The sequence below is a fragment of the Musca autumnalis genome, unplaced genomic scaffold (assembly GCF_047663935.1).
Source record: "Musca autumnalis isolate F117 unplaced genomic scaffold, ASM4766393v1 scaffold_1, whole genome shotgun sequence".
NCBI lineage: Eukaryota > Metazoa > Arthropoda > Insecta > Diptera > Muscidae > Musca > Musca autumnalis.
This window is the reverse complement of record NW_027411644.1, coordinates 172,539,782-173,693,214: the sequence shown is the minus strand read 5'-3', so window position 1 is coordinate 173,693,214 and position 1,153,433 is coordinate 172,539,782. Positions and strand designations below refer to the sequence as shown.

The window sequence follows — 1,153,433 nt, the reverse complement described above, 5'->3', positions numbered from 1 at the left end:
TGCAGATAGTCTGTTATAAGTCGCACCGCTATTTTCATCCCTAACTTATCAAGTGAGAGGAGGGACGCCGTTCTTCGACGAGAGACCACAGGTCAATTGCCATCTTTGATGTGCCCTCTCATTGAAAATCTCCCGAAGTTTGCCGATGTAGTAGACATCGGTGGCCGGACGGTTTCATCAACTGATAAGTCGATAGGCTTAGGCCACTTCGAGCTAGTTCATCTCCTACCTCGTTTGCCATAATGTTGCTGTGACCCGGAACCCAATATAGCTTTACGATATCGTGTATATCCTGCAGAGCTTTCCTGCCATCAAGAATAGCTCTTGAATTTATGGTCCATGACTTGAGAGCCTTGAGGGCCGCCTGACTATCGTCTTATATAGTCAACGGTCCTGTAAGACTGCCTTCAAGCCCTTTCACCAGTTCAGCTTCTCTCCTGATAGCAAGAATCTCCGCCTGAAAACCACTACAATTATCGTTGAGCTTGTATGAGTTTTTAATTAGTGGATTCTCGCAGTAGACGCCAGCGCTAGTACCTTCTTCCATCTTGGACCTGAATATATTGTCAGACCGTCCAGAGGAGATATGCACTCAGCCCATGCGTCCCTACTTGGGAAGATAACGGTTAAGGAGTCATTTAGATGACGTTTAAAGCAGCCTGAGGAGAGCTTGATCCGGTAATCAGCAATGACGCAGTTCTCTGTACACTTGATAGTCTGGAGAGTAACGCTTTGTTCCCAAGAGCTTGCCACCAAACCAGCCCACCATAGGTAAGTATGGGCAGGACCACGGTTACATACAGCCAGTGTATGATTTTCGGTCTCAATTCCCAGCTTTTCCCAATGGAGTTCTTATAGGAGTAGAGTGCAATGAGTCCTTTCTCCGTTCGCTTCTCGATATTCCTTTTTCATGACAAGCGATGGTCCAGAATATTGCAGAGGTATTATGCTTCCGTAGAAAGTTCCAGGGCCATTCCGTCCAGGACTGGAGGCTCGAAATCGGGAATTTTGCGTTTTGAGTGAATAGTACAAGCTCTGTTTTTTTCTGGGTTTACTCCCAGACCATTGATCTGGGCCCAGCTTGCATGTTGTACCAAAGTTCTTTGCATGAGCTCAGACAGGGTTGGTAAGAATTTGCCACTTATCAGCACAACCACATCATTAGCATATGCAACCATATTGGTCTTCAGCCGGTCGAAGCACACAAGTATTTCATTTATTACCAGAATTTGCCGGTGTTGTGATTTGCTGATGTTATTGTGATTTACTTGTGTTCGAATTTCCAGTAACCTTTCCAACGTTTTTAAAAGAAAGGAAGAAAGACTAATTGGTCTGTAGTCCTTGGGTAGTGTGTGACTTGGCTTCCCCGTTTTGGAGATGTATGTCACCTTTACCTCCTTCCACAGACCATGGTTTATGCGATAACAGCAGGCAAGGCCTTAAAAATGTCTACTAGGATAGATATTGCTGGCTCAGCCACATTCTTTCTGTAGCATTGCCGGTATTATACCATCCACTCCCGGTGATTTATAAGGCTGGAAACTGTTGATCAACCACCGAATTCTTGTGTGGTTAGCTATTCTGTCAATCAGCTGTTCATCCTCGACAGTTCGGACTCGACTGTGACTTACTGTTGGCAAGACTCCGTCGAAGTCATGCCAACCGGGAAAATGAACCCCTGAGTCTCTAGTCCGGAGTTGGTCCACGAACCATCGCTCCGTTTGATACTACTTATGGATTTGGGGTCCATATATAGTATCTTACGAAACCTGGCAGCTTCACTAACTCCCTCTATTGACTCACTGAAACTAACCCAAGAATTTCGCTTAGCTTTCTTGATTTCACTCTTGTACTTATTGACCTTATAAGCATCCCAATCCGTACCGAGTTTCGTCTTACTGCCTTTATTGTAGGATTTCCTTGCTGATTTACGCAGATTGGCTAATTGTTTGGTCCACCACACCGGTTGGGATTTCTTCCTCGGAAAGGTGATTGGACAGGAGTCCTCATAGCACGGGTTTTGGTGGAGTAAGTGGTTCACATTCAATTGGATTTGGTTCTGAGTATCTTTAAAAGCTTGATAAAGTAATCCTTCCGGGTTCTTAGTACCCTATGTATCAGTCCCTCAGTCTAGTGTTTTTCACTCTGGTACTTTAGTCTGGCTCATGTACACTAGAGTTGGTCAATCTAGCTCCTAATTCACTGTCCTAGCTCCAAAACGTATGGGTAACGTCACACAAACTAACGTGTGAAATTGCGTATACGCAATGTTTTTCATACAAACGATGTGGACGATTGGAACTACGTAGCGAACTAGATGGTTCCATCTAGTTCATTTGGCACAACTCTCCTGTCCACCTCAAACTGTTATTTATTTAGGTTTTGCAACTGAATGCAGGGCTTTCCTGAATGTCGACTTCTTCTGTTCGGTAGCCTTACGACACTTCTGGGCATACCATGGATTTTTGGGTAGTGGTTTTTGGTAATTCACGAAACGGAAATTCTGGAGTCCCTTGTGATGGGAAATTTAATGGAGACTTTTTTATCATTTGTGTTAATGTACTTAATCTCTTAATATTTTTGTTTTACACAAAAAAATATTATATTTATTCTGGGACATTTTCCAATGGCTTGAATTTTTATTGCATCTTAGACTGATTAAACCACTTTCCGAAGAATGTCTTTAAATTCAATTCAAAGCACTGCATCAAAAGTCGTGATTTGGATTCAAAATAAAGTTCATTGAAGAATTCATAAAAAAACCAACAAAAACACAGGACCATGTCAACTACAAATTTCAGCGTCAAACTATTTACCGGCATATACATATGTACATACATATGGGGAATTCCAAGTGAAATCGGACAGTTCGGAGAAAAGTAATTTTTGATTTCAATTGTTTTTGGTTCAATTTATGCTCCTAGCCAACAGAACATTTTAGTATATTTTAAAATTATTTTTTGACCAACGGTACAGAGATATCGCCTATTGAAATTATCGCATTTTTAAAGAACTATGTTCAAATAAATACTCATAACTTCTTTAATATTGGTCCAAATGGGACCATCTTTTTTTTGATTTGTTTATTTTTTTATCAGCTATCGAAGGAAATATTTAAAAGAAAAATGCACAGTGGGCTTCAATGCAATTTTCGGGATTTAATATTTAAAATCGATTTTTAAACATGATTGCACCCTTCGATTTTTTCAAAAAAATTGTATGTTAAACTACGTTCAATTACAAAAATTTTAAGCCCCATGTGGTAATGGGATTCGGAAGATTACTATTTTTTCTGAATTTTTTAAAATTTTTCAATACAATTTTTCCTTTATACCTTTGTCCAAAATATGTATTTCCTGTATTTTTGAAGCTAATAGTACATATTTATCATTATATATTATATATTTATCATTAAAAATAGAAAATAATCCACAGTGGACTTTAATGGAATTTTCGCTGATGCATTTTCAAAATCGAAAAATGACGCAGTTTTTAAAGATGTTTGAGATAAATTCATAAATATAAAATCAAAACAAATATTTATAAATGAAACTTTTATTTTTTTAATAAAATAATAAATTTTGGACAAAGGTATAAAGGAAAAATTGTATTGACAAATTTTAAAAAATTCAGAAAAAATAGTAATCTTCCGAATCCCATTACCACATAGGGCTTAAAATTTTTGTAATTGAACGTAGTTTAACATACAATTTTTTTGAAAAAATCGAAGGGTGCAATCATGTTTAAAAATCGATTTTAAATATTAAATCCCGAAAATTGCATTGAAGCCCACTGTGCATTTTTCTTTTAAATGTTTCTTTCGATAGCTAATAAAAAAACAAACAAATCAAAATAAAGATGGTCCCATTTGGACCAATATTAAAGATGTTATGAGTATTTCTTTGCATGTAGTTTTTACAGAATTTGACTTTTTCAAGGCGCGATATCTCTGGAACCGTTAGTAAAAAAATATTTGAAAATATACTAAAATGTTTTGTTAATCAGCAGCATCGCCACAGCAAAAATAAAGGAAATCAAAAACCTCATCTTGAAAAAGTGTCCGATTTCACTCAGAAATCCCCATATGTATTTTAAATGAATTTGAAATTCATTTTTTTTTTTCAAAAAAATGTTCATTTGTGTAAAAAACCTATAATCCATATGGGTAAACGGTATGCCAATGCTACCGTATTGTTACGGAATTAGATTTAACTAATGTCCGTGTAGACGTTGTTTTATTCCCCGATACGATTTGTACCAAATAAAACAGGGTTCGTTTTAGATTACGTTTCTACAATGCTTTATTTACTTTATTACACTTATTCAGAACCGACTTTAATTACAAAGCACACAGCAAGTCTCTAGTTAGCACGCAGCTCTTATTTAACCGATCTGTTCAGTTCAACGCTTAAAACACAACTCAACTCAATGTTGCCATTCGTAACTCTATTTATACCCAAAATCTCCTTGGTCTAGAAATATCTAGAGCATATGGCAACACCTCGAATCTGTACAACGAACACACAGACGCACATTCGCACTAAGCGAACAACCATACTCACATACATACATGGGGGATGATCAATGACGTAATTACAACAACAAATGAATGTAAGAAAAGAAGTGACAAACTAAACAATAATTACATGACTATGGCAAACAAAATAAAAGCACATTAATGAAAGGTAAAGAACATCTAGAATAATGAAGATAATTCTACATGATAATTGTTGTTGCTAAAATAAAGTAACTGCGTAATAAAAACTTTACGTTACAATTCAAATTTTTAAATTAACGGAAATTAAACTAAACTAACTTAAACCTATCAGTTACATTCGTAACATTGCCTCCCGCTTAAGCCTGTTCGTCCCGAATAGGCACAGTTCCCTCTCGGTGGTATGGGCATTGGTAACACTGCCTCCCGCTTAAGCCTGTTCCTCTTGACTAGATGCAGTTCTCGTTCTGTAGTGGTGGCAACTGATTTAGATGTACCCTCTACTGCGTCAGCTTTGGACTCTTGCTCTTCTGGACGACGTTGCTTTCTCTCCAGGAATCGCGATGCTATACCTTCTTTCTTCGTGGTCACCTTCCTAAGTGCCACCTGGTCTTCCTCGGACTTGCCCTTCCTTGTTGTACGGCCGCTTTTCGATAGACCTTTCCTCGACGTACATCTTCTCTTTTTCCTCCTCGTCGCGAGATTTTTCCACTTTCCTACGGGCCAATTGTCAGCGGCTTCCACCTTCAGCGTACGGACATCTACAGCGATCTCGTCGGATTCTGCCCTTTGGCGATGCTTGCGTTTCTCGTTGTAGCCCACATTTATCGGTATTTCCACATTGGACCAAGTCATCACACGGTGCTTTATGTCCAGGTTGATGTCGAAGGCAATCATAAAGTCCACGCCAAGTATAACTTCGTCCACAATATCGGCCACTATAAAATCGAAATTTACCGATTTCCTACCCATACTTAGCCTTTGGTAGGCCTTTCCATGCACCGTTGTAGTCTCGCCTGTGACCGTCCGCAATTTGACTCCATTTAACGGCAATACCTTCCCTTTTACCAAATCCGGTCTAATAATGGACTTTGTTGCACCCGTGTCCAATGTCAAGGTACGCAATACACCATTGACGAAGCCTTTAACCGTTAAGTTGTGATTCTTCTGCTGGACTATGGCTATAGAGATTGTGGGACCATCATTTTCATCCTCTGCCAGCAGCGTCTCGTGATTGACGGAATTCCCTTTATTTGATTCACCTGATGTCACCCTTTCCAGATTCTTGGCCACCGGTTGGTCGTCGCTTTTTGAAGGCGGTGAGGTGGATCTGGGCCTTGCTTGTCTCAATCTGCATTCTCGGGCCAAGTGTCCAGTTTTCCGACAGTTATAACAAGTTTTTCTCGTTTTTCCAGCCCCTCGTTTCACACGCATTAGTGCATCTTTCAGATGATCGACCACGGTCTGGGAATTGTTGTCCTCAACTTCCAGCCTCCTCACGTTGTAAGCTTTAGTTTCACCAGCATCATCGCGGTTTCTTGGGCCAGGGCAAAGGACACGGTTTCTGCAAATGTTCCTATCGGTGCCGCATACGTCGCAAATTTTATCTCTGGATCATGAATACCACTTGCAAATGTCTCAATCTTTATGCGGTCCACCAATGGATGTGTCTCTCCTGGATATGCCAACTGCGCCAACCGCTCTATATCAGCCGCAAAGTCTTGTAAAGTCTCATTTGGCTTCTGGACTCTTCCCCTCAGTTCCATTCGGTAGATCTCTTGCTTGTGTTCACTACCGTACCTACGTTCAAGAGCAGCCATTATATCTCCATAGTTGTTCCTAGAAGCGGCGGGAATACTCTGTAATACGTCAGCAGCATCACCCTTCAATGCCATCAGGAGTGATACCGCCTTGTCGTTGTCGTTCCAAGAATCTCTAGTAGCCACGGTCTCGAACTGTAATTTGAATACATTGAAAGAGGTAGAGCCATCGAACACTGGGGGCTTAATTTTTAATGCGTTATGGATAGCTCTCACTGGACCGCCTTTAATTTCCAGTTCCGACATTTTCTTTTCTATGCCCAGAATCTTCTCATCTTGAGCCAGAAATTTCTCGTCAACAGACAAAATCTTTTTATCCAACTCTTTAATTTGTACCTCCATGTTTTCTACTCTCTTTTCAATCACCATCGTGATGTTTTCGAGTTTCTCGTTAATTGTTCTAGAATTTACCTCTAGTTTCTCTTCCATGCCCTTAGAGATTTTTCTAGAGTTCTCTTCTAATTTTTCCTCTAATTTTCTGGAATTTTCTTCGGTCTTTCTGGATATCTCTTCCAACATTTTACTGGAATTTTCTTCCATCATTCTACAATTTTCTGCCTTCATTTCCATCATAAGTCTGGAAGTTTCTTCGCTCTTTCTGGAATTTTCTTCCATTTTAGCATCTAATTTCTCCATCATTTTACTGTTGTCAGATTTCATTTCCAGCATCATCATAGCCAGCATTGATTTCAAATCGTCACCCCTGGCAGCTACCGACGAAACTTCCTCAACGCTGGATTCGCCCTTTGCCGATAACTCGACTTCCTCCTTACCGTCGAACTCATATTCATCGATGTTCATTCCACGGCGCTCGAACTCTTCCAACAAGCGTTTTTGTAGTTCGGCCTTGTTGCCAGTAGAACACAACTCCCACTTACTTAGCTCCTTCTTCAAGTCTTCCACTCGTAGATCCTTAAACTTCATTGTAGGATGATCGTAATCTCACTGCTGACACCAATTGTTACGGAATTAGATTTAACTAATGTCCGTGTAGACGTTGTTTTATTCCCCGATACGATTTGTACCAAATAAAACAGGGTTCGTTTTAGATTACGTTTCTACAATGCTTTATTTACTTTATTACACTTATTCAGAACCGACTTTAATTACAAAGCACACAGCAAGTCTCTAGTTAGCACGCAGCTCTTATTTAACCGATCTGTTCAGTTCAACGCTTAAAACACAACTCAACTCAATGTTGCCATTCGTAACTCTATTTATACCCAAAATCTCCTTGGTCTAGAAATATCTAGAGCATATGGCAACACCTCGAATCTGTACAACGAACACACAGACGCACATTCGCACTAAGCGAACAACCATACTCACATACATACAGTGTTGGTCACAGAATTAGCACACCCCTTTGGTTCAAAATGATTTCAGTCAGCTAAGAGTTTTGATAGGGTAAATTGAAATATTTTCGTAAACAAAATCCTTTTCTATAATGTATTTAACAGATTTAAAGATATAAGTGAATAGTATTATCAGTGGTTTTTTGAAAATAAAAGTTTTGTGAAGACGACCAAATTATGAAGGGGACATATAATTAGCACACCCTAAGATTTTTTAATTTAATTCAATTAATATACAAAAATTAATTTATATTGAAGTTAATTCATATTCAAAACGTATTGAACAAATCATTTTTTGAAAGAAAAAATAATTTATCACCCCGGAATCTCAAAATATATCCCAATAGCGGACCATTTTTCGTAATGTACACTTAAACCTCAGAAAGTCGCCATAACTTTAAGAAAAATGTACAATTTGATCTGAAATTATTGGAATTGTTAACCGATTACCGAAATTTAATTATAAAGTGCAAAAACTTTTCATAAAGTGTTTAAGGTCGATGATTCATTCAAGAAAATTTGCGATTTGGAATAGGTTTATAGAAAGAAGATCAATAAAATGCACCCTTATTTGAAGAAGGATCAACTTATAACACCATTTGTTATTCAAAATTACACGTCTGAATAACACCAAAGACCTATCACTACAAAACTGCCAACAAAGCACTAGGTGAACACGTAGCACATGAGTATGTTTAAAGGTATAACCCCTTTCTAACAATAAAGGATTTTGAGGTTTGCTGAAATTGGTTAAAATCCATGAAAGTAAGCATATACGGTTCAAGATAAATGTTTTCTGGATTATTGATTTTAAATTTAATCGTTTTAAGCTCCGGGAAACATATTATCTTGCGGTCTCACAAGACTATCTCCCATTTGCCTTATGTTTAGATAATTATTGAAATTTGCATAGGTCCCATAGAGATGAACATAGGTTTATCGTGGCATACATCACGAAATATCGGTAAAACTCAGTCCAGATGGATAAGTATTTATAAAATCAGTAGCTCGAAGCATCATATTACAGTTTTTTACTGAACATTTTTGTGCCAAACGGACTTTACAGATGCACACTGCTGGTGGGTATATCCCACTATTCGCAAATTTACAAAGATTAACAAGAATATGATGTTTTATTTGATGTTTTTATGAACTACTTGCCTCAAGGAATTTGTTTACATGTGAAAAAATCGATAAAAACACTAAAAAAAACTGAAATTTCCATCAGGCCTTGGGACCCAAGGTGTACCCCATATAACTCCCTTTTGACACTGAAATTTCGGAGACTGGTGGAGAGTATAAGTAGCAGATTAGAACTTATTCCCAAACGAAAGGGATTTAAAACTGAATATGGACGAAAATATTGAAACTATTCACAATATTAGTGATTCTTTTAAGGTGTGCTAATTACGTGTCCAGTGAATTTAGGACATTTTTTATATTTTTGGAGGTTATTCAAATTGACAGTTATGTTTCAGTTTCTGTATTGCGTTGTATTCTTTAAGCATACTACTGAGAATATATTAGTACAAATACTTTATTAAATACAACTACTTGTGAAGGTCTTTTTAGACAAAATAAATGTTGATAGTGGGGTGTGCTAATTGTGTGACCAACACTGTACATGGGGGATGATCAATGACGTAATTACAACAACAAATGAATGTAAGAAAAGAAGTGACAAACTAAACAATAATTACATGACTATGGCAAACAAAATAAAAGCACATTAATGAAAGGTAAAGAACATCTAGAATAATGAAGATAATTCTACATGATAATTGTTGTTGCTAAAATAAAGTAACTGCGTAATAAAAACTTTACGTTACAATTCAAATTTTTAAATTAACGGAAATTAAACTAAACTAACTTAAACCTATCAGTTACATTCGTAACAGTATTATTAACTTTGTATTTACTTCTAGTTAATACAATAAATAAATAAAATAAATATGTATGTATGTATGTAAATAAAAACTGTCATGTGTCATGAAAAACACACAACAATGAAAAATTTGGTCTGTCTCGCTCCTTTCTCAGCTAGAATTGTCCAGCAAATACTTTGAAAGAGAGTAAGGAGTTTTTATTTGCTTTTGCAAGAAAATTGTAAAATGTAAACAGACACCTTCCCTACAAAAACCAGCAAGCAATCAGCTGACTTGCCAAAACAGAACAATTTGTCCGCCAATAAAGGAACCAATAGAAGCAAAAAAGTTGTATTTTATTAAAAACTAGCCGGCTAGGTCCACGTTGCTGGCCCTTGAAACACTTTTATGTTACCTTTTCTTAAGTAAATTATATTTTTCTTGCGTCGCAAAATAGTCGGGAACTGCAAGTGACTATAAATAAAACATCTTCAGAAATGGTGGTTCATGAAATTTTGGCGGTATGTTAACTGATGACTTGAGGCATGCATTTATTTCATCCGCTGGAATAGTATAATATAATAATAGTATAACTGGCAGTGTTTGTCTGAAATCTAAACGTGAATTGCTCTTATAGTACGTTTATATATGACCGGATTTAACAAACCCACTGGGTTTCAAATGTCATTTCCCTTGCCTATACGTCAAATAAATCCTCATAAAGAAGGTTAACCCTGCAAAAACCTATAATATAAACAGCATATTAAATCCTTTAAGAATCGTTCTAAAGCTTCTTGAGAATTTTTATGTGCCATCGTACATTCGTTCCAGATGACAACTACTATTTAATATTGCATGTGTGCAATTCAATCAAAAGAATGTCCAGTGACAACTTACGGGTCGACTGTGTCGTCCTTGCACCTTCTTATAATGTATACCTGATGAAGCTATAGCTATCGATAAGTTGCCTTCTAATCTAAAGACTTGCTTTCCAATAAGACCAAAGCTTCGTTATGAATAACATCTGGTATTTCCATTGATTTGTAACATATTTCAGAAATTGGGAGTGGTCGGGTCTTACGGCTAAAATATGTACCCAGGGTTGGGGAAACGGACACGTTCGTAAGTTTATATAGCCTATTTCCACCAGGGGCCTTTCCTGTACATCATCTGGAAATGACATGGAAATCGGTTCAGAAGTTTTGGAGATATAACGTATTTAAAAATGGGCGTGCTAAAAGGGTTTTAAAATAGGGAGGGCTGCAACCAACGGGTGTTCATGGTGGGTCATCGCTGTACATTCTCTGAAATTTTAAAGAAAATCGGCCCAGTAAAGCAAAGACAGAGTTTTAATAAAATAGGGCAAAGGGGAGGTTCCCTGCCCCCTTAGAAATAAAAATATATATATAGCGTATTTTCACCAGGGGTCACCCCTATCAAAATTTTTAAGAAAATCGGTTTAGTAGTTTTGGATATATAAGATATTTAAAAGTGGGCGTAGTCTGGTCCCAAATGAGTACATAGGGTCGGAGACACAACCACCACTGTCCCCAAATTATTTTTCTCTAAGACACGTTCTTCAGTTTTGTTAAAATGTTGTTTTCAAGAAAAATAGGGCATTGGGGAGGTTTCCAGCCCCCTCCGAAATTCAACAAAATATATAACCTATTTTCACCACGGGTACTCCCAGTAGATTCTCTGAAATTTTCAAGAAAATCGGTTACGCAGTTTTTGATATAAAAGCTATTTGAAAAAGTGGGCGTGTCGGGTCTTTAGGCCCCAAATCAGTACCTAGGGTCGGAGACACAACAACCATTGTCTCGCAAATTAATTTTCTTTTCGATACGTTCGTCAATTTTGTTAAAATAGCGTTTTTAAAAAATAGGGCATGGGGGAGGTTCCCGCCCCCTCCGAAATTCAACAAAATATATACCCTATTTTCACCACGGATCCTCTCAGTAGATTCTCTGGAATTTTCAAGAAAATCGGTTAAGCATATGTATAAGCTATTTAAAAATGTGAGCGTGGTCGGGTCTTTAGGCCCCAAATTAGTACCTAGGATCGTAGACCCAACAACCATTGTCTCGCAAATTAATTTTCTCTCCGATACGTTCGTCAGTTTTGCTAAAATAGCGTTTTTAAAAAAATTGGACAAAATATATATCCTATTTTCACCAATGGTGTTCCCTGTACATTCTCTGAAATTTTCAAGAAAATCGGTTGAGCCGTTTTTGAGTCTATACGGAACATACACACATTGCCTTTTATATATAAGAAAGATAAAAAAGAAAATGACCCAAAAAAGGAAATGTTTCCACTTTGCAACTTTGTTCTACAAAAAACAATACAATTAGGCTTGCTATTTTCACAATAAAATTGTTTTTAAAAGTAAATAACAAGAAATAATTTCATGAATTTAGTCGTTCTTAGATCGAGTTCCCCACTACAGCAATAATATAAAATTATTTTAGTTTCGAACTCGACCTAAGAACACCTTATGTCATGACATTTTTTCGATGAAATCACTCTTGGTCCGTCTTTAGACACACAAATTTCTCGGGAAAGTAAATTGAGTTTTAAGGCAATAGGGGGTAGAAAATAGTATTGAGGAGCTCTTTCCTCTCCGCTGTCTCCCAAAAAACTCAATTTACTTTCCCGAGAAATTTGCGTGTCTAAACACAGACTAGAGTGTGGAACGGCACTAACAGACGACTTCCAGCAACAATTGGTACAAATTGTTATTGTGAATTGTGAAGTGAACGTTTTTCATTTTGGTTGTACCGTTAATTTAAAGTCTTTCGTATGAAGCTTTTTATAACTACAAAAGGACCTTCTCACACACACACACTCACACTAGAATCAGAACTCAAAGTAATTGGCAACACTCTCTCTCGCAGGACATTTTCGTTTTTCCACGTTTGTATTCTCTTTTTTCTTTGCACTTTGTCAGTTAGTATCGAGTATCCTCGTTGCCGTCGTCGTCATCGAGCTTTGTAGAAATTGTAAGCGCGTGCAACAAAAGTGAAAGAAATTCGCAACAAATCCTCAAGTGAAAAAAGAAATAAAAAATAGCAAAAAATATAATCTATTCCTAATAAAAAATATTCCAAAAGGAAGTGAGAATATCCTTTGAAAAGAAAATATTTAAAAATTTTAATAGAGAAGCGACAAAATGATTGCGAAAAATGGTGAATAAAAATGAAAAAAAAAACCAACAAAAAGAAAATTGTATGTTGCAAAGAGAAGCCAATACTAAAGCAAGTGAAAAAAGGATATCCTTTGTGGTCTTTACATAATGACTACTACATACACACACAATTACACATACATACAAAAATGCAATGCATACACACATGTGTGTGTGAGTGTATATGTTCGTGTGTGCACGACGAAATGATGATTTTTGCTGTTGCTCGATTTGTAGTACGTTCTGCGTGTGGATATTTTGTTGTTTTTTTTCCTTCTTATTTCCTGCAAAAGCGTCTGAGTTAAATTTTTAAGAGTGTGTGTGTTTGTGTGTTCTGCTGTGAAATAAGCAAGCAAAAGCGCCAGACAGACAGATAACTAAACAGGCACAATTTTAGTAAATTGGTTGTCGGAATACTTGTTATTAGCAGTAGCAACAACAGAACAGAAATAGTAGTAGTCGTAGCCGTAGTAGAGTAGAGTAGCAGCATTGGGGTAGACTTGAAAGACAATTGTATGCTGTTTTGTCAACTAGAGTAAGCCAGCCACACACAAATGTACATAAATGTTATATGTATGAGAGTGTGTGTGTGCATGTTCGAATGTATGAACGTGGTGACTTTTCTCGTGCTCCTTATTTAAGGAATATGGTTCTTGGCCACTGTCAGTGTCATCGTAATTATTACTTTTTGTCTATTCTTGTTCATCCTTTTGTCTGTTTTGCGAAACAATGTCATATGAATTGGTGTCATAATGATAAATTGAAAATAATATTTTATTCTCTTCCTTTCATTTCGAACTGCAACACTCTTACTCTCTCTTACTCACTGTCTCCTTCTGGACTCGGCGAGCCTATAGCGGTAATCCAAATGTGTTGTGCCAATTAAAAACTAAATTGTTGCCTACTTTTATGCGTTTCGTCCTAGAAAATTTTTTCGTGTGTTATACTTGTGAAGTTGGTCACGCTTGTGTATGTACATATGTATGTGTGTACATACAAACATCATGTGTATATAAATGACTTCATACTCTACAAAAAGAACAATGCATTCTCTGAGAATTTCACAAATTTAGAATATTAACTTTAAAATTACACGATTAAATACAGTTTCTATTTATAAAACATTGACATAACCTTTACGCCGGATCCGTTACTTTTAATCATTTTATACCCTCAGCCTTTAGGCTAAAGAGGGAATATACATTTTGATACGACCAGAATTGTGTCTCATCGAAATAATGGTATTAGACCCCAAGTATGTTTGGACGAAATCCGTTTCAGACAATTTGAGTAGATTTAACAATGTCCGTCCGTCTGACTGGTGTGCACGATAACTCTCGAACGGATCAACCGATTTGGTTCCAATTTTTGGGTATTTTGTCAAATTTAGTTAAAGTTTAAAGATAGGCCATGTTAGTCCAAACCTTTCGGTACCTCTCCCACAATGGTTCAAAAATTGTCTTTAAAATTGTGCGCACGAAAACTCTCGAAGGAAGCAACCGAATTGTCATAACTTGGCATATAGCAATATTACTTCCAGACATAGATCAGGTCTGAATATAAACTAAATCGTTATACTCCTTCGTGTACCTCCAACACAAAATTTGGAAAAAGTACGGCTCATTTAATCTTCTGGGATCGTTTTGAATTTTATTGCAACAATTTCTTGCGGGCCTGTTACGACGGCGCAATTTTTTTGAGGGGAAGTCCATACTTCCTGAGAAATTGGCCCAAAAACTTAAAAACCCCTTTGGACGTCAGAAGTTTTTGTGTTTACTTCTTTTCTGAGACTGAAGATATACACTCCACGTCAGTAGAATAGAACACCTACATTTTTGTTAATGTTACCTTATTTACCCCAAAACGAATGAATCTGCGTTTTTAATCTTATGGGGATTTAAAGTCAATGATCTGATCATTTTTCCGATAGTAATATGAAAAATAGGCATTTATTTTTGGTCATCAGGATAGAACATTCATTTTATTTTCCCGAATTTTTGAGATATTAACGCCGAATTTCCTTTCATTCGATAAAGCAAGGCTTTCTAACCATTTTTTATCAAAGAAAGCCTATAAATAATTCCGCGAACACCGAAATAACAGCGTTAAGGGGTTTAAATTGACAGATATTTGAAACATCTCGGAATACCAATAAGAGTAGCGCAGTTATGACATATTTCTTCACAATAAGATAGAATATGACATAGACAACCTCGACGGATACAATCGAGTGCTTCGGATGCTGATAAGAATAATTATGAAAAACGTCAAAATTTCTTATAAAACCCATGATGTTTTGTTCAATAAAATGGTTTTTCCGCGAACAAGTCTGCCGTTTAAAGGTTTGGAAATATGCTCCACATTTAGGAAAAATAATATGATATTAAAACAACCGCTATTTTAATACACTGAGGGAAATTTTAGCACATTTTCAAATTGAACACACCCTTTAGACTTTGAATTTTATATGTGTTCTTATTTCGGTGTCCGCGACTGTTCTCAACAGTGTTATGCTCCAATATAAATGGATCAGGTTATGCTCTCCATACCGGATTTTACGAATTAGTGGTTTTTTTACCTGAACTTGCAAATGTAAAAGCCCCGTTTTCGCGGAAAAACACAGTCATAGAAATTGAGGTTTTAGGTTTCGTATGTTATTTTAAAAAGTACTAAAATTTCTCTCACTGTATTAAAATAACGGTTGTTCTCGTATCAGATTATCTTCCTCCAAATCTGGAGCATATTTCCAAACCGTTGAACGACAGACTTGTTCGCGGAAAACCCGTTTTATTGAACAAGACATCAGGGTTTTTACAAGAAATTTTGACGTTTTTCATAATTATTTTGAAAATGTTCCATCTTATCAGCATCCGAAGCACTCGATTGTATCCGTCGGGGTTGTCTGTGTCATATTCTATCTTATTGTGAAGAAATATTACATAGCTGCGCGACTCTTATTGATATTCCGAGATGTTTCTATTATCTGTCAATTTAAACCCGTTTACGCTGTTATGATGGCGTCCGCGGAATTATTTATAGGTTTTCTTTGATGAAAAATGATTAGAAAGCCTTGTTTTATCGACTGAAAGGAAATTCGGCGTTAATATCTCAAAAATTCGGGAAAATAAAATGAATGTTCTATCCTGATGACCAAAAATAAATGCCTATTTTTCATAGTACTATCGGAAAAATGATCAGAAAATTATTTCGCGAAGAACTAGAAACTTAACTTTTTCTGTGTTTGATACGGAACATCATTGACTTTAAATCCCCATAAGATTAAAAACGCAGATTCATTCGTTTTGGGATAAATAAGCTAACATTAACAAAAATGTAGGTGTTCTATTCTACTGACGTGGAGAGTATGTATCTCTGTCGGCACAGCTGACTGATACTTTCTTACTTGTTCGTGTGTCTATTGGTTAGAAAAAAAAAACAAAGTAAAAATCTTTATGTTCGACCGGGCCGAACTTTATTTACACTCCATCATAATATAATCTGAACTAAAATGAAAAAATTAGTTTCCTTTCCTGTCCACAATTTTAGGTGTCTAGGCGAATGCCCCGACAAACGGCTAAATTAGGTAAAAATGTATCCAAAATGTTTTCAATCGGTTGGTACCTTTATATACTGGGAACCTCAGGTGTCAAATAACAGGTAGTTCGAACAAAAATGTAGCCAAAATTCTCAAAATACCGAAAATCGGTAGGTACCTTTATATGGGGGCTATACCAAAACAAAGACCTAGGTTGAAAATTGTTGATGGAGAGATTTTGCGACCACTAGCAATCAAGTGTAAAATTACGGGTAGATCGTTAAGAAAATGTAGGTAAAACGCTACAGATATCGAAAATCGCAAGGTACTCACTCTTATTTGGGGGTCATGCCAAAACATTGACCTATGTCGACAATTTTTGGTGGAAAAGTTTCCTGAGAGTAGAGGAACCTAAAATGTCAAATTTCGAGTAGTTCCGTCAAAAAAACGTATATAAATCCCTCAATATCGAGAGGTACCGTTATATGGGGGCTTTACCAAAACATGGACCTATGTTGACAATTTTTGGTGGAGAAGTTTCGTGAACACAGGGAACCTCAAGTATCAAATAACAGGCAGGCAGGCAATCGGAAGGTACTGTTATGTGGGAGCTATAGCAAATCATGAACCTATTTTGACATTTTTTAATGGAGGAGTTTTGTGACCACTGGAAACTTCAAATGTCTAATTATGGATAGTTCCGTCAAAAAAGTAGCTAAAATTCTCAAAATATCGAAAATAGGGAGGTACCGTTATATGTTTCGATTTTCCACTCTTCATTGTTCTTGTTGTTGTAACAGGATATGATATGTTTGCATGTTATTTTTCTGCTTAATCTGGATCTAGGTCTATCTCCAGTTCTAGGAATGTAACTGCTTCTATGAGTTCTAATCACAAAGCTACTAGATTTAGGTAAGTTTGAAAGGCAGGCAGATGACAAGTTGCAGTGTGTCATGAGGGTATGTGCCGGGAAGATGTTTTGTACGGTGTCGCCAATCTTTGCCCTGTAGGAATTTAGATGGTTGCACAATTCCGATCGTTGTTGCGCCAAGACGACTATGTTTTACAACGGGAGCGCTTCTAAGCTGCGATAAATGAGGGATGTTCTTCGAGGACCGCATTCACACGATATTTGTTTATATAATCTGCGACTGCATATGTGTATTCATACATTCAAATCTGCTTAATAGACTTGTTGAACAAGGGGTTCTCTCTTTTAACGTTGGAGTTCTCTTTCTAGATCATGAAGATTCCTCTTGACATGCCTGGGGTCCCATACACCATATGGTGATTATGATAACTCTCTCGGTAACAAACGAGCAAGTACTGCAAAGAAGGGAGCATGCCATTGTGTTGCTGTACTGGAAGAATTTTTGACTCTTCATGCAAATGGTCCACTGAAGACTAGAGTTGGGCAATCTCGTTCAATTGAACGATCCGGATCACTGTCCTAATTCAAAGACGAATGAGTAACATAATAAAAACCAACGTGTGAAATTAAGTATACGCAGTTTTGTGAAAGAAATTACCGGTGTCCACTGAACGAGATAGTGATCCGGATCGTTCAATTGAACGAGATTGCCCAACTCTACTGAAGACATTGGCAGGCACTCTGTTGCAGTTCTCAAGGCGGCATTGTGACAGATTTGAATATTTTTCCTTCGCGTTACACTTATATTAGGGGAACACAGTGGTGTCGCATACCTTAACACGGACGACTTATTGCGTTATATGTGGTCAACAAGGTTTCTTTATCTGCATCCCAAGTGCTGCCGGCTAGGGATTTGATGATATTGTTCCTACATATAGCTGTGGCATGCGCGGACAATGTGAACATGTTAGTGGTCGGGATTCTGCAACCATCGACCATGACATTTAACTCTGTTCCCACATCTGCCGTCCATGTGGCAAACAGAGTGACCGTAAATTTGGCGGATATTTGCATATTCCTAGCGTGGGAAAGGGTGGCAAGATCAGTCAAGTAGGAGTTCAGTCTTTCACAAATGACATCAGAAAGGTATGTGCTGTTTACTGTTTGCGATACCCATCATGATGGGCAACTAGATAAATATTTTTGAAGCTTAAAAGGGCATTTGGTACGGGCGACAAAAGCTAGGTCGGTCTGGACAATTCACCGTTGTTGACATCTTTGTCTAGCTTCTGTAGAGGGATCACCCTGTCCATTTTTCAGACTTCGGAAACGACGTGTGTGGCTAGCGACAAGTTGAGAACTTTGGTGAGACACTCTACTCCCGGCTTATCAAGCTGTTGCAGTATTACAATAGAGGTCCCGTTAGGGCCCAACACATAGGATGATTTAACGTTCCTGATAGCATTAGCAACATTATCCATTGTAAATTGTGCTGGTTCCACCTCGGCAGGAAGAGATGTAATGCGACGTACAAATTGAGCTCAACCAATTGTCAATTAAAATAACCTCCGATCAGCTAGAGTAAGGTCGCCAAACGTGATTGAGATACTATCTTCCTTCTTTCCAGGGTTCGAGAGTAACTTAACCATTGCCCACAATTCACTTATTACGAAGCTCGTCGCATTTGATGGGAAATTTGGTTTCACTTCGGGTATTCGACCAACAGCTATTTGGGGAGTGGCTGCAGCAGTGATGATGTCTCGATATGTCCTCTCTGCTACCGAACATCAGAATTGTTGTACAGATCTCTAAATCGGTGATTAGTGAACTCTCTGAAACTGTGCCAATTAGCTTTCCCTTGATTGATGAAACTGCGGGTGAGTCTCGTATTCTGATGACGGCGACAAGCAGGATACAACAACATAGTGCCTGTCGAAGTCCCCCACATGGACTAGTCAAGAGCAAACCCTGAGATGCACCCACTCACGGCATCTATTGCATCTCACCGAAGTTTGAGTGTGGTGGAATGGGACGTGACAAACCGAGGACATCCATATTGGTCCTAGGGTTTCATTCGTACTGTCAAAGATACTAATACAAACATTGCCAGAACACATGAGTTGTGTGTTTCCGAGTCAATCCGGTATTGAAGAACCCGCCGCCGTGGGTGGTCGTTGTCTTCTTGGTTGACACAAGTGGCACCTACAAATTAGATGTTCGAAAGTCTCTATCTCTTCTGCATCTAAACATATCGTACAGTTATCAATGCCACCGTCATCCTATTTTGAAGGTAGAGATCTCAGTCTATTTTGACCCGTAATAAGTCTCCACCCTAACTTGTCGCATGAGAGGAGGGAGATCTGCTTTGGTTGTCTTGAATCAAGGTTCCAAGAGCCATCTGCTATGTGCTTTGTCGAGGTAGATCTCACGAAGTATGCCGATGTAGTAACACATTGGTGGCAGATTCATCAATTGGCAGAGCGATAAACTTTGAGTCACCTCGAGCTAGTTCATCTGCTAGTTAGTTTCCCATTATATTACTACGACGTGGAATATAGCAACGTTTAATGACAATGCGTTTCTCGTGCTGGGGCTGGATTCTTGTTCCATTAAAATTTGAAATGAAAAATATTTCCTTTATAATTTTTTTCATTTGACAGTTTTTTCCTTTATAAACTTTTTCATTTCATTTCACTCTCCTACAATCAAGGAAAATTCGAGAATATATGGTCTAGAACTTAAGAGCCTTGAAGGCCGCTGACTGCCGACATATGTATATAGTCACCGGTGCCGTAAGGTTGCTTTCACGTCCTTTCGCCAATTCGGCTGCTTTCCTGATAGCATGTATCTCAGCCTGAAAGACGCTCCAGCTACCATTAAGCTTAAATGAGTGTTTAATTAATGGGTTCTGTTAAACGCCAGAGCCTTCCTCAATCTTGGACCCATATGTAAATGCCAAACCATTCAGAAGAGAGTCACCTTCAGCCCAAGTGTCTGCACTTGGAAAAATTAAGGATAGTGAGTCAAACCTGAAGGACTTAAGGAATTAAGTTTAACACTTTCACATGTCCGAAGTGTGAAGTCCGTCACGATCCTGTCTCTCAGAGCCTAAAGCAGTTCTCGCATCCTGAAATTGGATCAGGATATCCCGAGGTTGGAGATCACGTCTAAGTTGGCCTGAGAAGTGCTTCTGATTGAGCCGGTTATCAGAATTGCCGCAATCCTTTGAACGCTTAATTTCCAAATCCTTGCCACCACCTTGGTGGTGATCCTACTTTTCAACATATCATCAATCCACTCCACTAGGATTAAAGCTTCACATTATTGAAGGCAATTCAATATCGGAAAAGATCGCCATGGTGAAGCTTGAATTCTCCAAGCATCTTATTTGTGGCGTTTTCTACTGATTTGGCCTTAATGTAGACGTGCTGAGATCTACTGATCTGTTTGGTTTCTAATTATGACCTAATTTCCAGATCCAGCGACCTTTTCATTGTATTTAATATAAATTTATAAAGACTAAAGGCCTCGTCACATAAGAGGATTTCTGGCTTAATGCATTAAGTTGCATGTTCTTCCGGCTTTAAGTCAAAAGTCAAAGCATACGAAAATCGTGTTTCAGCACACATTCAGTCGCGTAGAGTTGCTGAAACGATTTTCGTATGCTTTGATTTTTGATTTAAAGCCGGAAGAACATGCAACTTAATGCATTAAGCCAGAAATCCTCTTATGTGACGAGGCCTTAATTGCTATAGCTTTTGTAATGTGTGACTCAGTTTCCCCGCTTTGGGGATTTAGGTCATCTTTATCTCCTTCCATAGACCGGGTATGTGGGAGAAACGCAGGCAGGCCTTATAAATCTTGACTGTTTGGGAATGATAGGTGATTGGACAGAAGTCTTCATAACAAGTCAGGAGAGTATATTACTCCAAGTATAGAGATTTGGAAGAGTATTATTCTGTGATCCGAGATGGAACACTTTTCAAATACCCTCCAATTCTAAAGGTCAGAGTCGTCCATGTTGATGAGGATTATATCGATCACTTCCCCCTTAATCCGTTTTGAAAATTTTACGTGTTACACTTTTAACATATTTTCAAGGTTAACTCTCCTCTGGCATTAGTCCTACTGCTTCCCCAGCACCTAGTCCGAAGTCAGTGGCAAACATAATGGGAAGTCCGTCGTTCTTCTAAAAGAAGCTAAGAATTCTCCATTTTTTTTCCTTTGGAGATCGACATTCTGTTTCTCGACTAATTTCAGTATTCTTTCCAACTTCATTGAAGGAGGAACCCATAGTGAAGTTATCATCCCAACTGGTATCTCCGTGCCTCCCCATAGCGCGGCAATGTCCTTAATTGTCGGCATAAAAATCTGTCATTCCTTAGTTTCTCAGCTAATTACTGTGATTCCCTTTTATAGAGCTACCTGGCCGAACCGTATGTTGCTCTAGTTAACCAATTTCGAGACGAGAATGCCCTTACACCAGTAAACAATGACAATCGCTGATGCACCAATTGAGATCAGGCTTGTCGATTACACTGTACAACACAAAAAATAATTACAAGATAATTCGGCCAGATTATGAAAGAGGACCAAAAAAAAGAAGACACGTGTATCGGCGTTTTGAAAGTTTACGTCGGGAAGTAATCTAAATGGGCGTGGCAAGTTCCGCCCATTTATACAGGTTTTGAAATATTCCTTGGAATCCTTGCATTTTAGGTATAAAGTGTCTTTGGCAATATTACTGACAACAATGCGGGGTATCTTTTAATGAAAAAAATTAACCCTCATGTGAGTCACTAAACGGGTCTTTTTGGCCTCTTTTTTCAAAAACGTTTAAAAACTCCTTTAAAATGTGTTCGTATCCGATCAAAATATTCTACAAAATTATTGGTCATAAAATGTTACTATAGTTTGTTCTGGGACTTATAGTGAAATTTTGTGTTGAATATTTCATCTTTTAACACCTTTCGTCTAAAACCGATACACGTGTCTTCTTTTTTTTCGGTCCTCTTACATTCGTCCTTGGACTACCTCAACCTCTTCACAATTACTGGTTGTGATTTTGGGTTGGTCGTTTGACGACGGGTGACTTTTGAAATAGCACATAAGTCGGTTGGTTTCCCCTTGTTTATCAGCTGACTCACTTTCATCATCCTTTTGCGTGGTTTAAAACAGATGAGGAGCAAAGTGAAACTCTTCCGGAGGATTTAGATATCTTCTTAAACTTTTCATACCCTCAGTCTTTAGGCTAACGAGGGTTAAACACTTTCATACGACCAAAATGTACCTCATCGAAATAATGGTTTTAATGTATGTCGGTGTAAATCTTGAACGGATCAACCGATTCGGTCTAAAATTTGGCTTTCGTAATATTTTTTCCAAATATTGTTTAAGTTCGAAGATGGACCATATCGATCCACTCCTTCGGGTACCTTCCACACAAAATTTCGGAAAAGTTGGCTTAAAGCCGGCTTTCGAATCGCTTTGATTTGTTTCAACAACATGTATTTCCTTCCCCAATATGACCGTACAAGTTTTTTAAGTCCGAGAAAAAGGCCCGAAGTCTTAAAGAACACCTACGATGCGCGCTATAACTTTTGAACTGGATACTGGGTTGTTCCAAATGTTTCATATCGTAATATTTCTGCAAATTTTAGCCAAAGTTGGTAGATACGGTACCTCCACCACTAAAGCTCAACAATATCCGCTAACATGATACGCGCGATATGTCTTGATCCAAACATTGGATCTCGTAATATTTTGTCCAATCTTAGTTTAAGCTCGATTGGCGCCCTTAGGGTACCTCCCTCACAAAATTCAACATTTTTGTTCAAGTTCAGTTTAAGGTCTGTTCGAGGATCCTTTGGAAATTTTTACCGAATTACTTCTGGTGTAAATAAAAATGTTCCCCACCATTTTCGTCCTTCCGTCCGTCCTTCTGAACAGCCGACCAAACCAAAAGCACGTAGGCCCTCATATGGAAAATGTTTTTATGTGGAAGTTTGCCAAAAGATATTTTGTTTTTGTTTACCTACTAAAAATGAAAGAAAACAATCCCCTTGGAAAATTATTTTTCACAGCAATCCTCGAAGTGTTATATAAAAAAACACTTCACCATCTCCCGAAATAAAAACCGCATAAAAAATTCACTGGCCCATCGTCACTTCTTCATATTCATACATTTGTATCTTTTGTTGTTGTTGGGATTGGATTTGTAGTCCATTTAAACATTAATTTACTCATGTTTATTGGTAACACTCACACGGTCGTTGCGTTGTATCTCTACTATATCCTCTGAGATCTTATGATTTAGTGAATGTGTTGTCGTTTGCCTGCGAGTGTATGTATGGGCTTTGGACCATGGAGAGTGATGGCATTGACATCAATTATTCAGTCATATTGCTGCGTAAAAATATTAAAACACATCGCCAAAAACATCTTAGCTAGCTTTTTATTGGCGTTGTTACTGTTGTTGTTGTTGCCGTTTTCACAACATTGGCCACCATACTCTGTTTGCCCATGTTATTTGTTACTGGTATGTACTATAAGCCACATACGCTTTGCTTCTAGTATCAAAATTGTATGCAGATACCGTATTGCCCGTATTGCCACTGCTACAAACAAATTAAATTTAAAACTTTGAACAATAATTTACTTTGTTAAAGAAGATGATGCGGAACAAAAACAACAAATGAAATAAAACGAATTCGCACAGAGACAACTCCATTCCAAGAACAAAGGAAAATTCAATTATTGATACACCGTTTCTAAATTGAATTGTTTGGTGTTCTTTTTGGAAATTATTTCACAGTTTTCAAAAGGTAGATAATTTTATAAATTTCCTAGAAATTCCGATACACCGTCAGGTTGTGTATTTGTTTTGCAATTTGTCATGTCATGCTATACCCAAAGACTAGTCTAAAATTAGTCTTTCTTTTTATTAAAGACGATTGAAAGGTTATTTCCTGAATGTAGAAATTAGGGCACAATTAGATCCAAACAGATCAGTAGAACTCAACATGCCTATACCAAGGGGAACTCAGTGGAAATTGCCCTACTAGAGGTGGCTGGACACGTTGAGAAGAATATGCAGAATTCAAACTTTACCTTGGCGACCTTTGTCGATATGGAGCGGGTCTTCAATACTGTGAAGCTTTAATTCATCCATATCGCTTTCAGCATTATAGGAATTTCCTCTATCTCAGGTGAATGGATTGATGAGATTTTTAAAGGTGGATCATCAATTCGTGCATAGAAGAGAGTTCCGTGAGGAACATTATTAACAGAGGCATGCCGCAAGGGAGTTCCTACGTCTCTGTTCGGCCTTCTGGTGATAAATGCCATACTTGTGTGTTTTGATCGGCTGAAAACTAAGGTGGTGGCCGGTGTTGTGGTAGTGCTGATAAGTGGCAATTTTTTAACAGCCCTATCTGACCTTATGCTAAGTGATCTCGTACAACTGGCAAGCTGCACCATGACAATGGTCCTGCAATTGACCCAGAAAACACGGAACTAGTACTATTCTTTAAGTTTTCTTGACAATTTCTCCCGAAGCAAAAAACCTTGATACAATTCTTTACCAGTTAAGGAAATTGGCTGACATTGGTAAGCAGCAAACTGACAGTCAGATAACGTGTGGTATGGTAACTTCAGTATGGATTCCTCCTTCAATGGAGTTTGGAAGAATACTGAAGTTAATGAAGAAACATAATGTCAGACTTCAGAAGGGAAAGTGGAGAATTCGTACCTCCTTTCAGAAGAACGGGGGACTTCTCATTAAGTTTGCCGCCGACAAGTCAGGAGATGACAACGTAAGAAATGAAATGGTGAAGGGGTGGGGGTGGGTGCTGAGCTTCAAGCTGGAAAGGTTATGCATTCGAATCCCTGCAATGCAACCATAGGATACGAGCAGCAAGAGCTTAGGATTCTGCAGATAAATCTGCATAATTGCAAAGCTGCTGATGCACTCCTGAAAACCCTTTCTACATTATACACCGACATTGTCACATAACTGGAACTTTATTTCTTTAAAAATAAGGTGTGTGGACTAAGAGACAAAACTTATACTGTGTTCTTTGCCTCGAATAGGGACAATGTGAGAACCTTTATTGTTGCTAAGAAGAACCTCCATTAAATTATTCTCTCTAATTACAGTAGAGGTGGCATCAGAACGGTACAGATGGGAGGAGGGCGAATCAGCCCCTTGATACTGTCTATGATATAAAGAATTGTAGGGTATCTGAAATTTGTTCCTTCTTGGATCACAAAATTATACTATTAGATAAAATCTCCATACTTGGAGTAATTCAGAGTCTCAATAGGAATTCCAGGAAAACGGACTGGGGTAAAAGTTTTCACACACAATCAAGGAAGTCAAGGGACTTGTGAATTGCCTAACCAATATTCTCATGTCTTGCTATGAAGATTCCTGTTCAATCACCTACCCTATGAAGAAATCCCAACTAGTTTGGTAGAATTAGGAGTTAAGCAATCTTCGTAATGTAACTAGGAGATCCTACAATAAGGCCAGTAAGACGTAAGAACGCCTGTCTATAGAGCATCGATGCACAATGTGCGCTTACTGAGAGCACGTGAGCATAAATTTCAATGTAAAATGCTTTAAAATGTACGCTCACTTGCGCACATTGTGCATTGATGCTATAGAGGGAGTTAATGAAACGGCTAGGATCCCAAATCCATAGGTAGTATTAAGCGGATCGACGGTCCCTGGACTAACATCGGATTAGAGACTCTCAATCTGCTATCAGGGGCTCACTTCCGCATTGTGCGGACTTTAATGGTGACCTGCCTACAACAAGTCACAATCAAAACTGAACTGAAGAGGATGAACAACTGATGGACATATTAACTAATCTGTCAAGGCTTCAATGAAAGATTACAGCTTTCAGCCTTACAAATCACCGGGACCGAATGATTAATACCGGCTATGCTTTATTACAGCAATTTCATCTATCCTAGTGGAATGGATTGATGAGATGTTGAAAAGTAGGATAATCAATTCGTGCACAGGAGAGAGTTCCGTACGGAAAATTAAAGGGAACAGAGCCGCGCCGCAGGGCAGCTTTCCCGCCTCTGCTCGGGTTTCTAATCATAAATGCAATACGGCGTGTTTTGATCGGCTGAAAACTAAGGTGGTTGCCTATGCCGGTGATGCGGTAGTGCTGATAAGTGGAATTTTTTACCAGCCCTAGCTGGCCTTATGCAATGTGCTCCGCTGCAACTGGCAAACTGGTCCTGGGGTTAAACCAGAGAAGACTGAACTTGTACTATTCTTTAAGAAACCCAAAATTGACGATATCCAGCCTTCAGTTTTGTACGGAGTGGCATTGGTACTTTCTCCAGAAGCGAAATATCTCGGTATAATCCTGGACCACCGTTAGGAATGGAAAAGGAATTTCGAGGAGCGGCCGAAGAAAGAACTATTGTACTAGAGTTGTGCCAAAGGAACTATATGGAACTATCTCGTTCACTTCGCAGTTCCAATGGCCCACAGTTTTTCTTTGAACAAACTGCGTATACTTAATATTACACGTTACATTTCATGATGTTGGGTAATCTAGTTCCTAGTTCCTTGTACTAGTTCCAAAACGTATGAGTAACATCATGAAATATAACGTGTGATAGTAAGTATACGCAGTTTGTTCAAAGAAAAAATGTGGGCCATTGGAACTGCGAAGTGAACTATATAGTTCCATATAGTTCCTTTGGCACAACTCTAGTACCAGGAACTAGGAACTAAATTACCCAACTCTATATTGTACTCTACTCCTGCAATAACTCTATTGGGACTCCAAACCTTGTCTGGTGGCAACCACTTGGGAATAAAGCATTACATACATACATATGTTCCCACAACAACCCAAAGGGACAAGCAATACTTCTCTCATATGAAAGAGTACACCCCGATTCATATTGGCTTAATGATATTGTAGAGAACTTTTTCATGGCTAAAATACTCAGGAGAAACTTAAGAGATTTGTCACAGTCGACAATATGATGTTCTGGTCCGGGATTGTACCGCAGACCTTCTCAGTGCAAGGCCGTCCAGATTATCAAGTGTGCAAGGGACTGCGTCTTCCTTGAAAGTGATCCTAGATCTCAAACCTCTGGATATCCTGATCCAGTTTCAGGCTGCAAGGACGGCTTTTGGGCTCCGCGGGTCAGTATCGTGACAGACTTTACATTTCGGACATGCGAAGGCCTTAAACATAATTTATAGTCAATTTAAACTAATGACAGGAGTTGCGTAAACGATTGTATGTCCATCTCCTTCAGTTTGGCTCATTATCCGTAGTTTTTCCAAGTAGGGAGACGTAGGCTGAGGGTAATCTCTTTTGGACGGTCTGGTAATTTATACAGACGTTGGAGGAAGGCAGTGACGTTGGCGATTATTGTAAGAAACCATTAATTTAACACTCATATTAGCTTAATGATAGCTGCAGCGTCTTTCGGGCAGAGATTCTTGCTATCAGCAGAATTGTTAAAAGGACTTGAAAGCTACCTTTCAGGACCGATGGTTTCATATGTCGACAATCAAGCGTCCCTTAAGGCTCTTAAAACTTGGACCATAAATTCTGTAGCTATTTTTTAGTGCAGAAAAGCTCTGCACTCCTCAGAAATATTATAAAGTCGTTTGCGTAGCCTGGACTCATTCAAAAAGGTCCCTGAACATCAAAAATTTCGTTCTCAGTATTTGAGCCACGAGAACCTTCTCTACATTTGGTATCGGCACGAGAGATGTTATAAGATCGCTACGTCCCTCGACTAATTTTGTCTTTTATGGTTACGTTATGTAGCACGCAGTTTATTCACCTATCCCTTAGCATATGGTTTATCCTCAGGGACTGTTCAATCTGAAGCTTGTCTAAGCATTGGATCAGCATTGGTTTATCCTCAGGGACTGTTCAATCTGAAGCTTGTCTAAGCATTGGATCAGCGTTCCAGCGTGACGCGTCGCTGAAAGCGCTTTCGATGTCGATGCAGAACACGAGCACGTCGTTTGTCCCGGTATCGACCTTGTGTTCCATTATTCTGAGTTCTGTAATTAAAGAAGGCTCCAAGATGGAAACGGGAACAGCGATACCCTCAATTTACGGCTCTCATACATGTTGAGCGAAAATTGTAGAGTCGTCCAAGTTGAAATCGTTGCAATAAAAATCCTACTCTATCTAGTCTGCACGGTTTGGGATTGTAGGAAGCGCTAAAATCAATCGATATTCTTGGGTTGGGTCCCGGGTCAATGCAAGGAAATTGCGTTCGGAGTCAACTATTGAAGTCGGAAACTCGAATAAGCTAACCTTGTGCCATTTCATGCGGCAGTTGGAACTAAGATATCGAGACAATGCTAGCCAGAATTGACACAACGCACCTAGCTGTAAGGCATCGAAGCGTTTGATACCTTGCATTCAATATATCCCTCAAATCTCTGTTATACATTTTTTCCTTCCTTCCGCAACCCCTATCTTTCTCTGTAACTAGGGTGTGCAAAACCGAAACCGGTTAACCGGTTACAAAACCGAAACCGGTTTTCGCCAAAAACTTCATTTTTGGTCATGGTAGAACAAATACAAGGTAAAGTTAATACTACAACAAATACAACTCGAACAACAACCACCCCAGATAGCATTTAGAAGACTGTTTTTTCAAAAATCACATTGACGAGTCTTTTTAGAGTCCTTTTGGTGATCAAAAATTGATTAAGTCGCTTGTGTGATCAGAAAGGGACTCGAAAGTGACTCCCTGTAATGATTAAAAAGAGTTCAATTTATAATACAACAACAAATGTGTAGCAATCACAAATAAATCATTGAGGTGTTTAAAATGTGACAATTTTTTGTTATTTATTGTCACATTTTGATCATCTGGAAGATTGAAAAATGCTTAATCAAAAAAGGGTCATACAGGTGTTTGAAAAGTGATTATAATTATGTATACTCTGATCATATTTTGAACAGTTAGGTGATTAAAAACTGATTGTTTTGTTTTATTTTTATTTGGTTGTAAATAAAAAAATAAAATTCTCATATACACTTTCTACAAAATTTTGATATAAATGTAACGTATAATATTAAAGGTACAGACAAACACAACACAACAGGTTTTGCCAAGTGAAATGAAGCAGCAGTATACTAACCACCAAGCAACATAAAGGATAATTAAAAGACATAACAAAGCAGAAAAGACTATAAAACAAAGGAAAGAAACAAAGAAGAATAAAAAGAAAAAGTTTTTAATTTATTTCGTCTAACAAAAAGACTCATAAATGACTCCCTAAAGACTCATAAATGATTATAAACATGACTCTAAAAAGACTCGAAAAAGGGTCCGAAATTAATCAACAAAACACCAATAAATGATTGAAATACGACTCGAAAAAGACTCATTTGTGATTTGTTTAGAAGAGTCGCCTGAGGTTATGTTTTCCTACCGACAAAGGAGTCATTTATGATCAGAAAATGAGCTCATATTCTAGCTTTTTAGTCGTACAGTCGGATCAAAAAAGACTCGAATTTGATTAAAATTTTCAAAAAATGCTGACTGGGACAAAGGAATTTGTTTGTAACGTTACTGTCAGTTGTATTTGTAAACAAAACAAGGAAATGTCTATAAATTATTGGAATTTAAAAAACTAATAATTTTTCACATTTGGTTGAATATTTTGGAAAACATGAATGAAATTTCGTTACATTTTCAATTTTTATGGTTCCACATCATTCCACTAAATGTAAAAATTCTCGCAGAAAGTAGAATTCTTGCAGAAAAGTTTGGGGTCGCTGGAAATTATAGAAAAAGGAGAAGCTGTTTCAATGTTTTGTTTTAGAAATCAAAGAAGCACATGTTTATTAGGGCTTCTTTTTTTTTAAATTTTAACAAATTACCTCACATATTAACAAACGTTGTATCGCCTCTACAAGCGGTGATTTACTGCGCGGCTTATCGTTCGAACTTGGAGGAGGTTACATATCATTGATATGAAGAAGTCTTTCTGGGAAATGGTTTTTTCCGAATGATATATTTTTTTTCTCAAAAAATATATGTCCCTAATGTACATCGAAATAGAAATGAATGTATAAAATGTCATATGAAATTTGACACTAACACTACAACCCAGTTCATTCAGCTGGGTATTGCTGCTACCTTTTCTTGTTCTACCATGATTTTTGGTTAATCGAAAACCGGTTATTTGTGCCAGTTAACCGGTTTAAAAAAGGAGTAATATTTTTAAAATTTCATTACAATTGTATTCTTGAAAGTAAACTAAACTTAACTAACAAAAGGTACGGCTAAATTCATTCGTTTTTCATACGTTTTTGAATTATTACAGTAAACTAAGAACTTGTCGAATTTAAGGCTGTAAAGGGTAACGATAACAAAGTACATTTTGATTCCGGCACGATAATTTGAGGTTCTCAACGCAAGAAGGAGAATCCAGACTTAATAAAATGTTAATTTAATTCCTTTGGTACACAATCGTATATTTGTAAGGGCTTTTACTACTCTTAGAACACAATTTCTGACTTATGTTTGCTGTCTCCACTTTAAGGTTGAATGTTAAATAACAAGGATATTATCAGATAATTATATAATAACGAATTAGTTATACTTAATTTTATTGGAAGTATTTTTGGTTTTACGCAATATAACCACCAGGAATAAAACACTTTAGTTCTCGAGGGGATGTTAACACCAACATTGACTTTATTAAACTGGCAACTTATGCCTCTTTACAGGCGCTTATATTACAAAACGTTCTCAATCTAGAACTTTCTATCGATACTTCGATAATTACTTTATTACATTATCGATATAAAACTATCCATATAGTTTCATATGAGTTAAACAGATGGCGCTAATATATGTGTTGCTCATTGTGCATGGTTGCATTTCATGCACAATCTCCAACAAATTTACCCCTTGCCGCACATTTTTAATCAAATATTTATCAATTATGGGCAATTTCGTACCTATTTTACAAAACCGGTTAACCCGTTTTGAATATTTTTGAAAACCGGTTTTTGAAAAAACTGAAAATTTCGGTTAACCGAAAACCTTTTTGTTCTGTAACTTTATTTTTCAGCACTTTATCAGGATGAACACAATGGACTACAGGTTCTACGAGTGAAGTAGCTGTGAACCAGCATTAAGTGAACCTAATCTACGATAAGATTTTGGTACTGCGTACCTTGCCATGCCCCTGTCAGGCTCTAGGAGTGTACGCGAAAGTTAAACAAGCATTGTAGATTCCGACCTGCTTAGACGAAATGTTCAGTCTTATATACATACATAGAAAATCTAGAAAAGGTCTTCTTAAAATGGACGATTTATTCTATCGGTCTTTTCAAGAAGAAAGCCAATCAAACGATTGTCTATAGACAGAAGATAATCAGACGGGTTTCAAGATCTTCAAATACACAATGGACTTTGATAGGACCTTCTTTTACAGACATCCTCAAATGGTCTTCTAAAGATGGAATATCTCCCAACGGGTTTCTAAAGATAGAAGATCATCGAACGGTCTTCTAAATATATATAGACGGTCTTCTACTATCATTTATGTATGTTTCCCTTGGTTTTTTTTTCGTAGTAAGGTATTTATCAGACGGTTTGGTTGCTATTCCCATACCTCAAACCAATTGTTATTGTTCTTAGAGGGAAGGTGTTGCGTAGCACTTGTTACTCACTGTCATTAGTGAGTTTAGAGAAAGACCCAGTAGAGCTGGCAAACCATCGATGGAAATATCGATTGTATCGATACTTAATCTTTTTCGCCAATATCGATGAATGGTTTTTTATATCGATACTATCGAAAACCCTGGCATCACTAAAGAACACCCGTAAAAACAATATCCAGCAAATTGTTAACAGACGCGATTGATTGTACCTGTAACCTTTTTGTATAAGCGAATAAAAAGATTTCATAAAGCTTTTTAAAAGCTTAAAGCAAACGGCATGGATGGGATCGGTTAAGATGCGGCCAATATTAGCCCAAACACATAGGATATTGATAAAGAAGTTACCTTGGAATTTAACGGCCAACATTTGTGCAAGATTATGGAAATGTTTGAGGTGTAGAACAATTTGATGGGGCAGCTGCTGTATTGACCGCAAATACGGTCAGATTTGATGAGTAAACCAACAGGGACCCTTGGAAGACAAAGTCGAGAACGGTTGCCAACATGTTCATCATCACGCAAAACACTAACCTTTTCGTTACGTGTGGCCTAGGCAATAACGGCACCTTTCTGTACATAGCCTAGTTGTAACGGTGGTGGGTGAGAGGGCCTTCCACAGAAAGGTTTCGCAAATGTTGGTGGCGATGAAGAGAGAAATACTGGAACCTAAGAAATACTAACCCATTTGCATCAATTCATCCAAAAACAGCACAATCAAACCGGTGGCAAATGATTGGATGACGATCAACAAACAAACAACAACACCTATTTCAGATGGATCACCATACATGCCAGTCATGACATAAACCAGCATCCGGCAAAAAGGGGCACACGTGCCCTTGATGAGAATAACAGCAGAACAACCACCACTCAGTCTTCGTTCAGAAGTCAATGAAGAAGGTTCTGCTGTCGCTTGTTTCAATGATTTTTAATTTTAGCAATGCATTAACGCACACGCTGTTTATGGAGAGAGCGAGAGAGAGTCGTATGCGTGAGGCCGCAAACAATGAATTTGTATTGGTGCCGATACCTGACATAAACAATGGCTTGACCAATGGTAATAATCATACCAAAGAGTTTTTGGGCACCATTAAACAAAGCAACCAACTTCAATGATTTTGGCACCAGCCAATTGTATGATCAACCAGACGTACAGAGGTATTTGACAGCATACCAAGATGCACTTTCTCTCTGCATTGGATCTTGCGTTCGGGTTTGGCAATTTCTGGCATACTGCAGAAGGGCTTTATGACTTAAAAGAATTTAATTCAAATGATTATTGTTTTTTTTTTCGTATTAAAACACTTTCTCTATTTTTATACCCTCCACCATAATATGGTGGTATTTATTGTTAAACTCAATAATAATATGGTGGTATTTATTGTCAAACAATTCAATTTATTGTTAAACTCATCTCGACACTCCACCGACCAGTCAGTAACAAAATGATTTCGTCAAATTGGACTGGAACAATTCTCTTCAAACTCCACCTCGAGAGCACACAAACTTAAAGTACCGACGTTTAAAATTGAGTTTTAGAACGATACTTCAATGACATACGAAATGTTAACAAAACATGTTTGTTGGCCATTTTGGATTATAAATAAATAGAGGTGGAAATTCCACGATAGTATCGATTTTATCAATATTTTGAAACGGAAATATCGAAAAAATCGAATGGGGCCGATATCGATAGTTTGCCAGCTCTAAGACCCAGGCGACGCCACAGGGAGGTGAGAGTACAGTTACGATGTTTAAACCGATCAGGACCGACTTTCCCATCCGACTTTCACCCCCTGCATTACATTGCATTATTCACTTCGCAGTTGTGCAGTGCAGTAAGTTTCTTATCCTCTTAAATACAATTTATATTTTCCGCACATGATGTCCTTATAAATAATCTCTTCTGAATATGTAGACTATTTCTCTTAAGGATTATCATAATATCCGTTTTATTTTAATCCTTAGATATAATATTTAGCTTCATCAAGAGAGAGGGGTTTTTGTTCACATTTCCTTATTAAAATATCAAATAGTCAGTCACACACAGTATAGTCCGAAAGTGAGTTTTTGTATTCTCTATTACTCCTGCTATCCTTTGATATATTTATATAGATTGCAAGGTGCATGCATATGTGTACATATTCATATACATAGCTAGACGACACACAGCATGCTTGTCCACACTCGCACACACACTTACAGATTTATTTATGCTACAAACAAAGATGTTTGCAAGTGACGTAAAATGCTGTCGTATTTATAGATGTGACCATGTATTCTATAGAAGGAGAGGATATAGTGTGCAAAGACTGCAGGATATAAATGGAGAAATGCATAAACTACATTCACATGCATAACTATTTATGTGTTTGCGTATTATACCGGTAATTAGCTATAAATTATGCAGAGGGTTATGTTTGTTGCTATGTTTTTTAAGGTTAAGGATTTAGAAAGTCAAAGAGGGATTCAGGGCTAGTCATTAAGTTAAGGAACATTTTGACACATGTTTAAATGTTTAGTGGATGCGAGTATGTTGCAACGGCCAGTGGTTAAATTCCGTACAATAACATACATTTTTGGTGATTGTTTAGCCCCTCAGCCAATTTTCGGCTATATTTTTTGAGTATTTTAGTCATATATGTACCCATTCCAAGTTCTTATGCTTTCCAATGTGTGTCCGTCCGTGCGTTTGTCCATTTAGTTTTTTTAGTCACCTACAGGCCGCAACTTTGATCAAATAGTCACAATTTTGTAAGGTCTGAGTGCCGAAGAAGCATATTAATTTTGATGATGGTCGGAAAAGTTCTATGGGGCGAAATCGGTAGAAAATTTTGGTGGGCAAATATGCAAAATTTTATTCTTTTACTTTTAAAAGAGGAAGAAGAGCTTCCCACTTTCAAATGTCCCGAGCAAATCTATTCAAGACTCTCGCAGAGGAGACTGTCAAGAGCACGACAAAATTAAATCGGATATGAAGACGGTGAGCTGTACCACAGAATCTTCTGGAAGTACTGAAGACTCTGAAAAGAAATCCTGGACCTTCCAGAAGAGAAAGTTGGCCGTGGAGATAGGAACAGAGCCGTCATATTCTTATGCTATGATAGCCACAAAAGCATTACAGAGACGAGCTTTGTTATGGGGTGATCGACATCAGCAGAGGTTCTGGTAGGCTCTACTAAGACTACCAGAAAGCCATCGAGAAGATGGTAGCGCCTGGAAATGCATCATTACATCAATTCAGTTGTAACGGCATCCGCATCAAAGTCAGCGAAATCGTAAACTTCATGAGTCGGAAGAACATCATGGTCACCGCGATCCAGGAAACAAAGCTCACCATCGCCTGTAGCTTGTAACGTTGCGATGCTTACAATGTTTTGCGAAAGGATCGTACAAGAAGCAGAGGACTTGCATTCCTTATACACCCGTCTGTCCACTACAGACCTATCTCGCTTGAGTTTGATTCTAGTGACCCATACATGGAATGTTTGAGGAAGCAGTAAAGTGTGGTGCAGCCGAGGTATAGCTTCTTAATGTGTATAGCTGTGTCATGCGTTATGTGCCCGATATTAGTTCGCTTAGGCAATAACCATCTAGTGCTAGGAGGCTTCAATGCTCATCATTACCTTTGGCATTCCGTCCTGGGCAATGCCCAGAGGGGTACAGCGCTGGCCGATCAAATTGAAAGTTTCATCCGGTCTGATAAATGACCCGTCGGTAAATAACCTGGCAACCCGACATTTCCCTTGGCACAGACCACCTTCCTATCATCGTATCCGTAAATAGACCACCCGTCTCTATAATCTCTGAACGCAGTACTTTTCTGAACCATCGGAAAGCCGATTTGCAAGGGATTAGAGAATTTATCATTCAATGGTTCAGAGAGCTATCCATTCAGCCCCTCATTCTCTGAGAGAATTTTCCGGGATTGTCTTCTCGCTACATACCTGCTGGTCGAATACACGAAATCAGACAAAATTTCACAGCAGAGTGGACGGGACTTTAGAGCATCCAAAGATTGATAGGACGAAGAGGAGTGTGCTAAGTCGTATAAGAGCCCTCCCAACCGAAGGAGGATGAGCGATGGTATTTACGATGAGCGTTGTTGAAGACGTCATCCGAAACGCAAAATCATACAAAGTGCTAGCAGAGGCGAATAGTACAGGCCGATATCCCCCTTGTCGCCTATAGCAAAAGATTCTAGAGGCAATACTCCTCCCTTGGATGAGAAGCAGTTTCACTGTTGCCCAACATCAGCATGGATTCCGGAAAATGCACAATACCGCAACGGTTTTACTCGCCATATCCACGCATCTCAGTTGAGGACTGAAGCAGAAAAGACCGTGTAACCGAACAGTTATGGTGGCTATTGACCTATCAAAGGCCTTCGATAACGTCAGGACCTATCGTAGATGACATATGTGATGTATGCTTTCCAATGCCAATGACATTTACATAGTCTCGACTTAGTGCAGTTTTTCCATCTGAGAAATATGAAATCCACTGCCACACTATTCACCACCTAGATGGCTGAAATGAGGCTCCCCTGTATTTATTGGTCGATGATGTCCAGACTCCGACCACTAACTATCCCAAAGTATTGGGTGTAACGTTCGACAGCATGTTTATGTCGTCCGCGAGAGCCACAGCTATTTGCAATAAGATCAGTAGTAGGAACAAGGTCGTCAAGTCACTGGCCGGCTACGGTTTTAGCCCAGTTAAGATCCGGACAATGCACCCGCCTCAATCATATGCCACGATACCCAACACTTGCCCGGCATGTGGATTGTGACTGCACGACACTCTGCATTTGTTTAGGTGCCCAGTTAAACCCACTCACCTGTATCCTGACTAAAGACTTAGAGAATTTATTCTTGAAGTCAAGAGGCAAGTAGGCGAGCATAAGCGGAAAACAGTCGCTAGACCACCTGAAACAATGCAACATTGATACATACATTGATAAACGCAATAAAAAATGGTTGCAAAAATTGAGGTAAAACTCGAGTATTTTCACATATCGACCTTTTTATAAATTTTGACTTTTGGTGAAAAATTTAAATATGCCATATACATTTAATCATAAATTTTACATCCATATAATTTCGGTGATTTGTTAGGAATGTATTAATAGTATTTTCTCAATCAAAAACCAGTGCATTGGCATTTTTAAAAGAAGACCCGACTCCTGGAAGACTATACGTTTTAGAGAAAAAAGGTATTTTACAACAAATGCTTAAAAAGTCTCCAAAATATCATTTTCATATAAAATTTTCTCGCTAAGTGGGTTAAGTAAATTGTGGTCAACGATTAAATCGCAGTCGAATCCGGGAAATAAGGATGATAGTAACAGATCCGAAGTAGTGCGCATGTTATTTTAACAGGTTTACAGAGCACCCCGAGAGTGATAGATCGAAGAGGAGGTGGTACCATCACAATTTAAGACGATCGATATTGCAGACGTCATAAGAAACGTAAAATGCTCTAAAGCACTGGGTCCACACGGAAATTTGGTATTTAGTCTTCTTTGGAGCTACAACACTTTTCTCCAGAAATTTGTCAGTATAGGCAAACGTTTTGATTTAGGCCCCATAAAACCATAACTCCCGATTTTCGGTATATTAAAGATTTTAGCGAGACTATCTCACCGAAATCTGTGAATTTTGGATATTTTGGGGTTACAAAACTTTTTCCAAGAAATTTGTCAGTATAGGTCAACGTTTTGATATAGGCCCCATAGAACGCTAACTTCCAATTTTCGGTATTTTTAGTCATATTAGTCTTATGCCAGACTATGAAAATTTTCAATAACATAAAAATGAGTTTATAGGCAAGAGGTGTGAAGGGGGTGAAACTCTGTACACAAGGTTCTGTAATCTGAAATTATTCTTTGTGTTTATATTCGTAACACTCAAACCAATGCAAAGCAATGAAAATATCAAAATTTTCAAATGATTTCAAATATGTGTGAACGTCAATGAAAATTTGGAAGAAAATGGAAAAACGTTTTCAATGATAATTTTCATAGTCTGACATAAGACTTATTCTACAGGAATGGGTATACAGAAAAAAATGACTGCATTTTAGGAATAGTGTTCATAAAGTCTTGCCAAGGTTCAAATATCTGTTTTTCATGAACGCCTTTCATAAAGCAAAAAAATAATGATTTTTTCTGAGAGATTGAAAAAAACAATTTTGGCGAGTTGTTTTGTTTTTATTGGCTAACAAACCACCACGCACCACCCACCAACCAAACCAGAGACAAATTTTGCTGCTTTTTATTAATGCTTTTATTTTGTATTATTGTAATTTACCGTTTCTTCTAATGATTTTCACTGTAGTTGTTATCGTCTTGTGAGCATAGCAGGACAATATGAACCATATGTACATACATGTTGAGTCTATCAGCACTGGTTGAAATATTAGATATTGCCTTTATATTAAAGAAATTAAAAAAATTGTAGATGCGAATTATATCATACAACCAATCACATTGTTTTTTCAACACCAAACGCACTGTATTTGTTTGGTTTGTCCATTCCATTTTTGACTTTTTGAGATATAGGTTGTTTCCTATCTGCTCTAGTTTCCGAGATATCTAATATATTAATAACCTACAAGTTTAAGAACATATCTAGAAAATCAGAATTTTAATACTCGATTTATATATTTTGAATTTATTGAGACAAAGATGGGACATTTCACATTTGTGTCATAAGTGTGGATATGGAACAAAGCGGCAAAATTCTATTTTTAAAAAATCTTTTGTTATTCGAATGTAATATTTGAATTTTTGTAGTTTTCCCTGAAGATGATTGACTATGTCAATCGAAATATCGGAATAAAGAACAAACCTAAGCAAGAAAAATAAACACCGCTTTTTACTGACCTCAAGTCGAAAAATACATATCATCACATAAAAATCTTCTATAACTTTTCCTCACAGTATAGTCAGTATAGTCTCGATAATCCGGACACCACATGTTTCGGCAATGTCCGGATTATCGAAGTGTCTGGATTACCGAGTAGTAACAAAAATATAATTTTGTAACTTAAAATCATTACTAACGGACGTTTACTACATAATAACCTGACATCTAAGGTAATCTAATATATATTAGGGAAATATCACACCTACATATATTGATTTTCAGTGTCCATGGGATATCAGCCTCTTGAGATATAACATCAGAATTAAAATGCACTCATCTCATTTCAGTGAATATATTTCAGCCATTTCTGTGAAAATCAGCAACTGTCTTCATCTCGCCTTTGAAACCAAAAAGAGATGTTGTATTATATAAATGTTATAGCCTTCGACTAAGACAATATGGGATTTTAAACTGTAGTTACCGATGACTTTGTATATCAAAGAACGATTTTTTTTTAATAATTTATTGAAATTTCTATACAAATAGTGGATTAATTTTTTGCTCTTTTTTGCGTTACCGATAAATATAGGTGAAATTAAAATGCTTATAATTTCGGTAATTAAGTTTGCGAACAAAAACGTAGTGGTTAAGTTCTGTCGATAGCAAGAACGCTGTCAACTTTTATTTAAACTTTTCATTCATAATTTCGTGTTTTAATTTTACCGAGTTAGAGAATCTAAAAATTTAAACTAAGCTATTAATCCCAATTCTTTAAATGGTTTAAACATTTCTTGGTAAAATATCCATGGAATATAGTACATGCTCCCAAGGGACTTTCTCACTAATCGGAAGGCTAATGAAATAATTCCTTTAGAGGGAAAGAACACCCAGTATCGATTTTTAGGGAAACAGGCTAGCCAACACTCGGTTTGCATATCATAGTCAGCCATCAATATTTGAACAGTAGAAAACTAATTTGACAGATTAAGATAGTTAATTCAATATTGTCTGTATAACTGAGTCAACAGTGGCTAGACAGACAGACGAGATGTGGACCGAAAACTTTGAAAAACTTATTTGTTCTTATTGATGTGTTAATTGCTATTGCTAAGAACGAAAACTTCAAAGGAATAAATAAAAATCTAATGCTCAAGATTGGAAAAAATGTTGATGTCCGGATTATCGAGGTACGAAAAATATGAGATGTCCGGATTAGTCTATTAGTCTACAATGTAAACAAGGAACAACGGAGTTAAGTTCGGCCGAGCCGAACTTGTTATACCCTTCACCACTAGTTGTATTGAAGTAAAATGGAACAACAGTTTCCATTTGTTTATGAGGAAGACTAAATACCGAATTTCAGATATTTCGGTAAAACAATGTTTCTAACCTTCAAAATACCGAAATTCGGAAGGTACCGTTCTATGGGGGCTATATGAAGGCGTCGACCTGTACAGACAAATTTCAGATGGAATGTTTAATACCACCAACGAAGACTAAATACCAAATTTCAGCCATTTCTGTGGAATATTGAGACCACAAACTTCAAAATACCAAAAATTAGGATGGACCGTTCTATGGGAGCTATGTATATGAAGGCGAGGATCTATACCGACAAATTTAGAGGGGACTATATTAAGGTGTGGACCGGGGGAAAGTTATGTACCCCTCACGAAGACAAAATGCCAAATTTCAGCCATTTCGGAGCAATATTGAAGCCATAACCTTAAAAATACCGAAAATCGGAAGGTACCTTCCTACATTAAGGAATGGACCTATACCGACAAATTTTACATGGAATGTTTAGTTCCTCAAGTGAAGACTAAATACCCACTTTCAGCCATTTCGGTGAAATGTTGTACCCCAAATGAAGACTAAATACCAACTTTCTGTCATTTCGGTGGAATATTGAGGCCACAACTATCGAAATACTGGAAATCGGGAGGTGCTGTTCTATGGGAGCTATATGAAGGCGTGGACCTATACAAACAAAATTCTGGGGGAACGTTTTATACCCCCCAACGAAGTCTAACTACCAACTTTCAGCCATTTCGATATGATAATTAAGCTAAAACCTTCAAAAAACCGAAAATCGGGTGGTACCGTTCTATGGGGGCTATATCAAAACGTAGACCGATATAGCCCATTTGCAATATCAAACATCCTAGGAGTAATATAAACATCTATACCAAATTACAAAGCTCTATCATAAAAATTGCGAGCTGTATCTTGATTTCAACAGACGGACGGACATGGTTATATCGACTTAGTATTTCGCTCAAGAGTATATCCTTCTCTCCCATCTCTGATGAATATTTCGATGTGTTACAAACGGAATGACAAATTTAATTATACCCTCCATAAACACCTTTTATATATATGAGTGAATATCAAAAAAAATGTAGTTTCCATGAAGCCAAGGTTTGCACTATTATAATACGCGAACTATTGCAATTTACCAGTAACTATGACCATGGCTAGATCAATTCAAGTGTTTTTGAACAAAGCTCAAAAAATTGCCAAAATAATTTGCGTGGAAGTTATGACCGCGTAAATGAATAAAAATAGGAAAAAAACGTTGAAGCTAACGAGGTTTTTTCGTTACTATTTGATTGCTGATTAAAACGTTCAAATGACGGATATATGTATGTCCAAAGTAAAAGTAGAAGAATACAAAATGAAGATTAACTTTCTAATGTATCACTTTTCAAAATTTCCACTGCATCCTCCTTTTATGGATGCTGACATTTTGAAGCCGGATTTTAGGTGTTTTTCGTATTTTTAATTTAACTGGAACGCGCATTCGAGTATTTCAAAAAACAAACAAAAGCATTAATGTACTCGCGATTACGCATAATTTGATATGTATATTGGCTATGTAGCCCACACAGCAGCAGAGTAATCTACTGCCAAAGGCCAAAATTTAGTACGATATTTTTTCTAAAAAACCTATTTTTTGGGTACAGTATTTACAATATCCTTTTGAGTGTGCTGGTACCCCGCGATATTTTAGTTTTTCGGCGGTCCGGATCACATAAATCATAGATCGTGAAAATCCATCCACTAGAACGGCGAAAACAGCAACTGCAAAAAACGAAAAATGTGCGAAAAGTGTTTTTGAAAATATCGCGGATTTAGTCGCATTTTCTTTGGATCTGACACATCACTCGCGTTTGTGCAAAAACAGCGGTTTAAAAAATTTAGTGGCAAGGGAGCTGTATCCGATTTAACCCAAAAATAGTGTGTGATGCTACATCCACGGTTCTTGATGGATTTGATCGAAATAGGATTAGATCGATGTATTTTTCCACGGTTGGTAGTGAAATCGGATGCGCATAAAAAGGGTATGCACTTTGTGCAAATTATAAGCGTTATACAGATTGTTGCACACTAAACTGCAGACGACGCTACATCTTAGCGGCCAAAGTAAATCCTGGCAAATGTGTACAAATTAAAAGAGAAGAATTCGCCGTATTGATAAACCGCATGCGCATCAAGCGATTTTGAGGATTTCGCGATTTACACGCATTTCAAATGATACAGTTTTATTTGAAGATTATACCCCATTCAAAGGAACCCAATATTAATTTACTCGAGAAGTGATTAGAATAAAAAACGTGATTTTTTGCGTGAAATTTATTAACTCCGACCTAATTTTCTTACATCTTCTTCAACTAACTCACAAAAAAAATTTGAAAAATATTTTCTCATACAAAAATTTTATAACTTCCCTCAATATAATTATTTTTGTTTTGCTAAAATGTGCAAACCGCTAAACCGATTTCTATATTTTTGGTTCCATTTGAATCGTCGCGATGTTTAGATTACGTACATATTTTTCAAATATTTGTCCGATGCATAAACAGCTTAAATTTTATTAAAACAAGTTGCAAGCTTTGATTTTTTTTATTCTTTCATTATTTCCGCGAAAATTTAAAACTTTTTCACTAATGTTATGGGACCTCAGTAAGTACGTAGGAAGCCCTTAATTAACAATGTTTCGCAATATAATGAGTAGCGTTGTTTTAAGATTTATTTCTTATTATAAGAATTAAAACCGCCATAACTTTTGCGCGCAATAACCAAAATTAGTATCTCGAACAGATTTGATAATCGGAATTTTTTCCCAATCTATGTACTAAAAATCTTTCGTGTAGCTTAAAATTTTTTTTAATTTTTTTTTATGGAAAACTAAAACATTTTGATTTTTCCTCATATATATGTATACTTTTTTGATATTTCCTCATAACCCCCGTAAAAGAGTTATTGTGGGTTTCTCAGATTAGAAGGTACTACCATACCGCTCGATGTAAAGTCTTTTAAAGAACTATTCTACTGTAGTGACTGGAACTTGGTATTTATATCTACATATATTACGTATTTTGAAGGTTATATTTTGGTTTCTGATTGGGTCGAAAACATGGAAGTCTCATTGGTATTTATTTATTTATTTCAGTCTATGGAATTACAATCCTTACAGACTAGCTTATATTATTAGAAAAAAATATAAATCCAATATTTCTTTAAATTTATCAATGGGGTATGTAAAATCAATATTAACTTGCATATTTACAGTATTGGACAATTGGTTCATTAAATCCATAATTGGTTCTATGGCTTGAAATATTAAAATATTCAATATATCTAAGAGATCTTGTCGGCGCTTTGAATCCAATTAAGCTAAGTAAATCGGGGCAATCCATAATCCCACAAACTAGTTTATATAGAAAGATAATAGATTTTTTGGATCTACGAACACTTAATGAATTAAATTACACCTTGCTTCATATGAAGGCAGAGGATTAGAAAAATTTATGGAAAACAACGCAAAATTTATGAATTTCTTTTGAAGGCGCCCAATTCGATTAACTTTATCAGTATAATAAGGATTCCATATAATAGATGCGTAATCCAGTTTTGATCTAACAAATGTTGTATACAATAGTTTGCGAGTATAGGGATCCGTGAATTCCTTACAATTACGTTTAATAAAAGCTAGAGCTGTGTACGCACTAGGTAAAATGTAATCAATGTGATATTTAAAAGAAAGCTCAGTGTCAAAGACGACACCTAAATCAACTTTGGTGCTTACTTTTAAAAGCATTTGGGTACCAAAAAAATAATGACTATCAATAAATCTTGTTATTCTTCCGAAGGGAAGATGAACACATTTGGAAAATTGAAATTCAGTTTGTTTAATTCACACCAGGAAATTAAATTATTTAAATCAGCCCGCAATAGTTTAACATCTCGCAGATTAGATATCTTCGAGAATAACTTAATATCATCTGCAAAAAGAAGAACCTTACCAAAACGTATAGAGGAATCAATATCATTTATAAAAAGTATAAAAAATAATGGCCCTAAAATGCTGCCCTGAGGAATGCCAGAGGTAGCAAAGAAAACATCTGATCTGAAATTTTCAGGGTTTAAAAGCCAGCATCTAAAACCATTAGCATTAGCGGTACACTTCAACTGCTACACAATATTGACACACACGGCTAAATAAGCAACCGAACGCATATTTATTTTTGTGCATTTTTGCTTATTTCGTTTTCGACACCTAATCTTTTTTTCGTTAGGCATAATCGACAACAACGCTACAAACTTAGCAGTCGGCTGACCATACGTCGCAGGAAAATAGCAACAGAGTGTGTTTTTCTGATTAGAGTTGCCAACGCAGTAATAAACAAGTAAGAAAAGCGTTAAGTTCGGTCGGGCCGAACTTTTTATACCCTCCACCACAAATTTCAGCCATTTCGGTGGATTAATGGGGGCTATATCAACACGTGGACCTATATAAACATTTTATGGTAGAAATGTTTCTTAGCCTCTGGAAACACAAAATACAAAGTTACAACCGATTCTTTGGTCAAATGGGTCTAATACATTCAAAATATATTAAAATGACGCGTACTTTATAAGGGGTCTTATGTGGGGACTATACCAAAACGTGGACCTACATATATAACCCAACTTTGGTAGGAATGTTTTCTGGCCTCTGAAGACACAAAATACCAAATTACAACCAATTCTGTGGTCAAATGGGTCTAATACATTCAAAATATATTAAAATGACGCGTACTTTATATGGGGCCTTATATGGGGGCTATACCAAAACGTGGACCTATATAACCCAACTTTGGTAGGAATATTTTTTGGCCTCTGTAGACACAAAGTACCAAATTACAACCAATTCGGTAGTAAAATGGGCCAAATATCTTAAAAATTCCTTAAAACGACGACGCGTCACGCGTCATTTTGTATGGGGGCTATACGAAAGCGTGGACCTACATAGCCCGCTTTCAATACCAAAAGTCCTACGTAAATATAACATATTTTCCCAAAATTTCATCAACCTACGTCAATCCGTTCGGACGCTAGAGTGATTTCCACAGACGGACAGACGGACAGACGGACGGACATGGCTATATCGATGTAGAATTGCACGCTGATCAAGAATATATATACTTTGTGGGGTCTACAATGATTATTTCGAGTAGTTACAAACGTAGTGACAAACTTAATATACCCCCATCCTATGGTGGAGGGTATAAAAATGTAGCATTTAATGTCAAAATGTCTCCATCATATGGTAGAACCTAAAGAATACTAATAATTATTGTTTAAAAATAAAAAATAAATATATTGAACGGCTTCATTAACAATTCACATGACCTTTGAACGAAAAATTGGAATTAATTATATCGTGATTTTTAATGCATTACACTGGTAACCCTGATCTCAAAAACCATTTTTTGCTGAAAATCTGGCTAAGCCTTTGAAACTTTGTTGCTTATTGTCTTTTCTGATATGTGTTGATCTTGTGTGCTGCAAAATATGAGTATGCGTGTATGATACTATTTTATGACAGCGGCGATATCAAATAGCATCAGCATCGCTAGCAATATTTTTGTGAAATTTGTTGCTACATGTTGCCGTTGTTCATTGTTGCTAAACATATTTCGAAGAAATTTTAGCAGGCAAAGCTGCAAAAATTCGGTGCTTTTGCTAATATGGCGTTAGCATTTTAAACCCTGGAAATTTTCAATATTAACAAAGCATATTCTGCTCGAAAAATATGACTTTACCCAATTAAGAAAAGAAGAGTGCAGACCAATTTTCAACAATTTAGCCAAAAGCACGTTATGTGAAACTCTGTCAAAAGCTTCGGATAGGTTAAAATAAATGCAATCAACTTGGTAGCCCTTTTCAAACATTGACATGCAATAATTCGTAAAGAGCATCAAGTTAGTCACTGTTGATCGGTTTCTGATGAAACCATGCTGTGACGTTATCAGAAACTGTTGAACTGAAGAATAAAGCTTCTCATATATAATATGTTCAAATAATTTTGAAATACTAGATAATTTTGAGATAGGGCGGTAATTTGAAATATCTTTTATATACCTAGTTTAATAGAAAGCGATATTCTTCAGATAACATGGCGCAAGAGCCTAGTACTTTCATAAACAAAAGTAAAGTAATAATTCATTTTTACTTTAATACAAATCGTGGTGGAGGACATAAAAGTTCGGTCCAGTCAAACTTAACGGCGTTTTCACTTGATTTTCTACTTTCATTTTTTTACTTTATGTGCTATACTGCAAGGAGAGCCTCTTATATAAACACCGATACTGTTTAGTATCCCGTCGACTTAAGACATCGGTACATAAGAAGGATGACATTCTTTCTTAAGTCATTTCTGATAAAACAATAAAGAACGGCCGAGCTAAATTCGAACTAGGTTGCCCTTTGCATTTTAGTTTTTGACAATAAATAATGTACGTAAAAAAGCCATGCACTTAGTCCCAATTTACATTGGGCTAGTTTACTTGCGGCAATTGTCATTTTGTAGGAGAGAGAGGTGAGGCATATGGTAACTCTTTGCCTCTCAGCACCCTCTCTCACCTACAAACTGACAGTTGCCGCAAGTAAACTCGGATGTTTCTTCCGATTTTGGTTTGTTGGGTAGGTATAATATGTAGTTGCGGTAGAACATTACCCAGCTAACAATTTTTTGCGAGGGCCCTGTTTTCCGTTATTTTTTCAAGATTTTCTGAATATTTTTAGATATTTTTCTAGAAATTGTACCGATTTTCTTAAACTTTTTTTAAGAATCTCTGAACATTTTCTGAAGAAACTTAAGAATCTCGTTCCGAATTCGTTCCGATTTCTAATCGATTTGCTAAGGGATTTTTTTTTGTTCGATTGTTGTCGAAAATCAAAGTGTTTTTTTTTTATAAATTTGCATATACAATTTTTGAATTGTTTTAATATAAATGCAACATATAATAGTTCAAGTTAGAGTTGATAGATTCAACATACTCGTGCACAGGGAAAATCATTACGACGTTTGAAATTAGAATTATCTATAAATAGCGCATTAAAAGAAAAATTTTTTTAAGTGGGGATTAGTTCTGTATTGTGTGTCAATATCAAGGCGTCAGCGCCCAAGAATTTCTTTTGGATTTTTTTTTCAGAAAATCTAAACTTTTCTTCGAATTTTTCCAGAATTTCTTTCCGAATTCGGACCGATTTTCTTCAAAAAATCTAAATTTTCCACCGAATTTTCCAGAATTTTTTTCCGAATTCGGACCGAATTATTTGCGAAGCTCTAATATTTTGTTAGAATTTTCTTAGAAAATTCTTTCCGAATTAGGTGGACACGTCCATACAACTTTTGTACCGAATTCGGAAAAAATGTTAGCTGGGTAGTTTCAAGTGTTGTATGCATTTGCTGACATGTATGTATGTGTGTGTGCCAACAAAAACAAATATTTATGAAATCAACAAAATTCTATTGGAAATGTATAATATTTATTTATTTATTCCCCCAATTTAAAATACAGATAATACCACCAAACCCATAGAGCTTTTCAAATTCTAAAATAATAATAATAATAAAAATGTATAACAAACATAAAAATACTTACAGATATACGAGTATCTCACAAAATAATAACCATAAAATGGTGGTATAGATTTAAGATGTGATGTAATATTTATACAACAACAACAGCAACAAAACTCCCAAATTAAGCCAAAATATGTCGGTGCATACTAGACCAGGTATATTATGCCCACACCATCTATACAATTCTTCCAATCTAAAACCAATATCATCGCCAACATTTCTTCCCGAAATATCAATTAAATAAATAAATGTCCTCCATACATCCGCAACAACTTCCGCGCAGCTATAAAAGAGGAAAATAATAAAATATTTATATGCGGAAACCCAACAAATATGACAAACCATAAACCGCGCAAACACATCTTCCTATTGTCCTGAAACTGTGCCAAAACCAAAAAATACAAAGAAAAAGCGAAACGAATCCTAACCGCCAAATAGAAATAATCCCAAACTGTGCCATCGACAAAAAAAGATAAATTGATTAGAATGCTGCTGATGATGATTATGTGTGAATGAGTGTATGTGTGTACATATTGTGATAAAAGCTAAGCATATGATGGTTCCAAAAAAACATAAAATAGAAAGTCAAAATAAAAAACACAAAACCCATTTATAAGTCAACATTGCCAATAAGAATAGAGAAGGAAAACCCACGAAGTTATGCAACATTTAAATTGTCGCCACTGTCGTCGTCGTCAAACCACCCCATTGTGTTTGAAACAGACCACAACACAATCTGCCAAAGTTCTCACAGGACACTCTGTTCAACAACAACAACAACAACAAATCAAATTGAGAGTAGTTGCAAACATTGACAAGTACTTTTTGATCCCATACCGAGAGCATATTGAAAATCTTCTTCTCAATGAAGAATGAAGAAACAAAATGTTCGCACGATATCTTTGATCGTGTGCACATTTACCTATTTACTAGTCGGAGCTGCTGTATTTGATGCCCTTGAATCGGAAACGGAAACTTTACGTTGTGAAGCCCTACAAGGTAAGTAATTGGATACAGCAATAGGTCAGTACGATAACTTTCCCAGCAAGTTCCAGCAACTTTTCTCAGTGAATGTTCCTCTCTCAAGCTAGAAAAATTGCAGAAAGTTATCGAACAACATTTTGCAAGAACTTGCAAAAAAGTCAGCTGTTTCCGAAATGTATGAAAATTGTTTTTGTTTCTTTTGATATTTTAAACCAAATGGAACAAAAACGTACATTTTAAAATTGCATTTTACTTATTTATAGCAATAATCCTATCCACAATACTTTAGAATCTAAAAAATGTGAAATTTTCTTGGTCAAAAATGCCAACATTTCAAGTTGTTTGCATTGAACAGCTGAATAAAGGTCTAACTTCTAAATTTTTTTCGGGACAAATTTTCCCAGCAAAAATTTGCAAGTTCTCAGTCACAGAACTGTCATGAAATCTCTCTCAAATCGCTCTCTTTTACTGAACAGTTTCTTCGGTATCGAACAGCATTCAGTAAAAAAATTTACGCATTTGTACACATTTTTGGGTTATCGCACAGACCTAATAATTTGAACATTTATTTTCAACGTAGGATTTAAAAAAGTACATGAAAAAAGAGCGCAAACTTAGAATGAGAACATAAATGTCTGAGAGAAGTTGGGGTAAACGTGAAGATTTTTTAAATATTAAAACTATTGCACTCGTAAAAGAGACCATCGCCTATTTTTCGAAATTGTTTACTTACTTAGCTGGCCTTTTACAGAACATTTGTTCCATAAGCCGAACTAAGAAAAAATCTCCAATCCTCTCTGTTTGCTGCTGTATTTTCCCAATCTGGAATATGTAGCTTTCTGATATCTCGTTTCACTTGTTCGCTCTAACGAAGCTTTGGCCTTCCAGAGAGAACCCCCATGCGGCCCGTATTTATACGCCTTTTTAGCGGGTTCATCATCACTCATTCTTATAACATGGCCTAGCCATCGCAATCGTTGTATCACGATTCGTTCAACTACATTGATGTCATTGTATAGTTGATACAGCTCGTTGTTCATACGACGCCGATATTCGCCGTCAACACAGATTGGCCCGTAGATCTTTCGAAGAATTTTTCTCTCGAACACACCAAGCACTGCCTTATCTGCTTGAGTATCAGTGTTTTGTAAAGTGTTATTTTTGTTTGACGAGAGGTGGCTTTATTCCTATACTGCTTACTCAGCCCAAAGTAGCATCTGTTAGCCAACAATATTCTTCTCGTATTTCACAACTGATGTTATTTGTTGTGTTTATGGCGGTGCCGAGGTAGACGAAGTCCTTTACTACCTCAAAATTGTAGGTACCAACATTCACAGATAGTGCGGGGTTTGTGGACATATTGGACTTGGTTTTTTTGCCGTTTACTGCCAGACCAACTTTAGCAGATTCTCTTTCGACTTTTGCAAAGGTGTCAGTTACTTCTCAGTTAATTTCATTCTACAGAGCCGAATGAGCTTTGCAGGAATACCAAAATCAGACATGGCTTGGAACACCTTTGAACGTATAGGGCTGTCGAATGCTGCTTTATAATCGACGAAAAGGTGGAAGGTGTCGATCTGCATTTCTTGGGTCTTTTCCAGGATTTGTCTCAAGGTAAATATCTGGTCAATGGTGGATTTGCCAGGTCTAAAGCCGCACTGATAGGGTCCAATAATTTCATTGACCATAGGCTTTAGTCTCTCACACAATATGCCAGATACTATCTTATATGCAATAGGGAGCAGACTTATGACCTGTAATTGGAGCACACAGTCTGGATGCTCACGTTCCAATCGTCGGGTACGCGTTCTTCCTGCCAGATGGTGCTAACTAGCTGATGCAAACACCTTATCAGCGTGTCGCCTCCGGTTTTGAACAGCTCGGCTGGTAGGCCATCTGCTCCTGCCGCCTTATTATTCTTCTGCCGGTTTATTGCTGTCCTTACCTCATCTTGGCTGGGCGGTATACATTCAATACCATCTTCTGGGATTGGATCTGTGGTATCTTCGCCGTCTTCACTGCTATCGGATACCAACAGTTTGGAAAAATGTTCTTTCCATATCCTGAGCACACTATCTGTATTAGTTACCAAATTACCTTGTTGGTCTCTACAGGAGGATATGCCTGTACCAAAGCCATCAGTTTGATGCTTCACTCTTTGGTAGAATTTTCGGACTTCGTTCTGTCTCCTGTACATCTCTATTTGTTCACACTGCCTCTTTTCCATCTCTCCCTTTTTCCTGCGGAAAAAACGTTTCTCCTCTCTCCTTTTCTCACGATACCTCTCTCGTGTGCTACGCTTTGCTACTGATTGTAAAGTAGCCCTATATGCCGCATTTTTTTTCTTCGGTAGCAGCACGGCACTCCTGGTCATACCATGGATTCTTTGGTGGAGGTCTCTGGTATCCAAGTATGGATTTTGCGACTGTTTGCATGGAGTGGGCAATATTTTGCCATTGTGTTGTTATGTTATCGGGACAAGGAGTGCTCTCATTAAGCAATTGGGCTAGCTGAGTGAAATATGTTGTGGCTATCTGTTGTGTTTGCAGCCTATCGATATCCAACTTCCGCGTTGTGTCTGTTCGTGCTTTATTTGCAACGTTTAGACGGGTACGTACCTTTGCTGCAACAAGGTAGTGGTCCGAATCAATGTTTGCGCCTCGGAACGATCGTACATCCAACACGCTCGATGAATGTCTTCCATCTATCACAACATGATCAATTTGATTACTTGTTCTTTGATCTGGAGACAGCCAGGTGCCCTTATGAATATCGAGATGATTAAATCTGGTACTGCTAACTACCATGTTTTTTGCAGCTGCAAAGTCTATCAGCCTCATACCATTGTCAGATGTTTCACTGTGGAGACTGACTGACTGTTGGGCCAAAGATATTCTCCTTTCCAGTTTTGGCATTAAAATCGCCTAGAATAATTTTAATGTCATGGACAGGGCAACGGTCATATGTTTCTTCTAAGAGCTCGTTTTTTTAGCTTTTATTCGAATTGCAGCAAGTCTTTCATTCACTGGGATGAAGCTGGATACCAGATGTTTTAGTCTCCGACTAACTACAAATCCGCAACCAAACTCATGCTTTACGTCATGGCAGCTATAATACAGTGCGTCACCTTTAGGTGCTATTGTGACGCCTTTCCTAATCCATCCTATTTCCTGTATGACAGTAATGTCGGCCTTGTACTTTACAAGTACGTCTGCCAATGTGAAGACTGCACCTTCTCTATAAAGAGTGCGAACATTCCAGGTGCAGATTCGCAGATCATGGTCCTTAAAACGTTTGCGGGGATCGTTTGTTTTTCTTTTCCTTTGTTTTTTTCATAGTAGGCTATTTTTTCTAGGGGAGGGTTACTAACCCGACGCCCAAACCCAAATTTTTAACGTTCTTATGGGTCAACGCGCGGCACATGTTAGCTCACTACCTTTAACGGGTGTTAAAGGCAGTTCCCCAGGTGATACCACGGGGAGGTCAGTGTCCACTTGAGATGAAAGAGGGACCAAGATAAATCCTTGGCTTTGCCATGTTAAAACCGGTCAGGACCGTTCCTTGGTATCCTTCATCCCCTACGTCACCCAAAAAAAGTATAAAGTTCCGAAAATCCTGGAGGACCTCATTCTCTATATTGGCGTATAATCAGAATTTATGAATCTCGGCCAATAAATTTAGAGCAGCGCTAGGCAAACTGCGGAGAGCAAAAATCGTAGCCCAGATTTAGAGTTACTACTCTAGTGTTGGCCCACGATTCATCAACCGGCATGGTATGCGGCCCTCCAACATTAATTTTTGAAATCATAAAGCTCCGTTAAGTTATTTTATAGACTAGCTGAAGGTTACCTAACACCCGTAAACAACCATGGTGGCGATAGAACTAAGAGCGTTATTCAAGACTTGCTAGGTTTAAATAGGATGGTGCAGTATTAGTCTTGAAGCCATTTCACTCAGATTTCGCTCCACTTAGGTTAGATTAGGTTTAAGGATGCGCAGCCATCTAATAGTATAGGTGACGGCTTGACTCGGATACCGTTAGTCCATTGTTTTCATCTTGGGTAGGTTATGGGTGGTGAAGATGGTGTAGTAAGATGATAATGGGATTGATGAAGTAAAGATGAAGATGAGGTAAAGATGATAAGAGTTATTGCTCAAAGAGTTGAAGATGAAGTGGAGAGGATGATGAGGTTTGTGGTTATTGCTCGTTGGGTTGGAGATGAAGGAGAGTAGATTACTGAATTGTAGCAGTATAGTTGATCGATTGCTTTGCTGGATGTAGATAGAAGGGAAACATTTTGATTGATTTGCTGGATGTAGATAGAAGGGAAACATTTTAGTAGTTATGGGGTTTTGACAACCCAGAATAAATGCTTGGCAAATAGGATCTATGTTGTATAGGAAGGTCAGAGTATATTTTTTTATACCACAAACATCCCGGAAAGGACAAGGGAGACTTCTCTCATATCAATGAGTGCACCCCGATTCATATTAGCTCAATGATATGGGACCTACTGTCTATCGCCGAGTCCGAACGGCGTGTCTAAGACACCACTTGTAGAGAAATACTCAGGAAATGTCCCAACAAGTAGATTTTCGACAGTCTCTATCTCCCCTGCATCTTCACATAGCCTACAGTAGTCAATGCCCCTTTCATCAAATTTTGATGTTAGAGATCTCAATCTAAGTCCCACCGTGATTTTTATCCCTAACTTGTCGAGTGAGTGTGGGAATGCCGGTCTACGAAGTGAGAACTCAGGGCAGATTGCTTGGATGTTCTGTTAGCAGGTTCCAAGATCCATTTTTGACGTGTTTCATCAATTAGTAGGTCGATAGACTTCGAGCCGTCTCGAGCTAGTTCACCTGCACTTCCTTTCCCATTATATTACCACGAGCCGGAACCCAACATAGTTTAACGATATTGTGTATGTCATGCAGAGCTTTACTGCTTTAATTCAAGCTGACTATCAATTAGTTTTAAGACTTTCACATGTCCGAAGTGTGAACTTCGCCACGATCCTGACTGTCGGAGTCTAAAAACAGTTTTTGCCGTTTTAACTGGATTATGATATATAGAGGTTGGAGAGCCAGAATAACGTTTAACGCGGAGGAGAAGTGCTTTCAATTGAGCAGGTAATTAGTAATGGCACAGTCATTTCTACACTTGATAGTTTGGACAGTGTTCTCAAGAAGTCTCCTGTTGTTAAGGATGGGCAGGAAAACCCCTCTACCTTTCAGCGTCTTTGCAATCCCGTTTCGTCTTTGTATAGGACCCAGCAGTTTGTTTATATTTTTCAGAAAACGTCGGAGACCAGTAGTGGAATTCTATGATTTATTCGTTGGAGTTAAGCTTAATGATCGAAGTGTCATTTAATGCTATTCTGCATAATTTTTCAGTAAGTTAACAACTAAGATGTCGCTAAGTTCTACCGATAGCAGCAGTGGTGTCAACTTTTATTGGCACTTTTCATTCATAATTTTTATGCAGTCATATGACATATTTAACTTGTACAACTGTCCGTGATTGCGTAATTAATTATTAGCTATTCAGTATATCCTGGGATTCTACCATCCGCAACCTGTGAATGTGTTCGGTAGCACTCGGCTATGCTACATTGAATATATGTATGTACATACATATTTGTATTCAGGGGATCGGTAATTTTTTTACGAATTAGCAGTGTTAAAATCCGAAAAAGCGTCTTCAAAGGACCCGCAGTTTATTCAGAATCATTGATATTTCCATTTTTTTTTTTGTTTTGGGGTACGAAGTATCGCAATTCTTCTGTATATGTACTATCCAACACTGAATGATCGTTGCAGAAAAAGTCATGGTGGCGAATGATAAACAAATGGTATTTTTAATCATAATACGCACTGATAACAATAGCTTAGTATCCCAGCAAAATGTTTGATGCCAAAGATGCTATTCAAGAATGGGTGCAAGTGAAATGGAATGTCATTTTTTCAGCATCTTCACTCATTCTTTTTACAAGAGCGTGACTCCCAAAAGATGCAATTCATTTTCAGATCCTAAGCATGCCATCTTTACTAACTCGATGGAATGGCATCTTGAACAATTCTTTGGCATGGCATCTTAACCAATTCCCAAGAATAGCATTTTCACTAATCTTTGGCATGTCATTTTCACCAACCCTTTGGCATGTAATTTTCACGTCTTGTTCGGAAAATGGAAAATGCTCTATTGAAAAATGATTTTCATTCTTTTTGTATTTTATTAATTCAAAGGAATTAATGAAATAACTATAATTTATTTATCATCATAAAGTTTACATCTATAATTGCAGTTTGTTCTCGATGTTGTAACAGTAGTTAATATGTTTGTTTCCTCATTTTTCTGCTTCATCTGACTCTGGGTCTATCAGTCGTAAGAATGTGGCTATTTCGCTATTTGTATGGTTTGTAACCTCAAAGCTGCAAACTTAAGTTTCTTAGCAGGATTGGTAGGACAATTGAAAAGGAGCAGTGTGTCGTGTCATCAGTACTTGCCCTATAGGAATTTTGACGGCTGCACCATACCGAGCGTATTGACGCAAAACTACTCTGGTTTGTCCTAACAGCTGGCGCTTCTCAGCTGCGATAGATGGTGGATGTTCTCCAAGGAACGCATTCACACGATAACTGTTTACTGCATCTATGACTGCATTCGTGTGAATGCTACTTAAACCTGGTTGAAAGGCTTGTTGATCTAGAGGTTCTCTCTTGTAACGTTAGACTTCTCTTTCTAGATTATGAGCACGACTTGCTCTGAGTGAGTCCTCTGCTAATACGGAGATGGCCTTCAGCGCAGTTGTTGTGCTGCTTACAAATCCTGGAAAGTTATTTCTGATGCTGGAAGAACTATAGCCACAAGGGTCCTTGCTACGGGCGACAAAAGCGAAATCGGTTTGTAAGATTCACCTTTGCTGGCATCCTTTTCGGGCTTCAGTAGCTGGCCTATTTTCCAGACTTCGGGAACGATGTGTTTGGCAAGCAACAGGTTGTAAATTTAAGTGAGAAACTTGACTTCCGGCCGTCCCAGCTGTTGCAGTCTAAACAACGCCGCTGCACGCAACAGAGTTTACTTCCTCCGCAACAGGTTTTGATTCATCTTACAAAAGGATTTTACTTCCCATCAGTGCAGTGCAGATTTCGACATTGACTCCAACTGCAGATTACTATTTCGTGAATTTTATTTTACAACGTTTTGGAAATGTTTGTTGTTTTGTAGGGATCTACAAATCGACTTGTTGAGCAGGGTTCTCTAGAGCAGGCAAGGAAACTTTTATAATTGGCCTGTTCCTTTACTTTAAAAATGGTAATTATTGCAAAAATGATAAAAGTGGTGAACTGTTCTCATATAAATTGTATGCTTTTAAAAGTAAGGAAACACTTTGCGGGTAAAAAATTGGTAACCTCAGGCACGTAAAGGAACACAACTAATACCAAAGAGTGCAGTCCGAGTCTACTTTTAGCTCAATGGTTGGGACTTCCTAGCATAATAAATCTTACATTGCTTTAAACGTACATATTTAGATAAATAAAAGAATATATACATATGTTAATATAAAAACACAAAATTCATCTCTATTGGATCGATGGAATGGGTTCAAATGCTAAGGAAAAGATCGGATCTATCACGACTTCCTTTGAATTGGTTCAAATGCTGATTAAACGATCGGATCTTTCACGACTTCCTTCGAATGGGTCCAAATGCTGATGAAAAGATCGGATCTTTCACGACTTCATTTGAACCAATGCAAAAGATCCAGTGAAATCATGGCATCTCATGAAACCACTTCCATAAAATTTTGCTGGGATTGATTGTCCGTTTCACTTTTCTAAACCATTTACATGTAAACACAAATATAACAACCCTTTAATAAAAAAAGTAAAAACATTCATTTTTCATTCCACGTTTTTTTATCATTTCCTTTTTAGCTGTCGAAAATATGATTATCGAAAAATACAATATATCTGAGGAGGATTTTAAGGTAATGGAAACGGTTGTATTAAAATCTGAACCACACAAAGCCGGAAAACAGTGGAAGTTTACAGGTGCATTCTACTATGCGACCACAGTATTGACCACAATTGGTTACGGTCATTCGACCCCAAGCACAATTGGTGGCAAATTATTTACCATGTGTTATGCAATTGTAGGCATACCACTGGGTCTGGTTATGTTTCAAAGTATTGGAGAAAGAGTTAATAGACTGAGCAGGTAAGTGTTCAAATACACGTGCTCACGCACGTATGTAAATGTCACTAAATTTAAAAGTGTTATGTTTTTATTGTGTATATGTGTGTGAAATGTAGTCATTGTTGGTTATATAAAAGGATTTTACTGCGGAATAGTAATAAATAGAATAACCATTGCATATTTATTGTTTTTAAATATGGAAGAGTATTTACACTAGTGCTTATTATAATAAACTACTCTATCTTTATTTATTTTACGTAAAATGTATGTATGAATTTATATGTGTACAATGTACATACATGTGCAAATTAAATAAATCAAGATACAGACATTATCATGAGATAATGAGCGCCATTGTAGCTTTAAGGCCTCGACACATAAGCGGCTGGCTTTCTGGCTGAAGTCATTTCAGGGAAAGGAATAAAGAAATGTCAGAACCTCATTTGAATTAGTTCGAACTTGGTCTTTAGTCTTTTATCAGATATGACTTAAGCAAGAATGTGTCGAGGCCTTTAGAAATTAAAATTATGGGAAAAATTATGTACACTAGGGTTATGACTTTTTTACAACCACGTATTCCTGTAACACATTTTGATGAGTTTTTACCTATGATTAGATAAAATCATAATTATAAGGTGATTCGATAAAAAAGTTCACGCACAAAGTCATTTAAAAAATTTTCTATATGCATTTTCTTACAAACTTTTGAAGTCACTGTAAGCAGATATATCACTGAAAACAAACTTAAGGGCCACACGACTTAACCAAAATGACATAATCGATTGTTTATCACTAATTTTGTCATCATATCATTACATATATATCATTTTATCTATATATAAATGAGCTTGGTGATAATTGATTGACTGACTGACTGACTCATCATCAACGCCCAGCCAAAACGGCTAAAGCTAGGAGCTTGAAATTTTACCAGTGGGTCACTGTTGATGCAAATGTGCGAGATAAGGCCGGGTTTTAGAAAATTCGTCCTGGAACCACAAAAAATAACAACAACAATAATCCTTATTTTTCATTATCTTATCACTTAGTTGGCCCTCTGCAAGACATGTGTCAAATTAACAATGCTATTACTTCATGATACCGTAAACGATCACACATAATTTCAAATTTTGTAGTTTACTTCTAGGCGCACTTATTTTATCGTAAACCACTAAATAATAGAAAGACAAGACATTTGTTATCTTCCATTGCAACAGATGTCGCAGTTGGTGATAATGATATAAACATCAATTACGCGAAAAAACAAACCGATCCTGATTTAGTTTTCACATAACAGGTGTCGCACAAAAGATTTTCATTCGTTAAAATCGAGTTAGAAAAAATGATTACAAACGATGCATTTGTAAAAATTTTGATTTTCAATTTAAAATTAAAACAAAAATTCTTTCAATAAATGATGTTGGGTTTGTTGAACAAATGAGTTGCTGTTGAAGACAACATTAGGGGAATAAATTCAGAAATCGGCCAGAAATAACAACAACTAAAAACTGTATGGACCTCACTTTTTGGTAATAACTAAATGTTTGCAAATCAATGAAAGTGCAATCAAATTGTGCATATTATCACGATTTATTTGCAATTAAGAATTTTATCGTACATGGAGATGTACAGTTATAACTATTCAATTTCAAAATCTGTAATTTGAAGAAATCGCTAAATAATTAATGAAATCAATAATAGGCCCCAGGTATATAGGAATATAGGAATTTGGTATGGAAATCAAGGTTGGGAAGTGGTGCTTCTAAAAGGAAATGGTTTGCAAAATTACCAATCATGTGTACGAAAAGTACTAAATGGTACTAAATTTAGTACAATTTAGATTTGGGTGAACGTAAAGAGCTGGAAACCTGAAATTTGGAATTAAGGTTACTGTTGTAGTGTAGGATTGAGATATGAGGGTAGTTTTGGAAATTCGTGCTTATGTGTACGAAAAGTACTAAATAGTACTAAATTTGGTACAATAGGAATTTGGGTGAACGGATAGAGCTGGAATCCTGATATTTGGAATTGAGATTACTGTTGGAGTGTAGGATTGAAGAACTTTTGGAAATTCGTACTTATGTGTATGAAAAGTACTAAATGGTACTAAATTTGATACAATGGGCATTTGGGTGAACGGATAATAGCTGGAATCTCGAAATTTGGAATTGAGATTACTGGTGGGGTGTAGGATTGAGGTAGTTTTGAAAATTCGTACTTATGGGTACGGAAAGTACTAAATGGTACTAAATTTAGTACAATTTGGATTTGAATGAACGGATAGAGCTGGAAGAACAAGAAGTGTAGGATTGAGATATGACGGTGGTTTTGGAAATTAGTACTTATGTGTACGGAAAGTACTAAATGGAACTAAATTTTGTATAATGGGGATTTGGGTGAACGGATAGAGCTGGAATCCTGATATTTGGAATTGAGATTACTGTTGGAGTGTAGGATTGAAGAACTTTTGGAAATTCGTACTTATGTGTATGAAAAGTACTAAATGGTACTAAATTTGATACAATGGGCATTTGGGTGAACGGATAATAGCTGGAATCTCGAAATTTGGAACTGAGATTACTGGTGGAGTTTAGTATTGTGGAAGTTTTGGAAATTAGTACATAGGGTACGAAAAATACTAAATAGCACTAAATTTGGTACAGTTTCGATTTGGGTCAACGGATAGAGCTTGATTCCTCAAATTTGGACTAAGGATCACTGATGAAGAGTAAGAAAGATGCACCAAAGGGTTTTTGGAAACTTGAGTGTACGAAAAGTACTAAATGGTACTAAATTTAGTACAATTTGGATTTGGGTGAACGGATAGAGCTGGATTCCTGAAATTTGGAATTGATATTACTGTTGGAGTGTAGGACTGGGGAAGTTTTGGAAATTCTTACTTATGTGAATGAAAAGTACTAAATGGTACTAAATTTGGGACAATGGGGATATGGGTGAACGGATATAGTTGGAATCTCGAAATTTGGAATTGAGATTACTGGTGGGGTGTAGAATTGAGGTAGTTTTGAAAATTCGTACTTATGGGTACGAAAAGTACTAAATGGTACTAAATTTAGTACAATTTGGATTTGGGTGAACGTATGTATGTAGCTGGAAACCTGAAATTTGAAATTAAGATTACTGTGAAGTGTAGGACTGAGATATGAGGGTGGTTTTGGAAATTCGTACTTATGTGTTCGAAAAGTACTAAATTTGGTACAATAGGGATTCGAGTGAACGGACAGAGCTGGAATCCTGAAATTTGAAATTGAGATTACTGTTGGAGCATAGGATTGGGGAAATTTTGGAAATTCGTATTTATGTGTACGAAAAGTACTAAATTTATTACAATTTGGATTTGGGTGAACGGATAGAACTGGAATCCTGAATTTTAAGTATTTTAATTTTATTTATTTTAATTTTAAGTATGAATTTTTGTAAACGGAAAGAGTTAGAATTTGAAACCCGTTCGCGGTAGGCTATAGAGGTAGAATTTGGATTTGGGTGACGGATAGTGTTTGAGTCCTGAAATTTGAAATTAGGATTACTATTGGAGTGTAGGACTGAGGTAGTAAGGGTACGAAAAGTACTAAGTGGTACTACCTGTGGTACAATTTGGATTTGGGGGAACGGATAGAGCTGGAATCCTGGAATTTGGTCAGACTGCTGCTGGAGTATAGGATTGAGATGGAAGTAGTTTTTGAAATTCGTACTTATGGGTACGAAATGTACCAAGTGGTACAACTTGGATTTGAGTGCACGGATAGCGCTGGAATCCTGTTATTTGGAATTATGGTTACTGTTGAAGTGAAGGATTAAGGTTGTTTTGGAAAATCGAATTGTACAGAATTTGGTATAATTTGTTTTTGTGTAAAGGGGTTTTTGGAAATTCGTCGTAGAAAGGTATGAAAAGTGCTAAAGTGTACTAAATATGGAATCCATTGTATTAGGCAAACGCGAAGAGCTAGAAATCTGAAATTTTGAACGAATGGTCATTGATGGAGAGTTAGGAAGATGTACCAAAGGGTATTTAGAAACTCCACCTATAAGTGTACGAAAAGTACTAAAAGTTTCTAAATTTGGTACCAATTGCATATTTTTAATGGATAAAGCTAGAATCTTCAAATTTGGTATGGGAATCAAGGTTGGGAAATGGCGTTGAAATATGGAAATGGTTTTGGAAGTTCGTATTTATGATTACGAGCAGTACTAAATTTGGATTTGGGTGAACGGATACAGCTGGAATCTTGAGATCTGTAATTATTATGGAATTTACTGTAATTATTTTATATTAATGTCCGTGTATGGCTGAGATATGTCGTCGAAATACGTACCATAAGTATACGAAAATTACTTAATGGTACTCAATTTGTTTTTGGGTGTAGGGACAGTGCTGGAATTTTTATTTTTTGGAGTTAGGGTGTGTATTGGTGTGCAACGTCGATCTCGCTGTTAATGTGTAAGGGTGAGATACGGCTGATCTTTTTGAAAATCGAACTTAAGGGGTACGTACAGTACTAAGATAAAAATAAATATTTATTAAAATTGGTATTAGTGCGACCAAATTTTCAGTGTTTGTCATTTCCATATTATATATTGTTTATTTGTTTTTTATATCCTTTCCGCATACGAAGTAGCGGGCATTTTGCTAGTATCATATATAATTTTATTTATATGATATATGACGTAGGGGATGAAAGATACCAAGGAACGGTCCTGACCGGCAAGGCAAAGTCCAGGATTTAACTTGGTCCCTCTCTCATCTCAAGTGGACACTAACCTCCCCGTGGTGTAACCTGGGGTAGTTGCCTTTAACATCCGTTAAAGGTAGTGAGCTAAAAAAGTGCCGCGCATTCACCCATAACAACGTTAAAAACTTGTGTTTGGGCGCCGGTAACCCTCCCCTAGAAAAAAGCTGCCTACTATGAAAAAACGAAAGAAAAGAAAAACAAAAGTTGACGAATCCCGCAAAACGTTTTAAGGGCCATGATCTGCGAATCTGCACCTGGAATGTTCGCACTCTTTATAGGGACAACATCTAAAGGTGACGCACTGTATTATAGCTGCCATGACACAAAGCATGAGTTTGGTTGCGGATTTGTAGTTGGTCGGAGGTTAAAACATCTGGTCTCCAGATTCACCCCAGTGAATGAGACTCGATGCAATTCGATTAAAAGCAAAATTCTTCAACATCAGATTTATTTGCGCTCATGCTCCCACTGAAGACAAGGACGAACAGACCAAAGATATATTTTACGAGCGCTTAAAGAAACTTATGACCGTTGCCCTGCCCATGACATTAAAATTATACTAGGCGATTTTAATGCCAAAATTGGAAAGGAGATTATCTTTGGCCCAACAGTCGGGAAATTCAGTCTCCAGAGCGAAACATCTGACAATTATATGAGGCTGATAGACTTTGCAGCTGCAAAAAAACATGGTGATCAGCAGTACCAGATTTAAGCATCTCAATATTCAGAAGGGTACCTGGCAGTCGCCAGATCAAAAAACAAGAAATCAAATTGATCACGTTGTGATAGATGGAAGACATGCATCGAGCGTGTTGGATATACGATCGTTTCGAGGTGCAAACATAGAATCGGACCACTACCTTGTTGCAGCAAGGGTAAGTACCAGATTAAATGTAGCAAACAAAGTGCGAACAGACACAACACGGAAGTTGGACATCGGTAAACTGCAATCACAACAGATAGCCACAGCATATTCTGCAACTGCCCAATTGCTTAATCAAAGAACTCCTCGTCCCGATAACATATCAGGACAATGGCAAAACATGGTCCACTCCATGCAACAGCCGCAAAATCAGCACTTGGATACCAGACACCTCCACCAAGGAATCCATGGTAGGACCAGGAGTGTCGTGCTGCTACCGAAGAGAAAAATGCGGCATATAGGGCTTCTTTACAATCAGTAGCAATGCGTAGCACACGTGAGAGGTATCGGGAGAAAAGGAGAGAGGAGAAACGTCTTTTCCGCAGGAAAAAGAGAGAGATGGAAAAACGGGAGTGTGAACAAATCGAAATGTACAGGAGACAGAATGAAGTCCGAAAATTGTACCAAACTGATGGCTTTGGCACTGGCACATCCTCCTGTAGAGACCAGCAAGGTAATTTGATAACTGATACAGATAGTGTGCTCAGGTTATGGAAAGAACATTTTTCCAAACTGTTGGTATCAAATAGTAGCGAAGTCGATGAAGATACACAGATCCAATCCCAGAAGATGGTATTGAATATATACCACCCGGCCAAGATGAGGTAAAGACAGCAATAAACCGGCTGAAGAATAATAAGGCAGCAGGAGCAGATGACCTGTTTAAAACCGGAGGCGACACGCTGATAAGGTGTATGCATCAGCTAGTTAGCTCCATCTACAGGAAGAACGCGTACCCGACGATTGGAACCTGAGCATCCTGTGTCCCGTCCATAAGAAAGGAGATAAGACTTTATGCTCCAACTATACGGGTATAAGTCTTCTCCCTATCGCCTACAAGATAGTGTCAGGGGTATTGTGCGAACGACTAAAGCCCATGGTCAACGAAATAATTGGACCTTACCAATGCGGCTTTAGACCTGGCAAGTCCACCATCGACCAAATATTTACCCTGCGGCAAATCCTGGAGAGGACCGAAGAGATGCAGATCGACACCTACCACCTTTTTGTCGATTATAAAACAGCCTTCGACAGTCCGCTACGTTCAAAGGTATTCCAAGCCATGTCTGAATTTGGTATACCCGCAAAGCTCATTCGGCTTTGTAAAATGACTCTAACTGACACAAGATCTTCAGTTGAAATAGGAAAGAACCTCTCCGAAGAGTTTGGTAGCAAAAGAGGTTTCAGGCAAGGAGAAAGCATTTCCTGTGATCTTTTCAATATCCTGCTAGAAAAGGTTATACGAGAGGCAATCGTCAAAAGAAGTGGCACAATCTACACCAATAGCCACATGTTACTTGCTTATGCTGATGATATAGACATCATGGGACTATCAGTAAAAGAAGTAACAGATATCTTTATGAAGTTCGAAGGAGAATCTGCAAAAGTAGGTCTGGCGGTAAATGGCGGGAAGGCCAAGATGATAGTGTAGACGCGCAATGCGTCCATTGAGCTCGGACCAACTGTTGAAGCTGGTTCCTATATTTTTGAGGTAGTAAAAGACTTCGTATACCTCGGCTCCGCCGTAAACACAACAAACGACATCATTTGTGAAATAAAAAGAAGAATTGTATTGGTCAACAGATGCTAATATGGCTTAAGTAAGCACTTTAAAAACAATGCCACAACTTGTGAAACAAAGGAGGTGCACACAGAATTGGCAGGCCAAAGAATAGATGGCACAAACAATAGATGGCGGTAGTCCAGAAAGCGAAGCACTAAACAGAGAGAATTGGAGATCTTTTCTTAGTTCGGTCTATGGAACAAATGTTCTGTAATGGGTCAGCTAAGTAAGTAAGTATGATATCAATTAAAAGTGGTTTGCGCGGGACCTTTTTCAAAATGCATATGGAATAAAAGTTATCATAGTCAATAATAGGCAAAAGGTCATTCATTCGTGCAACAGGAAATATTTTTTGAGAAAACAATTTTTTTTTCAATTCATAGTATTTTTCTTAAAAAAATCAAAGTGGCTTGTGCATGACCTTTTTAATACTTAAATGGAATAAACATTATTTTAATCATTAATAAGAAAAAATTCATTCATTCTTGCTACAGGAAATCATTTTTGGAAAAAGGTCAAAAAGTCATAACCCAAATGTACACACCTATGTAGGCATATTTAACATCTTATTTATTTAATATACTTATTAAAATATTAATATTATTAAAACACATATCTAATCATTTTTCCCTCTCCTCCTTCTTCTTTGTTTTTTTTTTCACTTTTATTTTTCCAGTTTTGTTATACAAGCTGTGAGAAAATCATTGCATTGCAAACGAACTGCCGCCTCTGAAGTAGATTTAATATGCGTTGTTACAACGCTTAGCTCCCTAACGATAGCTGGTGGTGCAGCGGCATTTTCCAAATTTGAAGGTTGGAGCTATTTTGATTCAGTATATTACTGTTTTATTACTTTAACTACAATAGGTGAGAGAAACAACACAATACACATATAAATATGCACTTACATACATATGTGCATATATTTTGGTACCTTGAAATTCTGTTCTGGTTTTCCATTGAAAATGTCTTTCGATTTTCTTTTCAACTTTTTTTTTGTTTCCTTTTCAGGTTTTGGAGATATGGTAGCTTTACAAAAAGATAATGCTCTTAATACTAAACCCGAATATGTTATGTTTGCTTTAATATTCATATTGTTTGGTTTGGCCATTGTGGCTGCTTCTTTAAATCTTTTAGTCCTTAGATTTGTTACCATGAATACGGAGGATGAACGACGAGACGAGGCCCAAGCTATGCAGGTAAAATACAACAGCTAGATATTTATTTTATTAAAATGATTGTGCTTGTGTTGTTTCTGTTGTTTTTGGTTTGGCAATTGTAGTCATTGGTTGGTATACGTATGTATGTAAGGATATGAATGAATGAATGCGGTCCGAGTGATTTGTCCTGCATGTTTGTGTGAATGTATGTATTTGAGAGTGTGTATTTTTGTGTAATATAAATATAGTTTGACTACAAATATATTTTAGTTTTTTTTCTATGCATTTTCATACACCTAATTATACAAGTTGTTTTGTTGTACTGAATGATTAGTTTAAATAAGTCCCTGTTGATTTTAATTTATTTGTTTTTCAAATCGGTTCACATAAAATCGTTCTATTTTAAGTCTTGTGCCAGTATATGAACATTTTCATGAAAATATTTTGAGTTTAAGGGTAAGAAGGGAGAAAGGGAGATACATCACTTCCGCTCTCTCTTAAAAGCTAAAAAATGCTCATGTAATATTTTCAATGTCTGTCACAAAAGTAATTTTGAAAATCACTTAACTTATATAGTTTGTCACCATTTGTATTTTTTATTATTTCTATTTATATCAACTGTTTGTTTACATGTCGGTGGCACCATATGATTTTGCATTGGAAGTTTATTTGCATTTATTTTAATGATAAAATACAAAGTTAAATAAATACCTAAAACAATTTTTTATCCCATAATATAAACTATCTTTATGAAATCAGAAAGCTTTTTTAATACGACAACTCGAATCTAGAATAAATATCTGTGTTTCGAAATAGACACTTCTAAAATCTTCAAGGGAAATTTGTTGACCCAATACGCTTCAGAATTTCGACTTTTAGTGTCTAAAAGGCTGAAACTGTTGGACTGATAGATATTTTTCATATTTTTTTATTGACATGTAATGTCTCAGCATCCAATTCTTTCAAATTGCTTGAAAATTTGTTACTGAAGAATTTGAGACCAAAGCAAAAACTTATTTTTATACCTTATGCCTCAACCTTTAGGCTAACGATATCCATATACACTTACATACACAAAAACTGTGTCTCATCCAAATAATGGGTTGGGTCCCAAGTTTGTTTGGAAAACCGTTTCAGACAATTTGTCCGTATGTCTGTATGGCTAGTGCGTGAGAACGGAGTAACCGATTTGGTCAAAGCTATGTACTTACTTACTTACTTAGCTGGCCTTTTACAGAACATTTGTTCCATAAACCGAACTAAGAAAAAATCTCCAATCCTCTCTGTTTGCTGCTGTATTTTCCCAATCTGGGATATGTAGCTTTGTGATATCTCGTTTCACTTGTTCGCTCCAACGAAGCTTTGGCCTTCCAGATCTGCGAGAACCTCCATGCGGCCCGTATTTATACGCCTTTTTAGCGGGTTCATCATCACTCATCCTTATAACATGGCCTAGCCATCGCAATCGTTGTATCTCGATTCGTTCAACTACATTGATGTCATTGTATAGTTGATACAGCTCGATGTTCATACGACCCCGATATTCGCCGTCAACACAGATTGGCCCGTAGATCTTTCGAAGAATTTTTCTCTCAAACACACAAAGCACTGCCTTATCTGCTTGAGCAAGTACCCATGCTTCGGAACCATACATTAGCACGGGTAGTATCAGTGTTTTGTACAGTGTTATTTTTGTTTGACGAGAGGTGGCTTTATTCCTAAACTGCTTACTCAGCCCAAAGTAGCATCTGTTAGGCAACACTATTCTTCTTCGTATTTCACAACTGATGTTATTTGTTGTGTTTACGGCGGTGCCGAGGTAGACGAAGTCCTTTACTACCTCAAAATTATAGGTACCAACATTCACAGATGGTGCGGTGTTTATGGACATATTACGCGTCGATACCATCAACTTGGTTTTTACGCCGTTTACTGCCAGACCAACTTTAGCAGATTCTCTTTCGACTTTTGCAAAGGTGTCAGTTACTTCCTTTACCGATCGACCCATGATGTCAATGTCGTCGGCATAAGCCAGTAACATATGGCTGTTCGTGTATATCGTTCCATTTCTTTTGACCTTCGCGTCTCGTATGACCTTTTCCAGCAGGATGTTGAATAGATCACACGACAGGCCGTCTCCTTGTCTGAAACCTCTTTTGGTAGTAAACTCTTCGGAGAGGTTCTTTCCAATTTTAACTGAGGATCTCGTCTCAGTTAATGTCATTCTACAAAGTCGAATGAGCTTTGCAGGAATACCAAAATCAGACATGGCTTGGAACACCTTTGAACGTATAGGGCTGTCGAATGCTGCTTTATAATCGACGAAAAGATGGAAGGTGTCGATCTGCATTTCTTGGGTCTTTTCCAGGATTTGTCTCAAGGTAAATATCTGGTCAATGGTGGATTTGCCAGGTCTAAAGCCGCACTGATAGGGTCCAATAATTTCATTGACCATAGGCTTTAGTCTCTCACACAATATGCCAGATACTATCTTATATGCAATAGGGAGCAGACTTATGCCCCTATAATTGGAGCACACAGTCTTATCACCATTCTCACGTTCCAATCGTCGGGTACGCGTTCTTCCTGCCAGATGGTGCTAACTAGCTGATGCATACACCTTATCAGCGTGTCGCCTCCGGTTTTGAACAGCTCGGCTGGTAGGCCATCTGCTCCTGCCGCCTTATTATTCTTCAGCCGGTTTATTGCTGTCCTTACCTCATCTTGGCTGGGCGGTATACATTCAATACCATCATCTGGGATTGGATCTGTGGTATCTTCGCCGTCTTCACTGCTATCGGATACCAACAGTTTGGAAAAATGTTCTTTCCATATCCTGAGCACACTATCTGTATCAGTTACCAAATTACCTTGTTGATCTCTACAGGAGGATATTCCTGTACCAAAGCCATCAGTTTGATGCTTCACTCTTTGGTAGAATTTTCGGACTTCGTTCTATCTCCTGTACATCTCCATTTCTTCACACTCCCTCTTTTCCATTTCTCTCTTTTTCCTGCGGAAAAGACGTTTCTCCTCTCTCCTTTTCTCACGATACCTCTCTCGTGCGCTACGCGTTGCTACTGATTGTAAAGTAGCCCTATATGCCGCATTTTTTTCTTCGGTAGCAGCACGGCACTCCTGGTCATACCACGGATTCTTTGGTGGAGGTCTCTGGTATCCAAGTACTGATTTTGCGGCTGTTTGCATGGAGTGGGCAATATTTTGCCATTGTGCTGATATGTTATCGGGACGAGAAGCGCTATCATTAAGCAATTGGGTCAGTTGAGTGGAATATGCTGTGGCTATCTGTTGTGTTTGCAGCTTGGCGATGTCCAACTTTCGTGTTGTGTCTGTCCGTGCTTTATTTGCAACGTTTAGACGGGTACGTACCTTTGCTGCAACGAGGTAATGGTCCGAATCTATGTTTGCTACTCGGAACGATCGTACATCCAACACGCTCGATGAATGTCTTCCATCTATCACAACGTGATCAATTTGATTTATTGTTCTTTGGTCTGGAGACAGCCAAGTGCCCTTATGAATATCGAGATGCTTAAATCTGGTACTGCTAACTACCATGTTTTTTGCCGCTGCGAAGTCTATCAGCCTCATTCCATTGTCTGATGTTTCACTATGTAGACTGAATTTCCCAACTGTTTGTCCAAAGAAATTCTCCTTTCCAATTTTGGCATTAAAATCGCCTAGAACAATTTTAATGTCATGGGCAGGACAACGGTCATATGTTTCTTCTAAGCTCTCGTAGAATATATCTTTGGTCTGTTCGTCCTTGTCTTCGGTTGGGGCATGAGCGCAGATAAAGCTGATGTTGAAGAATTTTGCTTTAAATCGAATTGTAGCAAGTCTTTCATTCACTGGGGTGAAGCTGGAGACCAGATGTTTTAACCTCCGACCAACTACAAAACCGCAACCAAACTCATGCTTTGTGTCATGGCAGCTATAATACAGTGCGTCACCTTTAGGTGTTGTTGTGACATCTTTCCCAGTCCATCGTATTTCCTGTATGGCAGTAATATCGGCTTTGTACTTTCCAAGTACGTCTGCCAATGCGAAGACTGCACCTTCTCTATAAAGAGTGCGAACACTCCAGGTGCAGATTCGCAGATCATGGTCCTTAAAACGTTTGCGGGGTTCGTCAACTTTAGAGGGGTTTGTTTTTCTTTTCTTTCGTTTTTTCATAGTAGGCTGTTTTTTTTTTCTAGGGGAGGGTTACTAACCTGACGCCCAAACCCAAGTTTTTAACGTTCTTATGGGTGAACGCGCGGCACATGTTAGCTCACTACCTTAAACGGGTGTTAAAGGCAGTTCCCCAGGTGACACCATGGGGAGGTCAGTGTCCACTTGAGATGAAAGAGGGACCAAGATAAATCCTGGGTTTTGCCATGTTAAAACCGGTCAGGACCGTTCCTTGGTATCTTCCATCCCCTACGTCACCCAAAGCTATGTGCTTCGTAATATTTCTTCCAGAAAAGATCAGGCTCGAATGTGGTCTTTATCAGCCCACTTACTCTGGAACTTCCCACACAAAATTTCAAAAATGTTGGCTAGTCACCAAATTAAAATGACTGGAATATAACACTCGTAATAGTTCTTCCAAACATAAATCATTTTAAAGAGGTTCCCTAGTAAATTGTCCTGTGTGACACAACAAATATTAAGCGTGATATAAGAACAAATAAGTACAAAAGTATCAGTCGGATTTGGCGACAGAGATATACATACCCTGAGCCTGTGTGAATTGAAAAACTTTTTTCTCAAAAAAAAAAAAAAAAAACGTATATATTTAGGGAGTTTTCAAAATTGTGGGAGTATGAACCGACAAAAATATGGATTTGCATTAAAGCAGAAAAGTTTTACGGGGGAGGTACCTAAAGGAATGGACCGACACCAAATTATTTAGAGCTCTTGGACCATTACATCAGGAAACATGTGCTTCGAAATCCGAAATTTGGACCAAGTCGGTTGCTCCGCTTATGAGATATCGCGCGTACCGGAAGGAGTGGACCTATAGGCACCACCTTCGAATTTAATTTGATATTCGAAGAAATATTACGATATGAAATGTGTGGACCAACGCAGTATTCGGTTCGAGAGTTTTCATGCACACCAGCCACTACACATGCTGGTCGTAGGGAGTTTTTACACTGTTAAACTGTTCTTTTCCGAAATTTTGTCTGAGTGATACCCAAAGAAGTCGACATAAATAGTCCATATTCTAAATGGATCTATGTCACGTAGAAATATTACGATGTGCAAAGTATGGATCAAATCGGTTACTGCCTTCGAAAGTTATCATGCACACCATTTTAGAGAAAAGTTTTAAACTTTTGTGGGGAGGTACCCGAAGGAGTGGATCAATATGGCCCATCTTAGAACCTGTTTTAATTTTGGGCAAAATATTATGACTGCCAAATTTGGAACCTAATCGGTTTATCGAAAGTTATTGTGCGCTCCACCCACTACACATGGTGCCATAGCGGTTTTTTTACAGCTTTCGGGTCATTTTCTCTGGGCCATACAAATTGTGGCAAATAGAGAGGTGGTCTTAAACTGCACATCTTCGAAATTTTGTGTGGGGGTACCCGATGGAGTGGACCGATATAATTCATATTCGAACTTGATATATTTCTGGTACAAATATTGCGGTGTTCAAAGTATAGGTTAAATCGGTAAGTCCCTTCGTGCTCATAATTTTTGCGAAAATTTTTGAACTTTTATGGGGGAGGTACCCGAGGGAGTGGACCGATATGGCCCATCCTCGAACTTAACTAAATTTGGACAAAATATTAAGAAAGCCAAATTTTGGATTCAATCGGTTAATCCGTTCGAGAGTTATCTTGCGCTCCGGTGATCGGAAAAGGAGCACACATCGGATATTGGGATAATGAGGGATTCATCTTTGTTAATGAGTGTTATATCAATAACCTCTCCTCCCTGGTTCTATTTTTAAAGGTGTTCTTATTACCCCTGTATCTCCTCCGCAGAAATTAGATATATTTATTTAAGTTTTTTTTTGCAATTATACAAGTCCTTGCCTTATCTCCGTTGGGTGTTGCGAATTTCTCATCTCTTATCCCAGCAAACTTTTTTTATAAATGAGTCTCCAGGATCTTAAGGGCTATCAGATGCTTAACAGCAGTCGTTTTGTTGTAATTCAGTTTGATCTCCACTATGCGAAGCAGTTGCTGCTTCCGTTCTTCCACTACCTTATCCATCATAGTCCAATATCTAGCTTTCCCTCACGAGTCCTTAGGTATTGTAGTCCTATTCTCCCACACTCAAAACTTCCGGAATATTGAGTGAAGGAAATTGTGACTTTAAAAAACGGCTAGGTATTTGGCGTGATCTGATAGGAGTAGTTTTTTACCTCGTTGTTGTGGTAGATTTGGGGATTGCCTATTTGGTTTCTGTAGTGAATATCACCATTTCAGTTTTCCCTGGATTCACCTCCAAGCCACATCTTGTATAAGCTTAGGATTCGTTAATGACAAGGAGCGAAAGCAGTGGTGAGATACCACCTAACACATATAGTTTTGTATTCTCTGTTATTCAGATCCTTTACCTCGTTTTCGTAAACGTAGGGCCCTTGCATGATTCTTATGTCTAGATCCTCAATCAGAAGGATCTGCCGGTTAGCTGATGCGACTCGAAAGTCCTTCAGATTTAACTGCACGACCTTAAGCATCGTTTTGTTGAACGATGATGTGAATGGTCCCTCTAACTGTATTTTTTTCTTAATGATTTCGCTGAGAACGAACTTTGCCTTTTTGGTACAGGGCTTTCCGAACGTCGCACGAACTTTACTATTTTTTGGGTTGGGTGCTTCAGATTGAATTGCACGACCTTAAGCATCGTTTTGTTGAACGATGATGTGAATGGCCCCTCTAGCTGCATGTTGTTCTTAATGATTTCGCTGAGAACGAACTTTGCTATTTGGTACAGGGCCGTCCGAACGTCGCACGAACTTTCCTATTTTTTGGGGTTTATTTTGGGGTTTGGTTTTTTGCCGTAGTGGACCATAGTACAAAGTGACGGCAGAGTAGTCTACTAATTTGTACCACCAACCCATGCCCTGGAGTGGAGGGGGAGCTCCTTGCGACCAGACTTCCTAAGACTCTTGTAGGCCATTCAGATCCTCGGTACAACTCCTTCACCACCTTGATATTAAAAGTGTATACATTTATGTCGCACGTACAAATGTGTACTGTGGTATTGTTAGTATCCCTCCTTGGTTTACAACAAAAACCTCCTCCTTTCTCAATCGGTCTCAGGGATAAAATACGTAAGTAAGCATAAAGAAGTGGAGTCAAAAATTTTGGACAAGATACAGATACTGGCAACACTACTGTGGTCGGGAGTAGTTAATTTCGAATTTAACACTTTCTTCCAAGCGATAAATATGCAAATATTCTCCGCTGAGCTGCTCGATTCATTCGACTACATGTGTAGGTAGCCCGCTACAGCTCTCTGCACAGCAGCACATAGATCAGTTCTAAATATGGCCTATATCGGTCTACTACTTGGAGTACCTCCCACAAGGGACTCTTGTCGAATCGGCATAAAGTTTTTTACAAATTTCTTGGAAAGGTACAACTAGTTCTAAGAAGGGTCTATATTGGAACATATCTTCGGGTACCTCCCTCACAAAAGTTCATGCAGAGTAAGGGCGGTTCGATAATCGTTTGTAAAATTTTTACCGAAAGTACTCCTTGAACAAGTCTATTTTCGTGAGATAATGGTCCAAAAGCTCTAAATAATCCTACGAAGACTAACCAAAATGTCTGATGGACACTATCGAAGGGAATGATTGGCCTTGGCCCAAATGCGAATATCGGTCCAAATCATTCGGGTACCCCTACCCAACATTTTTACAACCGGTCCTTGTGGCTCACAGTATGACAGTACTACCTTTATTGGGGGTAAGTCCATACTGACTGAGATAATTGCCCTATAGCTGTAAAAATCCTATGGCCACCAAGTATGAGAGTCCTCGATTTGCTCCTTTCAAACTTACGTTAAATTCGTAGATGGTAAAACTAGCAAAATCACCAACTCAGCAAAAAAAAATTGTCGATTATCCTTTTCGGGAAAAAAGTTTCAAAAAGAGAACGCTTTTCTGCGCCATTTTAGCTTAAAGAGAAGGTCAAGTTTTTCTAGTTTTGGAGTATGGGAACGAATTTTCCCAAAAAGTTGCAAAAATTGTAAAAATAGTAGACATCTTTTGATTCTGGGACAAAGCTATTGTCGGTTTAAGGAATTTGCATTTATGATCTATCCCCGTAACATAATTTAAGCTCAATTTGTTTTTAGCTTGCTCGTGTACGTGCGCTTATTCATTTTTCTGTTTTGAAACTTTGGACAGCAAATTTTATGCACACTTTTTTTCTTTGTAAAAAGCACATCATTTTTTGTACACTTTTAAATAAAATAGAACAAATTTTAAAGAACATTTTAATACCGTTATGATAAAGTGAAAAAAAAAAACAAAAACTTAACACAAAGCATTCTTTAAAATGATAATATGTTGTTTTTTCTTATTTTTTTCCTCTCATTAACAAATGTTGGTTGGTTGTAATGTATTAAAAATCGGACCCCCAAAACAAACAAAAAATACAAAAATATAACAAACCTTAAACTAGTTTATGACCAAGTCCAATTTTTGGACAAACGAGGTAGAGTTATCATTAAACATTTCAAAGATTTTTTTATTACTTCTAGCAAAAGAAACATCAACTACTTTAGACTCTTACCAAATTTGTTTTCTAATTCTATTCCAAATAAACTAAACAAAAACAACACTAAATCAACACTTTCTAAACCAAAATACCTTACCTACCTATTAACTTGACCATTTTCTTTAGAAAGACCTTTAAATTCCCAAAAAAAAACTACAACAACAAGAAATAAAACAGATCACAAATTTATAAAAAACAATTTATCTGTCTCTCTTTTGCTCCTCTCTGTTATCGGTTGAACATCTATCTATCGCAACTACATACTTATATTTTTTTATAAATTTCCGTTTCCTGTTTTAACCAACTATTTTGACTATGAAATAAATTACGGCCAAATTCATGTTGTATTTGTGTTTAACCTAAAAAGAAAATATTTTATTATTTTACAAAATATATCTAAATGTGCATGCTTGAAATTAAATAACACATATATTAAAAAAATAATCTCCTTTTTGTGAATTCTTCAAACAAATTAGGCTCTCCAAGGTTCTGTTAAGCTGGAAGGCGATGTTATCACTGCAAATGGTTCCATATTGAGCGGTTATGAGGGTCATGACGGTCAATCGTTCAGTGGTTCCAATATATCATCAATGTGTTCATGTCGTTGTGCATGTTTTAGTGCAAAACGACATAAAAGGTAAGATTTTTATATAGACATGTATGAAGATTTTATAAAATATTTTTTAGTTTAATGACAGCACATCTTCACGTTCCGTTGAGTTTGATTTACTCCCATACATTTATCTGAGATATGCTATGGCACATGTGCTGAAAAGTCTTATATAACCCGTCCACAACATACAGGAGAAACATTTATTCAGTGCAATCATGTATATTTCCTTCGGAATTTTCCGCACGGAAAAAAATTTTAAAAAGTGAAACTCTTTTTAAATCAATATTTTCGAATCGACAAAAATATTTAATTTTTGGATATAAATATGGAAATAAAAAAATTGTGAAATTGGGAAAGGAACAAATTCCGCACGCAATTTTTATTCATGATTACCCTGATTATATATTTTTGCTAGTAAAGTGTTCCCGTACTCCAAAAACTAGCAAAACTTGCACTTCCTTTTGAACAAAATTGGCGCTGAATGAAGATCTCCTATTTTCTGTCGGTAGAAAGTAGCACCATGTCTGCTGGCATCAGATAGGCTGATACGTTAATTTTGAAATATCTGCTAGAGTTTTTGTAATTTTGCGTTTCCGTACTTTTCGAACCACAGTGCAATCAACTGTAAACTTTTACAATGAGATGTCCGCGAAAGTAACCAATTGACTCTCTATGCTTTACCCGTAGATGGTACTGTACTAGTTCCAAGTTTACAGTCATATACCAGTTCTTCTGTAGTTGTTTAAAAAAGGGGTGTATTTAATTTAATGGATGCTGCATTTATATTTAAGTTATTAAGAAAATGCAAATGTGAATTATTTATACAACTCGTCGTTTAAGTTTACAAGTAAAAAAGTATCTGTCGGTTTTGCCGACAGAGATATACCCTGAGCCTGTATGGATCGATATACATTTTTCCCAAAAAAAAAACGTATGTATTTAGGGGGGTTTTCAAAATTTTGGGCTTATGAACCGACAAAAGTATGGATAGGATTAAAGCTCGAAAATTTGCGAGGATATCGATAGATAGAGCTTTTTTTATCGCACTAGCCTACTAAAAACGTAATATCGCTGTAAACAGGGCTACTAGGAAAACCTTCGGTAAAAATTTCCAAAGGATCCTCCAACAGACCCTTAACCACACAAAAATGTTGAACATTTGTGTGGGTGGTACCACAAGGATTGGACTGATAGTATCCAAATTTGAACATAAACTTAGTTTCGACAATATTTAGAGATCCAAAGTTTGGGCCAAATCGGTTGCTACGTCTATGAGAAATCGCGCGTACCACTTTAGCGAATATTTTCGAACTTTTGTGGGGGAGGTTCCGGAAGGAGTGGACCTATAAGCAGCAGCTTCGAATTTCATGTAATATTCGAAGAAATATTACAGTATTTGAAGAAATATTACAATATCCAAAGTGTGGGCGAACGCATTATTCGGTTCGAGCTCTCCAGCTACTACATATGGTGCCATAGCGGTTTTTTACAACTTTCGGGCTGTTTTCTCAAGAAGAATGGACTTGCCCCTGAAAAAAATTTTACTGTCGTAATTGAGGCAGCGAATGCAAGTTGCTTTAACAAAAATCAAAGTGATTCGAGAGCTGGTCTTAAAGTGAATTTATCAAAAATTTTGTGTGGTAGATACCCGAAGGAGTGGACAAATATAGTCCATATTCGAACCTGATCTATATCTGGTAGATATATTAGGATGTGTAAAGTATGGACCAAATCGGTCACTCCCATCAAGAGTTCTCGTGCGCACAATTTTTCCGAACATTTTTGAACTTTTGTGGGGGAGGTACCTGAAGGAGTGGACCGATATGGCTTATCTTCGAACTTAAACTAAGTTTGCACAAAATATTACGAAGGCCACATTTTTCACCGAATAGGCAGATCCGTTCGAGAGTTATCTTGCGCTCCAACCACTACACACGGTGTCATAGGGTTTTTTTGTACCTGTCAGGCTATTTTCTCAGGAAGTATGGACTTGTCCCCAGATGAAACTTATACCGTCGTATGGGGGCAGTGAATAAAAGTTGCTACAACAAAAATCAAAGCGATTCGAGAGCAGGTCCTAAACTGAACTTTTCCCACTTTGTGTGGGAGGTACCCGAAGGAGTGAACCGATTGAGTCCATATTGGAACATCATCTAAGTCTGGTAGAAATTTCACGATGTGCATGGACCAAATCGCTTAATTCCTTCAAGAGTTATTGTGCGCACAAATTTTCCGAACATTTCCGAAGTTTTGTAGGGGAGGTACCGGAAGGAGTGGACCGATATAACCCATCTTCGAACTTAAACTAAGTTTGGAAAAAATATTACGAAAAACAAATTTTGGACCGAATCGCTTGATCCGTTCGAGAGTTATCGTGCGCTCCAACCAGCCAGACAGACAGACGGACATGGCTAAATCAACTCCAAATTGTCTGAAACACATTTCGTCCAAACATACTTGGGGTCTAACACCATTATTTCGATGAGGAACATTTTGCCCGTATGAAAGTGTATATACCCTCGGTATCATAAATGCTGAGGGTATAAAAAATGGTGGATTTAATTTAAGAGTAAATATATGCGACAATAGTCGCAACTGCCGCCTCGTCATTTACTTGGGGATAAAAAGGTGTCAATTGGTTCCCTTCGCATTACTTAGGGGTTTAAATTGCGACAATTGGGATTTTCAGCGCTAGCGGGCCTGGTCGCAAAAAAGTTTAGTTCTCGTTTGATCTCTCACAGTTTCACAATCGCTCAAAAAAGGATCATGGCGATTGGTGCAAAGAAATTTTGCCTTATTGCGTTCAAACTGGTCGGGATCTTCAACGCTTGCTTAAAATTTGCTTATACTCCTATAGCCTGGCAGGAGGCAAGGGTAGTCTTTATCCCTAAACCTGGTAAAGCAAGTTATGCAATACCAAAATCTTATTCGCCCGATAAGTTTAACTTCATTCTTACTCAAGACAATGGAACGGGCAGTCGACACCATGTGATAAAGAGTAACATCTCCATCGATATGCCTAAATACAAACAACACACATACGTTAAAGGCAGATCAGTGGAAACCGCATTACATGAGGTAGTACTCCACATAGAAAGAACTTTCGACATGAAGATGTATACACTCGCCGTATGCATCGACATCCAAGTCGCTTTCATAACGTCAGCACCGAGACGTTTATGCACTCCTTGGACGACTTTTAGGTAGACAGGACCCTAAGAAACTGGATTAACCACATGCTAAGCAACAGATGGATAAGCGCGGGCTATATGACGTTAAAATAAGAGATAAAGTTGGACAAGGAACGCCACAGGGAGGGATCCTATCACCTCTGTTGTGGGTTACTACCATAAATAGATTCTTAAGAACCATAACTGAAGAAGGATTCGACCCAGCCTGCTATGCAGACGACGTTATACTACTTCTAAGTGGAAAGAATCCGAATCTACTTTGTCGAAGAGCAGAAAGGGCTCTTAAAATCGCATACAACTGGGCCAGACCGAGAGGTCTGAACGTCAACCCGGAAAAACGGAATTATGTCTATTCACTAGGAAACCGAATGTGAGAAACTTCGAGGAACCAGGTTTTCTAAATAAGAAAATAAATATTTCTCATACAGGTAAATATCTAGGAGTAATCCTGGATAGGAAACTTAAATGGAAAGACCACATTCAAGAAAGGGCCAACAAGGCCCAAATATGTTGCTCAATTTGCAGAAGGGCGATAGACTCAAAATAGGGGTTTAATCCTAGGATGATACACTGGCTATACAGAAGCGTAATTGGACCGAACGTACGCGTCTGTGGTATGGTGGACAGCTATGGACAAAAAAATATAATGTGAAAATATTGCAAAAGGTCCAAAGAACATGCTGCCTAAGCATTAGCGGGGCATCGAGGACCACACCGACTAGGGCTTTAGAAACAATTTTGTTTGTACATCGCAGCTAAAAGGCTAAAGTCGATGAGCGAGTGTATTGGAAAAGACCACCAAAACATAGTAAATGTCACAACGGTTGAATCTGTAAATCAAATACTATCGGACCGTATACCCGAAAATAGTGAAGTAGCCCTGTGTGGAGTATTAATACCTGACAGAGATATGTACATCGGTGGAGCTCTGCCACAGATCCCGCTGGAAGCTGCGGGTTTACGGATGGGGCTGTGCTAGGGGGGAGAACCGGACTGGGTCTCTATGTCATGGAACCGGAAACGGAAATCTCCCTCCGTCTACCGGATCATAAAACGATCATGCAGGCGGAAATTCGAGCGATAAAAGAGTGTCTGAATTGTTTTGATACTCACACAAGGCCTACCACTGCAAACATCCTTACGGACAGCAAAGCATCCATTAGAGCTATAACAACCAAGACAGTGAAATCTAGAACTGTCTCGGAATGTATAAAGTCTATAAACAATTACTCCAAACGGTAAACATTCTATGGGTATCAGGGCATACCGGGATTAGAAGTAATGAAATAGCAAACTCCTTGGCAAAACAAGCCAGGGAGCAACCTACAGTAAGTCTAGATAACGTCAAGCCCTTTAAAGCTACGCGTCTAGGGCTAAAGGCATGGGCAAAACATGCACATATGTATATCCCTCTGGAGTAAGGAAGAGAAGGGAAAAAACACAAAAATCCTATGGGGAAACCCAGACGAGGACCTAGCAAAGGAACTACTCTTACTAAGTAAAAAATATATCAGTATACTGACAGGCATCATTACAGGACAATTTGGAAACAGTACAGTCTCGGATCGTTTTGAGTTTTTTTGCAACAAGTTCTTCTTGTGGGCCCTGTTAGGAAGGTTAAATTTTTTTCGGTGACAAGTGCATACTTCCTGAGATAATGGCTCAAAAGCTCCAAAAACGCCGGTCGACACCAACTAAACTGGGTAGTACGTAAGATGATCCTCTAAGGCAGAAACCGATCTAGCCCAAACGTTGTACATCGTATTATTGCATACAGACTCGGGTTATGTCCGAATATTGAACATCGGAACACTCTTTCGGTTAACTTCCACACAAATTTTTGGCAACATGTTGTGTATTCAGTGGCAAGTCCATTCTTCCGGAGAAATTGGGCCAAAAAGTCAGATGTATTGTGGTTATTTATTTTCTTTTATTTCTTCACCGATTTTTGTCGGTATCCAAAAAAATTAGTTACAAAGTCCCCCCTCAGATATTGTCGCAAATAGCTGTGGCTTGCGCGTACAACTTAAACATGCTGCCGAACATTATGCGAAATATCTTGGTGTAGTTAGTGGTCGGAATCAGGACACCATCGATAAATACGTTCAGAGGGAGCCTCAGCTATGTAGACTTTTAACCTTTTATATACATATGTCATCGATCATGGGCGCCGACGCTAAGATGTCGTCTGGAGTCTTGGAGTTCTTAGTTCTGAATTCTACACACATTCTACGCATCATTTCAGACACGACTGGAAGAAAGTCTATGTCCTCGAACAGCTTGGCATGGTGTAGTCTATATCGTCAAGCCTTTGATAGGTCAAGAGCCACCATAATTGGTCGGTCGAACGGCCTGCTCTGGTTCAGTCCTCGACTGATATGTGTGGATATGGCGCGTAATGCTGTTGTGGTGCTGTGCATTTCCAGGAATCCATGCTGATGTTGGGCTACTGGAAAACTGTTTCTTATCATGGGAAGGAAAGTGTCTATGGAATCTTTGCTACTGGCGACAAGAGGGAACCCCCGCCTGTACGATTCACCTCTTCTGGCATTCTTGCCTGTCTTAAGTAGCAGGACCACCCTGTCAACCTTCGAGACTTCTGGTACAATGTGGGTGCCCTAACGATTATAATCATCCATTTGTTTAAGCATTGCCATTGAGATTCCGTGTGGGTCCAATGCTACGTCTGCGAATTCGCTCACCGTAAATTGTAATGGTACCTCCTCGGCCGGGAGAGCTTTTATACGGAGTAGCATACTCCTCTTTGCCCTATCACTCTCGGCACCTCTTCTGATTTGTCAAGGATACGCCGTTGAAAATAACATCTGTTCTATCATTCGTATTTCCCGGATTCGAGAGTGATTTAACCGCTGCCCACAATTTACTTAATTGCTTCAGGTGGTCTAGCTACTTTATGTTTGCCCACTAGACTGTTGACTTCAAGAGTAAATTCCCTTGCCTCAGAACAGAACAGGTTACCAGGACAGGTCATTTATCACAAAAGGTGCCACAATGCTGTCTAGCGAGCCGTTGGACTCTCTTCTTATCCTCGTAAGAGCGTCTTCGTTCACCGTGCAAAATTTGGAGCTATCAATTTGCTCGGCCCGCGATCATTCCCGCTCATTGCATAGGATGGAATGACAAAGCTTATGATGTGAATTGAAGTCCCTTGGCACCAGACGGTCACTGTCCTCCAAACGCGAACTAATGTCAGACATATTACGCAGGGCAACTCTATTCATCGGCGGTATGTACACATAAGGCAACTCTTCTGACGTACCTGGACGGGGGAAGTCTGTTCACTAGATCGTGGCATGGATGCTTACGGCAGGAACACCAAAGCAGTCACTGCATCGACAACATCTTGTTGTGTTGATGTACCGATAAAATCTTCGTCTCCTCATGAAAATGATTAATTGGTGTCATGAGGAGGCACCCTGTGGCAGTCCTCAGGCCGCCATTCTGGCCAGTTTGAATATTCTTCCACTTCGTAGCGCTAACATTTGCATAGCACGCTAGGGCCGCATAGTTTACCACAGTCCTATTGCTTTATAAGAAGTAAGCAAGGTTTCCTTGATAGTAACATAAGTGCTGACGGCCAGCGATTTGAGAGCCTTGTTTCTACTTCTGTAGTGGGATTCTGTAACTCTTTTTGGTACCGGCAAAAAACGATAAAATTTAAACGCAAAATTATGAACGAAAAGTACCAATAATAGCTGACAACACTGATGCTATTGGTAGGATAGTGACAAACGTAGAATATTGGACCGAACTAATGTCTGGCATATAACGCAGGGCAAATCTATGTAAACATAAAGCAACTCTATCCCGGCAGTCCCACACTTTACTGCTACCCCCATACATTCCATGTATAGTTCACCAGAGTCAAGTTCAAGTGAAATAGGTGTGTACTGACTGGTGTATAAGGAAGGCAATTCCTACTCCTCCCTTTCATGCACGACCCTTCCGCAAAACGTTGTGACCATCGAAACGTTGCAAGCTATAGGTGATCGTGAACATTGTTTCCATGATCGCGGCGACCATGATGTTCCTGCGACTATTAAAGCTGACTTTGTTGCGGAGACCGTTACAATTGAATTACAGGAATAATGCATTTTCGGGGCGCTGAACAATAACATGTGGTTTTAGATGATGCGTTTGTTGACAGCGGGGATGTTTCGTATTCCGACGACGAAGTTGGAGACACGCTGGGAAATGTGACACAGCAAGCAGCAACAAAACTTCTATCGCTGTAATTCTGTAGGCGACTAAGACTAGAGCAGCCTAGCCTCGAAAGTGCATTACATTCACCGAAGTTATAATACGGAACAGATCCGTGAGCCAGGGTTCTTCTCTATCCCGTCACGGACTGAGAGAGCTCGGAGCAAGCATTCCTCGATACATTGCCGTTCTCATGGTGAAAAATATATATTGGTTTGGATGATCTTAGGAATTCTTGGGCCTAATTACGTGTTTCGATTCGATCGAGAATTTGCTCGTGAATAAGTTTTCGACACGATAAAAAAACCGAATGACAAGACTCGATCGAAAACGTTCAAGCAATGTTATCGATTTTTTCGATAGTAACCGGTAATCGATCAGCTAATCTTTAGGGAATATTATAAAGGTAGACGCCAAAACATGTATTTATTTTAAAACAAAAACTAAAAACCAAAATTATGAATGAAAAAATGTAAATATTTGTGGAATTTGTTGAACAATACATTGAATAATAATTTCGGAATGAAGTTGTGCTAAGAAAATAAGGAAATTATTTATGTTTTCAAAACCTTTTTGACATTGTTGTAACAGATTGCTAATACATCTACCTTAATAGTTCTCTCTCAAAATAAATGAGAGAGAATTTTGGGTGGGTTTTTTGCTTAGCTTCTCTGAGAGAGTCTTTCCTTATGGTAAACAACGGCGGGTGTATTCTATTAAATGTTGTTCACCTATAAAGAAAGGCTATTAATATTAAATATTTTTTGCGGGAATGCTTACTTTTTCGAATTATTTTTAAAGACTGCAATCAGTAAATTTTGGCTAATGAATGCATAAATTTGTATATATTTTTATACCCTCCACCATAGGATGGGGGTATATTAAGTTTGTCACTACGTTTGTAACTACTCGAAATAATCATTGTAGACCCCACAAAGTATATATATTCTTGATCAGCGTGCAATTCTACATCGATATAGCCATGTCCGTCCGTCTGTCCGTCTGTCCGTCTGTCCGTCTGTCTGTCTGTCCGTCTGTCCGTCTGTGGAAATCACTCTAGCGTCCGAACGGATTGACGTAGGTTGATGAAATTTTGGGAAAATATGTTATATTTACGTAGGACTTTTGGTATTGAAAGCGGGCTATGTAGATCCACGCTTTCGTATAGCCCCCATACAAAATGACGCGTGACGCGTCGTCGTTTTAAGGAATTTTTAAGATATTTGGCCCATTTTACCACCGAATTGGTTGTAATTTGGTACTTTGTATCTCCAGAGGCCAAAAAATATTCCTACCAAAGTTGGGTTATATAGGTCCACGTTTTGGTATAGCCCCCATATAAGGCCCCATATAAAGTACGCGTCATTGTAATATATTTTGAATGTATTAGACCCATTTGACCACAGAATTGGTTGTAATTTGGTATTTTGTGTCTCCAGAGGCCAGAAAACATTCCTACCAAAGTTGGGTTATATAGGTCCACGTTTTGGTATAGTCCCCACATAAGACCCCTTATAAAGTACGCGTCATTTTAATAGATTTTGAATGTATTAGACCCATTTGACCAAAGAATCGGTTGTAACTTTGTATTTTGTGTTTCCAGAGGCTAAGAAACATTTCTAGCATAAAATGTTTATATAGGTCCACGTGTTGATATAGTCCCCATAATACAATATCTCCCGATTTTCGATATTTTGAACGTTTTACCCTCATTATCACGCCGGTATGGCTGAAATTTGGTATTTAGTCTTCTTTAGGCGTATAAAACTTTCCCCCAGAAATTTGTAGGTATAGGTCCACGCCATCATATAGCCCCCATAGAACGGTACCTTCTGAATTTCGGTATTTTGAAGGTTGTGGTCACATTAATCCACCGAAATTGCTGAAATTTGTGGTGGAGGGTATAAAAAGTTCGGCCCGACCGAACTTAACGCTTTTCTTACTTGTTTAATTCTAATTTTATTGCCATTTCTCAAACGAGTGAAAAGGACTTTTCCCAATTTTTCTTGTTATTTTGTGTTAAAAAAATCTTGAGATTTTTTAACTAATTTTATTTTTCTTCTACAAACCGACAACAAACAACAATTTTTACATTTATACAAAAATACATTAAGAAGTCTTTCATGTTGTTGGTTTACGATAGGCTATTTAGCTACGAGTAATTTCTCGCAAATTTATGCTCAATAACTCGATAATTTTACTCGATAACGAATGTTGTCATCCCAACTTTGAGTACTCGATTCGAAACAAATCGATATCGAATCACATAATTAGGCCCCTTATTTATTGTAACTGTACTTAAGTACTTTCCGACATATTTTAACAGTACCAGTACAGTTTTTGGCATCAGCTCTGAAAATGACACAGGTGGTCTCTACATAACCTGTACAAATCTACTATTTTTGCCAGTTTTACCATAATTTTTTTAGTTTTACAAGTAATTGTGTACGGGAACACACACAGTGTTATGTCTTTTCAGCTCATGTGCTAGTTCTGTTATTATTAATTATTTCAATATAAATCATTTTTATTATTACACATAATTAATTATTTCTCTCTATGTTTGTTGTTTCCTTTTAATGTTAATTTAATTTGACAACCTAGTCGACAGTCTTCTTTAAATTCCTTTCAAGACAATACGTAAGTTTCCTTACCGTTATTTTTAACAATCAAAACTGTAACAGCTAATATTTCTGTTTTACACTAATTATTTTTTCCGCTCTCTTTTCTCCCTAATTTAGACATCAAATGAAAGGTCGACGCTCTCCATCATCCCATATGCGACACCTGTTACCCGAAGTTGTTCCAATGCAAGATTTAGGCTATGATTCGCATAGCCTTAATCATCCTTTAGACGGCGTTGATGTCGTCGATACGAGTTCGTGTTCTCAGCCGCAACTACTTAAGCGAAATGTATCGTTATTATCATTTCAATATAATATTTAAGTTTAGTTTTTTCTTTATTTTTCTTAGCGTCTAATTAGCCATAAGTTTTGCAAAAATTACAGTTCAATTCAATTGTAGCTATTTAATTTAATTAATCATTAAGTTTCTCAATAGTTTTTTTCACTTTATTAATAATTAATTGCGTTCCAAGGAAATTTTTAATCATAGCCTATTTATTAATCTACCAAAAAAAACATGAACAAAAAAAGAAATCCAAATGAAACTGTATACAAGGGAACAAAACAAAAGAAAATGAGAAACCATTCGAAAAAAATATTCTAAAACATAATTGCAAAATTACTTTACTTTATTTTCTATACTTAATAATTAAAACAAAAGAACACAAAAACTAAACAAAAGAAAAACATACTTATGCTGAATGTTTAACTGCTTTTTTTTCTTAATAGTCTTACAACAAATGAAAAACTAAGCAATGTTGAATTTAAAACATATGTATCTGCTATAATTTCAAATTAGTATTTATTTGTGAATGAATTTCGGTTATTGTCAGATAAATGAAAACCACTGCCATTCCCCTTTTTAAATACACAGGTTCTGATATAAAATTACAGCAAGTACTAGGACATACATACATTGATATACAAGGACATACACATGTGTAGTAGTACATAGTAATCTAACCAAAATAGTTCTTACATATGTAGGTGATCCAATACAATAATTTTATTTCATTGTGGTCCGTTATCTATACAAAGGAAATATTCCAAAATTCCATCCCTGATGGAAGATGCAAAATTTCTAACTTCCAAACACATGGGTCTAAAAACTCGATATGAAAAAATTATCTTTAAAAAAAGTGATCTCCACATATAGTTAGTTGAGTGTAGCTAGCTATTCTAAACCGCCATTTGAAGCCTGGAAACGTGCGTTTTTAAAGTCTGTACCCCTCTTTTACTCCGCTCTGTATTTAAGAATCTTACTTAAGGGAAGTGAGCTATGAAGAACGTAACCTACTTTCTTTGCCAAATGTCACCAAATAGCTTACATACATACATTAACGCTCGTGGTAATGGAATCGCAAGTTGATATGTTTGTAACTTCATTTTTCTGTTTAATATGACTCAGGGTGCCAGTTCCAGGAATGTGATTTGGTGGGTTGTTGGCACAAAGTTATTGGAGTTAGTTGGTTTATTGGTGGCTGACTTCCGTATCGTCAGATTCCTTGTAGTTTTTAAACTTCGTCAAAATATTTCAGTGGCACCCTCATGCATTGTTCCTCGAATATGCAACTAAATGCATCAGAAAAAAAAATTGATAAATGTTTGCTTTGTACCTGCGTTAAAAATTCGCAATTGTGACATTTTGGAATACATAGCTTCGGATTTGTTAAGTATAACGGCGTTATGAAATACAATACTTCAGACATTTGCAGTCATTTGTCAAGCATCTGACGCTTCGTACCTTGGACTTCTTCTTCGTGAATTTCACGTACTACTGGCGTCCACACATATAATTGATTATCCAACTGGCATCCTTGCCTAGCTTCAGTAGCGGAACCACCCTGACCATTTTCCGAAGTGGAAACGATGTGGGTGGCTAGCGACAAGTTGAGAACTTTAGTAAGCCCGGCTCATTCAGCTGCTTCAGCATTACCCTGGAGTTTCAAGGCCCAATGCTTTGGATGATTTAGCGTTCCTGATGACATTCGCAACATCATCCATTGTAAATTGTGGTGCTTCTTCCTCCGCAGGAACATATCTAATGCGACGTAATACTTGTATCTTCGCCGTGTCACCCCCGGCGTGTTCGACAAACTCTTCACTAAAATAACTAGTGCACCTCTTCGGATCAGTCAGCGTAACATCGCCAAACGTGACTGAGGTCCTATCTTCCTTCTTTCCAGGGAAAGAATGACTTAACCATTGACTACAATTTACTTATTCCGGTTCCAATGTTGCAACCCTTTAGATGATTTAGCCACTTGTTCCACTTATGCTTCCCGATCAAACTGTTAACTTTCAGTGTTAGCTCCCTTACTCTGGGGTAACTGGAGTTGGCTAGACGAAGTTCATCACGCTCATTTACTAATTCCCTCGCCTATGCTGGCAAGTTTGGTCTCACTTCGGGTATTCGACCAGCAGGTATATGGCGTTCGGCTGCAGCAGTAATGATGTCTCGGAACGTCCTCTCTGCTACCCGAAGATCAGAAAGAATGGGCAGATTTCTGAAGCGGTGCTTAGTAAACTCTATGGAACTCGGGCAATTGGCTTTACCATGATTGATGAAAGTGTGGCGGCCTGCTGATGGAGACAATTATGGGGAGATGGTCTGATCCAAAAGAAACGACTTATTGCCTGGTGACGTCATTTGTCAGACCAGGTGACACGATGGTTATGTCTGGCGAACTGTGACACTTTCCTATAATTCTGGTATTGACTCTGCAAAACTTAGAGCTATCAATTTGCTTAGCCAGTACTATACCCCTCTCGTCGTCTCCGAGGACCGAATTCCACAACTCATGATGAGCACTAAAGTCCCTCAAGACCAGACATTATGACCTTCCAAAAGCGGTCTAATGTTGGGCCTTTAACCTGGAGTTCGACTATTTATCGGCGGGATGAATACGTTAAGCAACGCTACTTCGGCAGTTCCGCATACATTTCATGCACGAGTCATTTGTGCCAGGCTCAAGCGAGATAGGTCTGTATTGAATAGAATTGTGCAATAGGAAAGCTAGTCCCCCACCTCCGATCCTTTCTCAGTATAATGTTACCATCACAACGCTGTTAGCTGTTGGAGGGACTGCGTGGAAGTCGCGTAATCACATGACAACACTCACTGGGGGGTGTGTTCACACAGCATGCAGCAACATAGTCCAGAACAAACCCTGAAATGCATCCACTCCCGACAGTTGAGTTGGATAATGGGATCTATGTTAGATAGGAAGATCAAAGTTCCTATCTAGATCTCACTCTACTGTGACCCGTTGTAAGTCCCACCATGATGTTCTTCCCTAACATATCGAGTGAGAGGTGGGAGGTCGTTCTACGACGAGAGGCCTCAGGCCAGATTGCGTTGGATGTCCTGCAACGTGGTTCCAAGAGCCATCTTTGATGTGCCCTCTCGTTGTAGATGTCACGAAGTTTGCCGACGTAGTAGCACACTCATCAACTGGTAGATCGATAGACTTAGAGCCATCCCAAGCTAGTTCATATACAAATTCGTTTCCCATTATATTACAATGACCTGAACCCAGCAAAGTTTAACGATATTGCGTAACTTATGCAGATCTTTCCTGCAATCAAGGATAGCTCGAGAATTTATGGTCCGAGTTTGAGAGCCTTGATGATCGCTTGACTTCGACATATATAGTTATCGGTAAGGTTGCATTGAAGCCCTTTCACCAATTCTGCTGGTTTCCTGTAGTGGAATTCTGTAATACAATTTTTGAGTTACCGACAAAAATCGGTAAAATAAAAACGCCAAATTATGAATGAAAAGTATCAACAAAAAATAAGAACACTGTTGATATCGGTAGGACATAGCGACAGGTTACAGAAATTATAAGAAATTTAATTTTACCGATTTTTGTCGGTAAGTCAAAAAAAATAGTTACAGAATTCCACTACTGATAGCAAAAGTCTCTGCCTAAAAGACGCTGCAGCTATTATTAAGTTTAAATGAACGTTATATTAATGGGCTCTCGCAGTAAACTCCGGCGTCAGTGCGTTCCTCCATCTTGGATCTATCTGTTTATATAGCCAGATCGTTCAGAGGAGAATTACCCTCAACCTATGTGTCCCAACTAAAAAAAATAACGGACAAAGATACAAACCTGAAGCAGGTGGACATGCAATCTCTTACGTAATGTTTATGTTTAAGACCTTCGCACGTCTGAAGTCTAAAGCCGTTGACTGTTGAAGTCTAAAAGCCGTCCTCACTGGATTAGTATATTCAGAGGATGGAGATCTAGGATCACCTTTAAGGCGGCCTGAGGAGTGCTTTTGATTGAGAAGATAATCAGCACTGACGCAGTCCTTTGTACACTGGATAGTTTCTACAGCGGCGCTTTATTAACAAGTGCTGGCCGCCTAACAAGTAGGTTAAGATGGGCAGGGCAATGGTTACATACGGCCAGTGTCTCATGTATCATGGATCCAGTCCTCATATTTTCCCAATAGAGTTCTAGCAGGAGTAGAGTGCAATAAGTAATTTCTTCGTCCGTTCCTTGGTATTAATTTTCCTTGCCAAAAGGTGGTCCAGAATTTTACCGAAGTTTTTTGCTTCCGGAGAAAGTGAGAGAATTTTGAGTTTTCCAGTGAATAGTTTAAATCCCGTATTATCTGGGCCCAGCTTGCCTGTTGTACCAGAGCACCCTGCATAAGGTTAAACAAGGTTGGTAAAAAGTACAGGCTACCACCTTGGTTTTCGGCTGGTCGAAACACACAAGAATTTCATTTATCACTAGAAGCCATGGCTGAGGTGTGTGAGACAGAGAGAGTAAGATCTTTGGGTAAAATGTGACTTGACATCCCCTATGTGGGAAGGTAAATCACCTTTAGCTCTATCCAAAGGCCGGGCATACGTGCCAAGAACGCAGACAGACCTTAAAACCACCATTATCGTTAGTAATTCTTCCGCTATATTCTGAATCATTACCTGGGGCCTGTGATTTATAAGGCTGAAAACCGTTAATCGCCCATTCAAGTCTTGAGAGACTAGTTAATCTGTCTATCTGGCATTAATCCTCTACAGTTCGGGTGTGATTGTAACTTTTTGTAGGCAAAATACTATCAAAGTCAGCGTGAGCGTTGATGTCAACCCCTGATAGCAGATCGGGAGTCTCTAGTCCAGAGTCAGTCCAGGAACCATCGCTCCCCTTAACACTACCTGAGGATTTTTAGGATCTTTAGATAGTATCTTGCAATATTTAGCCGCTCAAGACCTAAGTTTAGCTTTCATGATTTATCTCTTGCAATTATTGAAATTAGTCTTGTAGGCTCCCAATCCGTAATGAGTTTTGTTTTACTGGCTTTATTGTAGGATCACCTAACTGCCTTACCAAGGTTGGGTAACTGTTTATTCCACCAAACCTGTTGGGATTCTTTTCAGGACAGGAGCCCTCATTGCAAGCTGGAGAGTATTGGTAACAGAATCCACAGCTCCCTCAACTTCCTCGACTGTGTGAAAGCTATTGCATCCGCACAATTTTGAAGTGGACAGGGCTCTGAATTTATCTCCAGTCCGTTTTCCTGGGATTTTGTATTACTCCAAGTATAGAGATTTGGCAAAGTATCATCCAGAGATCCAAAAAAAGCACTTTTCAGATACCTCATTATAGTTTTTTTACTATAACGCGTTACACAAATGTTCTATGTTCTACCCGAGAACAAGAGGATATCAGACGAAGTTCGTTTTAGCTTCGAAACAGGGAGAAGTGGACTAATATATCAAGTATAATGGTTTGAGTTCTGAAAAAGGATTGTATATTTCTTAATTATGTTCCCAATTAAGAGTTTTTCTCACACTAATTAAAACCTGTTTTACATTTCATACACCAACAAAACCTTATTTAGGTTAACCTTAAGCCAAAAAATGCCAAATTTTATTTCAAACCCTCATTTCAAAACGAAATGTTGCATAGTGTAATTAAAAAAATAGATGAGCTTTGCACAATACTTCCATTATTAAGTAGAAAATCCAGCATTTATATAAGAAATTCTAAATACACAAAAACTTCCTACCCAAAAAAATCATAAACCAAAAACGTTCCAAATACAAAACACAATTTAACTTAAATGACATTTTTTGGTTACTATCAAAAACCTTTCCAAAAAACATAACCAAAGAGTGTACTATTGTAGAACAGTCGTCATATCTTTATGAGAAAACAAAAACGAAACACACATTAAAAAATACAAATTATTTTAATTAGTCAAAGTGAAACCAAGAACAAGAAACAATTAATAAAAACAAAATAAAACACAACTGAATGTAAGACGAAATTCTTCCGTTAAAACTTAAAAACTCGCAGCGAACGAAAAATTTATTTTTTTTCTAATTTTTTTTAAGTATTTTTTTTATTATTAATATTGTGTTATTATTCATCAAGAAAACAACAACAATAAATGATATGTAAATATAATTAAGTAATGCTTTTTCTTCTTCTTCGTAATTGTAGTTATTATAAAGAAATTTCAATTTATAATTAGTTTAAGCAAAAAGAAACAAAACTAAAAACAATGACAAATGTGAAGTTATTTATTTAAATTGTTAACACGTGGACTGAAAATTTATTAATTGGTATTTGACTACGCTAAATTTTGTTATTTTGAATGTACGCTAATCACTATTCCAATGCCACTCATGTCCGTATAATGATTTGTATTTTGTATTTTTTTAACCAATTCACTTAAACCAAATTTACATTGGCAGCTACATCAACTATTTTGGGAAAATGTGTCGTTTATTTTATGACGATGATGATGATGATTATTTCGATTTATCAGGCATGTCACAGATTGTTTCAATTTCGTAATTTCAATAGGTCTGTTCGATAACACAAAAGTTTGCACAAATTTGTACAAACTTTTACAAAATGCTGTTCGATAACAAACTTGTTAAGTGAAAGAGAAATGAGAAGTAGTTGCAAGTACTTATCAATACTTTTTACTTGCAAAGTTATCGAACAGGCCTAATCTTCTTCAGATTTCGATCGATTTGGTGAATTTCGAAAATTGTATTATTGAATATAAATATGGCAACATCAGAGGAATCAAATCAAAACCTGCAAAAAGCTACTACTTTTTACTACGATAAATTTGTTCCTTTATGTTATCGAAATAATAGTAAAAATTAGTAGATTCTTGCAGTTCTGGTACAGACCAATTATTAGAAAACAATGAAGAAGTGGGAATTGTGAAAATATTCTGTTAAAAAAAGTTTGTTTGTGCGAAAAGAAAGTTAATTTTTATTGAAATTTCAAGTTTTTTATTTGGTCTGTTCCTGAACTGCACGAATCTACTAATTTTTACTATTTTTTCCGATAACATAAAGGAAAAAATGTTATCGTAGTAAAAAATAGTAGCTTCTTGCAGGTATGTCACAGATTGTTTCAATTTCGTAATTTCAATAGGTCTGTTCGATAACACAAAAGTTTGCACAAATTTGTACAAACTTTTACAAAATGCTGTTCGATAACAAACTTGTTAAGTGAAAGAGAAATGAGAAGTAGTTGCAAGTACTTATCAATACTTTTTACTTGCAAAGTTATCGAACAGGCCTAATCTTCTTCAGATTTCGATCGATTTGGTGAATTTCGAAAATTGTATTATTGAATATAAATATGGCAACATCAGAGGAATCAAATCAAAACCTGCAAAAAGCTACTACTTTTTACTACGATAAATTTGTTCCTTTATGTTATCGAAATAATAGTAAAAATTAGTAGATTCTTGCAGTTCTGGTACAGACCAATTATTAGAAAACAATGAAGAAGTGGGAATTGTGAAAATATTCTGTTAAAAAAAGTTTGTTTGTGCGAAAAGAAAGTTAATTTTAATTGAAATTTCAAGTTTTTTATTTGGTCTGTTCCTGAACTGCACGAATCTACTAATTTTTACTATTTTTTCCGATAACATAAAGGAAAAAATGTTATCGTAGTAAAAAATAGTAGCTTCTTGCAGGTATGTCACAGATTGTTTCAATTTCGTAATTTCAATAGGTCTGTTCGATAACACAAAAGTTTGCACAAATTTGTACAAACTTTTACAAAATGCTGTTCGATAACAAACTTGTTAAGTGAAAGAGAAATGAGAAGTAGTTGCAAGTACTTATCAATACTTTTTACTTGCAAAGTTATCGAACAGGCCTAATCTTCTTCAGATTTCGATCGATTTGGTGAATTTCGAAAATTGTATTATTGAATATAAATATGGCAACATCAGAGGAATCAAATCAAAACCTGCAAAAAGCTACTACTTTTTACTACGATAAATTTGTTCCTTTATGTTATCGAAATAATAGTAAAAATTAGTAGATTCTTGCAGTTCTGGTACAGACCAATTATTAGAAAACAATGAAGAAGTGGGAATTGTGAAAATATTCTGTTAAAAAAAGTTTGTTTGTGCGAAAAGAAAGTTAATTTTTATTGAAATTTCAAGTTTTTTATTTGGTCTGTTCCTGAACTGCACGAATCTACTAATTTTTACTATTTTTTCCGATAACATAAAGGAAAAAATGTTATCGTAGTAAAAAATAGTAGCTTCTTGCAGGTTCTGGAACAGAGCAATTGTTTCGAGGCGCAAAGTAATCAAAATATATAAGGGAGCTAAATCAAAATCTGAACAGAATAATTTGGCACATTTATTTCTAGACCAAATTCCGTCATATATTCCAAATTTCCTCAAAATTAAACATATATATTCTCTGTTCCAGAACCTGCAAGAAGTTACTATTTTTTACTACGATAACATTTTTTCCTTTATGTTATCGGGAAAAATAGTAAAAATTAGTAGATTCTTGCAGTACTGGAACAGACCAATAGTGTGTTTGATTCATCAAATACCTCAAATCGGCCGAAAATATATATGGGAGCTATATCCAATCTGAACCGATTTCAATAAAATTGGACACTCTTACTTTTAGACCCCATTCCGTCACATACACAAAGACGTATAGCAATAAAGACCTGAACAAATGCATTTTCCAAAAACATATGCTAATAGTTCCACATTTTGGTTACAGATGGCTACACAACACACTGGAATTGATAACAGCAATGTCAATCGTTTTTGATTCCCATATCTCGCGGCAGAAAACATTAACGTCGTGTTTTGTGGCTGAAATTTATTTCTTCACTATTTCTTATTTTTTATTTAATAAAAAAACAAAAGTCAACGCCGTAAAATTTGAGTTTTAATGTTTTTCTTGTCAATATTCCAATGAATAACAGTTTTCGTTTAACAGAATGTTGCTATGACGTCGTAGCAACAGAGGTTAACTCCACCTACAGTTAATTTTTCACAATTGACTTTTCCTATCTTATAATATTGACATCTTTGACATACATATTCCAAATGTCATTGAAATTGTCAAATACCTAAAATCGGCCGAAAGTATATATGACAGCTGAACCGATTTCGATATACTTTGACACACTTATTTCTAAGCCAAATCCAGTCACACATTCTAAATTTCATTGAGATCGGTCATATATAGCGTGTTTCGTGCACCAAAATTATATTCCCCAATTTTCAGCTGAATCGGATAATAAATGCGACCTGTACGTTGCGAACGGAGGGACGGACATGCATAAATCGACTCAGAAAGTGATTCTATGTATATGCCTAGAAGGAACTATGGGTCTACCATGGTACAATAAAGTAGAGGTAGGCCAGGTTTGAAAATCACCCTGCAGACATGGCTTTAAACGTCAAATGGCATGATGCAATAATAAAGGTAGATAGTTACGGCCAGAACAAAATCAATCTTCTCTTGCTTCACCAAATGTCAAATTATAAAGGAATGTCAGAGCCTCTTTGCAAATCCGCCTGCGTTCTCCTTTAAGAGTCTCTGGCTTTCCTTTATAATTTGACAGTTGGGAAGCAAGCAAAGCAAGCGACGATTGATTCTGTTCTGGGCTTTAGAAATTTAGAACTTCACTGTTTATGTTAAAAGTACTAAATAGAGTAAAGTATAAAAATCACTTCAGCTATGCTCCAGAATATTATTGCTAGAAAGGTGTTCCAAAAATAGCAAAAGTTGTACCCCAACTTAAGACAGTGAAAACAAAAATGCCATTTTCTCATCTTCTACTTGAAAATTTTGGCTGATCTAACATCGTGGCTGCTGGCATCCTATTTCCAGATACGTCGATATTTCAACTAAAATGTTTACAATATTTGTATTTTTTCGTTCTTTCGCAAGTATTTCTACGTATTCAAAAATCGACCATTTAATTTAGACACGCGAACACAATTTATTGTCCCTGTTTTCAATTTTAAGATAGTGTTGAAGCAGTTTTTTGTTTTGACAATTCACCGATGCATCTACCTTTATAATTCCCTAAATTGTAATCAGCTGCATGGTACAAATACACAGGTAGCCGCATCGGCAATTGTTGGTAACATAAGATGTCAAAATTTGACATCAATTCAAGGCAATTGACACATTATGTTACCATCAGCTGGCTTGATAATGTTACCTGTATTATTGTACCATGATCAGCTGTTAGTTGTGGCCATGGCAGAACTACCAGGTAGTGGTATCACACCAGCTGATCGAATATGAAAAGTCGAATCCCTTTATAAAAAATATTTTTGTTGTAATTTTCCCAACAACATAAATAAAGTTTTGACATAACATATTCAAAATTTTACGATGCCACTACCTTGGTAATTGTGCCATGGCTGTGGCATACCCATGGTGGAATAATAAGGTGTAACGCCATGACATGATTTGATGTGTAACACCTTCTTATTCCATGGGCCTTATACATTAGCTCTGTTCCAGAACTAAAAAGTTTTTACAATTTTTACCACTTTTACACATTTTGCGTTCCCGTACACAAAATTTATATGAAAATCGTTTACGACTTTTACAACTTTTACGGGAACAAGTCAATTATTATACCATGGGGTCTACCTCGTTTCTTTTTGCATGTATATTGTTTTTGTATTTTTGAACGCACACGCAACACGCAGAGCTATAGGTTTGGCCCTTACACACAAACGCACAAAGACATAAGGTCTGTCTGGTTACCCTAAAACTTGTAACAATTTGTACCAATTGTTGCTGGAAGTCGCCTGTTAACACAAAAAGCCGGCAAAACAGAGAGAGACATTATGACAGTTCTTTTACTGAGAGTTTGCAAATTCTTGCTGGACAAATTTCTTCTAGCAAGCAACTCTTCTCCTTCTTCCCGAAAACAATCAATCAGCTCTTTTTTATTAATCGGTGATTTATGTTTGTGAAAATTAAAAACAATTTTATTGTGGAAATAGAAAGCCTAATTATTGGTCTGTTCCAGAACTGCAAGAATCTACTATCTTTTACTATTTTTTCCGATAACATACAGGAAAAACTGTTATCATAGTAAAAAATCGTAGCTTCTTGCAGGTTCTGGAACAGAACAATACTTTGTTAATAATTGGTTTGGTTGATTGAGAAATAATGGAAATTTTGGGAATTTTTTAAATAAGATTATAAAAATATGAAATTAAATGAGATTTTTTTTTTAATAAAACAATATTTTTTATTTTTGAGTGTTTTATAGTGACATGTTTCCAAAAAATACAATTCCACTTGCGAAACAAAAAAGTGGTTTCATTCCGAAAAATGTTTCGTTTTTCAGTTTCTGAAGAAGCTAAATACGGAATCAATTCCACTTTCGATCGGAATTCGTTTCTGTGACATGCCTGTATATGACGTAAAATATAGTAAAACATATTTCGAATAAATATAAGTATATAAAACAGGTATTGGCATTTCCTTTCAAAATGTTTTTTTCTAATTTCCCGTTTTACTTTTTACCAATATAAATTATATTTCCATACCAATCCGAATGCACAGATACAGGTAGATCTTGATCATTTTACCATTAATATGTTTTCAGTCCATTAGTTAAGTCCCAAATTACATCAAATAGGAAACCATTTTTTTAATTTCGAAAATAAAATTAAAAACAATAAAACCCAAAGCAAACAACAACAAAAATGTTTGGAAAGAATTTCAAATATATAGATACGTTTTAAATAAATTACAATAACAAAACACAAGAACTTTCAAAAAAAAAACTTTATTATAGATTTTTTTCAAAATATAAAACAAAAACAAACCAAATTTTAAAAATTTAAATAAACAAGAATTTAAATAAGACTTTGTAATATATTAACAATGAAATAAAAAACATTAAATAAAATGAAAAAATTTATATGATAAATAAAAAATACATTGTTTAATTTTATATTAAAAGGATACGATTAAAAATCTTGAGAAACAATGAACAATTATTAATAAATACTAAAGCTGAATAAAAAAAAATTAAAAATTATTATGTTACAGTGTTTTATTTATAAATGCACTTAAAACTAGAAAATATTTTTTCATTATGGAATCTCTCAAAAACAAAAAAAAAAACGCTTGTCGTTTAATATTGTCACCATTTTAAGCAAGCGTTTTATTTGAGAGATTCCATCATCAACAAATATTTTCTAGTTTTTTGGGCATTTATAAATATAAATAGCTACAGTGTTAGCTTAATTTTTTAATTATTTTTAATTTTTGGGAATTTAATTTGTTGACCACTGAGAACCTCATAACCATATTACAGCCAATTGAGGCCGAAAATGTAGATAAAAACTTTAAAACGTCTGAAATCGTGTGGTACCGTCATATAGGAATATACCAAAACCTGGACTTATGTCCACAATTTTTAGTGCGTAAGTTTATGTACCATTGGGAACTCCAAATTTCAAGTTTCAGCCAATTCGGGCTGAAATCGAAAAAAAAATCCTTAAAATACCTGAAATCGCTAAATGAAGGCTATACTAAAACCTTGACCCATGGTAGAATAAAGTAAAGGTAGGCCACAGCTAACAGCTGATTACAATTTTTTTTCTTTTTATGGCCTAATCTGTCAAAAGCAGGGTTGACATTTTGTACTGTTTTTGACATTATGCAATCATAAAGGTAGATGTATCGCTGAATTGTTCCAACAAAAAACTTCTGCTGTAACACTATATCTTAAAATTGAAAACAAGGACAAGTGGCAAAATAAAATTGTTGATTTTTTTAGCAAAACTTACGAATGAACGATTTATCAAATATTGATATTAATTTAAATTTGTTCCAAAAGTACGGGAATGTAAAAATTACAATTTTTGTAAAAATTCTGCTGACATTTATCTGCTAATCGGATGCCAGCAATCACGATGTCAGATTAGCCAAACGTGCCAAGTAGAAAATAAGTGAATGACATTTTTTAGCTAAAGAAATGTTTTTACACTATATGGCACTTTTAACATATAAAAAGTGAAGCTCTAAAGGCCTGCGTACATAAGCTGCCTCGCCTGGTTGCCTTGCTTGCTTCTGATAAAAGAATAAAAAAGAAAAGGGCAACCCAGTTCGAAATTGGCTCGGCCTCCCTTATTCTTTTATTTTTATTATGTCAAAAATGAAGCAGGAAAGCAAGGCAATCAGGCAGAGCAGCTTATGTATGCAGGCCTTAAGTTCCATATGTTTTTGTAATACGGGATAGCTATGCAGGTACATCTACCATTATTATTGTACCATGCCATTTGACGTTTTAAGCCATGGCTGCAGGGTGACATTTCTCAGTGATTTTCATACCTGGCCTACCTCCACTTTATTGTACCATGCCTTGACCTATGTCCAACAACAATGTACCATTGGGAGCTCCAATTGCCAAGTTTCAGCCAATTCGTGCTGAAAATGAAGATAAAATCCTCAAAATACCTGAAATCGGTTGCTACCGCTATATGGGGGCTATAAGAAAAAATGCCACCCATATTTGTTTTGGTTTCATATTCACAGTTTTATTTCGATTCTGCAACTGTGTGGAAAATGAGTTACTAGAATTGAACTAAACAGGCAAGTTAAATAAAACACTGTAAAACGCATTTTACACTTGCACTTAAAACATGTGTTTTGGGAGTTTACGTCATTTATTTGACAGATATTAGTTGTGTCTTTTTACTTTTACAGTAATAATTATTCAGTAAGTTCTTTTCAGAGAGTAAGAGAGATTTTACTCTTTGATACGAAAATAGAGAAGAAAGTAAAAATACAGCATTTAGTAAACTTTGCAAGATAACAGTTGATAACCAAAACAAAAACATTGGCGCCAATGCTTGAAAGAAAAACTAACTCCAAAGCAATGAAAAAGTTCTTCAATTTTAAGCAAAATAAATAAAAAAACATATTAATATATTAATAAAATAATCAATAAATATAACTGAATCGTAATAGGTCTGTACGATAACCCAAAAGTTTGTACAAATTTGTAAAAACTTTTACAAAATGCTGTTCGATAACAAACTTGTAAAGTAAAAGAGAGCGAATTTGGAGACAATAGTGAGAGAATTTTGGAGAGCATTGGAGAGTTTTGTTTACAAGTTTTTGCAAGGAAAATTGTTCTTGTAAGAACTTGCAAGTTTGATCAGCTGATTTAAATTCGAATATTTTGTGGCGGACTTCTTGTCAAAAACATAAACAAATAAAAATAAATAGAAATAAAAAAGGGAAAAATTATTAAATAAATTATGGAAAACGATAATGTAAATAAAATAACTTATTTTGCAGTTTGTGGCGACTACTTTTTTATTTTATTATGTACATATTTATTTAATCCTTTCCGCCAACATCTTCTTCTTCAAATCACCTGATTTCTTGCAAGTTTTTACAAATTGCTGTTCGATAACAATCTGCAAATTTTTAGCTTCGAGAGAGTAAAATTTGTGGAGAGACGTTACTGAGAACTTGCTGAGTACTTGCAAGTACTTTTCACTTGCGAAGTTATCGTACAGACCTAATATTTATAGTATTTTTTCCACAAAAATAAGGTAAACATTGAGCAGCTGACCATTACCAGATGATTAAAAACAACTGATTGAACTTGCTAAATGTTGCTGAAAAATTCTTTCAGCAACTTTTAGCAATTTCTCAGCAAACAGCTGTCAAAATTGTTCTCTCACTTCGCTCTCTTTTACTGAACTTGTGTGTAAAAAGACAGAATTTAGTAACATTTCGTAAGTCCCGGGCCACACTAGAATAATTTCACTGAAATTTTAACATGAAATTATGAGTCTCTAGATAGCTGTGGAGTGCACGGACGGCGTAAACATGTTGTCAAATGTGAGCCCTAGAATCTTGGAGCAGTTAGTGGTCGGAATTTTGGTACTATCAACCATGATATTGAACGCAGTGCTCAACTCCACAGCCCATGTGGTGAACAGGAAAATCGTGAGGAAAAATGCCAAATTGGAGTTCAGACATTCACAAATGACATTGGGGATGGTACCGGACGCCAAAATCGTACAATCATCCGTATACGTTACGATCTCAATGCCATCTGGAAGGGGCAGAATACAGGAGAGGTAGAGGTTAAACAGTTCCGGAGATATCACCCCACCTTGGGGAACTTCCTGTTTCACTCTACGGGGATTGGAGTTCTTGTCCCTGAAATCGATAGTCGTCCAATTGATTATCCAATGTTTCAAACTTGTCAGGAGGGTTGTTTGTTCGGTGTCCTTAAACAGCGGGAAGTGTTTGACAATATCAAAGGTTATCGCAAGGTTGTTCTGGCTAAATCCTTGACTAATATGTGTGGAGATGGTGTGCAGCGCTATTGTAGTGCTGTGCTGCTTACGGAATTCAGTATGGATGTTATATAATTAGATAGTTATTTCTCACGATGCGGAGGAGTAAAGACTCAAGAGATTTTACTACGGGTGACAAAAGCGAAATCGGCTTGTACGATTCACCTTTGCTGGCGTCCTTGCCCGGCATCAATTGCGGGACCACGCTGACCATTTTCCCGACTTCGGAAACTATGCGGCTGGCTTTGGACGATATAGCGTTCCTGATGTTATTCAACACACCACATCATCCATTGTAAATTGTGGTGGTTCCTCCTCGGCGAGAAGAGATCTTATGCGACGTAGTACTCTTCGCACTGTCACTCCCGCGGTGCTCGACAAAATGTCTATCAAAATAACTTGCTGTGCACCTTTTCGGATCATTCAACGTAATGTCGCTAAACGTGACAGAAGTCCCATATTCCTTGTGCCCAGGATTCGAGAGTGACATAACCGTTGCTTACAATTTACTTATTCCGTCTCCAGTGTTGTAAAGCTTCAGATGATTTAACCATGTGTTCCGCCTATGTTCATGTTAACTTCCAGTGTCAGCTCACTGATTCTGGGTTTAGTGGGGTTGGCACGATGACGCTCATTTGCTAATCCCGTCGCCTCTGCTGGGAAGTTTTGTCTCGATTCGTGTATTTGACAAGCAGGTATAGCGGCTGCAGCAGTGATGATGTCTCGGAACATCCTTTCTGCTACCCGAACATCAAAAGGGTTGGGCAAATCTCTGGAACTATGCCAATTAGCTTTTCCATGATTGATGAAAGTGCTGCGTTCAGATGTGATCAAATCGGAGGGTCTGCTGATGTGGAGATTTTCGCATGTAAGAGAAACGACGGATTGCAGGGTTACGTCATTTATCAGACAAGTAGTGCGATTCTCTAACTCATTTTTTGAGTTACCAACAAAAATCGGTAAAATGAATATACTTATAAATTCGGTAATAACCGATATTTTTCTGTCAGTTTGCGACGAATAAAAAGTAGTCGTAAAGTTATACTGATAGTAACAGTGTTGTCAACTTTTGTTAAACTTTTCATTAATAATTTGGTGTTTTAATGTTAACGATTTTTGTCGGTAACCATGGTAGAACAAGAAAAGGTAGCAGCAATACCCAGCTGACTGAACTGGGTTGTAGTGTTAGTGTCAAATTCCATTCGACATTTTATGTATTTATTTCTATGTTCGATGTATATTAGGGATATATATTTTTGAAGAACAAATTTATTCATCAGAAAAAAAAACTATTTCCCTTAAAGACGGCTTCATATCATTGACATGTAACCTCCTCCAGGTCCGAACGACATGCCGCACACTAAAGCACAGCTTATAGAGGCGGTACAATATTTGTTAATATGTGTGGAATTTTGTTAAACTTGAAAAGAATAAAGCCCTAATAAACATGTGCTTTTTTGTTTTCAAAAGCAAATGATTGAAACAGCTTCTCTTTTTTCAATGAATTACCAGCGACCCGAAACATTTTTGCAAGTATTCTACTTTCTGCGAGAAATTATGCATTTAGTGGAATGATATGGAAACATTCAAATTGAAAATCTAACGAGTTTTCATTCATGTTTTCCAAAATATTCAATCAAATGTGAAAAATTATTAGTTTTTTAAATTCCAATAATTTATAGACATTTCCTTGTTTTGTTTACATTTACGTTGACACTAAGGTTTACAAACAAAAACAAATTCCTTTGTGGTTGTTGTTCGAGTTGTATTTGTTGTAGTATTAACTTTACCTTGTATTTGTTCTACCATGGTCGGTAACTCAAAAAATGAGTTAGAGAATCGCACTATTGGGGCTGGATTCTTGTTCTATGAAAATTTGAAATGGAAAATATTTCCTTTATATTTTTTCATTTGACAGCTTTCTCCTTTATAAAAGTTTTCATTTCACATTTTCATAGAAACAGAATTGAGCCCCTGGTCTGATAAATGACCTAAGACCACTCGGTTATTACCTTCCAAAAACGTGATAATGTTGAGTCTGTAACCTGAAGAACAGCTGTTTATCGTCGGGATGTTTGCGATAAACAATTCTACCACGGCGGTTCCGCACTTTACAGCTTCCCCCATAAATTCCATGTACGGGTTACACTGTGCAACATTTTTAAGGTGATCTTGTGCAAACAATTCGAACTGTGGATTTTTTGAAAGTACAGACCCAAACGACAAGAAACCCTAGTTGGGTTTTGTTCTGTCAGATCCAGCTCGGATTTTATGGCCCCATCTAAACATGGTTAAATATTGAGTTTTTAAAGAAATTCGGGGCTATATCTCTAAAACCAATGCGAATCTTCTTCTGACCTCTGAAGCAAATTTGTAGATAAGGACAAGAATAAAATACTTGGAGAAATAATGAACTCGAAAAACTACATGTATTGCCTCAAATTTCAAATTCCACAATTTTTACACATTTCGCACCGTATCTCCAAAACCGTTAATTTTTTCTGAATATTTTCTTTTGGAAAAATATTCCCTGGAATGTAATACACAACTCTTCAGAACATGTCATTGTTGTAAAATGCCTCTATCCCGTTGTTTTCAGTACATTTTTCAACGACGATTTAATAAACATGTCAATAATGTAGTGAAATCCGAAATGCGAGAATAAACTGTTGGTGTGAACTGTGTTTGAAATACGTGTTGTAAAAGGTATGATGCAAAATACTGCTGAAACAACATGAAGTAAGCATTTTAGAGTTTCAGAATGTTCTAAAGAATTGTTGAAAACTTTATTTGGAAGATTTTTGCAAAAGGTTACTTGGTTCAACTCCCAATAGTTTAGCCGATACTGACCAGAATTTCAGCAATTATGTAAAATTTTGTATATTTTATAGATTTTGATGCCCTAGATGGAGTTTTTCTTATGTGGTTTCTTCAAAAGATAAGTTCTACTAGTTTAGGGCTACAATATTGCTAAAGACAGCAAGGCCAAATTCCTATTCGTTTCTGAGATAAAGGCCTGATAAATGCAAAAAAGTGTAGATTTAGCCCAGTTTAGATGAGGCCATAAAATCCGAACTGGATCTGACAGGACAAAACCCAACTAGGGTTTTTGTAGTCTAAATATGTACTTTCAAAAAATCCATACTAGAAGTTGTTTGCATTTTCAGTGTTGCACAGTGTTATTAGACTGGGCTAAAGCGAGATAGATCTGTATTGGAAAGACTTGTGCAATAGAACAGCTAGTCCCCCACCTACACCTCTAGTGCGAACCTTCCTTACAGCCTGTTTCTGTATGTCGAAACGAACATGTGTGCGAATGAAATACACCCAAACTTTAGCTGTCGAAATGTTATTACCTTTGCTTTTGCTTAAAAACAAATTTGAAAACACACATACGATTTTGGTAGTGATTCATTCGCACACATTTTCGTTTCGACATACAGAAACAGCCTGTTATTCATGGCAATAATGGATAAAAAAATCCGTGCGGAATTTTTTTCCTTTCCCCATTTTCACAATTTTTTATTTCCATATTTATGTTCAAAAAGGGAATATTTTTGTTGATTCGGCGAAAATATCTCATAATTAAGTGATTCTAAAATATTGATTTCACTTTTTAAAATTATTTATCGTGCGAAAAATTCCGAGGGAAATGTTCATGATTGACCTGAATATGTTGTAAACATCACAACGCTGAAATATGCATTGTTGTTTAACTTGGCATCCTGCAACGCCGCGACCATAAAATTCTTTCGACTCATAAAGTCCACTATTTCCTCGATCTTACCTCGGAGACTATTGATTGTCCAGTACAGAGATTTAACCGTAATTGGAACAGCAACGACTGGTGTTAAGAGCTGCATTTACGGTTGCTTTTGGGGTTACTACTGGGGAGTCTCGTATTCTGATGACGATGACATAATGTGGCCGTGTTTTCGCAACATGCAGTGACATAAACCCTGTCGTAGTCTCTCACCTGGATCAACTCCTGAAATGCACCCATTCCAGACAGATATTTAAGAAAAAAGTCGAAAACTCTTCACCCTAATGTTACATTTTATTAGCCTGAAAATATGATCGACTTCCGTTTTAGTTTCTTTAGGTTGTTATTACATATTGGGCGCCACCGTCACGCCATGTTCAGCATATCAGCATGCATCAACTTTAAAACGTTTCTTCGTTTAAGCGAAAGAATTGAATGGTAACTGAAAAGTGTTTCTTCTCGAATTACAAGATGATACCTTTCCAAATCTCTATACTTGGACTAATACAGAGGCCCCGTAGAAATCCCAGGAAATTGGACTGGGTTAAATTCAGAGCCTGACGGCTTCAAAATTGTGCGGAGATAATAGCTTTCACACAATCGAGGAAGTCGAGTGAGCTGTGGATTCCCTAACCAATTCTCTGCTGACTTGCTATGAGGACTCCTGTCCAATAACCTACCCTGGAAAGAAATCCTAACCGGTTTGGTGGCCAATCTTCGTGTAGCAGTTAAGAGATCCTACAATAAAGCCAGTAAGATGAAAATCAGTATTAATTGAGATTTAACTCCTGTACTTATTTAAATTAAACTTGTAGACCACCCAAGTTTAATTTAAATAAGTACAGGAGTTAAATCTGGAACGCTAAGCGTAGGTCTGGTTCAATTTAAGTGAGTCTATAGCGGGAGTTAATAAAGCGGCTAGGTTTTGCTAGATACTATCTAAGGAACCAAAATGCATAGGTTGCATTAAGCCTTGCAATGGCTCCTAGACTAACTCTGGAGTATGTAGAACTGGTTCACACTCACCGGTGAGCCGGCTTTGATTGTTTTCTGCCCACAACAAGTCTCAACCAAACACGAACTGTAGAGGATGAACAAACATACAGATTAACAGTTAGACAGATTAACTAGTCTCTAAAGAATTCAGCCTACAAATCACGGGACAGGATGGTATAATACCGGCAATGCTTCAGTATAGCCCTGTTCCTTTACGTGCAAGAATCTTCAAGTTTTGCCACTTTTTATTCGAAAAGCGTTCCTTTACTTCAGACACCATACAATTCATATGGGGGTAGTTTGCAACTTTCACTACTTTTGCCGGTTTTACTATTTTCAAAAGTAAAGGAACAGACCATATGTAACCGAGTTGGTACTAACAATCCTTGTGGAGGTTTTAAGGCCTGACTGCGTTTCTCGCACATACCCGGCCTGCAAAGAGGTAAAGGTGATCTACATTTCCAAAACCGGGAAGCCATGTCACACTTTCCCCACAGACTATAGATCAATTAGCCTTTCTTCCTTTCTATTAAAGACGATGGAAAGGATAAATCAGTAGAAATCACATTAAAAGATGTGGTTGGACATTTTGAGAAGAATATGAAGAATTCAAACTTCACATTGGCGGCCTTTCTCAATTTATAGAAGGCCTTCAATAATTTGAAGCTTGAATCCATCCATATTGCTCTAAGCAACACAGGTATTTCCTGTAAGATCATCAATTCGTGCATAGGAAAGAGTTCCGTGAGGAAAACTGTTAACAGTGGCACACCGCAGGGAGGGGGTTTCTCTCATTTCTGCTTTGGTTATTAATGAAATTCTTGTGTGTTTCGACCAGCTGAAAAGTAAGGGGTGACCTGTGCAGATGATATGTTAGTATTGACAAGTGGCAAAGTTGCCCAACCCTGTTTGGCCTTTTGCAAAGTACAACTGACAAGCTGGGTCCATAACAATTGTCATGAAGTTAACACAGAGAAGACGGAACTTTTATTATTCATGCAGCTTCGTACCAAAACAACAATCCTGGACCACTTGTTCAAATAGAAAAGAAATATCGAGGAGCGTACTTATTGCGCTCTACTCCTCGAAGCTAAATTCCTCGGCACAATTCTGCACCAATACGGGAAAAAGAATATCGAGGAGCGGACAGAAACAGATCTAATTGCACTCTGAAACCACTTCTTGGCCAAAAGTTGGTGACTCAAATCACAATTATGTATCCATCTTAACCTATGGAGGACTAGCTTGGATATAGGTCGACTCTGAACGAGGTCCTGGATCTACAACTTTTGGATATACTGGTCCAGTTTTAGGCTGCAAGGGTGGCTTTTAGACTTCGAGAACTAGGGACGTGGCGATTTTCACAGTTTGGACATGCGAAGGTCTTAAAGGTCAACTTGGATCTGGCGATAGTAATCTCCCACCTTTTTCAGGTTTGATTAACCTTCAGTATTTATTTCAAGTGGAGACGTTTGGGCTGAAGTAAACTCTCCTCCGGGCGTTTCTGGCAACATATACAGATGAATCCAAAATGGAGGAAGGCACTGGCGGCGGTGTCTACTGCGAAAATCCACACATGTAAGCTTAACGATAGCTGTAACGTCTTTCAAGCAGAGATTGTTGATGCCAGGAAAGCAGAAGAGTTGGTTAGATAACTTTAAACCATATATGTACGTTCACGCTTGGCACGGCGGTTCGATGATTTTCGGCATTTTAAACACATACGACATGATTGCCAAGAAAGAGCGTAAGGCCATGTTTATATTATAGCCATTTGCAGGGTTATCCTTCTTTATGAGGATTTATTTGAAATATAAGCAATGGAATTGAGATTTGAAACCCAGTGGGTTTGTTAAATCCGGTTATATGTATATAAACATAGTACGTTTACGTTTAACAAAGAGAACAAATGTTTTCATTCGTTGTTGTTCAACATCTTCTTTGACCTAATAGTGCGGTCAAAATAGACATGCGTATAAGGGGGAAATAGCAAAAATTCCCACAAAGCTGAATTTTGGTGGAGAGCTAGGGTTGGTCATTACAAGCAACGGCCTAAAAGTCCCCATCGATCCCATGTGTGCAAAACAAGTTATTTGGGGTCAAAGGTCATTTTTGGAGGCATTATTCAGTTTTTTTTTAAATTTTTCTCGAAACGGTAAGACTTAGCAAAAGCCGGCTAAAGTAAAAGTTGTAGATTCAATAATTGTCTACAAGAGTGGTCTTTATGATTCTTAAAAAAGACTTACCATATTCGAGATATCGCGATCTAAAGGTCAAATAAAAAATTAGCCGCGTAAGTACATTGTGAGGCGAACCGGTTAAAGTAACGACACTATGTGTTAGATACTTCCGTAAGCTTTCAAACGATATCCACTTTGCAGTAATCGGTTCAGTAGAACCGGGTCTAACCCGGTTTTTAAATTTGGCCTTTCTGGTCGAATAACCGGCGAACCGGATCCGCAACCGTTGAAAATTATACATTTCCGTAATCAGCGCAACAAACCCTACCTTCGGACAAAACTTAAAAAAAAATCGGAGAGTTTTCGTTGGGGTCGTTCCCGTTGGGCTTTTGATTATACATGTGGGTTATATGGGCTATTTTTGCATAAAATGACTCTAACATTGAATAACTCTACTAAACACGCTCCGATTTTGTTGGAATTTTTTTAGAAGATAGCTATAATTTCGCTCTTCAAGAAAATATATATTTTTTGGGGGACAGACCCGATTACTTCGCTTATTTTAGCCGGTTCGTCTGAATATGTGCATATTTCCCTTATAAGTGCCTAAAAATCATGTGTTTTGTAGAACAGCTATATCTCAAGAATGATTCCTTCTAGGAAAAAAATTATAAAGGTCTAACTTGTAGATAATTTTTCTGTCTACAATATTTACTTTAGTCACTTTTTGATTAGGTCAACCGTTTTCAAAAAATAAATCCGAAAACCTAAAAACCCTTAAAATTTGACCTTTGACCCCGTATAATTTTTTTTGCACACATGGGATCGATGGGGACTTTTAGGACATTGCTTCTAATGACAAACCCTAGCTCTCCACCAAAATTCAGCTCTGTGGGAATTTTTGCTATTTCAATGTCTATTTTGACCGGACTATAATACATTTGCTATAATTGCGTTTTCTACGATACATTCTCATTTTATTCGTTCTTTTCTTGGTCGCCTATGACTTAAACCCAGTATCACAAGAACCGTGATTCTATTTCGATAGTCAGACGGCCCTCTCAAATGCCTATAAACTCACGAGCTATCTGAAAATTGTGCCTATTAGGGCGAAGATAATTTTATATATTAATTTTAATTAATTTCTCGTTAGAATCGAGCTTAATGACCAATGATTTTTGCAAGTGGAAAAGGAAAGCCGAAGATTCGAACCCACACAATACGACCTCTTTCAAATGCAATTTTTTTTCTGATATAGGAACATAATGGGACACGGATTAACAAACCAACGCTGAGTGACTCAAAGTCGATCGCTCTACCAACTAATAAATCTTTTAGGCCACCGATCGATACATGGTCATGTTTTGTAAGATCTACCTTGAGGAGGCGCACAGAAGATGGTTTGTTGTACCTGGATGTTGAGTATCCAAAGCAATCTGCTCTTCTCACTCCATTAGGGATGAAGATTACTAAGGGACCAAATAGGTTTAGATCTCTCTAGCAGAGGCATCGACTACTGTATATTATGTTGATATGCAGAAGATATTGGTGGAACATCTGTCTGTCTGCTTCTGGCCGTCTGTCTGCTTTTGTAGTATCTGCGCAGCCTTAAACCTAAGCTATCCTTTATTCACATTTAGCTCTTGCTTTATTATACTATGTTTACATTTACGAAATCCACCCGATTTCAACTGTCAATTCCTTTGCCTATACGTCAAATGAAAACTCATCTGAAATCGACTGGAATTCATTTGACGTTTGAGCAATGGAATTGACAGTTGAAATCGAGTGGGTTTCGTAAATGTAAACATACAGCCCTATTCTGAACGCATGGGAGTTGGGAATTTTTTCCCATTCCCACATTTTCGTATTCTGAATAAAATTTTGTGGGAGTTTTTTCCCATTTCCCATCTCCCTCATTCTGTATGAAGTTCGAATTGGGAATTTGTTCCCATGGGAAAAAAGTATACATTCTCTATCTTGAATTGTGGGAGAATTTTGTGTCTTTTTGTGGGAAAAATCTCCCCAGCAAACAGTGTGGGAGTTTGAAAAAAAATTTTCAAGAAATTTCATATTTTTATGAAATTTCATACTTTAAAGGTGGAGTTACATTAGGCAAATATTTGCTCCAGCGACCGGCATTGTGCGCTTACTGAGATCAAGTGGGTTTTAGTAATACATTGAATTTATGCTCACTTGCTCTCAGTAAGCGCACAATGCCGGTCGCTGGAGCAAATATTTGCCTAATGTGACCTTACCTTTAGACATCTACACGACAAAATTATTGCAAATATTTATAATCGCCATGTGTTTGCTTAATAAAAGCATACAAAACGTAATGTAAAATATGTCATTAGTAGACGTCGGATTTTGCATATATGATACAAAAACCTGCAAGAATCTAACATGTTTCACACCGATAAAACATTTTCCTTTATCTTATTAAACAAAACAAACAAAAAGTAGTAAAAATTAGTAGATTTTTGCAGTTCTGAAAAAGAGTCATGGTTGATTCTATTAACGCAGCACAGCAAGTAAAAACAAATCAATTTCAAAAGAATTTTTGGCAATAATTATTAAAATATATTGGAAAATAACCATAATATATACAATCTTTACAACTTTTATCCATTTTCGTAATATAACCTTCGGATTTTTTAAATCAGACGACTAACATTCTATTGAAAACGTGTTAGTCTCCTCAACGACACGACAAAGATCACACAAACGTACATACATATATGCCAAATTATTGCAATGCAATTCCATTTTCCGAAATGCCTTTTCTTGAATAGGATCGTTATTTTTGAACGTAGAAGCTTGAAATTTTGCAAGGGCATATGTTTTAGTTTTAGATTCAATCAAAAACGTATTTTATTTATTTATTTATTTTTTTTTTTTAGATACGTCTTCTGAAATATGTAATAATCGAGATAAATATCCGAATTTATCTTTTTGAATTTTTTTAAAAATATGCAAAATACGAGTTCTAGCGATCATTAGGAATAAGTAAAACTAGCGATATACGCGTAAAACCCCTAACTAAAATTATTCCGAATCAACATACAATTTTTAAATTCGTTGCAAACTTAAAAAGTTCCTATTACTTTATACACAAAACTTATTTTTGCCTACTAACTAAAAAGTGCTTACACCAATTCGCAAATTCTGAAGAAAATGTGCGTATTAGAACAATACTACATACACATCGTTGACTCCATTCACTTAAAAAATCCATAAATTAATGCACGGTTGTTGAATTAAGTGAGTTGTGATTTTCTAATCTAATTCAAAAACCGCGAATTCAATGCAAATAGGCATTTTGTATTACAAAACAAAATTACAGCCCCCAAAAGTATTCTATAATAATTTGGTGTAACTGATTTCGAATTTCGAAATTTCAGCTCCCATCTTTTGCCGTTCCCACGTCGCACAGTGGCCAATTTCCCAAAAAACCTGGCCAAAAATCGAAAAAACCATTGCATCAATTTACCCTAAATAGTGTCAAATATTGTTTACAGGAGTCCACTGCGTGTAGTTGTGCAAAAATATATACGTTTATTGTTTAGTAAGTGGGTATAAAAGGGGGCCAAAGTGACCCCATTTAGAAAAAAAAAATTTTCTCAATATTAAAGTTGTTTATTAAAATCTTATAATATCCAAAATAAACAGCGGTTTGTTTTATTTTTTTTTTTTTTTTTTGTAATTGTAATTAAAGGTATGCGAAACGTATTCAAAACGTTCAGTGTCGCGAATGAAGTGCGCGTTTTCAATAATTGATATTTGTACTTGTTCATTTTTTTTAAGATAAATTTTCACAAAAAGCGATGAAAATAGTTATGAGTAAGATCGAGTTGGGCTATGTAACTTATCATTTCATAAAAAGGGAAGAGTTTTTTACAAAATTACATCGAAACATCCTGCCCATATTTGCCCTTCTCGTTTTTATGCCACATTTTATCTTGCAGGTATATACATGTATCAGTCTGTTCAGGAGTATATGACAAAAGTTCTTGATATTCCTATATAGCATTACTATTAACCCACTTAAAGCCACTGGTCGTTTAAACGCCAGCAAAAAATGTGCACAAAAATGCAGGTAAAAAAAGTTAGATACGTGTTTTATCGCGGGGTTTTTTGTATTTTCTAATTATTTACTCATATGTCTGTCCTTCCCCGTTCATAAATTGACATTTGACCTGCGTAGTTTTTCGCGGTTCGGTCACAAAAATAACCCTTTTCGTGAAGTGATTTTTTGATTTTCTTACAATGGTAAAAAACACATAATTAGATAAGTTACACTTATACAACGCAAAGATTATTTAGAAAAGATGTGAAAGTATTATTCTAAAAACATAAATTGTGAATACAAAGCAAGAATTCTTCTGTATTACACTGCAAAGTTAGCTGTCCGTTTAAACGGACAGTGGCAAAATCCACTACCGTACATTTGTATGGGAAATTGATGTTTTTTACAATTACGGATAAAGTAAACATGCCGTTCTTTAGGGCGTACGATGGAAAATATTTTATAAAATGAAGAAGATAGAGAATATCTTTAAAAATATAAAACAGTTGGCTTTGTGCGTACGACTAAAAATGAAGTTTACTTTATACATATTTGTAAAAAACACCAATTTCCCATACAAATTTACGGTAGTGGATTTTGCCACTGTCCGTTTTAACGGACACCCGATTCCGGAAAAACTATAAGTTTTAAGAAAAAAAGTTACTTCTTAAAAAATGCTTAAAAATAAAAATAAAACTGAATTCAATAAGAAAATTTAAAATTTTCCAAAAAAAAAATTTCTGGCGCTAAGTGGGTTAATTATAACACGTATTGCAAAGTATACATTCTAGAAAGTGCAATACCAGAGCATACTATGGTCAGCATTGTTAAATATGTCAATTTTTGAGATATATAAATTAGTTTTGAAAATATTTCTCGAAAGTAACAGATGTGTTTCAAGTATTACTGACTATATACATCTTTTCGTAATTCAAAATGGCAGAAAATAGTATAGAGTGCACTCGTCATGAAGTTTTCAATGCATTGTGTCAGCAATTTCATTTACCACTAAATGAGAAAATCAGACTTTTGGAAAAGCACCTATCCAACAAAGGAAAACGACCAGTTACAATACATTCAGATCAAAAAAAATGAAATCAAAGTCCTACTGCACACCCATGGTAGAACAAGAAAAGGTAGCAGCAATACCCAGCTGACTGAACTGGGTTGTAGTGTTAGTGTCAAATTCCATTCGACATTTTATGTATTTATTTCTATGTTCGATGTATATTAGGGATATATATTTTTCAAGAACAAATTTATTCATCAGAAAAAAAACTATTTCCCATAAAGACGGCTTCATATCATTGACATGTAACCTCCTCCAGGTCCGAACGACATGCCGCACACTAAAACACCGCTTATAGAGGCGGTACAATATTTGTTAATATGTGTGGTATTTTGTTAAACTTGAAAAGAATAAAGCCCTAATAAACATGTGCTTTTTTGTTTTCAAAAGCAAATGATTGAAACATCTTCTCTTTTTTCAATGAATTACCAGCGACCCGAAACATTTTTGCAAGTATTCCACTTTCTGCGAGAAATTATGCATTTAGTGGAATGATATGGAAACATTCAAATTGAAAATCTAACGAGTTTTCATTCATGTTTTCCAAAATATTCAATCAAATGTGAAAAATTATTAGTTTTTTCAATTCCAATAATTTATAGACATTTCCTTGTTTTGTTTACATTTACGTTGACACTAAGGTTTACAAACAAAAACAAATTCCTTTGTGGTTGTTGTTCGAGTTGTATTTGTTGTAGTATTAACTTTACCTTGTATTTGTTCTACCATGCTGCACACCATAGGAAAAAAATTGAATGAATGCCATCGAACGACTGAACGTTTTCTTATCTTCAATGAAAAATGGTTGCAAAAAGTAATAAAATTTCAGGTATGCCTCAACTAATCGTTTAAGTGTTTAGCATTTGACTGTGTTTATTAAAACGACTATAGGTTCAGGCACTGTTTGAGTTAGATATGATGAGTTCAAAGCCAGAAGATGTGTCCGAATCTTCACGAAAAAGGGGTCGACCTTCTAAAGAATTTGAAGAAGCGAGTGAAAGAACGAAACGTAGAAACACAAAAGATTTACGGGAATCACATAGTGTATCTGAACTAGTGTTTGCAACGCAAATGACATTACGCGCAACTGGAGCCTCAAAGCTGCAAATGTTCTAAAGGACATCACTAATGCATCACCTAATCGAGCTTCCAAATATCAGTCTGCTTTCAAATCAGCATCTCTACCGCAGCCAACAGAAATTTCTGGTGATCTTGCACTTTCCGATATTATTCAAGGTAAAATGACGAAACATACATATCGTATTATACGAAAACGGGAATTGCAAAATAGGGCACATGCTTATCCGCCGTACCCAAAAGTATTGGAAGCAAAAACTCGTTGTTATCCACCGGGAATCATAGTAAGTGAAACCAAAGCAGAAGTGCCTTTACAGTCTCTATTGAATCATATTTCAAGTAGACTTTTAATTGTGCAAAATGATGTTATTAATACATTCTCAAATGGAAAAGTGCATAAGTTATTATTAACTGTCAAATACGGCTTTGACGGTTCTTCCGGACAAAGTCAATACAAGCAAAAATTCGAAGACGAAAATGCTTCGGATGCCAGTATGCTTTTGTCATCCCTTGTGCCCTTGCGATTGTCTAAAAATGATAACCAAAATTCAATAATTTGGCAAAATCCAAAACCATCGTCTCCTCGATTCTGCAGTCCAATAAAGGTGGAATATGTTCGTGAAAACCAAAATTCGATTATTCAGGAGCAAGAGTATATTGATCAACAAATAGAAGCTCTTGTTCCATATTCTACCCACATAAACGGAAAAGATATAATAATAGTATACAAATTACTTTTTACGATGATTGATGGCAAAATTCGTAATAATGTTACCCTAACAAAGTCAAATATGCGTTGCTATCTATGTAACGCTACGTCGAAGCAGTTTAATAATTTAGACGAAGTTTTAGCTTTACCAGTTGAGGAATCAAATTTGCGGTACGGTTTAGCGACATTACATGCCTGGATCCACTTTATGGAATATTTCTTGCATGTAGGATATAAATTAGAAAACAAAAAGTGGCAAGCGCGATCAAAAGAAGATAAAAGTAGATTGGAAGAAAGAAAACGGGAAATACAGAAGAGTTTCAAGCAGCAATTGGGGCTTATTATTGACGCGCCAAAAGTTGGAGGGTTCGGAAACAGCAATGATGGTAACACGGCGCGAAGGTTTTTTACCGATTCGACGAAATCCGCCGAAATTTTAGGTTTAGATGCCGAATGCCTTAACCGGGCTCACGTTATAATGCAAGTTTTATCTTGTGGTTTCGCAGTAGATATTAATCTTTTTAAGCAATACTGCTTGGATACTGCAAAATGACATATAGTGGAATTTAACGAAGAACATTATTGTCTTTGACGCCATTATTCCAAAATGATGTTTTGTATCACAATTTTATCTAAATTCACAAGAAGTACGACCTTAACCCTAATTTTTTTCAATTTTGCATATTTCTGGAATTTATAGGCCGTTTACATATAACCGGGTTAACCCAGTGGGTCTGGGTTTCAAATGTCATTTCCATTGTGTATACTTCAAATAAATCCTCATAAAGAAGGTTAACCCTGCAAAAAACTATAATATAAACGCCGTATTAGGTAAGATATAGAGTTTTAGTGTATTCCGGGACCTATAGTAAAATTTGATGGCGAACAAATTTGTAGAATATTTTGATCCGATACGAACTCATTTAATAGGAGAAGGGACCAGAAAGACCTCCTCAATGACCGTCTAAGGGTTAAAAAATACGAAAAATGAAATCAGCGACCCGAAAAACATAAGAAACCAAGGTTAGGCTTAAATCCATTCATTTTTAGAGTTTTGGCCAGGTTTTTTGTAAAATTGCCCACTGTGCGTCGTTGAGAATATGGAAAACGTGGGAATGGGAAATTTCGCTCCCATGGGAAACAGTTCCCGTGGGAATGTTCAGAATCATGATAGAACAAATACAAGGTAAAGTTAATACTACAACAAATACAACTCGAACAACAACCACAAAGGAATTTGTTTTTGTTTGTAACGTTACTGCCAGTTGTATTTGTAAACAAAACAAGGAAATGTCTATAAATTATTGGAATTTAAAAACTAATAATTTTTCACATTTGGTTGAATATTTTGGAAAACATGAATGAAAATTCGTTACATTTTCAATTTTTATGGTTCCACATCATTCCACTAAATGCATAAATTCTCGCAGAAAGTAGAATTCTTGCAGAAAAGTTTGGGGTCGTTGGAAATTCATAGAAAAAGGAGAAGCTGTTTCAATGTTTTGTTTTAGAAATCAAAGAAGCACAAGTTTATTAGGGCTTTATTTTTTTAAATTTTAACAAAATACCTCACATATTAACAAACGTTGTATCGCCTCTACAAGCGGGGATTTACTGCGCGGCTTATCGTTCGAACTTGGAGGAGGCTACATATCATTGATATGAAGAAGTATTTCTGGGAAATGGTTTTTTCCGAATGATATATTTTTTTCTCAAAAAATATATGTCCCTAATGTACATCGAAATAGAAATGAATATACAGTCAGGGACAAAAGTTTACATACACCCCATAAATCTAGGGTTTTAGGATAAGTAATGATTTTCATGAAATTCCAAGTATGCAGTTTTATTTATTCTCACTAATAAACAATACTTGAAAAAGCAAAAGTATAATCCATAACACAAATAACGGTAAATTTTACAAAAACCAAAAAATGATGGGGACAAAAGTTTTCATACACCCCAAGGAATTATGTGTATTACTGTAGAATTGATGGAATTAGCAGCAAAATGTATACATTTTATTGTTTCCGCGAACGTCTCTGGGTGTCCAAGATATATTTTAGTGAAACAAAAATAATTCTTGGGGGTTAAATGCCGTTATTTAAGGTCAGAATTCTTGTATTCCTCATCAAAGCTGACTCTTGCTTAATTCTTTGCGTTTTTAGGTATTGTACTTTATAAAAAGCACAAAATTAGTTTCAGATGGCAAATCTTGAGACCCTAGAAACCTTTTAAGTTGATCTTGTACATAATATACCATCCTGGACGTCGATAATGCACGTTTTTCCTCAGATTTCGCTTGAAGTTAATAGATTCAGCAGAATTCTTTGCGCAAATTACATCCAGAAGGCCTTGAATTGCCTTGCAATATGTTCTGATACAATCCTTGGACATCAGTTGAACCAGAAATGTGAAATATTCTGTTACAAACCTGTTCCCGAAGCTTCCAAAGCATCAAAATATAAACACTACCAAAAAAGCATGAAATTTGTACCGCGAACAATGTCGTTTTTGTATTATGATCATTACCGTCACTATAGGGGCGAAAAGTTTCGGATAATTGTACATTTCTAAGTCAGTTGATGTCCAAGGATTGTATCAGACCATATTGCAAGGCAATTCAAGGCCTTCTGGATGTAATTTGCGCAAAGAATTCTGCTGAATCTATTAACTTCCAGCGAAATCTGAGGAAAAACGTGCATTATCGACGTCCAGGATGATATATTATGTACAAGATCAACTTAAAAGGTTTCTAGGGTCTCAAGATTTGTCATCTGAAACTAATTTTGTACTTTTTATAAAGTACAATACCTAAAAACGCAAAGCATTAAGCAAGAGTCAGCATTGATGAGGAATACAAGAATTCTGACCTTAAATAACGGCATAAAATCCCAAAAATTATTTTTGTTTCTCTAAAATATATCTTGGACACCCAGAGACGTTCGCAGAAACAATAAAATGTATACATTTTGCTGCTAATTCCATCAATTCTACGGTAATACGCATAATTCCTTGGGGTGTATGTAAACTTTTGTCCCCATCATTTTTTGGTTTTTGTAAAATTTACCGTTATTTGTGTTATGGATTCTACTTTTGCTTTTTCAAGTATTGTTTATTAGTGAGAATAAATAAAACTGCATACTTGGAATTTCATGAAAATCATTACTTATCCTAAAACCCGAGATTTATGGGGTGTATGTAAACTTTTGTCCCTGACTGTATAAAATGTCATATGAAATTTGACACTAACACTACAACCCAGTTCAGTCAGCTGGGTATTGCTGCTACCTTTTCTTGTTCTACCATGGTTCAGAATAGGGCTGATAGTGTTAGTGTTAATTTACATTAAGCCATTTTAGTGCGACAATTCACAGTTTGTTGGTGCGGTCCATAGCATAGACTAAGGGGTAGTTTACACTATATGTAAATGTCATATGACATGACATTTTCCATCATTATACCCAGCAAAATGTTCGATGCCAAAGATGACATTCAATCATGGGTGCAAGTGATCTAGCATGTCATCTTTTTAGCATCTTCATCGATGAATTTTATATGAGCGTGGACCCCAAAAGATGACGTTCTTTTCTGGATCCTAAGCATGTCATTTTAACCAATGCTTTGGAATGTCATTTCACCAACCCCTTGGCATGAAATTTTCATGTCTTGTTTGGAAAATGGAAATGCTGTATTGAAATATGGTTTTCATGAAAAACAAAACTCTTTATTAATTCAAACGAATTCATGAAATAGCTACAATTAATTTATCAGTTTAGTTTTTCAAAAGTTTACATCCAAAATTGCAATGTAATCACCACCGCTGCAACGCAAAAGATTACTTCCTCCGTTCTCCGCAACTGATATTCTTTCATCTTACAAAAGGTTTTTTCAATTATCTTCCCATCACCAGTTCAGATTTCAACATGGACTCCAAATGCACTCCTTTAAGTATTTTTATTTCGTAAATTACTTTTATTTTATAATTTTGTTATTTTATAACAACATTTTGGTAATTTATACTCTTTTGTTTAGTGACGGAAATATGTAGGGATCTACAACCCGGCTTGCTTTAGGGATCTCTAAGAACAAAATGTAACGAACGGGGAGGAGAGACTTTTTATGGAAAATACCATTTATGCTAAATTAATTTATTTTTAATTGTTTCTTTCCAAAAGTAGTTTCTTCTTTATTTGAAAATGTTTGCCTTTTTAGGCGAAGATCATTTTTTTAAGATTAATTTTTTAATCGAGCTTTATGATCTATTATGCAAGTGAAAAAGGAAAGCCGGCTATTCGAACCCACACACCCACCACTATGTGACATGCATGTTTCGTCTTCGGTAAAGACTCTTCAGACATATCGGATGTGGAGCGGCTTCGATGTCCTCGAACTTTTCTTCTTTCAAATGCATTTTTGTTTTCTATTTTACAACAACAATGAGGATTTTCCCATTTAGTTGTGCTTTCATGACAAACGCATAGCGCTGCCTTTGAAAGTTATGAGTTTGGCTCTGAACGCTAACACGCCGTGACAACACTTTTTTCCTGTGTTTTTCAAGGACGTGGGTTCAAACCCCAGCCTGGCTCAGCTGATTTTATTTATTTGAAAATGTTTGCCTTTTTTATTTTCAGATTCCTGTTCCTTTTCGTTTCGGACTTTTTTTCAAATTCCAAGAAGCGAGATTTGATTGATTTCATTCTATGTCAGATTTAGAACAGACAAGGGAACTTTTAGCATAGTACACACGGTCCAACAAAACTGACAGTCATCGAGGTCTATTTCGTTAATATCAAAGTCTAGCTGAATAATTACTTTCCTAATCACTAAATTATACCTTAAATGTTGTATTTCAATCATTTTTAGCTAACAAAAAGTTTTTATTTGCCAGAAAATTGCCGTAAAAGTACGTTGACTGTCAGTTTTGTTGGACCGTGTGTACTATGCTTTTAGAATAGCAATGTGTGCAGTCCGATTCTAATTTTAGCTCATATAATCCCAGCAAAATGTTCGATACCAAAGATGACATTCAATCATGCGTGCAAGTGATCTAGCATGTCATCTTTTTAGCATCTTCATCGATGAATTTTATATGAGCGTGGACCCCAAAAGATGACGTTTTTTTCTGGATCCTAAGCATGTCATTTTAACCAATGCGTTGACATGTCATTTCCACCAATGCTTTAGCATGTCATTTCCACCAATGATTTGACATGTCATTTTCACCAATGCTTTGACACTTCATTTTCACCCATGCTTTGACATGTCATTTTAACCAATGCTTTGGCATGTCATTTTCACCAACCCCTTGGCATGAAATTTTCATATTGTTTGGAAAATGGAAATGCTGTATTGAAATATGGTTTTCATGAAAAACAAAACTCTTTATTAATTCAAACGAATTCATGAAATATCTACAATTAATTTATCACTTTAGTTTTTCAAAAGTTTACATCCAAAATTGCAATGTAATCACCACCGCTGCAACGCAAAAGATTACTTCCTCCGTTCTCCGCAACTGATATTCTTTCATCTTACAAAAGATTTTTTCAATTATCTTCCCATCACCAGTTCAGATTTCGACATGGACTCCAAATGCACTCCTTTAAGTATTTTTATTTCGTAAATTACTTTTATTTTATAATTTTGTTATTTTATAACAACATTTTGGTAATTTATACTCTTTTGTTTAGTGACGGAAATATGTAGGGATCTACAACCCGGCTTGCTTTAGGGATCTCTAAGAACAAAATGTAACGAACGGGGAGGAGAGACTTTTTATGGAAAATACCATTTATGCTAAATTAATTTATTTTTAATTGTTTCTTTCCAAAAGTAGTTTCTTCTTTATTTTCAGATTCTTGTTCCTTTTCGTTTGGGACTTTTTTTCAAATTCCAAGAAGCGAGATTTGATTGATTTCATTCTATGTCAGATTTAGAACAGACAAGGGAACTTTTAGAATAGCAATGTGTGCAGTCCGATTCTATTTTTAGCTCATATAATACCAATTGTTTAGAAGTTTTAGTTGTTTGATATGCAGGAAATGTAAGACAACATCACGACGACAGTTCTAACAACTTTGGTCTGTTCCAGAAACTGCAAGAATCTACTTATTTTTACTACGATAACAATTTTTCCTTTATGTTATCTGAAAAAATAGTAAAAATTAGTAGATTTTTGCAGTACTGGAACATACCAAAATGAAAATAAACAGGTGTGTAAATAAAAACACAAACATCATCTCTATTGGATCGATGGAATGGGTACAAATGCTGATGAAAAGATCGGATCTTTCACGACTTCCTTTGCATTGGTTCAAATCCTAATGAAAAGATCGGATCTTCCACGACTTCCTTTGAACCAATGCAAAAGACGACATGAAATCACGTCATCGCAAAGAACCCCTTCCGTCAAATTTTGCTGGGATACCAATTGTTTAGAAGTTTTAGTTGTTTGATATGCAGGAAATGTAAGACAACATCACGACGACAGTTCTAACAACTTTGGTCTGTTCCAGAAACTGCAAGAATCTACTTATTTTTACTACGATAACAATTTTTCCTTTATGTTATCGGAAAAAATAGTAAAAATTAGTAGATTTTTGCAGTACTGGAACATACCAAAATGAAAATAAACAGGTGTGTAAATAAAAACACAAACATCATCTCTATTGGATGGATGGAATGGGTACAAATGCTGATGAAAAGATCGGATCTTTCACGACTTCCTTTGCATTGGTTCAAATCCTAATGAAAAGATCGGATCTTCCACGACTTCCTTTGAACAAATGCAAAAGATGACATGAAATCACGTCATCGCAAAGAACCCCTTCCGTCAAATTTTGCTGGGATATAGTCGCTAATATGTGCAATATTGGGGATTTTCCTTACGCCATTTACTTTGTGCGTCCACACCAGCAAAAATGTAATAAAATTACGTCTCCACATTGCCTGCGTGGGTAGATATGGAATGTTTTTATTTCGTGTCATATGACATTGATAGATAGTGTAAACTACCTCTAATGAATGTATAGACCATGGCACAATTATAAGGTACAGCGCCAAAAACAGCTGGTTATCACACTAGTTGTCAAAATGCATTATTGTGAATAAAAACACATACAAAATGTAAACAAGCAATTCACAGTAATGCATTATTGTGATCAAATTTGGCGTTTGGTATGATTTGATGTAACACCTTCTTATACCACCATGGTATAGACAAAGAAATCCTCTCGGTAAAATTCTCTCACTCAATGAGAATTGAGTCAGTTTAGGAGCTACTCAATTTTTAAAATGGCAATTACTAAACATTCTTAAACTATTTATGATGGTAAAAGACAATATGTGCGTAATCTTCGCCGGATCTACATCCTCATATAAAAAAAATGCAATTTACCCCAAACCAAAACGCATGAGAGAATACACAGCATATTGAGTGTAAGGGCGACCCCTACAAAAAACAAACACGGGGATACAACTAGAGTTCCTCGATCGATCGAATGCTAGTCGTAATACGAAAGAAGTAAATAATTTTAACTTTCTCCAATATTCTCTAAAATCAAAAACAATATCTTCGATAACTTGCTTTATTTACACAATACTTAGAACTAAAATTTGATTTCATTCACAAAGTAAAGAAATTACAGTTGTTTAGAGCTAAGCCATATTTCTCTGTAGGTTTCATTAGTATACTATTTTTTGTTTGTATAAAAAAAACCAATTCGGTATATAATAATAATTAAAAAAATGTGAGTAAATTTCCACAGAATTAAGGAGACGAACGAACGAATTGAATTATAATGTTCTACAGATATTTATAATCGAGATGATGAAAGGCTACAAAAATCTTTAATCAGAAAATCGAATAAAAAAGGATGTATGGAAGATGTTGTGGAAATTTTCAAGATTTCAACATTTAATTAATATTTTTTTAAAATATATTTTTTATATAAAAACACATAGAAATTATTAATGCAGCAATATTTAATAGAGGTGATTTTTAATGCTTTTTTTTCTATTTTTTATTTATACAAAAGATTATAAAACTAATCTCTTGTACGTAGACCCCAAATAGAAGTTCGTCGGGTACCGACAGTGGGACGTGCCACCGAACTGTGAATAAATTTATTAATGCCAATTTTGGAAAATGTATGTTCGAGCATTTCCAGTGCTGAATCTGTTAGCATTCCAAAAATATCTAAATATGTTAGTGTGGGCATGTTGCGTAATTCTCTGTAATTGAAAAAAGGAAAAAATATGTCATCAGATTGGAAATTTAGTTGAAAATATGGTAGAGTTACTTACATATAAGCTGTGGCAGGTATTAAATAACACCTTGATAATGATAAGTATTCGAGCATTTTAAATTTACATATAATACTTATGGCATTGCCGGTTAAACCAGTACAGTCGGATAAATCCAATTCCAGTAGCTGGGTACAACGTTTTGCTAAACTGGCTAAATCTGTAAATATATAAAGACCAATGTGTTATTGCGGCTATATGGGCATACATACGTATTGTAATAACTTACGTGAATCAAACATGGTTTTTCGACACCCAGCCACATTGAGCCGCATTAAATTTGGTGTTACATTTGTTACCAGAGATGTAACCGCATCAACGGATAAATTTGTCCACGATATATTTAAACTATTCAATTGTTTCAAAGATTCCATAATTTTTCTTACACTCCAGGCTTCCAAACCAGAACACATGGCTAAATTCAAGGCTTCTAGACCAGTATTTTTGGCAATTTCATTACATATTTCATCATTGAGGGCAACATGTTCCAGACTTAGTTTCTTCAATTGACGACAACGTGCCAGTAACATCTTGAGTGAAGGCTTTGTTATGGTAACCATGCTAAGATCTAAATACTGTAATTTCGATTCAAAATTGGGTTCAGCTTCTAGGAATCGTGGTTCAAAAATCGGATGATTGAGCTACAAAACAAAATTGACTTTTAATTAATGATTCAATTCCATTATTACGGGATACCAACCTCTGTTTGAGCCAAACGCAATATAACTACACCTCGTTTTAAAATATTTTCCATTGCACCTGCTTTAATTGAACGACCACCTAAATCCAAACGTGTCCATAGAGATTCATCGCTGGCACAACGATTAAAACGGCGACTCACATAGCCACAACGTAGCAAAGTCTTCTTGGGCAACCATTTGAATATTTGCAAAATGATTTCATCTGAGAGGGTATTGAAGTGATCCTTGCCATCGGGATTGCGTTCGCGCATTGTTTGATTACGAAATAAAAAGAACGTGTCTGAGGGTGCGAAACGCGGTGTCTGTGCCACAATATGGGCAGTCTGTTGTTGCAGTTGTTGCTGCTGTTGTTGTTGAAAGTACTGTTTTTGTAATTGTTGATGTTGCTGCTGCTGTTGTTGCTGTTTTAATATAGCTGCCTGTTGACTAGTTGAGGGCATCATCGATGGAGATTGGGCTCTTTGTGGCAAGGAATTGTTAAAAGTATTCTAAAAGAAGAAAATCCAAATTTATAATATAAGCTGTTTTTCAAAAAAAATATTACTTTTTTAGATTGAGATGATGGTTTATGGAACCTGGATGTAGAGTATCTAAAGCAACCAGAGACACCAGATCGGTAATATCACAACTCCGATCTGGTATTTTGGAAGATAATGACCGACTGATCTTAAAGACGTTAATGCTCATTACGAGTTGTGGCATTCTCTTACTGCCGAGGAAGAACCACCGCTATTTACAATGGCCTTTCTCTTCTAGACATTCACATCCGATATGCCTGATGGGCTGAATTAAACCACCAGCGAAACGATTGTAGCATATTGGTTGGGTGTGTCGGACTTGGCTAGAATTCACTTTTTCAATAGGGTCGTGTTAGCTCGATTAGTTCAATTAATTAAAAACTTGCATAAATAATGCCCTTCGTCCTATCAAGACATTAAATAATAATAGATGATGTTGCGAATGCCATCATGGTAATGCTGAAACCGCTCCAGAAGTCGGGAGTTGAGTATCTCACTAAAGTTCACAACTTGGCGTGCTTGAAGTCTGGAAAATGGGCAGATGGTTCCGCTACTGAAGCCAGCAAGAATGCCAGCAAAAGTGAGTCGTACATACCGATACAGCGTCCAAAACACAATGGTTTCGGCCCAATCCGATACGAAAGAAACCGCTGCCGTGGGATTTCATTGAGATCGGATTGATGACGCCGTGCAAAACATCTGTCCTGCTAGCTTTGTGGTTACAACCATAATAAAATCGCCATTTTCCCGAATCCAATGTAGTGTTATGTTCCGCGCCTGTTATTGGCGCAACAGTCCCATATTCCGACAACGATGATGACTTACTGGGGACTACGTTGTCGCAACATAATGCAATATATTTCCTTCCTATCGCCAATATTTCGAAAGGGGGTCGGTCTAAGTAAATAACTTTATCGAAATTTAAATACTTGCTTTTATCTATGGACACTTCAAAACGATCCTGTATTAGCCCATTAAGCAGTAAAAAATAATAAAACACTCACTTGTTGTAATTGCAATTGTTGCTGCTGCTGTTGTTGTTGTTGCAATAATAGTTGTTGCTGTAGTTGAGCATTCCTGAGAAAACTATTACATGCCACTGTAGCCAAAGGACTTCTAGCATTTTTTCCAGCTGATGATGGTGAATTGCTATTACCAGATACAACAGATCCTCCCACAGTCGCCGCTCCCATTCCCAATATGGCAATTTTCTTTTGTTGACTCGAAACAACATTTGGCATGGGAAACTTGTCATTAATTTTTGTCTTCTGTATAGTTGTTGTTGGTTGTCCTTGGTCATCTGTATAAATGTCAAATGATGATGAAGAATTTGAATTGTTATTTATATTCATTGGATGCGGTTTTAATGGTTGCTGCTGCTGATGATATTGTCCATTTATGGATTTTCCACTTTGTATAGATGCTGTTGTATCATTGGGATCTAAAAAGCTGTGATTACTGGCATTATCATTAGTTGCATCTAGCAACGATGTATCCATATTACGATAGATTTGCCTTTGTTGATGTAAAAATTTTGGTGCATCCAAATTTGGTGTAGCCTCATTGGAATTTTCATCTGCACTCGCTACAGCTAGTGCTATGGCCGAGGCGGCAGACGAGGAACTCTCCTCAGAATCTAACATGCCAATACCCATTTCTTCTAAGTATTCGTTTGTAAGTGCTGAAGGTGATGAAGTACTTTCAAGTTTTGCTAATTTCCACGATGGAGTTTGTGTCGCACTTTTGCTTGGTAAACGTTTTCTGTAAAAAAATTAAAGAGAATAGAGTTTATTCATAATTAGGTTAATTGTGTAATATATCAGTAATAAGGCTGACTGTATGCTAAAATAATCAAAGGCACAAGTGCGGAAATAGGTATGAAAAGACTTTCACCAATTTAAAAAATATATATTGAAGAATGCTGATTGCCGGAGAGACTTAAAATTGCAACGAAAATTGTAAAGTAACTATCGGAGCAAAAAGTTAATTTGCTGATTTTACGTGGATATTTGTATTACAGCCAAAATTTTAGATATTCGCCTACGAGCAGGTTCAGCATCTCTACGGTTTCTATTAATTAATTTGCAAGAAGGTCGAGAGATGTAAATAACGAAAATTTGGTTAGCTGATAGCCTTTCCTGCTATGCTATGTCTTTCCATATTATTTATCTTATATTAATTATAAGATAAATATCAATAAATAAATTAAAACTCATAACTGGAAAAGTGATTTTTCATGGGAAAATGTATTCAATTGTAAACATGACTCTAGCTATGGTAAGACTTTCTGAATGATTCCAGATCGCAGCTACATTTTTTATTATTAACCATTAAAAACTAACATTACCTATGTAGGCTCCCAAACTGTTGTAACAGAGATTTAGTTAAAGGAGAGATACATAATTGCCCAGCAAACCAATCGTACCGACATCGTAACGAAATCGGACGATACGTCCGATATCTGATCCGAAATCGTAACGATATCTTAACGAAAGTTGTATGAAGTGGTTGACATAATTTCGGAACGAAATGTCTTAGCGACATCGGATCGATTTCGGTCCGATTTCGTAACGAAATCTGAAGAAAATCTTTGGGAAATTCGGACAGGAAATTTCTTTCCGACATTCGTTCCGAAATCGGAACGAAATCGGTACAAAATCTGAACTATTTCCTCTCCGAAAAATCGTTTAGAAATCGGAACGAAATCTGAACGACTTTGCTTACAAAATTGTTCAGACGTGTCGGACATCAGACATTTGGTTTGCTGGGTGCATGCATCGTTCACTTGACAATGTGTATGTTTGTTTCATTTATTAACCAGCATCAATTTATTAAAAATTTTAAATCTGTAATTTTTTGTTGTTTTTAGGTTATAAAATTGTTTACCTTATTCAAGTATGCATGTGTGAGTGAGAAAGTATTTATTCATCGAAAGATAACAAAGATGTTTACTTTTCCTTAAAATATACATATATGGAATACATAAATAAGGCAATGACCCAAGATTATTGTCAAAACCAATAAATAAACATAAAACCCTAGAAACCCCTAAATCCACGCCCAACATAATACATATGCCGAAGCCGCTAACAATGGATATGTACCTCTTAATATGACCCCATATGATGAAGCCAACTAAACACTTTTTAGTTCAATATAGATGCCACACACAAAACAACGATTTTCAACAAATAATGGACAAATGACTGACTACATAAATGGAAAACAAAACTTTTGAGAATATACATTTTTAAAAACACCAAGATATGTAAATACATACGTGCAACAGCAAAGAAAAAGGAGGGGAGTTTATTTCACCACAAATATACACTACACTCTTCAGTCAGCATTTATTAGTCTTCAATTTTCCTAAATATTTTTGTCTACGGCACATTAATTCATGATTTCATTTAATTCACGTAGTTGACTTTTGGCACTTGTCACTTAACTATTGCTTTTGTGCAAAAAATCTATTTGTTTTGTTAATAAATAATTTTTTTTTTTCACAAACACTGGTTGCAATCGAAACCTTAAAAATTGACATTGCATTTTTTTGTTTGTTTGCTACTCTCATTCGTTGTATACATTTTTCTCACACAATCTCGATACGGGGGTTCACTGTTTCTCGCTCTCTAATGTGACACGTTTTCAAGAGAAGAGAAGAACTGCAGTTCTTCACTGCTTTTTATTGCGACTTTATTTTTAATTCTTTCTTACCTTGTTGGACACAAATTTTCGTTGTTTTCCTTGGCTTTTGTTAGTTTATTATTCATTTTTTTTAATTATTAATTTTATTTGTTTGAAGGAACTTTTATACAAAGCACCACACGAGGTTTTTTTTATTAAATAATTCAACAAGTATAATTTCGCTCTGGACTCCACGATATTTTTTAATGTGAATAGAACGAAGTGCGCGGGAACATGTAATTGACAACTTGACGTAACTAATCGATTACAGCCAATTTACTAGAGGTGGCAAATATGGCACTATCGATAATATCGATTATTTTTAAAAAAATTCAATATCGATAGATAGTTTCGTCTATCGATATTATCGAACTGAAAATCCCTAACCTAAGTCTGTGTTTAGGCACACAAATTTTTCGGAAAAGTAAATTGAGTTTTTTGGGAGAGAGCGGAGAGGAAAGAGCTCCTCAATACTCTTTCCTACCCCCGATTGCCTAAAAACTGAATTTACTTTCCCGAGAAATTTGTGTGTCTAAACACGGACTAAAGTGGGGCACACACTAGAGCTGGCAAACCATCGATATTCCCAACATTAGATATTTTCGATATAATGTTTTAAAATATCGATTGCTATCGATACTATCGTTAAGTTGTCATCGCCATTAATTTGGAGATGAAAATGGCGGAAATGTCAATGATTTTCTTGAAATTATGCAAAAATAGTTCACAGAAATGTAAAGGAGAATAAACAAATGCTTTTACATCTTTGTGTTTATTTCAGCTTGAGTCCATATTTTGTTGTAATTTAATTGTTTGAATAACAACAAAATATTTTAAAGTGGATATGGAATTGATTAGTTGCGGGCGAAGGGTAGGGAATACTATAAGAGCAGTACACATTGTCAGTTTTGAATGTCGATATTTCGCAGTTATCGATAACTGTCCAACCGTCCAGCAAACACAAAACATTTTTGGTCTGTTCCAGTACTGCAAGAATCTACTAATTTTTACTATTTTTTTCGATAATATAAAGGAAAAAATTTTATTGTAGTAAAAAATAGTAGATTCTTGCAGGTTCAGGAACAGAGCATTTGTGGTTGCATGATGAATGACAAAAATGAACGGCCACACTAGCAAGCACCAACAAAGCTGTCATTTAAAACTGGCAATGTGTGCTCAGCTTTAGTTTCAATTGTCACCAAACAACTTCATCAGTTCCCTTTTTTCGCCGACTCTGTATCGATAAACAGGTCAATAAAGCCATCTAGCAAATTAAATAAAATGAGAAATTTGCTGTATGGCCCTAAAGCTGTTTACCCTACAATTTGAGTCGAACTAAAGAATTTCATATCCACCACTGTTTTTTATGTCGTCTTTGCTTCGCAAAGAATACGAACATAGGAATGTTGCTTCAATAAGCGGGGGTAAAAACAATAAGAAAGTTGTTTTTGCATTACGCATTGGTCAACAAGGCCGCAGAATTTTACATCTTTGTGTTTATTTCAGCTTGAGTCCATATTTTGTTGTAATTCAACTAATCAATTTCATATTTACTTTAAAATATTTTGTTGTTATTCAAACAATTGAATTACAACAAAATATGGACTCAAGCTGAAATAAACACAAAGATGTTGTTACGAGACCCTATATTGGTGCTAGGACGGCTTCCGGCAGCTCATATCCTCAGGAGGTTCCAACCCTTCCAATCCTAGACCAGGGAATGAACATTAAATTGAGACAGTATTAAAGAAATCACAACAAAGAAACTAATAAAACACACCACGCATCATTCTTTTAGGCGGCTTGTTGAAGATGCCCCCACACTTGCCCTCCCAGCCATGATCCTTATTGTCCAAAAAAAAAAACTAATATTTTCAAGGACCCCATATCGACCACACTTATAGTACTTACCAACCTATGTCATTATTTTTGCTCCCTCCCTCTAGATAATTTCCATTCAGTGCATCATAACGTGTTTAATTAATAAAATATGGAGATTTATTAAGTTTAATTATTAGAGTATTTAAATATTTCTTCTGGTATATTATCCTTACTAGCTAATTAACAATTTATATTGAAAAATAAAATAGACTAATAAAACCAGACGATGCTTAGATTCGAGCCATTTGTTCAGGTCTACCGACTCGAAAAACCCTAGACTATCTTCTCTCCGCTTTTGACGGGGTTTATACTACGCTACTTCACCTAACTGAAAGAGCTCTCTAAGTTGGGTTCTACTATCTGCCACTACACAGATTCAAAGTTCTCTAATAGGTTCTAGGCCTTAACGAAGGGTAAATCCTGCGCTCACCGTGATTTACTAAGCTGGTATTATTAACCTTTACAAAGCAAAGTTTAAACGTTCCCTCAACTCACATACAATTAAACGACACAAAAAACGACACAAACACACAAATTTAAAATATCGGTTTTTCTTTTTGTATCTGGCAAGACGTTTTGCCCATATGTAGTTTTTTCCTCCACTTTCTATTGAAGTCTTATCACTGAATTCTTGTTTCTTATTTCTTTTTTAGATGGTAATGCCGAGGGTAGCCACTTGCTTCTGTTTGGCAGTTACAGGAAGTTTTAATAGAAGCGACACAAATCAGCAGCTCCCACTTGGTAAATATTATCAATAAGCTTGAGTTACCTTGAGTTTATCACTTGCTAACGAATGGGTTTTCAAATTTTGTTTTCCTCACAGGTACCTTGGTATCGGTGTCGAGGCCGTCAATGTGGCAGTGGTTCCTTTGATGTTAGTTTCCTGCCAGGCCCACTCACGGAGATTCACACGACTTCTCGGAAAAAAATATTGCTGACCTCCCCGTTCCAAATTGTTGAGGAGATCAGTGGAATTATTTGGCAGTTGGACGACTTAGCTTTAGTAAACAAATAAAAACGAAACAAACCGTTCTAAATGTTTGTTAATAACGTCACAATAGAACACACTTACATATCTTATAATTCACGCCAAACATACGTTTAATAGGCAAAATAAAACACAAGTTCTCAAATAAATATTTTAAAAGTTACTAAACTTGTATTATTCAATTGAGTTTTTGACCGTGTTCTCTATCTTCGACACCAATAATTATTACCCGCGTTTGCGTTGGGCAGTAGCTTTATATATGGTTGTAGGCCACGCCATCCGATAGTTTTCCCTCCTTTGAAGCATTTTCCCACAATTTTCCGACATTTATTATTACCCCTTTGTTTATTTTTCTACATTCTCCCCTCAGTACGATACGTAATCTTAGGTACGTCTTTATCGCGTGTCGACTAACTAGAGAAAGGTAGAGCTTATAGTGGCAACACCATCACTAAGTGGCAACACTGTCCTGAAGGGATAACCTTGTCTCGACGTGGCATCACTGTCCCAACATTTCCGTTTAATTTTTTCCCTACGCTGTACAAGTTCGCTGCCGGTAAATTTATAAAAAATTTCTTGAACAATTTTGCCCGTACCGACCCACGCAACAAAACTTCAACACTTCGCCGGCATCCGAGAGAAGTGGTGATGTGCGGGTGTGTTACAATGTTGCGGAATCGTTTTTACAATGGATTCAGTGATATGCCACAAGATATTCACCTAACATATACCACGTGGAGCGGCTCACTTGCCTTGGAAACCCCAGCTAAAGGTATGAAATATCCTTCTCATCAATCATGGCCTTATCTTAACGCCAATTGATTAGCATGCGTTTTCTATTCTAGATACACATATTTGTAAATGACAAAAAATGTTGGAATACAAAAACGCATTTTTTTCAAAGGCCTCAGTAGCCATTCGTACAGGCCTGTGTGTTTGGTTACGCACAAATCGTCATTCATACATATGTACCGTTTCAAGAATGAATTTGGTGTCTCATGTTTGATATGTAAACGTATACGAAATCACACTACCCCCCTTAATGACACACATGTATACACACATACATGATATGAACATATGTGTTTAATGACAAAGCCAGTGCATTTTCAATATCGGCGTTCATAGTCTCGAACACGGTAAGGCAATTATGTAATGAAAACATTGCAACCCTAAACTACATTTTCTGCCAAATTCGTTCTAATTTCTATGTCTTCATTTTTGTTCCAGATAATTTCTTCTCCAGTTTTTAATTACGTGTTATTCGATGGGAACCCTACGTTATGACACTTTCGTTCGCACCAGTCTGTAAGATATATAGGCTTTGAGCAAGTGCCAATGTTTACGTTTAAGAATGAACTGGTTTCTGTGTTCACATATAAGAATCGTATTCACAAGCGCTCAATGGTATGAATACTTATTATGTTGCATGACTAAGGCTGAGACTCAAAAAATGTAAACAGTCACTGAGTTCCTTTCGATGTCGATGGCGAAAACCAGTGGATATACATACGGATTTCGGGGAGGATGCTGTTGGAGACTGAGGATACATAGGGTAAGTTGTTACTTCGTGGTGATGATACTACCGCAATTCTTAAAGTGTGTCAAGCCGTGTGCTATTCTTCATGGCCTTAGAAGGAGAAAGTGTTTTATCTGTTTATGTACGACGTACAAATACATCCAATCAGTGCAAACGGCAACATGGATATTTTGTTTTTATTATTTGTGTAGATTGCTCGAGTAGAAAATAATTAGGCAGAAATGTTCTACGTGGCTAAATATCAATTACAGTTGTAAACACATACGTGAAGGAACCATTGTTACAAAAAACTCGCTATTTTGTGAACATGACGTGGCCATGAAATTTTGCTGTTCCTATTTTAAGGGATTATTTCAGTGCTCTAATTGTGACCTACGTGTCTAATCTGACAGAAAACACGAGTGTTAGAGGACTAATCATATTTTTATTTCTTTTCTAGTGATTTAATGGAAATTGTGTGTGCTTGGTATGCGGAGTACAATTTGAAACCACTCAATGATATCCCATGCAAACGACGGAGAGGTGGACAATTATTTTTTTTGTCATTTCTACGCAGACTCATACCCCCTAATACTCCGGACGAACTCAGGGATAAGCAGAACTCCTTTGTATTCAGAGAATATGGACACTTTATGGTAAGTCATCAATTTTCTTAGTATCTTCATATTAAAAAAATCAATGTTTGCGAGACTATCACGGGAAGATAGATCTGTCTATGTCATTAATTTATCCCCGTTGCATGTCGGAGAGAAAGGTAATATCGGACATTAATGCGTTTAATTACATTCATTATACCATCCCCATGATATTATTCGCGGACTTTACTACAAGTGTACTTTTCTACCAATGGTGCGCCGTAATGATTAATTGGAACTGCCTGCGATGGTGTCGATTTGACATTTGTATGGCATGTGATATGTTTTCCTTTTTTTATATATATATTTTCAAACTATGCAAACAGTGGATGACTTATTTATGTTACTATTCAGCTGAAGCTGATTAGACGTGCCTACATTGCGGTTTTATTTAAGTCGCACTATTTTAGCCATATCTAGCTGGGAATTTGTATATTGATTTCAAGGTATGATATGAAGACAACGTAATTTGTTTGAAGAGTAAAATACTGTGGTTATTATGATGGGTTAAAAAAAATATAAACACATTATAGGATAAGAGGTTTATATCATTGAATATGGAATAATGCGATCTCAGGAATCCTGTTTCGATAGTGATGTGTGGTTGTTGGGTGGTTGCTGTTTGAGGAGTATTGTTTGCCCCCGTAGTTCTTAAGGATGCTTTCTACAAGCTGCTGTTGGGTGTTTTTAAGTACGAGTGAACTAGACTTCGTTCTCATTCAACCTTTCCACTAACTGACTTATTCATAGTGATGTTTGCGAAAAAAGTGCGAGTGTATGTATACGCTGTTTCCTACTAGTACCTAATTCGGGGTTTTTAGGACATACCTTATAGGCGTGTGTGAATATAAAGCTGATTCTTAAGCCTTTCTATGATGAACGTTTTAGGGATTCTCCGTTTAATTTTGCCCCCCGTTCTGTGGATTTAGTATATTTATACAGCCGTCATTTCCCAACGTGGGGAACTCCCACACCCTGAGTTTTTACAAAGCCGGGCATTCGAGAATAATTCTTAGTCCAATAAGGTGTATGTACTGAGGTACTTTAACATGTGCAAAGTATTGCAACATGCTCATGAACATGCGAAAGGATCTCGGACTGCAAATGTGGCGAAGACAAGAAATAACGTGGTTGTTTTTTTTTTATGCCAAGGTTATTATGGTTTGTATGGCCGACCTGCAGGCTGAATCGATGACTTCTTTTACAAAAGTAAAATTGTACGACTCTACTGTAGGTTGTATATGGTAGCTGAGAATTTCGGTTAATTGGTATTGAGTTTTAGATCTGCGGATCGTAAATTGGTATGGAAAATGGTAAATGGTATGGAATCAATGGTACTGTAGGATTTTCCATTCTTCTTCAGTATAAATGGTAGCTGTCTTCACGTTACGAATAAAAACGCGTATATGGGACAATTCACACGCATGAATTTATCCTATATTGCACTTAATTCATTCGTATCTCCGACGTATTGCCCATTCGTTTAGAACTTAATATCCTTTGCATGGTAATGACCTAATGGTTTACCTTGCAAATTCTCAAGTTCATACATATTATTTCCGACTGGTTTTACAATCCTACATTTTATAAATTTTTTTGAAAATTTGGAATTTACATTATTTTTAAAATCGGATAGTACATGATTGCGGCGGTATACCTCTTGGCCGGGTTGGAATCTAATCACTCTGGCCCTGGCGTTGTATCTTTTTGAACTCACTTCGTAGGCCCTATGCATATTTTCTTTGATCTTTTCTCTCATTATGGCCATTTTATCTCCTTTGCTCAGTCCTATAATTTGATGGTCGGTTAATGACTTTAGCTGACGGGCTAATTTGTAGTCCGCTCCACTTGTGTACATATTGTAGCCGAACAAAGCAAAAAATGGGTTTACACCTGTAGCCGAATGTACAGCTGTTCGGAGGGAGCATTCAATCTCCGATAAGTACAAGTCCCAGTCACGATGGTCATTTTCTACGTAAGTCCGTATTGCTGCTAATACGGACTGATTGACTCTTTCTGCCGCGTTAGACTGGGGAGAGTAGAAAGCTGTTTTTATGTGATTTATTCGATACGTTTTTATCATTTCTTCGAATGATTTTGAGACAAATTGTTTCCCATTATCACTATGAATTGTCTCGGGCACGCCGAACTTATGAAATATTTCGCGTGTTAAGAATTCAATAACTTTTTGCGAGGTGGCTTCTTTCATAGCATGGAGAAAAATAAACTTGGTAAAATGGTCCAAGACTATGAATATGTACGAGTTCCCTTTCTTGGATCTGGGGTATTTACCCAGGAAATCAATATAGAGTTTTTGGAATGGCCTCTCTGTAACAACTTCATTTCCTATAGTTGGTTGTAAGTGTTGATTTGAGGGCTTGGATTCTTTGCAGACTTGGCAGTTACGTACGTATTGCCGAACTTGACTTGCCATTTTTGGCCAATAATAAAAATTCTTTAATCGATTTAAGGTTTTTGCTATACCACCATGTCCAGTTATTAGTTCATTGTGGGCCTTTTCTATTAAGACGTGTGTGATATCCTCAGGGATCCACAGCTTCCATTCCGCCTCTTCCAAACCATCATCAACTACCTTAGGGCGAATAAAAATTTTCTCCCCTTGTACTTTCAGGTCGGGAAGCCTCTCCTTATTTTTTAAAATATTATTTCTAAGGTCACTGTACTCCTCACTTTCAAAGGCGTTTGTTTGGAAATCAAATATGTCATCTTCGTTGACTTCCTCAACTTCGAAAGTCCCTTCTATGGGCATTCTCGACAGTGTATCCGCAACTATATTTTCCGCCCCTTTTCGGTGTACTATCGAAAAGTCGTAGGCTTGAAGCTGTAGCGACCATCTTGCCAGACGGCCACTAAGGTCTTTCAGTGACATCAGCCACTTCAAGCTGGCATGGTCTGTGATCACGGTAAATCGCATCATTTCCACGTACGGGCGAAATCTTTTGATAGCCAATACAGCTGATAGGCACTCTTTCTCAGTCACTGAATAATTACGTTGACATGCATTCAGTTTCTGAGAATAGAACGCTATCGGGTTCTCTTCCTCGTTTGAATTCTTTTGAAATAATACGGCCCCCACTCCATAATCCGATGCATCGCATTGGATAAAGAATTCTTTGCTAAAGTCGGGGTGACGTAAGACGGGGGCCGATATTAATGAGTGTTTAAGCTTTTCAAAAGCTTCAATGGCTTGTGGTGTTAAGGTGAACTTCTGCCCTTTCTTGAGAGTATCCGTGAGGGGTGCTGATATAGAAGCAAAGTCCTTAATAAATCTCCTATACCAGCCGGCCGTCCCAAGGAAGCTTCTGACCTCTCTTGGGGATTTTGGCAATTTTATTCTCGATATAGCTGAAACCTTTTCTGGGTCGGTTTTCAGCGTTCCCCCTCCAATAATAAACCCCAAATATTTCAACTCCTTGAAACAGAAAAGGGACTTTTTCAGACCTATTGTTAGGTTGGCTTTGTTAAGACAATCAGCAACTTCGCTCAGGATTTTTAAATGGTGATCGAAATCATCAGCAATGATCAGCAGGTCATCTAAATATATGAAGACGTTAGATTTTAGTCTCGATGGTATGACTTTATCCATCAATCTACACAATCTCTGGGCCGCATTACATAGCCCGAAAGGCATTACTCTGAATTGGTAGAGGGGCCTTCCGGGTACAGTGAATGCGGTATATGGTTTTGCCTCCTCCTCCAATTCAATTTGCCAAAAGGCGTATTTTAAATCAACACTGCTGATATAATATGTCTGGTCAATCCTACTTAGGATGCCATCAATGTTTTGGAGTGGATAGGCGTCTTTTATTGTGAGTGCATTTAATTTTCTGGCGTCAAGGCAGAATCTATTTTTGCCAGGTTTTCTCACAACTGTTGTTCTGTTACTCCACGGTCCATTGCTCTCTTCTATTACATTTAATGCTAACATATTGTCGATTTCCTTGTACACGATTTCCTGTACCGCTGGAGAAAGGGGGTAGTGTTTATCTTTAACGGGCACAGCCCCCTCGATCAATTTTATTTCATGTTTTTCTAAAGATGTACAACCTAACCCTTTTTCTTCGAACGTAGGGAATTTAGCAATTATTTGTTCCAATCGTTTCTTTTGCTCAGCCGTTAATTCATGCATTTCCGATTTTTCTGTTTTTTGTTCTCCTCTCATCTTTTCTTGGAGTTCAATACTTATTTCCGCTATTGGAATCAAATCTGGGGCTATCCCAAAAGACCTCCAAAAATCAACACCTAAGTATAGTTGTTGTTCCAAATCCGGACAGAGATACAGGGTAATCTCTGATTCTTTATTTTTGTACTTTATTGCGGTTCGCACTTTTCCTAATATTCTGTGGGCTTGGCCGGTAGCAGTCTTAACGTTTGAAAAGTATGTTTCCACTTTCAATTGCAAACTCTCCACTACCTCACGACACCCTTTCCCTAAGAGACTAACTGAGGCCCCGGAATCTAATAAACCTGAAATTTCGATCCCGCCAAGTTCCACGGTGGCGTATGGCCTTTGGTCTTTAGACCATATACATCGCTCCATAGCTTCACAAATTAGTTTCCTGGTAGCTTTGTTTTGTTTTTGTCGCATTCTCATTTTGTTTATCCTCTCTTTTGTTTTATTATTTTTGGGATTTGTTGATTCTGTTGTTTCCACAAACTGACTTAAATCAGCACGATTGAGATTATGGCTATTTTCACTAAAAATTCTTTTTCTGATTATTTGATAGTTCTTTTGCCTTTCCTGTAGAGGAAGGTAATGCCTAATTGCTGGATAAATATCTATGGTGGATCCACTATTTACTTCTGTTGATTCTGGTTTGCGGGTTGTTCCTTGGAACGATGGTTCCCCGCGGCAACCATGTTCTTGCGTGTGTTTTCCGAGGCACAATCTGTGCATCTCGGACTAATTGTGTTCGCCTTTCCGCACTTAAAGCAGAACTTATTTCTGAAGGGAGCTGGGCAGTCACGGAACATATGTCCGGGCTTCCTGCAGTTCCAACAGATTATTGTTTCTCCTACTGCTGCCACCTCCACCTCTTCTTCTATCCCGAAGGGTTCGGTTATCTCTTCTCTTTCTTCTTCGCGGATTGCATTGACGCGCATAGCTCGGTTTTGTGCTGGTTGCGGTGCAAATACATGGTCTTTCTTGAAAAAAGTTTTCTCAATTTCTATGCACTCAACCCTGAGTTGTTCTAACGATGAAACTTTTAATGCATATGCTATGCTTGCCAGAGGCTTTCTTAAATTTCTTTTAGCGAGACCTATCATCTCATATTCGCTCACTGAGCGCTGCAGCCTAGACCTCATCAGGTTCAGGTCGTCGAAAAATGAGTCTATGGTCTCTCCTGGCATTTGCTTCCTTTCTAAGAGATCCCTCATTTCTTCAAAACATGATCTCCTCGTTTGGTAACGTTCAGTTAGAGCATGCTTTAGGGCTGGCCAGACATCTATGTTGCCATTTCTCTGCTGTAACCAGTACCACTCTAAAGCTGAACCTGACATCAGAATATGAAATTCGTCTAGAATATCTTCCCACTGCAATTTGTAATGCTTCTGGAAATATTCTAGACGATAGATAAAATCGTCAACGGACATTCCATTCGGATTCCCGTTAAAATTTAAACCGAACCTTTCTATTTTTATACCCCTATTGTTGCCACTCGGTGTTATACTGGGTATGACACAACTTCCTCTACTTTCGCTCTCTCCGCTATGACAGGAAGGTGGGGCCGTATTGCCACTGGTAACAGAACTAGCTGATTCGGTATTTGGGTTTTCTCTGATACGATTATTTGCCAAAACATTTACGGTTTCTTGTAGTTTTCCTATGGCGGCATAGATTAACTCCATTTCTTTATTGACACTTGTCTGTACCATCGATCTTACACTTGACTGTATATAATTGATGCTGTCATTACTCATCCCACCAAAGGCATTTTCTAACTCAATAGGCGGCGGAATGTTACCTAATATATCTCTGGCATTGCTTGCCTCTTGGCTAGTAGACGCCTGCATGTCTTGGTTAGATCTTGGTGCAGACATACCTGATGCGGATAGGTCTAACTGATTCACTTGTGGATTTTTAGTTTTCTTTTTCTTCGTTTTTGGCTGCAGATGGTAGGAATAACGGCTTAGGTCAAAAGCTGATACCCTATTTCGTTTACTTCTTCTTCTACCTTCTTCCAATACACTCATTGAATATAAATAATCAGATATAGCAGGTCGAATTAAAAACAGTGTGCCGAAAAAACATTTAACTTTTCTACCAAATGTTGGAAAATTGCGGGTTTAGTAAATAATTACAAGGAAATGCTGTTCATAAGCTTTAATTTGCCAATTAAAATAATTATTAGCGGTGTTTTTTTTTTATGTTATAAAATAAGTAAACAAATTAAACAGATAAATAATACTAATTAGTTAACTACTTATATGCGAACAAACTTTAGTAAATTAAGTTACAAATACAACTTCTTTTGATTAAGTTCGAGGGAGTTTGCAAAGGCATGACTTATTTTCAAGGTCGATTTATACAAGTGTGTCGATTCTTTTTTTTTTTTGTAAGTGTCCCCTTGGGGTTAATAAAAATGATGCGTTGATAGACTGATAATCTACACTATACATATTACCCACTGAATGCCAAGGCAATTTCCTAAATCACTTAGACAAAAAGATCTCTTGGACGTCAAATATATCAATCCAGATACTTTCTTCTTCATAAAAAAAGATCTTGTACATTTAACATAGACATTCTGTCGCTATTGAAACTACTCTACGATTGTTGAAGACACTTCTTCAATGTTACAATTCCTACACAATACAATTATTTCATCCACACACACAAAATAAAGCTATTGCGCTGGAAAAAAAATGAATTTGGAGAAATAACCCTTATTTTCAATATGCCTGTCCTACCCTGCACTTTAGAACAATTCCATTTAGAATTGTGGTTACAATCTCAGGAAAACAATGAAAATGTGGTTACCTCTTTTATATTATTGAATTAACTGAATCGGATCTATTGTTATCTGCGCGTAGGTCTTAATGCGCATTTTCACTATGCGTCGCGCCTGTGTTGCCGCTAATTGATGCAGCTTAGTTGTTGTTGTTTTACGGCGGGATACCTTTTCATTTGCATCAACAAAATTTTGGGCGCGAAGCGTCATTTGCTTGGGCGCCATTACTTTTACGAGACCCTATATTGGTGCTAGGACGGCTTCCGGCAGCTCATATCCTCAGGAGGTTCCAACCCTTCCAATCCTAGACCAGGGAATGAACATTAAATTGAGACAGTATTAAAGAAATCACAACAAAGAAACTAATAAAACACACCACGCATCATTCTTTTAGGCGGCTTGTTGAAGATGCCCCCACACTTGCCCTCCCAGCCATGATCCTTATTGTCCAAAAAAAAAAACTAATATTTTCAAGGACCCCATATCGACCACACTTATAGTACTTACCAACCTATGTCATTATTTTTGCTCCCTCCCTCTAGATAATTTCCATTCAGTGCATCATAACGTGTTTAATTAATAAAATATGGAGATTTATTAAGTTTAATTATTAGAGTATTTAAATATTTCTTCTGGTATATTATCCTTACTAGCTAATTAACAATTTATATTGAAAAATAAAATAGACTAATAAAACCAGACGATGCTTAGATTCGAGCCATTTGTTCAGGTCTACCGACTCGAAAAACCCTAGACTATCTTCTCTCCGCTTTTGACGGGGTTTATACTACGCTACTTCACCTAACTGAAAGAGCTCTCTAAGTTGGGTTCTACTATCTGCCACTACACAGATTCAAAGTTCTCTAATAGGTTCTAGGCCTTAACGAAGGGTAAATCCTGCGCTCACCGTGATTTACTAAGCTGGTATTATTAACCTTTACAAAGCAAAGTTTAAACGTTCCCTCAACTCACATACAATTAAACGACACAAAAAACGACACAAACACACAAATTTAAAATATCGGTTTTTCTTTTTGTATCTGGCAAGACGTTTTGCCCATATGTAGTTTTTTCCTCCACTTTCTATTGAAGTCTTATCACTGAATTCTTGTTTCTTATTTCTTTTTTAGATGGTAATGCCGAGGGTAGCCACTTGCTTCTGTTTGGCAGTTACAGGAAGTTTTAATAGAAGCGACACAAATCAGCAGCTCCCACTTGGTAAATATTATCAATAAGCTTGAGTTACCTTGAGTTTATCACTTGCTAACGAATGGGTTTTCAAATTTTGTTTTCCTCACAGGTACCTTGGTATCGGTGTCGAGGCCGTCAATGTGGCAGTGGTTCCTTTGATGTTAGTTTCCTGCCAGGCCCACTCACGGAGATTCACACGACTTCTCGGAAAAAAATATTGCTGACCTCCCCGTTCCAAATTGTTGAGGAGATCAGTGGAATTATTTGGCAGTTGGACGACTTAGCTTTAGTAAACAAATAAAAACGAAACAAACCGTTCTAAATGTTTGTTAATAACGTCACAATAGAACACACTTACATATCTTATAATTCACGCCAAACATACGTTTAATAGGCAAAATAAAACACAAGTTCTCAAATAAATATTTTAAAAGTTACTAAACTTGTATTATTCAATTGAGTTTTTGACCGTGTTCTCTATCTTCGACACCAATAATTATTACCCGCGTTTGCGTTGGGCAGTAGCTTTATATATGGTTGTAGGCCACGCCATCCGATAGTTTTCCCTCCTTTGAAGCATTTTCCCACAATTTTCCGACATTTATTATTACCCCTTTGTTTATTTTTCTACATTCTCCCCTCAGTACGATACGTAATCTTAGGTACGTCTTTATCGCGTGTCGACTAACTAGAGAAAGGTAGAGCTTATAGTGGCAACACCATCACTAAGTGGCAACACTGTCCTGAAGGGATAACCTTGTCTCGACGTGGCATCACTGTCCCAACATTTCCGTTTAATTTTTTCCCTACGCTGTACAAGTTCGCTGCCGGTAAATTTATAAAAAATTTCTTGAACAATTTTGCCCGTACCGACCCACGCAACAATGTAAAATTCTGCAGTCCAACAGTAAAAAAACACCAACAACAATAATAGGCATCAGCACGGCCTTGTTGACCAATGCGTAATGCAAAAACAACTTTCTTATTGTTTTTACCCCCGCTTATTGAAGCAACATTCCTATGTTCGTATTCTTTGCGAAGCAAAGACGACATAAAAAACAGTGGTGGATATGAAATTCTTTAGTTCGACTCAAATTGTAGGGTAAACAGCTTTAGGGCCATACAGCAAATTTCTCATTTTATTTAATTTGCTAGATGGCTTTATTGACCTGTTTATCGATACAGAGTCGGCGAAAAAAGGGAACTGATGAAGTTGTTTGGTGACAATTGAAACTAAAGCTGAGTACACATTGCCAGTTTTAAATGACAGCTTTGTTGGTGCTTGCTAGTGTGGCCGTTCATTTTTGTCATTCATCATGCAACCACAAATGCTCTGTTCCTGAACCTGCAAGAATCTACTATTTTTTACTACAATAAAATTTTTTCCTTTATATTATCGAAAAAAATAGTAAAAATTAGTAGATTCTTGCAGTACTGGAACAGACCAAAAATGTTTTGTGTTTGCTGGACGGTTGGACAGTTATCGATAACTGCGAAATATCGACATTCAAAACTGACAATTGGTCTGTTCCTTTACATTAAAAAATGGTAACAGTGGCAAAAAATGGTAAAAGTAGTGAACTGCTCCCATATAAATTGCGTGTTTTTTAAAGTAAAGGAACGCTTTGCAGGTTAAAAATGGTAAGAAATGGTAACCTCAGGTACGTAAAGGAACATAGCAAATGTGTACTGCTCTTAATGTTGGGAATATGGATGGTTTGCCAGCTCGAGTCCATACTATGGAACTATTGATAATATCGATTATTTTTTAAAAATTCAATGTCGATAGATATCTCTATCGATATTATCGGATAAAAAACCCCGAACCTAAAATTAATTGAAATAAATAAAAATTTCGCAGCTTTTCAGTTTTGTGGATGTGAGAAAAAAGACCGTAATCAAACGTACAAATTTTTGAAAAAGTAAAATATATTTTTTGTTTATTTTTATTAAATGAAAGCAGTTGTTTTTTTTTTCTCTATATTTCTGTGAACTATTTGTGCAAAATGTCAAGAAAAGCATTGACATTTCCGCCATATTCATCTCCAAAGAAATGGTGTTGACAACTTAACGATAATATCGATAGCAACCGATATATTAAAATATTATATCGAAAATATCTAAAGTGGGGTTCAGACGATCAGTTTTGCTCAACTAATCGGTTGCTTGACAGTGTGGTCGTTCATTTTTGTCAGTCATCAGGCAACCACAAAATTTTTGTGGATGTTGGACAGTAAGCTGTTGGTTGTTTGTTTGTTTGACCGTGTGAACGAAACAACGACAGTCAAGGAATAAATTAGCAGAGTAAATATCAAATAAAAGTTAAAAAAGTCGTGTGTTTTTATTAAATTGATTGTTATTGCAAATAAGAGATAAAAATAGCAGACAAAAATCTTTTCCTTCATTTTAATATCGGCCAAGCAAAAAATTGCAAACAAAACGACAAACATGGACAACGAAAATGAATTTTTATGTTGCTACGAAGTGCAAAGATGCCTCTGGGACATAACCAGTCAAGAATATATGATGCGCGGCATTAAAACAAAAGCATATGGAGAACTACTAAATGTTATGAAGAAATACAAGAAGGATTGTTCTATTGACGACGTCAAGAAGAAAATAAACGTAATCCGCTCATCGTACAGAAGGGAATTGAAAAAAAATAAAGCAATCCGAATCTTCTGGAGCTGGAGTGGACAGCGTTTGGCTCAGAATCTCGAATTTCTTTTAAAATATTCACATGTGAATATTGTTTTCGGGAGGCTAGCCATTTTTTACACATTTCCTTCTTCTTGTCAGTTTATTTTCTTCCTCTAAAAGCGAAATGATCAAAAATGCACATCCAATCTTTTTGTCATCCATATTTATTAATAAAAGTTGTTATTTATATGATTTTATAGATATGTGAACACAGTAATTTTTCAACTTGACTGTTGACTGTTGGTTTGTCATCCAACTTGAATGACTGTTTGGCCGCTACGAACAGCACAACAAAACTGAAGCAATCGATATTTGACCAAAAGCTGTCAGTCAAAACTGATCGTCTGAACCTCACTTAAAGCTGAGTACACATTGCCAGTTTTGAATGACAGCTTTGTTGGAGCTTGCTAGTGTGGCCGTTCATTTTTGTCATTCATCATGCAACCACAAAATGTTTTGTGGTTGTTGGACGGTTGGACAGTTATCGATAAGTGCGAAATATCGACATTCAAAACTGACAATGTGTACTGCTCTTAAAGTGGGGTTCAGACGATCAGTTTTGACTAACAGCTTTTGGTCAAATATCGATTGCTTCAGTTTTGTTGTGCTGTTCGTAGCGGCCAAACAGTCATTCAAGTTGGATGACAAACCAACAGTCAACAGTCAAGTTGAAAAATTACTGTGTTCACATATCTATAAAATCATATAAATAACAACTTTTATTAATAAATATGGATGACAAAAAGATTGGATGTGCATTTTTGATCATTTCGCTTTTAGAGGAAGAAAATAAAGTGACAAGAAGAAGGAAATGGGTAAAAAAATGGATAGCCTCCCGAAAACAATATTCACATGTGAATATTTTAAAAGAAATTCGAGATTCTGAGCCAAACGCTGTCCACTCCAGCTCCAGAAGATTCAGATTGCTTTATTTTTTTTTCAATTCCCTTCTGTACGATGAGCGGATTACGTTTATTTTCTTCTTGACGTCGTCAATAGAACAATCCTTCTTGTATTTCTTCATAACATTTAGTAGTTCTCCATATGCTTTTGTTTTAATGTCGCGCATCATATATTCTTGACTGGTTATGTCCCAGAGGCATCTTTGCATTTCGTAGCAACATAAAAATTCATTTTCGTTGTCCATGTCTGTCGTTTTGTTTGCAATTTTTTGCTTGGCCGATATTAAAATGAAGGAAAAGATTTTTGTCTGCTATTTTTATCTCTTATTTGCAATAATAATCAATCAAATTAATAAAAACACACGACTTTTTTAACTTTTATTTGATATTTACTCTGCTAATTTATTCCTTGACTGTCGTTGTTTCGTTCACACGGTCAAACAAACAAACAACCAACAGCTGACTGTCCAACATCCACAAAAAATTTTGTGGTTGCCTGATGACTGACAAAAATGAACGACCACACTGGCAAGCAACCGATTATTTGAGCAAAGCTGTCAGTCAAAACTGATCGTCTGAACCCCACTTAATGTCTGTGCGCCCCGATAACACGACACACAGTTCAAATAAATCAATGGTCGATGTAAGCAATAATCGATTCCCACTTTGACCATTTTCGAATTACAAATCCCTAAGTGTTTACAAAAAATATATACGTTTCTGGAGATTTCACGCGGCAACAGAAATACTAAAAACTATGCCCAAGGAAAAGAAACACAAGAAAGAAAGCCATGGAGATCGTCATCGCCACCACAAGCATAAATCAAAACATAAATCCAAGTCAAAGAAAAAATACCGTTCATCTTCTTCGTCATCATCATCCTCCTCTTCGTCATCTGAGGATGAAACTATGCCGAAAAATATCCAACTAATAAAGGCACTGGAGGAGAGACGCTTAATGGAAGAGCGAGAAAAGAAACGCCTAAAGGAAGAAATGAAAGCAAAGGAAACTCCTGAACAAAAACGTGAACGGCGCTTGAGGGAGAAGGAAGCTAAGGAGTTGAGGCGCAAACAACGTATGGGTTGGGACAATGAATATCAGACTTACACCGATCAAGACAATCCTTTTGGTGATTCAAATCTAACATCTACATTTGTTTGGTCGAAAAAGTTACAAAAACAGGGCTTGAAAGATGCAGATTTACAAACCGTTGAAGCCATCAACAGGCAAAAACAGTTGGAAAATAAAATAGAATTGGAAAAGGTAAAGAAAAGGCGTCTGGAAAGAGAACGGGAGCGTCAAGAAAGAGAAGAAGAAATGATTTTGCAGCAAAGAGAGAAGGAGGCTGCCCAATTCAATGAATGGGAAAAGCAAGAAGATCAATTTCATCTGGAACAGGCACGTTTAAGAAGTGAAATACGTATCCAAGATGGTCGGGCGAAACCTATAGATCTTTTGGCTCAATACATTAATGATTCCAAATTAGAAGATGCCATTGAAATGCAAATGCACGAACCCTATTTTATTCTCAATGGATTGCATATAAAGGATCTTGAGGATCTTCTGGTCGACATCAAAGTTTATATAGAGCTGGAGAAAGGAGAACATATTGATTTTTGGAATGACATGACAATTATTGTTGAAGATGAGTTACAAAAACAGAGGAAACAAGCAGAACATGATGAAGCCATTAGTTCTCGACGTGAAGGAATACATGAAAGTGTTGTTAAAGATGTCTCTGCCACGTTTCGAAATAAAACCATAACGCAACTTGATGAGCTTAGAGCTAAAATTGAGGGTAAAATAGAGGCCCGTACCGAGGGTGTTGATATAAGTTATTGGGAGAATATACTCTCTCAGCTAAAGGCTCATATGGCCAGAGCAAGATTAAGGGATCATCACCAAAAGAAATTAAGGGAGAAATTAGACTTACTGAAAACATCCTCTATAAAGGAAGAATCTAAGGAACATAGTTCAACAGAGTCACCTCACAATGCGGACAATAGAGAAGAAGAAAGCAATGAAGCTGCGCCAGAGAACTTCGAAAGTGATTGTTTCGCACTCTATGATGAGGGAGGATATAGTCCAACATATATACCCTTTGAATCCCAGGGATCTCTTAATGTCATCGATGAAGAAGATGATGAAATCAATTTGAAGACTTTAAGACAACAGCTGCTGGAAATGAACCAGGAATCTAGCATGTCACAAGATCTGGTGAAAATGCGACAAGAAGCCCGCAAGGGCATGTCTAGTGATGAAGTCGAATTCTCTGTTGAAATGCCCTGTGATAACTCTCTGGCCATACAATTGGCCACCGATAAATATAGGCCACGTAAACCACGCTATTTCAATCGTGTTCACACCGGTTTCGAGTGGAATAAATACAATCAAACGCATTACGATATGGATAATCCGCCACCGAAAATTGTACAAGGCTACAAATTCAATATATTCTATCCTGACTTAATTGATAAATCCAAAACTCCACAATATTTCCTCACACAATGCGAAGATAATCCTGATTTTGCCATTTTACGCTTTCGGGCGGGGCCACCCTATGAAGATATTGCCTTTAAAATTGTCCATCGCGAATGGGAATTCAGTTATAAAAGAGGATTTCGTTGTCAATTTCACAACAACATTTTCCAGCTGTGGTTCCATTTCAAACGTTACAGATATCGAAGATAATTTGGGAATATTTTACAATGTTTTTTTCTGTATATCTAAAGTTAATTGTGTTTAAATGTAGTATATTAAATTATATAAAAAAATTAAAATATAATTTTTAATAGTTTTTGGGCCTCTGAATGCAATTTTATGGCAATGAAAAATGGGTAGTGTAGCTTGGTATCAGTATAAAATACGTGGCGCTATTCTACGATCGCCAACAAAAACATACGGACCAATTGACTCTTGGGGTCGATTATGGATAGCAACTCAACTGTAGTTACGTTGCCACCAGAGAAAGTCATACAATTATTATCAGCCCTATTCTGAACATTCCCATGGGAGCGAAATTTCCCATTCCCACGTTTTCCATATTCTCAACGACGTGGGAACATCAAATCATGGGAATTGAATTTTCGAAATTAGTTACACCAAATTATGATAGCATACTTTTAGGGGGCTGTAATTTTGTTTTGTAATACAAAATGCCTATTTGCATTGAATTCGCGGTTTTTGAATTAGATTAGCAAAAGCACAACTTACTTAATTCAACAACCGTGCATTGATTTATGGATTTTTTAAGTGAATGGAGTCAACGATGTGTGATGTTGTTCTAATAAGCACATTTTCTTCAGATTGTGCGAATTGGTGTAAGCATTTTTTAATTAGTAGGCAAACATAATTTTTATGTAAAAAGTAATAGGAACTTTTGTAACGGATTTAAAAATTGTATGTTGATACCGAGTAATTTTAGTTAGGGGTTTAACGAGTATATCGCTAGTTTTACTTATTCCTAATGATCGCTAGAACTCGTATTTTGCATATTTTTAAAAAAATTCAAAAAGATAAGTTCGGATATTTTTCTCGATTATTACATATTTTTGCTTGTTATTACATATCGTCACCATAAAAATCCGAAGACGTATCTCAAAAAAAAAAAAAAAATAATAATAATAATAAAATACGTTTGTGATTGAATCTAAAACTAAAACACATGCCCTTGCAAAATTTCAAGCTTCTACGTTCAAAAATAACGATCCTATTCAAGAAAAGGCATTTCGGAAAATGGTATAGCATTGCAATAATTTGGCATATATGTATTAGAGTTGTATAGTTCATGAACGAACTAGTTCAATTGAACGATTCATTGAAAAGAGCGTATGAACTAGATCAGTCGATATAGTTCATTATAGTTCAATAGCTCACTGAGCGCCGACCGAAAGATCCACAAAGAACGATCAACGAACGAACGATTCACAATCTAGTTCAGCATGTAATTCACATAAAGTGACGCCGTCCTCTGTGCTAAGTGACGCCTTTGCAATGTAATAAGTTTTGTTTATGTTTTGGATCAATGTGAAGTGTCATCCCCCATTGTAATAAAAATAAATTTTAAGAGCATTTTAAACACATCGTATCCCAATATATCCATTACCTATTCAATGTGCCTTGTTTTGGATAGAAAAAAAGGAAAAAATAAAAAGAAACATACATACAGTGATAATTTCTACAAACACACAACGTAAGATTTTTTTGCCAGCCACTTAAATGAAATTGTAATTACATTTTCTTCGAAGGATGTTTTTTTCTAAACTTAATCTTTCTTTATGAATGGAATAAAAATATCTAAATGTAATATTTTTGTAGTTTAATTATACTATTCTAATGTTTGTTCATATTTGATATATGTATGTATGTGTTTTCATCAAGAGAACGATTAAGAGCTCGTGAACGATTCTGATCCGAATGATTGAACTGGATAGTGAACTATGAACTAGATTACTGAACTAGTTCAGTTAAAAGAGCTGAGCTATTGAACTAGATCTTTCAAATGAACTAGATTGTACAACTCTAATATGTATGTACGCCTGTGATCTTTGTCGTGTCGTTGAGGAGACTAACACGTTTTCAATAGAACGTTGGTCGTCTGATTTAAAAAACCCGAAAGTTATATTACGAAAATGAATAAAAGTTGTAAAGATTGTATATATTATGGTTATTTTCCAATATATTTTAATAATTATTGCCAAAAATTCTTTTGAAATTGATTTGTTTTTACTTGTTGTTCTGCTCTTTTTCTCGTATTTCAATACATATGGTCTGTTCCAGAACTGCAAAAATCTACTAACTTTTACTACTTTTTTTGTTTTGTTCGATAACATAAAGGAAAATTTTTTATCGGTGTAAAACATGTTAGATTCTTGCAGGTTTTTGTATCATATAAGAATATGCAAAATCCGAAGTCTACTAATGACATATTTTACAGTACATTTTGTATGCTCTTATTAAGCAAACACTTGGCGATTATAAATATTTGCAATAATTTTGTCGTGTAGATGTCTTAAAATATGAAATTTCATAAAAATATGAAATTTCTTGAATTTTTTTTTCAAACTCCCACACTGTTTGCTGGGGAGATTTTTCCCACAAAAAGACACAAAATTCTCCCACAATTCAAGATAGAGAATGTATACTTTTTTCCCATGGGAACAAATTCCCAATTCGAACTTCATTCAGAATGAGGGGAGATGGGAAATGGGAAAAAAAACTCCCACAAAATTTTGTTCAGAATACGAAAATGTGGGAATGGGAAAAAATTCCCAACTCCCATGCGTTCAGAATAGGGCTGTATAAGTAAAACGACAGCAATTTTTGTCAAATGCATTCACAGCCTGTTTATGTATGTCGAAACGGAAATAGCTGTGTCTTTTTACTATTTTAGTAAGATTTGCTCAGTGACATTTTTTCTGAGATTAAGAAAGATTTTTCTCTTTCACACCGAAATAGAGAAAAAAGTAGAAAGACAGCATTTAGTAAACTTTAGCAAGGTAATGCCAAGTTTATACTTGCGCTCCAAAATCCAATGGATTTCACGAAATCCTGAAATACACCCCGGTGTTTACACTTATTTTTTGTTGATTTCAAACATATCACAATGATCAAGGTAGATGCATATGCGCAGCGGATCGAACATGAATGTTCAAAACAAGTTGTTGTAAATTGAATTAATCATCAAATATATACGACAATATAGAACTTTAAAACTTTATTTGGAAAATTATCGTAAAATTATCTATATATCGTATTAATTGTGTATAGTACTAACAAATGAAAAAATAAAAAAATGATTTTATCTTTGAGACATCGTTATAATAAATTTTAGCTCTGTTCCACAATTTTTTACCACTTTTACACATTTTTCGTTCCCTTACACAAAAAAAATCTAGCAAGACTTGCACTTCTCTTTAAACAAAAATAGCTCCGAATAACACCCTCTTCTCCTGTTTTCTGCCACACAATTTTGGTCTATTAGAAATTAGCAGCAATCATGTTCATTGGCATCTAATATGATAGCCGATACGTTGATTTTGATATTTATGCTGGAGTTTTTGCAACTTCCGTCATTTTTCCGTTCCCGTATTTTTTAAGAAATTTGTATGGGGAAGCAAGTTTTGACAATTCGCTCTTTTTTCTAACATTACCATTAAAAAGTACGGGAACACAATAAAAAATATCATTGTAACAAAGTAATTTAATATTTTTTCACATTGTTTACAAATTTTGATACTAAAATTTTTTGTTGCAGCAATTGACCATCTACCTTGTTTATTCTGATACGTGAAAAGTGTTGCAATTTTTGGTACTTTTTTAGGCAAAAGCAGGGTTGTATATCATGTGTACTGTGATTTCGATGTTGATTTCGCTGAAATCACGAAATGAGAGGATTTCATTTTTGTATGCGAAATCAAGATAAATTTTGCTTGATTCCGCGCGAAATCACGAAACGCCTTCGAAATCACGAAACGACGCCAAATGTAAACTAAACATAACAGTTGATTACCAAAACAAAAAAATTAGCGCCAATGTGTGAAAGAAAAACTAACTCCAAAGCAATGAAAAAGTTGTTCAATTTTAAGCAAAATAAATAAAAAATAATTAATATGTATATAAATAAAGTAGTCAATAAATATAGCTGAATCGTAATATTTGAAGTATTTTTACACAAAAATCAGATAAACATACAGTAACTGACCATTAGCAGATGATTAAAAACAGCTGATCGAACTTGCTAAATGTTGCTGGGAATAATTCTTTTAGGCCGCCATCAGACTATCTGTTTTTTCACATGTATGACATCAGCTGTTCTGTATATTAGTATACCCAAAGTGACAACATTTGTACATGTGAAAAAGCAGATGGTCTGATGGCGGCCTTAGCAAGTTCTCAGCAAACAACTGTCAAAATTTTTCTCCCATTTCGCTCATTCGTAATAATTATTAAAAATTATCATGGTACAATAATTTGGAAGGTAGGTCAGGTTCGAACAAATTGTAAAAAACAAGGTCTGGGTGCATTTGCTTATTCTGTCAGAATTACCATGACTGAATATGCACAACAGGTTGTACTGTTTATTTGATATTTTTTGATCATTAACTAAAAACGCGAAAAATGAATGGGAGGCTAAAGGCCTCGGCACATACGGCGCGTTGAGCGTTGTGTTACAACAACCACATGAAAACTTCAAGAACAAACTTGGCATCACTTACACATTTTTCATATGGTTGTTGTTTTCAACGCGCAACGCGTCGCACAACGTACCGTATGTGCCGGGGGCTTAAGTTTTCTTAACAGAGTCAGCTTCTGTATAGCTTTGTTCCTTTACTTTTTTAATGGTATGGGTGGTAAAAGAGAAAAGTGTCAAAGTTGCTCAAAATTGCTCTCTCATGAACATTTTTACCAGAGAAGTAAAGGAACGGAAAAATGGTATATCTGGCAGCAATGTCAAAAAGAAACACAAAAAATCAATTTTCGTCTTTTATTTCACAGTTTTTAGGTGTGTCTTTTTACGTGATAATTTGTAATAATTATTACGAAATGTTACTAAATGCTGTCTTTTTACACAAAAGTTCAGTAAAAGAGAGCGAAGTGAGAGAACAATTTTGACAGTTGTTTGCTGAGAAATTGCTAAAAGTTGCTGAAAGAATTTTTCCCAGCAACATTTAGCAAGTTCGATCAGCTGTTTTTTAATCATCTGCTAATGGTCAGCTGTTTATCTGATTTTTGTGGAAAAATACTATAAATCCAGGTCAGGCAATGTGCGCTTACTGAGAGCAAGTGAGCGAAAACTTCAATGTAAAATACATTGAAATGTATGCTCACTTGCTCTCAGCAAGCGCACATTGCCTATCCATGCTATAAATATTACGATTCAGCTATAGGTATTTATTGATTATTTTATTAATATATTAATTATTTTTTATTTATTTTGCTTAAAATTGAAGAACTTTTTCATTGCTTTGGAGTTAGTTTTCCTTTCATGCATTATCGCCAATGTTTTTGTTTTGGTTATTAACTGTTATCTTACTAAAGTTTACTAAATGCTGTCTTTTTACTTTTTTCTCTATTTTCGTATCAAAGAGTAAAATCTCTCTTACTCTCTGAAAAGAAGTTACTGAATAATTATTACTGAAAAAGTAAAAAGACACAACTTTTAATTTAGTTCTCGACTTTTTCTTCTGTTTATCGTCTATTTGTGAAATAATCGTCAAACAAAAGTCGAAAAATCAGTTCTGCCATTTTTTACCTGCAGAAATTTTGCTGGTAGCCTGTGGTAGAAGAGAAAGCCATTTTCGATCTCACCACTCTGACTCTCTTAAAAATTGCTTCCAGTTTTGCCACTTTTCGGGGTTAAGGAACGCTTTGCATGTTAAAAATGGTAACAAATGGGAAAAATGGTAACCCCAGGTAAGTAAAGGAACACAGCTATAAGCTATATATGTTCAAAAGTTTGTTTCATTACAATTGCTCTGTTCCAGAACCTGCAAGAAGCTACTATTTTTTACTACGATAACATTTATTCCTTTATGCTATCGGAAAAAATATTAAAAATTAGTAGATTCTTGCAGTACTGGAACATACCAAATGTTGCATGGTAGAACAAATATAAGGTAAAGTTAATACTACAACAAATACAACTCAACAACAACCACATTGAAATTTGTTTTTGTTTGTAAACCTCCCAGCAAAATTTGACGGAAGGGGTTCTTTGCGATGACGTGATTTCATGTCATCTTTTGCATTGGTTCAAAGGAAGTCGTGAAAGATCCGATCTTTTCATTGGGATTTGAACCAATGCAAAGGAAGTCGTGAAAGATCCGATCTTTTCATCATCATTTGTACCCATTCCATCGATCCAATAGAGATGATGTTTGTGTTTTTATTTACACACCTGTTTATTTTCATTTTTGTATGTTCCAGTACTGCAAAAATCTACTAATGTTTACTATTTTTTCCGATAACATAAAGGAAAAATTGTTATCGTAGTAAAAATAAGTAGATTCTTGCAGATTCTGGAACAGACCAAAGTTGTTACAACTGTCGTCGTGATGTTGTCTTACATTTCCTGCATATCAAACAACTAAAACTTCTAAACAATTGGTATTATATGAAGTCCCAACCATCGAGCTAAAAATAGAATCGGACTGCTATGTTCGATGCCAAAGATGACATTCAATCATGGGTGCAAGTGATCTAGCATGTCATCTTTTTAGCATCTTCATCGATGAATTTTATATGAGCGTGGACCCCAAAAGATTACGTTCTTTTCTGGATCCTAAGCATGTAATTTTAACCAATGCTTTGACATGTTATTTCCACCAATGCTTTGGCATGTCATTTCCACCAATGATTTAACATGTCATTTTCAGCAATGCTTTGACACGTCATTTTCACCCATGCTTTGACATGTCCTTTTAACCAATGCTTTGGCATGTCATTTTCACCAACCCCTTGGCATGAAATTTTCATGTCTTGTTTGGAAAATGGAAATGCTGTATTGAAATATGGTTTTCATGAAAAACAAAACTCTTTATTAATTCAAACGAATTCATGAAATAACTACATTTAATTTATCAGTTTAGTTTTTCAAAAGTTTACATCCAAAATTGCAATGTAATCACCACCGCTGCAACGCAAAAGATTACTTTCTTCGTTCTCCGCAACTGATATTCTTTCATCTTACAAAAGGTTTTTTCAATTATCTTCCCATCACCAGTTCAGATTTCGACATGGACTCCAAATGCACTCCTTTAAGTATTTTTATTTCGTAAATTACTTTTATTTTATAATTTTGTTATTTTATAACATTTTGGTAATTTATACTCTTTTGTTTAGTGACGGAAATATGTAGGGATCTACAACCCGGCTTGCTTTAGGGATCTCTAAGAACAAAATGTAACGAACGAAGTCCGATTCTATTTTTAGCTCGATGGTTGGGACTTCATATAATACCAATTGTTTAGAAGTTTTAGTTGTTTGATATGCAGGAAATGTAAGACAACATCACGACGACAGTTGTAACAACTTTGGTCTGTTCCAGAATCTGCAAGAATCTACTTATTTTTACTACGATAACAATTTTTCCTTTATGTTATCGGAAAAAATAGTAAACATTAGTAGATTTTTGCAGTACTGGAACATACAAAAATGAAAATAAACAGGTGTGTAAATAAAAACACAAACATCATCTCTATTGGATCGATGGAATGGGTACAAATGATGATGAAAAGATCGGATCTTTCACGACTTCCTTTGCATTGGTTCAAATCCCAATGAAAAGATCGGATCTTTCACGACTTCCTTTGAACCAATGCAAAAGATGACATGAAATCACGTCATCGCAAAGAACCCCTTCCGTCAAATTTTGCTGGGTGGTAATTCATTGAAAAAAGAGAAATTGTTTCAATCATTTGCTTTTGAAAACAAAAAAGCACATGTTTATTAGGGCTTTATTCTTTTCAAGTTTAACAAAATACCACACATATTAACAAATATTGTACCGCCTCTATAAGCGGTGTTTTAGTGTGTGTCGTTCGGACCTGGAGGAGGTTACATGTCAATGATATGAAGCCGTCTTTATGGGAAATATTTTTTTTCTGATGAATAAATTTGTTCTTCAAAAATATATATCCCTAATATACATCGAACATAGAAATAAATACATAAATGGTATGTTCCAGTACTGCAAGAATCTACTAATTTTTACTATTTTTTCCGATAACATAAAGGAAAAAATGTTATCGTAGTAAAATATAGTAGCTTCTTGCAGGTTCTGGAACAGAGCAAAAATGTCGTATGGAATTTGACACTAACACTACAACCCAGTTCAGTCAGCTGGGTATTGCTGCTACCTTTTCTTGTTCTACCATGACAATGTTGCAGTAAATATATGGTCTGTTCCAGAACTGCAAGAATCTACTAATTTTTACTATTATTTCCGATAACATAAAGGAAAAAATGCTATCGTAGAAAAAAATAGTAGCTTCTTGCAGGTTCTGGAACAGAACAAAATATAATAAATGTTGTAATAACAATTTTCATTTCGACTGAATTTTAATATGTATAGCTCTGTTCCAGAACTAAAAAGTTTTTACAATTTTTACCACTTTTACACATTTTGCGTTCCCGTACACAAAATTTATATGAAAATCGTTTACGACTTTTACAACTTTTACGACTTTTACCACTTTATAAAGTACGGGAACAGGCCATATAACATATTTTGTCATATCCCCCCATACCATTGCTATCGCAAACGATATCGTTTTCGAATGTTTTGCGATAGTTTTGCGGATATTTTGTTCGAGAACGACACACGAAAACGAATCAAAAACGATTCACTGGTCGCTCAGTTTGTGGCAGTAAAACTTTCGTTTTCGAAGTATCGATAATAATATTATTTTCGAATCAAAAACAATACGGAAACATATAATTTAGCGATACTTTAACGATTCATTTTAGATATCGCTAGAAGCTCTTTAATGTTATTATTATCGATAGTTTTGGTGTTTCATTTTCCATTCGTTCCCCAATAATTAAAGGGTATTTTAGGTAAATTTTAATACATATATTTTTATTGAGTTAGGAAAGTGTATTGCAAAAACTAAAAATAATATAATTCAATGCAAGAATTGCAAAATAAACAGAAAACATAACAATTAATTCAGAGTATTAAATAGCGGGAAAACTAAGACTATATAGATATAAATTTCTTCATTTTCTTTTTTAGATTCATCGAACTTTTGCTTTTCATATGTCATTTCGATTACAGGTTTCACAAAAATATTTTCAACTTTTCTTTTATATAAAACATATAACACAATAAAATTTCGCGATTGTTATTTACACAACTTATAAATAAACCAAATTCTTTTAATTCAACTAAATAAACGAATTCACATGAAACTTTTTACAAACTGATTTTAATTTGAAAAAATAAAATTTGACAACAATTCCAAATATTTTATTTTTGGCCTACACTATCGAAAAAACCCTTGTATTCTGCTCGAAAATAATATCACTTTCGAAGTTTTGTGGCGAACTTTCGAATAATATCCGCACTTGGTATGGGGGGATTTTTCAAAACCATACACATACATATACAATCCTCGTGAGTGTGTTTTCAAATTTGTTTTTGTTTTGAAGAAACAGCAAAGCATGGTACAAATACACAGGTAGCCGCATCGGCAATTGTTGGTAACATAAGATGTCAAAATTTGACATCAATTCAATGCAATTGACACATTATAGGTGTGTCTTTTTACGTGATAATTTATAATAATTATTACGAAATGTTACTAAATGCTGTCTTTTTACACAAAAGTTCAGTAAAAGAGAGCGAAGTGAGAGAACAATTTTGACAGTTGTTTGCTGAGAAATTGCTAAAAGTTGCTGAAAGAATTTTTCCCAGCAACATTTAGCAAGTTCGATCAGCTGTTTTTTAATCATCTGCTAATGGTCAGCTGCTCAATGTTTATCTTATTTTTGTGGAAAAATACTATAAATATTACAAATCAGCTATATTTATTGATTGTTTTATTAATATATTCATTATTTTTTATTTATTTTGCTTAAAATTTAAGAACTTTTTCATTGCTTTGGAGTTAGTTTTTCTTTCATGCATTGGCGGCAATGTTTTTGTTTTGGTTATCAACTGTTATCTTGCTAAAGTTTACTAAATGCTGTCTTTTTACTTTTTCTCTATTTTCGTATCAAAGAGTAAAATCTCTCTTACTCTCTTAAAAGAAGTTACTGAATAATTATTACTGAAAAAGTAAAAAGACACAACTTATGTTACCATCAGCTGGCTTGATAATGCTACCTGTATGATTGTACCATGCAGCAAAGGCATGGTAGAACAAATACAAGGTAAAGTTAATACTACAACAAATACAACTCGAACAACAACCACAAAGGAATTTGTTTTTGTTTGTAACGTTACTGCCAGTTGTATTTGTAAACAAAACAAGGAAATGTCTATAAATTATTGGAATTTAAAAAACTAATAATTTTTCACATTTGGTTGAATATTTTGGAAAACATGAATGAAAATTCGTTACATTTTCAATTTTTATGTTTCCACATCATTCCACTAAACGCATAAATTCTCGCAGATAGTAGAATTCTTGCAGAAAAGTTTGGGGTCGCTGGAAATTCATAGAAAAAGGAGAAGCTGTTTCAATGTTTTGTTTTAGAAATCAAAGAAGCACATGTTTATTAGGGCTTTATTTTTTTAAATTTTAACAAAATACCTCACATATTAAGAAACGTTGTATCGCCTCTACAAGCGGGGATTTACTGCGCGGCTTATCGTTCGAACTTGGAGGAGGTTACATATCATTGATATGAAGAAGTCTTTCTGGGAAATGTTTTTTCCGATGTTTTTTCCCAATGTACATCGAAATAGAAATAAATGTATAAAATGTCATATGAAATTTGACACTAACGTTACAACCCAGTTCAGTCAGCTGTGTATTGCTGCTACCTTTTCTTATTCTACCATGCAGCAAAGGTAATAATCATGGTACAATTAGAAAGGTAGATGCCTCAGCCCAGCTAATCGAATCTAAAATGTCAAAATACTATGAATTAGCCATGAAAAAATCAAAACAAAAAACCATATGATTCGGTAAGTAAGAGATAGCATGTCTACACTTTATAGACAAACACAAGCGATAAAAAGAGACAACAAGATACCATTTGGCGAAAATTTTGACTGTTTACATTACAAAAAAAGTTGCTTTGTTGTAGCAATTCGCCGATACATCTACCTTTCTTATTGTACCATGGTAATAATTGCTCTGTTCCAGAACCTGCAAGAAGCTACTATTTTTTACTACGATAACATTTTTTCCTTTATGTTATCGGAAAAAATAGTCAAAAATAGTAGATTCTTGCAGTACTGGAACAGACCAAATCATAGCATGGTACAATAAGAAAGGTAGATGCATCGGCGAATTGCTACAACAAAGCAACTTTTTTTGTAATGTAAACTGTCAAAATTTTCGCCAAATGGTCTCTTGTTGTCTCTATTTATCGCTTGTGTTTGTCTTTTAAGTGTAGACATGCTATCTCTTACTTACCGAATCATATGGTTTTTTGTTTTGATTTTTCATGGCGAATTCATAGTTTTTTGACGTTTTAGATTCGATCAGCTGGGCTGAGGCATCTACCTTTCTAATTGTACCATGAATCATAGCGATCATGAATACTCACGTAGGGAGCTTCTCACGAGAGAGTTGCAGCTCACTTCTCGACCTATCACAAATGACAAGGGTGGTGCCATGGTACAATAAGAAAGGTAGATGCATCGGCGAATTGCTACAACAAAGCAACTTTTTTTGTAATGTAAACTGTCAAAATTTTCGCCAAATGGTCTCTTGTTGTCTCTTTTTATCGCTTGTGTTTGTCTATAAAGTGTAGACATGCTATCTCTTACTTACCGAATCATATGGTTTTTTGTTTTGATTTTTCATGGCGAATTCCTAGTTTTTTGACGTTTTAGATTCGATCAGCTGGTTTGAGGCATCTACCTTTCTAATTGTACCATGGGTGGTGCGAAAAAAGTGAAGAACCCTTGAAAATATAATAGCTGTGTCTGGTTACCCTAAAATTTGTAACAATTTGTACCAATTGTTTCTGGAAGCCGTCTGTTAACACAAAAAAAACAGCAAAAGAGAGCGATTCGAGAGAGACATTTTGACAGTGCTTTTACTGAGAGCTTGCAAATTCTTGCTGGACAAATTTCTTCTAGCAAGCACTTGCAAGCTCTTCTTCTTCCTAAAAACAATCAATCAGCTGTTTTTAGTTTTTTATTGATTTATATTTGTGAACATTAAAAACAATTTTATTGTGGAAATAACATAGTCTAATTGTATTGTTTTATGGAGAACAAATTTGTAAAGTGGAAAAATACTTTTTTGTTTCATTTTCTTTTTTATTTTTAATAAAATACAACGTGTTTGCTTCCTTTGTTGGCGGACAAATTGTTCTGTTTTGGCAAGTCAGCTGATTGCTTGCTGGTTTTTGCTGGGAAGGTGTCTGTTTACTTTTTAAAATTTTCTAGCAAAAGAGAATAAAAACCCCTTACTCTCTGAGAAAGTTCTTGCTGGACAATTCTTGCTGGGAAAGTAACCAGACAGACTTAATGTGTGTTGCATTACCGTTATTTTATTTACAAATAATTTTGCAATAATTAAATTCAAAATTTTTTTTTATAAAACCCTACTTTATTTTAAATTAAATAAATATTTCTGAAATGCAAAATATTTGTTATCAAAAATCCACTTTAAAAATACTTGGTAATTGATAAAAAATTAATAAATGTTTGATATGTGGCAACATATGTAACAGCTGTTTTTTGTTTTGACAGATATGTGAAAATTGTTTATTTAAGGGGTGTTTACACTATCTATCACTGTCATATGAGATGTCACTTCTTTTTTCCATTTGACATCCTTTATGTTTGTCAAAGTCCATACCACTTTTAGTTTTTGCTTTCACACTAGCATACAATTTCATATGACCACAAAATATAAATCACGCAAATAACACAATTTATTAGTTAAAAACTTTAATCGCAAACACATTTTCGTTTTCTTTACCTATTTCCTTCATTTTTTGCTACAATTGTTTTCTTCTAACAATTTCAACTGCATACGAAAATACATGGCCGAAAAGAGCGCTTCCCAGCAAAAATTTGCAAGTTCTCAGTCACAAAACTCTCCAAAAATCTCTCCAAACTCGCTCTCTTTTGCTGGATAATTTTGTTATCGAACAGCATTCAGTAAAAATTTTTACACATTTTTGGGTTATCGTACAGACCTTATGTGTACAACAACAGGTAGCAAATTTGACATCTCATATGACATTCATAGATAGTGTAAACACCCCTTTAGTCTTATGAAAATGATGTTTATAGGCATGAGGTGTGAAGTGGGTGTAACTATGTACACAAGGTTCTGTAATCTGAAATTATTCTTTGTGTTTAAATTCGTAACTCTCAAACCAATGCAAAGCAATGAAAATATCAAAATGTTCATATGATTTCATATATGTGTGTAGACGTCAATGAAAATTTGGAAGAAAATGGCAAACGTTTACAATGAAAATTTGCATAGTCTGGCATAAGACTTACAACCGAAGAATTTCTGCAATTTGCAAAAAAGTGAACAAATATCGTCTAAAGGTCATTAAATGGCAAAAAGAAATGAAAATGTTTAATATTGAATTTTAGATGATGGCCGAAACGAAAAACTCTGAGGAATACAAAGAAAAAAAAGCAAAATTTTGTGAAGTTGTTCCATGCGATGCCAATATTTCACTGGATATTTTGCATTGGTTCAAATGAAGTTGTGGAAGATCCCATCTTCAGCATTTGATGGAATTTCAAGAATTGTAAATACAATACATGAAACATCCGTTTATTTCACTAGCTTTAGGACCAATTCCTATTCCTTTCTTCAATATTTGAACCAATTTCATGAATTTTAAATACAAAATACAAATGGTTTGTTCCAGTACTGCACATTTCTACACACTTTTACTATTTTTTTCGATAACATAAAGGAAAAATCGGTTATCGGAGTAAAAATGTGTAGAAATGTGTAGTACTGGAACAAACCAAATTTCAATAAGAATAATATAATGTTATCTTTTTTTGTTATGTTTTTTATTTATAACACTGTGCCACAAATTGGAACTCAAGGTCTGTGCGGTGGAAAATTCCTTTTGGAGATGAAAGCCCTTAGTGAGTATATTAAGAACCCAAAAGGAATTTTTCCCACATAGGTCAAGTTTCTGAGATATCGCGCGATGAATTTTTTGAATTTTCGCCTATGGAGCTTGAGAAAATAGCTTTATATCTATGTTTGCCGTTATTGTAGCTTCGTTTTGAGATTACATGTCTTCAGTCAAATCGAATGGCGAATCTTTTTGTAGAACATTGCATTCTTCTAACTCAATTCCTTTCATGCCCTTTTCGTCCTTTCTGTATTGAACCGTAGTAAAAGTACCACAAGATGAGATTTTACAGCATCCAAATATTCCACAAAAATGTTGCTCAGAGAATTTTAGGTACGGTTTTCATTGACAACTAATCGATATTGTCACGTTTTCATTGTCTTTTTTGACATTTACCCGGTTTTTGTTCAGAAAAAACTAATGTTTTGTTTTTCTGTATATTCGTTATTTGTTATGTATTGGTAAGTAGACATACCCATTAGTTATCGCTTATATTGACATCTAATGGGTACTTTACACGATATGTATTTTACATATGGGTTGTCACTTTGCGTATACATTTTGTATATAAAAAGTGACAACCCATATGTAAAATACATATCGTGTAAAGTACCCATAAGATTTATCTGAAATATTTACCATATATAGCTCCTGATATGCTGAACACGTTAATGACAAATTTTCTTGGAAAATAGATCCGGTTATCTAATATTTTGAACCGGATATAGCGATGTAAAACCCGGATTTTGTACCGATTTTTAGTAACCGATTAAGCTTATATGTATACCATTAGAAAGCTAATAAAATTGCCAATCAGGGAAAACAAATTTTTTGACAGCATCTTACCTGAGTTCGGTTCTAAAACAAAAAACCCGTATTCTTGAACCGTTTTTAAGGAAAAATATCACTGCGCGTAAATATGAAGCTTGGTGGGTGAAATATTCTTTTTGCCGATGAAGTTAATATTATGAACCCGGAAGGACAGTTATGCCATAGGTCAAACTTCTGAGTTATGGCGTGATGCATACATTCTTGACGAACTTTAAGAGCACGACTATAAACCCGTAACATAAATTCCATTTCGCTATAACTCAGAAGTTTGACCTATGGCATAACTGTCCCTCCGGGTTCATAATATTATCTTCATCGACTTTCATCGGCAAAAAGAATATTTCACCCACCAAGCTTTTATCTTCATATTTACGCGCAGTGATATTTTTCCTTAAAAACGGTTCAAGAATACGGGTTTTTTGTTTTAGCACCGAACTCAGGTAAGATACTGTCAAAAAATGTGTTTTCCCTGATTGGCAATTTTATTAGCTTTCTAATGGTATACATATAAGCTTAATCGGTTACTTAAAATCGGTACAAAATCCGGGTTTTATATCGCTATATCCGGTTCAAAATATTAGATAACCGGATATATTTTCCAAGAAAATTTGTCATTAACGTGTTCAGCATATCGGGAGCTATATATGGTAAATATTTCAGATAAATCCCAGATGTCAATATAAGCGATAACTAATGGGTATGTCTACTTACCAATACATAACAAATAACGAATATACAGAAAAACAAAACATTAGTTTTTTCTGAACAAAAACCGGGTAAATGTCAAAAAAGTCAATTAAAACGTGACAATATCGATTAGTTGTCAATGAGAACCGTACCTAAATTTCTCTGAGCAACATTTTTGTGGAATATTTGGATGCTGTAAAATCTCATCTTGTGGTACTTTTACTACGGTTCAATACAGAAAGGACGAAAAGGCCATGAAAGGAATTGAGTTAGAAGAATGCAATGTTCTACAAAAAGATTCGCCATTCGATTTGACTGAAGACATATAATCTCAAAACGAAGCTACAATAACGGCAAACATAGATATAAAGCTATTTTCTCAAGCACCATAGGCGAAAATTCATCGCGCGATATCTCAGAAACTTGACCTATGGGGAAAAATTCCTTTTGGGTTCTTAATATACTCACTAAGGGCTTTCATCTCCAAAAGGAATTTTCCACCGCACAGAAACCTTGTTGCACAGTGTAATTGATCTGTTCCTTTACTTTTGAAAATGGTAAAACCGGCAAAAGTAGTAAACGTTGTAAACTGCTCCCATATGAATTGTATTGTGTCTGAAGTAAAGGAACGCTTTTCGAGTAAAATGTGGTAAAACTTGAAGATTCTTGCACGTAAAGGAACGGAGCTAATATGTGTGTTCGTTTACAAACAATTTAGGGCTATAACCAAAATATATATTATATAACCAAAATACCACGCCAGTACCATGTGCGGAATATTGCCCTGATAACGAAAACGCGTGTTTTAGTTCGATTCGGGGAAAAAAGTTTCCGCACCGACTGCGATTACTAAAGACCATTTGATATTTTCCTATTTAAAAATTTAAATTAGCTTTGTTTGAATAAATATTTATAGAAAACACAATTCTCACAGGCAAAGTCATTGAAAACAGTCCGTAAGTCCCGGTCCACACTAGAGTGATTTCATTGAAAAAATTGCATGAAATTATGCGTCTCTAGATCGACCTCCATGGTAGAGAAAAATCATAAAATTGCTGCAGTGGGGAATTCGATTTAAGAACACCTAATTTCATGAAATTTTTAATGAAATTCACGCTTTTGTGGACCTGGACCAAATTTCGCGAATTCATTGTAAATTACCACATACATATTCTCTTGTCCGATACGCACACTAACAGCCAGTTTCTGTATGTCGAAAGAAGAATGTGTGCGAATGAAACACGCCCGAACTTTAGTTTTCAAAATAATTTTACCTTTGCTTTTGCTTCAAACAAAGACCAAATTTGAAAAACACACAAGAGTTTGGACGTGTTTCTTTCGCACACATTCTTCTTTCGACATACAGAAACAGGCAGTAAATATAAACATAAACAGCCAGTTTCTGTATGTCGAAAGAAGAATGTGTGCGAATGAAACACGTCCAAACTCTTGTGTGTTTTTCAAATTTGATTTTTGTTTTGAAGTAAAAGCAAAGGTAAAATTATTTCGAAAACTAAAGTTTGGGCGTGTTTCATTCGCACAAATTCTTCTTTCGACATACAGAAACAGGCTGAAAATTTGCGAGTTTATAAAGAAAAACAAAAAATTGAAATATTGTGCATTAAATGTTCTGAAATATCGCGATTTGATAACAAAATGATTCAGAATGGTTTTATATTGATTTAAAATTAGATTAAAACTATTAATAAGTTATTACGGAAAGCGTATATGTCATTATAACAAATAAAATTAAAAAAATGCATTACTGAACTTCAATACATTTGGTGCGGAAACATTTTTCGCGATAGAGAAAAAATGACACCGTATTTCACAGTAGTTTTTCATGCTCTACACGGTTATGCGGTGGAATTTTTGATATTTACAAAAATTGTAAAAAAGTTATAACCCTAATGAACATGTCGACGCCTCCAAACAATAGTATGCTAAGTCGAATTAGCATGTTTTCAAGTTCTTTACATTATAGAACGTCCTTTAACTTAAATTCTGTCAAATTTTGGTAATGATTGGTCAATCCGAACAGAAGTTATAAACAAATATTGACTTAGCATAGTACTGAAGTTCAAAAAAATTTGCACAATTTGAGAGCTTCTCCTGCATAGGGATACGTAAAATCGATTTCGGTTAATCGATTAATCGATTATTAGCCGCAAAATTTCTAAAAGTCGTAGTCGAATATTGACTGTGCGAAAACCGGATAATCGATTTTTCTTAATCGACTTTGGAAAAACGGAGTCAATTATTATTCGTAGTCGACCATTAGTTGTTGTTGTAACAGTGTTTTTGTTATGTTTATTTGTTCGTTCCTCTGTTCAATCTGGCTCTGGGTCTATCTCCAGTTCCAGAAAAGTGGCTGCTTCGATGGGATGTAGCCACAGATCCACTGGAGTTAGATGGGTAGGTTTAGCGGGGCAGTTAAAAAGGTGTTGTGTCGTGCGGGCCCATGCCGCATACTTGGCGATCGATTTCCGCCCAATAAGAATTTAGGCGACTGCAATATCCCGAGCGTAGTTGAGCCAAAACTACTCTAGTTTGTCGTGGCAGCTGACGCTCCTCAGCTGCGATAGATGGAGGATGTACTCCGAGTACTTTATTCACACTATAGTTGCTTAAGGCCTTGGCAACTGCGTCCGTGTGAATGCTATTCAATCCTGCTTGATATGCTTGTTGATCTAGGGGTTCTCTCCTGTATCGTTGGACCTCTCCCTCTAGAGCATGGATATCCTTCCTGATCTCCCTGAATGGGCCGGGCCTAACCACAAGATGGTGATTGGGATGGCTCACACGATAACATCCAAGCAGGTACTGCAACGAAAGCATCTCATTGTGTTGCTTCACAGAAAGAATTTTTGCCTCCTCATGTAGATGGTCCACTGAAGATTTGAGAAGGCACCCTGTCGCTGTTCTCAGGGCGGCATTCTGGCAAGTTTGAATCTTTTTCCAGTTCGAATCACACAATCTCGGGGACCAGACTGGAGCCGCATAGCTTACCACAGATCGACCTATCGCGTAAATGTGGTCAACAAGGTTTCTTTATCTGCACCCCAAGTGCTGCCGGCCAGGGACTTGAGGACCTTGTTCCTACTTTTCAACTTGTCGCAGATAGCTGTGGCGTGTGCGCACGACGTGAATGTAGTGTCGAATGTGACCCCTAAAATTTTAGGGCAGTTTGTGGTCGGAATTCTGCTACCGTCGACCACGACATTCAACTCACGTCCAAACTGCGCTGTCCATGTGGTGAACAGAGTGGCTGTAGATTTTGTGGGGGAAATCTGCATATTCCTCGAATGGAAAAAGGTGGTAAGATCAGTTGAATAGTTGTTCAGCCTCTCACAGATGTCATCAGGATAGGTACCCGACGCCAAGATCGTGCAATCATCCGCATACGTCACGATCCCAATGCCGTCTGGAGGGGGTGGAATACCGGAGAGGTAGAGGTTAAACAGTTCCGGAGATATCACCCCACCTTGGGGAACTCCCTGTTTCACTCTACGGGGTTTGGACTTCTTATTCCTGAATTCCACGTACGACTGGCGTCCACACATATAGTTGACTATCCAACGTTTCAAGCTTGGCCGGAGGGTTGTCTGCTCAATGTCCTCAAACAGCGTGGAGTGCCTGACTGTATCAAAGGCTTTTGATAAGTCAAGAGCCACCATCACTGTTCTATCGCACGGCCGTCTCTGGTTGAGTCCTTTACAGATATATGTGGTAATGGAGTGCAGCGCTGTTGTCGTGCTGTGCTGCTTAAGGAATCCATGTTGATGATCGGCAACTTGATAGCTATTTCAAATACTGAGGAGGATCAAGGCCTCAAGTGTCTTTGCTACGGGCGACAAAAGCGAAATCGGTCTGTACGATTCACTTTTGCTGGCATCCTTGCCTGGCTTCCGTAGTGGGACCACCCTGTCCATTTTCCAGACTTCGGGAACAACGAGGGTGGCTAGCGACAAGTTGAAGACTCGACTCCCGGCTCATCCAGCTGCTTCAACATTACCATGGAGATTCCATCAGGGCCCAACGCTTTGGATGATTTAGCGTTCCTGATGGCATTGGCAACATCATCCATTGTAAATTGTGGTGGTTCATCCTCGGCAGGAAGAGATCTGATGCGACGTAATACTCTTCTCTTCGCCCTGTCACTCTCGGGATGCTCGACAAACTGTCGATTGAAATTACTTGAGCACCTCTTCGGGTCAGTCAACGTAATCGAACATGTGTGTACATGTTCGACCATTAAGCTGTAAACAGATACAACGTTTGGGTAAAGTTTTGTGTCGTTTTGGCCGTTTTTACACTGTTGGGCATGATGCCGAAAAATTCAAATTCATTTGAAATATATGCCGGCAAACAGATAAACGCTGGACTTTGGTATCGTCGTCGCCCTGTTGTTGTTGTTTTTTTCTCGACGCCCAACGCAAAACTTTAATCAAACGTTGTATCTGTTTTCAGCTTTAGTCGTAGTCTATTATTATTCATAGTCGATTAATCGTGGACGACTATAAAGCTGAAAACAGATACAACGTTTGATTAAAGTTTTGTGTCGTTTTGGCCGTTTTTACACTGTTGGGCATGATGCCGAAAAATTCAAATTCATTTGAAATATATGCCGACAAACAGATAAACGCTGGACTTTGGTATCGTCGTCGCCCTGTTGTTGTTGTTTTTTTCTCGACGCCCAACGCAAAACTTTAATCAAACGTTGTATCTGTTTTCAGCTTTAGTCGTAGTTGACTATTGGGTGTACTAAAACCGCTTAGTGGGCGGCACTTTTTTATACATATATACATCATGGATCGCATCAACGAAAATGGTCGATTATATTCGATTATAATCGGTTTTCGGCGGTTAACGAATAATCGAAAGTCGACTTTTAGTACGCTCTCAAATAATCGACTAACCGAAAATCGAGTTTTAAGTTTTTCACGAAAACCGTATAATCGAAAAACCGATTATTGCATTCCACTGCGTATCCCTACTCCTGCAAAACTCACTTTTTAGACTTAGGGCCATTATTACATGTGTTCTTTTACTATCTGATGGATTTGAAAACGCAAAATAAACAAATTTGGTGGCATTAACAATATAATTTTTACATTGAAAGTTCGTGCAAAGAAGCTCCTCCTTGAAATTCAATCATCACTTTTAACTTTAAGTTGAGAGGAACGCTCTAAATCTGTTCGGTAAACCCAAAATATAACAAAAGAAGACTTGTAATAATGGGGGTTAGCATACTATTATTTGGAGGTGTCGATGTATAGTTGCCAAAAGAATTTCTAATTTGAGCTCTGTTCCAGAACTAAAAAGTTTTTACAATTTTTACCACTTTTACACATTTTGCGTTCCCGTACGCAAAATTTATACGAAAATCGTTTACGACTTTTACCACTTTATAAAGTACGGGAACAGGTCATTGGTCTGTTCCAGAACTGCAAGAATCTACTATTTTTTTTTACTATTTTCTCCGATAACAAAGGAAAAAATGTTATCGTAGTAAAAAATAATAGCTTTTTGCAGGTTCTGGAACATAGCAATTGTTTTTTATTTGTTACTTTCAACGTGAAACACAAATAAATACAAATGATTATCATTACAAATGCAAAATATTCGTTTTTGTCGATTTTTTCTATAAAAAACGTGCATAATTAAATTTTTTTGTTCAACTCACCTTGATTTCTGTAGTGAGAGAAAATTGCCTCACATTCTCACTTTCTTACATTTATGATAGCTACTTTTCTCACGAACGTGAGTTTTGTTCTCCCTTATGATGTTTATAATAAGGGAGGAGGCGAGAGTGAGAAAACTCACGGTGAGATGATGTTCATGATTGGGCTGAATATTTCGAACACTAAAGTTTGGGTGTGTTTCATTCGCACACATTTCCTTTTCGCTATTTAGCTATTAATTTAATTGTAAAATTATATGAATTTCCATGCGGAAATGGAAATTTCTATCATTACCTCTGTAAGAATCCTCAAGTTTTACCACATTTTACTCGAAAAGCGTTCCTTTACTTTTTGACACCATACAATTCATATGGGAGCAGTTTACAACTGCCGGTTTTACAATTTTCAAAAGTAAAGGAACAGACCAATTAAATTTGTTGTCGGCAACGCAACTGGAGTTGGAGCTATCCCCCTTACTAAAATCGATGCATGTTTGTATAATATTATTAAATATGAATTACCCTGTTAATATTACTTACCACTGTGTATCATATTAGTTGTAACTATTGTATAGTACATGAAATAGAATAAATGAATTCATCCCGATAAACTACTTGGTGTCAGGTGGACGAACCATGAGAGAGACAATAAGACAAAAAGTGTAAATTGTGAAATTATTAAAATGGAATCATCAACAATAAATAAAATTAACTTCAAAGCAAAAAATATGGCTGAAGAATGGAAGAAATGGAAACCTGTGTTCAGAATGTTTTTAAGAGCCACAGGCTTGGAAGAGAAAGAAGACAAAAGAAAAGTGGCATTGTTATTGCATCACATGGGACCGGATGCATTGCAAATTACCAGCTCGTTTGATGTGAATCTAGATGAAGTAAAGTACAATGATTTGATCACCAAATTTGACACATTTTTCGTACCAAAGGTTAATTTGGCTATGGAGCGGCACAAATTCTTCACAAGGAAGCAAAGAGAGGATGAGAATTTGGAAAGTTTTGTGACAGATTTAAAGAATCTGAGTCTATCTTGTGATTTTGGAAATTTGAGAGACAGTTTGGTAAACGGTATATTCATATGTGGAATGCCCGTTAGTTTTCAGCATATAAAAGAACGATTATTGAGTGAAGGTGAAATAACACTCGAAAAAGCTATTGATATTGCTAGAAATATAGAAGCAGCACCCGAAAATGCATCACAGCTGTCACAAAACAGCAACAACAACACTTACGATATGAGTGTAGATTTATTAAAGAGAAATGATGCTCAAAAGAAGCTCTGTCGCAAATGTGGGCTCTCTCATCAAAATATCTGTCCAGCCGAAAACAGAATTTGCTATAACTGCAAAAGAAGAGGCCACTATGCAAGATTGTGTTATAGCAAACAACAAAATCAAAAACAACGTACGGCAAGATATGTAAAAAATTTACATCAGCCAAATGATGACGAAGAGGGCAGTGAAGGAAATGATTTCGTGGTTGGAATTTTAACATGTGTGCGAAAGACGAAAGAAGGTACAATAAACAAATTAAAAATATCTAGTATGGAGACTAATGCGTGGATTGTGGAAGTGATAATAAATAACAACAAAGTGAAATGTCAAGTGGATACTGGAGCTGATGCCAATATTTTGTCTGAGAAAATCGCAAAGAAGATGGGTTATGAAATTCAAGCAACGAAGACGAAGATATACACATTCAGTGGTGAAGCCTTGCTGAAAACTGGTAAAGTTAGAATATGTTTTGGTGTTGAGAGTAAAATCTATAGTAGTATATTTTATATTGTAAACCTATGATGTAAAAATATTATGTGTGTTCGTTTACTCAAAATTTGTACAAATTGTTACTGGATGTTGTTCGTTTACTTTACCGTACAATGCAAAAGACCTTAGCCGATTACAAGAAGTTACTGAACTTGTACAAATTTGTACAAATTGTTGAGTAAACGAACGCACCTATTATAGGATTAAATCTTGCAAAACTGATGAATTTGGTTAGAATCGTAAACAAATTGAGTCAAGAAGTAAATTAATGTTAAATCCTGAAATAGAGCCTATAGCGGATCCCCCAAGAAAAATTCAATTTTCGTTACACGGTGTTCTTAAATTGGAACTGGATAGGATGGTCAAATTGAATGTAATATCTAAAGTTGAAAAACCAACACCTAGGGTTAGTTCCATGGTGATAGTACCCAAACCTAATGGTAAAATTAGTCTTTGTCGTTACCCAAGAAATTTAAACAAGGCGATACTTAGACCACACTTTCCATTTCCTAATATAGCAAAATTGGCTGGATCTAAATTTTTCAGTAGCATTGATGCCAAAAGCGTGTTTTGGATGGTTCCACTAGAGAAAGATTCTACCGATTTATGTACATTTAATACGGCATTTGGGCGATACAAATTTTTACGTTTGCCGTTTGGAATAAACGCAGCATCGGAAATATTTCACGCAGAGATGATGAAATTGTTTGGGGATATTGAAGGGTTATTGATTTATATTGACGATTTTTTAATATATTCGAAAACTTTAGAAGAACATGAACAAATATTGAAAAAGGTCCTAGAAATGGCGAGACAGGTGTGTTGCAAATTTAACAGGGAAAAGTCTAAATTTTTTATGAAGGAAATTAAGTTCATTGGACATGTTTTTAATAGTGAGGGAGTTAAAGTTGATACCAGCAAAATTTAATCAATAATGGAGATGTGTAGGCCAACAAATATTACTGAGCTACAGATATTCTTAGGAATGATAAATTATGTTGGATCATTCATTGAGAATTTGTCCCTAAAAAATCAAAACTTAAGACAGCTTTTGAGAAAGGATATTGTGTGGCATTGGAACGAAAAGTTAGAAAAAGAATTTAATAGTTTAAAAATAGAAATGACTAAAACACCAGTCTTAACATATTTTGACCCAAAAAAAGCAATTGATCCTCACTGTTGATGCATCACAACACGCTGTAGGAGCTGCAATTCTGCATGAAAAAAATCCAATTGCATACAGCTCAGCATCACTCACAGATGCCCAGATAAATTATGCTCAAATAGAGAAGGAATTATTTGCGATACTGTTTGGATGTACAAAATTCCATCAGTATACATATGGCTGTATGGTGCTTGTTGAGGCAGATCATAAACCGTTAGTGTCTTTGTTTAAAAAGCCTCTCTATAAAATTCCTCCAAGATTGCAAAGATTTATGATAAAATTACAATGCTACGGTGTGAATGTGGTATACAAACCAGGGAAGTACATGTACATTGCTGACACTTTATCTAGATGTCCTTGCAAGAAAAAGCATTAGTTAATTTTGATGACTATGTAGCTCTTCATTGTAATTTTTTAAGATCCCATATGGAAATTCCGTTTTCAAATGTGGATGAAATAAAAGAACATATTAAATCAGATTCAGTGATTCAAAAAATCAAATATTACATTATGAATGGATGGCCAAAGTTTAAAGATTGTCTAAACTCAGATATTTGTCCGTATTTCAAAATTAAGGATGAACTCACAATTCTAGGTGATTTAGTTTTAGAAGGTATACAAATTTTAATTCCAAAATCTTTACGTTCAAAAATATTGAAAGGTATACATACACGAGGGACATATGGAAATGTAAAGATGTCAAAGTTTAGCACGAAAATCCATATTTTGGCCGAATATGTATAATGACATTACAAATATGGTCTCAACGTATGAAATTTGTTTAAAGTATAGTAATTCCAAGCCAAAGCAAGAGATGATTTCTCATGAAATTTATGATGTGCCGTGGTTCAAAGTTGGATATGACATTTTTGAATATAAAAGAAAGTCTTACCTTATTGTGGTAGATTATTATTCAAAATATATTAAAATTGCGCCTTTGACAAATGATTATTCTAGCGCATACAGTGACACAGAAAAGTATACATACACCCTACAAAAATGTAGTTTAGGCTAAATCGTTGGGTTTTTTACAGCAACAACTGCACTGTGTGGCCCCTTGGTGACAAAATAACCATAATTACACAAATTTATTTTAATCTAATACGTATATTTAATACAATTAAAGAAATTCAATTTTCACAACACAGAAAAGTATACATACACCCCAAGGAAATACGAGCATTATCGTAAAATTTATGGAATTAGTAGCAAAATTTATAATTTTTTTAGTTTTGGCGAATGTCTCAGGGTGTCTCAGATATATTTTAGAGAAAACAAATCATTTTTGCCGGTTTTATGCCGTTATTTAAGGTCGGACTTCTTGTATATCACATTAAAGCTGACCCTTGCTTAACTCTCTGCGTTTTTAGGTATTGTACTTTATAAAAAGCACAAAATTAGTTTCATATTGCAAATCTTGAGACCCAAGAAAGCTTTGGAGTTCTTATTGAGCAAAATATTCCTTCCTGCCCCCCTATTCAGTAACTTTTTAACAACTTCACTCATTGTTTATTTTACAACAATTTCATTTGTTTGTTTTGTAGTTGTTACAAAAACAAAAGAAATTTTAACAACATTTCAATCGATAAAAGTTACAGAATAGGCCTACTGGACGTCGATTAATGCACGTTTTTTCTCAAATTTCTCAGGAAGTTAATATTTTCCGCGGAATTCCTGGCGCAAATTACATACAAAATGCATTGAATTGCATTGTAGTATGGTCCGATACAATCCTTGGGCATTAATTGAATCAGAAATGTGATATATTTTGTTACAAACCTGTTCCCAAAGCTTTTAAAGCAACAAAATATAAGCACTACCAAAAAAGCATGAAATTTGTACTGTGAACAACGTCGTTTTCGTATTATGATCATTACCGTTACAATAGGCCCGAAACGTTTCGTATAATTGTACATTTCTGAGTCAATTGATGCCCAAGGATTGTATCCGACAATATTACAAGGCAATTCAAGGCCATCTATATGTAATTTGCACCAAGATTTCCGCGGAATCTATTCACTTCCTGAGAAATCTGAGGGAAAACTTGCATTTATCTACGTTAAGGAAGGTATACTATGCACAAAAACAACTTCAAAGCTTTCTAGGGTCCCAAAATTTGCCATCTGATACGAATTTTGTGCTTTTTTATAAAGTACAATACCTAAAAACGCAAAAAATTAAGCAAGGGTCAGCTTTAACGAGGTATATAAGAAATTTGACCCTAAAGAACGGCATTTGACCCCCAAAAATTATTTTCTTTTCTCTAAAATATATCTCAGACACCCATAGACATTCGCCAAAACTAAAAAATGTATAAATTTTGCTACTAATTCCATAAATTTTACGATAATACTCGTATTTCCTTGGGGTGTATGTATACTTTTCTGTGTTGCGAAAATTGAATTTCTTTAATTGTATTAAATATACGTATTAGATTAAAATAAATTTGTGTAATTATGGTTATTTTGTCACCATGGAGCCACACAGTGCAGTTGTTGCTGTAAAAAACCCAACGATTTAGCCAAAACTGCATTTTTGTAGGGTGTATGTATACTTTTCTGTGTCACTGTATGTTATAATTAAACTTAAAGCTATATTTGCCAGACATGGCGTACCACAAATATTTGTTTCGGACAATGGTCCACCTTTCAACTCCAAAGATTTTTCAATATTCTGTTCTGATTGGGGTATTCATAACATAACGTCAAGTCCTTATCTTCCTAGGTCTAATGGTCTTGCCGAAAGATCTATACAAACCATCAAGAAAATGTTTCAAGAATGCGAGGAAAGCGGATCTGATCCACATATAGCCCTTTTACATTATAGAACAACTCCGAAAGGGAATCTACCTAGCCCAGCAGAATAATTCCATATTTACATTAGGCAATTTTTCTTGTGGCAATTGTCAGTTTGTCGGTGAGAGAAGGTGTTCAGAGGCCAAGGGTTACCATATGCCTCACCTCTCTCTCTCCATCAAACTGACAATTGCCGCGAGGAAAATTGCCTAATATAAATATGGACTTATTAATGTCAAGGAACTTAAGGACACAGTTGCCATCAGTACTTAGTAATTTTAAGCCCCGACTTGTGGACGAAAAAATTATAAGAAAACAGTAAATAAAAAAATTACAAAATCAGCTAATTCTTCTTCTTTATTTGCCAACCCGTATTCGGGTGTTAGCGATCATACAATTATGTTTTACATTATTAACAATTTAATTATATTTTTTATTCCATTATAGATAGGTTTCTTGGCTTTCTTTTCTGCCTCTTGTCCTTCTTCCATCTATTGTGGTTTGGATAATGGCTTGGCTTATATTTTTCATTGCGTACTATATGACCCAGATAAGATGTTTTTCGGCTTTTTACATCGCGTGTTATTTGTCGTTCCACATTCATCCGTCGTAGTACTTCTTCATTTGAAATGTGGTCAGTCCAGCGAATTTTTAGAATACGACGACAAATCAACATTTCAAAAGAATTTAGTCGTTTTTCGTCGGCTAATTTTATCGTCCAAGTTTCTGCAGAGTATAATAATACTGACCATATGTAGCATCTGACAAAACGTATTTTCGTTGAAAGGCTTATGTCATGGCTGGTTAGCGTTTTCTTATATTTGGAAAATGAATTTTTTGCCATTTCGATTCGGCACTTAATTTCACTTGACATATCCCATCGGTCATTTATCTGGACTCCTAGATATTTATATGTTCTTACACGTTCTATTTCTATGTTATTAATTATCATAGGTACATTATTTTCCACCTGTTTTCTGCTGACAATCATATATTTAGTTTTTCTTATGGTATAATAGAAATTTAAAAAAAAGTCAAAGTCAGATAAAAGACCCTGTGACAATGTTTTCTTTAAAAGAACCCCATATGCTTTATAGTCGAGTGGGCAAAATTGTCATCAGTAGTTAGTAATTTTAAGCCCCGACTTGTGGACGAAAAAATTATAAGAAAACAGTAAATAAAAAAATTACAAAATCAGCTAATTGGTATAATACAAATTCAAAAAAGTCAAAGTCAGATAAAAGTCCCGGTGACAATGTTTTCTTTAAAAGAACCCCAGATGCTTTATAGTCGAGTGGGCAAATTATTCGAAATTGTGAAGAGCCAAGATCTTTTCTCGTAAGGGATAGTGATGAAGTAGTATACAGGAGAAATGAACAACATATATTATCTAGACCGGAACCAATCGATAGTACACCCGAAAATGAAAATTTGGAAGCTGAAACTGAAACAGTCAATGAGCAAAATGTTAATATGAAATTGGTGTAGTAAATGAATCATTGAGTGATGAAAATGGAAGTTTTAATGGTGGATCCCAACATGTATTCAAAGAATATGAAACAAGAAGTGGAAGAAAAATAGTCAAGCCAAAAAGGTTCAATGATTGAAATAATTAAAGAATTAATATTGTAATTTTGTTTATTATAAAACACCTTATATTCTTTTTTCATATGCCAATTTTTTTATTTATTTATTTATTTCAAAATTCATATATGATACAAAGCCTCAATGGCCAATTAAACGTATCTCAAGACAAAAAACCTGAGTTATAAAATAATAAATTCAATTTAATTTACTTAAATACATTAATATATAACAAATAATTATTATTTAAATGCAGATATATTTCTTCGGCTCCCCAGCCATAAAAACAGTTAAAGAAAAAAAAAAAAAAAAACAATAAAAAAGTCCAAAGAGTAGTAACTCAACATATGCTGATTATTCAAAGAGTGACTTATTATACATGACTTTAAATATATATGGATTGCTGTTCACGTAGCCTTTGCATGTATCTAAGGATTTTCAAACGAAAAGAGTTATTGGTGTGAGAAAAAATACGTAGTTCTATTGGTAAAAAATTCCAAAACCGAGCGACTCTGACTAAGAAAGACTTAGAATACACATCTTTCCAAATCAAAGGAATAAAAATCTGAGGATTTCGAATAGTGTTTAAAAAAGTAAATGTCCTACTAAGAGCAAAAGGCATGCCATTTTTAATAAGATTGTAAAAAAGCAACACACAACGATAATTGACAAACATATCAAATGAGCACCCTAGAAAACGAATGACATGTTCAGATACATGACTTCTTCGTCGAAGATTAAATAAAAAACGTGTAATAGTATTCACAATACGGTTCACTTTGTCAATATTTCCGCCAATAGTGCCAGAATATACCTCAAACCCATACAAGACTTGAGATAACAATAGAGAATTCGCCAGCATTAACTTAATTCTGTAAGGGAGATATAAATTTGATCCATAAACTCTACGCAACATACCCCAAACTCTCCCAGACAAAGCATCAATATGACTCTCAAATGAAAGATCACAATCAATAATTACACCCAAACACTTGTGCTGCTGTACGAAGTCGATTTTAGTGCGATCCAAGAAGATGTCAATATTAGGCAAAAGGTTATTACTACCAAAAAATAACGCCTTGGTCTTAGAAGGGTTGACTTTTAATGAATTCATAGTCGCCCAACGAAGAAAATAATTTAGATTTGAATTTATATTACTTTCAAGAATGTTGATAGTATCACGTCTACTATTAAAGAGCAAGAATATATCGTCTGCAAATATAAAAGTAGAGCAAAAAACAGAATTCGTGCAACGAGGAAGGTCATTCACATATAGGATAAATAGAAGGGGACCAAGTACAGATCCTTGTGGAACACCAGAGAACAAGGGTAGGCAATTAGATTGACAACCATTTAGAACAACAAACTGGCTCCTATCACACAAGTAGGAAAAAATTAGTTTACAAGCAGATTTAGAGAAGTTAAACTCATCTCTCAATTTTAAAATAAGTGAGGTATAATTAATAGAATTGAAGGCTTTGGACAAATCTAAGGATATAAGAACACTAACCATATCATCGTTGATGGCTTCACGAACTGATTCAGTTAGTTGAAGCAATAAATGAGTAGTGTTATGTCCCTTGCGAAAAGCAAATTGACAATCATTAATCCGACTTTCACAAATCTGAAGCATTTGATTCTTAATGACATGCTCCATAATCTTTGATACAGCAGGCAAAATAGAAATTGGCCTCAAGTCATCAGATTCCCTAACAGACCGCGATTTTGGAATTGGCACTACTCGAGCTGTCTTCCACGCAGATGGGAAAACTGACGTAGTTAAAATAGATTCCACCATGTTTGATGTATAATATTATTAAATATGAATTACCCTGTTAATATTACTTACCACTCTATATCATATTAGTTGTAACTATTGTATAGTACATGAAATAGAATAAATGAATTCATCCCGATAAACTACAGCTTTCATAAATTTGTTCTTAAAATCCACTTTTATATATCAGATAGTCCATTTAAAATGTTTTTAAAATCCATGTTCCATCCATGTTTATAAATTATCAGCCTCTTATATGTTGTTTGTAACGTACATTGCCGTTACGGCTACATTACGTTACATTTCTATAATTAAGCAATAGAGTCAGCTGGTAAAAAACGTTTTCATCCACCCCCTTTCGTCCCTGTGTTTTTTCAACCCCCTTTGCAAATACACAAATTAGTATGACGATCCAAGAGATAATGGTAGGTGAGGTGGTTACATTTTACTCTCCCCTTTCCTTCTATTTGTGGGGCTGTTAATTTGAAAAGAGAGTAACAAAAATAGTCGTAGTTTATTAATCGTGCTTTAACTTTCAACTTATAATTTCTTTATCAATCGTAAATCGGCAATAGCAACTTCTTAAGATAATCACAAATTCTAAAAGAAATTGTCCAAAAAAACCCTAGTCCCAAACAAAAAAGCTTTTCCATTTATATTAGCGAATATATTTTCTGCTTTAATCTTAGCAATAATTCTCAGTTGTTCTCTGAAAGCCAAGTGGGACGGTTGGATTCGTGCTGCTGTCTTCGTCGTTTCCATTAACAAAAGTAAACATTTACTTTATTTAGTAGTGTGTTTAATCATAGTATAAAGGTAAAGAAAGTAAGTTAAAGTGAATGAGGGAAAATAACAAAATGTGAAATATAATAGGTACAAAGAAAAAATATAAAAAATTAATGTTTTAAGCTAAACTAAGAAACGGAAAGTGAAATTGAGCTCTGATTTATTCTTCAAAGAACAATACTATTGTGAGCTTAAAAGCAAAAACATACTTATAAAATTCAACTAAGAAATGTTATTAAGTGATCAATAAAATTTGAACTTTGAACCGGTCTATTTTATTTACTTTCGTATATACTTCGAGGTGATACGAGGTGAAGTCCCCTGTTGAAAAATGAATAATTTGCACGGTGCTCTTGAATTAAATTTAAATGGAAGGTGCTTACACCTGGAAAGTTTTTGCGGATTCTGAATCTACAATGTTCATAGATGAGAAAAATCGACGGAGCGCTTTTTAAACAAATCGCGATTCAAGTTGACATTTTTAAGGGTTTTTTAGGTTTTCACGATTTTGCTTGCAAACCGCAAGTCCTATTGAAATGGGACTTAAGAAAATGTTTTAGCAGCGAAAATTCTGTAGAAGATTGGCTGACTGATATTTTCCTGAGTTTTACCATTTTTGAGATGTAGAGGTTCAGATCAAACTTTCAGATTTTGTTCTTAGGTCTTTAGGATTCAGCTTGAAAACTGCAAATCCTTTAGAAACGGGACCAAAGAATATGTTGTAGTTGTGAAAATTCTCTACAATATTGACTCTCGTAATTTTTTCCTAGGCTGTACCATTTTTAAGATATATAAGTTAAAGTTGGGAAATTGCAGTCATGACATTGTTTTATAAGGAGGCGATACAGTCAATCCATTGTCCTAATTTGAGCGTCTATATCTCTATAACGGTAAAAACTACGAAGATATCATAAAAATCAATCTTGTAGAGAATTTTCATAGCTACAACATTTTCTTTAGTTCCATTTCGTAAGGACTTGCGGTTTCCAAGCAAAATCGTGAAAACCTAAAAAACCATTAAAAATGTCAACTTGAATCGCGATTTTTTTAGTTTTTCGATTTTTCTCATCTATGGACATTGTAGTTTCAGAATCCGCAAAAACTTCCCAGGTGTAAGCACCTTCCACTTAAATTTGATTCAAGAGCACCGTGTTTGTTAAATGAAAGTTTGCTGATATATTGCATTTATTGCAACACTCCTATGTAATTTGCATGTTAAAATTCGTTTTTCAAATTGATTTATTAATGCAGCCAAGGTCCGCATTGGGTTGACGTACTATGGAGGGACAAAACCAATGTAACCTGCGGATACATTTCTTGCTCCTAAATCAGGGAAAATGTCAGGAATTTGTAATACCTATAGCTATTCTAAAAATTAGAATCATTAATACGTCATATGCAATGGTAATTACAATCCATTATTTTATAACGACACCCATTACAAATTAAAGTTACTTAAAAAGTTAATTAAAAATTAAGAGTATCTGCAATGGACTACAACAGCGAAATCGCCCTGTAGGATTCACTTTTACTGACATCCTTCCCTGGCTTCAGTTGCGGAACCACCCTGCTCATTTTCCAGACTTCGAGAACGACGTGAGTGGCAAGCGACAGGTCGAGAATTTTCCTATGATACTCAACTCCCCGGCCCATCCAATTGTTTCACCGATATCATGGAGATACCTTCAGGGCTTAACGCTTTGGATGATTTAACGTTCTTGACAGCATTTACAACATCATCCATAGTAAATTGTGGTGGTTCCTCCTCGACAGGAAGATATATAATGCGGCGTAGCTCGAGAAATTGTAGATCAAAATAACTTGTGCATCTCTTCGCATCCGTCAGCTTAACGTCGACAAACGTGACTGAGGTCCTATCATCATTCTTTCCAGGGTAGAAAGTGACTTACCCATTGCTCCGATGTTGCAAATCTTCAGATGGTTTAGCCACTAGTTCCGTTTATGCTCACCGACCAACCTGTGAACTTCCACTGTCAGCTCCCTAGGGTTTGCTCGACGAAGCTCCTTAAGCGGAAAATTTAGTCTCAGTTCGGATATTCGACCATCAGGTATATAGCGAGCGGCTACATCAGTGATGATGTCTCGGAACGTTCTCTGTGGTACCCGATCATCAGAAGGGTTGGGCAGATCTCTGAAGCAGTTATTAGTGATTCGGGCGGTCTGCTGATGGAGACCATTATGGGGAGATGGTCTGACCCAATAGAAACTATTGCGTGCCAAGTGACGTCATTTGTCCCACAAGGTGACATGATGGTTTATCTGGCGCACTGTAACACTATCCACAAATTATTGTAGGCCTAATGTTGGGCTTATAACCTGTAGTACAGCTAATTATCGGCATGATGTACAAGGGGAACTAGAAAAGCTTGTGTCCTAGGCAACACGCAATGTCGCCAGGCGTCATTTGGCATTTTTTGGAAAGTTTGGCAGTTTTTAGCTTAAGCGTACTCAGGACAGTTTGACATACGACCATGTGTTGTATTGTTTACAGTGACTTGAAAAAATCACTTTGCAAAAAAATGGAATTTACTTGTGAACATTTTCGTCTGATAATTTTTCACAATTTTCGACGTGGATAATCAGGGCAAGAGTGCATCAATCAAATTAAATGTTGGTATGTCGATGAAGGACCATCCTAAAGCACTATGAAAAACTGGTTTAATCAATTCATTTGTGTCCAACACCCGCCAATAAACGAAGCTCGTGAGGGTCGTCCGAAAACGGTCGTTGTGCCAGAAAAAATTAAGCCGTGTGTGAACGGATAATGCAAGGTCGCCATGTTATGTACCGCGATATAGAGGCATCTTTGGGCATTTATTCCACAAACTAACATTTGATATTGCCTGAACACTTGGGACCAAAAATGGGAGTTTCTCGTCGGATCCCGTGTGGTTCGGTGCTTCAAAAGACGTTTATAAGATGGATCCATGTGACGAATCATGGAACTATGCGTAAGAGCCCTAAAAATCGCAGCGATCCCAAAAGATGCTGTAAAAGCGTTCAAAACCCCTGTTTTGGAGGTGTCTCAGCAAGCCACTGTAAACAATCCAACAGATGGTCGTTTGTAAAACTGTCCGGAGTGCGCTTAGGCTAAAAACTGTCAAACTTTCCAAAAAAATGTCAAATGACGCCTGGCGACACAGCGTGTTGCCTAGGCCGCAAACTTTTCTAGTTCCCCTTGTATATGTGCAGCAATTCTACCTCCGCAGTTCCACACCTGACTGCTATCCCCATACATTCTATGTACGGGTCATTAGAGACAGGCAATAGGAAAGCTCATCCGCCACCTCAACTTCTGGTGCGATCCTTTCTGTAACCATCATAACGTTGTAAGCTGCAGTTGTTGTTGTAGCCCCTGCAGGTTCGGTATGTAACTAACTAACCTAACCCGTGTATGATGAGGTGTAATTTTGTACCACCTCTGTGTGAGCCTGCTTAATGTTCAATGTCAAGGGGTATAAGAGGATTATTGTTGAAGTCTAACCTACTTTTATGCACATATCAAAAACTATCCTTCCTATTTATTTAAGATTATCAAAAATTGCATGTTTATCTTAGACTTTACTCAGCTTTGCTTCGCTCCTTTTTAAATTTGTGTTAAATTATTGTTTTTCATTTCAGACCACAGAATGGCAACTCTATTACCTGGAAATATTCTTTACGGCGGACCCGTTGTCGGTACCGAAACAAAACAGTACAAATCCTTGGGTCACTATGCAATGGAAAAATATAAAAGTTTAGGAACACAAACTGTTATGGTAAATATATAAAACTAGAGTATGTACATATATATAAACAAAAATTGCACATTAGATTATGGACAATATAACGGTAAACTCTTACCTTATAATATTTGTATGTGTTCATAGCAAAACATTTGCAGTTTGTACCTGATAATAATAAGTATAAATTTTCTAACACAGCGATATGATAACCAACGATGATAAGTTTGAAATGTAGCAAAGAGCAATAATGTGGACGACAAGTACTTAAACTCTTTACTTGGGAATCCGATAATTCTAAAATAAAAAAATCATGGGGGTTTGGGAGGGTATTGTAATTAATACATACCCATGTATGTTTGTTAAAAAAATAAATTTTTGACGTTAACCGTTATAACTGTTATGTCAATGATATGTATGTCCATTTCATTTGAATATATGAATTATATATGTACAAGTTTATGCAGGCATAAACCTAGATTATCGTGTAATAAAAAATTAAGCTATTGATCATAGTTTTAAATTCAAAGGTATATTATTTTATATTTTTACATACGTATTACGAAATATTACAATTATGCCTACATAGGTATATAGAGAAATAATGAAATATATAGAAGGCTAACAAAGTTCAACTACCTTCCAAATTCCAGCAAAACAAATTTTGTGTTTAGCTAAACCGATGCTTAATTTCCTGCCTAAAAATACCCAATATATTGATTAAGGAATTTAACATCTTTTATATGTTTTGTATGTTTGTATTACAAACTCAAAGTTTAATTTTTTGCACCAGAAATTTGTTATCTTAAAGTAACTTTTATTTATTACAATCTTTGCTTAGAAAAATATTAATTTTTATAATTACCTTGTTCCTCCCCAGATTGATGCAGTTTCTGGCCAAGAATATTCCGCTGAATTTATGTACAAATCTATTGTACGCTTAGCACATGTTCTTAAACATCTTGGTGTAAAGAGCAATGACGTGATCGGCCTGTCCAGTGAAAATCGTGTAGAATTCGCCATTGCATTATTTGCATCTTTTGTTGTCAATGCTACTGTGGCTCCATTGAATGTTACTTATTCTGAGCGTATGTATTAACTCTTGTTTATTTCTTTTGTATATTTTAACTAATTCAATTATTTTTCATATTCAATTACAGGTGAGGTAGATCATGCCATGAACTTGTCCAAACCTAAAGTAATGTTTGCTTCAAAAATGACCATCGATCGCATTACAAAAGTATCCAAAAATAATTCTTTTGTTAAGAAAATTATTGTCTTCGCTAATGATACTCCCAACTCACATATCCTGTCATTCAATGAATTGATGAAAAGCGATAAAATTCCATCGCAAGATACCTACGAGTGTGTAATTGCCAATAAAGACGATGATGTAGCGCTGATTGTGTGCTCGTCCGGTACTACGGGTATGCCTAAGGGTGTCCAGTTGACGCAATCGAATATTTTGAGCACAATCGATTCTCAGTTGTAAGTACAAAGATTTGATTAATAATGCTATAAGGAGTATAAGGAATCGCAGCTTGTCGCAGATAGCTGTGGCATGCGCGGACGACATAAGCATGATTTCGAATGGGGTAGTTGGTGGTCGGAATTCTGCTAGCGTCGAACATGACATTCAACTCACCTCTGTAGTACATGTGGTGAACAGAATGCCCGTAAATTTAGTGGTGGAGTTTTGCATATACCTCGCGTGAATAAGGTGGTGAGATCAGTCAAATAGGAGTTCAGCCATTCGCAAGAGACATCAGGGAAGATACCCGACGCCAAGAACGTACAATCATCCGCATACGTTACGCCATTTTCCAGACTTCGGGGACGACGTGGGTGGCTAGCGGCAGGTTGAAGATCTTTGGTGAGATATTCAACTCCCAGCTCATCCAGATGTTTCAGCATTACAGTGGAGATTTCATTCATTCAACGCTTTTTATGATTTAGCGTTCTTGATGGCATTCGCAACATCATTCATTGTAAATTCGTGGTGGTTCCTCTTCGACAGGAAGAGATTTTATACGATGTTGTACTATTCTTTTCGACCTGTCACTTCCAGGGGTGTTGGACAAGCTGTTGTGTCAGCCCTCTGACTCTGGGGTCACTGGCCCATGTCCTGTCGGTATATGGCGAGCGGTTGATGATGTCTCGGCACGTACTTTCTGCTACCCGAACATCAGAAGGGATGGGCAGATCTCTGTAGCGATGATTAGTGATCTCTCTGAAACTAGGCAAATTAGCTTTCCCATGATTGATGAAAGTGCGGCGTTCAGAGGTTATAAAATCTGCTGATAGATACAATTATGGCGAGTTTGTCTGACCAATGAGAAACGACGAGTTGCAGGCTTACGTCGTTGGTCAGGTTGGGCGTTGGGCGTCCTCATTGACGGGGCTCGATGGAGATGGTCTGACCCAAGAAGAATTATGGGTTGCCAGGTGGCGTCATTTGTCAGACCAGGTGAAATGATGGTTATATCAGGCGAACTGTGACACTCTCCGCTAATTTTTCCCTGCCTAATTGACCGTGCAAAACGTTGGGTCATCTCCAAGACCAGTAGGTTATGACCTTCCAAAAGCGCGCATGTTAGGCGTATAAGTACAGCGATTAATCGACGGGATGTATACGTTTAGGAACTCTAGTTCAGCAGTTCCACATCTAACTGCTACCCCCACATAATTAGAGGCAGGCTCAAGCGAGATAATCCAACACCACTACTTTCGATGAGATCCTTCCTCAGTACGTTGTAACCATCGCAACACTGTAAGCTGCAGTTGTTGTTGAGTCTGAGTTTAAAGTGCAAGAAGGATGCATTTTCAGGGATTCGATCTGCAACGACTGGTGTTAAGTGCTGTGTGTGCGGCTGCTGATGGTGAACTGCGGGGAATCTCGTATTTTGATGACGAAGAATCACTGGGGGCTGAGTTCACGCAACATGCAACAACATAGTCCCTGTTGAAGTCCCTCCCATGGACAAGCCCAGAACAACTCCCGAAATGCAGCCACCCTCGGCGTACATATATTTCATCCCACTAAAGTTTGAGTGTTGTTGAAGGGGATGTAAAAAATGGTGCATATCCATACTGGTCCTGGGTTTTCCTCCGTTCCGGTATGGAACAATAGAATCCGCAGCAGGCATTCCGGGATATGCTGCTCCAAACCCAGAAAAACGGTACAAATACATACATATGAATACTGAGCTGGCAGCTTCTCGCGGATCTTGAGTGGTAACCCGGTATCGAACAATTCGCTGCCATGGGTTTAGAGTGTGACTGGCTTCTCTATCGCCTTTCGGACTCGGCGATAAAAAGGAAACCCCATATCATGTAACTAAACATAAAATCGGGCTGGGAGACTCATAAATTTTACTTGCAGATATCTCAACCAAATATTTGAAATATTTTTTTTTTTTCAAAAGTCTGGCTTATTCCCATTGTTGTTGTTTTATTATTTTAAAACAACTATATAAATATTTATAAAATAATAATTTCAACATATTTTTCTTTACAGGGAACCAACTGCTATTCCATTGGGTGAGGTTAAAATGTTAACCGTCATTCCATGGTTCCATGCTTTCGGTTGCTTGACTTTAATTACCACCGGTTGTATGGGTGCTTGCTTGGTTTACTTGCCCAAATTCGAAGATCACCTCTTCTTGAGTGCCATAGAGAAATATCGTATCATGATGGCCTTTATGGTGCCACCACTGATGGTATTCCTTGCCAAACATCCCATTGTTGAGAAATATGATCTATCATCACTGATGGTATTGTTGTGTGGTGCTGCTCCTCTCAGCAAAGAAACTGAAGATCAAATAAAAGAACGCATTGGTGTGCCAATTATTCGTCAAGGCTATGGCCTCAGTGAGTCCACCTTGAGTTTGATTGTACAAAATGACAATGCCTGCAAACCGGGTAGTGTTGGCGCTCTAAAAACTGGCCTCTATGCCAAGGTTATTGATACCGAAACAGGCAAGGTGTTGGGACCTAATCAACGTGGTGAATTGTGCTTCAAGGGTGATTGTATTATGAAGGGTTATATTGGTGATCCAAAATCAACTCAAAGTGCCATTATCGATGGTTGGCTACATACCGGTGATATTGGTTATTTCGATGATGATTTCGAATTCTTTATTGTTGATCGCATTAAGGAATTGATTAAATACAAAGGTTTCCAAGTACCACCTGCCGAAATTGAAGCTTTATTGTTGACGAATCCCAAGATTAAAGATGCTGCTGTTATTGGTAAGCCCGATGAAGAGGCTGGTGAATTACCATTGGCTTTTGTTGTTAAGCAGGCCAATGTTGATTTAAGCGAAAAAGAAGTCATCGATTTTGTGGCAGCGCATGCCTCGCCAGCTAAGAAATTGCGTGGTGGTGTCATTTTTGTCGATGAAATCCCCAAGAATCCCAGTGGCAAGATTTTGAGACGTGTTCTTCGTGAAATGCTCAAGAAGAAACACAAGTCAAAGTTGTAAATTTGATATTATTAGAAAAAAATGTGTACATATGTATGTATTTTCGAAACAAACAAACAAACAAAACAAAATAACCAAAGTAAACGGAATGTTCAATCAAATATACCTGACTAGCTAAATAATAAGGTGCAATTTATACATAAATATAAATAAAACAAATACAAACATTAAGTTGATAATGTGGATGAGTGTTAATGGTAAATTTTCTATTTTTTTTTAATTTGAATTTCTATTTTTTGAAATAAAGTTTGGAACTTTTTGAAAAGTTAAAAAATATTTATGAATATTTATGAATGTGTTTTAATGGGGGTTAATTAAAGAATATCTAACAAAATCATTTATTAAATGATTTTAATAAAACAACAAATAGAAATATTTTTTAAATTTTCTTTTTCTTTCTTTTTATTTTCTTCATTGGTAGATTTCTTTCTATTTTCCGTTTTATCGTCACTCTTCGTTAATACATAAAATCTAATCCATTTTTTTCATTTATTATTAAACTATGAAGATAATGTTAACGTGAGTTTGTATGTATAAATATCCATACAAACATATATAGTTAGTATATATGTGTGTGTTTCTGATTTGTGAATTATAAAGAATTTCTATTTGCTTTTTGTTTCTAGTTGCAATTGTTTTCTTTTAACTTTTAACCAATATATATATATAATAATATTTTTAATTAGCACTAAATATTTAATCTAAAATTTCTTTCGCTAAATAGTTACAACAGAATTTTCCTACAGGAAATAATTTTATATAGTTTTCTTTATTTTTTTTTTATTAAGTTTTTTTTGTTTATCATAAAAATCAAATTAATTTATATCGCTCTATGATCGATTTGGAATAAGATTGGAGCAACTGTTCACGTTTGTTTTTATAACATTTCTCACGACGATTGCTGCAATTGTGTGACATGGAAAAATATAAATTTTATTTAATGAGAGTAAAGAAAGTGGTAATTGAACTTTAATCTTTTAAACATTCATCATTTATCTCTACAACCCCTTTTTAAAACTGGTAAGATATGCAATTTAAAGTCGCATTTACATCTAAGAGGTTTTAAAATACCATGCGCCATTTAAATAAATAATGTGTTTGTCCCAAATGCTTGTTTTAGGTGCAAGTGTAAAGTGAGTTTAAAAAGGTAGATTAAAAGTGTATCTATTTCATGGCATACTTTTAGGCGAAAATAAATTTATAAACAATCTTCATCACAATTGTTCTGAATATTAAAAAAAGGAAGTCAAATAATCGAATAATACATTAGAATGTCATAATTATGCTATCCTAATATATTTGACGTATATTTTTATATACAGTCGGACCTCGATTATCCGTAATGGTCGGGACCGGAGGCATTACGGATAATCGATTTTCCCGGATAATGGAGTAACACTGTTTCTCATGTAATTTAAATAAAAAATATGCATTCTTGCAAATATTTATAAAAAAGAGCAATTATGAATTTACTATAAAGTTTAAAAGATTAAAACTGTTCTAAAATTATTCATTTGTGCATTGTTTTTGTCCATTGAAATTTGGTCGAATAACTTTTAATCTGTGTTGTCCTCTCCCGGATAATGGAGGCTTACGGATAATCGAGGTTCGGCTGTATTATACATGGGCCAGTATCTCATCTCCGACATTCGGGAATGTATTGCAACCAACATCTGACGAAATCAATAATACCATCCACAACGGATAATGATAAATTAGAACAGGTAGTCGAAGAAAATATAAGCACTCCTAGTGTACAAGGGCATAATTAGTCTTTGACACCCTTGAAAATTGATGCAAGGCAAATCCGGTCTTTCTGTCATTCGCGACCATTCACCCAGGTCTAGATAGTTCATGTGGCTTCTCAGCGGAAGGTTTTGTCCTGGGCTACCTTAGCAGTCCTTCCCAGATTGGACTTATTTAACTATCTGTCGTGCGGCCACCTTCGTTCGGGCCACTATCCTATTGTTAAGCTAATGGAGACCATCAGTAGTGTCAGCCACATGACATCCCTCAGCACCATCCGACCTACTTCTTTGTTGCCACCAATATGTCAAATTCATTGTTTTTGTTACTTAATTTTATGAAAACGCAAACATTATTAACTACATCATTGTGATGTGGGAGAATGGTCCATCTCTTCATCCACATTAAATATAGTTTGCTTTTGGAATGCTATAACCGTCTTCTACAAGGGGCATCAATACACATCGCGAGTTGTCGTTTTTTTAGACTTGGAAAGCGATCAAGGGTTGCACAATCTCCCCATAATCGTCTGCATCAACAGATTGCCCGACATCTGAATATCGTACTTCAGCGACCATGGTTAACAAACTGACCTATTTTCAAAGTGTGTACCGATCACCGCTTCAAAGCTCGTAACGGAAGTCCATGAGCATAACTGGAAATTGGGTCTTGAAAAAGTTATAGGTCACTTTGACTGACTGAAGAGATGCGCAAAAAATTTTAGACGACGCCGCGGGAGTGACTGTTAGAAGAAAAATAGCAAAAGAAAGGACCAAAACATTTAAAATGGATGATTTTCAAATGTCATAAAATCATTCAGCCGTAGGATATCTCTCCAAGTCCAGGTAATAACAATACACAGGTAGGTGGTTCCAATTCTGAAGACATGCAAAGATTCATGTCGCGGTAGGAAAGAGCCTTGGGGCATACATACATATCAGTCAATCCCACGGCAGAAAATTCTTTGTACAGAATTGTCCCGAAAACAAAGGCGTTTCGTCCAGCGGCTACCAACCCAGCATCAAACCTATGCTGCTACCACAACAACTACGCATACCAGTCGAACATCTCGTGTCACAAATAATCTTGGAGGCGCTAGACCTATCACCGACTTTAATTGAATTGATGTTTGAAATCTAGGCGTAGTATTATTGCTTTATTCGAGTATTTTTGAGAAAATATGTACATGTTTTGAGATTTTACAAATAGTTGTATTACAGCAGATGAATTCAAATTGGTTTAACCATATTATCTATATATAATATCACAGTTAAGGAGGAACAATTAGGAATGAAAAAACCTTTGATAGATATTAAAAATTTTGAGAAATTTGGTAAAAATTAGGCATATATTTTCTTTTGAGATAAAAGTAGTTATACATAATTTTAAAGTAAATTTCTTATAAAAGCGTAGTTATATCCTCTGCATCGATCCTCTAATGTCAGAGTCAGTAGCCGTATAACCGTTTCAATTGTATTATGTCCATAATGAGAATGTAGATGGGATGTGGAGTGACGCCAACTAAGATGATGTATGATTTTTAATTTCTTATTTTGTATTACTTGGAGTTTCTTAATAAGATAGGCAGCAGTTTTTTTATACCAGGTTTGGCAAGCATATGTCATGATCGGTCTGATGCACATTCTGTATAGCATAAGTTTGTTTCTCAGATTCAGCTTAGATTTCCTATTGAGCAAAGGGTAAAGTGACCTTCCACAATTCACAGATTTTTCTAAAGTTTGGAGTATGTGATCTTTAAAAGTTAATTTCCAATCCAATGTAATACCTAAATACTTAATCGATTTTTTTATCTCAATATTGCTTCCTTGTATTTGGAGCGGAATGTTCGGAATACGATTTGGCGACTTATTAAATGGAAAAATTATTGCCTGTGTTTTTTGTCTATTTATTTTGATCTTCCATTTGTTGAAATATTTTTCCACATGTTGTAAAGATAATGCAAGTTGTTTTACAATAGCGTTTGAGAGTTTACCAGTGCATAAAATGGCACTGTCATCAGCATAAAAAGCGGCATCGTGATTCCTTTTGATTGTAATATCCGAAGTAAAAAATGGAATATAGAATTGGAGAAAGGACGGATCCTTGGGGAAGACCTGCTGGAATATTTCTAGTGGATGAAGTGTGGCTTTCTATATCAACAAAAAATTACCGATTTTTTAAAAAATGTGTATAATTTTTTGTAGATACAATGGATAATTGAGCTTGTGAAGTTTGAAAACTATACCATCGTGCCATATGGAATCGAACGCTTTTTCGATGTCAAGTAGAGCAACTCCAGTGCTTTTACGAGCAGCTTTATTTCGATCAACAATATTAATAACTCTTTTAATCTGGTGAACTGTTGAATGTTCTTTCCGAAATCCGAACTGTTTGCAATTAATAATATTATTGCATTCGGAATAATCAGCAATTCGACTATAAATTACTTTTTCAAAAAGTGTTGATACTGAACTTAACAGGCTAATCGGTCTGTAGCTGCTTGGAACTTTCGGATCTTTGCCATTTTTGGGAATCGGTATGAACTTTGCCTTCTTGAAGCTGGTTGGAAATCTTCCGTTTCTTAGGAAAGAGTTAAATATTGAGGCAAGAGTTTCATAAAAAGTCGTTGACATGTTTTTCAATATTATATTGTGAATTCCGTCGGCGCCCGGAGCCTTTTTATTCTTCAATTTTCGAACAATTTCGAGAAGTTCTTGAGCATTAGTAAGTTGTTCCGAATTTAATTGAACGACGCTGGCGTTCTCTACATCTTTAGCAATTTTAGAAACCTTTGCGTTCATCGAAGATTGGTAGTTTATTGTAATGTTATGTGAACTTTGAAAAACATTTGCGATTAGGTTCGCTTTTGAATCCTGTGATGATATTTCAACTCCATTGACCTTTAACGGTGGAATTGATGTCTGTTTTCCTTTAATATTTTTTGTTATTTTCCAGAACTTTTTACTACCTGTTGGAAGATTGAATAAAAACTTAGACCATGCAACATTTCTATCCTGGTCTAGGTGATAATCTATAAGCCTATTAAGCTGTTTTAAAATTGCTTTTAATGTAATTTTGCGTATTGGATCAGAACTCCTTTGATATTTACGCATAACTGTTTTCCGTTTTCTGATTAGACTCAAAGATAAATCAGATATCTTATTTATGTAAGGTTTAGGGATTTCATGCGGAACTAGGCCACTGGCAGATTTTAGTGTATCTATTATCTTACCCAAGGAAACTTCACAGTTATTTTCTGTGGTATGTAGGGAACTAATTTCGTTATCCACCCACCTTCTTATTGAGGTCCAATCCGCTAAATGATACAACGGAAATTTATTTTGGACAGATGAGACCGAACCGAATATATGACAAGTTATGGGAACATGATCAGAGATTAGGGTGTCTGGATGAGTCTCAAGATCTGATATTGGCAAAGAAGAGTTAGATATTAAAATATCGAATCGAGTTGGTTTGGGAGGATAGTGAACATAACAACTGGACTGGTTTTGGTAGTTGAAAAGCACATTTCCAGCGGTATTATTATTTAAGCAGTTCCAGCTTGTATGTTGTGCATTAAGATCACCAAAAATGAAAACATCATAATTTTTGTTAGTTAACGCCATCAAATCTACTATGAATTGTGGTTTGTATCGTGGAATATATGCTGATGTAATTATTGCATATCGGCCGTCCAATTGAAGGGAAAGACTTATACTTTCGGAGGTATACAATTTGTCTTTCGCTAAATGTTCATGTTTGATGGTTTCTCTGATACCAATCATAATTAGAAAAGAAATTAATTGACCGAACAATAGAGGTTTTGGTGCAGATATAAGCTTTCAAATTCCGCCATTACAGGCATGACTCAGTTATTTCTGACATCCGAACTTATGGCTGTATTACACCATATTTTTTCATATGTAAGTGACAACATGCATGTAAACAAGTAAGAAAAGCGTTAAGTTCGGTCGGGCCGAACTTTTTATACCCTCCACCACAAATTTCCGCCATTTGGGTGGATTAATGTGGCCACAACCTTCAAAATACCGAAATTCGGAAGGTACCGTTCTATGGGGGCTATATGATGGCGTGAACCTATACCTACAAATTGCTGGGGCAAAGTTTTATACGCCTAAAGAAGACTAAATACCAAATTTCAGCCATATCGGTGTGATAATGAGGCTAAAACGTTCAAAATATCGAAAATCGGGAGATATTGTATTATGGGGCCTATATCAACACGTGGACCTATATAAACATTTTATGGTAGAAATGTTTTTAGCCTCTGGAAACACAAAATACAAAGTTACAACCGATTCTTTATTCAAATGGGTCTAATACATTCAAAATATATTAAAATGACGTGTACTTTATAAGGGGCCTTATGGGGGGGCTATACCAAAACGTGGACCTATATAACCCAACTTTGGTAGGAATGTTTTCTGGCCTCTGAAGACACAAAATACCAAATTACAACCAATTCTGTGGTCAAATGGGTCTAATACATTCAAAATATATTAAAATGACGCGTACTTTATATGGGGCCTTATATGGGGGCTATACCAAAACGTGGACCTATATAACCCAACTTTGGTAGGAATATTTGTTGGCCTCTGGAGACACAAAGTACCAAATTACAACCAATTCGGTGGTAAAATGGGCCAAATATCTTAAAAATTCTTTAAAACGACGACGCGTCACGCGTCATTTTGTATGGGGGCTATACGAAAGCGTGGACCTACATAGCCCGCTTTCAATACCAAAAGTCCTACGTAAATATAACATATTTTCCCAAAATTTCATCAACCTACGTCAATCCGTTCGGACGCTAGAGTGATTTCCACAGACGGACAGACGGACAGACGGACGGACATGGCTATATCGATGTAGAATTGCACGCTGATCAATAATATATATACTTTGTGGGGTCTACAATGATTATTTCGAGTAGTTACAAACGTAGTGACAAACTTAATATACCCCCATCCTATGGTGGAGGGTATAAAAAGCAATACATATATCCATTAAAAACATTCAAATCGAAATACAGGAAATTAAATAAATAAATTATTTTTTAAAAATCATAACAATTTTATTTATGAAAAGCCTTTAGCCGAACAATACCTCAAGCACCGATTAATTTAAAAAGTCTTATTACAACATTTTTTCCATTTCACACAATTTAATCATTAACACCTTCGCTATGATTTCACTAAGATTATTATGGTGTAATAACTTCATTCTGAGAAGTCTCCCTTGTCCCATCTGGGATGTTTGTGGAACAATTATATTATAACTTCATTCTTAATTTTCTATATAAATATATTTCCTTTCATTTTTGTGAATATTTCAACTTTTTATAAATAGAGATTCATTTTTTGTTCTTTTATTTAGTTTTTGTAAGGTAAATTATTTAACAGTTTTGTATATAATTTTGAAATTTGTTTAATGTATTGTTCCGTTTACAATTATTGTAATTTTGTTATTTCGATATAAGAGACTGTACACGTCACTAGTAAAAGGAGGAGAGCCTGTAGAAAAAACTTTTAATGGTTTAAGGTTTGTTTTGTTTGTCCGTTGAAGCCAAGATTACACAATGCTACAAATTGGAATGTATTCGGTAATCTACATGATTCCAGAACTGATTAATTTTTATTGTAGATTTTTGGAATCTGAGATTTATATACATCCTCTATGTAGCATTATGTTATTGATATTTTATTGATTCTGTTATTGTATTGAAACCGATCGAAGGAAGAAAAATAATAAAAATTTCATTTGATATACTGAAGCATAATCTATCATAATAAATGCTTCTCATTTAATACATAAGTTGGTATGTATGAATGTATCTATGTAAATAAATCATTAAACTTAGTTTCTTATATTATAACTTATAAAAATTTGTTTATAATAAATGAGTGTGTGTCTATATTGTAAAATCCTAATTTTGTATTATACAATATGTATAAATTTGCTCTTCTTTTGTTATGACAAACTATTATTGGTGTTGTCAATTTGCAAAAATTAACTTGTTTTCTTTATTATATTATAAGGTGTATAAATATAGAGGGTACGCATATTTACATAATATAATTCGAATAAAGTCATTGAAACAAAAATATTAAATGTAATAATTTCACTGTGGAACCAAATTAAATGAATTTGAATTACAAGAGATTAAAAGCGTTTGTCATGAAAGTTATATGGCATTATTGGTCTCTTAATCAGGGCAATCATGAATAAAAATTCCTTTCCCCAATTTCACAATTTTTTATTTTCGTATTTAAGTACAAAAATGTAATATTTTTGTCTATTAGGCGAGAATATTGCATAATTAGGTGTTTCTAGTAGTTTTTCGCGTTTTAAAATATTGAGTGTTAAAGAATTTTCCCTTCTTAAATTATTTTCCGTGCGGAAAAATTCCGAGGGAAATATTCATGATTGCCCTTATGACAATAACTTTGGTATAAGTCTAAGATTCGAAGCATTGCCAAGAGAAGCCACTACATACCACAACCAACAACCACACATACGGTCCGTTGTAAATCGCGTCACGCGTTAAAAACAACAACCACACGAAAATAGTGTAAGTGATGCCAAGTTTGTTCTTGAAGTTTTCATGTTGTTGTTGTAAGGCGACGCTCAACGGACCGTATCACAGTGAAAAAAAATACCGATCTAGCGCGCCAAAAGTCAAAAAAATCACATACGCCAATTTAAAAATTATTATTGCAGTATTAATCTAAGGTGTCCACAGAATGCAACGGCATTTAAAATAATTTATTTTGCATCAGTCTAAGAGGAATAACGGTCCATTTTTGGTTGACATTTTTTGAACTAGTTTTCATAATATAGTTTAGTAGTAAATTTATGATCGTCGCATGCACTCTTCCTACAAAGTAATTTTAAATGTTATTTATTGTAACTCGGATTTTACACTTAAAACATGTGACATCCGATTTTTTTTCCAAATTGTGCACTTTGTTAAAGCTATTACTAAGGAGTGTCGAGGGATGGCGCGTATATTTTTTATTTTATTTTTAGTACACATAGTTCTTAACCAATTTGTAAAATTTTAGCTGCAACAAACTGCAACATTTTATTTTATTACTATTTTTATTAATAGTATTTTTTATGTAAAAATGCTGAAATTAGGGCGGTACCTTTCTATGGGGGCCATATCAATGCGTGTACCTGTGCCGAAAATTCTCCGTCGGAATATTTTATACCACCAACGAAGACTGAATGTCAACTTTCACCTATTTCGGTTGGATAATGTGGCTAAAACCTCAAAAATTACCGAAATCGGTGGAACCGGCCTATGGGGGCTATATGAAAACGTGTACCTATACCGAAAATGTTTATAGGAGTGTATGCATAACCACCACGGAGACTAAATACCAAATCCTAGCCGTTTCGATTGGATAATGTGGTAGAAATCTTTAAAATATCGAAAATCGATAGGTACCATTCTACGGTAAAAATACAAATTTACCAAATATATTAATAAATGAAGTAAAATTGTCAATTTATAGCTGTTCATATCGAATTTATGGGCAAACATGCAATAAAACATAGATTTGTACTTTTGGCGTGCTAAATCGGTACTTTTTTCCACTGTGCGTATGTGCTACGGCCTTAATTGTATCACAGGTTAATTTATATTGCACTTCGATTTTGATATCCTTAACGTGATAAATATCAATTGGGCTACCGTTCAGATTTTCTAGTTCATACATATTATCCCCAATGGGCTTTACAATGCGTTCAGAAATTTTCTTCGCATTTATATTATTTGAAAAGTCCAACTGTACCACAGTTCTACGGTATAACTCCCTGTCCAGGACGACATTTCTCCACACGATACCTTTCATTGTACCTTTCTGATTTTTTTTCGTAAGATTTGTATAGAACTGCTGTTATTTGTTTTCTGGTCTCTGCGATTCGATTACCTCGTGGTCTGCCATCGACAGAAGTTTCCTGGCTAGATAACATTCCCGGCCACTAGAGAACATGATTGGAGAAATCAGAGTTCCGTAATACGGGGGCTGAGGTCAGGACCATTTTGGGGAGTTTTTTTAACATCATTTATGCCGCTTCACCGATTTAAAATTTCTTGAACTTTTTTGAAGTATCTGTTAACGGGGCAGATATCGTCGGAAAACCTTCTACGATGTTACTGATGTAATGTGTTTCTTTTATCATACTTAGAATACCGTCGATATTCTGAAGATAAACCTATTTGACTCTTATCTATTTAATGTCCCAGCGTCAAGTCAGAACCCGTTCTTTTCGGACTTCCTGACTACCGCCATCCTGTTACTTCAAGAACATTCGCTTGCTTCAATAACTTGGAGTCGGATCTTTATTTCCAATGAAGGCTAGTGGCGATCTTTTACGGGTTTAGTAACTGTCGACACACGTATTTTTTCGTGTTCCACAGTGTAATTTTCAAAAAGTATTGGATATTTATTGAATGGAAAAAATAATTGTCGACACAAGTATTTGTTTCGTGTTCCACAGTGCAATTTTCGAGATGTATTGATAACCCAAACCCTTGATTATAATTAAATTTCCGACTTTTGAGATTAGCGAAAAACCAAAGTCTCAAATGAAATTTGAAATTTTTGTTTTCGTTCCCACACTTCCAAACAGTCAAGCAAACACCTTTCGCTACATTGAATGACAAAAAATAGAAACAACTAAATATTAAGTTAGTCTTAAGGCCAACGTTAGAAGTAAAGCACTTAAAACTTTAAACCGTGTTTTTCTAGTTCTAATTATTACTCGCGCTACCCTTAATATGACACACCTTGTTTGTAATACTTAAATTAGAGAGAATATTTGAAGCAATATGTTTCAATATAGAGATATTCAAAGGAGAAATGAACAAATGAAAACTGTATGATTGTCAGGTTCTTTGTGTGTTTCCAAGTAATGGTGATGATATTTTAGTTTTTTTTTTTCTTTTGATGTCGCGGAAAAAATTTATTTTAGGAGGTGATTTCGAGGAAACGTTTTCTATTCTACTTTGCTCTTGCATCTAGTTCATAGGCATTTAAAAATGTCAGCGATGTCCAACGATAGCTTTTTGTTGCGGATCATACAATAATTTCCATACGATTAGCTTTTCTAGTAACCTTTGGTGGTCCTTGTGCAAGGTCCGACATACCGCCATATTTAAAATTAAATATAACTGTTTGTTGGCCAAAATTCGCTTCAAAACTGTGCAAGTTGTAAGTAAAAAACAGTAGTAATTTATGACAATCTCTGTACTTACTCGGTACTAATATGTATTTCAGGTGGTTTCCCCGTAGCATTTTGTATAACCAAAAACATTTTCGTAACAATTTCTATAATATGCGCCGCTTGAACAACAATATCACCTTTCTTGCGACCAAATTCTGACTGTAAATGAGAAGATAAATGATTTTAGAAATCCAAGTGTAGGTGTGTTTTTGAAAAGTCAACTTGTTACTTACAGCTTTCACATGAAAAACAGCAATATCATCCATATATGGACTAAGTGACATACGATAAATTTCGGCAGCAGGCACGCGATATTTTATTTGTAATGTTCTTTGATCCAGTAACAACAATGATGAAGTGGATATAACCAACAATATAGGCACAATCTAAGGGAAACATAAAAAAATGCATTAATTATATTTTCTTGGCTAAAAATGGAAATTCTTTTTTTAAAATCTATTTCCCACGAACATCCTCAAAGGAACAAGCAGACTCATCACATGTCAAGTAGTAGAGCAGATGTCGTAGTACTACTGATTACAGGCAAATGATAGATCTGTCCGAAAGTAAAGTCAGTTTAAAACTGCTTTTGAATACTTAATCTGCATCTAGTTAAAATTGTATCTATGTAAATTACTTTAGTCTGCAAGGATATTTATATTAATCAAAGTAGTCTCGATGGACTAAATCACTCGACATTGAAGTAAATCCAACGAAGACAGAACTGGTATTGTTCCGAAGAACAAAGGATTAATCGGACTCTATTCGTGCAAGTATTTGATCGGAAACTGCTGGATATTGAACCCATCGATTATACTCTGGGTATATAACACTATGGTAAGGCCTATCCTTTGAATCTCTTCTATGGTGAACTCTCCACGCCAGAAATCGACATCCAGCACAGCGTGACCGCTGGAAATTTTCAAAAAGTGTCACAAAAAGTATCATTTCTGTAAAAAGTGACTCAAGTCTTTTCTTTGGCTAATAACCCAAAAATAATATTGAATCACAATTATTTATTAAATAATTACTTTCAAAATGTTGGTTTCTTTCCTTCTAATAAGGAAGCCACACAACTACTTTTTTCAACTATACTAAGGCCCGTTATTATATCTTTTCTGTAGTTAGGAGTTGGTCGGTATCGGACAGATAACCCGTTTTTATTCTTACAATTTTGCTTTAATAATAACTGTCAAATTAATTAAAGGAAACTTTGTGTTCCTTTTAAAATTGAAAGTGCCCCCGAGAGTATGCTGCACCAAAAACAAGTAAAAATTTCAGCAAATTCAAATCAATCAATCAGATTTGAGAAAACATGATGTATACTGATTGATGGTACCATATTTTTACAAAATATATAATTTATTTTAAATGGAAGATGTAACAAATCCCTGGTAATGCGAACTTTATTTCTTACTTTTCTTAAGGTAAGGTATAACAAAAATGGACTTTAAAGACACGATGTAAGAATGGCCCTAAATGAATTATCCGTAGAAATTCCCACACAATTATCCACGGTTCTAATGTAGATAGGATAACATTGCAAATATCTGCACTTGATAAGAAAGAAACTTGAGTGTAGCTGTTATGCAGACCAAACTTTCTGACTATCACTGTCAAACATTTTCGCTCATTTCAAGAAACCGAAAAAATGCTTTACCAGATGTAAATATCATATAACAACAACCTAATACAACAACATGCTGCACGCTACTTCAACACCCTATTTCAAAATCGTGTAGTTCGTTCTACCCCTCTTTGGGTTTTATGTAGAGAGTTTATATTACAATATATTTAATTTAAAAATAGTGGCACAAGGTATAAAAAAGTGGCACAAAATTTCAAAAAGTGGCACATTTGGTATCAAAATAAAAAAGTGGCACTTCTGGCACTTAAAGCCGAAAAAGTGTCAAAATTGATACTTTAGTGGCACAACGGTCACACTGATCCAGCAAATTAGATACAAAGATAAGCCTCGATTATAATAACAGCAGGCTTCAGACAAGCAGCTCTGAATGCATTGTTGAACCTTCGAACTTTGGTACTCAACATTAAATGTCAGGCAGCAAGTTTTGCTGGAAAGCTGCATGAACTGAATTTTTGGCGCAACAGAACCTATGGAAATGGATGTTCTCTAAAGGAATTATGAGCAGAATTTAAAGTGGTCCATCGTGGGAAATTTAGCGATTATATACACCAGTGTGGAGTTTGAAGATGTAGACATCGTTATCCCAAGTATAGATGACTGGAACCGAAATAACCATCCTCTGGGCGCCCTGGTCTTCTATACAAACGGTTCCAAGATGAAAGAATGCACCGGAGCTGGCGTCTGTGAAAGGCTAGGTCTTCAATACTCATACAAGTTCGACAATGACTGTAGTGCAGTCCAAGCTGAAATCTTCGCGATCTGGAAGGCAGCAAAATTGTTAAAAAAGTCTGAATGCTGAGATCTTTGAACCGGTGACTATCTTTGTAGATATTCAAGCGGCTCTTAAAGCCATTAAATCCTTTAGCATCAAATCTGAACATTGGAAAACCTACCAAATGGTTTTCGATTATGCTGGGTAAAAGGACACTGTGAAATTATGAGAAACGAGAAGGTAGATGAACTAGCTAGGCTAGGCATCAACAAATCTAGCAACAACTGACTCTGTGAAAACACCCACCATTTTTTAGAAAGTTGAAACGTTCATTGATGAAATGGAGTGATAATGATGCAAGGTGTTAAGAGCCATTTGGCCAACTCTATCAACCAATAGAACAAATTCATTCTTAAAACTGAAATCATTACCAGGCACTGCAATATTAGAGTCTTTACCAGCGAATGTAAAGATGGCAATATAGTAATCAGTAGGCAGGCTGTGAGAAGATTAAGAAGAGAGGGAGACCATATCTTTTATATGTTGCTGCCCAATTCTAGCTCGCAAGCGGCATGGTTTGATAGGTGTACTTTTTCCACCAAGTCTAACCTTATGTTCAAGAATCTTAAAAATGGCTGGGAAGGCGCAACCTGAATACGTAAACTGCATCTTCAACGGATTCCCAACCACCACTACTCTAAAGTTCCTACTTACACATACTCTTCTCCAATCCCTACTTCATTTCCTATACCTTTTGGATGATCACAATGGACCAACAATTGTCTTCAATTGTCACTGGTTTTTGCAAATGTTTTTGGCGACATCATGAAGCAAGTATGTATGTGCCATAAAAGCTAACCTTACAGTGGCTGGCATAAAAACGATATTAACTAGTGCAGACACAATCGCTTAATGTGAGCAAGCATCATTTAGCAGAGACACAAGTATTTCTGTGAAGCATTTTTTCTATATAACAGTTTTTCTCTATATATTTGAAGCTAAAAAGGATACTATGCAATACCATGAAACTTAAGATGCCGATAAAAGCGTTTATCAAGTGATTTTAAAATTGATTGTTCTAAAAGAGTTGATCCCTTACCTTACCGCTCGATCTTGTAATTTTATTTATAATATCGGCAAACACAACATACTGATCATTTGTTTCTGTACACATTCTTTTCCACATGGCATTTGGTCGTAATCTCACATAATCACCAATGAAAGGATGCCCCACACTGTAAATGTAAATGGCTGAAATAATTTATCCCAACACAACAAAAATATCAAATGCCTACCTTCGGGGATATGATGCTTTTCGATCTTTGAATATAATACTGGCAGTAACCTTTTCACGCATGCGATTTCTCGATGTCTGATCGAATGAACTTCGATACAAATAGCATTTCCAACGATGATAGATAGCCCGCAACAAACGTGAAGTTTCTTCCAGAAATGAAGGTGCCGCTGGCCAATCCATTGAAAGTGGACTTAAAGTATTTGGTGGCAATTTTTGCGGTATAGTCAAAAGATATTGGCGAGTTTTGTATTGAATATAAGCTCTGGTTATAATTTCCACTGCCCAATTGCCTCTTTGTTTGTATTTCTGATATTGCTCTTGGTTCTGGAAGTGGGTAAACTATATAATATTTTATTAGCAATGGTTAGATAATTTGCTACGTTTCTTTCATTCTTACCCTCCATGCTCTCCATGTCCGTGAGATGACAATCTGACTCGATCGCAACCTTAGAAATTTACTCCTTTCCCGATACATACGAAAGGTCTTTTGTATTAACGTAGCCAAATCGTGCATACGACCCTTACGAAATTGTTCCAACTCGTAAACTGTACGTGGACTACGTATAAATACATTTTTTGTGCCGATTGTAAATTCAGCTGATGGCAATGGAAGATTACGTATTATAAGGGCAATACCCTCAACACATTTGCCGCCACGATAGTGGGGCCATGTTTTGGCACTTAAAAGTTTGTAACGTAAAAAAAATTTCGCATGTAACATATGAAAGCAGTGGCCCTGGCGACACAAATACACCAACGGCATCAGCGACATATAACGAACCTGATGCTGCACCAGCGACATATCAAACGTTCTCGATTGACGACATTCATTTGGTTTTATGCAAAATATATAACGTGAACAACGTGGCTTAATTATGGCTAATAAAGTATTTAATTGAGTGCGTATATTGGAACTTAAAGAGGTGGGCTTTTTATTGGCTTGTCTCCGAGGATTGCCCTCGGGAAAGAGACTTTGTACGAGTGGCAGTTTACTTTGATATAAACCTGAACTTAAGTACTTTGGCAGCATATCGGAATTCTTTTCTAAAAATCTATGAACAGAATATTGCACCACATTGGCATAATGGCGTATACGAAACGTCATTGAGTTCGGCTGAGCAATCATAAAACATGGATGCCCGGCGCAACATTGCTGTATGCGTGTCAATAGCGCTTCATTGGTGGTCAAATGGGGTTCATTGATTAAACTCAATATGCCATAGTTGGGTTTATCAATAAGTTCACATATCGACTCGTTGTCAAAGTAATCAATTCGTGACCATTCCAGACCCTCACGAATATATAGCTCCTGTTCTACTCTCAGCACATTGTGAACGAAGTTTTGATGAATTTTCTCGGAACTATAATTTATGGCAAACTGTTCAAATGAATTGCTTTCCATTGATTCAAAACCGTAAAAGTCGAGCAGGGCTAAATTCTTTTCACGTTGCGTTGATTTTAGACTATCGTTGATTTTATTCACCAACCATGTGAATAGTCGGGAGTATAGAGTGCGGCAGAGTGTGTTTCGTATCATTGATGCTTGGCGGGCATCCAAATCGCAACCTTAGGGAAGGTCAAAACAACAAAATATATATTTAAATAATTATATGTAGATATGGTGGGATACTTACCGACATCTTCCAAACTGCTATTTGAGCTGCATGCTCTTGTAAGGCAATTTATTAAAATTTGAGCTTCCAAATTAAGTAGGTGAGCTGTTTCTTGCACTTCTGCAATTTACAAATAAAATCATTTATTGTTATTTCTAAGAAAAAATGTTTCATACTCGAGTCTATGGTCGAAATACAAAAATTCGAAATTTTTAAAAGATGTTCTTATTTTTTAAAAGAAATACTCCTACCACGAAGTTTAATCTGAATTTGAAAATCCATTATTATGTTTTGAATATTATTATATTATAGTTGTGGATTCCTGTTTTTTTTAATACTGTAAGGAATACATAATTTTAAAGAAATAAGTAAAGTAAGTTAAAATAAAGCGCAGCAATCAACAACAGATCATCCATTAAAAATTGTTAATTGTTAATAAAGTTGAAAAAACCAAATAAATGCGGCCTTCAGATTGTTAAACAGTTTAACATCTTCGAACATTGGAGAAACCATGCTCGAGATCAACTTAATTTCTATTTTCGTTTACTTTTTAACTATACTATACTTATACTTATATATACTATACTTTATACTATTACTTACCGTAAACATTTGATATTTGACAACCCTCAGTGCCATCAATATTTGTAATTGGTACAAATATAAAATTACCTAATTTCAATACAACAGCTATTATACGAAAAATTGCATTTATTTCATCACATGATAAACCAAGGACATCTAAGGATTTCTATTGAAATATAAAAATATAATTAATAAGGCAATATAAACATACAACTAACTACCGTTACTTACCTTTGTATAATGAAAATTAGTTCGATCTTCTTCCAGGGCAGTTGTATTTTTTAAAATTTCATATTTTTCAACATTCCGATAAAGCTTTAAGGATTCTAAAAGAAAAACGAAAAATTTAAAAGCATGTTCTTTTATATAAGATGTGAACTTTTACTTAATAACTGCAGATCACCACCAGATAACAATTGATAAAATATATGAAAATTCCGTTCACCCGAAGGAATATCTGTAACACGTGTCTGTAATAATAATAACAAGAAATTATTTTTTTTTAAATTTACAATTATTTACAAACTGTTTATGTATGTCGATACGAAAATTTATTTGCATGAAATACACCCAAACTTTAGTTTTCGAAATATTATTTCCTAGCATTTGGCTTCAAAACAATAAAAAAACAAATTTGAAAAATACATACGAGTTTGGCAATATTTCTGACGAGTTATTCTTCTTATCGACAAATATAAACAGGCTGTAAATATTTGGTTCAACATACAGTGAAGAGCCCCGGTAGAAGAATGTTTCCAACATTTGAGTTTTTGAAGCTGTAAAATCCTTAAAATAATGACCACTCGCTTTCAAATTTTACCATTTGTAAGAGTCAAATGTTTATAACATTCTTCTAAGAGTGCTCGTACAGTAATGTCCTTCAAAAGTGAAAAAAGTTTTATTTGCAGTATAAATATTAAAAAAAAAACATTTCCAAACCTTTTCCAACATATCTTCAAATGTTAAGCATGAGGAGAAAAAAGTAAATAATTTATATGTATATTAATTATAAATTTAAAACAAAAAGGTTTTAACACGAAGATTTAGTAAAGACAGAATTTACAATTTCATGGCATTAATTCACTTTCTGATTGATGTAAGTGAACGAGATTGTTCAAAACGCTCCACTTCTGCGAGTTGGAATTTTCAATAAATTGGCTACAATTTTCAAATCGATACTTTGGTACAAATATTATTGTCACACCTTTCTTGACAAAATTAAGAATATAATTTAAAAAGTAAACTACTGTTACTGCCAAATCTGACAGTGAGAACAGTGTTTATGTTTCGCCCAATTTCTGTTACAAAATACAATTATAGCTCTGTTCCTTTATGTGCAAGAATCTTAAAGTTTTACCACTTTTTACTCGAAAAGCGTTCCTTTACTTCAGACACCATACAATTCATATGGGAGTAGTTTACAACTTTTACTATTTTTGCCCGTTTTACTATTTTCAAAAGTAAAGGAACAGACCGTATGTATTACCATATTTTGTTTGGCATACTTTAGGGAGCTACTTTTCTATTAGAGATATGTATTTTATGTGGGCGAAAGACGGTGAAACGTTCCTACAAAATTATTGTAGCATATTTTTAGGGGTATAAAAATGTGTTTAATGTAAAAAGTTTCCAATAGATGAACGAAAACATATAAAACCCCGAATGTATCACACGAAGTCACAAACTTGCCATTTTTTCTAAATCGTTTTCAAAATGAAGAACCGCACAAACCTTAGGATTGCTTTAATGTACGAATAATTGCCTGAATATGACTTAATAAAATGACGTATGATAATATCCTTAGATACATTTTTTATTAATTGAGGTTGCAAGCAAATAAACGCTTATCTGATAAATGTATAGATGAACTGCAAAATTGTCGTTTTCGAAGTTTATAACAGATGTTCCACAATGTAATTCAACAATAATGTAAATAATATATTCTACTTACAATGAGTTATGTGAACACCAATTGGATCACCTTTAAAATCAATTTCAATATCAAAGAGTTTACCCTGAAATTAAAAAAAAGAAATACAATTAAACAATTTAAATAATTAAGTAATTTAAAAATGCAACACACTTACATAACGACTAGAATTATTGTTTTTTAGTGTAACCGCATTTCCCATTGCCTCAAGAAAAACATCAGCAAACGATACACATTCCCGTAGGCGTTTTAAAGGATTTTTATATTTTCTTGGTGTAGCAGGAGAAGATTGCCATAGCTTGAGGGCATTTATGGCCGATTGATTTATTTTGTGAGCATCATATAAGGAAATACGTTGCATAGACCCTGATAGCTGTGATGAAATGTCATCCCGATTACAACATTCCGTTAAATTTTGCCTTGTCAGATTCGAACAACTACCGCGTTGTAAATGTGCCGATGGCGTTGTTGATAGATTATAACTTCCTGTTTGTGAAGATACACTTAAATCGCCATCATCCTTATCAAAACTTTGAGCTCTGGTACATTTACTATGACCACATTGACGACAACCGCCGACACCACCACTAATGGGGACCGTAGATTGCAAATATTTCGGTGAAGTGCTACGGGGCAAGTAAATTGTTGAGGAAGATTTTGATGTGGAAGCTGATTTATGAGGAATTTGTGTAGATTGATTATGTTTGAAACAGGATTTTGGCGGATGGGGTGATAATGTTATACCAAAAGCTGTTGATAACTGTTGGCCACAGTGGGATGACATTGCCGTTGTATATATCGAACTATCTAAAGTTGAAATATTTTCGGTGCTTTTGTGATGTGAAAAATCAAAATCAACCATTTTCTCTTTCATACTACGTTTCCCATGTCTATCGGAGCTTTCGGCACGAGATCTATGCTGTACAGCTGCATCACAGTATTTTGTAGTTGGTCCGGGAGATGGTGACTGTCTACGTTGTTGCATTGCCAGACATGAATTAGAACTGGCAGCAGTTATTGTTTGTTTATTTGACAAATAGCTTAATGTCGGTCCCATTGAACAAGAACTTGATGTGCGCCGATGCCTGTGAGACGATGAACAGCTGCTACCCGTTCCTGCTGTTACACCTCCAGAGCCTACAGATGACTGTTTGCTTAGTGAGGATGATGATCTTTTAGATTTTTCTTGAATATGTGTTAGGAAATTGACAATCATCTTAAAAGATTCAGTTTTTCCGGATCCACTTTCACCTGTAAAAATGTTCTGTCACAATATGATTTAAAATAGTTCGAAATCGCGGTTATAACGACGAAATCCAAAAGTCCCAAATTTCTGGACCCTATATAACCCACACACAAAAATATCGCTTATAGCGACCAATTCCGTCGGTTCCTTGGTCATCGTTATAAGCGATTTCGAGTGTATACACAATTATTTACCCGTCATAATTATACACTGATCCTCATTTCTATCCTTAAGTGATTGAAATGATAAATTTGCAAGGCCATAACTGAAAAGTGAAAATAAAACAAATTATTAGATTAAACCGAGTTTTAAAAATGTTTCTTTTTAGTCTTACATGTGTGGAGGCAATTGAAATATGCCTTTACTACCATAATTATGTATTAGGTCCAACGAATTTTCTGATATGTGATGATATGGATTAACAGCCACCACTGAAGTGCCTATATAAGTCTGTCAAAGAAATTCAATAATAAAAATGTTTTAAAAAATATACGAAGTAATGAAAAACGGACCAACTTACATATATGAGATCACGTTTGTAACGTTGGTGTATGTTATTAATGAAACTATCTTCCGAAAGATTTTCCAATAATACAGAATCCCAAGTACCAATTTCTTGTTCCATAGTAGAAAAATAACAAAAAGTATTGGCAATAATATAAGGCTATTGTGTTACAAAAATGGAATCGATAGTTGTATAATATTGTTATTATTTATTTGAAAGACCTGTAACATAGAAGAGAAGAATAAGAGATAAATTAAAATGTTACAAAATAATACTGATAAAATTATTTAAGAGTTGTATTTTAGTTTTATTTTTCAGTTTAGATCCAAACGAAAAAGCGATTTAGGTTATAGAAACGCACAAAGGGCATCATTGTCACAAGCCCACCCCACTAAATTTTTCATTTCATAAAATAGCACAAAATTTGGCTTGATTTATTTCACGTAATTGGCATTGTAACACTACTGAGTAGCTCTTTTTAAAATGTATTATTCTTAGAAATCTTTTTAATGTTTTTTTTTTTCATTTTGAATTGTTCACAACTGTGATAAAAAATCGCGTAAATAGCAACATTGATCACTGCAACAAGATATAACAGCAACAATAACGTGTGTGACAGTGAATGTTTTTAACACACTCTTAAGATTTTATTTCTTTTCATTGAAAATTTATCGATTTTCTTTCGTTGGAAAAGTAATATTTCACTTAAATATGAAATAGATATTGATTGCCACAAGTTATATTCTTAATTTATACACTCAAAAACATTATTAACTAACATATTTTGAAGGAAAATGTAATTTTTTCGCCCATCACTTATTTTTGTTTCTAATTTTTATTCACATATTATTACTTCTTGATATATACTACATGGTTCGTGTGAGGTGAATGTTAAGTACGAAGAAGAAGAATTGACATAAAACATAGTCAGTTGAATGTTGTTTGTAACGGCGTTGAAAGTTACCGTTATTTTTCTACCATGATTAGCACTCTTTTTAACAATTTTTTCAATATAAAAATGTTATTGGTTTGGTATAAAATGAGTTCTTACAATTACTTAATTAATAAAAGTAAAATATAGTTTTATAATTATAAGGTAGGTATTTTAATTTTCATTAAAAAGTAGGTACACGAAGATGCAAGAGCTTTCATTGTGTGCATACGCAGTTCCTTGACTGAACACACCGTTTTGTGTTTTTGTGTGTTATGTCATTAACAGCTGTTTGTTCTTGTTATATTCTTGAAACAGCGATGTTAGCCTTACAAAAAGTTTGTAGAATTTTTTAAAGAAATTGTGTGTTAAATATTCAATTTAAATGTTTTATTACAGTTAACAACATCCCTATTAAGGGACTCAATTACAAATGCAAAATGTGCTGCTGCTCTCATTCACACAACCGCTGTTTGTGAAAAAACTCAGTCGGGTCGCTACCGCATAACCACAAAACGTAACAAGCCACTTACCTATGAAATGGCCAATCCTCCGCATTACATTGCCCATAGGAAATCTTGGAATTCCTGGAATACTTGTAAGCCACATAAAATTACTAATTTTATTTGCAAACTTCATTCATTGTGTTTTGTTTACTCTCAGCCACAATGTTGGATGGTCTGCGTCCATCTCAAACGGCCATTGAAGATTTATTCATTCGAAAATTCATGAATGGTACTTGGCATTCATTGATATGCTCTGAAGTTATTATTAAGCGCCAACACAACATGATTCGGATTGCTGGTATTGTAAGGCAGGCAATTAGTGCACGTAAAATGTATTTCCTCATTGGTTATACTGAAGAACTTCTCTCCTATTGGATGCAGTGTCCGGTCACATTGGAATTGCAAACAGTACAAGACAAAAACGATGTTGTTTTCAAATATATTTAAGATTAAATTTTGTTTCTAGTAAAACTTGGCTTATTTATAAATATAAAAAAGTTTTTTTTTAATCCTAATGAACTGTTATTTTTTCGCTATGTTGATTACTGTTTTGCCATGTTTTTATGGCTTTATTAACAATTAAAGCATCGGGATCTTTGACCTGAAAATAAAATAAATAAAGGTTGAGTAAGCGTTGGAAAATCTTCGCTGGAAGTGTTAGAATTAGTAAATCAATTAAATCGTGCCCACACAGAGGGACCTTTCATAGCATTCTGAATGAAGTTGTAACGAATTAAAGGGTATTAAGGTAGCTGTTACATACCGCAAATTAAATCTTGCAATTGGTATATGAGGATTGAAGCCAGTTTACCGAATGTACTCTAACAAAGTCTCACTGATACACGGACGACTAACTTGGACTTTGAAATCATTTTTCTATGCTAAAGAAACTTCTTAACAAATCCCTATGGTAACCTTAGTAAAACAAACTGCTGTTGATTAAACGAATTCTTCAATATAGCAGCAATTGGTGGATTGTTGGTCAAAATGAAGTCTAAACAGCCATAGGGATTCAGGGAAGCCTATTTTGGGTAACATTAGCCAAAATCATTTAGACTTCTAATTTGGGGGGTCATCAAAGCAAAACAGCCACCTAACAGACAAAAAATGTTCTTATTCAGTTGTCAAGGCACTGTTATTGACAGGTCTGATCCTTAGGGGAAATCAGAGATATTTAATGATTGCTATCTGAGAGATGATTGGAACATCTGAGAGAAAAGGCGGCAGTATTCGGCAAGACCACATATTCAGTATTGGTGTATAATTCCTTAGAAAAAGAGTCAAAGTATTATCAAGAAGTTCTTAAACTTTTTTGTGATCTCTGTAGCCATCGGAATGCTTGCATGCTATTGTTTCTGTAAAAAGGAACGAGATTCCCAGAAAACAATCTCCAACCTCTTTTGATTTCAGTAACAAGACAAAATAACGTCATGTTTACATTACAACTTTTGAAATCCAATGGATTAATTAAATACGGTTATGTGTAAATGTATTTTAACTTACCTGTTCTATTAAATTTTTAAACTCCTGGCTGGTTTTACATTTCATAGCCTTATCGCTTAGAGCCTTTGTCATTTCCAAGAATATGAAAACTACGATTTTTTTGGATCCACCACAAACTTTATCCCATACTCTAACCAAAGTAGATTCATTGATGACACCTGCGAAACAGGTTATGTACCATCTATCCAATAACTGATCTGATTTGAAAACATCCAGACTTTCCAAGTGGCTGAAACGAAAGTACATCTTTTTCAGTATTTGTAAGTTTTACATTCAATCTTAGTTAAAAACATTACCTATGTAACTGAATATCTTCCTTTTTAAGTAATGTCTGTGTCAACTCCTTGAGTCTGGGACATTCTTGTTGTATTTCCAGAGTACACGCGTAAAATTCCTTTGCCAACCAATATGTTTCAACATCATCTTCGAATATTTGCAGTAATACCTTAACAATTTCCATAAACACTTGATCAGCTACATCATCAGGTCCGGAGTGTAGCAATCGATTATGTTCCAATTGCCACATACTTAGCAATATTTTTGATTTTGGTGTTGTTGTATTAACATATTGCATTATAGTAACAGCCCTCAGGAGATCATCATAGACAGCCTTACGTTGATCCATAATAAATTCGGTGGAATTTTTATGTAATGGCATCACACCCAAAATAATGTTCCACAAAAGGCTACGGTGTGTCGTGGGAACTGTATAACTCAGACAAAATTGTTTAAGCTTGACATGATTCCGTATGTTGTCCTGCAACAGCTTGTTGAGTGATTTCTTTTCCTCGACACTATGACAGCCGACTTTTTCATAATAACTTGATCGGAAATTGCGCTCATCGGCAGTCATGTTTAATTTGATATACTTGGCTTTTCTTTAATTCAGAAATCGGCACACAGAGTGCAAGGTTTTTCAATGCGTTAATGGAGAGAGGAGAAGCTCTCTTCACTTGCTCGCGAGTAAAGAGTAAAGGGCTGCGGAAGGCTGATTTTTTTTGTTAAGTTAAATTTTATTGAGACTTCTTCTTATATCGATAACATTGTGTAATGTAAAATGAACTGATGACATGAACACTTAGAACTGTAATCGTTTTGTTCTAAATACAATCAGATGTTTTGTTATGCTACATGCTTAGTTAACATTGAAAGATAATAACAAAGTATAAAAGTGAATTGAGAATTAATAAAAACAAGGCTTGCTCCCGGCCTTATCAGATGTCGAACAGAGCGAAATTGTCTGCAAATAAAAATAAATTACTTAAAAACTAAATAACAATAAAAATAATTTAACAAAGCTGTAGTAAACATTAACGAACAGCGAATGTAATGTAAACAATTGATTTTTTACGAGGTGGGTATGAAAAATATATCACAGATGTGTTGTTCAGTAGAAACTTTTTTTTACAGGATCACATACATGCAAGATATACATAAAACGAAAGGGCAAAGCCCATTTATATACATAAAAATATATTAATAAAGGTGAATTTAATGTCGAGGACTACGGGAAAATAAAAACTAGCCTCTGTGAGTGCCTTGTAGTGTCTTTTTAAAGAACTCGGGTACATTTGCAATGCCCGTATCATTGGCGATGTTTTCGTTTCTAACCCCAATAGGGGAGAAATATACGGAATTTTCCCAGGAAGTAAATTTCTCGTCCTCGTATAAAGATTTTATCACGTCATTCTCATGCGTGGCAAGGCTCTCAACAAATCGCCTCAAATGGTCAAGGGCGTATCTGCAGAACGGCTGGACGGTTGCTGTATTGTAAACGTAGGTATTTGAGAATTTCTTTGTCTGCGTCTCGTAATGCTTGTTTATACATTTTCTCAGAATTTTTCGCTCGAAGACCTCCAACTCCTTGGCCACTATCGGGGAGATAGCGAACCAGATTGAGAAGCCATAGAGCAGGATGGACCTTATAGCTACTTTATAGAGCAAGATTTTTGTGTTTAGAGGTAAGTATTTGTTACCAAACAGCGAGGCGAATCTTCCAGCAACTCGTTTAGCTTTTTGAAGTGTGGCACGACAGTGTGGATTAAACTTAAACAAGTTATTAAAGTTGACTCCCAAATACTTGATGCTGGAAGTAAATGGAATATCAGCTCCATTAAGCGTTAGCTGCAGCACTTTACTCTGCGGGACTACATTTCTGGGGCACTTTCCTGACGCATTTCTTATGCAGATGGCAGTACTTTTTGCTGGGTTTATTTTAATTCCCCATGTTTTATAGTAAATGTCGATGTTTTGAAGGTGGACAGCAGCCTTGTTCAAAGCGGAGATTGGAGACGAATCGTGGGCATATATTAAACAATCGTCGGCATAGAGGATAGCTTGAGAGTCCTGTATAAGGTGTGGAAAATCGTGGAGAAACAAGTTGAATAAAAGAGGTGCCAGGACACTTCCCTGGGGAACACCGCTGTTTATCAAACCAATGGATGACGTGGAGTCTTGGATTTGGACTGAGAAACTTCGATCATCAAAGAAACTTCGCATAATTCTGACTAGGAAAGGATCTATGCTCAGACCAATCAGTTTGTATAGAATTCCATTGTGTGAGACTGCATCAAATGCCTTTTCAATATCTAGAGAAATGGCGACCGTACATATTTGGTTTCGAAGATTTCTTGTGATGTCACTATGAAACTTTAAGAGTGCATGTTGTGTGGAGTGAAGCTTTTTGAACCCAAACTGCAAATCTGACGTTGGCTCAACAAAGAATTCATTTTCAATTTTTTCTTTCAGGATATGTTCGTATAACTTTCCAATGTTGGACAATAAGGAAATAGGACGAAAATCGGATACCAATTCGCTGTTTGGTTTCTTTTTGATGGGTATTATTTTTGCCAACTTCCACTCCAAAGGGAAATAACCGTTGTTAATACAGTGATTGAACAAACATGTAAGTAGTTTTATGGTTGAATCGGGGAATCTTCTTATAATAAAGTTAGAAACTCCGTCTAGACCGCATGATTTCTTGTTATTGATCGAATTGATTATCCTTTTGACCCTTTCAGAGTCCGTAAAGTGAAACCTGTCGCTGTTGACTACCGCATTGAAATTATCATCAAATGAATAAATGTGTCTTGGTACCGAAGCCAAAAAATTTGAGACCCTCGACGTAAAATCGGCCACAGGACGCTCGGGGGTTCTTTGTGTAAACGATGAAGAATAATATTCATGAAAATGATTGGCTACATCCGTAGCATTTGTAACGATGATATCATCATGGACAATCCGATTACAAAACGGCATTTTGTCTTTTCCCACGATTCTATAAACTTCCTTAAATGCCGTAGGGCCAGGTTTAATTTTTTCCAATTTACTGCTAAATTTTTGTGCTTGTTCAATATTTACTGCCTCTTTTATTATAGTTTTCAACAGTTGAATTTGCTTTGATAAAATGTTATACTCACTGCTGTTTCTATTTCCCGTGCGGTGATAAATGACTTTCAGCTCTTTCTGCCAACGGTGTTTTATTTTATACATTTTTTTGGTTCTCTCAGACAGAGGAAGTTTGTCGTCCTTGATGGTGATTTTTTTAGAATGAAGTTCATGAATTGACGTGAAAGCATTATTGAAATCTCTAATAGTATTATCGATTTCCTGATTTTCCAGATTTCTATTGGAAGGAGGCATAATGAGCCGTGATGCAGTATCCATGTCATGGCGAAATCTAGCCCAATCTGTGTTTTTATAGGATGTGAAGAATTTGGGTGGTTTTACTATGAAATCCGTACGCTCAAGTTGCAAGGATATTTTTACAGGATAATGATCGGAAAATGATGGTAAGGTATTCAGATCATAGTTTGGATGATTTCTGTTAATGACGTTTGTACTTATTAGGAAATGATCAAGAAAAGATGGACCATTGGGATAGGAAGGCGATGAGTCACACAGTCGAACCACTTCCAATGCATTGTCATCAAGCCACGAGGAGAGAACTCTGCCGTTGCAGTTTTCATTACTATCACCCCATGTTGTACTTTTAGAATTAAGATCGCCACCAAGAATAAAAGCGTCAAAATTGCTGGAATACTGAAGCAGTTTGTCTAAGTCATTTCTCAGTTGCTGAGCAGGATAATTGCATGGAATATAAATGGACCCAATTAACCATTTTTTGTGGATACCATTTGATGTAGAGTCTATTTGAAGAAGAACAGTGCAGATTCCAATATCGTTGATTATTAGTTTGTTACATTGTATGGAGCTTTTTATTGCCACTGCAACACCTACCGATGAATTATTTGGGATGAAGTTGTAGCCAGGAAGCTTAATGTATCTACGCAAATGAGTTTCTTGTATGAAACCGATGTCTATATTGTTAGCCAGAAGGATATTATGAAGATCGATTTGTCGACTTGTATCAACAAGCGATCGGACATTAAACGTTAATATATTTAACGATCTATGGTCCATATTTGGCTTTAACCTTATTTAATAGACGCAAGAATTCAGTTTTTGCGTCAGCTTTTGACATTGTTACGTATTTTTTGAGAAATATATCGATTTCTTGTTCTAAAGTAAGCTCTTCTGGTTCCATGAAAAAGTTGGCTAGCTTCAAGAACTCCTCAATCATTGTAGGCTTAGGACTTTGACTTTTTTTGCTGTTATTTTGGGTTTGCAAGCAACTTGCAAAGGATTTCCCATGTGAAACCAATGACAATGACATATTAAGAGCTTTATTTACATTATTTCTTACAATGTTTTTCTCTTCAATTGCTTTGGTGATTTGCCTCCGCCGTGCTGCTACGTATTTCTTGTAAGTAGGACATCCCTTCCAATTCGCCGGATGCCCAGATTCACCACAATTGGCGCAAAAAGGATCAACTGTTTCGGATCGGGTACGCTGACATTCGCCAGGTTCGTGTTTTTGGTCACACTTCACGCATTTGAATGCCGAGTTGCAATTACGTGAAAGGTGACCCCATTTTTGACACCTGTGACACTGTATATCATGTTCTTTCCGTTTGGGTTTTTCCCAAGAGACGGTTTGGTTTTGTAAGAGAGTAATGTGGTTTACATCCCCAATTTTCTTTCCTGGAAGGAGGACTACAGCATAGAGGCCGTTGTCTATGTTTTTCTTTAAAGAAGTCGGGGTATTAAATTTAGTCACGTTGGAAACAGTATCAGGAACCAGTTCGTCAAGTTCCAGTTTAATATCATCGGCAACGGAATCGCCAAATATTCCCCTAACTATTACGGAGACCTTTTTTTGATCCTTAGGAGTAAAGGAGTAAGAATGTATATTCTTTTCCTTAAGTATGGCCATCATGGATGAATGTACTGCAGGATCAGCAAAGTATAATTTGCTCTTGTTTTTGTTAATATTCCTAATTTCAAAAGAAGACTTAGGAATAGCTGCTCTTAACGAGTCAACCAAAGATTTAATGTTTACATTGTAAACAAATATTGGCGGGCACCATGACTTTTTATTTGGGTTTGTTGTCTTTGTTGTAGTCGTTGTTGTATCCTCTACATTTGCAGAGCGAGGCTCAGTGACAGGACGATTGCAATTAAGCTCGACATCAGCAAGGACTCCAAGGATGCCAAATCTGTTTTGATTATTGGTATTATAGTTTTTCAACTTCGATGACAGATCAGAAATGTTTATCGGTGCAACAGTCGTTTCCAGCCGTTGCCGTTTGCGGTCGTTGTAATTTTCCTTGTCAATGTTCATACGAACATCACCATTGACTTGAGGTGTTGTTGTCACTTCCTCTTCTGTTACATCAAAATTGATGTCGTCTAGCAATGGACCAGACATCTTAAATGCAAAAAATTGCAATTAGGATGCCGGTGAGAGAGGAATTTGTATAAAAACAAAAGGCTGATTTAATTGAACTGTGATCCTGTCCGCAATCATAATCCAGATATATGAATGAAACACAATTTTTTGTTTAGAATGGGACATCAAAGAAAAACGAAGAACAGCTGATTTATAAAAACATTCAAATTTCGATGGCGATGTGTTTGTCAGCTTCATGGTACAATAATACAGGTAGCATTATCATGACAGCTGATGGTAACATAATGTGTCAACTGCATTGAATGATGTCAAATTTTGACACCTTATGTTACCAACAATTGCCGATGCGGCTACCTGTGTATTTGTACCATGGTCAGCTTCAAAACGAGTAGGCAATCAATCATACGACGTAGACGTTACTGCCATGGCCATGGTACAATTAGAAAGGTAGATGCCTCAGCCCAGCTGATCGAATCTAAAACGTCAAAAAACTATGAATTCGCCATGAAAAATCAAAACAAAAAACCATATGATTCGGTTAGCATGTCTACACTTTATATACAAATACAAGCGATAAAAAGAGACAACAAGAGACCATTTGGCGAAAATTTTGACAGTTTACATTACAAAAAAATTGCTTTGTTGTAGCAATTCGCCGATGCATCTACCTTTCTTATAGGTCCTAAGGGGTAGTTTACACTATTGGCCTGTTCCTTTACTTTTTAAAATGGTAAAACCGGCAAAAGTAGCACAAGTTGTAAACTGCTACCATATGAATTGTATGGTGTCTGAAGTAAAGGAACGCTTTTCGAGTAAAAAGTGGTAAAACTTGAAGATTCTTGCACGTAAAGGAACAGGGCTTATATGTAAATGTCATATGACATGAAATTTTCCATCATTATATAGTCACTAATATGTGCAATATTGGGGATTTTCCTTATGTCATTTACATTGTGCGTCCACACAAGCAAAAATGTAATAAAATTAATATGCCATTTAGATATGACACCATTAGCCGGATTTAGCACATTATCAGGATTTATTTGCTAAATCCAGCCAAAATCTACCAGATTTCCCATACAAAAATAAATCCTCCTATTGAGTGGATTTGTTTTAAATCTGGCATAAATCCTCGTATACAACTCTGTTTTTTGCAACATGTTGCTAGAAAAAACAAAAAGTTGCAAGCTGGCACAAGAAACAAGGTAGATGCATCGGTGAATTGCTACACTAAAAATAATTTCAAATGTAAAAAATTTGTAGACAAGGCGGAAAAATTAAATTTGTTTTGATGTACAAAGTTGATTTTAATCAACAAAGACTAATATTTACGATGTCTAAACGATAAAATAATTCGTTTATTTATTTTAGATGGGCAAACTGCGATAAAATAATTCTTTATATGCTCTTTATTTAGCATTAGTAGCATAATGTGCTAACATTTTCAGTATTAAACAATAAATTTTGCAATTTGACGTATGTTTTTTGAGACGAATTCAATTTACAAAAAATTCTTTTGACGTTTCAAATTCGATCAAATAGGCTGAAGCATCTACCTTGGTAATTGTGCTATGAACAAAAATCAGCTGACTGCCATTTAAATCCTCCAAAATGTATATCTAAATGCAATGAGATTTGTTCTGGATTTATTAAATCCAGTCGAGGATTTATGGCTAGTCTAAATGAGCTATAAGTCTCCACATTGCCTGCGTGGGTAGATATGGAATGTTTTTATTTCGTGTCGTATGACATTGATAGATAGTGTAAACTACCTCTAAGGCAAAATCAGATGATTTCGATTTGAGCTGTCAAAATTCATATTTGCCATTTGAATTCGCTGTGAGGTATTGAAATGTCGAACTGTATAGAAACAGGTAGATGTATCTCGAAAAAAGAAAACAAATAAACTTAATGTTGTACACGTAAAATGTCAACATTTGTTGTGTTTGTATGAGAATTTAATTTACAATAACTTATTTTAGTAGTTCATGTTCGATCAACTGGTATTTTCTGTTTCGGAACAACTTTTTCTCGGAAAATGTTTTGAATGTTCGAAGAAATTCGACTCAAAAATTTTTTCGCCTCTGTTTATGACTTTTGACATTTAAAATCTTCATTTTTCTTTGAATTCGCTTGATGGAGGACCTATTATTGGGCCATGGCTTTCCCGAACTTTTTGAAAAAACTTTTGTGTGACAACAATTTTGCTCTCTTTTTCTCTTTTACGAGTTTTACTATTAAAAAGTACGAGAACAAAGCTATGATGTTGCTTGGCCTGGGAATCGGGTGTGCATATTATTGCACCACGGTGGCACCCAAATGCACACATTTTCCATTAATTTCACGTTCACTGCAAGCTATGTTTCGATAACAACCAATTAATAGCCTGTGACGGCCTCGGTTAAGCTTTTTTATGGAGACATAATTTACTTCTGAATAAATCGAACACAAAACTGCAATATTTCCATTTCTTATCAAATTATTTAAATAACTGACAGACGACGACTTGCGGTCAATAGTGCAACAACAAGATTCGACTAGTTTCATGTTCCTTCCTTCGACCCATTTCGTTGAATTTCTCTTTTTATCTCATATTCGTAAGAGTTGTATTTCTTCAAAGCCATACATGAGGTAAATCGACCTTTATCGTCACCTTGAGAACTTTAGCTAGATGGCGGGATAAGAATAAAGTTGCGGTACAGTCTTAAAAGAACTTACCTCGTGTCAAAATCAATAAGAGTTGCAGAACAAAGTGTACAGTTACAATAATGAAAATTAATGTAATTATCGACTTTAAGTGTAATATCAATTAACGTCAATAATAATCTTGTATGTTGTTAAATATGCAATATAATAAAATTATAAGCATAAACTTTTAATTCAGAAGTATTTAAAATAATGATCCCGGGTGAGTTTAAAAAAACCTAAAAAACGACGTAAAATTGTGAATGGTAGCTAATAATTTGTTTCAATAGGGTATACGATTAATTTAAAGCCTAAAAGTATATGAAGGATAAATTCCATAAAATTGCACCAAAAGAGGAGAAAAGCTCAGATAATATTGGTGATTGACCAGACCAGGCTTGTTGCCCCGGGATTTAGGTAAATTTCAACTTTACCAATTTGCTTAAGTGAGTACACAAACCGCACTATGATAATTTGATTTACCATAACCATAAGGAGCTTTGATGCCATAAATGCTTTGTAAATTATTCACCTTGCGGGAAACAGTGGAATGCGTGTCTCAAAAATACAACAGAAGAGTTTAAGTGTTATACGCACATTATGTGTCGTATATGTAGTCCAATAAATATTGAAAAATCAAAATAGTCGCCTCTTTATATATGTGTATGCAGGTTAGAATAAGCACGCTGTGAAAACCATAAATGTAAAATAACGGCATAATCATTATCTTATATCCAAAAATAGTGAACATGTAAATTACAAGATTCATTAACAATTACAAATTCCATAATAAGAGTAAACACAAAAAAAGAGTCAAAACTGTCTAAAAAAATATTCTGCATGCGAAAGAAAATTATTTTCTTATCTCTTTATTGTTATTTGTGAACTACTAAAGTCCCTAGAATTATATGTATAAATCCCAATTATTGTTACATTTAGGATTGTAAGAATTATATACATCTCATCATATAATTTATAAATGTCAAATTACAATTTTCATTAAATATTAAAATTAAAAATAAGAATGTTACAGATTTCGATATAATATGAAAACTAAAATGTTTTGAATTGCTCTTTCTAAGGCCATGTAAGTAACTTAAAAAGGAAACATTTGTGAGTACAAGGGAGATTCTTTAACAATAAATTACAGGGCAAAGGGAATCTCGAAGGATGATCTTTCAGGGATCATGTCGAGGGAGGGCAGCCTAAGAAATCACTCTACCAGATTTCTTCTCATCAAGTCCACATAGCTAAGTCGAATTATTATTCACTGTTGTTTGAAAACTTTAGAAATTCGATCTTGCCTAAATTTTACTTATTTTGAAACATCTATATCAGAGTGTATATCTCTCACACAGAAAACAATCAAATTCCATCTGGCACTACAAATAGATTTTGTAAATGGATTTATAGCGGACAGAACCCCCATTTCCGGCGAGCTCAAGCCGAAGCCACAGCAAAGAGTGCCACCGCTCCATATTATCCAACCTTGATCCATTACAAATGGCGCCCAACGTGGGGCATTTAAAAAAAAAAAATTAAGTCGTATACTCCCCTTACATAACCCATCGTTGAAGGTCTATGATGTTTTGTAAGTCCCGGTAAGAAGTGTGTTAGTTCTATGCTTGTGTTGCTACAATACTTCATAGGTCAGCAGACTTTGGGCAGAACATGTTTTTTTATCTTCTTGTCTAAATATAGGGAAAGTCTTATTTCATTGAATTTACATCGCCTAGGAATAATCGCTTCTTTTTATTCTTGAGGATGATTGATATTATGTTCATCATGTCAGGTTTCTATATGACAATTAAATCAACAATTTTCAAACATCGGTAGTAATTCACTTAGCTGAAATTTGTTTGTTTTTCTTTATAAAACAATAATATAATTTCTTAAAGGAAATAATTGTATTATATAGATATAGTCAACTAATCAAAAAGTTAGTGAAAATGTATATATATGATCTATTAAATTATTGTTCCTAGATTTGATGAGACCCAAATGTTTCCATTTTAAGGTTACAAATACAAAGGCCAAACGTATAATTGAAATTCAAAAAATTTTTTTCAAAAATTAAAAAAAAAAAAAAAAAAAAAACGCAAAAAAGTAAGATTTTGCTGCACATACATTATTAATAACTGCAAACAAAATATTACTATAAATTGATATCATATGCCAAATATTACAAAATTCAAATACCATTCCACTGTATTACAACAACAAAATATCAATAACGTAATATCCATACATGTAATTATTCATTTGATACATATGTTCATTAAAGCAGCCACATCTCCCGATATAACTATTTATTGCTGGGTCAATGTGCTACTATTTCTGATAAACCTTTAAAAATATATTGTCTTGAATAACAAAAATTATCCTTATGTCGTTTTGGAACATGAAATTACGTTCAATGTCGTCCAATAAATCAGCTAATCCCGCGGCAACCACCGCTGATGATACGATCACCGCTGGTACAATTGGTGTTACCACCACTACTAATACCGCCACAACTTCTTCCGCTATTCCAAACACAGTGCCTACAGCATCTGTAGCAACCACAACAATATCTGCTACTACATCTTCCAATTCATCTCCAATGGATTCAGGTCTAAATATATCTTTAGGTCGTCAAAATTCATCAACATCTACCATTAATAATTCTATCCCTTCACCAGAATACAGCAGCACCACTGCTATAGGTATTAGGCAACAATTCCAATCTCAAAGAGATAACCACCAACCCAGACTCAACAATCCCACCGTAAATGAAAATGGTTTGTCCTTACGTGACTATGTTGCAGCATCAGTCGGTGCAGCAAATGCCAGGTCAATGCGAGAAGTAAATGAAAATTTACAAAGGATTATTCCACAAATTGTTAGGGAAAGTATTCGGTCTGAAAGGGAAACATCTTTCTCCAGTCGGAATAACGAATATCTAGGATCTGTTCAAAATGCTCTACCTCATCAGCACGTAGCCAATATGAATCGTATACCAAGGCAACGTATGTCAAATATCCAGCAACAACAATTCCCAAGTCAGTACAACATAGGTCGTAATCAATCCATACCTTACATAAACTCACGTCCACAATTTATTCCAGGGACTGAACAACCCAACACACAACGTCAGCCATATGCAACCAACTTTCAAGTACCTCCACCTATTTTCCATGTACCACCAACCCACTTTCCAATACCACCTCAACAAAATTATGCAACAGCCACATCTCTGAATATGGCACCTAGAATTCCAAACCATTGGGATTTAGAAAAGTGGGGAATACAATTTGATGGTGGTAATAAATCGGTTAGCGTAGAAGACTTTATATTTAGAGTGGAGACAATTAGGGAAGATACAAATTGTCCATTTCCACTTCTCCTAAAAGGTTTCCATCACCTACTTGCGGGTAATGCTTATGAATGGTTTTGGTCTTTTAGGCGACAGAACCCAACATGTGAGTGGGAATGTTTAAAATATAATCTGAAAAGAAAGTTCCAAAAATTCGAAAGTGACTACGAAATACAACGTCGAATTATGGAACGTAGGCAACAATACAATGAAAATTCAGACATATATTTGCAGGAGATTATAAATCTAAATAACCAGATGCGTTCTCCGATTCCGGAAATAGAATTGGTTCGTCTCATAAAAGATAATTTGAAAGATGGTCTCAATCAGCTCATCTTTCCAATGCATATTTTCAATATAGATCAGCTTATTGAAGAATGCAGGAGAGCCGAGAGAAACCTGTCAAAGCGATCTAGTTACTATAGGCAACCAGTACCAAATCGCAGGGTAAATGAACTCGATCATGCACTTGAATGGTGCAATGAGTTCGATGAAATAAATACTACCCCCGAACATCAATTGGAAGCATTGAATCTCAATTCAACGCCCAGATCCATAGTATGCTGGAACTGCAAAGTTCCAGGACATACATTCGTTGAATGTGAATCTGCACAACGAGCAATATTTTGCTATAGGTGTGGGTTCGAGAACGTGACGACACCCAAATGTCCTAGATGCAAGGAAAACCATTCCAAGAGCATGATGAGAACGGGGCCATCATGTTCGAACCCCAAAACGCCCCAATAATTTCAATACGCAGTAAGGAATTTCCTTCTGTAAATGTCCAAAAATGTTCAAAACCATATCGTAAACCTACCTCAATCATTCCATACGAAACTAGATTACAAAATTATACCCGAATTCGAGACCAAATTTTTAAGGACTTTGAGCCCAAACCATCAAATAAGATTGTAAAAGCCCGACAAAGGTACAAAAATCGCAAAGCCGAACGCAATTCCATTGCTATCTCAAGTCTCTGCTCAGATAATGACATTAGACCCTACTTAGAGGTTCAACTGAACAACATGACACTTAAAGGGTTAATGGACAGTGGAGCCTCTGTGTCGTGTCTTGGCAGAAATTGTATAGAAAACGTTAAACAAATGAACGTCGAGATCTTTGATTTCTATTCCACTATTCGTACTGCAGATGGGCGTAAGCAAAATATAGTCGGCAAAGTCAGAGTCAACCTAACTTGTAACAACAGAACAGAAGTTATGACATTCTATATGGTTCCGTCCTTGTCTCAAGAACTCATATTAGGATATGATTTCTGGGAAAAGTTCGACATTAAGATATCCTTTAACAATATTGGCATTAATGAATTGAGTTTGATTAACAATGATGACGCAAAGATACATGATTTAACCTTCGATCAACACATAAAATTAGAAAATGCCAAAATGAAATTCAAATGTTTTTCTAAATATGGTCTCGGGAAAACCTATTTAGAAGAACATACTATTGATACGGGGAACTCTGAGCCTAGAAAAATGAGGTATTTTCCAGTTTCGCCGGCGGTTCAAAAGTTGGTATATGAGGAAATAGACAGAATGCTGTCACTTAATGTAATTGAACCTGCAACTAACGCGGCCTGGAACAACCGAGTGACTCTTGTTGTAAAACCCAACAAAAATAGACTCTGTCTTGATGCCAGGGAACTCAACAAGGTCACTAAAAAGGACGCTTACCCACTCCCCAATATCGATGGTCTTCTAAGTAGGTTAGGTGACACTTATTACATCTCTGCAATAGACCTGAAAGACGCGTTTTGGCAGATTCCTCTCGAGGAATCAAGCCGGCCAAAGACGGCGTTCACAGTCCAAGGTAGGCCACATTACCAATTTAGAGTAATGCCCTTTGGACTGTGCAACGCCGCACAACGCCTTTGCAGATTGATGGATAAGGTGGTCCCTTCCGAACTTAGAGACAGGGTGTTCGTATATCTAGACGACCTCTTAATAGTGTCATCAGATTTCGAAACCCACATCGATATGATAGAAACCGTTGGGATGAGGCTATCCGAAGCTGGTCTTACTATCAATATGCAAAAGTCCAAGTTCTGCTACAGAGAACTCAAATATCTGGGATACATAGTAGGAGATGGAAAGCTTAAAACTGACCCCAGTAAAGTAGAGGCCATCACCAAAATAAATCCACCTAAGACCCCTAAGGACGTCCGAAAATTTCTGGGAACCGTAGGATGGTATCGGAGATTTATTCCCGACTTCTCCACCTTGACTGCTCCTATTACAGATACCCTAAAAAAGTCATCCAGATTTCAATTTACTCCCGAAGCAAAGGCATCTTTTGAACAGCTTAAACATCTATTAGTGTCTAGTCCCGTTCTTATAAGCCCTAATTTTGACAAGCCATTCTTCGTGCAATGCGATGCATCGAATGTGGGCGTAGGAGCAGTGCTCTTTCAAAAAGACTCTGATGGTAATGAAAACCCCATTGAGTACTTTTCAAAAAAGCTAAATCCTGCTCAAAAAAATTATACCACCACTGAAAAGGAATGTCTTGCTGTGGTATTGGCTATCGAAAAGTTCAGACCGTATATAGAACTGATGGATTTCACGGTCATTACAGACCACTCAAGTCTGAAATGGCTGATGAAACATCAGGATCTAAATGGCAGACTTGCTCGATGGAGTCTTAAACTCCAAGGGTACAAATTTTGTATTGAGCATCGCAAAGGCTCCAAAAATGTCGTTCCTGACATGCTCTCGCGCCTCGATATGGAGGAAGTAACACTAGAGTGCCCAACTATAGATTTTGACTCTGAAGAATTTCGAAGCCCAGAGTATATGTTGATAAAAGAAACGGTAGAACGGAATAGAGATCGATTACCAGATCTTAAAATCGTAGATGGAATCGTATACAAGAGGACAAACTTTATCCGTGGCGACATTGATGAACAGACTGATTGTTGGAAGATATGGGTCCCTTCAAAACTCACTCATGACGTTATCGTAAAAGCCCACGAAAGCAGTACTTGCCATGGTGGAGTAGCCAAAACCATCTATAATATCCGTCAATATTTCTATTGGCCAACTCTGACCACGGATGTGCGATCTTTTATTCGAGACTGCCATATCTGCAAGGAATGCAAACACCCAAAACAGACCTTACGTCCAACCATAGGTCAAGAAACCATCACAGTACGTCCATTTCAAAAAATATATGTTGACTTTCTTGGTCCATATCCAAGGACAAAATGTGGAAACACCCATATATTTGTTGTGTTGGATCATAGGACCAAGTTTGTGCTCCTGAAGGCTTTGCCCAAGGCTACAACTAAGGCAATAATGAAATTTCTCATTAATGAGGTATTTCATAAGTTTGGAGTCCCCGAAACACTGCATTCCGACAACGGAAAACAATTCGTTAGTGACGTGTTTCGGGAACTCCTAAAAATGTATGGAATACGTCATATGCGCACCGCGATGCATGCGCCACAGTCCAACGCAAGCGAAAGAGTCAATCAGTCGATCTTGGTAGCCATAAGGACTTTCCTCAACGGTGACCAGAGTACCTGGGATGAAAACCTGTCCACGATAGAAGCCGCCCTCAGGTCAACCGTACACGCATCCACAGGTATTACACCTTATTACGGTCTTTTTGGGTACAACATGGTAACACATGCTGATGCGTATCAAATTCTAAAAAAACTCGGTGCATTGTGTGATGGCGATGTTCAGGTATTGCCAAAGGCTGCCAAAATGCAACTGATTCAACAACGCATATCAGAAAAACTGCACGAAGCTTACCAGAAAAATAGCCAAAGTTACAATAAGAGGTCTCGCATCACACAATTTCAAGAAGGACAGGAAGTGTACCGTAAAAACTTTGTACAAAGTAACTTTTCTAAAGGCATTAATGCAAAGCTCTGCAAGCCCTGGCTTAAATGCCGTATACGGAAATTAGTTGGCAAAAACCTTTATGAGATCGAAAATCTGAGAGGCCAGTTTATAGGCACTATCCATGGACAACATTTAAAATATTGAATCAAGCCTTTGTTATACTTACACCCGTCTATACGGACAGAAAACGAAACACGATGACGTTATTCAACCTCTTTTTTATTTACACTATTCATAATCATAACTAAAGCCCTCGGCACATACGGTCCGTCAGCGTTATTTCATGTCACGCGTTAACGCACGGCATTTTAAACAATATGGAAATCCATATGGTTGCACTGATCAACGCAATTTGAAACGCACGGAAGTTAAAATTTTTTTAACTCCATGCGTTACGACGCGCGTTCGCTTTTGACATTTGTTTGTTTACATTTTGTGATCATATGTTACAAATCAAAATGGCGTAAATTGGAAATTGTTGTAGTTATTGTTCATTTCATTTTCTGCGTTTCGCTTGCATTTTTAAGGAAAAATAAAAAATAATATAATTGAAAATGGAAGAAGCCCTGATAAATGCCGTCCAGCAACACCCATGCATATACGACAAATCCTCAAAGGCGTATAGAAATAAATTCTCGAAGGAAAAGGCATGGGACGCTGTGGCAAATGCTGTCGGTAAACCAGGTAAGGAGAAACCAAAATTTATTAAAATTTGTTCTATTATTTTTGTTTATTTTCACAGTAAAACAGTGCCAGACAAGGTGGAAGAGTCTGAGGGACCGGTTTGTGAAGGAAGAGTTGAAGCTGGCTTCGGGGAGTGAAGCTCCCGAATATATGGATTGGAAGTTTTCCGCCTCGATGTCCTTCCTACGCGATCATCTGCAGCCGAGACCGTAAGTTAATTTTATTAATAATAATCCTACTCCTCAATAGAAATTGTAATATATGTATGTGAGTTTGTTTTGCCGATGTACGTGACAGCGCGAAATATTCGCCCTAGGCCCACTTTCTAAAAGAAAGGGTGCTACTAAAGAACCTTTGGCATAAATAGAATACTCTACCATCTGGAGGAAAAATCTAAAATTTTTACCACAGTTAGATCTTTACGTCCTGATTACAAAAATGTAAAGTATGTTTGTCCATACTTCCCGAGATATGGGCCCGTGAAGTTCCGAAAATTCCCTTGTTAGTGTTAGTTTTCGTGCCCTAAATTGGCTCCTGTCCATAGGAGAAAGGAATCCCCGACCGAAGGCCGGCTACTAAGAAAAAACTTGCAATTAAAAAAAATTTCAGATTTTTTCCGTCAGCTGGTAGAGTATTCAATTTGTTCCGAACCTTTCTCAAATAATGAGTGCTTTTATAGAAGATATATAGAACAAAGTAATATTGTTTTCTGTCCAACTTATTGCTGTCACTTGAATTACATTCCACTGTCCTAGAATTACGCAGATTCTTGGCCATTTATTTTGGATCACTTGGCATAGTGAGTGAGTGATACCTCACTAGACCTTGAAAAGATGAACCGATTGGTTTCACACGATGACTTGGCAGACAATAGGTGTGTCGTTTAATCAATAATTTGTACATGTCCAGTAGCTTCTTGTAAATGTTACCGATTTTTGTCGGAAACTCAAGAATTAAGTTAAAGATTCGACTAAATGTGGGTGCGCCATTGTACAGGCCTTGGTTCCGAGATTGAAGGAACTAGATGAACGAATGAGCCAAATGTAGTTCCAATAATTTTTTCTTGGGAATAATTAATTTGAACTGTTCGTTCCGAAATTACGCAGATGTTTACAAATTTTTTGTAATAGGAAAATATGTCAAATGTTACGTTAAAGAAATCGAAAGAATTTGTAATCTTTCATATCAGGGTTTCATCGATTCCATAGAAGACCAGTTGCAGGTGAGAACAGAAGTCTATATGCTGGCCGTGGAGGAGCAAACGTGGATAAATCATTACAACAGATCATACAACAAGGCAATGGATTTGTTAAGGCAAGACAAGTTGAGTCAAATCTGGCCTCGGCCATAGATGCTCTCCAATAATGTCTGCTCCCTTAGAATGCAAAATAATTCTTTTCCAGCAGGCTTCCAAAAAGCAGTATTATCAATATCTGCGTGCACTGAAAACTTTGGAAATGCCACATTTACCTAAATTGCAAAATTACAAATTTGCTTCATGCTATAACGGTGATTGAGGACAATATAAGTGATTCATCGGAAGCTGATTTTAGAGAGCTTCTGGAAAGAAGCAATCGAACATACCAAAAAGTTGTGATATCAATACCATAATCGAAGATCCCAAGAACTCGACGAAGAAAAGTGCTGCGGACACTGCGACAACAGATGAGGAAAATTTAAGTACCCAAGATTGAATTGATTTTTCACTAATATAACAGCGAAGTTATCAAGCAAAGCTAGTATTGCAGCCACCTCCAGGAATGCATGATAATTTGGATGCCTATAAATTGTACATTTGTTCCATTGCGGGTTTCTTTGTGCTCGAATATTATGTAAAGCTGGTGATGTTGTGACCACTAGCTATTTGGAGGATTTGTGGTCAACATCGCTGACAAAATTTGTCGATGAAATAGGTATGAGCTCGTCGTCATGGACCGATCCAAACATTTTGCTGAGAATTATGAAGTGCATTACGCTTTCAATTAGCACATTTAGTGCTATGGTTATTTTAATTCCTTGCGGCAATTGTCAGTTTGAAGGAGAAAGGTGTGTGGCATATTGTAACCCTTTGCCTCTCAACACCCTCTCACGCCGACAAAATGACAATTGCCGCAAGGAAATTGGCCTAATGTAAATATGGACTTGGATGTATATTTAAAAAATGTTGGAATGTTACCAATTCTACAACGTTGGGTCCATGTTTTCCGTGGCATGCTCGACAAGGAACAACTCTGCTCATGGTTGTAGAAAACATTTAAGAATTTGAAGCAATAATTGAACGTTTTCTCTTCCATTCAGAACAATTGGAAAACGCCCCCTTTCCCAAAAAGTTCACATTTTCCAGCATGGTACCAGACGATGATACACGTCAAACCAAAGAGTTTATGTATGCCTTAATGAAATTTGTTGATGATCTAACGCTTTCACCCACTGAAGTTGCTACCATTGTGAGAAAAGGTGCAGCTTTAGCAGTTACCTGTGGGTGATATTTCGGATCTTATACAAATTGTAACTGATACACAATATTTGGAAAAGATACGTCAATTTTTTGCCCTGTACCTGTACTATTTATTTATTTGTTCAATTTAACATGTATAACAAAGCCAATAGGCCAATTATTGAAATACAATATGGAAGAATGTGTCACATATTTACATGATTATTATACCAAAGAGGATCGTTACAATTTATTATATTCACAATCGATTATCATATTGGAGAAAAACTGCTGGAAACAGTTTTAAAACAATTGGAGAATTTATCTGATGGGCAAAATTGAATACATGTGTATGTAGGTTTTTGAATCCATTTCCCAACATTCCTCAGATGTGAAATTTTGAAAACAACGATGAATTGTGACTCAATTCGACAGGAGATAGTTGAGTAGGTTTGGTAAGGCAGTTGAAAAGGTGGAGAGTAACGCGTGGGCATCTTCCGCATGCTGAGCAGATGTTTTGTACGGTGTCAGCAATCCAATACTAAGACGTCTGCACCATCCAGATCGTAATTGAGCCAAACGTAGCGTGTTTTCACGGTAACGCCCGACCATCACAATGGTATGCTTTCGTTGTATACAGGAAGAATCTTTGTCTCCCTATGTAGATGGTCCAGGGCAGACATGAGGAGGCACCCTGTTGTAGTTGTGACAGCTTTGAATATTTTTCCATTGTGATCTAGGGATTCTCTCTTGTATCGTTGGCTTGTCACAGATAGTCGTGTTATGCACGGACGACGGGAACATGCTGTCGGATGTGACCCCTAGAATATTGGGATAGTTTGTGGTCGGAATTCTGCTATCATCGACCGTGACATTCAACTCTGTTCTCACCTCTGTCGTCCATGTGGTTAGTGGTGGGTATTTGCATATTCCGCGCGTGGAAAAAGATGGTAAGATCAGTCAAATAGGAATTCAGCATTTCACAAATGATATCAAGATCGTACCATCGTACGTACGCATACGTTACGATCTCAATTCTGGAGGGGGGTTGAACACAGGAGAGGTAAAGGTTACAATTTTGAATGTTTGCATTTGAACCATGGCACAATTACCCAGGTATGGCATCGTAAAATTTTGAATATGTTATGTCAAAACTTTCTTTATGTTGTTGGGGAAATTACAACAAAAATATTTTTTTATAAAGGGATTTGACTTTTCATATTCGATCAGCTGGTGTAATGCACTACCTAGTAGTTCTGCCATGATTTGAACCTAACCTGAATTGAAATAAATTAAATAATGGATATGTTAACTTCAGTTCAATGTCAACGTAGTCGGCATCGTCGACTATATCCTTCCCAAATCCTTTGTATATGAATTATTAAATGATTTTTTACTACCTAAATGCAAGTATTTACAATGTTTTCTATATTTTTGAAATGTAATATTTTTATATGTATTTCTAGAACAACAAGCAATTTCGATTCCTATCAAGGAGAAGAGTATTTAACAGAGGACTTTGAAAGTTCTTATGAAACTTCATTTGAAGTGTTGCCGCAGGCAACTCCAGAAACCTCTCCTACTGATCTTCCAAAAAATAAGAAGCGTAAAACCGATGAAGCCCACGAGAAATTTTGCGAAGTAATGGGAAACCTTAATAGTGCAGTCAAAGTGAGCATGGAAGGAGAATTAACAAATAATGGATTTTATAAGTATATTGATTCCATGTTAAAAACGATGGATGACAAATCTAGAAGGCTAATAGAAGTTGAAATAATAAATCTTGTTGCAGAAAGAGTAAATATTTTATATATTTAATAGACTTAGTATAAAACATATCATTTGAATTGAACTTGTACCTTTTATATACTTATGGACTGACTATATATAATGTTTTTTTAAGTTACTTTTTATATCTTTTAAGTAAATATTTATTGCCTAGATGACTGTTTCTCTAAAACCTAAGTAAACCAATAAAACATTATTCCAATTGTCAGTTTTTAGGACACCATCATCCCCTCCTAAAAACAGACAAATTTGAGCAATGATTTTTTTTTACTAGAATTGGTCGATTTTCTGTCTGTTTTACCTTTTATTTAAATACATATCATGTATTGAACTTTATAAAAAATGTATATCGTCATAAGTGTTCCTAGTCTTACCTACCCCCATTACTATATGTCTTCTTTTGTTAACGTTTGGATTTTCCGAACAGATTTATAGAGTTCCGGTTATTTAAAGGTAAATGTGATCGTTAAATTTCATGGAGGACATTCTTGTCATTAACTTTAATGTGTAAAATATATTTGTGATGACTGCAAATTGGTTCATTTTGCGTTTTAAAATCCATCCAAAAGTAAAAGAAGACATAATAGTGGCCCTTAGAGTAAATAATTTTTCCATTTTATTTGAAATAAATATTTTGAATTCATATTAAAATTGTTTCATTTCGATTAAAAGAAATCTATATACATACATATATTGTATACAAGAAGGACCTAAGTCAAACAGAATGAAATTTGGTACTTATTGCTTGGCATATTTAAAGAATGTTTTACTTTACTTTTTTACTGTGATATTAAATAAATAAAATAAAAAGTAGAGATCATAGGTTTGTGAATATCCCGTATTACGGATACGTATTCCTAGATATGTAGCCTTTCAGTATATCTCTTATTTCAAATGCTCTTTTCGAAGCATTATTAGAATTATTTTTTTTAAGTTTTGTTAGATTTTTCTGGTTTTTTATCTCGTCTCTCCACAAACCCTTTCTACCGTCCTTATCGCCCGCAAAGTTCTTAGGGCAGTACTTCTCATCATTATCCTTCAGAAAGTTGTGAAGGACAATAGTTGCTTTCACAATATTTTCAGCAACATGTGGGCTAACATATAGTGGACCAAGTAATATCCTCCACCTAGCCGTTAATATCCCAAAGGCATTCTCGATAGTCCTCCTTGCTCTGGAAAGTCTCATATTGTACATTTCTCTGTCTGCAGGGAGAAGTATTCCTGGATAGGGACGCATTAGATTGTTTCTTAGCGGAAAAGCTGCATCTCCCACGAGAAAATAGGGCACATTTTCCCCACCGACTTCTATTGGAGCATCTGGAGGTAGATTTAGCTCGTTGTTTAGAAGACTTTTTCCAAACTCAGAGTTTCTTAGCACGCCACCATCACTTTGTGATCCATATGCCCCTATATCCACAACTGTAAACCTGTAGTCTGCGTCGCAAACCGCCATTAAAACTATGGAATATGTACCTTAACAAAAAAATAAAAGTTAGTTCCTTCTTCCAAGTTTGGATTTAGGCAAATACCTTTATAATTGTAGTACATTGATCCTGAATTGTGTGGGGATTTTATATATACATGTTTTCCATCAATGGCTCCTACACAATGTGGAAAATTCCATACTTCTTCAAACCTTTCCGCCATTTTCGACCAGTCTGCTGTCAATGGAGTTTCTAGGTACTGAGTCGAGAGTTTTTCCCAAATCTTTTGGCACGTATCTTTTATAATATATCTCACTGTTGAGGCTCCAATCTTGAATGTCACGGATAAATAGCTTACACTATCCCCATTTGCCAGATATCTGGAAAAGTAAGTACATATAGTTATCCTAAAAACACTAAAATTATTTTACTAACTTACATTAGCGTTAAAAACAAACGACACTTTGCAGAAATTGTGGGTCTATTTGAATTTTTGGTTAATTCAGATTCCAATATATGGAAGAGGACATCAAATACTGCGGGCGTCATTCTTACCAAAAGTTGGAATTGTTCCAAGTCAGTATTATATAGTCTTTCGAAGTCCAGAGCAAAGAAGCCGTCCTCATCCCTACGTTCAAAGAGAGGCCTCACCCAAAACCTTCTTGGTCTTGGTAAACATTTCAAAGCCTCATATAACCCGTAGGCAATATTTGCATAATAGCGTATTGTTAAAATATCCATCAAGATAAATAATTTTCCAGATTTTGTTTTCAAACAAATTTCTAATTGTGAGCGCGTCACACATACACATACTATTGCATTCAGAAAACATATGTTTTTTAGTGGTGTGTTGGTGGCGCGTCTCATGTGCGTTAGCAAAATCTAACGCGTGTGACATATCAGCGCGTAACGCATCGCAAAACTCAACGCGCCGTATGTGCCGAGGCCTTAAGACTTTATTTCGCTACAAATACATCATATAGTTACGTATTATTACAGCTTGGATTTAAACATTCTTTAAAAAATCAAGTAACAGCTTGTTATCTTTATTTCCAATGAGTCTATATAAACTGTCTTCAACCATAACGCTGGAAAGGAAAACAACAACAATGACAATAATGATTCCACATACCCTCTTAATATATTCACCTTTGGTTGGCTGGTGCAAACAGAACTAATATGCTCTACTTCTGATCATAGATTGCCACAGTATACCACAATGAATATGATATATAGATGATCCATAAACTGCTAATCAACCCACAGAATATAATACACCAGACATCAATTTCTGCCCATGGAGAGCACTGAAGGTCAATTACTGTATTCGTAAAAAAACGCTAGAGTTTATCCACTTTTTGTTTTCCAAAAAAAAATCCCATCTTAGTAGATCCTGTAATTTGGATTTGACAAAATTCAAAAGATTAACTCGTCATGTCACAAACTTAGATGAGAGTAAGTTACTTCGTATCCGTGCTTTTGGTGGCAAAGACAAATTGAATTTTCTTTGTCTGTTAATTTGCCTGATACTTCAATATCTATTTCCGATTTCCTCTGACCAAAATCAGAGGTGGCTAGAGTTTGTTTCATGTTTACAGAGGTTAAATAAACCAAATTACGCCAAAAGACCATTATACCATACAACAGTTACATCCTTCATCAAATAATTAAATATCATTCGATAACAAAATACTGCGATGAGTTCCTCTTTCGTTGTAGAAATGTCTAGGCCACACAGCTTCTGAAAGTGATAACATCGAATTTAAAATAGTAAGCCAAAAACTTTCTTCAACACTAAAAGCCTACCTGTACAAAAAACCTCTACCCGGTGTTTCAATAGCAAATTCACAACAGCTTCCAATCTAAATATTTACACTTCTTCATTGTAACTTAAGCAAAATCACAGCAAATATTAAACTCACGCAACGTAAACAAATAAACATAGTATAATACTACTTTCTCATGTTTATAGTAATCTCCTCTGCACCCGAATGAGTGATCAAAACAAACACCGAAATTGACAGAAGTTTGTTTACTATTAGGTTTTAGACCACTATAAATAATTAGAATCCTCATTGGGAAAGAAAAAGTAAAAAAATGGCCGATGATTGTCCCAAATTTAATTTCTCCATCGCTGTCGGCATAAAATTTGGCTTTGTGACGGCCTCGGTTAAGCTTTTTTATGGAGACATAATTTACTTCTGAATAAATCGAACACAAAACTGCAATATTTCCATTTCTTATCAAATTATTTAAATAACTGACAGACGACGACTTGCGGTCAATAGTGCAACAACAAGATTCGACTAGTTTCATGTTCCTTCCTTCGACCCATTTCGTTGAATTTCTCTTTTTATCTCATATTCGTAAGAGTTGTATTTCTTCAAAGCCATACATGAGGTAAATCGACCTTTATCGTCACCTTGAGAACTTTAGCTAGATGGCGGGATAAGAATAAAGTTGCGGTACAGTCTTAAAAGAACTTACCTCGTGTCAAAATCAATAAGAGTTGCAGAACAAAGTGTACAGTTACAATAATGAAAATTAATGTAATTATCGACTTTAAGTGTAATATCAATTAACGTCAATAATAATCTTGTATGTTGTTAAATATGCAATATAATAAAATTATAAGCATAAACTTTTAATTCAGAAGTATTTAAAATAATGATCCCGGGTGAGTTTAAAAAAACCTAAAAAACGACGTAAAATTGTGAATGGTAGCTAATAATTTGTTTCAATAGGGTATACGATTAATTTAAAGCCTAAAAGTATATGAAGGATAAATTCCATAAAATTGCACCAAAAGAGGAGAAAAGCTCAGATAATATTGGTGATTGACCAGACCAGGCTTGTTGCCCCGGGATTTAGGTAAATTTCAACTTTACCAATTTGCTTAAGTGAGTACACAAACCGCACTATGATAATTTGATTTACCATAACCATAAGGAGCTTTGATGCCATAAATGCTTTGTAAATTATTCACCTTGCGGGAAACAGTGGAATGCGTGTCTCAAAAATACAACAGAAGAGTTTAAGTGTTATACGCACATTATGTGTCGTATATGTAGTCCAATAAATATTGAAAAATCAAAATAGTCGCCTCTTTATATATGTGTATGCAGGTTAGAATAAGCACGCTGTGAAAACCATAAATGTAAAATAACGGCATAATCATTATCTTATATCCAAAAATAGTGAACATGTAAATTACAAGATTCATTAACAATTACAAATTCCATAATAAGAGTAAACACAAAAAAAGAGTCAAAACTGTCTAAAAAAAATATTCTGCATGCGAAAGAAAATTATTTTCTTATCTCTTTATTGTTATTTGTGAACTACTAAAGTCCCTAGAATTATATGTATAAATCCCAATTATTGTTACATTTAGGATTGTAAGAATTATATACATCTCATCATATAATTTATAAATGTCAAATTACAATTTTCATTAAATATTAAAATTAAAAATAAGAATGTTACAGATTTCGATATAATATGAAAACTAAAATGTTTTGAATTGCTCTTTCTAAGGCCATGTAAGTAACTTAAAAAGGAAACATTTGTGAGTACAAGGGAGATTCTTTAACAATAAATTACAGGGCAAAGGGAATCTCGAAGGATGATCTTTCAGGGATCATGTCGAGGGAGGGCAGCCTAAGAAATCACTCTACCAGATTTCTTCTCATCAAGTCCACATAGCTAAGTCGAATTATTATTCACTGTTGTTTGAAAACTTTAGAAATTCGATCTTGCCTAAATTTTACTTATTTTGAAACATCTATATCAGAGTGTATATCTCTCACACAGAAAACAATCAAATTCCATCTGGCACTACAAATAGATTTTGTAAATGGATTTATAGCGGACAGAACCCCCATTTCCGGCGAGCTCAAGCCGAAGCCACAGCAAAGAGTGCCACCGCTCCATATTATCCAACCTTGATCCATTACAAGCCCGTTTCCACGGTACGTCGTTCGTTCTCTATTCGTTGTTCGACCCTCAAATACGAATAAATTACTTGATTCCCCATACAAAATTCTGAGAACGAACGACGATTTTTCTACGTTGTTCAAGTAGAAATACTCTCCGAACAACGATAAAATATGTCCCATCTCTAACAAATGAGAGCATTTATCGAAATAAATTAATTATGACATGTCTAAATTCAAAATTAAAAAATTTGTTGAAAACACAAAAATTTTTAGAAAAAGGAAAAAGATAAATGAAAATTAATGAACTAAACATTTTATATAGATGTAGAAGGAAGATGGTTGTGTTTCCTTCTTAATTCCACACACATTTCTTTTCCATTAGTTCAAAATCGCGTAAAAAGTCATAAACAAAAAGGAAACAAATAACTGAAAGTCTGTATACACAAACATTGTTTTGACATGTCTCTCTCTTCAATTTTGAAAAGAGAAACATATCAAAATATATTGAAAATGTAAAATTATTCGGAATTTATGGAAAAAATGAATGAATTGTGTGTAGTTAAATATAGAAGATACATTTGAAGGAAAGTCTATTGCTTTTCCTGTTCATTTAATGTATATTTTATGTGTTTTCGGTTCAAATTTTCGTGAAAACAAGGAAACAAAAATGAAGGAAATTTTGTTTATGTTTCTGTTAATTACGAATAGTGTCGTGGAAACGGGTTAATTCGTGTACGTCGTTCGACAGGCGAACAACGTAATTGAAACGCTCGTGTGAACATGACATAAAAAAAATAGTTTTGAAATGTTTGTTTTTGGCGATTTTAAAGTTATTTTGAAACATATTAGGTGTGTTCGTTTACTCAATAATTTGTACAAGTCCAGTAACTTCTTGTAACCCTGCGTTTACAAATGACAGGACAGTTGACTTCATGTATTGATTGTCAAAATCCCACAACTTGCCTGTGTGACGTAGGCGTCCCGACAACTGCAAAAAGCAGTTGTAAAATTTTGAATGAAAATCATCGATATCTTTTTGTTTTCCATTCACATATTTTGTTTTTGTTCATGTTCTTCTGGTTTCAACACATTTCAATTATTATCTCACTTATTTTTACAAAAATGCCAAAAATTTGTCTTCCTTACTGTCTGTGAAAAAATGATGGACAACTGGGAGACAAACGATAAATGTATGTATGTGTTAGTAAATCAGAGTTGTATTTGAAGACAAACTGTCTGGTGTAAACGCCTAGTAAACGACTAAGGTCTGCATTGTACTGTAGAGTAAACGAACAACATCCAGTAACAATTCGTACAAATTTTGAGTAAACGAACACACATATTAGAAATATTGCCGATGTTATACAAACAATTGCTTTGTTCCAGAACCTGCAAGAAGCTACTATTTTTTACTACGATAACAATTTTTCCTTTATGTTATCGAAGAAAATAGTAACAAATAGTAGATTCTTGTAGTTCTGGAACAGACCAAATAATTTTTAGAAATAAATTGGCAATTTAACTTTTATTTTTTTTTTTTTTTTGAAATTGTGGGGAGCGACTGCTAAAAAGCAGTTGCCATAAAATGCTTTATCCGGCAACTGAAATCTTCGACGTCAGTTGCCGATTGCCATCTGTAATGCAATTTTGACAACTGCCAACGCAACTTAATGATAGTTGCTTTCCATAATAGAGGCATTAATACAAGTTATTCTGAACAATAATTCCCTGTGAGTTTTCTCACCCCCCTCTAAGTTGAAACGGCAAAAAACAAAGCTCAACTCATTCATTATAACTCCCATAGTTGTGTTGCAAAAAGGAAGATAGTACTATTTTTTCAATTTTGTGGTAGAAATTGCTATAGTTTTTGCAAACTTTGCCATTTTTCCGTTCAGTTTTGAGCAAATTTGAATTGGAAAACAATTCTGACATTTTATACTCTTATTGTATCGGACCGGATACCAGAATCAAGTGAAGTAGCTCTGTGTGAAGTTCTAATACCGGAGAGAGATATGTATGTGGATCGATGGAACCCTAGCACAGATTCCCGCTGGAAGCTGCGGGTTTACGGACGGGGCTGTGTTAGGGGGGAGAACGGGACTAGGTCTTTATATCGTAGACACGGAAACGAGGATCTCCCTTCGGCTTCCGGATCACAACACGATCCTCCAGGCCGAAATCCGAGCGATCACAGAATGTCTGAACTGGTTTAAAACAAATACAAGGCCACTCACAGTTAACATCCTTACGGATAGTAAAGCAGCAATTAGAGCTATAACAAGTAAGGCAACTACATATATCGAAAACTGTCTTAGAGTGTAAAAATTCAATTAACGACTATTTCCATTACGGCTCGGTAAACATTATGTGGGTACCATATAATGGTACCAGGATAGGCTGTGCAGAGAATAGTGAATGCAGGGCATGTGGCGAGGACAACGAAACGTTGAAACACTATCTCTGCCACTGCCAGGCTTTCACAAACTTGAGAACTCAACTAATGGAAGACGATATAACTACAGGACTCGACCATATCAAGGACATCGGTTCAAAAACTTGAGGGACTACGTCAATGGGACGGACCTCCTAAACTAACAACATAGTTACCTATAGTTACCTAGTTTGGAGTTGTACTCTGGTACAACCCAAGGTAATGTAGATGTACTGAGGCTTGCTGTAAACAGAGTAGTTCGTTACGTATATCGGCGTGTTCATATTTCACCTTATGTGGTAAAGTTTTTAGGTTCAAGATTTCCAAATTTTATAAAAGTACGTCTGCTTTTATTTTTTTACAAATTGGTTAGGAACCAATGTCCCCGATTCTTGGTATCTTCCTTTAATTTTTCTATCTTTACAAGGCGTAATCAATTAAATATTTTGAATGCTGTTCATCTTATTGATACGTCATTTGAAGTTAGAGTAGCTCGAATTTTTAACATCTTGCCCAACGATATGAAAGTTTTCAATGTTTCCCCGACAACTTATGCAAAACGTCTTATATGCCACTTAACTTAATCACCCTTATTACGGTTGGCGTTGTCGTAGGCGTTCAAGTGTCGTAGACGTAGTCGTAGGCGTTGTCGTAGTCAATAATTTTTGGTATTATGTAAAATTTTCGACTACGTCTGTTTTGTAATAGATTGCAAAAATACAGGGTGTTGAAGATTATTAACATTTTCGACTATTACACGCCACCCTGTTATAAAAAAAGAAAACAAAAAAATAGAGTCAGTTAAAATAAAAAACAATTAGGTATTTATTAATAAACCATAAAAATGTTAAGTGTGGGTTATTTTATATCTGACGATGAGGATGAATATACTCCGAACGATTTAAACTGACTGATACTCAGTTGCTGAAATCCATTTCTGTGAGGGGAATTTGTGACTTGTGTGCAGGGATCCTGGTTCACTTGGACCTGTTGCTCATTTTCATGAGTGATTCCTATGCTTACAGGGGTTATTGTGCGGGGATCCTGATTCACTACGACCTGCGGCTCTTTTGCATGAGGCCTGCTTACGCTTTGGGGAGTAACTGTGCAGGGATCGTGGTTTTCTAAATCTTCATGGATTATACATGCTTCAAACAGTTCTTCCTCAGTGGTTGTTTCTCGAAGCGTTGAAGGCTGCTGGATTCCAATTGACTGATTGCCCGCGTTTACAATTGTATCCAATTGTAACAAGCTGGATGCTGCTTCTTCCGTGTCTGTTAGTATGTACTGTTTGAAGGATCCTCCACCTGTAGCACGACATTCCGCCTTATTGTGAACTAACTTCTTCCTTAACTTGAATTTGTAGTCCGCCCAGACTTTCATCCAACCCTCACCTGTTCGTACGTTCGTACTGGCGGTCCTAAAATGTTGAGTTTCGTACTAATTTTATTCCACTCTTCTTTCACGCTAATTTTTTTTATTCCATTGCTGTAACCTCTGGCCAAATTTGGATTGTTCTGCAAAATCTGGACCATTGTGTCAAACTGCTTTTTTGTGGTGACTTTTGTTCTAAACATGTGCAATATTATAAAATTTATACGAATATATAATCTTTTTGTTATATAGACACATACCTTTTGTTTAAATCCATTTTATTTGTTCGTTTTTATTAACGTTTTAAGAAATTTGTCTGTTGTCGTCAACAAAATCTCTAACGACTAATTTCACAGCGTTTCTCGTAATAAAACGCCTCTCGTGGTAGCAAAATTGTAAAAGAATGGCATACAGAGTTGTAATATCTCGTATACGACATACATAATACCAATTAGTCGTTGCGAAAATGTCGTGTACGACATACATAATACCAATTAGACGTTACGACACGTCAATTTGCAATTTTGGATACGACTACGCCAACCGTAATAAGGCTGAATTTTTTTTCTCCTACTTTTAATGAGTTTTTATGTGATCGTTAAAAGGTTTTGTCATTTTTACCCCAGATCTCACATTCTACATACATAGATAAATTTATTATATTCCTCATCGTAGTGTAATACAAAGCCATCCAGGCCAAAAAACATATTACATAGCTTAAAAAATCCTGAGTAATATATTATATTTACAGTCTGTTTCTGTATGTCGAAAGAAGAATGTGTGCGAAAGAAACACGTCCAAACTCTTGTGTGTTTTTCAAATTTGTTTTTTGTTTTGAAGCAAAAGCAAAGGTAAAATAATTTCGAAAACTAAAGTTCGGGCGTGTTTCATTCGCACACATTCTTCTTTCGACATACAGAAACTGGCTGTTAATATCCCTAACACATGGCTCCCCAGCCGCAAGAAAAAAAAGAGTAATAATAAAAAAATTGAATCCGGTTTAAAACATAATAACAACTCCGAGATGAGATTAACTTGTTATACACTCAAGCATAAAAATATGGTATTCTAAGTAGATCTCCTACCCGAGTAGTATAGCATTAGCTTCAAACGAAAAACATTATTCGAATGAGAAAAAATGCGCAGGTTATAGGGCAACACATTACTCTGAATTTTAATCATACAATTGTCAAATTATTTTTTGTGAGTATTGATAACATACAATGAATTGTTATAATTTAATTCATCTTTTTTTGGCCCGATGGCTTTGAATTAATGTTCGGTTGTTAAATAAATAAAACAACAACTTCCAGGACACATAAAATTAGAGCGCACAACAGGCCTCTTCTGGCTTAAGTGTATGCCCTTTCTTTTTAAGGACATGTGGTGATCTCGAATCACCCCTCTTCTCACCTAACCCTACTCTTATTGCCAGTTTCACTAAGACGATTCGCATACAAAGACGCGCGAACTACTACTAAACTTTTGTTTTTTGAAAAATATTTGACTCACTTTTGTTTTTAAACAATTTCTACAGCAACAGAAGTAATTCGAAGGAATTTGAACTCGAATACTCTTAGAGAAGCCGGCCATTAAAATAGTACTGGTATGGAGCTTATATTGAAACATCTTTCAGGCTTTCGTTCGTTAATCACAATTACTCAATTAATTCGCAGTCACAATTAGTAGTTGGTTTAGTTAATTCCCATCTTCGATCATTCAACTCCAAAAAAATACACAAATAAAATCAGTTTTATAATTAAACTATTTATTTACAATATTCCCACAATATTTGTTGTTGTAATTTACATTTTACTATATGCTTTACCGAACCGCCGCATAGCTTACGTGCAAGATTGTTTGTAATATATTTTTTCTTTAATTGCGCTCTTTTAACATTTAGCTATACAAATTTTATGTGATGTCTTATCACACCGGAAAAATTGCAAATACATAATTTCTTAACTAAACATAGGAAATTGAAAATAAGGAGGTATTGTATAGTATATGTACGAATCGAATGTATACATAATTAATAAATTTGAAAATACTAATTTTTGAATTAATAATAAATGAAATCAACTAAAAAATTCGTTTATAAAAATACATTATTGAAAAAGAAATCTTTTAAATAGAAAATGACTGATATTAAAAACTATAAAACCTTAATTTGTTTCTATTTATATTTAAAAATATTCATGTCTTTTACTCTCAAAAAGATGTCGTGTTTTTTGGTGGAGAAGGTCGAGTGGCCGAGAAGACTTCAATATCTAAAGTTTTTGTTGTTGTTGTTTTATTTATTAACTAATAAAAACGTTTACGTGAATTTTTTTCCTTGAAATAGGAGATGGCGAAGATTGCCACTGCTACTGCTGCCAACATTCCGAAGAGTAAAATGAAAAAGATTTTAGTATTTGACATGCTAGGTTTGGGATCATCTTTGTGTTCACGTGGTGGCTCGAATGTCTTGGCATTTGGTATGATGTTGGCACGTGCTATAATTTGATCAGGCTGTGGGGAAGAGGAAAAGGTAATTTCAAAATTATATAAAAACAATAAAATGATTATAAAAAATTAATTTCAACTTACCGTAACATCTGTGTCCAAATCGTAGAATTTGAAACTCAAAATGTCATGGTTGTCTGACAAATCGCCTGTTGTTGCCGAAAGACCAAAGAAGTAGCCCGTTGGTAATTCAACATTATTTACAACAAAACAATTCTTCCATTCATTACGGTTCTCGAGATCTGTTGACACCGATAAAATGTCGTTTTCGTAACGTATTGCCACATGTGTATCGAAATTGACATTACGGAAACGTACTTCACATCCAGCCAATTGGGTGTGTGTTCCATCACGATCGTGATCATAACTCCAGGTGCCGTTGTTGACCATTGCACTCAAGTAAGGATGTTGATGCTGTAATAGGAATAAAAAGCAAACTTTAATAAAGGCTTTCAGAATAAGAAAATATTTTAAATGTGAAAAAAAAGCTGCAAAGGAGAAATAAAAATTATTCTAATAAATACAACAAATATTGCGGCTTATTACATCAACTTTGACTTCGTGGCTCAACCTGTACAGGATATAGAGGCCACATTTGAAAAAGAAATAAAAACTATTTACAGGAACAACCTTGTACAAAAATTATCAGATATTGTGTCATGACTACACTAAGGCAAAGGTTAGAACCCACGTTCTACAGTATGCGATCATGGGGAGGGGGGGGTGCACTTTTTATTGCCGAGTGCGAACGGCGTGCCTGTCTTACGACACCACTTGTTTGAAGTTTCAATGGCATGGATTTGCCAACGCTGAAAATTTTGATATTCTGATCAGGAATTGAAGCGCTGACCTTCTGGGTGCAGGCGGACGTGCTTACGACTGCACCACGGAGGCTCCCAGTAAACTAGTCACGATCATTAAATCGATCCGTGACCAGGCTTTAGACTGGATAGAAACCTACTACTATCTATCAATGCCATATGACCCGAAATAAACACATTCCATATCTACCCACACAGGTAATGTGGAGACGTAATTTCACTACATTTTTATAGGTGTGGACGCAAAAAGTAAATAGCATAAGGAAAATCCTCAATATTGCACACATTAGCGATAGATAAACATCCCCTTAGTTCGATATCAAACAACATACTTACATTATGAGGACCATTGTGATTGCTATATGTATCCAAAATGACAGCTAGGCCAGAGAAATGATCTTTGCTACCAAACACAGGTCCCGGCTGCATGCGTTCTTTAGTATACCAAATAGCAAAACCATCGCCAAAAAGTTCAGTACCCTTACCATGTACCTTGAAGGTTACATGAACTTCCCAATTTTTTGTCAAGCATGGCTGAAATAATTGCACAAAACGATTAAATTACCATTTGAACTTTGCACATTTGAGTCATACCACTACTTACCGAATAGTTCCATAGAGCGCCGCTTTTTGACTGTAAATCTGGGGTAAGCCTTATGTAGTTGCTTGTCACTACCGTGTGACCAAGAAAGTCCCAATTAGCAAGATTTACACCAACACCTACAATAAATTAAGATAAGGTATTCTTATTATGCTGGTAGTTGCATTCGACCACTTTACATACCTTGGAATGGTCTAACTAATGAATGTTCCCTCTTCATGTATTCATTTGTGCTAACAGCAGACTCAGCAAAGCAGCAGCAGAGTATGAATATTAGCGTCGTTTTTATCCATTCCATAAATGCCATTTTTGCAATCAATATAATTTAGTTACTATAATTAAAAAACTAAATTTATTTGTTGATAATTTTTCTTTTCAAGAAAACAATTAGCTAGCACAAATTGAATGTTTGCATTGGAGAAAATATTCGAGAAAATGTTGATGATTTATTCGGCTTGTTGAAATTTAACAGTGTTGCCGTTCTGCAGGAAAAATGCAAATGTCAAAAAATTACTTTATGATGGGGGATCATGGTAGAACAAATATAAGGTAAAGTTAATACTACAACAAATACAACTCGAACAACAACCACAAAGGAATTTGTTTTTGTTTGTAACGTTACTGCCAGTTGTATTTGTAAACAAAACAAGGAAATGTCTATAAATTGTTGGAAATTAAAAAAACTAATAATTTTTCATATTTGGTTGAATATTTTGGAAAACATGAATGAAAATTCGTTATATTTTCAATTTTTATGTTTCCACATCATTCCACTAAATGCATAAATTCTCGCAGAAAGTAGAATTCTTGCAGAAAAGTTTGGGGTCGCTGGAAATTCATAGAAAAAGGAGAAGCTGTTTCAATGTTTTGTTTTAGAAATCAAAGAAGCACATGTTTATTAGGGCTTTATTTTTTTTAAATTTTAACAAAATACCTCACATATGAACAAACGTTGTATCGCCTCTACAAGCGGGGATTTACTGCGCGGCTTATCGTTCGAACTTGGAGGAGGTTACATATCATTGATGTGAAGAAGTCTTTCTGGGAAATGGTTTTTTCCGAATGATATATTTTTTTCTCAAAAAATATATCTCCCTAATGTACATCGAAATAAAAATAATTGTATAAAATGTCATATGAAATTTGACACTAACGTTACAACCCAGTTCAGTCAGCTGTGTATTGCTGCTACCTTTTCTTATTCTACCATGATGGGGGATATTTTAATTACTGTAAATAGCAACAACAGTAAAATTTGAACATCTTTTTCATTTTTTATATTAAATGTATAAACTATGATACATCTCTAGCATAGAATATTTTATTAATTTATATTCTCTGAATCCTGTTAAAATCTATTGTCAACTTTAAAATTCTCCTACATTGGCAACACTTAGGTTAATTACTTCCATAGTAGCGTACGGCAAATGTTATAAATCCCCAACAAAAAATTTTGGAAGTTGTGCATGTGGAGTTACCCAGCAAAAAATTTTGGAAGTTGTGCAATTGGAGTTATGATTTCACAACATCTTTCGATGTAGTGCAACAGAGTTATGAAAAATGCACTATGTTCGATACATTTTATAAGCAGTTGCTGTAGAAATCGCTACAGAAAAAAACAGTTGGTTGATCCCTACACATTTCTTCAAAAAATAAGCAAGAGTGTATACATTTCAAAGAATTTGTTATAAAATGAAGAAATAACAACTTAAGTTGCGAACATTTTTGCGGTAATTCACGAGACGGAAATCTTTAATGGAGTGGAGTTGGAGTCCATGTCGAAAGCTGAACTAGTGATGGGAAGGCAACATAAAAAACTTTAGGATGATGAAAGAAAATCAGATGCGCTTGGATTAAATCGAGAACGGATGAAGTAAGCTCAAATGTGATTGAATTTAATGGAATTTTTTTAATTTGTGTTTATATAATAAAGTTCTTTGTGTTCTTGTTTTACACAAATAATAAATGGATTTTATTTATTTTGGGATATTTCGCAATAGCTTGCATTTTAATTGCATCTTTAGACTGATTAAAAATGCAATCCCAAGAATACATATAAATTCAATCCAAAGCACTGCATTTTAAGCCTTGATTTGGATCGAAAATGGAGTGCATCCTAGCTGTGAGCTGTGGAAGCAACATGGAGTGCATCCTAGCTGCGCGCTCTCTTGTAAAATTCATAAGTGAATTCATAAGAAAAGATGTACTCCAACGGCAAATGTACCGTACTCTTGTAGTGATTCAACTGCATCCGCGGATGCAAACTTTTTGCTAGGTATGATTTCACAACATGCTTCGATGCAGTCCACACAGAGTTATGAAAAATGCACACAGAGATCCCTACAAAAAACAGTTCGTTGATCCTTACCCGGCGGTGGCGCAAAGATGTAAATATACTAAGATGGGAAAAGTCAATTGTTAACATTTGTCAATAGATGGAGTTAAGCTCTGTTGTTACGATATCATAACAACATTCTGTTAAGAAGTTAACAATTTCAATTTCAGGCATTTTTAAGCGCTTTGTTCATATTCAATGAACTGGAAACTGCTATGGAATACAATCCTAAGTCCAACTTTTTGCTTTCCTACAATTTGTATGAGCCGAATTGTGCTTTAATGGGGTTTTTATCATTAACATACCCCTGTTGTTGGTAAAATGTTTATATATGGCCTGTTCCCGTACTTTATAAAGTGGTAAAAGTCGTAAACGATCTTCATATAAATTTTGTGTACGGGAACGCAAAATGTGTAAAAGTGGTAAAAATTGTAAAAACTTTTTAGTTCTGGAACAGAGCTATACTTTGTTTCATAAACATTTGTGCATTATGTATCTTTTCCAGTCTTTACAGTTCTATGTCTTTGGCGAAATCTTTTGTAAGGATCTTTAAGCGAGTGCTTCTAAAATGTATCGAACGGAGTGCATTTTTCATAACTCCGTGTGGACTGCGTCGAAAGATGTTGTGAAATCATAAAGTATAGTACACACGGTCCAACAAAACTGACAGTCATCGAGGTCTTTTTCGTTAATATCAAAGTCTAGCTGAATAATTACTTTCCTAATCACTAAATTATACCTTAAATTTTGTATTTCAATCACTTTTAGCTAACAAAAAGTTTTTATTTGCCAGAAAATTGCCGTAAAAGTACGTTGACTGTCAGTTTTGTTGGACCGTGTGTACTATGCTTAACTCTGCATTGCACTACTTCCAAACTTTTTTGCTGGGTAGTTGAATTAAAATTTGAAATGAAAAAATATTTTCTTTATAATTTTTTTCATTTGACAGTTTTTTCCTTTATAAAAGTTTTCATTTCACATTTTCATAGAACGAGAATTGAGCCCCTGTAGTGCGATTCTCTAATACATTTTTGGAGTTACCGACAAAAATCGGTAAAATTAAAATGGCTAGTGCACAAGATAACTCTCGAACTATTTCAAAAATGTCTTTCAAAGTTATTTTAACGTAATTTAATATTTCGAAATTTCTATGAATCAGAAGTGCTTACTTAAAATTCCACGGTACTTAAAGATTCCACATCCCAGCAAAATTTATTTGAAGTTGTTCTATGTGAAGTAGTGATTGAATAGCTTTTTTAGAAGCAGTCAGCGCAGAGTCATGAAAAATGCATTCCGTTCTCACATTTTCACAATGTCCGATTTGAATCCATTTCACAAAATTTTCACATTTTAGCAATGTTTATATTGTTACGAATGTAACTGATAGGTTTAAGTTAATTTAGTTTAATTTCCGTTAATTTAAAAATTTGAATTGTAACGTAACGTTTTATTACGCAGTTATTTTATTTAAGCAACAACAACTACCATGTAGAACTCTCTTCATCATTCTAGTCGTTGCATTACCTTTTGTTAATGTTCTTTTGTTTGTTTGGCCATAATCATGTAATTATCGTTTAGTTTGTTACTTCTTTTCTTGCATTTATTTGTTGTTGTAATTACGTCATTGATCATTCCCCATGTATGTATGTGAGTATGGTTGTTCGCTTAGTCCGAATGTGCGTCTGTGTGTTCGCTGCACAGATTCGAGATGTTGCCATATGTGTTCTGGAGGACTCTAGAACAGGGAGACTTTAGGGTATAAATACCGGGGAAATGGCAATGACGGAGTGAGTTGTATTTTAAGCGTTGAACTGAACAGATCGGTAAAAGAATAGCTGCGTGCTAACTAGAGACTTGCTGTGTGCTTAATAATTAAAGTCGGTTCCGAATAAGTGTAATAAAGTAAATAAAGCATTGTAGAAACGTAATCTAAAACGAACCCTGTTTTATTTGGTACAAATCGTACTGGGGAATAAAACAACGTCTACACGGAGATTAGTTAAATCTAATTCCGTAACAATATTTATAATAACTTTTTGCAAATAAAATGCTTAAGAACACAAGAAACAATTTATTTTATGGTATTTTAATTACTCAGCAAAATGTTTGTATCCAAAAAGATAGTCATAGGTGCAAGAAATGTCAGACTACATATTTGTTTGTAGCCAAAAAAGTAGTTGAATCATGATTGCAAGTGACTATTGGAGTTATCATGAACGGCAATTCCCGTGAATTTTTTCAATTTCTCCCTTAAGTTGGAAAGGTGGAAGGACGAAACTCACGGGGAAATTTCATTCATGATAACCCCCTATGTCTTTTTTACGCGAAAGAAGTCAGCAATCAATTTTAGATATTTATCACATAGTCGATGGTCAGACTAGCACGATTTCAACATGGCGACGTCAAGTTTATAGGCGAGGGGTATGAAGTAGTGAAACCCATGTACATGGTTTTCTGTGTTTGTTATGTTGCCTCTTCTTGTTTTTCGTTGCAAGATTTTTCTTCCATTTTTATTTTCTCAAGCAAACGTTAACAACAAAACAAACATAAAAAGATTTAATAAAAACATTTAATTAATGAAATAGTGAAAATTTAACTATTAATATTAATTTCAGCCCTATTCTGAACGCATGGGAGTTGGGAATTTTTTCCCATTCCCACATTTTCGTATTCTGAACAAAATTTTGTGGGAGTTTTTTTCCCATTTCCCATCTCCCCTCATTCTGAATGAAGTTCGAATTGGGAATTTGTTCCCATGGGAAAAAAGTATACATTCTCTATCTTGAATTGTGGGAGAATTTTGTGTCTTTTTGTGGGAAAAATCTCCCCAGCAAACAGTGTGGGAGTATGAAAAAAAAAATTCAAGAAATTTCATATTTTTATGAAATTTCATATTTTAAGACATCTACACGACAAAATTATTGCAAATATTTATAATCGCCAAGTGTTTGCTTAATAAAAGCATAAAAAATGTACTGTAAAATATGTCATTAGTAGACTTCGGATTTTGCATATTCTTATATGATACAAAAACCTGCAAGAATCTAACATGTTTTACACCGATAAAAAATTTTCCTTTATGTTATCGAACAAAAAAAAAAGTAGTAAAAATTAGTAGATTTTTGCAGTTCTGGAACAGACCATATGTATTGAAATACGAGAAAAAGAGTCATGGTTGATTCTATTAACGCAGAAAAACAAGTAAAAACAAATCAATTTCAAAAGAATTTTTGGTAATAATTATTAAAATATATATTCGAAAATAACCATAATATATACAATCTTTACAACTTTTATTCATTTTCGTAATATAACTTTCGGGTTTTTTAAATCAGACGACCAACGTTCTATTGAAAACGTGTTAGTCTCCTCAACGACAAAGATCACAGGCGTACATACATATATGCCAAATTATTGCAATGCTATTCCATTTTCCGAAATGCCTTTTCTTGAATAGGATCGCTATTTTTAAACGTAGAAGCTTGAAATTTTGCAAGGGCATGTGTTTTAGTTTTAGATTCAATCACAAACGTATTTTATTATTATTATTTTTTTTGAGATACGTCTTCGGATTTTTATGGTGACGATATGTAATAACAAGGAAAAATATGTAATAATCGAGAAAAATATCCGAACTTATCTTTTTGAATTTTTTTTTTAAATATGCAAAATACGAGTTCTAGGAAATAGTAAATAAGTAAATAAGAATAAGTAAAACCAGCGATATACTCGTTAAACCCCTAACTAAAATTACTCGGTATCAACATACAATTTTTAAATTCGTTACAAACTTAAAAAGTTCCTATTACTTTTTACATAAAAATTATGTTTGCCTACTAATTAAAAAATGCTTACACCAATTCGCACAATCTGAAGAAAATGTGCTTATTCGAACAACATCACACATCGTTGACTCCATTCACTTAAAAAATCCATAAATCAATGCACGGTTGTTGAATTAAGTAAGTTGTGCTTTTGCTAATCTAATTCAAAAACCGCGAATTCAATGCAAATAGGCATTTTGTATTAAAAAACAAAATTACAGCCCCCTAAAAGTATGCTATCATAATTTGGTGTAACTAATTTCGAATTTCGAAAATTCAATTCCCATGATTTGATGTTCCCACGTCGTTGAGAATATGGAAAACGTGGGAATGGGAAATTTCGCTCCCATGGGAATGTTCAGAATAGGGCTGTTTAATTATTAATGTTAATAATTTTGTGTTGTTTTTTTGGTTTATGTCTTTTTTGTTTTTATTGGTATGAGAAACACAACAAACGCGAATGGTAAAATAAAGAGGACACGCAAAAATCTTAAATTTTACGTTATCGTGTGTGGACACTAACGAAACTTTAAGAAAGAAACCTTGCTAGTCTGACCATCGACATATTGGCATGACTCTATGCAAGAAGCGTTTTAAGATGTTTTGGGTATTTTTGAGTAATAAAAGCTAACTTTCTAAAATGAAAGTATTTGATTTTTATTTGCACTCAGTCGCTTTTTAAAATGATTTATTTGAGATATTCCATTGTTTTATATTCATTATATTTCAATTTCATTAATACTATCGAACTATTATCAAACTACTGTTTTTTCAAACAAAAATGTTCTACAAAAACATGAGTTTGGTAGTAATTTGAACGAAACTAGAAAAAGAGGCCATAAATATTAATTAGAAGTTACCACAACTCTTTTAAATACCTTTTCCAAATGGCCCTGAGGTCTCAAATCAGTGAAAATCCTCGCTTAATAGATGTTAACTTCCCCCATATCCTCAAATTGCATGCTTGCGAATCAATTTTTAAATGAATCGAAAAATGAATTCAAAATACTTTCCATGGAATGTATATTTATTCACTACAAAGAACTAATGCAAAAAGTGTGCTTAAGAAGCAAATTAGACAGTATCCTCACTGCACCATGCCCTTGTAAAAATCATGACTTCTTTCACGTAAAAAGATGTAGTCCGAAATTACTTGCACTCATGATTCAACTACTTCTTTGGCTACAAACATTTTGCTGGGATATTTTGTAGCAAACTCGTGATACAAAATCAATATATTTTTTTATTGGTCAGAAGCTGAGGGTATATCTCTGTAGGCAAAACCGACTGATATTTTTCTACTTGTTTTTAATGAATTGTATACGGAAAGCACACCCGCTTTGCGCTCTGAAGTTCGTAGGTTCGATTCCCCGGCCAGGCAACATCAACAATTTTCAGCGGTGACAAAATACCCTCAGTAATGTTGTTGACATTTCCTGAGTATTTCAGTCATGTAAAATTTCTCTGCAAGAGGTGTCTTAAGACACGCAATTCAGGCTCGGCGATAAACAGTAGGTCCCATATCATTGAACTAATATAGACTCGTGTTGCACTCATTAATATGAGTGAAGTCTCCCTTGTCCCTTCGGGGATGTTTGTGGAACAATTATATATATAATAAAACAACATTTTGCATTTAGATTTCATAATAAGCAAATCATTTTCATTTATTGTTTTATAATTTCTGTTTTTGTTTTTTATAGTCTAATTAAATATATAGATATATGTATGTGTGTAATTAATAAAATATTTTGTTTCATTTATATTTAATGCCAAAAAACAGATATTCTAAATACTTAATTAAATATGAAAATTTATATATAAATACCCAAGAAATTATGAATAAAAACGATTTATAGATGATGCGCATGTAATATTATGTTTTAAAGTGATAAATAAAAAAAAAACAATTATATTTTTTTGGTATAGAAAAAAGTAACAGAAAAACGCAGACTTTTAAAATCTTTTTGGTGAGACTTGTAAAATTATAAAATAATGATTATGAATAAATGGAAAATTTGATTTTTATATAAAAAGTAATGATGCTATAACTAATAATGATAATAATGTCCTTCTACATTGTATGAAGATTTATTGGTTGATGATGTTCCCCTTCTTCTTCATTTTCTTTTTTAAGTATTAATATTGTAATCTTTGTAATAATAATAACGTTAATAATTAAATAATTTAAATACATTTGGCTGAAGTTTCAAAGAAATATTCTTCCTATGTGACTTTATTGTTTCATATATAAATTTCTTGCTTTCTTGCTTTCTTGTTGCTTGTTTGTTAAGGGGTATTGTTTTGCCCCTGTTTCTACACTTAAATTTATATTCTACAATTTTGTTTTCTGTGTTTAATTATGTGTTATAATACTTCTAATTTTTTTGTCTATATGTTAGGATTCCATTTCTAATAATTTCATTAGGAATTTTTTTTACCAATCAAATTTTAGTTATTTGTGGTTTTGTTGAATTACAATGTTGGTTTCGTTCGTTTTTGAAGGCCTTAATGGGTGGATTGAGGAATCAATTATTCATGAATGGGTAGATATACTATTTTGATTTTCAGATATATATTTTAAAAAGTTTTAATTTTATTTTAAATCCTACCCTATCGCCTTAATACTCTTTCTGTTTGTATAGTTTCACATATATATATATTGTTATGTCTATAGTATTTCCTCTATGCAAAACTCCAAGTCTTTTCTTTTTTACTTATTTTTGAGTTATTTTTTAATAAAATGTGCGTTGCATAATATGTATGTTTGTCGTAGATAGATATAAGAAGTTTGTATATACGTATGTGTCATTTTCACTACCACACTCGATTAGTAACCATTTAATGATTTTATTTGTTTTGTATTTCACTTTTGTAACTATTAGTATGGGGAAGAGAGTCTAGGTTTTTTTTGTTGCCTAAATTATTATTCTTTCCTTTGGGTATGTCCTGTCCAGTCTATATCTTTAGCTTGACATATTCGTCCAACATTGAAAGATTGGAAATTTAATTGGGTCTCAATTCCTTAACATGTTTCATAGTTCATAGAAAAAGATTTGAAGAGTCCCATTCAATTTATTTTAAAGTGCTCATATCAAAGTTTTTTGTTTGAACAAAGAAATGTCTATCCATGAATGGACCCTAAAAAGGGTTAATATTTTATACACTGAGATAAAGGACATCAGTTTTGTAAAATAGCTTTTTATTTGCATCTAAAGGGTCTGTTATTGTTTTAATTTTTCTTGGGTAGGACTCCAATATTGGCACGATAGAAGCTTAAACTGTTACAATAATCGATGTCCTTGCCAGTTTACACATTAAAATCACGAAAGTCATTAATTTTGGGTTTTTAAATTTAAGAAGCTGCCATCATGGATCTTTTTGCTATAAGCAATTTCGAGTATATTTCTAATATTCTGTCATTCCTTAAGGATTTGAAGCTTAAAATTTTTGAAGCTGCCATTATGTGATATGAACAAACGGTCTTCGGGTCAGTAAAAGTGTATAATGAAATATCTTTGAAGCATATAATACTGTTTGTTATAAACAAACGTTTTCAATGACGTGAATTCATTACAATCTTTTCCTATATCAAATCATTAACCAATCAAATAGTTCTTACTTTATAAAAATTTTAACCACTCGTTTTGGTGAGACCCATTCCATTTCTTCACCCATTGCATTTTAAAGAAAAATTCCCTCCTTCACAACGAAATTATTTTCGAATACCCAAAATTTGTCTTTGTGCCATTGCAATTTTTGTTGTTCCTGCTGATGATGATCCAACGTTTGATTTTCCAGCACTTACCACCCCCGAATTTGTTTTTGATTTTATTACCGTCAATGGTGGTGAATTATCAAATGTTGTGCTGCGTACCAAAGTACCAGGTTGGAGTGAAGCTTTAGCTGTTGTTGTTGTCTTTCCACTTAACTGAGATCCTTTGTTATTGGTTTTTACCGTCGTTGTTGTTTGTTTATTCTTGGCATCATCTACTCTACGCCAAATACCGGCAATACGCGACTGAGCTTGATTAATTTTGGCAGCAGCATTTTGGGCTGCTGTAACAGCAGCATTGGCTGAATTTAATGTTGAATTGCTACGTGATGGTGGTGTGGTGGTTGAAACCCTTGTTGATAGCACTGCTATGCGGGCAGCACTGGTAGTTACCCTTATGTTGACATTACTGTTGGCTCTTTGTGGTTTTGTTATGGAACCACCAAAGCTTCTTTTGTTAGTTGCCGATATTGAGGAGGAATTGGCTGAAGTTGGTAGTTTTCGTGTACTGGCTGTCTTTTGTGGTGATGTATTACTGCTGCCAGTTGATGACAATTGACGTTTCATTGGAAGCTTTGAAAGTTTGGATTTTTTGGGACTAGTTTCCACCACAGGTACTGTGGAGGCATCAACAGATGGTTCATCTTTTACAAAAGTTCCTTGGCGTTCCAAGGGCGCGGGGGGAGGTGGAGGAGGTACCTCCTTAGTTTCCTTAAGCGGTTTCTTTTGTGCCAATTTCGCATTTGTTGTGACCACTGTCGTTGCATTAGGTTTTCTTAACTGTAAATTAGATTTTGCAGTCGTTGCCGTTGATACCTGCGGTGGTTTTGCTGGCTTACAATGTTCACTAGTTTTTTGAAACTTCATACTATAGGGTGATACATATTGTGGCTTTTTACCCCCTCTAACCGTTTTGACAGGAGATGCTTGCTCTCCTTCTCCCTCTTCGGCATTACTCTCATTTGTAGTTTCTCCAGGTATAACAATTCGAGGCCTAATCACTTCCTGCTTTTCTGTTATATCAGTTTCTGTATCCTCCGGTTCCTGTTCCTCTTCACAATCTGTCAAAACATGTGTTTTTGTATCGAAATTATGGCATGATTCTGTTTCAGAATTTTGATCATATTCCAAACTTGTTAAATCTTGATCTGCCAGCTTGGTATTCATTTCAAAATCTGATGAGCTATCATTATCACTGCTTGTTCCATGGGTAAATGTATAGTTTGAGGTAATGCTTGGATTATCAGCGTCTTGCTTCAAGTGAGCCTGCAAGTCGGAATATGTTATTGTTTGTGTCCTATAACGTTCCTGGCTGGATCTCCGACGACTGCGCGGTGTACTTTGTAAACCATTCTCTTGTTTCTCATTTTCATTATTCTGATCATCGTCAAACTTGCCGCCATTCTCCGTTGAGTTTGTGTTATTTGTGTCAAAACTGGTTATTTCAATTTGCAGTGTCTCATCTTTTTGGGATTCTTCAATTTTTCTTCTCAACTCTTCACTCATTTCTCCATCTATGGTATAGGTACGATAACGGTCTTTAACTATTTGTCGTTTTTGTTTGGGTGTTAGATTTCTTATGCCCAAACCGGGAGAACCAGTATACGATTTCTTTGGGGTACTTTCCGCTGAACTGAAATTGAAATCATAATCAGATGGCAATGGTGTTATGGTTCCATCATTATAGGTATGTTGTTCATCATCTCGCGGCAATTGATCTTCACTACAGCTGCGTAATGTAATCGTGTCACCATCTTCGCCACCTCCAGTGGCAGTTTCATAATGTGATACCGTCACCGTTGTGGCCATACTTGCACAATCATCAGCAATTTCAGATTGTATACTCGAAACACTTATCATTGAATCCAAGAGTTCATCCATTAAACTTGGTGGTTTGATGTTGTCCAGCATTATATTACAGGAGGAATTCACAGATTCCATACTTCCGCTAAGATGTGGAGGCATTTGACCCAAAGCTCTGCGTGCTACCAAACCAGCAGGCAAAGTTTTACGCGGGAATTTAGGTGATTTAAAATGCATTTGCGGAGAATTTTGCAGTGAATTTGGTTGGGTATGGGAATCCAGATAATAGCCGGATATATTCAATGAATCCATGCCGGATGGAGGTCGAATATTATCCAAATCCAAACTATTAATGCTAAAGGTCAACTCCTCTTCTTCCCCTTCTGTGTCTGCAGCTTGTAAGTTATTAGCAAGTTTACGGGCTTCTTGGGCTATGAAGGTAGAATTTGTCATTGCGCTGACATTGAAGCATAGCGATGGAACAGCCGCTGCTGTCTGCACAATACCGCCCAATTTGAAATTTAGACCACAAGAAGAGCTTTCCTGTTCACCTCCATCTTGCTTATCTTTTTCGCCATTCAATTCTTCAGCTGCCTTAGCAGTTGACTTTCCCCCACTTTCATTTACCAAAGTTTTGTCTGTATAACAATCTAAAGAAGATGGCTGGGAATCGTAATTGTAGCCATTATTTTGGGCCTGATGAACACCAATGTTATCAAAATCTAAAGATAAATCTGGAGCAGGCAATTCATCAATATTCGGTGTATTCTCAGCAAAATCGTTGAGCTCTTTATAATCGGCTGTGGTTGTTTGATCCTCATCATCTTCATCGTAGGTGATTGAGATAACCTTTGGTGCCGAAATACTAACACTGGGAAAACTTACATCATTTGGGCAAGTGTCTTCATCCCAAGTGTCATTTGAAATGGAAGCTGTGGTGGTACAATCGCCGGCGCTGTCATGTGTTGCCACCGTGACATTGACAAAGTTATGGTGTAGGACTGGTCCATTGCCATTGTTGGTGCGTAACTGTTCTGCCGATGAGACAAACTCTAGGGTTAATCTTTCCACGGATTTTAACATTAAATCAGGATCTTTGTGCTTTTCATTTTCTTGCATCTTGGGTGTAGATGGGCTGTTGTCAAGTGATACTGTGGTTTCCATAATAAACGACTGATTGGATTCATCACTTTGAACATTTTGACCCTCCTCACAAGAATCCTCGGATTTACACCCAATACCGTTCATTATCTCTGGAACGTTCTCTGGATTTGGAAGATTTACGTCTTGTGGAACTACTGGATTCCGTTGTTCCGCCGCCGGCGGCGAGCTGAAGAGATTTCTTTGATCGTTTATGCCTTCGACGGGATTGATGTTGTTGGTGCTGATCTGTTGCTGTTGATAATGGTTCGAAATGTTGTTGCTGTCGATCTTCTCTACGTCTGGAGCTGCTGTGATGGTGGTGGTGGTGTTGATGCTGGTAGCTGTGGACAAACTGGAGTTGTCCATGGATTTGGCACTTTGTGGGCGAATTAGTTCCTCCATTTGAGCAGCTGCAGACGTAGCCTGCCCGTTTTTTGGCTGGTTATTGTGCAAAACTAAAGCTTCACGGGTCAGTAACGAAGGAGGTTGTTGCTGTTGTTTATTGGATTCACCAATCTTCTTCATAATACCCGTATTAATACATTCCATTAGGAGTTTTTCATCCCTTCTATCGCGTTCTCGAACATGACGATTGGGTGTTAGTTGTTTTCCTTGGATTGGCAATGAATCGAATTGCTTTAAATTTGGATTCGATTGAGTGGTATTTTGATCGTTATGACCATTTTTGTGGGTACGATGTGAGTGGGAACTACGTGTGTGCTTGCGGGACGATGAACTGCTGCCTCCACCCATATTGCTGCTATCTCGGTTCTTGTGCATCCCGGTGAGTATGCACAACTCGAAAAGCGATTTAGATTGGTTGTCATTGGAATCACTTGAATCAACGGAACTGTATGATTCATTTCCAGCCTGTATGGGACCATAGTTTGGTTTTACACCACCACCATTATTTTGCTGATGCGGTTTATCATATTGGCGGGCAGTTGTTTTAGATGTTAGAGAGGATGCAGAGGTTGCCGTATTAATTGGTATTGGCTGTGATGATGACAGAGATGGGGTGGTCTTGTGATTACCCGTCGAAGTCAAATTTGTGGTAAAACCTAAATTCGATTTGGGTCTATTGCAGCCAGCGGCAATAGCCTGCAAAAAAAGTAGATAAAGAATAGGAGAGTATATGAAAATTAAATGCGAATTTTTTTTATGTTTAAGAAATTACCTGACTTAACAAATTGGTATCGTCTTCAGATTCGATTGACAGGGAGCTCAAAGAATCATCTTGCCACTGTGGTTCCCTGCGAGCATCCTCTACAACCGCACTTAGTAATGGTTTTTGATTATCGCCACGCAATTGGAAATTGTTAACATTTTGAGGACCTCTTAGGTTTCCATTTACAATGGGGTTGTCGTTGTTATTGTTGTTATTACCAGATGAACTGTGGAGAATAGAAATGAATAAAAGGTTATTTAAACTGACTAACTTATAAACCAATAAATCGAAGCTGTTCACAAATTGGGAGAACTAAGAACTTCAATAAGTACAACAGCGAAATTAAGAAAGCTAAACACAGATCTTGGATCTGCTTTAGTGAGCCGATAGAAGAGGGAGTCAAGGACGTAGGGTACTATCGAAGGAACCCACAGATTTCTGTATAACACCTAAATGCCTTCTAAGGACTTTTGCCTAGGCAAGAGAAGGCCCTAGATCTTCAGTACATATAACATCCCAACAAAATTTGAAGGAAGGGGTGCCATGCGATGACGTGATTTCATGGTATCTTTTGCATTGGTTCAAACGAAGTCGTGAAAGATCGATCTTTTCATCAGCATTTGAACCCATTCCATCGATCCAATAGAGATGAAATTTATGTTTTTATTTATACAAGATTATAAGATTAATTATTTTAGTTATTTTGATGTTGTCGGAGACTCGAAATCACAAAATGTCAAAGCATTGGTAGAAATGACATGCCAAAGCATTGGTGAAAATGACATGTCAAAGCATTGGTGTAAATGATATTTTTTGGATCCAAAAATGAATAGTATCTTTTGGGGTCCACGCTCATATAAAATTCATCGATGAAGATGCTAAAAAGATGACATTCCAGCTCACTTGCACCCATGATTGAATGGCATCTTTGGCATCGAACATTTTGCTGGGATTTGAAGGCACTCGTAGAACTTTTATAGTGGCAGCAGAAGGCACATGGCCTTATGTACAACAGAATCCATTAGGGCCTCTGTATAACACCTGTATTTCTGTTTAAAACATTTTTACAGACCATCGAAGGCCCTTGGTCCTCAGCATAACATCTAAAGCCATTCGTAGAACTATTATATTGGTGACAGACGGTCTTCTGTATAGGAACATAGACCTCTGGCCTTCTGTAGAACAAAATATTCTGCAAAATTCCACGAACTTCTGAAAATATTCTTAAATAATCGAAGACGCTCAGAAAATATTCTTAAAAAAATCCAAGACGATCATAAAATATTCTTAAAAAAATACACGACCCTCTTAAAATATTCTTAAAAAATCCACAACCCTCATAAAATATTCTCAAAAAATCTTAAAATCAGAAAATATTCTATAAAAATCGACGACCCTCAGAAAAAGTTTTTAAAAAACCCTCCGAAATTTTTCTTAAAGAACCCACGATCGTCAGAAAATATTCTTGAAAATCCGCAACCCACACAAAATATTTTTAAAAATTCCGAGACCCTCAGAAAATTTTTTTAGAAATCCACAACCTCAGAAAATTTTCTTAAAGAATCCACGACCCTCCAAAAAGATCCATTATCCTCGGAAAATATTCTTAAAAAATCTACGACCCTCAGAAAATTCACAACCTTCAGAAAATATACTTAAAAAATCCACAACCCTCAGAAAATAATTTTCAAAAAATTCACGACCCTCAAAAAATAGTCTTAAAAAATCCATAACCCTCAAAAAATATTCTTAAAAAATCGCAGACACTCAGAAAATATTCTTAAAAAATCTCAGACCCTTAGAAAATATTCTTACAAAATCCACGATCCTCACAAAATATTTTTAAAAAATCCACAACCCTCAGGAAACTTCTTTAAAGAATCCACGACCCTCATAACATATTCATAAAAATCCGCAACAGTCAGAAAATAGTTTTAAAAATCCGCGATCCACAGAACATAGTTTTAAAAAATCCCGTACCCTAAAGGGCCTGGGTGCATAATCTGGCTCGCGTGGTCGCCTTGCTTTCCTGCTTCAATTCTGACATAACATAAAATAAAAGAATAAAGAAGACCGAGCCAATTTCGAACTAGGTTGTCCTTTTCTTCTTTATTCTTTTATTTTTGTTATGTCAGAAATGAAGCAGATTATGTACCCAGGCCTTTAGGAAAAATTCCCGGCCCTCAGAAAATATTCTTAAAAATGCACGACCCTCAGAAAATATCTAAAAAAACTACGACCCTCAGAGGTCTAGAGGCTCTGGATTTCCTAGCTAATATTATCTTCCAGAACTGCATGGACGTACCAAAGAACGCAAGTGCTCCAACTGTACGTAACCAGACCGCCTGAGATGTGAGTGTTATAGAAGGGGATCATAAGTCGTCCAAAAATTGCGTGGACAATAAACACGCTTTAAGTCAACCGGACCAGATGGCATCATACCTATGTATGTAAGGCATCGGAGGAATTGATTCCATATCTGGAACATATTTTCAGAACTTGTTAGTGTTTATCGTACATTCCGGTTCTATGGGGAGAAGTTACGATGACATAGATCCCCAACGCGGGAAGTCAAGTCATACACTTCCAAAAGACTACAGACCGATCATCATATTAATAACCTTAGAAAGGTTGCTTGGAATTAAAGGATTAAGCTTTCGAATACTGTAAGAAGTTCCGCCAACATCAAATACAAATCGGTAGAAACCGTGCTAAATGAATTCATATCAAGTGAAATAGGTGACTTTAATAACGTTAGGCTTGAATCCATCCACGATTCACTTATAAACTTAGGTTTCTTCTACACTGATCAATCAACTCAAATATATATGGAATTCCATTAGCAAGTTTGTCACCAGAGGCACACCACAAGGTGGTGTCCAATCACCACTACTGTGGCTTATAGTGATTATCTTGGGGTGAATCCATAAACGACAAAGCTGGATGCAGTTTCCCTTGAGCTGTCTATAACAGCCAAATATCTCGGCGATATTCTGGACCACCAACTATAAAACCATTTGCAAAAGTTAATTTGCTGGGTTTCAGTTACAGAAGGATATGGAGATGTCTAAATTTTAAAATACTTACTTGACACCAGAAGTTCCTTGACCTTGTAAAAGTAAAGCAGGTCCAACGAGACTAGATCCAACAGTAAGATTGGATAGGCCAGACATAACTGAAAAATTGCATGGACTATCCTCAACACGATATTTGCTCATTTCATCGTTTCCTGTAAGGTATGGTGGCAAAACATTACCACCTCTTCTTAGCATGGCAATTGGATCAATGCTATTGCTATTTGTTGACATTGCTCCTGATGAGCGTTGAACATTATTACCAACTGCCGACGACGACTGTCCTGTGGTTTTAGGTTTCTCTTTGCTAGAGGATGATTTTTGCATACCCTCACGAATACATTGCTGAAGTATATCAATACCAGCAGCAGCACCACTTTCAGAAGCATTCGATGACATATCATCCGATAAATTTAATGAACGTCTATTGATGTTCGCTTGAGTTCTTGAAACAGAATTTCCAATTGTCTCGTAGACGGTATCATCCTTGGCATCATTATTACTGGAACCCAATGATATGGCGGATAGATTTGTGTTGCTACCAACTTTGGAAAGCAATGCGGGGGTATCTTCGGTATAATATTGCTTGGGTTCATCTTGAGCCATCATTCCGCTTGTTGGATTGTTTATGGAAGAGCCGTTATCATTGTGCTGGGAATACATTGAGGGTGCTGCGGCTCTATTCATACCCATATTTATGCACGAAGCTAATAGCAAATCGTCATTATTATTGGCATTACCATCTTCTTCCTCCTCACCCTCTGATATGGTATTGGTTGTGGTGGCAGCTGTGGGCTGGGCTTGGGGTGGTGATTGATTTGTGGATGAGGCTTCCTCGTCCATCATTGAAAGATTACTCAAACTGGTGGCAGTTGAGAATTGGGCAGGGGTATTTTCCACATGAAATGTACTAACGTCATCTTCGAATACACTGCGCAGACAACGTTTTCCGGTATCTCCTGATCGCATTTGTGATGTCCTCTGTACATTGGGTGAAGCACCGCCAGAGAAACAGACTTGAGCTTGAATATTACTGGTATTTGAGTTTCTTCTTGGTGATTGGGGCATACTCTGAGTTGGGGAATCGGGTATTTCGGAGGGGGATATAACACCACTGGCCAAACGACTAAAGTCACTAACCACTGAACTTTTGTCATCGAGGGGACCAACATCTTCCTCGGCCAAAGAATCCATTGAAGATCGCCGCGAAAACATAAGTGGCGTTTCCAAGGCGGAATTCATTTGCGGCTGCTGTGGCCCTGACCCCGCTAGTGCGGAAGATGTTGGTGGCTCTGGAGGAGAATTTGATTTTTCCGCATCACTGTTAAGGGGTTTTAAAACATCCGCAGCAGTATCATCTTCTTCTCTGGCTGCAATCTTGGCATTTGATCCTTCGTGCCTTTCTTTGGTTGTGCCATGATCTGGCTGTGGTGGTGATTCATCTAGGCTGCTCAAGGATTCATAACGACTAAAGTATCCTGGTGTACCTTCTTCACAATAATTTACCGGTTTTTCTGGTGTATATGAACCCGAACCATATGGATTTGAATTGTGATGATGGGCTTGAGGACCTCGGCTAAATTTACGTGAAGGTAAGTGGCCACCACCCCCACCACTGCCAACATTTGAAGCCGGAGTTTCCGGGGGTAAATCATTTTCCTCATTTTTATCTGAAGTTTGTACCGATCTCAAATCTGTCACGGAAGCTGCATTTGATATAACATAGGGTGTGTCTTCGGTTTGATAGCATTTAACACTATCCTCCAGTATTAGCAGTATTTCACTACCTTCTGTTTGGTTTTTGGACCTTGTTGGAACATTTGCTGGATTAGCTACAGGATTCATGTTCTGTTGCCGTTCATCGTCATTTTGTCCTGAGGGTGGTGATAAGTCAATATCTGATTCCAATTGATTTTCAGCATAGCGCAGACTAAAATCTGTTGGCTGATCCAAGTCGGTTTCCTGATATGTAGCTGCATCATTTACAGGATCCTCTCTTGAGTTGCCATGTTTACTTATGTGTTCGGTATACTTTTGGGCATAATCTATGGGTTGTTCCTCAGCTGGTTCAACATCTCTTGGCAAAGCATAAACTGCGCTGGCCGAGGGAGGTGGTCTTACTGAAGCATGGTGTAATTTACGATTGGCATCAGATGCCGAATGAGATCTCATAAGTTGATCATAGATCACTCCGTCAGATTTGGCTGAGAATACCGAATCACGACTTTCGCTTTTGGTAAGCATTGCTGAACGAGTCAAGCGGCCAGATCCCGAAGCTCCAATACTAGCGCCGCCACCCATTACCATGGATCCCAGGGCCCCGGCATGTAAAGGAAATCGATGCCGGTTTAGTACCGAAGATGAACCATTTGAACCTGTGGTGGCTGTGGCATCATATGTGGGTCGATCTTTGGGATTTACCGTATCCAAATTATCACAGGTTTCACTGTGTTTTTTAGAAGCTGCCCCCAATTCCTGCTCTAGAGCCTTTTGTTTACGCACATTAAGCGTGGGTAATTTTTTCAAATTCAATGACCTGGCAATCGGGTCCAAGTGATTGGTATTCTGGGCGGAAGGACGAAAATTTAAGAGATTTTTCAAAGCACAGGCACTACCCTCAGAGATCATGGCGTGTTTTGAGTGTATAAGGGATCTTAACATGGGCACCGCCCCATTATCCCAAAGAAATCGCTGATCTTCGGGACAACGTGCCGACAAATTCCACAAAGTACCACAAGAATTGCTTACCACAGTTAGACTTTCCGATTTAAGTTGTTGCAGTAGAATCGATAGGCAGTTGTGTTCTCTTAGAATTTGTCGATAATCCTCACGCACAGCTATGTGAGAGGAAACATTTCTTAAAATACCTCCAGCATTTTCAATAATTTTCAAAGTCTTACTAGGTCCCTCGTAAGTTAGCATGCGTACAATGAATGATAGGGCACCTTCTACAGCACAAAATTCAGCCTTATTGGTACTGCAATGGGCCGATAGATTCCACAAGGCGGATAATATGGCCTTTAGGGTATTTTCACATTTATTTTTCATGGCTGCCTTGGCCAAAGCCGTAACAGTGCCAATTTCATTAAGAACCGCCTTCATTTGGGCATCAGCCCTCCATGACAAGTTGCGTAGAACACTTGCCGTCACCTGAAGCAAATCGTCGGGTGCACAATCCAATTGAGCGACCAGCGCTTCCATAAATAACTTTTGACTGCATAGCAGCGCCTTATTGTTTTCATCGCCAAACGTCAGATTGGTTAGAGCCATCAAGGCAAAACGTCTCAGCGAGTTGCAGCATTGGTTTTCTGGCTTTGGACCATGCACGGCATGATCCAAGTGCACTAAACTGGGAATGGCTTGCAAAGCACCCAATTCACACATGGCATGGCGGTGTTCTTCATCAAAGCTCACCTTCATTAGCGAAGACATGGCAGCCAAAGGATGTCGATCGGCATCATCGGCAATGGCCTCACCACCACTTTGCAGCAGAGTCCGTAGAAAGTTGCAATAGTCCATAATTTGATCCAATAAACGTAAAACTTTGGCTTCTCTACGACCGGATTTTTCATCTGGATGGGAGTGTACAACATTATGCAGGGCCATACCAGCCCATTTTCGTGGCTCATCGGGACCACCATCAGCGTGAATTATTTGCACCAGCAATGGTATACAACCTGATCGGCGTAGGGTATTACAAGTTTCGGGATTTTTGGAGAGTTCATGAAATTTCTTGGCCATTTCCAGGGGATCATTTGAACCCAACATGGACAACAACGAATAGACACATTCTACCTTTGGCTCGAAGTCATCTAGTTTATTTGAATTTAAGTTGCCTTCATAACGACTGTCAAAACTTTGTGTCCATGCCAAACCTTTTGGCAGCCTTGCCATTGGTGGTATATCTTTGTAACGTTCACGCGAAGATCTGAATCCCGAGAGGTTACCATGTAAATCCAAGGCAGAACGTTGTTCATTATGTCGTTCAAAATTTCTATCCAAACTGCGATGTTCACGCAACTGATGTTCGTTAATCATGTAATCGGGAGGTATGGGATTTTCATCCAAGAAATGTTTGCGTGGCTTACCACCAACACAAGCCGCCGAACTTTGTATGGATAAATTTAAGTTTAAGGTATTGTCATCTTGGGTAAACTCTTTCTTGGTATAACCACTAGCTGCCAATTCGTAGTCACTTATCTCACCATCCTTTTCGAATTTTTTATCCATTTTAAGTTGCTCCCCACTGCCACTGCAGTTGTTGGTGTTTTGTGGGGCAGAGGAGGCGGCATTGTTGCTTTTTGAGTTATGGGGACTGTTGCTGCCGTTAGCTGCATTGCCAAAATTCATGGCTCTGTCAAAATGTTCTATAAAATCTGGCGGAGGTATGGCATCATAATCTAAAAAATGTGGCTTTTTGGTTGCCACCGCATCAACATCGACATCAACATCAACATCTGGATTAACATCGTCCGAAAAACTAATGGAATCATCTAAATCTGGTGTAGTCGCTTGCGACTGTGTCTTTTCACCGGCTGATGAGCGGAACATTTTCACTTGTTGTTGTTGCTACAAATCTACAGTGTCTCAAAACAGCCAACGAACAAATTTTGAGGATGAGTAAATTGATGTTTGGTGGTGTGGATGGATTGAAAGGCTCCTCCCTTCAGGCCGTCCAATTTAGACCACACTGCTGCTCAGCAGAACAATGAAAATATTCATATTTACGCTGGAATTCTGTAAATAGAGAAAAAGAAGAATAAAATTGGAACTCGTTAATAAAAGTGAAATGATGGGATATAATGAAGGGTAATTTATTTTAGGTTGGAAGATTCATTTACATATTCTTTATATCAATAGTCGTGGATTTTTTAAGAAAAAGCTTTTCAAAAATCGTGGAGTTTTTTAGAAACTCTTTTCAATCATCATGAATTATTTACGGAATATTTTTTCAATAATCGTGGATTTTAAGCAATTTTTTCAATTACCTTGGATTTTTAAGGAATATTTTTTTCAATAGTCGTGGATTTTTTAAGGAATATTTTTTCATTAATCGTGAATTTTTAAGTTGTATTTTTTGCAATAATTGTGGATTTTTTTAGGAACATTTTTTCAATAATCGCGGATTTTTAGGGAGCATTTTTTCAATAATCTTGGATTTTTTAAAGAATATTTTTCCGATAATCGTGGGGTTTTTAAGGAATATTTTTCCGATAATTGTGGGGTTTTTAAGGAATATTTTTCCAATAATCGTGGATTTTTTAAGGAATATTTTTTCAACATTCGTGGAATTTTTAAGGAATATTTTTTCGATATTCGTGGATTTTTTAAGGAATATTTTTTCGATATTCGTGGATTTTTTAAGGAATATTTTTTCGATATTCGTGGATTTTTTAAGGAATATTTTTTCAATAATTGGGGATCTTTAAAGGAATATGTTATCAATAATCGTGGGTTTTTAAAGAATATTTTTTCAATTATCGTGGATTTTTTAAGGAATATTTTTTCAATAATCATGAATTTTTTAAAGAATATTTTTTCAATAATCTTGAATTTTTAAGTTGTATTTTTTGCAATAATTGTGGATTTTTTTAGGAACATTTTTTCAATAATCGCGGATTTTTAGGGAGCATTTTTTCAATAATCTTGGATTTTTTAAAGAATATTTTTCCGATAATCGTGGGGTTTTTAAGGAATATTTTTCCGATAATTGTGGGGTTTTTAAGGAATATTTTTCCAATAATCGTGGATTTTTTAAGGAATATTTTTTCAACATTCGTGGAATTTTTAAGGAATATTTTTTCGATATTCGTGGATTTTTTAAGGAATATTTTTTCGATATTCGTGGATTTTTTAAGGAATATTTTTTCGATATTCGTGGATTTTTTAAGGAATATTTTTTCGATATTCGTGGATTTTTTAAGGAATATTTTTTCAATAATTGGGGATCTTTAAAGGAATATGTTATCAATAATCGTGGGTTTTTAAAGAATATTTTTTCAATTATCGTGGATTTTTTAAGGAATATTTTTTCAATAATCATGAATTTTTTAAAGAATATTTTTTCAATAATCTTGAATTTTTTAAAGAATATTTACTCAAAAATCGGGGATTTTTTAATAATCTTGAATTTTTAAGGAATATTTTTTTTATTTATTTATTTTGTCAATAATCGTGGGTATTTTTAGGAATATTTTTTCAATAATCGTGGATTTTTAAATAATCTTGGATTTTTTAAGGAATATTTTTCAATAATCATGGATATTTTAACGATTTTTTCCAATAATCGTGGATTTTTACGGAATGTTTTTTCATTGATCGTGGATTTTTAAGTAGTATTTTTTAAATAATTGTGGATTTTTTGAGGAACATTTTCAATAATTTTTAATAATAATTTAAGGAATATTTTTTTAATAGTGGGTTTTTAAGGAATATTTGTTCAATAATCGTGGATATTTTAAGGAATATTTTTTCTATAATCGAGGATTTTTTAAGGAATATTTTTTCAATAATCGTAGATATTTTAAGGAATATTCTGTCAATAATCGTGGATTTTTAAGGAATGTTTTTTCATTGATTGTGGATTGTCTGTTTGCTATAATTGTGGATTTTTTAAGGAATATTTTTTCAATAATCCTGGATTTTTAAGGAATATTTTTCAATAATCGTGGATATTTTGAGTAATATTTTTTTCATTGATCGTGGATTTTTAAGTAGCATTTTTTTAAGGAACATTTTTTCAACAATGCTGGTTTTTAAAGAATATTTTTTCAGTTATCGTGGGGTTTTAAGGAATATTTTTTTTCTTCAATAATCGTGAGTTTTTTATGGATTTTTTTTTTAATTATTGTGGATTTTTATGGATTTTTTTAATTATCGTGGATTTTTAGGGAATGTTTTGTAATTATTGCAGATTTTTCAAGGAATATTTTTTCAATAAAAGTGGATTTTTTTTATTGATTTTTTCAATTATCGTGGATTTTAAGGAGTATTTTTTCAATAATCGCGGATATTTTAAGGAATATTTTTTAATTATCGTGGATTTTTTAAGGAACATTTTTTTTAAATCATGTATTTTTTTAAGGAATATTTTTTCAAAAATCGTGGATTTGTTAAGACATATTTTTTCAATAACCGTGGATTTTTAAGGAACATTTTTTCAATAATCGTCAATTTTTTAAGGAATATCTTTTCAATAATCCTAGATTGTTGAATGAATATTTTTCAATAATCGTGGATTTTTTAAGAAATATTTTTTCAGTAATCGTGGATTTTTAAAGGAATATTTTTCCAATAGTCGTGAATTTTTAAGGAATATATTTTCAGTAATTGTGGATTTTTTGATGAATATTTTTTCAATAACCGCGTATTTTTTAAGGATTATTTTTCCAATAATCGTGGAGTTTTAAGGAATATATTTTCAATAATCGTGGATTTTTTGATTAATATTTTTTAAAATAATCGAGGATTTTTTGATGAATATTTTTTAAAATAATCGTGGATTTTTTAAGGAATATTTTTCCAATAGTCGTGAATTTTTAAAGGAATATTTTTTCAATAATCGTGGATTTTTTAAGGAATATTTTTTCATTAATCGTGGATTTTTATGGAATATTTTTTCAATAATCGTGGATTTTTAAGGAATCGTTTTTCATGGATATTTTAAGCAATATTTTTTCAATAAAAGTTAGAAAAATCACTCTTTCCCAAGTCGTTCTCTAAAATTAAAATATTTTTATGCTCGAAAACAAATATTCCTCGATTTATTTTTGCATGGATGATAAATGCTGATACATAGCTTACAAATATAGCGGTCGGCCTATTTGCTTTGATTTATTTGTGGTGGCAATTGTCTGGGTCATTGTCTTTTTGTTGTTGCACCAACAAAAAGGCTACAACTTGGCCGGGGAAAGAAAATTAACAATTCCACACTCTCTTCACTCTATTCACCATAAATATTTTTAGATTGAACTAAATTTTCTTTTTTCTAATGCAGCACTGCAAACAATGAAAATAATTAGAAGACATACGCACGCAAGAAGCATGGTGTGCATGCCGGCCGATAACCGAGCAGCAAAGTAGTAATACAAAAATACAATTTATTTTGAATTACGAAGAAACTAAAGTGTTTACATTGCAATTATTTGCTGTTAACGACGAGATGCTATCGTATGTCGAAGCGTAGTGCAGAGTCCAATAGACGAATGAATGGGTGCGTTAGATTTTTTTTTCAAGTAATGCCACATGAAGAGGAAGAAGTAGAAGAAGATTCAGTGGAGTGGTAGTGATGTGCTAAAACTCTTAACAATAGAATTGTTGATACAGCACACAGATGTATCAACTATGCACACACACACATATATTGTGGTAGGAACCAAGTGGGGTGCAATTGCATTTGAAGTGGGGTGTAATTGGTTAGGAATGCGTACGAAAACGCACTTGAATAATGTTGCCATTATAAATATCATAGATTTCCAGTGCATAATCCAATAAACTGTTATTGCGAAAGCCAGAAATGAGATCACTAAGCAAATTAGACGAGACAACATAAGAAATGATCGAATAGACCCAGTTTTGCCCTTTGTTTACAAATATTTTAATCCCTCCTAGCTACAGTAATATGTTTTAGAGAACTCAAACTACTCTTTTCTCCAAAGTGTTCGGTTTCACTCAGAATTCCCCATATATAGAATTAAAGGGGACACTCTCGACTATCTTCTCAAAAAATTATCGTAGCCTCTTTGGCCTTTGGATGTTCTATTCCACGAAAATTATAAACTATGGATGGAACCAATTGTAAAAATGAAACAATTTTCGAATATTGTGTATTTGTATTTTTCTTTCAGTGACTGCAATAATATTCTTCGCCGTGCTTTATATCACTTAAATTATAAACTTTACTTAATTTTATTTTATCTGTTTCTTCTTTTTGTTTTTATTTGATTTTCACGATTTATTTCATGTCATGCACTGGAAACTCTCAAAACCAAAACAAACAAAACACACTTTAATGTAAACTATCAACAAATAAACTTTCTACAAAAATAACATAAAAAAGAAAATAAGAAAAAAATGCAGAACACGAGTTGCTCAACATTAGATGTTGTTTTTATGTGTTCACCGGGTGTTATTTTCCATGGGGGAGCAGTGGCAGTAAAACTATTAAAAATGATAACAAATTACTCTATTGCACATTTTTTTTTTAATATTGAAATTTATTTTGGGGCTTAGAGGAATAACAAAATAAGGAATTTGCTTCGATTTAAAAGGATGTCTTTCAAACACGGACTAATAATGAACCCAACCTAGACATGAGCTCTTCGGTCTACAAACACAAACTTTTAGTGTGTACTTTGTTGTTGTTTTGTGCAACGAAGATTGTGCTAAAGACTATAATTATACCCTCAGCCTTTAGGCTATGAAGGGTATATACACTTTCATACGGGCAAAATGTGCCTCATCGAAATAATGGTTTTAGACCCCAAGTATGTTTGGACGAAATTGTTTCAGACAATTTGGAGTCGATTGAGCAATGTCCGTCCGTCTGTCTGTCTGGCTGGCTGGAGCGCACGATAACTCTCGAACGGATGAACCGATTCGGTTCAAATTTTGGCTTTCGTAATATTTTGCCCAAACTTAGTTTAAGTTCGAAGATGAGCTATATCGGTCCACTCCTTCCGGTACCTCCCCCACAAAAGTTCGGAAATGTTCGGAAAATTTGTGCGCACGATAACTCTTGAAGGGAGTAACCGATTTGGTCCATACTTTGCCCATCGTGGAGCGTGTACCAGACTTAGATCAGGTTTTAATATGGACTCAATCGGTCCACTCCGTCGGGTACCTCCCACACAAAAATTTGGAAAAGTTCAGTTTAGGACCATCTCTCGAATCGCTTTGATTTTTGCTTTAGCTACTTGTATTCACTGCCCTCCATACGACGGTATAAGTTTCATCAGGGGCAAGTCCATACTTCCTGAGAAAATAGCCTGAAAGTTGCAAAAAACCCCTATGACACCGTGTGAGGAGGTTGGAGGGCAAAATAACTCTCGAACAGGTCTGCCGATTCGGTCCAAAGTTTGGCCTTAGTAATATTTTGTCCAAACATAGTTTAAGTTCGAAGATAAGCCATATCGGTCCACTCCTTCAGGTACCTCCCCCACAAAAGTTCAAAAATGTTCGGAAAAATTGTGCGTACGATAACTCTTGAAGAGAGTGGCCGAATTGGACCATACTTTACACATCCTAATATATCTACCAGATATAGATCAGGTTCAAATATGGACTATATTTGTCCACTCCATCCGGTACCTCCCACACAAAATTTCGGATACATGTTCACTTTAAGACCTGCTTTCGAATCACTTTGATTTTTGTTGAAGCAACTTGCATTCGATGCCTCAATTGCGATGGTAAAAGTTGTTTCACTGGCAAGTCCATACTTCTTGAGCAAACAGCCCGAAGGGTGTAAAAACCCCCTATGGCACCATACACGCAGAGAAAAAAATATGTTTGATCCAACAATATTCCAAGAGCAAAATATGTATTGTTAACATATTGTTGGATTCCTCATGTAGTATTGTAAATCCAAAAATAGTTTGTGTCAACTGAACAATATTTCTCTCTTTTCTTCGAAAATTTGTTTCTCTTCTCTCGCTATTCGATGCCGTGTTGAAAAAACAATTTTGGTGAGTTGTGGTGTGTTTGTATGACATGCTGCCTTTACCTTTGTTTTTGTGTGTATGTACTTGTGAGACTCTTGTTTTTATTTGTTTCTGTTTTGTTTCATTCTTCTTTCCTTTTCATGTTTGTTATGGTGTTTAATTATTCCTTATGTTGTGGTGGGTTCTTGTGCTTTTTGTTTGTCTTTGTTGACAGCCAATGCAGCAAACCATGTATTGTGTTCATCAATGATTGCAATATTATACGCGACATTTATATCCAAGTTATGCGAAAAGTGTATATGAGAAGTATATGCACTCAAATCAAAAATTTCTGGGCTGGTTTTCTGTATTGACAATACTTTTTGTAAACAAAATTAGATTATGATAGTTCCTACAATCGGTATTGTTAACCATTTTAACAATATTGCGGAAATTCAAAAGTTGTTTTTGTTTTCTATGTTTGGAACAAAAGATGGTATTTTTGGATTTGGATTACAATGTTTGAACAAAACAAATACATTTTTGGAACCAAAACATATATTTTTGTTCCAACAAAAGCGAAAAATATTTTTTCTCTGCGTGTATGTAGTGGCTGGAGATCCACTTCCATAATGGTCAATGTCGATCCATTCCTTTTTGTATGTTCCTCCGCAAAACGTTTGATCTTTAATCATAATCAACATTTTTGTCGGTTCAAACGCCCAAAATTTTTAAAACCCCCTAAATACATACGTTTTTTGGGAAAAAAGTTTCAATATATTCAGGCTGAGGGTATATCTCTGTCGGCAAAGCCGACTGATACTTTTTTACTTGTGTTTCATTAATATTTGTGGCGATCTACAATATTTCCATATATAAACAACTCAAGACCCAAACAACTTTTTTTATCTGCTACTTATAAAATAGCACCGTCATAACAATGCTCGCGGTATATTAAGTGATCATTACAATAACAACAACGAAGACGGTTTTTGAAGGGCATTATTATCATTGAACGCACAACTGATTGCTTGTAAAATAATACTTTACGCCACTAATAACAATAATAATAATGAACCTTGTAGTCTTTGCATTTTTTATGAACATTTCAAGAAAACAATAACCGTCCGAGCAGAAAGCAAAGAAGAAAGAAAAAATAAAAATTGGAAGTTGTGCAGAAAAGTTAATCAACACAAAAATCATTAAGACCTCTAAATCTATGAATGCAATACAAAATCCAAATACCACCGCCGAACGTTTTGTTGTCTATTAATATTAACTGACTGTTGCAGTTGTAGTAATCAGAAAATAAGATCATGAAACGCACGAAAAATTACGTAGAGAAAGGTGGAGGTACATACAGGAAAATAATAATAGCACCACCATGAACAACTGTGGATTAATTGTTTATGTAGATGTGGGGCTAATCATTTATGTTTGGAGGAAAATATTTTCTTTTCTCAGTTAGATGATGTCCTCAAAAGCTCGGAATAGAACCAAACATATGTAACAAAGTCCATTAACAGCTGATTCTTTAACCGTAATAATATGGATCTGACTTTGTCGTTAGAGACTAATCCCTATACATGGCAACAAAACTGTGAAGAATTAACTTGTTTTCGTTGAAATCCTAGAAAATATGACTCTATTCCGTTATTTTTCTCTTTCGAGACGAGCTGATTCATCAGAAGATTTTGTAAATGAAAAAGAATGTCAGAGAAATTTTCATCACAAACCACTACATGTTTCGCACTTTGGTGAGATGTGCTCATCAGGTGTATCTTGTGCGGCAATCTGACTATCTGTCTACCCTAAATTTTTCGTTCTATATATACTGAATTTATTGCGAAATTGCAATTAGGAATTCAATACAACGGATTTTTTTTTGCAGATGACATTGCCAACTCTAACAATCTTATTCATTTACTCTATTTCAATTAGTAGATAAGTTGGCACTAGTTTGGTCCTTCCAAAAGGATATGCACAGTAATAATCTGGGTTATAATCTGGAGGAAGGTCAATGAACTTGGGGTATAGAAGTTCTGTGGCCATTCTATAGGGCTGTACGTTGTTCCTAAACTATAACATAAAAATAGTTGTAAACTAAGGTCAATAAGGCAACTACAGCATCAAAAGCAACGAGGAAATCATATTGGGAGGAGGTCATTGAAGATAAATTTACCAGAATTCGCTTGGTTCGATACCACGCCTATCCCCAGGTGGTACTAACGCCATCAACTGATGAATAAATCAGTAGACACTAGCTTCTATTGATGTACTTCTACTCTTGAGTGATTTCTATAATTTAAAAGAAATTTTTATAATGGTGCTATTATTTTTTCGCCAAATTTTTGGAGTTTTTGTAAAAATTGGTTTAAATTTTAAAAAAGTTTCGAATTAAACTATAATTTTTGTTATTTTTAAATTATTTGGAGTCGTTTTTTATAAATAAGAATAAAACAGTCAACAAAATTTGCACATGTAATTAAGAATGCCATATAAAATATTTTTGTGAGAGGTGGTGCTATTTTTTTTCTCAGATGTACATACAACAGCCACATGAAAACTTCAAGAAAAAACTTGGCACCACTTACACTATTATCATGTGGTTGTTGCAATATTCCACGGACTTTTAAGTACATAGATTGCTTTTTGCCCTTTAGAGTTCTACCTTAAAGGTATCGGCTGAGTAAAGAAGGCCGAGTCAAATTCGAACTCTTGCCTTTTAGTCTTTTACCTGAAAAGACTTAAGCAACAATGCCAAGATGTTAATTTAACGAAGTCTCAAGATGCTGGGTTTCTGTATTACGTTATTTCGGATAGAAGACAAACGCCGAAAACACATCCTACGTTTGGATAAAGTTTTGTGTCAGTTCAGTAGAAGAATAAAAGACAAAGTGCAGCCAAGTTTGAATTTTTCATTATTCTTTTACCAGAAACGACGCAAAACTTTACTCAAACGTTGGATATACAGTGCTGCTCAAAACATATGCAACTCAGATGCCTATATCACTTTTAACCTATTTTTGGGGACATTTTGTGTTTTGAAATATATTTATTTTTGCAGTTGGATTCTTAATTGACCCTACTTTCAAGATTTAAAAATGATTATTCAGTTTTTAAAACTTACCTTAAATAAATGTGGGAAATATCGGAGGATCACGTGTTTTGGCCTGCTCAAAACATATGCAACTCCGTGGTTCAAATATCTATTACCTAATTTTTTATGAGTTTTTTGCATTGATTGTTATAAGAAGGTTTTTAGTAAGAAAAAGGGGACCCAAAGCTTTCATGAGGGATACATTTTATAACGCCTATGTTTAATTTTGACAGACAAGTATTCCAAAAACAAGACATTTCAAATATTTTAAGAAAAACAAAAGTAATTGTCCGAAATTTGTATCAAAGATATGGAAAAATGTTTATTTCTCAAAACTGTGGATCAAACGCAGTCCAAAAGTAAACATAAGGACAGTACGATATTTAAAATTAAGGTGTATACTGCGAAAAAAGTACTAAAATCGTCATAAGATGGGAAGGAGGTGAATGTACAACTATATCTACTGCATGGGATAATCAAATAATGATGCGAATTATTAAGCGGTATTCTCAGAGGTCACCAACAGATGTTAAATAAAGGCTTTACATCGATAAATCTATATAAAACCCTCCGATACATGCCGTAGATACCGGTGTACCAATATTGACAAATTTTAGGAAAACAGTAGTTTCCAGAAAAATTTCAGTTTTTCATATAAATTTTGCAAAAATTGTTTGGAATCGTTTTTAGAGTTGTAAAAACGAGTACTTTTCGTCGACTTAAATTAATATTTGAGTTATATGACTTGAAAATATTTACTTGATCACCAGGACGAATGATAATCCAATTTGTCCCCTTATACAAAAAAGTTGACCCAAAACAAATATGGTGTTTTATATTGACCTGGAGATATTTTTATGGACAGAGATGACACTGGAGGCATGAGGTCGAGATATTTATTAGATTTAAAAACTAACCGGACATATAATATGTCGAAATCGCACCACGTACACACCACAGATGCCGTATAATAGGGTGTTTTAGCATAATACCTCCACTAAACGTACATATAACCACGTAAAACTTGTAATTTTTGCACATATTTTTTGTGTTCTTATCGTTTGCGTTCAGATTAAGTAATCTAAAATCATATAAAAGGTTTCGGGGCCCTAAAATAGACTCTGGACTGTTGAAAATCGAATAAAATCTAGGAATTTTACAATTATCCTTAGCGACAGGATTTCAAAGGATATATTAATTTATTTAGTATACTGGATACCTTTATGATGTGTCCAGATAATAAATAAAAGGTTTAACTCACAATATATTATCAAAACAAAAATAATATCTTCAGATTTTGAATCAAGTTTTCTCAGTTGCAAATGTTTTGAGCAGGACCAAATGTGAGTCCGAGCTTTGTTTTGTATATTTTTTATAAAATAAGTACAATTATGGTTACTTATTTTTTAAATCTTTAAAAAGCGGTCAATAAACAATAAACCCACAAAAATATTTTCATTTTAAATCCATAAATTACCTCAGAACTATATAAAAAATGAAGTAGTCATTACAGTTGCAAATGTTTTGAGCAGCACTGTATGTATATATTTGTTGCTTTAGTTCTCCAATTTAGAATATATCGCCTCGGCCTCAGCGGAAGCAAACAACTCTTTTAAACCAGGACCACCTGATGTACCAATAAACCAACCATCAGCCGTAGCCGATAGAACTGGCCTCTAAAGACAGGACGCTGTTGAGGAAGGAACTACGACCAAAACCTTGGTCGAAAACGTCCCCACCACCTCAGCTAGCTCCGCTCGATTGGCCAAAAAAAAGGAAGGCGTACCATACATCAATTCACTTCCTTAAGAAGTATATTGACAGGGAACCCTCATCCATTACGGTGAGAGAATGCAATCTAATAAAGGTTAATCTCATTCCTCATCTACGCAAGAGAAATCCTAAAAGAAATAAGCTTTTTCGACAATTGAAGAAGCTAGATCAATGACAACATCGACTCCCATAGCCCCAAAGGCTAAACCGGGAGCGGTTCTGATTTGACCCCATCAACGTAGAAACGACTCGCCTCCTTCGACCACAACGTCTTATTCAAAGGAAGACCCTGCCACCCAGACAGGACAACTCTTAAAGTCAAAGGTAGCCAATCTCTGATAACCTTCTATCAAAGCGAACCAACAACCGTGCTCCGCGTCCTTTAACCCAACCTAAGCCAAAGTAGCATAGGTTAGCCATTACTATTCTTCTTCTAATTTGACAACTGATGTTGTTTGTTGTGTTTATGGTGGTGCAGATGTGGACGAAGTTTTTAACTACCTCAAAATTATATGAACCAACATCCACAGTTGGCCCGAGTTCTATGCCATATCCACTTTAGCTGTTCTTCTTTAACCCTCTTAAAAGTATCAGTTATCACCAGCCATAAACAAGTAACATGTGGCTATTGGCGTAATTTCTTTGTGTCATTTCTTTTGACGTTTGTATCTCGTATAACCTTTTCCAGCCGGATGTTGGAGGGATCACACGAAAGGCTATCTCCTTGTGTAAAACCTCTCTTTTGGTTCGGAGAGCGGGGTGAGCTTTTCGGGGATACAAATTAAGACATGGCTTGGAATACCTTTGAACGTAAGGGGTTGTCGAAAGCTGCTCTATAATCGTTTGATGTCAAATTCTTGATCGTAAAAAAGTATAAGTGTTGTATAAATTGCTTATCTCGTGGTCATGCTGTAACAGCAAACATATGTAGTTGCAACTCGTGCAAACAAAGGCATCACAGCCTTCTCCACCGCCCCCAAACAAACTAGGAAAGTTGTTGCTTCGACTTTTTCAAACCGTCCTCCGGCTTTTACTGATGTCAAAAGTCGAGAATTAAAATTCACTTTGTCGAAACCAAGCTCTACTTCGGCTTTTAAACCCGTCAAAAGTCGAGCTTATGACTGTAAATTGTAGCCAAAACATACCGCTCCGGCTTTCACAAAAGTCAAGTATTTACATCTTCTTTGTCACGCCCATGCTCCTCTCCGGTTTTTACAAACGTCAAAGGTCGAGAACGTGGCTCCGGCTTTCACAAAAGTCAAAAGTCGAGTATTTACATCTTCTTTGTCACGCCCACACACAGAGAAGAGATATTGTTGGAACAATCATATTCTAAGAGCAAAATAGTGTATTTTAAAAATCTGAAAATATATATTGTTGTTTCAACCATATATTTTTTATTAGGAAACATGATGACACAAAATATATTGTTGCGCCAATAATAAATATTTTAAGAATTTTAAAATACACTATTTTGCTCTTAGAATATGATTGTTCCAATAATATTTTTTCTCTGCGTGCATACTCCTCTCCGGTTTTTACAAACGTCAAAGGTCGAGAACGTGGTTGTACATCGGACGAAATCAATCACCCGGTTCCTCACTCCCCCCAAGATAATGTGCTCCTTGGAACCGAGAGAGTAAATGTTGTGCATAATGGCAAATTGCATAGCGTTCGTGCTATTATAGTCCTATTTCAGAAGTTTCAATTGTGTCAAGGAGACTTAAGAAAACTATTGGGTTTTCTACTCACACTGCCAGATCGTTGTGTTTGAAAAAAATTAAAACTGGTACACCAAGAGAAACTTGTTCTCTTAAATTTTCGCCCCCGAAAAATAACTCTAAACTTTTGGAAACTAACGCATTACACGGTGTGCCTTAACAAATTTAAATGGAAGGTGCTTACACCTCGGAAGTTTTTGCTGATTCTGAAACTACAATGCTCATAGATGAGAAATATCAAGAAACGAAAAAAATCGCCGGAGGGATTTTCAAATAAATCGCGATTTAAGTTCACATTCTTTAGGTTTTCACGATTTTGCTTGGAAACCGCGAGTCCTATGTAAATGGCCTAAAGAGAATGTTGTAGCTGTGAAAATTCTTAACAAGATTGACCTTTATGATATTTTCGTATGTTTTACAGTTTTTGAGATATAGAAGTTCAAATTGAGACAATGCACTGACTGTATCGCCTCCTTATAAAACAATGTCATTACTGCAATTTCCCAAATTAAACTTATATATCTTAAAAATGGCACAACCTAGAAAAAAATAAATCATCCAATCTTGTAGAGAATTTTCAAAGCTTCAACATTTTCTTTAGTCCCATTTTCATATGACAAGCGGTTTTCAAGCAAAATCTTGAAGATTTAAGATAAAAAACTAAAAATTTGAATTGAACCTCTATATCTCTAAAACGGTAAGACCTACGAAAATATCATAAAGGACAATCTTGTGGAGAATTTTCACAGCTACAACATTTTCTTTAGACTTATTTCGATGCGACTTGCGGTTTCCAAGCAAAATCGTGAAAACCTAAAAAAACCCTAAAATTGTGAATTTTGATCGCGATTTATTTAAAAATCCCTCCGGCGATTTTTTCTGTTTTTTTTCTTATCTATGAACATTGCTGTTTCAGAAACCGCAAAAACATCCCATGTGTAAGCGGTTTCCATTAAAAGTTAGTTAAGGGGCACTGTGCATAATATTGTTTTATATGGGGACGATACAGTCAGTGCATTGTCCCAATTTGAACTACCATATCTCAAAAACGGTAAAACCTACAAAAATATCATATAGGACAATCTTGTGGAGAATTTTCTCTGCTACAACATTTTCTTTAGAACCATTTACTTAGAACTCGCGGTATCCAAGCTAAATCGTGAAAACCTAAAGAACCCCTAAAAATGTGAACTTAAATCGCGATTTATTTTAAAATCCCTCCGGCGATTTTTTTTGTTTCTTGATATTTCTCATCTATGAGCATTGTAGTTTCAGAATCAGCAAAAACTTCCGAGGTGTAAGCACCTTCCATTTAAATTTGTTAAGATACTTGAAGCTGAATCGCCTAAAGTCGTCTTAGATTCGTTGCTGGCCCAGAAGTCTATTTTCGGGTACCTCCTCACAGGTTCAGTTCCTCCGGTATCTGGTATCTAATCTCGCACACGAAATGGAAATCAACCACTTTAGAAAATTAGATTAAATTAAAAATTAATATCGGTATTGTACATAGCTCACTTAGGAATCAGAATTTACGTTCTTTTCTAACATTTAAACCTATTGTATTCCAATTTTTGGTATAAATTGCTAGACACTTGGTCTATCGGACTGCTGATTAACGTCATCGTGCATCACCTCAGCTGCGGAGGCCGCAGAGGGTTGATGCCAACGAGCGGTGCTTGTTGCGTTTTCTCTCATTGGAATATGTAATTGTAGTAGTATAAATCGACTCAGATCCTCTGCGATCACTGTAATCCTCTGCGATTGCAAGAACCTCTATGTTCACTGGTCGACCAACCGTTGAGTAGTTAACTTTTCGCGCTTTAACATAACGTCTACGCGTTAATACTAACCGGCCTCTGTCGCCACCCCAAATTACAATTGGTAACCTTTGTTGTAACAGGCCTCTGTCGCCACCCCAGATTACAAGGTAATCTTTGTTGTATGAGAAAAGAAATAAACATCACCAATAAACCAGCATATTATTTAATATTTAAACTGATACTGCTTGTGTTTTATTTTCTTGTTTTTTTTTTTTCGCCCTCAACTGTTCATCAAACGGTATCCAGAGCTATCTTTGTAAATAAAGCCTATGGATTTACCCTCCCACACCTAAACAGATGGTAAGTGTTGATCTTCATTTCTTGGGCCTTTTATAGGTTTTGTAGCAGGCTAAATATCTATCTGGTCAATGACGGATTTGTCAGGTCTAAAGCCGCATTGGTATGACCCAATTATTTTTTGGTCATATGCAAAATACCCCTCAGTAATGTTGGCGACATTTCTTGAGTATCTCAGCCATGTGCACGCATTGATATGAGAGAAGTCTTCCTTGTCCCGTATGGGACGTTTGTGGAACAATTATATATATTATATGCTTAAGTCGTTGGCACAATATCTCTGACACTATCTTATAAGCAATAGGGAGCAGACTTATGCCCCTATAGTTTGAGCAAACAGCATCCTGTGTCCCTTCCACAAGAATGGAGGTAATTTCTTGTGAAAGGGACACAGGATGCTCAGGTTCCAATCGTCGGTCTAACTACCTGGTGCACACACCTTATTAGAGTGTCGCCTCCGGCTTTGAACAGCTCGGCTGGTAAGCCATCAACTCCTGCTGCCTTATTGTTCTTCAGCCGGTTTATTGCTGTCTTTACCTCATCTTGGCCGGGCGGTACACATTCCATACCATCTTCTAGAATTAAAATTGTGGTACCCTTTTGGAAAAAGGGTCTTTCCATATCCTGATCATATTATCTGTATCTGTTATCAAATTACCCTGTTGGTCACTACAAGAGAATATGACATTACTAAAGCCATCAGTTTTTATGTTTCACTCTTTGGTAGAATTTTTGGAATTCATTCCGGCTCCTGTATATCTCGACTTTTTCACACTCCCGCTTTTTCATTTCTCTCTTTTTCCTGTGGAAAAGGAGTTTCTTCTCTCTCCTTTTCTCCCTATACCTCTCTCGTGGGCTACACTGTAGAGAAGTCCTATGAGCCGTATTTTTCTCTTCGGTAGCAGCATGACACCCCTGGTCATAACATGGGTTCCTTGGCGGAGATCTCTAAGTATTGAATTTGAGGCTGACATTTTTGCAATTAAAAAGGCTATTCAGCGTGGTGAAATATCAAATATCCGTCCGTAAGATCGATGAGAAAAAAGTCCGCATTGTGATGTTGAGAACTATACTTGCTTGCTTGCTTGATTCTTCCTCCATCCTTCACGTGATGTTTGCTCCTCGGATAAATACTATATGCAGTACGCGCGATGATTGTTTGCAATTTGGTTGCTAGGATGATGCTACTAACCACTAATTTCGTTGTCGAATAAATGTTTACTAAAATTTGCCACCGTGGTGCAATGGTATGCACACCCGCCTTGCACGCTGAAGGTCGTGGGTTCGATTCCCAGGACAGTCAACATCAAAATTTTCAACGGTGGCAAAATACCCCTCAGTAATGTTGGCGACATTTCCTGAGTATTGCAGCCATGTAAAACTTCTCTACAAAGTGGTGTCTTAAGACACGCCGTTCGGACTCGGCGATAAACAGTAGGTCCCATATCATTGAGCTAATATGAATCGGGGTGCACTCATTGATATGAGAGAAGTCTCCCTTGTCCCGTATGGGATGTTTGTGGAACAATTAAAAACAATTTCCACCGTAGGTAGGACCAAGAAGAAATGGGGAAATGACAACTGCCATTTAAACAAAGCTACATTTGCTAGGAAATTTTGGTGAATTCACACAAATGTTTGTGCATCACTTAAATGGGTTTGTTGACACGATGTTCATTACCCGAAAATCCCCACAATTGTGTTTTAATACAAAACATTAACGTAAGAGAAATGTTTGTGTTTTTGTACAACAAACCCTGCAATTTATATGTTAATCCTAAAACGTAACATGTAGTACCAATTCGTTATGGAGTTTTCCTCACTTCACTGTTTTAATTTTTTTTGTTTTTGGAATTTATTAACTCCAACTCATCCATTGTAGCTTGTGTAATATGAGGCATTTGTGTGTGCAAAATCGATTTTGTTTTGTCATAAAAATTACAATATTTTGGCAACTTCCTAAAATACAATGGTTAGTCGGGAAGGTTAGTCCAAAAGCATCTAAACTTCACACAAAAATAATTTGCAATTCAGAAAATAACAATGAAAACAACTTTTCATGTCAACAAAATCAATGGAAGAGTAACATGCAATGACATCTTTTTTCTTTATACCCACGCACACTATTGTTGTTATTGTTTTCGTTGTTCAACATTTGTAGTAAAATAAGAAATCGGTAACAGCAGCAGTAGCTGTGTTTTATAATAAACAATGCGTTTAATAAGAAGGTGTTTTCATACCCTAATAAAAGTTGAAATTTACCACAATTGCTGCAAAGCAAATCTACAGAATATCGCATTGTCATCACCTTTTATACAGGTATCCTTTGCCAAGTCTTCTAAGGCGAGATATTCCCAAGGGAGATGCCATTCCCCCACACGCAGAGAAAAAATATTATTGATCCAACAATATTGGAATAACAAAATATGTATTGTAAAGATATTGTTAGATTCCGCATGTAGTATTGTGAGTCCAACAATCGTTTCTGCTAATTACAACAATTTTTTTGTCATATCCAACAATAGTTGTTGTCATATCCAACAATGGTTTTTGTCTGCTGGACAATATTATTTTCTTCGACAATTTTATTTTGTTTGTATGAGTTCCTCTTATCTTTGTTTTTTTTTTTTATTTTATCTTTGTTCTTTTTTGTGTATGTACACCAGAGATTCTTGTTTTTATTTATTATTTCTTCTTTCTCATTCTTCTCTTTGTGTTTTGATAGTTGAGGTACACCACAATCTGAGAAGTATTCTTATGCTTGGTTTACATTTACGAAATCCACTCGATTTCAACTGTCAATTCCATAGGTTAATCCAATGTGATTTCATTTGACGTTTGAGCTATGGAATTGACAGTTGAAATCGAGTGGATTTCGTAAATGTAAACTTAGCATTAGTCGTAATTCTATTCATATTTGTTGTGGTTTTATGGTATTCCTTATGTTGGGATAGATGCTTGGAGGATGAGCGCAATGGAGCAGATATGTTTCTTCATTCAATTTGTCTTTTTAGTTAAACCTGGCAAAACCTGGCCATGTGTTGTGTTTGTCAATGTTCATAATATTATACGTTACATTTAAACCAAATTTATGTTGAAAGTGTATATGAGAATTATATACGATCAAATCAAAAATGTCAGCAATAGGTTTTCTGGGCTGACAATGGTTTTTGTAAAAATTCTAGATTATGATAGTTCCTACCATAGGTATTGCCAATGATTTTTACAATATTGTGGAATTTCGCAAGTTGTTCTTGTTTTGTATTTTTGGAGCAAAATAAGGTATTTTTGGATTTGCAATTGCAATGCTTGAACAAAACAAATAAATTGTTGGAACAAAAATGGATATTGTTGTTCCAACAAAAGCCAAAAATATTTTTTCTCTGCTTGTACTGGTTGAGTCTTCCAGGGGAGGCGGATGGCAAAGGGATTTTTGTGACATACTGAATCAGAACTTTCTGAGGGCAATCTCTGGTAGACTAGAGTAACATGTCTATTTAACTTTGTGGATCTTTTAGACGCTCAGTTTGCTGGGGTTAGTTAGAGAAACGACATCTAACCGAAAGTAATTTCTAAAAGATGTTTGCTCCTCTTTCGTCTACAGTCTGTGAACCAAAATTTCCTATTACATACCTATTAACTTCCCATCCTTTCTCCTTAAGATATTTGAAATACTGATCGTAAAAGACCAGCAACATGTCTACATTATAGGCAAATCAGTGGAAGCTCTCATGAGCAGACTGGTTATATTGAAAGGGACAAGGAGACATAGAGGGAGCTTTCAACAACGTAAAACTCGAATAAATTCACCTCTCACTTAGAAATGTTAACACGGCAAAACCCTGACACATTGGATAAATAAAATGCTGGAAAGCAAAATTCTAAACTCAAATATTGGGTAGACGGCCATTGGAACATTAGCGAGGGGTACACCTTAGGGTGGGGTAGCTACTCTGCCCGTTGCAAAGTGTCCGATTTCACAAAAAACCTGGCCAAAAATCGAAAAAAAATTATCAATTTACACTAAAAAGGGTCAGATATTGTTTATAGGATCCCAGTGCGTGTAGTTATAAAAAAAATATATCCGTTTCTTGTTTAATAAGTGGGTATAAAAGCAGGTCGAAGTGACCATATTTGGAATTTTATTTTTTTTTTTAAATATTTAAGTTGTTTATAAATCTATGATAATATGCAAAATAAACAACGGTTATTAAATATTTTCTTTTTGTAATTGTAATGAAAGGTATGTGAAACGTATTTAAGTGTCGCCAATGAATTGTGCGTTCTTTAATAATTGATGTCCGTACTTGTTAATTTTTTTCAAGATCAATTTTCACAATAAATTATGAAAATAGTTGTGAGTAAGATCGAGTTGGGCCGTGTAATTTATAATTTCATAAAAAAAGGAAGGGTTTTTACCAATTTCCATCGAAACATCCTACACATATTTGCACTTTTCGTTTTTATGTGATATTTTGTCTTGCAGGTATATACAGATTTTCTTTCATTCAGAATGTCAGAATATAGTATAGGGTCACTTTCCAAGTGATCTTAACTCAAATATTTCCAAAACTGTAGAAATTGTGGAAGCTTGCACCCCTATTTTAGTTTCTTGGTTTTTTTTTTTTTTTTTGCAAAATTGATACCGATATTTCCTTGGTATGTGATGCAAATAGAGATTTCATTTCTTTGGCAACTTATAGTGAAATTTAGCTGAGAAAATTTTTGTCTTTGACGCCATTCTTCTAAAATGATGCTTTGTATGACAATTTTGCCAAAACTTTGATGAAGTACGACATTAACCCTAAAATGTTTTTCTAATTTGAATATTTCTGGAGTTAAGGTAAGATATAGAGTTTCCGTGTATTCTAGGACCTATAGTAAAAATTGATGGCGAAGAAATTTGTAGAATATTTTGATTCGATAAGATCACATTTTATAGGAGGAGGGACCAAAAAGAACCCTTAAATGACCGCCTGAGGGTTAAATAATATCAAAAATGTAATCATCGGCCCGAAAAAACATAAGCACCAAAAATTAGGTCAAAATCCATTAATTTTTAGAGTTTTGGCCAGGTTTTTCGGAAAATCGGACACTGTGCGTTGCTGTGGCTGATTGTGATCAACAACATACTGATGGAATTAGGCAATCAGGCCATTAACTTTGCCGCCTACGCTTATTATGTAGTACTACTGATTACTGGCGAATTCTGCTCTATTATTTGGAACTTATGCAGAATTCCTTATCAAAGCTGTCTGGATGAGTCACAAGCGACATTGGAGTTAATCCAGCGAAAACAGAAATGGTACAGTTTTCTAGAAAACGTAAGTTCGGCGATTTTGTGCTACCAGAACCGAATGGAGTGCAACTACATCTCTCCCCTGAAGGTAAGCACCTATGTGCAATTCTGAACTGTCAATTGCTATGAAAATGCAACGATGAGGAGCGGGCGAAGAGAGGATTAATCGCATTATCACCCTTTCCCATGGATCTCTTGTCTGGTGGCACTCATTACACCAGAAATCGACATAGGTCCACGATTGGGTATAGCCTCATATAACCAGAACACCCGATTTCAGGTATTTTCAAGTTTTTATCTTCTTTTTCGGCCTGAATTAGCTGTATGGCTCTCATGACATTTATGATTCTCATCATTGTGCACATAGATCCACGTTTTGATATGGAACGGTTCCTCCCGATTCAAGATTTTAACCTAATTATCTCATCGAAATGGCTTAAATTTGGTAATAAGACTTGGCTTGGGCTGCACAACCTTTCTTCAGAAATTTGTCGGTGCAGGTGAACGATTTGATATAGCGCCCATAGAACGATACTTTCAGATTTTTGGAATTTTTAAGTTTTTAGCTGCATCATCCAACTGAAATAACTAATATTTGTTATTTAGTCTTCGCTAGGGCTAGAAAAACTTTTCTTCAGAAATTTGTCGGTGCAGGTCAACGATTTGATGTAGCCCTCATAGAACGGTACCTCCCGATTTTGCGAATTTTTAAGGACTAAGCCGACATAATCAGCGGACATAGGTTAAATCTGGTATAAAGTCTTCGTTATGAGATTAAAAGATTCCCGCGAAGAATGGTAAAGGTCCACCCCAGCAAAAAAAGTCCTCACAAAATCATGGGTTTTGTAAGGGAGTTTTGGCAGCCGTAACTACTCACAAACCCCCTTTCTTCCCCATTATTTTTACAAGGGCATGTTGCACTCAGTTTCTAGTTATTTTATGACCACTAGAATAACTAGTTATTCTGTGGCCACTAGAAGTTTCTATTTTTAGAACAGTTTATGTAGAGAATTTGTTTTTAATTTCATCGCACTTCTTACTTTTATTTTACTTTATTTTATTTCGCTGTTTTCCCGAATTGAACCCACGAAACCTCTGGCCGAAGACACTACACACTGTGCCACGAACACGAATATTAAGGGTTGCTTAAGAACTTAAATGTGCAGCGCACATGTGCACCACGAACTGTTATTTTTTAATTAAAAAAACTCGCGTGCCGACGGTGAGCGTTGAACACACAACCCCAGGATTTATAGTCGGACACACACTCACACTGTGCCACCGTCCTCATTACTTAGTGAGGAGTAAAATAAGTAGGTTTGCCTTGTAAATTTTTTAAGAAGTAACCCATTACTTTTCCGATTACTTGTAATGCGAAAAGAAACTTGTTTACATTACTTTGTAATGGGTTACGTAATGACTAACGGATCCGAATTTTTGCTGGGACATTTTTTGCTGGGAATTTTTGCTGGGACATGATACACCCACATAGAACGGGTACCTCCCGATTTTGGGAATTTTTATCCGAAGTAGATGGAATTTGGTATAAAGTCTTCCGGGATTAAACATTCCCGCAGAACGGTACTTCCTGATTTTCTGTATTTGAAAATTTGGGCCACATTATTCTCATACACATTGTTTAGTCTCCGTTGAAGCTATAACATATTTCTGCGCGGAATTGTCGATATAGATCCACGTTTTAGTATAAGCCCGTGTAGAACGGCAATATAAGTTATGGTGAAAGTTATACAAAGTTTCAAGTTTTCCCTTTTTATACCCTCGGCCTTTAGGTTAAACAGGATATATGACTAGGGTTATTACTTTTTTACAACCTCGTATCCCTGTATGATATTTTGGTGAGTTTTTTTTTTTACCTAAGATTCCATAAAATATTATTTATAAAGTGATTCGATAAAAAAGATTCCACACAACCAGCTTTTAAAGTTTTTATTTTTCAGAACTTTTGAAGTCACGGTAGAGCTAAGTACACATGTGTCAGTTTTGAATGGCAGCGTTGTTGTTGCTTGCTAGTGTGACCGTTCATTTTTGTCATTCATCATGCAACCACAAAATATTTTGTGGTTGCTGGACGGCTGGACAGTTATCGATAATTGTAAAAAATCGTCATTGAAAACTGACAATGTGTACTGTACTTTAGCAGATATTTAAATGAAAATAAGGCATAGGGGCACACGGCATGACCAAAACGACATAACCATTTGTTTCTCACTAATTTTATTATCGTATTATAACATATATTTCATTTTTTATTATATATAACTTTATTTCATATATCATACAAATTAAAAGTGGTGTTTGCATGACCTTTTTCAATATTTAAATTGAATAAAAGTTATTTAAGTCTTTAATAGGCAAAAGGCCATTTATTTGAGCAACAGGAAATATGTAATTTTTTAGATTTTTTTTTCATTTCATAGAATTTTTTCAAATTTTTTTTTTCAAATTGCTTTGTGCAGAACCTTTTTTATAATAAAATGATGTGAATGTTATTATAGGCATTAATAGGCAAAAGTTCATTCATTCTAACTACAGGAAATCATTTTTGAGAAAAAAATGTCAAAAAGTCATAACCCTAGTATTCACACTTTCATACGACCAAATTGTGTCTTGTCGAAATAATGGTTTTAGACCCTAAGTATGTTTGGACGAAATCCGTTTCAGGCAATTTGGTGTCGATTTAGCTATGTCCGTGGCTGTAGCCAAAATTGGCCATCGTAATATTTTGTCCAAACATAGTTCAAAGATGGGTCATATCGGTTCACTATTTCGGGTACCTCCCCCACAAAAGTTCAAAATTTTTCTGTAAAATGGTATGAATTATAACTATCGCGGGAGCGATGATTTGGTCCAAACTTTGCACATCGTATTATTCCTTTCAGATATAGATCGGGACGGACTATTTCCACTCCTTCGGGTACCTCCCACACAAAATTTCTGAAAAGTGCTGTTTAAGGCCTCCTCTCAAATAGCTTTGATTTTTTGTGCAACAACCTCCTTACGAAGGTACAATTTTTTTCAGGGGCAAATCCAAACTTCCCTTGAAAATGCCGCGAAAGCAGTAAAAAACCCCTACTATCACCACGTATAGCACGCACGACAACATTCGCACTAAATACTCTGTTGATCCAAACTTTGCATATCGTAATATTTCTACGAGACATAGATTAGGCTTGAATGAGTGTACCGATTCGTGTACCTCTCACACACAATTTCGGAAAAGTGCAGTTTAAGACCTGCTCTACAAGTTTTTTCAGGGACAAGTCCATACTTCCCCAGAAAATAACCCGAAAGGTTCAAAAAGTCCCTACAACTTTCGTTGTTGCTCACGACAACTTTCGTTCTGGATACTCAGTTGATCCAAGCTCTGAATACTGTATTGCTTTTCTACGAATCTTAGATAAAGTTCGCACAGATGGTGCTCATCGGTCTGCTCCTTCTGGTACCTCCCCCACAAAAGTTCAAAAATATCCGCTAAATTCTACGTGCAATATGTCTTATGGGGATATGGCCACTTATTGAGCATGAAAATTTACATTTTTCGTGAATTTTTTACAAGAAATCTACCAAAATGCTTCAGAAGATTTTGTTTTCATCTTATACACCTTTTTCAGATGTAATTCGAATTATTTTAATTGTAATTCGAGAATTCTATTTGTAATTCGTAAGATTTTATTTGTAATTCGAGTATTCCATTTGTAATTCGAATTATTCCATTTGTGATTCGAGTTATTCCATTTGTAATTCGAAATATTCCATTTGTAATTCGAATTATTCCATTTGAAATTTCAATTATTCCATTTGTAATTCGAATTATTCCATTTGAAATTCGAATTATTCTATTTGTAATTCGAATTATTCCATTTGAAATTCGAATTATTCCATTTGTAATTCGAATTACAAATAGAATAATTCGAATTTCAAATGGAATAGTTCGAATTACAAATGGAATAATTCGAATTACAAATGAAATGTTACGAATTACGAATATAATTCTCGAATTACAAATGAAAGGTTACGAATTACAACTAAAATGTTTCGAATTACATCTGAAAAAGGTGTAGAGCACACCTTGAACTACTTTCGGATTTTTTTTTTTTTTTGAAAAATATTGCACATTGTTCTGACAAATGGCCGCCTACGAAAAGCCGTTTGCGGTGTCCACTGTAGCTCGAAAACGAATAAACCGATCAGCATATGTTTTTGTGGGATCATTAGGAACCTAATAATCTTGTCCTTAAACGAAACGGAATTAAAAAATATAAATTTTTAAAAAAGTTGTGAACTGTAAAAATCAATATTTCGATTTTAACTAAAAGAATTCATAATCTTTACGCCATAAGGTCCAGAACAGAATCAATCGTCGCTTGCTTTGCTTGCTTCCCCAAATGTCAAATTATAAAGGAATGCCAGAGCCTCTTTGTAAATACGCCTGCGTTCTTCTTTAGGAGGCTCTGGCATTCCTTTATAATTTGACATTTCGGAAGCAAGCAAAGCTAGCGACGATTGATTATGTTTCTACCTTAAATCCGTCAAAAAAAAAAATATATGATTCTCTCGCTTAAGAACGAGCTTTTTATATGTATAATAATTCCACAAAAACATTTGAAGGTCGGATCATCCACTTTCGAGCTACAGTGGGCACCGCATTCCAAAATTCCATTTTAAGAAAGCCGTGTTCCAAATTTCGATGTTACATACAAATCACAATGAATTTTCTCTTTCTAACGCTCAAATCTCAGCTAATTTTTGTGCGATATTCTATTCTACCTGTACTTAAAAATAAGCCAATAAAAAATTTCGATTTTTTCGATTTATTTATTCTACCTATACTTAAAAATGAGCCAATAAAAAATTTTCGATTTTGTAAAACTTGTAAGTGGCCATAAACCCTTAAATGGAGCAATCGATTAGATCCAAACTTTGAATCTCGTATGTTTTCTCCAAACATAGCTAAGTTCGAAAATGAGCCATAATTAACTTTCGTAAAGAATCTTTTAAAGAATTTCCTTCACTTAAGCCCTGCCTTGTCCTGAAAACTCATTAATTGTACTTAAATAATGCTTCCTATTTTTGTTGTGAATATTTTAATTAGATAAAAACTTCAAATACAAAAAAAATCCCTACAAAAATGCTGTAAAATTTCAGAGGAATAAATGAATTCAATGATAATAGTATCTCTCCACGCCAATTTAAGGTTCGCCTAAAGGCACACGAACTACGACGCAACAAAGCGCCTCTGCTTAACCTCTTTTGTCCAACTCACTGTAAATGCAAAGCTCATTTAACATTTCATTGCCTTGAACTTCGGCTATGAGTTTATTTAGCCTACAATGAATGAATGGTAGCAGCAGTAGTTGTAGATGTTTCACGTTTGTGTCGTTGTTGTTGGGCTGGCTTACTGCGCGTTCGCCATGAAATTCTTGTTCTACCCACAATACAATTGGCAGATTTTTTTTTTGCTTTTTTACAACTGGTATGTGGAAATTGGGTTGATTTTGATATGAGTATCTTTCATTTATTTAGGTTTTGTGAATTTATTTTGAAAACTACATACTGTTGATGGTAATCTGTAAAGAATTAGGGATGAAGTTGATTATGCTGTTTAATGTCATTTTTCTGTATTAAAATTTAAAAGCAGAATAAGCAGTCGAATTGCTTATTTTGAGATTACAAGTAAACGTTATAAGAATTTTGGCTTCGAATATAAAAGATGTAGGCATATTTTATATTAACAGAAAATTTAAGGAAGCGCCATAATCGATTCAATTTTGAATAAAAAATCTCAAATGAGAATTAAATTGAATAAGTGTTACGACTTTCCTATATATCTTGTACTACACATATCTTGTTATGTGGTAATGTGTAAAACTAGTTCGTCACACACTCACTTCTGTCCAGAATCAAATAAATTCCGCCAATGTGAATAGTTTGTTAAAGAGAAAGTATTGCATTTTTAATTAACATTTCAAACAGTTTCCTTAAGGGCCTCTACGTTATCTTAAATTGCCGGAAATGCTTATATCAGATGCTATCTAGGAAAATCAAGTTACCTCTTTTAACATGGTCAATGAACCTAATACTAATTTTTCACTTTTTTCATTTCGCATAGCATGGGAAATACGATCGCCTAGGTTATTTGACAGTTACAACAATCTTTTACATTAGATTAGCTAATAATCGATATGGGTGTCAGGTAGTGCTGCGAATGCAACGTGATAGGTCAGTAACTATGACAATGTAAAGATTAGCCAACTAATTCAGACGACAATGAACAAGTAGTCAGTCTCCGGCCAGATATCATTTACAATGAGTGTACGAGTATTACAAAATAATGCAACTTAAAACAGCAAAAAAACAAAAGTTGTTTAAATTTTCAGGTATGCCGTATGTTTTTTATACAACAAATGTTCATTTGCTTTTTGGTAGCAGGTGTTATAATAAAAAGTTTTTATACTAAATTACTATAGACGAATAACGATGTTGGCTTAAAATTACTACTCTTAGTATGAGGGCAATGATTTTATAGCTACAGCCAGCTATGAAGCTGACGACGAAAAAGGGAAAAAAGAAAAACACAACTCAACAACAAATTGAGGCAAGTTAATGAATGTTTCAAAGGTATTTTAAACGTCATTTTACTTTTATGGTAAATATCGATATATTTTCAAGAAAACAAAGAGTTATAAATACGCTTTTTTGGCTACAAAAAACCAAGCAGATAAAGAAACAGGTGAAATTTGCTTATAATGACATCATAATGTTCGAAAAAAGAAACAACCTAATAACTTAGATAATTTTTCAAAGTATTACAGATAAAATTGGAATGAAGTGTAAAACATTTAATACAATGTGATTATAACAATTTCAGAAATGTATGTGCTGGTTGTTTTTAAAAACAATAAAATTAAAAAAATGACCACCATTGTGGACAATTTTATTCACATCGAAGATAATTTTATCAATCATTGTGAATAATTTTCCTCACCATTCTGGATAATATTTCTCATAATTTATCCATCATTGTGGATAATTTTATCCAAACTTGCAAATAATGGTATCCATAAAAATTTTACCGGCCCTTGTGAATGATTTTACCTACGCTTGTGGATAATTTTATCCACCATTGTGGATAATTTTTTCCCACATTGTGGTCAATTTTATTTTTTGTGAGGATAATTTTATCCACCATGGTGGATAATTTTTGCACCATTGTGAATAATATTCCCACCAATGTAGATAATTTTATCCACCATCGTGGATAATTTTATCATGCATTGTGGATAATTTTGTCCACCATTGTTAGTAATTTTATTCAACACTAGCAAATGCCCGCTACTTCGTATGCGGAAAGGAAAGGAAATATATATAAACAATATTTAATACGGGAATGGAGAATACTGGAGATTCTGTTGTACTAAGACCTATTTTTATTACCAAAATTTTTTCGATTGTAGTCAGAATTTAAAAAAAAGAATCTGCCGTGTCGCATCCCTTCACAGCTACCATATTTTTTATTTCGAATTTCCATAACTACGTATCATATTGCAAATTTCATATTTGACTCCTGGTTTTACCCCTTCACTAACACAGCATTCCCTTCCAGTACCCATTCACAACAACGATCACGCACATTTACAATGCAATGTTCTAGCGGTTTCGCCCAGAACACGAATAGGTCCGTTAAATTTTCGGCATTCAAAATGGCCATAAAAATCCACGTTTTCGTATATCCCCATATAACGTTACCTCTCCACTAAGTGTATTTTAAAAGAAGAACAAATGTATATTTTCCAATTTTCTTTCAATTTGCACCTTGAATACTCAGAGGATATAAAAGTTTAATTTAAAAAATCTCCACTCCAATCCACGTTTATTAGAAGAGATATTTTGAAGATTTTGAGTATTTTGAAGATCTTCTGCACATTTTCCAACCGAAATTCGGAATTTGTGGCATGAAAGGTTAGAAAACTTCTTTACAAAAAATTGTACTTAATGTGCACGGGTATGTCAACCGTATATAACGGAAAATTTTTTGAAGGCATTTCAATTTAGGATTTTTTAATATCAGGGGGTAAATACATTCTAGTTAACAAAGTTGTCGCATTGGACCACGTTTTCAAATTTACATACCAAAGCGGTCAGAACAAAAAACATTTTTTGAAAAGATACTTCACGTTTGACTACTTAATTTCAGCACATTATTTATAAACTCCTTGGCGTTAGCATCAAATCAATGGAACAATATTCAGTAAAATTTTTCAAACTCAGAACTTTGTCTCAAATTTTAGAGCGATCTTCATAACAAATATTTTTCCATTTCGTATTTTTTGTACAAATAGCGTATTTCCAAATTATATAATCCCAGTTTTGTTCCTACACCCAACACTAAATTTAGTACCTTAACTATTTAAAATAGTTTAGGCTGACAAAATTTGGCTCAAAACTTTCTTATGTCAATAGTATTAAAGGTATTGAAAATGGAGTCACTGGATCCATGTTAGGTATAGCCCCCATATAGCCGTAACTCCCGATTTAAGGTATTTTTTACCTATTAGCCAAATTTTACAATCATACTGACTGTAGCTCCAATATGGGTTTCTGAAATCGGGAGGTACGATTACATGGAGGCTATATGAAAACATGGACCCAGAGACTCCATTTTCAATATCAGATGTTCGCTTGATATAAGTAAGATGTGAGCCAAATTTCGTCAGCCTATGTCAATTTGTTCGGCAGTTAAAGAGGTTTTACCCAAGGTTTGGGTAAATACTCGAAATCGGGGTACCCTTAAATGGCGGCTATTATTAAAATGGTTTTGGTACCAACATGTTACCCAACTTATCGTACACATAGGTAAACTTTTCAAAAATTACTTCCTTATATTCAACATATATCCTAACCCCAATTCACTTTTCCAGTTTTACCAGTTCCCCTGAAACCCATTTGAGGACTATTTAGTAGTTTTTGTATAAATAAGTACGAATTGTCAAAATCTCCTCCCTACCTCCACTCTACACACCAATTGCTAATTTAATACCGAATTTCAAAATTCCAGTTCTACCCTTTACAAAATCACAAATTGTACAAAATTCTATACCATATAGCAAATACCAAAAGGTACCAAATTTTGTACCATTTAGCAATTTTCGTACACGATTTCCAATGTAGTTCCATTTAGCACTTTTCCATAAGTACGAATTTCTAAAACTACCACAATCCTACCCTCCAACAATAATCTGTTCACGCAAATACAAACTATAGCAAATTTCGTACCATTTAGTACTACTTCGTGCACATTAGTACGATTTTCCAAAGCTACCTCCATATCTCAATTCTATATTCCAACAGTAATCTTAATTCCAAATTCAGCTCTTCAAATCCAAATCATACTAAACTCACTACCATTTAGGACTTTTCGACCTTTGGTACATCTTTCTTACTCTTCATCAGTGACCACAATTTCAAATTTCAGGATTTCGGCCCTATTCGTTAACCCATACCCAAATTGTGCTCTACTTAGTACCATTCAGTGTTTTTCTGTTTTACTCTCCTTCATTCCAAATTTCAAGATTCCAGCTCTATCCGTTCACCCAAACCTAATTTGTACTAAATATACTACTATTTATTACTTTTCGTACACTTATAGTTCGAATTCCAAAAACCTTTCATTTTTACTCTTCATCAGTGATCTTCATTCCAAATTTCAGGATTCCAGCTCTATCCGTTCACCCAAATCCAAATTGTACTAAATTTAGTACCATTTAGTAATTTTCGTGCACTTTTAGTTCTAATTTCTAAAAACCTTTCTTTGTTACTCTCCATCAGTGACCCTCATTACAAATTTCAGGATTCCAGATCAATCCGTTCACCCAAATCCAAATTGTACTAAATTTAGTACCATATAGTACTTTTCGTACCCTTATAGTTCGAATTTCCAAAAACCTGTCATTGTTACTCTTCATCAGTGACCCTCATTCCAAATGTCTATATTCCAGCTCAATCCGTTCACCCAAATCAAAATTGTACTAAATTTAGTACCATTTAGTACTTTTCGTACCCTTTTAATTCGAATTTCCAAAAACCTTTCTTTTTTACTCTTCACCAGTGACCTTCATTCCAAATTTCAGGATTCCAGCTCTATTCGTTCACCCAAACCCAAATTGTACTAAATTTAGTACCATTTAGTACTTTTCGTACCCTTACAGTTCGAATTTCCAAAAACCTTTCATTGTTACTCTTCATCAGTGACCCTCATTCCAAATGTCTGTATTCCAGCTTAATCCGTTCACCCAAATCAAAATTGTACTAAATTTAGTACCATTTAGTACTTTTCGTACCCTTGTAATTCGAATTCCAAAAACCTTTCATTTTTACTCTTCATCAGTGATCCTCATTCCAAATTTCAGGATTCCAGCTCTATTCGTTCACCCAAATCCGAATTGTACTAAATTTAGTACCATTTAATACTTTGCGTGCACTTATGGTTCGAATTTCCAAAAACCTTTCTTTTTTACTCTCCATCAGTGACATTCATTCCAAATTTCAGGATTCCAGCTCTATTCGTTCACCCAAACCCAAATTGTACTAAATTTAGTACCAGTTAGCACTTTTCGTACCTTTATGGTTCGAATTTACAAAAACCTTTCATTGTTGCTCTTCATCAGTGACCCTCATTCCAAATGTCTGTATTCCAGCTCAATCCGTTCACCCAAATCAAAATTGTACTAAATTTAGTACCATTTAGTACTTTTCGTCCCTTACAGTTCGAATTTCCAAAAACCTTTCATTCTTACTCTTCATCAGTGACCCTCATTCCAAATGCCTCTATTCCAGCTCTATCCGTTCACCCAAATCCAAATTGTACTAAATTTAGTACCATTTAGTACTATTCGTGCACTTATAGTTCGAATTTCCAAAAACCTTTCTTTGTTGCTCTCCACAAGTTACACTAATTTCAAATTTCAGGATTCCAGCTCTATCCGTTCACACAAATCCAAATTGTACTAAATTTAGTACCATTTAGTACTTTTCGTACCCTTGTGGTTCGAATTTCCAAAAACCCTTTGGTACATCTTTCTAGCTCTCCATCAGTTACCCTCATTCCAAATTTCAGAATTCTAGCTCTTACCGTTTGCCTAATACAAAGGGTACCATATTTAGTACCTTTTAGTACTTTTCGTACACTTCTAGGTCGAATTTCCAAAAACCCAGCCTTATCTCACCCCTACACACCAACAGCAACCTACACCCAAAATTTCAACTTTCTAGCTTCAGTGGTTTCGTCTGGGCGCTGATGAATCAGTCAGTCAATCAGTCAGTCAGTCAGTCAGTCAGTCAGTCACTCACCTCACTACTCTTTTATATATATAGATTGTGAATAATTTTATTCACCATAATGAATAATGTTATTCACCATTGTTTATACTTATCCACCAAGTGGATAATTTTATCCACCAGTGTGGATAATTTCATGCACTACTGTGGGTAATTTTAAGTACCACCATGAATTTGTTGATAATTTTTGTAGATATTTTTTTTCAACAATTGAGTATAATTTTATTTACCATGGAAAATGTTATCCACCATACTGGATAGATTTTACACCATTGGGAATAGTGGATAATTTTATTCACCATTGTGGATAATATTGTGCACCATTGTGGATAATTTTATTCAACATTGTGGATAATTTTATCCTACGTTGTGGATAATTATAACCACCATAGTGGATGATGTTAATCACCATAGTAGAATATTTTATTTATCATTGTGGATAATTTTACTCACCACTGTGGATAATTTTATCTATCATTGTGGATAATTTTATCCACCATTGTGGATAGTTTTGAACCCCATTGGGGATAATTTTATCCACCATAGTGGATATCGCTAAACATCATATTGGATAATCTTATTAGCCATAGCGGATAATGTTATCTATCATTGTAGATAATTTTACTCACCATTGTGGATAATATTGTGCACCACTGTGGATAATTTTATTCAACATTGTGGATAATTTTATCCTACGTTGTGGATAATTATAACCACCATAGTGGATGATGTTAATCACCATAGTAGAATATTTTATTTATCATTGTGGATAATTTTACTCACCACTGTGGATAATTTTATCTATCATTGTGGATAATTTTATCCACCATTGTGGATAAACTACCACCCAAGAGAAAACTTTTATCCATCATTGTGTATAATTTTATCCATCATTGTGGATAGTTTTGAACCCCATTGGGGATAATTTTATCCACCATAGTGGATATCGCTAAACATCATATTGGATAATCTTATTAGCCATAGCGGATAATGTTATCTATCATTGTAGATAATTTTACTCACCATTGTGGATAAAATTCGAACCTTAGTGGCTATTTTTATCCAACACTGTGGATAATTTTAACCAGAATTGTGAATAATGTTGGATAAACATTGTGGATAATTTTATGCACGATTGTAGAAAAAATTCTTACCATAGTGGGTATTTTATCCACCATTGTGGGGAATTTTATCCAACATTGCGGATAATGTTATACACCACATTGGATAATGTTAACCGCCATAGCGGTTAATGTTCTACACCATATAATGGATAATTTTATCCATCATTGGGGAAAATTTTACTCACATTGCTGATAATTTTATCCACCATTGTGTGGGATAATGTTATTCATCATTGTGAATAATTTTATCCATCATTGTGGAGAATTTCATTGCGGATAATGTTATCTAACGTATTGGATAATGTTAACCGCCACAGCAGTTAATATTATTCACCTTAATGTACAATTTTATCCACCATTGTGGATAATTTTGTCCACCATTTGGGATAATTTTATCCACCATTGTGAAGAATTTTATACATAATTGCGGATAACGTTATTCACCATAGTAGATTATTTTATGCACCATTGTTGATATTTATGCAATATTGTGGATAATTTTATCTACCATTATTGATAAATTTTATCAGCCGACCTCCGTTAATGACTTCTATAGAATACAAGATCTCCGTGGGAAGCTTCTAAAAAATAGAAGACCACCGTAGGGTTCTTCTATAGGCTTCTATAGAATAGAGGCTTCTATAGAATAGAAGACCTCGGTAGGAGGCTTCTATAGAATAGGAGACCTCCGTAGGAGGCTTCTATAGAATAGGAGACCTCCGTAGGAGGCTTCTATAGAATAGGAGACCTCCGTAGGAGGCTTCCATAGAATAGAAGACCTCCGTAGGAGGCTTCTATATAATAGAAGACCTCCGTTGGAGGCTTCTATAGAATAGAAGACCTCCGTTGGAGGCTTCTATAGAATAGAAGACCTCCGTTGGAGGCTTCTATAGAATAGAAGACCTCTGTTGGCGGCTTCTATAGAATAGAAGACCTCCGTTGGAGGCTTCTATAGAATAGAAGACCTCCGTTGGAGGCTTCTATAGAATAGAAGACCTCCGTTGGAGGCTTCTATAGAATAGAAGACCTCCGTTGGAGGCTTCTATAGAATAGAAGACCTCCGTTGGAGGCTTCTATAGAATAGAAGACCTCCGTTGGAGGCTTCTATAGAATAGAAGGCCTCCGTTGGAGGCTTCTATAGAATAGAAGACCTCCGTTGGAGGCTTCTATAGAATAGAAGACCTCCGTTGGAGGCTTCTATAGAATAGAAGACCTCCGTTGGAGGCTTCTATAGAATATAGAATAGAAGACCTCCGTTGGAGGCTTCTATAGAATAGAAGACCTCCGTTGGAGGCTTCTATAGAATAGAAGACCTCCGTTGGAGGCTTCTATAGAATAGAAGACCTCCGTTGGAGGCTTCTATAGAATAGAAGACCTCCGTTGGAGGCTTCTATAGAATAGAAGACCTCCGTTGGAGGCTTCTATAGAATAGAAGACCTCCGTTGGAGGCTTCTATAGAATAGAAGACCTCCGTTGGAGGCTTCTATAGAATAGAAGACCTCCGTTGGAGGCTTCTATAGAATAGAAGACCTCCGTTGGCGGCTTCTATAGAATAGAAGACCTCCGTTGGAGGCTTCTATAGAATAGAAGACCTCCGTTGGAGGCTTCTATAGAATAGAAGACCTCCGTTGGAGGCTTCTATAGAATAGAAGACCTCCGTTGGAGGCTTCTATAGAATAAAAGACCTCCGTTGGAGGCTTCTATAGAATAGAAGACCTCCGTTGGAGGCTTCTATAGAATAGAAGACCTCCGTAGGAGGCTTCTATAGAATAGGAGACCTCCGTAGGAGGCTTCTATAGAATAGGAGACCTCCGTAGGAGGCTTCCATAGAATAGAAGACCTCCGTAGGAGGCTTCTATATAATAGAAGACCTCCGTTGGAGGCTTCTATAGAATAGAAGACCTCCGTTGGAGGCTTCTATAGAATAGAAGACCTCCGTTGGAGGCTTCTATAGAATAGAAGACCTCCGTTGGCAGCTTCTATAGAATAGAAGACCTCCGTTGGAGGCTTCTATAGAATAGAAGACCTCTGTTGGCGGCTTCTATAGAATAGAAGACCTCCGTTGGAGGCTTCTATAGAATAGAAGACCTCCGTTGGAGGCTTCTATAGAATAGAAGACCTCCGTTGGAGGCTTCTATAGAATAGAAGACCTCCGTTGGAGGCTTCTATAGAATAGAAGACCTCCGTTGGAGGCTTCTATAGAATAGAAGACCTCCGTTGGAGGCTTCTATAGAATAGAAGACCTCCGTTGGAGGCTTCTATAGAATAGAAGACCTCCGTTGGAGGCTTCTATAGAATATAGAATAGAAGACCTCCGTTGGAGGCTTCTATAGAATAGAAGACCTCCGTTGGAGGCTTCTATAGAATAGAAGACCTCCGTTGGAGGCTTCTATAGAATAGAAGACCTCCGTTGGAGGCTTCTATAGAATAGAAGACCTCCGTTGGAGGCTTCTATAGAATAGAAGACCTCCGTTGGAGGCTTCTATAGAATAGAAGACCTCCGTTGGAGGCTTCTATAGAATAGAAGACCTCCGTTGGAGGCTTCTATAGAATAGAAGACCTCCGTTGGAGGCTTCTATAGAATAGAAGACCTCCGTTGGAGGCTTCTATAGAATAGAAGACCTCCGTTGGAGGCTTCTATAGAATAGAAGACCTCCGTTGGAGGCTTCTATAGAATAGAAGACCTCCGTCGGAGGCTTCTATAGAATAGAAGACCTCCGTTGGAGGCTTCTATAGAATAGAAGACCTCCGTTGGAGGCTTCTATAGAATAGAAGACCTCCGTTGGAGGCTTCTATAGAATAGAAGACCTCCGTAGGAGGCTTCTATAGAAAAGAAGACCTCCTTAGGAGGCCTCTCTAGAATGGAAGACCTCCTTTGTTATTGGGGTATATGGAGCTTATGTAGCCATTTTATTTAAGGCACAATTTGTACCGTTTTAAAAGTAATACAAATATTTCTTACAGGGTTGCGTGTTCCCATGTAAGAAACAAAAAAGCATCCAAACTATTTGCCATAAATCATCGAGTGTCTACTTAGCCATAATAAGAAAAGTAAATTTCATTTCATGGCCATAATAATTGTTTATGCAAATATATTGTTTTATATTTAGCTCCCTCGATGAAAAGAAGAAAAAAAAAATATTTTTTTTACATTATTTTGTTGTTGTTAATTTTTCCTTAGAGAAATTTTATTGTGACGCTTACTCACTGGGGGGGACCCTAAAAAGTAGAAGTAGAAAAAAACTATGTTAATTTTTTGGTATTTTGGGCTTCATTTATTATTGTTGTCTTACTCTTTGCTTAGTAATCGTAACATTTTTGGACATTAACTAACAGCCGGTAGCGGTGATTACACCTCTTGACTTAAGTTGGTCAATTCGAATACATTTTTTTTACTGGGCTTTTGTTTTGTTTGTCTTCTTTTCGCTTTTTTGGGGAAACAAAAAAGTTTTAATTTTTGTTATTATTATTGTTGTTGTTGTTTTTACATAACAATTTATATGGTCATAGTACTTATATTTTTAGTTTTTTTCTTACTTCATTGTTTATTACTTTTAGTCTCTGATTGATGTGCGGCGAGCGCCACTAACCACCACAGTATAATGTCACGAAAAATATTCAGAAAAGTAACAACAGCAACAAACAACCCAGACGGCATCAGGCCAACTGAGTTCATTTAAATTTTGCCGGTTGCTAATGTTTGGAATACACACCACAACCACACTGTTCTTCGGTCAAGTACCGTAAAGTATCGATGGCGTCGAAGAACACAGCGATATACAGCGAAGTACGACAGAAAAACAAGCGTATTCGTCACTTATTAGAAGAAGAACCAACAAGAGGGATTGTAACGTGCCTTTTTAGATTTGCCAAAGTGACGAATAATTACAGCACCATTTGAATTTTGTATAAGATGACTAATTACACTGCTGAACCATGAATTTTTGGCTTAGGGATTTATGATAAATAAAAAGGAGGTACCTACCTACTAAAAAAATGTATTTATTGTTGTCTTATTAGGGCGAATGTTATAATTGCTGAAAGTTTTTAATTAATTGAGCTATCATACAAAAACTTCTCCACTAAAAATAGGCATTTAGCGTTCCTAGTGGTCAAAAAACTTCTCTTTCAAAAATTGTGGACATATGTAGGTATATCCCTCATATAACGGTACAGCCCGATATGAGGTATTTAAAAGTGTTTAGCTAACCGTATTAGCTTAAATTATGTATTGGGGATTCCCAGTGGTCAAGCAACTTCTCCACCTAAGTGCTTTAGTAACAGAAAGAAAACTAATTATTCCATATTGGCTCAGAATTTTTCATGGTGGAAAGCATAAAAAGTTCGGCCAGCCGAACTTAAAGCTTTTTACTTGTTTTCTTTTCAGCACTGTTACCTGTGAGAAGAGAATCGGAAGAAGATATGTATGTACCTTGTGGCTCACGTTAGCTTGTGAGGCTGAATTGGCTGTGGTATCGTTCCTGCTCTCAGTCTTTTGGTAACAGGCAGTGGAAAAATATCGTTAATTATCGAAATTATGAGCAGTCCAATTTTACCGATTTTTGTCGGTAACTCAAAAAATGAGTTAGAGAATCGTACTACAGGTAAAGAGGTCAATTCCGGGTCAGACTTCTTAGCTTTCCTCATTCCTGGTTGATATATTTTTGATTCGTCTCTTTTGACTTAGCATCCTTAGATCTTGAGGGCTGTCCTGTATGGGTGAAAGGTCTACCTTTGAAGAAAGTGCTGTGTTCGAAAGAGGTGATTCGTTTATAGGTTGCTGGATCTAGTCAACACCGCCCCTGATTTGACCTTTGGTAGCTATGGTAGTCGATGTTGACATTGATCCCGATTTTGCCTCTTCAGCAATCGAGATGAGATGTTTTCTCTTTATTTCAGGATTTCTTTCGGCCAAGTGTGGCTGCACTCTTTCGAGCTTGTTCAGCACCTTGAGATTAATCCTTATTAGTTTGCATTCTCTCATGAGATGGATAAGAGTTCCCTGCGCGACTTCCGGCACGCCCTCTTTCCTTTGGCCAATCGACTTGCAGAGCCAGTTGAGGTGGTGGGAACGTTGTTAGCCAAAGTTTTGGAAAAGTATTTACTTCCTAAACAGCATCCTGTCTCTGGAGACCAGTTATATGGGCTACGGCCGATTTTCGGTTCTTTCGTGCTTCAGATGGTCCTGGCTTCAAGGAATTTTTTGATTCCGCTGAGGCCAGATAAGCGTCGTTGGGTTAGAAGTGATCGGCTTTGTTAAGCCAGACTGTCCTTGACTAGGGGACACTAGACAGGAGACACTTTGTCCGTCCCCTACCGAAACTAGCGTCCCGTCAACCGTAGGCAGTATATCCCCAGTAGTGATCTTGTCATAATCATTTACTGTGAGCGTTGCATTGTTGCCATCATTGAGTTTTGAGATTATTGTTCTTATACCCTCAGCCTTTAGGCTAACGAGGGAATATACACTTTGATACGATCAAAAATGTTCCTCATCGAAATAATGGTTTTAGATCTCAAATATGTTTCTGACAATTTGGAGTCGATTTAGTCATGTCACGGAACAGTGCAGTTTAAGATCCCTTCTCGAATAGTTTTAACTTCTTTTTCCAACAGGTTGTATTCGGGGTAACTATTATGACGCAACAAGTTTTTTAGGGGCAAGTCCATACTTCCTTAGAGAAGTAAAAAAACACATACGGTAACCATGTGTAGTGGCTGGTGTGCACGCCCAGCAAAGATTCGGATCCTAGTCATTACGTAACCCATAACAAAGTAATGTAAACAAGTTTCTTTTCGCATTACAAGTACTCTGAAAAGTAATGGGTTACTTCTTAAAAAATTTACAAGGCAAACCTACTTATTTTACTCCTCACTAAGTAATGAGGGCGGTGGTACAGTGTGTAGTGTCTTTGGCTAGAACAGGTATCGGCACTAAGACAAACGCATTGTTTGCGATCGCACGTATACGACTCTCTCTCGCTCTCACCACAAGCAGCGTGTGCCAGCGTGTGCGTTAATGCATTGCTAAAATTAAAAATTATTGAAACAATCGACAACAGAACCTTCTTCAGTGACTTCTGAACGAAGACTGAGTGGTGGTTGTTCTGTTGTTATTCTCATCAAGGGCACGTGTACCCCTTATTGCCGGATACTGGGCTAGAAATCAGAGGGTTCGTGGGTTCAACTCGGGCAGACAGCGAAATAAAATAAAGTAAAATAAAAGTAAGAAGTGTGATGAAATTAAAAACAAATTCTCTACATCAGCTGATCTAAAAATATAATTTTTTCTCACCTTACTTTTCAACTTCTAGTGGCCACAGAGTAACTAGTTACTCTAGAGGTCATAAAATAACTAGAAACTGAGTGCGACATGCCCTTGTAAAAATAATGGGGAAGAAAGGGTTAGTTACGGCTGCCAAAAATCCCTTACAAAACCCATGATTTTGGGAGGACTTTTTTGATGGGCGATAACTCTCGAATCTGCGTAGGTCCAAACTTTGCATATCATAATATATTTTCGAGTCTTAGATGAAGTTCGAAGACGGTGCTTCCTTCTGGTACCTTCCCCACAAAAGTAAAAAAATGTTCGTTAAAATGGTACGAGCGATATCTCTTTAATGGAGTTGCCGATTTTGTCCAAACTGAATTTCACAATATTTTATCCAAACTTAGTTCAAGTTCAAAAATGGGCTATATTGGTAGACTCTTTAATGTACGTCCCTCAGAAAATGTCAACATTTTTGTATAAGTACCGTTTAAGGTAGCATGCGGCAAAAACGGGCACACGTGTCCTTGATGAGAGTAACAAGAAAACAACCACCATTAAGTCTTCACTCAGAAGTCAATTTTTTGCAAAGCATTAACCACACCATGTTTGTGGAGAGAGCGAAATTTACGCTCTCGATGTTGTATGCGTGTGACCGCACATACTTCATTTGTATTGGTGCCGAAACCTGGTTTACGGTATGTTCGAGGATCCTTTGGACATGTTTTCAGAAGGTACTCCTTGTAGTTCTGCTTGCAGCGACATTATGTTTTACCTGGGCAAGTTCATGCTTCAAGACATAAAGGTGCAAAATCTCTAAATCCGAAAATGGTCGACAGAAATCACTCGTGGGCACGAGTGATCGAACGAATGACTCCAAAAATAAAATCCACTTCCAAAATGAACAATTCCGCAAAATTTTTGAGCTTTAATCCAAATCCTTATTTTTTGTCGTCAAGTTCATACTTCCAGAAAGGGCAATAAAATCCTAAAAACCCCCTAAATACATTTTTGGGGAAAATAATTTTAGTTTTGTAGTCGTAGCACACTGGCTGAGGGTATATCTCTGTCGTCAAAGCCGACTGATACCTTTTTACTTGTTTCTTAATGATTATACATTACAAATAAAAGCTCCTGTCCCTACGTACTTTTAGATTTAAAAATTGGCAACGAATGGTACGGTATAATATTCGGAAAGTTACAAAACTAGTTGTTTTCTTGGAAATGAATATAAATTTCTCTTCGCAAATATCGAAACGTTATTTTCAATCGCGACAGTCAGTATTTAAAACGTAATTGCAAGATAACATTATCAAAACGGCATTTAAATTGGTTGTTTACTTTTTGTCTGTTTGGTCAATATGGCAAAAATGCATAAAATGATTCATAAACAATAAAAAGTATGACTACTTTTTGATTTCATTTGTGTTCACTGGAAATGAGATAAAATGTAGTTTTAGCTATAAAGCGTAACATATCAAAATACTGGCCTCAGACCTACAGTGCTGCTCAAAACATTTGCAACTGGAATGACTAGTTCATATTTTATATAGTTCTGAGGTAGTTTGTGGATTTGAAATGCCAATATTTTTGTAGATTGATTGTTTATTGAATCCTTTTTAAAGATTTAAAAATTAATTTGCAAAAATTTCACTTATTTTACAAAAAATATACAAAACAAAGCTCGTACTCACTTTTGGTTCTGCTCAAAACATTTGCAACTGAGAAAATTTTATACAAAATCTGAAGAAATTATTTTTGTTTTGATAATATATTGTGAATTAAACATTTTATTTATTATCTGGAGACATCGTAAAAGAAACAGTTAACTAAATAAATTAATATATCCTTTGGAATCCTGTGCTCTAAGGATAATTGTCAAATACCAAGGTTTTATACGATTTTTAATAGTCTAGAATCCAGATTGGAGTCCCGGAACCTCCTATATGAATTTAGATTACTATACCTGATTGGGTTCGATAAGAACTTAAGCATATTTTCAAAAAATTGCTAGTTTTACGTGATTATATACAAGTTTAGATGCGGTATTATGCCAAAACATTCTGTTATACGACATTTCTGGCGTGTACATGGTGAGATTTTGACATGCTACCTGTCAGGTTATTTCTTGGATCTGATAAATATTAAGTCCTAATGTATCCTATAACATTCCTGTCCATAAAAATACCTCCTGGGCAATATAAAACACCTTCTACATTTTGGGTCAACTTTTTCGTATAAGGGGACAAATTCTATTATCTTTCGTTCTGGTGATCAATCAAATTTTTTCAAGTAATATAACTTAAATATTGATTTATATCGAGGAGAAGTACTAGGTTTTACTACTCCAAAAACATAGTCACACATTTTTTGCATAATTTCTATGAAAATTCCACTTTTCCTGGAAATTACTGTTTTCCCAAAATTTGCCTATTTTGGTATACCGGTGTCCTTGGCATGTATCGGAGGTGTTTGCATAGATTTATCGGTGTCAAGTCTTTTTTTAACATCTGTTGATGTCCTCTGAGAGATCTGCTTAATAATTCGTATAATTATTTGATCATCCCCTGCAGTAGATGTTGTTGTCCTTGCATCTCCTTCCCATCTTATGGCGATTTTAGATCTTTTTACGCGGTATCCAACTCTGTTTTACATATTGTGATGTTCCTATGTTTATTTTTGGACCTCGTCGGATCCACAATTTTCAAAAATTACCATTTTAGCAAATCGTAGATAAAAATTTCTGGCCATAATTTAAGTTTTTCTTAAAAAATTAGACATGTCTTGTTTTCGGCATACTTGTCTATCAAAAGTAAACATATGTGGTATAAAATGTACTCCTCATGAAAGCTTTTTGTCCCCTTCTTATGATTAAAAACAATTTGATGCCAATCAACACAAAAAAATCGTCAAAAATTAACTAATAGATATTCGTACCACGGAGTTGCAAATGTTTTGAGCAGGCTAAAACATGTGTTCCTCCGATATTTCACACATTTTTTAAACATAAGTGTTCATAACTGAATAATCCTTTTTAAATCTTGAAAATATGGTGAACAAAAAATCAAATAACAAAAACAAACAAATTTCAAAACTCAAAATGTCCCTAAAAATAGACTGAATGTGATATAGGCATCTGAGTTGCAAATGTTTTGAGCAGCACTGTATATGTTACTGCTAGGATAATAAACTACGCGACTGTAATATACATCATTATTTTGTACATGTTATTATATTGTACATAAAAACAAATTCGGTGATATTTTTGAATGTTAATACAATTAAGATACATAGTACGAATTTTATGGCCTGTTTCTCCAAGACAATTGAAATTTAAATTCATTCGAATTACCTCCAAATATAAAAAAAAAAACAAAAATTTGGTAATAGTTCAAATTGTTTTAGTGAAACAGGCTATTAAATTTTGTTTATGCAATTCTATTTGAAAACAAATTCTAAATTTATTGAATTTTATCTTCGCAATCGCTGATCTATGCTATGTTAAATTCAAACCGACTAACAAAGGGTAAATACCCTTGTAAATATGTAACATAAATATACGAGTATTCTGAAAATAATTTGGTAATGTCTTCCTTAAAGTCCCAACCTATCAACATTCCATTCCATTGCTCTTATAAATTAATCTACATAGTCTGCAAATAAAATGAATTTGCGTTGTCGTAAATGTGGGGAGAAGTTATTTTTAAAAAGAATTTACATTGCAATCCCACCACCACTTGTTTGCTGATCGATCGATTGTTGATCGTTGGCCAATTATAAGAAGGGATTGTTGACTTGTTCTTCTTTACACGCTCGACTTGTTGGGTAAAGAACGGCTGTAGCAGTTTACATTCTACTATTCATTACAAACATTCTTTATCATCCATAAGCTGACTCATCTATATAAATCGTACGTACGTACGACGCTTGAAAATTATAGTCGTGTGTATGTCCTCACTATTTTGTTTTTTTTTTTTTTTGCTTTTCAACAAAACTAAAAGAACAGAACTGAACTAAACTAAACTGAAAGCAACAAAAATTGGCATATATGCACGTATTTGTCTGAAAATATAATTTGTTAATGTGGACTGACTCTGGCGCGTTGTTATTCTTGGAGGGATGGACGTCGTTTGTTAATGCTCAAAAAGGCGTCGTGTGTCTTTTTATACGTACATATCTACACACATACATACATCGAAATATATTTGTAATTTGCGTATTATACAGTCATTGATGAAAATATTGAGGAAGGGTATTTTGCTGGAGTTTGGTGAGCAGAGAAATTGTAGACTTTATGAGTCGAAAGAACATCATGGTCGCCGCAATACAGGACACTTAAAGCTTACAAATTTACGATAGTTACTACGTTTTGAGGAAGGATCAGCTGACCAATCACCAGATCAAACCTTACAGCAGAGGAGACTTGGCTAGCAAATGAGCGTGTGAGCTTCGTAGTACGAATTAGAGAACTAAAACTTGAAGTCAACCGGCTAGCATTATTGGAAAAAGCGGCTACATCACCTAATGTAAAGTAACATTAATAGAGAATTAAGATTAAGTTAATTGTGTGCGACGGTTGAATCACTTGCGAAACCAGGTAAAGAAGGATGAGAGAACGGCTGTTACTTTCAGCGGCATGACAGTGGCAGATCCAAAGAAGTGCGCGAGTTATTTTCCCCCAGCAGTTTGTAAAGCACGCAGAGAGTGATAGAGCAAAGGAGGTACCACCACAAGTTACGATAAGCAATATGCAACGCACATCTCATCCGAAACGCGAAATTATCTAAAGCAGCATCCGGCAAAAAGGGGCACACGTGCCCTTGATGAGAATAACAACAGAACAACCACCACTCAGTCTTCCTTCAGAAGTCAATGAAGAAGGTTCTGCTATCGCTTTTTTCAATAATTTTTTATTTTAGCAATGCATTAACACACACACTGTTTGTGGTGAGAGCGAGAGAGAGAATCGTATACGTGAGGCCGCAAACAATGTGTTTGTATTAGTGCCGATAACTGATCTAAAGCGTTGTGCCCAAACGGAATCTCAATGGTAATGCTTGAGTACTTGACAAGTGTCTTCAATCTTTCGATTGCCACCCATATTGTAGCCCGTAGCAGGGTGTTCCCGCTACTGAAGCCGTGTAAGAATCCTAGCAGAGGCGAATAGTACTGGCCGATCTCCCTCTTGTCGGCAGTAGCAAAGATTCTAGAACAGAGTAAGGCAATGGGTCTCCCGTGAACGTAAATGTACTCTCGCTCACCACCAGTTAGAGTAAAAACGGGTTGAGAGCGAAAGTAAATGTATGCTCACGAGAGACCCATTGCCTTGCATTGTTCTAGAACAGAATTCGGCACCTCTTTACTCGTGAGTTCCTCCACTCACTAATTGAAAAACCATGCGCTGACAACAGTGTTTTCTCAAATTGATGTTGTTGTGTGCCGAATGCTGTTCTAGAAGCGCTATGAAGCATTGCGCGCCATATCCACGCATAACAGGACTGAACCCGAACAGGTCGTTCAACCGAACAGTTATGGTGTCTGTAGACCTATTGAAGGCCTTCAATATCGTCAACCATGTCAAGCTATTTGAGGATATAGAGAAGACTTCCCTCCAGAAAATCAACTGTATCGGATCGGATTTTGATATATCTTCAATATGCATATTTGGCCGATTTTGGGTATTTTTTGTAGAAATCGTTTTTTAGCCACAATAATGAACTGGTAAAGCTTTTTCAATGATTGGACCATAATTACGGCCTTTAGATAATTTTCGTGAAAATGCACTTTTGGCCCCATACAAAGATCGCTAGGTTGGCACGGGTTACTTAACCTTTACCGATCGCTATAAAATGTCATATATAAGGATCAAATGGAAAAAATTGGGGGTAGGGGTTCCAAAAAAAATTTTTTTTTTTTGGGTCACTCTAATCTGCATAGCTGACTGACTTATCCAGCGACAAATCATTACAAATATCCTTACTAACATATTTTTTTTTAACAAGGACATGTCGCAAGGATTGAACATTGGCTTCTAAAGGTCGTAACTAATTATTTTAGTGGCCAAGAAATAACTACTGATTTCTTGCGACATGCCTTTGTTAAAATAATGGGTTGGTAAGGATATTTCTAATGCGGTTTTTGTTGGGTATTGAAGGTCTTCCATTTGAGGAATTTGAAAATAGTCGCCGCTAAATTGAAATGAGGCTCCCACTAAACATATTGGTTGATGGTGTGCTGATTCCGACCACAAAATATTGAGTGTAACGTTCGACAGCATGTTTAAGTCGTCCTCGCAAGCCACAATCACGGCCTAAACGTTGCTTCCCCTGAACATATTGGACGATGGTGTCCTAAATATGATATTAGATGTAAAGTTCGATAGCACGTTTAAGTCGTCCGCGCAAGTCACAGATTAGACGTAGGAATAAGATCCACAAGTCACTGATTAGGAGCGCTTGTGGTGTGACAAGAAATCTTGTTGACCTCATACAAAGCAATAGGCCGATTGGTAATAAGCTATGTGGTGCCAGTGTGGTATGCAAATGTTAGCGTTACGCAGTCGAAGAAAGTTTAAACCTGTCCGAATTGCCCCCTGAGGGTGAGGGTGCCTCCTTATGAGGAGACGAAGATTTTAGCGGCTCAACACACAAAAAAATGTTATCGATGTTATTATAATCATCACCAAAGGCCCACAAAAGTATACAATGGATGATATTGGAAAGTTAGAAGATAATAGTTCTAAATAACATACACATATAGAAGATGGTGGGTTCGAAATTCTGGCAAGAAAACATGACGTTTTCAGTAAAACGCTGTTCACATTATTGAAACCACAAGTCGTACTCTTCGCCTTGTCATTTGGACTTACGATTCGAAAAGACTGCTTAACCCACTTGCACTTTTCTTAAATTTTGTGTGAGAGGTACCTGAAGAAGTGGACCGATACAGCCCATATTCGAACCTGACCTATGTCTCATATAAACATTACTATATACAAATAATGGACCAAATCGACTATTGCCTTCGAGAGTTATCGTGCGCACCATTTTAGCGAATTTTTTTGAATTTTTATGGGCGAGGTACCGGAAGTTATGGTTCAATATGGCCTATCTTCGAACTTAAACATATTTTGGAAAAAATATTGCGATACCCAAAATTTGCGCATCAGCCAGTCAAATTGTCTGAAAGCTTTCGTCCAAACATACTTGGGTTCTTAAAGCATTATTTCTATGAGGCACATTTTGTTCCTATATGGTAACATGGGGCCCCAATTTTCTGCCATTTCGGTGTGATAATGAGGGTAAAATTCTCAAAATACCGAAAATCGGGAGGTACCGTTCTATGGGGGCTATATGGAGGCGTGGACATATACCGACAAGATTCAGGTGGAAAGTTGTATACCCCTAACAAAGACTAAATACCAAATTTCAGTCACTTCGGTGAATAATGAGGCTAAAACCTTCAAAGTACCGAAAATCGGGAGGTACCGATCTATAGGGGCTATATCAAAACGTGGACATATATAAACATTGTCGAAATGTTTCTTAGCCTGTGGAAACACAAAATACAAAATTACAACCGATTACGTGGTCAAATGGTACTAATACATTCAAAATATCTTAAAGTGATGCGTACTGTATATGGGGCGTTATATGGGGGCTATACCAAAACGTGGACCTATACAAACAATCTTTGGTAGACATGTTTTTTAGCCTCTGGAGGCACAAAATACCGAATTACTACCAATTTGGTGGTCAAATGGGACAAATATCTTAAAAATGCCTTAAAACGACGACGCGTCACTTTGTATGGGGGCTATACCAAAACGTGTATCTACATAGACTGTTTTGAATGCCTAAAGTCCTACGTACAGACAATACATATTGCCAAACTTCCATCCACCTACTTCAATCCGTTCGGACGCTAGAGTGATTTGCACAGACGGACATGGCTATATCTATGGTAACATGGGGCGGCTGTGCCACTGGGGCGGTTTTGCCACCGAAGAATGCTACAAAGACCCCGTTAAAAGCAAAATTGTGAGTTTAGCGATGATATATCATATCCCAAAAGCTGGCATTTGTGTCAAAGATATGATTGAGGATGCAAGCACTTTCGTGTTTTCCAGGGTATTGCGCAAAAAGTTCATGGAAGGTATATTTTGTTATATCTTGTTTATCTTTGGTTATGTCCAAAATACATTTTATGCCGTTAAAAGACAACTTCCAAATAATTTGTATTAAAAAAATAATTATAAATGCCAAAATTATTCATATTATGAAAGATGTTGGGGGTGGGGCGCCTGTGCCAGGATGGGGGTGTGATGCGTTAATGGTTGAGAAATTTGTCGGGTTCAACTTACATACATTGTTTATGTTTAGAGATGAGTAATGGGTAAATACCCATTAAAATGGGTAAATTGGGTAAAAATGGGTAAATACCCGGAAATCAATTTAGGGGAGAAAACACGGTGGATTAGCAAATTTTAGTTTCAATATAAGTCAAATTATTTATTTCACATACGAAAACAGCTTAAATAAGACCTATTTTGGTCCATATTTTGACAAACATCCTAAAAATAGTAACAGCGTCCTTTCTGGTATTTTAGAGCATTTAGAACGCTTGGGTATTTATTTAACAGGTATTTAACCAAGTTTTTGGTAAATACCGGGTAGAATCCCATCTATATTTATGATATAGATATACCACACTATAATGTGAAGCCAAAATAAAATAATATGCTAAACATATCGTATTGATGTAATATTATATCTTTTGTATCTAAATTCAACATACCACGTTCAATTGAATGCTAGTATGTGTTTCATTTGTCAATTTTAGTATAATTTTTGATTATTCAATAGATAAAGCGTTCCTTTATTGTAAAATTTTGATATTTAAGGAAGAAGTATGGTAAATGAAGTTTTAGAGTCCCTTGGCATAAGCATCTACTCCCATGGATGGGGCGGCTTTGCCACTTTTTAGACGTTTTGTAAATTCTCAAAAATTATATTTTAAAGCAAAATTATAAACGTTTATATATTAAAACTTATAGCCAAGATATGCTTATATTTTTTCCAAACGTGACACACCCTCCCCATGTTACCATATATACCCTCGTTAACCTTAAGGCTAAGGGTATAAAAACATTTTGGTCCTATGAAAATGTATGTACAGTAAACACCTGCATGGATACAACTGAATATATCAGTTCCGACATTTTTCAACATTGAGTGAGTATGGATATGTAGAATGTAGTTTCAGTTACAAGTTGATACTGATATTTTTTCAAACAGGTATGATATGAGTTGGTATAGACAGAAAGAAAGGAACATATTTGTTTATATCTGGTTTGTACAAACTGATATAAATGGATATTGGTGTGATACAATAAGTACTTATTGTATGTAGCCCAAACAAAATAAGAATCGAAAAAGAAAAATTCCCACAGAGCTGAATTTTGATGTTGGTCTTATGCGTGGAAAAAAATTATTCATGATCATAGGTCATATTTTTATTTTTTTGTTTTTATCTCAAAAACGGTGATCCTTACCAAAAGTGACTAAAACAAAAGACAAAGATCGTAAAATTCTTGATAAGATATCGCCTTCCTAAAAGTCTCGTAATATTGATATGCACATATAACATATTTGACTCGAAAGTCAGGATACAAAATCTGGTTAGACCTGGGTCTATTGGGCCGACTACTACAAATCAAAAATGTGAATTTCAAATTTCTTCAGAATCATGGACCAATAACAAATTCTGCATGATGTAATGGAGGGTATATAAAGTTTGTCATTTTGTTTGTAACCCCTCGAAATAATAATTTAAGGATATATAATATGTATATATTCTTGATCAGCGTTCTTCTACACAGATATAGTCATGACTGCCCTTCTGTGCAAATCACTTTAGTGTCCGAAGTATGTAGGTGGATAATACTTTGGTAAATGTATTGTAGGTCCATTCAACTTGGACCAAATTGACGAGCCGTTTTAAGGCCTTTTGAAGGTATTATAATTATGTCAACGTTTTTGTATAGGCACATATAAATCGAAGCGTCACTATAAAAATGATGATGGTGGTAGTCCTATTGGACTGCCAATTCGTTTATTTTGTGTTTTCAAAACTAGTTTATATAGGTCCACATCCCATATAACAGTACCACCATGTTTGACATTTTTCACGTTTTATCAATATTTTCAAAATACTTGGCGGTAATTCATTATTAGGGCGGAAACTTTTGTAGTAGCCCTCGTACATTCTACTCGCTGAAACCAGAAAAACATTCAAATTGATGCGTTTAGTTGTAACTGTTCATGTCTTTAATATATGTATGTATCCCCTAAAAAATTTGTGGAAAATTTTGTTTTTTGAAATGTTCCTTAGAAGTAATTCACACAAGCCTGTTACACCTATAGTATCTGTTGGTATCTGTAGTATTTGAAAAATATCTGTTGTACAACAGATACTTGAGAACGAAAAAACAAATAAAGTTCTAACTCGTTCATATACAACACAGAACTCATTCTATCAGTTATGTTATTGTGAGTATACACAACCCAAACAATATCATAACTGTTACACTCATTCCCACATTTATATCATATTATATCTGTTATGTATATGATATATCTGTTTTGTTGATACAAACAGTTATACCATTGCACGTGTTTAATGTACAGTTGCGTTCAAAATAATAGGAGTGCCCATACGCAAAATGGAAAGGTCCAAAAAACATGGTTAAACTTCTCCATTTTGCCGAATTCTGTATTTGTTTAACATTGTTAGCATCCCAACTGTAAATTCATTAGCAGAAATGTGGCAATTTGTTTTAAATTATTTACTGTTTACACCAACATTATAAATCGCCTTCAACTTTTTTGTTCAAAAAAATAGGAGTTTGGAAGAAAGAGGACAATAAAAAAATATTTAGTTGAGTTTACAACCAAAACTGTAAATATTTTAGTTTATAGTAGTAAATTCAATAGATTTGAAGTTTGTTTTAAAACAAAAATCCTTTGGGGGTACCCAAAAACAGGATATTGTCCTTGTGGCTATTTTTCCCATAAATTGAGCAATTATTGGTCAATTAAATGGATTTTATAGGCAAAAACTTTAGTGATTAGAGTTCTTTAACACTCTGGATGTTACATCGAACAATATATATTGATTATTATTCCATTAGTTTGTGTATTTTGATCCTTGAGCCCCAGTTAAGTCAATTTCCATTAGACTTTTATGTAAGGATCGGCTAAAAAAGCATATCTATAAGGCATTTATTCCTCCACCAAATAATATTTTGAGGTCCTTAGGATGTAAGCTTTGTGTTCACAAACAATTCGACACCTCCAAATAATAGTATGCTAAGTGTAAAAAGTGAGTTTTGCAGGAGAAGCCCTCAAAGTTTGGAAATTTTTTTGAACTTCAGTACTATGCTATGTCAATATATGTTAATAACTTCTGTTCGGATTGACCGATCATTACCAAAATTTGACAGAATATAAGTTAAAGGACGTTCGACACCTCCAAATAATAGTTTGCTAATTCTGAAAAGCGAGTTTTGCAGGACAAGCTCTAAAAGTTTGTAAATTTCTTTGACCTTCAGTACTATGCTAAGTAAATATTTGTTTATAACTTCTGTTCGGTTTGTCCAATCATTACCAAAATTTGACAGAATTTAAGTTAAAGGACGTTAAATATAAAAATGTAAAGAACTTGAAAACATGCTAAGTCGACTTAGCATACTATTGTTTGGAGGCGTCGAATTTCGCTTCTATTCAAAAAATTGTTAAAATGTGATACCTGGAAATGTAGTTATACCCCATATTTTGTGATAGGCAGACTTTGACTACACTAAGTTTGGTATACATCGTACTATATTTTTCTACATAAACTTACGTTTTTCATTCAAAAATACTTCATTTAGATTAATTCCATTAGAAAACTGTGTTTTATACGATCCAAAGCCTAATAAACGTATTCGTAGGGCAACTTCAAAAATATTTCTTTAAAGTTTGCTTTTTAAGAAAGCGTGTAAAATAATGTATCATATCTGCCAATCATCCAATTTTTCAAATATGAAAAAACGAATTATTCTGGGGGGAGATAAGATGTTGAAGGCCTCAAAACATTCTTTGGTCGAGGAATAAATGCCTTATAGATACGCTTTTTTGGCCGATCCTTACATAAAGGGGTAGTAGAAATTGAATTATCCTGGGCTCAAGGATCAAAATACCCAACTTAATGGGGTACTAATTATTATATATTGTTAGATGTAACAGTCAGAGAGTTAAAGAACTCCAATCTCTAAAGGTTTTGCCTATAAAATGCATTGAATTGCCCAATAATTGCTCAATTTATAGGAAAAGTCGACACAAGGACAATATCCGGTTTTTGGCTACCACCAAAGGATTTTTGTTTTCAAACAAACTTCAAATTTATTGAATTTACTACTATTAACTAAAATATTTACAGTTTTGGTTGTAAACTCAACTAAATATATTTTTATTGTCCTTTTTCTTCCAAACTCCTATTTTTTTGAACAAAAAATTTGAAGGCGATTTATAATGTTGGTGTAAACAGTTAATAATTTAAAACAAATTACCATATTTCTGCTAATGAATTAACAGTTGGGATGCCAACAATGTTAAAAAAATGCAGAATTGGCAAACATTTAGAAGTTTAACCATGCTTTTTTGGACCATTCCATTTTGTGTATGGGCACTCCTATTATTTTGAACACAGCTGTATATACCATCGTTAACCTTAAGGCTGAGGGTATAAAAACGACATATTCTTAAAAATTCCTAACATTTCCAAGTTTTCTCCCAAAACAAGTATCCTCCATGATATCACATGCCGATACTGTTTAATTTTCACTATGTAAGCAAGAACGGAATGGACTTTCGTATATAGTTTATTAAGTGGTAATTAATATTGGTCTACAACAAAAATGTCTTTGCTGATTATAGTTTTAGCGCATAGTTGTCGTTCGTTGTTGTTGCTGCTGCTGCCACTTCTCTATATGCTTTTTGTTATATTCTTTGTTGTCTTGCTTTCAGCAAATAATAAAGCATGGCACATTTTTTTATTAATTTATTCATTCTAGAGCAAAAAGTCATTAACTCCATAATTGCGTGAAAAATGGACATCTTTGCCATATTTCCTTTTCTTTCACACACTTATTATTTTTTGTTTTGTTTTTGTTTTTTAACTGTTTGTGCTATATGTTTTTAATAAATAAATTGGTTTGAGCATTAGTTCAGTTGTTGGTGATGTATTAGGAGTAACGATTTCTAATTAAAAAAGAGAGGGCAGTTTTTTTTTCTTCTAGGTGCAAAACTGCATTCTGAAATGAAGGAAGCAAATGTAATTGTTCTCTATAGGGTAAAATGGGAACAAATGTAGTTTAATGACACATATTGGAAAAATTAGAAACGGAAATTAGACGGCTTTTGCTCAGTTTCGAAGACTATTTAACTATGCGTAGGTAATGGGTTTTTAACGTGGCGAATGCCTTCTGTTGGGATTCAACGCTCACACTAATGGGCATATTCAAGATTTGATAAGTAAAGTAAATTACCTGCCATATCTTGCGATGCACTTAACAATAGATACGCATTTTTAAAATGTTGGGAAATTTGTCCCTAATATTAATTAGATTAATTTATGCCTGTGTTAATGCTTCTTTAGAATAGAAAACAATTAGAGTTCATCAATAACATAAATTAATTAATTAAAAATCAAAAAATACTTTCAAAACAAAATCATGGTTTAAAGGATATATTCCTAAACAAAGCTTACATTAATCTAAGATTGCTTAAAATGTATTTTCAGTTGCACGATGTGAAAAAACATATTTTATGACTTGCTTAAAATATCTAACAGGCTCATTACCTTATGGTGAAACAGTTTACAATTATGATATTTCTATAATATATATTAACAAGACTGGGGCAATGAGTAGTGAAAAAAGAACCAGTTTTTAATTACACAACTTAAAGAAAAAACTTCAAAACATACTCCACCAAAAATGTACAAATAATTTTGGGTGAAAGTAAGTTTTGTATTATCCCCTCATACCAATTGCGGATATTATTCGAATGTTCGACACAACTTTCGAAAACGATATCACATTCGAAGAATTGGCAATTGTTTTTCGGGTGTACACAAGCACGTTGTTCTTTTGTTCGTCAAAAGTTTAAAAACGATATCGTTTTCGAACATTTGGCGAATGTTTTTTCTTCACAAGAAAAATTGTTTCGAGAAACATTTTTTACTTTGAAAATTTTTTTGTTTCAAAAAAAAAATTTACGTTGTTTGTAAAAAATTCCCATTTGCTTTTTTCAAATAATTTCGATATAAATGCTACGTATAATATAGACAATAAGTGTTGATAAAGACAACATATGGGCAGGTTGCCAAACACAAGACAACAATGTTTATCAACAGTTACATATGGAGTCGCAAACGGTAAAAACGGAAAAGGTACATAACAGAAACATCAAGAAACTCCACAAAAAATGTTTTTCGCCACTATCGTAAAACTATCGTCAATCATTCGCTAATAATATTATTAACGATATTCGAAATCGAAGGATTTCCTGCCACAAACTGAGCGACGAGTGAATCGTTTTTAATTCATTCTCGTGTGTCGTTCTCGAACAAAATATCCGCAAAACTCTCGAGAAACATTCGAAAACGATATCGTTTTCGATAGCAATGGTATGGGGGGATGTTAGCAACAAAAAAAAATATTTTCATTTCATTTGTATAAACTTCAGAATACGAAATAATTATGCAAAATTTACTTTCATTTAATATGGAAAGCAAATACAACAAAATGGGTATATTATATTGATTGGATGTAAACTATTCAATCGTTAAAAAGGATATTCATAAAAGGATTAATTGTCCTGTGGTAGAATTTTAATATATGACACATAATTTGAATATCCCAAATCTTCCTATACCCATCTTGAATTATGTTATGCCAAAAATAGCAATAATTTGTGACATACAAATAATTTCACACTCATACAAAACAATAGATAGTATGAGAGAATCAAAGTTACAAATACATTTTTATTATCAACAAATAATATTTTATTACTGTCTTAAAATATTATTTTTTTTTTTTTCGTTTTGTTTTCGCTATGAATCAACCGATTTCTTATTTTTAGAAACAACGACTTTTTAGATTGACATGATAAATTTGGTGTGGCAAAGTTTGTAGGAAAACACTCGTTGATTTCTCAGAACTGTTTGCTTAAGTTCTTCCATCCCAACAAATCATAAGAACGCAGTGGTTTATTCTATCATTGTTAAAATGTGGGAAACCAAATCAAACTCTACCAAAAGACACAATTGTATTTTTAAAAGTATATGTAGATTCAGATATCAATAATACACTCTCCAACGGTCGCGGATATCGAATCATCCTTGCCCAAGCGCGCAGGCTAGTGTCTTGTAATATCCTACATTTATATTCATGTTAAGGCTGCTCCATAGATTTGCACCCAACATAGGTATCTGCATACCTATCTCTTTATAGCAAATTTGTCTCCAAGTTCAAGCCTTAGGCCAAAATCGATTCGATTATACCGACTTATTTAATTGGCCCTATACAGAAAATTTTTACATAAGCCGAACTAACCTGGCATTCACAATCGACGGTATAGTCAGACAATAGCAAAAATACAAAACTTTAGCTGTGTTCCAGAACTAAAAAGTTTTTACAATTTTTACGACTTTTACACATTTTACTCGAAAAAGCGTTCCCGTACACAAAAAAGTTGTAAAATGTTCACTTCTCTTTAAACAAAAATGGCGCTGAATGACGCTCTCTTTAAAAACTTTTTACACGACAAATTTGGGCGAGTAAAAAAATAGTAACATGGTTGCCGGCGTGTGATTGGCTGATACGCCGACTTTGACATTTGTTCCAGTTTTTTGACGTATTTTCCATTTTTCCGTTCCCGAACTATTTCAGAAAACTTGTGTGTGAGAACAAATTTTTTGCGGTTCTCTCTTTTACGAGTTTTACCATTAAAAAGTACGGGAACGAAGCTTTTTTCACCAAACATTAAAAAATGGTTTGTATCTTTGCTAATGCCTGTTCAGAATTGTCTGTGTGTAAACATCAGGTAAGAATAGATTTTCAAACACAAGGAGATTCTACTCATTTGACCATCTATTTCTATTTTCCAATTGCAGATACAATGCTATGAGATATCAAGCATCAGTTGGTCACCTTATCCCTTTGGCCTTGCCCTACTGGGTACACCACCAAGAGATTCATATGAATTCATATCTTTACATGACCTAACCAAAACAATCGTTGTGTTCATTGCTGGTAGAGCTCACTGTTTATACAGCGTCCGATGCGACCACAGAAGCCGACTGAGCAACTGCAAGACTGTAACCATAAATACGGAAAATACACATGCAGTCTAATGCGAAATCAATCAATCTCTGGAGAAAGACAAATTTCATGGTCGATTCACACAGACTACCAGTACCACGGCAATCCCACGGCAGCGGGTTTTTTTCGTACCGGATTGACACGAAAACATAGTGTTTCGGCAAGCGGCAGCCAACTCAGCAACAAACCTTTGCTTCTACGTAGACTTCATGCTGTTACAGCAACAACAACCAGTACAACGACTGAGGAGAGGTTTTTACCCTCAGACTTTTAGCATCACAGCAGTCGTTTGTTAATGATACTTCAATAACGAGACTCGGAGGGAAATTCGGTGCACCTATGAAATGCTTCGTTATAAAGACGAAAGGGTATGAGGAGTTTATCAACCTCCATTGACAGAGACTAAACTGTGCTAACGAAAGGATACAACGCCACGGCAACGGGTTCTTTAGTACCGGATTGACCTGAAACCATAGTGTTTCGACCAGTGACTGCCAACTCAGCAACCTATGCTTCTACGTAGGTTTATATGCTGCTACAACAACGACAACAACAAAAGGATAAACGTTATGAAGGTCGCAAATCTCTTACGAGGACAGGACGATAGTGCTCACCATTAGTCTCCTTTAGAAAAGCGAAGTTTCTTCCATCTGTCTCATTTACGAGAGTACTGACCGAAGCCAACGAGATGATAGAAGTCAGGAAGGGCAACGGTGCCAACAATCTCACGGCAGCGGGTCCTTTCGTACCGGATTGATCCGAAACCCATCATTAAACATATTCTTCTACGTAGGTTTCTATGTTGCTACAACAACAACATTAGTCTCCAATTGATATGGTTGGTTCTTGCCAGCATAAAAATTATTTGGTAGAGTGTAGTTGAAGCAACGCAAATACAGTTAGTCAACTTAATTATTGCAAAACCAAAATTATTACAAAATTTAAAATAAAACTCGATTTTATTGGTAGAAATAAATATCATTATTAATATTTCTGTTAACAGTTTATTTTTTACACATGTTTATTAATAAAATAAAATAAAAAAGTAGCTAAATTTCACTAAAAAATTCTTAAAATTAAAAAAAAGGAGAGCAACTCATTATTTGTACAGTCAACTAAAGAATTGCAAAATTCAGAACTTTTTAGTCTTTCAGGGTATTTTTCGAAAAGTTGGTTCTAATATTTCGTATGTCCATCTTGGGCATCAATAACAGCTTGTCAACGTCTCTGAATTTAATAAATAAGTTTCGGAATGTCATATTCCAATGACATTTCTTGCCATTCTTCCTTAATGCATTTTATTTAGTCCCTCCTGTTATTGGGCGACCTATTCCTGACTTTTTTCTTTAGGTGTACCCATGAATTCTCGATGTTGGGTTAATATTTAGGCTTTGGACTGGTGTGTCAATGACTTTGGTGCAGTTGTATAACAACCAAGTCCAACATAAATGCGATTTATTCTTAGGGTCATTGACTTGGTAGTACTCATATTGCAATTTTTTGCATTTTCAGGGTCAACAGGTCTAAATTTCTTGACGGTTTTTGGTTAAATCATTTTTTAAAACATGTAAATAAACCTCCTCTGTCATTGTATCCTTCAAAATCTGGATATCACTAACGTCACTGCATGGTATACAACCCAATACCATAACTGACAGTTTTCCGAACTTTACGGTATGTATTAAATTTTTGTTTTTCATGGCTAAGGGGGTTTCGCAATACTTTTTGAGGCCCATCGTGATGTACAACATAATCAGAAAATACAATGTCATCCCAATACTTAAGATGGCGTGAAAAGTAACAAGTCTAAATAGTTTCTATATATTGTGCTGGGAGGCAATGATTTTACCTAGTCACTCGTGTTGAAGACTTGTTATTATGTAACACTTTTCTGACTTTTCCATGTGACACACCTACTCTAAAATCGTTTTTGATTAGAAAAAGCAGTTTTTTGCTGCTGCTTTAGAGTGTTTCGTCAACTTATTTAATCAGCCTCCTGTCAATTCGTGGATATACTATATTTGGCCTACCATATAACGTCTTTAGTTTGAGACTGCCTCTTATCCCGGTGCGGTATATAATATTGCATACAGTTCTCAGCTTATGATATATGACTTTAGCGATTTCTCTAGCGGATTTACCATTATTATAATTGGAATAGACCAAATGCAGCATATTTTCCGAAATCCGTTTACTTGAGTTTCTCTTTTTCTGAATATACCGTCTATGTTACGCACACAACAATTAATTTATGATCAAAAATTATGGATTTACATGTCCACATACCATAAAAGTCATAAAAATCCTTAATTGCAAAAAATCGCTGGGAAAATCCCACGATTTTATTGCACATTCATTAATTTTGCAATTATTTTGTTGACACCACAAAAACCAGGTACCTATACTTTTTGCCCGTTGTTTTTGTAATTTACGACCAATTTCTGCATTTTTTAGCTTTATGTTGTTATTAACAGGTAAATCAACAGTTATGTACAAAAAATCCAACATTATTGAAAGAATTTCTTGTAGTAATTCCTAATTAAAAATCTAAATTTTTAAAAATTCAACGTTTGCAATAATATAGTTGACTAACTGTATATTCGTTTGTACAATTTTTATCAAAAAATTCTGCAACCTGGACAGGCTGCATCCACTTAATCCACATGCAGGACATCAATTCGGGATCAATAAGAATTGAGGCATGTTCATCGTCCGGATTTTTATTGTTCTAAAACCACTCCTGTTTGCCATGGCCGCTGGCGTTCTTCTGCTGTCATAGATGGGAGTGTACCTTTGCACTACCTGCTCTACTGCATCAGTGTGAATGTTATCCAAGCCTGCCTGATGGGTTCGTTGATCTAGAGGTTCTCGCTTGTACCTTTAGACCTCTCTCCTGATAATAAAAATCTCCCCTTACGTGCCTGGTTGGGGGAAGTCTTCCCACAAGATTGCGGCAGAGATGCTCACGGGGGTAAGCTGGTACTGCATTGACAACATCTTGTTGTGCTAAACTGCCGGTAAAAACTTCGTCTCCTAATAAAGACTGTGCACAGGTCTCATGAGGAGGCACCATGTTGCAGCCCTTAAGCCGACATTGGCTGGCATTTGAATATTGTTCCACTGGGTAGCGCTAAAATTTGCATACTACACTGGCGGCGCATAGCTTACCACAACCGGCCTATTACTTTTGAATTTAGCCGCGCACAAAGTCATATTTCTCAGGTGGAAGAACTGTACTAAGACAGCAATGTAGACTTGGGTTATCCAAAAAAGGATTTTTTGAAGGCTCACCCTCTAATTTTTTTCATTTGATTCAAGAACCTTAAATACAAAAGTTTATGGCACTCGGTAAACGTTAACCCGTGCCCGCTGAGCGATCTTTATTTCCATAATAATTTGTTGATTATCCAACGGAACTCCCTGTTTCCCTCCTACTGTTTTTAGACATAGACTTTTTTATGAAGTGGAATGGTATTATAACTTAGACGATGATAGGACGATCATGACAGACCAAGGCGAACTTGCGAACTTTGGGAATCTCCTCGTCGAGCTATCAGCTTGCTCGGCCCTCGCTGGTCCCCTCTGGCCATGGGCTATGACGGAGTGCCAAAGGTCACGATGAACATTGAAGTCCCCTAGCACCTAGACGGCAACTCTACTTCGGCCGTCCTACAATTTACTGCTACGTCCATACATTCCATGTATGGGTCCCTAGAATCAAACTCCAGCGAGATAGGTCTGTAATGGACAGCTACATAAAATATCGTGTTACGAGCTGATGTTACGCAATGGAAGAAACGTGAGGTATAGATAAATTTCTAGCCCTGCCGCTATAGAGATAGAACAGTATTACCATGACCTGTTACTTGTAATTATTATGGAGAACATCGAGAAGGCAAGGAACTATCAGGAAATACTGTCTTTTGGGATAGGGCGCTTCTACTTCCCGCAGTAAACCTGAATACGGAATATATAGTAAATAGGTGTTCAGTAATATGGAGTATCTGCCTTCACTCTTTGATAGAATCCCTTGTGCCCTCGGAATGTTCGTGTCGTGGGAAATATAATAACATAATTGTTCCACAAACATCTTAGAAGGGAAAAGGGATACTTCTCCGATTCATATTAGCTCAATAATATGGGACCTACTGTTTATTGCCGAATCCGAATGGCGTGTTTAAAAACACCGCTTGTAGAGAAGTTTTACATGGCTTAAATACTCGTGAAATATCGCCTACATTACTTAGGAGTATTTTGCCACTGTTGAAAATTTAACGTTGTCTGGCATGGGAATCGAACCGCAGACCTTCCGAGTGCAAAGCGGGTGTGCATACCACTGCACTATTTCGTGGGAAATAGTTTTGGATAAAATTTCCTTTACCGACCCCTTCGCTGAAAAAAATACAAAAATTTCCTTTAAATCGCAAGTTTTCTTAAGTAGCCGGCCTTCGGCCGGGGGTTTATGACTTTCTCCTATGGACTACGCGAACAAACTTTTTTTAAATCGTAAATTTTTTCCCAACAAAAGAAATACACCGTGGTCATTTTTCCATCATTTTCTGAGGTGGGTCGGTAAAGAAAAGATATGCCATAGTTTTTTATTTATGCATTCCCCCTTGGAGAATGTGCATGGTCGTGCTCAATATAAAAATGTCATTGCAATCGGATGGAGTCCCAGAAGTTGACATCCATAAAATATGCGGACTGTGACCGCACATCATGAACATGCCCAAGTGTAGTGTCTAAACAGGAATTTAAAGGTATACATTTTCGTAAATTAAAAGAACATGGAGGATAACAGCTGACATTGATTTTCTCTATGCACACTTCGGTTTGATCCGTTCTCCAATAAGACAAACAACAACAACCATAGCAAAAATGTAAATTCGTACGTGTGTAAAAAGCTGCCAAAAAAGGAATAAGAACAGGAGGAGGACGACAAGAACAAAAAGTGGAGGAAGAAAAAATGGCACTAGTGGGCAGCGCATATGTCGTCGCCGCTCTGCCGCCGCTTACTTGTGTACACAAAAACATTTTTATTGATTTTTTCGCTTGCAATAAACATAAGAAAATAAAGCAAACAAAATATTGGTCACAATCGCTGCTCGATATACACAGCTAATTACAGATATTGTATATAGTGTTTATTTTAATAAAAACTATTAATTATTTTTATTATTCCAAACTGTTTTTCATTTTTTCCATTTACAGGCTGCATATCTTTGCGTGTGTATGTATATTTGAAGATGGGATAAGAAGAACAATGAATACCACCTACATAAGCCAAGACCGTGTCATATGTACAAAAAATGCAACACATACCTTAAATTAGTTGAACGCGTAGGTCTCAACTCCATCCACTAAAAAAGTGTAGTTTATTCCGTCCGTTGCGCTGTTATTTTCGTTGTTTTTGTTTTGGGATTGTGTAAAATTCTTATTGTTTATTTTGTGAAACACTTGAAAAAATACACTACTCTCCGAGTTTGATTAATGATAAACATTTTACCCATTACCCCTCCCTTGCTAGACGATGAAGTTGGTGGTGGATATTGTCACCCTTTTTTAAGAAGGAAACATGATAACTTTTTATCAGCAGTAGAAATTCACAGATTATTCACACATTTTTTTCACAATTACTTCGATTTTTGGTAATAACTTTTTTAAAAAATTCACTTTCTTTTTAGTACAACTTCAATTCCTGTTAGAAAATTCTAATGTAAATTTGGTACAATTATTTTCTTTTCATTCTTCCTTTGCCAAAAAGAAGAATTGTGTGTATGGCACTGTAATAATTCTAATAAGAAGGTTCACAATCCGTCCGACCGTCTTTCAAGGTGTTTACCGAATGAAATTTGACAGAAGACTCGATTAGTCGCTTTTGCTTTGAAAAGTCTAAAAATCGAAGTCGACTTTTGATTTTGAGTATAGAGAAAATCGAAAAGTCGACTTTCGATTTTCCTACACACGATTTTTTATATGACAGTAGGTCTGGTCGATAACTCAAAACTTTGCACAAATTTGTACAAACTTTTAAGCTGGCCACTCACCTATCTCTAAAGCTACACGCTGAAACTTTCATACGAAACTTTCCTATTATTTTGCCGTTTAGTCCCAGTCCACACTAGAGAGATTTCATTGAAAAAATGCATGAAATTATGCGTCTCTAGATCGACCTCCATAGTAGAGTAAAATCATAAAACTGCTGTAGTGAGAAATTCGATTTAAGAACACCTAATTTCATGAATTTTTTTAATGAAATTCACGCTAGTTTGGACCGGGGCTTATAGATCGAGTTCCATACTCTTATCTCTTATGTTACACGCTGAAACTTTCATACGAAACTTTCCCATTATTTTGGCGTTCCTAGGTCGAATTCCCCATTACACTAATTTCATAAAACTACTTTTGTATGGAACTCGATCTATGAACGCCAAAATAATGGGAAAGTTTCGTATGAAAGTTTTAGCGTGTAACATAAGAGTATGTTACACGCTAAAACTTTCATACGAACTTTCCCATTATTTTGGCGTTCTTAGGTCGAGTTCCCCATTACAGTAAGTGCGTTTTCAGACGATAAGGTTTGACTGCTCAAAAACGTGGTTTCCGTTTTGACTCTCATTCGTAATTTCCACATCTAGTGTTGCGTTTTTGAAGTCATTTTATACAAGCGTACTTTTTGAACAAAAAGAAGTACGGTTTTACATAAATGTACCAAAAATATTTATGTGTGTATTGTATTTTAACATTTTAAAATAGAGTAATTCTTGTAAATTCCACAAAATCAGGAAAAACGAATGGGTTAAAATTGTTAATAACGAATACCGTAATAATTGTTAACACCTGAGGGTAAGAAGATTCCTGCGTTACCGGCGTAAAATTCATACATTTTTTTATTTCAAAACATTTTACATAATTTCAATCACGATAAAATAAAAAATAAATTTTACAAAATCATAACATGTAAATGAACAAATTTTTTACAAAAATTTATTTCATTAACTAATTTATTAAAAAAGTACTTATGTACGTTTCCGTAACTTAATTCCACATTTTGTTTCAACACTGGCACAATTTGCGAATGAGAACCAAAACGCATGGTTTAATAAGAAAGGTTAGCCAAAGCTTTATGTCAATTTAAATTTTTTCATTCGAGTATTCCTAAAACTTCAAAACAATATACACAAACTGTGTGTGTGTGTGTGTGGTGTTTGAATAATATGTCAAACAATTTTAAAAACAATCGAATTCAATGATTATTAAAATTATTTTTGGAACATTTGTATGGAAATAATTCGTCAGGTTATCATTGAAACAAACATTTTATCATATCCACAACTTGTTTATGCGGAGAAACATTGGTCCTTCATTCATTTTTCGCGATTTTTATAAAATGCTCAAAATTGGTGTTGTAAACAAACCCACTTGTTGCTTAATTTTGAAGTTTTAGGAATTCAGGAAAAACAAGGGTTCTATAGATTTTTTTCATTTAAATCTACCTCTATACTTATACCATGCCAAAACGGACAACGCGTTTTTGAGCAGTCAAACCGTATCGTCTGAAAACGCACTAATTTCATCAAATTACTTTTGTATGGAACTCGATCTATGAACGCCAAAATAATGGGAAACATGGTTTAATAAGAAAGGTTAGCCAAAGCTTTATGTCAATTTAAATTTTTTCATTCGAGTATTCCTAAAACTTCAAAACAATATACACAAACTGTGTGTGTGTGTGTGGTGTTTGAATAATATGTCAAACAATTTTAAAAACAATCGAATTCAATGATTATTAAAATTATTTTTGGAACATTTGTATGGAAATAATTCGTCAGGTTATCATTGAAACAAACATTTTATCATATCCACAACTTGTTTATGCGGAGAAACATTGGTCCTTCATTCATTTTTCGCGATTTTTATAAAATGCTCAAAATTGGTGTTGTAAACAAACCCACTTGTTGCTTAATTTTGAAGTTTTAGGAATTCAGGAAAAACAAGGGTTCTATAGATTTTTTTCATTTAAATCTACCTCTATACTTATACCATGATGGGAAAGTTTCGTATGAAAGTTTTAGCGTGTAACATAAGAGTTACCCCCCGTTTACACATGCAAGTGACAGTTCGAAAAATACCAATACACTCACACATATTCACTGCCACACCACTAACGACCTCACTGCCGACAAAATTTCCATGTCAGTAATCAATGTAAGTGCTTTGAAAGTAACTTCAATTTTTTCCGAACGTTTACACATGCAAGTGTCAGTTCGAAAAAATTGAAGTTTCGACTATAATATGTACCCAGCAAACACAATGTCGGACGTCCGACACGTCTGCTCAAAGTCGGAAGTTTTTTCCGACACGTCTGACCGAATTCGGTCCGAACTCTGTCCGATTAGTCTGACGAACTTTTTCCCTCTCTCTCTCTCTCTCTCTGAGGGATTTTTCTTATTTTTTCTCTTGTGCTGCTTTGGCTATATTCATTGTAAATAAGCAGAGAGAAAAGAATTGTACATGTTGCGCTCGCACATGTTGGGCAAATTGTGTGTATTTCTTGATGTGCCGATGAAGTGCGAACGAAAAAATGAGTGCTCGGGTTTTAATTTCTGTGACGAGAACAAATTTGGTTTATTTTTGTTATGCGTGTTGATGCATGATAGTGTTTAAAGATCATTCATAGTGAACCGTTGTATACACATTTGTTTATTTTTATAAAGTTAATGAAAGTAAATATTTTTTCGTCAAACTTCAACGCTATTTCGTGGAAAGTCATATGTTTTATAAATATTGCCAAAGTTAAGTTTCTTTATACTTTCATGTATATCAACTTTTGTATGTGAAGACATGTATTTTTTCATATATTAATAAAATGGTTTTACATATTTCACAGATCCTGTTGATAAATTTGTTGTTCCCACTGCTGGTGGGGACGTACGGATTTAAGAAAACCACTGGGTTTCGAATATCAATTCCGTTAGGTCAAATAAGTCCTCATAGAGAAGGTTAACCTTGCAAAAATCTATAATATAAACAGGCTATAAGATGATATTAAAACCCTTCATATGTTTATAGTAGGTGAACAAACATTTAAATTTAAGGATTTTAAGTTTTCATGAATTAACTGTGTACATTTTACACTTTTAAATAATAAAAACAAATTCTGTGCGAACGGCGGTAAATAAATCAGAAATTCATACAATAGTTCATCAGACTTCGGACCGTATTCGGTCCGAAAGTCGTCCAAAACTTCCGAATTTCATAAGATTTTTCTTCCGAATTCGGACCGATATCTGTCCGAACGTCGGTTAATAAATCAGAAATTCATACGACAGTTCATCAGAATTCGGACCGAATTCGATCCGAAAGTCTGCAAAAACTTCCGATTTTCATCCGAATTTCGGTCAGAGAACACGTCAACCACGCCATATGACTTTCGGTCAGAGTTCGGACCGAATTCGCATCCGAACTCGGATGTTTTTTCCGACTTTCGGATCGAATTCGGTCCGAATTCGGATGTTTATTCCGATTTTGGTTTGCTGGGTATACACAACTGTCTGCAAGTTACTTGCATGTGTAATCCTTGGGTTAGAGTATCAGTCTGCCCGACAGCATTTGTGGTAGTATGTGTAAATTTTCGAAAATTTGAGAATGAATGTATGTGTGACTTTTTCAAGCCTGATGAAAATCAAAACTGTTTTGAATTCAAAATGAACCCAATCAGTCTGGGTGAATTGTGTTTATTTTCAAATTGTCAATAAACAATTTTGAAAAACAGAAAATAATGTTGGTGTTGGAACACAATAAACGTAGAATTCACTCATTTTTGGAGGAGAAATTCAGGATTTTTAGACTTGACTGATGGTTCGTGCTACACACTTGTCAGTCACACATACAGACTCATAAATGAGTGGGGGCCTTTACAAATTGCTGTTCGATAACAAACATGTTCAGTGAACGAGAAATGAGAAGTAGTTGCAAGTACTCGCAAGAACTTGCAAATACTTTTTACTTGCGAAGTTATCGAACAGACCTAGTTTTGCAATCACACCCTCTGTAGACAACAATAGGTCTGTTCGATAACCCAAAAATTTGTACAAACTTTTACAAAATGCAATAAAAATGGCCAAAAATTCATGAAAAATCTACTAAATCTACTAAATGTTTAGATGTTTTTTGTAATGATGTCATTGAACATTCTACTTTTTTTGAATAATAGATACATGCAGGTTTTGGAACAGAGAAATTAAAGTAGTTCCACATACTACTACTTTTTTTGAATAATAGTTACATGCAGGTTTTGGAACAGAGAAATTAAAGTAGTTCCACATAGTCGATGGTCAGACTAGCAAGGTTTCTTGAAACCAATTTCGGTAAAGTTTCTTTTCAAGTTTCGTTAGTGTCCACACACGTTAACGTGAAATTTTTGTGTGTCCTCTTTATTTTACCATTCCGTTTGTTGTGTTTCTCATACCAATAAAAACAAAAAAAGACATAAATAAACCAAAAAACAACATAAAATAATTAACATTAATAATTAAATTAATATTAATAGTTAAATTTTCACTATTTCATTAATTAAATGTTTTTATTAAATCTTTTTATGTTTGTTTTGTTGTTAACGTTTGCTTGAGAAAATAAAAATGAAAGAAAATGGAAGAAATAATCTTGCAACGAAAAACAAGAAGAGGCAACATAACAAACACAGAAAACCATGTACATGGGTTTCACTGCTTCATACCCCTCGCCTATAAACTTGACGTCGCCATGTTGAAATCGTGCTAGTCTGACCATCGACATACCTACACATTTTCCAAAATGTACGGGAACGGAGAAATGACAGAAACGTAAAAAAAATGGCGTGTTAGCCAATAAGAAGCTACTATTTTTTACTACGATAGCATTTTTTCCTTTATGTTATCGGAAAAAATAGTAAAAATTAGTAGATTCTTGCAGTTTTGGAACAGACCAAAAACCACAATAGCTGTTCGAATGTGAAAAGTCAAATCCCTTTAGTCGGTGTTTAGACACACAAATTTCTCGGGAAAGTAAATTGAGCCTTTTCTTAAAAATTACGAGCTGTATCGTGATTTCAACAGACATATTTTTATGCTGATTCTTACAGTTCTGGAACAAACCAAATGTAAACATTCACAAATAGAAACCCAGTGTGCTCCCCCACGAACTTTTTGCTGCCCATCTCTGCTTTAGCCAGATCAAACGAATAAACAACAAAGATGATGATGATTTTCTTCTCTTCTGTTATCATCTATTATTCATTCATACGGCAGCTTTCCTCTGGACATGATGGCTTTGTTTATTGTCGGTCGTCATTGTCAGTTTAGTTTATTGTATTTCGCAGTTTCAATTTTATTCATTGCGATTCTTATCTCCAGCTCCAGTGGGGAAACCTATCACTATGAGACAAAAGAAATTGAGGTTCCAGTCGATCATTTCAATTTTGCTGTGAATTCAACCTTTAAACTACGATATTTAATCAATGATAGCTATGTGGATAAACAGAGTGATCGGAGTCCATTGTTTTTCTATACGGGCAATGAAGGTGACATTGAAACGTTTGCCCAAAATACTGGATTTATGTGGGAATTAGCCCAGAAATATCGTGCCTGTGTGGTGTTTGCTGAGCATCGTTATTATGGAAAATCAATGCCCTTTGGTAATGCTACCTTTAATCTGACGCAGAATTATGGATACTTGAGTGTGGAACAAGCACTGGAAGATTACGCCTGGCTTATTGCCAGTATGCAGGAGAAAAATAAGAACTATGGTCCAGTTATTGCTTTTGGTGGATCTTATGGTGGTATGCTGTCCGCCTGGTTTCGCATGAAATATCCCCACTTGGTTTACGGTGCTTTGGCTGCATCGGCTCCAGTGCGTCAGTTTGATGGCTTAACGTCATGTGATATCTTTACGAAAATTACCACATCCATATTTGCAACATCATTTAATAATCGTTCTTGTGCTGATAACATACGAAAATCATGGGAGTTGTTTAAACAATTGTGGGGATCGGATGATGGCAAAAAGAAATTGAATGCGGCCTTTAAATTTTGTGATCCCATTAAGGCGGAGGGAGATCTTAACAAATTCTTTGACTATCTGGAGGATGTGTATGGTAATTTGGCCATGGCCAATTATCCCTATGCTAACGATTTCCTAAGTCCATTGCCACCATATCCAGTAAGACAATTCTGTTCATATCTACAATCACCGGCGAGTGGAGACACGCTTTTGGAGGGTATGCAGCAGGCCATAAATGTTTATTTTAATTTCACGGGATCAGCAAAATGTTTAGATTATAGATCCGCCTATGATCCCAGTTCGATTGGTGGTGATGCTTGGGATATACAGACGTGTAATCAAATGGTTATGCCCATGTGTTCTACGTCCGAGACAATGTTTCGTCCCAAGGAATGGAACTTTAAAGAATACTCGGATAAATGTATGGACAAATATCATATAAAACCGAAGCTGAATGATATCACTGTCCGCTACGGAGGTAAGAATGTACGAGAAATGTCGAATATTATATTCAGTAATGGTCTCTTGGATCCCTGGAGTGGTGGTGGTATTTTGCAAACTGATAATCCAACTGTACATGTTATTATAATCCCGGAAGGTGCCCATCATTTGGATTTGCGTGCAAAACATCCCAAAGATCCGAATTCCGTGTTACAGGCCCGTGAACGTGAAACGGCCATAATTGGAAAATGGATTAACGATTTTCATTGGTAAAGAAGATGTGTTTTTTCATGTCTTATGAGCATCCAAAGCAGCATAGCTTTTAAGTCTGTTTTTGACTGTTTGATCAAAATTTAGTAAGTAGATCTATTGGAAAGCATATACTCGAGTTTGTAAAGATTGAACAAATAGGAATAGAAGAGTAAGCTCTCAGAGCCCGAAATGAACAAATAAAATGATCAAATAAAGTTATTAATAATTTCCAATTTTACTGTGTTCTGTTTTGTTGACGCCACTGTCATCGCATTTTGAAGTTAGAGGTCTAAGTCCTACAATAATCTGCATTCCTTACAGAGTGAGAGAAGGGAAATGGTTGTTCAATCGACTTAGAACCACCCCGAGCTAATTCATCTGCTAAATAGTTTCCCATTATATTACTATGTCCAGAAATCCATCATGTTTTTCTTCATTCAAGGATAGCTCTCGAATTCATGGTCCATGACATCAGATTCTTTAGGGCTACTTGTCTATCGACATATGTACATAAATAATCACGGGTTCTGTTAAACTGTTTTTACGTCCTCTACACAACTCTGCTTAAAAACCCTCCTTCATATTGGATCACGTCACTTGGCAACTTGTCGTTTATCTTGGGTCAGACCATCTCCCCATAATTGTCTCTATCAGTAGACCACCCGATTTCATCACCTCTGAACGCCACACTTTCATCAATCATTGGAAAGATACAATTATCTTTTCAGAGAGTTCACCAAACACCGCTTCAGAGGTCTGCCAACCCTTCTGATGTTCTGGTAGCAGAAAGAACATTCTGAGACAGCATCACTGCTGCAGCCGGGAGTAGAGTATCTCACTAATGTTCTCAACCTGTCACAAGCCTCGCACATCCTTCCCGAAGTCTGGAAAATTGGCAGGGTGGTCCCGCTGGGATGGCATGGATGCCAGCAAAGACCCTTGATGCCTTAGACTTCTCCAGCGCCATAAATAGCTATCCAGTTGTCGATCATCCACATGAATTCATTAAGCAGCACAGCACCACAATGAATTCAGGAACAAGAAGTCTAAGACCCGTAGAATAAAACAGGGAGTTCCCAAAGGTGGGGTGATATTAATTTATATTTACATGTTGCGATATCTCCGGAACTATTTAACCTTTACCTCTCCTGTATTCCACCGCCTCCATACTTATGCGGATGATTACACGACACCTTTTCAACTGCCCTACAAAAGCTACTCAACTATCTCCAGTAGCTTTAAGGTTACATTCCATCGAAGTAGCCACATTACTAGAACTGGAATTAGACCAGATTAAGCAGAAAAACGAACTCACAATCACAAAAAAAATTGTAACGTGATTTCAAGATCCAGCAACCTTTCCATCGTATTTAATAGAATAGTCTTTAGGTAATGTGTGGCTGGATTTCCCATGGAAAAACGATAAACACAGACAGGCCTAAAAAATCTGTGTCAGTATTTTTAACACCGTCTCTGCGATTTATAAAGCTAAAAGTTGTTAATCGTCCATTGAAGTCTTGGGAGGCTAGCTAGTCTATCTATCTGCTGTTCATCCTCTTGACAACTAAGATTTTACTACATCGAGGCGCCAAGAATGAACCCCTCCTCATCCTCCTAAACATTTCAATGCTGAACCAGGATTATCTAAAGAAATAAATAAAAACAAATAACTTACATCTTAAAAAGTATAGTAGAAAGTTGTATTTTGTCACATTCTTACACAATTTGTTTACTTCTTCTTATCCTTAATAGTATATTTATCATAAGACTTAGTGGGATCATATGGTTCCCAACGACTTGCTGGGAAAATGTGTTTATTTCTTTCGTACCATTGACGCAGCAGTACTTTACCAGCATGAGATTCTTCTTTTTCCACCGAGGCATCACTTATCAGCCGCACATCATCGTGTACATCGAATTGAAATAGGGGACCAGATTTTCCTCTGGCCTTTGTGACAATGAAATCATAGAATGTATAATGGTGAGGTAATATTAAATCTTCTTTGACATACATAAGCTGATCGGCCATAACTGTCTTTAATTCATTGAATTCCTTGCGCAAAACTTCCAAGCATTTTTGTAAAAATTGATAAATGGAATTGCCTTTTTTCATAACAACACTACGACGATGGCCAGAACCATCCCAGTAACTGAAGGTTATGGTAATTTCTTGATCTTTCAGTGCGGCCTGTTGCATTACCCATTCTTGGCGTAATTGTTCTCTCAGGCGATTTTCTTCTTCCTCACGGTCACGATCTGGCAGGAAACTGGTATCAACATCTGGATTTTTACATATTCTCTTTTTGGGTACAGTTTTTAAATCTTCCGGTTTCAAGTCTGTCCACTTTTTCTTTTCTGCCTTGGATTTTTCAAGCTTAATTTCTTCTTCTTTGTCCTCTTCTCCGTCACCATCATCCTCCTCCTCCTCATCATCATTAAAGCTAAATGACAAAGTTTTAATTTGTTTCTTCTGTTTGTTTTTCTCGGCCTGTATGGCCTCCAAAGCCCGCTGCTTTTCCCTTTCCTTTTCGTCGATTTTTTGTGCCAATTTCTTTTCTCGCTCTCGAACAATGTCCTCTTGCTTGGCTTTCATCTCATCCAAGGTGACCAAACCAATTGTCGAGGTTTTGAGTTGCTGTTCCACTGCATCATAATGGGTAGCGAATTTATTTTCAATCTTGTCCAGCTTCAATTCCTCTTCGATTTTCTTTTTACGAAATTCAATTTCTTGTTGTTGTATTTCACGTTTCTTCATTAGCTGGGCAGCACGCCCAGCTTCACTTGCTGCTCCCTTATAGTGGGCCATAGTTCCACGGATGAATTGCGTCCGGTAATTTGAGAAACCTTTGCAAATGTTTTGTTTCTAGAAAAAAACTGCGGAGCTTGGTGTTGTTTACTTGGTGTTAATTCACAATAGTACACTGTGGAAACAGCTGATAAAGAAATGGTTGCCAACCCAAATAGATGACTTTTAAAGGTAGATTTAGACGCATGGGACTATAATAAGGTACAGCGCATGGTGGAATAAGAAGGTGTTACATCAAAGCCCTGTTCCTTTACGTTCAAGAATCTTCAAGTTTTACAACTTTTTACTCGAAAAGCGTTCCTTTACTTCAGACACAATGTAATTCATATGGGAGCAGTTTTCAACTTTTACTACTTTTGCCGGTTTTACCATTTTCAGAAGTAAAGGAACAGACCACAAATCATGTCAAACGTCAAATTTGCTCACAATAACGCATTACTGTGAATTGCTTGTTTACATTTTGTATGTGATTTTATTCACAATTACGCATTTTGACAATTGGTATGAAGATCAGATGTTTTTGGCGTTACACCTTATTATTCCTCTTAGACGTGACCATGGTGGAATAAGAAGGTGTTACATCAAATCATACCAAACGTCAAATTTGGTCACAATAATGAATATGCCTTAAAGATTAATATAATGAAGACGAAGTATATGATTATAAGTAGAAGAAATATCGAATCCAACATTCCCTTATGCATTAATGGAACTCAAATAGAAAGAGTCTCCAAATTCAAATACCTCGGAGTGCAAATTAATGACCACTGGGACATATGAAAGGAAATAAAATGCCGAATTGAAATGGCAAGAAACTCTTTTTTTAAATATAGAAAAATACTAACGAGCCATGACATAACCATGGAAACTAAAAAAACGATTTGTTAAATGCTACATTTGGTCCGTTTTATTATACTCGGCAGAAACATGGACGCTAAAAGCAGCAGACGAAAGAAGACTGCACTCGTTTGAGGTTTGGATATACCGACGGATCTTAAAGATATCCTGGACAGATCACATCTCAAATAATGAAGTACTGAGACGAATGAACACCGAAAGTCAAATGATCAGATTGATAAAAACGAGAAAAACTGCTTATTTGGGACACCTTATGAGAAATAGCAAATATAATCTCCTCCAAGCAATCATAAGAACCAAAATAGAAGGACGTCGACCAAGAGGGAGACGAGAAATAACATGGATCAAAAACATTCTGGAATGGACAGGACACCAAGATGAAATAAGCCTTTTAAGCGCCGCCAGAAACAGAGAACTAGCTATTATAGAATGAAATTTTTAATTTTATAACATATAACCAAATAACTCTGTAATAATTAACATTGTATGATCGCTTATATCCGAATACGGATTTGCAAATAAAGAAGAAAGAAGAATGAATTTTGACAACTAGTGTGATAACCAGCTGTTTTTGCCGCTGTACCTGTGCCATGGACGTGACATAACCATAAAGCCATATCAATCAGTTGATTCAACCAAACCAATGGAAATCAATGTATTCGATTAGTAGTAACATAACATATGCTCTGTTCCAGAACCTGCAAGAAGCTACTATTTTTTACTACGACAACATTTTTTCCTTTATGTTATCGGAAAAAATAGTAAAAATTAGTAGATTCTTGCAGTTCTGGAACAAACCAATAATGTCATAGCCATAACCATAAGAAAACAATTGGGTTTTGGTTTTCTATGTTTATGGCGTTATGGCTGTGTCACGTCTAATTCTACCTTAAGCGCTCGGCACATACGATTCGTTGAGCGTCGCGGTACAACAACCATATGAAAAAAGTGAAAGTGATGCCATGTTTTTTGAAAAACAACAATGTGGCTGACGCATTAAAGTTAAACATAATTTAACATTTTGGGACAACGCGTGTCCCAACGTGTCACTAAATGGACCGTATGTGCCGAGGGCTTTACCCTGCGTTTACACATGACAGGACAATTGGGTTCATGTATTGATTGTCAAAATCCCAAAACTTGCCTGTGTGACGTAGGCGCCCAGACAACTGCAAAAACAGTTGTAAAATTATTAATGAAAATCATCGATTTAATTTTGTTTTCCGTTCACACATTTTGTTTTTGTACATATTCTTTTGTTTTCAGCACATTTGAATTATCATCTCACTTCTTTTCATGATGAAATAATAAGGTGGCGTAAAACGTCCAGCTGATTGGTTTCAATCTGTCAAATTCTTTGTTATTGTGAATAAATTGTATGAAAACGTAAACATACATTTTGACATATTGAAGAATTTTCCGCCAAAAATGAGTTGTTGTTGTGCTACTTACGTGGCCTCATGGTAGAACAAGAAAAGGTAGCAGCAATACCCAGCTGACTGAACTGGGTTGTAGTGTTAGTGTCAAATTCCATTCGACATTTTATGTATTTATTTCTATGTTCGATGTATATTAGGGATATATATTTTTGAAGAAAAAATTTATTCATCAGAAAAAAAAACTATTTCCCATAAAGACGGCTTCATATCATTGACATGTAACCTCCTCCAGGTCCGAACGACATGCCGCACACTAAAACACCGCTTATAGAGGCGGTACAATATTTGTTAATATGTGTGGTATTTTCTTAAACTTGAAAAGAATGAAGCCCTAATAAACATGTGCTTTTTTGTTTTCAAAAGCAAATGATTGAAACATCTTCTCTTTTTTCAATGAATTACCAGCGACCCGAAACATTTTTGCAAGTATTCTACTTTCTGCGATAAAATATGCATTTAGTGGAATGATATGGAAACATTCAAATTGAAAATCTAACGAGTTTTCATTCATGTTTTCGAAAATATTCAATCAAATGTGAAAAATTATTGGTTTTTTAAATTCCAATAATTTATAGACATTTCCTTGTTTTGTTTACATTTACGTTGACACTAAGGTTTACAAACAAAAACAAATTCCTTTGTGGTTGTTGTTCGAGTTGTATTTGTTGTAGTATTAACTTTACCTTGTATTTGTTCTACCATGACGTGGCCTGTTAAATAGATCTTGCTTCTTTTCCATAAAAATGTCAAAAATTTGTTAAACAACTGTCTGTGAAAAAATGATGGACAGCTGAGAGACAGCCGACAAATGTATGTATGTGCTAGTAAATCAGAGTTGTATTTGAAAACAAACTGTCTGGTGTAAACGCCTAGTTAGAGGTAGTTTACACTATCTATCAATATCATATGACACGAAATAAAAACATTCCATATTTACCCACGGAGGCAATGTGGAGACGTAGTTTTTTAAATTTGTCCCGGTGTGGACGCACAGAGTAAAAGGCGTAAGGAAAATCTCCAATATTACACATATTAGCGAATATATAACGATGGAAAATTTCATGTCATATGACATTTACATATAGTGTATACTACCCCTTAATAACGTGCATGAGTCTATCTATCAATGTCATATATGCTGAAATTTTCCATCGTTGAGGCCTGGGTACATAAGCTGCTTTGCCTGGTTGCCTTGCTTTCCTGCTTCATTTTTGACATAATAAAAATAATTCTAAGTTTACATTTACGAAATCCACTCGATTTCAACTGTCAATTCCATAGATCAAACATCAAATAAAATCTCATCTGAAATCCATTGGATTTCATTTGACGTTCCCGGTCCACACTAGCGTGAATTTCATTAAAAAAATTCATGAAATTAGGTGTTCTTAAATAGAATACCCCACTACAGCAATTTTATGATTTTACTCTACTATGGACGTCGATCTAGAGACGCATAATTTCATATCAAAATTTCAGTGAAATTACTGTAGTGTGGCCCGGGACATATGGATTTGATAGTTGAAATCGAGTGGATTTCGCAAATGTAAACACACAACAAAAACATTGTTCCACAACATCCCATACGGGACAAGGGAGACTTCTCTCATATCAATGAGTGCACCCCGATTCATATTTAGCTCAATGATATGGGACCTACTGTTTATCGCCGAGTCCGAACGGCGTGTCTTAAGACACCACTTATGGAGAAGTTTTTCAAGGCTGAAATACTCAGGAAATGTCGCCAACATTACTGAGGGGTATTTTGCCACCGTTGAAAAATTGTTGATGTTGCATGGCCGGGGAATCGAACCCCCGACCTTCTGTGTGCAAGGCGGGCGTGCATACCACTGCACCACGGTGGCACCCTCGCAAATGTAAACCAAGCATTAAATAATAAAGGAGGCCGAGCAAATTTCGAACTGGGTTGCCCTTTCCTTTTTTATTCTTTTATCAGAAGCAAGCAAGGCAACCAGGCAAGGTGGTCCCACTACGGAAGCCAGGCAAGGATGCCAGCAAAAGTGAATCGTACAGACCGATTTCGCTTTTTTCGCCCGTAGCAAAGACACTTGAGGCCTTGATCCTCCCCAGTATCAGAAATAGCTATCAAGTTGCCGATCATCAACATGGATTCCGTAAGCAGCACAGCACGACAACAGCGCTGCACGCCATTACCACATATATCTGTAAAGGACTCAACCAGAGACGGCCGTGCGATAGAACAGTGATGGTGGCGCTTGACTTATCAAAAGCCTTTGATACAGTCAGGCACTCCACGCTGTTTGAGGACATTGAGCAGACAACCCTCCGGCCAAGCTTGAAACGTTGGATAATCAACTATATATGTGGACGCCAGTCGTACGTGGAATTCAGGAATAAGAAGTCCAAACCCCGTAGAGTGAAACAGGGAGTTCCCCAAGGTGGGGTGATATCTCCGGAACTGTTTAACCTCTACCTCTCCTGTATTCCACCCCCTCCAGACGGCATTGAGATCGTGACGTATGCGGATGATTGCACGATCTTGGCGTCGGGTACTTATCCTGATGACATCTGTGAGAGACTGAACAACTATTTAACTGATCTTACCACCTTTTTCCATTCGAGGAATATGCAGATTTCCCCCACAAAATCTACAGCCACTCTGTTCACCACATGGACAGCGCAGTTTGGACGTGAGTTGAATGTCGTGGTCGACGGTAGCAGAATTCCGACCACAAACTGGGTCACATTCGACACTACATTCACGTCGTGCGCACACGCCACAGCTATCTGCGACAAGTTGAAAAGTAGGAATAAGGTCCTCAAGTCCCTGGCCGGCAGCACTTGGGGAAACCTTGTTGACCACATATAACGCGATAGGTCGGTCTGTGGTAAGCTATGCGGCTCCAGTCTGGTGCCCGAGATTGTGTGATTCGAACTGGAAAAAGATTCAAACTTGCCAGAATGCAGCCCTGAGAACAGCGACAGGGTGCCTCCTCAAATCTTCAGTGGACCATCTACATGAGGAGGCAAAAATTCTTCCTGTAAAGCAGTACCTGCTTGGATGATATCGTGTGAGCCATCCCAATCACCATCTTGTGGGTAGGCCGGCCCATTCAGGGAGATCAGGAAGGATATCCATGCTCTAGAGGGAGAGGTCCAACGATACAGGAGAGAACCCCTAGATCAACAAGCATATCAAGCAGGATTGAATAGCATTCACACGGACGCAGTTGCCAAGGCCTTAAGCAATTATAGTGTGAATAAAGTACTCGGAGTACATCCTCCATCTATCGCAGCTGAGGAGCGTCAGCTGCCACGACAAACTAGAGTAGTTTTGGCTCAACTACGCTCGGGATATTGCAGTCGCCTAAATTCTTATTGGGCGGAAATCGATCGCGCCGTGCAAGACATCTGCCCAGTATGCGGCATGGGCCCGCACGACACACAACACCTTTTTAACTGCGCCGCCAAACCTACCCATCTAACTCCAGTGGATCTATGGCTACATCCCATCGAAGCAGCCACTTTTCTTGAACTGGAGATAGACCCAGAGCCAGATTGAACAGAGGAACGAACAAATAAACATAACAAAAACACTGTTACAACAACAACAACAACCAGGCAAGGCAGCTTATGTGCGCAGGCCTTAATACAGTCGCTAATGTGTGCAATACTGTGGATTTTTCTTATGCCATTTATGGCTATATAAACCATATGCTTTTTCACATGTATGTACCCACCAAAAATTTTTGGAAGTTGTGCATATGGAGTTATGATTTCACAACATCCTTCGATGCAGTTGTTTTAGAGATCCCTACACAAAAATCCCTACCCGCAGCTGGCGAAATCATTTATTCTAAAAATAAGAAAGAGTGTATACCTTCTAAAAATTTGTTATAAAATAAAGAAATAAAAACTTAAGTTGTGAACATTTTTGCGGTAATTCACGAGACGGAAACTTTTAATGGAGTGGAGTTGGAGTCGAAATCTGAACTAGTGATGGGAAGGCAACATAAAAAACTCAGAAGCGCTTGTATTAATTGGAGAACGGAGAAAGTAAACTCAAATGTGATTGAATTTAATGGAAACTTTTTTAATTTATGTTTATATAATAAATTTCTTTGTATTATTGTTTTACACAAATAATAAATGCATTTTATTTATTCTGGGATATTTCGCAATAGCTTGCATTTTTACTGCATCTACTACATCAAAAGCTGTGATTTGGATCGAAAGCGGAGTGCATCCTAGCTGTGTGCTGTGGAAGCAAAATAGAGTGCATCCTAACTGCGCGCTCTCTTGTAAAATTCATTAGTGAATTCATAGGAAAAGATGTACTCCAACGGCAAATGTACTGTACACTTGTAGTGATTCAACTGCATCCGCAAACTTTTTGCTGGGATATTGTCCTTCCACTCCATCTCAGATTTCAAAATTTACTCCACTCCAAAACTAATTTCCGTCTCGTGAATTACCGCAATGCACAGTGGATCCACTTGTATGGAGAAAGTGGCCAAAAATATTTAGAGTGTAAAAATCAATCCAATGCGCCGGTTACAGCTTTGTGCTGCTGCGAAGAGTGTTTTAAGAAACCACGAGCGTAACATTCTCCCCCCTTTCCCCTCTGGAGGGGGTATACGGTAAGAATTGTTTTATGCTGTTAATACAAAATGACATGAATAAAGGTACCGAATATCTTATGATGCAAAAATAGGCTTGGGGAAACAAAACAATCTCCAAAACTACATAAAATCCAACAAATTTAGCGGATTAAAAAAAAATCAAAATTTTTGTCTGAAAAATGGTAAAGTTTTTAATATATACCTTATAGCGTTCTTCCTGGTAGGCACGTACCGCCATCATATGACACATATGGAAGAAGATTTCTTCATCTTGCCACTGATGCCAATTATGTTAATGTACGTGGTCAGATAACAGAGTTATACCCTAATATATCCATAGAAACCCTTATCTAGGGCAGCTTTAGTCAGCGACCCACCATTTATAGTCTGGCACTAGATAGCAGCTGATTTTAATACTGAATAATCTTAAACTCATGACCTACTTTGGAAAAATTTTCCCGAGGTGGGCACTGGTGGGCATCATAACTAAAACCTTAGGTCAAATTTAAGTATATGATCGAATTGGCATTACAAAATACACTAAGGAAATGTGCAGCTAACTAGAATTCCACAACACGCTAAAGCACTACTTTTTAATGAAAACTAAGCTATTACCTCCTCCTTCAAAATCCACTACAATATTTGGCTATACGTATTAGTTTCGCGATATTTTGAATATATTTACATGCACTTAAAATATAGGTTATACTCACAACAAAAAATATTAGTCAAATGTTCCGACTTTTGAAGCTATTCATAAGAAGATCGCGTTCGAATGAAACAAAAACTAATATATTTATATATTCCATGTCATAGCTGTCAGTGTTGCCAGATGTAGTACCAAATTTTTGACATTCATTTTTTTTTATTTTTGGCCAATGGGTGGATCCACTGTGCAATGTTCGCAACTTTAATTTGCTTTTCTTTATTTTTTAAACAAATTCCATGATACAATGATACATGTATCATGAACAAATTCTTAGAATTTTAGACACCCCAGCAAAAAATTTAGGAAGTTGTGCAATTGGAGTTATGATTTCACAACATCGTTCGATGTAGTCCAACAGAGTTATGAAAAATGCACTCCGTTCGATACATTTTATAAGCAATTGCTGTAGAGATCCCTACAGAAAAAAAAACTGTTGGTTGATCCCTACACATTTCTTCAAAAGATAAACAAGAGTGTATACATTTCGAAAAATGTGTTATAAAATAAAGAAATAACAACTTAAGTTGCGAACATTTTTGCGGTAATTCACGAGACTGACATTTTTAATGGAGTGGAGTTGGAGTCCATGTCGAAAGCTGAACTAGTGATGAGAAGGCAACATAAAAAACTTTAGGATGATGAAAGAAAATCAGATGCACTTGGATTATATCGAGAACGGAGGAAGCAAGCTCAAATGTGATTGAATTTAATGGAAACTTTTTTAATTTGTGTTTATATAATAAAGTTCTTTGTGTTCTTGTTTTACACAAATAATAAATGCATTTTATTTTTTATTTGGGATATTTCGGAATGGCTTGCATTTTAATTGCATTTTTAGACTGATTAAAAATGCAATCCGAAGAATGCATATAAATTCAATCCAAAGAACTGCATCTTAAGTTGTGATTTGGAAATCACGAAAATGGAGTGCATCCTAGCTGTGTGCTGTGGAAGCGAAATGGAGTGCATCCTAGCTGCGCGCTCCCTTGTAAAATTCATAAGTGAATTCATAGGAAAATATGTACTCCAACGGCAAATGTACCGTACACTTGTAGTGATTAAACTGCATCCGTGGATGCAAACTTTTTGCTGGGACTCTTTTTTTATTTGCAAAAACGACTGCGACGTCTTTTGTAGGGATCAACAAATTGGCTTGTGCCTGTAGGGATCTTTAAGCGAGTGCTTCTAAAATGTATCGAACGGAGTGCATTTTTCATAACTCCGTGTGGACTGCATTCAAAGATGTTGTGAAATCATAACTCTGCATTGCACTACTTCCAAACATTTTTGCTGGGAAACAAATACATGTATTTCAAATTAAAATAGCTAGATGCACTCAATTTTGCTTCAACAGCACACAGCTGGGATGTAGTCCAATTTCGATCCAAATCACTGCATTTGATGCATTACAGCAATTTTATGATTTTACTATACTATGGAAGTCGATTTAGAGACGCATAATTTCATGCAGTTTTTCAATGAAATCAATCTAGTGTGGACCGGGACTTATTTTTTAAACAAATTCTTAGAAATTTAGACACTCTTTATAATTGGAAAAAAATACTGTGACGTCTTTTGTAGGGATCAACAAATTGGCTTGTGCCTTAGGGATCTTCAAGCGAGTGCTTCTAAAATGTAACGAACGGAGTGCATTTTTCATAACTCCGTGTGGACTGCATCGAAGGATGTTGTGAAATCATAACTCCACATGTACAACTTCCAAATATTTTTGCTCGGTAAAATTCATAAGTGAATTCATAGAAAAAGATGTACTCCAACGGCACTTGTACTGTACACTTGTAGTGATCCAACTGCATCCTCGGATGCAAACTTTTTACTGGGTTATTCTGGTATATTTCGCAACAGGTTGCATTTTTACTGCATCTTTAGATTGATTAAAAACCCAGCAAAAAGTTTGCATCCGCTGATGCAGTTGAATCACTACAAGTGTACAGTACACGTGCCGTTGGAGTACATCTCTTTCTATGAACTCACTTATGAATTTTACAAGAGAGCGCGCAGCTAGGATGCACTTCATTTTGGTTCCACAGCACACAGCTAGGATGCTCATCATTTTCGATGAAAATCACAGCTTTTGATGTAGTATTTTGGATTGAATTTAAAGGCACTCTTCGGATTGTGTGTTTAATCAATCTAAAGATGCAGTAAAAATGCAAGCCAGAAGAACTTTATTACATTAGCACAAATTATAAAAAATCGTCATAAAATTTAATCACAGCTGAATCTACTTCCTCCTACTCTCCTTTTTATACAAACCCAACTGATTTTGCTTCATCAGCCAAAAGGTTTTTTATGTTGCCTTCCCATCGCTAGTACAGCTTTCGACATGGACTCCAACTCCACTCCATTAAGAATTTCTCGTGAATTACCGCAAAAATGTTCGTGTTTAGCTTGTATTTCTTTATTTTATAACAAGTTCTTAGAAATTTACAGTCTTTTTCGCTATGTCGAACGAAAATTAAAACGAAAGAAAAACTACTTAACTCGTGTGTAGTAGCAAAAACAAAGGTAATATTAACATAAAAAACAAAGTTTAGGTGTTTTTCGTTCGCATTCATTTTCTTTCGACATAGTGAAACAGGCCCTTAAAAAGTCTTTTTTGTTTTTAGAAAAAAATGCTAGCTCTGAATAGGGATCAACCAACTGGTTTTTTGTTTGTAGGGATTTCTAAAGGAACTGCTCTGTTGGATTACATTGAAAGATGTTGTGAAATCATAACTCCAATTGGACAACTTCCAATTTTTTTTGCTGGGAATAAAATAAATTTGTTCGTGGCACATTGAGATAATTGGTATTTGAAGGACACAGTAAACCCCCCTCCGCAAATGCCTCATTTATGTGACAGTTATTCAGTGGAATTGACAACTTAAATGACGAGTTTTATTAAAATAAAGTCTACCACTTTAATTTGTCCCATACCGATTTATCAAAATCATCCCCAAATATTTTGGCGGAAAAATTTAACAATAATGTATGTATGGAAACCCTATTTAGCATTACAGTCACAGTATTGCCAACCACTTTGAAATCCTCACTGTTAATTATTAACAGAGTGCCGTTAATTTGAAATTTACCGTAAATGATAACATTCAAAAAGACGAAGAAAATTGCTCGCGCACACATACCCACTAACATCAAAACAACAACAGCGGTAGCAATCGTGTACGGTAAAGCAATTTCCGAAAGGACATGCGAGACGATAGATGAAAACATAACATAAGCTCAGTCACGACGGGACTTTCAACGGAAACGGATAGTCAAAAATAACGCGCTGCAATAAATTTCGCATGAGAATTTCATTACTGTCTATATATAATACATGCATATGTATTTGTGTGTGTGTGTGTGTTTATCTTTCTATGATAATTTTGAGAAAATAAAAAAAAATCTGAAAACAAAATCAAAGTGATAACAACAACAACAAATAAAGTCAAACAAAAAATCAATTTTGTGAAGTTTTGAATTTTAAAGCAAAAAATATTAGATAAAGCAGAAATATTAAATTAAAAACCAAAAAATATCGAAAACCTGAAATCATTAATAACGAAAGTGAAAGAACTAAATATAGTCGAGTCGGGAAAAGTGAAATGGATTAATCCAGGAATGAGAAATAATCAAAAATAATTCAAGTCTTGTATGGAGATTTTTTTCAACAAAAGTGAAAGTGAGTGCATCGATGTCAGTGAATATTATATCATAATAAATGCAAGCAGTCATCATAACTTGTGGGTTGTTGACTATTATATATTCTACAGTATTTAATATGAATGCGAATGTTTGAAAATCCAGTCTATTAGCACATTTAAAAACATAAATGCTGTATATTGCAAACTAATTAATCTTCCCTAGATATTGGATTCACACATTGGAATATAGTAAATATACGTACGTATGTAGCTGCTAATTATGTGAATAAAAATAAATTAAATAATTACATGCCATTTGTATGTGATCGGCATCTCCATCTTTAATAGTTAATAAGTCTCTTGAAGTTTATATTCAAACTTAAAGTTAAGGTTCAAATGTTGCAGCCTTCTAAAGGACAATGACATACATATGTAAATGTAGACATTGAATGTTTCATGACACCTTTTCCACGTCGCTGGAATTTCTTTTTCTCTTGCAAGACAATTAAGAAAAGTTGTTAAGGCATCTTCAGTGGACATTAGTAAAAAATATATATTTGTTTATGTCAATTTCACAAAAAAGCTTATGTATTTATTTAGGCAAGGTATTGAGGGCAGACATGAAGAACGGGGTCGATCTCATCAAACTCAAAAATCCTCGAAGGATTCAATTCAGTCTCAACAATAGCAGGCTGATGTGAAGAGAACAGGAATCAACAAAGCATACGCTGAGAGGCCAAACTAAAAAGTCAACATTTAGCCAGGTTTATATGAGGCCATAAAATCGGAGCAGGATCTGACAAAACACAACCAATTAGAGATTTTTATACCCCCTACCATATGGAGGGTATAATTAAATTTGTCATTCCGTTTGTAACACATCGAAATATTCGTCGGAGATCAATAATGATCAGCATAAAATTCTATGTCGATTTAACCATGTCCGTATGTCCGTCCGTCTATCTGTCTGTTGAAATCAAGATACATCTCGCAATTTTAAAGATAGAGGCTCAATATTTGGTACATAAGTTTTTATTACTTGTAGGATGGTTGGTATTGAAAATGGGATATAGCCCCCATAAAACGGTACCTCCCGATTTTCGGTATTTTTTAGGTTTTAGCTTCATTATCCTACCAAAATGGCTGAAATTTGGTACTTAGTCTTCTTTAGGGGTATAAATCTTTCCCCCAGAATTTTGTCGGCATCGGTCCAGGCCTTCATGTAGCCTCCATAGAACAGTACCTCCCGATTTTCGGTATTTTGAAGGTTTTAGCTTCATTATCACACCGAAATGCCTGAAATTTGGTACTTAGTCTACGTTGGGGGTACTCAAACTACCCCTTTAAATTTGTCGGTATAGGTCCACGCCTTCATATAGCCCCCATGGAAGGTACCTCTCGATTTTCCGTATTTTGAAGGTTGTGGCTTCAATATTCCACCAAAATGGCTGAAATTTGGTATTTATTTAGTCTTCAATGTGATATAAAACTGTTCGCCAGAAATTTGAAAAGTACTAAAGGTACTAAATATGGTACCCTTTGTATTAGGCAAACGGAAAGAGCTAGAGTTCTGAAATTTGAGGGTAACTGATGGAGATTTAGAAAGATGTACCGGAGGGTTTTTGGAAATTCGACCTCTATGTGTACGAAAAGTACTAAAAGTTACTTAGGGGTCGATCATCGATAACAATTATCTTTGAGTGGCGTTGCCAGTTGTCAAAATTGATCCACGTATGGCAACACTCAACTGAAGTTGCGAATCTCAGTTGACGAAGCATCTGTTTTTCAGCAACCACCAATTTTCAGTTGCAGTGAACATTTTCGAAGAAACAAGAAGAAAAATAGAAGGAAAAATAAACATTATGTTAACAATTATTGATTCTTTGCATCATTAATTAATTTTGTGTATCAAAATGGTGAAAATAACGACAAAGCAACAGTTCGAAATATTAATCGATAAACTGAGTGAAAATCCAAACTTAGCCCGAGGAGTTCGGCTTTTTTGTGAAAACAAAGCCGAACTCGGATGAAGCGTGGAGGTCAATTTCGGACAGTTTAAACAGCCATGGACCTCCAACACGAACACCTGGAGAGTGGCAAAGAGTCTGGATTCACTTTAAAGCAAAGTTGAAAAAGAAAATGGCTCAAAATAAAAGAAACTTCAACGCCACTGGTGGTGGTCCATCACACGAAGTGAATTTATCGCCTTTGGAGCAGACAGCAGCAAATCTTTTGCAAATGAATTTGGTGACAAATCCAGTAGGTTCAGTTTATGGTATTGTGGAATCGTGGGATGAAGATGAAATAGAAATAATGCCAACTGTTGACGAACATCCTCCTTTGGACCATAATGTGCACATGTTTTCCATCTATACAGCCAACTATACCAGGGAATTTCGTGTTTGAATAAAAATGGTTTTTATTTTGTCTTTTTTCCTCCTCCGTCAACTTCGAAACGATCCAATTTTGGCACAATTTGTCCTCTATCAAGTGCACAACTTCCTTCAATACGCTCAACAATGTAGATTGACCCATTCAATTGTTGAAATCATTGCCATGGGACTTTTTGAAACTTCCGTCCGCAAAGAATCCCAACGCTGCGCACACTTTTAAAAGTGGGGGTATTGCTGTTGATCTGTAACTTACTTTGATGTCATCCTTTAACGTTTCCACAATGTAAACTACGTCATCCTTTGGCAATCGAAAATACGCCTTAAACCTGAAATAATTTACTGCTTATACAGATCTTTCCACATGAACATCAACTTACAGTGCAGATGGCAATTCCAATGGATTCGACTTATCCCTCAAACTTCTTCTAATAGATGCAATGTCCTGTACATTTTCTTCATCATCAAAAAATAATTCTACCGAACTTATCATTTTTTGGGACAGCAAATAAAACTTGACGATCCCAATCTTGGGTTTGTTTTCCAAATTTGTTCGAAAACTCAGCCAAAATATTAAAATATTGTCCAGAATACACAAAAGAGTTATCCAAAGCGCAAATTATTTTTAAAATAATTTTTTTTTTTTGGCGAATAGAGGTCACAAGTTTGAAAAAACACTGATCGATAACATTTGTATCGACCATCCAGTTGAGTTGACATGAATGGTACAACATTTCATCTCAGTCGCGCAGACAACTGACAACGCAACTCAAGTTTAGTGGCAATGCAAGATCGACCCATTAATTTGCTACCAATGGTATATTTTGAAGAGATATAGCTAGAAAATTGCAATTTGGTATGGAAATCAATCAATCAAGCAATTTGGTATGGCTTTGGAAATGCGTACTTATGTGTACGAAAAGTATTAAATGGTACTAAATTTAGTACAACTTGGATTTGGGTGTACGGATAGAGATGAAATCCTGAAATATGGAATTAAGATTACTTTTGGAGTGTAGGATTGAGTTATGGAGGTGGTTTTTTGAAATTCGTACTTATGTGTACGAAAAGTACTAAATTTAGTACAACTTGGATTTGGGTGAACGGATAGAACTGAAATCCTCAAATTTAGAATTAAGATTACTTTTGGAGTGTAAAATAGAGTTATGGAGGAAGTTTTGGAAATTCGTACTTATGTGTACCAATAGTACTAAGTGGTACAAAATTGAGTACAACTTGGATTTTGGAGAACAGATGGAGACGGAATCCTGACATTTGGAATTAAGATTACAGTTGGAGTGTAGGATTGAGATATGCATGTAGTTTTGGTACTTATGTGTTCTAAATGGTACTAAATTTGGTATAATTTGAATATGGGTAAGCGGATAGAGCTGAAATCCTGAAATCTGGAATTAAGATTACTGCTGGAGTATAGGATTGAGGTAGTTTTGGAATTCGTACTAATGTGTACAAAAAAGTCCAAATGGTACTTAATTTGGTACAATTTGGAGTTTGGACAACGGATATAGCTGGAATCTAGAAATTTGAAATTAAGATTACAGTTGGAGTGTAGGATTGAGATATGCATGTAGTTTTGGTACTTATGTGTTTTAAATGGTACTAAATTTGGTACAAATTGAATTTGGGTAAACAGATAGAGATGAAATCCTGAAATCTGGAATTAAGATTACTGCTGGAGTATAGGATTGAGGTAGTTTTGGAATTCGTACCTATGTATGTGTACAAAAAGTTCCAAATGGTACTTAATTTGGTACAATTTGGAGTTTGGACAACGGATATAGCTGGAATCTAGAAATTTGGAACGAAGATTACAGTTGGAATATAGGATTGAGGTATTCTGGTAGTTTTTATACTTATTTGTACTAAATGGTACTAAATTAGGTACAAATTGAATTTGGGTAAACGGTTAGAGATGAAATCCTGAAATCTGGAATTAATATTACTGCTGGAGTATAGGAATGAGGTAGTTTTGGAAATTCGTATTTATGTAAATGAAAAGTGCTAAATGGTACAAAATTTGATACAATTTGGATTTGGGGGAATGGATAGAGGCTGACTCCTGGAATTTGAAATTCAGATTACTGCAGTGTAGGGTGGAATGTACTGATTGAGTTAGTTTTGGAAACTCGTACTAAAGTTATTACGACTTTGCTTTGGTCGAACGGACAGAGCTGAAAATCTGAAATTTGAAATTAAAGTTTTGGAACTTCGTACATAGGGGTACGAAAAGTACTAAATTAGGTACAATTTAGATATGGGTGAAGGGATAGAGCTGGAATCTTGAAATTTGGAATTAACATTACCGTTGGAGCGTATGATTTTGGAGGTTTTGGAAATTCGTACTTATGGGTACGAAAAGTACTAAATTTGGATATGGGTGAACGGATAGAGGTGGGATCCTGAAATTCGGAATTCGGCGTTGGGTGTAGCAATGAAGCTGGAATTATATAATTAGTGTATGAAAAGTACTAAGGTGCAATAGAGTGGTATTGGGCTAAGGAATAGAAGTGGAATTCTCATTTATTATTTATTTGTCAGGTTAACAGTTAGAGGTAGGTGGTCGTACAATAACTGTACTAAAAGAATTAAATAATACTAAACATTGAAGCACTGGTATTGAGTGAATCGATAAATTAACTTGATTATTTGAATGTCAATACACCGTCATGCAAGTAGATCGTCCAAATTTTGCCCAAATATTTTCCCAACAATTACCAAGTTGGAAGACAAATAATATCGGTTCACAACTACCTTCACAAAAGTTCACAATTTTTCTCTTTAGTGTAGTTTAAGGACTAGTCTGGGTTTGTTTTTATGTTTTTACCGTATGTAGTACGTGTGGTCCTGATCCATGCTGTTAAAATCAAGACCAAGACCATATACTAAAATGTCTGGAGAGGATATTTCAAGTACCCGACTCCTTCGAAATATATAACGTAATATTTTTTCTAAACTTACCTTCAAGGTAAACATTTTTCAGTTAACTGGATTTTAGGGACTGTCGTGGGATCTCTGTTTTTTTATTTCATTTTTTTATTCGGGAGCCTTTCCTTTCCTTCCCTTGCGCTATTGAGTCTGCAGGGATCGTCAACATTACGGTGGTTCCATGGTGGAATAATAAGGTGTTACATCGATAACAATAATCGCACAATTTACCAGCCCAAATGTCAAAATTTGTGAACAAATGTTGATATTTGGTGTGGTAAATGGCCCGATTATTGTTATCGAGTAACACCTTCTTATTCCAGCATGGGTGGTTCATTATTTTACCGATACCAAGTTGTTATCGTTTTTATGAGTGTTGCACTTTTCGCACCTTACATTTTTAGAATACTTCCTTTAGCGGGTGCTAAAAATTGTTCCTCACGTGACACCATGGGCAAGTAAGTTCCAACTTGAGATGCAAGAGATACCAAAATATATGTTGAAATTTGTCATGTTAAAGCGTATCAGGAACTTTTCTCGTAATCTAACGTCCCCTGCGCTTGAATTTCTATTGGAGTCAAAACTGTAGAGTATTACCCAGTTTACAATAAAAAAGGCTGCGGACCATGCAGTGCGGGATAAATTCATTAAATTACAAAGTGTGTAAAAAATCTATTTGTACACAAATTGATAAGTATTTCCCAAAAAAGAAAATATTCTAACAAAAATTAAATTAAATTTCTGAATGAAGTGCAAAGAAAGAAATACCTGCATATAAAAAAAGAACAAAAAATAAGAACTACAATTATCATCACACTCCCATAGTTAAAGAGCTCTATGGGCGGTGGCAATAGCAAATTGTCGGCAGCAACAACAACAATAAACTGCATCCAAACAACTCAGTCAAACGGAACAACTTGTCCAATTCAAAAGCGCCAACTACGGCGACGATTCTTTTCATTCAAGTCAGTCACCGTGTGTTAAACGTTGTCATTATTGCTGTTGTTGTTGTTGTTGGTGGTGCTTGTTGTTGTTAGTTTTCTGACTTTTTGTATTATTGTCATTGTAAGTGCAAGGACAAGCAACGACTACGAGAAAACTAAGGCAACAAAATATAGAAGAGTTTCGAATGTAACATTTAAATGTTACAATCCGGGCCCCAGGCGTTTACACCAGTTGGCAATTTTATTATAATCGAAAAAGCTAAACGAAAAACAAAACAAAAACAAAAATTCAAGTGCTAACTAATATCGTTTTAATTTTTTACAAGTCAAATTTTTACTTTTGGCTATTCTATTTTTTCTTTGAATTGTGTTTTAATCCTTGGTTGGTTTCTTGGAAAATCTGTTCTTTTTTTGTTTTATTTGTTTTTTTTTTCTTTTTAATTCAAGGAAAGTAAATAATTTATTAGATTTCGTTTTAAGTAATAACCAGACCATGGCATAGCTTAAGACGACTGACTACCTTGCCGGAAATAAATTTACATGCCCAAATTTTTTGGGTATGATTATTGTGGTGCACATTGAGAGTGGAAGGATGGTATGAGCCATAAAATTTAAAATTTGTTTCTTCTACAAATTTCAAAAGGGCATTACGGCATTTGTTAAGGATTTTCTTTTTATACCCTCAGCCTTTAGGCTATGAAGGGTATATACACTTTCATACGGGCAAAATGTGCCTCATCGAAATAATGGTTTTAGACCCCAAGTATGTTTGGACGAAATGTGTTTCAGACAATTTGGAGTCGATTGAGCAATGTCCGTCCGTCTGTCTGTCTGTCTGGCTGGCTGGAGCGCACGATAACTCTCGAAGGGATGAACCGATTCGGTTCAAATTTTGGCTTTCGTAGTATTTTGTCCAAACTTAGTTTAAGTTCGAAGATGAGCTATATCGGTCCCCTCCTTCCGGTACCTCCCCCACAAAAGTTCGAAAATGTTCGGAAAATTTGTACGCACGATAACTCTTGAAGGGTGTAACCGATTTGGTCTATATTTTGCCCATCGTGGAGCGTGTACCAGACTTAGATCAGGTTTTAATATGGACTCAATCGGTCCACTCCGTCTGGTACCTCCCACACAAAATTTTGGAAAAGTTCAGTTTAGGAACATCTCTCGAATCGCTTTGATTTTTGCTTTAGCAACTTGTATTCACTGCCCTCCATACGACGGTATAAGTTTCATCAGGGGCAAGTCCATACTTCCTGAGAAAATAGCCTGAAAGTTGCAAAAAACCCCTATGACACCGTGTGAGGAGGTTGGAGGGCAAAATAACTCTCGAACAGGTCTGCCGATTCGGTCCAAAGTTTGGCCTTAGTAATATTTTGTCCAAACATAATTTAAGTTCGAAGATAAGCCATATCGGTCCACTCCTTCAGGTACCTCCCCCACAAAAGTTCAAAAATGTTCGGAAAAATTGTGCGTACGATAACTCTTGAAGAGAGTGGCCGAATTGGTCCATACTTTACACATCCTAATATATCTACCAGATATAGATCAGGTTCAAATATGGACTATATTTGTTCACTCCATCCGGTACCTCCCACTCAAAATTTCGGATAAGTTCACTTTAAGACCTGCTTTCGAATCACTTTGATTTTTGTTAAAGCAACTTGCATTGCTGCCTCAATTGCGATGGTAAAAGTTGTTTCAGGGGCAAGTTCATACTTCTTGAGCAAACATCCCTGAAGTTCTAAAAAACCCCTATGGTACCATATGTAGTGGTTGGAGATCCATTCTTTTTAGTATCTCCTCCGCAAAACTTTTGATATTAAATCCTAATCAACTCCTAAATCTCCCTAAATACATGCGTTTTTTGGAAAAAAAATTGTTTCAATATACACAGGCTGAGGGTATATCTCTGTCGGCAAAGCCGACTGATACTTTTTTACTTGTTTGGATGAAAATAAAAAAAACGATGACAAATTGTAGAAGTTAGGAATTTAGTATTATCTAAGAGTTTTAGTTTGTGTCGAAAAGAGGAAAAAACTAGTGGACGTACATCTCAAACAGAGTAGGACCGCCATGCGCTCTACGAGTAGATATATTTTTGCTTGGAGAAAGAGGCTTAGAAATTCGTTTACCAAGCTGTAACCTATTCTGTGTATTATTCTGTAATAAGTGAACTACTACTACTGTGCAGTTGAAGGGCTGGGGTCCTAATCAAAGCTATATAAGGTTGTTCAATTGGGTTATGACTTTTTGACATTTTTTCTCAAAACTGATTTCCTGTAGTGAGAATGACTGAATTGAATTTGCCTATTAATGCCTAAAGTAACGTTAAATACATTTTATTATAAAACGTGGTAGATATATTAGGATGTGTAAAGTATGGACCAAATCTGTCACTCCCATCAAGAGTTATCGTATGCACAGTTTTTCCGAACATTTTTGAACTTTTGTGGGGGAGGTACCTGAAGGAGTGGACCGATATGGCTTATCTTCGAACGTAAACTAAGTTTGCACAAAATATTACGAAGGCCACATTTTGGACCGAAACGGCAGATCCGTTCGAGAGTTATCTTACGGTCCAACCACTACACACGGTGTCATAGGGTTTTTTTTTGCAGAGTTCAGGCTATTTTCTCAGGAAGTATTGATTTGCCCCCTGATGAAACTTGTACCGTCGTATGGGGAGCAGTGAATATAAGTTGCTACAACAAAAATCAAAGCGATTCGAGAGCAGGCCCAAAACTGAACTTTTCCGAAATTTTGTGAGGGAGGTACCCGAAGGAGTGGGCCGATTGAGTCCATATTGAAGTCTGGTACACATTTCACGATGTGCAAAGTATGGACCAAATCGGACCAAAATCAAGAGTTATCGTGCGCACAAATTTTCGAACTTTTGTGGGGGAGGTACCTGAAGGAGTAGACCGATATGGCCCATCTTCGAACTTAAACTAAGTTTAAACGAAATATTACGAAAGCCAAATTTTGCACCAAATCGGCTCATCCGTTTGAGAGTTATCGTGCGCACCAGCCAGCCAGACAGACAGACGGACGGACATTGCTAAATCGACTCCAAATTGTCTGAAACACATTTTGTCCAAACATACACTCCGTTTCATGTCAATAGCACATTTCAAATTGCTTTTTGTTACTTAATTTTAGTCGATATCCGTGGAATAACCTCGGGAATGTTTATATATCTTGTTTTGTAATTTTATGAAGTACCTTTTGGCTTCGATAACACTGTGCAACACGAAAATTATTAACCATATTCTGACACTGCAGTGTGATAGAACACCAAAAATGAGAATACACGTGTCTCGCCGTTTTTCCCTATCTCATCAACTTTCGCGGTTATAGGCCTCCAAAGGTTTGAGGCTTTGATGTAGAAAGGGCCATTTAGTCAGGACTATATCTTCCAAACCGTTAGGATATTTGAATTTATCTCGTAGGCAAAGTTGTAGCTCTTGTCTTAAAGAACAACAATTGTGAACACATAGAATCCATCAAGCTTCATCTGCAAGGTCAAAATCGCCATGGTCAAATTTCTTTTAAAATTTTTTCTCAAGTTTTGTTATACAGCTTTCAAACCGATCAAATTTGAAGCAAACAACCAACTACAAAAATGTACCTCAGATCTCAATAAACATCTTTCTAGAATATACGAACTCTGTAGAAATGGATCTTAATGGTCAAAATAGCAAAACAATTGCGATTTTTATCCTCTTTTCTAGGATTCTGCTACATATATACTAAACCGTTCAAAATTCTAGAAAACAATCAACCACAATAGCGTAGCAAAGGCATCAATAAAAAACTTTCTGGAATATACGAAAAGTTTATGAACGGTTCTTAATGGTAAAAATAGCAAAAATCTTTTCAAAATATCCAATTTGTATACTTTTTTCTCCGACTCTGGTCCAAAGATACGCAACCGCCCAAAAATTAAGGACACAGTCAACTACAAAAATGTACCTTAGATTTCAACAAACAAGTTCCTAGAACAGATAAAGATTCTAGGAATGATGCTTCAAGCCCAAAATTCGATTATTTAGATCATTCCTTCCTGTTCAGGTCTGTAAATAACAAACCTTTCAAATTTCCTTAAGTTTTTAACAGTTTGTTATTTCCAAACCTGAACAGGGGGAATGTTAAAAAAATTTAATTGTTCGTGAATTTCAGCCCTAAAAATCATTCCTAGAAATTCATATGTTCTAAAAAGTTGTTTATTGAAATCTTAGGTACATTTTTGTGGTTGACGGTATCCTTAATTTTTGGTCAGTTTCGTATCTTTGGACCAGTGTCGGAGAAAAAAGTATACAAATTAGATATTTTCGAAAGAATTTTGCTATTTTTTACCATTAAGAACCGTTCATAGACATTTCGCATATTCCACAAAGTTGTTTATTGACGCATTTGCTACGCTATTGTGGTTGATTGTTTTCTTGAATTTTGAGCGGTTTAATATCTATGGAACAGAATCCTAGAAAAGAGGATAAAAATCGCAATTGTTTTGCTATTTTGACCATAAAGATCCGTTTATACAGAGTTCGTCTATTCTAGAAAGATGTTTATTGAGATCTGAGGTATATTTTTGTAGTTGGTTGTGTGCTTCAGATTTGATCGGTTTGAAAGCTGTATAACAAAACTTGAGAAAACATTTTAAAAGAAATTTGACCATGGCGATTTTGACCTTGCAGATGAAGTTTGATGGGTTATATGTGTTCACAATTTTTGTTCTTTAAGACAAGAGCTACAACTTTGCCTCTGAGATAAATTCAAATTTCGTAACGGTTTGAAAGATATAGTCCTGACTAAATGACCCTTTTTACATCAAAGCCTCAAACCTTTGGAGGCCTATAACCGCGAAAGTTGATGAGATAGGGAAAAAACGGCGAGACATGTGTCTTCTCATTTTTGGTGTTCTATCACACTGTGGAGTCAGAATATGGTTAATAAAACATAACTCAAAAAATTACACACAGTGTAACGTACCGTTGTAATTTTTTAATTTTCTTTCAAAAAGCCCAACATTTGTACGGTTTAAAGTGTTTCATCGGAATAGCACATTCTTTAATAACTTGAGTAAAAATGCAAATTTTGAATGCTACTGTTACGTTTCTTTAAAATTGGAATAAATAAAAGCTATTTCAAGTTTAAAACGCTAAAATTGGTCGAACTCTGACTTTAATACCGGGGAAATAAGACCTTATGAAAGCTGTGGACTTTAATTCTCTATAATATGTTAAACATTTGCTATAAAATGACAGTTTCTTCCTAAAACTAGAAAACTAAAGGAAAACGAAGGAAGAAGGGAGATGTTGCAAAATAAACTTGAAATTCAACTGAAAATTGGGTATTTTTGATGGAGAAACTTTAAATTCCTACGACTGCTATTCCATACTACGGGTCAATGTTGGCATAAAGATAAGTTAATCATTAAAATATCAGGTGATTGTTATTGCTCTGGGTCTGAGCCAACATACTATAAAGAAAAAACGAGATCCTTCCTATACACAGAAAGAAACTAGGTGCACACAGACATAAACTGGAGATAACCTAAATTTTGTACCGCAATATTTTGTACTTTCCGTTTTTATGAGGCGGTCACCTCGGCAATGCAGATGGTCTATTAAGTTCTTCTCTTCCAGGAGATCCAAGAAGTGAAAGTTTCTGCCATCGAGAACCTGCAAATAACAATTATTTTGCCTCGGGAAATGTCTACTGGCTTTTCCTTATAATATTCATTATACCTGCCGCAGAAATTCCAGCTATTTTCTTTCTGTGTATAGGAAGGATCTCGTTTTTTCTTTATAGTATGTTGGCTCAGACCCAGAGCAATAACAAACACCTGATATTTTAATGATTAACTTATCTTAATGCCAGCTTTGACCCGTATTATGGAATAGGAGTCGTAGGAATTTGAAGTTTCTCCATCAAAAATACCCAATTTTCAGTTGAATTTCAGGTTTATTTTGCAACAACTTTCTTCATTCCTTCCTTTTTCTTTAGTTTTTTATAAAACTAAGAAGAAACAGTCATTTTATTTTTAACGTATTATAGACAATTAAAGTCCACAGCTTTCATAAGGTCTTATTTACCCGGTATTAAAGTCAGAGTTCGACCAATTTTAGCGTTTGAAAATTTGAAAAAGCTTTTATTTATTCCAATTTTAAAGAAACGTAACAGTAGCATTCAAAATTTGCATTTTTACTCAAGTTATTAAAGAATGTGCTACTCCGATGAAACACTTTAGAAAGATACTTCATAAAATTACAAACCAAGATATATAACTTTCCCGCGGTTATTCCACGGATATCGACTAAACTGAAGTAACAAAAAACAAACCATTATTTCGATGAGGCACATTTTGCCCGTATGAAAGTCTATATACTAGGGTGGGGCGATTTGTGTGGAAGGAAAAAACCTTCATGGGCCCTTCGCGTTTCTTATTCTTGGGATTGAACTGACCAAAAAAGTCCACTGGACTACCGTGAAAATCGAGCCTACCGATTTTGACTTTAAGTTTTTTATTGGCGTTTTTTGGATATTTTGGCATATAACAGCCAAACCAATGAGATTTTCGATCCAACACAAAGACAAACATTGTAGCCAAGACAGTAATTGAAAACTCTCTAATACATCGCAAAAGCATTGGAACGCTCCTTCAGGTAGTTTTGGCCTTAAGAATGTGCAAACTTTTCGGAAAATGTCGATAAATGACATTGTGCTATAAAATTTGACCCGAAAAATATTCAAGTGTTCTGATGCAAAATTATATCGTGTTGGGATCCACGGACAACGACAATGTCTTTAGTTCGTTTGGGTCACTTCGTTTTATTTTTGTATAACGGTAAAAGTAGTTAAAATCTGGGTTTCTTACATTTTCAAATTTAAACGGACATATCTTCTTTTTCACAACGTATTTCTAGTGATCCTTCTTCCTTTTAAAGGGATGAATAATATCTTTAGAACAAGTTATTATTTGTTTAAATCGGTTAACAAACGGCTAAGTTATAGTGGTTTAAGTATGAAAACCCCCTCAAAAAAAACTATAACTGAATTTCTCATAATTTTGAAAATAATTATTGAACAAAACAAAATAAAAAATAATTTAAAAAAAACTAAGTTTCAGTGTTTTATTTAGAAATGCACTTAAAACTAGAATATATTTTGTCGCTTAGCCTCAATAAATATATACTTTCTCATGATGGAATCTCTCAAATAAAACGCTTGCCGTTTAATTTTGCCACCATTTATAATTTAAATGCAAGCGTTTTATTTGAGAGATTCCATCATAAGAAAGTATATATTTATTGAGGCGAAGCGACAAAATATATTCTAGTTTTAAGTGCATTTCTAAATAAAACACTGAAACTTAGTTTTTTTTAAATTACTTTTTATTTTTAACTTTTTAGTAAATACATTTTTTTTCACCACTGAGAACAAAATTATAGTCAATTTAGGCCGAACATTTAGATAAAAACTTTAAAATGCCTGAAATCGTGTAGTACCGTTATATAAAGGCTATACCAAAACCTGGACTTATGTTCCTAATTTTTGGTGGGGAAGTCTCTGTACCATTATGAACTCCAAATGCCAAGTTACAGCCAATTCTGGCTAAAAATTAAGATAAGATCCTTAAAACATTTGACATCGGGTGGTACCGCTATATGGGGGCTATACCAAAACCTGGACCTATGTCCACAATTTTTAAAGGGTATGTTTCTGTACCATTGGAAACCCTAGTTGACAAAAAACATCCAATACGGGCTTAAAATTACGATAAAATACCGCTGGATGGGAGCTACAGGAATAAATGGACCCATATTGGTTTTGGTTTCATATTCATGTATTGTCATCCAAATCTGAAAAGTGAACAAAGTTTTAGTTCGATTGGTCAACTACAACTGTGTGAAAAATGAGTTACCAGATTTAAAAGGCAAATTAGATAAAAAAAACCTGTAAAACAATGTACAAATGGACCAATATTGGTTTTGATTTCATATTCATGTATTGTCATCCATATCTGAAAAGTGTGCAAAGTTTTAGTTCGCTTGGTCAATTACAACTGTGTTAAAAATGAGTTACCAGATTTGAAAAGCATGTAAAATTGAACACTTTACAACACTGTAATTCATGTATTGTCGTCCAAATCTGAAAAGTGTGCAAAGTTTTAGTTCGATTGGTCAACTGCAGCTGTGTGAAAAATAAGTTACCAGATTTGAAAAGCAAAATACCGGAAATCGGGTGGTACCGTTATATGGGGGCTTTAGGAGAAAATGGACTGATATTGATTTTGGTTTCATATTCACGTATAGTCATCTAAATCTGAAAAGTGTGCAAAGTTTTACTTCGATTGGTCAACTGCAACCGTTTTAAAAATCAGTTACCAGGTTTGAAAAGGGGGTTGAGTTAGACACCGTAAAAACACTGTAAGAATGGACCAATATTGGTTTTGATTTCATATTCATGTATTGTCATCCAAATCTGAAATGTGAGAAAATTTTAAGTTTGATTGGTCAACTGCAACTGTGTGAAAAAATACTTACCAGATTTGAAAAGCAAATTAGATAAAACACTGTAAAATAGTGTAAAAATGGACCAATATTGGTTTTGATTTCATATTCGTGTATTGTCATCCAAATCTGAAAAGTGTGCAACGTTTTAGTTCGATTGGTCAACTACAACCGTGTTAAAATGAGTTACCAGATTTGAACTAAACACACACCAAAGCAAGTTAAATAAAACACTGTAATAAAAAACACTGTAAAAACATTATATTATTGAAAATTATGAGAAATTCAGTTATAGTTTTTTTGAGGGGATTTTCAGACTTAAACCACTATAACTTAGCCATTTGTTAACCGATTTAAACAAATAATAACTTGTTTTAAAGATATTATTCATCCCTTTAAAAGGAGGCGATACAGTCAGTGCATTGTCTGAATTTGAGCTTCTATATATCAAAAACGGCAAAACCTACGAAAATATCATAAAGGTCAATCTTGTGGAGAATTTCCACAGCTACAACATTTTCTTTAGGCCCATTTACATAGGACTCGCGGTTTCCAAGGAAAATCGTGAAAACCTAAAGAACCGCTAAAAATGTGAACTTTAATGGCGATTTATTTGAAAATCCCTCCGGCGATTTTTTTTGTTTCTTGATATTTCTCATCCATGAGCATTGTAGTTTCAGAATCTGCAAAAACTTCCCAGGTGTAAGCACCTTCCATTTTAATTTGGTTAAGGCACACCGTGTTTATCCATGTCCGTCCGTCTGTCTGTCCGTCCGTCTGTTGAAATCAAGATACAGCTCGCAATTTTTAAGGTAGAGCTTTGTAATTTGGTATAAAAGTTTCTATTACTCCTACGCTGTATCGGACCACGTTTTAATATAAACCCCATAGAACGGTACTTTCCTATTTTCGGTATTTTGAGAATTTTACCCTTATTATCACACCGAAATGGCTGAAAATTGGTATTTAGACTTCGTTAGGGATAAACAACTTTCCACCTGAAATTTGTTGGTATAGGTCCATGCCTTCATATAGATCCCATAGATGATTTTCGGTATTTCCAGAATTTAACCCTCATTATCAAAACGAAATGACTGGAATTTGGTATTTAGTCATCGTTAGGGGTATACAATAGAACGGTACCTCCCGATTTTCGGTATTTTGAAAGTAGTGCCCTCAATATCCCATTGAAACGGCTAAAATTCAGTATTTAGTCTCCATCTGAAATTTGTCGATATAGATCCACGTCATCAGATAGCCCCCATAGAACGGTACCGCTATTTTGAAGGTTGTAGCCTCAATTTCCTCCGAAATGGCTGAAATTTGGTATTTAGTCTTCGTCAGGGCCCAGCTAGCAATTTTTGCCGAGGGGTCTGATATAAGATTTTTTCAGAGATTCTCTAATGTTTTTCCGATAATTTTCCGAGTAATCTGCACATACTCTAAAGGGAAATTTTGTGTTTGTTTCTGAATGTTGTGTTCAAAAACAAATGACAAGGGAAAATGGATATACATTTTTTTAATAAGTTGTTTATAACAATTGATATTGTTAATTCTCTTTTAGATAAGTCAAATAAAAAACAACAGTGTGATGGCATACGGAAACTACGGTTGGAAGAGCTATGTTTTATAATTTTGTAGATGTACAATGTCAACTAGCAGCAGCAATGAATACTATTAAATCCACATTATAAAGTTCTACAAATAAATAAAGGAGTTAGTTATTGACGTATTTACATCAAATCCCCAAAAAGGGTCTGTATTTCTGATTGAACGTCCGATTTTCTGATTGAACATCCGATTTTTCCCATTTTCCGATTTAAAATTTTGACCGAAAAAAATTTGAATTTCGAATCAAACATCCGAAAAGTTTCCGACTTTCGGACTAAACAAGCGATAATTTTCCGAATATCGGATCAAACATCCGATAATTTTCCGAATTTCGGACCAAACATCAGATTTTTTTTTTCGATTTTCTGAAAAATTATCCGAAAACTATCCTATTTTCTGCCGAATTTCGAATGTTCCTTCAGAGCTTTTCCGAAATTGTGCAGATAATCGAAAACTCCTTTAAAATTTCCCTCTTTTTTCATATGAGTTTAGAATTCAGAAAGAAACTCTTATATTCCTTCAGATTTTTTCCGACAAAACTTTCCGAATTCGTGGGCACCTCCACACAAATTTGTTCCGATTTCGGAACGAATTCGGCATCAGAATCGGAAACTTGTGCAGAGTCTCGTTCCGAATTCGGAAAAAAATCGGAAAAAATTGTTAACTGGGGGGTATGAAAATTTCCACCTGAATTTTGTCGGTATAAGTCCACGCCTTCACATAGCCCCCGATTTTCATTATTTTGAAGGTATCCCATAGAAATGTCTGAAATTTAGTATTTAGTCTTCGTAGGTGGTATAAAATTGTCCACTTAAAATTTTCCGTTCTTGCTCCATGTCTTCAGTTAGCCCTCTTCGAACGGTCCCTTCCAATTTTCTGCATTTTGAAGAGTTTGGCTCCAACATCCCGCCGAAATGGATAAAATTTGGAATTTGTCTTAGTTGGGGGTATAAATTTGTCGGTATAAGTTCACGCCTTCATGTCGGTATCACCAGATTTTCGGTATTCTTAAGGTTGTGACCTAAATATCCCACCGAAATAGCTGAAATTTAGTGTTAAGTCTTAAACTTTCCACCTAAAATTTGTCGATATAGATTCCGTTATTGCATGATGTCTTCATATAGCCCTCTTCAAACGGTCCCTCCCTATTTTCTGCATTTTGAAGATTTTGGCTCCTACATCTCGCCGAAATGTCTGAAATTTGGTATTTGGTCTTAGTTGAGGGTATACAATTTTACACCAGAAATATGTCGGTATAGGTCCATACCTTCATATAGCCCCCATATAATGGTTCCTCCCGATTTTCGGTATTTGTGACCTAAATATTCCACCGAAATGGGCTGAAATTTGTCGGTATAGGTCCACGACTTCATATTGCCCCTATAGAGCAGTACTCCCGATTTTCGTATTTTGAAAGTTTTCAACCGAAGTAACTGAACAAATCAGACGGCATAGGTCCACGTTTTGGTATAGCTCTCATTTAAGAGTTTTTGAAGATCTTAGTCACATTTTTCTGCCGAATTGGTTGTAGAATTTTTGAATTTGTGTTCCGAAAAGATAGAAGACTTACTCTCAAAAAAAACAATTCAAATCTAGGAACCGATATTGCTGCAATCTAATGTTGTGTGTTCACAGGCGTTCAAAAGCTCAATTCGATAATTGTATATATTGGTCCATGTTTTGATCGAGAATAGAAAGAGGAAGAACTTAGTACTTTTATAAACAAAAGGAAACTAAGTGTTCCTTCCTATTAACTTCAATGCAGTTTGTGGTGGAGAGTATAAAAAGTTTGTCCCGGCCGAACTTAACGACTCACAGTGTCCTGGTCAAAACTCTGTTACTTTTCAACGGATAGAGATATTTTCGTAATTCTTTTTTTGTTCGACAGATAACCACCAAATTCGGACTAGCGGTTGCAGAGGAATTCAAGGTCAAAGTTAAATTTTATTTTTTTTTTTCATATTTTGCATCAAACTATGAGTGTTTTTGAGTTTTTCATATGTGCTGACTATTTAAAAAAAGGTCAAACAATAAAAATACAAAAAAAAAAAATAGTTTTTTTTGGAAAAACATTTTTTAAAATGTTTTTTACAAAATTGAAAAAATACTCCTTGGTTGTTAATTAAACTCTTATAACTCTTATAAAAACTCATATATTAAAAAATTTTCATTTGTGTGAAAAAGCTATAATTTTTATGGAAAACGGTATGGAAAAAACACACATTTTTACCCATGTAATTTCCAAAAATTTTAAAAACGTGTTAAACGGACGGAATGGGCCTTGTACAAAAGCGGACTGTGGACTGAAAGAGGACACTCTCAGGCATGGGGATTTTGGCCAGGAAAATCGATTTCTGAACCACTGTGCGTAGTTCTTAGTTGTTTTCAAGTGAAAAAGAAAAGCCGACGATTCGAACCCACACAACCACCAATATATGTGACTAGTTTCGCTGTTAGTTATGCAGCTCATCAGACATATCGGCATTCGTTTTTCAAAAAATCTTTGATCATTCAGCTCAACTCCAACGAGGAAATTGATAAAAATTAAAAAAAAATATTGATCCGTTCGATAGTAATCGTCTGATCTATTTGGAGACAGACAGTAGTTCTGTCCGACTTCAAATTGTTTAAAACAGAGTTCGAATGAATTTGCTTACCAAAAGTCCTACAAAAAATTGGATTTACCCTACATTTACCAATTTTGGAACATTTATCCACTGTTCATCTCTGGAATTTTAAATGATAAGATGTTTCCTTATATTGAACATTTTGCCAAAAATACTCCTTCTTTCATTTTATAAATATACTCGTGACATCCTTTTACAATACTCGATAGTAATCACTGATATGGTGGTCCATTCATTCGAATTTACATTTCACATGGGAGTGACATCAAATTGAGTGGAGTCTTTATTGCGGTTCCCAGAATGTAAAGTTAATGTCATTGCTTTGTTTCTCAAAAACAAATATTTTCGTAGACATGTGTAATTGTCCTATTTGAGAACAAAGCGGGTCACTCATACGCACAAACACTCTACACACCCTCATTATTAAATAGTGGGCCACATGAACTTGTACACTTGGCTTAACGTCCGTTGTGCTTTCATTTTCTTGCTGTTCAGCACTTCTAAGTTAGGGATACGTAAAATCGATTTCGGTTAATCGATTAATCGGTTATTAGCCGTAAAATCTCTAAAAATCGTAGTCGACTATTGACTGTGCGAAAACCGTATAACCGATTATTCTTAATCGACTTCCGAAAGTCGGAGTCAACTATTATTCGTAGTCGACCATTAGTCGTAGTCTATTATTATTCGTAGTGGACTATTAATCGTGGACGACTATTAGTCGTAGTTGACTATTGGGGGTGCTAAAACCGCGTAATGGACGGTACTTTTTTGTACATATGTTACATACATATCATCACAGATTGCATCAACGAAAATGGTCGATTATATTCGATTATGATCGGTTTTCCGCGATTAACGAATAATCGAAACTCGACTTTTAGTACACTCTCAAATAATCGACTAACCGAAAATCGAGTTTTAAGTTTTTCACGAAAACCCTATAATCGAAAAACCGATTATTGCAGTTCACTGAGTATCCCTATTCTAAGTGTGAGTGGGGGACGGTGAATTAGACTGTGAAAGCGGCTGCTGTGGCTGTGTGTGCGCTTGTGTATGAGTATGCAGTCAAACAAGCGGAAACGGATGTGACAAATTGAAATGGCATTTTTCTGTGAGAATGTGAGAAGAAATAAATGAATGAATGGATGGGTGAATGAATGAACGACAAAATTCTGTAGCAAATGTTTGTAAATCAGATCTACAATGAAATGAATGAATGTATACAATTCACTTCATACTCTCTTACGTATGTGACAGTCAGACATACAGAGGGGCTAAATAGTCGAGAGAATGTTCTTGTTATTTTCATTGAAGTGATTTTCTTCCTTTTTAAAATGTTGGTTCATGTGATTGTCGTTGTAGTTGTTTTTAGTTAAATGTTCTTTATGGCATCTCTGCCAGTTAATGAAGAATGCCTTGGCCGATGGAGTGACTAACTGTCGCTTTTTCTGCCTGTATAAAAGCATTAACAATTTGTAAAAGTAATGTTTGTTTAATGTTGTTGCTTTCCTTTGTGTGTGTAATTTTTATACAAACATTTTTTTCTGTTAGCTGCTGTTGGTACAGACAAAAAAATCTTCAGCAACCAGCAAGCATCCTTGAAGTTTATTTTGGTTTTGAAAAATTTGTTCTTAATTTTTTTCTTGGGTGTATTTTTTATGAGTATGATCCGAGTGTGTGTGAAACTGTTGTCACACTTAACATTACAACATTTGCATGTAATTATTTAGAAGTTTTTCGTTTTTTAATTTTGTTTAGACTTTTCAAAGGTTGTTGAAATTAACACAACAACAACACTTACTTAGAACGCCAACGTCATTGTAATGGGGTTGACGTAGAACAAAAGTCAAGTAAATTGTTTTGTTTTTGTTTTTCTACCAGATTTGTAAGGGGGGTTGTTGTGCTTGTTAGAGTGTGCATTTTAAACGTTTTGTCGATTTGTTAGCACAGATAAGTGAATTTTCGAAATCAACCATTTAATGGAAACATGTACTCTTCTGCCTGCGCGACAGTGTCTGTGGAATATTTAAACAGTGGCATTTGTAATTTGTTAATAAATTTTTCAAATGACTTTAAAAGAACCTTCAGAGTTCAGGCTTGTCTTTTAAAATTTAAATGAACTCAATTAAATATGTGAAAAGTTTTATTTTCAGGGACGGGAAATACCTGCTGAGGACAACGAAGGGTAGTAAGACAGATAAATACTCGTAATACCCAAACGAAAATGTTGTCGAATACGACATACATATGTCGCTGAACTTCTGAGTTAATCCTTTATCTGAAAACTAATAAGTAAAATCTATAGGGCCTACGATAGACTATACCACTGTAACAGCACTTTTCTAAGAGGAAACAACTGAGAACGACTTTAAGTTCGACAGGGCCGAACTTTTCATACCTTACACCAGGGACGTAAGCAAGGGACGTACCCCAATGGAAGACTAAATACCAAATTTCAGCCATTTCGGTTGGATATTGAGGCCACTACCTTCAAAATACCGAAAATCAAGAAACCTAAACCGACAAAATTCAGGTGTAAAGTTTTTTACCCCCAACGAAGTCTAAATACCAAATTTTAGCCGTTTCAGTGGTATATTGAGGTCACAATCTTCAAAATACCGAAAATCGGGAGGTATTGTTCTATTTGGATTATATGTTGACGTGGACTTACATCGATAAATGAAGACTTAATACTAAATTTCATCCATTTCGGTGGGATATTGAGGCCACAATCTTCAAAATACTGAACATCGGAAGGTACCGTTCTGTGGGGGCTATATGAAGACGTGGATCTATACCGACAAATTTCAGGTGGAAAGTTTTATACCCGCAACAAAGACTAAATACCAAATTTCTGCAATTTCGGCGGGATCTTGAGGCCACAACTTTAAAAAATACGGAAAATCGGGGGTACCGTTCTGTGGGGGCTATATGAAGACGTGGATCTATACCGACAAATTTCAGGTAGAACGTTTTATACCTCCAACGAATACTAAATACTAAATTTCCCAATCTTCAAAATACCGAAAATCGGGAGGTACTGTTCTATGGGGGCTATATGAAGACGTGGACCTACACCGACAAATTTCAGGTGGAAAGTTTCATACCCCCAACGAAGAATTAATATCAAATTTCAGCAATTTCGGTGTGATATTGTAGTCACAACCTACAAAACATCGAAAATCGGGAGGTACCGTTCTATGGGGGCTATATGAAGGCGTGGACCTATACCGACAAATTTCAGGTGAATAGTTTTATATCCACAACGACGACTAAAAACTAAATTTCTGCCATTTTTGTGTGATAATGAGTCTAAAACCTTCAAAATACCGAAAATCGAGGGGGTACCGTTATATGCTATATCAAAAAGTGGACCGATGTAGCCCATTTTCAATATCAAACATCCTAGGAGGAATAGAAACTTCTGTACCAAATTACAAAGCTCTATCTTAAAAATTGCGAGCTGTGTCTTGATTTCAACAGACGGACAGACGGACATGGTTATATCGACTGAGAATTTTATGCTGATCAACAATATATGTACTTTATAGGGTCTCCGACGAATATTTCGATGTGTTACAAACGGAATGACAAATTTATTTATACCCTCCATATTATGGTGGAGGGTATAAATACATTTTTTAGAGATATAAGAAAGGAGGAATTGAACAAGTAAAAAAGTATTAGTCAAGTGTGGGAAAGAGATATACCCTCAGCCTCGGATCTAAAGGAAATAAGTAAACACAATACTCTTGGCGTCTATAGGGGTTTTTGAGTTGTTGACCCAAACCATTATTTCGATGAGGCACAATTTTGGTCGTATCAGTGTGTATATACCCTGAGGGTATAACCAATAAGTAAACCTATAAGACCCACAATGCGATAAGCTAGACCACTACCACAATAACACGTGGCGGGTTCTTCGATAACAAATTGACCCTGAACCACATCACATCCCTGTTCCGATTAGCGGCTACCACCTCAGTATATTGGTATTTATAAAGTTTTTCTGTGTTGGGAGTAGGGTACTACTCCTGACTCTTTCGGTATATGTTGGAACGGAGGAAACCCAGGAACAATATCGAAGTGTACGTTTGTCACATCCGCTCCACCAAACTCAAACTTCGGTGTGATGCAACAGATGCCGGGAGTTGGTGCAACTCCGGAGTTGCTTTGGACTCGTCCATGTGAGAGACAACGACAGGTATTATGTTGCTGCAGGCTGCCTAAACACAGCTCCCAATACGAGACTCCCCCGTAGTTCCCATAACTTACTAACATAACTTTTTGCAGTTTAATTGGAATGGACTCCAATGTAAGATCGGTGCAGGATACCAAGCTCAACAACAACTGCTGCTTACAGCGTTGTGATGGTTAAAAGGTACTGAAGAAAAATCGCAACAGAAGTGGATGTGGGGGATTAGTTTTCCTATTGCACCAGTCTGTTCAATACAGACCTATCTCGCTTGAGCCTGGCTCGAATGAACCGTACATGGAATGTATGGGGATAGTAGTGAGGTGTGGAACTGCCGAGGCAGACTTAGGGATGTATACGATCATCGCGCCGATTAATAGCTGTACTCCAGGTTATAAACACAACACTATCCTGCTTTTGGAAGGTCATAACCGAGTGGTCTTGGAGGACTTTAATGCTCACCATATGTTATGCCATTTGGTCCTCGGAAATGTCTAGAGGGGTATAGTGCTGTCAATGAAGACGTCCCTGCCAGAATTAGCGGAGAGTGTCACAGTTCGCAGAGATCTTTAGAGATCTGTCCAACCCTTCTGGTGTTCGGATAGCGGAGAGAATATTTTAAGACATCCTCACTGCTTCATCCGCTAACCATATACTTGGTGGTCGAATACCCGAAGTTAGACCAAATTTCCCAGCAGAGACGTCGCGATCAGCAAATGAGGGGGATGAGCTTCGTCGTGCCAACCCCAGTGACCCCAGATTCTGGGAGCTGACACCGGAAGTTAACAAGTTGGGCGGTGAGCATAAGCGGAACTACAGTCTACATCATCTGAAGAGTTGTAACATTGGAACTGGAATAAGTGAATTGTGGTTAAGTCACTCTCGAACTCTGAAAAGAAGGAAAAAGGGTTCGACTTCCGAGCAGAGATTGACTCCACTTTTTTGCTTGGTTCAGTAGGTTTCGACAGCTTCAATAGAGGCTTTGGCTCGAGCGACTACAGGGGCTGGAAGGAAGATCCTGTCCACCAGTCCCCTTGGGGTACGTGAGTGTAAGTCCTCTCGATTTTCCTCATGTGCCTCAGCTTGCTTCTGATGAAGAAGATGAAGATGGCCTCCTTCTCAATGTGCAAATTCGGATCTCGTCCAACGAATTTGCGAAGATACATCACAGCACTTTTGTAGTGTTTTGTATGTTTGACTTCTTTGGCACATCTGCCTTAGAGACATTGTCTGGTTTTTTCATCAGTCAATGATCCCACACTGGGATTCAACTTCGAATTTTCTTACCGGCATGTGTCGATATTGGACCAGCTGGAACAATGCCTCATGCTAGTTGAACATTTGAGTCCATACTTCCTTCTTCCATGCTACTCTAATCTTCCCTGGTAGACTTGGCTCGGATCACCTTGGTGTCCAGCTCGTCGTCAGTAAAGGTCAGATTGTGCAGCATGTTTTCCAGAGTATGTCCTGGTTCTGCTCTTCTGAAAGAAGATTATAACACATAAGATTTTTTTAGGGCCTTTAATAGATTAAGAAACACAACAATTGGTAGGCAGCACGGTTTGTTCTGATCCAGTCTTATACGGCGTAGCACAATACTCTCCGATCTAACACTATAGGGTAATGCTGCATGTAGTAATGTTGTCTAAAATAGCATGCTCACAAAATCAGAAGCTTCACTTTCACAATCTTGTAATAGTCACTTTTACAAGGGCCTTTAAGGAGGTATTTTATGTATAGAAGACTTCCTTAGAAGGATGTTCTATGCATAAAAGACCCCTTTAGGAGATCTTCTATGTATAGAATAACCCTGCTAATGGTCTTCCATGTATTGAAGACCTCTTGATTTCGGGAGTTATTTTACCGGTGCCCACAATTCAAGGCTTGGACCCTTTTAAGGCGTCTTCAGGGTATAGCAGGCCCCCTTAGGAAGTCTGTCACATATATACGACTCCTTTAGAAGGCTTTCCACGTATAGAAGACCACTTTAGGATTTTAGGAGGTTTTCTAGGTATCTATAGGAGGTCTTCTAGGTACAGAAGATCTCCTAAAGAGGTCGTCTATGTATAGACGTCATCTTTAGTGGGACTTCTCTGTATAGAAGAGCCCATGAGGAGATCCTCTATATATAGAAGACCCATTCAGAAAGTCTTCTATGTATAGAACACCCTTTTACGAGCTCTCTTATGTATAGAAGTTGCCTTTACGAGGTCTTCTATGTATAGAATTCCCTTTTACGAGGTCTTATATGTATATAAGACGCCTTTACGAGGTCTTCTATGTATAGAAAACCCTTTTCGATGTCTGCCATGTATAGATGACCCCTTTACGATGCCTTCCATGTATAGAGGACCCCTTTGTGAGGTCTTCTATGTATAGAAGACCCTTTTACGAGGTATTCTATGTATAGAAGTCCCCTTTACGAGGTCTTCTATGTATAGAAGTCCTCTTTACGAGATCTTCTATGTATAGAAGACCCCTTTACGAGGTCTTCTATGTATATTATACCCCTTTACGAGGTGTTCTATGTATTGAAGACCCCTTTACGAGGTCTTCCATGTATAGAAGACCTTTTTACGAGGTTTTCTATGTATAGAAGACCCCTTTACGAGGTCTTCTATGTAAACCCTTTTCCGATGCCTTCTATGTAATATGACCCCTTTACGATATCTTCCATGTATAGAGGACCCCGTTGCGAAGTCTTCTATGTATGTACTCGTGTATCAAACTTTTTTCTTGTTTTCGAGAGTTTTTTTACCGGACCCCTTTTGGAGGTCTTCTATGTATAGAAGTCCCCTTTACGAGGTCTTCTGTGTGAAGAAGTCCCCTTTAGGAGGTTTTCTATGTTTAAAAGACCCCTTCTGGGGGTATCTACGTATAGAAGGCTCCTTTAGGAGGTCTTCTATGTATATAAGACCCTTTAGGAGCTCTTCAATGTATAGAAGACCCCTTTAGGAGGTCTTCTATGTATAGAAGACCCCTTTAGGAGGTCTTTTATGTATAGACGACCCCTTTAGGAGGTCTTCTATGTATAGAAGACCCCTTTATTACATTTATTGGACGTCTTCTATGTATAGAAGATCTTTTTGGGTAGGTCTTCTATGTATAGAAGACCCCTTTAGGAGGTCTTCTATGTATTGAAGATCTTTTTAGGTGGTGTTCTATGTAGAGAATTTAGTCAAATTCAGGTGGGTCTAACCACTTTTTCCGCTTGTGCTCGCCAACTAGCTTGTTGCCACTTTGGATTTGCTGTATAGAAGATGTCACTGGATATTATCTCAGTTACCCGAAGATTTGAGGAGTTCTCTGAAGCAAGTACTATTACATTTACTGAATATTTGCCAATCATTTTTCAGAAAATTACGACATTCAGTGGTTATGAAGTCGGGTTGAGTGCTGATGGAGACGATGATAGCAAATTTGTCTGACACAAGAATCATGACAGGACACCTGTTATCCCCGACGCTGCTACATCTTCGTTAACCTCACTGACTTTGTGTAATATAGACAAAATCCATATACATGCATCCAAGACGATCTATTATCGAATCTAGAAATCTCTTCTAATGTACGCAACCTACAATGACACCCCCCCCTTTCCAAATGTATGCAGTTGTTTTGCTCTATTCTTCATTATCCAAAAAATTGTAGATACAGACTTCATCTGATGCTATTGTTCTGTTCATTTATTTACCATAAAATGTTCTCATTTTCGTCTGTCAATTAATATCTTGGTTACCTAAAAGTGACATGCCATCAATCCTAAGTACTAGAAGCTAAGTACATGGGATTATTTAAATAGGCTTACGCTTCGTGTATAAACGCATACGTCTACCTTCAAGTCATATAAAATGACGTTAATGACATTTGGTGTCATTAATGTGTCAAACTTAAAATGTCTCTTGTGGTAACAGTGACTTTTATGATATTGACTGACTTTCATTGTTTTAATTAAATGACAATATGATTTTAAATGTCTTCATTATACGTTACAAAGAGAAGAGTGAGACAGAGAAAGAGTGGTCCTAAGTTAGAACAATACAAGTGTTAATTTTTTGCAAAACGATGGCTATTTAATGCAAATGCGAACATATTGTTTGCTCCTTTTGTCAACCCTATTCAATGGGAATCACAAGCCACTAGAACGCAAAAAAAAAAGAATAGAAACAAAGCAAAGTCCATTGCCACAAAGTGTTTTACTGATGCTAACTTAGTTGGCTTGCCTATCTTCGCTGGCTGGATGGTTGGTTGGCAGTCTGTCCTAGAATTTTATTGGCACTTTGGTTATAAGGTTTCAGCTTTTTATAGCTGTCTTACTCTTTCTTTTTTATTTTTGCTTTTGCCTAGACTGTTTATGGGTTTTTAGTGACATTGACCCATTGTCGGGACCGCTTGTCTATCTATTTGGGCCATTAGTCGTAAAGAAATATTGAGGTTTTTCGTTCGTTTTTTTGTTCTTTACCGAGACAATATAGTGACATCAATGCTTGTTATCCCGTCATTTTGGTGGATCAATTTAAGCATTAATATTGTTTTTCTTTGGTTTGTTTCTGCACACGGTCATGTACTTGTCCATATCCTTCAAAAAACAAGCTATTCAATGCTTCATCCTTGCATTTCATTTTGTGGTGTGTTTTTTTTTCTTGTCTCGCAATAAATTATTGATATTAGACTTGTAAACGGTCCAATGAACTGCAAAGAAAATAACTTGGCTTAAATGCATGTTCAGTTCAGGCATACTTTGCACATTATAAATATAACGAATTTGCACTTGGATTACACCACACAGCCATACATACATATGCACATGAAAAAGAAACGAGAGAAGTAAATGGCCTGATAGTATACAAAATAATGAAATATATTTGCTGCTTGCTATATCTTCGAACAATCGAATTAGTCTGGCTGGTTTTTTGGGCTTCACTAAGAGAAGCCAATATAAATTTAATGAAGCACTGTTGCTGTTTATATATTCTGTGGAAGTAATTGTATTTTTATTGTTTTGACTTTAATAAATTCCAGTATATTTTTTTAAATTAATTGATTTGATCTAAGAAGTATTTAAAGAAAAGGTAATGATGACGTATACATAGTGGCAACATGTATACGTACATATGTACTACATAAATTTCAATGTAAAGAGGGCAAGTATAACAGCCCCTCCACCCTCTCCACCTCAAGGGTGTGCTATTTGAAAAAAATATATATAAGAAAGTCCCCTTTATACCCAGCGGTAAAATTCCGGACAAAAGAGGACTACTACCATTACAGAACATTTGTTCCATAAGCTTTCTGGAATACTGCGCCTTTTCATCTCTTCATCCACTTATTTCATCTAAGCTTAGACCTGCCAATTCTGCGTGCACCGCCATGTGACACGTATTCATACACCTTTTTGGCGGGTTCAACATCGCTCATTCTTATGATATGGCCTAGCCAACGCAATCGTTGCATCTCGATACGTCGTTTAATTTATTTATTTATTTTTATTCCAATTCATATTTGCCTAGTCTTTCGACCTTAAGGTGTATACTACTTTATAATGTTTATATAACAAAATAAATTTTATTTTAAAACATATATCTTTGGTAAATTTACAAGGAGTCATCTATTCCTGGCCCATACGGGAGCTCTTCCGCCGACGATGCAGCTTGTAAAATGGAAATTTGATGTTGCCTTTGCTACATTGTTCCTTCACGAGTGCTCTCGGTCGCACGTCTTTCTGCCAGTGCAATACGTGCTTGGTCGATTTTAGTAGCATATTCGTGTGCGTTTTGTCCACATCTCGCTCCGATCGAGTTCAAATAAAATAAAAATGATTTTGTACCATCGTTAAATAGACCAATCGCAATGTAAGCTGCTAAATTTACAACGAGTGCTCCACTTGAAAGGATTTTTGGCAAAATTTCCAAATAAGTTGATTGACGACGCATCTTTGCAGTAAAGACTCTTTACTTAGATCGTTGTATATAGGTCTAATAGCATCCATAACATTTGATGGATGTGGTCTGTAATCGTGTATGAACGCCTCTTTTCTTACCCGATCCCGTTGATATGGACGCCACGAGTCTTCATCGGTTGGATATCTCTCAAGACGTGGATTTGTATCGATTGAACTGTAATGATCAAATGTCGCCCATATAACCACATTTCCTATCCATTTTCGTTGACACTTACTAATTGACAAAAAATAATGAATGAGCGGCTTTATAATATGAAAACGACCATTTACAGTTACAATACTTCTATACCAGGATCTGGAAATTAATGAATGACCGTCCACATTTTTCATTCATAGGTAACAAATGAATTCATTTCAGGGAATTCCCAACAGATAGTCATTGTAGGGTATATTAAAATTATGCAAAAAGAAGTGGTATAATAAACCAATAAAGTACGACTAAACACACAAACCACAACGGGTTCTCCACTGTGAAAGGTCATATCTCAGCCAATTTTGCGCCGATCGACTTGAATTTTTTTTTGTGGCATCAGATTCCCTTTCGACTTTTTTCAAAGGTATCAGTTACGTCCTTTACCGATCGACCCACGATGTTAAAGTCATCGGCATAATCAAGTAACATATCGATGCCTTACTTCCTCAACCTCGTATCTTAAAAAATACAACTTTTCAGTAGAGACAAAAAGCGGTTTATCTTTTGGTACATCCGTGTTAGGGTAAAAGTGTAAAAGGCAATTATTAGGGAATTAGGTACATCTATGCATATGAGTATTAGAAGAAATAATATATTTATATTTTTTAATTTAAGCATGAAACGCATTTTTTGAGATACGAGTTTGAGGCAGTAAATCAAATCTAATTTTGGTGGGCCCATTACAACAAAAGTGCATGTTATAGCGACAAACGCCGCAACATGTATCTCCTCTTTTTTGGTCTTCTATCACGCTGCATTGTAAGAATATGGCTATTTTGTTCGTGGTACCTCAAACATACGCACAACCAGTGACGTAGATAATAAATGCCATTATTCCACTTTTATCGTCCATTTACTGCCTGCTTTTATGGTAACTATTGCATAGGTATTGGGTACCACCGTGTTGTAGTGGTATGCACGTCCGCCTTGAACTCAGATTGTCTGCGGTTCAATCCCTGACCAGAATCAAAATTTTCGGCGGTGGCAAATCCCCTCAGTGTAAAGCCAGCTTACATTTCCTCAGTATTTCAACTTCGCTAAAAATTGGTGTTGTAAGACACGCCGTTCCGGCTCGGCGATAAGAAGTATGTCCCACATTATTGAGTCAATTTTAATTGGCGTGCACTCATTAAAAAGAGAGAAGCACCCTTGTCCCTACGGGGGTATTGTGGAACATATGTTTGTATGTATTCCATTTTTATCCGTTCACTCAATGCCAAATAGTACATAATTTAGTACCATTTAGTACTTTTCGTATATATTTCCAAATCTCCTCCTTAATAAACATAATATCTCAACCAATATTCACATAACAATTTTGAAGATGTTAAATTTATTCGTTCACAAAATACGAAATCGTATACTTTTAATAAATTTTAGTAATTGTCGTAAACTTATTGTTCTAATTTCCGAAAACCCTTTAATACAACTATTTTGCACTCCGTCCCTCAGAATTCTAGTAGAGTTGTGCCGTTGTGGAACGAACTAGTTCCAAGAAACTATTCCGGAAATGGAACTATTGGAATTATATCCGCCTGTTGCATTTATATAGTTCCTTTAGTTCACATAGTTCCAGTCGTGCATATAATTCCTTTAATTTGTATAGTTCAATTTCTCGTTCGGTTCGTTCATCAATCAGATGCGGCCACATTGCTAAATAAACGTAAATCACATCCTCTTTACATCGCTGCAATTAATTTTGTCAGTTCTTCCGCCAAAAGATGAAAAAAACGATTCCTTAAACTATAATAATAAAAAACGATGAAAGAGAAAAGTTCATTGAACTATATAGGTCTCGGTACAATTTGGAAAGAAGGAAACAGAAAGAACGATGAAAGAGAAAGATTCATTGATCTATATCGCTCTCGGAACTATTTGGAACTATGGAACTATATTAAGGGTCTAGTTCATTTTGGGAAAAGGAACTAGAAAGATCGATCCGCTCCTTGAACTAGATTGCCCAACTATAAATTCTAGCTCTAGTCGTTCGCGAAATATGAAAGGTAAAAGTTTTTGTACATTTTAGTACTTTTTCTTACGAACACACCTACACTTCAATAGGAACCCTCACTCAGAATTTGAAGATTCTAGATTTAGGCGTTTCGCCTCGACGTTGATTACCAGTAAGTCAAACAAATGGTACAAATTTTAGTACATTTAACTACTTTTCGTAACCATTCTCAGGTTCCAATCGCATACACCTTATCAGCGTGTCGCCTCCGGTTTTGAACAGCTCGGCTCCTGTTGCCTTATTATTCTTCAGCCCCGATACCTCTCTTGTTGCAGAAGATTGTAGAGTAGCCCTATATGCCGCATTTTTCTCTTCAGTAGCAGCACGACACTCCTGCTCATACCATGGGTTCCTTGGTGGAGTCTCTGGAATCCAAGAATGGATTTTGCGTTTGCCATTGTGCTGATATGTTATTGGGACGAGGAGTGCTTTCATTAACCTATTGGGCTAGTTGAGTGGAATAGCTGTGGCTTAACAAAATATTACGAAAGCAAAATTTTGGATCGAATCCGTTGTTCTGTTCGCTCCAGCCAGACAGACAGACGGACGGACGGACATGGCTAAATAACTCCAAATTATCTGAAAGGATTTATCCAAACACACTTGGGGTATAAAACTATTAATTCGATGAAGCACATTTTGCCAGTATGAAAGTGTATACACGCTCGTTAGCATAAAAGCTGAGGGTATAAAAAAGCGAGCGAGGTCAATTTTTATACCCTCAGCATTTATTCTAACGAGGGTATATACACTAGGGTTATGACTTTTTTACAACCTCATATCCCTGTATCATAGCGTGATGACTTTTGCCATAAGATTACATAAAATCTTAATTATAAGGTGATTCGGTGAAAAAACCTCACGCACAAAATGATTTCAAAATTTGAATTTATCAAAATTATGGACATTTTTTTGAAGTCACTGAAAACAGATATATAATTGAAAATAAACTTTAGAGCCACATGAGATAAATAAAATGACATAAAATTTATTTCTCACTATTTTTCTTCAATTCTGAGAATCGTAAAAATGTCGTAAACGCTTTTATTCAAAAATATAATTTTTTAACAAAAAACAAAAAATTTAAAATTTTTTCAAAGTGACTTTTTTCGCGACTTTTTTAATATTTGAATCAAATAAACGTTATTATAGTTATTAGTAGGCTTATATTTATAGGCGTACCGGTTAAAGTAACGACACTATGTGTTAGATACTTCCATAAGCTTTCAAACGTGGATATCGTTTGCAGTAATCGGTTCAGTAGAACCGGGGCTAACCCGGTTTTTAAATAACCGGCGAACCGGATCCGCAACCGTTGAAAATTATACATTTCCGTAATCAGCGCAACAAACCCTACCTTCGGACAAAACTTGAAAAAAATCCGAGAGTTTTCTATGGGGTCGTTCCCGTTGGGCTTTCGATTATACATGTGGGTTAAATGGGCTATTTTTGCATAAAATGACTCTAACATTGAATAACTCTACTAAACACACTCCGATTGTGTTGGAATTTTTTTTAGAAGATATCTATAATTTCGCTCTTCAAGAAAATTTATATTTTTTGGGGGACAGACCCGATTACTTCGCTTATTTTAGCCGGTTCGTCTGAATATGTGCATATTTCCCTTATAAGTGCATAAAAATCATGTGTTTTTTAGAACAGCTATATCTCAAGAATGGTTCCTTCTAAGAAAAAAATTTTAAGGGTCAAACTTGTAGATAATTTTTCTGTCTATAATATTTACTTTAGTTACTTTTTGATTAGATCAACCGTTTTCAAAAAATTAATCCGAAAACCTAAAAACCCTTAAATTTTGACCTTTGACCCCGAATAATTTTTTTTGCATATATGGGATCGATGGGGACTTTTAGGACGTTGCTTCTAATGGCAAACCCTAGCTCTCCACCAAAATTCAGCTTTGTGGGAATTTTTGCTATTTCAATGTCTATTTTGACCGGACTACATCGAAATAATGGTTTTCGACCCCAAGTATGTTTGAATGAAATCCGTTTCAGACAATTTGTAGTTGATTTAGTAATGTCCGTCCGTCTGTCTGGCTGGCTGGATGGAGCGCACGATAACTCTCGATTGGATCAACCGATTCGGTCCAAAAATTGGCTTTCGTAGTATTTTGCCCAAACTTAGTTTAAGTTCGAAGATGGGCTATATCGGTCCACTCCTTCCGGTGCCTCCCCCACAAAAGTTCGAAAATGTTCGTAAAATTCGTGCACACGATAACTCTTGAAGGAAGTAACCGATTTGATCCATACTTTGCACATCGTGAAATTTCTGCCAGACTTAGATGAGATTCCTATATGGACTCAATCGGTCCACTCCTTCCGGTACCTCCCACACAAAATTTTGGATAAGTTCAGATTGGGAGCTGCTCTCGAATCCCTTTGATTTTTGTTGCAACAACTTGTATTCGCTGCCCATCATACGACGGTACAAGTTTTATCAGGGGCATGTGCATACTTTCTGAGAAAATAGCCTGAAAAATGCATAAAGCCCCTATGACACCGTGTATAGTGGTTGGAGCGCAAGATAAATCTCGAAAGGATCTGACGATTCTGTCCATAATTTGGCCTTCGTAATATTTTGTCCCAACACAGTTTAAATTCGAAGATAAGCCATATCGGTCCACTCCTTCAGGTACCTCTCCCACAAAAGTTCAAAAATGTTCGGAAAATTGTGCGCAGAGAAGGGAGAGACCGATGTAATCCATACTTTGCACATCCTAATATATCTACCAGATATAGATCAGGTTCGAATAAGGACTATATTTGTCTACTCCTTCTGGTACCTCTCACACAAAATTTCGGATAAGTTCACTTTAAGACCTGCTCTCGAATCACTTTGATTTTTGTTGAAGCGATTTGCATTCGCTATCTCCATTACGACGGTAATAGTTTTCACAGGGGCAAGTCCGTATTTCTTGGGAAAACAGCCCGAAAGTTGAAAAAACCCCTATGTCACCATATGTGGCGGTCGGAGAGCACGGTAACTCTCGAACTGTTCAACCGATTTGGCCCAACATTTGGTCTTCGTCATATTATATCCAAACTTAGTTTCATGGGACAATACCGGTCCACAACTTCCGGTACTTTTCCCCAATATTTAAAAAATGTCACTAAAATGCTAGGCCTATATCACTTGAATGGGGCAACCAATTTGGTCCAAACTTTGGATCTCCTAATATTTTGTCAAAATTTAGTTTAACTTCTAAAATATCCCATATCGGGCCTCTCTAAGGGTACCTCCCCCACAAAAGTTCAACATTTGTGTCTAAGTGCAGTTAATTCCTAATACACATTTTTGTCGGCAAGTTTAAATGTCCAAAAAGGGCGACAAAATTCTGAGACTTTAAATACATTCGAAAGTTTCACTTCACATTGGCTGAGGATATATAACTGTCGGCAAAGCCGACTGACACTTTTTTACTTGTTCTTTCCATAAAAACCTATGACGTATATTTGAAAAAAAGTTATCAAAATCGGTTCAGCCGTTCTCAACTGATGTAATGGCCAACGAACGGCATTTGATTTTTTATAAACATTTGCAACTAAATCCACAGCCACTCTATTTAAAACATGTTTTGAGGAGCTGAAAATGACAGCCACAAAATACCCCAAAACTCTGGGGGTAGTGTCACACCTATCAGTGACTGTAGGAGCTACAACTAAAAGGGTGTCCGAACATAACTCGCAAAATTATCTGTCCAGTCATCTGTATTATATTTTAATTTTTAATGATTTTGTAAGGCAAAGACGGTTTTTTTTATCTGCCCATTTCTGTTTTTTTCCAATTTAAATTGCTTTAATATGCGAATAAACAATGTTTCATTTTTTTTTTGCTTTTTGTAAGCAAATAAATCATAGACTGTGGCGACAAAATTGTGTTAATTTCGCAGTATTTTTTTTTTCAAGTCTTCTTTTGGGAATTTAACATAAATGTTTGCGACTGACAAATATGTACACAGGATCTTCATAAAAATTTCCCACATTTCAAATTACAGATTACAATGAAGAAAACAAAGAATTCATCAAGTGTTATTATCCCCAATTTTCTTCGTTAGGTTTTTTTCAACTGAAAATAAAAACAGCAAAAAACCTTAGGTCGGATGAAAAAATGAATAAGCCACTGCTTAAAACCACTGTTAATTAAAATGATTCGCCATACTGCCAATCAAAGGACTTTTTTTCGTCTTCGTCTTCTTCCTTTGGTTGCTAACAATAAAAAAACGTTTGATTTTTTTCTTGACTAGAATATGAGAAAAAGAAAAAAATACTCAAAATGATGAAACAACAAGAAAGCCGAGTTTAGGGAACCTCATGAATTTCAAATGAATCCTTAATGTTGATAGAGGTTTCGTACGTTTTTCATTTTTTTCGGTTTCTTGAGGATTTGTTTTTTGGGTCGCCTAATTTTTTCCATTGAAAAAGCATTAAAATTTTAAATTAATTAAATTAACCTCAAGCATGAATTTTTGTTTTGAATTTTGTTGTGCGACATTCTTGGTATTTTCAAGACTTGCTCTCTCTCCTCATCTCATTGTTTTTCGCAGGAGGCAAGGCAATGTGATGTTGTTTATTTATTATGCCATTCAAATATTCAAGGTTATTTAAAACTACTTTCAGGCAATGTGGAATTGGGTTAAACAAAATTTATCGAATATTAATTGACATGATTTGTGGCAAAAAGGCAGAAAAGAGACGTTATAGAGGAAAGTGCGGTTAAAAAAAAAAACACGATGTTTTGCACACCATTAATGCAATCAGTAAGGAAATATTTACGAACACCATGGCTTAAGTTTAAGATACAAATTTCAAAACATTAAAATTGGATCAGTAATAGCTCAGACCATCCACAATCTATTTAGTATTGTTGTTGTTGTAACAGTGTTTTTATATCCTCAGCATTTATGATAACCAGGGTATATACACTTTCATATGTGCAAAATGTGCCTCATCGAAATAATGGTTTTACACCCAAGTATGTTTGGACGAAATCCGTTTCAGAAAATTTGGAGTTGATTTAGCCATGTCCGTCCGTCTGTCTAGCTGGAGCGCACGATAACTCTCGAACGGATCGACCCATTCGGTCCAAGATATGGCTTTCGTAATATTTTGCCCAAACTTAGTTTAAGTTCGAAGATAGGTTATATCGGTCCACTCTTTCGGGTACCTCCCCCACAAAAGTTCGAAAATGTTCGGAGTAACCGATTTGGTTTATACTTTGCACATCGTGAAATTTCTACCGGACATAGATAAGGTTCCAATATGGGCTCAATCGGCCTACTCCTTCGGGTACCTCCCACACAAAATTTCGGAAAAGTTCAGTTTAGGACCTGCTCTCGAATCGCTTTGATTTTTTTCTGTAACAGCTTGTATTCACTGCCCACCATACGTCGGTACAAGTTCCATTAGGGGCAAGTCCATACTTCCTGGGAAAAAATCCTGAGGGGGTGCAAAAACCCCTTCCACACCGTGTGTAGAGGTTGAAATGCAAGATAACTCTCAAACGGATCAGCCGATTCGGTCCAAAATTTGGCCTTCGTAATATTTTGTCCAAACTTAGTTTAAGTTCGAAGAAAAGCCATATCGGTCCACTCTTTAAGGTACCTCACCCACAAAAATTCCAAAATGTTCGGAAAAATTTTGCGCACGATAACACTTGAAGGCAGAAATGGTCCAAAATTTGGCATTCGTCATATTTTATTCCGGTACTTCCCCCAATATTTAATAAAGGTCACTAAAATGGTGTGAACGGTATCCATTGAACGGAGCCACATAATTCAGAAAAGTCACTAAATACATTCGATCTGTCAGTAGATGAATGTTTCAATTCACATAGGCTGAGTGTATATCTCTGTCGGCAAAGCCGACTGATACTGTTTTACTTGTTATTTTATGTTTTTTCTGCTTAATCTGGATCTGGGTCTATCTTCAGTTCTAGTAATTTAGTTGCTTCGATAGTAACCACAAACCTACTGGAGTTAGCTGCGACATATGGGGGATGTTCTCCGAGGACCGCATTTACACGATAGTTGCTTATGACACGTGCAAATGCAACCGTGGGAATGTTATTTAAATCTGCTTGATGGGCTTGTTAAACCTGCTTGATCTCTTTTAAGGTTGGACTTCCTCTTTCTAGATCATTTATATATCTTCTGACATGCCTGGGTGGGGGAATTTTGTCCTATCCACCATATGGTAATTAGGATGGCTCTCACGGTAACACCCGAGCAATTACTGCAACGAAACCATGTCATTATGTTGCTGTACTGAAATAATCTAGGTCTCCTCATTTAGATGGTACACTGAAAACATGAGAAGGCACCCTGTTGCAGTTTTCAGGGCGAGGATCTGTTCCATCGCTCACTACACTGGGACCACATGGCTTACCACAGAACTGACCTATCGCCTTATAATTGGTCAACAAGCTTTCTTTATCTGCTCCCCAAGTGATGCCGGCTAGAGACTTGATGACATTGTTCTTATATCCCAGCTTGTCGCAAATAGCTGCGACATGCACGGACGACATGAGCATGGTGTCGAATGTGACTCTTAGAATTTTGGGGTAGTTAGTGGTCGGAATTCTGCTACCATGACATTCAACACCGTTCTCACTTCTGTCGGTCATGTGGTGAACAGAGAGGCCGTGGATTTAGTGTCGGATATTTGCATATTCCTCGCGTGGAAAAAGGTGGTAACATCAGTTGTAGGTGGTAGGAGTTCAGCCTTTTAAAAATGACATCAGGGAAGATAACTGACCCCAAGATCTTACAATCATCCGCATATGTTACGATCTCAATGTTAAAAAAATAGGGAACTCTCTGTTTCACTCTACGGGGTTGGTCTTATTGTTCCTGAATTTCACGTACGACTGGCGTCCACACATATAATTGTTTATACAACTTTTCAAGCTTCGTCGGAGGTTTGTCTGCTCGATGTCCTCAAACAATGTGGAGTGCCTGACAGTGTCAAAGGCTTTTGATAAATCGAGCGCCACCATCACTGTTCTATCACCGACATACCCTGGTAGAGTCCTGCCAACCTGCCCATTTTCCAGACTTCGGGAACGATGAGGTTGGCTAGCGAGAGGTTAAGGACTTTAGTGAGTACACCACTCCCAGCACATCCAACTGTTTCAGCAATACCATGGAGGTTCCATCAGGGCTCAAAGCTTTGGATAATTTAGCGTTCCTGATGACATTCGCAACATCATCCATTGTAAATTATGGTGGTTCATCCTCGGCAGTAAAATATCTAATGCGACGTAGTACTCTGCTCTTCGTCCTGGCACTCCCGTTGTCAATTGCAAAAATTTGAGCACCTCTTCGGGCCAATCATCGTAACATCGCCAAAAGTGAGAGAGATCATATTTTCCTTGTTTCCATGGTTCGATAGTGACTCAACCGTTGCCCACTAATCACTTATTTCGGCTCCAATGTTGCATCATCATTTGAAGTTTGATTTAACCACTTATGTTCATCGTCCAACCTATTAACTTCCAGTATCATCTCCCTGACTCTTGGGTCGCTGGGGTTGGCACAACGAAGTTCATCACGTTCATTTGCTAATCCCGTCGGCTTTGCTGGGAGGTTTGGCCTCACTTAGGGTATTCGAAGAGCAGGTATATGGCGAGCGGCTAGTGAGCTATCTGAAACTCGGCACATTCGCTTTCCCATGATTGATTAAAGTGTGGTGTTCAGAGGTGATGAAATCGGTCGGCGTGCTGATGAAGACAATTATGGAAGATGGTCTCTGACCCAAGAGAAACGTCGAGTTGCCAGGTGACGTCATTTGTCAGACCCGGTGACACGATGGTAATTTCAGGCTAACTGTGACACTCTCTGCTAATTCTGGTAGGGGCGTCCTCATTAACTGTGCAAAACATAGAGCTATCAATATGCTCAACAAGCATTGTACCCCACTGGTCGTTTCCGAGGACCGAATGCCACAGACCAGACTGGCTACTGTTGGGCCTATTACCAGGATTGGCTGGATGTATAGGTTCAGAAAATATACCTCGGTAGTTCCACACCTGACTGCTACCCCATACAATCCATGTTCGGGTCATTAGAGCCAACATCAAGCGAGATAGGTTTGTATTGAACAGACTGGTGCAATACGAAAACGAATCCTCACCTCCACTTCTGGTGTGATCTTTCCTCAGTACGTTGTAACTCTGTAAGCTGCAGTTATTGTTGAGCTTAGTTTCCAGCACCGACGCGATCATGATATTTTTCCGACTCATGAAATCCACTATTTCCTCGATCTTACCTAGGAGTCCATTGCAATTAAATTGCAAAAAGCATTCATTTTCAAGGAATTGGAACAACAATGGTTGGTGTTAAACGCTGCATCCTCACGAAGATGGTCCACTTGTTGCAGTCCTCAACGCGGCATTCTGGCAACTTTTAATATTTTTAAATTGCCATACCACACTGTTGCCGCATAACTTATAAGAGCAAGAAGCAACAAAACTTCTATCGCTGTAGCCCTAGAGGCGACTAAGACTAGGGCAGCCTCCGTACATTCATTACATCTCACCAAAGTTGACATATGGTGAAAGCGGATTTGGAAAACAGAATAGATCCCTGGCCCGGGGTTCTTCTCTATACCGGCGCGGACCCAATGAGCTCGGAGCAGACCTTCCAGGATAAATTGCCGCTCCAATGGTGAAAAAATATACGAACACAAGCACGTAATTGTTGATGTGACGGTCCCTGGTTGATGATGTCTACGACTCAATCCGATGCAAAGAACTCGCCGTCGTGGGATTGACCTTCATTGTTTGACCACCTACGCCAAACTAATTTATTTTATTGTAAAGGAAGGATTTCTTATTTTATTGTCTCTCCTTTAATTTGTCTCAATTGGCTTCTTTACTGGGACCAATATGGACTCTATCGGAACTGCCCCAATTACAAAAGTGTTTTTCATATGGCAAGTCCATACTTCCTGAGAAAATAACCCAAAATGTGTAAAAAACCTCTATGTACTGCCACAACTTCCGGTATCTCTCTCCAAAAGTTAAAAAAATGGTACGCGCGAAATCTCTTGAACGTAGCTACTACCAATTTGGTCCAAACTTTGGATATCCATTTAGTTTAACTTCTAAAATGGTCCATATCGGTCTTGTCCTTAGGGAAACTCCCCCACCCATGTTCAACAATTTTGTGGAAGTGCAGTTTAGGGTCGGTTCGAAGATCCCTTGGAAATTTATATCGATGCTACTATTTCTGTAGCATTAAATTTGGTATAATTACATTTGTCATTCCGTTTGTAACACATCGAAATATTCATCGGAGACCCTATAAGGTATATATATTCTTGATCAGGGTAAAATTCTAAGTCGATATAACCATGTCCATCTCTCCATCCGTCTGTTGAAATCAAGATACAGTTCGCAATTTTTAAGATTGAGCTTTGTAATTTGGTACATAAATTTCTATTACTCCTAGGATGTTTGGTATTGCAAATGGGCTACATCGGCCCATGGTTTGATATGGCCCCCGTAGAACAGTTCCACCCGATTTTTGGTATTTTGAAGGTTTTAGCTTGATTATGACACCGAAATGGCTGAAATTTGGTACATAGTCTTCGTTGGGGGTATAAAACTATTCCCCAGAAGTTTGTCGGTATACACCCACGTCTTCATATAGCCCCCATAGAACTGTACCTACAGATTTTCGGTATTTTGAAGGTCGAAGGTTCATCCGAAATGGCTGAATTTGGTATTTAGTCTTTAATTGGGGTATAAAATTTTCCATATGAAATTTGTCGGTATACGCCCACGCCTTCATATAGCCTCCATAGAACTGTACCTACAGATTTTCGGTATTTTGAAGGCTGTGGCCTCAATGTTCCTCCGAAATGGCTGAAATTTGGTATTTAGTCTTCACTTGGGGTATACAACTTTCCATATGAAATTTGTCGGTATAGGTCCACGCCTTCATATTGCCCCCATAGAAGTGTACCTTCCGATTTTCGGTATTTTGAAAGTTGTGGCTTCTATATTCCACCAAAATGGCTGAATTTGGTATTTAGTCTTCATTGGGGGTATTCAACTTTTCCCTCTAAATTTGTCGGTATAGCCAACGTCTTCATATAGGCACTATAGAACGGTACATCCCAATTTTCGGTATTTTGAAAGTTAGCCACATTGTTTTACCGAAATTGATGGAATTTGGTTTTTAGTCTTCTTCATAAACGAAAGGACACTGAACAATTCTGTTTCACTTCAATACAACTCGTGGTGTTTTACTGGTTTCTACTTCTAAAAACCAAGACAAGAAGAAGTAGAACAAGAGCATGAAAATTCCTTATGAAGTTGTGATGATTTTCATAAAAATATGGGTTTTAAGCGTTACTCATACCTTTCGCTCTTAACGAACTTTGGCAATAAATGTTAATTTCAATCATCAACTTACTTTCAAGCAGCAACATCAAAATTTCTTCAGATTATCCTGCTTAAGAAGGAACAAATCTGCATGTGTAGCAAATTCTTGTATAAGTATAACCTTCATTCGTATGTATGTACGTATCTATTTAAGTGAGTAAAGCTATGTAAATGTGTATGTATGCCACTGCTTAAGTTCATAATTACAAGAATCTACTTAATAAGTTAATTGCTTGTTTTTTTTTTGTTTTTGTTCGGCTTTTAACTGTATTTAAGTCAAACGAAATTTTAGCCGAGATTTTGGTTATATAATGGGAACATTTGAGGGTAAACCTCTTCCTCTACCACCATAATCTTCCAATTCCAATCTACACATGTACAAACTTTTACATACGCATTACAATTGTTAAATACACAATTTATATGCAAACGTGCGTCAGTCAGTGTGGTAGGGAGCGAATGAGTGCCTTGGATGTATAGAGGATGGTTGGTTGGTTGGCTGATTGACATGTCGGTTATTACAGATGTTTAATTACTGATTTAATATCCTGACGTAATTGTGTAACAAATGTAAGATTTTACTCAGATATACATACGAGTATTTGTATCTGTCCAAAGGTCAATGTTTATTTTTGGATTTATCTCGCGTTTCAATCGAAAACGTTACCGCAGTGGTTTTATAAGCAGAAAGGAAGTAGTGGCTGATATATTTAATAAAGGCAAACATGGGAAGTAATGGCGGGTAGGTGAAGCGTGGACATAGGGTGAAAACTGTGTGTAAAATATAAGAAGCAATGAATATTGTTTCACTGAGATTGGTCAGGTCAATAAGACTAGGAAAAATCAATGCAATGATGTGATGAAAAGTGGCATGGGACAACAAATAAGCGAAGTGGTGGACGTAAATGCTCTGTAAAGGGGTCACTAATTTTAAACAGTGAAATTTTCGTAGGTGACTAGATAAATTTTTGAAGTTTCTAAACATCACTTGTGAGTGATTTTTGGGAGTGTTAATAACTCTCGGCCCAATATCGAGAGAAATATGGAGAATAACTTTTAATTCAACTGAGGAAGAATCGGACCAGAAATGGAAGTGGAGGATTAGCTTTCCTATTACACCAGTCTGTTCAACACAGACCTATCTCGCTTGAGCCTGGCTAGCCTGGCTCTAATGACCCGTAAATAGAATATATGGGGGTAGCAGTCAGATTTGAAACTGCCGAAGTAGGGTTGCTGAACGTGTACATTCCGCCGATAAATAGCTGTACTCCAGGTTATAGGACCAATATTTAACTCACTTTTGGATGACCTTCCGTCGGGGGACTTTAATGCTCATCATGAGTTGTCGCATTCGGTCCTCGGAAACGACCAGAAGAGTATAGTGCTGGATGAGCAGATTGATGGATCTACGTTTTGCACGATCAGTGAGAACGTCCCTACTAGAGTTAGCGATCACAGTTCGCCAGACATAACCATCGTGTCACCATAATTGTCTCCATCAATGACATGCTTTCGTTGCAGTATCTGCTCGGATGTTACCGTGAGAACCATCCTAATCACAGTATGGTGGATAGGACCGCCCCACCCAAGCATGTCAGGATTGATCTTCATGATCTAGAAAGAAAGCGAAACCCTACATCAACAAGGTTTAAATAGCATTCACACGAATGCAATTGCAGATGCCGTAAACAACTATCGTGTGAATGTGGTTCTCAGAGAACATCCCGCATCTATCGCAGCTGAAAGACGTTAGCTACCATGACAAACCAGAGTAGTTTTGGCTCAACTACGCTCGGGATGGTGCAGCCGTGTGAATTCCTACAGGGCAAGGATTGATGACACCGTGCAAAACATCTGCCTAGCAGGCGGCATAGGCCGCACGACTCCGTCCACCCTGCCAAACCTCCTCAACTAACTCCATTATTTATGGTTGCATTCCATCGAACCAGACACATTTTTAGAGTTGTAGAATGACCCAAAGCTAGATTAAGCGGACGAGCGAACATACAAACATATCAAATACTGTTACAATGAACACTGGACCCGAACACCTGCAGCACCAATACCGAACCATCGAGTTCAATCATCTAAAAACTCGAAGAACGAATAATAATGTTCCGTTTATATTCAATTCGTCTATATCCGCACATCGAATCGACGAATCCGGCTCGTCTGAAAAACTGAATAACGAATCATCGAGTTCCCGATCAGTTTCAGATCCGAACAGTGAGTCAACGAGTTGTCGATCATCTTAAAATCATCTACAACCAGACAGCGAATGATCGAATCCCCGATCACTCACAATACCGACCAACGAATCATGGAGTTCCCGATTATATCCAAAACGCCTACATCACAACATCAGCTACTAATCGTTTGCACCCAATTCTCTGGTCTTCGACATTAATGAATCTTTTCCACCATATAAAAACCAACACTGGGGATCTATATTAATTATTAAACTCTTGTGTGGACAAATTGAATTACCAGCTCTCCTGGTTCTATCTACAGCTAATTTTGCATGCACTATCCACTTACTTACCCTCAATTCCAAGTGCCGTCTTCCTCAAAGTGTAAAATAGTCGATCACACACTACGACACTGAAACACATCTTATCGCATTTGAACATAAAAATCAATAAACATCTGATTTAACTTTCAAACAAAAAAGGACTTATGGCGATTTTGAGCGTGGCTTAACTTACTCCAACCAACGACAAAACCACGTTAAACAATGTCAGGCACCCGTTTCGATGGTTATAGTGTCCACCAGCTATATTAATTGGTCACCGCAGGATTGTTTAGAGGTTTTGGACTATTATGAAAGGAAGGTTGATCTGGTCTACGAAAAAATACCAAAAGATTAGGGTAGAAGTTGCTTAACATACTTAAACTTCGTTTGATGAAAAAAAATTCCTTCTGGCTGTCCGTCCCAAAGTACGGCTCGCAATATTTAATATAGAGCTTTATAATTTGGTAAAGAAGTTTTTATTACTCCTAGAACAACGTTTTGATATAGCCCCCATATAACAATACCTCCCGATTTTCGGTATTTTGAAGGTTTTAACTTCATTGTCACACCTAAATGACTGGTATTTTGCCTTCCTTGTGGCTAAAAAGCTTTCCTCCAGAAATTTGTCAGTACAAGTCATCCTTTTCATATAGCTCTAATAGAACCGTGCCTCCCGTTTTTCGGTGTTTTCACTATTGCACCAAAATGGCTGATATTTAGTCTTCCTTGAGCCTACAAAATGTTCACCCTGAAAATTGTAAGTTCAGGTCCCCGTTTTGATATAGCTCCCATAGAACGGTACCTCCCTATTTTCGGCATGTTAAAGGTTTTAGCCTCGTTATCACACCGAAATGTCCGAAAATTGATATCTAGTCTTCTTTGCAGCTACAAAACTGATCTCCAGAATAGTCAGTACTGATGTATCCCCCACATAACGGTACATTCCGATTTTGGTTATTTTGAGGATTTTAGCTTATTTGTAGACCTCAAATATGGTTGGACGAAATCCGTTTCAGATCTGGTTGGAATTTTGGGCATCGCAATATTTCGTCCAAACTTAGTTTAAGTTCGAGTATAAGCTATATAGGTCCACTCTTTCCGTTACCTCCTCCACAAAAGTTCAATAATTTTCGCTAAAATGGTGCGCTGACCGAATTGCTGATAACTTTGCATATGGTAATATTACTTCCAGGCATGAATATGGATTAAATCGGTATACTCCTTCGTGCATCCCCACAAGTTGTTGTAACAACTTGTATTCACAGCCCCCCATATGACGGTACAAGTTTCATCAGAAGCAAGTCCATACTTCCTGAGAAAATAGCCTGAAAGTTGCAAAAACACCTATGACACCGTGTGTAGTGTTTGTAGCGCAAGATAACTATCGAACCGATCTGCCGATTCGGTCCAAAATTTCGCCTTCTTAATATTTAGTCCAAAATTAGTTTAAGTTCGAAGATGGGTTATATCGGCCCACTCCTTCCGGTACCTCCCCCACAAAAGTTCAAAAATTTTCGGAAAAATTGTGCGCACGATAACTCTTGAAGGGAGTGACCGATTTGGTCCATACTTTACACATCCTAATATATCTACCGGATATAGATCAGGTTCGAATGTGGACTTTATTTGTCCACTTCTTCGGGTACCCCCCCCCATAAAATTTCGGATAAGTTCACTTTAAGACCTGCTCTCGAATTATTTTGATTTTTGTTGAAGCAACTTGCAATCGCTGCCTCAATTACAACGGTAAAAGCTTTTTCGGGGAACAAGTCCATACTTCTTGAGATAACGGCTCGAAAGGCGTAAAAAACATCTATGAAACCATATGTAGTGCCTGGAGCAGGGCTTCCGAGTCGGAGTCGAAAAAAATGACTCGACTCCGACTCTGGGCAAAATTTTTTCCTACATTTATTAATACACGGTTTATTTTATTCTTATATGAAAAATATTCGAACAAAAATGTTGTTTGCCCGTTTATACATATTATAAGAAAAAACTTTGAAAATATATAGGCAAAAATTATATTATACTCAGTTAGAGGATGAGGAAGATGATATTTAGCTCCACCATAATAAATTTCTATATCTATTTTGTCATGTCAGTATGTCAGATGATTTTATCATAGAGTTTTAATTTATATATTTTAAATTCGTCACAGAATTCTTACCAAGCCGAATTGTTTTAATTTCACATATTGTTTCTTATATTGGTCAAGGTTTTTATAGCCCATTTAAGATTATAATGTTCAAAGCTTAAATATTTTATCACGGAGAGGGGTGCCAGTCGAACATAATTTCGGTTTTATTGAGTTTTCATTTCAATGTGATAAATCCAAGATTTATATGCAAGTTTTGTAGTTGATTATTATATTAGAAAAAATGTTCTCTGAAGGAATATCTTATGAAAAAGCCAGTATATAGGAATGAATTGTATATACTTACTTACTTAGCTGGCCCATTACAGAACATTTGTTCTATAGGCCGAACTAAGAAAAGATCTCCAATTCTCTCTATTTGTTGCTTCGTTTTCTGGAATACCGCGCCTTTTCATCTCATCATCCACTTGTTTGCGCCATTCTGCGTGCACCGCCAAGCGGTCCGTGTTTATACACCTTTTTAGCGGGGTCATCATCGCTCATTCTTATGATATGGCCTAGCCAACGCAATCGCTGCATCTCGATACGTTTAACAATATTGATGTCGTTGTACAGCAAATACAGCTCGTGGTTCATGCGACGTCGATATTCACCGTCAACGCAGATTTTCTCTCAAACACACCAAGCACTGCCATGTCTGCTTGCGCGAGTACCCAGGCTTCGGAGCCATACATCAGCACGGGTAGAATCAGTGTTTTGTAGAGCGTTATTTTTGTTTGACGAGATGTGGCTTTGTTTTTAAACTGCTTACTTAAACCAAAGTAGCATCTGTTGGTCAATACAATTCTTCTTTTTATTTCACAACTGATGTCGTTTGTTGTGTTTAAGGAGGTGCCGAGGTAGACGAAGTCTTTTACTACCTCAATATTATAGGAACCAACTTCCACAGTCGGTCCGAGCTCAATGGACGCATTGCGCGTCGACACCATCAACTTGGTCTTCTCACCGTTTACCGCCAGACCCACTTTAGCAGATTCTCCTTCGACCTTCACAAAGGTATCAGTTACTTCTTTTACTGATGGGCCTATGATGTCTATATCATCAGCATAAGCAAGTAGCATGTGACTATTGGTGTAGATTGTGCCACTTCTTTTGACGTTTGCCTCTCGTATAACCTTTTCCAGCAGGATGTTAAAGAGATCTCCTTGTCTGAAACCTCTTTTGGTACCAAACTCTTCGGAGAAGTTCTTTCCTATTTTAACTGAGGACCTCGTGTCAGTTAAAGTCATTTTGGCTTGGAATACCTTTGAACGCAGCGAGCTGTCGAAGGCTGCTTTATAATCGACAAAAAGGTGGTAGGTGTCGATATGCATCTCTTGGGTCTTCTCCAGGATTTGCCGCAGGGTAAATATCTGGTCAATGGTGGACTTGCCAGGTCTAAAGCCGCATTGGTATGGTCCAATATCTCGTTGACCAGGCTTTAGTCGTTCGCACAATATCCCTGACACGATCTTGTAGGCAATAGGGAGCAGACTTATGCCCCTGTAATTGGAGCACACAGTCTTATCACCCTTCTTGTGGACTGGACATAGGATGCTCACGTTCCAATCGTCGGGTACGCGTTCTTCCTGCCAGATGGTGCTAACTAGCTGATGCATACACCTTATCAGTGTGTCGCCTCCGGTTTTGAACAGCTCGGCTGGTAGGCCATCTGCTCCTGCCGCCTTATTATTCTTTAGCCGGTTTATTGCTGTCCTTACCTCATCTTGGCTGGGCGGTGTACATTCAATACCATCTTCTGTGATTGGATCTGTGGTATCTTCGCCGTCTTCACTGCTATCGGATACCAACAGTTTGGAAAAATGTTCTTTCCATATCCTGAGCACACTCTCTGTATCAGTTACCAAATTACCTTGTTGGTCTCTACAGGAGGATATGCCTGTACCAAAGCCATCAGTTTGATGCTTCACTCTTTGGTAGAATTGTCGGACTTCATTCTGGCTCCTGTACATCTCGATTTTTTCACACTCCCGGTGGCAGCACGACACCCCTGATCATACCATGGATTCCTTGGTGGAGGCCTCTGGTATCCAGGTATGGATTTTGCGGATGTTTGCATGGAAAGGGCAATGCTTTGCCATTGCGCTGATATGTTATCGGGATGAGGAGTACTTTGATTAAGCAATTGGGCTAGTTGAGTGGAATATGCTGTGGCTATCTGTTGTGATTGCAGCTTACCGATGTCTAACTTTCGTGTTGTGTCTGTTCGTACTTTGTTTGCTACGTTTAAGCGGGTGCGTACCTTTGATGCAACAAGGTAGTGGTCCGAATCAATGTTTGCGCCTCGGTACGATCGTACATCCAACACGCTCGATGAATGTCTTCCATCTATCACAACATGATCAATTTGATTTCTTGTTTTCTTATCTGGAGACAGCCAGGTGCCCTTATGAATATCGAGATGATTAAATCTGGTACTGCTAACTACCATGTTTTTTGCAGCTGCAAAGTCTATCAGCCTCATACCATTGTCAGATGTTTCACTGTGGAGGCTGAATTTCCCGACTGTTGGGCCAAAGATATTCTCCTTTCTAATTTTGGCATTAAAATCGCCTAGAATGACTTTAATGTCATGGGCAGGGCAACTGGCATATGTTTCTTCTAAGCGCTCGTAAAATATATATCAGTGGGAGCATGAGCGCAAATAAAGCTGATGTTGAAGAATTTAGCTTTTATTCGAATTGCAGCAAGTCTTTCATTCACTAGAGTGAAGCTGGATACCAGATGTTTTAGTCTCCGACTAACTACGAATCCGCAACCAAACTCATGCTTTACGTCATGGCAGCTATAATACAGTGCGTCACCTTTAGGTGTTGTTGTGACGCCTTTCTTACTTTTCAAGTACGTACTTTTCAAGTACGTCTGCCAATGCGTAGACTGCACCTTCTCTATAAATAGTGCGAACATTCCAGGTGCAGATTCGCAGACGTTTGCGGGGTTCGTCAACTTTAGAGGGGGTTGTTTTTCTTTTCTTTTGTTTTTTCATAGTATGCTGTTTTTTTCTAGGGTAGGGTTACTAACCCGACGCCCAACCCCAAGTTTTAACGTTCTTATGGGAGAACGCGCGGCACATGTTAGCTCACTACCTTTAACGGGTGTTAAAGGCAGTTCCCCAGGTGACACCACGGGGAGGTCAGTGTCCACTTGAGATGAAAGAGGGACCAAGATAAATCCTGGGCTTTGCCATGTTAAAACCGGTCAGGACCGTTGCTTGGTATCTTCCATCCCCTACGTCAGCCATGAATTTTATATACATTTTATTATTAATTTTGTGTGGTATTGAAAATTACCCTCGGAGTCGACTCCAGAGTCTGGAGTCGTGAAAAAGTCTACTCCAGAGTCGGAGTCAAACTAAAAATGGCTCGACTTCGAAACCCTGGTCTGGAGAGCAGAACTGATCAACCGATTTGGTCAAAACTTTGGCCTTCGTCATATTCTTTCCAAACTTAGTTTCAGTGCAAAGATGGGCAATACCGGTCCACAACTTCCAATACTTCCCCCCAATATTTAAACAAATGTCACTAAAATTGTATGCACGATATCTCTTGAACGGGGCAAGCAAATTTGGTCCAAACTTTAGATCTCCTTATATTTTGTCCACATTTATTTTAACTTCTAAAATAGACCATATCGGTCCTCTCCTAGGATACCTCCCAAACAAAAGTTCAACATTTGTGTCTAGGTGCAGTTTGGGACACAAAATTCTGAAAAGACCCTTAATACATTCGATTTATCCGTAGATGAAAGTTTCAATTCACATAGTATCTGTCGGCAAAGTCGACTGATACTTGTTTACTTGCTATATAATTCTAACATATCAATAATGTAATTCGATCTTCCTTAAAGCCTTATTGCATTTATGCCAATATCTATCTAAATATAATCAGAAAACAATCTTCCAACTAACTTTAACAAAAAGCTCTACTAATTATGAACGTTTTTCACTCCATCTCCAAAGCTAACTCAATTTACTTCAAAGTTTTATTAAATTTTCTCCATGACAATGATATTGATTAATGTCTTCCTGCTGTTGTTTCTAATAAAACCATTGTCCTTTTATAGTCTAGCCTTTGCGTATTTATTTACTTGCCGCAACTTCCTTTCATTCACAAAGTGAAGTGAAACCAGTTACGCACGTTTTTGTTCCTTTATTGGACAAATATCACGTCGTAAACTCCTACATTGCGTAGTTGTGCGCTGGACATTTATCTCTTAATTGTCCCTTGGGTGGACAAAATTGGATGTGTGCTGTCCGCGCTCATTATAATTTGGGCAAATTGTTCGACTTGCCATTGTTCTTCGGCTATCTAATTGGCAACAATAAATTAATTAGCACTCCATTTAGATGTCATCATCAATGGTGTGTTGGGGTCTTCTTCTCCTTCTTTAAGTGAATGCCAGTGCATTCAGCTGTGGCTTTATGGCTGGTTGTAAAGTTGCTATGTACACACATATGTATGTATGTATGTACTTCCTAATAAAGGGGAATGTAATCAAAGCGGACGATAAAATATTAAGGCACACAAGTCTTCTTTATGACCTCGCGGTCGAATTTAATATTTTATGTGTAGGCCATTAAATTATTTGTTGGATTGATCTGTTTTCACGTCCTTTTAGACCGATGTGTATGGGCTTTTCATTTTATTATATAAAAATTTACAAAAAGATTATAAAAATCTTTATTAAATCAATTCTCTTGGTCTTGCAATTGAAATGTTGTTCTCTCTTTCAAATATAAGGAATAAAAAGATATTTTTGATAACACTATACAACACTAAACATGCAAACAACTTCTAGAATGCATTTTAAGACTACAAAAACCCTAGTAGGGTTTTGTCCTGACAGATCCAGTTCGGATTTTATGGCCGCATTTAAACCGCACTAAAACTACAGTTTTTTGTATTTATCGGGCCTTTATCTCAGAAACCGTTAGGAATTTGGTCTTGTGTTCTTTGGCAATACTGTAGGCCTGTGGAGAACGAAAGTTCTCCACAAAAATCATCAACACAGGTCCATGTTTTGTTTTAGCCCCCATATAACAGCATCTACCGATTTTGTGGGGTTAGCTACATAGATTGACGGAACTACCCGATATTTGACTTTTGAGATTCCCAGTGGTCACAAAAAGATTTCACTAAGATTTTTCAATATAATTTCAGACAATATTCATAGATGAGAAAAGTCAAAAAATAAAAATAACAAAAAATAACTCGAAAGAAAAATAACAAAAAAAAATCGGCGTAGCGCTTTTTAAATAGGTTGATATTTTTAGGGTTTTTTAGGTTTTCACGATATTGCTTGGAAACCGCAAGTCCTACGGGAATAAGACTAAAAAAATATTTAAAATCCCTCCATGGACATTGCTCTTTCAAAATCCCCTAAAAATGTCAATGTGAATCGCGATTTATTTAAAAAGCGGTACCTTCCAATTTTCCAATATTTTGAGGATTTTAGCTACATTGTTTGATGGAATTACCCTATATTTGACATTTGAGATTCCCAGTGGTCACAAAACGTTTTCACTAAAAATGTTCAATATAGTTTCACTTTTTGGTATGGGCCCCATCTAAGTGTACCTCCCGATCTTCGGTATTTTGAGAATTTTAGCTACAATTTTTAACCGAACTAGCTGTAATTTGCATTGGAGGTTACCAGTGGTCACAAAAGTTCTCCACCAAAATTTGTCAACATAGGCCCATGTTTTGGTATAGCATCCATATAACGGTACCTCCTAATTTTCGGTATTTTGAGGATTCTAGATACCATTTTTAACCGAACTAGCTGTAATTTAACATTTGAGGTTCCCAGTGGTCATAAAACATATCCACTAAAAATTGTCATCACAGGTCCATATTTCGGTAAAGCCTCTCGATTTTCGGTATTTTGAGGATTTTAGCTATCTATATTTGACATTTGAGATTCCCCGTGGTCACAAAACATTTTCCCTCAAATTGTTCAATATAGTTCCACTTTTTGGAATGGACCCAATCTAAGCGTACCTCCCGATTTTCGGTACATTGAAAATTTTAGCTAAATTTTTTAACCGAACTGGCTGTAATTTGGCATTTGATGTTATAAGTGGTCACGAAAGATCTAAATTTTCAAAATATAAAAGTTTGCAATATAGTTCCAATTTTTGTTATGGGCCCCATCAAAAGGTACCTCCCGATTTTCGCTATTTTGAGATTTTTTTTTAACCGAGCTGTAATTTTGCATTAGTGGTTACCAGTGGTCACAAAAGTTCACCACCAAAAATCGTGAACATAGGCCCATGTTTTTGTTAGCCGCCATATAACGGCTCCTCGCGATTTTCGGTATTTTGAGGGTTTACTAGATTTTTTGACGCAACTACCCGATACTTGACATTTGAGATTCCCATGGTCACAAAACGTTTTCACTTAAAATGTTCAATATAGATTCACTTTTTGGCATAGGCCCCATATTAGAGTACCTCCCGATTTTCGGTATTTTGAGGGTTTTGGCAACATTTTTTGACGCAGTCACAAAACTTTTTCAGCAAAAATTTTCAATATCTATCCACACTTTGATGTAGCCCCCATATAAAGGTTCCACCTGATTGAACACATTTTTTGATTAGATTAGATAATGCAGGCATTTGGGGTATTCGTGGTCGACGAATGGTTGCACCTTAAGTTGTGGACAGGAAAGGAAACTAATTTTTCAATTTTAGTTAAGAATATTTTATGGTGGACGGTATAAAAAGTTCGGCCCGGCCGAACTTAAAGACTTTTTACTTGTTCTGTATTGGCAGCAGCATAACCCGGAATGCCTGCTCCGGATTTTTTTGCTCTATGCCAAAATCATAAAAAATACCGAAAATTTCGAGGTACCGTTCTATAGGGGGCTATAGGGGGTGTCGTTATACTATACCAAAAGATGGACCTATGTCAACGATTTTTGGTGGAGAAGTTTTGTGACCACTGGGAACTTCAAATGATAAATTACATGTAATTCGGTCCAATAAAATCCTCAAAATACCGAAAATCGGACGGTACCGTTAGATGACGGCTATACCGAAACATGGACCTATGTTGACAATTGTTGGTGAAGATGTCTTGTGACCACTGTGAACCTCAAATGTTAAATTATAGGTAGTTCGGTCAAAACTTGTAACTAAAATCCTCAAACTACCAAAAATCGGGAGGTACCGTTATATGGGGGTTATATCAGAACATGGACCAATTTTTGGTAGAGATATTTTGTGACCACTGGGAACTTTAAATGCCAAATTACCGCTAGTTCGGTTAAAATTTGTAGCTAAAATGGGGGTTATACCAAAACATGGGCCTATGTTAACAATTTTTGGTGGAGGAGTTTCGGGACCTCTGAGAACTAAAAATGTCAAATTACTGCTAGTTCGGTTAAAAAGTTGTAGCTAAAACCCTCAAAATACCGAAAATCGGGTGGTACCGTTATATGGGGGCTATATCAAAACATTAACCTGTATTGACGATTCTTGGTGGAGAAGTTTCGTGACTGCAGATAACCTAAAATGTCAAATTACTGTTAGTTCGGTCAAAAAATTTAAATCGGGAAGTACCGTTATATTGGGTTTACACCGAAACGGGGACCCCTTTTAGCATTTTTTAATGGAGAATTTTTTGGTTATTGGGAATCTTAAATGTCACATTTCAGTTAATTCGATCAGAAAATGTAACTAAAAGCCTCAAAATACTTTAAATTGGGAGGTACCTTAATATGATACCTATACCAAAATATGGGCCTGCCTATCTCCACCATTTTTGGTGCCGAAGTTTTTTGACCCCTTGAAACTTTAAGGGCCAAATTGCAGCCAATTTGGGCCGAAAATGTAGCTAAAATCCTCAAAATACCTTAAATCGGGTAGTACCGTTATATGAGGGCTGTACCAAAACGTCCACCTATCTTGGCCATTTTTATTGGGGACATTTATTGGTCAAAATACCTTAAATTGGTTGTTACCATTATATGAGGGCTATACCAAAATTTCGACCTATATAGCCCATCTTCCATGTGGAAAAAAGGAAAGAAACAAGTAAAAAAGTATCAGTCGGCTTTGCCGACAGAGATATACCCTCAGCCTGATAATATTGAAACTTTTTTTTCCCAAAAAACGTATGTATTTAGGGGGTTTTAAAAATTTTGGGCGTTTGAACCGACAAAAATGTTGATTATGATTAAAGATCAAACGATTTGCGGAGGAGATACAAAAAGGAATTGATCGACATTGACCATTATGGAAGTGGATCTCCAGCCACTACATATGGTGCCATAGGGGGTTTTTACACCCTTCGGGCTGTTTGCTCAAGAAGTATGGACTTGCCCCTGAAACAACTTTTACCATCGCAATTGAGGAAGCGAATGCAAGTTGCTTCAACAAAAATCAAAGTGATTCGAAAGCAGGTCTTAAAGTGAACATGTATCCGAAATTTTGTGTGGGAGGTACCGGATGGAGTGGACAAATATAGTCCATATTTGAACCTGATCTATATCTGGTAGATATATTAGGATGTGTAAAGTATGGTCCAATTCGGCCACTCTCTTCAAGAGTTATCGTACGCACAATTTTTCCGAACAATTCCGAACTTTTGTGGGGGAGGTACAGGAAGGAGTGGACCGATATAGCTCATCTTCGAACTTAAACTAAGTTTGGGCAAAATATTACGAAAGCCAAAATTTGAACCGAATCGGTTCATCCGTTCGAGAGTTATCGTGCGCTCCAGCCAGCCAGACAGACAGACGGACGGACATTGCTCAATCGACTCCAAATTGTCTGAAACACATTTCATCCAAACATACTTGGGGTCTAAAACCATTATTTCGATGAGGCACATTTTGCCCGTATGAAAGTGTATATACCCTCGTTAGCATAAATGCTGAGGGTATAAAAAGACACTCGGTTGCAAAATTTTAGCGTTCTGTCTCAATTATTGCGGACGCTAGAGTGATTACAACAAATGGACAGTCGCACGGACAGACGGACATGACTTGATCTTGGTCTTAGAATTTTATCCTGATCAGGAATATATATACTGTATATGGTCGTAAATGTGTTACAAACAGAAAAACAAACCTAATATATACTAGGGTGGAGGACATAGAAATGAACTTACAAACATAGCAAACGATGTTACAACAAACATCTAAATAACAGGCGGTTTAGTTTGTTTATCAAAATTACTATTTTAAACATAATAGGTTTAAACATGTTTATGTTACCTTCAAACTAACTTAAATTGAGTGCCACAATTTTCTGGGTTTTCAGCCATTCGGTTTCGGCGAAAAGTTAAATAATTTTTGCAGCCATTGATATGTCTGTATCCCTGTTCCCTTTGGGTTGTTTCTGGGAAATTTGTATCTATTTTTTATATTTCAATAGACGGAATTTCTTGTAAATATGCGCTGCATGGCGTGACTCATAATTGTAAGCTTTTTGCAAAGTCTTTTCATTGTAAATGAACAATGAAATACACATCTTGTTACAATATACATATGTACATATTTTTATCTTGACAAGTTTATGACGCGTAAATTAATATTGGTAACAAGTGGGTCAATGATTATTACATGTTTAAGAATTTATAATTATTTATTTTTTTATTTAAAATTTATGATACTCAAATCGGCTTTTAACGATCTGAAAATTTTATCGATATACACTTGGATACTACTTGGGTTATTATTGCCAAATTCACACAAATGCAATTGACTCCGTTATTTATATTCCTAAATATTGTAATAAATTTCAGGACCCAAATTATCTTAACCGTTTAGTCACTTAAAGATTCCCTCTTTAAAAACAGCATATGCTACCAAATACTTTCAAATACATTCCTCTTATAAATTCAGGTGAACTTACCAAAACACACTCAAAAAGCTCGTTTGGAATTCATTCTAAATACCTGAAATTATTTTATCATTTCCACAACACCATAATCCCCACCTACCTCATCGTCATCAACATTCCACCACTTTGGTCAATGCCATGATAAAGTTATTTAATTGCAATTTGTTAGTTTCATTCAAGTTGGTTTATTTCATTTGTAAAGTTATAAAAAAACAACAACAAATAATGTTTGAGAATCACCACCAACCATCCTCACACACTACTTGACATGAGATTGTTAGTTGCTGCCATTCTATCCGCTCTGCCCATTCATATGATGAATGCTTGTTTGTGTTTAGAAAAGAGAAAGCCATTTGCAGAGAATGGAATGAAGTGGAATGTTACAGTATGCGAAGGAGCACCGACGCGTATGAGTGATAAACAGCAAGCTTGCATCATAACTCATTCGTATCGGATGCTTTGATTTTATTTTCATTTCACATTTCAATGTGGCGGCTATAAATAGAAATATAAGTGAGTAGTTTTATAAATAAAGAGTAGTTTTATAAATGTCTACAACAACAATGTGCATTTATCATGTTTAGAAAAAAAATGAGTAATTTCATGGTTTTACTATATGATAAATTGTTTTCATAAAAAGAAATTAAAGTAACTATAGAAGAAAAAAATTTTCGGAATTTTGTTGTTTGGTAAGTGTTATTAATGATATCTGAAGAATGTGTAGTAATAAAAGTAAATGTATGATAGTATTTTTCTGTGTTTCAATGTGGATTATACTCCACAACGTAATGTCGACGAGTCATAAACACTTTTCTACAAATGGTTTCGTTCTATGATCAGGTATGACGATAAGAAGTTGGGCCCAATCAGTGTGTTAAACTGCATTGTACTCTGTAATATGCGAGAAGTCTGCCTTAACACTCCACACGGTGCTTTTGAACCAACTTTACATGGGAGGTGCTTAGAAGTTTATAGATGGCAAAAAAAAAAACAAACTGACTAACTGACTGACTGTATCGCCTCCTTATTAAACAATATCATGTACTGTGCGCCTTAACTAGCTTTAAATAAAAATCGTTTACACCTGGCAAGTTTTTGTGTATTCTGAAACAGCATAGATGAGAAAAATCGCTGGATGGATTTTTAAATAAATTGCGGTCAAAGTTCACATTTTTATGTTTATTTTAGGTTTTCGCGATTTTGCTTGGAAACCGCAAGATCTGTCGAAATGGGACTAAAGAAAATGTTGTAGCTGTAAGAATTGACCGTTATGATTTGTTCGTAGATTTTACCATTTTTGAGATATAGAAATTCAGGTCATATTTTTAGGTCTTATCGAAGTGGGTCTAGAAAAACTCTTATATCTGTGAAAATGTTCTACAAGATTGGATTTTGTAATTTTTTCCTAGGTTGTACCATTTTTGAGGTATATAATTTTAAGTTGGGATATTGCAGTCATGATATTGTTTTATAAGGAGACGAAACAGTCATTTAATTGTCCCAATTTGAACTTCTATATCTCTAAAATAGTAAAACCTACGAAAACATCATAGAGCACAATCATGTAGGGAACTTTCACTGCTACAACATTTTCTTTAGTTTCATTTTGATAGGTCTTGTGGTTTCCCAGCAAAATCGTGAAAACCTAAAAAACCATAAAAATGTAAACTTTGACCACGATTTATTTAAATAAAAACAATTTGTTTATCGATAATAAATATTTTTGTAAACTAAAAATATAAATATTAAAAAACATAATAATGGCGAATTTATTTGTTTTTTTTTTCCAAAATTTGAACCATTCCACAGTGGTTAATTTTGCGACCTGTCCAAAAATCTAAAAAAGTAAAAGGACTACACTGCGAGGATTTCAAAATAAGGTTTTTGATTACCTTTATTTTCTGCTGTGGTGATGTTGCTCATCACCAAAAATTTCAGTATATTTTCAGATTTTTTTTACAACCGGTTCCAGAGATATCGCGCCTTGAAAGAGTCGAATTCTGTAAAATCTATATGCAAAGAAATACTCATAACTTTTTTAATATATTTTGTTGTCCAATTTTGTTGTTTTATCAGCTATTTAATAAAAAATAGAAATAAAATATGCACAGTGGGCTTGGATGCGATTTTTGCGATTAAATATTTAAAATCAATGTTTAACAATGATTGACCCCTTCGAATTTCTTGAAAGATTTTATATTAAACTACGATCAATTACAAAAATTGTAAGTCCTATTTGGTAGTGGGATTCGTACGATTACTATTTTTTCTTAATTTTTTAAAATTTGTCAATACAATTTTTCTCTTGTACCAGTGTGAAACATTTGTTATTTTACCAAAAAAAAAAATAAAATAAAATAAAAATAACACTTTTTTAACATTTTTTTATTTAGGAATTTATCTTAAACATCTTAAAAACTGCATCATTTTTCGATTTGGAAAATGGATTAGCATTAGCCGGACAATAAACAAAATAAAGTGATAATCAAATACCCACGGTTTGGGAATTATATGAATGGGCATCCGAACCAAATAATCTACCAATTATTAACGTGAGATTTTCACAAGAATATGATTATTTAAATACGAAAGAGGAGTTGAATTTGAGATATGGAGTGGCTAAATTTATCGCGGGCACAAAAAAAAAAAAAAACGTTCAGTACTATCCACTAATGTTGGTGTACAATAATTGCTAAATCATTTTCAAAATCGAAAAATGACGCAGTTTTTAAGATGTTTAAGATAAATTCCTAAATAAAACAACAAAACAAATGTTAAAAAATGTAGTTTTGTATTTTTTTTTTTTTGGTTAAGTAACACTGGTATAAAGGAACAAATGTATTGACAAATTTTAAAAAAATGGTAATCATTCGAATCCCACTACCAAATAGGACTTAACATTTTTGTAATTGACCCTAGTTTAATACAAAAAAATTCCAAGATTTTAAATATTAAATCGCGAAAATTGCATCCAAGCATTGTGCAATTTTTTTTTTTTATTTTTATATCCTCCACCATAATATGGAGGGTATAATTAAATTTGTTATTCCGTTTGTATCACATCGAAATATTCCTCGGAGACCCTACAAAATTCTTGGTCAGGGTAAAATTCTATGTATATAACCGTGAACTCAAGATACAGCTCGCAATTTTTAAGGTAGAGCTTTGTAATTAGGTACATAAATTTCTATTACTCCTGGGATGTTTGGTATTGCAAATGGACTATATCGGTCCATGGTTTGATATAGCCCTCATAGAACTGTACCACCCGATTTTCGGTATTTTGAAGATTTTAGCTTGATTATGACACAGAAATGGCTGACATTTGGTACTTAAGGTAAGGTGACATTAGGCAAATATTTGCTCCAGCGACCGGCAGTGTGCGCCTACTAAGAAAATGTTCCGGCGCTTTACAAGATAACGTGACGAATGAAAACTTCTTGAACTTCATTTCAACAGCAAACCTGTTTGCCGGTCTGCTGTTGGAAATATTTACATATTTACTTTGTTTTTTACATGCAAAACCGTTGCAATGTGTGAGTGTGTGTGTGGAAAGAACAAATGGCAAAATTAACACCACACCGCCACCACCCACAATTTCAACGGCGTTCACGCATGACATCTTAAGGCACGTTCACACTAGGGCACTAAACCCTATAGTCTTCGTTGGGGGTATAAAACTATTGCCCAGAATTTTGTCGGTATACATCCACGTCTTCATATAGCCCCCATAGAACGGTACCTCAATATTCCACCAAAAAGGCTGAAATTTTGTATTTAGGCGTCGTTTGGGTTACAAAATCTTCCACGCATTCATATTGCTCTCTTTGAACGGTACCTCCCAATTTTCGGTATTTTGCAGGCTGTGGCTTCAATATTCCACCGAAATGGCTGAAATTTGGTATTTCGTCTTCGTTGGTGGTATACAACATTCCACCAGAAATTTGTCCGTACTGGTCCACTCTTTCATATAGACCAATTTTCGTCTGAAATTCGTTGGTATAGGTCTACGTTTCGATACAGCGATTTTCTCAATATCCCACCGAAATGACTGAAATTTGTTATTTAGTCTTCCATGGGGTTATAAAATATTCCAGAAGATAATTATCCGTATAGATCCACGTCTTCCTATATCACCCATGGAAGCGTACCTATTGATATTCGGCACATTCTCTTACCGAAATATCGGAAATTTGGTTTTAGTCTTCTTTGAGTCTAAAAACTTTCCGCCAGAAATTTGTTGGTATAGATCGACGTTATATAACCCCCATAGAACGGTACGTCCCGAATTTTGGTATTTTGAAGGGTAGCCACATTGTTTTACCGAAATCGCTGAAATTTGGTCTTTAGTCTTATGAAGTTATGAATATTTCTTTGTATATAGTTTTTACAGAATTCGACTTTTTCAAGGCGCAAAAAAACTGAAAATATACTGAAATGTTTTGCTGATGAGCAGCATCACCACAGCAGGTAATAAAGGAAAAACCTCGTTTTGAAATTGTGTCCGATTTCACTCAGAAATCCCAATCCACGTTTCTTGTTTAGTAAGTGGGTATAAAAGCTGGTCAGTGGCCCTATTTTGATTTTTTTTATCTCAATGTTTAAGTTGTTGCGAGTAACTTATAGTGAAATTTGGTGAAGAGCATTTTTGCCTTTGACATCATTCTTCTCATATAATATTTTGTAGGACAATTTTGCACAAACTCAGACGAGGTACGACTTTAACCCTACAATTGTTTTTGCTCAAAATTCTCAAACATTTCTTAAAAACAAAGACATAACGACACACAGTGTTGCCGCAGTGGACAAAAATCGAAGAATGTGATGTTAACTTTTATATATGTTTACGTTTCCTTCTAACAGTAATCACATCAGATACGACGAATCTGAAAGAATTTTGTCGATATTTGCAAAAATACTAGCAGACCCCGGTCCGCGTTGCTGACCCGCCGTAAAGAGTTTTAGTGACAACTTTTTATGGACTTTATGCTTGACAATTCAAAAATAGGTATTTTCTACCTCACTTTTTTTGGTCCATTGTCTAACCGAGGAGGATTTTAAGTTTACCAACAGATTTTGTCTGTAACCTTTCTTTTCTCTTACGGACTGTCGGATTTTTTCGTCTATTGATGCTGTTTAGGATTTATTATCGTCTAGGGAACATGGGGTCTTTATACTAAACCCATCTCGAAACTTAATTTGCAATATAAAACAATAGGCCATAGCGATTATAAAACAATAGGCCATCGAAATTCGTCTACAAATATATACCATTTTGGACCACTGGACATTCCTGAACATTTTCTGAAAATTACATGAAATTAGGTTCAGAAGTTTTGGAAAGTAATGCATTGAAAAGAGTGGGAGTTTCATCAGTTTTCAAGATATAACATATTTAAAAAAGAGGGCATGATCCGGTATTTGGGCTCCAAATATGTACCTAGGGAACACCCAAACCCATAACATATAAAAAAAGCAGGCGTGCTCGGATCTTTAGGCCCCAAAGAAGTACTACATTGTAGATTATTTCGTAAATTTTTAAACCGATACATGTGTAATTTTTGCAAACATAGCGTTTTTTTAAAAATATCGCATATGGGAGGTACCCCGCCTCCTCTGGAATTCAATAAAATATGCAGCCTGTTTCCGGGGGGCCATCCCTGTACATTGCCTGACAGTTTTAGGAAAATCAGTTAAGTAGTTTTTTTCAGAAAAACTTTAAATTGAAAATTTAAATGAAAATTGGAAAAGTGGGCTCGGTAAAATTTTCTTTTCATAAAAACCTATGTTGAGTTATGACGGCATTTGATTTTTATTCATAAAGATATGGCGTTTTTTTTTTAAATATGACAAAGGGAAGTACCCCGCCCCCTTCGAAATTCAAGAAAATATGCATCCTATATCCACCGGATGCCGGTTCAGTAGTTTTGTAGATGTAACACATTTTAAGAAGTTTGCGCTGTCACGTTTTTGGGTCCTAATAAAATAGGTAAGGTCGGAAACACAACCACAATTGTCTCGCAAATTAATTTCCAAACCGATACATTCGTAATTATTTTAAAAATAGCATTTTTAAAAAATATGGTATAGGGGAAGTACCCCGCCCCCCTCCGAAACTAAATTTGTGGCCTATTTTCACCGGAGGCCATCCCTGTACATTCCCTGACAATTACCGGAAAATCAATTCAGTAGTTTTTGTAGAAAAAAATTAAAATTGAAAAAGTTGTCGTGACAAACATTTCAAAAAAAGTATTATCGAAATGTGGGCGTGACAAACATTTCAAAAAAAGTATCATTACCAACGAATTACATTTGATTTTTATTTATACAGGTTTTTTACTTGAATTTTATTCCCTTTCCGCATACGAAGTTGCGGGCACTTTGCTAGTTATGATATAATTGTTCCACAAACATCCCAGAGGGGACAAAAGAAAATTCTCGCACATTAATAAGTGCACCCCGATTCTTATTTTCTCTAGGATATGGGATCTACTTTTATGGCGGAGTGCAAACGGAGTTTCTTAAAACACCACTTATAAAAAAGTTTTACATGGCTGTCGTCAACATTTCACTGAGGGGTTTTTTGCCACCGTTGAAAATTTGATGTTGCCTGATCTGGGAATGGAATTCGGGCATTCAGTGTGTCAGGCGGGTGTGGATATCATTGTATATGTGGGAAAATTTTCAAAACGACCCAAGAACAGTCTTTGGAAGTACCAAATGGAGTTCGCCGATATATTCTATCTTCGTACTCGATCTACAAAGTGTAAACTGAATTAATTACTTTGTTAGAGAGTCTACGTGCGCAGCAACCAGACGAACGGATATAGCAAAATCGACTCCTGATAGTCTAATACTGTCTTGTTCTTAATATACCTATAAGGTATATTCCGGATTGGTCAATCCTCATTCCATTTCAAAATTTAATACATACTCACTAACACTTATCTAGGGATTAAAAAAATTATGCATGTATACACATACATACGCACATATGTATGACATACACATATGTAGTATGTTAATCTGTCAACATTGAACTGCAATCAATTATTGCGCTGCGAAGAGCTTTTAAATATTTTATGCATGTCAAATAAAATTTTCATTAAAATATTTCAATTAAATTAAAGTTTTCATATTTATTCACTTAATTTTAATCGCTTTCTTAATTCTATTTTATAGGTTAAATCCCAGATAATCATCACTTGTACAACTAAGGTAAGCTGAACAATTTTGTTTGCTACAAACTTTGTAAACAACAAAAAAGAAAACAACAACAGCAACAAAAATAAAGTGTGGATTTATTGTAATTTAAAAATTAATAATAGCGGTATTCACTCATAGTTGTAGATTTACAACTCTTGTATATGTACTACGGTTTTTTACAACGAATCGTGAACGCCTTTTTGTGAATATTGTAAACAAATCAAAACAGCTGATTTTTGTTTTTAGCCGCCAATTTGTAATTGTGTACAAAACATTGTGCTATTGAATTTTTGAAATAAATTAAAAAATATTACACCTTAAAATGCCTAAACAATCAGAGAAAGATAAGATTATAAATTTTCTCGTTGAAAATGCAATTGATCAAATTGAATTTGAAGAGATAAAAGAATGCCAAGGTATGTATAATTTTGAGATTATATGAAACAAATGTAAAATGCTCTGAACTTTCTGCAGCTATTTGTGATCAAGATATTATTGACCATATTATGGATGAAGTTATGGAGGACTTAATCTTGGTCTCATCATACCGCCGAGGAGTGTATAACACAGTTCCAAAGTCAATGAAGTGGTCTGTTGATATCTTAACCCAAATAGATGATAATCGATTTTTAGAAATCCTAAGAGTTAGTCGTGTTGAGTTTTACAAACTTGTCGGCATGATTTCTGATTATTCAGAATTCAACCAACCTCGCTCATGTCAGCAATTTCCAATAGAGTATCAATTAGCAATTGTGCTGTTTAGACTTGGGTCATATGGACAAGGAGCATGTATAAAAAAAATTGCAGCGTTTTTTGGAGTTGGTGATGGTGGAACCATTGACAAGATAACCCGAAGAGTTTTTAATGGATTTTTAAACTTACAAGCACAGTTTATATATTGGCCGGATGAGGAAGAAAGAACATCTATTGTTGCAGAAACATATAACGAACTTCCCTTCTGTATAGGCTATGTAGACGGTACTGAAATACCCCTATCAGAAGCTCCTGTACTTGACGGAACATCATTTTTTTCGCGAACACATATATACTCGATTAAAGCGCAAGTTATTTGCGATTATAAGCTACGTATTCGTCATGTTGTTGTTGGGAACCCAGGCAGTGTTCACGATTCCAAAATATTTAAAAATTGTGAAATCTATAAACAACCGCAAACATATTTTTCTTCTCACCAATGGATAGCAGGAGACTCAGCTTACTCTCTTTCGTCAAATGTTATAACACCCTACAGAAGCAATTCAAACCAAATGGATATACAAAAACGAAAAAGATTCAATAGAAGGCATAGCTCTTATAGGGTAAGAATAGAGCATGTCTTTGGTATTCTAAAAGAAAAATTTAGCAGCCTAAAAACCTTAAAAATGCGGATTAATTCTCCCGAAAACCACACATTTTGCTGTCAATGGATCGTTGTTTGCTGCATTTTGCACAACATTTTGTTAAGTCCAAGAGTAGCAGGCGAATCTGAACTTCTTATTGAAGACGAAGATATTAACGAAGATCTTGAAGCAGTCGACGAAAATAGTTCTTCAAAAAATGAACTTAAAAGACAAGCTATATATAGTTTGATGTTCGATTAATTTATTTCATTAATTGCCAACATAACTTTTACACAAAAATAACAAAATAAAAACCATTTCATTAAAAAAAAGAAAAAATAATTCATTTTTTATAAGTATGAGATCAAGTAAAAACAAAATAAAAAATAACGTATAGGTACATAGCATTAAACATAAATATTCCATTGTGATTAAAATATCACCAAAGCTTTATAATTCATAACCCGTTTTGGGATGTACTTTTATATTTTAATTCCAATTCTAAGGCCCGTAAACGTTCTTCTTTTTCAATTTCCATTTTCTTCAGTTCATGTTGTTCCTTCCTTTCCTTGATGCTTTCTTCAAATTGTCGTGTTTTTAAATCAAATTCCATCTTAAATTTTTCTCTTTCAAATTCAATTTTTGTTCTTAAAAAATCATTTCTTTCGCTTTGTATAGCTGAAAGTTTGTCCAATGCATTTTTAGGGGCACATCTTTTTAATTTAGAAGCAAATTCCTGCACGGGTTTATTTTTTTGTCCTGACGTAGATGACGAAGTTGTTGGTGGAGATCGAGAAGTTGTTGGCTGAACCTCAACGCAGTCGCCTTCTGAAGAACTTAGTGCTGGTTCCTCTTCTAATATCATATATTCACGAATAGAAGTTAAAGAGCAGTCATCAATCGTAGAGCTATTTTCAAAACCACAGAAATCAGATTGTTCATTCAAGGAACTTTCGTGTTCTGGAGTACTACTAATTATCATGTTTGTAGTAACAGCACTATCGTAAACCGGAAACTGACATTCAGAATTTTTGGCCCCGAAAATGTTGTGAAGTTCCTCATAATATCTGCACATTTTTTTTAATTTTTCTGAAACAAATGTTTAAACTTCAGTTTCCATAAACTTTTAATACGATAATACTAACCTTGTACAGATGAAGCATCATTTTCAACTAATCCTGCTCCTGTAGATTTTCTCCAATTCTCCGCTTTGATGTAGGTCCTTTTAAGATTTTTTATTTTCCAGCGAATGAGGTCCCAGGTCGTATTTAATCCTGTGGATTCTATTAGCTTCCTATAGAAAATTTGGGCTGTCGGTTTCTAAAACAAAAGGGTAAAATTAGTACATGCATAAATTGTTTAAGCAACAAACTTACCTCAAACTCGTGATGCTCCTGTAAATATTCCAGCAATATCTTAACCTCCTCGTCAGTCCATCTTTTATTTTCTGCTTTTTTACGTGTTTTTTCTAAAACTTGCTTTTTTTTGGTCTCCATTCTTTTATGTGTTTAATTTCTGCGCTACAAAAAAACACCGACACAAAACAAAACTCGTAACGAAGTGGCGGCAAAACAATCAGCTGTTCTCTACACCCTTGTAAAGTACAGTGAAATGTTTACAAGACTTTTAGGTCGAGTAAATTAACAACCCTGTGGTAAATTAAACTTTCATGTATTTTGTTGTTGTGGTGTTGTAAACACTTGTAGATCTACAATGTTAACAACATGTACAAGATCTACAATGCCACTTTACAACGATGAGTGAATCCGCTAATGATAACTACCATCCATGTTGTTGTTCCCCACACGCTTTGTGTGAAAATTTAATTTGCGTTAAGGTCACGTTTGTTTGTGGTAATGAGCGTACTCGTACAACCGGACAACATCAACAACAATTGACAATATTTGTGTGTATGAATGTGGGCCATCTTTTGAACTGAACCATCGTTGGCATTATAAGCCAAATAAGTCATGCCGTGTTTTAATTAAAAGCTAATAAATAATCATCATCATTTCGCCATTGGGTATGTCTCTATTTCGGACGATCAAATGTGGCAAAGAGAGAGAGAGAGAGTGTGCCGACTGTGTGTGAAATTGTAATCTAAAATTGGTTCATATGCTGTAACATTTGCCAATAAGCTAAAGGAAGAAAAACTGATTATGAAGGTCAAATGGGAATGCTTTGTAATTATTTAATAATAAAATGTTTTAGGAAACATATTCGAGTGACAGTGATGAAGTTTTATATTCGTGTCAAGTACATCAAATTAAATAATAAATCGGGTGTTATTATTTTCATTTATGGGTCAAACAGATTGAACACTTTTGTTGACCCTTCTGGCCTGATTGATATGTTGCAACTGTTACATATGAACGTATTCGAACATTTTATACGGATAATCATTGTCATCGTCGGTCTCAATAGGAATAGGGTTCTTCTTTTAAATTTCAAAATCAAGCCTCATGGTACGTTATCCAGGGCTAAATCTTAAGAGGTTAGGGTGGGTCACTTATTGAGCACGAAGAAAACATTTTTCATGATTTTTTCACAAGAAGATTTTGTTTTCATCTACAAGGTCACACCTTGAACTACTTTCGGATTTTTTTGTTGAAAAATATTGCATAGTGCTGTGACAGTGTTTGGTAGCACTGTTTTTACCAAAGCAGTTTGTAGTGCCTACTCCAGCTCGAAAACGAATAAACCGATCAGCACATGTTTTTGTGGGTTCATTAACAACTTATTCTTAAGTGAAACGGAATTAAAACGAAATGAAACAATTAAAAAGTAGGGGCCGAACTTTGTATAACCTACACCATAATATATTCTTAATTAAAATGGAATAATTAGTTTCCTTTCTATCCAAAATTTTAGGTGCAAACATTTTTCGACCACAGATAACCCAAATGCCTCATATAACCTCAATTAAGAACGGCGTTAAGTTCGGCCAGACCGAACTCGTTATACCCTCCACACGGTGCGCTTGAAGCAACTTTAAATGGAAGGTGCTTACACCTGGGAAGTTTTTGCGGATTCTGAAACAACAATGTTCATAGATGAGGAAAATCAAAAAACAAAAAAAAAAAGTCGCCGGAGCGCTTTTTAAATAAATCGCGATTCAAGTTGACATTTTTAAGGGTTTTAAGGTTTCGACGATTTTGGATGGAAACCACAATTTTTATCGAAATGGGACTAAAGAAAATGTTGTAGCTATGAAAATTCTCTACAAGATTGAATTGTATGATATATTTGTAGGTTTTACCGTTATTATTGAGATAGAGAAGTTCAAATTGTGACAATGCATTGACTGTATCGCTACCTTATAAAACAATGTCATACATGGTGCGTCCTAACTAACTTTAAGTGAAAACCGCTTACACCTGGGAAATTTTTGCGGATTTTGAAACAGCAATGTTCATAGGTGAGAAATCCAAAATCCAAAAACAAGAAAAACTCCCTCGAGGGATTTTTAAATAAATCGCGGTCAAAGTTCACATTTATAGGTTTTTTAGGTTTTCACAATTTTGCTTGGAAACCGCAAGTCCTATCGAAATGGGACTAAAGAAAATGTGGTAGCAGTGAAAATTCTATACAAGATTGACCTGCATAATATTTTCGTAGGTTTTACCCTTTTTTGAGATATAGAAGCTCAGATTAATCGTTCAGATTTTTTTCTCAGGTCTTCAGGATTTTGCTTGAAAACCGCAAGTCCTATCGGAATAAGACTGAAGAAAATGTGGTAGCTGTAAAAAATTTTGGCTTTCGTACCTTTTTCCTAGGATGTACCAGTTTTGAGATATACAAGTCTATTTTGGCAAATTGCAGCCATGACACTGTTTTATAACAATTTGAACTTCTATATCTCAAAAACGGTAAAACCTACGAAATTATCAAAAGTTTAATCCGGTAGAGAATTTTCATAGCTACAACATTTTCTTTTATTTCACTTCGATAGCATTCGCGGTTTCCATGCAAAATTGTGAAAACTTAAAAAAAAAAATCCTTAAAAATGCCGACTTTAATCGCGATTTATTTAAAAAGCGCTCCGGCGATTTTTTGTTTTTTGATTTTTCTTATTTAGTTTCATAATCCGTAAAAACTTCCCAGGTGTAAGCACCTTCCATTTCTATGGGGGATATAGGAACCCGCGGATCTATACTCATAATTCTCTTCTGGAATATTTTATAACCCCATGGAATACTAAATAAATTTCAGTCTTTTGGTGGGATATTGACGTCACAACATTCAGAATTACGAAAATCGGAAGGTAGCGTTCAATGGGGGCTATATCGAAACGTCGACCTATACCGACGAATTTCAGTCATAAAGGCTTTTACGTCCAACAAAGACTAAATACCAAATTTCAGCCTTTTCGGTGGGTTGCTGTGGCCACAACCTTCAAAATACCGAAAATCGGGAGGTAACGTTCTATGGGGGCTTTATGAAGGCGTGGGCCTATATCGACAAATTTCTGGGAGAAAATTTTATACCTCCAACGAAGATTAAGTACCCAATTTCAGACATTTCGGTGTGATAATGAGGCTAAATCCTTCAAAATACAGAAAATCGGGTGGTACCGTTCTATGGTGCTATATGAAGGCGTGGAACTATACCGACAGATTACATATGAAACGTTTAATACCCCAAATGAAGACCAAATACCAAATATCAGCCATTTCCGTGGAATATTGAGGCCACAGCTTCAAAATACCGGAAATAGAGAGATACCGTTCTATGGGGGCTATACTAAGGCATGGACCTGTACCGACAAATTTCTGGGGGAAAGTTTTGTACCACCACCGAAGACTAAGTGCCAAATTTGAGCCTTTTCGGTGTGATAATGAGGGTAAAACTTTCAAACTACCGAAAATCGGGTGGTACCGTTCTATGGAATACCAAACATCCTAGGAGTAATAGAAACTTCTGTACCAAATTACAAATCTCTATCTTAAAAATTGCGAGCTGTATCTTGATTTCAACAGATGGGCGGGCACGGACAGGCGGACATGGTTATATCGACTTAGAATTTTACCCTGATTAAGAATATATATACTTTATAGGGTCTCCAATGAATATTTCGATGTGTTACAAACGGAAATCAAATGTCAAATATCGGGTACTTCCGTCAAAAAATATAGCTAAAATACTTAAAATGCCGAAAATCGAGAGGTACCGTTAAATAGGTGCTATACCAAAACATAGACCTATGCTGACGATTTTTGGTGGAGAAGTTTCGTGACCACTGGGAAACTCAAATGTCAAATTACAGCTAGTTTGAATAAAATTGTGACTAAAATCCTCAAAATACCGAAAATCGGGAGGTACCGTTATATGGGGGCTATACCAAACTATAAACCTATGTCGACGATTTTCGGTGGAGAACTTGCCTGACATGGGGGCTATACCAAAACGTGGACCTATATTGAACATTTTATTGGAGAGGTCTCATGACCACTGGGAAACTAAAACGTCAAATTACAGCTGTTCGGTTAAAAATTGTAGCTAAAATCTTCAAAATAGCGAAAATCGGGAGCTATATGGGGGCAATACCAAAACATCGACCTTACAATTTTTCACCTGAAATTTGTCGATATAGATCCACGTCTTCAGATAGCCCTCATAGAACGATACCTCCCGATTTTCGGTATTTGGAAGGTTGTAGCATCAACTTCCCCCCGAAATGGCTGAAATTTGGTATTTAGTCTTCCTCAGGGGTATGAAACTTTCCGCCTGAAATTTGTCGATATAGGTCCCCGCCTTCACATAGCCCCCATAGAACGGTACCTCCCGATTTTTCGATATTTTGAAGGTAGTGCCCTCAATTTACCAAGGAAACGGCTGAAATTTAGTATTTAGTCTTCGTGGTTGGTATAAAATTTGCCACCTAAAATTCTCCGTTATTGCTCGATGTCTTCATATATCACTCTTCGAACAGTCCCTCCCAATATTCTGCATTTTGAAGATTTTGGCTCGAACATCCCGCCGAAATGGCTGAAATTTGGTATTTGGTCTTAGTTGGGGGCATAAAAGTTTACAGCAGAAATTTCTCGGTATATGCCTACCTACGTGTTCATATTGTCCCTATAGAACGGTACCCCCGATTTTCCGTATTTTGAATATTTCAACCGAAATAAGTTATTTCAAATAACTGAAATTGGGTATTTAGGCTTCGCTAGAGATGCAACACATTTTTACAGTTACAAAACACTCCTTGCAAAAAATCAGACAGCATAGGTGCACGTTTTGGTATAGCTTTTATTTAAGATTTTTGAGATCTTAGTCACATTTTCCTGCTGAATTGGTTGTAAAATTTTGGAATTTTGTGTTCCGAAGCAAACTTACTTTCAAAAAAACAATTCAAATATAGGAACCGAGATTGCTGCAATTTAATATTGGTCCATGAGCTCTTTTGGAGGGAGAGTAGAAAGAGGAAGAACTTAGTAATTTTATAAACGAAAGGAAACTAAGTGTTCCTATTCACTTCAATACAGTTCGTGGTGGAGGGTATAAAAAGTTTGGCCAGGCCGAACTTAACGCCCTTCTTACTTGTTTTTTTTAAGTCTCAAGCTATGTGTATAATAATCCTACAAAAACATATAAATAACGGATCATCCGTTTTCGAGCTTTCAAAAATGCCATTTCGACAAAACCGCGTTTAAATTTCGATATTACATACATACACATCACAATGAATTTTCCTTTCTAACGCTTATATCTCAGCCAGTTTTTGTCCGATCGAATTTTTTGCATCATATTCTATTCTAACTGTACTTGAAAATGAGCAAAAAAATTATTCAATTTTGTTAAATTTGCAGGTGGCCAAAACCCCTTAACATACAACTATTTCTTCTTATGACGTAGGTCAGATCGCTTCCACCAGTCTCTTGTCCTTTCTTACTTGCCATGGGAATATCTTAATGACATTATACTACTTTATTTATTTATAACTTTGACAACCTACAAAAAGAACTGAAACGAAAATTCTAAGCGTTTAATTAGCTTTTTTCACGTCCATTTTCGGTTTCTCAGTCATAAGGATATTTTTATATGTTTGCTATGTGCTCCTTTATTTCTTCATCAGCTAACTACCTCCATTCTGGTATCTAACATGCAGCTGGTGTACTTCCTGTTATCGTTGGCCTCCACTCTTTTATTAGGCAAGACATTAACATTCGTACTATTGGCTGTGAGCCAAATAACTTTCTTCCTTTTTTGCCATATTTTCGGGCGCAAATTTTCTCTGAACTTACGTTTGGATTCTCCTTTTGGGTATTTTCATTTCTGTTTTTTGGCAATTGGCCAAAATGCATTCGTATGTTGCCATTTATAGGGTAGTATTTGTTGCAGACTTTCATTAAAATTCAAATCAGTTTCTATTTTTTCGAGTTTTTATAAGACTTTCAAGAGATATGGAGAAAGCCCTTGGAGAAAGGAGTAGAACAAAAAAGCAAAGGAAACTGGGTCACTGGGTTTTGAAGTGTGGGACACATATTAAGGAAATTTTATGAAATTATGAATTGGTATTGGTATTCTCAGCCCTACAACTACAGAGGGTATATGCACCTTGTTACAATCAGAAATGTGTTTTACTGAAATAAATTTATTACACTGTGCAACACGAAAATTATTAACCATATTCTGACACCGCAGTGTGATAGAACACCAAAAATGATAAGACACGTGTCTCGCCGTTTTTCCCTATCTCATCAACTTTCGCGGTTTGAGGCTTTGGTGTAAAAAGGGTCATTTACTCAGGACTATAACTTCCAAACCGTTGGGAAATTTGAATTTATCTCAGAAGCATAGTTGTAGCTCTTGTCTTAAAGAACAAAAATTGTGAACACATATAATCCATCAAACTTCATCTGCAAGGTCAAAATCGCCATGCTCAAATTTCTTTTAAATTTTTTTTTTCAAGTTTTGTTATACAGCTATCAAACCGATCAAATTTGAAGCAAACATCCAACCACAAAAATGTACCTCAGATCTCAATAAAAATCTTTGTAGAATATACGAACTCTGTATAGACGGTTCTTGTCTTGTTCTTGGTTTGTGTCCTTTTTTCTCTAGTATTGGTCCACAGATACTAAACCGTTCAATATTCAAGAAAACAACCAACTACAATAATGTAGCAAAGGCATCTGTAAACAACTTTCTGGAACATGTGAAATGTCTATGAACGGTTCTTAATGGTAAAAATAGAAAAATCTTTTGGAAACAATCCAAAAATTAAGGATACAGTCAACTACGAAAATGTACCTTAGATGTCAACAAACAAGTTTCTAGAACAAATTAAGATTTTAGGAACGATCCTTCAAGCACAAAATTCGATTATTTTAGATCATTTTTTCCTGTTCAGATCCGTAAATAACAAACCTTTAATCCGTAAATAACAAACCTAAAATTGGAGCCTATAACCGTGTTTACGCCGGATTTCCCCAATTGGCAACCCTATTTATATTTTTCTTGGTTCCGAAATATTCGCATTCGGCATCCCTAGTTCTGCTCAGAATTGTACCTGTATGCTCTCATTTGCTCTTTCTCTGAACCTTCTTGCTAAACTTACATTGTAATTTCTTTTCAATAAACACTTGTCATCTAAGCATCAACCAGTACTGTTGTCCTTGGTAAGCGTTCGTTCCTGTTTCACTGAATTCAATAAAGAACCATTACTGTCTTTATTTCCAAATTCTAATACATCGCATTTTATTTCCTTTTTTCCATTTCATAATTCCTTGGTGGATGAATCTTGAGGAAAATATTTCCACAATTGAAATATTTTCGAGGCTCACGGCAAGAATCTAACCGCCTTCATTCTAGTGAGAACACCCACAATTGGCGTTTTCAAACCGCGAATGTTGATGAGATAGGGAAAAACAGCGAGGCACGTGTCTTCTCTTTTTTGGTGTTCTATCACACTGTGGACTCAGAATATGGTTAATAAAACATGACTCAAAAAATTACACACAGTGTTATTTCAATATACCTTTATGTTTTCCAAAACAGAAACGACATCGGAGATTTCTCTCATATCAATGAGTACACCCTGATCCATATTAGTTTTTCAAAGCTGAAATACTCAATAAATGTCACCAACATTATGCTGAGGGGTATTTTCGCCACTGTTGAGAATGTGATGTTTTCAAGCCAGAAGATCGAACTTTGACATTCAGTGTTCGGACAATTTGCAATCGATCTCGAAATGGTCAATGAGGTGTTTTGTTTCATAATACCTTGTGAATTTTTAGGACGTCTGAAACTTGAGCTGCTAATTACCATGTTCTGTGCCGCATCGATATCAATCAACCTCATTAGATATTTATGTATGCTATTCCTATCTATGTGACAGGGCACGTTGATCTACAGGTTCTAGTTTATACCTTTGGACCTCTCTCTCTCCAGATCACGATGATCTCTTCTGATGTGCCTGGATGGGGGAAGCCTTTCCACTAGATCATGGCAGGGATAATCACGGCCTATTGCTTTATAAGGCAAACAAGGTTTCTTTGTCAGCACCCCAAGTGCTGCCGGCCAGCGACTTGAGAATCTTTTTCCTACTTATGTCGCAAATAGCTGTGCCTTGGCTGTGGCATGCTGTCGAACGTTACACCCTATATCTTGGGGTAAATATTGGTCGGAGTCAGCACATCATCGACCAATATGTTCAGGGGGTGCTTCATTTCAGCCGTCCAGCCATAAGGCAGTAGATTTAGCGGCGGATATTTGCAGTTTCCTCAGATGGAATGTGTATATTTAGCCTTTCACATACATATCGACGCCTCCAAACAATAGTATGCGAAGTCGACTTAGCATGTTTCAAGTTCTTTACATTTTTATGTTTAACGTCCTTTAACTTAAATTCTGTCAAATTTTGGTAATGATCGGACAATCCGAACAGAAGTTATAAACAAATATTTACTTAGCATAGTACTGAAGGTCAAAGAAATTTCCAAACTTTTAGAGCTTGTCCTGCAAAACTCGCTTTTCAGAATTAGCAAACTATTATTTGGAGGTGTCGAACGTCCTTTACCTTAAATTCTGTCTAATTTTGGTAATGATCGGTCAATCCGAACAGAAGTTATAAACAAATATTGACTTAGCATAGTACAGAAGTTCAAAAAAAATTTCAAACTTTGAGAGCTTCTCCTGCAAAACTCTCTTTTTAGACTTAGCATACTATTATTTGGAGGTGTCGATATGTCATCGACGATAGGACCCGACGCCAAGAACGTTAAATCATCCGCTTATATTACGATCTCTACGCCGTCTACAGGGCATGGAATTTTAGATAGGTAGAGAGAAGTCTCCTTTGTCCCATCTGGGATGTTTGTGGAACAATTATATATAAAGATTAAACAGTTCTGGAAAAAGTCTTGTTTCACTCTAAGACTTCTATTTTCTGAATTGAAGAAATGACTGGCATGTACGCATATAACAGATTATCTAAAGTTTCAGACACGGCTAGAGGGAACAGGTAGGTATGCTCGGCAGTTTCGAAGTCCTTCTTTACAAACCATGACTGTTCGGTCGCATGTTCTGGTTCAGTCCTTAACTGATATGTGAGGATATGCCGTGCAATGCTGTTTTGGTACTGTGTATTTGCCGGAATACACACTGATGTTGACCAGCTGGGAAACTGCTTATTATTAAAGGCGACAGGAGCGAAATCGACCTGTGCTGTTGTCGTTGTCTGGCTTCAGTAGTGGAACCACACTGCCAAGTTTCTAGGCTACTGACATAATCAATACTCAACCCCGGATTTATTTAGTTGCTTAACATTACCATTGGAATCAATCCTTTGGATGAATTCGCGATTCCGATGGCATTTGCAATATTGCTCATCATAAATAGTGGTGGTACCCCCTACAACTCTCGGAGTGCCCTATAAATTGCCGGTTAAAATAACACTTGCACTTCTTTGGGTCTGTCACTATCACGTTTTTGAAAGTAACAGTCGTTTTTAGTCCTTCTTTTCCGGGTAAAAAAGTGATTTAACAGTTACACACTATTTACACAGGACTGTACCAATGCTTTGCTTCAGTATGTCTAGCCACTTTTTCCGCTTATACTCGCCTCCTAGCCTTTTTACTTCAAGAGTAAGTTCCCTAACCCTTGGGTCTTCAAGTAGGACAAAGCTCATCACGCTCCTATATCGAAACATGGACCTATACCGACGAATTTCAGTCAGTAAGGCTTTTACCTTCAACAAAGACTAAATACCAAGTTGCAGCCATTTCGGTGGGTTGCTGTAGCCATAACCTTCAAAATACTGAAAATCGGGAGGTACCGTTCTATGGGGGCTATATGAAGGCGTGGACCTATATCGACAAATTTCATATGAAAGGTTTAATACCCCAAATGAAGACCAAAAACCAAATTTCAGCCTTTTCGGTGGAATATTGAGGCCATAACCTTCAAAATACCGAAAATAGCCCACTAGAACGGTACCTTCCGATTTTCCGAATTTTGAAGATAGTGGCCACAATATTTCACCGAAATGGCTGAAATTTGGTCTTTGGTGTTTTTTTGGGGTATTCCATATGAAATTTGTCGGTATAGGTCCACGACTTCATATAGCCCCCATAGAACGTACCTCCCGATTTTCGGTGTTTTGAAGGTTGTGGCCTCAATATTCCTCAGAAATGGCTGAAATTTGGTATTAAGTCTTCGTTGTGGATATGAAACTTTTCCCCAGAAATTTGTCGATAGAGGTATACGCCTTGGTATAGCCCCCATAGAACGGTACCTCCCGATTTTCGGCATTTTGAAGGTTGTGGCCTCACCCTTCAAAATGCCGAAAATCGGGAGGTACCGTTCTATGGGGGCTATACCAAGGCGTATACCTCTATCGACAAATTTCTGGGGAAAAGTTTCATATCCACAACGAAGACTTAATACCAAATTTCAGCCATTTCTGAGGAATATTGAGGCCACAACCTTCAAAACACCGAAAATCGGGAGGTACGTTCTATGGGGGCTATATGAAGGCGTGGACCTATATCGACAAATTTCATATGAAAGGTTTAATACCCCAAATGAAGACCAAAAACCAAATTTCAGCCTTTTCGGTGGAATATTGAGGCCATAACCTTCAAAATACCGAAAATAGCCCACTAGAACGGTACCTTCCGATTTTCCGAATTTTGAAGATAGTGGCCACAATATTTCACCGAAATGGCTGAAATTTGGTCTTTGGTGTTTTTTTGGGGTATTCCATATGAAATTTGTCGGTATAGGTCCACGACTTCATATAGCCCCCATAGAACGTACCTCCCGATTTTCGGTGTTTTGAAGGTTGTGGCCTCAATATTCCTCAGAAATGGCTGAAATTTGGTATTAAGTCTTCGTTGTGGATATGAAACTTTTCCCCAGAAATTTGTCGATAGAGGTATACGCCTTGGTATAGCCCCCATAGAACGGTACCTCCCGATTTTCGGCATTTTGAAGGTTGTGGCCTCAATATTCCACCGGAATGGCTGAAATTTGGTATTTGGTCTTCAGCTGGGGTATTAAACGTTCCATTTAAAATTTGTCGGTATTGATCCACGCCTTGGTGCAGCCCCCATAGAGGCTAATTTTGGTATTTTTAAGGTTGTGGCCTCAATATTCCACCGAAATGGCTGAAATTTTGGCCTTATTATGGGGTATAAAACGTTCCCTATGACATTTGCCGGTATAGGTCCACGCCTTCATATAACCCCCATATGACGGTACCACCTGATTTTTGGTATTTTGAAGGTTGTGGCCAACATAATTAACCGAAATGGCTGAAATTTGGTATTTGGTCTTCATTTGGGGTATTAAACGTTCTATATGAATTTTGCTGGTATAGGTCCACGCCTTAGTATAGCCCCAATAGAACGGTACCTCTCTATTTCCGATATTTTGAAGGTTATGGCCTCAATAATCCACCGAAATGGCTGAAAGTTGGTATTTGGTCTTCATTTCGGGTATTAAACGTTCCACATGAACTTTTTGGTGTAGGTCCCCGCCTGACATAGGACGATACCACCCGATTTTCGGTATTTTGAAGGTTTAAGCCTCATTATCACACCGAAATGGCTGAAATTTGGTTTTCGTTGGGGGTATAAAACTTTCTCCCAGAAAATTGTTGGTATAGGTCCATGCCTTCATATGGCTCCCATAGAACGGTACCTCCCGATTTTCGGTATTTTGAATTTTGTGGCCACAGCAGCCCAACGAAATAGCTGAAATTTGGTATTTAGTCTTTGTTAGAGGTAAAAGCCTTTCTGACTGAAATTCGTCGGTATAGGTTCACGTTTCGATATAGCCCCCATAGAACGGTACCTCCCGATTTTCGTAATGCTGAAAGTTGTGACGTCAATATCCCACCGAAAGACTGAAATTTTTTATTTAGTCTTCCATGGGGTTAAAAAATATTCCAGAAGAGAATCATCAGTATAGGTCCGCGGGTTCCTTTATACCCCATAGAGGCGTAGCTCTTGATTTTCGGTATTTTGAAGGTTTTACCGAAATATCGGAAATTTGGTATTTAGTCTTCTTTTGAGTTTAAAAACTTTTCGCCAGAAATTTGTAAGTATATATCGACGTTTTGATATAGTCCCCATGGAACGGTACCTCCCGAATTTCGGTATTTTGAAGGTTAGCCACATTGTTTTAACGAACTTGCTGAAATTTGTTATATAGTCTTCTTCATACTTCAATACAACTCGTGGTGGAGGGTATAACAAGTTCGGCCTGGCCGAACTTAACGCCGTTCTTACTTGTTTTTCACCTTTTGTTTTTCTTGGAACTTACATAATTGGATTTAGTTTTCCCAAACACCTTCAACAATTCCGGCTTTGGTCATAAATAAATTAACATTTAGTTAAGTTTAAGGATAAAATGATTATGAAATATGTATACAATTGTATGTATGTACGTATATAAAAATTGAAAGAAATTATTCTTAAAGGATTTTGTCAAGCAAAAGAGAACAAATGTGGTGACACATTAACATCCAACATTTTCATTACGATTGAGTTTAAAAGAAAATGTATAAAAATAACACCGTTTTCTTTCTGTTTTTTCTCCCTCCTTCTATCTCTGTCATGAAATGTAACGAAGCGATAAACATAAAAAAAGTGTAAGATATGACATGCTTATCCTTATAAATATAAATAACGCACATACATACACGCACACACACACGATGAAGAAATCCTTAACACTCTTGCCGTGATACATGTTTTGAGTCGTTGTTTTTTTATAACGCATTCCATTATTGTTATTTATATGGAAAGATGATGTCTCTGTGTGTTCTTTCTTACAAGTAGAAATAAATATAAATATGTATGTAATTCTGAGTAGAATACATATTCATAAATTTATATTAAAAAACTTAATCCATTCATTTTCCTTTTTTCCTTTTTTTGTGTTCTGTTTTCTTGACATCTGAAGAAATGTTCATTATGCCGTGTAATGAGTTTGTTGTGGTTTTTCTTTTCTAGCTTTAGAAGCGGTATAATCTTAATCAAGTGTTTTCGCTGTCTAAACTAAACTTCCACAGTTTCATCCCACATTATGCTTCACAATTTTGCTAAGATTTTCGCGATATGTTGCAAAAATTTCTATCGGTCATTTGTTTTTTATATAAAGTGGCTAGCAATATGCCCGCTACTTCGTATGCGGAAAAGGAATAAAATACAAATAAACAATATGTAATATGGAAATGGGGAAGACTGAAAAATTTGTTGTACTAATACCTATTTTAATTGCTATTTAATGCCAATAGTGCACTATTCAGTACAATATTTCAAATCCAGGTCCTTAATTCAAATTTTTAGTTTTAGCTCTACTTCTTCAACCAATGCCAATGTTATTACATGTAGAAACATTTCGTACATTTTAAGACAGATTTTCATAAACATTTCATTTATCACTTCACTCAATACCAGTGCTTCAATGTTTAGTATTATTTCATATTTCTAGTACACTTATGGTACGATCACCTCTAACAGTGAAACTGACATATAATTAATAAATCAGAATTCCACATCTATTCCTTATATTTAATATAAATAACTTAATCCATTCATTTTCCTTTTTTTCCTTTTTTTGTGTTCAGTTTTCTTGACATCTGAAGAAATGTTCATTATGCCGTGTAATGAGTTTGTTGTGGTTTTTCTTTTCAAGCTTTAGAAGCGGTATAATTTTAATCAAGTGTTTTCGCTGTCTAAACCGTTACAGTTTCATCCCACAATATACTTCACAATTTTGCTAAGATTGTCGCGATATGTTACAAGAATGGCTATCGGTCATTTGTTTGTTATGTAAAGTGATTGCTATCGAGAACATAATTTTACTTATTTAGGTGACTGTAACAGAATATTTGTTCTGAAACCAACTTTGAAACTTTCCATCGAATTTTGACTTCGTTATTTTGTTTCGAGAATGTGTTGCACACATTTTATTTAAGATTTTCGGTGTTATTCGCGATTTTACGTTCTACTCGACAGCTACAAAGCAAGTGAGTGATTTTGACATTCTCTTTCTACAATCCACTTGTTTGCTCCATCTAAGCTTCGGTCTGCCAATTCTGTGTGCACTGCCATGTAGCACGTATTTATACGCCTTTTTAGCTCATTCTTATGATATGGCCTAGCCAACGCAATCGTAGACGACGAAGATTGTTCCGTATATCTTTCGGAGAATTTTTCCCTCAAGCACACCAAGCACGACCTTGTCTGCTTGCGCAAGTACCCAGGCTTCGGAAGCATACACCAGCACGGATAATATTAGTGTTTTATAAAGCGTTGTTTTTGATTGACGTGATGTGGCTTTGTTTTTAAACTGCTTACTTAATCCAAAGTAGAATCTGTTGGCCAATATAATTATACCCTCAGAATTTATGCTAACGAGGGTATATACACTTTCATACGGGCAAAATGTGCCTCATCGAAATAATGGTTTTAGACCCCAAGTATGTTTGGACGAAATCCGTTTCAGAAAATTTGGAGTTGATTTAGCCATGTGCGTCCATCTGTCTGGCTGGCTGGTACGCACGATAACTCTCGAACGGATCAACCGAATCGGTCCAAAATTTGGCTTTCGTAATATTTTGTCCAAACTTAGTTTAAGTTCGAAGATAGGTTATATCGGTCCACTCCTTCCGGTACCTTCCGCACAAAAGTTCGAAAATGCTCGGAAAATTTGTGCGCACGATAACTTTTGAAGGGAGTAACCGATTTGGCCTATACTTTGCACATCGTCAGACTTAGATGAGGTTCCAATATGGACTTAATCCTTCAACTACTTCGGGTACCTCTTACACAAAATTTCGAAAAAGTTCATTTTAGGACCTGCTCTAGAATCGCTTTGATTTTTGTTGTAACAACTTATATTCGCTGTCCCCTATACGACGGTACAATTTTCATCAGAGACAAGTCCATACCTTCTGAGAAAATGCCATGAAAGTTGCAAAAAACCCCTATGACACCGTGTGTAATGGTTGGAGCGCAAGATAACTCTCGAACGGATCTGCCGATTTGGTCCAAAATGTGGCCTTCGTAATATTTTGTCCAAACTGTGTTGAAGTTCGAAGATAAGCTATATCGATCTACTCCTTCAGGTGCCTCTCCAACAAAAGTTCAAAAAAAGTTCGGAAAAATTGTGCGCATGATAACTCTTGAAGGGAATAACCGGTTTGGTCCATACTTTACACATCCTAATGTATCTACCAGATATAGATCAAGTTCGAATATGGACTATATTTGTCCTCGCCTTTTGGTACCTCCCACACAAAATTTCGGATTAGTTCACTTTAAGATCCGCTTTCGAATCACTTTGACTTTTGTTGAATCAACATGCATTCGCTGCAAATTCATACTTCTTAAGAAAATATCCCGAAAGGTGTAAAAAAACCCCCTATGACACCATACGTAGTGGCTGGAGAACATCATAACTCCCGAACTGATCAACCGATTTGGTCTAAAATTTGTCATATTTTGTCCAAACTTAGTTTTTCGTTCGAAGATGGGCAATACCGGTCCACAACTTCCGGTACTACCCCCAATATTTAAAAATGTCACTAAAATGGTATGCACGATATCTCTTGAACGGGACAAGCAATTTGGTCCACACTCCTAATATTTTGTCCAAATTTCGTTTAACTTCTAAAATGGCCCATATCGGTCGTCTCCTTCGCCACAAAAGTTCAACATTTGGGATCCTTGGGAAATGTATACCGATGTTGTTCGTTGTGGTCCAGTTTACAGCGATATTATGTTTTCCGGCGACAAGTGCATGCTTCCTGTCATACTGCTACACAAGTTATACGATGAACCACTGAAATGACTAGTGGGAGCGATATCTATCGAAAAGATATGACTCCCAAAATAAGATCCACTTCCATAGTGGACTATGTCCTCCCATTCCTTCAAGTACCTCCCCTGCAACACTTTTGAACTTTAATCGTAATCCAAATTAGTTCAAATGTCCAAAAAAGTCCAAAAAAAGTTCAGACAAAAGTCTGAAAAGATCCTAAATATATTTGATCTCTGCGTAGATGAATGCTTCAATTCACATATATAACTCTGTCGGCAAAGCCGACTGATACTTTTTTCTTGTTCTTCTTTTTATTTCACAACTGACGAAGTCTTTTTCTACCTCAAAATTATAGGAATCAACGTCAACAGTTGGTCCGATATCTATGGACGCATTGCGCGTAGGCACCATCAACTTGGTCTTCTCACCGTTTACCACCAGACCCACTTTAGCAAATTCCCTTTCGACTTTTGCAAAGGTATCACTTACTTCCTTTACCGATCGACCCATGATGTCAATGTCATCGGCATAAGCAAGTAACTTATGGCTGTTTGTATATATTGTGCCACTTCTTTTGACCTTCGCATCTCGTATAACCTTTTCCAACAGAATGTTGTATAAGTCACACGAGAGGCCGTCTTCTTGTCTGAAAACCTAAACTCTTCGGATAGGTTCTTTCCTATTTTAACTAAGGACCGAGTATCAGTTAATGTCATTCTACAAAGCCGAATGAGCTTTGCAGGGATACCAAATTCAGACATGGCTTGGAATACCTGTCAAAGGCTGTTTTGTAATCGACAAAAAGGTGGTGGGTGTCGATCTGCATCTCTTGAGTCTTCTCCGGGATTTGCCGCAGGGTAAATATCTGGTCAATGGTGGATTTGCCAGGTCGAAAGCCGCATTGGTATGGCCCAATTATTTCGTTGACCATAGACTTTAGTCGTGGGCTTAGTATCTCTGACGCTAACATGTAGGCAATAGGGAGAAGACTTATGCCACTATAGTTAGAGCATACAGTCTTATCCCCTTTCTTGTGGACAGGGCACAGGATGCGCCGGTTCCAACCGTCGGGTACTCGTTCTTCCTGCCAGATGGTGCTAGCTAGCTGATGAATACACCTTATCAGCGTGTCGCCTTCGGTTTTGAACAGCTCGGCTCCTGCTGCCTTATTATTCTTCAGCTGGTTTATTGCTGTCTTTACCTCATCTTGGCTGGGTGGCATATATTCGATACCATCTTCTGGGATTGGATCTATGGTATCTTCGCCGTCTTCGCTACTATCGGATATCAACTTTATTTGCTTTATTTGCGTACCTTTGCTGCAACAAGGGTACGTACCTCTGCTGCAACAAGGTAGTAGTCCGAATCTATGTTTGCTCTTCGAATCGATCGTACATCCAACACGCTCGATGAATGTCATTCATCTATCACAACATGATTAATTTGATTAATTGTTCTTTGATCTGGAGACAGCCAGGTGCCCTTATGAATATTTAGATGCTTAAATATGGTACCTCTAAATTTTGGTACCTGATAAATTTTTTGCCCCTGTAAATTCTATCATCCTCATACCGTTATCATATGTTTCACTGTGGAGACAGAATTTCCCGACTGTTGGGCCAAAAATATTCTCCTTTCCAATTTTGCCATTAAAATCGCCTAGAATAACTTTAATGTCATGGGCAGGACAACGTTCATAAGTTTCTTCTAAGGGCTCGTAAAACATATCTTTGGTCTGTTGAAGAATTTTGCTTTTAATCGAATTGTAGCGAGTCTTTCATTCACTGGAGTGAAGCTGGAGACCAGATGTTTTAACTTCCGACTTACTTCAAATCCGAAGCCAAATTCATGCTTTGTGTCATGGCAGCTATAATACAGTGCGTCTCTGTCCTTAAAACGTCTGCGGGGTTCGTCAACTTTAGAGGGGTTTGTTTTTCTTTTCTTTCATTTTTTCATAGTTGGCTGCTTATTCTAGGGTAGGGTTACTAACCCGACTCCCAAACCCAAGTTTTTAACGTTCTTATGGGTGAACGCGCGGTACATGCTAGCTCACTTCCTTTAACGGGTTTTAAAGTAAAATTACTCAATTCGTAGGTAATCGTGCCCAATTAACTAACTAAGCTAAAAACACCCGTGTTTGCCTTGGCTGCTGGCGTTCTTCAGCTGCAATAGATGAGAAGTGGTCTCAAAGTACGGCAATCACACTCTATCTCCGTACTGCCTGCGCGATTGCATCAGTGTGCCTTTGGACTTCATGAAGATCTCTCCTGACCTGCCTGCTTGTGGGAAGCCTGTGACAGGTTTGCTCCTGTTGTGCTGATGCACCGGTATAACCTCCGTTCCTCATGAAGATGGTGCACTGGTGTCAAGAGAAGGCAACCTGTTGCAGTCCTCTGAGAGGCAGCCTGACGATCTTTCCCTGAATAGCGCTAACAGGGTATGTATGCTGGCGCCGCATAGAAAGAAAGGGCGCTTCTATAGACCATTTCAGAAACAGGGTCTATAGAACACTTTCTAAAAGAAAGGGCGCTTCTATAGACCCTTTCTGGCCACCTTAGTGTACATTCATTGTTGTCCTCCGTCCGACGAAAGTGTATCAACAATGCACATTTTGATGAAATTTTATTAAAGTGAGGGAGAAAACTTGAATATTTTTGAGTTCATTTCATTAATTTGATATTCTTTCTTCCCACCTCTCTCTCTCTTTCTCTCCCTAACAATAATCCTTTGTGTGCCATTTTAGTATTTTATTGCCTTCATATTTCTTAGTCCTCCATATTTTTTGGCAATAAATGTGTGTCTGTGTTTTCTTCTTGTTGCTTTAGTGCAATAAAACTTTTTGTCTCTGAACTAAAGTAGCTGATTTAAGAATGAAGTGAAGCTTTTTTGTTCTGTGTGGGAAATACTGTGGGTTAGCACAAGTTGTGGTCATTGGTTGAGGAATTTTTAAAAGTTTTTCGTCTTTTTTTCTTGGAGTTACATTATGTTTGGCAGCATGTAGAACAAAAAAGCAACTAACTAAAAGTATAAAAGGAAAAAAAATTAAGTAAATAATCATGTAAAAGAAAAACAAATAAGCACCACCAACTCGCTTGCTTATCCACAGCTCAAACTCAAATTAGAAAACCCGAAAAGTTTTCTTCTGTTTTACTCAGTTGGGCAATAAATGAAGTCAAATAAAAGAATGACGGAAAATCTAAGGAATAATTCAAGATTCATGAAAGTGAGGAAAGGACCAGAGTGGTGAAAATTATGCAGTGGTGTTTGTAGAGATTATTACTAACAAATCTCAGAGAAATTTAAGTAAGTTTAGATTTGGTCGGTTGTTGCATCGAAAATATATTCGAAGAAATTTGGAATTTGCATAATTTCCCTTAGCCCATCAAGTTGTTACGCGCGGAAGCCATTAATAGATGCCTAAGTTCATATGGAATTATTAGAAATTATGAACTATGATTATCATATCCCACCGAATTAACATGCCTTCAACAACTTGATCCATATTTTATTGTCTTTTTAGTGGGCCTTTCTGTTTTTTAAATGCCGTAGTATAACAACCCTGGTGTTTGTCTTGACACACCATCACCACCATCTAACCGTTCGGTTTTCTGGCTGGCTGGCTGGCAATGTGGCAAAACAAACTTTTTTGACTATCTTTCTGTTTTGGTTTTTTTGTATGAATGATTTAAAAGCTACAGTAAAATTTCCACAAATCCACAAATGAAAAGCAAAATGGCCTTGTGTCGTGATGGATGGAGATGGTTGGCGGGTTCACACAAAATGTTTAGTCTGTTGGCATTTGAACAAATAGCTGCCGGTTATTTGTTTTCGTTTTTTATTCGGTCATTTTAAATCTAAAATGTACAAATTTTGTATTCACTCCAGAGAAAAAGAAAACGTGGAATATAAATGAAAAAATGAAATGAAAACTGAAACTGAAACTGAAACAAACACCTCTTGCCAATAAAAGATAATTTAAATAGCCAGATATGAAATAACCTTTGTGTTTGCCAAGTACAGGAAATCTTAAATAAATGTTGGCATGGAAATTTCTGTTATATGTATGGATGTATGTGTTGTTTCTCTATAGGGAAATATAAAATTACATTTTGTTTGAAAATTAAGAAATATAGTATCAGTTTAGTAACAATGTACAACAAAATAAAGCACTTTTTATACCCTATACCACAATGTGGAAAAGGGTATTATAAGTTTGTTTTGGTAACAATTCATGTAACACCGCGAAATATTCGTCGGAGACCCCCAATGTGGTATACCAATCTTCATATCTCGACGAGATAAAGCGATTTTGAGATGTGTGTCTGTCCGTCCGTCTGTCCATTATAAATTGTAAACACGCTCCAGGCCGCAATTATGGACCGATCGTCGCGAAATTTTGTATGGAGGTCGGGTTCAGATCAGAATAGATCCCTATTCTTATTGGTGATGATCGTGAAATATTTAGCGGGTGAAATGGACCAAAAACATAATATTTATCCAATTTTCTAGCGGCTCTGTAGGTCTCAATAATAGTCCGATCCACGTGTAATTTTAAATAAGGTAAGAGTATATCACAAATGAGAAGCTTGCAATTTGAGATGGCGATCGGATAATATTTAGAGGGTTAAATGGACCAAAACTTTTGTGTGAAAATTGTGAAAATTTTTAATATACAGCTTATATCTTAATTCCTGGAAGTGACATTCCGGACAAGTGAGATGTACTTGAAAGTGGAACGCTTGACCTTTCAACTGATGCCAATTATGTTGGTGTGCATGATCAGATAACAGAGTTACAGCCTAATATATTCCGTTATTTGTTTGTAGTGTAATAATTAACTCTCTAGAAGTCGCAATTATACATCAATAGTCACGAAATTTTGCACCGGATAAGAGTATAGGTCGAAAAAGATGCCTACAATTTTGAATGGTGATCTGATATTCTTTAGCGGGCGAAATGGACCATTACTTTTGTATGAAAAATATAAACATTTTATTTTTGGTTGACATTTTAATTCCTTGAGGACATATATATTTCGCATATGTAGGCTATATGGAAAAAAATACTGACCTTTCCTCTGATGTAAATTGCAATAAAGTGTTTGCTAGATAACGGGCCTACTGCCTAATATATGTATAATGGGTTCTGTGCAGATAACCACATTTTTATCCCATGCTACATATTGTCTCTTCAAAAGTTCGTCCTAGACCCCTTATTTGGTATGCCAAAATTCATATCTCGACGAGATAAAGCGATTTAGCCGCAATTATGGACCGATTGTAACGAATTTTTTAAGGAGGTTGGGTTCGGGCCAGTATAGAAATGATTAGTTTTTGGTGATGATCGTGAAATGTTCAGTGGATGAAATAGACCAAAAACAAAATTTTAACCAATTTTGTAGCGGCTTTGTAGGTCAAAATAATAACCCGCAAAATTTTAAACAAAGTTTGAGTTTATGATGAAGAAGAAGCGTACAAACCAACGTGAAGATCAGATAATACTTAGCGGGTTAAATGGACTGAAACGTGTGAAATTGGTAAAAATTTCAATAACGTAGCGGTTAAACAACGGAAGTAGTAGTACTACATAAGTGGGTTTCAATACATTTTAGTTTGTGTGAACTAAATTTTCCTTTCCTGCTACAAAAATGTCTTTGTCATGCTAGATAACATTTTGGTTTTGGTCATAAGTATTATGCATTACATCTCTGATATTTGATAATTAAATTTTCAAAATCATTGAAAAGAAGTTACGTGGAGAGCGATTGTCCAGGGATAGTGGTATAGGGTAGGCTCCGTCCGACTATAGACTTTTCTTACTTGTTTAAATTACAATAAAACCATGCAGATTATGAAAGAGAACCGAAAAATAGAAGACACATTTATTCGAATTTTGAAAGTTTACGCCGGGGGGTAATCTAAATAGGAAATATTCTGAGTAAGATTCCTCGTAATCCTTGCATTTTAGGTATATAGTGTCTTTGGCAATATTACTGAGAGTGCTGTGCGGAAAATTTCAGTGGAATATGTTAGCCCTCTAACGTCTTTTTAATAAAGTTTTTAAACCTTTTTAAGGGTGGGTCGTAGCGGGTTCATGTATTCCACAAAATGTCCGCCCTAAAATTTTACTATAGGTCTCAGAACACACCAAAACTGAAAAATCTAAACTAAGGGTAGAAAATGTGAAAAATAGGATTATGACATTTTGACATTTTTTCTCAAAAATGATTTTCTGTAGTGAGAATGAATGAACTTTGTCCTATTAATACCTAAAATAACATTCATTTCATTTTATTATAAAAAAGGTTCACTATAAATCACTTTGAATTTTTTTTCTTGAAAAAAAATCTCAAAAATTATTTCCTGTTCCACGAATGAATGGTCTTTTACCTATTAATGACTAAAACAATTTTTATTCCATTTAAGATTTACTTTCAATTTTTATGATATATGAAATAAAGTTATATATAATATAAAATGATATATGTATTTGTTATAATACGATGATAAAATTAGTGAGAAACAAACGGTTATGTCATTTTGGTTATGTTTTCAGTGACTTCAAAAATGTTCAAAAGTTCTGAAAAATGAAAACTTTAAACGCTTTTGTGCGGAAGCTTTTTTTATCGAATCATTTTATAATTAAGATTTTATGCAATCTTAGGTAAAATTTCATCAAAATATCATACAGGGAAACGCGGTTGTAAAAAAATCATAACCCTAGTGAAAAAAACAAAAACTCATTTTAGAGTTACGAGGGCGGTTCGAAACTTCATAGCCAATCAATGAAAGAGAATAGTTAGTTTTTCAAAAATATTTTTATTTTTCAATATAATTTCCTGAAACTTCAATACACTTAGTCCAAGGCTTTTCTAGAAATTCTATCCCTTGATTAAAATAGTTTTCCTCAAGGTCTTCAAAATAGAGCTTTACAACTGTAATTGCATCTTCATTTGAGGTAAAACGCTTGCCAGCAAGGAATTTTTTTATATTTGGGAACAAATAAAAGTCACTGGGAGCTAAATTAGGAGAATATGGTGGGTGGTCAAGCAATTCGTACTTTAATTCGTTGATTTTAGCCATTGTTAAAACACTCTTGTGCGCTGTCTTGATGATGTGTTGTCTTGATGAAAAATTATATTTTTGTATTGCAAGCCAGGACGTTTTTCTCGAATTTGTATATTTAATTGATCCAAAAGGTTGCAATAGTACTCTGAATTTATTGTTTTACCCTTTTGCAGATAGTCAATCAATAAAAAACCTTTGAAGTCCCAAAAAACCGTTGCCATAACCTTACCAGCCGATAGATTGTTTTTGCCTTCTTTGGGGCACTTCCTCCAGCTTCAGTCCATTGTTTGGATTGTTCTTTTGTCTCTGGAGTATAGTGGTGGATCCATGTCTCATCAACAGTTATGAAACGACGCTTAAAATCCATTTTATTTCGCTTAAAACGATCCAAACAAGCTTGAGAAATGTTCATTCTTATGCGTTTTTGATCGACTGTTAACAAATGCGGCACCCATCTTGCAGAAAGCTTTTTCATCTGTAGTTCTTCATGCAAAATTAAATGGACTCGATTATTTGAGATGCCCATGATATTAGCAATTTCCCGCACTTTTATTCGTCGATCATTTAATACCATATCATGCACTTTGGCTACAATTTCTGTTGTTGTTGCTGTTTTTGGACGTCCACTACGTGGTTCATCTTCAATGCTTGTACGACCATGTTTAAATTCAGCAACCCAATTTTTTACTGTTGCATATGAAGGAGCACTTTCACCTAACACATCCACCATATCATTATGAATTTCTTGTCCCGATAAACCTTTTTTATGTAAATATTTAATTTAATTTAATTTGCGTTTTTTTTGAACACCTGTTTCTATATGAAGGAGTTGCTAGATCGAAAAAAAAATTTAACATGTGTTCATAACAGAGATGGAAGTTTCCAAAACACTTATCTTTTTTCTGTTTATACCGCGCTTTTTGTGCTAAGCTAAGAAGTTTCCGAACTGCCCTCGTAAAAGCGCAGTTTTTCCGAATTAACTCCAGATTGTCGAATAAAAATTCATTTTAGAAAGAAAGTGCCAAAGTTGAAAATATTCTGAGAGCTGTATATATAATATTTACTAGTTAAATTTTCGGAATCAATTTTGGTTAAAAACCCGAAATATGTTGTTGATTATTTTGCTTGCAATTATTTTGCACTGCTTTTGAGTTAAGGCATGAAAGTAACATGAAACTTTATGCTAGACATATGGTGTCAAAGAATGAAATATTCTACGTCAAATTTCACTATAAATCTCAGATTAAACTATGTATGTAGACGTAACGGATTTTAAGAAAATTACAGCAATAACTGGGGTATATAGACACGAATTCTTATGCTTTTTCCTTTTTTGATCATTTTAAATGATTCCGATTTGGACCAAAATCACCCCTAAAACGTCAAAGAAAAAATTATTCCGCACTAAATTTTAGTGTAAGTTTCTGAAGAAAAAAACTGTAAACGTATCAACTATCATGAAAAAAACTTGCTCCAATTTGGGTATATGTTATATTTATTGTATTAAGGGTGAATTTCGTATATTTCTAAATATATTAGATGTTCTTCCACAAATAACCACTTTAGGAGAATAGTGTCAATGAAAAAAATATTTAAAATTAAATTTCACAAACAAACATCAAAACAAATAAATATCCAGGCGTGCCTCGGCGTATTTCCCCCTCACTTGCCCTTTCCCTATTAAGGCCGCCAAAAGATTTGAGATGTTGATGTCAAAAGGGATCAATTTGCAGGTTCTTATCTTTTAAACCGTTAAGAATTTTGATTTACTCTTAGAGGCAAAGTTAAAGCTGATATCATAAAGAAAAAAAATTGTGAACACAAAAAATCCACCAAACTTCATTTTCAAAGTCAAAATCGTCAAGGCCAAATTTTTACCATTTTTCTCATATTTGTTCATACATACTACACCAGGAAATTTATTTGTTTTGAAGTTTGCTTGTGAAATTTAATTTTACATATTTTTTTGTTGACACTATTCTCCTAAAGTGGATATTTGTAGGAGAACATCCAATATATTCAGAAAAATACAAAATTCACGCTTAATAAAAGATGTTGTGTACATTTGGCCGAGGCGATTTGTATGGAAGGAAAAAAGTGATAGTGGGCGCCTGGAGTTTCTGATTCTTGGGATTGTACTGAGCAAAAAAGTCCACTAGACCATATGTCTACGGTGAAAATCGAGCCCCCGGATTTTGACTTGAAATTTTTTTCAAGGATATTTTGGCCAAACCATATCTCAGAAACATGACCTATCCTGAAAATTTCCTTTTGCGTTCTTAGTACACTCACCAAGGGCTTTCATCTCCAAAAGGAAATTTAGACCCACTGACTTTGAGTCAAATTTTGTAGCACAGTGTAATTTATCGATATTTTCCGAAAAATGTGCACATTCTCGGGGCCATAACTGCCTGAAGGAGCGTTCCAATGCTTTTGCTATTCACTAGAGAGTTCTTTATTATTGTCTTGGCTACAATTTTTGTCTTTATGTTGGATCGAAAATCTCAGTGGTTTGGCTGTTATATATATGCCAAAATATCCAAAAAAAACCTTTAAAAAAACTTCAAGTCAAAATCCGGGGGCTCGATTTTCACCGTAGACATATGGTCTAGTGAACTTTTTTGCTCAGTACAATCCCAAAATCAGAAAATCCAGGCGCCCGTGGTGGTGTTCAAATCGCCCCACTCTAGTGTACATACCCAAATTGGAGCAAGTTTTTTCATGGTAGTTGATACGTTTACAGTTTCTTTTTATACCCTCAGCCTCTAGGCTAGAAAGGGTATATACACTTTCATACGGGCAAAATGTGCCTCATTGAAATAATGGTTTTAGACCCCAAGTATGTTTGGACGAAATGTGTTTCAGACAATTTGGAGTCGATTGAGCAATGTCCGTCCGTCCGTCTGTCTGGCTGGCTGGAGCGCACGATAACTCTCGAAGGGATGAACCGATTCGGTTCAAATTTTGGCTTTCGTAATGTTTTGCTCAAACTTAGTTAAGTTTCGAAGATGGGCTATATCGGTCCACTCCTTCCGGTACCTCCCACACAAAAGTTCGAAAATGTTCAGAAAATTTGTGCGCACGATAACTCTTGAAGGAAGTAACCGATTTGGTTCATACTCTGCACATTGTGACACTTGTACCAGACTTAGATAAGGTTTCAATATGGACTCAATCGGTCCACTCCTTCGGGTACCTCCCACACAAAATTTCGGAAAAGTTCTGTTTAGGGCCATCTCTCGAATCGCTTTGATTTTTGTTTTAGCAACTCGCATTCACTGCCCCCCATACGACGGTACAAGTTTCATTAGCGGCAAGTTCATACTTCCTGAGAAAATAGCATTAAAGTTGCAAAAAACCCCTATGACAGCGTGTAAGGTGGTTGGAGCGCAAGATAACTCTAGAACGGATCTGCCGATTCGGTCCAAAATTTGGCCTTAGTAATATTTTGTCCAAACATAGTTTAAGTTCGAAGATAAGCCATATCGGTCCACACCTTCAGGTACCTCCCACACAAAAGTTCACAAATGTTCGGAAAAATTGTGCGCACGATAACTCTTGAAGGGAGTGGCCGAATTGGTCCATACTTTACACATCCTTATATATCTACCAGATATAGATCATGTTCAAATATGGAATATATTTGTCCACACCATCCGATACCTCCCACACAAAATTTCGGATAAGTTCACTTTAAGACCTGATATCGAATCACTTTGATTTTTGTTGAAGCAACTTGCATTCGCTGCCTCAATTACGATGGTAAATGTTTCTTTCAGGGCAAGTCCATACTTCTGGAGCAAATAGCCCGTAGGGTGTAAAAATCCCTTATGTCACCATAAGTTGTGGCTGGAGATCCACTTCCATAATGGTCAATGTCGATCCATCGCTTTTAGTATCTCCTCCGCAAAACTTTTTATCTTTAAGCCTAATCAATATTTTTGTCGTCCAAATTTTTAAAACCCCCTTAATACATACGTTTTTATACCCTCCACCATAGTATGGAGGGTATATTAAGTTTGTTTTTCCGTTTGTAACCCATTGAAATACTCATTTGCGACCCTATAAAGTATATATATTCTTGAACAGGGTAAAATTCTGAGTCGATCTGTGCACGTCCGTCCGTCCGTCCGTCTGTGGTAATCACTCTAGCATCCACAAAAATAGAGATAGGACGCTGAAATTTTGGGAAAAGGCTTCTTTTGTTTGCATGCAGGTCAAGTTCGATGATGGGCTATATCGGTCCACGTTTTGGTATAGCCCCCATATAACGGTACCCCCCGATTTACGGTATTTTGACGTTTTTAGCTACATTTTCCGACCGATTTAGCTATAATTTGACATTTAGGGTTCTTAAGTTTCAATAAACTTATATAACAAAACTTGTGAACATAGGTCCACGTTTTGGTATAGCCCCCATATAACGGTACGCCCCGATTTACGGTATTTTGACGTTTTTAGCTACATTTTCAGACCGATTTAGCTATAATTTGACATTTAGGGTTCTTACGTGTCAATAAACTTATATAACAAAACTAGTGGACATAGGTCCATGTTTTGGATTAGCCCCCATATAACGTTAACGCCCGATTTCAGGTATTTTTACGTTTTAAGTCACATTTCTAGACCAAATTAGCTATAATTTGATATTTAGGGTTCTTAAGTGTCAATAAACTTATATAACAAAACTAGTGGACATAGGTCCATGTTTTGGAATAGCCCCCATATAACGTTAACGCCCGATTTCAGGTATTTTGACGTTTTAAGTCACATTCCTAGACCGAATTAGCTATAATTTGATATTTAGGGTTCTTAGTGACCAAAAAACTTATATTCGAAAAAATTATGAACATAGGTCCATGTTTTGGTATAGCCCCATATAACGGTACCTTCCCGATTTTCGGTATTTTGAGAATTTTACCTACAAGTTCTAACCGAATTAGCTGTAATTTGAAGATTTGACATTTGAAGTTCTTAGTGGTCACCACACCTCTCCACCAAATATTGTCAAGAAAGGTCCATGTATGGATAGAGCCCCCATATAACGGTACCTCCCGATTTTCAGTAATTTGACGATTTTAGCTATAATATTAAACCGAACTAGTAGTATTTTGACATTTGAAGTTCTTAGTGGTCACAACACCTCTCCATCAAAAACTGTCGACATAGGTCCATGTTTGGATATAGCTCCCATATAACAGTACCCTCCGATTTTCAGTAATTTGGCAATTTTAGCTACAAGTTTTAACCCAACTAACTGTACTTTGACATTTGAAGGTTGTAGTGGTCACCACACATCTGCATCAACAATTTTCAACATAGCCCCAATATAACGATACCTCCCGATTTTCGGTACTTTGAGCATTTTACTTAAAATGTTTAACCGAACGTAGGTCCAAGTTTTGGTATAGCCCCAAAACAAACCTACCGATTTTCCGTACCTTAGCTTTATTTTTGTGGACGAACTTTCTGTAATTTGAAATTTAAGAGCCAACAAAAATTCTGCAACAAAAATTTTTCATTTAAGTTCATATTTTCGTATAGCCCACATATAAGGGTACCTCCGAACTAGCTGTTAATGACATTTGAAGTTCCCACTTTATGTACCGATTTTCGGTATTTTGAGGATTTTAGCTACAATTTTTAACCGAATTAGGAGTTATTTGACATTAAAGACTCCCATCAAAAACTGTCAACATAGGTCCATGTTTTATTATAACCCCTAAATAACGGTACCTCCCAATTTCTAGCCCACCAAAAATTGTCAACATACATAGTTAGATATAGGCACCATAAAAAAGGGCCTCCCGAATGAATCATTTTATGTACATTATCTGACATTTTAACGTACCCACGTAAAGTTGAAGACAGGAATGAAAAATAATTATTCCATTTTAGTTCAGAATATTTTATGGTGGAGGGTATGAAAAGTTCGGCCCGGCCGAACTTAACGCTTTTTTACTTGTTTTGTTTCAAAATACACAGGCTGAGGGTATATCTCTGTCGGCAAAGCCGACTGATACTTTTCTACTTGTTTATTTAGAAACTTACATTAAAATTTATTGCAGAACACTTTTTCTTTGGCGTTCAGCTCAAAAAATGACGTTTTATGGGAGATTTTGGTCCAAATCGGAAACATTTGAAATTATTAAAAAAGGAAAACAACATAAGAATTATTGGTTATATACCCCAATTATTGCTGTAATTTTCTTAAAATTCGTTACGTCTAAATATATAGTTTATTCTGAGACTTGTAGTAAAGTTTGACGTAGAATATTTCATTTTTTGATACCGTATGTCAAGCAAGAAGTTTCATGTTACTTTCATGCCTCAATTCAAAACCAGTAAGGAAAGAATCAAAGTCGGACGGCGCCGACGTTATAATACCCTACATCACTGTGAATATGTAAAATATATATGGGAGCTAAATCCAAATCAGAACAGATTTTGATATAATTTGTCACTTTTATTTGTAGACCAAATTCCAATTAGTCCAAATGTCATCAAAATTGGACATATATAGCGTGTTTCGTCCATCAAATACTTTAAATCGGTCGAAAATATATATGAGAGCTATAACCAAATCTGAACCGATTTCGATATGATTTCCCACAGTCATTTCTAGTCTAACCACCGTCAAATCGGACAAATATAGCGTGTTTCGTGCATCAAATACTTCAAATCTGCCTAAAATATATATGAGAGCTATATCCAAATCCGAACCGATTTCGATATAATTTGGCACACTTATTTCTATGCCAAATACCGGCAAACATTCCATATATAGCGCGTTTCGTGCATCAAATACCTAAAATCGGCCGAGAATATATATAGGAGCTATAGCCAAATTTGAACCGATTTCTATATAATTTGGCACACTTATTTCTAGACTAAATACCGTCGCAAATTCCAAATTTAATTGAAATCGGACATATATAGCGTGTTTCGTGCACCAAATTCTTTAAATCGGGCGAAAATATATATGGGGGCTATATCCAAATCTGAACCGATTTCTATATAATTTGGCACACTTATTTCTATGCCAAATACCGGCAAACATTCCATATATAGCGCGTTTCGTGCATCAAATACCTAAAATCGGCCGAGAATATATATAGGAGCTATAGCCAAATTTTAACCGATTTCTATATAATTTGGCACACTTATTTCTAGACTACATTCCGTCGCACATTCCAAATTTAATTGAAATCGGGCATATATAGCGTGTTTCGTGCACCAAATGCCTTAAATAGGGCGAAGATATATATGGGGGCTATATCCAAATCTGAACTGATTTTTACGAAAATAAATAGCGTTCGTCCTGTGGGCAAAAAACTATATTCCCCAATTTTCATCGAATCGGAAAATAAATGCGACCTGTACTTTGTTTACAAAAATACATGGACAGACGGTCAGACAGACGGACATGCGTATATCGACTCAGAAAGTGATTCTATGTATATCCCTAAAAGGAACTATGGGTCTTTCTCGTTACCTTCTGCATGTTACCAACTAATGCACAAAGACATAATAACCCCTAACCACAAGATGGTGTAGGGTATAAAAAGTGCAAAATAGTTGCAAGCAAAAAAATCAACAACAAATTCGGATTTTTTAACAAAAATTGATTCCGATATTTAACTAGTAAATATTATATATACAGATCTCATGTCTTAAAATTTAATGCAGAATATTTTCTTTATTGGCACTTTCATTCTAAAATGATGTTTATTAGACAATCTGGAGCCAATTCGGAAAAGGTGGGCCTTTAACCCTAAAATGAGTTTTTGTTTTTTCATATTTTCTACCCTTAGTTTAGATTTATCAGTTTTGGTGTATTCTGAGACCTATAGTAAAATCTTATGGTGGACATTTTTGTGGAATATATGAAGCCGCTACGACTCACCCTTAAAGAAGATTTAAAAACTTTATTAAAAAAGGGTGCAAAAAGATCCCTTTGGCGAGGCGTTCCGCAGAGCAGTCTCAGTAATATTGCTCAAGACACTATATACCTAAAATGTAAGGATTGCGAGGAATCTTATTCAAAATATTTCCAAAACAGTTCACAACGCGAAATATTGGACTCCCTATTTAGGTTACCTCCCAACGTAAACTTTTAAAATCTCGATACACGTGTCTTCTATTTGTCGGTCCTCTTTCGTAATCTGTCCGATTTTACCTGTAATTATTTTTTGTGTTGTACAGTGTAATTTGTATACCCTCCACCATAATATGGAGGGTATAATTAAATTTTTCATTCCGTTTGTAACACATCGAAATATTCGTCGGAGACCCTATAAAATATATATATTCTTGATCAGCATAAAATTCTAAGTCGTTATAACCATTTCCGTCCGTCTGTCTGTTGAAATCAAGGTACACACCGCAAAATGTAAGATTGGGCTTTATAATTTGGTATAGAAGTCTATATTACTTCTAGAATGTTTGCTATTGAAAATGGGCTATATCGGTTCACGTTTTGTTATATACCCCTCCTAGAACGGTACCTCCCAATTTTCGGTATTTTAAAGATTGTGGCCTCAATATCCCACAGAAACAGCTGAAATTTCGTATTTAGTCTTCGTTGGGGGTATAAAACTTTCAACCTGAAAATGTTCGGCATAGGTCCTATAGCCCCCATTGAACAGTACCTCCCCATTTTCGGTATTAAACTTTTCACCAGAAATTTGTCGGTATATGTTCACGTCTTCATATAGCCTTCGACGCGGATATACAATATTCCAGAAAAGAATTAACCCATGAGAGAATTATGGGTCCACGTTTTCATATAGCCCCATAGAAGGGTACTTCCCGATTTAGGATATTTTGAAGGTTGTGACCTCAATAACCAACCGAAATAACTAAAATTTGGCACTTAGTATTCATTATGGGTATAAAACTTTCCATTTGGAATTTGTCGGGATAGGTTCAAGTTTTCATATAGCCCCGATTTTTAGGTACCTCCCGATTTTCTGTTCTGGCCTCAATATCAAACCGAAGGGGCATAAATTTGGTATTTAGTCATCGTTGGTGGCATAAAAGTTTCCTTGAAGAAATTTGTCGGAACAAGCCCACGTTTTTTTATAGACCCCATCGAATGGTCCCACCCGATATTTTGAGGGTTTCAGCGTAATTATCAAACCGAAGTGGATGAAAATTGAGGTGCAGTCTTCAATGGGGATACAAAATATTCCAGAAGAGATTTATCAGTAAAGGTCCACGTTTTCATATATCCATCCATAGAAGCGTAACTCCCGATTTCAGGTACTTTGAAGGTTGAGGCCTCAATATTCAAGGGAAATAACTGAAATTCGATGTTTAGTCTTCCTAGGGTGTAATTTAACTTTCCACCAGTAATTTGTCAGTATAAATCCAAGTCTTTATATAGGCCCCATATAAGGGTAACTCCTGACTTTCGGTATTTTAAAAGTTGCGAACTCCATATTTAATCGAAATGGCTGATATTTGACATTTAGTCTTTGTTGAGAGTATTAAACGTTCCACCTGGAATTTGTCGGTATAGGTCCACGTTTTTGTACAGATAACCTCCACGCAGAAAATTTTCATTAAAAGTTGATCTTTATTAATTCAGATATTCTACTCCTCCAAGGAATAAGCCCTAACGTGGAGAAAGTATTCGGATAAATGAAAGTAAACTAATTGTTACTCTTTACTTCAATACTGTTCGTGGTGGAGGGTATAGAAATTTCGGCCCGGTCGAACTTAACGCCGTTCTTACTTATCGTTATATATTTCTGGTGTCTTCTTCTTCTTTTCCGTTTAACTCCTTGAGGAGCATAGGGCCTCATATTTCGGAAGAGTGATGCGAATACGAATGATTATATATATATTCACATAGCCAATGCTCTTCAAACGTCAACGTCACCCACTGTCTACTCCTGACTTGGTGTCCTCTGTTCACGCAAACGAGTCTCTGGCGAACGATCATGGGCGGCATAACCCTAACTCGATGCATGGAAAAAATACCTGCATCACTACCAAAATATCTGTAAGACCCAACTCGAAGTACTTGGAGAACAGGGTATACATTTATCTGCGTTGTTATGGCGGACAAGGCAGTAGGCAGTAGGGCAGCGGATGAGCCCATATAAGTCAACGGTGGCGCCCACAGACTTCCAAGAAGTTTACGCTCGTGTTTAGACGTTGTAGAGTGCCAGGCTCTCTAACCTCTTCCTTGTACTCACAAGCAAAGAAGAAATCCTGACAAATTTTGTCATCAAAACATGAAAGAAAGAAACGAAAGAAATTTAATTCTCCCAGGAGGTCACAGGCATATGCCAAATCCTCCCGCAACTGTGGCAAGCTCCACGTCTCTGGGAGGGAGCACTTCATGTTCAGACAGTGTTTCAGATATTTCTGGATGGGTATATTTTATGCACCGGGCGGTTTTATGCACCGGATTGGCTCGCATGAATTTTGGACCAAGGGCTGTCACCTCAACAAATATATCGTCACCATAAATGCCGGAAGACGTAACCCACAAAAATAAAACTTTACAGGAGAAGCAAAAAACGTTATAAAATGAAAACGGCGTTATAAAATATCGAAAATTTTTAGTGTCGTGTTTTAAGACAGAGAAGAAATATATTTTTGGAAAAAAATTAAATTTTTTTCCAGAATGTTAGAAGCTGTGTGGGTTACGTCTTTTGGTATTGTATTTTTCTGAAATGCTAAAAGACGTAACCCACAATTTATTGAGAATATATTTGAAGAAACTAGTATAAATGAAAAATTATAAACAAATTAGAACTGGTTTATTGGCCTACGCGGTTAAGCGAACTTTAAACTAGCAATCTGACGGTGTTGGGTTCAATTCCCAGTCTTGACGTTTATATTTCATTGGACCACAATTATGTGAACTGTCTATTCCAACCATCACTATAATTACTTATAACTTCAATTGTATTAGACGATATTAAATCTGGAATATTATATTTATTGTTGTATTTAAGTCAATTTATGGACAAAATATAGTTCATATAAATTAAGTGATCTGTAATAGTTTAAACGTAACTTTTAATTTTTTTTTTTTTTTTTTTGTTTTGCCTTATTAAGGCGAAGGTCATTTTTAGAGTGATATTTGAATTAATTCTCTTTCGAGTTGAGCTATTTAGACCTAATAGGTACATTGAAAAATTAGGAATCCACCGAAGTCCCACACATTCAACCACTATGCTACGTTTCACGGGTGGTTAGACCGATCATCAGGCATATTGAATGGTGTTTTTTAGTGGGTGGACGAAGGCTAAGCTTGGAGACTAGCATTTATATCACAAATCATTCGAAATTTGTATATTCGAATTATTTATTTATTTTAATGTTAGTCATTTAATTCCAAACCTTTCCTATAGTCCGACTTGGCTGGTAACCCTATTTTTCAATGCTTTATTACAAGTACTAAGGCAGCTTTTTTCCATCTTTATTTTATTTGTTCTTCTTTATCAGAAGATTTTGATCATCAATATTTGTCATCGGAATCTTTGACAAGTTGATGGTGGCTTAGAACGCTAAGACGCCTGCAACCGTGTCACTTGGTTGTTGGGGTCCCAGGTTCGAATCCCAGCCTGGCTCATGCTGAAATCATTTTTTTTGTTTTGCCTTATTAAGGCGAAGGTCATTTTTAATTGTCATAAGGAATGTTGTCATAAAAGTAATGACAATCACTTGGAATTAAGCGTTTTAGGTCTTGCAGGTGTTGAAATTTCTTTTTTGAAACTTTTAGCCTTTGTGTATACATCTGAGGAGGATCCACTGCCTCAAAATTTCCGGAACTTCTCTATGGTAGTCGTCTTTGATATCAGTTTTAAAAAAGATTATACTGCTGGGATCAAAAGCCAATGCTCGCAGTGACTGTAGGATCTCCTGTCTTTTTGTGTAAGTAAACCAATACAGAAAATTTGCGTTTTTCTCTGGACCATATTAAACCATAGGTTGGTTGACAAGACCATCTTTTGCAAACTTACAGCCTAATCGTATCCGTCTTTAAAGAATACATCTTTGTACTAGAACGACGTGAATTGTTTTAAATTTTGAATATTTCCGTTCGTTCTTTCTCTTGGAAAAATGAACAATATCGAGACGAGCATTGCCTTCCGAATAACCACTTCCTTTTGTCCGGTTAACATATTGTTTTCCATATGTGCGTTTTAGATGTTTATTTAAATCAGGGCATAGGTCTTCTGTCATCATCTTCAATTATTTCAATTACGGATTTTTTCTGTAAGACCATTAAAAACCGTCTAAAGTCAAAAGTATTGCTTTAAAAATTAACTAAAAGAATGGTCTTTGTGATTTTTGAAAAAAAGCTACCATTCTTGAGATATCGTCACCTAAGTGTCAAATTACACATATGGAGAAATAGGCCTAGTAAGAGACAAAACTGTTAAAGTAACTACACCATGTGATAGGTATTTCCATAAGCGTCCATACGTTACCCATTTTGTAGTAATCGGTTCAGTAGAACCGGGTCTAACCCGGTTTTGAACCCGGACTTTCGGGTCAAATAACCGGTTAACCGAATCCGCCCCGTGGAAATTATACATTAACTCAATAAGCCCTCCCTCTGCCATTATAATTGCTGCAAAAATCAAAGAATACATTGTTTGTACTGCTGTTTAGTTTTGAAATAATGTGGGTTACGCCTTTTGTGTTCTATGAAAATTACAGTATGCTGTTACGTCTATTGGCATTTCTTGAATAGGACCGTTATTTTTAAACGTAGAAGCTTGAAATTTTGCCAGAGCATGTATTTTAGCTTAATATATCAGATTCCATCAAAAAACGAATTTCGATTTTCATGTCGGTTACGTCTTCCGGCATTTATGGTGACGATATGTATGTGTCTGTGTATTATTTTTCACCATGGAAGCGGCAATATATACCGAAATTCCTGCTCCAAGTTCTTTTTGTCCGTGGCGGGATAGAGAAGAACCCAGGGCGGTAGATCGATTTCGTTTATCAACATCGTTGGTATATTATGGATCTGTGTGAATGTTAAAACATGTTTGGTAGGATAAACCCCTAGATCAACGCTTGTATCGTATGACCTCCATTTCTATCATGAAGATCCCTTCCCACATACTTGTTGGGAGAGGGGCGTGAACATACTGTCGAACGTGATCCCAAAAATCATTGGGAAATTGGTGGTCAGAATTCTGCTACCATGGACAATGACATTCAACTGAGCGCTTACCTCTGGAGTTCAGATGGTGAACACAGTAACTGTAGACTTAGTGGTGGATATTTGCACATTTTTCTCGTGGAAGTGGCAAGGTCGAGCAAATAGGAATGTAGCATTTCAAAAATGACATCAGTGAAGGCACCAGACGTCAAGATTGTACAATCATCCGCTTACGTTACGATCTCTATGCCGTCTGGAGGGGGTGGAATACAGGAGGGGTAGAGGTTAAAAAGTTTCGGAGTTTGGACTTCTTGCTCCTGAATTCCCCGTACGCCATACATACATATATATATATTTGATTATCCAACGTTTCTAACTTGCTCGGAGGGTTGTTGCTGCTCAATGTCAGTATCAAAGGTTTTTGATAAGTCGAGTGCCACCAACACAGTCCTATCGCACGGTTTGCTCTGTTGGAGTCCTTGACTAGTATGTGTGTATATGGCATGCAGCGCCTTTATCGTGCTGTTCTGCTTACGAAACCCATCCTGATGATCTACAAGCGGATATATTTTTCTGACGCAGGGCAGGAGTAAAGCCTCAAGAGTCTTCGCTACCGGCGACAAAAGTGACAACGGTCTGTATGGTTCAACTTTGCTGGCATTTTTGTCTGTCCATTTTTCAGACTTCGGGAACGATGTAAGTGGTTGCGAACTTTGGTGAGATACTCGACTCCCGGGTCATCCAGATGTTTCAGCATTACAATGGATATTCCATCGAGGTCCAACCCTGTCGCAACATCATCCATTTTGAATTGTGGTGGTTCTTCTTCGGCAGGAAGATATCTCTTCGACCCGACACTACCGCGGTGCTGGACACACAGTCGATTAAAATAACTAGGTCACCTCTTCGAATCTGTCAGCCTAACGTCTCCAAATTTGACTGAGGGTCCTATCCTCCTTTTTTCTAGAATTCAAGAGCGACCTAACCGTTGCCCACAATTCACGAATTTCGTCTCCAATCTTGTTCTGCTTGTGCTCACCGATCAACCTGTTAACTTTCCGTGTTAGTTTTTGACTCTGGGGTCTCTGGGATTGGCCCGATGAAGCTAATCCCGCTCATGTGTCAATCTCGCCGCCTCTGCTGTTAAGTTTGGTATCACTTCAGGTATTCGACCAGCAGATATATGACGGGCGGCTGTTGCAGCGTTTATGTCTCGGAATGTCCTTTTGCTCCCCGAACATCAGATGGCTTGGGCATATCTGTGATTAGTGAACTCTGTGAAACTACACCAATTAGCTTTCCCATGAATGATGAAAGTACGGCGTTCAGAGGTGATGAAATCGGTACCCTGATGCAGACTATTATGGGAAGATGGTTTGAACCAAGAGGAACAACGAGAACAGGCAACACGATGGTTATATCTGGCAAACTGTGACAGTCTTCGCCAATCCTTCCTCATTGACCTGGCATAACGTAGAGCTAGCAATCTGTGCAGTCAACTCTATACCCCTCTGGTCATTGCCGAGGACCGAATGCCATAACTCATCTCACCGAAGTTTCAGTGTGGTGTATGCGCATGTGACAAACCGAACACATCCAGTTTAGTCCTGGGTTTTCCTCCGTCCCGTCACTAACCAAACGAATGCGGAGCAATCATTCAGGGTTATGCTGCTCCGAACACAGTTGTGTGCTTCCACCACCGTGGAATTGAGCAAACAAATAACTAAAATAAGTAGTTTTGCCTTGCTAAAATTTAAGGAAATAAACCATAATTTTTTAGCCTACTTGTGATTCAGAACGATTGAATCCAGGCATTCATTGTTCAAGGCGGGGGTGCATACTGTCGCACAACGATGGCGCCCATATGTATCCGGTAAATATTGGTATTGGTTTGGCTAGAGGTCGCTTTGCTATCTATGCTATCAGACCCACATTGGATGTTTGCTATGGTTATCCATTTTTCCCCATAAACTATAGGATAACTGTATTAAACACTATCTACAAATTTTCAATAGGATGTTATTTTTAACTTTTGCATAAATTTCTCTTCCCAATTGACAGGTACGCGTGCAACAATATCAGCGTTTATGTTTTACACATCACTTAAATTTCATTGCTATCGAATTGATTTATTTCATCACACCACTGTCAATGGCACCAGGGCGAGCGCAACGTGCATTCCCTTTTCCTGGTACATAAATATCGTTGATATGCTAATTTCAGTGCACCATAACAGTTCCGTATGGTTTGAATTTACAGAGAATTGGTCATTTGTTTTCTGTTCTGTTTTGTTTTAGTCTTTTGTTTCTTTTGTCCTCCTCCACCGAGTCCATGAAGACCACCAGCAGCTGGAAAACACTTTATCTGTGATTTAAACCATGACCTATTAAAGTTGAAATATCAATTTGCTTTGGAACAACCATACGGGTGGAAACACCAGTGATGAGGAAGTTACTCCCAGAGTATGAGGAGATTGGTACAGCATCAGAAATCACATGAACTCGTATGTAAGTGAGTAAGTAAAGAGTCATACAATAAATAAGTCAACCGTTTAGTTAGTTAGCCAGCTATCTGTGGAAAGGAATGACCATCCACAATCGTCCACAGTAAATAGTAAAGTTGGTTGTATGTATTGATTTATTTATTTTGTGAATACAGTGCAGTTACATTCAGTATCCACTTAACAAGAACCGTAAGTGCTAATGGATGTATGTATGTACATATGTGAAGAGGAGTTCAGCATGTATTTGTAATGGTATTTGGTCGGTACCCAGCAAACCAATCGTACCGACATCGTAACGAAATCGGAACAAAATTCGGACGATACGTCCGATATCTGATCCGAAATCGTAACGATATCTTAACGAAAGGTGGTTGACATAATTTCGGAACGAAATGTCGGAGCGACATCGGATCGATTTCGGTCCGATTTCGTAACGAAGTCTGAAGAAAATCCTTGGGAAATTCGGAAAGAAAATTTCTTGCCGACATTCGTTCCGAAATGGGAACGAAATTGGACCAAAATCTGAACTATTTCCGCTCCGAAAAATCGTTTAGAAATCGGAAAGAAATCTGAACGACTTTGCTTCCGAAAGTGTTCAGATGTGTCGGACATCAGAAATTTGGGTTGCTGGGTGGTTAAATTCCATTAAAGTAAATAAATATTTACAATTAGCCCAGTGTGTAAATATGTATGTGTACATGTATTTACCCTGTAAGATGTGCGACGATAAGGCACAGACGTGATGCCTTCGACACTTTTTTCATTACAGGCGCAGTAGTATTGCAGCCTTAAAAAAAGAAGAAGTCCAACGAACCTCCACCACTCAGAGAAGAGATATTGTAGAAGCATCCTATCTTTCAGAAAGGGTCTATAGAAGCAGCCTTTTAGAAAGGGTCTACAGAAGTACACTTTCTTTCAGAAAGGGTCTATAGAAGCACCCTTTCTTTAAGAAAGGTTCTATTAACCCATATCGTACCGAGAAAAAATTTTTATTTATTTTTTTAAAAACAAAGCACATTTTAGGGTAATTAGGACCCACTGATGTCAAAAATCAACTCAAAAAATTTTTCCGATTTTTCGTTTTCCCGGAAAGTGGTGTTCGAAATTTCGAACGTTGGTACTTAAGCTATATGTATAGAAGTAAAATAAAATTGATTTATTTGCCGTTTTACTGATTTATTTCACCATTTTTGTATGAAAAAATGGTTGAAGATTGGTATTAAGACTTCTGTGGACCTACAAAACCTTTCCCCGAAATGTGTCAGCACTGGTCCACGTTTTGGATTGCCCCCCATAGAACGGTACCGCCCGATATTTGGGAGATTTCAAGGATTTAGCTGCATTATCCTACAGAAATGATTGTAAATTAATACATATTTAGTCTTTTTTGAGGTTACTTAACTTTCCTCCAGAAATTTGTCAGCATAGGTCCAAGTTTTATATAGTCTCCATTGAATTGTACCTAACGATTTTAAGGTATTTCAGGCTTTTAGCCGTACTATCCTTTAGAAATGACTGAAAATTAGTATTTAGTCTTATATGGTGCTATAATAAATTTTCCCCGCAATTTGTCAGTAAATTTCCACGTTTTGATATACCCATCGATATGTAGGTTAAGTACCAACGTTCGAAATTTCGAACAGTCAACTTTGCACATCTGTAAAGTCGCGCTAGCGCATGTAAATCAAGTTCTCTATATTTTGTCAAACGGCTACATATATTGTCAATAATTCCCCATGATTACTTTTTTAATTTCATTTTTTTTATAATTTTTTAAAATTAATTTAAAAAAGATCCAAAAATATAGGTTTTAAAAATCTACCCTTAACATCGAGGGGGGTGGGGTTTTCAAGGGAACAATTTTTTTTTTATTTGCTGACAGATTAGGCTTTATACATATACCAAAACATGTTTAAAATTTAACCTTTTTCATCCATAAATATTTTTTTAAAAAAAAGTGATTTTACTGTTCGAAAAATCGAACACCAAGTACGAAATGGGTTAAAGCACCATTCCATTAAGAAAGGCTCTATAGAAGTAGCCTTTCTTTCAGAAAGGGTCTATAGAAGCAGCCTTTCTTTCAGAAAGGGTCTATAGAAGCAGCCTTTCTTTCAGAAAGTGTCTATAGCAGCACCCTTTCTTTAAGAAAGGGTCTATAGAAGCACCCTTTCTTTCAGAAAAGGGAAAGGGTCTATAGAAGCACCTTTTCTTTCAAAAAGGGTCTGTAGAAGCACCCGTTCTTCAAAAGGGTCTATAAAAGAATTCTTTCTTTCAAAAAGGGTCTATAGAAGCACCCTTTCTTTCAAAAAGAATCTATAAAAGCATTCTTTCTTTCAGAAAGAATCTATAAAAGCATCCTTTCTTTCAGAAAGTGTCTATAGAAGCACCCTTTGTATCAAAAAGGCTATATAGGAGCACCCTTTGTATCAAAAAGGCTATATTGGAGCAAAAAAGGCTATATAGGAGCACCCTTTGTATCAAAAAGGCTATATAGGAGCACCCTTTCCTTTAAAAAGGGTCTATAGAAGCAGCCTTTCTTTTAGAAAGGGTCTATAGAAGCAGCCTTTCTTTCAGAAAAGGTCTATAGAAGCAGCATTTCTTTCAGAAAAGGTCTATTGAAGCAACCTTTAGTTCAGAAAGGTTCTATATAAGCACCCTTTCTTTTAGAAAGGGTCTATAGAAGCAGCCTTTCTTTTAGAAAGGGTCTATAGAAGCAGCCTTCTTCAAAAAGGGTCTATAAAAGAATTCTTTCTTTCAAAAAGGGTCTATAGAAGCACACTTTTTTCAAAAAGGGTCTATGGAAGCACCCTTTCTTTCAAAAAGAATCTATAAAAGCATTCTTTCTTTCAGAAAGAATCTATAAAAGCATCCTTTCTTTCAGAAAGTGTCTATAGAAGCACCCTTTGTATCAAAAAGGCTATATAGGAGCACCCTTTGTATCAAAAAGGCTATATTGGAGCAAAAAAGGCTATATAGGAGCACCCTTTGTATCAAAAAGGCTATATAGGAGCACCCTTTCCTTTAAAAAGGGTCTATAGAAGCAGCCTTTCTTTTAGAAAGGGTCTATAGAAGCAGCCTTTCTTTCAGAAAAGGTCTATAGAAGCAGCATTTCTTTCAGAAAAGGTCTATTGAAGCAACCTTTAGTTCAGAAAGGTTCTATATAAGCACCCTTTCTTTTAGAAAGGGTCTATAGAAGCAGCCTTTCTTTTAGAAAGGGTCTATAGAAGCAGCCTTTCTTTCAGAAACGGTCTATAGAAGCAGCATTTCTTTCAGAAAAGGTCTATATAAGCACCCTTTCTTTCAAAAAGGGTTTATATAAGCACCCTTTCTTTCAAAAAGGGTCTATAGAAACACCATTTCTTTCAGAAAGGATCTATAGAAGCACCCTTTCTTTAAGAAACGATCTATAGAAGAACCCTTTGTTTAAGAGGGGATCTATAGAAGCACCCTTTCTTTAAGAAACGATCTATAGAAGAACCCTTTGTTTAAGAGGGGATCTATAGAAGCACCCTTTCTTTCAAAAAGAGTCTATAAAAGCATTCTTTCTTTCTTTCAGAAAGGGTCTATAGAAGCACCATTTCTTTAAGAAAGGATCTATAGAAGCACCCTTTCTTTCAGAGAGGATTAATAGAAGCACCCTTTCTTTAAGAGAGGATCAATAGAAGCACCCTTTCTTTAAGAAAGGATCTATAGAAGCACCCTTTCTTTCAGAAAGGGTAAATAGGAGCACCCTTTTTATCAGAAAGGGCATATAGGATCACCCTTTCTTTTAGAAAGGGTCTATAGAAGCAGCCTTTCTTTCAGAAAAGGTATATAGAAGCACACTTTCTTTTAGAATGTGTCTATAGAAGCAGCCTTTCTTTCAGAAAAGGTATATAGAAGCACCCTTTCTTTTAGAATGTGTCTATCTATCAGAAAGGATATATAGGAGCACCCTTTCTATTAGAAAGGGTATATAGCAGCACCCTTTCTATCAGAAAGGGTATATAGCAGCACCCATTCTATCAGAAAGGGTATATAGGACCACCCTTTGTATCAAAAAGGGTATATAGGAGCACCCTTTCTTTTAGAGAGGGTCTATAGAAGCGGCCTTTCTTTTAGAAAGGGTCTATAGAAGCAGCCTTTCATTCAGAAAGGTTCTATATAAGCACCCTTTCTTTAAGAAAGGATCTATAGAAGCACCCTTTCTTTTAGAAAGGGTCTATAGAAGCAGCCTTTCTTTCAGAAAGGTTCTATATAAGCACCCTTTCTTTAAGAAAGGATCTATAGAAGCACCCTTTCTTTCAAAAAGAGTCTATAAAAGCATTCTTTCTTTCTTTCAGAAAGTGTCTTGAGAAGAATTGTTTCTTTCAGAAAGTGTCTTGAGAAGAATTGTTTCTTTCAGAAAGTGTCTTGAGAAGAATTGTTTCTTTCAGAAAGTGTCTTGAGAAGAATTGTTTCTTTCAGAAAGTGTCTTGAGAAGAATTGTTTCTTTCAGAAAGAGTCTATAGAAGCATTGTTTCTTTCAGAAAGAGTCTATAGAAGCACCCTTTGTATCAAAAAGGGTATATAGGAGCACCCTTTGTATCAAAAAGAGTATATCGGATCACCCTTTGTATCAAAAAGGGTATATAGGAGCACCCTTTGTATCAAAAAGGTTATATAAGAGCAACCTTTCTTTTAGAAAAGGGTCTATAGAAGCAGCCTTTCTTTCAGAAAGGTTCTATATAAGCACCCTTTCTTTAAGAAAGGTTCTATATAAGCACCCTTTCTTTAAGAAAGGTTCTATATAAGCACCCTTTCTTTAAGAAAGGATCTATAGAAGCATCCTTTCTTTCCGAAAGGGTCTATAAAATCATTCTTTCTTTCAAAAGGGGTCTATAAAATCATTCTTTCTTTCAAAAGGGGTCTATAAAATCATTCTTTCTTTCAAAAAGGGTCTATAGAAGCACCATTTTTTTAAGAGAGGATCTATAGAAGCACCATTTTTTTAAGAGAGGATCTATAGAAGCACCCTTTCCTTAAGAAAGGATCTATAGAAGCACCCTTTCTATCAGAAAGGGTATATAGGAGCACCCTTTCTATCAGAAAGGGTATATAGGGGCACCCTTTCTATCAGAAAGGGTATATAGGAGCACCCTTTCTTTCAGAAAGGGTATATAGAAGCACCTTTTCTTCTAGAAAGGGTATATAGAAGCAGCCTTTCTTTCAGAAAGGGTCTATAGAAGCATTCTTTCTTTCGGAAAGTGTCTATAAAAGCATTCTTTCTTTCAGAAAGGGTCTATAGAAGCATTCTTTCTTTCGGAAAGTGTCTATAAAAGCATTCTTTCTTTCAGAATGGGTCTATAGAAGCACCTTTTCTTTCAAAAACGGTATATAGAATCACTGTTTCTTTCAGAAAGAGTCTATAGGAACACCCTTTCTATCAGAAAAGGTATACACAGAGGATATATAGAAGCAGAGGATATATAGAAGCACCCCATCTTTCACAGAGGGTATATAGAAGCACCCTATCTTTCACAGAGGGTATATAGAAGCACCCTTTCTTTCAAAAAGGGTCTATAGAAGCACCCGTTCTTCAGAAAGGGTCCATAAAAGCATTCTTTCTTCCAGAAAGTGTCTCGAGAAGCACCGTTTCTTTCAGAAAGGGTCTATAGAAGCATCCTTTTTTCAAAAAGTGTATATAGAAACACCCGTTATTCAGAAAGGTTCTATAGAAGCACCATTTCTTTCAAAAAGGGTCTATAAAGCTGTTCTTTCTTTCAGAAAGTGTATCGAGAAGCACTGTTTCTTTCAGGAAGAGTCTATAGAAGTACCGTTTCTATCGGAAGCACCCTTTCCTTCACAAACGGTCTATGGAAGCACCCTTTCTTTCAAAAAGGGTCTATAGAAGCACTCGTTCTTCAGAAAGGCTCTATAAAAGCATTCTTTCTTTCAGAAAGTGTCTCTAGACGCACTGTTTCTTTCAGAAAGTGTCTCGAGAAGCACGGTTTCTTTCAGGAAGGGTCTATAGAAGCGGCCTTTCCTTTTTGGAATTTCTGGTCAAATTTTTGGTACGAATTCGATTACGAATGGCAACATTGATCTGATCAGAATGGTCGATAAAAGCAGCCTTTATTCAGAATGGGTCTATAGAATAAGTCCTTCTTTCAGAAAGGGTCCATAGAAGCAACCTTCCTTTCAGAAAAGGTTTATAGAAGCACCACTTCTTTCAGAAAGGGTCTATAGAAGCACCCTTTCTTTCAGACGGGGTCTATAGAAGCATCCTTTTTTTCAAAAAGGGTATATAGAAGCACCTGTTCTTCAGAAAGGTTCTATAGAAGCACCATTTATTTTTTAAAAAGGGTCTATAAAACTATTCTTTCTTTTAGAAAGTGTCTCGACAAGCACTGTTGCTTTCAGAAAGTGTCTCGAAAAGCACTGTTGCTTTCAGAAAGTGTCTATAGAAGCACCCTTTTTGTCAGAAATGGAATATAGGAACACCCTTTCTTTCACAAAGGTGTATATAAGCACCCTTTCTTTCAGAAAGGGTCTATAGAAACGCCCTTTCCTTTTTGGAATTTCTGGTCAATATTTTGGTACGAATTCGATTACGAATGGCAACATTGATCTGTGCATCTTTTCCAGAGAAAATTTAAGGAACAAGGGTAGACGTGCGTAGCTTTCACAGTATCCATAAGTGCATTACTATCATTGCTGATGTTGCTGTTATTATTGTCACTGTCGGTCGTATTGATTCAAGACAAGTATATTTTAAATTAAATTTAAACATAAAAAGCAAATAAAAACTGAACATCCATTTATTTATCTGAACACACAAACATGAGTGAGTGTGTTAGTTATAAGTGTTGAGAAGGACTATGGCATGACCAAAAGGTCATCATCATCATCATCAACACTTCTGCCAAACACTTGAATTGATTCGGATTCGTAAATGCTTGTTGTTGTGTAAATATTCTGGATTTGCAAATTGTTTGCCAAAGACATCCTACAAAAGACACAACAACTTTAATGTTAGTGTCAGTCATTTCAATATCTAAGCAATTTTAAAATTTAACGTTCAGACTATATGGAGAAATGTTCTTTTGAACTACTGTCAATAAAAAGCTAAATGAACAAGCTTGTGAAGGAGTTTCATTTGAAAGTTTCAAATTGAAACTGTGTATAACATATTTTGAGTAGTTGAAAGGAATATGGGGTTCAGTGGTGCTTGTTGAAGAATATGGGACCGTAGTACTGTTGAAAATATGCATGAATGAAATGATGCATGAATAGAACAAAAAATTTGCACTTTAAAATGTTGGGAATTTTGACTTTCGATTCAACTTTCGATTTATCGACAATTGAAAATTCTAAAAATCAAGGCCGACTTTTGATCGAAAAATCGTTTTTCATTTGACAATCGCTCAGCAAACGCTTCTTAGAAGTTTATTAGATCGTTACAGATGACGTATAATAGATCTATGCATATGAGCCCGAAACCAAACAGCAATAGACCGTGTGGGTTTTTGAAGATAAGCTAAATCCAACAAAAGTTGTTGAAAGTTTTAACGTGTAGCATTAGAGATAGATTGTGAACACTTCTTAAATACTCAAATCCGAGTTCATCCAGTTGCTTAAGCATTACCATTGCTATTCGGTGTGGGTCTAACGCGTTTCGGATTACGTCTGCAACATCACTCGTCGTTGCCAGTCCCATCGCCTCTGCTGGGAAATTGGTCTGATTTCGGGTATTCGACCAACATGTGTGTAGCGAGCGGCTGCAGCAGTGATAATGTCCTTGAAAATTCTCCCATCTACCCGAGGATCTGAGGGATTTGACAGCTCTCGGAAGTGGTGATTGGTAAATTCTCTGAACCCTTGCCAATAAGTTTTTTCGTCGATCACAAAAGTTATGAAGAAAAGTTAACGAAGTCCCCTCCAAAACCTAACTAATGTCGGGTATACAATGCAGGGTACACCTATTCATCGGCGTTATATACACATTGGGCAATTCTATTTTTGCAGTCCCACACTTTACTGCTACCTTCGCACATTTCATGTATGGGTCACTAGGGTCAAGCTCAAGTGAGGGCATGTACTGAATGGACTGGTGTATTAGGAAGGCAAATCCTGCATCCCTGCTTCTTGTACGATCCTTTTCGCAAAACGATGTAACCATAGCAATGTTAAAGGCTACAGGTTATGGTGAGCTTTGTTCCCGGATCGCGGCGACCATGATGTTTCTCCAACTCATAAAGTCTACGATTTCTCTGACTCTGCTACGGAGACCGTTGCAGTTGTCGGGGCGCTGAAATACAACATGTCGTGTTAGAAGCTGCATTTGTTGTTGTTGAGGAGAATGCGGGGATGTCTCGTATTCCGACGACGAACTGGCACAGCAAGTAGCAAGATAACTGATAAAGCATTAGTACTGGGGTCGTCTAAGATCACAGCAGCGTCGAAAATCCACCCGTTCCCTACGTCCACATCATGTTGACATATGTAGATACCGGGGTTTTTCTCTATCTTGACAGTTGTACCAGGATAGACAGGTTTTATAAAAATTTGCCACTGATATGGTTGTGCTGCTATATCATCAGCATAGGCCACCAGCTTAGTTTTCTGCTGGTCCAAACGCAAAAGAATTTCAATCTGCGTTGTACAATTTTTCTCACGGAATTCTCTTATGCGCGAGTTGATAATCCTTCATTTTAGCACCTCATCAATCCATTCCACTAGGATGCAGGAAATTGCTGAGTTGCTGAGAACGTTATGTCTAGACTCAAACTTTATATTATTGAAGGTTATGCCTCTATATCGAAAAAGGCCGCCAAGGTAAACCGTGAATTTTCCAAAGTCTTCTCAACGTGTCCATCTACCTTGTGTGAGGCGGTTTCTACTAATTTGCCTTTGATATAAGTGTGATTAGACCTACAGATCTTTTTATACCCTCGGCCTTTAGGCTAAAGAGGGTATATACACTTTGATACGACGAAATTAGTTTCAGACAATTTGAAGTCGATTTATCCCTGTATATCGGAAAGAAATGACTCCCAAAATAAGATCCACTTCCAAACTTTTGAGTTTTAACCCAAATATATTTTTGTCTCCAAGTTCATACCTCCAAAAAAGGGACAGAAAATCTAAAAATCCCCTAATACATATTTATTGGGGAAAAGGATTTCGTTATTCAATTCGATATTGTCAAAAGCTTTAATTCACACAGGCTGAGGGTATATGTTCAAAAATTTGTAAAATTAAGTTTTCCATTGTAAAAAAAATGATTTTTGGTACATAGATTAGGAACAAAAACCGTCATTCTAATATGTTTTTGTAACTAACATTGACCGTTGCGCGCAATAGATATGACCGTTTTAATTGGAATATTTAGAAAAAAAATTCTAAAAAAATCGCGGCTTGATATAATAAGCTGTTTTATGTCATTACCGTTAACTGAATTCCTTCTCCTTGCAACAATGCAAAAATACTACCGAAATGTATAAATGGATTCGCGAAAAATCAAATTTATGACAAATTTTACGAACATATTTTTTGAAACTGTAGCGCATATACATACAAAAAAATATATAAAAAATAACAACAGCATCCAGAGATTTTGAGAAATAAAATTAAGCCTATGTCGTGAAGGTCGGGGCTAAAATATATTTATGTTATTTACAAAAATAAAAAAGAAAGTTTGAGGAAAAAAACAACAAATTACACTGTGCGACACGAAAATTATTAACCATATTCTGACACCGCAGCGGGATAGAAGACCAAAAATAAGAAGACACGTGTCCCGGCGTTTTTCCCTATCACTTCAACTTTCGCAGTTATGGGCCCCCAAAGACTTTAGGCCTTGATGCTAAGAATTTGGGTTTACTAATAGAAGAAAAGTTGTAGCTCTCTTCTTGAAGAATAATAATTGTGAACACATTAATTCCATTCAACCTCGCCTTCAAGGTCAAAATCGTCAAGGCCAAACATAAAAATATTCTAGGAACGGTCCTAAAAGGTGAAATTCACAAAAAATTTGAATTAAATTAAATTATTTTTAACGCACTAAAACACCGCTTATAGAGGCGGTACAATATTTTTTAATATGTGTGGTATTTTGTTAAACTTGAAAAGAATAAAGCCCTAATAAACGTGTGCTATTTTGTTTTCAAAAACAAAAGATTGAAGTAGCTTCTCCCTTTTCGATGAATTACCAGTGACCTCGCACATTTTTGCAAGAATTCTACTTTCTGCACGCAGAAAAATTTATGTTAGAAATATGTTTGGATCCAAACAAATATATGTTTGGGACCGGTTGCAAACAAATTAATGTTTGGATCCAAACATAATATGTTTGGGTCCAAACAAATATATGTTTGCAACAGTTTGTAACATATCTCAATTTGATATGTTTGGGTACCAACATATTTTTTATGTTAGAACATTTTTTTCATGGGTGGAGAGAGGATGTTTGTCAACGAGAGTAATAACAGTGCTCTCGCGGCTGTGGATTGCTGTTTTATAATGAAGAGTTGTGTGTATTGTATAATAGAAGACGTAGAAGCGAAGAAGGGGGCTTTGGTGGCGTGTATGCGACAAACTCGTGTGTTTCTTGTTTTGTTGTTGTTAACCAACTTAGGAGGAGAAGAAGAAAAGAAGAAATGATATGAATTATATTTTATTTCTTTCTTCAGTGTTTTAGATGCCTTTGTAGAGTCAAGACGGTAAAGTGAGTGAATAAATCAGAGTTTTGTGTTTTCTTAAAGAAATTGTGCTTTTTAGTAAATTAAATGTATGGAATTATTTTATTGGACAAGGAAGAAATCGCATTTAATATTGGTAATTACATACATACTTATGTATATTTGAAATATGGCATATCCATATTTATTTATTACATTACATAATCATTTGATTCTAGATGCCGATTCCCCGCTGATGATTTCAACTATGAGGACAATTTGTTTTATTTCACAACAAAGGAGAAGCGTTCAACTACGTTTCTATATATTTTTTCTTTTTAAAAGTGTGACTATTTACAAATTATTTCAATCAGTTTTTCTTTTATTAAATTGTGTTATGTATTTCTTTGGAATTTTGTATGTACCTATGTGTTTGTTGTTCTTTTGCCTTCCAATAAACAACCTCAACATTTGTGTGTATACTATGGAGATAGCCAGTGAGTTCTTACTGAGAGCAAGTGAGCACACATTTTAAAGTGTTTTACGTTGAATTTTACGCTCCCTTGCTCTTAGTAAGCGCTCACTGGTGCATGTGTTTGTTTTTTTGTGCCTTTTGGGTTTGTATTTTTTGCACCCAAACATATAAAATGTTTGCACCCAAACATAAAATTGTTTCCACCCAAACATAAAATTGTTTGCACCCAAACATAAATATCTTTGCACCCAAACATATATATGTTTGCACCCAAACATATATTTGTTTCCACCCAAACATATATTATGTTTGGGACTGTTGCAAACATATATATGTTTGCTGCAAAATATGTTTGGGACATATGTTAGAGAGGCCGATTTTTTTTGCGTGTGCGAGAAATTATGCATTTAGTGGTATGGAAACATTCAAATTGAAAATCTAACGAGTTTTCATTCATGTTTTTCAAAATATTCAATCAAATGTGAAAAAAATATTAGTTTTTTTAAATTCCAATAATTTATAGACATTTTTTTGTTTACATTTCCCGATGACAGTAACATTACAAACAAAAACAAATTATTTATGGATTAATCGAGCTAACATAGCCTAAAAACAAATTTCTATGTGGTTGTTGTTGAGTTGTATTTGTTGTAGTATTTACTTTACCTGGGTTGTTCTACCATGCGTTTTCCCCAGCTCAGGTCTGGAAATAACATATTGTTCAAAACTCAAGGAAGTTTGAAAGGTGTGTTATTTACGGACCTGAACAGGAAATACATTTAGTATGTTTCAGAAAGTTGTTTGCTGATATCTTTGCTAAATTATTGTGGTCCTTTGTTTTCTTGAATTTTGAACGGTTTATTATCTATGGAGCAGGAACCAATTTGCTATTTTGACCATTAAGAACCGTTTCTACAGATTTCGTATGTTCTAGAAAGTTGTTTACTAAGATCTAAGGTACATTTTTCTAGTTGGTTGTTTGCTTCAATTTTGATCGGATTGATATCTGTAGACTAAAATCCGAGAAAAAATTAAAAGGGAAATTTGACATTGACGATTTTGACCTTGAAAGTGAGGTTGACTCAAAAAATTACACACAGTGTTATTATTCTAATTTTGTTATTTTCTGATTTTATAGGAAAAGTTGAAACATTGTTTGGAGTTCTTTCTCTTTTTCGTCCAAATTTCGTGCAGTAATGAAGCAGTAATTAATTGTTGGCTTATAGTTTTCCTATTGGCGAACAATTTTAGATTATTATATTAAATCACAGGGAATTCCAATCGTGGCATTAAATTAAAATAAAGTTATATTGAATATCACAACACTTAAAACGCATATAAACCGTGTAATAGTGGAAATGACAACATGCGCATCCGATTTTCGAACACAGTGAAAGAATCCCTTTTATTTGATATACACTTTGTGAGATTCTATTTGGCGACCAAAATGTAGTTTGAGTTGCATATTAGGGTCGAAAAAATAAACAGTACAATTACGGTGACCAATACTTTTGGATGAAAATAGAGTACACATACGAGGGCTACTACATAAGTTTCTGGGCTAGACAACAATCTCAGGCGCCATTTACAATTTCCACTGGAAAGCTTAACATTTTCTGCATAAGCGTACTCAGTACGGTTTGACGTACCACGAATTGCGTTTTTTTACAGGACTTCAAGAATTAGTTTGCAAAAAATGTGGAGTTTACTTGTGAACATTTTCATCCGACCATTTTTCACAATGTTCTACGTGAGGACGACGCGATGGAACAACATCCTATAGTTATTAGTCAATAGCGTTTCGTAGTCTGAGTTGGAGTCGAGCTATTATGCTGTAGTCGGAGACTGAGTCGAAAAATAACTTGGCTCCAACTCCGTGCAACAATTTTTTTCTACATTTATCAAAAATGAATTTCAAGAACTCTTTTGGTCCAATTAATACTCTAAAGCAAACTTAAAATTCCATGACAATCGAATTAGAGTTTCAACTTTAGCGTGAATTTGCAAGCTGGGTCGATTTCTCAATATTCGATAAGAAATGTGTAAATATTTTGGAATATTTGTTTTATATTCATTCATTCTTGATTTAGAATATGATCAATGATATTCCAAGAAGATAATGATCTCCAATTGCTCATATTCCCGAGCGAAAGTCTGCCCACTTCAGAACCTGTTACACAGAGTTTCACATTTCGACGATCTTGTATTTTTATTATAATCGTAGAAGTTTTAAAAAAGAAGTTTTGTAGTTGTGACAAATGTTCTTTTCAAGGAACACCTCAGAAAAAGGCCAACATATAGGAAAAAGTTGGAAACTTGTGTATATTTTATTCATATTGAGTGCTATTAGAAATTATCCTCGGAGTCGACTTCGCAGTCGGAGTCGAAACAAAAATGGCTCGACTCCAAAACGTTGGTAGTCACACGTAAAAGGTTTGCCGTAAAGTAAATTGAGTTTTTGCGAAATTGATTGTAGGGAAGCTCTATTCTTCCCGCTCTCTACCAAACACTCAATATATTTTACGGCAAACTTTATACGTCCAAGAGAAACGACATCATTTGACAGACCAGGTGACACGATGGTTATGTCTGTGACACTTGCCGCTAATTCTGAAAGGGGCGTCCTCATTGACCGTGCAAAACTTACAGCTCTATCCCAAAAAATCAATTTACTTTACCGAAACATTTGTACGAGTGATCGCCATGATAGAGGCATCCTTGGACATTTCTTTAACAGGCTTACATTCCATACTGCATGAACAAATACGATCGCTGTATAAGCCTTATACGACGAGTATAAGTCCGAAACAAAACAGCAATCGACAGAGTAGAAAAAGTGTTTGAACAATTGGTTTGATCGCGTGCAGAAGTGTTTAAATCAATAAACAGTGATTTGAAACGACTGATTTCATTTCAACAACGACAATATTTGGTTAAATTTCTGCCTAGGTTTCTCGGATTTCATTGTATTACCTTTGTACTCACATGTATTTGTAAAATAAATCAAAAATAGAGGACATAGAGTACATATGATGAAAATAGAGGACAAATAGAGTACGTTGAAAATATAGAGTACGGACACCTAAAATAGAGTACTGTCCTCTATAATAGAGTACGGTTGGTCACCGTAAGTATAATGGCAAAAATTTCCACGAAGTACATTTACATTTATGCGCATCCGATTTCAATGACCATCATTAAAAAATACGTCATTCAATGACTCACACTCAATTTGTAGAAAAAATCTATTGTATCTCCGGATTCCCGATAGTTTATTAAATATTTTTTCACACATTTTAAATGGAAAACTGCATGCCACCGGGCGCTTCCATAGTCACAATGAAATCAAAACAAACCGAAAACGAAACAAAGGATGTGTTTGAGCGGACAAACCCTGACTTTTCAAAAGCTATGAAACTCCCAAAAATTTTTTGAATAAAAACTGAAAACGTTAAGCGGCCATCAATATTGAATGTCCTACACCGAACTTCGAAGAAAATTTTTGTTGAATAAATAACACTATGCAACACTGAAAATGCAAACAACTTCTAGTATGAATTTTTTGAAAGTACATATTTAGACTACAAAAACCCTAGTAGGGATTTGTCCTGTCAGATCCAGTTCGGATTTTATGGCCTCATCTAAACCGGGCTAAATCTACACTTTTTTGCATTTATCGGGCCTTTATCTCAGAAACGAATAGGAATTTGGCCTTGATGTCGTTAGCAATATTGTAGCCCTAAGCTAGTAGAACTTATCTTTTGAAAAAAACCACATAAGGATAACTCCATCTAGGGCATCAAAATCTATAAAATATAGAAAATTTTAAATAATTGCTGAAATTCTGGTCAGTATCGGCTAAACTATTGGGAGTTGAACCAAATAACCTTTTGCAAAAATCTTCCAAATAAAGTTCTCAACAATTCTTCAGAACATTCTGAATCTCTAAAATGCTTACTTCATGTTGTTTAAGCGGTATTTTGCATCATATATTTTACAAAACGTATTTCAAACACAGATCACACCAAAGGTTTATTCTCGCATTTCCGAGTTCCCTACATTATTGACATTTTTATTAAATCGTCGTTGAAAAATGTACTGAAAACAACGGCATAGAGGCATTTTACAACAATGACATGTTCTGAAGAGTTATGTATTACATTCCAGGGAATATTTTTCCGAACGAAAATATTCAGAAAAAATTACGGGTTTTGGAGATACGATGCGAAAAGTATAAAAATTGTGGAATTTTTGCATATATTTTGAAATTTGATGCAATAAATGTAGTTTTTCGAGTTCATTATTTCTCCAAGTATTTAATTCTTGTCCTTATCTACAAATTTGCTTCAGAGGTCAGAAGAAGATTCGCGTTGGTTTCAGAGATATAGCCCCGAATTTCTTTAAAAACTCAATATTTAACCATGTTTAGATGGGGCCATAAAATCCGAGCTGGATCTGACACAACAAAACCCAACTAGGGTTTCTTGTCGTTTGGGTCAGTACTTTCAAAAAATCCTCAGTTCGAATTGTTTGCACAAGATCACCTTAAAAATGTTGCACAGTGTAATACTACGTAGTCGTAACCGATTTCCAGTTATAACAAACTCAACATGGAACTTCTTTGATCTTACTGGTGTGTCAAAGGCGATGAATCGATCTGTTTTTCATGGCTGGACCAATGGTGGAATTTATTTGTTTTTATGGTTTAGTTTAGACTAAAGGTCTTATCTGCAATGAATTTGTCTGTGCTGGTATAACCCGATGATTTCATAAGTTTTAGTCGTCCTTACTACGTTTTAAATAGGCATATCGTTCAATTCATTTAAGCAAAAATGATACATCCAAAACGCGTTTTAATACTAGATATTAAAAAAACATTTTTTGCAAATTTTCCAAATTTGAGGGGTATCATATCCGCCTATCTAGTGGATGGATTTGTACGCGCCATGCCTTATTAGATTCAGAACGCAAAAAACTAATTTTATGCGGGTTTCGTCGGAAATCGTATGATAGTTGTAAAATTTGAACCAAAAAATAGATTTTTTTTGAAAAATTTACGCACAAAAATTTTGACCTTGAGCGCATATTGCTGCAATCCTATGAAAACTACATTAAAAAATGCGAAATCGCGAGTACTACAATTACATAATAAGCTTTTACACAAATCTAGTTGCGCGTCCGGATTAGAGCAAAAATTCAAAAACCACCAGTTTTTTGCTTCAAAATGTCAGAATCTTTCTGACGCGGTTAAAGTGAAAATTCGAAAAAAATATATATTGGAAGCTTAATGTCTGAAGTGTATTCTTTAACTTTCTCTTTGAGCATTAAGCTGTGCATTGTGTTCTAACTAATTGGACAATAATAATAATTGGACAATAGCAAACAAAAACGTGCTTGCTTCAACACATTTTTCCCTATTTTTTTAATCTGAAAGTGGCCAAAGTTTCCGCAGAAATATTTTTTTTAAAAAAATCCCTCGGTACATGTTATCGAAATGCATTCAAAGTTAGTGTTGAAAAACAACAGTTACAATACCCCAAACATGCGCTTCAACCTATGTTAAATTCCTACATAATTGCCCATATCTCTGTCCTCCTTTTTATCACTGATAATTTTTTAACTTGTTCGTTTTTTTTTTCTAAAATATAACTAAAAGGATTGAGCGGAAACCAAATAAATTGCCAAGGCCAATTAATATTACTACGCCCAATATATTACCACTGTCGGACCAAAATGTCGAAGCATTTGTATTTAAGCTCTTTATTTTCGTTCCACAAAGAGTGCATTTTGGTAATAAATCTGCTTTCAAGGTTTTCAGTTGTAAAGGTATCACATCAATGCAATTGAACTGAATAGCAACGACAAAAACAATAGTTCGCACATTCCAAAAACTAATTTCAATGAATTGTTTACAAATTGGTAGTTTTGTTGGTGTTAACTGCCTTTCTCATTATAGCTTATTTATTGGGTGGTATTTGATATCGAACGAATGAGTAGGAAAAAGTAGAACAATAGAATGTGCTTGACTTCCCACATGTTGAAAGGCAATAAAGGATAGGATGAGCGTTTGCAACAAAAATGTACATAGCAATAAAAACAAACAAAGAAAATCTCGAAATAAATTTGCTAATCCACAAGAAATTTATAACCCTTTTTATTGGCATTTGCCAAAACAGAGGGATCCGTCCACCAGACTCACACACACACAATCACAGAATACCAAACAATTCTATATACAGCTCATACAATAAAAATGCATTTGCATTTATCAATGCAACAAAAAAAGGACCAGTAATGGTCTGTATGAACATTTGTTTTTAGTTTTCAACAAATTAGTGTTGTAAATGCGGGAAATATTGGTATCTTCAATCTTATTTGTTTTGTAACAGAGATGTTGTTAAGTTTTTCAAAATTTATGTTGATTGTTTGAAAGTGGTATTGCCAAGGAAAAATTGAAATATTTGTTTAAAAAGTATGATAACTACGACAAAACCAATCTGCGACTAAAAAACATTCACACAAGAATGTTATATTTAAAGGTTTGGATACCAACCAGTCAATATCACGAAAGTGACTGAAGCCGAAAATTTCATTTGAAAATGTTAAAACTGCATAACACAACATGTTCAAGTGTATATTTGTTTTTTTTTTTGGTTTTGGGAATACCCATGACGATTATTATTGGAAAACTGCATGCCAACGCGCGTTTCCTTAGACACAATGAAATCAAAACATACCGAAAACGAAACAAAGGAAATGTTTGAGCGGACAAACCCTGACCATTCAAGAGCTACGAAACTGCCACAAACGGTTTTTGAATAACAACTGACAAAATATAGCAGTCAGCAATACTGAATGCTCTCCCCTGAACTTCAAAGTAAATATTTGTGCAGCAAAATTTTATTGGATAAATAATACTCCGTAGTCGTAACCGATTTCCAGTTATAACAAACTCAACATGGAACTTCTTTGATTTTACTGGGCTGTCAAAGGCGACAGGCGGGATCGATTTATTCATGGCAGGACGAATAAGGGAATTTATTTGTTTTCATGGTTTTGTTTAGGCTTAAGGTCTTATCTGGAATGAATTTGTCAGTCGTCGTCCTTACCATGAACTGCAACGGAATAGTTCGTATGCGCGGCGAAAATTTTCATATTTGGTTTGCGGGAGACTTTGTTTATAACAGCATTCTTTGTTTGGAGTGGCAGATGTGATGTTGTCGCTGGCTCAATGCCATTGCATTACAGTGTGAATACCAATGGAAATAATTCTTTAGCAGATTTGTGTAACTTGGCAAAATGGAATTTTTGGTAACTCAAAGAACCTGTCACCAACACACAAACATTTTATTGGAAGTGGTTTGTTGTGATAAAATGCGAGATTGCCTCTAGTAAAAAATGACTTCAGTGGGAAATTGGAGTAATTGAAAAAATATTGATTGGCACCTTTCAATTGCTGTAGAAAAATGAGGCGTTTTTATGAAAAAAAATCCTTCTAGAATCTCGGAATGGATGCAGGGAAAACTATTAAATATAAAATGTAAAATATAAAATATGAAATATCTATATATATAAACAAGTAAGAACAGACTATAGTCGGACGGGGCCGACCATGTGATACCCTATACCACTATCCCTGTGCACTAGCTTTCCGGGCTAGCTGTTATAAGATGTGCATTAGAAATTTTACCAATTTTCACACAAAAGTTTTGATCAATTTAACCCGCTAAATATTATCCGATCATACCGTTGACTTGCACGCTACTTCTTCATCTCAAACCAAAACTACGTTTAAAATTTCGCGCCGATCGGACTATTATTGCGACCTACAGAGCGGCTACAAAATCGAGCAAAAATTTTGTTTTTGGTCCATTTCATCCCTTTAACATTTCACGATCATCGCCAAAAACTAATCAGTTCTATTCTGGTCCAAACCCGACCTCCATACTAAATTTCGTGACAATCGGTCCATAATTGCGGCCTCTAGCTTGATTACAATTTTTAATGGACGGACAGACGGACGGACGGACGGACGGACACACATCGCTAAATCGCTTTATCTCGTCGAGATATGAAGTTTGGTATACCACATGAGGGGTCTACGACGAATATTTCGCGGCGTTACATGAATTTTTGGGAAAACAAACTTATTATACCCTTTTCCACATTGTGGTATAGGGTATAAAAAGGATGATGTTAGTTACTACGCTTATAACTCAAGAACGGCTGAACAGATTTTGACAATTCGCACCAATTCGGGATGGTCTCATGGCAGAAAAGGATAAAACCTAAAAAAATCGCGAAAATTTGCAAAAAATTTGCAAAAATATTTTTTCAATAAAGTCAATTAATTTTTCCACAAATTTTTATCGAGCTTCGCGTTTGGAGTAAATCTTGGCACTTATTTGGACAGTTTTTGTATTTGCACCTACTGTGAGGGTCCATTGTACGCCTATGTCAATCTTTGAAAGTTGTATAGAATTTTTTATTCACAATCAAATCGATTTTCATTTATTTTCAAGCGTCTTTTTAGGAAATTAACAGCGAAAAATGGTTAAAAGGGCTTAGTTTAGAGTTTGTAAAGATTAGTGGTGGTTTCGGTCAGATACCGATTGAAAAGAATAAGATGATAATGCCAAAAGTGGTTTCCACAGTTTTGAGGAAAAAGGTACAAATCCACAAAATTGGTGGGTTAATTGAAACATCAAGAGCTCCGAGGTAATTTCATTGGAAGTGAAGTTGTGGCATATATGTATACTTTTAAACCGTAGGTAAAAACATCTTCGAAAGATAAACTTCCGATGTATACGGTATAATATTTAAACCAGATATATTTTGATACTGTTTAGATTCTGTCATGATACAAAAAAGGCAATTACAAACGTCCAAATACATACATACAAACTTACATATGTACATTGGTAGTACTGTTGGTACACTGTATGTTTGTCATTCGAAAAAAGGATTATATTCAAAATTGGAAAAAAACAAGAAATCGGAGGTACTGGATTTTTTTTTTGGTCGAATTATCGACAAATATTCTTTATCGGCGACATAAGTGGGTAAATACTTATTAATCGTTAATTAGTTTGTGATATTAATTTGACTATGTTATTTACGTCGAAATTAAATATAGGGTGACCAAATAATCGACAACAGTCACGTGTTAGTGTGACAAGACTTCAAGCATCCGAAACACACAAAGAACGGCAACTAATAGAATAGCTCTGTCCATGTTACCAGAGCTATTGCATCTAATACCGAATTTGCAGTGCAAGTAGAATTCGGGAGATCACATTAAATAGAGAATTCAGAAAACATAAGTAAAAAAAGCGTTAAGTTCGGCCGGGCCGAACTTTTTATACCCTCCACCATAAAATATTCTGAACTAAAACGGAATAATTATATTCTTTCCTGTCCACAATTGTAAACGAAGATATTTTGTGACCTCCGATACCTAAATAAGGTAAAAAACATAAAAAATGTATTCAGTCGGTAAGGAACCTTATATGGGGCTATATTAAAGTGAAAATCGGGAGGTACATTTATATAGGGGGGTATACCTAAACATGGACCTATGTTGACAGTTAAATTACAGGTAGTTCGACAAAAATTTTAGCTAAAATACTCAAAATACCAAAAATCGGGAGGTACTGCTATATGGGAGCTATACCATAACATGGACCTTGACTGTTTTTAGTGGATATACTTTGGGAACCACTGGGAACCCCAAACCTGAAATTACAGATAGTTCGGCCAATAAATGTAATTAAAATCCACAAAATACAGAAAATAGGGAGGTACCGTTTTATAGGGGCTCTACCAAAACATGGACCTATGTTGACAGTTTTTGGTGGAGATGTTTTGTGATTACTAGGAACCTCAACTGTCAAATTGCAGGTAGTTCGGTCAAAAAATGTAGTTAAAATCCCCAAAATACCGAAAATCGGGAGGTAGCGTTATATGGGGGCTATACCAAAAAGTGTTCCGCTATAACCCATCTTCGAAGTTCGAACTTGCCCTTCCTATGGAAAAAAGACGCTCGGGTGCAAAAATATAGCGCTCTAGCTCAATTATTGCGAACGCTAGAGTGATTACAACAGACGGACAGACAGACAGACGGTCATGGCTAGATCGTCTTAGAATTGTATCCTGATCAAGAATATATGTGCAAATGATTAGTTCGATGTGTTACAAACAAAAAAACAAACTAAATATACCCTCCATACTATTGTGGAGGGTATACAAACAGACGAAGGTGGTTACCTGATAACGATCGGGTCAAAATGAGTAAATAGGTTAAAATGGGTTGATTGATTAAAACGCAAATTGAAATAAGCACTATATTCAGCATTATATTCAAATTCATATTCAATTGCTTTAGTGAAATATCGTGTTCAGTGGTGGAAACAAGAATTGCAATAAAACCATCGATTATGAAACGAGTAGGGCGTTATGATATTATTTTGCTTCAACAGCGCTACCAAATATTTTTATTTACATCGCAAAACGTGTTATTTGCTTAAAAAATATATCTTAGTCCCGATTTAGAGTTACCTAATTTTTTTCGCGGCTATTGTCAGTTTATAGAAGAGAGAGTCGAGGAAAATAGAAACAATTTGCCTCTCAGTACCTTCTCTCTTCGTCAAACTGACAATTGTCGAAAGTACAATTGTGTAATGTGAATCTGCTTCAAAGATCGTCCTAAACAGTTCAAAAAAAAGAAATATTTGACATTGAACAAGGTGATAGCAATAATAGTATTATAGGTTTGAAACAAAGCCATAAAATTCTGTACCTAACAAACTGCGAGACGAAGTTCGCCGGGTCCCCTAGTAATAAAATAAAAAATATAAAATGTAAAATATAAAAATATAATATATAAAAATTAAATATAAAATATAATATAATAAAAATCTGTGTCTTTAATTGTATAAGAAAACACAAGCGAAGATTAATGTAGACTGCCGGACGGACAAATAGTCTCATTGTGATCTTATCTGATAGTTACATTACTTGTGATTTTATCTGATGGTTATGTAGCACGTTAGATTGTAGATCACAAACTGAGCGATGAGTTGGTTTACAAGAGTGGTAGATTAAAATATTTACATGGTTGCATTTGTCAGTTAACTTTAAAATTCAATCAAAGACATAGAACTGTAAAGATTGCACATAGTGCATAATGCAGTTCAATTTTACTATTAAACCATAGAGGGTGTTTGTGTATAACAGACAACTAACAGAACACGACGGCAACAAAAACAAGTATAACATAATTTTATGTCATCATATTGGAACATAACATTATGTTAGACCTCCAGCGCCATCTGCCGATGTATAGTAGCAATGTAAATGTCCCATCTTGTTATATTTTATGTCGGACAGACAGGCGGACGGACATGGCTAAATCCCACACATTTCGTCCAAACATTCTTGGGGTCTAAAACCATTATTTCGATGAGGCACATTTTGCCCGTATGAAAGGTATATACACTCGTTAGCATAAATGCTGAGGGTATAAAAATAAAAAATATAAAAAATAAAATATAATATAAAAAATATAATAGATAAAACATAAATATAAAATATAAAATCTATATAATTAAAAATCAAATGTCGTTCGTTGGTAATGACATCAGCTGAGGAAGGCTGGACCGATTTGGATAATTCTTTTTTGAAATGTTCGTCATAGTCCAACTTAGGTTTGTACGCAAAGAAAATTTGACCACGTCCACTTTTACGCCCACTTTTTTCAATTTTCAATTTTAATCTTTTCTACAAAAACTACAGAATTGATTATCCCGAAATTGTCAGGGAATGTACAGGGATGGCCTCGGTGAAAATAGGCTACAAATTTAGCCTATATAAATAAAAATCAAATGTCGTTCGTTTGTAATGGCATCAGTTGAGAACGGCTGGACCGATATGGATCATTCCTTTTTTGAAGTGTTCGTCGTAACATAAAATTTGATTACGCCCACTTCTACGCTTACTTTTTTCAATTTGCAATTTTAATCTTTTCTACAAAAACTACTGAACTGATTTTCCTGAAATGGTCAGGGAATGTAAAGCGATGGCTTCCGGTGAAAATAGTCTACATAATTTGTTGAATTTCGGAAGGGCGGGGTACTTCCCCTATACTATATTTCTTTAAAAATTCTTTATTTAAAATAATTACAAATGTCTCGATTTGGAAATTAATGTGCGAGACAATTGTGGTTGTGTCTCTTCGAATTTACCTACTTTTTAGGACACAAAGACTTGACCAAATATGTTACATCTACAAAACTACTGAACCGATTTTCCTGAAATTTTCAGGGCATGTACAAGGATGGCCACCGGAAATAGGATGCATATTTTCTTGAATTTCGAAGGGGACGGGGTACTTCCCTTTGCCATATTTAAAAAAAGCCATATCTTTATGAATAAAAATCAAATGCCGTCATAACCCAGCACAAAATTTTACCGCTCCCACTTTTTTCAATTTAAATTTTCAATTTAAAGTTTTTCTGCAAAAACTACTGAACCGATTTTCCTAAAAATGTCAGGGAATGTACAGGGATGGCCCCGAAAACAGGCAACATATTTTTTGCCATGTGAGATATTTTAAAAAAAACGCTATATTTGCAAAAATTACGCATGTGTTGGTTTAAAAATTTAGGGACTAATCTACAATACGGTAATTCTTTGGGGCCTAAAGACCCGACCACGCCTGTTTTTTAAATGTTATATTTCCAATACCAGTGAAACGATTTCCATCAAATTTGCAGCAAAAGCTCAATGTTTGCCATTGTTATGTATATTTTACGAATTTCGGAGGAGGTGGGGTACCTTCCCCACGACTTTCTTTTAAATGCTATATGTATAAGCCAAACTTGTGATTATATCAGTTTCAGCATACATTTTTGGGAGACACTGTTTTAAATATGTTATATCTTGAAAACTGATGACCACGCCCACTCCTTTCAATACATTATTTTTCCAAAACTACTGAACCTAAATTCATGCAATTTTCAGAAAATGTTCAGGAATGCTATATATTTGTAGACGAATTTCGGGAGCCTATTGTTTTATAATCGCTATATTTGCTAAACTTATGAGTGCATCGGCTTGCAGATTAATTTTCGAGAGAACGGTGGTTGCGCCCCGATCAAGTAAAACGATATATTCAGGGCAATAATGGATAAAAATTCCGTGCGGAATTTGTTCTCTTTTCCCAATTTCAAAATATTTTTTTTTCATATTTATGACCAAAAAGGACATATTTTTGTTGAATCGGCGAGAATATTCCATAATTACGTGATTCTAGTACTTTTAACGTTTCAAAATATTAAATTTCAAAGAATTTCACTTTTTAAAATTATTTTCCGTGCGGAAAATTCCGATGGAAATATTCATGATTGCCCTGATTGACAAATTTCCTTAAATGGGTAGGTTCAATGGTCCATCAGCAATGAAAAACTAAAACATATAAGTCTCAATAAGCGGGAGAATTCGACTTAACCATTTTTTAGCTTTTATAATTAGATCGCTTTAGGATAAAGACAGGGGACATGGACTATAATAAACCTAAACAGCATCAATGGGCGAAAAAATCCGACAGTCCGTAAGAGAAAAGAAAGGTTACAGACAAAATCTGCTGGTAAATTTAAAATCCTCCTCGGTTTGACAATGGACCGAAGAAGTGAGGTAGAAAATACCTATTTTTGAATTGCCAAGCATGAAGTCCATAAAAGGTTGCCAATAAAACTCAGCAACGCGTATCGGGGCTCTACATAATAAAAAATCGTAAAGATTGGCAAACATACCTTTAAGAAAGTCACAGTGTGCGGGGACTGCTAGTCAAAAAAAAAAAAAAAAATGGACATGATCATTAGCATATTTAGATTGGAATTTAGAATGTTGTTGTACATTGTTCGACTTGTAAATGTAAGATCGGAATTCATATTAGTGGTTAAATTTTTCTAAGGACAGATTTATATAAATCGGGTACGGCTTGGGAACCTGTTTTTAAATCCCCTCCACCATAATATGGAGGGTATAATTAAGATTGTCATTCCGTTTGTAACACATCGAAATATTCATGGGAGACCTTATAAAATATATATTCTTGATCAGGGTAAAATTCTAAGTCGATATCACCATGTCCGTCTGTCCGTCCGTCTGTTGAAATCAAGATACAGCTCGCAATTTTTAAAATAGAGCTTTGTACTTTGGTGTAGAAGTTTCTATTATTCCTAGGGCAAATGGGCTATATCGGTCCACGTTTTGATATAATGGTACCACCCGCTTTTCGGTATTTTGAAGGTTTTAGCCTCATTATCGCACCGAAATGTCTGAAATTTGGCACTTAGTCTTCGTTATAGGTATAAAACCTTCTGCCAGAAATTTGTCGGCATAGCAGAGTGGTGGCACTTACATGGGAGGGTGTGACAAAAATATTTCTAAATAATATATCGAACTGAAATGTTTATCAATGGGTCGCAGTGGCCAAAAAACACTGTAAGTAAAATATTGGGGTCCTAGATCCAAAATTTAGCGTGGTTGCCATGTAATGAATCATTCTGACTTGAAGTATTTTACTATTACCAACACATTTTTCAACCGAATTTGCTGTAATCCGGTAGCAAGAGTTTTTAATGCATAGTAAACCTCCCTGCGAAAAATTGTCAGTATTGGTCCATTATTTGATATGCCCCCTGTATGATTTGTATATCGATTTATTTAGGCAGATGTCAATCAAATATTCTAACCGAATATGTTCTTATAATGAACTCAGACTTTAGAACACCATCTTATAAAGAAATGTCATATCGGTCCACTTTTGACCACAGCCTCCATATAGGGTTACCGTCCTTTTCTTGGTACTTTATAAGATTTAACCGCATTTATCTGCAGAATTACTTATAATAATGTATTTTTGGTTCTCAGTGCGGGTGAAATATCCACTTTTTAGCGTGGTCCAACATTAGGGTGTCCCAAAAATAAAATAAGTTATTTTTTATAGTGAATACCCCAAATATTTTTTCTTTCGCGAGCTTTCATTACAGCTCTAAGTTACTATGACCATAGAAATCGCTAATAGCACAAAAAACATTATATTGAAAGTAATTATATTGAATTTTATTGAATTTTTGGAAAGTAACTTAAACTTTAAGGAAATCCCTACATCTATATTAAATATTTTCATTTTGACCGATATTATAACCAAAATATATGACAACCCTTGTACTTTAGAGGAATATTCATAACTAGAAAAATGAAGCTAAGGCAATTTACTAAATGATTAAACTTAAGTTAAGGCGTTAATAATAGTCCTTTGTTTCATAAATTCGCTTAGAATATAACCATTTATTCTCATTTTTTAATACAATTTTTTCTTCAAAATTAGTCATGTTTGTGAGGCTATTTCTCTTAAGAACCGCGAAAAATGGAAAAATTAAGTTGAGTTTCGAAAAATTTGGAATGTTTTGAAGCGATTTGCATTTTTAATTTGTTTAAAACGATGTAATGATTTTTTTGATTTTTGTCGTTGGGCCCATAGCACGGTACCTCCTGATCTTCGGTATTTTGAAGGTTGTGACCACCGCAACGCTCCGAAATGACTGAAGTTTGGTATTTAGTCATAGTTGGAGATACAAGCCTTCCTGACAGAAATTCGTCGGTATAGGCCCACGTTTCGATCTAGTCCCCATAGAACGGCACCTCCCAATTTTCCTAATTCTGAAGGTTGTGGCGTCAATATCCCACCGAAAGACTGAAATTTGTTATTTAGACTTCCATGGGATTATAAAATATTCCAGAAGAGAATTATCAGTATAGGTCCGCGGGTTCCTATATCCCCCATAGACGTGTACCTCATGATTTTCGACATTTTTCGGTTTTACTGACATATCGAAAATTTGGTATTTAGTCTTCTTTGAGTCTTAAAACTTTCCGCCAGAAATTTGTAAGCATAGATCGACGTTTTTATATAGCCCCCATCTAACGGTACCTCCCGAATTTCGGTATTTTAAAGGTTAGCCACATTTTTTTTACCGAACTTGCTGCAATTTGGTATTTGCTTCATAAACGAAAGGAAACTAATTGTTCAGTTTTACTTCAATACAACTCGTCGTGGAGGGTATAACAAGTTTGACGTGGATGAACTTAACGCCAATTTTGTGAACGCGAACAGATTTGAAACCACGATTTTTTTCGTAACCCATGTACCAAAAATGGCGGATGTGCTCGCCAAAAAAGTTTTTAATTTTTTTTCTATGTAATTGTAAAGGAAATTTGAAATTTACCATATATATATATTATTTACCATATATATATATACATACATATATATATATATATATATATATATATATATATATATATATATATATATATATATATTTACCAAAAATGGCGGATGTGCTCGCCAAAAAAGTTTTTAATTTTTTTTCTATGTAATTGTAAAGGAAATTTGAAATTTACCATATATATAACATATATATAACAACAAAGAACGGAAACTTATTGTTGGAAATTATTTCAAAAATATATTTTTGGTTAAATACGAAAAATTTGAAAAATAAATGTTGGGAGTTATTCTATTATTTCGCTAAATTTCGATCCAAATCCTGAAGTATTTTACTTAAACTTCTACGAGAAAAGTAATTAGTCATCGTGAAAGTATATTTGCATAGTGTGATTAGCCTTAGAAATAAGAAGTAGAGAGTAATATTGAAATTACAATCAAAGAAAAAACATAGAAGTTAAAAACCGTATAATTCGCGAATTGGTTTAAATAGGTTGAGGTGCATGTGCTTTTCGGATACAGGGAGTCCATGTCTATCAATATGCATGGATTTTCCCATGTTTCATTCAGCGGCCAAAGTGTGTCATCAGTTGCATCTTACTATTCAAAAAACCTTCAAGTGGGCAAAAATTACGCGATGTGCATATGATTATAAGGTGCATCCGATTTCAATGGCCCCCTATTAAAAATACGTCAATATAAATTATTTTAGACAGATTCGTCAAGAACTGCGGATGTGTCACCGCATTCTTTTTTGGGATAAATAGGGATATTACTCCTGAATCTTTGTAATTTGTGACACACCTTTTTGGCAAATATTATAATCGCGTATAAAGGACAACATTTATGTAAAAATAATCAAAGAAAATCGCGGTTCAATTCGCGGAATTGTCAAAATATATTTTTGCAGATTTTCCTACTTTCAAGGTATCTATATCCGGCGTTTTAGTGGATGGATTCGACCGCGGAAGAGCTCATTAGATCCGGCACGTAAAAGAACTAAAATCACGCGGGGTTCAGGGGTACCTGTACGACAGTTGTAAATTTTAAAGCCAAAAAATAGGTTTTTTTTTCAGGAAATTTACGCACCAAATTTTCGCCTTTGGACTCCAATTACTGGGAAGCTGTACGGAGCACACTCATGATATATATATATATATATATATATATATATATATATATATATATATATATATATATATATATATCGAACGACGTGGAATCGCGAGTTGTACAATCCTATAAACTAGTTTGGATTATTATCGAAAAACACTGAAATCAAAACTTCAAAATGTCAGCATCGATTTTAGGGGGATGCAGTGTATATATTCAAAAGTCATACACTAGAACCATGTTACCCAAGGGGTATTGTTTAGTTCTTTCTTTGAGCACAGGTTCGAATTTTGCGTGGTTTGGCCAGAAATCAAAAAAGAACACAAAAAACATGTTTACTTCAACACATTTTTCACATTTTTTTATATTACCACCAACGCAGCTTCCACGAAAATTATTTGTTATGGTCCAGATTATGAGATCGTGGCTAAAACACTTCAATTAATATAAATATATTCATATTTTATAAAATATATTAACAGTTCGCGACTTATTAAATGGTGAACCTCAACTTCAACGATTGAAAAACTTTTTTGAATATTGCCATATATATATATATACTAGGGGACCCGGCGAACTTCGTCTCGCAGTTTGTTAGGTACAGAACTTTATGGCTTTGGTTCAAACCTATAATACTATTATTGCTATCACCTTGTTCAATGGCAAATATTTCTTTGTTTTGAACTGTTTAGGACGATGTTTGAAGCAGATGCACATTAGACAATTGTACTTTCGACAATTGTCAGTTTGACGAAGAGAGAAGGTACTGAGAGGCAAAGTGTTTCTATTTTCCTCGACTCTCTCTTCTATAAACTGACAATAGCCGCGAAAAAAATTAGGTATCTCTAAATCGGGACGAAGATATATTTTTTAAGCAAATAACACGTTTTGCGATGTAAATAAAAATATTTGGTAGCGCAGTTGAAGCAAAAAAATATCATAACGCCCTACTCGTTTCATAATCGATGGTTTTCTGCAATTCTTGTTTCCACCACTGAACACGATATTTCACTCAAGCAATTGAATATGAATTTAAATTTAATGCTGAATATAGTGCTTATTTAAATTTGCGTTTTAATCAATTAACCCATTTTAACCTATTTACCCATTTTGATCCGATCGTTATCAGGTAACCTCCTTCGTCTGTTTTTATACCCTCCACCATAGTATGGAGGGTATATTTAGTTTGTTTTTCTGTTTGTAACACATCGAACTAATCATTTGCACATATATTCTTGATCAGGATAAAATTCTAAGACGGTCTAGCCATGACCGTCTGTATGTCTGTCCAGCTCTTGTAATCACTCTAGCGTTCGCAATAATTGGGCTAGAGTGCTATATTTTTGCACCCGAGCGTCTTTTTTTCCATAGGCAGGTCAAGTTCCCCAAAATACCGAAAAAGTGTTCCGATATAACCCATCTTATATCGGAACACTTTTTCGGTATTTTGGGGATTTTAACTACATTTTTTGACCGAACTACCTGTAATTTCACGTTTGGGGTTCCCAGTGGTCACAAAACATCTCCACCAAAACCGTCAACATAGGTCCATGTTTTGGTATAGCCCCCCTATATTACGAACCTCCCGATTTTTGGTATTTTGAGTATCTTAGCTAAAATTTTTGATCGAACTACCTGTAATTATACCGTTGAGGTTTCTAGTAATCACAAAATATCTCCACCAAAAACTGTCAACATAGGTCCATGTTTAGGTATAGCCCCCTATATAACTGTACCTCCCGATTTTCACTTTGATATAGCCCCATATAAGGTTCCTTACCGATTGAATACATTTTTTATGTTTTTTACCTTATTTAGGTATCAGAGGTCACAAAATATCTTCGTCTAAAATTGTGGACAGGAAAGAATATTATTATTCCGTTTTAGTTCAAAATATTTTATGGTGAGGGTATAAAAAGTTCGGCCCGGCCGAACTTAACGCTTTTTTACTTATTTTTTCTAACTTCTCTATTTAACGCTTTTTTACTTATTTTTTCTGACTTCTCTATATAATGTGATCTCCCGAATTATATTTGCACTGCAAATTCGGTATTAGATGCAATGGCTCTGGTAACATGGACAGAGTTTTTCTATTAGTTGCGTTCTTTGTGTGTTTCGGATGCTTGAAGTCTTGTCACACTAACACGTGACTGTTGTCGATTACTTGGTCACCCTATATTTAATTTCGCCGTTTGTAATTGCCTTCCAGCTCTGCTGGAACTAAATTGATTGAATTCATACTCCTTTTACAGTGGGGGAATAATTTTTTTTGTATAATGGCAGAATCTAAACTGTATCAAAATATATCTGGTACAGCTTAAATATTATACCGCATACATCGGAAGTTTATCTTTCGAAGATGTTTTTACCTACGGTTTAAAAGTATACATATATGCCACATCTTCAATGAAATTACCTCGGAGCTCTTGATGTTTCAATTAACCCACCAATTTTGTGGATTTGTACGTCTTCCTCAAAACTCTGGAAACCACTTTTGGCATTATCATCTTAGTCTTTTCAATCGGTATCTGACCGAAACCACCACTAATCTTTACAAACTCTAAACTAAGCCCTTTTAACCATTTTTCGCTGTTAATTTCCTAAAAAGACGCTTGAAAATAAATGAAAATTGATTTGATTGTGAATAAAAATTTCTATACAACTTTCAAAAATTGACAAAACTGAGGCGTACAATGGACCCTCACAGTAGGTGCAAATACAATTTTCGCCAAAAACTGTCCAAATAAGTGCCAAGATTTACTGCAAACGCGAAGCTCGATAGAAATTTGTGGAAAAATTGACTTTATTGAAAAAATATTTTTGCAAATTTTTCGCAAATTTTCGCGATTTTTTTAGGTTTTATCCTTTTCTGCCATGAGACCATTCCGAATTGGTGCGAATTGTCAAAATCTGTTCAGCCATTCTTGAGTTATAAGCGTAGTAACTAACATCATCCTTTTTTATATATATAGATATGTATATATATCCTTTGTATAGTACACCATTTAACAGCCATTAATATTTTGCTCTTTCCTAATTTCAGATACTTATTAAATCCAAATAATATATAAGGTAATTATTTCCATATTTTAATCACCCATAGAGAGCAGAAAGTAAGAAATATATAAAAAATGATGACCACTTCGGATTCATCAGTTGAATCAGTTTCTCCAACAGCTTTAAGATTTCTAATACCATTGACCAAAGCACAAACACATCAATGGCACGAAATTATAATCTTTCGATTTTCTTTCATTTCATATCTTTGACAAAGTTTTCAACTTTTTTGTTTTGTGGTTTTCGCAATTAAGGGATGCGAACAACCTTGTCTGTGGAGAAAGATAAGCCACCGAAAGAACATCAAGTAGATTCAATATTTATGATAGTATTTTAAGAAAATTGTTTATGCGAATTATAAGCAGCGAATAAATGAAAATACAATGGCATACATTTCTGCTGACAAACATGGTAAAATTGAGAAGATAATACAAAGATGCTAGGGTTGGTCTGAAAACAATGGCTGTTAACATTTAAGGGTGGAAGTAATAAAGGGTGGCAAAAGGAACGGATGGTTTATAAAATGACATGTTCTTTAGACTCTAGCATTATATATAAGATTATTATTGCTTTAATTGTCATTTACATTAGTTTTTGCAGGGTTAACCTTCTTTATGAGAATTTATTTGATGTATACACAATGGAATTGGCATTTGAAAGCCAATGGATTTATTAGATTCGGTTATATGTAAACGGGCTATTAGTTTGTATGAGAAGAATATGAAAGATTTTAATACTACTATTGGATTATAAATATCTTGCATTGTATCTTCAGTGATGGTCATGGGATAATTTTTTTAGAAGATGTAGTATGATTTTCTATTGCCAAGGCTACATTGAATGTCTTCTTCCCAACCTTAAGTGTCATACCTCGCATACCATCAAATCAAAGCATGTCACCAACATAGTCAGGGGGCATTCAAGGGTGAAGCTATGTAACGAATAAGAATTGAAATCGATACATTTTGTAGATGTATACAAATTTAACAAAGGGAATAGAGACTATATTTTGTGAAGCGTTTCGCTTGAATAATCATTTGTAGAAAGGATGAAATTTGGAGGATACAGTTTTACATAGACGCAGGATTTTTAGTTGTGTTGCATTTTTTCGCAACAGATAAAATACATTTTATTATGGGATTAAATGTGGAAGAGCTAAAAATTTTTAATATCGAGATATTTCTGAATTTTTACACATAGAACATACAAATGTACATATGTAAGTATTTGAATCCAATAACATGACATGAAGGGAAGATGTATATCTTCTTTAAATTAAAAAGGAATCACGAAAAAATCCAATGATGACCGTTCCTGTACAATGTCTATGCTGACTCGTCGTTCACTTTGAAGCCGTCATCCTTTCCTTATAAAAAGTGTTTCATGTTATCTGCTATAAAAAGCGTATTTATTTTATATTCAACCAATCCTTTTACAGCATTAATCGTATACGCAGAATTAAGATTCTTCCTCGATACCTTCATTTTGCGGCACGTTTAATTCGAATGTTTTCTTTTAACCAAAGTGGATCATGAAAAAAAAACAAATGAAAAACCAAGAAATCTATCACGAACATCCTTCTGTAAATATTTCCTCAGTATAAATTTACCGAACACAAATAATGTCAACATAAATAACTTTCGTCGACTGCAGTATACCAGTAATACGATTGAAGTCGCTAGGTATTTTGAGATGTAAATGACATTTTCCATTGCATAAAGTATCTTATTTCAAATTAAGAACCGGAAAAATAAAGATAAATATCTTAACCCTTTGAAAACTGAAGTTTCGGAAAAAATATTTATAGTTCATTTCACATTAAAATAGTCAACGGTGGCAAAAACATCTCAGCGTAATGATGAACTCATAGATAACAAGTAAAAATCGTAAAAAAACGAAACACAATAAATATGACGTATATAAAATATATAGATTTTGAATCAAAAGTTTGCTTTAAAATCTGGGGCTATACCATATCACTAACATATACCAAACATTTTTACGAGGGCAGTTCGGAAACTTCTTAGCCTAGCACAAAAAGCGCGGTATAAACAGAAAAAAGTTAAGTGTTTTGGAAACTTCCATCTCTGTTATGAACACATGTTAAATTTTGTTTCGATCTGGCAACTCCTTCATGGTGTTCAAAAAAGACGCATCCGCAATTTTTTTACAATGGAAAAATTAGAAATGCGTGCTGTCATTAAATATTTACATAAAAAAGGATTATCGGGACAAGAAATTCATAATTATATGGTGAATGTGTTAGGTGAAAGTGCTCCTTCATATGCAGCAGTAAAAAATTGGGTTGCTGAATTTAAACGTGGTCGCTCAAGCATTGAAGATGAACCACGTAGTGGACGTCCAAAAACAGCAACAACAACAGAAATTGTAGCCAAAGTGCATGATATGGTTTTAAATGGTCGACGAATAAAAATGCGTGAAATTGTTAATATCATGGGCATCTCAAATGATCGAGTCCATTTAATTTTGCATGAAGAACTACAGATGAAAAAGCTTTCTGCAAGATGGGTGCCGCATTTGTTAACAGTCGATCAAAAACGCATAAGAATGAACATTTCTCAAGCTTGTTTGGATCGTTTTAAGCGAATTAAAATGGATTTTAAGCGTCGTTTCATAACTGTTGATGAGACATGGATCCACCACTATACTCCAGAGACAAAAGAACAATCCAAACAATGGACTGAAGCTGGAGGAAGTGCCCCAAAGAAGGCAAAAACAATTCGGCTGGTAAGGTTATGGCAACGATTTTTTGGGACTTCAAAGGTATTTTATTGATTGGCTATCTGCAAAAGGGTAAAAAAATAAATTCAGAGTACTATTGCAACTTTTTGGATCAATTAAATGTACAAATTCGAGACAAACGTCCTGGCTTACAACACAAAAAAATAATTTTTCATCAAGACAACGCACCAGCGCATAAGAGTGTTTTAACAATGGCTAAAATCAACTAATTAAAGTACGAGTTGCGTGACCACCCACCTTATTCTCCAGATTTAGCTCCCAGTGACTTTTACTTGTTCCCAAATCTAAAAAATTCCTTGCTGGCAAGCGTTTTACCTCAAATGAAGATGCAATTACAGTTGTAAACCACTGGTTTGAAGACCTTGAGGAAAACTAACTTAATCAAGGGATAGAATTGCTAGAAAAGCGTTGGACTAAGTGTATTGAAGTTTCAGGAGATTATATTAAACAATAAAAATATTTTTGAAAAACTAACTATTCTCTTTCATTGATATGCTAAGAAGTTTCCGAACCGCCTTCGTAGTAACCAAACTTTTTCATAAAGAACTCGAAATATTATATTAGTTTTAGAGTTATATTGCGCAATAGCCATTTTAGTATGTGCCGGCAGGGTTTTGGAGCTTTTGGGTCATTATCTCAGGAAGTATTGACTTACTCCAGAAAAAAATTGTATCGTTGTAAAGGGTGCCGCAAGGACAACCTACTGAAAAAAGAATAGAAATGATGCGAGATGCCACCGTTAAAAAATACAAAATTTGAATTCAATTGAGCTAACTTGATTTGCGCCTAAAAGTATGTCAACACCAATAACGAAATCCCCACTCAGCTCTACAAGCACAATGGGACGAGTAGAGCAAAATCAAAAGCGTAAATTAATCGAAACCTCACCAGATAACTCTTCAATGGTTGGAAATATGACCACTATCGAGCTAATGAAAATGATGAGGGAGTCAATGTCAACACTCTTGGATGATAAATTGGAGAATGTAGCTACAAAATCTGATATAATGGATATAAAAAGTAAAATGGAAGATATTGATGAGAATGTCAAGCGGTTAAACGTAGAAAATGAAGACCTTAAAGCGGAAGTAAAGATGCTAAGGGAGGCTAAAGAAGAAGATCGCCGGAGGATACAAAGACCAGTTAGGACGAAATAAACTAATTATAAGAGGTTTGCCAGCTCAGAAATCAGTATATGGAGCAGTCAACAAGCTTTTGCGTTTTAACTTAAAACTGAATGTGGACTCCGATATTGAAAATGTAAAAAAATTGCAGGAAACAAACGGAAAAATGACCGTCCTTGTTGAATTCACATCAGGGAGAACAGTAACAGAAGTGCTGAAATGTACAAGACTGCTGGCCGGCTCATCAATTTTCGTTGAACGTGATCTAAGTGGCGTACGCTTACAAAGAAAAAAGGTAATGCTGATTTTGAAGAAAGAACTGCAGAAGATAAGTAAGGAGAACAAGATCGGTATAAGAGGTGAAAAACTAGTGACAGAGGGAAGAACCTTATATTGGAACGCTGAAGATAAACTAATGTGTGGTAAAATTTGTGGTATTGAGACATTATGTAAAATTTTCGGTGAAGATATACAAAATATAAACATAAAGTACGAACATCTCGTCGATAAAATAATTTCAAAAAACTTTTAAAATCATCTACCAAACAAATTAAGATAAATAAAGGCAATTATGTAAAATCAAATAAGAAAACAACAGAAAACAAGGAAAATTATACTTTAAATATTGTTTGTTATAATATCCACGGCCTAGCCAGTAAAAATCTTCAACCTCGCTTTTTTGATTATTTAGAAAATTTTGATATTTTCATTCTTTTGGAAACACATCTTGAATCAAAAAATGAGATACAATATGCAAATAAGTTTAAAAATTTAGAATCTACTGGAGTGCTGCTACAAGAAACAATACCAGGGGAAGGGGCATCGGGGGTCAAATGTATGGAGTTCGCCTTGATTTGGAAAAAAACTGGTTTCAAACATACTTTTATACATAGAGAAAATCAGCATATAATTCTATGCGAGTATAGTTCACATCACTTTGAAATTCTCCCTGTATACTTCAGAGGATCTAATTGGAACGAAGATTTTGAAGAACTTAAATACACTGTTGAAAACTGTGAAAGTTCGAAGATAGTAGAAGGAGACCATAACATACGGATTGGCGAAGAACAAGAATTACCTTCAGAAATGTTGTCGAACTGCCATCAAACCCGATGTTCTTTGGATAAAACTATAAACTCAAATGGAAGAAGATACATAGAATTTTGCAACAATAACGGTTTGGTAATATTAAATGGTCGAACAGCGGGAGATGAGGAAGGCAAATATACCTTCGCAAACAAAAATGGTAGCTCTGTAATCGACTTTTGTGCTGTGTCTGTAGATACGTTAAGCTACATTAGGACATTAAGAGTAGATGACCAGATATGGTCTGATCATTTTCCGATTGTCCTAACCCTTGACTTACCTTCCACAAATCCATACACACAAACACACAGCGAACTTTTACCAAAATTAAAGTGGAAAGAATCTAAAAAGGACGCATACCAGAATAACATACAGATAAAACTTATGAATTTGCCATTAAACCCAAGACTGAAAGATTTGACTACAGCGATACATGAGGCATATCCTAGCTGCCTAAATAATAAAAGGAAACCTTTTAAAATCAAATGGTTCGACGACGAATGCTACAAAGTCAGGAAAAAGACAATGAACGCCTAAAAAAGTTCAGAAAATCTGGCAATACAATCGATAGAAATGCCTACATAGAAGAAAAGAAAGCATATGAACTTTTATGTAAGCGTAAAAAGGCTCAATATTATCAAAGTATAGAGCAAAGGTTGGACGGAATTTCTGATAGTAAATCCTGGTGGGCATTGGCAAAGGACATAAGACAGGTAGAAAATAAGATTGGCTGCTGTGTCTCAGTAGATATCCTAAAAAGCTACTTTGAATGTCTACTAAATCCCATTTGCAATGTCTCTCCAATCCATTATGTCCCCAACAACATATCAGATCCACTATTGGACAGATATTTCACCGTCAGAGAAATGAAAGAACAACTTAAAAAGGTCAAGGCAAACAAAGCGCCAGGTGAAGATCGAGTTTCTTATGAGTTCTTTTTAAATGCAACTGATAACTTCTTGGAAACAATATGTAATGCATTTAACAATATCCTGAATGGACTTGATGACTTTGAAATATTTCGTAATGGTGTAATATTCCCAATACATAAGAAAGGAGATGTAAATAATGTAAACAACTATCGAGGAATTACATTCATGAATTGCATTGGAAAAGTAATGATGGGAATGGTCAACAGCAGAATATCGGAATGGCTAAATAGAAACAATATAATAAAGGAGTACCAAGCGGGATTCAGGAAAGGCTACTCAACAGTAGATAATATTTTTAATTTGGCAGCTTTAATAAATCTAAAAACCATGCTGAAAATTCTTTATTATTCGTAAGATAGTTATGTTTGTTAATATTATAATTATTATAACGTAATATGAAAATAAAGAAACATTGAATTGAATTGATGCGAGAGAAGATCATAAGCTGCAATTTTTCCTGGGGAGTACCCAAAGGAGTGGACGGATATAGTCCATATTCCAACCTGATACATGACTGGATGAAATCATACGATGTGCAAAGTCTGCACCAATTAGAAACTCAATGCGATAATTATCTTGCGGATCTTGCGTCCGGGTTTCTTAGAGCTTTTAGGCCAATATCTCAGGAAGTATGGACTTGCGCAAGAAAAAATTTTACCGTTGTAAAGGGAGGGAGGACGATCCGAGAGGAGCTGTTAAACTACACTTTATCCGAATTTTGTGTGGGAGGTAATAATGGAGGGAATAATACTATGTGTGAAGTTTAAACCAAATCAATTGTTTCTTTCGAGAGTTATGGTTCACACCATTTTACAGGAAAATTTTGAACTTGTGTGGGGGAGGTACCGGAAGAAGTGGGCCGATAACATAAATTAAGTTTGGGCAAAATATTACCATACGCAAAATGTTGTTTGATCCGCTCGAGAGTTATCGTGCAGACAGACGGACATGGCTAAATCGACTCCAAATTGTCTGAAACTAATTTCGACCAAATATGCTTGGGGTCTAAAACTGCTATTTCGATGAGGCACATTTTTGGTCGTATCTACCCTTAAGGCTGAGGGTATAAAAATTTACCTTTATATGCGGGGCTTTATCAAAGTGTGGACCTATATATGATGACAATTTTGGTATAGAAGTTTTGTGATCACTGGGAACCTCTAATTACTGCTAGTTCGTTTAAAAACTGTAGCTAAAATCATCGAAATACCTAAGATGGGGAAGTACCGTTATATGGTAGCTATAACAAAACATAAACCTATGTTTACAATTATTTGTGGAAAAGTTTCCTGACCATATTGAACCAAAATGTCTTATAACAGGTAGTTCGGCCAACAAATTTAGCCAAAATTCTCAAAATACGGAAAATCGGGAGATACTGTTTTATCGGGGCTATACCAAAACATGAACCTATGTTGACAATTATCGGTGGAGAGGTTGCGTGGCTACTGGGAACCTCAAATATCACATTACGGGTAGTTCAGCCAAAAATTGTTCCTCAAAACCCTCAAAATACTGAAATCGGGGGCTATACCGCAACGTTGACCTATGTTGACGATTTTTTGTGAAGAAATATTGTGCTCACTGAGAATCTCAAATGCCAAATTACAGCTATTTCGCTTAAAAATTTTAGGTAAAATCTTAAAAATAGCGAAAATCGGGAGGTACCGAGGGAGGGCTATATCAAAACATGGACTTATTTGGACGATTTTTGGTGGAGAAGTTTCGTGACCACAGCCAACCTCAAATGTCAAATTGCAGCTAGTTCGATTAAAATAAATATGCCAAAACTCGGGATGTACGGTTATATGTGGCCTATACCAAAACATGGACATATGTATATAAACAATATTTTGTGGAGAAGTGGTGGAACCACTTAGAACCTCAAGTGACAAATTAAATTAAAATAAGTTTGGTTGAAAATTGTAGCTAAAATCCTCAAAATAACGAAAATCGGAATATACGTGATATGGGGGCTATACAAAACTTGGACCTATGTTGACAATTTTTAGTGAGGGAGTGTTGTGACTACTACCACGCAGTACAGCTAGTTTGGTTAAACATTGTAGATACAATCCTCAAAATACCGAAAATCCAGAGGTACCGTTATATGGGGGCTATACCAAAATGTGGGCCTTGGAACTTGACCTGCCTATGGCAAAAAGACACTCTGGTGCAAAAATATAGCGTCCTAGGTCAATTATTATTATATATACTTTATAGGGTCGCAAATTATTACTTCAATGCGTTACGAACAGAAAAACAAACAAACTCTGCTCTTGAACCAAATTTAAATGGAAGGTGCTTACACCTGGGAAGTTTTTGCGGATTCTGAAACTACAATGTTCATAGATGAGAAAAATCAAAAAACAAAAAAAAATTGCCGGAGTGCTTTTTAAATAAATCGCGATTTATGTTGGCATTTTGAAGGGGTTTTTAGGTCAGAAGTTCCGAATTTTATCCGGATCGGACTTATTTACGAATTCGGATGAAAAATGTGTATGGGAGATATATCCAAATCTGAACCGATATTACGTTTTTCTAGACCTAATTCCGTCACACATTTTAATGTCCATCCTAAAATCGGCCGAAAATATATGTGGGAGCTATATCCAAATCTGAACCCATTTCAATATAACTTGTCAAACTTATTTCTAGGCCGAATTCCATCACATTTTCCAAATTTCATCATAATTGGACAGAATTTGCGTGTTTGGTCCATTAAATTATTTGAAATCGGGCGAAGATACATACATATGTATATATGGGAGCTATATCTATATATAAACCGACATTTACCACATTTGGCAGATTAGTTTATAGGCTCATTGTAAACATCTACACGGAATTTTGAAGGTCTAGCTAGCCCCAGTGATTTGTTGCCTCAAAACCCTGGCTTTGGACCCACAGTGGAACAATTAGTTTTCTTTCTGTTACGAAAGTACCAACCAAATTTTGACTCCTAGGAACCCTAATGCCAAATTTTAGGTAACTCGGTCTGATATTGTAGTTAAAAACGTCAAAATAGATGATGATAGAGTGATTACCACAGACGGCGGATGGACATGCATAGATCGACTCTGAATTTTACGCTGATCCAGAATATATGTATACATTAGGGATAGGTAAGTCGACTTTCAATTAATCGACTTTTTGCAGTCAAAAGTCTAAAAACCGTAGTCGACTGTTGTCTGGAGGGAAAATCGCATAATCGATTATCTTGTGATCGATTTTCGAGTTTGTCCATAGATTGTTGACTTGGCTGTTTTACACTTTTGGCGGTTTTACAGTTTCAAAAGAAAACTCGGAAATCGACGAATAGTCGATTATAATCGATTTTCTGCGGTTATGATAAAGTCGAAAGTCGAGTTTAAGAAAAATCGCATTTTTAGTTTTAGACCAAAATCGAAAAGGCGAAAAATCGATTATTGCTTTCCATTAGCTATCCCTACTATACATATATTTATAGGGCCGCAAATGATCATTTTAATGCGTTACAAACGGAAAACACACTTATGGCAAGTGTCATTAAGCCAATTCAAATTCCTTCGAATTACAACCAATCTCCTGTAATTGTAGAACATTTTTGTTTGATTGCAAACAAAAATGAATCAAAAATTAAAACAAAAAAATTAAGTTTGGTAGAAATAACACTGTGTGTAATTTTTTGAGTCATGTTTTATTAACAATATTCTCACTCCACAGTGTGATAGAACAACAAAAAATGAGAAGACACGTGTCTTGCCGTTTTTCCCTATCTCATCAACTTTCGCGGTTATAGACCTCCAAAGGTTTGAGGCTTTGATGTAGAAAGGGTCATTTAGTCAGGACTATATCTTCCAAACCGTTAGTAAATTTTAATTTATCTCAGAGGCAAAGTTGTAGCTCTTGTCTTAAAGAACAAAAATTGTGACCACATATAATCCTTCAAACTTCATCTGCAAGGTCAAAATCGCCATGGTCAAATTTCTTTTAAAATTTTTCTTAAGTTTTGTTATACAGCTATCATATAATTTGAAGCAAACAACCAACTACAAAAATTTACCCCAGATCTCAATAAACATCTTTCTAGAATATACAAACTCTGTAGAAACGGATCTTAATGGTCAAAATAGCAAAACAATTTCGATTTTTTTCCTCTTTTCTCGGCTTCTGCTCCATAGATACTAAACCGTTCAAAATTCAAGAAAACAATCAACCCCAATATTGTAGCAAAAGCATCAATAAACAACTTTCTGCAACATAGGAAATGTCTATGAAAGGTTCTTAATGGTAAAAATAGCTAAATTCTTTTGAAAATATCCAATGCTTATACTTTTTTCTCCGACTCTGATCCAAAGATACGCAACCGCCCAAAAATTAAGGATACTGTCAACTGCAAATATGTACCTTTGATTTCAATAAATAAGTTTCTAGAACAACTTTGTCTCTGAGATAAATTAAAATTTCCTAACGGTTTGGAAGATATAGTCCTGACTAAATGACCCTTTTTACATCAAAGCCTCAAACTTTTGGAGGCCTATAACCGCGAAAGTTGATGAGATACCAAACGCCGAGACACGTGTCCTCTCTTGTTTGGTCTTCTATCACGCTGCGGTGTCAGAATATGGTTAATAATTTTCGTGTTGCACAGTGTAATTGAATAAAAATAAATAGAAAATGCTTCTCTCGGGATCTGAACCTTCAGCTTCGAATTCGCGGTCTTCCACTTCCATTAATCGTGTACATGATTTTTGACAACTTATTATGCGGGTACTTATTTATTTTTAAATAGTCTGTCAAAAAACTTAAAACAGATTAATGAACTGAAAAATACTAGAATTAATTGAAATTTTGTATTCCAATTTGCTTTGCACAATTTGTCAAGTAAAACTGAATAAAATAACGCTAAAAACATATGCATCTATGTAAACAAAAAAATGAAAAATTAACGGAATAATCCACGCTTTAGCTTTGGTAATACATATTATTTCCTTCGTTTTTTATTTTCAATACCAAAAACAAATTAAGATTATGGATGTGTTACTGTAGTGTCCCATTCAATTGACAACCCTCATAAGTATGAAACTGGTTTTAACTAAAAAAGCTTTTCCTTACATTCTTAAAAATAGCTTTTTCATTTCCAATGATCTTGAGCAGGCAGCCCTGTCAGACAGCATATAAAGGAACGTATACAACATTCGTTGCAAAAAGCATAGTCTTTTGATTTTGGTTCATTTTAAGGAAGTGCTTATAATTCACAGCTACATTTTTGTTATAATTGCAGCTTATATACCAAATTTTGTTATCCCGTATTCGGTGGCTTATCTCTCGCCGCAGAAAGGGTTGTTCGCATCCCCTAATTGTGTTGCCAAACAAAGTAGTCTATGAATCACATAAAGTGAAAAATATGTCAAAGCTGAAATATTAACGTACCTTCGACGTGTTCGTGCTTTGGTCGTTGGTATTAGAAAAATTAAAGCTGTTGGAGAGAGGTCTGGGTAGTCGCTTTTTTACAAGTTGAAATATTATTTTAAATAAATGAAATTTTAAATAAAAAACGCTTACACCAGGAAAGTTTTTGCGGATTCTAAAACAGCAATGTTTTTAATAAATCGCGATAAAAATTCACATTTTTAGTTTTTTTAGTTTAGGAAAATGTTGTAGCTATGAAAATTCTCTACAAGATTGACCTTTACGATTTCTACGTAGACTTTACCGTTATTGAGATATAGAAGTTCAAATTATGACAACGGATTGGCTGTATCGCCTCCTTATAAAACATTACTGCTATTTTCCAACCAAACCTTATATATCTCAAAAATGGTACAACCTAGGAAAAATACGAAAGCAAATCTTGTAGAGAATTTTTCACAGCTACAACATATTCTTTAGTCCTATTTCGAAAGGATTTGCAGTTTTCAAGCTAAATCCTGAAGACCTAGGAAAAAAATCTGAAAGTTTGATCTGAACCTCTATATCTCAAAAATGGCCAATCTTGTAGAGAATTTTCACTGCTACAACATTTTTTTAGTCCCATTTCGATAGGACTTGCAGTTTCCAAGCAAAATCGTGAAAACCTAAAAAAACTAAAAGTGTGAATTTTGATCGCGATTTATTAAAAACATTGCTGTTTTAGAATCCGCAAAAACTTTCCTGGTGTAAGCGTTTTTTATTTAAAGTTAGTTAAGGTGCACTGTGCATAACATTGTAATATAAGGATGCGATACAGTCAATCCTGTCCTTATTGTCCTAATTTGAACTTTTATATCTCAATAAAGGTCAGTCTTGTAAAGAATTTTCATAGCTACATCATTTTTTTAGTTCCATTTCGATAGGACTTGCGGTTTCCAAGCAAAATCGTGAAAACCTAAAAAACCCTTAAAATGTCAACTTGAATCTGCGATTAATTTAAAAAGCGCTCCGGCGATTTTGTTTTTGTCTTTTTAATTTTTCTCATCTATAAACATTGTAGTTTCAGAACCCGCAAAACTTCCCAGGTGTAAGCACCTTCCATTTAAATTAGGTTCAAGAGCACTGTGTCCTTACTATGGTGGAAGGAATAAAAAATTACATTTAAATCGAAGAAATGTCCCATGAACATCCTTTCGTAAACATTTTCTCAGTATCAATTTACCGAGCTCAAATAATGTCAAAATAACTTTCATAAACTGCAGTATACCTGTAATATGATTGATGTCAGCATGTATTTCGAGCTGTAAATGACATTTTCAATTGCATGAAGTCTCTTTTGGGTTTCATTGGAGTGAAGCACCAGAAAAAAATAAAGATAAATATTTTAACCCTTAAAAAACTGAAGGTTTGGAAAAATTCTGATAGTCCATTTCAGCATCAAAAAAGTTCAATGGTGTAAAAAACATTGCGCTGGGACTTTTTGCAACCTTCGAGTATTTTTTTTTAGTAATTTTTAGCAGTGTTTCGATTCCTCGGCCAGGCAACATCAAAACACTTTTCAACGGTGGCAAAATACCCCTCAGTAATGTTGGCGACATTTCCTGAGTATTTCAGCCATGTTAAACTTCTCTACAAAAGTGGTGTCTTAGACACGCCGTTCGGACTCGGCGATAAACTGTAGTTCCCATATCATTGAGCTAAATATGAATCGGGGTGAACTCATTGATATGAGAGAAGTCTCCCTTGTCCCTTATGGGATGTTTGTGGAACGCATATATAATTTTTAGCAGTGCAAATCTTCTCAAGAAGTGGTATTTTAAAACTTGGTTTTTAAAATACCACATCACGGAGCTAAATATGATATGAGAGAAGTCCTCTTCTTGTCCTTGAGGAATACCTTTTAGTTCATTGTCTAGTATAAATTTGAAAATAGCCTTCTACGGCTAGTATCAACCGTAAAGGGTTAAAATGCAATGTATACTTTTAAATCGTGTGCATGTTAAAATCCAAACAAATTGGAAATCATGTTTGTCTTCCTGCTAGAATGAAAAAAAACACTTTGCTTCCTGAGAAACAAAAACATAAGCATGTTGTGTTAAAAAATGGGTAATTATCACTTATTGCACTTCTTTTACAATATTTGTAAACAGCCATTATAACATCAAAATATTGAGAGTGAAAACCGCTTGTACATTTTTCTGTATGAAAGTGGTTGATGGTATCATCATGGAGTTACAAAATAGATACATAGTCTTGAATACAAAGCAACAATATGTAGTTGTATCTATTTTCCACTCATAAACACTTAAGGCCTGTGTACATAAGCAGCTCTGCCTGATTGCCTTGCTTTCCTGCTTTAATTTTGACATAATAAAAATAAAAGAATAAAGAAGGCCGAGGAAATTTCAAACTGGGTTGCCCTTTTCTTTTTTATTCTTTTATCAGAAGTAAGCAAGGCAGCTTATGTACGCAGGCCTTAACAGCCTGAAACTTTAGTTTTTGAAATATTTTTACTTTCGCTTTTACTTCAAAACAAAAAAAAACATATTTGAAAAACTCACAGGAGTTTGGGCGTGTTTCATTTGCACACATTTTCGTTTCGACATACGAAACAGGTTGTTAATCTTGGTGGTGCAACGAAGGTATAACAGCTTTGGAAAAACTATAGAAATGCAACCATACGACTATGCCTGTTTCCTTTGTTAAGATTGCATTTCTGAGTGAAATTGATTTCCTTTATTTTTTGCTGTGGTGACGATGCTACTCATCAGCAAAACATTTCAGGATAATTTCAGATTTTTTTTACTAACGGTTCCAGAGATATCACGCCTTGAAAAAGTCGTATTCTCTAAAAACTATATGCAAAGAAATACTCATAACTTTTCTAATATTGGCCCAAATAGAAAAAATATGCTGTTGTATTTACTTGTTTTTATATCAGACTAGAAAATGCCCGCTACTGCGTTTGCGGAAAGAAAAAAAAAATTATATAACTTACTTCTTACTTAGCTGGCCTTTTACAGAACATTTGTTCCATAAGCCGAATCTCCAATCCTCTCTGTTTGCTGCTGTATTTTCCCAATCTGGGATATGTAGCTTACTGATATCTCGTTTCACTTGTTCGCTCCAACGAAGCTTTGGCCTTCCAGATCTGCGAGAACATCCATGCGGCCCGTATTTATACGCCTTTTTAGCGGGTTCATCATCACTCATTCTTATAACATGGCCTAGCCATCGCAATCGTTGTATCTCGATTTGTTCAACTACATTGATGTCATTGTATAGTTGGTACAGCTCGTCGATATTCGCCGTCAACACATATTGGCCCGTAGATCTTTCGAAGAATTTTTCTCTCGAACACACCAAGCACTGCCTTATCTGCTTGAGCAAGTACCCATGCTTCGGAACCATACATTAGCACGGGTAGTATCAGTGTTTTGTGTTTTGTAAAGTGTCACTTTTGTTTGACGAGAGGTGGCTTTATTCCTAAACTGCTTACTCAGCCCAAAGTAGCATCTGTTAGCCAACACTATTCTTCTTCGTATTTCACAACTGATGTTATTTGTTGTGTTTATGGCGGTGCCGAGGTAGACGAATTCCTTTACTACCTCAAGATTGTAGGTACCAACATTCACAAATGGTGCGGGGTTTGTGGAAATATTACGCGTCGATACCATCAACTTGGTTTTTTCGCCGTTTACTGCCAGACCAACTTTAGCAGATTCTCTTTCGACTTTTGTAAAGGTGTCAGTTACTTCCTTTACCGATCGACCCATGATGTCAATGTTGTCGGCATAAGCCAGTAACATATGGCTGTTCGTGTATATCGTTCCATTTCTTTTGACCTTCGCTTCTCGTATGACCTTTTCCAGCAGGATGTTGAATAGAACACACGACAGGCCGTCTCCTTGTCTGAAACCTCTTTTGGTAATAAACTCTTCGGAGTGGTTCTTTCCTATTTTAACTGAGGATCTCGTCTCAGTTAATGTCATTCTACAAAGCCGAATGAGCTTTGCAGGAATACCAAAATCAGACATGGCTTGGAACACCTTTGAACGTATAGGGCTGTCGAATGCTACTTTATAATCGACGAAAAGATGGAAAGTGTTGATCTGCATTTCTTGGGTCTTTTCCAGGATTTGTCTCAAGGTAAATATCTGATCAATGGTGGATTTGCCAGGTCTAAAGCCGCACTGATAGGGTCCAATAATTTCATTGACCATAGGCTTTAGTCTCTCACACAATATGCCAGATACTATCTTATATGCAATAGGGAGCAGACTTATGCCCCTGTAATTGGAGCACACAGTCTTATCACCCTTCTTGTGGACTGGACATAGGATGCTCACGTTCCAATCGTCGGGTACGCGTTCTTCCTGCCAGATGGTGCTAACTAGCTGATGCATACACCTTATCAGCGTGTCGCCTCCGGTTTTGAACAGCTCGGCTGGTAGGCCATCTGCTCCTGCCGCCTTATTATTCTTTAGCCGGTTTATTGCTGTCCTTACCTCATCTTGGCTGGGCGGTCTACAATCAATACCATCTTCTGGGATTGGATCTGTGGTACCTTCGCCGTCTTCACTGCTATTGGATACCAACAGTTTGGAAAAATGTTCTTTCCATCAGTTACCAAATTACCTTGTTGGTCTCTACAGGAGGATATGCCTGTTCCAAAGCCATCAGTTTGATGCTTCACTCTTTGGTAGAATTTTCGGACTTCGTTCTGTCTCCTGTACATCTCTATTTGTTCACACTCCCTCTTTTCCATCTCTCTCTTTTTCCCGCGGAAAAGACGTTTCTCCTCTCTCCTTTTCTCCCGATACCTCTCTCGTGCGCTACGCGTTGCTACTGATTGTAAAGTAGCCATATATGCCGCATTTTTTTCTTCGGTAGCAGCACGGCACTCCTGGTCATACCATGGATTCTTTGGTGGAGGTCTCTGGTATCCAAGTACTGATTTTGCGGCAGTTTGCATGGAGTGGGCAATATTTTGCCATTGGTCTGATATGTTATCGGGACGAGAAGCGCTTTCATTAAGCAATTGGGTCAGTTGAGTGGAATATGCTGTGGCTATCTGTTGTGTTTGCAGCTTAGCGATGTCCAACTTTCGTGTTGTGTCTGTCCGTGCTTTTTTTGCAACGTTAAGACGGGTACGTACCTTTGCTGCAACGAGGTAATGGTCCGAATCTATGTTTGCTCCTCGGAACGATCGTACATCCAACACGCTCGATGAATGTCTTCCATCTATCACAACGTGATCAATTTGATTTATTGTTCTTTGGTCTGGAGACAGCCAAGTGCCCTTATGAATATCGAGATGCTTAAATCTGGTACTGCTAACTACCATGTTTTTGCCGCTGCGAAGTCTATCAGCCTCATTCCATTGTCTGATGTTTCACTATGTAGACTGAATTTCCCGACTGTTTGTCCAAAGATATTCTCCTTTCCAATTTTGGCATTAAAATCGCCTAGAACAATTTTAATGTCATGGGCAGGACAACGGTCATATGTTTCTTCTAAGCGCTCGTAGAATATATCTTTGGTCTGTTCGTCCTTGTCTTCGGTTGGAGCATGAGCGCAGATAAAGCTGATGTTGAAGAATTTTGCTTTTAATCGAATTGTAGCAAGTCTTTCATTCACTGGGGTGAAGCTGGAGACCAGATGTTTTAACCTCTGGCCAACTACAAAACCGCAACCAAACTCATGCTTTGTATCATGGCAGCTATAATACAGTGCGTCACCTTTAGGTGTTGTTGTGACATCTTTCCCAGTCCATCGTATTTTCTGTATGGCAGTAATGTCGGCCTTGTACTTTTCAAGTACATCTGCCAGCGCGTAAACTGCACCTTCTCTATAAAGAGTGCGAACATTCCAGGTGCAGATTCGCAGATCATGGTCCTTAAAACGCTTGCGGGGGTCGTCAACTTTAGAGGGGTTTGTTTTTCTTTTCTTTCGTTTTTTCATAGTAGGCTGCTTTTTTCAAGGGGGGGGGGGGGGGGGGTTACTAGCCCGACGCCCAAACCCAAGTTTTTAACGTTCTTATGGGTGAACGCGCGGCACATGTTAGCTCACTACCTTTAACGGGTGTTAAAGGCAGTTCCCCAGGTGATACCACGGGGAGGTCAGTGTCCACTTGGGATGAAAGAGGGACCAAGATAAATACTGGGCTTTGCCATGTTAAAACCGGTCAGGACCGTTGCTTGGTATCTTCCATCCCCTACGTCACCCAAAAAATATATATCAGGAATATTGTCAATTATTTCATATTCCATTTCAGAAAAAATGATAATTTTTTTTTCACGCTACATCAACGATTTTTGATATGTAGGTTAAGAAACAGATTCCCAGTACGAATCTGGTCGCAAGCCAATTTTTGGTTGATGCGGACAAAAGTTATGGCGCTTTTATTTCGATTTTTAAGAAAGAAAATATTATAAAAACGCTAATTATTTTAATGAGCACAATTGTTACAAAAAAGTTCTTTCGAAGTGACTTCAGCGAGTAGATTGCATAATACATGCAAAATTTTACATAGAATTCGCGGAATGTACATAAAATTAATAAATTATTGAATATAAGTCTACTTTTTTTCAAAATTAAGGCCCATTTAGTGGTCATATAATTACATAAAAAAATGTTGTGGATCCAAACTTCACGGCAAATCAAATGAGACTGCAATCATACAGATTGGTGTTATAGTTTGGATCTTACAGTTAAAATAATCACATATTTTGGTCAAAAAATAATTTTTTGTTTGAAAAAATATTTTTTTCACATGCATTATGTAGTAGAAAATATTGTAAAAATTTATAGGAATACTTCCTTCATTTTGCTTAAATCGCCCAAAAAATAGACGGATTTTTCTTTATTGACATTCAGATTAAAGCTTTCCCATTACGGAAGCTAATTGGGTTGATGAGGATATATGTCAAAGCTTCTGAAATGGAAATAGAGGTCAAATAACCCATTTTTATACCCTACACCACTATGTGGGGAGGGTATTATAAGTTGGTTTTGGCCAAAAAGTTTGTAACGTATCGAAATAATGGTCGTAGACCCATACTTATATATACCAAAATGAATGTCTCGACGAGCTGAGTCGATCTGGCTATGTGTGTCCGTCCGTCAGTCCGTCCGTCCGTCCGTCTGTCCGTCTGTCCGTCTGTCCATCTAAACCTTGTAATCACGCTACAGGTCGCAATTTTGATCGGATCGTCACGAAATTTTGGGTGTTGATGGGGGTCCCGGAGGGGAAGAAGCCTATTGATTTTGGTGATGGTCGGATAATATTTAGGGGTCGGAAAGGGCAAATAACTTAGGTGGATAAAAAGACAACGTTTTTTTCCAAACCGAATATCTCAGCTTCTATATGGGGTATACCAAAAGCAAAACCTGACAATTAAAGTAGAAAATATCACCTTTCTAATGATGTAAAGTAGGTGCGCGTAGGTGATCAAACAACGAAGATATCACAATAGTAGCAAATAAAACCCCAATTTTCATTTTTGCTATTTTAATTATATTGACGAATAACACAGCTTTAGTTGTAAACTTTCCAAAAGCAAAGCCTGACTATGAAAGTAGAAGATCCCATCTTTACAATGATGCAAACTAGGTCGGCGTATGTAACCAAATGACGGAGATATCGCAATAGTCGATAATGCATCCCATTTTCCGATTTTTTTGTAATCACGCTACAGGTCGCAATTTTGATCGGATCGTCACGAAATTTTGGGGGTTAATGGGCGTCCCAAAGAGAAAGAAGCGTATTGATTTTGATCATGGTCGGAGAATATTCAGGGGTCGGAATGGGCAAACACTTATTTGGAGAAAGGTCAACATTTTATGTCAAAGCCAATATCTCTGTTTCTTTTAGAGGTATATCTAAAGCAAAACCTAGCAAGGAAAATAGAAAACATCACCTTTACAACGATGTAAAGTAGGTTGTCGTAGGTGGTCACATAGCAGAGATATGGCAATAGTCGATTATGCATCCCATTTTCCGATTTTTTTTTTTTGTAATCCCGCTACAGGTCGTAATTTTGATCAGATCGTCACGAAATTTTGGGGGTTAATGGGCGTCCCAAAGAGAAAGAAGCCTACTGATTTTAATGATGGTCGGATAATATTCAGGGGTCGGAATGGGCAAAAACTTATTTAGAGAAAAGGTCTACGTTTTATTTCAAAGCCAATATCTCTGTTTTTTAAGAGGTATATCAAAAGCAAAACCTGGCAAGGAAAGTAGAAAATATCACCTTTACAACGATGTAAAGTAGGTTGTCGTAGCTGCTCAAACAACAGAGATATCGCAATAGTCGGTAATGCATCCCATTTTCTGATTTGCTTGTAGTCACGCTACAGGTTGCAATTTTGATCGGATCGTCACGAATTTTTTGGGAGTGGATGCGGGTCCCACAGGGGAAGAAGCCTATTTAGTTTGGTGATGGTCGGATAATATTCAGGAGTCGGAATAAGCGAAAAGCTTATGTGGAGGAAAGTCAACGTTTTTTTCTTATGCGAATATCTCCGCTTCTGGTTGGAGTATTCCAAAGGAATACCCGTCAATGGAAGAAGAAAAGATCTCGTTTATATTGATGCAAAGTATATTGGCGTAAGTGAGCAAACCGAGATATTGCAAAATTCAGTAATAAACCCAATTTTTCCATTTTTTGTAATCACTCTACAAGTTGGAATTTTGATCGGATGGTGGCGAAACTTTGGGGGTAGATGGAGGCCCCACAGAGGAAGAAGCCTATTGATTTTGGTGATAGTCGGATAATATTTAGGGGTCGGAATGGGGAAAAACTCATTTGGAGACAAATTCAAAGTTTTATTCTTTTATTCTTCGGCTTCTAGTAGTGGTATTCCAACGGCAAAGCCTGTAAATGGAAGAAGAAAATATTACCTTTACATTTGTGTAAAGCAGGTTGGCGAAGGTGGTCAAACAAGGGAGATACCACAATAGTCGATAATGCATCGAATTCTTCCATTTTTTGAAATCAAGCTACAGGTCGTAATTTTGATCGGATGGTCACGAAATTTTGGTTGCTTATGGGGGTCCCAGAGAGAAAGAGGCATATTATTTTTGGTGGTAGTCGGATTATATTCCCTAAAAGAAATGTTTACCAGTGAAAAGCTTATGCACAGGGGTAGTAGTGTAGGGTATCACATGGTCGGCCCCAACCCGACTATAGCCTTCGCTCACTTGTTATTTATATGCATTTTAAAATACGTGTAAATCGCGTAATTATCAAAATCATTTTGTCCGCATGTGATTTTCATGTACAGCAAGACCATATCTGTTAATTTGTATATATTTTTCGAAATTTAATTTGAAGGCTAAGATGTAGCATCGGCTGCATCTTAGCATTAAAAACCCTATAAAATATCGCTAATTTGCGCAAAGTGCATACATTTTTTGTCCGCATCCTATTTCAGTGTCCACCGTGAAAATCTACATCGATATATATCTATTTGAAGGCGATCAATCAAGAACCATGGATGTAACATCACACACTATTTTTTGGGATAAAATGAATGTAGCTCCCTTATCCGTGAAGTTTTCAAAACTCTGTTTTCGCTAAAACGAAGATGCTGTATTAGTTGTTTCATTGCAGTGGAAACGAACCGCAGAAAACGCGATAAAATACGCGATATTTCCAAAAACAATTTTAGGTGATTTTTCTACTTTGGACTTTCTTGTAACTCGCGTTTTAGTGGATGGATATTCACGGGTAATGATTTATTAGATCCGGAACGTAAAAAACTAAAATGTGCAATCAAGTACGAGGAAATCGAATGACAATTGTAAAAATTAGGCCCGAAAAGTATGTTTTTTACAAAAATGTTCGCACAAAATTTCCGCATTTGGATGTAGATTTCTATGAAGCTGTGTAGACTACATTCACATTAGTCGTATCAAATAACTCAGAATCGCAAGTGCTACAATCCTATATATAATTTTTTGAAAAACCTGTTTGCCGAATGAAATTAGAAGAAAATTTCAAAAAACACTGTAAATCTGGCTTCAAAATGTCAGCATCATTTAACGGTAGAAGCAGACGTAATTTTGAAAAGTAATACATTAGTGAGATGATCCTTATTTAGTTTGCTTCTACTTTTACTTTGACAGGAAAATCGAGAGAAGTGTGGGTTACTCTCAAATCGAGAGAAAACAAAAAAGACATGGTGGCTTCAACCCATTTTTACCCAATTTTTAACATAAATATAGCCACAGCTTCCACACAAATTATCTGTTAAGGCCAATATTTTTTGGCTTCAGCTATGTTAAATTTTCAAAAATATTGGTGATATAAACAATATTTAATATAGAATTGGTGAACACTGGAGATTCTGTTGTACTAAAACCTATTTTTATTACCAATATGTAGCCGATAGCTTTTATTGCTAGTGCTTTTTGTAATTTTTCGTTATTATAATTTGTAATTATAATAAATATCTTTAAATAAATAAATAAATGTTACCCATATTTAATCGACTTAACTCCTTTTAGTACTGTACACTATAGTTAGAATTTCCAAAAAAAAAAAAATCTGCCGTATCACACCCCTACCCAGCTACCATATTTTTATTTCGAATTTCCAAAACTACGACCTCATATCACAGACATACACCAACAGCGACTCATATTGCAAATTTCAGACTTGATTTCTGGTTTTACCCCTTCACTAACACAGCATTCCCTTCCAGTACGAATTTCCAAACACTAAACATTTACAATTCAAGGTTCTAGCTTCAGCGGGTTCGGCATTCAAAATGGGCATAAAAATCCACGTTTTCGTATATCCCCATATAACGGTACAATTCGACTCAGTGTATTTTAAAAAGTCTATATTGTCCAATTTTCTTTAAATTTGGACCTTGAATACTCGGAGGATATAAAAGTTTAATTTAAAAAAATATTTTGAAGAATTAGAGTATTTTGAAGATTTAAGAAAACTTTCCAAACTAATTTGTGGCATGAAAGGCTAGAAAAACCTTTTTACAAAAAATTAAAAAAAACTTAATGCGCACATAAAATCAATAGAACAATATTCAGTACAATTTTTCAAAATCAGAACTTTATCACTAATTTTGGAGTGATCTTCATAACAAATATTTTTCCATTTCGTATTTTTTGCACAAATAGCGTATTTCCAAATTATATAATCCCAGCTTTGTTCCTATACCCAACACCAAATTTAATACCATTAATGAACTTTTCGTTCCACTATAGTAGGTAATTCTCACCTTAACCGTATGCACAATACCAAAATGGTTTTGGTACAAACATGTTACCAAACTTTTCTTACACATATGTGAACGTTTCAAAAATTACTTCCTAATATTCAACATATATCCCAACCGCAATTTACTTTTCCAGCTTTATCTGTTCCCCTGAAACCAATTATAATACCATTTAGTACTTTTTGTATAAATAAGTAAGAATTTATAAAACCTCCTTTCTACCTCCTCTCTAAACAGCAATTGCTAATCTACCACCGAATTTCCAAATTCCAGTTCTACCCCTTTACAAAATCAGAAATTGAATAAAATTCTGTACCATATAGCAAATACCAAAATGTACCAAATTTTGTACCATGTTGCACTTTTCGTACACGACTTTTCAATAACTACTTTCATATCTCTGCTCTATCCGTTCACCTAAATCCAAATTATAGCCAATGTAGTTCCATTTAGCACTTTTCCATAAGTACACATTTCCAAAACTACCTCAATCCTACACTCCAACAGTAATCTGTTCACGCAAATACAAATTGTATCAGATTTAGTACCATTTAGTACTGCTTCGTGCATATTAGTACGATTTTCCAAAGCTACCTCCATATCTCTATTCTACATTCCAACAGTAATCTTAATTCCAAATTTCAGGATTCCAGCTCTATCCGTTCACCCAAATCCAAAGTGTACTAAATTTAGTACAAATAGCGTACTTATAGTTAGAATTTTCAAAAACTTTTCTTTGTTACTTTCCATTTGTGACCCTCATTTCAAATTTCAGGATTCCAGCTCTACCCGTTGTTCTAAATTTAGTACATTTTAGTACTTTTCGAGCACTTATAGTTCGAATTTCCGAAACCTTTCATTGTTAATCTTCATCAATGACCCTCATTCCAAATTTCGGGATTCAAGCTCTATCTGTTCACCCATATCCAAATTGTACTAAATTTAGTACCATTTATTACTTTTCGTGCACTTACCCAGCAAAAAAAGTCCTTCCAAAATCATGGGTTTTGTAAGGGATTTTTGGCAGCCGTAACTACTCGCAAAAAAAAATGAAAAAAATTCTATTTTTAGAACAGTTGATGTAGAGATTTTTTTTAATTTCATTACACTTCTTACTTTTATTTTACTTTATTTTATTTCGCTCGCTGTGCGAGTTGAACACACGAACCATCTGATTTCTAGCCAAAGACACTACATACTATGCCACGCACACGAACATTAAGGGTTGCTTAAGAACTTAAATGTGCAGAGCACATGTGCACCACGAACTGTTATTTTTTAATTAAAAAAAACTCGCGTGCCGATCGAAGAGTACAATAATCGATAAAAATTGATATTAAATAAAAAATCGCGAAAATGGTTTCCACGCCCACTGTGCAATTTTTTCTATTTTTATTAGATAGCCGATTAAACAACAAAAAATACAAAAAAATTAGAAGAAGTTATGAATATTTCTTTGGACATAGTTTTTACAGAATTCGAGTTTTTCAGGGCGCGATATCTATGGAGCCGTTAAAGCCTAGGTACATAAGCTGCATCGCCTGGTTGCCTTGTTTGTTTCTGATGAAAGAATAAAAAAGAAAGGACAACCTAGTTCGAAATGTGCTCGGCCTTCTTTATTCTTTTATTTTTGTTATGTCAGAAATTAAGCAGGAAAGGAAGGCAATCAGGCAAGGCTGCTTATGTATCCAGGCCTTTAGTAAAAAAATCTGAAAATATGCTGAAATGTTGTGGTGATGAGTAGGATCATCACCACACGAAAAAATAAAGGAAATCAAAACCACTTCCTGAAAAAGTGCCAGATTTCACTCAAAAATCCACATATATTCTTGATTAGTGTAAAATTCTAAGTCGATATAACCATGGTTGTCCGTCTGTTGAAATCAATATACAGCTTGCAATATTTAGGATAGAGCTTTATAATTTGGTACAGAAGTTTCTATTATTGCTAGGACGTTAGGTATAGAAAAATGGGCTATATCGGTCCATGTTTTGATAAAGCCCCCATAGAACGGTACCTCCCGATTTTCCTTCGTTTGAAGGTTTCAGCGACATAACCTTTTCAAAATGTCTGAAACTGGGTATTTAGTGTTCTTTGGGGCTACAAAAGTTTCTCCCAGAAAATTGTCGGTATAGGTCCACGTGTTGATATAGCCCCCATAGAACTGTACCTTCTGATCTTATGTAATTTGAAGCTTTCAACCATATTTTCTTACCAAAATCCCTAAAATTTGGCTTGCAGAAGTTTAGAACCGACAATGTTTCAGTATAGGTCCATGTTCTGGTATAGCCTCCATTGAACCGTATCTCCCGATTTTTGGCAGTTTCAAGGTTTTAGGCTAATTATCATACCGGAATGGCTGAAATTAATATTCTAGTACTTCTTGTGTTTCTACCGAATATTGGGATGTACCGATATATGGGGGGCTACCCCAAAACATGGACCAATGTTGACAATTTTTGATGGAGAAGTTTTGTGACCGCTGGGAACCTCTAGGTAGGTAGTTCCGTTTTCTTAATTCGTCAAAACACCATGGAGGGCTATAACAAAACATGGACCTTCAATTTTGTAGTGCAGAAATTTTGTGGCCACTCTGAACCTCAATTGTCCAATCACAGGTAATTTGGTCAAAATATTTTGCTAATATTCTCAAAAAAATCGGAAGGTACCGTTATTATGGAGCCTATATGAAAACATGGACCTATATATATTGACATGGATATATATTGACAACATGAACTTCAAATGTAAAATCGCATGTAATATGGGGCCTATACCAAAAGTAGGACCTACATTCGCAATTTTTGATGGAGATATTTTGTGACCACTAGGAATCTCAAATGTAAAATTGCAGGTCGTTTGGTAAAAAATTTAGATACAATTCTGATAATTGAACATTTTTAATGAAGAAGTTTGGAGACCACTGGGAACCCTTAAATGTCAAATTACAGGTATTTCGAATAAAATTTTTAGCTAAAATATTCAAAATACCAAAAATCTGGACCTTATACCTAAACATGGACCTATATTGGCATTGTTTGTGATATAGGTCCACTGAGAATCTCAAATGTCAAATCACGGGTAATTCGTTACAAATTTTACCTAAAATTCACAAAATAATGAAAATTTGGAGGTACCATTATAATGTGCCCATACCAAGGCATGGACCTATATTGACAATATTTGGTGGAGAAGTGTTGTGACTGCAGGAGCCGCAAATGTCAAATTACGACTAGTTCGGTTAAAAATTGTAGTTAAAATTCTCAAACCACCTAATATCGGGAGGTACTGTTTTATGGGGTATACACGAAAACATGGACCTATATTGACATTTTTGAAAAAGTGAAATTATGTTTTGTTGTTTTAAAGCTATTTAATGAATATTGGAACAAAATTGCACTGTGGGTTTGGATGCAATTTTCGCATATTTTAAATCAATTTTTAACAACAATTGATCACTTCGATTTTCTTGATTTTTTATACCCTACACCACTATGTGGGGAGGGTATTATAAGTTGGTTTTGGCCAAAAAGTTTGTAACGCATCGAAATAATGGTCGCAGACCTGGGTACCTGGCGATCTGGCTATGTGTGTCCGTCCGTCCGTCTGCCCATCTAAACCTTGTAATCACGCTACAGGTCGCAATTTTGATCGGATCGTCACGAAATTTTTGATGTTGATGGGGGTCCCGGAGGGGAAGAAGCCTATTGATTTTGGTGATTTTTTTCGTTTTGCCCTATTGTAAAGTCTACGGACCTCTTTGCCTTTGTTACGAATTCCCCCTGTCATCCAGGGTTTTTCGTAGACAGACCTCCTTTCTCGTAGGGGACAACTATCCTCGAATGACTTTACCAGGGCTTCGGCTAATTTGTTGACTTTACTGTCAATGTCCTCTTTACTTAGGCATTCCTCATCTTCTCCTTGCCCTAGTCTGTACCTTAATATAATTTCGAACTTGGTCCAGTTTGTTTTGGGTTTGTTACGGAATGTTATCGGGTTTGGTGGTGGCCTTGATATTTTGAACCTAATATACCTGTGGTCAGAGAAGGAGTGGTCATCTGAGACCCTCCAGTCACGTACCCCGTTTATTAGGTTTTCTGAACATATTGTTATATCTAGTACTTCTCACTAATTCTGTTAACAAATGTAGGTTATTTCCTACGTTAAGAGTTATTAGGTCGTTAGTATTCTAATAATGTAGAAGGGCTTGACCCCTTTTGTTAGTGTTAGTACTACCCCACGAAATGTGGTTTGAGTTAGCATCGCTACCTACTAGTACTTCGTTACCTGTTTGCTTGATTTTCCTCACCAGCTGCTGCAATTCCGACGTAGGTGGTAATGTCGGGGAGTCGAACGGTAGGTATGTATATAGACGCTAGGTATATATTACCATTCCATTGCTTCAATACCGTGGCGTCCGACGATGACAACTCTGGAGAGAAAAGAAAACATAAATTTTTATGGACTATAATACAGGTCCTCGGGTGGTATATGGTTCAATCCAGAGACCTTGTTCTTCACTGTCCAAGGTTCCTGGATTAGACCTATATGTAAAATAACCTTTGTTCTTTGTTTGCCGTTTCGCTCCGATGGAGGTTGATCTAGATGACCTCAATCATTGGTCGTCCAGTAGACGGTTTTCTTGGGAGGTGCTGATGGGTTCGTCTCCTTCTGTGTCTTCGCTCGGTAGGTTTTTCTCCCGGCTAGGTGGTTGGGCATCTTCCTCCTCTCCGACTCTTGCCCTTCCAGTCTTGAAGGTGACTGCGTTGCAGATATAGAACGCCCTGCCCTTCGTCTTTGAGAGACTGGCTAGTGAGCGGTCGTCGATTCCCACCACAAGGAGAGTGCCCTCTTCTTTCTCCTCCCTGTGGAAGACTTCCCACCTCTTCACTTCCAAAGTCTCATTTTGTTTTTCAAAGACTTCGAGCATGCGCTCTGACTCCAACTTGCAGCCATAACCTTTTACGAAGACTGCCGCTTTAGTCAGGTGAGGTACGTTCTCCTTCCTCACCAAGGGGTGGTTACTCCACTTATTACCTCCACGAGAACGGCCGGTTTTGCTTTTGGGCCCAAGTAGAACCACAGGAAGTCCCTTTGAGCTCGCTGCTAATTATGTTTATTGGGCCACTTCTCAGGATGTGATCCAATATTTTTTCGCCGATCGTTTTATCGATGGCCTCCTGGTGTTCTTTTGGCAATCTGCCGGACCCTCTACTGGCGTCGATCACTGCATAGCACTGTTCGTCCCTGTAGTACTTCCTGGCTACCGCTCCGTTTTCTGCGACCATCTTCCTCTTCTGGAAGGTTTTGGACTTCTTAATTGAGTCACCGGGTCTTCCAGAAGATTCTGCAATCGCACTCACACCCTTCATGTCCGAGCTCACTTCTTCGCCCTCCTTCGAAGGGTTCTTTGGGCAGTCTCCCTTGTGTGGGTTTTGAATTGGTTTGCTAGGGGCATTCGAGTGTGGGAAGCTCTTTTTCTTCTTACTCGGCTTAGCGGTGTTCTGTTCCTCGGGAGACCTTATCCTCTTCGCCGCTTCCGAGGAAGTGGAGGGAGTATCATTGGTCTCTTTTGGAGCATCCCGTTGTTTTTTGTTAAGCCGCGCCTGGTTCTTCTTATACCTTCGTCTTTGAGCCCCAGTCCACCGCACTTTTTTTGTTGTAAGTTTTGCGATATTATCGTTTATTTCTTCTACCATCTTTTGGACCTCCTCTATATTTGGGTTTTCCACGACGGTAGCATTGTTTTTGCTGTTGCTGTCGGATTCGGAGTCAGGGTCGCTCCCATACTCTGATGGTTGGGTCAAGTTTAATCTATCCCTACGCTTCCCTATCTCCTCCTCCATTTTACCTTTAGGTTATGTGCTTGTAGCCGTACCTTCGACCACAGATGCCAAGGCACCCACATCTGTGGGAGATGCTTGCTCACGATCGCTTGATGACGACGAGGTGTGACTCGCAGACAGATCACTGGTCCCCGCCGGTACTGGGTTATTTAGGCCCTGCACCGTAACTTTTGTCTCATTACCAACATAGTCAACCGTAGTCAGTTTTTTGTCCGAGGGAAACTCGAAGTTTCCAGAGGTAGGTGATCGTACCACTCCACCTCAGACAGTACAGTCACTAGTGATTTCCCAGTTTGGGGTAGAGTGATACGATCGTCCACCACCCCCCATCCGACGGTGGGGACGCGCGCGGTAGGAGAACTGACCACGGGAAATATGAAATTAAATATTAATTATTTTGGTTCAGTTCGTCTTAAGTCATTTGTTACAAAAGCCAGATAAGTGAAAACTTTCGTATCTCCCTAAAAGAAATGTTTTCGAGTGAAAAGATTATGCACAGAGGTGGTGGTTGAGGGTATCACATAGTCGTCCTCGTACCGACTATAGCCTTTTCTCACTTGTTTTGTATTAAACTACGATCAATTACAAAATTTTTAAGTCCTATTTAGTGGTGGGACAAATTTTGCCAATTTGAAAAACAAGTAATCATTCGTATCCCACGTTGCCCAGTCTTCGCGACTCTGAGAACCAAACTCCTGGAAAACGACACACTATAAGAACTAAACCAAATTATTGCAAACGAGTTTAAAAACTTAAGAGATTATGTCAATGGCACAGAATTTCTAAAATGACAAAGTTGCATAACATCATCAAAATATAACCTCCTCTATTTTTCTATGGGGATGATGGATTTTTCTTAACATAAATTTCACTATTTTATGATAAGAACAAATAATTTGCAATGTGCAAATTATGGGTATATTTTATGATTTTAAATATCGTAATGTGAAAAATGTATTGGATTTATGAAGAAGGGTTTGATATTGACGATTAAATGTTATAACCCTACCGTACAGGTGAATATTATTACCTTTTTAGTGCCTATAAATCTTCTTAAATAATTTGAAAAACATATTGTTGTTTATTTGCTTCATGTGAAATACATTCATCCATTTCCAATAAATTTTGCACACATTTAGCCTCTACTTTAAAATAATGAAAAGGTTGGCATTTTGTAACAAATGTGATTTAGTCGAAACTCTAAGCTTCTGAATCCACAACAAATCTTTTTGTCGATTTAAAACCAGAATAGAGGGAGCACGTTATTGACAGGTAACATGTGTTTGTGTGAAGGTCGAAAAAGTCATCCTTGATGTTAATATTCAACGAACGTAACGCCCGTACATCATAAAACGGTTATGCTGGTTATACACATGCTTGAAACCTTGTGATAGCATAGGGTGGAGTAGAAGGAGTAAAAAATTATACAAGAATATACAAATGGTATTATATTTGGTTAGATTTTATATGTTCCATTATCAGGTATGTGTACACGTGTTCCTGTATTCACCGCAGCTCCAATATACTCCGATATTTGTGTGTCTCCCAAAAGGAAATGTTGTTCAAGTTTAAGTTTTTTCTCAAGGTAAAAGTTTTAAAAAATCGGTCAAATCGAACTTCAAGTTGTTTTTATTTGTTTCTTCAGATTATTTTTTTACTCTTATATTTTTTAAAGTGACTTTTAAGATTTATGCAAACACCCTTATAAACAAACGGATATCATAAATACAAACATACACATGTGTATTTATGTTTGTTTTTCTGCAAATGCATTTGAATACGAACGACTCTTTGTGAAAAGTGTTCCATTTGTGTATCCGTATGTATGTATGTATGTTCATACATATGTACATATGTAAGGTACAAAAGCCATATAACATCGGGATAGCATTATCAAAAACGGCAGCAACAACAGAAACAATAAAAAATACGAGACAACGTCAAAGAGGAAGAGAGAGAAAGAAAACAAGTAAGAATGGCTTTAAGTTCGGCCGGGCCGAATTTGTCATACCCTCCACCACGAGTTGTATTTAAGTAAAATGGAACAATTAGTTTCCTTTCGTTTATGAAGAAGACTTAATACCAAATTTCAGCAATTTATTTATTTTTTTTATTTCATTTATTTTCAAAATGTAACAACATAGCCTCATTAGGCTAAACAATGTCGCTAACCTTCAAAATACCGAAAATCAGGAGGTACCGTTCTATGGGGGCTATATGAAGGCGTGGACCTATACCGACAATTTTAGAGGGGAAAGTTGAATACCCACAACAAAGACTAAATTCCAAGTTTCAGCCATTTCAATGGATAATTGTGGCCATAACCTTCAAAATACCGAAAATCGGGAGGTACCGTTCTATGGGGGCTATATGAAGGTGTGAACCTATACCGACAATTTTCTGGGGGAAAGTTTCGTACCACCAACGAAGACTAAATATCAAATTTTAGCCATTTCGAAGGAATATTGAGGCCACAACCTTCAAAATAACGAAAATCGGGAGGTACCGTTCTATGTGGGCTATATGAAGGCGTGGACCTATACCAACAAAATTCTGGGGAAAACTTTTGTACCTCCAACGAAGACTATGTACCAAATTTCAGCCATTTCGGTGCGATAATGAAGCTAAAACCTTCAAAATACCGAAAATCGGGTGGTGCCGTTCTATGGGGGCTATATCAAAACGTGGACTGATATAGCCCATTTGCAATACCAGACATCCTAGGAGTAATAGAAACTTCTATACCAAATTACAAAGCTCTGTCTTAAAAATTGAGAGCTGTATCTTGATTTCAACAGACGGACGGACGGACAGACAGACGGACATGGTTATATCGACTTAGAATTTTACCCTGATCAAGAATATATATACTTTATAGGGTCTCCGATGAATATTTCGATGTGTTACAAACGGAATGACAAATTTAATTATACCCTCCATATGATGGTGAAGGGTATAAAAACATAGCAGACATGGAATATTGGGGCAAACAGCCATGTAAACCTTGACTTATTCAACTTCTCGGTGGCCTTTTCCACAGCCCGATTGTTTTTGTTTTGTTAAGCTGCTATCTATGACATATGCATGTATGTTAGTGGATGTATTTGCAGGCACCTACACATTTATAAACACCGATATAGATACATATATATCTATATCCTCTTATTTATATGTAATATTTCTTTTCTAGGAAACTGTTCAGTTTTTTTTTCAAAACCAACTTCTCCAAATTTTTCTATATAAACATTTATAATTGGAAATGTGGCAAACAACTTCAATGGAGTATTAAATTACATAAATGAATTCCAAGTATCGTTATTATTATAATTGTAATAAATAACACACACACACCTTTCGTTACACCAAAGAATTATATTAGCCTATAAATTACCTTACTACCACCACATGCACGGCCATCACCATTACAATCACCATCGGTAGCAGCACCACAACCACAATCGCCGCCCCACACCTGTCTTTGTCATAAAACAGAAATGAAATGGAATTTTTTTTTTGTTACAATCAAATTTTCCTGATTTCCTTTCTGTTCACTTCTCTACATTTCCATTATAATTTTGATTCGCTAGAAATATGAAATTGCCTTTTAGTCTGTTTTCGGTGTAAAATGAAATTTGATTATTATCCATTATGAATGGAATGATTTTCACAACAGAAGGTGGCAGTGAGTGGGTGGGTGTTTACTTCATATTTCTCCTCCACTTTTGAGTGTTTTTCCAGGAAGAAGTATTCCATAGAAATGTTACAATGAAATGATATCAAAGGTGTCATAAGGTATTTTAACTTGGATTCCTGATAGATAATGGTAGCTACGTTATAAAATAGCAACCAGATTCGGTTTTTAGTTCTATGATATGGAAACTTTTTATCCCCTTAGCATTTATGATAACGAGGGTATATACAAGTATGTTTGGACGAAATATGTTTCAGACAATTTGGAGTTGATTTAGCCATGTCCCTCCGTCTGTCTGTCTGTCTGGCTGGCTGGAGCGCACGATAACTTACGAACGGATCAACCGATTCGGTACAAAATTTTGCTTTCGTAATATTTTGCCCAAACTTAGTTTAAGTTCGAAGATGGGTTATATCGGTCCACTGCTTCCGGTACCTCCCCCACAAAAGTTCGAAAATGTTCGGAAAATTTGTGAACACGATAACTCTTGAAGAGAGTAACCGTGTTGGCCCATACTTTGTACATCGTGAAATTTATACCAGACTTAGATGAGGTTCGAATATGAACTCAATCGGTTCAGTCCTTCGGGTACCTCCCACACAAAATATAGGAAAAGTTCAGTTTGGGATCTGCTCTCGAATCGTTTTGATTTTTGTTGTAACAACTTGTATTCACTGTCCCCCATACGACGGTACAAGTCATCAGGCGCAAGTCCATACTTCCTGAGAAAATAGCCTGAAAGGTGCAAAAAACCCTACGACACAGTGTGTAGTGGTTGGAGCGCAAGATAAATCTCGAACGGATCTGCCAATTCGGTCCAAAATTTGGCCTTCGTAATATTTTTTCGAAATATAGTTTAAGTTCGACGATAAACTATATCGGTGCACACCTTCAGGTACCTCCCTTAAAAAGTTCAAAACTGTTCGGAAAAATTGTGCGCCCGATATCTCTTAAGGGAGTGACCGATGTAATCCATAATCTGCACATCCTAATATATCTACTAGATATAGATCAGGTTCGAATATGGACTATATTTGTCTACTACTTCTGGTACCTCCCACACAAAATTTCGGATAAGTTCACTTTAAGACCTGCTCTCGAATCACTTTGATTTTTGTTGAAGCGATTTGCATTTGCTGCCTCAGTTACGACGGTAAAAATTTTTTCAGGGGCAAGTACATATTTCTTGGGAAACATCCCAAAAGGTGTAAAAAACCCTATGTCACCATGTGTGGCGACCAGGATAACTCTCGAACTGTTCTACCGATTTGGTCCTACATTTGGTCTTCGCCATATTTTATCCAAACTTAGTTTCATGGGGCAATACCGGTCCACAACTTCCGGTACTTCTCCCCAATATTTAAAAAAAAATGTCACTAAAATGCTAGGACACTTGAATGGGGCAATAAATTTGGTCTAAACTATGGATCTCCTAATATTTTGTCAAAATTTAGTTTAACTTCTAAAATGGTCCATATCGGTCCTCCCCCACAAAAGTTCAACATTTGTGTCTTAGTGCAGTTAATTCCTAATCCACATTTTTGTCGGCAAGTTCAAATGTTCAAAAATGGCCACAAAATTCTGAAGAGATCCTAAATACATTCGATCTGTCCGTAGTTGAAAGTTTCACTTCACATTGGCTGAGGATATATCTCCGTCGGCAAAGCCAACTGACACTTTTTTACTTGTTTTTATGCCCGTAATTTCGAGGCGTGTAAATTTTGAAAAAGTGTGGCATCATTGGTGATTTTCATTCATGATTTCGTAAAAACATTGCCATATAAGTGTTTTAAAAATTTTAACACATTGGCAACGATCAACCACGCAAAATCACGAAATTATGAAATTTTGCTTTCACGGGGGATATCTATGAACCCATTATAACTACGCCTAGAAATTACGGGCATTATAGCCGTATCCGGGCGGGGCACAATGCGAAATATCATAATATGTTTGTTAGATACAATAGCTAATTATCTCACCACAATTGTCTAATTTTTCAATTTCGCGAATCCACATGAAATGTGCTTGAAATCCGAACTTTTTATACCCTCCACAGGGTCGCACAGTGGTCGAAATCAATGATCTAGCGGCGCGAAATTAATAACTTGGAAACGAATGGAGATATTTTTTCTGAAAATTTGCACAAACTCAGTCTGTGTCCGTGGGCAATAATGTACTAAATATGAACAACATCGGCTAATATTTTGGTGTAGCCCCCATATAACGGTACCTCCTGATATTCGGTATTTTGAGGATTTCAGCCACCCTTTCCTTCCAAATTAGTTGTAATTTGGTACTAAGGGTTTCTAGTGGTCACTAAACCTTTCCACCAAAAATTTTGGAGATAGGTCCACGTTTGGGTATAGGCCCCTTTGAAGGTACCTCCCGATTTGCAATATTTTGGGGGTTTAAAGCTACATTTTCCGGCCAAATTAGGTGTAATTTTGTATTTGCGGTTCCCAGTGGACACAAACATTCTCCACCAAAAATTGTGGACATAGGCCTACTTTTTGATATTGTCCCCATATAACGGTACCTCCCAATATTCGATATTGTTAGGATTTTGTCTACATTTTTAAACCAAATATGCTGAATTGCTTTATAACTATGTAACTTCAGGCCCCAAACATTTTATTTTAATTTAACTTAAACCCTCCCATATCAATAAAAAATAAACTTTGTTTAGTTTTATTACGAATTTATTTAACAATTAAACAAATATGAGATCAGGTGTTTAGCAACAATTTCTTGCACTTGACACTGAATAACTGAGTGAATATTTACAACAACAAAAAAGTAAAAACAAAATCTTAGTCAGCAGAGTGTCTGTAATCGATAAAATGGAAAACATTTCGCCATTTTATACTTTGATTTTTTGACTTTCGCGCCGCTAGATCAATGATTTCGTCCTCTGTGCACCGTATTGTGGTGTCATATATTTTTAATAAAAAAAAAGAATTCTTACAAATACATACTTGTAATTAAGAGCAATTATGTATTTAATGTGAGGTTTAAAAGATTAAAACTGTTCTTAAATAATACATTTTTCCATTGTTTTTATTTATTTATCATAAAGATTTCAGGGTTAATCGGCGTAAAATGAACAAAAATTCTGTTTACCTTTCCAGGATAATGGAGGTTTACGGATAATAGATTCCCGGATAATTGAGAATCGACTGCATTTGTGGTTCCCAGTGGTCAAAAAAGTTCTCCGCCTAAACAAAGACAAAATTAAATTGTCTATATAAGTTTAGCATATTTCTTGGTGGAGGTTATAAAAAGGTCCGCCCGGCCGAACTTAACGCTTTTTTACTTGTTGTTAGTTGTAATTTTTTATTCGGACCGATTTTGTCCATTCTTCGCAAAAAAACATATGTATGTTTTTTTAGAACTGTAAGAAGCTGGGAATTTCTTTTAATTTCTACACACTTTTTTATTTTATTTTGCTGTCTACGGGATTTGATCATGGGAACTTCTGATTTGTAGCCGAACACACTACACACTAGGCCACACGACCGAACATTAGGGGTTGTTTAAACGCTTACATGTGCATCACCAACTGTTCTTAGTTTTTTTTTAACAAAAAGTAAACGGCCGGCGGTGGGCGTTGAACACACAACCCTCGGATTTGTTGTCGGAGATGCACGCTCTGTGCCACCGTACTCATAACTTAGTAAAAAGTAATATACTAATATAAGTAGTTATTGTTATTTACATTACTTTGCAATGGGTTACATAATGACTAACGGATCCGAATTTTTGCTGGGTTTGTTCACGTGCCGCTATTATAACGGTACATTGTTTTCTGGGGCGAATCCATACTTCCTGAGATAATGGCTAAAAATCTTAAAAAATCATTCAAATGTGCATGATAACTTCCGATTTGATTAACCGATCTGTTTCAAATTTTGCACATTGTAAAATTTTTTGCAAACATTCAACTAGGTCTGCAATGGACAGCACATTCACGTAACACCTTCACAAAAAATTTAAATATTATGGGTAATTTTTGTGGTCCTGTTTACAACGATATAATGTTTTTGGCGCGCAAGACTGTACTTCCTTACATAACGACTCAAAAGTTCTAAGAATTCCTACAGTGCCCAACTAAAATGGCTTGCAGGCAGGATTTCAATAGAAAGTATTGGCTTCTGAAATTAGAGCTAGTTCCAATTGGGAATATGTAAGTCGACTTTCGATTAATCGACTTTTTGCAGTCAATAGTCTAAAAATCGTAGTCGACTTTAGTCTCGAGGCAAAAACGCATAATCGATTATCTTCTTATCGATTTTCGAGTTTGCCCATAGATGGTTGACTTGGCGGTTTTACACTTTTGGCGGTTTGCAGTTTCAAACGAAAACTCGAAAATGGACGAATAGTTGATTATAATCGATTTTCTGCTGTTATGAAAAAGTCGAAAGTCGAGTTTTAAGATAACTGAAATAATCGCCACACCGAAAAATCGCATTTTTAGTTTTAGACCAAAATCGTAGAGTCGAAAAATCGATTATTATTATAGGTCCATTCCTTCAGATACCTTTTACGCTAATTTTTAAGACGTTTAAATTAGGTTAGTGTGTGAATATTCCACTCGGTGACCCGTCTGTCCATTGTGATCATCCCAAGATATAAGAAAGGAAGTAAGGGCTGAATAAAAGGTTCCACTTGAAGGAAAGTGTGCACCAAGGATGCAATTCCGCTTCCGAGCAAGCATTGGCTCAAAGAACGCTTCAACTTTTCGAATAAAGTGGCATATAGGTTTGATAGAGTAATAAGTTGCTAGATTTGTTGATTGTGTTCCATGTCTAGCATTTTCATAGCCTCATAGGTGCTGACGCGCCAATGATCAATGATTTAATTCTTGCAGCTTTGGCCAATTTGCTATATGTCGATCTCTAACATAATGAGTGCCACCAGACAAGAGTTCTTTTAGATAGGATGAATCTTACTACAGTGTTACAGACCCAGTGTATGATCGATGGGTTCAGTCTCTAGCTCTTCCCAATCGAATTCCTACACGAATAGAGAGTTATTAATCCTCCCTCCGTTCTTTCCTCAACGTTCCTTTTCGATAGCAGTTGACATTCCAGAATTGTATCTAAGTACTTAACTTCTGGGGAGAGATGTAGTTGTACTCCATCCAGTACTAGTAGCACCAAAGTACCGAACTAGTTATGTTTTTATGCCCTCAGATATATTCACAGATTTTGTTATGAAGAAATTTATGCAACCAGTTCAGCATTCTGCTTACTTCAGAATCAGAGCAAGTCCTTTTTTAAGAAAGTATTGCATTTTTATACCACCAGCATTTATGCTAACGAGGGTATATCGTCACCATAAATGCCCGAAGACGTAACCCACAAAACCAAAACTTTACAGGAGAAGCAAAAAACTTTATAAAATTAAAAACTGTTTTACGGAATATTAATCTTATGAAGGCGAGTATATGGGATATTATCGATCATATACGAATGAGAATAAGTAGTGAAACCAAAACCGCGGAATTGCTTAGTTTTGAAATCCTCCATTACAAAAAAATCTGCAATATTATCCCATTTTCCGAAATTCCATTTCTTGAATAGGATCGTTGTTATTGAAAGTAGAAGCTTGAAATTTTGCTAGAGCATGTATTTTAGCTTTATGTATCAGATTACGTCAAAAAACGAATTTCGATCTTCATGTCGGTTACGTCTTCGGGCATTTATGGTGACGATATACACTTTCATACCGGCATAATGTGCCTCATCGAAATACTGGTTTTAGACCCCCAGTATTTGTGGACGAAATCCGTTTCAGACAATTTGGAGTCGATTTAGCAATGTCCATCCGTCCGTTCAAAATTTGGCTTTCGAAATATTTGGTCCAAACTTAGTTTAAGTTCGAAGACGGGCCATATCGGCCCAGTCCCTCGGGTACCACCCACACAAAAGTTCAAATTTTTTCGCAAAAATTATGCGCAAGATAACACTCGAAGGGAATAATCGATTTGGTCCATTCTTTACAAATCGTAATATTTCTACCAAACATAAATAAAGCGCGAATATGGATTTTATCGGTTCACTCCGTCAGATACTTCTCAAAATTTCGGAAAAGTGCAGTTTAAGTCCACCTCTCGAATCATTTTGATTTTTGCTGTAACAGAGTGCACTCAAGACCCCCCTTTACGATGGTACAATTTTTTTTCAGTGGGAAGTCCATACTTCTTTAGAAAATGACCCGAAAACACTAAAAGTCCCCTACGGTAGTGGCTAGTGCACACGACAAATCCCGAACCGAATACTGCGTTGTTCCACAGTTTGCATATCGTAATATTTCTTCGAATATTAGTTGGTGCTTATAGGTCGACTCCTTCGGGTAACTCCACCACAAAAGTTCGAAAATATTCACTAAAATGGTAAGCACAATATCTCATAAAGGGAACAACCGATTTGGTTCAAACTTTCGATCTGGAAATATTTCGTCCAAACTTAGTTTATGTTCAAAAGTGGGCCATATTGGTCCATTCATTTGGGTACCACCCACTCAAATGATCAACATATTTGTTTAAGTGCGGTTAAGGGTCCGTGCGAGAATCCTTTGGAAAGTTTTACCGAAGGTACTCCTAGTAGCCCTGTTTACAGCGATATGATGTTTTTCGTGGACAAGTCCATGTTTCCTGGTATAATGGTCCTATCGAGAGGAATCGAAAATCTCAATGGTTTAGCTGTTATATGCCAAAATATAAAAAAAAACGTTGATAAAAAATTTCAAGTCGAAATCGGGAGACTCGATTTTCGCCGTAGATATATGGTCTACATCATTTTCACATGTAATTCGAAGAATTTCACTTTTAATTTGATTATTTCATTTGAAATTCGAAACATTTCACTTGTAATTTGAGAATTTCAATTGAAATTCGAATTATTTCATTTGTAATTTGAGAATTCCATTTGAAATTCGAATTATTTTAATTGTAATTTGAATTTTTTCTTTTGTAATTCGACGGTTTCTATTTGTGATTTGAATTTTTCTATTTGTAAATTGAAGTTATTCATTTGGAATTTCAAATAAAAAAATTAAAATTACAAATGGAAAAATTCGAATTACAAATGAAAAATTAAATGGTGTGAAAATGGTGTAGTCGATTTTTTTGTTTTTACTGTCGTAATTGTCCGATGTTATCTTGCCCTCCAACAACTACACAAAGTGTCATAGGGGATTTTTGCAACTTTCATGCTATTTTGTCAGGAAGGATGGGCTTGCCCCTGATGAAACTTGTACCATCGTATGGGGTGCAGTCAATACAAGTTGCTGCAACAAAAATCAAAGCGATTCGTGAGCTGGTCCTAAACTGAACTTTTCCGAAATTTTGTGTGTGTAGTACCCGAAGGAGTGGACCGATTGAGTCCGCATTGGAACCTCATCTAAGTCTGCTAGAAATTTTACGATGTGCAAAGTATGGACTAAATCGGTTACTCCCTTCAAGAGTTATCGTGCGCACAAATTGTCCGAACATTTTCGAACTTTTGTGGGAGAGGTACACGAAGGAGTGGACCGAAATGATCCATCTTCGAACTTAAACTAAGTTTAAGCAAAATATTACGATACCCAAAATTTGGTTCGAATCGGTTGATCCGTTCGAGAGTCATTGTGCGCACCAGCCAGCCAGACAGACGGACGGACATAGCTAAATCAACACCAAATTGTCTGAAACACATTTACTCTAAAAACATTATTTCGATGAGGCACATTTTGCCCTTATGAAAGTGTATATACCCTCGTTAGCATAAATGCTGAGGGTATAAAAATAAATTTAAGCTCTTCCTACTTACTAAACAAAATCACACCTTGTGCCCCTCGAATAAAGCGAAGCTGTCCAGAAACTATATATGACTCCTAAGAGTGGGTCAATGGCAATGGCTTCACAATGGTGTCGATTAACCTGATCTATACGTAGCGCTGGCCGCTTTTCTCCTCTTATTCAATTGCACCAGGTGGATTCGGACGTAACAGAACCCATATCAAGCCGAAATTCAATTTTCCACTGTGCATCCTTAAATACTCATAATCTATAGAGTCCACATCCCTCCATTCTCCTTGCAAGTGGTTATACCAGTAACAGTCCAGCCAGACATAAGGAGATCTGGATTTTGAAGCTCCTTGTCCAGCACACCTTTCTGCATATTATTTAAGATATTGAGATCGTAGTTCCCAAAGATCACCACCCTGATTTACTCTCTGGAGTGGTTTCGATTAACAACCAGTGACTGTCGCTGATTCTCCCATGGGGGTCAGTTCTGTAGATGATTGTCACTCGAAGGTCGTCAGTGGGCATCATTGGGCCGGTCTGGCGTTACATGTTTGCGCTCTTGTCCTTGGAGCTCGCTTTTTAGTACTGGGCATATTCTCCTTGGCTTTCTCGTCAAGGACAGCTGCTTAGGGGATCGATGGATTGACTTCTTGGGCGAAAGTTGAGGACCTTCAGAAGAACGAACCCGTTTCACAGGTATTAGCTGTGGAGCTTTGTTCGTCTTCTCAGAAGGTCATAGTTTCTCAGTCGGCCCAACCACCTTGACTTCTTCGCAGCCTGTGGAAGTTTCTAGAACTGATTGTCCCTCCACTTTACCCTTGTTTTTCGGGTTTGAGTCGGGATTAGAAACACATTTCTTCGTTAATTGATCTCCTTTACGGATGACGTTTGAGGGTAGAATTCTGGGTTGGGTTTGGCCTCGGTACTGTTTGCTTGTCGGCGCAGCTTTTATAGAGTCTGTGGAAGAAAGATATTGATATAAATATAAAAAGTTTGGCCCCGCCGAACTTAACGCCGTTCTTACTTCTTGTGTATATATCCTCGTTACAGGCTGAGAGTACAAAATAAACAAGTAAAAAAGTATCAGTCGGCTTGGCCGACAGAGATATACCCTCAGCCTGTGTATATTGAAAAATTTTTTTCCCAAAAAACTTATGTATTTACGAGTAGAGGGTTTTAAAAATTTTGGGCGTATGAACCGACAGAAATGTTGATTAGGATTAAAGAGCAAAAGTTTTGCGGAGGAAATACTTAAAGGAATGGATCGACATGGACCATTATGGAAGTGGATCTCCAGCCAGTACATATGGTGCCATAGGGGGTTTTTACACCCTTCGGGCTGTTTGCTCAAGAAGTGTGGATTTGCCCCTGAAAAAGCTTTTACCATCGTAATTGAGGCAGCGAATGCAAGTTGCTTCAACAAAAATCAGAGTGATTCGATAGTAGGTCTTATCCGAAATTTTGTTTGGGAGGTACTGGATGAAGTGGACAAATATAGTCCATATTTGAACCTGATCAATATCTGGTAGATATATTAGGATGTGTAAAGTATGGACCAATTCGGCCACCCCCTTCAAAAATTACCGTACGAACAATTTTCCGAACATTTTTGAAATTTTGTGGGGGAGGTACCTGAAGGAGTGGACGATATGGCTTATCTTCGAACTTAAACTATTTTTGGACAAAATATTACTAAGGCCAAATTTTGGACCCAATCGGCATATCCGTTCGAGAGTTATCTTGCGCTCCAACCACCTCACACGGTGTCATAGGGGTTTTGTGCAACTTTTAGGCTATTTTCTCAGGAAGTATGGACTTGCACCTGATGAAACTTGTACCGTTGTATGGGGGGCAGTGAATACAAGTTACTAAAACAAAAATCAAAGCGATTCAAGAGCAGGTCCTAAACTGAACTTATCCGAAATTTTGTGTGTGAGGTACCCGAAGGAGTGGACCGATTGAGTCCATATTGGAACCTCATCTAAGTCTGATATACATTTCACGATTTGCAAAGAATGGACCAAATCGGTTACTTCCTTCAGGAGTTATCGTACGTACAAATTTTCCGAACATTTTCAAACTTTTGTGGGGGAGGTACCGGAAGGAGTGGACCGATATAACCCATCTTCGAACTTAAACTAAGTTTGGACAAAATATTACGAAAGCCAAATTTTGGACCGAATCGGTTGATCCGTTCGAGAGTTATCGTGCGCTCCAGCCAGCCAGACAGACGGACGGACATTGCTCAATCGACTCCAAATTGTCTGAAACACATTTCGTCCAAACATACTTGGGGTCTAAAACCATTATTTCGATGAGGCACATTTTGCCCGTATGAAAGTGTATATACCCTCGTTAGCATAAATGCTGAGGGTATAAAAAACATAAACAATCAGATGGTATATTTCGATATTATAATTGTTTGACTACCTACATTAAACTACGTGGCATCTACTACCTTTTTTTATTGACAGGAGATATTTGCATAAGAATAAAATACAATTATTTCCCCCACAGGAATGAGCAATTGACTGGAGGAACGTTTTGTAACTACAACGAATTACAGTCATTTCGATTGAACAATCTGTTTATACCTTCAAAATACCGAAAATCGTGGAGCAATCCGACAAATTTTTGGTGGAAAGTTGTACAACCAAACGAAGACTAAATACGAAATTTCAGCAGTTTCAATTATTGAGAGCGCAATCCTAAAAATACCAAAAATCTAGAAGTACGCTTTTATGGGGGGTATAGGACGACATGAAAATATATTTATAATTCTCTTATTTAATACCCCCATGGAAGACTAAATACCAAATTTCATCCATTTTAGGCCACAGCCTTGAAAATACCGAATACCATTCTATGGAGGCTATATGAATACATGGATCTATACCAACGAATCTCAGAAGAAAAGTTGTATACCCGCAGCCTTTTCGGTTGGATATTAGGCTAAATCCTGAGCTGTATCTTGATTTCAACAGACGGACGTTGTTAAATCGACTTAGAAGAATATATATACTTTATAGGGTGTTACTATGTTTCGATGTGTTACAAACGGAATGATAAAATAATTATACCCTCCATATTATGGTGGAGGGTATACAAACAGGGTTTCATAGACGGCCATTTGCCACAAAACTTCTTAATATTTTTCAACAAAAAATTCAGAAAGCAGATTTAGTTATGCTCATTCTGATGAAGAAAACATCTGTCACAAAAGTTTTCTTGGAGAAAAATCATGAAATGGGGTTTATTGAGCTTTAACTGGATGTCACCCCTTAAGGCTCTCGAAGCACTCTAAAATGTTGGCTTACTTCCATTTTAAAACCTGGTCATGAATTGCTAATAAGTTTTATTGCATGTAGTCCTTATGTTTTGTATTGTCCCTTCATTTTCACATATTTTAAAAACTTTTTTTTTCACGTGGAAGAGTTCCTTCCAGAATATACTCGTGCAAAAAACCGGCAAATCGACAAATACTTTATATCTTGTATTTTGTTGCCGTTTTTTAAAGTAAGATTCAGACGAAACAATATAGGTATTAATTTTACTTCATATTTATGTTCTGTAGTTGAGTATTATATCCGAACGAATGTTTTTTCTAAAGAATATGTTACGAAACCCCAACAGATTAGCCTATATGGGCCCAAATATAGGAAAAAGTTAAAATTATTACATTATTAAACTACACTCGGAGTCGTTGCCGGAGTCGTGAAAAAAATTGGTCTGGAGTCGGAGTCGACCCAAAAATACCTCGACTCCGAAACCCTGGTTTAAGAACATTTTTCAATTGCATGGATTGTACCTTGACCCAAAGTGTAGGAAACTTCCTTTGAAACAATGTCCACTGTATTTCCCAATTTCGTAGTTGTCCTCATGTTGTCCACTACTTATGCAATTGCGAACACAAAGACAAACTTGTCTGTAATTTGAACTTCCCACTGAATTAGTTGTAATTTAACATTTACGCACGTACAAACGTTATAATTCTCTCTATCATGGCTGAAGTAGAACACTTTGGTTCGGTTGGTCGTCCATCTATTCGTATAATTTGACTTCATTGAATGCGGCCTTACCTCTGACAGTTGTTCTGCCAATGCCCCAGTTAAATTAATGAGTGGTGGCACAACATCAAATACTTGGATGATTTCGAAATGTCTTCGTGATTTTTGCTATTCTTGTTGCGTAGGAAGGTGGAGGATAGAAGTACGGCTTAGTTTGAGAATTTCAACCAGCTATATTAATTCGGTTTTACGCTGGAGTGATTAAAATGACTCAGATTGTTGTAGTAATCTAGTTTATATGTATATGCTTTATGGCGTCTTAAATGATTATTCATCTCTTCTAAATTCGTGTCATTTACATTGATGTCACACATTTATATTGCCCGAATATAAATATCTACTACAGTGTATATTGCACTTTGACAAGTGAAATATGATTATTACGAAAGTGATTATTATTTTGAGTGGTTCTCTTGTTCTCTGGTTAGTTGTACGAGCAGCAACTTTGTAATTTGCAAAGATGCAATCCATACGGGATTTGACCTATAATTCCCGCTGCAGTGATAACAAGACACACACCCCAACATGCCGAAAACCTCCCTAGATGGATGGACAAATGTCAGAGCATCAGACAGAACAACTAATGACAGCATACATTTGTCTCTTTTGGCCCCAACACTTTGCCCTTCACAGTGCCCTTGTTTGATTAAAGATGATTTATGAAGTCAATGAATTCACCAGAGAACTAGGATGAACTTGGTCCTTTTGGAAAATTTGTCATGTTTGTGAGTAGATGCGATTTTTTTTCGGAAATGGATTGGAGGTTGTAGAGAAAGTGGTTTGCTAAAATACTTAAGATGATTAAGATGGGTGGACAAAACAAACTTTTGTGTGTGGTATTATTTAAAGGACACATTTTCCCTTTAAAGTGATAAATAATAGATAAACACTGTTTAAATATTCATTTTGGTTTGGTTATTTCATTTTTGGAAATTCTTTTGTTTTGCCATAAAACCATTAAGGTTACTCAATAAAATTCATGTCTGTCTGTCTGTGTCTGTGGCTGAGTATGTATGTTAATGTATTTTCATATGCGTGCCGGCATCGGCACTAAACTTTCTGATACATAATTTATGTACAAAGATATGTACAAAACATGTAAATAAAATACAAATGAATACTTTTAGCTTCCATGAAAAACTTTTACATGGCATTCATTCTTCTCAACACAATCAATGTTTGTGTTCAGTTATACATTAACAAATATACATACAGACATATAGTTATGAGTAATTCCATGTTAGTTGGACAAATGAAAATAAAATAATGTTTTCGTGGTGAAAATGTTATACTTAGCTATAAAATATTTAATAAATCTTGGTATTTTTTCTTTACTAATAAGTGTTCAGAATGAATTTCTTATAGACGTGAGGGCGTATTAGTATTAGCGTGACGTATACGCTATTGTGTGATTATCGCTGTTGTAAAATTGAACGTTTTAATAAAAAAACAAAGAACGGCGTTAAGTTCGACCAGGCCGAACTTTTTATACCCTCTAGAGTTGTGCCAAAGGAACTATATCGAACTATCTCGTTCACTTCGCAGTTCCAATGGCCCACCTTTTTTCTTTGAACAAACTGCGTATACCCTCCACCACGAGTTGTATTGAAGTAAAATGGAACAATTAGTTTGCTTTCTTTTTTTATTTTTGCCTTATTAAGGCGAAGGCCATTTATAGTGATATTTAATTAATTCTCTTTCGAGTTGAGCTGTTAGGCCTTTAGAGATACATTGAAAAATTAGGAGTCTACCGAAGTCCCACGCATCCAACCATTACACTACGATTCACGGGTGGTAAATCCGATCTTCAGGTGTATTAGGATGTTGTTTTTGTGGCAGACGAAGGCAAAGCTTGGTAACTGGTATATATATCGAACTTCATTAGATAAATGTATATGCGAAATTATGTCAGTTAATTGAAACTCCAAACTTTTCCTATAGTCCTGCTTTGGTAATCCCATTTTTCAATGTTCACAAATACTATGGTAAGTTTTATTCCTACATCATTAGTAATTGCTCTTCTATATCAGAAGATTTTTTTTTTATTTTTTGATCATCAATTATTGTCTACTAAAGTTTTGACAAGTTGATGGTGGCTTAGAACGCTAAGACGCCGGCAACCTTGACACTCAGTTGTCGGAGACCCAGGTTCGAATCCCAGCCTGGCTCATGCTGAAATTATTTTTTATTTTTGCCTTATTAAGGCGAAGAAGACTAAATACCAAATATCAGAAAGTTCTTAGACTCAAAGAAGACAAAATACCAAATTTCAGCCATTCGGTGTGATAATGAGGCTAAAACCTTCAAAATACCAAAAATCGGGTGATACCGTTCTATGGGGGACCTATACCGAAAAATTTCATATGGAACGTTTTATAGCCCCGACGAAGACTTAATACCAAATTTCAGCCATTTCTGAAGAATATTGAGGCCACAACCTTCAAAATACCGAAAATCGGGAGGTACCGTGCTATGGGGGCTATATAAAGGCGTGGACCTATATCGACAAATGTCATATGGAACGTTTAATACCCCAAATGAAGATCAAATTTCAGCCATTTCGGTGGAATATTGAGGCCACAACCATCAAAATACCGGAAATTGGGAGGTACCGTTCTATGGGGGCTATACTAAGGCGTGGACCTGTACCGACAAGTTTCTGGGGGAAGGTTTTATACCCCCAACGAAGATTAAATACCAAATTTCATTTGGTGGGTTGCTGTGGCCACAACCTTCAAAATACCGAAAATCTGGAGGTACCTTCTATAAGGGCAAATACGGTTATTCGGGTTATATAGGGGTGCCAATGAAAACTTCCGAATATATTTTGAACGAACGGTTGATGTTTGTTTTTATACCCTCAGCCTTTAGGCTAAAGAGGGTATTTACATTTTGATACGACCAAAAATGTGCCTCATCGAAATAATGGTTTTAGACCCCAAGTATATTTGTACGATATCCGTTTCAGACAATTTTGAGTAGATCTAGCAATGTCCGTCCGTCTGTCTGTCTGTCTGTCCGTCTGTCTGGCTGGTGCGCACGATAACTCTCGAACGGATTAATCGATTCGGTTCAAATTTTGGGTATCGAAATATTTTGTCCAGATTTGATTTAAGTTCGAAGATGGGCCATATAGGTCCACTCCTTCAGGTACCTCCCCCACAAATGTTCAAAAATTGTCGCAAAACTTGTGCGCACGATAACTCTTGAAGGGAGTAACCGATTTGGTCCATACTTTGCACATCGTGTAACTTTTACCAAACTTAGATGAAGTTCCAACATGGACTCAATCGGTCCACTCCTTCGGGTACCTCCCACACAAAGTTTCGGAAAAGTTCAATTTAGGACCTGGTCTCGAATCGCTTTGATTTTTGTTTACGCAAGTTGTATTCGCTGTCCTCTATACGACGCTGTAAGTTTCATTAGGGGCAAGTCCATACTTCCTGAGAAAATAGCCTGAAAGTTACAAAAAACCCTATGACACCGTGTGTAGTGGTTGGAGCGCAAGATAACTCTCGAACGGATCTGCCGAATCGGTCCAAAATTTGGCTTTCGTAATATTTTGTACAAACTTAGTTCAAGTTCAAAGATGGATTATATTGGTCCACTCCTTCCGGAACCTCTCCCACAAAAGTTCGAAAATGTTCGGAAAATTTGTGTGCACGGTAACTCTTGAAGGGAGTAACCGATTTGGTCCATACTTTGCACATTATAAAATTTCTACCAGACTTAGATGAGGTTCCAATATGGACTCAATCGGTAAACTCCTTCGAGTGCCTCCCACACAAAATTTCGGAAAAGTTCAGTTTAGGACCTGCTTTCGAATCGCCTTGGTTTTTGTTGTATTATCTTGTATTTACTGTCCTCTATACGAAGGTACAAGTTTCCTCAGGGGCAAGTCCGTACTTCCTGAAAAAAATAGCCTGAAAGTTGAAAAACAAACCCTATGACACCATGTTTATGGGTGGAAGCGCAATATAATTCTCGTACGGATATGCCGATTCCGGCCAAAATTTGGCCTTTGTAATATTATTTCCAAATTTAGTTTAAGTTCGTAGATAAACCATATCGGTCCACTCCTTCAGTTATCTTCCCCACAAAAGTTCAAAAATATTCGGAAAAATTGTGCGCACGATAACTCTTGATGGGAGTGACCGATTTGGTCCATACTTTACACATTCTCATAATATCTACCACATATTGATCAGGTTCGAATATGGACTATATTTGTCCACTCCATCCCGTACCTCCCAGACAAAATTTTGGGTATGTTCACTTTAAGACCTGCAGTGCGATTCACTAACTCATTCTTAGAGTTACCGACAATTGTCGGTAAAATTAAAATGCCTATAATTTCTGTAATTACCGATGTTTTTCGGCAAGTTAGCGACGAACAAAAAGCAGTCGCAAAGTTCTAACGATAGCAAGAGTGTTGTCAACTTTTATTTGAACTTTTCATTCATAATTTTGCGTTTTAATTTTACCGATTTTTGTCTGTAACTCAAAAAATGTGTTAGAGAATCGCCCTACTGCTATCGAATCACTTTGATTTTTGTTGAAGCAACTTACATTCGCTGCCTCTATTACGATGGTAAAAGTTGTTGCAGGGGCAAGTCCATACTTCTTGAGAAAACAGCCCGAAGGGTGTAAAAACCCCCTATGGCACCCTCATGGTCTATGTCGGTCCATTCCTATAAGTACCTTTCCCGCAAAATTGTTGAACTTTAATCCTAATCAACATTTTTGTCGGCTCATATGACCAAAATTTTGAAACCCCCTAAATACATAAGTTTTTTGTGAAAAAAGTGTTTCAATTTGCACAGGCTGAGGGTATATCTTTGTCGGCATAGCCGTCTGATACTTTTTTACTTGTTTGTCGATGAATTTGTTGAAAAAAGTAAGAACGGTGTTAAGATCGGGCGGGTAGAACCATGACGAGTTGTATTAAAGTAAAATTCAACATTTAGTTTCCTTTCGTTTATGAAAGTACATAGCTCTTGCGCAACGCTAACTGAAGAATATCGCTTTCTTTTAAGCAAGGTTAAATACCAATCAAACATCGATGTTTTCTACATATTCAGGATCCGAAACACCATGTTACATTCATTACATTGGATGAAAAATGTTTGTCCATTTGATCCAAAAACCTTATATGTGAAAATTTATGGCGATAGGTTAACATTAACCTGTGCCATTCGAGCGATCTTTGATAAAATCGGAACGTATTTTAATATAGCTCCAATATCGCATATATAAAAATCCGATCCGATTTTTACAAATTAATTTTTTTGCCACAATAATGAACTATTCAAATGTTTTCATCGATTGGACCATAAATGCGGTCCTAAGAGAATTTTCGAGAAAATACACTTCTGGACCCTTACAAATTACTATGGAAACAAAGATCGCTCAGGTGGCACAGGGTAATGTTAACCAATTGCCATAAAATTTAATATATAAGGTTATTAGATCAAGTGGAAAAAATTTACAAACTTCAAAATTCGTTAAATCTGCAGGTACCTTCATATTGGGAATATACCAAAATATGAACCTATACGAAATCTGAAATACCAATACAGTAGACTAATCCTTCAAAAGACTTGACATCAAGCGGTAGTACATACCAATCCGAGTACCCGCAGTACCTCTTCTATGGGGGCTATATTAAAAATGCATATATATCCACATTTCTCTGTAGGAATGTTTTATATCACTGTCGAAGATACCAAATTTAACCCATTTCTGTAGGATAATTCGGCTAAAACTTTGAAAATACGGAAAATTGGGAAGTACTTTTCTATGGAGTCTATACCAAAGCGTGACCCTATACACACAATTCTTGGAAGAAATGCTGTATATCCTCTACGTAGATTATATACCGAATTTTACGCATTCCTGTGTGAAAATGCGGCTAAAACATTGAACATCCTAAAAACTGGGAGGTACCGTTCTATGGGGGCTACATCAAAACGTGGATCGTATACCGAAAAATTTCTAGGAGAAAGTTCAGTAGCCTCAAAGATGACTAAATGGCAAATTTCAGACCTTCTGGATGAGATAATAAGGTTACAACCTTCAAAATACCGAAAATCGGTAGTTATATTTCTATGGGGAGCTACATCATAACGTGGACTTGTAGTGATAAATTTCTGAGGGAAAGTATTTTAGGCTCAAAGAAGACTAAATACCAAATTTCAGTCATTTTGGTAAAATAATGTGACAAAACCTTTGAGATTACCGAAAATCGGTTAGTACTGCTCCTTAGGAGATATATAGAAACGGGGACCCTATACCGAAAAATTTGATATCCGGCATTTCGGTGGCATATTATGGCCACAACCTTCAAAATACCGAAAATCGGAACTACCGTTCTATGGGGGCTATAACAACACGTGATCCTATACTGACATATTTCTGGGGGGAAAGTTTTGTAGCCCCAAAGAAGACTAGATACCAAATTTCAGCCATTTTGGTAAGACAATGTTGCTAAAACCTTCAAAATACCAATAACACTGTGCAGCAGCATTTTTGTGTGGTGGAAAATTCCTTTTGGAGATGAAAGCCCTTGTTGAGTATACTAAGAAGCCAAAAGGAAATTTTCGCCATAGGTCAACTTTCTGAGATATCGCGCGATTAAGTTTTTGGTTTTTTCCCTATCACAATTGAAAAAATACCTCCATATCTCAGACATCAGTCAAATCGATCTTTTTGTAGAACATTTCATTCTTCTAACTCAATGCCTTTTTTGTCCTTTTCGTCCTTTATTTCTTGAACGGTAGTGAAAGTACCACAAGTTGAGATTTCTCAGTATCCAAACATTCTACAAAAATTTTGCTCAGAAGATTTTAGGAACGGTTCTCTTTGAAAACTAATCGATTTTTCCCGTTTTCATTGTCATTTTTGACATTAATTCGGACTTCGTTCAGAATTAAACTATGTTTTGTTTTTCTGTATATTTGTAATATGTTATGTCGGGACCGATATAACCCATTTTCAATACCAAACATCTTAGGAGGAATATAAACTTATATTCGGACACAGGATTCCTAGACAACTGTTATGCTCACTTTCATTCAGATGCTTAATCCCGATCTTTGGATGACATTAAAATTAAACGTTAAAGCGCACTCTTCGTTCTATCACTTTCGGGACACATCTCACTGTCTCGCCCTTAAGGCCAGCCGTTTTAAACCTTTTTTTTTTTGTCGGATATGGGTGTGATTTAACTATTATAATTAATTTACTTATTACTGTACAAACGTTTCAAGTTTCATTTTCATTACTTTGCGTTCCGCGTAGCTAATCGCACTCGTTTCTTAGTTCCGTCGGATTTGGTTGAAAATTTGGTCTTGTGTTGAGTATAACATAATAGGATGACAATGGTTATGTCGGGCGAGCTGTGGCTTTCACCTTTGCTGTGAACTTTTGTCTTATTTTGGGTATTACAGACCGGGTGTCACAATGGTGATGTAAGGTGATCTCTCTTACCCTCGTAAGACCGTCTTTTTTAGAGTGTAAACTAAGCACCGGACATTTTTTGACAATCCCATGGTGGGAGATGTCTCCCCTTGTCACTACGAAGAGGTTAGTGGGAATTAACACATATTTATGAACACCGTGCTTGGTCGAAAATTGTACCAAGTTTGGCAGCAATGGGATTAAAACGCTTCAGATTACCTTTTGTGACGACCAAATTAACAATTTACGTTACTTTGTTTGTCAAAACAAATAACAGCAAACAAAATTGTGAACCATAGACAAATAAAAGAATAGACAGAGAAATTGTAGTGTGCTTGTTTTTTGTAGGGGTCGCTCTTAGAACCAATATGCTGTGTGTTCTCTCAATTGCATTTTCTTTTTGGGTAAATTGCAAGATTTTTTTGATTTTTTTTAAATGAGGGTGTAGATCCGGCCAAATACTACCCGCATATTGTCTTTTACCATCAAAAATAGTTTAAAAATGTATAGTTCTTGACATTTTAATAATTGAGTATCTCGTAAACTGACTCAATTCTCATTGATTGAGAGAATTTGACTGAGAGGATATCTTCGTCTACACGTTCATTAGTCTATCTTGTGAACGCTATCGAAAAATTAGGAACAACTCGCTTTGATGGAAATTTAAATTAAGCCAAATCTAATTTATCACCACATACATACAGTGGTTTGGTTTCCTAAAGTAAAACATGCAATATGTTAATTATAATTTCGATACATATGGGTGCGTATCACTATTGACATAAAGTATACGTCACGCATTTCACACCTATTTATTTGTGCACAAAATTGTACAAAATGTTAATGTCTAATCATTTGTATATGAAAACGTATAAATATTGACATTACACACATGTCACGCTATCGGTGACATATGTACATATAATAAATACATAATTGTTATGATTCACACTAAAAGGTGGAGAGAAACGGGCATGGATATACCTCTAATTCACATAGGTGAATAATTTGTATATACATACGTACATTGGACTTAATAATTATTGTAAAGACATACATATGTACATTAGCCTACAACCAAAAATGACAGGCCACTACCATGTACAGAATATTGTCCTGATAACGATAAGAATTCGGGGAAAAGTTCCCGCACGACAACGACGATTTCCAAAGGCCTTTGGATAACTTTATTCTTTGTAAAAAATTTTAATTTAAGTTTTTTTAATCAAATCCGCACACAGTGCATTTTTTGAAAATCATTAATATTATTGTAGAACTCTCGATACTGGGTTATTATTATTTGATATGTACCTCACAGAAATCTGCATCCAAATGCAGAAATTTTATAATAATATATAATTTTTTATAATTTTTTTCTATAATTTTTTTCTAAAAATTATATTTTTCGGGCCTATTATTTACAATTGTCATTCGATTTCCTCGAACTCCATGGCACATTTTAGTTTTTTACATACCGGATCTAATAAATCATTCCCCGGAAAATGGTCTAAAATTGTTTTTAAAAATATCGCGTATTTTATCGTGTTTTATGCGGGTCATTTCTAAGGTTTTTGCCTACTAAGGTGCATTTCTAAGATGCAGCAGATGTTTTAACCTCCAAACTAAATTTCGAAAAATATATGCAGAATTCTGAGTGAAATCGGACAATTTTCCAAAAAGTGTGTTTACATTTCTTTTATTTTTTGATGTGTTGGGGTTTCTCCTCAGCGAAATATTTCAGTATATTTTCAGATTTTTGTTCTAACCGTTCGAGAGATATCGCGCCTTGCAATAGTTGAATTATGTAAAAACTATATGCAAAAAAATACTCATAACTTCTGTAATATTAGTTCAAATAGAAAAAAATCGCTTTTTTGTTGTTTTGTCTCTTTTGAGACCAGCTAAATCATCAGAAGTTTTTTTTTTTGTAAATGAAAAAGAATGTCAAAAAAATTTGTCATCACGAACCACTACACTACATGTTTCGCACTTGGTGGGAGTGTCCATCAGGTTATTCTGTGCGGCAATCTGACTATGCCACTACCTCAATATTTTTTTTTTCATATCTTATAAAAAATAGAAAAAAATTGCACAGTGAGGGTGCAATTTTCGCGATTTAAGATTCTAAATTAATTTTTTATCAAGGTTAGCAGTCTTCGATTTTCTTTAATTTTTTTTATTAAACTTCGATTAATTACAAAAACGTAAAGTCCTATTTAACAGTGGGATTCGAATTACTATTTTTTCAATTTTTTTTTTTAAATTTGTCAATACAATTTTTCCTTTATACCAGTGTGAAACATTTGTTATTTTCCAAAAAAAAAAAACAAAAAAAACAATAATAATAATAATAATAATAATAATAATAATAATAATAATAATAATAATAATAATAATAATAATAATAATAATAATAATAATAATAATAATAATAATAATAATAATAATAATAAAGTTAAAGGATTTCAATCGGTCATGTTGAAAAAAATTAATTTTAATTAATTTTTAGGCGCTTCCAACTGCGCCTATTATTAAATGAAACACAGGTTATTCACTTTTAAAGGATTAAACAAATTACTTTTAATTATCTTCAACATTTACAATTATTTTAAATCTCACTTCAAAATTAACAAACAAAATTATTTAATCAACATTTACAATTATTTCAAATCTCACTTCAAAATTAACATACAAAATTATTTAATCAATTCACTACTAAACTCGAACACTCCAAAGCCAAGACTAACTGTTCTTCGCCAATTTTGCTGGCTCGTTAGCCTCATGGATCATGTTCCACCAACATGCGCCAGTATGCAGACGCTAATAATGCAAAAGTTGTTTCTCATGGTTTGCAATATTGTAATATAATATTGTAATATAATAATAATAATAATAATAATAATAATAATAATAATAATAATAATAATAATAATAATAATAATAATAATAATAATAATAATAATAATAATAATAATAATAAAAATAATAATAATAATAATAATAATAATAATAATAATAATAATAATAATAATAATAATAATAATAATAATAATAATAATAATAATAATAATAATAATAATAATAATTATAATAATAATAATAATAATAATAATAATAATAATAATAATAAAAATAATAATAATAATAATAATAATAATAATAATAATAATAATAATAATAATAATAATAATAATAATTATAATAATAATAATAATAATAATAATAATAATAATAATAATAATAATAATAATAATAATAATAATAATAATAATAATAATAATAATAATAATAACAATAATAATAATAATAATAATAATAATAATAATAATAATAATAAAAATAATAAAAATAATAATAATAAAAGTAATAAAAATAATAATAATAATAATAATAATAATAATAATAATAATAATAATAATAATAATAATAATAATAATAATAATAATAATAATAATAATAATAATAATAATAATAATAATAATAATAATAATAATAATAATAATAAATAACATTTTTTAACATTTGTTTTGTTGTTTTATTTAGGAATTTATCTTAAACATCTTAAAAACTGTTTAATTTTTGATTTTGAAAATAGTTTAGCAATTATTGTAGCAACCGGACAATAAACTAACTAAATCGATGATCAAGTAACTACAGATCGGAAATTATATGACTGTGCATCAGAGCGGAATAGTATACCAAAAATTAAAGTATATTTTCCTCAGAAGATGTTTATTTAAATACGAGAGATTGAAAGATTCAAATGCATCGGTTAAACCTATCGCGGGCTCAAAAAAAATTTATTCAGTAATACCCACTAATGCTTGTACAATAATTGCTAATCCATTTTCAAAATCAAAAAAATTAAGCAGTTTTTAAGATGTTTAAAATAAATTTCTAAATAAAAAGGTTATAAAAAATTTTATTTATTTTTATTTTATTTTTATGCCCTCAGCATTTACGCTAACGAGGGTATATACACTTTCATACGGGCAAAATGTGCCTCATCGAAATAATGGCTTTAGACCCCAAGTATATTTGGACGAAATTCGTTTCAGACAATTTGCAGACGATGCACAATGGTCCCAAATCCAAATGGCCAAAACTATTTCAACGTCCATTTTGCATTGAAATTAATTATTATTTATAATAAATGTGTACAAACAGCAATTCTTATGTTTTACCGACCAAAATTTCCAAAAACTGCCAAAATTTGTTGAACAGGGTGGACCCGTTGTGTGGGGTCTAAACCAAAACATTGACATATGTTAATAATTTTTGGTAATTATTCATATCTTCCAAGAGGTCAAAATACCAAATTTTAGCCGAATCGGTCATAAAGTGTTGCTAAAATAAACAAAATATCTAAAATCGAACGGTACTTTTATGTGGGGGGCTATGAAAAAAAATGGACCTACTTTCAAAAAAATTATACATACTTGTTTTCTACACTCTGAAACCCTTAAATATGAATTTTAAGGAAAATCGGTTGATAGATGTGGGTATTACCGTTCTATTTCAATTGCATACTACGTACAGTCACAACAGGTATTTAGAAAAAAATTCTCCCTTAAAATAGAAAAATCCACTTTATTTTAACTGTGGCAAATTTGAGCACGATTTGACTTCTGAATTTATTAGTACAGACCCCCTGCTATCTTTCAAATTCGATTTGGAGCTGTAAAAAGCTCTACGGTACTCTCAAAATGATCAGCTGATTCGGTCCAAAATTTAGCCTTCTTCATATTTGTCCAAACTTAGTTCAAGTTCAAAGAAGAGCCATATCGGCCCACTCCTTGCGGTACCTTCCCCTCAAAAGTGCAAAAAGTAGATCAAAGTTTCAATTCACACAGCAGATGTCAGCAAAGCCGACGTATACTGAAAAAACGCCAACCCTCCTTACTTATTTTTCAATTTTTTATTAGATAGCTGATAATAAAACATTATTAAAAAAAAAAATAAGTTTCAGTGTTTCATTTATAAATGCTCTTAAAACTAGAAAATAATTTGTCGCTTAGCCTCAATAAGTATATTCTTTCACACGATGGAATCTCTCAAATATAACGCTTGCCGTTTCATTTTGCCACCACTTTTAATTTAAATGCAAGCGTTTTATTTGAGGGATTCCATTATGTGGAAGAATATACTTATTGAGGCTAAGTGACAAATTATTATTCTAGTTGTAAGTGCATTTATAAATAAAACACTAAAACTTATTTGTTTAATTATCTTTTATTTTTAACTTTTTTAACTGTAACTGATGATCACATGCAGACAAAGTGATTCTGATAATTACGGGATTTACTCATATTTTAAAAATTCATATTAATTAAAACGTTTTATATGAACTCTATTTCCATTTAAGTAGCCTAAGGATTTATTTCAACAATCCGATTATCTTCTTCAATGGGAAACTTTTATACGAATGTAGATAAAACCAAATCCGCCCATTTTCTTTGGAAAAATAAGAGAAATACTCCTATAGATTTTTATACCCTCCATCATAATATAGAGGGTATAATTAAATTTGTCATTCCGTTTGTAACATATCGAAATATTCATCGGAGGCCCTATAAAGTATATATATTCTTCATCAAGGTAAAATTCTAAGTCGATATAACCGTGTCCGTCTGTTGAAATCAAGATGCTCGCAGCTCGCAATTTTTAAAATAGAGCTTTGTAATTTGGTATATAAGTTTCTATTACTCCTAGGATGTTTGGTATTGCAAATGGGCTATATCGGTCCACGTTTTGATATAGCCGCCAAAGAACGGTACCACCCGATTTTCGGTATTTTAATGGGTTAAGTCTCATTACAACACCGAAATGGCTGAAATTTGGTACTTAGGCTTCGTTGGGGTTATAAAACTTTTCCCCAGAAACTTGTCAGTACAGGTCCACGCCTTAGTATAGCCCCCATAGAACGTTACCTCCCTATTTCCGGTTTTTTGAAGGTTGTGGCCACAATAATCCACCGAAATGACTGAAATTTGGTATTTGTTCTTCACTTGGGGTATTAGATGCTCCATATGAAATTTGTCAGTATATGTTCACGCCTTCATATAGCCCCCATAGAACGTTACCTGCCTATTTCCGGTATTTTGAAGGTTGTGGTCTCAATATTCCACCTAAATGACTGAAATTTGGTCTTCGTTGGGGGTATAAACATTTCTCCCAGAAGTTAGGTCCTCGCCCTTATAGAACGGTACCACCCGATTTTCGGTATTTTGAAGGTTGTAGCCACAGCAATCCACCGAAATGCCTGAAATTTGGTATTTAGACTTTGTTGGAGGTGAAGGCCTTTCTGACTGAAATTCGTTTGTATAGGTCCACGTTTCGATGGGGGCTATCCCCATAGAACGGTACCTCCCGATTTTCGTAATTCTGAAGGTTGTGACGTGAATATCCCAACAAAAGACTGAAATTTGTTATATAGTCTTCCATGGGATTATAAAATATTCCAGAAGAGAATTATCAGGTCCGCGGGTTCCTATATCCCCCATAGAAGCGTACTTGTTGATTTCAGGCAGTTTGAAGGTTTTACCGAAATATTGAAAATTTTAGGTGTAGATCGACGTTTTGATATAGCTCCCCATGGAACGGTATTTTGAAGGTTAGCCACATTGTTTTACCGAACTTGCTGAAATTTGGTGTTTAGTCTTCTTCATAAACGAAAGGAAACCAATTGTTCCATTTTACGTCAATACAACTAGAGGTGGAGGGTATAACAAGTTCGGCCTGGCCGAACGAAACGCCGTTCTTACCTGTTAAAATTATTTTTTCCTAAAAGCTGAAATAAACCCGCATTAACTGTTGTCCGCATCAACCAAAAATTGGCTCGCAAGTGAATTCGTATTGAAGAATTTTTTCGTAACTTACATATCGCTCATTTACTCAAAGAGTGGCATAACTCAAAAAACGCGTTTTCTAAGTTAGGAATTTCTCTTTTTTCTACGACTTCTACTTTATCTTGTGCCAAATTTTCATGCTCACATCTCTTAAACTCTATTAGTTATTGCTCATTTATAACGTGTTTGGCATAATTCAGCAAAAACGTTTTTTGAGTTTATGAAGCACTAAAACACTTCAAATCATGCTTGATCATGCACAGAAATTTAATAATAATATAATATTTTTAAAATGGGAAGTCAAACTTCAATCTCCAACTTAAAACGTGTTTTTCTCGAAACTAGATTTTTTGAGATGTGTCACTCTGTACCAGAAATGGTTGATGCAGCGCGAAAGAAATTTAAATGTTTTGAAATTTAATATGGCGAAATTGACAACATTTCCCATATATATGTACATTATATTTGTTATCTGTAGCATAAATTACACTGTGATACACCAAAACATGGATTCAGAGTTTTGTTGGTGTTTCGCTGGAGTCCATGGAAGACGAAAATACCGTTGATTTTTTAGGTCACTTAATAAAGTAATTTTATAACCGTACATTTAGTAATAAACCGGGTTTCTGAGGCTTTAAATGGGCGTAACTTCTTTTTCCCCAACAGATTTTTATTATTTTTCCTTTCATTAGAAGCATCGAATATTACCTTTCATATTGATATCAGTCAAAAATCCTCGGGCTCTAAGCTGCTTATAAGACACAGAACAATATAAGTTGTTATTGTTACGAAAAAGGAAATTAAGTAAGCTTTCGAATAAAATTGTTTAGAAAATGTATGAATTATTCAATTTTTGTGTTTTAAGGGAACTGATGAGAATCTGTGGCGAGATCCGAAACAATAGTCTTCCCTGCCTTACCACTTGGTAGACATCGCCAATTTTTCCCACTAATAAATTAAATTTGTTTTAATAAAATATTAAAACAACGACTATGGGATTAAGCCTGACTATTTTGAAAAGCAAAATAGTTTTTTTAATGATATTTCGTATTTTTATCATTGAGTATGATTGTTATTAATTAGAAAGATTATAGTAACAATCATACGCACAAGATGTTTGTGGAAACAATTGATATTGCCTCATTGCGCATTCTTTATGTCAATACTAATACCCACCCACTTACTGCCAATCTCGTAATGGAATATCTCAGATTGAAAGCAACCGAACATCCATAATGGAATATCTCACATTGAAAGCAACCGAACATCCATAATGTGTACATATGTATGCCATTCTGTTTACCAACCGACCATTCACTCATTCATTCATTGAGTTCTTATTTTTCTTTTTGTGCCTGAAAGCTAATTTCTGGTTCTATTTCTCAACATAAAATTGAAATTATCATCATTACGGAGTGACTTTTGAGCAGGGGACAAAGAAGAAGTTAAATGAAAAATGCACCACCAGCAACATATACATGATTCGCATGTAGTCAAACTCATATCTAAATTAATGTCTTCCATGTGCAATGTTCAAAGTTAAAAATCATTATCATATGGATATACTATCATACATGCATACATACCTATCTAATAAGATAACTGTATATCAAAATGCAAATATTGAATATAAATGTATATTCTAGACAAATATGGCTGCCAGAGGCAATTGCAATTAAAGTTAAATCTAATTTAAAAATGCAATACCAAATAAATTGTTTGACTTGGGAAACTCAAATTCATCAAAACTCAATAAAATCCAATCAAAGAAAAGGGTATTTTAAGGTTAGAGGCACATTGAAGCTGTTTTGGTATTAATTTTGAATGCCTAACGGGAGCCACTGTGGGGCATTGGTGAAAAATACCTCCACGCACAAAGATTCAATGGTGGTGGTTGCGTAGGGTATGACACACACTAAAGAACGGTCTTGATTAACCCCAGATGACAAAGTGCAGGATCTATATATGCCTAACTACTGCCTATTCGGAGTGTGGAAATGTGCCAAAACCCTTTAAAAATACTACAAAGCTGGACGTACCGTATATAGGGAGTACATTAAAACGTGGACCTTTATATCGTATTTTGAACTCCATTCAAATATAATTTGACAAATTGCGTAGTTCTATCGAAAATATTTCAAGTTCCAGTGTGACTTCAATATTTCGGGGGTGGTATTAATACATAGGTTGCCAAAACTTTATTTTTTAAGGATTTGGTGGCAAAATGCTACTTTGAATGCTTCTAAAACAAAATGGAGAGTGAATGGGGTTCATGCGAAACATTTTGCTTACACCCTATCAGCATTTGCCGAATGCTAAACAACCTCATTTGATAACATGAAAGACAAAAAAATTTTTGGAAGTATTCAGGCGTTTGTTCCACTTACAGATCCAAGCAACACAGTCTACACGAACAAACCCCATAATCCTTCTTATATTACAGGCCAAACTTGTTATACCATCCACCACGACTTGTATTGAATTAAAATGGAAAGATTAGTTTCCTTTCGTTTGTGAACAAGACTAAAGATCAAATTTCAGCAAGTTCGGTAAAACAATGAGGCTAATCTTCAAAATACCGAAAGTCGAGAGGTACCGTTCCAGGGGGTATATCTCAGGGGTGCTCACATTGAAAATGTGTTTCTCCGTTGCAGGCCAAACAACGACTGATGCTTACTCTCAATTTACGCTACCGTGAAGAAATGAGCAGCCATGGTATATCTAAAACAGTGTTCACCAGCGAGCCCTTACTGAGAACAAGTGAGCGTAACTTTCAATGTAAAACACACAGTAATGTATGCTCACTTCCTCTCAGTAAGGGCTCGCTGGTGAACACTGATCTAAAATATACCTACAAATTTCTCTCGGAAAGTTTTTAGACTCAAAGAAGACTAAATACGAAATTTCTTATATTTCGGTAAAACTTTTAAAATACCGGAAATCAATAGGTACGCTTCTATAGGGGATTTAGCAAACCGCGTACCTATATTGATAATTTTCTTCTACAATATTTTATAACCCCATGGCAGACTAAATAACAAATGTCATTCTTTCTGTTGGATATTGACGTCACAACCTCCAGAATTACGAAAATAGGGAGGTACCGTTCTATTGAGGCTATATCGAAACGTTGGCCTATACTGATGGATTTCATTCAGAAAGGCTTTTACCTCCAACAAAGACTAAGTACCAAATTTCAGCCATTTCGGTGGAATATTGAGGCCAAAACCTTCAAAATACCGAAAATAGAGAGGTACCGTTCTATGGGGGCTATACTAAGGCGTGGACCTGTACCGAAAAGTTTCTGTGGGAAAGTTTTATACCCCCAACGAAGACTAAATACCAAATTTCAGTCATTTCTGAGGAATATTGGGACCACAACCTTAAAAACACCGAAAAATCGAGAGTTACGTTTTATGAAGGCGTGGACCTATACCGACAAATTTCTGGGGGGAAGTTTTATACCCCCAACGAAGATTAAGTATAAAATTTCAGCCATTTCGGTGTTATAATGAGACTAAAACCTTAAAAATACCGAAAATTGGGCGGTACCGTTCTATGGGGTCTACATCAAAACGTGGACCGATAAAGCCCATTTGCAATACCAAACATCCTAGGAGTAATATAAACTTCTATATCAAATTACAAAGCTCTATGTTAAAAATTGCGAGCTGTATCTTGATTTCAACAGACGGACGGACGGACAGACAGACATGGTTATATCGACTTAGAATTTTACCCTGATCCAAAATATGTATACTTTATAGGGTATCCGATGAATATTGCGATGTGTTATAAACGAGACGTAGTACTCTTCTCTTTGCCCCGTCACATCTTAGATGTTCGACAAATTGTCGATTAAAATAACTTCTTCGATTCAATGAGCGTAAGGTCGTCAAACTTGAAGGAGGTCCAATCTTCCATCTTCGAAGGAATCGAGAGTGAATTAACCGTTGTCCACAATTGAGATATTATAGGCAGATGGTCTGACCCAAGAAAAACGACGGGTTGTCAGGTGACGTAACTTGTGAGACCAGGTGACACGATGGTTATGTCTGGCGATCTACTACTACTTATTGGCCATGTAAAACGTGCTCAGCCAGCGTTATACCCCTCTGGTCATTACGAAGGTACTTCGCAAAATCGGATTAATGTGTGGCGAATAACCTGGAGTAAAACTATTAATCGGCAGGATATATATGTAAAAGAACTCTACCTCGGCAGCTCCACATCATGCATTCCATGTATGGATCATAAAAGCCGGGTTTAAGCGATATCTAGACGCCGACCTCTTTTTTTGGTACAATCCTTTCTTAGTACGTCGCAACCATCAAAACCCTGTACGCTGCAGTTGTTATTGAAGTTGGTATGCTGCGCCTCGGGTGTTATGTGCTGCGTGTGCATTTGCTGTTGGGCGACTGCTTGCTCTTCGTTCACGCAGCATGCACCAACATAGTCCCTAACGTCCTCACATGGACGAGTTCAAAACAACCCCTGAGATGCACCACTCCCGGCAAAAGGAACACATCCATATTGATTCTGGTGTTTCCTCCATCCCGGCACGGACCACAAGAATCCGGAACAGTCGCTATGCTGCCTGATATGCTGCTCTCAACACAGAAAAATGATATAAATACAAACATATCTATACTGAGATGGCAGCCGCTGCCCGGAACACGAGCGACATCGAGGAACCTACCGCCGTAGGTTTGTGATGTTGTTTCTTGTCGCCGTCTACTGCCAGACCCAGTTCAGCAGATTCTCTTTCGAATTTTTTAAAGATATCAGTTACTTACTTTACAGATCGACCAATAGGTTACAGGAATAGGTTACACGAAGGGCTGTCCCCTTGCCTGAAACCTCATTCGGTACTAAACTGTTTGCGGGGGGGTTCTTTCCTATTGTAACTGAGAGTCGGTTAAAATCGTCTTATAAATCGGAATGGCCTTTTGGGGATACCAAATTCAATACATGGCTTGGAATACCTTGAAAGTCTGCTTTATAATCGACAAAACGTGGTACAAACTATACTTTCTCTATAAAATTTCCGAATATTTTGGGTGCAGATTGGCAGATCATGGTCCTTAAAATGTTTATTGGTGTCGTCACTACGTCCACCATCTTTAAGTGGTGTTACTGACACCACGGGAAGGTCAGTGTCCACTTGAGATGAAATAAGGACCATAATAAGTCCAACTCTTTGCAATGTTAAATACGGTCAGGGCTGCTGCATGGTGTCGTTCATGACCTACGGGATAAAATACTACAAATGGAACCTTTATATTGTCAACTCCATTGGTACAGTCTTTAGTATTGCAATAAATCCTAGTATGACTATTTAAAACATTTAAATAAAATTAAATACACACATAAACATTTATATGTATAAATTATCCACTGAATCATGATTCCCTAAGGTCGCAATGATGCGTGTATTGTTCAATTGTACACATGTGTATGGAAGTTCGTATATAGACAAAAAGCAATTTCAAATCATTACATGATGACTTTGCCATCAGGGTTAGAGGTCAAATGGGAAAACAAATGATAACTAACAAAAACATTCATGAATGGCCGAACATGAAATGTTCATTCATATGTACATTCGAGTACATATATACATATGTACATGCGTATGTATCGATGATAGAGGCCCATTATCACATGTCATAACCATTGTCTGGCCGGTTTGGACATTGTCAAATTGCCTTCAGCTGTCTGTCTGTCCACTACAGTAACAGTTTTTCTGGTCTGTTTATTACTCTGTTATTATTGTTGTTATGCTCGGTGATAAAACAACAAATCGGGACAAAATTAATGATTACAAATTCAAAAATAGTAAAAGTAATATCAACTCATCCTTATGATGTGAATCTGAATATACAATTTTTCATTCAATTAATTGATATTTAACTAGGGGACAAATATTTACATTGCATTTATTCTTAAAGGAAGATTAATTTTTATTAACAAATACTTGAAATATTTATTTGTAATAATTGAATTGTCCACTGGACTTGGAACTATTTACCTTGTATAATTGGCTATTAAATATTAATAGTGTATTTAATCCTCGGGTTTCATAATACGCTAACCTATATTACCTATTAAAATTGTCCACCTGTTTCACATGTAAGCCTTCACACATTTTCCTCACCTTATTATCGGCAATTAATCCACAATTTGTCACGTCGTGTGTTGACACACTCGATAAAACTGCCATACATCATTTAGACATCCTTTTATCGCTCTACATTCAGTTTCAACATTGATATTGGTATTCTGTCTCTGTCTTTGCTTGTTCTTCTTCTACTTCGTTGGAATATCCGACCATAAATCATAAATACATTCTTAATGTGACAAGATAATGAAATCAATTTATTTGTCGGTGTCTTAAGTGGATTATTGCACAATTGACAACGTACAAAACGATAACAACTTTCAGTGGCATTGGACGGTGTTAATTATGTACTTGGAGTGGAATGATTACATTTTGAATGTTCCTAATACGTGTTCACTGGACCTAATGTGTAATGCTCTACATATCGATGGTCCGAAAAGCCCTAATTAAAAAGGACACAAACCCTTATTTCTTGGTTTCTAAAACTAAGTTTTCTTGATGTCGCAGGCCTTTGGCTAAGATTTAAGACTTTTACACCGAACAGATGCAAGTTGGCTACGCACTTGTAACCTTCTTGACCTTATAATCAACATTAAATTTAAATTTTCTATATTTTATATATTTTTTCTATATTCTATATATTTTCCTCGGCTGAGATTTATATTTTCTGGCTTTATATGAATTTTTAATGAGTAGATTCTTCCAGTAGATATTGGAGCTAGTACTCCAACTTGGATTCATTTGTATATAGTGCCAGACGATTAGGAGGATTTTAATCTTCAACCCAAGAGTCTTTGTTTTTATACCCTCAGTCTTTAGACTAACCAAGGTATTTACACTTTCATACGGGCAAAATGTATCTCATAGAGATAATGGTTTTAGACCCCAAGTATGTTGGGATGAAATCCGTTTCAGGCAATTTGGAGTCGATCTAGCAATGTCCGTCCGTCCGTTTGTCTGGCTGGCTGTAATGCATGATAACTCTCAAGCTGATCAACTGATTTGGTCCAAAATTTGACCTTCATAATATTTTGTTCAAACTTAGTTTTAGTTCAAAAATGGGTAATATCGATCCACTCTTGCGGGTATGTACATCTCTCTCAAAAGTTCAAAACTTTTCGCTAAGATGGTGGGTACAATAACTCTCGAAGGCAGTAACCGATATGGACCAAATCTTGCACATGGTGAAATTTTTACAAGATTTAGATGAGGTTCCAATATGGACTCTATCGGTTCGTTTATAAAAAAGACTAAATAACAAATTCAAGAAATTTCTGTAAAACAATGTGGCTAACTTTAAAAATACCGAAATTGGAGAGGTACCATTCTATGGACGCTATATGAAGGCGTGGACCTGTACGGGCGAATTTCGAGGGAAAAGGGGTGGACCTATACCGGAGGAATATTGTGGCCACAACCTTCAAAACACCGAAAATCGGGAGGTACCGTTTTATGGAGCTATATCAAAACGTTGACCAATCTCGGGCAATCTCGTTCAATTGAACGATCCGGATCACTGACCTCGTCCAAAGACGAATGAGTAACGTCATAAAAAGCAACGTGTGAAATTAAGTGTACGCAGCTTTGTCAAAGAAATTACCGGTGTCCGTTGAACGAGATAGTGATCCGAATCGTTCAATTGAACAAGATTGCCCAACTCTATTATTTAACGTAATTGCCAAATATATTTGGGTTAGAACTGCAATGCATTTATTTCATTATTATTTTTTTTTTGAGGTAAACTGTTTCACTGATCCGAAAAGTTCAGTTCAAACCACTGATCTCAATTTGGCATGTATTTAAAACCGCACAGATCCGTCAATTTTGCATCATCGACCATCATCGAATATTTATAAAGAATGGAACGTTTACAATTTAAAAAAAATTATGATTCAACTACATGCAAATATATGACCATACGACTCGGGATTATGACGGACTGTTTTGCAAATGCCTATAAAATCAGCGGAAATATCAACGTTTTAATTTTGCAAAAAACAAAGGACGTATTACGATAAAAAAAGACAATAAAAATGGATTTTTTTTACAAATGTTGCAATATGCTTGGAATTTGAACGCACCTTTCAGAATCAGTGCGCTTGTAAAGCAAAATAGCTGTCAAGAATACATTTTCGTTGTAAAATAAATAATTAAATTATTAAATAGAAATTATCAGAATTTTATGCAAAAGTTGGGTCCTTTGTATCATTCAAATATCATTCGATTTTCGTCCAAAGTTGTAATCCTATGAAAATGCATATATGGTTAGGATGGTCGTAGAGAAAATCTGATTAGACAGAAACTCGATTTATCACAAAATAAAACGAACAAGGCCCAGATATTTTTGCATATTTTGCATATTTTGTAAAATATGCAGAATATTTTTTGACATATTTGCATAACATGAGCATATGCAAAACTATATTCAAAGATTTGTGGCCTAAGTATCCCACCGAAATGTCTGAAATTTGGTATTAACCCCCGGTATATGTATTTCGAAATATTATTATTTTGCTTTTGCTTCACAAAAAAAAAAAAAAAAAAAATGAAAAACACTCAAATTTGGTAGTGTTTCTTACTTATTCATTTTCTTATCGACATACATAAACAGGCCCCAAGTCTTCGTTGGGAGGTATAAAACTTTCCACCTGAAATTTGTGGGTACAGGGCCATGTCTTCATATAGCCCCCATAGTACGGTACCTCCCGATTTTCGGTATTTTGAAGGCTGTAGGCTGCTTTAATATCCCGCCGAGATTTACGAAATTTGATATTTAGTCTTCCTTGAGGGTATAGATCTCCATCTTCATATAGTTCTCATAGGACAGTACCTCCCGATTTCTGGTATTTTGAAGGTTGTGCCCTCAGTATTCCACCGAAATTCGGTATTAAGTCTTTGTTGAGTGTATTAAATAATCCGTCTGAAATTTGTGGGTATAGGTCCATATCTTCATATAGCCCCCATAGTACGGTACCTGCCGATTTTCGGTATTTTGAAGGCTGTAGGCTGCCTTAATATCCCACCGAGATTAACGAAATTTGGTATTTAGTCTTCCTTGAGGGTATAGATCTCCGTCTTCATATAGTTCCCATAAAACAGTACCTCCCGATTTCCGGTATTTTGAAAGTTGTGCCCTCAGTATCCCACCGAAATGGCTGAAATTTGGTATTAAGTCTTCGATGAGGGTATTAAATAATCCGTCTGAAATTTGTCGGTATAGGTCCACGTCTTCATATAGCCCGCATACAACGGTACCTCCCGATTTCCAAAATTTTTATGGTTGTGGCCTCAATATCCCTCCGGAATGACTAAAAATTGGTATTAAGTCTTCCTTGAGGTTACAAAACAATCCGCCTGAAATTTGTCGGTATAGGTCCACGTCTTCATATAACCCCCATAGAAAGGTACCTCCCGATTGCTGGTATTTTGAAGGTTGTGGGTATGGTTATACATTTCTCTATTTTATTGACTTGTCTGAAGAGAATTTTAAACAGAACAAGTAAAAAAGATCAGTCGGCTTTGCCGACAGAGATATACCTTCAGCCTATGTGAACTGGTACATTCATCTACGGACAGATCGAATGTATTTAGGGTCTGTATTAGGGTATTTTTGGACATTTGAACTTGCCGACAAAAATGCGGATTAGGATTAAAGTTCAAAAGTTTTGCGGAGGAGGGAATGGACCGACATAGTGCATTACGGAAGTAGATCTTATTTTGAAAGTCATATATTTTCGATAAATATCGTACACCACTTGGACCAGTAAGCAAGGAAGCATGAAATTGTCCACGGAAAACATATATGGCTGCAGACAGGACCACAAAAAACATCATCGGTATAAATTTTCAAAGGACAAACCCTAAACTGCACTTGGACACTAATCGGTTTACCAGTTCGAGAGTACCGTATACCATTGTATACCATTGTAATTGAGACAGCGATTGCAAGTTGCTTGAACAGAAATGAAAGTTAGTCAGTAGAAGGTCTTAAAGTGAACTTATCCGAAATTTTGTGTGAGAGGTACCTGATGGTCCATATTCAAACCTGATCTATATCTGGTAGATATATTACAATGCGAAAAATATAGACCAAATCGGTCCTTCCCTTCAAGAGTTATCATGCGTACAATTTTTCCGAACATTTTTGAACTTTCGTGGGGGAGATACCTGAAGGAGTGAACCGATATGGCTTATCTTCGAATTTAAACTAAGTTTGGACAGAATTGTGAATGCCAAATTTTCGATAGAATCGGCACATCCGTTCGAGAGTTATCATGCGCTCCAACCACTAAACATGGTGTCATAGGGGGTTTTTGAATCTTTCAGGCTATTTTCTCAGGAAGTATAGTTTTGCACCTACTGAAACTTGTACCGCCGTATGGGGGGCCGTTGTTTCAACAAAAATCAAAACGATTCGAAAACAGGTCCTAAACTGAACTTTTCCGAAATTTTGTGTGGAAGGTACCCGAAGGCGTGGACCGATTGAATCCATATTGGAACCTCATCTAAGTTTGGTAGAAATTTCACGGTGTGCAAAGTATGGACCAAATTGGTTACTCCCTTCAAGAGTTATCGTGCGCACAAATTTTCGGAACATTTTCGATTTTTTGTGGGGGAGGTACCGGAATGAGTGGACCAATATAACCCAACTTCGAACTTAAACTAATTTTGGACAAAATATTACGAAAGTCAAATTTTGGACCGAATCGGTTGATCCGTTCGAAAGTTATCGTGCGCTCCAGCCAGCCAGACAGACAGACGGACGGACATTGCTCAATCGACTCCAAATTGTCTGAAACAGATTTCTTCCAAACATACTTGGGGTCTAAAACCATTATTTCGATGAGGCACATTTTGCCCGTATGAAAGTGTATATACCCTCGTTAGCATAAATGCTGATGGTATAAAAATTTTACTCACAAACATTTGTACGTATTATTGAAATATTTGTTGCATAACAAAATATGTGAAGTTCATAAATTTTGTATATGCAAATATTATTTTTTGCATATGCAAAAATTATGCATTTGGCATATGTCATATGTTTCGATTGCAATTTAATCAGAAACCAAAAATATGCCCAGTCCCAAAATTTGACATGAATCGGACCAAAAATAGGGGTTGCATAAAATTCCGCTGTCTACTTACTATTCAAATTCAAGTTGCCATAGAATAAAAAGTTATTCTAGTGGCTATGGAATAATGCGGTATTCCATTGTTTTGTAAGTATTAATGATTTTTTTCCTGGGTAGCACCCGATATAAGGTATCATATTCCAATTGAGATGATTGTAAATTGGAAGTTTGTATTGTAAAAAGGTAAATGACCTACATTGGCCCACGTTTAGTAAAGTTTAGTAATTTTAGGTAGAAGAAGTTCAATAGTTTTCTGGATGTTCTTGAAGTGGTATTTTAAACAAAGAACTATTTTATTTTAATTGGAAAAAATCAAACCTTATCCTGAATTTTTTCATTTGCACTCAAAATACAAGTTCAACAATTTTCTATCATACGGACTATTAATAAATAATTTGAGTGTTTTCGAAAAATACAATTTTGAACAAATGCTTTCATTGACTAATGAGTTACGGACATGCCATACAAAATAAACACCATAATTAAGTGAAAAATTAGTGCAAATATAATAATTCCTCAAATAACAAAGGAAAACGTAATGTTCTGCATCGTTTAGGTTTTGTGTCAGCAATAACGGAAAAGCATTATATTCCAGGAAATTGTCTGATGGAAAGCAAATAACATTGGTTTGTATTTATTTTCAATTCTATGAACTTGTTTTAAATGAAACCATTAAATAGTTGCAGCATTGAGATATACTGAACTACCGGGGATTCACATTCATGTAAAAGAAAAACTTATTTATCTTTGTATTGAGATGATGAAACAACATCCAAAATACCGTAATATTTGAGAGAATTAGTGGATAAGCCTTTGAAAATAGGAGAAACAAGTTTGTTGCATCGAAAGAATTAAGGAAGACATCGTTTAGTAGATAACTTGAAATTTGTTTTAGGGCGGAATTTAGGAGAAGGTAAAACAATAGAGTAATAGTTCACAACGCCTTAACGTCACGTAGTATTTTAATATAATTAAAAAAAGTTTTTTTTTTGAAATTGTCCTTGATAATTTATCACCACCATCCTCATTGAACTTTCCTTCTACTCTCACATAGAAAAATAAAATTTAAACCAAATTTCCTAATTAATTAAAGAGCGTTACAATGAATCAACAATGAAAAGTATGTGCGGTTTTTACACCCCGCCTTAAACACAAAAGTTGAACTTTTGCCGACATTAGATTTAATGTGAATGCGAACATGTTTTATGCTTGTGAGCGGCGGATTTACTGTTTGGCCAAAACATTTGATGTCAGGGTCGGTTGGCTTTGTGGTTGTTTTTTTTTTTTTTGTTTCAAAGTTTCTGACATATTTCCCTATTTCGTCTAGCATCATTCCCTCCCACTCTCCATCTCATGCGTTTGTTGTGGTTTCATGTTATAAATATTTACGTATCATTTAGAAGAGTACAAAAACGAACGGAGAACTTTATTACATCAGACGGACAAGTTTTAGCCGAAAATAAAATTTGAATGAATATCCAGCGAGAATACGCAAAATGAAGCCGAAGCAAAGCTTTAGTGTAATTTAAGGATATGCTGCTCATAAAAATTAAATATTATTTGTGCGAAGTGTTTAGTGTAGAAAGTTTTAACATAAATTGTCGTGTATGTATACGTGGAAATGTTATGTGTGTGAATCTGGAATGTGAGAATCTGGAAGGAGATTTGTGTTAAGCTTTCGAAATAAAATAACAGCAGCTATAAAGATATCCGAAACCAATAACAATGTATACAGTTTTCAATTAAATAATACAAAATTTTTATGTTTGAAATTTTAATTTATCTCGAATTGTTATGAGGAACGATTATTGATGAAAATAAAGAGAGAGTATTTGTGATTTTGTTTATAATTTACCGTTCGATGCTAATCAATGCTGATGTGATGCTCACAATATATTCTTATGTTGACTTGCGGGAAGTATGTATCTTTTTCTCCGTATCAATGTGAAAACAATCCATTGCAGAGATGAGTTAGCTATGACATTAGCTACCTTCTTCGTACGTCTTACGTTGTGGCAGACAGCTGTTACATGCATGGGCGCCTTAAAATTTGACGCCGATGATGTTAGTTGGTAGTTAGTGGTTGGAATTGTTCAACCATCGCGTGAGTCCCAGGATTAAAAAGCCAGCATTTAAAAACATTAGCATTAGCTGTACACATCAACTGCTACTCAAAATTGACATACACGGCTGAATAAGCAAGCGAACGCATATTTATTTTTGTGTATCTTTGCTTATTTCGTATTTTACACAGAAAAAAATAATTACTGCATTTCAAGAAAAGTGTTCATAAAGTCTTGCCAAAGTTCAAATTTCTGCATTTCATGAACGCCTTTCATAGAGCAAATAAAAATACTGTTTTTTTCTGAGAGATTGAAAATAAAATTTTGACGAGTTGCTGTTTTTGTTACTGTTGGGCTAACCAACCGCCACACACCACCAACCAAACCAGAGACAAATTTTGCTACTTTTATTAATTCTTTTATTTTGTATTATTGTAACTTACCGTTTCTTCTAATGATTTTTACTTTAGTTGTTATCGTCTTGTGAACATAGCTGAACAATACGAACCATATGTACATACATGTTGAGTCTATCAGCACTAGGTTGAGATATTAGATGTTGGCTTTATATTATACACCGCCAACCAAACCAGAGCATTTCAGGAATAGTGTTCATAAAGTCTTGCCAAAGTTCAAATTTCTGCATTTCATGAACGCCTTTCATAAAGCAAATAAAAATACTGTTTTTTTCTGAGAGATTGAAAATAAAATTTTGACGAGTTGTTGTTTTTGTTACTGTTGGGCTAACCAACCGCCACACACCACCAACCAAACCAGAGACAAATTTTGCTACTTTTATTAATGCTTTTATTTTGTATTATTGTAACTTACCGTTTCTTCTAATGATTTTTACTTTAGTTGTTCTCGTCTTGTGAACATAGCTAAACAATACGAACCATATGTACATATGTACATGTTGAGTCTATCAGCACTAGGTTGAGATATTAGATGTTGGCTTTATTTTAAAGAAATTAAAAATTTGTAGTTGCGAACTATACAGCCCCAAACACTTTGTTTTTTCGACACCAAACGCACTGTAGTTGATTAGTTTTTCAGTTAACTAACAACAAAATGGTTGCTACGTGTGTGGTGTGGTTTGTTGATATAGTCTCAATGTGATGGTGAGACGATGGTGGGGGTTGTGTTGTGGTTACCCAGTAAAAAATTTTTATCGAGGGCTCTGATATTAGATTCTTTTAAGAGGTTTTCCAAAGTTTGTTCAGAAAATGTACGGAATTCTCAAAATTTCCCTCAGAAATTGAAGTGATCTTCAGCAAGATTTCGTTTAAGAATTTCTGCACACTTTCGTGCGCTTGTTTTCGAAAATGTTGCGAGTAATCTGCACATACTCTAATGGGAAATTTTGATTCGTTTCTCTCTCTCTCTCTCTCTCGGGAACAAAATTGCCGAACAAGGGAGAGATTTTTTGTGTCTTCACGATATTGCTTGTTTTTTTTTTTAGTTATTTTGCAGCTGTTAAGTGAATAAGACGTAACGGAACAAGTTATTTTGTGATGAAATTGGCACATGTTTTACAATAAATGTAAGTGTAAGATTGTATACACATTTTCTAAAACGTTGTTTATAATATTGTTATTTCTATTTTAGATAAATCAAATGGAAATTTTGTTCGCAAGGACTGTGCTTTATGATTTTATAAATGTGCAATTCAGTGGGCAGCAGCGACGAATACTATTTCATCAACATTGTAATAATAAAAAGTTCAACAAATATTTTAAATAAAGTTCCAATTTAATCAATGAGAAATTCGAATCGTATCCTAATAAACATTGAGAATTTTGGGAGAAAATATTCAGAATATCTAATAAAACATCAGAATAGTTTCCGATTTACGGATAAAATATCTAGATTTTTTTTAGAATTTGTTCCGAAGATTTTCAGAATCTGGAAACAAATCTCCGAAAAGAATTCTTTTTTTCTTCAGATTTTCGAATATTTCTTCAGAGTGTTATCAGAAAATCTTTCGAATTCTAAAGGAATTCGTGTAGAAACTAGAATGTTCTTTCCGAATTTCCCTCGACAAAACGTTCCGAATTCTGCGAACCGCTTCACACAAATTCGGACCTGTTTTGCATGCGATTACGGCATCAGAAATGGAAACTTGTGCAGAAAATACATCCGAATTAGGTACGATCTCGGCAAAAATTGTTGGCTGGTTAATACATATATATATGTATCAACTACCCCACTGAATTGCACATTTATAAAATCATAAAGCACAGTCCTTGCGAACAAATTTTCCATTTGATTTATTTAAAATAGAAATAACAATATTATTAACAACGTTTAAGAAAATGTGATGAAAATGTATACACTTACACTTTCATTTATTGTAAAACATGTGCCAATTCCATCACAAAATAACTTGTTCCGTTACGTCTTATTCACTTAACAGCTGCAAAATAACTAAAAAAAACAGCAATATCGTGGAGACACAAAAAATTTCTCCCTTTCCTTTAAATCAACTCTCGACGAATGTTCGGCAATTTTGTTCCCGAGAGAGCGAGATACAAATCAAAATTTCCCATTAGAGTATGTGTAGATTACTCGCAACATTTTCGAAAACAAGCGCACGAAAGTGTGCAGAAATTCTTAAACGAAATCTTGCTGAAGATCACTTCAATTTCTGAGGGAAATTTTGAGAATTCCGTACATTTTCTGAAAAAACTTTGGAAAACCTCTAAAAAGAATCTAATATCAGAGCCCTCGGTAAAAATTGTTGTTTGGGTACATTGTCAGTACGATGGTGAGACGATGAGACCATTCAAAAGAAAACGAGAACAAAGTTGAGAGCATTTACCAACCAAGAGAGGAAATGTGAGAGAAAATAGTGGAATATAGGGAAAAATAAGAAAATGATTTTGTATCTCATGAAAATATTACATATTTTTAAAAAAATAGTTGCTTTTGGATGGAAATAAGAAACTGCACATGTATCTTATGTGAGGTACCTGTACAGTATGAAAAAACTACATCACGAACGAAAATATGTTAAAATTCTTGAAATATTTTTTTCTGTGTACACCAAATCTTTTTTTCATTAGGCATAATCGACAACCACGCTACATAATTAGCACTCGGCTGACTAATCGCCGAAGCAAATAGACAACCGAGGGATGTTTTTGTGAGTAATGTTGCCAACACAGTAACAAAAAAGGTGGCATTTACTGTCAAAATACCTCCATCATTGTATAAAAATAACAAAAAAATATTTAACGGTCTTACCAAAAATTCACATGTTCTTTGAACGAAAAAGTTGAATTAATAATATCGTGATTTTTTAATGCATTACACTGGTAACACAGATCTCAAAAACAATTGTTTGCTGAAAACCTGACTAAGGGATGTCAAGTTTGTGGTTTTCCCCCTACTTGTGGTGACGTACAAAAAGAGTGAAATATTCATACATTTAGATGGCGGATCGTGAACAATAATATAGAAAAGCATGAAAATAGGATATTTTATTGAAGACAATTTCTGTCGTTTTTACACATTTTCGTAGTGTTTTTTTGGCCTTAGCTTGTGGTGGTATTTTTAACACAACTTGTCTGTAGCGATTTTTAGTAGCATTTTGTTTTATTTATACAAGATATGAAGTGTTGAAGTTTTTTTTATACCCTCCACCGTAGTATGGAGGGTATATTAAGTTTGTTTTTCTGTTTGTAACACATCGAACTAATCATTTGCGACCCTATAAAGTATATATCGAGCCCTTCCAGCGAAAAGGCGTAAGCGACAAAAGCAAATTTTACAGGAGACGGTTTTTGTTGAATAACTGTTTGATCTAAGCAAGATTTTTTATTAACTTTTGGTATACTTCCGTTACTAAATCCTATTTACTAAACAAACAAATTTGTTAAATATCTTCAGTATAAAGGTAATTTGTGGCGCTTACATCTTTTTCGCTATCACGCAATCAGAGTAGTACGTTAAGAATGGCGGTTACATTAAAAAATGATTTGAAACCAGAGCTCCGAAATACTCGCTCGAATTCCACTCGCGAGTGAAATTCGAGCGAGTTCTAGCGGGAGAACACGCGCGAGTAGAAAAAATAAAACGAGTATACTCTATTTTTACTCGTCACCCGCGAAGCATATTTCACTCGCGAGTGAAAAGTGTTTGCGAGTACGAGTACTTGAAGAGTACGAGTTTTAAAAGGAGTTTACTCTCCACTCGTTTGTTTTATTTGGGAGCACTCGCGAGAGGTTTAAAAATAAGAGTGGGAGTGAAAATGCTCGAAATAGAGTACAAGTTTACTCGAAGAGTAAAATCGAGTAAAAATGAATTGATATATTTTTTGGAAAAATTTTTGTATAGTCTTGGTGGGGAAGTTGAGGGGGGGGGGTGCTAAATCAGGATAAAATTCCAAGTCAATCTAGCCATATCCGTCTGCTGTTATCACGCTAGCGTCCGCAATAATTGCGCTAGAGCGCTATATTTTTGCACCCAAGTGCCTTTTTTCCGTAGGCAGGCCCAGTTCGGTTCCAGTATTTTGGGAATTTTGGGTACAATTTTTGTCCGAACTACATCCAATTTAAGATTTAAAGTGGTCACAAAATATCTCCACCAAAAACCGTCAACATAGGTCCATGTTATGTATAGCCCTTATATAACGGTATCTCCAGATTTTAGGTATTTTGATAATTTTAGCTTAATTTTTTGATCGAATTACCTATAACTTAACATTTGTTAACATTGGTCCAGGTTTAGGTATATATGACGGTACCTCCCGATTTTTGGTGTTTTGAAGATTTTAGCTAAATTTTTTGACCGAAATATCTATAATTTGACATTGAGGTTCCCAGTGGTGGCAAGACGTCCCCACCAAAAATGGTCACGATAGGTCCCTGTTTTGTTATAGCCCTCATATAACAGCTTTTCCCAATTTTTGGCATTTTGGGGATTTTAGTTTCAATTCGTAAACGAACTATCGGTAATTTACAGTTTGAGGTTCCTAGCGGTCATAATACCTCTCCACTGAAAATTGTCAATACAGGTCTATATTTTTGGTACGAACTACCAGGGCTCCCTCCTGCGTACGTTCCTGCTTTCAGGAATTGTGCAGGTCTGACCTCCACTGTGGGTCTTCATTGTCCTCAGATTATGAAACTTCCCCGCAATCTACCCAATACCTCAGAGTATTGCTGTTTTAGTTGCTGACAATGTGACATTCCTGAGGTTAAATTGTTATGGTATTTCTTGGAAGATTGATACGATTTTGGATTTTATGAGTCGGAGAAGGATATTGTCGCGGCGATGGATACGCCGTACTCCTTGGATTGTACGAACAGTAAATGTAGTCTTATTGTGGATCCTATTGCCAGTACAGTCTTTTATACCCTCAGCATTTATGCTAACGAGGGTATATACACTTTCATACGGGCAAAATGTGCCTCATCGAAATAATGGTTTTAGACCCCAAGAATGTTTGGACTAAATCCGTTTCAGAGAATTTGGAGTCGATTTAGCAATCCGTCCGTCTGTCTGTCTGGCTGGCTGGTGCGCACGATAACTCTCGAACTGATAAACTGATTTGGTCCAAAATTTGACTTTCGCAATATTTTGTCCAAACTTAGTTTAAGTTCGAAGATGGGTTATATCGGTCCACTCCTTTCGGTACCTCCCCCACAAAAATTCGAAAATGTTCGGAAAATTTGTGCTCACGATAACTCTAGAAGGGAGTAACCGATTTGGTCCTTACCTTGCACATCGTGAAATTTCTACCAAACTTAGATGTGCATCCAATATGGACTCAATCGGTCCATGTCTTCGGGTACCTTCCACACAAAATTTCGGAAAACTTTAGTTTAGGACCTGCTCTCGAATCGCTCTGATTTTTGTTGTAGCAACTTGTATTCACTGCCCCCCATACGACGGTATAAGTTTCATCAGGGGCAAGTCCATACTTCCTGAGAAAATAGCCTGAAGGGTACACAAAACCCCTATGACACGGTGTGTAGTGGTTGGAGCGCAAGATAACCCTCGAACGGATCTGCCGATTCGGTCGAAAATGTGGCCTTCGTGATATTTTGTGCAAACTTAGTTTTAGTTCGAAGATAAGCCATATCGGTCCACTCCTTCAGGCACCTCCCCCCGAAAAGTTCAAAACTGTTCGGAAAAATTGTGCGCACGATAACTCTTGATGGGAGTGACCGATTTGGTCCATACTTTACACATCCTAATATATCTACCAGATATAGATTAGAATCGAATATGGACTATATTTGTATACTTTTTCGTGTACCTCCCACACAAAATTTTGGATAAATTCACTTTAAGGCCTGCAACTTGCATCCGCTGCCTCAATTACGGCAGTAAAAGTTATTTCAGAAGCAAGTCCATACTTCTTAAGAAAACAGCCCGAATGTTGTAAAAAATCCCTATGGCACCATATGTAGTGGCTGGAGGGCTCGAACCGAATACTGCGTTCGTCCACACTTTGGATATTGTAATATTTCTTCGAATATTAGATGAAATTGGAAGGTGGTGCTTATAGGTCCAATCCTTCCGGTACCTCCCCCAGAAAATATTCTCTAAAATAGTACGCGGGATTTCTCATAGACGTAGCAGTAATAAAAAAGACCTATCTATCGACATCCCCTCAAATTTTTAAGCTTTAATCCTATCCATACTTTTGTCGGTGTATATGCCCAATATTTTGAGACCCCCCTAAATACATAAGTTTTTTTTTTAAAGTATTTCAATCCACACAGGCTGAGGGTATATCTCTATCGGCAAAGCCGACTGATACTTTTTTACTTGTTTCGCTTGATCTCGACTCTAGTGTCCCATATTGGAATGCTGGTCCTAAGAGATATTAATGCACATCATGGGCTACGTCATTCAATTCTAGGATAGACCAGATAGGCATAGCACTGGATAAACAAATAGATAGCTCCATATTTTGTACCGTAAACGAGGACGCACCCACCACAATTAGATGAGACTGCCACAGTTTCCTTGACATTTCCTTTGCGTCACCTGGTTTGAAAAATTATGTGACTTGGCTACCTGTAATTTCCCTTTCCTCATTTCCACCAAAAGACAACCCGACTTCATAACCTCTAAAAGGCGTATTTCTTTAAATGTGGTCAAGTCAATTGGCAAGGATTCAGAAATTTCACGAGTCAATGCTTTAGAGATTTGCCCGAGACATCATCATCGCTCACCGCCTCTCGCCAAATTTCTGCTAGTCTATTACCTGTGACAAGACTCAGTTTCCCAGCAGAGGTAACGGGATTAGCGAATGACCGCAATGAGCTTCGTCGTATGAACCTAGCGACCCCAGATGCTACAGCATATGAAATGCAGCAACGATTCCAATAATCGGTAGCAGAAAATTGTGAAAAACAGTTATCGAAACCTGGACATCGGACATCTGTCATGTATAACGTCGCACAGTTGTTCCGGAACCGATTCTTCTGGCCAAGACCTCAATTATTTGTCGCCACCCATTGTTAATTTCCATATCGGATTCGATTGTAAACATATTGATACTAAGGAAACCAACAAATGGTGGAAGGGGGGGACGTGACGTGCTCCTAAAGACGACAACTTTCCCAACTTGGAAAATATGTAATTTTTACTAAATTTTTGGTGTTTACAGGAAGATGCCCGAGAGTGTCCTTTTCAGTCCATATATACTTTAAAACTTTTTTAAATTTGTTGAAATTAAAATGGCCTCCAAACCTATAATAAATATTCCAATGTTTTAATAAAGACGATCTGTTTGGTCATCCTTTTCTAGCTTCGGCCACGGGACCGAGTACGAATATCTGCAGATTTAGACTTTAAAATGTTTTAACATTACCATGGAAATTTAACTTGGGCCCAACTTTTTCTATTATTTAGCATGGTTTGCATGCCCCTTAAATTGGTGGTTCCTGTAGCTTTGGTCGGAAGAAATCTTATTCGACGTAATACTCTTTTTTGCCCCCTTTCACTCGCATACACCCCGTCTTTCTAGGGATTTGAGTGTGACACCGGCCCACAATTATCTTCTTCCAAGTTTGTAACAATTTAGTAGATTTTAACACTTTTTTAGTATTTGTTCATATCCTATGTGATTTTCTACATGTGAGTGAGGGAAAGTGAGTTACTAATTTTTATAATCTTCATCCCTTTTATTTATACCATACTCATTGATGTTATTATATTGTCCATCTTACCTTTTTATACCCTCCACTATAGTATGGAGGGCAAATTAAGTTTGTTTTTCCGTTTGTAACGCATTGAAATAATCATTTGCGACCCTATAAATTATATATTATCTTGATCAGGGTAAAATTCTGAGTCGAACTATGCATGTCTGTCCGTCCGTCTGTGGTAATCACTCTAGCATCCACAAAAATGGAGATAGGACGCCGAAATTTTGGGAAGATTAATCTTTTGTCTGCAGGCAGGTCAAGTTCGATGATAGGCTATATCGGTCCATATTTTGGTATAGCCCCCATATAACGGTTCCTCCCGATTTTCGGTATTTTGAAGATTTTAGCTAAAATTTTTAACCGAACTAGCTGTAATAGGACATTTGAGGTTCTCAGCGGTCACGAAAGTTTTCCACCAAAAATCTCCAACATTGATACGTGTTTTGGTATAGACCCGATATAACGGTAACCCCCGATGTTCGGTATTTTGAAGATTTTAGCTTCAGTTTTTAACCGAACTAGCTGTAATTTGACGTTTGAGGTTCTCAGCGGTCACGAAAGTTCTCCACAAAAAATCTTCAACATGGGTCTATGTTTTGGTATAGCTCCCATATAACGGTTCCTCCCATCAATTTTGAACCGAACTAGCTGTAACTTGACATTTGAAGTTTTCATTGGTCACGAAACTTCTTCACTAAAAATCGTTTACACAGGTCCATGTTTTGGTATAGCCCCCATATAACGGTAACTCCTGATGTTCGGTATTTTGAGGATTTTAACAAAAATTTTTAAACGAACTAGCTGTAATTTTATGTTTGAAGTTTTCATTGGTCACGAAACTTCTTCACTAAAAGTCGTCAACATAGGTCCATGTTTTGGTGTAGCTCCCTCCCGATTTTCGGTATACTAAAAATTGTTAGCGAACTAGCTGTAATTTGTCATTTGAGGTTCTCAGTGGTCACGAAACTTCTACCATATAACGGTACCCCCCGATTTTCAGTATTTTGAGGGTCTTAGCTACGTTGTTTGAGGGAAATACCCGTAATTTGACTTTTGAGGTTCCCTGCAGTTATAAAACTTTTCCACCAAAAATTGTAAAGATAGGTCCACACTTTGATATAGCCCCGTAGGTGGAACTTCTCACCTGTCTGAACACATTGTTTAGATTAGATTAGATAATTTAGGCATTTGTGCTATCCGTGGTCGAAAAATTTGTCCACCTAAAATTCTGAAAGGAAAGTAATTATTCCATTTTAATTAAGACTATTGTATGGTGGAGGGTATAAAAAGTTTGGACCGGCCGAACATGACGCCGTTCTTACTTTGACTTATTTCATATTTCCAATCTCGATTTCGTTTTTGTCCATTATAAAATGTCGATGCACTCAAATATTCCTCTTAATATCGTTAATATTTATAATTACAATCCAATTAAATGCAATACAATTGTGGTTGAATTGTGTTTATGGCTGTGTGGTATTATAACTTGGCACTGACCTCAATACTTTACATGCAGTATAGAGATACACAAATGTTATAACACCAATGGTAACATAACCTACAAACCAAAGTTGAAAGTTGAATTAAGTTACAAATTCAATAATTTACGTAACTTTTAGAAGTCACTAAAAACAAATTACACAATATGGAAATAATAGAAATCCCATGTATACGGTGGTGGTTATGCCATAATGAAATGCCATTATTAGAGTGTTTGTTAGAAATTTAAAAGTCATAAAAAAGGACATGCCGGCACACAAAAAGTAATTAATATGTGATTTTTATGTGCACTTTAATTTCCCAGGAAATGGCTATTCAATGCAAAGTAATTAACTTTGTTGTTGTAAATCAGGAACTGTTAATGGTATTTCTATGCTCATAAATTTGTTTTGGTTGGTCAGCTTAATGGAGAGGGAAGGGTGGTGTGTATTCAATATCATTTAAAGGCAGGTCATTTTATTATGCGATAAATGTACTTCACGCCGATTCTGCTTACACACATATTTCACAGTTGGGTATGGGCATTCATACGGTCCAGACTTTTCATGTTTGGTGTATGGATATCTTCTGTTTATTTAACTAATTTAATTGAAAATCGAGTAAACAATTCAAATGTTTTCATATTTTTTCTATATTGTTAACATACTTTTGCATGTTGTTTCTTCGAAGAAATATGAATAGAATAAAACAAGAAAAAAATTTCTAAAAAACTAATTTATGTACATACATTAGGGTGGGGCGATTTGTGTGGAAGGAAAAAAACCTTAATGAGCCCTTCGCGTTTCTACCGTGAAAATCGAGCCTTCCGATTTTGACTTTAAGTTTTTTATTGACGTGAGATTTTCGATCCAACACAAAGACAAACATTGTAGCCAAGACAGTAATTGAAAACTCTCTGATACATCGCAAAAGCATTGGAACGCTCCTTCAGGCAGTTTTGGCCTTAAGAATGTGCAAACTTTTCGGAAAATGTCGATAAATGATTTTGTGCTACAAAATTTGACCCGAAAAATATTCAAGTGTTCTGATGCAAAATTATCGCGTGTTGAGATCCATGGACAACGACTATGCCTTTATTTCCTTTGGGTCACTTCGTTTTATTTTTTTATAACGGTAAGAGGTGTGAAAAACTGAGTTTCTTACATTTTCAAATTTAAACGGGGATATATTTTTTTCCACAACGGATATTTTTCCAAATTTAGTTTAACTTCAACCAGTAAGGAAAGGATCAAAGTCGGGCGGGGCCGACTATATGATACCCTACACCACTGTGAATATGTAAAATTCATATATATGGGAGCTATATACATATAAATTCAGCCACTCATTCCAAATTTCATCGAAATCAGACATTTATAGCGTGTTTGGTGCAGCAAATACGTGAAATCGGCCTCAATATATATGTATGTGGGAGCTATGTCCAAATCTGAACCGATTTTGATATAATTTGGCACTGAACCAATTTTGATATATTTCTTGGCCGAATTCGGTAAAACATTCCAAATTCCATCAAAATCGGACATATATAGCGTGTTTGGTGCAGCAAATACGAGAAATCGGCCGAAATTATATATGGGAGCTATATCTAAATGTGGACCGATTTCGTTATAATTTGGCATATGTTTTTTTTTAGACAATTCAGTCACACATTCCAAATTTGATCGAAATCGGACATATATCATGTTTGGTGCATCAAATATGTGGCATCGGCCGAAAATATATATGGGAGCTATATCCAAATTTAAACCGATTTTCACCAAAAGCAATAGCGTTCTTCCTATGGGTAAACAAATGATAGTCCCCAATTTTCAGCTGATAATAATCATAATAAATGCGACCTGTACTTTGATCACAAAAATACATGGACAGACAGACGGACGGACATGCATAAATCGACTAAGAAAGTAATGTATATGTATATCCCCAAAAAGGAACTATGGGTCTATCTCGTTTCCTTATGCGTGTTACATACAAATGCACAAAGACATAATACCCCTTACCACAGTGTGATGTAGGGTGTAAAAATGGGCCATATCGGTCCTCTCCTTAGTGTATCTCCCCCACAAAAGTTAAACATTTTTCTCTATGTACAGTTTAGGGTCTGTTCGAAGATCCGTTGGAAATGTATACCGATGATGTTCGTTGTGCTCCTGCTTACAGCAATATTATGTTACACGTGAACAAGTCCATGATTCCTGGCATATTGGTCCAAAAGTTATACAATGACCCACTGAAATGACTGGAATGAATGAAAAGATATGACTCCCAAAATAAGATCCACTTCCGTAATGGACTTTATCGATCCATTTCTTTAAGTACTTCCTCTGCAACATTTTTGAACTTTAATCCTAATCCACACTTTTATCGGCAAGTTCAAATGTCCAAAAGGGCAAAAAATTCTGAAAATACCCTAAATACATTCGATCTGTCCGTAGATGAAAGTTTCAATTCACATAGGCTGAGGATGTATTTTCTCTGTCGGCAAAGCTGACTGATACTGTTTTACTTGTTAACCTAAAAGTAGGCAAAGTTTCCGCGCAAAAATTATTTTTTGAAAAATCCCTCTGTGAATCGTGCTAAAACAGTACATTTTATCGAAATGCATTTAAAGTTAGTCTTGAAAAATGCGCTTCAATATATTTTAATTTCCTACATAATTAGCCATATTTGTGATTTAATTGTTGTTGCCTAGTATATAATATCAAAACAAATAAAGACAATTTCAAGAAAACATTTTTTTATCGAATATATATTTAAACAAAAATACATATTATAAATTTCTAGGAAAGACAAAATTAATTAAAAAATGTGATAATTTTTAAATGAAAACTAATTTATAAATGAATTTCTTCAGAAAGAATCATCGTAAAAGTGTTTTCGTTTTTTGTATCATAATCTTCAAAGAAATATTTCTAAATAAAAAATATAGGTATTTGTGCAAATAAACAAAGTCAAGTTTATTCTCAGTTGTTTATATTTTCCTCTTCATTTTTGTTTATTTGTAGTTTTTCCCCTTTTGAACGATAAACAACTGAAAAATGACATAAAAGTGAGATTATGGAGTATGAAAAATTATTTTAATGGCAATTTAATTATCCTCACCGAGAAGGAGTTATCCAGTGGTAGCTTAACAAGGTAAGTTCGAAAGTGTTTTTATAACCCCCTTTTTATTTTAATTTGTTAATAACATTTCAAGTACGTAGTAGGTACTTATTATCTCTTTGAAAGCAGGGATGTTAAGTATTATGCCTTGTCTGGTAATTAACAGGGTTCTTTAATGGGAATTGTTGTTGTTTTTAAGTGGAGTGAAATGCCATAAAATGATAATATTCAATTATATGTATATGTACTAGGTCGGGGCGATTTGAAAACCTTAATGAGCCCTTCGCGTTTCTGATTCCTGGGATTGAACTGAGCAAAAAAGTCCGCTGAACCATATATCTACCGTGAAATTCGAGCCTCCCGATTTTGACTTTAAGTTTTTCATTGACGTTTTTTGGATATTTTGGCATATAACAGCCAAACCATTGAGATTTTCGATCCAACACAAATACAAAAATTGTAGCCAAGACAGTAATTAAGAACTCTCTAATACATCGCGAAAGCACTTTTGGCCTTGAGAAGGTGCAAACTTTTCGAAAAATGTCGATAAATGACATTGTTCTAAAAACTTGACCAGAAAAATATTCAAGTGTCCTGATGCAAAATTATATCGTGTTGGGATCCATTGACAACGACAATGCCTTTAGTTCGTTGGGGTCACTTCGTTTTATTTTTTTATAACACTAAAAGTAGTGAAAATCTGGGTTTCTTACATTTTCAAATTTAAACGGACATATCTCCTTTTTTCCCAACGGATTTCTAGTGAGCCTTCTTCCTTTTAAAGGGGTGAATAATATCTTTCGAACAAGTTATTATTTGTTTAAATGGGTTAACAAATGGCTAAGTTATAGTGGTTTAAGTGTGAAACCCCCTCAAAAAACTATAACTGAATTTCTCATAATTTTCAAAAATATAATGCGTTTTTGTTTTGTTCAATAATTATTTTCAAAATTATGAGAAATTCAGTTATAGTTTTTTGAGGGGGGTTTCAGACTTAAACCACTATAACTTAGCCATTTGTTAACCGATTTAAACAAATAATTAGTTCTAAAGATATTATTCACCCCTTTAAAAGGAAGAAGGCTCACTAGAAATCCGTTGTGAAAAAAAAGATATGTCCGTTTAAATTTGAAAATGTAAGAAACCCAGATTTTCACTACTTTTAGTGTTATAAAAAAATAGAACGGAGTTACCCAATCGAAATAAAGGCATTTTCGTTGTCCATGGATCCCAACACGATAGAATTTTGCATCAGAACGCTTGAAATTTTTTCTGCTCAAATTTTGTAGCACAATGTCATTTATCGACATTTTCCGAAAAGTTTGCACATTCTTAAGGCCAAAACTGCCTGATAAAGCGTTCCAATGCTTTTGCGATGTAGTAGACAGTTTTCAATTACTGTCTTGGCTACAATTTTTGTCTTTGTGTTGAATCGAAAATCTCAATGGTTTGGCTGTTATATGCCAAAATATCCAAAAAACGTCAATAAAAAACTTAAAGTCGAAATCGGGAGGCTCGATTTTCACGGTAGATATATGGTCCAGTGGACTTTTTTGCTCAGTTCTATCCCAGGAATCAGAAACGCGAAGGGCTCATTAAGGTTTTTTTCCATCCACACAAATCGTCCCACCCTAATATGTACATTGGTATATTTGTTTATATAATTACTTTTAACTTACTTCAATATTAATTCATAAAAATCCTATTTTTCATTATTCTAAGCCTTGAAAGCATAAAATTTACACTGTAAGACACAATTGTTAACATCTGTTAACGTTTAAAGACAACATAAAAGTAGAATATTGGAAATATATGCAGGATTCTAATAAAACAGATATTTAACAATTTTGGTAATTAGTTTTAATATTGAATTCTTAACTTTTATTAGCGAAAATATTATTTGCCGCCTTAATACTGAAGTTTAAAACGCGTTTTTATAGGCAATAAATTCTTGAAATTGCAATATAATTTCCAACTTTTTCTGTATTGTTGTTGTAACAGTGTTTATATTATATGCATATCCGTTCTTCTGGCTCTGTTTCAATCTCCGGTTCCTATCCACCATATGGCGATTTTTATGGCTCTCACGGTAACACCCGATCAGGTACTGCAAAATGTGATTGTGTCGCTGTACTGGAAGAATCTTTGGCTCCTCGTGTAGATGGTCCACTGGAGTCATGAGGAGGCACCCTGTTGCTGTACTCAGGGCGGCATTCTGACAAGCTTGAATATCTCCCAATAGCATGTCACTTAGATTTGTGGACCAAACTTTACGCCAAATGCTGACGGCTAGGGACTTGAGGACGTTGTTCCTACATTTCAGGTCTTAGATAGCTGGGGCATGCGCGGACCATGAGAACGTGCGGTAGAATGTGACCTCTAGAATTATGTGGTAGTTTGTGCTCGGAATTCTGCTACCATCGACCACGACATTCAACTCTCTTCTCATCTGCGCCGTCCATGTTGTGAACAGAGTGGCCGTAGATTTAGTGGCAGATATCTGCATATTCCTCGCGTGGAAAAAGTTAGTAAGATCGATCGAATAGGAGTTCAGTCTTTCACAAATATCATACGTTACGATCTCGATGTAGTCTTCAGGGGGCGGAATACAGGAGAGTTAGAGGTGAAACAGTTCCGGGGAACTCCCTGTTTCACTGTACGGGGTTTGGACTTCATGTTCCTGAATTCAACGTACGACTGGCATTCACACATATAGTTGATTATCCAACGATTCAGACATGGCCAAAAGATTGTCTGCTCAAAGGCCTCAAACAGCGTGGAGAGCTTGACAGCATCAAAGGCTTTTGATAAGTCAAGCGCCACGATCACTGTTCTGTCCCACTTATTTTCCTGGTTGAGTCCTCTACAAATATGTGTAAAGATGGCATGCAACGCTGTTGACGTGCTGTACTGCTTACGGAATCCATGCTGATGATCTACAACTGGATATCTATTTCTGTCACTGGGGAGGACTAAGGCCTCAAGAGTCTTTGCTCGAAATCGACCTGTACGATTCACCTTTGCTGGCATCTTTGCCTGGCTTCAGTAGCAAGACCATCGTGTCTATTTTCCAGACTTCGGGAACAGTGAGGATGGCTAGCGACAGGTTGAGAACTTTATTGAGATATTCCACTCCCGGCTCATCCAGCTTTTTCAGCTTTGCATTGGAGATTCCATCAGGTTCCAAACGATTTGGATGATTTAGCGTCCCTGATGGCATTCGCAACATCATCCATTGTAATCTGTGGTGGTTCATCCTCGGCAGGAGCAGATCTGATGCGACGTAATAGTCTTCACCCTATCAATCACGGGGTGATCGACAAACTGTTGATTAAAATAAGCCACCCACCTCTTGGGGTCAGTTAACGTAACGTCGCCAAATGTGACTGAAGGCCTATCTTCCTTCTTTAGAAGGTTCGAGATGGACTTAACCGTTGCCCACAATGTTGCAACTCTTCAGATGATTTCACCACTTGTTCTTTTAATGCTCGCCAAACAACGCATCAACTTGCAGTGTCAGCTCCCTGACTCTGGGGTCACTGGGATTGGCTCGACGAAGCTCATCGCTAATCCCGCAGCCTCTGCTGGGAAGTTCGGTCCCACTTCGGGTATTCGACCAGCAGGTATATGGTGAGCGACTGCAGCAGTGATGATGTCTCGGAACGTCCTTTTCGAACATCAAAAGGATTGGACATATCTCTGAAACGGTGATTAGTGAACTCTCAGAAATTCTGTCAATCAGCTTTCCCATGATTGGCGAAAGTGCTGCGTTCAGAGGTGATGAAATCGGGCGGTCGGGCCAGGTAACACGATGATTAAGTCTGGCGAATTATGACACTATATAGGTGAGCTATCAATCTGCTCAGTCGGCGCTGTACCCCTTTGGTCGTTTCCAAGGACCGAATGCCACATCTCATAATGCGCATTAATATCCCCCAAGACCAGACGATTATGACCTACCAAAAGCGGGTTAATGTTAGCCTTATAACCTGAAATATAGCTATTTATCGGCGGGATGTGTACGTTTAGCAACTCTATCTCGGCAGTTCCACACCTGACTGCTACCCCCATACATTCCATGTACGTGTCATTAGGGCCGGGCTCAAGCGAGATAGGACTGTATTCAACAGACTGGTGCAATAGGAATGCTTGGTTTCCTGACAGCCGCGACCTTGATGTTCTTCCGTCTAATGAAGTCCACTATATCCTCGATCTTACCTCGGAGTCCATTGAAATTAAATTAAAAAAATGATGCATTTTCTGCGTGTGCGGTCGCGGTAAGAGGGACTGCGGGGGAGTTTCGTAATCTGACGACGACTACTCGCTTGGGGCCGTGTTCACACAGCATGCAGCAACATAGTCCCTGCCGCAGTCCCTCACATGGACAAGTCCAGAGCAAACCCCATGCACCATCTCCTGGCATCTATTGCATCTCACCGAAGATTGGATACGGGTGAAGATGCGGATGTGACAAACCGAGCACAAATATATTGGTCCTGGGCTTTCCTCCGTCCCGGTACGGACCAAAATAATCCAGAGCAGGCTTTACAGGATATTCTACTCCCAACATAGAAAAATTATACAAATACAAGCATGTGTACACTGAGGTGGCAGCCGATGACCGGAACACATATGTTGTGTTGTTCCGGGTCAATCCGGTATCGAAGAACCCGCCACCGGTATTGACCGTTATTTGAAAGCAAAGTCATATTTCGTCACATTACGTTCTAATGTGTGGATCAGAAGAATTGACACTTGCTGATGCAAGGGGGAAAAATGTGATGGTAAATTTCGACGTCGATGAACCAGTTTTTGTACCGGCTATATAACGAAATCGGCAGAGTTAAACGTATCTAGTTACAACGATTCCTTTGGTTAGGTAACGGATGACAATGAGCAATGATAAGCCCATTAAAAAAGCGTATAAATAAGGGGCATGCTAAGCTTTCCGTGTATGCACGCGACTTTATGTGGGAAGTCGGACACCGGAAGCCACAAACACAACTGATTACAGAACCCTACTTAGTTAAAATCACACAATTGTTGAATAATGTGGATCACAAATGGACAAAATAGACCAAAAACCACTACCTAAAAATTCGTGGTTCTATTAGGAGTACGTAAAGTTAGTGAAGGCATCACGAGGAGAACCCTGAATGTGAGCGTGACAAACTGGAGATGTGAACCTCTGTGTGTCTATCTGTCTAAATAATCTTGAAATAAAACTATTCTCTTCAATGAACAAATCTAAAGAAAAATTATGTTCGAATTATTTAGAACAAAGATTGATGTTCAAAAAATTTCGCGGACTGATAATTATAGTGCACGCATACTCTTGCAATGATGATGATAAAGTAATGGTTTCAGACAGTTGGAATCATTACCCAATAGTCATTTATTGTTATTTCTTTTCGAGGTTTCAATATTTATATTTCTTTAAACATTACCGAACTTTACACTAAACAAAATCTCCCACCATAATATTCACTCAGAGCATTCTCCTATAAAAAATGAATTTTCCTTTCCTGTGCTACAAAAAAAAATGAACATATTTCATCCATTCTAAATTAGCTCTCTCAAAAATAACGGTCTTATAAAATTTCTTTTTTCTTTTTCGATAGTATACTAAAAATAACGAAACAGTTTTAACAAACTTCGTATTCCAACTTGTTTTTTAATGGAATTTTCAAAAGGGTATCTTTCGTTGCTCTTCTTTTTTGCCAACGTCATTATCAACGTTCATAGAAAACCATTAGTGACAACAACTACAACAAACTGTTCCGTAGTCTTCGTTGATTATTTTTCTTTTGCAACCTTTTTGAGTGAAAAATATGTTCCACGACATTCAATTACCGGGGAACAAGGAGGCGGTAATGAAGATATCATCTATACCTTTTGAGTAGTTGAATGACGAAAATACTGTTGTTTAAGATATTTGTGATGTAGTCTTTTTGGGATATTTTTGTTGAATCTTTCGAATATTAATGCAATAAAACGAGTGGGTCAGGTGTAAATACATACAAAGTTTCTTTTTTAATTTGCTTGTTGGAATTGTAACGGATAACTTTTTTAAAATTTCAATAGTCTCCATAAATAAGGGTACACTTAAATCAAAATTTTTAAAATTTCAATACAGATAAAAGTTAAGTTTCAATGTAATGAAAAATGTTTAAAATAATTGTTTACAGAGAGGCAAAAGGAAGCAATAATCGTGGTTTTTCGAGTGTTTTTTTGTAAGTAAAGTAAAGAAGCGTTAAGATTTTTATACTCTCTTCTGAACTTGTATAGAATAATTACATAATTTTCTTTCTTTAGCGAAAATACCAATGCCCACAATTTTTGGTGAAGAAGTTTGTTGACCACTGGGAACTCCTAATACCCAAATTTAAGACATCCTATATTGCCTGAAAAAAATATGTTAAAAAAAACAAGTAAAAAGTAGTTTCAGTCGGCTTTGCCGACAGAGATACATATACCCTTAACCTGCGAGAATGAAACTTTCATCTTTTGACAATATCGAATCTAATACCAGCTACACAGATTTTGTGGCCCTTTTTGGAAGTGTGGACTTGCCGACAACAAATATATTTGGTTTGAAGCTCAAAAGTGTTGCGGAGGAGTATTTGAAGAAATGAGCCGACATAGCCCATTTTGGAAGTGGATCTTATTTTGGAAGTCATTTTGATAGATATTGTGCCCACCAGTCATTTGAGTTGATCACCGCAAAACTTAGAGGTTTTGAACCACTATGTCAGGTTTTGAACCACTATGTCAGGAAGCATGGACTTGCCCATGAAAAACGTTAGATCGCTTAAACAGGGCCACAAAACACAAATGTTGAACTTTTGTAGGAGAGGTACCCTGAGGAGAAGACCGATATGGGTAATTTCTAAATTTACATTTGTACAACATATTGGGAGATCCCAAAGTTTGGACGGTTCATTTTTTAATTTTTTTGGGGGGAACCGGAAGTTGCGCACCGATAGTGCTCATCCTCGAACTTAAACTAAGTATGGAAAAACATTACTTACTTACTTGAGTTGAATCAGCCCTAAAACTAGCGTACAACTGGACTAGACCAAGAGGTCTTTATGTAAACCCGGAAAAACGGAAATATGTCTGTTTACTAGGAAAACAAAACTGGGACACTTTGAAGAACCAGTTTTCCTAAACAAGACCATCAATATTTCCAATAAAGTCAACTATCTGGGAGTAATTCTGGATAGGAAACTTAAATGGAAAGACCATATTCAAGAAAGAGCCAATAAAGCTCATAGATTTTGGTCAACCTGTAGAAGGGCTATAGGCGCCAAGTGGGGTCTTAATCCTAAGATGACACACTGGCTATACAAAAGCGTAGTTAGACCTATTCTAACATACGCTTCAGTAGTCTGGTGGACAGCTATGGATAAAAAGTGTAATATTAAAATACTACAGAAAGTCCAACGAATGTGCTGTCTAAGTGTAAGCGGCGCAATGAGGACAACATCAACGAGGGCATTAGAAACTATTCTATATATACACCCAATAGAAATCTAGATAAGGTATGAAGCGGCTGTCGCAGCTATTCGACTTAAAGCGATGGACGAGTGGATCAGTAAGGACCACGTAACATACCATCAAAACATTCTACAGGTAACAACGGGAGAGTCAATGGATAACATTGTATCGGACCGTATACCTGAAACATTTGTAGCTGCCTCATGCGAGACATTAATTCCAGACAGAGACTCGTGGATCGGCGGAAATCTAGCACAAATGCCGACTGGAAACTCTTGTTATACAGACGGCTCAATGCTAGGTGGGAGAACGGGACTGGGTCTCTTTATTGAAGAACCAGAGACCGAAATATCTCTTCGTTTGTCCGATCACAATTCGGTCCATCAAGCGGAGATCCGAGCGATCACAGAGTGTCTGAACTGGCTTAATGCCAACACGAGGCCAACTACTGTAAATGTCCTTACGGACAGTAAAACTGCAATCAAAGCAATAACATCCAAGACAGTAAAATCACAAACAGTCTTGGATTGTATAAATTCGATCAAAAGCTATACTCAGCATGGCACGGTGCGTATAATATGGGTACCGGGACATGCGGGGAATAGAGGTAATGAGATTGCAAATTCTCTGGCAAAAAAGGAAGGGAATTAGCAACCGTAAACTTGGCGAACGCAAAGCCACTAAATGCGTCTCGGCTAGAGTTAAAAAATTGGGCAAAAAATGCCCACTTATCCCTATGGAATAGAGAGGATTTAGGGAAAACCACAAAAATACTATGGGGAGACCCAAATGAGGAAAAAACTAAAAACCTATTACTGCTAGGTAAAGCAGAGTTGAGTAGACTTACAGGTGTTCTTACAGGTCACCTGGGTTTACAAGCTCATCTGCAAAAAATTAATTGTGCAGACAACAGCGTATGCAGGGCATGCGGAGAGGATGATGAAACATTGGAGCATTTTCTCTGTCAATGCCCCGCTTTCGCAAACATCAGATCCCAGTTTTTAGGGAACGACACAATACCAGATCTTAATCAGGTAATTGTAGACGACCTAAAACAAGTACGGGATTTTGTTAAGGGAACAGAGTTCCAAAAAACTTAGACTAGAGCGCACAACAGGCCTACCTCATGGCTTATGTGTATGTCCACCAGGATATGTGGCGAGTACTCGCCCCTCTTTTCAACCTAACCTAACCTACTTAGTTGGCCATTTCAGAACATTTGTTCCATAGACCGAACTAAGAAAAGATCTCCATTCCTCTCTGTTTTTCGCTTGACTTTTTGGAATACCGCGCCTTTTCATTTCTTCATCCACTTGTATGCTCCATCGAAGCTTAGGCCTGCCGATTCTGCGTGCACCGCCATGTGGCATGTATTCATACGCCTTTTTAGCGGTTTCATCATCGCTCATTCTCATGATATGGCCTAGCCAACGCAATCGTTGCATCTCGATACGTTTAACTATATTCATGTCTTTGTATAGCTTATATAGCTCGTGGTTCATACGACGTCGATATTCACCGTCAACGCAAATCGGCCCGTAGATCTTTCGAAGAATTTTCCTCTTAAACACACCAAGCACTGCCTTATCTGCTTGCGCAAGTACCCATGCTTCGGAGCCATACATTAGTACGGGTAGTATCAGCGTTTCGTATAGTGTTATTTTTGTTTGACGAGATGTGGCTTTGTTTTTAAATTGCTTACTTAAACCATAGTAGCATCTGTTGGCCAATACAATTCTTCTTCTTCTTTCACAACTGATGTTGTTTGTTGTGTTTATGGCAGTGCCGAGGTACAAGAAGTCTTTAACTACCTCAAAATTGTAGGTACCAACTTCCACAGTTGGTCCGAGCTCTATGGACGCTTTGCGCGTCGACACCATCAATTTGGTCTTTTCGCCATTTACCGCCAGACCCACTTTCGCAGATTCTGTTTCGACCTTCCTAAAGGTATCAGTTACTTCCTTTACTGATCGTCCCATGATGTCTATGTAATCAGCATAAGCAAGTAACATGTGGCTATTGGTGTAAATTGTGCCATTTCTTTTGACATTTGCATCTCGTATTACCTTTTCCTTGTCTGAAACCTCTTTTGGTACAAAATTCTTCGGAGAGGTTCTTTCCAATTTTAACTGAAGACCTAGTATCAGTTAAAGTCATCTTACAAAGTCGGATGAGCTTTGCGGGGATGCCAAATTCAGACATTGCATGGAATACCTTTGATCGGAGTGGACTGTCGTATGCTGCTTTATAATCGACAAAAATGTGATATGTGTCGATCTGCATCTCTTAGGTCTTCTCTAGGATTTGCCGCAGGGTAAATATCTGGTCAATGGTGGACTTGCCAGGTCTAAAGCCACATTGGTATGGTCCAATTATTTCGTTGACTATTGGCTTTAGTCGTTCGCATAATATCCCTGAAACTATCTTATAGGCAATAGGGAGAAGACTTATGCCCCTATAGTTGGAGCATACAGTCTTATCTCCTTTCTTGTGGACGGGACATAGGATGCTCAGGTTCCAATCGTCGGGTACGCGTTCTTCCTGCCAGATGGTGCTAACTAGCTGATGCATACACTTTATCAGCGCATCGCCTCCGGTTTTAAACAGCTCGGCTGGTAAGCCACCGGCTCCTGCTGCTTTACTATTCTTCAGCCGGTTGATTGCTGTTTTTACCTCATTTTGGCCGGGCGGTATACATTCTATACCATCTTCTGAGATTGGATCTGTGGCATCATCGTCTTCGCTACTATTGGATACCAGCAGACTGGAGAAATGTTCCTTCCATATCCTGAGCACGCTATCTGTATCTGTTACCAGATTACCTTGCTGGTCTCTACAGGAGGATGTGCCTGTACCAAAGCCATCTGTTTGATGTTTCACTCTTTGGTAAAATTTTCGGACTTCATTCTGGCTCCTGTACATCTCGATTTTTTCACACTCCCGCTTTTCCATTTCTCTCTTATTCTTGCGGAAAAGACGTTTCTCTTCTATCCTTTTCTCCCGATATCTCTCTCGTGCGCTACGCGTTGCTACTGATTGTAAAGTGGCTCTATATGCCGCATTTTTCTCTTCGGTAGCAGCACGACACTCCTGGTCATACCATGAATTCCTTTGTGGAGGTCTCTGGAATCGAAGTATGGATTTTGCGGCTGTTTGCATGGAATGGGCAATATTTTGCCATTGTGTTGTTATGTTATCGGGACAAGGAGTACTCGCGTTAAGCAATTGGGCTAGTTGAGTGGAATATGCTGCGGCTATCTTTTGTGTAGGCAGCCTATCGATGTCCAACTTCCGCGTTGTGTCTGTTCGTGCTTTATTTGCAACGTTTAGACGGGTACGTACCTTTGCTGCAACAAGGTAGTGGTCGGAATCAATGTTTGCGCCTCGGAACGATCGTACATCCAACACGCTGGATGAATGTCTTCCATCTATCACAACATGATCAATTTGATTACTTGTTCTTTGATCTGGAGACAGCCAGGTGCCCTTATGAATATCGAGATGATTAAATCTGGTACTGCTAACTACCATGTTTTTTGCAGCTGCAAAGTCTATCAGCCTCATACCATTGTCAGATTTTTCACTGTGGAAACTGAATTTCCCGACTGTTGGGCCAAAGATATTCTCCTTTCCAATTTTGGCATTGAAATCGCCTAGAATCATGGGCAGGGCAACGGTCATATGTTTCTTCTAAGCGCTCGTAAAATATATCTTTGGTCTGTTCGTCCTTTTCTTTAGTGGGAGCATGAGCGCAAATAAAGCTGATGTTGAAGAATTTAGCTTTTATTCGAATTGCAGCAAGTATTTCAATCACTGGGGTGAATGTGGATACCAGATGTTATAGTCTCCGTCATGGCATCTATAATACAGTTCGTCACCTTTAGGTGTTGTTGTGACGCCTTTCCCGTTCCATCGTATTTCCTGTATGGCAGTAATATCGGCCTTGTACTTTTCAAGTACGTCTGCCAATGCGAAGACTGCACCTTCTCTATAAAGAGTGCGAACATTCCAGGTGCAGATTCGCAGGTCATGGTCCTTAAAACCCCAAAAATGTGAACTTTGACCGCGATTTCTTTAAAAAACCCATCCGGTGATTTTTTTTTGGTTTTTTTCTCATCTATGAACAATGTAGTTTCAGAATTTGTAAACACTTCGCAGGTGTAGACGCCTTTCATTTAAAGTTAGTTAAGGCGCACCGTGTCTCGTTAACATGAATGCCGAGGGTATAAAAACAGTAAGGACAGTAAGGAAAGAGTCAAAGTTGGGCGGGGCGACTATATGATACCCTACACCACTCTGAATTTGTATGTATATGGGAGCTATATCCAAATCTGAACCGTTTTCTATATAATTTGGCACATTTATTTCTACACCAAATTGCATCACACATTCCAAATTTCATCAAAATTGGACAGATAAAAGGTGTTTAGTGTATCAAATACCTCAAATCGGACGCAAAAATATATGTATGGGTGCTATATTCAAATCTGAACCGATTTCGATATAATTTGGCACATTTATTTCTAGATCGAATTCCGTCACACCTTCCAAATATCATTGATATCGGACATATAAAGCGTGTTTCGTGCAACAAATACCTAAAATCGGACGAAAATATATATGGGAGCTATATCCAAATCTGAACCGATTTCGACAAAATTTGGCACACTTATTTCTAGGCCAAATCCCGTCACACCATCCAAATTTCATTCAGATAGGACATATATAGCGGTTTTCGTGCACCAAATACCTAAAATCGGACTACAATATATATGGGAGCTATATTCAAATCTGAACCGGTTTCGATATAATTTGGCACATTTATTTCTAGACTGAATTCCCTCACACAAACCTAGTTTCAATAAAATCGGACACATGTAGCGTGTTTCGTGCATCAAATATTTAAAATCGGCTGAAATTATACATGGAGATGTATCCAAATCTGAATTAATTTTCACCAAAAGCAATAGCGTTCTTCCGATGCACGATGGGGCCGATGACATGTTTTCGAGGCAACAAATCACTGGGGTAAGCTAGACCTTCCAAATTTTGTACAGATGATTATAATGGGCTTAGAAACTAATATGCCAAATTTGGTTCATATCGGTTCATATATACATATAGCTCCCGTATATATGTTCGCCCGATTTCAAGCAATTGATGGACCAAACACGCAAATTCTGCCCAATTTTTATGCGATTTGGAAAAAACCACGGAATTAGGACTACAAATAAGTTTGCCAAGTTATATTGAAATCGGTTCAGATTTTGATATTGCTCCCAAATATATTTTCGCCCGATTTTAGGTATTTGGTGCACCAATCCCGCTATGTATGTCCAATCTTGATGAAATTTGAAATGTGCGACGGATTTTGGTCTAGAAACATTTTTGACAAATCATATTGAAATCGGTTCAGAATTGGATATAGCTCCCATATATATGTTCGCCCGATTTAAATGACCAAGCATGCAAATTCCATCAAATTACAATAAAATTTGGAAAATGTTACGGAATTCGGATACAAATAAGTTTTTCAAGTAATATTGAAATCGCTTCAGATATAGATATAGCTCCCCTATATACATATGTTAAAATTTCATGATTTTGTCTGTGGTTTGTTATAAGTTAATAAAATGAGGTTCCATGAGGTAAAAATCGGCTAAGATTCCGCCACAAAAGCCAAAGTTTGTCCGCGATATTTTGAAATTATATATTAATATATATATATATTATTATATACGTCCATTAAATTTTTCCGAAATCCAATTGATAACATTAGTGAGTTTCCGATTATTCTCCAACCAAAACATAAAAATGTCCATATTTTTAAGTTTATGACATCTGAAATCAGATTGTTATGAAAAGGCGCAGATGGGCGCAGCTAATTTTTTCACAAAATGATAGTACACATTAATACCTTTCACCACATATATATAATATCCTAGATCTACTTAGATCTCAAAAGTTATACTCCAGAGAACATATTGATAACAAAGCAAAATACTCCAAAAAAGACATCACATCTTACCTCAAAAATACATTTACCACACATAACATTTTTATTATTTGTTAAAACCATCTTATTTTACATACCAATTAAAGAGCTTTCCATGTTTAAAAAATATAAAAACGTTGAAATGTTCCTTTTGGCGCATAAAATGCTTTCACTACTTATTTATGATGAATGTCAGAAAATTATGCATAAGAAAATATGTCACCATTGCCAGATCAGTATGTCGCTATGTGATGTTACCAGATTGATTTATTTTTTTATTTTTAGTGATTCAGAGTGTTGGCAATCGAAATCCGTTATTATTTTTTTCAAATTGTTAACTTCAAAAATTGACTTTTTGCCTCGAAAACCTGCTATTGGCCCCATCGTGCGATGGCTAAAAAATTATATTCTCCAATTTTCCGCTGAATCGGATAATAAATGCGACCTGTACGTTGCGAGCGGACGGACGGACATGTATAAATCGACTCAGAAAGTGATTCTATGTATGTATATTAGGCCGGGGCGATTTGAAAACCTTAATGGGCCCTTCGCGTTTCTGAATCCTGGGATTGTACTGAGCAAAAAAGTCCACTGGACCATATGTCTACCGCAAAAATCGAGCCTCCCGATTTTGACTTTAAGTTTTTTATTGGCGTTTTTTCGATATTTTGGCATATAACAGCCAAACCATTGAGATTTGCGACCCAACACAAACAAACAAAATTGTAGCCAACACAATAATTAAGAACTCTTTAGTACATCGCGAAAGCTTTGGAATGCTCCTTTTGGCAGTTTTGGCCTTGATAAAGTGCACATTTGTCGGCAAATATCGATAAATGGCATTGTGCTACAAAAGTTGACCAGAAAAATATTCAAGCGTTTTGTTACAAAATTCTATCGTGTGGGGGTCCATGGACAACGAAAATACCTTTGGTTCGGTTGGGCACTTCGTTTTATTATTTTATTTTTTATTTTTGTACATGTTACATACAAAATGCACAAAGACATAATACCCCTTACCACAGGGTTGTAATATTTTGCGCAAAATTAAAACAAGTTCTAAGATGGGAACGAGGTCTATTAGCCTCTGACTACCCTTTTATACGTTGTTGTAACACTTTTTCCACATTGTTGCACTTCCTGCAATGGGTTTTATGTACCTTGGCTTTTCCAACCACATACATATGTATCCCGGAGAGGTACATATTTGTTCGTAGATCATGGCACTCAAAACGTTTTGAGAGACCGAAACAAAGATTGACCAATAAAAATCCCTTGTTTGGTATTTGCCATCTCCTATCACACCCAAGAAACTTTGTGTTTATTTTAGGCTTTTTCTTGCAGCGAATAAAATAACAAAGACATCACAACGTATTTTAAACGTCAAAATGTTCACTTAAGTTATGGCAACAGTAGTCAAGAGCCAAAATATAAATAGCAACACCCTTCTGTTTGCTTAAAGACATTATTTTCGAAATATTGTACTTCATTGTTGTTTTTACATAACGGCATTACAATACCCCAAAAAATGACACAGAATACAGTTTATTGTTAAATACTCTTCATAATTGACATTAAGAAGGTAAACAAAAGGCATTTTATGTTGTTTACTGGCTGCTGGTATGTCAGCAGCTTAAGTTAAGTCATTCAAAACTGTCACAATTGCTTTTGGTAAGTCTATTAAGTAGAATGTTCTATTTAGTGTTATGGGGCCATTTGGCAATGACAGGTGTTTCATAACGAACCTACGAACGAACGAATAAAATTATTATAGTACAGCACACATGTGGCAAATACTTTGTTTTTTGTTGTTATACTTTTGTTGAACAAAAATGAAAATTTAAATAGGATTTGAAAAGATTTTTTTTTATGCATGTGAATGCTTTGTAAATTTAAATGGAACGATGTAGAGGACGAAGTTAAATTGGTAGGGAGGGTAAATGAATTAGGAATGGCTAGACGCCTAAGTGAAGCATATTTTGTTGCCATATTTGACGAAATTTTAATATTTGTTATTGTCTACAACATTTTCTGAAATTTGCTCGTTTGACAGAGTACATTTCGTGGTTTGATTTAAAGTAAAACAAGTAAGAAAGTATCAGTCAGCTGAGCCGACAGAGATATACCCTCAGCCACGTACCCGAAGAAAAAAGTTAACACAATACTTCTGTAGGTTTTTTAGCTGTTGGGAAAATTTTCCAGGATGGAAAGGCCCGCAAAAAACTACATGTTGCAATAAAATTCAGAATGATCCAAGACGAGTGCATTTTTTCCAAACTTTGGGTAGGGTGTACCCATAGGAGTGATCCGATGTAGTACATATTCGAACCTAATACAAATCTGTAGGAAATATTTTTTTCGTTATTAGTCTATTGATATTTTCCTTACAGACTGTATAATTAAATATGTTTTACTTAATTTTCTGAATTTAAATATATTACAATTTTACTTTTCAATTTACAAAGTTAGAGCTAAATCGATTTCTCTCTTAAAGGGTTATTTTACACAATATCCAGTTTAGGTTGTGCCGGTAGGATTTTCATTATCTCAGGAAGTATGGACTTTCCCACGAAAAAAAATTACAACGTCGTAACAGGGGCCGCAAGTGCAACCTGCTGCGTCACAAATTAATAAGATTAGAGAGGAGTTGTTAAACTATACTTTTTCCAAATTTTGTGTTGGAGGTACTCAAATGAGTGGACCGATATAGTCCATATTAGAACTCGATCTATGCCTGAAAGTAATATTACCAATAGCAAAGTTTGGCTCAATTCGGTTATTCCCTCCTAGAGTTATCATACCCACAATCTTGGCGAAAAATTTTGGACCTTTGTGGGGGAGGTACCGGAAGGAGTGGACCGATATTTTCTATCTTCGAATTTAAACTAAGTTTGGACAAAATGTTGAAAGACCCAAAATTTTAACCAAATATGTTGATCCGTTCGAGAGTTATCGTGCACTCCAACTACAACACACTGTATTATATGGGTTGTTTGCAGTTTTCGTGCTGATTTCTGAGAATATATGGACTTGCTCCTGAAAAAAATTATATCGTCGTAATGGGGGTAGTGAATACAAGTGGCTGCAACAAAAATCAAAGCGATTCAAGAGCAGGCCTTAAACTGCACTTAAGCCAAATTTTGTGTGGGAGGTACCCGAAAGAGTGAACCAATATGGTCCATATTGGAACCTCATCTATTTCTGGTAGAAATGTCACGATGTGCAAAGTATGGACTAATTCGGTTACTCCCTTCAAGAGTTATCGTGCGGACAATTTTTCCGAACATTTTTGAACTTTTGTGGGGGAGGTACCTGAAGGAGTGGACCGATATGGCCCATCTTCGAACTTAAATCAAATCTGGACAAAATATTTCGATACACAAAATTTGAACCGAATCGATTGATCCGTTCGAGAGTTATCGTGCGCACCAGCCAGCCAGACAGACAGACAGACGGACAGACAGACAGACAGACGGACAGACAGACAGACGGACGGACATTGCTAGATCGACTCAAAATTGTCTGAAACGGATATCGTACAAACATACTTGGGGTCTAAAACCATTATTTCGATGAGGCACATTTTTGGCCGTATCAAAGTGTAAATACCCTCTTTAGCCTAAAGGCTGAGGGTATAAAAATGTGGATAAAAGATATATGAAAACAGTTATAGCAACGGAATAAATCTATGTTAGGTTAGTTTGAGAAAAGAAGACATACACTTAAGTCAGAGTAGGCCTGTTGTGGGCTATAGTTTCGAGTGTGGAGGAGGTTCTATTTTGTTTATATTATTAAATTATTGCATTTTATAAATCATGTGCCATTGTCATAATCTCTTAAGGGGTTAACCCTAGTCGTACAGCCGAAACCCCCATTTTTTACTTTTTCAAAGAAGGTACCAGTCTTTTCTAGCAGATCTGTTTTCTTTAAAAAAATCAAATTTTGGTCTACTTTCTGTATTTTTTTTTGCTGAAAAATATTGCATAGTTTGGTGACAAATGGCTGTCTACAAAACACTGTTTTGTCTTGCTCGAAAACTGTTAAACCGATATTCATATATTTTTTTATATCATGAACATTTTAACATAAGTTCGTAATAATTTAGAGTAAGCAGGAATAATCTAGTAAGTAGGAACAGCGCACAGTGGTCGCTGCCATTGGCCAAAATTAAAAAAGTCCTGTTTTAATAAATTTTTATTGATTACTTCTTACTGTACTCTTTGAGAATAGCATCAAAAAAGAGAAAATTTAACAGGTTTGATTTCGAGGTGAATTCAGGTGAAAGTAAAATATTAATATCAAACTAAATGAACTCTATATTGATACTTAATTCGAATATTGAAAAACAATGTATTAACATAATTTTTTGGAGTTTTTGTTTGCTAATTTTTTGGATTCATTATTGAATACGATTGTTGACTGAAGGACTTTTGTAATGACATTTCTTCAATATAATTAAATTTCATGTAAAGTTTTAGTTATGTTCTCCTCTTTACCCCTAACGATTTTTTTAAATATCAGTAGTAGTCTAAATATTCTATTTTCAAAATATCAGCTGCATCTTTCCGCATATTTAGAACTCGCTACCAAAATACAAAGGATACCTGTCAGGGTGTTTTTGTCATTGATTCAAATGTGCAGGTGACACATTTCAGCTTTTTAAATATATAGTAGAGATATTGAGCGGTTCAGTTATATAAAGTAAAAATGTGGTTCTCAATGTAAAATTTCGATAATTCAGACATTTTGATTGATTATTACGGCTAGAACCCTAAAAATACAGATTATTGGGTGGTACCGATTTATGGGGACAACATCAAAGGGTGGACCTACATTAATAGAAAATTTTCTGGAGGAAAGATTAAGTAGTATTTCATCCATTTCGAATTAATAATTTATATAAAACCTTCAAAATTCCGAAAATCGGGCGGTACCATTATATGGGGACCCTATCAAAACGTGGGCCCAATTCAAGCATTTTTTGCAAGAAGGTTTTCTAACACTAGGGAGTACCAATAGCCAAATTTTAGGTAATTTCATTGATGTGACAGATGTGGCCAAGACCCCCAAAATACCAGAAATCAGGGGTACCGTTCTGTGGGGGTTATACCTAAAGTTGGACCTATGTTGATTGTTTTTTATTTGTATTGCTAAACAAACTTTTACTGAAATTTTCGTATTGGTATCTGCACAGGAAGTATTTTTGGACGGCCTTCCAAACTGGAACAATTAGTTTCCTTTCGTTTATGAAGTAGACTAAATACCAAATTTCAGCAAGTTCGAAAAACAATGTGGCTAACCTTCAGAATACCGAAATTCGGGAAGTACGGTTCCGTGGGGGCTATGTCAAAACGTCGATCTACACCTACAAGACTAAATATCAAATTTTCGATAATTCGGTAAAACCTTCAAAATACCGAAAATCAAGAGGTACGCTTCTATAGAGGATATAGGAACCCGCGGACCTGTACTAATAATTCTCTTCTGGAATATTTTCCATGGGGTTAGGAAGACTAAATAACAAATTTCAGTCTTGCGGTGGGATATTGACGTCACAACCTTCAGAATTACGAAAACCGGGAGGTACCGTTCTATGAGGGCTATATCGAAACGTGGACCTACCTATACCAACGAATTTTAGTCAGAAAGGCTTTTAACTGCAACAAAGACTAAATACCATTTCGTTGGGTTGCTGTGGCTACAACCTACAAACTACCAAAAATCGGGAGATACCGTTCTATGGGGGCTGTGATAATGAGGTTAGAACCTCCAAAATACCGAGAATCCAGTGGTACCGTTCTATGACGGCTATATAGAAACGAGGAACTATACCAACGAATTTTAGTCAGAAAGGCTTTTAACTGCAACAAAGACTAAATACCAAATTTCAGCCATTTCGTTGGGTTGATGTGGCTACAACCTACAAACTACCAAAAATCGGGAGATACCGTTCTATGGGGGCTGTGATAATGAGGTTAGAACCTCCAAAATACCGAGAATCCAGTGGTACCGTTCTATGGCGGCTATATAGAAACGAGGAACTATACCAACGAATTTTAGTCAGAAAGGCTTTTACCTGCAACACCTAATTTCAGCCATTTCGTTGGGTTGCTGTGGCCACAACCTACAAAATACCGAAAATCGGGAGGTGCCGTTCTATGGGGGGCTATATGAAGGCGTTGACCTATACGGACAAATTTCTGGGAGAAAGTTTTATACCCCCAACGAAGACTATGTACAAAATTTCAGCCATTTCGGTGTGATAATGAGGCTAAAGCCTTCAAAATACCGAAAATCGAGTGGTATCGTTCTATGGGGCCTATATGAAGGCGAGGACCTATACCAACAAATTTCATATGGAATGTTTAATACCCCAAATGAAGACAGAATACCAAATTTGAGCCATTTCGGTGGAATATTGAGGCCACAACCATCAAAATACCGGAAATAGAGAGGTACCGTTCTAAGGGGGCTATACATATATAGTAAGGCGTGTACCTGTACCGACTTGTTTTTGGGAAAAAGTTTTATACCCCCAACAAAGACTAAGTACCAAATTTCATCCATTTCCTTGTGATAATAAGATTAAACCCTTCAAAATACCGAAAAAAGAAAGAACTTTTTCATTTGAAATGGCTTATGGTAATCTACTTTCTTGTTGAAAATAATGCTTAATGCATCCCGAGCCGAAACTAACCTGGTTTGTCGGACTATGTCGGTCCATTACCTCAAGTACAACATCCAACTTTATGGCTTCAAATCAAATATATTATTTTTTTGTCGGCAAGTTCATACTTCCAAAAAGGACCACAAATTTACGGACAAATTTCTTGGAGAAAGTTTTATACCCCCAACGAAGACTAAGTACAAAATTTCAGCCATTTCGGTGTGATAATGAGGCTAAAGCCTTCAAAATACCTAAAATCGGGTGGTACCGTTCTATTGGGCTTATATGAAGACGTGGACCTATACCGACAAATTTTATATAGTACGTTTAATACCGCAAATGAAGACCGAATACCAAATTTCAGCCATTTCGGTGGAATATTGATTCCACAACCACCAAAACACCGGAAATAGGGAGGTACCGTTCTAAGGGGGCTATAGCAAGGGGTAGACCTTACCGACATGTTTCTGGTAAAAAGTTGTATACCCCCAGCGAAGAATAAGTACCAAATTTCATCCATTTTGTTGTGATACTAAGGTTAAAACCTTCAAAATACCGAAAAACAGAATGAACTTTTTCATTTGAAAAAGCATATCGTAATCTACTTTCTTGTTGAAATAATGCTTAATGCATCCCGAACCGAAACTAACCTGGCTTGTCGGACTATGTCGGTCCATTACCTCAAGTACAACATCCAACTTTAAGGCTTCAAATCAAATATATTATTTTTTTGTCGGCAAGTTCATACTTCCAAAAAGGACCACAAATTTACGGACAAATTTCTTGGAGAAAGTTGTATACCCCCAACGAAGACTAAGTAAAAATTTCATCCATTTCGGTGGAATGTTGAGGCCACAACCATCAAAATACCGGAAATAGGGAGGCGCCGTTCTAAGGGGGCTATAGTAAGGCGTGGACCTGTACCGATATGTTTCTGGGAAGAAGTTCTATGCCCCCAAGGAAGACTAAGTACCAAATTTCATCCATTTCGTTGTGATAATAAAATTGAAACCTTCAAAATACCGAAAAAAAAAGAACTTTTTCATTTGAAAATGCATATCATCATATACTTTCTTGTTGAAAATAATGCTTAATGCATCCCGAGCCGAAACTATCCTGGTTCCTCGGACTATGTAGGTCCATTACCTCAAGTACAACATCAAACTTTCAAATCAAATGTATTATTATTTTTTGTCGGCAAGTTCATACTTCCAAAAAGGAACACAAAATCTGCGTAGCCGATATTAGGTTTGATATTGTCAATAGCTGAATGACATAGCCGACTTATTCTTTTTTACATGTTTTTCGTACAAAAAGGTATCAAGAGGGGAAAAACAGATATTTACCAAATCGTGGTACTTTGTGGACTTTAGCTACTTTTTACGACCAAAATAACCATTTGTCATTTATGGTTTCTTGTAATTTAAAAGCTTATTCACACAAATTTGAGACATACATGTGTCCACATTTTGTTGTAACGCCAATATAATGGTTCCTCCTCACCGAAGTTGTTGTAATTTTCTACAAGGATGTTCGAACTAAATTGTCTGTAACTTGGTATTACGGATTCTCAATGGGTACAAACCCTCCACGCATCCATGATGATACCTCCAGCGGCCGCCGCTCTTACATCTTTATCTTTGCAATATTCATAATAGTTTCACTAACACTTCATATGTCATGTTTATAAAATGTCATAGAAAGGAATAAATTTGCATCTTCAACACAACACAACATGTATTTCTACTCAAGCCACAAACGTCAAAAGCATATGTAACTGAGGAAATTTCTAATGAAATTTATTTCTTAAATAACTCTTAAGAAATAATAGAACAGAAGACATACTCTACCGAACAGAGTATTTTTATAATGTCATGACATTGATAAACTAAAACTATCACCATCAACCAACTACGACATCATACTGCAACATTTTCTTGGAACACAAAGCGACAACTTCATTTGCTGCTTTATCAGATATTATGTGAGAGAGGCAACATCATTAAATATAAGCTATTCGATTCGGCAGCATTACTTCTTATACGCAAAGTCATACAAAATATTTTAGACATGTGATGAATTATATAAAATATAATATTTGTATAGTATGTTATTAAATGACAAGAAATGTAATTTCATTATTTCGACAACAATTCTTATTTAAACAATCATCAAATGATTTTGAAATGGAGAATAATTCGAAGAAATATATTCTAAAACATACATATTTTGAAAGTAAGTATTTAAGATTTAAGAGAGATAACTTGAGTTCTAAAATGCGAAACAGTTTTGTGGAATTATTTTATTTAAAAATCAAAAGTGTAATTTTTTGTTTCAGTGGAATTTTGTGAGCAACCTCTTTCCAAAAATAACAAAACACCATCCATAAAAATGCCACGTATTTATTATACCACCTTTTAAATGAAGAGAACAAGATTAACTTCATATATCCTCCGCTTTTGTGGATTAACATCACTTATCGTTTCCCCCACAAAAGTCCTTAAATGTTGTAGACATCCAAATAATTGATTTTTCCACCACGCCACAATTTAAAAGGTTTCGATTTAATTCATTTATCTATTTCATTTTGCTGTTCATTGTGTTTTGTAAAAAAATAATATATTGGAATACATTGTTTAAAATCAGTCTAACGTTTAATTTGTTGTGAAAACAATTTCCATACCTACGTACATTTATATGTATAAATCTATACAATTTAATCTCTCCTTTCAGTGACTTTGAACAAACACACACATATTTCAAATTAAAAAAAAAACACACACACACACAACGAAGAACAAATAATCCATGAACAGTTCTCCAGAGACATTTTCCCCGCTCTCTCTTTCTCCCTTCCTCCAACAATGTTAGAATGACTGATTCTGTGACCATTATTTGCCACAAAACGTAAGAATTAATCAATTTCATTAGGTTACATTAACTGACATCACGTGTAAGCTTGGTAAAAGGATAAATGCACGTACGCACCACACCGCACCAACACAGGTCCATACGACGACGCATGAATGAACATCATAGCCAATTCGATTATATTTTACCACCTCTCTCGTTCACCTTCCCTCCCACTAACTGAATCATTAAGACATCATAGTCAACGAGCCAACTCACCGAGTGATAATTTGTTGTGCACGTTGTACTTCACTTAAAGTTAGGACACATCCTTTCAGATTGCGTATAAAGAATAGAAGGATGATACATTGTTACAAATATTGCTTGGGTGTAAAGCATGAAGAAGTATTATGCGGAATACAAATAAGTTATGTTTGGTGATAAGGTAGGAGGGATGTTAGGAATGTGCTACCAATTATGCTGGAAGGAAGAGATTTGTTCAGCTTTGAATGAGACCATAAACTTAACTGTTCTAAGATTACACTGTGCAACACTGAAAATGCAGAAAAAATATAGTATAGTACAGCATATCGAGATTATAACAAGGCGTTAAGTTCGTCTGGGCTCCACCACAAACTGTATTGTAGTAAATAGGAACAATTAGTTAAATTTCGTTTATGAAAGTACTAAGCTCTTCTTTATTCCTTGCAGGAACAGAATATCTTAACTGATAATACTCCCTTAAGAGAGCCCATATGGAATGTCATGGTCGTTCTTTCCAAAACATGGACCAATATCTGAAATTTTCGAATCCTCTGGCAACACACAATATTAAATTGCAGCGATCTAGGTTCGAAAATACTACAAACAAGTAAGAAAGTATCAGTCGGCTTTGCCTCAGCCTGTTTATATTGAAACATTTTTTTCCCAAAATACATATGTATTTCTTCTTCTTTATTTGCGTATCCGATATTCGGATGTAAAGCGATCATACAATATTATTGTTTACATATTCAAAAATGTATTTCAAAATATAGATATTATCTAAGTGTATGTAAGTTCTCGATTTTTAGCGGCATATAGTAGTTGGTTTCATCTCTGTATCCCGTCCAATCTTGAATGTTCTTTAGCCAGTATGTCTCCCTCCTGCCTCTGTTTCGGTTTCCTTCTATTTTGCTTTTTATAATGTTTTGTATAAATTTGTATTTTCATTTCTCATTAGATGACCTAAGTATGAGATTTTTCGCGATTTAACAGTATCCAGGAGTTGTCTGTCATGGTTCATTCTTCGAAGAACTTCCTGGTTTGTTATGTGTGCAGTATATGGTATTCTTAAAATTCGTCGATATATCCATATTTCGAAAGCTTCGAGTTTCTTCTCATCTGCACTTTTAATAGTCCAGGTTTCGACTGCATATAGTAGCACTGACCAAATGTAACATTTTACAAATCTTATCTTTGTTGCTAAGCTTATGTCATGATTTGTTAGCACGGTTTTATATTTGAAAAAGGTATCTCTAGCCATCTCCACTCGACGATTGATTTCATTTGAATTATTCCATTTGTCGTTTATTAGGACACCAAGGTATTTAAATGTTTTTACACGCTCAATTGTCTCGTTCTTTGTTTTTAGTGTTGTATCAAAAATTTTATTATCTTTTCTACTGATCACCATGTATTTTGTCTTTTTTATATTTATATTGAGACCATATATTTCGCTTATTTGTGTCAGTTTGTTTAGTAGATGTTGTAGATCAGACAGACTGCCAGCAACTATGGTGGTATCATTGGCGTATCGTATATTATTTACCATTTTGCCGTGTATTTTTATGCCCATGCGTTCTTTTTCAACTGATTCACAAAATATTCGCTGAGAGTATACATTGAAGAGGAGGGGTGATAATATGCAGTAGGGATATAACTTTTTGCACTTTTTTGCAAATATCAAAAATACCACCACATAGCCGTGTAGAGCATGAAAAACTATTATGAAATAAGGTATATTTTTTTCTCTATCGCGAAAAAAGTTTCCGCACCAAATGCATTGAAGTTCAGTAATGCATTTTTTAATTTTAGCTGTTATGACAACATATTTGCTTTTAACTAAATTTTTTATTTTTTTGTAATCTAATTTAAAATCATTACCAAAGCGTTCTGGACCAATTTGTTCTCAAATCGCGCCATTTTGGAGCATTTTAGGAATTTTTGACACTATTGCAACTTTTGTTTTTTCTTTATAAACTCGTGAATTTTATGTTTATATTTATTGTACCTATTGGACAAGAGAATATGGTGTCATTTGCAACAAATTCGCGAAAGTTACAGACAGTTTTTAATAACTTTGCCTGTGAGAAATTTATTTTTTCCTATGAATATTTATTCAAACAAAGCAAATTTAAAATTATAAGTAGACAAAATATCAAAAGGGTTTTAGTAATTACAGTCGGCGCGGAAACTATTTTCACCGAATCGATCTTAGAAACGCGTTTTCATTATTAGAACAAAATTCCCCACGTGGTACTGGTGTTGTATTTTTGTAAAAAACATATACGATTCTCACAGGCAAAGTCAACAAAAACAGCCTGTAACTTTCGCGACTTCGTTGCAAATGACCCCATATTCTTTTGTCAGGTAGGTACAAAAAATATAAACATAAAATTCACGAGTTTATAAAGAAAAACCAAAAATTGCAATAGTATCAAAATTTCCTAATATGCTCCAAATGGCGCGATTTGAGAACAAATTGGTCCAGAACGCTTTGATAATGATTTTAAATTAGACTACAAAAAAATAAAAATTTTAATTAAAAGCAAATATGTTGTCATAACAGCTAAAATTACAAAATGCATTACTGAACTTCAATGCATTTGGTGCGGAAACTTTTTTCGCGATAGAGAAAAATTGACGCCGTATTTCATAATAGTTTTCCATGCTCTACACGGCTATGTGGTGGTATTTTTTTGGTTATAGCCCTAATATGCAGCCTTGTCGAACACCTTTGGATATGGGGACTTCGTCTGTAACTTCGCCATTTATTTCAAGTCTTGCGGTTTGGTTCCAATATAGATTTCTTATACACCTAATTTCCTTTTCTTCTATCCCAATATCTCTTAGTATGTTTATCAGTTTATCATGTTTGACAGTGTCGAAAGCCTTTTCATAGTCTATGAAACATATGAACACATCCTTATGAACATCTCTACATTTTTGTACAAGTATTTGAAGAGATAGTAGAGCTTCTCGGGTACCCATACCTTCTTTGAAGCCGAATTGGGATTCCCCCATAGCAGTTTCACATTTGCTGTATATTCTCGTATGGATTAATCGGAGGAAGATTTTTAATATATGGCACATGAGACTAATAAGCCTGTATTCACAACACCTTTTTGCATTCGATTTTTTGGGTATCGGAATAAAGGTAGATTTTAACCAATCGTAAGGGTATTGACCTGTATCATATACACAGTCAAATAGGCGGACAATCAATAATACGTTGTCTCCATCTATAAGTTTTAAAATTTCAGATGGAATTTCGTCAGGTCCAGTTGATCTCTTATCTTTTAATGATAAGATCGCACGTTCCACCTCCGATTTCGTGATAGGGGTTCCAGATATATCAGCACTTACATTATGTTGGTATATTGAACGTCGGTCGTCGGTAAATAGTTGTTCAATATAGTTTTTCCATATATTCTTTATATGTTCTGTCTCAAAAATTGTTATATTGTTGTCATCCATGAGCAGTGTTGATGTTGTACTTCTATATATCCCAGCGGGTTTAGGGGGTTTTAAAACCTTTGGGCGTTTGAGCCAACAAAAATTTTGATTAGGATTAAAGATCAAAAGTTTTGCGGAGGAGATACTAAAAGGAATGGATCGACATTGACCGTTATGGAAGTGGATCTCCAGCCTCAACATATGGTGCCATAGGGGGTTTTTACACTCTTCGGGCTGTTTGCTCAAGAAGTATGGACTTGCCCCTAAAAAAACTTTGACCATCGTAATTGAGGCAGCGAATGCAAGTTGCTTCAACAAAAATCAAAGTGATTCGTTATTAGGTCTTCACGTGAACTTATTCGGAATTTTGTGTGGGAGGTACCGGATGGAGTGGACAAATATAGTCCATATTTGAACCTGATCTATATCTGGTAGATATATTAGGATGTGTAAAGTATATACCAATTCAGCCACTCATTTCAAGAGTTACCGTACGAACAATTTTTCCGAACATTTTTGAACTTTTGTGGGGGAGGTACTTGAAGGAGTGGACCGATATGGCTTATCTTCAAACTTAAACTATGTTTGGACAAAATATTACTAAGGCCATATTTTGGACCGAATCGGCAGATCCGTTCGAGAGTTACCTTGCGCTCCAACCACCTCACACGGTGTCATAGGGTTTTTTTTTTGCAACTTTTATGCTGTTTTTTCAGGAAGTATGGACTAGCCCCTGATGAAACTTGTACCGTCGTATGGACGGCAGTGAATACAAGTTGCTAAAAGAAAAATCAACGCGATTCGAGAGATGGCCCTAAACTGAACTATTCCGAAAATTAGTGTGAGAGGTACCCGAAGGAGTGGACCTATTGAGACCATATTGGAAACTCATATTACTCTGGTAGAAAGTTTACGCTGTACAAAGTATGGACCAAATCGGTCACTCCCTACAAGAGTTATCGTGCGCACAAACTTTCCGAACATTTTCGAACTTTTGTGGGGGAGGTACCGGAAGGAGTGGACCGATATAACCCATCTTCGAACTTAAACTAAGTTTGGACAAATTATTACGAAAGCCAAATTGTGGACCAAATCGGCTCATCCGTTCGAGAGTTATCGTGCGCTCCAGCCAGCAGGACAGACAGACAGACGGACGGACATGGTTAGATCGACTCCAAATTGTCTGAAACACATTTCGTCCAAACATACTTGGGGTCTAAAACCATTATTTCGATGAGGCACATTTTCATCGTCTCAAAGTGTATATACCCTCCTTAGCCTAAAGGCTGAGGGTATATCAATTGGAAAATACTGGCTAGACTTAAAACTGGTAATTAATTTAAACTTTAAACTGGTAAGTAATTGTTTTCAAAATAAGAAAACGAAAACTTTTTATGCATTAATTCGACCTGTTTAAGACCGGACTGAATGCATTAATTAAAAATTAACCCATGTAGTTCAACAATAATAGCCAATAATTACCAATATTGGGTTGTTTAACTTTTTTATTATACGGAAAACATAAAAACGGTTGATACTAATCCACATTCCGAATGAATACTTTACAATTTAAATCTATATATACAGTCAGGGACAAAAGTTTACATACGCCCCCTAAATCCCGGGTATTAGGGTTAGTAGTGATTTTTATGAAATTCCAAGTATGCAGTTTTATTTCGTCTCACTAATAAACAATATTTAATAGAACAAAAGTATATTCCATAATACAAATAACGGTACATTTTACGAAAACCTAAAAATGATGGGGACAAAAGTTTACATACACCCCAAGGAAATATGCGTATTGCCGTGCAATTTATGGAATTAACAGCAAAATGTATACATTTTATTGTTTTGGCGAATGCCTCTGGGTGTCTGAGATATATTTTAGAGAAAAGAAAATAATTTTTGGGGGTCAAATGTCGTTATTTAAGGTCAAACTTCTCGTATAGGTTGTTAAAGCTGAACCTTGCTTAATTCGTTGCGTTTTTAGGTAATGCACTTTAAAAAAAAACACAAAATTAGTGTCAGATTACAAATTTTGAGACCCTAGAAAGCGTTGGAGTTGTTATTGTGCAAAATATTACTTCTTGCACGTCGATAAATGCCCGCTTTTCATCAGATTTCTCAGGAAGTTAATAAATTCCGCGGAATTCTTGGTGCAAATTACATATAGAAGGCCTTGAATTGCCTTGTAATATGGTCTGATACAATCCTCTGCCATCAATTAACTCAGAAATGTACAATTATACGAAACTTTTCGCCCCTATAGTGACGGTAATGATCATAATACGAAAACGGCGTTGTTCACAGTACAAATTTCATACTTTTTTGGTAGTGCTTACATTTTGATGCTTTGGAAGCTTCGGGAACAGGTTTGTAACAGAATATTTCACATTTCTGATTCAATTGATGCCAGAGGATTGTATCAGACATTAGATTAGCAATTGGTGTTTCGAGAGGAGGTAGAAAGGAGGTTTTGAAAATGCTTACTTATTTATGCAAAAAGTGCTAAATAGTATTTTAATTGGTTTCAGGGGAACAGGTAAAGCTGGAAAAGTGAATTGCAGGTGGGATATATGTTGAATATTAGGCAGTAATTTTTGAAACTTTTACCTATGTGTGTGTAGGAACAAAGCTGGGATTATATAATTTGGAAATACGCTATTTGTGCAAAAAGCACGAAATGGAAAAATATTTGTTATGAAGATTACTCTAAAATTTGTGATAAAGTTCTGAGTTTGAAAAATTGTACTGAATATTGCTCCATTGATTTTATGTTAACGCGAAGGCGTTTCTAAATAATGTACTGAAATTAAGTAGTCAAACGTGAAGTATCTTTTCAAAAAATGTTTTTTATTCTGACCGCTTTAATATGTCAATTTTAAAACGCGGTTCAATGCGACAATTTTGTTAACTAGAAGGTTTTTACCCTATCGGGTTTTTGGCGAAACCGCTGAAGCTAGAACCTTGAATTCTAAATGTTTAGTGTTTGGAAATTGCTTGGAAATGCTGTGTTAGTGAAGGGGTAAAAACAGAAGTCAAGTCTGAAATTTGCAATATGAGTCGCTGTTGGTGTATGTCTGTAATATGAGGTCGTAGTTTTGGAAATTCGAAATAAAAAATATGGTAGCTGTGTAGGGGTGTGATACGGCAGATTTTTTTTTTTTTTTTTTTGGAAATTCTGACTACTAGAAGGAGTTAAATCGATTAAATATTGGTAATAAAAACAGGTTTTAGTACAACATAATCTCCAGTTTTCACCATTTCCATATTAAATATTGTTTATATATATTTTATTCCCTTTCCGCATACGAAGTAGCGGGCATTTGCTAGTTTGTATATAAGGGACAAATTTTTTAATTTGAGGGTATTATGATATTTTTCCCAGACCATGGGAAAAGTGGTAGGAAGTGGCAACCCTGTTAGGATAACAAATACAAATTCTTGCTAAAATGACACTACCATGCCGCAAAAAAACAAATTTAAGTCAAAAGTACTGTTAATGACATAGGGCCTAAAATACCCAAAATCGGCAAAATATGCATTTGGAGCTATATCAAAATCCGATCCGATTTTGAAATCGTTTATTAAGTCATTTCGGTGGGATATTGAGGCCACAACCTTCAACATACTAAAAATCAGCAGGTACCGCTATATTGGCGCTATATAAAGTGGTGGAACTATACCGACGAATTTCTGGTTGAAAGTTGTATACCCCCAACGAAGAATAAACAACCTTTAAAATACCGAAAATAGGGAGGTGCTGTTCTATGGGGGCTATGTAAAGGCGTGAACCTGTACTGATATATTTTAGAATAAATACAAAATTTGCGCTATTTCGATGGGATATTGAAGTCACAACCATCAAAATACCGAAAATCGGGAGGTACCGTTTTATGGGGACTGTATGAAGTCATGGACTTATTCCGACAAATATCAGTTAAAAAGTTGTATACCCCTAACGAAGACTAAACAACAATTTTCAGACTTTTCGGTGGGATATTGAGACCACGATCTTCAAAATACCGAAAATCACGTACCGTTTTATGGGGGGTATGTGAAGGCATGGTCCTGTATCGATAAGTTTCTGATGGTAAGTTTTATACCCTCAACGAAGTTTAAATGCCAAATTTCAGCCTTTTTCGTGAGATAACGAGGCCGCAACCTACAATATTCCGAAAATCGGGAGGTACTGTTGTATGGGGGCCATATGACAACGCGAACCTGTACCTGTTAATGAGGCTAAAACCTGCAAATACTGAAAATCGGGAGGTACCGTTTTATAGGGGCTATATGAAAGCCTGGACCTATACCCTGGTCAAATTTTAGGTGGAAAGTTATATACCTCCAATGAAGTCTAACTACCCAATTTCATTCGGTGGGATATTGAGGTCACAACCTTCAAAATACAGAAAAACGGGAGGTACCGTTCTATGGGCGCTGTATAAAGACGCGGACATATACCGACGAATTTCAGGTGGAAAGTTTTATACCTCTTACGAAGACTAAATACAACATATCAGCCATTTCGATGTTATAATAAGGCCAAAACCTGCAAAATACTGAAAATCGGGAGGTACAGTTCTATGGGCGCTATATGAAGGCGTGGATATATTTCGACAAATTTCAGTTGACTACTTTTATACCCCCAACGAAGACTAAACACTAAATTTCAGCCTTTTTGGTGGGATATTGAGACCACAATCTTCAAACTACCAAAAATCGAGAGGTACAGTTCTATGAGGGCTATGGGAAGGTGTGGACCTGTATCCATAAATTTCTGGTGGTAAGTTTTATACCCCCAACGAAGATTAAATGCCAAATGTCAGCCTCTTTGGTGGGATATTGAGGCCACAACCTTCAAAATACCGAAAATCGGGAGGTACCGTTCTGTGGGGGCTGTATGAAGGCCTGAACATATATAGCCCATTTGCAATACCAAACATCCTAGGAGTGATAGAAACTTCTGTACCTAATTATAAAGCTCTATCTTTAAAATTGCGAGGTGTATCTTGATTTCAACAGACAGGTGGTCGGACAGGCGGACATGGTTGTGGAATTTTATGCTGATCAATAATATACATTATGGGGTCTCAGACGAATATTTCAATGTGTAACAAACGGAATGAGAAATATAATTATACCCTCCTTATTATGGTGGAGGGTATAAAAAGTCTCGTTGGGTTTTGAATTTGGTCTAAACCGGGTTGTAACTACAGCTTACCACAGATCTTGGTTTTATCTCGGAAACGAATAGGAATTTGGCCTGGAACAAACCAATTATAAGAAACTTCACCTTACTTAGTTTGCCCTCTACAGAACATTTGTCCTAAGAAAAGATTTCCATTCCCCTCTATTTCTTGCTTTACTTCTCCAATTTGGAATACCAGTTTTTTTTTGATCACGTCTTCCACTTGTTCACACCATCGAAGCCTTGACCTGATGTCGTTGTTTAGCCGATATAGTTCATACGGCATTTATATTCATCGTCAACTTAAATTGGCCCGTAGTTCTTTCAAAAAAAAAAAATTCTTTCAAACACAACAAGCACTGCGTTATCTGCTTGCGCAATTACCCAGGCTCCAGAACCATACTCGTACATTAGCACGGGTAATATAAGTGATTTGTAAAGCGATATTATTGTTTGACGAGATGCGTTTTTTTAACTGCTTACTAAAGCAAAAGTATCATCTGTTGCCCAATACTTTTCTTCTTATTATTTCACAACTGATGTTGTTCGTTGTGTTTATGGCGGTGCCGAAGTGTACGAAGTCTTCAATTTCCTCAAAATTTAGGTAACAATTTCCACAGTTTCTTTGAGTTCTGTGGGTGCATTGCACGTCGATGTCAATATCGTCAGCCTGAACAAGTAACATGCGGCAATTGGTGTATATTGTACCAGTTCTTTTGACGTTTGCATCTCGTATAGCCTTTTCAAGCAAGATGTTGAAGAGACCTACTTTGGTACAGAAATGTTCGGAGAGGTTATTTCCCACTTTAACTGATATCACTGGTATCACTTAAAGTCATCTTACACAGCCGAATGAGCTTTGCGGACATAACAACTTCAGGCATGGCTTGGAATACCCTTCAATGTAAGGAGATAAATGTGAATCTACATCTCTTTGGTCTTTTCCACGATTTTCCGCAGGGTAAATGTCTAGTCAATGGTGGATTTGCCAGGTCTAAAGCCGCATTGGTATGACCCAATTATTTCGTTGACCATAGGCTTTAGTCGTTCGCATAATATCCCTAATACTATCTTATAGCCCATAGGAAGCAGACTTATGTCAGCACACAGTCTTATCTACTTTCTTGTAGACGGGAAACCGGATGCTCGGGTTCCTATCGTGGTGCTAAATGGTACCAACATGGTGCTAACTATCTAATGCTTATACCATATCACTGATATGATATCAGCGTGTAGTCTCCGATCATGAACAGCTCGGAGGGAAACCATTGGCTCAACTGCCTTATTATTCTTCAGCCAGTTTACATTCAATTCCACATCTGGGATTGGATCTTTGCTATCTTCGTTGTATTCGCTAGTAATTGATACCATCAGTTTAAGAAAATGTTCTTTCCATATCCTGTGCGTTCTATCTGTATCAGTTACCAAATTACCTTGCTGATCTCTCCTGTCTCTACAGCAAGAGTGCTTTGATTATAATCAATATTTGAAATATTTTTTTCTGTGTAGGCGATTGGCGCAGCTGAGTGAAATATGCTGTGGCTATCTGTTGTAATTACAGCTTACCAATGTCCAACTTTCGTATTGTGTCTGTTCGTACTTTATTAGCTACGTTTAATCGGGTACGTACCTTTGTTGCAACATGGTGGAAGGTGATAGGTTGCTCCTCGTAACGATCACACATCTAATGCGGATTACATATACCGCGAAGCATTGGCTTCCCATAGACATTAATTTTACTGTTGCAGTTGATTGATATCGTGGCCCACTACCCATCAATCGCTCAGCGGCAGGTTCTATAAACCAAGCCATCACCCCAACAATTTCCTTTAAGTTTGTGTATTTTTTTCACCGTGTTAGCGGAATTATATATTCCGGAATGACTGGAATATAAGATGAGATTGTCAAAGCTCACCAGACATCACCATTGTGGCACCCGGTCTGATAAGTTACGTGTCCTGGAATTCTGTCTATTCCACTGGCTCAGACCATCTTCCTATTATCGTCTCCATTAACAAAACACACGGCATCACATATCGCCACATACATATCTGCAAAAAAACAAAAAATAAGCGTGATAAACTTTTTCGTACGAATTCTGAAGACCAAAGAGTTAGGGAACTGAATCTTGAAGTCGACAGGCTACTAGGGAGCTTAAGGGATCATGTGGCTAGACCACCTAAAGCAATCCAAAATTGGTACAGGTTTAAGTAATTGGAGGCAACTGTTAAATTACTTTCGAATTTGAAAATGAAGGATGATAGTTGGGCTGTTACTTTCAACAGCGAGACACTGACAGATCCAAAAAGGTGTGCGACAATTTATAGAACACACCTAGAGTAATAGGGTGAAGAGGAGTATGCTGCACCGTATAAGAGCTTCTCAGCTGATGTTGCAGATGACATCTGAAACGCGAAATCATCCAAAACGTTGGGTCATCACGGAATCTCAATAGCAAAGGGATAAAACCGGTGTTGAGTATTTCACGAGTGCCCTCAATTCATCGTTAGCTAGCTATATTGTACTAGAAGCCTGAAAAGTTGTCAGGGTGGTCCTGCTGGTAAAGCCAGGCAAGCAGAGCCGAATCGACAGTAGCGAGGATCAAATATATGTATGTGTGTACGTTAGTCGCTGTTAATCTAGAAATAAGAAATCTTAGACTTGTAGAATGAATCAGGGAGTTCCTTAAGGTGGTGTGATATCTCGGAAAATGTTTAACCTCTTCCTTTCTAAAATCCCACATTCTCCAGACCGCATAGATATCATAGTGTCGTAAAACGATGCAGGCGCCTCAATTCTTATTGGGCACAAATTGACAGCTAGATACCCAAGAGACGCCCTGTATGTGGATTGGGACCGCACGGTATGCTGCGGGAGGTACTCGAAGTGGTCGTCGGATATAGACCTTCTTCGAACTTGATGTATATTTGGAAAAATGTTTTAGTGTGAAAAGTTTCGGCCAAATAGAATTCTAAATTCGTAATTAATCGCGTTTTCGGTCATTTTAGTTGGTGCCAGCAGAGTTTTTAGACCTTTGGGACATTATCTCAGGAAGAGTGAACTTAAACTGATCCCATAAAATAAATAAAAAGTATGCCGCTACAACAGTGGTGGAGAGGATAAGCTGATTTAAAAAATATAAAACTGTCCCCGACATGATCTTCAACTGAACTCTGCGAACATTTTTGAAATTTTGTGTGAGAGGTACTTGAAACAGTGAACCAATATAGTTAATATTCAAACCTAGTCTAAGTCTGAAAGAAATACTGCCATGTGTAAATTTTGAACCAAATCGGTTACTGCTTCGAAAGTTATCGTGCGTACCATTTTAGCAAAAATTGTTGAACTTTAGTGGGAGAGGTACTCAAAGAAGTGGACCGATAAGATCCGTCTTCGAACTTAATCTATGTTTTGAAATCATATCAGTAAATAAATTTGCTGATTTTTGAGATAACACCATACAATTTTTAACAATGAAGAAGGTTTTGGAGGAAAATGGAAATTAGTAACCCTGATCTTAAAAACTTTGCACCTCTTGAGGACAAATTTCTACAAAAATGTAAACAGCTTTTCTAATACGAAACTAGAATACTTCAACAGCTACCATCGTAGATTTTTGTACAATATAACAACCTTTTTCATTGTAAATGTGTGTACTCCATAACTTCAGCTACATTTACTTTCCCTTTTATATGCAATAACTGACTGACTTACTAAATGATTCTGTGTGTGTGTTGAGCCAAAGTTTGTGGTCTTAGTTTGGCTTTTATTCACGTTTCTAATCTCGCTGAGCTTCAACATCGTTGGTAGTTTTATTGATGGTAGGAAAAGATACAACTTCAACAAAGTCGTATTTCATGGAATAGTTTTTTTTTTTTTTTTTTTTTTTTTTTACGTAGTTTTGTTTTTGTTTTCATCGCAAATTCATCAACACCAAACGATACTGCAGTTGCTCTTTCTTCCATTCTGCTAATGTTTGGGATACTGGCGATACGTGTTTGTGGGTTATATCCCCTCCAACAGTAGAAATTGTGGGAATAGGTATCGCAGCATTGGTAAGGAGTGGAATTTCGTAACATTTTAACGTTGAGAATACAAATGTAACTATTGAATCATAGAGCTTAATGTTGACAGTTGTTTTTATGGGAATGGAAAAAAGTTGGAGTTGTTTTAAGATAAATACAATCAAACATACATATGTACTCGTATGTGTATTAACGTTTTGGTTTTTACGATTTCTATATTCCTTTAAGATGGAGACATCCACATGATTCGAGTTAAAAAAATGTGTCAAGATGAAAATTAGATAATAAGCATGATAATCCCAAAGGTAACCACATCCTTCGAATTCTCAGCCGCTGCCAGATTACCATAGACAAAAATATACGTAGACTTATCAGAGATTTTTAGATTCATAGACCGCAATAAGACTTTTAACAGGAACGGGGCCGACTATGTGATGATTAAAACTTAGAGGTATAATTTTTCAAAGGATCCTTGCGCAGATCCTAAACTGCACTTAAACAAAAATTTTGAACTATTGTGGGGGATGTACCCTATGGAGAGCCACTACACATGATGCCATAAGGGTTTTTACAGTTTTCGGTTTATTTTCTCTGTAAGTATGGACTTGCCCTTGAAAAAACTTTTACCATCGTAATGTTACAACAAAACAAGTAAAAAAGCGTTAAGTTCGGCCAGGCCGAACTTTTCATACCCTCCAATATTCTGAACTAAAATGGAATAATTAGTTTTCATTCCTGTCCCAACATTAAGTGGGTACGTTAAAATGTCAGATAATGTACATAAAATGTTTCATTCGGTAGGCCCTTTTTTATGGTGCCTATATCTAACTATGTATGTTGACAATTTTTGGTGGGCGAGAAATTGGGTGGTACCGTTATATAGGGGTTATAATAAAACATGGACCTATGTTGACAGTTTTTGATGGGAGCCTTTAATGTCAAATAACTCCTAATTCAGTTAAAAATTGTAGCTAGAATCCTCAAAATACCGAAAATCGGTACATAACGTGGGAACTTCAAATGTCATTAACAGCTAGTTCGGAGGTATGTGGGCTATACGAAAATATAAAATCCTCAAAGTACCGAAAATCGGGAAGTATCGTTAAATTGGGGCTATGTTGAAAATTGTTGAGGCAGATGTGTGGTGACCACTACAACCTCCAAATGTCAAATTACAGTTAGTTTGGTTAAAAATTGTAGCTAAAATTGCCAATTACTGAAAATTGGGAGGTACCGTTATATGGGAGCTATATCCGAACATGGACCTATGTTGACAATTTTTTATTGAGAGGTGTTGTAACCACTAAGAACTTCAAATGTCAAATTACTGCTAGTTCGGTTTAATATTGTAGTTAAAATCATCAAATTACTGAAAATCGGGAGGTACTTTTAAATGGGAGCTTTATCAATACATCGACCTTTCTTGACAATTTTTGGTGGAGAGGTGTGGTGACCACTAAGAATTTCAAATGTCAAATGTTCAAATTGCAGATAATTCGGTTAAAACTTGTAGGTAAGATTCTCAAAATACCGAAAATCCGTTATATGGGGATACCGAAATCCGTTATACCGAGGTACCGTTATATGAGGCTATACCAAAACATGGACATAAGTTCATAATTATTTCGAATATAAGTTTTTTGGTCACTAAGAACCCTAAGAACCCTATCTCCATTTTTGTGGATGCTAGAGTGATTACCACAGACGGACGGACGGACGGGCACAGATCGACTCAGAATTTTACCCTTTATAGGGTCGCAAATGAGTATTTCAATGCGTTACAAACGGAAAAACAAACTTAATATACCCTCCATACTATGTGGAGGGTATAAAAAAAGCGATTCGAGAGCAGACCTTAAACTGGTATAGACCAAATCGGTTACTGCTTTCGTGAGTTATCGTGCGCACCATTTTAGTGAAAACTTTTGAACTTTTGTGGGGGAGGTACCTAAAGGAGTGCACCGATATGGCTCATCTTTGAACTTAAACTAATTTCGGAAAAAAATATTACAGTGACCAAATTTTGGACCGAATCGCCAGATCCGTTCGAGAGTTGTCGTGCGCTCCAATCAGTACACATGGTGCCATAGGCATTTTTTACAACTTTCGGGCTATTTTCTCAGGAAGTATGGACTTGCTTCTGATAAAATTTGTACCGTCGTTATTGAGGCAGCGAATAGTAGTTACAATAAAAATCGAAGCTATTCGAGAGAAGGTCCTAAACTGAACTTTTCCGAAATTTTGTTTGTGATATACCCGTAAGAGTGGACCGATAGTGTCCATATTGAAGCCTCATCTATGGTAGAAATTTCACGATATGCAAAGTATACTCCCTTCAAGAGCTATCGCGCGTACATTTTCTCCAAACATTTTCGAACTTTTGGGGAGGAGGTACCCGAAGGAGTGGACCCTTACCCATCTTCGAACTTAAACTAAGTTTGGATAAAATATTCCAACAACAATTCAATAATTCGGATAAAAGCTTTTTTTCATCTTCAGTTTTATTTGCATCCGTTCCGCTACTGAAGACAATGAATAGCAGACCAAAGAAATATTATACGGGCGCTTTGAAATGAGAATATCTTTTGTCCAACAGTCGGTAAATTCAGCCTACACAGTGAAACGTGTGACAACGGAATGAAATAGATAAACCTGGTAGTTATCAGAACCAGATTAAGCATTTTGACATCTAGAAGGGCAGGTACGTACCCGATTAAACGTAGCAAATAAAGTACGAACAGACACAACACGAAAGTTAGTCATCGGTAAGCTGCAATTACAACAGAAAGCCACAGCATATAACACTCAGCTGGCCCAAATGCTTGATCAAAGCAATCCTCGTCCCGATGACATATCAGCACAATGGCAAAGTATTGCCCACTCCATGCAAAACGCCGCAAAATCCATACTTGGATACCAGAGCCCTCCACCTAGGGATCCATGGTATGACCAGGAATGTCGTGCTGCTGTCAAAGAGAAAAATGCGGCATATAGGACTACTCTACAGTCTGTAGCAACGCGTAGTACACGAGAGAGGTATCTGGAGAAAACGTCTTTTCCGCAGAAAGAAAAGAGAAATGGAAAAGCGGGAGTGTGAAAAAATCGAGATGTACAGGAGCCAGAATGAAGTCCGAAAGTTCTACCAAAGAGTAAAACATCAAACAGGTGGTTTTGCTACTGGCACATCCTCATGTAGAGCTCAGCAAAGTCTTTTTTGTATTTGATACAGATATTGTGATCAGGATATGGAAATAACATTTTCCCAAACTGTTGTTATCCAATACTAGCGAAGACAACGAATATACCACAGACCCAGTCCCAGAAGATGGTATCGAATGTATACCTCCAGGCCAAGATAAGATAAAGAAGCAATAAACCGGCTGAAGAATAATAAGGCAGCAGGAGGCGATTTCATACCAGTCGAGCTGTTCAAATCCAGAGGCGGGATGCTGATAAGGTGTATGCACCAGCTAGTTAGCACCATCTGGAACCTTAGCCTCCTGTGTCCCGTCCACAAGAAGGGAGATAAGACTGTTTGCTCTAACTACAGGGGCATGAGCAGACTTATAACCTTTTGCTTATAAGATAGTGTCAGGGACGTTATGAGAACGACTAAAGCCTATAGTCAACGAAATAATTGGGGCATATTAATGCAAGACCTGGCAAATCCACCATTGACCAGATCTTTACCTTCCGGCAAATATTGGAAAAGATCTAAGAGATGCAGATGGACATATACCATCCTACCATCTTACCACATACCATCATACACATACCGTGCTATCACTGAATTTGGTATCCCCGCAAAGCTTATTCGGCTTTGTAAGATGACTCTAACTGACAAGCAGTCAGACAGCTTTTCATCATCCATCTGGAAAAGGTTACACGAGATACAAACGTCAAAAAATGGTACAATATACACCAATAGCCACATGTTACTTGCTTATGCTACCGATATTGACATCATGGATCGATCAGTAAAAGAAGTAACTGATGCCTTTAAAAAGGTCGAAGGAGAATCTACTAAACGGCGACAAACCTTTTACTACCAGAGCCACGCAAAATGCGTACTGTGGAGCAACTGTGGAAGTTGGTTCATAAAATTTTAAGGTACTTAAGACTTCATCTACTTCGGTACCGCCATAACCACAACAAACAACATCAGTTGTGAAATAAAAAGAAGAAGAATAATATTGGCCAACTATTGCTACTTTGATATAAGTAGGCAGTTGAAAAACAAAGCCACGTCTCGTCAAACAAAATAACACTTTACCAAACACTGATACTAACAGTGCTAATTTATGGTTCCGAAGCCTCTGTAGTCGCATAAGTTGATAAGGTAGTTCTTGGTTTGAGAGAAACATTCTTCGGAAGATCTGGTGGGCAATGTACGTTGATGGTGAATATAGTCGTCGTATGTACCACGAGCTATATCGGATATACAACTACATCAGTATAGTAAAACGTCAAAAGAATGAGAATTGATGAACCCACTAAAAAGGCATATAAATACGGACCGCATAGTGGTACATGCAGAACTAGAAAGCCAAGGCTTCAAGGGAGTAAACAAGTCGAAATCAAAAAATCCGTTTGTCGATAACTCCCGAACAAATCAATCAATCAAACCGAATCTATCTGGCCATATACCCAGCAAAAATTCGGATCCATTAGTCATTACGTAACCCATTACAAATAATGTAAACAAACTTCTTTTCCCATTACAATTAATCTGAAAAGTAATGGGATACTTCTTAAAAAAATTACAAGGCAAACCTACTTACTTTGCTCCTCACTAAGTAATGAGGACGATGGCACAGTGAGTGTGTGTCCGACTATAAATCCTAGGGTTGTGTGTTCAACGCTCACTGTCGGCACGCGAGTTTTTTTTAATTAAAAAATAACAGTTCGTGGTGCACATGTGCACTGCACATTTAAGTTCTTAAGCAACCCTTAATGTTCGTATGCGTGGCATAGTATGTAGTGTCTTTGGCTAGAAATCAGAGGGTCCGTGTGTTCAACTCGCACAGCGAGCGAAATAAAATAAAGTAAAATAAAAGTAAGAAGTGTGATGAAATTAAAAAAATCTCTACATTAACTGTTCTAAAAATAGAATTTTTTTCAACTTACTTTTCAACTTATAGTGGTCACAGAATAACTAGTTATTCTAGTGGTCATAAAATAACTACAAACTGAGTGCGACATGCCCTTGTAAAAATAATGGGGAAGAAAGGGGGTTTGCGAGTAGTTACGGCTGCCAAAAATCCCTTACAAAACCCATGATTTTGGGAGGACTTTTTTGCTGGGTACGTTTACTCACTCAGGTACCTACTCCACAAACGTTCAACATTGATCGCTAAAATGATCCGTACGACAATATTCGAGGGGTTCAAACTTTACACATCGTAATATTACTTACAGACGTACACTCTAAACTTTTTTATTGAATTTCACAATGATAATGAAAGGTAACAAGATGCGACAAAAAAATGCTTAATTTTCAACAGCTGTTTAAAAATTACACAATTCGGGTTTCGATTTAGACATAATTTATTGTAATTTTACGCACTTTTTTACGTAAATGAATGCAAAAGAAGACAAATAATTTCTGAATGTGTTTAATAAAACCACATTTTTACTTCACATTTTAATTGTGATTTATTATCAAATAATATCTTCACAATCTTTCGTCCGCTTCGAACAAAGAACCGCGAGCATGAATAATACACATCTTTTGTTGTGCGAAAATTAATTGCTACTGTTTGTGTTTAATTTCAAGCACTTTCTGTTGCAATTACAGTTTTTACAACACTTTATGTTTGAAATTAAGCAGTTTGTGTTTAATTTCAAGCACATTCTGTTGAAACTACTGTTTTTGCAATAATTTGTGTTTGAAATAACGCATTTCCATAAATTGCTCTATAATTTGTTAATTCTTACGCACCTTCTAAAAAATCACAGTGATTTTCATTGCAATTTTCAACAAATAATTTAGAGTGTACATTATGTTCGAAAGTAGACTATACAGTCCACTCCTTAGGGTTCCTCCCACACAAAATTTAAACATTTTTGACACAAGTGCAGTCCAAAGACATGTCTAACATCCTTTGTAGTCCTCGCGGCCTCTTTTTATTTTACAACTAGCAGACCCGGGTCCGCGTTGCTAGCGCTGCGAATTGAGTTTTAATGACAACTTTTTATGGACTTTATGCTTTACAATTCAAAAATAGGTATTTCCTACGTCATTTCTTTGCATCTTCATTGAGGATATTAAATTTATCAACAGATTTTTTCTGTAACCTTTCGTTTCTCTTACGGACTTGTACGGATTTGTTCGCCCGTTTATGCTGGTTAGAATTTGCTATTCTTTATCCTAAAACGATCTAATTATAAAAGTGGGAAAATGGTAAAGTCGAATTCTCCCGCTTATTGAGAATTATATGTTTTTAGTCTTTCATGGTTGATGGACCGTTGAACTTCACCATTTTAGGAGATTTGTAAATATATAGTTTTTCTTAATAGGGGAGATACCGTACTAACTTTGAGTTTCATGCCTACATGTACCAAGGCACATTCCACAAAATTTTATGAAAACTGTTCGTTAGTTTCCCAGATATAAAAACTGTCCGTGGTCGGGACTTCGGGCACCAAGAAAGAATATTTGATCGGGGAGCAACCACCATTGTCTCGAAAATTAATTTGCAAGCCGATGCATTCATAAGTTTAGCAAATATAGCGATTATAAAGCAATAGGCTCCCGAAATTCATCAACAAATATATAGCATTTTGTACCACAGGACATTCCTGAAAATTTTCTGAGAATTTCATGAAATTCGGTCCAGTAGTTTTGAAAAAATAATGTATTGAAAAGAGTGGTCGTGGTCATCAGTTTTCAAGATATAACACATTTAAAAATGTGGTCCGGTATTTTGGCTTCAAATGCGTACCTGAATATACATATAGCGTTTCAAAGGAAGGCGTGGGAAAGTACCCCACCTGATATTCATAGAGTATACATTGTCACGGCAAACCTCGATCATTTGCTGCAAATTTCATGGAAATCTGTTTGTTCAGTAGGTTTGGAGATATAACATACATATTTAATAAAAATAGGTAAAAAACTTTTTAAGTTAAACGGTTTTATGTTATACATACATTGCAATGTTTAAGATAAATGTACTAAAAACCAAAAAATAATTAAATAGATACAGTCGTGGGAATTATAAACATATGCATCGTTTAATTCGTCGTTAGGCAGTTGGCCCGCAGACGGTGAGGAAATTACTTACCATTTTCTTGCTCATGGAAATTCCAATAGTTATGCACTCCATGTAAATAAAAGAGATGTTTCAACTAGTTTATCGTTGGACATTCACACTGCTGGCTGGCGAGGAATCGTTTCACTGCTCGTAGTTTGTAAAAAGTGGGTGTGGCCAAATTTTCTTTGCATAAAAACCTATGTCGGGTTATTGCGAACATTTCACAAAAAGAATTATCCCAATCGGTCCAGTCGTTCTCAACTGATGCCATTACCAACGAACGACATTTTATTTTTATTTATAAAAATATAACATTTTTAAAGAAATAGGGTATAGGGGAAGTACCCCGCCCCTCCGAAATTCAACAAAATTTGTAGCCCATTTTAACCGGGGGCCATCCCTGTACATTCCCTGACAATTTCACAAAAATCGGTTCAGTAGTTTTTTGGGGAAAAAATAAAACTTGAAAAAAAGGGCGTGGTCAATTTTTTTTTTATAAAAACGTAGGTCGGGTTTTTGGCGAACATTTCACAAAAAGAATTATCCAAATCGGTCGAGCCGTTCTCAACTGATACCATTACTAACGAACGACATTTGATTTTTATTTATAAAGATTTCACTATTCTTTCGGGAACAAATCAATTCTTCCATGAGATAATTAGCCAAAAGATCTGAATAACTCTGCCGTCACAAATTAAAATACCTGATAATGTCGGTTACTTACGAGTTGAGTATCCGATTTAGGCAAAACTTGGTACAATGTAAAAGTTCTTCAAAGCGTACACCAAGTTCCAAGAAAGTCACAAAAAAGTACAACATTTTCACTTAAGTGCAGTTTAAAAGCTGTTCGATGATCGTTTTGAACTTTCTATAGAAGAAACTCCTTGCGGCCCCGTCGATGCTTTCAGACATAATGTTCCAAAAGCTACAAAAAAACTACTAAAATGGCTGGTGGGCAGGATAACATTAGAAAGGAGTGACTGACAAGTTCAAAGGACTAGATCGGGTAACGCCTTCGTTTAAAGTTCTCGTTTATGTGAAGTTTAAGGGCTGTTCGAGGAAATGTTTAAATATTTATCCAAGGAAGTCCTTGTGATTCTGATTACAAAGATATGTTTGTTTGTGAAATAGTCCTTGCTTCCTGAAATGATGACCCTAAAGTTAAAAAATCCATAAGGTGGCAAATTAAAAAGGCTTGTTGGCACGATAACTATCTAAGGGAATGGTTCCCAAAATCACATCCAATTCCAAGATGAACTATGTGGATCCAATCCTTTTCCGCAAAAAGTCAACACTTTTACTATCTAATCCTGTAAAGGTCACTTCTCTGAGCATGTGGAATGTGCTCTTTGTTGTAACGCTATAATTTTATTCTCCAGACATCAGCGGATAATGACGTCCAAATGTTCCAAAAACCCCGCCCAAGTGACATTCTTTCAATATTGTTTTTTTTTTTTTGTAGACTGTAGACTATTTATGGTACCTACCCCACAAAGGCCATTACGTTTGTAACACATCGAAATATTCGTCGGTGACCCTATAAAGTGCATATATATTCTTGATCAGAATAAAATTCTAAGTCGATATAACCATGTCCATCCATCCGTCTGTTGAAATCAGCTCGCAATTTTTAAGATAGAGCTTTGTAATTTGGTATAGAAGTTTCTAATTCTAATTTCCTAATCCTAGGATGTTTGGTATTAAAATGGGCTATATCGGTCCACGTTTCGATATAGCCCCCATTAGAACGGTACCTCCCGATTTTCGTTTTTTTAAGGTTGTGTCCTCAATATCCCACCGAAATGACTGAAATTTGGTAGTTAGTCTTCAGGTCAGTCATAGGTCCACGCCTTCATATAGACCCCACAGAACAATACATCCCGATTTTCGGTATTTTGAAGGCTGTTGCCTCATTAATGCACCGAAATAGCTGAAATTTGGTATTTAGTCTTTGTGGGGGGTTTAAAACTTTCCATCTGAAATTTATCGGTAGAGGTCCACGTTTTTATATAGTCCCCATAGATCATTACATCCGATTTTCGGTATTTTGAAGTTTGTGGCCTCAATATCTAAACGAAATGCCTGAAATTTGGTAATTAGTCTTCTTTGAAACTTCTTTTTCTATAAAACTTTCCACCTGAAATTTGCCAGTATAGGTCCTTCATATAGCCCCCATAGAACGGTACCTCCCGATTTTCAGTATGTATTTTGAAGATTGTGGTCTCAATCTCCCACCGAAATGGCTGAAATTTGGTATTTAGTCTTCGTTAAGGATATGCATGTTTCCAAATGAAATTTTCGGTATTGGTCCACTTTTTCATTTTCGGTGTTTTGAAGATTTTGGATACAATATGTAGTCTTCGTTGGGTGTATAAAACTTCGCACCAGAAATTTGTCGGTTTAGGCATACGTCTCCGATTTTCTGTGTTTTGAAAGTTTTAGCCACATTATTCAAACGGAATAACTGAAATTTGGTACGGGTACGAAACATCCCTTGCAACGTTTTGGCATATCCCAGTGGTTCAGAAATCGATTTTCCTGGTCAAAACCCTCATTTTTTGTCGTCTCCGATTGTTACTTTCTATATGGAATTCGATAGTAAAGATATTGCAAATAAAGAAAGCAAAAATTTAGATCAAATTATTGGAAGGTGTGGGCGTTGCGTGCTCTTAAAGACGAAAAATATTTCCCAATTTTGGAAAATACGTAATTTTTGCAAATTTCTGGAGAAAGAAACAGCTATTTCTCAGAAACTATAACAGATATTGTGTTCATTGGTTTTTGTCAGGTAGGTAGGATTAAGAGTCGTTTTAATAAATTACCGTAGCGTTTACACGAAGTGAGTTATTTTATTTTTCTTCAGGTACTAAATTTTAGTGAAATTCCAAGTTTAGTGGACTAGAACTTCTAGGGAACAGCTTGGTTGAAACAAAGTTCCGAGAGTGCCCTCTTTCAGCCCATATATACGTTTGTACCCGTTCCGTCCGTTTAATACTTTTTTAATTTTCCTGAAATTACATGGGTAAAAATGTGCGTCCATACCGTTTCCAATATAAATTATAGCTTATTCACACAAATTGACATTTTTTAATATTTGAGTTTTTATAAGAGTTATAAGAGTTTTATGAAAACCCAAGTAGTATTTTTTTCAATTTTGAAAAAATATTTAAATTTTTTGAAAAAAAAAAATTGAAAAAATATTAAAAAAAAAAATGTTTCCAAAATTTTGTTTTGAATTTTATGGGTTTATGTTTATGGGTTGTTTTTTTGGGGTTTGACCTTTTTTAAATAGTTAGAGCATATGCAAAACTTAAAAACACTCATATTTTGATGTAAATATGAAAAAAATGAAGTTTTTTACTTTGACCTTGAATGCCTCTGTAACCGCTAGATTTAATGTGGGTTTTAATGTGTCGGAAAGCTGTTATCAGTCGAACAAAAACAAGAATTATGAAAATATCTCTATCCGTTCAAAAGTTACAGAGTTTTGACCAGGAAACCCGACTCTGAACCACTGTGCATAGCCACCATATAAGGATTTTTTTGACGATTTTCGTCACATTTTTCTACGGAATTGGCCGTAAATTGGATTTTGTGTTCCCAGAAGATAGAAAACTTACTCGCAAACAAACTGTCCATATATATCCAGGTTTAAGTCTAGACGGTATTGCACAATTTTGTGTATTTCGAGGGTTTTTTGTTTGTCAAATTGTCGAACCGTTATTACTGTAATTTAATATTGTGTGTTGCCAGAGGATACAAAAGTTCAATTTGGAGAATTTTAAATATTCGTCCATGTTAGGAAAAACAACGATGACGCCCCATGAGCTCTTTTGAGGGAGTATTATCAGTTGGGATATACTACTCCTGCAATAAGAGGAAGAGCTTAGTAGTTGCATAAACGAAAGAAAACAACTTGTTCTTATTCACTTCAGTACAGTTGTGGCAGGAAAGTAACACAATCAACTTTCCGGTGAATTAAGAACGATCAAATTTAATTTAGTAGTTGCAGAGAAATTCATGGTCAAAGTTATTTTTTTATATTTTCCATCAAAATATGAGTGTTTTTAAGTTTGTTATGTGTTTAGCCCAAGTCCATATTTTGTTGCTTCAATATTTGAAGAACAAAATCTTTAACAGTGGGTAATGAAATTGATTACTACGAGCGTAGGCAGAGAAGATTATAGTTTCGGAAGCAGACAAATTTCCTCATCAGATTCCTTAACCGCTGACTCTGTTTCGGTAAACAGTTTTTCAGTTTTTCTATTAAAAAAGGTCACCAAAAACTAACTATAAAAATACGAAAAAATTTTAATTTTCAAGAGAATCCAAATTTGTTCAAGAATTAAAAAAAAAATCTCCTTTGGTTTTCATAAGGCTCATATAAATCATATAAAAACTCGTATATTAAAAAAATGTCCATTTGTGATAAAAAGCTATTATTAATATGGGAAACGGAATGAAAACACACACACCCATGTATTTTTAATAAATTTAAAAAGTGTCAACGAACGGATCGGGACTGGTTAAAGAGTATATATGTGCTGAAAGTGGCATCATTCTGCGAAAACAAAACTTTATTTCATGCTATTCGCTGAGAGTTCTAGTCCACTAGATTTGGAATTTCACCTGATGGAAAATAAAATAGCAAATTTCGTGTAAACGCTGCGGTAATTTATTGTAGACACAATATCTGTTATAGTTTCCGAGAAATAACTACTTTTTTTTTGTCCATAAATTTACACAAGTGACGTATTTTCCAAAATTCGGAAAACAATTGTCATCTTTAGGAACATGCCACGACCATACCTTCCAATATTTTGGCCTAATTTTTCAATATGTTTACTACTATCAAATCCCATATAGAAATTAACAATAAGTGACGACAAAAAATTGTGCGCTGGAAACTTTCAAAACTTCAAATTACACTGTGCAACATTTTTAAGGTGATCTTGTGCAAACAATTCGAACTGAGAATTTTATGAAAGTACAGACCCAAATGACAAGAAACCCTAATTGGGTTTTGTTGTGTCAGATCCAGCTCGGATTTTATGGCCCCATCTAAATATGGTTAAATATTGAGTTTTTAAAGAAATTCGGAGCTATATCTCTGAAACCAATGCAAATCTTCTTCTGACCTCTGAAGCAAATTTGTAGACAAGGACAAGAATAAAATATTTGGAGAAATAATGAATTCGAAAAACTACATTTATTGCCTCAAATTGCAAAATACATGCAAAAATTACACAATTTTTATACATTTCGCACCGTATCTTCAAAACCGTTAATTTTTTCTGAATATTTCCTTTTGGAATGTAATAAACAACTCTTCAGAACATGTTATTGTTGTAAAATGCCTCTATGCCGTTGTTTTCAGTACATTTTTCAACGACGATTTAATAAAAATGCCAATAATGTAGTGAAATCCGAAATGCGCGAAAAAACTGTTTGTGTGAACTGTGTTTGAAATACGTATTGTGAAAGATATGATGCAAAATACCGCTGAAACAACATGAAGTGAGCTTTTTAGAGTTTCAGAATGTTCTTAAGAATTGCTGAGAATTTTATTTGGAATATTTTTGCAAAAGGTTACTTGGTTCAACTCCCAATAGTTTAGCCGATACTGACCAGAATTTCAGCAATTATGTAAAATTTTCTATATTTTGTAGATTTTGATGCCCTACATGGAGTTTTTCTTATGTGGTTTATTCAAAAGATAAGTTTTGCTGATTTAGATGAGGCCATAAAATCCGAACTGGAACTGACAGGACAAAACCCTACTAGAGTTTTTGTAGTCTAAACATGTACTTTCAAAAAATGCATACTAGAAGTTGTTTGCATTTTCAGTGTTGCATAGTGTTATTAACTACGAGAATGCTATTTACTTTTAGAATTAGAGATCTGTTCATAGAACATTTATGTGCACCGCTCGAATGTACAAGTGAGACCACTGTGCTATGAAGTGAAAGCAGTCCCCATTTATTCATTGGCCAAATTCTTGGAAAATATGGTAGCCACTGAACAAATCTTAAGGGCATCTATTTTCAACGAAATCCCCATTAACCCATTGGCCAATTTCTTGGAAAATATTGTAGCAACTGAACAAATCTTAAGGGCAGCTATTTTCAACGAAATCTTGTTAGTCTTGTTAAACTTTAAAACACAGCGTTACGCTTAAAGTGTCAGTAGAAACTTTAGTTGGCAAATTTAAAGTATAGTGAATGAAAACCAAACTCATAACAAACAATCTACATTCAACTCGAAATAGCGAACATAACATTGAACAACATTGTCAAATTGCTCAAGGACTTAACACGTCAAACAGATTTCATGCAGAAACTTATACAACCTCCAAAAATGGATTACTTTTGAGTTTGGCCATTTGGTTTGATACTCACAACACACACAGGAAATGTGTATGTATATGTATGAAGATGTCTAAGCTTTTAAACGTACATATATATGTGTGCACATTTTTGTTCAGATTACAAAAATAAACACCTATACGTATACATACATACATATGTACATATGAGTATTGGTGGAGGTTTGTGATATACACTGGGAAGTCTTTAATGTTTTTACTAAGTAAAAGCTGGTTGTATTTCCAAATATCTCAAACCCATTTCATCAGAAATAAAAATATAAAACCTATCAGAAGAGACAAAGGGATACTTCTCCCATATCAACGGGGCAGTGTGATACCATTTTAACATTATTGATATGAGACCTCCTTTTTATCGCCGAGACCTAACGCCGTTTCGAACAAAATACGACACCACTTAGAAAATATGGCTCGCATTTTGGTACGGAGATTTGTACCACAAAATTATAAATTCAAAATTTTACACGAAATCACAAACCTTTGAAGAATTTTCTTCCAGTGTAGTTAAAGAATATTATAAAGAATAGAATATTATATCCAACCCGAATTTTGCTAACACTATGATACCATGGCAATAACAACATTTAAGATGATACTGATATCTATCAATGGGACAGGTTGGCATTATTCAACCACCAGTTTTCACTTCCACCACCCTGACCAAAACTGTAATCAAGTAAATACACTGATACCGCTGAAATTTTCTTTTGACCCAAAAGCCAAAGTTACCACAAAGGCATTAAGAGAACGAATAACAATGAAATCAAATTAGCTGAGGAATTTCAAAAGCAATATTCACTTGAATAAGTTTGAAATCTCATCAGAATCATCATCGTCGTCATCATCTTAACATGGAAGAGAGAAAGAAATGACCAACTGGTGTGTAAAAATTAATTTGAAATTGCGAAGCAATCATCCCGAAAGGGTTGTGTGGGTAAAAACTAATTCCATAATTTGTTGACAAATGTTGCCTAATCCGATGCTACCATTAGCAACCTCATGTTATATTTAAGCCAAATATAATCAATTAAAAAAGTTATGATGAATTGCTCAATTTCTAAGGAGATTAATTTCAAGAAGAGAATGACTTAAGCATTTTGGATACAAAATAGGTAAGCAAAGGTTTTAGTCTGGCGAAGCTAAGCATGTGATATAAAAATTCTTTCAAAAATTAGGAGGGTTGGCGTTTTTTATTTGGGATGTCGACTTCTTTTTTTCAAAATAGTCAGGCTTCATCTAGAGGTGGGCGCGTGTCGTGCCGTGAGTAGTGCGTGTTCGTGCCTTCTCGAAAAACGCCGTGTTTGTGCGTGTCGTGCCGGAATGCATTTTTGGCCGTGCGTGATCGTGTTTTTTTGTTCGGCACGGTTTTGCACGACACGACTAAACACGATCTGCACTATGTGACACGATCGTGCTAAATTTTTGGTCTCCCTTTAGAGGTCGTGCAAAATAACTTACTAAACACGAACATCGAACAGGAATATAAAACCGACCAAAATATTCCTAAAATTATTTGCTTCGTTTTTGTAGTCTGGTACTTATTGCCGTTTTGTTATGGAGAGGCCAGAGTATGAGTGAAAAAAGATGATGATTGTTTGCCATTTGTTTTGTTTTGTTTTGAGAGAAGCAAATACAACAACTACTCTGAGGGTTAACGCAATATATTCTCTTTGGATGATGTTATTGAAAAACATCCTCTTCCCGAATTGAGAAAACTGATTGACTGCGTTGTAAGATATTTTAAACACTCGGAGCTAAATAACAAATTGTCGAATATGTTAAAACAAGATATAAGAACACGTTGGAATTCAACACATATGTATTATGCTTGAGAGCATATACCAAGCCAAGAATGAGATTAAGAGTATTTTGCTAGAAAAGAATGAGTTGGATCGTATATCTGACTTAAAGTTTTTATTTCTAGAACTTCCATTGGGTTTTCATAAAATATTAAAAGATACATTAAGCTCGGAAAAATACCCTACTATGCACATATTTGCCCTTTGGTCTAAAAAAACTTTTGAAAGTCTGCTCAATTGCTACCATTGACTCTTAATTCATGAAAGTTTTGAAAGCTAAAACTAAACAATCATTGGAGATGATAGTCTGGGGCACGAAAAATTCCTCTTGAAGAAGAATGGCCTTGGTGAGTATACTTAGAACCCCGAAGGACAGATCCGCCTTAAGTCGAACTTCCGTGTTATGGCGTTATGAAGTTTTTGCTAGAACAGGGTCTCTAGCCGCGACAAAATCGATTAGTTGTCAATGAGAGCTGTACCTAAAATTTTTTGATCGACATTTTTGGAGAACATTTCGAAGCTGAAAAACGTCATCTTGTGGTACTTTTATAGCGGATCTTAAAATAAAGGACATTGAAGGATGCGATTTAGAAGGTCGAAGTGCTCTACGAAAATAATCCTCATTCGATTCGACTGAAGACATGTCATCCCAAAAATAAGCTAAAACAACAGTGAACAAAAATATAACGCTAATTCCAGATGCCTAGCAAAAGCTTCATCACGCCATAACGCGGAAGTTCGACTCACGGCGGATCTGTCCTTTGGGATTCTTAATATATGTACTCACCAAGGGATTTCATGCACAAAAGGAATTATCTCTGCCCCAAAACTTGTGTTCACAGTGTTATTAGAGTTTTTGGATAAAAATGGCATAACGACGAAAAATGAAAAAGTCTCCAATTGATACAGAAATTGATATATATTATCGAGTGCCGTATCTAGCCAGACTGATGTTTTAAACATTTGGAAATAGTCTAATCTAAAATATTTAAAACAAATAGCCAGGAAATGTTTGACTATACTCGTCAGCTCAGCAACGGGCAAGAGGTTTTTTCCATATCTGGAAATATTCTCAACGAAAGGCGTACTAGACTTTGAAGTCGAACTTGAACAAAATAATGTTTTAAAATAAAAATAGAAAAATTAGAAGTACATATGAATATTTTTTAAAAACAAATAAATGTACACCTATATCGATTTTTTTCTTTTTGTAATTTCGTGCGTGAGTGTGCGTGTTCGTGCCTTCTCGAAAAACGCCGTGTTTGTGCGTGAATGTGCATAAAAATTTTGGTCCGTGTTCGTGCATGTTCGTGCCTAATTTTTTAGGCACGCGCCCATCTCTAGCTTCATCCCATAGTCATGGTTTTAATATTTTACTAAAACAACGTTAATCTATTATTGTTTCTTTCACACATTATGTTATGAAGTTCAAAGAATGTCATATCAAGTACTTTGTTTCTAAAAAATAAATAAAAAATAAATAAAGAAAAACAACTAAAAAGAATTAGTCGGTTTTAGTCATAGGCACGAGAATATACCCTCAGCTTATGACTGTGAACTGTCAAACAAGGTGTCGTGTAGTATAGTAAAAAGGCAACAGCGTTTTAATAGATAGCACAACAATTTTGATAATAGGATTATTAGGGAACACAACGACACAGGCAGTGCTAAAATTTAACAAGAAAAAAAGTATCAGTCGGCTTTGCCGACAGAGATGTACCCTCAGCCTGTGTATATTGAAACAATTTTTTCCCAAAATACGTAGGTTTTTAAAAAAATGTTGGGCGTTTGAACCGACAGCAATTTGATTAGGATTAAAGATCAAAAGTTTTGCGGAGGAGATACTAAGAGGAATGGATCGACATTTACCGTTATGGAAGTGGATCTCCAGCCACAACATATGGTGCCATAGCACAGTGGTCCCACATGTATGGAAAAGAGTGCCAAAAATAGTTCTAATCGAGCTACCGCCTCCAAATCTTAAACGTAGGTTTATAACAAGCCAAAAAGATAGAAAACCATTTTTAGTGGATGTAGGTCCATATTTGGGTATAGTTCCCATAGAAAGGTATTTGTGGTATTTTGACGATTTTGGCCAAATTAACCAACCGATTTGGATGTTATTTTGCATTTTGAGTTCTGAGTGAATAAACTACATCCTTGCAAAAAATATTCAATATAGGTCCACGTTTAGGTATAGCCGCCATATAAATGTACCCTCAGATTTTCGGTATTTTGACAATTTTAGCGAAATTTTCCAACTGATTTGGCTGTAATTTCGCATTTTGAGTTTTGAGTGAACCAAATACCTCCATGCAAAAAATTTTCAATATCGGTCTACGTTTAGGTATAGCCCCCATATAAACGTACCTCCCGATTTTGGAAATGTTGACGATTTTACCCACATTTTCCAAACGACTTGGCTGTAATTTTGCATTTTGAATTCTGAGTGAGCACAATACCTCCTTGCCAAAAATGATCAGTATAGGTCCAACTTTAGGTATAGCTCCCATATAAACGTACCTCCCGATTTCCGGAATTTTGACGATTTTACGGGCGTGGTGTAAGAGGGATAACTTAGCGGGTGGCAGATGGGGGCAGCTGGACTTTTTTTAATCTTAAACTAGAGACTTTCCCCTGCATTCTACAAAAAACCTCGAGACTCACAAATGCTCACAACATTAGTAAAACTCAACATAATTTAATAGTAATTATATTAAAAATGGCAGGAAAAGTCATTTATTAAGAATTTATTTTTAATGAAGTTAGAAAACGAATTATGAATTTGTTTTTTCGTAAAAATACTGCCAATGCCATCACCTATAAGTATCATTTTGAAAATTGCACATTTACCTCTCCAATTTCTTATAATTTTACATATAACCTACGAATGCTTTGCGGATGTATTTTTCGTTTTTAAGGCCTCACATACAAATCACAACTTCTTCGACTTAACTTGGTGTATTACCGCTGTAAATTTACAAAAATAAGGCTGGATGTTAAAAACTTGATATGTTTAGAGAATATTTATTTCAATCGCAATAAAATTTGTCGCCCTCAATTTTTCGATTTTTGTCCACGTGCGGAACCACTGTGCATAGGGGGTTTTTACACTCTTCGGGCTGTTTGTTCAAGAAGTATGGACTTGCCCCTAAAAAAACTTTCACCATCGTAATTGAGGCAGCGAATGCAAGTTGCTTGAACAAAAATCAAAGTGATTCGATATCAGGTCTTAAAGTGAACTTATCCGAAATTTTTTGTGGGAGTTACCGGATTGAGTGTACAAATATAGTACATATTTGAACCTGATCTATATCTGGTCGATATATTAGGATGTGTAAAGTATAGACCAATTCGGCCACTCCCTTCAAAAGTTACCGTACGAAAATTTTTCTGAACATTTTTTAACTTTTGTGGGGGAGGTACCTGAAGTAGTGGACCGATATAGCTTATCTTCAAACTTAAACAATGTTTGGACAAAATATTACTAAGTCCAAATTTTGGACCGAATCGGTTGCTCCGTTCGAAAGTTATCGTGCGCACCAGCCAGCCAGACAGACGGACGGACATGGCTAAATCAACACCAAATTGTCTGAAACACATTTCGTCCAAATATACTACGGGTCTAAAACCATTATTTCGATGAGGCACATTTTCCCCGTATGAAAGTGTATATACCCTCGTTAGCATAAATGCTGAGGGTATAAAAAACGGTATAATAGGCTATAAACAGTATGTGAATTTTAACTACACATGAACTAAAACTTTTGAACTTATTTGGGATTCTGGAAAATTAGAATCCTATAGTTCGGCATGTGACGTAGGGGATGAAAGATTCCCTAAGCGGTTTTAACAAGGCAAAGCCCAGGATTTATCTTTGTCCCTCTTTCATCTATAGCGGACACTAAACTCCCCGTGGTGTCATCTGGGGAGCTGCCTTCAACACCCGTTAAGGGTAGTGAGCTATCATGTAACTCGCGTTCTCCTATAAGAACGATACAAAGTTTGGGTTGTGCGTAAATTACCCTTACAAAAACATCATACTATGAAAATAATTTCAAAAAGAAAAACAAACCCTAAATGTTGACTACCATCGCAAAAGTTTTAAGGACTATGATATAAGAAGGCTTAATACCAAATTTCCGATTTTCGGGAGGATAATGTGGCTAAAACCTTCACAATACCGAAAATCAAGAGGCACGCTTCTATGGTGGATATAGGAAGACGTGGACCTATACTTATAATTCTCTTCAGGAATACTTTATAAACTTACATCCAACGTAGACTAAGTACCGAATTTCAGCCATTTCACTGGGCTGTTGGGTTACAACCTTCAAAATACCGAAAATCGGGAGGTACCTTTCTATAGGGGCTATATGAATGCGTTGACCTGTACCGACAAATTTCTGGGGGGAAAGTTTTATACCACTAACAAAGACTGAATACCAAATTTCAGCCATTTTGGTGGCATATTGAAGCCACAACCTTCAAAATACCGTAAATCGGGAGCTATCGTTCTATGGGGGGCTATATGAAGACGTGTGCCAATACCTACAAATTTCAGTTGGTAAGTTTAATACCCCCAACGAAGACTAAATATCAACTTTCCGACATATCGGTGGAATATTGAGACCATAACCTTCAAAATTCCGAAAATTGAGATGTACCGTTCTATGGTGGCTATATGAAGGCATGGACCTATAACGACGAATTTCAGTCAGGAAGATTTTTACCTCCAACGTAGACTAAATACCGAATTGCAGCCATTTCGGTGAAATATTTTCAAAATACCGAAAATCGGGAGTTACCGTTCTATGGGGGCTGCATGGAGGACCTATACCTACCAATTTCAGGTGGTAAGTGTTATACCACCAAAGAAGATTAAATACCAATTTTCAGCCATTTCAGTGGGTTGTTGGGGCCACAACATTCAAAATACCGAAAATCGGGAGGTACCGTTCTATGGAGGGTATATCAAAACGTGGGGTAATAGAAACTTCTATACAAAATTACATAGCACTATCTGATTACAATATTTGTTCATTAAATATAAAATAAAATATTTGTACATTAAACTCGTCGGAGTGTAGTTCTGTTGATATGTAATCAATGATGACATTGCAGTGCGACCATACTCGGAGTTGCGTCATGAGTTTATCTCCTTTAGTCGGACAGCAGTATTGGCTTGCAGCTCCTGCATTACAAGATTTAACGTGTGAAGAACAATAAGTACATTGAGGAGAACCTGTGGAGTGCTTTTCGTGGCACCCGTGATTAGTCGAGCCATTCCAAAAGGGAGGCGGCAACCGCCCACAAGAAAGGAGATACAAAAATTTGATCTAACTAAATGGTTAAATGAAGTAATAAATACTTTAGCCAAAAAATCATCGATATGAGTCCAGTTTTTCCTATAGCCCCCATATAGCGGTATCATCCGATTTTAGGAATTTTAAGGTTTCATCTACTTTTTTGGCCCGAATTGGATGAACTTTGGTATTTGGGTTCCCAGTAATCAGCAACATTCTGCACGGAAAATTGTAGACAAAGGTCCAGGTTTGGGTGTAGCCCCCATAAACGGGTACCATCAGATTTCAGGTTCTTTGAAGTTTTTATTTACATTTTCAGGCTAAATTGGCTGAAATTTGGTTACGGGGTTATGCTTTCACAACGATACAAGTTTTTTAAGGGGCAAGTTAATACTTCCTGAGAAAATGGTCCGAAAGCTTTAAAATCTTTCTCAATATATGGTGGCTGGTGCGCACTACAACTTTCGAACTGGATACTGGGTAGTTCCAAACTTTGCATATGTTAGCAAATTTCGTTAAAGTTCAAAAATACCCGCTAACACGGATTGTTCCATATCTCATAAATGGAGCAAGCGATTCTAGTCTAAACATTGGAGTTCGCAAAATTTTTTCCAACTTTAGTTTAAGTTCGAAAATGGGCCACTAACAAAAGTTCAACATTTTTGTTTAAGTTCAGGTTAAAGTCTGTTCGAGGTTACTGTGGAATGTTTTGCCAAAGGTATACCTTGTGATGGTGCTTGCAGCGATATTACGGTTTTTCGTGAGTAAGTCTATGCTTCCTGATATAATGGACCAAAATATTTAAATTATACGGTGACCAACTGAAATGACTGGTGGGCGCGTTATCTATCGAAAAGAATGCCTCCAAATTAACACCAACTTCCAACATGGACTATGTCCATTCCTTCAGGTACTTTCTCCACAACACTTTTAAGCTTTAATCCAAATCCATATTTTTTGTCGGCAAGTTCGTAAGTCCAAAATTCTGAAAATTCCAAAAATACATAACTTTTAGGGAAAAAGTTGCAATTCAAACAGGCTGAGGGTATATCTCTGGCGGTACAGCCTCCATCATAATATGAAGGGTATAACTAATATTGTAATTCCGTTTGTAACACATCGAAATATTCAACGAAGACCCTATAAAGTATATATATTCCTGATCAGGGTAAAATTCTAAGTCGATATAAGCATGTCCGTCTATTGAAATCAAGATACAGCTGGCAATTTTTAAGATAGAGCTTTGTAATTTGGTATAGAAGTTTCTATTACTCATGGAATGTTCGGTATTGCAAATGGGCTATATAGGTTCACGTTTTGATATAGCCCCCATAGAACGGTACCACCCGATTTTCGGTATATTGATGGTTTTTGTCTCATTATCACACCGAAATGGCTGAAATATGGTACTTAGTCTTCGTTATCGAACTTTCCTCCAGAAATTTGTCTGTATACATAGGTTCACGCGTTCATATGGCCCCCATACAACGGTACCCCCCGGTATTTTGAAAGTTGTGGCCACAGCAACCCACCGAAATGGCTGAAATTTGGTATTTAGTCTTTGTTGAAGGTAAAAGCTTTTCTGCCTGAAATTCGGTATAGGTCCGCGTTTCAATATAGCCCCCATAGAACGGTGCCTCCCGATTTTCGTAATTCTCAAGATTGTGACGTCAATATCCCACCGAAAGACTGAAATTTGTTTTTAGTCTTCCATAGGGTTAACAAATATTCCAGAAGAGAATTGTCAGTATAGGTCCGCCTGTTCCTATATCCCCCATAGAAGCGTACCTGTTGATTTTCGGTGTTTTGATGGTTTTACCGAAATATCGAAAATTTGGTATTTAGTCTTCTTTGAGTCTAAAAACTTTCCACCAGAAATTTGTGTGTATAGGTCGACGTTTTGATATAGGCCCCAAGGTACAGTACCTCTCGAATTTCCGAATAAACGAAAGGAAACTACTTGTTCCATTTTACTTCAATACAACTCGTGGTGAAGGGTATAACAAGTTCGGCCTGGCCGAACGTAACGACGTTCTTACTTGTTTTACTTGTTTCGTCCATGTTTATATGCTGCATTATTTTTCCATCCGCCACTCCATTAACTTTAACGAATCAAAACTTTCTTTGTAAAAAAAAGTAAACAGCCAACGAACAGCAAATTTTATCAGTCATTGACACATGATTGAAATACTGCAATATTTCCAAACCCGCGAGTATTTGGATTCTTTGAAGTACAAATATTATCATTTGGCAACAACATTGGTTAATCGACACATCCAACAATGGGCTTCAACATTGAAAAGTGGAACAATGAATAACGCTCTACTTAACATATTGTCACGAAAATAACTTCACATTTTTCCACGTGACAATAATTCATTGAATTTGCCTTATTATTGTAGTGAAGTATTTTCATGACATATTCGAAGCACGTTCCGACCTGTTTTCATTAGCATTCACATGTATTTTCTTATTCAAATATGATAAAAAGTTAATTTGCAAATTGATAACCAATCAAGTAGTCAAAGGCATGCATACATACGTACGTACATATATTCAAATTTACACACATACTCGTATCTGTAAACATTCCTATGCACATACATAATTCCACGAAACAAAAAAAAACAAAATCATAGAATCTGAAGCATGCTTGCTTTTGCCACTGGTTGTGGAAATGGCGTGCATCGCAATGCTCCGGGGATTTTCAAAAGTGAAATGATAAACTTTTCTCTCGTCCTTAAAAAAAAACAAAAGTTTCAAATCTCACAGCCAATAAAATCAATAAAGGATTTATTTGGAAAAAGTGAATGTGAAGCAAAAAAAACTTAGTAATAAAAGTTTTGGGAACCAATAAATTTCCAATAAATTAATAAATTTGTATTATTGTTTGTATTTCTACTATGTAATTTGGTGGAAAGTGGCCGTTGACTGCATGTGACTACAAAATTGAAGGAGAGGGGTTAATATACCCAAGTCATGAGCATGTTTCATGTTATAAAGACCACATTTGAAATGTATGAGCGACCCCCTTCTAATAATGTAAGAAGCTCTGTATGGTTTACACAATAGCATATATGTTTACTATCCAACACTTTATATCGGTAGTCAAAAGTAGTTCCTTGCACCAACAGGTATGTGGTAAAATAATTACTTTACATACATTTTATTATGGAAGCGAAAATTATTAGTTTTTATCGATTGTATACTGTTTTTTTTTAGGAAATGTGAAAATATATATCGACAGTCATGCTGCGAAATATGTAGGCAACTGTATGCAATGTAAACTAGTTAATTTCAGGAAATAGTTACAGTTGTAATGCATAAATACAATTTTTTCAATAAGTAAACACTTTAAATCAACAGGATAGCACATGCGGTTTTTAAATTACGCAATTTTTGTTATTACAATTGAGGTTTAAAGTTTTTATAAAAAAAAAAATAATTAAAAAAAAATAATTTTTAGTGTTTAATTATTAAAATTAGAAAATAATTTGTCGCTTAGCCTCACTAAGTATATTCTTCTTCATTATGAGATCTCTCAAATAAAACGCTTGCCGTTTAATTTAGCTACCATTTTTAATTTAAATGCAAGAATTTTATTTTTATTTTTAGTAAGCAAGCTTCGGATTGATAGAGAACGCGAAGTACATATTAAATTACGATTAACAAAGTTTGAAAGAAATGTATTAAAAAGTTTTAGAGTTATCATGCACAATAACCTTTTTAGTATGTGCTGGCAGGGTTTTGTGAGGCCATTATCTCAGGAAGTATGGACTTACTCCGGAAAATATTCTACCGTTGTAACTGTGGTCAATATGACAATCTACTGAAAAAAGAAACAAAACGATCCAAGAGGAGCTTTAACTTCGCTTTTTCCGAATTTTGTGTGGAAGGTACCTAAAGGAGTGGGCGATATAGTACATATTCCAACCTGATACATGACGGATAAAATAATACGATGTGCAAAGTCTGCACCAATCAGAAACTCCCTGCGAGAATTAACTTGCGGATTTGCCATTTGGTTGGTGCCGTCAGGGTTTCTTTGGAAGTATGGACTTCTGTTACCTTTGCCAGATTCGCATCCACCACATGCCAACAATGATGACATGTAATGGATGTAGAGAATGGGTGCATTTTCGAGGGTGCTCTGGCCTTAGTCGCACCCGACAGGATCGCACAAGAAGTGAAAGAGGAGACTTGCCTTCCTAATAGAGCAGTCCAGTGCAGACCATCTCGCTTCAGCTTGACTCTAGTGACTCATATATGAAATGTATGGGGGTAGCAGTAAAGTGTTGTACTGCCGAGGTAGATCTGCTTAATGTGTACATATGCCCAATATTAGTTCGCTTTTGGGGGACAATAACCATCTGGTGATAGGGAACTTCGATGCACATCATGAGATTTGACATTCTGCCCTAGGTAATGACCAGGGGCGTACAGCACTGGCCGAGCAAATTTATAGCTCCACGTTTTGCATGGTGAATGAAGACGCTCATACGAAGATTAGAGAAGATCTCCACAGCTAGCCAGATATCACCATTGTTGCACCAGGTCTGGCAACCCGTTATTTTCCTTGGCTCAGACCCCCTTCCTATCATCGTCTCCGTAAAAAGACCACCCGACTTCATAACCTCTGAACGCAGTACTTTCCTGAACCATGGAAAGCTGATTGACAAGGGTTAAGAGAATTTACCAGTCACCGCTTCAGAAACCTACCCATTCCCTCAGATCCTCCGGTAGAGGAGAGAACCTTCCTGGACATCATCACTGTAGCAACCGCTCGCTACATATTTGCTAGTGGGACACCCGAAATAAGACCAAAATTGTCAGCGTGATGAGCTTCGTCGAGCCAACCCCAGTGACCCCAGAGTCAGGGAGCTGACATGGGAAGTTAACAGGCTTGTCGGCGAACAAAAGCGAAACAAATGGTTTAATCATCGGAAGAGTTGCAACATTGGTGTCGGTTTAAGTGAATTGTGGGCAACGGTTAAGTCACTCTCGAATCCCCGAAGGAGGGAAGATAGGACCTCAGTCACATTTGGCGACGTTACGTTGACTGACCCGAAGAGGTGCGCAAATTATTTCAATCGACAGTTTGTCGAGCACCCCGAGAGTGACAGGGCGAAGTCGCATCAGATCTCTTCCTGCCGAAGATAAACCACCACAGTTTACAATGGATGATGTTGCGAATGCCATCAGGAACGCTAAATCATCCAAAGCGTTGGGCCCTGATGGAATCTCCATGGTAATACTGAAACAGCTGAATGAGCCGGGAATGGAGTATCTCACTAAAGTTCTCAATCTGTTGCCAGCCACCCTCATTGTTCCCGAAGTCTGGAAAATGGACAGGGTGGTCCCGCAACTGAAGCCAAGGCAAGGATGCCAGCAAAAGTGAATCGTACAGGTCCATTTCGCTTTTGTCGCCGATAGCAAAGACTATATAGCATAGATATCTAGTTGCCGATCATCAGCATGGATTCCGCAAGCAGCACAGCACGACAACGGCGCTGCACGCCATCTCCAAATATATTTGTCGAGGACTCAACCAGAAAACGCCGTGTAATAGAACGGTGATGGTGCCGCTTGACTTATCAAAACCCCTGTCAGGCACTCCGCGCTGTTTCAGGACATTGAGCAGACAACTCTCCGGCCAAGTCTGAAACGTTGGATAATCAATTATATATGTGGACGTCAGTCGTAGGTAAAATTCAGGAACAAGAAGTCCAAACCCCGTAGAGTGAAACAGGGAGTTCTCCAAGGTGGGGTGATATCTCCGGAACTGTTTAACCTCTACCTTTCCTGTACTACGCCCCCTACAGACGGCATTGAGATAGTAACATATGCCCATGATTGTGCGATCCTGGCGTCAGGTACCTACCCTGATGACATCTGTGAGAGACTGAACCCCTATACAGCCGATCTTACCACCTTTTTCCACGCGAGGAATATGCAGATATCGGCCACTAAATCTACTGCCACTTTGTTCACCACATGGAAGGCGCAGTATAGAATAAAGTTGAATGTCGTGGCAGAATTCCGACCACAAACTGCCCCAAAATTCTAGGGGTCACATTCGACACTACGTCCGCGTCCGCAGAAACAAGGTATCCAAGTCCCTAACCGGCAGCACTTGGGGTGCAGATAAAGAAACCTTGTTGACCACATATAACGCAATAGGTCCGTCTGTAGTAAGATCCCCGAATTTAGTTGATACGCATTGGAAGGAGATTCAAACTTGTAGAATGTCGCTCTAAAAACAGCAAGAGGGTGCCTCCTCAAGTCTTCAGTGGACCATCTACATGAGTAGCAAAGATTTTTCCAGTACAGCAACACAATGAGATGCTTTTGTTGCAGTACTTGCTCGGCTAGGCCCGACACACCCATGTATGTAGGGAAAGATATTCATGCTCTAGAGACGGAGGTCCAACAATATAGGAGAGAACCCCTAGATCAACAGGCATATAAGGCCATAAGCAAATACAGTGTGAATAAAGTCCTTGGAGTACATCCCCAATCTATCGCAGCTGAGGAGCGCCAGCTGCCACGACAAACCAGAGTAGTTTTGGCTCAACTACGCTCAGGATATTGCAGTCGCTTATATTCCTATTGGGCAAGTATAGATAGCACCGTGCAAAACATCTGCCCAGTATGCGGCATGGACCCGCACGACACACTGCACACTTTCAATTGCCTGCCAAACCTACTCATCTAACTCCAGTCGATCTGTGGTTACATCGCATCGAAGCAGCCACTTTCCTGGAACTGGAGATAGACCCAGAGCCAGATTGAGCAGAAACACTGTTACAACAACAACAACAACAACAACAACCAGCGAAACGATCGTAGCATATTAGTTGGGTGTGTGTGACTTCCATAGAATTCACTTTTTCAAGGCAAAATCCTTAGGTCATGTCAGCTCGATTAAAATTCAATTTATTTAAAACTTTCATAAATAGTGACCTTCGTCCTAATAAGACAACAATAAAGAAAAATTTTGTAGCCCAAGCGAAAACTAAATACCGAATTTCAGCCATTTCGATGGGATAATGTGGCTAAAACCTTAAAACGCCGAAAATCGGTAGGTACCTTTATCAAAAAGTGGACCTATGTCCACAATGTTTGGTGGTAATGTTGTTTACCAATGAGAACCATAAATGCCAAATTACACTGCTCAACATTTTATTTAAGTGCAATTTAAGGTCTGTTCGAGGATCCTTTGAAAATGTGTACCGAAGCTAATCTTTGTGGTCATGTTTCCTAATATAATGATCCAGTTCTAAACTGTAACCAATTGAAATGCCAGGAGATGGCGATATCTATCGAAAGGAATATCTCCCAAAATAAGATCCACTTCCAATATGGAATACATTCCGTCTGGTACCTCCTCCGCAACACTTTTCAACTTTAATCCAAACCCATATTTTGGTCGGCGGATTCGTACGTCAAAAAGCCCACAAAGTGAAAGACATTTTTGTTGTGTAGCCGCTATTCGATCTGTCTATAGATTAAAGTTTCATTTCACACAGGCTGAAGGTATATTCCTATCGACAAAGCCGACTGTTACTTTTTTACTTGTTAAAAAACTTAGCTATTATCATTAAATTTTAAAAATATATTTACATTGAAGTGCTTTTCTTCACATGTGCGTGTGTGTGAATATACCAACACTCCATAATCGGACGTTGAATTTAAATAATCCATTAAATTTTCTTGCAAATATCGCACATGGATATTGTCAAAAGTTGAAATGAGAACTCAACTGGAGCAATATTGAATTTTGTAGATTTCCATCGACAATCACAAAAGTATACAAAGTCTCTTACACACACACAAACCTGTCAATATAAACAAAAATATTTGTTTAGCTAATACGAAATTGATACGTCGTTCCATCACAAATATATGTGGATATTCGGATGTGGAAAAGGGTAGGGAAATTCACAAAAGGCAGCAAGGAGACCGATTTCAAATGTAATGTGTCTAAATTGACTGAGAAATTGAGGCAAAGAGGCTAATGGAAGGATGCATAAAAATACAACAAAATAAAACACTCACACACTTATACCCACACACCCACTTATACCTAGCCGCAAGATGAAGAAGATGTGATGGGGAAATGGAGAAATGTTATTTCCTCCATAGACTATAAACAGGTATTTTTGTTTGTTGGATATTTTGAGTAGGGTCCTTCTTTACCTTTTTTGTGATTATAATCAATGTTATGTATACACATAACCGTGTGTGTATGTGTGTGTGCAAATGTGTATGTGTATATATGTCTCACTGTGTGAGTCCTTAAATTTGATTATTCTCTTCTCCTTCACCTTTTAATAGATATTTTCTTTCACATAGTATAGTTTTATTATCACTGCCTTGGGGGTTACTTGCCTGCCTGGCTGATGGCTTGCTTGCTGTTTCCTTTTTGTCCTGATTGGTGTGGTGTTTTTTTCCATGTCGTCGTCATTCAATGTTAAATAAAAACTAAACACCTTTAAAACTGTGGGATTCCAAGAGCTTTTCTCGTCTCGTTAACAATTTTCCGAACACTTGCTAGTGTTAAAATTGCCAGTTAAGTTGAAAACAAATAAACTATATTGGACCATTAAATGACACAAAAAGCTGGGAGCGGTATTGTTGTTGGTCGTACTTGATAAGGTTGTTGGGATTCGTTGGTCTTTTGTTAAGCATTTGATTGGAAACGAGTTTTTTTCGGGGGTGGTTAAGGTATTTATGTTTTAAATTGGGGAAGATTGTGGTTGGTTTTTTGAAATAAATAGCATACTTTGTGGTCTGTACGAAATCGGATTAAAATATTTGGTTATTGTAAAAATTGTCACGGAAAAAGCGCGGTAATATCATTGCTAATCAATGAGAAACACTAATCAGTAAATATGGAGGTCTCAGAAAATATATAATCCTCTGCAAAAATAGAGAAAATGAGGAGGACTCTATTTTGACACAACGCCTCTTTACTTGGACCTTGGTGATGATCCAAGTACCGGTTTTTTGGTAGTTGTTGTTTGGTTTTAAACTGCATACTTGGGCCAAAGTAAGTCAAGTCGAGGTACATATATGTATATATATATATAATTGTTCCACAAAAATCCTAGAAGGGATAAGGAAGGCCTCTCTCATATAAATGAGTGCACCCCGATTAGAGTTGTTAAAATCTAGTTCGTTTGAACGACCTAGTTCACTATATTGTACAGTAGACACCGGTCGTTTGTCTAAACGAATTGCGAATGAGTTATATTATATCTTTGTTTCTATGAAATTACTCATTCGCAAGCGAACTATGGTTCTGAACTAGTTCACTAGATTTAACAACTCTAACCCCGATTCCTATTAGCTCAATGATATAGGGCCTATAGTTTATCGCCGAGTCCGAACGGCGTGTCTTAAAACACCATTTGTAGAGAAGTCGAGGAACAAAAAGTCTTTAAATACCTGAAAAATTTAGTTCGCAGTACGACGTCAAAATTTTTAGGCATAGGCGAGTAACATGTGTCTTTTGGTCTACATTGCGATGCTTCATTTACTTTCTCCTTATAACCTATTCCAATAGGATGTTAAAGATCACACGAAAGGCTGGATTCTTTTTTGGGTGGACCTTAACTAACTTTGAATGAAAACCGCTTACACCTGGGAAGTTTTCGCGGATTCTGAAGATGAGAAAAATCCAAAAACATGAAAAAAATCGCTGGAGGGATTTTTAAATAATTCGCGGTCAAAATTCACATTTTTAGGTTTTTTTTAGGTTTTCGCGATTTTGCTTGGAAACCGCAAGTCCTATCAAAATGGGACAAAGAAAATTTTGTAGCTGTGAAAATTCTCCTGAGGATTGACTGTTATGATTTGTTCCTAGGTCACATTTTTAGTTTTTTTGTTAGGTTTTCACGATTTGCTTGAAAACGGTAAGGATTATCGAAATGTGACTAGAGCAAATCTTATAGCTGTGAAAATTCTCTTGGTTTTTGTAATTTTTTCCTAGGTTGTACCATTTTTGAGATATATAAGTTGAAGTTGGGAAATTGCAGTCATGACCTTGTTTCATAAGGTCAGTAAATTGCCAAAATTTTAACTTCTATATCTCAAAAATGGTAATACCTACATTATACAGAACAACATTATAAAAAACAATCTTGTAGAAAATTTTCACTGCTACAACACTTTCTTTAATCCCACTTCAATAGGGCTTGCGGTTTCCAAGCAAAATCGTGAAAACCTAAAAAACCCTAAAAATGTGAACTTTGACCGCGATTTATTTTTAAATCCCTCCGGCGATTTTTCTGTTTTTTTTTTTTATACCCTCAGCCTTTAGGCTATGAAGGGTATATACACTTTCATACGGGCAAAATGTGCCTCATCGAAATAATGGTTTTAGACCCCAAGTATGTTTGGACGAAATGTGTTTCAGACAATTTGGAGTCGATTGAGCAATGTCCGTCCGTCTGTCTGTCTGTCTGTCTGGCTGGCTGGAGCGCACGATAACTCTCGAAGGGATGAACCGATTCGGTTCAAATTTTGGCTTTCGTAATATTTTGTCCAAACTTAGTTTAAGTTCGAAGATGAGCTATATCGGTCCACTCCTTCCGGTACCTCCCCCACAAAAGTTCGAAAATGTTCCGAAAATTTGTACGCACGATAACTCTTGAAGGGTGTAACCGAGTTGGTCCATACTTTGCCCATCGTGGAGCGTGTACCAGACTTAGATCAGGTTTTAATATGGACTCAATCGGTCCACTCCGTCGGGTACCTCCCACACAAAATTTTGTAAAAGTTCAGTTTAGGAACATCTCTCGAATCGCTTTGATTTTTGCTTTAGCAACTTGTATTCACTGCCCTCCATACGACGGTATAAGTTTCATCAGGGGCAAGTCCATACTTCCTGAGAAAATTGCCTGAAAGTTGCAAAAAACCCCTATGACACCGTGTGAGGAGGTTGGAGGGCAAAATAACTCTCGAACAGGTCTGCCGATTCGGTCCAAAGTTTGGCCTTAGTAATATTTTGTCCAAACATAGTTTAAGTTCGAAGATAAGCCATATCGGTCCACTCCTTCAGGTACCTCCCCCACAAAAGTTCAAAAATGTTCGGAACAATTGTGCGTACGATAACCCTTGAAGAGAGTGGCCGAATTGGACCATACTTTACACATCCTAATATATCTACCAGATATAGACCAGGTTCAAATATGGACTATATTTGTCCACTCCATCCGGTACCTCCCACTCAAAATTTCGGATACATGTTCACTTTAAGACCTGCTTTCGAATCACTTTGATTTTTGTTGAAGCAACTTGCATTGCTGCCTCAATTGCGATGGTAAAAGTTGTTTCAGGGGCAAGTTCATACTTCTTGAGCAAACATCCCATATGTAGTGGATGGAGATCCATTCTTTTTAGTATCTCCTCCGCAAAACTTTTGATATTAAATCCTAATCAACATTTTTGTCAGTTCAAACGCACAAAATTTTTAAAACTCCCTAAATACATGCGTTTTTTGGAAAAAACAAGTAAAAAAGTATCAGTCGGCTTTGCCGACAGAGATATACCCTCAGCTTGTGTATATTGAAACAATTTTTTTCCAAAAAAACGCATGTATTTAGGGAGTTTTAAGAATTTTGGGCGTTTGAACTGACAAAAATGTTGATTAGGATTTAATATCAAAAGTTTTGCGGAGGAGATACTAAAAAGAATGGATCTCCAGCCACTACATATGGTACCATAGGGGTTTTTTAGAACTTCAGGGATGTTTGCTCAAGAAGTATGAACTTGCCCCTGAAACAACTTTTACCATCGCAATTGAGGCAGCAATGCAAGTTGCTTCAACAAAAATCAAACTGATTCGAAAGCAGGTATTAAAGTGAACATGTATCCGAAATTTTGAGTGGGAGGTACCGGATGGAGTGGACAAATATAGTCCATATTTGAACCTGATCTTTATCTGGTAGGTATATTAGGATGTGTAAAGTATGGACCAATTCGGCCACTCCTTTCAAGAGTTATCGTACGCACAATTTTTCCGAACATTTTTGAAATTTTATGGGGGAGGTACCTGAAGGAGTGGACCGATATGGCTTATCTTCCAACTTAAACTATGTTTGGACAAAATATAACTAAGGCCAAACTTTGGACCGAATCGGCAGACCTGTTCGAGAGTTATATTGCCCTCCAACCTCCTCACACGGTGTCATAGGGGTTTTTTGCAACTTTCAGGCTATTTGCTCAGGAAGTATGGACTTGCCCCTGATGAAACTTATACCGTCGTATGGAGGGCAGTGAATACAAGTTGCTAAAGCAAAAATCAAAGCGATTCGAGGGATGTTCCTAAACTGAACTTTTCCAAAATTTTGTGTGGGAGGTACCCGACGGAGTGGACCGATTGAGTCCATATTAAAACCTGATCTAAGTCTGGTACACGCTCCACGATGGGCAAAGTATGGACCAAATCGGTTACACCCTTCAAGAGTTATCGTGCGTACAAATTTTCCGAAAATTTTCGAACTTTTGTAGAGGAGGTACCGGAAGGAGTGGACCGATATAGCTCATCTTCGAACTTAAACTAAGTTTGGACAAAATATTACGAAAGCCAAAATTTGAACCGAATCGGTTCATCCCTTCGAGAGTTATCGTGCGCTCCAGCCAGCCAGACAGACAGACAGACAGACGGACGGACATTGCTCAATCGACTCCAAATTGTCTGAAACACATTTCGTCCAAACATACTTGGGGTCTAAAACCATTATTTCGATGAGGCACATTTTGCCCGTATGAAAGTGTATATACCCTTCATAGCCTAAAGGCTGAGGGTATAAAAATTGTTTCAATATACACAGGCTGAGGGTATATCTCTGTCGGCAAAGCCGACTGATACTTTTTTACTTGTTTTTTTTGATTTTTCTCATCTATGAACATTGTAGTTTAAGAAACCGCAAAAACTTTTCAGGTGTAAGCACCTTTCATTTATATTAAGTTAAGGCGAACCGTGACCTATCAAAAATCGACTGAAGTAAAAGTTGTAGGCTTAAAAATTGGCTACAAGATTGATCCTAATGAATTTTCAATAGGAGTATCCATTCTTGATATCGACACCTCCAAATAATAGTATGCTAAGTCTAAAAAGTGAATTTTGCACGAGAAGCTCTCAAAGTGTGGACATTTTTTTTGAACTTCAGTACTATGCTAAGTCAATATTTGTTTATAACTTCTGTTCGGATTGACCGATCATTACTAAAATTTGACAGAATTTAAGTTAAAGGACGTTAAATATAAAAATGTAAAGAACTTGAAAACATGCTAAGTCGACTTAGCATACTATTGTTTGGAGGCGTCGATATATCGTAATATAAGTGTCAAATTACACATGTGAAGAAGTAAGTCGCGCAAGAACAACATGAGGCGGACAGGTTAAAATAACAACGCAATCTGTTAAGTAATTGAATAAGCTTTCAGACGCTTTTGCAGTAATCGGTACAGTAGACCCGGGTCTAACCCGGGTTTAAATCTGGCTTTCGGGTCAAATAACGGCGAACCAGATCCCCCACCCATGAAAATTATATATTTCCGTCATGTGTTAGGTAATTCAATAAGCTTTCATACGATACCCATTTTGCAGAAATCGGTTCAGTAGAAGCGGGTCTAACTAGAGTTGTGCCAAAGGAACTATCTAGTTCACTTCGCAGTTCCAATGGCCCATATTTTTTCTTTGAACACATGGGCGCAGCCAGCTATGGGCAGGGGGGGCAACTGCCCCCTAGATCCTTCAAAAAAGTTTTGCAAAATTATACTGTTATACAAAAGTTGAAAAAATTGCAGATGTTCTGATGTACTATTTTTTATTTTATAACGGCAAATGCGTGACTAATATCGTTCGAATAAGCTATATTTTTAAAACTGGTTAACATAACCATTTGTTAACCACTTTTAAAAAATATAGCTTATCGTTATATAGTTATGGTGATTGAAGTGTAAAAACGCATAAAAACAGGAAAATGCTTTTCCTCGAGCTCTAGGCTACATAGAAGATACCAAAGAGTATAATTTATTTCTTATTTTATAATATTTAATTTATTATTTGCAAGTAAGCTTTCGAAAATTGGAAAAACCAATGAATTCGGTTGAAAAATAAATGATATATGTAATTTTTATACCCAACACCATGGTATGGAGGGTATATAAAGTAGGTTTTTCCATGTGTGACTTATTTGTAAACCCATAAAATATACATATTTTTGATCAGAATAAAATTCTGAGTCGATCTAATCATGTCAGTCGGTATGTCGAAATTAATATCGGTCAAACTTAGTTTAACTTCGAAGAGGGCCATATCGGTCCACCTTTTAATTATTTGTGATGTCAAAATGTATTAAATAGATATTTTTGTTTAATCATTGAAAACGGTTTTATTTAGGAAAGCCTAGATGAAATTCTTTAAAGTATGTTTGGACGATCTATGCCTCGTAAAAATATTATGATGTGCTAAGTATGGACCAGAGTTGCCGTGCGAGCCATTTTAGCGAAAAGTTTCGGATGTTTATGGGGGAGGTACCTGAAGAAATGGACCGATATGGATCTTCTTCGAACTTAAACTTAGTTTGGATAAAATATTACGAAGGCCAAATTTTGGACCGAATCGGTTGATCCATTCGAGAGTTATTGTGCGTTCAGAAAGCCAGATGGAAGGAGATAGCTAAAACGACTCCAAATTGTCTGAAACAGATTTCGTCCAAACATAATTAAGGTGCTCAGCGCCAAAACGGCCTAACCCACATATCCCCAAAAATCAAACAGACCATATTGCATTGATTAACTTTATGTAATACTACCTTCTAAAATATTACAATATGGTATTTTTTAGAATTTGTTTCAAAAGGTTTCAGTTAAATCTTTACAGTCTGTTTGATTTTTTTTGGGCATGTGGGTTAGGCCGTTTTGGCGCTGAGCGCCTCAATTGAGGTCTAAAATAATTATGTCGATAAGACACATTTTGGTCGTATGAAAGTGTATATAAACTCGTTAGCCTAAAGGCTGAGGGCATAAAAATGCCATACCAAAACGTGGACCTATGTTCGCAATTTTGAGGGGGATATTGTCTTTTAGATGGATAAATTTGTTGACAACTTTGAACTTAGAAAGCCAAATTTCAGCCAATTTATTAACTTCCAAATACCTAAACCCTAAATTCAAAATTAAAGCAAATATATTTGTAGATAAAATCTTGAAAATATCTGAAATCGGGCGGTACCGTTATATGGGGGCTATACCTATGTCCATAATTTTTGGTGCAGATTTGATCACCCTAAATGCCGAATATTAGCTAATTCCGTTTTTCCAAAACTTTAGTGTCCTATCTCAATTTTTGTGGATGATCAATTTTACCATAGTAAAATGGAAGTTGGTTTTCGAAATTGGCCTGAACACTATATGTGTAGAAGTAAAAAAATTGACTTATATGCTGTTTTATTGATTTATTTTATCATTTCACGGTGCTCTTGAATCAAATTTAATTGGAAGGTGCTTACACCTGCGAAGTTTTTGCGGATTCTGAAACTACAATGTTCATAGATCAGAAACATCAAAAAACTAAAAAACCCCTTAAAAATGTCAACTTGAACTGCGATTTATTTAAAAAGCACTCCGGCGATTTTTTTTAGTTTTTTGTTTTTTTTTTCAACTATGAACATTAGGGCTATAACCAAAAAAATACCACCACATAGCCGTGTAGAGCATGGAAAACTATTATGAAATACGGCGTCAATTTTTCTCTATCGCGAAAAAAGTTTCCGCACCAAATGCATTGAAGTTCAGTAATGCATTTTTTAATTTTAGCTGTTATGACAACATATTTGCTTTTAATTAAAATTTTTATTTTTTTGTAATCTAATTTAAAATCATTATCAAAGCGTTCTGGACCAATTTGTTCTCAAATCGCGCCATTTCGGAGCATTTTATGAATTTTTGACACTATTGCAGTTTTTGCTTTTTCTTTATAAACTCGTGAATTTTATGTTTATATTTTTTGTACCTACCGGACAAAAGAATATGGGGTCATTTGCAACGAAATCGCGAAAGTTACAGGCTGTTTTTGTTGACTTAGCCTGTGAGAATCGTATATGTTTTTTACAAAAATACAACACCAGTACCACGTGGGGAATTTTGTCCTAATAATGAAAACGCGTTTCTAAGATCGATTCGGTGAAAAAAGTTTCCGCGCCGACTGTAATTACTAAAACCCTTTTGATATTTTTTCTACTTAAAATTTTAAATTTGCTTTGTTTGAATAAATATTCATAGAAAAAAATACAATTCTCACAGGCAAAGTCATTAAAAACTGTCTGTAACTTTCGCGAATTTGTTGCAAATGACACCATATTCTCTTGTCCGATAGGTACAATAAATATAAACATAAAATTCACGAGTTTATAAAGAAAAAACAAAAATTGCAATAGTGTCAAAAATTCATAAAATGCTCCGAAATGGCGCGATTTGAGAACAAATTGGTCCAGAACGCTTTGGTAATGATTTTAAATTAGATTACAAAAAAATAAAAAATTTAATTAAAAGCAAATATGTTGTCATAACAGCTAAAATTAAAAAATGCATTACTGAACTTCAATGCATTTGGTGCGGAAACTTTTTTCGCGATAGAGAAAAAATTACACCTTTTTTCATAATAGTTTTTCATGCCCTACACGGCTATGTGGTGGTATTTTTGATATTTGCAAAAAAGTGCAAAAAGTTATATCCCTAATGAACATTGTAGTTTCAGAATCCGCAAAAATTTCTTAGGTGAAAGCACCTTCCATTTAAATTTGATTCAAGAGCACCGTGATTTTTGAACGAAAAAATGATTAAAGAGTGGTATTGAGTCTTCTTTGGGCCTACAAAACTTTTCCCCGGAAATGTGTCAGCACTGGTCCACTTTTTTTATTACCCACCATAGAACGGTACGGCCCGATTTTCGGAGGTTTTCAGGGATTTAGGTGCATTATCCTATAGAAATGGTTGTAATTTAATACATATGTAGTCTTCTTTGGGGCTGGCCCATGTTTTTTTTTATATAGCCTATAGCGATTTTAGGAGTTTTCAGGATTTCAGCCGTACTCTCATACAGAAATGGCTGATATTTAGAATTTAGTCTTCTATGGGGCTATAATGACTTTTCCCCCTTATTTGTCAGTACATTTCCACGCCGTGATATAGCCATTGACATTTATGATAAGTACCAGTGTTCGAAATTTCGATCAGTCAACTTTGTACATATGTAAAGTCGTGCTTGAGCATTTAATTCATCTTCTTTATATTTTGTGAAACGGATCCATATATTGGCAATAATTCACAATGATTACGTTTTAAATTTAATTTTTTTAATTTTTTAAATTAATTTAAAAAGTATCCAAAAATATAAGTTTCAAAAATGTACCCCTACCATCTAGGAGGAGGGAGATTTTTTAAGGGAAGAATTTTTTTTATTTGCTGACAGATGAATACATGCTACAACTTGTTTACTGTTCAAAAAATCGAACACCAAGTTCGAAATGGGTTAAACAGGTAAACAGAGACATACATATTAACATTAACATTATCTATGTATGTTATATGTATATGTTAAGAAATTACTATGCTCGAACCACAAGAGAATGTGCGTCCAATGTCATTAGGTGTATATTTCGCTTGTTTCGGAATATATTCTGTAAAATGGTGTGAACGATAACTCGCGATTTGGTCCAGAGTTTGCACATCGTATTATTTCATCCAGTCATGTATCAAGTCGGATATAGTCCATATCAATTCCGTTCTTCGGGTACCTCCCATTCAGATTTGATCCTGGCTACGCCCTTGTTTGAACAAACTGCGTATACTTACTATCACACGTTATATTTCATTATGTTACTCATACGTTTTGGAACTAGTACAAGGAACTAGGAACTAGATTACCCAACTCTAGGTCTAACCCGGTTTTAAATCTGGTTATTGGGTCAGATAACCGACGACCCGGATCCCCCGCCCCTGAAAATTATACATTTGCTTTTGACAAAAATTCCAAAAAAATCGTTTCACCCGAAAATGTGCGTATTTACCTTTTAAGTGCATATAGTTTATGTGTTTTTTTTTTTTTTGAACCGCTATATCCCAAGAATGGTTCCTTCTAGGAAAAAAATATGGAAACCAAACTTGTAGAGAATTTTACTGTAAACAATATCTGCTCTAGTCACTTTTTGATCAGACTCACCGTTATCTAGAAAAACTACGAAAACCTAAAAAATCCCTAAATTTTGACAGTTGACCCCTAATAACTATTTTGGCACACATGGGATTGATGGGGACTTTTAGGACATTACTTCTAATTGCAAACCCTAGCTCTCCACCAAAATTCAGCTTTGTGGGAATTTTTGCTATTTCAATGTCTATTTTGTCTGGACTATTGGCACTGAACGGTTTAGAGAGATTTTTTTGCTTGGTCCTATCGAAATAGGATTAGAAAAAAATGCTGTAGCTCTACAAGATTGATCTTTATGACATTTTCGTTGGTCTTACCATTTTTGAGATATAACAGCTCAAATTGGGACAATGCAGTAATTGGAACTCCTCCTTATAAAACAAAGTCATGCACGGTGTGTCTTAACTAACTGAAAGCCGATTACACCTGGGAACTTTATGCGGAGAAAAATAAAAAGACTAAAAAAATTGCTGGAAGAATTTTCAAAAAAACCGCTGTCAAGGTTTACATTTTAGGGCTTTTTTTAAGTTTTCACGATTTTACTTGAAAACGCAAGCCTTATCAAAATGGGGCTAAAGAAAATGTTGTAGCAGTGAAAATTCTCTTATCTTTAGTCCCATTTCGATAGGACTTGCAGTTTCAAGCAAAATCGTGAAAACCTAAAATGTGACCCTGTATGATATTTTGATGAGTTTTTACCTAAGATTTCACAAAATTTTAATTATAAAGTGATTCGATAAAAAAAGCTTCCGCACAAAAAGTTATTAAAGTTTTTATTCCATCCACCATAGTATGGAGGGTATATTAAGTTTGTTTTTCTGTTTGTAACACATCGAACTAATCATTTGCGACCCTATAAAGTATATATATTCTTGATCAGGATAAAATTCTAAGACGATCTAGCCATGCCCGTCTGACCGTATGTTGTAATCACTCTAGCGTGCGCAATAATTGAGATAGAACGCTAAAATGTTGCATCCGAGTGTTCTTATTTTGCAGGTCAAGTTTGAAGATGGGCTATATAGGTCCACGTTTTGGTAAAGCCCCCACATAACGGTACCGCCCGATTTAAGGTATTGTGAGGATTTTATCTACATTTTCTGACCAAACTAGCTGAAATTTGGCATTTGAGGTTTTTAATGGACTAGAAACTTCTCCACTAACAATTGTCAAGATAGGTCTACGTTTTGGTATAGCCCCCATATAACGGTACCTCCCGATTTGGCACATGGAGTTTCAAGAGATCAAAAAAACTGCACCAAAATTGGTGAAGATAGGTCCATGTTTTGGTATCGGTCCCATATAACAGTACCTCCTGATTTTATGTATTTTGAGGCTTTTAGCTACATTTTCTGATCGAATTAGCTGAAATTTGAAATTTGAGGTTCCCAGTGATCAAGAAACAAAAATTATGGACATAGTTCAACATTTTATTGTAGCCTCCATATAACGGTACCGACCAACCGATCAGAGTATTTCATGGTGGAGGGGATAAAAAGTTCGGCCCGGCCGAACTTATCCCTTTTTTACTTGTTATTTTTCAGAACTTTTGACAATTGTTAAAGTCATTGTAAACAGATATTTAACTGAAATCAAGGTATAGGGGCACACGACATAACCAAAATGACATAACCTTTTGTTTCTCAGTAATTTTGTGGTTTGTACGGGACCTTTTTCAATATTCATATGGAATAAAAGTTATTGTAGTGATTAACAGGCAAAAAATCATTCATTTATTCGTGCAACAGAAAATAATTTTTTTGAGAAAAAAATTTTCATTTCATAGAATTTTTTTAATTTTTTTTTTATGTTACAGGAAATCATTTTTGAGAAAAACTAAGGTTCACGTTTTGATACAGCCCCAATATAACAGTACCGACCGATTTTCGAAATGTTCAAAGTTTTAGCCGCATTATCCTACAGGAATATGTGAAATTCGATATATTGTCTTCGTTGGAGATATGCTGTATTCCTTCAAAGAATTCTGGGTAAAGGTCCCCGATATAGCGCCCATATAAGGTACTTCTGATTTTCGATATTTTTAACGTTTTAGCCCCATTATCTAACTGAAATGGCTGTAATTAGGTATTTAAGTCTTCGTTGCGGGTACACAACCGAGAATGGCCGGTACAGAAACTCGAATTGATATAGCCCCCATAGAGTGTACCTCCCGATTTCCGTTACTTTGATGGTTTTAGCCAAATTATCCTACCGAAATTACTGAAATTTGACATTAAGTATTCGACATGGGTATAAAACATGCCTACAGAGAATTGTGGGGATTGATGCACGTCCATTGAAGAGATATTGCAAGTTCTCAGATTGGAAGGTACAATGATACCGCTCGATGTGAACTCTTTAAAGGATTTATCTACTGAAATCGTTGAGTACCGTCCTATGGCTTTGCCAAAATGTGGTAAGGCTTTTTTTCGTTCATAAAAAACTCGAAATACAAATTTTTAAATTATACTAAAACCGAAATACTCTGTAACTAATAAAGACATTTGTCGGTAAAGCCAATTTTTGTTTACCCACAAATTCGGTAAATGACGAACATTTTCGACATATTATCAACTAAAAATTGCAGCAGTAGTGTCAACTTTTATTATACCCTCATCGAAATAATGGTTTTAGACCCCAAGTATGTTTGGACGAAATGTGTTTCAGACAATTTGGAGTCGATTGAGCAATGTCCGTCCGTCTGTCTGTCTGGCTGGCTGGAGCGCACGATAACTTTCGAACGGATAAACAGATTCGGTTCAAATTTTGGCTTTCGCAATATTTTACCCAAACTTAGTTTAAGTTCGAAGATAGGCTATATCGGTCCGCTCCTTCCGGTACCTCCCCCACAAAAGTTCGAAAATGTTCGAAAAATTTGTGCGCACGATAACTCTTGAAGGGAGTAACCGATTTGGTCCATACTTTGCCCATCGTGAGACGTGTACGAGACTTAAATAAGGTTTCAATATAGACTCAATCGGTCCACTCCTTCGGGTACCTCCCACACAAAATTTCGGAAAAGTTCAGTTTAGGGCCATCTCTCGAATCGCTATCATTTTTGTTTTAGCAACTTGTATTCACTGCCCTCCATACGACGGTACAAGTTTCATTACGGGCAAGTTTCATATGACACCGTGTAAGGTGGTTGGAGCGCAAGATAACTCTCGAACGGATCTGCCGATTCCGTCCAAAATTTTGACTTAGTAATATTTTGTCCAAACATAGTTTAAGTTTGAAGATAAACCACATCGGTCCACTTCTTCAGGTACCTCCCTCAGAAAAGTTCAAAAATGTTCGGAAAATTTGTTCATACGGTAACTCTTGAAGGGAGTGGCCGAATTATTCCATACTTTACACATCCTAATATATCTACTCGATATAGATCAGGTTCAAATATGGACTATATTTGTCCACTCCATCCGGTACCTCCCACACAAAATTTTGGATAAGTTCACTTTAAGGCCTGCTATCGAATCATTTTGATTTTTTGAAGCAACTTGCATTCGCTGCCTCAATTACGTTGGTAAACATTTTTTTCAGGGGCATACTTCTTGAGCATACATCCCGAAGGGTGTAAAAACCCCCTATGGACCATATGTAGTGGCTGGACATCCACTTCCATAGTGGTCAATGTAGATCCATTCCTTTTAGTATCTCCTCCGCAAAATTTTTGATCTCTAATCCCAATGAACATTTTTGTCGGTTCAAATGCCCAACATTTTTAAAAACCTCTAAATACATACGTCTTTTGGGAAAAAATTGTTTCAATATATACAGGCTGAGGGTATATCTCGGTTGGCAAAGCCGACTGATACTTTTTTACTTGTTTTTTTGCTTTTCATTGATAAAACAGTACAACAAAATTGAACTTTTTTAAAATTACAAGAAACCCCGCACAGATTATGAAAGAGGACCGAAAAAAGAAGATATGTGTATCAGCGTTTTGAAAGTTTACGTCGGGAAGTAACCTAAATAGACGTAGCAAGTTCCGCCCATTTCTACAGGATTTGAAATATTCGACATCAGATTTCATGGAATCATTGCATTTTAGGTATAAAGTGTCAGACAAAAATGCGGGGTATTTTTTATATCTGTGCATGTCCGTCCGTCCGTCCGTCTGTGGTAATCACTCTATCATCCACAAAAATGGAGATAGGACGCTGGTATAGCCCCCATATAACGGTCGCCCCCGATTTACGGTATTTTGAAGTTTTTTAGCTAAATTTTCAGACCGATTCAGCTATAATTTGACATTTAGGGTTCTTAAGTGTCAATAAACTTATATAACAAAACTTGTGGACATTAGGGTTATGACTTTTTGAAATTTTTCCTCAAAAATGATTTCCTGTAGCAGGGATGAATGAACTTTTGCCTATTAATCACTATGCTATCGTTTATTCCATTGAAATATAAAAAAAGTTCACGCACAAATCGATTTTAAAAAAAATAATTTTTTGAAAAAATATATGAAATGGAAAAAAATTTTTTTTTCAAAAAATTATTTTTTGTTGCACGAATGAATAAATATAAGCCTACTAATAACTATAATAATAATTATTTCATTCAAATTTAAAAAAAAGTCGCGAAAAAAGTCACTTTGAAAAAATTTTAAATTTTTTGTTTTTTGTTAAAAAATTATATTTTTGAATAAAAGCGTTTACGACATTTTTACGATTTTCAGAATTGAAGAAAAATAGTGAGAAATAAATTTTATGTCATTTTAATTATCTCATGTGGCTCTAAAGTTTATTTTCAATTATATATCTGTTTTCAGTGACTTCAAAAAATTGTCCATAATTTTGATAAATTCAAATTTTAAAATCATTTTGTGCGTGAGGTTTTTTCACCGAATCACCTTATAATTAAGATTTTATGTAATCTTATGGCAAAACTCATCACGCTATGATACAGGGATATGAGGTTGTAAAAAAGTCATAACCCTAGTGGACATAGGCCCACGTTTTGGTATAGCCTCCATAAAACGGTACCCCCCGATTTACGGTATTTTGACGTTTTTAGCTAAATTTTCAGACCGATTCAGCTATAATTTGGCATTTAGGGTTCTTAAGTGTCAATAAACTTATATAACAAAACTTGTGGACATAGGTTCACGTTTTGGCATAGCCTCCATAAAACGGTACCCCCCCATTTATGGTATTTTGACGGTTTTAGCTACATTTTTAGACCGATTTATCTATAATGTGACATTTAGGGTTCTTAAGTGTCAATAAACTTATATAACAAAACTTGTGGACATAGGTCCACGTTTTGGTATATCCTCCATATAACGGTACCCCCCGATTTGTGGTATTTTGACGTTTTTAGCTACATTTTCAGACCGATTCAGATATAATTTGACATTTAGGGTTCCTAAGTGTCAATAAACTTATATAACAAAACGTGTGGACATAGGTCCACGTTTTGGTATAGCCCCCATATAACGGTACCCCCGATTTACGGTATTTGGCGTTTTTAGCTACATTTTCAGACCGATTCAGCTATAATTTGACATTAAGGTTTCTTAAGTGTCAATAAACTTATATAACAAAACTTGTGGACATAGGTCCATGTTTTGGTATAGCCCCATATAACGGTACCTCTCGATTTTCGGTATTTTGAGAATTTTACCAACAAGTTTTAACCGAATTAGCCGTAACTTGAACATTTGACATTTGAAGTTCTTAGTGGTCACCACACCTCTCCACCAACAATTGTCATGAAAGGTCCATGTATGGATAAAGCCCCCGTATAACGGTACCTCCCGATCTTCAGTAATTTGATGATTTTAGCTACAATATTAAACCGAACTAGCAGTAATTTGACATTTGAAGTTCTTAGTGGTCAAACACCTCTCCATCAAAAATGTTCAACATAGGTCCATTTTTGGATATAGCTCCCATATAACGGTACATTCCGATTTTCAGTAATTTGGCAATTTTAGCTACAATTTTGAACCGAACTAACTGTAATTTGACATTTGAAGGTTTTAGTGGTCACCACACATCTGCATCACCAATTTTCAACATAGCCCCAATATTTTTCGATTTTCGGTACTTTGAGGATTTTACTTAAAATGTTTAACCGAAAGTAGGTCCATGTTTTGGTATAGCCCCAAAACAAACCTCCCGATTTTCCGTACCTCGGCTTTAGTTTTTGGACGAAATTTCTGAAATTTGAAATTTAAGAGCCAACAAAAATTGTTCATTTAAGTTCATATTTTTGTATAGCTCACATATAAGGTACCTCCGAACTAGATGTTAATGACATTTGAAGTTCCCACGTTATGTACCGATTTTCGGTATTTTGAGGATTTTAGCTACAATTTTTAACCGAATTATGAGTTATTTGACATTAAAGGCTCCCATCAAAAACTGTCAATATAGGTCCATGTTTTATTATAACCCCTATATAACGGTACCTTCCAATTTCTAGCCCACCAAAAATTGTTAACATATGTATTTAGTTAGATATAGGCACCATAAAAAGGGCCTCCCGAATGAAGCATTTAATGTACATTATCTGACATTTTAACGTACCCACTTAAAGTTCAGGACAGGAATGAAAAATAGTTATTCCATTTTAGTTCAGAATATTTTATGGTGGAGGGTATGAAAAGTTCGGCCCGGCCGAACTTAACGCTTTTTTACTTGTTTCGGTCCTCTTTCATAATCTGGCCGAATTATGTTGTAATTATTTTTTGTTTTGTACAGTGTAATTATTCATTTTAATTTCTACCGATTTTTAGTTATGTGGTCATATATTCGCTTCATTATCCTAGTTATGGATCAAGACTTTAAACCCAAACGGAATTTTAACCACCACAACTTAAATAGGCATTTTGTTGTTGTTGTAAAATAAACTTCTCCACTGGTCTAAGGGTTATAAAACATTCTTTTCCTTATCCCATAAACCAGCCACTACTACCATTAAAAGACAATTCCATTTTGCCCTTATCACACTTATTTGCGGTCTTAATACGTTTTACGTTGTTTCTTTACAAAACGTTATTGTTTGACATTGTTTTACACGTCATGGTGTTTTCTTCTTACATCCTCAATAAAATTACGAAATTGTTATTGTCCTTAACATTGCAATAGACTTACGTCATATGCGCATTATCCCTCTTCCACACCGATACATTTTTTCGTATTCGTTCAGGGGGTGGATTAGCTTATCTTTCAAGGATAATTGCAATTGCAAATTTAGCAGATTTTATTAGGGCGATTAAACGTGTTTGAGTGACTTTGGAAATTTATTGTTATTGCGATTCTTTAGCTCGCGGTAATTGCATTCGAGGCGAGTATCGCTAAAAATATATATGCATATGTATGTATGTATGTCACAGCAATGAGAATATACTAATCACATTTGATGCTTTACAAGCGTCAAATAACAATTAAAAGCAATCATGATGACACTTAAATTCACTTTGTGAAGTACGTGTTGTGACTGCGGTTGTGTCTTCGGTGGATTTTGTTGTATGTGTTTTATGGACAACCATTAAATTTCGAAATTCTCTAAAGTCTATAAACAAAACTTATTTAAACTCCAATAATGACAATCATTTTACAGTATATTGCGCCAGTCCCACCTATTCTACCATTTTGATTGTTCTAATAATGCAATTTGACCAATTAAATATTGTAGATTTATAATATATAGTTTACGCTGATGGAATTTTTAAATAATTTTGCAAAGAAGAAATTTTAAAACTTTATAATAAAGACCAAAAAAGTTCTGTGAGCAGATTTTATATAAGGGAAATAATATTTTAATATACAAATTATTATCATGAAATATTTACCCAATAAAAAAGGAAGGTTGTATTAGAAATGTTAACATTCACCCCACTTAACCCTGTCACCAAGTAACCCACGATACAAATGTACTTATAAATAAATTGTAGGAAAGCATACAAACATAATAGTCCTTCGAAAATTTGCCTTCATGCATAGCTTGTATCCAACCATGTTATGATGGACGACAGCGAGGGAAATACATATTACATAAAACCCCAAGAACCTTGTCTTTGACATATGAAAATTCCAGCCATAGTATTTATTAAACTGTAAATAGACACAAAATGAAAAAAAAATGGACAAGAAAGTATGAAGGCAATTTATCCCTTTTTCTATCAGTTGTTTGTAAAAAATAGATATCAAGTCATAAGGATCAAAAAGGAGATGCTGCATTTCTCTAGATTTTTAAACCAGCAATGAAATGACACGGAAATATTCGGCAATTCATTTCATTCAACAATTCGCTATGGTAATAAAATATAATGAAAGGGAAATGGATATCCAATCACAATTTCCCAGAAGCTCCAATTGTTATTTTGCAAATTTATTTGTGTTTGGTTGGGAAGCAATACTTTAGCGGACTATTACTTCTTTAATTGTAATTTGTTCGAATTGTAATAAGTTCGAAATATTGTACCTACATATAAACACATATGAAACGATTAATATCTATAATTTATTAATGTATAATTATTAATTAATTACAATTATTAATTAATTATGGTGACAACGTTGTATTTTAATGTATATTAGGGTGGTTTTAAAAACTCGATGTCGGTTTTTTAGGCGGAACCCCCCAAAGTTTTTAGTTTTGTTAGATATTAAGATTGGCAAAGTTTGAGCACGATTGGAATATGTTAACACGTGCCACTGAGACGGACCTCAAAGTTTCCACGGGCCCTATATATAGCTAATATTAAAGCCCGAGCCGATTTTCACAAATTTTTGCAGGATTAGTTTTTTAGCAAAATCAAGAACAGGTAAAAATTTTTCGTCGATTGTACAATAAATGTGGTCTGTAGAGCGATTTCGTGAAATCGTTATTACACATACTATGGAAACTTCAAGGCTCCAGTGGCACGTATTAACCTTTTCCGATTGTGCTCAAACTTAAAATCAAACAAAACTCAACACTTTAGAGAGTGCCGCCTAAAAAATCTAATGTCGATTTTTTCCATTTGTATTAAAACCACCATAATGTACATACATCAGCGCCTGCGTTTGTGGTTTTATTTTCAGTGTTCGAACATTCCAGGTGTATATTTACGGTTCGTGGTCCTTAAATTGTTCTTGGGGTGGTCAACATTTGGGGGAGAGGTTGTTTTTGTTCTTCTTTTGCATTTAAATTTTAAGTATGCCATACTAAGTCGAGAATTATTTCAAGTTTTGAAAGTTCTCGTGAGTGTACACTATACTGAATGGTTTAAATGGTTTAAAAATGGACCGTTATTCTACTTTTGTTGATGCAAATCAAATATTTAATACCGTTAGATTCTGTGGACATTTTACATCAATACTGCACTAAATTGGCGTATTTGATTTTAATTTTTTGCGCGCTAGACCGGTATTTTTTCAACTAGGCAGCGGCCATGACCGACTTTAACATGACAAAGCCCAGGACTTATCTTGGTCCCTCTTTCTTCTCAAGCGGACACGACAGCCCCGTGGTGTCGCTTGCGGAGCTGCGTTCAACACCCGCTAAAGGTAGCGGGCTAACATGTGCCGTGCGTTCACCCAAACAAAGAAAAAGAAAAACAAACAATTGACGACCCCCGCAAATGTTCGCACAAAGTGCAGTTTACGCACTGGCAGGCAGATGTACTTAAAAAGTACAAGTCCGACATTTCTGCCACACAAGCGCTTAGAAGAAACATATGACCGTTGGCCTGCCCATGACATTAAAATTATTCTAGGCGATTTTAATGCCAAAATTGGAAAGGAGAACATCTTTGGCCCAACAGTCGAGAAACTCCGTCTCCACAGTGAAACATCTGACAATGGTATGAGGTTGATAGACTTCGCAGCGGCAAAAAACATGGTAGCTAGCAGCACCAGATTTAAGCATCTCGACATTCATAAGGGCACCTGACTGTCTCCAGATCAGAAAACAAGAAATCAAATTGATTGCATTGTGATAGATGTACAGGAGCCAGAATGATGATACGGGAGCTGCATTCTTTTTATCCCAAAAAATAGTGTGTGATGCTACATCCACGGTTCTTGATTGATCGTCTTGAAATAGATATATATCGATATAGATTTTCATGGTGAACGCTGAAATCGGATGCGAACAAAAATTGTATGCACTCTGAGCAAATTAGCGATGTTTTATAGGTTTTTGAACAGTGTGATACAGCCGATGCTACATCTTAGTCTCCAAATTAAATTTCGAAAAAAAAAAACAACTTAAAAGATATGGTCTTTCTGTACATGAATATCACATGCGGACAAAATGTTTTTGATAATTACGCGATTTACACTTATTTTAAAATGCATATAAATTAAAATGGGTTATTTGACCTCTATTTCCATTTCAGCAGCTTTGAGATTTTGCCAATATTTTCTACTGCATAATGCATGTGAAAAAATATTTTTTCAAATAAAAAATTATTTTTTGACCAAAATGTGTGCTTATTTTAACTGTAGCATCGAAAATATAATACCAGTCTGTATGATTTTATTCTCATTTGATTCGCCGTGAAGTTTCGATCCACAACAAATTTTTATGTGATTTTATGACTGCTAAATAAGCCTTAATTTTAAAAAGTAAAAAAGCCTTAAGTTCGGCCGGGCCGAACTTTTCATACCCTCCACCATAAAATATTCTGAACTAAAATGGAATAATTAGTTTTCATTCCTGTCCCCAACTTTAAGTGGGTACGTTAAAATGTCAGATAATGTACATAAAATGTTTCATTCGGTAGGCCCTTTTTATGGTGCCTATATCTAACTATGTATGATGACAATTTTTGGTGGGCTAGAAATTGGGAGGTACCGTTATATAGGGGTTATAATAAAACATGGACCTATGTTGACAGTTTTTGATGGGAGCCTTTAATGTCAAATAACTCCTAATTCGGTTAAAAATTGTGGCTAGAATCCTCAAAATACCGAAAATCGGTACATAACGTGGGAACTTCAAATGTCATTAACAGCTAGTTCGGAGGTATGTATGTGAGCTATACAAAAATATGAACTTAAATGAACAATTTTTGTTGGCTTTTAAATTTCAAATTACAGAAAGTTCGTCCAAAAAATAAAGCTAAGGTACGGAAAATCGGGAGGCTTGTTTTGGAGCTATACCAAAACATGGACCTACGTTCGGTTAAACATTTTAAGTAAAATGCTCAAAGTACCGAAAGTCGGGAAGTATCGTTATATTGGGGTTATGTTGAAAATTGTTGATGCAGATGTGTGGTGACCACTACAACCTTCAAATGTCAAATTACAGTTAGTTCGGTTAAAAATTTTAGCTAAAATTGCCAATTACTGAAAATTGGGAGGTACCGTTATATGGGAGCTATATCCGAACATGGACTTATGTTGACAATTTTTTTATGGAGAGGTGTTGTGACCACTAAGAACTTCAAATGCCAAATTACTGCTAGTTCGGTTAATATTGTAGTTAAAATCATCAAATTACTGAAAATCGGGAGGTACTTTTATATGGGAGCTTTATCAATACATCGACCTTTCTTGACAATTTTTGGTGGAGAGGTGTGGTGACCACTAAGAATTTCAAATGTCAAATGTTCAAATTACAGATAATTCGGTTAAAACTTGTAGGTAAAATTCTCAAAATACCGAAAATCCGTTATATGGGGATACCGAAATCCGTTATACCGAGGTACCGTTATATGGGGCTATACCAAAACATGGATCTACGTTCATAATTATTTCGAATATAAGTTTCTTGGTCACTAAGAACCCTAATAAATATAAATCGGGGGGCACCGTTATATGGGGCTGTACCAAAACGTGGACCGATATAGCCCATCATCGAACTTGACCTGCCTGCAAACAAAAGACGCATTTTCCCAAAATTTCAGACAATTTTGGTGGAAAAGTGTGGTGACCACTAAGAACTTAAAATGTCAAATGTTCAAATTACAGCTAATTCGGTTAAAACTTGTAGGTAAAAAATCTCAAAATACCGAAAATCAGGAGGTACTGTTATATGGGGCTATACCAAAACATGTACCTATGTTCATAATTTTTCGAATATAAGTTTTTTGGTCACTAAGAACCCTAAATATCAAATTATAGCTAATTCGGTCTAGAAATGCGACTTAAATCGTCAAAATACCTGAAATCGGGCGGTAACGTTATATGGGGGCTATTCCAAAACATTGATCTATGTCCACTAGTTTTGTTGTATAAGTTTATTGACACTTAAGAACCCTAAATGTCAATTTATAGCTAAATCGGTCTGAAAATGTAGCTAAAAACGTCAAAATACCGTAAATCGGGGGGTACCGTTATATGGGGGCTATACCAAAACGTGGACCTATGTCCACAACTTTTACTATATAAGTTTATTGACACTTAAGAACCCTAAATGTCAAATTATAGCTACATCGGTCTGAAAATGTAGCTAAAAGCGTCAAAATACCGTAAATCGGGGGGTACCGTTATATGGGGGCTTTACCAAAACGTGGACCTTTGTCCACAACTTTTTTTATATAAGTTTATTGACACTAAAGAACCCTAAATGTCAAATTAGAGCTAAATCGGTCTGAAAATGTAGCTAAAAACGTCAAAATACCGTAAATCGGGGGGTACCGTTATATGGGGGCTATACCAAAACGTGGACCGATATAGCCCATCATCGAACTTGACCTGCCTGCAAACAAAAGACGCATTTTCCCAAATTTTCAGCGTCCTATCTCCTTTTTTGTGGATGCTAGAGTGATTACCACAGACGGACGGACGTGCACAGATCGACTCAGAATTTTACCCTGATCAAGAATATATACACTTTATAGGGACGCAAATGAGTATTTCAATGCGTTACAAACGGAAAAACAAACTTAATATACCCTCCATACTATGGTGGAGGGTATTAAAAAGATTGGCTTAAATTCAATAATTTATCAATTTTTTATAGATTCCGCGAATTCTGAGTAACATTTTACACGTATTATGCAATCTACTCGCTGAAGTGACTTCGAGAGAACTTTTTAGTAACAATTGTGCTCATTAAAATAATTAGCGATTTTCTAATATTTTTTCTTAAAAGACGAAATGAAACCGCCGTAACTTTTGTCCGCAACAACCAAAAATTGGCTCGCGAGCAGATTCGTACTGGGGAATTTTTTCTTAACCTGCGTAACAAAAATCTTTGATGTAGCTCGAAAAAATTTACCTTTTTTAAGTGGAATATGAAATAATTGACAATATTTGTGATATACCCTTTCTAGCCTAAAGGCTTAGGGTATAAGAATATGGTAACTATTACAATTTTGGGGTATAGTAATAAAGGAAAAAAGTCAATGAAATCAGCTGAGTATTAATTCTTTGTTTTTTAAGGGAGTCACCATTTACTACACCTAAGTAGCAGTACGTATATATCAGCACTGCTCACAGGGAACAAAAAAGCATTTAAGCAAAATTAGGAAAAAACTATTTCTGGGAGTTGCTTTCGACGTTTTGTCCATTTTTACGCTTAAGTGTCCTGAAAAACAATTACCTTGATTAAATAATTAACAAATTAAAAATGTATAAAACTATTTATTTATTAGTGTTTCAACAAAAACAAAAAACCAATGAGAATAGAAGGTAATAATTTCCCCGTTCTGAGCAGGGCTGGTGTATATGTATGTTAACTTGAATAGCTCTAATTTCGAACCTTTAGTTACGTAACTAAAGGTAAGTAATTACTTGTCTCTAAAGATATTTCTGTCCAAGTTGTAGTTGTACTCGCATTAGCAGATGTTTCGTTAAGAATATTTCTTCACGTAGGTTGAACCAACATTGGGAATTTAAAATACAATCCATATCAAAGATTAAATTACAGTATACTGGCAAATGGCCAGGTAAAAGCTGTCTCTAGAGTCTTGTAATCATTGATTCTGTTGTGGATTTTAAAATAAGATTAACTTTGACAAAATAAGCCAATAACTTTGGAATTCGATTTCACCAGCTACTCATTTTTTGTTCAGATTTGAACTTACTTAATTTTACCAAAACAAGCTTATTATAGAATCCTCTTAAATTAATAAATTTATTTTATTACCATAAGTGATTATGGTAGAAGGCAGCTACTTTTTATAATAGGGGAATATTTGTTTAGTGACCGAACCTAAATAAATTTCCCCTCAAAAATAAGATAAATAAAAAACGTTATATATTTAAGTTAACCTCCTTTCTTTAGAATGTTTTGCAAGATGTCCTTTTTTCATAAATCCTTTTTTTCTTGTGTTGTTCTTTCTTGCAGGAGGATGAGGGATACCTAATATAAGAATACTAAGAGAAACCCTTCAAACCAAAGGAAACCAAAAAACAAAACAACGAAACTTAAATGACAATTGATGGGTTTCCAGGGTTGAGAGGAAACGAGAATAGAAAAAAACAAAGAAATTAACAATAGAAACAAGAAAAAATAACAACAAAAACTGTTGAAAACCCCAACAAAATCCTAAAAGTCTTAAAGTCAATATCAAATAAAAAGGCATACAAAAAGCAAGAATTTTACACAGGCTGCCTGCATACCAGGAAATTGCCGGAAACTTGAGTAAATCACAGTCATTGTATCCCACTAAAGACCGGTTAGAAGGAGGGCAACAAACGAGCAACCATCATCTAACCAAAGTTATTGCCTAGACCATAGGCCACAGCTGGGCTGACTGACCGTATATCGTACATGAAAAAGGATATAAGCACTAAATATCACTTAAATTTACTTTAAAAAACAAACAAATTGTCCATCTATCCATCCATCCAATTATCCTGCCAGCCAACCAACCATCCGGTTAGTCAACCAAGAGACCTTAGATACAGTTATTTAAAAAGAAACATACGTCCATTTGTTGCAAGTTTTGGATCATAAAATCACTTGGTTGAGCCACATTGAATGAAAGGACCTTCATGGCAACAAACAACCAAGCAAACCCTTAAGCAGACGAATAGCTGCTAACACAACTGTCCTCAAACACAAAAAATAACAGCAACAATTTAAAACATTAAACTGGAAAATTGAATAAAAATCTTTGCTGTTGTCTTCGCCTTCATTGTCTCAATTTCTATAGACTCCCAGTGGCTGACGTTAACTGACATTGGCCATCATTACAAACTGGTTCATTTGTCTATCCATCCAACCGCCTCATACGTTTTTTTTTTGATCCCAACCAATGGCCACTTTGAAGAAACAAGGCAAATAATGTTTAAAGTATCTTCTACTGAGTTGCCCTGATGTTAATGCAGTTTATGATGCTGATGAAGATGCTGCACCAGAAATTTGTCTTGGAAACTTTTAATGTCTAGAAATACTTCTATCTCTTTTATCTTCTATAAATCTCTCTACGGCAACATTCCACAAACTGGATCTACTTTCTCTGTGGCAACAAAGTATCACTTCATATCCTTTTATCAACGTATCCTTCAAAAAATACACTGTTGGATATAATTAAAACAAGTTGACTGACAACAACAGCGACAACTTTCTATATCACATCCGAATCCAAACCAAAGACAAGCACTTTTAAAGACAAAATAAAGAAAACGCTTTTGTGCTTGAGACCACACACAAAAACTATGGAAAATGTTCTCGCCTCCCATCATCATCAACATCACCACGCAAACACAGCGGCATCGACAGCTACGGCCACTGGAACGGCACAACAGTCCCCAACCGCTACACCAGGTCTATCCTCGAGCGGTGGCATTTCACCGCCACCTCCAGCACCACCACCTGCCGCTAAGAAAAGTTCAACCACACTTTCCGTGGATAGAGCGGCCTTCTTGTTGTTGCGTGTCAAAAAGGCATTCAAGAGGAAACGACAACATCGCAAAGAAAAACAGTGAGTATGACAATGTTTACCAAAAAGAGGATAATAATGAAAATAGTGATACCGAGAGATGTTGATGATAGCCGACGTGCGAGCGGTGTCTCCATTAGTCCCCAAAGTGGGAACAGTGTTGTAAGAAAGACTGTTTTTAAGTGGTGTTCATATTTGATAAAAAGTAAGGGGGATTTTTATATATTTTTTTTCAAAGCCAAACAAAACATGGATTTTTTAAATAATATTTTTATACCCTCAGCATTTATGCTAACGAGGGTATATACACTTTCATACGGGCAAAATGTGCCTCATCGAAATAATGGTTTTAGACCCCAAGTATGTTTGGACGAAATGTGTTTCAGACAATTTGGAGTCGATTGAGCAATGTCCGTCCGTCTGTCTGTCTGTCTGGCTGGCTGGAGCGCACGATAACTCTCGAACGGATGCACCGATTCGGTTAAAATTTTGGCTTTCGTAATATTTTGCCCAAACTTAGTTTAAGTTCGAAGATGAGCTATATCGGTCCACTCCTTCCGGTACCTCCCCCACAAAAGTTCGAAAATATTCGGAAAATTTGTGCGCACGATAACTTTTGAAGGGAGTAACCGATTTGGTCCATACTTTGCCCATCGTGGAGCGTGTACCAGACTTAGATATGGTTTTAATATCGACTCAATCGGTCCACTCCGTCGGGTACCTCCCACACAAAAATTTGGAAAAGTTCAGTTTAGGGCCATCTCTCGAATCGCTTTGATTTTTGCTTTAGCAACTTGTATTCACTGCCCTCCATACGACGGTATAAGTTTCACCAGGGGCAAGTCCATACTTCCTGAGAAAATAGCCTGAAAGTTGCAAAAAAACCCTATGACACTGTCGAACAGGTCTGCCGATTCGGTCCAAAGTTTGGCCTTAGTAATATTTTGTCCAAACATAGTTTAAGTTCGAAGATAAGCCATATCGGTCCACTCCTTCAGGTACCTCCCCCACAAAAGTTCAAAAATATTCGGAAAAATTGTGCGTACGATAACTCTTGAAGAGGGTGGCCGAATTGGTCCATACTTTACACATCCGAATATATCTACCAGATATAGATCAGATTCAAATATGGACTATATTTGTCTACTCCATCCGGTACCCCCACACAAAATTTCGGATACATGTTCACTTTAAGACCTGCTCTCGAATCACTTTGATTTTTGTTGAAGCAACTTGCATTCGCTGCCCCAATTGCGATGGTAAAAGTTGTTTCAGGGGCAAGTCTATACTTCTTGAGCAAACATCCCTGAAGTTGTAAAAAACCCCTATGGTACCATATGCAGTGGTAGTATCTCCTCCTCAAAACTTTTGATCTTTAATCCTAATCAACATTTTTGTCAGTTCAAACGCCCAAAATGTTTAAAACTTCCTAAATACATGCGTTTTTTGGGAAAAAAAAGGCTGAGGGTATATCTCTGTCGGCAAAGCCGACTGACACTTTTTTACTTGTTTTCAAAGAATAATATTTTTTCCAAAAACCAACAAGACGTGGATTTTTAAAATAAAAATTTTTCCAAAGATCAAAAAGACGTGGATTTTTTAAACAACATTTTTTCCAAAGACTGACAAGACGGGAATTTTTTAAATAATATTTTTTCCAAAGACCAGCAAGACGTGGATTTTTTAAAAAATAGTTTTTCCCAAGAACAACTAGACGTGGATTTTTTAAATAATATTTTTTCCCAAGACCAAGAAGACGTGGATTTTTTAAATAATATTTTTTCAAAGACCAGTAAGCTTGGATTTTTTGAATAATATCTTTTGCAAAGACCAGTAAGCCTGATTTTTTTAAATAATATTTTTTCGAAGACCGGTAAGCCTGAATTTTTTTAAATAATATTTTTTCGAAGACCGGTAAGCGTTGATTTTTTAAAGAATTTTGTTTAAAGAATTTTGTTTTTCAAAGACCAGTAAAGAAATTTTTTCAAAGACCTGTAAACGTGAAGGTATGAAGCAGCCATCGCGGCTATAAGACTGAAAGCGATGAACGAGTGGATCGAAAGAGACCACCAAACATACCACCATAGTCCGGTCAAAATAGACATTGAAATAGCAAAAATTCCCACAGAGCTGAATTTTTGGTGGAGAGCTAGAGTTTGCCATTAGAAGCATTGTCCTAAAAGTCCCCATCGATCCCATGTGTGCAAAAAAAATTATTCGGGGTCAAAGGTCAAATTTTAAGGGTTTTTAGGTTTTCGGATTTATTTTTTGAAAACGGTTGATCTAATCAAAAAGTGACTAAAGTAAATATTGTAGACAGAAAAATTATCTACAAGTTTGCTTTTATAATTTTTTTCCTTTATAATTTTTTTCCTAGAACCATTCCTGAGATATAGCTGTTCTAAAAAACACATGATTTTTATGCACTTATAAGGGAAATATATGCACATATTCAGACGAACCGGCTAAAATAAGCGAAGTAATCGGGTCTGTCCCCCAAAAAATATATATATTTTCTTGAAGAGCGAAATTATAGCTATCTTCTAAAAAAAATTCCAACAAAATCGGAGCGTGTTTAGTAGAGTTATTCAATGTTAGAGTCATTTTATGCAAAAATAGCCCATTTAACCCACATGTATAATCGAAAGCCCAACGGGAACGACCCCAACGAAAACACTCCGATTTTTTTCAAGTTTTGTCCGAAGGTAGGGATTGTTGCGCTGATTACGGAAATGTATAATTTTCAACGGTTGCGGATCCGGTTCCCGGTTATTCGACCAGAAAGGCCAAATTTAAAAACCGGGTTAGACCCGGTTCTACTGAACCGATTACTGCAAAGTGAATATCGTTTGAAAGCTTACGGAAGTATCTAATACATAGTGTCGTTACTTTAACCGGTTCGCCTCACAATGTACTTACGCGGCTAATTGTTTATTTGACATTTAGATCGCGATATCTCGAAAATGCTAAGTCTTTTTTAAGAATCAAAAAGACCACTCTTGTAGACAATTATTAAATCTACAACTTTTACTTTAGCCGGCTTTTGCTAAGTCTTACGGTTTTTGAGAAAAATTAAGAAAACTGAATAATGCCTACAAAAATGACCTTTGACCCCGAATAACTTGTTTTACATACATGGGATCGATGGGGACTTTTAGGACGTTGCTTCTAATGGCCAAACCTAGCTCTCCACCAAAATTCAGCTTTGTGGGAATTTTTGCTATTTCCCCCTTATACGCATGTCTATTTTGACCGGACTACCAATGCATATTACGGTTCACAACGGGTGAATCTATAAATCAAATAGTTTCGGACCGGATACCAGAATCAAGTGAAGTAGCTCTGTGTGAAGTTCTAATACCGGACAGAGATATGTGGATCGATGGAACCCTTGCACAGATTCCCGCTGGAAGCTGCGATTTTACGGACGGGGCTGTGTTAGGGGGGAGAACAGGACTGCGTCTTTATATCATAGACACGGAAACGAGGATCTCCCTTCGTCTGCCGGATCATAACACGATCCTCCAGGCCGATCACAGAATGTATGAACTGGTTTAAAACAAATACAAGGCCACACACAGTTAACATCCTAACGGATAGTAAAGCAGCAATTAGAGCTATAACAAGTAAGCAACAATATCGAAAACTGTCTTAGAGTGTAAAAATTCAATTAACGACTATTCCCATTATGGCTCGGTAAACATTATATGGGTACCAGGACACATAGGGATTACGGGAAACGAAGTAGCAAACTTCTTAGCAAATCAAGCCAGGGAGCTACCTACAGTAAGTCTAGACAATGCCAAACCTTTAAAGGCGGCGCGTATAGAACTAAAAGCTTGGGGAAAGAATGCTCATGTATCCCTATGGAATAACCAGGAAAGGGAAAAACTACAATAATCCTATGGGGAAACCCAGACCAGGACAAAACAAGTGACCTCCTAGTGATGAGTAAAAAGGATATCAGTAGACTGATCGGTGTCCTCACAGGGCATCTAGGACTACAAGCGCATCTGCACAGGATAGGCTGTGCAGGGAATAGTGAATGCAGGGGATGTGACGAGGACAACGAAATGTTGGAACACTATCTGTGCCACTGCCAGGCTTTCACAAACTTGAGAACTCAACTAATGGGAAACGACATAATTACAGGACTCGACCATATCAAGGACATCGGGTTCAAAAACTTGAGGGACCACGTCAATGGGACGGAACTCCTAAGCTAGCAACAATAACTTCCAGAACACATAAAATTAGAGCGCACAACAGGCCTCTTCTGGCTTAAGTGTATGTCCTTTCTTTTTAAGGACATGTGGTGATCTTGAATCACCCCTCTTCTCAACCTAACCTAACCTAAACGTGGATTCTTTTAAAGATTTTTTTAAACTAATAGACGTGGATTTTTTTAAAGAATATTTTTTCAAAAACCAGTAGATGTGGATCTTTTAAAGAATATTTTTTTCAAATCTCGATTTTAACCACTGTCCAATCACTCCACAATTCATATATCTTTTAACAAACGCATCACTTTATACACACATTAATCTCAGCTATTCTGTAGTTTCTAACTTTCACTTGATAGTCGTTGTTGGCACCGTGGAATAATTACAGCATCATCTGTATTTACATAATGACGTTATTGCTTCTTGTCGCCGCATTCTTCAAAGAAACAGAAGTTTTCTAATGAAAATCAACATTTTAACGTCATTCGCAGTGTTATTTATGGTTTCACAAGAAAAATATTTATCATACGCGCCTGACACAAAATTATACATTAAATTTCAGTTGAGCGTACAAAGGTTGAGACAAAGATTTTACGCAAGATTTCTTAAATCGATTCGAAGTAAATATTAGCTAGAATAAATTTATTGGTTTTTAAGTTTTCAAAAATCAATTTTATTGGTGTGCAGAAAAAACCAAATTCTTTAAAATATTATTGAAGACTTTTAAATCCTTATCCTTAGGCAATTTATTTTTGTGAGAAACTAATATCAAATCATCAGTTCCCTTTATTACTAATCACCGATTTTATTCGATATGATAAAGGCCTGGGTACATAAGCTTCCTCGCCTGCTTGCCTTGCTTTCCTGCTTCATTGCTGACATAACAAAAATAAAAGAATAAAAAAGACCGAGCCATTTTCGAACTATTTTGTTATGTCAGAAATGAAGCAGGAAAGCAAGGCAAACAGGCGAGGCAGTTTATGTACCCAGGCCTTAAGAATCTTGTTCTCTAGACCATTACATGTCATCCCCGTCATAAATATTTTGTTGTTTATTTTTCGATCACATATAATGGAATGAGGGTCACTGATGGAGAGTTAGAAAGATTTACTAAAGGTTTTTGGAAATTCGACCAATAAGTGTACTAAAAGTTACTAAATTTTGTACCAATTGTATATTTTAGACGGTTATAGCTAGAATCTTGAAATTTGGTATGGGAATCAAGTTTGGTAAGTAGTGTTATTATAAGGAAATGGTTTTGGAATGGTACTAAATTTCGTACAATTTGGTTTTGTGTGAACGGATAAAGCTGAAAACCTGAAATTTGAAATTTAGATTACCGTTGAAGTGTAGGATTGAGATATGGGGGTGGTTTTGCAAATACATTCTTATGTGTGCGAAAGTACTAAATGGTACTAAATTTGGTACAATTTGGATTTGGGTGACCGGATACAGCTGGAATCCTGAAATTTGGAATTATGTTTACTTTTGAAGTGTAGGATTGAAGTAGTTTTGGAAATTCGTAGGGTATGAAAAGTACTAAATCGTACTAAATTTGGTACAAAATGGATTTGGGTGAACGGATAGAGCTGGAATCCTGAAATTTGAAATTTAGATTACCGTTGAAGTGTAGGATTGGGACATGGGGGTAGTTTTGGAAATTCATACTTATGTGTACGAAAAGTACTAAATGGTACTAAATTTGGTACAATTTGGATTTGGATGATCGTATAGAGCTGGAATCCTGAAATTTGGAATTAAGTTTACTTTTGAAGTGTAGGATTGAGGTAGTTTTGGAAATTCGTAGTTATAAGTACGGAAAGTACTAAATTTGGTACAAATTGGATTTGGGTGAACGGATAGAGCTGGAATCCTGAAATTTGGAATTAATATTACTTATGGAGTGCAGGATTGAGGATTTTTTTAGAAATTTACTTATGTGTACGGAAAGTACTAATTGGTACTAAGTTTGGTACAATTTGGATTTGGGTGAGCAGATAGAGCTGGAATCCTGAAATTTGAATTTAAGATTACTGATGGAGTTAGGGATTGAGTTAGTTTTGGAAATTCGTACTTATGGGTACGAAAAGTACTTAATGGTGCTAAATTTGGTTGGAGCTGGAATCCTAATATTTGCAATTAAGATTACTGTTGGAGTGTAGGTTTGAGGTGGTTTTGGAAATTCGTACCTATGTGTGCGAAAAGTTCTAAATAGTACTAAATATGGTATAATTTGGGTTTGGGTAAACGGAGATAGCTGGAATCAAGAAATTTGGAAGTTAGATTACTGTTGGAGTGTAGGACTGGAATAGTTTTGGAAGTTCGTACATCCTTAAAAATTCGGTATTACTGTTGGAGATAGTAATTGAATATCGTACTTTCATACGAAAAGTATTAATTGTATTATGAATAGAGGAATTCGGAAATTTGGTGTTATAGCCGCTGTTGGTGTGTAAGGTTGAGATATTAATGTAGTTGTGGATATACGTACAATATGTGTACGAAAATTATGAATTAATTGAAACTGGCACAGAATTTGGTTCAAATTGTTATTGTGTAAAGGGGTAGAGCTGACATTGTGAAATTTGGTATTAGTATAGCTTTTGGCGTTTATAGTGGAGATAGAGAGGAAGTTTTGGAAGTTATGTATACGAAAAATATTAAATCACGGTTTGGATATAGTTTTGGATATAAGGAAATCATTTTTGAAACTTATACATACATATTATAAGTACTAAATTTGGTACCAGTTTGGTGTTGCATGAAGGGATATAAATGGAACTTCGAATGATCTGATATTATTTAGCGGGTGAAATGGACCATTACTTTTGTATGAAAAATAAAAAAATATATTTTTGGCCTATATTTTATTTCCTGGAGGGCATATACCGGCAATGTGGCCTACATATGGAAAAAGAACTACTGACCTTTCCCCCTGATGCAATCTGCAATAACGTGTCTGCTAGATAACGGGCATACTGCCTAACATATAATGAGTTTTGTGTAGAGAAACACTGTTCCCATTCGCAAGTTTTACTTTATTGCAAATTACATGGTGCCCTAGCGTATTAATTGCCCAATTGGGTTTTTATATATATGGTAACATGGGGCGCCTTCGCCACTGGGGCGGCTACGCCAGCGCCGATTTTCTCGCAAAATACAAGTGCTAGAAAAAAACCGTTAAAGGCAAAATTGTGAGTTTAATGAAGGTCTATCATCTCCCAAAAGTTAATAGTTGTGTCATAGGTATGATAGCGGACGCACGCGGTTTTGTGTTTTCAGGGTATTGGGAAAAATAATTACGGTAGGTATTTTTTGTGATATCTTCTTTACTTTTTGCATAATGTTGATATTTACGGAAGAAGTATGGTAAATTTCAGTTTTAGAGTCCTTTGGAAAATGTTCAATTTCGATGGCGAAGCTGCCCCATGGATGGGAAGGCTTCGCCACTTTTTATACATTTTGTAAATTTTCAAAAATAATATTTTAAAAACAAAATTATGACTATTTATATATCAAAACTTATAGTCAAGATACGCTAATATTTGTACCAAAAATAATATTTGAAAAAACTTTAACGGTGTCCGTAGTAGAACTTTTTGAACAAAAACGTGGCGAAGGTGCCCCATGTTACCATACATTGCAGCATTTGTCGCTTTGCCACCTTTTCAAAACGTTTCCCCAGCCAGGCAACATCAAATTTTCAACGGTGGAAAAATAACCTTCAGTAATGTTGGCGACATTTTGAGGGTTTGTGTTGGTCTTTAGATAAGGATTTTTTAAAATGCATACAAATTCTGAAATTAGGCTGAGGGCTGGCTGATTTATTGAGAAATAGGAAATGTACTAAATGGTATTAAATTTGACGTTGGGTGTGGCATTGAAACTGGAATTATATAATTAGTGTGTGAAAAGTACAAAATTGCAATAAGTTTAGTATTGGGCTAAGAAATAGAAGTGGAATTCCGATTTATTATTTATTTGTTAGGTTCATTGTTAGAGGTGGTCGTACCATAAGTGTACTAGAAGTATTAAATAATACTAAATATTGAAGCACTGGTATTGAGTGAATCGATAAATGAAATTTGTTATGAGAATCACTGTTGAGGTCAGAGGATCAGGATCAGAATGTTTAAATTTATGAAAGGTTTCTACATGTAATACCATTGGCATTGGGTGAACAAGTAGAGTTAAAACTGTGAAATTTGAGTTAAGGTCCTGAATTTTAAAAATTGTACTGAATAGTGTACTATTGTTTTTATGTTAACACGAATTCGGTTTCTAAATAATGTACTGAAATCAACAAGTCAAACGTATATTTTCAACAAAATTGTTTTTATTTTTGTTGTCTATTCTAAACGTTATAAAAAGTTCATTTGAAAAAGGAAAATCTATGCGGCTAATGTTTTACAAGAAGGTTTTTACACCCTGAGAACAAAAAGGCCTAAAATAAAATGTCTCAAAAATTAACTGTTATATAGGGTAACATCTTTTGAATAAAGGTTTTCTACATTTTGATATCACAAATTCCAAAATTCGGTTGGAAAATGTGGATAAAATTTTCAAAATACCTATACCGTTATAATAAAACATGGACTGGAATTTAAAATGTAGGCAGCTGTTGAAGTGTAGAGGTCTTTGTTGAAATTCGAACAAAACGTGTACGAACAGTACTTAAATAAAATTAAATATCAATTCAAATTCACTGTTCATCATAACATATATTATTTAAATTATTTGTATATTATTCCTTTTCCGCATACGAAGTAGCGGGTATTTTGCTAGTATACAATATACAAATATAAACTGTCCAAAGTTTAATAAAACCCATTCTTATTGCATGAATGATGATAATCTCGAAATTTCTGTTTACAAAACTTTTTTTTTGTTATTTCTTCCACCCAAAACTAATTATCTGTTCGATTAGTAAATTTGTATGTACATCCATCCCATCTAAATTGAACTTCAACCTTTCTTCAACAAATTTCCAATGACAAACAATATCAAATTGTTTCATCTTAAATGACGACCCACCAAGGTCACATTCTATTAAATATCCCCGCCACCGTGCCAATAGTTAAGAACAAAAACGGAAAAGAATTTCCAACAAATTCAATTTAAATTCTTCTCATAATCAATTTGCGTTGTGATTTCTCAATGTTTTCCCCCACTAATAAGTCTATCGATATCTAGGCCAAAATCGAATTGAAATTTTATCAGAGTATCTTAATTTAAGCGATTGCTGTTGTAATTCTGGTTTTGGTTCTCGTTTTTCTTTTGTTCTCTCGTTAACGATTCCATCCATGCAGGCCGCCTTTTGATATAATTTGTGAAATCTATTACATGGAATAGAACGTGAGACGTAATTTAGTGTTAGAATGGGGTTAAGTCAGATGGCGGCAAGCAGTCCATGTCTATCGAAGAAATACATAGATGGTGTACGATGTTGACGACAATTTTGTTCTTTAAAATATGTCCTTTGCAGACATTTAACGTGAACAAAAACATTATTAAAACAAGGACAGCAATTGTTAAGAAGTTTTTCTATTTTATAGTTGATGTTAAAAAAGGATGAAGCGTATATAAAATATGTCATACCGTGTGTAACACCTAGTATAGGGACATGATCACGCTCGCATTACATACGAAATTTACACATTTATTTCTCAGGTTAGACAACATCACATTTTTAATCGGTGGTAAATAAAATATGTAGGCAACATTTCTTGGGTATTCCGGCCATTTACGAGTGTTGTCGTTAGACACGCCGCACAGTGGTCCCACTTGTATGGAAAGGAGTGCCAAAAATAGTTCTAATCGAGTTAACGCCTCGAAATTTTAAACATAGTTTTATAACGAGCCCAAAAGGGAGAAAAACAATTTAAATGGATGTAGGTCCACATTTGGGTGTAGCCCAGCATTGCCGACAGTTTTTGATCGGAAATCGTCAAAATAAAATTTGGAAAATCGTCAAAAATCGTCAACATAGTCTAAAAATAGGTTTGGTTACCGCCGCTTAATGTGATTTTTTCGTTAAAAGTTATGACAATAGGGCTGACTACATAAGATATGCAGACTACATAAGATATGCAGATTGTTTAAAATACATATAAACATTGTTGTTTATTTTCGGTTTATAGAAGAAAAACGAAATTTGTAAATAAATGTCAGCATTTTTTACCCAAAATAACAAGAGAAATTGGGAAAAGTCCTTTGCAGTCGTTTTGAGAAATTGTGAAAAATTAGTAAAAATAAAAAATAAGTTGAAAAACTAAGCATTTCTGAAAAGTGGTTTAATATTAACAGCGTTTAATTTATGGGTGAACAACTTTTAATAAAATACAATTTAAACATTTAATCCTCCAAAGAAAATACTCTCTCAGAGGGGCTAATGCAAAAAACCCACCAAATTCTTTCTCATTTATTTTTTGAGAGAATTATTAAGGTACGATAACTCTTGAAGGGAGTAACCTATTTATTCCATACTATACACATCCAAATATGTCTAAAAAAATAGATCAGATTCGAATAAGGACTATATTTGTCTACTCCTTCGGGTACTTCACACACAAAATTTCGTATAAGTTTACTTTAAGATCTTCTCTCGGATCACTTCGATTTTTATTGAAACAATTTGTATACGCTGCCTCCATTACGACGGTAAAAGCTTTTTCAGGGACAAGTCCTTACTTCTTGAGAAAACAGCCCGAGAGATGTAGAAAATCCCTATTTCACCAAATAAAGTGAATGTAGAGCACGATAACTCTCGAACTGATCAACCGATTTCGAAAGCTATACGATGACCCACTGATAGTGGGCGCGATATCTACCGAAAAGATATAACTCTCAAAATAAAATGTACCTCCTCCGCAACACTTTTGAATTTAAATCCTAATCCACATTTTTTCGGCAAGTTCAAATGTCCGAAAAGGGCCACAAAATGTTGAAAGGGCCTTAAAAACATTCGATCTGTCCGTAGAAGAATGTTTCAATTCACATAAGCTGAGGGTATATCTCCGTCGGCAAAGCCGACTGACACTTTCTTACTTGCTTTTTTTTTATAATTTCATTCATAAGCTACGACTGCTTTGTGGATCTTTTTTCGTTTTAACGTACCACATACACATCTCAACTTCTTCGACATTACTTGGCATATTACTGCTGTAAATTGATAAAAATAATACTGGATAATACAAATTTAATGCGTTTAGAGAATATTTATTTCAATCGCAATCAAATTTGTCGATTTTTGTCCACGGGCGGAACCACAGTGTGCCGTTTGGTATCGGTGATAAATGTGAAGTCTCATAACACTGAGAGGTGGAACTTTTCGATATCATCACTATGTTATGAAACATTATAAAGCGATTTTAAGAGAGAAGGCAACTTTTAGTTATTCTGAACTTGCTAAAGTATAATGGAATTTGGCGAGACGAGGGACTCCCAAAATTACATCCAGTTCTTCCAAGATGGACTATGTTGGTGCATTCATTCGGGCACCTGCTCCGCAAAATTACAAGACTTTTGCGTTTCAATACAGTTTAAGGTCATTTATGGGATCTGGTGGCCGGATGTATATTTCTGTCGGCAAAACTGACTGATACTTTACTTGTTTTCAACCGATTCTTTTTTAAGATGTCCAACTGAATGGACGTATTTTTGTCTGTAAATAGAAAAATATTTAAGAATTATTTGATTTAAAAACAAGTAAGAAAAGCGTTAAGTTCGGTCGGGCCGAACTTTTTTTACCCTCCACCACAAATTTCAGCCATTTCGGTGGATTAATGTGGCCACAACCTTCAAAATACCGAAATTAGGAAGGTACCGCTCTATGGGGGCTATATGATGGCGTGGACCTATACCTACAAATTTCTGGGGGAAAGTTTTATACCCCCAACGAAGACTTAATACCAAATTTCAGCCATCTCGGTGTGATAATGAGGCCAAAACCTTCAAAATACCGAAAATCGGGAGATATCGTCCTATGGGGGCTATATTAAAACGTGGACCTATATAAACATTTTATGGTAGAAATGTTTCTTAGCCTCTGGAAACAGAAAATACTAAGTTACAACCGATTCTGTTGTCAAATGGGACTAATACATTCAAAATATATTAAAATGACGCCTACTTTATATGGGGCGTTATATGGGGGCTATACCAAAACGTGGACCTATATAAACTAACTTTGGTAGGAATGTTTTTTGACCTCTGGAGACGCAAAATACCAAATTACAACCAATTTTGTGGTCAAATGGGTCTAATACATTCAAAATATATTAAAATGACGCGTACTTTATATGGGGCGTTATATGGGGGCTATACCAAAACGTGGACCTATATAAACTAACTTTGGTAGGAATGTTTTTTGACCTCTGGAGACGCAAAATACCAAATTACAACCAATTTTGTGGTCAAATGGGTCTAATACATTCAAAATATATTAAAATGACGCGTACTTTATATGGGGCGTTATATGGGGGCTATACCAAAACGTGGACCTATATAAACTAACTTTGGTAGGAATGTTTTTTGACCTCTGGAGATACAAAATACCAAATTACAACCAATTCTGTGGTCAAATGGGTCTAATACATTCGAAATATATTAAAATGACGCGTACTTTATATGGGGCCTTATATGGGGGCTATGCCAAAACGTGAACCTATATAACCCAACTTTGGTAGGAATATTTTTTGGCCTCTGGAGACACAAAGTACCAAATTACAACCAATTCGGTGGTAAAATGGGCCATATATCTTAAAAATTCCTTAAAACGACGACGCGTCACGCGTCATTTTGTATGGGGGCTATACGAAAGCGTGGACCTACATAACCCGCTTTCAATACCAAAAGTCCTACGTAAATATAACATATTTTCCCAAAATTTCATCAACCTACGTCAATCCGTTCGGACGCTAGAGTGATTTCCACAGACGGACAGACAGACGGACGGACATGGCTATATCGATGTAGAATTGCACGCTGACCAAGAATATATATGGTTGGTTGGTTTACGTGGTGGCCATACTTTATAGCCTCAATTAGTATGTTAGAGATACCGTTTTGAAAAACCACACCACTCGTTCAGAGATTGCTATTTCGTTGTTGCATGTTGACAGTTAAATCCAGCCTGATGAGTTGAGGAATCGCAGAAGGTCTCCCAGACCTACTTCTGTTATCTCTGTGATATCACGAAGGAACGGTTGTCTTAGAGCTTTGAATCGTCGTTGCATTTGTGCAGGGCAGGAACAGAGGAGGTGCTCAACAGTTTCCTCCTCTTCTTCATTCCCGCAGCTACGGCAGTGGTCATTGTGCGGTAGATTTAAACGTTTTGCATGGTTACCAATTGCCCAGTGACCGGTTAACACTGCAATAAGTCTTGCAAGGTTCCGTCGCGTTTGATTGATTAGGAACTTAGTTCGTTTGGCGTTGTATTGAGGCCACGTTAATTTTGATATCTTGCATGTTGCCGTTTTGTCCCATCTACTTTCAGCCAGTGATAGATAGTGTTTGAAGATATCCCCTTTAACTACTCCCATTGGAATTGCGACTGATGCCTTTGGGAGTTCGTTAGAGGCGGATCCTGCTCTAGCTAACTCGTCTGCTTTTTCATTCCCAACAAGTCCCTTGTGGCCCGGGATCCAGGTGAGAACTACTCTTGACAGACGCCCTAGTTTGGCAAGTTCTTCTTTACAATCTTTCACTAGCTTTGATGTGACAGCGTTGGATTTTAGTGCAAGGAGCGCCGCTTGACTGTCGACGAAGATTCCTATTGAGTTTGCTGTGTGATGCTGTAAAAGTTCAGTACAGGCCTCCTTTATTGCCAGTATCTCCGCTTGAAAGACACTACAGTACTCAGGTAGCTTTGTAGATGTGTGTATGTTTGCTTCGTCCGAGAACACACCGGATCCGACTCCACATTTCATCTTGGAGCCGTCCGTGTATACCTTAGTGTCATATGCTATCAATGGTGATCCATTACTCCATTCTCTTCTGCTTGGAAATTTGATTGCAAAAGGCTGATCAAAATCCAATGTAGGTACGCAGTAATCAGCAGTGGTTGTTATTTCTTTCGGAAGTTGTTGAAGCATGCACGCATGTCCGTAAGTTCTGTCTCTCCACATACCTAGAGCTCGGAGTCTTACTGCATTACATGTTGCTGTTGCTTTGATGTGTAAATCAATTGGCAAAATGTGCATCATTATATTGAGGGCTTCGGCCGGACACGTTCGCATCGCCCCTGTTGCCCCGATGCATGCAGATCTTTGTATGCTGTATAGTTTTTTCTGTGTTATTTTCTTGTCCACTGCTGGCCACCACACTAGTGCTCCATAAGTGAGAATTGGTCTGATTATGCTGGTGTACATCCATAACACCATTTTAGGTTTGAGGCCCCATCGGCTTCCAAACAATTTGCGACATGCGTAATATGCAACAGTTGCTTTGTGAGCACGGTGTTCCACGTTACGTTTCCATGACAGCTTAGAATCTAGGATGATTCCTAGGTACTTGGCATGATCTGATAGGGGTATTTCTTGACCTCGCAGTCTTGGGAGATTAGGTATTGCATATTTGGTCTTTGTAGTGAATAGCACCATCTCAGTTTTCCCTGGATTCACTCCCAGACCACATCTTGTGGCCCAAGTATCTAGCGATCTCAGGGCTCCGCTCATAATGTCACTTATTACGGTCGGAAACAAACCAGAGACGAGTATTACCACATCGTCCGCATAGGCAACCACCTTAATCCCCATGTGGTCAAGTTTATTGAGAATTTCGTTGATGACAAGGAGCCAAAGTAATGGCGAGATAACTCCTCCCTGTGGAGTTCCTCTGTTCACGTGCTTTGACAGTGTACTGTTTCCCAGTGTGGCATTAATAACTCTGCTTTGCAGCATGGTGGTAATCCAACTACTGATGAGTGATTCCACGCCGAAGTTATCTAGTGCTTGTTTTATAGCTGATGTACTGACGTTGTTAAAGGCACCTTCTATGTCCAGGAAAGCAGCTAGAGTAAATTGTTTGTGCTCTAAGGACTTCTCTATAGTCCTAACGACTTCGTGTAGGGCTGTATCCGTCGAGCGCCCTTTAATATAGGCATGTTGGCTAGAAGATATGATGTTTGAGTTTTCCATCTTTTCTCGAATATACACGTCGATGAGTCTTTCGAGCGTCTTAAGTAGAAATGATGAAAGGCTTATTGGTCTGAAGTCTTTAGCATTTTCGTGACTACGTTTTCCTGCTTTGGGTATGAAGACAACCTTTACCTGTCTCCAACTCGTTGCAACGTAGTTAAGGGAGATACATCTACTATAGATGTACACTAGCCAAGGATTTATTATTTCCTCTGCACATTGTAGCATTTTTGGTATGATTCCATCTGGTCCTGGAGATTTGTAGGGGGAGAAGCTGTTTATAGCCCACGTGACTTTATTCGGACTTATTATCTTATCAACTTCACTGTTGTTTTTATCTACAGCTGTAATGGGTCGCATTTCTTCGGTACTGTCCGAGCAGCCGGGGAAGTGCGTGGTAAGAAGGATTTCAAGAGATTCGGCTGAGTTTTCGGACCAGGTGCCGTTGTTTCTCTTTATATAGGTAGGATTCGAATGACCTTTTGCCATAACTTTGCTTAGTCTGGCTGTATCTTTGGTATTTTCTAACGATCCGCAAAAATCAACCCATGATTGCTTTTTTGCTTTGGCTATTGCTTTTTTGTATTCCTTTAGCTTATCCTTGTATGACTGCCAGGATCCGCTTTGGTAGCTGGCATTGAAAGCTTTCCGTGACTCTTTACGCAGTTTAGAGAGTTCGGATGTCCACCATGGTGGATAGTGTTTTTTCGATCGTGTCATTGGACAGGATACTTTAAAGGCTGTGTCTAGTGATTTCTCCAGAATAGATACAGCTTTGTCAATACATGTTGTAGTGTCGCCTTTTTGAGGAGAGCTGGGGAGTTTATCTTTTAAAACCCTATTAAAGTTCTCCCAGTTTGTTCTTTTGGGGTTGCGAAAGCAATTTGTTGGCGTTTCTTTTTCAGATATATTAAATAGTATCCAATTGTGATCTGAGAAAGAATTCTTATCGGATACCATCCAATTAGCAATTTCAATATGTCGTTTATCGGATACTAAGGTTAGATCAATGACATCTTGCCATCCCCTAAAGTTATCCGAGCTTGGAAATACAAAGGTTGGGTTAGTACCTCTATTGCATATAGTGAGATTGTTAGTATTAATGAAATCTAAAACTGACTCACCTCTGTCGTTGATTTCAGAGCTACCCCACAGGGTATGTCTTGCATTTGCGTCGCAGCCAATGATAATGGTGTTGTGTGGGTGTATGGCCCCCAAGGTGTCCCAGACCTCGCTTGGTGGTGCTTCCCTTGAGTGGGCCATATAAGAGGATGCGATAAAGAACTGTTTACCATTTTTCAGTTCCACTCTTGCCACGGTGAAGTCCGCTGTACTATACTGAGGACACAGAAATGCATTTATGTTTTTTTTAACAATTAGACATGATCTTGGCTTACCTTTATCCTTCATGTATAATGTATTGTATTCTCTGCTATCAAGTCCCTTTACTTCATTCTCGAAGACGTATGGTTCTTGTATAATGCCTATGTCTAGATCCTTCTCCACCAGAAGGATCCTCAGGTTATCTGAAGCTACCCTAGAGTGCTTCAGATTGATCTGAACGACCTTAAGCATAGTTTAATGAGGGGATGATGTGGATGGCCCCTCTAGCTGCATATTATCGAGCAGCTTTTCGGCATCGTCGACGTCAACACCATCGTCTTCTCCGTTCGGGCCAAGTGGGCGTAATATCTTAACTTTGGCCTCCCTTACGCCAAAGAACAGTTTGTTGCCTAGTCTCTCCAGTGCCTCTACTCCGGCCTCTGTTATCGAGAGAACCAAGCTCATGCTATTATTATTGGGTGGTTCTATGGCGATTACAGACCATTCATCCATTGGAACGTCTTTGTTCATTTTCGCCAGACCTTGCAGTAATTTGGGGCCGTCGCAGTCTATCTTGGGCAACCAAACTCTGGCTCGAGGTCTCATAGGGATATCTTGGGCTGGTATCAGCCGCAGGCTGATGTCTTCCCAGGCATCGCTGATCTTTGCGATACATTTCTCCAAGAATCCTTTTGAGAACTCGTCCATGCATTTGATTACCCTATAACCACGGTGTACCTCGCTAGAGTCGAAATGGGGCACAGGAGAATCGTCGTTTGCGAAAACATGTTCCATAACTTGTTCTGACAACTTTGTTTCTACCATGCCCCATTCCGCTGTGGTGATAGGGGACAGCTTGTCATTCTTGTCGTTGGCCACGGCAACCATCAGGTTATCCTTAACGACTTCGTTGAATGGGCGTTTTATTGTTGAAGAGGCAGTGGTGTTATGCTTTAACTTTTTCCTCTTTGCGGGCTTGTTGTCCTCTGTGCGAGAGCGTTCACGCTTGGAGGATGTTGGTTGATCATTTTTAGAGGCTTTAGCTTTTTCGTATTCCTCTACGATTTTGGTGTAGGTAATTTTGTCTTCTTCATCCCGTTCATGGACTGTACCTTCTGCAGCATTCTTAGCAATTTTGCTGAGAATATACTTTGCCTTCTGGTACAGGGCCTTACGAACGTCGGACGGGCTTTTTTTCTTTTTGTTAGACTGACCATCTTCAGTGACGGTCAGAGTTTGTGTGTTTGTTTTATGTTGCTGAAGTGAGTCCGAGCTGTTTGCAGTGCTGACTACACTTGGTTGGCTAGCTGCCAGCTCCTGGCTGGAGGCTAAAAGTTCATCATCGGAAGAGTTGCCACACTGCATCCGAGGGGTAGTTTTGGTTTGGTTTTTGTTTGTTTTTTTAGTATTTTTTTCCATAGATTGTTCCCACGAGTGTGCCGTAAGGGGATGGACCATCGTACGCAGTGACGGCTTGCGCAGACTAGGCTAATTATAAGTACCCCCGACCCGTGCCCTGGCGTCGAGGGGGAGTTGCTAGCGACCAGACTTCTTTAGACACTTGTCGGCCATTCAGATCCTCGGCACATCTCCATCACCTTGATCTTAAAAGTGTATATATATGTCACTCACCTAAAGGTGAGCTGTGGATTATCAGTTCGCCTGCTTGGGTTGTGACAAAGGTGGATAACCTTTGGTCAGTCACACTTTTCTGTGTTCAAGATGTCATGTAGAATGAATACTAGGTCTTCATTCAGAATGTACAGGATGCCATATAGAATGAATATTAGGTCGTCATTCAGAATGACATGTCGAGCACAGAAAATTGTGACCTAAGCCCCCGCATCGCGTCAAGATTGTTACCCCTGAAGAATATATATACTTTGTGGGGTCTACAATGATTATTTCGAGTAGTTACAAACGTAGTGACAAACTTAATATACCCCCATCCTATGGTGGAGGGTATAAAAAGAGGTGTCTCACCGAAATGGCTGAAATTTGGCATTTAGTCTACGTGGCACAGTGGTTCAGAATCGTTTTTTCCTGGTCAAAATTCTGTAACTTTTAAACGGATAGAGATATTTCCACAATTCTTTTTTTGTTAGACAGATAACACAATCAGCATTCCGGTGAATTACAAACGGTCAAATTCGGTTTGTTAGTTGCAGAGGAATTCAACGTCAAAATTAACCTTTTAACATTTTTTTTTACTATTTTTCACCAAAATAACAGCGTTTTTTATATCTATATATATAAAAGAGCTTAGTGATGAGTGAGTGAGTGACTGACAGATCATCGCCCAGACGAAACGGCTGAAGCTAGAAGCTTGAAATTTTGAGTGTGGGTTTCTGTTGGTGTGTAGGGGTGAGATAAGGCTTTTTTTTTTGAAATTCGAACTGGAAGGGTACGAAAAGTACTGAAAGGTACTAAATATGGTACCCTTTGTATTAGGCAAACGGTAAGAGCTAGAATTTGAAATTTGGAATGAGGGTCACTATTGGAGAGTTAGAAAGATTTACCAAAGGGTTTTTGGAAATTCGGCCTATAAGTGTACAAAAAGTACTAAAAGTTACTAAATTTTGAATCAATTGTATATTTTTAACGGATATAGCTAGAATCTTGAAATTTGCTATGGGAATCAAGGTTGGGAAGTAGTTTTTATGTAAGGAAATGGTTTTGGAAAGTCGTACTTATGTGTGCGAAAGTACTAAATGGTTCTAAATTTAGTACAATTTGGATTTGGGTGAACGGATAGAGCTAGAAACCTGAAATTTGGAATTAAGTTTACAGTTGATGTGTAGGGTTGAGATATGAGGATACTTTTGGAAATTCGTACTTATGCGTACGAAAAGTACTAAATGGTACTAAATTTGGTACAATTTGGATTTGGGTGAACGGATAGAGCTGGAAACCAGAAACTTGGAATTAAGATTACTGTTGACGTGTAAGATTGAGATATGAGGGTAGTTTTGTAAATTCGTACTTAAGTGTGCGAAAAGTACTAAATATGGTACTAAATTTGGATTTGGGTGAACGGATAGAGCTGGAAACCTCAAATTTGGAATAATGATTTCTGTTGGAGTATAGGATTGAGGTAGTTTTGGAAATTCGTACTTATGTGTACGAAAAGTACTAAACGGTACTAAATTTGGTAAAATTTGGATTTGGGTGAATGGATAGAGTTGGAATCCTGAAATTTGGAATTTAGATTACTGTTGAGGTGAAGGATTGGATACAGCTTTAGAAATTCATACTTATGTGTACGAAAAGTACTAAATGCTACTAAATTTGGTACAATATGGAATAATGTTTACAGTTGGAGTATAAGGTTGAGGTAGTTTTGGAAATTCGTTCTTATGTATACGAAAAGTACTAAACGGGACTAAATTTGGTACAATTTGTATTTGGGTGAATGGATAGAGGGGAATTTTGAAATTTGGAATTAAGATTACTGTTGGAGTGGAGGATTGAGATATTGAGGTGGTTTGGGAATTACGTACTTATGTGTACTAAAACTACTTAATGGTACTACATTTGGTACAATTTTGATTTTTGAGAACGGATGGACTTGGAATCCTCACATTTGGAATAAATATTTCTGATGAAGTGTAGGACTGAGATATGGAAGTATTTTTGAAAATTTGTACTTAAAATCCGTATTGCGTGCACGCAGAGAAAAAATATTGTTGGAACAATCATATTCTAAGAACAAAATAGTGTATTTTAAAATTCTTAAAATATGTATTATTGGCCCAACAATATATTTTGTGTCATCATGTTTCCTAATAAAAAATATATGGTTGCAACAACAATATATATTTTCAGATTTTTAAACTACACTATTTTGCTCTTAGAATATGATTGTTCCAACAATATCTCTTCTCTGTGTGTGCGTACTTATTGCGTGCGTATTGTACTAAATGGTACTAATTTGGTACAATTTGGTTTTGGGTGAACGGATTGAAGTGGAATCCTGAAATTTACTGTTGGAGTGGAGGATTGAGGTGTTAAGGTATTTGTAGAAATTCGTACTAAAAAGATACTAAATTTAGTAATATTTTGATTTGATTGAACGGATAGAGATGGAAATAAGATTACTCTTTGAGTGTAGGATTGAGGAATTTGGGAATTCGTACTTATTGCGTACGAAAAGTACTAAATGGTACTAAATTTAGTACAAGTTGGTTTTGGGTGATCGTATTAAATTGGGATCCTGAAATTTGGAATAATTATAACTGTTGATTTGGATTTTGGTGAATAGATAGAGCTGGAATCGTGAAATTTGGAATTATTATTACTGTTTCGTGGAGGATAGAGACAGCTTTCGGAAATTTGTACATATTTAGATTTGGTGAACCCATCGAGTTAAAAAGCTGAAATATAGAATTAAGATTACTGTTGGAGTGGAGGATTGAGATAGTTACTGAAATTCGTACTTTATTAAATGGTACTATATTTGGTATATGAATATAGGTTGTATTATAGTTGCTGTTGGTGTGTAAGGTTATGATATGGAGGTTGTTGTTGGTGGATATACGTACCAAAAGTGAACGAAAATTACTAAATGCCACAGAATTTGGTTCAAATTGTTATTGTGTAAAGGCAAGGCATATTTATATAAGGTAACTGCATGAATTACAACAACTAACAGTTGGCGTTTAGAGTGAAGATAAGGAGGAGGTTTTTGAAATTCGTACTTATGTATACTAAATACTGCTATAATTGGTTTTGTGAGAACAGATAGAGCTGTAAATTAGTATCACGGTTGGGATATAGCTTTGAATATAGGGATGTAATTTTTGAAACATGAAACAAATCATGAAATTAGGCATGGATGTCGCTAATGATTGAATTATTGAGTTTGTGTTTTAAATACGAAAAGTGCAGAATGGTACTAAAGTTGGTGTTGGGTGAAGCTGGAATTATACAATTAGTGTGCGAAAAGTACGAAGGTGCAGTAAATTTGGTATGGGGCTAAGGAATAGGATAGAATAGGTTCATTGTTAGAGGAGGTAGTACAAAAATTGTACTAGAAGTATTAAATAATACCATATATTGAATCACTGGTATTGAGTGAACCGATAAATGTCATGATGTTTTGTCATGAGGATCACTGTTGAGATTGGATCAGAATATTTTTGAAAATCCGCCTTTAAAATGTGTTTCTACATGTAATACCATCGATTTTAAAAATTGTACTGAATAGTGTACTATTGATTTCATTTTAACGCGAAGGCGGTTTTTAAATAATGCACTGAATTTTGAAAACGTGGATCTATGCTGCTATTGTTTTACAAGAGAACAAAAAGGCCTAAATTGAAATGTCTCAAAAAATTAAGTAATATATAGAGGCCATCCATGCTAAAGCGTGCGCATACAGTAACATTTTTTAATATGGATTTTCTCCATTTTGATATAACAAACTCCGAATTTACAGCTACTTTTTCAATAATACTCTGTTGATGTGTAGGGGTGCGATAAGATCCTTTGTTTAGAAATTCGAACTAAAGGTATACGAACAGTACTAAAATGAAATTAAATATCAATTAAATTACACGGTGCTCTTGAAACAATTTTAAATGGATGGTGCCTACACCTCGGAAGTTTTTGCGGATTCTAAAACTACAATGTTCATAGATGAGAACAATCAAAAAACAAAACAAAAATCGCCCGAGCGCTTTTTAAATAAATCGCGATTTAAGTTGACATTTTTAGGGGTTGTTTAGGTTTTCGCGATTTTGCTTAGAAACCGCATTTCCTATCAAAATGGGACTAAAACAAATATTGTAGCTATGAAAATTCTCTAAAAGATCGACCTTTATGGTATTTTCGCAGTTTTTACCATTTTTGAGATATAGATGTTTAACGTGGGACAATGCACTGACTGTATCGCCCCCTTATAAAACAATGTCATGTAGGGTGCGCCTTAACTGACCTTTGGTTAAAAACGGCTTACACAGGAAAGTTTTTGTGAATTCTGAATCAGCAGTGTTCATAGATGAGAAAAATCCAAAAACAAGAAAAAAGCGCTGTAGGGATTTTAAATAAATCGCGGTCAAAATTCACATTTTTAGGTGTTTTTTAGGTTTTTACCATTTTGCTTGAAAACCGCAAGTCCAATCGAAATGGAGCTAAAGAAAATATTGTAGCTGTCAAAATTCTCTAGAGGATTGACGTTTATCATTTGTTCCCAGCTTGTACCATTTTTGAGATAAGGAAGCTCAGTTTACAATTTTAGTTTTTTTTGTTAGGGTTTCGCGAATTTGCTTGAATACGGTAAGTCGTATCGACATGTGACCTGAGAAAATCTTAAAGCTGTGAAAATTCTCTACAAGACTGGCTTAAGTAACTTATCCTTAGTTGTAACATTTTTTTTAGATATATAAGTTTAAGTTGGGAATTTGCAGTCATGACATTGTTTTATAAGGGGCGATACAGAATTGAATTGAATTTGAATTGTCCCAATTTGAACTTCTATATCTCAAAAACGGTAAAACCGACGAGAATATCATAAAGGTCAGTCTTGTAGAGAATTTTTATATCTACAACATTTATTTTAGTCCCATTTTGATAGGAAATGTGGTTTCTAAGCAAAATCGCGAAAACCTAAACAACCCCTAAAAATGTCAACTTAAATCGCGATTTATTTAAAAAGCGCTCCGGCGATTTTTTTTTTGTTTTTTGATTGTTCTCATCTATAAACATTGAAGTTTCAGAATCCACAAAAATTTCCGAGGTGTAAGCACCTTCCATTTAAAATTGTTTCAAGAGCACCGTGATTAGGTATTAGTACATCAACAATTTCAGTGTCCACCCTTTTCATATCAAAAATTTTTTATTTGTATATTATTCCTTTTCCGCATACGAAGTAACGGGCATTTTGGTAGTCTTCTTATAAAAATAAAAATACACAAAAAAAATACAAAAAATTTAAATTTTTCTCAAAAATCAAAATAAAATGCTCCTTGGGTTTTCATAAAACTTATATAACTCATATAAAAACTCATATACTCCCAAAAATGGTTATTTGTGTAAAAAGCTGTAATTCATATGGGAAATGGTATGGAAAAACACACATTTTTACCATGTAATTTCAATAAATTTAAAAAAGTGTTAAACGGACGGAACAGGACGGGAGCAAAAATATATATGGGCTGAAAGAAGAGACTCTCGGACATATTTCTGTAAAACAGAACATTGTTCCATGTTGCTCGACAAAAGTTCTAATCCACTAAATTTTGAATTTCATAAAATTTAGTACCTGAGGAAAAATAAAATAGCTCATGTTGTGTAAACGGTACGGCAATTTATTAAACCGATTTTTAAAGGCCACAATCCTACCTACCTAACAAAAAACAGCGACCGCAATATATGTTATAGTTTCCGAAAAATGGCTATTTCTTTCTCCAGAAGTTTTCAAAAATTACGTATTTCTCAAACATGGGAAAAATGTTCGTCTTTAGGGGCACCCCACGCCCGCACCTTCCAATATTTTGACCTAATTTGTTGATTTCCTTAGTTTCAATATGTTTACTATCGAATCCCATATAAAAATTAAATATCTGTGACAAAACAAAATTTTGATTTTTGGCCAGAAAATAGTTTCTTGAACCATTGTGCGTTGGTGGTATAGAACTGTCTACCTGAAATTTGTCGGTCAACGTTTTCGTAAAACCCCCATAGAAGGTCCCTCCCGATTTTCGGTATTTTTAAGGTTTTAACGTAATTATCAAACCAAAATAGTTGAAATTTTGTTTTTAGTCTTCGATGGGGCTATAAAATACTCCAGCAGAGAATTATCAGTATAGGTGTACGTTTTCATGTAGCCCCCATAGATCCGTACTTCCCTTTTTTGGTATTTTGAATGTTGTAGCCTCAATACTCAAACAAAATTGGCTCAGTTTTGGTATTTAGTCTTTGTTGGAGATCTAAAACTTTGCACCAGAAGTTTGCCGGTGTAGGTCCTTACTTACTTACTTACTTACTTGGCCCTCTACAGGACATTTGTCCTATGGGACGAACTAAGAAAAGATTTTCATTCCTTTCTATTTGTTGCTTTATTTCTCCAATTTGGAGTACCGAGTTTTTCAATATGGTCTTTCACTTGTGTTCTCCATCGAATCCTTGGCCGTCCAGTTCTGCGGCCCTTATTTATATGCCTTTTTAGCGGGTTCATCATCGCTCATTCTTTTGACATGGCCTAGCCATCGCAGTCGTCGTATTTCGATACTTTTAACAATACTGATATCGTAGCATAGCAGATGCAGCTCGTGGTTCATATGACTTCGATACTCACCGTCAACGCATATTGGTCTGTAGATCTTTCGAATACTTGCCTTATTTGCTTGCGCAAGAACCCACGCTTCGGAACCATATATTAGCACGATGTGGTTTTGATCTTAAACTTACATAAGCTTACTGTCTGGCTGGAGAGCACGATAACTCTCAAACGATAAGGTCCAAAATTTGGCTTTCGTAATATTTTGTCCAAACTTAGTTTAAGTTCGAAGATGGGTTATATCGGTTCACTCCTTCGGGTACCTCCCACACAAAAGTTTGAAAATGTTGGGAAAATTTGTGCACACGATAACCCTTAAAGGGAATAACCGATTTTGTCCATACTTTGCACATCGTGAAATTTGCACCAGACTTAGATGAGGTTCCAATATGTACTCAATTGGTCCACTCCTTCGGGCACCTACGACGCAAGATTTCGAAAAAGTTCAATTTAGGACCTGCTCTTTAATCGCTTCGATTTTTTGTTGTAATAACTTGTATTCACTCCCCCCTCATACAACGGTACAAGTTCATACTTCCATACTTCCAGAGGAAATGGTCTTTAAGTTGCAAAAAAAAACCCTATGACACCGTGTGTAGTGGTTGGAGATCAAAATAATTCTCGAACGAATCTGCCAATTCGCTCCAAAATTTGGCCTAATGTACTTTAGATACATTTTTTGACAAAATTACCTGAAATTTTACATTTGAGGTTCTCAATGTCCTTCTCCACTAAAAATTGCCAAGATAAGTTTACGTTTGGGTATAGCCCCTTTATTACGGTACCTCCCGATTTAAGGAATTTAAAGGCTTTTAGCTACATTTTCCGAATTAGCCGAAATTTGACATTTGATGTTCCCAAAAACCAAAAAACTTCTCTACAAAAAATTATGAAGATAGGTCCACTTTTTTTATAGCCCCCATATAACGGTACCTCCCGATTTTGTGTATCTTAGCTAAACTTTAGCGCTCACGAAACTTTTCTAATCGCCCACATAGGTCTCTTGTTTGGTATATCCCCCAGTTTAACTGAGGACCAGGTAAAGTCATCTTACAAAGCCGGATGAGCTTTGCGGGATACCAAATTCAGACATGGCTTAGAGTACCTTTAAACGAAGGCTGCTCTCTAATCGAAAAAATATGGTAAGTGTCGAATGTCTAAATCTGGTGCTCCTAACTACCATGTTTTTTTTTCGTTTCGAAGTCTCTTAATCCCATTCGTTGTCAGATGCTTCATTGTGGAGAAAAAATTTCCCAGACTGATGTGGAAGAATAAGCTTATAGGAAACTGGAAACAAGATGTCTTAACCTCCGACTAATTACATATATGCAATCAAACACAGGCTTTTTATCATGCCATCTATAATATAATACGTTATCTTAAGGCGCTTGTTGGAGCGTAATGAATATTTTGTTTTTATTTTTGAATTTAATTTTATTTTGTTTCAATTTTTATTTTTTCTTTTGCTTTTATTTTTATTATTTTGATTAATTTAATTTTTTACATATTTTAATTTGATTTTTCTTAATGTAAACATACTTGAATTTCGTAGTTGTAATAAATAGTATAAAAATAGTATGTAAGTAATAATGAAGTTAGCTGTAAAGAAATAGGATAAGAAAATGAATTAGAAAATGAAATAATGAAATAAAATCAGTTGTTGTACTTACCGCCAATTAATCGAATCGTCTTCGACTTCTTTTAAAACCGTCCAAAAAGAATCCTGAAAAATAAATAAAAATTCATAAATCGAAATTAAAATAAATTGTTTTTATTTTCTCTCACCTTAAAATAAAGAGTGAACAGCGCTGTTGCGGGGGTCGTCCACATTACAGGAGTCTGTTTTTCTTTTTCTTTGTTTTTTTATAGAAGGATGTTTTATGTGGTTTGCTTACCCGACAATTCCAATCCAAGTTTTTTATTATTAAAAAATAATACCAAATCCCATTTGCCCATGAGTGAGGTGTCAGCGGAGGAAACAGACACTCATACGTAATACACACTGCTACAGCAACCATTCGTCATTTTCATCTCGGCGCTCTACAATTGAATATTAAACTACATACCTCTAAAACTGAATAAAACCTACCAACGTGTGAAAAGCTTTAATACGTATGACGCCATGTCCGTAATTATTTCCAGCAAGGACGAAATTGTTACAAATGATTTCAAGCGAAGCATATTATTTTTGTCAATTAGTGATAATTAATGCTTCAATTCACGCTTTTAGGTAATTTTCCTGACCGTTCGTTGAAAATGCTACCCAAATGGTTGTCAGTTTAGATTTGTTGCTTTTCGGTGCTGGTCTAGTGACAACATTTAGGCAAGCATCAAAAGACGATGAAATCAATTTAAGGCTTTCATAGAAATTCTAAAGTCAGGTTTGTCCCTTCCAAACGCCAACTTTCAACATTTCATTCCACCATCTCTTTTACCCACAAAAATTACTGGACATAAATCAAAATAAAACGATAGCTTCTACTGCGTGTAATAAGTGTAGACCATACCATTATTTTTTGCACTACGTGACATTGCAAACAATTTTCCTCTCATTGTTTTCTTTTTACTCATTTTTTTTGCTTTTTCACAGCTCCTTTACTTTCCTTTTTTTCAATAAATTTCCTTCGTAACTGTAGACATTAATTTACTCGCCTTAATTGAAAGAAAATTAAAACACCATGGCGGCGGCAGCACAGTGTGCATTAAGCTATCATTCCGGGTAATTTGATATGGACAATTTAATATGTGTTGAATTTTGAAAAAGCTCTGAGGGATGGAATGAAATTTCATGCAATTCATAGCTGTGTGGTTGCTTGTGAGGATTTTTGTATTAATTAGGCGTTTGAAAATTGTGAATAACATGCTTTAAAATAAGTGGCAGGTTATTCCTAAAGTTGCTGCAAAGAATTTATTTAATGCCTACCCGCTTCTTGTTTCAGTGGCTTTTGTCCGTTTACTTTTTACTCCTATTTCACAAAGTTGTTAATGAAGCTTAACTTTGTGAAATTTTCTATTTTAAGCAAAGATAGCAATAGTTAATTGCTGCTGTGAAGTACTTATTATTCAACGAAAAAGACAAAAGTCATATCCGTTTAATCTCGATTAAAATATATTCTTGACTTTCAATCCAACGCATAGTTGGATTATTATTTCCCACACTTTTCCACTAGTCACGCTATTTTTTCTTCCTCTGTCTCTGCATTGCAGAGATAGAGAGAGATTGATTGTTATACCCTCCACCACGAGTTGTAATGAAGTAAAATGGAGCAATTAGTTTCCTTTCGTTTATAAAGAAGAAGACTAAATACCAAATTTCAGCAAGTTTGGTAAATCAATGTGGATAACCTTCAAAATACCGAAACTCGGGAGGTACCGTTCAAATGGGCTATATCAAAACGTCCATCTATACCTGTTGGAAAGTTTTTAGACTCAAAGGACACTAAATACCAAATTTTCAATATTTCGGTAAACCCTTCAAAATACCGAAAATCAAGAGTTACGCTTTTATGGGGATATAGGAACCCGCGGACCTATGCTGATAATTCTCTTCTAAAATATTTTATAACCCCATGGAATACCAAATAACAAATTTAGTCTTTCGGTTGGATATTAACGTCACAACCTTCAGAATTACGAAAATCGTGGAATGGAGGGGGGTTCTATGGGGGATATATCGAAACGTGGACCTATACCGACGAATTTCAATCAGAAAAGCTCGTACCTCCAACAAAGACTAAATACCAAATTTCACCCATTTCAGTGGGTTGCTAATGCCACAACCTTCAAAATACCAAAAATCGGGAGGTACCGTTCTATGGGAGCTATATGCCGGCTTGGACATATACCGACAAATGAAGACCAAATACCAAATTTCAGCCATTTCGGTGGATTATTGTGGCAACAACCTTCAAAATGCCGTACTATGGGGGCTATATGAAGGCGTAGACATATACCGAAAAATTTCTGGGAGAGAGTTTTGTACTCCCAAAGAAGACTAAGTACCAAATTTCAGCTATGTCGGTGGAATATTGAGGTCACAATCATCAAAATACCGGAAAAAAGAATGTACCGTTCAATGGGGGCTATACTAAGGCTTGGACTTTTAACGGTAATGTTCGAAACTTTGTATAATTAATTATATGTGTACCAATCGTGGAATTCAGGATATCTTACTGATATGGCTGACATTTGGTATTCTTTGGGGCTGCACAACTTTCCCACAGAAATTAGTTTTGATATAGCTCCCATAGAACGGCACTTTCCGACTTTCGGTATTTTAAGGTTTTAAAATCATTATCTAACCGAAATGTCTGATATTTGGTCTTCTTTGGGCCACAAAACCATCCCCACAGAAATTTTCCAGTACAGTTCCAAATGTTTGATATAGTCCTTATAGTAGATACCTCCCGATACTTCGTAAGTTTTAGACACATTATCTTACCGAAATGTTTGAAATTTTGTATTTAGTCTTCTTTGAGGCTACAGAAATTTTTCGGATAGGTCCACATTTTGATTTAGCCCCAACAGAACGGTACCTCCCGATTTTCGTTGTTTTGAAGGTTAGTCACATTATATTACCGAGATGATGAAACTTGGTTTTTTGTGTTCTTTAGGGCTACAAAATTCCCCCCCAGCATTTGTTGGTATTGATCCGCATTTTAATATGAGTCCTAGAACGGCACCTCCCGATTTTAGGTATTTTGAACGTTTTAGCCACATTATCTTACGGAAATTACAGAAATATTGATTTAGTGTTCGATTATGGGGGACATAGCATAGGTATTGTGGGTTCTCGGATTTAAAGGTACTATATGATACCGCTTGTTGTGAAGTCTCTAAAGGATTAGTCTACTGTAGTTCCTGTTACTTGGTATTTCTGATCGATTACAAAAACGAATGGAAACCTACATAAATTTGTGAAAATCCAATCCATGCCAGTCCTGTAGAAAATTTTCACAGCTATAATATTTTTTCTAGTCCCATTTCGATAGGACTTGCGGTTTCCAAGCAAAATCGTGAAAACCTAAAAAAAAAACCTAAAAATGTGAACTTTGATCGCGATTTATTTAAAAAGGGCTCCGGCAATTTTTTGACTTTTCTCATCTATGAACATTGTAATTTCAGAATCCGCAAAAACTTCAAAGGTGTCAGCCCCTTTCATTTAAAGTTGGTTCAAGAGCACCGTGTCAGGTGTTTTATGCAAGGTTATGTGTTTTTCAACATCGGGCGGTGGCAGAAATTTCTACAGAAACTTATGGTAGGGAATTTGTGATGAAAACATTATTTTTACTCACTTACTTAGTTGGCCCATTACAGAACATTTGTTCCATAGACCGAACTAAGAAAGATCTCCATTCCTTTCTGTTTTTCGCTTGACTTTTTGGAATACCGCGCCTTTTCATTTCTTCATCCACTTGTATGCTCCAACGAAGCTTAGGCCTGCCGATTTTGCGTGCACCGCTATGTGGCATGTATTCATACGCCTTTTTAGCGGGTTCATCATCGCTCATTCTTATGATATGGCCTAGCCAACGCAATCGTTGCATCTCGATACGTTTAACTATATTCATGTCTTTGTATAGCTGATATAGCTCGTGGTTCATACGACGTCGATATTTACCGTCAACGCAAATCGGCCCGTAGATCTTTCGAAGAATTTTCCTCTTAAACACACCAAGCACTGCCTTATCTGCTTGCGCAAATTCCCATGCTTCGGAGCCATAAATTAGCACGGGTAGTATCAGCGTTTTGTATAGTGTTATTTTTGTTTGACGAGATGTGGCTTTGTTTTTAAATTGCTTACTTAAACCATAGTAGCATCTGTTGGCCAATACAATTCTTCTTCTTATTTCACAACTGATGTTGTTTGTTGTGTTTATGGCAGTGCCGAGGTAGACGAAGTCTTTAACTACCTCAAAATTGTAGGTACCAACTTCCACAGTTGGTCCGAGCTCTTTGGACGCTTTACGCGTCGAAACCATCAATTTGTTCTTTTCGCCGTTTACTGCCAGACCAACGTTCGCAGATTCTGCTTCGACCTTCCTAAAGGTATCAGTTACTTCCTTTACTGATCGTCCCATGATGTCTATGTCATCAGCATAAGCAAGTAACATGTGGCTATTGGTGTAAATTGTGCCATTTCTTTTGACATTTGCATCTCGTATTACCTTTTCCTTGTCTGAAACCTCTTTTGGTACAAAATTCTTCGGATAGGTTCTTTCCAATTTTAACTGAAGACCTAGTATCAGTTAAAGTCATCTTACAAAGTCGGATGAGCTTTACGGGGATACCAAATTCATACATTGCATGGAATACCTTTGATCGGAGGGGACAGTCGAATGCTGCTTTATAAAAAGGTGATATGTGTCGATCTGCATCTCTTGGGTCTTCTCTAGGATTTGCCGCAGGATAAATATCTGGTCAATGGTGGACTTGCCAGGTCTAAAGCCACATTGGTATGGTCCAATTATTTCGTTGACCATTGGCTTTAGTCGTTCGCACAATATCCCTGACACTATCTTATAGGCAATAGGGAGAAGACTTATGCCCCTATAGTCGGAGCATACCGTCTTATCTCCTTTCTTGTGGACGGGACATAGGATGCTCAGGTTCCAATCGTCGCGTACGCGTTCTTCCTTCCAGATGGTGCTAACTAGCTCGGCTGGTAAGCCATCGGCTCCTGCTGCATTATTATTCTTCAGCCGGTTGATTGCTGTTTTTACCTCATCTTGGCCGGGCGGTATACATTCTATACCATCTTCTGGGATTGGATCTGTGATATCATCGTCTTCGCTACTATTGGATACCAGCAGATTGGAGAAATGTTCCTTCCATATCCTGAGCACGCTATCTGTATCTGTTACCAGATTACCTTGCAGTTCTCTACAGGAGGATGTGCCTGTACCAAAGCCATCTGTTTGATGTTTCACTCTTTGGTAGAATTTTCGGACTTCATTCTGGCTCCTATACATCTCGATTTTTTCACACTCCCGCTTTTCCATTTCTCTCTTTTTCTTGCGGAAAAGACGTTTCTCTTCTCTCCTTTTCTCCCGATATCTCTCCTGTGCGCTACGCGTTGCTACTGATTGAAAAGTAGCTCTATATACCGCATTATTCTCTTCGGTAGCAGTACGACACTCCTGGTCATACCATGAATTCCTTTGTGGAGGTCTCAGGAATCCAAGTATGGATTTTGCGGCTGTTTGCATGGAGTGGGCAATATTTTGCCATTGTGTTGTGATGTTATCGGGACAAGGAGTACTCGCGTTAAGCGCTTGGGCTAGTTGAGTGGAATATGCTGTGGCTATCTGTTGTGTTTGCAGCCTATCGATGTCCAACTTCCGCATTGTGTCTGTTCGTGCTTTATTTGCAACGTTTAGACGGGTACGTACTGCAACCAGGTAGTGGTCCGAATCAATGTTTGCGCCTCGGAACGATCGCTGGATGAATGTCTTCCATCTGTCGCAACAAATTTGATTACTTGTTCTTTTATCTGGGGACAGCCAAGTGCCCTTACGAATATCGAGATGCTTAAATCTGGTACTGCTAACTACCACGTTTGTTGCAGCCTCAAAGTTTATCAGCCTCATACCATTGTCAGATGTTTCACTGTGGAGACTGAATTTCCCGACTGTTGGGCCAAAGATATTCTCCTTTCCAATTTTGGTATTAAAATCGCCTAGAATGATTTTAATGTCATGGGCAGGGCAACGGTCGTATGTTTCTTCTAAGCGCTCGTAAAATATATCTTTGGTCTGTTCGTCCTTGCTTTAGTGGGAGCATGAGCGCAAATAAAGCTGATGTTGAAGAATTTAGCTTTTAATCGAATTGCAGCAAGTCTTTCATTCACTGGAGTGAAGCTGAATACCAGATGTTTTAGTCTCCGACTAACTACGAATCCGCAACCAAACTCATGATTTATGTCATGGCAGCTATAATACAGTGCGTCACCTTTAGGTGTTGTTGTGACGCCTTTCCCAATCCATCGTATTTCTTGTATGGCTGTAATATCGGCCTTGTACTTTTCAAGTACGTCTGCCAATGCGAAGACTGCACCTTCTCTATAAAGAGTGCGAACATTCCAAGTGCAGATTCGCAGATCATGCTCCTTAAAACGTTTGCGGGGTTCGTCAACTTTAGAGGGGTTTATTTTTCTTTTCTTTCGTTTTTTCATAGTAGGCTGTTTATTCTAGGGGAGGGTTACTAACCCGACGCCCAAACCCAAGTTTTTAACGTTCTTATGGGTGAACGCGCGGCACATGTTAGCTCACTACCTTTAACGGGTATTAAAGGCAGTTCCCCAGGTGACACCACGGGGAGGTCAGTGTCCACTTGAGATGAAAGAGGGACCAAGATAAATCCTGGGCTTTGCCATGTTAAAACCGGTCAGGACCGTTCCTTGGTATCTTCCATCCCCTACGTCACCCGCAAACATTATTTTATTTAAGTATATTATTCTTCTTTAAGCGGTTTCCAATAACCAAGAAAAACACATAAAGTTAAGGTAAAATAAAAATTCATCCATATTAATTTATTATACTGAAGGTGTGTTGTTGTATATGGTAATTCCATGCGATTGTAACTTTTTGTAGATAAAAAACGCAGACAAGTTATAAAAATCAGTTTAATTTTAATCAATGGTTTGTGATGATATTTGTTACTTTTGTATTTTTTTTTAGGGGAAATTCATATTTTATCACAATTGAACAGGAAATTTGTTTTTCTTTCAAATTCAAAAGGGGATTCGATTTGTATTTGTGTGAATTTTTCGAAATTTGATGGGGGAAATAAACGTTTTTAGTGTTAGAGATATAAAGACATTTTAAAATGATTATCATAAATATACAATATTTTGCTGATGTGTATTCCGATTTAATATTTTTTAAAATTAGAACACAAATGAATATTTTATGTGGCTAAATATACCGATAAATATTATTAAAATCAGCATCATACATTCCAAAAAAATTATTTTAAGTGGTTAATCTAAATACCTTGAAAATTGGGTTCAACTTAACAATTTCCTATTTCCTCAACAAAAGTGTATGTATCTGAAGTTGTTCCCCGTTGTTAGAAAAAAACAACATCTGACAATATTGTATTTTTTAATAAATCGAATGCCTTAACCTCATAGGAAATATAAAATTTCACACTTCAATGATTTCAATATTGTTGGTAAAAGCACAAACGCATACCCAGAAGCTAAACATCAAACGTTTGTATCGTGTCAATTCAATACTATTTGATTCGATACGAATTGATAGAAATATGTATTTCTCAAAGGAAATATGTCTGTAGCAAACTGTCAATGGGATATGCGAAGAGTTGCGTGAGTTAGTGAATAAATGATGAAAATAATGGAAATGAAAAACAATCAAAGAGGGGAGAAAATGACATAAATTTGATCGCTCACTGGATAGATGTGACACCATCACATGCATAAGTGGTATAAATGATAAATATAAATTTATTGAGGAACACACTGGGAGGTATTTTTCTTCAATGGTGGGTTACTTCTTACGACGCCCCAAGTCAAATTTATATTCGTATTACACTATGCAACACTAAAAATGCAAACAACTTCTAGTATGTATTTTTTGAAAGTACATATTTAGACTACAAAAACCCTAGAAGGGTTTTGTCCTGTCAGACCCAGTTCGGATTTTATGGCCTCATCTAAACCGGGCTAAATCTACACTTTTTTGCTGATAAATGCAAATGCCTTTATCTCAGAAACGAATAGGAATTTGGCCTTGGCCTGTCTTTAGCAATATTGTAGCCCTAAACTAGTAGAACTTATCTTTTGAAAGACCGCATAAGAAAAACTCCATCTAGGGCATCAAAATCTATAAAATATAGAAAATTTTACATAATTGCTGAAATTCTGGTCAGTATCGGCTAAACTATTGGGAGTTGAACCAAGTAACCTGTTGCAAAAATCTTCCAAATAAAGTTCTCAACAATTATTTAGAACATTCTGAATCTCTAAATTGCTTACTTCATGTTGTTTCAGCCGTATTTTGCATCATATCTTTTACAACACGTATTTCAAACACAGTTCACACCAACAGTTTATTCTCGCATTTCGGATTTCACTTCATTATTGACATTTTTATTAAATCGTCGTTGAAAATGTACTGAAAACAACGGCATAGAGACATTTTACAACAATGCCATGTTCTGAAGAGTTGTGTATTACATTCCAGGGAATATTTTTCCAAAAGAAAATATTCAGAAAAAAATAACGGTTTTGGAGATGTATAAAAATTGTGGAATTTTTGCATATATTTTGAAATTTGAGGCAATAAATGTAGTTTTTCGAGTTCATTATTTCTCCAAATATTTTATTCTTGTCCTCATCTGCAAACTCAATATTTAACCATGTTTAGATGGGGCCATAAAATCCGAGCTGGATCTGACACAACAAAACTCAACTAGGGTTTCTTGTCGTTTGGGTCTGTACTTTCAAAAAATCCTCAGTTCGAGTTGTTTGCACAAGATCACCTTAAAAATGTTGCACAGTGTTATGGTAGGTGTAAAAATTAGTAGCGTGGTGACACCACGGGAGACCACTTGAAATGAAGAAGGAACCAAAATCAAGCCTATACTCTGTGATTTTTAAGACATCAGGGTCATTTAACTGGAATCTTATATCACTATTACTCCCAACAATATTATGCCTTCATAGTCGAAATATTGATTTTTTAATTTTCATAACTATAACACCGTCCGACAAAATTACACAGGAGCCGGACTGTATACGTCTAAGACTATAGGAAAAGCAAATATTCTCATCTTTAATATGACACCAACAACAGCGTAGTTCGATGAGTACAAGTATTTGCACGGTGCTCTTGAAGCAATTTTAAGTGGAAGGTTCTTATACCTGGGAAGTTTTTCGAATTCTGAAACTACAATGTTCATAGATGAAAAACAAAACAAAAAACTCGCCGGAGCGCTTTTTAAATAAATCGCGATTGAAGTTCACATTTTTAGGAGTTTTTTCTAGATTTTCACGATTTTGTTTGGAAACCGCAATTCATATCGAAATGGGATTAGGGAAAATGTTGTAGCTGTGGAAATTTTCTACAAGGTTGACTTTCATGACATTGTCGTATGTTTTACGATTTTTAAGATATAGAAGTTCAAATTGGGACAATGCACTGACTGTATCGCCTCCTTATAAAACAATGTTATGACTGTAATTTCCCAACTTTAACTTATATATCTCAAAAATGGTACAACCTAGGAAAAAATCACGAAAGCCAATCTTGTAGAGAATGTCCACAGCTACTACATTTTCCTTAGACCCATTTCGATAGGACTTACGGTTACAAAGCAAAATCGGGAAAACCTAAAAATGTGAACTTTGACCGCGATTTATTTAAAAATCTCTCCAGCAATTTTTTCTCGTTTTTTGGATTTTTTTATGTATTACCATTTGTGACGTGAGGTGACGTAGGGGATGGAAGATGCCAAGCAACGGTCCTGACCGGCTTTAACATGGCAAAGCCCAGGATTTATCTTGGTCCCTCTTTCATCTCAAGTGGACACTGACCTCCCCGTGGTGTCACCTGGGGAACTGCCGTTAAAGGTAGTGAGCTAACATGTGCCGCGCGTTCACCCATAAGAACGTTAAAAACTTGGGTTTGGGCGTCGGGTTAGTAACCCTCCCCTAGAAAAACAGTCTTCTATGAAAAAACGAAAGAAAATAAAAACAAATCCCTCAAAAGTTGACGACCCCCGCAAACGTTTTAAGGACCATGATCTGCGAATCTACACCTGGAATGTTCGCACTCTTTATAGAGAAGGTGCAGTTTACGCATTGGCAGATGTACTTGAAAAGTACAAGGCCGACATTACTGCCATACAGGAAATACGATGGAACGGGAAAGGCGTCACAACAACACATAAAGGTGACGCACTGTATTATAGCTGCCATGACACAAAGCATGAGTTTGGTTGCGGATTTGTAGTTGGTTGGAGGGTAAAACATCTGGCCTCCAGCTTCACCCCAGTGAATGAAAGACTCGCTACAATTCGATTAAAAGCAAAATTCTTCAACATCAGCTTTATTTGCGTTCATGCTCCCACTGAAGACAAGGACGAACAGACCAAAGATATTTTTTACGAGCACTTAGAAGAAACTTATGACCATTGCCCTGCCCATGACATTAAAATTATTCTAGGCGATTTTAATGCCAAAATTGGAGAGGAGACTATCTTTGGCCCAACAGTCGGGAAATTCAGTCTCCATAGTGAAACATCTGACAATGGTATGAGGCTGATAGACTTTGCAGCTGTAAGAAACATGGTAGTTAGCAGTACCAGATTTAGCATCTCGATATTCATAAGGGCACCTGGCTGTCGCCAGATCAAAGAACAAGAAATCAAATTGATCACGTTGTGATAGATGGAAGACATGCATCAAGCGTGTACGATCGTTCCGAGGTGGACACATAGACTCGGTCCACTACCTTGTTGCAGCAAAGGTACGTACCAGATTAAACATAGCAAACAAAGTGTCGTGCTGCTACCGAAGAGAAAAATGCGGCATATAAGACTACTTTACAATCAGTAGCAACGCGTAGCGCACGAGAGATGTATCGGGAGAAAAGGGAGAAGGAGAAATGTCTTTTCCGCAGGAAAAAGAGAGAGATAAAAAAGCGGGAGTGTGAACAAATCGAGATAGACAGGAGACAGAATGAAGTCCGAAAATTCTACCAAAGAGAGAAACATCAAACTGATGGTTTTGGAAAAGGCACATCCTCCTGTAGAGACTAGAAAGGTAATCTGGTAACTGATACAGATAGTGTGCTAAGGATATGGAAAGAGCATTTTTCCAAACTGTTGGTATGCAATTGTAGCGAAGTCGACGAAGATACCACAGATCCAATCCCAGAAGATGGTATTGAATGTATACCGCCCGGCCAAGATGAGGTAAAGACAGCAATAAACCGGCTGAAGAATAATAAGGCAGCATGAGCTGATGGCCTACTAGCCGAGCTATTTAAAACCGGAGGCGACACGCTGATAAGGTGTATGCATCAGCTAGTTAGCTCCATCTGGCAGGAAGAACACGTACCCGACGATTGGAACCTTAGAATCCTGTGTCCCGTCCATAAGAAAGGAGATAAGACTTTATGCTCCAACTATAGGGACATAAGTCTTCTCCCTATCGCATACAAGATAGTGTCAGAGATATTGTGCGAACGACTAAAGCCCATGGTCAACGAAATAATTGGACCATACCAGTGCGGCTTTAGACCTGGCAAGTCCACCATTGACCAGATATTTACCGATCGACACCTACCACCTTTTTGTCGATTATGAAGCAGCCTTCGACAGCCCGCTACGTTCAAAGGTATTCCAAGCAATGTCTGAATTTGGTATCCCCGCAAAGCTCATTCGGCTTTGTAAAATGACTCTAACTGACACAAGATCTTCAGTTAAAATAGGAAAGAACCTCTCCGAAGAGTTTTGTACCAAAAGAGGTTTCAGGGAAGGAGACAGCCTTTCGTGTGACCTTTTCAACATCCTGCTAGAAAAGGTTATACGAGAGGCAAACGTCAAAAGAAGTGGCACAATCTACACCAATAGCCACATGTTACTTGCTTATGCTGATGATATAGACATCATGGGACGATCAGTAAAAGAAGTAACCGATACCTTTATGAAGGTCGAAGGAGAATCTGCTAAAGTGGGTCTGGCGGTAAACGGCGAGAAGACCAAGCTGATGATGTCGACGCGCAATGCGTCCATTGAGATCGGACCAACTGTTGAAGTTGGTTCCTATAATTTTGAGGTAGTAAAAGAATTCGTATACCTCGGCACCGCCGTAAACACAACAAGCGACATCAGTTTTGAAATAAAAAAGAAGAATTGTATTGGCCAACAGATGCTACTTTGGCATAAGTAAGCACTTTAAAAACAAAGCCACAACTTGTCAAACAAAAATATCGCTTTACAAAACACGGATTCTACCCGTGCTGATGTATGGTTCCAAAGCCTGGGTACTTGCGCAAGCAGATAAGGCAGTGCTTGGCGTGTTTGAGAGAAAAATTCTTCGAAAGATCTACGGACCGATCTGTGTTGACGGTGAATATCGACGTCGTATGAACCACGAGCTGTATCTGCTATACAACGACATCAATATAGTTAAACGTATCGAGATGCAGCGATTGCGTTGGCTAGGCCATATAATATGAATGAGCGATGATGAACCCGCTAAAAAGGCGTATAAATTCGAGCCACATGGCGGTGCACGCAGAATTGGCAGGCCAAAGAATAGATGGCGCAAACAAGTGGATTATGAGATGACAAGGCGCGATATTCCAAAAAGCGAAGCACGAAACAGAGAGAATTGGAGATCTTTTCTTAGTTCGGTCTATGGAACAAATGTTCTGTGATGGGCCAGCTAAGTAAGTAAGAAACATTTGTGTTTTAAAATCCGCAAAAACTTCCCAGCGTTTTTCATTTAAAGTTAGTTGAGGAGAACCGTACATGACATTCGTTTATTAGGAGGCGATACAGTCAGTGCTTTGTCCCAATTTGAACTTATATATCTCAAAAATGGTAAAACCTACGACAATGTCACGATAGTCAATCTTGTAGAGAATTTTCACTGCTACAACATTTTCTCTAATCTCATTTCGATATGACTTGCGGTTTCCAAGCAAAATCGTGAAATCCTAAATAACCCCTAAAAATGTCAACTTGAACCGCGATTTATTTAAAAAGCGCTCCGGCGATTATTTTGATTTTTTCTCATCTATGAACGTTGTAATTTCAGAGTCCGCAAATACTTCCCAGGTGTAAGCACCTGCTTGAAATATTTTTTGAAAATTTTTTTCTTTGAAATTTGAAAGTCCTTTAAAAGTCAAGAGGATGAGAAAACGAAAAATCTTAAGTGCCATTTTACTCCATTTTTGCTATAGTTTCAGACGTATATAGTCCGGTTCATGTGTAGCGCAATTTTTTGAAAATTGTCGGACGGTGTTATAAATGGTCACATTTGAATATTTAATTCGTTTGGAATATAGAGATCGTTGAGAGATACATGAAGTAATTTATGACAGAATTTTATTATAGTGTTAGGCACGACTTCTCAAATGTCTCGTACAACATATACAACTGTCATAAAGGCTAAGAATTCAAATCTAATCTAATCCAAACAACAATTATCGAATTAATTTGTAGCAAGTATCAGCCTTGCATGAGGACAGTACTAAAGAATACTAACCTACTTAAGAATACAGTCTTAAGTTCCTACCATATTAAAGAAAATCTTTATAAAGAATTCTGGGAATTTTTTCAGGAAATTATTTGTTTCCAAATTCTTTGTTTTCTTGGAATTTTTTTCCATTCACAAAAACATTAAAATAACTACTGAAATTTCCACATTAATCCCCCATTTCAATCGAATCACGTTATTATATGTATTGTGCTGTTACTATAAACCAACCTACTACGTGAATATATAGTTTCGTCTGTTTGTACAATACTTCCTCTGTCTCCAGGAAGTTACTCTTCGCCATTTCACCACCACCACCACCACCATAAAACGAACTCATGCAAAAGAATGTCCACAGCTACTACTTTTTCCTTAGACTTATTGCGATGGGACTTACGGTTACAAAGCAAAATCGCGAAAATCTAAAATAAACCTAAAAATGTGAACTTTGACCGCGATTTATTTAAAAATCTCTCCAGCAATTTTTTCTCGTTTTTTGGATTTTTCTTATCTATTAACATTTGTGTTTTAGAATACAGTCAGTACATTGTCCCAATTTTAACTTATATATCTCAAAAATGGTAAAACCTATGACAATATCACAAAAGTCAATCTTGTAGAGAATTTTCACTGCTACAACATTTTCTCTAATCTCATTTCGATATGACTTGCGGTTTCCAAGTAAAATCGTGAAATCCTAAATAACCCCTAAAAATTTCAACTTGAATCGCGATTTATTTGAAAAGCGCTCCGGCGTTTTTTGTTTTTTGATTTTTCTCAGAGTCCGCAAATACTTCTCAGGTGTAAGCACCTTCCATTTAAAGTTGCTTCAAGAGCTCCGTGTTTTAAATATTTTTTTTGAAAAATTTGTTTTCTTTGAAATTTGAAAGTCCTTTAAAAGTCAACAGGATGAGAAAACGAAAAATCTTAAGTGTCATTTTACTCCAGTTTTGCTATAGTTTCAGACGTATATAGTCCGGTTCATGTGTAGCGCAATTTTTTAAAAAATTGTCGGACGGTGTTATAAATGTTCACATTTGAATATTTAAATCGTTTGAAATATAGCGATGGTTGAGAGATACATAAAATAATTTATGACAGAATTTTATTATCGTGTTAGACACGACTTCTCAAATGTCCCGAACAACATATGCAACTGTCATAAAGGCTAAGAATTCAAATCTAATCTAATCCAAAAAGCAATTATCCAAAGAATTTGTAGCAAGTATCAGACTTGTATGAGGACAGTACTAAAGACTACTAACCTACTAAAGAATACAGTCTTATAGTACGTTTATATATAACCGGATTTAACAAACCCACTGGGTTTCAAATGTCAATTCCATTGCTTATGTTTCAAATAAATCCTCATAAAGAAGGTTAACCCCGCAAAAGGCTATAATATAAAGATGGCCTTAACTTCCTTCCATATTAAAAAAAATCTTTATAAAGAATTCTGGTAATTTTTTCAGGAAATTATTTGTTTCCAAATTCTTTGTTTTCTTGGAATTTTTTTCAATTCGCAAAAAAATTGAAATAACTAGTGAAATTTCCACATTAATCCCCCATTTCAATCGAATCACGTTATTTTATTTATTGTGCTGTTGCTATAAACCAACCTACTACGTGAATATATAGTTTCGTCGGTTTATACAATACTTCCTCTGTCTCCAGGAAGTTACTCTTCGCCATTTCACCACCACCACCACCATAAAACGAACTCATGCAAAAGAAAACAAAAAAAAAACACAAACCAACCAACAACTATTCTTTCTTAGCTGTTGACAGTAAAATGAAAATTGGGAAATAAATTCGATTTGTCAAAAGAACTGTTGGAAAAAAGTTTTTTTCTTCAATAGTAAAACTCTAGGAAAAACGACCACCACAACCAGCCACCCAACTGGGTGAATATCGATTCGCAAAAAAAATAAATACAACAACAATCGATATGTCATTGACAAATCTAATAAATGATACAGAGCAACAACAAAAAGCAAGAAACAAAAAAAAGTAAGCTGGAAATTTTCATATTTATATCCCTTAAAAATGATGACAAAGCTGGGCAATTTTTATTTATTAAAATTGTGGAAGTGCGTGTCATTTTCTTAATACGCTGTATTTAGTTTAAATATTTCATGAAAAAAAATAATAATGCCAAAACAAGTAAGTAATGGATATAGTCGGGACGGGGCCGACTATGTGGTACCCTACTCCATTACCCCTGTGCATTTATTTTTTACGGATAGATATTTCTTTTAGGGAAGATACTAATGTTATTTAGAAATTGGAAACACAAATAAAAGGTGCTTTCACCTGGGAAGTTTTTGCACATTCATAGATGAGAAAAACAAAAAATCGCCGGAGAGATTTTAAAATAAATCGCGGTCAAATTTCACATTTTCGGTTTTTTTTTTGGTTTTCAGGATTTTGCTGGAAAATGGCAAGCCTTATGGAATTGGAATTAAGGGGTGACCACCACTTGTAAATTTCAGAAAATCGAAAAAATGTTACTGGCCTTTTTTAAAGTATAAGTAGCATAGAATATGTGGTAAAACTTTCAAATCGATCGCAACACAATTGACTGAGATATGAGTGTTGGAAGGAAAACAAGTAAGAACGGCGTTAAGTTCGGCCGGGCCGAACTTGTTATACCCTCCACCACGAGTTGTATTGAAGTAAAATGGAAAAAATAGTTTCAATTCGTGTATGAAGAGGACTTAATACAAAATTTCAGCAATTTCGGGAAAACAATGTGAGGCACCGTTCTATCGGGGGTATTTCAAAACATCGATCTATACCGACAAATATCTGACGGAAAGTTTTTAGACTCAAAGAAAATTCAATACCAAATTTCAGCCATTTTGGTGGGATATTGAAGCCACAATCTTCAAAATACCGAAAATCGGGAGGTACCTTTCCATGGGGGCCATATGAAGGCGTGGACCTATACCGGCAAATTTAAAGGGAAAATTTGAGTATTCCCAACCAAGTCTAAAAACTAAATTTCAGCCATTTCGGATGAAAATTGAGGCCACAATCTTCCAAATACCGAAAATCGGGAGGTACCGTTCTATGGGGACTATATGAAAGCGTGGACCTATACCGGCAAATTTAAAGGGAAAGTTTGAGTATTCCCAAAAAAGGCTAAAAATTAAATTTCAGCCATTTCGAAGGAAAGTTGAGGCCACAACCTTCAAAATACCGAAAATTGGGAGGTACCGTTCTTTGGGGGCTACATGAAGGCGTGGACCTATACCGACAAGTTTATAGGGGGAAGTTGTATACCCCCAACAGAGGCTATATACGAAACTTCAGCCATTTTGGTGGAATATTGAGGCCACAACGTTCAAAATACCGAAAATCGGGAGGTACCGTTCTATGGGGGCTATATGAAGGCATTGACCGATACCGACAAAGTTCAGGGAGAAGGTTTTATACCCCCAACGTAGACTAAGTACCAAGTTTCAGCCATATCGGTATACCTCCAAAGTAGACTAAGTACCAAATTTCAGCAATTTCGGTGTGATAATGAAGCTAGTACCTTCAAAATACCGAAAATCGGGTGGTACCGTTCTATGGGGCTATATCAAAACGTGGACCGAGATAGCCCATTTTCAATACCAACCATCCTGCAAGTAATAAAAATTTCTGTGCCAAATATTGACTCTCTATCTTTAAAATTGCGAGCTGAATCTTGATTTCAACAGAAAGACGGACGGGCAGACGGACATGGTTAAATCAAAATAGAATTTTATGCTGATCAATAATGTATATACTTTATAGGGTCTCCGACGAATATTTCGATGTGTTACAAACGGAATGACAAATTTAATTGTACCCTCCATATGGTGGAGGGTATAAAAATTATTGTGATTTGGAAACTAAAAACGTGTTTTTCTCGAAATGACATTTTGAAAACGGTGCCAAATACAGCTCAAAAACTAATAAACCGCTTGCCATATAATTTTGTGTGCTCATCAAGGACATCAAAACCTGGTACTTCATCGATCGATTTTATTTTTAAGATTTTTTTGCCCGTTTTATGAGCAAAAAACGTCAGTCTTTTAAGCAAAATATTGAAATTTTGAATTTTTGGTTCCACCATTTCCCTAAAACCCCGTATATATTTCAAAAAATCGATCGATGAAGGACTAGATCTTTATGTTCTTAATAAGCATACACAAATATATGACGATCCGTTAATTAGTTTTCGAGCTAGAGTTGGCACCGCAAAACGTTTTAATAAAAACAATTACAACAAAACTACGTAATATTTTTCAACAAGAAAAATTCAGAAAGTGGATTAAGTTTTGCTCTTTCAGATGAAAAAAAAAACATCTGCTAAAATTTTTTCATAGTTTTCTTGGGAAAAATTCATGAAAAATGCCTTTAAGTGGGCTTTACAACTGGGGTCACCCATATAAGATTATTTTGTAGAGAACTTTCACTGCTACAACATTTTCTTTAGTCCCATTTCGATAGGACTTGCCGTTTCCAAGTAAAATCCTGAAAACCCAAAAAACCTTAAAGTATACACTTTGACCGTGATTTATTTAATGAAATGAAATGATGCAATTAATGTTGGGATATTCTTGATTATATTATCGTTGTTGTTTCCGAAACTTGGACCAAATATTTCCAATTTTCCCGAATTGAGATTTTGTATCCTCTGACAACCAAAACGTGGACCTATACTGTCATGTTTTTTTACCTTTATTATACCAAATTTCAGTTATTCCGGTTGAATATAGTTACATTATTAAAACTAACTTAAATCGAGAGTATCGTTCTATGGATGCTGTATAAAACGTTGACCTGTGCCGAGAAACTTCTGGAGGAAAATTTTGTAACTCCAACGAAGACTAAATACCAAATTTCATTCATTTCGGTTGAACAATGGGGCTAAAGCATTAAAAATAACGATAATCGGGCGGTACCTTTCTATGGGGCTATATAAAGACGTGCACCTATATATACCGACAAATTTATGGTGGGAAGTTTTATACCCCCAACGAAGACTAATTGTCAAATGTCAGCCAATTCGGTGGGATATTGAGGCCACAACCTTCAAACTACCGAAAATCCGGACTAACCCATTATTGGGCTATATGAAGACGTGGACCAATTCCGACACATTTTTGGTTTAAAGTTCTATACCATCAAAGAAGACTAAATACCAATCCAGAATTTCAACAGCTATCCCAATAAAAAACACCACCAATGTTCCAAATTATTATACCCTCCACCATAATATGGAGGTTATAATTATATTTGTCCTTCCGTTTGTAACATATCGAAATATTCATCGAAGACCCTACTAAGTGTGTATATTCTTGATCAAGGTAAAATTCTAATTCGGTATAACCCTGTCCGTCCGTCCGCCTGTTGAAATCAAGATACAGCTCGCAATTTTTAAGACAGAGCTTTGGTATAGATGTTTATATTACTCCTAGGAAGTTTTGGTACTGCAAAAGGGCTATATCGGTGTACGTTTTGATATAGCCCCAATAGAACGGTACCTCCCGATTTTTGGTATTTTGAAGGTTTTAGCCCCATTATTACACCGAAATGGATGACATTTGGTACTTAGACTTCATTTGGTACTTAAACAGAAATTTGTCGGTATAGGACCACGCCTTCATATTGCCCCCATAGAACGTACCTCCCGATTTTCGGTGTTTTTAACGTTGTGGCCTCAATATTCTTCAGAAAGGGCTGAAATTTGGTATCTTCATTGAGGGTAAAAAACTTCCCAAAGAAACTTGTCGGTACAAGTCTACACCTTAGTATAGCCCCCATAGAACAGTGCCTAACGATTTTCGGTATTTGAAGGTTGTGGTTACAATAATCCACCGAAATGGCTGAAATTTGGTATTTGGTCTTTATTTGGGGCACTAAACGTTCCATATTTAGTCTTCCATGGGGTTATAAAATATTCCAGAAGTGAATTATCAGTATAGGTCCGCGGGTTCCTATATGCTCCATATAAGCTTACCTCTTGATTTTCGATATTTTGAAGGTTTTACCGAAATATCGGAAATTTGGTATTTAGTCTTCTTTGAGTCTAAACACTTTCTGCCAGAAGTTTGTAGGTATAGATCGACGTTTTCATATAGCCCTCCTGAATTTCGGTACTCTTAAGGTCAGCCACATTGTTTTACCGAAATTACCGAAACTAATTGTTCCATTTTACTTCAATACAACTCATGGTGGAGTGTATAACAAGTTCGGCCTGTCCGAACTTAACGCAGTTCTTACATGTTTTTAAATAATATTTTTTTTCTTTTAAATAAACCAAAATATGAAAACTGCATGCATAATGAACCTGTCATAGTTTGTTTACAAAATCAGCAATAATTTGATAAGTTCATGTGTTTGTTTTGTTTTTTTTTTTTACATTAAGCTGCGTCAACATAAATAAATTTCATACTTTAATGCAATTAAATTGAAATATTGAATTAAGCTGATGTAAAATTTGAATAAGAAAGCACAAACACACGAATGCATGATTGTGTAATTTTTATTTAATATTGGAAGCATTTAAAAACTGCATGTGGTTTATATCGTTTTTATTCTTTACACCACCCTGTGGTGTATTTAAAAGATGTGCTAATGTGGTTCAATTGCAGGATCTAGTTCCACGGACTTCGGTCGTTTGCATGTTAAAAAACTGCATATGTTCATATGTTAGTTTGTATGCTATCACTCATACTTTTTGAACTAGAACAGTGAACTCTGAAGTAGATGGCCCAACTCTAGTGAATTTGTGCACAGTGCAAAAGGAAACGTGGTAGATACGGATATGAGTAGAATCACATTCTGAGTCGATTATGGCATGTCCATCCGTCCGTTCGCAAAATGCAGTTTGCATTTATTGCCCAATTCGAATGAAAATTGCGAAAGATAATTTTTGTTTACCGATAAGCGAACATTATTATTCAGGTGTGAATACGGCTCCCACACCCATTGCAAATAATGTAAACAAAAATAACTAATTATATTACTTCTTTCTATGTTATGAGTGCGGTGGCACAGAGTGTGTTCTTCCGACTACAAATCGTAGGGTTGTGTGTACAGTGCTCACGTCGGCCGGGTAATTTTTGTTAACAACACAAAGAACGGATGGTGATGCACATGTAAGTGTTTAAACAACCCTTAATGTTCGTACGCGTGGCATAGTGTGTAGTGTGTTTGGCTACAACGCAAAAGTTTGTGTGTTGAAATCCAGCAAAGAGTGAAATAAAATAAAAATATGAGCTGTGTTGAAATTGAAAACAAATTCCACCTCAACTATTTTTTTAGCTTATAGCTTATTTTTCAACTTCCAGTGGCTATAGAATAACTAGTTATTCTAATGGTCATAGAATAACTAGTAAATCAATGCGACATGCCCTTCTTAAAATAATGGGTTAGTAGGGGATTTTGTAGATAGTTACGACTACTAAAATGTACTATAAATTATTTAGTAATGATTTTTTGCTGGGTACATACATATATGTAAAAGCCCATATTACCGGCCAGTACTAATAGTCGGCCGTTTTTGTATTCAAACTCAAATAACCAATAATTATTAATTTATTATTCATTATTTATTATTCAGGAATTTAGGCTTTTTATTTTCAACACAAGTGTAAATCGTCTCTTTTATGGAAAAAAATTGTGATGATGTCGACTTTGTATGGTCGGTAATTATATAAAATTAAAGATTATTCTTCAGAATTTCATTTATTATAGTAAAGAACATATTTTATTAAAACAACTTTAATTTATTAGTGGAAAAAAATTCGCAATGTTTACCAAGAAGTACGGCAGGGAAGACTATAGTTTCGCATCTCGCCACAGATCCTCATCAGTTCCCTTGTTTCTTGTCTTTGAACAAGAATCTTGTTATACCCAAGTGTTAATTGCGCGAATAGATACGTGGCCAAAGAAACACTCCGATGGAGAATTTCTTTAGCACTACCTAAACTGGAGCAACTTCACTAGCAAACAAAACCAAATCTTTCTCACTGCTATGCGTTCGTTGAGTCTCAACGAAAAACAAATAGCTAATTTGTTGTTTTTGCATATGACAGCAATAAAAAACACTTTTGACGGTGTCTGGTCTCACAATTAGGAGGTTTTTTTTTTAATTTTGCTATTTTTATGGGGAACTTTAGGACTTGGACTTAAGGAACCACAAAAGTATAGGTGTTCCTATAGTCGGCATGGGTGTGGAAAACATGAACTTTCTCAATTATTATTAGCTCAACTTGGCTTAAAATTGAGAATAACGATAAGTAAGTACTCTAAAGTCAGATTAAAAACGATTTTTGAGTAAAAACTATGTTTATCGTGATTTAATCCAATAGAATGCATGGTCTGCAGTGTTGCCGAATTTGACGATTTATCGTCATTTTGACGATTTTTAGGCCCAAAATCGAAAAATGATGATTTGACGATGTTGTGGTCTAAAATGACGATTTTTCACGTAAACCAAAATTGGATGAAATAGCACATGATAACTACTATATTTTGACCACAATTTCACCAAAGACTTTAAGGAAAACAATTTTGCAAACTCGATTTTATGAAAATTTTTAATGTTCTAAGCAATTTCCAACGAAATTGGCTATGTTAAGGTACATTCAGGTATACATGTATTTTGACGGTTTTTGTCTCACCTTCGAATTATATCAGATAAAAGTTTTCGTTTAGGATTGTTAATGGATGAAAGCCTCCCATGAATAGTTTTAGAGATAAAATGGGAATTATGTCCATCGCGTTGTGGGGATGTTAAATCCAGCATTATTAACGGCGTACAGAAATAAGGCCCCGTGAAATAACACCCCAAACGGAACTTAATATAAAAATAATAATAATAATTGTTCCACAAACATCCCAGGCGGGACAGGGGAGACTTCTCTCATATCAATGAGTGCACCCCGATTCATATTAGCTCAATGATATGGGACCTACTGTTTATCGCCGAGTCCGAACGTCGTGTCTAAGACACCACTTGTAGAGAAGTTGTACAAGGCTGAAATACTCAGAAAATGTCGCCAACATTACTGAGGGGTATTTTGCCACCGTTGAAAAGTGTTTGATGTTGACTGGCCGGGGAATCGAAACCACGACCTTTAGCGTGCAAGGCGTGCAAACGGAACTATTTTTGAAAAAAAAACAATTGCGCGATTTTTTTTAATATTTTCACAGTTTTACTTACTTAAAAGCTTTCTAAAAAATTTCAAATAATTTTATAAACCCGACAAACGCCGCAGGCTAAAATATATTTGAAAAAATTGCGGGATTTTTTACAAACATATTTTTGCTTTTAAAAAAATACATACTTTTGTAAAAAATGCAAACACATTAAAATTTCCCGATTTATTTTTTTTTTCAATTTAAATAATTAATATACACTATATACGAAATATCTTCATCGAATACCTTAGTCTGGTAAAATTTCTCGGAACTGCTAGTGACAAATTCAAATATAATTTCATTTTTAAGTACTTTTATGAAATCTGGAAGATTTTGTGGAGACTTCGGTATTGTTTGGCAATTCCTTTAATATTCTAATTTCTTCTCCAAAATTTACAACAGTTCTTTCATCAAAATACAATATTATATTATTTTTAGACCCCTATTTAGACCCCTATTTGATTTTCAAATTTTCGATTTACTTGTTGTGAAGACAAATTGGCCCCAACATCTGAATGAAAAAGGTCCCAAAAAGACGAAAATAGGCCCAAAGTTTTGTTATTCTTTTCCATATAAATGTTTGGGGGATACTTCCACATTCAATTTGCGGTGTTATTTCATGCGGCCTTATTTCTGTACGCCTTAATAACATTCTACTTATGCCCCCTTTAAGCGGTCAGTCATGGACGGTCACATTGTCGAGCAAGCGATATTTGAGCAAAACTTTATTCAGAACTGGCAATTGGGACCTATCTTTGATAGCTGCTGTTTATAGCGGTATTTAAGTGAGTTTAGGTTAGATTTATTGCTGTGGGTTGTATATCTAATGTTGTGAGTCTCATAGCCATTACTATCAGCGAAAAAATGCCACTAAACGGTAATCAAACGTAGTTTTGGAACATTAAACTAATTAATTGATTTAAGATAAATCTCTATATTTTTTTACATATTTGACGCAAAATTAATGGAAATATATATCGTTAGTGTAAAAACTGTTTACTTTTTAAGTAACAATAATGAATTTTATCAAATATAGAACTAGTGGACGACTATACAAGAACACTTTTTTAAAAAAAACTCAATTTTCACAACTATAGGAAAAAAACAAATAATAACGGTGTAAAGTTCGGCCAGGTCGAACTTGTTATACCCTCCACCACGAGTTGTATTGAAGTAAAATGGAACAATTAGTTTCCTTTCGTTTATGAAAAAGACTAAATACCAAATTTCAGCAAGTTCTGTAAAACAATGTGTCTAACCTTCAAAATAACGAAATTCGGCAGGTACCGTCCCATGAGGGCTATATCAAAACGTCGATATATACCTACAAATTTCTGGCGGAAAGTTTTAAGGCTCAAAGAAGACTAAATACGAAATTTCCGATATTTCGGTAAAACCTTCAAAATACCGAAAATCAAGATGTACGCTTCTATAGGGGATATAGGAACCAGCGGACCTATACTGATAATTCTCTTCTGGAATATTTTATAACCCCATGGAAGACTAAAAAACAAATTTCAGTTTTTCGGTGGGATATTGACGTCACAACCTTCAGAATTGCGAAAATCGGGAGGTACCGTTCTATGGGGGCTATATCGAAACGTGAACATATACAGACGAATTTCAGTTAAAAAGTTTTTTACCTCCAAAAAAGACTAAATACCAAATTTCAGCCATTTTGGTGGGTTGCTGTGGCCACAACCTTCAAAATACCGAAAATCGGGGAAACCCATTCTATGGGGGTTTTATGAAGGCGTGGATCTATACAGACAAATTTCTGGGAAAAAGTTTTATACCCCCAACGAAGACTAAGTACCAAATTTCTGCCATTTCGGTGTGATAATGAGGCTAAAACCTTCAAAATACCGAAAATCGGACGGTACCGTTCTATGCGGGATTTATGAAGGCGTGGACTTATACCGACAAATTTCATATGGAACGTTTAATACCCCAAACGAAGACCAAATACCAAATTTCAGACATTTCGGTGGAATATTGAGGCCACAACCTTCAAAATAGCGAAAATCGGGAGGTACCGCTCATGAAGGCGTGGACTTATACCGACAAATTTCTGGTGGAAAGTTTTATACCCCCAACGAAGACTAAGTAGCAAATTTCAGTTATTTCGGTGTGATAGCCTCATTACTTACTTACTTAGTTGGCCCATTACAGAACATTTGTTCCATAGACCGAACTAAGAAAAGATCTCCATTACTCTCTGTTTTTCGCTTGACTTTTTGGAATACCGCGCCTTTTCATTTTAGCCTCATTTGCCTTCAAAATACCGAAAATCGGGTGGTACCGTTCTATGCAATACCAAACATCCTAGGAGTATTAAAAACTTCTATACCAAATTACAAAGCTCTATCTAAAAAGTTGCGAGCTGTATCTTGATTTCAACAGACGGATTGACGGACATTCTGATATCGACTTAGAATTTTACCCTGTTCAAGAATATATATACTTTATAGGGTAATACTTTATAAACGTAATGACAAATTTAATTATACCCTCCACATTATGATGGAGGGTATAATAATTAAAAATCTGCTTATTCAATCAAAAGCTTGGCACATTCACTCGAAGATTTAATCGATTGAAAATAAGAAATTGCTTAAGAGGCCGACTATTGGCACACTTACTCTATATGCCTTTCCAATTTCGTTGTTATTTGGAATGTGTGACTGATTTTGGTCTATAACTACATTTTCCAAATAATATTGAAATCGATTCAGGTTTGGATATAACTGTGCAATTTCGATGGTATTTGGAATGAGCAATGGAATTTCGTCCTAATATAATTTTGCAAAATTATGTTGAAATCAGTTGAGATTTGGATATAGTTTTATATAATATTTTCATTTCTTGATCCTTGAGAAACATCCCTTTATTCGATGTTTAGTTTTTAATATATTCAATTCATCATTGACGAAATATATAAAATTGTAGCCATTCGTTAAAAAGAGTATTGCTTTGAAATCGCCGATGGAATTTTCAAAAAATGTCTCAGTATTAGTACACGAAAACATAAACGACCGGGTAACGCAATATTTATTTTAAAATACTCAATTCTTATATTGGGCCACTTTTGTATTTATTGATGTCAAAGCTATTTAGATAGGGGGAACTCATCACTTTCATCCCAAGCATATTTGCATTGATACTGCAAAATCAGCATATTAATATACAATAAAACTATCTTTTCGAAATTAAAATTGATTAAACCTTCGAAATAATCTTAGGCACTTGTATGTACATTGTACATACGTATATTATATGTACACATATTTATCTCCATATGCAAAGTGTACACCATCATTTATCTCCATATGATATTAAATGAATGAAAATTAATAAAAACTGTTGTTGATACTTATCTCAGGCGTCAACAACAATGACGAGTATGTGAAATTTTGTCTATGTCATGCTGTGATTGGCAAGTGCCACGGTTTGTGGTAATGGTCAGAAGCATAACACAAACAAAAAACATTCAATTCATGCTCATGTTTGTCGTTTTTATTTTATATCAAATTAAATTGTTTCAGCTTTAAATGAATTGTAATTAAATATTACAGCTAAAAATCTTACATTAGAAAATATTTAATCAAATTACAATTTACTTTTTTTTATAATTTTTATACAATGTGTGAGTCCATAATATAATTGCGTTGATAAATTCGAAGAAAAGCTTCAAATATATATCAAACGGATTGACTTTAAATTTCGTGCAACTTTACATTCTTCGGTCATAGTTTTCAGAGGACTTCCATCATTACTGTTGGCCCAGTTCATCGAGTTATCTATAGAACATAGCTTTCCGATGTACTTTTATGAAAATACATTCAATACCAGCCAGGTTGGATAATACCTTTTGTATCTCCCTAAAAATTTTGATCCGTGAAAGACTAATACACAGATGTAGTGGTACATACATATGTATAAATAGTTTATATTTAGTTGTTGTTTCTTACTTGTTTATAACATAAGAAACATTATACGGAAGCCAACGCCGAAATTTAGTAGCAATAGGTCGTAGCTGGCCTGAGATAATACATATGTTCCATAAGCAGAAATAAGATATCCACTCCACTATATCTATTGCTTTTCTTTTTACATTTGTCCATCCCATTACACAGTGGTCCCACTTGTATGGGAAGGCGCGACAAAAATATTTCTAACCATGGGATCTATCGGATTTTTTCAATAAATGCTTATAATACGTAAAAACTACTTTAGCCAAAAAATCATCTATATGGGACTAGTTTTTTCTATAGCCCCCATCTAGCGGTAACACCCGACTTCAGGTATTTTGAAGCATTATCTACATTATCTGCCTGAAATGGCTGTAATTCGGTATTTGGGGTTCCCAGTAGTCACAATCCTTATGCTCCAAAAAATGTGGACATAGGTCCAGGTTTTGGTCGAGCCCCCATATAACAGTACCTCCCGATTTCAGTTATTTGAATCAACCTGATACATGACTGGATGAAATAAAGCGATGTGCAAAGTCTGCACCGAGAATTATCTTGCCGATTTGGTTGGTGCCGTCAGGGTTTCATGCAGCTTTTTAGGCTAATATCTCAAGAAGTCTGGACTTGCGCAAGTAAACAATTGTACCGTCATAAAGGGAGTAGCAAGGACAACCTACTGAAAAAAGTTCAACCCGATCCGAGAGTTGCTCTTAAAATTAACTTTATCCAAATTTTGTGTGGGAGGTACCCGAAGGAGTGGACCGATATAGTCCATATTCGAACTCAATCCTTATCTGGAAGGAATAAAACGACGTGCAAAATTTGGGCCAAATCAATTGCTCCCTTCAACAGTTATCATTCACAGCATTTTACAGAAAAATTTTGAACTTTTGTGGGGGAGATACCCGAGGGAGTGGACCGATATGACCCATCATCGAACTTAAACTAAGTTAGACAAAATATTACGATACCCAAAATTCGGTTCGAATCGGTTGATCGTGCGCACCAGCCAGACAGGCAGACGCACAGACAGAGAGACGGACGGACATGGCTAAATCGACTCCACATTGTCTGAAAGGAATTCCGCCAAACATACTTGGGGTCTAAAACCGTTATTTAGATGAGGCACATTTTTGGTCGTATTAAAGTGTATATACCCTTTCTAGCCTAAAGGCTGAGGGTATAATCAAATGCCATCATAACCCAACTTACATTTTTATGGAAAGAAAATTTTACCACTCCCATTTTTTTTCAATTTAAATTTTTTCTGCAAAAAAAAACGGATGCATATTTTCTTGAATTCCAGAGGGGGCGGGGTACCTCTGCTTTAAGTATGGTATATCTGCAGTACTACTGAACCGATTTCCATCAAATTTGCAGCAAAAGCTCATGTTTGCGTTGTTTTGTATATTTTATGAAATTTGCCACACATGGAAATGCAAATATATGCAGCTGGAACTACTTTTTTGTAAATTATGAGTGGCCTATTATTTTTCTTCAAAAAAAGTTCCTGCTCCCTTCTCTTCTCCTTTAGCTCTTCATGCACTACCTGTTGCTACAGATGGTAGAGGGTTCTTTGGTGAAGGCCTCTGATACCCAAAGGTGGATTGTGCGGCTGTTTGCATGGAATGGTCAATAATTTGCACATGAGTGCTTTCATTTGGTTGAAATATGGTACTTAGACTACGTTGGGTGGTATAAGATTTTCCACCTGAAATTTGTCGATATAGTACCACGTCCTCATAGAACGGCACCTACAGATTTTCAGTTTTTTTTAAGTTTTTTTCGGAATATCCCACCGAAAAGTCTGACATTTGGTATTAAGTCTTCGTTGGGGGTATAAAACTCTCCACCAGAAATATCTTCATATATACCCATAGAACGGTACTTTCGATTTTCGGTATTTTTTAAGTTTTCTCCTCAATATCCCACCTAAATGGTTGAAATGTGATATTAAGTTTTCGTTGTGGTATAAAACATTCCACGCCCTAATTTGCCTCCATAGAACGGTACCTCCTGATTTTCGGTATTTTGAAGATTGTGGTCTCAATTTTCCACGAAAATTGCTGAAAGTAGGTATATATTTCCACGTGAAAATTGTGGTATTTTGGTATTTTGCAGGCCCCATATCCCACCAAAATGGTTAAAATGTGATATTAAGTCTTCGTTGGAGGTATAAACATTCCACCTGAAATTTGTGGGTATAGGTCCACGCCTTCATATAGCTCCCACAGAACGGTACCTTCCGACTTTTGGTATTTTGAAGTTGTGCCCACAATATCCCACCAAGGCTGAAATTTGGAATACAGTCTTCGTTAGGGGGTATAAAACTTTCCACCTGAAATGTCTTCACATAGCCCCAATAGAACGTTACATCCCGATTTTCGGTATTTTTAAGGTTGTTGCTTCAATTTTTTTTATTGGCATATTCAATTTGAACTTAGCCTACTCACAAGAAAATACATATTTTAAGCTATTTATCAATATAATACATATGTATATGTTTTGAATGTTTCTTATTCTAGTTCTTTGATGTATTGTTTCCATTCTTCCCTATTTCGGGCTATGAATCTGAGTTCGTTTATTGATTTGGACGTTTCTTTCTGGATTGTTCGCTTCCATGTAACTTTTGGTCTTCCTCTTCTTCTTGCACCTTGCGGATTCCATGATAGAGCTGATTGTGGTATATCATCGGTGTGTTTGCGCAGAGTATGCTCAAGCCAGCCATATTTCCTCATTCGAATGTCTTTTTCAATGCCATCTTGTTTTGTTACTTCCCATAATATATCATTTGTTATGGTATTAGGCCACCATATTTTGAGAATTGCTCGAAGACATCTATTCACAAACGCTTGCATTTTGCTCGTCGTTGCTTTTGTCACAAGCCATGTCTCGCATCCATACAATAGTACTGTTTTGACGCAACTATTAAATATCAGTATTTTGGTGTGCAGACGTAGACTGTTATTACGCCATACATTGTTTAGCATTCCGAAAGCATTTCTGGCTTTGCGTATTCTAACCTCCATATCCTTTCTTGCCCCACCATCCGTCGTAATTTGACTTCCTAGGTATTCGAATTCGCTAATATTTTGTAGGGTCTCTTCGTCTAAACATATGCTTGTGTTAACTGCAGAGTTAATGGACATATTCTTTGTTTTGTTTATGTTGACTTACTTAACTTTGGTTTGCATATCACTATGTCCGGCCGCAATTAATGCTACGTCGTCCGCGTATATTAGCTCTGAAAGCCTATTTGTAAGTCCCCAGGGAATTCCGAATTGCTTGGCATTAACTACTTCGAGAACTATATCCAGGGCAGTAATGAAAAGAAGGGGAGATAAAGCACAACCCTGTTTTACACCACTTTTGGTACTAAATGGATCAGTCAAGTTTCCCTCATGAAGAACTCTGCAAACACTTCCTTCATAATTCTTTTTAATTAGTCGTTCTAGTGCTTTCCATATAAAATCTCTCTTAAGGGCATCAAACGCTTTTGTAAAATCCACAAACGTTATGTAGAGTGTTGAGTTGAACTCTACAGACTGTTTAATAAATATACGGATAGTGTTGATATGATCTATACAGCTTCTATGAGGCATGAATCCGGCTTGTGTTGGAGACATAAGTTTATTCAAGGGCTCCGCAATTCTATCTAAAATAATCTTATTAAACATTTTTGTGACGGTGGGTGTTATTGATATTCCACGCCAGTTGTCACATAAACTTAGATTTCCCTTCGTCGGTAGTTTTATAATGATGGATTCCATTGCGTAGGAATGTCCTCTGTTTCCCAAACATGCTCAAACGGGTTGTGAAGTATTGTTGCAGTAGCCTCTGGGTTGACTTTAAAACATTCAGCTGGCAGACCATCGCAGCCAGGTGCTTTACCATTTTTAAGAGCTAGTATTGCATTCTTTACTTCTATCAAGCTAGGCGGTCTATCACTTATGCCTCTATTGGTATTGTGTTGCCTCCGTATGAGGATATCATCGACATTTTCATCATGAATTATGTTGAGCGTCTTTTCGAAATGTTTTTTCCAGACCACGAGTTGTTCTTCTTTGTTGGTTTTCAACATTCCATCGTCATCTAAAATGGGATTTGTTTTCTGCATTTTTGGCTTACTTAATTCCCTCATTATTTTATATAGATCCTTCATATTGCCCATATTAGCAGCCAACTGAGCCTCGCTTGACATTTTAATGTGGTAGTCATTTTTATCCTTTCTTAGTTGTTCCTTTATTTGTTTGGTAAGTAATTTATACTGGCCGGACAGTATCGCAACTTTATCACCCCTAGGAGCTTTTAGTTACTCGAGTTTTACTGTTCTTCTAGTAGAAATGAGATTCCAGCTAGACGGTGAAATCCACTTGCGTGATTTCCTCTGTTGCACTCCTAAGATTTCTTCACATGCACATTGAATGTTGTCTTGAATGTTACTCCATTTCGAATCGCTGGACATTTGGTTTTGACTCTGCGATCTATTTTCATCGAAATGTATTGCGGCGATTTTTTTCAGAAAAAGTGTTTCGTATTTCTTTGTTTTGAAGTTTGTCAATGTCATATCTTCTTTGTGTTTGGCACCTTTTCTTTTTTAACCACATATCAAGTCGGAGTTCAGCCACTAACATGTAGTGGTCACTGCCTATTTCAGCGCTTCGTCTGTTTCTCACGTCGCAGCAAATATTAAAAAAGTTTCTGGATATACAAATATGGTCTATTTGCGAGTGAAAGTTTCCAGCTGGTGATTTCCATGTGTACTTATGGCAGTTTTTGTGTGGGAAGACTGATCCTCCTATCTTAAGGTCGTAGTTGCTGCATGTTTCTATAAATAGCTCGCCATTGTCATTGCAAACACCTATCCCATGTTTGCCCATAATATTTTCATAATCGGTATTGTCCGGACCAATTTGCGCATTAAAATCTCCCATTAATATAGTTATGTGGTTACTTGGTATATCATGGAGTGTTCGGTTTAGAAGGCTGTAGAATTCCTCTTTCTGCTCAGGGTCGCTATCCTCTGTAGGTGCATAGCACTGCACAATTGATATGATAATTGCCACTTAATAAGGGATAGAGCTAATTGCCGCCTTAAGTAATTGCCAACCCCTCGTACATGTGGGTCATCTTCATTTGGCATACTTGAGTATAAAAGCAGTCCACCTTTGTCATCTCTCAATTCATTGCTACCATTCCAACGTACTTCGCTCAAACCTATCAAATCGATCTTATATCTTTCACACTCGGCACTGAGCTGAGCAAAGTTGGCAAGTTGGTATAGTGTGCGAACATTCCACTGGGCAAATCGTGTCCTTTTCCGTAATTTCCTGGTCGTCATCTGATTTTCGCTTCTATTTTCATTTATTTTCCTTGTGAATACTCGAATCATTTAAATTTCGGCAGTTACAGGTGATTAGTCTCTAAGAGCCTAGCTTGGTGGCAGGTACGCTGCCTTTTCCACGATGCTTTGCATTTCACTTGACCTCCAAGCATGTCATGTGATATGCAATCTTTTACGGTGTCAATGTAAAAGCCACAATAGGTTATTTATTGGCGCCTATGACTCGCCACGACGCTTTGAGTATCGTTGGCACTCAGAATTTACTAGTGCTACGGCGTGGCCCATGTCCCCTCTGAGACCCTCCTCTCAAAACCGCTATATTGTCCGCGACTGCTTATTTAATTCGCAGCTGCCCCATATATCTATGGGGATTTCCACTATCCGCAACCTGTGGACGCGTCCGGTAGCACACAGCTATGCTCCCCTAAGGCGGATGTTGCTTCAATATCCCACTGAAATTGCTGAAATTTCGTATTTAGTCTTCGTTTTGAATATTGACGATTTTTGCCACATTTTTCTACCAAATTGCTTGTTAATGGGATTTTGTGTTCTCAGAAGATAGAAAACTTACTCCAAAAAAAACCATTTATATATATACAGGTTTAAGTGTGTTGCCCAAGTTAACGTATTTCAATAAATTTGTGAAGCGAGGTTGCTGAAATTTTTTTATTGTGTGTTGGCAGAGAACACTTGAGCTCAATTCAGAAAATTTCAAATATTTTGCCATATTACTGGAAAAAACAAAGATGACTTCCCTTATGTGCTCTTTTAAAAGAAGTATTTTCAGTTAAGAGATTCTGCACCTGCAAGGAATAATGGGAGGAGTTTAAATGAAAGGAAACTGATTTTTCCTATTTACTTCAGTACCATTCGTGGTGGAGGTAGACTTTAGATTCAAAATGGTTTTCTATTCACCCATGCCTCCGCTGCAATTTTCAAAATGTTCACCATTGAAATTTTGTATTTGTTGTTGTCTATGTTCCAGTCAAGTACATTCCAGCACTAACTCTTATCTATCATCTAGAGTTGTGCCAATCTCGTTCAATTGAACGATCCGGTTCACTATTTCGTTCAATGGACTCTGGTAGTTTGTATGACAAAACTGTGTTTACTTAATTACACGCGTTAATTTGTATGACGTTACTCATACGTTTTGATTGACGAAAGAGAATGCCCAACTCTACTATCAGCAACTCAAGTACAGTCGAAATCGCTCATAACGTCGTCATTTATAACGTCCTATCGCTTATAACGACGAAATCCTAAAGTCCCGAATTTCTTTATATTTCACACAAATAAATATCGAATCATACGAAGAAGAAAAATGTCTCTCAATATTTTGTTGTATGTATATTTTTTCATGCTCAAACAACTACAAAATGTCAAACTTATCCACAACATGTTCGAAGACGGGGTTGGACAACTGAATTACGACTCACATGTAAGCGGTCTCAAGTCAAATGTCACATCTGTTTTACAACCCATAGACGAAAGTATAATAATATAATTGTTCCACAAACATACCTGAAGGGACAAGGGAGACTTCTCTCATATCAATGAGTGCACCCCGATTCATATTAGCTCAACGATATGGGACCTACTGTTTATCGTCGAGTCCGAACGGAGTGTCTTAAGCCACCACTTTGTAGAGAAGTTTTACATGGCTGAAATACTCAGGAAATGTCGCCAACATTAATGAGGGATATTTTGCCACCGCTGAAAAATGTTTGATGTTGCCTGGCCGGGGAATCGAACCCACCTTCAACGTACAAGCCGACGCGCATACCATTGCACCACGGTGCCACGAAAATATAATATATTTATTAAAATCGCATTGTCGGAATCGGTGAATATCCACTATCTGAGTTAAATTTAAAACTTATGTTGGAATTCGGAACCCCAAACTAAAATCACAGACTATTTGAAATAGAACCACATCCTATATTAACGTAATACATCTGCTAAAGAATGAATTTAATATCGTTATTTTTTATTATTGTTGGCGTTTTTTATTATTGTTGGACTGCAGAATTTTACATCTTTGTGTTTATTTCAGCTTAAGTCCATATTTTGTTGTAATTCAATTGTTTGAATAACAACAAAATATTTTAAAGTGGATATGAAATTAATTAGTTGCGGGCGAAGGGTAGGGAATACTATAGTTTCAGTTGTCACCAAACAACTTCATCAGTTCCCTTTTTCGCCGACACTGTATCGATAAACAGGTCAATAAAGCCATCTAGCAAATTAAACAAAATGATAAATTTGCTGTATGGCCCTAAAGCTGTTTACCCTACAATTTGAGTCGAACTAAAGAATTTTATATCCACCACTGTTTATACGCTCAGCCTTTAGGCTAAAGAGGGTATTTACACTTTGATACGACCAAAAATGTGCCTCATCGAAATAATGGTTTTAGACCCCAAGTATGTTTGTACGATATCCGTTTCAGAAAATTTTGAGTCGATCTAGCAATGTCCGTCCGTCTGTCTATCTGTCCGTCTGTCTGTCTGGCTGGCTGGTGCGCACGATAACTCTCAAACGGATCAATCGATTCGGTTCAAATTTTGGTTATCGAAATATTTTGTCCAGATTCGATTTAAGTTCGAAGATGGGCCATATAGGTCCACTCCTTCAGGTACCTCCCCCACAAATGTTCAAAAATTGTCGCAAAACTTGTGCGCACGATAACCCTTGTAGGGAATAACCGATTTGGTCCATACTTTGCACATCGTGTCATTTCTACCAAACATAGATGAGGTTCCAATATGGACTCAATCGGTCCACTCCTTCGGGTACCTCCCACACAAAATTTCGGAAAAGTTCAGTTTAGGACCTGGTCTCGAATCGCTTTGATTTTTGTTTACTCAGGTTGTATTTGCTGTCCTCTATACGAGGCTGTAAGTTTCATTAGGGGCAAGTCCATACTTCCTGAGAAAATAGCCTGAAAGTTACAAAAAACCCTATGACACCGTGTGTAGTGGTTGGAGCGCAAGATAACTCTCGAACGGATCTGCCGATTCGGTCCAAAATTTGGCTTTCGTAATATTTTGTGCAAACTTAGTTCGAGATCAAGGATGGATTATATCGGTCCACTCCTTCGGGTACCTCCCCCACAAAAGTTCGAAAATGTTCGGAAAATTTGTGCGTACGATAACTCTTGAAGGGAGTAACCGATTTGGTCCATACTTTGCACATTATGAAATTTCTACCGGACTTAGATGAGGTTCCAATATGGACTCAATCGGTAAACTCCTTCGAGTACCTCCCAAACAAAATTGCGGAAAAGTTCAGTTTAGGACCTGCTCTCGAATCGCCTTGGTTTTTATTGTAACATCTTATATTCACTGTCCCCTATACGAAGGTACAAGTTTCCTCAGGGGCAAGTCCATACTTCCTGAGAAAATAGCCTGAAAGTTGAAAAACAAACCATATGACACCATGTTTATGGGTGGAAGCGCAGGATAATTCTCGAACGGAAATGCCGATTCCGGCCAAAATTTGGCCTTCGTAATATTGTTTCCAAACTTAGTTTAAGTTCGTAGATAAGACATATCGGTCCACTCCTTCAGGTACCTACCCCACAAAAGTTCAAAAATATTCGGAAAAATTGTACGCACGATAACTCTTGATGGGAGTGACCGATTCGGTCCATACTTTACACATTCTCATAATATCTACCAGATATAGATCAGGTTCGAATATGGACTATATTTGTCCACTCCATCCAGTACGTCCCACACAAAATTTTGTATAAGTTCACTTTAAGATCTGCTATTGAATCACTTTGATTTTTGTTGAAGCAACTTACATTCGCCGCCTCAATTACGATGGTAAAAGTTGTTTCAGGGGCAAGTCTGTACTTCTTGAGAAAACAGCCCAAAGGGTGTAAAAACCCCCTATGGCACCCCCATGGTCTATGTCGGTACATTCCTTTCAGTACCTTTTCCGCAAAATTTTTGAACTTTAATCCTAATCAACATTTTTGTCGGTTCATACCAAAATTTTGAAACCCCCTAAATACATAATTTTTTGTGAAAAAAGTGTTTCAATTTGCACAGGCTGAGGGTATATCTATGTCGGCAAAGCCGACTGATACTTTTTTACTTGTTTTATGTCGTCTTTGCTTCGCAAAGAATACGAACATAGGAATGTTGGTTCAATAAGCGGGGATAAAAACAACAAGAAAGTTGTTTTTGCATTACGCATTAGTCAACAAGGCCGTGCTGATGCCTATTATTGTTGTTGGCGTTTTTTTATTGTTGGACTGCAGAATTTTACATCTTTGTGTTTATTTCAGCTTAAGTCCATATTTTGTTGTAATTCAATTGTTTGAATATTATTATTTTGTTTTTAAGTAATTTCTACAAATGTTATAGAATGCAAAAGTAAAAAATTGAATTGAATTTATTTCCTTAGTAAAACAATGTATTTATTTATACCCAAAAGTCACTATACATAAAATAATTTCACCTCTTTTATAAATATCGTTTACAACGACTATCGCTTGTAGCGTCCGATTTTGGTCGGGCCCTTGACCGACGTTATAAGCGATTTGGACTGTACTTTTAAACAATTCAGTTAATTTGCGCTGACGCCAGAGCGTATACTTTACGCGTAAATTAATTATGCCAACCGCATAAATCATGCGCCACAATGGAAAACTTTCAACCTAAATCAACATACAACATCCATACATACATACATACGTATCCATTGGTACAAGCTCATGGAAGATTTTATTGTATGTTGTGTTGTAGCCGTGAGTGAATTCTCTCCCCTTTCGATGATATTCTTCTCTTTGTACTCATTATCTTCTATTTTATTTTCCATCAACTAATTTTTCTATTGTTTAACAAGTACGTATATTTGTATCTGTATGTACTTGTCTTTATGTTTCTGCACTACTCTAATGGTGGGGTCAAAGTCATTGTAGAATAGCAGTGTTTAGCTGTCGTTGATAAATGTGTGTGTGCGTTTTGTGGCATCCAGTTGGGGGAATTTTGCGCTGCATTAAATTCACTCAACACAATTCTCCCCCCTCTTTTGGCGGGTCACATCAATTTGTTCAATTCATTTCTTGAAATATAATTAAATTATTTTTTCTTTGTTTATTAATTACATTTATACACGGGGTGGATAATATTGAAGTGTTAAAATTCAATTGTATTTAAAATTTCTACGAATGACAAATGCAGAAGAAATTTAAGTAAAATGTAACCGATATGTTGAAATGTGTCATGAAATATGTTCTTTGACACATTTACTTGGAAGGGAAATTCCATATCACTTGTTTGTTTAAAGGAATTTTCAACAAAAACAAAGTAAAATATGATATGTTATGGTATATAATATGATATGGTAATACCCCTTTCTTATTTCTATTGCTTTAAACTTTCTTCAAATATGTTTCTTTAAAATATATTCATGCAACATTGACTCTCCTCTCAACACACCTACAATTCGAGTCAATTCATTTTCATTATCTTTTCTTATATAACAACTTAATTTCTATGGCACATGTCTTTTTAATTACTGAACACCTTAATCTTATTTATTGTATTCGAATTCATTTCTAATGAAATGTTATATAAAATATATTGCAATGATACTCTGCCACCGAAGTTAAACAATGTGCATATTCATGTATAAAAATGGTTTTAAATATTGCAGAAAATATTTAATTTAATTGCTTTTGGGTATTGTGCACAAAATAATTCAATTATAATTGAACAGAAATTGCACATGTCAATGGACAATTAACTCGTTATCGTTTCAAATCCTTTGACAATTTTCTATATTTACATAGAACATTAGTCAAAACATAATAAATATGTATAGGTGACGAACATTTTATATAAATGTTTATTAGTTTCAAGAGAAATTTAAGGGGTGAGATAAGACTGGATTTTTGGAAATTCGTCCTAGAAGGGTACGAAAATTACTAAAAGGTACTAAATATGATAACCTTTGTATTTGGCAAACGAGAAGAGCTGGAATTCTGAAATTTGGAATGATGGTCACTGATGGAGAGATAGAAAGATGTACCACAGGGATTTTGGAAATTCGACCTACAAGTGTACGAAAAATACTAAAAGTTACTAAATTTGGTGCCAATTGCATATTTTGAACGGATATAGTTAGAATCTTGAAATTTGGTATGGGAATGAAGGTTCGGAAGTGGTGTTGATATGAGGAAATGGTTTTGTTAATTTGTACTTATGTGTATGATAAGTACTAAAAGGTACTAAATTTAGTACAACTTGGATTTGGGTGAACGTATGGAGCTAGAAACCTGAAATTTGGAATTAGGATTACTGTTGGAGTTTTGGATTGAGATATGGGGGTAGTTTTAGAAATTCGTACCTATGTTTACGAAAAGTACTAAATTGTACTAAATTTGGATTTGGGTGAACGGATAGCGCTGGGATCCTGAAATTTTGAATTACATTACTGTTGGAGTTTTGGATTGAGATATAGGGGTAGTTTTAGAAATTCGTACTTATTGTACTAAATGGTACTAAATTTTGTACAACTTGGATTTGGGTGAACGGATAGAGCTTGGAATTAAGATTACTGTTATAGTGGATTGAGGTAGTTTTGGAAATTCGTACATATGTATACGAAAAGTACTAAATGGTACTAAATTTGGTACAATTTGGATTTGGGTGAACGGATAGCGCTGGAATCCTGAAACTTGGAATTAAGATTGAGGTATGGGGATGGTTTTGGAAATTCGCACTAATGTTTACGAAAAGTACTAAATGATACTAAATATGGTACAATTTGGATTTGGGTGAACGGATAGCGCTGGAATCCTGAAACTTGGAATTAAGATTGCTGTTGGAGTGTAGGCTTGAGGTAGTCTTGGAAATTCGTACTAATGTTTATGAAAAGTGATAAAATTGAAACAAATTGGATTTGGGTGAACAGAATCCTTAGTTATGCAATTAAGATTACTGTCGAAGTGTACAATTCAGGTGGTTTTGGAAATGTGTACTTATGTGTACGAAAAGTACTAAACGGTACTAAATTTGGAACAATTTGGATTTGGGTGAACGGATAACGATGGAATCCTAAAATTTGGAATTAAGATTGAAATATGGGACGGTTTTGGAAATTCGTACTAATGTGTACTGTGGTAAAATTTGGATTTGGGTGAACGGATAGAGCTGTAATCCTGAGACATGGAATTAAGATTACTCTCGAAGTGTAGGATTCAGGTACTTTTGGAAATTCGTACTTATAGTAAGTACTAAATTTGGTACACTTTGAATTTGAGCGAATGGATAGAGCTGGAATCCTGAAACTTGGAGTTAAGATTACTGTTGGACTGTGGGATTGAGGAAGTTTTAAAAATCATACTTATGGGTATGGAAAGTACTAAATTTGGTACAATTTTGATTAGAGCAAACGAATAGAAAATAGAATACTGAAATTTGGAATTAAAATTAATATGGGAGTGTAGGATTGAGGTAAGTAAGTTGTTGGTATTGCTTATGACAGCAATAAACCACACTTTCGACGGTGCCCGGTCTCAAGCGAAATTTGTCGGAATGGTACTTCCAGATTTTTGGCATTTTTAAGGTTTTAGCCTCATTTTCACTCCGAAATGGTTGAAATTTGGTACTTAGTCTTCGTTAGGGGTATAAAACTTTCTCCCAGAAATTTGTTGGTATAGGTCCTCGGTCGCTATTACAACGGTACACGTTTTTTCAGAGGCCAGCCCATATTTTCTGAGAACATGACCCAAAAACTTTATAAAAACCACCTACTAAAATGACCGAAATTTTACACATCGTAAAATTTTTTCCAAGTTCCACGAAAGTCTACGCAGGGAGTGGCACATGGGGGCCGGCCAGCAATCACCGACACTACTGAAATGGCTGTAAATTGGTATTTCGGATTCTCCCCTCATCAATAAAGGTTCATATTTTGGTATATACATTAGGGCTTTAACCATGATATTGGTTATCGTGCTCTCCAGCCACTACATAAGGTGCCATAGTGCTTGCCCCTGAAAAAAGCGTCGTTTGCCATCGTAATTGAGGCATCGAATGCATGCTGCTTCAACAGAAATCAAAGTGATTCGAGAGCAGGTCTTAAAGTGAAATTATCCGTATTTTTGTGTGATAGGTACCCGAAGGAGTGGACAAATATAGTCCATATTCGAACATAATCTATATCTGGGAGAAATATTAGGATATGTAAAGTGTGGACCAAATCGCTCACAGCCTTCAAGAGTTATCGTGAGAAAAAATTTTCCGAATATTTTTGAACTTTTGTAGGGGAGGTACCTAAAAGAGAGGACCGATATGGCTTATCTTCGAACTTAAATTAAGTTTGTACAAAATATTACGAAGCCCAAATTTTGAACCGAATCGGTAGATCTGTTCGACAGTTATCTTGCGCTCCAACGACTTCACACGGTGCCATAGCGGTGTTTTGCACCTTTCTGGCTATTTTCTCAGAGCAGGTAATAAAAAGAACTTTTCCGAAATTTTGTGTGGAAGGTACCCGAAGGAGTGGATCAATTGAGCCCATACTGGAACCTCATCTAAGTCCGGTAGAAATTTCACAAAGTGCAAAGTATGGACCATCTCGGTTACTCCCTTCAAGAGTTACAAATTTTCCGAACTTTTGTGGGGGAGGTGCCGGAAGGAGTAGACTGATATAACCCATCTTCGAAGTTAATTTAGTTTGGGCAAAATATTACGAAAGCCACACTTCCTCCAAACATACTTGGGGTCTAAAACCATTATTTCTATTAGGCACATTTCGCCCGTATGAAAGTGTATATGGCGAAAACCAAAATTCCTTTGCAATTCCATTTGAAAAAAATAAAAAAAATTTTTGCGAGCACATCTACAATTTTTGGCATAGAGGTTAAGAAAAAAATTCTGGTTTCAAATCTGTTCGCGTTCACAAAATTGGACGATGCGCGCAAAAGTTATGGCAGTTTTTATTCTCATATAAAGACAAATTATTTAAAAATATCTTATTTGTTGTTATGAGAAAATGTATGCATAAATCGTTAACAGCATTCCATATCTATTCGTAGATGTTTAAAAAGTTATTAAATTTATTATTATTTTCGCGGAAAATCAACAAATAATACAAAAAATTTGAAGTAAATCCAAATTATCCTGTCCCAGAGTCCGTACAAACCCTCAAAAAATAAATTAAAAAATATATGCGGAATCTAGACAATGCGTAGAAAAATATGATACCAAATTTATAGAGATTGGTTACATAAATTGCATATTATAGCAACAACAAAAGAGAAAAACTTATTGTTGGAAAAATTTCTGTGCAAATATATTTTTTGGTTTGATTCGAAAAATTAGAAAAAATATTTGGGAGTTCTCCAACTATTTCGCTAAAATCCCATACAATAATTAATGTGTACTGCTAAAACTTCATCGAGAAATATGGTTTACCATCGTGAAAGCTTATTTGCTTACTGTGATAACTTATAAGGATAGGAAATTAAGAGTAGTATTGAAATTACAATCATTCAAAAAGTGTGGAAATTAAAAAGCCTATTATTCGCGAATTAGTTAAAATCAGTTGATGCGCATCCGTTTTTGGATACAGCGAATCAATATTGATATTTATGCATATTTCGATGTTTCACTCAGCGGTCAAAGTGTGCCGCCAGTTGCATGGCACAATGCAAAAAACATTAAAGTGGGTAAAAATCGCGCAATTTGCATACGATTTTGATGCGCATCCGGTTTCAGTAGCACCCATCAAAAGCACGTCTACATACACATATTTCAAATAGATTCTTCAAGAACTGCGGATGTGCCTCCACATTTTATTTTTGTTAAAAAACCCATATTACTCGCGAATTTCTGTAATTTATGACACGCGTTTTCGCAAATATTATAATCGCGTATAAAGGATTCCATTTACGTAAAAATTTTTAAAGAAAATCGCGGTTTAGTACGCGGATTTGTATAAATAAATTTTTGCTGATTTTCCTATTTTCAGGGTATCTACAGGGTATATCCGCGGTTTTAGTGGATGGATTCGATCGCGGATGACCTCATTAGATCCATCGCGTAAAAAAAAACTAAATTCACGCAGGGTACAAAGGAAATTGAATGGCACTTGTAAATTTTAAACGCAAAAAATAGTTTTTTTAAAAATTTCACGCATCAAATATTGGCCTTTAGACTCCAATTACTAGGATACTGTAAGGAGCACACTCATTAGATATGCCTTAAATGACGTAAAATTACGAGTTTTATAATCATATTATGAGTTTTGAATATTATCTTGTTGCGCGTCCGAATTATTAAAAAAAATTCAAAAAACCCCGAAATTCCGGCTTCAAAATGTCAGCATCAATTTTAGGTGGATGCAGTGGATATATCGAAACATGATACACCAGTATCATATTGCCCATGCAGTATTCTTTAGGTCTTTCTTTGGGCATATGTCTTTAAAATGTAAGGTTAAGCCAGAAATCGGAAGGGAGCATAAAAAAACTTGTTGGCTTCAACCCATTTTTACCTATTTTTCTACATTGATGCCAACACAGCTTCCACGTAAACACTTCATTTTAAAGAATGTATATCATACTATATAGAATATGTTAACAGTTTGCGAATTCTGAATGGGTGAAACTCGGATTCATCGATTGTAAAACATTTTTGGTTTTCGCCATATACCCTCGTTAGCACAAATTGCTGAGGGTATACAAATAATAACCATTGCTACAATAACGAGGACAAAATATTTATATTATGTTCAAAATTACTAGAATTTTAATGAATGACTATTTTCTTCAATAAAAACAAGTAAAAAAGTATCAGTCGGCTTTGCCGACAGAGATATACCCTCAGCCTGTGCAAATTGAAACACTTTTTTTCACAAAAAACTTATGTATTATGGGTTTCAAAATTTTGGTCTCGTATGAACCGACAAAAATGTTGATTAGGATTTAAGTTCAAAAATTTTGCTGAAAAGGTACTTAAAGGAATGGACCGACATAGACCATGGGGGTGCCATAGGGGGTTTTTACACCCTTCGGGCTGTTTTCTCAAGAAGTATGGACTTGCCCCTGAAACAACTTTTACCATCGTAATTGAGGCAGCGAATGTAAGTTGCTTCAACAAAAATCAAAGTGATTCAATAGCAGGTCTTAAAGTGAACGTATCCAAAATTTTGTGTGGGAGGTACGGGATGGAGTGGACAAATATAGTCCATATTCGAACCTGATCTACATCTGGTAGATTTTATGAGAATGTGTAAAGTATGGACCAAATCGGTCACTCCCATCAAGAGTTATTGTGCCCACATTTTTTCCGAATATTTTTGAACTTTTGTGGGGTAGATACCTGAAGGAGTGGACCGATATGGCTTATCTACGAACTTGAACTAAGTTTGGAAACAATATTACGAAGGCCAAATTTTGGCCGGAACCGGCATTTCCGTTCGAGAATTATTTTGCGCTTCCACCCATAAACATGGTGTCATAGGGTCTGTTTTTCAACTTTCAGGCTATTTTTTCAGGAAGTATGGACTCGCCCCTTAGGAAACTTGTACCTTCGTATAGGGGACAGTGAATACAAAATGGTACAACAAAAACCAAGGCGATTCGAGTGCAGGTCCTAAACTGAACTTTTCCGAAATTTTGTGTGGGAGGTACTCAAAGGAGTTTACCGATTGAGTCCATATTGGAACCTCATCTAAGTCTAGTAGAAATTTCATAATGTGCAAAGTATGGACCAACTCGGTTACTCCCTTCAAGAGTTATCGTACGCACAAATTTTTCCGAACATTTTCGAACTTCTGTGGGGGGGTACCGGAAGGAGTGGACCGATATAATCCATCTTTGAACTTGAACTAAGTTTGGACAAAATATTACGAAAGCCAAATTTTGGACCGAATCGGCAGATCCGTTCGAGAGTTATCTTGCGCTGCAACCACTACACACGGTGTCATAGGGTTTTTTTTGTAACTTTCAGGCTATTTTCTCAGGAAGTATGGACTTGCCCCTAATGAAACTTACAGCGTCGTATAGGGGACAGCGAATACAACTTGCGTAAACAAAAATCAAAGCGATTCGAGACCAGGTCCTAAACTGAACTTTTCCGAAATTTTGTGTGAGAGGTACCCGAAGGAGTGGTCCCATTGAGTCCATATTGGAGCCTAATCTAAGTTTGGTAGAAATTAAACGATGTGCAAAGTATGGACCACATCGGTTATTCCCTACAAGAGTTATCGTGCGCACAAGTTTTGCGACAATTTCTGAACATTTGTGGGGGAGGTACCTGAAGGAGTGGACCTATATGGCCCATCTTCGAACTTAAATCGAATCTGGACAAAATATTTCGATACCCAAAATTTGAACCGAATCGATTGATCCGTTCGAGAGTTATCGTGCGCACCAGCCAGACAGACCGACAGACAGACAGACGGACGGACATTGCTAGATCTACTAAAAATTGTCTGAAACGGATATCGTACAAACATACTTGGGGTCTAAAACCATTATTTCGATGAGGCACATTTTTGGTCGTATCAAAGTGTAAATACCCTCTTTAGCCTAAAGGCTGAGGGTATAATAACGACAAAAAACGGCACGAGTTCTCGGTCTACTTTGAAAGCCAACACTCAGGACTAAAATACAAAATTATCATTATCGCGCTATCTCGCGCTATCTTTTTAAATGGTCTTTATACTTTTCAACAAGTAAGGACGTATCAGTCAGCTGTGCTGACGGTAAAATACCCTCAGCCACTGACCAAGAAAAAAACAACAAAACTAAACCAAACACAATAATTATGCCGTATATAAAATATATTGATTTTATATCACGAGTTTGCTTTAAAATCTGTAGGTACCGTAACGTGGGCTTATACCAAATCATTGACATATACCAACCATTTTGGGCAACCAAACTTCCTCATGAAGGACTCAAAATATTAAATTATATTAAAATAAGTTTGAAAGAAATTTTTGAAAAAGTTTTAGAGTTATCTTGCACAATATCCGACAGGGATTTGAAGCTTTTGGGCCATTATCTTAGGAAGTATTGACTTACTCCGGAACAAAATGAACCATTGTAAATGAGGCCGCTCCAACAATCTACTGAAAAAGAGTCAAAACGATGTGAGAGGAGCTCCTAAACCTCACTTTATCCGAAATTAGTGTGGGAGGTACCCGAAGGAGTGGACCGATATAGTCTATATTTCAATCCAATACTGGACTGGATGAAATAATACGATGTGCAAAGCCTGCATCAATCAAAAAACTCCCTGCGAGGATTATATTGCGGATTTGCCATTTTGGTTGGTGCCGTCAGGGTTTCTTGGAGCCTTTAGGAAGTATGGCCTTCCGCAAGAAAAAAATTGTACCGTCATAAATGGAGCCGCAAGGAAAACATACTGAAAAAATTGCAAAACCATCCGAGAGGAGCCCTTGAACTTCACTTTATCCGAATTTTGTGTGGGAGGTATCCGAAGGAGTGGACAGATATAGTTCATATTCGAACCAGATCTATATCTGGAAGGAATAATACGATGTGCAAAGTTTTGACCAAATCGATTGCTCGCTTCGAGAGTTATCGTTCAGACCATTTTACAGAAAAATTTTGAACTTTTGTGGGGGAGGTACCAGAAGGAGTGGACCGATATGGCCCATCTTCGAACTTAAACTAAGTTTGGAGAAAATATTAGATACCCAAAATTTGGTTCGAATCGGTTGAACTGTCCGAGAGTTATCGTGCGCACAAGTCAGACAGACAGACATTTTTCGTATCATAGTGTATATACCCTTCTAGCCTAAAGCCTGAGGGTATAAACATATGGAAAATATAGATACATTTTAAATTAATTGCAAATATGTTTCTACACTTCTTTTGCTATAATTATATGTTTCTAAAATTCTGATAACTACCTGAAGTTGACGATTGGATTCTATTAAGGGGAACTTTCGATGTGTAAAAAATATGACACCTTAAACACAAGAACATTTAGCTTTTTTGTGGTACTTTTGAAATTGTAAAAAAAATCTTCAACTTTAAAACCGCGTAACTGTAAAAGTAAACAACATATTATCTTGACCTTTCGGTTAGAGACGAAGAATTTTGTACCATATAACCATGTAACGATAGCTATAGCAAAAACCGAATTACATTTTTTGAATTAATCACAGTTTTTTTTTTTTTCAAATTTCACCCCTATGTGTGGCGTGTGGTTCCACAGCTTATTTGCAGTGATATATCTGCTAATAGTGATTTCAAAAGTTTGTCAAAAAACCTCATATAGGCTATTTTTCAAATGACTTTTTTATCGAAAAACATTATAATTAAGATTTTATCTAATCTTAGGTAAAAACTCATCAAGATATGATAAAGGGATACGTAGCTGTATAAAGTCATTGTCTCTTTCGAATTAGCCCTTTTTTAGAGAAAGAGATAGTCTTCAGTTCACAGAATAATGCTTGACATGACGGAATAGCTTAGAGATAGTTTACACTAGCTACCTACATATGTCATATGACCCGAAATAAAAACATTCCATATCTACCCACGCAGGCAATGTGGAGACGTAATTTCACTCCATTTTTGCGGGTGTGAACGCAAAAAATAAATAGCGTAAGGAAAATTCCCAATATTGCACATATTAGCGACTGTATGGAATTGAAAATTTCAGCACATATGACATTGATAGATAGTATAAACAACCTCTTAGTAATTTCCATTTTACTGTAATACAACTCGTGTTGGTGTATTCGAACTTAACGCCGCACAGTGGTTCAGAATCGTTTTTTCCTGGTCAAAACTCTGTAACTTTTGAACGGATATATTTTCATAATTCTAATCTTTTGTTCGACAGATAACATATCAACATTAAAAACACTCGATTTCGTTGTTAGGTTAGGTTGAAAAGAGGGGCGAATATAAGAATCGCCACATGCCCGTATGGGGCATACACTTAAGCCAGTATAGGCCTGTTGTGCGCTCTAATTTCGGAAGCCTAAGGGGAATAAATTTTTTATTGCTTAATTTATTAAAGAAAATAAATTTATCAGTTAAGAAATTCTGTGCCATTGACATAATCTCTTAAGTTTTTGAACTCGCTTGCCCTAATTTGGTGGAGTTCTGGTATAGTGTTATTTCCTAGAAATTGGTTTCTTAGCGTCGCTAAGGCTGGGCAATGACAGATATAGTGTTCCAACGTTTCGTCGTCCTCTCCGCATGCTCTGCATTCGCTGCTTTCTGCACAACCGATTTTGTGCAGGTGTGCTTGTAGCCCTAGGTGTCCTGTAAGGATGCCTGTCAGTCTACTAATGTCTTTTTTACTCATTTGAAGGAGTTCCTTTGTTTTATCCTCGTCTGGGTTTCCCCAGAGAATTTTTGTATTTTTCCCTTTCTCTTCAGTATTCCAGAGAGATGTATGGGCGTTTTCTGCCCATGCTTTTAACTCTAGACGCGCCGCTTTTAAAGGCTTAGCATTATCTAGGCTTATCGTAGCTTGCTCTCTGGCTTGCCTTGCCAAGGAGTTGGCTATCTCGTTACCCCTAATCCCTTTATGTCCTGGTACCCATATAATGTTAACAGAACCATCTGTTTTTTCTGGGTTGACATTTAGACCTCTCGGTCTAGCCCAGTTGTATGCTATTTTTAGAGCCGTTTCGGCCCTTCTACAGAGTATATTTGGATTCCTTCTCCTAAGAAGTATTATAACGTCGTCTGCATAGCAGATGGGTTCAAATCCTTCGTCGGTTAAGATCCTTAGTAGACTACTTATGGTGGTGACCCATAGGAGAGGTGATAGTATTCCTTCCTGTGGCGTCCCCTGACCAACTTTGTCTCTTTTTGTTACGTCTTGTAGCGCGCAGCTTATCCATCTATTCCTTAGCATGTGGTCTATCCAGTGCCTCAAGGCCCGGTCTACCTGAAACTCGTCTAAGGAGTGTATTAGCGTTTCGGTGCTGACGCTGTTGAACGCTCCTTCGATGTCGATGCACACTGCGAGAGTATACAACTTCATCTCGAAGGTTCTCTCTATGTGGTGTACTACCTCATGTAATGCGGTTTCCACTGATCTACCTTTTACGTATGCATGTTGTTTGTACTTGAGCATATCGTTAGGGATGTTACTCTTTATCATGGTGTCGACCGTCCGTTCCATTGTTTTGAGTAAGAATGAAGTTAAACTTATCGGACGATAAGATTTTGGTATTGCATAACTTGACTTGCCGGGCTTGGGAATGAATACTACCCTTGCCTCTTGCCAGGCCAATGGAGTATACGCAAAGTTCAAGCAAGCATTGAAAATCTCGACCAGATTGGACGAAATATAGTCCACTTCCCTTTGAAGGAAGGCTGGGAAAATCTGGTCTGGTCCCGCTGCTTTGTATGGTGAGAAGCTCATTATTGCTTCTTTAATCATCAAGTTGTTGATTTTTGGTGCTTCTTCTGATGCATAAGCTATCTCCATCGGTGACACTGTCTGTGCCGTAGTACTCCACGGGAAGTGCGTTCTCATCAGAAAGCTTAGAGTTTCCTCGGTTGTTTTCATCTTTTTACCCGTCTCATCAACCATAAGCTCGGGTTGTGAGTGAGTTTTAGATAGAACCTTTTTAATTTTAGAGACGTCATTCACCCTATCTACATGTTCACAAAAAAGCTTCCAGGAGTTCTGTTTGGCGTTTCTTGTCATTTTGTTGTATTCTTTTAGTTTTGTTTGGTAGTTGTCCCAGAATACAGCTGCTTTTTTACGTTTTGCCCTATTGCAAAGTCTCTGGACCTCTTTGCCTTTGTTACGAATTTCCCCTGTCATCCAGGGTTTTTCGTAGGCAGATTTCCTCTCTTGAAGTGGACAACTTTCTTCGAAAGACCTTACTAGAGCCTCTGTTAGTTTATTGACATTTCTATCTATATCTCCTTTGCTTAGGCAAACCTCAACTTCTTGCCCTAGTCTATCTTTAAATTGTTTTCCGAATTTAGCCCAATTAGTTTTGGATTTATTTCGGAAAGTTATCGGATTCGGCGGTGGCCTTGATATTTTAAACCTAATATACCTATGGTCAGAGAAGGAGTGTTCCTTTGAAACCCTCCACTCATGTACCTCGTTTATTAGATTTTCTGAACATATTGTTGCATCTAATACTTCCTCCCTAACTCTGTTAACAAAGGTTGGTGTATTTCCTATGTTAAGGGTTATCAGGTCGTTAGTATTCAAAAATTGTAGAAGGGCTTGACCCCTCTTGTTAGTATTAGTACTACCCCACGAAATGTGGTGAGAGTTAGCATCGCCACCTACTAGTACTTCGTTACCTGCTTTCTTGATTTTCCTCACCAGTCGCTGTAGCTCCGACGAAGGTGGTAATGTCGGCGAGTCGAACGGCAGGTAAATTGATGCTAGGTATATATTACCATTCCCTTGCTTCAACACTGTGGCGTTCGAGGTTGACAACTCTGGGGAGAAAAGAAAGCATAAGTTTTTATGGCATATAATACAAGTCCTCGGTCGGTTTCCTGTATTAGCGTAAAAGAGTTGGTAATTAATGTGGTTTAGTCCGGAAACCTTGTTCTTTACGGTCCAAGGTTCCTGGATTAAACCGATGTCTATATTACCTTTGTTTATTTTATCCATCAGGGCTTGAGTTGCCGTTTCGCTCCGATGGAGGTTTATCTGGATGACCTCAATCATGAGTCATCCAGTAAGCGTGCTTCTTGGGAGTCGCTGATGGCTTCGACCCCCTCTTCGGTTTTGCTCGGTGGTTTGTCCTCCTTGCTGGTTTGGTGGGCATCCTCTTCTTCCTCCCCGACTCGTGCCCTTCCAACTTTAAAGGTGACTGCATTACAGATGTAGTACGCCTTGCCCTTTGTCTTTGTAAGACTGGATAGTGAGAGGTCGTCAATTCCAACCACAAGGAGAGTGCCATCCTCTTTCTCCTCCCTGTGGAAGACTTCCCACCTCTTCACTTCCAAGGTCTCATTTTGCTTGCCAAAGACCTCGAGCATGCGTTCTGTCTCGAACTTGCAGCCATACCCTTTGACGTAAACCGTCGCTTTAGTCAAATGAGGTATCTCGTCCTTCCTCACCAGCTTCAATTTGCCGCGTTCCCAAGGAGTTATCACACTGTTGATGACTTCCTCGAGAGCGGCCGGGTTCGCGTGCGGTCCCAAGTGGTATACTAATAGGTCCCCTTTGAGCTCGCTGCTGACTATTTTTATTGGCCCACTCTTTAGAATGTGTTCCAGTATTTTATCGCTGACCATATTTTCGATGGCCTGCTGATGTTCTTTAGGTAATCTGCCGGACCCTCTACTGGTATCGATCACTGCATAGCACCTCTCGTCCCTGTAGTTCTTCCTGGCCACCTTGGCGTAAGTAGATGGCGGCTCCGAGCCAGTCTCTGCGCCCATCTTCCTCTTCTGGAAGGGCTGGGCTTCTTATCAGAGCCCTTGGTACTTCCAGAGGATTCCGCGGTCGCGCTCACCTTCTTCGTGCCCGAGCACTCCTTTTCGCCCTCCGTCGAAGGGTTCTTTGGGCAGTCTCCTTCGCGTGGGTTTTGAGAGGAATTGCTTAGGGCATTTGATGGTGGGAAGCTCATTTTCTTCTTACTTGGTTTGGCGGTATTTTCTTCCTCTGGAGATCTGATCATCTTCGCCGCTTCCGAAGAAGTGGAGATTGTTGATCTCTTTTGGTGCGGCCCACTGTTTTTTGTTTAGCTGTGCCTGGATCCTCTGGTACCTACGTCTCTGGGCTCCAGTCCACCGAACTTTTTTCTCCGTTGTAAGTTTAGATATGCTTTCGCTTACCTCTTCTACCATCTTGTGGACCTCCTCGTTAACGGGCTTCTCCACAACGGTGGTGTTGATTTTGCAACTACTGTCTGATTCGGAGTCAGGGTCGCTCCCTTCCTCGGATAGCTGGGTCCAGATTAAACTCTCCCTTCGCTTCCCCTTCTCCTCATCTTTTTTACCTTTCGGTTGCGTGCTTGTAGCAGTACCGTCGACCACAGATGCCAAGGCACCCACATCTGTGGGAGATGTTTGCTCACGATCGCTTGATGACGACGAGGTGTGACTCGCAGGCAGATCACTATTCCCCGCCGGTACTGGGTTATTTAGGCTCTGCACGGTAACTTTTATTCCTTCTTTGTCCTCCATGTTTGTTTTTTGTTTTAGGGGAACACCCCCGTAGTCAGTTTTTTGTCCGCGGGAACCTCAGAGGTTCCAGAGGTAGGTGGTCGTGCCACTCCACCCTAGACGGGTCATGTCACAAGTGATTTCCCTCGTAAATGATAGAGTAGCCCGACCATCCACCTCCCCCTATCCGCCGGTGGGGACGCGCCCGGTAGGAGAACTGACAAACACCCTCGGGTGTAGTAGTTGCAGAGGAATTCAAGCACAAATTTAAAAATTTGAGTTGTTTTCATATTTTGCATCATAATATGAGTGTTTTTGAGTTTTTTTAAGAAGGTCAAACACCAATAAACAAACCATAAAAATACAAAATTTAAAAAAAAATGGTTGAAATTCTTTTTCCAAAAAATGTTTTTAAGGAAATTAATTTTTTTTAATTAAAAACAAGTAAGAACAGACTATAGTCGGACGGGGCCGACCATGTGATACCCTATACCACTATCCCTGTGCACTAGCTTTCCGGGCTAGCTGTTATAAGATGTGCATTAGAAATTTTACCAATTTTCACACAAAAGTTTTGATCAATTTAACCCGCTAAATATTATCCGATCATACCGTTGACTTGCACGCTACTTCTTCATCTCAAACCAAAACTACGTTTAAAATTTCGCGCCGATCGGACTATTATTGCGACCTACAGAGCGGCTACAAAATCGAGCAAAAATTTTGTTTTTGGTCCATTTCATCCCTTTAACATTTCACGATCATCGCCAAAAACTAATCAGTTCTATTCTGGTCCAAACCCGACCTCCATACTAAATTTCGTGACAATCGGTCCATAATTGCGGCCTCTAGCTTGATTACAATTTTTAATGGACGGACAGACGGACGGACGGACGGACGGACACACATCGCTAAATCGCTTTATCTCGTCGAGATATGAAGTTTGGTATACCACATGAGGGGTCTACGACGAATATTTCGCGGCGTTACATGAATTTTTGGGAAAACAAACTTATTATACCCTTTTCCACATTGTGGTATAGGGTATAAATACTCCTTGGGTTTAAATAAAGCTCATATAACTCTTATAAAAACTCATATATTTAAAAAAATGTGTTTAAATAATAGAGTTGTCCAAAGGAACTATATGGAACTATCTAGTTCACTTCGCAGTTCCAATGGCCCATATTTTTTCTTCGAACAAACTGCGTATACTTACTATAACACGTTATATTTCATGATGTTACTCATACGTTTTGGAACTAGTACAAAGAACTAGGAACTAGGCGGGTTACTAACCAATCACCTAAACCACTCATAATTATTAATCTGGGCTTGAGACCTGGAATGGAGGTGTTTAACATGAAATATTAAAACATGGTTTTCAAGATTGAAGAACAAACGTAATTAGGCTTATGGAACAATCCAAGCCACATAAGTACGTTCTCACTTTTAATAAATACATTTTTCCAATACCCAAAAGTTTCGTTACACACTAACAAACAAAAATCTTACCTCTTTAATGCATCAATGCGCTCAATAATGTTTACAATCAATTAAAAATTCCTCAATTCTAAGAAGATGTAAAATGCAAACAACCACATCATTTATTTTTGAAATTCACTCATTCATATAATTTAAATGATTTCTGATAAACAATAAACAGACATTTTGCCAACGGTTGAGGCAAGGACATTTTTTCAATTTACATCTACAATTTACAGAAATTACAGACTTCGACAGACTTTCTTCTTACACTTCTCTATACAATGTAAAATAAAATCGAATACATATTTGCTTTTAATTTCATTTAATTATTTCATTGATTTGAAGGGTAAGTACTTAAAATGTTAGATGTAAAGCAATGAAATTTGTATAACGCATGTCATCAATACAAAAATGTAAAAAAGAGTTAGAAAGATGTACCAAAGGTTTTTGAAAAGTCGAACTATAAGCGCACGAAAAGTACTAAAAGTTACTAAATTTTGTACCAATCGCATATATTGAACGGATATAGGCTAGAATCTTGAAATTTGGTATGGGAATCAAGTTTGGGAGGTGGTGCTGATATAAGGAAATGGTTTTGGAAATTCGTACTTATGTGTACGAAAAGTACTAAATGGTACTAAATTTAGTACAACTTGGATTTGTGTGAACGGATGCAGGTGGAAACTTGAAATTTCGAATTAAGATTACAGTTGAAGTGTAGGATTGAGACATGAGAGTATTTTTGGAAATACGGTACAATGTGGTATTGGGTAACGGATAGAGCTGGAATCCTGAAATTTGGAATTAAGATTATAGTCGGAGTGCAGGATTGATGTTGTTTTGTAAATTCGTACTTATGGATACGGAAAGTAATAAATGGTACTACATTTGGTACAATGTGGATTTGGGTGAACGGATAGAGCTGGAACCCTGAAATTAGGAATTAAGATTACTCTTGGAGTTTAGTATTGAGTACTAAATGGTACTATGTTTGGTACAATTTGGAATTGGGTGCACATATAGAACAGGAATCTTGAGATATGGAACTGACATAACTGTAGTGGAAACTCGTACTTATGTTTATGAAAAGTACTAAATGGTACTAAATTTAGTACAATTTTGATTTGGGTGAACGGATAGCACTGTAGTCCTGAAATTTGGAATTAAGATTACTGCCGAAGTGTAGGATTCAGTTAGCTTGGGAAAATTGTACTTGTACGTACGAAAATGACTAAACGGATGTCGCTGGAATCCTGAAATTCTGGATTTAGATTACTATTAAAGTGAAAGATTAATATATGGAGGTAGCTTTGGAAATTCGTACTTATGTGTACGAAAAGTAATAAATGGTACTAAATTTGGTACAATCTGGATTTGGGTGAGCGGAGAGAACTGGAGTATTTTTTTAATTCGTACCTATTTGTACGAAAAGTACTAAATCCCAGCAAAAGAAGTCCTCCCAAAATCATGGGTTTTGTAAGGGATTTTTGGCAGCCGTAACTAATTTTTAGAACAGTTAATGTAGAGAATTTGTTTTTAATTTCATCACACTTCTTACTTTTATTTTATTTCGCTGTCTGGCCGAATTGAACCCACGAACCCTCTGATTTCTAGCAAAAGACACTACTCACTGTGCCACGCACAAGAATAAGGGTTGCTCAAGAACTTAAATGTGCAGTGCACATGTGCACCAGGAACTGTTATTTTTTAATTAACAAAAAATCGCGTGCCGACGTTGAGCGTTGAACACACAACCCTAGGATTTATAGTCGGACACACACACTGTACCACCGTCCCCATTACTTAGTGAAGAGTAAAGTAAGTAGGGTTGCCTTGTAATTTTTTTAAGTAGTAACCATTACTTTTCAGATTACTTGTAATGCGTAAAGAAGCTTGTTTACAAAAAATACTTAAAATTAAAATGCTAAATGGTACTAAACGGAATAAGTCCTACCGATAGCAACAGAGTTGTCAATTTTTCTTTTTTTTTTCTTTCATTCATATATTTGCCTTCTATTTTTACCGATTTTTTGGCGGTGGCCATATTTTAAATTTTTAAACGAAATGACGGTGTGCCTTAACTAACTTTAAATGAAACTGCAATGTTCATAGATAAGAAACATCAAAAAACAAAAAAATCGCGGTAAAAATTCACATTTTTAGGTGTTTTCTAGGTTTTCACGACTTTGCTTAGAAACCGCAAGTCCTATCGTAATGGGACTAAAGAAAATGTTGCAGCAGTGACAATTCTCTACCATATTAACCTTTATGACATTTTCCTAGGTTTTACCATTTTTGAGATATAGAAGTTCAATGCATTGACTGTATAGCCTCCTTATAGAACAATGCCATGCACGGGGCGCCTTAACTAACTTCAAATGAAAACTGCTTACACCTGGTAAGTTTTTGCGGATTCTGAAACAGCAATGTTCATAGATGAGAAAAATTCAAAAAGAAGAAAAAATCGCCGTTGAGATTTTCAAATGAATCGCGGTCAAAGTACACATTGTAAGGCTTTTTTAGGCTTTCACGATTTTGCTTGGAAACGGCAAGTCCTATCGAAATGAGACTAAAGAAAATATTGTAGAGAATTTTCAAATCTACAATATTTTCTTTAGTCCCATTTCGATAAGGCTTGCCGCTTCCAAGCAAAATCCTGAAAACCTAAAAATGTGAACTTTGACCGCGATTTTTTTAAAAACCCTGTTGCCATTTTGTTCTTGTTTCTGGATTGCTTTTTCAGAATCAGGTGTAAGCGGTTTGAATTTAAAGTTAGTTAAGGCGCACCGTGCCACCGTGGTGCAATGGTATGCACACCCGCCTTGCACGCTGAAGGTCGTTGGTTCGATTCCCAGGCCCGGCAACATCAACAAATTTTCAACGGTTGCAAAATACCCCTCAGTAATGTTGGCGACATTTCCTGAGTATTTCAGCCATGTAAAACTTCTCTACAAGTGGTGTCGTATGACACGCCGTTCGGACTCGGCGATAAAGAGTAGGTCCGATATCATTGAGCTAATATGAATCGGGGTGCACTCATTGATATGAGAGAGATATGCACTCATTGATATGATTGTCCCAATTTGAACTTCTACATCTCAAAAATGGTAAAACCTAGGAAAATGTCATAAAGGTCAATCTTGTAGAGAATAACATTTTTTTAGCCCCATTACGATAGGATTTGAGATTTTCAAGCAAAATCGTGAAAACCTACAAACCCCCTAAAAATGTGAACTTTGGGGTCAAATTTATTTGAAAATCCCTCCGTCGATTTTTTTTATTTTTCTTATCTATGAACATTGTAGTTTCAGAATCTGCAAAAACTTCCCAGGTGTGAGCACCTTTCATTTAAATTAAGTTAAGGCGCACCGTGAATATCATATGTTTTCCAAAATTATGTTTAGCTATTTAAAAATAAAAATTACATAAATCTGCTTTCAAAAACAAAAATGTCTTTAAATAACACTGCATTTTTTATTCTCTCTCTCTTTGATTTTTTCCTCTTTCAGAGCTCAAGCCTTAAATGCTGCACTCAATAATCAACAAGGACGTTCTGGTCGTGGCAAAGTACCACCACCTTTGCTACGTTCACGGACATTGCCTGCAATCATAGTTCCGGGTATACCGGTTGTATCCCTGCACACCGATAAATCACAATTCCAATGGGGTAAGTAAGCAAAAAACCAATGCTATGGTATTCGCTTAAGAGCCAAAGCCCTTACATCCAATCACCACCCCAGCCCATCCTTAAGCACACAATCTGCTTAAAATGTAAAGTGTATTTTGTGTGTGGGTGTATGTATTTAGGAAAACCATGGCAACCACAACAAGAGCATCACTATCGCTTACCTTCTTACTATCGCTATTGTCTTCATTATTGACAGAGTTGTTGACATGCCAAGGCAGTAAGGACCCACAAAAAAAACATACAAAAGCATTTCTTTGCCATGGCATTGCTTTTTTGGCGACATGAAAGAAGAAGAAACCATTGGATAGTAGTAGATATAGACAAAACGATTCACACACACACCTTCATTTATATTTTTTGGCATTTGCATTATCATCACGAACAAGAAGAAGAAAAAATGAAACAAACACAAGTTGTTGTTTTTCTCCTTGTCATTTACCATTACCAAGCAACAAATCCAGCTTAAGTGCTTTTATATCCTCTCTTCATGGTTGTATTCCTGGAATGTCCCTCATGAAATTGTATAATAAATTAACTTATACTCTCTATTGTTACTGTTATTGTTTTATTATATTTAAATATTCAGCATCACCACTAATAACCGTTGTCTAGGACATGCATTTAGTGTTGATGTTGGTGTTATTGAAAACAAGTCCCCAGCAACATTTTTTCCAAACAGAGGACATTCAGTGCTGACATTGCCATTGTGAAATCTCCATATCCCCCCAATTTCATGATTTGCTTTCACTTTTTTTTCCATAACTGCCATTGAAAACCGAGACTAAAGGACAAATTCCATGAAATTGTTATTATTGCTATGTTTATTCAATTAAAAACAATTTCGTTGTAATCTGTTAAATTTTATTAACAGATAATTTAAGGCTAACACCACACACATGTCCAGCGGGGTAAAACAAATTGGTCAGACAATTTATGATCGTTGGTTGTAAAATGTGTGCATTAAAATTTCGTATAAATGAAAACAATTTGTTCGTGCATAAATGCATATATAAAGGGAGTCCGTAATGGTTTGAAACTTTGTCAAGAAAATATAGCTAAACCCCTGGGTCGATCCCTGTCTAACGGTGTGAGTCTTTGAACACCCAAATCCACGTTCACCTGTAAGAACGTTGAAACCCATGTGTTTAATTTTAAACCCTCCCTAAAAAAACGCACATTGAAAAAAACGAGAACCGCAAACGTTTATAGGCATATGCGACTTTACACCAGTAATGTCTGAACTCTTTATAGAGGTGGTCTAGCTTGCGTACTGTCGATTGTACTTACAAATTTCAAGGCCGATATGACCTCATACAGAAAAGGCTACAAAACAATACCAAGGTGACTCATTCTATTACGCTGTACAACACAAACAATTTCTAACATTCATTTTGTATACCCTTAGCCTTTAGGCTAACGAGGGAGAAATGGTTTAAAATCTCAAGAATGTTTGAAATCCGTTTCAGACAGTTTGAAGTCGATTTAGCTCTGTTCGTCCATCTGAATCTGCATCTCGATATTCATAAGGGTAGCTGGCTGTCTCCAGATCAAAGAACAAGTACTCAAATTGATCATGTTGTGATAGATGGAAGACATTCATCGAGCGTGTTGGATGTACGATCGTTCTGAGGAGCAAACATAGATTCGGACCACTACCTTGTTGCAGCAAAGGTACGTTTCCGTCTAAACGTTTCAAATAAAGGACGAACAGATACAACACAAAAGATAGACATCGGTAAGCTGCAGTCACAGCATATAGCCACAGCATATTCCACTCAGCTGACCCAATTGCTTAATGAAGGCACTCCTCGAGTGCGAGAGAGGTATCGGAAGAAAAGGAGAAACGTCTTTTCCGCAGGAAAAAGAGAGAAATAGAAAGGCGAGAGTGTGAAAAAATCGAGAAGTACAGTAGCCAGCATGAAGTCCGAAAGTTCTACCAAAGAGTGAAACGTCAAACTGAAAGCCATCAGTACAACACATCCTCCTGTAGAGACCAGCAAGGTAATTTGGATATGGAGAGAACATTTTTCCAACGTGTTGATATCCGATAGTAGCGAAGACGGCGAATATACCACAGATCCAATCCCAGAAGATGGTATTGAATGTATACCGCCCAGGTAAGATGGGGTAAAGACAGCAATAAACCGACTGAAGAATAATAAGGCAGCAGTAGCTGATGGCTTACCAGCCGCGCTGTTCAAAACAGGAAGCAACACGCTGATTAATAATAATAATTAATAAACAAGTGAGCAAAGGCTATAGTCGGGACGGGGCCGACCATGTGATACCCTACACCACTACCCCTGTGCATAAGCTTTTCACTGGTAAACATTTCTTTTAGGGAATATAAACCGACTACCACCAAAAATAATATGCCTCTTTGTCGCTGAGACCCCCATAAGCAACCAAAATTTCGTGACCAAATTACGACATGTAGCTTGATTGCAAACAAATGGAAGAATTGGATGCATTACCGACTATTGTGGTATCTCCCTTGTTTGACCACCTTCGCCAACCTGCTTTACACCAATGTAAAGGTAATATTTTCTTCTTCCATTGACAGGCTTTGTCGTTGGAATACCCCTACTAGAAGCCAATATATTCACAAAGAATAAAACTTTGAATTTGTCTCCAAATCAGTTTTTCCCCATTCCGACCCCTAAATATTATCCGGCTATCACCAAAATCAATAGGCTTCTTCCTATGTGGGACCCGCATCAACTCCCAAAAAATTCGTGACGATCCGATTAAAATTGCGACCTGTAGCGTAATTACAAACAAATCGGAAAATGGTATGCATTACCGACTATTGCGATATCTCTGTTGTTTGAGCAGCTACGACAACCTGCTTTACATAGTTGTAAAGGTGATATTTTCTACTTTCCTTGCTAGGTTTTGCTTTTGATATACCTCTTAAAGAAACAGAGATATTGGCTTTGAAATAAAACATAGACCTTTTCTCCAAATAAGTTTTTGCACATTCCGACCCTTGAATATTATCCGACCATCATTAAAATCAGTAGGCTTCTTCCTCTGTGGGTCCCCCATTAACCCCTAAACTTTCGTGACGATCCGATCAAAATTGCGACCCGTGGCGTGATTACAAAAAAAATCGGAAATGGGATGCATTATTGGGTATTGCTATATCTTTGCTATTTGACCACCTACGACAATCTGCTTTACACCGTTGTAAAGGTGATATTTTCTACTTTCCTTGCTAGGTTTTGCTTTTGATATACCTCTTAAAGAAACAGAGATATTGGCTTTGAAATAAAATGTTGACTTTTCTCCAAATATGTGTTTGCCCATTCTGACCCCTAAATATTATCCGACCATCACCAAAATCAATATGCTTCTTCATCTGTGAGACCCCCATTAACCCTGAAATTTCCGTGACGATCCGATCAATATTGCGACCTGTATCGTGATTTCCCAAAAAAAAATAGAAAAATGGGATGTATTACCGACTATTGCGATATCTCCGTTATTTAGTTACCTACGACGACCTAGTTTGCATCGTTGTAAAGACGGGATCTTCTACTTCCATAGTCAGGCTTTGCTTTTGGAAAATTTTCAACCAAAGCTGTGATATTTGTCAATATAATTAAAATCGCAAAAATGAAAATTGGGGTTTTATTTGCTACTACTGCGATATCTTCGTTGTTTGATCACCTACGAGCACCTACTTTACATCATTAGAAAGGTGATATTTTCTGCTTTCATTGTCAGGTTTTGCTTTTGTTATACCCCTCCGGGACCTCCATCAACATCCAAAATTTCGTGACGATCCGATCAAAATTGCGGCCTGTAGCGTGATTACAAGGTTTAGATGGACAGACGGACAGACAGACGGACGGACGGACGGACTGACGGACGGACACACATAGCCAGATCGACTCAGCTCGTCGAGACATTCATTTTGATATATATAAGTATGGGTCTACGACCATTATTTCGATGCGTTACAAACTTTTTGGCCAAAACCAACTTATAATACCCTCCCCACATAGTGGTGTAGGGTATAATAATTGGGCCATACCAATGCGGCTTTAGACCTGGTAAATCGACCATTGACCAGATATTTACCCTGCGGCAAGCAAATCCTGGATAAGACCCAAGAGATGCAGATCGACACCCACCACCTTTTTGTCGATTATAAAGCAGCCTTCGACAGCCCCCTACGTTCTAAGGTATTCCAAGCCATGTCTGAATTTGGTATCCCTGCAAAGCTCACTCGAAATAAAAAGAAAACCAAGAAAAAAGTATCAGTCGGCTTTGCCGGGGGAGGTACTTGAAGGAATGGACCGGCATAGTCCATTGTGGAAGTGTATCTTATTTTGTGAGTCATATCTTTTCGATAGATATCGCTCCCACTAGTAATTTCAGTGTTTCATCGTATAACTTGTGTACCAGTATGCCAGGAAGCATGGACTTGTCCACGGAAAACATAATATCGCTGTAAACAGGACCACAACGAACAGCATCGTTATCTATTTCCCAAGGATCCCAAATGTTGAACTTTTGTGGTGGAGGTTAAACGAAATTTGGACAAAATATTAGGAGATCCAAAGTGTGAACCAAATTGCTTGTCCCGTTCAAGAGATATCGTGCATACCATTTTAGTAACATTTTTAAATATTTGGGGGGTAGTACCGGTAGTTGTGGACCTGTATTGCCCATCTTTGAACGAAAAACTAAGTTTGGACAAAATATGACAAATTTTAGACCAAATCGGTTGATCAGTTCGACAGTTATGATGTTCTCCAGCCACTACGTCTGGTGTCATAGGGGGTTTTTTACACCTTTCGGGATATTTTCTTAAGAAGTATGAACTTGCCGACTTTTACCGTCGTAATGCAGGTAGCGGATGCAAATCGCTTCAACAAAAATCAAAGTGATTCGAGGGCAGGTCTTAAAGTGAACTTACCAGAAATTTTGTGTGAGAGGTACAAGAAGGAGTAGACAAATATAGTCCATATTCGAACCAGATCTATATCTGATAGATATATTAGGATGTGTAAAGTATTGACCAAACCGGTTATTCCCTTCAAGAGTTATAGTGAGCACAATTTTCCCGAACATTTTTGAACTTTTGTGGCGGAGGTAGACCGATATAGCTTATCTTCGAACTTCAACTTAGTTTATACAAGATATTACGAAGGCCAAATTTTGGACCGAAGCGGCAGATCCGTTCGAGACTTATCTTGCGCTCCAACTATTACACACGGGGTCATAGGGTTTTTTTTTGCAACTTTCTTGACTTTTTCTCAGAAAGTATGGACTTGTCCCTGATGAGAATTGTACCGTCGCACAGTGTCCGATTTTCCGAAAAACCTGGCCAAAACTCTAAAAATGAATGGATTTTGACCTAACCTTTGGTTCTTATGTTTTTCGGGCCGCTGCACTATAGGTCAAACAGCCCATTTTATTGGCCAAAAGTCAGATTTCGCACTTTGTATTTTCACTTATTTTGTGTTACTTTCTTGTAAGAAACACTTCAAATATAATAAAAATAAATTTTATTTTTGTATGAGAAATTATACCGTTACATAGCAGGCTGCCAAATATGTATTAACCAAATACCTTTAAAAACTTGTTAACGAAATATGTTTACTTGTATACGATCAAGGTGGAACAAAATCACAATATTATCATAAGTAACGATTTGATTAGAAAGTATTCGATATATATTTATCAAAAATGTACTCCTATCATCATTTATGTGTATAAATAGTTATTAAATGGGTGTTAACTTTGAATTTTCGAAGAAAGTAGAAAATTTTGAGGTTATGTACGCTTTTAAAGTCTCGGCAACGTTCGGCAATGAAAGTGAAAATTGAAATTGGCTCATTAACTCGTGCCGAATGCAGAAAATTTTATGTGGTTTTGCGTAAATTTGCTCAACAATAATTATACAACTTTTTTTAGGTTACCATATTTTCCATAATATTGATTGTTTTGAACTCAGGGTTAAACCTCTTACCAAATAATGTTAGCCAAATTGGAGTCTACAGCATTCTGCTGTGTTCTAAAGTCAAATTATTTACAAATCTTTTATAAAAATATGCAGTTATAGTCAAAATATGTCACATCATATTGTGGGATTTTCAAGGTAAGCCATATTCACATTAAAGCCATATTCACATTAAGCCATATTCACATTAAGCCATATTCACATTAAAATTAAAACGAAACACAACAAAAAAGCTTCTGCACTTATCGGACGTCGATGCCTTCAATTCTGCAGACAAATAACAGACCTTCCAGTTTTTGTCCCCAAAGGGTTAAGGTACCAGTTGTGTATTTGGTCCATAAAGGGTTAATTTTTTGGCACACGTTGTTCCATTTTTCTCCCTGAATCTAAAAACGCTATATTAACTTAAACCAAATACTTGTTTTAACTTTAAGACTTTTGGCCAATAAAATGGCCAGTTTGACCTATAGTGCGCTGATTACATTTTTGATATTATTTAACCTTCAGGCGGTCATTTAAGGGGTCTTTTTGGTCCCCCTCCTATAAAATGTGATCTTATCGGATCAAAATATTCTACAAATTTATAAACACAAATTATAAACACATTTTAGGGTTAAGGGCGTACTTCATGTGAGTTTTGGCAAAATTGTCATACAAAGCATCATTTTAGAAGAATGCCGTCAAAAACAAAAATGTTCTCTGCTAAATTTCACTATAAGTTACCAAAGAAAAGAAATCTCTATTTGTATTACATACTAAGAAAATGTCGGTATCAATTTTGCCAAAAAACCAAGAAACTAAAATAGGGTTGCAAGCTTCCACCATTTCTACAGTTTTGGAAATATTTAAGTTAAGATCACTTGGAATCCTTGCACTTTAGGTGTATAATGTCTTTGGTAACTATACTGACAAGAATGCGAGGAATATTTTTCTTAAAAAAATTAACCCTCGTGCGAGTCATAAAAGTGGTCCTTTTGGCCCCTTTTTCCACAAATATTTAAAATCTCCTATAACATGTGATCGGATCAGATCAGAAATTTGTTCGTCATAAAATTTTACTATAGGTCTTAGAATATACCAAAACTCCAAATTATACCCAAACGCCAGAAAGTGACCCTATACCATATTCTGACATTCTGAATGAAAGAAAATCTGTACATACCTGCAAGACAAAATATCACATAAAAACAAAAAGTGCAAATATGTGCAGGATGTTTCGATGGAAATTGGTAAAAAAAACCTTCCTTTTTTATGAAATGATAAATTACACGGCCCAACTCGATCTTACTCACAACTATTTTCCTAATTTATTGTGAAAATTGATCTTGAAACAAATTAACAAGTACGGACATCAATTACACTCTGATACAAAAGTTGAGAAAAAATTTTTGCAGGTGTTCTGATGCATAAATTCGGTTTTGTGGGAGTCCATAGAAGACGAAAATACCTTTGGTTTCTTTGGGTCACTTCGGTTTTTGGTTTTATAACGGTAAGTGTAGCGAAAAATAGGCATTCTTGGATTTTCAACTTTAAACGAACATTACTTCTTTTCTCCACAACCGATTTGCACACCCTATTTTTCCCTACTAAGGGGAGAATAATGTCTTTCGAATAAGCCATAGATTTTTAAAATCGGTTAACAAATGGCTAAATAATAGTGGTTTATATGTGACAAAAACCCATTAAAAACAGTAACAGGTTTTTCCTTGTGCTCAAGGCTGCGTAAACGATACCTAACAGTACAATTAATTACTGCTAGCAAGTAGGAAATTTAGTTGGCTTTCCAAAATGGGAAAAACTAACGAAATCGGTTTGAAAAATGAATGCGCTATGTCATTTTTTGTGTTTCAACTTTTTGTTTTTTTTTCATATTTATACCCTACACCACTATGTGGGGAGGGTATTATAAGTTGGTTTTGGCCAAAAAGTTTGTAACGCATCGAAATAATGGTCGTAGACCCATACTTATCTATATCAAAATGAATGTCTCAACGAGCTGAGTCGATCTGGCTATGTGTGTCCGTCCGTCAGTCCATCCGTCCGTCCGTCCGTCCGTCCGTCTGTCCGTCTGTCCATCTAAACCTTGTAATCACGCTACAGGTCGCAATTTTGATCGGATCGTCACGAAATTTTGGGTGTTGATGGGGGTCCCGGAGGGGAAGAAGCCTATTGATTTTGGTGATGGTCGGATAATATTTAGGGGTCGGAATGTTCAAAAAACTTATGTGGATAAAAAGACAAAGTTTTTTTCCAAAGCCAATATCTCAGCTTCTGTATGGGGTATACCAAAAGCAAAAGTAGGCAATGAAAGTAGAAAATATCACCTTTCTAATGATGTAAAGTAGGTTCTTGTAGGTGATCAAACAACGAAGATATCACAATAGTCGCAAATAAACCCCAAATTTTCATGTTTGCGATTTTAGTTATAATGACGAATATCACAGCTTTGGCTGGGGACTTTCCAAAAGCAAAGCCTGACTATGAAAGTAGAAGATTCCACCTTTACAATGATGCAAACTAGGTCGGCGTAGGTGACTAAATAGCGGAGATATCACAATAGTCGGTAATTCATCCCATTTTTACATTTTTTTGAAATCGAGCTACAGGCCGCAATTTTGATCGGATCGTCACGAATTTTTGAGAGTTAATGGGGATCTTAAAGAGGAAGAAGCCTATTGATTTTGGTGAGGGTCGAATAATTATAAATAAGGGGTATACCAAAAGCAAAACCTGACAATGAAATTAGAAAATATCACCTTTCTAACGATGTAAAGCAGGTTCTCGTGGGCGATCAAACAACGAAGATATCACAATAGTCGCAAATTAAAACCAAATTTTCATTTTTGCGATTTGAGTTATAATGACGAATATCACAGCTTTGGTTGGATACTTTCCAAAAGCAAAACCTTACTATGAAAGTAGAAGATCCCATCTTTACAATGATGCAAACTAGGTCGGCGTAGGTGACCAAATAACGGAGATATCGCAATATTCGATAATACATCCCATTTTTCCATTTTTTCGGAAATCACGCTACTGGGCGCAATTTTGATCGGATCGTCACGAAATTTCGAGGGTTAATGAGGGTCTCACAAAGGAAGAAGCCTATTGATTTTTATGATGGTCGGATAATATTTAGGGGTCAGAATGAGCAAAAACTTTATTTGGAGAAAAAGTCAATATATATAAAATATCACCTTTACAGCAATGTAACGTAGGTTGTCGTAGCTGGTCTAACAACGAAGATATCGCAATAGTCGCAAATAAACCCCAACTTCTCATTTTTGCGATTTTAATAATAATGACGGATATCACACCTTTGGTTGGGGACCTTCTAAAAGCAAAGCCAGACTAAGAAAGTAGAAAATCACATCTTTGAAATTATGCAAAGTAGGTTGGCGTAGGTAGTCAAATAATAGAGATATCGCAATAGTCGTTAATGCATCCTTTTTTCCACTTTTTCTGCAATCACACTACAGGTCGGAATTTTGATCGGATCATCACGAAATTTTCTCACAGAGATAGAAGCCTATTGATGTTGGTGATGTCGACAGTAGTCAAATATAAAATTAAATATTAATTATTTTGGTTCACTTCGCCTTAAGTCATTTGGTATAAAAGCCAGATAGGTGAAAACTTTCGTATCTCCATAAAAGAAATGTTTTCGAGTGAAAAGATTATTCACAGAGGTAGTGGTGTAGGGTATCACATAGTCGGCCCCGTACCGACTATAGCCTTTTCTCACTTGTTTCCTTTATAAAAGATTGGTACCTTTACCTTTGGTGAAAATCGGTTGTGGAAAAAAGAACTAATGTCCGTTTAAAGTTGAAAATCCAAGAAAGCCCATTTTTCACTACATTTAACGTTATAAAATCAAAAACCGAAGTGACCCAAAGAAACCAAAGGTATTTTCGTCTTCTATGTACTCCCACAAACCCGAATTTATGCATTAGAACCCCTGCAAATTTTCACTGTAGCAGAGTGTTATTAAAGAACGCACAATTCATTGGCGACACTGAACATCTTAAATACGTTTCACATACCTTTCATTACAATTACAAAAAGGAAATATTTAATAACCGTTGTTTATTTTGCATATTATCATAGATTTATAAACAACTTCAATATTGAAAAAAAAAACAAATTCCAAATAGGGTCACTTCGACCTGCATTTATACCCACTTATTAAACAAGAAATGTATATATTTTTTCATAAGTGCACGCACTGGGATCCTATAAACAATATCTGACCCTTATTAGTGTAAATTGATACATTTTTTTCGATTTTTGGCCAGGTTTTTTGGAAAATCGGACACTGTGCGTCGTATAGGGGACAGTGAATACAAGTTGTTACAACAAAAATTAAAGCGATTCTAGAGCAGGTTCTAAACTGAACTTTTTCGAAATTTTGTGTGGAAGGTACCCGAAGGAGTTAAACAATTGCGTCCATATTGGAACCTCATCTAAGTCTGATAGAAATTTCACGATGTGCAAAGTATGGGCCAAATCGGTTACTCTTTTCAAGAGTTATCGTGTGCACGAATTTCACGAACATTTTCGAACTATTGTGGGGGAGGCACCGGAAGGGGTGGACCGATATGGTTCTTCTTCGAACTTAAAGTAAGTTTGGTCAAAATATTACCATACTCAAAATTTGGTTTGAATCGGTTTATCCGTTCGAGAGTTATCGTGCGCTCCAGCCAGCCAGACAGAGTTTAAGTTGGAAGATGGACAATATCAGCCCAGAACTTCTGGAACCTCCCCCCACAAATTGAAAAAAATGTCACTTAAATGTGTCACAGTTGAAGGGAGCAACCGATTTGGTCAAAACTCTGGATCTCCTAATATTTTGTCCGTATTCGAAAATGGTCCATATTCGTCTCCCCCTTAGGGTATCTCCCCCACAAAAGTTCAACATGTTTGTTTAAGTGCTCGAAGTGTTCGAAGATCCTTTGGAAATGTATACCGATGCTATTTGTTGTGGTCCTGTTTACAGCGATATTATGTTTTTCGTGGCAAAATTGCGGTTAAATACCTGTTTCCTAACATAGTGGTCTAAACGATCTAAGTTATACGGTGTCGAACTGAAATGACTAGTGGGCGCTATATATCGAAAAGAAATGATTCTCAAACTAATATCCACTTCCAAAATGCGACATAGTCCATCAATTCCTCCATGTACTTCCTCCGCAACACTTTATAGCATTCATCCTAATCCACTTTTTTGTCGGCAAGATGTAATGTCAAAAAAAGGCCAAAAAATTCTGAAACCCTCTTTAATAAATAAGTTTTGGGACAAACAACTTTGGTTTTGTAGACGATCTGTCCGTAGATGAAAGTTACAATTCATATATCTCTGCCAGCAATGCCGACTGATATTTTTTACTTGTTTCTTTGTATATTACTTTTTGGAGGGATGGGTTACTAGCCAAACGTTCTTATGGGTGAACGCGCAGCGCATGTCAGCTCATTAGGTGTTAAAGGTGTTAAAAGCAACTCCCCAGCTGACACCATGGGGAGGACAGTGTCCATATTAGATAAAAGAGGGACCAAGATGAGTCCTGGGCTTTGCCATTTCAGGGCCGTTGTTTGCTATCTTTCATCCCCCTTTTTACAGTCAGCTTAAACCCAGTGTCGTTTATTCATATTTTATTCATTAGGACAGTTTGACTTTGTTTACGAAGGTGTTATACATAGTTTGCTGATCTCACCACCAACTTAAAATTGTCAAATGTTTAAAATTTCGTCGTTATGGCTGTATTTATTTGACAATTCTCATTAGAAATGCTTAATGGTATTTCTCTCAAATCACATCTTTATGTTATCTATACCCTCATTATAAGTGCAGTTGTTCAATCACAAGAAGTCAAAGGTCATAGTTCACATTCTCAAAGATGCCAGATGTCTTTGTCCCAATTTAAAAATTCTTTCTTCTCTCCTCTAATTGTATGCCTGTCAATCAAAAAATTACAAAACAAAAACGATATAATTAAAATTGCGGTTAAATACATGTTTCACAATTCCTATCAGAATCGCAGGTCATTGTTTTCTTGAAAATAGCCTTTTCACATTTCATTTCAATGGAAATCATTTCAATTCACTGCTGATGCTTTCATAATAAAATGCATTGTCAGACATTTAATGAACTTACATTGAATGTACGCGTACCAATCAGATCTGTTGTTATTGTTTCTGGCTGTGGGAAATTACAATTATTTAATTTTACTCATTATTGAAAAATGTCCATTATTTTGCTCATCATTCTTTTTCGTTATTACATTCAGCATTTTTTATTATCTTTAAGGACAGACAGTATTACGACCGTCATTATGGATATTTATCTTCGTTAATATCGATTTGTCTGTATTTTGTCTTAATTTAAAATAACGTCTTTAATAAAGTCACATGAGAAACGTTTTGCGATTGGATAGGTGGGTGAATGTGAAGTAGGGGCACTACCATCAACGTATTGATGGTCCTCTGTATCGATATTTTCAGTATTGATAATTTTTTCACTTTTTTTTCTTCTTTCTCTTCTACCAATGTCATTTCCACACTAGATGAACGTTTTAGCTCAACCAGAGCATCAACGTGTAGCGGAAATCGTTGGTCATTATTGACACGTAACACAACAACAACGGCAACATCCACACCTACGTCTGCGGCAAGCACCAGCGCCCCATGGAACAACAACAACAATAGTAGTATTAGTAATAACAACAACATAAGCAGCAATTTTAATAACAACAACAATACGCTAAGCATAAAATCACTTAACCTGCCCAAGGATGATGGAACACTGGTCTATCGTCGTAAATCTTCTGGTAGCACTCCACATGGTAGTGCTGGCGCTGCTCTAGTCGATGTGGCCATTGCCAGTGGCAGTGGCACAGCCGGAAATTGTAGTAACACTGGTGGTGGCAATGGTGTTGGTGCACAAACCCCGGACGCTTCGATGCCGTACCGAGCCTCAACATCCTCAACGGCTGATGATTTTGAGTGTTATGCTGCTGATGGTTCTGTATTGCTGAGGTAAGAACAGGAAGCAGGAGAAAGTAATTCACATGAATTGCTCAAGAAGATTTTTTGTGGTCAATGTCAGAATTTACTGTGAATGCATGTGTTTTTGTTGTTGTTCTTATGTAGAGAGAAGGAATTTTTTCTAACACAAAGAAAAAAATTCATTGATATGCAAATTAAATGTTAATTGAAATATTTTTGTTGAGGTAAGTGGTTTAGCCGAGAAATATTTCAATTTAAACCGAATTTATGTAAAATGTACATGTCTTGGTTCTTGTTATATTGTTAGTGAACAATTTTCAGCAAAAATATTAAAAAAAAAATAATTTCCATTAAATTCCCCAGCAAAATTTATTTGAAGTTGTTCCTTGTGAAGTAGTGATTGAATAGCTTTTTTTGAAGCAGTCCACGCAGAGTCATGAAAAATGCAGTCCGTTCTTCACATTTTGACAATGTCCGATTTGAATCCATTTCACAAAATTTTCACATTTTAAAAATTTCAAAATTTTGCAAAAAAAAACTTTAAAAGACAAAGAACATAATTTGTTTCTTGTTAATTATAATAACAGCAATATGTTTGCATCCATAAAAAGTAATTTGTATACAAAAAATAATAAAAGTGATTTCGAACTACATCTTTGTTTGTAGCCAAAGAAGTAGTTGTATCATATGTTGTTGTGATTTATTCACTACAAAGAACTAATGCAAAATGTGTGCTTAAGAAGTAAATTAGACAGTATCCTCACTGCACCATGCCACAGTGGATCCACCCATTGGCCAAAAATAAAAAAATTAATGTCAAAATTTTGGTACAACATATGGCAACTCTGAAAGCTATGACATGGACCTTTTTAAAAATATATTAATTTTTGTTTCATTCGAACGCGATCTTCTTAAGAATAGCTTCAAAAGTCGGAACATTTGGCTAATATTTTTTGTTGTGAGTACAACCTACATTTTAAGTGCAAGCAAATATATTCAAAATATCGCGAAACTAATACGTGTAGCAAAATATTATAGTGGATTTTGAAGGAGGAGGTAATAGCTTAATTTTCATTAAAAAATAGTGTTTTAGCATGTTGTGGAATTCTAGTTAGCTGCATACTTTCTTAGTGTATTTTGTAATGCCAATTCGATCATATATTAAAACTTGACCTAAGGTTTTAGTTATAATGCCCACCAGTGCCCACCTCGGGAATAATTGTCCAAAGTAGCTCATGGGTTTAAGATTATTAAGTATTAAAATCAGCTGCCATCTAGTGCCAGACTATAAATGGTGGGCCGCTGACAAAAGCTGGCCTAGAATAAGGTTTCTATGGATATATTAGCGTATAACTCTGTTATCTGACCACGTACATTAACATAATTGGTATCAGTGGCAAGATGAAGAAATCTTCTTCCAAAGTTGTCTTACGTTGGCGGTACGTGCCTTCCAGGAAGAACGCTATAAGTTTTATATTAAAAATTTTACAAATTTTTAGACAAAAATGTTGATTTTTTTAATCTGCTAAATTGGTTGGATTTTATGTTGTTTTGGAGATTGTTTTGTTTCCCCAAGCCTATTTTGCATCATAAGATAATCGCGACCTCTGTTCATGTCATTTTGTATTAACAGCATAAAACAATTCTTACCGTATACCCCCTCCAGAGGGGAAAGGGGGGAGAATGTTACGCTCGTAGCTTCTTAAAACACTCTTCGCAGCAGCACAAAGCTATAACAAGCGCATTAGCTTGATATTTACACGGGAAATATTTTTGGCCACTTTCTCCATACAAGTGGATCCACTGTGCATGCCCTTGTAAAAATCATGACTTCTTTCACGTAAAAAGATGTAGTCCGAAATCACTTGCACTCATGATTTAACTACTTCTTTGGCTACAAACATTTTGCTGGGTTCCCATTGAAAATTTAGTTTCTCGCTAACTAAATTTGTTTAAAGAAAGTGCTGAGATTGGCACTTGTATTTGTTTAAATTTATTTACGTTAAGAGTTAATGGGAAATAGAACTATTCAACATTGATTGTTTCAAATAGTGCCGGAAATTTCCATTTAAATATATTCAGTTTTATGATCCATTAATTGGGTATATCTCATATCTCTCGACTTGCCGACAGAGATATAACCTTAGACTGCACAGTCCCACTTGTATGTAAAGGAGTTCCAAAAATTGTTCTAATCGAGCTACCGCCTCGAAAATTTAAACATTGTTTTATAACCAATTTTAATGGATGTAGATCCACATGTGGGTTTAACCCCCATATAAAGGTACCGCCCGATTTTTTATATTTTGACGATTTTAGCCAAATGTTCCAATCGATTTGGCCGTAATTTTGCATTTTATGTTCTGAGGAAACAACATACTTCCTTGCAACAAATGTTCATTATAAGTCCAAGTTTAGATATAGGTCCCATATAAACGTACCTCCCGACATTCGGTATTCTGACGATTTTAGCCAGATTTTCTAACCGAGTTGACTGTAATTTTGTATTTTGACTTCGGAGGGAACACCATCCCTTCGCGCAATAAATGGTCAATATATGTGCAAGTTTAGGTACAGCTCCCATATAAACGTACCTCCGGATATTCGGTATTTTGACGATTTTAGCCAAATTTTTCAGCCGATTTGGCTGTAATTTTGCATTTTGAACTCTGAGGGACAACATACGTCCTTGCAAAAACTGTTCTATGTATGTCCACGTTTAGGTGTAGCTCCGAAATAAACGTACCTCCAGATTTTCGGAATTTTGGCGATTTTACAGGAGTGGTATAAGGGGAATATCTAACAGGGTGGCAGATGGGGGCAGCTTAATTTTTTCTATCGTAAACCAGAGACTTACCCCTGTATTTAAAAAAAATTGGAGTTGCCCTTACGGATACAACATTAGTAAAACTCAATATAAATTTATACTAATGGTATTAAATATAATACAAAAAGTCATTTACAAAGAATTATGGCCTGTTTCACTAAGACGACGATTCGAACCAAAATTCGTTCGAACTACTATCAAAATTATATTTTTTGAAATTTTTTCATTCATTCGAATTACTACCAAGCTCCTGTTATTGTAGAAAATTGTTGATTGAATGAAAACACATTCAATCAACAATTTACTACAATAACAGGAGTTTGGTAGTAATTCGAACGAATTTGAATTCGAATCGTCTCACAGTGGATCCACTTGTATGGAGAAAGTGGCCAAAAATATTTAGAGTTTAAAAATCAAGACAATGCGCCGGTTACAACTTTGTGCTGCTGCGAAGAGTGTTTTAAGAAACCACAAGCGTAACATTCTCCCGCCTTTCCCCTCTGGAGGGGGTATACAGTACGAATTGTTTTATGCTGTTAATACAAAATGACATGATCAAAGGTCGCGATTATCTTATGATGCAAAAATAGGCTTTGGGAAACAAAACAATCTCCAACACAACATAAAATCCAACAAATATAGCGGATTAAAAAAACCAACATTTTTGTCTGAAAATTGGTAAAATTTTTAATATAGACCTTATAGCGTTTTTCCTCGAAGACACATACCGCCCACGTAAGTCATATATGGAAGAAGAATTCTTGACCTTTCCATTGATGCCAATTATGTTACTGCTCGCGGTCAGATAACAGAGTTATACCCTAATATATCCATAGAACCAATATTCTAGGGCAGCCTTATTCTGCGGCCCACCATTTATAGTCTGGCACTAGATGGCAGCTGATTTTAATACTGAATAATCTTAAACCTATGACCTACACGCAGAGAAAAAATACTTTTCGCTTTTGTTGGAACAAAAATATATGTTTTGGTTCCAAAAATGTATTTGTTTTGTTCAAACATTGTAATCCAAATACAAAAATACCATCTTTTGTTCCAAACATAGAAAACAAAAACAACTTTCGAATTTCCGCAATATTGTTAAAATCGTTAACAATACCGATTGTAGGAACTATCATAATCTAATTTTGTTTACAAAAAGTATTGTCAATACAGAAAACCAGCCCAGAAATTTTTGATTTGAGTGTATATACTTCTCATATACACTTTTCGCATAACTTGGATATAAATGTCGCGTATAATATTGCAATCATTGATGAACACAATACATGGTTTGCTGCATTGGCTGACAACAAAGACAAACAAAAAGCCACAAGAACCCACCACAACATAAGGAATAATTAAACACCATAACAAACATGAAAAGGAAAGAAGAATGAAACAAAACAGAAACAAATAAAAACAAGAGTCTCACAAGTACATACACACAAAAACAAAGGTAAAGGCAGCATGTCATACAAACACACCACAACTCACCAAAATTGTTTTTTCAACACGGCATCGAATAGCGAGAGAAGAGAAACAAATTTTCGAAGAAAAGAGAGAAATATTGTTCAGTTGACACAAACTATTTTTGGATTTACAATACTACATGAGGAATCCAACAATATGTTAACAATACATATTTTGCTCTTGGAATATTGTTGGATCAAACATATTTTTTTCTCTGCGTGTAGAGATATTGTTCACAACATTTTTCAAAAATTGAACTTTTGTGGGGGAGATACCCAAAGGAGTAGACAAATATTGCCTACATTCGAACTTAGGACTAGGTTTGGGCAAAATGTTAGGCAGTGCAAAATTTGGTTCGAAGCGATTGATCCGGTCGTATGAACCAGCCAGCCATACTTGGGGTCTAGAACCATTATTTCACATTTTTGATTTTTCTCATTTATGAACATTGTAGTTTCAGAATCCGCAAAAACGTCCCAGGTGTAAGCTCATTTCATTTAAAGTTATTTGTCTTTGTTCTTAGACCGAATTTCTCTTCTGTTCTTTTTGGGAAAATGTACCAACTTACTTTCGTCTCTCTTCTCCATATTTGAGTTTTACCCTTTAAATGTTTCTTATTGCGATTATATAACCAAGAAATTATCAGAAAATACTGCACATTCAACTCTATTAATAACACAGTAAACAAATTTCAACTTTGACAACTTTTCGTCCAACGCTAATTGCAAATTTAGAAAAAAAACAAAACACTTCCATATTACAAAGAAAACAACAAAAATTGACCTTTGGTCAAAGAATTCACATTTGCCACCAATGTGCGACTTTTAGTTTACCATTAAAAAATTGAAAAATCTGCAAAAACCTGTGATCATATTACATATTTTATATATTTGTAGTCGAACTTACCAAATATTTTCTCTACTTCATTTACCTCTCCGTGAAAAAAATTTGAAAAATATTTATAAAAAAGAAACAGCTTTAATCTATTATATAAAACTGAAATGACGTTCATACCTTAATCAAAAATTCGACCAATTTACGACCGATTTGTGTTTGTCTTAAAATGTTTATATTTAACCAAGGAAAGATCTAACATATTTTATTTTTTAGATATCGTGAAAAATCCGAAATATTTTGAAGAAAGTTAATTGTTTCCTCACATTCAGTTGGAGGCTTTTGTTGTCGACTTATTTATTTCCAACTTTTTTCATTTTTAGCAAAAAGCGTATACGAGGGCTGCACGAAAACCACCTGGCCCAGGCAACACCGCGTATTGCCAGGCGCTATTTGAAATTTTTTTGGATAGTTTGACAGATTTTAGCCTATACTTACTCAGGTCAGATTGTCGTACGACCATGTTAAGTGTTGTTTACAGTGACTTGAAAAATTCACTTTGTTAAAAAATGGAATTTAGTTGTGAACATATTCGTCCAAGAATTTTTCACAACTTTTGAAGTACATAATCACCGCAAGAGTGTATCGATCAAATTAAATCTTTGTACGTCGATAAAGGACCATCCTGTAGGACTATGAAAAACTGGTTTAATGAATTCAACCGTGGTCGGCACTCGGCAAAAAACGAAGGTCGTGCGGATTGCCAAAAATCGGTCGGTATGCTGTGCATGAACGGATAATGCGAGATCGCCATGTTAAATACCGTGAGAAAGAGGCATCCTTGGGCATTTCTTCCACCAACTAACATTTAATATCGCATAAACACCTGGCCGCAAAAATGATTTTTTCTCGTTAGATCCAGCAAAATTGGACAATCGCTCAAAAAAGTCTCCTGTGAATGGGTTCAAAGAAATTGAGCATAAAATCGATCGCGGTGCTTCAAACGACGTTTATAAGATCGTTACTGGAGTTTCTGGTCGGGAATTCCCGACATTTTTTTAACGGAATTTCCCGGGAAAATTTTTTGAAATTCCCGGGAATACGGGTATTTGTATTTTCATGTATAAGTCATATATTATTTGCCTTATAGTTGTTTAATATTGGAAATATAGTAGAATGGCGATAATTCGTGCCCCGATTATTCGTAATTGCGGGCCCACTGGAAAAATCGCCATAATTCGTATAAAATATGTATGTATTGGTCCTCTCGATAATTGGTGTTTTTGTCTGGAATTCGAAGTCTGTATAACCTCACATAATTCTTAATTTTTAGGTTATCACGGTTGTTCTAGTCTAAATTTTTATTGGTGGCATTCTTGAAGGATATTTATTTGGTGAGCTGTGATCCATTCGAATTGTTGTTTTCTCCAAAATTATTGTTTGAAATATAAAACACTGTATAATGTGTAAGTGGCAAATAGAGCATATTAGGATTGCAAACCAGTAATAACAATGGTATGTATGTTCATATAAGTACGACTTTATATCAATGGTGCCAGCGTGTACTCAAAAGGTCAGCCGTGTAAAAATTCGTTATAAACGGATTTGTTATGTGATCAACACGCATTTCGAACCATAAGAAGAAGATACGATATCGTTGATTTTAAAAATATTATCGGACAGCACTCTTTGATAGCAAGAAAGCTTTACTAGGATGGTAGTTAGAAAAATATATTTTATATAACCTCCGCTAATTAGTCACGAATAATTAGATTTTGACCGCATACATACATACATACAGACGTCGTTTGAGATGTTTGCTATTGCTTTTTGACCCTATTGCTATTTTACCCTTAATATTGTTCCAAAGAGATAACTAATGACACAACTACACATAATGTTTGCTTACTCTCTATCACGTCTATGTATTCGGGAATTCCCAAACTCTAATCGTTACAGACGACCAATCTATCTATATATGATCTATGCTTAGGAGCCTGAAACAAAGTAGGAATCGGCCTTTTGGGTATTCGAAAGCGAGCCAAATCAAACGAAAGTTGTTCATATAAGAAGCACTTCGAAGCAAATGGTCGCCTGTTCCTTCGCAAAACTGACCGTGTGGCGACTATACGGCTTGAGAAATATAGGACGGTTAATTCTGAGTAGTACACTATAATTTGTTTACCTGAAGTCGCGACGAACGAACAAGAGAAGACAAATCATTCTGCATCATGACAATGTGGGCTCTCACACATCGATTCAAACCAGCGCCTGTTTGACCGGACAAAACGTGGAATTGATGGGTCATCCGTCGTTCAACCCTGACTGGGGATCCAATAACTTCATTTGATTCCAGCACATCAAGAAAAAAAGGCTGTAAAAGCGTTCAAAAACATGTTTTGGAGGTGTCTCAATCGGAGTGGAAAAAGAGCTTCGTCAATAGTTTTAAGCGCAAGAAAAAGTGTATAAATCATGCTGGAGACTACTTAAGAAAACAATAAAATCGTTTTTGATGGTAAATATTCGCGTTTTCATTGTTAGGCCAGATAGTTATCGTTTAGCCCTCGTATGAGTAATAGGGTTATGACTTTTTGACATTTTTCCTCAAAAATGATTTCCTGTAGCAGGGATGAATGAATTTTTGCCTATTAATCACTATGCTATCGTTTATTCCATTGAAATATAAAAAAAGTTCACGCACAAATCGATTTTAAAAAAATAATTTTTTGAAAAAATATATGAAATGAAAAAAAAAATTTTTTCAAAAAATTATTTTTTGGTTGCACGAATGAATAAATATAAGCCTACTAATAACTATAATAACGTTTATTTCATTCGAATATTAAAAAAGTCACGAAAAAAGTCACTTTGAAAAAATTTTAAATTTTTTGTTTTTTGTTAAAAAATTATATTTTTGAATAAAAGCGTTTACGACATTTTTACGATTCTCAGAACTGAAGAAAAATAGTGAGAAATAAATTTTATGTCATTTTAATTATCTCATGTGGCTCTAAATTTTATTTTCAATTATATATCTGTTTTCAGTGACTTCAAAAAATTGTCCATAATTTTGATAAATTCAAATTTTAAAATCATTTTGTGCGTGAGGTTTTTTCACCGAATCACCTTATAATTAAGATTTTATGTAATCTTACGGCAAAACTCATCACGCTATGATACAGGGATATGAGGTTGTAAAAAAGTCATAACCCTAATGAGTAATCTATATTAATAAAAATCAAATGTCGTTCGTTGGTAATGGCATCAGTTGAGAACGGCTGAACCGATTTTCCTGAAATTGACAGGGAATGTACAGGGATGACCCCGGTTAAAATAGGCTACAAATTTAGTTAAATTTCGGAAGGGGCGGGGTACTTACCCTATACCCTATTTCTTTAAAAATGCTATTTTTACAATAATTACTAATGTATCGGGTTGGAAATTAATTTACGAGACAATTGTGTTTGTATCTCCGCCCTTACCTAAGGGGTGGAGTATCTCCCATATGCCATATTTAAAAACGGCACATTTTTATCATATCGAGGCCTAAATATCCGACCACGCCTACTTTTTTAACTATGTTATATCTTCAAAACGACTAAACCGATTTCCATAAAATTTCCAGGAATTTCGGACGAGGTGGTGTACCTTCCCCACTCCTTTCTTTTAAACGCTATATGTATATGCCAAACTTATGATTATATCGGTTTCAGCATTGGTTTTTGGAGGCAATGGGGCTGTGTCTCCGATCCAAGGTACATATTGGAGCCAAAATCCCGGACCACCTTTTTAAATATGTTATATATTGAAAACTGATGACCACGCCTACTCTATTCAATATATTATTTCTCCAAAACTATTGAACATAATTTCATGAAGTATAGTAAGTATAAGTAAGTATGTTATATCTCGAAAGCTAACGAAACTACTTTCATGAAATTATGTGGAATGTGCCGTGGTACATGTAGTCATGAATTTCGGAGGTTGCGCGTCATCTCCCCTATTAAGAAAAACTATATATTTACAAATTTCCTTACTGGTGAGGTTCAACGGTCCATCAGCCATGAAAAACTAAAAACATATATGTAGGATTTTATTAAAACACATGTAATAATTTTAATGAATTATTTAAACATTGTTTTATTTATTATAAAATCCTAACAATTGGTTTTCGAAATTGATGTTCCTTGCATTGCTTGTTCAACAATGGAAACCATTGTAGCTGCCAAAAATGTATTTTACAAGAATGGACGAGACTACAAGCGGCTCGACTGCCGATTGCAAAGTGATTAAATTTGAGATTCACTCTATTTAGGTACAACTCATGAGATTTAGTGATTACTTTACAGTTGCTTAAACTAGTAGTATTAAATATATTTTACAGTGTTGCATTTCGTCAGTTAAAGTTTAAATTTTAAGATCAATCACAGTATTAAAAGCTATTAATTCACAATGACAAATAAAAATACAAAACCTTCCAAATTGTTAATATTAAAATAGAGATCGCGGGCTTACATTTTATATTTTACATGTAGAGTTGTATTTTAATGTTATACCACTATGTGTAATAAGTATATTATACCCAGTTCCCACATATATGTCTCAATAAGTGAGAGAATTCGAGTTTACCATTTTTTTAACTTTTATAATTAGATCGCTTTAGAATAAAGATAGGGTAGAAACAACCCATGAGGTAGAAAAATCCATTTTTGAATTGTAAAGCATAAAGTCCATACAAAGTTGTCATTAAAACTTATAGGGACTATACAAAAACCTGGACCTATGCCCACAATTTTTGATGGAGAAGTTTCTATACCATTGGAAACCCCAAATTACAGCCAATTCGGGCTAAAAATGAAAATGGTGGGGGCTTTAGGAAAAAATGGGTCCATATTGATTCCTGTTTCATATTCATGTATTGGCATCCAAATCTGAAAAGTGTGCAAAGTTTCAGTTCGATTGGTCAACTGCAGCATAGGAAAAAATGGACCCATATTGGTTTTGGTTACATATTCATTAGAGTGGGGCGATTTGAACACCACCACGGGCGCCTGCAGTTTCTGATTCTTGGGATTGTACTGAGCAAAAAAGTCAACTAGACCATATGTCTACGGTGAAAATCGAGCCCCCGGATTTTGACATGAAGTTTTTTTCTAAGGATTTTTGGATACTTTGGCATATATCAACCAAACCACTGAGATTTTCTATCCAACACAAAGACAACAATTGTAGCCAAGACAATAATAAAGAACTCTCTAGTACATCGCAAAAGCATTGGAACGCTCCTTCAGGCAGTTATGGCCTCGAGAAAGTGCACATTTTTCGGAAAATATCGATAAATGACACTCTGCTACAAAATGGGACCCAAATTCAGTGGGTGGAAAATCCCTTTTGAAGATGAAAGCCCTCGGTGAGTGTACTAAGAACCCTAAAGGAAATTTTCACCATAGATCAAGTTTCCGAGACATTGCGTGATAAATGGTTTAATTTTGGCCCCTTAATTTGTGAGAAAATAGCTTTATATCTCACTAAAGCGTTATTGTAGCTTCATTTTGATATTACATGTCTTCAGTCAAATCGAATGGTGAATCTTTTTGTAGAATATTTCATCCCTCTAACTCCATTCCTTTTATGTCCTTTTTTACTTAAAGACAAATCTCCCTGATGATGATCGTCGAAGGCGATCGAAATATCGGAAATAAATACAAATATAAAACAAAATAAATGTTTGTTTTATTATGAGGACCTTGAGCCGAACAACAGATTGAAATAAAAACCTTTTCGTCCTTTATTTTTTGAACCGTAGTAAAAGTACCTGAAGACGAGATATTACAGCACCCAAATATTCTACAAAGATGTTGTTAAGAAGATTTTAGGTACGGTTTCATTGATGACCAATCGATATTTCCCGGTTTTAATGGTTCTTTTTGACATTTACCCGGTTTTTGTTCAGAAAACTATGCTTTGTTTTTATGTATATTCGTTATTGGTATGTGGTGCTTTTGAAATACTTACCATAAATAGCTCTTGTAATGACGAACACGTTAATAACAAATTTTATTGAAGGATAGATCCGGTTATCTCAATTTTTGAACCGGTTATTCTGATATCAAAACCGATTTTGGAACCGGTTTTAAGTAACCGATTAACCGTATATGTATATCATTAGAAAACTAATAAAATGGCCAATCAAATGACAGCAATTAGCTGATTACAACTTTGTTGGTTCCGGAGCTAGAACAAAAAACCCGCTTTCTTAAACCGATTTTGATGTAAAATATCACTGGTTTCAAAAATTCTTTTTGGCGATGAAAGTCGATTATGATGGTATTATAACTCTGGAAAGACAGTTATGCCATAGGTAAAACTTTTGAGTTATGGTGAGATGAATTTGTGTTATGTTGTTTTTTTATCATGCACTTAAAGTTCATCAAAAATGAATTAATTCCCCATTACTAAGAAGTTTGAACCATGTCAACCCAGTGATATTTTACATTTTTTCTAGCTTCGGAACCAGCTACTTGCTGTCATTTGATTGGCCATTTTATTAGCTTTCTAATGATATACATATACGGTTAATCGGTTACTTAAAACCGGTTCCAAAATCGGTTTTGATATCAGAATAACCGGTTCAAAAATTGAGATAACCGGATTCTAAAATCTTCTGAACAACATTTTTGTGGAATATTTGGATGCTGTAAAATCTCGTCTTCTGTTACTTTTACTACGGTTCAAAAAATAAAGGACGAAAAGGACATAAAAGGAATGGAGTTAGAGGGATGAAATATTTTACAAAAAGATTCACCATTCGATTTGACTGAAGACATGTAATATCGAAATGAAGCTACAATAACGCTTTAGTGAGATATAAAGCTATTTTCTCACAAATTAAGGGGCCAAAATTAAACCATTAATCACGCAATATCTCGGAAACTTGATCTATGGTGAAAATTTCCTTTAGGGTTCTTAGTACACTCACCGAGGGCTTTCATCTTCAAAAGGGATTTTCCACCCACTGAATTTTAGTACCATTTTGTAGCACAGTGTCATTTATCGATATTTTCCGAAAAATGTGCACTTTCTCGAGGCCATAACTGCCTGAAGGAGCGTTCCAATGATTTTGCGATGTACTAGAGAGTTCTTTATTATTGTCTTGGCTACAATTGTTGTATTTGTGTTGGATAGAAAATCTCAGTGGTTTGGTTGATATATGCCAAAGTATCCAAAAATCCTTGAGAAAAAACTTCATGTCAAAATCCGGGGGCTCGATTTTCACCGTAGACATATGGTCTAGTTGACTTTTTTGCTCAGTACAATCCCAAGAATCAAAAACTCCAGGCGCCCGATAACACTTTTTTCCTTCCATACAAATCGCCCCGGCCTAATATTCATGTATTGTCATCCAAATCTGAAAAGTATACAAAGTTTCAGTTCAATTCGTTGCTGTTATTTCTTTTATATTGTCATTACGGCAGAAGGTCGTTCTTAAAAAAGCTACTGAAAAATTAAACAAATTACATCTGGATGTATCAATACATGCAATTTTCAGGTAGGATTTGCATACTGAAAAAGCTCGGCCGAGAACCAGAGATAGTTTACCAAAAGAACAACGGGCCAGCAAAGCAGACCCATGTCAGCTAGTTACTGTATATATTATATTAGAGGAACTCAATGATTGTTTCTTACATACAACTTTTTACTCAATATTCAGGTAAAATTTTAAAATACGTAACTGACTTGTCCAAATCTTTAGCTTATACTGATTTCAAAGTCACGAAAAGAGAAGAAGCTTGTCATTTCTTGATCTAGTGAAAACGTTTTTATCTCTCCTCATAAGTTATATTTTTAAGAAACGAGGTTGAAAAAGTAGGACGTCCATTCATATTTTTGGAACGGCTAAAACCAGGGATGCCAAGTTGGTGGTTTTCCTGCTACTTCTGGTGATAAAAAACCACTGTTTAACCAGGGATGTCAACTATTCCCAGGTAAAAATCGCTACAGATTTATGCATATCTATGGTCTGTATCAATTTTTACCTCGGAACAGTTGACATCCCTGGCTAAAGCTATTTACCTGTATTACAAATCAAATTAAAGGCCATTCTGTTTTTAAACTTCTGTCTTGAATAAACAATACGTAAGAATTAGTGAATTCGAGATAATGTCCGTTCGTCCGTTTGTTGTAATCGCTCTAGCGCACTGCCGACCAAGAAGAGAGCACACAAAATTCTGAATATTGGAAACTTTTGACAGTGTGTTAGTAAGGTTGTATGCACGCATGCTGCAAAACAAAAACAAATCAAAACATTTGCTCCCTTTGTGTGCTCTTTCGTTGCGTTCGGGTCATGTGTGTGTGTGAATAGCCGAAAAACTTCGTAACTTCAACAATACCAAAGAACGGCTTTGCTCTAGCGCCCACTATAATTCTTCTAGAACGCTATATTTTTGCACCTGCATTTCTTTTTTTTCATAGACAGGTAAAGTTCAAGGATGCCCCACGTTTTGGTATAACGTTCATATTACGGTACCTTCCGATTTTTAGTATTTTGAGCGTTTGAGCTACATCTTTTGACTAAACTGTCCGTAATTTGACATTTTAGGTTTAATGCAGTCACGAAACTTCTCCATCAAAAATTGTCAGCGTATGTCCATTAGGGTTATGACTTTTTTACAACCTCATATCCCTGTATCATAGCGTGATGAGTTTTGCCATAAGATTACATAAAATCTTAATTATAAGGTGATTCGGTGAAAAAACCTCACGCACAAAATGATTTTAAAATTTGAATTTATCAAAATTATGGACAATTTTTTGAAGTCACTGAAAACAGATATATAATTGAAAATAAACTTTAGAGCCACATGAGATAATTAAAATGACATAAAATTTATTTCTCACTATTTTTCTTCAATTCTGAAAATCGTAAAAATGTCGTAAACGCTTTTATTCAAAAATATAATTTTTTAACAAAAAACAAAAAATTTAAAATTTTTTCAAAGTGACTTTTTTCGCGACTTTTTTTTAAATTTGAATGAAATAATTATTATTATAGTTATTAGTAGGCTTATATTTATTCATTCGTGCAACAAAAAATAATTTTTTGAAAAAAAAATTTTTTTCCATTTCATATATTTTTTCAAAAAATTATTTTTTTTAAAATCGATTTGTGCGTGAACTTTTTTTATATTTCAATGGAATAAACGATAGCATAGTGATTAATAGGCAAAAGTTCATTCATCCCTGCTACAGGAAATCATTTTTGAGGAAAAATTTCAAAAAGTCATAACCCTAATGTCCATATTTCGGTATAGTTCTCATATAACGGTGAGGTTCCCTGCAATCACGAACTTCTCCACCAGAAATAGGTGCATGTTTTGGTATAGCTCCAATATAACGGTACCTCCCCATTTTCGGTATTTTAAGGGTTTTATCAAAAAAAATTTGACTGAACTACCAGTTATTTGACATTTGAGATTTCCATTGGCTACTAAACTTCGTTAGTCTAAGGACTGAGGGTATAACGAAATATATAATTGTTCCACAAACATCCCGGAAGGGACGAGGGAGACTTCTCTCATATCAATGAGTGCACACAGATTCATATTGGCTCAATGATACGGGTCCTACTTTTTACTGCCGAGTCCGAACGGCGTTGTCTTAATACACCACTTATATTGGCTTAAATACTTAGGAAATGTCGCCAACATTACTGAGGGGTATTTTGCCACGATTTGATGTTGCCTGGCCTGGGAATCGAACCGCAGACCACGGTGGCACCCGTGGAGTATAATGACATACACATTAAAAATACCTTAGATCATAGGCACTGTTATATGGGAGCTATACCAAAATGTAGACCTGTATTGACAGTTTCTCCAAGGATATTTTCTACCGTCTGACAACACAAACTGTCAATTGGCACCCAATTCGGTTGAAAAATTTGACTCAAAGCATAAAAAACTTTAAATCAGACAGCATCTTTATATGGTGGCTGTACCAAAATATAAACCTACATGTTAATTTCCAATATCAAAAATTTTGCTGACAAAAGTTTCAGTTCAGATTTTTTCGGAAGTCAGTGTGATTTCCACACATGGACAGACGGAAGGACATGTCTAAATCAATGTAGAATTCAATCAAAATATATACAAATTAAATCTGTGGATTATTTCGATGTGTTACAAAGGAAATGACAAACTTAAAATACCCAACATAAAATGATGGAGGGCATAAAGACGAATGAAAAACATTTTTCAGTTAAATTTAAACTATCTGACTATTTGTGTTACTAATATCTATTCTAATATCTATGTATTATTGACTATGTATGCCTCTAATTTTAACACACTTATCTATCTAAATAACTATGTTTCGATCAAAAATACTCATAACAAAGCCCCCTATTAACTCATTATTTTAACAAGGGCATGTCGCTCGAAATATATAGTTATTTTTGACCACTTATATAAGTAGTTAAATTAGTAGTCACTACTACTTATTTAAGTGACTAAAATATAAATACTTATTTTGAGTTGTTAAAATAATGGGTTAGTAGAGGGTTTTGTAATGAGTATTTTTGCTGGGTATGTGTATCCCAATAAGTGTTTCTTTCCTATTCCACCTATTCTATAATAAACTATGTTTTTGGTGTTATTTGTATTGTGCCTGTGTATCTGTGTGTTGTTGTGGTGTGTGTGTGAGTATGTGTGTGGGTGTGCTCGTATGTTTGTACGTTTTGTCATGGTGTTTGGTTTCATCAAATTTAAAATCAATGCCTTTAATATCAATTGTTCGTTCCATCATTATTTGTTTGTCACTATAGAATACCCGCACCACATGTTGTGGCCGCACGTGCCTATCGCTTAGCTTCCAAGAAACGTTCAACATCGATATTTGGAAGTTCAACATCGACAACATCGGCTGACAATACACCCACCGTGGAAAGTGGTTGTCAAATACCTGGCTTTGGTGGATGTGGCAATAGTAGTAGCAGTGGGTTTTCTTCGGACCATCAGCATTCCGGCTTTAATACAACCTCCGGTTTTTCCTCATGCTCCCAAACAAATGCTTCGAATAGTAGTAGTACATCATCATCGTCGACATCGAATATTGCTCTGACACGGCGTTTAGTAAAATTACTACATCAATCAAGTTCCAGTAGTTCATCAAAGTCACAGCAACACAGTCAACAGCATCAGCACAGCCACCAGCAGCAGCAACAACAACAACAGCAGCAGCAATACTATGATATGAATTTTTCTGGTTTGTCTGCTGTTGAAGATGCTCCACGTCGTCTATCGTGGGAAAGGTAAGGGTCTTTCACTATATCTCTCTATGTCTGAATGTTTGCCACCTCTATTTATGTATGAATGTGTGCTGTAAATATTTTTAATGCCACACTGGGCACTATTAACACTCTAAAAACAAGACAGGCACGGATACAAACACACACAACAACACGCTAAATACACAAGCACTGACACATACGTATTCAAATTAAAGTAACACCTACAATTATACGTATACCATCTAATATTTTCTACTCACTTGTCTCTGCACATTTTCTACTTCTACTGCTACCTTTTGAAGCTAAATTAGTTATATTTGTATTCTCCCCTCTCAATCTTCGTATTTCTATACCGTTTCCTTTGACGTTATCTCATTTCACTAACGTTGTTGTGGGGAGATTGCTTGGAGTCCCATTACTTAATATCATCTGTCGTGCGAACGTGTTGTCTTCACCTTCAATCAGTCAGCTGGCAAAAGTGCGATTGGGTGGGGTTTGTGGTTGGGGTCCAGTCATTGGTGGCAAGAGGTTTATTTGTTTTACATAGCTCGAGGGAGATGTATTAATTGAGGAATACCATCCTGCTGGAATGTGTCAGAGCTACAAATAGCTCTGACATGCAGCACAAAACGTGTCGTCTGTGCACCGAGAAGAAAATGCCAGACATACATGAAAGTACCAAAATGACATTCACATCCCGGGGGCATCAATGTAAAATTAAAATGTTTTACAATTTTAATTGCAACTGAGATAATTCAATACTCAAAGGCAATTTTAGCATTTTCGCAGACACGCAAGATATGTGTCTGCAATTAATGGATTAAAAACAAATAAAACAGGTTACGGTCATTGTGTCCCGCACAACTGATTCATTTATATAGGAACGATAAGAGGAGACCGAATACTAAATTTAAGCAAATTCGGTGTGATAAGCCCCTTGAAAAATAGCGAAACTCGGTAGGAGCCGTTTTATGGAGGCTATATCAAGCCTCCATAAACCGGGGAAAGTTTAATGCTCCCAACGAATACAAAATACGGCAGTTCAATCAATTCGGTGTGATAATGAGGATAAAACCTTGAAAATACCGATAATCGGGAGGTACGGTTCTATGGGGGTCTACATAAAGCTGGGTACACAGCAACAAATACCAAACAACCAAATGGGGGAGGTAATTTAATGCTCCCAGTAAAGACTAAATATGAAATTTAAGCCATTTCTGAGTAATAAATAGGGCAAAACGTTGAAAAGACCGAAAATAGGGCGGTACAATTCTATGGCGGCTATATCAAACCTTTGGCCTGTACTGACAAATATCTAGAAGATAGTTTTGTAGTCCAAAGGAAGACTAAATTTCAACTTTCAACCATTTCGGTGTGATATTGAGGCCAAAACCTTCAAAATACCGAAAAAAGTGAGAGGTCTCCACAAAAAAAAAACCGGTATATCCCCCACTACCGCAAAAAAGTTTCATTACAGTGTTTTTTTATGACTAGATTTAGAAAAGTCAATATCAAAACGTGAACTTATAGCGACAAATTTCTAGCTTAAAGCTCTCTCCCAACGAAGACTTCATACGAAATTTAAGCAAATCCGGATTTATAAAATACCAAAAAATCTGGAGGTACCGTTCTATGTGGGCTATGTCAAATGTGGACCTGTACCGATAATTTTGTGGGAAAAAAGTGTTGCAACCCCAAAGAAGACTAAATAAAAATGTTCATACTGAAATCGGAAGGTACCGTTCTATGGGGGCTATACACGTGGACCTGTACTGAGATAGAAAGATTTTCTGGGAGATAGTTGTGTAACCTCAAAGAGCACTAAATACGAAATTTAAGCCATTTCGGTGCGATAATGAGGCTAAAACCTTCAAAATATCGAAAATCAGGAGGCGCCACCGTTCTATGGGGGCTATATAAAAACGTGGATCGATATAACCCATTTTCAATACCAAACATCCTAAAAGTAATTTAACATTTCTTACCAAATTATAAAGCTCTGTCTTAAATATTGTGAGCTATATCTTGATTTCACCAGGCGTTCGGATGGACGGATAACGTGTGTGTTGTTTTTGTGTTGTTTACAGTTACTTGAAAAAAATCTATTTGCAAAAAAAAGTGAAATTTGCTTTTGAACATTTTCGTCCGAACATTCTTCACAACTTTCGATGTGGATAATCACGGCAAAATTGCATCGATCAAATTAAATCTTTGAATATCGATAAAGGACCATATAGCACTGTGTAAAACTGGTTTAATGAATTCAATTCACTCGCTAAAACTGAAGGTCGACAAAAGCCCCTTTTGAGTGATTGTCAAATTGTACTGTATCGAAAAAACCCCATTTTTGCGGCCAAATATTAATGGGTGGAAAAAATGCCCAAGAATGCCCCTATCTCACGGTATATAACATGACGATCCTTGGACATTTTTTCCACCAACTAACATTTGATATTGCTTGAACACATTGCCGCAAAAAAGGATTTTTTCTCGTTAGATCCGGCAAAATTGGACAAAACAAGTAAAAAAGTATCAGTCGACTTTGCCGACAGAGATATACCCTCAGCCTGTGTATATTTAAACAATTTTTTCCCAAAATATGTATGTATTTAGGGGGTTTTAAAAAATTTGGGCGTTTGAACCGACAGAAATGTTGATTAGGATTATAGATCAAAAGTTTTGCTGAGGAGATACTAAAAGGAATGGATTGCCATTGACCGTTACGGAAGTGGATCTCCAGCCACAACATACGGTGCCATAGGGGGTTTTTACACTCTTCGGGCTGTTTGCTCAAGAAGTATGGACTTGCCCCTAAAAAAACTTTTACCATCGTAATTGAGGCAGCGAATGCAAGTTGCTTCAACAAAAATCAAAGTGATTCGATATCAGGTCTTAAAGTGAACTTATCCGAAATTTTGTGTGGGAGGTAACGGATGGAGTGGACAAATATAGTCCATATTCGAACCTGATCTATATCTGGTAGATATAGTGTAAAGTATAGACCAATTCGGCCACTCCCTTCAAGAGTTACCGTACGAACTACATGTCATTTTGCATTTGAGATTTCCAGTGGTCACAAAATTTCTCCACCAAAACATTTTCAACATAGGGCCATGTTTTGGTACAGCCCCCATATAACGGTACCTCCCGATTTTCGGTATTCTAAGGATTTTAGTTACATTTTGTAATCGAACTACCTGTCATTTTACATTTTAGATTTCCAGTGGTCACAGGACTTCTCCAAAATGTGTCAACATAGGTCTATGGCATGACCCCCATAACGGTATGACCGGTTTCCCATATTTTAATGTTTGTAGCTACATTTGCAGACTGAATTAGCTATAATTTGGCATATAAGGTTCGAAGCGGTCAGAAAAGTTCTCCACTAAAAATATTTTGACGTTTTTAACAACATTTTCGAACCGAATAAGCTATTATTTGGCATTTAGTGTTTCCAGTGATAAAAATTGTGGAAATAGATCCATGTTTTGGAATAGCCCCCATATAACGGTACCACCCGGTTTCGGCTATGTTGACGAAACAAACATTCGAAGGTTCGAAGCGGTCACAAAACATATCCACCAAAAATTTTTAGCTAAATTTTCAGACCAAATTAGTTTTAATTCGGGATTTACGGTATTCCACCATATAACGCTACCTCCCAATTTCAGGTATTTGGAAGTTGTTATCTACATCTTCGGAATAAATTGGCTGTTATTTAGCACTGAGGGTTCCCAGGGTTCAACAAAGTTCTCCTTTAAATATTTTGGACATAGTTCCACGTTTTGGTATAGCCGACATATACCAGTACCGCCCGATTTTAGGTATTTTTATACCCTCCACCATAATATGAAGAGTATAATTAAATTTGTCATTCCGTTTGTAACACATCGAAATATTCATCAGAGAGTCTCTGACAGAGACTCTATAATGTAGCGATGTAGCCCCCATAAGGTTAAGGTTTTAGCCTCATTATCACTCCGGAATGGCCGAAATTTGGTACTGAGTCTTCGTTGGGGGTATAAAACTTCCCCCAGAAATTTTTCAATATAGGTCCACACCTTCATATAACCCCCATAGAACGGTACCTCCGGATTTTCGGTATTTGAAGGTTGTGGCCACAATAATCCACCGAAATGGCTGAAATTTGGTATTTAGTCTTCGTTGGGGGTATACAACTTTCCTCCAGAAATTTGTCGGTACAGGTCCATGCCTTAATATAGCCCCCATAGAATGGTACCTCCCAATTTTCGGTATTTTTAAGGTTTTAGCATCATTATCACACCGAAATGGCTAAAATTTGGTATTTAGTCTTCGTTGGGGGTATACAACTTTCCATACGAAATTTGTCGGTATAGGTCCACGCCTTCATATAGCCCCCATAGAAAGGTACCTCCCGATTTTCGGTATTTTGTAGATTGTGGCCACAATAATCCATCGAAATGTCTGAAATTTGGTATTTAGTCTTCTTTGGGACCACAAAACTTTCATATGAAATTTGTCGGTATATTTCCACGCCTTAATATAGCCCCATAGAACGGTACCTCCCGATTTTCGGTATTTTGAAGGTTGTTCGGAAAATTTGTGCGCACGATAACCTTTGATGGGAGTGACCGATTTGGTCCATACTTTACACATCCTAATATATCTACCAGATATAGATCAGTTTCGAATATGGACTCAAACAAATATATGTTTGGGTGGAAACATATATGGCGAATAACAAAATTCCTTTACAATTCCATTTGGTTTCAAATCTGCTCGCGTTCACGAAATTGGCCAATGCGCGCAAAAGTTATAGCGGTTTTTATTCTCATATAAAGAAAAAATATTTAAAAATATCTTTTTTGTTGTTATGAGAAAATGTATGCATAAATCGTTAACAGCAGTCCATATCTATTCGTAGATGTTTAAATAGTTATAAAATTTATTATTATTTTCGCGGAAAGTCAACAAATAATACAAAAATTTTGAAGTAAATCCAAATTAACCTGTCCCAGAATCCGTACAAACCCTCAAAAAATAATTTAAAGAATATATGCGGAATCTAGACAATGCGTAGAAAAATATGATACCAAATTTATAGAGGTTGGGTACATAAATTGCGTATTATAGCAACAACAAAAGAGAAAAACTTATTGTTGGAAAATATTGTTGCAAATATTTTTTTGGTTTGATTCTAAAAATTAGAAAAAAATATTTGGGAGTTCTCCAACTATTTTGCTAAAATCCCATAGAATAATGAATGTATACAGTTAAAACTTCATCAAAACATACGGTTTACCATCGCGAGAGTTTAACTGATTACTGTGATAACTTATAAGGGTAGGAAATTAAGAGTAATATTGAAATTACAATCATTCAATTAATATTATAATTAAAATGCCTGTTATTCGCGAATTAGTTAAAGTCGGTTGATGCGCATCCGTTTTTGGATACAGCGAATCAATCTCTGTCAAAATTTATGCATATTTCGATGTTTCGCTCAGGGGCCATTGTGTGCCACCAGTTGCATCATACACTGCAAAAAACCTTAAAGTTGGTAAAAGTCGCGCAATGTGCATACGATTTTGATGCGCATCCGGTTTCGTCAGCGCCTATCAAAAATACGTCCAAATATACCAGTTTTAATAAGATTCTTCAAGAACCGCGGATGTGCCTCCACATTCTATTTTTGGTGAAAAACCCATATTACACGCGAATCTCTGTAATTTATGACACGCGTTTTCGCAAATATTATAATCGCGTATAAAGGATTCCATTTACGTAAAAAAATTTCAAGAAAATCGCGGTTTAGTACGCGGATTTGTCGAAATAATTTTTTGCTGCTTTTCCTATTTTCAGAGTATCTATATCCGCGGTTTTAGTGGATGGATTCGATCGCGGGGTACAAAGGAAATTGAATGGCAATTGTAAATTTTAAACGCAAAAAATAAGTTTTTTTAAAAAAATCACACATCAAATATTGGCCTTTAGACTCCAATTACTAGGATGCTGTAAGGAGCACACTCATGAGATATGCATTAAACGACGTAGAATCACGAGTTTTATAATCCTAATGTGAGTTTTGAATATTATCTTGTTGCGCGTCCGAATTATTAAAACAATTCAAAAAACCCCGAAATTCCGGCTTCAAAATGTCAGCATCAATTTTAGGTGGATGCCGTGGATATATCGAAAAATGATACACTAGTATCATATTACCCATGAAGTATTCTTTGTGTCTTTCTTTGGGCATATGTCTATAAAATGTAAGGTTAAGCCTAAAATCGGAAGGGAGCATAAAAAAACTTGTTGGCTTCAACCCATTTTTACCTATTTTTCTACATTGATGCCAACACAGCTTCCACGTAAATTAATTTTAATGGTCGACCTTATGGGATTCCTCCTAAAACACTTCAGTTTAAAGAATGTATATCATACTATATAGAATATGTTAACAGTTCGCGAATTCTGAAAGGGTGAAACTCGGATTCATCGATTGTAAAAAATTTTTGTTTTTCGCCATATATGTTTGGGTGCAAAGATATTTATGTTTGAGGGCAAAGATATTTATGTTTGGGTGCAAACAAAGATATGTTTGGGTGGAAACAATTTTATGTTTGGGTGCAAACATTTTATATGTTTGGGTGTAAAAAAATACAAACCCAAAAGGCACAAAAAAACAAACACATGCACCAGTGGGCGCTTACTGAGAGCAAGGGAGAAATTCAATGTAAAACACTTTAAAATGTGTGCTCACTTGATCTCAGTAAGAACTCACTGGCTATCTCTATAGCAGCGACGACCACAGAAATACAACCAAAGCGAAGACATGTAAGAACGTATGAGTGAAAAAAGCAGCAACCACATTATGTTTGTGTTTGTTTTCATTCATTTACACTGTACGTGAGAGAGAGAAGCAAATGCAAAAACAACTCAGTGGGCGCCCTCACTATACGATCTAAGCAAAGAAGCTCGTCCCTGCTCTATAGTATACACACAAATGTTGTGGTTTTTTATTGAAAGACAAAAGAACAACAAACACATAGGTACATTCAAAATTCCAAAGAAATACATAACACACTTTAATAAAAGAAAAACTGATTGAAATAATTTGTAAATAGTCACACTTTTAAAAAGGAAAAATATATAGAAACGTAGTTGAACGCTTCTTCTTAGTTGTGAAATAAAACAATTTGTCCTCATAGTTGAAATCATCAGCGGGGAATCGGCATCTGGAATCAAATGATTATTTAATGTAATAAATAAATATGGATATGCCATATTTCAAATATACATAAGTATGTATGTAATTACCAATATTAAATGCGATTTCTTCTTTGTCCAATAAAATAATTCCATTCAACTTTCCGATTCAATTATAAAATGTATTGGGCATTTAATTTGCTAAAATAAAAAGCACAATTTCTTTAAGAAAACACGAAACACTGATTTATTCACTCATTTTACCGTCTTGACTCTACAAAGGTAACTAAAACACTGAAGAAAGAAAAAAATATAATTCATATCATTTCTTCTTTTCTTCTTGGTTAACAACAACAACACAAGAAACACACGAGTTTGACGCATACATGCCACCAAAGCCATTATACAATACACACAACTCTTTATTATAAAACAGCATTCCACAGCCGCGAGAGCACTGTTATTACTCTCGTTGACAAACAACCTCTCTCCACCCATGAAAAAAATGTTCTAACATAAAAAATATGTTTTACCCAAACATATCAAATTGAGATATGTTACAAAATGTTGCAAACATATAATTGTTTGCACCCAAACATATTATGTTCGGATCCAAACATATATTTGCTTGCAACCGGTCCCAAACATATATGTGTTTGGATCCAACCATATTTCTAACATAAATTTTTCTGCGTGCATACTTTTGTCGGTTCATACGACCAAAATTTTTAAAACCCCCCTAAATACATACGTTTTATTAGGGAAAAAAGTGTTTAAATCCACACAGGCTGAGGGTATATCTCTGTCGGCAGAGCCGACTGATACTTTTTTACTTGTTTTTATTGTAAACAAAAAACTCGTGTGCCGACGGTGAGCTTTGAACACACAACCCTCGGATTTGTAGTCGGACACACACCATCTGTGCCAACGTACTCATTACTTAGTAAGTAGTAAAGTTATTTTTGTTTACATTATTTTGTAATGAGTTACATAATCACTAACGGATCCGAATTTTTGCTGGTACCTAAATGAAAAGTTTCTTGCTTTGTGTAACAAATACTGGTATCGTTCTCTTTTTTTTTTTTGTTGTTATTTCCTAATTTCTTGTTATTTCAACATAATATGACCGACTTAATTTCTATGGATGGCACCACCTAAGCGCTTCCATAATTCCTTGATTGTAATTAAGTGTTGTTGTTGGTGTTAGAGCGTTAAATTGCGCAAAATCAAAGAAAATTTCTTATGAAAGCCGCATTGCATTGTGTTAAATTCCAATAGCACAGGTATCAAAGGACAATAATAACAATGGCACGGAACTAAGAAAACCTTGCGAGAGAAACATGACGTCTTCCCATGGGACAGATAATGTTTGTTTTACTATGTTTCGGTTTCGTATATAGGGACAAACGGTAAAACTGCCCTACACTACCCACTATTCTTACAAACACTTTACACCCACAGATAACACTCTACTGTAATACAAACCTTATTTTTTTCTCACAGATAATCTAAGTCCATTGTAAACACATTTTCCTTTTTTGTGCCTCTATAATTTGGTCTTTGTAATTTTGTCACTGTAATTTTGTCTTTGTAATTTGAAACAAATGCCAAAAGTTTTTATAATTGTTAGGGAATTCTTTTGTAATTTTGACTTTAGAAAATTTAACGCTCCAATGCCGGGAACAACAAACACAAAGACAAGGGAAATGCCAAGGTGATGACAATAAAATGAGCCGAGTTGGCTATAAATTTGCTCAAGCACATAATGACAGCTAATTACTCAAATTACACCGAAATAGAGATATGACGAAGGACGCCATAGGAAGTTAACATTGATTTTACATGTTGAAACATGAACTCAACTTTGGAGCTATGTTTTGCTTTGTCTTTAAATACACTGTACAACACAAAAAATAATTACAAGATAATTCGACCAGATTATGAAAGAGGAACGAAAAAAAGAAGACACGTGTATCGGCGTTTTGAAAGTTTACTTCGGGAAGTAACCTAAATAGCAAGTTCCGCCCATTTCTACAGGTTTTGAAATATTCGACATCAGATTCCTTGGAATCTGTGCATTTTAGGTATAAAGTGTCTTTGGCAATATTACTGACAACAATGCGGGGTATCTTTTTATGAAAAAAATTAACCCTCATGCGAGTCACTAAAGGGGTCTTTTTGGTCCCTTTTTTCAAAAACGTTTAAAAACTCCTTTAAAATGTGGTCGTATCAGATCAAAATATCCTACAAAATTATTTGTCATTAAATTTTACTTTTACTATATACCTAAACGCCAGGAATCTGCCAAAAGTAAAATCACGTTTTAGGGTTAATGTTGTACTTTATCTGAGTTTATTAAGTTTTGTCCCACAAAACTTCATTCTAGATAGAAGACGTCAAAGACAAAAATATTCTCCATCAAATTTCAATATAAGTCGCCGAATAAATCAAATATGTGTTTGCAATATATATCAAGAAAATATATACATCAAGTTTGCCAACAAAACCCCAAATATTTTTTGAATAAATTTGTTTTGTTCTTATTTCGAGTTGATGCATGAAAGTAACATGAAATTTAGTTCTAGACGAAAGTTGTTAAAAGAAGAAATATTCTACTTAAAATTTTAATGTAATTCCTAGAACAAACTAGATATCTGAGTAAAATACTTTGTTAAGAAAATAACGTTACAAAATTAGATATTATAGGTGGAAATTATTTGTTAAACTTTTAGACTCTTAATTAAAATTTATTCCATACTGAGCCAAAATCTCCTAAAATGCCTCACTTTTCGGGGGTTGTGTCCAAAGAAGAAATATTCCAAATCAAATTTCATTGTAGAATATTTTGATCTGATACGATCACATTTTAAAGGAGTTTTTAAACGTTTTTGAAAAAAAGGGACCAAAAAGACCCCTTTAGTGACTCGCATGAGGGTTAATTATTTTCATAAAAAGATGCCCCGCATTGTTACCAGTAATATTGCCAAAGACACTTTATACCTAAAATGGAAGGATTCCAAGGAATCTGATGTCGAATATTTCAAAACCTGTAGAAATGGACGGAACTTGCCACGCCCATTTAGGTTACTTCCCGACGTAAACTTTCAAACCGCCGATACACGTGTCTTCTTTTTTTCGGTCTTCTTTCATAATCTGTGCGAGGTTTCTTGTAATTTTAAGAAAAGTTCGATTTTGTTGAACTGTGATATGTACCAGAAGCTTGAATAATATTCATTTATGAGGACAAAATTTTCAAGTCCAATTCTCCACATTTTGTGGATCTGTATAAAAACTTTTATCGATTGAAAAAGTTATTGAATTCCTATATTGTTTAGAACAAATCCAAAAAATAAAGGTAACGCTGATTGAAAAGTTTAATTGAGGAACAATACTTTCCTAAAGAGAAGAGAACACACAACATTACCCAGCAAAATGTTTGTAGCCAAAGAAGTAGTTGAATCATGAGTGCAAGTTATTTCGGACTACATCTTTTTACGTGAAGGAAGTCATGATTTTGACAAGGGCATGGTGCAGTGAGGATCTAATTTACTTCTTAAGCACACATTTTGTATTAGTTCTTTGTAGTGAATAAATATACATTCTATGGAAAGTATTTTGAATTGATTTTTCGGTTCATTTAAAAATTGATTCGCAAGCAAGCATTTTGAGGATACCAAAGAAGTTAACATGTATTAAGGGAGGACTTTCAGTGATTTGAAGACATCAGAGCCATTTGGAAAAATTATTTGAAAGAGTTGTGGTAACTTTGTTTCTCTAACATGGCACAATCACCAAAGTAGTGGCATTGTAAAATTTTGAATATGTTATGTCAAAATTTTCTTTATGTTGTTGGGGAAATTACAACAAAAATATTTTTTTATAAAGGGATTTGACTTTTCATAATCGAACATTGCCATTATTACTACCAAACCCATGTGTATTTTTCAAAAAACAGTACTTTGGTAGTATTTCGAGCGAATTTGAATATCGGTCGTCTTATCAAATTGAAATATAATGACTATAAAAACAATGGTATATCTCAAATATATCATTATAAAAAGCGATTGAGAGCAAATAAAAACAAATAGGATATTACTTTTTATGCTAGAAAATAGCTTTTATTACTCAAAAATACCCAAAAACATCTTAATAAATGCTTCTTTACTCACACAGAATTATGCAAAAGACGTGATTAAGATGTAAAATAGTCATTACCCTCGCTTGTAAAAATCATCACTTCTTTCACATAATCAAATTTAGTCACTTGCACTCATGATTCAACTACATTTTTGGCTAGCAAAAAGATGCAGTCCGCAATCACTTGCACTCATGTTTAATTTTTTGGATACAAATCATTTTGCTGGTTAATTAAAATAATATAAAATAATTTGTTTTTGTGTTATTAAGTATTTTATTTGCAAAAAGTTATTATAAATGTAAACATTGATAAGTGTGAAATTTTTATAAATGGATTCAAATCGGACATTGTCAAAATGTGAAGAACGGAATGCATTTTTCATGACTCTGCATGGACTGCTTCAAAAAAGCTATTCATTCACTACTTCACAAGGAACAACTTCAAATAAATGTTGCTGGGTAGGCTTTGATTAAAATTGCAATTCTTTGCTACAATTTATGTTTGATATATTCATCAGAGACCCTATAAAGTATATTTATTCTTGATCAGCGAAAAATTCTAAGTCAATATAACCATGCGTGTCCGTTGAAATCAAGATACAGCTCGCAATATTTAAGATAGAGCTTAACCTCCCGATTTTCGGTATTTTAAAAGTTATAGCGTCATTATCAAACCAATATGGCTGAAATTTTGTATTTAGTCTTCGATGGGGTTATAAAATATTCCAGAAGAGTATTGTACATTGTAGAAGGGTACCTTTCGATTTTTGGTATTTTAAAAGTTGTGGCCTCCTAATTGCTAATTGAGTCTTCGTTAGGAGTACAAGACCTTCCCCCTGAAATTTGTCGGTATAGATTCACGTCTTCATATAGGCCCCATAGGACGGTCGATCCGAATTTTCCGCATTTTGTAGGTTTTAGCGTCCTCACCAAAGCGAAATTGATGATATTTGGTATTTAGTCTTCGATGCAGGTATAAAACATTCCAGATGAGGATTATCGGTTTAAGTTCACGTTTTCATATAGCTCCCATAGAAGGCTACCTCCCTATTTTCGGTATTTAGTCTTCGTTGGGGGTACAAAACCTTTCACCAGAAATTTGTCGGTATAGGTCCACGTCTTCATATAGCCCCCATAAGAGGTCGCTCCAGATTTTCAGTATTTTGAAGGTTGCAGACTCAATATCACACCGAAATGACTGATATTTAATATTTAATCGGTATAGGTCCACATCTTAATATAGCCCCATAGAACGGTACCTCCGATTTTCGGAATTTAGCCTCATTAATCAATCGAAATGACTGAATTATTTAGTTTTTACTAGGGGTACAGAACAGATAAAGATACCTTGTTGACCACTTATAATGCTTAGCGGTAAACAATGCGTAATTAGTATTCCATGGGGCTACAAAACTATCCCTCGGACAACAGATCGACGGTATGATATAGCCTCCATAGATCCTTACCTCCCGATTTTCATTATTTTCAGGGGTTTAGCCGCATTATCCTACAGAAATGGGTAAAATTTCGTATATACAAAACATCCCTGGTACAAAATCAGACAGTATAGATCTACGTTGGGGTATAGCCCTCATATAAGGGGTACCAACCGATTTAAGATTTTTTGGAAGATTTTAATCACACTTTTTTTATCGAATTGTTGTTAATGGAATTTTTGTAAAGAAACTAACTCGCAAACAACTACCTACAAACATATATCCAGCGTTTAGCCTAGCATGAACCGGTCCTGTCCAATTTCAGGTATTTTGAGAGTTTTTTTTATCAAATTATCAAACTAAGATTGCTGTAATTTAGTATTGTGTGTTGTCAGAAGTTACAAAAACTAAAATCGGAAAATTGTAAATATTGGTCAATGTTTTGGAAAAAACAACGCACAGTGTTGCCGCTATTGACAAAAATCGAAAAATGTAATGTTAACTTTTATATATGTTTATGTTTCTTTCTTATAGTAAGCACATCATATACGACGAATCTGAACGAATTTTGTCGATATGTGCATCCATAATGAAGTTATAGCTCATTAAATATGACAAATATTTCCCAGGTAATCTAAAGCGATAATCATATGAAAATTAAACGATGGGGATTTGATGGCTATAAATATGGGGATTTGATGGCTTTAAATATAAAATTTCAACACAATAAGTTGATTTGGATATAGCCCCCATATATGGATATAGCCCCCATATATATCTTTCCCCGATTTTGCTACAACTCGGTAAATTTTAATCGAATAGTCTTCAAATTTAACATGGGATGTTTCCTCAGTCCCCTGTTTAGTTTTACCGTTGACCTAGGTTGATGAATTTTTGCACAAGTACTTGTGAAAGCACAGGAATGAAAAATATTGAATTTGGTCAATATCGGTTCAGGTTTGAATATAGCTTCCATATATAATTTCTTCCGATGTCAATTACGTCATATTTTCTTAATTTAATCAATATTTACTACATCGAATACATAAAATCGGGCGAAAATATATATGAGAGCTATATCCAAATCTAAACCGATTTTTGTCAAAATCGGTGAAACTGAAAAAGGGCCTAAGAAAATATCCCATGTCAAATTTGAAGGCTATTTTTCAATAATTGACAGATTTATAGCAAAATCTGTGAAAGATATATATGGAGGCTACATCCAAATCTGTACCGATTTTTGCGAAATCTAATATAAATCGGAAAACCTCAACAGGGGCCTGAGGAAACATCCCATGTTCAATTTGAAGGCTATTCATCAAAAATTGATCGATTTATAGCAAAATCGGGGATAGATATATATGGGAGCTATATCCAAATCTGAACCAATTGTTGTGAAAATCGGTGAAGCTACTCAGGGGCCTAAGGAAACATCACATATAAAATTGAAAGGCTATTCGATTAAAATTGACCGTGTTATAGCAATATCGGGGAAAGATATATATGGGGGCTATATCCAAATCTGAACCGATTTTTGTGAAAATAGGTGTAGATATTTAGATGCCTAAGGAAATAACAAATATTTAATTCGAGGGCTATTCGATCAAAATTGAACGAGTTGTGGCAAAATGGGGAAAAGATATATATGGAGGCTACATCCAAATCTGAACCGATATGGACCAAAGTTGATATTTTTCATTCCTGTGCCCTCATAAGTACTTGTACAAAAATTCATCAACCTAGGTCAACGCCTTCTATTTTTGTCCACTTTTGTATGGAAGCGGCCACACTCTGCAACGCCCCATGTGAGCCCTTTCAAAAGGGTTTGCTACATGTTCCTTCTGAAGTGACAATTAGCAATATAAAGTGATTCTGCTCCTCCAAGGAATAAGCCTTAACGTAGAAAAACTAATTATTCCTATTTACTTCACTACTGTTTTGTGGTGGAGGGTATAAAAAGTTCGGCCCCGACGAGGTTAACGCCATTATTACTTGTTGTTACTAAAACGCTTTTGCATAATATTATCATCTTTCTTCTTTTAATATTCTGAACCTTATTTTCTGCATCACTGATAAAATCCACATTTTCCATGAGTCTGTCCGTAACTCTCTGTGGAACTGTTCACGCCATAACCTGACACATAAACAGAAGTAAATCAATAGGTCATGTGACAGGGCAGATCTTGTGGATATCCCCTTGTTGAAAGCATTCGATATGGTCAGCAAGCTCATCGTCCAGCCGAGTTTGAAATGTTGGATCATAAACTATGTTATGGTCGCCAGTCATTTGTGGAGTCCAGGAACGCCAAGTCAAAGAAGGGGCGATGTCTCTGAAACATTTCACAATCTAGCTCTCCGGACTTTCACAACCACCGGACAAAAAAATAATCGAGTCGTAAGCGAATAATTACTAAGGGAATAAGACTTCCTACCACATATACCCCCAAGATTTCAGCATTCGTATTAATATTACTCGACCACAGATATTTGCGATAAGTCAAGAAAGAGGAACAAAATTCTCTGCACTTGATGCGCAGATAAAGAGACCTTGTTGACAGCCTATAATGATCCGCGGTAAACAATGCGTATTTAGTATTCCATGGGGCTACAAAACTATCCCTCGGACAACAGGTACACGGTTTGATATAGCCTCCACAGAATGGTACCGTCGCATTATCCTACAGAAATGGGTAAAAATTCCGTATATAGTCTTCGTTGGGAGTATAAAGTATTCATGCCTCCCAGTTTCCGGTATTTAGAAGGTTTTATCCACATTATTCAACTGAAATGGCTAAAATGTTGTGTTTAGTTTTTGATAGCGGGTTCTCAGATAGGAAGGTAAATGATACCGCCTTTTCAATGATTTTTTACTGAAGTGGCTGTAACTTGGTATATCGGATTCTCAATCGATAAAAAACCTAGATTGGTATTAAACCTTTTTGAAAGTAATTGATATTCCTGCACTTAGAAAACTAATTTTTCAATTTTACTTCAATACAACTCGTGGTGAAAGGTACAAAAAGTTCGTCCCAGCCAAACTTAAAGCCGTTCTTACTTATTTTCAATTATAATTTTCATGAATTCATTTCTCATCCTGCACAGCTTTTCTGCTATGTGTCCAAATAACTTACTCTCCTTGCGTAAATCATCAATTATCATCCGCATCCTCGGTAAATTATCTCACATTCTATAATAATCATAAAAACAACATCAGCTGCAATCAGTAGCGGTATAAATTTTTTTTGTTATTAATTTTTATTGAAGCATTAAAATATTAATTACAGATTATTATCCATTGGGAATTTTAATAGGCCATCTAAACGCCCACAACGCTGATTGACACAAAAAAGCACAGAAAACCTTTTCATGGTGTTATCAAATATTTTTGTTGTCAATCAAAAAAATTCAAAAAAAAAAAAACAACAAATTTATGTGGGACAAAAGGATATTTGGATGATTTCACTTATACATACATATACATACATATGTACATATGTTATGTATTTATGACGATATTGTATGAGCGTGCGGAGAGGTCTATCGTAAATGAGGATATGCAAAAAGTATAAATAAACACCAATTTAACCAGGGTCAGGCACCATACTTTTCTATTGCATACTTTACGGCGTATCATTGTGTGAGTGCATGCTTTTTCAATGGGTTGAATTGTGTGTGTGGAGAGAGCAACGGTAAATGAGCGCACACGGGCGCCTAATCGCCTGACGCTGAATTTAACTGTGACAGAACATACATACTAGGGTTATGACTTTTTGAAATTTTTCCTCAAAAATGATTTCCTGTAGCAGGGATGAATGAACTTTTGCCTATTAATCACTATGCTATCGTTTATTCCATTGAAATATAAAAAAAGTTCACGCACAAATCGATTTTAAAAAAAATAATTTTTTGAAAAAATATATGAAATGGAAAAAAATTTTTTTTTCAAAAAATTATTTTTTGTTGCACGAATGAATAAATATAAGCCTACTAATAACTATAATAATAATTATTTCATTCAAATTTAAAAAAAAGTCGCGAAAAAAGTCACTTTGAAAAAATTTTAAATTTTTTGTTTTTTGTTAAAAAATTATATTTTTGAATAAAAGCGTTTACGACATTTTTACGATTTTCAGAATTGAAGAAAAATAGTGAGAAATAAATTTTATGTCATTTTAATTATCTCATGTGGCTCTAAAGTTTATTTTCAATTATATATCTGTTTTCAGTGACTTCAAAAAATTGTCCATAATTTTGATAAATTCAAATTTTAAAATCATTTTGTGCGTGAGGTTTTTTCACCGAATCACCTTATAATTAAGATTTTATGTAATCTTATGGTAAAACTCATCACGCTATGATACAGGGATATGAGGTTGTAAAAAAGTCATAACCCTAATACATACATTGTAATACATTTTTAGATAGATTTATATCTCTGTGTATGTATGCATGTGTGTATATGTATGCCTTTGTGTGTAGATTGAAAACCGCCAATGAAATTGTTATTATAAAATCGAATTTGAGTTCATTTGCCATGTTTTGAAATAGCCTTAACCCAGTTATTTTCATTATGGATTAGCATCAAATATAAAACCATAAAATATTTGATTTCCACATAAAGAAACCACGAACATTTTCACAACCACATCCATTTTCAGAATCATTAAAAAAATTATAAAAATAAATTAGCGAAAACCTCTATGATTGAGTTTGATGGGCCATATATCGTGTGCAATGCCGACAGACTTCGCACAGTGATTTAGAATCGATAAAAGTCGATAACTTTATAAGAACAGACATATTTTAATATTTTCTTAATGCGGCTGAGAACTTTTTCAGCTTTGTAATTAATTGATTTAATTGAGCTATCATGACCTAAGGAGTTTGTATTAAAAAAATATGTCTAGCAAATTCCCACATCCAACCAATATGCTACGACCGTTTCTTTGGTAGTTATTCAGCTATTCGAAGAACGTGACAGAGGTCTAATAACTCTGTGTTCTACAAAAACTCCATCGGCAGAAGCTGGGAATTTGCCTCTCTAACATATGTCCCAACCATATTTTGCAGCGAACATATATTTGTTAGCAATCAGTCCCAAACATAACATATGTTTGGGTCCTGCAAACAAATTTATGTTTGGGTGCAAACAAATATTTGTTTGGGTGCAAACAAACTTATTTTTGTTTAGATATAATATAAATACAAACCCAAAAGCCGCAAAAAAACAAACACATGCACCAGTGGGCGCTTACTGAGAGCAAGAGAGCGTAAATTTCAACGTAAAACACATTGAAATGTATGTTCACTTGCTCCCAGTAAGCGCTCACTGGCTATATCTAACATATACACACATTTGTAAATGGTGGAGGTTTTTTAAACGGCATAGAAATAGCAAACACAAAAGCAACAACAGACACATAGATACATAAAAATTCCAAAGAAATACAAAACAGACTTTAATAAAAGAAAAACGGAATGAAACTATTTATAAAAAGTCACAATTTTTAAAAACGAATTACACGTGTTTGGCCGTGTACATACCACCATTTATTATAAAACAACATTCCACAGCCGCGAGAGCCCTGCTGTTACTCTCTTTGACAAAAATCCTCTCTCCACCCATAAAAATATGTTCTAACATGAACAAGTAAAAAGTGTTTAGTTCGGCCGGACCGAACTTTTCATACCTCCACCATAAAATATTCTGAAGTAAAACGGAAAAGGTAGTTGGGTCAAAAATAACGAAAATGGGGAGGCACCGTTATATGGGGGCTGTACCAAACCATGGTCCTACGTTGACAATTTATTTAAGGGGGGGGTGTATGCTATACAAAATCATGTACCTATGCTGGCAGTTTTTTGGTGGAGATTTTATGTGACCACTGGGAACCTCAAATGTCGACTTGCAAAATACCGAAAATCGGGAGGTACCGTTACATGGCGGATATACCAAAACATGGGAATATATTGACAGTTTTTGGTTGAGATGTTTTGTGCACACTGGGAACCTCAACCGTCAAATTACAGGTACTTAGGTCTCAAAATGTAGCTATAATCCTCAAAATACATTATATGGGGGCTGTTCCAAAACGTGGACCTCAGATTTTGAAGGTGATATTTTGTGATCACTAGCAACCCCAAACGTGAAATTACAGGTAGTTCGGTCAAAAATGTAGCTAAAATCCCCAAAATACCAAATATATAGCGCTCAAGCTCAATTATTGCGAACGCTAGAGTGATTACAACAGACGGACAGAATTTTATACTGATCAAGAATATATATTAGGGTTATGACTTTTTGACATTTTTTCTCAAAAATGATTTCCTGTAGCAGTGATGAATGAACTTTTGCCTAATAATCACTACGCTATCGTTTATTCCATTGAAATATAAAAAAAGTTCACGCACAAATCGATTTTAAAAATATAATTTTTTGAAAAAATGTATGAAATGAAAAATTTTTTTTTCAAAAAATATTTTTTGTTGCACGATTGAATAAATATAAGCCTACTAATAACTATAATAATGTTTATTTCATTCAAATATTGAAAAAGGTCATGCACAAACCACTTTGAAAAAAATTAATTTTTTTGTTAAAAAATTACATATATCTTTAAATAAAAGAGTTTACGACATTTTTACGATTCTCAGAATTGAAGAAAATTAGTGAGAAATAAATGTTATGTCAGTTTAATTATCTCATGCGACTATAAAGTTTATTTTCATTTGTATATCTGATTACAGTGATTTCAAAAAATTTTTCATAATTTTGATAAATTCAAATTTTAAAATCATTTTGTGCGTGAGGTTTTTTCACCGAATCACCTTATAATTATGATTTTATGTAATCTTATGGCAAAACTCATCACGCTATGATACAGGGATATGAGGTTGTAAAAAAGTCATAACCCTAATGTATATACTTTTTATGGTCGCAAATGATTAGTTCGATGTGTTACAAACAGAAAAACAAACTTAATATACCTTCCATACTATGGTGGAAGGTATTTAAATATGGTGGCACCCAAACAAATGAAATTGAGATATGTTACAAAATGTTGAAAACATATATTTGTGTGGACACAAACAAATTATGTTTGGACCCAAACATGTATTGTAAACAAATATATGTCCAAAACAAATATTTGTTTGGATCCAAATATATTTCTAACATATATTTTTCTGCCTGCACGTAAAGCTAAAAAATCTTTTAAAAATGCCGAAATTAAGGGGCTATATTAAAGCTTGCATCTATAACCAAAATTCTCTGTAGGATTGTTTTATTCCCATATCGAAAATGCGAATAAAACTTCCAAAATACCGAAAGCCAGGAGGTACTGTTCTCTGAGGGCCATATCAAAAACTGGATCTGTTCTGACAAATTTCTGGGGAAATTTTTTGTGACCCCAAAGAAGACTAATAGCCTGTTTCACTAAGACGATTCGAATTCAAATTCGTTCGAACTACTACCAAAAGTCTGTTTTTTCAAAAATAATTGAATTGTTTTTATTTTCAATCAAACAAACATTTGCTTCAACAACAGGAGTTTGGTATTAATTCGAAAGAATTTGAATTCGAATCGGCCTAGAGAAAGAGGCCATAAATACTAAATTACAACCAGTTCTATATTATAATGTGGCTAAAACCCTAAAAATAACGATAATCAAGCGGTATTGTTTTATGCGCGCTATATCAAAACTTGGACCGATATAGCCCCTGTTCAATAGCAAACACCCTAGGAGTAATAGAAACTTCTGTACCAAACTATGAAGCTCTATCCTAACTGTTGCAAGCTGTATCTTAATTTCAACCACCGGACAGAAGGACATAATTATATCGATCATAAATATATATGGGGAATTCTGTGTGACACTTTTGCGAAAAGTGGGGTTTGATTTCCTTTTTTTGCTGTGGTGATGCTGCTCTTCTGCAAAACATTTCAGTATATTTTCAGATTTTTTTACTAACGGTTCCAGAAATATCGCGCCTTGAAAAAGTCGAATTATGTAAAAACTATATGCAAAGAAATACTCATAACTTCTTTAAATTCGTCTAAATAAAAAATCTTTTTTATTTTTTTACCAGTTATCTAATACAAAATTGAAAAAATATCGCACAGTCGGCTTCGCGATTTAATATTTAAAATCAATTAATTTCTATGGTTGTACTCTTCGATTTTCTTGAAATTTTTAGGTATTAAAATACGATTAATTACAAAAATATTAAGTCCTATTTAAATATTAATATCAAACTAACTGAACTCTATATTGACCAAACGTAATTTGATTATTGAAAAATAATATATTAACTTAATTTTTATGCAGTTTTGTGTTTGTTAATTTTTGGGATTCATTATTGAATACGTGTGGTGACTGAATGACTTTTGTAATGTCATTTCTTCAGTATTGTTAAATTTTATGTAAAGTTATAGTTATGTTACCCCTCTTTCCCCGATTTTTTTAAAGATCAGTAGTAGTCTGAAGATTCCATTTTCAAAATATCAGCTACATATTTCCGCATCTTTGGAACTTGTTCCCAAAATACCAAGTATACCTTTCAGGATACGTCAAAATGTGGTCCTCAATGTAAAATTTGGAAAATTCAGCCATTTTGATTGTTATTACGGCTAGAACATTAAAAAACCGAATATTGGGAGGTACCGATTTATGGGGACAACATCAATGGGTGGACCTAAAATAATCGACAATTTTCTTGGGGTAGCCTACCTCCAGGAATGATTAAGTGGCATTTCGGCCATTTCGAATTAATAGTTTATATAAAACCTTCACAATTCCGAAAATCGGGCAGTACCATTATATGGGGACCCTATCAAAACGTGGACCCAATTCAATAACTTTTTTGCAAGCAGGTCTTCTAACGCTAGGGAATACCTATAGCCAAATTTTAGACAATTTCATTGAAAGATGTGGTCAAGACCCCCCAAACGGCAGAAATCAGGGAGTACCGTTCTATGGTGTATATACCTAAACTTTTTCATATGTTGATTTTTATACCCTCAGCATTTACGCTAACGAGGGTATATATACTTTCATAGGACCAAAATGTGCCTCATCGAAATAATGATTTTAGACCCCTATTATGTTTGGACGAAATGTGTTTCAGACAATTTGGAGATGATTTAGCCATGTCCGTCCGTCTGTCTGTCTCTCTGGCTGGAGCGCACGATAACTCTCGAACGGATCAACCAATTCAGTCCAAAATTTGGCTTTCGTAATATTTTGTCCAAACTTAGATTAAGTTCGAAGATGGGTTATATCGGTCCACTCCTTCCGGTCCATCCCCCACAAAAGTTCGGAAATGTTCGGAAAATTTGTGCGCACGATAACTCTTGAAGGAAGTAACCGATTTGGTCCATACTTTACTCATCATAATATATCTTCCAGATATAGATTAGGTTGGAATACTATATTTGTCCATTCCATGGGGTACCTCCCACACAAAAATTCGGATAAGTTTGCCTTAAGACCTGCTCTCGAATCACTTTGATTTCTGTTGAAGCAACTTGCATTCGCTGCCTCAATTACGACGGTAAGAGTTGTTTCAGGGTCATATCCATACTTATTGAGAAAACAGCTGGAAAGTTTTAAAAAATCACTATGGCACCATATGTAGTGGCTGGAAAACACGACAACTCTCGAACTAATCAACCGATTCGGTTCAATATTTGGTCTTCGTCGTATTTTATGCTGAACTGACAAGTGGGCGCGATATCTATCTAAAATATATGACTCTCAAAATAAGATCCACTTCCATAATGGACTATGTCGGTCCATTCCTTTAAGTACCTCCTCCGCAACACTTTTGAACTTTAATCCTAATCCACATTTTTGTCGGCATCTCCAAAAAGGGCCACCAAATTCTAAAAATGCCCTAAATACATTCGATCTGTCCGCAGATGAAGGTTTCAATTCAAATAGGCTGAGGATATGTCTCCGTTGGCAAAACCGACAGATACTTTTTATACCTTTGCAACGATGTAACGTAGGTTGTCGTAGGTGGTCAATCAACGAAGTTATCGCAATAGCCGCTAATAGAACCCAACTTTTCATTTTAGCGATTTTAATAGTAATGACGAATATCACAGCCTTGGTTGGGGACCATCCAAAAACAAAGTGTGGCTATAAAAGTAGAAAATCCCATCTTTGCAATGATGCAAACTAGAAATGCGTAGGTGGCCAAATAACGGATATATCGCAATAGTCGGTAATGCGTCCCATTTTTCCATTTTTTTGTAATCACGCTACAGGTCGCAATTTTGATCGGATCGTCATTTTGTCGAATATATCCGCTTCTATAAGGGATATATGAAAAGCAAAACCTGGCAAGGAAAGTAGAAAATATCACCTTTGCAACGATGTAAGCAGGTTGTCATAGGTGGTCAAACAACAGAGATATCGCAATAGTCGGTAATGCATCCCTTTTTCCATTTTGTGTGGAATCACACTACAGGTCGGAATTTTGATCGGATCCTCACGAAATTTTGTGGGTTGATGGGGGTCACATAGAGAAAGAAACCTATTGATGGTTGGCGTACATCCCACTTTTCAACATTTTCGATGTACTGACGATGCACTTAAATGCGTTTCAACAAAATTGACCTGTATTAATGAAGATATTCAGAGCAAAGGCGCTAAGCAATCCCAATTTTAATATTTTGAATTTTACCAGTCAAAAGCTTATGCACAGGGGTAGTTGTGTAGGGTATAGGGTATAGTCGGCCCCGATCCGATATCTGCACAGGAAGTATTTTTGGCCGCTCTTCCCATACAAGTTCGACCACAGTGCAGTGGCTAAAAACTTATCCATCAAAAATTGTGTACATATGCCTACGTTGGGGTATAGCCGCCACAAAATGGTGCCGGACGATTTCTAAATTGGGTATTTGAGGTTCCCAGTGGCCAAATAACTTCTCTACTTCAAGTTGTGAGCATTGGTACTTTCGTAACAGAAAGAAAACTAATTATTCTAAAAAAGTTCGTCCCGGCCGAACTTACGCTTTTTAACATGTCTCACCTAATAGATAAGATTAGGTGAGACATTCCATTTCCCATTGTATGTTGAAATCACAATAGAGCTTTAAGGTATTTGGGACAGAATTTGTATCCAATCGAATGGGTAAATAATGTAATTTACGGAAATTTAAATCCATGCTATTATTGGGCTGTAGTCGGAGTTTAACCAAAAATGGCTCGACTCCGAAGCCTTGGTTAAGAGGCCTCTTTATCGCCAAAGGCTGGGTGACTGTTTATGGTCATTTGACCTTTCTTTTTCGAAAATGAAGTTGGATCAACAGTTACGGTCAATGAATTGTTCCGCTATCGACAGATGATTAATGATTTCTTACGGTTGGAGTTGGATGGCATTAAATTTGCAACGTTACTTTTTAGAAGATGTATTACGTAATATTTTTTTTTAGGAAAGTGTTTGCGGATCGGATGGCTTAATGGCTTAGGATATAAAAACGTGGAGTGTCAAAATGTTCGAGTCATTATATTGATGTCTTCTGCGTAGGTAAATAATATGAACAGTTTGACATTCGCATTTCTCGTGGTATTAACCACCAGTGTGTCTGGCTTATGCATTTACTAAAAAATCATTTCATACTGCAGGGTAAACATATGTTATTTTCTACAATCATTGCGGATCCTGTCTTGACACACTTAGAGCCGGACATTTTTTGCGAGAAAACTATAAATTTCCTAGACTTCTTGAAAGTTTTTTAATAGATACCTTTTTCTAAAATATATAGCTTTCCCGGAATTGGGTCTCCTTTAAAAAATGTGCAAAACTATAACGGGTAATATAGGAGTATACGGAGTTTTACGTAAATTTCGCAATTATTCTTGGTTCCTTTTAAAATGGCATTGGCAACAAGTCCGTGGCTAAACAACTCAACAATATTACGCTGACAAGTATATTTGCCGCCATTGAAACTTTCATGTTGCCAGGACTGGGAATCGAAGCCGTTCATTTAGTGTACAAGGCGGCTGGTTGTGTTTACCATAAAATATTTTCCACATTTTAGGGTAGACTAAAAAAATACTCCTGGTGTATTTGTCAGGTTTCATACCACCGATTTTTTCATTAACCACACGATTCAGACCTTTGCACAAAACGTTCGTTGATATCATATGACATGTTTTTGTTGTTATTATACTCGTATGCATGCACGAGTACATATTATTAAAGGTCCAAACCGAACCTTTTATACGCTTCATTGCATTTTACAGTGGATGAGATGTTTTGGGTAAAATCATTTCAATACAACAATGTTTATGAACTGAGATTAACATTTAATGTAGGTAGAGTGTAAAGATCAAACATTTAATCAAATACACATACAGATGAGCAACAAGGATATCTTGTTAACATTGCTTTGATGCTATTTCCCGGATTATTTACTACCAACAATATGGAAAATATTTTTACAGTAAAAAAACATTGAAGAATCTTTCAGTAGGCTTTAAAAAACCTTCACATAAAAAGGTCATATGTACACAAGAGCTCAGAGATGTCGTAATAAAATGTGTGTGCTTTAAAAAAGGACACACAATCTTACATATGCATAGCAGATAGACAAATTTCAAAACATGTTCATAAAAGACGCCCCTGTATTATTTACCATCATTTAAATAGATAAATATTTTGTTGATTCCTAAAATAGACACAGTTCTAAACATACATACATACATACATATATGTATGTACCCAGCAAACCAATCGTACCGACATCTTAACGAAATCGGAACAAAATTCGGACGATACATCCGATGTCTAATCCGAAATCGTAACGATATCTTAACGAAAGTTGGATGAAGTGGTTGACATACTTTCGGAACGAAATGTCGGAGCGACATCGTATCGATTTCGATTCGATTTCGTAACGAAATCTGAAGAAAATCCTTGGGAAATTCGGAAAGGAAATTTCTTTCCGACATTCGTTCCGAAATCGGAACGAAATCGGTACAAAATCTGAACTATTTCCGCTCCGAAAAATCGTTTAGAAATCGGAACGAATTCTGAACGACGTTGCTTCCGAAATTGTTCAGACGTGTCGGACATCCGACATTTGGTTTGCTGGGTACATATACATGTATGTTCATACATAAATACTACATGCGGAACTTGTTCAATGCCCACGTTCATAGTTCAATGTTTTGTTAGTGATAAATTTGTTGTTTTTAACATTTCACTGCAAACAGACGACCGCACACAAAATTTAACCTCAAATATTTGGTTCATGTTTTGTATCGATTTTGATGTGGTAGCTGCATATTAAATTTATAGATTTTGACACATTTCCCAGCATCATATTAAACAAATAAAATGTTATGGCACCTACATTTTGGTTTAAAATTCTATGCAGTAATTCGTATGTGGCTAGCTTAGTGGGAGGAATAAAGGGAAAGATTAAAAGCATAGGAGTTTTGACATGTAAAACTTTTTAAAACTATGTTAATTACATATAATAATTAAGTTGAATTTCATTGAATTTCAAGTACAAAATTAACACAAGTGAGCAAAGGCTATAGTCGGGACAGGGCCGACTATGTGATACCCTACACCACTACCCCTGTGCATAAGGTTTTCACTCATAAACATTTCTTTTAGGAAGATACTACTTTTATACCAAATGACTTCAAGTCGAACTGAAGCAAAATAATTAATATTTTATTTTATTTATGACTACTGTCGACATTTACTTGGTATTGATTGAAAGCTTTGCTCGTCTTCTTGATTAGCATTTTACATGTCTTTAATACACCAAATATAAGTTGTGGTTAAAGTAAAAAACTTAAAATATTAAAATTGTGATAGCTTAGCGCCTTTTGCAATAAATCTGATATTTTACCATAAATGCCACATTTTGTACTAATTTAAAGCCCTGAATGTTTAGTTTCATTATCAAGCTCTCTGCTTGGAATATGTCCAACAGAAGCAGAAATATCTGACATGAAATAAAATTCCATAAATTGAAAATTGGGATATCCCAGCGTCTATTTCTACATCGCAAGCATATCACCAATGTTGGTAACGCAATTTTAAAGCTCAGAATGTCTTCCTTGTTGAAACGCATCCAACCAAAGCCGCTATACTTGTCAGTACAATTCAAATAAAACAAGTGAGCAAAGGCTATAGTCGGGACGGAGCCGACCATGTGATACCCTACACCACTACTCCTGTGCATAAACTTTTCACTGGTAAACATTTCTTTTAGGGAATATAATCCGACTACCACCAAAAATAATATGCCTCTTTCTCTCTGGGACCCCCATAAGCAACCAAAATTTCGTGACCATCCGATCAAAATTACGACCTGTAGCTTGATTGCAAAAAATGGAAGAATTGGATGCATTACCGACAATTGTGGTATCTCCCTTGTTTGACCACCTTCGCCAACCTGCTTTACACCAATGTAAAGGTAATATTTTCTTCTTCCATTGACAGGTTTTGCCGTTGGAATACCACTACTAGAAGCCGATATATTGACAAAGAATAAAACTTTGAACTTGTATCCAAATGAGTTTTTCCCCATTCCGACCCCTAAATATTATCCGACTATCACCAAAATCAATAGGTCTCTTCCTCTGTGGGTCTCCCATCAATTCCCCAAAATTTTGTGACTATCCGATAAAAATTCCAACCTGTAGCGTGATTACAAAAAATGGAAAAATTGGATATGTTACTGACTTTTGTGATTTCTGGGTTTTTTGCCCACTTACGCCAACATACTTTACATCAATGTAAAGGAGATATTTTCTTTTTCTATTGACGGGCTTTCATTTTGGAATACTCCTACCAGAAGCGGAGATATTCGCATAAGAAAAAAAGTTGACTTTTTCCACATGAGCGTTTTGCTTATTCCGACTCCTGAATATTATCCGACCATCACCAAACTTAATAGGCTTCATCCTCTGTGGGACCCGCATCAACTCCCAAAAAATTCGTGACGATCCGATCAAAATTGCGACCTGTAGCGTGATTACAAAAAAATCGGAAAATGGGATGCATTACCGACAACTGCGATATCTCTGTTGTTTGACCACCTACGACAACCTACTTTACATTGTTGTGAAAGTGATATCTTCTACTTTCCTTGCCAGGTTTTGCTTTTGATATACCTCTTAAAGAAACAGAGAAATTGGCTTTGAAATAAAACTTTGACTTTTTCTCCAAATAAGTTTTTGCCCATTCCGACCTCTGAATATTATCCGACCATCATCAAAATCAATAGACTTCTTCCTCTGTGGGACCCCCATTAAACCCCAAAATTTCGTGAGGATCCGATCAAAATTGGGACCTGTAGCGCGATTTCGAAAAAAAATTGAAAAATGGGATGTATTACCCCCTATTGCTATATCTCCGTTATTTGGACACCTACGCCCATCTTTACAATGATGCAAAGTATGATATTCTACTTTTATAGTCAGGCTTTGCTTTTGGAAGCTCCCAACCAAAGCTGTCATATTCGTCATTATAATTAAAATCGCAAAAATGAAAAGTTGGGCTGTATTAGCGACTATTGCGATATTTCGTTGTTTGACCACTTACGACAACCTACTATACATCGTTGTAAAGGTGATGCGGAAATACTCGCTTTGAAATAAATCGTTAACTTTTTCTCCAAATAACTGTTTTGCCCATTACGACCCCTGAATATTATCCGACCATCACCAAAATCAATAGGCTTCTTCCCCTCCGGGACCCTCATCAACACCGAAAATTTGCGGACGATCCGATCAAAATTGCGACCTGTAGCGTGATTACAAAAAAATGGAAAAATGGGACGCATTACCGACTATTGCGATATATCCGTTATTTGGCCACCTACGCCATTCTAGTTTGCATCATTGTAAAGATGGGATTTTCTACTTTTATAGTCAGACTTTGTTTTTGGATGGTCCCCAACCAAGGCTGTGATATTCGTCATTACTATTAAAATCGCTAAAATGAAAAGTTGGGTTCTATTAGCGGCTATTGCGATAACTTCGTTGATTGACCACCTACGACAACCTACGTTACATCGTTGCAAAGGCGATATTTTCTACTTTAATTATCTAGCTTTTGATATACCCCTTATAGAAGCGGAGATATTCGCTTTGAAATTAAACGTTGACTTTTTCTCCAAATAATTTTTTTGCCCATTCCGACCCCTGAATATTATCCGACCATCACCAAAATCAATAGGCTTTTTACCCTCCGGGACCACCATCAACACCCAAAATTTGGTGACGATCCGATCAAATTACAAGGTTTAGATGAACAGACGGACGGAGGGACACACACAGCCAGATCGACCAGCTCGTTGAGACATTCATTTTGGTGTATATATGTATGGGTCTACGACCATTATTTCGATGCGTTACAAGCTTTTGGCCAAAACCAACTTATAATACTTTCCCCACATAATGGTGTAGGGTATAAAAAAAGGTTACCATATACGGACACCACTACATGATAAAGAGATAATTAAATTCTATCTAAGCTTTTCAAGGATCAAAATTCTTTTTAAAAACTAAAATTGTTCCATGAAAATAAAAAGTATATTGAAACAATGTTTTGGATTCTACACAATTTATGTTGTAAACCATGTCCGTCGGTCCGTCTGTTGTAATCACGATATCTTCTGAATGACTTGAGATAGAGCGCTGAAATTTTGTACACATCTGTCTTTGGTCTCTGCTTAGATCACGTTCAATGGGCTAGCCCCCATATAACCGTACCTGCGGCCACGTTACAATCGATTTATTGAAGAGTAAGTTTCATGAACATGTTATGGCGCAGTCTATTGGTCACCTCTTTCGTGCGATTTAATGCCTCTACATTATTTTCTTTGGTGCTACAAGCCGACGACGATGGAAGGGCTCAGAGCCGACACTGAATAGGCAATAGCGACCGTTTCGGCTGAAATGTGTGATCGAGTCATCGGAAATGCGTGGTACACATTTGTCCACTCTCCCTTTATCTTTTACAAACTAGTCTAAGTAAGATTAATTCATATTGTAATGCTTAGTTCTTAAGAACATTTTGTACTTTAATAAAACAGTGCACTTACTACAAGCATTCGTGAAATAAAGATGTTTCGGCGTTTTTATAGAAAAATCCCAGTTTATCAACGGTACTAACCCAGCAAAAAAATTCCCCAAAATAATGGGTTTTTATAGTACTTTTTGGTAGTCGTAACTACTTACAAAACCTCATACTAACCCATTATTTTAACAGGCACATGTCGCACCGAATAGCTTGTTATTCTTCGACCACTACAATAACAAGTTATTCTATGGCCACTAGAAGTTGAAAAATAAGCTAAAAAACATATGTTCTATTTTTAGAATATTTGAGGTGGAATTTGTTTTCATTTTCAACACACTTCATATTTATACCCTACACCACACTGTGGTAAGGGGTATTATGTGTTAGTGCATTTATATGTAGCATGCATAAGGAAAAGAAACAGACCTATAGTTTTTTCTAGGGATATGCATATATGCATAGAGTCACTATAGAGTCACTTTCTGAGTCGATTTATGCATGTCCGCCCGTCCGTCCATCCGTTAGCAACGTACAGGTCGCATTATTGTCCGATTTGGCTGCAAATTGGGGAAGATCATCTTCTTAGCCGTCGGAAGAACGCTATTGCTTTTGGTGAAAATCGGTTCAGATTTGGATATAGCTCCCACATATATTTTCGGCCGATTTGAGGTATTTGATGCATCAAACACGCTATATCTGTCCAATCTTGATGAAATTTGTAATATATGATGGAATTAAGTCTGTAGATAAATGTGCCAAATTATATTAAAATCGGTTCACATTTGGATATAGCTCCCATATATATTTTCCGCCGATTTGAGGTATTTGATGCACCAAACACGCTATATCTGTCCACTTTTGATGCAATTTGGAACGTGTGACGGAATTAGGTCTATAGATTAATGTACCAAATTATATCGAAATCGGTGTAGGGTATCATATAGTCCGCCCGACTTTGGTCTTTTCTTTACTGGTATTATTATATATTATTCTGCTGGATTTGATCTTGCGAACTTCTGATTTGTAGCAGAACATTAAGGATTACTTAAACGCTTAGATGTGCTTGCATGGACACCACTAACTGTTCTTTGTTATACCCTCAGCCTTTAGGCTAAAGAGGGTATTTACATTTTGATACGACCAAAAATGTACCTCATCGAAATAATGGTTTTAGACCCCAAGTATGTTTGTACGATATCCGTTTCAGACAATTTTGAGTAGATATAGCAATGTCCGTCCGTCTGTCTGTCTGTCTGTCTGTCTGGCAGGCTGGTGCGCACGATAACTCTCGAACGGATAAATCGATTCGGTTTAAATTTTGGGTATCGAAATATTTTGTCCATATTCGATTTAAGTGCGAAGATGGACCATATAGGTCCACTCCTTCAGGTACCTCCCCCACAAATGTTCAAAAATTGTCGCAAAACTTGTGCGCACGATAACTCTTGTAGGGAATAACCGATTTGGTCCATACATTGCACATTGTGTAATTTCTACCAAACTTAGATGAGGTTCCAATATGGACTCAATCGGTCCACTCCTTCGGGTACCTCCCACACAAAATTTCGGAAATGTTCAGTTTAAGACCTGGTCTCCAATCGCTTTGATTTTTGTTTACGCAAGTTGTATTCGCTGTCCTCTATACGACGCTGTAAGTTTCATTAGGGGCAAGTCCAGAAAATAGCCTGAAAGTTACAAAAAACCCTATGACACCGTGTGTAGTGGTTGGAGCGCAAGATAACTCTCGAACGGATCTGCCGATTCGGTCCAAAATTTGGCTTTCGTAATATTTTGTCCAAACTTAGTTCAAGTTCAAAGATGGATTATATCGGTCCACTCCTTCCGGTACCTCCCCCACAAATGTTCGAAAATGTTCGGAAAATTTGTGCGTACGATAACTCTTGAAGGGAGTAACCGATTTGGTCCATACTTTGCACATTCTCATAATATCTACCAGATATAGATCAGGTTCGAATATGGACTATATTTGTCCACTCCATCCCGTACCTCCCACACAAAATTTGGATAAGTTCACTTTAAGACCTGCTATTGAATCACTTTGATTTTTGTTGAAGCAACTTACATACGTTGCCTCAATAAAGATGGTAATAGTTGTTTCAGTGGCAAGTCCATACTTCTTGAGAAAACAGCCCGAAGGGTATTAAAATCCCCTATGGCACCCCCATGGTCTATGTCGGTCCATTCCTTTAAGTGCCTTTCCGCAAAATTTTTGAACTTTATTCCTAATCAACATTTTTGTCGGTTCATACGATCAAAATTTTGAAACACCCAATCCCCCCCCCCTAAATACATAAATTTTTTTGTGAAAAAAGTGTTTCAATTTGCACAGGCTGAGGGTATATCTCTGTCGGCAAAGCCGACTGATACTTTTTTACTTGTTTTGTTTAAGGAGGTAAGCGATGAACACACACGCTCTGTGCCACCCTTCTCATAACATACGAGTAGTAAGGAGTAACATAAGTAGTTATTTTTCTTTACATTACTTTGTAATGGGTTACATAATGACTAACTCATACACCTACATACATTTTGTTTAAATTGTATATTTTATAAAAGAAAAAGTTAAAATATTTAAAGAAAAAGATACAAACTGTGCATTACATATTTGTTACGCCTTCTTCCATAGTGTGGAGGGTATATTCAGTTTGTTTTTCCGTTTGTAACGCGTTGAAACGATCTAAACATGTCGGTCTGTCCGTCTGTTGTAAAAACTCTAGCGTCCGCAAAAATCGAGCAAGAGGGCTAGATTTTTGCATCCTAGTATCTGTTTTCCATGTTCAATGATGGTCCATATTTTGGTATAGTCCCCATACAACGGTACCTCCCGATTTTCGGTATTTTTATTGTTTTAGCAACATTTTTGACTGAACTACCGATAACATGACATTTGAGATTTCGTGCAGCCACGAAATTTCTTGACCACGAAGTGGTACCTTCCGATTCCGGTATTTTGAAGGTTTTAGATACAATTTTTAACCGAACTAGCTGTAATTTGACATTTAAGGTTCTTTAGAGTCATCGAACTAGCTGTAATTTGGCATTTGAGGTTCTTAGGGGTTACAAGACATCTTCACTTAAAATTGTCATCATAGGGGCATGTTTAGATATAGCCCATATAAAGGTACCTTACGAGTTTTGGTATTTAGAGGGTTTTGCCTATATTTTGTTGACTGAAACACCCGTAATTTGATACTTGATGTTCCCTGCAGTCACGAAACATCTCCACAGAAAATTCTCAGCATTTGAGGATTTTAGCTAAAATTTTTAGCCAAGCCAGCTGTAATTTGACATTTGAGGTCATGAAAGTTCTGCCCCATTTTTTTGTTACAATTTTTAACCGAAATTGACATTAGGTCACGAAAGTTCTCCACCAAAAATCGTCAACATTGGTCTATGTTTTGGTATATCCCCATATAAAGGTATCTCCCGATTTTCTTTATTTTGAGGATTTAAGCTAAAATTTTTAACCGAACCAGCTGTAATATTACATGTGGGGTTCCCAGTGGTCACGAAACTTCTCAACCATGTTTTGATATATCCCCCATATAACAGTACCTCCCGAATTTCGGTACTTTAAGGAGTTTAACTACATTTTTTGACAGAATTACCCGTAATTTGACATTTGAAACTCAAAGAAGTCACAAAACGTTCTCAACTACCCTTAATTTAATATTTAATGTTTTCAACATGGGTCTCTGTTTTTGTATAGCCCCCATATAACACTCCTCGCAATTTTCGGTATTTTTAGGGTTTTAGCTACATTGTTTGACGGATCTACACGTAATTTGGCATCTTAGGTTCCCTGCAGTCACAAAACTTCTCCACCAAAAATTGTCAACATAGGTCTACACTTTGATATAGACCCCATATAAATGTATCACTTAAGTGAGCGCATTTTTAGATTAGATTAGAGAATTTAGGCATCTGGGTTTTCCGTGGTCGAAAATTGTTTGCACCTAAAATTTTGGACAGGAAAGAAAACTAATTATTCCATTTTAGTTACGAATATTTTATGGTGGAGGGTATAAAAATTTCGACCGGCCGAACTTGACGACTTTTTACTTATTTTTAATATAAAACTGTTCTATGTCTTGAAGGGCTTGACACACCACAAATCTTTTTTAATATAAATAAAATGCCCAATTTTTTAACGATTGAAGACAACGTGATAATTGACAAAAGTGATGACATGTCGACACTTGATCCCAACTTCCTACAGGAATTGCAGACTTTAACTAAAACGCCCCAAACAAACCTAGATTATACGTCATTTCCCCGATGCCGATCAATAAATATTGTCCGACCAACATCTTCTTATCTGGACCCAAAAAAAAAAACTAAAAAACACTACCTGTAGCTTGATTACATGCTATATATTGACGGATGAAGAAACATAACAAGCAAAAAATTCCTTACTAAATAATGGGTTTTTATAGTACTACTTACAAACCCCCCTACTAACCCATTATTTTAACAAGGGCATGTCGCACTGATTTACTTGTTACTTATATCACTAGAATAACTAGTTATATGGTGGCCACTAGAAGTTGAAAAATAAGTTATATTTTTAGAACTGTTGAGGCGGAATTTGTTTTCATTTTCCTCATCGAAATAATGGTTTTAGACCCCAAGTATGTTTGGACGAAATGTGTTTCAGACAATTTGGAGTTTATTTAGCCATGTCCGTCAGTCCATCTGTCTGTCTAGCTGGCTGGAGCGCACGATAACTCTCGAACGGATTAACCGATTCGGTCCAAAATTTGGCTGTCGTAATATTTTGTGCAAACTTAGTTTAAGTTCGCAGATGGGTTACATCGGTCCACTCCTTCCGGTACCTCCCCCACAAAAGTTCGGAAATGTTCGGAAAATTTGTGCGCACGATAACTCTTGCAGGGAGTACCAGACTTAGATGAGGTTCCAATATGGACTCAATCGGTTCACTCCTTCGGGTACCTCCCACACAAAATTTAGGAAAAGTTCAGTTTAGGACCAGCTCTCGAATCGCTTTGATTTTTGTTGTAGCAACTTGTATTCACTGCCACCCATACGACGGTACAAGTTTCATCAGGGGCAAGTCCATACTTCCTGAGAAAATAGCCTGAAAGGTACAAAAAACCCCTATGACCCCGGAACCCCTATGAACGGATCTTCCGATTCCGTCAAAAATGTGGCCTTCGTAATATTTTGTGCAAACTTAGCTTAAGTTCGAAGATAAGCCATATCGGTCCACTCCTTCAGGCACCTCCCCCACAAAAGTTCAAAAACGTTCGGGAAAATTGTACACACGATAACTCTTGATGGGAGTGACTGATTTGGTCCTAATTTACACATCCTAATATATCTACCACATACATATCAGGTTCGAATATGGACTATATTTGTCAACTGCTCTTAAATCACTTTGGTTTTTGTTAAAGCAACTTGCATTCGCTGTCTTAATTACGACAATAAAAGTTTTTCAGGGGCAAGTCCAAACTTTTTGAGAAAACAGCCCGAAAATTGAAAAAAAAAACTCCTATGGCACCATATGTAGTGGCTGGAGAGCTCGAACCGAATACTGCGTTCTTCCCCACTTGGATATTGTAATATTTCTTCGAATATTAGATGAAATTCGAAGGTGGTGCTTATAGGTCCACTCCTTCCGATACTTCCCCCACAAACGTTCGAAAATATTCGCTAAAATGATAGGCACTATTTCTGTTCCAATTTGGGCCCTATCTGTCCAATCCTTGTGGAACCACACACACAAATGTTCAACATTTTTGTGTGGTTAAGGGTCTGTTCGAGGATCCTTTGGATATTTTTTTGTAGTCAAACACACTACACACTCGGCCACGCGTACGTACATTAAGCGTTGTTTAAGCGCTAACATGTGCACCATAATCTGGTCTTTATTTTGTCAACAAAAAGCTCGCGTACCGACGATGAGCGTCGAACAAACAACCCTTGGATTTGTAGTCAGACTTACACGCTCTGTGCCTCCGTACTCATAACTTCTTAGGAGTAATATAAGTAGTTATTTTTCTTTACATTACTTTGTAATGGGATACATAATGACTAACGGATCTGTAGTTTTGTTGGGTAACTTAAGCAAGTACGATATGTTGCTTATCTATCTCCCACTTAAGACTTTATTACAGGTTTTTAAATTGTATGGTACAACCTATCCAGATTATGCTGAATATATTTTTGGCAATTTTATAACTTTCTCCGAAAGAAAATATATTCATGTTGTTGTTATTTCATCAGCTCCTTTTGTTGTTTATGATGCATACGTGCATATTTTTGTTTGTGTTGTTTAAAAAGTTATACATTAAATTAAAAAATTACTTTCTTTTGTTTTCACAATAAAATGAAAGTTTGAAAGATTTTTTTTGTAAAAAGTGTTGATTGCATTGTGAATTGAATACACACATTGAAACAAAATAACATTTTGCTGCAGACTTGTCGGATTCTCACAAGGATATGTGGGAATGTAAATTTGTTGAAAGTTACATTTTTTATCAAATTAAAAAGATTTGTAGATTTGTTTACGACTAACATGTCATGTTAACAAAAAAGCTTATGCACACACATATACATTCCAAACACATGTGTAATCAAGAAAAGCAAGAGAACGAAAATAGTTTCGTGTTGTTTGAATTACTAAAGTAAATGGATGCTCAGATATGAAAAGGTCATAAAGAGTGTGTGACAATTAGATTTCTAAAAATTAAAACGGAACTACTTACTATAAATATAAAAAGAAGGGACGTAGGGTAGACTTGTTTGCATAATAGCGAGTGCAGCCTGATTCTACTTAACACAGCGATCGAAGAGTCCGTATAATACCTTCTGTCATATCGTGGATTACATTGTAAACCTATTTTAAGGTCAAATATACCAAACATATATGATTATCGCTACCAAATATACATAAAAAAAATCAAATGTCGTTCGTTGGTAATGGCATCAGTTGAGAACGGCTGGACCGATTTGGATAATTCTTTTTTTGAAATTTGACCACGCCCAATTTTTTTCAATTATAAATTTTAATCTTTTCTACAAAAACTACTGAACTGATTTTCCTGAAATTGTCATGGAATGTACAGGGATGGCCCCCGGTGGAAATAGGCTACATATTTTGTTGAATTTCGGAAGGGGCGGGGTAGTTCCCCTATACCCTATTTCTTTCAAAATGCTATATTTACAATAATTACAAATGTATCGGTTTGGAAATTAATTTGCGAGACAATTGGGGCATAAAAACTTGACCACGCCCACTTTTTAAAATATGTTACATCTACAAAATTACTGAACCAATTTTCTTGGAATTTACATGGATGGCCCCCTACATATTTTATTGAATACCAGATGGGGCGCGGTACCTCCCCTATGCGATATTAAAAAAACGCTATATTTGCGAATATTACGAATGTATCGGTTTAAAAATTTACGAATTAATCTACCATCCATACCAAAAATGTTATATCTCCAATACTACTGAACCAATTTCCACGAGTTGTTTTGCCGTTGTTATATATATTTTATGAATTTCGGAGGAGGTGGGGTACCTTCCCCACGCCTTTCTTTTAAACGCTATATGTATGTATATGCTAAACCTATGATTACACTGTGCAACATTTTTAAGGTAATCTTGTGCAAACAATTTTAGCTGTGGATTTTTTGAAAGTACAGATCCAAACGACAAATTCCCTAGTTGGGTTTTGTTGTGTCGGATCCAGCTTGGATTTTATGGCCCCATCTGAACATGGTTAAATATTGACTTTTTAAAGCAATTCTTGGCTATATCTCTGAAACCTATGTGAATCTTCATCTGACCTCTGAAGCAAGTTTAAAGAGAAGGACAAGAATACATTATTTGGAAAATAATGAACTCGAGAGAAGTATCTCTTGTCCCGTATGGGATGTTTGTGGAACAATTATTATAATGATCTAGAAAAATTACATTTACTTACTCAAATTGTATAAAATATCAAAAATTTCCATAATTTGTATACATTTCGCACCATATCTCCAAAACCGTAAATATTTTCTTAATGTTTTCTTTTGGAAAAATATTTGCTGGAATGTAATACAGAACTTTTCAGAACATGCAATTGTTGTAAAATGCCTCTATCACGTTGTTTTCAGTATATTTGTCTACGACAATATTTCAATAATGTTGTGAAATCCCAAATGCGAGAATAACCTGATGGTGGAAAATGTGTTTGTTGTAAAAGATATGATGCAAAATTCCGCTGAAACAACCTGAAGTAATCATTTGAGAGTTTCTGAAGAATTGCTGGGAACTTTATTTGAAAGATTTTTGCAAAGGTTACTTGGTTCAACTCACAATAGTTGAGTTGATACTGACCAGAATTTCAGCAATTATGTAAAATTGTCTATATTTTATCGATTTTGATGCCCTAGATGGAGTTTTTCTTATGTGGTCTGTTCAAAAGACAAGTTCTAATAGTTTAGGACTACAATATTGACAAAGACAGTAAGACCAAATTCCTAATCGTTTCTGAGATAAAGGGCCGAAGGGCCGGACTGGATCTGACAGAACCCAACCCTACTAGGGTTTATGTAGTCTCAATATGTACTTTCAAAAAATTCATACTAGAAGTTGTTTGTATTTTCAGTGTTATATAGGTTTCAACATAAATGTTGGGAGGCAATGGGGTTGTGTGTACCCTAGGTACATATTTGGAGCCAAATTACCGGACCACGCCCACTTTTTAAATATCTTATATCTTGAAAACTAATGACCATGCCCACACTTTTCAATACATTATTTTTTAAAAAATATTGAACCTAATTTCATACAATTTTCAGAATATGTTCAGGAATGCCCCGTGGTCTAAAATGCCCTTTATTTATAGACGAATTCCCTGGGCTTATTGTTTTATAATCCCTATATTTGCTAAACTTATGAGTGTATCGGCTTGCAAATTAATTTTCGAGACAACGGCGGTTGCGCCTCCGACCAATAAAACCGATATATTTACAAATTTCCTTAAATGGTGAAGTTCAACGGTCCATCAGCCATGAGAAACTAAAAAATATAAGTACCAATAAACGGGAGAATTCGACTTAACCATTTTTGTTTTAGCTTTTATAATTAGATCGCTTTAGTAAAACCAGGGGACATGGACGATAATAAATCCTAGACAGTATCAATGGGCGAAAAAATTCGACAAAGTCCGTATGAGAATAGAAAGGTTACCGACGACATCTGTAGATACATTTAAAATCCTCCTCGGTTTGACAATGGACCGAAGAAGTGAGGTAGAAAATATCAATTTTTTAATTGTCAAGCATAAAGTCCATAAAAAGTCTGCTAGTATATAATAATTGTTTCGCAAACATCCCAGAAGGGACAAGGGAGACTTTCTCTCATATCAATGAATGCACCCCGATTCATATTAGCTCAATGACATCTGACCTACTGTTTATTGCCGTGTCCGAACGGTGTGTCCTAAGACATCACTTTGTAAAGAAGTTTTACATGGCTGCAATACTCAGAGAAACTGTCGCCAATATTACTGAGGGGTATTTTTCCACCGTTGAAAATTTTATGTTGCCTGGCCGGGGAAACGAACCCACGACCTTCAGCGTGCAAGGCGGGTGTGCATACCATTGCACCAAGGTGGCACCAAATAACTGTCTAAAATTGATCATCGTTCACCTCAAATGGATGCTAGTGTAAGCTTAATAAAAAGTCTTCTTTATATTTCATCAATCCAATATAGAATGAATATTTATATTTTTCATTTTCAACATTCTTAAGGCCTCGTCACATAAGAGGATTTCTGGCTTAATTCATTAAGGTTGCCGCATCTCTTCGCGGCTGAATGTGTGCTGAAACACGATTTTCGTATGCTTTGATTTTTGACTTAAAGCCGGAAGAACATGCTTAAGCAACTGGGTTAGAGTTGGGCAATTGAACGGCCTAGTTCAAAAACGTATGAGTAATGTCATACAAACTAACGTGTGATATTACGTATACGCAGTTTGTTCATACAAACGGCCGGTGTCCATTGAAATAGATAGTGAACTAGGTCGTTCAATGTAGTTCAAATGCACAACTCTAAACTGTAATGATTGCAAACATTAACTACCTGAAGATTTTGGCTGTAACGTTCGACAGCATGTTTAAGCTAGAGCTATTTTCACCAAGATCAGAAGTTGGAACAAGGTTCTCAAGTCGCTGGCAGGCAGTACTTGGGTTGTTGACAAGAAACATTTTGTTTGACATTTTATTAAGTAGTAGGTCTGTAGTATGTGAATGTTATCGCTACGCAGTGGAAGAATATTTAAACCTGACAGAATGTCGTTCCGAGGACTGCAAGATGCCACCCATAGATGATATTCATAAGGAGACGAATTGATAGCTGGGTGTCGTGCTATGGATTGGGACCACACGACACTATGCATTTGTTTAACTACCTAGATAACCCCACTTAAACGTCGCCTAATTTTTTATGTTTTGGTATATACCCATATGAACTTTAGCTGTACCTGTATTTTTTTAATCAACTACCCGTAATTTGATATTTGAGGCTAACTGCAGTCACAAAACTTCGTCAAAAATTTTGTTTTGTTTTGTTAGGTCCATGTTTTGGTATAAAAAGTACCTCCCGATTTTAGTATTTTAAGAATTTTAGCTTAATTTTTTACCAAAATACCTGCAAGTATTTAGCTAAATTTTCAGACCGATTTAACTGTAAACTTCTCCACAGCTAATTGTGGAAATAGGTTCACGTTTTTATACCCTCCATCATACTATAAGGGGTATATTAAGTTTGTCATTCCGTTTGTAACTAATCAAAATAATAATTTTAGACCCTATAAACTATATATATTCTTGATCAGCGTGTAATTCTATATCGTTATAGCCCTGTCCGTCCGTCTGTCCGTCTGTGGAAATCACTCTAGCGTCTGAACGGATTAAAGTAGGTGTATGAAATTTAAAATCTATTGTCAGTACGTAGGACTTTTGGTATTGAAAACGTGGTATGTAGGTCCACGTTTTCGTATAGCACCCATACAAAGTGATGCGTGACGCGTCGTCGTCTTGAGACATGTTTAAGATATTTGTCCCATGTGTCCCACCGAATTGGTTGTAATTTGGTATTTTGTGTCTCCAGAGGCTATAAAACATTCATACCAAAGTTTGTTTATATAGGTCCACGTTTTGGTATAGCCCCCATATAACGCCCCATATATAGTACGCGTCACTTTAAGATATTTTGAATATATAAGTCCCATTTGACCACAGAACCGGTTGTAATTTTGTAGCTTGTGTTTTCAGAGACTAAGAAACATTTCTACCAAAAAATGTTTATATAGGTCCAGGTTTTGATATAGCCCCCGCAGGATGACATCTCCCGATTTTCGGTTTTTTGAAGTTTTTGAGCTATATTATCCTACCAAATTTGCTGAAATTTGATATTTAGTCCCCTTTGGGATACAAACTTTCTCCCAGAAAATTATCGGTATCGGTCCACGTTTTGATGTACACCCCATAGAACGGTACATCCCAATTTTCGGTATATTGAAGGTTTGAGCCTCATTATAACACCGAAATGGCTGCAAGTTCGAATTTAGTCTTCGTTGAGGGTATACAACTTTCCACTTGAAATTGGTCGGTATAGGTCAACGTCTTCATATAGCCCTCAAAGAACGAGGCCGCCCCCGATTTTCGGAATTTTAAAAGTTTTAGCCCATTATACCACCGAAGTGGCTGAATTTTGGTATTTAGTCTTCTTCTCAGAAATTTGTCGGTATTGGTCAACGTTTTGATAGAACGTTGCCTCCCGATTTTCGGTATTTTGGAGGTTGTAGCATCATTATTTCACCGAAGTGGCTGAAATTTGGTATTTAGTCTTTTTCTGGGCTACAAAAATTTCCCTCAGAAATTTGTTGGTTTGAAGGGTTTAGCCTCATTATAACACCGAAATGGCTGAAATTTGGTACTTAGTCTTCGTTGAGGGTATAAAACATTCCACCTGAAATTTGGCGGTATAGGTCCACGTCTTCATATAGCCCCCGTAGAACGGTACCTCCCGATTTTCTGTATTTTGAAGGTCGTGTCCTCAATATCCCACCGAAATTTGGTATACAGTGTTAGCTGGGTGTGCACAATTTTCCACCTGAAATTGTCGGTATAGGTCCATGTCTACATAGCCCCCATAGAAGCGTACTTCCCGATTTTCGGTATTTTGAAGATTGTACCATCAATATCTCATCGAAACGGATGAAATTTAATATTTAGTAGTATAAAACTTTCCACCTGAAAATTTCCGGTATTGTTTCACGTTTTTATATACCCCCATAGAAGTATCCCTCCCAATTTTCGGTATTTTGACAATTTTAGCCACATTATTCAACGGGAATAACTGAAATTTGGAATTTAGTCTTCGCTGGTGTTACGAAACTTTCCTCCAGAAATTTATCGGTACAGGTCAACGTTTTATACAGCCTCCATAGGACAGTGCTCCCGATGTTGTTAACTAACTGTTAACTATCCAAATCCAGAATATCCAGGTTTAGGTCTACTCGGTATTGCCCAATTTTATGCATTTCTCTCAATTCGGAAAATTGTAAATATTGGTCCATGTTTTGGACAAAAACAACTATGTCACCTCATATGAACTGTTTTGAAGGGAGTATTATCAGTTAGGATATACATACAATTTTTGACTTTTTGAGATACAGGTGGTTTCTAGGGTTTTACGGTATGCTCTTTCTGAATTTCTAGTCGGCTTTATTCTATCTGCTCTAGTTTACGAGATATCCACGCCTCGACGTGAAATCATCAACTTTTTTCAGTTATTAAGTTATTAAGAACACATTTCAAAAATCAGAATTTTAATTTTCGATTTAGAAGTATTTAATTTATTGAGGCAAAGATGGAAATTTTTTTGTCACTTTGTTCCATATGATTTACAATATTTCACATTTTTGTCATAAGTGCGGATATGGAACAAATCGACAAAAATTCTTTTTTTAAAAAAAATCTCTATAACTTTCATATTTCAATACATATTCCTCTAAATTTTTGCAAATATGTTCTATATACTATTATTAATATTTCAAGCCAAAAATATAAATATTTGCTTTAGCCAGCTCCACGCAGTTGTGATGCAAAACATTAAAATGCAATTATCTCAAAACAGGCAAATGGCGTATGGAACACTTAAGCATGACACCGACGATATGTATGTACTACTCCTGCAATAAAAGGAAGAGTTTAGTACTTTCATAAACTAATTGTTCCTATTCACTTCAATACAGATCGTGATGGAGGGTAGAAAAAGATCGGCCCTGCCGAACATTTTTTACAGCCATATGATGAGGGTATTTAGCCATTCATTATTTAATTTTTAGGAAGAAGATTTTTTTCCTTAATCGGTGTTGCCTCTTTCCATAGGTCTGATTCATAAATGGGCGACTGAAGCCCATCTGTAGTTGGTGAATTCTTTCTACTTGTATTCCCGCCGATACACGCAGAGAAAAAAATATGTTTGATCCAACAATATTCCAAGAGCAAAATATGTATTGTTAACATATTGTTGGATTCCTCATGTAGTATTGTAAATCCAAAAATAGTTTGTGTCAACTGAACAATATTTCTCTCTTTTCTTCGAAAATTTGTTTCTCTTCTCTCGCTATTCGATGCCGTGTTGAAAAAACAATTTTGGTGAGTTGTGGTGTGTTTGTATGACATGCTGCCTTTACCTTTGTTTTTGTGTGTATGTACTTGTGAGACTCTTGTTTTTATTTGTTTCTGTTTTGTTTCATTCTTCTTTCCTTTTCATGTTTGTTATGGTGTTTAATTATTCCTTATGTTGTGGTGGGTTCTTGTGGCTTTTTGTTTGTCTTTGTTGTCAGCCAATGCAGCAAACCATGTATTGTGTTCATCAACGATTGCAATATTATACGCGACATTTATATCCAAGTTATGCGAAAAGTGTATATGAGAAGTATATGCACTCAAATCAAAAATTTCTGGGCTGGTTTTCTGTATTGACAATACTTTTTGTAAACAAAATTAGATTATGATAGTTCCTACAATCGGTATTGTTAACGATTTTAACAATATTGCGGAAATTCGAAAGTTGTTTTTGTTTTCTATGTTTGGAACAAAAGATGGTATTTTTGGATTTGGATTACAATGTTTGAACAAAACAAATACATTTTTGGAACCAAAACATATATTTTTGTTCCAACAAAAGCGAAAAATATTTTTTCTCTGCGTGTAGACAGTTCTTTTTTGCTACCATTGACGGGTGTATTTTTCTGTTGGCAACGTCGACTACATCTTTCTTTATTTAATTTATCTTCCCTATTATATAATTTTTTGCAAACATACATACATGTCAGAGTTGGAAAATAAAGTTAACAAATTAAATTAGAACTGTGCAAACTTTTCTCGATTTTCTCTAACTCACAGATAAATAAGATAAATGTATTAAAAAAAAACCTAAATAAATTTAATTTATTGCTAACCACATTTGAACATCATTGACCACAACAACTTTTATTTTATTTTTTTTTTTTTCTATGTGTCTATTAAATCCTTCAAATGAATATTTTTGCCTTGGGGCTCTGTGATGCTGTCGGACGTCCTTCATATGCTCACAGACAAAATACAGTTGCACAAACTATTGAATCAGATATATACATACATAGATTGTGGCTATCGATGATTTAATTGAAAATTGTATAAATCATCTACTTGAAGTCCTTTCAATATAAGTTAACTTTTTTTGTCTAGCAATTCTTAACAGATGCATACAAGTACACATGAGAAGGTATATACTCATACATACACGCAGAGAAAAAATATTTTTCGGTTTTGTTGGAACAAAAGTATCTATTTTGGTTCCAAAATTGTGTTTGTTTTGTACAAACATTGTAATCCAAATCCAAAAATACCATCTTTTGTTCCGAACATAGAAAACAAAAACAACTTTCGAATTTCCGCAATATTGTAAAAATCGTTAACAATACCGATTGTAGGAACAATCATAATCTAAATTTTTTACAAAACATATTGTCAGCCCTGAAAACCAGATACTAAATTTTTTGATTTGAGTGTATATACTTCTCATATACACTTTCCACACAACTTTGATGTAAATATCGCGTATAATATTACGAGCATTGATGAACGCAATACATGGTTTGCTACTTTAGTTGACAACAAAAAAAAACAAAAAGCCACAAGCAGCCACCACAACATAAGGAATAATTAAACACCATAACAAACATGAAAAGGAAAGAAGAATGAAACAAAACAGAAACAAATAAAAACAAGAGTCTCACAAGTACATACACACAAAAACAAAGGTAAAGGCAGCATGTCATACAAACACACCACAACTCACCAAAATTCTTTTTTCAACACGGTATCGAATAGCGAGAGAAGATAAACAAATTTTCGAAGAAAAGAGAGAAATATTGTTCAGTTGACACAAACTATTTTTGGATTTACAATACTACATGAGGAATCCAACAATATGTTAACAATACATATTTTGCTCTTGGAATATTGTTGGATCAAACATATTTTTTTCTCTGCGTGTATCTATGTATGTTTCAACATACTTATCTATTTGTACATGTCCGTGTGTGTATTTATCATTTCATTTCCAAAGCCAAGGAAACTGAAAGTCTTTATCAATTTCCTTGAGGGTTTGTTTTTCAGAACAAGATCAAGACAATAGATTTCTCCATTCGCCAGTACCACATAAAACGTAGCTGCTGCACACAAAGTGAAATGTTAAAATATTAATAATACTTAATAAAACACATTCTCTATTTAGAAAGGGCTTGAAAGAAGACCAAACAAAAACAATGGCTATCATATGTATATAGTCAAGATAGACATGCATTCATATATGATGTATATAAGGGTGGATAAATGGAGTAGATTCATTAAAAATTTAGTATACAAACAATGGTAGAATGTTGGATATTTTAGGATAGTTGTCTCAACACAAACTAGATCCATAAAAATTATCTCCCGATTTTATAATAATAATATATAATAATTGTTTCACAAAAATCACAGACGGGACAAGGGAGACTTCTCTCATATCAATGAGTGCACCTCGATTCATATTAGCTCAATGATATGGCATCTACACGCAGAGAAAAAATATTTTTCGCTTTTGTTGGAACAAAAATATATGTTTTGGTTCCAAAAATGTATTTGTTTTGTTCAAACATTGTAATCCAAATCCTAAAATACCATCTTTTGTTCCAAACATAGAAAACAAAAACAACTTTCGAATTTCCGCAATATTGTTAAAATCGTTAACAATACCGATTGTAGGAACTATCATAATCTAATTTTGTTTACTAAAAGTATTGTCAATACAGAACACCAGCCCAGAAATTTTTGATTTGAGTGCATATACTTCTCATATACACTTTTCGCATAACTTGGATATAAATGTCGCGTATAATATTGCAATCATTGATGAACACAATACATGGTTTGCTGCATTGGCTGACAACAAAGACAAACAAAAAGCCACAAGAACCCACCACAACATAAGGAATAATTAAACACCATAACAAACATGAAAAGGAAAGAAGAATGAAACAAAACAGAAACAAATAAAAACAAGAGTCTCACAAGTACATACACACAAAAACAAAGGTAAAGGCAGCATGTCATACAAACACACCACAACTCACCAAAATTGTTTTTTCAACACGGCATCGAATAGCGAGAGAAGAGAAACAAATTTTCGAAGAAAAGAGAGAAATATTGTTCAGTTGACACAAACTATTTTTGGATTTACAATACTACATAAGGAATCCAACAATATGTTAACAATACATATTTTGCTCTTGGAATATTGTTGGATCAAACATATTTTTTTCTCTGCGTGTACCAGTTTATCGCCGAGTCCGAACGGAGTGTCCTAAGGAAACCACTTGTAGAGAAGTTTTACATGGCTGAAATACTCAGGAAATGTTGCCAACATTACTGAGGGATATTTTGCAACCGATGAAAAGTTAATGTTGCCTGGCAGGGGAACCGAAACCAACGACCTTCTGACTGCAAGACCACACCACAGTGGCACGCAATCTCCCTAATTTAGTTATTTAAAAATTCTTAGCCACCCAGCAAAATCAATTGGAAGTAGTGCAATGTAGACTAGTTCTTTCACGGCATGTTTTGGTGTAGTTCTAAGGGAGTCGTGAAAAAGGCAACCCATTCCCCACATTTTAAGCGCATACGGATGCGATCCAACGAATGACATCCATGTCTTACATTTAAACTGCATCCAGATGCAGTTCAATCAGAGTCGTTTAAAATGCACTCCAATTCCTTATTATAACCTCAGTCTTTAGACTAGAAGGGCCTCATCGAAATTCGTTTCAGACAATTTGGAGTCGATTTAGCCATGTCCGTCCGTATGTCTGGCTGGTGCGTACGATAACTCTCCAACGGATCGAATTCGGATTGGAACCAAATTTTGCACTTCATAATATTTTGTCCAATCTTAGTTTAAGTTCGAAGATGGGCACATCGGTCCACAACCTTCCCCACAAAAGTTCAAAATTTGTCTGTAAAATGGTGTGAACGATAACTCTCGAAGGGAGCAATCGATTTGGTCCAAACTTTGCACATCGTATTATTCCTTCTAGATATAGATCGGGTTCGAATATAGTGAAGTTTAAGAGCTCCTCTCGGATCGTTTTGAAATTTGTTTCAGTAAGTTGTCCTTGCGGCTCCCTTTCTTCTTCTTTATTTGCTAATTCGTTTTCCGAATGTTAGCGACCAATACAATACAAATATTTTTTTATAAATACATATGGATACAATATTTGTAATATTTTTGTTTATAGATTGCTTAGTATATCTGCAAACGCCTCTCTATCTCTAGCCTTAAACAATAGGGTTGTAATGTCTCGGATGCCAGTCCATTCTGTGATGTTATCGATCCATGTTGTCTCCTTTCTACCTCTATCCTTGTACGGATTACAATTTGCAGTAATTTATATTTTTGATTTCGCATAATATGTCCCAAATACGCTGTCTTTCGTCTTTTTATAACTGAGATAAGTTCTCTTTCGCAGTCCATCCTTCTTAGAACATCGGCATTTGTCACATGGGCTGTCCATGGAATTTTCAGAACTCTCCTATAAATCCACATTTCAAAAGCTTCAAGTCTTCTTATATCAGCAGTTTTTATGGTCCATACTTCCATTGCGTACAATAGCACTGACCAGACATAGGTTTTGATAAAACGAATCTTTGTTTCAAGATTAATGTCATGACTCGTAAACACTCTTCTGTATTTTGAAAATGCTTCTCTGGCCAGTTCAATCTCGTATTTCGTATTTCTTTTGAACAGTCCCACTGTTCAGTTATTGTAATTCCTAGATATTTGAAACTTTTAACCCTCTCCACATTGGTGTTGTGAATTTTCAATGTTGCATTATTGTGGTCATTCTTTTTGCTTATAACCATGAATTTTGTTTTACTGATGTTAATTTTCAAACCATATTTCTCGCTGTGTGTTGTGAGCTTATTCACAAGATTCTGGAGTCCAGATATGCTATGCGACAGTAAAGTTGTATCATCAGCATATCGTATGTTGTTCAGAAATGTTCCATTTAAAGGAATGCCGATTGGAATTTTGTTTATCGATTCTTGAAAAAAATTTTCTGAATAGATATTGAATAGCAAAGGTGATAATATGCACCCTTGTCTGACTCCCTTGGATATATCAATAATATTTGTCATTTCCCCGTTCACTTCTATTTGTGCATTTTGATTCCAATATAGACTTTTAATACATTGTACTTCTTTCTGATCTAGGCCAATGGAGATGAGGATGTCAATCAACTTATCGTGTAACACTCTGTCGAAAGCTTTTTCGTAATCAATGAAGCATAGAAATAGATCTTTTTGGCGTTTTTACATTTCTGAACCAATGTTTGTATTGAAAAAAGTGCTTCTCGTGTTCCCATACCTTCCTTGAATCCAAACTGGGATGTTCCCATGGCTTTTTCACATTTTGAGTATATTCTGGAGTGGATAATACGCAGAAATATTTTTAGAGCATGGCTCATAAGGCTAATAAGTCTGTATTCGCTACAATATTTTGCATGGCATTTCTTCGGAATGATAATAAATGTTGATTTTAGCCAATCTTGCGGGAATCGGCCTGTATCATATACATGGTTAAATAATTTTGTTATAATTTCTATATTTCCTTCATCTATTACGACGGTACAATTTTTTCTTGCGCAAGTCCATACTTCCTGAGATATTGGCTTAAAAGTTCCAAGAAACCCTGACGGCACTAACCAAAATGGCAAATCCGCAAGTAATTCTCGCAGGGAGTTTCTGATTGGTGCAGACTTTGCACATAATATTATTTCATCCAGTCATGTATCAGGTTGGAATATGGACTATATCGATCCACTTCTTCGGGTACCTCCCACCCAAAATTCGGACAAAGTGAAGTTTAAGAGCTCCTCTCGGATCGTCTTGAATTTTTTTCAGCAGATTGTCCTTGCGACTCTCTTTATGCCGGTACAAATTTTTTCTTGCGTAAGTCCACACTTCCTGAGATATTGGCCTTAATGTTCCAAGGAACCCTGACGGCACTAACCAAAATGGCAAATCAGCAAGATAATTCTCGCAGGAGTTTCTGATTGGTGCTGACTTTGCACATCATATTATTTTATCCAGTAATGTATCAGGTTGAAATATGGGCTATATCGGTCCACTCCTTCGGGTGAAGTTTAAGAGCTCCTCTCGCATCCGCTTGATTCCTTTTTCTTTTTCCGGAGTAAGTCAATACTTCCTGAGATAATGGTCCAAGCACCAAAACCCTCCCGGCACATACTAAAATGGCTATTGTGCAAGATAACTCTAAAACTTCTTCAAAAATTTCTTTCAAACGTAGTTTAACGTAATTTAATATTTCGAGTCCTTTTTTTGAAGAAGTTTGGTTACTAAAAATGTTTGGTAAATGTCAATGATTTGGTATAGCCCCACATTGCGGTACATACAGATTTTAAAGTAAACTCGTGATACAAAATCAATATATTTTATATACGGCATCAGTGTCAGTGGCTGAGGGTATATCTCCGTCAGCACAGCTGACTGATACTTTCTTACTTGTTTTAACCGCATTCGTATGCAATCCAACGATTCATATCCATTTCTCACATTTTAATAACACTCTCCGTTCGTTCGTTCCATTTTATTAGCTGTTGTTAGAAGTCCCTACAAGTACATAAGTCAGTTTGTACATTAGGGTTATGACTTTTTTACAACCTCATATCCCTGTATCATAGCGTGATGAGTTTTGCCATAAGATTACATAAAATTTTAATTATAAGGTGATTCGGTGAAAAAACCTCACGCACAAAATGATTTTAAAATTAGAAGTTATCAAAATTATGGACTATTTTTTGAAGTCACTGAAAACAGATATATAATTGAAAATAAACTTTAGAGCCACATGAGATAATTAAAATGACATAAAATTTATTTCTCACTATTTTTCTTCAATTCTGAGAATCGTAAAAATGTCGAAAACGCTTTTATTCAAAAATATGATTTTTTAACAAAAAACAAAAAATTTAAAATTTTTCCAAAGTGACCTTTTTCGCGACTTTTTTAATATTTGAATGAAATAAACGTTATTATAGTTATTAGTAGGCTTATATTTATTCATTCGAGCAACAAAAAATAATTTTTTGAAAAAAAAATTTTTTCATTTCATATATTTTTTCAAAAAATTATTTTTTTAAAATCGATTTGTGCGTGAACTTTTTTTATATTTTAAGGGAATAAACGATAGCATAGTGATTAATAGGCAAAAGTTCATTCATCTCTGCTACAGGAAATCATTTTTGAGGAAAAATGTCAAAAAGTCATAACCCTATTGTACATCCCTACAGCGCTCCGGCATCAATTCTACCAAAAACAGAAAAGCCTGTTAACATTTCCAAGAATTTGTTATAAAATAAAATAATTTTCGAACATTTATGAGAAGAAATTTTTAATGGAGTGTTTTTGGAGAAAATGGCGAAATCTAAACTGACGATCGAAAGACAATAAAGAAAAATATAAACACGCCTTAAACATATCGACGCCTCCAAACAATAGTATGCTAAGTCGACTTAGCATGTTTTCAAGTTCTTTACATTTTTATAGTTAACGTCCTTTAACTTAAATTCTGTCAAATTTTGGTAATAATCGGACAATCCGAACAGAAGTTATAAACAAATATTTACTTAGAATAGTACTGAAGGTCAAACAAATTTCCAAACTTTTAGAGCTTGTCCTGCAAAACTCACTGTTCAGAATTAGCAAACTATTATTTGGAGGTGTCGAACGTCCTTTAACTTAAATTCTGTCAAATTTTGGTAATGATCGGTCAATCCGAACAGAAGTTATAAACAAATATTGACTTAGCATAGTACTGAAGTTCAAAAAAAATTCCACACTTTGAGAGCTTCTCCTGCAAAACTCACTTTTTAGACTTAGCATACTATTATTTGGAGGTGTCGATATGAAGCATGAACAATACAAGATGGATTAAATGGAGAGCGGAGGAAACAAGCACAGTTGGGATATGTACACTTCCGCATGCCGCCCTGAGAACAGCAACCTCGTGACTCCAGTGTACCATATACATGAGTAGGCAAATATTCTTTGGGGGCATATATTCCAATCTGTAACACAAAAAATGCTGCAACACCTGTATATAGACATAGCTGCAGGTGTTTATTCATACATTGTGAACAACAGAGAATTGAAGAGGTGAAGTAGAGTATCTGCAAATAAATAAAACAAAATAAAACAATGACGGCCAACATATCGCAGCAATCACCACCAAATAACTAATTTTAAAAACTTGAAAATACCACAAAGTGGACTTTTGTCCAAAATTTTTAATGGAGAAATTACAAATTACAACAAATTAGACCGGAAAATGTAGCTATAAACGAAAAAGTATCTGAAATCGGGTGGATGTCCACAATTTCTGGCGGAGAATTTTGTTGACCACTTCGAACCTTCTTCGGTCTGAAAACATAGCTAAAAACGTCCAAACACTTGAAATCGGGTGGTATCTTTATATAGGGGCTATATCATAACGTGGACCTATGTATATAATTTTTGATGGGGGAGTGTCTTGATCACTGGGAACCATAAATACCAAATTATAGCTAACAATTTTCAAAAACCAGAAATCATGCTGTAACCTTATATGGGGCTATACCAAAACATGGATCTGTATCCATCATTGGTGGAGAAGTTTCAGAGGTAACACAAAATGCCAAATTATAGCTAATTCGGTCTGTAGATGTAGCTAAAAACTTCAAAATACTCGAAATCGGTCGGTACCGTTGTATGGGAGCTAAACCAAAACATGGACCTATGTCCACAATTTTTGGTGGAGCTTATTAGCTTATTCGGTCTGATATGTCTGCTTAAAAACTCAAAATACTTGAAATCCAAAATATGGACCTATGTTCACAATTTTTGCAGATAAGTTTTTTAACAAATTCAATCCCTCAATGCCAAATTACAGCTGACTCAAAATAACAAAAATGGTCCTTCTTATATTGCGGGAATGTACAGACAGACTTTTAACAAATCTGCTGTCGTCCTCATCGCGAAGAACTTTTGAACTTTTATCCTTATTCACATTTTTGACGGCAAGTACAAATGTTCAGAAAGGGCCACAAAATTCTGAAAAGACCCCTAGATGAAAGTTTCAATTCACATAGGCTAAGTGAATATCTTTGTTGACAAATCCGACTGATACTTTTTTATTTGTTTAAAACTCAGATGGTTTAGTTTCATTATCAAACTCTCTCCTTGAAATATGTCCAACAGAAGCAGAAATATCTGACATGGAAAACAATTCCATAAATTGGAAATTGGGATATCCCAGCGTCTTTTTTAGCATCACAAGCATTTCACCAATTTTTATACCCTTAGAATTTATGCTAACGAGGGTATTTGGACGAAATCCGTTTCAGACAATTTGGATTTCATTTAGCCATGTCCGTCCGTCTGTCTGTCTGGCTGGAGCGCACGATAGCTCTCGAACGGATCAACCGATTCGGTCCAAAATTTGACTTTCGTAATATTTTGTCCAAACTTAGTTTAAATTCGAAGATGGGTCCACTCCTTCCGGTCCCTCTCTCACAAAAGTTCGAAAATGTTCGGAGTAACCAATTAGGTTTATACTTTGCAATATTTTATCCGAATTTAGTTTAACTTCTAAAATGACCTATATCGTCCTCTCCTTTGGGTACCTCCCTCACAAAAGTTCAACATTTGTGACTAAGTGCAGTTTAGGGTCTGTTCGATCTATTCGAAATGTATACCTATGCAGTTAGTTGTGTTCCTGCTTATACCGAAATTATGTTTTCCGTGGACAAGTCCGTGATACCTGGCATACTGGTCCAAAAGTTATAAGATGACCAACTGAAATGACTAGTGGGCGCGATATATATTAAAAAGATATGACTTTAAATAAGGTCCACTTCCATAATGGACTATGTCGGTCCATTCCGTTAAGTACCTCCTCCGCAACACTCTTGAACTTTAAACCTAATACAGATTTTTGTCGGCAAGTTCAAATATCCAAAATGGGCCACAAAATTCTGGAAAGAACCTGAATACATTCGAAAGTTTCAATTCACATAGGCTGAGAGTATATCTCTGTCGGCAAAGCCGACTGATACTTTTTTACTTGTTTAACATTTATTTTGTTGTTTTATTTAGAAATTTATCTTAAACATCTTAAACACTGCGTCATTGTGCGATTTTAAGAATGGTTTAACAATCAGTGTACCAGCCGAACAATAAACTAACTAAACCGATGATCAAATCATCATAAAATTCTAAGTCGACATACCAATAACTGTCTGAAGGTTTTAGCCTCAATATCCAACCAATATGGCTGAAATTTGGTATTTGGTCTTCGTTGGAGGTAATGAAATTGCAACCAAAAAATTGTCGGTATAGGTCCACACCTTCATGTAACCCCCACAGAACGGTACCTCCCGATGTTCGGAATTTTGAAGGTTGTGGTCTCAAAAAAAAAAAAAAATTCAGCCTGAAATTTGTCGGTATAGGTCCACGCCTTCATATAGCCCCCACAGAACGATAACTAACGATTTGAAAGTTGTGGTCTAAATATACCATTGAAATGTAGTCATTGCTGGGGGTTTAAAACATTCCGCCTGCAATTTGTCGTTATGGGTCCAACGAAATGGCTGAAATTTGGTACGTAGTCTTCGTTTTGCTATGGGAGGTTCGATTTTCACCGTAGACATATGGTCTAGTGGACTTTTATGCTCAGTACAATCCCTGGAATCAAAAACGACAAGGGCCCTTCTGTTTACCTCAGAGGGGTTCCACCGATGGGTGCCAGACGCCGAATGCGTAGAGCAGTGGACCGTATGTGGGGGTGTATATAAATATAAGAAAGAAATAAAAACACGTGAGTTTTTCTTAATATAAATAGCTAAATGCTTTTTTGGTTTAGTTGGTGGTGTGGTAATCAATATTACCTTTGGCAACAATATGCCTTTCTATGCCCAACGATATGTGGGGTAGCAACTATCTTGCGTGTTGTCTGTCCGACTGACAGAGATATTTAAATGAGGCGGCAAAACAACTGCATACTAATTACTCCTTGAAATATCAAAGGCGCTAACCCAAGATTGTAAAAAACCGTAGCGCATACATTTCAACAGATAATTAAGGACCAAAACAGGGATCAATAAAAATCAGTATTTTACTCAATTCCAACTTTAACACCTTACATAAAATCGTCACGGCCTAATGAAGAGTATTTTTTTGCCAAAGAACTCCAAATCCTTTCTCACTTACTAGAACAAATTAGACCTAAATCGGCTGAAAAATTTTACATGACAAATTTTTTTGTTTCAATCACACCAAGAACTGTCTCCAAAAATAAATAAATAAGTGGTATATAGCAGCATCCGGCAAAAAGGGGCACACGTGCCCTTGATGAGAATAACAACAGAACAACCACCACTCAGTCTTCGTTCAGAAGTCAATGAAGAAGGTTCTGCTGTCGCTTTTTTCCATAATTTTTAATTTTAGCAATGCATTAACGCACACGCAGTTTGTGGAGAGAGCGAGAGAGAGTCGTATGCGTGCGGCCGCAAACAATGCGTTTGTATTAGTGCCGATACCCGGTATATAGTGTCGTAGATTAAGTTCAGCATATCTTTTTTCTAGACCTAGAAAAACCCCTGCTTAAGCATTATTGCATACTGAAGCAAAATATTGTATTAAATTTACCCTAATACATTTAAAGCGAACAATTTTTTCAACTAGCAAATATTTTTAGAACACAGAATAGTAGCCAAAAGCAAGAAAAAACTCTAAAAGAGACTATTTGTATTATCAAGAAGGATGTGAAAGCTATTATGCAAGTACGTGCATAAACACACATACACGTATAGCTTTGAAAAAGATAACAAATACTTGTATACATACATGCGTGTTATACCCAGTGCATCCTAGGCATTCTTTCAAGCATGTATGCATGTCTATGTCTATTTGTGAGCTAGTCATGTCTAAGAATACAAAATAACACAAGAACGAGGAAAAATAAATATTCAACCCGCATGATAGACCGCCCGAAATACATATATTAATACATATATGCAAGGATCATTGAGTATGATATAAAAAGCACCTTGTTGCATTCTCAGTGAGTATGTATATGCATATTATTGGGATTCTGCTTTTTTTGGAATATAATTTAGTGTTATCATACCAGTTGACCGGATTTAAATGAAATTTTCAAATAATACTCCAAGAAATAATAGTTGCACATAATATCATGGTCATTCATAATAGAAATGTGTATATACGTACACATGTACATAGTTTAATATACGTATATAAATAAATGCAATTTGATATCTCCAATTGAATAGAATTGACTTTAATTGAGATATAGCTGAGAAAAAAATAATTTAATACGACAACATTGCTTTATATAAGACGAGACTTTAAAAGGTCGTTACGATTTCTTGCTTTTGACTGCTATAAAAACGAACGACAACACCTAAGAGTTTTTCTACCGAAATATCCGTACCTTAAATTAAAAAAATATAAATAAAAGTAAAGATAAACAAGAAATATGATAACACTAGGGGACCCGGCAAACTTCGTCTCGCAGTTTGTTAGGTACAGAACTTGATGGCTTTGGTTCAAACCTATAATACTATTATTGCTATCACCTTGTTCAATGGCAAATCTTTGAAGCAGATGCACATTAGACAATTGTACTTTTGACAGTTGTCAGTTTGACTTAGAGAGAAGGTACTGAGAGGCAAAGTTTTTCTATTTTCCTCGACTCTCTCTCCTATAAATTGACAATAGCCGCGAGAAAATTAAGCAGCTGTAAATCGGGACTAAGATATATTTTTTTTGCAAATGACACGTTTTGCGATGTAAATAAAAAAATTTGGTAATACAGATGAAGAAAATAATATCATAATGCCCCTATTCGTTTCATAATCGATATTTCAGTCAAGCAATTGAATACGAAGGAAGGAATGCGATCGTAGGGATTTGAATTTAATGCTGAATATTGAATTTCAATGGGGAATGAGCGATTTGGTTAAATTCGAAAAGCGTGGTCTTAGATTGTGCCATTTTAAATCTTTGAATCAAAGATTTTCTATAGTCTAAAGAAGATGAAGAACTAAATTGATGTTTTTTAAGTTAAATTTCGTATTTGAGTCAATGATAATTTGCAAAAAGTCATTTAATGACTTTTTATCATTTGATTATTGCAATAGAAAATTGTAGTGCGTCATTACTAATGGCTACTTTACACGATATGATTTTTACATATGTGTTGCCACGTTGTGAATATGTGACAACACATATATATAAAAAAAATCATGCAATTATCAAAAAGTAATGAAAGTATTTTTTGTGGTGGGGGGGGGGGGTTTTGTGTTATTAGTGCTCATGTAAATTTGCGTTTTAATAAATTAACCTATTTTGAGCAGAGGGATCCGATCGTTATCAAGTAACTACTTTCGCCTGTTTTTTTTCTGACTTCTCTGTTTAATGTGATCTTGGAAATTCTACTTGCATTGCAAGTTCGGAATTAGATGCAATGGTTCTGGTAACATGGACAAATGCGGTAATTGACTGAGACTGTGCAATCCACTACTTGATACATTCATCCTTCTTAGCAGAGCTTTTCTGTTAGTTGCCGCTCTTTGTGTGTTTCGGATGCTTGAAGTCTTGTAACACTAACACGTGACTGTTGTCGATTACTTGGTTTAATTTAATTTCGACGTAAATAACATAGTCAAATTAATATCACAACCAAATTAACGTTTAATAAGTATTTACTTACTTATGTCGCCCGATAGAGAATATTTATCACATAATTCGACCAAAAAATCTCCAGTACCTCCGATTTCTGGTTTTTTTCTTTCCAACTTTGAGTATCATACTTTTTCGATATATGTACATACATACAGTGTACCAACAGTACCAGTGTACACATGTATGTATTTGGCCATTTGGAATTGCCTTACAGCTCTGCGGGAACTAAACTGATTGAATTCATCTAAACAGTATCAATATATATCTGGTACAGCTAAAATTTTATACGACATAAATGGGAAGTTGATCTTTCTAAGATGTTTTTACTTACGGTTTAAAAGTATACATATGTATATGTCACAACCTCACTTCCAATGATATGGCCTCTGAGCTCTTGATTTTTCAAGTAACCCACCAATTTTGTGGATTTGTACCTCGAAGCTCGATAGCAATTTGTGGAAAAATTGACTTTCTTGAAAAAATATTTTTGCAAGTTTTTCGCAAATGTTCGCGATTTTTTAGGTTTTATATTAATTTTCTCGTTTAGAGTTAAGCTTAATGATCTGAAATTATTTGCAAGTGAAAAAGGAAAGCCATGGACTCGAACCCACATAGTCACCAAATTACGTTACCTGGTTTCATTGGTGGTAAAGCAAATCTTCGGACGTATCGACTATGTAATGGCTTCTCTGTCCTAGAACTTATCGTTTTTCAAATGCAAATGTGTTTTTATACATTAACGGATATTTGGCCGTTGAAATGTATTTTCTTCACAACAACCGCTTTTTGCGATGCCTTTGAAGTTATGAGTTTTGGCTTTGAACGCTAACACGCCGTGACAACATTTTTTTGATATGTTTTCAAGGACGTGGGTTCAAATCCCAGCCGGGTTTTATCCTTTTCTGCCATGAGACCATTCCCAATTGGTGCGAATTGTAAAAATCTGCTCAGCCGTTCTTGAGTTATAAGCGTAGTAACTAACATCATCCTTTTTTATATATAGATATATATAGATAAGCTGTTAAAATATAAAACAAGTAAAAAAGCAGTAAGTAAGTACCCTCCACCATGAAATTCTCTGATCGGTCGGTCGGTAACGTTATATGGGGTAACGTCACTGGGAACCCTAAATGCAAATGTAGCTAAAAACGTCAAAATACTTGAAATCGGGCGGTACCGTTATATGGGGACTACACCAAAACGTGGACCTACATTGACAATTTTTATTGTAGAAGTTTGTTTGTCACTGGGAACCTCAAGAGTCAAATTTCAGCTAATTCGGTCAGAAATTGTAGCCAAAATCCTCAAAATACCTTAAATCGGGAGTTGCCGTTATATGGGGGCTGTACCAAAACGTGGACCTATCTTGGAAATTTTTAGAAGAGAAGCTTTTTGGTCATTGGGAACCGGAAATATCATATTTCAGCTAATTGGGTCAAAAAAATGGAGCTAAAATCCTCCAAATACCTTTAATTGGGAGGTACCTTTATATGGAGGCTATACCAAAACGCGGACCTATCTTTTAGTGGAGAAGTTTCTAGTCCATTAAGAGTCTCAAATGTGAAATTTCAGCTAGTTTAGACAAAAAATGTAGATAAGATCCTTAAACTACCTTAAATCGGGTGGTACCATTATATGGGGGCTATACCAAAACGTGGACCTATATAGTCCATCTTCGAACTTGACCTGCCTACGAAAAAAGATACTCGCGTGCTTAGCGTTCTATCTCAATTATTGCGGACTCTAGAGTGATTACAACAGACGGACAGACGGATGGCTAGATCGTCTTAGAATTTTATCCTGATCAAGAATATATATACTTTTTAGGGTCGCAAATGATAAGTTCGATGTGTTACAAACAGAAAACTTAATATACCCTCCATACTATGGTGGAGGGTATAAAAAACATATGTCCGAACATTTCAATTCACTAATCACCTCGTCATTTGTGAAAGGATGTATTCTTATTTTATCTCCGCCACTAGATGTACTGCTACTCTGTTCACCACATGAACTGGGGAGATGAGCACTGACTTGTATGTCATGGTCGATGGTAGCAAAATTCCAACCAGTAACTACCTCAAGAATCTAGGGTTCACATTCGCCAGCATGTTCACGCCGTTCGCGCATGCCACAGCAAGCTGAGATTTGGGAACAAAGTCCTCAAGTACCTAGCTGGCAGGACCACATAGAGCGGGATAGGTTGGAAAACTATGCGGTGCCAGTGAGGTTCGAGAATATTCATACATAAGTGCAACGCAATGGAAAAATATTCAAACCTGACAGAATGCCGTCCTGAGAACTGCAACAGGGTCTTCAGTGCATCATCTACATGACGAGACAAAGATGGTTCCAGTACTGCAACACAATAACATGTGTTTGTTGCAGTACTTGCACGGGTGTCACCATGAGAGCCATCCTAATTACTATATGGTGGATAGTACCCCCTTACCCAGGCATGTCAGAAGCGATATACACGATATAGAAAGAGAGGTCTAACGTTACAGGAGAGAACCCCCAAAAAGCCTATCAAGTATATTTAATAGCATTCACACATATGCAGTCGCAGATGCCATAAACAACTATCGGGTCAATACGATCCTCGGAGAACATCCCAAATCTATCGCAGCTGCGGAGCTTCAGCTGCCACGACAAACCACAGTAATTTTGGTTCAACTACACTATAAAGGTACCCCGATTTCGAATATTTACCCAAATTTTGGGTAAAAACTCTTTAACTGCCGAACCACTTGACGTAGGCTGACACAACTTGGCATAAACCTTACTTATGTCAAAATAACTTCTGGTACTGAACATGGGGTCTCTAGGTCCATGTTTTGATATAGCCCCCATATAGCTGTACCTCCCGATTTAAGGTATTTTTCATCTATTAGCCACATTTTACAACCAAATTGGCTGTAATTTGGCACAGTTAGTCCTCAAAGAGTATAATATATCCTTGCACATATTTGTCAACGTAGGTCCACGTTTTCCTGTAGCCCCCATATAAGGATACCCCGATTTCGAGTATTTACCCAAAATTGGGTAAAAACTCATTAACTGTCGAACCAGTTAACGTTGGCTGACAAAATTTGGCTCAAAACTTTCTTATATCAATAGTAATAAGGGTATTGAAAATGGGGTCTCTGGGTCCATGTTTTGATATAGCCCCCATATAGCCGTACCTCCCGATTTAAGGTATTTTTAACTATTAGCAACATTTTACAATCATACTGACTGTAACTTGGTGCAGTGGGTTCCCAATATGTATAAAATATCCTTGCAAAAATTGTCAACGTAGGTCCACGTTTTCTTGTGGCCACAATATGGGTTTCTGAAATCGGGAGGTACGGCTATATCAAAAAGTGGACCCAGGGACTCCATTTTCAATACCTTTAATACTATTGATATAAGAAAGTTTCTAGCCAAATTTTATGAGCCTACGCCAATGGTTCGGCAGATAAAGAGTTTTTACCCAATATTTGGGTAAATACTTGAAATCGGGGTACCCATATATGGGGGCTATAAGAAAACGTGGACCTACGTTGACAAATATTAGCAAGGATATTTTATGCTCATTGAGGACTCACTGTGCCAAATTACAGCCAATTTGGTTGTAAAATGTGGCTAATAGATGAAAAATACCTTAATCGGGAGGTACGGCTATATGGGGGCTATATCAAAACATGGACCCAGAGACCCCATTTTCAATGCTAAATATTCTTTTGACATACGTAAGATTTGAGCCAAATTTTGTCAGCCTACGTCAAGTGGTTCGGCAGTTAATGAGTTTTTACCCAAAATTTGGGTTAATACTCGAAATCGGGGTACCCTTATATGGGGGCTATTAGAAAACGTGGACCTATATTGACAAATTTTTCCAAGGATATTTTCTACTCCTTGAGGACTCACTGTGCCAAATTACAGCCAATTTGGTTGTAAAATGTGGCTAACAGATGAAAAATACCTAAAATCGGGAGGTACGGCTATATGGGGGCTATATTAAAACCTGGACCTACACACCCCATTTTCAATACTAGATATTCTCTTGATATAAGAAAGATTTGAGCCAAATTTCGACAGCCTACGTCAAGTGGTTCGGCAGTTAAAGAGTTTTTACCCAAAATTTGGGTAAATACTCGAAATCGGGGTACACTTATATGGGGGCTATTAGAAAACGTGGACCTATGTTGACAAGTTTTTGCAAGGGAATTTTCTACATATTGAGAACTCACTATGCCAAATTTCAGCCACTATGATTGTACAATGAGGCAAATAGACAAAAAATACCTTAAATCGGGAGGTACGGTTATATGGGGGCTATATCAAAACATGGACCCAGAGACCCCATTTTCAATGCTAGTTATTCTCTTGACATAAGTAAGATTTGAGCCAAATTTTGTCAGCCTACGTCAAGTGGTTCGGCAGTTAATGAGTTTTTACCCAACACTTGGGTAAATACTCGGGTATTTACCCAAGTATTTACCCACTTGTTTAAAGTATTGTAAAACTATCCATTTTGAATCGATTTCATAGCCTAAACCCAGAAATAGGGTCTAAGATGTTGTATTAGCGATTCAATATAGTAAATACCCAAATAAATACCCACAAATGGGTATTTACCCGGTATTTACCCAATTTACCCAATTTACCGGGTATTTACCCATTGGGTATTTACCCACTGTCCATCTCTAGGGATTGTTAAATAAATCACATTTTTAGGTGTTTTTAGGTTTTCACGATTTTGCTTGGAAACCGCAAGTCCAACTGAAATGGAGCTAAAGAAAATGTTGTAGCTGTGAAAATTCTCTACAGGATTGAAGTTTATGATTTGTTCTCAGGCTGTACCATTTTTGAGATAACGAAGCTCAATTTACATTTTTAGGTTTTTTTGTTAAGGTTTCGCGATTTTGCTTGAATACGGCAAGTCTTATCGGCATGAGACCTGAGCAAATCTTATAGCTGTGAAAATTCTCTACAAGACTGGCTTATGTCATTTTTCCTAGGTTGTACCATTTTTTTACATATATAAGTTTAAGTTAGGAAATTGCAGTCATGACATTGTTTTATAAGGAGACGATACAGAATTGAATTAAATTTGAATTGTCCCAATTTCAACTTCTATATATCAAAAGTTATAAAACCTACGAAAATATCATTAAAGTCAATCTTGTAGAGAATTTTCATAGCTACAACATTTTCTTCAGTGACATTTTGATAGGACTTGCGGTTTCCAAGCAAAATTGCAAAAACCTAAACAACCCCTAAAAATGTCAACTTGAATCGCGATTTACTTAAAAGGCGCTCCGGCGATTTTTTTTTGTTTTTTGATTTTTCTCATCTATGGACGTTGTAGTTTCAGAATCCGCAAAAACTTCCCAGGTGTAAGCACCTTCCATTTAAATTTGATTCAAGAGCACCGTGACCTGAAATTGGTTGCCTTCAGATAGCCCCCATAGAACGGTACCTCCCGTTTTTCGGTATTTTGAAGCTTTTAGCTCCGATATCCCGCCGAAATACGTGAAATTTAGTATTTAGTCTTCATTGAGGTGTAAAACTTTCCACGTGAAATTTGTCCATATAGGTCCACGTCTTTATATAGCCCCCATAGAACGGTTCGGTCCGGCTGAACTTAACGCCGTGCTTACTTGTTTTTGTAAAAAAGTTTTTAATTCTAAATTAAAAATTTACCAAAAACCACTAAACCCCATCCTCGATTATTTATTTTTAAGAACTAACTCATTATTTTTCAACTTGTCAGTAGTTAACAAACAATTTAGCTCTGTTACATTATTTTGTATTGAAAAAGCAGGTTTGTGTGGATGGCATCATGTGCATTTTTGGTGCTGATCTCAATAGTTTTATGTTTCCATCAATAGCACGCATATGTGTATCTTCAAATTGTTATCACTTCTCTGTTGCAAAAATGAATAACCAACTTAAAGGAACGACCACAATCCACTTTTCCACTCATAGCTACACGCATCAACATACAAATAAACATTTCGCTTTTTCCACAAAAGAGGTTTCCTCCGAAACAGTAAATGTATTTCAAAAATCCTCTGGAAATGTTGTTATGCCTCAGTTGATTTCCTCGAACAAACTCATTGTTGGTGTCCAAACATACCCCCGTAGTCTATGGCGATGTGATGACGACGGTATGTGCAAAATTTACGACATCACTAATACGTTTTGACTGTGGTTTTGTGCCGCTTGATATGCTTCCAGCATGGTACACATATATGCCGGTCCTTATGGTGTGGTATACTATTTAAAATACAATGTTCAAGCTGTTGTTTACTTAACCACAAAACCAGAATGATGTTAGTAGGGCAATACCTCCTACTCGCATACACACACAGGCAATGATGACAAACAGACTTAGTGGCTTTTTAGCTGCCAGCCATGCTGTTAGGTTGGTTGTTTCAACCTCATTTAATTTCACATACATATATCCTGGTTTATTATCACAATTGCTTACAGCTTTCCCTTAAGCTTTGACTAAGAATTAACATTTGTAGAGGAGACTACTTCCAGTCTGTCATGGCTTGTGCCACACAAACACATACGCACATACGGAAGATTTAGTGGTTTGTCATAGAGAATTTCTAGTTCCATGTAATCCTTTATCTTTTTCATGAGAATACATACTTCGAAATGTATGTACTCGTATGTCATCTATCATAGAATGGAAAGTATAATAAGTTTGGTAGACCATGTGCAAATATGTTAGGTATAATGTGGCACAATTGTGCCAGCAATTGGAAGTGAGTTTCGCACTCCCTCGCCTAAGAGGTCACTCCGGAGACACACCAAGAAAGATCGTTGGTGAATTACACAAACAATTTCTATAGCCTTATTGTGATTACGTTTTATCGCGTATGCCGACACTTCGGAGTGACTTCTGAGTGACTTCCAAGGCGATTGTTTACATTAACTTATTGATTCAACACATTTGAATAAATATAGAACATTTTCTATCTGATGATTATATGAGGCGGTGGTGCAGTGGTAAGCATACTCGCTTTGTACTCTGAAGATCCGGGTTCGCTTCCCAAGTCAGGCAACAAAACATCACATTTTTAAAATGACAAAATTAATGTAGGCGGAAATTGCAAAGAATATTTTCTCCAAAAGAGAAGAAAAATAAAACAAGTAAAAAGTCGTTAAGTTCGGCCGGGCCGCACTTTTTATACCCTCCACCATAAAATAGTCTTAATTAAAATGGAATAATTAGGGTCCTTTCACAATTTTAGGTGGAACAACTTTTCGACAATGGATAGACTCCTACTGCCTCCCACTATTGCTTAAATTACACTGTGAACACAAATGTTGGGGCAGAGATAATTCCTTTTGAAGATGAAAGCCCTTGGTGTGTATATTAAAACTTGAAGGACAGATGCGCCGTGAGTCGAACTTCTGCGTTATGGCGTGATGAAGTGTTTGCAAGAGACCCTGTAAGCCATCATGAATTAGTATTATGTCTTTGTTTGTTGTTTTTGTAGAGCACTTAAGCAACAGTGAACAAAGATATAACGCTAATTCCTGATGGCCCACAGGGTCTCTAACAAAAATTTCATCACGCCATAACGCGGAAGTCCGACTCACGGCGGATCTGTCCTTCGGGGTTCATAATATACTCACCAAGGCCTTTCTTCCCCAAGAGGGAAGAGCCCCTACTATATCAAAGAGTCAACCTATCTTTAAATTTTTTGGCGGAAAACTTTTATAGCTGCAGGGAACTTCAAGAGTCAAATTGAGGGTAGTTCCATCAAAACAATGTAGACCCTCAAAAATGGACCCATGTTGACGAATTTCGTGACCACTGAAAATTCCCGAAAATCGGGAGGTACAGTTATATGGAGGGATGTACAAAAACATGGTCCTATATTGACGATGTTTTTGGAGATGTTTCATGACCACTGAGAACCTCAAATGTCAAATTACAGCTAGTTCGGTTAAAAATTGTAACTAAAATGCTCAATATACCGAAAATCGGGAGGTACGGTTATAAGGGGCCATACCAAAACATGGACCTATGTTGACGATGTTTGGTGGAGATGTTTTATGACCACTAAGAACCTCAAATGTCAAATTGCAGATAGTTCGGTTACAAATTGTGGCTAAAATTCACAAAATACCGAAAATCGGGAGGAACCGTTATATGGGGGCTATACCAAAACATGGACCTATGTTGGCGATTTTTTGTAAAGATATTTCATGACCACGGAGAACCTCAAAAGGCAAATTACAGCTAGTTCGATTAAAAATTGTAGCTAAAATTCTCTAAATACCGAAAATCGGGAGGTACCGTTATATGGGGCTATACCAAAACATGGACCTTTGTTGTTGAGTGGAGAACCTCAGATGTCGAATTGCAGATAGTTCGGTTACAAATTGTTGCTAAAACTCTCAAAATACCGAAAATCGGGAGGTACCGTTATATGGGGGCTATACCAAGACAAGGACCTATGTTGACGATGTTTTGTAGATATATTTTATGACCACTGAGAACCTCAAATGGCAAATTACAGCTAGTTCGGTTAAAAATTGTAGCTAAAATTCTCTAAATACCGAAAATCGGGAGGTACCGTTATATGGGGGCTATACCAAAACATGGACCTATGTTGACGATGTTTCGTGGAGATGTTTCATGAGCACTGAGAACCTCAAATGTCAAATTGCAGATAGTTCGGTTAAAAATTAGCCACAATTTTTAACCGAACTATACCGAAATATACCGAAATCGGGAGGTACCGTTATATGGGGACTATACCACAACATTGACCTATGCCTATATCCTTTGGGATGTAAGTTTGTTGATCACTAGGAACCATAAGTGCCAAATTGTAGCTAATTCGATCTGCAAATGTGGCGAAGAACATCAAAATACCTCAAATCCGGAGGTAACGTTATACGGGGGCTATACCAAAGAGTGGACCGATATACCCCATCTTCGAACTTGACCTGGCTATGGAAAAAAGACCCTCGAGTGCAAAATTTCAGCACTTTATCTCAATTATTGCTGACGCTAGAATGATTACAACAGACGGACAGACGGACGGACGGACAGACGGACATGGCTAGATCGTCTTCGAATTTTATGCTGATCAGGAATATATCGACACCTCCAAATAATAGTATGCTAAGTCTGAAAAGTGAGTTTTGCAGGAGAAGCTCTCAAAGTTTGGAAATTTCTTTGAACTTCAGTACTATGCTAAGTCAATATTTGTTTATAACTTCTGTTCGGATTGACCGATCATTACCAAAATTAGACAGAATTTAAGTTAAAGGACGTTCGACACCTCCAAATAATAGTTCGCTAATTCTGAAAAGCGAGTTTTGCAGGACAAGCTCTAAAAGTTTGGACATTTCTTTGACCTTCAGTACTATGCTAAGTATATATTTGTTTATAACTTCTGTTCGGATTGCCCGATCGTTACCAAAATTTGACAGAATTTAAGTTAAAGGACGTTAAATATAAAAATGTAAAGAACTTGAAAACATGCTAAGCCGACTTAGCATACTATTGTTTGGAGGCGTCGATATATACTTTATAGGGTCGCAAATGATTAGTTCGATGTGTTACAAACGGAATGACAAACTTAATATACCCTCCATACTATGGTGGATGGTATAAAAAGAAATAAAAATAAAAAATAAATATAAATAAAAAATTTAAATAAAAATAAATAGAAAAAAAAATATTTTTTTTTAATTTCTAGAACTATCGTGGAAATGATCTTCTAGAAGTGTCGCTGGAGTGACTTCCAAGACGACACGCCAGTGTGGTTCATTTCTTCACAACGGAGGTCACTTCAGGGTGACTTCTGCGACTATCGCCGCGACTGTTTTCATCGCCCTGAGCGACACACCTTAGTCACTTCCGCGATAGTTTTTGCTTGCAGGGAATATTGGTATAATATCAGCAGATATGTATTTTAACTTTGGTATGGACTCCATATCACCGCCTAACTTTGGAATTTTTATTTTTTCAAGAGACCTTATGTTTTCCTAAGTTCATCATTTAACGTTGTTGCTTTTTACGTTTTTATTAACATTTCCCTAACTAATAAAATACCTCGTCCGAATTAAGGACACAATACATCGATGTGATACAATAAAATTGATATATGCATGCCCCCCAGTCAACTATATGTCAACATTTCAACGATACACATGTTCCTCATGGTAAGGGGTATATAAAGTTTAAACAAACTTACCAACTTTATGTTTGTCATTTGTCAATATCAGGCAATGGCCTGAACAGTATGCACCAACCGCAAAACGTATGGCTTAAGTCTCTACCCACATTTCTATGACTGACATTAGCAAAGTACCAAGCAACATCGTTAAAGACTCAGCACCAGCTGGATTATGATACAAGTCGAATACATGAATGTTTAACCCCTAGATCCCACTTGAACTTAGTGAGTGAGTTAAAAGAGGATGAGTTTTCTAAAAGGATTAAATGATTTACTTTTGTCATAAGAAGACTGACAAATCCATGACCCTCATATTTGTAAAAGTATTTTGAATGTGCTTTTCAACTTTATTGTAGATTATAACAAGTAAAAAATGCGTTAAGTTCGGTTGGGCCGAACTTTTTATACCCTTCACCAAGAAATATTTTAAATCTATTTGAAATAATTACACTGTGCCACAGTTGACCAAAACTTAATCAAGGGTTCTGACTTATAAATTGTGTTTTGCTGGGGTCCATGAAAAACATAAATACCTTTGAACTGTGGAGAAACAAGTAAGAAAGTATCAGTCAGCTATGCTGAAGGAAGAATTTTTTTCCTCAGAGATAAAAATATTTTTAATATTTATTATGATTATTAGTCGCAAAAATAGTAGTGCGAAAAAAAATCTTATAAATTCCTCGTGGTTAGGGAGTTACCAATTGTTGCCTGTGGGCAACACTGGACCATTGTGGTTATAAAAATTAACAAAGTTTGTTTCTTAAGTCTTTGTATTATCGATATATTTTTTTAATTATTCATGATGTAGAAAAACATAAACTGATGAGTTTGTTTGATTCTAGAGGAAAATTTATGGAAATGGAATGGAAAATTTGTCAATATTTATCATATATAGTTCGCGAATTAGCCAATTTTGACGTATGTATATGGTGGTGTTCATATAATTTGAAATGCTCATATTGAAATTTTTCAGAGTAGAAGCGTTGGAAAAATATTTTCTATTTTGTATGCAGATTCTAACCCTGATAATATTGACTGCATTCAATATATACAATTACTAGCAAAGTGCCCGCTACTTCGTATGCGTTAAATATACAAAACAAATAAACAATATATAATATATAATGGTGGAAACATTTTGTGTACTAATACGTACCACTTTAGTTCGATTTTCGTCACGGCTACACATCAAGAGCAATCCACATTTTTTGAGATATTTTAATTGAGGTTCTCAGTGCAAATACGGCCTAACCCAACAACCGCCATCCTCATTTTCAGCTCTATCTGTTCCCCCAAAACCAATTATAGAACTATTTAGTACTTTATATGTTAATACATAAATACGAACCTCCTCCTATTATTTCAAAATTCCCTTTACACAATAACAAATTGTACCAAATCCTGTGCCATTTACAACTTTTCGTATATTTATGGCACATATTTCTTAATTCGGACGTTATAAGCAAATGATAACAGTAATCTTAATTCCAAATCTCACGAATCTAGATCTATCCGTTCATCCAATACAAAACTGTACCATACATGGAACCATTTCGTACCCCTAAGTGTACCTAATTCCACATTTTAGGATTCGAGCGCTATAATTTCACCCAAATCCTAATTGTACAAAATGTAGTACTTTTTGTAAGCATAAGTACGCATTTCCAAAACTAAATACGCATTTCCAAAACTAACTCCAACAGTAATATTAACTCGAAATTGCAAGATTCCAACTCTAACCGTTCGCTCAAATCCAAGTTGTACCAAATTTAATACCGTTTAGTACTTTTCGTACATATAAGTACGAATTTCCAAAACTTCCTCAATCCTACATCCCAACAGTAATCTTAATTCCAAACTTCAAGATTCCAGCTCTAGCCGTTCGCTCAAATCCAAATTGTTCCAAATTTAGTACTTTTCGTACTCATAAGTACGAATTTCAAAAACTACTTCTATATCTCAATCCTACACACCAACAGTAATCTTAATTCCAAATTTCTTGATTCCAACTCTATCCGTTCGCTCAAATCCAAGTTGTACCAGATTTGGTACCATTTAGTACTTTTCGTACACATAAGTACAAATTTTCAAAACTACCTCAGTGCTATGTTCAAACAATAAGCTTAATTCCGAATTTCAGGATTCCAGATATATCCGATAACTCAAATCCAAATTTGGTACCATTTAGTACTATTCGTATCCATAGTACGAATTTCTAAACCTACCTCTATCAACACTCTATCATCAATTTTAATTCCATAATGTATCCATTTAGTACTATCGTACCCATGAGTACGAATTTTTACAACTACATCAATCCTACACGCCAACAGTAATCTTAATTCCAAATTTCAGGATTACAGCTGCATCCGATCACCGTAATCCAAATTGTACCAAATTTGATACCATTTAGTACTTTTCGTATCCAAAGTACGAATTTCCAAATTTCCTCTTTCAACACTCCAACCGTAATCTTAATTCCGAATTTCAGGATTCCAAATGTATCCGATCACATAAATTAAAATTTGGTACCATTTAGTACTTATCGTACTCATAACTAAAAATTTCAAAAACTTCATCAATCCTACTTACCAACAGTAATCCTTATTCCGAATCTCGGGATTCCAGCTATATCCGTTCACCCAAATCCAAATTTTACCAGATTTGGTACCATTCAGTACTTTTCGTACACATAAGTACAAATTTTCAAAACTACCTCAGTGCTATGTTCAAACAATAAGCTTAATTCCGAATTTCAGAATTCCAGATACATCCGATAACTCAAATCCAAATTAGGTACCATTTAGTACTATTCGTATCCAAAGTACGAATTTCCAAACCTACCTCTATCAACGCTCCAACAGCAATTTTAATTCCGAATTTCACGATTCCAAATGTATCCCATCATTGAAATCTAAATTGTACCAAATTTAGTACTTTTCCTACCCATAACTAAAAATGTCCAAAACTTTATCAATCCTACACTCCAATAGTACTCCTTATTCCAAATCTCGGAATTTCAGCTATATCCATTCACCCAAATCCAAATTGTACCAAATTTGGTACTATTCGTACCCAAGAGTACGAATATCCACAACTACCTCAATCCTACACTCCAACAGTAATCTTAATTCCAAATTTCAGAATTACAGCTGCATCAGATCACCGTAATCCAAATTGTATCAAATTTAGTACCATTTAGTACTTTTTGTTCCCATAGGTCCGAATTTCCAAACCTACCTCTATCCAACACTCCAAAATAATCTTAATTTCGAATTTCAGGATTCCAAATGTATCTGATCACCCAAATCCAAATTGTACCAAATTTGGTACCATTTAGTACTTTTCGTTGCCATAAGTACGAATTTCCAAAAGTATCCCAATCCCACACTCCAATAGTAATCTTAATTACAAAGTTCACTATTCCAGCTCTATCCGATCACTTAAATTCATATTGTACCAAATTTTGCACCATTTCACAGTGGTCCCACTTGTATGGAAAAGAGTGCCAAAAATAGTTCTAATACAGCTACCGCCTCCAAATTTTAAACATAGGTTTACAACAAGCCAAAAAGATAGAAAACCATTTTTAGTGGATGTAGGTCCACATTTCGGTATAGCTCCCATAGAAAGGTACCGCCCGATTTGTGGTATTTTGACGATTTTGGCCAAATTAACCAACTGATTTGGATGTTATTTTGCATTTTGGGTTCGGAGTGAATAAACTACAACCCTGCAAAAATTATTCAATGTGGGTCCACGTTTAGGTATAGCCGCCATATAAATGTACCCTCAGATTTTCGGTATTTTGACAATTTTAGCGAAATTTTCCAATTGATTTGGCTGTAATTTGGCATTTTGAGTTATGAGTGATGCAAATACCTCTATGCAAAAAATGGTCAATATCGGTCTACGTTTAGGTATAGCCCCCATATAAACGTACCTCCCGATTTTCGGAATTTTGACGATTTTACCCACATTTTCCAACCGATTTGGCTGTAATTTTGCATTTTGAGTTCTGAGTGAACAAAATACCTCCTTGCTAAAAATGTTCAGTATAGGTCCAAGTTTAGGAATAGCTCCCATATAAACTTACCTCCCGATTTTCGGAATTTTGACGATTTTACGGGCGTGGTATAAGAGGTTTAACATAGCGGGTGGCAGATGGGGGCAGCTGGACTTTTTTTAGTCGTAAACTAGAGACTTTTCCCTGCATTCTAAAAAAAATTTCGAAACTCACAAATGCTCACAACATTAGTAAAACTCAACCTAAGTTAATAGTTATTATATTAAAAATAGCAGAAAAAGTCATTTATTAAGAATTTATTTTTAATGAAGTTAGAAAACGAATTATGAATTTGTTTTTTTCGTAAAATATTGCCAATGCCATCGCCTATAAGTTTCATTTTGAAAATTGCACATTTACGTCTCCAATTTTTTATAATTTTACTCATAACCTACGAATGCTTTGCGGATGTATTTTTCGTTTTTAAGGGCTCACATACAAATCACAACTTCTTTGACTTAACTTGGCGTATAACCGCTGTTAATTTACAGAAATAAGGCTGGATGTTAAAAATTTGATATGTTTAGAGAATATTTATTTCAATCGCAATAAAATTTGTCGCCATCACTTTTTCGATTTTTGTCCACGGGCGGAACCACTTTGCATTTAGTACTTTTCGTACCCAAAAGTACGAATTTCCAAAATACCTCCATCCTACACCCCGACTGTAATCCTAATTCTAAATTTCAGGATTCCAGCTCCATCCGTTTCCACAAATCCAAATTGTACCTTATTTGGTACTATTTAGTACCTTTCGTACCCATATGTACGAATTTCGAAAACTACCTCCATATCTGAAACCTACGCTCCAACAGTAATAGTAATTCCAAATTTCAGAATTTCAACTTTATCGGTTCGCCCAAATTCAAATTGTACCAAATTTAGTACCATTTAGTACTATTCCTACACATGAGTACACATTTTCAAAACCACCTCCTTATATCAACTCATCTTCTAAACCTTGATTTCCATTCCAAATTTCAAGATTTTAGCTCTATCCGTTCACGTAATACCAAATAGTACTAAATTTAGTAACTTTTAGTACTTTGCGTACACTTATAGTTCGAATTTCCAAAAACCATTTGGTACACCTTTCTAATTCTCCATCAGTGAACCTCGTTCCAAATTTCAGAATTCTAGCTCTTCGCGTTTGCCTAATACAAAGGGTACCATATTTAGTACCTTTTAGTACTTTTAGTACAGTTCTAGTTCGAATTTCCACAAATCCAGCCTTATCTGACACCTTTGGACCAAGAGTGACCCTCACCCAAAATTTCAAGATTCTAGCTTTAGCCGTTTAGTCTGGGCGTTGATTATCAGTCAGTCAGTCAGTGAGTCATCATTACTGAACTCTTTTATAAGTATAGATAGATCATCATCGATATTTAAACTGATATTCGCTTGATATCTTACAGATTCCTAATATGTAATATGTATATTCACCAAAGAGGAGATTAATTCAAGTCTAATCTTTGAATAATAATATAAATACAAAATTTTTCACAAGCCCGAAAGTGCCAATAATCCTTCATATTTCATTGAATACCACTAACCAGTATTTTTGACTTCCACTAATGTAACCACTTTATTACCACAATGGCCCAATGTTGCCCACAGGCAACTTCCAAATTTCAAAAAATTATAACTACTGATTAAATCTGTAAATTGTATGTTTGAGTTTTTATTTTATTAGATCAACATCTCAGTAAGATTTTTCAAAAAATGTTGGCTGCAATTATTCAATTCGTTTGACATTTAAAGGCATTTTATATAATCACAAAAATATTTCATGTCCAAATTTATACTCGACTGCTTATACTTAAACGAGCATAACTTCGCCAATCTAGCTATTTCTTTAAAAGTAATTTCCATTTTTTATTCTTCTGAAGTCAACCTACCGACACCCTTTTAGTATACATAAATATCTCAAACGGTGTGGGAAATACGCATGCACAAAAAAGCAAAATTGCCCACAGTCAACATTGGGCCACAAAGGGTTAATAGAGAACTCGAAATATTAAATTACGTTAAACTAACTTTGGAAGAAATTTTTGAAAAAATTTTATAGTTATCTTGCTCTATAGCCATTTTAGTATGTGTCGGCAAGGTTTTTCGGAGGTTTTGGGCCATTATTTCAGGAAGTATGGACTTACTCCGAAAAAAATTGTACCGTTGTAAATGGGCCGCAAGGACAACGTATTGAAAAAGGAATTAAAACAAATTGAGACGAGCAGTTAAATTTAACTATTTCCGAATTTTGTGTGGGGGTACTCGTCGGAGTGGATGAAAAAGTACGATGTTCAAAGTTTGGACCAATCAGAAACTCCCTGCGAGAATTATCTTGCGAATTTGCCATTTTAGTTGGTGCCGTCAGGGTTTCATTAAGCTTTGACCATTATGTGGACCGATATAGTCCATATTCCAACCTGATACATGACTGGATGAAATAGTACGATGTACAAAGTTTTGGCCAATCAGAAACTCCCTGCGACAATTTTCCTGGGGATTTGTCATTTTAGTTAGTGCCGTCAGGGTTTCATGGAGCTTTTAGGGTATTTTGTGGACCGATATAGTCCATATTCCAACCTCATACATGACTGGATGAAGTAGAACGATGTGCAAAGTTTTGACCAATCAGAAACTCCCTGCGAGAATTAGCTTGCGGATTTGCCATTTAAGTTGGTGCCGTCAGGGTTTCTTAGAGCTTTTAGTCTGAGCTCTAAGAGCTTTTAGTTGAGTCTGCCTTGCATGAGGTGGTCGGCTTCATTGAGAAAAACATGGAAGACTCAAACTTTACCTTGGCTGCCTTTCTAGACATAGAAGGAGCTTTTAACAATGTAAAACTTGAGTCCATCAATCTCTCACTGAAGAAAGTTAATGCACCTGAACCCCTAACGTGCTGAATTAATAATATGCTTCAAAGCAGAATTATAAATTCTAGCATTGGGGAGGTAAAAATAAGGAAAACAGTGACTAGAGGCACCCCTCAAGGAGGTGTGCTCTCGCCATTACTGTGGCTCCTTGTTATAAACAATATTTTGATGGAGCTGGACAATCAAGGTATCAAAGTTGTTGCTTATGCTGATGACGTGGTACTGCTGATTTCCGGTAAATTTCCGTCAACCATTTCGGAGCTTATGCAGGGAGCATTATCGACTCTATCACGCTGGGCCAAGGCTAATGGTCTTGGGGTTAACCCAACGAAGACGGAACTGGTAATGTTCACAAGAAAGCGTAAGCTCGGCGCCTTTGTTCCACCAACACTGGATGGGGTGCAGCTCCAACTCTCCCCCGAAGCAAAGTACCTTGGCACAATCCTTGACTGTCAATTGCGATGGAATAGGAATGCTGAGGAGCGGGCGAAGAAGGGAATGATTGCACTTTATTCATGTAAGAATTCCATTGGGAAAAGCTGGGGACTAACTCCTTCGATTATACGCTGGCTGTATAATACAGTGGTTAGACCCATCCTATCCTATGGTTCTCTCGTTTGGTGGCACTCATTGCGTCAAAAGTCAACATCCACTAAGCTCGATAAGGTACAAAGAGCCGCCGCAACTCTTATTACTGGAACTACCAGGAGCACGCCACAGGCTGCACTGAACGCAATGCTGAACTTAAGACCACTGAGTATCAGCATTAAGTGTCAGGCAACCAGGAGTGCCCTGAGGCTTCATGAACAGGGTCTTTGGCGGGGTCGTACCTATGGGCATGGGTGTATCCTGAATGAATCAGGTATTTTTGTGAACCATTGTGGCAAAATAAGTGACTATATATCACCAGTCTTGAGATTTGACGATATAGAAGTCATTATACCTAGTAGAGACGACTGGAACCGCAGTAACCCCCCTCTGGGCGGTCTGGCTATATATACAGACGGCTCCAAGATGGAGGAAGGTGCCGGTGTCTACTGTGAAAGTCTATCACTTGAACGCACATACAGGCTAGACAGCAAATGTAGTGTGTTCCAGGCTGAAATCTTCGCGATTTGGAAGGCGGCGGAATTGATTAAAAATCTGGATGCAGAAATCTTTGAACCGGTGACTATCTATGTGGATAGCCAAGCGGCTCTTAAAGCCATCAAATCCTGCAACATCAAATCCGACGTCGTCCTCAAGTGTAGAACAGCTCTGGATGCGCTAACTAACGGCTTTCGGCTATGTTGGGTACCTGGACATCGTGACTACCAGGGTAATGAAAAAGCAGATGAATTAGCTAGACGAGGATCACAGTCCGCTGATCTAGCTATCACTGACTCTATCAAACCACCCATCTGTCACTTTTTCCAAAAAGTCGAAGCGTTCTCTGACGAAAGAGCCAGTGAATTGTGGCACAATGAACCTAGGTGCATTGTGGCAAGATCCATATGGCCGTCTCTGTCAGCCAAAAGAACGAATTCGCTGTTGAACCTGAGCAAAGCGGAAGTGAAGGTAACGACGGGAGTCATCACTGGACACTGCTATGTCAGGGCCTTTACCATTAAATGGGATAGGGATGTTAATGACTACTGCAGACTCTGTGAGGATGAGGAGGAGTCGGAGTCGATCGAACACCTCCTGTGTCGTTGTCCAGCCCTGGCTCGTAGACGACACAGACTAGTGGGTGTTCTTTTTCCGCCGTCTCTAACCTTCTACTCAACTGTGGAACCTGCTGTAATCTGCAACATCGTTAAAAATCTAAAGTGGCTGGGACAGCGCAACCTAAACGCGTAACGCTTTGTTTTTTCGATTATTCTGCCTACCTAGTTTCTTATTTGTTTCTTAATTCTTTTAATTTTTTTATTCCTATTTATCTATTTATTCTATTATTTCTATTTATCTCTCTTATCTATCTTTATCTCTCTTTCCACTAGAAAAAAATTTTTTCACTTTTCACTTTTCTAAAGGATGATCACAATGGACCGTAAGGTCTCCGAGTGGCGCAGTCACAATTAGTGGCTGCACATCCTCTAACCTAACCAAACCTAGAGCTTTTAGGACATTATTTCACGAAGTATGAATTTGCCCTCCAAACAAATTACACAGTCGTAAAGGGGACCGCAAGGACAATTCGCTGAAGAAAATTTTAAAGCAATCCGAGAAGAGCTCTTAAATTTCACTTTTCCCGAATTTTGTGTGGGAGGTACCCGTTGGAGTGGACCGATATAGGCCATATTCACACCCGATCTATATGTGGAAGGAGTAAACCGATGTGCAAAATTTGGACCTAATCGATTGCCCCCCTTCGAGAGTTATGGTTCACACCATTTAACAGAAAATTTTGAATTTTTGTGGGGGAGGTACCCGAAGGTGTGGTCCGATATGGCCCATCTTCCAACTTCCACTAAGTTTGGGCAAAATATTACGAAGTGCAAAATTTGGTATCGGTTGATCAGTTCAAGAGTTATCATGGGCACCAACCAGCTAGACAGACGGACTGACAGGGCTAAATCGACTCCAAATAGACTCTGAAACGAACGACCAAAAATGTGCCTCATCGAAATAATGTTTTTAGACCACAAGACCCCAGATATGTTTGGACGAACTAAATCCATTATTTCGATGACGCACATTTTTGGTCGTATCAAAGTGTATATCAACAATATTTTTGAAAATTTAACATAGCTGAAGCCAACACACGACTTGTGATTGTATATTATACAAATTAAATGGTTTTGGCTAAAATGAGATGTTTTTGGACGTGGCAAAAAATATTGGCATCAAAATTTAATTTGCGTGGAAGCTGTGGCTATATTTATGTTAAAAAATAGGTAAAAATGGGTTGAAGCCAACGTGTCTTTTTTTGTTTTCTCTTGATTTGTGAATAAACCAAACATTTCCCGATTTTCCTGTCAAAGTAAAAGTAGAAGCAAACTAACTAAGGATCATCTCACTAATGTATTACTTTTGAAAATTTGATCTGCTTCTACCATTAAATGATGCTGACATTTTGAAGCCAGATCTACAGTGTTTTTTGACATTTTCTTCTAATTTCATTCCGCAAACAGTTTTTTCAAATTCGTATATAGGATTGTAGAACTCGCGATTCTGAGTTATTTGATATATGTGCCGTGAATGTAGCATATACAGCTTCATAGAAATCTGCAACCAAATACGGAAATTTTGCGCGAACATTTTTCTAAAAATCATATTTTTCGGGCCTAATTTTTACAATTGTCATTCGAATTCCTCGTACTTGATTGCACATTTTAGTTATTTACGTTCCGGATCCAATAAATCATTCCCCGTGGAAATCCATCTACTAAAACGCGAGTTACGATAAATTCCAAAGTAGAAAAATCACCTAAAAATGTTTTTGAAAATATCGCGTATTTTATCGCGTTTTCTGCGGTTCGTTTCCACTGCAATAAAACAACTAGTACAGCATCTTCGTTTTAGCGGAAACAGAGATTTAAAAACTTCAATGATAAGTGAGCTACATTAATTTTATCCTAAAAAATAGTGTGGGATGCTACATCCACGGTTCTTGATTGATCGCCTTGAAATAGATATATATATATATATCGATGTAGATTTTCATGGTGGACATTGAAATCGGATGCGGACAAAAATTGTATGCACTTTACGCAAATTAGCGATATTTTATAGGTTTTTTAGTGCTAAGATGCAGTCGATGCTACATCTACATCCAAATTAAATTTCGAAAAATGTATACAAATTAAAAGATATGGTCTTGCTGTACATGAAAATCACATGCGGACAAAATGATTTTGATAATTACGCGATTTACACGTATTTTAAAATGCATATAAATTAAAATGGGTCATGTGACCCCTATTTCCATTTCAGAAGCCTTGAGATATATCCTCAGCAACCCAATGATCTTCCTTAATAGGAAAGCTTTTATATGAATGTCTATAAAGCAAAATTCGTATATTTTAATGGGAGATTTAAGCAAAATGAAGGAAGTATTCCTATAGATTTTTCCAAAATTTTATACTCAAATTATTAACAAAAAATTATTTTTCTAACAAAAATATGAGTTTATTTTGGCTGTGACATCGAAACTATAATACCAATCTGTATGATTTTAGTCTCATTTGATTGGCCGTGAAGTTTTGCTCCCATACACATTTTTTCGTAATTTTATAGCGGGCAAATGTACCTTTATTTTGAAAAAAAGTTGACTTACATTCAATAATTTATCAATTTATTATACATTTCGCGAGTACTGAGTAACATTTAACAAATATTATGCAATCTACTAACTCAAGCCACTTCCAGATAACTTTTTAGTAGCAATTGCTCTCGGTAAAATAATTAGCGTTTTTATAATATTTTTTTTTTTAAACGAAAATAAAACCGCTATGTCCGCATCAACAAAAAACTGGCTCGCGAGCGGATTCGTACTGGGAATTTGTTTCTTAACCTATATACCAAAAATCTTTGATGTAGCGCGAAAAAAAATTTAACATTTTTTTTTCAAACGCAATATGAAGTATTTGACAACATTCGTGATATACACTCGTTAGCCTATAGGTTAAGGGTATAAAAAATTGTAAAGTAATTTTTTAAAAAATTATGTGGAAAAAAATTTTAACAATTTGAGATTTGTCAAATATATAAAAAATTCTACTTGGGTTTTCATAAAACTCATATATTTAAAAAAATGCACATTTGTGTAAAAAAGCTATTATTAATGTGGGAAACGGTATGGAAAAACACACATTTTTACCCATGTAATTTTAATTAATTTAAAAAAGTGCCGTTTAGCACACCGGAAAGTACTCTGAACGTAAGGGTACAAAATGGGCTGAAAGAGGAAACTCTCAGGCATCATTCTGGGAAAACGAAACTTTGTTTCATGCTGTGGCCTAAAAGTTCTAGTCCACTAAAGTTGGAATTTCACTCAAAGTTACTACCTGAAGAAAAATAAAATAGCTCACTTCGTGTAAATGCTATCGTAATCTATTAAAATGGTTTAACAATCCTGTTCTAGTTTCCAAGAAATAGATATTTCTTTCTCCAGAAATTGGCAAAACTTACATGTTTTCCAAAATTGGGGAAAAAATTGTTGTCTTTTGGAGTACGCCACGTCCACACCTTCCAATATTTTGACCTATTTTTTTAGATTCCTTAGTTTCAATATGTTTACTATCGAATCCCATATAGAAATTAATAGTCGGTGATGACAAAAAAATTGGCGTTTTGGCCAGGAAAATCGATTTCTGAACCAAAAATAGGGAGGTACCGAAGACTAAACACGAATTTTAAGAAATTTCGGTGTGATATGGGCTGATTATCATCAAATGCCGAAAATCGTGTGGTACCGTTCTATGGGGCTATATTAAAACGTGGACGGATATAGCCCATTTTCACTACCAAACATACTATGAATAATATAAACTTCTGTACCAAATTATAATGCTCTGAATCTTGATTTCAACATGCAAACGGACAGACAGACGGACATCGTTATTCCGACTTAGAATTTTATGCTAATCAAGAATACATAAGTAAACACCAAATTTCTTTTGCAATTAAAAAAAAATGTGAGCACAACTACGATTTTTGATATAGAGGTTAAGGAAAAATGTTGATTTCAAATTCGTTCGCGTTCAAAAATCGCGCAAAAGTTATAGCGGTTTTTATTCTCCTAAAAAGAAAACATATTTAAAAATGCGTTATTTGTTTTTATGAGAAAATTTATGCATAAATCGATATGGAATATCTATTTGTTGATATTTAAATATTTACTAAATTTATTTTTATTTTCGAACTTGACCTAAGAACTCCTAATTTCATGAACAATTTACAATGATATTGCTCTAGTGTGGACCGGGACATATTTAATTCCACATTGATTGTAGTGCACTGCAGTGGCTACCCAGAATGTCGATATTTCGACAGAAAACTTTGAAAAAATATGTGTTTCTTATTTATCCACCAATTGCTATTGCTAAGAACGAAAACTTCTGTGAAATATATGAGGAAAATAGGAAAACAAAAATATTGATGTCCGGATTATCGAGGTAAGAAGTAGTAGTTTGGAGTAGTTCAAATTCTTACTTTGCATTTAATGATCTGAATCTTCATAAACTAATAATGAATTTTCATAAAATATTTGTTTTTGAAATTCTCATTAATCAAAAAAATAAAAAAATTAATGTTATTTATACATATTTATATTGCTCTTATTATAAATGCTGCATTTCTTTTGGAGTAGTTTAAAATCCTTTCCATTCTTGGAGTATCAAAATTCAATTAATCAAAATGTTTTTTATTTACATTTTTTTTATTTTATAATTACTGCCCCCTTTTTTATACATAGTAATTTTTTTTTTTTTTTTTGAGTAGTTCTAATATCCCTCCCTTGTTATATTTAAGCTATTTTATATAATATTAAATTGAACATTAAGGTCGAAAGACTGGGCATATGAAAATTGAAATAAATAAAAAAATATGTGATGTCCGGATTACAGAGTCTACAATGTAAAAAATTCTGGTGTCCGGATTACCGCGTTGTCCGGATTAACGAGTGTCCGGATTATCGAGACTATACTGTACATTAAAAATATCTAGCAAATTTATAAAGATTTGGTTATAAGTTTCACATTATAGCAACAACAAAAGAGAAAAAACTTATTGTTAGAATATTTTTCCAAATATATTTTTTGGTTATATTAGAGAAATTAGAAAAAATATTTGGGAGTTCTCCAACTATTTCGCTAAAATCCCATACAATAATTAAAAACTGCTAAAACTTCATCAAGAAAATAGTTTACAATCATGAAAGATTAGTTGCTTACTGTGATAACTTATAAGGATAGGAAATTAAGAGTAATACTTAAAAAGCCAGTCATTCGAATTATTTAAAATCAGTTGATGCGCATCCGACCAATCTCTTTCAATATCTATGCATATTTCGATATTTCACTCAGCGGCCAAAGTGTGCCGTCATCGCACAATGCAAAAAATCTTAAAGTAGGTAAAAGTCGCTCAATATGCATACGATTTTGATGCGCATCCGATTTCAGTACCACCCATCAAAAACACGTCAATATACACCGATTTAAAATAGATTCTTCAAGAATCGCTGATGTGCCTCCATATTCTATTTTGGGTAAAATACCCATATTACTCGCGTGTCTCTGTAATTTATGACACACAGTTTTGCAAATATTATAATCGCGTATAAAGGATTCCATTTATGTAAATTTTTTCATAGAAAACCGCATTTTAGTACGTGGATTTGGCAAAATATATTTTTGCAGATTTTCCTATTTTCAAGTTAAATATATCCACCGTTTTAGTGGATGGATTCGAACTCGGAAGAACTCATTAGATCTGTTGCGTAGAAAAAGTAAATTCACGCGGGGTTCAAAGGAAATTGAATGACACGTAAATTTTGCACGCAAAAATAGGTTTTTAAGGAAATTTACGCATCAAGAATAACGAGTTCTGTAATCCGACTATCAGATTTGAATATTATCTTGTTGTGAGTCCGGCTTCAAAATTTCATCATCAATTTTAGGTAGATGCAGTGGATATATCTAAAAATCATACCTCATGTTGGAATGAATACTCCATTCTTTGATTCCTTCGTTGGACAAACGTGTGTGAAATGTAAGGTTAAGCCAGAAATCGGAAAGGAACATAAAGTTGTTGGCTTTAACCCATTTTTCTACACTGATGCCAACACAGCTTCCAAGTAAATTATTTTTAATGCTCGATAAAGAAATTCAGTCATATTATATAGAATATGTCAACAATTCTCGAATTCTGAAAGGGCGAACCTCGCATTCATCGATTGTAAAAGTTTTTTTGGTTTGTACCGTGTATATTCTTGATCAGGTTAAAATTCTGAGTCGATATAGTAATGTCCGTCTGCTGTAATAACTATAGCGTCCATAATAATTGAGCTAAGACGCTATATTTTTGCACCAGAGAGTCTTTTTGCCATAGGCCATAGATCAACTTTGAAAATGGGCTATATCGGCCTACGTGTTGGTATATCTCCCTTATAACGGTACCTCCTGATTTTCGGTGTTTACATAGTTTGAGCTATAATTTTTAACCGAACTAACTGTAATTTGACATTTGAGGTTCTCTGTGATCCACCAAAAATCGTCAACATCCATGTTTTAACCCAGATAAAGCCACTGGTCGTTTAAACGCCACAAAAATGGTTGCAAAAGTGACGTAAAACTCTGGTTTTTCGAATAGGTCAGAATAGGTCCATGTTTTGATGTAGCCCACATATAACGTTACCTCCCGATTTTCGGTATTTTGAGGATTTTAGCTAAAATTTTTTACCGATCTATTTGTAATTTGACATTTGAGGTTTTCTGTGACCACGAAACTTCTAACGAAAAATCGTCAACATAGGTCCATGTATTGATATAGCCCTTATATAACGGTACCTCCCGTTTTTTAGTATTTTGAGGATTTTAGCTAACATTTTTATCCAAACTTGCTGTAATTTGACATTTGAGGTCCTCAGGGGTCACGAAACTTCTTCACTAAAATCGTCGACATAGGGCAATGTTTTATTATAGCCCCCATATAACGGTTCCTCCCGATTTTCAGTATTTTTATGGGTTTACCTACAATTTTTATCCGAAGTAGCTGTAATTTGGCATTTGAGGTTCTCAGTGGTACCTCCCACGACACCTCCAAATAATAGTATGCTAAGTCTAAAAAGTGAGTTTTGCAGGAGAAGCTCTCAAAGTGTGGAAATTTTTTTGAACTTCAGTACTATGCTAAGTCAATATTTGTTTATAACTTCTGTTCGGATTGACCGATCATTACCAAAATTTGACAGAATTTAAGTTAAAGGACGTTCGACACCTCCAAATAATAGTTTGCTAATTCTGAATTGTGAGTTTTGCAGGACAAGCTCTAAAAGTTTGGAAATTTCTTTGACCTTCAGTACTATGCTAAGTAAATATTTGTTTATAACTTCTGTTCGGATTGTCCGATTATTACCAAAATTTGACAGAATTTAAGTTAAAGGACGATAAATATAAATATGTAAAGAACTTGAAAACATGCTAAGTCGACTTAGCACACTATTGTTTGGAGGCGTCGATATGTAGGTCCATGTTTTGATGAACGGTCTGTCCCGATTGTCGTTATTTGGAAATGGTTGAAATTTGGCAATTAGTCTTCTTTGGTGGCATAAAACTTTCCACCAGAAATGTGTCGGTTTAGGTCCACGTCTTAATATAGCCCCCTTTAATTGGTGCCTCCCGATTTTAGGGATTTTGAAGTTTGTGGGCTCAATATGGCTTCGAAATGGCTGAAATTTGGTATTTAATCTTCGTTGGAGGTAAAAAAACTTTCCAGAAGAGAATTATTCCTGTATTTCATATAGCCCCCATAGAACGGTACCTCCCGATTTTCGGTATTTTGAAGGTTGTAGCCGCAATATCCAACCGAAATAGCTGAAATTTTGAATTTGGTCTTCGTTGGGGGCATAAAACTTTTCACCAGAAATTTGTCGGTATAGTTCCACGTCTTCATAGAGTCCCCATAGAACGGTACCTACCGTCATTATGAAATTTGGCATTACATCTTGTTTGTGGCTACAAAAGATTCTCCCAGAAATTTGTCAGTATAGGTCCACTTTTTGATATAGCCTACATAGTACAACTGTACCTCCCGATTTTCGTTATTTTCATAGTTTTAGCCACATTATCCTACAGGAGTGGATAATATTCGCTATAAAGTCTCCATTTGAGATATGCTGCATTCCGGCAACGAATTGTCGGTATACGTCTACGTTTTAATATAGTCTCTACGGGTGATTTTCGGTATTTTTAAGGTTTTATCCACATGTGGGTAAAACTCGGTATAAAGTCTTTGCTGGGAATATACAACACTCATGCAGAAAATTGGAGGTATGTATATGTCCACGTTTTGATGTAGCCGCTATAGTACCTCGCGATTAACTGCTGTACGGACTATAACTTGGTTTTTCGGATTCTCAATGGGTAGAAAACATCGATGTCTCATTGGCATTAAACCTTGTTTAAAAGAAAGTTCATAAATGAAAGGAAACTTATTGTTCCATTTTACTTCAATACAACTCGTGGTGGAGCACCGACGTAGCCAGGGGGAGGCTCGGGAGCCCGGGCCAATCCCGAAATGGTACTTTTTAGACATTTTTTGTATATTTTACTCACAAAATATCAAATTTTGTCCGTTGTGCGAAATGCACATATGAAATACTTGTTTCTGTTACGAATAAGTGAGATTAACGTACACCACCTCGCATATGTACTGAAGTATGTATATGACATTTGTCATGTTACAATGTTCAATAAAATAATCCCATATTTCGAGATGTTTAATATCATTTCAGCATTTTCTATTATTTGTCAATCTCCAAAGTAAAAGTTAAACGAAATTTCAAAAAATTAAATAGCATATCCTTTTTTCTCACATTCTATTTGTCATGACTCAACATGACTTCAATATGCCTAGGATGGATGTTAACTGTAAATGACATTATGAAATTTGAAAAAAAAATATATGTATGTATATAAGAAAACCCGCTGACAGATGTCACTGTCAATTTGGATGACAAATATTGAGACTGTCGTCAGTCGACAACAGCAGACAACTTAGCTCAGAGCAACAAGACAGGCATAACACAATATCAAGCAAATGGTATTTCTTTCACTCTTTAATCAAAAGTGATGAATGCGATTTTGATTTGACATTGTGAAAGTTCAAAATTGGCTATGTCAAACCTGTGCAAAATGTTCAGTTTTCTTAATACCAAGAAGTGGGGTACCAAAGCATGAAAAAATACAAATTTCAATATTTGATATACATTTATATGTACATATGTAAATAAATAAGTAAGCTGAAAGTGGATTGAGGTTAGGATGAAAAATAATATTTTACTTATTAATAAGAAATAGGACAGTTTGTTTGAATTAAGATGAATAAATAACTAAAATATTGCAAAAAAAATGGCGATCACCTGTTTTCCAGCCTCTTTGAAGATTTTGAAATTGCAAATTTTGCCTAATTTTTTACCGTTTCAATTAAGGCGCACAATTTTGTTCTCGTTAATTTGTTTGTGGTTCGAATTTGATGAATTTTGTTTTCATGTTTTAGAATTTGAAGGTGAATTGACGATGAAAGTTATGAAAGTAGGAAAGTGAGAGAAGAGAATTTTTCAACTTTTGCCAGCCGTGTTTTGTGTATGTTTTGGAAAGGTGTTTGATGAAGTGTGTTTTGAGTGAGTTAGTGAGGTGTTGTTTTGGTGTTTTGAGCAAAGTGTGAAGAATTTTGGTTTTATTATTTTAGGTATTCGCGCGGTTCTTTAACGTCGTTAAGACCTTTTGTGTGTGTTATGTGTGTTTGGGATGTGTTTTGGTTTTTGATAGAGAATTGTATTAGAAATCAACACAACAACAATTGGTGTTCGCTTACTCCCAATTGTGTGTATACGAAACTTGTTAATCACAATTTTAAGGGGATGCGAGCAACCCTTTCGGGAAGAGGCTTTCGAACCGCCGATGGTATAGCTTTTAAAAGTTTTATTTATGCGAATATTATAAGGAATTTGCATATGTGAATTATGAGCAAAACTTATGATCGCAGTTTTTCATACATTATTTTATGAAGGGTTGATCCTGTCAGGACAATAACATTGAAAAACCGGTTCCTTAAACAGGATCAGCATTTCTAAAAATAACTACCTATTGCATCAAAATGGGGTGGAAAAGAGCGCATATTTTACCCCAAATATGATAAAGCTTTTGAATACATTTTGAATTTCAAAAGCAGCTAAAAATATGATCTATTTTTATACACTAAAAATAAATTTAGAAAAAGGACACATCATTCTTCCTTATGAGTAATAATGAATTGTCCGTACAATCGACACTTCAATATTCTCTACAAGAAAAAGAACATCTTTATGAGGAGCCCTAGAAATAAAAGGAGGTATTCCATCCTTTGAGTAGTATATGTTCTTTGTTGTACGAAGGCTACTCCATAACTTTCTGGCCTAGGCAACACTGGGTATTGCCAGGCGCCATATGAATTTTTTTTTGGAAAGTTCTACAGTTTTTAGCCTAAACGTAGTCAGGACAGTTTGGCATACGACCAAGTGTTGTTTACAGTGCACATAGGTTTCAATCAGGAAATTTTTGGCAAAAACCCTATTTTTGAAGTTTCGAAATTTTAATTTGTTATTGCACAGAATAATAAAAAACACATCAAGTCATCTGAAAATAATTAGTTTTTGTAAATAACGTTAGTATTCGTTGATTGGCGCAGTACCAAAGTTGACACTTTTTTATGTAAAAATAAATCAGACTTTGTGCTGTAAAATATACAATTTTTGTTGTATTGCGTCGCTGCATAAATATACAGAAGTGAGACCAAAGTTATTATGAATCGGGAAGCTGTTAATGAGTACTTTCATAATATTTACAAAAAGAACGATCAATTTTGTAAAATTAGCGTAATAAAATCAATGTTTTTATATATATATTGAAAATTATTTTTTACAAATATTTTTTAAATATATTTAGACTTTTAAAAAAATGTCCAAATTTGTCCACCTCCAAATCGAATTTGGAAGATAGCAGGGGGTCTGTACTAATAAATTCAGAAGTAAAATCGTGCTCAAATTTGCCACAGTTAAAATAAAGTGGATTTTTCTATTTTAAGATGGGAGAATTTTTTGTAAATACCTGTTGTGACTGTACGTAGTATCCAATTGAAATAGAACGGTAATACGCACATCTATCAACCGAGTTCCCTTAAAATTCATATTTAAGGGTTTCAGAGTGTAGAAAACAAGTATGTATAATTTTTTTTGAAAATAGGTCAATTTTTTGTCGTAGCCCCCACATAAAATTACTGTCCGATTTTAGATATTTGTGGATTTTAGCGACACTTTATGACCGATTCAGCTGAAATTTGGTATTTTGACCTCTTGGAAGATATGAATCCTTCGTACCAAAAACTATTAACATAGGTCAATGTTTTGGTTTAGACCCCACACAACGGGACCACCCTGTTCAACAAATTTGGTCAGTTTTTGGTCATTTTGGTCGTTAACACGTAAGAATTGCTGTTTGTGCACATTTATTATAAATAATAATTAATTTCAATACAAAATGGACGTTGAAATAGTTTTGGCCAGAAAATTTGGATTTGGGACCATTGTGCAGTGATTTGAAAAAATCACTTTGCAAAAAGATTGAATTTACTTGTGAACAATTTCATCCGATCATTTTTCACATCTTATGATGTGGATAATCACGGCAAGAGTGCATTATCGATAAAATTAAATCTTTGTATGTCTATGTCACTGTGAAAAACTAGTTTAATGAAATCTATCGTGGCCGATACTCGCTAAAAAACGAAGGTCGTGAGGCCGTTGTGCCAGAAACAAATTAAACCGTGCGTGAACGGATAATGCAAGATCGTTATAATATATACCGTGAGATAGAGGCATCCCTGGTAATTTCTTCCATCAACTAACATTTGATATTACATGGAAACATGGCCGCAAAAATGGTGTTTTCTCCTTAGATCCGGCAAAAATGGACAATCGCTCAAAAAGGCACTTGTAGATTGGTGCAAAAAACCTGTTAATAAAAACGATTGCTGTGATTCAAACGACGTTTATAAGATCGTCACAGACGAATCTTGAATTAATGCTTACAAGCCCAAAACAAAACAAGAACCGCCCTATTGGTTTTCGAAAGCGAGTCAAATTCAACAAAAGTTGTTCATGTAAGAAGCACTTCCAAGCAAATGGTCGCCTGTTTCCTCGGCAAAACTGACCGTGTGACGACAATCCGGCTTGAAATATGTAAGACGGTTAATTCTGAAGAGCACACTACAATTTGTTTGCCTGATGTATCCTAAGAAATTCGAAAAACGAACAAAAGAATACGAATCATTCATTCTGCACTATGACAATGTGAGCTCTCACACATCGATTCAAAACAACGCCTTTTGGGCCGGACAAAACGTGGAATTGATGGAATTGAGCCCTGTCTTGGCACCAAATGACTTCATTTGATTCCCGAACATCAACAAAAAAAGTCGTGGTCATCGATTTTCGTAGCCAGAAGATGCTGTTGAAGCGTTCAAAAACCCTGTTTTGGAGATGTGGAAAAAATGTATATACATACACTCTAAACTTTTTCTGTTGAATTTCACTATGGCGTAATTTTCAACAGATTTGTTGTTGTAAGATTTTACGCAAAATGTGTTTCAAATTTACACATTTTAAGTTGCGATTTTAGACACAATTTTTTGCAATTTTAAACACTTTTTAATGTAAATGTATGCAAAATAATACCCAAATAATTTCTGAATGTGTTTAATAAAACTAAATTTTGTATACGGTGACAAATTGTTTTATTTATATAAAAACATAACTTATTTCTTGTATGTAATTAAAAATACTTATAAAAGCATATATATATATATATATATATATATATATATATATAAACTGTAAACTTTAATTGAAATTACTTATGACAATAAAAACATTTTACACCATAACACACAACTTTTTCGTCTTTTAAGCGCTTTGTTTAATTTGTTTATTAACTCTTTTATTTACTGTGATTTATTAAAAAAAAAAACAATATCTGCACAATCTTATGTCCGCTTTAAAGAAAGAACCACGAGCAACCAACACCTGTGTTTGAGTTTTGTTGTTCTTCTGCTTAAATAATAAACATTTTTTGTTGTGTGAAAATTAATTTGCTACTATGTGTTTTTAATTTCCAGCACTTTCTGTTGCAATTACAGTTTTTGCAACACTTTATGTTTGAAATTAAGCAGTTTGTGTTTTTAATTTCAAGCATATAAAGTTGAAACTACTAATTTGAAACTAATTTGTTTTTGAAATTACGCATTTCCATAAATTGCACTATCATTTTTTAATTATTACGCACCTCCTAAAAAAATCAACAAAAAATTAAAGTGATTTTCATTGTAATTTTAAACAAATAATTTAAAGTGTAGAATCACATTCTGAGTTGATTTATACATGTCCGTCTACCATGTATTTTTGTGATCAAAGTACAGGTCGAATTTATTGTCTGATTCAGGTGAAAGTTGGGGAAGATCGTTTTTTACCATAGGAAGAACGACATTGTTATTGGTGAAAATCGGTTCAGATTTGGGTATAGCTTCCATATATATGATCGTCCGATTTGAGGTATTTGGTATCGTGTTATGGTACTTGTTCTAGAAAATTTAACATAGTTGGAGCCATGGTTTACCCTCTTATAACTCGCCAATCGGAGTTGTATGTTATACAAATTAAATGCTTTTGGATAAAATGAAATGTTTTCGGACTTGGCAAAAATATCGCCTTAAAAGTTAACTTGCCTGGAAGCTATACTTATGTTAAAAAATTGGTTGAAGCCAACCTGTCTTTTTTATTTTCTCTCGATTTGTGATTAAACCACACTTTTCGCGATTTTCCTGTCAAAGCAAAAGTAGAAGCCAACTAAATAAGGATCACCTCACCAATGTATAACTTATGCGTCTACCATTAAATGATGTTGACATTTGAAGGCAGATTTTAAGCGTTTTTTTCGCGATTCTGACCCAGCAAAATAAATTGGAAGTAGTGCAATGTGGACAAGTTCTTTCACGGCATGTTTTGTTTCAAACGGAGTCGGGAAAAAGGCACTCCAGTCCTCACATTTTAACCGCATTTGGATGCAATCCAAAGAATCACATCCACTTGTCACATTTTAACAACATCCGGATTCAGTTCAACGGAGTCGTGAAAAAGGCACTCCGTTCGCTACATTTTATTAGCAGTTGATCGAGATCCCTACATGTACATAAATCAGTTTGTACATCTCTACATTTTCCAAAAAGCGATAAGTGTGTTAAAATTTCCAAAAATTTGTTAATACAAACTAAATAATATCTAATTTGTGAACATCTTTCCGGTAACTCACGAGAAGAAAATTTCCCAATGGAGGGCTCTTTGAAATCTAAACTGGTGATGGGAAGGCAATATCAAACCCATTTAGCAGATGAAGCTAAAACAGTTCAGCTTGGATTAAATGGAGAGTGGAGAAAACACGCATGTTTGCAATTGAATTCAATGGAGAATTTTTGTTAATGTAATAAAGTTTTTAATATTTTTGTTTTACACAAATAAAAAATGCGTCTTATTTGTTCTGGGATATTCTGTAATGACTTGCACACATGTAGACTGCCTCCTATTCTACCTCAAAGGGTCAGTTAAAATGCAGTTCCAAAGGGTTGTTAAAATGCAGTGCCAGAGGGTCAGTTAAAATGCAGTGCCAAAGGGTCAGTTAAAATGCAGCGCCAAAGGGTCAGTTAAAATGCAGTGCAATGGAGTGCCTCTTTCAGTAGTCACACTCTTGTTAAAATCATGAGTGAAAATGCATAATTTGATGCACATCCAGATCACTTGTACATATCATTTAACTGCCTCTTTGGAGGCAAACTTTTTGCTGGGGAGTTATTTGATATATGTGTCGTGAAGGTAGTCTACACAGCTTCACAGAAATCTCTATCTAAATACGAAAATTTTCTAAAATTCATATTTTGGGCCTAATTTTTTACAATTGTCATTCGATTTCATCGTACTTGATTGCAAATTTTAGATTTTTACGTTCAGGATCTAATAAATCACTACTCGTGAAAATCCATCTACAAAAACGCGAGATACGAGAAATTCCAAAGTGGAAAAATCAGCTAAAATTCTTTTGAAGAGATGGCGTATTAGTCTCGTTTCCTGCCGGTCGTTTCCACTGCAATGAAAAACCTAGTACAGCATCTTCGTTTTTGCGGAAACAGAGATGTAAAAAATTCACTGATAAGGGAGCTACATTCATTTTATCCCAAACAAGTAAAAAAGTATCAGTCGGCTTTGCCGACAGAGATATACCCTCAGCATGTGTATATTGAAACAATTTTTTCCAAAATACGTATGTATTTAGGGGGTTTTAAAAATTTTGGGCGTTTGAACAGACAAAAATGTTGATTAGGATTAAAGATCAAAAGTTTTGCGGAGGAGATACTAAAATGAATGGATCGACATTGACCGTTATGGAAGTGGATCTCCAGCCGCAACATATGGTGCCACAGGGGGTTTTTACACTCTTCGGGTTGTTTGCTCAAGATGTATTGACTTGCCCCTAAATGCAAGTTGCTTCAACAAAAATCAAAGTGATTTGATATCAGGTCTTAAAGTGAACTTATCCGGTGTCATAGGGGTTTTTTGCAACTTTCATGCTATTTTCTCAGGAAGTATGGACTTGCCCCTGATGAAACTTGTACCGTCGAATGGAGGGCAGTGAATACAAGTTGCTAAAACAAAAATCAAAGCGATTCGAGAGATGGCCCTAAACTGAATTTTTCCGAAATTTTGTGTGGGAGGTACCCGAAGGAGTGGACCTATTGAGACCATATTGGAACAGCTTCACAGAAATCTCTATCTAAATACGAAAATTTTCTAAAATTCATATTTTGGGCCTAATTTTTTACAATTGTCATTCGATTTCATCGTACTTGATTGCAAATTTTAGATTTTTACGTTCAGGATCTAATAAATCACTACTCGTGAAAATCCATCTACAAAAACGCGAGATACGAGAAATTCCAAAGTGGAAAAATCAGCTAAAATTCTTTTGAAGAGATGGCGTATTAGTCTCGTTTCCTGCCGGTCGTTTCCACTGCAATGAAAAACCTAGTACAGCATCTTCGTTTTTGCGGAAACAGAGATGTAAAAAATTCACTGATAAGGGAGCTACATTCATTTTATCCCAAACAAGTAAAAAAGTATCAGTCGGCTTTGCCGACAGAGATATACCCTCAGCATGTGTATATTGAAACAATTTTTTCCAAAATACGTATGTATTTAGGGGGTTTTAAAAATTTTGGGCGTTTGAACAGACAAAAATGTTGATTAGGATTAAAGATCAAAAGTTTTGCGGAGGAGATACTAAAATGAATGGATCGACATTGACCGTTATGGAAGTGGATCTCCAGCCGCAACATATGGTGCCACAGGGGGTTTTTACACTCTTCGGGTTGTTTGCTCAAGATGTATTGACTTGCCCCTAAATGCAAGTTGCTTCAACAAAAATCAAAGTGATTTGATATCAGGTCTTAAAGTGAACTTATCCGGTGTCATAGGGGTTTTTTGCAACTTTCATGCTATTTTCTCAGGAAGTATGGACTTGCCCCTGATGAAACTTGTACCGTCGAATGGAGGGCAGTGAATACAAGTTGCTAAAACAAAAATCAAAGCGATTCGAGAGATGGCCCTAAACTGAATTTTTCCGAAATTTTGTGTGGGAGGTACCCGAAGGAGTGGACCTATTGAGACCATATTGGAACCTCATATTACTCTGGTAGAAAGTTTACACTATACAAAATATGGACCAAATCGGTCACTCCCTTCAAGAGTTATCGTGCGCACAAACTTTCCGAACATTTTCGAACTTTTGTGGGGGAGGTACCGGAAGGGGTGGACCGATGTAGCTCATCTTCGAACTTAAACTAAGTTTGGGCAAAATATTACGAAAGCCAAAATTTGAACCGAATCGGTTCATCCGTTCGAGAGTTATCGTGCGCTCCAGCCAGCAGGACAGACAGATCGACTCCAAATTGTCTGAAACACATTTCGTCCAAACATACTTGGGGTCTAAAACCATTATTTCGATGAGGCACATTTCCATCGTATCAAAGTGTATATACCCTCCTTAGCCTAAAGGCTGAGGGTATAAAAATTGTGTGTGATGCTACATCCACGATTCTTGATTGATCGCCTTGAAATTCATATATATCGATGTAGATCCGGTTTCAGTGTTCATGGTGACGGACAAAAATTGTATGCGCGCGATGCTACATCTTAGCGTCCAAATTATATTTCGAATTTTCCTTTGTTTTATTGCTGTGGTGATCCAAAACATTTCAGTATATTTTCAGATTTTTTTTTTTTGCTAAAGGTTCCAGAGATATCGCGCCTTGAAAAAGTCGAATTCTGTAAAAACTATATATATGCAAAGAAATACTCATAACTTTAATATTTGTCCAATTTGAAAAAATCTTTCTTTGTATGTTTTGTTGTTTTATCAGCTGGTTAATTGCATAGTGGGCTTGGATGCAATTTTCGCGATTTAATATTTAAAATCAATTTTTATAAATGATTGACCCCATCGGTTTTCCTGATTTGTTGTATTAACCGGCGATCGATAACAAAAATGTTAAGTCATATTTAGTAGTGTGATTCGAAAGATTACCAATTTATTATTATTTTTTTAAATTTGTCAATTAAAATGTGTCCTTTATACCAGTGTGAAACATTTGTCACTTTACCAAAAAATACAAAATTACATTTTTTAACATTTGTTTTGTTGTTTTATTTTCATAATCGAAAAATGGAGCAGTTTTTAAGATGTTTAAGAAAAATTCCTAAATAAAAAAATAACCACCTGTTTATGTATGTCAACCGAAAGGTTTCTTGCGCTTCCGAAGTGGAAAAAAATAATTTTTCAAGCCATACGAAATAACTCGTATAGGTACACTTTTCCATGTAAATTTGGTTTATGTATTTCGAAAGGACTGTCTTTTGTACAAAGAGCATGTCAGAATCACTCACTTGCTTTGGAGCTGTCGATTAGAACGTAAACTCACGAATAACACCGAAAATCTTAAATCAAATTTATGCATACATTCACGTTTTAAAGGCGGTTTCATTCATTATATTAATGAAATCAATTAAATAAAATAATTCAAAATATCAACACATTTTATTTTCTCAAACAAAACAAATCACACATCCCCCCATACCAGTTGCTGATATTATTCGAATGTTCGGCACAACTTTCGAAAACGGCTATCACTTTCGAATGTTTGGCAAATGTTTTTCGCGTGTATACAAGCACTTTGTTCTTTTGTTCGTCAAAAGTTCGAAAACGATATCATTTTCGAACATTTGGTGAATGTTTTTTCTTCACAGGAAAAATTGTTTTGAGAAACATTTTTTACTTTGAACATTTTTTGTTTCAAAAAATAATTTTATGTGGTTTGTATAAAATTGCCATTTGCTTTTTTCAAATAATTTTCACAGTTTATACAGTTGGACACTAAGCCCACCTGATTGTTATGTTTATTGTCAAAAACATTATTGTGATTTAAAATACAAAGCAAAGACATAGAACTGTAAAGATTGGACATAGTGCATAATGCAGTTCAATTGTACTATTAAACCATAGATGGTGTTTGTGTATAACAGACAACTAACAGAACACGACTGCAACAAAAACAAGTATAACATAATTTTATGTGACCATATTGGAACATAACATTATGTTAGATCTTCAGCGCCATCTGCCGATGTATGGTAGCAATGGAAATGTCCAATCTTGTTATATTTTATGTCTTTGTACAAAGAAACTCAAATCACAATAATATAAAATCTATTATGTTTGTTGTCAAAAGTTGTTAAAAGAACTCTTAATGGCCGACCTTCTATAGGCCTTTCGGTATAAATGCTACGTATAATATACATAATCCTCTTTTCCTTTTCCTGCCTGAGGTTACCATTTCTTATCATTTTTAACCTGCAAAGTGTTCCCTTACTTAGGAACAGACCATAAACAATAAATGTTGATAAAGACAACATATGGGTAGGTTGCCAAACACAAGACAACAATTTTTATCAACAGTTACATATCGAGTCGCAAACATAACAAAGAAGTAAAAAACGGAAAAGGTACATAACAGAAACATCAAGAAACTCCACAAAAAATGTTTTTCGCCACTATCGCAGAAACTATTGTCATTCATTCGCTAATAATATTATTGCCGATATTCGAAATCTAAGGTTTTTCTGCCACAAACTGAGCGATCGTTTTCAATTTAATCTCGTGTGTCGTGAAGAAAATATCTGCAAAACCATCGAGAAACATTCGAAAACGATATCGTTTTCGATAGCAATGGTATGGTGGGTATGTTGAGTTTGTTTTTGTTTCTCCCCACCATACCATTGCTACCGAAAACGATATCGTTTTCGAATGTTTCTCGATAGTTTTGCGCCCACTAGTCAATGGGTCATCGTCAGGGACGTTCGCAGGATTTCATTTCTTTCAAAAATCATGAAATTTAAAAATGTTGTGTGGCGTTACGTGAAACTACTTCAAGGTGTAGTTAGTTGATTTTTTATGAATTTTTGACACAAAATTTTTGACAAAGTAATAGAAAATGATACCGAACACTTAAAACTCTTAACCATATGTGTTCTCGGTTCGGAACATATATCCCAAAAAATTTTTATCACATTCGCTCTTAATAGGCATTTTATGTTCTAATCCCCACAGCGAACTGTCATTCTTTTCGATATCGCAAGATCTTGAGTATATCGAAGATCTTAGCCTATTTTATAAGAACATCGGCTATGATATGGATTTTGTATAATTCCATTCACGAATATGTCGAATAGGGTTACGAAGGCGTTTAAAGTCTGGAGGCTATAAAAAGTGCAGTCCGAACATAACTTTAACGCATTTTACTTGTTAAAAATAAATTTATCGCTTTAAAAGTTGGATAGTTTTGATATACATATATCAATAAACAAATATTTCGACAAAGACTCTGCCCATACGCATTAATCACTTGAGATCAAAAGCGTTTTCAATTTGTCATAACTTGTATACGGTTGGAAGGAAACTCATGAAAATGCATGACTTTTATTTTCTAAAAAACATCGGCTTTGTCGACAAATATTCTTTCCGCCTGTGTACGAATTGGTACTTTTATCTATGACAGATCGAATATCGAATAACTGGGCCCCCCTGCGCACGTCCCTGGTTATCGTATTACTTTTGGACCACTATACCAGGAAGCATGGACTTGTCCACGGAAATCGCTATAAACAGGACCACAACGAACAGCATCGGAATACATTTCCAAAGGAACTTCGAACAGACCGTACGCTGCACTTATCCGAAATTTTGTGTGGGAGGAACCCGAACGATACGAACCTGATCTATATCTGGTAGATATATTAGAATGGGTAAAGTGGCACTATTTTTGCGAACATTTTTGAACTTTTGTGGGGGGGGGGGGGGGGGTACCAGAAGGAGTGAACCGATATGACTTATCTTCAAAGTCAAACTTAGTTCGGACAAAATATTACGAAAGCCAACGACTCTATTTTGCTTTTCAAAATAGTCAGGCTTAATCCCATAGTCGTTGTTTTAATATTTTACTAAAACAACTTCAATTTATTAGTGGCAAAAATTGGCGATGTTTACCAAGGGGTAAGGCAGGGAAGACTAGAGGTTCGGATCTCGCCACAGATCCTCATCAGTTCCCTTGTATTATTGTTTTGGAATAACATATTTTTACATATTTTGAAGATCTCACTCACCCATGCCTTTAGGATATCTTAAACTGTTTTATAACATTTTATTATATTAGTGCCCCAATAACTATACCGCCAAATATGTTGCATTTAAAGTTATAAGACGTTGTGCTTTTAGTAATTGTTAGGAACAAAAATAACGCGTAAAGGCATAAGAGAGACGTATCCCCAATATGACGTCAATATTAAATATTGTATTTCTGATTAATTGGAGGAAAACTTCTACCGTCATTATTAAACGAGGCTACATATATAAAATATATATTTTCTATAACGATATAGTGTGGGAGTGACCTACTTATTTACATACAAGAGGGTAGTTACAGAGAAGTGTAATTTCTTTAACATACCAAAACGACTTCATCTCATAAAAATCCACAACAAAATTAAAAATTAATGTAATTAAATATCTCACATATATGCATACATACATACAAGGTGGCGCAAAAGTAAACTTCCGATGTTTTTTGCTGTAATTAAAAAAAGAAAAACTTTGATTCTTTTTGTGGATTATTTTTATTTGGTGTTTTAATTTTTCTTACATCAAGTCGAGAATATGATGTCAGATAAATGGCCGCCGCCACAGTTTATTGTCATTTGATCCCTTTTTATGGCATATTCCATCACTTTGGCCAAAACTTCCGGCGATAGGTCCTCACATTCTTGACGGATATTGTCTTTAAGAGCTGAAAGAGTCTGAGGCTTATTGGCATAAACCCGTGACTTCAAAAAGCCCCAACAAAAAGAAATCTGGAGCGGTCAAATCAGGCGATCTTCACGAAATTTACATTGTGCCAAAGTCACCGACCGATTATTGGTCAAATAAATAGTCAGCAATATTCCGCGTTCTGGAGCAGTGTACCATAACATTGTTTATTAACGTGTATTTCGCATGTGTTTACTACACAAATGTCAAAACAGAACTGACATTAGGGACCAATCGCAAAATTTATAGCATTTTCTGATAGGAGGATTACTTTTGCGCTACCTTGTATATTTCATCTTAGTCGGGGTTGCGAAGCGCACCGGGTTCCGCTAGTATTATATAATATCGTCCAGACGAATCATAATACTTTGTCGTACGCAGAGTAAAATCGAAAAATACAACGATAAAGTTTTGCGATTTCAAACTCTCATCACCCTTTAAAAATCAAAATGGAATTGGGATGATGCCATTGATGTGAGGAAATTCTAAATTGATAAGACAGGAGTCCTCATAATATCTCAGTAGGATTTTGGTCCATTGGTCTATCAAGTTCTTTCACTTACCGATACCTTTGAGATTCTATCCCTTTGAAAATTATCATGTTGTAGTCCGATAAGGATTCAGATACCCTGTTGTTGTTCGCATAAAGTTAGTCTTTGTTGGTATTATGTCAGTGATCAATCCTAATTCGAATATATGTATTTTAAAGTGATGTTTGTAAGATAACAAGGTCAAACTCTTTATTTCCTTCGATATATAGTGAGTTGATTGTGATGTGTCCTTTACTTAAGTTAAAAAGAAATACAAAATTTCAATTCTTTTTGGCAACTGTAACTAATACATACAGATAGAATTTGAGCTATTCCCTATGTCCTTATATTTATAATTTAATACCCCAGATAAAACCCCTTAACTATGGTTAAGAATTTCCGTTTTTAATGTTGCCAATTAATAAAACACGTTAACCTAGCTAACATATAAAATAAACTTAAACTTAATAAAGCAACAACAACAAAATTCACCAAAATGTCTTCATTCATTCATCAAAACAAAAGACACATAATAAAACTAAAAGTTGAATGAGAAAAAAAACACGATGAAAACTCTTCATTTCACCTATTCTTGGGAAGAATATTTACTTAATTTATTTAACATCTGCAAATATTATTCTTGTCGCTTAAAGTGGCGACACTACATGTTTCCATATTCATACGCTGAGCGCGTGTGTGTGCTCGCAATCTTTTACGGTAGTGGAAAAAACTCCTGACCTACCCCCAACTGAAGATAAATACCAACAATGGGGCATTATTCCGTGTTTAACAGAAACGTTTGTCGACGACAGCGACAGGTGTTATCCTCGTGCTATGTTCACTCGCTCACCTGTCGTGTTATTCTTAGAAGCACACATACCCATGACAAGAGTCACTCACTACTGAATGACGAAGACGATGGAGGCATGCCGCATAACAGAAGTCAACAAAACATCTGCTACTTGGAATTGAATTCGAGTTGAATTTGAAAAGAACGGTGGTTGGATAGTTCTTATCGTATTCCAATTTCTTTCATATGCAAAATACAAACCGCGCCGACAAGGAATTTTCTTAAGGAGTTTGCTCTTTTGTGTGTGTGTATGTGTCTTTTTTAAAATGGTTTCTTAACATACATATTAGATGTCTGTTTTTTTTTTTAGTTAGAATGCACTTTAGAAAATATCACTCACTATCTGTGTAGGTATGTCAAATTGTCTGTCGGGCGGCACTTTATAAAACGAAGTATGGCATGCAGTTGGCTTAATGGCACATGTTACATCCATCCTTACATATTTTATGAACGTTTTATTATTATTACTCAGCGAGTTATACTAATGGAGTCAAAGCCACACCGAAAATTCGGTCTTATGAGATGTTTAAAGATAGGTCTTAGATCGTATCGAAATGTTTACCGCATGTACTAATCTGCATCGTTCAAATCGAATGACAAACTGAAGGGCCCAAAACTGGGCTATAAAGCTACGGCGTAGCACACTTCTCTTCGCCCTCGGGGTGCTCTATAAATACGCGCAGCTCTTTGGGTCAGTTACTGTCACGCCGTCTATCTATTATCCTTTTTTCCCGGATTCGAGAGTGATTTAACCGTTGTCAAAGTGCCCTAAATCTTGGATCTTCTGGGTTGGTATGACGAAACTCATCACGCTCATTTGTTAGTCCCGTCGCCTCTGCTGGAAAATTTAGTCTGATTTCGAGTATTCGACCAGCAGGTATGTAGAGAGCGGCAGCTGCAGTGATGATGTCCCGGAAAGTTCTCTCAGCTACCCGGGGAACTGAGGAAATAGGCAACTCTTTGAAGCGATGATTGGTAAATTCTCTGAACCCTTGTCAATAAGCTTTCTCATGGTTCAGAAAAGTACGGCGTTTAGAGGTTGTGACATCGGGTGGTCTATTTATGCAGACGATGGATGATAGGAAGCTGGTCCGAGCCAAGGGAAATGCCGGTTTGCTGCTTTTGTCATTGTAGATAAGACTGCCTGCGCGTTTCGTATTTCGACGACGACGAAGTTAGACACACACTGGGAGATGCTCTGGCTCAGCAAGCAGCAACATACCTATCTCAGTAATCCTGGGTACGGCTAAGGCCAGAGCACCTTCGGAAGTGTACCCATTCCCTATAACATACCTATCTCAGTAATCCTGGGTACGGCTAAGGCCAGAACACCTTCGGAAGTGTACCCATTCCCTATATCCTTTACATACACCATTGTTCACATGTGGTGTATGCGGAACTAGCAAGCGGAACTAGCAAGCGGAACAGATCCGTACTGGCCCGGGGTTCATCTCTATGCCGGCACAGAACAAAAGAGCTCGGATCAGGAACAAAACCACATAATTGTTGAAGTGACGGTCCCTGGTCGAAGATTCCTCCGAGTCAATCCGGTGCATAGAACCGACGACGTGGGTTTGTTTGACGACTTAGGTCGTTTCCACGATTGATAATTGTGACTTCGAATCGTATTCTGGGCGCTTATCTTTGATTTTTCTCTTCAATGTCGTTCTCGGCAATTTATACACATTCGCACATTATGGTCTGCCCTCTTCTTTGTCGACACTGCTTTAAAGTTTAATGGTGTTCATCGTATTCGGTGAGTACTTCCTTCTGTGGACGTCTGATTTGAACAAGAAACTAAGAAAAACAAGTAAAAACGTATCAGTCGGCTTTGCCGACAGAGGTATACCCTCAGCCTGCGTGAATTGAAACACCTTTTTCCCCAAAAAACTTATATATATTTTGGAGGGGTTTTCAGATTGGGCGTATGAACGTACCGACAAAGATATGGATTAGGATAACATCTCAAAAGTTTTGCAGGGGCGGTACCTAAAGGAATAGACCGACATAGTCCATTTTGGAAGTGTGTCTTATCTTTTAGAGTCATTCCTCTCGATAGGACCATTATATCAGGAAACATGAACTTGCCCACGAATAACACTATATCACTCTAAACAGGTCTACTAGGAGAACCTTCGGTAAAAATTTCCATAGGATTCTCGCACAGACCCTTAACCGCACTTAAACAAATATGTTGATCATTTGTGTGTGGTACCCTAAGGAATGGACCGATAGGGCCCACTTTTGAACATAAACGAAGGTTTGATCAAATATTTCGTGATCCAAAGTTTGGACCAAATCGGTTGCTCCGTTCATGAGATATTGCGCTTACCATTTTAGAGAATGTTTTCGAACTTTTGTGGTAGAGGTACCGGCAGAAGTGGACCCATAAGCGCCATCTTCGAATTTCATCTAATATTCTAAGAAATATTACGATATGCAAAGTGTGGACCAATGCAGTATTCGGTTCGGGAGTTGTCGTGCGCACCAGCCACTACACATTCTGACCGTAAGGATTTTTGACAGTTTTCGGGTTATTTTCTCAAGAAATATGAACTTGCCACTGAAAAAACTTGTACCATCGTAATAGGACCTTGAGTGCAAAATGTTGCAAGAAAAATCAAAACGATCCGAGAGGGGATCCAAACCTGCACTTTTCCCAAATTTGGTGTGGAAGTTATCCGAAGGAGTTGACATATATAGCCCATATTCCATATTCAAAGAATGGACCAAGTGACCTACTGTGGGGGAGGTACCCAAAGGAGTGGACCGATGAGGCCCATCTAAGAGCTTGATTTAACTTTGGGCTAAATATTACGATTGCCAAATTTTGGATCGAATCGTTTTATCGTTCGAGAGTTATCGCGCACTCCATCCACAACACATGGTGCCATAGCGGGTTCTTACAGCTTTCAGGCCATTTTCTCAGGAAGTATAGACTTGCCCCTGAAAAAACTTGCACCGTCGTAATGGGGGCAGGGAATACAAGTTTTCCGAAATTTTGTGTGGGAGCAATATAGTCCATATTCGAACTTGATCTATGTCTAGTAGAAATATTACGATGTCCAAAGTTATAACCAATTCAGTTACTTCTTTCGAGAGTTATAGCGCGCACAATTTTAGCGAAAAATTTTGAACTTTTGTGGGGGAGGTACCCGAAGGAGTAGACCGATAGGGCCCATTTTCGAACTTAAACTAAGTTTGGACAAAATATTACGAATGCCAAATTTTGGACCGGATCGATTGCTTCGTTCGAGAGTTATCGTGCGAACCCGCCAGCCAGGCAGACAGACGGACGGATATTGCTAAATCGACTCCAAACTGTCTGAATCACATTTCGTCCAAACACACGTGGGATCTAAAACCATTATTTCGATGAAGCACATTTTACTCGTATAAAAGTGTATATACTAGGGTTATGACTTTTTTACAACCTCATAAACCAGTATCACAGCATGATGTGTTTCTACATAAGAAATCCTAATTGTAAGGTGATTTGGTGAATAAACCTCAGGCAAAAAATGATTTTAAAATTTGAATTTATCAGAATTATGGGCAATATTTTGAAGTCATTGTAAGCAGATATATAATTGAAAATAAACTTTAGAGCCACATGATATAACCAAACTGACATAACATTTGTTTTCTTTAATACTGAGAATCATAAAAATGTTGTAAACGTTTTTTTTTTCAAAGATATAATTTTTTAACAAAAACACAAAAAATTCAATTTTTTTAAAGTGGTTGGTGCAAGACTTTTTTTCATTATTTGAATAGAATAAACGTTATTTTAGTTATTAGTGGACCTAAGTTTATTCATTCGTGCAATAGGAAATAATAATTGAGAATTTTTTTAGTGATTAGTAGGCTAAACTTCATTCATCCGTGCTACAGGAAATCATTTTTGAGAAAAAATGTCGAAAAGTCATAACCCTAGTACACGCAGAGAAAAAAATATGATTGATCCAACAATATTCGAAGAGCAAAATATGTATTGTAAAGATATTGTTAAATTCCAAATGTAGTATTTTGATTCCAACAATTGGGTTTTGTTAAATCCAAAAATAGTTTTTGTCAACTGGATAATAGTTCTCTCTTTTCTTCGACAATTTTTTCTCTTCTCTCGCTATTCGATGCCGTGTTGAAAAAAAAAACAATTATGGTGAGTTTTGTTTGTATGACATGATGGCTTTATCTTTGTTTTTGTGTGTATGTATACCAACAATGAGACTCTTGTTTTTATTTGTTTCTGTTTTGTTTCATTCTTCTATCTTCATTGTGCTTTGAGGTTTGGTATTATACCGGAGTTCGTTATGGTGTTTGGATTTGGATTACAATGTTTGAACAAAACAAATAAATTTTGGAACCAAAACAGATATTTTTGTTCCACCAAAAGCGAAAAATATTTTTTCTCTGCGTGTAATTGAAATTTTTACCAATTTCACACAAAAGTTTCAGTTCATTTAACCCGCTAACTATTATCTGATCTTCAGGTTGGTTTGTACGCTTCTTCTACATCATAAACTCAAACTTTGTTTAAAATTTTGCGGGTTATTATTTGACCTACAGAGCCGCTACAAAATTGGTTAAAATTTTGTTTTTGGTCCATTTCATCCCCTGAACATTTCGCGATCATCACCAAAAACTAATCAGTTCTATAGTGGCCCGAACCCAACCTCCTTAAAAAATTCGTTACAATCGGTCCATAATTGCTAAATCGCTTTATCTCGTCGAGATATGAATTTCGGCATACCAAATAAGGGGTCTAGGACGAATATTTCGTGGTGTTACATAAACTTTTGGAGAGACAATATGTAGCATGGGATAAAAATGTGGTTCTCTACACAGAAACCATTATATATTAGGCAGTAGGCCCCTTATCTAGCAAACACTTTATTGCAATTTACATCAGAGGAAAGGTCAGTAGTTTTTTCCATATGTAGACTACATTGCGAATGAAAATATCGACCAAAAATAAAATTTTTATATTTTTCATACAAAAGTAAAGGTCCATTTCACCCGCTAAAGAATATCAGATCATCATTCAAAATTGTAGGCATCTTTTTCGACCTATACTCTTACCCGGTGCAAAATTTCGTGACTATTGATGTATAATTGCGACTTCTAGCGAGTTTATTATTACACTACAAACAAATAACGGAATATATTAGGCTGTAACTCTGTTATCTGATCATGCACACCAACATAATTGGCATCAATTGAAAGGTCAAGCGTTCCACTTTCAAGTATATCTCACTTGTCCGGAATGTCACTTCCAGGAATTAAGATATAAGCTGTATATTAAAAATGTTCACAATTTTCACACAAAAGTTTTGGTCCATTTAACCCTCTAAATATTATCCGATCGCCATCTCAAATTGCAAGCTTCTCCTTTGTGATATACTCGTACCTTATTTAAAATTACGCGTTGATCGGACTATTATTGAGACCTACAGAGCCGCTAGAAAATTGGATAAATATTATGTTTTTGGTCCATTTCACCCGCTAAATATTTCACGATCATCACCAATAAGAATAGGGATCTATTCTGATCTGAACCCGACCTCCATACAAAATTTCGTGACAATCGGTCCATAATTGCGGCCTGGAGCGTGTTTACAATTTATAATGGACAGACGGACGGACGGACGGACGGACACACATCTCAAAATCGCTTTATCTCGTCGAGATATGAAGATTGGTATACCACATTGGGGGTCTCTGACGAATATTTCGCGGTGTTACATGAATTTTTACCAAAACAAACTTATAATACCCTTTTCCACATTGTGGTATAGGGTATAAATATTTAAAATTATTTATTGGAAAACAAGCGTCGTTCGTGAAAAATAGTTTTAGAATGAAAAATATATGTATACAAAATTAAAAATATCCTTAAACAAAAGTCTAAGGCTTCTTAGTTTCAATTTAAAAACAAATTTAAACTTTCAAGATGTGGGAAAACCCCTACAATATTATCGAGTTTCATATTTACAACTGAATTAATTCTGAAGAAATTGCTTAAATTAAATCAATTATTTGCAATTTGCAAATATTTATTTTAATTGCTTCATTTTAAACTTTGAAGTCACAATAACAATAAACATGCAAATATTTCATTTTAATTGCATCAGTTTTTAACATTAATGTCACAAACAAACCACAAACGTCAACAAACAGCAATCCACCGCAGAAAACACAATACCTAACATGCCTATCATAACAACAAAATCGCACTCAATAAATAAATATTTATTCATTCAATTCTACGACTACACATTTTCATTTCAATTTACAAACTTGAGACTACTTCTCGGTACGTTTAATAATTTCTTACGTACATTTTTTACATTTCTCCCATTTCCATTTTCCCCCTATCTTTGCAGGCGCAAGGATAGCAGTGCTTTACAACGTTCTGCTAGCATTGATTCATTTGCCGAAGTGGTATGGAGTGATTCACCAAGACCATCACTTGAAATACCCCGACCGGTTGTGGCACCCTTCAGTAAACGCCCCTCGGCCAGTAGCCTGTATAGCAATTGCAGTACTTCGTCACAAAGTGCCCAATTGAATATCAATGAACTGAGTGTATGTGGCGGAATGTCGGCGGCCGGTGGTATTGCAGGGACTGGAAATGTTGGCATGACATCCAGCACTGTAATCGGCAGTTGTGGTAATGTAGGTGCTGCTGCAATGGTCGGAATTACAACGAGTGCCAATAACCGGCGTGAGAGTCTGCTGAGTCCATCGTCCACCCGTCGCAATAAGCTGTCAAGAATTATAAATGGTAAGTCAAAGCAAGTGAAAAATTCTATCATAACTTTAGGTACGATGGAAAACATGTGTAATTTTATATGAAGAAGAAGGGGGAAGAAATATTAAAAAAAATATTTAAACAAATAATTTTATGATATATATGTTATAAAATATAGGCTTACCCCCATTATTATAAGTAATCTTTTGTTATAGTTTGGATTTACCGAACAGATTTATAGCGTTCCGGTTATCTTAAAGTTAAAAGTGATAATTGAATTTCAAGCAGTAGCCTCTTGGAAAGAACTTTCAATTTAAAAATTATATTTTTAATGCCTCCAAATTGGTTTATTTTACGATTTCAAATCCATCAGATAGTAATAGAACACATGTAATAATGGCCCTTAGAATGTTTGGCCTAATGTCCAAGACCGTAAACCTGAACTAATCTGATCTTCAAATCAAATATAAAGTGCTCATCTCGTCGAATTGTGCTTGACAACTTTGAGATACAAAACCTGTAAAATATTTGTGAAAATTTGGGAAGATTATTAAAAGTTGTTTTCTGAAATGCTTAAGACGATTTACAGATAATTGTTAGAAATTCGGAATTTAACATTTTAAAATTATGTGAGAAGTAATAAAACATAAAAAAGGTTATGTAGATTTAAACATATTAAGATAAATAAAAGTAAGTATATATGTATGTATATAAAACACAAAATTAGCCTACATTGAATCGATGGAATGGTTCAAATGATGATGATCGGAACGAATTTTCACCACTTCTTTTAAAGTAATGCAAAAGATCCCGTAAAAATATGTCATCGCATGGAACCAACCATCCCCATCAAATACTGCTGGGTTGTTATTGCAAATAAAACAGTACATCAAAATTGAACTTTTTTTAAAATTACAAGAAACCCCGCACAGATTATGAAAGTAGACCGAAAAAAGAAGACACGACGACGTAAACTTTCAAAACGCCGAAAAAAAGTTTACGTCGGGAAGTAACCTAAAAAGGCGTGACAAGTTCCGCCCATTTCTACAGGTTTTGAAATATTCGACATCAGATTCCTTGGAATCCTTGTATTTTAGGTATAAAGTGTCTTTGGCAATATTACTGACAACAATGCGGTTTATCTTTTTATGAAAAAATTAACCCTCAGTCAATTTTATCAGAGCAGGAGCTGCTGCCATCATTATAGTATTTAGGACCATGCCAAAATCATGGATGTTAGGACCCGTATGTTAGATATATTCACTGGACAATAGCCGTAGACTATCCCCGCATTTTCACATACAATATCAGGAACCTATGACTTATCCTGATGACGTTATTTTAGTTTATAGTACTAAAATACGTAATTTTCAAAGTCCGATCTGGGTTATCAATATTTTCCCTATATATATTCACCATAGCCCAGCGAAAAGTTTGCCTCCAAAGAGGCAGTTAAATGATATGTACAAGTGATTTGGAAGTGCATCAAATTATGCATTTTCACTCATGATTTTTACAAGGGAGTGACCCCGGAAAGAGGCACTCCATTGCATCGCATTTTAACTGACCCTTTGGCATTGCATTTGAACTGAACCTTTGGCACTGCATTTTAACTGACCCCTTGGCATTGCATTTTAACTGACCCTTTGGGTTAGAATGGGAGGCAGTCCAGAGCACGTGTTTTGAATAACAAAATAAAATGCATTTATTATTTGTGTAAAACAAATACCTTTATTAAATTAACACAAATTATGAAAATTCTCTACTGAATTCAATCGCAAACATGTGTGTTTCCACCGCTCTTCATTTAATCCAAGCTTAAGTGCTTTTGCTTCATCTGCTAAATGGGTTTGATATTGTCTTCCCATCACCAGTTAAGATTTCGACATGTACTCCAACAGCACTCCATTGGGAAATTTCCTTCTCGTGAGTTACCGGAACAATGTTCACAAATTAAATATTATTTAGTTTGTATTAACAAATGTTTGGAAATATTAACACGATTATCTCTTTTTGGAAATGTATTCCGCTGCCTGTAGAGATGTACAAACTGATTTATGTACATGTAGGGATCTCTAACAACTGCTAATAAAATGTAGTGAACGGAGTGCCTTTTTCACTACTCCGTTTGCACTGCATCCGGATGCTGTTAAATTGTGAGGAATTGGTGTGCCTTTTTCACGACTCCGTTGAACTGCCTCTGGATGTTGTTAAAATGTGACAAATGGATGTGTTTCTTTGGATTGCATCCAAATGCGGTTAAAATGTGAGGAATAGGGTTATGACTTTTTGACATTTTTCCTCAAAAATGATTTCCTGTAGCAGGGATGAATGAACTTTTGCCTGTTAATCACTATGCTATCGTTTATTCTATTGAATATAAAAAAAGTTCACGCACAAACAGATTTTAAAAAAATAATTTTTTGAAAAAACATATGAAATGAAAAAAAATTTTTTTTTCAAAAAATTATTTTTTGTTGCACGAATGAATAAATATAAGCCTTCTAATAACTAAAATAACGTTTATTTCATTCAAATATTAAAAAAGTCGCAAAAAAAAGTCACTTTGAAAAAATTTTAAATTTTTTGTTTTTTGTTAAAAAATTATATTTTTGAATAAAAGCGTTTACGACATTTTTACGATTCTCAGAATTGAAGAAAAATAGTGAGAAATAAATTTTATGTCATTTTAATTATCTCATGTGGCTCTAAAATTTATTATCAGGTATATATCTGTTTTCAGTAACTTCAAAAAATTGTCCATAATTTTGATAAATTCAAATTTTAAAATCATTTTGTGCGTGAGGTTTTTTCACCGAATCACCTTATAATTAAGATTTTATGTAATCTTATGGTAAAATTCATCACGCTATGATACAGGGATATGAGGTTGTAAAAAAGTCATAACCCTAGTGAGGAATGGAGTACCTTTTTCACCACTCCGTTTGAACTGCATAAAAACATGCCGTGAAAGAACTAGTCTACATTGCACTACTTCCAATTTATTTTGCTGGGTAGATATTTCAAAAACTGTTTGAATCGAGCACACATAATCTTCTGAAAGAATTTATTATGAAAAACATCAATAAAATATAGTTTGTGACCGCAGATAACGAAAATGCGAATAAAAACAGTAGATATGGTCCTAAATCATATTTAAAAAGCGACAGCTTCTGGAGATGTTAAATATTATAGCTACAAATTTCTTTTGTTCAGAGACTCATAATGAAATTTGTTTTGGAACAAATTTTAGGAGATTTTGACTCAGTATGGAATACATTTTAATTAAGAGTCTAAAAGTTTAACAAATAATTTCTACCCATAATATCTAATTTTGTAACGTCATATTCTTAACGAAGTATTTTACTTATGTCACTTTCATGCATAAACTCGAAAAAAGAACAAAACAAATTTATTCAAAAAATATTTGGGTGTTTTGTAGGCAAATTTGATGTATATATTTTCTGGATATATATTGTAAATACATATTTCATTTATTCGGTGACATATATTAAAATTTGATGGAAAATATTTGTGTCTTTGACGTCTTCTATCTAGAATGAAGTTTTGTGGGACAAAACTTAATAAACTCAGATAAGGTACAACATTAACCCTAAAACGTGATTTTACTTTTGGCATATTCCTGGCGTTTAGGTACGATTTAGAGTTTTTGTGTATTCAAATAGTAAAATTTTATGACAAATAATTTTGTAGAATATTTTGATCTAGTACGATAACATTTTAAAGGGGTTTTTAAACGTTTTTGAAAAAAGGGACCAAAAAGACCCGTTTAGTGACTCGCATGAGGGTTAATTTTTCATAAATAGATACCCCGCATTGTTGTCAGTTATATTGCCAAAGACACTTTATACCTAAAATGCAAGGATTCCAAGGAATCTGATGTCGAATATTTCAAAACCTGTAGAAATGGGCGGAATTTGCCCAGCCTATTTAGGTTACTTCCCGACGTAAACTTTCAAAACGCCGATACACGTGTCTTCTTTTTTTCGGTCCTCTTTCATAATCTGGCCGAATTATCTTGTAATTATTTTTTGTGTTGTACAGTGTAATTGTCCGCTCTTGCCTACGTGACGATATTACAGCAATCATTATTCCCTTTTTCAACAACAAAGGATTCCAGGTTCGAACCCCGAGTGTGGCGATATTTTTTTTTTTTTTTTTTTTTTTTTTTTAATAAAATACTTGAGACTTTCTCTGAAACTTTTATTCAGAAAACACCCAGAACACAGGGTCGAAAGCCTTTAATAATACCATATCAAATTCAAAATATCATAAATGGATTTATGTACATCTGCAATTCTTTTTCGTATTTTTACCAAAAATAACTCAGAATTTGTATTTGGGGACTACCGAGTGGAATCGGAAACATTTGAAAAATTTGGTTTTTGATTTCCTTTATTTTTTTAATTAAATAAAAGGTGTGCTTTTACTCCCAGATAATGGAGTTTCTAACGAATAACAGAGGTAATGAAAAAAATACCAACACTTCATTTCTATCCCGGATAATGGAGGTTCCCGGATAATCGATTGACGGATAATCGAGGTTCGACTGTAATTGGCCTCTATTGTCTACGTGACGATATTACAGCAATCATTATTCCCTATTTCAACAACAAAGGATTCCAGGTTCGAATCCCGAGTGTGGCGATATTTTTTTTTTATAAAATACTTGAGACTTTCTCTGAAACTTTTATTCAGAAAACACCCAGAACGCAGGGTCGAAAGCCTTTAATAATACCATATCAAATTCAAAATATCATAAATGGATTTATGTACATCTGCAATTCTTTTTCGTATTTTTTACCAAAAATAACTCAGAATTTGTATTTGGGGACTACCGAGTGGAATCGGAAACATTTGAAAAATGTGGTTTTTAATTTCCTTTATTTTTTTTTTAATTAAATGGAAGGTGTGCTTTTACTCCCAGATAATGGAGTTTCTAACGAATAACAGAGGTAATGAAAAAAATACCAACACTTCATTTCTATCCCGGATAATCGATTGACGGATAATTGAGGTTCGACTGTAATTGGCCTCTCTTGTCTTCGTGACGATATAACGGCAATCATTATTCCCTATTTCAACAACAAAGGATTCCAGGTTCGAATCCCGAGTGAGGCGATATTTTTTTAAATAAAATGCTTGATACTTTCTCGGATACTTTTATTCAGAAAACACCCAGGACGCAGGGTCGAAAGCCTTTAATAATATCATATCAAGTTCAAAATATCATAAATGGATTTACATCGGCAATTCTTTTTCGTATTTTTACCTGAAATAACTCAGAATTTGTATTTGGGAACTACCGAGTGAAGTCGGAAACTTTTGAAAAATGTGGTTTTTGATTTCCTTATTTTTTTGTTTTTGTGCTGCTCCTCAGCAACACATTTCAGTACATTTTCAGATTTTTTCTTTGCTACTGGTTTCGGAGTTTGTGCGCTTTGAAACAGTCGAATTCTATAAAAAATATGTGCAAAGAAATACTTATAACTTCATTTATATTTGGTCCAAATAGAAGATTTTTTTTGTATTTTTTGTTTTTATCAGCTAAAATAAAAAATATAAAAAAATTGCACAGTGGGATTGGGTGCAATATTCGCGATTTAATATTTAAAAAAATTGGTTTTAATTATTAAATCGCAAAAATTGCATCCAAGCCCAACGTTTTTATAGAATTCTACTGTTAGCCAAAAAAGAAATCTGCAAATATACTGAAATGTTTTGCTAAGGAGCAGGATCAACGCAGCCACTTTTTTTCAAATTGTCCGATTTCACTTAGAAATCCCCATATATTTTCCTTGTTTTATTCATTACATATTTAAATTAGAAAAGCATTTTAGGAGGTATTACTTAAAAAATTTTAAAGAAAAGCGTAATATTAGTTTTCCTATAAATAGTCTCTTTTGCGGTTTCACTCAGTCCTGACTAATAATCGGGTATGTTCTGAGACACACTCCACCTCTTACTTCACGCCTCAAGCATTTTGTTCACCCTATTTACGTTTATTATACCCTCCACCATAATATGGAGGGCATAATTAAATTTGTCATTCCGTTTGTAACACATCGAAATATTCATCGGAGACCATATAAGTGTGTATATTCTTGATCAGGGTAAAATTCTAAGTCGATATAACAATGTCCGTTAGGTATTGCAAATGGGCTATATCGGTCCACGTTTTGATATAGACCCCATAGAACGGTACCACCCGATTTTCGGTATTTTGAAGGTTGTGGCCTCTATATTCTTCCGAAATTGCTGAAATTTGGTACTCGTTGGGGTATACAACTTTCCCCCAGAAATTTTTTGGTATAGGTCCACGCCTTCGTATAGCCCGCATTAGCACGATACCTCCGGAATTCCGGTATTTAGAAGTTTGTGGCATCAATATCCCACCGAAATGAATGAAATTTGTTATTTAGTCTTCCATGGGGTTATAAAATATTCCAGAATTTAATTATCAGGGTAGGTCTACGTCTTCCTATATCCGCCATAGAAGCGTACCTCTTGATTTTCGGTATTTTGAAGGTTTTAGCCACCACATTACGAGTATCTTTACCGAAATATCAGAAATTTTGTATTTAGCCTTCTTTGAGCCTTTGACGTTTTGATATAGCCCCCATAGAACGGTTCCTCCCGAATTTAAGTATTTTGAAGGTTAGCCTCCAAGAAATTCGCAAAAAATGTTAGCAAATTGGGTGAACAAAATGTTGGAGGAGTGAAGTGAGAGGTGAAGTGTGTCTCAGAACATACCTTAATAATTGTTCCACAAACATCCCGGGCGGCATAGCATACATATAAATTAGCTAAATCACAAATTATATATGTATATATGGTAAATTTCAAATTTCCTTTACAATTCCATCGAAAAAAAATTAAAATTTTTTTTTACAAGCACATTCACGATTTTTGGTACATGGGTTAAGAAAAAAATCGTGGTTTCAAATCTGTTCGCGTTCACAAAATTGGATGCTGCGCCCAAAAGTTATGGGGGGTTTTATTCCCTTATTAAGAAAAAATATTTAAAAATTCCCTTTGTGTTGTAATACCAAAATGTATATATAAATCGGTAACAACATTTAATATCTATCCGTAGACGCCTGAATATTTGCTAAATTTATTTTAATTTTCGCGGAAAATCAAAAAATAATGAAGGAATCTTGGAGTAAATTTTATTTATTCTAACTCAGAGTCCATAAAATTCTCTAAAAAAATAAATTAAAAATACGTACAGAATCTAGGCAATGTCCAGAAAAATGTGAGATCAAAATTTTATAGATTAGGATTTTAAATTGCATATTGCAGCTACAACAAAAACAAAAGTTTATTGTTGGAACATTATTTCAAGAATATAATTTTTGGTTTAATACGAAAAATTTGAGAACATTTTTTGGGAGTTATTCTACTATTTCGCTAAATTTCCAAACAAAACCTGAATTATTTTGCTAAAACCTCTTCAAGGAAAATAGTTTATCATCGTGAAAGTATATTTGCTTAGTGTGCTAAGCCCTAGAACTAGGAAATAAAGAGTGATATTGATATTACAATCAAAGAAAAAACATAAAAGTTAAAAACCGTGTAACGCTCGAAATAGTTAAAATCAGTTGAGGCGCATGTGCTTTTCGCATAGAGCGTGTGCATCTCTGTCAATATGTTTGCATTTTTCCATGTTTCATTCAGCGACGAAAGTGTGCCATCAATTGCATCTTACTACACCAAAATGCTTCATGTGGGTAAAAATAACGCGATGTTCATATGATTATAAGGCGCATCCGATTTCAGTGACCCCCTGTTAAAAATGCGTCAATAAGACAAATTTTATACAGATTCGTCAAGAACCGCGGATGTGCTACCAGATTCTATTTTTGGTTAAATACGAATACTACTCCCGAATCTCTGTAATTTATGTCACACCTTTTTGGCAAATATTATAATAGCGTATAAAGGATTCCATTTATGTAAAAAATTTTAAGGGAAATCGCGGTTTAGTATGCGGATTAGTCAGAATAAAATTTTGCTTATTTTCCTATTTTCAGGGTATCTATATCAGCGGTTTTAGTGGATGGATTCGATCGCGGTAGGGCTCATTAAATCCGGTGCGGAAAAAAACTAAAATCACGCGGGGTTCAAGGGTACCTGAGTCACAGTTGTAAATTTTGAAGCCAAAAAATAGGTTTTTAAAGAAAATTTACGCACCAAAAATTCGACTTTGGACTCCTATTACTAGGCAGCTGTACGGAGCACACTCATGAGACATACATCAAACGACGTGGAATCACGAGTTCTACAATCCAATAAATAGTTCAGGTCATTATCTGGTTGCGCCCTCCAATTATAAGAAAAATTCAAAAAACCCCGATTTCAAAACTTCAAAATGTCAGCATCGATTTAAGGGGGATGCACTGTATATATCGAGAAGTCATACATAAGAACCATGTTGCCCAAGGGGTATTCTTAAATTCTTTCTTTGAGCTCAGGTCTGAATTTTCCCTGGTTTGACCAGAAATCAAGAAAAAACACAAAAAAAAGTTGCTAACTTCAACACATTTTTACCCATTTTTTTATATTACCACCAACGCAGCTTCCACGAAAATTATTTGTTATGGTCCACATTATGAGATCGTGGCTAAAACACTTCAATTAGTATAAATATATTCATATTTTATAAAATATATTAACAGTTCGCGACTTATTAAATGGTGAACCTCAACTTCAACGATTGTAAAACATTTTTGAATATTACCATATATATTTTTTGTTCGTTTAATTCTTATTTTTGGTGTTTATTTCTGATTGTAATGTTTTAATGCAATCTTTAATCAGAAATAACTGCAAATTTACATAGTTCTCTTTATTTTCTTAATTTAGGAAACATTCTTAAATGACGTTGATATTTTAAAGTCTTGAAATAAGAAATGAAACATCAAGAAATACGAAATATAGTTCGACCTTCAATTTAAAAAATCTTTTTTACTGCTTCGGTGATTTACATCCCTATACAATGAGTACAATGGGAATTAAACCCCTAGTTCGAATGAATCCAGGTTCGAATCCCAGGGGGCACAAATTATTTTTTAATACTTGTTTTTAATTTTTTTTATTCATACCTACATAAACTATAGAAAGATAAAATTATATTACTGTCTGTTTCAGCTATCAACAAAGCTTAAACTTCCCAGCAAACCAAATGTCGGATGTCCGACTTATCGGAACAATTTCGGAAGCAAAATCGTTCATATTTCGTATCGATTTCTATACGATTTTTCGTAGGGGAATTCGTTCAGATTTCGTTCCGATTTCGGAGAAAATGTCGGAAGTAAATTTCCCTTCGAATATGCTAATGTTTTTCTTCCGATTTCATTACGAATTCGGATCGATATGTCGGAAACAAATTTCCCTTCGCACAACAACCACCTTTTGTATATATTCAACAAGCAACATTTTAATTTGTTGTCGAAAAACAAAATGGTTTGTTATAATATTCGCATATACATTTTTTAAATATTATAAATATAAATGCAACATATAATAATTCAAGCTAGTGCTGATAGACTCAACATATTCGTACACAAAGTTTACATTGATCTACTATAACTACAAAAATGATAACAGTGAAAATCATTAGAATATCTTTGAAATTATAATCTTCCAATAAAAAACAACATAACAAAGAAAATTTATCAATAAAAGAGAGGCATCAAAGATAAATTTTTTCCTTCGATAACCATACGAAATTATTCCAAAATCGTTACGAAAGTTCGGAAGGTGCCTCAGATTTTCATACGACATTATTCCGAAATCGTTCAGAAATCTGTACGAAAATTCTGAGGAAAAAATTCGCATTCCGAATTTCCCAAGGATTTTCTTCCGATTTCGTTGCGAATTCTGACCGAAATCGATCCGATTTCGCTCCGACATTTCGTTCCGAAATTATGTCAACCACTTCATACAACTTTCGTTAAGATATCGTTACGATTTCGGATCAGATATCGGACGTAACGTCCGAATTTTGTTCCGATTTCGTTACGATATCGGTACGATTGGTTTGCTGGGTTTATATTGCAATGTAAGGTATTATTTGTATTTTGTACAGCTCTACCTTTTTCATCTTGTTCTCGAGAGATCGTGGGTTCAAATCCCATGTCAGTCAACATTTTTTATTTCATTTTATATCCTCCACCATAGTGAAGAGGGTATATTTAGTTTGTCCAGGTTGGCCGAGGTTTTGGTATAGCCGATTTTCGGTATATTGAGGATTATAGCTAAACTTTTTGGCCAAACTACCTGTAATTTAACATTTGAGGTTCCCAGTGGTCACAACATAGATCCATGTTTTATTATATCCGCATATAACGGTACCTCCCGATTTTCAATATTTTGGGGAATTTAGCTAAAATTTTTTGACCGAACTACCTGTAATTTGACGTTCGGGGTTCCCAGTGGTCACAAAACTACTCCAATAAAAATCGTCAACATAGGTCTAGGTTTTGGTATATCCCCCATATAACGGTACCTCCCGATTTTGGGGATTTTAGCTAAATTTTTTGACCGAGCAACCTGTATTGCATTGTTCTCGATAGATCGTCGGTTCAAATCCCACGTCAGTCAACATTTTTCAGTTTGTTTTTGCCGTTTGTAACGCCTTGAAATATACATTTGCGAGTCGCAAATTGCGACCCTATAAAGTATATAAATATTCTTGATCAGGATAAAATTCTGAGTGGATTTAGGCAAGTCCTTCTGTCCGTCTGTTGTAATCACCATAGGGACGTCAAGTGCGAAGATGGACTATATCGGCCAACGTTTTGGTGTAGCCCACATTTATCGGTACCCCCCGATTTTCAGTTTTTTTTTTATTTTAGTTACATTTTTCGACCGAACTACCTGTAATTTGACGTTTGGGGTTCCCAGTGGTCACAAAAATACTCCAACAAAAATTGTCAACATAGGTCCAGGTTTTGGTATAGCCCCCATATAACGGTATCTCCCGATTTTCGGTATTTTAAGAATTTTAGCTATATTTTTAGCTATTAAAACTAACTAACAGATTACATATAAACAGATTACATATAAACATATACATACATATTGACAGATTACATATAAACAAAAAACCGGTTTAAAACATTTTTTTCTTAAGAAACACATTGGCCCACGGGAATGACAACAAAATAGGGACACGACTAAAATGTCTCAAAATCATAATTTAAAAAAAGGCTTTTACCTCCAAAAAAGACTAAATACCAAATTTCAGCCATTTTGGTGGGTTGCTGTGGCCACAACCTTAAAAATACCGAAAATCGGAAGGTACCGTTCTATGGGGGCTATATAAAGGCGTGAACCTATACCGACAAGTTTCTCGGAGAAAGTTTTATACCCGCAACGAAGACTATGTACCAAATTTCAGCCATTACGGTTTGATAATGAGGCTAAAACCTTAAAAATACCGAAAATCGGGAGGTACCGTTCTAGGGGGGCTATATGAAGGCGTGAACCTATACCGACTAATTTCATATAGAACATTTCTTTCCCCAAATGAAGAACAAATTTCAGCCATTTCGCTGGTATATTAAGGCCACAACCTTCAAGGCGCGGACCTATACCGAGAAATTTCATATGGAACGTCTAATACCCCAAATGAAAATCAAATTTTGGTCAGGTCATATAGCCCTCATAGAACGGTACCTCCCGATTTTCGGTATTTTGACCATAATAATACATCTAAATGGCTGAAATTTAAAATTTGATTTTCATTTGGGGTATTAGACGTTCCATATGAAATTTCTCGGTATAGGTCCGCGCCTATCTATACCGACAAATTTCTGGGCGAAATTTGTATACCCCCAACGAAGACTAAGTACCAAATTTCAGCCATTTCGATGTGATAATGAGGCTAAAACCATGCCGTTCGTTGGTATTGTTGAGATTACGAAGTTTTTCGGCAAATCACACACACACACACACGACACGAACGCAAAGAGAGAGCAAATGTTTTGATTTGTAGCTCGCGTGCATACAAACTAACTAACACACTGTCATAAATTGCTAATGTTTTTAATACTTTCACATTATTGCCTTCCGTCTTCTTGCTCGGCATAGGGCTAAAACCTTCAAAATACCGAAAATCGGGTCCGATATAATTTGCAATACCAAACATCCTAGGAGTAATAGAAACTTCTATACCAAATTACAAAGCTCTATCTTAAAAATTGCGGACTGAAGGGCAGACGTAGAATTTTACCCTGATCAAGAAAGGATCTCCGATAAATATTTCGATGAGTTACAAACGGAATGACAAATTTAATTATACGAGCACCCTCCATATTGTGGTGGAGGATATAAAAAGAATAGATATATTTTTCCTTCATGCCAATTTTTAATAAAGGTTGTAGGATCGAATCCCAGGAGGGGCAAAGTTTCTTGTGTTTCTTTTTTCTATTTCGAATTTTTTATTGCAATTTTATTTTTTTATGTATTATTGTAAGAATAAGACTTTCTCTCCCCTTATTTAATTCGCATTGTTATTTGCTGTTTTTTTTATTTTTTTTTTGTACCATTTCTGGGTTAAAATTAATAAAACAAATTTGCCATTGCGTAACAAGAATGTTTTGGAAATCTATGTATAAAAAGAAGAAGATAGTTATCAAAGCAAGTCACTCTATTTTGCAAAGTATAAAGATGGGGGATGAATACAAAAGTTCTTAAACTAGAAAATGCATTCATTCATCGATTCATAGGGCAAAAATACAGTGGCGTAGGGCGTTGCTTACATTAATTTGGATGTTCTTTAAAATACTTCTGGAGATATCAATTTAATACAATAATCCTAGATGTCATTGGTTTTTCTTTCTAAGAGAATCACACACAAAACTACAAATTTCTAAATGCTTGTCGTTCCCTAGAGAAACCATTTTCTACGCCACTGTTCCGCAAATGATAAAATTCGAAAATAGAGCACATAAAGTAAACATAAGTAGCAGAAACTTTCGATAAGTGGATGAATGAATACTTAAAGAAAGTGTGCTTTCTATATGGGTACTAAAATATTACATGAGACGACTCCTTCCCCCCTGTGTTCTATTTCATTGATGTTTATGAATAATTCAATTCACTTAATGTTAATATAACTTCTTAATATTGCCTGCAAACTTATACAAGTTTTTTTTGCGTTTGATATTGAATATCGGAAAAAGGCATCACCCACACTTCATGATTGATAAATGGATGGAAAGATTGAGAAAGACGCAGGTCACTCATACATAAATACACATGGCTGCATATATACATTTTAATCTAACTACACGCAGAGAAAAAAATATGTTTGATCCAACAATATTCCAAGAGCAAAATATGTATTGTTAACATATTGTTGGATTCCTCATGTAGTATTGTAAATCCAAAAATAGTTTGTGTCAACTGAACAATATTTCTCTCTTTTCTTCGAAAATTTGTTTCTCTTCTCTCGCTATTCGATGCCGTGTTGAAAAAACAATTTTGGTGAGTTGTGGTGTGTTTGTATGACATGCTGCCTTTACCTTTGTTTTTGTGTGTATGTACTTGTGAGACTCTTGTTTTTATTTGTTTCTGTTTTGCTTCATTCTTCTTTCCTTTTCATGTTTGTTATGGTGTTTAATTATTCCTTATGTTGTGGTGGGTTCTTGTGGCTTTTTGTTTGTCTTTGTTGTCAGCCAATGCAGCAAACCATGTATTGTGTTCATCAATGATTGCAATATTATACGCGACATTTATATCCAAGTTATGCGAAAAGTGTATATGAGAAGTATATGCACTCAAATCAAAAATTTCTGGGCTGGTTTTCTGTATTGACAATACTTTTTGTAAACAAAATTAGATTATGATAGTTCCTACAATCGGTATTGTTAACGATTTTAACAATATTGCGGAAATTCGAAAGTTGTTTTTGTTTTCTATGTTTGGAACAAAAGATGGTATTTTTGGATTTGGATTACAATGTTTGAACAAAACAAATACATTTTTGGAACCAAAACATATATGTTTGTTCCAACAAAAGCGAAAAATATTTTTTCTCTGCGTGTACTTAAAATAAAAGATTTTGTTATATATAAATGATATTAGAATTAATTACGTTAAGTATTTGGGAGATAGTACACGGGAAGCTATATATACATAAACATTGTATTTGCTGTTATATTTAACAAAATCCAACTAATGCGGCCTACGCTCTCGAAATTGACAAGGTGTCTTTAAAGCGAAAACGTATCCGCATAATGATTGAATACGTCGTTGGTCTTATAGAAGAACAAACAAATAAAAAATGCGTTCAGAACTTCTTATATCCTCCACCTTGAAATATTCTGAATTAAAATGGGGAAATTTTCAAATATTCATAACATATTTTGAAGTAATAGTGTCTTAAACACCAAAAATACAATAGAATCTCGATAATTCGTAATCTAAGGGACCGGCAATTTTATACGAATTATCGAGGATTTCGAATTAGCGAGGTTAAAATGCGAAGGAAATGGTTTCAAGGGCTTCAGTGGGAAAAATGCAGATCTAGCGTGCAGAAAATAAATAAGTCGATGTTTTATTGTATGTTTATACATAATTATGATAAGAATAGATTTCGATTGACAATTTTACTTACATAATTTATTGATATATTTGGCCGATTTGTATTATTTATATATTTTTTGATATAACTCCCATAGGGCGCATTATCCAACTGAAATGGCTGAAATTTGGCATTTAGTCTTTGTTGGGGGTATACAATATTCCGACAAAGAATTGTCGGTCCAGGTCCACTTTTTGATATGGCCCCCGTAGGAAGGTAGCACCCGATTTTAGAGTTGCGTCGTTCATGAACGAACCGGCTCAAAGGAACGATTCCGTGAAAAGAACGAACGGATCCGTATCCAGCTCATTCTTTTACATATATCGTTCATTTAGATCCCCGATGGACGAGTCATTGCTGCTTACAAAATTAGCAACATTGGTTTTGCAGTCAAACTCTAAACAAACGCTGCGTTAGCGGAAGCAGCACAAATTTCCACACAAAACAAACAATGATTCAGAGAGCTACTCTCGCTCAGTAACTCACCTCATTCAGTAGCACATCTCGGTCATATCTTTCTTTTGCATCATTCGTTCATCTGGTTCTTTCATATCAAAACCACCACTACTACGTTCAGAAACAAAACCACCCCCATTAGCACACAAACAAGCAACTAACACAACAGTTGTGTCATTCGTGAACGAACATTTTCAAAAGAACGATTCGGTGAAAAGAACGACGGAGTCATATGCAGCAGAGAACGAACGACTTCAAAAGAAAATAAAACAGTCAAATGTATTGTTGAACGAAAAAGAGCCAACGAACGAAGTAAATGACCCGGATCTTTTTGGTGAACGGAATGAAAAAGATCGATCCGCTCAATGAACGAGATTGCCCAACACTACCCGATTTTGGCACCCGCAGTTTTGTAACGATCAAAAGTCGTAGCCTCGTTTTTGACTACAATCAGTATTTTATTTATTTCGTATTTCCATTACAATAATAAAATACTTAAATTATTTGAATTAACGGAAAAATGGATCATCTAGTGGCAATGCGAGGCACTAACCATCAGCAAAACAAACATGGGTAACCCTGGCGGCAATTACCGGAATTACCAAACGTCATCACACAATCAGTTGTGTTGCTGTGCTGTGTGTGTGTGGGCCTGCCCCCAACAGGTATAAAAGGAGGCTGCAAACAGACACTCGGGGCAGTCGTCTGTTGATGGCTGGTGTGCTAAGTGGGGTTTACAACGTTCCCTTGGCAAATTGTAGATGTAGTTTATTAGTATTTCTGTGGAGTTGAGTGGGGTTTATAACGTTGCCCTCGGCTAAACAGAAAATAGTAGTGTTGTTGTTTAGAGTCAAGTGGGGTTTACAACGTGCCCTTGGCTTTAGACATATTATTTGTGGAGTGGTTGGAGTCAAGTGGGGGATTACCGTGCCCTTGGCCCCAGACATATTTGTGAACGTCTGAGTGTGTGTTTAGAGTCAGGAGGGGGATTGCCGTGCCCCTGGCTTTAGACATATTTGTGGAACGTGTGTGTGTGTGTTTAGAGTCAGGAGGGGGATTGCCGTGCCCCTGGCTTTAGACATCGGTGTGTGTGGGTGTTCGAAGTCAAGTGGGGGATTGCCGTGCCCTTGGCTTCAGACATATTTGTGGAACGTGTGTGTGCGTTTAGAGTCAGGTGGGGGATTGCCGTGCCCCTGGCTTTAGACCTATTTGTGTAGTGTGTGTGTTTACAGTCAAGTGGGGGATTGCCGTGCCCTTGGCTTCCGACGTATATACAACTGTAGTTCCGTGTCAACGTTCTTTGGCTTCTGCTGTGCCAAAAAGGTTATCAGTATTCATCGGGACGCTGCCGTGCCAAAGCCGCTGCCAACTATTCTGCCGTTAACATTGATCGGACCGCTACTGTGCCAAAGCCGCTGCCAACTATTCATCATCATAATAATGCTCAATACAGTGTTGTGTAAAGTGTATTTTTTTAATAATAAATAAAAGATTGTTTATAACGTTTTAAAGAAAAATAAACTGTGTGCCTTCTCTCTCTCTAATGCCCCATAACAAATAAATTCTTGTGACGACCCTGGCCCCGCTGAACCTACCCCAGCTTCAAAGTAAATAATACGTCGTCACAGTTTCCAACTGAAATGGCTGAAATTTGGTATTTAGTCTTCGTTGGGGATATAAAATATTCTAACGGAGAATTGTCGGCAAAGGTCCACTTTTTGATATAGCCCCCATAGGAAGGTACCCCCTGATTTTCGGTATTTTTAAAATTTCACCCACACCATCCAAACGAAATGGCTGAAATCTGATTTGAATATACATAATTTATGGTGAAGGGTGTAATAACAAAACAAAAACTTTTATTTAACAGTTTGTTTGGAGACGCATCACTGCATTAATTTTCCTACTTCCACCCGTATCGTTGAAACCGTAGGAAGGACTTTTTCATTTTCTAATTTCTTATCTGCTATGTCGTGATCAATTCCAAGTGATATTTGATTTTATTTATCAAAATGTTTTCCATAATCGTAGTTTTATCTTACAAAAAGCTTAGTTCCCGAATTGTTATATTTCGAAAAAATTGCTATAAAACCAAAAGTCGCAGGAAGTCACAGGAAAAAGATTACATAAAAAATTAAAAAAAATAATTAAATCTGAATTGAAGAATTTAGAAAAAAAGGTCATCGTTAACACTGTAAAAAATATCAATTTGAAATGTACCGTTATTCCGTTCTGACTATTTCTAATTATTACATATGCCATTGAGTACAGTCAACACTGTAGTTCAATACTGTACTAGCGTTTCATAGATTCCTTCAAGTCCATTTTTTGATTTTCTGCACGCTTAATTGGTATTTTTCCCACTGTTCGACAGCTTATGTGAATTTTCGATTTATCGCGGTACGAATTATCGCGATTCAGATTAATTACAATGTTGGCTTAGGCAAAAATTTAGTTTAACTGTATGTATGTTAGTTACTAAGACTACAATTTGGCCAATTTCGAGTGCGGATCCGCACTCTGACTTTTACGATATTGGTAAAAAAAATTGGATGATTAGCAACAAAAAAAATGGTGATCACAACGTTCTCCCCGACAGCCTATCTGTATTACGATACATACCGTCCAAGCGAAGCCTAACGGCTCAGACCGGTACATTTTTTTTTTTATTTGTCATGGAGACACTGAGACAACTTTTTTGAGGCAGATTGGAAAAGCCCCGTGAGGCAAATTGAGACAACATTTCTGTAACTTTTTTGAGTCAAGGGGACAGTAATTTGTATGAACGCCCATCGGGCCAACTTAAGCACAATTAAGGGATGTCCACAACCTTTTCAGCGGGGAGAACAGGACCGCCAACTTTACAACGTTTAAATGTTAACTATAAGCAAAGTTTCTTAGAAAATTGTATTTGAGAATTATAAAAGTGTACAACTTTTTCCATGTAATTGCAGAAGCAGCAAGAATAAAATAAAAAAAACAACATACAGAATGTTGTTAGATTTCCCGTTGTAAAATGGAACTATGAATAGAGTACTAAATTAACTTTCTGTTCTTTAATTTTTGTAACGATGTTAAAACAGATTGGCAAAATATGTACAGTTGCGTTCAAAATAATAGGAGTGCCCATACGCAAAATGGAAAGGTCCAAAAAACATGGTTAAACTTCTCCATTTTGCCCAATTCTGTATTTGTTTAACATTGTTAGCATCCCAACTGTAAATTCATTAGCAGAAATGTGGCAATTTGTTTTAAATTATTTACTGTTTACACCAACATTATAAATCGCCTTCAACTTTTTTGTTCAAAAAAATAGGAGTGTGGAAGAAAGAGGACAATAAAAATATATTTAGTTGAGTTTACAACCAAAACTGTAAATATTTTAGTTAATAGTAGTAAATTCAATAAATTTGAAGTTTGTTTGAAAACAAAAATCCTTTGGGGGTACCCAAAAACAGGATATTGTCCTTGTGGCTATTTTTCCCATAAATTGAGCAATTATTGGTCAATTAAATGGATTTTATAGGCAAAAACTTTAGTGATTAGAGTTCTTTAACACTCTGGATGTTACATCGAACAATATATAATGATTATTATTCCATTAATTTGTGTATTTTGATCCTTGAGCCCCAGTTAAGTCAATTTCCATTAGACTTTTATGTATGGATCGGCTAAAAAAGCATATCTATAAGGCATTTATTCCTCCACCAAATAATATTTTGAGGTCCTTAGGATGTAAGCTTTGTGTTCACAAACAATTTCGCTTCTATTCAAAAAATTGTTAAAATGTGATACCTTGAAATGTGGTTATACCCCATTTTGTGATAGGCAGACTTTGACTACACTAAGTTTGGTATACATCGTACTATATTTTTCTACATAAACTTACGTTTTTCATTCAAAAATACTTCATTTTTATTAATTCCATTAGAAAACTGTGATTTATACGATTCAAAACCTAATAAACGTATTCGTAGGGCAACTTCAAAAGTATTTCTTTAAAGTTTGCTTTTTAAGAAAGCGTGTAAAATAATGTATCATATCTGCCAATCATCCAATTTTTCAAATATGAAAAAACGAATTATTCTGGGGGGAGATAAGATGTTGAAGGCCTCAAAACATTCTTTGGTCGAGGAATAAATGCCTTATAGATACGCTTTTTTGGCCGATCCTTACATAAAGGGGTAGTGGAAATTGACTTATCCTGGGCTCAAGGATCCAAATACCCAACTTAATGGGGTACTAGTCATTATATATTGTTAGATGTAACAGTCAGAGAGTTAAAGAACTCCAATCTCTAAAGGTTTTGCCTATAAAATGCATTGAATTGCTCAATAATTGCTCAATTTATAGGAAAAGTCGCCACAAGGACAATATCCGGTTTTTGGCTACCACCAAACAATTTTTGTTTTCAAACAAACTTCAAATTTATTGAATTTACTACTATTAACTAAAATATTTACAGTTTTGGTTGTAAACTCAACTAAATATATTTTTATTGTCCTTTTTCTTCCACACTCCTATTTTTTTGAACAAAAAATTTGAAGGCGATTTATAATGTTGGTGTAAACAGTTAATAATTTAAAACAAATTACCATATTTCTGCTAATGAATTAACAGTTGGGATGCCAACAATCTTAAAAAAATGCAGAATTGGCAAACATTTAGAAGTTTAACCATGCTTTTTTGGACCATTCCATTTTGTGTATGGGCACTCCTATTATTTTGAACACAGCTGTATATGATTCCTACAACATTAAAATACATATTTTTAAGTTTTTGCCTTGAAATTTCAGTAGGCATCTCAACGGGAGAAGAAGAACATTTGTATTAAATTAGACAATATTTCTAAATTTGTCTAGAACTGTAATTAGTAATAGAAGAGTGATTGACATTTATTAAAATGAAACGTATGTGATTAAAAATAGATCGTGAATATAATATCTAAGGGTTACCCAATCGCCAAAATTGTTTACATTCCAAAGGTTGTTTCAAATTGAGATATGGGGTAAATTAGAAACAATAGTTGGCCACGATTGGAATCTATCTCATATATGTAATTAACAGATCAAAATCAAATAAAACGCATTTTACATTTAACATGTTTTACAAAACATGCATCATTTAAGTGGTCAATTCCATGCAATATCTGTAAAATAAATGACGTAAACTCCCAAAACTACTGTTTTAAGAGCAAGTGTAAAATGCTTATAAAACAATGATGAACAAAATAATATGTGTGACTGTAGTATTTGTGCCATGAATCGACGCTAGAGTACTGCTTTGTTCATAGCTGGTATAAAACTGTGCGGCAACAAAAAAAAAAGAAAATGACAAGGAAAACTGAGCAGATTATGGAAGTAGAGCTAAAAATATGAAACACGTGTATCGGCGTTTTTAAAGTTTACGTCGAGAAGTAACCTTAGTTTTTTGGAATCCTTGCATTTTAGGTATATAGTGTCTCTGGCAACTTTATTCAGGAGGATTTTTTTTTAGTATATACCCTCATGCGGTTCACCAAAGGGGTCTTTTTGGTCCTTTTTCGAAACTCGTTAAAAAAACACCTTTAAAATGTGATCATATCGAATCAAAATATTCTAAATTTTTTTTTTAAATTTTTCTATTGGTGTCTGATGTGTAGACATCGGATTTTGCATATTTTTTATTAATAAAGATACGAAAATTCTGATTGGACCAAAATTCGTTTTGAAGAAAACTGAATGCAATGACAGGCTCATATTTTTTATTTTTTTGCATATTTGCATATTTTGCATATGCACAAAATATGCAAAATATGCAAAAAATATGCAAAATATGCAACTAATTTTTTGACGAAAATCGTCAAATTAAATTTGGAAAGTCATCAAAAAGTGTTCTATATTAAGTTTATTGCCGTTAAACGTCGATTTCATAGCAGATTATCATGTTATTATTTATTATTCCGCCACAGCAATAAATCTGGACTAAAAGACTTAGAAAATTTCATATAACCCAGCCTTCTTATTACAACATAAGTTGCTTTCTACTACAAATTTGTTCAAAAACTCAATCAGAAATGTCAAAATGAACGTATCCAAATATGTTGATAGTTTCTGCTCGGCCAAATTGTCTGATAGAATAACAAATGAGGTAGAAATTAAGACTATGACAATATTGAATATTACATAAAATCTATCATATTTTACTAAAAAGATATAACATATAAAACATATACAGGGCAATCATGAATATTTCCCTCCGAATTTTCCGCACGGAAAATAATTTTAGAAAGTGAAACTCTTTTAAAATCAATATTTGTTAAAAGTTGAAAGCTACTAGATTCGCTTCATGATTGCATATTCTAGTCGAATCGACAAAAATATTCCCTTTTTGGGCATAAATATGGAAAAAAATTGTGAAATTTGGGAAAGGAAACAAATTATGCACGGAATTTTTATTCATGATTGCACTGATAACTATATTTTAATACCCTAAGGGTATTATGTCTTAGTGAATGAGTTTGCAACATGCAAAAGGAAACGAAATAGACCCACAGTTCCTTTTGATGATCTGCATAGATTCGCATTTATCCATCTGGCCAGGTCTTTCTGAAAACAAAGTACAGGTCACATTTATATACCAAATCGCATTAAAATTTGAGATTTTTTTGGCCCTAGGGCGACCCCTGTTTATTTTGGTAAGAATCGATTCAGATTTGGATATTGCACCCATATGTCCCGGTCCGCACTAGAGTGATTTCATTGAAAAAATTGCGTGAAATTATGCGTCTTTAGATCGACCTGCATGTTAGAGTAAAATCATAAAATTGCTGTAGTGGGGAATTCGATTTACGAACACCTAATTTCATGAAATTTTTTAATGAAATTCACGCTAGTGTGGACCGGGATTATATACAGTATAATCTCGATAATCCCTACACCACAGGTTTCGGCGGTGTCCGAATTATCAAATTGTCCGGATTAACGAATAGTAAAGAAAATAAATTATTTTCTATGCTCTAAGTCTTAAAAATAGTGAGATTTTTCTATACGACAATCCATACATTTTTATTGGCGTTGCCCGTATTTGTTCCTTTCCTTACTTTTACCAATTTACCATGCAACAAGACTCAATGTTCCCAAATTTAAGAAAACGTAAATCAGATTGTGAAAGTAAAGCCAGAAATATGACGTTTTTAAAGTATACATCAGGATGTAAGCAAAACACTGGACAAGTGTGAAATTTCATTTTTTTTTTTTTTTGAAAATTAAGATTCCTTGAAATCTTTGCCTTTTAGGTGTATAGTGCCTTTGGCAACTTTAATGACAATATTGAGGCGAATATTTTTCTTAATATATTTATTTATATCCTAGACAACAAGACCAATTTTTACAGCAACTCCTCCATTAAACAACTGTCCAAATTCGAAACATTTGTAATAATTAGTTCAAATTATCGAGTACACGGTCAGGTATAAGTTAATTAATTGTATATTTTCTTTTCGACTGTGTAATCAAAATTGTTTTCCTGTAGCAGGAATGAAAGAACTATATTTTTTTAGCATTCCAAATGCTTTTCTAGCAGAAATATGTGAGTGGTTTTGCCATGTTAAAGATAATTCCAAAGGTTTGACTTATTTTACCACTACCACGCTATTGTGTGGTTTGTCTGAGTGATGTCATTTTGCACTAATCATTTGGTGCTCTTCGCATCAATTTTAACTACATCCCACTTTAAATAAAACTTGTTGTTTTTAAAAATTTGAAAACAACAAAACACGAGATTTAGCTGAAATTATTTTACAACAATAAAATAATACACATCTCAACAAAACTGCCAAAAGTGAATCTAAAAATAATGCATTACTTTTCGCCGAGGAGTGAACATTTCCCAATTCTGCATTAAGCGGTTGTATGCTTACAATATACATATAAAATTAAGTATTTTTAGTGCATTAAACTAAAACCATTTTTCCAAAAGAAGTAAATGGTTCTTTAGTACTTTTTCCCATTTTGCGCTAAAAAGCGAACCCTTTTTCCAAAATCTAGGAAAAATTGCGATTTTATCTAAACAAAAATAACTCTAGCTCCTTTGTTTTTCTGCTAGACAATTTTGGCCGATTAGAAACTATCACCATATTTGGACATGTTGATTTTGACATTTCTGATTGAGTTTTTGAAATTTTCCATTATCTATCTACATTTGTATAGGAAGCAAATTATGTTATAATAGGAATGCTGGGTTATTTGACACCTTGTGAAAACTGATTTAAGTCTTGTTAGTCTAGATTTATTGCTGTGGCGGAATATCTGGAGAGTCTCAATAACATAATAATCTGCAAAACACTATGTTAAGCGTCAAAAAACGTAATTTAAAGTGTTTTTTTGATGATTTTCCAAATTTAATTGACGATTTTTGTCAAAAAAACACTTGCATATTTAGCATATTTTGCATATTTTTTGCATATATTTTGCATATTTTTTTCATATATTTTGCATATTTTTTGCATATTTTTTGCATATTTTTGATATGACCCCAAATATCGAAAATTTGACCCTCAAAACGCCTAGATCCAAAATTTGAGTCCAATCGGATAAGAAATAAAAAACATGCTAAAATCCGATGTCTACTGATGTGTCACAAAATATGTAAATCTTATATAATCGCCAGCAAATCTCTAAAAACAAACACAAGTTTTAGGGTTAAAGTCGTACTTCATCTGAGTTTATTTAGAATTGACCCATAAAACATAATTTTGGAGGTATGACGTCAAAGACAAAAATATTCTCCATCAAATTTCACTATAGGTCACCAAAGAAATGAAATATATATTTACATTTGGTCTGTTCCAGAACTGCAAGATTCTACTAATTTTTACCGATAACATAAAGGAAAAAATGTTATCGTGGTAAAAAAATAGTAGCTTCTTGCAGGTTCTGGAACAGAGCAATTATGTATCATGAAAATGTCAGTATCAATTCCCAGTAGAAAGTGTCTTGAAGACAACATTGACGAATCGTTTAAGACAATGCTATATCCCTGAAGACACCTTGCAGACATCAATGGGAAATCATCGACGAAATTTTCACACAAATGTCCCAGTATTCCTGTAAGACAACGTGAGCGACAGGGTAAGCGAAGCTGTCACTGACGACAACTTCGATGACTAGACTCCCTACTTTTCGTTGATGACATTTTCGATGACTAAAACCCCCATATTTCGTTGGCGACTGTTCCACTGACTCTGTCCTGCTATTAGTCATTCATGACCCAAATAAAGACAATTCCATTTATATTGCCATGTGTCAAATTTTTATTATATTATAAAATAACATATTTTTACAAATTTTATCTTAAAAGAATAATACTTAGCTCACATATGTTCTGCAAGCCATCATTTTCTTACTCCTCGCCGCACTTCTCACTTCAGCCGACCTAAGGGGGGATCCTTTTATTTATGAATTCTGCAAAAAGAAAATAACATCAACGATTTTTGTAACTACCACCTAATATATTCTAAAATCATACCACCAAGCGTCATATTGGGATTTTCAAATTTTTCAATTGACTTCACCTAAATACGCGAATTTAAAGAAAAAAAATATTTTTATGCAATATAATCTACTCATTTTAACTTAACCTTTTCTAGTTAATTCACATTTTATGAACACTAAATTAAACAGTTGTTAATTCGAGACGCGGCTTAGGATGTTTATAAGATTTCATTTATTACAAAAAGAAAATATGTATATTAGGGTTATGACTTTTTTACAACCTCATATCCCTGTATCATAGCGTAATGAGTTTTGCCATAAGATTACATAAGGTGATTCGGTGAAAAAACCTCACGCACAAAATGATTTTAAAATTTGAATTTATCAAAATTATGGACAATTTTTTGAAGTCACTGAAAACAGATATATAATTGAAAATTAACTTTAGAGCCACATTACATAAAATTTATTTCTCACTATTTTTCTTCAATTCTGAGAATCGTAAAAAGTCGTAAACGCTTTTATTCAAAAATATAATTTTTTAACAAAAAACAAAAAATTTCAAATTTTTTCAAAGTGACTTTTTTCGCGACTTTTTTAATATTTGAATGAAATAAACGTTATTATAGTTATAAGTAGGCTTATAATTATTCATTCGTGCAACAAAAAATAATTTTTTGAAACATTTTTTTTTTCATTTCATATATTTTTTCAAAAAATTATTTTTTTAAAATCGATTTGTGCGTGAACTTTTTTTATATTTCAATGGAATAAACGATAGCATAGTGATTAATAGGCAAAAGTTCATTCATCCCTGCTACAGGAAATCATTTTTGAGGAAAAATGTCAAAAAGTCATAACCCTAATGTATATATTTGCATAAAAATGTGTACAATTATTTCAAAGCACGCTTTTTAAGCATTTTTTTGGGTTTGTTACCAATGCACAATGCAACTTGTCGTACATGACAATTTCGGAAATTTTGTCAACGTATCGTCGACGAAAATGTCATCGAAGAGTCGATTTTCTACTGGGTTTTAACGAAAAAAAACCCAAACATATTTCCCATTTCTTTATGAAAATTTTCCATTCTTTTTTTGAGTCGTTGCATTAAAGTAACATGCAACTTAGTTCTAGATGAAAAGTGTCAAAGGAAAAAAAAAAATTCTACATAAAAATTCACTATAAATCTCAGAATAAACCATATATCTAGGAATAATAGTTTTTATGAAAATGACATTACAGAAAATACTTCCCATACAGATATCAATGTGAAAATTTCAAATAATTAAAAAAACAACAAAAATATACATATTAGTTCCAACATTAGGTAATCCCCTAATAGAACGGTACCCACTGATTTCAGATATTATATAAATGGCTAAAACTAGCAGTCGGTCTTCCCTAGTGTTAGAAAACACATTTTCGAGATGGGTCCACATAGAACTTACTTACTTAGCTGGCCCATTACAGAACATTTGTTCTATAGGCCGAACTAAGAAGAGATCTCCATTCCTCTCTATGTGTTGCTTCGCACTCTGGAATACCGCGCCTTTTCATCTCATCATCCACTTGTTTGCGCCATCTATTCCTCGGCCTGCCAATTCTGCGTGCACCGCCATGTGGCATGTATTCATACGCCTTTTTAGCGGGTTCATCATCGCTCATTCTTATGATATGGCCTAGCCAACGCAATCGCTGCATCTCGATACGTTTAACTATATTGATGTCGTTGTATAGCTGATACATCTCGTGGTTCATGCGACGTCGATATTCACCTTCAACGCAGATTGGTCCGTAGATCTATCGAAGAATTTTTCTCTCAAACACACCAAGCACTGCCATGTCTGCTTGCGCAAGTACCCAGGCTTCGGAGCCATACATCAGCACGGGTAGTATCAGTGTTTTGTAGAGCGTTATTTTTGTTTGACGAGATGTGGCTTTGTTTTTAAACTGCTTACTTAAACCAAAGTAGCATCTGTTGGCCAATACAATTCTTCTTTTTATTTCACAACTGATGTCGTTTGTTGTGTTTACGGAGGTGCCGAGGTAGACAAAGTCTTTTACTACCTCAATATTATAGGAACCAACATCCACAGTCGGTCCGAGCTCAATGGATGCATTGCGCGTCGACACCATCAACTTGGTCTTCTCACCGTTTACCGCCAGACCTACTTTAGCAGATTCTCCTTCGACCTTTATAAAGGTATCATTTACTTCTTTTACTGATCGGCCCATGATGTCTATATCATCAGCATAAGCAAGTAACATGTGACTATTGGTGTAGATTGTGCCACTTCTTTTGACGTTTGCCTCTCGTATAACCTTTTCTAGCAGGATGTTGAAGAGGTCACACGAAAGGCTGTCTCCTTGTCTGAAACCTCTTTTGGTACCAAACTCTTCGGAGAGGTTCTTTCCTATTTTAACTGAGGACCTCGTGTCAGTTAAAGTCATTTTACAAAGCCGGATGAGCTTTGCGGGGATACCAACTTCAGACATGGCTTGGAATACCTTTGAATACCACATAGAACGGTAACGCCTAATTTTCGGAGTTTCAAATGACCGAATTTGGCAGTTGCTCTTATTTATAAGTATAACATTTGTGATATATGTACATAGGTGTACCTCCCGATTTTCGGTATTCTAAAGGTTGTAGCCATATTATACAATCGAATTGGCTACTACACATAAAGGACCACGTTTGGACGTAGCCTCCAAATTACTTGAATGGTATTTTAGTTTATAAAGCACTAATCAACTTCAAATTATGCTTGATCTTGTACAGAAATTTAGCACTGACATCTGGCCAGCTATTTGAAAAATAGGGCCCAAGTAGTTATTTTACTTTTTTGGGTAATAATCTTTTTAAGTTGGGAAGTCAAATTTGTATCGCCAACTTAAAACGCATTTTTCTCGAAACCGGATTTTTTGAGATATGTATGTCACTCTTTGAGTTGTTGTTTAGATGTTACTTTAAACATTATTTGACAATGCACTGAAACGATTGGGAATCTAAATGACAATTGCGATCAGTAATACAGACATGCCCACAACTAGATCTCCTCAAATACCACTAACCCACTATTTTGAAGCAATCCGAACTTTCGGCTCAATATCAAGTCATAATACCCTCCTCACATTACAGCGTAGAGTAAAACTGAAAAGAATTATGATAAAATACTAAATCCATAAAAACTCCGCTGGGACTCGAACCTGCAGCCCCACAAAGCCTTCATCATATTCAATTCAACTGCTTCTTACATCTGCAGTGCATCTTTGTTGTTTCCATTCCATCAGAAACAATTTAAAATTAACAATTTAAATTAAAAATGTAAATTTGTAGGTTTTCATAAAAAAATAATATTTACGTTACAAAAATAAAAATATATGTTTGACTCAATACCGAACACAGCGGTATTTGAACCCGCCTTTTGATCCCATCACGTTTGACGTCTTTACTACCTCAGCCATTCATCCAACTTGCTCAACAATTCTGTTGTACTATACACAAGTACTCTGCAAGGGTACTGTAGATCATAAAACGTACGTTTGATGAATATAAAGGGCAAAACCTTAATTATTGCGTGTGCGTTGTTCAAAACAACAACAAAAGAAATGTATTTTAAATTTTAAATAGTACCTACATGTATTTTGTTTTTGTTTTGAATAACGCACACGCAACTCGCACTAATATAGGTTTTGTCTTTAAACGCCAGCTATTCACGTGATATGCAGGGTTGCCATTGTTATACAAATACATATCGTGTTCAGGATAAGAGAAGATTTCAATTTTCTATTCGTACACAAATTCCTGTTTACAAAAAAATCTATAAAAATATTAATGTGACCCAATTGCTGAAATTAGATTAATCGGTTACAAACTAGCAAAAAACTCTCAACGTATTATGGCTTTGTGTTACTCAAATATTTGAGCATAGCATAGCCAGCATATGCTGGCACATAACTCCAATTATACTTCTTTTACCAATATTCGCATATTCGCTTGTTCTGCGTGGCTGAGTGCTAATGGGAGGAGACATGTGGGAAATTCAGATCTTTGAGATCTGAATCTTTGTGTCCTGTAATAGAACTGGCAAACCATCGATAGAAATATCGATATTATAGATACTTAACTGTTTACGCCAATATCGATGAAGAGTTTTTTTATCGATATTATCGAAAATGATAACATCACTAAAGAACATCCGTAGAAGCAATAGCCAGAAATTTGTTAAAAACAAATTATTAACAGACGCGATTGACTCTATAAGCTTTTTGTGTAAACTAATAAAAAGATGTCATAAAGTGAATGATATCGGTTAAGATGTGACCAACATTTTCAGGTGACTATAAGGCGTAGGGTGGGATAAGAGTGAGTTTAGCCGCCATCACCAACATCAGCCCAAATATCGAGAAGTTTGAAATTTAACGGCCATCATTTGTGCAAGATGATGGGAATGTTTGAGGTGTAGAACAATTTGAGGGGATAGCTGATGTATTATAGGTACATAGATGACAACGGCAAAGACGAGAACGGTGGCCAACAATTTCATTAAGTTGGCCAAGTTTTTATGGTAGAAGGCTTCACGCAAAGCACGAACCTTATACTATATTTACATTTACGAAATCCACTCGATTTCATCTGTCAATTCCTTTGTGTATACGTCAAATGAAAACTCATCTGAAATCGATTGGATTTCATTGGACGTTTGAGCAATGGAATTGACAGTTGAAATCGAGTGGATTTCGTAAATGTAAAAATAGTATTACGGGTGCACCAATTCATCTAAAAGCAACACAGTCAAACCGGCAGCAAATAATTAAATGATGATCAACACGCAAACACCAACACCTATTTCAGATAGATCACCATACACTAGAGCTGACAATCTATCGATATTCCAAACATTAGATATCTTCGATATTTCATTTAAAAAAATCGATAGCTATTGATATTATCGTTAATTTGTCAACACTATTAATTTGGTAATAAAATGGCGGAAATGGCTATGCTTTTGTTGACATTTTGCACAAGAACTTCACAGAAATATAAAGGAGAAAAAAACAGTTGATTTTATTTAATATAAAAACACAAAAAAAACATATAATTTTCCGAAAAATTTGTATGTGTGACTATGGACTTATTTGCTCACATCCACAAAACCGAAAAGCCTCGTAATTTCTATTCATTTCAATAGATTTTAGGTTAGGGGGTTTGAATCCGATAATATCGACAGACATAACTATCTATCGATACTGAATTTAAAAAAAAACAATCGATTCAATCGATAGTGCTATCGATTTTTTCCAGCTCTACCTAATAACAATATGTCTGTTCCAGAACTGCAAGAATCTACTAATTTTTACTATTTTTTCCGATAACATAAAGGAAAAATTGTTATCGTAATAAAAAAATAGTAGATTCTTGCAGGTTCTGGAACAGAGCAAATACCAATACCAATGAATATAACCAATAATAACCATACCAACGAATTTTTGTGTACCGTTGAACAAAGCACGATCCTTGGGAGTGTCACTAACTCCAATGATTTTGTCACCAGACAACAATTGCATTATCATGCCAGATGTAACAATGTGAGAGATACCCAATTCCATAAGGATATCACGATTTGAGGTCAAAATCAATCGGATCCAGTAAAAAGGTTCAGCTGATTAGGAAACTCATGCTACCGAACAGGGAGATTTGACAGCATACCAAGAAGATGAAGAGCGTTATGGCGGTCCATAGCACTTTCTTTCTGAATTGGATCTTGCGTTCGCGTTTGGCAATTTCTGGAAGTATACTGCAGAAGGGCTTTATGACTTCGAGGAATTTAATTCCCTTGATTAATTTTTGTTTTGTATTAAAACTGTTTCTCTATTTTTTGTTAACTATTCTCCGCAATCGACCGACCACATTTTTACTACGATAAAAATGTTCCTATGTTATCGAAAAAAATAGTAAAAAGGTGTAGATTCTTGGAGTTCTGGAACAGACCAATTATTTACCAAAATGATTTCATCGAATTGGGCTGGTACAAATCTCTTCAAACTCCACCTGGATAGCACGCAAACTTAGAGTGCTGACGTTTTAAAATTAAATTTTACAACGATATTTCAATGTCATACGAAATGTAAACAAAACACTTTTGTCGGCCATATTGCCTTCAAAATAAATAGGGGTGGCAAATCCACGATAGTATCGATTTTATCGATATTTTGAAACGGAAATATAGAAAAAATCGAATGGGGACGATATTGATAGTTTGCCAGATCTAGCCAGTAGAGCGATTTTCTGAAAATTCGGCTTTACCCCCCATACAAAGTACTATGGAAATAAAGATCGGTCAGGGGGCACGGGTTATCGTTAACGGATCATCATAAATTTTTGCAGAAATATTCTTTTAGAAATAAAAATGAACTGGTAAAGTTTTGTCATTGATTGGACCATAATTAAGACCTATACATACAAATTACTATGGAAACAAATTATATATATAATAAAATTATATATATAAAGTTTGTGGATCAAATGGAAAAAATTAGGGGTTACACGCAGAGAAAATATTTGTCGCGTTTGTTGGAACAACAATATCTACATATATTTGTTCCAACAGTTCATTCGTTTTGTTCAAGCATTGCAATTGCAAATCCAAAAATACCATATTTTGTTCCAAACATAAAAAATAAAAACAACTTGCGAAATTCCTCAGTATTGTATAAATCATTAATAATACTAATGGTAGGAAAAATCATAATCTATAATTTTTACAAAAACTATTGTCAGCCCAGAAAACCTGGTGCTGATATTTTTGATTTGATCGTATATAATTCTCATATACATATTCCACATAACCTTGGTATAAATGCCACGTATAGTATTATGTGTATAAGTTCGATACATTGGTTACGCCAATGTATATGTTCGATATTTTGTTTCCCCTTCTGCAGTATTACAATTAACCGCATTAATTGGCCGCTCTTCGAGCTCAATGGGGAAATCTTCTCTGCCTTTCTTTTAGGAGTCATATTCCCCTGGTTCGGATGCTGGGAGAGAATATTCATTCTTTCCCATACTCTCTCCTAAAAGTCACATTCGCTCAGTTCGGATGCAGAGGGGCGCTTTCCAATGCTGCAGTCGTAGTTGATGTCACGCCCCTGTGAACGTTATTCTGCCCACCTGCAACTTCACTTGCTATTTAACTTTCGAAGGAGTCACACTCCTATTGCTTTCGTTCGTAGCTTCCCATACAAAAGGTAACTGTTTCTTGTACCAAGGAACTCACTTTTACCACCAATAAACCGAAAATATATTTGAAACTGATACACTCGTGTTTGTCTTTTTATTTCTTCTCTTTTCATCCCCGAGCTATCGACGGTCAGTGGTATCACGCCAACAATTATGAGTATTGACGAACACAACACATGACCAGATTTTGCCAGGTTTAACTAAACAACAAATGAAAAGAAAACATATATTACGACCAAAAAACACTTATCAGATTTGGGGTGTGTAACTCAACTAACATAAACCCACAAAAAAAAAAAACGAGAAAGAAGAAACAAATAAAAATCTCATGGGTGTGTAGATACAAAAAACAAAGATAAAATAAAAAACAAACTAAGGAGGAACTCTTTCTCTCTCTCATACAAACAAATCTTACCAAAAGTGTTGTTTTCTCCACGGCATCGAAGAGAGAATTATTGTCGACAAAAAATATTGTTGGATACGACAAAAACGATTGTTGGCCTCACAATACTACACAGAAATCTAACAATATCTTTACAATACATATTTTGCTATTCGAGTATTTTTGGATCAATTATATTTTTCCCCGCGTGTAGGAAATCAAACAAAAAATTGTTTTTTGCTCACTCTAATGTTCAATTACAGTGAAATTCGAAATGTGTGACGGAATTTGGTCTAAAAAATGGCCAAATTATAGCTCTGTTCCTTTACGTGAAAGAATCTTCAAGTTTTATCACTTTTTACTCGAAAAGCGTTTCTTTACTTCAGACACCATACAATTCATATTCATACTTTTGCCGGTTTTACCATTTTCAAAAGTAAAGGAACAGACCATATATTGTTATCGTTACAGATTTGAATATAGCTCCCACATATATTTTCGTCCGATTTGAGGTATTTGACGCACAACTTTCCTCCAAAAAGTATATATTGAAAAAAATTGGCAACACTGAAATAATTTGCATTGCCTTTCAATAATAGGGTTGGTGTTAAATATGCACTAAGTTCGTTTTAATATATGTAAAGGGTAGACTTATTACTTGTAAAGTAATTCAACATCTAAATGATAGACTTAAACTCTGACAGAAATATCGTTTAAATGAAACATTTTTTTAATTATCAGGTACACGTCCGTCTTTACAATGAAAATATAGCAAACAATGTCCATACAAATTCTATTCAAATTTGAATATTTACAATATGGATTTAATCAACTTTAAATGTAAAGCATATATTCTTAACGATAACCAATATTTAACCTTTTAAATTTCCATCTACAATTTTCATAATTAGTTTGCTTATATAGACCAATTTTCGACTGGGAACATCGGCGATTTGGTTCTTCCTAAACGAAAGGGTTGTTCACATCCCCCCGTAATTGTGAAACCATTCATTTACTCCTTCGAGTGTATCGATACTGCAAGTCCATCACATATTCTCTGGTGGGCCGGTCTACTTTCGAGCACTCTTTCAAGATATGTTTCTACTTCGATAACAGGGTTGGAAAATTTATAGTCTTTCAATTAAATTTGGAATTCTGTGGTTTCATATGAACCTGGCCGTTGTTAGTGTACTATCTAAAATTCTCGTAGGATGTTCTACATCGTTGCAGCGTCCGCCAATTAAGAAAATCCCAAGAGCTTCTGCAAGCAACAACGTGCGCGCACAGTCTGTGAGTAATCTCAGATCACAGCGTCACACTAATTGTAGAGTTCTCACGATTTTCAAAGCGACCTAGCGGTGTTAACATTCAAAATCGTGAATTGTTCTGGCCAAAAGTTCTTCAGCTTAAATGGTTGGTACAATAAAAGAAGTAAATTGGAATTGCTATGGAGAAGCTGTGGGAAGAAATATGTGGTCGCCACTTTTTGCAAAAAAAAAAAAAAATATTAATAATAATTTGTATTTTAAAGACATAAAAGGTGAGTTGCATCGAGAGCATAGGTTAGTTAGGTCATCATTATAAGAATGTATGATGATTGCCCTTCTAGAAAGGCGTAACAAAACAATACTCAATCCAAAGATAGACGATTGGAATCTAATGGAATAAACAAGTGACAGATAATGGAAGACTAAAGAAAAGTATCAATCGGCTTTGGCGACATATGTACATAGGAAATATACCCTCAGTCTGTGTGAATTGAGACTTTCATCTGTGGTCAGATCGAATGCCGGCTAAACAACCGTATTTCCCTTCCCCAAACGTTATGTATTTAGATGATTTTCAGAATGCTGCGTCCTTTTTCAAGAAGCATGAACTTGTAGACCAAAATAGAGGGGTTTTTGGAACTCTAAGCTTGTTAATCTTAACAATAGTGCACACTACGAATAAATGAGGACCTTTGCCATTAAATTTGTTAGGTATATTTCTTGTCCACAGAGAATTCAACAGGCTTAAATCCTACAGCAACATATTGTATATATCAACAGCATTTGGTACCGATCTTTCCCATCCATTGAGGAACATAAATGAAAATTTACAGTCAATTCCGATGTAAAATATGACAAAAATATTCTAAATAAGTGAAATTCGAACGTACTGTTTGAACTAATATCATATTTAAGGACCCGAAAAGATTTTTTTTTTAATTTTGCCCTTGGAGGACCTTTCCTAGAAAGTTTTACATTCTAAAAAATTTTAGTTGGTTGGTTGCATGATTTTTGAACGGTTTGATATATTATATCGTTCAAAACCCGAGAAAAAATTATAAAAAAATTTGTTCTTGGCGATTTTGACCTTGGAGATAAGTTTGTTTTTATCTATGACAAGAGCTTGCCTCCGTGAATAAATAAAAAATCGACGAAAGGGTGATCCATTAAGAGGTTCCTACTTTCTTTAAAGAAAAAAAAACAGAAAAATCGAATTGAATGGGAAATGTTTATTATCATTTGAAAGAAGATTATTTTTTGCAGATTATGTCTAACAAATATTGGCCGAGGCTACGTCTAAGACGGTCTGTCCGTAGAGTTCAATTTTCGCTGAATTATTCGAACATTTCGACTGGTAACTGACGAATGACACGCGTGATGTTTCCGTCAAGGCCTGAATCAAAGCGGGGTTGTCCGTATGCACTTTAGACTTTACATAACACCACAGGAAAAAGTCTAACGGTGTGATATTAGACGATCTTGGTGGCCAATCGACTGGTCCAAAACGTGCTCACCGAAGTGTTCTTTCAATAAATCAATTGATTGATGCGATGTGTGGGAAGTGGCGCCGTTTTGTTGAAACCAAATGTCGCCGAGATTACAAGCTTCAATTGCATACATCAAATAGTCGGTCATCACCGCGCAATAACTGTCGCCATTGACGATGAAGTCCTAACCGGCATCATTTTGAAGAAATAGGGTCCGACGATTCCACCGACCCACAAACCGTTATTTTTTCTGGATGGAGTGGCAGATCTTGAATCTCTTAAAGTTGCTCTTTTGCCAAAATGTGGCAATTTTGCTTCTTTACATACCTATAAAGCCAGAAAAGCCTGAAATGTGCCTCATCACTGAACAAAATTAGGCTCAAAACACAATCCCACATAACGCGAATTTTCGTAATAAAGTTGAACGATTTATAAACGTTGTAGAGCTGTAAGCTTTTCCATGATAAAATGCCAAACAGTACTAAACAAAAATAAAAAAATAAAAAAAATAAAAAGGACCCATTATAAATATATTTTTTAAAAATTGACACTAAAAACATTTTTTAATGGACGATTATATATATAAAACAATAATTTTTAAAAAATTGACAATTAATAAAAAATTTTTAAAAATCCAATTATTAAAAAAATAAATTGTACAAATCCGAGATTATCTATTATTTAAATTAAAATTTATTATTTATTTATATTATAAATAACAAGTAAAAAAGTATCAGTCGGCTTTGCCGACAGAGATATACCCTCAGCCTGTGTATATTGAAACAATTTTTTCCCAAAATACGTATGTATTTAGGGGGTTTTAAAAATTTTTGGTGGTTTGAACAGACAAAAATGAAGATCAAAAGTTTTGCGGAGGAGATACTAAAAGGAATGGATCGACATTGACAGTTATGGATGTGGATCTCCAGCCACAACATATGGTGCCATAGGGGGTTTTTACACTCATCGGGCTGTTTGCTCAAGAAGTATGGACTTGCCCCTAAAAAACTTTTACCATCATAAATGAGGCAGCGAATGCAAGTTGCTTCAACAAATTCAAATTGATTCGATATCAGGTCTTAAAGTGAACTTATCCGAAAATTTTGTGTGGGAGGTACCGGATTGAGTGGACAAATATAGTCCATATTTGAACCTGATCTATATCTGGTAGATATATTAGGATGTGTAAAGTATAGACCAATTCGGCCACTCCCTTCAAGAGTTACCGTACGAACAATTTTTCCGCACATTTTTGAACTTTTGTGGGGAAGGTACCTGAAGGAGTGGACCGATATGGCTTATCTTCAAACTTAAACTATGTTTGGACAAAATATTACTTAGGCCAAATTTTGGACCGAATCGGCAGATCCGTTCGAGAGTTATCTTGCGCTCCAACCACCTCACACGGTGTCATAGGTGTTTTTTTGCAACTTTCATGTTATTTTCTCAGGAAGTATGGACTTGCCCCTGATGAAACTTGTACCGTCGTATGAAGGGCAGTGAATGCAAGTTGCTAAAACAAAAATCAAAGCGATTCGAGAGATGGCCCTAAACTGAACTTTTCCGAAATTTTGTGTGGGGGGTACCCGAAGGAGTGGACCTATTGAGACCATATTGGAACCTCAAATTACTCTGGTAGAAAGTTTACGCTATACAAAGTATGGACCAAATCGGTCACTCCTTTCAAGAGTTATTATGCGCACAAACTTTCCGAACATTTTCGAACTTTTGTGGGGGAGGTATCGGAAGGAGTGGACCGATGTAGCTCATCTTCGAACTTAAACTAAGTTTGGGCAAAATATTACGAAAGCCAATATTTGAACCGAATCGGTTCATCCGTTCGAGAGTTATCGTGCGCTCCAGCCAGCAGGACAGACGGACAGACAGACGGACGGACATGGCTAGATCGACTCCAAATTGTCTGAAACACATTTCGTCCAAACATACTTGGGGTCTAAAACCATTATTTCGATGAGGCACATTTTCATCGTATCAAAGTGTATATACCCTCCTTAGCCTAAAGGCTGAGGGTATAAAAACCAAATGTCGTTCGTTGGTAATGGCATCGATTGAGAACGGCTGGACCGATTTGGATAATTCTTTTTTTTGAAATGTGCGTCATAACCCAACTTATGTTTTAATGCAAAGAAAATTTGACCACACCCACTTTTTTCAATTTTCAATTTTAATCTTTTCTACAATGATTACTAAACTGATTTTCCAGAAATTGTCATGGAATGTACAGGGATGGCCCCCGGTGAAAATATGCTACATATGTATTTTGTTGAATTTCTGTAGAGGCGGGGAACTTCCCCTTTACCCTATTTCCTTAAAAATGCTATATTTACAATAATTATGAATGTATCGGGTTGGAAATTATTTTTTTTAGGTCTTCACGATTTTGCTTGGTAACCGCAAGTCCTATCGAAACGGGACTTAAGAAAATGTTGCAGCTAAGAAAATTCCCTGCAAGTTTTCGTAGGTTCTACCATTATTGAGATATAGAAGTTCAAATTGGGACAATACATTGACTGTATCGCTACCTTATAAAACAATGTCATACATGTAGCGCTTTAAGTGAAAACCGCTTACACCTGGAAAGTTTTTACGGATTTTGAAAAACAAGAAAAAATCGCTGGAGGAATTTTTAAATAAATCGCGGTCAAAGTTCACATTTGTAGGTTTTTAGGTTTTCACGATGTTGTAGCAGTGAAAATTCTGTACAAGATTGACCTTCATAATATTTTCGTAGGTTTTACTGTTTCGAAGATATAGAAGTTCAGATCAATCATTCAGATTTTTTCTCAGGTTTTCAGGATTTTGCTTGAAAACCGCAAATCCTATCGGAATGGGACTAAAGAAAATGTTGTAGCTGTGAAAATTCTCTACAAGATTGTTTTTCGTATCCCTTTCCTAGGTTGTACCATTTTTGAGATATATATATAACTTTTATTTGGGAAATTGCAGTCATGACACTGTTTTATAAGGAGACGATACAATCAGTGCATTGTACCAATTTGAACTTCTATATCTCAAAAACGATAAAGTCTACCAAAATACCATATGTCAATCTTGTAGAGAATTTTCATAGATACAACATTTTCTTTTGCCTCATTTCGATAGGACTTGCGGTTTCCAAGCAAATTCGTAAAAACCTAAAAACCCCTAAAAATGCAGACTTGAACCGCTCCGGCGTTTTTATACCCTCCACCATAGTATGGAGGGTATATTAAGTTTGTTTTTCCGTTTGTAACGCATTGAAATACTCATTTGCGACCCTATAAAGTATATATATTCTTGATCAGGGTAAAATTCTAAGTCGATCTGAGCACGTCCGTCCGTCCGTCCGTCCGTCCGTCCGTCTGTGGTAATCACTCTAGCATCTACAAAAATAGAGATAGGACGCTGAAATTTTGGGAAAATGCGTCTTTTGTTTGCAGGCAGGTCAAGTTCGATGATGGGCTATATCGGTCCACGTTTTGGTATAGCCCCCATATAACGGTACCCCCCGATTTGCGGTATTTTGACGTTTTTAGCTACATTTTTAGACCGATTTAGCTATAATCGGTACCCCCCGATATACGGTATTTTGACGTTTTTAGCTACATTATCAGACCGATTTAGCTATAGTTTGACATTTAGGGTTCTTAAGTGTTAATAAACTTATAAATTAGAAGTTGTGGACATAGGTCCACGTTTTGGTATAGCCCCCATATAACGGTACCCCCCGATTTGCGGTATTTTGACGTTTTTAGCTACATTTTCAGACCGATGTAGCTATAATTTGACATTTGGGGTTCTTAAAAGTCAATAAACTTATATAACAAAAGTTGTGGACATAGGTCCACGTATTGGTATAGCCCCCATATAACGGTACCCCCCGATTTACGGTATTTTGACGGGTTTAGCTACATTTTCAGACCGATTTAGCTATAATTTGACATTTAGGGTTCTTAAAAGTCAATAAACTTATATAACAAAAGTTGTGGACATAGGTCCACGTATTGGTATAGCTCCCATATAACGGTACCCCCCGATTTACGGTATTTTGACGGGTTTAGCTACATTTTCCGACCGATTTAGCTATAATTTGACATTTGAAGTTCTTAAATGTCAATAAACTTATGTGACAAAACTTGTGGACATAGGTCCACGTTTTGGTATAGCCCCCATATAACGGTACCACCGATTTACGGTATTTTGACGTTTTTAGCTACATTTTCAGACCGATATAGCTATAATTTGACATTTAGGGTTCTTAAGTGTAACTTAACTTATATAACAGAAGTTGTGGACCTAGGTCCAAGTTTTGGTATAGCCCCCATATAACGGTACCCCCGATTTACGGCATTTTGACGTTTTTATCTAAATTTTCAGACCGATTTAGCTATCAATTGACATTTAGGGTTCTTAAATGTCAATAAACTTATATAACTAGTGGACATAGGTCCATGTTTTGGAATAGCCCCCATATAACGTTACCGCCCGATTTCAGGTATTTTGAGAATTTTACCAACAAGTTTTAACCGAATTATCTGTAATTTGAATATTTGACATTTGAAATTCTTAGTGGTCACCACACCTCTCCACCAAAAATTGTCAAGAAAGCCCCCATATAACGGTACCTCCCGATTTTCAGTAATTTGATGATTTTAGCTACAATATTAAACCGAACAAGCAGTAATTTGACATTTGAAGTTCTTAGTGGTCACAACACCTCTCCATCAAAAATTGTCAACATAGGTCCATGTTCGGATATAGCTCCCATGTAACGGTACCTCCCAATTTTCAGTAATTTGGCAATTTTAGCTACAATTTTTAACAGAACTAACTGTAATTTGACATTTGAAGGTTGAAGTGGTCACCACACATCTGCATCAACAATTTTCAACATAGCCCCAATATAACGATACTTCCCTATTTTCGGTACTTTGAGGATTTTACTTGAAATGTTTAACCGAACGTAGGTCCATGTTTTTGTATAGCCCCATAACAAACCTCCCGATTTTCCATACCTTAGCTTTATTATTTGGACGAACTTTCTGTAATTTGAAATTTAAAAGTCAACAAAAATTGTTCATTTAAGTTCATATTTTCGTATAGCCCAGATACCTCCGAACAAGCTGTTAATGACATTTGAAGTTCCCACGTTATGTACTGATTTTCGATATTTTGAGGATTCTAGCTAAATTTTTTAACCGAATTAGGAGTTATTTGACATTAAAGGCTCCCATCAAAAACTGTCAACATAGGCCCATGTTTTATTATAACCCCTATATAACAGTACCTCCCAATTTCTAGCCCACCAAAAATTGTCAACAGTTAGATATAGGCACCATAAAAAAGGGCTTCCCGAATGAAGCATTTTATGTACATTATCTGACATTTTAACGTACTCACTTAAAGTTGGGGACAGGAATGAATATTTTATGGTGGAGGGTATGAAAAGTTCGGCCCGGCCGAACTTAATGCTTTTTTACTTGTTTTTTTTTTTTTTGTTTTTTGATTTTTCTCATCTATGAACATTGTGGTTTCAGAATCCTCCAAAACTTCCCAGGTGTAAGCACCTCCCATTTAAAGTTGCTTCAAGAGCACCGAGTGAGTCGATTTTCCTGAAATTGCCAGGAAATGTACAGGGATGGTCCCCGAAAACAGGAAACATATTTTATTGAATTCCAGAGAGGGCTGGGTACCTTCTCTATGTGATATTCAAAAAAAAAAAAAAAAAAAAACGATATGTTTGCAAAAATTACGAATGTATCGGTTACAAATTTACGAATTAATATACATTCCAGGTACTTATTTGGGGCCTAAAGATCCGACCATGACTGTTTTTTTTTAATATTTATATCTGAGCCGATTTCCATTAAATTTGTAGCAAAAGTACAAGGTTTGCCTTTGTTATGTATATTTTATGAAGTTCGGAGGACGATTTTAGCATAAATTTTGGGAGGCAATGGGGTTGTGTGTACCCTAGGTACATATTTGGAGCCAAAATACCGGACCACTCCCACTTTTCTACATATGTTATACCTTGAAAACTGATGACCACGCCCACCCTTTTCAATACATTATTTTTCCAAAACTATTGAACTTAACTTCATGCAATTGTTAAAGAATGTCCCTTGGTCCAAAATCCTATATATTGTAGACGAATGTCTAGGGCCTTATCGCTATATTTGCTAAACATATGAGTGCATCGGCTTGCAAATTAATTTTCAGACAACGGTGGTTGCGCCCCCGATCGAGAAAAACGATATATTTACACATTTTTTTAAATGGTGAGGTTCAAGGGTCCATCAGCCATGAAAAACTAAAACATATAAGTTTCAAAAAGTGGAAGAATTCGATTTAACCATTTTTTAACTCTTATAATTAGATCGCTTTAGGATAAAGACAGGGGGCATGGACGATAATAAATCCTGAACAGCATCAATGGACGAAAAATCCGACAAATCCGTAAGAGAAAAGAAAGGTTACAGACAAAATCTGTTGATAAATTTAACGGTTTGACAATGGACCGAAGAAGTGAGGTAGAAAATAAAAAGAAAAGTTGTCATTAAAACTCATTACGACGCACGTTGGGGCAAGATTGAAGAAAACGGGTCTTAATTGAAAAATTGAAACACACATTTTTGATAATCTGTCTTGACAGATTTAACGAGTACAAAATTCTAACTCACTAGCCAAAATAGCAAAGTCGTATGTTGTTTAGTTTTCGTGTAGCACAGTGTTAAAGTTGAAATTATTTTTAAAATTTAAGAAACAGGTGAAAAGTATTAAATTTTGCTGCTTTTAAAACGCCATAACATAGTTTTTGCTACATAAACTTGGCATTTTCAAAATGGATATTTCAAACAGAGGTAATTCTTAATATTTTAGAAAAAAATTGTTCTGAAAGAGTCATGTAGAAATATGTATGTTTAAAAAATTCGTCAAAATGTGTCTATACAAAAAGAGTGTCAAGAAGTTCGTGAGATTTTTTTTTTTTGTAGTTTTCTCATGATTGTTGTCTTTGATATTGCGCAAACAAAACTTGCGTCTTGCTTGCGCATTTTGAGTTAAGCCAAAAATGGTGGATATAGCCTTGGGTAAAATTGTTTGCATTTTGGGGTTTTTTGTCTTCATTTTATCTGTTATTGTTTTACAGTATGTCGTGTTTTGGCTTAATGTCTGTGTTCACCCTACATAGCACAATGTGTGCACGTCCACCATTATGTTATAGGTACTATATATAATATAAATATAATCGCAAAAAAGGAAGATTAATTAAAAAATTAAATTCGGTTTTTGGTATAACTGTCGTTACATGGTACAATGTACAAAATTCTAAGTCTTTAACCAAAATGTCAAGATCATATATTGTTTACTTCCACAGTTACACTGTTTTAAAGCTAAAGAAATTTTAGTAATTTAAAGAGCACCATTAAGAAATTAAAATTTTTAGTGTATAAAGTGTAATACTTTTTACGCATCAAATGTGGCCATTTTGGAATGGAATCGTCAACTTCAGGTAGATATCAGAATCTTAGAAAAATATATTTATGGCAAAAGAAGTTCAGAAACATATTAAAAATTAATTTAAAATGTATCCATTTTTCGATATTTTTGAAAACTATTTAGAGTTAAATAAGTAGCGGAATATTTTATATATATAATAATTTTTTGCCAAATAATAGCTTAACCATTAGATTAGATTAATCAAATAAGAAATGTAGGCAAAACCGTAAAAACACTTCATAGTTTTTATGGTACCAATTTATTAGGGATTCGAATATACCTCTTCAATCCCTTAATGTGCACCAAAACTGTGCTCCGTTATATTGATTGAGGTGTAAACATTCGAAAAATATTAACATTAGATCCCCCAAATGCTTCACTGAATTAATCTCAGTTTTTTGGAATCTTGCCAAAATGTGCGACGGGCCAGCAACGCGGACCGGGTTCTGCTAGTAATTAAAATAATGTTTTATAATCCACTATTGTTATTTAAACAACTTGTATATTTACAATTATTAAAAATAAATTTTTAAAATCCGCGAATATCAAACAAAAAAAATAAATAAAGGTTCGTGATTATTTAAAAATTATTTTTAAAAATCCACGACTATTACATTTATTTAGATCCACAATTATTAAAAAATAATAATAATAAATAATTAATTGTTCAAAATAATTTTTCCATTTATTGCGAATTTTTAAAAACTTTTATTATAATGGTAGATTTTGAAATTTTTTGTTTTTATAGTCGTTGATTTTCAAATTTATGTCAATATCGTTCCGCATCTCTCAGGATATTAAGATCACATGACAGGCCCTCCGTTTCCTTGTCCGATACCACGTTAACGAGCCCTATACGCCGAAAAACCCATTACAAAGTTATGTTAATAGACTACTTTCTGCATTACCAGTAAGCTGAAAAATAATGGTGTAATTTTTAGAAAATTTTCACGGCAAAACGTCGCACTTTCTCGTCGAAAGAGAAACTTGCGTGTTCAACGATCACCGTCGGCATAGCGCAAAATAAAAATGGGGAGTATGTTTAAAATTAAACATAAATTCACCTCAAATGTTCTACAAATAAAGCATATGTTTTTTTAGCTTATTTGTCAAATTCTAATGGCCATAAAATAAGTAGTTGATAAAATAATGCCCTAGATAAAATAATGGTTTGGTAAGTTGATTTGTAAGTAGTTACTACTACCACAAAAAGTACCATAAAACCCCGTTATTTGGTAATTTTGTTCTGGGTATATTTAAGACTTTGTTCGGATAGTTGTAAATTGCACCTATTTGTGCTGCTCACTGTTTCATTCATATTTACACGCATACAGCAGAATCGCGATAAAGCAAAAACCTCAATAACTAGTAAAAAATTACCGGTGCCTTGAATTTGCTTACTTCGCATTTTAACTCCGAAAATTCGTACAAAATCCATAGTGGATTACAAGTTATTGGAAGTTTTTGGGTTAAAAACTGTTTTATATAAACAGGACAAAAGAATATCGCGATCGATTACAACCTTACGTGGTTCGTTCTTCCTCATTTAACTGTTGAGTGTAGGAGGATAACCCTTGCTTACACTACATACATTACATACTATACGGTGCACGGCATTCTACGCCCCTGTTTTAGACACATGTTGCACATTTTTTGCTTAATACAATACGTCTTTTTTAGACGCTTCAGGGACTCCGACCAACACTTTCAGCTAGGAGAACTGAACCGACCGCTCAGGGATGACTATCTCAAAGGTGTTATATACACTAAAGTTTTAACAAATTTGTTTATGTGAATTATTATAACTTTATTAACTTGAAAAGTTTCAAATAAGCATTAGAATTAAAAATACATGAGTGGCGTGGGTGCCTAATCCACTAAGCGTTGTAAGTTTTCCTATGACCATGAAATGTGTACAAATATAACTAAAAACTAATCATGGCGAAGTGATTAGCAGTAAAACGAACAAGTAAAAAAGAAATATCAGGCTTATAGTACGTTTATATATAACCGGATTTAACAAACCCACTGGGTTTTAAATGTCAATTCTTTTGCGTATAAGTCAAATAAATCCTCATTAAGAAGGTTAAACCTGTAAAAGGCTATAATATAAACATGGCCTTTGTCGTCAGCCATATACTCCTTAATATGAGCCGCCCAGTGCACACATCGATTAACTCCATAAAACGAAAAGTTGAAAAACGCTATGATGAAATTTATGTTTGCCATTGTATTTCTGTATATTTGCCACTGTTTATTTGTAATTTAAAGGTGCTAATCTTTATTATTCAGAAAAGTTTTTTTTAAGTATAAGAAAATTAAATTGAAGATTTTTCAAAAAGTGGAGTTCATCGATGTGTGCACTGAACGGCTCATTTGTGACTGTAAAAAGAAAATAATTGCAGGAGTTGTGAATACATGTATGAATATGTAGCTGGAACAGATCCGACACCGAAGATTCCACTAAAATATTGTTTCCATAAATAATTAAAAATAGAATTTTAGTGTTGGCAATGAAGTTTTAGAATCTTTTAGGGTTGCTAAAAATCATAAGCACAACACATTTTTTGCAAAGTGCAATTTAAGAACAGTAGTGCGATTCTCTGACTATTTTTTTAAGTTTGACGACTTTTGAATTAAGGATATTTTTCGTTAAGTTAGCGACCAAAAAATAGACGCAAAGCTCAGTTCTATCGATAGCAAGAGTGTTGTAAACTTTTATTTGAGTTTTTCATTCATAATTTTGCGTTTTAGTTATACCGATTTTTCGGTAGCTCAAAAATAAGTTAGAGAATCGCCTATAGGTATCGGATTGTTTTGAAGAAGCTTGCGGCCCCAAATAAAACGGTTCCTGCACACTTTGTACACACACTTTGTACATCGTAATAGTTCTTCCAAACTTAAATAAAATTCGAAAGTTGACCATATCTATGCAAATATTGTATGTAGTACCTCATCCACAAGAGAGGAAATTTACACCTTGATGCGATCAAAAATGCGCCTCGTCGAATAATAATATAGGTAATAACACTGTGTGTAACTTTTTGAGTAATGGAAAATTATCATTATAATCATTCTGATACCGCATCAAGATAGAAGATAAAAAAAGACACCTGTTTCGGCATTTTCTTCATCATTTGCATTTTTGGGTTTATGGGCCCCAAAGACCAGAGGCCTTGCTGTCAAAAGGGATCATTTTGTCATGTTCACATCAGTTTTTGGCACAACTACACACCCGACATTCCGTATTGCAAGGGACGGGCCATTTTTTATAAACTATCGGAGGTATAATATGAAGGAAGGGTCCGGCAGTTTATTACGAGTTATTATATAATATAAATGGTGTATTTATCAAACATTGTTCAGCACAGTACCGAACAAGGTTCCAGATAAGCAGCGTCGTCTGCTTGCAAGCAATTTTGAAAAATCCGCCATTATTAAAAAAATATTTTTTACAAAATCCACGATTATTGGAACAACAAAAGACGGCTGCTGTTTGTTTTATTTTTGACAGTGAAGTTACCAACCTGAAAATATGTAGTAGTTTTTAAGAATTAGACACCCATCCCTTAGGTCATGGAATTAAATGTCGCAAATAAAACTAAAAACGAACATTATAACAAACAGTTAAAAAAGAATCAGTAGGCTGACAGCTATATACACTCGCCTAATCCGAACGGCTCAAATATTCAAGAAATGTAAGCCAACATTACACCGAGGAGATTTGCCACCGCCGAAAATTTAGATTGACCGTAAACCTCCTGAGTGCACCGCGGACGTGCTTACCACTGGCACCACAGTGACTACTGCTTTAAAAAACGTTAAAAATCCACGATTATTAAAATTATAACATTTAAATTTTCACGATTTAAAAAAAAAGTGCGATTTATAAAAAATAATTTTTAAAAATCCAACTTTATTAAAAAATAGTTTTTAAAGATCTTTCATTATTAAAAACACTTTAAAATGCACGATTAAAAAAATAATATATAAAACTCCAGGATTATTAAAAATTCACAATTATTAAAAAATAGTCTTTAAAAATTGCAAAAAAAAATATTTGAATATCCAGAATTATTAAAAGAAAAATTTTTAAAAATTGGAAAAAATCCCCGATTATTAAAAAAATTTTAAATCCAGATTTTTAATTTTTTTTTTAAATTACTAAGAAAATAATTTTTAAAAATCCACCATTATTAAAAATTATTAAAAAAATACTCCATTATAAAAAATATCAAAAATTCTCTATTTAAAAAAATAATTTTTAAACCCCACCATTATTAAAAAAAATATTAAAAAATGCATAAAAATCCACTATTATTAAAATATAATGTTTAGAAATCCACCCTTAGGTACACCATTATTAACTGTTTTCATCGATTGGACAATAAATGTGGTCTATAGAGCGATTTCTTTAAAATTTGTATGAGCCAAAGGTGAATTTGTATGGGACCAAAGACGAATTTTCACAAAATCACTCTACAGACCACGTCCAATCGATGCAAACAGTTTACCAGTTCATTGTAGTGGCTAAACAAGTAATCCTACAAAAAAATTTGAAAATCGGGTCAGGTTTTAATATTGGCTATATAAAGGGCCCATGGAAACTTTGAGGCCCCAATGGCACGTGTTAACATATTCCGATTGAGGTAAAGCTTTGGCAATCTTAATTTTTAACAAAACTAAACATTTTAGGAGGGTGCCGCATAAAAAATCCGACATCGATTTTTTAAAACCACTCTAGTGTTATATACATATACTAAAGTTTTAACAAATTTATGTATGCGAATTATTATAACATTATTAACTTGAAAAGTTTCAAATAAGCATTAGAATCAAAAATACATGTTAGATACCCATGTAAGCAAACAATCCCCGACAATTAAAAAAAAATTAAAATCCTGATTTTTAATCTTTTCAAAATTACTAACAAAAATAATTTTTAAAAAACCTCGATTGAAAAAAATTATTTTAAAAATCTGCCATTATTAAAAATTATTAAAAAAATATGCCATTATAAAAAAATATCAAAAATTCTCGATTTTTATTAAAAAAATTAATTATTAAAAATTAAAAAAAATAAATGTTTTCAAAAATCCACTATTATAAAAATACAATGTTTAGAAACCCACCATTATTTACAAATAATATTGAAAAATCCAGATTATTAAAAAATTTTAAAAATTCAAGATTATTAAAAAAAATTAAAAATTCAGGATTATTAAGAAAGTATTTAAAAATCCGAGATTTGTGAATTCAACGCTCACCGTAGGCAGATACATATATAGCAAAATAAAAAACTGGAGTGTGTTGACATTTTTAAGAACCCTCGATTTTTTTTAAACTAATTTTTAAGAATCCTAAATTTTAAAAATAAAAAAGTTAAAGAAACTAATTTAAAAAATTATTTTTAAAAATTCACCATTATTAAAAATTATTAAAAAATACACCATTACGAAAAATATTAAAACTTCTCGATTTTTAAAAAAAAATAATTTTTAAAAATCCAACATTATTAAAAAAAATAATTTTAATTATTAAAAATTAAACAAAAACTGTTTTCAAAAATCCCCTATTATTAAAATAAAATGTTTAGAAATCCACCATTATTTACAAATAATGTTAAAAAATCCAGATTATTATAAAAAAAAAAATAAAATTCAAGATTATTTAAAAGTCCGAGATTTGTGAATTCAACGCTCATCGTAGGCAGATAGCAAAATAAAAAAACTGGAGTGTGTTAAAATTTTTAAGAATCCTCGATTTAAAAAAAAGACTAATTTTTAAGAATCCTCGATTTTTTAATTATCCTCGATTAAAAAAATAATTTTTAAAAATTCACCTTTATTAAAAAATACGCCATTTTAAAAATATCAAAAACTCTCGACTTTTAAAATAAATAATTTTTCCATTATTAAAAAAAAAATTATTTTAATTATTAAAAATTAAAAAAAAACTTTTTTCAAAAATCCACTTGTATTAAAATAAAATGTTTAGAAATCCACCATTATTTAAAAATAATGTTGAAAAATCCAGAATTATTAAAAGAAAATTTCAACGCTCACCGTGAAGTGAAAAAAAGTGAAGTGTGTTGAAATTGAACATAAATTCAGCTGAACTGTATGAAGTGCATGCTCTTGTTAAAATAATGGTTGTTGATTTGTAAATAGTTGCGACTACCAGTATAAAAACCAGTTATTTTGTAATATTTTGTCTGGGTACATTACAGACTTTGTTCAGATAGTTGTAAATTACTGCTATTTGTGCTGATCTATGTTTCATTCCTTCCGCAGCTAGTAGAATCGCGATAAATCAAAACCCTCAATAACTCGTAAATAATTGAAGCTGCCTTGAATCGGTTTCCTTCGCAATTTAACTCCGATAATTCGTAAAAATTCACAGTCCGTTGAGTTACAAATTGGAATTCTAAAGTTTTGGGGTTAAAAACTGTTATATAAACAGGACAAAAAATATCGCAGTCGATCACAACCTTACGTGGTTCGTTTCTTCCTCATTTAATTGTTGGTGTAGGGATTACCCTTGCTTACACTAATACTACTACATACATATATACGATACGGTGGGACGGCATTGCACGCCCCCTTTTATATTCCACATGTTTCATGTACATACACTTTTTTTGGTCAATACAATACGTCTTTTTAGACGCTTCAGGGACTCCGACCAACACTTTCAACTAGGAGAACTGAACCGACCGCTCGGTGATCAATATATCAAAGGCGCTATATACACTAAAGTTTTAACATATTTGTGTATGCGAATTATTATAACGTTATTAACTTGAAAAGTTTCAAATAAGCATTAGAATTAAAAATACATGAGTGGCGTGGGTGCCTAACCCACTAAGCGTTGTACGTTTTCCTATGACCATGAAATGTGTACAAATATAACTAAAAACTAATCATGGCGAAGTAAAAAAGAAACAGCAGGCTTATAGTACGTTTATATATAACCGGATTTAACAAACCCACTGGGTTTTAAATGTCAATTCCTTTGCGTATAAGTCAAATAAATAAAGCCATATACTCCTTAATATGAGCCGCCCAGTGCACACATCGATTAACTCCATAAAACGAAAAGTTTATAAACACTATTATGAAATTTATGCTTGTCATTGTATTTCTGTATATTTGCCACTATTTATTTATAATTTAAAGGTGCTAATGTTTATTAATCAGGAAAGTTTTTTTAAGTATAAGGGTTTCGACACTTATATTGAAGATTTTTCAAAAAGTGGAGTTCATCGATGTGTGCACTGAACGGCTCATATGTGACTTTAAAAAGAAAACAATTGCAGGAGTTGTGAATACATGTATGAATATGTAGCTGGAACAGATCCGACGACACCGAAGAGTCCACTAAAATATTTTTTCCATAAATAATTAAAAATAGAATTTTAGTGTTGGCAATGAAGTTTTAGAATCTTTTAGGGTTGCTACAAATCATAAGCACAACACATTTTTTGCAAAGTGCAATTTAAGAACAGTAGTGCGATTCTCTAACTAATTTTTTGAGTTTGACGATTTTTGAATTAAGGATATTTTTCGTTAAGTTAGCGACCAAAAATAGACGCAAAGTTCAGTTCTATCGATAGCAAGAGTGTTGTAAACTTTTATTTGAGTTTTTCATTCATAATTTTGCGTTTTAATTTTACCGATTTTTCGGTAGCTCAAAAATAAGTTAGAGAATCGCCTATAGGTATCGGATTGTTTTGAAGAAGCTTGCGGCCCCTAATAAAACGGTTCCTGCACATCCACACTTTGTATATTGTAATAGTTCTTTCAAACTTAAATAAAATTCGAAAGTTGACCATATCTATGCACATATTGTAGTACATCATCCACAAGAGAGGAAATTTACGCCTTGATGCGATCAAAAATGCACCTCGTCGAATAATAATATAGGTAATAACACTGTGTGTAACTTTTTGAGTAATGGAAAATTATCATTATAATCATTCTGATACCGCAGCAAGATAGAAGATAAAAAAAGACACCTGTTTCGGCATTTTCTTCATCATTTGCATTTTTGGGTTTATGGGCCCCAAAGACCAGAGGCCTTGCTGTCAAAAGGGATCATTTTGTCATGTTCACATCATTTAAACCGTTAAGAATTTTGATTTACTCATGGAGCCAAGTTTGTAGCTCTTGCCATAAAGAACAAAAATTGTGAACACGTAATACCTATCCCCCAAATTTATCTTCAAGCTTAAATTTATCATATAATTTTGTCTCGGGTTTTGGTCTATAGATATCAACCCGTTCAAAAGCAACAAACCAACTACAAAAATTTGTTTTAAAATATTTGAGCTTTCTACGAACGGTCATCCAAGGTGAAAAGTCGATTATGTTTGCAATTTTTCCTATTCATATCCGTAAATGCCATATTAGCCCATTTTTGTATAGCTTTTAAATAACAGTAGCTTAGTATTTCAATAATTTTGAATAGTTAAGGCACATGTTCCATCGGAATTGACTGTAAATTTGTAAATTTTATTAAAAGAATCTATTATTTGTCTAAAACAAAAATATTACAAACTTTATTACATTAACACAAATTATGAAATTTCTTCATTAAAATCAATCGCAACTGAGACTGTTTCGTCCGCTCTCCATTTAATCCAAGCTGAAATGTTTTTGCTTCATCTGCTAACGGGGTTCTTATATTGTCTTTCCATTACCAGTTGCAATTTTGACAAGTACTCCAACAGCACTTCATTTGGAAATTTCGTGAGTTACAGTAAAAATGTTCCCAACTTTTGGTTGTATTTTTTATTTTATATAAAAATTTTAGAAATTTATACACTCTTTGGAAAAATTCTGTAGTTGTTTGTGGGGATCACTAAGCAACTGCTTGTAAAAGGTATCGAACGGAGTGCCTTTTTCACGACTCCCTTGAACTGCATCCAGATGCTGTTAAAATGTGAGAAAAGGATGCAATTCGTTGGATCGCATCCGAATGCGGTTAAAATGTAGGGAATGGGATGCCTTTTTCACGACTCCGTTTTAACTGCATTAAAAGATGCCGTGAAAGAACTAGTCTACATTGTACTACCTCCAATTTATTTTGCTGGGATTCTATTTTAGGTAAAACACTCATATTACTCGCGTATATCTGTAATTTATGACACACCTTTTGGCAAATATTATAATCGCATATAAAGGAAAAATTTTCAAAGAAAATCACGGGTTAATACAAGGATTTGTTAAAATAAATGTTTGCAAATTTTCCTCTTTTTAAGCTACCTAGTACATATTGTATGTCTGCTGCTTTAACGGATGGATTCGAAAGCGGCTGGGCTCATTAATTCCGGTGTGTAAAAAAAACTTAAAATCCCGGGGGGTTCAAAAATACCTCTATAACATTATTTTATACGCATAAATGAAGTTTTTAAGTAAATTTGCGCATCAACTTCGGACTTCAAATTACTACGACCTTTAAGGATTTGTATGAGTTACACATCAATCGACGTAAAGTCACGATATCTGTTATCCTACAATCAGATTTAAATAACCCATATCTGTTGTGCGTTCGGATTATTAAATAAGTTAAAAAAAACCGCGAACTTCAGGCTTAAAATGTCAGTATCAGTCGCAAGGTCAGTCGCCACAGTGGTGCAATGATATGCGCACCCTTCTTGGAGGCTGAGGTCGTGGGTTCGATTTTCCGGCCAGGCAATTTTTAATGTTTATTGTATATTTTAATTTATGCAGGACATATTTAGGGTAAAGTGGCTTAAAAAATATATCGAAAAGAACCTTTTGCCTTTTCATTGATGAAAATTAAAGTAGCAGTTAAAAAACGGAATTGTCAAATATACATATATGGTAATATTCAAAAAAGGTTTGAAGTTGAGGTTCACCATTTAATAAGTCGCGAACTGTTAATATATTTTATAAAATATGAATATATTTATATTAATTGAAGTGTTTTAGCCACGATCTCATAATATGGACCATAACAAATAATTTTCGTGGAAGCTGCGTTGGTTGTAATATAGAAAAATGGGAAAAATGTGTTGAAGTAAACAAGTTTTGTTGTGTTCTTTCTTGATTTCTGGCCAAACCACGCAAAATTCGAACCTGTGCTCAAGGAAAGAACTAAACAATACCCCTTGGGGAACATGGTTCTAGTGTATGACTTTTGGATATATACACTGCATCCCCCTAAAATCGATGCTGACATTTTGAAGTTTTGATTTCAGTGTTTTTCGAATTTTTCTTATAATTAGAGGGTGCAACTAGATAATAATCCAAACTAGTTTATAGGATTGTAGTACTCGCGATTCCACGTCGTTCGATGTATATCTCATGAGTGTGCTCCGTACAGCTTTCTAGTTAGAGGAGTTCAAAGGACAAAATTTGGTGCGTAAATTTTCTGAAAAAACCAAATAGGTTTTGGCTTTAAAATTTACAACTGTCGTACAGGTACCCCTGAACCCCGCGTGATTTTAGTTTTTTACGTGCTCTTCCGCGGTCGAATCCATCCACTAAAACGGCGAATATAGATACCTTGAAAGTAGGAAAATCTGCAAAAATATATTTTGACAATTCCGCGAATTGAACCGCGATTTTCTTTTATTATTTTTGCATAAATGTAATCCTTTATGTAATCCACGATGACTAATTACTTTTCTCGTAGAAGTTTAAGCAAAATACTTCAGGATTTGGATCGAAATTTAGCGAAATAATAGAATAACTCCCAACATTTGTTTTTCAAATTTTTCGTATTTAACCAAAAATATATTTTTGAAATACACTCTACGTCAGTAGAATAGAACACCTAAATTTTTGTTAATGTTAGCGTATTTATCCCCATACGAATGAATCTACGATTTTAATCTTGTAGGGATTTAAAGCCTAGGATGTTCCGTATAAATCACAGAAAGAATTATGTTTCTAACTTTTCGCGAAATGATTTTCTGATCATTTTTCCGATAGTACTATGAAAAATAGGCATTTCCCTCAGTGTATTAAAATAGCGGTTGTTTTCATATCAGATTATCTAGCATATTTCCAAACCTTGAACCGGCAGACTTATTCGCGGAAAAATCATTTTATTGAACAAAACATCAAGGTTTTTATAAGAAATGTTTACGTTTTTCATACTTATTTTGAAAATGTTCCATGTTATCAGCATCCGCAGCACTCGATTGTATCCGTCGAGGTTGTCTGTGTCATATTCTATCTTATTGTGAAGACTCTTATTGATATTCCGAGCTGTTTCTATTATCTATCAATTTAAACCCGTTTACGCTGTTATTTCGGCGTCCGCGGAATTATTTATATGGTTTTATTGGTGAAAAATGATTAGAAAGCCCCGCTTTATCGACTGAAAGAAAATTCGGCGTTAATATCTCCACAATTCAAGAAAATAAAATGACTGTTCTATCCTGATGACCGAAAATAAATGCCTATTTTTCATAGTACTATCGGAAAAATGATCAGAAAATCATTTCGCGAAAAGCTAGAAACATAATTTTTTTCTGTGTTTGATACGGAACACCATAGGCTCTAAATCCCTACAAGATTAAAAACGTAGATTCATTCGCTTCGGGATAAATAAGCTTACATTAACAGAAATTTAGGTGTTCTATTCTACTGACGTGGATTGTAATTTCCAACAATAAGATTCCGTTCTTTGTTGTTGCTGCAATATGCAAGTTATAAACGCTATCTTTATAATTTGGTCTCACATTTTTCTACGCCTTGTCTAGATTCTGTACGTATTTTTAAATTATTTTTTTAGAGATTTTTTGGACTCTGATTTAGAATAAATGGAATTTATTCCAAGATTTCTTCAATATTTTTTGATTTTCCGCGAAAATAAAAATAAATTTAGCAACTATTTTAGCATCTACGGATAGATATCAAATGCTGCTAACGATTCATATACATATACATGTTCTTATTACAACACAATAGGAATTTTTAAATATTTTTTCTTTACAAGAGAGTAAAACCGCATATAACTTTTGAGTGCAGCATCCAATTTTGTGAACGCGAACAGATTTGAAACCACGATTTTTTTTCGTAACCCATGTACCAAAAATGGCGGATGTGCTCGCCAAAAAAGTTTTTAATTTTTTTTCTATGTAATTGTAAAGAAAATTTGAAATTTACCATATGTATGTGGGTTAGAACTGCAATGCATAATTCCATTATTAATTTTTTGAGGTAAACTCTTCCACTGATTCGAAAAGTGTTCGTTCAATTTGGCATGTATTTAAAACCACACAGATCCGTCACTTTTTCATCATCGACCAGATCGAATATTTTGAAAGAATGGAACGTTTTAAAAACTTTGAAAGAATGCATGATTAAAATACATAAAAATGTATGATCATAAGGCTCGGAATTATGACGGACTGATTGCAAATTCCTACATATATAATCAGGAGGGAAACATCAACCTTTCTATTTTGCAAAACACGAAGGACGAATTACATATAAGCACCACATATAATTTTAAGTAATAGTACGTTTATATATAACCGGAGTTAACAAACCCGCTGGGTTTCAAATGTCTATTCCTTTGCCTATAAGTCAAATAAATCCTCATTAAGAAAGTTAACCCTGCTAAAGGCAGTAATATAAACATGGCCTAAGATTACTCTTACTACATTACAATACAAAAGACCTTAGTCGCTTACAAGAACTTACTGAAATTGTACAAATTATTGAGTAAACGAACGCACCTATTTTCTGAGTATCCCAAATTAAAATTAACTTTAAGCGATTCTTGACTTATTTACATTTTCAACTTCAGGTGTTTTACTTTAAAAAACTTTAATTAAAAATATGCTCACAGTTTTTACATTAAAAAAAGCAACGCGATCGATCACAAACCTGACGAGGCTCGTTCGTTCCCAACAACTGGGTTTGGGCTTAGAGGTTGTAATCTGACGAGACCAGATCATGGATGACGGAACAAGCGGCCTTGTCGTTTGGAACTACAACAACAGAGGCCTGGCTAGGGCTCGCTTCGCCCTGGGAAGCGCGTTTGCCCATATGTGGATGCGCTACATCCACACGCAACAGACTAAGCCACACCGCTCAAGCTGGGAGAACTGAACCGACCGCTCGCGGCTCGCGTGGCGGAATGTGATATATATATTAAAGTTTAAGCAAAAATTGTATATGCGAAGTATTAGCATTACATTTTAAAACTTCAAACGAAAAAATATTTATTTTAAAATAGGGTTACCAATAATACCCAAAAAACATTATTACTGTGATAAAACAAAAAACGTTAATCTTCAGGACAAGTAATTTTTTTTTTTCATCAGAGATTCAACAAATATAAAAGCGTGTGGTAGCGGAAAACATGAAACTGTTTATGGCATTTTATTTTAGTTTATTGTAACATTTTAAGGAGACAAGAATTTAAACAATTTTTAATGTTGTGTGAGAAATATTGCAAATTTTTTATGCCCTCAGGATTTATGCTTACAAGGATTTATGAGTGAAAGAGAAAAACATTTAGTTTCCATGAAGCCAAGGTTTGCACTATTATAATACGCGAACTATTGTAGTTTACCAGTAATTATGACTATTACTGGATCATATTAGGTGTTTTTAAACAAAGCTCAAAAAGTTTGCAAAAAAAAAATTACTTTGCGTGGAAGTTATGACTGCGTAAATGAATAAAAATAGGTAAAAACACTTTGAAGCTAACGAGGTTTTTTACGTTGCTATTCGATTGCTTGTCAAACCATTCAAATGACGGTCATCTGTTCAAAGTAAAAGTAGATGAATACAAAATTGAGGATTACACTTCTAATGTATCTTACTTACTTACTTACTTAGTTGGCCCATTACAGAACATTTGTTCTATAGACCGAACTAAGAAAAGATCTCCATTCCTCTCTGTTTTTCGCTTGACTTTTTGGAATACCGCGCCTTTCCATTTCTTCATCCACTTGTTTGCTCCATCGAAGCTTAGGCCTGCCGATTCTGCGTGCACCGCCATGTGCCATGTATTCATACGCCTTTTTAGCGGGTTCATCATCGCTCATTCTCATGATATGGCCTAGCCAACGCAATCGTTGCATCTCGATACGTTTAACTATATGCATGTCTTTGTATAGCTTATATAGCTCGTGGTTCATACGACGTCGATATTCACCGTCAACGCAAATCGGCCCGTAGATCTTTCGAAGAATTTTCCTCTCAAACACACCAAGCACTGCCTTATCTGCTTGCGCAAGTACCCATGCTTCGGAGCCATACATTAGCACGGGTAGTATCAGCGTTTTGTATAGTGTTATTTTTGTTTGACGAGATGTGGCTTTGTTTTTAAATTGCTTACTTAATCCATAGTAGCATCTGTTGGCCAATACAATTCTTCTTCTTATTTCACAACTGATGTTGTTTGTTGTGTTTATGGCAGTGCCGAGGTAGACGAAGTCTTTAACTACCTCAAAATTGTAGGTACCAACTTCTACGGTTGGTCCGAGCTCTATGGACGCTTTGCGCGTCGACACCATCAATTTGGTCTTTTCGCCGTTTACCGCCAGACCCACTTTCGCAGATTCTGCTTCGACCTTCCTAAAGGTATCAGTTACTTCCTTTACTGATCGTCCCATGATGTCTATGTCATCAGCATAGACAAGTAACATGTGGCTATTGGTGTAAATTGTGCCATTTCTTTTGACATTTGCATCTCGTATTACCTTTTCCAGCAAAATGTTGAACAGGTCACACGGAAGGCTGTCTCCTTGTCTGAAACCTCTTTTGGTACAAAATTCTTCGGAGAGGTTCTTTCCAATTTTAACTGAGGACCTAGTATCAGTTAAAGTCATCTTACAAAGCCGGATGAGCTTTGCGGGGATACCAAATTCAGACATTGCGTAAAATACCTTTGATCGGAGGGGACTGTCGAATGCTGCTTTATAATCGACAAAAAGGTGAAATATGTCGATCTGCATCTCTTGGGTCTTCTCTAGGATTTGCCGCAGGGTAAATATCTGGTCAATGGTGGACTTGCCAGGTCTAAAGCCACATTGGTATGGTCCAATTATTTCGTTGACCATTGGCTTTAGTCGTTCGCACAATATCCCTGACACTATCTTATAGGCAATAGGGAGAAGACTTATGCCCCTATAGTTTGAGCATACAGTCTTATCTCCTTTCTTGTGGACGGGACATAGGATGCTCAGGTTCCAATCATCGGGTACGCGTTCTTCCTGCCAGATGGTGCTAACTAGCTGATGCATACACCTTATCAGCGCGTCGCCTCCGGTTTTAAACAGCTCGGCTGGTAAGCCATCGGCTCCTGCTGCTTTATTATTCTTCAGCCGGTTGATTGCTGTTTTTACCTCATCTTGGCCGGGCGGTATACATTCTATACCATCTTCTGGGATTGGATCTGTGGTATCATCGTCTTCGCTACTATTGGATACCAGCAGATTGGAGAAATGTTCCTTCCATATCCTGAGCACGCTATCTGTATCTGTTACCAGATTACCTTGCTGGTCTCTACAGGAGGATGTGCCTGTACCAAAGCCATCTGTTTGATGTTTCACTCTTTGGTAGAATTTTCGGACTTCATTCTGTCTCCTGTACATCTCGATTTTTTCACACTCCCGCTTATCCATTTCTCTCTTTTTCTTGCGGAAAAGCCGTTTCTCTTCTCTCCTTTTCTCCCGATATCTCTCTCGTGCGCTACTGATTGTAAAGTAGCTCTATATGCCGCATTTTTCTCTTCGGTAGCAGCACGACACTCCTGGTCATACCATGAATTCCTTTGTGGAGGTCTCTGGAATCCAAGTGTAGATTTTGCGGCTGTTTGCATGGAGTGGGCAATATGCTGCCATTGTGTTGTTATGTTATCGGGACAAGGAGTGCTCGCGTTAAGCAATTGGGCTAGTTGAGTGGAATATGCTGTGGCTATCTGTTGTGTTTGCAGCTTATCGATGTCCAACTTCCGCGTTGAGTCTGTTCGTGCTTTATTTGCAACGTTTAGACGGGTACGTACCTTTGCTGCAACAAGGTAGTGGTCCGAATCAATGTTTGCGCCTCGGAACGATCGTACATCCAACACGCTGGATGAATGTCTTCCATCTATTACAACATGATCAATTTGATTACTTGTTCTTTGATCTGGAGACAGCCAGGTGCCCTTATGAATATCGAGATGATTAAATCTGGTACTGCTAACTACCATGTTTTTTGCAGCTGCAAAGTCTATCAGCCTCATACCATTGTCAGATGTTTCACTATGGTACTGCTAACTACCATGTTTTTTGCAGCTGCAAAGTCTATCAGCCTTATACCATTGTCAGATGTTTCACTATGGAGACTGAATTTCCCGACTGTTGGGCCAAAGATATTCTCCTTTCCAATTTTGGCATTGAAATCGCCTAGAATGATTTTAATGTCATGGGCAGGGCAACGGTCATATGTTTCTTCTAAGCGCTCGTAAAATATATCTTTGGTCTGTTCGTCCTTTTCTTCAGTGGGAGCATGAGCACAAATAAAGCTGATGTTGAAGAATTTAGCTTTTATTCGAATTGCAGCAAGTCTTTCATTCACTGGGGTGAAGCTGGATACCAGATGTTTTAGTCTCCGACTAACTACGAATCCGCAACCAAATTCATGCTTTACGTCATGGCAGCTATAATACAGTGCGTCACCTTTAGGTGTTGTTGTGACGCCTTTCCCAATCCATCGTATTTCCTGTATGGCAGTAATATCGGCCTTGTACTTTTCAAGTACGTCTGCCAATGCGAAGACTGCACCTTCTCTATAAAGAGTGCGAACATTCCAGGTGCAGATTCGCAGATCATGGTCCTTATAACGTTTGCGGGGTTCGTCAACTTTAGAGGGGTTTGTTTTTCTTTTCTTTCGTTTTTTCATAGTAGGATGTTTTTTCTAGGGGAGGGTTACTAACCCGACGCCCAAACCCAAGTTTTTAACGTTCTTATGGGTGAACGCGCGGGGCTTTGGGCTTTGGGCTTTGCCATGTTAAAGCCAGTCAAGACCATTGCTTGGTATCATTCATCCCCTACGTCACCCCTTCTAATGTATCACTTTTCAAAATTTCCCTTGCATCCACGTTTTATGGAGCCGGATTAAGGTGTTTTTTGTATTTTTGATTTAACTGGGACACGCATTCGGGTATTTCAAAAAAACTACAACAGGACTAAAGTACACGCGATTACACATAATTTGATATGTACATAACGACGCCTCCAAACAATAGTATGCTAAGTCGACTTAGCATGTTTTCAAGTTCTTTACATTTTTATATTTAACGTCCTTTAACTTAAATTCTGTTAAATGTTGGTAATGATTGGACAATCCGAACAGATGTTATAAACAAATATTTACTTAGCATAGTACTGAAGGTCAAAGAAATTTCCAAACGTTTAGAGCTTGTCCTGCAAAACACGGTTTTCAGAATTAGAAAACTATTATTTGGAGGTGTCGAACTTAAAGGACGTTCGTTCTGTCTAATTTTGGTGATGATCGGTCAATCCGATCAGAAGTTATAAACAAATATTGACTTAGCATAGCACTGAAGTTCAAAAAAATTTTCAAACTTTGAGAGCTTCTCCTGCAAAACTCACTTTTTATACTTAGCATACTATTATTTGGAGGTGTCGATATATTGACTACGCAGCCCACACAGCATCACAGTAATCTACTGCCAAAGGCAAAAATTTAGTGCGATATTTTTTCTAAAAAAAACCTATTTTTTGGGTACGGTATTTACAATATCCTTTGATTGTGCTGGTACCCCGCGATATTTTAGTTTTTCTGCGGTCCGGATCATATAAATCATACATCGTGAAAATGCATCCACTAAACGGCGGAAATGGCTACTGCAAAAATTGAAAAATTTGCGAAAAACATTTTTGAAAATATAGCGGATTAATTCGCTTTATCTCTGACTCGTTCTTTTTCAGTTAAGGAACTGACACACCACTCGGGTTTTTGCGGAAACGGAGGTTTAAAAAGTTTAGCGGTATGGAAGATGTACCCGATTTATCCAAAAAATTTATTGTGGATGTACATCCACGGTTCTTCATGGATATTTTTGAAATGGCCAAAGTAAATCCTGGCAAATGTGTACAAATTAAGAGAGAAAAATTCGCTGTATTGGTAAAACGGATGGCATCAATTGATTTTGAGGATTTCGCGATTTACAGGCATTTCAAAATAAATATTAGGCGATACTTTTTTACTTCAAAATTATTCCCCAGTTAAAGGAACCCAAAATGTAGTTCAACATCCTATGTATCTTCCCCATGATGTTGGCGAGTATTTGAGAATTGATTACAATAATATATGTGCGGTTTTGCGTGAAAATTAACCAAAATAGAAGAATAACTCCAAACTATTCTCCTACAATTTCTTCAAATAACTCGCAAACAAAATTTGAAAAATATCTTTTCTCACAAAAACTTTATAAATTTGTTCAATATATGTTTTTTTATTTTTACTATAATATGCAAACAGCTAAACAGATTTGTATAGTTTTGGTTTCATTTGAATCTTCGCGATGTTTCGGTTACGTACATATTTTTTAAACATTTTTAAGATGCATAAAAAGCTTGAATTTTATTAAAACCTGTTTTAATGATTGCTTAAGTCTGGAGTGTTCCCCATTGGCTTAACTTCATCAATTACTTTCTTTGCATCAATCATCAATTATTTTCATATTTTCCGCGAAAATTTGAAACATTTTCACTAAAGTTCTGGGACCTCAGTAATCATATGGTACGTAGGAAGCCATTAATTAACAGTGTTTCTCAATATAATGGGTAGCTTTTTATTTTATTCTTTTATTTTAGTTTTTTCTTATTATCAGAATTGAAACCGCCATAACTTTTGAGTGCAATAACCAAAATTAGTATCTTGAACAGATTTGAGAATTGGATTTTTTCTCAATCGCTGTAACAAAAATCTTTCAAGTAGCTTAAACATTTTTTTTTAACTTTTTTCGATGCAAAACTAAAAAATGTTGTCTTTTTCTCATATACACTTTCAGCGAAATAATGGTTTTAGACCGCAAGTATGTTTGGACGAAATCCGTTTCAGACAATTTGAAGTCGTTTTAGCAATGTCCGCCTGCACAGAAAAAAATTGTAGCCATTTGATAAAGAAATTCAAAGATTCAACCAAAAATTTATCGATTTTCCGGCAATAAAAAAAATTGTCATATTGACAAAATTCGATAAAATTATTTGATCACAAAGTAAAAATACAGTTTGATAAAATAAAATTGTAATATTAACTAAAATATTTATCGAATTTTTTTTATCTTGAACTGATAAAATATTTCACATATTGACAAAAATATTTATCAAAATATTCCACATTTTGTTTGATAAAAACAAAATATTTTCTTGATTAAAAAAATTGTTGAATGCATTTTTTCAATCGATAAAAAAATGTTCATATTTACAATTATTTCGTTTTTTTTTTTTTTTTTTTTTTTTTTTTTTTGTTAAATACGAACCCAAAAACCACAAAAAAAGATACATACACACATTTATAAATGGTCGTGGTGGTTATTTATTTAATTAAAACGCATAAAAATGACAAACAAAAAGCAACAGCACACACATATGCCCATTATTACAAGTCTTCTTTTGTTATATTTTGGATTTACCGAACATGATTGAATTTCAAGGAGGAGCTTCTTGGCATTAACTTTCAATGTAAAAATTATATTTTTAATGCCTCCAAATTGGTTTATTTTGCGTTTTCAAATCCATCAGATAGTAAAAGAACACATATAATAATGGCCCATAGGTACATAAAAATAACAGATACATACAAGAAATAACAGATGAAAGAAAGAAAAACGGAATGGAATAATAAATAACAGAAGTAAATAATTATTTGGTGCCACACTTCAATTTTAATAAAAGAAAACAAAAAATCACATGCGGTTGCTTCTTTGTCCAATAAAATATGCTTATTCTCCTTTTTCAGATACGTGAATTCAATTATAAAATGTATTGGGCATTTAATTTACTTGAAAGACACCTTTACTTTAAGAAAACACAGAACCACTGATTTATTTCTGCACTACCGATCCACACACAACTACTGCTTTAAAGAGACTGCCAAAATTAACAAATCTGACGGTTAAAAAATATTATTTGCCTAACTTAACCACCAAACAGAACAAAACATGAGAACTCGTACCATTTTTTCCTTCCTTCTTCGTTTGTTAGGTTCATAAAAAACAGTAAGAAACTTATTGCATACATACAAGCCTTCTCCCGAGCACAAGTAGATAAACAAACCAAATGCCAAACAAACGCATCATTCCTCCATTCCGCAAAAATGCCCATAAACAAGCAACGACACTCACATCTTATGAAAAAACACAGCACATTGTTTGTAGCGCGCTCTCTCTCTCTCTATGCCGTAAAAAAGTTTTTTTCTCTCGCTCTTGAGAGCGAGAACATGCGACAAACGTTGAAACCCATTTTAACAACAGAAATTCATTAATAACCATAAACAAATTTCAATAAATTTTATGTTTGAAGGCGTTTATCGATCGCTTTCTAGTAACATTTTCATGTTTGATAAACATTTTCCCTATATATTCGTAATATTTTATCGCCATTCGACAAAAATATGGTGATAAAGCTTTTAATCAAAATTTTCAGGGTGGCTTTTTTTTCTGTGTGTCTGGCTGGAGCGCACGATAACTTTCGAACGAATTAACCGATTCGCTCCAAAACTCGGTCATCGTAATATTGTGTCAGAACTTAGTTTTAGTTCAAAGATGAGACATATCGGTCCACTTCTTCAGGTACCTCCCCCACAAAAGTTCAAATGTTTTCACTAAAACGATAACCGATTTGGTCCATACTTTGCACATCGTAATATTTTTAAAAGACATAGATCCGGTTTAAACATGGACTATAATGTCAACTCCTTCGGGTACCTCCCACACAAAATTCCGGAAAATGCAGTTTAGGATCTGCTCTCGAATCGCTATTATCTTTGTTGTAAGAACTTCCCAGCAAAAAGTTTGCATCCACGGAGGCAGTTAAATCACTGGTGCAAGTGTCACGAAGTGCTTCTTTTTCTATGAATTCCTCAGTGAATTTTACAAGGGAGCGCGCAGAAAGGAAGCACTCCATTTTGCTTCCGCAGCACGCAGTTAGGAAGCACTCCATTTTGCTTCCGCAGCACGCAGCTAGGAAGCACTCCATTTTTACAATTTTTACCACTTTTACGAGTTTTGCGTTCCCGTACACAAAATTTGTATGGAAATCGTTTACGACTTTTACCACTTTGTAAAGTACGGGAACAGGCCATTAATAAGACATTTTAAGTTTATTCTTATAGGCAGTTTATATATAACAAGGTTAATCCAGTGGGTCTGGGTTTCAAATGTCATTTCCATTGTATATACTTCAAACAAATCCTCATAAAGAAGGTTAACCCTGCAAAAAACTATAATATAAACGCCGTATTACTTTAATTTCATTTGTTGAATGAAAATTGAATTTTTTATCGTTTATACATAAAAGTGCTTGTTGGATGTAATCCAAATGTGAGGAAAAGGATTGCCTTTTTCATTAGTCCACTGGAAGCGCATCAATGCATGTAATGAAATCCTCACTCCAACTTGCACCACTTCCATTTTTTTTTGCTGGGTTCTATTCGTTGCCCCCATTACGACGGTACACGTTTTTTCAGGGGCAAGTCCATATTTCCTGAGCAAATAGGCCAAAAACTGTAATAAACCTATGGCACCATGTGTAGTGGCTCTCCTTAGGATACCTCCACCACAAAAGTTCAACATTTTTGTTTAAGTGCAGTTTATGATCTGTTCGAAAAGCCTTTGAAAAATTATACCGATTCTACTCTTTGTGATCCTGCTTATGTTTTCTGTGTATAAGTTATACGGTGACCAACTGAAATGACTGGTGGGCACAAAATCTATCGAAAGTAATTGCTCCCAAAATAAGATCCATTTCCCAAATGGACTATGCGGTCCATTCCTTCAAGTACATCCTCCGCAACACTTTCGAACTTCAAACCAAATATATATTTTTTTGTCGCCAAGTTCGTTATGAACTTACCGATATTAGATTCGTTACCGGTATTAGATTCGATACTGTCAATAGATGAAAGTTTCAATTCACACGGCAAAGCCGACAGATACTTTTTTACTTGTTTAAATTAAAGTTCACAAAAGTTATAAAGTTTTCGCTAAAATTGTGCTTACGTTAACTCTCGAATTCAGTAACCGTGTTAGATAAAGTTCGAATATGGAATATATCGGTCCACTCATTAGGGTACCTCCCCATAATAGTTCATTTTGTTATGTTGTTTAAGTGCAGTTTAGGGTCTATTTGAATATCCTTTGTATGTTACTCCTTGTTGTCCTGTTTAAAGCGATATTATGTTTTTCGTGGACCAGTCCATACTTCCACAACCTCTAAGTTATACGGTGACAAACTGAAATGACTGGAGATCGCGCTATCTATCGAAAATTATCCCAAAATATTACCCACTTCCCAAATGGAATATGCCGATGCATTCCTTCAGGTATCTGCTCCGCAACATTTTTGAACTTTAATCCAAATATATTTTTGTCGGCAAATTCATACGTGCGAAAGGACCACTACATCTGAAAACCCTCTAATACATAATTATTGGGGAAAAAGATTTCGGTTGCGTAGGCGATACGTACATATTTTTTTAAACATTTTTAAGATGCATAAACAGCTTGAATTTTATTAAAACCTGTTTTAATGAGTGCTTAAGTCTGGAGTATTCCCCATTGGCTTAACTTCCTCAATTACTTTCTTTGCATCAATCATCAATTATTTTCATATTTTCCGCGAAAATTTGAAACTTTTTCACTAAAGTTCTGGGACCTCAGTAATCATATGGTATGGTAATGGGTATCTTTTTATTTTATTCTTTTATTTTAGTTTTTTCTTATTATCAGAATCGAAACCGCCATAACTTTTGAGCGCAATAACCAAAATTAGTATCTCGAACAGATTTGAGAATTCGATTTTTTCTCAATCGCTGTAACAAAAATCTTTCAAGTAGCTTAAACATTTTTTATACATACACACTTTCATCGAAATAATGCTTTTAGACCGCAAGTATGTTTGGACGAAATCAGTTTCAGACAATTTGAAGTCGTTTTAGCAATGTCCGTCTGTCTGGCTGGAGCGCACGATAACTTTCGAACGAATTAACCGATTCGCTCCAAAACTTGGTCATCGTAATATTGTGTCAGAACTTAGTTTTAGTTCAAAGATGAGACATATCGGTCCACTTCACAAAAGTTCAAATGTTTTCACTAAAACGATAACCGATTTGGTCCATACTTTGCACATCGTAATTTTTCTAAAAGACATAGATCCGGTTTAAACATGGACTATAATGTCAACTCCTTCGGGTACCTCCCACACAAAATTCCGGAAAAATGCAGTTTAGGATCTGCTCTCGAACCGCTATTATCTTTGCTGTAAGAACTTCTATTCGTTGCCCCCATTACGACGGTACATGTTTTTTCAGGGGCAAGTCCATATTTCCTGAGCAAATAGACCAAAAACTGTAATAAAAAGATTTCGGTTGCGTAGGCGATATTCAATTCGTTATTGTCAATAGATGAACGTTTCAATTTTTTTGGCGTTTGCATCTCGTATGACCTTTTCCAGCTGGATGTTGAAGAGAACACACGAAAGGCTGTCTCCCTGGCTGAAACCTCTTTTGGCAGTGAAGTGTTTGGATAGGTTCTTTCCTATTTTAACAACTGGCCGGGTATCTGTTACAAAGGTTTGGGTTTGGGGGGATACCAAATGGCTTGGAATACATTTGAACATAGGAGGATGTCGAAGGCTGCTTTAAAACCGACAAAAAGTTGGTACGCGTCAATCTGCATCTCTTGGGTCTTCTCCATGATTTGCCGCAGAGTAAATATCTGGTCAATGGTGGATTTGCCAGTTCTAAAGTCCCATTAGTATGGGCCAATTATTTCATTGACCATCAGCTTTAGTCCATCACACACTATTACATACTTTATCTTACATGCAATAGGGAACAGACTTACATGTTCTTACTGCAACTAGATGTTGCATACACCACATCAGCGTGTCGCTTACAGGCTGGAGCAGCTCGGGTGTAAGCCATCTGCTCTGGCGATCTTATTGTTTATCTGCCAGTTTTCACTGTCTTTACCTCATCTAGGTGGGTGGTTTACATTCTATACTACATGCTGGGATTGGATATGGGTATCTAGTAGCATTGGATACTGACAGTTTGGAAAAATGCTAACCTGAGGCATGATATCCACGGTGCTCTTGAACCAACCTTAAATGGAAGGTGCTTACATCTGGGAAGTTTTTGCGGATTCTAAAACTACAATGTTCATAGATGAGAAAAATCCAAAAACAAAAAATCGCCGGACCGCTTTTTAAATAAATCGCGATTCAAGTTGACATTTTTAGGGTTTTTTTTAGGTTTTCACGATTTTGCTTGGAAACACCAAGTCCCATCGAAATGGAACTAAGGTAAATGTTGTAGCTATGAAATTTCTCTACATAATTGACCTTTATGATAACTTCGTAGGTTTTGAGATATAGAAGCTCAAATTGGGACAATGCATTGACTGGATCGCCTCCTTATAAAACAATGTCATGACTGCAATTTCCCAACTTAAAATCTTATATCTCGAAAATGGTACAACCTAGGAACAAATCATAACGGTAAATACTCTGGAGAATTTTCACAGTTGCAACATTTTCTTTAGCCCCATTTCGTTAGGACTTGCGGTTTCGAAGCAAAAAACCTAAAATAAACCTAAAAATGTGAATTTTGATCGCGATTTATTGTAAAATCCCTCCAGGTTTTTTTTTATTTTGGATTTTTCTCATCTATGAACATTGCTGTTTCAAAATCCGCAAAAACTTCCCAGGTGTAATCGGTTTCACTTAAAATAGTTAAGGCACACCATGTATGAACTTGTTTTATAAGGTAGCGATACAGTCAATGCATTGTCCCACTTTGAACTTCTATATCTCAATAAAGTTAACCCTACGAAACTATCATAAAGGCCAATCTTGTAGAGAATTTTCATTTTTTTAGTCCCATTTCGATAGGACTTGTGGTTTCCAAGCAAAATCGTAAAAACCTAAAAAACCCCTAAAATGTCAACTTGTATCGCTATTTATTCCGGCGATTTTTTTTTGCAGAAAAGACGTTTCTTCTCTCTCCTTTTCTTCAGATATCCCCCTTGTGCGCTACGCGTTGCTACTGATTGTTCAGGAGCCCTATATGCCTCATTTTTCTCTTCGGTAACAGCACGACACTTCTGGTGATTCATGGGTTCCTTGATGGCGGTATCTGTTATCCATGTGGACACTACTTTGCCACTCTGCTGATATGAAATCGGAACGAGGAGAGCTTTCATTACGCAATTGGTCCAGTTTGTAGACTATGCTGTGGCGTTTATTCGGGTACGTTCCTTTGCGGCAACAGGTGATCCGAGACGACGTTTGCTCCTCCGAACAATCGTACACCCAACACGATCGATGAATGTCTTCCATCTATCACAACGTGATTAATTTGATTTCTTGTTTTCTGATCTGGTGACAGTCAGGGGCCCTTATAAATGTCAAGATGCTTAAATCTGGTCCTGCTAACCACCATACCTCATTCCGTTGTCAGATGTTTCATTGTGGAGACTGAATTTCCGAACTGTTGGATAAAAGATATTCTCCTTTCCAATTTTGTCATTAAAGTCGTCGCCTAGAATAATTTAAATTTCATAGGCTATACATCGGTTATATGCTCTTTTCCTAGCGCTCTTAAAATATATCTTTTGTCTGAATAAAATATATGTATGTACCTTTGGTTCGAAATATGTAATAGTGTTCTAAACGCACAATATCTCTAAGTGAAAGAAGTTCCCAAAAACAGACCCTCTACATTGTTGTAGAAAAATAGATCTTGCACATAGTTGGGTCCTATTTTGATACATATAAAATTCAGGAAAAAGTGACGATCACTAGCGTTGTTCTCCCCAACATTGGTCATGGAGACACAGAGGCAACGAGTAAGATTATTTTAGTCTTGTGGACTGGGGCAGAATTGAGTAAGATTTTTAATTGAAAACCTAGCTGAGGCAGACGAGACAGTTTTGCTTTTTGAGTCATGGGGACAGAATTTTTGTGGAACGCCCATCAGGGCCAACGAAGCACAATCAAGGGGTGTGCACAACCTTTCCAGCGGGGAGAACAGGACCGCCAAAGTAAATTTGTTTAAATGTTGACTATATAGAAAGTTTATTGAGAATTTGCATTTGAGAACTATAACGTGTACAACTACTACAATGGATTGGGAGGCAGCAAGCAAAAAAAGAAAAAACAAAATATGATACAAACAATTAATATAGAATACTTTCGGATTCCTCTTGTAAAAGGGAACTATTTGTAAAATACTACTAAATTAGTTGTCTGTAATTTAATATATCAGAAAAATGAAACAAATAGTTCGTGAAAAAAATAAACACTAAGAATTTTTTATGTTTAATAACAAAACATTCGCATTTCAGTAGACATCCTAATGCGGTTTATTATTACAAATAAATTCGAAAATATTTTTAAATTTAACAGCATTAATTAGTAATAGAAGAGCGATGGTCAGAAGAGCGATGTGATTAAAAATAGATCGTGAATAAATATAAGTGAGTGTTGCCCAATCGACCAAATTGCTCATTTTCAATATGTTGTTCAACATTGATTAATATTTGGCCTGTTCCCGTACTTTATAAAGTGGTAAAAGTCGTAAAAGTTGTAAAAGTCGAAAACGATTTACATATAAATTTTGTGAACGGGAACGCAAAATGTGTAAAAGTGGTAAAAATTGTAAAAACTTTTTAGTTCTGGAACAGAGCTATTATTTGCTTTCATTTTTTCTACTTGTAATTTTTATTCCACATTTTTGTCGGAATTTAAATACATTTCGAATGTGATGTCGTTGAAACAAACAAATTTAATATCAATTAATTTTCAGATTTACATGACAAATATGCAGTTTTTTAGAATAAATTTTAAAAAATATGAAGCCAAGGTTTACACTTTTAGAACACGCGAATTGTGATTGTATATTATACAAATTAAATATTTTAATATTGACCTTCAAAGATAATTTGGGTGGAAGCTGTGGCTATATTTATGTTAAAACAACATTTTTGAACATTTTTCTAAAAATCATATTTTTCGGGTCTAATATTTGCAATTGTCCCTAGAACACCTCGTACTCCATTGCACATTTTAGTGTTTTACGTTCCGGTTCCAATAAATCATTCCTCGTGAAAATCCATCTACTCAAACGCGTGTCACGAGAAATTCCAAAGTAGAAAAATCACCTAAAATTGTTTTTGAAAATATCGCGTATTTTATCGCGTTTTCTGCTGATCGTTTCCACTGCAATGAAAAAACTAGTGCACCATCTTCGTTTTAGCGGAAACAGAGATTTGGAAACTTCACTGATAATGAAGCTACATTCATTTTATCCCAAAAAAATAGTGTGTGATGCTACATCGACGGTTCTTGATTGATCGCCTTGAAATAGGTATATATCGATATAGATTTTCATGGTGAACACTGAAATCGGATGCGGACAAAAATTGTATGCACTTTGCGCAAATTAGCGATATTTTATAGGTTTTTTTAATGCTAAGATGCAGCCGATGCTACACCTTAGCGTCCAAATTATATTTCGAAAAATATATACAACTTAATAGATATGGTCTTGCCGTACATGAAAATCACATGCGGACAAAATGATTTTGATAATTACGCGATTTACACATATTTTAAAATGCATATAAATTAAAATGGGTTATTTGACCCCTATTTCCATTTCAGAAGCTTTGAGATATATCCTCATAAACCATTTACCTTCCCTAATGGGAAAGCTTTAATATGAATGCCAATAAATCAAAATCCGTCTATTTAATTGGGAGATTTAAGCGAAATGAAGGAAATATTGCTATAGATTTTTACAATATTTTATACTTAATGTGAAAAAATATTTTTTCAAACAAAAAATTATTTTTTTTACCAAAATATGTGCTTATTTTGGCTGTAACATCGAAACTATAACACCAATCTGTATGATTGTAGTCTCATTTGATTTTTTGATCCACAAAAAAATTTTATGTAATTTTATGACCACTAAATGGGCCTTAATTTGAAAAAAGTTGACTTATATTCAATAATTTATCAATTTTATGTACATTCCGCGAATTCTGTTTAACATGTTGCAGGTATTATGCAATCTACTCGATGGACTCGTTGTTATAATATTTTCTTTCTTAAAAAGCGAAATAATAGCGCCATAACTTTTGTCCGCAACAACCGAAAATTGGCTCGCGACCAGATTCGTACTGGGAATTTTTTTCTTAACCTACATATCAAAAATCGTTGATGTAGCGCGAAAAAAATTTATCCTTTTTTTCTGAAATTGGATATGAAATAATTGACAATATTCGTAATATACCCAGCAAAATGTTCGATGCCAAGGATGCTATTGAATCATGGGTGCAAGTGATCTGGCATGTCATCTTTTTAGCATTTTCACTCATGAATTTTATATGAGCGTGACCACCATAAGATGACATTCGTTTTCGGATCTTAAGATGACATTCATTGTCGGATCCTAAGCATGTCATTTTGACCAATGCTTTGACATGTCATTTTCACCAACCATTTGGAATGACATTTTCATGTCTTGTTTGGAAAATGGAAAATTCTGTATTGAAATATGATTTTCATGACAAAACAAACTCTTTATTAATTCAAACTAATTCATGAAATACTAGAACTAATTTATCAGCATAAAGTTTACACCGAAAATTTCAATTTAATCACCGCAACATAGTTTACCTCTTCCACTCTCAGCCACTAATTTTGTTTCATCTTACAAAAGCTTTTCTATTATCTTTTCATCACCTGTTCAGATTGGACTCCAACAGCACTCCTTTAAGAATTTCTAGTTCGTGAACCTACATTTAATTTGTAATTTTGTAATTTAATAACAACAATTTTGGAAATGTATACTCTTTTGTTTTGATGTCGCTACTTGTAGGGATGTACAAATCGACTTGTTTGTTTGTATAGTGATCTGTACAAATGATTCAAATGCTGATGAAAAGATCGGATCTTTCACGACTTCCTTTGCGACTTGCTTTGAACCAATGCAAAATATACCATGAAATCACGTCATCGCATAGAACCCCTTCCTTCAAATTTTTCTGGGTAATTATGGGGGAGCTATACCTAAACATGAACCTATGTTCACAGTTTTTGGTGGAGTAGTTTGGTGACCCTTAAGAACCTTAAATGTCAAATTACAACTAGTTCGGTTAAAAATTGTGGCTAAATCTTTTAAAATACCGAAAATCGGGAGTTACAGATATATGGAGGCTAAACCTAAACATGGTTGACAGTTTTTGGTGGAATGGTATTGTGACCCCTAAGAACCTTAAATGTCAAATTACAGCTAGTTCGGCCATAAATTAAAGCTAAAATTCTCAAAAAAAAAAAAAACGAAAATCGGGAGGTACGCTTAAATGGGCCTATACCAAAAAGTGCTACTGTGTACATTGAACATTTTTTGTGAGATCGTTTTGTGTGAATGTGAAATTACTGCTAGTTTCGTCAAACATTGTAGCTAAAACCCTCAAAATACTGCTGGAGGTACCGTTATACGGGGGCTACACCTAAACATGGATCTATGTTGACAGTTTTTGTGGACTCATGTTGTGACCGTTAAAAACCCAAAATGTCAAATTACCGATACATGCGTAATTTTTGCAAATATAGCGTTTTTAAGAACAATCGCATAGGGAAGGTACCCCGCCCTTCTCTGGAATTCAATAAAATATCTAGCCCGTTTTCGGGGGCCATCCCTGTACACTGCCTGACAATTTCAGGAAAATCTGTTCAGAAGTTTTTTGCAGACAAAACAAGTAAACAGTTTAAGTTCGGCCGGGCCGAACTTTTTATACCCTCCACCATATTCTGATACTATATATGGAATATTATTTTCTTTCTTGTCCACAATTTTAGGTGGAAATATTTTCTGACCATGGATACCTAAAATGCATCTAAAAATGTCTTCAATCGGGCGTAGAGTTTGGGAATTCCCGACATTTTTTCATTCCCGGGAAATCGGGAATACAAATTTTTCATTCCCGTGAACCCGGGAATTCCCGGGACTATGAGAAATCGAGTTTGTGGGGCATAGACGTGACAGAGAGCAAACATAAAGGAAATAAATACTCCTTATATGTATAGTTGTATCATTAGTTATCTCTTTGGAACAATATTAAAGACGATGCGCCTTGAAAGTACCAATACACCATATATGGCAGCTGCTCAAGCCAACGAATCCTTCCTGACTAATTTGCGGAGATTATATAAATTGATGTTTCCCACGACCATCCTCGCAAGTGCTTGCTTCATATCAAATATTGCTGTGCGACTCTATTTTTTAGGTCAATGATATGGGGAGTTCTTTTTATAAGTCGAAGGGCGTGTCGATCATAGAATAAATCCGCTGATAAAGGATTTTTACAAGGTTGACCTTTTGTGTACAAAGCTTCACAATTGCCCCACGGTGGCACCAAATATATAGAGGCGTACTTCTATGAACATAAATACTATAGTTGTTACTGACTTTCATTCCTAGTATACGATTTGCAACTTACACATTATACAGTTTTTAATATTACATACAATAATTTTGGAGAGAACAACAATTCGAATCGATCACAGAGTTTATATCTTAGCAAATTAATATACCTCAAGAATGCCATTAAGAAAAATATGGACTAGAACAACAAGGAAATTCGAATTCCAGAAAAAACAATAATTATTGAGAAAATGTATGTATGTAAATGTATGTACTTTACACGAATTATCGCGATTTTTACTATGGACCCTAAGTTTGTTACAAATTACGAATTATCGGGACATGAATAATCGCTACTCCACTATATTTTTAACAATAAAAAACTATAAGACAAATAATATTGACTTATATATGAACAAGTAAGAAAGTATCAGTCAGCTGAGCCAACAGAGATATACCCTCAGCCACGTACCCGAAGAAAAAAAAGTTAACACAATACTTCTGTAGGTTTTTTAGCTGTTGGGAAAATTTCCAGGATGGAAAGGGCCGCAAAAAGCTACATGTTGCAACAAAATTCAGAATGATCCAAGACGAGTGCATTTTTTCCAAACTTTGGGTAGGGTGTACCCCTAGGAGTGATCCGATGTAGTACATATTTGGACCTAATACAAATCTGTAGGAAATATTTCTTTTCTTTATTAGTCTATGGATATTTTCCTTACAGACTATATAATTAAATATGTTGTACTTAATTTTCTGAATTTAAATATATTACAATTTTACTTTTCAATTTACAAATTAGCCAGTTTAGGTGGTGCCGGTAGGATGTTTGGGACCTTTTTGGGTCATTATCTCAGGAAGTATGGACTTTCCCACGAAAAAAATTACAACGTCGTAACAGGGGCCGCAAGTGCAACCTGCTGCGTCATAAATTAATTAGATCAGAGAGGAGTTGTTAAACTATACTTTTTCCAAATTTTGTGTGGGAGGTACTCAAATGAGTGGACCGATATAGTCCACATTAGAACTCGATCTATGCCTGAAAGTAATATTATCAATAGCAAAGTTTGGCTCAATTCGGTTATTCCCTCCTAGAGTTATCATGCCCACAATCTTGGCGAAAAATTTTGAACCTTTGTGGGGGAGGTACCGGAAGGAGTGGACCGATATGGTCTATCTTCGAACTTAAACTAAGTTTGGACAAAATATTGAAAGACCCAAAATTTTAACCAAATATGTTGATCCGTTCGAGAGTTATCGTGCACTCCAACTACGACACATGGTATTATATGGGTTGTTTGCAGTTTTCGTGCTGATTTCTGAGGATATATGGACTTGCTCCTGAAAAATATTATATCGTCGTAATGGGGGTAGTGAATACAAGTGGCTGCAACAAAAATCAAAGCGATTCGAGAGCAGGCCTTAAACTGCACTTAAGCAAAATTTTGTGTGGGAGGTACCCGAAAGAACGAACCAATAGGGTCCATATTGGAACCTCATCTATGTCTGGTAGAAATGTCACGATGTGCAAAGTATGGACTAATTCGGTTACTCCCTTCAAGAGTTATCGTGCGGACAATTTTTCCGAAGATTTTTGAACTTTTGTGGGGGAGGTACCTGAAGGAGTGGACCGATATGGCCCATCTTCGAACTTAAATCAAATCTGGACAAAATATTTCGATACCCAAAATTTGAACCGAATCGATTGATCCGTTCGAGAGTTATCGTGCGCACCAGCCAGCCAGACAGATGGACGGACATTGCTAGATCGACTCAAAATTGTCTGAATCGGATATCGTACAAACATACATACTTGGGGTCTAAAACCATTATTTCGATGAGGCATATTTTTGGCCCTATCAAAGTGTAAATACCCTCTTTAGCCTAAAGGCTGAGTGTATAAAAATACAAATACCCGTATTACCGGGAATTTCAAAAAAGAAAATTCCCGGGAAATCTCATCCGAAAAAAAATCGAGAATTCCCGGGAAATCCCGGGTCGGGAATTCCCGACCAGAAACTCTAATCGTGCGGCACCTTTATATTGACAGTTTTTGGTGGATATGATTTGTGATCACTAGGAAACTCAACTATCAAAGTACATGTAGTTCGGTCAAAAATTGTACCTAAAATCCTCAAAAAAACGAAAATCGAGAGGTACCGTTATATGGGGGCTATACTAAAACATGGACCTAAGTTGACGTTTTTGGTGGAGATGTCTTGTGACCACTGGGAACCTCAAATGTAAAATTGCAGGTAGTTCGGTCAAATAACGTAGCTAAAATTCTCAAACTACCGAAAATCGGGAGGTACCGTTATATGGGGGCTATACCAAAACGTGGACCGATATAGCCCATCATCGAACTTGACCTGCCTGCAAACAAAAGACGCATCTTCCCAAAATTTCAGCGTCATATCTCTACTTTTGTGGATGCTAGAGTGATAACCACAGACGAACGGACGGACATGCACAGATCGACTCAGAATTATACGCTGATCAAGAATATATATACTTTATAGGGTCGCAAATGATTGTTTCAATGCGTTACAAACGGAAAAACAAACTTAATGTATCCTCCATACTATGGTGGAGGGTATAAAAATTAAATTGAAAAAAGTATGCGCGGAAAAATTTTCTTTCCATAAAAACCTAAGTTGGGTTATGAAGGCATTTGATTTTTATTCATAAAGATATGGCGTTTTTTTTAAATATGGCAAAGGGAAGTACCCGCCCCTTCGAAATTCAAGAAAATATGCATCCTATTTTTTCAACGACATCACATTCGAAATGTATTTAAATTCCGACAAAAAATGTGGAATAAAAATTACAAGTAGAAAAAATGAAAGCCACTTTTTACCACTTTTACACATTTTGCGTTCCCGTACACAAAATTTATATGTAAATCGTTTACGACTTTTACAACTTTTACGACTTTTACCACTTTATAAAGGACGGGAACAGGCCAAATATTAATCAATGTTCAACAACATATTGAAAATGAGCAATTTGGTCGATTGGGCAACACTCACTTATATTTATTCACGATCTATTTTTAATCACATATTCCATTTTAATAAGTGACCATCGCTCTTCTATTACTAATTAATGCTGTAGTCAAATTTAAAAATATTTTCGAATTTATTTGTAATAATAAACCGCGTTAGGATGTCTACTAATATGCGAATGTTTTGTTATTAAACATAAAAAATTTTTAGTGTTTATTTTTTCACGAACTATTTTTTTCACTACAGGCAACTAATTTAGTAGTGTTTTACAAATACTTCCCTTTTACAAGAGGAATCCGAGAGTATTCTATATTAATTGTTTGAACTTCATATTTCGGTTTTTTTTTCTTGCTGCCTCCCACTCCATTGTAGAAGTTAGTTGTACACGTTTATAATTCTCAAATGTAAATTCTCAATAAACTTTCTATATAGTCAACATTTAAACAGAATTACGTTGGCGGTCCTGTTCTTCCCGCTGAAAAGGTTGTGCACACCCCTTGATTGTGCTTCGTTGGCCCTGATGGGCGTTCTACAAAAATTCTGTCCCCATGACTCGAAAAAAAACTAAATTGTGTCTCATTTGCCTCAGCTAGGCTTTCAATTAAAAATCTTACTCAATTTCTGTCCCAGTCCTCATGACTAAAATTAAATCTTACTCGTTGCCTCAGTGTCTCCATGACCAATATTAGGGGAGAACAGTGTTGGTGATCAGCACTTTTTGCTAAATCCGTATCAAAATAGCAGCAAACCAAATGTCGGATGTCCGACACATCTGAACAATTTCGGAAGCAAAGTCGTTCAGACTTTGTTCCGATTTCTATACGATTTTTCGTAGGGGAATTCGTTCAGATCTTTGCGATATCGGAAGCAAATTTCCCTTCGATTAACAGCAAGGAATTGGTTTCATATTAGTTTGTTGTCGAAAAACAAAGTGGTTGGTTATGAAATTCGCATATGCAATTTTTAAATATTTTACACATAAATGCAACATATAATAATTGAAACTAGTGATGATAGACTGAACATATTTGTACGCAAAGTTTGTTCTACTATAATTACAAAATAATAACAAATCATTAGAAACTTTTGAAGATTGTAATCTTCCAATAAAAACAAACAAGGCGTCGCAGAAATTTCTTTCATTCTATGTTCAACGACATTATTCCAAAATCGTTCAGAAATCTTTACGAAAATTTGAAAGATGCCTCCGATTTCCATACGACATTATTCCGAAATCGATCAGAAATCTGTATGAAAATTCGGAAGAAGTAATTCGCCTTCCAAATTTTCAAAGGAGTTTCTTCCGATTTCGTTCCGCATTCTGACCGAAATCGATCAGATTTCGCTCCGACTTTTCCTTCCGAAATTATGTCAACCACTTTATATAGCATTCGTTAAGATATCGTTGCGGTTTCGGATCCGACATCGAACGTAGCGTCCGAATTTCGTACCGATTTCGTTACGATGTAGGTACGATTGGTTTGCTGGGACCTTTTGTTTACCAACATTCTAAAAGGTCAAATTCTTTCGCTGTAGTTTATGTGACATACAATTAGGCAACTAAATGGGATGATACCTCAAGGAACCGAGTGTTTAAAACATTATTACTTCAAACTATAAAGGGTTCGTTTTTTTATTTTGGGTTAAAGCTGACCACTTAGAAAGAAAAAAAAAAAAACACCCATTGAAAGATGAGAGATAGCAACTATTGATAAGCTACGAGGGCTACTTGAAAAGTTTCTGGCCTAATAATGAAAACGCACATATTTATCATCCAGCATAATTTATACGCTTTTGCACGCGATCAAACCAATTGTTGAATCCCTTTTCCCACTCCGATTTAGACACCTCCAAAAGGAGCGGGGTACTTCCCATATACCATATTTTTACAATAATTACGAATGTATCGGTTTGGAAATTAATTTGCGAGACGATTGTGGTTGTGTATCCGACCATACCTACTATTTTAGGACAAAAAGACTTGACCACGCCCATTTTTTAAAAAATTGTACATCTACTAAACTACCAAACCGATTTTTTCCCCGGTGAAAATAGGATGCATATTTTCTTGAATTTCGAAGGGGCGGGATACTTCGCTTTGCCATATTTAAAAAACGCCATATCATTATGAATAAAAATCAAATGACGTCATAACCCAACTTAGGTTTTAATGGAAAGAAAATTTTACCGCGCCAACTTTTTTCAATTTTCAATTTAATTTTTTTTCTGCAAAAACTACTGAACCCATTTACCTGAAATTGTCAGGCAATGTACAGGGATGGCCCCCGACAACAGGCTACATATTTTATTGAATTCAGAGGGGGCGGGTACCTTCCCTAAGAGATATTTTTTAAAAACGCTATATTTGAAAAAATTCCGCATGTATCGGTTTAAAAATTTACGGATTAATCTACAATTTAGGTACTTCTTTGTGGCCTAAAGACCCGATTGCTATATTTGGTAAACCTATGAGTGAATCGGCTTGCAGATTAATTTTCGAGACAACGGTGTTTGCGAAAAATTATATATTTACAAATTTCCTTAAATGGTGAGGTTTAACGGTCCATCAGCCATGAAAAACTAAAACATGTAAGTCTCATTAAGCGGGAGAATTCGACTAAGCCATTTTTTTAACTTTATAATTAGATCGCATTAGGATAAAGACAGGGGACATGGACGATAATAAACTCTAAACAGCATCAATGGGCGAAAAATCCGACAAAGTCCGTAAGAGAAAGGCTACAGATAAAATTTGTTGATAAATTTAAAATTCTCCTCGGTTTGACAATGGACCGAAGAAGTGAGGTAGACTATTTTTGAATTGTCAAGCATAAAGTCCATTAAAAGTTGGCATTAAAACTAATTACGACGGGCCAGCAACGCGGACCGGGGTCTGCTAGTATTAAATAAATTACGACTCTCTTTTTGTGACCGAAACTTTTCAGTCCAATTTGTATATGTACTCCGCTTTCATAAACAAATCCTAATGCGACTTCAACGTGGTATATTTGCGAAATGCAACTAAATTCCTCATAATTTGCCGTACAAAAATGAGTGAAGTATGAGAAAAAGTGAAACAAATACCTGGAATTTCTTAAGTGGAGGTCATAAATAATTCAGTCAAGAATCGATTTTAAATCCACTTGCTTTATGAAATCCCAAAATACAATCTTGTGATGGAATTAAACAATTGACTTTTTGTGTTGCTCCTCATTAGACTGTGATTTCAATCAGCCCAATCATGAATGAAAATTCCGTGCGGAATTTCTCTCTTTTCCCTTCTTTGCTATCACAAACAAAAAATCCGCACGGAAAGAAATTCCGATGGAGAAAAAGTAGCTATCATGAACGCTCTCACACATGTGTTTTCCTCCAAAAAAATCTCCCTTGCAAAATTGAAGGGAGTTTACAAAAAATCATAGTATTTCCCACAAACTTTGTATAAAACATGCAAAATAAACACGTCTGTTCGGATTTTATACTAAAATCTTTTACTTGTGGTTCGAAATTTATTAAAAATTGAAAAAATTTTACAAAATAACATTACTTTGCAAACTCAGTCACTCTCCACTTTTTGTACCGATCAACGATGGGATGAGAGAATTTTGGACATACAGAATTGTTGCAGAATAATTATTGAAAAAACACTGGATAAAAGCATATTTTCAATTATTTTTATTTCAGAATACGTATTTTTTCAATTTTTGCCATTATTTAATTAAAAACACTAGTTTCTAACACATTCATGATAGTGGTAGTTCCATAGCACAATTGAGTCAATTGCACCGTCTTCTTAGAAATTTCCAATCACATCTGATGTTTTTCATAATTAGTAACATCTTCTGAATGACTTCGATGTGTAAAATTGTAATTTATTTGATTAAATTTGTTGGTTTGGTCTAAAAACACAAACACTTAAAATTTTCTCTTTGTTTTCACAACAATTAGGGCACACAAGGTATGAAAAAGACCCTTCAGTGCTGCCAAATTCAATGATTATTTTTCTCACATTATTCATGATAGGAGGAATGTTCTCTCGAGAAAAATCTATTCCGCGAGAGTTGTATTCCGCAAGAATATTCATGATTGGACTGAATATTAATTTCGTTTTATTTGAGGGGATTTAAAATCGATTTAAACATAATGATATTCGCTACTCCATGAATTTCAGGCATTTGTCTCACTTTTATACCCTCAGCCTTTAGGTTAGAAGGGTATATACACTTTGATACGAAAAATGTCTGTCTGTCTTGTGCGCACGATAACTCTCGAACAGTTCAACCGATTCGACATTTTAGGTATAGTAATATTTTGTCCAAACTTAGTTTAAGTTCGAAGATGGGCCATATCGGTCAACTCCTTCTGGTATCTCCCCCACAAAAGTTCAAAATGTTTCTGTAATATGGTCTGAACGATAACCCTCGAAGGGAGCAATCGATTTGGTCAAAACTTTGCACATCGTATTATTCCTTCCAGATATAGATCTGGTTCGAATATGAACTATATCTGTCCACTCCTTCGGGTACCTCATTCCAGTGATGTTTAAGAGGTCCTCACGGATCGTTTTCAAATTTTTTTTTTTTGATTGATGCAGGCTTTGCACATCGTATTATTTCATCCAGTTTAGTATGTGATTGAAATATAGACTATATCGGTCCACTCCTTCGGGTACCTCCCACACAAAATTCGGATAAAGTGAAGTTTAGGAGCTCCTCTCGCATCGTTTTGACTCTTTTTCAGTAGATTGTTGGAGCGGCCTCATTTACAATGGTACATTTTGTTCCGGAGTAAGTCAATACTTCCTAAGATAATGGCCCAAAAGCTTCAAAATCCTGTCGGAGATTGTGCAAGATAACTCTAAAACTTTTTCAAAAATTTCTTTCAAACTTATTTTAACATAATTTAATATTTTGAGTCCTTTATGAGGAAGTTTGGTTGCCACAAATGTTTGGTATATGTCAATGATTTTGTATAAGCCCACGTTACGGTACCTACACATTTTAAAGCAAACTCGTGATATAAAATCAATATACATATTTTATATACGGCATAATTATTGTGTTTGGTTTGGTTTGGTTTTGTTGTTTTTTTTCTTGGTCAGTGGCTGAGGGTATTTCTCCGTCAGCACAGCTGACTGATACGTACTTTCTTGTTTCATTCGTAATTTGTTTTATTTTAGATAAAAAATTACGCAGTCGATCACAAACCTAACGCGTTTCGTTCTTCCCTGCAGATGGGGCTTGGCTCAGATAGTAATCTGACCTAAACGCGTGAACGCGAAGCGGGCCCGCACTTAAGAGCGCGTTGCCGAGATTGGATGCAGTTACATCCAAAGCTACAGACGACGATAAGGACGTTTCTAAGTAATTTGACCAAACCTTTAAGGTGGGAGAACTGAACCGACCGCTCTCAGCCGGCGTCGTGGAATGTGTTATATATATTAAAGTTTAAACAAAATTGTATATGCGAAATATTCCACTATTAATTATTTGTACTTAAAGATGTAAAATTTAAAACGAAAATTGGTCTGTTCCTTTACTTTTAAAAATGGTAACAGTGGCAGAAAATGGCAAAAGTGGTAAACTGCTATCATATAAATTGTATGCTATTAAAAGTAAGGGAACACTTTACAGTTTAAAAATGGTAAGAAATGGTAACCTCAGGCACGTAAAGGAACAGAGCAAATAATATTGCACCCTTGACAATAGTGAAAGAGGGTTACCAATGTTGGCCAATAAACATCATTACTGTGATAAAAAACTATCATCTCCAGGTCAAATTTAAAAACAGGTATGGTATCGGGGAACATGTGAGTCTATTGTTTGGTTTACATTCGGCGTCTTTTCGTGATTTCGAAGGCGTTTCGTGATTTCGCGCGGAATTAGGCAAAAATGATCATGATTTCGCATACAGAAATGAAATCATCTCATTTCGTGATTTCAGCGAAATCAACATCGAAATCACAGTACACATGATATACAACCCTGTTTGTGACTGAAAAAGTACCAAAAGTTGCAACACTTTTCACCTATCACAATAAACAAGGTAGATGGTCAATTGCTGCAACAAAAAATTTTAGAATCAAAATTTTTAAACAATGTGAAAAAAATATTAGATTACTTTGTTACAATGATATTTTTCATTGCGTACTTTTTTAATGGTAATGTTAGAAAAAAGAGCGAAATGTCTAAAATTGCTTCCCCATACAAATTTCTTAAAAAATACGGGAACGAAAAAATGACGGAAATTTCAAAAACTGCAGCAAATCAACGTATCAACTATCGTATTTAGATGATAATGAACATGTTGCTAGTTTCTACTATGCCAAAATTGTATGGCAGAAAACAGGAGAATAGGGTGTTAAGTCCAATTTACATATGCACATTAAATGATTTCGTTTTACGAAATCCTAGAATCAAATGAAGTGTATTTACATCTGTTTTTTTGCGTCATTTGCTTACACACACAATCGCACATACACACTTATACCATAACACACACAATACATTTATTCTGAAAAATAGGAATTTCACAACACAAATGTGTATCAAATAACTTAAATTAATTCCAAAAACAAAAAAACATAATTTTTGCAAGTTTTTTAACCATTTATTTTCACTTTTGTCATCGTTTGAGTATTTTTGTTTTTCTACAACACACACAAACAAACAAAGACATCATAAAACAGTTGCATTTTTGGTAGTTTATGACGAAAAAGCAGGGTTGCGTATAATAGTATGGTGTTTTCGTGCGTTGTTTAGAATAAATGACGCAGCTATCGTCATTTATTTTTGTATGACAAATGACGCAAAATGTTGCCTGATTTAGCAAATAAATGACGAATCAGCTCTAAATGACGAAAAAGTTGCTAATGTAAATTGGACATTATTCGGCGCTATTTTTGTTTAAAGAGAAGTGTAAGTCTTGCTAGACTTCGGAGTACGGGAACGGGTTCTATACACAATTAATACGATATATAGATAGTTTTACGATAATTTTCGAAATATACAACTTTAACTTCTATATTGTCGTATATTTTTGATGACTAATTCAATTTGCAACAACTTGTTTTGAAAATTCATGTTCGATCAGCTGCGCGTATGCATCTACCTTGATCATTATGATATGTATGAAATCAACAGAAAAATAAGTGTAAACACCGGGATGTATTTCAGGATTTCGTGAAATCCAGTGGATTTTAGAGGGCAAGTGTAAACTTGGCATATGGCCCATTATTACATCCTTTCTGTAGTTAAATTTTTTGTTTTTGTTCTTACATGTTTCCTTTAATAATAAGTGTCAGATAAATTAAAAGGAACTTTGTGTTCCTTTTAAAATTTAAACTGCGCCCGAGGGTATGCTGCACCAAAAGCAAGAAAAAATTTTCAGCAAATTCAAATCAACCAATCAGATTTGAGTAAATTTTATGTATACAGACTTTTTTGCTTGATATTGCCATATTTTTACAAAATTTAACATTTATATTAAATGGAAGATGTAATAACAAATCCCTGGTAATGCGAACTTTATTCTTTACTTTTCTTAAAGTAAGGTGAAACTAAAATGGACTTTAAAGACAAGATGTAAGAACGGGCCTATAACTTATGACAAAAAAAAGTAAAAAATTCTACCAAAGAATGAAACATTTATCTGAAGGCTTTGGTAAAGCACGAGTGAGGTAAACTATCAATAGCTTGATTACTTTAAGGAAAGTGCTCTATTCACAATAACCAGCCACAATGTAGTCGGGACTGTAATAAGCCGACACAGATATTAAGGCAACAGTAGTCGAGTTGTTCAAGATTGGATGCACCACGTCCATGAGGTGTATGCGAGATAATTGGAATGTGAGGCTACTCAAATTCTTAAAGAGTGAGATAAAACAGTATATTTCAATTACAAGATCATAAGTCTTATTACCATCGCATACCAGAGATCTGATCAACTTATTGGAAAAAGTAATGCGGCTTTAGACACGACTAAAGACCAAAATGTATCAGATAGGTTTTGTCATCTCTTTGCCTACTATCAAAGGTTTTTAGGTCATACAGCTTTGCAAAAATAAGATTAACTGTCAACTTCTCATTGATATGGGAGAAGTCTCCCCTGTCCCCTTGGGGATGTTATGTTATATGTCAACTTCTAACAGTTCAGTATCAAACGACACGATGCTCTTGAATCAAATTTAAATGGAAGGTGCTTATACCTGGGCAGTTTTGCGGATTCTGAAACTACAATGTTCCAATTAAGAAACAAAAAAAATCGCCGGAGCGCTTTTTAAATAAATCGCGATTCAAGTTGACATTTTTAGGGGTTGTTTAGGTTTTTTGCCATTTTGCTTGGAAACCGCAAGTCCTATCAAAATGGGAACAAAGAAAATGTTGTAGCTATGAAAATTCTCTACAATATGGACCTTCACGGTATTTTCGTAGGTTTTACCATTTTTGAGATATTGAAGTTCAAATTGGGATAATGCACTGACTGTATCGCCCCTTTAAAACAATGTCATGAAGGGTGCGCCCTAACTAACTTTTAATGAAAACCGCATACACAGGGGACGTTTTTGTGAATTCTGAAACAGCAATGTTCATAGATGAGAAAAATCCAAAACCAAGAACAAATCGCTGTAGGGATTTTTAAATAAATCGCGGTCAAAATTCACATTTTTAGTTCTTTTTTAAGTTTTCACGATTTTGCTTGGAAACCGCAAGTTTTATCGAAATGGAGCTAAAGAAAATGTTGTAGCTGTGAAAATTCCCTACAGGATTGACGTTTATGATTTGTTCTCAGGCTGTACCATTTTTGAGGTTTTAAGGTTTTTTGTTAGGGTTTCGCGATTTTGCTTAAATACGGCAAGTCTTATCGGCAAGGGACCTGAGAAAATCTTATAGCTGTGAAAATTCTCTACAAGACTGGCTTATGTTATTTTTCCTAGGTTGTATGTACCATTTTTTCAGATATATAAGTTTAAGTTGTGAAATTGCAGTCATGACATTGTTTTATAAGGAGGTGATACATAATTAAATTGAATTTGAATTGTCCCAATTTCAACTTCTATATCTCAAAAGTTGTAAAACCTATGAAAATATCATTAAGGTCAATCTTGTAGAGAATTTTGATAGCTACAACATTTTCTTTATTCCAATTTTGATAGGACTTGCGGTTTCCAAGCAAAATCGCAAAAACCTAAACAACACCTAAAAATGTCAATTTAAATCGCGATTTATTTTAAAAGCGCTCCGGCGATTTTTTTAGTTTTTTGATTTTTCTCATCTATGATCATTGTAGTTTCAGAATCCGCAAAAACTTCCCAGGTATAAGCACCTTCCATTTAAATTTGATTAAAGAGCACCGTGACGAGGTTTCAGTCAATGCGAGACAGCCTTCCTGTGATTTTTTTTTTTTTTTTTTTTTTTGTAAGCCTTGAGAATGTTATGCGCGTTGTGTAAGGGCATCAGATATGCACCCTGGACTGGTTTTAACTCGAAGGGAAAATCGATGTCGGATTTTTTATGCGGCACCATCCTAAAGTGTTTAGTTTTGTTAGATTTTAAAATTGCCAAAGATTAAGCACAATCGGAATATGTTAACAGGTGCCACTGGGGTCTCAAACTTTCCATAGTAATTTGTATAGGGCCAAAGGTGAATTTATATAAAATTTCTCTAAAGGCCACATTTATTGTCATACAAAATAGTGAACTTTGAAAATATGTATCGCATATTTTAATTAGAAGATATCCGACTGAAATTAACAACCCTATAATCAAATCGGCAAAAGGTACAAACATATGTATGTATTGGGACTATATTCACGTCAGAACCGATTTTTGTCAAAATTGAGAAAAATAGTACACTAAGAAAATAGATCATATTAAATTTGAAAGATGTCGGACTGAAATTGGCTACTTTATAGCCAAATCGGCGAAAGATATATGGGGACTATATGACTTGTTAACTCGTTAACTTCTATTTTTGTCCATGTTTACAATATTTTGTCCATGTTTGTACCTAGGCGAAGTGTTAAAAACGACGAACTATTGGTACTAACTAATACACAAAGATTCGAGTTCAAATCCCACCAAAGCTATCGTTTTTTTCTCCGATAAAATTCCGAAGCATTTTAAGTTTTAGGAAACAGTTTAAGTTTCTTTTTAATGAAATATTCTGCAACATATTATCAGGTGCCGTTTATGTTAATCAGCAACAAAAACTTCCAACAAAATTTCTTTTGCATACAATTGAATGAATGAATGAATGTCTGGAGCATAGCACACCTGACACACCTTAACTTTTTACCCTTTGACTACTGATGTCTGTTCAAAAAAGGTTATTAAAATGCAACAGACAACAACACGTTGTTCAATAAGTATCAGCGAACGTTGCCGCTTCAATGAAATTAATTTGAAAATTATCCGGTAATGTTGAAAGAACATCAAAACAAACTAACCTACCTGCATCGTATGTACCCATCCTAACGACTGGCTACCTTAAAGTAATAAATGTCATTAATGATAAACGTTAAACGTACAACTCTAAAAGAATTAGAAGAAATAAAATAGATAAAATACGAACGCAAGAAGAAGAAAAAAACTCCCGCTACTTGTTTACGTTTTTTTTTTCTCCAAATGATACGGTTCGAAAAAAATATTACACAGTGTGCAGTTCTTTCCATTGAAGTTCCATGAATTTTGTGTGCACAAAACCACCCATGACAAAACAAATTGCGTTGTTGTTGTAGTTTCTGACTTTTTTGTTGTCCCTTTTGAATTCGTATTTCGCATAACTATAACTTATGTTTAAAAAGCTGTCATAAATGCTTTTGCTTTGAATCCCACTATAAAAGTTCTTTTAAAGCTAAAACCTGCTCATGATCAAAGCTCAGAGTTTGAAGATTGAAATAAACAAATGAAGCTTTATTACTGTACGCAACGGATATATGCAAACCTACAAAAGTTTATTAACAGTTTTTAAACAAACTTTAAATTATCGACAAAATGCGTTGTTTCCACTTTAATTAGTTCTTCTTAAGAAATAAGCTATTCACGACATAATAAATCATTCTTGTTCAATTAAATTTTACATAAATAAAGCTGATAACATTTTTAAACCATATTTAATATTATTTTCATATTTCATATTTCAAAACTGGCGTTGTTTCTTTAGTTACACTATGCAACACTGAAAATGCAAAATACTTATTAATACTACTTTATCTTAGAAACGATTAGGAATTTGGCCTTGCTGTCTTTGGCAATATAGTAGCCCTAAATAAGTAGAACTTATCTTTTGAACAGACCACATAAGAAAAACCCTATATAGGGCATCAAAATCGATAAAATATAGACAATTTTACATAATTGCTGAAATTCTGGTCAGTAACAGCTAAACTATTGGAAGTGGAACAAGTAACCTTTTGCAAAAAATAGTCCAAATAAAATTCTCAGCAACTCCTCAGAATATTCTGAAACTCTAAAATGCTTACTTCTTGTTTTTTCAGCCGTGTTTTGCATCATAACTTTTACTTTTAAACACAGTTCACACCAACAGTTTATTCTCGCATTTCGGATTTCACCACATTATTGACATATTTAAACATTAAGAAAAAATTAACGATTTTGGAGATATAGTGCGAAATGTATACAAATTATGGAAATTTTCGATATTTTATAAAATTTGAAGCAATAAATGTAGTTTTTCGTGTTAATTATTTCTCCAAATATTTTATTCTTGCCCTTATCTACAAATTTGCTTCAGAGGTCAGATGAAGATTCACATAGGTTTCAGAGATATAGCCCAGAATTGCTGTAAAAAGTCAATATTTAACCATGTTTAGATGGGACCATAAAATCCAAGCTGGATCTGACACAGCAAAACCCAACTCCAGCAAACTACAAATTCACACCTTATCTTCTTTCATAGCAGCTTAATAATATTTTTGCTATAATAGGTGTTATTTTGGTATACAAAGAAAAAAGATTGTGAACAGCTCTTCGGGAGATAACACTGTCCGCAAACACAGCAATGGTTACATTGCTTATGTGCCATACACGGCTGATTTTTTTAACCCTTAGTTTTCCAAACCACAGATTTGACAATTTTGTTTCTAGACGTAAGCACTGAGGTGGATATGATTTCATCAGTTAAGATGATTTTTCTATAAAATTCTGGATCATTTTGTATGTACGTATTTTTGAGATTCAATCCCCAAAGACACGACGATGTTGATTATGGGCCGGATTGAGTGCTCATTTGAACTAATTTTTATAAGCCTTAAAACCCCCAGCAAAATTTGAAGGAAGTTGTTCTATGCGATACCATAATTTCATAAGATCTATTCGTTTGGTTCAAAGGAAGTTGTGAATGGTCCGATATTTTCTTAAGCTTTGATCCCATTCAATCGTTCCAATAGATATGCCTTTTGTGTTTTATGTACATTAGGGTTATGACTTTTTGAAATTTTTTCTCAAAAACGACTTCCTGTAGCACGGATGAAGGGACATTTGCCTATTAATCACTAAAATAATGTTTATTCCATTGAAAAATAAAAAAGTTCACGCACAAATCGATTTATAAAAAATATTTAAAAATAAATTTATGAAATGAAAATTTTTTCAACTATTATTTCCTGTTGCAGGAAGGAATAAGCTTAAGCCTACTAATGACTATCATAACGTTCATTCCATTCAAATATTGAAAAAGGATATGCTCAAACCACTTTGAAAATTTTTTGAATTTTATCCTTTTTGTTAAAAAATTATATCTTTGAAAAAAAAAACGTTTACAACATTTTTATAATTCTCGGAATTAAAGAAAATTAAAGCTCATTTACACTAGCCATAAATCCTCAACTCGATTTAATAAATCCAGTACAAATCTCATTGCATTTAGATATACCTTTGGAGGATTTAAAGGGCAGTCAGCTGATTTTTGTTCATAGCACAATTACCAAGATAGTAACGTCAAAAGAAGTTGTTGTAAATTGAATTCTTCTCAAAAAACATACACGAAATTACAATATTAGCTCTGTTCCAGAACTAAAAAGTTTTTACAATTTTTACCACTTTTACACATTTTGCGTTCCCGTACACAAAATTTATATGAAAATCGTTTACGACTTTTACAACTTTTACGACTTTTACCACTTTATAAAGTACGGGAACAGGCCATTTATTGTTTAATATTTAAAATGTTAGCACATTATGCCACTAATGCTAACTAGTAAGCAAATAATGAATTATTTTATCGTTTAGACATCGTAAATATTAGTCATGGTTGATTAAAATCAACTTTGTATATCAAATGATGCGCTAAATCCATCTAATAAAGTCATATCTAAATGACCTATAAAACAAATCCACTCAATACGAGGATTTATTTTTGTATGGGAAATCCGGTAGATATCGCCGGATTTAGCAAATAAATCCTGATAATGCGCTAAATCCGGCTAATGAAGTCATATCTAAATGGCCTATTAGCGAGAAACAAATATGTCAGTTTGGTTATCTAATGTGGCTGTAAAGTTTACTTTCAATTATAGCTTTGTTCCTTTAATTTTTTAATGGTAAAAGTGGTAAAAGAGAAAACTGTCAAAATTGCTCTCTCATGACCAGTTTTACCAGAAAAGTAAAGGAACGAAAAAATGGTATATCTGGTAGCAATGTCAAAAAGAAACATAAAAACGCAATTTTTTCTTTTATTTTACAGTTTTTAATTTTGTTTTGTCAGCGTTCGCTTTTTCTTCTGTTTTTCTTCATTGTCAAATAATCGTCAAACAAACGTCGAAAAATCAGTTCTAGCATTTTTTTCTTCTTCTTCTTTATTGCTTATTCGATTTTCGAATGTTAGCGATCATATTACAATTGTCAAAAAAATTACATGTTTATGTTTTTATAAATTATTAACAAAATAGGAAAATATATCTCTATTTCTCGCTATGCTTATTAAATTTTCGGCGTTCTGGAATTCTGTCCATTGTTGGATATTTTGAATCCATGACATCTCTTTTCTTCCTCTGGTACGTCTTCCTTCTATGTTTGCTTGTAGTATTTCCTGGAGAATGATGTATTTACGGTTTCGCATAATGTGCCCTAGATATGCCGTTTTCCGTTTCTTTATGTTGTTTAATAATTCTCTTGTTGTATTCATTCTTCGCAATACTTCAGTATTTGATACATGCAGGACCCATGGTATTTTTAGTGCTCGACGGTACACCCACATCTCAAATGCTTCGAGTCGTTTGATATCTGCCGCTTTTAACGTCCACACTTCGACTGAATATAACAAGACTGGCCATATACACGCTTTTATTAAACGAGATTTTGTTGCAACATTTATATCATGGCTTATTAGAACTTTTTTATATTTATGAAATGCATCTCTTGCCATTTCTATGCGACATTTGATTTCTTTTGAGTAGTCCCATTAATCATTTAGCAAAACTCCCAGATATTTGAAACTTTGTACCCTCTCAATATGGAAATTTTGTATTTTTAAAATCAACTCGTTGTGAGCGTTGTTCTTACTTATTATCATAAATTTTGTTTTGAGGGTGTTTATTTTTAGACCATACAACTCACTACTTGATGTTAGTCTATCAACAAGATTTTGTAGGCCTGATATGCTGTCGGATATTAATGTAGTGTCATCAGCATATCTGATATTATTTATGTAATTGTTGTTTATCAATATACCTTCTTGGATGCCATCTACTGCTTCGTGAAAAATTTTTTGGGAGTAAATATCGAAGAGCAGTGGGGATAAAATGCATCCTTGTCGAACTCCTTTAGATATTGCTACATCTTCAGTTAAATCTCCATTTATGTTGACTTGGGCAGTCTGGTGCCAGTACAAGCTTTTAATACACCTTATCTCTTTCTCATCGATTCCCATTGCTGTGAGAATTTCCATGAGCTTATCATGCTGCACAGTGTCGAATGCTTTTTCGTAATCTATAAAGCATAAAAATACGTCTTTGTGGACATTTCTACATTTTTGAACGAGTATTTGTATGCAGAATAAAGCCTCACGGGTTCCCTTTCCTTCCTTAAAACCAAATTGAGTTTCTCCCATTTCCTTTTCACATTTCTCATATATTCTCTTCTGGAGCGTGACTCATTAAACTAATGAGACGATAGTCATTGCATTTTTTGGCATGGGGTTTTTTTGGTATTGTTATGAAGGTGGATTTTAGCCAATCCTGTGGGTATATACCAGTATCGTAGATGTAGTTAAACATTTTTATTCGGTAGCTCAATGTTGCTGTTATTTAGCATTTTAATAATTCAACTGGAATTTCATCAGGCCCTGTAGCTTTTACATCTCGAAGGGATTTTATTGCTGATTCTACTTCATTATTTGTGATGCTGTTTCCTGTCATATAATCTGGTGCATTGTTAACGTTGCTTGATCTGTTATCATCCTTAAATATTGTTTGAATATATTCTTTCCAGATATGTTTCTTTTCTGCAATTTCAAAGACCGGTTCATTGTTGTTATTGAAAAGGATAGATGGATTTGTATTCCTATATTGTCCAGATGCTTCTTTCAATTTCTTATGCAGGTTGAAATCGTCATGTAGGCTCATAAGTCTTTCAATTTCCTGACATTGAGTATTTAGGTGATTATTTTTTGCGTTACGTATCTCCCTTTGAATTTCTCTATTTAGTTCCCAGTACTTTTCGTAATCTTTATTTTTAAATGCTCTTCTTTCATCCATTAGCTGCAGGATTTCTTGAGTCATCCAATTTTTGGTCTTTGGTTTTATAAAATTGCCTAGGGTGTTTCTGGCTATTGAGTTTATAGTATTCTTTACATTATTCCATATATTTTCTATATCTTCGCTGTCGACATTATTCAGCTCTGTATTTATTCTTGTACATACATCCGATTTTAGTGTTTGGTTTTGAAGTTTTCCTAAGTCAAGTTTTTTACTTTGTGCCTTTTTAGTATGAGTTTTTAGTTTTATGCGTATCTTTGCCATTAAAAGGTTATGATCAGATGGTACATCAGCACTCGGATATGTTGTGGCCTTCCTTATTGATGAGCAGTGTCGCCTGTTGATAAGAATGAAGTCTATTTGGTTTCTAATGATGTTGCCAATTCTATCTTGTGGAGATTTCCAAGTGTAGAGCTTTCTTGGCGGTAGAGTGAAAAGTGTATTTGCTATCTTCATCTTGAATTCTTGACAGAATTGAATGAGTCGTTCGCCTCTTTCATTTTTTTCGCCCAATCCATATCGTCCTGTAACACCAGTTACTTCACCTCTCCCTACTTTTGCATTAAAATCACCTTGGATGATATTTATATCATGGGGTTTTGTAAGTTTAACAAGACTTTCTATTTCCTCATAAAACATTTCTACTTCTTCATTGCTTCTGTCTGATGTGGGAGCATATACTTGAATTATATTGATGTTGAGCGGCCTTGCTTTTATTTTGATCATCATGGTCCTATCTGACTTTGGAAAAAATCCTACCTCGCTTTTGGAAATGTTCCCTCTAATGATAATCCCAACACCATTCCTATGATTCTTGTTCGAATTTCCAGAGAAGAAGATTTTGGCACCATGGGATACGAATTCCGAAACATTCGGCCACCAGGTTTCGCAAACACCTAGGATATCTATATTCAGTCTTTCAATTTCGGATATTGTGTTGCTTAATTTGCCTGTCTCATAAAGGCTTCTAACATTCCAAGTACCAATGTTAAGCGTCTTTTTAGTTTTACCTCCGGGAATTCTTAGCACCCTCGAGTTACCGGAGATTGAGGGCCATATGTTTGTTTCTGCATTCATTGTAATATGGTTTTCAAGGGATAATACATCAGTGATTTCCCCTTATCTTCTGATGGGTTGTAAGTTTTCCGTCCTCGTTTCAGCCGCTCTACTTAGAGTACAGACGCTGTTTGCAGCCGCCCACTGTGGAAACAGACACCGCTACCTGTTGGTCCGCGATAGGTATTTGATTTCCCTCTTACCACCCATATCTGAGAAGCATTCCCCTATCCGCCACCTGGGGACGCGTCCTCTAGGGGTTACAGGCTCCCCCGAGGAAGCATTTTTTTACCCGAAGAAATTTGTCTTCCATCTCTCTCCTCTCCCCCTTTCTAAAAATTGCTTCCAGTTTTACCACTTTTTGGTGTTAAGGAACGCTTTGCAGGTTAAAAATTGCAACAAATGGTAAAAATTAAAACTGGTAACCTCAGGTAAGTAGAGGAACACAACTTATATATGTACGTATCTGCTTACATTGGCTTCGAAAAATTGTCCATAATTCTGATAAATTCCAATTTTAAAATTATTTTGTGCGTGAGTTTTTTTACCCAATCACCTGTTAATTAAATTTTTATGTGATCTTATGTAGAAACTCATCACGCTCTGATACAGGGATATGAGCTTGTAAAAAAAGTCATAACCCTAATGTACATATGTAAAAAGGTATATAAGCTTCGTTATTTATAATTGGCCTGATGTTATCGGAGACTTAAAATCACGACCACGGTTGTTAAACTGTGTCAAAGGGTTGGCGAATATGCCATGACAATGGTTGCTGAAAATGACATCCTTAGGATGCGAAAATGAATAGCATCTTTTGGAGGTCACGCTCACGTAAAATTCATAGTTGATTCACCTAAAACGATGTCCTGCCAGACCACTTTAAACCATGATTCAATAGCATCTTTGACACCTAACATTTTGATGGGCCAATGTTGACCAACAACCTGTCAGTGACATCTACCGAAATATCCGATAATTCAAAATAGCACGTCTTGTTGCAAAACCCTGTACTTGCACCCGTGTGTAAAGTGCAGATTCGCACATCATGATACAACAACATTTTAAATTTTTTCCCCCAAGGAAAACTGCCAACGTTTTTTAGACAATTTTCTTTTATCTGAAAGGGCACATCTTGAGCTATTTTCGGTAATTTTTTTTTGTTGAAAAATACTGTATAGTTTTGTGGCAAATGGATGCCAACGAAAAATTAGTTATAGAAAGTCGTTTTTCGTTGCCCACTCTAGCTCGAAAACTTATAGACGGATCATCATTAATAATATTCGAAAACAAAGCCTGCTTAATTTTTTAATTATTTTTATAAAACAAAAAATCTTAATAATAAGTAGTGGGATATGTAAAAACAATTTACATCCTTAAATCTCATTTAACTAATGCTCATCAACCAAATAATAAAACATATGTATTAACTTTACAGTATCTTTAATTTTATTCCACATAGTTTTTGCATAATTTTGTAAATGAAACTAAATAAGCGAACCTTTAGAAGGGAACAATGTTATAAAAAATTGCAATTACGGGTATGTTACTGTATGCTTGCCATTGACAACCCTCCCAAGCAAGAAACTCGTTTTAACTTAAAAAGCTTTTCGTTACATTCTATAAAACAGCTTATTTTATTTCTAATGATCTTGAGCAGGCACTCTGACGGTAAGCATATGTTGGCCGGTATGGAGGGATGTTAACATACATTCATACATACATCGTTGCCAAAAGCACAAAAGCTTTTATTTATGTTTTAGTTTTGAATACGCTTTCGATTTTTTTGATTTAAGGAAATGTTTATAATTCACAGATACACTTTTTTATAATTGTAGCTTATATACCCTATTTTATGGGCGTGCTTTCGGTGGCTCATCTCTCGCCGCAGAAAGGGTTGTTCGCATCCTCTAATTGCGAAGCCAAACAAGTAGTCTTGAAATTCTGAAATCTTAAAGTTGAAATACAATCTTCTTACCCTTTCATACCTTCGGCGTGTTCGTGCTTTGGCCGTTGGTGTTTGATAAAATCAAAGCTGTTGGAGAGATGGCTTGAGCGGTCACTTTTTTTTCAAACATATTTTGTTATTATAATAATAATTTATATATAAACCACTTCAATAGGAATACTTATTTTAAGCCCAATAATTAATTTTAAATGTTTATTTTTATTATCCATATTAAATGGCAGAAGGTGTTTAGCATTATGTGTAATTAAAAACGATGTTTATTAAAATAGGAAATACAATTTTAGTCTTTGATTGTACTTTTAGTGGAATTTTGACGTCAAGCTGATAACATCTTTCTACTTTCTCCATGAGGTTATGTAAATGTTGAAGTAATATAAAGGAGCGAATCGTTAAACTGTGAAATTTGTTGAAGTACCGAAAATAGGAAGGTGCCTTTCTGTTGGGTTATATCACCACGTGGACCTATACTGAAAAATGTGGGGAGAGGAAAGTTTTGTAGGCACAAAGAAAAATAAATGCCAAATTTCAGTCATCTAGGCGAGAGAATGTGACTAAAACCTTCAAAATAGCGAAAATGGGGGACTACCAAAAAGTGGCTCTTTACTGCAACAAGTTTTATAGCCACAACGAAGGCTAAATACCAAATTTCAGCCATTTTGGTGTGATAATGAGTCTAAATCCTTCAAAATACCGAAAATGTGGAGGTACAGTTCTATGGGGGCTATATCAAACATGGACCGATGTAAACCATTTTCAATACGAAACATCCTAGGAGTATTAGAAACTTTTGCACCAAATTATAAAGCTATATCTTAAATAGTGCGAGCTTTATTTTGATTTCAACAGACAGACTTTACATCGACTTAGAATTTTATGCTGATCAAGAATATTGAAAATTCATGCACTAGTATTATGTTGCCCATGGAGTATTCTTTGAGTCTGTCTTTGGGCATAGGTCTATAAAATGTAAGGTTAAGCCAGAAATCGGAAGGGAACATAAAAAACTTGTTGGCTACAACCCATTTTTACCCATTTTTCTACATTGATACCAACACAGCTTCAACGTAAGTTAATTTTAATGGTCGACATTATGGGATCCCTCCTAAAACGCTTCATTTTAAAGAATTTCAGTCATATTATATAGAATATGTGAGACTCGGATTCGTCGATTGTTAAACATTTTTGGTTTTTACCATATATGCTTTACAGGGTCTCTGACGAATATTTCGATGTGTTACAAACTGAATGACGAATTTAATTATACCTTCCATATTATCCCTTCCAATTACAGACAAACACATCCTGTAGTTTCTCACTATTTTTTTTTAAGAAATGCATTTCATTCAAAATGAGATACTTTTATTTAATTGTAAATAAAAATATGATGATCAATTTCTATGATCAATGCCTCTTTTTGTTCATAGGTGATGTGGCTTTCGTGAATTTTATATGACTTGACAATTTTTCCGTTTGGGTTTATATGATTTTTAAAAAAAATACGTTTTTCATAAAAATATACCTTTTTCAATATTTAAATGAAATAAACTTTATTTAGCCAAACAGCTTAAAAATACTTTTTCAAAAAAAATACAGCCTTAAATAATATTTTTTAAAAATCCACTTTTGAAAATTATATTTTTTAAAAAAACCCACGCTTGAAAAATATTTTTTTTTAAAAATCCACGCCTGAAAAAAGTTTTTTTAATCCACGCTTGAAAAATATTTCTTTTAAAAATCCAAGTTTGAAAAAATATAATTTTTTTACAAAATCGTGCTTAAAATATCTTTTTAAATCCACGCATGAAAAAAAATATTTTTTAAAAAATCCAGTCTTGAAAAAATGTTTTTTTTTTAAAAATCCAGTCTTGAAAAAATATTCTTTTAAAAATACCAGTATTGAAAAAATATTTTTTTAAAAAATCCGCGCTTGATGAAAATATTTTTTAAAAATCCACGTTTGTGAAAAAGTATATTTTAAAAAATCCACGCTTGAAAAAATATTTTTAAAAAGTCTAAATAAAAAATTCAGTTTAGCAACATTTTTGCTTTAATCTACTTTTTAAAAAAATATTTTTTTTAAAAAAAAAAAATACACTCTTGAAAAATATTTTTTAATCCTGCCTTGAAAAAATATTTTTTTAAAAATCCAGTCCTGAAAAAATATTTTTTAAAAATTCAGGCTTGAAAAAATATTTGTTAAAAAATCCAGTCTTGAAAATATATTTTTTTAAAAAAATCCACTCTTAAAGAATAATTTTTTTGAAAAAATCCACGTTGTAAAAATACCTATATTTTTTAAAAAATTCAGGCTTGAAAAATGTATTTTTTTAAAAAATCCACGTTTGTGGAAAACATATTTGTATAAAATTCACGTTAGTGAAAAAAAAATTTATTATAAAATCCATTGTTGAAAAAATGTTCTTTAGAAAATCCGCGATTGAAGAAATATATTTTTTAAAAATTCACGTTTGTGAAAGAAAAAAATAAGAAACCCAGTCTTAAAAAAATATTTTTTTTTTTTAAAAATCCACTCTTGAGTAAATCAGGTATGTGATGAATTTCGAATCGATTTGCAATGAAAACGATTTGCCCAAAACGAGTGAATTGTTTTTAGATGTGATGGGATCCACATCGAATTTCAATTCCACGTTATTTAAATTTCATTAAATTCCCACAAACAAAAAAACGGACTGGTGATCCCTAATCTGCAGTTTAAAGAAGAAAAATAGAAATAAAAAACACTTTTTTAGTCTTGGCAAAAGCCGAAAAAATTTAATTACATACAAATAAAGTAAATTTGTGTTCTTGTTTAAATTGGCCTATATGGAAGTTTAGTGCGCAAATTCTTGTCCAATTACATGAGGAGAACTTTACAAACAGTGCAAACAACTATTAAGCGGTTGTCTTTACTAATCTAGAGGAAAGTAACATGTTCAAAGTAGATTTTTTGATCCGTGTTTTTTTTATCGAAATATCAAATATTTTCTTAACAAAATATATGGTGTGTTCCAAAACTGCAAGAATCTACTAATTTTTACTATTTTTTCCGATAACATAAAGGAAAAAAATCTTATCGTAGTAAAAAATAGTAGCTTCTTGCAGGTTCTGGAACAGAGCAATACTAAATATAAGGCAAATAAATGTAAATTTATTTATTCTATATCCGTGTTTAAATTTCAAGTTTTTTTCCTAAAAAATGTCAAAATTCATTACATCGTTTATAAATCGAACACAAAAATATGACCGTTTTCAAAACGAGAAAAATAAACTATTATCGAATTGCATCACATGTATTTTTGATTAATTTTTCCATAGAACAAAATGGAATATGAAACCGATATCGAAAACAATTCGATGTCGGAAAATGTACATGCATCACACCTACAGTCGTTTTTGACTCGTTTTGAGCTCGAAATCGTTTTCCATCACATACCTAATATCTTTTTTTTAAAAAAAAAATATTTTTTTAAAAATCCAGTCTTGAAGAAATATTTTGTTTAAAAATTCAGTGTTAAAAAAACCCAGTCTTAAAAAATCCCCGCGTGAAAAATATATTTTTTTTAATCTATGCTTAAGGAATATATTTTTTTAAAAAAAATATATTTTTTAAAAAATCAAGGCCTTAAAAATATCTTTTTTAAAAAATCCATGCTTGAAGCTGTATTTTTTAAAAATCCACCTTTGTGGAAAACTTATTTTTAAAAAATTCACGTTTTTGAAAAAATATTTTTTAAAAAATCCAGTGTTGAAAAAATGTTCTTTAAAAAATCCGCGCTTGAAGAAATATATTGTTTAAAAATCCAAGTTTCTGAAAAAAGTATTTTTTAAAATATCCGCGCTTGAAGAAATATATTGTTTAAAAATCCAAGTTTCTGAAAAAAAGTATTTTTTTAAAAATCCACGCTTGAAAAAATGTTTTTAAAAAGTCCACACTTGAAAAAATATTTTTTAAAAACTACACGCTAAATAAATATTTTTTTTTTTATCTAGTCTTAAAAAAAATATTTCTGAGTGAAATCGGACACTTTTCAACAAGTGGTTTTTGATTTCCTTTATTTTTTGCTGTGGTGATGCTGCTCATCAACTATTAAACTATATGCAAAGAAATACTCATAACTTCTTTAATATTGGTCTAAAAAGAAAAAAATCTTTTTTGTATTTTTTTATCAGCTATCTTAAAAAAATAGAAAAAATTTTGCACAGTGGGCTTGGATTCAATTTTCGCGATTTAATATTTAAAATAAATTTTTATCAATGATTATTTTACCATTTCTTCACAAATGGATATTTTTTAATTCCGCTTTCGTTTAAGGACAATATTATTAGGTTCTTCATGATCCCGCAAAAATATTTGCCGATCGGTTTAAACTTTTTGAGCAGTTTGCTGCTTTAGTAAAAACAGTGTTTCGTAGGCGGCCATTTGGCAGAACACTGTGCAAAATTTTTCAAAAAAACAGAAACATTAGATATGAGAAAGTAGCTCAATGTGTGAACATTCAGATGAAAACAAAATCTTCTAAAAAGGTTTGGTAGATTTCTTGCAAAAAATTCATGAAATATGTTTTTGTGCTCAATATGTGGTCATACCCATTAAAGAAGATATGAATGAGTATTTCTTTGCATATAGTTTTTACTAAATTCGACTTTTTCAAGGCGCGATATCTCCACGTTTTTTAAAAAAAAGCACGCTTTAAAAATATTTTTTTTTTAAAATCCACGCCTGAAAAAAGTTTTTTTTTTAATCCACGCTTGAAAAATATTTCTTTTAAAAATCCAAGCTTGAAAAAATATAATTTTTTTACAAAATCGTGCTTAAAATATTTTTTCTTAATTCCACGCATGAAAAAAAATATTTTTTAAAAAATCCAGTCTTGAAAAAATATTTTTTTTAAAATCCAGTCTTGAAAAAATATTTTTTTAAAAAAATCCACTCTTAAAGAATATTTTTTTTAAAAAAATCCACGTTTGAAAAATAAACAGAAACAATATATCCGAAAGTAGCTCAATGTGTGAACTTTCAGATGAAAACAAAATCTTCTAAAAAAGTTTGGTAGATTTCATGAAAAATGTTTTTGTGCTCAATATGTGGTCATACCCATTAAAGAAAATATGAGTATTTCTTTGCATATAGTTTTTACTGAGTTCGAGCAAAAAAATCCGAAAATATACTGAAATGTTTTGCTGACGAGCAAAAAAAAGTGAAAAAGTGTCCGAATTCACTTAGGACTTAGGGTCCCATTTCAATATTTAAATGGAATAAACGTTATTTAGTCATTAAGAAGCAAAAGTTAATTTATTCCTGCTACAAGATTTTTTGAGAAATAAAGGCGACAATTTACAAAGGAGTTCTAAAACAGGCATGAAGTATTGAGAAACATTTTCGGATATCCCGAGTGGCAATTTCATCACGATTTTTTAAACTTTTGTACACTTCGAGTCATCAAAACTTAAAGATTTGAATATAAATGCGGATATCCTGGAGGGGCCACCATATTCTACAGTGGTAAATATTCTCTAAACTGTATGGGAATGACTTATGCGTAAAATATACGACTCTGGGAGACAGTACGCTTCCAAAAATAAACTTGTTGACAGAAATAAAGCTTTGTTAGGCATTACACATGATTATTTAAAGAATCCTTGCCAAAGCAGGATATACGGGTGTATCCTTAATGAGGAGGGATATCCTTTTACTGAATAGTACTGAAAGTACTTCGTTTTCAATGTAGAGTGAATATGCATCGCTATTCTAACACAATCTTTCTGCATTCCCAAGTTTTAAAGGGGGGTTCTATTCAAATGAGCCATTTTTTTACTCCAATTTTTGACTTTATTTCTTATATAAATTGGATTTGAATGCAAATGAATGACTAAGTTTACTCCAAACACATGACGCAAAATATAATATGTAAAAGTAAAAAATACATATCTTGTATAATTCGGAAAAAATGGAGGTTGAATAATATTTTGCAGGGGGGTTATATTCAAGTGAGCGGCAGTGTATGTACCAAACAAAAATCATTGGTGTAACATCAAACATTTTTTTGAAATGGAAAAGACGATTTTAGACATTTTTCCTGATATGTATGTATACATATATTATACTGATGTCCTATATACACATAGCCCAGAAAGTCTGCGTTCACCTTACTACTTTTCAAAAATGATGCAAAAACTTTAATAAGTAGGTATGTAAATGAGATCAGTTTTTCTTTCATAAATATGTTATTGACACTCTTTAGTACCAGAATAAAAAGAAAAATTCCAGAAAATATTTTATTATTACGAAGATAACGGTAAAAAAGTGTTACAACTGCTAAATTAGAACCCCAAAAAGTCTGCGTTCACTTTGTATGTTGCAATATAACCATTAGTTTTTTGATTTTTTTTTTGCAGTTTTCTCCATTTTTTAATCAATATTGTCACAACTTGCCATTCTGTGAGGTCGTTTGCACACTTAACTTAAAAGAGTAAAGTATTTCAAGAATGGAAAACAAGGGCAAAGAAATTGGCATCGATAAAAGGAAAATTCTAGGTAAATAATGGAAAAAGCTATCGAAATATTGGCGAAACTGTCGGTAGAACATATTAGTCTATACATAGAGTGATAATTAACTATAAACAAACCGGAATTTTTACGTCAAAACCCAGATCTGGGCATTATATAGGAGCCAAAACCTTACAATCTCAGCAGGTTGCCTTGAAACATTATGTTGTTGCAACCAAAATTTCTTAGCTAAGCCAAGGTCTTCTGCATTTTGGTTCAAATTGCGCTTCATGATGTTTGGGTAACCATACTTGTCCATTGTCGATTCAGTAAATACAAGTTGGCCCACTCCAGAAGCTGCTACGCACCCCTAAACCAAAACAGCACCCTCGCCATTTTTTACAGTGTAAAACAAGATTTTGTTTTTCAAGCGCTGTTCGAGCTTTCTCCAAACAGTTTGATGTCCTTTCATTGCAAACATATAAAACATGCTTTCGTCCGAAAATATGACTTGATTCCGGAATACTGGAGGCTTTTTTATGTATTCATTAGCAAATTCAATATGCTTCTGTCTGTTCACTAGTGATATGTACGGCTTTCGCCGTGCGACTATACCGTGATATCCAGCTTTATGCAGTATTTTTCTGGCGATTTCTGCACAAATACTTTTTTGGATGCCATTTTCACATTTCCAACAATTTTCGAAGTAATTATCGGACTGTTTGTTTTAACTATATTAGTTATGTTACGCTCCTCCCGTTCTGATAATATTTTTGACCGTCCAAAACTGAGCTTTGACCGTCCAGGTCTGGGCTTTGACTTCAAAATTCCGATTTGTTTAAAGTTAATTATCACTCTATGTATAGACTAATCTGTTCTACCTACAGTTTCGCCAATATTTCGATAGCTTTTTCCATTATTTACCTAGAATTTTCCTTTTATCGATGCCAATTTCTTTGCCCTTGTTTTCCATTCTTGAAATACTTTACTTTTTTAAGTTAAGTGTGCAAACGATCTCACAGAATGACCAGTTGTGACAATATTGATTAAAAATGGGAGAAAACTGCAAAAAAATTCAAAAAAAAAAAACTAACGGTATTATTGCAACATACAAAGTGAACGCAGACTTTTTGGGGCTCTAATTTAGCAGTTGTAACACTTTTTTACCGTTATCTTCGTAATAATAATATATTTTCTGGAATTTTTCTTTTTATTCTGGTAGTAAAGAGTGCCAATGACATATTTATGAAAGAAAAACTGATCTCATTTACCTATTTATTAAAGTTTTAGCATCGTTTTTGAAAAGTAGTAAGGTGAACGCAGACTTTCTGGGCTATGTGTATGTACGTATGAAGAAGGTAGGTTAAGGGAACAAATAAATAAAACTATAAAAGCCACAGGAAAGACGTTTTAACCATTGGCGAACTACATACGTATGTACATACATACATACATATGTATGTCAAATTTTCTGCACTAATAAATTAGCTACCTACCCAGCAAACCAAAATCTGAAGAAATATCCGAGTTCGGACCGAATTCGGTCCGAAAGTCGGATGTAACGTCCGAGTTCGGATCCGAATTCGGTCCGAACTCTGACCGAAAGTCATATGGCGTGGTTGACGTGTTCTCTGACCGAAATTCGGATGAAAATCAGATGTTTTAGCCGACTTTCTGATGAACTATCGTATAAATTTCTGATTTATTTACCGACTTTCGTACAAATATCGATCCGAATTCGGAAGTATAATCTTATGAAATTCGAAAGTGTTTGCCGACTTTCGGACCGAATTTGGTCCGAAGACAGATGAACTATCGTATGAACTTCTGATTTATTTCCCAGCATTCGATCAGAATTTGTTTTTATTATTAAAAGATGTTGAAAATACACAGTTAATTCATGAAATATCTAAAAATCCTATAAACGTTTATCTGCTATAAACATATTACAGGTTTTAATATCATCTTATGCTAAGTTTACATTTACGAAATCCACTTGATTTCAACTGTCAATTCCATAGCTCAAACGTCAAATGAAATCTCATCTCATCATCTGTTACAAGGCCATGAAAGGCTTTATCCTTTCGATTTTTTTGGAATGTAAGTGCATATTTTCTATATTTTGAAAGTCATTTAGGACTCGGTGACCAATTTCGGGAAAATTAAGGGCGGTTTAGCCGTAATTTTTCAGGAGATTCCTCTACCTTCCCTCCCAGTCCTTGGTTTGGCTGGGTTATGTGTTTCACGAAATCAATTATTTCTATATTTTCGTGACTTTTGCACATTATTTCAAATGTATTCGACTAAATATTCAAAAATAAGCAAAAATTCCCTTTATTCCTGCCGTTTTTATAAAGAAATATGAACAGTTTTCTCTTTTCTAGGAAAGCGTTTTTCCTTAGCCCTAAATTTTAATAATTTGCTATGAAATATGATATTTTTGCACACAGAAACAAAGATTCTGTTCGCAATTATTGAAATTTATACTAATATTGCAGAAAAAGTTCGATTTTGACCGGTTTTTTGCCAAAATATTTAACAAAATTTACAAAAACCGAATATTTTTGACGCATAGAAAACAGGGTTAACAACTTCTTCTTTGTTATTCTCGCTTATAGGTTTTTTGAATATTGGTTATGGGGTTCGAAAATACTGAGGTGTTATTATTGGTGAAATTGAAAACCGAATATTTTTGACACTCACTGTACATATAAATATTAAAACAAAATTGTTGGAATTCGCCCAAAAAATAGATCTGGAGGGCGGATTCTCTCGACTATATATTTATTCTTTATTTTCAAGTTATTCTTTTTCACAACCCTAAGAAATATTAAACTCGTTCAGCTTAAAAATAGTTTTTTGTACATATTCCTAAAAAAGCTTTTGAACTTGAGCAGGCACCCAGTTTGTTAGTGTTGCCAAAAGCTTTTTATTTGTGTTTTAGTGAATGGTTTTGAAAAAGCTTTCGATTTTTTTGATTTTAAGGAAGTGCTTATAATTCACAGCTACATTTTTAGCATTAATGTAGCTTATATACCCCATTTTACTACCAATCATTTGGTGGCTCATCTCTCGCCGCGGAAAGGGTTGGTCGCATCCCCTAATTGCGATAACAAACAAAGAGAATGAATCACATAACGTGAAATTGTCAAAGATTAAATAACTATACGACGTATGGTATTTACATTACGTACCTTCGGCGTGTTCGTGCTTTGGTCGTTGGTATTAGATAAAATTAAAGCTGTTGGAGAGATGTCTTGTGTGGCCACTTTTTTCTTATAGACACATTTGTTATTATAAATGGGGATTTCTGAATAAAAGCGGACACTTTCAAAATGATGTTTTTGATTTATTTTTTGCTGTGGTGATGCTGCTTGCTCATCGGCAAAACAGTTCAGTATATTTTCAGATTTTTTTTGACTAAGGGTTCCAAAGATATCGCGCCTTGTAAAACCATATGCATTGAAATACTCATAACTTCTTTAATATTCAATTTGAAAAAATCTTTTTTGTACGTTTTGTGTTATATCAGCTGTTAAATAAAACATTAAAAAAATTATGCACAGTGGGCTTTTCGTGATTTATCATTTTAAATAAATTTTTTACAATACTCTTAGATTTTCTTGAATTTTTTTGTTTGTTTTAAACTACGATCAATTACAAAAATTTTAAGTCCTATTTGGAAGTGGGATTCGAATGATTACTATTTTTTCAATACAATTTTTCCTTATTCCAGTGTGAAACATTTGTTATTTTACTAAAAATATAAAAAAATATTGATCGTTTTCGGCAATATTATTATTTATTTTAATAAATGCGAATAGACATTCTTCCTGTGTGTAAAAATGTAATATTTTATAGCAAATTAGTATAATTTGGCGCCAAGGAAAAGCGTTATTCTAAAAAGTAGAAAACTGGCTATATCTCATTATAAAAATGGCGAAAACATAAAGGAATTCCCTTTATATAACCTGGGAAGCGAAAAATATAAAAGTGTTGCTCATTTTGTTGTAAAAATTTTTATGTTCTGTCTTATTAAAATTGTTGGTGACATTGTTTGGATCTAACATAGAACCTTTCCTTTAGCACACTAACCACTTTCCTTTAGTAAACAAGTGAAAAAAGCGTTAAGTTCGACCGGGCTGAACTTTTTGTACCCACCACCATCACTAAGGGGTCAATGACATGTTTTTGAGGCAAAAAGTCATTTTTTCAAGTTAAACATGTAATAGACTAAATTTCTGGAAAATTTAAGGGAGGAGTCAACGAAAACTATATGACGGCATATTAATAATATTTGTGTACACCTTAACCAAATTAATAACTTCTGTGCACAGGAAAAGGCCAGAGCCGGACGAAGCCGACTCTATGATACCCAATACCAATCTAATCAAATTAACATTAAATCGAATGAAAATATATATAGGAGCTACATATATTTAAATCTGATCTGATTATAACAAAAATTGAAGACTCTTCTTTTGTCTGAATTCGGCCAGAAGTTTCGAATTTCATCCGGATCGGTCTTAATTTACGAATTCGGATGAAAAATGTGTATCGGAAATATAACCAAATTTGAACCGATATTACTTTTTTTTTAGACCTACATAATTTCGTCACACACCAAATACCTAAAATCGGCCGACAGTATATATGGGAGCTATATTCAAATCTGAACCAATTTCAATATAACATGGCAAACTTATTTCTAGGCCCATTTTTCAATTTTCATCATAATTGGACAAAATTTGCGTGTTTGGTCCATTAAATTTTTTGAAATCGGGCGAACATACATATGTATATGTAGGAGCTATATCTATATATGAACCGACATTTACCACATTTAGCAGATTAGTTTCTAGGTCCACCCTGGCTTTGGCCCCACAGTGCACCATTCTTAACTAATATGGAACAATTAGTTTTCTTTCTGTTACGAATGTACCAACAAAATTTTGACCCCTAGGAACCCTAATGCCAAATTATAGGTTACTCGGTCTGATATTGTAGCTAAAAACGTAAAAATATCATGACGTTTTGGTACAGTCCGCATATAACGGTACCGCCTAATTATATGCGGACTGTACCAAAACGTGGCTTGATATAGCCCATCTTCGAAGTTGATCTGCCTGCAAACAATATACACATTTTGCCAAATTTCAGCGTCCTATCTCAATTTTTGTGACACAGATGAGCGTATGGACATGCATAGATCGACTCATAATTTTACGCTGATCAAGAATATACATATGTATACATACATATATATATATTTACAGTTTGACAACAAATGTATTACAAAGACCAACATTGCAAACATTAATTGTTCGTTTATGGCAACAAATTATGTAAAAACTATACGGTTTTTTTTTGTGTAAATCTCTTGCTACTGGTCTTCAAAACAATATTCCGTCAAAATATGCAAAGTTTATTTGCGATTTGTAATAAATACGGCCAAAAATATGAATTACCTACTACTTTGTGATGACAATAAATGTATTGCAAAAATGGCCAAATCTATGATTTCTTGGAGAATTACCAAAGAAGTGTTCCTCGATATGTTGTTTATCTACTTTGGACATTCATTGGAGCTTTAATCAAATTAGTTAACCCAAAATTAAGGCTTGGCATGTTCCGCTCTAAGGGTACTGGAAAAAATATGAATTACCTACTACTTTGTGATGGCAATAAATGTATTGCAAAAATGGCCAAATCTATGATTTCTTGGAGAATTACCAAAGAAGTGTTCCTCGATATGTTGTTTATCTACTTTGGACATTCATTGGAGCTTTAATCGCTTAGTTAACCCAAAATTAAGGCTTGGCATGTTCCGCTCTAAGGGTACTGGAAAAAATAAGAATTACCTACTACTTTGTGGTGACAATAAATGTATTGCAAAAATTACCAAATCTATGATTTCTTGGAGAATTACCAAAGAAGTGTTCCTCGATATGTTGTTTATCCACCTTGGACATTCATTGGAGCTTTAATCAACTTAGTTAACCCAAAATTAAGGCTTGGCATGTTCCGCTCTAAGGGTACTGGAAAAAATATGAATTACCTAATACTTTGTGGTGACAATAAATGTATTGCAAAAATTTCCAAATCTATGATTTCTTGGAGAATTACCAAAGAAGTGTTCCTCGGTATGTTGTTTATCCATTTTGGACATTCATTGGAGCTTTAATCAACTTAGTTAACCCAAAATTAAGGCTTGGCATGTTCCGCTCTAAGGGTACTGGAAAAATATAAATTACCTATTACTTTGTGGTGACAATAAATGTATTACAAAAATTACCAAATCTATGATTTCTTGGAGAATTACCAAAGAAGTGTTCCTCAATATGTTGTTTATCCACTTTGGACATTCATTGGAGCTTTAATCAACTTAGTTAACCCAAAACAAGTGAGAAAAGGCTATAGTCGGTACAGGGTCGACTATTTGATACCCTACACCACTACCTCTGTGAATAATCTTTTCACTCGAAAACATTTCTTTTATGGAGATTTGAAAGTTTTCACCTATCTGGCTTTTATACCAAATGACTTAAGGCGAACTGAACCAAAATAATTAATATTTAATTTTATATTTGACTACTACCGACATCACTAACATCAATATGCTTCCATCTCTGTGAGAAAATTTCGTAATGATACGATTAAAATTCCGACCTGTATTGTGATTGCAGAAAAAGTGGAAAAAGGATGTATTACCGACTATTGCGATATCTCTATTATTTGACCACCTACGTCAACCTACTTTGCATAATTTTAAAGATGGGAGTTTCTACTTTCTTAGTCAGGCTTTGCTTTTAGATGGTCCCCAACCAAAGGTGTGATATTCGTAATTATACCCTCAGCCTTTAGGCTAAGGAGGGTATATACACTTTGATACGATGAAAATGTGCCTCATCGAAATAATGGTTTTAGACCCCAAGTATGTTTGGACGAAATGTGTTTCAGACAATTTGGAGTCGATCTAGCCATGTCCGTCCGTCTGTCTGTCCGTCTGTCTGTCTGTCCTGCTGGCTGGAGCGCACGATAACTCTCGAACGGATGAACCGATTCGGTTCAAATTTTGGCTTTCGTAATATTTTGCCCAAACTTAGTTTAAGTTCGAAGATGAGCTACATCGGTCCACTCCTTCCGATACCTCCCCCACAAAAGTTCGAAAATGTTCGGAAAGTTTGTGCGCACGATAACTCTTGAAGGGAGTGACCGATTTTGTCCATACTTTGTATAGCGTAAACTTTCTACCAGAGTAATATGAGGTTGCAATATGGTCTCAATAGGTCCACTCCTTAGCGTACCTCCCACACAAAATTTCGGAAAAGTTCAGTTTAGGGCCATCTCTCGAATCGCTTTGATTTTTGTTTTAACAACTTGTATTCACTGCCCTACATACGACGGTGCAAGCTTTATCAGGGGCAAGTCCATACTTCCTGAGAAAATAGCATGAAAGTTGCAGAAAAACCCCTATGACACCGTGTGAGGTGGTTGGAGCGCAAGATAACTCTCGAACGGATCTGCCGATTCGGTCCAAAATATGGTCTTAGTAATATTTTGTCCAAACATAGTTTAAGTTTGAAGATAAGCCATATCGGTCCACTCCTTCGGGTACCTTCCCCACAAAAGTTCAAAAATGTTCGGAAAAATTGTTCGTACGGTAACTCTTGAAGGGAGTGGCCGAATTGGTCTATACTTTACACATCCTAATATATCTACCAGATATAGATCAGGTTCAAATATGGACTATATTTGTCCACTCCATCCGGTACCTCCCACACAAAATTTTCGGATAAGTTCACTTTAAGACCTGATATCGAATCACTTCGATTTTTGTAGAAGCAGCTTGCATTCGCTGCCTCAATTACGATATTAAAAGTTTTTTTTAGGGGGAAGTCCATACTTCTTGAGCAAACAGCCCGAAGAGTGTGAAAACCCCCTATGACACCATATGTTGTGGCTGGAGATCCACTTCCATAACGGTCAATGTCGATCCATTCCTTTAGTATCAACATTTTTGTCGGTTCAAACGCCCAAATTTTTAAAACCCCCTAAATACACACGTATTTTTGGAAAAAATTGTTTCAATATACACATGCTGAGGGTACACCTCTGTCGGCAAAGCCGACTGATACTTTTTTACTTGTTATTATTAAAATCGCAAAAATGAAAATTTGGTTCTATTAGCGAGAAAAAAAAACTTTGTCTTTTTATCCAAATAAGTTTTTTGCTCATTCCGACCCCTAAATATTATTCGACCCTCACAAAAATCAATAGGCTTCTTTCTCTTTGAGATCCCCATTAACTCTCAAAATTTCGTGACGATCCGATCAAAATTGCAGCCTGTAGCGCGATTTCCAAAAAAATTAAAAATGGGATGAATTACCGACTATTGTGATATCTCCGCTATTTGGTCACCTACGCCGACCTAGCTTGCATCATTGTAAAGGTGGAATCTTCTACTTTCATAGTCAGGCTTTGCTTTTGGAAAGTCCCCAGCCAAAGCTGTTATATTCGTCATTATAACTAAAATCGCAAACATGAAAATTTGGGGTTTATTTGCGACTATTGTGATATCTTCGTTGTTTGATCACCTACAAGAACCTACTTTACATTATTAGAAAGGTGATATTTTCAACTTTCATTGTCAGGTTTTGCTTTTGGTATACCCCATATAGAAGCTGAGATATTCGCTTTGGAAAAAAACGTTGTCTTTTTATCATCTTCTTTTAGCATCTTCCACTCCGGGACCCCCATCAACACCCAAAATTTCGTGACGATCAGATCAAAATTGCGACCTGTAGCGTAATTACAAGGTTTAGATGGACAGACGGACACACATAGCCAGATCGACTCAGCTCGTCGAGACATTCATTTGATATACATATATAAGTATAGGTATGGGTGTAGGGTATAATTAAGGCTTGGCATGTTCCGCTCTAAGGGTACTGGTTTCCCATTTTTTGGTAAATCTTGATATTTCGTTCGAGGATCTTTTTCGAGCTTTTTTCTTAAAAAGAACTCACAAATTTTATAAGGGTTAATATCAGGATTTTGGCTCGAGGTATTTATCAGTTTAGTGTTGTTATATTACATCAACAAATAAGATTAATATGTCATGATCTGGCCTTTGGAATGGTGGTAGTTGAACTTGTTTGAGCGTTCTGGATCCCTTTTACGGTCTTTCAGAATAATGATTATTAAATGATTCCTAATTATGTCAGTGGGGATGTCTTCTCAATCATTATTATGTCCTTGAACCCGATTTTTAGTTTCCATATTGTATGGATTTTATTGGATTTGGCACACTTTTTATGATTTATTATGATAATGCGTTTCAAGCGGAAAACAAACTTATGGCATGTTTCATTAAGTCGATTCAAATTCGTTCGAGTTACTACCAAACTCCTGTTATTGTAGACAATTTTTTTTTGATTGAAAAAAAATGGATCAAAAAATTAAAAAAAAAAGATTACGGTTGTCCATAATATGGTGGAGGAATAAAAAAATAAATAGAAAATGCTGCTCTCGGGGTTTGAACCTTCAGCTTCGAATTCGCACACTTCCACTTCCATAAATCGTGTACATGATTTTTGACAACTTATGCGGGTACTTATTTATTTTTAAATAGTTTCTCAAAAAACTAAGAACAGATTATTGAACTGAAAAATACTAGAATGAATTGAAATTTTGTATTCCAATTTGCTTTGGACAATTTGGCAAGTAAAACTAAATAATAGAACGCTAAAAACATATGCAGCGTGTAATCTCTATGTAAACAAGGAACGGAAAAATCCACGCTTTGCTTTCGCAGTACATATTATTTCCTTTGTTTTTTTTATTTTCAATACCAAAAACAAATTGAGAGTATGGATATGTTACTGCAGTGTTCCAATGGGCAACCAACCCTCATAAGTATGAAACTGGTTTTAACTAAAAAAGCTTTTGCTTACATTCTTAAAAATAGCTTTTTTTATTTCTAATGATCTTGAGCAGGCAGCCAGTCATACAGTCGAAGGGACGTATACAACATTTGTTGCAAAAAGCACAAAAGCTTTTATGTGGGTTTTGGTTTGAATAGTTTTTTGATTTGGTTCATTTTATGGAAGTGCTTATAATTCACAGTTACATTTTTGTGATAATTGCAGCTTATATACCAAATTTTGTTACCCCATACTCGGCGGCTCATCTCTCGCCGCAGAAAGGGTTGTTCGCATCCCCTAATTGCGTTGCCAAACAAAGTAGTCTATGAATCACATAAAGTGAAAAATATGTCAAAGCTGAAATATTAACGTACCTTCGACGTGTTGGTGCTTTGGTCGTAGGTATTAGAAAAATTAAAGCTGTTGGAGAGAGGTCCCTTGGGTAGTCGCTTTTTTACAGGTTGAAATACTATTTTAAATAAATGTGTATTTTTATTCTGACCCACTAATTGCACTATGGTTTCAATCAGGAAATTTTTGACCCAAACTATTTTTTGGAAGTTTCAAAATTTTAATTTGTTTTTGGGCAGAATAATAAAAAAACACTGCAATTCAACCGAAAATAATAATTCTTGTAAATATAGCGAGTTGCCGTTAATTGGTGCAGTGTCAACGTTAGCATTTTTATGTATAAAAATTAAAAAAGATTTTCTATTGCATAATATACTCTTTTTGTTGTGTAGTGTCGTTACATAAAAATACAGAATTGAGACCAAAGTTGTTATGAATCAGGAAGCTGATATAATAATAATAATAATAATATAATATTAAAAAAAAGGACCGAAGAAATTTGTAAAATTGGCGTAGTAGAATCAACCCAGCAAAAAAAGTCATTACCAAGTAATGACTTTATTCAGTAAATTTTGGCAGTTGTAACTACTTACTAATTGACCGTAAAAGTCATTATTTTTACATGGGGATGTCATAGGAAGGAAGTACTTCCTTAAATGTGTACACAAAGTACATATTTAACCACTTACCCGTAGTCGAAAAGGACGCTAAAAGCACATGTTCTATTTTTAGATCAATTGAGGTGAAAATATATTCAAATTCAACACTGCACACTTTTTGCTTTTTGTTTTTTCCTTTTCTTTTATTTCGGTTCCTTCTAGTTTCGAACACACGAACTTCTGGTTTGTAGTCAAATACACTACACACTAGGCCACTCGTACAAATAGTAAGGGTTGTTTAAAAACATTCATGTACGTCAACATTTCTTCGTAATTTTGTCAACAAAAAACTCCATGCTGACGGTGAGCTTTGAACACACAAACCTAGGATTTGTAGTCAGACACACTAGCCCTGTGCCACCGTACTTATTCCTTTGTAAGTTAGTAGTAAGTAAGGATGTAACTAGTTATATGTTAACTGTTATATATGTACTGTCTGATAATGCGGAGGGCAATGAGTACTCATTACCTGGTAATGCAGAAAGTAATGACATGTGCCTACCAAATTTTTGCTGGGAATGTTTGTATGTGTATTAAAATTATTTTTTTATAAATATTTTTAAATATATTTCAACTTTATAAAAAATTTCCAAATACGTTCACCGCCAAATCGATTTTGGAAGTTAGTAGGGGGTGTCTACTAATAAAATGTGTGTACGTTTACTCAAAATTTGTATGAATTGTTACAGAATGTTGTTCGTTTACTCTACAGAATAATACAAAAGACCTTAGTCGTTTACAAGAAGTTACTGGACTTTTACAAATTTGTATAAATTATTGAGTAAACGAACATACCTAAATTCAGTAGTCATTTCGTGCTCAAATTTCCCACAGTTAAAATAAAGTGATTTTTTGTATTTTAAAATCGGCGAATTTTTATAAATACCTGTTGTAATTGTATGTAGTATCCAATTGAAATATTACGCTAATACCCACATTTACACTGTGCAACATTTTCAAGGTAATCTTGTGAAAACAAGATTTTTTGAAAGTACAGACCCAAACTGCAAAAACTCTAGTTGTGTTTTGTTGTGTCAGATCCAGCTTGGATTTTATGGCCCCATCTAAACAATGGTTAAATATTGACTTTTTAAAGATATTCGGGGTTATATCTTTGAAACCAAAGCGAATCTTCTTCGGACCTCTGAAGCTAATTTGTAGATAAGGACAAGAAAGAATATTTGGAGAAATAGTGAACTCGAAAAATACATTTATTGCTTCAAATTTTATAAAATATCGAAAATTTCCATAATTTGTATACATTTCGCTCCATATCTCCAAAACCGTTAGTTTTTTCTTAATGGTTTCTTTCGGAGAAATATTTGCTGGAATGTAATACACAACCCTTCAGAACATGCCATTGTTGTAAAATGCCTCTATCACGCTGTTTTCAGTATATGTATATCTCAACGAATATTTAATAAACAAGTCAATAATGTGGTGAAATCCGAAATGCGAGAATAAACTGTTGGTGTGAACTGTGTTTGAAATACGTGTTGTAAAAGATATGATGCAAAATACCGCTGAAACAACATAAAGTAAGCATTTTAGAGTTTCAGAATGTTCTGAAGAGTTGCTGAGAACTTTATTTGGAATATTTTTGCAAAAGGTTACTTGGTTCAACTCCCAATAGTTTAGCCGATACTGTAAAATTATCGGCTAATGTAAAATGTTCTATATTTTATAGATTTTGATGCCTTAGATGGAGTTTTTCTTATGTGTTTTTTTTTTCAAAAGATAAGTAGAGTAGACTTAGCCCGGTTTAGATGAGGCCATAAAATCCGAACTGGACCTGACAGGACAAAACCCTAGTAGGGTTTTTGTAGTCTCAATATGTACTTTCAAAAAATGTTGTTTACATTTTCAGTGTTGCATAGTGTTATCAACCAATTTTCTTTAAAATTCATATTTAGTGGTATGAGTTTTTTGAAAATAGGTCCACCCTACAATGTACCTCCCGATTTAACCCAGATATGCCCAGCGTCCTATATATAGGACACACAAAATTCTTGCTAATTTGATATGTTATGTTTATCAAAGTACCGTTTATTTTGGTGATATACTCAGTACACATCTGTAGCTCTTGGGATATTATGTGATTCCATTATTTTGAGCTACTATTTTTGAATTTTGAGGTCTAGTTCATCGAAGCTGCTACCGATCGCTTAGATTTTACAATGATTTGAGTAACGACCGATTAATTATTGGGTAATTTTATAACGAAAACATACACGATGTGGAGCCTACTACGAAAAAACGTTAACTAGATGCCGAAAAGGTGTCTTTGGACTATATGTCAAATGTTTTGTGTCCCATAACTCCCAGTTATATGATAAAACCCTGTGTCCAAAAGTAGCCTCAAAAACCACTTTTTTCAAAAAATTTTTAAAAAACATATAAACATACTGTTATTATTTCACATTTGCTTCTAAAGTAATATAAAAATACTTTTAAAATGATCACGATCAAGCAATGGGCATATCTGGGTTAAGATATTTTGCTATAATTTGGTATTTCGACGTCTTGGGAGGTTAGAATCCTTCGTACAACAAATTATTAAAATATGACAATGATTTGGTTACATACATACAACGGGACCCAACGAATTTTGACCATATTTGGTAATGTATGGCGAAAAAAATTAAGAATTGCTGTTTTGACACATTTATTATAAATAATCAATTTCATTACAAACTGGACATTAAAATAATTTTGGGCAGAAAATTTGGGTTTGAGACCATAGTGTATTTATTGGTGCAATAATCTTAACAATTTTACTAAGCTTCGATTTATGATAAATCTTTAAATATTCTTACATATTTGATGCAATATATATGTGTTGAAATATGTATTATTATTAATGTAAAGAATGTTTAATTTTTAATATAAACCCTACACCACTACGATTTCAATATAATTTGCGAAAAATTTTCTAGATCAAATTCCAAAAGTTTTCTAAATTTCATCAAAATTTGACTGACATAGTGTGTTTGCTGTGTCAAATTCCTCAAATCGGCCGAAAATATATATAGGACATAATCTGGACCGATTTCAATATAATTTGGAAAACTTATTTTAGACCAATTTCAGTCGCATTTTCCAAATCTCATCATAATTTTGAAGATGCAGAGCGTTTGGTGCAACCAATATCTCAAATCGGCAAAATATATATTGAAGCCATACCCAACTCTGTACTGATTTCAATATAATTTAGCAAATTTATTGCTAGTCGAAGTACCGTCACACATTCAAAATGTCATTAAAAGTGGGCACACATAGCGTATTTGGTGCATCAAATACGCGAAATCGACCGAAATTATACATGAGAGCTATATACAATCAATTTTCCCTCAGAAGCGACCTGAAGTTTGATTACAAAAAAATACATGGACAGATGAACGGACGAACATAGTGAATCCCTAAAAGGAACTATGGGTCTAGATCGTTTCCTTATGCATGTTACATGAGCAATTGGAACTTATGTTTTTAGTTACGTTAAGTTTAGTTATAGTGAATGGATTGCGCTATCGAGAAATGATTTGTCATGGTCGGAGTTGGTTGGTATTGGCTTGGCAACGTTTACATTCAATAAGACTACGCTACGTGCCACACAACAACGTAACCATTGCTCTTTTGCGGGAAAAGTTTTCAGACCGAGTCATCACAATTTGCCACCGAGATCTTTTGATTTAACACCATGCGATTTCTTACTTTGGTGCCACTAGGGATACGCAAAATCGATTTCGGTTAATCGGTTATTAGCTGTAAAATTTCTAAAAATTTGATTGTTTTTAAGTCTAGAGCAGGCCTGCTCAGACACATACAAACACATTTTGTAATTGTGTTGCCCCCCATACCATTGCTATCGCAAACGATATCGTTTTCGAATGTTTTGCGATAGTTTTGCGGATATTTTGTTCGAGAACGACACACGAAAACGAATCAAAAACGATTCACTGGTCGCTCAGTTTGTGGCAGTAAAACTTTCGTTTTCGAAGTATCGATAATAATATTATTTTCGAATCAAAAACAATACGGAAACATATAATTTAGCGATACTTTAACGATTCATTTTAGATATCGCTAGAAGCTCTTTAATGTTATTATTATCGATAGTTTTGGTGTTTCATTTTCCAATTATTCCCCAATAATTAAAGGGTATTTTAATACATATATTTTTATTGAGTTAGGAAAGTGTATTGCAAAAACTAAAAATAATATAATTCAATGCAAGAATTGCAAAATAAACAGAAAACATAACAATTTATTCAAAGTATTAAATAGCGGGAAAACTAAGACTATATAGATATAAATTTCTTCATTTTCTTTTTTAGATTCATCGAACTTTTGCTTTTCATATGTCATTTCGCGGCTTTTACGACCCTGTCATGAGCGTTTTACAACTCTGTCATCCAGGGAAAATCCCAGGTCAGCCACCATGTCACCCGGGTACATTTAAAACGAGAGAAAAGATATATGTCAAAAATTAATATTTAAAATAGACTTAATATAAATATACATACTCCGAATTGCAATTTTTAGTTGCTGTTCACACGCCAAGAAACCTTTTCGGCCAGGTAATCGGAGAATATTTTCGACATCGATTGAATCTTCTGACACTATGTGTCCACTTCTTCCACGGACGCAAACCCGCGTCAAACGTTCTTCAACGTCAGGAGTCTCACCTTCAATGGATTCTTCATGCAATATATATCCACTTCTTCCAGGGGCATAATTTTCTCATCTTATTCAAAAGTCCCTTCATCTGGTATATTTGCTCAGCTCCTAGGCTTTCGATTACAGGTTTCACAAAAATATTTTCAACTTTTCTTTTATAAAAAACATATAACACAATAAAATTTCGCGATTGTTATTTACACAACTTACAAATAAATTAAATTCTTTTAATTCAACTAAATAAACGAATTCACATGAAACTTTTTACAAACTGATTTTAATTTGAAAAAATAAAAGTTGACAACAATTCCAAATATTTTATTTTTGGCCTACACTATCGAAAAAACCCTTGTATTCTGCTCGAAAATAATATCACTTTCGAAGTTTTGTGGCGAACTTTCGAATAATATCCGCACTTGGTATGGGGGGTGGTTTTGAAATACACAATCCCCCCATACCAAGTGCGGATATTATTCGAAAGTTCGCCACAAAACTTCGAAAGTGATATTATTTTCGAGCAGAATACAAGGGTTTTTTCGATAGTGTAGGCCAAAAATAAAATATTTGGAATTGTTGTCAACTTTTATTTTTTCAAATTAAAATCAGTTTGTAAAAAGTTTCATGTGAATTCGTTTATTTAGTTGAATTAAAAGAATTTAATTTATTTGTAAGTTGTGTAAATAACAATCGCGAAATTTTATTGTGTTATATGTTTTTTATAAAAGAAAAGTTGAAAATATTTTTGTGAAACCTGTAATCGAAAGCCTAGGAGCTGAGCAAATATACCAGATGAAGGGACTTTTGAATAAGATGAGAAAATTATGCCCCTGGAAGAAGTGGATATATATTGCATGAAGAATCCATTGAAGGTGAGACTCCTGACGTTGAAGAACGTTTGACGCGGGTTTGCGTCCGTGGAAGAAGTGGACACATAGTGTCAGAAGATTCAATCGATGTCGAAAATATTCTCCGATTACCTGGCCGAAAAGGTTTCTTGGCGTGTGAACAGCAACTAAAAATTGCAATTCGGAGTATGTATATTTATATTAAGTCTATTTTAAATATTAATTTTTGACATATATCTTTTCTCTCGTTTTAAATGTACCCGGGTGACATGGTGGCTGACCTGGGATTTTCCCTGGATGACAGAGTTGTAAAACGCTCATGACAGGGTCGTAAAAGCCGCGAAATGACATATGAAAAGCAAAAGTTCGATGAATCTAAAAAAGAAAATGAAGAAATTTATATCTATATAGTCTTAGTTTTCCCGCTATTTAATACTTTGAATAAATTGTTATGTTTTCTGTTTATTTTGCAATTCTTGCATTGAATTATATTATTTTTAGTTTTTGCAATACACTTTCCTAACTCAATAAAAATATATGTATTAAAATACCCTTTAATTATTGGGGAACGAATGGAAAATGAAACACCAAAACTATCGATAATAATAACATTAAAGAGCTTCTAGCGATATCTAAAATGAATCGTTAAAGTATCGCTAAATTATATGTTTCCGTATTGTTTTTGATTCGAAAATAATATTATTATCGATACTTCGAAAACGAAAGTTTTACTGCCACAAACTGAGCGACCAGTGAATCGTTTTTGATTCGTTTTCGTGTGTCGTTCTCGAACAAAATATCCGCAAAACTATCGCAAAACATTCGAAAACGATATCGTTTGCGATAGCAATGGTATGGGGGGAAATTTCAATTTTCCTTTGTCTCTCTGTATACTGTGAGAAATGTCGTAACAGTTTTTTTTTTATTTAATATTTCAAAATATAGAGTAGAATAATTATTTTATTTTGACCAAATGTGACTGTTGATGTTATAATTTGTTGCAAATCAAGTTCGTGACAAACCAAAGTGCGTTGACAAACCAAACACTCTAATTTGCCGTAAAAATTTTAGGCAAATAAAAATTCGTATTCAGTATCTTCATTCATTTTTTCAGTGTACGCATATAAATTCATAGACAAATTCGAAAACAGAACCTTCCTCATTGAATGTTCAATAGAGCAGAGTGAGGCAGAGAACATTTTTGGGTCTCTCTTGTGCTCTCAATGAGCGTAAATTTGTTGTTGTTCACAACGTGTTAGCATCTACACAGGCTGTGAGCGATAACAAATTTACGCTCACTTAGAGCACATGGGCTCTCTTGTGAGTCACAATGCCTCCTCCTGCAATAGAGACTGATTTTTAATTTTGAAAATATTCAAAACAAAAACAAAAGCTCTCTTTTTAAATTGTGTGTGTGAGAAAATTGACACACACCGACAGCTCAGGTGCGCACCTTGAGCAGGCCTGGTCTAGAGTGTTACCCCCAATGGCTTAAACTTCATCATTACTCTCTATTACAGAGAGTAATGTTTTTCAAAACGAACTGACAGTGTTGCAAAATTTTACTGATGGCTACCAATATCATGATTTCATCCCGGCGAAGGGAATTATCAATTGGCTTCTCAGTTTTGAAATGATGCCCTTTTAGCGAAAAACCGAACTCTTTAAGTGTCTAGTATTCTCATATGAATGAGAATCACACTCACTTTTCGGCTTTTCCAAAGAAACACCAAAATCAAAATATTTTGCAACATGTAAGCACGTATCAACTAAGGGGTAGTTTACACTATGTGTAAATGTCATATGACATGAAATTTTCCATCGTCAAATATTCACTAATATGTGGAATATTGGAGATTTTCCCTACGCCATTTATTCTGTGCATCCACCCCAACAAAAATATAATAAAATTACGTCTCCACATTGTCTCCGTGGGTAGATAGGGAATGTTTTTATTTCGTGTCATATGACATTGATAGATAGTGTAAACTACCTCTAAGAATTCTCCGAATTCTGTGAGTTGAAAAGAACACCAACACAGTTGCCTGTGAGGTTGTTGTTGGAGTTTTGTTATTATTTTAAACAAAGCTCCCCGACGCGTGCCTTTCGCTGTTTTTTGTTTGTTTTGTTTTTGGTTGAAGTTTCAATCTCATTTGATTGTTTTTAAGTCTGGAGTGTTACCCCCAGTATATATCCAATTCAATCATTCGGATCAGAATCGTTCACCGGCTTTTAAGCGTTCGTTTGATGAAAATGCATACACACACCAAATAGTAACAAACAATAGAGTAATATAATTTAACTCCAGAACAAAAAATATTACATTTAAATATTTTTTTCCATTCATAAAGCAAGATTTAGTTGGTATTAATATAAGACACCGACTGATTCAGTGAACTGTAATAAACTATATCGACTGATCTAGTTCATAGGCTCTTTTCAACGAATCGTTCAATTGAACTAGTTCGTTCATGAACTATACAACTCTACGAGATGCTGAGATGCAACCACAATTTTTTCGCAAATTAATTTTCAAGCCGATACGTCCATAATTTTTTCAAATATGTATATCGTTTTAAGAAATAGGGAACAGGGAAAATCATTTCATTAGTTTTGTAGATTAGGGTTATGACTTTTTGAAATTTTTTCTCAAAAATGATTTCCTGTAACAGGGATGACTGGAGTTTTGCCTATTAATCACTACGCTATCGTTTATTCCATTGAAATATAAAAAAAGTTCACGCACAAATCGATTTAAAAAAAATAATTTTTCAAAAAATGCATGAAATGAAAAAAAAATTTTCAAAAATTATTTTTTTTGCGCGAATGAATAAATATAAGCCTACTAATAACTATAATAACGTTTATTCCATTCAAATATTGAAAAAGGTCATGCACGAACCACGAACCAACCAACCAACACGAACCAAAAATTGAATTTTTTTTTTTTTGTTAAAAAAATTATATCTTTTAATAAAAGCGTTTACGACATTTTTACGATTCTCAGAATTGAAGAAAATTAGTAAAAAATAAATGTGATGTCAATTTTATTATCTCATGTGGCTCTAAAGTTTATTTTCAAATGTATATCTGCTTACAGTGACCTCAAAAATTGCCCATAATTTTGATAAATTCAAACTTTAAAATCATTTTGTGCGTAAGGTTTTTTCATCGAATCACCTTATAATTAAGATTTTATGTAATCTTATGGCAAAACTCATCACGCTATGATACAGGGATATGAGGTTGTAAAAAAGTCATAACCCTATTGTAGATACAACATATTTAAAAAGTGGGCGTTGTCTTGTCTTCAGGCCCCATATATGTATGTAAGGTAGGAGACACAACCACCATTGTCTCGCATATTATTTTCATATTGATACATTCATAATTTTTTTGTAAATATAGCGTTTAAGGAAATGTACACCGCCTCCAACAAAATTAAACAAATATGCATCCTACTTTCACCGGGGGCCATCTCTGTACATTCCCTGAAAATTTCAGGAAAATCGGTTCAGTAGTTTTGTAAACATGACATATTTAACAAATAAAAAAGTATCAGTCGGCTTTGCCGACAGGGGTACACCCTCATCCTGTGTGAATTGAAACACCTATTTCCCAAATAACGTATGTATTTAGAGGGTGTTTAAAATTGCCGACAAAGATATGGATTAGGTTAAAGTCTCAAATGTTTTGGGGGAAGGTGCCTAAAGGAATGGACCGACATAATCTATTTTGTTAGTGAGTCTTATTTTGGGAGTCATTCTTCTTGATAGGATCATTATATCAGGAAACATGGACTTGCCTATGAAAAACATCATACCTTCGTGTACCAAAGGATTATCGCACAGACCCTTAACCGCACTTAAACAAAAATGTTGCTCATTTGTGTGGGTGGTACCCTAAGAAATGGAGTGATAAGGTCCACTTTTGAACATAATCTATGTTTGGACAAAATATTTCGAGATCAAAAGCTTGGACCAAATTGGTTGATCCGTTTATGAAATATTGCGCTTACAATTTTAGCGAGAATTTTTCGAACTTTTGTGGGGGGAGGTATCGGAAGGAGTCGACCTATAAGCACCATCTTGGAATTTCATCTAATATTCGAAGAAATATTACGATATGCAAAGTGTGGACCAAAGCAGTATTCGGTTCGGGAGTTGTCGTGCGCACCAGCCACTATCCATGCTGGCCGTAGGGGTTTTTTATACAGTTTTCCGCCCATTTTCTCAAGAAGTATGGACTTGCCACTGAAAAAACTTGTACCATTGTAATAGGGGCCTTGAATGCAACCTGTTGCAAGAAAAAATCATAACTACTCGAGAGGAGGTCCTAACCTGCACTTTGTTGCAATTTGGTGTGGGAGGTACCCGATGGAGTTGACACATAAAGACCATATTCTAACCTGATATATGCCTCGTAGAAATATTACGATGCCCAAATCGTTTACTGCCTTCGAGAGTTATTGTGCGCACCATTTTCGCGAAAAGTTTTGAACTTTTGTGGGGGAGGTACCCAAAGAAGTGGACCGATAAGGCCCATCTTAGAACTTGATTTTACTTTGGGCAAAATATTACTATAGCCAAATTTTGGAGCGAATCGGTTTATCCATTCGAGAGTTACCGCGCGCTTCATCCACAACAAATGGTGCCATAGCGGGTTTTTACAGCTTTCATGCCATTTTCTTAGGAAGTATGGGCTTGCCTCTGAAAAAACTTGCACCGTCGTAATGGGGGCAGCGAATACAAGTTGATACAACAAAAATCAAAAGTATTCGAGAAGAAGGTCTTAAACTGCCCTCTTCCGAAATTTCGTGTGGGAGGTACCCGAAGGAGTGAACCGATATAGTCCATATTCGAAGTTCATCTATGTTTGTTAGAAATATTACGATGTGCAAAGTATGGAACAAATCGGTTAGTCCCTTCGAGAGATGTCGTATGCAAAATTTTTGCAAAAAAATTTGAACTTTTGTGGGGGAGGTACCCTACCGTGCAACGTGACAAATAACACATACATACAACAACACCTACGGTTTTCCCCTACCATCATAGTAACAGTGAAGGTAGAATTAGACGTGACATAACCATAAAGCCATAAGGCCATATCAATCAGCTGATTCAACCAAACCTATGGAAATCAATGTATTCGGTTAGTAGTAACATAATGTCATAGCCAACCATAAGAAACCAATTGGGTTTTGGTTTTCTATTGTTATGGCGTTATGGCTATGCCACGTTTAATTCTACCTTGAATCAGCATGCACTCAACGGCATCTCCATCTACCCCAGTCATACATTGAAGTCATTCGCTTGCTGTAATCAATGTAGAATAATTCTCATTCACTTCGTACTATCTGTGTCATTTGTATTCCCATTTTCGCCGTTTAAGTCAGCTTGCTACTGCTGAGGGCTTGCTTTCCCCTAAGGAGGGGTGTTGGTAATTTTTGGACGGGACTACCCCGTGTGGCTTGTACGAGTCGTAGCAGTAAATATAGTAGCGTTAGCTAATTATTACACCATCGAACCCGATCGTAATCAGCCGAGCTCCCGAAATCATAAATCGTAGAATTAACCAGCTTCGTCGCTCCCATTCATAGACAGCTGTCATCAATTATCTTCGGTCATCCGCCGAGTTCAGGAAGTTCACTATATCGTCGTCGTACAAATTAGTCTACTAAACCAATATTTTAGCAAGGTATATTGCACCAAATAAGTCATTATTTTATGACCATGTTTAGAGCTGGTGAAATTATGTGGAATTTCACCGCACTCTACATTTTTAATTTGAATTGCACATGCGAACTTATGATTTGTAGCTAAGTCCCGGTCCACACTACACTACAGCAATTTCATGATATTACTTTCATGAAATTGCTCTAGTGTGGACCGGGACTAAACACGTTATACACTGTGCAACGCTTATAGTGCGTTTGAATATAACCGGATTTAATAAACCCACTGTGTTTCAAATGTCAATTCCATTTCGTATACGTCAAAATAAATTCTCATAAAGAAGGTTAACCCGACAAATACCTCTAATGCAAACGGCGTTTTACGGACCTTAAGAGTTGTTTTGAGGGTCATTCAACTCATCGAATTTTCGTTTTTAAAAAACTTGTTGGCCGACGGTGAGCGTTTTTTTTGTCGGTTTTTTATGTCCGACTACATAAACGCTCTGTGGCACCGTACTCATTACTTAGTAATTAATAAAATATGCAGTATTGACATGTTATATTTTAAAAAAATAATCATTATTTTTAGCCTACTGGTAATGCAAAAGGTAGCTTGTTTACATTACTTTGTAATCGGTTATTCGGCTCATGAGGCTTTCAAATTTTTGCTGGGTATAGCGGACAATGTTTTTAAAACTTATTCAAGTTTATTTTCATATTTTCCCAGCAAACCATTCGTCCCGACATCGTAGAAATCGGAATGAAATTCGGATGCTACGTCCGATGTCGGATCCGAAATCGTAACTATTTTTTGACGAAAGTTGTATGAAGTAGTTGACAAAATTTCGGAACGAAATGTCGGAGGGAAATTGGATCGGTTTCGGTATGATTTCGCATGGAAATCGGAAGAAAATCCTTGGGAAATTTGGAAGGGAAATTTATTGATACAAAATCTGAACGATTTCCCCTCCAAAAAAACGTGTAGGAATCGGAACGAAATCTGAATGATTTCGATTTCTAAATTGTTCCGACGTATCGGACATCCGACATTTGGTTTGCTGGGTTGTTACAGTAATTTTTAGTTAGTCCATATTTACATTAGACAATTTTCCTTGCGGCAATTGTCAGTTTGTGGGCAAGAGATGTTGTTGAGTGGCAAAGGGTTACCACATGCCTCACCTCTCACCAATTGCCGCAAGGAAAATTGCCTAATGTAGATATGGACTTATTTGGGCTTGGATACAACGAAGGACGTAATGGTATTAGACTCTAATAATTAGAGCGTGTATGCTATATTCCTTTTTATACCCTCAGCATTTATGCTAACGAGGGTATATACACTTTCATACGGGCAAAATGTAGCTCATCGACATAATGGTTTTAGACCCCAAGTATGTTTGGACGAAATCCGTTTCCGACAATTTAGAGTCGATTTAGCAATGTCCGCTTATCTGGTTGGCTGGCTGACTGGTGTGCACGATAACTCTCGAACGGTTGAACCGATTTGATCCAAAATTTGGCTTTCGTAATATCGGTCCATTCCCTCAGATACATCCTCCACAAAAGTTCAAAAAGTTCGGAACAGTTGTTCGCAGGATAACTCTTGAAGGGAGTGACCGATTTGGTCCATACTTTACACATCCTAATAAATCTACTACATATAGATCAGGTTCGAATATGTCCACTTTGTCCACTCTTTCGGGTACCTATCACACAAAATTTGGTATAATTTCACTTTAAGACCTGCTCCCGAATCACTTTGATTTTTGTTGCAGCAACATGCATACGCTGCCTCAATTACAACGGTAAAAGTTTTTTAGGGGCAGCTCCATACTCCTTGAGAAAACAGCCCGAAATGTGTAAAAACCCTATGACAGCATATGTAGTGACTGGAGAGCACGATAACTCTCGAACTGATCGACTGATTTGGTCCAAAATTTGGCCTTCGTCATATTTTATCATAGTTTCAGTTCGAAGATAGGAAATACCGGTCCACAACTTCCCCCCGAATATTTAAAAAATGCCACTTAAATGGTATGCACGATATTTCTTGAACAAATTTGGGCCAAACTTTGGAGATGTTTTGTTCAAATTTAGTTTAACTTCTAAAATGGAGGTACGTACCTTAGAGTACCTGCCCCACAAAAGTTCAACATTTGTGTCTAAGTGCAGTTTAAGGTATGTTCGAAGATCCTTTGGAAATGCATACCGATGCTCTGGTCGTTGTGGTCCTGTTTACAGTGATATTATGTTTTCCGTGAACAAGTCCATGCTTCCTGGCATACTAGTCCAAAAGTCCACTGAAATGACTATGGGTCGAAAAGATATGACTCCCAAAATAAGATCCACTTCCATAATGGACGGTCGGTACCTTTAAGTACCTCCTCTGCAACACTTTTGAACTTTAATCCTAATCCACATTTTCGTCGGCAAGTTTAAATGTCCACAAAATACTGGAAAGACCCTAAATACATTCGATCTGACCGTAGTTGAAAGTCTAAATTCACATAGGCTGGGGGCACATCTCTATCGGCAAAGCCGACTGATACTTTTTACTTGTTATCTCTTCACTTAACATCTCCAGATTCATTTCATTCAGTTTCATAACATTTCCAATACCTACATATGTATGTATCTTCGTACATACAAATTTATTTAATGATTTTACTTTGTAAGAAGAGCAACTTTTCTTTTTTGCTACTTCTTCTTTATGGTTAAACGATCGATTTTGTGAAAACCAGTTTTGGCAAAAAAAAACTACAATTAAAAAAGTTTTTAAAACGTCGTGCCATATGTCAAATTGGTGCACTCAATACTTGTAGTAGCCGCAACCTAAAATATATTAAGACACTCAAAGATAGGCAAATGACACCACAAATAAAAAATATGATACTCTTAGATACGGAACGGCAAAATTACCCCTCAGCAAACCGCATAGACAATAATTGGCATTAAGTCGTAACTACGCCAACACATACGCCAACGTTTGGCGCATGAGAGCCGAAGCCCTCTGACCAAAAAACTACAGAGTACACCAAAAAATTCAACATTAAATTTTACACAGTTACGTAGTTTGTGAATTTTACTCTAACTGATGTGTGTGGAGAGTGGCAGAGCGTTGGCGTAGACATTGACGTCAGCGTCACGCTGCTATGATCATATTGTCTTGTAGAATAAAGTGAGTGTGCCTCTGTATCGCAACAAACGGCAGTTACGTTGTCGGACATCAAACTACTACCGTCTATCCAACTGGCTGACTGACTGATCTCAACTTTGGTCGGTTAAACTAAAAGTCAGTTGACGAAAATTGTTGCTCGCCGCAACAACAAAAAGCGGTTAAGTGCGGGAAAAGATACTACCTATCCGATCGAATTGAAATACAGTAAAAATAACAACAATAACAAGAAATTGGCCAATTAATATTGGAGAGAGAGAAAAAAATCAACTATATTGTGTATTTGTGAATTTCCTGGAATTGGTGAAAATTTTGTGAAATGTTTTAAAATTGAATTGTCAAATAGATAAATTGAAAATAAACAATTTCAAATTGTTAATAATACAAGTGAATTACTGCAGTATTTTTTAATGGGTAAACATTTCAGTTTTTTGTTGTTCTTCTTCTTTATATGCTTCTTCTTTTTCGCCGTTTTGGTTAATATTTTTGTTGTTGTTGGCGATCTTGTTTTTGTGTGTAAAAATTGCTATACAATGCTGATTGTTTGGTGGTTGTCTGTCTGTCTGTCTGCCAAGCCGTTTTGGCTTGCTGGCTACCTGTTTGAATTTAACTGCCAGTGTATGAGTGTGGTTTTACCTGTTCGCACACCGTACTCTCGCGTTGGATAAAATGAGATCCCTGAGATACAAAACAAAAAATAAAAAAAATTGAAATTGAAACTAAACTCCCTACAAAGAGAGAGAGAGCAAAAAACCCAGTGCAAGTGTAATGGAGAGTGAGTGAGTGATCTGCAGAGAAAGAGAATCAATTGATTTTAATTAACAAAACAGAGCTAAATTTCAATTAAAATGCATGATCATTATGCCGAGATCGAGAGACCCATCATAATTGGAGAGTAAAATAATAAAAAAAACACAATTTTTCAATTCAATTACCACAAAGTGATAGTGTTCATTAGTGAGTGTAAATTCTGTGTAAATTTAATAAAATAGGTACCTACAACTCCGGTCCACAATAAAATGTTAAGTACAATGCAACAATTTAGACAGACAGACTATTGAAGTGGTTTGAAAATTGGCATCAACGAATGTGAGGAACACCCTATTATGTGTAAATTTTAACTAAAAAACAAAATAGCATTATACAAATACATATCTGTGTTGTGAAGTCCATTTTTTATAATAATGAACATAATTAATAATCATGTTACAATAAACTAATTGTTAGTAAAGGATAAAAACCAAAAACTTCCAAAATTGTACAACAAAAATAATGTATTCTAGTCGTAGGATTATCAAATAAAACTCCTGATGATGTTGGAAAAAGGCCAACGAAACGTTGAGTTGATAATGAAATATGTATATGTTTTATTTATTCCAAAAAAAGTCGTGTTAAATTTCAAATCTGCTGAAGAAATAATCAAAATATTGTCTGAAAATATCCGTTATCCCGAAAAAGAAAACATGTTTTGTATTAAAAACTCCCTGCCAATCAATCAAACATAAGGCAATCCATCATTAAAAGTGTCATTACCGTTTCAGTATCTTTGTGAAAGTTTTTGTTACTAAATGTGGTTGAATGAGAGCAAATATTTTGAGAAATGATAAACTTAAAAAATTAAAATATTTTTGGTGACCAATGATAACGAAAATCGTGGTAAAAATCTAAAATAGGACACCGATCTACATCTCGAAAACAAGAGCTGATAGAGAAAAACTACTTTTGGATTTGAATAACTCGTTTATTTGGGATAGAAACAGAAAACAAGTAAGCCAAGGATATAGTCGGACGGGGTCGACCATGTGATACCCTACACCTTTCCCCCCTGGGAATTAGCTTTTCACAAATCAAAATCGGCTACTTTGCCGATATATGTCCTCAAAGAATTAAAATATCTACCAAAAATAAAATTTGTGTATTTTTCATACAAAAGTAAAGGTCCATTTCACCCGCTAAATAATATCAGATTATCATTCAAAATTGTAGGCATCTTCTTTGACCTAAACTCTTACCCGGTGAAAATTTCCGTGACTATTGGGGTAAAATTGCGACCTCTAACGAGTTTATGAATACACTATATACGAATAACTGAAAATATTGGGATGTAACTCTGTTATCTGATCATGCACACCAATACAACTGGCATCAATTGAAAGGTCAAGCGCTCCATTTCCAAGGGTATCTTACTTGTCCGGAATGTATCTTCCAGGAATAAAGATATAAATTGTATATTAAAAATTTTCACAACTTTCACACAAAAGTTGTGGTCCGTTTAACCCTCTAAATATTATCTGATCGCCATCTCAAATTGCAAGCTTCTTCTCTGTCATATACTCTTACCTTATATAAAATTTCGCGTTGATCGGACTATTATTGCAACCTACAGAGCCGCTAGAAAATTGAATAAATATTATGTTTTTGGTCCATTTCACCCGCAAAATTTTTCTCGATCCTCACCAATAAGAATAGGGATCTATACTGGCCTGAACCCGAACTCCATACAAAATTTTGTGACGATCGGTCCATAATTGCGGCCTGGAGCGTGTTTACAATTTATAATGGACAGACGGACGGACGGAAGGACACACATCTCAAAATCGCGTTATCTCGTCGAGATATGAAGATTGGTATACCACATTGGGGGTCTCCGACGAATACTTCGCGGTGTTACATGAATTTTTACCAAAACAAACTTATAATACCCTTTCCACATTGTGGTGTAGAGTATAAAAATCGGATAAAATAGCCAAATTTTTTCATTTTGTTGGCCAGTGTAATCGCTTTAAAAGAGCTCATTCTCGATTCATTCCTAAACATGGACCAATATCTTCAATTTTCCGAATTGAGATTTTGTATCTTCTGACAACAACAAAACCCTCGAAATACATAAAATTGGCCAAAACCGGTTCATGAGGTTTAGACTAAATGGATAGTTTTTAGGAGTAAGTTTTCTATGTTCTGGAATCACAAAATGTGACCAGAATCTTCAAAAAATCGTAACTGAGGAGTACCCTTATATGGGGGCTATACCGGAACGTTAAAATATACTCTGTTTTTTAATTTTTTTCAAGGGATGTTTTGTTCCTGTAATAATGTTCTGTACCCTAAGCGCAGACTAAATACGAAATTTCAATTATTCCGTTAATGATACTAAAACTTTCACAATACAGAAAATCGGTAGTACAGTTCTGTGGGGCTGGTCAAAACATCAACCTGTATCGAGAAGTTTCTAGAGGAAGAAAGTTTTGTAACTCCAACACCAAATTTCAATAATTTAGGTTGAATAATGCGGGTCAGGCTAACAAATTACGTAAAATCGGAGGGTACCGTCCTATTATGCCAAATATGAAGACGTGGACCTATACTGACATATTTCTGGAGGAAATGGAGGTTTAATACCACCAATGAAGATTTAATATCACCAACGAATACTATATACCAAATTTCAGCCATTTCGGTGTGATATTGAAAATGCCGAAAATCGGTAGGCACTGTCCTATGGGGGCTATATGAAGACGTGGACCGACAAATTTCAGATAAAAGTTATATACCCTCAACGAAGATGAAATATCACATTTCAGTCATTTCGGAGGGATATTGAGGCCACAAGGTACCGTTCTATCGGGGCTATATGAAGGCGTGGGGCTATACCGACAAATTTATGGTGGAAAGTTGTATACCCCCATCGAAGACTAAATACCAAATTTCAGCTATTTCGGTGAGATATTGAGGCAACAACTTTCAAAATATGGAAAATCGGGAGGTACCGTTCTATGGGGGCTATATCAAGGCGTGGGCCCATACCAACAAAATTCTGGGGGAAAATGTTCGGTGAGATAATGAAGATAAAACCGAAAATCGGGTGGTATCGTTCTATGGGGGATGTATTAAGGGGTGCACCTGTACTAACAAATTTCTGGGGAAAGTTTATACCTCCAACGAAGACTAAATACCAAATTGCAGCCACTTCGGATGAATATTGAGGCCACAACTTTCAAAATATCGAAAATCGGGTGGTACCGTTCTATGGGGGCTGTATTAATTCGTTGAACTATACCGACAAATTTAGAGGAAAAGTTGAATTCACCCAAACGAGGACTAAATACCAAATTTCAGCCATTTCAATGGATTACTGTAGCCACAACCTTTAAAATACCGAAAATCCGGAGGTACCGTTCTGTGGAGGCTACATAAAACGAGGGCCGATATAGTCCATTTTCAATACCAAACATTCTCGGAATAAAAGAAACTTCTGTACCAAACTATAATGCTCTATCTTAAATATTGCAAGCTGTATCTGGATTGCAACCAATATCGACTTAGAATTTTATGCTGATCAAGAATATATATACTTTATATGGTCTCCGACAAATATTTCCATTACAAACGGAATGATAAATATAATTACACCCTCCATATTATGGTGGAGGAACATAGCCAATAACCAACCGCGCCACACAAAATCTCTTAAGACCGTGGAGCAACACATTTATTTTTATCTGCTTTGCCATGGGTCGGTCGGAAACTTTCTGACTTGAACGATATATACATATACATATATAGCCCATTCAAAATATAGAAGACATCATAAGCCGACCTGGGTCACTTACTTACTTAAATGGCTTTATATTCCAAACAGTACGTTTTGTTCCATATGCCGATCTAAGAATAGATTTTCAAACGCACCGATCTCTCATCATCATTGATGCGTGGGGTGTACCTCCAAGTACAACACTGAAAGTGTACGTATTTATGGCCTCTTGGACAATGTCAGTGTGTAGTTGTTTGGAGGATTCCTGTATTGTTTTTTCGCAGATCGGGTCCTGTTGGGGGAGTGTGTTTTTATCTTTGCTAAAGTCATAACTAATTAGAGTTTGTCTCTCAGGGGGTATGTATGCGGTGTGGTTAGGATAGTTGGGAGTTGGTGTTGCTTTGCTGGGTGGGTTGAGTCCTGTCTAACATTCAGCATCTTGCATTCATGGTGCAAGTGTTCCTCTGGGGTTTTGCAGTGGCAACATGTTGCTATTCTCAGCGCTGAGTTTTGCACACTTTTCATGTTTCTCCACTGTGTCTCACTGATGGGACAGCGTAGTCAAGGAGCGGACATCCTATGGTTTTGTATGTATGTCGTGATTTGGGTCTCTTTGTCTTTGCCCCATGTGGTACCTGATAAGGCGTTGATAATGTTATTTCTTACTCGAGCATTTCTTATTGCGAGCTCTGAATGTTTTTTGAATTGATAGGTATTGTTATTGTTATAGGTATTTTTAACTGTGGGATGCTCCCCCCGTTTAGATGTGTGTTGTGAGGTTTGTGTTGACTTCCTTGCCCAAGTAGTGAAAAATAGTTTGGGAGGTATTGATTTAGGTTGTCCTCTATCGTTTTTACAACTCTGTCTGAGTAAATAATGCTGCAGTCATCGGCGTACGACCCCCTAGAACGACCAAAAAGAATTCCTGGCTACGCCCATGGGGAGGAGTATAATTTTCCCTGTTTCCATATATCAGGGATGTCTAAGGTCTTTATGCACAGGTTGTGCGTAAGTGCGTTAGGAATCGGATGACATGAGGTCCTATGTTTTTTAGCATTTTGGTCGCTTGGCTTTTTGTCCTTTGTCCGGGAACGTTCTCGCTTAGAGGTAGGTGGACGTTCGTCATAATCCTCGACAATCTTGTCCGGCGCATCTCGTTCCATTGCAGCATGTACCATTTGTCTATTTTTTCGAGAAAAAAACATGGCCTTTTGGTACAGGGCTTTCTGAACGTCAGACCGATTTTTTGGGTAGGTTGTCCATCAATCGTTGGTTTTTTAATATTTTGCTTATGAAGTGTGTCAGAACTGTTTGCAGTGCTGACTGCACTTAGTTTGCTAGTTACCTGCCCCAGGTTAGATGTAGTTGGTATAAACCGTCCTGTCTTCTTTCTTGTGCACGGGACATAGCAGACTGAGGTTCCAATCGTTCGGTACGCATTCCTCGAACCAAATTTTGTCCATACTTCCTGAGATAATGGCCTTAAAGCTCCAAGAAACCTTGACAGCACCAACTTAATTTGCAAATCGGCAATATAACTCTCGCGGAGAGACTCTTATTGATCCAAACTTTGCACATCATATTATTTCATTTAGTCATGTATCAGGTTGGAATATGGACTATATCGGTCCCGTCCTTCAAATTTTGGGAAAATAGCAGTTTAAAAGCTTATCTCGGATCCTTTTGAAATTTTTACCAAAAAGTTCTTCTTGCGGGGCCTGTTCCGACGTTGCATTTTTTCGGGGGCAAGTCCATATTTTCTGAGATAATGTCCCAAAATCTCCAAAAAACGTGCCAGTGCCAACTAAACTGTGTAATACGTAAGATAACCCTCGAAGGGAGAAACCGATTTGGTCCAAATGTTACACATCGTATTATTCATAGAGCCTCGAATTATGTCCTAATGTAGACCAAATTGAACCACTCTTTCGTTTTTAACGGTACAATTTTGTTCGGGGGCAAATCCATATTCCTTAGAAATTGGCCCAAAAAACTCAAGCCCTAATAGATATGTTGCTTCTTTTCTTTAGGTCCGAGGCTGAGGGTATATCTATGTCGGCACAGTAGACTGATACTTTCTTACTTGTTCGTTGGCGCCTCGTGCTACTGACTGCCGCGTATGGAGCATTATTTTTTACAGTAGCCCTGACATATTCCTGATCGAACCATGGATTTTTATGTGGTGGTTTTTGATACCCGGAAGTTTGAAGAGACTGGGCTATTCTTTGTCCCTGCTATTCTTTGAGTGCGTACCTTGGCTGTTAAAGGAAATTATTCGAAATTATTTATTATGAGACATTAACACACTAAAAGATTGTCTTCCGTCTATCACAACATGATCGATCTAGTTTCTGCATTTTTCAAACCGGGGATATCCACGTAACATAATGTATGTCGAGGTGTTGAACATGGTGCATGCACGGTGCTTCTCACTTCCATGTTTTTTGCAGCTGCAAAATCGATCAGCCTCATTCCGTTTTTGGATGTTATCTCATGAAGGCTGAACTTGCCGACCGTGGGACCAAAGATATTTTCCTTCTCAATTTTTAGCATTAACATTTCCTATAACAATCTTAAGGTCATGGCCAGGGCAGTGATCATAAATATGTATATCCTTGAACTGTTCATCTTTTGCTTAGGTAGGAGCAAGGGCGCTGCTGAGACTTATGTTAAAGAACTTTTCTTTTATGCGGATTGTGACAATACAAAAAACTTCTTCATCATAAATATAGACACACCTAGGTCCACTTTTTGGATTAGTCCACATATAACGGTACAGTCCGATTTCGGGTATATTGAAGTTTTTTATCAATGTTTTCGGCCGTAGTTTGGCGTTGTAAAAGTTGTTAAAAATAGTTACACGTTTTCGATTTGCCCCTTCATATAACGGTACCACCCGATTTCAAGAATTTTCAAGTTTTTATCTACATTTTTAGATAAGTGATATAGCCCCTATATAACGGAACCCACCAATTTCAGGCATTTTGAAGTTTTAATCAAATTTTTCGCCTCAGTTTGTGGGTAATGACTACAAATTGTGGACATTTGTACTTTGTATTTTATTTAAGTTCAGAATATTGATGGCCCTTTTCGGACATTGGAACTTGTCGACAAAAATATGGATTTGGATTAAAGCTCAAATGTGTTGCCGAAGAGGTACTTGAAGGAAGTGGATCTTATTTTAGTAGTCGTTTCTTTCAATAAATATCGAGCCCACCAGTCATTTCAGTTGGTCTCCGTAATTTTTTTAACTTTTGTGTTGGAGGTACCAGAAGGGGTGAACCGTAAGCACCATCTTCGAACTTTATCTAAGATTCGTTCGCAGAAGTATTACGATATGCAATGTTTGGACCAAGGTAATAGCCGGTTCGAAAGTTGTCGTGCGCTGCAGCCACCTTTACATGGTGGGGTTTTTACAGCTTTCAGGTCATTTCTCAGGAAGTATATACTTGCCTGTGGAAAAACGTGTATCTTGTTAATAGAGGCCTCGAGCACAATATGTTGCAAAATAATTAAAACCATTTGAGAGGAGGTCTTAAACTGAACTGAAATTTTGTGTGGGAGGTACCCTAATACCCTAGACATACGGCAGCGTTAATTTGCATTAATATCTGCATTTAATTTTAGCCTGACAGACGGCAGTATCTGCATTTAAGAAACAGCTTATTGCCGTTGGCACTGTAATTTTTTGTTTTCCTTGTGTGTCAGAGCATGAATATGCTCTCTCCCTCATATAAATATGTGCTCTCTTTCATGGTATTGCCATATTGAAATATGTACCTAAATGCGCTTTAAATTCAGTTTGATTTTGTGCATTAAGAATGTGGATAATGCACGAATTAATTTGAATTAAGTCAGTTAATGCAAATTAACGCTGCCGTCTGTCTAGGGTATAAGGAGTGAACCGAATTCGAACCTGATTTATGTCTGGTAGAAATATTACGATGTACATACAAAGTGTGGGCCATGTCGATTACTCCCTTCGTGAGTTATCATGCGTACCACTTTAGCCTAAAAATTTTAATTTTTGTGGGGGAGTTACCCAAAGGAGGGTGCACATTTTGATCGTATGAATATGTATATACCCTCTGTAACCTAAAGGCTGAGGGTATAAACATTTTTCACATACATACTGTTCTCAAAACCACAATTATTTGTTACATGTCCATAGCAATTAAATTACAAATGATTTGTTATTAACGTTGCCATTTGAAATTTAATCTGATTGTTTAATGACTGCATTTTCTATTCTATTGAAATTCTTTGCAATGCAATCCATAAGATAGGTACCTAACTACCTAACCTTGACTAACAAAGAATTCATATCGATCTTGAAATGACAGAGATTTATTCTATTGAATTATCCAAACAAAAAGAACAAAAACTGCAACAACATTGTATTGCAAGTAAAAATAAAAACAATTTAAACGTTAAATCAAAATTGAAATCTGAAACCGCCACACAACACTTGACAGCAGTTGGTGTGTCCGTCCATTTGGTGGCAATGTTTATCATTTGGATGCTGAGTTTTGTGTTTGTAACTTCTTTTTTGTTTTTATTCTTTTGCAATTACTATTTTGCTGATTACGTTCCAAATGTTTGTTTATGCGGATGTGCAGCAGCAGTTTCAGTTTCTCGCGCCAAGTGCAGTCGATTCTTTTGTGGATGGAGAATCTTGGTGCCTTGTTTTGGTTCTTTTTGTCATAGATCTCATATTGAAAGATCTCTAAGATGTGTGACCGCCATCCATATGGTCATTGCATAAACAAAACAAAAAAAAATTGCATCTTAAAATTTAATACTACACCAAACAAAGATTATCACTTTAAAAGTGGGGGAGGGGGTGTGAGGGAATTGGGAATTACAGAAAATATAATGAAAACAAAACATTAAAAACCGCAAACTTCTCAGATTGTTATGTGTTATTATTGTTTTTATTTGTTATTGTTGTTGGTGTTGTTTTGGTTGCTGCTATTGTCTAAAGGTGTTTTTGTTTAGCGGTGAGAGAATAGCGAGCTACCGACGTAATTCATCGCTAAGTTGCAGCACCTTGCATCGCAGCAGCCGTATCTCAAACAAACCTCCATATGATGATGATTCGCCGTAGCTATTGCAATCATTAGCCATTACCGAGCGCAAACCATCAAAAGTGACGTGCTAGTAATTCTATCTGGTAACCTTAGTACCTTGTAAATAAGCACTTATACTGTCATTAATTGATATACAGTGGTTTGAATAGTTTAAAAACTTTTTATCCGGCACAGGTCCATAGATAGCAAATCTTTCATAATTCCAAGATTTCATCAGATTGTTTATTTGAGTGAGTTCTATCTTGGGAGGTTACATTGCACATTAAACGCATTTTCTATTGGATTGTAATGTACCTACATTTCGCTTTTCCTGAAAGTTTTCACATACATATACAATTCTTGTAGACTTCGGACTTAATTCAAATATAAAAAACTAATCAAAATAAAATGTCACGTATGTTGAAAAAAAAACTGCTAAAAATAAACCTATGCCGACTTTTCATTAATTTCATCATTAAAATATTCAGCTTTTGATGACTGAATGACGAATGCGTATTTTGTTTGACAATTCCATTCAAATGAATCGAAACTTTTCACTTTCATTTCATTCATTCATTATTCCCGACTGTCTCTAAAGTTTCTATTGTTCTTTGTTGATAGGAAAAAATATTGAATAGTTGATGATGTTATTCGTCAATGCTCTACGACTTTTATTGTTTTTATTAATTTGCTTTCGTTTTTCTTGACTTATTGTTAGATACTTCTTTGTTTTAAATATGCAATAGCGATTTCTTTGCCATATTGTTGTCTGTAAATAAATCATTTATTCAATTTCCAAAAAAATAGGAAATCGAAGGTGTCGACAATTCATTTCTTTATCCTACTAAGTTTTATGTTCATATTACACGTTCGTATGTAAATATACTTCGTATGAAACGTAGGGCTCTTTTGCCGAAAATGAAGTCCGTTATAAATTTTTAAAATATTATAAAATATCGAAATTGTATTTGTATTTAGATTTTGCAAGTGAAAAAGGAAAAACGAAGATTCGAACCCACACAGCCACCAAATTATGCCACCATTTTCGATGTTGTTACGTAGCTCATCAGACATTTGATTTGTCAAATGCAATGTGTTTTTGTAATTAAGACCATAAAGAACCCTCGCAAAACGATTTTAGAAGTGGCCCGAAACTGCATTTTTGTGCCAACTTTTTAAACTTTGTTGGGTTGATATACCAGCGAGGGAGAGACAGAGAAAGATTCAAGTATTTCAATGACATATCCGGCTACCGATACCGGCTACTCGAACAAAATCCTATTCTCATAGGTATTTATTCCTTTAGCCTTTAGGAGTTTATGCGCTTTGTTACGATGAAAATGTTTTAAGGTAGAATTAGCCATAACATAGCCATCACGCCATAAGATCATATCAATCAATTGATCGAACCAAACATATGGAAATGAATATATTCGATTAGTACCATGCGGGACTTTTATTAACCGGTTGAAAAAATAGTTAGTTATAAATGCATTATCCTACAATCAACTACAAATTGGTTGATCAACCAGATTGCACTACTTTTCAACTAGTTATCAACCAGTTTGAAAATAGTCAATTACAAAGCAATTATTCTACAGCCAACAATAAAATATGTAGTTGAAAAGTCATTTAGAGATCAACCAGTTGAAAACTTTTAAATATTTCGATATAAATGCAACAAACAATACCAAAAGACGAACAACAAGGAAACATAACTGAGAAACAACTGGTGTCAAAATAAAACGTCAAAGATAAAAGCTAAAGAGAAAATTAAAAAGAAATAAAAAAACAAGTAAAAACGGTGTGAAGTTCGGCCGGGCCGAACTTCTTATACCCTCCACCACAAGTTATATTGAAGTAAAATGGAATAATTAGTTTCCTTTCGTGTATGAAGAAGACTTAATACTAAATTTCAGCAATTTCGGTAAAACAATGTGAGGCACCATTCTATATGGGCTATTTCAAAACGTCGATCTATACCGACAAATTTCTGACGGAAAGTTTTTAGGCTCAAAGAAGACAAAATACCAAATTTCCTATATTTCGGTAAGAGAATGTGATTAAAACTTAAAAAAATACCGAAAATCAAGAAGTACGCTTCTAATACTCTTCTGGAATATTTTATCACTCTTGGAAGACGAAATAACGAATTTCAGCCATTTCGGTTGGATATTGACGTCACAATCTTCAGTATTACGAAAATCGGGAGGTACCGTTCTATGGGGGCTATATCGAAACGTGGACCTATACCGACGAATGTTAGTCAGAAATGGGGGCAATATGAATGCGTGGACCTGTACAGACATATTTCTGACGAACAGTTTTATATCACATTGAAGACTAAATACCAAATTTCAGCCATTTTGGTGGAATATTGAAGACACAACCTTCAAAAAATATATAGCCCATGGGGGCTATATGAAGGCGTGGACCTATACCGACAAATTTAAAGGGGAGTTTGAGTACCCCCAACGAAGTCTAAATACCAAATTTCAGACATTTCGGTGTGATAATGAAGCTAAAACCTTCAAAATACCGAAAATCGGGAGGTACCGTTCTATGGGGACTATATGAAGGTGTAGACCGATACCGACAAAATTCTGGGGGAAAGTTGTATACCCCTAAAGAAGACTACGTACCAAATTTCAGCCATTTTTAGGAAAGCTAAGGGAAAGTTTTATACCCCTAAAGAAGACTACGTACCAAATTTCAGCCATTTTGGTAGGATAATGAAGCTAAAACCTTCAAAATACCGAAAATCGGGAGGTACCGTTCTATGGGGGCTATATGAAGGTGTGGACCGATACCAGCAAAATTCTGGGGGAAAGTTGTATACCCCTAAAGAAGACTACGTACCAAATTTCAGCCATTTTGGTAGGATAATGAAGCTAACACCTTAAAAATACCGAAAATCGGGAGGTACCGTTCTATGGGGGCTATATGAAGGTGTGGACCGATACCAACAAAATTCTAAGGGAAAGTTTTATACCCCTAAAGAAGACTATGCACCAAATTTCAGACATTTTGGTAGGATAATGAAGCTAAAACCTTAAAAATACCGAAAATCGGGAGGTACCGTTCTATGGGGGCTATATGAAGGTGTGGACCGATACCAACAAAATTCTGGGGGAAAGTTTTATACCCCTAAAGAAGACTACGTACCAAATTTCACCCATTTTGGTAGGATAATGAAGCTAAAACCTTAAAAATACCGAAAATCGGGAGGTACCGTTCTATGGGGGCTATACGAAAGTGTTGATCGATACCGACAAAATTCTGGGGGAAAGTTTTATACCACTAAAGAAGACTACGTACCAAATTTCAGACATTTTGTTAGGATAATGAAGCTAAAACCTTAAAAATACCGAAAATCGGGAGGTACCGTTCTATGGGGGCTATATGAAAGTGTGGACCGATACCGGCAAAATTCTGGGGAAAAGTTTTATACCCCTAAAGAGGACTACGTACCAAATTTCAGACATTTTGGTAGGATAATGAAGCTAAAACCTTAAAAATACCGAAAATCGGGAGGTACCGATCTATGGGGGCTATATCAAAACGTGGACCGATATATCCCATTTTCAATACCAACCATCCTGCAAGTAATAAAAACTTCTGTACCAAATTTTGACTCTCTATCTTTAAAATTGCGAGCTGTATCTTGATTTCAACAGACAGACAGACGGACGGACTGACGGACGGACGGACGAACGGACGGACAGACGGACATGGTCAAATCGACATAGAATTTTATGCTGATCAATAATATATATACTTTATAGGGTCTCCGATGAATATTTCGATGTGTTACAAACGGAATGACAAATTTAATTATACCCTCCATATGGTGGAGGGTATAATAAATACATTTATTTCTTTCTTTTAGACAAAACAACACTTTTAAACTGACTATAGGAAGTCAAAAAATAGTTAGATATAAATTAGTCAAAAATGCTTGATTTATAACTAGTTAAAAGTAATACAGAGATGGACAATTGTCCACTGCCTTGCTCATCCCCATGTTCAAATAGTAGGCGTAATGGAAAATAATCGAAATAATCGAACCAGTTGTGGTTATTTTTATGTTAGTTATAAATTAGTTTAAAACGAAGTTATTTCCCTGCAGGGTTTTAACTCAAAAAATGAGTTGGAGAATCACACTACAGGATACCTTCCACTCCTTCGGATACCTTCCACACAACATTTCGGAAAAGTGCAGTTTAAGGGCTGTTTCCGAATTCATTTGGTTTTTGTTGTAACAACTTGTATTCGCTGCCCACATTACAACGGTACGGTATTTTCAGGGGCAAGTCTATACTTCCTAAAAAGTGGCTCGAAAGGTGTAAACAACCCGTATGACACCATGTGGCTGTGGCGCACCGACCAGATTGGGTCCAAAATTTGGTCTTCGTAATATTATGTTCAAACTTAGTATAAGACCATATCGGTCCACTCCTACCAGTACCTCCCCCTCAAAAGTGCCTTTCGGTGCTCACTAAAATGGTTCGTTCTACAAGTCTAGAAGGCATTAATTGATTTGGTCCATACTTCTTCGCATATCGAAATATTTCTACAAGACATAGATGAGGTTCCAATGTGGACTCTATCGGTCCATTCCACAAAATTTGGGAAAAGTGCAGTTTAAGGCCTTCTTTCGAATAGCTTTGATACCTTCTGCAACAACTTATTTTCCTAGGGCACCATGTGTAGTAGCTGGAGCGCTCGATAATTCTCGGACTGATCAGCCGATTCGGTACAAAATTTGGTCTCCGTGATATTTTGTTCACATTTAGCTTAAGTTTGAAGACGGCCAATATCGGTCCACTGCTTTCGGTAGCTATCCCACAAAAGTAAAATGGTACATGCTATATCTGTTGAAGGGAACAACCGATTTGGTCAAAATATTGGATGTCCTAATATATTGTTCAAATGTAGCTTAATTTTGAAAATGGTCGATATCGGTACCCTAACCTCCCCCACAATAGTTCAAAATTTTTAAAATAATAAAATAAGTGTCTAAGTGCATTTTAGGATCTGTTCGAAAGTCATTTGGAAAATCATACCGATCCTACTCCTTGTAGTCCTGTTTACAGCGATCATTTGGGTAATTACAAAAATCTCATCTCAATCTGCGCGTAGTAAAACGGGAAAAGTATTATTAAATTCTCTTTTTGAGGATTTAACGGGCAAATATCTGAATTGGGTACTTATATAAAAGTATTTAACCGGGACAGACACGATTTTTAGGCCTTTCGGTGCTCAATGGTGCCTCTATCTCAAGGTATATAACATGGCGATCTTGCATTATCCGTTCACGCACAGCGAAATTGTTCGCAAGTGAAATCCTATTTTTTTCAAAGTGATTTTTTCAAGTCACTGTAAACAACACACATGGTCGTATGTCAAACTGTCCTGAGTACGCTAAGGCTAAAACTGTCAAACTTTCCAAAAAAATGTCGAATGACGCCTGGCGACACTGCGTGTTGCCTAGCCAGAAAGTTTTCTAGTTCCCCTCGTATGTTCCCAGCTTTTGCTTATTTTGTGCTTCACTACCAAGCTATTGGTTTTGCTGACTCTTGGATCGCCTGTGTAGATTAACGAGATGATCATGGGAATATCTATCTACATATATCTATCTATCTATTCAGTCTTATCTCGTGTATTCTTCTGCAGGAATAGACCTAGCAGCTGCAGAGCTGATGATTTCTCTGAAACATCTCTCTGAGGTTTTAATGTTGATCAGTCATATACATGATTATGGGGAGGTGGTCTGATCCCAGCGACATGACGAATTGCCATGAGACGACTATGATCAAAATCCGGAACGCTATGATGATGCCCGGCGAGCTAAAACAGTCACATTCCTTGTGGGGCGTTCCGACCCGTTCATCGTACAAAATGTGAAGTCATCAATCTTCTCAGCCAGCGCAATTCTGTTATAGTCATTTCCTGGAACGGAATCCCATAGAACCAGACGTTTATTGTCTTCCAAAAGGAAATTAATGTCGGACAGATAATGCGGAGACGTTTATTGTCTTCCAAAAGGAAACTAAAGTCGGACAGATAATGCGGAGTACGGTTATTCAATGGTATCTGCATCGCACCGAGTAGGATGTTGTTTTGAATCATGAAATAAAAAAATCTCACCTGGTCACGGATGTCCTTGCATTACGAAACAATATAGTCTTTGTGTTGACCGGGGCTAAACCGGGAACAGCCCCTGAAGAACACCAAATCCATGCATCTGTTGAATCGCATCGATACTGACCTATAGTGGATGCGGTTCGATAGAAAGAACTCAAAAAAAAAAAACAAGTAAAAAAGTATCAGTCGGCTTTGCCGACAGAGATATACCCTCAGCCTATGTATATTGAAACAATTTTTTCCCAAAAAACGTATGTATTTAGGGGGTTTTAAATATTTTGGGCGTTTGAACCGACAAAAATGTTGATTAGGATTAAAGATTTACGGAGGAGATACTAAAAGAAATGGATCGACATTGACCATTATGGAAGTGGATCTCCAGCCACTACATATGGTGCATATGGGGTTTTTACACCCTTCGGGCTGTTTGCTCAAGAAGTATGGACTTGCCCCTGAAAAAACTTTTACCATCGTAATTGAGGCAGCGAATGCAAGTTGCTTCAACAAAAATCAAAGTGATTCGATATCAGGTCTTTAAGTGAACTTATCCAAAATTTTGTGTGGAATGTACCGGATGGAGTAGACAAATATAGTCCATATTTGAACCTGATCTATATCTGGTAGATATATTAGGATGTGTAAAGTATGGACCAATTCGTCAACTCCCTTCAAGAGTTACCGTACGAACAATTTTTCCGAACATTTTTGAACTTTTGTGGGGGAGGTACCTGAAGGAGTGGACCGATATTGCTTATCTTCGAACTTAATCTAAGTTTGCACAAAATATTACGGCAGATCCGTTCGAGAGTTATCTTACGCTCCAACCACCTCACACGGTGTCATAGGGGTTTTTTTCAACTTTCATGCTATTTTCTCAGGAAGTATGGACTTCCCCCTAATGAAACTTGTACCGTCGTATGGGGGGCAGTGAATACAAGTTGCTAAAACAAAAATCAGCGATTCGAGAGATGGCCCTAAACTGAACTTTTCCGAAATTTTGTGTGGGAGGTACCCGAAGGAGTGGACCGATTATGTTCATATTGAAACCTTATCTAAGCCTGGTACACTTTTCAGGATGTGCAAAGTATGGACCAAATCGGTTACTCCCTTCAAGAGTTATCGTGCGCACAAATTTTCCGAACATTTTCGAACTTTTGTGTGGGAGGTACCGGAAGGAGTGGACCGATTTAACCCATCTTCGAACTTAAACTAAGTTTGGGAAAAATATTACGAAAGCCAAAATTTTAACCGAATCGGTTCATCCGTTCGAGAGTTATCGTGCGCTCCAACCAGCCAGACAGACAGACGGACGGACATTGCTCAATCGACTCCAAATTGTCTGAAACAAATTTCGTCCAAACATACTTGGGGTCTAAAACCATTATTTCGATGAGGCACATTTTGCCCGTATGAAAGTGTATATACCCTCGTTAGCATAAATGCTGAGGGTATAAAAAAAAGAAGTACGTGGTGAGTTGGCAGCTGCTGGGCGGAATATTTTCGCTTTCGCGTCAATTCTGTACATAGAACCCGAAAAATATCTAAGTGTGGGCCATAAGGACTACCCATGGCAAACATTTCGAAAACATTTAAGCGAAAACATTTTCAAAATTTTTGGTATAGTTAACCAGGATGATCAAAGTTCACAGAAAATATTACGAGTGTAAAGTTTGGACCAAATCTATTACACCCTTCGAGACTTATCTTGTGTATCCTCATTGTCCTAAAGGCTGAGTATACAAGAAGGCGGACTTAAATCGTCGAGGGTGTATATGTTAGCCGAGATAATGAAGAGATCCTGGAATCCATGGGATACATACATGCCGTAAATGCAGGTATCTTAAGATGTATAATTACATACCTATGTTCATATAACATCCCCGAAGGGACACGGGAGACCTCTCTTATATTAATGATTGCACGCCGTTTCATATTGGCTCACTGATATGGGGCCAACTTTTTATCGCAAAGTCCGAACGGCATGTCTTACGACACCACTGTAGAGAAGTTTTTCATGGCTGAAATACTCAGGATATGTAAGCCAACATTACACTGAAGGGATTTGCCACCACCAAAAATTGGTTGATAACTTACCAATGTTACCGATTTTTTTCTCGGTAACTCGAAAAATTATTCACAGAATTCCAGTACTGGTCTGGGATTGAATCGCAGACCTTTTGATAAGGCGGACGTGCTTACCACTGCACTACGGTGGTGATGTATAATTTCCCTGCAAAAATATTCTTGAAATTGGAAGCAAACAAATTTGCATTGTTCACTGTAGGTAAATGATCAACTTTTGCTCAGGCAAGGGTGTAAACATGGTATGGTGGTATCCCAAACTACGAACTTTTAATTTTGTTGTCCATGCCAAACCAAAATAGAGGGCAGTGGAAGTGCGCTCCATAATAAAACCAAGGATTCTCATTTCAAAACTCGGCAACAGCGTTTTTATTTTGATTGTAAAATAAAAGGTCTTAGCCTCTTATTTTACCATCAACTACATAAACCCCTACACCGATCTGGGTATTGATAAAGGAATCGCTATAACCCAAATTTTAGGTCAATTTCACTTGATATTTTCGAAAATTACTTTTACGACTAGAAATCTTGTTCATACTAGGGATACGCAGTGGAATGCAATAATCGGTTTTTCGATTATACGGTTTTCGTGAAAAAATTAAAACTCTATTTTCGGTTAGTCGATTATTTGAGAGTGTACTAAAAGTCGACTTTCGATTATTCGTTAACCGCCGAAAACCGATTATAATCGAATATAATCGACCATTTTCGTTGAAGCGATCCATCATGTATATATGTATACAAAAGTACCGTCCATTACGGGGTTTTAGCACAACCAATAGTCAACTACGACTAATAGTTGTCCACGATTAATAGTCGACTACGAATAATAATAGACTACGACTAATGGTCGACTACGAATAATAGTTGACTCCGTCTTTCGAAAGTCGATTAAGAAAAATCGATTATCCGGTTTTCGCACAGTCAATAGTCGACTACGAATTTTAGACATTTTGCGGCTAATAATCGATTAATCGATTAACCGAAATCGATTTTACGTATCCCTAGTTCATACGACAAAGTGAGCATGTTGGGGTTTGATATGAAAGTTTCGAAATTATTTCTTTGCTTTAATGGATATTACATTAGTTTGTTTGTTGGTACTCGAGATCCCATATTATCCATATGTATCTAAGGTACGTCATGCCCGCCCTATGATGTCACAGTGCGAAACTTAATAAACCCGACCACTTATTTAAGCCACTCATGCGTAGAGTATGCCTTTGTTGTTGCTTCTGTTGTTTTAGAAGTGAAGTGAATATTTTTTTATAATTTAATGTTTTTGTTTTATGTGTTATTATATTGTTGTTTTGCTTACGAAATGAAAGTAAAATTATTTTTCATTTTCTTTTGTTAATGAATCGAGCCAACCACCCACCCCCACTTCATCTTCTGTCTGACTCTCTCTCCATTACACCTAACGAAATGTGGAAATTTTCCATAAAATAGTTAACAAAGAGTTAATGTGGAAATTTTTTTAACAAAAGGAAAATTACCAAAACATGATAATTTGTATGTAAAGAAGAAGAAAACATGAAAATCCCCAAAAAGAAACAAGAGTTGTTTACAAAATAATTTTCAGATGAAGATGTAACCAACAGACAAACCAACAAACGCTGATGAAGTAGAAAACAAATGAGTACATTAACCGTGCAACTATAGTAATTAACTTGGCTAAAAGCGCCAAAAAGAAAAAAAATAAATAAAATAACTAAACACAAAAAGAAAAAAGAAAACACAATATCTGTACCACACCGACTAACAAATTGTTAAATTGCTTGTGTGCTGCATAACCAACCATATAAGCAACATTTATGGCTAAAACAATTGGCACCTTAAGCTACTTAGCAGAGAAGTGGAACCACCATGTTTCTCTTGTTGAATGAAAGCTAAGACAACAATAGAAACCCTGTGCCGGATTTTCTCGCATTTTCCCCCATCGACAAGTGTGTGCGTATTGCCATGGCCTTAGTTCAATAGAAACGAGCGCCACCTGCTGCACTAAGACTACACGGGCCAAGCTTCCGTTTTCCATTCCATTCATTGTTGTTTATGAGTTTGTTTTTCATCACCCGACCAGTAAGCCAACGTGCAACATGAACAGGTAAGTTTGATGCACCATCATAACAATAAAAAACAACAAACAAAAACAACACTTTAAAACTAAGCATACTTCATCAACACACATTTTTTATTCATTCACATCATTTCAATGTTTTTCATAATTTTCCCCTTTTCCAATGTTTGGATTTAAAGAGTTTTAAATTTATGTTTTATATTAATTTTATAAATATTTGATATCTTTAGTTTATTGACTTCTAAATTAAACCGGATATATAATTTGTTATTATTTATTAGTTCCGGGTTTAACAATTGTTAAGAAAAGTGTACAAATTTCGGCTGCAATACGAAACATTTTTATTTAAATTTGAGAAATCCGTTTGTAATTGGAAACATTTCATTTGTTATTTGAGAATTCGAATTATTTGATTTAAAATTCATATAAACCAAGTAAAACCGTATCAGCCGGTTTTGCCGACAGGGATATACCCTCAGTCTGTGACGTAATGGAGAGAAACAAATCGAGTATGATTTGTTTTTCCAAAATATTACTGTGGTTGAGATACCGGAAGAAGTGGACCGATACGAGGGCTACTAGAAAAGTTTCTGACTTAATAATAAAAAAAAATTATTGTTTTTAAAGTATTCATACCGGAGAATTATACACTTCTGTATGCGCTCAACCCTATTGTCCAATCACTTTTTCGCTCAGGATGGATGTGAGGATGTATGGATATCTTCCATCTATCAGAACGTGATCAATTTCATTTCTTATTTGTAGGTCTGGTGATAGCCAGGTGACCTTATGAATGACGAGATGCTTAAATCTGGTACTGCTAACTACATTGTTTTTGACGCTGCAAAGTCTATCAGCCTCATTCCGTTGTCAAACGTTTCACTGTGGAGACTGAATTTCTGAAATAAGTCTTTCATTCAAAAACACTGAATATTTTAAAGATTATTTTTTTAACCCGAATTTTTCAGAGAATATTTTTTCAAAAATTTATAAATTTTTTTAAACGTGATTTTTATAAAGAACTAGCGGACCCGGCGAACTTCGGCTCGCTATTAAGGAATAAAATTTCATACAAAAACTCAATTTTCGATTTTTCCAATTTTCCGACTTTTCCAGACAGATTTTCCAAAATTTTCTTCCGTAAAGACCTTCTCCTCGAAAATACGAATAACTGACAAAAAATTTTACAGAAATCGGCCTAGCCGTTCTCATTTTATGAATTACTATACATTTTTTACACCATTTTTATATATTTAGATATATATTCTTTATAATCTTGGATTTTTTAAAAAAATATTTTTTAATAATCGTGGATTTTTGAAATATTTGTTTTGTGGATTTTTAAAATATTTTTAATACTACATGCAATAAAGAAAGAATTGAAATTGAAAAAATAAAATATTTTTAATGATCGTGGATTATTAAAAAAATTTAATAATCGTGGATTTTTAAAATTTTATTTAAAAATCGTGTTTTTTATTATGGATTTTTTAAATATTTTTTAATAATCGTGGATTTTAATTTTTTTATAATCGTGGATTTTTTAAAAATATTTTTAAAAATCGTAGATTTTTTAAATATTTTTTAAAAGTCGTAGATTTTTTAAATATTTTTTAAAAATAGTGGATTTTTCAAATATTTCTTAATAACTTTGGGTTTTTAATAATCGTGGATTTTTAAATATTTTTTTAATAATCGTGGATTTTTAAATATATTTTTAATAATCGTGGATTTTTAAATATTTTTTTAATAATCGGGGATTTTTAAATATTTTTTAATAATCGTGGATTTTTAAATATTTTTTTAATAATCGTGGATTTTTAAATAATTTTTTAATAATCGTGGATTTTTAAATATATTTTTAATAATCGTGGATTTTTAAATTTTTTTAATAATCGTGGATTTTTTAAATATTTTTTTAATAATCGTGGATTTTTAAATATTTTTTTAATAATCGTGGATTTTTAAATATTTTTTTAATAATCGTGGATTTTTAAATATTTTTTTAATAATCGTGGATTTTTAAATAATTTTTTAATAATCGTGGATTTTTAAATATATTTTTAATAATCGTGGATTTTTAAAATTTTTTTAATAATCGTGGATTTTTAAATATTTTTTTAATAATCTTGGATTTTTAAATATTTTTTTAATAATCGTGGATTTTTAAATATTTTTAAATATTCGTGGATTTTTAAATATTTTTTAATAATCGTGGATTTTTATATATTTTTTTAATAATCGTGGATGTTTAAATATTTTTTTAATAATCGTGGATTTTTAAACATTTTTTTAATAATCGTGGATTTTTAAATATTTTTTTAATAGTCATGGATTTTTAAATATTTTTTTAATAATCGTGGATTTTTAAATATTTTTTTAATAATCGTGGATTTTTAAATATTTTTTTATAATCGTGGATTTTTAAATATTTTTTTAATAATCGTGGATTTTTAAATATTTTTTAATAATCTTGGTTTTTTAAATAATTTTTTAATAATCGTGGACTTTTAAATATTTTTTTAATAATCGTGGATTTTTAAATATTTTTTTATAATCGTGGATTTTTAAATATTTTTTTAATAATCGTGGATTTTTAAATATATTTTTAATAATCGTGGATTTTTAAATATTTTTTTAATAATCGGGGATTTTTAAATATTTTTTAATAATCGTGGATTTTTAAATATTTTTTTAATAATCGTGGATTTTTAAATATATTTTTAATCATCGTGGATTTTTGAATATATTTTTAATAATTGTGGATTTTTAAATATTTTTTTAATAATCGTGGATTTTTAAATATATTTTTAATAATCGTGGATTTTTAAATATTTTTTTAATAATCGTGGATTTTTAAATATTTTTTTAATAAATAAATAATATATTTTTAAATATATTTTTAATCATCGTGGATTTTTGAATATATTTTTAATAATTGTGGATTTTTAAATATTTTTTTAATAATCGTGGATTTTTAAATATATTTTTAATAATCGTGGATTTTTAAATATTTTTTTAATAATCGTGGATTTTTAAATATTTTTTTAATAATCGTGGATTTTTAAATATATTTTTAATCATCGTGGATTTTTAAATATATTTTTAATCATCGTGGATTTTTAAATATATTTTTAATAATCATGGATTAAAATAATAATCGTGGATTAAAAAAACTAATAATCGCAGTTTAAAAAATAATAATCGTGGATTTTTAAATACTTTTTTTAAAAATCGTGGATTAAAATAATTATCGTGGATTAAAAAATAATAATCGTGGATTAAAAAATAATATTCGTGGATTAAAAAATTAATAATCGTGGATTAAAAAAATTAATAATCGTGTATTAAAAAAAATAATAATCGTGGATTTAAAAAAAAATATTTTTTAAATAATAATGAATTTATTTTTTTTAATAATCGTGGATATTTACCAAAATTATTTTAAAATAATAATAGATTTAATTTTTTTAAATAATCGTGGATATTTACAAAAATATTTTTTAAAAATCGTTGATTAAAAAAACATTTTTTAATAATTTTGTATTTCAGAAAAATATTTTTTAAAAATCGTGGAATTAAAAAAAGTGTATTCCAATCATTTTGGAGTTTAGAAAAATATTTTTTAATAATCGTGGATTAAAAAAAATTAATAATCGTGAACTAAAAAAATTAATAATCGTGTATTAAAAAGTTAATAATCGTGGATTAAAAAAATTAATAGTCGTGGATTTGTAAAAAAATATTTTTGAATAATCGTGGAATTAAAAAAAAAGTAATCGTGGATTTTAAAAAGATATTTTTTAAATAGTAATGGGTTTAAAAAAAAATATTTTTCTAATAGTAATGGATTTAAAAAATTTAATATTAGTGGATTTTTAAAAAAATAGTTTTTAAAAACTGTGGATTAAAAAAAAACATTTTTCAATAATTTTGGGTTTAAAAAAATATTTTTTTTTTAAATCGCGGAATTAAAAAAAAACATTTTTCAATAAGTTTGGATTTAAAAAAAATATATTTTTTTTATAATCGTTTATTTAAAAAAATATGGATTGTAAAAAAATATTTTTTTATAATCGTCGATTTAAAAAAAAAATGTGTTGCTATAATCGTGGACTTAAAAAATATTTTTTATAATCATTGATTAAAAAACATTTTGTTATAATCTTTGATTAAAAAAATATTTTTTTATAATCATGGATTAAAAAAATATATTTTTAATTTGGCAGTTTTGTCGAGATGTGTATTATTTTATTGTTGTAAAATAATTTCAGGTTAATCTCGGGTTTTGTTGTTTTTAAATTTTTAAAACAACAAGTTTTATTTAAAGTGGAATGTAGTTAAAATTGATTTAATTTTCATTGAAAAATATTTTATAAAAAATCCTGGATTATTAAAATATTTTTTTAAATATCGTGGATTTTTAAAAAATATTTTTTGTTAGTTAATATGTAGTATTGTAATTTTTTTTCTAATAATCTTGGATTAAAAAAAATATTAATCGTGGATTTTCTAAAAATATATATTTTTAATAATCGTTGAGTCTAATATTACCCCTATTGCATCATTAGTTATCTAATCGTGGATTTAAAAAAAATATTTTTAAATAATCCTGGATTTAAAAAAAAAATATTTTTTAATAATCCTGGATTTAAACAAAATATCTTTTTATAATCGTTTATTTAAAAGATATTTGTTAATAATCTTAGATTTTAAAAAACATTTTTCAAATAAACGATTATAAAAGAAATAATCGTGTTTAAACAAATATCTTTTAATAATCGTGGATTTAAAAAAATATATTTTTTATAATTGTCGATTTATTAAAAATATATATTTTTTAATAATCGTGGATTCGGCATGAGATCTTTAAAAGAGATGAGACTAATATGACCTCTATTGCATCATCAGTTATCTCCACCAGATTCCTCAGATCTGTTATTTTGCTCCTATTCTCGCCTTACACCTTTTTCCCCACTTCCCCCCGGTAGATTTGGTATTTGCTAAAGCACAATCTTTTCAACTTTCACGCCGACAGTGATGCCTCTTTTAATTGCATTCCTCGATGTGAAAGAAGTCTTCTCGTGGCCCTACTGAACTGAACTTCAAACATTAACAGACCTATTTCACATTCAATGATTAGTTCTGTAGAACTAGTTCCTTCATGAACTGAAAACAACCTCTACACATTTGTTCCGAAAAAGCTATAAAACATGATCAAAGCTATTGCGTAAAATAGTGATTGCACAATCATGAAACACTTTTGAATTGGTACATTTTTATTTCCAGTTCTTAATGTGTTAATTCAAGCCCACGTACATATGTTTGTTTCTTTAAATATATTCACAACTGGTACCTATTTACAAAGTATGACAAAACAAGTTCTTTTTGGCTTAAGACTTAATAAAAAACATTTTAATGCACACATTAAGAGCCATACTTTTTATCTTTCGTATAAATAACTACTACACAATATAATATACACAGTTATAATAACATACTCGTATGTATATCTTCTTCAATTTGTTATGTTTATTTATTTTTGTTAATTTATCATTAATTTAAGTTATCTAGATGTTGACTCGTCGCTCGGACTGCTGCTTAAAGTTAAAAAGATAGTAAATTGTCGTGTGTGTGCGGTTAATTTAAAATAAAGAAATGCTACCTTATTTCAGAATTTCACTGTCAATGATTGCGGCGTAATCAGTTATTTTTACTGCTACTGTTCGAACGTGATTTTCACATTTTTTAACAAATTTGGAGTTTTTGCCAAGAAATGTTAACCCAAACAGTTGTGCAAATTTCATTTATTTATTTGTGCGTATGAAAACGTGTATTACATACACACCGGCTATATGGTTGGTGGAAGAACTTTTACTTTTATTTCATGGTTTGTTTAACATGCAGTTTCTAGACGTTATCGATAAATACAAGCGTGGCGTTTAAACAGTGGTCGTTCGCACTATCAAATTATTTGCAACTTTAAGTAGAGTGAGTGAATTTAAAAATGAGTTAGTCAAGTAAATATGACATATCATCCGCAGGCATAACAACGAAAAATCACATTACCAAATAATGGGTTTATACAGAGCTTTTTGGTAGTAAAAAAACCAACATACCAGACCATTAATATAACAAGGACTAGTCGCACAAAATAAGTAGTTATCGACCACTAAAACTCGATACGTAAGTTGAAGTAAATCAGTTGTTCTATTTTTAAAATATTTGAAGTGAATAAAGCTATTTTCAATTTTACCACACTCCACACTTTTATTTTGCCTCTTGTACGCTGGTTGAAATCCCTGAGTGAGAACATGGTATGCAAAGTAACTGCCCATTTGGTTGATAAATGTCTTCTAGACTTTCAAAATATCTTAAATCTAGAAGTACGGTTACGCAAAGGCTTTATAAAAACGTGCTGAAAATTGCTTCTGCCTCCTGGGAAGCCAAACTACAGGATTACAACTGCTTTGAGTGAAGAATGTAACAAAGGCATTAAAAATCGGGTGGTACAATTACATGGCCGCTAAGCAAAATATGAGCTGATGCTGTCCTATAAGGCCCATTATCACCCACAGATACAGCTGATTTTGTGCAAAATTTCAGCAACATAATCAATTAGTTTGGAAGTCATATATAATAAAGATCTGGTCTATGGTGGACTTCCAAAGTCTACAACCGCTTTGGCGTGGCTAAATTAATTCGTTTGCCTTTATACGCCTTTGGCAGGAGATTTATGTCCCTGTAGATGGCACATATCCTCGGTCTCACTTTTGCTAGGTAGTACACGTTTAATGTCGTAGTTTGAGATTGGTTGCGGGGTATCTTAATCGCCGCCTATCTTTTGTACCAGGAGATCACATCTTTTCAGATTCTTAGTACGATTTTTGTATCAGTTACCAGATTCCCTTCAGTATCTTCGTCATGGTCATCAGTCGAATGCTCTACCCTGTGGTAAAATTCGGAGTTCATTCTGACTCATGTACATCTCGAGTTTCTAGCGCTCACTTTTCTCTTTTTGCTGTTTTGTTTGGCTTTCAGGTCAGAAATTGAAAAACAATAGATTTTTTGTTTTGTTTTGTTTTTAATTTTTATTTATTTCTTCCAATATTTCGATCATCGTCCATGATCATCATCAGAGATTTCTTTAAGTTTCAAATGAAAGAACAGGTAACATTTAGTTATATAAATGTATAAACAAAAATATGTACGAAATAATTACATTTTATATTTTTCTGGTTTTACTAATTGCCACTACCCATTCTCACTTGATCACAACTCATTTTCGACTAACCAAAGTTCTTATGTTTCTCAATAATGTCTCGGTATATTTGAGCACAGTGCTCTGTGTCCATCTTGTAGTTTATTCGGGTTTCCACTGGTACATTTATTATGTGGAGCATTTCCAACATGCATCTTCGTCTGCCATTCGTTTCTCGAGTTAGTATATCGACATTCTTGAAGTTTGGTGTGCGCCCAGTTGTGCTGCAATGGCCGTCACTTTTGTCTTGTTCTTTCATTTTATACCCTCACCCAGTAGGCTACCGAGTGTAGCTCTCCACAAAGCCTCCAAATATATTTCCAAATTCGAAGATCCACAATTATGGGCTTCACTTCCCTCTTAGGGAAGGGGACTCTTAGGGTTGAGGACTACCTTACACGTCAGCTGGTGTATTGGTCGCAGCACTGGGCTGAGAATGCAACTCCACACCGAACGAAGTTCTACCCACGATATGGGTCCAAACCACAACCGCTGCGTTGCAACTAATGGGTTCCTCACCATAGTCAGGCTAGATCAAGAGATCTAGCGGATCATGACTACCGCGGTACTAAAAGTCTCCGGTCAAACTGTGTAGTCAAGACTACTACCAGTTTTTGTTACATACAATGCGGGACTGGTCACAGAAAGTGAGTAAGATTAGACACGATCGGGGAATGGAAAGAGTGCAACACTGCGGGGCCCAATTACCTCTTCCGCTCTGAAGCTGGCGAACGGCAACCGATTAAGTTTGAAAGTGCTCCGACAAGATCTAAAAGATCTGTGATGGCATGGTGGAGATTTAAGATTACCCAATTCTACGTACCACCTGCGGTACTGGAAAAATTACCTAAGGTCAGATCCCGTAACGGAGTTACTTGCAGTTTCGGTCCCATGCAACCATGGTACTGGCAATCCCCAGTGGCAATATACGCTTTTAAGCCTATATAGACCCAAGGAAACAACATTAAGACACAATGACCTGCACTAACGTTTTGCAAAGCTGAACTCCCTATTGCCAAAGTTCCAAGACCTGAGCTAGTGGATAGCACTTCACACACATCCCATTGGTCATCAATACTGGTAATACCCATATAATAGAGGTTACTGAAGTCTTTATAATGAGAACACTCATACAACACATGCAGCCAGTCTTCGACTGGAGCCCCACAAGTGCACGATGAAGTGCCAGAAAGGTTTCTGCTATGCAAAGATTCATTGAGATGCCCATGCCCAGTTAACAGGAATCCCAGTTGAAGGCCGAAACCAAAATCGGGCTTCGTCACGGCAAAAGTAATATCCGGGATAAATCTGAATGTTACTCGACTATTTTCTCACTCGTTCCATCTAGATTGTCATCCAGAGATTACGAACACCCCCAGCCGCGCCTTGCGATCCAAGTCACCGAAACTCTCCATACCTTATACTCGCAAATCAGTGGAAACAATGGGTAGACTTTTCTTGGATAAAAATGACACGTTTGACAAGACCTGCATAGCCTCAGTGCGGCATATAAGGAGACATACCAGCATCATGATCTGCATGATCTGATGAGATGAGTATCTGCACATTTTCTCTTTGAGCCGATTATCATCATCTCACCCATTACAAGAGACCACGACCATCGAAGGTGACACTTGGATGCTAGACAATCTACCCTTAATTAGCATTGTCACACATTTCTCTCTCTATCCCTCTCTCTTGCAAATTAGAAACTAATTCTAGTAACCCTATTACGAACAACAGACATCATTCTGGAGCCCAAATGTTCCATCTCAGAGCGAGATTGAGCCTCAATCAGAATGAGCAAATTATCTGCATATTCACAGACATTGCAAAGCGAGTCAAATTGTTGCAGTAGTGGATGCATCATTAGGTTCCAAATAAATGGACCCTGTGGACAACTCCGAACAACATCAGTGCAAACTCCATTGTTTGTATCAATAGAGCAAGTCACCTACTTTCTGTAGGTCAAAGTCAACAAATATTCCCAAGACACATTGACTCGTAATCTCATCCACATATCGCTTTAAATGCAATCGTGCGTCTTCTACACTACGGCCTGGTTTAAAACTTGCCTTAAAAATTGCCATTCCGACTCTGCCTCTCCTTAAGCCGATGCAATATTTTCCTCTTCCAGAACTTTGCCCAGTACTGAAAGAAGACTGATGCCACGATAAGATCAAGGATTACTCCTGAACTTATCTGGCGACTTCAGAAGGGCGATAACGGATTTCCACGCTCGAGGGAAAACACCCACACTAACACATTTATTCAGCAATGACTCTAAGAAATCCTGAATGACCCTCCAGATGAATTTACATATCTCTCCGGCCGGACGCTTTGATGCGATGAATCTGTGTCTCATCGAAATAATGTTTTTAGAACCCAAGTATGTTTGGAAAACTTCAATTTACAGCTTGTTCGGTTAAAATTTTTAGTTAAAATCCTCAAAATGCCGAAAATCGGGAGTACCGTTATATGGGGGCTATTCCAAAACATGTACCTACATTGACGATTTTTGGTGGAGAGGTTTGGGGACCACTGATAACCTCCAATGTCAAATTACAAATTACGGTCAAAAAATTTAGCTAAAATCCCCAAAATACTTTAAATCGAGGGCTATACCAAAACGTGGACCTATCTTGCCAAATTTAGTGGAGAAGTTTTTTGGTCATTGCGAACCTGAAGTGTCAAATTTCAGCTAATTCGGTCCAAAAATGTAGCTAAGTCTCAAAATTATTTAAATCGGGGGCTATACCATAACGTGGACTTAGGTGGGCAATTTTTAGCGGAGAAGTTTTTTGGTCATTTAGAATCTCCAATGTCAAATTTGAGCTAATTCGGTCAAAAAATGTAGCTGAAATACTTTAAATCGGGAGGTGCCGTTACATGGGGCCCTTACCAAAACTTTAAATCGAGAGGTAACGTTATATGGGGCCCCTACCAAAATGTGGATCTATCTCCTCCATTTTTGGTGCAGAAGTTTTTTGACTTCTTGAAACTCTAAGTGTTAAATTGAAGCCAAGTTGGGCGGAAAATGTAGCTAAAATCTTCAAAATACCTTAAATCGGGAGGTACCGTTATATGGGGCTATACCAAAAAGTGGGCCTATCTTGACAATATTTAGTGGAGCAATTTCTTTGCCATTGGGATTTTCAAATGTCAAATTTGAGCTGATTCGATCAAAAAATGTGGCTAAAATACCATAACGTAGACCTATCTTGACAATTTTTAGTGGATCAATTTCTTGGCCATTATGAACCTCAAATGCCAATTTTCCGCTAGTTCTGTCAAAACTTTTAGCTAAAATCCTCAAGAAGCCTTTAATCGGGTAGTACCGTTATATACCAAAACGTGGACCTATATAGCCCAACTTCGAACTTGCCCTGCCTATGGAAAAACACACACGGGTGCAACATTTTAGCGATCTGTTTCAAATATCTGTTTCAATTGGCTAGATTGTCTTAGAATTTTATCCTTATCAAGAATATAGATACTTTCTAGGGTTGCAAATTATTAGTTCGATGTGTTACAAACAGAAAAAAACAAACTTAATATACCCTCCATACTATAGTGGAGGGTATAAAAAGTTGAGAGTAAAGTCGAAAAGTCATCACCTTAATACCCAGCCTTTCCTAACATAGCAAAACCGATGCTGAGCTCGTAATATCTTTTTAAGGAATATTTTCATTGGCGACATTACTTTACAATGATTTGGTGTTTTTAAGGATTTTCAGAGAAAAGGAAGATCAGATCAAGTGGAGAGTGGAGTGGATGTAAAATTTTCATATTTGTGTTGTTTATGAGATTTTAAGTTAACAATCCACTTTTTCAAGACACTGTGCCAAAAGTAAAATAGTACTTCAACAATTTCCGTGTACGATTTTGCTAATTCTTACTACACAGTTGATTACATTTCTACTTTTTCATGACAACTTTTAGGTTACTGAAGGTTAAACGATTTTTCGTATCATTTAGCAGAAATCTTATGGTACACATACTTTATGTTTTTGAACCTATTTTTGTTGTGCATCCCACGCAATCTCAATTATCCACATCAGTGACAACACATAGCTACCGATGCTCTAGCTAACCACCCACCTTTCCAAAAGCACGACTTTTATGACATTTTTTTTTTTTTGATTTCTTATGTTATGGGTAAGAAGAATTGGATATACGAATTTTGAAGTTTCTTAACTTTTTGTTTTGTTTAGCGTTGATGTTAAGAAGTAAAAACAGAATTTTTCAGAACGTCATAAAGTTACGCATTCAAAACATGTGATGTGAAATAATGGGAAATATTTTGGTGAACATGTGTTACGTTGTTTGAGAGGAAATTGCGAATGAAGTATATATTGAGATGTAGTGATTTATGCGACATAAATGCCGGGAGATCATGATCCTTTTTTAATTATTTGTTTTTAATAAGGTGTATTTACAAGATAATAACTTATCTTAAAAGTGAGCTCTACATTGCTCTTTAAATAAAATTTCTCATTAGTGATAAAAAATTTTTGCTAGTCGAATGTTTTCGCCAATTCTCCGAAAATAAATAAAAGATTCTTTATAGCTTGTGAGAATACAATAAAAACAAAGAAAATACCTAAATAAAAGTACAAAACTTTGCATAATGAATAATAAAAGTTTCCTTATTTGTTTGCCTTTCATGCGGAAAAGCATAGCAAATGCCGCAAAGAATACCCCCACATGTCTTTTGGTACTTAAACTCAATTGGTGTTTCCGTTTCTTACACAAAATTATGTACCTACTAACTAACGCCGACCATTACGACGCTCGTTGGGGGTAGTTAAAGAAAACGGGACAATATAAAAACCTCCCCCTCTCTCCCATCCATCCACCACTTATTGCAAACACTTAGTTCACCTTATTGTGAATCTATGTGATTTAACAAATGTACTACATACGAATATCAGTTCATCTATTTAAACCAGGCATGACCAAAAAGAGAACTGAGAAAATGTGAATGTATTCAGAATATTGTCAACTTATAACAGTGTGTTAGTAAGTTTGTATTCACGCAATCTATAAAACAATAACAAATCAAAACGTTTGTTCTCTTTTGTATGCTCTTTCTGTGCATTCGGGTCGTGTGTGTGTAAATTGCCGAAAATCATCGGCACCGCCGTGCCAAATGTGACCATGCTTGATTTAAACTGCCATAAGCAATAAAGCATACGTTTGTTCGCTTCGGACAACTTAAGGCCGCAATGTTTTACTTGCAAAATATGTAAATGTATGTTATCGCGACACAACAACAACAGCAGCCATGACAACTAAATGTTGAAACAAAAAATCCCAATGGACGTACGAATTATAGGAATGGCAAGCAAATACCCATAAAATATGTTTGACTTAAACACCGCCGCCATGCCGTCATAGGACGCGATAGTAGTCCACATATCCGAATATCCGTAAGATACATTTCATTTGTGTACTCACACTTTAAGCATTTGTCATTTAAGTAAGGAAATGGCACATGTACAGAGCATGTTTTTCTTGATGGATGTATATTAGATGGGATCGGAATGTTACGCCTAAAATGCAAAATTTTCAAAATAAATAAAATCAGCTGAGCCAGGCTGAGGTTTGAATCCACGTCCTTGAAAAACACAAGGACAAAAAGTGTTGTCACGGCGTGTTAGTGTTCAGAGCCAAACTCATAACTTTCAAGGCTATGCTAAGCGTTTGTCATGAAAGCCATAAAATGACTTAAAAAACACATTCAGCACTGTAAAAAAAACTGCATTTGAAAGAGTAAAAGTTAGATGATAGCGAAGCCGTCCCACATCCGATATGTCTGAGGAGCCTTCTTTACCAAAAGGCGAAACATGTCATGTCACATAGTGGTGGGTGTGTGGGTTCGAGCCGTCGGCATTCCTTTTTCAGATGTATTATTAATCATTAAGCTCGATTTCCAATAAGAAATTAATTAAAAAAAATGGAAATTTTTGAAAAACGATTTTCTAGGATTTTTTTGAAAAGCCTTAATATATGTGATCATACGACCTATTGAGAGGCATCTTTGGTGAAATTTATGCTGCCATTTAGTCCACAATCAGAATATAATAATTATATTGCAAGTTCATTGTAGAAATTTTGAAATGTCGACCTATTGAGGGCCCCATAGGCGAAATTTATCAGAAAATAAGAATTTGAACCTGTACTTCATTGTAGAAGTTTTGAAATATCGACCGTAACTAGTTCACATGCTCCTTTCAGCGAATCGTTCAATTGAACTACTTACTTCTGGAAATTGAACAGCAATGCAGCCAAAATGAAGACTGTGTCGATTCTATCCTAATACATTAGAGGTCACGATTATATTCATTTATCGCGCTCTTTTATAGACAAGCGGAGGAAGGCCAAATTTTGGACCAAATCGATTCATTCGTTTGAGGGTTATCGTGAACTTCAGTCACTACACATGGTGCCAAAGGGGTTTTTACGGCTTTCGGCCCATTAACTTGCCACTGAAAAAAACTTGTACGGTCGCACACAGGTCGACAAATTCCAAATAATCAACTTTTGGCTGTAAATAGCCGCAAATCTTGCTGATAAATGCATGGAAAATGTAACCTAAATCCTCAAAATAGCAAATCTTGGGCAGTACAATTATATGGGGGCTATATCAAAACGTTGCCATATGTTCACAATTTTTGGTGGAAAAGATATATAACTACCCAGAACCTCCAATGCCAAAATTCAGCTTATTTGGTCTGAAAATATGGACAAAATCCTCAAAATATCAAATATTAGGAGGTACCGTTATATGGAGAAAATATCAGAACGTAGTCTTATGTCCACAATTTTTGATGGAGAATGTTTGTGTCCACTGGGAACTCCAAATACCACATTACACCTAATTTGGACAGAAAATGTAGTTCAAATCCCCCAAAATACTGAAAATCGGGAGGTACCTAAAAGGGGCCTATACCCAAACGTGGACCTATGTCGACAATTTTTGGTGGAAAAGTTTAGTGGCCACTAGAACCCCTACCTACCAAATTGCAACTAATTTGGATGGAAAGGTTTGCTTAAATCTTCAAAATATCGAATATCAGGAGGTACCTTTATATGGCGGCTATACCAAAATATTAGCCGATGTTGTTCATATTTAGTCCATTATTACCTATGGACACATACTACGTTTGTGCAAAATTTCAGAAACATATCTCCATTCGTTTGCAAGTTATTAATTTCGCGCCGCTAGATCAGTGATTTCGACCACTGTGCGTCGTAATGGCGGCAGCGAATATAAGTGGTTGCAAAAAAAATCAAGGAAATTTGAGAACATGCCTTAAATTTTTTTGTGGGAGTTACCCGAAGTTGTGGACCGATATTGCCCATCTTCGAACTTAAACTAAGTTTGGATAAAATATTACCAAGACTAAATGTTGGAACGAAGCGGCTAATCCGTTCGAAAGTTTTCGTAGTACCATAGAGGTTTTTACAGCTTTCGGGCTATTTTCTCAGGAAGTATGGACTTGTTCTGAAAAAACTTCTACCGTCGAAATGGGGTCAGCGAATACAACAAAAATCAAAGGGATTCGAAAGCAGCTCTTAAACTGTACTTTTCCGTTCGTGTGCGAGGTTCGATGTAAAAAGTGTGGACCAAATCGTTTACTGCCTTCGAATGTTATTTTGCTCACCATTTGAGGGAAAAGTTTTGAACTTTTGTGGGGAGGTAACCGAAGGAGTGGACCAATATACTCGTATATAGATTCGCACTTAAACTAAGTTTGAACAAAAATCGGTTGATCCGTTCGAGAAGTATCATGCGCTCCACCCATCCAAACAGATGAACGAACATTGCTAATTGGACTCAAAATTGCCTGATGCTTTTTCTGCAGTATTATAAAAGCTGGGGATATCATACCCTTTTTGTGTTAAATCTGAATCAGAATTTTATACGTTATTTATCGTCCAGGCCGATTTTCGAGCATTTGTGATAGGGTTATGACTTTTTGACATTTTTTCTTAAAAATGATTTCCTGTAGTGAGAATGAATGAACTTTGTCCTATTAATGCCTAAAATAACATTCATTGCATTTTATTATAAAAAAAAGATTCCGCACAATTCACTTGAAAAATATATTTTTGAAAAAATTCTATGAAATGAAAAAAATTTTTCTCAAACAATTATTTCCTGTTGCACGAATGAATGGTCTTTTGACTATTAATGACTAAAATAACTTGTGTTCCATTTAAATTTTAAAAAAATCCCACACAAATCACTTTTAATTTTTATGATATATGAAATAAAGTTATATATAATATTAAATGATATATACATATGTTATTATACGATGATAAAATTGGGGAGAAACAAACGGCGATGTGATTTTGGTTATGTCGTGTGCCCCCATACCTTTTTTTCAGTTAAATATCTGCATACAGTGACTTCAAAAAATTGTCAAAAGTTCTGAAAAATAAAAACTATAAAAGCTTTTTGTGCGGAAGTCTTTTTATCGAATCACTTTATAATAAAAATGTTATGCAATCTTATGCTATGTTTACATTTACGAAATCCACTCGATTTCATCTGTCAAATCCATAGGTTAAACGTCAAATGAAATCCAATGGATTTCAGATGAGATTTCATTTGACGTTTGAGCTATGGAATTGACAGATGAAATCGAGTGGATTTCGTAAATGTAAACTTAGCATTAGGTTAAAACTCATCAACATATCATACAGGGATACGATGTTGTAAAAAGTACCCTAGTGGTCAACTGCGGTGGGGTTATGAGCATGATAATACTCAAATTTATACTGCAAGGTTATTTAAATAATGGAATATTTTCAATTACCTTTGTACTTTATCGACCCTAATATTATGGCTTAGACTTGGTGTTTGCTCTCAGATAATTTTAGAAGCTCAGAAGTCTTACGAAATCAAAAAGTCATTTAAAGCAGGGTCATAAAACTTTTTGTTGGAATATTTATTGATTTTATATGAAAGGTCATGGTAACTTTTACAGGTTGAGATTTGAATATAAGTGGTTGCAAAAAAAATCAAGGAAATTGGAGAACATGCCTTAAATTTTTTTGTGGGAGTTACCCGAAGTTGTGGACCGATATTGCCCATCTTCGAACTTAAACTAAGTTTGGATAAAATATTACCAAGACTAAATGTTGGAACGAAGCGGCTAATCCGTTCGAAAGTTTTCGTAGTACCATAGAGGTTTTTACAGCTTTCGGGCTATTTTCTCAGGAAGTATGGACTTGTTCTGAAAAAACTTCTACCGTCGAAATGGGGTCAGCGAATACAACAAAAATCAAAGGGATTCGAAAGCAGCTCTTAAACTGTACTTTTCCGTTCGTGTGCGAGGTTCGATGTAAAAAGTGTGGACCAAATCGTTTACTGCCTTCGAATGTTATTTTGCTCACCATTTGAGGGAAAAGTTTTGAACTTTTGTGGGGAGGTAACCGAAGGAGTGGACCAATATACTCGTATATAGATTCGCACTTAAACTAAGTTTGAACAAAAATCGGTTGATCCGTTCGAGAAGTATCATGCGCTCCACCCATCCAAACAGATGAACGAACATTGCTAATTGGACTCAAAATTGCCTGATGCTTTTTCTGCAGTATTATAAAAGCTGGGGATATCATACCCTTTTTGTGTTAAATCTGAATCAGAATTTTATACGTTATTTATCGTCCAGGCCGATTTTCGAGCATTTGTGATAGGGTTATGACTTTTTGACATTTTTTCTTAAAAATGATTTCCTGTAGTGAGAATGAATGAACTTTGTCCTATTAATGCCTAAAATAACATTCATTGCATTTTATTATAAAAAAAAGATTCCGCACAATTCACTTGAAAAATATATTTTTGAAAAAATTCTATGAAATGAAAAAAATTTTTCTCAAACAATTATTTCCTGTTGCACGAATGAATGGTCTTTTGACTATTAATGACTAAAATAACTTGTGTTCCATTTAAATTTTAAAAAAATCCCACACAAATCACTTTTAATTTTTATGATATATGAAATAAAGTTATATATAATATTAAATGATATATACATATGTTATTATACGATGATAAAATTGGGGAGAAACAAACGGCGATGTGATTTTGGTTATGTCGTGTGCCCCCATACCTTTTTTTCAGTTAAATATCTGCATACAGTGACTTCAAAAAATTGTCAAAAGTTCTGAAAAATAAAAACTATAAAAGCTTTTTGTGCGGAAGTCTTTTTATCGAATCACTTTATAATAAAAATGTTATGCAATCTTATGCTATGTTTACATTTACGAAATCCACTCGATTTCATCTGTCAAATCCATAGGTTAAACGTCAAATGAAATCCAATGGATTTCAGATGAGATTTCATTTGACGTTTGAGCTATGGAATTGACAGATGAAATCGAGTGGATTTCGTAAATGTAAACTTAGCATTAGGTTAAAACTCATCAACATATCATACAGGGATACGATGTTGTAAAAAGTACCCTAGTGGTCAACTGCGGTGGGGTTATGAGCATGATAATACTCAAATTTATACTGCAAGGTTATTTAAATAATGGAATATTTTCAATTACCTTTGTACTTTATCGACCCTAATATTATGGCTTAGACTTGGTGTTTGCTCTCAGATAATTTTAGAAGCTCAGAAGTCTTACGAAATCAAAAAGTCATTTAAAGCAGGGTCATAAAACTTTTTGTTGGAATATTTATTGATTTTATATGAAAGGTCATGGTAACTTTTACAGGTTGAGATTTGAATCCACGTACCTTATAAAGTGGGTCAAACTTTTTGTAGCATTTATCAGAATATTCCATTTTAATTTAACATTTTAATAAATTTAAGAAAAAACTCAGTAAAATTTGCATATGTAGTAAATTTTTTAAATTTTATTTTATTCAAACCTATTCAGATGAGCCAAAAAAATGAACACTTTTTTGGTACATTTTTCTTATAACAGGGATATTTTCTAAAATATGGCAACGTCGTTATGATTTTTCTTGTGAATGTTGGCATAGATAGGACTCTCAAAAACTATATAGTATGGATCTGTAATCCAAACACAACTGAAGAGACCTTAACATATACAAAGAAAAAATTTCAAACCTATTCAGGTGAGCGGGAGTGTAAATTCCGGTATTTCTTAGGAATGTAGTAAGAGTATTTTCTCAATCAAAAAACATAAAATTGGCACGTAAGAATACATCTACATATATAACCCTTCAAATTTTTAGACATTTTTAAAAGTTATTTAATAAAAATGCTTAAAAAGTCTCAAAAATGTCATTTTCATATGAAATTTTATGTTTTTTCGCAAGTTTTTTTCAAAATTGTCACACAAAACATAATTTTAGAGAGATGACGTCAAATACGGCTACACTGTTCATCAAATGGACTGCTGAGATGAAGCTTCAGCAGGTCGATGAGATAATAATTACGAGCACTAATTACTCTAAAGTTCTGGGCAAATGACAAATAGCTTCGCTGGAACTGTTAAAAATTCTTCGATTGAGGCGACAGTGATATTTTTAGCTTTAAAACCTGTTACACTAGCTGCGTTTTTCTTAACCGATTTCTATAAAACCCAAACCCAAAATTTAAAGGGCAAAGTGCAAAGAACTCTGGCCCTTAACTATCGCACAATTAAATCTCTACAGCCTTTCCGTTAGTTATTTGTGTAAAAAGTTTACCCTGCATGAATCTTATGGCCAAATGTAATTCTGGTCGCAATCAATTAAAAAGATTTTAATTCATTTATGTACACTTCACTCCCACAGTTGTGAACTCTTTCCCATAAGCCTTGCTTTCCTAGCTTCTATGATGATAAATGATACAAAAACACAATGCGTTTTGCTTTATGTTTAATTATAACAACATTTTCTACTACTCCTCCCATCGCATTACTGAAGTTGTAATTAAATCTTGGGAATTTTCCCTTTGCAAAAAAACGCCTAAATGAACAACAACAACAATGATCTCTCGACAGATAGAAAAACGGAATATGACATCAGAGTTTATGGCAACCTAGACGCCGACAATCATTTCTCAAGTCATGGATGGGTATTGTTTAAGCCCAATTTAGCAAGTTCTTAACAAATAAAAAAATATTTATTTATTTTTCTTCTCCTTCGGTGTATGTGTGAGTGAGTGTATTTATTTAAGTTAATTGCAATTTCCTTGCGCGACGACAAACAATTACGAACCGCAAAACAACAAAACTAAATTTCTTAAAAGCGGTCATTTGGATTGTGAACAAATAAATAAAGAAATGTGTGCACAGATCAAGACAAGAATCAAGCGAGAGAAACGAAACGAACAATAAATGCCAGCGAACAATGAAACGATTTAAAAGATTAGTGTACCGTAGATGGGGCCTCGACCGTGCAGCAGACGAAAGATGAAGAAGGTCAAATAAAATGTAATGACCGTAAGTTAGTTAACACATAAAATGTAAGATACAGTCATCATAACGGATGATTGTTTTATTCATATTTAATTTACCTTTTATTGTGCTAACCTTGGAGGGACAATTATTACAAGTTCATTACATTGTATTCAGTAGTGTGTGAGTTATTGCGACTTAAGTGCTGCTATGCACACTTATAATGTGTTGTAAAGGATGACCCAAAGCGTTTTTTGTCAAAGCTAAGATTATAGCCAATTTAGATATGACTTCATTAGCCGGATTTAGCACATTATCAGGTTTTATTTGCTAAATCCAACCAAAATCTACCAGATTTCCCATACAAAAATAAATCGTCGTATTGAGTGGATTTGTTTTAAATCTGGCATAAATCCTCGTATACAACTCTGTTTTTTGCAACATGTTGCTAGAAATACAAAAAGTTGCAAGCTGGCACAAGAAACAAGGTAGATGCATCGGTGAATTGCTACACTAAAAATAATTTAAAATGTAAAAAAATTGTAAACAAGGCGGAAAAATTAAATTTGTTTTGATGTACAAAGTTGATTTTAATCAACGAAGACTAATATTAACGATGTCTGAACGAAAAAATAATTCGTTTATTTATTTTAGATTGGCAAACTGCGATAAAATAATTCTTTATTTGCTCTTTAGTTAGCATTAGTAGCATAATGTGCTAAAATTTTCAGTATTAAACAATAAATTTGTAATTTTACGTATATTTTTTGAGACGAATTCAATTTAAAGAAAATTCTTTTGACGTTTCAAATTCGATCACATGGGCTGATGCATCTACCTTGGTAATTGTGCTATGAACAAAAATCAGCTGACTTCCATTTAAATCCTCCAAAATGTATATCTAAATGCAATAAGATTTGTACTGGATTTATTAAATACAGTCGAGGATTTATGGCTAGTCTAAATGAGCTATAAGTCTTTATTTAATTCGTTCCGAATTCGTGTTTCAGTCGGGTGAAAAACATTGGGATATTCCGACATTTTGCTCCGAATCGGAATGAAATCTGAATTACATATATGGGTAAAATAGTCTCCTAAGAAAATAATTTAAGAATTTGGAAATATTTTTTCGTAAGGTGCTTCCGAAATCGTTCTAACGTGTCGGAAATCCTACATTTGGTTTGTTGGGAATTACCATAATTTACTACTAGCGGTGCCAATGTTACTGACTTCCAATGTCAGCTCTCTAACTTTGGGGTCACTAGGGGTCGAACGCCGAAGATCATTTGCTAACCCTGTCGCCTCGTCTGGAAAAATAAGTTTTATTTCAGGTACTCAATCGGCTGCAGCAGTGATGATGTCTCGTAAATCCATTTCTGCTAGCCGAACATCAGAAAGATTAGACAGTTCTCTGAGGTATTGATTGGTGAATTCTCTGAATCCTTGCCAATTGGCTTTCCTATGGTCCCAAGGAAAGTACTGAGTTCAGGGGTTATGAAGTCGGGTGGCATGAGTATACCTAGCAAACCAATTTCCAAAATCGGTACGAGCTTCAGGTTGTAACGTGACAAATGTTACATACATGCAACAACTCCTACGGTCTTCCCCTACCATCATAGAGGCAGTGAATCAGCATGCATTCAACAGCACCTCCTTCTACCCCAGTCATATATTGTAATCAATGCAGAATAATTCTCATTCACATCATACCAGCTGAGCATTAAGTTTTTTTTAGTTTTCGTCGTTGAAGTCAGTTTGCTACTGCTGGGGGCTTGCTATTCACCAAGGTGGGGTATTGGTAGTGTTTGGAAGGGACTACCCATTGTGGCTGTCCTATTGACACGTTGCACACAGTGAATTCTTGTTTACTGTCCCACACAGATACTTCGGTTTTCCGCCCCACACCGAAGCTTCAGCTTTCCGTCCCACACAGATACTTCGGTAGTCTGTCCCTCACAGGAACCTGGGTTCCCTGTTTATAGAGATACGTAGTAGTTTGTACGAGACCGTAGCAGTAGCTTTAGTAGCGTTAGCTAGTTATTACATCGTCGTACCCAATCATCAAAGGCCGAGCTCCCGAACTCCATCAAACAGTCGTTCCCGATTATCTCCAGACGAGTTAACGACCATCGTCGCCGAGTTTCCGAATCCCAGCCGTCATCAGCCGAATAATCAGCAATCAACACGCTCCCGATCATCGTTAAATCGTAGAACCCGAACGCCAGCCAGCTTCGTCTTCACGACCAGCCCACAACCCAACTGTCAATTAAGATCGTCGTTCCCGATCAGCGTAGAACCCGATCATCAACGTAGTTCGTCATTAAAGAACATCGTCAGTACTGAAACATAAATCAACCCCATCATTCCTGATTTCCCCTATCACCTAGTTACCCCTATCACCGGCCTAACTACAAGCATTCTCAAGCCTATCAATATCGCATTTCATTGAAGAACATACTAGTATAAGATCCGATTGAACCCCTAGAAGGCATAAAACTCGTATTTTATTTCGTAAGGTTTAGTGGGTCCTTATGGAGACCCTGGACGCTACTGGACTTACCTCAGCCGACGAAAAAACCACGCTATAGGATGCTACGTTCGATTTCGGACATTTGATTTTCTGGGTAGAGAGATGGTCACGTCATTCGTCAGACCAGAAGGCACGATAGATATGACAGGCGAACTATCCTCTAATTCTTGTGGGAGCATCCCTCTTGTTGTTGTAACAGTATTTATATGTTTGTATGTTCGTTTTGCTGATTAATCTGACTCTGGGTCTATCTTCAGTTCACATCTAGGCTTCGATGGGATGTAACCACAGATCTACTGGAGTTAGTTGAGTAATTTTGGCAGGACGGTTCAAAAGGTGCAGTATGTCGTTTGCTGGGGTATGCTGGGTAGATTTTTTGCACGGTATCATCGATCCTTGTCCTATAGGAATTCAGACTGCTGCACCATCCCGAACGTAGTTGAGCCAAAACTAGTCTGCTTTGTCGTGACAGCTTGCGCTCCACAGCTGCGGTAAATGGGGGATGTTCTCTGAGACCGCATTCACACGATAGTTGTTTATGGCATCGCGACTGCATCCGCGTGAAAGCTATTTAAACCTGCTTGATAGGCTTGTTGATCTAGGAGTTCTCTAGTTCTAGATCATGAAGATCCCTCCTGACATGCTTGGGTGGGTCCTATTCACCATATGGTGATAACACGGTAACACCCGAGCAACTACTGCAACGAAAGCATGTCATTGTGTTGCTGTACTGGAAGATTCTTTGTCTGCTCATGTAGGTGGTCCACTGAAGACATGAGGAGGCACCCTGTTACAGTCCTCAGGGCTGCATTCTGACAAGTTTGAATATTTTTGGCGCCGCATAGCTTACCACAGACCGACTTATAGCGTTATAAGTAGTCAAGAAGGGTTCTTTATCTGCACCCCAAGTGCTGCCGACTAACAACTTGAGTACCTTGTTCCTTTATCTCAGCTTGTGGCAGATAGCTGTGGCACGCGCGGACGACATGAACATACTGTCGAATTGGACCCCTAAAATTTAGGGGTAATTGGTGGTCAGAATTCTGCTACCATCGACCATGACATTCATCTCTGTTCTCACCTCTGCCGTTCATGTGGTGAACAGCGTGGTCGTAGATTTAGTGGCGGGGAATACGTTACGATCTCAATGTCGTCTGCAGAAGGCGGAATACAGCAGAGGTAGAGGTTAAAAAGTCCCGGAGATATCACCCCACCATGGGGTACTCCTTGTCTCACTCTACGGGGCTTGGACTTCTTGTTCTTGAATTTCTCGTACGACTGTCGTTCACACATAGTTGTTTCAATTCCAACGTTTTAAACTTGGCCGGAGGGTTGTTCGCTCGATGTCCTCAAACAGCGTGGAGTGTTTAACAGTATCAATGGCTTTGATAAGTCAAGCGTCACCATCACTGATCTATCACACGGCTTGATCTGGTTAAGTCCTCGACTAATATGTGGGGAGATGGAGTGCAGGGCTGCTGTTGCACTGTGCTGCTTACGGAACCCATGTTGATGAGCGATCACTGGATGGCTATTTCTGATTCTGGGGAGGACTAAATCATCAAGGGTCTTTGTTACGGGCGACAAAAGAGAAATAGGTCTATACGATTCACTTTCGCTGGCATCTTTGCCTGGCTTTGGTAGCGGGACTACCCTGCGCATTTTCCAGACTTCGGGAACGATGTGGGTGAGAACTTTTGTGAGATACTCAACGACACATCCAGCTGTTTCAGTATTACCATCAGTAACCAAAGCTTTGGATGATTTAGCGTTCCTGATGAAAATCGCAGCATTATCATCCTCGGCAGGAACAGATCTAATGCGATGTATTGCTCCTCTCTTTGCCATGTCTACGGACCAGTGAGGGCAAGGTTTCCAAACGTGACTGAGATCCTATCTTCCTTCTTTCCAGGGTCACCGATCAACTTGTTAACTTTCAGTGTTAACTCCCTGACTCTGGTGTCACTGGGGTTAGCACGAGAAGCTCGCCACGGTCATTTGCTTATCCCGTGGCCTCTGCTGGTTCTGCTACCCGAACATCCGAAGGGTTGGCCAGACCTCTTAAGTGGCGATTAGTGAACTCTCTGAAACTAGGTCAATTAACTTTTCCATGTTTGATGAAAGTGCGGCGTTCAGAGATGATGAAATCGGGCGGTCTACTGATGGAGACAATTATGTGGAGATGGTCTGATGCAAGAGATACGACGGGTTGTAAGATGACGTCGTTTGTCAAACCAGATGATATGATGGTATTGTCTTGCGAACTGTGGCACTCTTAGCTAATTTTGGTAGGGGCGTACTTATTTACCGTGCAAAACGTAGAGCTATCAATTTGCTCAGCCGGCACCATACCCCTCTGGTCGTTTCCGAGGACCAGACGGTTGTGACCTACCAAAAGTGGGCTAATATTGATCTGGAGTACAGCTATTTATCGGCGGGATATATATTAGTACAGCAACTTTACCTCAGCAACTCTATATACATATACACAAGTTTGTACACATGGGATACGCTCAAGCGTCCTCGTTAACGGCGCAGCTAGGCAATGTGTCAAGCAGGCGTTTTCTTATCCGCAAACCGTAGGCAAGACCGGAATCAGTCAGCATGTTCAGCACTTCTAAAAACCTATTTAGCATTAACATCCTAGAGGGAACGAGGCGATACTTCTCTCAACACTCCTACATGGCCTAAAATCGAACTTGTCCAAAACTTTGCAGTCGCTGCTGAAAGCCAATGAGCAACTTTTAAGAGAATAATCGTTCAGTTCCAATAGCCTAGCGAATATTCGGATTCCAAGCTTCAATTTCAAATAAAATTTTTGGCAATAAAAATGTCATTTGTATTCGGAAATAGCAGTTAGTGAATTACCTCCTTGCAAAAAAATCGTATCTAAGTTCCCCGTTTCGGTGTCCCACCCATATAAAGGTATCTCTCGGTAAAATATAAAAGTTTAGTCGTGTGCAGTCTATTAACTCAAGTAATTTCAACCGCTTAAAAAATATTCCTCAGGTAGTGAGAAACCAGTTCCTTTGGCTCTCAAATAGTCATCTGATCTAAAAATACTCCTTCTTTATTTATTTCAAGCATTGCCAATTTACCATTTTGTTTAACCTTTCTCTTCTACCCTCCTCCCATTTATACCTTATTCTCTAACCCTTTTTACTAATTTGTCAATTGTTATTTATCGGCTTTTGTTCAAAGCAATGAAATCCGCCAATTGTTATATTGTTTGGTTTTGGTTGGCTAACGACTTTCCCTTTCTTTGGTTTGTTTAGTTGTTGGACGATTGGGACTAACACATAATTTCGTTACTACCTTTTATGGGAATCGAATGAATGGCTTTTGGTTGGTTTGTGAGAAGACAAAAAAAATTGAAAATATTACCCAAAATTAACCGAACCTTAACTTTTTCTTGATGGTTTTGGCATTTGGTCTACCATTGCAACCAGCCACAGCTCCTCCTTCACAGAAAGCAAAAGATTGCAAATAAAAAGAACTCGTTGTAGACACTACAAAAAAACTTTTCTTATTTAGTGTTAGCCCGTTCGTATTAAGTACCCCTTAAAGGGTCCTTTGGTTATAGTGGTTGCTGTTGCAAAACTTTGTTAGACAAACGAAAACCCAAATGGGAAATTTACATAGCATTATGCCATGAATATTTTTGCAACATTTCCCACAATCAGACCTGATGACCCAATGGCCAACATTGATGGAGACCTCAAAAACAACAATTCGAATAGCCCCCTCTCCTTTTCTCACCAATGCAAAAGGCAGTGAAATGAAATAACAATAAATATCTAAAATACATATAAAAATTTATTGATAAATTATGAAAAGCAAACAAAACAAAAACAAACAAAGCAAGTGTATGGACAGACAGATAGAAAGAAGAACGTGACAAGAACGCCAGACACTGAAGCGACATTTAAAATAACCTTAATGCCTTACCACACTCCCAATTTTATTAAGAAAGTGAAAAGAAGCTTTGGAAAAAGTTAAATCCACCCAAAAGACGCAGAGAACTTTTTTGTCCTATGGGATATTGACAGTGGCGTTAGGGATTTGTTTGTCATTTCAACAAACAGTCCTTCGTCTTTATTTATGCAAAACTGTTTATGAACCTTCGTTCAGCTGTGCTGAGATTATTTCAAACAAATTCATAACGGCGTGTGCTGCTTTCAAAAATGGAGTGGAAATTTGCATAAAAACTTTTATGTAATCACAAAATAATAGCCGCCATAATGAGTGGAGGAATATTTTGTAATGTTTTTTTTTGGATTGCTGTCTCTTAAAGTGTGGAGGCGTTTGTGGGGTGTAAACACGTAGGCATGTTTTGTCGGTATGTTACAAGTAAATTTCGTGTTAAAAGCGGAATGTCATTTTAAGAAATTTTTAATAACTACACAATTCTTATTGTTTCTAAAAATGATTGCCGCAAGCAAAATTGCCTAAAGTAAATCCCACCACGCACAGTGCGAAATATGACCACTTTAGTGGAACTTTACTCATAGCTTTTGATGCAAAGGACGTAGGATACTAAAATGTTCCAAAAATGTTTCTTATATGTATGGGTCGTATGTGGATAAATATGGGCCACATAGACCCGCGGCTTCCTATAGCCCCCATGTATCGGTGGTGACCATTTTTACATATTTGGTTCATTTTTCAACCGATATTGCTGCAAATTGGTATATTGGGGTTTCAGTGGATGGATAAGATCTATACAAAATATTGTCAATATCTGTTCGCGTTTTTGTATAGTCCCCATTGAACGACACCGGTCGATTGGACAAATTGTAAATGTTACAGACACGTTTTCCAATGTATTTAGTTGTGTTTTGGCATTTTATGTTCTTCGTAGATAAAAAACCTCTGTACGAAATATTAGCATCGTAGATACGCGTTTTTGGTATAGCCCCCTTATGAGGGGTTCCCTCATATTAGGTGTTTTAAATGTTGAAGAGAAAAATTGCTACCAATTTTGATGCAAATGTAAATTTTAAGATGTTAGCAAATAAAAATCCTCCTCGCGTAAAATCTGTCAACATAGGTCCACTTCTGGGTGAATCCCCACAACCGTACACATCCATTAAGGAGTAAAATGTCAATAATTTTTTGTTTTCATTTGTATCTATAATGTTTATTGGTTTATTTAGCAGATCTGTACCATTAATTTTATCAATAATGTCTTTCAAATCATGTTCAGGCTGGAACTGCATTTCAATTTTTAGCGTATATTGGTATTTGCACCGCAACATCCAAAAATGTTGCACTATATAAATCTCCAACACTTACAAGTCAAAACTATGAAAAATTGCGATATGAATTTTGTTTTAACAGGAATCATCATTTGTTAGAATTCGTGAGTCCATTTCTTCAAAACACAGTCAACAATGGCGTTCATTGCCGCTTTTATCTTCCACTTTGAAAAATGCAATTAAATGAAATTTCCGAAGTCATTTTAAAAAACTTGAATTTCTCCGAAGATCGCACGTTACCGCAGCTGTTTTATGGCTTTGCGAACAGAGGAGACCCTATTCTTTCAGATTATATATATCTTAACACGTGAATGTACGGGACTCACTTTTGAAATGTCCACGGAAAATAAAAAAAAAAAATTTGAAAACTTCAAAAAAGCACTTATTTCCGATTAAAATTGCACGAAAACAATAAGGAGTTTTTGCATTTTATTAAAGAGTAAAATTTCATAATTGTTTTGTAAAGTATTAAGAAAAATAAATCATGGCATACTGACTTACCATTTGTCCGCGCCACTCCATTTATATTTAATGAATCGATAATATATTTTTGAGAAAAAAAAATTATGGAACAAATGTGCAACTTTAAGTGTATATTGAAGTCGTTTCGCAGAGGAAATCGGCAAACTGAGTATGGACCATTTGCAGTGGAGTACTTAGCTAACGAATTCAATAAAAACTTAATTAATTTTATGTACTTTCAAAATCCCTTAAAGTTCCACTAAACTTCCCAAATTTTGCACTGTGCGACGGCCGGTTTTATGCACCGGATTGACTCGGAGGAATCTTCGACCAAGGGCCATCACCTTTACAATTATGTGTTTGTGTTCGTATAATATTTCACCATGGAAGCGGCAATATATCTCGGAATGCCTGTACCGAGCTCTTTCGGTCCATGCCGGGATAAAGAGGAACTCCGGGTCATGAATGGGTGCACTTCAGAGGTTGCTTAGGTCTTAGTCGCCAGAATATCTCCCAGCGTGCCTCCAACTTCGACGTTGGAATACGAGACACCCCGCAGTCTCCCCAACAACAACAAACACGGCATCTAACACCCAAAGTTGTTGTTCAGCGCCCCAGAAATGCATCATTCCTGCAATTCATTTGCAACGGTCTCCGCAACAAAGTCAGCGAAATATTGAGTCGAAAGAACATCATGGTCGCCGCGATCAAGCGAACAACTCTCACCGTCACCTGTATCTTGCATCGTTGTGATCGTTACAACGTTTCAACAGTCCGACCATTACACACCTATCTCACATCAAAGCTCATCATGACCTTTGGTATTCCGTCAATGAGGGATAAGCGCTGGTCGAGCAAATTGATAGCTCCACATTTTGCACGGTGATTGAAGATGCTCCTACGAGGACAAAGGGAGATTGCCACAGCTCGTCAAACATCACCCTTGTGGTACTCGGTCTGATAAATGACGTGTCCTGGCAACCCGTCATTTCGCTTGACTCAGACGATCTTCCGATCATCGTCTCCAAACATACCACACGACGTCATAACCACGGACAAGCTGATTGTCAACGGTTCAGAGAATTTACCAATCACCGCTTCAGAGAGCTGCACGTTCCCTGAGTTCTTTGGGTTGCTGAGAGAATTTTTGGGACATCATCACTGCTGCAGCCGCTCGCTACATATCTACTTATGGATATCCGAAATCAGACAAAATTTCCCAACACACGCGACGAGTCTAACAAATTAGCGTGATGAGCGTCGTCGTACGAACCCTGATGACCCAAGAGTTAGAGGACTTACAGGTCAACAGGCAAGTAGGCGAGCATAAGCAAATTGTGGGCAACGGTTAAATTAAGTTCGAAGCCGGGAAAGAAGGATAATAGAATGCTTGCTAAGAAGAGCGTGCGTCCCATCCGAGGAGACACCACCACAATTTACGATTGCAGACGTCATCCAAAACAAGAAATCATCTAAAGTGTTGGACCAACACGAAATCTCAATGGTAATTCTTAAACAACTGGATTGATGCCAGCAGAGGTAAATAGTATAGGCCGGAAAGCAGTATCGCTGTTGACCAACATCGGCATGGATTCCGGAAAATCCGCAACAGCATTACAAGCCATAATTACACATATCAGTTGATGACTGAACCAGAGCCGACCGTTCGACCGAACGGATAAACCGATTCGTTTCAAAATTTTATTCTCCTAATATTTTGTCTAAACTTAGATCACGTTCAAAGATGGGCCATATCGGTTCTTTCCATTTAGATGGTCGTCGTTTACTGCCAGAGTCACTTTAGACGATTCTCTTTCAACGTTTTTCAGGAAATCAGTTACTTCGATTACAAATCTACCCATGATGTCAATGTCGTCGGCTGTGTATATTCCCAGCAAACCAATCGTAACGACATCGGAACAAAATTTGGACGCTACGCCCGATGTCGGATCCGAAATCGTAACGATATCTTAACGAAAGTTGTAAGAAATGGTTGACATAACTTCGGAATGAAATGTCGGTGCGAAATCGGATCGATTTCCTAATGAAATCTGAAGAAAATTCTTGGAAAAATTTGGATGCAAAATTTATTCCCGACATTTACACCGATATTGGAACGAAATCGGTACAAAATCTGAACTATTTCCCCCCAAAAATCGTTTAGAAATCGGACCAAAATCTGAACGATTTTGCTTCAGAAATTATTCAGACGTGCCGACACTGGGTTTGCTGGCTTGTGCCATTCCTTTTAGCTTTTGCATCTCGTATAACAATTTCTGGCAAGGTGTTGAAAAGTTCACTCGAAAGGTTATTTGTCTCCTTGTCCTATGTTGTAAAGTACTAAACTGTTCAAAGAGGTTCTTTCCTATTTTAACTGTTGACCTGGTATCAATTGATATAATGTTAATACAGTCTCCTTACCTCAGCGAAAATATCAAATTGAGGTATGGCATGGAACATCTTTGAACACTGACTGTCGAAGGCTGCTTTGTAATCAGAACCAATTATGATGTGTCGATCCTACATTCCTTGGGTCTTTTCCAGGATTTGCCGCAAGGTAAATATATGGTCATATCATTCCGTTTTATGATATGTACATATGTTCCAATCATTCCATTAAAAATGGGCTTTAGTCGTTCACACAATATTCCCAACACTATTTTATAGGCAATATAATTTGATCACACAATGTTCGCTCCTTTCTTGTGGATGGAGCATAAGCGTTACTCTTCGCAGATCAGCGCGTCGCCTCCATTCTTGAACAGTTCGGCCGGTAAACCATTGCCTCCTGCGGCCTTATTATTCTTCAGCCGGTTTATTGCGGTCTTTACCTTATTCACTCAATACCATGTTTTGTGATTGAATCTGCTGCATCTTTTCCGTCTTCGTTACTATTGGGTACCAACAGTTTAAAAAAATCCTGTTTCCATAACCTGAGCACGCTTTTGATATCTTTTACCAGATTGCCTTGCTCGTCGAAAGGATGTGCCTGGAACTAAGCCACCAGTTTGAATTTCACTCTTTAGTAGAATTTTCGGACTTTATTCTGTTTCCTGATTCATTTCTCTTCCTGTGGAAAATACGTTACGTCATACGATTGGTTCCTTGGTGTTGATATGTCATTAGTTGCAATTAACCGATGTCCAACGTCCGTGTTGTTTTCGTACTTTATTTGCTGAGTTTAATCGGGTACGTGCCTTCGCTGGAATAAGATTGTGATCCGTGTCGATGTTTGCTTCTCGGAGCGATCGTATGCCCAAGACGCTCGATGATTGATTCTTGATTTTGATCTGGTGATAGACTGGAGCGCTCATGAATGTCGAGATACTTAACTCTGGGTCAAAGACATTCTGCTCTTTAATTTTGCCATTAAATCGCCTAGAACGATTTCAAAGTCATGGGACACCGGCCATACATATCGCATATTTATTCAAAGAGTGACATAACTCAAAAAAATGCTCGCTATATTTAATACCGAGCTTTCCATCTGTTGTAATCGCTATAGCGTCCGCAATAATTAAGATAGAACGCTATATTTTTTCTATAGACGGGTCAAGTTCGAATATGGGCTATATGGGTATAGCCCACATATAAAGATATTTCCGCATTTTAAGTATTTTGATAATTTTATCAGCACTTTTTGTCTCAACTAGCTGTAGTTTAACATTTGAGGTCCCAGTGGTCACAAAATGCCTCCACCAAAAATTATCAACATAGGTAATTTTAAATTTGAGGTTACTAGTGGTCACAAAATTTCTCCAAATAAACCGATTTCAGGTTTTTATACCCTCAGCCTTTAGGCTATGAAGGGTATATACACTTTCATACGGGCAAAATGTGCCTCATCGAAATAATGGTTTTAGACCCCAAGTATGTTTGGACGAAATGTGTTTCAGACAATTTGGAGTCGATTGAGCAATGTCCGTCCGTCTGTCTGTCTGTCTGGCTGGCTGGAGCGCACGATAACTCTCGAACGGATGAACCGATTCGGTTCAAATTTTGGCTTTCGTAATATTTTGCCCAAACTTAGTTTAAGTTCGAAGATGAGCTATATCGGTCCACTCCTTCCGGTACCTCCCCCACAAAAATTCGAAAATGTTCGGAAAATTTGTGCGCACGATAACTCTTGAAGGGAGTAACCGATATGGTCCATACTTTGCCCATCGTGGAGCGTGTACCAGACTTAGATCAGGTTTTAATATGGACTCAATTGGTCCACTCCGTCGGGTACCTCCCCCACAAAAATTTGGAAAAGTTCAGTTTAGGACCATCTCTCGAATCGCTTTGATTTTTGCTTTAGCAACTTGTATTCACTGCCCTCCATACGACGGTATAAGTTTCATCAGGGGCAAGTCCATACTTCCTGAGAAAATAGCCTGAAAGTTGCAAAAAACCCTATGACACCGTGTGAGGAGGTTGGAGGGCAAAATAACTCTCGAACAGGTCTGCCGATTCGGTCCAAAGTTTGGTCTTAGTAATATTTTGTCCAAACATAGTTTAAGTTCGAAGATAAGCCATATCGGTCCACTCCTTCAGGTACCTCCCCCACAAAAGTTCAAAAATGTTCGGTAAAATTGTGCGTACGATAACTCTTGAAGAGAGTGGCCGAATTGGACCATACTTTACACATCTTAATATATCTACCAGATATAGATCAGGTTCAAATATGGACTATATTTGTCCACTCCATCCGGTACCTCCCACACAAAATTTCGGATACATGTTCACTTTAAGACCTGCTTTCGAATCACTTTGATTTTTGTTGAAGCCTCTTGCATTCGCTGCCTCAATTGCGATGGTAAAAGTTGTTTCAGGGGCAAGTCCATACTTCTTGAGCAAACATCCCTGAAGTTGTAAAAAACCCCTATGGTACCATATGTAGTGGCTGGAGATTAGAGTGGGGCGATTTGAACACCATCACGGGCGCCTGGAGTTTCTGATTCTTAAGATTGTACTGAGCAAAAAAGTCAACTAGACCATATGTCTACGGTGAAAATCGAGCCCCCGGATTTTGACTTGAAGTTTTTTTTCAAGGACTTTTGGATTGTTTGGCATATAAGAACCAAACCACTGATATTTTCGATCCAACACAAAGACAACAATTGTAGCCAAGACAATAATAAAGAACTCTCTAGTACATCGCAAAAGCATTGGAACGCTCCTTCAGGCAGTTATGGCCTCGAGAAGGTGCACATTTTTCGGAAAATATCGATAAATGACACTGTGCTACAAAATGGGACTCAAATTCAGTGGGTGGAAAATCCCTTTTGGAGATGAAAGCCCTTGGTGAGTGTACTAAGAACCCAAAAGGAAATTTTCAACATAGGTCAAGTTTCCGAGATATCGCGTGATTAATGGTTTAATTTTGGCCCCTTAATTTGCGAGAAAATAGCTTTATATCTCTGTTAAGCGTTATTGTAGCTTCATTTTGAGATTACATGTCTTCAGTCAAATCGAATGGTGAATCTTTTTGTAGAATATTTCATCCCTCTAACTCAATTCCTTCCATGTCCTTTTCGTCCTTTATTTTTTGAACCGTAGTAAAAGTACCACAAGACGAGATTTACAGCATCCAAATATTCTACAAAAATGTTGTTCAGAAGATTTTAGGAACGGTTCTCATTGATGACCAATCGATATTTTTCCGTTTTCATGGTCCTTTTTGACATTTGCCCGTATTTTGTTGAGAAAACTGTGTTTTGTTTTTATGTATATTCGTTATTGGTCTGTGGTGCATCTGAAATACTTACCATAAATAGCTCTTGTAATGACGAACACGTTAATAACAAATTTTATTGAAGGATAGATCCGGGTATCTAAATTTTTGAACCGGATATTCTGATATCAAAACCGATTTTGGAACCGGTTTTAAGTAACCGATTAATCGTATATGAATATCATAGGAAAGCTAATAAAATGGTCAATCAAATGACAGCAAGTAGTCGATTACAACTTTTTTGGTTCCGAAGCTAGAACAAAAAAACCGGTTTTAAGTAACCGATTAACCGTATATGTATATCATTAGAAAGCTAATAAAATGGTCAATCAAATGACAGCAAGTAGTTGATTACAACTTTCTTGGTTCCGATGCTAGAACAAAAAAACCGCTTTCTTAAACCGATTTTGATGTAAAATATCACTGGGTTGACGTGGTTCAAACTTCTGAGTTATGGCGAAATTAATTCATTCTTGATTAACTTTAAGTGCATGATAACAAAACAACATAACACAAATTCATCTCACAATAACTCAGAAGTTTGACCTATGGCATAACTGTCTTTCCAGATTTATAAAATATCTTAATCGACTTTCATCGCCAAACAGAATTTTTCAACCCAGTGATATTTTACATCAAAATCGGTTTAAGAAAGCGGTTTTTTTGTTCTAGCTTCGGAACCAACAAAGTTGTAATCATGTAATCAGCTACTTGCTGTCATTTGATTGACCATTTTATTAGCTTTCCAATGATACAATAATAATTGTTCCACAAACATCCCAGATGGGACAAGGGAGACTTCTCTCATATCAATGAGTGCACGCCGATTCATATTGGCTCAATGATATGGGACCTACTTTTTATTGCCGAGTCCGAACGGCGTGTCTTACGACACCACTTGTAGAAAAGTTTTTCATGGCTTAAATACTCAGGAAATGTCGCCAGCATTACTGAGGGGGAATTTTTCCAATGATATACATATAAGATTAATCGGTTACTTAAAACCGGTTCCAAAATCGGTTTTGATATCAGAATATCCGGTTCAAAAATTTAGATACTCGGATCTATCCTTCAATAAAATTTGTTATTAAAGTGTTCGTCATTACAAGAGCTATTTATGGTAAGTATTTCAGATGCACCACAGACCAATAACGAATATACATAAAAACAAAACACAGTTTTCTCAACAAAATACGGGCAAATGTCAAAAAGGACCATGAAAACGGGAAAATATCGATTGGTCATCAATGAGAACCGTTCCTAAAATCTTCTGAACAACATTTTTGTAGAATATTTGGATGCTGTAAAATCTCGTCTTGTGGTACTTTTACTACGGTTCAAAAAATAAAGGACGAAAAGGACATGGAAGGAATTGAGTTAGAGGGATGAAATATTCTACAAAAAGATTCACCATTCGATTTGACTGAAGACATGTAATCTCAAAATGAAGCTACAATAACGCTTAACAGAGATATAAAGCTATTTTCTCGCAAATTAAGGGGCCAAAATTAAACCATTAATCACGCGATATCTCGGAAACTTGACCTATGTTGAAAATTTCCTTTTGGGTTCTTAGTACACTCACCAAGGGCTTTCATCTCCAAAAGGGATTTTCCACCCACTGAATTTGAGTCCCATTTTGTAGCACAGTGTCATTTATCGATATTTTCCGAAAAATGTGCACCTTCTCGAGGCCATAACTGCCTGAAGGAGCGTTCCAATGCTTTTGCGATGTACTAGAGAGTTCTTTATTATTGTCTTGGCTACAATTGTTGTCTTTGTCTTGGATCGAAAATATCAGTGGTTTGGTTCTTATATGCCAAAATATCCGAAAAACCCTGAAAAAAAACTTCAAGTCAAAATCCGGGGGCTCGATTTTCACCGTAGACATATGGTCTAGTTGACTTTTTTGCTCAGTACAATCCCAAGAATCAGAAACTCCAGACGCCCGATAACACTTTTTTCCTTCCATACAAATCGCCCCGGCCTACTGGAGATCCATTCTTTTTAGTATCTCCTCCGCAAAACTTTTGATCTCTAATCCTAATCAACATTTTTGTCAGTTCAAACGCCCAAAATTCCCTAAATACATGCGTTTTTTTGGGAAAAAAATTTTTTCAATATACACAGGCTGAGGGTATATCTCTGTCGGCCAAGCCGACTGATACTTTTTTACTTGTTTTATTTCTTATCTACATTTTCAGGCAAGATTGTATGCCCTTTGTCCGCAATTAATGTTTCCCAGTGGTTAAGAAGCACTCCATCAAAAATTGTGGGCATAGGCCCACGTTGTAGTACCGCCCAATTTCTGATATTTTCAAGTTTTTAGCTGACCGAATTAGCTCAAAAGAGAATATTTGGATAGAGGATAGTGGTCAAAAAACGTATACACCTAAAATTGAGGCATCCCGAATATTTCATGGTGGAGGGTCATGGTGAAACAACATAAGGTAACAGCAATACCCAGCTGACTGAACTGTAATGTTAGTGTCAATTTCCGTACGATATTTTATATATTTAATTCCATTTTCGATGTATATTTGGGATATATATTTTTTGAGAAAAAAATATATCATTCAGAAAAAACTACTTCCCATAAAGACTTCTGCATATCATGTAACCTTCTCCAAGTCCAAACGACGTGTCTCACTCACACACTAAAACGCCGCTTATAGAGGCGGTAGAACAATTGCTAAAATGTGTCGTATATGGTTAAATTAAAAAAAAACAAAGCCCGAATAAATATGTGCTTTTTGATTTCAAAAACAAAAGATTGAAACAGCTTCTATTTTTTCAATGAATTTCCAGCAACCCCAAACATTTTTGCAAGAATTCCTCTCTCTGCGAGAAATTATGCATTTAGTGGAATGATATGAAAACATTCAAATTGATAATGTAACGAATTTTCATTCATGTTTTTCAAAATATTAGCTCTGTTCCAGAACTAAAAAGTTTTTAGAATTTTTACCACTTTTACACATTTTGCGTTCCCGTACACAAAATTTATATGAAAATCGTTTACGACTTTTACAACTTTTACGATTTTTACCACTTTATAAAGTACGGGAACAGGCCAATTGAATGAAATGTGATTTATAGACACTTAATTGTTTTGTTTACATATACCGGTGACACTAAAACAAAAACAAATTTCTATGTGGTTGTTGTTGAGTTGTGTTTGTTGTAGTATTTGCATTACCTTGTATTTTTCTACCATGGTGGAGGGCATACAAATTTTGGCTCAGCCGAACTTAATGCCATTTTACTTGTTTTTCCTTGTGTTCGGTTTTTATAGTAACATGTTTTTTGTAGTAATGGTTTACTAATCCGATTTTTTTGTGTTTATTGATAAAAATTAGAAAAATTTTCCAAAATTTTAAAGACTTAAACAATGCTGTCAGCACCTTTAAAGTTGGACAGCTTTAAATTCAAAGGTAAACAACCCTAAATTTTGAAATGCTGTTTATCATAAAATGACTTACTTAAACCAAATGAAAAAAGGAAGAAGATGATAAATTATGTATGTCTAACAAAGATGTGGGATTTGTATAAATTCCAAGTTAATCACTTCAGTTAAGAGGCTTTCCTTTTCCCCAAAGGCAGGCAGTCTAAAGACACATCCATGCATCCACCCACCATCCATTCAGCCACATCGAAGCAAAAGTATCCAACACATGAATAAGGAAAAACATCTTGTACGCAATGTAGTAATGTCCTTAATTGAAACATCTACCCAAAAAAAGAAAAGAAATTAAAGCATAAATTATGTAAATGAAGGAAAGTGTATAAATTTTATATGTATGGATTTTTGGTTGAAAGAAGGCACACAACTGACATCAGAATATTGTCAACCATCATCAATGTGTACATACTGTCAAAATAAACATGACGACGATGATAAGAACAAATCACTGTTATTTCTTATGTTGAATGATTGACTTAAAGATGATAAGCAAAACGGAAGTGTATAAACACAGGGCAAAGTCAAAAAAGGACAAAGGGGCTTTGCAAGAGAAGTCAACAAGGATTTTGTGACATTTCTTACTTTTGTTGTTGTTGTAAATACAATTAAGCGATGGTGTGGGTGTGTGGGATGATGTTAAGGGCAACTGATTTTGTTGTTATGGGCGGAGGGTGAGTTGACTGCAGATATTCTGGCAATACTTAATTATGACCCACATCAGTCAGTAAATGACAATTATTATTATTTCGATGGTCCTCCTGGTTGTGGCTAAGCTTGGTTAAATAAGAAGAGAAATTAATTTGTCATTTGGGTCAGTCATCGAATTTCTTGAAACGTAAATCACTTTTATTTGAAAAAGTTATAATTGATTCGGAAATCCTTTCCTCATTTGTTATAGGATTTTGACACAAAGTAATGAGGAAATGAATTATAAGATTTGGCTGTTGATAATAATTACACTATTGGTAATAGATGGACAATGTACAGTAGGGTGTCCCAAATAAAGCAATTTTTTGTATTAAAATGCATAATCTGTTTTTTTGTTTGTTCTTTTGTTTTTGTTATAATAAAATATTGAAGAACACATAAATAACAATGCTTATTGAAAAACATTTCAGTCGGTATTCCACCTGTGCATAGATGAAAGTGTCAATTTCTGGGTCGAATGTATGTATCGCGTATGATCAAAAATATCACATTTCTGTAATATTTATTATTCTTTTTTTATTGATTTAATAGAATTTTTAACAATTTTTTACAACTCATTCAGCCTAACTCACAATAAACTCTTTATATCGTAAATTCAACATCCACTCTCGTTGGAAAATTTAAGCCTTAACGAACAAAAGGTCAAATTTAGGTCATTGCAATTATACAAGAATTTGTCCTAATTACTAAACAATTTTTGTAAATACATAAACCATTTATAAGACAGCAACACCATCAACGCCACAACAATCCCTCGCAAACTTTTCCAATAAATGGAAGAGGTTCGTTAAAAACCAAAGTCTTTTTTAAAAAATCCACGACTTTGGAAAATTATTTTTTAAAAAATCTAACTCTTCGGAAAATATTTTTTTTCAAAATCTACTACTTCGTAAAAATATTTTTTTAAAAAAATCTACGACTTCGGAAAATTATTTTTTTTAAAAAATCGACGTCTTCAGACAATTATATTTGTTAAAAAAATCCGTCTTCATAAAAATATTTTTTTTAAATCCACGTCTTCAAAAAATATTTTTAAAAAATCCAAGTCTTCTGAAAAATATTTTTTTAAAAAATCCATGTCTTCGGAAAAATATTTTTTTTAAATCCACGTCTTCGGAAAAATATATTTTTTAAAAAATCCAAGTCTTCAAAAAATATTTTTTAAAAAATCCACATCGTCGGAAAATATTTTTTTAAAAACCCACGTCTTCGGAAATTTTTTTTTTAAAAATCCAGGTCTTCGGAAAAATATTTTTTAAAAAATCCACGTCTTCGGAAAAATATATTTTTTAAAAAAATTTAGGTCTTCGTAAAAATATTATTTTTTAAACCCACGAATTCAAAAAATATTTTTTAAAAAATCCACGAATTCAAAAAATATTTGTTAAAAAATCCACGTCTTCGCAAAAATATTTTTTAAAAAATCCACGTCTTCGGAAAAATATTTTTTAAAAAATCCACGTCTTCGGAAAAATATTTTTAAAAAATCAACGTCTTCGGAAAAATATTTTTTAAAAAATTCACGTCTTCGGAAAAATATATTTTTTAAAAAAATTTACGTCTTCGTAAAAATATTTTTTTTTAAATCCACGAATTCAAAAAATATTTTTTAAAAAATCCACTTCTTCAGAAAAATATTTTTTTAAAAAAATCCACGTCTTCGGAAAATTATTTTTTAAAAGATCCAAGTCTTTGGAAAAATATTTTTTTATAAAATCCACGTCTTCGGAAAATATTTTTTAAAAAAATCCACGTCTTCGCAAAATCTTTTTTTAAAAAATCCACGTCTTCGCAAAATCTTTTTTTAAAAAATCCACGTCTTCGGAAAATATTTTTTTTTTAAATCCACGTCGTTGGAAAATATTTTTTTTAAAAAAATCCACGTCAACGGAAAAGATATTTTTTAAAAAATCTACGTCTTTCGGAAAAATATTTTTTAAAAAATTTAAGTCTTTGGAAAAATATTTTTTGAAAAATCTACGTCTTCCAAAAAATATTTTTTTAAAAAATCAACGTCTTCGGAAAAATATTTTTTAAAAAATCCACGTCAACGGAAAAAATATTTTTTAAAAAATCGAAGTCTTTGGAAAAATATTTTTTTAAAAAATCTAAGTCTTTGGAAAAATATTTTTTTATAAAATCAACGTCTTCGGAAAATATTTTTTAAAAAAATCCACGTCTTCGCAAAAGCTTTTTTTAAAAAATCCACGTCTTCGGAAAATATTTTTTTTTTAAATCCACGTCTTTGGAAAATATTTTTTTAAAAAAATCCACGTTTTGGGAAAAATATTTTTTAAAAAATCCAAGTCTTCGCAAAAGCGTTTTTTTAATCCAAGTCTTCGCAAAACTTTTTTTTTAATCCACATCTTCGGAAAAATATTTTTTAAAAAATCCACGTCTTCGGAAAAATATTTTTTTTTAAATCCACGTATTCGGAAAATTATTTTTTAAAAAATCTAAGTCTTCTAAACAAATATTTTTTTTTAAATTTACGTCTTCGGAAAAATATTTTTTAAAAATCCACGTCCTCTGAAAAATATTTCTTTAAAAAATATACGTCTTCTTAAAAAATATACGTCTTCTGAAATTTTTTTTAATCCACGTCTTCGGAAAAATATTTTTTAAAAAATCCAAGTATTCGGAAAATTTTTTTTTTTTTAAATCTACCTCTTCGAGAAATTATTTTTTTTTAAATCTACCTCTTCGAGAAAATATTTTTTATAAAATCTACGTCATCGGAAAAAATATTTTTTATAAAATCTACGTCATAGGAAAAATATTTTTATAAAAACTACGTCATCGGAAAAATATTTTTTTAAAGAAACTACGTCTTCTGGAAAATATTTTTTAAAAAATCCAAGTATTCGGAAAAATATTTTTTAAAAAATCCAAGTCTTCGGAAATATATTTTTTAAAAACCATTTTTCAAAAATATCCACGTCTTCGGAAAAATGTTTTTTTTCAAAAATCCACGTCTTCGGAAAAATATATTTAAAAAAATCGACTTCTTCGGAAAAATAATTTTTAAAAAATCTACGTCTTCGGAAAAATATTTAAAAAAATAGGTCTTCGGTAAAACATTTAAAAAAAAACTGGTCTTCGGTAAACCATTTTTTAAGAAATCCACGTCTTTGGAAAAATATTTTTTAAAAAATCCAACCAAGTCTTCGGAAATATATTTTATAAAAAATCCAAGACTTCGGAAAAATATTTTTTAAAAAATTCACGTTTTCGGAAAACCTTTTTTAAGAATATCCACGTTTTCGGAAAACCTTTTTTTAAGAATATCCACGTCTTCGGAAAAATGTTTTTTAAAAAATCCACGTCTTCGGAAAAATATTTTATAAAAAATCCAAGACTTCGGAAAAATATTTTTTAAAAAATCCACGTCTTCGGAAAAATATTTTTAAAAAATCAACGTCTTCGGAAAAATATTTTTTAAAAAATTCACGTCTTCGGAAAAATATATTTTTTTAAAAAATTTACGTCTTCGTAAAAATATTTTTTTTTAAATCCACGAATTCAAAAAATATTTTTTAAAAAATCCACTTCTTCAGAAAAATATTTTTTTAAAAAAAACCACGTCTTCGGAAAATTATTTTTTAAAAGATCCAAGTCTTTGGAAAAATATTTTTTTATAAAATCCACGTCTTCGGAAAATATTTTTTAAAAAAATCCAAGTCTTCGCAAAATCTTTTTTTAAAAAATCCACGTCTTCGGAAAATATTTTTTTTTTAAATCCACGTCGTTGGAAAATATTTTTTTTAAAAAAATCCACGTCAACGGAAAAGATATTTTTTAAAAAATCTACGTCTTTCGGAAAAATATTTTTTAAAAAATTTAAGTCTTTGGAAAAATATTTTTTGAAAAATCTACGTCTTCCAAAAAATATTTTTTTAAAAAATCAACGTCTTCGGAAAAATATTTTTTAAAAAATCCACGTCAACGGAAAAAATATTTTTTAAAAAATCGAAGTCTTTGGAAAAATATTTTTTTAAAAAATCTAAGTCTTTGGAAAAATATTTTTTTATAAAATCAACGTCTTCGGAAAATATTTTTTAAAAAAATCCACGTCTTCGCAAAAGCTTTTTTTAAAAAATCCACGTCTTCGGAAAATATTTTTTTAAAAAAATCCACGTTTTGGGAAAAATATTTTTTAAAAAATCCAAGTCTTCGCAAAAGCGTTTTTTTAATCCAAGTCTTCGGAAAAATATTTTTTAAAAAATCCACGTCTTCGGAAAAATATTTTTTTTAAATCCACGTATTCGGAAAATTATTTTTTAAAAAATCTAAGTCTTCGAAACAAATATTTTTTTTTAAATTTACGTCTTCGGAAAAATATTTTTTAAAAAATCCACGTCCCCTGAAAAATATTTTTTTAAAAAATATACGTCTTCTTAAAAAATATACGTCTTCTGAAATTTTTTTTAATCCACGTCTTCGGAAAAATATTTTTTAAAAAATCCAAGTATTCGGAAACATTTTTTTTTTTAAATCTACCTCTTCGAGAAATTATTTTTTTTTAAATCTACCTCTTCGAGAAAATATTTTTTATAAAATCTACGTCATCGGAAAAAATATTTTTTATAAAATCTACGTCATAGGAAAAATATTTTTATAAAAACTACGTCATCGGAAAAATATTTTTTTAAAGAAACTACGTCTTCTGGAAAATATTTTTTAAAAAATCCAAGTATTCGGAAAAATATTTTTTAAAAAATCCAAGTCTTCGGAAATATATTTTTTAAAAACCATTTTTCAAAAATATCCACGTCTTCGGAAAAATGTTTTTTTTCAAAAATCCACGTCTTCGGAAAAATATATTTAAAAAAATCGACTTCTTCGGAAAAATAATTTTTAAAAAATCTACGTCTTCGGAAAAATATTTAAAAAAACAGGTCTTCAAAACATTTAAAAAACAAGTGAGCAAAGGCTATAGTCGGGACGGGGCCGACCATGTGATACCCTACACCACTACCCCTGTACATAAACTTTTCACTGGTAAACATTTCTTTTAGGGAATATAATTCGACTACCACCAAAAATAATATGCCTCTTTCTCTCTGGGACCCCCAAAAGCAACCAAAATTTCGTGGCCATCCGATCAAAATTACGACCTGTAGCTTGATTGCAAAAAATGGAAGAATTGGATGCATTACCGACTATTGTGGTATCTCCCTTGTTTGACCACCTTCGCCAACCTGCTTTACACCAATGTAAAGGTAATATTTTCTTCTTCCATTGACAGGCTTTGCCGTTGGAATACCCCTACTAGAAGCCGATATATTCACAAAGAATAAAACTTTGAATTTGTCTCCAAATGAGTTTTTTCCCATTCCGACCCCTAAATATTATCCGACTATCGCCAAAATCAATAGGCTTCTTCCTCTGTGGGCTTCATCTACCCCCAAAAATTTCGTCACTATCCGATCAAAATTCCAACTTGTAGCGTGATTACAAAAAATGGAAATATTGGGTATATTACTGAATTTTGCAATATCTAGGTTTGCTCTCTTACGCCAACATACTTTGCATCAATATAAACGAGTTCTTTTTCCATTGACGGGTATTCCTTTTGGAAACTCCAACCAGAAGCGGAGATATTCGCTTAAAAAACGTTGACTTTTCTCCACATAAGCTTTTCGCTTAGTCCGACTCCTGAATATTATCCGACAATCACCAAACTAAATAGGCTTCTTCCTCTGTGCGACCCGCATCAACTCCCAAAAAATTCGTGACGATCCAATCAAAATTGTGACCTGTAGCGTGATTACAAAAAAATCGGAAAATGGGATGCATTATCTACTATTGCGATACCTCTGTTGTTTGACCACCTACGACAACCTGCTTTACATCCTTGTAAAGGTGATATTTTCTACTTTCCTTGCCAGGTTTTGCTTTAGATATACCTCTTAAAGAAACAGAGATATTGGCTTTGAAATAAGACGTTGACCTTTCTCCAAATAAGTGTTTGCCCATTCCGACCACTGAATATTATCCGACCATCATCAAAATCAATAGGCTTCTTTCTCTTTGGGACCCCCATTAACCCCCAAAATTTCGTGACGATCCGATCAAAATTGCGACCTGTAGCGTGGTTACAAAAAATCGGAAAATGGGATGCATTATCGACTATTGCCATATCTCTGCTATTTGACCACCTACGACAACCTACTTTACATCGTTGTAAAGGTGATATTTTCTACTTTCCTTGCCATGTTTTGCTTTTGATATACCTCTTAAAGAAACAGAGATATTGGCTTTAAAATAAAATGTTGACTTTTCTCCAAATAAGTGTTTGCCCAGTCCGACCCTTAATTATTATCCGACCATCACCAAAATCAATAGCCTTCTTCATCTATGAGACCCCCATTAACCCTCAAATCTTCGTGACGATCCGATCAAAATTGCGACCTGTAGCGTGATTTCCAGAAAAATAGAAAAATGGGATGTATTACCGACTATTGCGATATCTCCGTTATTTGGTTACCAACGCCAACCTAGTTTGCATCATTGTAAAGAGGGGATCTTCTACTTTCAGAGTCAGACTTTGCTTTTGGAAAGTTTTCAACCAAAGCTGTGATATTCGTCAATATAATTAAAATCGCAAAAATGAAAATTGGGGTTTTATTTGCTTCTATTGTGATATCTTCGTTGTTTGATCACCTACTAGCACCTGCTTTACATCATTACAAAGGTGATATTTTCTACTTTCATTGTCAGGTTTTGCTTTTGGTATACCCCATATAGATGCTGAAATATTCACTTTGGAAAAAAACGTTGTCATTTTATCCACCTAAGTTTTTTGCCCTTTCCGACCCCTAAATATTATCCGACCATCACCAAAATCAATAGGCTTCTTCCCCTCCGTGACCCCTATCAACATGCAAAATTTCGTGACGATCCGATCAAAATTGCGACCTGTAGCGTGATTACAAGGTTTAGATGGACAGACGGACAGACGGACAGACGGACGGACGGACGGACTGACGGACGGACACACATAGCCAGATCGACTCAGCTCGTCGAGACATTCATTTTGGTATATATAAGTATGGGTCTGCGACCATTATTTCGATGCGTTACAAACTTTTTGGCCAAAACCAACTTATAATACCCTCCCCACATAGTGGTGTAGGGTATAAAAACTGGTCTTCGGTAAACCATTTTTTAAGAAATCCACGTCTTTGGAAAAATATTTTTTAAAAAATCCAACCAAGTCTTCGGAAATATATTTTATAAAAAATCCAAGACTTCGGAAAAATGTTTTTTAAAAAATCCACGTCTTCGGAAAAATATTTTTTAAAAAATCCAAGTCTTCGGAAATATATTTTATAAAAAATCCAAGACTTCGGAAAAATATTTTTTAAAAAATCCACGTTTTCGGAAAACCATTTTTTAAGAATATCCACGTCTTCGGAAAAATGTTTTTTCAAAAATCCACGTCTTCGGAAAAATATATTTAAAAACATCGACTTCTTTGGAAAAACAATTTTAAAAAATCTACGTCTTCGGAAAAATATTTGAAAAAACAGGTCTTCGGTAAACCATTTAAAAAAAACTGGTCTTCGGTAAACCATTTTTTAAAAAATCCACGTCTTCGGAAAAATATTTTTTAAAAAATCTACGTCTTCGGTAAAATATTTCTTAAAGAATCCACGTCTTCGAAAATATATTTTTTTTTTAAAAATCCACGTCTTCAAAAAATATTAAAAAAACACGTCTTCGTAAAAATATTTTTGTTTTAAATCCACGTCATTAAAAAAATATTTTTTTTTTTTAATCCACATCTTTTAAAGAAGTATTTTTAATCAACGTCTTCAAAAAAGTGTTTTTTTAACAACGTCATCGAAAACATATTTTTTAACAACGTCATCGAAAAAGGATTTTTTTAATCAACGTCTTCTAAAACGTCTTCGATTTTTTTAATTATCTTCTTCAAAAAAATTTATTTTCTAAATCCATTTTTTTGTTAAAAAACAACGTGGATTTAAATATCCACATCTTAAAAATTCACGTTTTAAAAAAAAGAATTCATGGGAATTTTTTTTTTCAAAAATCAATGTTTTTTAAGGAAAAACATTTCAAAAGTCCATGTCTTCGAAATATCCTTTTAAAATAAAAATACACGTCTTAAAAAAATATGTTTTGAAAATACATGTCTTAAAATATTGTTTAAAAATCCACATCTTAAAAATACATTTCTAAAAATCTCTCATCCATTTTTTTTGAGAATCTTCAAAAAAATATTTTTGAAAATCCATGTTTTCAAAAAATATTTTTTAAAAATTCAGGCTTTCGAAAACAATTCCTGGGGCGAATGTATTCACCGTGTAACGATCATATTCTGCATGATGAAAAACATTACATTTTGCAATATTTATTATTCATTTAATATTATTAAAATGTTCTATTTATTTAAATAGAATTTCCCAACATTTTGGTACAACTTATTCAGACTAACTCTAAACAAACTCTTTATATCGTAAATTCAACATCCTCACTCCTTGAAAACGTAAGCATTAACCAACAAAAGGTCAAATTTAGGTCATAGGCTATTATACAAGAATTTGTCCAAATGGAAAACAAATCTAATTAGAATCTTGTTGGTATACCTAATTACCAAAGCCGTTTAGTAAATACACAAACCATTTATCAAACAGCAACACCATCAACGCCACAACAATCTTAGCAAACTTTTCCAATAAAGGGGAGATGTTTTACAAACTCAACTAAACAAGAAGACAAATAATTTATTCGAATTTTATGGTACCCAAAAATGTAATTAAATTTGAATATATTTATATTTTCCACCACGCACTAGCTTAGTACCTAGCTACATAAAATTTCCCCTACAAAGAAACCAATTAAACTTCTAAGAAATCTCTTTATGTGTTATAAACTGTTTAGAGCAGACATGGATGTACTTATTTAGGTAGGTAGACGTTAAATGGCACATCATAAAGGGCTTATAAACAAGGATTAACTACAAGGAAAACAGATAAACAGTTTAACACACACACACACACAAACATAAAAATACAACAAAATTCTATGTACATATGTATGCACTTACAAATTGTTCGTTTGTTTTATTACTTCCCTTTGGAATAAAATCAGAGAATAATTCAAAGCCGTTAATGATTTTATGACCTTGTCGAACATCCTGCAAGAATTTCTATCTCCCTAACAACATTGGTACTGTTGTTGTTGTTATTAATAGGCTACATAGTTGTTGTTGTTGGTCTTTGACAAGTCGGCAGCTTGAGCGGCGAGCATCTTGGACGCAGGACACATAAATCTAATAGCAATTACAAAAAGAAATATGTTCATGAATATTACAGGCCACTGTCGAGAATGCAGAATCTTACAAATAATTTACATATTGTCCTCACATGACTACTTGAAATGAAACCTAGTACGTCCTTTAAACATTCAGGTACTTAGTGTATGCTGTCACTGTTGTTGTTAATTTGCTTTTACAGCCTCCTGTGCATTATTTGTGTTTTTGTAAAAATATTTTCTTTTTGGTTAAAAGGCATCCAACTGCTTTGTAACCACAATTAACGCCGGATTTTTCCCTCGGTCTACAATTGTTTAATTTACATATGAAAAATACAATTACGGTTAAATTTGTGTACCTTTATATGACCTTAGTGTAGGAAATGTTTATATGATAACCGTTAACAGATATTATGTCAGTTGGCAATTTTTCAGAGCAAGGTCATCTAGGAATGATATTATCAGCAGGGTCTTATTGACGTTTACTGTCAGATCCATTTTAGAAAATTATTCTTTTGAATTTTTTAAAGGAATCTATTATTTCGCTTCTAATGATGAAAAGATCACACGAAACGTTGTTTTCTATTTATATTGATGACCACGCTATATAAAATATAATATATACAATTTATATTTATTGCTGTATTATCAGGACTAAAAATATTTGTTAAAAAACCACGTCTTCGAAAAATATTCGTTAAAAATCCATATCTTCGAAAAAATATTTTTTCAAACAATCAACGTCTTCGAAAAAATATTTTTTTAAACAATCCAAGTCTGCGAAAACATATTTTTTTTAGTCCACGTCTTCGAAAAAATTACTTTTATGAATCCAGGTCTTCGGAAAAAATATTTTTTTTTTAAACATTCAAGTCTTCGAAAAAATGTTATTTATATTATTATTTTTAAAAAACCAATTCTTCGAAAAATATTTTTTAAAAATCCACGTCCTTGGAAAAAATTCACGTCTTTGAAAATCCACGCCTTGAAAAATGTTTTCTAAAAATCCACAACTTCGAAAAATATTTTTTGGAAATAAAAAACTGGAAATACACGTCAAAAAATATATTTTTTAAAAACACTCGTCTTAAAAAAATATATTTTTTTAAATCCACGACTTCGAATAATATTTTTTTAGAATACACGTCTTAAAAAAAATATTTTCCACGTCTTCGAAATAATATTTTTTGAAAATGCACGTCTTAAAATATCTTTTAAAAAATTTAAATCCATCCATGTCTTTGAAAAAAATACTTTTTAAAAATCCATGTAGTGGAAAAAAGTTATTTAAAAAAAAAATCCTCGAAAACATATTCAAAAAAAAAATTCCTCGAAAACTATTTTTTAAAAATCCCCGCCTTTAGAAAATTAGACATCTTCAAAAAAAAATATTTTTTTAAAAATCCACGACTTCGAAAAATATTTTTTTAAAAATCCACGACTTCGAAAAATATTTTTTTAAAAATCCACGACTTCGAAAAATATTTTTTTAAAAATCCACGACTTCGAAAAATATTTTTTTAAAAATCCACGACTTCGAAAAATATTTTTTTAAAAATCCACGACTTCGAAAAATATTTTTTTAAAAATCCACGACTTCGAAAAATATTTTTTTAAAAATCCACGACTTCGAAAAATATTTTTTTAAAAATCCACGACTTCGAAAAATATTTTTTTAAAAATCCACGACTTCGAAAAATATTTTTTTAAAAATCCACGACTTCGAAAAATATTTTTTTAAAAATCCACGACTTCGAAAAATATTTTTTTAAAAATCCACGACTTCGAAAAATATTTTTTTAAAAATCCACGACTTCGAAAAATATTTTTTTAAAAATCCACGACTTCGAAAAATATTTTTTTAAAAATCCACGACTTCGAAAAATATTTTTTTAAAAATCCACGACTTCGAAAAATATTTTTTTAAAAATCCACGACTTCGAAAAATATTTTTTTAAAAATCCACGACTTCGAAAAATATTTTTTTAAAAATCCACGACTTCGAAAAATATTTTTTTAAAAATCCACGACTTCGAAAAATATTTTTTTAAAAATCCACGACTTCGAAAAATATTTTTTTAAAAATCCACGACTTCGAAAAATATTTTTTTAAAAATCCACGACTTCGAAAAATATTTTTTTAAAAATCCACGACTTCGAAAAATATTTTTTTAAAAATCCACGACTTCGAAAAATATTTTTTGGAAATACACGCCTTAAAAAATATTTTTGAAAATACACGTCTTAAAAATATTTTTTTAAAAATCCACGACTTCGAAAAATATTTTTTGGAAATACACGCCTTAAAAAATATTTTTGAAAATACACGTCTTAAAAATATTTTTTTAAAAATCCACGTCTTCGAAGAAATATTTTTTCAAAATGCACGTCTTAAAAATACCTTTAAAAATCCATGCCTTCCAAGAATAGTATTAAAAAATCCACGTCTTAAAAAAATTTTAAAAATCCATTCATGTCTTCGGAAAAATATTAAAAAAAAAAAAACCATTCGAAAAAATTTTAAAAATCAATTCATTTCTTCGAAATAATCTTTTTTAAAAATCCATGTCTTCGAAAAAACTGTACTAAAAATCCACGTCTTCAAAAAAATTTTTAAAAATCCATCCATGTCTTCGAAAAATTATTTTTTTAAAATCGATGTCTTGGAAAAAATTTTATGAAAAAATCCACGTCTTCGAAAAATATTTTTGAAAAATCCATGTCTTCGAAAAAATCTTATTAAAAATACCACGTCTTCGAAAAAATATTTTTTGAAAACACACCTTAGAAAAGTATTTTTTTTAAAAACCCACGTCTTCAAAAAAATAACGTATGAGAATACACTTTTCAAAGAAATATTTTTTAAAAATCTAAGTCTTCTTAAAAATATTTTTAAAAAATCCAGGCTTTCGAAAAAAAATATTGTTTTTTTAGTCATCTTCTTCTTTAATAAATCCAATTCCTTAAAATAATATTTGTAAAAAATCTACGTGTTCGAAAAACTCGTATTTAAAAATCCACTTCTTCTAAAAATATGTTTAAAAAACACGTCTTATCTTTCTTTAATTCACGTCTTTAAAAAATCTTTAAAAATCCAGGTCTTCAAAAAAAATTTTTTTTGAAAATCTAGGTCTTCAAAAAAATTTTTTTTGAAAGTCGAGGACTTCAAAAAATATTTTTTAAGATATATCCAAGACTTCAAAAAAAATTTTTAAAATCCATCCATGTCCTCAAAAAAATATTTTTTAAAAATCCATGTCTTCGAAAAAATTGTATTAAAAAGTCCACGTCTTCGAAAAATATTTTTTAAAAATACATGTCCTCGAAAAAATCTTATTAAAAATACCACGTCTCCGAAAAAATATTTTTTGAAAATACACACATTAGAAAAACATTTTTTAAAAACCAACGTCTTTTAAAAAAAATAACACATGAAAATACACTTCTTTAAAGAAAATTTTTTTTAAAAACCCAAGTCTTCTTAAAAATATTATTGAAAACACCAAACTATTTTTTTTTAAATCAGCTTCTTTTTTTCCTTTAAAAACTATTTGTAAAAATTCTACGTGTTCGAAGAACTAGTATTTAAAAATCCACTTCTACGAAAAAATATTTTTAAAAAATCGTATTTAAAAATCTACGTATTCGAAAAAATTATTTTTTGAAAAACACGTCTTATTTTTTTTAATTCACGTCTTTAAAAATATCTTTAAAAATCCAGGTCTTCAAAAAAATATTTTTTGAAAATCCAGGTCTTTAAAAAAAATATTTTTTTGATAGTCGAGGACTTCAAAAAAGATTTTTTTAAATATATAGGTCTTCCAGAAAAAGTTTTTAAAACAGCCACAACAAATTTTTTATCTTTCTTTTTTTAAATATTCAAGTTTTTTAAATATACAAGTCTTCGAAAAATTATTTTTTCAAAATCCACGTCTTCGAAAAAAATATTTTTTTGAAAATCGAGGTCTTCGAAAAAATACTTTTTACAAATCTACGTCTTAAATTTTTTTAAAAATCGGCGTCTTAAAAAATATTTTTTAAAAAATTCACATCTTCGAAAAAATGCTTATTAAAAAACCAAGTCTTCGAAAAAATGCCTTTTTAAAAATTCACGTCTTCAAGAAATGCGTATATGGGTAAATCCTGCGTGACGAACGCTACATTTGTACGCGTTTTCGGGCAAAAATATTAACATTTTTTGAACTTTCCAGATAGATGCATTGAATCTATACATGGTATTTAATAGAATTTGAGAGCACTTTCAAATGCCATAAAACAATTTTTTTTAACAAGTATAATTAGCGGAAAAAATTGATTATAAGTTATTGTGACGCACGCCACAAAAAGTGGAAGTAGCTTCCGACCTTGTGCTATGTTTTCATAATTTTTAGCAAATTTTGCATAATAAAGCACACAAAATGAAAATTTTAAAAGAAAGATGAATATACGAGAATTCTAAAACAATTAATTTTTAGGCAAACAATTTTGTATTTTTTTTTCCAAAATCAGCGAACCTAATGTGACGCACGTTACGTGATGCACGCTACATTTTTTCCAGTATATAGTAAATAAAAACCAGTGTATTTATTTTAACGAAACAATGTATATTTCTTGTAAATAACGTTATTTAAGTCATATTTTATGTTCATAAATAACTTTATCAATGCGTATATGTCTATAAATAAATTTTATGTTTTAATGAATCTGACGTTAGTGCGATTTTGAGCACATTTTTGTTATATGACGAAAAATAATGTTTGCTTTTAATTCCGGGAATGCTCTTAACGTTAGCCCATCTCTCCGAAAGAATTCCAGCTGATTTTCGTATATAACTTCTGCTTATATATAAAATGAAAATACTATTTGTATTCATTTTTGCCAATTTAAAAAAATCATGGGCGTTATTAAGAACAATATTCGGAGCTTTTACCATTTTCCAATTTTTTTTCTTTACGACAGCTCCGATTACGTCTACTGCACCCTTTCCGTGAGAAGTTGCAAAAAATTCCACTCAAATTTTTCTTTGAACAGGTATATACTACTTAAAATGAATTTGTTTTTAAATCGAAAATAAATATAACTTTGAAATATCATTTCATTTTTTTAATTTCTTAACAATTAACTGAACTCAGATCGCTACGAAAACAGAATAAAACAAAAATAGAATACAAGAGAAAGTGAAAACAGAATTAAAAGGCAAAAATTTTTTTTTTATTGTTTGGGAGAACTCAAATCGTGACGAACGCTACAGAAATTAATGCACTGTAATTTTTTTATTTTTTATTATTGTAGATTTTTTTCTATTTCCTTAAAAGCAGAATATTAATTTAATTTAAATTTATAGATGAATTTAAAAAAAAAAAGAAATTTCTGCCCACAGTATAAAAAAAACATAATTTTTCGTGACGAACGCTACACCACTTGGATCTGTCTTTTCATACCTAATTTCACTTTTTCCAAAATAGTAAAAGATAATATTTTCTGTCAAAATCTAAGAGAATTGAGTGAATAACAATATAGCTTTTGAGTTTACCACTTATGATAACACTAAAGTAATAATATGAACATGTAAAAAATGTACAATTTTTGTATAAAATTAAAAAACCTGAGGTAGGGTAGAATTTTGTAATAATTTTTGTGTTAATAATGATAGAAAAAAAAGTTTTTAACATATTTCTAAAATTAGATATCCAGTCTAATCTTCTGTGAAAAAATAAATTAATTTGGATAAAATAAAAAAATTTTTGGCTGGTAGACTGTTTCTGGGATTTGCCCATATGTAAAAACCACGTCTTCAAAAAGAAATTTATATGAAAATTCAACGTCCTCGAAAAAAATTTTTCTTCCATTTTTTTTATACCCTCAGCCTTTAGGCTAAAGAGGGTATTTACACTTTGATACGACCAAAAATGTGCCTCATCGAAATAATGGTTTTAGACCCCAAGTATGTTTGTACGATATCCGTTTCAGACAATTTTGAGTAGATCTAGCAATGTCCGTCCGTCTGTCTGGCTGGCTGGTGCGCACGATAACTCTTGAACGTATCAATCGATTCGGTTCAAATTTTGCGTATCGAAATATTTTGTCCAGATTCGATTTAAGTTCGAAGATGGGTCATATAGGTCCACTCCTTCAGGTACCTCCCCCACAAATGTTCAAAAATTGTCGCAAAACTTGTGCGCACGATAACTCTTGTAGGGAATAACCGATTTGGTCCATACTTTGCACATCGTGTAATTTCTACCAAACTTAGATGAGGCTCCAATATGGACTCAATCGGTCCACTCCTTCGGGTACCTCCCACACGAAATTTCGGAAAAGTTCAGTTTAGGACCTGGTCTCGAATCGCTTTGATTTTTGTTTACGCAAGTTGTATTCGCTGTCCTCTATACGGCGCTGTAAGTTTCATTAGGGGGAAGTCCATACTTCCTGAGAAAATAGCCTGAAAGTTACAAAAAAACCCTATGACACCGTGTGCAGTGGTTGGAGCGCAAGATAACTCTCGAACGGATCTGCCGATTCGGTCCAAAATTTGGCTTTCGTAATATTTTGACCAAACTTAATTCAAGTTCAAAGATGGATTATATCGGTCGACTCCTTTCGGTACCTCCCCCACAAAAGTTCGAAAATGTTCGGAAAATTTGTGCGTACGATAACTCTTGAAGGGAGTAACCGATTTGGTCCATACTTTGCACATTATGAAATTTCTACCAGACTTAGATGAGGCTCCAATATGGACTCAATCGGTAAACTCTTTCGAGTACCTCCCACACAAAATTTCGAAAAAGTTCAGTTTAGGATCTGCTCTCGAATCGCCTTGGTTTTTGTTGTAGCATCTTGTATTCACTGTCCCCTATACGAAGGTACAAGTTTCCTTAGGGGCCAGTCCATACTTACTGAAGAAATAGCCTGCAATTTGAAAAACAAACCCTATGACACCATGAGTATGGGTGGAAGAGCAAGATAATTCTCGAACGGATATGCCGATTCCGGCCAAAATTTGGCCTTTGTAATATTGTTTCCTAACTTAGTTTAAGTTCGTAGATAAGCTATATCGGTCCACTCCTTCAGGTACCTACCCCATGCCCTACAAAAGTTCAACATTTGTGTCTTAGTGCAGTTAATTCCTAATCCACATTTTTGTCGGCAAGTTCATATGTCCAAAAAGGGACACAAAATTCTGAAGAGACCTTAAATACATTCGATCTGTCCGGAGGTGGAAGTTTCGCTTCACATTGGCTGAGGGTATATATCTGTCGGCAAAGCCGACTGACACTTTTTTACTTGTTTAAATCTAAGTCTTTCAAAAATATATTTCTAAAGTCTACGTCCTCTAAAATTATTTTTAAAAAAATTTGCTTCTTCGAAAAAATATTTTTAAAAAATCCAGGTCTACAAAAAAATTTTTTTAAAAAAATGTTTTTTAAATATCCAAGTCTTCGAAAAATTACTTTTTAAAATCCACTTCTACAAAAAAATATTTTTTTTTTAAATTTTAAAGAATTTTTGAATTCTTTTTCGATTTGAGATGTTATGACCTAAGAGGTACATCAAAAAAATTAGAAATCCACAGTAGTCCCAAACATTGAACCATTATGCTACGTTTCACGGGTGGTTAAGTCCGATCATCAGGTATATTAGAATGTTATTTCAGTGGGTGGACGAAGGCTAAGCTTCGAAACTAGCATTTTTACTTAAATCATTAGAAATTTGTATATATTTATTTTTTTAATTAATGACAGTTATTTAATTCCAGACTTTTCCCTATTTTTCAATGTTTTATTACAAATAATATGACAGCATTTTTCGCCTTTATTTGTATTTGTCCTTCTGTATCAGAAGATTTGATCATCAATGTTTGTCATCGGAAGCTTTGACAAGTTGATGTTGTCACTTGGTTGTCGGAGACCCAGCTTCGAATCCCAGCCTGGCTCACGCTGAAATTATTTTATTTTTGCCTTTTCAAGGCATAGGTCATTTTATAGTGATTTTTTAATGTCACCGTACTCGTTACTTAGTAACGAGAAAAATAAGTAGTTACGCCTTATAGAATTTTAATTAAAAACTCAACCCATTATTTCTTAAGGTTATTCGGCTTTAAGATGAATGAAAAAAGTTTTTAAAGTTTTTAATTGATTGAAATAATTAAGCTATCATGACCTAAGGAGTTGGTATTGAAAAACTGATATCTACCAAAGTCCCACACATCCAACCAATATCTTACGATCGTTTCGCTGGTGATTATTCAGCTTATCCATCAGCCAATATCAGATGTGATTGACTAGACAAAGGCGGAGTTTGTATAAATAGAATTTATCAAATATTCAAAATTTATAATATATATAGAAATATATAATTTTAATATTAGCTAGTCTTCTATGCCCCGCGACAATAAAACAAAAAATTAATTTTCAAATTTAATTTTGGGCCATTCCTGTTATTTACACTTTCATTGTATTAGCTGGCCAATCACATTCTCAATGTGTTCGTATACATTTCCCTTGCTCTGACTCTTATTTTTCCCACATTGTCTATCACACCCAAATCACACCCTCCCTATCCTTACATTTTTTTTCTTATGGATTTTCGACATAAAATCTGGGCGACAGATGACCTTGTAGGCCTCCCGATGAGAATTTCATTGCGAGAAGAATCTGCCACCCAGATGTTGTTTATCAAAGTCACGTATTGAAAATAGATTAAAAATGCAAATTTAAAACAGGAAATGGCCCAAACACTTTTGTATTTCTGCATTGGTAAAATTTTAAGTTATTTTATTATTTGTGTGTTTTCTTTTTAATGTTCTGAAAATTTCTCCCGCTTCTCTAGCGCTATAAGAAAAATATTAATTTTTCAAATAGAACTCCCCAAACGTACAACAATTGCAAAATATCCAATATTGTATCCAATTTCTTTGTAACTAATATAATCTTTCAATGTCAGTGTATGAAAGAGGGTCCACTTGCTGTCTGCCATTTGCAATCAGTAACAAAATAACTTTTGTCTTGTACATATTTTTTTTTATTTTTTTTTTCAATTTGAACAAATTAATTTCTTTTTTAGATTTCTTCCCTTTGATGTCTTAGATATCCAAATAAAATCTGTTATTGACTTTTTCTTGTTTGTTATTTTCTTTTGGTGCGAGCGTGTGTGGTTAACTAAGAAAAATAAAACAATAACCCAACAATTATTAAACAATCGATAACAAGAATTGTTATCCTTGTTAATGTCGTAGATTCTTGACAAAAGAATTTTGTTTTGTAAAATTGGAAAAAAATGTGTTTGTTGTTCAGTCTGGCTGGCTGGTAGGCTAACAGACTAGCTGTGAGGTAGCTACCAAACGCAACACAAACATTATTCATGTGCACAGACAAACAACAGACAGGATAACCTGAATTTTGTTAAGCGATTTGTAAACATCCACAGGGGAAATTTGCTGTTATTATTTTCTATAGAAAAACACGTACATGCACAAACACATATATACGGTTATAAAGCAAAACAAAATTACACACATTACCATGGAGTTATTTTAATCAAATGGGTGAAAGGACTAGTCCAGGCGAATATGGCAAGGCCTTAATCGTGGGAAATAATATTCAGTACGTGTAATTAAATATTCAATTCCTTAAACATCACTATTATTAATTCAAACAGTATTATATAGTCACTTGCTGCAGTGGTAAGGTCACCCGCCTTGCACACTGAATGTCCGGGTTCGATTCCTAGATCAGACAACATTGAATTTTCAACGGTGGCAAAAATACCCTACAGCGTAATTTAAGGCGAAATTTCCTGGATATTTCACCCACGTAAAACTTCTTTACAAGTGGTGTCATGTGCCGTTCAGACACGGCTATAAAAAGTATAGATCCCTTTGATTGATATGAGAGAAGTCTCCCTTGTCCCACAATTTCTTCATTCGGAAAGTTTGTGGGATCATATTACGAGGACCAAATCGGTTAATCCGTTAGACAGTCATCGTGTTGCTTTGGGTATGGACTTCTAAAATACTGAGGTGTTGTTTTTGGTAAAATAGAAAACCGAATATTTTTGACACTCTTACTTACTTAGCCCATTACAGAACATTTGTTCCATAGACCGAACTAAGAAAAGATCTCCATTCCTCTCTGTTTTTCGCTTGACTTTTTGGAATACCGCGCCTTTTCATTTCTTCATCCACTTGTATGCTCCATCGAAGCTTAGGCCTGCCGATTCTGCGTGCACCGCCATGTGGCATGTATTCATACGCCTTTTTAGCGGGTTCATCATCGCTCATTCTCATGATATGGCCTAGCCAACGCAATCGTTGCGTCTCGATACGTTTAACTATATTCATGTCTTTATATAGCTCGTAGTTCATACGACGTCGATATTCACCGTCAACGCAAATCGGCCCGTAGATCTTTCGAAGAATTTTCCTCTCAAACACACCAAGCACTGCCTTATCTGCTTGCGCAAGTACCCATGCTTCGGAGCCATACATTAGCACGGGTAGTATCAGCGTTTTGTACAGTGTTATTTTTGTTTGACGAGATGTGGCTTTGTTTTTAAATTGCTTACTTAGACCATAGTAGCATCTGTTGGCCAATACAATTCTTCTTCTTATTTCACAACTGATGTTGTTTGTTGTGTTTATGGCAGTGCCGAGGTAGACGAAGTCTTTAACTACCTCAAAATTGTAGGTACCAACTTCAACAGTTGGTCCGAGCTCTATGGACGCTTTGCGCGTCGACACCATCAATTTGGTCTTTTCGCCGTTTACCGCCAGACCCACTTTCGCAGATTCTGCTTCGACCTTCCTAAAGGTATCAGTTACTTCCTTTACCGATCGTCCCATGATGTCTATGTCATCAGCATAGGCAAGTAATATGTGGCTATTGGTGTAAATTGTGCCATTTCTTTTGACATTTGCATCTCGTATTACCTATTCCAGCAATATGTTGAATAGGTCACACGAAAGGCTGTTTCCTTGTCTGAAACCTCTTTTGGTACAAAATTCTTCAAAGAGGTTCTTTCCAATTTTAACTGAGGACCTAGTATCAGTTAAAGTCATCTTACAAAGCCGGATGAGCTTTGCGGGAATACCAAATTCAGACATTGCGTGGAATACCTTTGATCGTAGGGGACTGTCGAATGCTGCTTTATAATCGACAAAAAGGTGAAATGTGTCGATCTGCATCTCTTGGGTCTTCCCTAGGATTTGCCGCAGGGTAAATATCTGGTTAATGGTGGACTTGCCAGGTCTAAAGCCACATTGGCATGGTCCAATTATTTCGTTGACCATTGGCTTTAGTCGTTCGCACAATATCCCTGACACTATCTTATAGGCAACAGGGAGAAGACTTATGCCCCTATAGTTTGAGCATACAGTCTTATCTCCTTTCTTGTGGACGGGACATAGGATGCTCAGGTTCCAATCGTCGGGTACGCGTTCTTCCTGCCAGATGGTGCTAACTAGCTGATGCATATACCTTATCAGCGCGTCGCCTCCGGTTTTAAACAGCTCGGCTGGTAAGCCATCGGCTCCTGCTGCTTTATTATTCTTCAGCCGGTTGATTGCTGTTTTTACCTCATCTTGGCCGGGCGGTATACATTCTATACCATCTTCTGGGATTGGATCTGTGGTATCATCGTCTTCGCTACTATTGGATACCAGCAGATTGGAGAAATGTTCCTTCCATATCCTGAGCACGCTATCTGTATCTGTTACCCGATTACCTTGCTGGTCTCTACAGGAGGATGTGCCTGTACCAAAGCCATCTGTTTGATGTTTCACTCTTTGGTAGAATTTTCGGACTTCATTCCGTCTCCTGTACATCTCGATTTTTTCACACTCCCGCTTTTCCATTTCTCTCTTTTTCTTGCGGAAAAGACGTTTATCTTCTCTCCTTTTCTCCCGATACCTTTCTCGTGTGCTACGCGTTGCTACTGATTGTAAAGTAGCTCTATATGCCGCATTTTTCTCTTCGGTAGCAGCACGACACTCCTGGTCATACCATGAATTCCTTTGTCGATGTCCAACTTCCGCGTTGTGTCTGTTCGTGCTTTATTTGCAACGTTTAGACGGGTACGTACCTTTGCTGCAAGAAGGTAGTGGTCCGAATCAATGTTTGGGCCTCGGAACGATCGTACATCCAACACGCTGGATGAATGTCTTCCATCTATCACAACATGATCAATTTGATTACTTGTTCTTTTATCTGGAGACAGCCAGGTGCCGTTATGAATATCGAGATGATTAAATCTGGTACTGCTAACTACCATGTTTTTTTTGCAGCTGCAAAGTCTATCAGCCTCATACCATTGCCAGATGTTTCACTGTGGAGACTGAATTTCCCGACTGTTGGGCCAAAGATATTCTCCTTTCCAATTTTGGCATTAAAATCGCCTAGAATGATTTTAATGTCATGGGCAGGGCAACGGTCATATATTTCTTCTAAGCGCTCGTAAAATATATCATTGGTCTGTTCATTGGTGGGAGCATGAGCGCAAATAAAGCTGATGTTGAAGAATTTAGCTTTTATTCGAATTGCTGCAAGTCTTTCATTCACTGGGGTGAAGCTGGATACCAGATGATTAAGTTTCCGACTAACTACGAATCCGCAACCAAACTAATGCTTTACGTCATGGCAGCTATAATACAGTGCGTCACCTTTAGGTGTTGTTGTGACGCCTTTCCCAATCCATCGTATTTCCTGTATGGCAGTAATATCGGCCTTGTACTTTTCAAGTACGTCTGCCAATGCGAAGATTGCACCTTCTCTATAAAGAGTGCGAACATTTCAGGTGCAGATTCGCAGATCATGGTCCTTAAAACGTTTGCGGGGTTCGTCAACTTTGTTTTTCTTTTCTTTCATTTTTTCATAGTAGGCTGTTTTTTCTAGGGGAGGGTTACTAACCCGACGCCCAAACCCAAGTTTTTAACGTTCTTATGGGTGAACCCGCGGCACATGTTAGTTCACTATGAATATAAACATAATACAAGCGTACGCGCCAACTGCAGATAAAAGTGATGAAGAAATTGAAGTATTCTATGACGAAATCACATATTTATTGAAAACTACAAAATCCCATGAGATAAATATTATCCAAGGTGACTTTAACGCAAAAGTTGGAGAAGAAGCTGTACCTAGTGTATCGGGAAAATACGGACTTGGAGATCGAAATGAAAGAGGGGACAGACTGATTCAATTCTGCCAAGAATATAAAATGAAAATAACAAACACATTTTTCTGTCTTCCCAAAAGAAGACTGTATACTTGGAAATCTCCACAAGATCGAAAAGACAACATTGTGAGAAATCAAATAGATTATATAATCATAAATAAACGGTTTTTCTCATGCATAAAGAAAACATCCACTTATCCAGGAGCTGACGTGCCATCCGATCATAATCTTCTATTAGCAAATATGTGTTGCAGAATATCCCTAGCAAGGAAAACGGTTGGGCGAAGGAAATTTGCTGTGGAGAAACTTGATAACCATAATACACTCGCAGTTGTGAAGCAACATATAAATCGTGAATTAGACAATATAAACAGGGAGGAAGTAGAGAACATATGGAGTTCTATCAAAAATACATTAAAAAATATTGCCAGAAATAACCTAGGAATCTACAAAAAACCTAAAAATAAAGAATGGATGACAAACGACATACTCAAATTGATGGAAGAGCGCCGAAAATATAAACACATAAATTATGAAATATACTTTGAACTTAAAAGAGAAATTCAATCGGCAATACGAACCGCAAAAATTGAGCACTTAAACAAGCAATGTCAGGAAATTGAACGTCTGCAGGAGCTTCATGACGACTTCAATTTACATAAACGACTTAAAGAAGCCTCAGGAGTATATTACAAATCAATACCGAAAATATTATATATTAACAACAAAGCTGTTTTTGAGACAAATGAAAAAATAATAGTATGGAGTGAATACATAAAACAAACATTTACTGACAGTAACCGATCAAACAACGTTTCGGCTAACCAACAACCACTCACAGGGAACCCAATATCTAAAACTGAGGTGGAATCTGCAATAAGATTATTACGTAATAAAAAATCTTGTGGACCAGACGAAATTCCTTCCGAATTACTAAAATTGATAGACGATGAAAACATACAGCTTTTAGTATTACTTTTTAACTACATATACGACTCAGGCAGATACCCTCAGGACTGGCTGAAATCTACTTTCATCACAATTCCGAAGAAAAACCACCCAAGACAATGTACCGATTACAGACTAATAAGTTTGATGAGCCACGCTCTCAAAATATTTCTAAGAGTTATACATTCCAGAATATATAAAAAATGTGAAGAATACATGGGGCTATCGCAATTTGGATTTAAAGAAGGCATGGGTACGAGAGAAGCCCTACTCTCTATACAAGTTTTAATACAGAAATGTAGAAATGTACAAAAGGACGTATACATTTGTTTTGTGGATTATGAAAAAGCCTTCGATACCGTACAGCATGACAAAATGGTGGAAATCCTCATTTCTATTGGCATCCAAGGAAAGGAACTACAGTGTATCAAGGAACTATATTAGAACCAAACAGCACAAGTCGACATTAATGGAGAACTTACAGAATCCATTGCAATATCGAGAGGAGTTAGACAGGGCTGCATACTATCACCATTACTATTTAATATTTACGCCGAAAGAATTTTTCAAGAATCAGTCTCTAACGTTCGTAAAGGCATATATATTGGTGGAACATTCGTCAACAACATCAGATATGCAGATGATACCACGTTAATTGCAAGTAGCCTGTCAGAATTACAATTCCTTCTGACTCGTCTAAATATCTGTAGCGAAAAGTATGGGTTAAAGATCAACATCCCAAAAACTAAATATATGATTATATCCAAATCCAGAAACGAAGAAACAACCGAATTACAAATAAATAATGTACATATAGATAGAGTACAGACTTTTAAATATCTCGGCGTCAAAATAAATGAAAACTGGGATAACACAAAAGAAATACGATGCAGAATAGAAATGGCGAGAGGTGCATTTTTCAAATACAAAAATGTCTTATGCAGTCATGACATAAACATGGAAACAAAAATTCGATTTGTTAAAACTTATGTCTGGTCGGCCTTGCTGTACGCCTCAGAAGTATGGACGCTAAAAGCCGTTGACATAAAGAAACTAGAATCTTTTGAAACGTGGATTTATCGACGTATCCTAAAAATCCCATGGACACATTTGATACCCAATTCAATAGTTCTGACAAGGGTTAATCGAGAACGTGAACTAATTACAACAATAAAAAGAAGAAAAGTGTCATATCTTGGACATATAATGAGGAACCGAAAATACAAGCTGCTCCAAACCATAATCGGTGGAACGATAGAAGGGAAGCCATCCAGAGGACGGAAAGAAACATCATGGATTGACCATATTCTGAAATGGACCGGTATTGAAAATTTCTCATTCCTACTGAGTGAAGCCAGAAATAGAGAAGCTTTTATGGAGATCACGAATAATATATGAATATACCTTAAAATTTGTAACAAATAATGATATATAATTGTATTGGTCGCTTATATTCGGAGATCGAATATGCAAATAAAGAAGAAGAAGAAAGGCAGTTGGTATCTTCCATCCCCAACGACACTCACTGTAATCAAAAAACAATAAACACAATTGCTGTGTTCCAGAACCTGCAAGAAGCTACTATTTTTTACTACGATAACATTTTTTCCTTTATGTTATCGGAAAAAATAGTACAAATTAGTAGATTTTTGCAGTACTGGAACAGACCAAATATGTTTTCTTTTACTTGGCGGAGGCATTTAAAATATAAGTTTTACATTAAAAGTTAATCACAAGAAGGTCCTGCATGAATTGTAATGATCACTTTTAACATTAAGTTAATCGGAATGCTATACATCTGTCCGTAAAAAACCAAACTTTAACAAAAGAACTGTTATAAGGTCTGTCCGGTCACTTTCCCAGCAAGAACTTTATCAGAGAGTAAGGAGTTTTTATTCTCTTTTGCAAGAAAATTGTAAAAAGTAAACAGACACCTTCCCATCAGAAACCAGCAAGCAATCAGCTGGCTTGCCAAAACAGAACAATTTGTCCGCCAATAAAGGAACCAAAAAGGAACCAAAGGAAGCAAAAATTTTGTATTTTATTTAAAATAAAGAAAATGACCAAAATATGAATTTTTCAAATTTGCAACTTTGTTACGAAAAAAAAACATTACAATTAAGCTTGCTATTTCCACAATAAAATTGTTTTTCATTTTCACAAACATAAATCACCGAACAATTAAAAACAGCTGATTGTTTTCAGGAAGAAGAAGAGTTCGCAAGTGCTTGCTAGAAGAAATTTGTCCAGTAAGAATTTGCAAACTCTCACTAAAAGAACTGTCAAAATGTCTCTCTCGATTGGCTCTCTTTTGCTGGTTTTTTGTGTTAACAAACGACTTCCAGCAGCAATTGGTACAAATTTTTACAAGTTTCAGTGTAACCAGACAGGCCTATAGTTTCAGAGAAATAGCTGTTTCTTTCTCCAGAAATTTGCAAAAATTACGTATTTTACAACATTGGGAAACATTTTTCGTCTTTAGGAGCACGCCACGCCCACACCTTCCAATATTTTGATCTAATTTGTTGCTTTCCTTACTTTCAATATGTTTACAATCGAATCCCATATAGAAATGAACAATCAGTGACAGCTGGGGTTTTGGCCAGGAAAATCGATTTCTGAACAACTGTGTGTCGTATGAACCACAGTTGAACCAGCCGACCGACATCGATATAGTAAAACGTATCGAGCTATAACGATTGCGTTGGCTAGGTCATGTCAATGGGATGGATTTGACGATATACGTCCCAAGGGAAGGCCAAAACACATATAAAAAGACCAAGTTGAAGCAGATATCATAAAACATGGCATCCAAAACTGGAGAAGTAAAGTTGAAGATCGATGCTTTTGGAAATCTATTCTTAGTTCGGCTTATGGAACATAACGTTCTGTTTAGAATATAAAGCAATCTAAGTAAGTAAAGTGAATTCTGATGGTTGATTGGTAATATCATGTGAACTGCGAGTCCATTCCATGAATTCCATGAATGAAGTACCTACATAATCATTGGCTTTCATATGTTGAAGGCAATAACTTGGTATTTATCACCCTCATAGCTCGCAAAGTCCTTGAGAAAATATTCTTTGAAATCCACGGCTAGGATTTTGGCAATCCTTATCTTTCCCAGGAAATTTTTCTTCTTATCAGTGACAAGAAAAGGCCCACAACACATAGGCCCTTCATATTACCCCGCTGGCAATCAACCAACAAATACCAAAACACAAAATCACACGCACGTACAGCAATTCAGACAGCCAGCTTGTCATAGTGTAAATCTCTAAAGAGAAGAACCACATTGATCATTGTCGTCCAAAAAAGAGGGGTAGGTTAGGATAAGGATATGCGGTGCTTGTTTAGTATGAGTGAGTAATGAGCATATGAATGTGTGTGTGTTGTGAGTGAAGCAAAGGTGAGGTTTAATGGTGAGGTAGTCTGGCAAATTACACGCACACACACACAAACAAACATTTACCAAAGATAAATATTAACCGTGCCACCACTGCATATGCACAGGGTGGAAAATAAACAATCACGTTTGACACTGGAAATCAGTTGAATTTTGTTATGTTACGGGGAATGTTCGGTACAGAAGAGACAAAACAAAAATGAAAATGAAAACGGAATAAATTCAAAAGTCGAAAATTACAAGAAGAAACGTGGAAATATTCAAGTGATATGGCATTGCATTCCTTTGGGGTCTAATTTACATCTTTAAGATGTTAATTTTATGTAAATTTACAAGATGAGAAAGCGAGAGAGAAAGAAAGTGAAACAAGAATTTAACCCCTTATGTGCTCCATATACTATGTAAACTAAACAAAACATGTGTGTTTGTGAAGTGTAAAAAAGTTGTAAATTTAAAAATCAAGAACCCTTGAAAAGGCTACAACAACAAAACTAAAATCAAGGACGTCGACATGGAGCGACGTAAATCGAATCGTCATTCATACATCAAACTGGTGACAGCCACAAAGGATACGCGTTCGACATCGGTAGCGGGTACAACTTTGCGTCGATCACGTTCTATGCGCGATTCCATACGTAAACTTAGAGGTCGTTTACATCCGAATTCAAGTGTTACAAACTCACCGTTTAAATTCAATTTGGCTGTACACAGTCGTAAAAATCATTATGAAAAATTCACCGAATATTCTGAATCGGATATTGAATTGGATGAAAAAGAACTAGACACACCGATTTTAAAACGAAAAGAAAATTATACTCCTTTCAATGCCATAGATATGAATTTAATGATGTCTTGTGATACAATAGAAGATTTAATGTCGAATTTACCGGTACCGCGTAAAGCTTGTAAGCTATTGCAAATACCGGAAACCTATTGTGCACGATATCTTCAAGAACAACAGCAGCAGCAACAACAACAGCAGCAGCAGCATCATCGTAAATATGCTAATAAATCGAGTACCTATTGTGATAATTATGAGGAAATGGAAAATCTTTACTCCGGCGCGGCGGATATGCTTAGCCATAATCGTAAAAATCAAATTTTCGATGATTTATCGAAAAGTCTAAGCCAAGGTATTTACGGCACAACCCGTCATCGTACAGCAACAATACGCAAACCTATGCCGTACCTGAATAGTAGTAGGTGTCCTTTTTACGTGTAATTTTATTGTTATTCAACATTTACATTTATTGTTGTTATTGTATTTTAAGTGTTTTATAAGGGTTGCACGGAAGATACTAAACAGATAAACAGAAAGACCCAGGTGTCAGACTGGATTTTTATTTGTGTTATTTAATGTTTATGTGTGAGTGTAATAAATCGCGAATTCTTTGAATTTCGCACTAATTCCCATGGATAAGTGAAATTTTGTTAAAAGCTCTTCAATGATTGCCGCAAATTCTATGGAATTACTTGAAAGGCGTCTAATGTTCAATTTAACTTTTCTTCTCCCTCATAAAAGTGTTATTGGATATTTCTGGGAAAGAATACTGGCCAGATTTGTGTTAAGCCCATAGGTTAGGTAGTAAATACAATTTGTTTTTGTTTGAAATGACAATTCAGTGGCATAAACAGATTTATTTAAATGATTCAAAATTATTGTTGAAAAGTCTCCATTGTCGTCGAGTTATTGGGAATACATCTGTTGGTACAATCCTCCAAAGAAGTTCTTACATAAGAAAAGCTATGACATAACACATTGTTGGTTCAAACCCCTTCCAGCGAGAACCCCTTCCAGCGAGTCTCTCTTTTTGAAGACATGAATTTAAAAAAATCGTAGACGTGGATTAAAAGAATATTTTTTCGTAGACTTGGTTTAAAAAAAAACTCTTTTTCGATGACGTGGATTTTGAAAATTCTTTTTCGAAGACGTGGATTTTGAAAAATTCTTTTTCAAAGAGGTGGATTTATAAAAGTTCCTTTTTCGCTTTTTAAAAAATATTTTTTCGAAGACGTGGATTTTGGAAAAGTCTTTTTCAAAGAGGTGGACGATGATTTTGTAAAAAAAAACTTGTTCAAAGACGTGGATTTAAAAAAATACTTTTTCGTAGACTAGGATTTTTCGAAGACATGAATTTAAAAAATCGAAGACGTGTATTCAATAAAAAATAGTTTTTCGAAGACATGGATTAAAAAAACTCTTTCGATGACGTGGATTTTGAAAATTCTTTTTCAAAGACGTGTATTTTGAAAAATTCTTTTTCAAAAAGGCGGATTTTTAAAAGTTTCTTTCTCGATTTTTAATAAAATATTTTTTTGAAGACATGAATTTTGAAAATTGTTTCTTGAACGTGGATTTTGAAAAATTATTTTTCAAAGACGTAGATTTTGAAAAATTCTTTTTGAAAGAGGTAGAAGTTAAACGTTTTTTAGGTTTTTTAAAATATTTTTTCGAAGACTTGGATTTCAAAAATTCTTTTTCAAAGAGGTGGGCGATGATTTTGCAAAAAAAAACTTGTTCGAAGATATGGATTTAAAAAATACTTTTTCGAAGATTTGGATTTTTCGAAGACATGAATTTAAAAAGAAATCTAAGACGTGGGTTAAAAAAAAAACATTCTCGAAGACTTGGATTTAAATAAAAACTCTTTTTCGATTACGTGGATTTTGAAAAATTATTTTTCAAAGACGTGTATTTTGAAAAATTATTTTCCAAAAAGATGGATTTTTAAAAGTTTCTTGCTCGAATTTTAATAAATATTTGTTCGAAGACGTGGATTTTAAATATTCTTTTTCGAAAACTTGGATATTGAAAAATTCATGTTCAAAGAGGTGGATTTTTAAAAGTTTCTTTTTCAATTTAAAAAAAAATATTTGTTCGAAGACATTTAAAAGTTTCTTTTTCGATTTACAAAAAATATATTTTTTCGAAGACGTGGATTTTGAAAAACTTCTTTTTCGAAGACACGGATTTTCAAAAATTATTTTTCATTCGATTTTTAAAAAAAAAATATTTTTTTGGAGACGTGGAATTTGAAAATATTTTTCAAAGAGGTAGATTTTAAAAAGTTTCTTTTTAGATTTTTTAAAAATATTTTTTCGAAGACTTGGATTTAAAAAACAAAATTCTAGTCATGGATTTTTATAAGATTTATTTTTAAAACTATTTTTTCGAAGGAGTGGATTTTTAAAAGATGAATTTTTTAAAATATTTCTTCGAAGACGTGAATTTGAAAAAAAAAATCGAAGGCATAAATTAAAAAAAATCGAAGACCTGAATTCTTTTAAAAACTTTTTCGAACACGTGGATTCTTAAAAAATATTTTTTTTAAGATGTGGATTTTTAAAAAATGTCTTTTCGAAGACGTGGATTTTGAATTAAATGTCTTTTCGAATACGTGGATTTTTAGAAGAATGTCACGGATTTTCAAAAATTATTTTTCATTCGATTTAAAAAAAAAAAATATTTTTTTGCAAACGTTAAATTTGAAAATATTTTTCAAAGAGGTAGATTTTTAAAAGTTTCTTTTTAGATTTTTTAAAAATATTTTTTCGAAGACTTGGATTTAAAAAACAAAATTCTAGTCATGGATTTTTATAAGATTTATTTTTGAAACTATTTTTTCGAAGAAGTGGATTTTTAAAAGATGAATTTTTTAAAATATTTCTTAGAAGACGTGAATTTGAAAAAAAAAATCGAAGGCATAAATTTAAAAAAAATCGAAGACCTGAATTCTTCTAAAAACTTTTTCGAGCACTTGGATTCTTAAAAAATATTTTTTTGATGATGTGGATTTTTAAAAAATGTCTTTTCGAAGACGTGGATTTTGAAATAAATGTCTTTTCGAATACGTGGATTTTTAAAAGAATGTCTTTTTGAAGAGGTGGATTTTTAAAAAAATCTCTTTTCGAAGACGTGGATTTTTAAAAAAAAAATCCTTTTTCTATGACGTGGATTTTTAAAAAATGTATTTTCGGAGACGCGATTTCTATATAAAAATGTCTTTTCGGAGACGCGATTTCTCTAAAAAAAGTCTTTTCGAAGTTTTGGATTTTTTTAAAAAATTTCTTTTTGAAGACGAGGGTTTTTTAAAAAAATGTCTTTTCGAAGACGTGGATTTTTAAAAATGTATTTTCAAAGACTTGGATTTTTTAAAAATGTATTTTCAAAGACTTGGATTTTTTAAAAATGTATTTGCGGGGAGGTTTTTTTTTAAAAAATTTCATGGATTATTGAATTTAAAAAATGTTTTTAAAAAATATCTTTTCGAAGACTTGGCTTTTTTTAAAAATGTCTTTTCGATTTATAAAAATTTAAAAAAAATGTTCGAAAAACGTGGATTTTTAAAAAATATTTATTCGAAAAAGGTGGATTTTTAAAAATATATTTATTCGAAAAACTTTAAAAATACTTTTTCGAAGACTGGGATTTTTTAAAATACTTTTTCGAAGACTGGGATTTCAAAAATACTTTTCCGAAAACTTGTTCAAAAAATATTTTTTCGAACATATAATTTTGGTACCGTCTTTCTTTCGGTGTTAAAAACTAAGGGCCTGTTTCACTATGTCGAAAGAAAATGAATGCGAACGAAAAACACCTAAACTTTGTTTTTCATGGTAATGTTGACTTTGTTTTTGCTTCGAAACAACTACAAAATTTGAAAATCATACACGAGTTAAGTATTTGTTCATTAGTTTTAATTTTGGTTCGACATAGTGAAACAGGCTGTATGTTTTCGGAATTATCATATATCAATCAAAATTATGTTAATTTTCTGCTCAAAATTAAAAAAAAAAAATAACAATAAAAACTGAGCACATATTGAATTATGAAATTTGTTTTTATTGTGTATTTTTTAACAACCAATTTTTGCCATAGCCAAAATTTTGAAAAAATTGTCTTTCTTCATTCTTTGGAAATAGCGTAACATCATTAACCAGTTTAAGCTACAAAAGACAAATCTGTTAAGATCATTTTAATGTTTGTTTCATTTTTTATGTTGGCCTCATCGAATTTTTGTTGTTGTTTAACACGAAAACATAAAAAGCCAGTATGTCATGACATGAAGTTTTTGTTGTTGTTTTCTTAACTTTTTCCCCACCATACAGGGTCACTTCTGCTGATGATTAATCGATTGGTGGTTATTGATATTTGACTGGTCATCTTAGGGAGAGTTCTTTCGTAAAAGAGTCATAAAGACTCTTTTGTCTAGTTTTTGTTTATAACTCTTATTGTTGTTTTATTGATTTTAATAAATTCTTTATTTTTATGATTAGACAAGTTTTGTTTGTCTTTTATTCTTGAACAATAAACGAAGTGAAGTTAATGTTTTTTCACACCTCATTTAGTTTGGATTGAATAACATGTTCATTTAATTCAATCTACACATGTTTTATAGCGGCCAATTATGCACCTATGAAGGGTTTTGGTTAGGTTTTTCTTTTTTTGTTATTAATTTTATATGTTTTATTATGAGATAAAAATGAAATTAGTAGATTCCCACATAACTCATCATCAACATCAACCGATGACAAACTTTTACGTAATTCATTCAAAAATAATTAAGTCTGAATTGAACATTGAACATGAAATGTGAACGAATTAAGGAAATGAATGCGGTATTTACTTGATTTTTATTCATAAATATATGTAGGCACATGAATGTATATTTTTGTATTAATTTAAGATATACGTGTGTGAATGTGGGTATTTCCACGGATGATGAGTGAAATGTAGTCGAAAATAAGGTGTACTAAAAAGTAGATTTTTAAAAAAAATTGTTGGGGCATTCATTTCAAAAAAAATATTATTTCAAAGACGTGGATATTTAAAAATATTTTATCGAAGAACATATGCTTTCGAAGACGTACATGTTTTACAATTTTTTTAGAAGACATGTATTTTTAAAAATAATTTTTCGAAGACTTGGTTTTTTAAAACATGTTTCCGCAGAGGTATATTTTTAAAAATATGTTTTCGAAGACGTGGATTTAAAAAACATTTTTTCGATGACGTGGATTCAAAAAAAAAAACATTTTTTCGAAGATGTGGATTTTTTAAAACTATTTTTTCGAAGACGTGGACTTTTTAAAAATATTTTTTCGAAGACGTGGATTTTTTAAAAATATCTTTTCGAAGACGTGGATTTTTTAATAATATTGTTTCGAAGACGTGGATTTTTTAAAAATATTTTTTCGAAGACGTGGATTTTCTAAAAATATTTTTTCGAAGACGTGGATTTTTTAAAAATATTTTTTCGAGGACGTTTAGGTTTTAAAATTATTTTTACGAAGACGTGAATTTTTTAAAAATATTTTTTCGAAGACGTGGATTTTCTAAAAATATTTTTTCGAAGACGTGGATTTTTTAAAAATATTTTTTCGAGGACGTTTAGGTTTTAAAATTATTTTTACGAAGACGTGAATTTTTTAAAAATATTTTTTCGAAGACGTGGATTTTTTAAAAATATTTTTTCGAAGACGTGGAGTTTTGAAAAATAGTTTTTCGAAGACGTGGAGTTTTGAAAAATAGTTTTTCGAAGACGTGCATTTTTTAAAAATAGTTTTTCGAAGACTTTGATTTTTTAAAAATATTTTTTCGAAGACGTGGATTTTTTAAAAATATTGTTTCGAAGACTTGGATTTTTTAAAAATATTTTTTCGAAGACGTGGATTTTTTAAAAATATTTTTTCGAAGACGTGGATTTTTTAAAAATATTTTTTCGAAGACGTGGATTTTTTAAAAATATTTTTTCGAAGACGTGGATTTTTTAAAAATATTTTTTCGAAGACGTGGATTTTTTAAAAATATTTTTTTGAAGACGTGGATTTTTTAAAAATATTTTTTCGAAGACGTGGATTTTTTAAAAATATTTTTTCGAAGACGTGGATTTTTTAAAAATATTTTTTCGAAGACGTGGATTTTTTAAAAATATTTTTTCGAGGACGTGGATTTTTTAAAAATATTTTTTCGAAGACGTGGATTTTTTAAAAATATTTTTTCGAAGACGTGGATTTTTTAAAAATATTTTTTCGAAGACGTGGATTTTTTAAAAATATTTTTTCGAAGACGTGGATTTTTTAAAAATATTTTTTCGAAGACGTGGATTTTTTAAAAATATTTTTTCGAAGACGTGGATTTTTTAAAAATATTTTTTCGAAGACGTGGATTTTTTAAAAATATTTTTTCGAAGACGTGGATTTTTTAAAAATATTTTTTCGAAGACGTGGATTTTTTAAAAATATTTTTTCGAAGACGTGGATTTTTTAAAAATATTTTTTCGAAGACGTGGATTTTTTAAAAATATTTTTTCGAAGACGTGGATTTTTTAAAAATATTTTTTCGAAGACGTGGATTTTTTAAAAATATTTTTTCGAAGACGTGGATTTTTTAAAAATATTTTTTCGAAGACGTGGATTTTTTAAAAATATTTTTTCGAAGACGTGGATTTTTTAAAAATATTTTTTCGAAGACGTGGATTTTTTAAAAATATTTTTTCGAAGACGTGGATTTTTTAAAAATATTTTTTCGAAGACGTGGATTTTTTAAAAATATTTTTTCGAGGACGTTTAGGTTTTAAAATTATTTTTTCGAAGACGTGGATTTTTTAAAAATATTTTTTCGAAGACGTGGATTTTTTAAAAATATTTTTTCGAAGACGTGGATTTTTTAAAAATATTTTTTCGAAGACGTGGATTTTTTAAAAATATTTTTTCGAAGACGTGGGTTTTTTAAAAATATTTTTTCGAAGACGTGGATTTTTTAAAAATATTTTTTCGAAGACGTGGATTTTTTAATAATATTGTTTCGAAGACGTGGATTTTTTAAAAATATTTTTTCGAAGACGTGGATTTTCTAAAAATATTTTTTCGAAGACGTGGATTTTTTAAAAATATTTTTTCGAAGTCGTGGATTTTTTAAAAATATTTTTTCGAAGACGTGGATTTTTTAAAAATATTTTTTCGAAGACGTGGATTTTTTAAAAATATTTTTTCGAACACGTGGATTTTTTAAAAATATTTTTTCGAAGACGTGGATTTTTTAAAAATATTTTTTCGAAGACGTGGATTTTTTAAAAATATTTTTTCGAAGACGTGGATTTTTTAAAAATAATTTTTCGAAGACGTGGATTTTTTAAAAATATTTTTTCGAAGACGTGGATTTTTTAAAAATATTTTTTCGAAGACGTGGATTTTTTAAAAATATTGTTTCGAAAACTTGGAGTTTTTAAAATTATTTTTACGAAGACTTGAATTTTTTAAAAATATTTTTTCGAAGACGTGTATGTTTTAAAAATATTTTTTCGAAGACATGAATTTTTTAAAAATATTGTTTCGAAAACTTGGAGTTTTTAAAATTATTTTTACGAAGACGTGGATTTTTTAAAAAGATTTTTTCGAAGACGTGGATTTTTTAAAAATATTTTTTCGAAGACGTGGATTTTTTAAAAATATTTTTTCGAAGACGTGGATTTTTTAAAAATATTTTTCGAAGACGTGGATTTTTTAAAAATATTTTTTCGAAGACGTGGATTTTTTAAAAATATTTTTTCGAAGACGTGGATTTTTTAAAAATATTTTTTCGAAGACGTGGATTTTTAAACAAATATTTTTTCGATGACGTGGATTTAAAAAAATATTTTTTCGATGACGTGGATTTAAAAAAAATATTTTTTCGAAGACGTGGATTTTTTAAAAATATTTTTTCGAAGACGTGGATTTTTTAAAAATATTTTTTCGAAGACGTGGATTTTTTAAAAACATTGTTTCGAGGACGTGGAGTTTTAAAAAAATAGGTTTTCGAAAACGTGCATTTTTTAAAAATAGTTTTTCGAAGACGTGCATTTTTTAAAAATATTTTTTTCGAAAACTTGCATTTATTAAAAATATTTTTCAAAAACCGAGGTTTTTTAAAAAATATCTTTTTGAAGACGTGGATTTTTTAAAAATATTTTTCGAAGATATTGATTTTTAAAAAAATATTTTTCGAAAACTTGGCCTTTTAAAAATATTTGGTCGAAGACCTGTATTTAAAAAATATTTATTCGAACACCTGGATTTTTAACAAATATGTTTTCGAAGACATATGGCCTGTTCCCGTACTTTATAAAGTGGTAAAAGTTGTAAAAGTCGTAAACGATTTTCATATAAATGTTGTGTACGGGAACGCAAAATGTGTAAAAGTGGTAAAAATTGTAAAAACTTTTTAGTTCTGGAACAGAGCTACAGATTCTTGCAATATACTTTTTCAAAAACATGGATTTTAACAAATATTTTTTCGATAACATGGATTTTAACAAATTTATTTTTGAAGACGTAGATTTTAAAGAATTAAAAAAATACATTTTTTCGAAGCCGTAGATTTTTAAAAAATAAGAAAAATATATTTGCGAAGACGTAAATTTTAAAAAATAAAAATATACATATATTTTTAAAAATTAAGATTTTTTTCGAAGTCGTAGATTTGTAAAAATTTGAAAAAAGTATTTTTTGAATACTACTAATATTTAAGACGTTGATTTAAAATATTAATTTTAAAAAATTAAGTCTTAAACGAAAATTTTTAAAATAATATATATTATTTAACATTTTTTGTAGAATTTGCAGCGAACTTTCTATTTATTTCAATGAGTTTTAGGCTAGGGGTTAGGGGATTTGCAAAAACTATCTATCGATATTGATTTTTTTTTAAAAATAATCGATATTATCGATAGTGCCAAAGATTTTTTGCCATCTCTACTTTTAGTGGCCATAGAACAACTGCTCACTTCGGTTGGCATGGCCTTGTTAAAATAATGGGTTAGTTAGTAGGTTGATTTGTAAATAGTAACAGAAAATGGAAGTTTTTACCAGACCCTAGAAAAATAGGGCAATCCTCTCCAAACATATTTTTATTCAAATGGGATTTAGAGTAAAACTTAAAATAAATATCGTCCAGCTTCAAAAAGATTCTAGGAACCCCTATAATTAGGCCCAATTTTTGTAAGATTATCATGGAATTTCCCATAGAATAACACCCTCACAATCCTCATATATAAACCATATACAAAAACACGTACTTAAAAATTGCATACATATAAACGACCCCATTTTGTAGTTGTTTTCATTTGTCTTTTTTTCTGTTTTACCGAAAACCACAACTTTTCCAGGTGCTATTGCAACAACAACAATAATAATCAAAATGAAACAAAGTCTCCAACAAAAAATTTTCTGCCAATTGGCAGTTGTTTACGAGCTCCGGCTGCTCTGATAAGACAGAAATCATTTCATACCCTCAGTGAATTGACAAAATTTTGTCAATTTAAAAATGCACAGTCCGCACAACAACAACAGCAGCAAAGACATCATGCAACAAAATATGCCTGTGCAGTTGATGGTAAGAAATATTAAATGAGGGTGGAAGTGGGTTAATGGGATATATTCATGCAATGATGTCAGATCTGCAGTTTAAAGAGCTTCCATATAAAAAATTATTAATGCCTTCATCAAATTTGGGAAGTTCACCTTTCTTTGGGACCCCATGGACCTAACATTTATCACATATTCATGCCACACACCACATATATTTTAATTATTTTATAGAATTTTTCGAGGGAATTTTCTACCACTGATCGTTCACACACACAAGTATTTAACCACAAAAATCCCATACATCAAAGAATGCTTTTTTGCCAAGAACAGCCACAACAGCATCAGCAACAAACAAACAAATAACCCACCAGTCAACCAAACACCCATTCAAAACCATTTTGACCTTTTGAAAAAAGTAGATGTTGTATCTCATTTGTAGTTGTTGTTGTTTTTCTCGTACTTAACCCATTTTGTTGATGGTTTTTTTAACAAATTCATTTAACGAACATCTGCTTTTTATTATGTTTTACTGTTTGAAGTTGGACAAGGGCCACAGCCATAGCTTAAATCATGCAATGTATGCCTCTGGTCATTGGGTTATATATACATATCTATATGCAGGCAATAATCAACATAACAAAAGGAAATAATCTAACGGAGGGGGACGGTATTTATCTCTTGCCCTCTCCCTCTCTGTATTTTTGGTTGTTCAAAAATGAAAACTTTAATAATTATTTATTAATTATATTGTGGTTAAGGTTCTACTATAACAATACGCACACACCAATTACATTACATACATACCAATTATTGTTTCTATTTATACATTTTTTATAAATTCATTCTGATATAATTTAAACAATAAATTAATATTTTACAGCCGTATAATAAGTTTGGTAGCATTTTTGATTTTTTTTTAATTTTTAATTATTATTTTATGGGGTTGAAACTCAGATTTGATTTCCGTTATAAACGTTAAACAATTATAGTTGGTGAGTTTGAAAAGTTAAAGGAAAGACCATAAATATCTACGATACGATAAAAATCTTTAAAATCTTTCGATTATACGTTCCCACAAGTATCCGCAAAGGGAGCAGGGAGACTTCTCTCATATCAATGATTGCTATCAATGATTGATATGTTTGTATGTTCTATTTCCTTCTCTGGCTCTATATCCATGGCTGCTTCGATGGGTTGTTACAACAAAGCTACTGGAACTAGTTGAGTAGTTTTGGCAGGCCAGTTCAAAAGGTCCATTCCGACCGTAGTTGAGCCAAAACGAATCTACTTTGTCATGGCAATTGACTTTCAGATACGATAGATGGGGGTTGTACTCCGAGGACCGCATTCACACGATAGTTGTTCTATTCAAACCTAATCGATAGACTAGGACTTCTCTTACGAAATCATGGAGATCCCTGTTGAAATGCGCGGATGACGAGAATGTGACCTCTAGAATCTTGGCGTAGTAAGTGGTCGGCGTTCGGTTACCATCGGTAGGAGACCTTCTGTCTGTAGAGGGATTCCTTAGGAGATTTTCTCTCTGAAGAAGGGCTCCCAAATGGGACTTCTATAATTAAAAGACGTTCTAAAGGTACCTTGTACAAACAGACGACCTGCTAAGGGGGTCATCTGTAGATATAATCTTCTAAAGGAGTATCCTATAGACAGAAAATCTTCTCAAGGGGTCTTTTAAATATAGAAGCTCTCCTATAGATGCCTCCTATCGATAGTAGTCCTCCATGGGGATCTTCTAGAGAAATATATAGAAGACCTCCTAGAGGGATTATCTATAAATAGAAGACTTTCTCGGGGGTTTTGATAGGTAGACAACTTCTGAAAGGGATCTTCTAAAGGCAGAAGAATTCCTAAACTGGTCTTTTATGTAGAGAATACTTCCTAAAAGGGTCTTCTATAGCTAAAAGACCTCTTTGAGGGGTTTTCTGTAGATAAAATACCTCCTTCTATCTGCAGAAGGCATCCTAATGGGGTCCTCTATAAATAAAACACGTTCTAAAGGGGCCTTCTACAAATAGAAGAAACACTAAGGGAGTGTTCTTTAGATAAATTATCTAATAAATAGGTCTCTTAAACATCGAAAGCTTCTTAAAGGGATCTTACAGAGGTCTTCTTAGATAGAAGACAACCCAGAGGAGACTTCTGATATCTTAATGGTGTCGTCTATAGATAGAAGACCTCTTAAGGCGGTCTTTTATAGAGAGAATACTTCCTAAGCTGATCTTTCTAGAGGGAACATTTTTTAAAAAAAGGTGTCTTCTAGAAATAGAAGACCTCACAAGGGGAATTGCTATATGGAAGATCTTCCCAAGGAATTATCTATGAAAAGAAGGCCTCCTAGAGGGACTGTCTATAGACAGAAGACCGTCCAAAGGAGCCTTCTATGGACAGAATACCGTCCAACTGGGTCTTCTATGGACAGAAGACCGTCCAAAGTGGTCTCCTATGGATATAAGACCTCCCAAAGGGGTCTCCTATGGATATAAGACCTCCCAAAGGGGTCTTCTGTGAATAGAAGACATCTCAAATGAGTGTTCTATGGATAGAAGACATTCCAAAGGGGGCTTCTATGGATAGAAGACTTCCCAAAGGGGTCTTCTATGAGTAGATGACATCCAAAGGGGTCTTCTATGGATAGAAGACATCTCAAAGTGGTCTTCTATGGATATAAGATCTTCCAAAGGCTTCTTTTGTGGATAGCAGACCTCCCAAAGGGGTCTTCTATGGATAGAAAACATCCCAAAGGGGTCTTCTATGGATAGAAAACATCTCAATGGGGTATTCGATGGATAGAAGACATCCCAAAGGGGCCTTCTGTAGACAGAATCTTCCCAAAGGGATAGACGACACCCTAAAGGGGTCTTCTATGGATAGAAGACATCCCAAAGGGGTCTTCTATGGATAGAAGACATCCCAAGGGGGTCTTCTATGGATAGAAGACATCCCAAAGGGGTCTTCTTTGGATATAAAACCTTCCAAAATCGTCTTTTGTGGATAGAAGACATCCCAAAGGGGTCTTCTATTGATGTAAGACCTTCCAAAGGCGTCTTTTGTGGATAGAAGACCTTCCAAATGGGACCTTCCAAAGGGGTCTTCTATTGATAGAAAACATACCAAAAGGGTCTTATGGATAGAAGACATTCCAAAGCTGTCTTCTATGGATGTAAGGCCTCTCAAAGGCGTCTTATGTGGATAGAAGACATCCCAAAGGGGTCTTTTGTGGATGTAAGGCCTCTCAAAGGCGTCTTATGTGGATAGAAGACATCCCAAAGAGGTCTTTTGTGGATAGAAGACCTCCCAAAGGGGTCTTCTATGGACATAATACCATCCAAAGGGATCTTCTATGGATAGATGACCTCCCAAAGTTTTTTTTTTTTTTTTTTTTTTTTTTAATAATTTTTAATAAAGTGATCTCCTATGGATAAAAGACGTCCCAAAGGGGTCTTCTATGAATAGATGACATCGCAAAGGGGTCTTCTATGGATAAAAAAAACATCTCAAAGGGGTCTTCTATGGATAGAAGACATACTAAAGTGGTCTTCTATGGATATAAGACCTTCCAAAGGCGTCTTTTGAGGATAGAAGGCCTCCCAAAGGGTTCTTCTATGAATAAAAGACATCCCAAAGGGGTATTCTATGGATAGAAAACATCTCAATCGGGTATTCGATGGATAGAAGACATCCCTAAGGGGCCTTCTGTAGACAGAAGTCCTCCCAAAGGGATCTTCTATGGACAGAAGACCGTCCAAAGTGGTTTTCTATGGATAGAAGACCTTCCAAAGGGGGCTTCTATGGATAGATGACATTCAAAGGGGTCTTCTATGAATAGATGGCATTCAAAGGGGTCTTCTATCGATATAAGACCTTCCAAAGGGGTCGTTTGTGGATAGAAGACATCCCAAAGGGGTATTCTATCGATGTAAGACCTTCCAAAGGCGTCTTTTGTGGATAGAAGACCTTCCAAATGGGTCTTTTGCGCATAGAAGACCTCCCAAAGGCGTCTTCTATTGGTAGAAAACATCCCAAAGAGGACTCCACCAAAGGGTATTTTATGGATAGAAGACCTCCCAAAGGAGTCTTCTATGGATATAAGACATCACAAAGGGATCTTTTATGGATAGAAGACCTCCCAAAGGGGTTTTCTATGGATAGAATATCTCCCAAAGGGGCCTTCTGTAGATAGAAGTCCTCCCAAATTGATCTTCTAAGGACGGAAGACCGTCCAAGGTGATTTTCTATGGATAGAAGGCTCCCAAAGGAATCTTCTATAGAAAGAAGACCTTCCCAGTAAGGGTTCTTTCTCTAGATAGAAGACCTCCTGAAGACTTATATATAATAAAAGATTTCCTAAAGAGCTGTCATATAGACAGAAGACCTCCTAGAGCTCCTTTCGTAGATAAAATGCAGTCATCCAGTTGTTTCAGCATTACCATGAAGATGCCGTCAGGGTCCAACGTATTAACTTCCAGCTCCCTGACTCTGGGGTTGGCTCGACGAATCCCATCACCCTCATTTGCTAATCTTGTCGCATCTACTGGGAAATATGGTCTCACTTCAGGTATTCGACCAGCAGGTATATAGCGAGCGTACTCTCTGCTACCCGAAGGGTTGATCTCTCTGAAATTAGTTCAGTAAGCTTTTCAATGATTTAAAAGTAAATATTTTAGTTTGGGGATTGTTAAAAAATTTTGTTTAAAATTTATGTTAATAGCTCTGAGGCGGCTCCAAAAATATTGTATGAAAACTATGCATTAGGGCTTTAACTTTATGATTCCGGCTTAGAGAGTATCTTTAATATATAATACATATATGGATCAAAATGCTACCAAAGTTGTTAATTTATTTATATTTTCAATTATATTATTTTTATATTTATTTTATTTTTCAATTTTAACTTTTAATATTTGCTTTTTAAATTTTTTGTTATTTTATTATTTATAATTTATTTAATTTTTGTTTTCTCTTCTTTTTTTCTTTTTCTCTCCAAAGATAATGTCCTACCCTGTAATTTAAGTCCAACTAAAAGTGCAACATTGCGATCAGATCGCTCATCATCCAGTAGCAATTCACATAAATACAATCTACACACTAGCAACAACAACAACCACAATAATATTAATCACAGCACCGATGACGAAGAGGGATTTGTGATATTACGTCGTAGACCGGCATCATCGTCATTATCATCATCGGTTGCATCGGTGTCAACAACAACAACGGCGTCAATAAACCAAAACGCCGCCACTCAAAACCAGCATCGACAACATTTAACAAATCATTCAAATAATTTTAATAATTTAGATTATGCTGATTATGAACAGCTCTTATTGAATGAGCCCACAGCATCAGCATATCCACAATATTCACTTACCCATCCAACCACCCCGCATCAAGCTGAATATTTGTCCCTCCTACATCCACAGCAGCAGCAAGCACAACAGGCACAACAACAGTATTCTGAGAATTCATCATCAGCACCACCATTTCGTTGGTCTGAACAATTGCCGCCTCAGAATGTGGTATCTGTAGCCAAGATACGTTCGGCAGTCTCTTGTACCACACAGGATCTAAAAGAAATGGAATATTTATTGCCTCAAAGCCAACAACAACAGCACCATTACAACCATCTTAAATTGCCTGCACCAGGACGACCTTCATCGTCATCATCGACACTGTCGATATCATCATCGACATCATCGTTATCCTCAACAAACAGTGGTAAAATGTTGGCCGAAATATCGGCAATGTCCTCAACGAACACCACACCTCCTGGGAGCAACAGCAGCAATACACATAATGGTGCTAGTAATTTAAGCATTTCACGTCACTCACAAAACGGTCACAAAAAACTACAACAGCAGCAACAGCAACAACATTCATCACACAATCATTTAAATCACCACCATCATCCTCATCAACAGCAGCAGCAACAACATCCTTCACAGCAACTTCAAGTCCAACGTCATCATCACCAACATCCTTCTCATAATCATCCACAAAAACAACAATCAATGAAAATCACAACCTCAACAAATGGCGGAGGAGGTGGCGGAGGAGGTGGCGGAAGCACTCCACCCTATGTGGATGAAAATAATGCAGATAATCATCAAAACCTTGCCATCTATCGAGTACCAGCCAACACCCGCTCCCACAATCCCAACAATAATAAAGGTGGCAATACACCACATCGTTCGAAAATGTCGAAAAAACAATTGAAATTGGCCCAAGCCCAATTGGACAAGTTAACACAATGTAATCTTCATTTACACGGTAATGTTCCAAAAACGCTAGAATTTACACTAAAACAAAAAAGAAATCAATGAGATTTAAATATGTGTTATATAAAGACAAAAACAAATCCATAGATAATGTCTCCGTCTTCCTCTGACCTAATTGACTGGAAATTGTAATTGTGTTATCTTTGTTCTCTAATCAACACGGATAATTGACTGCCTTGGCTAGATAACAGGCACGCAGAGTAGTAGGCAAAGAAATATTTTATCCTCGATAGCTATGTCTAGAATGAGTAGAGAACGTAGCTAAATTATTCGCCATGCTAAGATAACATAGATACTATACGCATTATGTCCCGGGCCACACTAGAGTAATTTCAATGAAATTTTGACATGAAACTTTGCATATTTTGGAAAAAAATGCATAATTTCAAGAAACTGGTGTACACGATTTCATGTGTTCTGCAATTTTGCTTTGTTGCAATATTCGTATGAAACAAACAGACCGTTTTATTTTACATTTTCTTTTACTTTCATGTCAAAATTTCAGTGAAATTACTCTTAGTGTGGCCCGGGACTATCCGAGTTGTAGAAATAAATGATTAAGACACATTATCCGCATTGTTTTCGTTGTTTAAATTAAACTGGGCTATGTCTAGATAACATAGATGAATTATCCGCGTTCATTTAGTATTTTTCTATTACTATGTTTTCTTTCTCAGAATCACTCAAAGGTTAAATAAATCACCTCCAATCATACTTTCAAAACATTAGTGACACTCCTAATGCAAATTCTTCTCTGTGTACTTTATCACTTATGTTTTAAACTTGTTTTTTCCACTATTAACCTACTTTTAAAACATCTTCTTGATGGTTTGCACAGCATGTTTCCAGCAATGGTTTACATGTCCCTTTTATCGGAGAAGAGAAAAAAGGGAGAATAAAAGGGACTTTGCCAACTTTTCAGAAAGTTTGTGGGACCACAGAATTGAACTTTAATTAAAATTCCCCGTTTTATTACTATTGCTGTTTTTTTCATTTCTGTTCGTCATGCGGCAACTTTAATTAATTCCTGTCATTTGTGTTTTTTGTCTATTTTATAGCACTCTTTTCGGCGGTTGAACATGGTCACTTGGATAAAGCTCGCACCATTTTGGAATCTACAGATGTTGATGTCAACAGGTATGGACAACGACGAATTGATACTTGATTTGAATGAATAATTTAATGACTTTAATTTGCTTTCTGATTTTTTTCTCAGTATTAACACTGATGGCCTATCACCTCTGGATGTGGCAGTGCTGAGCAATAATCGTTCAATGACTAAAATGTTATTGCAACATGGAGCCTTGGAGGGATCACAGTGTAAGTATTAGAAATCTGGATAATATAGAAATATTACCAAAGTCATCTACATTGCTCATGTTATTTAGACAATTTAGATTAATTATCCACGCTAGTTGTATAATGCAGATACATTAGTCATGCATTTTAGACACGGATAACGTATCTAATCCGTGTCCTTTGGATTTCGTCCATTTAATTTCATATTGCAGAAACCTTATCTGCTCTATTTAGATAATGTAGATACATTATCGATGTCATTTGGATAATGTAGATCCATTCTCCATCTCATTTGCATATTGTATATACATTATCCACGCCATTTGGATAATGTAAATACATTATCCATAACATTTGGGTAATGGGGATACATTAACCATACCGCTTAGATAATGCAGAAACATTATCCATATCATTTGGATAATGTAAATGCATTATCTAACCCATTTGCAAAATGTAGATACTTTATAAATGCCATTTGGATAATGCAGATGCGTTTTCCATGTCATATGGATAATGTAGATGGAGTATCCATGCCATTTAGATAATGTAGTTACATTATCCATGTGGTTGGATAATGTATATACATTATCCAAGTGGTTGGATAATGTAGATACAGTATCGATGTGGTTGGGTACTGTAGATACATTATTCATGTCGTTTGGACTATGTAGATACATTATGCATGTCACTGAAATAATGTAGATTTGTTATCCATGCCATTCGGGTAATGTGAAAACATTATTCATATCAAATGGATAATACAGATGCATTATCCGTGTCATTTGGATAAGGTACACGCTTTATCCATGCAATTTGGATAGCGTAGATACGTTATCCATGTCATTTGGAAAATGTGAAAACATTATTCATATCATTTCGATAATGCAGATGCATTATCCGTGTCATTTGGATAAGGTAGATACATTATCCGTGCAATTTGGATAATGAAGATACATAAAACACGTCGTTTGGATAATATAAATGCATTTCCATGTCATTTGGATAAATCAGATGCATAACCCATTCAATTTGGAAAGGTATATGCATTACCCATGCCATTGGGATAATGCAGATCCAGATTTGGATAATGTGAATTAATTATCCATGCCATTTGGATAATGTAGATACATTATCCACGTCGTTTGGATAATGTAGATACTTTATACATGTCGTTTGGATAATAAAGATACATTATCCATAACCTTTGGATAATGTAGAAATATTATCTGTGCCATATCCATGCCATTCGGGTAATGTGAAAACATTATTCATATCAAATGGATAATACAGATGCATTGGATAAGGTACACGCTTTATCCATGCAATTTGGATAGCGTAGATACGTTATCCATGTCATTTGGAAAATGTGAAAACATTATTCATATCATTTCGATAATGCAAATGCATTATCCGTGTCATTTGGATAAGGTAGATACATTATCCGTGCAATTTGGATAATGAAGATACATAAAACACGTCGTTTGGATAATATAAATGCATTTCCATGTCATTTGGATAAATCAGATGCATAACCCATTCAATTTGGAAAGGTATATGCATTACCCATGCCATTGGGATAATGCAGATCCAGATTTGGATAATTTGAATTAATTATCCATGCCATTTGGATAATGTAGATACATTGTCCATGTCGTGGGATACTGTTGATACATTATCCACGTCGTTTGGATAATGTAGATACTTTATACATGTCGTTTGGATAATAAAGATACATTATCGATAACCTTTGGATAATGTATAAATATTATCTGTGCCATATGGATAACGTAGACACATTATCCATTTCATCTGTATAATGTAGACACATATCCATTCTATTTAGATAATTTAGATACATTCCGCTTGGATAACATAGATACATTATTCGTTTCGTTTGGATAACGTAAATACATTATCCATGTCGTTTGGATAATGAAGATACATTATCCAAAAAATAATGTAGGTACATTATCCATGTCGTTTGGATAATGTGAATATATTATCCATAACATTCGGGTAATGTAGAAACATTATCCATGTCGTTTAGATAATGTAGATACTTTATACATGTCGTTTGGATAATGCAGATAACGTTTGGATAATGTAGAAATATGTCGTTTGGATAATGCAGATACATTATCCATAACGTTTGGATAATATAGATACATTATCTATGTCGTTCGGATAGTGTAAATACAGTATACGTGTAGTTTGGATAACGTAAACATATTATCCATGTTATTCGGATAATGTCAATACATTATCCATGTCGTTTGGATAATGTATGTACATTATCAATAAAGTTTTGGTAATGTAGAAACTTTATCCATGTCGTTTAAATAATGTAAATACTTTATAGATGTTGTCTGGATAATGAAGATACATTATCCATAACGTTTGAATAATGTAGACACATTTTCCATGCCGTTTGGATAATGTAGATACACTATTCATAACGTTTGGATAATATAGATACATTATTTGGATAATGTAAATACATTAAGTGTCTACATACATTATCCATGTTATTCGGATAATGTGGATACATTATCCATGTCGTTTGCGTAATGTTGATTCATCCATGTCATTTTATCCACATGTAGATACATTATTTATGCCATTTATATAACATTATCCATGTCGTTTGGATAATGTAGATAATTGTTTTATTTATTTAAACCCTCTCTCTCTCTCTCTCTTATCATTTTCTTAAAGTCTCCGTGGACAGCATTGGCACCAAATTAAATGGCCTACTTAAAGATGCCGAAATACGAATACATGATTTAAGCGGTTTAGAGGGAACATGTCAGCCCTCGTTTTCATCACGTCCCTCTATATCAAGCATTATCATCGGTAAGTGTAATACTAATTAAATGTAATAATGATCCATTAAAAGACTACAAAGTCACACCAACACAGAAATACAAACAATCTTCACAAAACTTTAAGCAATTCCTAGAAAATTGTTTTAAAATTGTTTAACCAAACAAACGATTAAAGCGTTGATATCAAACCAGAAAACAACGTTTAACTGACCAGCATGTTTGGGGCAATATTGAACATGGTTGAATGTTTGTTTTGCGCTGGTGTCTTCTGGTGTGTAGTGGTGGCAACTTGCAATACATGGATACGTCAATATTCCTAATTGATGGCACTCAATTGGATGTTGCGAATGTCTAGCAAAACTGCCGAAACATTAGTTCGTAGGATGTAGTTTTTCATGGAATTTCTACATCATATGCTGTGGGACACATATGTGTAGTTTCCTATTGAGCTTAAGTATCACATGAAGTGAGCGAGGAATGCAGTCAAGTTGATACTTTTTTACGCATGAAGAGCAATGCAATTAGACATTGACGACACAACGTTCTAATAAATCTCACATTTAAGGCAATAGGTTTTTTAATAAAGCAGAATATGGTATTAAAATATTGCATACTTGTAGATGAAATTCATCTTCTTCGTCATTTCTGTTGGATTATTGGGTCATTTAGGCGTACTTAGCTTTAATTGTAATAATGTCCAAGGTGATGGTATTCTACTATCAATGATTACAGATTCCCTGTATATTTACATTGATGGAAGAAGTCTTTGCTAATAACTTTGTGTTATCATCTACCGTTCTGGTTGTTTTATTGACAATTTTGCTTGCAATACCATTTGTGTATATGTATTCACGTCCATTTATGGTTCTAAATTTAATTTATTCCACTTTATTTTGCATTTTCTTGTTTACCTAATATTTGGAATTTTACAAATTCTCTTATTCCAATAAATATTGATTCTCTTTCCATCCGTTTACTAATATATTTTATAGGCCTAAAAGTATGTCTATATGTTAAAACACTGAATGAAATGTTTACTTTAACTAATTGGGAAATATCAATTGCATCACCTATACTAAGGCAGCATTTCCTACAATTTTTTACATACTTGAAATCCTTTTAACTTAAACTCAAATTAATTTGAAACCAATAACTTTAAATTTTATTGCCTCTGGCCAATAAATTGTCATTAGTCCGTATTTATATTAGGCAATTTTTCCTTGCGGCAATTGTCAGTTTGAAGGAGAGAGAGGTGAGGCATGTGGTAACCCTTTGCCTCTCAACACCTTCTCTTACCGACAAACTGACAATTGCCGCAAGGAAAATTGCCTAATGTAAATATGGACTATGGTAATCAAATATTTCCTTACTTGAATACCTTTCGTATCGGCTTACATTCGAACTACAAATGTTATTTGCAATTAAGTAGATTTTCATTGCACACAGAAGATGTAAAAAATACGTGCAAATCAGATACATATCTCGTTAATACTACTGCAAAGCATATTTCAAGAGTGTTTAATGCCAGGTTAAGTATTTTGCGATAAATTGCATAATAGTACAAATTTCAAAATACGAAAAATGAGAGACAATGAGTGACAGTTGCAGTTTTAATACTCTAGTTAGAATTCGATCGTTGATATTGTTGCATAAAATCATTGTGAAGCGCACACCGAAATATCTCTTCGATAGACCTAGATTTTCCGGTTCTAAAAGGGGTAGAGAGCTCCTCTAAAACAACGGAGTTTACTTTCTGAATGACAGTTTTTCACTAGTACAATACGCATTTGGCACACTCTTCCGAACAAAATTAAAAACATCATTATAGCCTCATTATGTATTATGCTCTTGAACCAACTTTAAATGAAATGGGAAGCTTACACCTGAAACTAATATGTTCGTAGATGAGGAAGAAATAAAAAAAAATCGCCGGAGCGCTTTTTAAAAAAAATCGCGGTCAAAGTTCAGTTTTTTACGATTTTGCTGGAAAACCGCAAGATCCATCAATATGGAACTAAAGAAAATGTGAAAATTCTCTACAAGATTGTCACTTATGATATTTTCGTAGGCTTTACCATTTTTGAGATGTGGAGGTTTAAATTGAGACAATTCACTGACTGTATCGTTTGCTTATAAAACAATGTCATGACTGCAATTTCCCAACTTAAACTTATATATCTCAAAAATGGTACAGCCTAGGAAAAAGCGAAAGCCAATCTTGTAGAGAATTTTCACAGCTATAAGATTTTCACTAGTCCCATTTCGATATGACTTACCGCTTTCAAGCAAATCGTGAAAACCTAACAAAAAAAAAAAAACTAAAAATGTTACGTGAACTTCTATATCTCAAAAATGGTAAAACCTAGGAACAAATCATTACGGTCAATCCTCTAGAGAATTTTCACACCTACAACATTTTCTTTAGCCCCATTTCGATAGGGCTTGCGGTTTCCAAGCAAAATCCCGAAAACCTAAAATATACCTAAAAATGTGAACTTTGACCGCGATTTATTTTAAAATCTTTCCAGCGATTTTTGCCGATTTGAACTTCTATATCTCAAAAATGGTAAAACCTACTAAAATTTCATAAAAGCCAATCCTCTAGAGAGTTTCCACAGCTACAACATTTTCTTTAGCTTCGTTTCGATAGGACTTGCGGTTTCCAAGCAAAATTATGAAAAAACTAAAAATGTGAACTTTGATCGCGACTTGTTTAAAAAGCGCTCCTGCGATTTTTTTTTTGTTTTTGATTTTTTTCATCTATGAACATTTTAGTTTCAGAATCTGCAAACACTTCCCAAGTGAAAGCCCCTTTCATTTAAAGTTGCTTCAAGAGCACCGTGCTTATCTTTTAGGTTAAGGACGTTATGTACACTTTGATACGACCAAAAATGTGCCTCATATAAATAATGGGTTTAGACCCCAAGTATGTATGTTTGGATGAAATCTGTTTCAGACAATTTGGAGTCGATTGAGTAATGTCCGTCCGACTGTCTATCTGGCTGGTGTGTACGATAACTGTCGAACGAAGCAACCGATCGGATCCAACATTTGGCATTCCTAATATTTTGTCCAAACTTAGTCGAAGATGGGTCATATCGGTCTACTCCTTACGGTACCTCCCCCACAAAAGTTCACAAATTTTCGCTAAAATGGTGCGCACGATAATTCTCGAAGGTAGTAGCCGAATCCGTCATAACTTTTCATATGGCAATACTACTTTTAAGCATAGATCGGTCGACTCCTTCGGGTACATCCCACACAAAATTCGGAAAAAGTGAAGTTTATGAGCTCTTGTAGGATCATTTTGAAATTTGTTTCTGTGGACTATCCTTGCGGTCACATTAACGGGGGTTTAAATTTTTTTCGGGGGAAAGTCCATAGTCCCGGTGGCCAAAAATAGAAGGAGTTGGCGTAGGTGGATGAATTTTGGTACAAGTATTTTTTGTTGGCTGACATTGTCGAGGGCAAACAATTAGGAAGGTCGGTCAACGTTTTTGTGGGTTCCCAGAGGACAACAAAATGTTCTTATAAAAATTATGAGCATAGGTCCACGTTTTGATATTGCCCCCATATAACGGTACCTTCCGATTTTCGATATTTTGAAGATTTTACCTAATTTTTTTGATCAAATTGGCTCAATTTTTGCATTGAGGGTTCCTAGTGGACAACAAAGTTTTCTGATAAAACTTATGAGCATAGGTCTACGTTTTGATATAGCCCCCACAGAACGGTACGTCCGATTTTCAGTATTTTGAAGGTTTTAGCCACATTATCCAACCGAAGTACCTGATATTTGGTATTTAGTCTTCGCTAGGGATGCGAAATATTTCTACAGAGAATTGTGAGTATTGGTCCACATTTTGGTATAGCCCCCATGGTAATAATAATTGTTCCACAAACATACAATAAGGGACAGTTGGCCACTTTGCTTCCACTTTAGTGTTAGAGTGTCTTCCCAGCATGTGGGTCAGCTGAGCGCTTTGTGCTTTCTGTTATATTTGCAGTTTATCGACATTCAGTGTCCACACTGAGTCAGATCGTACTTTTACCGCAACATTAGGAAGAGTGCGTACTTTGGCTGCTACAAGGAAATGGTTCGAATAGATGTTCGCTCCTCGAATCGATCGGACATCTAACACACTGGAAGAGTGTCTCCCATCTATTACAACATTATCGATCTGGTTTCCGGTTTTCCCATCTGGGGTCAATTAGCCTCATTCCGTTGTTGGATTTTCTATCACGAAGGCTGAACTTTGCGAAGGTGGGACCAAAGCTATTTTCCCTCCCAATTTAGCATAAAAATCTCGTAGAACAATCTTAATGTCGTAGAATATATCCTTGGTATGTTCATCTTTCTCTTCGGTCGGAGCATAGGAGCAGATGAGATTGATGTTAACGAACTTTGCTTTTATACAGATTGTGGCAATTCTCAACCAGAGTGAACCTGGAGACAAGGTGACCAGGTTTTTGAGCCTCCGATTTACCATATACCCAACACCTAACTCATATTTCGTTTCATGGCGGCTATAATATAGTGCGTAACCCATTGTGATTGCGTGTCACCGAGGTGAAATGGCATGCACACCCGCCTTGTACGCTGAATGCCCGGGTTCGATTCTTAGGCCAGGCAACATCAGATATTCAACGGTGGCAAACTACCCCTTATAATCCTTTGTGATCTTTACGTCTACCCGATTCCATTGCACGTCATGTAGGGCGATAATATCAGCTATGTACTTACCAAGTACATCCGCCAGAGCGCAAACTGTACTGTTTAAAAAGTCCGGACATTCCAGGTACAGATTCCTAGATTATGATACTTAGAACGTTTGCGGTGGTCGTCTACTTCAGAGGGGTTTACCTTCCTTTTTTTTCTTTGCTTTTTCACAGTGCGATTTTGTTTTGGGTGGGTTACACTGTGCAACACGAAAACTGTTAACCATATTCTGACACCGCAGCTTGGTAGAAGACCAAAAAAGAGAGGACACGTGTAGCGACGTTTTTTCTTATCTCATCTACTTTCGCGGTTATCATCCTCCAAAGGTTATCATCCTCCAAATTTTACTTTGGCCATTTTGACCTTGCAGATGAAGTTTGATGGATTTTATGTGTTCACAATTTTTGTTCTTTAAGACAAGAGCTACAACTTTGCCTCTAAGATAAATTCAAATTTCCTAATGGTTTGGAAGATATAGTCGTGACTAAATGACCTCTTTTTACATGAAAGCTTCAAACCTTTGAAGGCCTATAACCGCGAAAGTTGATGAGATAGGGAAAAACGGCGGAGTCAGAATACGGTTAACAAAACATGACTCAAAAAATTACACACAGTGTTACTAACCCATCGCCCAACTTAAGTTTTTATTGTTCTTATGGGTGAACGCGCTGCACATGTAAGCTCACTACCTTTAACGGGTGTAAAAGACAGCTCCCCAGGTAACACCACGAGGAGGTTAGTGTCTGCTTGAGATGAAAGAGGGACACAGATAAGTCCAGGGATTTGCCATGTTTAAACCAGTCAGGACAGACGATTGGTTTCTTTAATCCCGTACGACACCCGAAAAATAATAGTTAAGGAGTACGGAGGCACAGAGCATGTGTGTCCGACTATCTATCAATAGATGTAAATTAGAGTTGGGCAATTGAATGACCTAGTTCACAATCTAGTTCAATGGACACCGGTCATTTGTATGAACAAAATGCGTATAATTAATATCTTACGTTAGTTTGTATGATGTTACTCATACGTTTTTGAATTAGGACAGTGAACTAGGTCGTTCAATTGCCCAACTCTAATGTAAATAGCCCGCTAACTATAGGATTTGTTTTTATCTAAAAATTCTCCTGTCGCTGTTAAATTTAATTTTCAAATTAGGTTGAATATCCATTTCGTGGACTTATACCCTTTGTTACATCATCAACCTTAAGTGTTACAAAGTCCTATTTTTAATTGTTTCTCTGTGTATGTATATCTATGTATGTGTTTCATATTAATGTTTTGTTGCTGTTTGTTTATTCATGTTACAGGTAATACTGGTTCCTCGGTTACTGGATGTACCGGCAATGAGGTTGATAAGCAAATTGGCATTTGGGAAAGACGTGTCAAAGGTTTACGTCGCTTGCTCTTGGGTTGGGATCAGGCACGACCACCAGATGCCCCAGCATCAGTTATCGTAGATGTTACAGGAGAAAATTCAATACAAGTGCAAATACTGGAACCATTTGATGGGGCAATTGGTACTAAATTTAAAGGTAAATATATACACGTAATCATCAGCAATCACACAAACACATGTACATTGTACAACATAGTCAATAGAAACAAAACATGAAGAACAAAACAAGAAGGGGATTAAAAGTGAACATCATTGCTAGGCTATGGTCAGCCAGCAATTTGTTGGAAGTTGTGTGGATGTGTGTGTGTTTGCGTTGTAAAGAGTAACGATGATACTTGTATCATCATCACTTTCCGTTCTGTTCATCGAATGGTATCTATCACCCATTACATTTATTTAAGCAACAACAGCATGTACGTGAAGTTTTTGTAAGCCTTACGCAAGGGTCTGTTTTAAATTCCAAACTGTTATTTGTTCTTTGGAAAAGGACTTCGTGTCTGTATTTTATTATTAAGATTCTTTGGAACACAGCTCACAACCCAACAACATCAAAGACAAAAGTAAATCAAAATGTGTGCCTGATTGAAGCAACCACTTACCGTAGAAGTTTGATTGAGGATTGAGAATTGCATTGGAATTGTTTCATTTATTAAGGGACAGAGTAAATAACCTGCGAATGAGGCCAATAAAGAGCAATGTTAATAAGTTGTATAAATAAGCAGCAAAAGAAAATCCGCTATGAATATCAATAAGTGCTGGGAGTTTGGCAGCAATTTAAGGGGCGATTGGTAATGCTTTTAAAGGTTTTATGTAAAATGGGTAAATTGGGTCAGGTTAGGTCGAAGAAAATATTTTCAAACTGAGCTTTCTTCTAACAAAAGGCCATTTTTAACCTAATTTTACGGTGCATATAACAATAATATAATAATAATTGTTCCACAAACATCCCATACGAGACAAGGGAGACTTCTCTCATATCAATGAGTGCACCCCGATTCATATTAGCTCAATGTTATGGGACCTACTGTTTATCGCCGAGACACCACTTTGTAGAGAAGTTTTACATGGCTGAATTACTCTGGAAATGTCGCCAACATTACTGAGGGGTATTTTGAAAAGTTTGATGTTGACTGCCCGGGGAATTGAACCCACGACCTTCAGCGTGCTAGGCGGGTGTGCATACCATTGCACCACAGTGGCACCGTACAAAAATATTCACCTCCTACAAACGTCATCTATTCTATAGAAGCATCCTACAGAGGTCTTCCATTCCATAGAAGCCTCCTATGGAGCTTTTCTATTCTATAAAAGCCTCCTATGGAAGTCTTCTATTCTATAGAAGCCTCCTATGAAGGTTGTGTATTCTATATAGAGGTCTTCTATTTCATAGAAGCCTACTGTGGAGGTCTTTTTTCCATAGAGGCCTCCTATGGAGGTCTTCTATTCCATAAAAGCCTCCTATTGAGGTCCTCTGTTCATAGAAGCCTCATATGGAGCTCTTCTATTTTATAAAAGCCTCCTATGGAGGTCTTAAATTCTATGGAAGCCACCTAAGGAGGTTTTTTATTCTAAAGAAGCCTCCTACGGAAGTCTTCTATTCTAAAGAAGCCTCCTATGGAGGTTTTGTATTCTAAAGCAGCATCTTATGGAGGTTTTGTATTCAAAAGAAGCCTCATATGGAGGTCTTCTATTCCATAGAAGCCTCCTATGGAGGTCTTTTCCATAGAAGCCTCCTATGGAGGTCTTATATTCCATAAAAGCCTCCTATGGAGGTCCTCTGTTCATAGAAGCCTCCTGTGGAGCTCTTCTATTCTATAAAAGCCTCCTATGGAGATCTTCTATTTAATAGAAGCCACCTATGGAGGTCTTATATTCTAAAGACGCCTCCTTGGAGGTCTTTTATTCTAAAGAGGCCTCCTACGGAAGTCTTCTATTCTAAAGAAGCTTCCTATGGAGGTTTTGTATTCTAAAGAAGCCTCATATGGAGGTCTTCTATTCCATAGAAGCCTCCTATAGAGGTCTTTTATTCTAAAGAATCCTCCTATGGAGGTTTTGTATTCTAAAGACGCCTCCTATGGAGGTCCTCTATTCCACTGAAGCCTCCTATGGTCTTTTATTCCAAAGAAGCCTCCAATGGAGGTCTTCTATTCTAAAGAAGCCTCCTATGGAGGTTTTGAATTCTAAAGAAGCCTCATATGCAGGTCTTCTATTCCATAGAAGCCTCCTATGGAGGTCTTCTGTTCCATTGAAGCCCCCTATGGAAGTATTTTATTCCATAGAAGCCTCCTATGGAGGTCTTCTTTTCTATAGAAGCCTTCTATGGAGCTCTTCTATTCTATATAAGCATCCTACGGAGGTCTTCTATTCTGTAGAAGCGTCCTGCCGAGGTCTCCTACTCTATAGAAGCCTCCTGCGTAGGTCCTATATTCTTTAGAAGCCTCCTACGGAGGTCTTCCATTCTATAGAAGCCTCCTACGGAGTTCTTCTAGGAGGCTTCTTCTATTGTACAGAAGTCTCCTAAGGAGGCCTTATGTTCTATAGAAGCTTGGTAGGGGGGCCTTCTATTCTAAAGAAGCCTCCTATGGAGGTCTATTATTCCATAGAAGCCTCCTATGTAGACCTTCTATTCCATAGAAGCCTCCTACGGAAGTCTTCCATTCTATAGAAGCATCCTACGTAATTGTTCCACAAACATCCCAGATGGGACAAGGGAGACTTCTCTCATATCAATGAGTGCACGCCGATTCATATTGGCTCAATGATATGGGACCTACTTTTTATTGCCGAGTCCGAACGGCGTGCCTTACGACACCACTTGTAGAGAAGTTTTTCATGGCTTAAATACTCAGGAAATGTCGCCAGCATTACTGAGGTGGAATTTTGCCACCGTTGAAAATTTGATGTTGCTTGGCCTGGGATTCGAACCGCAGACCTTCTGAGTGCAAGGCGGACGTGCTAACCATTGCACCACGGTGGCCCCCAAGCATCCTACGTAGGTCTTCTATTTTATAGAAGCCTCCTGCCGAGGTCTCCTATTCTATAGTAGCATCGTGCGGAGGTTTGCAATTCTATAGAAGCCTCCTACGGAGGTCTTCTATTCTGTAGATGCCTCCTAAGGAGATCTTCTAGAAGGCTTCTTCTATTGTGTAGAAGTCTCCTAAGGAGGCCTTCTGTTCTATAGAAGCTTGGTAGGGAGGCCTTTTATTCTAAAGAAACCTCCTATGGAGGTCATTCTACAGAAGACTCCTATGGGGTCTTCCATTCTCTAGAAGCCTCTTATGGAGGTCTTCTTTTCTATAGAAGCCTCCTATGGAGGTCTTATTTTTTATAGAAGCCTTCTATGGAGCTCTTCCATTATGTAGAAGCCTCCAATGGAGCTTTTCTGTTCCATAGAAGCCTGCTATGGAGGTCTTCTATTCTACAAAAGCCTCCTATGGAGGTCTTTTTCCATACAAGCCTCCTATAGAGGTCCTCTGTTCATAGAGGCCTCTTATGGAGCTCTTCTATTCTATAAAAGCCTCCTATGGAGGTCTTCTCTTCTATAGAAGCCACCTATGGAGGTATTATAGTCTAAATAAGCCTCCATTGGAGGTCTTTTATTCTAAAGAAGCCTCCTACGGAGGTCTTCTCTTCTAAAGAAGCCTCCTATGGAAGTATTTTATTCCATACAGGCTTCCTATGGAGGTCTTCTCTTCCATAGAAGCCTATTATGAAGGCCTTCTTTTCTATAGAAGCCTTCTATGGAGCTCTTCTATTCTGTAGAAGCCTCCTAAGGAGGTCTTCTATTTTGTAGAAGCGTCCTGCCGAGGTCTCCTATTCTATAGAAACCTCCTACGGAGTTCTTCTAGGAGGCTTCTTCTATTCCATAGAAGCTTCCTATGGAGGTCTTTTTTCATAGCAGCCTTCTATGGAGGTCTTCTGTTCCATTGAAGCCTCCTATGGAAGTATTTTTTTTTCATACAAGCTTCCTATGGATGTATTCTTTCCCATAGAAGCCTCCTATGGAGGTCTTTTATTCCATAGAAGCCTTCTATGGAGCTCTTCTATTCTGTAAAAGCCTTTATAGAAGCTTCCTCCTTCTTTTCTACAGACGTCTTCGATGGAGCTCTTCTCCTCCTGTCGGTGTCTCCTCTTCTATAAAAGCCCCCCTAAGGAGGTCTCATATTCGATAGAAGCCTCCTACTGAGCGCGTCTATTCCATAGAAGCCTTCCACGGAGTTTTCGAACTTATAGCCCCATTCGGGCCTCTTTCTACGGAGTTCTCTAGTCTATAGAAGTTTCCTACGGGGTCCCTTCATGCTATTGAAGCCTCCTATGGAGGTATTCTATAGAATAGAAGCCTTCTATGGAAGTCTTCTATTCCATAGAAAAGCAATTAAGCCTCCTATGGAGGTCTTCTATTCTATAGAAGCCCCCTACTGTGATCTTCTATTCTATAGAAAGCTCCTAAGCGTACTACGGAGGTCTTCTATTCTCAAATCAAATTAACTCAATTCAATTATCTATTTTCATTGCTTTCAAACCACAAAACCATTTACACCCTCTCCCCCTTCTATTTCGTTTTTTCTTCACCACACATCATGATACAATAACAGGTGACACAATTGAATGATGAAACGGCAAGAAATCCATTCATAAAAGAGTATTGTATTTCATAATTTGAATTGTGTTTGTTTACTCGGAAGCATTGTTGAGCAGGACCTTTTGTCCCCACATTGTTTGCTGTTAGGGATAATTGTCGTTGTGTGACACCTCCATTTTTACTGTGACACCATGTCAACACTGAACAGATTCATATAACAAAGCTTTTATCTGTTCTCTCTTCATTGTTTCCTTTCTATTTATTTTTCAGTGCAATGGTCAACTCGTGCAGATTTCAGTAATATTGTGGGTGAACGTGAACTTATGGATTGGCGTAGCTTTCATGGTACCATGGGTACACAGTGTCAGATTACTGGATTGACACAGGGTCGACGTTATTTTATACGTGCTGCCAGTGGTAATGTTAAAGGATGGGGGCCATATAAGTGTTCGGTGCCGGCCAGTGTTATACCGTCAAGTGAGTAGAAGATTCAAATGTTTGCAGCTTTCATGCTTGCGTATTAAAATTAAATGAATGGAAATTAAATAAAAAAGCAAAAATATTTTTTTTTTAATTTTTTCAGGCTGGCGTGATTTAAACAATCGTGAAGATCGCTATACGGGTCGCCAACGCATGCTGGACAATTTGTTTACGGCAGTACGTTTGGCCCGTCCCTCTGATGTCTCCGAATTGACTTTGGACACCAATAGCCAGCAACGGAGAAATCCCAAAAAGAAAACAACTATTAAGCAGTTGTTTTCGGTTGCTTCGAAATTTCAAAAGCATTTGAGAAGGTATGTGAGCTCAAAAATCGTATTAAGGCCTCGACCAGCTGGTTTTCTTGCTTAAGTATTGTTTTGGTAAGAGACTACAAGGCAAAGAGCAACCTGGCTCGGCCGTTCCTTATTATTTTGCCAGAAATAACTTAAGCAAGAATGTCATGCTCCTTATGTACCGAGGCCTTAAAGTTGTAAATAACTGATTTGAACTTATTCTTCTTTTTCAGGGGTATTTATTTGGCCAGTATTGTTTATTGTGAAGACAAAATATTGGTGACTAGTGAAGACTTCCTACCGGTTATTGAAATCGATGAATCATTTCCAAGCTCCTTGAATAGTGATTATCACTGGCTAATGAAGGTGAGTAAACATGAAAAATATTAGTCATCAAATTCCCAGAGTTCTATTGGGGGAAAATAGGACGGAATACGGAACATTAGCTTCGTTCCAGTACTTTTTAATGATAAAAGTGTCAAAAGAGCAAACAGTCAAAAATGAGTTCCACATACACATTTTCCCAAAATGTACGGGAACGGACAAATGGTAGAAACGTCATAAAAACTGGAACAAATGTCAAAGTCGGCGTGTCAGCCAATCAGAAGCCGGCAAGCATGTTGCACATTTTTGCTCGCCCAAATTTGTCGTGTAAAAAGTTTCTAAAGAGAAACATATTCAGCGCCATTTTTGTTCAAAGAGAAGTGAACATTTTGCAACTTTTTTGGTGTGCGGTAACGCATTTTGGGGAAAATTGTGCAAGATATGTTAAATGTGTAAAAACTCTTTAGTTCTGGAACGAAGCTATTATGTCCAGCCTCAGCAGCTAGGCACTTTGATATTTGGCTTAAGAAATAATCGAAAACCCGACAAAATTTATCAAAATCGATGGACCGAAAATATTTTTTTAATTGGGGGTTAGAATGCATATTTTCTAAGTTCTCAGCTGGAAATGATACAATTATTCTTTTTTCTTAGTTATTTTTTATATTTTCCTAGGCCAGTTGCGGATAAAACTTTTTCTTTTAGAAAATATACAGGTCTAGTGTCAGCTGCGTTAAATAAAACATACGATACTGAACTAATTAAGGGACTAGTTCACTCAAATGAGCTGAACTAGGAACTAAAGGCCTGGGTACATAAGCTGCATCGCCTGTTTGCCTTGCTTGCCTTCTTCATTTCTGACATAATTATTAATAAATGATAGCTTAATTAGTTATGCTTTTATCATTCCTTTTAGTTCAACCATGACTGGAACATCAGACTCTAATGGCCCCGGCACATACGGTACGTTGTGCGTCGCGTTACAACAACCACATGGAAACTTCAAGAACAAACTTGGCATCACTTACATTTTTTCATGTGGTTGTTGTTTTTAACGCGTGACGCAACGCACAACGTACCGTATGTGCCGGGGCCATAAAGCGATCGGCACATACGGTGCGTTGAGCGTTGCGTTACAACAACCACACGAAAAAAGTGTAAGTGAAGCCAAGTTTTTTGAAAAACAAGAATATGGCTGACGCATTAAAGTTAAACATAATTTAACTGTGTCCTAACGTGTCACTAAACGGACCGTATGTGCCGAGCGCTTAAAGGCTCAAATACATACGGCCAGTTGTGCGACGCGTTGCGCGTTGAAAACAACAACGACATACAAAATGTGTAAGTGAACCCAAGTTTGTTGTGGTCGTTGCAACGCGACGCTCAACGGACCGTATGTGACGCGGCCTTAAAGGTAGAAACAGAACCAGCTCGTTGCTTGCTTTCCAAATGTTAAAATTATTGCTCCACCACGCCGCTTTTTGTTGGTATCACACATTTTTGGCGTCGGCGATCGTATGTTTTGGGTAAACAAAAAAGTATTTTGCAATTTATGGTATAGATTTTGTTATTATTTATCGGAAAATTTTAATTAAAAATGAAAACAAGAATGTCACCGCCAATTGTTGTTGTTAAAATTGATTGTGCTGTGTCAAATGAACTGTCAAAATGAAATGTCAAATATCAAGCCGAATACGAATTCCAAAGTTAAAAAATGTTTAACTTCGGCGCCTGAAATCTTGCTCCGTGTTGGCTGTTCTATTGAAAACAGTACAATTTAATTTATCTCTTTCACGCCAAGCAAGCGGAGCAAGCAACATAAATCCATTGTGTTTCTACCTAAAAGGCCAAAACTCACGGATTTTTCTTGCTTTCCTCGCTTCATTTCTGGTAAAAGAACCGCCTTTGTTATTTACTCTTTTAGTAGGACTGACATGCAAAGCGAACAAAGCAAGCGATGAGCTGATTGAGTTTTGCCCATGGCACAATTACCCAGGTAGTGGCATCGTAAAATTTTGAATATGTTATGTCAAAACTTTCTTTATGTTGTTGGGGAAATTACAACAAAAATAATTTTTTTCATATTCTATCAGCTGGTGTGATACCACTACCTGGTAGTTCTGCCATGGTTTTGCCCTTCACATAGACTTATGCTAGGTTTATGTCATGTTCACACGAGCGTTTCAATTACGTTGTTCGCCTGTCGAACGACGTACACGAATTAACCCGTTTCCACGACACCATTCGTAATTAACAGAAACATAAACAAAATTTCCTTCATTTTTGTTTCCTTGTTTTCACGAAAATTTGAACCGAAAACACATAAAATATACATTAAATGAATAGGAAAAGCAATAGACTTTCCTTCAAATGTATCTTCTATATTTAACTACACACATTTCATTCATTTTTTCATAAATTCTGAATAATTTTGTATTTTCAATATATTTTATATGTTTCTATTTTCAAAATTAAAGAGAGAGAGACATGTCAAAACAATATTTGTGTATACAGACTTTCAGATATTTGTTTCCTTTTTGTTTCTGATTTTTTACGCGATTTTGAATTAATGGACAAGAAATGTTTGTGGAATTAACAAGGACACACAACCATCTCCCTTCTGCATCTATATAAAATGTTTAGTTCATTAATTTCCATTCATCTTTTTCCTTTTTTCTAAAAATTTTTGTGTTTTCAACAAATTTTTCAATTTTGAATTTAGACATGTCATAATTAATTTTTTCGATAAATTCTCTCATTTGTTAGGGATGGGACTTTTTTATTCGTCGTTTAGAGAGTATTTCTAATCGAACAACGTAGAAAAATCGTCGTTCGTTCATAGAATTTTGTGTGGGGAAATAAGTAATTTATTCGTAGTTATGGGTCGAACAACGAATAGAGAACGAACGACGAACCGTGGAAACGGGCTATTACATTTACGAAATCCACTGGATTCCAACTGTCAATTCCATTGCTTAAACGACAAATGAAATCCAATGGATTTCAGATGAGATTTCATTTGACGTATACACAAAGGAATTGACAGTTGAAATCTATTCGATTTCGTAAATGTAAATGTACTATTATGCCACACGCTGAACTCACTTTTGAACTTTTTTCTGCCGACAATATATGTCGCTGAAAAGATAATCAAAATAATTGAGAAAATAGATATGCAGCCAACTTCGCTCTATATGTTACGAACAGACAACAAAACAATTTCACAATACGTACCCGATTTTATCCCTTCTTCTATAAAATGGGAAATTTATTATATACATTTTTCTTAATATTATTGCTTGATGTGCTTGGCAGAAATAGGTATCAAATAAAAAATAATTTTTTCCATTTGGGCATTTATAGAGATGGGAAATGGTTAAATACCCAAGTGGTAAATACGCATTAAAATAGGTAAATTGGGTACAAATGGGTAAATACCCAGGTATTTACCCAATATGTGGGTATAAACTATAGAAAATAAAATCATCCAATTAGATGCGGAAACCCAGTGTTCTAGCAAATTTGAACTGACTATGAATATAATTACCTCTTTTTGGATACGGGGCAAGTTAAAATATGACCAATTTTGGTCCATATTTTGGTAAATCTTTCGTATATTGTAACAGCATAATTTTTGATATTTGAGAGCTTTTAGAACAGTTTGTTGTAGTTCTTTTTGCAGAAAAGCATAAATGCTGGATCGAGATCCAAACGTTATGATATATCATATGAATTAACCCATGATTTAGTTGATAGTCTTGAGATTTAAGTCCTCCTCGACAAAGGTATAATTTTTGCATTCTTCGTTAACTTTTTCGGACAACGACCGATTTGACATATAAAAAGTTCAGTCCGCGTGGTTTTTTTTTTCTGGTATCCTTTTTTAATTTTTGTCTGACAGAAAAACAAAATTTTAATTTCAAAATAAAATTTTATTTATCCAAATAAACACCCAAAAAAGAAACATGAGTAAATACTGGGTAGAATCCCATCTACAGTCATTTATTTTTTATTTGATTTATTTTTTATTCTTTCCTACAAATTCGTTCCTTTCAGTTTAATACAATTAAACTAAAACTCCGAACGATTCACTGAAGAAAAAGGCCAACTGAAATGGATAGAAACTGAACCTTTTACAGCTTGGAACTCGACTTTCTTTACATGACCACCGCGGTCACGTTTGCATCTGTGAATACGTTGGGCCCAATTTTCGATGACTCGGTCACACTTTTCAGTTGAAACAGTCGCCAAATCGAAGTAGGCCCAAAGAAAATAGTCTAGATGCCGCAAATCACGATCAAATTGACCAATCGTTCCTTGGAGACCTGTAATAATGGTCCTTAATGTATTTTCTCATATAAATGCTTCATTTAAAGTCCTGAATTTTGAACTCCACAGTAGCATTTCACATAAGGGAGGTGGAACACAATTGATATAAAGTGTTTTTGTTGAAATGTAACAAAACGTGTTCCATGTGACACAAACTGCCAAAAACATGAAAAAAGATCCCATGGCAGAATTCAGAAACTTGTTGCAATTTTAGAATATGGCCATAACTTCTAGACTACCGCAGATATCTGACTAAAATAAACTTCTGATATATTCTTTGAGTGTAGTTAAGTAGAACTCTTAAAGTATTCGATTTTTGCACCACTTTTAGCCTGTATGGCCTCAAACATTAACTTGAGTTTTTCTCGACTCAGACAAGTAGCGCATGGAACACTTAAGCATAACACCGACGAAATGTTAACAATTGAGTTGCCCCATCCTTTCTTTGCTCATAGTTCATCCCAATTTTTTCTTAAAATAACTAAAACAACATTTCCCACCCTCTTTTTCTTTCAGGTCGCCTGCACTTGGGATGATGTGAAATCGCTGCGTACCGATATGGAACGTAATCTTACCTCCGCTAATCATTTTCGTACAAAACTTCTCTCTGCTGTTTGTCAAATGCAATCGGCATTGGGTTTCAATGATCTCGGTCAGCTTTATTATAAACCATTAAAAGATGCCCAAGGTACCGTCGTTCTGACATCGATACAATCTGTTAAAAGCCAGAAACAAGTTTCAATATTAAATTCCCGTTGGTTACCCGTTAATAAGTTGCAAAAGAAAATCGGAGCTTTACACGAGGAATATAATATCAATGAAATTTTAATATCTTCTCTAACCGAACAATTGCAATATCATCAAATGGCCCATCAACGCCTAAGCCCTGGTCTTTATTTGGGTTATTTGAAAATGCAATGTTCTATGGATCAAATACAGGTGGTAGTACCGGCCAAGACACCAAATGTCTTACCTCACTGTAAGGTGCGCGATAATAGTCATATTTCAGCGGAAGAGTGGCAAGTGTTGAAACGTGGAGGTAGCAATCCAGATGGCAAATCCGATGATGGTCGCCGCAGTTCTAGTCCTTTACGTTTGGCGTTGGAATTAAATGCCAACCCCGAAGCCACAACCGAGGTGCAAAGGCTTTTCCTATACGATTTGACAGCGGCCACAAATAAATTATTTGCATATATGAACATCAAACCTCAGGATGCTGCTACCCATCGCTTATATGATGTTGAAGTTATAGAGCATAGCAGAGATATTAGTTTCCTGATTATATGTCCCTCGGTGGAATTGAGTTGTGCTGTGCCAGGACAATCGGAGTTATTGTTGCAACGTGAAGATTTGGCCTGTTTGAGTATACAAGCCTTTGAAATGATCCACTTGTCTACCTATCAGCCGGGTATTATACAAAAATACGCCAGACTTTCGTGTATTTTGGAATTGGACACCACCCTGGCCAATCATTCTCAGAGAGAGGCCTTCTCCACAAGTGAGCTGCAAACAGCCAAGGAGCGTCTTGCCAAATTGCAGGAATTGACAGCCAGTTTAAATGCCGTTTGGAAGGCAGTACGCTGGCTTATGGATGTAATAGCATTTGCCCGCGATAAAAATGCCCCACCCTCAGCAGCAATGAAAGAGATTTTGGACTTTGCCCAAAGCTCCGAACAAAATTCCCACTCGACAAATCCCCAATTACTACAACCACCAATGAGAGGAGATATGAAGTTTACCAAATCTGGTTCGGGGCGTGGCAGTTGGCCTGGTCCCGGTTCAAGCCACTCCAGCTCCAATTTGGGACCAGAACATTCCAAATCAGAACAAAACTTGGGCTTATCTGCAGCAACAACACCCACGGGAACATCCAGCTCCACAGGAAATCAAAAACCAACGACAACACTAACAACATCCTGTACTCTGGCCACTCCTACCACCACAACTTCCTTTTTGCAGGTCCAAAACGAGGGTATGTCCACAGAGGTGCCATCTTTACGTAAGAACTCCGGTGATTCAGTTACCTCTCATTGTACAACGCACAGCTTTTATTCGGCCAATGATTCTGTCATAACAAGTAACAGTGATTTTGGCCAGGCCTTTAGTGTACCGCCCTCAAGGTCCGATGATACACTAAGTGAGACGGCCAAACAAAATCAAAAACAAATTCAACGTAAGCGTACCTCTTCAAATATTACACCAACCTCAACGACACCGGTTACACCCATGATAACAGTGCATTCTTCCAGTTCGGCGCCATATTTGGTTACTGATCTAGCCAACCTGGGTTCAAGTCAATCACTGAAGGTGAACTACAATGGCGAGTACGAATGTAAACAAATCAAAACCGCCGAAAAGGTGAAATCGGCCTCCAGTGCAAATTTGCGTGATAATGGTTTGTACCTGAAAACAACACTAAGCGCCCTGGCAGCGGATATGAAAACCTCAACATCATCAAGTCTGGATGAAAATATGTCCATGACGAAACCGTCTACCAGTAGGCATATACAAAGGCTCAATAGCACCGAGGAATATACGGCCAGTAGCTGTCCCACATTGGCCTCTGAAAATCAAGCCGACAACACACCATCGGGTATAATACAAGTGTATACGGCCTATAACACCGGCTTGGCTTCGGGTACTAGCCTAAAACTCCATGTCACGGCCAAGACATCAGCACGCGAAGTCATCAATTTGGTGGTGAAACAACTGAATATGGCTGCTGTACTCAAGGGTAGCAATGGTCCCATCTATTCCAATGAAGCTTTGGATAATTTCTGTTTGGTAGCAGTTATAGGAGCACGTGAACGTTGTTTACGTGATGATTTCAAACCATTGCTGCTGCAAAATCCATGGAAAAAGGGGAGATTATATGTTAGGCAAAAGCATGAGCTGTTGGCCGCCATTGAACATTCGAATCGTAAATCGCATTTGATTTAAAGGGGAAAAGTTATCCAAGTCCATCGGTGATGAATGTTGGTAAGCAGTGTATAGAGATGGTCACTAAAGGTTATGGGAATTTGTGGTTAATCTGTATGTTCTTGTTGGTATTATAGTACGGTTACATAAGAGTTTTTTTTTGGCGGTTTAACCCACTTCATAAGATTTATTTGACGTTTGCGCTATGGCGTTGACATTTGAAACCCAAACCCACTGGGTTAATCCGGTGAAGTGTAACCGGGGTATTAGGGATCAATTTCCAAACCTAAACAAAAAGAATGACTATGATGAAATGTGCCATCAGATCGATTTTACTATCAGAAAGAGAGAATTGCCAAACAAAGAGAACTAATTACACAACGTGAAATGTCAAAGATGAAATATAACTAATACGATGTATATAGAACGGTGAACGATTCTGATCCTAACAGTTGAACTAGATATGCCATCTAGTTCAACTGTTGCACTACTGAACTGTATTGAATATACATACCTATAGCATATCAATGATATTAGTTACCTGATTATATGCCTCTCAGTTGAATTGAGTTGTACTGTGTCCGGACAATCGGAGTTAAGGCCTCGGCACATACGGTGCTTGGATATCGCGTTACAACAACCACATGAATAATGTAATATGGCTGCCGCATAAAAGTTAAACATAATTTAACTTTTTTGGGGCAACGCGTGTCACAAAGTGTCACTGAACGGACCGTATGTGCTGAGGCCTTTATTATAGAAGCGTGAAGAATTGTCCTGTTTGTGTATACAAGCCTTTGAAATGATCCACTTGTCTACTTGAAATGATCCACTTGTATACGCCAGACTTTCGTGTATATTGGTATTGGATACCAACCTGAACAGTCATTCTCAGAGTGAATGGCAAATCCACAAGGAACATCTTGCCAACTTGCAGGACAGTTTATATGTCGTTTGGATTTTTGTTATATAAAGAGTGTCCCCTTTTTTCAACACATTCTCTACTTCTATAGTTGCTTTTTTATCTGAATCTTTGAACGGAACTAGTGAACTAGTACGATCGTGAACAACTGTTTCGTATTATGTTCTCGTGAAATATTTTAGGAACGGGATCATAGAGGTATTCTCTTTCGTAGTATGATTGGTCTTTTAGTTCAAAATAACCAGTCGTTGCAATAGTCATCTAGTTTTGTATTGAACTAAACGGAACCATTTTTAATGGACTAGTCTTCATTTGTCAGTTAGGTTGGGAAGTTTAGCCGCAAAGCTCTTTTGGAATTTATGGAAGTCTTCTAATGTACTCTTTAGGAAAGTTTTTTTCAATATTCGTGAACACCGATTCAATTCAACAAGAACATACAGAAATTGCCAAATACCTTTAATTAAAAAAAACCGAAAACAGTTAAAAGCATTCGTCATAAGCATGACTTTTCGCGTTGCCCAAAAATGCGCCCTGCCACACGATGAAATAAATTTCATGAAATTATGCGTCCTTAGATCGAGTTCCATGCTATAGAAATTTTATGAAATTTCTCTATTGGGGAACTCGACCTAAGAACCCCTATAAAATGGGAAAGTTTTTAGTGCAAGTTTCACCGTGTGGCATAAGAGAATAACAATCACTTGGTGGATGCATGCACTTAAGTTGGTCGCACTTTCGTTGTGTTAAAGCGGTTGTTCTTATTTAGATGTAGTTTACACTTGCTATCAATGTCATATAACACGAAATAAAAACATTCCATATCTACCCAGGCAGTATCCACATCAGAGGTCCGCAAAATGCCACTCGCTTTTAATGCATATTCGCGATTTCGTGCTTTTTTCATTGCTTGCTATTGCCATCTCTGTTTAATGCTATTGCTTGCTTTGCCTTTACTTTCATGAGTGTGTGCCAATTGCACACACACAACACACTACAAGAGCTCGTTGCCTTTATTTTGCACGCTGCCTTCGAAAAAGCACGTTGCATTACAAAAAGCAGTAGATATTTCTGGTCAAATTTACATGTTAATAAACATAAAAAAATTAATGTTGAGACAATAAAAACAATTACTAGTTTAGTTTATCCTATTATTAAAGAAACTCAAAGAAAAAGCGAAATTTGGCAAATGTATTCATTTATTCAAACAGAAGATGGTACGATACTGTGTGGTGGTATGCAGTATTGTGCATACTGCATTTGCGAATCGTGTGAATACAAATGTAAAAGCAAGCAAGCATGCACTAAAGCAGTGAATCATTTTTTGGGGTGAATCTGCTTTTTGCACATTCATATTTTATATATGCAAGGCACTGCACTATTCGCTTTTGGGAAAAGGCAATAGAGTGTGCCTTTTATATGCATTTTGCGGACCTCTGATCCACATTGCCCGTAATTTCACTTCATTTTTGCTGGTGTGGACGCAAAAAGTTAATGGCGTAAGGAAAATCCCTAATATTGCACACATTAGCGACTGTATTACGATGGAAAATTTCAGCACATATGACATTGATAGATTGTGTAAACTACCTCTTAGCAAACACGAAACGCAATGTTCACGATGAAACGTTTTGTATTCGGCTTGAGGGTTTGTTCACTCCATATGTCATTTTACAAACCATATATATGTATTGTATACAATAGGTGACACTTGATATGTAAAATTATATATCGTGTAAGTTGGCTTAAATCAACACTGCTTCCCTAGGATTGCCAACAATCATTAATTCCACACACAAAAAACATGCGATTATCATAAAATCGCCACACAAAAAAAGCTTTACAACAAAGTTCAACTTATATTTATCGAAAAAAACTGCATCAAAACAAAAAAAAAACGACCATTAAATGCAACAAACTGATATTTAAAAGATTTTCAAATCTATGTTTATTATTATTTTTAGGTTATGTTTGGTAAAATAAAAAATAGAAAACAAACTAATTGTTTAGAAGTTAATGACCAATTTCAGAATTTAGACTGAGTTTAAAAAAGGAATTTATGTATTACAAAAATAAAAAACGAAAACAACAAACAGAAAAGAATGAAAACAGAAAAACAAATGCAATTAATTTCAAAAAATAAAATATTTAAGGAAAAATGAATGTTAAAAAAATAATAGTATTTACAAGAAAACAAAAATAATAAAAATACGTAACTCAAAAATGTTATGTTTACATGTATAAGGACACAAAATGTTATCACATCAATGACACATGGGTGGAGAAATCTGAAGTTTAACTAAAGGAAAAATAGGATACTAACAAAACATTCCAATTTCATTTATAGACAAAAAGAAATAAGAACTATGCAATTTTAGAATTACTGAAAATTTGGAAAAAACAAATTCCGAGAAATGAAGCCCAATACGAAAAAAGCTGTAGACACTATAGACTTTTTCAACCCATGTGTTATTATACAAATTATATACATAAATACATGTTAGTCTAGTAATTAATATATACATACATACCTACCACATATTTTTTTCTAAGTGTGTATAAAAAATATAGCAAAGAAGAACAAAAAATTGAAACTAAAAAAAACGAAACGAACAAAAGCCAGAAAATAAAATTATAAGATTTTAGCACTTTATATTTTGTCCACTAGTTGTTGTAGTATTAAAAACAAAAACATTACAAAAATATATATGTATATTTTTAAATGTATTATTAGATGTGTATGTTTAAAAAAGAAAATGGCAAAAAATAAAAATTTTATTTTTAACAAAAAAAAATTATATATTTTCTTTAAGAAAAATAAAAAACAAATTCCTATGCTTTCATTAATTTTATTAAATATTTTGAAAAAAAATATTTTTAGTGGCAATTATTAAAAAATCCATTTTATGATATTATTATTTAAGAACCAAATTTCAAACTAATTTTTTCCTTTTATGTATAACACTTTTACAAACACTTTCCAAAATATTGATATTTAATTTTGTAGTTAGTGTTTGTTTTATAATTTTTGTTATATTCAATACCATTGTTTTTATATAAACAAAAAAATTTATAATTTTAGTTTTAATCACAACAAATACCTACAGTGTGTTTTCAATAAAAAAAATCAATATTTAAAACTAATAAACTATATTTTTTTATTCGATCAAGTTTTAATGGAGGTGACTTTTCTGGTAGAATTTTTCAACTTTTGTTTGGAATACACTTGAAATGAAGGCTCTTGATGAGTACATTCCGAAGTATCCGAAGTAGTTTAAGGGTTTTTTTGGTGAACCACTTCTTTGTCCTTTTTGCAATTTTTTCCGGAAAATCTGCACTGCATGTTTTAGGATTTTAGATGTTAAACATTTAGTTTTTTTCTTTCTTAATAGTATTATTACAAAGCCCAACTTTTTCAGATTCTTTTTCAATTTTTCAATGTTTGACAAATTATATTGATTATTCACACTTGATTGGCTTTCTGCAGAAAGAAGTTAAATAAGTCATAGACCACAGACAACCAATTTGCATACTTTTTCTTAATTTTGCTTTCGTAAAGTCCATATTCAGTCTGGTGTTGGGTTTTAAGTTGTCAATTCCATACAATATCTGTGAAATAAATGACGTAAACTCCCAAAACATCTGTTTTAAGTGCAAGGGTAAAATGCGTTTTTGGCTATTATACGATGAAAAAATACGTTTGGACGAAATCCGTTTTAGGCAGTTTGAAGTCGATTTAGCTCTAACTGCCTTCCTGGTATCCACAAAAAAACCTTCAAACTTTGCCTTTCGTAATATTTTGTCCAAACTTAAATCAAGTTCGAAGGTACCACTCCTGCAGGTACCTCTCCACGGTGTACACGATAAATGTCAAAGAGAGACTAAGCGGTTTTGCACAAACTTTGCACATCGTAATACTTAATCGAGGCATGGATCAGGTTCAAATATGGACTGTATCAGTCCACTCCTTCGGTTACCTCACACACAAAATTTCAAAAATTTTCGCAAAATCGAAGATTAAAAAAAGCTCTCTGGCAGTAGTCCCCCCGGCCTCTATTGCAACTGTATACTTTTTAGGGGGGCAAGTGTTTATGTCTTGAAATAATTACCCTAAAATCGTAACAGTTCTTCCAAAGGTACGTCAAGTTCCAACAAGGTCTATATCGCATAACATCTTCAGGTACCTCCCTCACAATATTTTTCGTTTTGAAATTCTACCTGTCCTGCTTGGTTACTGTGATATAATGCTTTTCGAGGGCAAGTCCATACTTCCTGACATAATGGTCTAAAATATTTTAAAATTCCTACGGTTATCAACTAAACTTACAGATGGGCGCGGTAGGGAGTGACTTTCATTGATCCAACATTTGCACATCGTAATATTTCTCTCAAACTTGAATCAAGTTTGAAAATAGACAATGTCGGACAACTTCTCCCGGTACCACCCTGGCCTTTGTGACTCTAATAACGACGTTTTTTTCATGGGCACATCAATGCTTAACATAATGAACCAAGAGCTCTTAACTATGAAAAAGAAAGCACCATACCTATGGAAAGGTATGGCTCACAAAATAAGATCTACTTCCAAAATGGAGTATATCGATCCATTCCTTCAGGTACCAGCTCCACAAGAGCTCAAAAGTGTTGCAGAGGAGGTACTTGAAGGAATTGACTGACATAGCCCATTTTTGAAATGTATCTTATCTTGGGAGTTATTCCATTCGATAGATATCGATTCCATCAGTCATTTTAGTTGGTCACTGTCTAATTCAGAGGTTTTGTCGGACCACCAGTATGTCAGAAAGGATGGACTTGCCAACGAAAACAAGACCACAAAGGGTAGTTTTGGTAAAATGTCCAAGGGTTCATCGAAAAGGCCTTAAAATGCACTTAAACAAAAATGTTAAACTTTTGTAAGGGATGTACCCGAAAGAGTGGACTGATATCACATATTTTTATACCCTCCACCATAATATGGAGGGTATAATTAAATTTGTCATTTCGTTTGTAACACATCGAAATATTCATCAGAGACACTATAAAGTACACTGCCGCTCACTTGAATAGAACCCCCCGCAAAATTTTCTTCAACCTCCATTTTATTCCGAATTATACAAGATATGAAGTTTTTAACTTTTATTATATTTTGCTTTATGTGTTTGGAGTAAACTTAGTCATTCATTTGCATTCAAATCCAATTTATATAAAAATTATACGAGAAAAACAAAATAAAGTCAAAAATTGGAGTAAAAAATTTGTCTCATTTGAATAGAACCCCCCTTTAAAACTTGCGAATACAGAAAGATTGTATTAGAATATCGATGCATATTTACTCTATATTGAAAACGAAGTACTTTCAGTACTATTCAGTAAAAGGATATCCCTCGTGATTAGGGATACACCCGTATATCCTGCTTTGGTAAGGATTCTTTAAATAATCAGGTATAATGCCTTACAAAGCTTGATTTTTTCTGTCAACAAGTTTATTTTTGGAAGCGTACTGTCTCCTAGAGTCGTATATTTTACGCTTAAGTTATTCCCATACAGTTTAGAGAATATTTACTACTGTAGAATATGTTGGCCCCTCCAGGATATCCACATTTCTATTCAAATCTTTAAGCTTTGATGACTCGAAGTGTACAAAATTTTATAAAATCGTGATGAAATTGCCACTCGGGATATTCGAAAATATTCCTCAATACTGGAAATGCCTGTTTTAGAACTCCTTTGTAAATTGTCGTGCGCATTTAGGGTGAAAGAAATTAACGCCCAAGTCCTTCATAATTATTAAGGACTCTCCTCATTAAGTAAACAATTGCATAACTCTATAACTATTATTTTCGCGTCTATTGAATGGAAGACCATCTTCTAAATTGTTTCTGTAGCGATGAATGTGTTTTTATTGTGCTGGAACGCATTACTAATTATCAAGGACTTGGGCGTCAATTTAGTTCACCCTAAATGTGCACGACAACCTCTAAAGGAGTTCTAAAACAGACATTTCAAGTATTGAGAAACATTTTCGGATATCCCTAGTGGCAATTTCATCACGGTTTTATAAACTTTTGTACACATCGAGTCATCAAAACTTAAAGATTTGAATATTCTACAGTGGCAAATATTCTCTAAACTGTATGGGAATGACGTATGCGTAAAATATACGACTCTAGGAGACAGTACGCTTCCAAAAATAAACTTGTTGACAGAAAAAAGCAAGCTTTGTTAGGCATTACACCTGATTATTTAAAGAAACCTTGCCAAAGCAGGATATACGGATGTATCCTTAATCACGAGGGATATCCTTTTACTGAATTGTACTGAAAGTACATCGTTTTCAATATAGAGTAAATATGCATCGATATTCTAATACAATCTTTCTGTATTCGCAAGTTTTAAAGGGGGGTTCTATTCAAATGAGCCAAATTTTTTACTCCAATTTTTTACTTTATTTTGTTTTTCTTGTATAATTTTTATATAAATTGGATTTGAATGCAAATGAATGACTAAGTTTACTCCAAATACACGAAACAATATTTAATAAAAGTTAAAAACTTTATATCTTGTATAATTCGGAAAAAATGGAGGTTGAATAAAATTTTTCAGGGGGGTTCTATTCAAGTGAGCGGCAGTGTATGTACATATATTCTTGACCAGAATAAAATTCTAAATCGATGTAACCATGTCCGTCCGTCTGTTGAAATCGTCGGTATAAGTCCACGCCTTCAAATAGCCCCCATAGAACGGGACCTCCTTATTTTCGGTATTTTTAAGTTTGTGGCATCAATATTCCACCGAAATTGTTAAAATTTGATATTTAGTCTTCATTTGGGGTATAAAACTTTTCATATGAATTTTGTCGGTATAGGTCCACGACTTCATATAGCCCCCATGGAACAATACCTGCAGATTTTCGTCATTTTGAAGGTTTTAGCTTCGTTATCACACCGAAATGGCTGAAATTTGGTACTTAGTCTTCATTTGGGGTATAAAACTTTCCATATGAAATTTGTCGGTATAGGTCCATGTCTTCACATAGCCCGCATAGAACAATACCTGCAGATTTTCGGCATTTTGAGTGTTGAGTCCTCAATATTCCTCCGAAATGGCTGCAATTTGGTATTTATTCTTCGTTAGGGGTTTAAAACTTCCCCCAGAAATTTTTCCGTACCGGCTGACACCTTAATATATAATGGTACCTCCCGATTTTCGGTATTTTGAAGGTTGTGACCACAATAATCCATCGAAATGGCTGAAATATGGTATTTAGTCTTCGTTGGGGATAATCAACTTTCCGCTCTTAATTTGTCGGTATAGGTCCACGACTTCATATGAAATTTGGTATTTAGTTTTCGTAGGGGGTACAAAATTTTCCACCGGAAATTTGTATACCCTTTACCACTATGTGGGGAGGGTATTATAAGTTGGTTTTGGCCAAAAAGTTTGTAACGCATATATACCAAAATGAATGTCTCAACGAGCTGATTCGATCTGGCTATGTGTGTCCGTCCGTCTGTCCATCTAAACCTTGTAATCACGCTACAGGTCGCAATTTTGATCGGATCGTCACGAAGCCTATTGATTTTGGTGATGGTCGGATAATATTTAGGGGTCGGAATGGGCAAAAAAACTTATGTGGATAAAAAGACAACGTTTTTTTCCAAAGCGAATATCTCAGCTTCTATATGGGGTATACCAAAAGCAAAACCTGACAATGAAAGTTGAAAATATCACCTTTCTAATAATGTAAAGTAGGTTCTTGTAGGTGATCAAACAACGAAGATATCACAATAGTCGCAAATAAACCCCAAATTTTCATGTTTGCGATTTTAATTATAATGACGAATATCACAGCTTTGGTTGGGGACTTTCCAAAACTATAAAAGTAGAAGATCCCATCTTTACAATAATGCAAACTAGGTCGGCGTAGGTGACCAACTAACGGAGATATCGCAATAGTCGGTAATACATCCCATTTTTCCATTTTTTGGAAATCACGCTACAGGTCGCAATTTTGATCGGATCGTCACGAAATTTCGAGGGTTATTGGAGGTCTCACAGAGGAAGAAGCTTATTAATTTTGGTGTTGGTTGGATAGTATTTAGGGGTCGGAATGAGCAAAAATTTATTTGGAGAAAAAGTCAACATTTTATTCCAAAGCAAATATCTCAGCGTCTATAAGGAGTATACAAAAGACAAAACCTGAAAAGAAAGCAGAAAATATCACTTTTACAAAGAAGTAACGTAGGTTGTCGTAGGTGGCCAAACAACGAAGATATCGCAATAGTCGCTAATAGAACCCAACTTTTCATTTTTGCGATTTTAATAATAATGACGGATATCACACCTTTGGTTGGGGACCTTCTAAAAGCAAAGCCTGACTAAGAAAGTAGAAAACCCCATCTTTAAAATTATGCAAAGTAGGTTAGCGTAGGTGGTCAAATAATAGAGATATCGCAATAGTCGGTAATGCATCCCTTTTTTCTGCAACCACACTACAGATCATCAAAAAATTTTCTCACAGAGATAAAAGCATATTGATGTTGGTGATGTCGATAGTATAAAAGTAGTAGTATAAAAGCCAAATAGGTGAAAACTTTCGTATCTCCCTAAAAGAAATGTTTTCGAGTGAAAAGATTATGCATAGAGGTAGTGGTGTAGGGTACCATTTGTAGAGACCATTTTTATATTATAGCCTTTTGCAGGGTTAACCTTCTTTTTGAGGATTTATTTGAAATATAAGCAATGGAATTGACATTTAAAGCTCAGTGGCTTTGTTAAATCCGGTTATATATAAACGTACTATTATAAAATATGAAACATTAATACCTGACAGAGACTCGTGGATCGGCGGGACCCTAGCTGGAAAGCCTCCTGGAAACTACTGTTATGCATACTGCTCGATGTTAGGGGGGAGGACGGGACTGGGACTTTTTATTGAAGAACCAGAGACAGAAATCTCTCTTCGGTTGCCGGATCACAATACGGTCCTTCAAGCGGAGATCAGGGCGATCACAGAGTGTCTGAACTGGTTTTATGCTAACTCGAGACCAACTACCGTTAACGTCCTTACGGATAGTAAAATGGCAATCAATGCAATAACATCCAAGACAGTAAAATCGAAAACTGTACTGGACTGCATAAATACGATAAACAATTATTCCCAGCAAGGAATAGTGCGCATTATATGGGTACCAGGCCATGCGGTGATTAAAGGTAATGAAAGAGCAAATTCTCTGACAAAAAAATGATAGGGAATTAGCAACAATAAACTTAGACAGCGTAAAGCCTCTAAAATTGGGCAAAACAGGCCCATACATCCCTATGGAATAGAGAGGAGATAGGGAAAACCACTAAGATTCTCTGAACGAGGATAAAACTAAAAACTTACTATTATTAGGTAAGGCAGACATTAGTAGGCTAACAGGTATCCTTACTGGTCAATTGGGCCTACAAGCTCATCTGCATAAAATTAAATGCGCAGATAACAGCTTATGCAGGGCATGCGGAGAGGACAACGAAACGTTGGAACACTTTCTTTGCCAATGCCCAGCTTTCGCAAATATCAGGTCCCAGTCTTTAGGGACCGATACTATACCGGGACTTAATCAGATAACGGTAAATGATGTTAAACAGTTAAGGGATTTTGTTAAGGGCACAGAATTCCTAAAATAATGAAGAGACCAAATACGACCCTTTCTTCAATTAGGTATTTTGAAGGTTTTAGCCACATTATATTACTGAAATTTCAAAATTTTAGTATTAAGTCTTCTTTGAGTCTAAAAGCTTTACGCCAGAAATTTGTCGGTATGTATCGAAGATTTGATATAGCCCCCATAGAAAGGTACTTCCCGAATTTCGGTCTTCTTCATAAACGAAAGGAAACTAATTGTTCCATTTTACTTCAATACAATTCGTGGTGGAGGGTATAACAAGTTCGGCAGGCCGAACTTAAATCTTATGTGTCGATCTTAAACTAAGATTGAAAAAATATTACGAAATTCAATGTTTGGACCAAATCGGTTGCTCCGTTCAACAGATATCACGCGTACCATTTTACCGATTTTTTTTTAACTTTTGTGGGCTAGGTACCGGTAGGAGTGGTCCGATAAGCAATATCTTCAAACTTTATTTATTATCATCCGCATAAATATTACGATATCCAAAGATCGGACCAGTATCTGTCTTGAATGTTGTAGTGGCTGGAGCGTACGAAATGGTGGTCATAAAGAATTTTTACAACTTTCAGGCAATTTTCTCAGGAAGTATGGACTTGCCCGTGAAAAAATTTATACCTTCGTGATTCGAGAGGAGATCTTAAACTGCATTCAACTGAAATTTTGGGTGAGATGTACCCTAACAAGTGGATCGATATAGTCCATATTCATATTCAATCCTGTTTCTATGAAAATGTGAAAAGAAAACTTTTAGGGCCAAACCTTTAGGGGAGGTCATGGTAGAACAAATATAAGGTAAAGTTAATACTACAACAAATACAACTCGAACAACAACCACAAAGGAATTTGTTTTTGTTTGTAACGTTACTGCCAGTTGTATTTGTAAACAAAACAAGGAAATGTCTATAAATTATTGGAATTTAAAAAACTAATAATTTTTCACATTTGATTGAATATTTTGGAAAACATGAATGAAAACTCGTTACATTTTCAATTTTTATGGTTCCACATCCTTCCACTAAATGCATAAATTCTCGCAGAAAGTAGAATTCTTGCAGAAAAGTTTGGGGTCGCTGGAAATTCATAGAAAAAGGAGAAGCTGTTTCAATGTTTTGTTTTAGAAATCAAAGAAGCACATGTTTATTAGGGCTTTATTTTTTTTAAATTTTAACAAAATACCTCACATATTAACAAACGTTGTATCGCCTCCACAAGCGGTGATTTACTGCGCGGCTTATCGTTCGAACTTGGAGGAGGTTACATATCATTGATATGAAGAAGTCTTTCTGGGAAATGGCTTTTTCCGAATGATATATTTTTTTTCTCAAAAAATATATGTCCCTAATGTACATCGAAATAGAAATGAATGTATAAAATGTCATATGAAATTTGACACTAACACTACAACCCAGTTCAGTCAGCTGTGTATTGCTGCTACCTTTTCTTGTTCTACCATGAGGGGAGGTATTCGAAGGAGTGGACCAATGTGGCCCATCTTCGAACATGATCTACGGCCAAATTTTGAACTGAATCGGTTGATCCGTTCTAGAGTTACCAAGAGCTCCAAACAGACATACAGACGGACATGGCTAAATCTACTCAAAATGATCTCTAACGGTTTTCGTCCAAACATAAAAATGAACTCCAATAAATAAAATATACTAATAAACCAGCAAGAGAGGCGTTAACTTCGGTCGACCGAACTTTTGCTCTGTTCCAGTACCTGCAAGAAGCTACTACTTTTTACTACGATAACATTTTTATACCCTCCATTCCGTTTATAACTACCCGAAATAATTATTGTAGACCCCACAAACTATATATATTCTTGATCAGCGTGCAATTCTACATCGATGTACCCATGTCTGTCCGTCGGTGGAAATCACTCTAGCGTCCGAACTTTTTAAAGTAGGTGGATGAAATTTTGGTAAAATCTATTATATGTACGTTGGAATTTTGGTATTGAAAGCGGGGTATGTAGGTCCACGTTTTCGTATAGCCCCCATACAAAGTTACGCGTCGTCTATTTAAGGAATTTTTAAGATATTTGTCCCATTTTATTACCGAATTGGTTGTCATTTGGTATTTTGTGCCTCCAGATGATAAAAAACATTTCTAACAAAGTTTGTTTATATAGGTCCACGTTTTGGTATAGCCCCCATATAACGCCCCATATATAGCACGTGTCACTTTAAGATATTTTGAATGTATTAGTCAAATTTGACCACAAAATCGGTTGTAACTTTGTATTTTGTGTTTCCAGAGGCTAAGAAACATTTCTACCATAAAATGTTTATATAGGTCCACGTTTTGATATAGCCCCCATAGGACGATATTTCCCAATTTTCGGTATATTGAAGGTTTTAGCTCACACCGAAATTGCTGAAATTTGGTCTCCATTTGGAGTATTAAACGCATATGAAATGTGTCGATATAGGTCCACGTCTTCATATAGCCCCCATAGGACCGTTCCTCCCGATTTAAGGTATTTTAAAAGATGTGACTTCAATATACCACCGATATGATTAAAATTTAGTATTTAAACTGTCATGGGTATGTAAAATATTGCAGAAGAGAATTATCAGTATAAGCCCTTTTCTTCAAATAACCCCCATAGAAGGGTACTTCCCGATTTTCGATATTTTGAAGGTTGTATCATCAATATCCCATCGAAACGGATGATATTTAATAGTCCGTTGGTGGTATACAACTTCCCACCCGAAAATTTCCGGTATTGTTCCATGTTTTTATGTAGCCCCCATAGAAATGTCGCTCCCAATTTTCGGTATTTTGAAAGTTTTAGCCAGTAGTCTTCTCTGGAGTTACGAAACTTTCCTCTAGAAATGTATCGGTACAGGTCAAAGTTTTATACAGCCTCCATAAAACGGTGCCCCCGATGTTGTTAACTCTCCAAATCCAGAATATCCAGGTTTAGGTCTAGTCGGTATTGCCCAATTTTATGTATTTCACTCAATTCAGAAAATTGTAAGTATTGGTTCATGTTTTGGAAAGAACAAAAATGTCGCCCCATGTGAGGTGTTTTGAAGGGAGTATTATCAGTTGAGATATATGTATGTACTACTCCTGTAATAAAACGAAATTAAACTAATTGTTCCTATTCACTTCAATACAGTTCGTGGTGGAGGGTATAAAAAGTTCGGCCCGGCAAAACTTAACGCTTTTCTTACTTGTTTCCTTTATGTTATCCAAAAAAATAGTAACAAGTAAAAAAGCGTTAAGTTCGGCCGGGCCGAACTTTTCATACCCTCCACAATAAAATATTCTGAACTAAAATAGAATAATTAGATTTCATTCCTGTCCCAACTTTAAGTGGGTGCGCTAAAATGTCGTGATAACTTCAAATGTCATTAACAGCTAGTTAGGAGGTACCCCTATATGTGGGCTATACGAAAATATGAACTTAAATGAACAATTTTTGTTGCATAATTTTTGTAGGCTCTTAAATTTCAAATTACAGAAAGTTCGTCCAAAAAATAAAGCTAAGGTACGGAAATCGGGAGGTTTGTTTTGGGGCTATACCAAAACATGCACCTACGTTCGGTTAAACATTTTAAGTAAAATCCTCAAAGTACCGAAAATCGGGAGGTATCGTTATATTGAGGCTATGTTGAAAATTCTTGATGCAGATGTGTGGTGACCACTACAACCTTTAAATGTCAAATTACAGTTAGTTCGGTTAAAAATTGTAGCTAAAATTGCCAAATTACTGAAAATTGGGAGGTACCGTTATGTGGGAGCTATAACCGAACATGGACCTATGTTGACAATTTTTGATGGAGAGGTGTTGTGACTACTAAGAACTTCAAATGTCAAATTTCGGTTTAATATTGTAGCTAAAATAACCAAATTACTGAAAATCGGGAGGTACCGTTATATGGGGGCTTTATCCATACATGGACCTTTCTTGACTATTTTTGGTGGAGAGGTGTGGTGACCACTAAGAACTTCAAATCTCAAATGTTCAAATTACAGCTAATTCGGTTAAAACTTGTAGGTAAAATTCTCAAAATACCGAAAATCGGAAGGTACCGTTATATAGGGCTATACCAAAACATGAAACTATGTTCATATTTTTTTCAAATATAAGTTTTTTGATCACTAAGAACCCTAAATATCAAATTATAGCTAATTCGGTCAAGAAATGTGACTTAAAACGTCATAATACCTAAAATCGGGCGGTAACGTTATATGGGGGCTATTCCAAAACATGGACCTATGTCCACCAGATTTGTTATATATGTTTATTGACACTTAAGAACCCTAAATGTCAATTTATAGCTAAATCGGTCTTAAAATTTAGCTAAAAACGTCAAAACACCGTAAATCGGGGGTACGGTTATATGGCGGCTATACCAAAACGTGGACCTATGTCCAAAAGTTTTGTTATATAAGTTTATTGACACTTAAGAACCCTTAATGTCAAATTATAGCTAAATCGGTCTAGAAATGTAGCTAAAAACGTCAAAATACCGTAAATCGGGGGGTACCGTTATATGGGGGCTATAGCAAAACGTGGACCGATATAGCCCATCATCGAACTTGACCTGCCTGCAAACAAAAGACGCATTTTCCCAAAATTTCAGCGTTCTATCTCCAATTTTGTGGATGCAAGAGTGATTAATTTTTTACCCTGATCAAGAATATATATACTTTATAGGGTCGCAAATGAGTATTTCAATGCGTTACAAACGGAAAAACAAACGTAATATACCCTCCATACTATGGTGGAGGGTATAAAAATTAGTAGATTCTTGCAGTACTGGAACAGACCATTTATATATCCTCCACCACGAAATGTATTGAAGTAAATAGGAAAAATTCGTTTCTTTTCGTTTATAAAAGCACTAAGCTCTGTCTCCACGTTAAGGCTTAGTCCTTGGAGGAGAAGAATATCTTAACTGATAAAAATCATTTTATGTTGATATCCATATATCTGCGGATTTTTCTGCAGATTGAGATTCATTCATTTTTTCCCAAGCCTGGAAAAATATTTACAACTTTCAGAATTGAGCTTTTGTATGCTTTGACAACACACAATAACAAAGTGAAGCAATCTCGGTTCGAAAATGTGACATAAAGCTTCGACATAGATTGGACAATACGGGTTCACGGGGGCTAGACTTAAAACTGTATACACATATTGATAGTATTTTGCGAGTAAGTTTTTTATCTTCTGGGAACACAAAATTCCAATAAACAACCAATTCGGTAGAAAAATGTGACTAAAATCCTCAAAAAAAAACTTAAATCGGGCGGTACCTGTGGACCTATACTGTCTGAGTTTTTTTCAAGGGATGTCTTTACCTTTTATTATAGTTTGTACCCATGGTAGAACAAAGAAGGTAGAGTAAATACTACAGCAAATACAACTCAACAACAACCACATAGGAATTCGTTTTTGTTTGTAATGTTAATGTCAACTGTACATGTAAACAAAACAAGGAAATGTTTATGAATTATTGGAATTTATAAAACTAATATTATTTCACATTTGAAAAACATGAAATTCGTTACATTTTCAATTTGAAAGTATCCACATCATTTCACTAAATGGATAATTTGTCGCAGAAAGTAGAACTCTTGCAAAAATGTTTGGGGTCGCTAAAAATTCATTAAAAAAGGAGAAGCTGTTTCATACTTTTGTTTTTGAAATTAAAAAGCACATGTTTATTAAGGCCTGCGCACATAAGCTGCTCTGCCTGATTGCCTTGCTTTCCTGCTTCATTTCTGACATAATAAAAATAAAAGAATAAAGAAGGCCAAGGAAATTTCGAACTGGGTTGCCCTTTTCTATTTTATTCTTTTATCAGTAGTAAGCAAGGTAAGCAGGCAAGGCAGCTTATGTACGCAGGCCTTTAGGGCTTTAATTTTTTCAAATTTAACAAATATTATACCGCTTCTATAAGCGGTGTTACAGTGTGCGGCACGTTGTTCGGACTTGAAAGAGGTTACATGTTATTGACATGAAGAAGTCTTTACGGGAAATAGTTTTTTTTCTGTATGATATATTTTTCCTCAAAAATATATATCCCTAAATCAAACATAGAAATAAATACATAAAATGGCGTATGGAATTTGACACTAACGTTACAGCCCAGTTCAATCAGCTGGGTATTGCTTTTACCTTATATTGTTCTACCATGTTTTATACCCCTATCGAAAACAATTACAAACTCTCTGACATCTCGATTGAATAATGTGACAAAAACTTAAAAAAGACCGAAAATCGGGAGTACTGTTCTATCTGGGCAGTATCAAAACATCGACCGGTAAAGACAAATTTTTGAAGGAAAGAAGACTAAATTCCAAATTTCAGCCATTTTGGTTGGACATTGGACATCGGTTTGATAATACAGTTCTATAGGAGTATACTTTAGTGAGAATATACGAACTTTACTGCGGAAAGAGGACACTTTCAGGCATCTTTCTTCGTATACAAAACATTGTGCTTTTGCGGTGGAAGAATCTTATACCCAAGGATTGGACAATAATTTGTCATTGAAAAAAAGTTTCATTTCCCTCGTCTCTTCTTATTTTAATAAATTATTCTGTTTTCTTTTTCGGAATAGACCATGGCAGAACTACCAGGTAGTGGTACCACACCAGCTGATCGAATATAAAAAGTCAAATCCCTTTTTTGTTATAATTTCCCCAACAACATAAAGAAAGTTTTGACATAACATATTCAAAATTTTACGATGCCACTACCTGGGTAATTGTGCCATGGAATATACGTAGTTTTGAATTGTGTACTGTGGAGGTATGCCTGTAGTGGAATTCTGTAACTCATTTTTTGAGTTACCGACAAAAATCGGTAAAATTAAAATGCTTATAACTTCGTTAATTAACGAAAATTTTCGATAATTTGAAAATCAAAATAAAGCTGTCGTTAAGTGCTACCGATAGCACAGTGTTGTCAACTCTTATTGATACTTTTCATTCATAATTTTGGGTTTTAATTTTACCGATTTTTTTTCGGTAAATGAGTCACAGAATTCCACTACTTGTTTCGAAGGACATTTCGAGTTCTAGATTAGCCTTTCTCGTGTTTAGGACAGGAAACTGACATACATACAAAGTTGACTTTAGGTCTGTACGATAACCCAAAAATTTGTACAAATTCGTACAAATTTTTAAAAGAGAGCGAGTTGAGAGCGATTTTTTGACAGCTCTGGGTTGAGAACTTTTTGAAAAAACTTTTGCTGGAAAAGTTTGTCCCGTAAAAATGGCCAGCTGATTTACACATTTTTTAGATTCTAAAGCGTTGTGTAATGGATCATTGCTTTAAATAAGTAAAATGCATTTTTAAAATTTATGTTTTTGTTCCATTTGGATTAAAGTATCAAAAGAAACAAAAACAATTTTCATACATTTTCGGAAACAGCTGACTTTCTTGCAAATTCTTACAAAATGGTGTTCGATAACATTCTGCAATTTGTTCTTGGTTGAGAGAATAAAATTCACTGAGAGAGTAATTATTGCTGGAAAAGTTATCGTACAGACCTTCTGTGGGATAACTTCTTATAGTGTTTGTAACTGTTTCGTAAAATTTTTAAATTTTAGTTTGATTTGAAATTAATTTAAAATTTTATGACGTTTATTTTTGAACTATTAACAAAACGTTGATTCTTATGACTATTAACCCCCTGTTTTTGTAAATGTTTTTATTCTTCTCACACGATTTGTCAAATTTTGTAGATCGATTTACTAGCCTCAGCGCAAATGTAGAGCTCTGATTTTTAAAAGAGGAATTCTTAACTATATATGGAACGCGTCTACCAAAAATTAGTTCCGTATGTCATCTGGGGGCTGAGCTATGGATGCCTAAATTATTACGAATATAGACGAACAAACAAAAAATAGTTACAAAAACAGGGGGTAAAAACAAATAATTTTATTATAACAAAAAATATAATAATTATAAATAACAAAAATTGATTAGTTACAATATGAAATAGAGTATTACTATAAAAAATAATAAACTAAAATGCTTTAAAAATACCAAAGAAAAATGTAACATCAAAATTTAAATATGTACATGTTTAGATATAGAACTATTTAATGAAAATCTAAATGTATGTATGTATGTATTTGTTAATGTAATACGAATTAAAAAATTAAAAAGCTGGTAGGTACTTGTTGAAATTTTCAATAAATATTCCCTTTTTATACCCTCAGCATTTATGCTAACGAGGGTTTTAGACCTCAGGTATGTTTGGACAAAATCCGTTTAGACTTTTTTGCTCATACAATACCAGGAATCAGAAACGTGACGCGCCCGTTAAGGTTTTCAAATCGCACCGGCCTAAAGTATATTTTAGCCACTATCCAACATTCCAATTTAATGCAATTGATAACTTTCCAAAGTAGCGGATTCTACAATGTTCACTTTTTTTTACAGAAATCGGTTAACAAACATTTTCCTCTTTATCACATATCATAAAATTTTTCATTTCAAGTTTCAATTACAAAACGGTAAGTATTGACCCAGAGCCATCTATAGACTTATAGTAAAAACATTACCACAATTAATGTTTCCATGAACATGTACAGGTGGCGCTCGTTTTGTTTTTAAATTCACCACATCATGAATAACTACAGCTCTGTTCAAGAACTAAAAAGTTTTTAAAATTTTTACCACTTTTACACATTTTGTGTTCCCGTACACAAAATTTATATGAAAATCGTTTACGACTTTTAAACTTTTACGACTTTTACCACTTTATTAAGTACGGGAACAGGCCATACATTGTGCAAAAACTCTACTTTTAACCAAAGACATAGAACTGTAAAGATTGGACATAGTGCAGATTGCAGCTGAATTTTAATATTAAACCATAGATGGTGTTTGTGTATAACAGACAACTAACAGAACACGACGGCAACAAAAACAAGTATAACATAATTTTATGTCACCATATTGGAACATAACAATATGTTATACCTCCAGCGCCATCTGCCGATGTACAGTAGCAATGTAAATGTCCCATCTTGTTATATTTTATGTCTTTGTTTTAACTCTACTTGTTTACCCAATGCCAATGTTATTACATGTGGGAACCTTTCATACATTTAATGCACTTAGCGCCTAGAATTTTTTGTTTTGTGAGAAAACTTTAATTTTTGTATTAAAATGACTTTCTATACATTAAAAAATAAAATTCTCTAAAACGTATAGCTTTCCTGTAATCGGGCCTTCTTTTAAAATTGCAGAAAAAATAGTACTTATAAAATGTATAAGTTTCAAAAATTACTTCCTTATATCCAAAACTATATCCAAACCGCAATTTAGCATTTTTCGTATACATAATTTCCAAAACTTCCTCTCTATCTCCACTATAAACGCCAACCGAATTTCGCAATTTCAGCTCTATCCCTTTACACAGTAACAATTTGAACCGAATTCTGTGCTAGTTTCATTTAATTGAATTAATTAAGCTATCATGACCATTTAGTAATTTTCGTACACTTACGAGTATTGTACGTATCTCCATAACCACATTCATATCTCAACCTCACACGCCAACAGCGGCTATAATACCAAATTTCCGAATTCCAGCTCTATTCATAATACATACAATTAATACTCTTCGTATGAAAGTACGCATTTCAATTACTATCTCCAACAGTAATTCCGAATTTTTAAGGATTTCACCTCTATCCGTTCACCCAAATCTAAATTGTAGCAAATTTATGTACGAACTTCCAAAACTATTCCAGTCCTACATTTCAACAATAATCTAAATTCCAAATTTCAGGATTATTTATTATATAATTTCAGGATTCCAGCTATCTCCGTTTACCCAAATCCAAATAATACCATATTTAGTACCATTTAGTACTTTTCGCTCACATAGGTACGAACATGGTACAATCATTACAAGGTAGGACACAGCAAACATATGATTACAATTTTTTCCTGAGGTCCTCCTATTGTGTCAAAACAGTTTTGACAAATGACAAACAAAATATATACATAAATAAAAGAAAATCAAAATAAATATACATACATACATAAATAAAAACAGCAAGAATTGTGGATTATTGTTATGGATGGGTGTTGTCTGTAATTATGCAATAGGGCCAGATGAGTGGACTATGCCGCGCCTGTTGTAATGGCAGCCTACCGATGTACAACTTCCGTGTTGTGTCTGTTCGCACTTTTTTACAACTTTTAATCGAGTACGTATGTACCTTCGCTGTAACTAGGTGGTAATCGTACATCTATCACGCTAGATGAACGCCGTCCATTTATTTGAATTCTTGTTTTTGATCTGGAGACAGCCAGGTTTCGCGGAGAAGACTATCACCTCACCTCAAGATTGAACAGTTTAGCTTTTATTCGAATTGTAGCAAGTCTTTCATACTTGGCACCAGACGCCTTTCCCTGTTCAGCATATTTCCTGTATGACTGTAATATCGGTTTTGTACTTTGCAAACACACCTGCGAGTATGTAAAGTGTACCTTCTCTTAAAGAGTCCGAACACTCCAGGTGCAGGATCGCAGATTATGGTCCTTAAAATGTTTGCAAGAGTCAAGTAGATAAAGGGTTATGTTCGGCTGGACCGAACGTTTTATACCCTCCACCATATCCGGAGATACTGTTCAATTTTAAATACCAAACATCCTTAAAATAATAGATTATAAAGATCTTTCTTAAATACATATAACGTTTTATTTCATATAAGTTTTTTAATAAACGAAAATCAGAAGTGGTTTGCATTTTAACAGTCAATGACACTCAAATGTACTTGTCATTCATATCATGCGCTCCAGAGTGGGAGCATGTTGCTCTCAAGGCAGTTAATGTAAGAATGGTATTGGAACCGCAGTTTTGTGCCAAGGTACGAGGAATTATGCCCAAAGCTTTGGCGACAGCAGTTGTGAGTCAAAAATTGTTACAAGGCCATTTGGCACCACAACCAGGAACCAAATTCGTTCAAATATCAAGTTACTTCCAACATGCAAAGCATCCTATACATTACGTTCAGTTTCAATGAGAATAGCACCTCTCAACAGAATGGTACAAGCCTTAGGATTCTTGCATTTGATAGTAAAGTTATCATTACCAATGCTCGTGATTTCAAAGAGACCAGCTCCAGACCGACATCCTCTGCAGTCATTTCTGGCAGCACTGCAGGCACGGGTAATGTGCAAATGACCACTTTTACCCAAATGTCTAATGGGAGTAATACAAATATTATTTCAGAAAATATGAAAACAATACAAACTGACAAGACTTCAAATGAACAAAACTTGTTGCATTTGTTATTATAATATTTGAAGTTATAAGCAAACCAGCTTCAGAGTTGTTTTTTTGAAATTTTGTCAACCTGCCCAACCTTCTAATAATTGAACCATGGGTACGAATTTCCAAAACCACCTCAATCCTACACTCCATAAGTAATCTTAATTATAAATTTCAGGATTCCAGCTCTATCCGTTCACCCAAATCCAAATTGTACAAAATTTAGTACCATTTAATACTTTCCGTACCAATAGTAAACGTAATTCCAAATTTCAGGATTCCAGCTCTATCTGTTCGCCCAAATCCAAATTTTACCGAATTCAGTACTTATGGGTACGTAGTAAGTTCGAATTTCCAAAACATCCTCAATCTTACACTCCAACAGTAATCTTAATTCCACTTTTAAGGATTCCAGCCCTATCCGTTCACCCAAATCTTAATTGTACTTTCCGTACCTATAAGTACGAATTTCGAAAAGTACCCCAATCCTACACTCCAAAAGTAATTTAATTCCAAATTTCAGGATTATTATCTATTATTTATTATAATTTCAGGATTCCAGATCTCTCTGTTCACCCAAATCCAAACTGTACTAAATTTAGTACCACTTAGAACTTTCCGGATTCCAGTTCTATCTGTTCACCAAATCCAAATAGCAACAAATTTAGTACATTTAGTACTTTACGTACCCATAAGTACGAATTTCCAAAATTTCCTCAATCCTACACTAGAACAGTAATCGTAGTTCCACTTTTCAGGATTCCAGCCCTATCCGTTCAACCAATTCTTAATTGTACCAAATTTAGTACCATTTAGTACTTTCCGTACCCATAAGTACGAATTTCCAAAACTATCTCAATACTACAATCGAAAAGTAATTCAATTCAAAATTTCACGATTCCAGCTCTATCCGTTCACCCAAATCCAATTTGTACTAAATTTAGTACAATATAGTACTTTTCGTACCCTACGAATTTCCAAAACTTCCTCAATTCTTCACTCCATCAGTAATCTTAACTCCAAAATTTCAGGTTTCCAGGTCTATCCGGTCACCCAAATCCAAATTGTACCAAATTTAGTACTTTTCGTACACATAAGTATGCATTTACAAGACTACCCCTATATCTCAATCCTACACTTCAACGTTAATCAAAATTACAAATTTCAGGTTTTCAGCTCTATCCGTTCACTCGAATCCAAATTGTACCAAATTTAGTACTTCTTGTACACATAAGTACGAACTTCCAAAACCATTTTCTTATAATAACACCACTTTCCAAACATGATTCCCATGCCAAATTCCAAGATTATAGCTACGAGTATATCCGTTCAAAATATACAATTGGTACAAAATTTGGTAACTTTTAGCACTTTTCGTACACTTAGAGGTGGAATTTCCAAAAACCCTTTGGTACATCTATCTATCTCGCCATCAGTGACCCTCATTCTAAATTTCAGAATTCTAGCTCTTGTCGTTTGACTAATACAAGGTTACCATATTTAGTACCTTACCTTTTAGTACTTTTCGTAGTTCGAATTTCCAAAAACCCAGCCTTATCTCACCCCTACACACCAACAGCAACCCACAGAAAAAATCTCAACTTTCTAGCTTCAGCGGGCTATGATATGTCAGTCAGTCAGTCAATCACTCACTGATCTTTTATATATATATAGATAGATATCCCACAACGTCCAAAATAACAACATTTCGGAGACTGTTTCACTCGTATCCTTATAGATAACTAACATTTATAGATGAATTCTTAAAAATATGTATGTATGTTTGTATGTAAGATGAACAATAAAACCTGGAATTCTCAAGAATATTTTATTAATTTAGTTTAGTGTTTATTTGTGTAAATAGAATTATGGGTAAAAAGAAAAAACTAAATGTATGTCTGTAGTGTAGCAAATTTAAATTGCGAAAAAAGTATACATGTACATATGTAATGGATAATGTATTTAATAAAGACTCAAAACAAGTGGTTATGTGTATTTTCAAAATATAAAAGAAAATAAATTTGATTGCATTTTTACTTCGAGGGGGACTTTGGGGTAAAACGATTCGAGATAAATGTCGTACGTAAAGACGTACTGCCGCTACGTCTTAATACAATTTGACAACTTTCACTTAAATGTTTTTTTTTCAGAAATCAGTTAACAGACATTTTCCTCTTTATGACGTATCATAATATTTTTAATTTCAAATTTCAATTACAAAAAGGTAGGTATTGACCCAGAGCCATCTATAGACTTATAGTAAAAACATTACCACAGTGAATGTTTCCATAAAAATGTACAGGTGGCGCTCGTTATGTTTTTAAATTCACCACATCATGAATAACTACACTGTGCAACAACATTCAAAAGCTACATTTTCAACATCAGTCGTTTTTCCGCCCATTCCCCCATCAAACACAATGACGAGCAAACCAGGGGCTCAATTCTGTTTTAAAAAAAAAAATGTGAAATGAAAAATATGAAAAGGGAAACAAATGTTAAATTATTATAAAGAAAATATTTGTAATTTCAAATTTTCATAGAATTATGCTGAAAACATATCCAACGTTTCAGTGAAGCTCGCTGTCATTTCTGATAAAAGAATAAAGAAAATGTCGATCTATGTTGCCCTTGCTCTTTTATTCTTGTATCAAAAATGACGCCCAACTTCACTGAAACGTTGGATGTGTTTGTGCTCTTAGAATCCAAGGGCAGAGATATATTTAATGGACTTTTAGAAAAAACATATGACAGGTGTCCTGCCCATGACATTAAAGTAATTCAAGGATAATTTCAAAATTAAACATTGGAAAGGAGTATGTATAGTCAACTAAAGAAGTCTACATACAACCATAAATCTCGAGTTTTAATGGTAAGGAAACATTTTTATGAAAATTCAAGTACATAGTTCTATTTCATGTCCCTAATAAACAAAATTAAATAAGCCTAGCTGATTATTATGTTTGATGTCAAAACCATTATTGTTATTTAAAATACAAAGAAACTAAAATCACAATAATGTAAAATCTATTATGTTTGTTTTCAAATTGTCTTAAAAGTACTCTGAATGTCCGACCTTCTGTAGGCCTTGAATAAATACAACAAAAATATATTTCATAGTACGAATAACGGTAAATTCAGGTTACCAGAAGAATTTGTTCGGGTAAAAAAAATGGTAGAACTGACATTTTTTGACGATTGTTTGGAAATGAAGAAGAAAATTGGCAAAAACAAAAGAAAAAAACGAACGCTGACAAAACAAAATAAAAAACGCGAAAAAGGTGTTAAGCCCTCGGCACATACGGTCCGTTTAGTGACACGTTGGGACACCCGTTGTCCCAAAAAAGTTATGCTAAGTTTACATTTACGAAATCCACTCGATTTCAACTGTCAATTCCATAGCTCAAACGTCAAATGAAATCTGATCTGGATTTCATTTGACGTTTAACCTATGGATTTTACAGTTGAAATCGAGTGGATTTCGTAAATGTAAACCAAGCATTAGATTGTGTTTAACTTAATGCGTCAGCCACATTGTCGTTTTTCAAAAAACTTGGCATCACTTACACTTTTTTCATGTGGTTGTTGTACCGCGACGCTCAACGCATCGTATGGGCCGAGCGCTTTAACTGTTTTGGGACAACGCGTGCCCCAACGTGTCACTAAACGGACCGTATGTGCCGAGGGCTTAACACCTTTTTCCGTATGTGCCGTAGGCTTAAGGTTTCTCCACATAATCGAGAACGGAAGAATTTCGGCTTAAATATCGTTTAGGGGCACCTCTCGGATCGGGCTGACATTTTTACACTAGATAGCCCTTGGCATCCTGAATACAACGATATATAATTTTCCGGGGGAAGTCCATACTTCCCGAGATATGGATCTTGACATTTCGGAAATTTCGTACTTTCACACCTTAAGTTTGTTTATGGGCACCTTTCGGATCGGGCTGACATTTTTACAGTAGATAGCCTTTAAATTCCTGTTCAAAGCCGGCTACTTAGTCCCGGTCCACACTAGCGTGAATTTCATTAAAA

The 1,153,433-nt window shown here is 35.6% G+C and overlaps 14 protein-coding genes, 2 long non-coding RNA genes and 2 pseudogenes across 41 annotated transcripts; 8 read left to right on the top strand and 10 right to left on the bottom strand.

Annotated features, from left to right (window-relative positions):
• The first annotated feature begins 12,482 nt into the window (after positions 1 to 12,482).
• Positions 12,483 to 86,190, top strand: Task6 (TWIK-related acid-sensitive K[+] channel 6). 9 transcript variants are annotated; one of them, XM_073958994.1, is made up of 9 exons: positions 12,484 to 12,723; positions 47,546 to 48,609; positions 56,536 to 56,818; positions 64,711 to 64,901; positions 65,046 to 65,233; positions 73,852 to 73,884; positions 74,424 to 74,584; positions 84,577 to 84,612; positions 84,714 to 85,130. In XM_073958994.1, exons 2-9 carry the CDS (start codon positions 48,483 to 48,485, stop codon positions 84,916 to 84,918), a joined length of 1,224 nt encoding a protein of 407 aa, XP_073815095.1. In that variant the 5' UTR covers positions 12,484 to 12,723; positions 47,546 to 48,482; the 3' UTR covers positions 84,919 to 85,130. The 9 variants fall into 9 exon arrangements, with proteins under 9 accessions (XP_073815099.1, XP_073815095.1, XP_073815097.1 ...); XM_073958992.1 differs by having other exon boundaries at positions 12,488 to 12,763; XM_073958993.1 differs by having other exon boundaries at positions 12,504 to 12,792; positions 84,714 to 85,283.
• On the bottom strand, positions 31,974 to 33,092 carry LOC141390742 (protein transport protein Sec61 subunit alpha pseudogene; annotated as a pseudogene).
• Positions 86,191 to 121,655: 35,465 nt separating the features above from the next.
• Positions 121,656 to 127,572, bottom strand: Skp2 (S-phase kinase-associated protein 2). Of its 2 annotated transcripts, none has more exons than XM_073958990.1 (6): positions 127,324 to 127,572; positions 124,611 to 125,367; positions 123,088 to 123,576; positions 122,617 to 123,028; positions 122,388 to 122,547; positions 121,656 to 122,315 (listed from the first exon to the last, which is right to left on the bottom strand). In XM_073958990.1, the coding sequence occupies exons 1-6, from the start codon at positions 127,377 to 127,379 to the stop codon at positions 122,129 to 122,131; spliced, it is 2,061 nt and encodes a 686-aa protein (XP_073815091.1). In that variant the 5' UTR covers positions 127,380 to 127,572; the 3' UTR covers positions 121,656 to 122,128. The 2 variants fall into 2 exon arrangements, with proteins under 2 accessions (XP_073815091.1, XP_073815092.1); XM_073958991.1 differs by having other exon boundaries at positions 126,887 to 127,552.
• A 3,053-nt stretch (positions 127,573 to 130,625) lies between these two features.
• On the top strand, positions 130,626 to 140,939 carry LOC141388754 (uncharacterized). 2 transcript variants are annotated; one of them, XR_012408925.1, is made up of 6 exons: positions 130,626 to 130,934; positions 130,989 to 131,301; positions 131,393 to 131,717; positions 132,142 to 132,337; positions 140,442 to 140,529; positions 140,612 to 140,939. It is a non-coding gene; the product is annotated as an uncharacterized lncRNA (long non-coding RNA). The 2 variants fall into 2 exon arrangements; XR_012408924.1 differs by having other exon boundaries at positions 130,629 to 130,934; positions 131,008 to 131,301.
• A 3,782-nt stretch (positions 140,940 to 144,721) lies between these two features.
• On the top strand, positions 144,722 to 146,914 carry cactin (cactin, spliceosome C complex subunit). The gene has a single exon (XM_073958985.1). The coding sequence runs from the start codon at positions 144,862 to 144,864 to the stop codon at positions 146,794 to 146,796; it is 1,935 nt and encodes a 644-aa protein (XP_073815086.1). The 5' UTR covers positions 144,722 to 144,861; the 3' UTR covers positions 146,797 to 146,914.
• Positions 146,915 to 168,599: 21,685 nt separating this feature from the next.
• Positions 168,600 to 186,448, top strand: LOC141388751 (luciferin 4-monooxygenase). 4 transcript variants are annotated; one of them, XM_073958981.1, is made up of 5 exons: positions 168,600 to 169,792; positions 181,580 to 181,716; positions 182,561 to 182,768; positions 182,841 to 183,168; positions 185,198 to 186,448. In XM_073958981.1, the coding sequence occupies exons 1-5, from the start codon at positions 168,739 to 168,741 to the stop codon at positions 186,162 to 186,164; spliced, it is 2,694 nt and encodes an 897-aa protein (XP_073815082.1). In that variant the 5' UTR covers positions 168,600 to 168,738; the 3' UTR covers positions 186,165 to 186,448. The 4 variants fall into 4 exon arrangements, with proteins under 4 accessions (XP_073815082.1, XP_073815084.1, XP_073815083.1 ...); XM_073958983.1 differs by lacking the exon at positions 168,600 to 169,792 and adding an exon at positions 177,583 to 177,976; XM_073958982.1 differs by lacking the exon at positions 168,600 to 169,792 and adding an exon at positions 177,590 to 177,967.
• Positions 186,449 to 193,317: 6,869 nt separating this feature from the next.
• Myo95E (Myosin 95E) lies at positions 193,318 to 207,582 on the bottom strand. Its single transcript, XM_073958989.1, has 17 exons — positions 207,481 to 207,582; positions 206,717 to 206,922; positions 206,531 to 206,646; positions 206,391 to 206,461; positions 205,108 to 206,201; positions 204,972 to 205,035; positions 203,960 to 203,973; positions 203,406 to 203,490; positions 203,252 to 203,346; positions 203,039 to 203,186; positions 202,457 to 202,555; positions 201,220 to 202,388; positions 200,821 to 201,161; positions 200,625 to 200,760; positions 197,399 to 197,551; positions 197,197 to 197,324; positions 193,318 to 197,141 (listed from the first exon to the last, which is right to left on the bottom strand). Exons 2-17 carry the CDS (start codon positions 206,819 to 206,821, stop codon positions 197,018 to 197,020), a joined length of 3,942 nt encoding a protein of 1,313 aa, XP_073815090.1. The 5' UTR covers positions 206,822 to 206,922; positions 207,481 to 207,582; the 3' UTR covers positions 193,318 to 197,017.
• A 307-nt stretch (positions 207,583 to 207,889) lies between these two features.
• mRpS24 (mitochondrial ribosomal protein S24) lies at positions 207,890 to 208,657 on the top strand. Its single transcript, XM_073958988.1, has 3 exons — positions 207,890 to 207,970; positions 208,032 to 208,230; positions 208,296 to 208,657. Exons 1-3 carry the CDS (start codon positions 207,908 to 207,910, stop codon positions 208,583 to 208,585), a joined length of 552 nt encoding a protein of 183 aa, XP_073815089.1. The 5' UTR covers positions 207,890 to 207,907; the 3' UTR covers positions 208,586 to 208,657.
• TBC1d7 (TBC1 domain family member 7) lies at positions 208,564 to 210,634 on the bottom strand. The gene is made up of 3 exons (XM_073958986.1): positions 209,938 to 210,634; positions 209,642 to 209,870; positions 208,564 to 208,739 (listed from the first exon to the last, which is right to left on the bottom strand). Exons 1-3 carry the CDS (start codon positions 210,492 to 210,494, stop codon positions 208,650 to 208,652), a joined length of 876 nt encoding a protein of 291 aa, XP_073815087.1. The 5' UTR covers positions 210,495 to 210,634; the 3' UTR covers positions 208,564 to 208,649.
• Positions 210,635 to 225,742: 15,108 nt separating this feature from the next.
• Positions 225,743 to 230,851, top strand: LOC141388750 (uncharacterized). Its single transcript, XM_073958980.1, has 3 exons — positions 225,743 to 225,983; positions 226,042 to 226,192; positions 229,887 to 230,851. Exons 1-3 carry the CDS (start codon positions 225,854 to 225,856, stop codon positions 230,236 to 230,238), a joined length of 633 nt encoding a protein of 210 aa, XP_073815081.1. The 5' UTR covers positions 225,743 to 225,853; the 3' UTR covers positions 230,239 to 230,851.
• A 10,271-nt stretch (positions 230,852 to 241,122) lies between these two features.
• LOC141388749 (vesicular integral-membrane protein VIP36) lies at positions 241,123 to 243,819 on the bottom strand. The gene is made up of 5 exons (XM_073958979.1): positions 243,486 to 243,819; positions 243,306 to 243,421; positions 243,038 to 243,235; positions 241,965 to 242,294; positions 241,123 to 241,886 (listed from the first exon to the last, which is right to left on the bottom strand). The coding sequence occupies exons 1-5, from the start codon at positions 243,607 to 243,609 to the stop codon at positions 241,680 to 241,682; spliced, it is 975 nt and encodes a 324-aa protein (XP_073815080.1). The 5' UTR covers positions 243,610 to 243,819; the 3' UTR covers positions 241,123 to 241,679.
• A 7,277-nt stretch (positions 243,820 to 251,096) lies between these two features.
• On the bottom strand, positions 251,097 to 326,116 carry Apc2 (Adenomatous polyposis coli 2). Its single transcript, XM_073958978.1, has 4 exons — positions 325,573 to 326,116; positions 260,438 to 265,161; positions 257,360 to 257,576; positions 251,097 to 257,283 (listed from the first exon to the last, which is right to left on the bottom strand). Exons 2-4 carry the CDS (start codon positions 264,973 to 264,975, stop codon positions 253,177 to 253,179), a joined length of 8,862 nt encoding a protein of 2,953 aa, XP_073815079.1. The 5' UTR covers positions 264,976 to 265,161; positions 325,573 to 326,116; the 3' UTR covers positions 251,097 to 253,176.
• LOC141390960 (uncharacterized) lies at positions 300,632 to 305,313 on the bottom strand. Its single transcript, XR_012409530.1, has 3 exons — positions 301,091 to 305,313; positions 300,847 to 300,979; positions 300,632 to 300,772 (listed from the first exon to the last, which is right to left on the bottom strand). It is a non-coding gene; the product is annotated as an uncharacterized lncRNA (long non-coding RNA).
• A 4,908-nt stretch (positions 326,117 to 331,024) lies between the features above and the next one.
• On the top strand, positions 331,025 to 333,215 carry LOC141388744 (lysosomal Pro-X carboxypeptidase). Of its 3 annotated transcripts, none has more exons than XM_073958974.1 (2): positions 331,025 to 331,094; positions 331,373 to 333,215. In XM_073958974.1, the coding sequence occupies exon 2, from the start codon at positions 331,552 to 331,554 to the stop codon at positions 333,001 to 333,003; it is 1,452 nt and encodes a 483-aa protein (XP_073815075.1). In that variant the 5' UTR covers positions 331,025 to 331,094; positions 331,373 to 331,551; the 3' UTR covers positions 333,004 to 333,215. The 3 variants fall into 3 exon arrangements, with proteins under 3 accessions (XP_073815075.1, XP_073815073.1, XP_073815074.1); XM_073958972.1 differs by having other exon boundaries at positions 331,025 to 331,295; positions 331,347 to 333,215; XM_073958973.1 differs by having other exon boundaries at positions 331,031 to 331,295.
• A 1,438-nt stretch (positions 333,216 to 334,653) lies between these two features.
• LOC141388746 (protein FAM50 homolog) lies at positions 334,654 to 492,518 on the bottom strand. Its single transcript, XM_073958975.1, has 2 exons — positions 492,505 to 492,518; positions 334,654 to 335,836 (listed from the first exon to the last, which is right to left on the bottom strand). The coding sequence occupies exon 2, from the start codon at positions 335,786 to 335,788 to the stop codon at positions 334,712 to 334,714; it is 1,077 nt and encodes a 358-aa protein (XP_073815076.1). The 5' UTR covers positions 335,789 to 335,836; positions 492,505 to 492,518; the 3' UTR covers positions 334,654 to 334,711.
• wake (ankyrin repeat and fibronectin type III domain containing protein wide awake) lies at positions 346,554 to 1,131,600 on the top strand. 11 transcript variants are annotated; one of them, XM_073958961.1, is made up of 17 exons: positions 346,554 to 347,304; positions 410,550 to 410,585; positions 483,470 to 483,498; positions 567,725 to 567,854; positions 656,974 to 658,555; positions 741,323 to 741,480; positions 754,036 to 754,507; positions 770,434 to 770,919; positions 876,226 to 876,626; positions 1,105,419 to 1,105,497; positions 1,105,577 to 1,105,680; positions 1,108,378 to 1,108,515; positions 1,114,518 to 1,114,742; positions 1,119,459 to 1,119,665; positions 1,119,772 to 1,119,982; positions 1,120,195 to 1,120,327; positions 1,125,131 to 1,131,600. In XM_073958961.1, exons 5-17 carry the CDS (start codon positions 658,290 to 658,292, stop codon positions 1,127,552 to 1,127,554), a joined length of 5,304 nt encoding a protein of 1,767 aa, XP_073815062.1. In that variant the 5' UTR covers positions 346,554 to 347,304; positions 410,550 to 410,585; positions 483,470 to 483,498; positions 567,725 to 567,854; positions 656,974 to 658,289; the 3' UTR covers positions 1,127,555 to 1,131,600. The 11 variants fall into 11 exon arrangements, with proteins under 11 accessions (XP_073815062.1, XP_073815069.1, XP_073815064.1 ...); XM_073958964.1 differs by having other exon boundaries at positions 346,649 to 347,083; XM_073958968.1 differs by lacking the exon at positions 770,434 to 770,919.
• On the bottom strand, positions 410,688 to 413,644 carry LOC141388747 (uncharacterized). The gene is made up of 3 exons (XM_073958976.1): positions 413,287 to 413,644; positions 413,056 to 413,230; positions 410,688 to 412,999 (listed from the first exon to the last, which is right to left on the bottom strand). The coding sequence occupies exons 1-3, from the start codon at positions 413,404 to 413,406 to the stop codon at positions 412,368 to 412,370; spliced, it is 927 nt and encodes a 308-aa protein (XP_073815077.1). The 5' UTR covers positions 413,407 to 413,644; the 3' UTR covers positions 410,688 to 412,367.
• LOC141390732 (protein transport protein Sec61 subunit alpha-like) lies at positions 905,575 to 1,008,935 on the bottom strand (annotated as a pseudogene).
• Positions 1,131,601 to 1,153,433: the final 21,833 nt, after the last annotated feature.

Coding starts and splice junctions, on each gene's coding strand:
- Task6 (XM_073958993.1), top strand. CDS start 48,483: ATGAAGAAACAAAATGTTCGCACGATATCTTTGATCGTGTGCACATTT. Junction 48,610..56,535: donor ACGTTGTGAAGCCCTACAAG/GTAAGTAATTGG, acceptor TTTCCTTTTTAG/CTGTCGAAAATATGATTATC. Junction 84,613..84,713: donor AATTCCTTTCAAGACAATAC/GTAAGTTTCCTT, acceptor TCCCTAATTTAG/ACATCAAATGAAAGGTCGAC.
- Skp2 (XM_073958990.1), bottom strand. CDS start 127,379: ATGAATAATAAACTAACAAAAGCCAAGGAAAACAACGAAAATTTGTGT. Junction 125,368..127,323: donor GAAAATTTGTGTCCAACAAG/GTAAGAAAGAAT, acceptor ATTTTTTTACAG/AAAACGTTTACCAAGCAAAA. Junction 123,029..123,087: donor TGCGTTTGGCTCAAACAGAG/GTTGGTATCCCG, acceptor TTTGTTTTGTAG/CTCAATCATCCGATTTTTGA.
- cactin (XM_073958985.1), top strand. CDS start 144,862: ATGCCCAAGGAAAAGAAACACAAGAAAGAAAGCCATGGAGATCGTCAT.
- LOC141388751 (XM_073958981.1), top strand. CDS start 168,739: ATGGAATCATCAACAATAAATAAAATTAACTTCAAAGCAAAAAATATG. Junction 169,793..181,579: donor TGAAGCCTTGCTGAAAACTG/GTAAAGTTAGAA, acceptor TTTTCATTTCAG/ACCACAGAATGGCAACTCTA. Junction 181,717..182,560: donor TAGGAACACAAACTGTTATG/GTAAATATATAA, acceptor GTTCCTCCCCAG/ATTGATGCAGTTTCTGGCCA.
- Myo95E (XM_073958989.1), bottom strand. CDS start 206,821: ATGGAACAAGAAATTGGTACTTGGGATTCTGTATTATTGGAAAATCTT. Junction 202,556..203,038: donor TCAAATATCAAATGTTTACG/GTAAGTAATAGT, acceptor TGTAAATTGCAG/AAGTGCAAGAAACAGCTCAC. Junction 201,162..201,219: donor GGACATGGAGAGCATGGAGG/GTAAGAATGAAA, acceptor AATATTATATAG/TTTACCCACTTCCAGAACCA.
- mRpS24 (XM_073958988.1), top strand. CDS start 207,908: ATGTCATTAACAGCTGTTTGTTCTTGTTATATTCTTGAAACAGCGATG. Junction 207,971..208,031: donor CGATGTTAGCCTTACAAAAA/GTTTGTAGAATT, acceptor GTTTTATTACAG/TTAACAACATCCCTATTAAG. Junction 208,231..208,295: donor TTGGAATTCCTGGAATACTT/GTAAGCCACATA, acceptor GTTTACTCTCAG/CCACAATGTTGGATGGTCTG.
- TBC1d7 (XM_073958986.1), bottom strand. CDS start 210,494: ATGACTGCCGATGAGCGCAATTTCCGATCAAGTTATTATGAAAAAGTC. Junction 209,871..209,937: donor GAAGATATTCAGTTACATAG/GTAATGTTTTTA, acceptor CTTTCGTTTCAG/CCACTTGGAAAGTCTGGATG. Junction 208,740..209,641: donor TTAAAAATTTAATAGAACAG/GTAAGTTAAAAT, acceptor TTTTATTTTCAG/GTCAAAGATCCCGATGCTTT.
- LOC141388750 (XM_073958980.1), top strand. CDS start 225,854: ATGGAAGAAGCCCTGATAAATGCCGTCCAGCAACACCCATGCATATAC. Junction 225,984..226,041: donor AAATGCTGTCGGTAAACCAG/GTAAGGAGAAAC, acceptor TTATTTTCACAG/TAAAACAGTGCCAGACAAGG. Junction 226,193..229,886: donor GATCATCTGCAGCCGAGACC/GTAAGTTAATTT, acceptor ATGTATTTCTAG/AACAACAAGCAATTTCGATT.
- LOC141388749 (XM_073958979.1), bottom strand. CDS start 243,609: ATGGCATTTATGGAATGGATAAAAACGACGCTAATATTCATACTCTGC. Junction 243,422..243,485: donor ATTAGTTAGACCATTCCAAG/GTATGTAAAGTG, acceptor AATTTATTGTAG/GTGTTGGTGTAAATCTTGCT. Junction 243,236..243,305: donor GCGCTCTATGGAACTATTCG/GTAAGTAGTGGT, acceptor CAATTATTTCAG/CCATGCTTGACAAAAAATTG.
- Apc2 (XM_073958978.1), bottom strand. CDS start 264,975: ATGTTCCGCTCATCAGCCGGTGAAAAGACACAGTCGCAAGCGACTACA. Junction 257,577..260,437: donor CAAGGAACTTCTGGTGTCAA/GTAAGTATTTTA, acceptor TATTCTCCACAG/TTCATCTGGTAATAACAACA. Junction 257,284..257,359: donor ATACCAATTTGTTAAGTCAG/GTAATTTCTTAA, acceptor CTTTTTTTGCAG/GCTATTGCCGCTGGCTGCAA.
- LOC141388744 (XM_073958974.1), top strand. CDS start 331,552: ATGATGGCTTTGTTTATTGTCGGTCGTCATTGTCAGTTTAGTTTATTG.
- LOC141388746 (XM_073958975.1), bottom strand. CDS start 335,788: ATGGCCCACTATAAGGGAGCAGCAAGTGAAGCTGGGCGTGCTGCCCAG.
- LOC141388747 (XM_073958976.1), bottom strand. CDS start 413,406: ATGGAGACCAAAAAAAAGCAAGTTTTAGAAAAAACACGTAAAAAAGCA. Junction 413,231..413,286: donor AGGAGCATCACGAGTTTGAG/GTAAGTTTGTTG, acceptor CTTTTGTTTTAG/AAACCGACAGCCCAAATTTT. Junction 413,000..413,055: donor TGATGCTTCATCTGTACAAG/GTTAGTATTATC, acceptor CATTTGTTTCAG/AAAAATTAAAAAAAATGTGC.
- wake (XM_073958961.1), top strand. CDS start 658,290: ATGGAAAATGTTCTCGCCTCCCATCATCATCAACATCACCACGCAAAC. Junction 658,556..741,322: donor CAACATCGCAAAGAAAAACA/GTGAGTATGACA, acceptor TTCCTCTTTCAG/AGCTCAAGCCTTAAATGCTG. Junction 1,105,498..1,105,576: donor ACAGATGTTGATGTCAACAG/GTATGGACAACG, acceptor TTTTTTTCTCAG/TATTAACACTGATGGCCTAT.